The following is a 1,153,433-nucleotide window of genomic DNA, read 5'->3' on the forward strand; positions in this document are numbered from 1 at the left end:
CTCACAAGGCTCCCATGTCCTGTCTTGTGGACCATACCCCTTCCAGTCTACTAAGTAGTATAATTTGGATCTGACGTACTTTGAATCCAGGATGCCCTTGACTTCGAATTCTTGCTCCCCGGTGACTACTACTGGCTGTGGTGACATTGCTACCCGGGTCCCAGGTTGAACAGGTTTAAGGAGAGACACGTGGAACACAGGATGAATCTGCATGTTTGACGGCAAAGCTAGTCTGACCGCCACAGGATTTATCACGGAGGTGACAGTGAATAGACCCAGGTAGCTTGGACCGAAAGTTTGGGTTCCTTTAATGGACATGTGTTTAGACGCCAGCCAGACTTTGTCTCCCACTTGGAAGTTGGGGGCCTTTGCTCGGTTTTGATTCTCAAACTTCTTTTGGCGATTTTTAGCTTGAAGTAGGTGTTCAGCTGCCCTTTTAAAGGTTTGATAAACGGTTGTGTGCAACGTTTTGACTGCTGGCATTTCCAGGGTTGTAGGAACGTCCAACTCAGAAGTACATGGGTGCCTGCCATACATGGTATAAAGGGGTGTCTGCCCAGTGCTGGTGTGTAGGGAATTATTATAAGCATATTCAGCTATCCATAATAGGTCGAACCAGCTTCCTTCAGCTTGGTATAACATGCAACGCAGATACTGCTCGAGCGTCTGATTTGTCCTCTCAGTTTGACCATCCGTTTGGGGATGGTGACTGGTGGATAGCCGGATGTCGAACTGGGCCATAGAGCAGCATTTTCTCCAGAATTAGATACGAATTGAGTACCTCGGTTTGAGACTAAAACTGAAGGAAACCCATGGAGCCATACGATGCCTTCAAGAAATACCTTTGCCAGAGTTGAAGCATTTGGGAGCCCCTTAAGAGGAATGAAATGTGCCATTTTTGATAATAGGTCCACGACCACAAGAATAGTGTTAAACCCTCGACTGGGTGGTAAGTCAGTAATAAAATTGAGGGACAAAGTGTGCCAGGGTGCTGGTGGGATTTCCAATGGTTGTAATAGCCCAGCCGGTTTTCTGCTTGGATGACTTGTTTTGAGCACACACTCCACAAGATAGGATGAATTGGATAATGTCTTTACGCCACGTGGGCCACCAATAATTTCGTTTTACCTTGGCTAGGGTTTTAGCGATTCCGGGGGGTGGCACCCGATCAAGGAATCATGATAACCAGACATGACTTTTTCTCGTAGTTCTTGGTTTGGTAAGAATAAACGATTTGTGAAGTAGGGCAACTGATCTTTTATCATGTAATGTTCTCCTTGTGCACTCCATGCTTGTATTTGCTCCGGGCTTATCAGGTTTTGGATTGCTTCATGTAATTCTTTCTGAGTTATGGTTGCTGTGATTCCTAGGAGTTTGTCACTCGGGATGATTGCTATTGGGTCAGGGGTCTGATATCCTTGCTCTTCCACCCCCATACGGGAAAGGGCATCGGCCTTCCTGTTTTTCACCCCTGGTCAAAATGTAATTACGTAGTTATATTCAGCAAAATAAAGAGCCCAACGTAGTTGTCATGAGGATTGGACCTTTGCCGTTTTTAGGTACTGGAGGTTCCGGTGGTCAGTTATTACGTTGATTGTGTATCTGGCGCCCAAGAGGTAGTGCCGCCATGCCTTGAAGGCTGACTTAATGGCCAGGAGTTCTTTGTCTGTGATAACGTAATTGAGTTCAGGGGGTGTGAATTTACGCGACCAGAAGGCAACAGAGTGTAAATGGCCCGTTTCGGGGTCCTTTTGTGAGAGAGAGGCTCCCATAGCCATGCTTGAGGCACCCGTTTCCACCAGGTATGGGAGATCAGGGCGAGGGTGGCGTAAGATTGGGGCAGATGTGAATCTTGCTTTGAGTTCCTGGAAAGCTTCCTCTGCTTCTGTTGTCCACTGGAACTTTTTGTTGCTTTTCCTTAGCAATAACGTGATGGGATGCACGATTTGCGAAAATCTTGGGATGAACCGGTGGTAGAAGTTTTCAAAATCCAACATACTTTGAACCCCCTTGAATGAATTTGGGGATGGCCAGTTCAGGATAGCATCTACCTTGTGTACATCCATTCGGATTCCATTCAGGTTGAGAATAAAGGCCAGTAATTCCACCCCCGGAGACGTGGAATGAGCACTTTTCAAGCTTGGCGTAGAGCTGGTGTTGACAGAGTTTCTCCAATACGGGTCGGACGTGTTTAACGTGGTCCTGCTTTGATGCAGAATATACTAGAATATCATCGATGTACACTAGAGCACAGACATCAATCAATTCCCGTAGGACATCGTTCATGAATTATTGAAATGCTGCAGGCGCCGTTGCAAAGGCCAAAGGGCATTACTTGATATTCGTACAAGCCGTATTTGGTGCGAAAAGCGGTTTTCCATTCGGCCCCCTGTTTTACGCGAACAAGGTGATATGCCCCCCTCAGGTCTAGTTTTGTGTAGATCTGGGCATCTTTGACTTGATCAAGCAATTCAGGGATCAGTGGCAAGGGGTAGCGTTTTTTTACGGTAATCTGGTTCAGTGCGCGATAGTCGATGCACGTTCTCAAGTTCCCCTCCTTTTTCAGTACGAAGAATATAGGACTGGCTGCTGGAGACTTCGAGGGACGGATGAACCCGTTGGCCAGGTATTGGTCAAGATAGGCCTTCATGTGCTGGTTTTCTGGTTCCGTGAGTGCGTAAATTCACCCACAAGGGATTTGTGCGCCGGGTATCAGGTCGATTTGGCAATCTTGTGACTAAGCAGTGGCAGGGTATTAGCCTGTTCTTTCTGAAATACATCTTGAAAGTCCTGGTATTCACTTGGTAGGGTGCCGATTGCCACAGTCGCAAGCGTGGAGGTTCTGTGTCTATTGGTTGTTTCTCTTGGCGATAACATGTGTGGGCGGAAGTCTCAGGAAAGGCCAATTCTTTTGCTCGCCAATAGATTCGAGGATTGTGAGCTACCAACCATGGCATTCCCAAAATCAACCGAAATTGTGGTGCCTTAATGAGTTAGAAAACAATAGATTCTTGGTGTCCATCCTGGCACAGAAGGGTTAAAGCTGCAGTGCATTGGGATACTGGACCAGAAGCTATTTCCGTGCCGTCGACAGTGGTAACAGTGTCGATGGTTCATTTAGGGCGTAACGGAAGCCCCATCTTTGCCGCAAGATCCTGGTCGATGTAATTCCCAACGGCTCCAATGTCAATGTACGCTCTTACTGCGTGCATCCGAGATGGTTGTTGGTGATTGATCAAGACCACAGAGGGTGCAAAATGGGAGGTCTGTAGTTCACTTTCTTTGCTCAACAAGTGGACCCCTACACTTGCCGGGCTGGGGAGTTTTCCGATTCCTTGATGGTATCTCCCTTGTCCGTGGCCCCTACCGTCCTCCTCGGTGGCTTCACAGGGCACTCTTTAAGGAAATCACCTGACTTTCCACAGTACAGACATAACTGCTGCTGTCTCCTTTTATCCCTTTCCGCTTTAATCAAGGGGGATCTGACCCCCCCCCCCGATTTGCATTGGTTCTCCTGAACCTTCCGTTGTGCGGGCAATATTGTCCTTTGAACACACATGCATATGGCGAGGATCCGGTCTGGTTCGATCTGCTCTTCGGTCCTATGATCCAGTTGAACAACAAGGTCAATGAATTCTGAGCAGTCTTTCGGGGGGTTCACTACTTGTGCGAGAACATCTTTGAGCTCCCCCCGCAACCCACGATGAAATAACGTGGTTCTCTTCTCCACTGGCCATTCTGCTTCAACTACGAGTCTATTGAACGTGGCTATGTATGTTAATAGGTCTTGATTCCCTTGGTGTAGAGACAGAAGTTCGTTGTCTAATGCCTGCCCATGAGTACGACGGGCGAACAGCTTTTCCATCTCCTGCTGAAAGCCCGTGAAGTCATGCAGTAAAGGATCGTCTTGGGCCACAAAGGGTACAAACCAGTCCGCGGCGCTACCACTTAGGTAGGATAGCACAAAAGCGACACGTGATTGGTCATTCAGAAAGGCCCCTGGTCTACAAAGGAAGTGCTGGCGGCACTGGTTAATGAATGTTGCAAACCTCTTGGGATCCCCCGTAAATCGTTCAGGCGGGGCCAAGGTAACTGCCCCAGGAAGGGTTATCTGAACGGGATTGGCTGATGGTGCTGGCATCGAGGGCACGCTTCCCGGCAATGGTGCATGCCCTGCTTGTGACTGGAGAAGTGCCGGCTCAAATCTTCAGTGCGTTCTTTGGCTACTATCAGCTCTCTCCTGAGGGTGTTGATCTCCTGCCTGGCTGCATGTACTTCGGAACGTAGCTGCCCAAACATGTGGGCTAACTGGTCGGTTTCTGGCGTTTCCATGACGCCCAGGTGGATTTTGATGTGAGGCTTTGTGTTCTGTAACGCTCACCTGGTATCCACAGAAACGTCACTCAGCCTGTTCTGACCTCTTACGACCTCAAACCCTTCCCTGGAGTCTACTCGACTAGAGACTGGGCCTGAAACACAGGATTGGTAGTGTTTAACTCCCTATTGTCTCTGTGTGCTTGAACCCCTTCTTCCCCGGGGTCCAACCCTTCCCTTTGATCCACAGCTCACCTTGTTTTCTTGGAATGTGTGCTCTCTGTCCTGCTTTCAGCGCAGGGGCACGTTGATTGATGCGGGCTCGTTGCTGCCTAGTTACATACTTGCCAACATTCTGTGACCAAAACGATGTAGGATTTTTCAAGTTTCAAAAATAATAATTTGCATAACAATGACATCACAGGAAAATACAAAACATACATTGTTGGCACCATTGAAGCATTCTAAAATACACAACCCATCAAACAGCACAACATGGAAAGATATTAAAAATGTATAATTCTAAATGGTTAGTTAACACAAATTCAATTACACAGAAAGTAATCACACAGAGCTGGTAGGCAGCGTTTGTCACTGCTCCATAGCAGCAGCCCGGGCAATACATATGTATTCTACATATGTATTCCTGCAGTGCAAGTTGAACACTGAATGACATGGAGACTGATACCCCCTCAGTCTGATAGGCAGATGCTGTGTGATGGTGTTATGCTCTGGCACTTGCCTTCACTGGAGTTTCACCTAAGGGTTGTACCGGCAAGAGTGCAGGACAGAGTCACGCAGCCGTCAGATCAGTGGATTGGTCTGAGCCCAATCAAAGTAATAACCTACCAACCCACTGTACAGACAGACAAATGAATGTGTTGCGTGCTTTGTCCTGCAGCCTGCCTTTGAGTCATATAAATTACCTGCCTCTGTAAAAAGCAGTAGGATATGTCACCCAAATCTGTAAGCGGTAGGATTGCTTAAAAAGAAGTAGCCTACTGCCTAAATCTGTAGGGTTGGCAAGTATGTAGTTACTTCACTGGCAAGAGTCCGACAGGTAAGTATAATGAGTCTTTTGAACAGTTCTCTAACTTCTTTCCTTTCCTTCTTTAGATGATGGCCGGCGTCCGGGGATGGCAACGTGCTGCTGAGATGAGTAGCGCTGTAGGTGAGTGAGAGCGCGATGCACGATGCAACCCTTTCGTATTTGTATTGAACTGAGTTCTTTTTCTGTGTCTTTTAGGTGCCACAACGTTTTCAGCGTGGATGCCGGTTATGAAGAAGAAATGCGGTGAGTAAGCGCGGTATGCTGCGCCTCTAGATGTTTCCACGCTTACCTGGAGTGTCTTTTCCCTCTTGCAGATGGAGGAGAAGTTCCAGAGACAGAGTTCCCTGAGAGCGGCTAGGATTCAGGTAAGCGTTTGAAGCTCGTACAGTCTTTAAAAATAAGCAAAGAGTTGCTGAATGCTTACTAATGCCGTTTTTCTGTTCTTTTCCCTTTTTCGTAGGAAGCGGCGTGCCGGGATGGGAATGACACCGCCGAAGATGCCCGCAGAACAGAAGAAGCCATGAATGATGGGCAGAAGCGAAGCAAGGTAAGGCTGTTCCAACGGTGTTCTTGTTCTTGCAGGAGCTGAGCGCAGAAGAAAGATGCAGGCCTACTGGAAAACAATCCGAACACGTTGAGTGCCACGCTGCAGGTGCAGAAAACGCAAAGCATGTTTCTCAGCCTGGGCGTGACTTAAATAGTCTCTGGGTATCCCAGGTGTCTCTGGGCTGAACCACACCCAAAAGACTATACTGCACATGCAGTTCTGGGAACTGAAATTTGTGGGGGCCTCCATCTTGTCCCCATCAATGCACTATAAGTCCAATCCCCAATGTTATCCTATGGGAGTGAGTGAGTCTGGTGCCACAAGAGCCAAGTCTGACTCCAAGTGAGTCTTTGGAGGGATGGAGAGGCCCTTGAGGGCCATGTAGGTGATTGTGGCCTGGCCACAGCCTGACATCTTGGAGAGCTGGGGACATGAGGGGCAGGAATCATGACAGGTCCCAACGCAGGATAACATTGTTGCAGGAAGGGTGTGCCTTATTGCAGATGGAGATGGAGGAGTGTGATGACGCAGATTAATACATCATTACCAACTTCTAACTGGGCCGCGCCCCAGTACCGCTATGGCGAGAGACGTAAAGCTTAGACAGCCTTACCACCCCATGAATCTAGGGGTGGTTAACAATAGGAGTTGAACTGAGCTCTATGAACCAATATGCTTAACCAAAGTGAATGTACATGTAATCTAACATGAATAATTAATTAGATTGTGTGACACAAGAAAAGACTAAAAGTAGCAGGCGGTATAAATAGTGCAATGCATTATAAAGGGACACAAGGTTCCTGCGTACCAGGAAAGGGGCTCACTACACCAAAAGGGCAGTTGGATTATATGTAGACAATATGCTGAATACACAGGCAGGGACACCATCATATGGCAGGCATACTACATGAATAGACTTAGCTATAGGTCACCAATATGGAAACAGGAGGACAGAAGTGCAGCCATTTTCCTAACATAGAGGCCACAGCAGGTCTCAGAATTAGCAAGGCCTCAGAACCCACAATGCTGAATTTACAAAAACAAGTGTATTCTAGATACCCGGGCAGAGCCCACACAGTAGTTCACGGCCAGAGCCAAGGACAGGAATAAGGAAGGAAGTATTAGATGAACAGAACGCAGGCACAAGGTAACAGTTCTCAGGGCGAGAAGCAGTATACTCCCAATTTAATTAATGTAATAAGAGCACAAAACAACCATTGATATCCAGGTGCACAAGATCAGTAAAGCCAAAAGACTTTATAGAAAATAACTGACTAGCGTCCCAAGTGGCCACAAAGAATATAACATGCACGTCAGAATTGGCTAAAACCTTAATAAATAGAAGGAAATCCACTCTCAAACACGGTTCCCTAACATGTGATCCAGACATGAAGAACAATGGCTATTCATCACAAGCCAAACACAGATAAGACACCCGCAGAACTACTTCAGTACACAAACACAGACACCAGATGGCAAACAAGGACAAGTACAAAGGTATTTGAAGGCCTCATCGCCTTGGGATGATCAGGAGTATTCTTTAATTGGAAGTATGCTAGACTACGGAATTCGTTTCCCCCAGGTATGTCTCGCTCATATCTTGACGTCTTGTCAAAGTGTCCAAGGTTGGTTAGCTAGGTGCCAACCGATGGAAAGTCCCCTTGCCACGCCACCAATGATGGATAATGCCAAGAAATTAGCTGTCCTGTAATGATGAACTAGTATCTATAATGGGGTGATTCCAGGCAGAGCCATCAGATAGTCATAGACCAATAAAGTAACTAACCCATATGTATCCTATATGTAGTTTGAGTTATTAACCAACCCAACTTCTCCCTAGCTTTTGTAAACTGATAGTATAATATGACATCATCTGTGATTTAGTTTTGATACAAAAATCACTTGCAATCGTTGAAATTGCAATTGTTGAAAATGTGGAGAGCTATAATAATAATTTAGCATTTATATAGTGCTACGAACCCTCCGGTATCTGAACGCTGCTTATTATCACCCATGGTGTGTGGTGGTCATTAATCGACCTCGGAAGGATGAAAGGCTGGGTTTGGCCCTGCCAGGATTCGAACCTGCGTAGGCACGCTCTGCACGGATGTAAAAGCGAGCGCTCTACTCACTGTGCTATCTGACCGGCTATGAGAATGAGATGCTTGTATGCTGTCCCAGCTAGGATTCATTGTTTGAGTAAAGCTGGGTTTTGACGTGCTCCATCATAGGATGGCCCAAGTTAATGAACCCTCTATGCACAAACTGTGAGAAGAGAATGATCTTGGGAGTGGTTCACAGTAGAGGAGCCGGGTTGGAGAAGAATGAGATGAAGAGGAAGTGAATTGGCGCGGGGGTCTATGGATGAAAGAAAGTCGTATACTGGTGGAGTTGGCAAAGGGGAGTAATTTACAATGGAGGTACTGGAGGGGGTGATTCTGCTGTGTTTTATGAGGGCGAAAAGGCCTGTGGGGGGGGAGTTGTTGAGATGGGGAAGGGAAATATTTCAAGGTTCTAACGGGGGAAACCAAGGAGGGAGAAGGCAGGCAGGGGCTGGATGGAGTGGGTTGTGAAAGGGATGGCAGGAGTGGATAAGAGTCAGTGGATATGAAGGGGCTAAGGAGGGGGGAGGGCGGCTCAAGGAGCATCCACATGGAAAACCACAGAGAAGCAAATTCAAGTGACAGACACAAAATGTTAGAGGATTCAATTCTCCCCTAAAAAGGAAAAAAACTGGAGCTTTTTTATCAAAGCCCAGAACCTAGATGCGATTGCACTACAGGAAAGGTGCCTATTGCGTTACGACCATGGCAAATTACGTTTATCACATATGATAAATTCTGCAGAGTCATCACTAAACCCCAGCCTAAAGCCTACGATCGCTTCAGTCTATGCTCTGAATGTAGGCCATGAGGCCTTCATAAAAGAATTCCTCAGAGTCTTGGAAGATTTGCGGTGGACGAGATGATAGTTATGGGTGATTTGAACCTGCCGTGGTCCCAGGAGCTAGATAGAAGTGCAGGAAGGAACCAGGGAGGAGAGGTGGCATCGATATCACTGAAAAACAAATTTGAGAAAGTGTTCCTCGAAGATGTCTGGCGAGAAACAAGAGGACAGAAACATGGCATCATTTTCTTCTCGATGTCCACAAATCTCAGTCCCAGATCGATTATATATGGGTCTCGGCATCTCTGCCGGCTAGAGTGGAGTGGATCGATGTGTTGCCTGGAGCATTGGCTAACCATGCAGCGGTCTCCATGGGGCTCCACTCCTGCGAACATCGCAATCAACGTGAAGATGGAGTGTCCTGGTTGAATTACCTAGGGATCATGCTCTTAGGGACGAGTTTGAGAGTAAGATAGCTAGCTTCTTTGTGAAGAAAGACACAGAATCTACGTCCGAAACAGTGAGAAGGGACACATTTAAAGCAACAATAAGAGGGGAATTGATATCATTCAAAGTGCAAAGGGGGAACAGCAAAGAGCCCTGGTAGACCAACTGGGAGAGGAGGTAGAGGAGTGCAGACGGGAGGTACAAGACTCTCAGTTGAGAGAGGTCTACAAAGTATACAGGGAAGCAACAGGACAGTTACACCTGCTCGACACAAAGATGGCAGAGAAGGCACTGCTCATTGCAAGACAGCACTATTTTATGAGTGCCAGCAAGGCGGATAAACTGCTAGCCAGCATATAGAGGGAGCAGAAAGGCAGAAGGCTAATCAGCTGTATTGAAAATGCATAGGGAATTAAAGTCACACTAACAGAGGAGATAATGGTGGCATTTGAGCAATTCTATAAGGCCTTTTACACATTGACCGATCCCGACGGGCGATGCAACAGGCCTAACTGACAAAGTGACCCTCCGCGAGATCATGGTCATTAAGTCGCTTCCTTCCAAATAAGTACCGGGACCAGATGGGTTCACAGCAGGCTTTTAGAAGACCTTTAGCCGAGTCTCTTTAACCATTTTGGGGCATCAGGGCGAATCACGCAGTTGATGGAGGAAGCCATGGTGGTCCTCCTCCCAAAGATCAATAAGGACCCCATAAAATGTGGCTCCTATCATCCCATAGCTTTAATAAATGTGGACACTAAGATATACACAAAAATCTTAGCAAACGGGTTAAACCCATTATTGCCAATGCTAATCCACCCCGATGAAATGGGTTTTATTGCAGGCTGACAAACATTTGACAGTACCAGAAGAGTGGCCCACCTATTGGAGAAAGTACAAAAGGGTGGTATGCCCGCAATCCTCATCTCGCTCGACCCCGAGAAGGTGTTCGACTGAGTGGAATGGTCCTTTCTTTTTATGACTATGAGAAAGATGGGCTTGGGGGAGGATTTTATTCTGGTGAGAAACGATAGGGCGGGAACATGGTTTAGTTTTCTTCTCGAATGTCCACAAATCTCAGTCCCAGATTGATTATATATGGGCCTCAACATCTCTGCTGCGTAGAGTGGAGTGGGTCGATGTGGGGCCTGTAGCGTTGGCTGACCATGCAGCGCTATCTATGGGGCTGCTCCTCCCATGAACATCACAACCGATGTGGAGATGGAGTGTCCCGGTCGAATTACTTGGGGACCCTGCTCTTAGGGACAATATTCAGAATAAGATTGCTAGCTTCTTTGTGAAGAATGAGACAGAATCTATGTCCGAATCAGTGAGATGGGATGCATTTAAAACAATAATAAGAGGGAAATTGATATCACTCAAAGGGCAAAGGAGGAAACGGCAGAGAGCCCTAGAAGACCAACTGGGAGAGGAAGTGCAGACAGGAGGTACAAGACTCTCCATTGAGAGAAGCCGACAAAGTATATATAGTATATATAGTATCTTTCTGCACTTAACCCATGTGTATCTCTCTGCACTTAACCCATGTTCTCACGGGACTGGGCGCACTTGGTCCCTATTGCCCCCCCCATGAGCTTCCTGTCCTGTTCTTACGCATGATCCGAACGTACCATGCCTAGGAAGATCATTTGTTTTGTCTTCAATATGTCTTCCCCTCCCATGCATGGTTGTGCTTTGAAACACTTGTGTATAAGCACATAATAAATAAACAATCAATCAATCATATAGGAAAGCACAGGGCAGTTACACCTGCTCCACACAAAGATGGATGAGAAGGCACAGCTCAATGCAAGACAGCGCTATTTTATGAGCGCAAACAAGACGGTGTGAGAAACCAAAGGGTGTCTCACCCGCTCATCATCGGGCACTTGTCATTCAGGTGGCTAGGAGGACACGCCCATCACTTTTGGATTCATCTACTGGAGGTGGACCTGTGCAGGAAGATGACCTGGGCGAGGTGTCTTCGGGAAGTGGGGGTGAGACAGCCGATGGTAAGATGCAGTATTCCCCCCTTTTCTGTTAATCTACCCCATCGTATTTTGTAGGATTTTCCGAAGTCCCAACCACCCCTTGTGACACAAACACTGGGCCGAGGAAGATAGTGACTGAGAGTAATCAGACTAACTCTCTCACATTGTACTGGACATGTCTCGTTAATCGGGTCCGGGAAAGTCAGGCACTTCACACTAAGTGCATACACCTGATATCAGTTAGCTCTCCTCACACATATAAAAGGCAACACCTAAAGACATACTCTGAGCAAGGCAGAACACGAGTATGAACAGAACTTCCGAGACAATGGCCCACCTACTGCAGCAGAGCAACAGACCAAGGGACGAGAGCAGCAGGCCGAAAACTACAAGGGTTCCTAACCGGAGGTCGCTGCCTCCGGAAAACAGCAAAAGACACGTGAGAAGGCCAAATCACACAAGTGAAGATTGCATTGTGTTTCCAGGACAGTAGTGACCCTGCGGGTGAAAGTTAGGGAGACGAGGCCAGGCCTGTTGTACTAACCTTGACTTGCAAATTGGGAACAGCAAAACAAGAAAGCAGTGCATACAGCTAGTGAGTTGGCAAGCGATTTGCGAGACTGGTGTGTGTTAAAGTGAATGAAGTAGCAAAGATATCTCACAAGTGAAGGCTGCATGCGTGTGGATGAGACGAAGAAAGGCAGACCTGTGAATGAACTTTGAAGTAAAAGGCAGCTGTGAGATCAGCGATACTAAGTAAGGAGGGGTCTGGAGAAAGGACGTAGCCCATCCGAAAGTCTCAAGGAAAGGTACATTGTTTGAAGCTAAAAAGGTGAACAAACAGCAAAAGTGAAATAAGCAAGAGTAAACATGAACTTTGAGTTAAAGTGGTCCTGCGGAGGTCTGTAAAGAGAGCAGCGCATTTTCTGTTAAGGATTTCAATCAGACAACACACACCTTTGTCTCGGCCTAGTATGCAGCGCATGACTGAAATGCTTATCTCTTTATATTATATAGATTCAATTTGAGATGGTACACCACTCATATCACACCCCCTTTTCAAATACCCCGGGTCGCAATGCACCATGAACCAGGCTGGTTGGTGAAATGCAATATTTATTTATTTTAAAATTCAAAAGAAATCATACACGTTTTAATGTGGGGCAGCAATCACCAATGGGGTGATAATTACAAGGAGAATGTGAGCAATGCACTGCGTTTAACTTTCTAGTGGAACATATACACAGCACAGCGGAATAGGAGCACTTTTTGATTTAGGAAAGATAGCACCCAAGTTAGAATTTTCCCCTGCAATGTTCCCTCAACCCACAAATAATCCATTCTGAGTGGATAAAAAGAAGCAGCAGGTAAGCAGGAATAAGAAAAAGGAAACTGAATCCAAATCTGACCTTCCCTCCCCAAATAAGAGAGAAAAACAGTTTTTAAACCCCTTGCAATGTTATGAAATGACACTTGGAAATTGACAAATAAATAATGAATGTGTGTTAAAAACCTTGAAGCAAATATAATTTCTCACTAAAGCAACAATGCAAAGACACTAATAATCACAAAGAATGGATTACCAAGAGCATACAGTTAAAAAATGAGTGGAAAGTTTAAAACAGATTGCAGCAAAATGACCCGTTGAAAACTTTGCAATTTTTTTCAATTCCCGTCTGAAATTACCCAAACGGTTTTTAATACAAACTGGTGAAATACACTGATTTGGACTTTTTCGGCTGGGGAATAGAGGTATATCACAGGGATACCGTGGAAGTGAAAGTAAGTCCCTAGCTGTGAAACTGGGTGAGTTATGCAAGATATAAAAAGGTACACTTTGAGTAAAATGAAGCTGTGAAATAGGAAAGAAAATCAGTTGTGACAAGAACAGTTTTACTTTAAACTAGAGTATTCAGGCTAGCCCACCAGAGAGGGACACAGTAAGATCCAGGGTTGATTCACGATTTCAACCCTGTCACTCTAGCGCCCAACCCTGTCGGAAACCAGTCTGATCACTCGGAATAGGACTAATGGTTTAGGATTACACAAAACAAAATTGAGAAGAGAGTTGGCACTAGCACTAGACATCAAGGGCAGGGTTGGAGAGATAATTCTAACAGTTTTAACAAGTTATAAGGGTAAGGATAGCATGGCTTAGAGAGTAGGATTAGGACAAATGCAATACAAGATGGGCTGTGGGTTTCTATGGGGTGGCGATTATACTCACAGTCCACTTTTTAGTTTTGGGATTTTTGGAATGTCAATAGTTCTGGTCACTACACGGCAGCACGCCTGGCAAACAGCTGGCCAGTTCTGGTCAACAGATGGCACTGGACTGGAATGGTAATTCTGGTCAAAGGATACTAAAGGTCAGCTGGATGGCAGGAGGACAGCGGGCATGCAGTTAGGGACAGCAAGCCAGGCTGGTTCAGGATGCAAAAGTATCACTGTTTTCCCCTTTTTAATGGGAGATTAGTGGGTTTTCAGAATTGAGGCCTTGTGGGGATAGGATCAGCACTGCTTGGGTTTTGAGTGGGCCCTGAAGTAGGGTCAGCAATGCTTTGGCCTTGTAGTTGGAATCTGGAATCTGGATGATGAATGGAACAGGAACACAGCACAGGAACTTCAGGAAGAGTGTCTAGAGTCTTGTCAGGGACTCTTATTTATAATGCATAGTGACATCATCAAAGTATATGGCTGGGGCAGGCTTACCTAAACATGCCTCTAACAACTGGATTGGACAAAGGTGATACTCTCCGCCTCGCACTCAGCTGGTTGGATTTCCAGAAAATTATGTAAGATTTATGATGCAGGTTTTACAATGTCCAAAACCTCCCACAATTACTTTACCTAAAATCAATGTTTGCCCTAAATGGCACCATCATTCAGTGGAAACATCTAAACACTTACATAAGCAGGTTACATATTTTATGCAGCACATAGCAGTCCAATCCTCCAGTTCGTGAGACCTTGTTTCGCCCTTCTACCAGTTTTTCACGCTTTTAAAAGGAATTTATATTACTCAAAACTCTATAACTTTATATATGGGTGTGGATGATCATAAGGGATGTATGTACAAAACGTTGCATTTGCAACATAGATGATTTTCTTGTAATCCAAAATACTTTGCCATTTCGGTCCCCAAAGTGTCAGTGAATTCTACCATGTCTTAAAAGAAAGCCCATAGAATCACTTTTAAACTGTGAAATTGTTACATTTTTACAAAGTCTTGCCACAGAGATAAAAGTCCTTAAAGTTTTATTTATGAAATGGTCTCTGGAAGCAAATGGCAATCCATTGTCTGCCATATTTGGTCATAGCTTGCAAGCTACCCCCCTAAAGGGCAGGGCCGTCATGGAGATCTCCTCTGAAGCCTCCTGTAGAAATCACAATGATGTGTGACTTTGTTCTCACATCTTCTTGTCCTGTAAATGTCATTGTTAGTGGACTCAGCCTAGACTAGATTCTTTGCCACCCTGTAATTATCAGTGGGGTGTTAGTCTCTGCTGAAAGTTTAAGGTGTGGCTCCCTTCCTAGGGGGAAGCTTTGACTCTGCCAACCGGAATAACCTGTTTTTGATAGCTTGCAAATCCAGCCAAGGTGATTTAAAACCTTTATGTTCTGATATTTGGTCCTGAATTAAAACAAGCCTGTGTAATAAAATAGCTAATTTGTGTATTATCACCAGCAACAAAACCCCTTCACATTGTTAGACAAGGCAGGCTTTCATTCAACAGTTTACTTTCTAAACAGGCATTTTTAGACAAGCCCATTTTTACACAAGTCGTGCAAGCTGCTAGTATTTCTATTTAAATTCGGTTTTGCATCTCCATCAGATTCCCACACTGTCTTGCATCTATAGTTCTTTTCTTGTATGCAGGAGTTTGGTTTGAAGCACAGATGCATTGAAACGGACGTGGCTCAGATAGCTGGAGTCTCTTTTGAACTACTGAGCTTTAATACATTTGTAAAGAAATGAACGCATTTTCCCATGCGGGAAAAGTGAAGCTCCTTGTTGATTTTTTTCAAAGTTGGTTTGACAGGGCTTGTCCTTCAGAAATCATGCCTGTTTTTGCTGAAACACAATGAGATATCCTGGGAATGGCAGGGCCTTATTGATCACAGTGGTTTGAGAAAGAACAGATGGAATTAGCATCAACGCAGCATTTTTTAAAGGTGAAAATGTTTCCTTTTCAATGGGGATTTTGGGGTTTTCAGCAAAGCAGTGCTGCCTTTTCACTTTCTTCCTTTTGTATATGTCAGAACACACTGGCACGCTCTTTCAGCGTGTCCCCTTGTTCCATCCTGCCCAATGTATGCTTGGCAAGAAGGTGCAGCCATCTTAAAGAAAAAGTTGGCAACTGGAGATCAGAGCTATTGTGGGTTCCCCTGGTTCCGGTTCTGGGCCGCCTCCCCCTTCTTGGAAGCAGTCACCAGGATGGGTTTGAACCAGGGGATTTCGGTATTGTGGGTTCTGGGATGAGATGATGGGCGGCGGTAGCTCAGTCTCCATATCTCCCCAGTCTGAATTGACATCCCTTGGGACCCATTTTTCCTTGGGAGGAGTTCCCCCATCTCTGAAGGAGAAGATCCTTTTCCCAGGATCTTCTGAGGATCCCTATCCCTCAAATTGGAATACCTGTACCTCCACCACAAAGTGGGTCTGTTTGGGTCCTTTGTTTCTCCTACCCCCCCTCTGCTCCTTGGGAGGCAGGCTTTCAGGGGCAGGAGATTTTGTTTCCGGCTCCTGGTTTTCCAGGGGCTGTTTACAAGTTGGGAAGGAAGCTTCCTACAAGGCTTTACACCCCCCTTCCCCTTGTGCCTCCTCCCTGGGAACCGGTGTGTAATCGGGGTGCTGCCCCTGTCATTGTTCTGGAGTACCAGGTCCAGAGTTTGGGGCATTCTGCAGTGGCTGAAAGAAAAAGTTGGCAACTGGAGATCAGAGCTATTGTGGGTTCCCCTGGTTCCGGTTCTGGGCCGCCTCCCCCTTCTTGGAAGCAGTCACCAGGATGGGTTTGAACCAGGGGATTTCGGTATTGTGGGTTCTGGGATGAGATGATGGGCGGCGGTAGCTCAGTCTCCATATCTCCCCAGTCTGAATTGACATCCCTTGGGACCCATTTTTCCTTGGGAGGAGTTCCCCCATCTCTGAAGGAGAAGATCCTTTTCCCAGGATCTTCTGAGGATCCCTCTCTCCCTCAAATTGGAATACCTGTACCTCCTCCACAAAGTGGGTCTGTTTGGGTCCTTTGTTTCTCCTACCCCCCCTCTGCTCCTTGGGAGGCAGGCTTTCAGGGGCAGGAGATTTTGTTTCCGGTTCCTGGTTTTCCAGGGGCTGTTTACAAGTTGGGAAGGAAGCTTCCTACAAGGCTTTACACCCCCCTTCCCCTTGTGCCTCCTCCCTGGGAACCGGTGTGTAATCGGGGTGCTGCCCCTGTCATTGTTCTGGAGTACCAGGTCCAGAGTTTGGGGCATTCTGCGGTGGCACGCTCATCTGAGGGTTCTGTTGAGCCCTCAGTATGTGACCCAGATCCCGTGCCATATTTTGGACCTGGCGCTCTAACTGGGAAACCCGCTCAGGCTGATACGGGGCTCTATTTCCTCCCCTGGGCTGATCCCAGGAAGGGTAGCTATCCCTTCTCTGGTAGTACCCCTGGTTGGGAAGATTTTGGTAACCCTCCACCCTTGGCCTCCCCTCTCCCGGATTAGGGTGTCTGGGCTCAGGGAATTGGGGAAAGAAGGATGGATGATTTTGGGGCTGGAAATTGGGCGGATACCTGGGGAAAAAGTTCTGCCCAGGATTTGGAGAATTTCTGCCCTCCTGGGGGAAGTTAGGAGGGAAGTTCCCCGGGTCAGGTGCTTGGCTGGAGGAGTCCACACATAACCCAGGATTGGTCGGTTTCCCTTGTAGCGGGGACTTACATAGTCAGGGGAGCGGGGGACCCCATTTGTGGGACTACCTCCTCGACTCCCTGTCTGTGACTGGCCCGAGGGCCTTCTGGGCTGTGAATTATTAGGTGTAGGTAGGTTTTTAGGCCCCCCCATCTCTAAATCCAAAACAGGGGTGACCTTTACCTCTGCCACATTGGCAGCAGCAGGGGTGCTGTTGGTTTTGGGATTTTTCTGGGTATTGCTTTTATTTTCTATGGGCTTCTGCACCTCATAGATCCGGGTAGCCTGTTCAATGACCCAGTCTAAAGATCTTTTCTCATGAAAATCTCTCACGAGCTGGGTCATTATACATTTGGGCAAGGCATGGACAAATGTATTGACAAATTCTCTGCTGTCTGTGCGCACCCTTGTGGTGGTCTGCGCAAAGGCACGTTTCAGTTCTTGCATGAATTCTTGTGGGGCCTGATCCTCCCCACATTGCAAATTTTAGGCTGCCTTGCGAGCCTCTTGAGGATTTCTGTGAACACAAAAATGTTTCAAGATGGCCGCCTTATAGGTGGACCATCTTAAATGATTTTGGTCCTCCAGCCCCGCAAAGAAACTGGAGTATTCTGGTGAGAAGGTCCACTTTACATATTGAATACAGCTTTGGCTGTCCTTCAAATGGAAAGTCTCCATCATTTGCTTGTAAAGCCCCAAGTGTTCCCAAACAGAATACTTGGCGTTCTTGTGATAAGGCATGATGACACTCCTTATTGCCTTTATTTGCTTCAATGGGTCCTTAAGCAAGGCCCTTTTTGCCTTATTGGCCTTTTTGGTCCGGGTAACCTGGTCCATTCATCCTCTGACTCAGAGGCACTGCTCCCAGAGGTTCCTGTCTGATCTTCCAGGTTTTCCCGGATTCTGCGAGCCTGGGATTGGCTGGCAGAATGTGGGGACCTGGTCTCCTGTGTCCTGCGCCGTTCAGAGGAGTCTTCAGATTCCTCCTTGCTGCCAGGATTTGATGGGTACCCCCTCCCCACTGACCTAACTGGGCAGAAGTTTTCAGGATGCCCTTAATGGGCCTATTCTCCTGGGGTTCCCCACTAAATTGCACTGTGCTTGGGTGCCCATACCCGGATGCCCGCCCATCCATTCCTGGGAGGTACTGGCCTATGAGCCCCATGCTTCTGGCTGGATAGTAATCTGCCATCCCTGTGGCCCGGTGCTCATGTGCGCCAGGGGACATGGGGGTGGCAGAGTCCAGGGACTGAGAGAGATAAAGGACTCTGGTACTAGGGCTCCTGAGGTTATGCTCAGGAGTTTCCCTTTCCCAGCGAACCTGGTCTCTATCTGCCCCTGCTCCCTGTTGCAATGCAAGAGCCTGCGCTTTCAGTTCCTCAGTTAAGGCCTTACTAGACTCTATCAGTCGCTCCTGCATCGCTACCTGTTGTTGGGGCCTATCATTGTGCTGACAGAGAGCCTCATTTTCTCTCTGTGCCTCCTGATTGGTCCTGGAGCACTGGGCCAGTCTCTGCTGCAGGAGGGTTACCTCCTGAGCTGTGTCCCTATTGGCCTGCTCCTTCCTTGCCAGAGCATCCTCCACCCTCCTGGTGTGCTCTAACAAGTTCTGGTGTTCTTTTTGAAGGTCACCCAGTCCCTGGAGGGCCAGGTGATTTTCTTCCATTTTCCTTTTTAAGTGGCAGATTTCCTGGCCTAAGGTATCCCTTTCCTGACTAAGAGCCTGCATCTGTGCCGCCAGGTCGTCCCTTTGCCTTTGGAATGCACCAGTTTTCTGGCGCTCCTCGTCAAACTCTGCCTGGGTCTCCAGGTCTTTCAAAATCAGTTTATTGCTCTCTGCCTTCTCCCTATCTGGGTGGCTTTGCAGGGTGACTACCTGCTCAGCACATGCCCTATTGAAGTCTAAATGTTGCTCCAGCTTTTTCTGGCTCTGCAGTAGGGAGTCCAAACCTTCTTGATACTCCTTCTGCAAGGCCAGAAATCTGGTATCCTGGTCCGCTTTTCCTGTTGCAGCACATCCATATCCTCCTTTATTTTAGTGATGTACCGTCTGCTGTCATTTTCTGACTCCTGGCTCCTGAGCAGCCTCTGCTCAGAAGAGTCCAGATCAGATTGGGCCTTCTGTAATGCCAGCAGTTGCCTACTCGCCAGATCTTGGCCTTCAGCACATTTGTCCTGCATGGCTCCCATATGTAAATATAAATATGTCGCTACCCTGGCAATCTTGTGGTGCTCATCCTTGGCCTTAGGGGCCATATATAGTTCACTCAGGGCCACATGTAGGGGACCCTGATCTCCCCATATATCTGACCCTGTTTCAGTGACCTGTTGCGCGATTGCCTGCAACCAGACCGTTTGGTCCTGATGAGTCCACTCACCTCTCACAATTAGCTTATGTAAGAAATGTTCTCTGGCTATTTTCATATCTACCAAGGTCGTCATTCTGGAATTTGAGTTCCTTCCTGACTTACAGAAGTTTGTATTTTATTTTTGCAAAACAGACCTTTTCCTTAGAGTGTTCCTTTGAGGAGTGCTTTACAGCGTAACACAGCGTGGTGATCTGACCGGATATGTGTATCTGGTCAGCTGGCACACTGTATTAATCTGCACAAGTGATAGATCTAACCCAAACGTCCGGCTCGAGCCCCCACTTTGGAAGAGGATTCAATCCAGCACTACAGCTAAGTCAATGCCTAGTCTGGGATACTGAATGGAAACCCTTATTGATATATCTTTATGTCCAGTTCATGAGTTCTGGATGACTACCCCTATATAACACCCCTCTCTTGGAACCCCCTGACCTCACTGTGCCAAGAAGTAGTTCTGTTTTGCAAGTTAAAAGGTTTATTTGAGAATGTAAACAATATATATATATATATATATATATCACACTTTATAATAAATTAATAATTAAATATCACACTTAATCTGAGCAGTAATCAATAATGGATAGTCTGGCACTAGCACACTTCTTTATAATCAATGATGAGTGGTTATAGGATGGATAAGATAGCAACAATACTTTTATGGTTTCAAATGGATGCAAGGTGGAATGAAAATGCAGTACAGAAAAAAAAAACTTGATATGATTTCAACAAAACAATGTAATCACTTTTCTCTGGCAATCCACTCCCCCCCTTATGCAATGTAAGTAAATGAAGAGGAGAGCACACAGTTCTTAGAAATGCAATCAAAAGTAATTCAGTTCACCCCAGCAAGCTTAGACTACAGAAGTTTGAAACACAGGCCCAAAATGCTTTTAATATGGTGACAATGCAGTGAGAAATATGCTGAAAATGATTTTAATTCCCTTCAAGAGGTTCAGGGTGAGTGGTCTCTAGTTAATATGAGTTCAGGCTCACTCTAGCAATGATTCAGGAATGGTTCTTAAGAGGCAAACGAAATTTAGCAGTTCATGCAAAAGCAGCTATCTTTTTACATGTAAAGAAATCGGGCCAAATCGCAAATCGTGGAAAAATTTGCGAGTGCGAGAATCGTGATTACGGCAAATGTATAAGGAGTAGCAAGTCGGCCCTAAGCTTGTTGAAAAGCTGAGATTCTGAGCTTTCAGCGGAAAGTTAAGTCAAGTTCCTAGCACAAACGGTTACGGCGTTATGAACGATTTTGTGAAGGTTGTTTTTCGGATTTGAAATTTTAAAAGTTCAAAGCGACCGGTTACAGCTTTGCAGCTAGAAAATGACAGGTGACAGTTAGGAGGCAGTTCTGGTTAGATTAAAATAGATTGAATTATATTATTTTAACTAAGAGATTGGTTCTGCACAGTTCTGCTAGGTACTCACAATATATTTTGAAATAGGCCTCCCCACAGATCTGGTCAGGTTTTGGACTGGACTCCGGTTCTGGTCTCGGCACTTCACAGTGATCTGGATCAACTCTCTGGTTCTGCTAACAGCGGTCTGGGTCACTCTGGATCTCTGGCCTCTGGTTCTGGATACTGCTCTGCTTTCTCTGGGTACAGCACAGCTTCTGGATCTTTCTGGCACAGGGTTTCAGGACAGAATCAACACCTGGGTCCGGCTGTGAATAGTCTGCAAATGATTTTTGGGCCTGCTGACAAATACTTTTGCTTGCAGTGGGCCTTCTTGGTTCAAAGTTCTGTAGTCTCTGTTTAGCTTGGAAGTCTAAGTGTAGGATCTCTGGATGTGAAGTCGTCGGTCAGCATGCTCCGCAGCAAATGGAATTGAATGTCTCTACCTGTCCCAGCAGTCTCTTTTTATGTGTTTTGAAAGTGGGTGGAGAGGCTAGCTTTCTAGGCCCAACCCCTTCAGAGTTCTGATAGGTTGGAGAATTCTTTGCGTTCTCACTGGAGAGCAGGATTGTGTGTCAGAATGATGTAATTTAATGGCTTGCAGAAAGGACACTCCCCAGTCAAATTACACACAAATCTATATTTGATCAAAATACACATTTCTCAAATACATAGTGGTTTGTCATTGCTTGTACATATTACCTATCACATGAGGTAGTCTCTGTCCCAAATCTGCTCTTCCTGAGGGCTTGCATTCAGAAATGGCAACATTTTGCGTTTTTTAACTGGTTTTGCAATATTGGTTTTTCATTAAAAATTATACACATATACACGGCCTGTCCATACATACTCCAGTAAATTCCCATGTCTCTAACTTAACCACAGAGTCTGTAGTATACATAAATAGCAGGGTTTTGCCCCAGAACATCACACAAATTGGAGTTTGGGCTTGAATCGAAGGTACATTTTTTAAATGAAGGCTCTCAAAGTTATACATTCCTGTCATTTGATTACAAAGACTTATCAGTGTTTCCGTAAAATATATATTTTGCTTTCAATTCAGTTCTCAGAGTGTTGGAGTCCGCCTCCAAGACTTGGGTGGATCAGTGATCACATGTGTCTTCTGGCAGGCAGGCCTTTGTTGACAGAAAACAGTCAAAATCAACATATTCTATTCAAGTGCGAGAGCCTATTGTGTGGTCTCCAGGAGGCTCCCAGCCAGTCTGCCTTCTATCAATCAAGAGGTCATGTGAGATTCTAACTCCTGGTGTGAATCTCTGGAGGTGAGAGGTTTCCCAGCCTTTGGCCTGTTAATTAAATCAGATTGTCTTCTGGGAACAGCATGTGGTTAAGATTTTAATTAACTCCCAGCCTTTGATGTAAAGGCCTCTCCTGCAACTCCTGACATGCAGTTTCCCTGTCAGAGTTTAGACCGCTAGCGCCGCCCTCAGTCAAAAGCGGGTACTGCATGCAATTTTTTTGGATCAGTCTTGAATTCAAGCATTTCAAACAAGAGATATTACATGGAAGTATATTGTCCAGGTTCAACAAATGGCATTGGTGTAGTTCTGCAGTAAAATAATTTTGTGCCCATAAATTAGCCATGTTTGACCTGAAGAAAACAAATTCCCACCATTTATGGGTTGCTTTTGGCAATCAGCACTGCCCCTTTTACAATGGTTTTAGGCTCTGTGCCTTTCTGTGCTCACAACATAGGCAAAAATGGGTGGCAGCCTATTCTTCATGCATTTCCCTGTGCATTTTCTGGGAAGTTCAGGCCATCAGGATGTTTTCCATGCCAGTACTGCACAGTTTTTGTGGTAGGGCTCGGATGCATGGGTAGAAACATCCCACAAGCTGCAGGTGATGGTAGTTAGTTTTAAGAGCCTGACTTTGTCTCACCTCGTTAGTGGGACACATGTATTGAAAACACTGGTTTGCCTCTGCTCGCATCTTCTCCTTCTAAGTACTATAATGGTTTCTTTCATAGGTTCTCTTCCTCACTCGAGGATGCTTCTTCTTCTTCGCAGTATGTTGTATGTTGTCAACGTGTAAGGTACTGTCACAGTAGCCTACAAAGGTAGGGGGGGTAGGATGAATTGTCGTCGGGACAGGGGGGAGTACCATGTCTCACCCTTTGGCATTCCCTCCCCAGTCCCCAGAGACCCTCTACCCAGGTGATACTGCCTTGCTTGTAAACCCCCAGGGTTGGGATCCAAAAGCGATGGCCCTTCCCTGGCCACCGGAACAGAGGATCTCTGAATAGGTGTGACAATACCCTCAGGTTTCTCACATCATCTACACATGATATGCTATCAAATGTTGTGGTGCAGTTGGTCAAGGTCCTTCTCACCCATCCATGAGTACTACAGTAATTCATCCACGGTCCTTCCATTACATGTTGTGCATACCAGAAGGTGGATGCTTGAACTCAATTTGCGGTTGACATTGATCTTACAGCACACATTACGGTATACAGAATTGTTAGGCGACACCAATACACCTATATGTGGCAATGACCTGCAATACACATGCCATTGGACACACTCACTGTGTCATGCTTGTGGATAGTGCATTGTGAACATATATTTGGACTCACATGGAATAGCACCAAGCAGTGGACAATGTCAGAGTTATCCATTCACTGGCTCTGGCAGCCAGTGGACATGGATGAGTGACAGTGGGCCTCAATACAAGTTTGGCGGTAGCTTTTCCAGTGAAACCAGCAGGCTGCTGCCAAACTTACACATTTTTCCAGCCCCAGTCAATGAGGAAATACAGGGCCATTACAACCCATGCGGACCCTGTATTTCCCCATTGCCAGGGGCTGGAAACTTATCGCACCGGCACCATTCAGACCATTCAGGTCAGACTTGGCGGGCTGCTAGGCACCCGCGAGCAGAACTTGTAGTTTGCCGGCCCGGTAACAGTGGTACCGGCAAGCTTACCGTTGCCATTGTTACTGGACCGGCAAACTTGCAAGGAGGCCCAATGTCAGTGAGAAGTCGCATGAGGGTGTGTTCCAGACAGACGTTGCAGTGGTTGGCCAAAAGATGTTTGAATGATGTTCATTCCATGTTTGGAATGTCAATTATTCAGTGGTCATGCAAGTACACACTGGTCATATCCATGTTGCAATTTTCCTCATACATAGTTGAGATGCATGTAGGCTTGGGTAACCACTAATCTGTCCTTGGCCAATTGGGCAAAGTGGGTGAGGGGGATTTTGGCAACACAAATGCCTGAATGCAGCTTTTGTCAGCAGGAGAAAAAGTGATCCTTCCACATGTTGCAAGTAGGCATGGTTGTAGTAGAGAAGGTGTTCAGCAATGAAGCACAGACCTCCATCAGTCTACTGTGCGACCTTCCACTCTCATACATGTATGTATGTATGTTATGTATGTATGTATTTTGGGGCCTGCATCAAGCCACGGATGGAGGAGTAGGTGACTCCTCCATCCGTGGCTTGATGCAGGCCCTAAAATACACCAACATGATTGCACAGAGCATTGCATGTTAGTCACCAGTGCCTTTCACATGTCAGAATGCACAATTTCAATGTGTGATGTATGTGTGGCTGGCCCTACTGTGTCTGTATGAATTAGCATTCACATATGCATGTTCAGCCAGGTAGGTAGGCCTCTAAATATTGTTGTCTGACTTTGTGCAAGTGAGGATGCAGTGGATGGGGAGGAGGAGGAGGAGTCAGAGAAGGAGGCGGATCAGGCACAACCATCCACCAGTGCAGTACGGGGTGCTGTGCCTGGTGACAATCGCCTTGTGTCGCAGGCCATTATCGGCAGGACTGGTGACTCTTCCGATGATGCTGCCGAATCTGATGTGGAGGGCATACTGAGGGACATGGTGGAGTGTACACCACTGAGTAGTCTGGATACCCTGGAGCTCTTTGAGGCTGCTGAGTCAGAGGATGCGAGCCAGGAGACCCTGGTCCTGGCAGTTGGAAGCCCTATGTCAATGGTGGCTTCAGTGACTGTAAGATTGCCTTTGCCTATCATGGAGGCAGCAGCATAGACTGATGTCAGTCGGACAGTTGTAGATTGCCAGCCAATGACAGTGCACTCACTGTGACATGCCCAGGCTTTGGCATCCCGGCTTGATAGGCCCTGCACACGTGGTGGACATGTGCATGCCGGACACTCATAGTGGGAGGAGTTGCTGCGTGCAAGTGCCCAACAGGGTGAGGTCCTGCAGGAGATGGCTAGGGGCATTCATTTCCGGACAGAAAATATCATCTCCTCAAAGGCTGCACACACTGATGAACTCCACCTATTGCTGCAGGAGAGGAGAGAGGACATGCAACAACAGAGGCAGGCAATTCTCAATGATAGTTTGGCTTTGAGGATATCCCTGCATGATAAGTTATTGGCCTCAAGGGACTACCATTTGGCAAGATATGGACACCTTGAGGGAAACCCTACATGTGAAAATGGTGGCCTTAAGGGAATCCGAACGTCCAGACATCGATTCCCTGAGTAAATGCCTGCATGCAGAGATGTTGGCCTTAAGGGAATGCCACCGTCAAGACACAGATTTCTTGAGGCAATCTCTCAACATGCATTTGGAGACGTTAAGGGTCAGCACGCGTAATGACTCTTTGGCCACTTGTGACAACCATTATCAGTACCTTGTAACAATTGGAGCCCTCATGCACGCATCCCTCTCACGAGTGGCCGTAGAATATGAGGTCCAAGCTTTGGCATTGCATGGTCAGAGTGTACCATCCCAGGTTCCACCACAGGATGGGGTTTCCAGTGAAACACGCATGTGATGCCTTTGCCAATGTCCCCACACACCCGTATCCTCTTGCCACCACGACCCCATCGTCATGCGCGCTGGTGTCCATGTGCCTGTGGAGGGGCATGTATTTGTTTCCTTTATTTTCCTTTTATCCCACCTCCCCCCATGGTGGACTGTTTTTTTGTCTAATTGTTTTTTACCCCCGTCTAAGGTAGACTCTATTTAATTTTTACCCCATCCAAGGTGGACTGTATAATTCTTTTGGGGTTCTCATCCAAGGAGGACTATTATGTTTTGTTGTTTTCGTCCAGGGTGGACTGTATTATTTGTTTTAGTCCTCATGTCAGAGCCATTGTGCTCTAGAAGGCAGTTTACGTAAGGCATGGTATCACCAGTAAGAGAGACACAAGTGACCACAGTTCAAGGGTGTTTATTGAACTTCAAAAAAGGGTTTGAAAAAAGCCTATCTAATCCTAAATCTACAGATGGGAGCAATCTATGACCATCAAATAATATTAATGCAGTCCAAGTGGTGTCTTGCCAAAATAAAAGGGCCTACACCAATAAACCTATTGCCAATTCTGCTGTCCAGACAAGTGGTCGACTGTAAATTGGTTGAAAGACAAATGGTCGACGTAATTTGGTCAAAAACCAAATGGTCGAATTTTTTTTTAAATTTATATATGTATTTTTTGGGTTTTCGTTTAGGGAAAAAAAGGGTTTTTTAGAAAAAAAAAAGAGGGTCGGGGGGGCTTTCGACCAAATTGGTTCGACCATTTGTCCAGTCGACCAAATTTTTTCGACCAAATGTCTGGCAACCGCCAATTCTTACCTCTAAATACAAATAGTGTGGGAAACAGTGTTACAAAAAAGGAAGAATTGTTCATAAAATGATATGTCAGGATCTTCAGGCTGCTGGCCTCCATTCCCCACGTTTTCAGCACCAGACAAGGCGATACATACGAGCTTAGCACAGTCTCTGGCTCCTCTAGCACGAGGATACAATTCAATAATTAGCATTAGGGCCTTCCTTGCCCAAGTCTCTTTGCCTTTCAAAGTCTCTTCTTTCAGAGGGCCTGATGCGACAAACAAACAGTAAGTTCTTTTCCTCTCAGGATTTCACAAGTATTCAATTTCTCAGATGATTCACTATTCACCTCGGATCCCCATCAGCCAGGCTCAGATCCTCTCAACACAATGCTTGTAGGATATTATGCATCCAATTTCTCGTAGGATACTCTTTCTCGGGTGATTTACGGTTCACCCCAGATCCCCATCAGCTGGGTTCAGATCCTTTAAACACAATGTTCAATTAGTCTCCCTCTGCTGGGCTCGGACCAATTTCAAGTTAACTTTAACAGAAACTTGCTTTAACCAAAAATGCTCTCAGCTGATCTCCTTCTGACGGGACAGAGACACGAAAAGCCAAGCGGTTCATCACAGCCGGTGAGTCGAGGGGAGGGCCGATAAGAAACCGAACTGTGTTGAACGAAAGTTGAAAATGGCAAAGTAAAAAAATCTCAAAGAACTGTTAACATTAAGGGAATACCAGCCGCAGAGAGGTCCGGCACCACGTAGGTCCTTATTCGAGAGACTCTGGTTGATCTCACATTTGTTGAAACTACCGATACCAGACGGCCCTAGGAGAGCCAGAAGGAGATGGTCAAATTGATCATAAAGGGGTCGAGCAAAACCCCCTGTACAGTCGAAAGTCTTTGACCTACACATAATTTAAAAGCTAAGGGAAGTGAATCCCATATAGTGAGAAAAGAGAAAGAACTGTGTGATTGGCAAGAGTGAACCTGACGGAGGGATGCTGGTGGAAAGGGGTGAAGTCTGAAGTCCCAATGAACAGTGTGTTCACAGGAGTGAACCTGGCAGAGGGTTGTTCACAGTGAAGTGTCTAAAAAGACATTAATGCTTGTGAATGCCACAGTGGAAATTGTTGTGAGAAAAGTCGTAGTGAACCTGGACTACCATTCAAGAAGGGTCTGATCCCGGAAGAAGGGGATCCAAGGGTGAAAACCCATCACCCAACAACATGTGAAAGCCGTAGTGAACCCAACAGAGGGAGGCAAACAGTCGAGAAGGATCTGGGCCCGGAAGAGGGGGATCCAGGGGTGAAAAGCCATCGCCCTGCCGACACGTGAACGCAACAGAGGAATCTTTTGAATATAGCAGAGGAAATCTCCTTGAATGCAAGCCATAGTGAACCTGACGGAGGGAGACTGACATTCAAGAAGGGTCTGAACACGGACGAGGTGGACCCAGGGGTGAAGAATCATCACCCTAATGGCAATCAGAAAGGAACTTTTGTTTATTATTTTGAACCTATCAGGCCCTCTGAAGCAGGAAACTTAACCACCAAACGTCCTGATATCGCTAGGAACTTTTGTGGATCTGAACCCGGAAGAGGGGGATCCAGAGGTGAAAAGTCCACCCAAAGTACATTTGGAAAGTAACTTTTTGTTTGTTATTTTGAATACATCAGGTCCTCTGAGGCAAGAGTCTTTTTGTAGAGAAGAGACTTAACCACCAAAGATCCTGATAGCCGAAAACGGAATTGTCGTCTCGTGCTAGGAAAGCTCGAGAGTGTGCTCAGTCCTGCCTTGTCCCATGCTCAAAACATGGGGAAGGGAGACCCCAGGCTACCGCATCCTGATTTATCATTTGTGAAGACTTCTTTCTTTCTTGTGAACACTATCCCACGCCATCTTATATTTAGTAGTAAGTATTGGCAATAGGCTTTTTTAGTATAGGCCCTTTTATTTGACAAGAGGCCACTGGCACTGTTTTATTATTATTTAATAGTCGTAGCTTGCTCCCATCTTAGATTTAGGTTTAGATTAGGCATTTTTTCAAACCTACCTATACAGTTTAATAAACACCTTTGAACTGTGATCACTTGTGTCTGTCTTAACTGTTGCCACTATGAGTGCCTTACATTGGGTTATGGTCACTGTCACTGAAGATGTGAGTTGTCCTACATAATTGTGTGTGTGCATGTCTCCTTTATCAGCTATATGTGTGCTTTGTGTTACTGGTTATAACTGCTTGGAGGCAGTCTCCTCAGGATGTTCCTGTGGACATGGTTTTGGTGAGGGCTGCTGCAGTAGCTTCTTTTTTGTGTGGTATTATATTTGCACTCCTGGCATGTCAGCCTTGCATGCCATCTCCTGACATGTGTCATGTCAGGTTGCCACTCCATGATCATGGGAGTACTGGCCTATTGGCAACTCTGGTAGTTTCCTGGTAGGTCTCTGGGACACGTTTGTGTGGTATTTCCACATTTTCTCAAGGAAATGTCTGGGCTTGTTGTAGAAGTGTGATATGGGGCCACTTTGAGAATTATTTCCAGGGCCTCTTTTGGTTTCTAGTCCACCCCTGTCCATGATGCACGGGCATGTAAAACACCTGACTCTCAAATTCACATAGGTGGATGATGCAGATAACCAGCATGCATGTGGGTAATGTGTGAACTATGCAGTACATTGCAGGTGATGTACAGGGCCTAAATGTCTTTCTCATGTGTCATCTGTAACATTGCTGCTGTGTTCCCATTGATATGATCAAGGGCTGTTGATAGTGAGGGGTTTGTAAACCTGCATAATGTTTTATGTTTGTGTATCCTGTGAGTGGCTAGATAGCTTTCTGGGAAATTTGGTGTGCATCTTTATGATGGGACAAGGCACATGTTGAGGGTACAAGAGATATGCACGAGGAGGGGGTGGGTGGGCAGCTGTTGATTTTCCCCATTGCAGGAGCACATACATGGCAGTGGTGACTGGTGGTGAGCAGTACCAGTTGCAATGCTGCAGACAGACCTCAAGATAGCAGTCAGTTGAGACTTTTTTTCCACTTGATACATGGGACTCAAGGGAACACATGTGATGGAGCCATCATGCCACAGGCTGGCTTTGCAATATCAGGTATTTTGGGCGTGTGACATGGATCATTTTCTTCCATCTTGACATGAGGGTGGATGTGGTTTGTGCACTTCATGTCAAGGATATCAATAAGGTTACAGAGTACTTTTAATGTTATGGGGCACACACAGTTTGTCAATCCAAGAGGCGCATTCTCAGGGTGTTGTTATGGGCAAGCTGGATTACCCCGATTGTATTAATGATGGCCATCAGGGATGTGGCTTCACTGTGTGTGTTCCACAAGTGTTGGTATTTGTGGAGTAGGTTTGTACTACCTGGTTGCGTGTGTCCTGTCCATGTGCCCATTGGCCTGCTAAGGGAATGGGTGGTGCCTGTGGATGAGGGTGGAAGCCCTCCTGCACCTCTACCGATATTCCATGGTGCGTGGAAATAGTGTTCAGAACACAACATGCCACAATGGTTTTGTATAATACAGGGGGTGCATAAAGATATATTCCACCTGAGTTGTCCAGGGAGCGGAGGTGTGACTTAAGTACTCTGAATATGCGCTCCACTATGCCCTTAGTGGGTATGTGTGCTGCGTTGTAGTGCGTCTCCCCAGGGGTGGCTGGATTCCTGATGGGTGTCATCCGGAATCGTGACTGTGGGAAGGCACTGTCCTCTGCAAAGGAGTAAATGGTTATTTATTGCATGTATTGTCATTTCTTGTGTTTCTGTGTGTCAAGTGACTGCTTGTGTATTCGTGATAGTTGATAATCATCCACGTGCCAGCTGTTTCCAAAGGTTCCCGATGCAAGGGCCTGGTACATGGGGGAATGCCGTAAAATGTAGCTATCATGCATGCATCCTGGCTAACTGGCATTCACATGCATGATGTGTCCCCTGGCATCACAGATCACCTGCACATTGAAGGAATTCCAATGTTTCCTGTTGATATAAATGTGCTGTGTTTTGGCAGGAAGCCGTGCAACACGGGTACAATCGATGGCTCCTAGGACCTGGGGAAAATTTGCGAATGCATAGAATTCCTGGCACACTCTCTGCCTTGCCTGCAGTGCGTGTGTCATGTGAATGTGCCTATGCACACGTGCTAGGATATGCATCACAAGACCTGGTGGAGAGCCCTTGATTGTATGGGCTATGATATACCCGCCAGAATGGTTGTGGTATGCTACAATGATCCTGTGGCCAGAAAATGTAAGGGGGATCGCACTTTTACGAGAGGTGGCACAGACTGTGAGCACTGTGAGAAACCAAAGGGTGTCTCACTTACTAGTCCCTGGGGATCTCTCTATGAGGTGGCCAGGGCACAGCCATTGCCTTTGGATCCAGACCCTGGGGTGGACCAGTGCAGGAGGATCACTTGGGTGGGGGATCTTCCTGGAGTGGGGGTGAGGCAACCAATGATGCAACACAGTATTCCCCCTTTCCCGCGCCCACACCCCATCCTATTTTTTAGTGGCTGCAAAAGAGTATCAGACGTGGGAGCACTGGAGTTAAATAGCAAATCTTTTTCTCCAGAAGGGATTACGTTCCACGTGAAAAGGAAGCAAAAACCTGCATTAGTAAGGCTATCTTCCCCCTTTTCCGGAGCAGCTGAAATTATGTCCGATCAGGTGTCTTAAAGCGTACGAAGACTGTGCATCTCAAACCCATGGCAGAAAGTTGAGTTTTCATCGCGATCCGTAAGCCTTTCAAGGCAGTGTCCAACACCACCCTAGTTAGGTGGGTGAAATGGGTCATGCAAGAAGCAGGCATAAACACTTGTCGATCCGGAGTGCATTCTGGTCGAGGTAGTTTATTTTAAGATCATTTCTTTTAAGCCAGTCGACCAGGTTGCCTCGTTGGTGGTAAGCTTTAAACAAGCTTAATACGAGTCTCTGGTCTTGACATAGAATTCAGATTTTCGACACTAACATTCTGGAAAGTCATAATTCTATTAAAGACACAGAGGCAAAGTGTTCTGCCGCCTGTCCAATTGCTCAAATCTGTGTAGATAAGGCACAGTGAGGCAAGATGCATGATTACTGCAAGCACAAGAAGCGCAACCAATCAGCAGCGCGGCACAGCGATAGTGACGATCGCCCACCCATAGTTAAAGTTAACATGTTTGTGTTCTTTCCTTTTTTCTTCTATCTTGGCAGGTGCAGATACAAACAGGCGGACAACACAGGGCAGAATCGTGCCGGATCTGGAGGCGGTATAGTGAATTACGTTTTTTGTTCTTCGTTATACTGTTCAAGATGGAGTTGTTCATTAGGAAGCTGCAGCGAGACAGCGAAAAAGAGGAAGTGGGGAGGAGGACTTGTGAGTTGATAGGACTGTAACATCATGATGCATGGACTAGGACAAGTGTCATGTCTGAGGGAAATAGAGTTTCAAACTGTAAAGACTACATTGTCACAGAAAATTGTTGTTTTCTTTAATTTTTGTTGAATGTTTTTTTCTTTCTTTAGATTGCTGCTCGAGTTTTATTAAATAATAGTAAGCATAATACAAGCCTCTGTGTCTTTAATAGAATCATGACTTTCTTGAATGTTAGTGTTGCATCTAGCATTGTGTTGCATCTAGCATTTCACTGCATATCCCATTGTGTGACATCTAGTCTAGCATCTAGCATTGTGTTGCATCTAGCATTTCACTGCCTATCCTATTGTGTTGCATCTAGCCTACTGCGCTGTGACTAGCATTTCACTGCCTATCCTATTGTGTTGCATCTAGTCTAGTATCTAGCATTGTGTTGCATCTAGCATCTCACTGCATATCCCATTGTGTGGCATCTAGTCTAGCATCTAGCACTGTGGTGCATCTAGCATTTCACTGCCTATCCTATTGTGTTGCATCTAGTCTAGCATCTATCATTGTGCCGCATCTAGCATTTCACTGCATATCCTATTGTGCTGCATCTAGTCTAGCATCTAGCATTGTGCTGCATCTAGCATTTCATTGCAATTGCATATCCTATCGTGTCTAGCCTGTGGTGTCTCGTTGTGCCTAGCAGTGCAGTGCATATCAGATTCGATTGGATCAAACGACCCAGAATTCTAATTCAGGCCACATGCTCCCTCTCATATGGCCACTCTACAGAGAGTAACGCTCACTATGGCCACTCTTACCCTTGCTTCACACTATAGCACCTACAAAGTTCCTACCTTCCCTTCAGCCCTAATTACCTCGTGCTGGCTTGAACTTAGTCCCAGCCATCAGGGCCAATTGTCCCAATTACCCCTACTGAATGGATCCACCTTTTCACTTCCCCACCCATGCCTCTGGTCCTGTGTCCACTCAGCCTGAGGAACGCGAGATTAGGCTTGCGCTTCCTTTGTAATAAGATGACAACTAGGCCTTATGTTCCACCAGCCTCTAACAGCCCCATCAATACTCGGACTACAATCCCTCCTACTGTGTCTTCTGAATACAACAAAACCCCTGGCTCTCCCGTAACCACAACGCCACTACGTGGAGCTCCTGACATAAACACACCAGCTATCAAAGGAGCTCATATCAATGCACAATCCGTATTAGCTCATGCCCTTGACATTGCCGACTTACTTTCCACCAATCTACTAGACTTCCTTGCCATAACAGAAACCTGGCTATATCCTGCGGCAGGACCTACCTTGTCCTTAGCTCTGCCAGACAACTACATGATCATTCCAGCAGACAGATCATTCCAGCAGACAGAGGCACTGGCAAAGGCTGGGGACTGGCTTTCATAGCCAAATCGCACTTGGGCGTCAGAGAATTCTCCAATACGGGCTTCCGCTCAGCTGAACTTCTGTCGGTTAAATTCCCTCTCTCAGCCACCCGTACCCTTTTAATTCATCTTATTTACCGGCCCCCCTGGCGACATCTCTTCCTTTGAGGAAGACATTACCTTCCTCCTGACCCAGAACACCAAACCGGGCTCCCAAATCATATTGCTGGGAGATCTCAATTTAGGCCTCCACAACCCAAATGACTCTAACGCCACCATCTTAGAAAATTCTATATCACAACTTGGCTTCAAAAACGGTATTGATGAACCCACTCATAACAAGGGTAGAAAATTGGACTGGTTGGCAGACCTAAATTGCACCACTACTATCCCTAATAATGCATTGTGAAAACTAGGCCTTTTCTCCCTCCATTCAGGATTCTCAAATGTAGGTGTGTTTTTTCCCTGTGTCGTTATAATAGGCACTGTATCAGTATTTAACAAATTGCATTGTGAAAACTAGGCCTTTTGTCCCTCCATTCAGGATTCTCAAATTTAGGTGTGTTTTTCCCCCGTGTCGTTATAATATGCACTTTATCAGTACTTAAAAAATTGCATTGTGAAAACTAGGCCTTTTCTCCCTCCATTCAGGATTCTCAAATTTAGGTGTTTTTCCCTGTGTCGTTATAATATGCACTGTATCAGTATTTAAAAAAATGCATTGTGAAAACAAAGCCTTTTCTCCCTCCATTCAGGATTCTCAAACTTAGGCGTGTCTTCTCTCCTGTCTTAAAAATGTGCATTTTGTGAGCTCTTTAATCCTCAGTGTCATTGTCTTGTCCTATTGCTCAACTTGCTTGACTCTCGCTGTCTTGTCTGCCTACTCTAGTGTCCTTCTCTAGTGTCCCCCCTCTCCCTTCCACCCCTCTCCTCTCCCACCTACTCTATGGTGCTCTCTGTCTCCCCCATCTTTTCAAACTGCTTCTCTATTGACTATCCTGCTCTCCTCACTAAATCTGTCAGGAAGAAGTTTAGAAAGTACATCCTGGTCTCCAACCCAGGCCTCCCTATCGCTGACACCTACACCAGTGCCTCCTCCAAGGAAACTCTCGCCGACATCTTCTTTGTCGTTCCTTCGCCGGACCTATGGACCCTTCATTTGGTCTCTGTGCTCTCTCCTTTCTCCTCCTCCCCCATTAATGGTGGCACCTGCTCGGACGCCCTCCTGGCCTCCTTCCATACCTCTAAGGTCATCATTAATGTTTACTATAATGGAACCGTCTTGGTCCAAGGCCCTCAGGCCAACCTTCACCATTTTGATAGACGCTTCCCGCGCCTCATCAACTTGGCTACCTTGCCTTCTCCTTCCCTCTCTGCCCCCTCTCGGGCTCCTTCAACACCTCCGAAGGGCATACCTCTGATCTGTACCCCTCCCTGGAAGTCCTTCAAGGATAGCAACCTTCTCCATATTGCCAGTCTAAATTCTCGCTCTGCTGTCAAACACTCCTCTGATATCTGCCGCCTTCTGGAAGAACTTGACCTCGATGTCCTCGGTCTCACCGAGACATTGTTCACGGCCAGCTCTGTCACTAGCTTTGACACTCTCCTACCTGACGGCTCCAATATCCTCTCCGCGCCCAGGTCCAACCGCTCTGGTGGGGGTGTTGCCCTGATCTTCCCCAAGTGGATTCCTGCCTCTGTCACTCCTACGCAGGCCTACTCCCCTTTTGAATGCCTGGTCTGCAGGCTCTCTCTCTCCCCTAGCCATTCCCTTACTGTGGCTACTATCTATTGGCCACCTGGTCAGATCTCCTCCTTCTTCTCTGAGTGGGCGGACCTCTCCTCCTCACTCCTGGCCTCAACCACTCAACTCCTCCTTCTTGGAGACTTCAACATCCACCTGGATGCCTCCTGTCCTCCCTCTGGACTCTTTGGCGACCTCTGCGACTCTCTCTCACTCACTATTCTCCCCTCTAGCCAGACTCACTCTGCAGGGCACACTCTGGATGTTCTGATCTCCTCAGACATTCCCCTCTCTGTCCCTCTCTCCACTCCTATCTCCTGGAGTGATCACTTTTTCCTCTCCTCCCACCTCACCCTCCCTATCCCTCAGGCCAAGCCACTTCCATCACTGCCACCAACCTTCTCGGTCATCCGACCCATGAAGAGCGTGTCGGCTGAGGCTTTCGCCGCAACCTTCTCACCCTCCTCTCCCCCTTTGGCTGTCTCTCACGCTGACACAGCCCTCTCCATGCTCCACTCTGCTTTATCTGATACTCTTGATATCCTTGCCCCTGTCATGAGAATCCGCCTGAAGCCCAAAGCCAAGTGCAACTCTTGGTACGACTCAGACCTCGTCACCCTAAAATGCAAGTGCAGGGTGGCCGAGAGGAAATGGCGTGCTTAGTGTACATCCTCTGACAAACTGGCCTACCGCCTCCTCCAAAGGCAATACTCGCTCTCTGCTCTAACCAAGAGGAGAGCTCATATCCAAGCCCGCATCTCTGTGGTATCAAACAACTCGGCTGAACTCTTTAAAATCTGCAAGAAGCTGGCCAATCCTGCCACAGTCTCTACCTCTCCTGTCCCTTCCCAGGCACTCTGCACGGCACTGGCTTCTCACGTCATCTCTAAAACTCAGGACATCTTGTCCTCACTCTCCCTCCCCCTACTCCCTGCTCTTCCTCTGGCCCTTCTGCAGCCACCTCTCCTCCCTCCTTCTCTGCCTTTCTCCTGTTCTCCGCAGACGAGGTTTCTAGACAAGTCCAATCTATGAAAGTCTCGTCGAAACAGGTTCACCCCTGTTCCTCCAAAACTATCAAGGACCACATTGATTCCCTCGCTCCTGCCCTGGCTGATTTCTGCAATCACTCTTTCGCCAATGGAGTCTTCCCATCCCCCCTGAAGCATTCCATTGTGCACCCTCTTCTTAAGAAACCCTCTGCTGACCCCTCCTGCCCGGCTAACTATTGCCCAATCTCCATCACTCCCTTCCTGGGCAAGCTCCTGGAGAAACTGGCCATCTCCCAGCTTAATCTCCACACTGAATCTGTTGGTTGTCTTCATGACCATCAGTCTGGCTTCAGAGCTGCCAGAAGCACGGAAACTGCTCTCCTGAACATCCGTGAAGACCTGCTCTCCAACCTTGACTCTAACACGCCTTGCGTCCTCATCCTGCTTGATCTCTCATCTGCCTTTGACACTGTCAACCATGCCATCCTGGTCAATCATCTCCATGATAACCTGGGTATCACTGGTTAGGCTCTGGTGTGGCTGACTTCTTTCCACTTTGACCGACCCTCGTAGGTCCAACTTTGGTCCTTCCTCTCTGCTATCGTTTTCTCTACTTGTGGTGTCCCCCAAGGGTTTAACCCCGCTCCCTGGCTGTTCAACCAATACCTGGAACCCCTTGCCCACCGCATCGCTGCTCTGTGTCCAAACTTTCAGTGCTATGCAGATGACACCCAGCTCATTTTCAGGCTACCCTCGGCCTCCTCCTCTCCTTCCCTCATGTCTGACTGTCTGCTATCCAGGAGTGGGGTGCCGCCAATGACCTCTGCCTTAATGCCAGTAAGACTGGGATTCTCCTCATCAGCACACCCACTTCCTCCTTTCCTGTAGCACTCTGGCCGCCTCTCTTGGCCATCTTCCTACTCCCACCTGCAAGGCTAAAAACTTAGGGGTCATCTTCGACTCCCTCAGTCCCATTGTCGTTCTGTGATGTTATTCCCCTCAGCCCTACACCCGCTACCCCCTTTCCTCTGCATGTTCACTGTTTTTCTGTGCATATTACCTCCCCCAGCTCCCATTGTTTTTCTCCCAGTCTTCTGCCCTATCCCCCCACCCTCTACCTACTGCTCTCCCACGCCTTTGTGGCCTCAGCCTGGTTAAGTGTACCTCACTCTCTGCAGTTTGCTATGATGCTCTCTATCTCTCCTATCTTCTCAAACTGCTTCTATATCTCTTATCCTTCACCCCTTACTAAGTCTGACAGGAAGAAACTCAAGAAGGACATACTGGGCTCTAACCCAGGCCTTTCAATTGCAGGCACTTATGTCACTGCCTTTGCCAGAGAGACTTTCACAGACATACTCTTTCTTGTTCCCTCACCTGACCTTTGGACTCTCCATATGATCGCTCTTTTCTCTCCTTTCTCTTCCTCATCCACCAATGGTGGCCCCCGCTGGAAGGTCCTTCTTGCCCTCTCCACCTCCAAGGTCATCATCAATGTCTACCGCAATGGTACCATCATGGTACAGGGTCCTCAACCCAACCTTTTACTCTTTGTTAGGCTCCTCCCCCACCTTATCAACCTCCCTCCACCTTCTGCACCAGCTCCTTCGGCAGCCCTGACTCCCTTGCCAGCGGTGCCCACCTTGGCTCCATTGCTGCCTCCTAACCACCCTTCTGCTCTCGCTATGGCCTTCTTGCCACCACCCCACACATTGACAACCCCGTCAGCCTCCTCCTCTTGGGTGAACCAGCCACTCACTAACACCATATCTGGGGCTCCCTTACCCTCTCTGACCCTCCCAGACTGGCTCCCTCCTCGACCATTACAGGCTCGGCTCCCTTACCGGTCTTGGCTACTCTGCCTCCTTCTACCTCTGTCCTTCAGGCACTTAGAGAGGGGGACCGCTGTCCCTTGCTCCCCCCATAAGTCTTTCTGCTCCACATTGCCCCACTTAACATTCGCTCAGCTGTCAAACACTCATCTGACATCTGCAACCTCCTTGAACTCCTGGATCTTGATGTTCTTGCCCTCACTGAAACCTGGTTCAAGGATAGCCCTGCCATGAGTTTTGACACACTTCTTCCAGAAGGCTACAAAATGCTCTCTCTTCCTAGACCAAACAGACCAGGTGGGGGAGTAGCATTGATCTTCGCTGAGTGGATCCCTGTGTCTGTCATTTCCACTCAGGCCTACTCATCCTTTGAGTGCCTGGTCTCCAGGCTCTCTCTCTCCTAGCTCTTCACTCCTGCTGGCCACCTTCTATCAGCTACCTGGTCAGCCCCCCACTTCCTTTCAGAATGGGCTGTCCTGGCCTCGTCTCTCCTTGCCTCCTTTTCTCAACTCCTCCTGTGGGTGATCTCAACATCCATCTCGACTCAAATGATCCCTCAACACCTTTCCACAACGTTTGTGACTCTCTCTCTCTTTCCATCTCACCATCTGGCCCAACACACAGCGCTGGCCACACCTTGGATGCTCTCTTCTCAACTGACATTCCGCTAACTATCCCTCTCACTACTTCTCTTTCCTGGACTGATCATTCTCTCCTCTCTTCTCACTTGAAGCTCTCTTTTCCTCTTGCATCAGTAAGCCCACCACTGCCTCCTGTCTACAAGGTCATCTGACCCATTAAAAGAGTCTCAGTAGCTGCCTTTGCCTCCACCTATTCTGCTCCTTCCACTCCTGCGGCTGATTCCCACCCTGACACAGCACTCTCAAACTTTAACCTCTCAGTTTCCAACACTCTTGATATTCTTGCCCCTGTCATGAGGGTACGACTGAAGCCTACCAGAAATTGCAACTCTTGGTATGACTCCGAACTGGCTGCCCTTAAACGCAAGTGCAGGGCAGCCAAACGGAAATGGAATTCATCGGGCGCACACCCTCTGACAAACTGGCCTGAGCCTCCTCCAAAGGCAGTATAGACTCTGCAGCCGCTCCAAGAAAAGAGTCTTTATTCAAGCCAGCATCTCCACGGCATCCAATAACATGGACAAACTTTTCTGCAAGGAATTAGCCAACCCTACCGCAACCTCCACCACCATTGCACCCACCCAGGCAATTTGCTCGGCCCTGGCTGCACACTTCACCTAAAAAACACTGGATATCCTATCCACCCTCTCTTCCTCACCACCTCATGCACCAACATTTCTTGTACCACCCTTGGCCACCTCCACCCCTCTCCTTCTTCTCTCTTATCTCTCCCCTGTCACACCTGAGGAGGTCACTAGTCAAGTCCCGTCTATGAAAGCCTCCTGGAAACAGGTGGACCCCTGTCCCTCAAAACCATCATGGACAACATTGACTCTCTCGCCCCATCCTTGGCTGACCTCTCCAACCTCTCCTTCACCACTGGAGTTTTCCCCACTGCTCTTAAGCACTCCCATGTGCACCCTCCCCTCATAAAACCCTCTGCTGACACTTCCATTCCGGCATACTATCACCCAATCTCTATCACTCCTTTCCTAGGCAAACTCCTGGAGAGGTTGGCTATTTCCCAGTTTACCCTCCACACTGAATCTGTTGGCTGCTTCTACGACCACCAGTCTGGTTTTAGAGCACCCAGAGGCACTGAAAGTGCTCTTCTGAACAACCGTGAAGATCTGCTCTCAAATCTTGATTCTAACTCTCCCTCTGTCCTCATTCTACTCAAACTCTCCTCTGCCTTCGATATGGTGAACCACAGCACCCTGATCTCATGTCTATGTGATACCCTGGGCATCACTGATCAGGCCCTGGCATGACTAACATCCCTTTTCTTCGACTGCCCATCTCAGGTGGAACTGGGGTATTTCCTCTCCTCGATCACTCTCTCTACTTGCAGTGTCCCCCAAGGACCTGACCTATCCCTCTGGATTTTCCATGGCTACATGGCCCCACCTGGCCTGTATGATAGCCACCTTTACCTCCAACTTTGAGTGTTATGCAGATGACACGCAGCTCTCCTGATCTTGATATTCGATATTTGATATGATATTTTGATCCAGGGCAAGGATGAGCACAGCGTGAAAAGTCAGCTGGATGTCCTTATAGAAGGATTGAAAAAGGAAGGGTGGGGGATTAATCAGAGTAAAATTCAAGATCCAGCTGAAACAGTGATATTCTTAGGGATTCAGTGGCATCATGGGCATCGAGAAATGGTGCCAAAAGCATGACAGAAAATACTTGAATTCACTACTCCAACGAGCAAAAAGCAAGCTCAGCAGTTTATAGGACTGTTTGGCTTTTGGAGACAGCACATTCCGCATTTAGGGCAGATATTGGCCCCCCTCTACAAAGTGACATGAAAGAAATATGAGTTTCAGTGGGGGGAAGAGCAGCAGAAAGCCTTTGAGATGGCGAAAGAACCGGAGCAGCAGGAGGAAGGAGAAGTGGAGTTAAATGTGTCTGTGCAAGACAATTATGCTAACTGGAGTGTGTGGCAGAAACAAGACAGGAAACGTGTGCCATTAGGGTTTTGGAGTCGTAAGTTGCCCGACACTGGTAACTCATATACTCCGTTTGAGAAGCAATTGCTGGCATGTTATTGGGCTCTTGTTGATACCGAGCGATGACCTTGGGTCATGATGTATTCATGAGACCTGAAATACCAATCATGCAGTGGGTACTGAGCTCTCCTAAAACGCATCGTATAGGACATGCTCAAGAAGCCAGCATAATTAAGTGGAAATGGTATATTCAAGACAGAGCCAAATCAGGAAAGGGTGGAGTGGCAAAATTACATGAGCAAGTAGCCAACATACCGCCCTCAGATTACATACCACCGGAGGTGCCTGAAAAACGTGAGTCTCCCGTGAAATGGGGAGTCCCTTACAGTGATTTGACCGTGGAGCAAACAGAGCATGCTTGGTTCACGGATGGTTCAGCTCGATATGTGGGAACTCAGCGGTACTGGAAAGTAGTGTCGTACAATCCCAAAACAAAAAAGATGTTGACAACGACAGGGAAAGGAAAGAGCAGTCAGTTTGCAGAACTTTACGCAGTTTACCAAGCATTGAATCAAGAGACCCCTGGTCAATGTCATGTGTACACAGATTCATGGTCAGTGGCGAATGGATTGGCAGTATGGTTGCCGACTTGGCAAAAGAATGGATGGAAGATTTATTCAAAAGAGTTGTGGGGAAAGGAACTGTGGCAAGATATTGCAGAGATGTTGTTACAAAGTGAAGTCACTGTATATCATGTGGATGCACATTGTGCCACAGATTCATTAGAACGTTGGTTTAATTCTGTTGCAGACAAACACACCAAAATTGCTACAATGGATGCAGAGGCTCGGGAAGACCATATGGAGGGTTTGGCCAAATGGGCCCATCAGAAAAGTGGGCACCTTGGAGAAAAGGCTACTATCAGATGGGCACAAGCTTGAGGCATCAGTCTTCCGTTAGAACTAGTGAAAACAATTATTTCACAGTGTCCCGTGTGCCAACACCAATTGCATAGACCTATACCTCAGATTGTTCGAGGCACATTGAGAAGAGAAAAATTACCAGGTCAAATTTGGCAGATTGATTATATCGGTCCTATGCCAAACAGCAGAGGTTGTCAGTATGCATGCACTATTGTAGTAACATACTCGGGATATTTGATGGTTTTTCCGTGCAAACGTGCAACCCAATTGAACACCATAAGGTTGTTAGATCAGATCATATTACATTATGGAGTGCCTTTGCAGATTCAAAGTGACAATGGGTCACATTTCAAAGGCAAATTGATCCAAGAATTTTGTCAGGAAAAGAGCATTGAGTGGATTTACCACATCCCCTACCATTCAGCTGCAGCAGGGCTAATTGAGCGAATTAATGGGTTACTGAAAGAACAGTTGCGCAAATCTGGAGACGGCAGTTTGGCAGGCTGGCGTGATCGTGTGTTTGATGCGGTGCAAGTGTTGAACAATAGGCCTGTGTTTGAACATGAAACTCCTTTGATGCGATTAATGACTCCTAATTTACAGGTTCAACCCAATTCAGTTAGAGAAACATTGTTATACTGGGAAATTACGCCAGGTTCTTTAGCTCCCTATCGAGCAACTCCAGAGTCAGCAGGGGTAGACTTGCATTCCAATGAAGAAATCAGATTAGATCCAAGAGGAATAGTTGTCATTGAAACAGGGATTGGAGTACAGATTCCCCCAGAGCATATGGGATGGATTGCCCCTAGATCTGGCCTAGCATTGAAGGGAGTTCAAGTGTTGGGAGGGGTAATCGATACTAATTACCAAGGCGAGATTAAAGTCATCCTAATGAATAGTGGGGATCAGTTGTTATCAATACACAAGGGTGATCGAGTGGCTCAATTGATAGTCATTCCCATTAAATTGTCCATGATTAAGAAAGGGGAGCCTCCTACCGTGTTAACTACCCGTGGGGATCGCGGTTTTGGCTCTTCAGACAGTATGGTACCGGGTGCAAAGGTGTGGGTGGAAAAGCCAAGTTGCCCACCAGTGCCAGCAGATGTCATTGCATCAGGCAAAGATCAAGTGGTTTTAGTAATGGAGCCTGGTAGAAAGAAATGGCAATATGTACCCGCAGAAAAATGTTACCTAAGAGAGTGATGTGCAACACTGATATCTCTTTTCTGGGTTTGCTTTGTAGATTCTGGGTCTGGTTGGTGTAACTGTGGCAAAAAATGGGCTCCATTTGGGCGAATTAGATGATCTTCTGTTACCAACGACAAATGTCACATCTGTGCCAGTTATCAAGGGGATACTGATAGTGATGAATAATGTTGTCCCCAAGCAGCCCTATGCTAGTGCCGACAAGCCCGCCAGACCGAAGACATGGATCCGTGAAATGCGACAAACACATCAGGAGCAAGTGAAAACGACCTTGATGCCAGCTGTGCAGGAGCCCTTTGTAGGAAGGAGGAAACACTCTCCTATGATCACCCAAGAAGAGAATATGTGGATATATCTGGCACAGCAAGTATTGAATATATCACACTTTTGTCTTACTGATGTGCCCAATGCTGAAGCTTTATTGACTACATGTTTAGTAGCAGTGCCGACACCTGTTCCAGTTTTAAAGCATATCTTCGGCGTCACACATAATGATTCTTTAGTTCAAGACTCAGACATTAGACAATCTTTTTCAGTTTATGAATATTGTCGGTTCTGCCAAGAGACTGACAAGAAATGGAGAAATTTGACACGTGTGATTACGTACAACATAACCCAAGGCGATGTGTGTTATATTATGACGTGCAAGGCACAAGAAATTGGTAAATGCAGACAAATAGAGTTGACCAATCAGTACAATCATACTACGTTTGAGAGGAGACTATGTTCACGAATGTCATGCAAATGCACCAGTGTAAATAACACTATGGGCCTCATTACAACCTTGGTGCTAAGTGCACCAACTTTACCACCATGGTGTAAACTCCGTTTACACCATGGTGGATGGCGGATTTACCGCCCCATTCCAAGGTGAGTGGGGCGGTAAATCCCCATTTCCCATTTTCCCTTCCCCATTCCCATTTTTGCCCCATAGGGCATAATGGGAGTGGGGAAGGCGCTAATTACGCCGCCATAAATTACGGCGGCGTAATTAGCACCATGGCAGGTTAGCGCCATGGATTTTAACGCCTGCTAAAAGCAGGCGTTAAAATCAGAATCAGGCGTTAAGGGTTAACGGTGGCGTTAACCCTTAACGCCTGAGTTGTAATGAGGCCCTATGTCTTGCAATCATACAGTGATAACTGCTAGTCATTTGAATCATGTGAAACTTCCAACAGGATGGCTCTTTTCATGTGGTAACATTACATATACTTATATTCCAGCTAACATTTCTGGAGGTCCATGTGCTTTGACTCGATTAGGACTAATGATGTTTCCTTTACACTCAGCGATAACTCGAGGTAAAAGGTCAACCTTTGAATCTCTAGGGCTATCTCCTGACTTTGATTCACATGTACATTTGCTATCAGAAGCTGAGGTTTTAGCATTAACCCTTTCATTAGTAGGTGTTTGGGGTTTAGCTGCTGGAGGTTACAAATCTTTGATGAAATTAACATGTTTAGTAGTTAAAAGTCTTAATCATACTTCGCAGGCTTTAGAAGAATTACTCCTTGATAGTCAAGTTATTAGAAAACCAGCTTTGCAGAATAGAGCTGCTGTTGATTATCTATTGCTGAAACATAATTTAGGGTGTAATGCCTTTGAAGGTATGTGTTGTTTCAATTTAAGTGACCACTCACGATCCATTGAAAGTCATATTCGAGGTTTGAGGGATCTCATTTCTCAAGTGTCTCAAGATCGTAACAGAAACTGGTGGGATTGGTTATTTTCATGGATACCTGATATTGGGGGTACACTAAGTTATATTTTCGCTTGCATTTTTATTATACTGTCTATTATCATTGCTTGTAGTTGTTGCCTTCAATGTGTTCCCAATTTAGTTTTAATCTTTCGTAGGTTTCAGAGACTGGTTCCAGTGCCACCTGGCTACGGAAGATAAATATCCAAAGGGTGGAATTGTTATGCTTGATTTATGCTTGATTCAAAATGGCGCGGACGTGCAATGCATTCTGGGAGCACTCGGAGTCATGTTGGATATTTACTTCACACCGCAGTGAAAGGCTGCACACATTTTGCTGAAGTGTTAGATTCACAGTGCTGAGACAAACATGCTTTTCCAAACCTGGTATGCGGTCAAGGCCATTTCTGCTGGGAAAGCTAACGTTGTTATGGCTTGCTACTGTTCTCCGTGGAGCGTGTTTTTAGAGCAGGGAGGCCCTGCGTTCCTTGAGGGGAGCTCTCAATTGACCCAGCTGGCAACCGATGGCTGTTCCCCAACTGCACAGGTGCAATTTCCAGAATGTTCGAGAATTAACTCCCCATTGTAGAGTGTGCATATATGCGGAAACCCGGAGGGGGTCAGGTGAGACTTCAGCCAGAGAAGGACACTTACGTCTGGCCTTCCTGTGAGCTGTGGTACTCTCGGCCTGGCTGTTCCCGGGGTCTTCCAGCCGCTTCTGGACGAGATGAGGACTTCTATTACGCTCACGGTGATGTATTTCTTTTTGACTTCTTTATTTCTTCTGTGATCTATGTCCATATTATTTTTATGAGTTATTTCTATGTACTTGTAAGCTTTGAATAAATAGCCGTAAAGAGCTGATTTATCTTCTAAGAGTGCGTGGTTGTGCGTTATTGTGTCTGTCTGGTTTTTTTTTGGTTCAAAGTACTTGCTCTATAACTGCATTGATGATTTATGGTTGTTTCATGCACTTTTCGGGGGAGAGCAGTACAGGACCCCTGCTCCCACCTTCCCTCTTTCTCTCTAGCCGGCCTCCTTTGGCCCTGCGTCTCCTCCTACCAACGAGGCAAAAAACCTGGGGGTCATTTTTGACTCCACTCTCTCCTTCTCGTCTCACATCACGGACATCTCTGAAAAGTCCCACTACCAACTTCACCTTCTCAGAGGTATTCTACCTTTTCTCACCATCTCCAGAGCCATGGTCCTCTCTAGGCTGGACTACTTAAACAGCTTCTTTCTCAACCTGCCCTCGTCTACCCTCCGTCCTCTTCAACTCATCCAGAACAGAACCACAAGACTTATTCTTGGCCTCAAGCCCAGCGACCACATCTCTCAGGTGCTGAAATTCCTAAACTGGCTCGCCATCGCTGGAGGATTAAGTTCAAGACCCTTTGTATTGTCCACAAGGCTTTCAGGGGCCTGGGCCCACTCTATCTGCAACGCTCTCTTCCTACTCTCTGCGGGTGAGCCGTTTCTCCAAGCAGAGACTTGGGGGGAGATCTTTATCCTCTGCAGGTGCCTCCCTCTAACTCTCATGTATTGTCTTCTGATATATTCTTTAATTTTAAATGTTTCTTTTTAAAGATAAATTAATTTACCCACAAAATAAAATGATTTCCAATTTCTGGAGAAATTTCACCAACAACTCGAGGAAAATAGACAATACTCTCTTTATGAATGTCCTACAAAAATAGCAATGTATGTTTAAACTAGTTCGAAATATTCCTTGGTGCTTCACTCTTATGAAAGCACATCAATTGAAAATTTAAATATTTGAATTTAACATTGAGAACATGTCAGCATGGGTCACTGTCAGCAATGAGGCAAATATTGTTTTGATATATTCGCAAGGGTGATGTTGTGATGATTCAAAATTAAATTGAAGGATGTATATTGTGTTTTATCCTGAGTCACTAACATGTATAGAACCAACAAGATGATTTGTAATAGGCAAACAACTCTTAGTTTCATTGCTGACTAGCCAGCCATCTTTTCAGGGGTATGTGATGTTATGTCCAATAAAGAGGTTCATTCCGAGGTTGGAGGTAAGGGAAAAACGATGCCAGTAAAGGATTACCAGCATCGTATACCTCTCCGGGCTATTCCGACCTAAGACCCCGCTATTAGAGGCACCGTTAATAACGGTGCCTCTAATAGCGGCATGGACGCGGGCACGCGGCCCATCATACCCATCATACCAGCAATACCGGCATGCCGCTAATGGGAGGAAATCACAAGTCAAGCGGACAAGCAAATACCGGCATCATGAAGGCGCTAATAGGGGATACCGGCATGCCGGAAATACCGGCATCGTGAACCAACCGTAAAATGCTATGTGCAGTGTTCCCAACTGCCAAAGGTGCACACAATCAGCACAGGTGGAGGCAATGGACTCTGGGCCAGCACAAAAGGAGCACACCCACACACCACACCCCTTCCCACACCAAGATGATTCTAATAGTAGTAGCAATACTGGAGCTGGAGGACATGCTTTCATTGCCACTCCAGCAACAACAGGCATCACAGAGGAGAACCAGGAGGAGAAGGAGGGTGAGACAGGCCCAGCATGCCCCACCAGTGCAGCCAGCGGTACCACGCAGGCAGCCCCCAATCCCTCACATCAGAGCCAGTCCTTTCAACCTAACTCCTGAGCAGATCCACACCCTGTACCGTCTGGAACTGGACACCATCACCACCATCGTGGACATGATACACAACGACATTGTCAGCCTCATTGAAATACGCACCGCCATCCCCCCTCTACTGAAGGTAGTGTTAGTGCTTCACTTCCTTGCGACAGGCACCTACCAGCACACAGTGGGGCACATGCATGGCATATCACACCCCTTATTTTCTCGCATTCTGACCCAAGTACTGGATGCCCTCCTCAAGCACACAAGGGACTACATATCCCTACCACGGACTCCCCGGGAGATTTTTGATACAATAGTTGGCTTCCATGCACTGGCAGGCATGCCAAATTGTATAGGTGCCCTCGACTGCACCCACATGGAGTTGGTGGTCCCGCATGCCGTGGAGGTGGTGTACCGCAACCACAGGCAATACCACTCCATCAATGTGCAGATGGTATGCGACGCCAGCAAGATCATCACACATTGTTGTGCCCGATATCCCGGATCAACTCATGACTCTATGGTCCTGCGGACCTCCAAGCTACCATGCTTCATGGAGCGACATGCTGACGACGTGCCAGGCTGCTTGGTAAGCTACATGACAGGCACATGGCACTGAAATGGGGGAAGAGATGCACACACCACCATGGTGTCAATGTTGATGTGACAGCATGATGTGCACATCACTAAACACTGTGCCCCAAAGCATCCCAAACAGAACATGACACCCAAATCCTATAGGAATGAAGTAAGTTCGACACCTATCACAACATGACAAACAGTAAACCACCCCACATCCCACAACACGTGCACCACTCATCAGCAGACCTCACCCTCTGTAACACCATCCAGCAACATTCAGTGAATATGCACTATGTTGCTGTCTCCAGCAAATCACCACACAGGACAAGCATCCATGGGAGTGCATTGAACAGAACCACCAAGGGAATCCACTGTCTGTCACAGGGCCGCCGCAACCTAGGAATGCAAAACAGAGGGGGGTCTGGGAAACTCTCTACCAGCACAAACACAGCCCATTGACTTGTTCTTGGGTGGATGGCCCCAGGGAGAGTCTCAACCAAGTCTTTAGCTCACTGTTCTTTTCACAGAGAAGACATTTCCCCCATATCAGTCTTTGTCCTGCCCAGGGGTAGTCCAGGACCGAAATGCTAGGCAATTCTGCTCTGAACAAGAGTACCACAGCAACCACATACACGTGCTTCAGCCTAGTTGGGCATCATCAGTGAGGTGAAGCTGTGCCTCTCTAAGAGCAGTGAGCAAGGGGTCCACACAAAGCATGAGCAACAAGACGGCAGTGCACACCGTGTATCATCTTGAAGATGCAACCCACACCATTATTCCATGGCACAGGACACATTGAGGGCCTAAAAATGGTGTGCATACAACCAGGGACATGTGCATGTGACCAACGATAATCTGCAGGCATGTGTGAGTAGTACAGCTGTCCATCATGAATCGACTGACGTATACCTTTTTTTGCCTCCCATGCAGGTGACAGTGGCTATCCCTTGAAACAGTGGCTCCTCACCGCTGTCTGAAACCCACAGAACAGGCACGAGGAGGACTACAATCGATCCCACACCCGTACGCATGTGGTCATTGAGCAGACCTTTTGCCTGTTGAAGGCACGGTTTTGCTGTCTTAGCCGGTCACGTGGGGCACTATTCTACAGGCATGATAAGGTGGTCAAGATCATTATGGCATGTGTCATGCTGCACAACATGTGTATCCGACGGAACGTGCCCCTGCCCCCTGACATTGAACTGCTACCACCTGCTGATGATGAAGGGGATGAAGAAGATGTGGCTGTACATCATCGCGGTGCTGATGCACAGGAGGGACGTGCTGTGCGTCAGTTAGTGATTGCACAATATTTCTGACACACATGGCTGCAGAGGGTGACATGATAGTTGGACAGAGGGCACTGGGTGTGTGGGTACATGTACACTATGCACTGTATATGAATAAATGACACATACGCAATGATGAATGTCCACTCAAGTTATTTTTTTTAACACAACGGGTGTATTGAAATGTCCAATGAAGATGAAAGTGCACTAACCCTCCACTGCCCTCCCCCCTCCCCCCACAACTCCCCCACACACACTAACCCCCCATCTCCCACAACTCCCCCACACACCCTCACCTCCCTCCCCCTTCCCCCACAACACCCCCACACACCCTCATCCCACTCCCACTCCCACCACAACACCCCGACACACCCTCACCCCCTCCCGCTCCCCCACAACTCCCCCACACACCGTCACCCCTCTTCCCCTCCCCCCACAACTCCCCCACACATGTTCAAACAAGGGTCTATTGCCTTCATCAGGCTGGCCAGTATACTTCATGTCACTCCCTGCACCTGATGGCAGCATGTGTGGATGGCGCAGGGTGCACAACGACCTGCGTAGTGGGCTATTCTGTGTGGAGCTCGAGGACGATGGGGTGGCTGCCTGCTCCGTTTGGGGGGCCGGACGCTCAGCCTCCATTGAATCAGCAATGCGGCCGAGGACCTGCCGCAGGCCTGATACCTCCTCACACAGTCTACTTGTGTTATCGGCAATGATCTTGCCCAGAGAGGCGGTGTTATTGGCAATGATCTTGCACAGAGAGGCGATGTTTTTGCGCCACTTCTGCCTTGCTTGGGCATTGTCAGATACAAATTGTCGCATCAGGGCAGTTAGCTCCTCCTGCTGATGCCCCCCGCCGGTACACATGTGGAGGTGGACGGTGCTTGGGTGTCATGCACAATTTCTATTGGCTCCCCTATGGGACTCATGGCCCCATGCTTGTACTCCCCCCCCCCAGACTGCTCCGGGGTGGTGGCGTGGTCGGAGTCTACCGATGTGATCTGGGGGGATGGTGCCAGACTTGGTGTGAGAGGCTGTTCGGAGGAGTCGTCCTCCACGGGCGCCCACACCTTTTCCTGCGCCTCCTCCACAGCCAGGGGTGCTGTAGCTGCTGCCTCCCCGACTGAACTGGACTCTGCTGAGAGTGCAGCTTCAGCTGCGTCCTGTGCCAGTGTGACTGGAGTTGCGGGTTCTGTGTCGACGGTCCCTGGCAGCAACAGTGCCGTGGCATCCGGAGGTGGTTTCCTCTGTGGTGCATGGCGAGGCTTGTGTTAAGCTTTTAAGGTTGAAGGCCTGTTGCCCTCATCCCGGGCCCTCTTCCGGAGGGTGGTTGGCTTTGGGGGTGAGTCTTGGGCCTCGCTGTCATGGTCTGAGCCTGTGGGGGTTGAAGAGAGGGTCGGCATGAGTGATGGTTTGAGAAGCATCATGCATACATTTGTATTATTGCTCATCTACACAATAGAGGGTAATAGGGCACTGGGTGTGTGGTTACATTTTGGAAGTTGATTTTGGAAGATCACATTGCTTGCTATATGGGTGGGTAATGCAGGCATAGGTCGGGGTCACTCAAGTTAGGGCAGATGTATGCTATGTGACATGCATATTTTTTGTGGCCTGCATGCAGTGTGACTTATGCCATTTACATCTTAGTGTGGTTTGTGTAAGGTATGGCATTGCCTTGCTGCAGGCATCTGCATGTGTCTGTGCTGCGTACGACAACTATGCTGGGAATGTGTGTGTATTGGGCCATGGCTTGCCTCTTTAGACAGACATATTGGTGGACTATCATCAGACTCTACATTACAGTGCTTTCTTAGGACACTCACATCCTTCCGCCAATGAGGTGGCGCCACACTCCGTGTCTCCCACGCCTTCAATGGACTCCATGCCGATCAGGCTTGCACATATGTCCTCCCACCGGGACAGCTTTATGGGAGAGCTTGCTCCTCCGCCAGTTGCCATGGCCTGGCTCCTGTTTGCCGAGGGGATGTTGCGGACTCGCAGGCACAAGTCATCCCACCTCTTCCTGCAGTCCTTGACTGTGCGGGGGGTGCTGTCAACCGCGCTTACTTTTTGCGCCACTAGTGCCCAGATCTCCTTATTCGGATTACAGCCTCCTTCTTGAGGCTCAGGGCAAACACAACATCAGCATTCTCTGCCAGGGTCCCTGCACGCATGGTTAACTCGTCTTCATTAAAGCGCTCCTTGCGCTGGCGGGAGGTGCCCTTTTTCACAGTCTTGGGCATTGTAGTGTTGTTGTGGATTGGATTTGGCACACAGCAATATCCTACAAGTCCTGGCTGTTGAGGATGGCAATGGATTGTGTTTTTAAAGATGGCCACCGTGCTCTTTCTCGTTCCTGTGCGATGACGCAACTTCCGGTTCCGCTTATTTAAGGTGACCGTTATTAGCGGTGACCGCTAATGCCGTCTTGATTCATGCCGGTAGTGCAATCTGCGCTTTACTTGATGCCGCTAAGGGCCATTTTCGAGACTTTAGCGCCATGCCAGTAATGTCGTTACCGGCATGGTGCAAAGCTTGTGCCCGCGAGATCGTAATAGCCCTCTATTAGCGGGCTCTTACCTACACGGATACAGACAGTATTTGCTCCATGCCGGTGAGGAGAGTTACTTACCTCCAACCTCGGAATGACCCCCACTGACTGAGAGCCTATAAAATAGGGTATTGACCCTGTCTCTTAGAATTAACACAATAGACAGAAAACAATATAAAGTTACAAAAGGTCAAAGTTTGTATTTCATCCAATTATATAGATCGGTACAACTTTATTAAAATGTACAATGTGCTACATATACTACTTTTACAGGGACTGATGAGAAACACCTGGCCAAGAAAACACTACAGTTAAAATAGCCCAAAATTATTATGGAAACATTCAAAATGAGAAGGCGTTCAGACAAACTATCACCCAGTGAGCAACATGGAAAATATATACAAATATTTAGTTTATGAGAGGAGCTGAGATTTCTGCAACCCGTTAGTTTGTGCTTAGATTTCAGTCTGTTAATAACAAATCTGTTCACGGCAACCTGCTTATTTTGTAGTCTAATTATCTTGTCATGTGTACTTAGCTGTGTTTCTTTCTTTAAGGGTCAAAGGTGTGTAGTAGAACAAGCTGTGCAACAATCCCAAGGCTCACCAGTTTGGTATATAACACACAGGGCCTCATTACGAGTCCGGCGGTAACCGAGACGGAAACACCAGCAGGTTACCGCCGGACTCGTATTACCATTCTCGGGTGGTGGTGGTGTCAAGGAGAGAAACCCATGGTGACAGTAATTTACTTAACTAATCAAGGAACATGATATATGCAGTTTAATTAGTACTATCAACATTTAAACCTATTTGTACTAACGGGATACCTTCATGCTATCATATCCGTTACATGCTGTATATTTGGTCTTTCACCAACCATATGACATGGTGTGTTTCGTTTTAGTGGTCTTCCAGCATGTAATTCTCTCCAACACCAAACATAATGACATGTTACTATCATGTGGTGCTGAAAACAGAGAAAGATATTAACAAATTAGCTAAATATTGGTCACATACTTAGAAATAAAGAGAGTTTTCTAGCTATCTTTATACATTGGTGCTTATAAAGCCTGATTTAGAAAATATTTCTTAGTGAGATTTTACCATTGAAGAACACTTTTGTAAATAAGTCCCAATAAATCAGATTTCGACATTCAACTGTAGTTATGACGTTATGGCTGTGAAACTAATATTAGCAGTACATTCAGATATATTTTTTACATATGTTTTGAAAAATAATTCCTTCCAAAACTCAAGTAAGTGGAAAAATACTCCTATGTATGTAAAAGAAATTATGGTAATTGCACAGATGTGTGCATTATGTTTAAATTGATCATTTTTAATGTTAATAAGATTACTATGACTTCTATTAAAAAATATTTCCATACTGCATACATTGTTGCTTTATAAAAGTATCAAAATGTTTAATACAAAACAAATAGAATTATTTCAACTTACATCCTTTTGCTGAGCCCTGGTGGCGTCCCTGTCCCTGGGCCGTTACAGATTGTCCCTCCGTCAAGGTACGGTGACCCAGTCGGGGCTCCCTGGGACAGCCATTGAGCTTGGGGGTCATCCACCCAAATGGGAGACATCACCCCTGACCGTCCTCGACCTTGGCTGGGCTGCGTTACAGGTTTTCCCTCCGGATAGGGATGGGGGTCCCTGGGACTGCTGCTGGACTTGGGGATGATCGACCCACATGGTAGACAGGCGCCCATGGCCAGGAACATCATCCCAGACTGTCCTGGAGCTCTGGCTGCACTGCCTTTCAGCTATTCCCTCTGGGGAGGGGATGTGGACCTTGACGATGCTCCCTGTGACCACCGCTGTGCTTGGGGATGGTCAACCCACATGGGAGAAAAGCGCCCAAGGCCAGGGGCACACCCCCAGCTGTCCTTGACCTCTGACTGGGCTCAGGTACAGCTTTTCCCTTCAGTGAGGGATGCAGACCCTGCTGGGGCTCCTTGGCACTGCTGCTGGGCTTGGGGACCGTATACCCTTTTTCTTTTCCGCTCCGGTAAGCGCACACACATGTGAGGTACCGTTTTTATCAGGACACCAGTGGGAACGTGGGAAGGTAGGCCATGTGCTGTTGCCGGCATGTTTCGGTGGTTTCCTAGTGGCAAATGGCTGAATATTTTGTTATTTTCCCTACATTTTGGACTTTGCCTGCCCTTGTGGGTAATACATTCTAGGGCGATGACCTCTTTGGATTCCCCCGGTATCCTCTTTTCATAAATGTATGGGGTTCTCCATTTTCCATGGCGGCTGCAACACCCCAGGTCCAAATATGTAGTTTATCCACAACACCAAATACCATAAGAATTACCTCTTTCTAGGCCCTTTGGTGTCCCAGTGGTTTAGACTTTTCCCTTTGCGCCCAGGTAAGTGCACCAACACATGTGAGGTACTGTATTCGTCAGGATACCTGTGGAAACATGGGAAGGTAGGACATGTGTTGTAGCCAGCGTGCTTCGGTGGTTTCCTGGTGGCAAATGTCTGAAAATTGTGTTATTTCTCCACTTTTTGGAGTTTGCTGCGCCTTGCAGGTGATACATTCTAGGGGGATCGGCGAAAGTCAGACGTCTTTGGATTCCCACAGGTGTCTTCTTTTCAGAAATGCATGGGGTTCCCTGTTTTCTTGGTGGCTGCGACACTCCAGGCCAAAATCTATGTATTGTCCACAAGACCGAATACAGTAAAAATGTGGTCTTCCCAGGAACTTTGGTGTACCAGTGGTTTAGCCTTTACCCTTTGGCCCAGGTAAGTGCACGAACAAATGTGAGGTACAGTTTTTGTTGGGACACCTGTAGGAACATGGGAAGGTAGGACATGTTTTGTTGCCAGCGTATTTTGGTGGTTTCCTGGTAGCCCAGGAAACTCTTGCAAGGATAACAAGTTTTATTTCACAAAAATAGGTGCGTCAGCAAAGAACTCTGCTGCCATGGAACGTTCTGGCCAAAAAGGGTGCAAGTAGAAGCTTAAAAGAGGACACAGCATCATAGATAATGTCATTTGTATGCAGTGGAAACCCACGTGGCTGGTTGGTGCGACCCTATGCATGGTTGCGTACTCCATATGGTATGCCAGGCCATTGGTTGCAGCCCAGTCCGTCCGTCTTCCATCACGTGGGATCTGCTGGGTGCATCGTCTCCAGGGAACCAAGGCTAAAGAAGCAATTAGTTACATTTGCGAACAGTGCTACTCTATCGTTATACAATGCACCTGGCATACTCAAAGACTGGCACAGGGGGAGTTTTGAGGTTACACTAACCCACTAATCTTTCACTCATCCTGATCGCGTCTCTCGGCTTTCAAGGCTTGCACCTTCACTTTTGATCTATAATGTATCCCTCCCTGTACCTCGCATTGCAAATCATGTCACTATGAAATAAAGGTGGGACGACCATGCTCTTAGACCTTTTATGGTGGATTGGTTTATGGCTGGCGGTCTGGGCTCACCTGGTATCTTGGAATTCAGGGGTCTTCGCAGGTGTAGGGGCTATAACTCGTGGTTGGCTGGATGGGGGTCGGAGGCCTGCTTTGGTCTGTGTGTGATAACACGTACACCAAGGCGCCCAGTGCTGTCTTGTGGCCTTGCAGGGCACATTCTTTCTAGAACACACATATTGGCAACAATTTTAGAACAAAGAATAGTTTCTGTAAAGGCTAGCCGCGTGGGCCTCTCTCGTCGGCACTTGGGCCTATTCAGATTTCCCCTTCAGGCTCACGGCCTGTGTCTACCACACTAAATACTGCAGTGCTGTGCCGGGCCTATGCTTCGACTATGGCTACTTAATATCTGCAAAATGGCGTCTGCTTATATACAAGCACTATGTCAAAACTTCTAAATTTGTACAAATTTTAGTTGTGTGGGGACATTTAGAATGCTCCCCAGGTCTATTACAGTATTATAGTTCTTCAAATGGGGCTTGCTTCACCCTAAGGCACCTAGGAGGGAGAGGGGGGGTGGATTTGCTCCCTTCTGAACATTGGGACAATGTGGCATACCCTCTAGCCCAGAGGAAGACCAAAATGGTACTGAATGGGATTCCAGCAGCACTGAGAGTTCTCACCTTTCTGTGAGCTCGGCCACTCCAAAGGAAGGAGAACTGTGCAAAAGGCACAATTAGAGTTTTTATGAAATGCAGAGATATTTCTCTGGACGACCCCTTCGGTCCAAACATGCTACTCCGCCCGTGATCCTTGTTGTCGGAGCCCCCGAAGTTTGCAAGGTACTTACGCAAGCGACTACTGTTAGGGAGAATTCTCTCTTTAGGCTGAATTTCCTAACCTAGTGAGTCCCCAGCAGCTTTGCTGGATTTCTGGGGTTTTCTTTTTTCCTCCTGCCAAGAGTGAGACTCTTTTTCTCCCACTCTTGGACATGATTTATGGTATTCCTTTGACTGGTAATGTGTTTTATGTGCTATTGGGTCCTTTACTCCATAGGGTCTCATGTGTTTTTCTTATGTTTGTTACACAGCACCCTCCGTGCAGTAACACAGGGGTGTCATAGTGACACCCCACCATAGACTCCATACCCTGGGACTGACTACTGTCTCCCAGGGCATGTAAAGTCACCATTGGCTTTACTAGTCCCAAATCATTAACAGAAACCAGTACAAACCATCATATTGTGGACGTACTGGTCGGGGCAATTCGATTGCCCCGGGGTCTGTTAGTCGAGGGGGCACGTCTCCGTCACCCCTGATCGAGTTTTGGCTGGTGGCAGTGGAAACTACTTTTTATATTCGACCGCGAATATTTTCCTATGGGATTTTCCCATTGTTCGAGGCTACCAACTTTAATTATTTAATTCTCATAGCCTCGAACATACCGCCGGTTTATTTAATTAATATTCATTCTCCGGTTGGTATTTTTTGCCAAGACTCAATTCTAAAATGGCGTTTGTGTTCTCTTCTGTGACTCCAACCCAAGTCGAGCCCTTTGTTCCACTTTTTGGCGGGCTTCTCCACAGAAGCCTCCAAAAGTGGTGCCACTCTGTCTGGGTACCACAGGAGGTGTGGGAGGGGGTTTAGGCATCCTGGGCTGAGTTACCTTGGTAACTCAAGTCGCACTCTTGTGTGATTGGCCCAAGTGGTGAGCCGGCCGGCTCACCACTTAGCATGTTTGAGTGACAGCTAGGCTAGTGAATGGGGGTTTTCTGCATAAAAGCAGGACTTTGGGGACTGGAACTTCAGAAGTCGCCACAGGACCTGAGAATCCGACGAGGGAGAAGCTGAGCCGACCTACCACGATGACACCACCGGTGGAGCCCTGCATAACCGACTCACCACTTCCCGACGACAGAGAAGATCTCCCGGCTGGAGAGGCTTCTTCCCCTGACTGGTGGGCACAACCAGTTTACCTTTCTTTCTTCGCACCCCAGCCCGGTTTGTGGTCGAACTGCCCGTGCCAAGCACCCCAGCAGCCGGATAGCCACTCACCACTGAACTGCGAATCACCGGACCGCTCCTTGTACCTGAGAAACTCTGTGGCTGGTTTCTTCCCTGGCAGTGCAACGGACTCCTGTCTTCCTCCATGACGAGATCCTCTCTTCCCCCGGACGAAGCACCGACTTGCACCTGCTGCCAGGAACAACTGCCCCCGCTGGAGCGTTCTCACCACTTTAAGGTACCGTGTCCGCCAGGCCTCCCTTTCTAAAGATTGCTACAAGGTAATAATAACCCCTTAACCTTCTGGACTGGGATGGCCGCCTTGACCCTCTAACTGGTCCCTTTCTTTGGTCCAACTCCTTTTTGAACCTTTACAAGACTTTTGTGCACTGCAACCGTGTGACCCTGGACACATTTCGTTTGGATCCTCTGAAAGTGGATCCGGCCTCTTGAACTCTAACTTCACGGTTTTACTTTGCCTTCCTCTCTTGTTATGTTCTGATAAAAGTGTTGGGATCTGTTTCAACTTGTTCTCTGCTCTTCTCTCCCTTTTTAAAACGAATTATTAGAGTGCCATCTACGTTAAGCGCTCACCGCTGTCTGAAAATAAGTGGGGCTTTACTTAAGACTTGTCTAATATTCTTTTAAGGGAGTGTATATCTTTTAGTGACCGTGTTTTTGAATTGCTTACGATTAGTGCCTGTGTGTTCTTCTAGATGTGGTTTTAAATAAATAATGATATCTCTTTTACACCAAGCCCTGGTCAGTGTTTACTTGTTCTACTGTGTTCTCTTGACCTATTGTGAATACTCTGTATACTGCCTAACTCTTCTTGAGGGAAGCCTGACTGCTCAGCCACAGCTACCAAGTGAATCTGTGTGGTACAGGCTGCTACCAAGTGGGTTTACTGCCAAACACCTGTAGTCCTAAATCTTTTGTAGTGGTCCCAGAGGGAACTGCACAGGTTTCTGCCTAACAACTACGCATGCCTCTAAATAAGGAGGCGAGGAACAAACTGAAGGCAGAATGTCCCAGACCTTCTCTGCCGGATAAAGTAGCGGACACTGCGCAGGTGGACCCCCTTATGTTTATATTCATGGCAAAGTACACCAAGGACTTGAAAAAAGGGCATTGGCTGCTCATGCATACCGTGCCAGGACACGCTCCTTGATTATGTAGGTCAATTGGCCAAGATCTTACCAATGGTGGAAGAGGCCAAATAGGGCATGCCTATTGATGTGCATATTCTGGCTAGTTGGGCACAAAGATCAGTTTGTCTTATAGGTAACACCAACTGTTTGATAACAGCAGAGTGCAGCCGATCGATTTTAGTAAAGATTGACCTGAAACACAGGGAGTTGGCGTCCTCCGAGGTCGCTGCAGCAGCTAAAGGGTTTTTGTTTGGAGAAGCTTTTGTTAAAGACATGCCCAGATTTGTTAGCATCTTCCCTGCTCTGGACAAAGGCCAGACATTGTTAAAAAGAGTGTTTGCGCCCTGGGTATTCGCCAGGGCTGACAGAAGCAGGGACCACCCCGCCAGCCTGTGAGGAGGCCAGAGGCCGCATAGAGGAAACAACTGGCGACATCAGGAAGACATAAGGCCGAATCAACCTGATCTGCAATTAGGCACTCTAAAACCCCACCTTCGTTAATATAGGATTTGGATCATCCCTAATATTGCCCATATATATTATCACTAATATATTAAAAAATTACATTTTGAACAAAAGATTTAATGACTTTACTCAGTTTTACTGATGCTATTTCAGAAAATCCTGGCTACTCATCAGTTTCCCCAGACATGGAAGGAGGCAATAGTTGTTGTGATCTTCAAGAAGGGAGACCTATCTCCCTTCTTGATGCCTCCTACAAAATCTTCTTGCACTTTGTTTTGCAGGCCCTTGAATGTTGGGCTGCCAGATATGACCTAAACCAGTCAGGCTTCCGCAAGGGAACAGGCACTTCTTTGTTATGAATCGACGTAGGATTCTTTCAGGTAGGCCTAATTTCATGTGGTATATACAAAGAACCAGAATGGAAGAGGATACTGAATTTAAATACCTTGGTGTTCTGTTAAAAGCAAAAAGGTCAGTGGAACTTGCCAATCAGGCTCTTAAGCTTGAAGCAATTGCGGCAGTGACCCAATTACAGGTATTGGATAGGAAATATAGGCGGTTTTCCCTTCCACCTTTTGGGAAACTGTATAACCAAATTTTGGTCCCAAAATTGACTTATGGGGCAGAGGGGCGAGAAGAGGGTCTGTCCTGGCTTAGGCTTGAGTCGTTCATCTGGAAGTAAGTCTTGGCACATCCCATGGGTTCTCCTATTGCAGCCCTATGACATTTTTTGTGACTTGTTCTGCTGGCGATAACTGTTACTTGGTAGAGAATTATATTAGTGAGAAGTATCTTGTTTCCTCCAGCCTCTTCCTTTTTCGGGCAGCTTAATGCTCTTTTTAAACAGGGCGACTGCGCTCCTATGAAGGCTTGGATGAAAGGTGTGTTAGCTACTCTGGAGGAACATTGTATATTGTTGGAGGATTTAGAGCATAGATCATACAGGGTTAAGAAGAAATTATTTGAAAATGCTTGGATTGCAAACAGATGAAGCCTCGAGCCTCATAACATTTTTGACAATTTCTCCTTGGACATAAAACCATTTAATCATATACAGAAGTGTATGGGAAGTTATCCATCTAAACAATTAAGGGAGTTTTGGTTACGTGTAAAATTAAAATAAACTGCTAACCAATGATGCCTTAGGTGCAAGGAATAGACTGCCAGAGGAACAAGAAGCATGTCACCTATGTATGAAATGTAAAGAAACTGTAAAACACATAATTATTGAATGCCCACCACTTGGTAATCAGCTGAGTGAAATGTTTGAACTATACTCCAGGACTACACTCCTTAAAGAAATAAATAAAATAAATTGTGATGCTGATAATACATCGATAGAAAAACTACACCAAAAACAGATTCTACTGCATTGTCACCTAGACAGAATGAACATAGGGATTACCAATTGCAACCGCGCCATTTGATTCTCTGCAGATAAGATTAACCGTAAAGCTATAGCTGTGCCATGGCTTGAAAACGACTTTTGGGTTCAAACTCATGTTGGCCAAGGCAAACGAGAATATTCAATTAGAATATTCAAACAATCATTAAAAATTGAAATTGTATAAGCACTATGCTAGTTGTTATATCTATTCTAGATAAGCGTACACAGTAGGAAGTTTCTCTTACTGTATACTTTAAGACCCGACCACTGTTTACATGGGAAATGTTGTGGTGGAATTTTCTTTTAGAGCCCACGGATCAATTGGTTATAACTCTGATGAATTTTGTAAAAAGTATAGTGATTGATTCAATTAGCGTATTTTAAGGTAATGAAATTATGAGGAATTTGTATATGTACATTTTTTAACATCTTTTATTCTGTTTACATATGCATAAAAGGATTATGTTTTTACTCTTTTGCTGTATTTGTGTAAAGTTTCACTTGTTGAAGCTAAGTCACACAATGAAGAATGGAATTGATGACCAGTTAACAAAACAAACCCATATCCCTTTCTTAAATAAAACAGACTTTTAATCTGGCAAGTAGTGAATGAATCAGAAATATTTTGTATTTATTAACTTTTTTAGTGAATATGTACAACATAGTGTTAGAAAATAGACAAGTAAACACTCTTAGTTCTTGTCTTCTACTTGGATGGAACCCTCTACTATGTCCTGATTACTGCCAGTAGACGGAAGGCCTAATTTCTTGATGGTGGGTCAGCCAGGCTCTAGTCTGGACCTCCTCAAATAGCAGCAGCTATCTCTTATTTAAGAGATATACCTCCTTCTCCTTTTCTGGAAAAGGGAAGGCGGGACTCTCAAAAGGGGTGTGAATGTGTTTCAGTAGTGACTCAAACAGCAAACAATAACAGTACAAAATAAAGGGAATGTCCAATCAAGGTTGACTGAAAAATAGATATAGCTTACTAAAACACACCATCAACAAAATAACTAAATAGACAAACACTACACAAAACTCACCCCTGATGAAAGAACAGATAATAAGCAAACATAGCACAATACAGCAATCTGGCATTTCAACCTCACACAATACCAAACACCATTCATGACCTAGTTCACACAACCCCCATTATGTGAAGACATGTTGTGTTACAGGGCCACGTCTCGCACCAGAAGGCCTTGTGCACTACTCCGGGAAGGCAATCGAGAACTATTTCGGAATAGCACTGGAAGCACTTGAGAAAGGGGTGGGTATTGCGCCTGGATGAACTATAAGGCTGGCCACCCATGACAAAGGTAAGAATTATGAAGATTTAGTATGCATGCTGTATCTAGAAGATTTGCCATGTTTGCCAACTGGAAGAGCCTGTAAGTATAGCCTGTGCTCGTCCAGTGCAATGTTTGAGCCGTAGACTGTCGCTAATCATTTTGTCGCAGCTGCAGAAATCGACAGAGGAAGCTAGTACCAGATTGGGGGGCACATACAACAATTCTCCACCTGAACTGCTATGTGCGTATAATGCACCACTCTTGTGGACACTGGACGCAGGCACGGCCACCCACATACATCAGAATACAGTAATGACTATGACAAATTTGGTCTCCATAGTCACATAATTGTCATACCTACTTATACCAGACTACACCTCAACACCTGACATCAGTATGCAGCAAAGACCTATGACAAATTCGGGCATGCTACACACATAGGGCCTCATTACGACCCAGGCGGTAAGTTACCGCCTGGGTCGTACCCTTACCACCATGGTGTAAACTACATTTACACCATGGTGGATGGCGGATTTACCGCCCCATTTCAAGGTGAGTGGGGCGGTAAATCCCCATTTCACATTTTACCCTTCCCCATTCCCATTTTTGCCCCATAGGGCATAATGGGAGTGGGGAAGGCGCTAATTACGCCACCGTAAATTACGGTAGCGTAATTAGCACCATGGTCCCTGAGCGCCATGGATTTTAACGCCTGCAAAAAGCAGGCGTTAAACTCACCATGGCGCTAAGGGACCTTGTAATCAGGCGTTAAGGGTCGGCGCCGTTTACGGCGCCGTTAACCCCTTAACGCCTGACTCGTAATGAGACCCATAGTGAGCCGCTAGCACATACGCCATCTCCTGACTCCTCTCAGCACCGATCCACATGCCTGATCTCATGGGTTGCTATCTAGCTGAGCCTGGCCAGCCGTGCTAAGACTTATTTGTCCAACTGCCCACACACATTCTAATCCTACTCCGTGACCCCTAACACTCTGCACTTCAGTCCCTGAGGGCGTTCCCACCACCAGCGCATTGAGACTATAATAATGGGAAAAGGTGCTACATAAATGGCAACTGCTACTACTACTGCTACAACTAATGAATCAGGGGCATAAGCTAAGTGTAAACCACAATGTTCTTGTAAAAGGATTTAGTGACCTAACCAGTCTCTGGGGCACAAACTGAACCAAGGGTGTCATTAAGAGTCAATTGTACTTTCTAAGGTTTCTTGTTGGTTCAATAGCATCAAATCAGGTTTTGTGTGCTGTTCCAGCAGTTAAAACTGTGTTCAACTGAGTCAGTGGTTTTGTTCCCGTCCGGCAAGTGTCATCTGCTGGTGAAGATTTGCAGTGAAGATGCTCGCAGTTGAACATGGAGGTTTTAAGACAGTGGATGCAACATGCAGCGTCATGTTCTAGTCAGGCTGCGACACGATCAGCCAGTGCAGCGCGATGGTGAACTGGTTTGAGGCTGCAGTTCAGAGGTTTGGGAGCAGCAGCATGTTGTCCTATAGCAAGGCGCAGTGTTCAGCTGGGTTTGAACAGGGGTTCTCTGCATTTCAAACACAGTGCTTGAGAAGGGCAAATTGGAAGTGCCACCAGGATAGGTTCAACAGTTTGTTCTATAGTGAAGATGCTGGGGACTGGATGCACATTTCTGCTGGATCAATTTGAAGAAGCACTTTTGGAGCTGTGAATGGTAAGGGCCATCAGGGTGAGTTTGATGGTTGGTTTGACGGTGAAGATGCTAGAGCCTGGATACATAGTGCTGTTTGAGCGACTCTAGGCAGCGTACGATGGTAAGGGCTTGATGAGCCACCATGGTCGGGTCCATGGCATTGGCAATTGGTAACAAAGATGCTCACAGTTTGATCGGCGGTTCAAAGGAGGCAGATGCAATTACGAGCATGTAGTTCATGCAGAGGCAACAACACACTTGACTAACGCGGTGTTGCGATGAACAGATTCAAACATGCAGGACAGTGGTTCATTGACATAGAGTGCAAACAGCAGCTTGATGGGTTGGGTGGGTTTCAGTGCATAGAACCATCTCGAATCACAGCTCTAATTGGTTCCACATTATGAACACAGGTTTCCTGGCTGTTTTGTTCCTCTGGTTGCTGTGGGTCTATGGTCTAAAGGATAGGATTTGGACCTTGTTTTTTTTTCTCCCAAGCACTAGGGATACTGGTCAGAATCTTCAGGAGTGCTACAATCCGAAGAGGTTAAATCAATTCTTCCCCAGGTTTATGTTCAAGAGAGAATCAAATAAGTGGTGGGAAACCACTTCTCTTATAGGTAAATGTCTGCAGGTGATCAGACTAAAGCTAGCCTGCCTTAGAGGTCCAATCACTGTTTGTGAAATCAGTTGACTTTGCCCTTCTGACCAAACCCAAAGTGCTTTGCTCTAGAAGAAGAGGAGAGGACAGGAAGGAGAGAGAGAGAGGGAAAAAGACACAAGATGGTGGTAATCTTTCTCCACTGTACACAGCCCTCCTGTCTACTCTGACCCCACCCTCATCGTTTTCACTAGGATGAAAAGTCCTTTAGAAAGGAAGCAACCTGTTGTGAGGATACCCCCTTTGAATGGGTGTGCTTCTTTGATACCTGGGTCCAGCATAGCTGACTGTGGTGCAGCAATCTCTAGGTAAGGATGTTTCCTATCCACAACAGGAGATCAAAGAAAGGTCATGGTATTCAGGTTCTTGTCCTGTCAGCTGGTAGTATCAACCTGTCTGGTCAAAATACACATCAACTTCCAACGCTGGGTTGGCTCACAGGAGCGCACACACATCTGATATAAAATTGAATGTGACTGCAATGATCATGAGTAGTAGCATGCCTTAACCTATGCATAGCTTATCTTTAGAGTTTACCATGTCCCCAGCCTGGGCTACTTTTATCATCATAGTTTTGGTACAGGGGTGCATAGCTTAAATTCTTCCCCTGTACTGCATATACTTGACTGCCTCCACAGCTGTAAAATCGACACCTGCGAAGTCTGAACATACTCACTGCTACTGGTAGAGTAAGTGCTGCAAATCAAGATACCGATGCAGCAAGGCACAGATACACACAGTGCTTTTAGTGTTGAACTCATGAAAGGGGAATCTCATCAGCAGATTGAATTACCTGCATCATTTTATTAAGTAATACAAATCTAAATAGGAAGGGCTTTTACACACTTGACAAATGGTTGTAAAGACTGGAGGGGGTGGCTGTACTCCTGCTCTCTATATGGTAGAGGAGAGGCACAGAGGACCCCAGCCAAGATTCTCTATTACGGTAGCAATGGACAGGCAATCAAGGCCTAGCTTCTCAGGGGGTGATGCAGGCTGGTTCTTAAGTACAGTGTAGTCCCCAAGCCCCCACAAAGGAATGTCCACACACTGTATCAGTTAAAAAACAGTCTTTATATGATTAAGATTCAAGGTTATATACACAATCACAATAACTCACTTTGTGCTCAGTTAATCTACAATGGGAAATATATACAGTTCTAAGTGGTACCACAATTATTATCAGATTTCATTAAAGTGCATCAACTCTACTTTGGTTAAATGTCACACAAATCACTTAATAAAGGTAACCAACAATAGACATAGGAGGAAAAGCAGTGGGTTAGAACAATTGGCAGAATACTGGCCCCTACCACTAGAAACATTACTATGTGGAGATCCCTCTACCAGGGCAACCTGTAAAATAAAGATATACCACAAGCCTAGTCCACATATTGTTCAATGAGTCTTATTTCCTTCTAAAAATGTTTCTACCACCCCAATGTACCCGGAATAGCAGAGTTTGACGACGAGTTGTCGACAAATCCTTCTTGAGCGGCTCCCTTTAAAACAGGTGCCACGGATTGTCGAGATCCTGGCGACGACGGAGCGAAGACGTCCTGCAAGGAAGAGGCATGCGGGGCACCTCGATGTCAATAGTTCAGGACCGCAAAAAGTTTGTGAAGAACTGTGGCCCAACAAGGACGTTGAGTCATCTGGCGTCCCTACGGCCTTTAGGTGGCGGGAAACCCACCGGCGGATGTCCCTCGGCGCATCGACGGCCTGGCCTTCTTCGGCGGGATAAGGCGGGTGGCGGTGCGGACGAGCGTGTCCGTGGATCAAAAGACTTAGGCAAAGTAGCGTTGCGGTTCCGGTCGTCAGTGGCACGGCGTCAAGCAGTCCCCTCTTCTGGGCAACACGGCTTCCACAGGCCTCCAGCGGATATAGCAAACCTGCAAACCCTGGTCGACGACGGTGGACGGAATGTCCAGTGCTTATCTTCGTTCTCCTCGGCGGTCCCTGTCTCCGGTATGGAGCCTTTCGAGGGTCTGACTTCCAGGAAGCTTCGGCAAAGGTTAGCGTTTCAACTTCAGCTTCTGAACGAATTCTAGCAGTGAGAGGCCCCCAGATATACTAGTTGATCTCTCATTCATTCATGCGGTTTCACACTCAGGTAACCAATCACTCAGAAGGGCATTCAGCAGTTAGTCAGCCAATCAGGCACACAGTGCTTTCAGGCCATTCTCCTCCCTCTCAGACACTCACAACAAGGAATGTGTATTGGGAAAAGTATCCAGCCATTCAACACTACACACTGCATTCATACCAGTTTCGGGCAGGGTTGTCTCAGTTATTGGGGGTCATTACGACCCTGGCGCTAAGGGGTTAACGGTGCCATAAAAGTCTGCAGCGCCGTTAACCCCTTAGCACCTAATTACGAGGTCCCTTTGCGGTACCGTAATTACCGCCTTCCCCAGTCCCATTGAGCCCTATGGGACAAAAATGGGAATGGGGAAGGGCCAATGTTCAATGGGGAATTACCGCCCCGCCAACCTTGGAATGGGGTGGTGATTCCCCATTGAACATTGGCGGACTCGTTACAACACCGGCAGCAACCATGGTGCTAATAGCGCCATGGGTTACCGCCAGTGTTGTAATGAGGGCCATTGTATTTCATACTAGAAACCAGACATCCATAACAAGAAGTGCATCACCCACTCCATTCACCCAGGTCCCACCCACAACATACAGTCACTGGGAAGGCTCCAGCCCAACTGGCCTGGACTTCACAACAACACCATATATGCGACTTCCACCCATCAGCCAGTCAGGGGGAAAGGACAGAGTCAGAGCTTCCCAGGACTTTGGGAAAACAAGGTAAAGGGCAATAGAAGCAGGAGGCCACAGGGGCCATCTTGTTTCATATCAGAAACCAACCGATTCCAATGGCAGGGCCTGGGTATCCCAAAATGCAGGATGTTTAGAGCACCTGTCAAATTCAGCATGGAGCTGCCACCAGCCCATACCCTGCTATGTGGGCCACATATAGGTGCCCAAAAACATACACTAGGGGCACAGGGTTGTACCCCCACCCCTGGGTGCCATAAAGGTATCCCATGGGTCTGTACACCAAACCAGAAACAGGAAGAGCTGCACTGCCAGGAGTCCCACATGGACTCCTGGGCAGAAAACAATACAGAACACAAATGATAAAGGGCTACAGGACAAGGACAGGGAGGCCCTGTCCCTCCAATGCATTTCCACCATCACAATGATAATCTGTCACACAGTCCCACATTAAGTACCCGACCAGTCCTGTGTGTCCCCTAGTGTACTCTCTAAAGCACACTTTCAGCCCTCTACATGGTCACATCTTATTTTTAAACACTAATAACTAAACGTTATTCAAAACTCTCTTTAGAAAATGCAACCTAGACCGCTCCATGCTAAAATAATACTCGAACATTTATTGAATCCTATAATGTTGAGCTCCCAGTTCTATTTTGTCCATCTCAATGGTTGTGTTTCATTTAATTTCAACCCAACCCAGCCCTGATTTCACATCCAGAGACTTAATAGTCTCTTGGAATACGGTCTACTGCTCTCCATGTAGGTGAGCCCGATTGGAGTCGAAAGCCATGCATTTACATGGTCTGGTCAGATTTCATTCTTACTTACTGAGTGATTTATCATCCCAATTTCATCAACAGATGCTTAATGCTCCCATGGCAAACAATCTCTCTTTTAGTGAGGTCCACCAAGTCACACATCTACAACACATGGAACTGCCACTGGTTGTAAAAGAAGAAATACCAGCTACTGACTAAATGAATAAAAATCCACATATGTATAAAATGAAGCCCCTGTATTATTGCCCCACAATAAAATACATTTGGTTTTAGGACATTTTGTATCTGCCTCATTTACTCTTCTAGTCAGTTGTCCTTGCAGTGCACTTACTGCTGCTGTGTCTTAGATGACTGCCATCGCTGCCCTCATTCTCGTCAGCTGTGACGTCATCAACAATAAAACAAACTGGGAAATTATTGTGCAGCAACGGCTACGCAGCAAGATAAGTTTCATTTTTTTTATTACACACTCTTAGCACCCGCGTAGGAAACTACACAGGGACTAAGAGGTGAGGGGGCGGGGAAGAAAATGAGGAGTGGGCAGGGAAGGGTTGCTGGCTAGCAGCAAACAGGTTGCTCGGAACCCTGGCTTGAACCAGAGAATACAGCTTATGTTCCAAGCTTCCTGATTGGCCAGCACCTCCTTCCAGGGGGCTAATGAAAAGAAAAGCATAATGAACATAATACATTATGTACTCCGGATTGGTCGGTGCACTACCCACATGACCGGAACACTCATAGTAAAGGAAATCCCCTCTCCTTGCACCAGACTCAATTTGGCCCATTTGTTCACCGCTGCATCTTCCAAAAGGTATGCTCCATTGCTGGTAACTTGTTTTGGCTTCACCGTACTTAAGTGCCATTTTTAGCTTGGTGCGGCCAGTACACAGCTCCTTCCCATGACCCTCCTCTTCCCAGTGCCCCTCCCCCCCTTCCTTCCCACAGTGCTGTGGATTGCCCAGTGCACTACACATATGACCGGAACAGCCTAACTTCGGAGGCTTCCACAGAGTAGCCTTGCCCTGGAAGCCAGCTCAGCACCACAGGAAAAGGGCACCTCCATGGGGCACCTCCATCACACATTTTCCTGTTCGCCCTGGGCGCCCCAGCAGACAACTCCAGGTAAGAAAAGAATATTTTGGTTGCATAGCCAGTGCAGCATTTTTAATGCTTGACACTGTCTTGTATCTACCAAAGCTATTATATTACCACAGAAGTTTCCTTAACCCCGGCTTCACTTATGATTTTTCCATTGTGTCCAATTTAGCTTCATTTTTTGAGTATAATCACGGTTTTTGAATTTAGCCGCATCGTTGACTATAGCCAATGTGTTGAATTTAGCAGCATCTTGAGTGTAGTCACTGCACAGGACTTATAGCCCCCGTTTACAATTTTAACAGATTTTATGGGGATAGCCACTATACTGAATATAGCCACATCTCTTTGATATGATAAGTCATTCATAAAGCGCCTGTACACAAGTGTTTCTAGGCGTGATAAAACAAGGGAGGGAAGACAGAGGGTGGCCAAGACAAACTACCTTACTAGGCCTTGTGTCATTCAGATTGTGCAAGTGCAAGAATGAGAAGTGCAAGAGGAAAGGGGGGAGTGCAAGGGAGAGGGGAGGGGAAAACAGGGCAGCAATGCTCTGAGTAAGTGCAGCCAGGGCAGCGCAGTTCTGGGTAGTGCATGGAGGACAAGGGGCTGTAGGGTTACAGTTACAGCCCCTAAGTGCAAGGTAGGCCTGGAGGCAGTGCAAGGGTGACTGATCAAGAAAGCGCCTAGTGCCCACTGAGTCTCTGAGGGTAGCCAAGCAACCAGTCGGTACAGCAGAGAGGTAGGTCAGGTAAGTCAGCAGGGGAGGGAGAGAGAGAAAGCAGAGGAGAAGAGGAAAGTTTTGAGATGCTTCTGGAACCTCAGGTGCTACGGTTCATTTGAGAGGGGCAGGGAGGCCATTCTAGAGGGCGGCACCTGCAGAGGAAAGGGATCTACCCCCTACTCTCTGCCTGGAGAAGCATCTAAGCCTTAGAGAGTTGGAGGTATCTGAGCAAAGGGCTCAAGAAGGAAAGTATTTTGGAAGAGAGCATTTGATGTAGTGCAGGCTCTGGCCCCAGAAAGCCCTGTGGACAAGGCAAAAGGTCTTGAACTTGACCTTTGCAGCTACCGGGAGCCAGTGGAGAGATTTCAGTGCTGGGGAGATACCGTCCCTGGGCTTGAGGCCAAGGATAAGTCTTGCCATTCTGTTCTGGATTAGTTGCAGAGGGTGGAGAGTGGAAGAAGGCAGATTGAGAAAGAGGCTGTTACAGTAGTCCAGCCTAGAGAGAACTAGGGTTCTGGAGACAGTGAGCTTCTGGGGGAAAGTGAGAAAGGGTGGAGTCCCTTTGAGGAGGCGGAGCTGGTAGTGGGACTTCTTGCTGATACCCGAGATGTGAGGAGAGAAAGAGAGAGTGGAGTCGAATATGACACCAGGGTTTTTTGCCTCCCAGGAAGGTGAAGGAAGAGGGCCCAAGGCAGGCGGCCAGAGTGAGAAAGAGAAATCAGGGGCTGGGGTCGATTGATCAGGATGGCGTGGTTGACCGTGTCGAAAGCAGAGGAAAGATCAAGGAGGAGGAGGACATAAGGAATACTGGAATCAAGGTTAGAGAGCAGATCTTCACGGGTGTTTGTGAAAGCAGTTTCCGTGCCTCTGGCAGCACTGAAGCTGGACTGATGCTAATGGAAACAACCAACAGATTCAGTGTGGAGAGTAAGCTGGGAGATGGGCAGCTTTACCAAGAGTTTGCCCAGGAAAGGGGTGATGGAGAATGGGCGATAGTTTGCCGGACTAGTAGGATCGGCAGACAGCTTCTTGAGGGGGTGCACAAGGGAGTACATAAGGGGAGAGGGGAAAGTTCCAGTGCAAAAGAGTGATTACAGAAATCGACCAAGGCTGGAGCGAGGGTGTCAATATGGTCCTTGATGGTTCCGCAGGAGCAGGGAAGCACGTGTTTGGAAGACACTTTCATAGATCAGACTTGTCTAGAAACTTTGCTAGGTGTTGTCAGAGAGAAAGAGAAGAAAGGAGGAGGAGTGGTAGAGATGGCCAAAGGGGGGCCGAGAGAGAGGATAGGATGTCCTGAGTTTTAGTGGAGAAGTGAGTGGCCAGAGCCGTACAGAGAGCCTGGGAGGGAACAGGAGAGGTGGAGACTGCAACAGGACTGGCCAGTTCCTAGCAGATTTGAAAGAGTTTGGCCTTAAAGAGAGGAGGAAGATGAGGTTGCCAAAGAGGTGGTGGAAGGAGTAGCAGGAGAAGGGAAGAAACTGATAAGACATGGGAAACGCCTATCAAAAAGGAGGCGATTGGGCTGAGTGCCCTGAACCAAGACAGTGCAGCTCAGATAGACATTCATGATGGCCTTGGCGGAGTGGACGGCGGCCAAGAGGACATCCCACCAATTGCTACCGTTAATGGGAGAGGAGGCGAAAGAAGAGATAACGGAGACCATATGTTTGGTCCATAGGTCTGGAGAGGGGATAACAAAGAGGATGTCAGTGAGACTCTCTCTGGAGGAAGCACTGGTGTAGGTATTAGCGATAGGGAGGCCTGGGTTGGAGACCAGGATGTCCCTCTTGAACTTCTTTCTTCCAGACTTAGTGAGAGGGATAGGGTAAGAGATAGAGGAAGCAGTTAGAGAAGATGGGAAGAGACAGAGAGCACCATAGGGGGAGCGAAAGAGGTAGGTGGAGGGAAAATGGGTGGTAGAAAAGAGAGAGATGCATATCCCTGTGGCACACAGCTCAAAATGCTCAGGGGTAGAGGAGGGGGGCCAGAGTCACAACAAAGGAAGACACAGGAGGGGAACAAGTAACTCACAGTGTCCAGTCATTTGTCAGACCATTTGTCCTGTCGACCATTTATTTTCGACCAAATGACCTGTAACCGTAACTCACAACAATGAACAGCACGCCTTGTGGGGGGGATCTAGTTGGGAGCGTAGAGAGAACCAGCAACAATGCCACAGTTACCTGAATGCTTAACACCCAGATTCGACTTTCCCAGAAGGGGAAAAAGGCACGTTTTTGAGCACAGCACTATACAACACACCCAGATTTGACTTACCTGATCAGTCGCAGCAGGTCGATGGCTGCAGTATACGTGCTACCATGGCAGACACTGTATAAATGTCATATAGCCACTGTATACATTTCAGCTGTATTTTTTTTTTTAGTATAGCAACTGAATTTAGCTACATCTCTGAGTATAGTGTGATGAAGCCCTCAATGTCGTCACTTCTCCCGGGAGGAGAACCTTTTCCATGGGGCCAGGGAGGTGAGGCCGCTACCTGATAGTACCCTTGGGGGTGGTACTCAGTGGGAGGATCCCATGGGTGGGGACCCCCTCTCTGGGAGGAGTGAAGACTGTTGAGGGAGAATGCGGTACACACACCACCATGCTGTTAGACATGAGGTATTTAGCTCTATATGTAGCACTCAGACACCCCCATCCTCTCTTTCTTCTCTTGCTTCCACTAATTTCCTTATACAAAATAATTGTGTTTATCAGGCAAATAACACTATGACGAGGAAGCGTGAGGTGAGTGAATATGGATAACTTCAAAAGTGCTGTCACAAGGAAGAGCAGGGTGATGCAGAGCCCTACGCAGATCTGATACAAGCATGCTAGCTATTGGAAGTTAGAAAGCAGTCAGGAAATAAGCACTCACAAGTGTCCTCCATGGGGTCTGTCCTCCCCCAGAGCAGGTTCCCGCTGGGGAGCTGAATGCCAAGGAGAGGTCCCTTGGCCTGGAACAGAGAGGCGGAGAACCGCAAGGCGGGGAAGCAACATGACTTACATGGTTGTGGAATGCGGGGTCCGGTGGCAGAAGCAAAGTCTCCTGAGTGGTCCAGGCAAGACCCAACACGCGGCGAGAAACCAGCATGATACAGCCACCGAACACTGAACGAAGACTGCGAGAGCCCAGGGGAAGCTGTCTGGGGTTGCAGAGGAACTCAACCCTCACAGACCAAGTACAAAGGTATGCAGAGGGGAACTGGGCAGGCACACAGATACCCTAGAGGCTGTGGTTGAGAGGAAGTGCAGAGCCATCTTCCTCGTCTCAGTGTGACCGAAGAGAGACACAAGTTGAGAATGGAGTGGGTGCAAGAGCGCCCCAAAGAGACTGAAAGAGAGGCCTTCCAGGATAGTGAAGAGGTCCCAGATGAAAGAGATTGCAAAGCTGAAAGAGGGGTCAAGGACTCAAACACTGAAGAGAGACACGAGTTGAGAATGGAGGGGGTGAAAGAGCAACACAAAGAGACTGGAAGAGAGGCCTGGAAGGAGAGTGAACCGGGCCCAGGTAACAAAGATTGTAAAGCTGAACGAGGGGTCAAGGACCCAAACATCAACAGAGCCAAGTTGAGATGGGATGGGTGAAAGAGCACCCCAAAGAGACGGAAAGAGAGGGGTGGCGGGTTAGTGAACCAGGCCTACTTAAGATACATTAGAGAGTTGAAAAAGGGGTCTGGGACCCACAGAACGAGATGAGAAGTCCAGTGGAAGAGAGCCTTTGGCATAAAGCACGAGAAGTCCAGGGGAAGAGAACCATTGGCATAAAGCACGAGAAGTCCAGAGGAAATGAACCTTTGGCACAAAGCACAAGAAGTCCAGATGAAGAAAACATTTGGCATAAGTTACGAGAAGACCAGGAGCAAATAATCTTTGGCACAAGTTGTGAGAAGTCCAAGGGGAGAGACTCTTAGCAAAAGTCACAGAAAGTACAAGGGGGAAAGAAAGACCCCTTTGGCACAAATCATGAGAAGACCAGAAGAAGGCAGTCATATCCTTTGGCAGAAGGCAGAACTTTAATAAAGACACTATTGATAAAGAGTAGCTGAGGAACGCTTGGGGAAGGGAGACACCCTGGAGAAGGGATTCCTCCTGTTCTAAGCAGAGTGTAGTTTAGTTATAGGTTTTCTGTTAAAGGGTAAGAGACAGAAATAGGTTTAGGACACAGGACAGTGGACTTTATACTTTTGATAGGCATTCTGACATTATCCTTAATTTTGGTTGAGGCAGGGAAAACCCTCTTAGTCATAGGGACAAGTAGGGTTCTTGCTCATTTTCAGTCCAATGTAAGTCTATACCAACAAGCATGCCACCTTTGTGTCCTGAGTCTACTTCTGCAACCTTACAATAGCCACTGGATAAAAAAAGTAACTGATCTTTTAGTATAGCCACTGTGTTGCACCTAGCTGCATTGAATTCAGCTGCACTTTGCATCTGCCACTGTGTTATTTCTAGTTGTCTTTGAGTATAGCCCCTACACTGAAGCTAGCTGTGATTTGAGGGTAGTATCTGCTTTATTTCTAGCAGGGCTTGAACCGCAGCACTGTGTTGAACCTAATTGCCACTGAGCTGCATTCTGAGTGAAGTCACTGTTTAACTCTAGCTGTACTTGAACTTCTCCAGCGCTCCCATGCTATCAGTGCTTCGGAGGTCACTACTTGTTACACTCACCTGGTCTCTGCGGGGGCGTTGGGGCACGGTTGGAGCCCTCCCCGGAGTTGGCTCCTTCAGGTCACTTCTCTCCCCCAACTGCTGTCTTTCCGTGGGTCCGGAAGGCTGGACCTGCTCTTGTGATAAGATGAGAGGCAGTGAGGAAAGCGTGGTGGAGTTGTAGTTCCCCTCTGCCCTTTCGTGCCAAAATGTAGTGCATCGAAGTTTACCCATGCAAGCTCACCTGTTTGTATGTAAGGAGGAGCTCTCCGTCCTGCTTTCCTTCAGCAGGGGCGCTGCGGATGGACCTAGTTGCATCACTGGTCCAAATTGCGGAGGTCCAGACCGGCTTTGACCATTCCGTCTTGACGGTAAGTCTTTTATGATTATGATTGTTGTTCGTATTCTTGTAACAATACTGTCCCAAGGAATATTGTTTGTAACGGTATATTGTTCTCTCTCCCCTGTAGTGATGAAGATGACCCAGGAGCGTGTGATGGAGAAAAGAGTCTGCTCCGGATGCCCCCACCACTGGTAAGTAGACAGTTTCAGAAGCTGCACCAAGTTTGTGAGTAGTGCCGCTGTAGCGAGTTAATGTCTATGTGACCGATCACCTTGTGTCTCTTATTCTCTTTGCAGGTGCGGCAGGTCAGCGATGGCCAGACAGCGGTGTCCGACTCCTACTGGCTGCCGGAGATAAAGGTCCGCGTGGAGGCTGCACTCGATGAAGGCCCTGTGTCGGTGGAATTCGGAACAGGTAAGGATGCTGGGCGGTACCTGCAGAGGATTCCGGAAGACAGGTAAGATGAAGGCAGCTGCAGCGGAATCGGGAGCAGATGACAGCGCTTCCAGCGATGGTGCGGCCTCAGGTAAGGCGTACGCAGCGACTGCAGAGTGTGAAGCAGATGGCGGTGTTTCCTGCAATGGTGTGGCTAATTCCAGGTAAGATGGTCGAGGTATCCAGAGACTGGAGATGCACGTGTTGAGCCAGGTAGGTGCTGGAGGATTCCAGAGACTGAAAGCGCACGTGCTGAATCAGGTAAGAGTCTTCTGAATGGCGGTAAGCATTACATTGCACTCAGCAAACTAACGCGAAGCGCCAGTATGCGGGTGGGACCGGGTTCTATAACCAGGACTCAGCTACTCCCCTTAGGCCCTGCCTTGTAGCCCCACCTTTCTCCTCCTTCGGTCTTCTGCACGTGCCTCCCCTGTGATAAAAGGGCCCGGCCTTGCTGCACGTACCTTCGGTGTTCTGTGTGCCATGCACACTTTGAAATGAGCTTGGTGCCATAGGCGCCAAGACTGGGTCGATTGGGACCCTGCATGAAGTGAAGCACTGGGCTCATGCCCAGTGGCCATGACAGCACTCTCACAGTGGGTCTTCGCTCTGGTCCTGGTTTGGTGGGGTTGTTCCGGTGGAATTGTCCGATGAGTTTTGGGGGGGTTGGACAAATTCAGCGGGTTACCATGTACGATCCTAGGGGCCGTAGCCCTCCCGATCGATGAGATAGTAGAGTTTTAAATGTATTTTCTTAGATTCCAGGATGTTCTTTACTTCATATTCAAGTTCACCGGCGAAGATCTGCAGTTCCGGTGGTGTTGGAATTCGAGTGTCTTGTTCCACTGGCTTTAGAAGGGAGACGTGAAAAACTGGGTGGATTCGCATGTTGAGTGGTAAATCCAATTTCATGGCCGCAGGATTTATGACAGCCTTTATAGAATATGGTCCCAAGTATCGTGGCCGAAAGGCACAAGGTCCTTTTAAAGGAATGTTTTTTGGACGCCAACCATACCTTTTACCCAACATGATATTGAGGAGCCTCCCTCATGTGCCGGTCTGAAAATGTCTTTTGCTGCTCCTTGGCTCACCTTAGGTTTTCACTGGCTTATTTAAGAGATTGAGTAATTCTTTTGTGCAATGATGTAACAGCTGGCATCTCTAACTCATCCAGGGGGTCAAAGGAAGATGTCCTTGGGTGCTGACTGTTCATTGTGTAAAACGGGGTCTGCCCAGTGCTGGTGTGAAATGAGTTGTTGTAGGCGAACTCACTTAACTAGAGAATGTTTTTCCAGGAGTCCCCTGTTTGTTGTAACATGCATCTCAGATATTGTTCGAGCGTCTGATTCGTCCTCTCCGTTTGACCGTCGGTTTGGGGATGGTGACTCTTAGAAAGCCGAAGGTCAATTTGGGCTAGTTTACAACACCTTCTCCAAAACGCTGAAAAGAACTGGGATCCCCTGTCAGAGACAAATAGGGATGGGAAACCATGCAGTCGGACCATCTGTTCTAAAAATACTGTGGCCAAAGTAGCTGCGGTGGGAAGTCCCTTCAGTGGGATAAAATGTGCCATTTTGGAGAATAGTTCTACCACGACCAGGATTGTATTAAACCCCTCGCAGGGCGATAGATCGGTGATGAAGTCCATAGATAATGTATGCCATGGTGTTGGTGGCACCTCCAGAGGTCTCAACAGCCCTGCAGGATTTTGTTTTCGGGATTTATTCTGTGCACAGACACCACACGTGGTAATGAACTGGGCGACATCCTTCCTCCAAGAAGGCCACCAATAATTCTTATGGATCTTGGCTCTAGTCTTGGTGATCCCTGGGTGTCCTTCCACCAACGACTCAGGGTAATTCGCTATAATCTTAGTACGTAATTCCTTGTCCTGAACATATAATCTTCCCTGGAAGTACGTCAGGTTATTTCTGATGGAGTATTGTTCTCCCTTACTTAACCACTCCTTTTGGGTGGTCGGGTCCATCTGAGCTTGGAGGTCCGTTTTTAATTCTTCCCAGCAGGTAGTAACAGCTATCTGGTGTTGAATCCGTTCCTCAGGGATAATGGCTATGGGGTCGGAGGGGTTGAAGGCATCCTGGCCCTCTCCCATTCTTAATAGAGCATCAGCTTTTCCGTTGCGCACTCCAGGCCGGTAGGTTATTACAAAATCGTATTCAGCAAAGAATAACGCCCAACGGAGTTGGTGTGAGGATTGCGCCTTGGCTGTTTTCAAATATTGTAGATTACGGTGATCGGTAATAACAGTAACCGTGTGTTTAGCTCCCAAAAGGTAATGTCTCCAAGTCTTGAAGGCTCCTTTGATTGCCAGGAGCTCCTTGTCTGTTATTGCATAATTTCGTTCAGGTGCAGAAAACGTGTGGGACCAGAATGCTATAGGATGAAGCTGCCCAGTTTCAGGGTCCCTTTGTGATAACACTACCCCCATGGCAATACTGGAGGCGTCAGTTTCGACCACATAAGGTAGATCAGGCCGAGAGTGTCGAAGTATAGGCACTGAGGTGAAGGATTGTTTCAATTCCTGGAAGGCATGTTCGGCCTCCGCTGACCAAAAGAATTTCTTGTTCTTTTTTAGAAGAGATGTGATCAGATGGACGATTTGCGAGAATTGTGGTATGAATCGTCTATAAAAATTAGCAAAGCCCAGTACACTTTGTACCCCTTTGGTAGATGTTGGGGAAGGTAATTGAAGAATAGCTTCAACCTTGCGTGTGTCCATATGAACTCCTCATGGAGTAAGCATGAAGCCCAAAAACTCGACCTCTGTGACGTGGAAGGAAAATGTTTCTAGTTTAGCAAGCAATCGGTGCTGACGGAGCTTTTCCAACACCACTCTTACGTGGCCAACATGTTCTTCCTTGGACTGAGAATAGATTAAGATATCGTCAATGTAAACAAGAACACAGACATCCAGTAGTTCATGGAGCACATTGTTCATAAAGAACTGGAATGCCGCTGGTGCATTGCATAACTCAAAGGGCATCACCTGATACTCGAAGAGTCCGTATTTGGTCTGGAATGCTGTTTTCCACTCATCACTACTTTTAACTCGTACGAGGTGGTAGGACCCCTGTCGGTCCAGTTTTGTGTAGATTTGAGCACGCTTTACCTTTTAGAGTAATTCTGGGATGAGTGGCAGAGGGTATCTGTTCTTAACCGTTATTTGATTCGATGCCCTGTAGTCTAATCACATTCTGAGGTCACCTTCCTTCTTGGGTACAAAGAAGAGCGCTGAGGAAGCAGGGGACTTAGATGGGCGAATAAACCCGTTGGCTAGGTACTGGTCTAGATGGGTTCGCAAATGTTGATTTTCTTGTTCCGTCAAGGCATATATTCGGCTGCATGGGATTTGAGCTCCAGGTAACAGGTCGATCTGGCAGTCATAGGGCCTATGTGGAGGCAGGGTATTTGCCTGTTTTTTCTGAAATACATCTTGATAGCCCAAATATTCCGGAAGCAGGGCACCAGCAAGGGCCAGAAGAGGTTTTGCCTTGCCTTTGGATTGTTGCAGATGACAAGCTTTGGTGCATTCTTGCGGAAAGGTCAGCACTTGTGTTTTCCAGTCAATTCTGGGGTTATGGGCCTCTAGCCACGGCATTCCTAAGATCATTTGGAACTGTGGTGCCCCGATAAGATCAAAAGAGATGTCTTTCCGATGGCCGTCCTTGTTAGGGGGAATTCTCATTCAATGGCTAATTTCCCTTACCTAGTGAGTCCCTCAGCAGCTTTGCTGGATTTCCGGAGTTTATTTTCCACCTGGTAAGAGTGTACCCTTCTTTTCTCCACTCTTACTTGTATTTTGCCATGTGTATTTCATCTGTTTTTGTGATTGTGGACTCTGGAGTAGCCCCCTTCTTTTGTGTGTTACACAGCATCTTCAGTGCAGTGACACAGGGTTGTCTTTTAGGCTTCCCACCGACTCCATTTCTGAGGCTGACTACTGTCCCCCAGAAAAGGGTAAAGTTGCCATTAACTTTGCTTAGTCATTTAACCATAGATCCAGTACACCCCATCTTACATGGAGTACAGGAAAGGGTTAATCCTTAGCCCTTTTTATCTGTACCTCCTAGAGCATTGTTTTGCTCTTTTAACATTTAGACTTGGCTGGTGGCATTGGTATCTTCCCTAACTTTTCTACCGCGATTATACTATATAAACGTGGTATTATTTTAGGCTATTATATTAGCCTCGAACTTAAACCCGCTTGACCAAATACTTTTTCTTTTGGCTCCGATCGGGTTTATTCGCCGCCATTTCTTTTTGTTAAAGTTCTTCTTGTGTTTTACTTTGCGCGGCAAACCAGGTTTGCCTTCTTTGTTCACTGTCTTTTGGCGGGCCTCTGCTAAGAACCCTTCCTCTAGGCTCCTGGGTGTCTAGGTGGACTGAATGTGAGGGGGGGGGGGCTGTAGTCACCCCCTGCACAGGGTACCCTAGGAAACCCAAGTCGCACTTTGCCATGATTGGCTAAGGTGGTTGTCCGGGCCAGACAACACCCCTGCTGCGCGATTGACAGCCAGGCTGTGTGAATGGGGGATTTTTGCATAAAAGGCAGGTCTCTTGGGCTAGAAGTCAGAGTCGCCACTGGAAATACAAGGAACCGAAGAGAAGCGGAGAAGAAGTTGGCTGCTGCAACTATCCCGTCCCGGTGAAGCCCTGCCGCAGTCCTGAGCTATCTACCCTTCGATGACCAGAGAAGATCCAGCCGGAGTCTTCTTCCCTTGAGCTTGGTGGGGATAACCAGCTCATCTTCTACAGCCACAGGACCCGCTTCGTGGTCGAAATCGCTGCACCCTGCTGTAGTTGTCTGGATAGCCATCTGAAGAGCCACTCCTGTTTTTAAGGAGCGCACCTTTTATTCACCGTCGCTGCTGCCGGCTTCATCCCTGTGTGGTGCAGACCCCTCCAGACATGCTCCTTCGGATTGAAGCTCCAGGAATCAAGGGTCTGCAGGAAACCTACCAGGAACAACTGCCGTGGCACCAGCTTCTTCCTTGAATAAGGTAATGTGTTCTGCTCGAGGAATTAGGGTGAATCTCTTTTTTTCACCTCCAAGGCTTGCCCTTGTCTTCCCTCCTTCTTATAACTTGTGCTTCCTCCGTTGACAATATCTAAGTACTCCTGGCTACGTTGAATCGTGAACTATCCGACTGTGTGATCCTCAACAACAGGAACCCGGTTCCACTTGACGCTGGCTCCGGCCTATTGACTTTTGAATTTCTGTCTAAGAGTGTTCTCTGGTTCTGTCTGCCTTGATAAAAGTATTGCCTATGATTTTTGCCCCCAACTCTCTCTGGGTATCTCAGGTGCTAAGTGTGTTTTTGCCCCGGTAATATTTCTTGCCGCGGATACGCGTTTCTTTAGTAAGACCGAACTGTCATTACTGTCAAAAAGTGATCGCAAGTGTATTCCCGGTAACATCTTTTGTTTCGCAACACCGGTCCGCTAAAACACAGGGTACTTACCTTGAAGTATACCGTACAAAGTGAATTGGTTAGTGATGGTGCATTTTATGTGTGGTTTTTGAATTAATAGAAGTGTCGTGTTTACAACAATTGGTTTAAAATAAATGTACTTATATTTTTTACCTGAAACCTTGAGTCAGTGTTTGCCTGAGTCACAGTAATTGTGGTCCCTTTGTGTAATCTCTGCTACTGCTCATATACTCTTGAGATAAGCCTGGCTGCTCCGCTACTGCTACCACTTTAACATAGTAGTATGGGCTTGTACCAAAGGTAAAACTTGTATTGCCACCTGTAGTCTTAATTGTGTGTAGTGGTCCCTAAGTGCACTGCACAGGATTCTGCCTAACAGTCCTGACATACCAGCATAACCTTTTCGGTGTGATGCGTTACTGGTCCAGATGATAGTTGTGAGCCATCCACTGCAGTTACGTTCTCCGCCTGTACTTTATGCCAGAGAGGAAGGTCTATTCGTGCAGCTTGGGCCTGATCAATATAGTTACCAACTGCTCCACTGTCCACACATGCCTCCAAAGGTACCTTTGATGGTTGCTGGTGGTGAAATATGAGTACTGGAATGACTAGATGTGAGGTCTGCACTACTTTCTGGTTTTTGCTCGACAAGGGGACCCCTACCCTTGACGGGCACTGGAGTTTTCCGGAGCTGTATCTTGTTCCTTAACAGTATTTTCCATCTCACCCACAGTTTTCCTGGGAGGTTTAGTGGGGCAATCTCGAAGAAAATGCCCTGCCTTGCCACAGTATAAGCATAGTTGTTCTTGCCTCCGTTTTTCTCTCTCCCCCTTAGATATGGGGGTCCGTAATCCCCCGATTTGCATAGGTTCAGTGGTTTTGTGGGTCTTGCCTGGATTGTCCCTGGATCTCATATAGACTGATCTCCCTTCTGCCCTAGTGCAATCCATCTTTCTGTCCTGTAACCTGTGATTCAGTTGCAACGTTAGGTTGATGTATTCAGCACAGGCTTCGGGAGGGTTGACCACCTGGGCTAACACATCCGTTAGTTCCCCACGTAACCCTCGATAAAATAATGTGGTCCTTTTCTCCTCAGGCCAGTTGGTTTGTGCAATCAGGCGATTGAAAGTGGCTATATATGTCAATAAATTCTGATTCCCCTATCTTAGAGACAACAGTTTGCTATCCAGGGCCTGTCCTTGGGTGTGCCTTGCAAACAGCTTCTCCAATTCCCGTTGGAATTTCCCAAAATTGTGCAGCACAGGGTCATCCTGGTTGACCAAGGATATTGACCAGTCCACTGCACTGCCTCCTAGATACGAAAGTACAAAAGCCACCCTAGAACTATCGTTCAGGAATGCACCTAGGCAGCACAAATTGTGCAGGCGACACTGATTCATAAATATAGCAAATTTGTTGGGGTCGCCAGTAAACCGTTCTGGTGTAGCCAGCAGTACAGCCCCTGGAAGTACCACTTGAACTAGTGGTGATGGTGGCACAGGGGTTGGCGCAATTCCAGGTAATGGGACCTGCCCTGTGTGAGATTGAAGCACCTGTCTTGCCAGGTCGTCGGTTCGTTCTCGAGCAATGATTAAGTCCCTTCTTAAGAGTTTGTCTCTTGTCTGGAGGCATGCACTTCAGCCCATAAATCCCCCAGCAATTGGGCCAACTGGTCGGTCTCAGAGGTATTAATAACGCCCAGGCAGAGATTCGGAGAGGCTTTGCGTTCTGTAACGCTCACCTGGTCTCTGCGGGGGCGTTGTGGCACGGTTGGAGCTCTCCCCGGAGATGGCTCCCTCATGTCGCTTCTCTCCCCCAACTGCTGTCTTTCTGTGGGTCCGGAAGACTGGACCTGTTCCTGTGATAAGATGAGAGGCAGCGAGGAAAGCGTGGTGGAGTCGTAGTTCCCCTCTGCCCTTTCGTGCCAAAATGTAGTGCGTAGACGTTTACCCATGCAAGCTCACCTGTTTGTACCTAAGGATTAGATCTCCGTCCTGCTTTCCTTCAACAGGAGCGCTGCGGATGGACTTAGTTGCATCACTGGTTCAAATTGTGGAGGACCAGACCGGCTGCGACCATTCCGTCTTGACGGTAAGTCTTTTATGATTATAATTGTTGTTTGCATTCTTGTAACAATACTGTCCCAAGGAATATTGTTTGTAACGGTATATTGTTCTCTCTACCCTGTAGTGATGAAGATGACCCAGGAGTGTATGATGGAGAAAAGAGTCTGCTCCGGATGCCCCCACCACTGGAAAGTAGACAGTTTCAGAAGCTGCACCAAGTTTGTGAGTAGTGCCGCTGTAGCGAGTTAATGTCTATGTGACCGATTACCTTGTGTCTCTTATTCTCTTTGCAGGCACGGCAGGTCGGCGATGGCCGGAGAGCAGTGTCCGACTCCTACTGGCTGCCGGAGATAAAGATCCGTGTGGAGGCTGCACCCGATGAAGGCCCTGTGTCGGTGGAATTCGGAACAGGTAAGGATGCTGGGCGGTACCTGCAGAGGATTCCGGAAGACAGGTAAGATGACAGCGCTTCCAGCGATGGTGTGGTCTCAGGTAAGGCGTGCGCAGTGACTGCAGAGTGTGAACCAGATGCAACATGCTATCTACCATGAAAACCAACTCCCAGTTCATAAAGGCACTTTGGCGCACCAAAAATATTGCCAACTGCTCTGCGAACCCCTCTCCCCTGCACCCTCCACACTTCGAGCCCTTGGGGAAGAACTGGCCCTATCAGACACCTCCCTCTCCCCCTCACAAGCCTTAGCCCTAACCTTCCCACACTGCCCCCTAACACACTTGCGACCACCCTCCCCTGACCCCTTCACTCCTCAGTCTTTGCATCCCTTAGCGCCACTCATGCTTCCCATACTAACACCCCTTCCTGGGCCGCCCCGTTGACCTTCACACACACACACACCACAGGTACCAAAGAACCCCCTCAAACACAGAATTTGAAACACCCGGACCCTCTCATCTCTGTACACCTCTCCCTATCTCTGCCCTAGTTCCCTGCATGCACCCCTCACTTACACCCAGTGAAATCCATTTTCAACACGTCCTTCAACTCCTTCAGCACTAACCCCCTTCAGCCCTTTTGACAATCCCCTGAAAATCAGCAACCAAGCTTCATGCAAGACTATACACCCTTCCTTTCTTCTAAACCCCTTGCATCAACAACCCCCCCCCCCAGTGACCCCATTCACCACCCTGCACCTTCCCCTGGCCCATACCCTTCTGACTCCAGAGCTGCAATCTTCCTCCCATGGAACCGTACATCACAAGCCCTCCTTTCTGACCTTCAAAAAATACTCAGAGCCTCCCCATGCCATCTTGACATCAGAGACTGCTCATCCTCCTCTAACTACGTCTCCCCTTCTACTTCCACCTTCTCTCCCACTCCCTGCACTCCCTACCCTCTCCCTTATTCACACTGCACTGCCCAATGGGGGCCCCACCAGGGGATCCCTTCCCTGCCATCCACCACCACCACGCCAAAGGCACTCCGTAGCCCACCTTTCTGGGGGCAAACACCAGCCCCGCTTATGCATCCTTATTAAAACAGATCAGTCACCAAAAAATGACACAACATATGACCTAATTTCCTCGGAAAGTCCAGACATCCCTTTCATCACAGAAACCTGCTTCTCTGATGACTTCCGACCCATCGCACACAAGGCATTCCCCCAGGCTACACACTCATCGCCCATAACAGAACTTGCAGAGCAGGCGGGATCATCATCCTCCACAAATCACACCTCTCCATCCCACACTCTGAGCAACAAGCCCTCAATGCAGACTGTGAATCCATCCTTGTGAAATTTCTCATCAACCTATCGCTTACCCACAGCTAAGGGCTCATCTACAGACCTACCGGCCACTATCTCCGCCTTAACCCCGGAAAAACAGAAATCATGATCTGCATGAAGACGGCTCTCTAAACCCCAACCCACCCCTTGCCCATCCTCCCTAGGTCCTCCCTGTGCCACCTCCAATGCAGTAAAGAACCTGGGATGCACCATGGACACTGATCTGACAATCTCTCACCACATTAACTCTGTGTCCAAATCTTGCTACCTACACCTCAGCATTCTCAGACATATCTTGTGTTACCTCGCGCAACCTCACAGAGTCACTGCGATCATGGCCATCGTCCTCTTCAGCCTTGACTCTGCCAATTCTTGTTACCTGGGTGCCCCAAATATCAACTCAGAAAGCTCCAACAGGTCCAGAACACTGCAGCAAGGCTCTTCCTGAACCTTGGCTCCAGATAGCACATAACACCCGCCCACTGTGTCCTCCACTGGCTCCCTGTTGGGCGACAGGTCGCTTTCAAAGTCATGTGCATCACCCACCGTGCCCTCGACCAGACAGGCCAAGAATACCTTCAACAGAAAGTACTCCATTACCAACACAACCAAGACCTTCGATCAGGCGCCAAACCCATGCCTCGCATTGGGTTATTCAAGCACCTCTCAGGTAGGCCGGGGCAGCAATGAACCTGCAACTAAAATGTACCCAGTCCAGAGAAAATAAACTCCAGCAGACAACAGGACAGAATGCACGCCAATTCTACGAAACCAGGAAACAAGCCAGAGCACATGGGTACGTATCAAACTCCATGCTCATGAAAAATAAATGCTGCCGAAGCCACCCACCCACATTTGCCACCACACACCACTCATTAAGACACTGGACACAACACCTCTGCCATAAAAATGCAACTATCCACAATGACAAAAATTCAGTCTAGCTGGACACATAATGAGCCTCCTGTATGTGCATACTATCCAGGGGATCCTACAACAGCCACCCACATGCCAGCTCGATATGGGCAGCTAGTAGAAACTTGGCCACCCCTACCCTCCTTTGTATTGACCATAATTCATGTGGTGTCCTGATGGGAACAGCGGGCCTGAGTGCACGAATGCCCTCTCCGCCCTGAACAGAGATACAAACAAAGCATGTATGGTCTTCGAGCCCGCTCGTGCACAGCCCTGTGTGCTGACGCAATGCTGTATATTATGGAATGGCGCAATGACGTACGTACCCCATCTTCGCACCTTAAAGGAGACCACACCACAATGCACACACGTATTCTACACTCATCTGACAAATTTCTCATACCATGGACTTTAGTCCCCCAAGGGCATTCACCTACAGCACTTTGAGAGTATACCAATGGGAAAAGCCGCTATACAAATGAAAAACTTTAATTGGGCAAGACTGAATATATCATATGGAAGTGATGTTTAACCTAAATCTGAAGATTTAGCAGCATTTGTATATGAAAACGTTTTCATGAACATGCATATACTCTGCAATATAAGTTATAAATGTTATAAAGTGCAATGTAGTTGTAGTGCATTTATCACACTTCATACTGTCATGTGTAAAAAGTATGAATTAATCTACACACACTTCAATAATGTTACCATACTGTTTTGAAAAACATGTAAACAATACAATTAGACATTTTAAGTATTAGACAGTAACAGATGTTTTATGAAACTGTTAGGAATCTGACAGTCTTTGTTGCAGCAACGCTGTGGCTAAAGAAATCCACACGAGTCCGTGAACTCATTAGTTGGAGTCCCCTAATGGATTTTCATATCTATTTTAAAACAATAGTTCAAAGGTTGTTTTTTCTTTTATGACATTGTTTGGCATGTAGTGACATGCATATCTACGTTTTTTTTTTAAATGTATGAAATGTTTTGGAATGGAATGTGCCAGTGGCACGTGGCAGTTGTAATAGAGACATGTAGTGGCAATTGTCAGTGTCACTGGCACATGGCACATGTCATATTCAGTTCTTACCCCTACTGCCTTCTAGCTCTGTGTTGAGTCAACCTTGCTGACGTGTCAAACGCACGCGCATGCGCCACTGTAATATAGTGGGCATGTGTGTACAACCCGGTGGGAGGAGTATCTGGAGAAACACTAAAACGCACAAGGTGGTGCTCACTGGTATCAGGACCAATCAGAATTGAGGAATATAAATGTATATGAAGTGTAGTAAAATAGCAAATAACATAAGTATGAAGAATATGGCTCTGCAATAATTATTAACGTTTCTTACTTTCTTATTTTAATATAATGTTCTTATTATAGAAAATCTAAAAACGGTAAAAATAAATAGTATGAGAGTTTTCTCATGTTAATGATAGATTTACACCCGTCTTTATCTCATAGTATGGCATTGATCACGTTTCAAGATGGCCGCTCTATTGTAGGTTGAAGAGTTTCCTACACTGCACGACTCGGCAAGGTGTGCGCATGCGCTTGCGTTTCTCAGCTGGCAGTTTTGCAGCGGGGTAGATTTCAAGTGAAGATGATGCCTGTGGGTCAGGCAGCAAAAGATGGAACTGCAGGTGAGGAGAGCATTCACACATATCACAGGGAATAACGGAGGCCGAGATAGAAGGCTAAATGATGTGCATCATAGTATTTGCATTAAAAGGTGGCGGCAATGCAAGAGGACGAAAGTAGTGCAGCGAGGTTCAGGGAGTGCACGTTGTTTTAGTGAATAGGGGGTGGCATAATAAGCCATGCAGGAGCTATGTGCAGATAATTCGGCAGTGTATAGGAAGTGCGAGGAATGCAGCAGTGGTTCGTAAGGAACGCAGGTAGGATTTCACAAAGTGTGGCCAACACAGGAGTTCTTTATAAAGAGAGCAGGCAATGCAGAAGGGGGAGTTTGAAAAGGAATGTGGGGGATGTTGCGTGTTGGTCTAGTGGTTGGATCCCCAGGAGGCTGCTGCAGCCCAGAGGGGGAACACACGGGGGGGGGACTCTGGTTTGTGGCAGGGGGCAGGTGGGCACCGTGACTCAAGGGCCACGTGCAGTTCCAACACGGGTGGTGGCCCCCCGAGGAATGCTCGTGCACTTGCGGGGGAGAGGTGGTCCACCTGTCTGGAGCAGTTCCGTCATTAACAAGGCCACTGAGGGTAGCAGCTCCTGAAGGAGTGCTTGTGTGCCCCCTAAAGTGTCCACAAGTGGCCGGACACCCCAAGACCCACCAGCAGTAGTTGCATTGGGGCCCAGCCCAGTGGTCCGAATGATGGACGACGACAACAAAGGGGTATGTCGAGGACAGCTCGTGCCACTACATCACTTTGACGTGGTCTGCTCGCCTGCCAGTTTGTGACCCCGTTGGACAACCTGGGTGGAGAACCTGGTGCTGTACTTTGCGGCGGTAGAGATCAAGGATGCAGCCAAACGTCCAACACTCCTGTACTCCGCCGGACTGGCGGTTCAGAGGCTATTAAAGACACTAAGGCCCGCAAATCAGTCATACGCTGCAGCCATCCCAGCCCTGAATGAATACTTCCGACCCATGGTCAACGGGGACTATGAACGGTTCAGGATGAGGTGTGCGAGGCAGGAGGAAGGGGAGAGCCTCAATGCGTTCCATGGGAAGCTGCATGGTATTGCATTATCATGTGACCTGGAAACTTCGAGGGGGACGAGATCGGAGTGCAGATCATCTATGGCTGCAGCTCCTCAAAGCTACGCAGGCAAGTCCTGAGGGACCCAGCGCTGACCCTCGACCGGAGACTAGACCTTGGCTGTGCCCAGGAATTGGCAGAGGTGCGGGCCTCAGTCATGGATTCATCCAGACACCACCTCAAGCTGGAGGCCCCCATGCAGCGTGTCAAGCTTGAGGAGGTGGCAGCTGTCTGCAAGTGGCAAGGAGGAAAGGCGATGAGGAGGGGAGACTAGCCAAGGAGAGGCCCCAGTGCCACAATATGCCTTCAGTGCGAGTGGGATCTGCCACACCTGCAGGACTGCCCGGCAAAAAGGGCACATCTTGGGAGGTGCGGGAAGGTGGATCACTTCGCACGGGTGTGCCTTGCCCCCACACCAGCCAGAATGGTGGGGACATTGGGGGGGGTCGAAAGGGAGAAAGACCCCGAGAGTGACGGCGGTCCAAGTGGCAGAAGACCCAAGGAGAACGCAGTATTATGTGGGAGAGGAGGAAGATGAAGAAAATGTATTCTTCTTGTCATGCAGCAGCGCCACTGGCCAGTTTGATCCCAGAATTTTCTGAGTTGGATTAGCCCGCTGTCGGGCCCTGTGGTGTGCGTACTGGAACACACCTGTTTGTTTGCAGTGCTAAAAGTTTAAGTTTGTGAGTAGCTATTAGGTGGTGCTCGGACTGGAATGCACCCAATGTTTGCAGTGATGATGTAGGAGCACAATGGGTGCACGGACTAGAATACACCAAGTTAGACCCAATAGAGGGTCGCTGTTTTGCAGTGGGGGGGTGATTTTTCTTTTGTTATAATAAAGGAGGGATGTTGCGTGTTGGTCTAGTGGTTGGATGCGAGAGAGCGTCATGACGCCTCTCTAAAAAAAGGGGCTCTGCTGGCACGCACAATGCAGTACAGCAGAGCCGCAGTACAGCAGAGCCCCAGGAAGCGAGAACTTGTGTCTGTGTGTTATTCCTGGGTTGGGGTTGCCACGTGATCGTGGCCTACTGCGGTGGCCAGGCCTGGGTGCCCCCACGGCCGATACTGCCAAGGTGCCCCCAGCAAGGAAGAAACAGCCCAGTGATCCGGGCTGCGCAGGGTGATCCCTGTCTGCGCTCCGCTGCACGTCTGCAGCTCCAGGAGTTGCCTTGGGTTGCTCCCCAAGCCTGCTGAGGCCCGTCCCGGTGGCCAGAGGCGGGCCCCCAACTGGGGACATGTGAGGAATTGATGGCAATGCGTATAAGGAACGCGGGATGTATAATGCACGCGCTTTATTGAGTGTATAGAATGCAGTGGGGTATGAGGAGTATAGCAAGAGCGCATGCTGTTTGCACGGAGTATAAAGAGCTTCTAAGAAAATGCAGCGTCCTTGGTTTATAAGGAGTGCAAGGAATGCAGGAAGGGCGCAGCACTGCAGCGATTGGCGAGGAGGGATTGGGAGTGCAGCGAGCGTTTTTAATGATAAAGGAAACCCATGCGGTTTATAAAATCAGGTCGTGCATGAGGTATGCCTGGCACTCAGATTGGTAACGAGTGCACGTGTAGCAATAGCCGCGCTTTATTAGCAGTACATAACCTGGCAGATAGATTTATACAGGGCATGGTTGGGATGGTGGATGAGGGGGCGGTAGAATGAGTTCAAGGAATGGAAGGGTGGTTTATAAAAAGTTCAAGGAATGCAAGACCAGTGAGTTATGACGAGGACTCAGTCACCGGATATATTTCGGGGTATAGGGAATGGGGGATCAGTTTAGAATTAAGGTAGAGTGTGTATAGTACCGAGGCTGCATTTTGAGGCTGGTGACATGTACAGAAAATGCATACAGGCTCTTGGGAGGGATGCATTAAATGTAGGAGCTGTTCATAAAGAGCTTTAGGAATCCTGAGTGCCCAATACCTAATATAAGAAAGTAGGAAGGCTTTGTAAAGCATATTGTGTGCAGGCGGTTTACATGTACTACAGGCAAGTTGGGTATGTTTTGTAAGCAGTAAGGGAGTGTCGAAGGGGTTGACCAGGAGTAGGTGGAGCGGAGCAGCGCTGGCGATTGGGCTGGCTGAGAGTCAGCCGCCCCAAACCTATGCTCTGCGCTGGGGGAAGGGGAAAAATGGGATGCACATTGTGCATTTAAAATAATATTTACTCAGCAACACTGGTCAAACAATTATCCGCATAGTGAAATAACTCATCACCAGTGCCATGGAAGTGGTTGGAAAGAAGCACAGCAAGAAAGAAATAGCGCCGTTTTAAACTGATATTATGGACATTTCCTTTGATCGGAGGTGAACTGCCAGCTCCGCCATCCTAAACTTCGCCTCCTCGGGCACTGCTCCCCCAAGCTCCGCCCCCACCCCGGCCCTTGCGGGATCCCCCACCAATGTGTTTACATTTCCACCACTGAAGCGGAGGAGTGGTCTACTAGGAGCTCAAGGAATGCATAAGGGTTTAGTAAAAAAAAGTGCAGGATGAGGGGTTTAAACGTTGGAGGGGAGGGGTTATTAGGAGTCCAGCGATTGCAGGAGAAGTTTAGGACCAGTAAAGAGCATGCAGAGGGAGGTGTAGAAGGCAGAAGAGGCCCTCTTTGTGGGAGGTGATGCTCCCACCATTGATTGGTCTGAACGTACCGCCTAGGAAGAGCAGGTGGCATGAGGGCTCAGACACATGCGCCCTGTTAATCCCTATTTTTCTTTGGAGTATTGGCCTGATTTTGGGGAGTAAAGTAGGCATGTACCTGGTTATATGAGCCTGCCCTGTGGCATGCAGAAGGGGCTTACAAGGACATGGAATGGATAACTTGAGTACAGAGAATCTTGGTGTGCTTTATTAGAAGTATAGGGGATACTGAACGGGGTCTGGCAGGTTACATGAAAGGCAGTAGTTTTAAGTACTACAGAACATAAATGGGGATTCTAAGGACTAATGAATGCAATACGTTTATAAGGAGCATTCTCAAAGCAAGAGGCTTTTTTTGGTAACTGGAGTAATGTTCAAGGGACTTATAAAGAGCACAGGGAATGCAAGAAATGAAGGATAGGTTTATAAAGTGCAGAATGATTCTGACTTATGCGTGCAGGGTTCATTAGCAAGGGAGGAGCATTGGGTTGAGGGACTACAGCGGGCCCTCAGACTTCTAAAGGATGATGGATAAGGGATTCGTGTTTTGTTGATGTTGGTGATGGTCTTTTCAAGATTGCAACATCTGGACTCTGACCTTCATCGATAATGGCGTTTCCGCACCCCTTAGCTGTGGTGTGTTTACTTATCTTCATGTTTGCTCTGTCTACAGGCAGCTTTTTGGGAACTGTCCTGGTTGCACAATACTGGCCGAAGTACCTGCCCGCTATTTGGTCCTTCTGTGATTGGCTGCATGTGGCTGACTAACAGTGTGCTGGGCGTGCTGATGCGCCCCCTACCTCAGTCCAAAGATATTCATTACCATTCAATTAAGCCTATCTCCCCATAACACCAACCCCCATTTCATTCTAGTGCAGAAGCTCTAATTTTCCCTTAACTCACCCGCGAGTGGGTGATCCCAGCGACTGGAACTTCATCAGTAATGACTTTTTGATTGGAAAGTTGTTTCATTTTAGGTCTAGATGAAGAAAGGTTATTTTAATGTATTCCAATGCACAGTCACGCTGAATATCTCGGTTTCATTCCGTCCATTATATCTCTGCGAGAATAGTGCACTCCTTGGCATATGTGCACTATTGAGGGAAAAGTTAATTTTAAAGCAGCAGCTGGGTGGTGGTATTTCTGCCTTGCGTAACATCTAATGGAATGTTTTCAAGAAAGCAGCTATTTATCTATTCCTTTAAATTCCTTCATAGACCTTCAGGGCAGATTACGAGGTGAGCAGCCTAATGAGACAATGCTACAAAGTGTAAACTGCACTGTTCCTCCGGCTCTGTCTTTGTTGGTATGTTCTAAATTCTGATACTGTCTTTTCAAAAGCCTTATCGTTATAAAATGTGTTTTTGTAGTGTCGGGGAAATATAGTCTCCTGCGCGGGAGGGACACGGGTAGGGAAGTTAGGCACAGAGACGTGCAATTGCTGGAAGGAGGTTGTAGAATAAAGACATAACTTGGGCATTTGTCCATTATCATACCAATACACATTACTCTTGCTCATTCATCTCAGCCCCTTCCTTCTCCACACCAGTAAAGTGCAGAATGAGACTGGTCGTCTTCTTTTTGGCATAAAAAGGCAGCAGATTTATTTTCACACATAATAGAAAACACAAAAAAAAGGGTAGTTCCACTAATTCAATGCGCTGCTTGTACGAAAGTTAAGACAAACAACAATTTTGTTACAGTCTCGATGCAAATGAATGAACTGGCTGAAACGAAAGTGATTTTCATAAATTCTTGTATTGAGTTCCTCTTATTTGAGACTGGGAGAAGTCTATTGGTACCAACATGCAGCGGCAATAGACGCCTGGATGTTTACCAACAATATAACAGACCGTCCAAAAATGGAAGTGACTCTGTGACGTAAGACTTGTGTCCTAGTCTGATCCATGCAGTTTGAGCAGGCATTTAAAGGAAAAGTATCAGGATATTTGACCACGATTATAGACTTACCACAACCATTAGCAGGACTTAAAAACGAGGGTAGCAGACGATAAGAACACTTGCTCGAGTCTTGCATTGTGAAAGACCGTTCTTGGTCGAAACACATGTCGCCAGACTTCTCCCAGTCTTAAATAAGAGGAACCCAATACAAGAATTTATGAAATTCACTTATTTAAAAAAAAAAAACCTTATTAGTTTATTCAAACAAACAATACAAACCAAACTTGCAGTGCACATAATAACATTTAAATTGCACATCGCTTAATCATGTTCACTGCTTCCCTTATCCCGCCCCCCGTTTCGAGCCTATTACTTCTCAATTTCTATTCCCGCATCTTGTGGTAGGGTATCTCCTTCTGTCGGTTCCGCTGGGTCTTGCATTGAGCCAAACAACTCTGCTACTAATAATTTCCAGGCCATCAGGGTCTCCGTCTCCTCCTCCCTCCCAACACTGCTCACTTCTTGCCACACCATGGTTTCTACCTCCGCCCATTTCTGCAGATCCTTCCACCATACCTCTAGTCTTGGTTTGTAACATGTCTTCCACCCCATCGCGATTCTCCTCTTAGCAAGCGCATATGCCAGGTCTTTTAGTTTGCTCATATGCTTGAGTTTCCGTGGTCTAGGGAACCCCCCCAACAAGCAGGCCAACACTGTATCTACCACAATCTTAACCCCTCTTTCTGCTAGTTTGTGTGCCACTTCGTCCCAGAAGCACTCAATAACCAGACATGACCAGAACATATGCACCATACCCGCATTCTCTTCATCACATTTAGGACATGCTTGCCGTCTTGCATTTTTAAACCTAGATATCCTCTGGGGTGTCATATACGCCCTGTGCGTAACATACAGTTGCATCTGCTGTAGTCTCGCATTCCTCGACACCTTCTGATATCCTTGGGCTCGCTCCCACATCCCATCATCCATCGGGGCTCCCACTTCCTCTTCCCAGTCTTGTCTCAATTGTATTACCTCCTTTCCTACTTTAGTCATCATCATCTTGTATATTCTAGATATTTCGTGTCCCCCCTCTGCTATGTCATATATTATATCTATGGCAGCATCTGGTTCTTCTTCCAGTACCATTCCAGGCCATGTTCCATTAATTTTCCTCACCATTCTGTGGTATGTGATATACTGGCCTGTATTCAACCCGGTTTCCTCCCCCAACACCTCAAAGTCCATGATAGTCCGCTCTCTCCAAATATCTCCCATTGTTGCTATCCCAGCCGGTTCCCAGTGGTTTCTAATTATCATCCTTAATTGCTTTTCTCCACCCGTCAGTGCAACTAACGGTACCTGCGGGGAACACGGGAATGGGTTCTCCATCATCTGGCACGCCCTGCGCCATATCTTCCACCAAAGTACCATCATCTTTGGACGCCCCTCCATTTTCGCCATGGGCAGCCATACAATTTCCCGTAAGTAAAATGGGGCCCAATCTTGTCCAAACAACCTGGACTCAGAGGTCACCTCCTCTGAGAGCCATTTAGCAACATACTGCAGTTGGCTTGCTATATAGTAGACTTCATAGTTAGGCAGTTTTATACCCCCTTTCTCATAGAAATTCTGTAGCTTCCAGAGGGCCACTCTGTTCCGCGTGCCATGCCAAAGGAAATCCCTGCACATACTGTCCAATCTAGTGAAAAACTTCTTTGGTATCAAGTGCGATATATTCCCAAAATAGTGCTGGAGCCTAGGTAGGACCACCATCTTCAACATTGCCCCACGTCCCATCATTGCGAAGGGTAGCTTCACCCAGAATTTCATGAATTTTTCGATTTTCTTAATGGCTACCTCTGTGTTGCACCTAGGCTCCTCCTCCACCGTGTGGTGTATATCTATCCCCAGATACGACCTAACCTCCCAAGGTATCTGTAACACCGGTAGCTGTTTCAATGGGATCCCTTTATATACACTGAATGGAGACATGCTAGATTTCTGAGGGTTCACCGCTAAACCAGACAGCCCTGCATATCTTTCCATAACCTCCAATATGTATTGGAGGTTTTCCTTCGGGTGTTGCAGGCTCAACAATATATCTGCAAATAGGGAGACCAGATGTTGTTCTCCTCCCACAGCAATGCCTTTCGTATCATATTGTTGCCTCAAGTATATTGCTAGGGGTTCCAGGGCCAATATATAGAGCATAGGAGACCAAGGGCATCCTTGTCTGGTGCCCCTACGAAGTTGCCATCTTTCCGATATCACTGTTCCTGTTTTAACTCTGGCCAGCGGTTCACTATATAGCATTTTCGCCCACCTTAGATATCCAGGCCCCATCCCATAGCCAGCCAAGGCCGCCAACAGCCATGGCCATTTAACCGAGTCGAAGGCCTTTATTGCGTCCAGTGACACAATTGCCAATTCGCCTTCGTTATCGTTTCCATACTCAATCACTCGACGGAGTCGTCTGTAATTATTGGATGTTTCTATTCGGGACATAGCCTGTCTCGTCAGGATGTATTAATTTGCCAATAACCCTTCTCAGTCTGTTTGCCAAAACGGCCGTTAGTATTTTGCTAGCTTGATTTAACATTGACAGGGGTCTATATGAACCACAGCTATTCCCCGGCTTATTAGGTTTGGGGAGCGATATTATAATTGCTTCTCTAAGTGACTCTGGCAGTTTGCCTAGCTCATATGCCTCATTTAACATTTCTAACAGTGGGGGGAGCACCTCTCCTTTAAATACTTTATAGAATTCACTTGGGAGTCCTTCATCCCCCGGAGTCTTACTGGTGGGCAGCTGTCTCACCACCTCTTCTAGCTCTTCTAAAGTAATTGGGGCATCCAGCTCCTCTCTTTCTTCAGCACTGATCTGCGGCAATCCTATATCCTCCAGTGTTTCTAATATCATCATACTATTACTCTCCCCATCATCTCCATATAATAGCCTGTTATAGTCTGCAAATTCTTGGTTAACTTCCTCTTGGGTATCAACTGTACTACCATCTTCCCTTGTCACGGGTCTGGGGTTTTCACTTTTATATAGCCATGCCAGGATCCTTCCTGGTTTATCCCCTGCCGCATGTTGTCTCTCTACATATTTTTTGTAATTAAGGTTGCACAGTCTTTCCCAGTGCCCAGCACATTTCTGTTGCAGACTAAGTATCAGTTCAGTGTCTTCGGTATTATTTTCTCGCCTCAATGCCCTTTCCAATTCACCCTCTGTTTCCCGTAGGTCAGCCAGGATCCCTCCCTGCAATCTTTGGATTTTGCTATAGCTACCCCTCTCATCACAACTTTAAAGGCTTCCCACAGTGTGCCCGCCGAGTCCACACTGGCAGTATTCGTCTCAAAGTAGTTAACAATCTCCTCCCTCATATCTTCCCTAAAAAAGGGTTCTCTCAGCGCCTCTGCTCTGAGGCGCCATGTCAGAATCCTCAATCTTGGGGGGCGATATTGCCATCCCAGGATCAGGGGCGAATGGTCCGAAAGGACCCTTGCTTTGTATTCTGCTTGTGCGATCTCCGTCAGCACGTCTGGTGTGACAAAGACCTAGTCTAACCTTGTATGTAACTGCTGCAGGGCAGAATAATGCGAATATTGCCTCTCATGGGGGTGTAGCATCCTCCACACATCTCTGAACCTAAAATCATTCAGCAGTGTCTGCAACGCTTTAGCGGCTGGCGAAGGTCTATCTATTTTCCCATCCGATCTATCAACCTTGGGGTTTAGTACGCAATTAAAATCCCCCCCCCCCCAATCACCACACTCCCCACACACCTGCTGAGGTTGTTGCATAGTGTTCTGAAATATGCCGCTGTGTTTTGATTCGGGGCATATCTATTTACAATACTTATCTCCTTGTTTTCCACCAATCCCCTCATTATGACCATCCTCCCGTCTCTCAGCTGTCGTCTGTACCAGCTTAAACGGGACGTGTGGCGCCACCTATGTAAGTACTCCCCTAGCATAAGCCGAATAGGATGCACCCACCACAGTTCCCTTCCATTTCTTAAAAATCATTTCCATCTTATCCCGCGTCAAGTGAGTCTCTTGCAACAGGGCTATGTCTATCTTTTGGCTGCGCAGGTATAACATGACCTTGTTCCTTTTTAAATATAGCTATTGAGTCCCCAAACGTTCCAAGTAATTATTTTAAGGTCCCCCATGGCCTATTAGAATACCCCTCCTCCTACCATCAGTGCAGTCCATGTCCAAGTTTATTTCTTCTGTGTATAGGCTTGTTTCCCAACTTAACATCCCCTTAACTAAAAACACCAAACACCCCAACCCCCCTCCCTCCCACCTCACTTCCCTGCCCCAACAATGCCCTCTCCAACTGTTCCCCCTCCTTGTCCCAACAACAAGCCCCAACAAATGCCCAGCTCCATCCCTGGATCTCAGGCGACCCTGCGTTTGGTCCTGCCTCGGAGTGCCGAGGATAGGAGCCCGGCAGGGTGTCACCGTACTACCGGTGACCTTACTAAGCTACTCCTTATGGGGGTTTGAGGACTATCTCTGCCTGGCCTCCGTGTTCATATCAAGTGTCTGTGTTCACGGATCATATCCACTTATATCCCTGAATATGTACGCCCTTAAGCTAAATATTCTACTATAATCAATTCCCATTGTCTTAGGCTGCAACACCCCTTGGCGCCACTGACACAAATTATTTATCTCCTGCTTCTCCTTCTCCAGTCTGAATTCACGACTCCTGGGGGCAGCTCTGCGTATCAAGCCACCCCATAGCTTCCTCTGGGGATTTGAAAAACAGGGTTCTGTTCTTGTGGAACACTTTCAACTTCGCCGGGTAGAGCAGCATGTACATGTAGCCTGCTTCACGCAATCTTCGCTTCACAATCCCAAAGTTCATGCGACTACGCTGTACCAGCAGAGTGTAATCTGGATATGCCGTTATATTTTCCGTCCCTCTTTGTATTGTTCTGTCCTTCCGGAAGTTTTCAAGAATTCTTTCCCGATCACGATAGTTCAGAATCTTGGCAATCACCGGCCTAGGGGGGGTTCCTGGCGGCGGCTTCCTCATTAAGGCCCTGTGCCCTCTTTCCACCACAAACCCCTGGGACAGCACTCCACCGGTTATCTCCTGCAGCAGCATAGATTCGATGAACCCTGTAGGGTTGAGTCCCTCCGCTCCCTCCGGCAGGCCAACAATGCGGATGTTATTCCTCCGGACGCGTCCCTCCGCCTCCTCCGCTCTGCTTTCAAGGTTGCCCACTCTTTGCACTAAGGCATGAAGATCTGATTTATGTGTTGCACAGTCCGCTGTGTTCGGGGCCACCTCTTTCTCTAAGTTCTCTGTGCGTTCTGCCAGCGACCTGACATCTTGTCTGAGAAGATTCACTTCCTCTTGTATTGCCCCCAACTTTGAGCTCTAGCGCTGCTTTCAATTCAGTCATAGCCAGCCCCAGTTTGGTCTGCCAGGCCCCTTTCAGGTCAGCAATCGCAGCAAGAACTTCCTGATTCGTGCCCATGGTGGCTGCATTCCCAGCGGGGGTCTTGTTTTTTTTCCCCTTGCTCCCTCCCGGCCCAATGGTGTTCTGGCGTATTCGTCCAGCGTGGGTTGCTTGCCCTTCGTTCTTAGAGGTTTGCTGGACATGGCGTCCCGCTCGAAACCCGCAGGCGAGCCTCATTGCCTGTGGCCACCGGTTCCGGCGGGGCCAAGCTTCTATTGGCACCTGGGCCCAGACCGGCCGCGCAAAAGGCGTCCTGGAACTGCTTCTTTGCTGCAGGAGTGGGTTGTGTCCTCCCACGTAATATTGTGGGTCTGCACTCCGATCCCGCCAGCACCTAACGGAACTATGGGTCCGCTGATTTTAGGTGCGATGTGTCCAGGCTTGCGCGGGCTCCGAACAGGTCCTCCAGCTCCCTTCATATGCCCCACTCCTTACGCTCGCTCTCTGCTCTTGTACACGCTGGGTGTTTGCAGGTTTTTTTCTTGTTTGTTTATTTTGTTTAGGGGGGGATACTTGTCTCCCCAAGTCCGGCAATGTCTTGCATCTCTGCTGCTCCACTCTCTGTCCTGGGTTTGCCACCAGTTTGGGCTCATCTGCCGGCCACTGTACTATCGCTGTTGCCACAAAGTGTGGGAATGTTAAAGGCGCTTTATTCAGTGCGCCCAGTACGCAGCGCAGCCAGGGCGCCTTCCTGCACGGCCGCCTGCCACCACGCACACTGTGCATGTCCTCTGGAACTCCACTATATCATGTTGGGCGCTTTAAGGTATAACACCGGTGCCTCTGACTCCCAGGCAATCAGCTGCTGGGCTGGGATCAGCCTCTCTCCACCTTCAGCTCCGGGATGTCCGGTGCACTACACAGCTCATGCCACCAAGTCCATTATTTGTGCAGTACCAGCACCGGCCGCCTCTCAGCCTCACTTCAGCTTCAGCACCCTATTCCTGTAAACTCGGGGCTAGCCGGCCCTCTTTCTGCTTAACAATGTCGCGCAAGAAAATTGTATTTTCCCTGCACCTCTTTGTCCACCAGCCACACATGCAGCGGGCGCTGCTATAAGTTTATGTGAAACGCTTATGTTCTATTCTGGTATGAGATGTCCCACGTTATTCGTTTCCGAGTCTCTGTCCTCGGAGCCTACGTTGTAGCCGCAGTCACGTTCGGAGCGTAGATCCTCCGATACGTTTGTATCAGCCGAGGAGAGGCACGCGTCAGTTTCCGTGGCTGGGATTCCGCCACCTTAACAGCTCTCCAACACACGAGCCCGGGGCCACAACGTAACTATGTCCGGGCACAGCCTCGGCTCCCCAGCTGCTTCTGGCGTAGGTGTCTCTGCCAGCGCAGCCCGCCCCTCTGCCTTCAGAGTGCCGTGTCCAGATAAAAAGGTTATGCAGCGCCAATGGCACCGCTGTTGCGCTCCGATTCAAGTCCACACGCCGAGGGATGTCCGCAGATGTTGTTGTCAGGTGACCCCTGTCCATCCCCTTTCCTTTTTGTCTCGGGCGGCGGCCATCTTTTTTTAATTCCGGCGATCTGCTTCTCAGAAGCTTCACGGGCCGTAATGCTGCATCTGCCTGGGATCACTTCCCCATACTGTGCCCACTTGTGCCCTGAGGCTTCCGCTGTATGATCCTTCTTTTGTGGAACCTTTACATAGATTTTAGCGCAATCTGAGACAGGATGATGGACGGATCGGCAGGAGCTTCAGCAGAGACACGTCCACCTACATGGCTCCCAAGCCACGCCCCCCTTTATGAAAATCAATTTCGTTTCAGCCAGTTCATTCATTTGTATTGAGACTGTAACAAAATTGTTTCTTAACTTTCGTACAAGCAGCGCATTGAATTAGTGGAACTACCCTTTTTTTTGTCTTGTCATTATGCAGTAGGCCTGAGGTACCTACCAGTTCCACTGTAATGCAGCAGCTAGTGTTGCTTCTATAAAAACATCTTTCTAATTTAATTTGCTTGAGCGCTACCGATAGCCGGCACACCTCAAACTTACTGTTGCTTTCTTATAATAGAAAACACAGCAAACAATTGTGAAAATAGTTCCAGAGGTGCAGCGACTGCTCCGTGTCTAAAACCTGCTTCCCCCTTTTCCCAACAAAGTCCACAGTAGGCACAACTCTCCCAACCCTTCGTGCCTGAGACCAGCCTGCCCCTGCAGGTGTTTATGGGCTGAGAGAGCGCTGTTTCTTTGGGGGAAGCTGAGCACTCATTGCTACCACCAGGCACCCCCGTCGCTTAGGCTCCCAAGAGGCGCTGGTCCGAGAAGAGCGAAGACCCTTCCGGTTGTACAATGGCTCATTCGGTGTCTCTCTTGTCACTAGTTGCCACAACACCGCCACGCCAAACGTGTGTACCACCCACCGTGGCTCACCCCTTTCCTCTTTCATAGTTCCAGGAGCTTAATGCACTTAAAGTCCATAATAGGCCCAACTCCCCCAGCCCTTCGTGTCTGAGACCCGCCTACCCTTGCAGGTGTTCCTAGGCTGAGAGAGCGCCGCTTGTTGGGGGGAAGCTGAGCCCTTATTGATACTCCCAGACGCCCCCGCCGTTTAGGCTCCCAAGAGGCGCTGGTCCGAACGAGCGAGGGCTTCACCCAGCTGAGCCCGCTTTGCGCAGCTCACTGTGTTCCTGGCCGATTTGTGCTGGTGTGCCTCACCCTGATGGACCCGCTTTGCGCAGCTCACACCTGACTGACTGCATACGGTACCCGCCTGGGGGAGTGCCGTCCAAGACCTGGACAATCTGAGCTTGTCCTTGTTTCGTTTAGGCCACCCTCGGCTATCTGTTTGGTGCTTAAGTAGTGTCTTACCGAACCCATACTGCGCTGCACCATCACCACTGTTACTTTGTCTATCGACCCCAGCAGGATGAAAGGCTGTCAACCTTGCTGACCTGTTGATCAAAACCCCGATCCTAAAGCCAACACTGTGCCCAATGCATTGCTTACCACCTTACTTTAGCCATTGAAGCCTTTCTTAAGTGACCTTGTAATTTGGAAGCACCTCACACATGGCCCCGGTCCTACCTTAAAAAATCTAGCCGTTCCCTGGGGCAGCCGCCTCGTGCTAGTTATCTTTCCTCAGCGTCCTGCGTGTTCCAGTGCCCCTCCAGATCCGTACTGTTAGTGTGCCGTGGCATAACTCCCTCCATTACACCCCCACACTATCCCCTTCCATGGGTAATTTACGCATTACTATCCTCCAAATCTGTTTTCCTCTCCTACAGACAGCCTCTGTCCCTGTAAAGTAGTGGCTAACCCCTAGCGGCGTCCACTGTTGCACAGCCGCCCCTTAACCGCCCCTTCCTAGTAATTCAGCCAAAACCATGACCCCATTACTTCACCAACCTTAGCTTCCTTCCTTTAACCCCTGGCTAAAGCAACACTCCATTTTCGGGCGACTGCCTTAATGTAGCATCCCTTAATGTAATCTTTCGTATCCCAGCAACTCTCCTCAGCCACTTCCCAAAGGCACCCTTAACGTACGTTACTGCTAATCCCAGCTTGGGGCGGCCGAAATCCCGGGAACCAACGGGTTCCACACCCTCAGCGTAATGACCCATCTGCCCCTAGCTGCGGGCCATGTTGAAACCGGGGTCTGCCGCCCTGGGATCCTAAGATGCTTTGCGCAGCTTCAACAGAAAAAGAGCTAGATAATACCAGGAGCCCTGCTCCGCTTTCATCACCTAACATGAATATCCGCTCACACCCATCCGGGCCCAGTGTTAGGTACCCCAAATCACCAATGAACAGAAAATCAGCTTCCCCATAATACATAGTCCGGACCTTCGGCGGCCCCGTGACCCAACAAAATGTTGCGCTAACACGCTGGTGTTCCCACTCGCCTTGAAAACCATAGCCACAGTGAGCCTTCTTCACAGCACCTGGGCCCGTAATACACAGCGTATATACCACACCGTGTTTTCTCCTAAAGTGACTTCTCTGTGACCCATTCTTTTACCTAACCAACGCTGCCATTCACTCGTCACTTGGGGTTGCTGAACCAGCAGGGTTAAGGAGCCTCCATCTGGCCGGCACTGTACCTTTTTACCATGCGTTATTTCCTCTATGCTCTGCTATCCCCTGGTGCAGCATCTCGTAAGTATACTAATCCACCTGCCCCACATTGTGAATACAAAATTTCCCCACATCGTCTTCCCCTGCACATGTAACTGCTCTGTGACAAAGCCTCCAGTTGTGCCCAATTGTGTGCCGCTGTGGCCATGAAACGCATGCCCTAAACTCGACCATCTGTATCAGGTGTGAATTCCCACTCAAGTGACCATACCGCTAGAGACATCCCCCAATGTAAAACCAGCTTACCCATCAACCTGGCTGCATAGCCTACGGCGTCCTAATCCATTCGCCAAATCGCACAGCCACCCCTGCTATTACTTCTGCACAGCCCAAGCCGGCATTGAAATCCCCCACCAGCCGACAGGAACTTAACAGCCATTGCTGGAAATCCTCTACAGTGGGCTCCCTTTAACTCCCTTATGCAAACATAACGTTCCGGTGAAGGTTTTGACAACACCCACCTATCGGTAGCTCACTAAAAGGCAATGCCGAGACACTTCGAAACGTGCGTCCCAAAATAACGTTTTTTACTAGTGTGTTCTGAATGAGAGCTTCCTTTTCCAAACCCGTTTGCCATTCATGCCCTCTGTCTGAGATCCGGACATATCCCGCAACCAACTGCGACTGTCTCCTTATTGCCCTTAATTTTCCTTATGGCTAATGGGAGCAGACGCCATGCCGCCTTAACAAAACCATACAGTTTAAGATTGGTGGCCGCTCACTCCAGTGTTTGTACTTCCACTCTCCACGCCGGCTTCTTGACTTCGAGAAACCTCTGCTCATGGTGCCCTTTTCCCCTATGTCTTACTCGAGCTGGCGTATATTACGGAGTTCTTAAACGGACCAAGTAATTGCACCGTTGCGCGTAACTGCCACAGCTGCTTGCCCAGCTACCTACCGGGGGACCTAACCCCCAGGTGCCTTCGTTACAAAACATTACGGCAACCCTGAATGGCCGTGCCTTGCCGAGGCCATGGACAGCAACCACCTTCCAAAATGTACCTAATCGACAACAAATTCAATGCGCGGGTAAAGTTCTACATCCTTCCATGCTGCCACACATGCGTTACCCAGCTTGATAGAAATTGGACAATGGCGCCTTTACTAGGTGGAAATTAAGCCAAACAAATGTATGTAATAAACTCATGCTGGTCCCCCCCGAGCAAGGTACAAGACCATACTGCACCAAGTGATGCCTGACCTTTTCAATAAAACTTGTAGCACACCAGCCACCATCCACTTTCCCCAGACGTATTATAAAACCCCATTTCCAAATTGTATTAGCCCACGTTTGAAATGCACCAAATGCCTGCGAAACCGTAATACTTGCGTGCACCAAACCGCATGCCAGCTAGCTAACTGCTGTGTGTGGCCCCTTTCCCCCTTGCCCCGCAAACCAACTAAAACAATGCTCTGTGAATAACCCAATTGTATCAAAATATGAAAGGGAAACCTATTACGCAGAGGCTCTGCATGAGCCAATTCCTAATTCACCGTCCATTCATAAATGAAGCCTGCCGCCGAGCCCAGAACCCCATGCGCGTCTTCTTGGGATTACATGATTTTACCAAACCCAAAAGTCTGTGTTTTTTTTTTTCTTTCTTTCAAAATATATGGAAAATTGGGGGACAGACTTTTGGGGGTTGAACTTTTGGGAGTAGACAATTTTGTACAATACAGTCTTCTTGCCAGTAACCCTGCTCCGTAAATTGCCCATAAAATGCAGAGGCCCTGGACACATACTCCGAATTTACACTTGTGCCCGTGGCACGAAAACCCGCCAAACGACCCTAAGCATAAACCTGCATAACGGATGCACTGCCCTAAACCATTAAGTTACCTCATAATTGAAAAATGTACCATGAAACCCTTGTGTATAAGCGTGTTATAAATGCCATTTTGGCTCATACGTGCAGCGTGAAATCAAAAAACCGCCTAATCACTTGGCTTGCCGATTGCGTGCGCCTTGTTACTCTGTGAATGGGAAACAGCCCCCAAAGCAACTGCATTATTTGTGCGCGCCTCACGCCATGATGTAGAAAAGCATGTCAGCTACCGCAAACGGCCGCCTACCTTACATTAGCCACTTTATCTCCCTTGTGACGCACCGCTCCCTTGTGGCTGCCTACCCACGGAGCAAACAAGCCCTAGCCGACACCTCCTTAAATCCACGATACTTCCTCTATCCAGAGCGATGCCCGTAACAAAGCCGCAAAAATACAATACCAACGTGAAACTTATACCGCATAAATTCCAATTCACCCAGTCTGATGACTGCTCCGTTCTACTTACTAGTTTCCTTGAATCTACTTAAACATTTTTAAAGCATTCCATTCAAAAATAGCTAACCCACGCCAGCCTGGCGTGCACCTGAACCTCGAACGGCGGGTTCAGAACTGAACGGCCATGCCTTGCCGAGGCCATGAACTACCCACCATCCAATCTACATAAACTTGATCAAATACAATGCGCGGCGCAGAGGCCATGCACAACCACGCATGTACTTCTTTGTAGTGCATAACCAGCGTTTACATCGCAGCCTCCTGCTCGAAAAATGCGCGAAGCAGGGAGGCCAAACAAACCCCCCCCCCAACATTTAAGTGTACAAAACCCCTTATACAAGTATTTCGCAAACGGCCCGAAACAAATAACAGACTGCTCACCAGACACCCAACCTCGTGCATTGCAGTAGGAAGATGTTCCCTTGCGACAATGTAACTTATGTTACCCGTGAGTGGCTGTTCCATAACCCGGTTAACGTGCTAATCTACCGAAGGCAAATTGACCATGGCATCCACTGACCCGCGGCCCCCTCACCCTCACAAAAGGCGTACTGTTAAACTCCATGTCACACCCGTCAGCCGGCTATTTTCCCACTCATTGCTGTGTATCCGCCAAGCTGCGGGCATATCTTGCACTAAACCCCTTATAAAAAGGATTTCTGAGCCAGATCCTCCATCACCATTCAATAGTTTAACCCGAGTATAAGCCACTTCCTTGGTCCCGGTGCACCCCCACTCCAATGCCCTTACCCGACGCACACTCGTTGCAGCAACAAAATCAGCTTCTTTTTCTGGAAACCGCGTTCCTGCGAACTGGAACACTTCTTCTTCTGGAACTCACAGAAACTCTAACGGCATCCTGAACACAGCCTTCTTCCACAGCAACACGAATGCGGAGTAGAAAATGAAAAATCCTTATTGGCGTCGGCGGGCGTCCTTCTGCTGCAGGCTGTAGTGTGTGCAGCCAGGGCCTGCTGCTTATATGGGGCTTGGCCCGCCCCTTTCTTTTGTGGCCCTTTCGCAGGCTTTCCCATCGCTTTTGAAGAGCTTGGATTTATCCCTCCCCCTAACCCAGGGAGGAGGGAGGAGGACCCTGCCCCGGTTATCAGAGTGCCTCCTCCCTCTAGTTCCGTCTTTTCCGTCATCACCTTCATGTTATACGTTGCTCCAACTCTGTGTTTTCTTTCACGTAGACGAAGTGCGGTCATCGGAGATATTGCAGGTGGTCCCTGTGAATGGAGGACGACACATTGGCGACGAAGACAGCCCACGTGAGGGCGTTGGCAGCAGACCAGTGTTATCCGTGGCACCCACGGCTTCCACGTTATTACACACCAGGGTGCAGCGTTGATTCTGCAAGGCTTGCGCTGTGCAGATGTGCAATCCAGACCCCCAATCTATCTGAGGGAGTAGCATCTCAACCTGCTGCTGGTGCGGTGAGTGAAAGACAATCCAGTGGACATCCTAGGATATAAAGAGTGGTGCTCGTGTCTTCCAATAGGCGGCTGCCATTTTGAAGGGGACACAGGCCTCCCAAGTGCTGAGGCAGACACAGGAAATGGTTCAGACCCCAAATAAGGCTACATTAACCCTTCTTGGTACTGTACAGTCAGTGCCACCCTCGTGGAAGTCCCAGGGTGCCAAGAGGAGCGAGGTCACAACACTCCACGTTTCTTGACTGGGGCACACCTCACAAGGATCAATCCACAAAGTCAACATATCTGACCTGGACATCCCAGCCACCGTTCCTGTCATGCCACCAGCGCAGGCTCAACACAGTTCAGGGGTCCCCTGCAGCACAGTTGCCAGGGGTATTTGATGTATCCGACACCAGCAACATGGGACCGAGGTGGGCTAGATGGATTAAACACTTTGATTTATATGTAGGTGCCATGGGACCCATGAAGATGTCCGACAGCAATGCCTATTGAAACTGGCAGCGGGGCCTGCCACAAGAGACATCATTGTTGAGCTACTAGCCGACTCCATGGACACATTCAAGGCTTAAAGACTGTGCTGGTCTCCTACTTCATGCCACATACCAACGTGGACTACAAAAAATGCATATTTCACACCACTAAACAAATGAAAGGGGACACCATGGACGCATTTGTGATGAGGCTACGCATTAAAATGAAACACTGACTTTAATAACTATTTTAACACAGAGGCTTTGAGATCTCATATCATAGCATGATGTGTCTCAAAACTTCAGGAGAAAGCTATTACAAAAATCGCAGACGCAACCTGAAGCCATACATAAAATACAAGGGCCGCAAAAACCTCAAGATGAGCTGTTCTGCTACAGATGTGGCTGCAAATTTTCCCATGACGGCACAGGCCCGGCAATCGGACAGGGATGTTCCACGTGTGGGGAGGAGAACCATTTGAAGTCGGTATGCCGGATGTCTAGATGGTCAGGAAAAGACAGTGGAGAGGGCACCGCGGTCAGGTCCAGGATAAAGACACCAACCACTGCATCAGAGGTTTCTCAAATTGCAGCCCAAGTGCATGGGAAGCAGAGAGAAGAGAGAAGACGTGACCATGAGTCTGGAGATGACAAGCGGAGGAAAGATCGAAGAGGGGACAAATAGGCAAGAGAAAGAAGATACCCAATCTCGTCATCGAGACCAAAGCATCGTTCAAGACGACATGTAAGATATTTGGTTGAGCAATCGCCTTCTGACAGTGAGCCGAGCTCTTCCGAAGGAGAACCGAGCCGAAAAGGATACCTGTGCGCTTTGGTTAACAAACAAGCGACCGAGCACAGCCCTATACCACTGATGCACCCCAATGAGAGGCAGACTGAATTTCTCAGACACTGGTGCTACAGTGAATGTAATCAGTGAGCACATATACAAGGCATTACCCCATGCACCCAAACTTCGCCCATCAGGGGTGGACATATATCCATATCCGTATATCAGCTAAAGTGCCTGGAACAATTTGAGGCAAGATGCAGATATAAGATGCATGAAAAGAATTTCAATTCATGTGATCTCCCCTACAATAGAATGCAGGTGCATCCTAAATTTTAAGACTGCGATGTACATGGGTCTTATCCATGTTCTATAAAAACTGATGGTTCGCAAATATGTTGACACCATGGACAAGATTGATCAACTATACCCTTCACTATTTCAAGGTCATCGGGAAACTCTGCAACAGATAGGTCAGGCTCCACATTGATGAGTACGTCCAACTGGTGGCTCAACACTACAAAGGTAGCCCTGTCAATATACGACGACAAGTAGAGGAGGAACTCCACAAGTTAGTGGAGCAAGACATCATAGATAGCTGTGGGTCAAACACCCTGGGTATCCCCTATTGTTCTTGTTCCAAAGAAAGGCTTGGATGCTATTCGATTGTGTGTGGAAATGTGGAGACCGAATCAGGCCATCAAGGGGGAACGACACCTGGCCCCTCACATCACAGATGGTTCACTTCCTAAATAGGGCCAAGGTGTTCTCAAAACTTGACCTGAACAAGGGCTACCACCAGCTGGCTTTAAGCCCGAGAGCCGGTATATCACCACATTTGTAACTCATCTGAGCCTATATAGGTACAAACGATTTGGCTTGGCTCCATGGCGGCGGACATTTTTCAAGCTGAAATTCATAACATCATAAAGCATATTCTGAAATGCATCAATTATAGTGACGATATTCTGGTGTTCGGCACTGATGCAGAAAAACAAGGACACACTCTCCAGAGTATGCATGGCATTAGAAGCGGCCAACCTCATGCTAAATAGGGAAAAATGCAAGTTCAGAAAGGGAGCACTCTGTCTTTTGGACACATCTTTTACGAAAATGGCATGACCCCAGATCCCAAAAAGGTGCATGCACGCAATGAGGCACCACCACCTACAAACATCTCGGAACTTGGATCATTTCTGGGACTGGCGAGTTATTGCGCACAATATATAAAGGACTTTGTCACCACCAGCGAGCCATTGAGGGCCCTCGCCAAACATACACCTTTCCAATGTTCAACGGCATGCCAACAGGCATTCACTTCCATCCGCAATCGGATAGCACAGGCCGAGAACATGGCATATTTTGATGCAGAAAGAGGGACTGAAATAACAGTAGATGCAAGCCCTGTGAGCCTAGGTGCAATATTGGCTCAAAAGAACCCAGACAACTCCAACCAGAGACACATTGTCTCATATGGTAATAGGAGTCTGTCAAAGACAGAACAGGCCTATCTGCAGGCCGAAAAGGAAAGCCTGGCAGTCGTCTGGGCTTGCAAATACTTTGATTTTGTTTTTCTATGGCAAACCATTCACAACCTATCATCAGGCCCTACTATTTCTGTATGTCAGCCCTCAGGCAAAGATGCCACCCCGCATTGCCAGGTGGTGCCTACGGCTACAGGATTATGCGTTTCGATAATGTCCATAGGCCAGGGAAAGAAGACCACCCTGCTGACTTCTTATCACGACATCCGAGACCAGGGAGTGTGCCGGAGCCGTCAGTGGCTATTAGATACCTGGTTCAGCAGGCAATTCCACAGGACAAAGACCTGATAAGACTTACACAAGAAGTGGACAGTGATATAGCATTCCAAATCATTATCATCATCATCAAAGGGCTGAGTAGGGGACGTGGAGGCGAGTTAAAGAGAGGAGCTGCCTTGAATCTGCCAAAGTGAGGAAAGACGTGGACAGCCTACTACAAGTGAAAGAGGAGCTGCCCGTGTCAGAAGATAAGCTGCTGCTCAAGGGAAACAAAATCATAGTGCCTACTCCGCTGAGGAGGTAGGTAATAGATAGCACACGAAGGTCACCGGGGAATCGTCTCTACTAAGAGGATGTTGAGGCCGAAGGTATAGTTCCCAAGGCTTGACTCAATGGTGGACGACCTACTTCGGGAGTGCCCCATGTATTGCCTCAGCACACCTAACGGACACCCTGAACCACTGAACATGACTGAACTTCCAAATGGGGTGTGGGAGGAAGTGTCTGTTGATTTCATTGGTCCTTTCGAAGGGGGAAATATGTGCTAGCAGTTATGGACAAGTATTCTCGATTTCCAGAAGCACAGCGGCCCACCACATCATTCCCGTACTGGACAGAATCTTCACTGCATATTCCAAGGCAGTTGAAGTCAGACAATGGGCCCCCATTCACAAGCCAGGACTTTGAAACCTTTGAGGAATACATGTGGTTTCAGCACAGAAAAATAACTCTGCTATAGCCACAAGTCAACTGGATGATTGAGCACTTTATGACTAACCTTAAGCAAACACTACAAATCCCGGCCCTGACGGTACTACCATATGAACAGGTGTTAAGTCGGCTATTGCAAGACTACTAGAGCATGCCACACAGTTCTACAGGAAAGTGCCCTGCTGAGGTCATGTTTGGCCGTAACAATCGCACTGGACTAACTCAACATCAGAGTGATACTGGAAGATAGGCAGCTGACGAGGACAAGGACGAAAGTGCCAAAGAAAAGATTAAACACAATGCTGACACCAGAAGATAGGCTAAAAATTCCTCCTTGGAGGTGGGGGGTGTAGTAGTAAAACAGCCCAGAACCAGCAAACCCACTGCCGTGTTTCACAAGGACCCCTTGTTCATCGCAGCAAACAAGGTCTCCATGATCACTGCAGAAGGAGACCAACGACAGGTAACAAACTCATCACACTTCAAGAAACTGTTAGTGACTAACCAGCAATGGAGAAGCAGCCACCATGAGAGGGAATTTACCTACTCGTCAAATGAATCATACCATGGAGATGGTGTGGCCTCTGATGGGGCTGAGCGAAGTGACCTGGCGTGTGATGCTAGATCTGAGCATTCAGATGTGAGGTATCAGCACCAAACAGGCCCAGAACAAGGCCTGGAAGACTCATTGAAGAAATGGGGTAATGGAACATTTAGTGTCTAAATTGGGGGGAGGGTGTAGTGTTGGGAAATGTAGTCTGGGTGCAGGACTCGGGGAGCGGGGAGGTAAGTGACACACAGGGAAGGGGAAGGGCAGTTGGAGGAAGGAGGTTGTAGAATAAAAACTTGTTACACGTTGCTCTGACTCTGCGTCGTCTTTCACATAGACGCAGTGCGGTCGTCTGAGATATCACAGGTGGCCCTGTGATCGGAGGACGGCACAGTTTTGGTGCTCCAGTTCAGAAATGGCATAATTGATTGTGTATTTATTGGTTTACCAACATTCGATACTTTTTAGTTTGGGATTAGCCAAAACTGAATACAGCTGTATTGTTTGGTTATTTGCCCACCCATGGACTGCTCATGGCATTACTAATCCCTATGGCCATTCCCATACAGTTCCTGCCCTTCCCCACCCAAAACACGACCTCATGGGAACTCTTTGAGCTCGCTTTAGTCAAGCCGTACCATCAAACTTTGCTCTGAAGGTGTCTGCTTGTGTTTTTACAAAGCAGACTTCTGAGAGCTAATTACTTAATTGGAGCTGTAAACATGCTCCTGGTGTACTAAAACATTTCTTCACGTCTGCCTTCAGCCACTCCATTTATAAGCACGATGTGTGTCCTTAACTGAAGTCCTGTTAAAAATCAGCAGTGGCAAAGCCTACAGTTTTGGCTTGTGTGTTGTGCATTTGCCAGGCTCTGCAATTAGATGCTTAGGTACTTGCACCATTTTGCGCCTGCTTCCATCAGTGGTCAGTTAATACCAATGCAGCAGTGCCTGACGGGTGCCTTTCCCATGCCTACACAAAAGCCCAAACGGTTGGCATTGCCAATTCTTATATGTAATGCAATATTAGAACAACAAGTAATAGTCTGTGGGTAGGCTTTCTTGTGTATAATCCTGAGAAATTAAAAACATTTGCGGTCAGTGGCCATTCAAAAAAAGAAGCCATGCTAAATATTGGGGGGGGGGGGGGGGGGGACTGGCGATGGGAATTGACCCTGTAATCTATCCAAAAGGCAAATCAACAAGGATCGTCTCTTTGAATTGTGGATTTTTGTACTGTATTTGAGGTGCTTATTTGTGCCAAGATGAGGACACATGGGGCAATGGCCCTCACTATAACTCTGGCGGTAGCTGTGCCCTTATTAAGGGCATGGCTGCCGCCGGAGTTGTTTTTTTTTTTTCCGGCACCCGTGAATGGGCAATAACCGGGTCATGTCGAATTTGGCGGACCTGGTAATTGCCCATTCGCCGGTGCCGGTCAGACCAAGCGTGCAGTCCGGCACTGGCGAGCAGAACTCGTAGTGTGGTGGAGAGGTAACAACGGCGCCGGTAGCAATACCGGCGCCGTTGTTGCCTTTAAGCCACACTCATAATGATCAATGTCTTGTCTGACAATGGCAAGGGTGTTCTTTGATAATCCACGTAAGCGCTCTTGTGAATTCATTTTAGTTCTCTGCTTGGGAAACTAAACTTAAGTCCCAGAATGTCATGGTCCTCCTCCCTATTGAGCCCTATAATAGCCGTACCCTTATGTTATGCGCTACAGCTTTCATTCTGCCAGTCATCGCTGTAGTGGTCTCTCGGTACTGGTACCTTGTCTGAAAATAATTGTGTATTGTTGTTTCTCCCGGGGGGGGGGGGGGCAGATCATAGTTTGCGTAGGAAAAAGAAAGGAAAACCGAGCAAAAGTTGGGGGTGATTAAAAGCAGAATAGGATATGGATGCACAGAACTAACATATTTGGAAGGTCTGAAGAAATTGAAGTAGCATGAATGTAGTAATTGGAATTGGGTCTATTGCTCGACCAAAAACTGCTGACATTTATTTTGATTGGGTTAGTTTACCACCAACATGTAGATGGTGTTATGGGGTCAGGCTGTATTGGTGGGTGCGAGTGTGGGGGCACTGTTGCAGGGGTTCTCCCTCTGCAGTCTATAGTAAAATAATATTGGGGGACAAGAGGGCAAATCCCCTTCCCACTGTTTCTTTTTTTTTTTCTTTCTTCGAACAATAGACCTATAACCATATAATTATGTAATTAGGAATAGATGAGTAATGATATTCAGTGGATTTGACTGGATCTGGATGTTGATCTAGAAATTGGGAAGCTCATGGTAACCAGCATTTTCCATTGATGTCGAGTTCCTTGAAGTACTAGAATTAGTGCCAGCAGTATTGTGCGATTACCCAGAGGTGTGCTCAAGAAGCCCTTCAAGCTTGGAGGACAGAATGGTCAGGTTGCTTTTAGGTGTCCATCGCAAATCCCAGGTATGTAATCTAGGACTGCCACATCGGAAGTGACTGAGCCGAGGTCTGGCTATATAAAAATACAGGTGAAAGCGGGGAACCTTACTGGGGGCTGAAGGCATTTGATAAGAAGGAAGTGTGTCTCTCCATTATGGTGAGTTCACTAATGCAAGCTTTCTGAGATGTGGAACTAATGGTATGGCATAATTTAACCACTGTGCAAATTCCACTACCATAGACCAAATGCCTTATGTAAGCAAGTATGCAGCATATACAAATGATGCGCGCTGTTAATGTAGACAAAATGTAAGACTTTTCAGCCCTACAAAGGGTTCTGCAACGTTTTATTGTGACACTGTTGTTTGACAGTGAGCTGGGAAGACACAACTAGTACAGGGGATGTCTGGCATCCTCCCATTTGAACATATTGGTTTAGTGGCTATGCCCCCTTTTCACTGATTTATTTTTAAATGATTTGCCCAATTGTATTGGGGCTTATTTCATTATTTTTGTTGCTTTCTTTATTTTTAATGTGTTTATCTGTTCTCAATTTGCAATTGCCACTAGCCCTTGGCTAGTGATCATTAACTCTTGCTGAGTAAGAAATGGTGTGCAGTAAGTATGTGGAGAACTTAGAGGGGGAGCGACTTTTTATGCCAGGCTAGTAGCTTGTAACTTCATTTTTTACCCCTGGTCTCCACGATTACTGATTCTTATATTTATTGTCAAGACAACCGCTTTATTTTTACGTCAGTTTTTGTTCTGGGCTATTATTCACGGGATATTTAACACAAAAAATACATAAAGGGTTGGTATGCATTATTCTTCGACAGTCACCAGTTCAGTCATTCCCAGGCCTCTAGATGAGGTGCGTGCAAGGCCTTTTTAAGCATGTAAATCTTGTAAATATGACAGCTTTACTATTTTCCTGTGTACATTTAGGCACAAGTTTAGAGCAGAGGGCAGTGCAAAGGTCAGGTTACTTGACAGAAACCAGAAGGCTTCTTTTGATTTTTATCTACATGGATATTATTGCAAGCCATGGATAAAAGCCTCTGAAACGGAAGGTATTTCTCTGAAGCCTTTAAAAAAAAAAAGAAACTGCATACTGTGATACACTGCTGTATTGCTGCTCATAGAGCAAACAGAAGCACTGTGCATATTTATTTTCCTAGCATTTTAGGATTGTAAAATTAATGATAGAAAACTAAGTTGCAATTGAGAATGTTTATTTTGTAACAAATTATGCTTTTTTTCAAGTGAAAGCAAAATAGTATTGCACAATTGTATTTTTCAGAGTTCCTGTGCTGTGTGCATAATCATACGGAGGCAGATCATTTTTACACTTAATGTACACTGTAATTATAAAAACAGTATGTAAAATTATGACTATGCACGGTCTAGTTTACATCCATTCAACCTTGCAGTCAATGGGGTACATTACTATAAATGGTCAGTCGCAGCAGAGGTCTTTGTTCAAGGATGCGTGATTGTCACTATACCAATCACAGGTGTTGTAGCCTCTCAAATCTTCAAGACTACAATTAAAACATCCAAAACCTGACACTCCAGGAAGTGCAAGCGCTGTTCAAAAACAAACAAATGAAAGTTACATTTGTAATTGAAATAGAAACTCAGCAAAACCTGTCCCTGTGATAATCCAGATAGGTATTTAGCTTTATGTAGCGCTTCATACATGGTTCGTCCAACATCTAGGCACTGTGATTATTATACCTCAGTCGATACTCAGTTAATCGACCTCTGAAGGATGTTAGCCAATAAGATAGCTTAACCGGTTGAGCATTCGTTGCTGTGACCTATGCGTGATCTGTAGGTTGCAGGTTCGAATCCCGGCAAGGCCAACTCAGCCTTTCCTCCTTTCAAGGTTGATAAAGGAGTACCGACTTCGGTATTGTGATAAATATGTTCTATGTACAGCACTTTTGCCAAAAGCGCTATATAAAATAACCATTTGACCATGAGATTAGATATAGAATTTGGCATGGAGTCCTTGATTCTCTGCACTGTTGTATCGTAACATTGGCATACCATTACGTAGTAATAGCTCCAGGAAATTAGGACTTTCATTAAACATCAAAAAACAATTCTGCTATGGAACCTCAAATCACACATTATCAGTTAGGTTTTTGTGTTTTTATCATTTAAATATATTCAGGAGCGATAGAATGGCCAGACCTTAGAGAAATAATGAAAGGTGTATTCTGTCACAATGCAGAAAGCTGCTGCATATTAATGATCTTCATACAGTTTTTGCACACGTCGGCTGGATGTCACATACATTTTACTCTATTGCAAAGGAGGAAAGTAATTTTGACTTTCTTAAAATCACATTTACACTCAGTTTAAAAATAGGGAGTAAAATACTCCTACCTCAAAATCTTATCTGGAGCACTGGTCTTTCCCCCCTGACTGCCCCAGATGCCAGCCCCTCCAGGAGCTAATTCAGGACTAACCCTGCAAAATCACGCTTTCAGGTGGGTTTCCAGGAAGGAGTCAGTTCATGCATCCATTTTTGGTACCATGAGGGAGGGTTCCCCTCGCTGCACTAGCATGTGGGGGTTGACTGGGTAGGCCCCCTATAGTGAGGTGGCCCTTTGCCACTGGCATGGAATTGGGCTCTTACCCTCTGAAGCTAGAATGTTCTTCAAAAAACGGCTAGAACCACATTATATCGAGTAGGATGTGGTAATTGAAGAGGCAGCACACGGGTAAGAGTAAATCCTTTTATTAGAGGGACAGACCCGTGGCCACACCGCCACTAAGCCCCCAGCCAACCGTCCTCGAACACCTGGAGTGCTGGCTCGCATTGTATGCGGTCAGTACGCCAGAACACATTCCAACACTCCCCCCCCCCCCCCTGATGACATATAAAACGCAACAAAAGGCTTGTAACGACTCTAAACTAAACTAAACAATGGAAATGCAGAAGCCATAAAACTTGGAAAAAGATGGAAACAAACAAGTACATCCGTAAGATACTGGATGAATTAGACAGGAAACACCTGGGACTACCTCTGAGAAGAACCCCATGATGCAACACTCGCATGCACACACTTCTCACACACATGCACTACTCACTACTACCCTCCCAAACATAATCCTTCATTCTGACAGGAGGTACCCGCACCCTCAATGGACTCCTCCCATCACCACCACCCAATGCACGAAGAACACACTCCTCAGCCGCCACACTCGCACCATCCCTAAGCCACTCAGCAGCTGGCACTTCAATACGTTACACCTCACAGCCGACTCCACAGTAGACTCTCCCACACGCTGATCCACAGAGAAAGCACTTAAATGAGATCCCAAAACTAAACTCCCCCCGCCCCTGAGCTGATGGTGAGACAGAGGTACCGCTCATAACGGCAACCCTTTTCTTGCTCCACCTTGTGCCATCATCCAGAACCACGTACCCTGTCCCCACCTTCACCACCACACGCAGGGACGTGAATGTGTTCCTCCCCTTTGGAACAAACGTAGGGTTTTTTTATGCAAACGTGATCACCAACTTCGACTTGCATGGGTTTCTTCACCCTCTGCTGTGCTCTCGGGCGATCATGATGCGCATGCACCCTTTCCAACACGTCTGACATGTTCACCTCTGTGGCCACACCCCCACCAAGAGCAGCCGTCCTCAGTCTTGACCCAGCCTTCCTGCCCCTCATGAGTTCAAAAGGTGACTTGCCAGTAAACACTGGGGGTGTCCGCCTGTATGCTGACAAAGCCTCCGAAACCAGCCCTTGTCAACACAAACCGTTAGCAATGGCCAACTGAATAGCCCCTTCACAAAACCATTCATTCTTTCCACCAACCCATTGGCACAAGGATTATACAAAGATGTCCTATGGTGCCTGATACCATTGTTCCTCAAAAAATCCTGCATTTGATGTGACAAAAATTGCCCTCTGTTATCAGTGACCAAACTCGCGGGTACACCCTTCCTGTCAAATATCCTTTTGAAAATAAACAATCACCTTATCCGTGGTTACTGTTTCAAAAGCAGCAGCCTCGACCCACCGTGAGGTACAGTCCACCAGCACCACCACGAACTTTAAACCACTTTCCAAACACTCCATAAGGCCCAAAATGTCCAATGCAACCTTGGGCCATACCTCATTCGGAACATCCACAGGGTACACTGCGCGCACCACTCTGCTCTTGTCACTTGTGGCACATGACACACTAGGTATGAAACAGTATACCAGTATAGATACTGTGATCAATGGCATTCTTATTTAATTACTGTTACTTTGTTTGCAACGGTCTACCAATTCCGCACCGTTGCAAACAAAGTAACAGTAATTAAATAACAATTGAACCTTCCTTTTAATAGATGTGTGGCGTGCGCAATGTGCTGTCTGTGTGCAGCGCCGTGTGCGCACACAGGCAGGCAGTCACTGGATTCGGTTATCTCTCTCCGAGGTTGAGCCTGGGAGTAGAAGCGTAGTATGAATGGTCCGCAATGCCCCCCCAATCCCAAAGCATGTTGGAGACGAGTCAGACTGACAGTTGCACATGTAGCAGCAGCGCTCCATGTACGTAGTGCCTGCCCACTCCAAAATTGTCATTGTAATTAAAGTTAGATTCCCAGTCCCAACATTGTGCCTGCCCACTGCCAGCCAGTACTACCTGAGCCATCACGTTCCACTACAGTCCCACTGACTCGTTATAGAAAATGAAGCTGATTAGCGAGGATCCGTGGGGTCAACTAGATTTTTCAGGTTGGCATTATTTTGCATTCTGGGACTTATCTTTAATTATATTTGTGCTCTCCGCCGGCATTGGAGCCCTGGATGCAGCACACAGCAAGGCAGCCTGCAGGTAGGTCCTTTTAACATATTGATTTGAAATGGAGCTTATCGGCGTCAGACAACTTGCAGAAGTGCCCCTGGGTGCCGCCTCAGAGTACAACAAAGGTTACAGAAATAAAAAAAAATGCTCCGATTCTAATAAGTATTTGTTTTGTAAAACAAATCAAGGAAATGCAGCAGTCTTCCACTTGCAGTGCAATCATGTGCGAATTACGTTTGAAAAAACTTTATTGCAGTTGTGCAAATTGTGTAAAACTAGGTGTTTGTTTTTTGCACAAAGCAGATATTATTAATTTGCGTTTGTGCTGGGGCGGAAGTGGAAAAAAGGAACTAGTGGTATTCTGGCTGCATACAAAAAGGAAAGAGTGGGATGGTTGGACTGTTGGCCAGGAAGGGGGGCTGGGTAGCCCAGGATCACCAACTTTGCCTCAAATAGTTGGATTTAGAGTTTACTTACAAAAAAGCTAATTGCATAATAAAGACACATGACAACATGTAAATCCCTATAGCAACATGTTTAGCCAAAAGAATACCTGTGTAGCTTGGATTTTCACATCCTGAATGGTAAACATGTCTCAGAATGCAAGATAATGCCAACCTGAAAAATCTAGCTAACCACACAGTTTCTTTCAGTGATTTAAGACAGGTATGATATGGCATTTATAACACGCCTATACACAAGTGTTTCAAGGCGCGATGCAGCAAGGGTGGGGAACAGAGGGAAGACCGAGACAACGATCTTACTAGGCCAGGTGACAATGAGATCGCGGAAGTGCAGGGGAAGGGGAAAAGTGTGGGGGGAAGGGGGAGAGGGCAGTGCAGAACATGTGATCGACATAAAAAATAAATAGAATAATAAGCAATAAGTAAAATGTGCAGCCAGCTGGTGGCAAATGCAGGCATAAGTGCAGACATTAGGTGTAGTGCTGGTAGGGGACTGTAGGGATACAGAAAACAGTCCCCAGGTGCAGGGGTTGCCAGGGAGGCAGTGAAGTTGTGCAACTGGTGGGGGGGGGGCCCGGGCCCGAGATCAGAGGTTGGCCAGGTGACCAGTGCAGTTTCAGTTCCAGCCAGGAGAGGAGGAGAGAAAGCAGAAGGAAAGAGGAAGGTTTTGAGGTGCTTCCGGAACCAGAGATGGTTCTCCTCAAGTTTCAGGGAGGTAGGGAGGCTGTTCAGAGGGAGGCCCCAGCCGAAGAAAGAAATCTACCACCAACTCGTTGCTTAGAGAAGCGACTGACCCTGAGGAAGTTGGAGGCGGATGAGTGAAGAGCTCGAGAAGGAAGATATTTAGGAAGAGAGAGTTGAAGGTATTGAGGCCCCAATCCCCAGAAGGCCTTGTGGAGAATGCAGAGTTTTTTTTTACCTAATCCTCGCAGCCACTGGGAGCCAGTGCAGAGATTTCAGTGCTGGCGAGATACAATCCCTGGGCATGAGGCCAAGGACAAGTCCTGCAGTCCTGTTCTGGATGAGTTGCAGAGGGCGGAGAGTAGAAACAGGCAGATTTAGAAAGAGGCTGTTGCAATAGTCCAGCCTAGAGAGAACCAGAGCTCTGGAGACACTGAGCTTCTGGGGGAAGGAGAGGAAAGGAAGAATACCTCTGAGGAGGTGCAGCTGGTAGTGTGACTTCTTAGAGATGTCAGAGATGGGAGGAGAGAAGGATAGTGTGGAGCCGAAGATGACCCAGAGGTTTTTAGGTGGGAGCAGGAAGCGGGCCAAGAGAGGCTGGCCAGAGAGCGACAGGAAAAGAGGGAGCAGGTGTGCCGATGAGGAGAATCTGTCTTACTGGCATTAAGGCAGAGATCATTGGCGGCACACCACTCCTGGATAGCAGACAGGCAGTCAGAGATGAGAGACGGAGAAGAGGAGCGGAAAGGGAGCCTGAAAATGAGTTGGGTGTCATCTGCATAGCACTGAAAGTTGGGGCAGAGAGCAGCAATGCAGTGGGCAAGAAGTGCCAATGAAAGAAGTTGTGTAATAAAACAAAGAAAGATATGCAAAGTCTTTGTCACAAACTTCCAGGACGTTGTTATTCATGTTGAAAACATTGTTTTGCATGTCAAGAGAGTAGACATCATGGATATAAATAGATGTTTAAATGGGCGCTTTGTGCTGCTCACTTTTAACTATCACAAATTTGCAAGGTAATTGCTGCTTTGCGAGCTCTTTAAGTTGGAAATGTTCCATCACGCATATGAAGGGCTCTGCCACAGATAAAAGAAATGGAATGGAAGGAAGGCAACTTCTTAGAGGCGTCTCTTGTTTGTGTTGTGTGTCTTGGTGAAAATATGTGACTTTTCCTAGCAAAATATTATTTAAGATGACGGCTAAACACGCATGTGTGCTGTACCGTGATAACCACAGTATACCGTCATTTCACATGAAGGTTATCATACTGTCAAAAAATCAATACCTACCGTGACATCCCTGTGCCACACCCTCCTTTACTACCACCTCTACCTCCTCATCCATAGCCGGCCACCAATAAGCCTCCCACAAACTCCTTTTTGTTAGGGACCTACCCAAATGCCCCTTGTGCGTCAGATCAACCAGCCTTCCTCACAAACTCGCAGGAGGCACCAACCTCTCTCCTCTCATGACACCCCACAGCCCATCGGCCATTTCACACAAAAGCTGTTGTACCCCTTTCCATCCCCCTACCCATGACCGCTTTCCAGCCATCACGCAGACCATCTCTGATCCAAGCTAACTCTGCATTATTGGCTGATTCCTTTGCCCACTCATCCTTATCGACAGCGAGAAGCACACATGCCACCGGAGTGCTTATATCACACTCCCTCCTCCCCCTGCTCTTCCAGTACCTCCACTGGAAACCTCGATAAACAATCCGCCACCACGTTCCTTCTGCCTGGTAAATATTCCACCCTGAAATTAAATTCCTGCAGATCCACCATCCACCTCGCAATCCTGGGAGACACTGACCCCACACCCTTGGTGGTGAGTACATATACAAATGGTTTGTGGGCCATCCTGATGACATACGGAATACCCCACAAAAATGTTTTAAAATGCTTTGAAGACCAAGAAGCAGCAAATGCCTCTCTCTCAATCACTGCGTACCTCATTTCAGCATCCCTAAGTGATGCAAATGCAATCAGCTTGCACACACCATCCTGCCACTGCTCCAGAACTGCCCCTAGGCCAACATCACTAGCATCCACCATGAGCACTGTCTCTTGTTCCTTAGATCAAACTACTTCAGAGATGGTGCCCTATCCACATCCTGTTTCAATTGGACAAATTCAGCCTGACCATCCTGAGACCATTCAAACCTGGCATTTTTCTTCAACAACGCCCGCATATACACAGTCCGCTCTGCATATGAAGGTATAAACTTTACATAATACTCAGTCATACCCAAACATGACCCTCTTGTTCTAACCCCACACCAAAATGTAAACTTGAAAGTAGCTTACACCCGGCACACTCACAAACAATTCCTGTATCAAACCAGAGACACTGATGCCAAAACAAATGGCATTCAACTAACTCTGTATGCCCCAAAAGGTGTCACAAATGAAGTCCACGGCCGCGATTCCTCATGCAGATTAATCTGATGATAAACTGACGACAGATCAAAAGTGGAAAACCATTCCGCAAGTCCCATCGTAGCGATCAACGCCAAATATTAGAATTCTGCTCCCTAAGGTCCACGCACATCTTTAACCCACCGTCCTATTTCAGTGCTAACACCACAGGAGATAACCGCTCAGAACTTTCAATTTCCTCTCTAATCCCTGCCTCCTTCAACCTTTCCAATTTCAACCCTTCCCTGGCCAACACTGCAACACTTCTGACCTTGTGTGCCTTGGGAACCGCCCCCCTTTTCAGAATTATTTTATGTGAGAATCCATGCAACATACCTAGTTGCTCCGCAAACACTGTGGGTATTGTACTGACATGACGTCACCTGACCCTTCCTTCACACTCAACACAGGAACACTCTTACCACAACGTATCTCTATATCAAGAGCAGCTTGCTCATCCCACCCCAAAAAGCTTGCACCCTTATGTGCCACATACATTTTTCCTTCCGTGCTACATCCCTTGAATTCAATTCGCACCCATTCGAACCACAACACCTCTATGGGTACTTGACCATAGGCACTGGGAGTAATGTCCGGAGGTTTGAGAGCAGATACATCCTTCCCAAAATTCTCTCTGTACACCTCTGGAGATATCATAGTGTAAGGTGAACCTGAATCCACCAACATTTCCAAATCCACACCATTCACTGTTAACACACCCCAAGGTCCCCTCAGTATCACCCCTTCTATCATGACACTACTTTCAAATGTTCCGATTCAATCATCCTGACATTCCGTCTTCCTTGAACATTGCCATCCACCCTGTTCATCCCGCACATCCTGGCATAATTTCCTTAAGACTTATAACACCTACAATCAACCGCCCATGCAGGACACTCTTTTTCCCCAGTGGGATGGCTCGACCAACCACATTTCTTACATGCCTCCTTCACCCTGCCCCCATAGGTCACCCTATTAGGTCTGTTGGAGTGCCCTTCAAACTTTTCCAACTTGTTCCTGGCATCGTTGCTACCCTTCTTGAATGGTGGCAACACTGCTTGGATTGACTCTCCTTGGCCATTCCTGTCCCTCTTCTCGGTGACGGCTTGAGCATTGACACGTGACTCCTCTATGGCTCTCGCAATCTCTATCACTTAGTCCGAAAGGTGGGTCTCTCTCTATCCATAACCTTTCCCTACCCTTAGAATTGCTTGTTTTCATCATGATCTTGTCCCTAATGTACTCCTCCTGCACACCAGTAAATGTGCATGTAGCCATGAGTCTGCAGTGCCGTAACATAGGCATCAATGCCTTACGCCCTGGAGAAAGTGGTATTGCTCGAGTTCCATATTAGGCCTCTTTCCAAATCGTCCTAATTTTCTGAGGGCAGTTTCATATGCACTCACTTCTCTCTCCCCTTCACCGCCGCCTGCAACATACACCTCTTACCCCAGGAGATGCCTGAGAAATCTTGAGTCCTTCGGTACCAAGACAGTGTAATAATGCTGCCTCCTTTTCGTCGTCACTGTACTTTGCTCTTGCAGCTGCTCTCATGTAAACCTTGAATGTGTCCACTCATAAATCCCACGCTACTGGGGGTTTCACCTGGGGACACTAAAAATGCTGGGGGAGGTCTGGCGCTGCTTTGCTGCATGACGGCCCAGAGACACTCCAGTTACTATGCCAGTACAACTAGTGCAAGATGCACTAAGGGGTTAGCTGCTCACCAGTTGTTGTGCAGCTTGTGGGTATCACGCAAAATATTCTCTTGTCACCGTTCCCACAACTTGCCTTAGGATATGTCAAATTTGTCCTCTTGAAGTATAGCTTGTGGTTTTAGAGACCTATGTATATCTTTTTTGTTACCTTCAATTGTCATAGGGTGTGAGCAACACCAACATTGGGCACTTGCAATTTCCAAAAAGAAATTCTCTCCTGCCTTGCTTCTGCCATGCTCCTGTAGCTGCCGTGTAATCCTTTGCATGAAGCGTTGCCTAGCAACCAAAAATGGCCACCAGGGCGCTGACATTGCAAGGTCCTTTCCTCTAGCCTTGTAATGTCAGTTTACCGGCACTGCTGTTTTGGGGCTTGGTGTGGCCAAGTTTAGGTCGCTCCTACGTGAACTACCTTCGTCTGCCCAATCCTTCTGTGCCAACTCCTTCTGTCCCCCGCAGTCACTCAGAACAGGAGAACACCTGTAGGAACACGGCAGCAAGCAGCACTGCTGGTTCCTCACACACGCGGTTGTTCGGCAGGGTCTGGCCCTCGTGGCCAGTGTGGTAATTCAAGACGCAGCACACTAGTAAGAGTAAGTCCTTTTTTTTGGAGGGACAGACCCGTGGCCACACCGCCATTAAGCCCCTAGCCAACTGTCCTCGAACAACACAAGTGCTGGCTCGCGTTTTACATGATCAGCACTCCAGAACACATTACGACATAGGACTGGGAGATGTATTGAGTTTTGGAGATATATTGATATATTTCCAAAAGTGATAAAGGATGAGACAATATCGTTGACATCGAGATACAACTGCACACAAGTCACTCAGTCTCCAAAGGCAACGGATGCCATGAGCAAAATGGAGGTGACAAATCAAACACTTAGAAACAAAAATACACGCAAGGAGCACCATGTAGATAAATAAATTAAGTACTTGCATAACATGCAAGGAGGGCTCAGGCGCTCACCAGGACGGTGTAAAGATATCTTTAGTTTAATCCATAAATTAATGACTCCGAGCCAAGCAAAGAAGCGCCTCACTGTTTAGAAAGCACCAGGCGTTCCACCCGATAAATGGGCTTCATCAGGCTGTGATCACAAATCCAAAGCAGCGTTCATTATTTCAACCTCGCCGTGAACACACCTCATGACCTGGCCATGCCGACGTCCTCCTACAACATAGTGGAACGACTATATGGGCCTCATTACGACTCTGCTGGTCCGGAAAGAACGGTGGCGGTAAAACCGCTGCCACCGTTCTTTCCGGACCGGCTGATTCAGAGTCCGGCAGGCGGGAGGTGTCACTCCCACCAGGTCTGCCCTAGCGGGAGTAACGCCACCCGCCTGCAGTCGCAAATGGAAACACCGGCTCCGTCGTAGAAAGAACCAGTATTTCCATTGTCCCCATCCCCATGGAGTCCTATGGGACTCCATGGGAATGGGGACTTAAAGAATTTTGCCTCCGGAATTTCCAGGTCACTGGGGTCGTTATGCCCCAGTGATTCGGGGAATCACGGAAGTGGAATGGTAATACGGGTCCGGCGGTAGCCTGCTGTTTTTTCCGGCACGGTTACCGCCGGACTGAGGCCCTATTTGACAATTCTCCCTATATTTAGCCTAATACTACGGCAGCCATTGCAACATTTTATTTTATATGCAGATCATTATAATTTATAAAATTTGAAACCTGATACAAACAAACACAATACTGACCATGTGAAATTGATAATGTTGTATTTTAATATGAATATATACGCTCATTAAGCAGCCATTCTTTGCATTATAGTATTGTATTTGCTCACTTGAGCTTAATAGGCTTCTAGTGCATTTTGTTCTCCAAGTGTCTCTTATTTAGTTGTTTGACCAAGATCGCGTTTGTGGTCAGGTTATAATACACATTTTGTGGTGCATTTGCACAATTTGTAAGCGTGATTCTGTTTGCCATGCTGCATACCCCAATAAGCAAATCAGAGTAGACATTTGTCCTTGCCGAGAGCCAGGCCCACTGGACAGGCACCAAAGTTGTATCACTATTTTGTGTACTTACATTTTGACACTTTGGAAAAAAATAAATCAATTGCAGTACAAATCCGCAAAACTAAAAAGAAAAGTGTTGTATTACCTAAAAAGCGCCAACAGACTGAGATTGATCAAAAGAGTATAAATGACAAACAGAAGCATGAAAGTTCATCAGTTGCAGTATTTATTGGTAGTTCACTTGAAATTGTAATTGAATCATGTTGAAGAATGAAGGTATATTCATGAACCCTAATGTTGAATTCACAGAAGGGAAGTTGAGTCCTTGAGATCCTTGTTGTGTTCTTGTGGTGAATGTATGCCACTTTTTAAAATAAAATAATTTCCTTAGCATTAGTTTCCCTTATTGTTATTTTCACAGTGAGGGGATTTTTTTCTCTCCTTTCCTTGTTGCTCTTTAAGGTCCTAGGTATAAAGTTCCATGATTTCCACAAATGGAGTCCTTAGTTAATGTATGTATCCTTGGGAGCCGTGGTTAGTATTTCATGATAGGCTGCTTAGTGTGCATAATTCCCTCAGGCACATATTCCCTCAACACGTGTTTCTCCAATACTTTAGTATTGGTTCCTCAGGAGGGTTGTTTGTTTGGAACTGTATGGTTTAGGAAGAGAGAAGAGGAATGAGAAAGGGTGAGGTAACAGAATATTGTTTGGGTTGACAGTTTATTAGTAACCAGATCATGTCATGCTTATGCTTGAAAATCAGAAATAGAAGGCAAAGTAGAAGTGCTCAATTGGCTTCACAAAAGTGGTGGCTGGATAGAGGCTGATCTATTAGAATGAAATTTTGCACTGTGCATTGGAGATAATACTTTGTCTACAGAAGGGAAGATATTATAAACCAAATGTTGCCGTTTGGCAGTGTCTTATGCATACCAGTGAATTTAGAAAGATACGAGTGTGACTTGCTCAAAGGTGAGTTGCAGCGTAATTGTGAATTAAATGGTGCATGAGATAAGACTAACCAACAAGCAAATCACCTCGAACACAGCACCATATACCAGTCTCTTCAGAAGCAGAATCGGAGAGCGAAGGTGAAACGGACAAAGTCCCACCACCCACAACTGACTTCCCCCAGGGAGGAAGATCCCTTTCCTTAAGAGTATCAGAGGTACCGACTAGCCAGAACATACTCAATTTTCAAACCACTATACCCTCAAACAACAAGCCAGTCAGGTACATCCAAAAATGGAAACCAACAAGAAGAGGAAAGCGAGGCAGTGAGCGCCTCAGTAGAAAAGGGAAATACACAAGGAGTGTTCACCCGCTCAAAAAATCCGAAACCCAGGAAGACCTAGTGGTTAACCTTAGCAATACATTGCTTTCTACGTTCTGATCACATCCCTGAACAAAGGACTATCCTTCTTCCCGACTAACCAATTGGACTTCTTTCAAGTTAATCTGGATCTTTACAAATTCTGTAGAGTTCTGAAATTGAAAAAATATTTCAATAAACAGTTCAAGAAACGAGTAGCCCCACCCAAAGAACCACCCTCACCGCTTTCAGAACAACTTGTAAAAAGTACCATCAGTCTCATGAATATTGAAGAACCGGAGGACATACACACCATTCCTACATTTGTGGAAGAAATTAATATTTCACTGCATCTCACTCCACCTACTCATCTTAAACCCAAATCAAAATTCAATCCTTTCTTTTCCGCAGACAATGTCATAGACATTTTTCAACAACTTGTCAGAAATGACCTCTGGAAGAATTACTTTCAAGGTGTCAAACCATCAAAACACCACTCAAACCTTACCTATAAGGAAAACTAGGGCATCAGAGATTTGAAAAATACCCCTGATATAACTATAAAACAAGCAGACAAAGGGGCAAAATTGTTCTGATCAATACAGAAGACTACCTACAAATGGCATCAATCCACCTATCAGATACCCAATGTTACGCAAAACTAACCAACAATCCACTTCCACACCTAGGCAAAGAATGGCAAACCTTAAACAATCAATGGATAGAAATGGGCCTCCTAACAGAGGACATAAATGCATTCATGAGCACACCCGCCCCAGTGCTGGCCACCATTTATTTCATTCCGAAAATCCATAAGCCTTTAAAAAAATTACCACCAACAAGGCCTATAATTAATGGAATAGGCTCATTAACTGAACCCATCTCCGCATTCATTGACACACATCTACAACCTTTGGCTAAAAGCATGGCATCATTTATCCAAGATTAAAAACATGTGATCCAACAGCTTACATCAGTCAATTGGGAAACCAACTTTAACCTTGTAATGTTTGACATCACATCCCTTTATACCAGTATACTCCACAACAAAGGAATTAAAACCACCCATCATTTTCTCAGAACCACATCTATTTCATACCATCAACAGAACCTCATGCTCCTGGAAATGCTCAACTTCACCCTTAATAACAATATTTTCATTTTCAACAACCAAATCTACAGGCAAATCCAGGGCACAGCCATGGGAGCCAAATCTGCTCCCACATATGCAAACATCTACATGGGACACTATGAAATCTACCATGCATGGAAGCACACTTTGTTCACTGATCACAACTGTGTAGTATACTGCGGATCTTGCATACATGATATTGTGGTAATATGGAATGGCACACGAGCACAATTGAAAGAATATCACCAACACCTCAACAACAATAATTACAACCTCAAATTGACAATGAATGAAGGCACAACTACAATTCAATTTCTGGATCTGTACAAAACAATCAGATCTACACAGCTTTATTTGTCAAACCCACTGTGGGAAACAGCATCCTTCATGCCAACAGCAACCATCTGTCACACATCAACAGTATACCATTCGGAGAATACCTCAGAATCAAAAGAAACTGTACACTAGAATTTGAGTTCACCAAACATGTCACAGAGGTGGAACAGAAATTTAAAACAAGAGGCTATAAAAAAAACTGCTGCTAAAAAAGGCTCATACAAAAACATTTTACAGATCAAAACCAGACCTACTCCTCAACAAAATAACCACTCAGGAATTCAAATCCATCCAACCGAGATTCATAACAACCTATAGCAGTGAAGCGCCTCACTAAGAAAAATCCTTTTATGCCACTGGGATATTCTCAAAGCCGATGAAGATCTATTGGACCATTTAACTGAAAAACCCAACCTAACATTCAGGAGAGCACCCAACCTGAAGAACATCCTTTGCCCCTCGCATTTCCAACAAGACAATTAAGAACAAGGCTTATCACAACTATGGATTAAAAAAAACTTAAAGGCAACTTCAAATGTGGGACCTGTAACATATGCCAATTTTCCTCTGACAACAAAAAAATCATCAAATTACCAAATGGCAAAAACCACACCATCCGTAACTTTATTAACTGCAATACCACATTCACAGTGTATGGCATAACTTGCCAGAAGCTCTATATTGGAAGTACCATCAGGAAACTTAAACATAGAATAACTGAACACATTTGTGCTGTGAAAAACCGAACATGACCTCACCCCTGGCATACCATTTCTTCAACATACATCCACAAGAATCAATTGAATCAATCAAATTCTTTGGAATCGAAAAAGTCCACAAACCCCGCAGAGGGGGGAACTTGGAACGTCTACTGCAGCAAGAAGAGGCAAAATGGATCTGCCTTATGGAATGCTGCCACTCAGGACTTAACTCGGACAACGAGATGATCCATTTCTTGTAACCCATCGTTGAACCCTTTAGGATTTGCTTATTTAGCATGCAATTTCCTCAAGTCCAACATCAACCGTATACTCTCACTGAACTAAAGACTACCAACCCCACAACATTTACCCATTATATCCACCACTACTTGCTCAAAAACTGCTAATTTACACACTATTTAGCTCCCTCCATTTTCATTCTATATAGAGACCCATTCAATTTTTCATTAAAAAAATGAAGCAAATCCCACGGTTATTTTGAGCTAAACAATTATTTCCCAATCCAAAATGGCGTCCATCACGCTATGGACGCATACGCAATGCGTTAGATGGCCCGCACGTGATCACGGCACGTAACTGCGTCATCACGTTTTATAAACAAACTACTCAAGCATTCACAATGGCGATCCCCGATCCTGACAAGAGCTCGGCTATCATACCGCAACCGTACTGGAAACATTACATCTACTCGCTCACAAAAGGTAAGCTGCTGCCCTAATACATGTACCTTGTTTGGGCACGTCACCTTATGTAGAAACGAAAGCGTTCAGTTGACTTTTTTTTCGAATTTAACTACACAGTCAACATTTTACTTTTGCTATCAGGAGCCCACACCTGCATCCCGATACTATGCCCAAATGACGAGGACCTCACAGGAACTCGAGCATTAAGTAATGCGATTTTCAATGCCAATCTATAGGTAAGTGAGACCCTTTCCTTGGGCCACTTACACTCAATGGGTGCGTGAACACACATTCCCATCTAAAGTCTTATCTCATGCACCATTTAATTCACAATTGCGCTGCAACTCACCTTTGAGCAAGTCACACTCGTATCTTTCTAAATTCACTGGTATGCAGAAGACACTGCCAAACAGCAACATTTGGTTTGTAATATCTTCCCTTCTGTAGACAAAGTATTATCTCCAATGCACTGTGCAAAATTTCTTTCTAATAATAGATCAGCCTCTATCCAGCCACCACTTTTGTGAAACCAATTGAGCACTTCTACTTTGCCTTCTATTTTTGATTTTCAAGCATAAGCATGACATGATCTGGTTACTAATAAACTGTCAACCCAAACAATATTCTTTTACCTCACCCTTTCTCATTCATCTTCTCTCTTCCTAAACCCATACAGTTCCACCAAACAAACAACCCTCCTGAGGAACCAATACTAAAGTATTGGAGAAACACGTGTTGAGGGAATATGTGCATGAGGGAATTATGCACACTAAGCAGCCCATCATGAAATACTAACCACGGCTCCCAAGGATACATACATACATACATTAACTAAGGACCCCATTTGTGGAAATCACTGAACTTTATACCTAGGACCTTAAGGAGCAACAAGGAAAGGAGAGAAAAAAATCCCCACTGTGAAAATAACAGTAAGGGAAACTAATACTAAGGAAATTATTTTTTTTTGTTGTTGAAAAAAGTGGCAAAAATTCATCAAGATCACAACAAGGATCTCAAGGACTCAACTTCCCTTCTGTGAATTCAACATTAGGGTTCATGAGTATACCTTCATTCTTCAACATGATTCAATTACAATTTCAAGTAAACTACCAATAAATACTGCATCTGATGAACTATCATGCTTCTGTTTGTCATTTATACTCTTTTGATCAATCTCAGTCCGTAGGCGCTTTTTAGGTAATACAACACCTTTTCTTTTTCGTCTTTTACATCCATTGGGCAACCTCAATGGTGGTATTACCTTGCAGCCACAGAGACGATAGTCTATAAGACCCTCAGCCAATACTAAAGAGCTCTCTGTAAAGATTGCGTTCAGGTTGCAACCGTCACTTTACAAATCTGCAAAACTATGCTTTCAGGTCCTTGCTGAAGCTCCTCACACAAGTTTGCTGCAATTCCATCCAGCACTTCGGGCTGTTGCTGCTAGCAGAATTATTTTCCCATTCAAATCTATCCTGATTTCGAAAAGCTTTACCACATAACCGTGACCATGCCCACTTTAGCTTCATTGCTGGGCCCTGCTGGCCATGGCCAGGGGCCAGATTGTCGTCCGGACAATCTGGCCACTGACCATGGCCACAGGCTATAACTCAGTTACCAAAGGTATATCACTATTTTCTCTACCTACATAATAACACTTTTCAAAAAATAAAACACAGACCCATTTGCGAAACCATAAATCTGTGTTTTATTTTTGAAAAGGGTCAATATGTAGGTACAATGAATAGTGATATAACTTAGCCCACACTTGACAAAATCCATTCAAACTTTGCACTAACATTCAAATTTGAGCCTATAATCTTTATGCAAACGTGTGCACAGATTCATCAAACGGCACCACATTTATAAGACTTTCAAACATTTTGGGGACCCCCCCTTTCTAATTTTGCCACCTATTGGCAAAATGACACCAAACTTTGCAAAAACATTTTAAGTTGGGTCTAAAATAATATTGGAAATTTCATGCAGCTTCATTGAATGATGCCAAATTTATAAGCCATACAAAGACTGCTCTTCACCAACCCTATAATGCAGAAATATGCATGGATGTCCTAGATCTTTTGTCAAGTTTGCGAACATCTCAGAAATATTCCCGCCCAGATTTTTCATTACATATCCCATCCCATCCTCATCACTCCTCACCTCCCCAGAGATTGTTTCATCAGTTTGACAAGTGTAATGTGTTTTTTAATATGGTTTTACCACAGACTACAGGCGCAGTTTGTGAGTTGAAAATGGCGTCTGTTTCAAACGTTTTGACGCACCTCACACTTTTCAGCTGGTGGAGATTTCACACATTTATTTGACTTTCATTTTGCCCATTTTGAAAAAAATCAACTGGATGCGTTAACACCAAATTTGCAAAAGCACGCTTTTGGGACCAGGCCGCCATTCCTCGTGCAAGTGTGGTGCAAATCCATCCAGCAGTGTGGGCTGTAGCTACGAGCAAACATTTGTTCTATTAATGTCTATCCAGATTTCAAAACTTCTGGGAACCCACATTTAACTTTGCCCCCCTTGGCAAAGTCACACAAAAGTTTGAAATCATTCAGAGGTGGCCATATAATACTGTTTTGCAAAGTTTTGTGCAAATTCGTCAAATAGCGCCAAGTTATAAACCACCCCAAAACTGCTCTTCCTGTGGGTTGAGCAACTTCACCAAAATTATATATATATTGCATTACATCTTATTTAAGCTTATTGAATGCACTAGTTTTTATCTATCCGCTCTCTCACTCCGCACGTAGCCTGCCCCGCCCCCATTCACTTTTTCTGGCTCAACATGGAGGACGACACATCCACAAGGCAAGATGGCAACGAGGAGCTGGTTTGTAAGAAGAGAAGCAATGGCTCAATTATTTGGAGATGGTTCGGGTTTAAATGGTCGGATGAGCAACAGAGCAGTGTGATGTGTAGAGAGTGCAATAAACATGTTGCAACAAGTGCTGGAAGCACTACAAAACTCTTTCACCATTTACAACAGTGACATAAACTACAGTACGACGAATGTATTAAACGTTGTAGAGTTCGTGCTGTTGCAAGCCAGACTGGGAAGTATTTTCCCCAAAACAAACCTTTACACGCTTCATTTACTTGGGGTGTGCCCTATGAAAAGAAAAGTGGTGAGATATAACTGAGTGGTAGCCTACCACATTGCTAAAGATATGGTCCCTGTTGCAACAGTTGAACAAGCTAGCTTCAAGAAGCTTCTGAAAACAATGGATCAAAGATGATTTGCCCAGCCGTCACTATTTTACAAGAGAAGCACTAGCAAAAACGTACAGTGAAGTCGGACAAAAACTATCAGATCAGCTTGCAAAAGTGACACATTACGCACTGACAGCAGATATGTGAGCCATATATTAGCTTGTCTCTTCATCTCCCAAGCTTCAATAAAATGTAAAGTGTATTTCTCCAAACAAACTACTTTCCCCAAGACCTGCAGGAAGCCCTTACAAGCTGGAAACTCGACGAAAGGGGACTGGTTGCAATAACAACCGGCAACGGGGCCCAACGTTGTCAAATCTGTGCAACTAAGTGGCTGATCAGGCAGTGCCTTGGGCACCAGCTTGATCTTGCAATTGGGGAGTATGCTGATGGAGTTGAATGCATTACAGTTTTAAAATAATTGACAAAATACAATAATGAGAGGGACTGGTTGTGTTCATTTTGTCAACAATGAACTACACTGACATTGGTAACGAGCAGTTTGATTGATATAATAGCTTGATTAGCAAGCTATTTACTCTGTGGGTTTAACATTTTACATTTTTTTTAGTCAAAATGGCTAAGACTAGACTAAATCAAATAGAAGGTGCCAAAAGTAATTAACACATGACTGGTTTAAAGTTATCTGTTAAAAATGTAATAAAGTTAGATCAATAAAATTTACCTCTACATATTCAGAATATGTCTCTAAATTTAGTATCGCAGGACATGGCATGGATGATGACCGCATCTCTCTGGCTATTTCTATGTGCAAGAGAATAGTGAGCAGCTTTTCCTATATCTGGAAGAAAAGGAGAGAATTGGCTGAAGCTCAGATTCAGCTGGGTCTGCCCACTCACCAGCTCATCACTTAGTCCGCTACAAGATGGGGAACAGGGCAGCACATGATTGAGGGGGTTCTGGAGAAGCAAGGCATCCTTGCCAGAGTTTTGTCCTCTGACAACAATTCCAGGTATCTAGTCCTTAACCAGCAGGATATAGCGGTCCTAGAAGTGGTGCAGAAGTCTCTCCAACCCCTTCAGGACTTCACAGATGCTCTGTCTGGTGAAGACTATGTTACTATCTCGTATGTCAGACCTGTGCTTCATCTTTTCAATACAAGTCTCCTGGCACATGAGGGAGATCGTGAGTTGAATAAATCCATCAAGACCACCGCTGTGGATTATCTCTACACAAGGTATGCTGACCCAGCCGCTAGTGACCTATTGGACATGGCCTCACTTGTGGATCCAAGGTTAGAAACCAAGTACATCTCAAGTGACTAGATCGACATGTTAGTGCACAAAGCTGTCTTGGAGGTAGAGTCTCTTCTGGCTGATCAGAGATGCTTTCAACCTGACACAGATGTGCCCACTCTGCCCATGCCTGCAGACCAAGAGGGAGCAGCATTTGTGTCACCACCAGTTAAGGAGATGACCCTCACAAACTTCTTAAGAGAAAAAACAGCACCAACTTGACACGGAAGTAGGCTATTGAAAATTAACTTTCTAGATACCTAGAGTTAGTCACTGTAGAGTGTGATACAGACCCTCTCAAGTCGTGGAAGGAATGTGACATTTTCTTTCCAGCACTGAGCCACCTGGCAAAGAAGTATCTTTGTGTTCCAACCACCAGCATACCTTCTTAGAGGGGTTTCAATTGCATTGGTAACATTGTAACCTGCCACAGGGCATCTGTCAAGTCTGCGTCTGTTGATAGGCTAGTGTTCCTTGTACAAACCCTGTGCGAGAACTACAGAGCTACACACAAGAAAAGGTTTTGTCGTTTGTTGAAGTGTTAATCAGTAGAAAACTAAACTACTTTCTCAGAGCAAGTAGTCAAGTTTATATTTTATATTCTTTCGTAGAGATATTGGGCCTCATTACAAGGTTGGCGGTAACGCTGTAGCACCATATCCGCCACCTGACTTTCCGGTGCCACATTATAGGTCCTGGCAGCGCGGGAAGTCTGGCAGCGGGTTTTGGAAGTCCCCATTCCCATTAGGTCCGATAGGACTCCTTGGGATTGGGGAGATGCAAGCACCGGCACCATTTCTAATGGTGCCGGTGCTTCCGTGATGAATCTGCCTACCGGGGCTGCTACGCCCGCCAGGGTCAGACCTGTTGGGCGCAGTGTCCCCGGCAGGCAGCCTCATAGTGTGGCAGTCCTGAAACAAGGGTGGCGGTGAGCTTACCGGCATCCTTGATTCAGGACCGCCACACTTGTCATGAGGCCCATAGTTTATTAAACAGGAAAGGAAAACCTGTATTTTGCACTCTTTATTTATTTACTTATTGTGTTCTGTCTTTGTTATGTTAAATAACAAGAGGCATTCTCTGAGGTGGTGTGCATATTTGTATTTAATATATTTTATAAAGAGTTTTTATTTACATTGATATTTGCAAAGCTGTGTATCTTGTTCAGCAGGGATGGATAGGCTATCCTTTCATGCTGAGCAAGATACACAGCTTTGCAAATATCAATGTAAATAAAAACTCTTATAAAAAGTATATTGAATACAAATATGCACTCCTCTGAGAATACCTCTTCCGTTATTGTTTACTTTTTCAGTCGAACTGTTATTGTGTTAACAACTGAAGGAATGTTGTCTGAGATGTAACTATTTTAGTTTTTTTTTATCTATATATATATATATATATATGCAATTTCCTTTTTACATTTTGATATTTACACAGCTGTGTGTATTCTCAAACAGGAAGACGAACCCTGTATTTGCTTTTTTTTTTTAAAAAAAATGTAATTCTCTTTATTGATTTTACAGCATGTAAAACTTGCAAGTGTCAGGACTACCCTTGCCTTCTCCTTGCCCCTATTTTCTTCCTTTGCCCTGCCTCTTTCTGTGGGCTTCTACCTGTTCCTTCTCTGAATGCCTGAGCTTGTGTTGTGCCTGCAGCACCCTCTTCTAGAAAGGCTTAATCTTGTGGCATTCCCACCATATATGTGCTGCCGTCCCTTCTGTTCCACACTCCCTTCAACACTCCCATGCTACATCCGGGCATATGCTATGTATGCGGGAGGGGGTGTAGTGCCAGCCATACAAGCTCTTGTACCACGCCTCTTGGAGTTGTGAAGCCCTCGCTATTTTGGATATTTGTCTCCAGAGCTTTTCCCACACCTCCCTCCCTATTTCCTGTCTCAGGGTCTGCACCCAACGCCTCATATATTGCCAATTTACCCAGGGAGAAGCATCCTCCAATATTCTGTGTAGGTTTGAGATAAGGCCCTTTGATCCATCATGAGTCAACCTTTCAAATGGGGCGACTTGTCTCGTAGCTGCTTCCCTGATTTCTCCATTCATTATCCATTGCCTTATTTGGAAGAACCTATGTCTCTTCCCCTTCTCTGACTCCAAGCGCCTGCTTACACTCTGGGAAGGTGCAGGCTCTCAGTTCCTGAAACATGTCCCCAATCCTCCTACACCCCCTTCTTTCCAGTTCACAAAGGCCCCCCGCTCCAGTCCCGGGGTGAAGCCCCTATTGTCGAAGATAGGTGTAAATGGCGACGGGAAGGTCGTAATTCCCTGTTTCTTCACCACTTTGTCCCAGGCATCCGCTAAAACTTTGGTTATAGCACTCTTATATAGGTGTGCAGGCCAAAGGTGCTTCGGCAACCACAAGAACCCCCTCCGATTGTGTTGGGCGACTGCTCTAAGTACCTTAGCCCATTGTTTCTCCTTGGTCCCTGAGAACCATTCCCTTATCACCCGCAGTTGGGCCGCCCCAGCAGGTGACTGCTAATCTGTAGCCTTTTCCCTTCCCAAACAAAATCCCTGTTCACTTTCTCTACTTCTCTAAAGAAGGATAGAGGCATACCCTGAAAGAGGTACAGCAATCTGGGAAGTGTGACCATTTTCACCACTGCCATCCTTCCAAACCATGACACCTTGAGATTCCTCCACTTTTGAAAGTCCTTCTTTATTGCCTTTAATAAAGGTGATAGTTTGCCTTATACCACCTCCCTAACGTTGGCATGAGTTTAATCCCCAAGTATTTAACCCCCCCCCGGGCTCCATAGGTAAGGTGACACAGCCATGAGTTCCGTGGTTTCTTCTTGTCCCACCGTTAGGTTTAACAATTCAGAATTTTTGAAATTGATCTTTAACCCTGACACCTCCCCGAATCTGCTCAGCTGGTCCCTGCATGCCTCTAGTGATTCTTTGGGCTTGGTACGATAGAGTAGCATGTCGTCGGCGAACGCTGCAACCTATTGTTGCCTAATCCCAAATAAAATGCCCTGGACTTTCTCCGCTTCCCGTACGGACTGTAGCAGTGGCTCTAGGTAGATTGCGTACAGCAGTGGAGAGAGCAGGCATCCCTGTTTGGTCCCCCTTCCTAGGTGGATCGGATGTGACATGGAGATATTAACCAAAGGTCGCGTTACTGGGGTTTTATAATTGGCCTTCACCGTCTTCAGAAAGTTCCCTCACTTTCCATACCCATTTTCTCCATTACCCTAAACAGAAAAGGCCACTCAACCCAGTCAAATGCCTTCTCCGCATTCCATTGCTAGTAGTACCGCTGGTGTAGCCATTTTGTGAACCTTCTCTACCAAGTGTTCCAACCTTCTGATATTGTCTGCCGTTGTCTGCCCAGAACAAAACCCACTTAATCCTGATGAATCAATGATGCGAGGTAGCCCTCTAGCCTTTTTGCCAGTATCTTAGTATATATTTGCGTGTCTAGGTGTATAAGAGCTATGGGCCCGTATGATGAGCATTCCGTAGGGTCCTTGTTGGGTTTTAGTAGAAGGGTAATCTTAGCCTCCTCCATAGACGGTGCAATGCAGCCCGTTGCTTTGAAAGTATGATAACCGCATCAGTTGGGGAGCTAGTGATGGTGTATATGTTTTATAGAAGGATGCTGTATAGCCATCTGGTCTCGGTGCCTTATTTAGGGGTAATTTCACTATAGTTCTGCTAACAACCTCTTCTGCTATCTCCCTTCCCAACAGCTCCTGTGTCCCGGGGTCTATTTTGGGGAGCTGTTTTTTTTTGCAACTGGGTCAGTGGGTTTTTGGACATATAGAGGGACTCGTAGTACCTGGCCAGACAATCCTGAATTTCTTCTGTGCGGGTATGGCTTTTTCACTTTTCGTAGTTTGCCATAATTGTGTTCTGGGCTCCCACGTCCCCTCAATAGCTGTGTTAATATCGCGTCCGCTTTGTTAGCTTTAGCGTAATATTTCTGTCTAACAAATAGCAATGCTCCTTCCGCTTTCTTATTTCTAAGGACTTCCAGCTGCCCTACTGCGCGCCTATATGCTTTAAGTGTTGCCCATGTGTGGGTATTGCCTGCCTGAAGTCTCACCTCCTTCACTTCTCTTTCCAATTGGGTCTCTAGGACCCTCATCTGTTTCGCCTTATGAGCCTTTGTAGCTATCGGCTCTCCCCTCATGAATGCTTTAAATGCATCCCATGTTATACTATCGCTCGTGTCTGACCTTTTATTAATCTCAAAACGCAACTTAATCTTATCCCCAATGCCTCACGTATCTCTGATTAGCTCCCCCGGGATCTTCCATTTCCAAATCCCTGATGTTCGTCCCTGAAGATTAATTTTCAGTGACGCTATGTTATGGTCCGCTATCCCCAAGGCCCCCCCCCCTCAATCTCCATCTCCACCTCCACCTCTCTCCCAGAAGGTTTGCTGACGCATAGATGTAGTCAATTCTTGACTGTGATCCATGGACCCCGGATATGAATGTATATCCCTTCTCTTCCCCCTTCAACGCCCACCATACATCCCTTAACCCAGAGTTTTCGAATCTTTCCCGTAGTCTGGGGGGGTATGGGGGGGCTGATGCTACCGCTCCTCTTCCCAAGTCCCCTTGGGAAGTCCTATCCCGTCCCTTCTGCCAGGCCAAGTTGAGGTCTCCCATCAGGATGATGTGTCCCTTCGCGAAGCCCTCAAGTGTCTCCAAAAGATCCCTCAAGAATTGTTCCTGGGTAGTGTTTGGTTTGTATACCGACGCCAGGGTGTAGTCCCTTCCCTTATATTCCACCTTGACCATTATGTATCATCCTCTCTTGTCCCTTTGGATCCCTGAGACTCTAAAATCCAGGCTAGTTTTAATTGCTAATGCTGCTACTCCTGATTTGGTCGGACTCGACGCAAGGAATATTTGGGAGAAGCCTCTGAGTTTGTCACCCCTGACCCTTTTCCAAAAGGTGAGTTTCCGGCAGGGCCAGGACATCTGGTCCGATTGCGCTCGTAAATTTCTCTAGCTTTTTCCTTTTGATAGGGGTGTTGAGCCCTCTCACATTATGGATCACCCACTTGAATGTCCTACGCTGAATTTATTCTTCAGTACCTCACTTATATCCCTTTCTCTTGGTCCAGTCCTGTTTCTTTTCCCTTCATTGATGCCCCCCCACCCTTGAGTCCTGCAACTTAAGGCCCTATGATGTATGGTTGCTTCACCTCCTCCCTTTGATTTTGGCTACCCCCCACCGTTTTTTACAAGTTCCTTCCGCCCCTTCCCCTCTTCCCAACCCCCCTATTATCCCAGGCCCCAACTTCTGGATACTTCCACCCCCTAGCCCCCCCTCCCCAAGGGTCTACCCCCCCTTACCGGTTCCTGTATGTTCTACCCCATAATTCCCAGCGCCCTTTAGTCATTCTATGTGTCCACCACCACCCCCATTACTTCTTTCAGTTGCACTTTGCGTATTCTCCCCCCCCCCCCGGCTAGTTCGCTTTGGCCTCTGGGCCAGGTTCCTCTTCTCTTCCCTTCGGGTGTGGGCCTCTCAGTGTCGCCCTCCTTCTGCGTCCCTTCCCCCCGCTATCAACCACTCCCATGGTCTGGGCCTCGTTCTGTCCTCCTGTGGTGAGGGCCCCTCCCCATGTGGTCACTTTCAATATCCAGGCGCAGTACGTCTGTGGCTTCTTGCCGGATAGTCACCCTCTTTTGTATACCTTCCCACTCGAACACCAGCCCAAAGGGGAAAGTCAATTTATATTTTATACTTCTCTTAGCTAGTTCCTTAACGATTGGGCCCATCTGGCGACGCTTGACTAGGGTGCTATTCGCCAAGTTTTGGTATAGCTCGACCTGTAGCCCCTTGTACATCACCGGTTCCTGGGTCCTCGCCACACGTACATCACCGGTTCCTGGGTCCTCGCCACACACGGAACCGCTACTTTTCGGCCATATCTAGCAAAGGGCGCCAGGACGTCCCGGGGCCTCGCGTTGGGGCCTTTGTTTTGGCAGCCCACCCTGTGGATGCAATCCAATTCAATTACCCCTGGGTCTGGCTCTCCTAATAGGTCCGCAAAGATCCCTTGTGTCACCTCTTTCAGTTCCTTGTCATGCACCGATTCCGACGGGTGCTTACTTCTAATATTGATTCTCAGGGACCTGTTCTCCATATCCTCCAGTTGCAGCTCCATGTTTTGCAATGCTACATTCAGGCGTGGCCTCACTGTGTGTTGTGTTTTCTTTATCCATCTCCTGTAGACCTCTCTCTCAAGTAGGTCCGTACGCTCCCTGAGCTGTCCTATCTCCTGTTTCATTTCCACTATAGCCGAGATTAGGTTGGAGCGCATTAGCTGGAATTGGTCCTGGAATGTCTTGGCTAACATTTCCTGAAGTGTCTGCATTTCTCCCTGAAAGTCCTGTCTCGTCATTGGTGCCAAGGTCTCCTCCACCTCTGGGTCCTTCATCTCTGTTGCGTGATCTAGGTTGCCCTTTCCCCTATCTCTTGATAATTCCAGTGTGGGCCACAATGTGGAAGAGGGTGCCCTGTGTTTCCCCCGGTGGAGGGGGTGCTTTTGGGGGTCTGCCCGTTGCCTTGGATGACATCAAGGGCCCTTTGGATTTGGGTTGCACCTCCTTTATTGGTCCTTGCTGTAGACTAGGCCGCTGGCTTAGATTCTGGGGTACTGGTGAAGTTTCCTTGCTGAAACACCGCTGTTGGGGTCTGGGCTCTGTCCTGCACCAGACCCCTGAATGTGCCGAAACGCCTCCTCTCTTTGCCCCCCCCTCCTCAGTGGGGCAGGTTATTGTTTGGTAGTCTGGGTGGGGGCGTTCTACTTACTTGCCCCTTGCTTGGAGTCCTTTATGTCCCCTTGGCCCACTTCTGCTATCGGGCTGCTGGCAACCCCCCTGCTCTCCTTCCGTTATGGGTGCTCGCCTTCCGAGGATGCGCGCACCCTGCGCTCGCCTTCTTAACTGTTCCTCCACCCTGCCGCAGCGCCTTCTCTTGTTTTTCGGTCCGGGTCTCCTCTTCTAGACGGCTCTTGGGCTTCTGCAGCTCGGTGCGCAGCTCTCCGTTCCCTCGAGACGGCCGTGCTCCTCTCTGTCCACTCACTGATGGTGTCACCGTCTCTGTGGGTCAACTGCATCATGGCTCCTTGGACCCCTTTCACCTCGCTCTGCCGCACACTGGTGTCACCGCTCCTGGGCCTCCGATGCAATGATGCCCCGCAGCCAAGGGCGCCAAGACGCCTGGTCCTTTCTCCTTCACGCCATCACCTCTCCTCTCCTCCTCACTGCTACTGCAGTGTTGTACTGGGCATTCTTGCTGCTCCGGTGTTGTTGTGGCAGGCGCTCCTCCTCTGCTTCGCTGTTTCGTCCCTGGCAGTAGGCTCCCTGTCTTCTCTCCCTGTCTGGTGCTGTGCTTTCCTGCTGCCCCGTGGGACACAGACGCTGCGCACCGCCTTCTTTTACTTTGTAGGCTGTACTCGCATAATATCGCCTCACTCACGGCCATTCGCTTCTCTAGTGTGGTCTGCCGCACAGTTTCTCATCATCGTCGGTCTTTAGGGGGTGGCGGAACCGTCTCAATTGGAGCATTATCTTGGGAGCAGCCGCCGGCACGTCTACCTAGTGCCAACGGCCATCTTGGAATCCTTTCCCCTTTTTTTAAAAATCAGTCTTCTAAATGAAGGTGTTTGTGACATCCCACATGTAGTTCGCCTACAACTGAGCATTTAACCAACATAAACAATTTCAAGATCTATATTGTATATCACCATTCAGCCCTTAAAGGATAGTTCCGGGACTTTTTTTTTATTGTCCCTACGGGTCGGCCATGTGTTTGTAAGCATAAATCGGTAGATCGTAGGAAACTTTCCTATGGACCTTACCCGACTTTTCGCCCATTATCGCACTCGAAATCAGCCTCCATTTTGTGATAATCCTATCATTCCGCCGCATCGACCTGGCTCACCTGCCTTTGCGGCACTAAATCAAATCCCCCGCCCCTGAGCCTGACATCAGCAGACGCGTCCTGCCCATTTCAAGCACGTCTCGTGTCAACAATCGCTGCGCCTCAGCTATTGACGTGTTGCCATGGAAATGGCAGGACTCCTCTTTCCCCAATAAGTATAAACAGACCGTTTCACAACACACAGCAGCAGATTTTCGATTCCATTCCTCTCTCTGTGTTACTTTGAGTATTCTGTGACTCGTTTCAGTGCTCTGGTCAGCTACCTTCGCCGCTTGTAGCCCGTGTGAACACCTGTACCATCTCTGTAAATTATTTTACTATCTTTACCGCACAATGGCCACAATAATGCCGTATATGTACGAGCCCGAGTACACCGAGGAAGAACTACTGGAAAGTCAAGCACGCGAAAACGATGGGGATTCGGACGGCAGTTGGGAGGACCAGTCAACGGATGAAGAGCCTGGACCATGTCGCATGGACGGCGTCTCCACCTGGTGCACGTGCAATCGGTGCGAGCTAATGCCAACTGAGGAGGAGAACTGCTGCTGCCGTGAAAATTCCGGGTGCTTGGCCTACATTTCGGAAAGCGAGCAAAGTCTGCAGGAAGGCGAGCAAAGTCCGCAATGCATCACCGAGCTGCCAGAGTTCAGGGAAGCCTGCCTCTCACGGACCGTGTTGAGGATGATGATGGTGCTTATGCACGAACTTCGCGGCACTGTTCGTCCGCGTAATCCGAGTAACGAGTAAGTATACTCTGTTTGTGATGTCAGTGATGCCACCACTATTTCATGGTCGTCTCCCACATATAAAATTACATTTACATATCATTCGAACGCATGTAAATTTGTTCCATATAGTGCATTTTCTAGATATAATTTTTTTCTAAGAAAAATGACATGTGTTACCTGAATCGACATTGATAAGAAAGTTTGGTCAGTTTAATACAGTTTGCATCTTTTTTTTTCACAGGTGGTACAGGCTGGTGGCCTATCGTTGCTTCACTTGGTGGCTTCACGGGAGGCTCGGACACCGCGTTCGGAGAGTAATACCTGCCTGTGCGGTACTTGCCATTAGACAACATTTCCCCAGTGACAGTGGACAATACCGCGGATTTTCCCTCGATGTGCTGCAACCTCAACTTTACAATGTGTAATGTTTATTATTTATGTTTAATTAAAATCTAAAATAAAGCCCAACATATATTTTAACAATGGTTGTTTTGATTTTTTAAATGAATCTAGTGTATATTCTCCTGGGAGGGTGAGGTATTTATAAACTCACCCCCCTGCATTCCATGTAGTAGATCCTGCAGCCATCCTCTTACATTCAGTTAGATGGCCTCTCCTTGGTGAGGCCCTGCGGCAAACTGGTCTTGTCTGCACGACCACCGCCCCGATCCACCCCCCGCCCTATCAAAGGCAGTTCGCACCGGGGTACTTGTGCTGGCAAGTGGAGCTGTCAGGGAGCGATAAAGGCCAAGAGGTGCCAAAGACCATGTACACTTCAAAGTGGTCTATAGAGCATGGGTTGTTGTTCCCATGTCTACCTACAGACCCCGTGTCTCCTGCCAAGCATCCCCCCTCACGCTGGACGGCCCCCTGCAATCCACATAAGTGTGTCTCCATTCACGAGTCTTCCTGTGTCTTGTCTGCACGACCACCGCCCCGATCCACCCCCCGCCCTATCAAAGGCAGTTCGCACCGGGGTACTTGTGCTGGCAAGTGGAGCTGTCAGGGAGCGATAAAGGCCAAGAGGTGCCAAAGACCATGTACACTTCAAAGTGGTCTATAGAGCATGGGTTGTTGTTCCCATGTCTACCTACAGACCCCGTGTCTCCTGCCAAGCATCCCCCCTCACGCTGGACGGCCCCCTGCAGACCGCATAATGCCACGACATATACACGTCATTCATTCACAAACACACCCCTGTTTCGAATTCTTTATAACCCACTTCATATTTCTAATGAGAACTTCTTTGCGCTTTGCTAGTCAACCCGTGAAGGTGCTGGTTATCTGCTCTTCGTCTCTGTGAACTTCCGTGACCACTTTGAGCAAACTCGTCAGTTTGCAACCTGTGAACTGCTCCCTGTTCTACGACAAGAAACTACTCTGATCCCTGCATCTAACTGTTTGTTCGTCAAGGTAAGTCCATGTACCATAATCATTTTGCGTCCAATTTTTTAATTTATATCTATTTGCTAGTAGTCATCAAATTGCATCCATGTTTTCTTTTCGTTCACGACAGTACATGCAAGGAACTAGTCACATGTTCTGAGTTTAGTCAAATTACTTTTTCTATTTTTTGAAAGTTATTGAAATACTTATCCGCATGTGAATAACGTGTATAGTTCCAAGAACCAAAACGGACCTTGCATTGAACCTTTTATGTGTCATTTAATGTTTTAACACATTGGTATTCATAGAGAATTGTTGATCTTTACTTTTCAGAACTTTCCATAATGCCTGCCTGTTCCATTGGCGGTTGCCCTTCGAAGACCCATAACAAATCTGAAGGTACTATAATGCATGTTTTCCCTAAGACAATAGATCAGATAAGAGAATGGGTCCGATATTGCGGATATCCAGCCTCTGAGATAGAAAGTAGAGTCCTAGAAGTCTTTGCGGACAAGAGGGGTGATCGATACCGCATCTGCAGCAGGCACTTTAGCCCAGACATGTACTCCACATCATTGCTAATAAGGACGAAAACACCGCGAGCGAGGCGAAAATTGCTCTCAACCGCTATTCCCACTCTATTCGTCCACATCCCTCCACTGGTGAGTCAAGTTTACGTATTTATCTCTCGGCATTGCGGTAGTGTGTAGCATTAGCTAACAATAATTTCCCCATTTATGTATCCACTCAATATGAAGGCTGAAGATTCTCCATCCGTGTCGTTATTGCAGTCATCAGCCACTTCAAGCGCCTATCGGGTAATCTTACTTAGCTATTCTGACACTGACTTGTTTTAGGCATGTAAATCAATAGTTTTAATTGATCGTGTAATTATTTTACCTAATGGTACACCACAGTACTCGTCCTCTAGTCTTTGTTTTCAGTTATAATTATTGTTATCCAAAATAATGCAAGTACTGTCTTTCAGGGAGATGCTGAGGAGTCCAACGCATTGACGACAACCGTAGATGTCACTCAGATGCTCGAGGTACGTTTCCGGACAGTTCCATCGATGGAGATCATCAGATCTTGCATTCTTGTAGCGTGATTGTTACACACAATGTTTCTTTCGTTTTTAGCCATTGGTATGTCCTTCTGTCGTCGCCCTCCTATGTGTCTTCTTTTTTCAATATTGTGTTCATTACTAATGAAAGTCCTATGTTTCAGGGAGTCGATGGAGCATTAGTCCAAGAGGAAGGGGGAGCATGCAGTTACGGGTCGGCGCAACAGCTTGCAGAAGTGTGCACCGCAGTTACAGCGTCCCTTGATGTTCTTATGCATTTCGAGGTATGGATACTGACAGATCAATCATGCGAGATCAAATGACGTGATTACATCCGCTATACTTCCTTCTTTATTAACGCAAGTACTATGTTTCAGGGAGCTGACGGAGCTTCTTCAACAAGAACATCACCCCTAGTAGTTGATGCAGATCTCTGGGTGGTGACACTTCCAACGATGGAGCAAATCGAATCATATTTGGATATCCATTATTTATTTTAGACAACTGATCATTTGTGCAGGTCTATTTAGATGAGCCGTTGACGCCTGCAAAAAGTTTATGTTCTTTTAAACAAAATAGAAAACCATACTAATGCAATTACTGTGTTTCAGGGAGTTGCTGAAGCGTCATCTTCAATAATATCATCAATGGAAGTCTATGCGGAGCCCGAGGTATGGATCTTGACAGTTCAATCTAACTAGATCAACAATGCGTGAACTATTGTCGTTTGAATGTTCTACACAATGCGTTCATTCGTGTTTTGCTATTGAGATGTACGTATGGGTATTGGTCCCCAAGTACATTTTGTGTTTTCAATATTATTATACATACTAATGAAAGTTCTATGTTTCAGCGAGTCGATGGAGCCTCAGTGAGTGATGGATGTGCTTATCATGAAAGTATAGTCGTTGCAGCGCGAGAGGAAGTGGAGACATGCACACACGAGTCGGAGCAACAGCGTCCAGATGTTGAAGTTCGAGGAAAGAAAGTTTCAAAGAAAAGAAAGCAAAAGAAGGTTAGTGTCCTGTTCACTATATTATGTTGTCTTTCACTGTCAATAGTTCAATACTGTAAGTTGTGTTTAAACTGAACATCCCTTTTCTAATCTGTCCTCTAGTTGCGAGTGGGTGTAAGAACTAGATCTACACAGACAGTGAAGCGAACGAGAGATGTTGCTTGTCAAACCTTTTGGCAGGGACTTGAGACTGGAGATGCATCGTGCCAATGGGAAGAATATGAAGTGATTGACAACGGAGCTATACCACCACCAGCCATTGATAGTGAATGTCCTCCTGGTAGTTTGGATGCAGTCGTAGATCAATTCACAGAATCCACACCCGCAAAAAATAAGAGCACGCGAAAGTTGAAGACATTGTTTTTTTCTCCCATCTCCGGACAAGGAACAGATGTTGCAATGGAAGAGAATGAAGTGGACGACAATGAAACACCATCAATATCACTCAGCATAGCGGAAGACGATATCAGAGATTGTACCTTTCATGCGAGTGACATGTCCTCAACGTTACAGGCCGAACCAGCTGGGATGCAGAGTGACAGTATAAGGAAAGAGGCCAAATTCATTGTATTCGATAGCTGTTTGATGGATATTATTATGATGATGAAATGTGGGCATTGGGTTGGTGGGGAAGTATGTGGGGAGCCATTGATTAATGTGACTCGTGCAATTCGAGGCACTAACCTTAAAATACATGCCACCTGTACACAATATCATCCGTTCGCATGGTCTGCACAACCCATGCTGGGGCAACTGCCAGCAGGCAATCTACTTTGTGCAGCGGCCGCACTTTTTAGTGGTTCAAGTTTTAAAAAGTTACAGTATTTCTTTCAGTTTGTGGGAATCCATTTCATTGCGAAAAGTCAGTTCTACAAATACCAAACCGATTATCTATTTCCAGCCATCAGCGAAGCTTGGAGAATGGAAAAAATGTCAATGGAAAGTACATTCGCGGGCAAACGCTTCAGGCTAGCCGGTGATGGACAATGCGACAGTCCAGGATTTTCAGCCAAGTACTGCACCTACCACTTTCAGGACATGGAAAGTAAGAAAATTGTGAGTTCGGTGGTCGTGCAGGTGTCACAAAGTACATCCTCAGTGGCCATGGAGAAAGTTGGCTTTGTAGCATCATTGCAAGAACTACAATCGCGGGGAATGGTGATCGACCTGATAGCCACGGACAGACACGTTTCAATTGCCAAGACAATGAGAGAACAGTACAAAAATATAAATCACCAATTTGACGTTTGGCATCTTGCAAAATCAATCAATAAAAAATTGTCGGCTGCAGGAAAAAAAAAAGATATGCAAGGTATTTCACAGTGGTCCAAGTCAATCAGCAACCATCTTTGGTGGAGCTCAAAAACATGTGAAGGGTCGTTGGAAATTCTACTGGAAAAATGGCGGTCAGTAATGTTGCACTGTAGCAACGTACATCGATGGTCGACAAATGAGCATTTCCACAAATGTGAACATGGCCATTTGTCCACAGAGGAGGCACGGAAGAAGAAGTGGTTGATTCCTTCATCACCCACTCACAAGGCCATTGAAAAGATTGTATTTGATAAAACTATAACAAGAGATTTGAGGGGACTCACGGAATTCTGCCACACAGGAGATTTGGAGGTGTTCCACAATATGTGCCTAAAGTACAGGCCCAAAAGATTGCATTTTGGCATGGAAGGCATGATAAATCGGACTCTTCTAGCGGTCTTGGCACATAACCATAATGTTGGCCGTCAACAAAGTAGGACGACCGGAACTTTAGGGACGCTTCGCTACAATAAGGCCTTCACTAAAAGAAGTAAACAATGGGTGATCAAACCAGTGTTTGAGGATATGCAATATGAGTTTATTGAGAGACTTATCGTAGATGTCCTCGATAGGCACATACATGGAGTGGTGAACGAACCTATGCAGGGGACAACTGCATTGCCACCCAACATTGCCTCTGTTCCATGTCCACCTAAAGCAGAGCTCATTGAGAAATACACATCACGGTTTAAATGATTGTAATTCGATTGTCTGTTCTCTCGAGTCTCCTCATGTTGCAGGCCCATTGCAATTAAACCAAACAGTAATATAAATCATTTTTACAAAAATGATAGAATGTTTCCGTATTACAAACACATGGCCGACCCATAGGGACAATAAAAAAAAAGGCACGCAGACAAGATGCCCTTACACTAACTGGAGCTAACTAGAAATGTGTGCTCGCTCAAAGTGAAGGTCAGCTGCTTTGATGTTTTGCTCGGGTGGCGGAACGGCCCACGACCCAATATAAGGTTCTATTGTGATTTGACCTTGACAGGCCGGGACCATCCTGAAAGACTAAGAAAAGATAATGAATAAAATTTCAGAAACGAAACGATGAGCCACGTTCATTAGAAGAAGTAACGTCGGCAAAGAAGGAGTGGTGTTTCGGGTCTGCCCTACACAGAGACACAATGGAAAATGCAAATATAATGTAAGTAACTTTTGATGAGTTTATACCGCAATTTCATTACTATACAGTGGCTTTAAAGACGGGTTCAGTTGTACTTGTTCGTTCTATGTGGCATAGTGTTTTCTACCGCGCACTATCTGGAGGAGAAACATCTGCTTTTACTGAAGCACCTCAAAACCTTCCTCTTTGCTTCTGCTTTCTCTCTCCCTCTCCCCTGCTACAACTGGTCCACTGTCTGCGACCTCGGTCCTGGGCCCTTCCACTCTCCACCTGCACTGCCTCCCTGTCAACCCCTGCACTGGGGGACTGTCTCAGTATCCTACAGCCCCCCCTTCCCAGCACTTGTTCTGCACTTACCTTGCACTTGCCACCAGCTGGCCCTATTTATTTATTATTTTATGCTACTTACCTTGTACTCCACTCCCCCCCCCCCCCCCCCCCTCCATGCCTCGCCACGCCTTTAAACACTTGTGTACACCCAGTAGCGCTGTCCTCGCTATGAAATGAATAATTTTAATAAGGATCTGATGGTGAGACTAATTTCATTTTTTATGTTTTTAGGTACATCATTCACTACTGTCTGTGTCACGAGTACCAGACACCGGCGGACGGCTTCTACAGCCGCCAGTTGCTTCTCCGCGTGAACAACGTTACCACCCTGACCATTTTATGGGACGATCGCCAAGTACAAGTATGCCCTTACGCGGTACTAACGGTTAGATGCAACATACCTACCGTTGTGGTGGCCTAGTGCCTCGTTGTTGGAACAGCCATGCGATTATCAGTGCGACAGAAGAGCTTATTTTTATCGTAAACCAACACCCTGTGTACTGCACACGAACATCGCTTCCCTCAAGACGAACTAATTTGGATCGAGAGCAAAGAAAAATGCAAATCGCTGAATATTCTCTAAACATTTGATGTCCAATAAACGTACTTTGCCAAATGTACAATCTTGCCGTTTGCTTTTAAACCACGGTTTCACATTCCGAATTGTGGTGCTGTATTGTGAGATGCTCTAAGACCCTGTGTACAGCAAAGGACCATCGCGTTCCTCAATACGAACTTTTTGGAACATGAGCAAATAAAAATGCAAATCGCTGAATATTCTCTAAACATTTGATGTCAAATAAATGTACTTTACCACATTTACAATCTTGCGGTTTGATTTCAAAGTACAGTTTCATATTCCGAATTGTGGTGCGCTGTATTGTGAGCTGATCTGTGTTGATTTCCGGGGTCTGTGTGGAGTCGCGTAGAAGACGCCTGGGCGCGTTTGCCTACGCAGCTCAGTCACGTCACGGATAGAGGCGGGGAATATGAATGTTTTGATAAAGTCTGTTTCAGGGGCGGGGGATTTGATTTAGTGCCGCAAAGGCAGGTGAGCCAGGTCGATGCGGCGGAATGATAGGATTATCACAAAATGGAGGCTGATTTCGAGTGCGATAATGGGCGAAAAGTCGGGTAAGGTCCATAGGAAAGTTTCCTACGATCTACCGATTTATGCTTACAAACACATGGCCGACCCGTAGGGACAATAAAAAAAAAGTCCCGGAACTATCCTTTAAACATTTGGTCCTTATCGGCCAGCCCTAAAACCAATGAATCCTCTCATTGGGGGAGAGGAAGTTCAGACCTTACTTGGATCAGGACACTCCCTTGGACAGGGCCAATTCACAATAACCGACCAGGCTGCTCATAGCCTTATTCTGCCAGGCCGTTGCTGGGGAAATTTCATAATGTCCTAAACTGATTCGGAAGCTCCTTTGCAGGGTTCAAAATTGAGATTTGGTGAGCAGGAGCTAAAACCAGCTCCTGCTGCAGGCATCACCCCCAGTAGGCAGGAGCTACTGCTGGGCAACCAGGAGCAGGTACCCAGAGCCCAATAAAACTATCTTCCACATAAGATGCACATTATAACGTTTTGCCTATTATGTTTATTTGTATAATAGATGTGTTCTGTGATTCTTCTTTATTAACATTCTCCAATACTCAGTTAATGTCATATATGCGTATTTGTAAGGCACCAGTTGGCCTTGGGAGCCAAAAGTAGCTCCTGGTAGCTGTTGACTTCAAGATAGACACCCTTTCCTAGGCTAGAAGCAGGAGCAAAATAGCTCTAGACTCCCAGCAATTTCGAACTATGATTTGGAACGCTAAATATAATTTATTTTTGTGTGCATCTTGCCCATACTTTCTTAAATAGAGCCTAGTAAGCAAATCGTGTGTTTTCCTGAAGGCAAGGTCTAGAGTCTGAATAGGATGGGGCCAAGCACAGACCAAACAATTAAAAAAGGAGCAACCAGTTAAGTAGGAAGTGATGGCAGCGGCCTAGGAGCTGAGTTGAGAGTCCAAAGGAAAGGGAGAGTCCAAAGGAAAGGAGTGGTCGACATTGTTGAATGCTGCAGAGAGATCAGTAAGCATAGTTGGTGGTTTGCATTGGAGCTGAAGTTCTAGGCATGGGTGGGCACCGTTTTTATGGAATGAAAGTGATGAACACGAAACTCAGACTGAAGGTGAATCACTGAATCCCTGTGTTTTCGGGTAACTGGCAGTCAGCTCCACACACGCTGCAATTTTAAAATGGTGTGGCAGAAGGGAGGTGAGCTAGTAGTTGACAAGGTTGTTAATTCCAGATGTTTTTAATGAGTGGTAAGGCGGTGGCCCCCTCTTTATCAGGAATGTAAGACACCAAATAACTGGAAACAGTTAGGGTGGGAGAGGTTGCAGATGCCAATTCCTTAATGGCCTGCGTTGCCAATGTGGACATTAGGAGCAGTAGGTTTGGTGTACAGTTTAATGGGTGCCAGTTCAGTTGTATTGGTGGGGAGAACTCTGAGGGAACGGAGGGGCTGAGAGTGGGCCATGGAGAAGGAAGGAGCAAAAGGAAAGTAGTTAGGGTGTCATTGATTTGGTGCATTTTTGTATTCAAGTAGAGGCAAACTCATCAGAGCGAGATGAAGGAATGAAGAGGGATGTTAGTTGAGGATAGCATCGCCTGGATGTATTGGATTGCTAATGGGTGAGGGAGGAAGTCAGACTGTCATAACAGGAGCAGTTGTGTTCTGGGCAGATGGAGTGTAGATGTCTTGTAGGAAGGAGTGCTAAGTAAATTAAGGCCCATATTGGTTCTTAGCTGTCGCATGGCCTAGGATATCCATGGTTGAGGCTGTAGAAGTTGAGGCAGGAGCAGGATAGTGCTACTCCAAAGGAGCAGCAAGTGCTTGGTTGAAGAGAACACCGGGAAGGAAGGACCTGAATTGATTGTGATGCGAGGAGAGGAGGAAGTCAAGCTGAAGATGAGGCCCTAGTAATGTTGGAGTGGTTTATGTATGGCCAAGTCTTCATTGGGCAGAAATTCTGGTTAGAAGTAGTCATGGAAAAGTTGTTCAGTGTTCCATGGGGCTGAGAGGAAACAATTATCGCGAGTGGAGGAGGAGCAAGAATCTGAGCACTTGAGTTTTCAGACCAAGATGGAAAGAGGTTGTGGGGGTGGGGAGGGTACATTGGGTGTCTTTACAGATCAGGAGCACCACGCCAACATGCCAATCGGATAAGTGAGTGTATGTACCTGCATGTGTGTGAAGGGCTGCTAGTCTGGCTGCGTTTTGGGGTGGTGGTAATCCAGATGAAATGTGTGCTTAAGCAGCAAGTCTTGTTGCAGAGGGATTGGGCATTCCAGAGCCCTAATTTGAGTTTGGCGGCATGGGGTGGGTTGAAGTGGGAGGGGTGCACCCAGCAGGCAGATGAAAGCGGTGCAGTGTAAGAAGTTAGAGTAGATGTAAGCAGAGCGACTTAAGGGTCATTGGAGATGAGGGGAAATAATTTCCATTGGCTGGGAGATCAGAGTGGGGAGGTGGGGTAGAAGTATCATGTACAAGGATGCATGGAATCCACAGGTAAAGGATGGAGTGAGAATGTGTATGAGTGTGCTGGTGGAAAGAGGTGTAAATTCACAGGAGGGAGGGTCAAGAGCAGGCTGTGCCACTAGTGATGCAAATGTGTGTACACCAGTCACTAACGAACAAAATGCAGTTAAGAAGATCAGTTCCTTAATGAAAAAATCTGTTTTGTAGTATCTTTCATGCATACACCTGTGAGTGGTTGCGTGATTGTGGCGAAAGGGTTGATACAGGGGTCTAAACTTCAAGTTACCGGGTACTAGCCAGGCAAAGACACTCACCCCCTAAGTTCCCTAGATGCACACAGTTTCTTACCAATTGGTAGTGGCGAGTGCACGTTTTGAGGGCTGCTAATGTATGGAACCTGAGGTGTATGTTAAGCATGACTGTTCTACTATCAGCCCCCTGAATGCCTGCCTATCGGGATGGCCCAGTGCGTGCTCCATGAACTAATGAATCTGATGACTTCTAACTGAACCTGATGGTCATTTGTAACTTAACAATAAAGAAGACCTTTTATACCTTGTGCCTGCGGCCTCTTTGTTGGGTAATATCCTTTCAGTTTAGGATGCAACAAGTTTACCATGTTCAGGATATTTGAAACAGAGCAATTCCGACTGTCTTCATTATTAAAAGGTCCTTGAGCACTGTGATGTGGCCTCAAAATGTGCACTCGCTACTAGTCATTGCCGAGTGATGCACTCTTGGTGAGTAATGAATGGTGTGCTGTGCAAATGTGGAGAACGGAGGAGGCAAGTTACTTTTTATAGCTGGCTAGTAGCTTGCCACTTGAAATTCTTACCCCAGCTGTGGCTGTGATTATATGGGGCTAAGTAAGGGGAAGGGAAATTACAAAATAAAATCAATCAAATTGGAAGGAGTGTTTGAATGTTCCAAAGCAGGGCCAGTCATACTCTGTCGTGCAGCCAATGAGCCTGGAGATCACTGTCATAGGCTCCTCACACTGCCTCTCCTACTGAAGTGGTGATGGTTCTGACACAGATGGCACCCAGGTGAAATACTAGATTCTCCTGCTCCCTTGCGTTACTGACTGCCGCCTCTGTGCTCACCATATTGAGTCAGGCAGAGCAGCCACAGCACTCTGTGGTGGGGGATCGGGGGTGGGATGGTTCAGAGCTCTGGGGTCAAGGTAGGATGATGAAGGGAGGGATGGCCCCAAGAGGTACACTGCAGCACTTGCATGCATAAATGAAAGGCCTTTACTTGACCATGTTTGCTGCAGCACACTGTTCCCAACCCAACTCGGCATTAGGAAAGCGCCCATCCTCCTGTGGGTGGGTTGGTGCTTTCTTTTTAATAACGGGGCTTCAGTTGGTTTACTACCACTGCTGCACTGACTTAAACAAGATCTGCTTGCCTCTCTGTTTCAGTGCATTTGTTGTCTTGCGCAGCGCTCCCAAAGCTCATTTTAGAACCCCATGGTGTTTGCAGTTTTGCAGCCTGCTTAGTATACTGGGCAGCTGCTCCATTAGACAATTATTTAAGAAAAATATCACACAAAATATGATAGCTTCAGCATCTTTTTCTTCCAGCTAATTTACCATATCTTATTGTAACACCCACACTTGTATTATGATTCAACTTTTGACAGCGGATACACTACATTTGTCTTTCTGTCCAACAGCCCTCTTGGCGGAGTCAACACCTGCACGTAAGCAGAAATCTCGTATTGATGGCCAGACGAAACAACCAGAGCCTGTCAAGGTGCCCAAAACGGAGGAACTGAGCAGGATGAGGCGGCTGTTCGGGTTTGAGTTGGCGGACCTATCGAGCTGGAAGCGGTTTGTCTGTATGATGAACAGGCCTACCGACCCAGCATCCCTGGGGGTCTTCCGGTTCCTGTTTGGTATGTTATACCTGCATGAGAGTGGGACATGTCCTGAGACTGAAAATCTTTTATTTCCTCTTTTCACCTAAGACCAGGCCCCTTTTTTTTTTATCCAAATCAAATTTTGTATACATTCACCAGCGAACTGATTATAGTAAGGTAATCATTTTATAGGGGAAGTCTTCTTGATTTTGAACTTTGGTACTGCATCCAGCAACAATGTATCATCTGTGACTGCGCCAGATATTGAAACGCAGTGCAAAATGTGCACTTCCCAGTAGCTATTGGCTAGTGATAGTTGACTCTTGGCAAGTAAATACTTTGTGCTGTCTGTATGTATAGAATTGAGGTGGCAAGTGACTTTCTTATGGCTGTCTAGTAACTTGCAACATGAACTCTTGCCCCCTACTAACACGTATTATGGAAATGGCAAAGTCCTTAGTTCGGAGCTTCTGAACCTGACTTTCCTCTGACTGTGAAAGCCAGGATTAGTAAAATCGGGATGCTGTTATTGTCTTATTATGGAAACTGACTATTGTTTCTTTTTAGGTTGTCTATATTGAAGCATCCACGTGATTACAGATCAGGGAAAACTAGATGATCCTTAATTGTTCCTATTTATTAGTGCAATTGAATTAGGAAACTATCTTCAAGAAACTATCTGGACGGAGTCAAAAATTTCACATTCATTTTATTAAAAATCATGACTCTAGATTGCACAGTTCTGTGTTGTATTGAAATGGGTGGAGATGCATTGGGATAAGGTTTAACCCCTGAAGAGTCAATGGTTTTCACACACTGATCCTTGATTCTTTGATGTTTGACCATGTTTACATTAAAACATCAAATAATCAATCATCGGGGTGTGAAACCCCTTGGACCTTCAGGGGGGGTTAAACCTTATTAACCTTATTAACGCAGGCCAAGTTAGCATCCTTTGCCCGTACAGGTTGTTGATCTAAATGATGCCTAGGATTCATGTTTTCTTTGTATGGCCTTTGAAAACGACTGAAATATGACCACATGTGCAGCTACAAATCGGTTAATGTGTGTGACAGGCAAAGTCCAAAATAAATCCAATTGCTAAATGATTACTGAATTGAGGAAAGCAGAAATCCACCTGCTATCAAGGAGTAGTCTGCAAACACCTACAAGCTCAGAGTCCTGTGACTACCACCTGCCTTATCAATGTAAACCTGAACACAGCACAAAATCATTTAGGCAATCAAGTGCATTGAACAGGCAGTATAAACTGCGAACACTGAACGCCTTCTCCCATGCTGTGCACACACGCGGCACTAAAACATGAATTTTCCTCAAAGCAGGTTCACCAAATTAGCACAGACGGAAACAAGTACCCGAAAGGTAAGACATAAGTGACTTGATGACCAATAAACACCTGTAATGTGCAGTACAAAGGCTGTTTTAATACAAGAAAAATTACCATCAATACAGCAGCAGTACAAGGAAAAACACTGATCTATCAATAAAACAAATCGCATCTCTGTAATGCACAAGGAAAATGGGAGAATACACAGAAACACACTATTGTAACTGATACACGAGGGACAATTAAGCATTAACTTGAACTGTGTTAGATTACTGCAAAATCTGACAAACAATGCATGATAGTCCTTTCATGGCATCAGGAATGCCATTATGTACATCACAAGGAAACTACTGCAAGAGTGATCCACTCCACCCTGTGAGAGTCAGGAATGAAACTCGGACACAAGTTATTTATGTTTTTGCGTTAAAGACTTTTGTTGACAAAAAAAAGTTTGGGAAAAGGCCTCTCGGACACTGCTATAAGAGGAATTTCCCTACCTAAAATCAAAAGCTAAGGAATTGTCTGTGTCGGATGTTAAAATCAAAACCATCCTTGTGTCCAAAGGTTCTATTCTGACCCTCACACTATAAACTAAACTATAAGGTGAAAAGGGAAATGTCTTTAAACTTAGGTGATTGCAAAAGAGTTTGTAAATGAAGACTAAACAGCTCTAGCACAAGTTCTCCAGAGGGTGGCTCCCTTCCCTGGATTTCTCCTTAATACAAAATGATTCTTGGTCAAACAGTTCTTTGTTGCTTTCTTGGCCACAACAATACTGTTATTATCTTCAAAGTGGCTTAGCTGTGTAATTCCACTTCTTTCAGCAAGTTCCTTTTTATCTGGAAAACAGTTGTATATTTCTTCTTTGTAGACTTGCAACTGCCTGGTATAATCTCTTGCCAGGACTTCTCATTCACTTGTGTTTACCTGGTGTACTTTCCTGCTAGGTCTACTTGTATTCACACTATTCATTGCCTGGTGTACTCTCCTGTCAGGACGTCTTATATTAACATGTATTTTCTATTTTGACTTCTTGTATACTTGCACTTGCCTGGTATACTCCCCTGCCAGGATTTCACATTCACTTATGTTGGCCTGGTGTACTTCCTGTCAGGACTACTTGTATCCCCACTTATCATTGCCTGGTATACTCTCCTGCCAGGGCTTCTTGCATTCATATATAATTGTAGCTGCCTGGTTTACTCTCCTGCCAGCACTTCTTGTAACGTCACGCTGTTCTTCTTGATGCATCATTCCGGTTTGGCTTCCCCACATTTTTGTATTCCATGCAATCATATTTTGTTTAGGGTCTTGTTTCTCATTCAGTCTCTTTACTTTGTCTCCCTCTGTAGCTTTAATTATTACAGTTCGTATTTGGCACGGTCGCTGAAATGCCCTTGGGGTTCCCAGAGTGTCTGGGCTGACTCACTGGCCCTTGCCGGTGTTCCTTGACCCATTCATGCTCAAGCAACAAATGTGTACCAACTACTTTGCCTCTGGACTGCTCTCACTTAATTCCAGAGTCTCCTGCAGCTCTGCCTCAATACAGGTCTCAATAGGTGAAACATTGCTTTCTGTGGTTGCCGCACGCCTAGGAGTTTTCAACTGCCTCCTCGCCTGTCTCCGGCGTGACCCACAGCATTTCTCGTTCCCCCTTCTGGTGAGCCGTTCGGCTCTGCAACAACGATTCGTGCTTCCAGGCCTCACAAGCTTTGGGAAAGAAGGACACGTCTTATTCTAAGCAGAAGCTGCATTGCCTTAGTCTCTGGTCTTCTCCTACATACAGGTGCACTTTGAAAACAACTAGAACGCCCCTTGTGCCTGGGGCTACTTTTGTTCTGCATTGCTATTTCTTTCCTCCTCGTCCCAGTATTTGGATGATTCTGGGCCAAGAAGTCGATTGTTGTCAGATGATGTAGCTTAATTGTAAAATCACTTTCAACATTTCTCGATGATATACCAGTTCTATATGGTGACTAATTGGTACTGGAATGGAGGCCTGATCTACAGAGCTTTGGGAAAAGGTTTCTCTAGTTTCCCTAAAAGGGGGTGTATATGTATGGCAATAGGCCATAAGGGTATTAAGTATGGGTCATCTCTACGGCAAATGGGGGATACCCTGTCTCCTACAGTGAAGCCATGACATCTCCCCTGAGGCTGTCTCCTCCCATGTGATCCACCCTTAAATAGTCGCCCCCAGGGTCCGGATCAGGTAGCGGTTGCCATCCCCTGGCCACATGGGAGGAGGGTACCGCCAGGGAATTGGTGATGACTACATTGGATTCATCACAACTTTAAGAGCAATCCCTGTCCACCCAGAACAGTAGACATGACCTACATCACAACACCTCCAACTACTGCACATTTAATGCCACTGTGTAACCTCTATGAATCCATACAATGTCATGTGCTGCAACTGATAGAGCAGATGCTGCAGCTTACTAAATCATTGCAGGCATTGTTTCTGTCCAAAATAGTGTCTAGGGCACACAGTTCTGTAAGTGCAAACCACTGGCATGGAGCATTAATAGCAGAAATTATGTCTGAGTGCCTTGTACAAAACCTCCTGAACCGTAGCGGCCGATCCCACACCAAGAAAGAGAACACTGCATGCCATGTCTGTTCACTGCCCTATTCGATCATGCACCTGCTCAAGCAACAAGCCAGAGGAGACACATTGGGTGTATTCCATGTATCCTCCTGCAAAGCAGTATGGAAGTCACAGATGCAACTGAGCAAGGAAATTGGGTAACAGACCATGCATTGCCACTCTACACAGTTCAATAAAGTCTCATGGCTGCACCTATTTCTCCTGCCATGACCACAGGGAATAGTGGGAGATTAGACTAGTTACTTGGCTAAGGCTCCCAGAGGCACCACTGCAGAGACATATACAACATGGTCATCCCCTTGCAGACATCATCCTCTCAACAATTGTGTTCCGTAAAGGCAATGGATACTTTTGGGGGTCGTGGTTGTCTAGGCAGCATCTAGTTGTATTCATTCCATACATGCTTTTGCCACTTGCTCCTTCGAGACTTGGCTGACGGGCTTGGGCCATCAAATCCTGCAGGTTGTAGTCTGGCACTTGAGATGTGCATGTTGTGGATGTCATGGTTATTTGATAGTCAAAGTAGACCCGAGACCTTTAGGAGTAACTTCCTTGGCATGATGAGTGCAGGACCAACCTGCTTTAGGTGGTGGGCTGTCACCTCCACTATTCAGCGGACGCAAATGGCACCTATATCATGCTTCACTCATGCACAATCTCAAAGTATTGTGTGCAGTGTGTGCCTAACCTCTTGCAGCATAGAGGTCCCTTCTGCACAAACAAGAGGCAGGACATGACCAGAGTGTGCCGTTTTGTCCCGAAATCCTAAATGGACCCTTTTCATTCTTCTGCAGTGGTACTTCCTGAGCCAATGGCTCTCCAAGTCAGTCATTCTCCATCTCCTGTTCTTGATCATGCCCTATCCCCTACTGGGTTCCCAATCACCTTCCTCTCCCACCACAATGGCCAGTGTTGTCAGCATCTGCACCTTCTTTGCCTCCCTGGCCCACAACACTGCCTGGCTTTTCGAGGTTGGGTAAGGAGCTGGTGTTGCTGCACCATTAACCAAATGTAGTTCTGTCAAGGGACGCTTTGTTTCCATGTGTTTGTGCAAGCTTGGTGTTGAGCATACGTGAATGGCAACCTCACTGTTGTGTTCCCTTTGTGGCTCCTCCCCATTTCCAATTGGAGTTGTGTAGGAAGACTTCTCCTTAGTGAAATGGCAGGCTGTCCATGCAATTTGTCCCAACTCACACAATTGCTAGTGCGGAGGAGCAGTTGGGCTCTGAGGATAGGCTGGTACCAAAGTAAAGTTGGACTAAGACACAATAAAATTCACCTCACATAATATACTGTCAAAATATCCAAATACAAAAACATATTGGGTACTGGGTTTGTGCTCAATCTATTAAATAAAAGGGAACATCTCCTTATTCCATTCCAAATAAAAGGTTGTATTAGTTAGAATTATTTTTGGTGTGTACCCATTTTACCATTTGCTAACAAGTGTATTGAGCTCCCGGCTCTTCATCAGGTCATTCATCTTAGTGTTGGTTAGTAACCTAAGTGCTCTTTCCAAAATAATACTTCATCTCGTTACACAAACTTGTATGTATCTTCTATAGATTTGTTGGTGCCCTAATGATCTGTTTTAAATGTTGTTTCTACAATGTGGACCTGGAAACCGACGTACCTCTGAAAGACCTGGTGGCTGGGGAAGAGAACAAGTCTCATGTCACAAGACCATGAAGCAGCCATTTGTCCTTCTTAGATGGCTTACATGAATACTATCTATCTGCACGTGTATTCAGCGATGCAGCTGTAACTCGCAGAGCAATATATCATACAGCAATAAAATGCCATTATAATACATATAAGCAATAAATAGTTTTACAGGGAATACCGTTAACATTTCACACAAAAATAATATGCCTATTGAGTCAGAAGATTTGAGGTTATAAACTCAATTTAAAAAGGTACCCAAGGCCTCTGTCATTCTTGCATCATTAGTTCAGAGCATAAAGATAAAATCAGCTCTACAGTGTATAACTCTGGAGTTGAAAAGATACACTTTATTTTATTACATAGTGATCCAAAAAAGAAAATGTGTAGCAGTGTTACAATGGATGTTATCGCAGCTAGAAAGTGCAGACCGTACTCCACTTTTGTTCCAATTTACAGATATGGATGTGTTGGAAACTGTCCAAATCTGGTTTTACTAATCTATCTCCTCATGTGGCTGGGCTTGACGTAATCCAGATTTTTCTTTAAAACCCACACTATTTTTCAATGGGAGACTGGCATTAACTATTTGCTGGTGAGTTCACACAGACCTGCACCTCTGAAAGGACAGGACATCTGCATTTCTGTGGCGGATGCTTTGTTTCAAGGTGTGACAAATCAACTTCCGTGGCACCAGTGGTCCAGGGATGAATATCTGTTTCTAAAACATGAATCAGCCCCACACCTCTAGTGCACCAGAAGGGTTCCGAGCAGATTGCAAACACAAGCAAATTATAAACCTCCATGTCCAATTTTGGTAACGTGGACAGAACAGCAGGCTTATCTGCGAGAGGTCGTGGATCGTTGGTTAGTTGCAACACGGCGAATATACAATTATTACAGAATGATAAAAGGGACTGTCCAGTCAAGGTTGTATACAAATATCTACTTTATTATTATTCAACTGACAGTTCTTTCTCACTACACAATGCAACCCACTCTGTAAAGGAATGTAGAGGACAGACAGTTTCAAGAAGGAAAAGGGATGCACTCTGGATACTGGCAGGAGGGTAGTCGGTAAAGTAATTAATCTCAATAGTTTGAGGATTCTTGGTTTCAGCACAAAGGGAGCAATGGGTCATACAATGTCACTAGGGGCCTTCTCAGAAGGACCAGGGGGACCGCACTACAATGTACCTTGTGCTTGTAGAGGTTCTTGGTGCTCGACAGTGTAGAGTCGGTTTCCCAGCGCTTTGCAGCTTCTGCAACAAGATTTCAAGACTGAAGACAGCTGCGGGTATCGGGTGGCAGGCAGTTCGGTGAGCGAGGTTGGACGGACGGCTGCAGGCTGGCCTACACTGTGGCTTAGGGTCAGGAATCTTTGTGCTGCTCGGTGAGTCTGAAGCCCTGGTTGAGGCGTCTCGGACGGAGTGAGCACCTGCGGCGTAATAGTCAGTGGTGCAGTCGGTTGCAGCTTGAGGGGCTCGACTGGCTCAAAAGTGTCCTTTAAGGCAGATGCTGGTTGATGCTTGTCGATGCACTCCTCCTAGCTTTGTCACTGGGCTTGTGTCGTCCTTTAAGGCTGACGGCCCAAAGCTGAGGAGAGTGTTGCAGGCACCGGACTTGTCCTGGGTTTGGTTCAGAGACTCTCTTGCACTTCCCAACTAGGAAGCTTGCTGCAGAACCCAGCAGGGCATGCTGTGTGCTGGCTGAGTACCAGTTCTGGAGCTGTTTGGAGGGTCCTCTGGATTCAGTATCTCCCTCTGTTTCCTGGGGTATGTTTAGGGGAGGGATCCTGCTTCCCTCTTGGAAATCCTGGCCTTCCCTCACTGGCAGAAGCTGTAAGGTAGACTACCTTCAGCCAGGGTCCAAATAAGTTTTTCTTGTTACTCCTTGCAAAGTCTTCAGATCTGCCAACATAGGGGCTTGACTCTGTTTTAAAGCCAAATGGGCCCCTGTGATTGGTGTAGGCTAAGCCTACCTTAATGCACCAATCCTGGGTCCCAATCAACAATCTCCTGTATGCATGAGGTCATAACCAGAGTGCTTTGCAACAGAAAAGGTAAATGGGTGAAAACATGTAATACTAAGTCCCACCCATGTACCTGTCTGTTGTGGATTAAAGGGTATCTTGTTAATTGGGCCCTTTGTGGTTCTTGATTAAAGCGGCAGGTCTCCCTTGAAGTTGTGGTGAGACCAGACATTTGGTCACCGCCAAAGCCCATACTCGTACCTCTGAATGGGGTCCCCCTGCGGGTAGTCTACTGTAAGTACATAATTCCAGACATGACAGGTCACTGCCCTTGATAATGAGAGGCGGGAGCTCGCTTCAGGTTGACACAGTGCATATCAAAGGTTGTTTGGGTTTTCCTGACTTTTGTTCAGCTCCGTAGCTAGGCCATGTGGGCCTGTTTGAAATATACTCTATTAGTATGCTAATTATGTTTAATTGCTGCCACCATTCTGCAGTGCTTGCCCAAAAGGACCGGGCGGATCCATGGTGCCTTTGATAGTTAGGCTGACCATGGCAGGGGGAAGCTTTTGCCCCCCACCCTTCTGAGATGCCTTGATGTACTCTTGGCTGTCACATTCCAACTAAATATGACTGGGAGGACTGCGCCTGTAGACTGTGTCCACCGAGAGTACACAGGTCTATATGTATGCCGTGCGTTGAGCATAGGAAAATGTCTGCAGGTTAGCCCCATACATTTTCCAGAGGTTGATCTGCCATCATTCAATTTCCTAACATTTTTTTTAAAAGTCCAGGTGAACACACACCCACAGTGCGGATGGTCGAATTCCTCACTCAAGGGAATTTTGTTTGCCAGCAGTCTTCACCAACATCTGCAAACAATTAGGCTTGCAAGTGGTCCTGTTTCTTTCAGTAGACTACAACTGTTGCAGTTGCTACAAATGGAACCAAAACCTTCCAACTTTGAATTCTATTTAAATGTGTGGTGTTTGTTTGATTAAATAAATTTACCCTGGCCTTTAGAGGGCAGCGCTACTTTATACATAGCTTAGTCAAGACATGGGGGACAGACACAAAGACATATTTCAAAGTGTCTGTTTTATTAAAGTAAAGAAAATCCCTCATCTATCCCAAATTCTATGATTTCCCTATTCTAAAAACAAATGATAAACTAGTGGATGTCAGGACATCTTACACAAATAAGCCTCTTCTGTCGAGTGCTATTCTATACTACTGAATAACTCTACTATTAACAATAAGGAAAACATAACTTAGCCTGGAGAACTGGTTTCTTACTCACCCCTTCTTGGTTTATGCTGTTTGGTGCTTGACCCCCCCCATCTGAAGTGTCGCTCAAATTCTCTTCTTGGTATTTGAGGTTTCAGGCCTTGACCTAAATGTGCAGTTCAAACACGTTCCTTGATTTTCTATACAAAAACAGACTCCCGACACCCTCACCAAAGTCCTGCTTAACCTAGAGAGCATGTTCCTTAAATGCAAAACTTGAATTTATAGAGTATCCACATTGTAGCTGGTATCTCTTGCTGACCCCTCTAGGGCATTTTAGTTCCTTTTGAAAGAATGAGTTTTTATTTTTGTTCCAGCATGGACCTTTTGGCAGTTTTGTTTTAATGTGATTTCCCACCCTCCTCTAGTAGCTTGAGTTCTCTACCCAGGCTTTGCTTTCTGTCCCTAGAGACCTTTTGATTCTCTGGTAGCTCTTGCCCCCTTGCAGGGGTCTTAATTTCAGGTTCACCCTTCCTCAGTGTTTCTATTCGGTCTCTGGTACCCCCTTGTGAGGTCTTGGTTTTAGGTTCAGCCCTCCCGGGTGTTTATTCCTCTTAAGTCTTTGGTAGCCCCACATGGGCCCTCTGGCTCTTTAGCCTGTCTCGTATTGTCCTTGCCTCTTCTTGGAGCTTTGCCGCCCTCCTCTGTATTAGATGCATACCTGCTTTTCCGCATCATTCTTTGTCGGGCAGAGGTGGCTGCTCTGGTTGCTGCAATACCATGGTTCTCGGTCGTAGGCTGCGTTCCAGCGGTTCTTCATCCCGGAATTCATGCATGCTGCGCCACGTGTGTGGTGGTCCAGTCTCTATGTGCCAGAGACCTGTATACCTGGGGCTGTCTGTCCGCCTGGACTCATTAGCGTTGCACGGGCTCTGCGATCCCTCTGCCCGCCACGTATTGGACATAGTGCTTCCTTCTGGATGGGTTGGCTCCACGCTACAGTGTAGGCTTCCGCTGTGGGTGGCCTAGCTCAGGCTGGCCGCCTCACCATGACTGATTCTTCCCCTGCAGGCAAGGGTCTCGGCCCTTTTACGTGCCTCTCTGCAAGGAGTGTGCAACAGCATTAGTTCTGGGTTTCTGGCATCACGGTGGGGTCAACAGCCAAACCAAGCACATTTAAAGGCCCCTGTACATTATTATTGTGTTCAGCCCCCATGTATCCAATTAACAATTGGGTCTTGGCTGTTAACTGAGATGTTACAAACTTGTCACCTTGTGATTCCTTTTCCCCTAAAGTGGGGGTCGGGGGGCGGGGCGCTACCCTAGTGAAAACCTGCCTACCCTGTCCCCTAGGGAATGTTTTGTATAGCAGGCTCACCTCTCTAGTCCCAAAGGGGGTGGCTCTCATTTGGGGAGAAGGGACCACATTTCCTGGATTCTTCACGGCAGAAAACCATTCCCAGAGCAATCAAGAAACAGGCTGTGGGCAGGAGCAATTGTCAGGGGTCCAGGCGAGCAAGCAGAATCATGGGGTCACTGAAAATTAAGGGCTGAAGCAAACCAAAAGGTTGATATACAATGATATTAGAAATCGGGTCTGGAGTTGAGCACAAGAACAAACACAAGTGAAACAGTATGGCATCGTGTTAATAAGCGGTACCACTTCTTTGCAAGTCGTATTTGTCCTCCACGTTCACTGGAAACAACTGACATTCGGTGGGCAGGTGTGATGCAGAAGTCAAGCCGCAAATTACCTTGGATTTGAAGTCCATTGGAATGCTGCAGCTCACACAAGTGCTATGGAATGCACCCCCCAACAGTATAGGGATGTCTATCACCTGAGGCAATGAGAAGCAGTGGGGGGGGGCAAGCCATATGGTGTTTCTATCCACAGAAGGAAATCGGAAAAGCCTCACTCCTGAGTATTCGATTTCCTTGATGGAGATAAAGGACTGTTACTGAAGATTACTACTATGGAACAGCAAATATGCACAACTGAAGGATTTATTTATTAGCATTTTTAAAGCGCACAGCAGCCCTGAGGTATCGTGTTCTCTCTGGTTGCAAATCTTCATTAAGTGAAAGCATAGCAGCTTTCCTTCTGCTTTCTTTTTATGGCCATTGTTGGGGAAAGATTTTCGCTTTGCGCCTTTCCATTCATAAATGTCTAGGGGACACTGATTTGTGGTGATTCTAAGAGTTCTCTCCATCTTTATGCATCTGACTACTCACCTGTGTTGCACTGGTAATTGATTCATTTGAAATTCTATTTCTCCTAGAGGAAAATACATAGGTCTGTGTGACAATACTAACCTGTGATTTGTATATGCTTAGTGTGTAAACTAAAGGCCTGATCAATAATTATATATTTATACACTGTGAGAAACCTGAGGGTATTCACTCCTATGACCCCTGGATCCTCTTCTCAGGTGGCCAGGGAAAGGCCATTGCTCTTGGTTCCTGACCCTGGGGGTGAAGCGAGAGAGGATCACCTGAGTGGAGGGGCCTTAGGAACTGGGTGTGGGGTACCCTTAGGAGAGACCTGGTGTTCCCTGTATCCTGTTGAAATTCAAGCAAACCCTATCCTGATCTTTATAGATTATTCTAAAGCTGTTTCCCCTAATTTCCCCACATATAACACCTAACCGTATTGAGACAAAGAAGAGGCAAGTAAGAGTCGGGAACACGACACACTTTCACCACTTTGGTAATGTGACGACGATGATGCCTGCAGGGAGCTGTAAGGATCGGGCATGTCCCTGTAATTATGGTCAGGCAAATCTCATTAGAGACCCACACCTGCAGCCTGTCAAGCGGCTGCAGGTGTATAAAAGGAGACTGGTAGAGCAGAGCGGAGAGCAAGACTGAGGCCCGGAAGGTCCCGGTGGGACTGGACGAGGAGCCAGGGCGCTGGCAAACTGCCCAGAGGACTTCCACAGCCCATGGCAAGGGGGCCGTGTAAGAGTTGCCCGTCTGGGAGCTTCCGGGACCTGTGCGCAGCAGCAGGAGCTGCTGGAGAGCACAAAGTAAAGAGGACGCTACCACGTCCGGGAAACAGCATTGCGGTCGCCGGTGTGGGAAGAGAGACACGGCTGGTGAGCGGAGCAGAAAAGGACGCGTTTCCCGATCTCCACAGTGCAGGAGAAGGAACGGGAAGCACCGAAAATGGAGAAGCCACAAGCCGGTGAGTGTCAGGGAAGACGTGTGTACACCGGGGCGCTCCTGCAAGCATATATTTAATACCGAATGAATGGAACCTTACAATGACATGAAATTAATGCTTACGGCATACCGAATGAATGGAACAATGCTTCTTGAATGCCGAATTGAAGGAAACTTTCAAAATCAAATGAAACTAATGCTTATTAAATATCTAACTGAACTGAACTTTAAAAATCAAGGGAAACCAATACCTGTTGAATATTGAAGTGAATGGCACTTTAAAAACCAGCAAAACGAATGCATATTGAATGCCGCACTGAATGAAGCTTTACAATTAAGCGGCCTGAATGCTTATTGAACATTGAATTACCTGAAGCACAGAAATGAAGCATTTTCAGTGCTAAATGGAATAAACCAAGTGAACCAAATGAATATTCCCAGTGCCCAGAGAAAAACAAATTACAAAAGACGGCACAAGAGTGACAGTCATAAAAGGGTGGGTGTGAGTAAAACACCCCTAACAGAACTTTTGTGAATAAATGCAGAGTAACAAGGCCAAAGCCTGGAAAGGATGTGTAACAACTGATGGCAGAGGTACGAGGCTGATAAGGAAAAGCCAGAAGATTGTAAGGCTCACATCGAAGCCTAGAGACCAAGAGTCAGGGATCCTGGTTGCTTGACCTGTGATGGGTCGACCAGTTGGTTGGACAACTGTGCCTAGACCAGTGAGCCCTACGTATTGGAAACTTAAAGACATTGTGATCATAAAGATAAGGTCTTGGGGAAGGGAACACTGAGACTTGAGGAGCTCCATTGTGTGGTCTTGAGATCTAAGCCTCAAGATCTTTTTGTTTTCTATGTACTGTGTTGCTTGCAACTTGGTGAAGGGTACCCCGAGAACTGGTTTGCATCTATATCACCTTAAACTGAAGACAGATAATCCTGAGACTTTTTTGTGGAACTTTATTATACTTTGGGCAGGGAAGCTGAAAAGAAGCTGCAAGCCGAAAGAAGCTCAGAACTTTGAGTTGAACACTATTTCTTTTGACTTTGACACCCTACACTTTTGTTAGCTTTAGTTGTGAGGGCAAGGATAGGTTTTGGACACAGACTTTTTCAACTCTTTGACGCAGACTTCCCTTAGTTTCATGCAGGTAGGGAAATCCCACCTTAGATTAGGGCAACATGGGCCTTCTACCATCCTGACATTTGGTTGAATAAAGAATTTTGCTTTGATCGTTAAGTCCATTGTCTGTATCTTGCCTCTTAATACCCTTACAATACTTACTGTCTAGCTTGATTTTTCTGGTGTTGCTCTGTGTGGACTCATTGCAGCCCTAGACCTCTCTCGCACCCTTCCCGAGATGAAGCTTTGTCGCTCAACTACCTTACATTGATTGGGTTTGGCTAACCTCTGTGTCTTCACTGTTCACCTTAATTGGGTGGCCTGCAAAACTGATTTTGGAAAACCTTCCAAACAGCCACCTAATGTACCTCTCTGGTGCCCGAAGATGAGAGAGGAGCCATTTCAGGGATGAGAAATACCTGAACCTAAAATAAGATAAAATGCTCAATGGACGTTGACGCTACTGCCACTGTTCCAAAATGGTCTTTAAGTAACAGGAACTGAGAACACAGGACCAAGTCTGGATATTGATATAAAATCTCACTGAACAAATCGGTTTGTAGGCACTCTACTGTAGCCCCTGTTTCTCTGCCCTAATCCAAGCCAGGGAGCATCCATTCCTGGCCTAGGCCATGGACAGTTCCCAAGGAGCCCGCACCCCCCCAACCTGCTGGGTAGGGTGGGGCGCTGCAACTGCAAAATAAAATTGCTAAGAACAGGAGATGGGTCAGGCCCCCAGGGTTCTTTGATCCCTAAGAGACAGATAAGAGTGAATTGTATAGGGATCCCAACAGGGACCCCTCTTTATTTAATAAAACACGAATACCTTTGTCCTTTTCACTATGAGTCCCCCGGCGTGATCTCACACTGTCTGCGGACCCGTTACGATAGCTCACGCTTCTTCGGAGGAGTGTATGGGACCCTAGGATGATTCTGGTTTAACATATCCCCCACACCCCATCTAAACCCAGGTACCGCACTCATGGAGTGTGAGGCTAACTTCTCACTTCACTAGTAACCTACTTAACATTGAATCTACTTAACATTATCCTTAACTCCCCTAATTCGTACTTAACGTTAAATCTACTTAACGATAATTAACTATACACACAACTCAACATACATATATATTTACATACAACATAAACATGTAAGACACTATGTCCCAATGGGGTGCCTGCTGCAGTCAGTCACCCTCTCACAGTGGCTTCCATGGGTTTGTCCTTGGTAGTGCTGGTACACTGCTGAGGAGCCACTGGCTGAAGGCAATGCTGGCTGGATGTTGGCCGATGGCTGGTTGGTTGGCTTCCTGGGGCCGTCCCTTGATGTCGGGTGATGAGGCCGTAGGCCCTCTTCTTTCTTCAGTCTGGCCTGTCCACCACATGGGGCCACCCATATTCACAGTGCAGCCTGCGCTCTTATAAATGTCCTGGGCGCCCCCCCCCCCCTGCGTGAGTGGGGGTCAGGGGCGGGGTTTGTCAACCCACATTCACCGCTGCTCCATGTGGCCAGTTGTTGACTTCAGAGTGGCTGGGGGGGCCACCCAACATCACTGCAGTGCCATTTTGCCTTCGGAAGCGTCCCCGTTATCATGGGGGTGCCACCACGCTCACCGATGCGTTGTCCATGGCCATCTTGGTTCGGGAGACGTCCCCATGACAATGGGTACACTGCCGATTTCACCGCCACACTCTGTGGCCTTGCTGGAGCTTCAGGCCTACCCCATCTGCAATGCGTTGCGAGACGCAGGGGGCAGGCCGCTCACCTTCACCTGGGCCACTCAATGCAACAACCCAGGACTTGCGCCACCTCCTCCTCTTTACTCCAATCCAGTACTTCATATTCACTGCTCCATAGTGCTCTCCTCCCTTCACCTCCTGGGCTGCTCCTAGCATACGCAGCCCGGGAGGACTTCACTGAAGGGCCCACCTCGCTGGCCATGAGGTCGGCCATTGGGGGGCATGGTCGGGCAGCCTGGTCTGGGCCGCCCCCTACCTCCCCTCATGGGGACTGGTTTGGGCTGTTCTTCTTGGCCCAGGCAGCACCTGGCATGCTGCCTAGGCCATTGATGCCACTGGGCCTGTCTGTGCTGGTCCCTGGGCAGGCTGACAGGCGCCTCAGCCCCCTTGGATTAGTCTCTGGTGGGCTCCCCACATTCCACCTAGTGGCATTTAATGGATTTAGGCCCAGGGGGGCTTTCTCCTTTTCTACTAAACACACACACACACAAACAAACACATACATAAATAAAACACACACTATACTTTTAAATAAAACCTTAATTACCCTGGTGTCTATGTATTCTATTTCTAGGTATTCCCTCAGAGGGCAAGCCTGAATTCCCACTAGCTGGCCCCTCGTGGCGCCATGGGCTACACTACAGTAAACCATGGACCCAGGCAGGCACATTGGTACAGCCATCAATTGCAATAAACCACCTCATTTGCTGGATACCTCACATGTATTTATTGGACAATTGTAAAAAGCTGAAACAGAATATTTTGTTACTTCAAAGCACATTTTTGTATTGTATTCGTCATTTATATTGTGCTCCCATTTGCACGGCCTCAATGCACTTAGTGGTAGGAACGTCCTTGGTGACCGCAGTTATGATATGGTATTTATAACGCGCCTATACACAAGTGTTTCAAGGCATGACGAGGCAAGGGAGGGGAACAGGGGTAGGACAGAAAGCGATCCTTCTAGGCAAGGTGACATTGAGATCGTGCAAAGGCAAGGGGAAGGGGGGGAATGGGAAAAGTACAGGGGGAAAGGGGAGGGGGCAGTGCAGTACATAGGATAACAGTAAAATAAGACCATAAATAAAAGTGCGGCCAGCTTGTGGCAAGTGCAAGGGTAAGTGCAGAGATCAGGGGTCAAATGCGAAGGGGGGGCTGTAGGGATACAGAAGCAGTCCCAGAGTGCAAGGGTAGCTGGGGGGCAGTACAATTGTTCAACTGGCCGGGAGGGGACGTGGGCCCGATTACAGAGGGTAGCCAGGTAACCAGTGCAGTTTCAGAATTAGCCAGGAGATCAGCAGGGGAGAGGAGGAGAGAAAGCGGAAGCAAAGCGGAAGGTCTTGAGGTGCTCCTGGAACCAGAGATGGTTCTCCTCAAGTTTCAGAGAGGCAGGGAGGCTGTTCCAGAGGGAGGCCCCAGCAGAAGAAAGAGATTTACCACCAATTCGCTGCTTGGAAAAGCGAATGACCCAGAGGGAGTTGGAGGCGGATGAGCGAAGAGCCCGAGAAGGAAGATATTTAGGAAGAGAGAGTTGAAGATATTGAGGCCATGAATGTCTTTGGGGCCTGCTAGGTCCCACTTTTGACACTGCTTGTGCGACCCATTATGTGCAACATTGTTGTGTGGATAACGTGTGCCTGCTGAAAAGAGAATTCCGGGCATTGCTATTATTCTAAATTGTTTTCCAATGAGTACTGTTTTGTATGCCCTGTTACCCAAATGTATTACTCTGTTGATACGGTGGCTATCCGAGGACTGAATACGATGGTACTCTTCCTGTGGAGTTTGAAATGAAGTTTCTTGAATTTTTTAAATGTATGTGAAAGAAATGTCCAGTACTGTCTCTTGTCTCGTTGCTCATTTTACTGTGTCACCAACACCTGCTGAAGACGTCTATGGGACTTTTACCATTTCAGCATAATATTTTCAGTTAATTCAATAAAAGGTATTAAAACTTGGATTTTTGCCTTGGAGATCAATAATTACTACACTACTCTTCAGATTGTGTATCTGAAGTAAAACCGCACACTGTCATTAGGACCTGTCAGAATTGACTGTTTTCAAGTATTTCTTAATTTCAGTACCCCATGAAGCCAATTTCAAACCTCTGTGGCTGCAGTCATGGACAAATTGCACTGTATTCCAGGGGCAGTGTGGCATTTCCCCTGGCCTTCCTTGGTGGTGCAGGTGCTGTTGTGCCTTGTGGGCTGCTAGTGGAAGGGACTTTGTGGCACTGACTACAGACATGCACTATGCTATTTTAACACTCGGCCTGTGCATTGGTATGCACCTGCATATCTTCCTGTACTGGCATGGAGGGTAGAAAAAGGGCTCAAAAAGACTCTACACATGCCATTGGCCGTGCCCCTAACTATGCAAGTGTGATATCATGTACTACCAGTCACCCATGCACAAGCAGTGCCCACTCGTTAAACTGAAGCGTGTGCATGTAAGCAGTGGTATAGTGGGCGCTGGCCGACCATCAGTTTCAACACATTAAAACGAATGAGCATGGCCAATGCCACTCATTGCTAATGTATTTCATGAATTGGCTAACAATTAGCTTGGGAATTGGAGTCAGTCAGCCTTTAGCCAGAACAGTGATTGTACCCGCAGCAGAGTCTGCACACACTCGGTGAGTAGGTTTTTCATAATCCCTCTGGTAGGGGTTCAGAAGACCAGTCCAATAGTGTATGCAGGGGTCGGAATTTGGATGGGTTGACTAGGAGCAAAAAGCAGCTCCTGGGTATCCGATATCACCCGCAAGGCAGGAACTACATCTGCTAGCACATAGTGCACAGCAAATCTAACTTGTGAGTAAGATGCAACATTTTGCCCATTACATATTATCCAGTATGCTGTCAATATCTTTTAGGTGTGCCTTTATACTCATTCCCACACCTACACAGTTAATGATATAAAGCTTTGTTTCTATAGCACCATTTGACTGGGAACTCACAAAGTACTTCTTGGTAGCTCTTTGTTTTAAGCTAACCAAGCTCCCCTTAGATACAACCAGGAGCTATATAGCTCCTAGTTTCTGGCAGTTTTGTACACTGTGTATGCACAGGTTGTCCACCATTTAATGCAAAACCCTCTGTGGTAACTCGGCAGCCGAGTCTGCCTTCAATCTTCGGAGCGACAAATGCTGGCATCCAGTTATATTTAGTCTTTCGCACGGTGATAATGCTGCAGATCAGTCACCAGGTTTACACCTTTAATGCAAGCACACAATAAAATACCAACACATTATATACTGCAAATATATGTACTATTTCATAAAAGTAATCCATTAAGTAACAGCTTACAAAGGACTGAAAGGAAGTAAAAGATAATGGGGAACTGGATGCTTGGGGGTAGGGAGCTATAAGAATACTGTACAAATACTGTGTTGTGCCCTAAAATACAGGATCCTCCTGAGGACAAAGGGACATTTTATATTTGCATTTATGGAGTTTGAGAAGTTTTAGAACGTTTTTCCATAAGGTTTAATGAGACAAAGCTAATAGTCCTCCCACAGTTATGGTGGAATAGTTAGTTCTTTCAATTTACAGTCCCTGCGTACAAGGAAAGCAACAACCATCATGTTAGTGGCTCTGTTGGACCCTATCAAAAGAGTGGCAGATCCAGGATCCAGCACCAGAGGCACAGAGAAGGATGACTTCAGAGTGATGATCAAGCTTACAGGTATATTACGGTTGCCATCAGGGGAGCACCAAAGACTCTGTGCAACCTGAGCCAGGAGACTGTGTAGGAAAGGCCTGATAGGATCTGGGTCCAGGGACCCGGGAACAAAACATTAAGGTAATGGTTGCATCCAAAATGGTCCAAAAAAGATCTGGTGCCTCTGTTTCAGGTTCAGGATTGGCTCTGGCCTCTGGTTACGAATAGTAGAGCCCTGGTTGGTGGCAGGACCAGTATTCAGATGAAGAAATACTCTCTCCAGACAACCCACGATGGAGAACTCTGCAGGAGGCAGCTCACAGGCAACTCTGATGGAGGCACCTTCACGAATCCACACTAAAATGGCTTACCTCATTCCTATCAAACCGAAAGTACATTCCTGCCACCCTTCACATCCAACACCAAAATTATATTCTGCAGCATCCCATAGGGATTCAGCCTCTCCCCTCTTCAACATCTACATTTGCCCATTGATGAAAATCATTTGAACCCACAGACTTGCAACTACGCAGACAACCCAAAACTGATTGTGAAAACAAACAAACCAGGAACAAAAAAACCTCAACAACTGACTCGGACATCTACAACTGGATAACTACGAACAACCTTAAACTGAACCCACCAAAAACTGAAATAATGCTCTTGCCCGCAGGATTCGACGGAGGGAACAGACATCTGGACTGGCCGACCGGCATGGGAACACTACCAGAGACTTCCGACGTAGTAAATAACCTTGGAATACTCATGGACAATTAACTATTCCTGGAACTGCAAGTCAAAGCAATCGCCAAAAATGCTTCTTCCTCCGACTGCTCAGATGATTACTCCCCTTCCTTTCCTTCTCTCAAAGAACCATCAGAATCATATCCCTGATACTCACAAGAATTGACTACGCGAACCGCCTCTACCTAGGAATGCCGGAAAGACTCACCAAGAAACTCCAAAGTGTGCAAAATATTGGAGCCAGGCCGTTTAGTCCTATGAAGACTAAACGGAAGAGACCACATCACTCCAGCAAATCCTACGCTGGTTACCAGTAAACAAGTGCATCAAATTCAAAGTACTCGGCATCGCCACAAAGCCCTGCACAGACAAGGAGCTGAATTCCTCCAAGACAAGATTGGCCGTTATCACCCAGGAAGGGGCCTAAGATCCAGCAACGACCTACAAATGGAGGCAAAACACTGCGAAAAAAAGAACATTTGGTGGAACAGCATTCCCACGTCTAATTGCTAACATCTGTAACACCATGCCCAAAGAAATGGGAACCACAGAAGACCCCATCACCCTCCAGGAAACAACTCAAAACCTGGCTATTCAACTCGAAGGACACCGGAAACAATAACACCACAGACAAACCACTAGAGTGGAGACGAGTTGAGCCAAAGAACCACAATCAAGAACCGGGCAAGATACTGTCAAGCGGCAACCAAAGACCTGCGACAAAGTCTCCAAAAAATGGACCGACTTACTAACCCATTCTTCCCTTCCTGCTCCTCTAAGATAACTGATGCAATACCAGACCTAGGATTAGCCACACTACACTTAAACCGAGAATCCATTCTATGTTCACACCCAGCATCTCTAGATGCTGATACACACCTTGAGTAAACCAGCCACATAGTCCATAAAACCATCAGTAATGCAATTGCACACCAAGACACTGGATAGTCATACAACCATGACCACCCGTGACTCTGGATCCCTTATGGACATTAGCTAACCAGTTCGCGCTACCAAACCCACCACAACCCCACTCAACACACTAACACTAACAACAACACAAAACACTACCACACACCTGAGGCACTGAATCCTACCCATACGTTTAACACACACATGGCCTCCTGCACAAACTCCCTCGTGCAGAACGACGCCAGTTGCTGCTGGTTCTGAACCTATCCTTGCACCCTATCTTCACTAACCTCCCCAACCCCTCTTGCAGAACCACACGAGTGCCTGGAGACTGCCCCTGGTGGTAGCGGTGCGCGGTATAAATCAACATAGCATAATAATGATCAGCCAGGCGGGGTGAATGGCCCTTTGAAAAACAGATGCAGAAGACCATTCACACTGCTACACAATGAAGCAAAGTTGAGGCAGAGGAGGAGTACATTCTCATAAGGGGCTCTCTCGTTGGGTCTAGTTATAGGCTTATAGTGGGCCTCAGAAGATGCAGTCTTGAATTTCCAGCATGCAATGCCGCTGCAAAGTGGGAGTCTATCAAGGGATTCTGCACGTCTGTGGGGACGGAGTCATCCACAATTGGCCAGGACCCATCCAGGACAGCAGAGTTCAGGATTCTCCAGACCTGTCCTTCTCGCCTCTAGTCTTCCAAGTAAGTTACAGGATGAATCTCTAGAATGGCACATGTTCGCCCTACTTGTTCCCACAAATCACACAGAGACATGCGTGTTTTGACAACCATTCAGTTCGGGTTGGGCAGCCAAACTCCATACACATCCACACAGAGACGAATGGAATGTCTGGCAGACATCTATCCATTCGAAACTGAAAATCCATTAAAACTGACAGCGCTTTGTGGACTCAGAAACCACCTACTCATGCAGTGATTTTGGCCTTTCCTCCTAGTCGCAACAAAAAATGAAAGACCCAACAAAATGGGAGGAGTGTAGGGTTTCGAAAGGACCAGTACACCCTAAATGCCACCATGTATATACATGTGGCTACTTCTGCAATAAAAAGGCTAAAGTCTAGTGAATCCAAAAACAAAATGTACAGCTTCCACCAGCCTAGTTTATATCCTGCTTTTTGGGTGAGACAACTTGACAAAAGGACAAAGAAGCTATATGGAGTGGTAGTCACAGGAGGACGTCTACTGAAGTTGCTCTGATAAAAATATTCTAAAAACCAAACCAGCAAAACATTTAGGGGACTCGGAGAGATAGCCAAAATAACCCCATGAATGGACGTCAGCCCTAACAGTGACAGTACAAATAAGTAAGTAAAGTTGTAAAAAAATGTATAAAGCAGATTTTAGTTCTCACAATGGAACTGAGATGATAATTGATGGTGCTGAACGATATTCTGTGACTCGGCCTTGGCACATAGCTTCACAGTTGTAGCACTGGGGACCTCCCTTGATCCCTGAATCTTTGATCTGCCAGAATCCTGTCCGCCTGAAGAAGCAAATTCCCCATCTTTTCCTACCTTGCTCCCCCTCTCGTTCCCTGTAGCTCTCAGTCACCCATCTAAATGTACCGTAAAGCTTCAAGTTAATCTTTATTCTGCAAAAATAAACATATCATTTCAACAAACTACAATAAAATGTTACTACAAAGTATTATGATTTCATCATGATTTGCACAGAAGACCTGCTCTCTAACCTTCATTCTAATCTCCCCTCTGTCCTCATCTTACTCAATCTCTCTTCTGCCTTTGACACGGTCAACCATGCCATCCTGCTCAATCGTCTCCGTGATAACTTGGGTATCACTGATCAGGCCCTGGCCTGGCTGACCTCGTTGCTCGCTAATCGACCCTCCCAGGTGCAACTTGGGTCCTTCCTTTCCTCTATCTCACTCTACCTGTGGTGTTCCCCAGGGGTCTAACCTCTCTCCCTAGCTGTTCGACCAATACCTGGCACCTCTCGCCCACCGCATTGCCGCTCTATGCTCCAACTTTCAGTGCTATGCAGATGACACTCAGCTTGTTTTCAGGCTCTCCTCTGCCGCCACTTTTACTTTCCCTCATCTGTCTGTCTGCTATCCAGGAGTGGTGTGACGCCAACTATCTCTGCCTTAATTCCATTAAGACGGAAGATGGAGATTCTCCTCATCGGCACACCGGCACCTTCCTTTCCCGTCACTCTCTGGCCGGCCTCGCTTGGCCCTCTTCCTGCTCCCATATGTGAGGCTATGAACCTCGGGGTCCTCTTCGACTCCACACTCTCCTTCTCTCCTCACATCTCTGAGGTCTCGAAGAAGTCAAACTACCAACTGCACCTCCTCAGAGGTATTCTTCCTTTCCTCTTCTTCACCCAGAAGCTCACTGTCTCTAGAGTTCTGTTTTTTTTTAGGTTGGACTACTGAAACAGCCTCTTTCTAAATCTGCCTGCTTCTACTCTCTGCCCTTTCGCATCTCATCCAGAACAGGACTGCGAGACTTGTCCTTGGCCTCAAGCCCAGGCATCGTATCTCTCCAGCACTGAAATCTCTGCATTGGCTCCCAGTGGCTGCAAGGATTAAGTTCAAGACCCTCTGCATTGTCCACAAGGCCTTGTGGGGCCTGGGTCCTCAATATCTCCACTCTGTCTACATAAATACCTCCCTACTTGAGCTCTTTGCTCCTCCACCTCCAACTCCCTCAGGGTCAGTCGCTTTTCCAAGCAACAAATTGGTTGTAGATCTTTCTTCGGCTGGGGCCTCTCTCTGGAACCAGCCTCCTTTCCTCTGAAACGTAACCATCTCCCATTCCCAGAAGCGCCTCAAGACCTTCTCTTTGCTTCTGCCTTCTCTCTTCCTCTCCCCTGCTGATTTCCTGTCTGATACTGCACTGGTCACCTGGCTACCCTCGGATTTTTGGGCCCAGGTCCCTGCCTACCCAGTTGCACACACGCACTGCCTCCTGGCAACCTTTGCACTTGGGTATGTATCTTAACCCTACAGTCCCCCTTCCTGCACTTTTGGACACCTACTGTCTGCACTTACCCTTGCACCTGCCACCTGCTGGCCACACTTCTTGTTATTGTTTTGATCCCATGTACAGCACTGCACCCTCCCCTTTCCCCTGGCTCTTTTCCCCTCAGCCCTCCCCTGCACTTGCGCAATTTCAATGTCACTTGGCCTAGTAAGATGGTTGTCTCTCTCCTTCCTCTTTTCCCCCTTCCTTGCCACGTCACTCCTTGAAACACTTGTGTATAGGCGCGTTACAAATGCCATATAATATCATATATCATATGTTACTGTAAAAATATAAAACCTGTAATTTCTGTAATCATATAAAATATCTCATGTTGTGTCATGAGAATAGATTAAAACAGACAAACAACAAAGTGCTAGAGAAAGGGTCTGCAACCTTTGCCTCTCCAGATGTGTACTTAAACTCACATCAGCCCCAGCGAGCCTAGTCAATGATGATAGAACATTAACCTCTGGAGAGCCATAGGTTGCAGATCCCCGTCGTAGAGCTATTCATGGTCCCCTGTCCCACAGACCTTCACGTTGTCATTGGCTCTCCATTTGCCCTTACTTGTCAGTAAATGGGGAAGGCCTAATCTAAAACACGTGAAAGAAGTCGCTGCCTATTGTTATGATTGGATAGTAAACGGCAATGCATGTTGTGCTTCTGGGAGATGCGCGCAAACGGAGAGAAGAGGGATTGGAAGAACCCAATGCATATACAAGACAGACCTGTTTTAATAGTAATTTTAGCATTAGCTGGAATTGACTCCAGGGAGAGAAACCATGCACTCCCATCTAAGTGCAACATTTGTGCCTATAGATTATACATGGAATTTTTTTAATGCAATTTTAAACATCACTAACTCTCTCAGGCGGTGGTGAGTCAAGGCTACTATATCTTTTAGTCCTTTGGACCCCGAATGGAGGGCTTGAGCTGCCAACTCATAAGCAAGCCTATGGCATATCCAGCTCCAGGTGGATATCCTAGGGGAAAGTTGAAAGTTGTCTCAAAAGCAATTCTGTACTTCTTTGAAAAATGTAACATTTTCTGTGAGGTATTATCCAACTGGATGGTCAACCCTGTCTTCATGGCCCTCCGGTTAAGTTAAGGGCATAAGAGATGCAAAAGTCCCTTCATTTGGACAGAGCCATTACCAACAGAATCTGCTTGCCTTGGAGGATAACTTCCTATCACACGCAAATAGAAAACATGGGGGGGTAGAATCATTTTTTCTAAAACCAAGGAAACATAAACTTGCCTTCAAATCGGGAACACACCTTCTCTTGGGTTGATTACTCTGACGTAATCAACACCTAAAACTGATTTCAGCCAAGAGGAGCGGTGTTCCATTAATAGAGCAGTAGATTTGTTTTAATTGTTTAGTTACAATGTTTCAGCAGCCACACTTTGCACTTGCAGGTGCCCTGGGCTGCAGGGGTTACTGTAATAGAGCAGATGCTCTGGATTGGGTTAGAAACTCTGAGGGTTCTGTGAAAGGGTGCTTGTACCTGTGAAAACAGCCCGTGTTCAGAGCAGCTTGATTTGCTGCGCACCCCAACCAGAGTGCCGGTAGCACCGTCTGCCGGCACCAGATTTGACCAAGCCGACTCCAGTTTTTCTATTTAAGCCATGAGCCAAACTAAATACCAACCTGACACTATACTGACTTCTCTTACCGACTGTATGGTTAAGCGTTTTCTTAAAAACAAAGGCCTAAGTGGTTGTAAAAATGGCATTCCTCTACTTTTGTCCCCTTTTATTTTATTACCCTGACAGATTTGAGATGCATAATATATATTTTTAGTTTTGGCACATAAGCCGTCCCCTCCCATTACTCCCCATGAAGTTTATATGCTGTCACAAATTTGTGGAGGGTCTTGCCACGGGAACTGCCACATCATTATCATATGTCAACATTGTGACACTTGTACCCAAAAAAAGGGATGTTTGGTGTTACCCCTTGAAGAACATTGCAGAGTGAGCTGCCTAAACATATAATTTGAACAGAAGGGGTGCCAATAATTGCACAGCCTTGGTGAATTCCAATTTCAATAGTATCTGTCAGATCTCTTCAGTCGGCGTAATTTGAAGTTTGATATCTGATCTGTGAAAGCTAAATGGAGCCGTCCACCTTTTCCTTCGAAATATCAAATGAAGGTTCAGATCATGAAGCTTTGTGCCTAATCCCTTTCCGAAGCCTAGCTAGACATTAGAGAAACTAACTGTACTGTTAAAGGCATGGTCTAGTAAAATTTTTTATTGTCCCTACGGGTCGGCCATGTTTTTTTAAGCCTAAGTGGCTCGATTTTAGAAAACTTTCCTATGGACCTTACCCGAGTTTTCGTCCATTAAACGCACGCGAAAACAAGCACCAGGGAGCCGCCATTTTCTGATAATCCTATCTTTTCCCCGATCGCCCTGGCTGACCTGCTTTTGCGGCACTAAATCAATTCCCCCGCCCCTGAGCCTGTCATCAGCAGACTCGTACCGCCCATTTCACAACGCCAAAGCATGTCTCATGTCAACATTCGCTGCGCTTCAGCTAATGACGTGTCGCCATGGAAATGGCAGGACGCCTCTTTCCTCAATAAGTATAAACGGACTGTTTCACAACACACAGCAGCAGATTTTCGATTCCATTCCTCTCTCTGTGTTACTTTGAGTATTCTGACTCGTTTCAGTGCTCTGGTCAGCTACCTTCGCCGCTTGTAGCCCATGTGAACAGATACCAGTACCACCGCTATAAATTATTTTAGTTTGTTTAACACACAATGGCTACAATAATGCCCTACATGTACGAGCCCGAGTATACCGAGGAGGAACTACTGGAAAGGGAAGCACGCGAAAACGATGGGGATTCGGACGGCAGTTGGCAGGACGAATCAACAGATGAAGAGCCTGGGCCTAGTCGAATGGACGGCGTCTCCACCTGGTGCACATGCAATCGGTGCGAGCTAATGCCAACTGAGGACGAGAACTGCTGCTGCCGAGAAAACTCGGGATGCCTGGCCTACATTTCGGAAGGCGAGCCACGACCGCAATGCATCACCGAGCTGCCAGACTTCAGAGCAGCCTGCCTCACACGGGCCGTGTTGAGAATAATGATGGTGCTTATGCACGAACTTCGAGCAACTGTTCGTCCTCGTAATCCGAGTAACGAGTAAGTATACTCTGCTTGTCATGCCACTCCTATTTCATGTTCTTCTACTATATCCAAAATTACATCTACATATCATTGTAACGCATGTAAGTCGTTCAATAGTGTGCATTGTCTAGATAGCATTTGCCCGTGTAAAATGCCATTTAGTTACAAGAATTGTCATTGACAACAAACATTTATTAAACTTATCTTGGTCATTTAAAAAGTTTGTTTCATTCCTTTTCACAGGTGGTACAGGCTGGTGGCCAATCGTTCCTTTACATGGTGGCTTCACGGGAGGCTTGGACACCGCGTTCGAAGAGTGATACCCGCCTGTGCCGTTCGTGCCATTAGAGAAACGTTCCCGAGTGACAGCGGTCAGTACAGGGGATTTTCTCTCGCTGTGCTGCAACCTGACCTGTATAATCTTTAAAGTCTTGTATTTTTGTGTCATGAAAATAAGATACAAAATAAAACACCACATATATTTTAACAACGGTTGTCTCAATTTTTTAAATGAATCAAGTGTGTCTCCATTCAAGGATGGACGTCAGACATCTGTGCTCCGAATGGGTGAAGGTCTGGTCGCTGTGAAGCAGGGTGGTCACTATCTATCCTTAAGTCACACATATATCTATACTAACAATTACCATTGGAATATACAGGCCTTAGGGTCTTGACCACTATAATACACTGGTTGAAGTGTGGGTCTGTGCTCACAAGAATCTCCGGTATGTGGCATTTGTTATTGATAAGCAACGATATACTATCATTGATATAAAGGCGATATACTGTATATTGATATAAAGGCGGTTCGCGCCGGTGGATGCACGCTGGCATGGGGGGCTGTCAGGGGCGCAAAAGGCCAAGGTGCCAAACTACATGTACACTTCAAAAGGTGTCCCACGCCAAGGGGTCATCGGTCACATGGCCTCCTCAGACCCCGTGTCTCCAGCCAGGCCTCCCCTTGAAGCAGGCCGCCCCCCTAAGACCACGACATACATACGTCATTCATTCACAAACACACCGCTGTTTCTAATACTTTATAAACCACTTGATATGTCTCATGAGAACATCTTTGTGCTTTGCAAGTCAACTCCTGGATGTGTTACCTGGCAACCACTGAGATCTACGCTAATCTGCTCGCCGTCGTGCTATCCGTGAACTTCTGTGACCGCTTAGAGCAAACCCATCAGTGTGCTACCCGTGGCCACCCACCTATTCTCCTGCAACATACTGCTCTGCTTGCTGAATCCAACTGTTTGTTGGTCAAGGTAAGGCCATGTATCCTAGTCATATTTCGCAGATTTTTAAATTTCTATCTATTTACGAGTTGAGTACACAATAGTGCTAGGTTCATTGGTCTCATTGCTATTGACTTGAGTTTCCATTGCTATGCTATCAATAGATCTATTTATTTTCATCTGTGTCTATTGTCATCGAATTACACCCTTCGGGGGTCCAGTCTATAATGTAAGCATGTTTCCTTCTCGTGCAATACAGAACATCCAAGGGATGAGTCACATGTTCAGTTTTAGTCACAACATTTATACATTTCTGCAACTTATGCAAATACTTAGCCGCACATAATGAACTGGTATAGTTCCTGCGACCAAAACAAACCTTGCATTGATCATTGTATGATTCATTTACTTTTGTATCAAATCTTTATTCTTGAAGATTGTATAATAATGTCGATATTTACTTTTCAGATTTATCAACAATGCCTGCCTGTTCGATTAGCGGTTGCCCTTCGAAGACCCATGCTAAATCTGAAGGCACTACAATGCATGTATTCCCGAAAACTGTTGATCGAATAAGAGAATGGGTCAGACATTGCGGATATCCACTGGATGAGCTGGAAAGTAGAGTCCAACAAGTCTTACAGGACAAGAGGGGTGATCGATACCGCATCTGCAGCCGGAACTTTTCCTTGGACATGTACACAACTTCTTGGGTAACAAAGAAGAATAAACGGCGAACGACACGGAAATTGCGCGAAAACGCTATTCCCACTCTATTCGTCCACATTCCGCCACCGGTGAGTCAAGTGTCCGGATTTAGCTTTAGGCCTTGCGGTAGTGTGTAGGTAGCCGAATGGATTAATTGATATTGTAGGTGTTCTATCCCTTGTAATAATTTCAATATTGATATGAGTGTATAGTTTTTTGAATAATGACATTTATCAATATATTCTTTTTCGATTTCATAACCCACAAACGCAATGTATGTATATATATGGGGACAGGGAACTGTGCTGTATTGAGCATTTTTCAAGTATTCTGTCGGCTTACATGGCTATTTTTAATATTGGCATTTCATTATCAATCATTAATTGACCTTTACAACTTCTTGACTATCCCTTCAATCTGAAGCAAGAACATTCTACATCCTTGACGTGGTCGCAGTTATCAACCACTTCTAGCGCGTATCAGGTAATCTTACTAGGCTAATCCGCTACATACTTGTTTTATGCATGTCAAGTAATAGTTTTATTCTATCGTGTAATTACTTTACCGAATGTTTGGTTACTGCTTTCCAATTGATATGCACCTTAGTTATAGTCCACTGGTGTTTGATTTCAGTTCTAATTGGTGTTATCCATACTAATGCAAGTACTGTCTTTCAGGGAGATGCTGACAGCAGGAGGTATGGATACTGACAGCTCCATCGAGCGTCATCATCAGAGCTGGAATTCTTGTCGTTTGATTGTTCTACACAATGTTTAATTCGTGGTTAGCCGTTGATATGTACCTGTGCTGTCGACCCCAGGTGTGTGTTATGTTTTCACAATTGTAATCCTCACTAATGCAAGTACTATGTTTCAGGCAGTTGATGGAGCGTCAACCCCTGCACTTGATGCAGAGCCTGACATTCAAGTATACGAATCGGCGCAACAGCTTTCGGAAGTGCGCACTACATTTGCAACATCCATAGATCTTCTTCAGCAGCACGAGGTATGGATAATGACAGCTCCATCATGCGTGATCATATAACGCGATTCCATTTGCTATACTTTCTTCCCTATTAACGCAAGTTCTGTGTTTCAGGGAGACGACTAAGCTTCCACTACAATCACAACATCCAATTTAGATGATGCAGATGTAAATAATTTGTTGAAAAAAGTCGATGAAATGTGATCATATTTAGATTTTCCTTGATTCTTTTGGACAATGCATCATTTGCGGTTATCTCTTTATATGTACCTGTGCGTTCGACCCCAAGTGTGTGTTATGTTTCCAATATTGAAAACCATACTAATCCAAGTACTGTGTTTCAGGGAGACGACGGAGCTTCCACCACAATCACAACATCTCATTTAGATGATGCAGATGTAAAGGAATCGTTGAAAAAAGTCGATGAAATGTGCTCATATTTGGATTTTCCTTGATTCTTTTGGACAATGCATCATTTGTGGTTATCTCTTTATATGCACCTGTGCCGTCGACCCCAAGTGTGTGTTGTCTTTCCAATATTGAAAAGCATACTAATGCAAGTACTGTGTTTCAGGGAGATGCGGATGCCTCCTCTCCAATACAACCATTCATGGCAGTCCATGCAGAGCCAGAGGTATGGATTCTGACAGCTCCATCGAAATAGATCATCACTGGTCGAATACTTGTCGTTTGATTGTTGCACTCAATGTTTAAATCGTGTTTGGCTATTGAGATGTACCTGTGTGTTCGTCCTCACGTGTGTTTTATGCTAACAATATTTTGATACATAGTAATGAAAGTACTATGTTTCAGGGAGACGATGGAGCCTCATTCCGTGCTGTCTATGCAGATACAGAAAATATAGTCGTTGCAGCACAAGAGGAAGGGAGGACATGCGGAAACGAATCGGAGCTACAGCGTGCAGATGTTGAAGGTCGAGTCAAAAAAGTTGCAAAGAAAAAAAAACAAAAAAAGGTTAGTTACAAACAGTTCATAACTTTAAAAAAATGTTTGTGCTGGGGACTATTTTATGTTTTTTTCCAGTCAATTCTACTACACTCCATCTTGTGTTTAAACTGAACATCCCTTTTCCAATCTCTCCTCCAGTTACCCGTGGGTGTCAGAACTATACACACACAGACAGTGAAGCGAATGAGAGATGTGGCTTGCCAGACCGTGTACACTATGGAGGAACTATTAATTGAGACGATGCGTGTTCAGGCTCAAGATGCTCATGTCCAATGGCCAGAACATGAATTAACTGTGTTTGTAGACTACAGCAAAGTTGCATTGGACCATAGCTACAGTACGACCGCACCACCACAAGAAGATGTTATTGAATGTATTGAAGATAGCTCTGAAGTGGTTGCAGATCAATTTACACAATCTACACCCGCCAAAAATTTGCCACCAAAAAACCTGCCGACATTATTGTGTTCTCCCATCAATGTTGAAGTAATAGATGTCGAAATGACAGAGAATGAACCAGCCGCAGCATCCATAGACGCATCAGAACTTGATATCAGCGATATTACTTTCCAATGTGTTGAAATCTCCACAACGTCAAAGGCCGAAACAACGTTGACGCAGGATGACAGTCTAATGAAAGCGAGCAAAAACATTGTATTCGACAGTTGTTTGATGGAAATTATAAGTATGCTGAAATGTGTGCATTCCATTAGAGGGACAGTATGTGGGAAGCCATTGATTAATGTGACTCGTCAAATAAAAGGCAGTAACGTCAAAATAAACGCCGCCTGTAGATTAAATCATAGGTTCCCATGGTCTGCACAACCGATGCTGGGGAAAATGCCAGCATGCAATCTACTGTGTGCAGCTGCATCACTTTTTAGTGGCTCCAGTTTTAGAAAGTTAGAGGCTTTCTTTCAGTTTGTGGGACTCCATTTCATTTCTAAAGCGCTGTACTACATATACCAACATGATTATCTGTTTCCGGCCATTAGTGATGCTTGGAAAATTGAACAATTGTCTCTAGCAAGTACATTCGAAGGCAAACGATTCAGGCTAGCCGGCGATGCACAGTGCGACAGCCCTGGATTTTCTGCCAAGTACTGCACCTACCACTTTCAGGACATGTATAGTAAGAAATTTGTGAGTTTGGTGGTCGTGCAGGTAACACAATGTACATCCTCAGTGGCCATGGAGAAACTAGGTTTTATAAAATCAGTGGAATATCTACAATCGAGGGGAATGCACATCGACCGCATAGCCACGGATAGACACGTTTCAATTGCCAAGACAATGAGAGAGCAGTTCCCACATATTAAACATCAATTTGACGTATGGCATCTTGCTAAATCAATCAATAAGAAAATCTCGGCTGCAGGAAAAAAAAAGGTTTTGAAAGTATTTTGCAGTGGTCACATTCTATCACCAACCATCTTTGGTGGAGCTCAAAAACTTGAGGGGTCAGTGGAAATACTACTTGAAAAATGGCGGTCACTGATGCACCACTGTACCAACGTTCACCGCTGGACAGCAAATGAACATTTCCACCAATGTGAACATGGCCCTTTGTCCCCAGAGGAGGCACGGAAGAAGAAGTGGTTGATTCCATCTTCACTGACATACAAAGCCATTGAGAAGATTGTTTTCGACAAAACTCTATCAAGAGATTTGAGAGGACTGACAGAATTCTGTCACACAGGAGATTTGGAGGTTTTCCACAATATGTGCCTAAAGTACAGGCCAAAGCGCTTGCATTTTAGCTTTCGGGGCATGAAACATCGCACTCTACTAGCGGTCTTGGCCCATAACAGCAATGTCGGACGTGAACAATCTAGGACTAGGGGGGTAAAGTAAGGATGCCTCGCTACACTAAGGTGTTTTCAAAACGAAGTAAGCAATGGGTGATCAAACCAGTCTATGATGAAATGCAGTTCGACTTTGTGAAAGGCCTTATTGTTGCTGTGTTAGAGAAGCACAGATATGGAATTTTGGACGTTTCTGTCCAGAGCAGTGATCCATTGCCACCGAACATTGCGACTGTGCCATGCCCACCCAAAGCACAGCTGATTGTGAAGTACAAATCCCGGTTTAAATAATTGCAATACGATTGTCTTTTTTTAAATAAATGTTATTGTACAGTGTACCTGTAAACCTAACCCCTACCTTCACCATCATGGGTTGCGAAAAAGCTGGGTGTCATCTTTGAATTCTCTCTATTCACCTCACATATGTGTATGTATATATTTTTCTCATGTCTCATCTCATGTAAATGTAAATGCTGCGCACTGTTAACGGAGGGGAGGCTTGCGTATTGCAAATAATAAAACAAACAAACAATAAATCTCACTTTTAACTCAACTCCTGTGGTACTTTATACTTTCCCTGACCTTCCGCCAAAAATTAAATGTCTCAATTTGGGCTGCAAAGCTCGCAGACAACGGGGACAAAATTGGGGCACTTAGAACGCGCCAGCCAAGCGGGCCGTGGCATTTGGGAGAGAAGCCAGTTCGCATTTGCACATTGAGGCGCACTACATAGACCGATTCTAAAATTCAAGTTCTCACAGATGCCTATACAACGTGATGTTGCAAATAAAGAATGCGAAGGACAGCGCCCAGATGAGGCCCACAAGTCGCACTGGAAGTATAAGGGTCTATTGTTTTTTGACCTTGAGACAGGGACCATGCCGAAAGAACTACATTTGAAGGGAGTACGCAATAACGTAAGAGACGATAAGGCAGAAAATTCAGAAACTAGACAGAGTTTCATTTTAGGTCAGTATACGAAAAATCGTTGTCAAGAGCACGGTCCGTTTTACAGACTGCATTACGAAGAGACACAATGGAAATTTCAAATATAATGTAACTAAATCTTTACACGCTTTTATACCGGAATGAAGATTTAATGAATGGATGCATGAATAAATGAATGAATGAAGAGCTAGGAAAAGCAAGTAAAACTGTTTGTAGTGGGCACATGGGCATGCAGGTCCACTGGTCTCACCGATCTCGGTCCTTGGCCCAGCCACTTTTCCCTGCACTGCCTACCTGCACTATGGGACTGTCTCTGTATCCTTCAGCCCCTTCTCCCGTCATTTACCTTGCACTTGCCACCAGCTGGCCCTATTATTTAATTTGTATTCAACTAACCATGTACAGCCCTTCCCCATGCGCGATCAGAAAGACACCTGGCCTAGTAGGATCGTTGACTGTCTGCCCTTGTTCCCCACCTGCCTCGTCACGCCTAGAAACACTTGAGTATAGGCGCGTTACAAATGCCATATATATCATATCATTCCTCACGCATGTAGACTAACTGTCGTTTATCATTGTGTGTTGGACTCGATTTATCTTGTTACTTTTCGCATTGATTTTAGAGACAAACATACTCCATTGAACTATCCTTGCAAGCAAATAGTTGCTGATCGGCCGTAATAAATAAAATGAGTAATATTAATGAAGTTCGGCTAGCGAGACTAATTATCATTTTTTTGATTTCATAACGGGTGTTTGATCCCATTCTGCCACTGCCATCTGTTTGAGACACCGGCGGATGGATTCTTCAGCAGACACCTGCAGCTTCGTGTCAACAACTGGAGCACGATCACCATATTAAGGGATGATCGCCAAGGGCCCACATGCCCTTACGCTGTACTAGTGGCTAGAAGCAACATAACAACCTTTAGGCTGGACTAGTGCCTAGTTGATGGAACAGCCTTGCGGTTCACCGTGCTTCCAAAGTGATTCTTTTTACGAAAATGAACACCCTGTGTACCATAAAGGAACAGCACGTGACTCAAGATGAAATGGAACAGTTATTGCGGATACAGATAAAAAAAAAATGGCTTCCGGAGTTCATATGGCAATTGCTGAATATTCTCTAAACATTTAATGTCAAATAAATGTACTTTACCAAATGTACCGTGTTGCTGTTTCATTTTAAAGTACAGTTTCATATTCCGAATTGTGGCGCGCTGTGTTGTGAGTTGATCTGTGTTGGTTTCCGGGTTCTGTGTGGAGTCGCGCAGAAGACGACTTGGCGCGTTTGCCTGCTCAGCACAGTAACGTCACGGGGAGAGGCGGGGAATATGAATGTTTTGATAATGTCAGGCTCAGGGGCGGGGGAATTGATTTAGTGCCGCAAAAGCAGGTCAGCCAGGGCGATCGGGGAAAAGATAGGATTATCAGAAAATGGCGGCTCCCTGGTGCTTGTTTTCGCGTGCGTTTAATGGACGAAAACTCGGGTAAGGTCCATAGGAAAGTTTTTCTAAAATCGAGCCACTTAGGCTTAAAAAAACATGGCCGACCCGTAGGGACAATACAAATTTTTACTAGACCATGCCTTTAAGCCACAGCCAAATTGAATAATTTTCTCAGTTTTATACAGTGGAACTATTGGTCTGGGGGTATCCATCCTAGGAAGAACCGCTAGTGAACAAGTAGGACCGGTCTGCAGACTCTGTAAAGGACTGGAGGGGGCTTTCAGTACTGCTTTCCTCTATATGGCAGAGTAGAAGCACAGAGCACCCCAGCCAAGATTCTATATGCGGTAGCTATGGACGAGCATTCAAGGCTTAAGCTCTCAGGAGGTGATGCAGGCTGGTTCTGAAGTACAGTGTAGTCCCCCAGCCCCCACAAAGGAATGTCCACACACTGTTAGGTGATAACACAGTTCTTTATATAAATAAGGTTCAATATAGATACACAATCAATAACACACTTTGTACTTTGTACATATTTACCATATTAGATTTGCCAATGTCTATGTGGTACCACAGGTAACTCTTGACTCCTTTCACATGCACCAACTGCTGACAGTTTCCAATTACATACAAATCAAATGGTAAAGTGAATCAACATCCGACATAGGAAGGAAGTTAGGTTAAACAATGGCAGAATAGTTCTCATGCTACTAAAACACAGTTCTGTGTGAGGACCCCTATCCCCCACCTGGGCAACCTGTTATAAAGTGTATTAGCAAGCCCAGTCCATTAATGTTTAAGCAGTCTTGTTTCCTGGTAAAATGTTCTACTACCCCAATGTACCCCAGTTTAGCAGAGTTCTTTCGATGCTTCGTCAACGGATCCCTCTTGAGTGGACTCCCTTTAAAGCAGGAGCCATGGGTCATCGAGATTCCTACGAAGGAAGGTGAACACTGTTGGGACAGCAGCTTTGGTCTTTGCGTTTCTCGTCGGCGATTGATCATGGACGTCCTGCGAAGACAAGGCGTGAGGTGCACTTCGATGAAAAGTGTTTGTAGCCGCAAAGAAGTTGAGGAAAAGAACGTAGGCCCAGCAAGGGTGTCGGGTGTCGTGTTGGTGTTGACCATCAGGACTAGACCACAGCTAGCTTTCGGCTCTTTGCTTTGTCAGTAGCTTTGTGGACTTCAGGTGGTGGGAAACCCACCAGTGGATTCTCCTTGGCCGTCGATTACCTCGACTTTCTCCAGCAGGACAAAGCGGGCGACGGTGATGCAAGGGAGTCCTTTGTTTCAAATGTCTTAGGCAAAGGTGGAGCATTGCGGCTCCTGTCGTCGAGCAGCACAGCATCAAGCTGTCCCCACTTATGGGCAACACGACTCAATGGGCTTCCAGCGGTCACAGCAATCCTCCGAACCCTGGTCGACTTCTATGGCCTCGACGTCCGAGTGCTTTACTTCAAGTTCTCGACGGATCCTGTCTCTGGTCGGCAGCCTTTCGAGGACTGACTTCCAGGGCGCCTTGAAGATCATCATCTGCACGATGTTTCCTCGTAGCTTGGGAAGAGTTGTCCTAGCCACGTCCTCTCTTGGATCAGTCCTTGACAGACTCAGCAGCTTTCAGATTGGCAAAGGAAAGCAGCAGCAATTCTTCTTCTTTCAGCGGGGCTTCAATGATAAGCATCAAGTTTCGACTTCAGCTTCTGAACAATTCCGGTAAGTGAGAGGACTCCCAGATACACTGTTCTGTCTCTCATTCACACTGCTGAGCCAAGCTCATGCAGCCAATCATTCAGAAGGGCATTCATGCAAGCAGCCAATCAGGCTCACTGTGCATTCAGGCCGTTCACTTCCACCCAGACACCCATAACAAGGAATGTGGATTGGGTCAAGCACCCAGCCTTTCAGCACACCACACTGCATTTATGTCAGTTTCAGGCCGGGCTGTCTCATTCATTGTGTCCCACACACAGAAACCAGACACTCATAACATGGAATGCATATTGGTCACGCACTCCATTCACCCAGGTCCCACCTCAAGGGTTTACCCACAACATACAGTCACTGGGAACACTCCAGCCAGTCTGGCCTGGACTTCCCCATAATACCATATATGGTTCTTCCACCCAACAGCCAGTCAGGGGAAGGGACAGAGTCAGGACTTCCTAGGACTTTTGGAAAACAAGTTAACAGGTAATAGAAAGCAAGAGGCCGCAGGGACCATCTTGCCTTCTATCAGGAATTCACTGATTCCTATGGCGGGGCCTGGGTATCCCAAAATGGAGGATACTCGGAGCACCTGTCAAATTCAGCATGGAGCTGCCACCAGCCCATACCCTGCTCTGTGGGACACACTGGTGCCCAAAAATATACACTTGGGGTACAGGGCTGTGCCCCCTACCCATGGGTGCCATAAGGGTATCCCAAGGTTTTCTGTTCACCACAACCAAAAAGAGGATGAGCTGCACTGCCAGGAGTCCCAAATGGACTCCTGTACAGAAAACACAGAACACACATAATAAGGTGAGTACAGGACAAGGTAATTGAGGCCCTGTCTCGCCAATGCATTTCCAGCATCACAGACACCATGAGGAAAGTGTGCACTGCATTCCTGGGACTTCCATCCTGTCATCCAAGCTCTAACTCATTGGGTGCCTGTGCTTTATTTCCGTCACCTTCCTGGTGTGCTTCCAGCTCTCACCCACTCACCTCCTGCCTCCCACCCTGCAATCGCCCTTCTCCTTTCCTACCCTCCTTCCCCTTTTTTCTATCTTCTTCCCCCGCCCTTCCATTTTTCCTCTTCCGTACCTGTCTCCTCTCGTTTCCTTGGTCCTCTATTTTAAAAAGCACTTTGATGCAGCCTGAATGCAGTTTTAAGTTCTATACAAGAAACCTAAAACATGTACTCCCTTGAAGTACACATTTGAGAAAGCTATCCAGGATGCAGCCTTTGTGTATCCCCTTCTCAATCCTTAGCAGATTTGTATTGGGAACCCTTTGAGCATTCGTAGAATACCGCTTCTTTATAGTCCTAACAAAATGTGTTTGGCACCCAGATGCCAAAGAAACATGGGGCTTAAACATGCTAACTGTCCAGGTACAAAGATATTCTTGAGTTGCTAAACATAGAAACTAGAGCTAGCCGAATGATGGAACACAAAGGTTTGTGGAGCAGGCCCTCACCCCTGATTGGCTGTTTGGTAGGTGCTGCTGAATTTTGCAACTTTTCTTGCAGAGATTTGCACATTTGTATACTGGCACATTGGGTGATGGGTGTACCCTGCATTGCAATTGCCTGCTTCTCAGAGGTAGCAATACTACATATGCACTTTTGTTTAAAGGTTGGAGTGCCGCAAAAGATAAGGCAGCTCTTTAAGAACATTGTTTTCACCAGGAAAACGCATTCTTTAATTTTTCATTCTGAGGACTTGACTGCCCCTGATGCATGTGAGGTGATCTAGTTTTCTCTCCTTGCTGTTGGCTGGCTCCTAATTCTCCCTTCACTGTGAAACCTCTGAATGGGCTGACTTCCTTAGCTCGGGACCATCTAACCAGAGCCTGCACCAGATTTGTTGCAATGATTGCACATTAAGATGTTCTAATATATAACGCGTAAGAAGCAAAGGTGATACCCACTTGTACTACCGATGCAGTGTGCCCCATATTTGCCTAGCTGTCTATGCACAATCTTCATCATATTCACAAATAACCAAGGATTTTGTTTTTGGACTTTGCTCTTGGAGTCTAACCGGGTCATTTATTATTCCCTCTTTATTTTTGTGCCACTCACAGGTTTGCCTCTGTTTCTTTCTCCCTAGGTCTGCTGATGGTGTTGGACATTCCTCAGGAGAGGGGCCTTGGATACCTGGATTATAAGTACCTGGATGGGCTGGAGGTTTGCCGTTTCCCGCTCTTTAATGCCCTGCATCCCCTGCCTCTGGACTGGATGTACTTGGTCTACGTGCTCATGCTTTCAGGTCTGCATTAGTTGATTTTACTCCTTCTTTCCCCCCTCAACTCCCCCACCCGTTTCGAGTTGGAGCATACTCTATCCCTGCCACCGCTACACAACTTCACCACTTCATATACCTGATTGTACTTCCATGCACTGATCTACCACTCCCTCCTCCACTGCCTCCCTAAACCTCCAAAGAGCAATGAAACCATGTTTACTACCTTAGGCAGTGTTGTTTTAGGGCAAAAAAAGAACTTGTATGTGCTGACGATCCACGCAGTGACCCTGATTTTAGTTAATTAATTAATAATAGTGCAAATAACCCTTATTGAAGGTCAAGTCCGAACATGTCAGATGTAAAGATTGTGATTTATTGGTAGGATCCAACAAATCAACAGCCGACACGATGGGTCGTGCTCAAGGCTGCTGTTACCACAAAAAAGAGCAAGTTGCAAAGAAAAACATAAAATGCATATGTTATGCATAACCATGCATTAAACACATGTAACACATTTAGCATAGATACAATGTACAGAAATGGTGGTTACATCCCATGATGTCAATCAGTGTCAGTCAGGGTGAACAGGTACAAGGGGATGAAGAAATATGAAGAATAACATAAAGTAAAATAGTATAAAAGGCAATTGCCAATTCCTTTAGAACATTGCGACATACATTATTAAGCCCCATAAGTTACTGATGCTTACCCTGCGATCAGTTAATACTGAATACGTAAATTACATGGCAACCTGATAGTGCAATCTGTAATCAGTCAGTGGAATTGCAAGCGTGCAATGCCAGTTTCATTTGTGAAGGATTAGGGCTGACCAAAATTAGCGTGCCCCAAGTAGTCTCATGGACCAATCTCATACATGCTATGGGCAGACCTATTAGTTAATGAATCTGTGAAGGATACCCCGCAAAAATGCCCCAGTTTAACCCAAGTGTTACTCCGGGTGGGAATAGAAGCTAGTGAAAACCAGAAAAAGATGCCCTACACAATAGGCCAAATACCACCCCAATAATCCCTTGGCACTGGGGTATCCAATATTAATTGTAGGGGCAATCTGACTGCATAGGTTACCAACTAGTTTTGCCTCAACCTAGAACTACTCAGCCCACAAACCCATGCCATGACCCCACCCACTCCCAAACCATACCACTTGGCACCTGATCCATCCCAGACCTCACACAGGTCCCTCTAGAGCACCTCCCAGGATTCTTGTCTCCATCCCTGCTCCTCTATCGCTAATTTCTCCCTCTTTTCTACCACCTAGTTCCCGGACTGTCCATCCCATTCTCGTCTCTGTCTCCATACCCCAGCCCTCCTTGGATTCTTTTTGCTCTCCCCCAGGCCTCCTCACCTTTACGTCCTTGTGCATGTCTCCCCTTCCTTCCCTCCCTCAATATTGTTCCTATTCCTCTATTATCCATGAAAATGTGCCTCTTATTCATTCTGCAATATATTAAATCCTCCTCTCCGCAAGTGCTTCATCATATGCTCCTCTCTTCTCATGTCCCAATTATCTTCTGCTCCCCCTGTCCAGGCATCCTAAAGATGTATGTCTCTCTCTCTCCCTCCTTTATGTGGCCTCTCCCATCTATCCCCCACCCACCCCGTGGTCCTGTATTGCTGGGGTGTACGTTGTGTTTCTTCTCAACCTATCTACATCACTGTTCTAATGTCCTTGTCTCCTCCTAAAGGCCTTCTGACGATTGACTTCGCTTTACCCATCACCTTCAATCCTGCCCCCTGTTTACCTCCCACTTTGGACTATGTCATTGTTACCACTCCCCCGCCACCAACCCCCTGCCTCAGTCTTCCTAAACACCACTTTTGGGTGCCTTGTAGCTCATCATGCCATTCTCTGCCTAATTTTGGTTCTCCTCCAGCAGATGCCCTTGATATATGCATCTGTTTCTGCCCCCACCCTGTAACTATGTCCCTGTTATCTCCCATTTCAGACACCCTGGTGATTATAATCGTCCATCCCTCCTCCCCCACGATTGCTTCTATTACTTTCTCACTCCTTTCCTCTCACCCCTTACAGGAGCCTTGGGTATTATGCTTGGATGCTTTTACCGCCTCAGTTGCCTACTCTTTGTGGTGCCCTACTGGTATGTTTTCTTCCTGGACAAGACCACATGGAACAACCACTCATACCTCTATGGACTGATAGGCTTCCAGTTCGTCTTTGTCAACGGCAACAGATACTGGTAAGACTGGAAATAGCTGTGTGATCTATACTTCTGAGCGCTGGAACTGTGACATGCTAGGATGGGGGGGTGAGAGTTTTCTCTTTGTGAGGTGTGCTCCTATAGAGGACTCCAGGCCCACAAAAGAGGAATGCCTCTCGCACAAGATTCGTGCTCAGACCACCACTCATGCAAGAGGAGTCTGACTCTATATGGAATTGGTGAAGGGAGACCTCAGGCTTTACTGGATGTCTAAAAGAGGCCTCCTTTTCGACAAGTCAAGCAGAAAGGGGTGTTATTTCCCATGCTCATAGAGGGTCACACCAAAGCCTCCGAGCTCTGGTTTCTTCTCTCTACCATACCATTCTCTCTATCTACCTTTGCACAAATTGAGGTTCACGCAGTTTCTTGTTCTATGCTTCAGTAACTGACTTGCATTTTTCTCTTCTCAACCTTTTGTTTCTCATCTGCTTTATTGCAAGTTATTCACTATTTTCTTTTTTTTTTTTATTAAATTGTTTTATTGGTTTAAAAAACTAAAGAAAACGACCACACAGTGGCCACAGCAGCATAAATCTTTAACATTATTACACAATCCTAAGCACAGTAAATAGATCCCATCTTCCTATACATTATTAAAAAAACACAACATTATTCTGTTTCACTCAATTCATTCTTCATCTTCAATACCGCAATCACTAGGCTGGTTGGTTCTCCTACGAGCACCCAGGCCCAGCAGTAGTTTCGCCCACTCCATAGTCGGCCACACTTAGAGAATCACAAGCAGTTACCCAATGGAAAAGCATCTCCAAGGTATCCACACCCTTAAAAAAGCTACATTCGTGATTTTTAATGCCCAGCATTTTCCGAGCCCAATGAACTTCTACTTTGGCAAGAGTATTCAACCTGCACCGTAGGATCATGTCGCAGTAGTGCTGCGACTGGAATTTCTGTAGATACCTTGGGAGTGAATTTAGGACTTTCTTTTCTGCAACTGTCATATAGCTTAATTTATCTTGGTCGCATTGTTCCACCGTGTTTATCCAATCCAATTCCTGCAGTTTCCTCTTAACCTTGGATGGATTTACAACTAAATCACTCAATCTTATATGCTTCTGCTCTAAGGTCTTTCCCACTTTCAGCATCCACTGAGCTAAATGTTTATCCTGTCCTTCTCTGGTTGGATCAAGAACCGCAAAAGGGGCTATATCTGTTTATACACACAAGTTATTCACTATGGCGACTCTTGCAATGACTGTCCTTGCCCACTTTTGTCCAGACAAAGGGGGTTTCCTGACTGCAAGAATGCATCATAATATCCCTTGCTCAGCAAAATTGGAGTTTCACAAAGGGAAGAATGAAGTGCATGCCTGGTTAAAGGCTTCCTTATAGCTCAGCTAACATGCCTGCCTCTACACCCATCATCTTTCTATTCGCCTGCCATCTCCCAGCACCAGCGAATGGGGACAAAGTCTTACTGGAACAAGCGCCAGTGTGGTCTGGAGCTTGAACTCGCTGGTGTCTTGTTGCCCTTCCACCAGACCTCTGAGATGGTTTGAAGTATGCAAACCCAAAATGCAGCTATTCGTTTACCCTATTTAGCCAAAGATATTCTATAGGTTAGCTCATCCAAAATGAGCGTTTTACATAGAACAAACATCCATGGAGCAGTATAACACACGTGGGTGCTCTTTTGTCCATTGGCTCTTCTTCCTTCCCAACTTGTTAAGAAGACCTGATCCTGCAGCAGATTGGCCAGAACTACTCTACATGTTCTGCATAAAGCATAAATAGCATTTGAAATGCATATCCCTGATACATTAACAATCTATTATGTGCCCAGGTACCTACGGTTCTCCATATAACCGTCACCCAACCACAAGTTTCTATTCTACCCTGCACTTGTCGGAGAACTGCTCGCTTGTCCTCTGTCTTTGCTGTGGTTTTTCTATGTTTCTTACCTTTTTAGTTGTGGCTACTAAGTGGAGCCATCTATGAGCCGAAACTATTGCATTGGAGTACAGCTAAGAGGGCGATGGGATGTGGCGAGGGACACACAGCTTGTTGTTGACTACCCCTGGGCGTGGTAATCCCTTTGGTCATTTCCACCCACTACCTGCTCCTCCCCACCCAAAACACACCCTGCATTAATATCAAACTTTGTGATTTATATGGCCTGCCAGTTTTAATTCCAAGCAGTTTGCTGAGCGTTAATGACTTAATTGCTGCAACAAATGAGCTCCTGCTGTAGTAAAAATGTCTTCACCAAGTGTACCTTCAGCCACTTCATTGAGCATTGTGTCCTTGCATCTGTTCCTTGCACTGAAGTACTGTTAAAATCCAGCATTGGCAAAGCAAACAGTTTTGGCTGGTTTATAGGCATTTGCCAGGTATTGACATCACATCCCCATGTATTTTTCAGCTATTGCCATCTTATGGCCAGATAGTACCATTATGGTAGTGTCTGGAATTGCCCACCTCATGCACGCACAAAACCCTGATGAGCTTTGCCGGTGTTTGATGTGCTCTTCTTCAATAAAATAGTTCTGATTTGATTGTTTTTAGTGTGTGATGCCTTGTCTCACATGCTGTTTTTTCCTTCTTTAAAAAAAATAAAAAATCCGATTTTGTTGGGGATGTTTCAAAAACGTTCTATTTAAATGTTTTCAAGTTTGCTGGGGCAGAATCACTCCTGGCAGACTTTGTTGAAATTTTTCGATCTGGAACCCCTTGGGATGCAGTCAAGTAATGACACTGAATTGTTTTATAGGTGGACAAATGGGATTGTCACATCACTAATTGATTACGTTATAGCAGACAGGGAAACGCACCTGCTGTGCAGTCCAATAGTGGTATCCCACAACCAGGCTTGTGACCATGGCGCGCATTGATGGACAACTACTCTAAAGGCTGCAATGGTGACACCTCATAAATGTGCCAAAGTAATAACAAATTCAGCTGGTAACAGGTTACGCTGGGCCCAAAGTGACATTAAATTGGTGAATGACACACTAACCAAAGAGGTAGGGAATTTGACTACATTATTAACAAGAGCTTCATGGAACCTAAAAGATCTGATTAAGGAGAGATAACTCTCACGATTGTCCTCACAAGCCTTTTGATGCAATTTATTGGGAAGAAAGAGACAGTACACAGGGATAAGGCTGTGGTAAAAAGAAATGGGGAGATATCTCCCGACTCTAAAAATAAGATGGTGACAAACCTGGCCACAAAATATAGAAATTGGCACAAAACACAGAAAGCATCGATTAGGACAGTGAATTGGTGGAATCTGTTCCTATGGCTGAGATTGGATAATAAGGTCAAATTCTGGCATAACTTTAACTGTTTTAGAAATTCATCTCCTCAGATTGACCTAAATTCAATCTCTCAAGAAACATGGACTAAACACATACAAGATCTGTATTGTTCAACTGAATGTGTAATGCCGGGGCTAGAATTGGGGGTGCCAATGGCCAGGTGCAAGGTGGATCGGCAATCAAGAGCTAAATTGGAGGATGAGATCACGGTAGGCTAATAAGATGATCTAAAGCTTCCCATGCTCCGGGGCCGGGATGGTATCCCCAATCTGGTATTTAAGGCCGACTCAACCAAGCAAGAATATTGGTACTATGCTTTAAGAAAATCCTCAAGAGCGGCCAAATACCGGAGAGCTGGAGTAAGTCGATCCTGGTCCCCAGCCTAAAGAAGGGGGATAGACTTATACCTACGAATTATCGCCTGTTGGCGATGATGGACTCGAGCCAGAAATTATTCGCCAATATCTTACTGGAACAACTAAATACCTGGATGGAATCAAAGAACATACTTGGCATATTCCAAACAGGATTTAGGAAAAAATACAACACCACAACCAACATAGTGACACTACAATACCTAAGAGCATTAGGGCCCAAAGGAAAGAACAAGCTCTATTGCTTATGCAGATTTCTCGAATGCGTTCGATTTGGTTTCCAGAAGCAGAGTTTGGTGGAAAATGTATAGATTGGGTACAAATTCAACGGTTTCAGTACGCTATAACCAAGAGGGGACGCTCTCAAATGACATTTCCACCTATCGGGGGCTCAAACCGGACTGTGCGCTGGGTCCATTCTTTACAATCTTTACACGGCTGACCTGGAACAAGCCTTCAAGGCAACGAGAAACTTTCCTCCAACCATAAATGGTGTCAAAATTATTAGCATGTCAAATGCAGATGACATCATAGTTTTCGAACAAACACAGATTGGCCTCCAGCGTACACTAAACACCCTAAACCAATATGATAAAGACCATTTCATGGTAATAAAACTAAAACAAGAACCATGTGTTTGAAAGATTCTCATTCTAAGCTTAGAAATTCACAGTGGTACCTGGACAAAACAGCACTGGAAACTGTCAAGGAAGTTCTATATCTGGGTTTTCCCATATGGTCCATACCAACTGCTTCACAATATGAGGACCATATCAGTACCAAAAAAATGGAGGAGATGGGCAGCAATAAAGACCTATGTGGAACACAGGGGTGGTGGGAATATAGAAGGATGTATTCAAATATTTAAAAAAACAGCATATGTCCAGCCATCATTTATGCCCTGGAGACTGTCGATTGGGGAAGTTGCTTGGTTTGCCAAATTGGAGGCCAAACCTCTCAGTTCAATCATGAATATGCTCAGAGGGGTCCCAGTAGAGGCCTTGCGTTTGGAGTATGGCTTACAATCACTATTCTCATGTTGGTCAATTAAGAGTTCTTCTATACCTCAAATTGGACAAGATGGCCTTTAGTTCGAATCATCTTCTTCAGCTATTGGGCAAGGATCTGGACAAACATCGCCCAAATAACTTTGTCAAAGACCTGTATTCTTTCACGGAAGATCATTTGTCCAAAATAGGTCTTACTGTGGATACTATACGTGAGCGCCCTGACTGTGAAACACTCGTAAAGAAAATGGCAGAGATGGACATGGTTAGGGTGGTAGACAGATTGTATAGTATTAAGAGGTACAAAGAATACTCTTGCTAAAGCTTCATAAATGATAAACCTAGAAGCTATTTAAGAAAATGGTCTAACCCAGATCTCGGCAGTTTTACGATGCAACTCAGGTTTGACATACTAGGGACAAAGGAATTTATGAATAAGTGGGGGGAAAAAAATAGAGCAAGATGAGATTTGCAGGCATTGTTGTAGAGAAGTGGAGAACAGCAGACATATATTGACAGCGTGTACTGCATCGAAGCCACTGTATGTCAAAGGTTATGGGGGACTTGTGAGATCTATAGAGAATATAAGTAGAGATCAATTCTCGTCCGCATTGATAGGGGCGGAATCTATAGTCGTCAATGCCGCAGCTTAGCATATATGAAAATTGGCAACCATTTAGGTAGTCGCTGTTTTGTGTTTTTAATTATATTATATTATATGGTTGTATATGTGAAGTTTTAATTTATCCTACTTAGTTTTTTGCAAAGGTGTTAATTGTTTTATTTTATTTTGTTAAATGTGCAAAAGTTTGTTTTCGATTGAATATAAACTAAAAACACAATTAAAAAAGGGATGTTTTCAAAATGATCCCTATTATAGTAAGGGTTCTCCAGCTGCCTGTCACAGGTTTCAAGGTGTGTATTCAGTGTATACTCGCCTGCTCGGCTGCCAAATAGCACCATGTCGTGATTGCATCACATGTCTGTGGGAGCTGCAGCTGGTGCAGTCCTGTGTTCTGTGCAGCAATTGTGCCAAAATCTGCAGTGCCACTTCAGCAAATGCAATTTTACAGAAAGAAGACAGTGACAGAACGGATGGCGAAATTGGCCCTCTAATACCAAACTTTGGACGTAGGTAAGGGGGTGTGTCTACCGGCTCAAATGTGGGTGTTGGATCAATCTGTTGGTACCATGCAGAACATTTCTTCCGCAGATAGTGGATTTTCTGCAAGCCATTCAGGGACGGTCTCTTCTAGACCTTCTGACACCACATCTATTCCCCGGACTGGTCAATGTGCTTGGTGTAGTCCTCACCAGAGCTTCAGTGCAAGAACCCCGCTTTTCACAGGCCTTGAAGGCCTACAAGCTGAGGGAACTGCCAGAACAACCTTCACTGCTTCCACCAAATGGTTCCATTGCAAACTAAAATCAGGTGAAAACATGTGCCCGACTTTATTCAGGCCATGTCTCCCAAACCTCCCGTCCTTCTGAAATCAGTTTCCTTGCTGGTCGGTGGGAGGAGAAGTCCATGTATCCAGCAATGAGGAAACCTCACAAAAGGCCAGTGGTTCTCGACATTATTAGAAGAGGTTACTCTTTGAGGTTTCCACCATTTCCACTGGTGTCACCTTTGTTCTTAAAGGGTAACCACAGAACTCCTAGAGATCCCAAAATCTCTCGATGCCACTGATGAAGCTCCATACAATAGATGGGACTGGGATTGTATTCCTGGTTCTCGACCTGTCATTTCTAAAACGTTTCCTCCTGTTGGATACCTTCCACTTGGATTACGGGCATCTTCGGTTGGCGTCACATGACCTGCAGGATGCTTGTTTTCATATTACCATCATGATGGTATATCGGAAATTCCTAAGGTTCATGAGGGGAGTCGACACTTAAGTACAAGTGCCTTCCTTTTGCTATGATGCAAGGGTGTTAGCCGCCGAGGTCCTTGCTCTAGCAGCTTTGCATCTCCGACTACAGGAGATGTCCTTGCATTCCCTACCTGCATGATGGATTGGCCAGACCCCACTTCCAGCAACCTGCATTTGGAGAGCAAGGGGTTCAGTGAGCTCTGGGCCAAAAAACTAGATTTGTAGTACTTGCCTCCGATTTGAAATGCATTTTGTAAAGTCTTGCTCTGCATTTCTCTAATGGTGAACGTATTATAATACAGTAACTGGTTTTTGATGACTGCATGAAAATGTATCCCTAAAGTGTATTGCTAAGGCAACTGTTGCTAAAGTATTGTTAATTCTTGAAAGCCCTTGACTATGGTTTTGAAGTGTTTCCTACTCTCTCTGTGTGCCTTGTGTGCTTTTGGATTATTTTTAATACCCTGCCCTAGAGTATAGGAGTTATATGTGGAAGGCCTTAGACCCGGTGTTCGGCACCTGACAGGGGCGAGTTTTGTCTTTAGGACACTGCACTTAATTGTGCAGACCCATGGAGGGCTTTTCCTGCTTGTTGGGTTGTGTGGTTCCCTTGTTTAACCCCCCTCCCTCACCTTCCAGTTAATTTATATTGGGTGCCTACCTATGGGAGTGGATCCACAGGTAGGCAGTGTGTAAGGAGAGTTCTTTAAGGCCATAAGTGCTTTTATATAATATACTGGGTATCTTTAATAATGTGTACTATACTTTAATTTGACCTGATGGTTTACTATGTGCGACCTGATAAAGTGTATATATTTTCTAGAGATGTGTGTTGACAAATTGTACCTTTTGAGTCAACCTGCTACGAACCTGATTTATTCCTGATCGCTCTGGACACGTTACTTACCTTAAGAGAGGTTTTGCTTCCCTTTCTTGCCATGTATGTTATCCTTCAATTAAGGCCAGTGGGTGTCGATCCCTCAACAGAGGGCTGTATAAAAAAGCTGCCTTGAGAGTCATCAAAAACGGACTCTTGCAAACACAATCTGCAATCCCAGTCTATTTGGAACCAGGACAAGAACCTTTTCTGTTTGCAGAACAAAGCTGTTCAGTTTGGGTTGCCAACCTTAGTGGACCTGCAAGGTTTAACACCGTGCAACTGAAGTCTTTTGTAGTTGACAGATCAGCAAGGTGTAGACTAGGAGATCAGGGGCTTGGTATAAAGCATGGTTATCATACACACGAGTTTGCCCATCAATAGATTGTCTAAACAGGTAAATCTACAACATATACTTCTTTATTGCCACCACAGATGCTTTAAGCTAAGAATTGTACAAGTAAACCCTTATGCACATCACAACATCTGTATCCAGTTGGGAGACAGAGGACACTTTAGATTAACAATACAGTTATTAAGCAATACAATGTTACACAGGTAAAATGGGTGGGGGAAATATGTGTTAGAGTTTTCATTAGCCTTAGAAATATATGTCACACCAACACTTTGGAAAGGATCGCACCACTTAAGTTTATTTTCTAAGAACAAATGTTCAACATAAGTTTTGGGGTCTTGGAAGGATGGGGGGTTAAAAAATCCAAGGTGCTCAATCCAATAGACCAGTGTGGTTGTATAGCGACAATTTGTAATCTAGAAATTACAGGTTTCCTGTGAAAGAAAATGTCAGTTTACAATCCTGGATTTCCAGGGTACCCACCACAGAGTTCTTATACCCAGGTTCCACCGCCAAAGATAAGGCAAGGGTGGCTGCAGGGTAGGCATTTTCATCTTCTAGCTTTCAGTGAGGAGCAGGGAGCAACCAAGTGTATGCAGTAGACTGCTTGAACCCCGACCACGATTACCAACACCCTTTGGTAAGACTATGGCATTGGGGGCAACTGCTGTTAGCATTGATTCCAGTGTTAAAGGTCCCGGGGTCCCAGGTGCAGAGGTGCTTGGTTTGGCTGCTGGGACCCACTAGATGGCACCCCAGGTCTCGACTTCCAGTTCAGGATTCTTCCAGGACGGACCAAAAGCCTTCGATGAAAATTCACCACTGCTTTGGTACCTATGACAAAGATAGACTGAAGGCTTGCAGAAGACTAAAATATGTGTTGTGACCCAGCAAGGGTTGCCTAGTGGTGTTGAGCGTGAACAAAGTATTTCAGCTCCAAGCAAAGTCCCTCTTCCTAGTGGAGAGCAGAAACATTAGAACTTCAGTGTGTGCCCCTGGCAAGTTGCACATCACAAGAGCCTGCGCAGATGTCCCATAGCAGAAGGGTAGACACTCTGTATGATGTAGGCCTGCAACCAACCCACAGTTTAGAGCCTGGAGCAAATCTTCAGCAACATGCAGGACAAATGTACCAGTTGTTCCCAGTGGCTCAATGGAGGGAAATGGATGGCTTCCTCTAATTGAAGACAGCAGAGATTTTCTGTCTGGAAGTTATTTATCAGCACTTACCTATACAACCATTTGTTGTATAGGCGCCTTAAAAATATCCAATAAATCAAATCAACATGTTCCTTCGAATAGTTAGCTACAGTGGACGGACTGCAAAATGGCTTCAGATCCCCTCCTGATGAACAGGAACTGAGGCTTGAGGTGACACCTAGCACATCTACTCAAGGACTTTGAGCATTCCCAGATTGAACAGCTGTTCAGAGTAGCAAAACCAGCTCAGCCACAGTCATGACCTCCCTCTGATTTGGATATTGATTTGGGTGTCTTGGACTCCATGCCTAGTTTCCGATGTGCAAGGTCTACTTCCCGGGCTCTGGCCAAAGCTTGTGAAGAGCATGACCATACATGGTCCTTTCCTATCTACCTGGATGGAAGACGACCAATCAAGACAATAAGGCAAAAAGACAGGTCTTAAAGAATGAGGTTACCCATTTTGGCCACTCTAGTGGTCAAAGGGCTATTACGTGGTAACAAAGAGCAAGGCTACACAGGAGTGCACCAAAAAAGTGTGAAGAAATAAGGTCTTGCTGCCACCAACTTGTCTAAGCTATACTGGGTATGGGAAAAATCCCCATAGAGTAAAATAGGGGGATAAGGATCCCCTGCACTACTGTTCATAAGGGAGGTAGTATTGCTATACAATAGAATGTTAACATGGGGACCATCACTCTCCACTGGTAACCTTAAAGACTAACCAGTGCCTCTTAAATGATATGAGTGAAACAAGCGAGTAATGTTAAAAAATACCTCTAACTGAAGGTCAGTATCCTGGTGGCGAGCCATGATCGAGGGATGTCCACACACAGTGGGTGTAGCAACAAATCGTTCATTCACAAGTATCGCAGTAAATTGAGCTCCTGGCAGAATGTACCTTCAGATTGTCTAATGGCTTCACAAAGAATACTAGAGCCTTCATCGTTCAATGAAACCTGCAGAATGAACGAGTCACCAGTGTGAGAACATTAGTGATTGTGACACATTGGACAAACTGTAAGAGTGAGGATGGGAAATGGTGGTGTTGAAGTGGGGAGACATCTAGATACACACGGTAGAACCACAGGGACACATCTTTAATAGGCAGAGACTCTGACGGAGGCTCAAGCCCGACACACAAGCTCTACTCTAATGAAATGTTCAAAGGAACAACGTAAATCCATGTTCATTCCTCTTTCTTACTATATCCAGGAAGCAGTGCTACACTCTTCTTGCTTTTCACTCTTATAAGTGAGCATTGCCCAGTTTTTGTTCCCAAATCGCCCTGCCTTGAAACCTGGCTTTCCCTTGCCCTATTGCTATTTTTCCAGCTTAGAAGTATTGTTCTTTTGGCTGTCATGCAACCCATGTTCACAACCGCTCTGACTTTTGCTCTGAATATTAGCCCACAGCCCGAATAATGCTCAGTGGGTTCTTCTCCATCGGGGCGCCCACCACATCTGACATAATGTCAAGAGTTTTATTCTGGAATTCTTCAATTAGGACACTTCCAGAACATGTGTAGGTGATATGCTGATGCAGAGTGTCATTTGGGGCAGTACTGCTCTGTAGGTGGGGATATTTTGGAAAGCCTGGAGCGGGTATAATATAGCCTGTATAGATTTTAAATTGCATGAATTTAAACCTAAAATTAAGAGACCCTCCTGGTGTGAGTGCACATAAGCAACCATTGGGCGTCCGTGAGATCCATACCCATTTCTTCTGACCAGTGAGCACATGCTTGTAAGGTGGGGGGGGGGGGGCATTTTTTCCAGTATCATTTTGTATAGAGTAGACCGGGTTTGTCTGCAGTCACCGGAGTTTGCTATGTACGCCAGTTATAGTTGTCTTGGAGGGTTCACGGGGGTAGTCTGGCCATCTAGACACCGCTGAGCGGATTCTATAGTATTGGAATCTTTCTCCTCCCATAACACTATGTCCGGGCCTCCATGTCTCATGCGTGATGAATTTCCCATTCAGAAATAGGTCTGCCAGTGCTCTATAACCCAGCTCCTCCCATCTTACTTGGATTGCCCTATACCGCAGGGGTTGTAGCCCAGGGAAGTTCCACAGTGGAAGCCACCGGTAGTATGGGTGGACCGCCCCCATAAGGGTGAAAATTGAGTGCCATGCTCTGTGTAGAGAAGACCGGGTCCAGTAGGGAGTCATCTTTATACTGACTATAAAGCACTAGTGTCTTGAGGTCTGTGCATCCTGCCGCTAGTGATTCTAACATGACATGTGGAGGAAGTTGCTCAGTAATATACCAGAATGAGGTGAATTGCGCTTGGGACGCCATCCAATAGAGTTCCAGATGAGGTTCTGAGAACCCTCCCCTCTCGTATGGGAATGTTAGCTCCACCCATTTCTTTCAGACGAACCGGAATGCCACAAGAATTTTGCGAGGAGAGCTTGCATCTTGGCAAAGTAGGATTTCCTGGGACATTAGTGAAAATGTATTGTAATTTGGGCAATAGCGTCACTTTAATTATGGAGAGTTTGGTGACAGTGTAGAGCGGAAGAGATTGCCACGTCTGTATTTTGTTTTCTGCGGCTGCCGTGGCTGCTTCGTAATTGCCTCGCAGTAATGCGGTAGGTGTTCTAGATATCGTCACTCCCAAATATTTGATGTGGTCAGGAGACCACCGCAATGGGAAAAGTCCACAATAGTCGTGGGTGTTATCCGTAAGTGGAAATATTTCCGATTTGGAGAAATTATTTGTAAAACCGGAGTATTCATCAATTTGTTTTGTCTTGTAGAAAGGGATCAAGATTTATGTGTGGGTCTCTGACTTACAACAACACATTATCCGTGTAAAGGGATATTATCTCCGGTGGGGCCAATCAGGCGGACTCCACATTGCCTGTGGCGCTCTCTGATGAAGTCGGCCATGGGTTTGATGGCCAGAGCAAACTAGATGGGGGAGAGGGGGCAGCCCTGATGGGTGCCTCTACCCAACTGAAATTGTTCAGACACCCAGGAGTTAACAAACACTCTAGCTAATGGTTGTTTGTACAATAATGTGATATAGCGTATCATGTTCGGACCTATACCCATCTTTTCCAGTGCTACCCACAAGAATTCCCACAACACCAATGGCTTTTTGAGCATCAATAGTTACCACCACTGACTGTGCCAGGGGGTCCATCCTGGCCATAACTTGAATAGTCGCTTAATGTTAAGCGATGTGGGTCTTCCAGGGGTGAACCTGGCTTGGTAGGGATTGATCAGGAGCGGCATCAGGGGGAGTAGGCAGTTGGCAAGAATCTTAGCAAACATTTTTGTATCACAATTCATTAGTGATAGTGGCCTGTAGGAACCGCACTGACGACTAGGTTTGTCTTGTTTGAGGAATACCCTGATCACAGCCTCCCGCAGTAACTCTGGGAGCAAAGAATCCCTCAAGAGGTTCATCCCATACATTAAGGAGAAAAGGGGATATTACTGCTGCGTATTCTCAGTAAAACTCTGCAGTGAGGCAGTCAGGTCCCGGGGCCTTCCTCTTAGTTAAATTGGAAATAACCGCCATCATTTCTTCAAGTGTAATGGGGTTGTTCAGTTCCTCGCTGGCCTGGGAGTTGAAGCGTGATAGTGGGATGCCCTCTAATAGTGCATGTATGGCCTGATTACCATGAGGCTGCTCTGCTTTGTACAGGTTGCAGTAGAAGTCACAAAAAACTCCCACCACTTCAACATCTGTCCATTTAATGTAGCCTTCCTCATTGAGAATGGAGTCTACCTGGGATCGCCCTCTTTTCTGTTTGCAGCAATCTCAAGTGTTTTCGCCGGTCTATCTCCCGCTCCGTACTTCATGGCCGCCTGTGGTCGGGAGAACTAGCGTACTTCCCTCGCTGTGTGTGCCTCAAATGATTCGAGTTCCGTCCGTATTTGCAATAGTGTCTGGGTAGTAATCTGTTTCAGTCCTCTTAAGGGTCTCTTCAGATTTTTAGAGATCTCTCCGAATGCTTCTAAGTACCCCCACTTCCCTGGATATCGCCGTCCCTCTAATGTAGACCTTGAAGGCTTGCCATCTGATGCCTTGGGAGGTGGATCGCACTGCATTGCAAGCGAAGAAGGTATCTATATAGTTCTTGATCTCAGCCCGGAACACTATGCCCTCCAGTGCAGCCGATTTAAACCTCCAGGTGAAGTTGTTATGCCTGCCTCTGATCTGTAGCGTCAAGAACACCCCACGTAGGGGCCATATTACGACAAACGCCTTCCCTGGCATGCGTTTCTTGTAAGAACGGGACATTCACTTTGTGATGATGGACATTAACTTGCACGCTTTAACGAAGTTGCCAAGACCCCGGACATTCCAGTTCTGTACTTTCAGCTGCTGTGCCATAATCCATGCATTATCCCAATTGTGTACCCAATGTGGCATCTTAGCCAGAATGCTATGTAGTGAGATTGACCCCCTCCAAGTACTGAATTGCCAATCTTTTTGAAGTTTCTCCCTCCAGTTCCCTAGAAATGCGCAACAGGCGCTCCAACTCTTTACAGGCCATATTGCAATAACTGTGCCCTGATCTCCCTCCTCTTTCCCCCACTGCCACCCCCAACCTAGTGCGTCGCCGCCTCCCTCGCCCACCCCCAACTGTCCCCTCGGTCCAACTGGTATTCGGTGCACGTTTAACCCTCAATACACACAGAGCAACTGCAAAGGGGTAAGCTGTTGCTGCTCGGCATCAAACCTTAAACTTGGGATGTATTCTCCCACATGTATAGCGTAAAGAGGCGGCTGTTACATAATAAGTACTACTATCAGCTCATGTGGAGTCTGGGATCCTTGATCATGGACAAAGACGTACGAACCATGCGCTATCAGTCAGGTAGGTCCACTCGCCGGGTCAGTGCCTGAATTATCCAGGGGTATCTATGCTTCGATAAACTTGACAGCCTCACTGGGGACCGTGAAAAAGTAAAGTTTGCCACGAAACTGGAGCTTCAGACGTGCTGGAAACAGCATAGCATATTGGATGTTAAGCTCGATGGGCCCGTTCAACGGCGAAGAAGGGCAAACTGATTGGGCTCCCTTGGAGGTCTTTGAGTAAGTTCTCGATGGCCAGTTCCATTCTTCCAGTAAGCATGTCCTCGGGGACCCCGACTATCGGGAGCGGGACTTGAGGTCGTCTCATTTGTTTTTGACCTATTTCATGTCTCTCGTAAGGGTAGCAACTGTGTCTTGCAGTGCATGCAAGCTGTCCTCATTGGCCCCTATTCTGGTCTCAGCCTCACTAATCCGGGATCCCTCATGGGCCAATTGGGATCTCATGGATGCCACATCTGCAGTAATGTCATCAAGTTTCACATGCACTGGCCAAATTCTTTCACCATAGCCTCCATGATACTGGTCAGATCAGGAGTGGAGGAAGGACTAGGGCTTGGTATAGTAGGTTCCAACTGAGCTTTGCTCGAATGCCCCGGTTTGCCCCTGGGTGCCGATCTCGTAAATGTATCCATTGCTCCGGAACCCCCCAATTCGCCCCCTTGCACCCTTGGTCATGATTAGTGTTCAGGCCTTTTTCCAGGAAACCAGTTAACGGTATGGGAAGGGCCCCAGTCAATGCGGGGGCTGCAGTCCATCACCTGGTTCACGCAAGCAGATGACAGCTGGTGTTGCAGGGCCACGGGGGATGTCCCCTGAGACCAGAGGTAAATCTCCACAAGCACTGCGGTGCTCCACAGAAGTGGCTCCTGCCTTGCTGTCTTATGGAACAACAAAAAATGGACCTTGGCATATGAGATCAGAACATTTCTAATTGTTGACAACACCAACTTTTGTCAAAATATATTTATTTATATGAAATCTTCAAAACTTTATATTGTTATTCTCAACATCCACATTTAAATACCACCATTCATTCCATCATTCATTCACAATTTCACTAAATGTTTCAATCTTTCACAAATAAGGTAATACATCCACCTAAAAACTCATATTTTTACATAAATCACAACACTCCTTTATATTTTCTGTGAGTGTTAACACACAAAATCAAATAGCATCATGCTTATTTAATATGGCTCGACATATGTTTTGGTTGTCAAGGGATAGGCTCTTAATTAGGGCCAGTTGATATAGGCAACCTTCTTCAGGAGACGGATGGTTCAGTTGCAACCACTCCGAGGTGTCAAAAAGGTGGGGGATGTCATCAAAACATCTATCTACAAATAAACAAAATACAATTTGTCAAAAGTTCCGATCTCTTATTTCTCTAGACACAGATGCATCTTGTGTGTATATCTCAATGTATGTATAAATATACTGACACTCGCCTCCACTGAAAATGTATGTAATGAGATTGTGAATGAATTATGGAATGAATGGTGGTATTTAATGTGGATGTTAAGAATAACAATATAAAGTTTCGAAGATTTCATATAAATAAATATATTTTTTGACAAAAGTTGGTGTTGTCAACATTAAGAAATGTTCTGATCTCATATGCCAAGGTCCATTATTTGTTGTTCTGTTATTTTTAGCTCAAAGGACCTTTGGTAGTTTAGGCATCCCTTATTTTGAAAACTTTCCTGTCTTTGGGCCATGCGTGCTCTTTAGGGGCGTAATATGTATCCCACCTGTATCATCCGTCGGCCAGTGGGTCCCCGGGGCTTGGTGTGTAGGGATTATGGGCTTTACCCCAGTGATCAATGCCTGGGGGAGGCGATGAGCTAACGAACCCCAGTATGTAGGGGCAGAAATGCCAGGATCAGCTCACAGGCCACAAAGCAGTGGGACTTCTATGTCCTCTGGGCACCCCTCACATGCGTTTGTCACCGTGTGGTAGCCTCTTAAAGTGTTCCAATGGGGATGGAACTGGGCGAGTTTCCAGGGAGCAGGTGGCTGCTGCGCCCTTTGTGTGTCAACAATGTTTGGCCTGAGCCGGGGAGGGGTCTAACTATGGCCTTGTGGTCACTTTAAAGGGCCAGTAGTGTGGCTTACGGTGGAGCGCATCTCACCTTCATTGTAACTGTATGGGGCTTTTCTCTGCATCGCTGCCAGCCATGTCACTGCCCGCGGTCTCCGCACGGGGCTTGGTTAGACCCAGCAGATCTCATCTCCCTCCACCTCTAGGGGACTGCAGCTGTGTGAGCACTCGACCCGCTGTTAGTCTCTGTCGCGGTGCAGGCGGAGGCATCCGCCAGCCCCTGGGGGACCCACCAGGTGAGCCGGGGACAGTGACGATCCAACTGGGAGCAGGAGTCTGGGTATGCTCCAGCAAGGAGCCGGCACACACTCATTGTTTGATACCTTGTGAGAGGGCTGCCGCAGCAATGGTGTCTGCTGCTCCAGCAGTGCAGGCCTGACAGTGCACAGACCACCAATGTATTGCCTACGCGTCCCACGCCTGTCAGCCGCGGCTCGCAAGTCCGCAGATCTCGGCAACCCGGTCCCGTTCAGGCACGTCTTTTGGAACGGACCCGCATCGGGGGATTGTGGCTTATATTCTGCATTCGTGGTGCACTGCAATGCTGGATTTCGCTGCCTCTTCACCGGATATCTGTGCCATGGTGCGGAGCTCAAGAGCTAGACAGCCATTTCTCTTGGCTGCTCAACAGCGGCCCCTTGTTAATACCTTTTCTGTTGATAAAATCTGATCACTCGGACATACTCTTCCTTATTCACCAATTATGGTTGACTACACCAGCAGTCCAAAACCGTTTCACAAATCTGTGATTTCACTCCTCTCATCCTTTTTTCTTCTAACTCCCTTTTCGAATCCATTAGCATCATTGAATCAATTTGAAAACTGTATAGATGAAGTTTGCAAGATATGGAACCTCTCAAACTACTCTCCAGAGTAAAGTGACATTTTGCTCCTCGGTTGTCTTGTTCGGTTGATTCAGAATAAATTAAAGGCAAACCTCTTTTAAGAGCTTGATGCTAGGCTTTTAGCTTGCACAGCGAAACAGAGAATATTTTCAACTTAAATCGCTGCGTTTGAAGTAGGTTATTTGTGCAGCACAGAGCTGCTTTGTGGTTACTGTAGTCATTTTGGACTACACTTCCCGGCACAACCGGGCCTCATAACGACATTGGTGGCACATTAGTGCTGGCGCGTTTAAAGAGGCGGTTGTCGCCAGGATTTATAAGGAGGCCCACGTCTGACTCCACTCCATGACTGTTTGTATGAATGCTGGTGAGGTTCTATGATTTGTGATTCGTGCATGACTTAATCCCCTAACATGTTTTGTGCCACGCGGTAAGGACTGGTATTACATTTTGCTGATCGTTAACTTGACCCCTTTACCTGTTTCCTGCCGAGCATTAAGGACTGCTATTCACATTAGATCACGGCAAGTACCTTTCTTGAAAGCCAGGATCTGTAACTACCGGCAGGGATCCATTCATTTCCTCTGCAATTGAATGTGTATTGCCAGGTCTGCAGTAGGTTATTTGTGCAGCCCAGAGCTGCTTTGTGGTTTCTGTAGTCCTTTTGGGCTACACTTCCCAGCACAACCGGGCCTCATAAACACGTTGCGCTGGTGCTTTTGAAGAGGCCAGTTGTTGCTGGTTTGTTCAAGGTGTGCACCTTATGCCGCGTCTTTGTTCACAAGGTAAAGGTATTACTGCACTTTAACTTGCATGACGTACTGAAATTTCTGCCCTCGAGCCCTGGGATCATATCTCTCCAGCTCTGAAATCTCTCCATTGGCTCCCAGTGGATGCAAGGATTAAATTCAAAACCCTCTGCATTGTCCACATGGCTTTCTGGTGTCTGGGTCCTAAATACCTTCAGCTATCACTCCGCAAATACCCCCCTCTCGAGCTCTTCGCTCCTCTACCTCTAACTGCCTCAGGGTCAGTTGTTTTTCAAAGAAACAAGCTGGGGGTAGATCTGTCTTCGGCTGGGGCCTCCCTCTGGAACAGCTTCCCTGCCACTCTAAAACTTGAAGAGAACCATCTCCGGTTCCGGAAGCACCTCAAGACCTTCCTCTTTGCGTCTGCCTTTGCTCCCCCTCTCTCCTGCTGATCTGCTCTCTTGGCACTGTGCACCTGGCCACCCCCGGTCCTCCGGGCCCAGGTACCTGCTCACCCTGCCACTCTCTCGCACTGCCTTCAGGCCACCCCTTGCACTGGGGTCTGTATCTGTACCCATACAGCACCCCCCTTTTTCTTCCTGCACTTATGAGACCTACCCTGTCTGCTGCCTTAAACCCAGCACTAGCCAATTGCTGGCTGCACGACCACTGTTTGTTGCCTTTATATATTTATCATTTATCTGTTTCTCCTTTGATCCGCACTTTCCACTTCTCCCCCTTCCATGCACTTTTCACCTCTTCCCCCCCCTCCCATGCATTTGCGCTTTCTCAATGTCACTGGGCCTAGTAAGATCGTTGTTTTTGTTATCCCCTGTTCCCCTCCCTTGCCTTGTTGCGCTTTGAAAAACTTGTGTGCGAGCGCGATAGAAATAAAATGTCAATATCAAAAATGTATTGGGGATCAACGCTGCCCCAGTTCTGTATTCTACACACATAACCCTGTGCCACACCAGCCACACATCACTGAGGTCATGCCCAAGTATAACACACTCGATGCAAGCACATCTCACATGTCCACTAATCCTACCCTGCCTCTCACGCCTGCGCTCCTCGCCTAGCTGACACTGCCAGGGCTTGTGAGGGCAGGGACAATTTAGCCATTACCACCCCGCGTCCCTTGCTGGGGTTACATCGCAATCTGAAGCCACTGCACAAATCCTGCACAAAACTCCTTTGTCCCCTGGTTTGAATGCTGTACAGGGCAGCTCTGTCAGCCCATCTTCCCTTGGCTAGGGTCCCCTCATTCAGGATACCCCCCCTGCGCTTTTCACTGTTAAATACTCTGTCTCTCATGCAACATGGCATGGAAATCGAGGGTCTGCTTAACCTACCCTGACCTCCTCACGCTCACTGAATCTTGGCTCAGGGAATCTATGCCCTCCGAGGCCACTTTAGCCATTCCATTGTATTTTCACATGATACTCGCCGACCGTATTGGTGAAAAAGGTGGAGGGGTAGCTATCCTAATTAATAACCAGTGAATATTCCGTGTGGTTCCACACGACTCGCCTGAGGACTGTGAAAGTCTTGTAGTCAAAATTAGAATCAACGACATCTCCATCATGGTATTATACTGACCTCCCAGAACAATGCCCCTCTTCGAGGAACAGTTTCTCAGCCTCCTTAACAAGATCACCAAAGCAAACATTCCCACCATCGTATTGGGCGACCTCAATCTCTGGGCTAACGATCCCACCGATAATCATGCGGCCTTACTCCTTGTAATGCTAAGCACCATGAGCTTTTTTCAACAAGTGACAACCCCCACTCACATAGGCGGACATACACTCGACTGGGTCTTGACACTCTGTCTACCCACCTCAAATATCTCTGTGATCCCTTGCCCATGGTCTGATTACTTCCTAGTGTCCACACTAGTTCACCCTCCTGCTCCTCCATTAAGAGTGAATGCCGTCCCCAGACTTCTCAAGAACTCTAGAAATCAGAAAAATTTGACCACCCACAAATTATACGCAGCATTGATGTCCAGATTATGACCTATTGAGGGCTTTAACAATTCCACCAACCTTGCAGTGCACCTCACGATGGCTTTGAATGAAACCTTGAATGCCCTTGCACCTGTTAAAACTAAACAAATCAAGCCTGAGGTCACCAAAAACTCCTGGTTTAATGACTCCATCATCAAACTTCGACTTAAGGAAACGTAATGGCGGAAGTTCCTATCCCACCCTATGCTGCTCTCCTTTTAGAAATCTATAAAGAATCTTAAGATGGCCATCATGGAAGCAAAGACCACAAGCTTCAATAACAGAATCACACAGGAGAAATCCAGCTCAACTGAGCTGTTTACGATCTTGAAAGAATTTGAGGGCAAAGTGCCTGCGAGCCCTGCTCCCAATAAAGATGCTGCCTGGTGCCAAAGAATTCATGATGAATTTTCTTCCAAAATCACCATGCACCAATAAGCCATTCTAGATCACTCAAAGACCATCACTTCCATTACAGTCTGCTGTCCCTCGCCGACCAGCGCCACCTCCCTGCCACGTCCCACTCAGAGTTCAACTTCAGCCAATGCTCGGAAGCTGAAAGAAAGAAGATTATTACAGATCTAAAGCCAACTACATGCGAAAGCGATAGTTTTCCATCCAGTATCTTTATAGCATGCCTAGATACCCTAGTCCCATGGGTAACAAGACTAGTGAACCTTTCCTTCACTGAGGCCCATGTCCCTCTTCCCCTGAAGGAGGCCTGGATCACGCCTTTGTCAAAGAAGAGCAATCTCAATCCTCTCTCTGTCGAGAACTACCGCCCTTTAACAAATATGTCCTTCCTACTGAAAGTCTTGGATCATGTGGCATATCTTCAACCGCAAGGATACATCGAAAACAACAAAATCTTAGGCCCACGACAATCTGACTTCAGAGCCAGACACGGTACCGAGACAGCCATGCTAGATCTCAAGTGCAACTTAACCAATATTGTGGATAAGGGCCACCCAGCACTTTTGATGCTTTTGGATCTCTCCGCTGCCTTCGACCTTGTTGACCACTCGTTGTTGGTGGCCAGGTTGAGGGCGCAGGCTACCTGTTCCAGCTTAGCAGCACAGTGGGTTGCATCCTTCCTCGGGGCCCGGAATGCCAGAGTGGCCGTCAGTGACGCTAGTTCCTCTCCAGCATCTTTCACCTGTGGGGTCCCTCAGGACTCCTGCATCTCATCCACTCTTCAACATTTACATCATGCCACTCCTGATGCTTCCCGAGGAGCTGGGTGTCCAATATACCAACTATGCTGACCATACCCAGGTCATCCTGGAGCTCTTGGGTTCATACACCCAGGACATTCATCTACAATGCCATCCAGGTCTGGATATCTTCTACCTCTCTTGCACTGCATACAGTCAAAACTGAGCTTCGGATTGTTGCTTCAGCTCATAAGCTAAAACACCTGGCAGCAAATTCACTGTAGCTAAGAGTGTGAAGACACTGGTCGTCATGCTTGACGCCGAGCTCACAATAAAATGCCACATACTCTGGCCTTTTTTTGGTTATATTACCAAATTGCTCAATCACATTCGCCTGTTTATCTCACTCAGCAATAGATCCTTGCTGGCCTTGGCCCGGATTAACTCCCACCTGGACTACTGTAACATGCTGCTGCTTGGCACCTCCAAGGCCAACATTACGCCCCTGCAGGTTATCCAGAATGGGGCAGTACGTGCGATTCATGCCCTTACCATCCGCAATCACATCTCCACTGCGAGAAGGAATCTTCACTGGCTGCCAGTCAAGCAGCGCATCACCCACAAACTGCTTAACATAACTCTTAAATGCAGGAACCTTGAGTCACCTTCATACCTCTCTGACCGTCTCAGGGCCTACCAGCCATCCCGCCGCCTCCGGTCCCAGGATCAATCCCTGCTCTTGCAGCCTTGGTTCAAGTTGGTGACACAAGCTTTTAAGTTAAGGCCCCTGCAGCATGGAATGACCTCCTGCCAGATCTAAGAACGATCAAGGCCCTCCAGGTATCAAAAAAAAAGGCCAGGTTTTACCTCTTCAATCTTGCACTGGACTAGTTTCTTGTCTTCCTTGATCTGACCCCCCTTGCTGACTGTTCTATGTCCTCCTGTCTTTGTCTCTGTTTTCATATGTGTGCCCTGAAGCCTGCGGTCTTGTGGTGCGTTAGAAGAATTAAAATAAAGAAAGAAAGAAATCAGCCGGGGCTAGGAGCTGTGCTAAAAAACCAGTGATCTATAACTGAAAGAGTGAGCAATAGAATGTGAAAAATAAGGGCGTGGCAAAGTAGAAAGCAATGTAGACTTCTTCCTTGATAGCTCCTGGGGACTCGTTAAGTCGGAGGCCTTTTTCCCTCTGACAGTGTCCTGATCCTGTTTAATAATCATCCAGAGGAACCCTCTTCCCCAAGCTCAGCTGCTGCTGTGGGCTGAATTTTGCCGAAAAACGACACAACACGGCTATATCTAGCCCAAGCTTTTGGCCTCCGACGGACTGCTCTACAAAAAGGGCAGCAGGAGCAAGAACTGCTTAGCTCTTCGGCTGAAAGCATTGGGGTTGCTACTGGAGAAGGGAATGGGGACACCCTCAAAGCACATGCAGATTACCCTATTCGTGCCAAGTTTAACTGAGCAGATACTGAGATTAATGAACACCTGGACCTAGTGGTAGCAAAACAAGAAGATGCAGAAAATAGATCATGACAAAATAACATGAGAATTCAATGCCTGCTTAAGCATGAACAGGAAGTGGCAGAATTTGTGCAAGGCTTGTTTAGAAGTGTCCTGGTTTTGCCAAATGATGCCGAAATGATCCTGGATCACATGCACATTCCAACAACCTAAAGATTTTCTCCCACGCGGATGCTTTTTCAAAGTGTAGGAGAAAATGTCAGCATCCAGGCGAACCAAAAATACCCTTTGTGGAGATTTAAAGCTGCAGCTGTTTCAGTATCTGGCACAGCCAAATTTGTGACCACAGGCCTTACCAATGGGTTAAATATAGGATGGAAACCATGAGAGGAAGAGTTAGTGATTGAAAGAGTGAGGAGCTGTGGTCATAGGCCGAGTGCGTATGCCCAGCAAGTCCAGAAGTTCAGACATGACTTGAAGGACTGAAACTTGGTGATGCCTTTTGGGTCTAGGTTTGGAAGAAGTTTTGGGTAAAATGGAATATAGTGCCATAATTTGTAGACAATGTTGGGTTCCAATTATAATTTTTTATGCTGCTTGGAGCTAGAGTTTGAAGGAGGCCACATACGGTTGTAAAGAAGTTGATAACACTTGCATTGGTAGGGGAAAGGGAGAGGTGCTGGGCGGTGTTCCCCAGGAATGGCACTCTAAAGTATTTTCCTTTCACACAGTCCTGTTTCACTTGTATGCTACTATGTCTTTCAAGAGGTGAGAAGGGAGGAAATAATCTATGACCTGTTCTTATAGGTTTTTTTCTTCTCTTCATGACTATTTTGTTGTTGCATGGATTTGGTTCCTCAGTGGTACGAGTTTCCCTTCTACACAGGCAGCGTGTTCTTGACACTGGTGCTAGAAATAGATGGGATCATGGGAAAACCTCATAGGTGATTTGTACATGGTAACCAATAATACACAAGGTCTACATTTCCCTCCCTAACAGAAACCCATAATGTATAGATTATGGGACATGAAAGTGTTGATAGCGTTTCTACATGACACCAGTATTTTGCAACAAGATGAAAAAAAAGTTGGTTCATAGACCGCATCCAAAGCAATTTTTGCTTCTATTGGAACAGAGACATTGTCAAGAAAGCAACCTATAAGGACCCCGATGAGAGACTCCTGATGTTAAATGGATTACTAAATTGGCAAATGTTTGCGAGAAACCAAACCACTTCAAAGCAGTTCTTTCCATCGTAGGTAACTTTAGCAAGGGCGGGAAATAATTATTGTAGAGAATTGAATTGTGTATGAAACCCTAAAGCAGAACTTTCCCTCCAGCCCTGTTCGATATGTGTAGTCTATGGACCTAAGCCAAGTTGCTCATTGATCTGTCTTTGATTGAGGCCTGGCGATTTGTACATGGTCGAGAAGGGGATTACACACACTACTCCTTCATCCATTATGAGGTTAAATATATCATTTATATCGATTTTCTGGATCACTATTATGAAATAGGACAAAGCTGCTTGTCAGACCATGCGTCAGTCTCTCTTTGACATCCATGAAAACGGAATGATGGAATCCTGTGAGACCTTGCAATCTGCTCCCACATCTCAGATGCTCTGAGCTGATAGTTTTGGGAGGATGAGGGTCTCGACTTGATCTTAGAAAGATCTGGGATGCAGGAAAAGTGGTTTTGAGAAGGGAAATAATTAACAAGACCACCTGAGAGCAAAGGAGGCAATGCTCAAGTACTAGGCGGATGTGGTTTAGAAGAAGCAACATTAAGAAACAAGGTCCCTAAAAGCATGATGGGCCTTAAGGATAGCCAGAGACCAGCCATCCTACTGACCAAGTAATCCTGTAACTCAAAAGCACATAGAGTGAACCATGTTTAATGGTTCAAGCATGCAGATCTTTCTTGCACTTCCTTCTGTTGTACTGTGCCCTTCCCCCTTTCTTCCTTTCTTTTACTCAAAGGGGGAGGGGTCCCTCACTTCTCCCACTGCCTGCTTCTTTTTCAAGTGTTCTCACCTCCTCAGTCACCTGCCTGGTCCCACCCTACCCTCCCCCACACTCACCTGGATTCAGCTCCATTCACGGGCAGCCTACTCACTAAGTTCCTGCCCTTCTGTGCCGCTTCGCAGCCCCCTACACCCCCACCCCTTCCAGCTCCCTCACTGCCCCTTCCCAGAATTGTGTGCCTGCGCTACCTTTGTGGCCCAGTAAAAATGTGCACAGCAAAGCAGCTGTGGTAAGTGCCTGTGCTGTAAATGGTAATGCGAGCAAGACCTGACTCCCTTCCTAGAATTTTTTGAAAACAGAGTTGTCTGACCTGCATCACTGTATATCCTGGCAAGAAGTGGAAATAGCAGTTCAGTCTCTCCCAGGGAGTAAGGCATTCGGCCCAATGGCTTTTTCAGCCTGACCTTAAAACCTTTAAACTAGTACCAATTCTCCCTCAGTCCTCACTATTTCATTCATTCCAAAACTCTGGCTCTCTTTAAACGTATGCCGGTGTCAACTACAACTCTTTTTCTTTAACTGGCAAAATATGCCTCTCAATTCGCTTCATATTGCTCAATCTCCCTTCTTACCAAAGACGCAAAGGTTTTTGCTGAAGTTATTGCTAATCGTTTGATGCAGGTTCTTCCTTCGTTAGTGGAACCTGCCTAACCGTGTTATTACAAATCGTGTCACATACGATAATGTTCCGAGGGCAGGTAATTTGATAGATTGGGATAAACGCACACGGTAGAAAATGGCCTTGTTGGCAGTCTTTCATTGCATAAATTGGTGGTCCTATATCAAGTTGCTGTTGAATATGTTGATAGTCAGGCCTCAAAGTTTGTTTGAAGTTCATTTTAACTACCTTCCAAATCTCACACGTAAGCATATGGAATAACAATTCATTATTTTACTATCTCGATGTCCAGAGTCACATGCCAAGGTTATCTCCCCTCCTCCCTCATTTTTTCCCCTTGCCATGGAGCGTCTGGCCCAAAGGTTCCTTGAGTCCTCTATACAAGGGATCCATTTGAAAATGTCCTCCCGTTAAAATGGCATTTTAAGCAGATTGTTTTAGTTTTTTCCCCTGCAAGGACCCATGTGCATCCCTCTCTGCTGCAATGAGTGAACTATTGCATTTCCATTCACTAATTAAAAATCCAAGCCGTTGGCCATATCCCAGTGCCTATAGGTGATCACATATTGGGATGTAAAATTAACCTCTTTAACGGACACATTATTCAAGGTTTATTCCAGCAATATGGAAAGGCTGGTGAAGGGAACCCTGCACACTGTGATTCCCTGGGGATCTCATGTTCGGGTGGGTAGTAGCTGTAAAGATGACTCTTATTTCAACGGCATATGCATTTAGTGTTCTACCTTTTAGGATCCTGCTATCCATGACAAACCACCTTCAGGGAAAATGGCCCAGGATTTTATGTAGTGCCCTCTTTTGCACACCAATGTTGAGTGGGTTGGAAACCCTATGTCTGAAAAGACAGATACTTTATCTCATCCCTATTGCTCCCTTCTTGAAAGGGTCCCATTAAGGTACTATTAAAGAATGGGCCGACCTTCAACAAAACACCACTTCACCATCATTGGCTAGCCTCTCATTCTTCTAAAGAAGGCAAAGGCTGGAAAAAGTGACTCTTATCTGTGACATCCTCTTCCCTATATTATTGGGACAGACGTCTATGTGTGATTGGCTTTAGGAAAGGTTTGGGTGCTCTCCCAATGGCATGCAGATGTTTCACCTGGGATGGCACAGAGAAACTTGGTTGGCTGGGAAAGACAGGGGCTGACCACCCTAAAGTGTTTTTTCACTGGAGTTGAAACCACTCGCCTTCATTCACTGTAAGGCAAGATTCCCCCTGCGCGAAGAAGAAAGCTTTTGTTGAGCACAATTGGTCCACTGGATTTCTCATAGATCACGGTGGCAGGGGTCAAAGAGTCCAAAGGATGAGAGTTAGCACTAACTGGAGACATTGCAACAAGAACGATTTTCTGACTGTTATTGGATAACGCTCAGCTGACTGAACCCCAAGCTTACATGATCAAGTGGGAAAGCACACACAACTTCTAAATTCACTGATTAAGTATTGTACATATACGATCTGCCATACTGTATATGTCTCCTCCAAAGTCCCCACAATCTATATCCTAGTCAGCCTCCTTATAGATAAAGAGGGGGGGCAGGGGTTAGACCTTGGACACAGGAGGTGGAAATGTGCCATTGTCCAGAATTGTTGGAAAAGTGGTATTGACTCGCATCAAAACTATCTTAGACATCTGGCTTCTCCTAAATCCACTGGTGATGGTTCTGGGGGACATAGATGAAGATGGGCTTTACTCTGTCAGGCCTCCGCCAGGCTAAGTAAACACCCACTAAATGCCACTCGCGTAACACAAGCTCAATTTTGAAAAACTGGAAATGGCTACAGTATTTCAAAGTCGGGAGGTTTTAGCTATGAAAAGGCATCAGTCCCAATTGATAGCCGGTGCCCAGATTAATTTACACATTGATCTCCATTCATTGTGTATTTAAAAGTCGGAGAAGAGTTGTTTCATTTACCAATGGTAGTCCATCTTTTCTCATGGTTGCAAAAAGGTAGCCTAAGGCTATTCCAGACCTGATCTTCTGGAGTCGTAAGGGATTTTTCCCTTGGGATAGACTACGTTTGCATCCCTGCCAGTGCTCGTGACTTGACTGGGTTCTGGCGCTTCACTTCAGATTAACGTTTTGTTTTATTTTCTTTCTTTGTTTATTCTGCTATGAATTTGTTGTCATTGGCTATACTTAAATGCATGGCCTTTTGATTTGGTCTGGAAAATAATTGGCTGGGAAAATAGTTGCATGAATATTGTACATTCTGCCAACCTAAAATTGAAAATGAAAGTTTTGGAAAAAGTGAAACATGTGGACAGACCATGCAAAGACTGATTAACATTAGGATAAAAATGGATTGAGGGGAGTCAGTGGACAAAGAAAACGGCAGAGCCTGTGATTTGCAAGCCCGAATCTTTAAAAATAAAAACAAAAAAAGGATTTTTGCTCTGCAAAGAACTTCCAGTGTGCTCTTCGACTGGAACAAGAGGAACTGGGTGTTTTTGTTTTTGTTTTTTGGTCTTATTTCTTGATCTTACCACCTCCATTTCTTCCTTTACATTCATTTACAAACTTTATCAGCTGTTATTGCACAGTTGTGAAATGCTGTGGTAAATCCATGCCAGCTCTAAACGTTTACTGACTCTGGTTGGTGTTTCTCCAACAGGTCACTTGACGGATTGTGGAATCCTCGTAAGAGAAATGCTCACGTCCCCCTGTGGAACTACACAATCCTCCGAGCCCAGGTAAGCGCTTCTGGAAAGGTCGCTTCGGTGGGGGCAGCAGCATCTCTTCCTCTAAATGGAGTTCGTGGGATGCAAATCGATGCTTTTTGTACAATCCTGTTGGTTTCCTCATGTATTCAAACTCCATTTCCTGTAATGGGAATGGGTCCCCAACACAGATGCTGGCGGATCTTTTCTAAGTGGAAATACAGGAGGAGGGGGTTGCTTCCAGTTTTCGTGCTGACTGGATGTGCTGTACATTTGAGGCCAAAGCTACCCATTTCTTTTTTTAAGCTTAGGAAGACCACCAGGCAGGTTTCTAGGCATTATTTGAAGCTCAAAAATATGAATTGTGGCATTCAAAATACTGCAGTGCAGACTTTCCATGCTGTTGCAGCGATATAGCTAAAAAGAAAGAATATTTGTATGTTGCAGTTTTGGTTTGCAGGTAAGTCAGTTTATTTTCATTGTATTGCATAGACACCAGACAGAGTATCCCAGTTCTAAAAAGTGACCTGCGAACAAACAGAGCAGACCCTTTTCATTGGTTCGTGCATTGTAATAACGAACACCCAGGTATTCATTACATAAGGTAGAATAACGTCTTCTAACGCCTTATTATATGGTGGTTCATGATTACCTTTGCAACTCCTTTTTTCAGGGTGGTTCATGTGTGTATATTGTTTCCACATATACATGCAAGCTTGATGTTGATAGTATAGATAAAAGGCAGTAAGACAAATGTGTCAATGTTGTAACGTGTTCAGAATGAGTTTCCATTTTGCTGATTTTAACCACGTTCTAAAACTACTAGTCTGTTCTTGTGTTCCTGACTCCTTTAATTTAGGCTTTTCCATCACCACTAACCACTATAACCAGTTTTTTGGGCGGCACTGGCCAGTTCCTAGGACAGTCGTGGTAGGGGACCCTGTCCACTGTTCCAATGTTTTGGGTAATACTTCTAGCCCTATGGCTACCAGTACAAGTACAGGAGATCCTAGTTACCCATAGTTATTTCCCTGTGTGGGTTTTCTTAACCAGGCAGTGGGTTACAGACTAACTGGTGTCAGTGTAACCTTTTTTCATGGTGCACTTCTATTCTTTACTGAAAGCTTGCACTGTATGCCAATATGGTAGACAGTTGGGCTAGCTTTTCTTTTAAGGTCTCTCTTCCTGGGCCACTAACTTTGTATGTTGTCTTCCTTGGTATCTGTGACAAGAATTACCATACATGGCCATACCCCTTTTGCGTGCTCTGTGCAGAGCTTACAAAAGGTAGCCCAGATGAATGGGAAATGTTTTGATGTGGGTTGGAGGTCTGCCAAACAGCCTAATCCTGTTTTTCTAATTTTCTCTGGTGTGATGTCACAAATGGTGAATGGCTTGCTATCCTGGATTGAGTGGCTGCCTGTTGATATGAGTTCTGGGATTCCCCACAGCCCTGCTTCGTATAGCTGGGGCCATTACTCAGTTGCCCACTGGATCCTGAATTTAAAGAAGCTGAGAGGACCAAGAAGGATGCCATAGACTCTGCCAGAAACGTAATTGCTGCTCCAGATCCCAAAGGTAGAGCGTTGCCTCCCCTTTTGGCCGGGGGAAACTGGTCACGTGCTTCCCTCCCTTGAGTTGGTGTAAACAGTTGACTTCCTTTCTTTCACTGCATGCTGGGGCTCCCCTGAATCCCTAAGAGTGCTGCTCATCTTGAGGGGGAGTGGTGCTTTCTTTGAAAGGGGATATTGAGCTGCCCTTAATTGCTGCTCTTCCTTTTGGCAGTCTGTCATGGGATATTGCTGCTGATGGTCATGCAGCGCTTGATGGTTTGTCAGTCGGCTGCTGAGTCCTGTTGTCCTGCTTCTGTTGGGAAACTGTCAAACTTGCCCCTTTTCTGCTGAATCTTCTTTGCCCTCCTTGATCATTGGTTGCTGGAAAGAAGTAGTCTGTTGTCAAGCGTCCTGAGACTCCAGCCAAACTCAATTCTGACACGAGGACTTACCTCTGCAACTACAACACGAGCACCATCCCAGCATCAATCTGTGTGCGTATGCTCCCCCCCCCCCTCCACACCCCCCTGTCCATGGACCTACCTTAAGTCGCTGGTTGTTTTCGATTTTGGCTTGGGGCGCTTGCTTGCATACCCCTTTTGGTAGGATCCCTATTGGCAACGTTCTTCCCTTAGGCTGAAGTCCTTGGTCTGCAGTCACCCCTCTTCTTGCCTTCTGTTATTGAGCCTGGGATTTGTAATCTTCCTGACTTCCTGGTCATCTAGCTGGCTGACATCATCTTGCTGTGGAGACCTGCAAGTACATACTTACCTGCGGTAACACCATACCCATGGCCTATTTGTTTTTGTCCACTTGTTCCTATGGGTGGTAGTTTCTGGCTCTTTTTTAAACACTTAAAGTAGCTTTAAACATTACTTACCTTTTGAACACTGAGTGAACATTCATTAAGGTGTTATGTTGAAATTCTTAAGATGTTGGTTGGCCTTTGATTTTCATTTTTTAAAGTAGTGTATGCTTTATCCAACCGTAAACTGTGTTAACAATTTATACTGTGTTGCTGTAGTTTAAAATGTCTTTGGGAACAATTTTACTGTTTGATTTATTCTTGAAGTGCTTAGCTTTTGTAGATCTTGACTTTCAGTGCACAAATGTGTTTAAATATAGGATATATAATATTCAGTGCAATTGCTGTGTATAATCGTGTACTTGATGTATTGATGTGCATGATCGGTGACTTACACCTGTCCTCTTGTTTCTTTTACCGTTACATTTTTGTACACCTGGTGTATCCCATACAGACTGGTGACCTTGACATACCTTATCTGTTACCATTTTGTGTGCACTTCTGTGCATCACATGTAGATTTATTTATTTTTGGTTTTATTGTATGGCACCCTTTTGTGCAACATGGTGCAAAAAATGGCTGGGCGTGTTAAGGCCTGTTTTGGGAGTTTCCTGACATGGTGGCTGTCTTCGTCCCATGCAGAGGCAGTATATGGCCATATATGGTCATTCCACTTTGCAACGGAAGGATGCTCTTTGACCAAAACTTGTTTGGTCTTGCTGAGGGGCTACAAATGGCCTCATAACACAAAATCACATTTTGTGCAAGTTCTGGCCCTATCTTCGCTAGCTGTGAATGATTGGTTAGCTGCACAACGTTTAAATGTTGCAGGTCCATTACTTAGTGGGCTGAGGTCCACCCAGCCAATGGTTGTGGATCTGATGCCATTCTGCAGTCTGCCACTGGAGCAAAGTCTCTGAAGAAGATGCTGAGGGACGCTGGAGTGCACCTGCAGGATCCTTCATTGGCCTATCTCACATCAAGTTGAAGCTCTAATCTTCATTTGGCAAAGGAGGTCTTCCACAATGCCTTCCTCCCTTGCCCAGGTGAGCCTAGTCTGTTCTGAGTCCTGCGTTGTTGAGGTCGTTCTCCTGGCAATCTGACGAGTTGTGGTCCTGTAGCTGGCACACATCTTATGAAGTGGGAACTTCAACTGTTGCTGGGATCTTGTGCAGCTGGTTGCTATGAACTGTACAGGGCATCCTGGTCGTTTGCCTGGGACCTTGCTGCTTGCTGCTCTCTACCAAGTGGGTTCCTCAATATCTTGGGAGACGTCCTGCAGCTTTGGCAACTTTGGCCAAGTCCTGCGAGGTGGTGATCCAGTCCCCATCAGCAACCTTTTGGGAATGGAACTGCCAAATCTCTTGACTCAGCTGTCCAAGCTGTCTCACTGAGAACAGTCTGCACTCAACCCACCCACAGCAATGTAACCAACGGCGTGAGTAGTTGTCCCCAACTGCCCAGACGTGGCTTTTGTTGACTTTCTGGTTCAGGCTCCAAAGAGCCTGGATACTTGGCTGTTTTGAACTTCTCCTATTCCCCCATATAATTCAATTGCTGGAAGGTCTGACCCTGGAGCTACCTGGGCCTGTTTTAGTGGTGCAACAGGAGTGTGGACTTCCAGTCTGGAGTTCCCATAGATGAATGGGCTCAGTAAATGCCTACTCCAGACCTGAGAAATTCTTTTTTGTTACTCTATGAAAATATTGCGCAGACTATAGAATTACTGTGACATTGAGCCCATTGTGTCAAAACGGAGAATCGAGTACCATTAAAGGATGTTTATGAAGTATCCTAACATATAAACTTTAACATTGATAAACCTGACCTCTAGCAAATACCTTGCACGCTTTGAGCTCAGTATTGGAGTGTTGTTTCTACCTTATTTTATTTTAAGGCCTGTGTTAATTTTCTTAAAATCTGTCCAACCACTTTAGATCATTCAATGTTTTTGCTTAATCTGTGTACATTGTGAAATATGGTGGGTGTTCCGATTTGGGCACCAAACTACTGTTCTGTTTATGTACGTATTACTTTCCTTTTTGGTGTCTTAACATGTGTGTTGCGAAGTAAATGGAATCTATTGCTTGCCAAGATCGTGTTCATTTGTACTTTTCACTAACCCTCGATTTCCTACATCTCCGCTAACTGCTTGTGCTCATTACGAACAGAGAGTTAATTTTAGATGTTTGTTTGAAACACGTGCATGTCCATTCAAGTTGGCTTCCTAGAACCCTTTAACAGTAGTGGTTCTGAAAATTGTCCTGTCACCTATGAAAGTGTCTGAAGACCTTTGAGGACTCTGTGGCCGATAGGCTTCATTGGAGTACTGCATGTAGGTTGGACATTGGTCTTGCAGAGTAGGAACCAGTTTTAAATTTGATTTTGATTTGGAGACTGGGAGCCATTGCAGGTGGGAAATTGCTGGTATGGATTTGGGGTTTAAAGTTGCAAATAAGTCCTGCACTTTTGTTTGAATGGATCATATGCAGAGGCCCAGGCATATGCACTTGTTTTTCTCTATTCAGGGGTGAAAGATGGGTGGGAGGAGGAAGGCTTTGTGAGGACAACCTAGATTAAGGTGGCAGTTGCATGATGAGGCTGTATTGTTCCGATTATATACTGTAGGGAGAGATGATCGGCAAATAGAATTCTGAGATTGTGGATGACCTCTTTGGGAGCAGGTAAGTCACCCAGCTCTGAGGGCCAAAGCGATTATGAAGTAGATTGGGTTCTCAGTGTGCCAAAGATGAGAATCTCCGACTTCCCAGCATTAAGAGTCGGTTTTCTTTGGTTCATCCAGCCTCTTATTGAGTTCAGACAACTGGGAACAATTTCACAGCATCATAGAATAGGTTTAGGCAGCCTCATGTTTGTTTTGGTGAGTGCACACTACAAGTTAAGTGTCATCTGCATATATTTGAAAATCAAATGACGTATATGCAAGCAGGCATGTTAAGATGATTTTGCACACGTCCTGTAGTGAGTACTTGGAAAGCTGATGTGTAGTGTGAGGCAGCTAGATTGGACCCTAAATAACAGTGGCAGGCAGACTGGAGACTGAAGCTGTGGCCCTCTTGCTACACTTTGGCATACACTTAGGGATGTTGGGATAGTTGCCTTTTAGCCCCGGATATTGTTTTTCATTGGCTTGCCTGGTACTTTCTCTCTCTGGACTCGAAAGATTCTGTTCAAATTTCACCAAAGGTGCAGCTCAGAGTTTCCCTGGCGTGATGCACTGTGTGCAATCTGTCTGCTGTGAGTGCACATCAAGGCTACCTGCCTGGCGTGTACAAAATGTAAATCCAAAACACTCCGAAGATTGAAGGGTTAAGAGGTGGGCAGCATACGCCATAGAGGATAAGGCCTGTGAACACGCTAGCACCACACCACCAAAGACGTGGTAGAGGTCAATGAGCTGGGAAATGGGGACGCCTCGGCCCCCAAACAGCCATATTGAGAGGGCGGGTCATTGGCTCCCTCGATCCATAGGGTCTGCCAAATGAAGGGTCCAAGAGACCTCCCACACTGACCTCAAGACAGTTTCCCATGAAATCAAAACCCATGTCAAACACACTAGCCATTGGAAGTCTTCCATGACTTCTATCACCATGACACTTTGGCTCCCAAACACTGTGCTGAATCCATGGGTGGACTCCTAACGTTTTTCTCAAGTCCTCTGCGTACCTACTAGAGTAAGAGCAAGCTGTAGTAGGTATATAGGATTTCCAACAAGTTAGTCCAAACACTCACAATGGCGAGAGAATAGTCTGGCTTTACTCTTGGGAAGGGATTAGAACTGGGAGAAAGGAGCAGTTTATACAGATAAGCACACAGCTGAAAGTACACACATTATATTTACTAAAAATGCACTCTTTATTTTGAAGTCATGTATTATATGCACACAAGGTAAGAACTCTAAATATGGAACACAAATATCAGAAAACTGTAAAGTAGCCTGGAAAAAACAACTCCTTTAAAACCAGTAGAAAAAAGAAAGTACAATTGTAGCTGTAACTACTTTCAAGACTTCAAATAATGACTTGCAGTGATTTTTCATGCAGAGTTGCAAAGAAAATAGCAGAAATGTAGTATTTTAATAACCCTAGGGGCACAATGGCAACAAAGCTATATTGAATGTTTACTCGTAAGTAAAGGTCTTTTAAGGAGTTTTAGAAGTGTGTAGTCCCACTCTTTCAACCACCTGTTTGCTATGAATGGGCCAATGGGGTGTTTTTCATAATTGTGCTCAGGTCCGGTGGACAGCTGTGTGATTTATCTTTGAGATGTACCTGAGCAAGGGATATATGCCATCAGCATCATTTTCCTCCATTGGAATAACCAACGGGTCTATCGGTGGTTGTACATCCAAAATCTCCTTCAGCTAACATAAATGTGGTTTATTGCATCCCAAAGCTCCCCACCTCCTTGCCGTTCAGCCAACACCAAGGGGACACACTTGAATGTACCTTTTGGGTAGGACATGTACCAAGGGTAATAGATTTTCTCCAGCATGGGGTCTAGCATGGATTGACATGCTCATGAATATTTGCCGTCATCTGGCTGGTAATCGTTGGTAAAAGAATACACAGTTTCACTTACAAACTGTATTTCTCTTTTAAACCGGTCACTGTCCTCTGGGTCATACTCCCTGATCCAATGACAGTCCTCTCCCTAACCCCCTCCTCTGGCAGCCACCTTCAGATTTTTATCGCACGCTTCAGTGTTGGAAGTCCTCGAGTTTGCTCTCTGAGTATTTGTATGTTTGTTTTTTCGTGGTTTTCGATGGAAAAACGTTCTATTTTTGTTTCTAAAGAGCCTGTGGGCTCTTCATCTGCCGACAGCGAGGATCCGTTGTCAGTGAATTTCAGCGCCCCTCAAGGGTGAAGATCGTCAAAGATTCCAGAAGGCCATCGTGCCTACTTCGCACCCTCCGACCATGAAGGAGGGAAGGTCACTCTTCAAGCCCTACACCAAAAGCGGGCTGCAGAACTTGTTTGTGGCGGGCAAGCACCTGCAGTGCCTCCACTGCCTGCACCCGGACCACAAGGAGGTGGAGTGCAAAATTTGCCTCAGGTTCTCCAAGAAGACTACGAGGGACAGGCACAGTAGACTGGTGGGGTGGCTCAACGCCAAGGCATCTGCCCCGTGCGACAAGTAGGGTCATACCTCACCCACGATTGGCCGGTCCAAGAAGCAGTCTTCTAAGTCCTGTGAGGGTGCCTCATCCGTGGGGGCTCAAGATAAGGCCAAGAACCACAAGTCTGAGTCCACCGGGTTTGCCATGGAAGCGGGTTCCAAGGTGGATAGGGCATGATCGACATCACCATCCATCTCCATTACCACCCGACTTTCAAGCTCCTCCTTGAAGATGAAATCATCTACCCTGGCTAAACTTCTTGAGAAATCTGAGAAGCCTCAGATGGAGGAGAAGGGCGAGCAGTTCAAGCCGACCCCATCAGCTCAGGCTAAGACCTCATCGACATTGGAGTTGGAGAGTGCTGCAGCTAAGGGCGCTGACCCTGCAAAGGTAACCCCTGCAGCTCTGAAGGTGTCCCTACCCCCAAGGCTGACAGCGCCGCAGTGACTTTGTCAAAGTCTGCTGGCACGCCAGATGGGGGGACACCGGTTCAGGCCCTGGTTGAAGACCCTTGGGGGGTGGGGGGGGTTTGGGGTGGGGGGGTTTGGAAGGGGAAGGGGGGGTGAGGAGGCCCTGAAACGGCCCACCCAGGCCGTCGCCCAAGCCATGGAGGTCTCCTCCACCGACGACAAAGACCAGGAGTCCTTGAGGAGGGGGGAGTCCTTGAGGAGGGGGGAGTCCTTGAGGAGGGGGGAGTCCTTGAGGAGGGGGGAGTCCTTGAGGAGGAGTTGTTCCTCAGGTCCCAGATCAGCCGCCAATGAAGAAGAGGAAGCGTCATCCGATGCCCCTGTTCCAACCTCCGCCACCACGTCGGGTTCTTTCTCCCACCAGCAGACACTGGCACGGGGATGGATACGGCCATGACAATGGAGGATGGCGTCGCGGATATCGTCACAGCTGATGGCAAATCCCCACATAGGATGTCTCCGCCGGATGAAGTGGCCTCGTACCACTCCATGATCTCAAGAGCCTCCGAGCTATTCCAGCTAGTGCCCGAGGAAACTAAGGAGGAGGGCTTCTTGTACTAGAGGTGCGAGGCCAAGAGAAAGACGGTCATGGCGGTACCCCTTCTGGACGACATTTGGGAAGAGGGCCTGGCCCTCATGAAGAATCCTTGCACGGCTACAGCCAAAAGGAATAGGCTGGGTACCGGACTCGGCACCAAAGTGCCTGAGGTCGCAACCATCGCCAGATTTGCTGGTATCGGTGGCCATGAGGAAACGGTCGACCAACCCTTCCTCGTCTTCGGTCCCTCCAGACAGCGAGGGGAAGAGGATGGGTGCCATTGGAAGGTAGGCAGTTTATACCGCCGTGTCCACTATCAAGGCGGCCAATGCACTGGATATCCTAGCCAGGTACAACAGGGAGCTGTGGTACAAGCTCAGGTCCTCCCTGACGATCAGAAGATGGAGGCAATCGCTCTCTTCTAGGAAGGGGAGGTAGGGCCTGATCACGCCATCACAGTGGCGTTGGACGTCACCAACACGGGGTTCCGGCAGATGGGGAACAGTGTCTTCCTTCATTGCCAAGGCTGGATGAAAGCCACGAATTTCCACCAGGCTGTCCAAGCGAAGGTAATGGACATGCCCTTCGAAAGAGATAACCTATTTGGGAAGGTCGTCGATGAGTCCCTCCAGGCCATCAAGGCGTATACGGAGACTGCCTGTTCCCTGGGTACTCTCCAGCAGCACCGCTCTTCTTTTCGCTCTTCCAGAGGAAAGTCAAGCAGGTCTTCTACAGGTTTCTCCTTGTGCCGTCAGCCCCCCAGATCCATGACTCAGGAAACCTACAGAGGCAGGGCAGGACGCCGGTGCCGAAGCAAGCCTGAACCGACCAGGACCTCACACCCCCACCCGTGCACCTTGGCAGGAGGCCGGCTGACGAGGTTCGTCAGCGAGTGGGGAAAGATCACCACAGACAAATTGGTGCTGGACCCTCTCGCCCAAGGACATACCCTGGAGGTTCAGCACAGGTGTCCGTGGATCCCTCCGGTGGCACGCCAGGAGCAGCACATCCCTCAGCTCCTGGAAGAGGTACAAGGCCATGCTGCGAAAAGGGGCGATGGAGCTAGCTCCCCAGCGACTCCGGAGCTCCTTAGTCCATTCCAGATACTTTCTGGTCAGAAAGAAGACAGGTGACTCGAGGCCCATTCTAGACCTACGACGTCTGAACAAATACCTGAAGTCACAAAAATACAGGATGGTCACGTTGCAGCATGTGCTCGGCCATTTGGAAAAGGGAGACTTCTTGGCGTCGCTGAACCTGGAGGACGCTTACTTCCACGTCTCCATTCAAAGGCCCTACCTTTTGGCTTGAAGTCGGCCCCCAGAGTGTTCACGAACGGTCTGGCACCAGTGGCTGCCCATCTACGCCTACAGGGAATACACGTATACCAATACCTGGACGACCGGCTGATTCGCGCCCGCTCTCAGAAGCTGGCCCAAGGACAGACGGAGGCGATGGGCCAGCTACTAACGAATCTGGGATTCTCTGTCAACTATCCAAAGTCCTGCTTGACACCATCGCAGAATGCGCTGTTCCTAGGCGCCATGCACAAGGTGGTGTCTTGCCTGGCGTCTCCCTCGGAGGAGGGGATAGCAGCCATTCTGGGGAAGGTGCAGCGGCTGTCATTGACGCGGACATCCACAGTGCGGGCCATCAAGTCGATGCTGGGCATGATGATGTGCATCTACCACGTCCGGCCTTGCAGGTTGCAGATGTAGCCCCTCCAGGAATTTCTGGACGCCCACTGGATACAGGTGTCGGGAAGCTTCACGGACAAGATTTCGCTCCACGAGTTCAGGTGGGCTATAGTATGGTGGGGCGTTCACTCCAACATCACCCTAGGCACAGGATTCCAGAACCCGCTATACCAGGAGATGGTCACCACGGACGCCTCCCTCGAGGGATGGGAAGCGCACACTGTACTTCTGCATGCCAGAGTTCTTTTTGTCGGAGAAGGATCTTCCTATCAGCATCCTGGAGCTACGGGCAGTGTTCTGAGCCCTCAAGTCGTTCCTCCCGTCCCTGAAAGGAAGGTGGTGAGGATCTTCACGGACAACATCACCCCCATGTTTTACATCAGAAAGCAAGGGGGCACTCGCTCCCTGGCGCTCTCCAGGGAGGCGCAGGACTTGTGGCGATGGGCCGTCAAATAAGGGAAGTTCCTCATCCCTCTTCACCTGGTGGGAGTCAAGAACACCATTGCAGACTCCCTCAGCAGGGAACTGTGCTCCTGCCACGAGTGGGAGCTTCGTCAGGATCAGGTGGACTGCCTGTTTGCTGAGTGAGGCAGGCCACAGATGGGACCGCCTGTTCGCCGAGTGGGGCAGAACCCAGATAGATCTGTTTACGACAAACTCCAACTGCAAGATGTTTGCCAGCAGGTTTCACTAGCCAAGGAGCCTGGGGGACGTGTTCTCCTTTCAGTGGGAAGGACTGTTTCTGTACGCGTTCCCTCTGTTCCAGCTCCTGCCACTAGTCTTCAACACACTCAAACGGTGTCCGTGCAAGATGATACTCATCGCCCCGGTGTGGACAAGGCAGATTTGGTATCCGGACCTTCTCAGTCTGTCGGCATTTCCCCTGGTCAAGCAGGTGAAGGAGGCACAATCCTGCATCATGACCAATGATGGCTGAACCTGAGGGCTTGGCTCCTGCAGCCCTAGAGTTTGGTGGATACTAGTTGACTGCTGACTGCAGAGGTCCTCATCAAGGCCAGGGCGTCGTCTACTTTGAAGTGCTACGGCCACAAGTGGAAGCGTTTCGCTACGTAGTGCCGGTCACAGAAGATTACCCCGCTGAGGGTCACAGCCCCGCAAATTCTTCCATACTTGATTTGCTTGGCCAAGGCCGGCCTGGCACACGCTTCTATCAATGTGCATCTGGCGGCTATCTTCCGCTACACCAGGTCTCCTGGAAGATCTTCACTGTGGACTCACTGACACGTCAAGGAGTTCTTCAAAGGACTTTTTCAATATTTCCTGCCAGGTTGAAGGCTCCTGCCCCGGCATGTGAACTCTACGTGGTTCTGACGAGGCTCATAGGGGTTGGGGGGCCCTTTGAGCCTTTGCATCAGGCCCCACTCAAGTTCCTCTCGTGGAAAACTGCTTTCCTTGTGGCCATCACCTCTGCCAGGATGGTGGGTGAGATCCAGGCCCTATCCTGCAAGCAACCATACCTGACTTTCCACAAATCAAGGGTGGTGCTGCGGGCGCACCCCTCTTTCATGCGGATGGTTTTGTCGGAATTCCACCTCAACAAGCCTTTGGTGTTGCCTGTTTTTTTCCCCAAAGCCTCCGTCACCGGCTGACAGGGCTTTGCAGTCGCTGGACGTTGCTCGTACCTTTAAAGTTCTATGTGACGCGCACAAAGAGGTTTCGGAAGACTTCACAACTGTTCGTGAACTTTGGTCCTGCATGGTAAGGCCTTGTCCAAGGCTCCCATCTCAAGGTGGCTCTCCGGCTGGATCATGCATGGTCATCGGTTGGCAACCCGACCGCTCCCCGGCCGTCCGATAGTCCACTCCACCAGAGTGATCACTGCAATAACAGCGTTCCTTTCTGGTGTGGCCCTGCTGGACATTTGCAGGGCTGCTATGTGGAGGTCCACGCACACCTTCACGAAGTTCTACTGCGTTGACGGGGATTCCAGGGAGGAGTCCAGAGTTGGACGAGCAGTGTTGCGCAACCCGTTTGCTTGAGGTGAGTCTGTTCCAGAGGTAAGAGTTAATTGCTTCTGGTGAGCCTTGCAACCTCCTGTAGTTTTGTAATGTCGTACTGCTATGTATTTGTTATACATGAGCATGTGAATCCATGCCAGACCTCATGCTGGAGAAGGAACAAGTTACTTACCTGCAACTATTGTTCTCCAGCATGGGCCTGGCATGGATTCACATTCAAACCCTCCCATCGTCCCCTCTGCGTCTCTTCAAGGAAAAAGCCCAAGACTAGCATGCCATGCATTGTTTCAGAGACCCACACCCAGCGCATGAATACAGTACCTATAGTCAAGCGTAACGTTGTTGGTAGAAAACCCGATTTAGCCATTTGTAATTTGGCCATCCCTGCATTTAGTGACGTAATTCTTGACCCAATGGCTGATCAGGCTTTGCTATCGGAGTTCATTGTGGAAGAAGGGGCAAATAAGTTTGGACGAAGAGATCCTTGTGACCTTTGTTCCCCTTACCCCTTCAGGATCATCTGAGAAAGGGCCCCTCTCGGTGCCAAATAGGCGAATGGATTTCTCCTTTTGCATGGAGAACTCACAGGGTGTTAATCCTCATTGCAGATGTACTATAATTTAGATGAGGATATAGTTAGCAGCTCTAGTATAGATCTCCCCATTGACAGCAGGGGAATAATGGGGCTTTGGCTGAAAGATATCAATCTCTCCATAGATGACATCAAGGATGAGGTTTATAAATTGCAAGCTACTCATGCTGGGGACGAGTTGCTTTTGGAGCAGTGCCTGGACAAATGTTTGTCATTTTAAAGCTGGCCAGTGACGGTGCTTTCCGAATGTTGACGAGCAACAAGTGAAGTAGCACAAAAATCCAAAATGTGGATGCCAGGACACAAACGAACCCTGTGTCCATTCAGATTCCTGACTTAATTAAGTCAAGCGTGGGAAATCATGCCCCCACAGAGAGAGGCCTCTTTTCTGCACCCCTTATGATGCATGTAGAGGGTACCAAAACTCATTTGTTGCCCGGGAATCAGAGGCCGCCCAGTGTGCGGGGGCCTAAGGAAAACGAGCACTGGCCCGAAATACTGAGGTAAACTCAATGAAATTGCAGTGCCATTGATCACTGATATGGCTACAGCAAATTCAGAGAGTCTAAGCTGTGCTAACAAAAGGGGATAGCCCTTAAAACTGCCCCCTAAAAGCTCGAAGACATTGGAAGCCGCAGGTGATCAAAGTGCGATAAATAACTTTGCAGCAGATCCCTTGGTCGGTTGGAGGAAGGGACATATCATCTGCTGCTTCAAAGGCCTGAACCACGCAACAAGAATTCATACAAGAGATCATTGATCAAAGCAGTAACGGATATTTTGGGGATCACCGATTTATCGTTTGAAATCTTTACAACAAGAATTCTATCAGACTGTAATGTACTGTGGTGGCTGTAATGTGAGATTTGGGGTGGCAAACCAGTTTTTGCAGTCAGCCATATTAAATTGTGCGGATGCTATGGCACTGAAAGGTGTGGAAGTGCATAGGGACAAACAGGGCACTGTTTGTCATCTCCCTGATAATGTGGCACGTTCCCCTCTGCGATGCCATGGTGGTTCCCAAGAGGAATAGCACAAATACATGTACCTGTGTTCAATCCAAGTTTAATGGTCTTTCGGTTCCAGTCAAAATGATAGATAAGATGGATATAAACCAAGCTGCACTGGAGGGCACACTAGCCTGATCCTTTTTGCCTACCCTCACAAGAGGCTCAGAGGATACTGTGTATGGTTGTACTGTGCATAATGCCCCATCCATGCCTTAAAAGTGATGCCACTTGCTTGAGTTCTATAAACATTGTTACATGGAACGTTGTTGGCTTGAGCTCTAGACTGAAAGATACTGATTGTGTGTGATTGTTGGAGAAAGCAGATGTGTTATTATTCCAGGAGACTTGGGCCAGTGATACGATTTACATGAATAATTGTGTGTGGCCTACAGCACGAAGGGAACTCCCTCCTTGAGAGGTAGGAAATGTGGCGGTCTCGCTACATATTTTTGGAGATCGTAGATGGTTAAACAATCTGTTTTTTCAGTTCCTCAGCACTACTGATTGTGGACGTAGAATTGGCAGATGGAACCTTATGATGCATAGCCAATTTTTATAAGGCACTAAGCGATGGCACCAGCGATGCGCCTCTGGTGAGGTTATTGGGCGTTCTAGACATTGCAAGAAATTGTGAAAAGCTCCACATTGGGAGTGACGTTCCCACTCTGTGGCGAATTCAACTTAAAAATGGGTTACTACTGTGGAAAAATAGGTAACTACTGTGGTATTGCCAAAGGTGCAGCAGAGGAAGATATGGCGTATGGCATTCACCGATCAGCCTTGCTAGAGCCTCAGGGCAAGACATTCATGGACACCCTCATTGAAATAGGGTTTAGGCAATTGAATGGCAAATTTCCACCAAATGTATTCACAAAGGTAAACTTCCCTGGGGCAAGATGCCATTCAACAATCGATTATTTTATACTTGGTTTTGAGAATTGTCCCTGGATTAAAGATTTTAAGGTAGTTTGCTGGGTCGAAAATGATCATGACCCTTTAGTCTTTGACCAGAAGAATGACTCCCTTCTTCTGGACTGGGGATGAAAGTTCACTTCAACTCTTGGGTACTTCTTAGGGGAATTATTCCCTTGCCTATGTCAAAATTGTCTTCCAACATAAAAGGCACAGATCAAGCAGTTATCCTTGGCAGACACACTGCCTATTGTCTAACACTTTGTATCTGAAAGTCCTTATCTTTGATTACCAGGAGAATGACTTCCTCCTCCTGGTATCGCAAGTTCCCAGTTTCACACAACCAGGGGTAATGACTCCCTTCCCCTGGTCTTTCTTGAATACAGGAGAATGCCGCCCTTCTCCTGGTAACTTGGTTTCGGGGTTTAACAACGCCGTGGGGGATGCCACCCTTCCCCTGGCCGTTCTGCCACTTGCTTTACCACAGTTCACAACACCAGGGGGAATGACTCCCTTCCCCTGGCTTTTCTTATACTTTAGTTGTGGCAGACCTGGGTCATTCTCCTGTCAGGTACTGCCACGAAGAAGATGACTTTGGATGGATCTTCTTTTGTAGGTATGGGTCCCAGACCCTATTTTCTCTATGGCTCACATCAAGCAGACCTGGTTCACTCTCCTACCGGGTACTGTCCCGTAGACGAGGGTTTCTCTGGCTCCTCTTTTGTGGGTGAGGGTCCCAGACCCATGGGTGTGCTGTTTTCCCAGGGTTTCCATCTTCGCCCCTTCTGAGTGTATTTGGAGTCCTCTGACTCCCTCACCAACTGTCCCAACATCCCTGGTACCTTTTGGATTTTTGCTGGCTTCCTCCGGTAGGTCTGGGCTTCTCCAGGCTTTGGCTGTGCTCCCCTGCCCCCCTGATTCTCTTGTTCTCTTGCTGGCTGCGGCGGCTCTGCAGCATATAGCTTCTCTCAGCGTGCGTGTCTGTACTTGCGTGCACTGTCCAGGCTCCTCGCATGCCTGGACCTTTTGGCTTGCCGGTTTTCCATCTGATGATTCCTCGTCTGACTGAATAGGGACATCTTGGCTCCCTTGTTCACTTCCCGATCAGCGGTCTCTGCTGAACCGCTTCCTCGTTCGCGGTTCCTCCAGGGAGGGCTTGACTCATGAATAAGTCCTTCCTTCCTCTTTATTCTGAATGGGCACTGGCAACTAGAATTCCCATTCAAGCTCTCATCATGGATCTTCATTGTTCCACACCTCCTCCTTGTCTCAGTACTTGTCAATGGAGTCATCCCTAGGTAGTCTCTACTCTTCCTCGTCTCAGTGGATCTTATGTCACTGGCCCTACATGTTTTTGTGGTGTAGGTTGAGGAGCCGGAATTGGGAGGGGGGGGTCATACTGCATTCTTCCAAGATGTCCGTCACTGTTCACATGAGTTCCTTCTGCTGCTGTGTACCATCCCCAGGGGGGCTATCGGGTAGCTGCCTCACCACCCTGGCTTCATGGGGGAGGGGGATCCCGCTCAGGGGTGTGGGACGGTGAGGGGGTTAAGTGACGACATCTATGGATTTGTCACAGCAGTTGGAAGGCACTACTTCCTGAGATCATTCCTCTTGTAACACCCCAGGTTAGCATCCACCAAGATCACCGGAGGGAGTAAGAAAGATAAGGGTATTGCCTTTAGGTCCTCACCACTAGCCAGCCAGACGCTACAATTTAGGTGTTTCCATCTCCGGATTTGGGGAAGTGTGGTCTAGGTTTGATGGAGAGATAGAAAGTGACAACAACAGCATACTACTAATGCAAAGTAGTATAGGAATCTGTAGCAACATTTGTCTATTAACCCTCACTTGAATGTGAAGTGTAACTTTTCGAACCAGTAGCCCCCTTGGGCATTTTTGTGTTTTTAAGGTCTAATTCTGTGTACCTAGACCTACAACATTTAGATGTGTGTCTTAATCCTTTTTGAATTGATTAAAATGTGACTACTCCAACTCCCTAGCCTCGTATGTGATCTCCATCAGCTAGTATTTATTAAACATAGCCTGCTGTTTTGCATACCTACCTCTATTGCATGGTTGAACAGGGGTAGCTTTTGAGTCAATCTTTCACTATATACGTGTAACTTGCCTTCCCGACTCAAAGCCCCCCTTAAACAAAAAAGAATGCATCCCTAGCCCTACACTTTTTTCTGCTTTTCTGAGTGAGAAAGTGGGACAGCCTTTAGTTGGACTTTGTTTAAATACTTAATCAAAACCCTTAAACAGTTTTTGAGAGTTGATGTGCTCTTGAGGCCATCTGTGAATGATCCAACTGAGTGGGTTGGGTCTAATGTGTAAGCCCACTATCTGTTGATGGGCACAGCACATATAGTCAAAAAGGGAACAACGGATAATTAATAACACGGCATTAAGATCACAAGCATGACCCCAGATGCCAACACTGAAAACATTCACTGTAAATCCTAAACCCCTAGGACATAGTATTATGCATAGTACAAATGCACATCTAATAGGAAATGTAGGAGCCAGAAGGGGACGGGATAACTTACACAAAGCCAGAGACCACCATAAGTCTGAATACCTTTAGATTGATAACACCAACACATTACATACATAGAGAATAGTAACAGAAATATTTTTCATTAAAGCATCAAAGCCAAGCATTTCTGATTGTAAACAGTGGAATGTTAGTCTTTAACTATACGTATAAAAAATTGGTATAAGATAAGTTTTCAGTCTTTGGCCTAAAACTCACTGGACTCAAGAGGGGCACAGGAAACATTTCCAGAGGCTTGTGAGTACCTCTAAAGTCGCTTTTGGGGAGTTGCAGGTACTTTCAAATGTTCCCCATTGCAACAAGCGTAAAGTCAGTAGGCAAAGCAATGGTCATGGGGGATGGGGGAAAGGAAGGTAATTTCCAGTCCTACCTTGCAGAAAAGAAAACCGCAACCAACTCCATGGGATGCCAGAGGTGTTGAAGTGCTCCAGTGCCAGCTTTGAGAACCAGCAGACACAGGAAATGATGCAGCCAAACAGGATTCATGCTAAAGGAAGCCAATGGCCAGGGACGGTAGAATGGGACCTGCAGAGAGACCTTCGACCATGGGGTCTCTTGAGGGTAAATATCACAACCAACCCACCTAGGGCCCAGAGGTTGAAAACGTTGTAGTTCCCAAAAAGAATGTTCTGGAGAGGTGAAACAACCCGGTCAGTACAGCTCTTCTGTAGGCAGTTTACAGGATCTGCTCAACCAGGGACTTGAATCCCAGACCGACTATGGCACAGGTGGCCAAAGGGAACAACAAACTGTTTTCACAGAGTGGAATTCACCAGCCAGAAGATAAAGCAACATCAAGGATGTCTCCTCGAAGGTTGTCATCTAAACCAGTATCCCACAACACGTGGAATATTGGGGTCCCAATACCCTTCTGGGAGGGGGCAGCTTCCTACAACAAGGTGGTAAAATAGGAAGACTGGGGAAAAACAGTCAGGGAGAGGGTTTCCACACACAGGTCCCAGCTAAGCAACGAGGGAGAGCAGGGGAAGGGAGAGGACACCCCAGGAAGAACGACTAGCAGCTGAAACTCCAAACTGGAGGGAAGGTACAGACGCACAAGTCCAGGCAGCGGATCTGTGAAAATTGCCTACAGGCCATTTTTACTGCAACACAGTTCCACAGATTCAGTTTTGGCACTCTGGGAAACTTTCATTCATCAACCCTCTTCCCACCCCCACCTTCCTGACCCTATCTTGACTTGTGCTAAGACCTGACTCCTTCTCCACCCCAACCTGTTCCCCTCCACCCTGTCCTTGTGCCTTACCTCCCTCCGCCAACGTCCCATTCCTTAGCTGCTGCTTCAGCTTCCTTCCTGTCTCTGTCAGGCATACGAGAAATGCGCTTGCAGCTATTTCCAAACAGGACATGGTGTGAAAAAAGCAGCCTGCCTATGGCAAAACTGTGAAGTCTCTACCTGGCATTACCAGGTAGAGGATAGCTCAGGGAGGATAGCTCAGGGGCAATGTGCTTGCCTTGGAAGCAAGACACGGAGCAACACAGGTTCGATTCCCGGGTCCGCGCTTAGAAACCTCTGGGTATTAAGCGAGTTATACCAAACTAAGGCTCATAATTGTAGCAGCAGTTTTTGAATGCCAAATCTTCTAGCTGGTAAGTATACCACCAGACCTCCAAGAAAATGTTGACCGATCTGAATGCAGGATCAGGGTCTCCCCTAGATATGCCTAAACCCTCATGGTCTGGCCTAAGCCAGCCCTCTAATTACACACTAGTGATCCTGACAAACCATTTGTCCCCAAAACATGCCACAGAATGGGTAATGGCTGACGTAGGGCTAGGAACTGGCTTAAAGCATTCTAAACCACATTAAAGGTGCAGGGCTGTGCTCAGCAGCCATTTCAGGCCTTCCTTATGATTGCCTAGGGCAAAGGTATGGCCCAACAACCAAATGGCCTGAGAGCAGGAATTAAACACTTAAGTACTGCAATGGCTTCTAATGTGGTAAATCTGCTTACTCTCCAGCAAAGCCAAAACTAAATCACAGCTGCAACCACCCTTAAAACAAAGTAGGGTGGTAGTCACCCATGGGGTAAAATGGAGAGTGGGTGGCTTAAAAAGCATACCTGTCTCAGGAGTCGTACGGGATACCATGGGACCATATACTAAAAAAAGGAGCTAGTCATCCCACCAGTCCACGGGTTGAAGCACCGCTCTGGGCCTTCACAGATATGGTAGTCCGGCAGGCCTTCACCGGGCCAATCGCAGGAAAGTATGCTGGGCCTCTTCAGGAGTCGTCTAGAGATCTTCAATCAACTGCTCGTCTAAACAGAATACTTTGCTCCAATGCTGATCTGAAGAAATGGCAGCAGGAATCGCCGTCTTATCCTATATTCTGGCTGCAAGCAGGTCCAAGACCACCACTGGTAAAGATCTGCACCATTTAAACATCCAGCACCACTGTGGATTTCACTCATGCCACACACCTACACTTTCAGGCACAACAGATGTGAAGTGGGACCAGACAATCCCACCCCTTCCTGTGCAAAGCACACACAGTCATCACTAGACTGAGATAGCAGCAGGTTTCCCTGGCAGGTGCATGACTTTATATGGGATTTCCTGACCAAAGAAGGCCAAACCACAAGCGAACATGTGGCACGGCCATTTTAGGGCACTAGCCACGCGGTAAACACAAATGCACACTAGAAATGATGCAAACATTGTAAGAAGGTATCTGCTGCCACCATCTTGTCTTTATGCACATGTAAGCAAAAATCTCAAGTGTAAAAGACTAGACTGATACAAAACTATCCCCACTGCAAAGCATTGTAAAATGTGTGCACTGTCAAACTTTTACCAAAAAGGTAAAAAGACAAAAGGAAACAGTTTCCCAGTACTGATAGTCTAAAGAACTGATCATTTTTCTCATAAAAATATGCGCAAAAGGCTAGGGGAGTGAAACTGAAGGCTGAAGCCTTAAGGTTTCACTTCCCTGTAAAAATTCAGGACAGGATTAAAACAAAGCAAAAGGTTTGGGGGTTCAGAGAATATGCAGGGAAATCTGCTAAAAGAAACATCTTTTCTAACAAGCACCCAGCTTGCATCTTGGCCTCGCCTAGCAGCTGGTACTTCTTTGCCTTGCTTCACTGTATGGACTTGGCATATGTTTTCACCGCTCTAGCCGCTGGTTGCATCCTGTGTGGATTAGGATACCTCTTTAAACACCCCTTCCTGCAAATCTATTTTTCCCCTTGCTTAGCAATTTTGTCGGGCTGTGTTAATTTATACCTCCAACCAGTGTTTGCCCTCCTGTGCCAAAGACACCTTTTATTCTTCCTCAGGGTCCATCATCTCACAGCACAATTAGCCCCAAGAAGCTCACTGTTTTCTCTAGCTTTGTAAATGTTCTCCACCCATGTCTGAAATATAACCTCAAGCTGGCCTGTGGCTTTCCTCCTCTGTGGTCTATGCCAGTGTCTGTGATCTAGCCCTCTCTAGGCTCTCCAGTGTCTCTCTTGGCGGTCTTGCCTCTGCATTGCTCTGAGAGATATCCCTAAACATGCTCTTAATTTTCTTCCCCCCCTGGTCTCTGCCAGGATCTGAGAAAAGACTCAGTTGGCCCTTGACTTTTACAAGTTTCTCACTCCTGTCGTCACCTCGCTTTTTTCTTTCTTGCTTTTTTTTGTGTAACTCTCCTTCCCTCTTTGCTTCAAGACAGTAGCCCAGTGTGGCACCCTCTGCAGAGCCTGTTGTCCTTTTTAATAGGGTGGCTGATTAGACTACTTGTCCAATCTATTGGGTTATTTCTCCTTCTCACCCAAATCCCTGTTTGTGAATAGTTAATCCCTGGTTCTAATCTCTCTATGATCAGACGTGTTAATAAATCCCAGAAGTGATTTCTTTTGTGGCTGATACTTGCTGCCCTGTTAGTAATTGTAACTAATTAAAGATTGCATAATGGCAAGCAAAGATTTAAAAGGATGCACTTGCATTTTGAAGTCTGGCTTGTTTCTGATCTGTGCTCTTGCTTTTTATTTTGCTGCGTGCGTGGGGGATGAGTTGACTTCTGTTGCTTTCTGCAACCTTCTAGTGAGTTACTCTGGCGTTTGAGTAAGCAGCCGCAGATGACCAGCATTCTGTGCTCTGAGCATGGTCTTTGTTCTTGTAACTCCTCCACAGCAACCTCTTCTTCCCTTGTAGACTTCCTTTCTGGGGCACTCCTTTTGTTTATTACACTTTGGTTCATGTCCTTTTGGCGAATGGTGTGTGGGTGGGTACAGGGCAGTCATGGCAGTGAGGCCACGTGATGAGGTGAAGGCCAAACTCACTAGTCTGACCCCATGATATGATTAAACATCACAATCATGGGAAGTTTCCCAAGCTTGCACACCTGAGCTTGGGAAACTTCATGATCAAGGATACTAGGGGGGTCTCTGGGATACCCACCCCATATGCCTCTTACATGTAGCACTTGACACATGGACGGGAATACACAGTTCCTAGAACTCTCCTGATATTCATACAACTTGTTTCCATAAAATTTGTTGTAAAGGGTTGGCTAGTCCTACTTCTATTGTGACAGAGAATGCATGGTATAATATTTCAAAGATGCAGCAGATTGTGGAGGCTATGCAAAAAAGACATTGACACTCCTGAACATGTTCTCTTATTATACTCTTGACTTGAATGATTATAGAACAAAGGGCATTATATTTATAAAGGAAGATTTGGAGTAGCCTTCAATAGTTCTGTGTTTTGGAGATGTGCTTAATTAAAATACTGTGTTATTAGAAAATAATTATATGTTGAGGAATGGATAGGCTTTGTAAATGTGGATACATTCAGGTACAACGTGTGTTCTTAATGTATTTAAAGATTAACATAAAAATCAATTTCTGATATGTGCAAATAATTTGTTGGTAGCTGTGCATACCACAAGCCCTTTGAAATCCTATGCCTATATGAATTTGCCAGACTTGACATTTCCTGGAGGAAAATTGATTTGTCCACCTGAGAACATGAGATCATGACATGGGTTTACTAGGAGGGTTTTTCAGAACCGCTACTGGTGTAAGGTTATTGGAAGCCAACAGTGATTGATCTGCAAGGTTTGCACACATTCTAACTAAACTCTCATTTGAGTGAGTGGCTGAGCAGCACGGCTTACAATATAGAGGTCTAGAGATTGTTGTAAAGTACAGTTAACATTAACAAGGACTTGTTGGATAATGTATCATCAGTCTTCGAATCATAAGGCACACAACCTGGCTTCTTAACAGGGAGGGAAACTTGGTTTGAGGAAGTCCTGTGAGGGAGGAAGTGGCTAATACCTGCTGTTGTGTCTTTTAAGCCCTGATGTATCCCTGATGTATTTATCTTCCTCCTACAGATCTTCATTGTTTACTTCATCGCAGGCTTGAAGAAGCTGGATGCTGATTGGGTAGAGGGATATTCCATGGGCTCTCTCTCACGACATTGGCTTTTTGATCCCTTCAAGTAAGTACTTTCTGGTATGGGGGGGCTGTTTGGGCTGAATGCTGGGTTGAGTATGCCATACATCTGAGATAAATCGTTGCCAGCAGGGTCTCTACATTAGTCTAGGTACGTCACTGAGGTGGTAATGCAAAATCGGTCCACCTACAGCGGGGATCTAAAGTGAGATTAGTTACTATCCAGTGAGATTATAAATCGTGACAGATCAGTGAGAGGGATATCAGATTTTTTTTCAATGAGTGAAAAAATCCCAAGTAATGATCATCGGTCCAAATATAAGGAAAAGCCAGGAGAACATGTTCTGGACAAACGCCTGAAAGCAAGAAAACCTCAAATATTCCTGCACTTCATTTTGTTGTTTGATTTATACATTCACCTGGACACACCATCCATAATGTACACCCTCTAAAGCCAGAATAAAGCCTAAAAGATAAGCAAATTCAACTATTAAATAAGGCACACCTCAGCAGTTTACTGCGCAGAAAATTGAGGCAAAAAATTAAGAAATTGTAGCATTTCGGCAGAACTCTCCATCTCAGAGGGGGATATGACTAGAATTAAGAATGAAAAGATGTGGGAGACAATTCATGCTCAAAGCAGCCAACAGCATGGGTTGGAGTGTGAGATTTAATGTGTCCAGCCCATAATCCAGGTACCCAAAAATCCATTTTAGTTAAGAAAGCAAAGGCAGAGTGATTAACCCAAGTAAGCTCCAAATACAGGCTGTACTTTAAACCCTCTACTTAAGTACCATGTATAGTAATACTCCTACATTAGCAAACAACCTCTACCATAGACGTTCTTCCTCACATCTTTAGGTACATACAAAAGTAATCAAAAATCCCAAATGTCAAGAGCATATGGTGATACACAAGTATCATCATCGCACTGAGTTGTGAAGGCTCCTGGCACTGGCTGGACACAGTTCTTTGTCAGGCTTGAGGTCGATAAGGTGCATGAACAGAACTGTGTAGATCTCCAGTACTGACTGGACCTGCCGCGGCTGCTGATCTAGTTGGGTGCTGTCTCCTCCACAACATTGCCCTCTGTGTTGTGTGTCACTCTTTCATCCCGTGCAGTGCCTGTGACGTTTCAGCAATTATAATTACATTAATAAAACTCTGAGCCGCTGATTAGGTGGTTTGGATTACGAAGAGAATCCAATTCTTTATTAATATAACCTTTTTCTTTTATGAACTTTGATAAATGATATGTCTTCTCTTGAGGAATTGCCCAGCTTCTCTATCTGGTTGCCACAGCAGGTAAGTATAGTTAAGAGTCAATTTAGCTGCTTTAATGTCCTTTCAGTTTTTGACCTTTTTCCTCTTTCTGTGTCTTTCTCTTCATCAGTCTCTAAGGTTATCTCTATCCATGTTTGTTGCTTATTTTTCTTCTCTCCTCTTTAATCTATTCTTAGTTCTCTGTGTCTTGGTTGTCTTTTCTTTTAACCCTCCTCCTCTTTTCATGCAAGGGCCTCTCTTCTGTCCCCTTCAGCCTATTAGATGTCTGACCACCTTGCTCCTCACATTAGGCAAAAGCTCTTCCTCAATAGTTTGTAGCGCAACAGCGCTTTATGCCCAGTTCGTAGCACAACGGTGCTTTATAAACAATTTTTAGCGCAACAGCGCTTGCTTATTGACTTCCAACGCGGCTGCGATTGTCTTACCCCAGCCTTTTCATTGGAAGCGCAACGGCGCGGTTTCCTTTCGAAACGCCTCACCGCTGCTCGCCTGGATCACTTCACACGGGCCTTCAGCTGCTCGCCGGGATCACGTCACACGGGCCTTCAGCTGCTCGCCTGGATCACGTCACACGGGTTTTCTCCAAAACGAGCGGTGCTGTATCACTCTCTTCTCCCTCATAAACACTTGCGTTGGTTCATACCTCTCTCAGAAGTCGTCTTCACATGACGGTTTCTCTCTCTCTCTCCGGCGGTAACGATCGCCTCGTCAGCTTCACTGGAATCGTTCGCCTTGTAACTATATCATTCAAGAAGGCGGCTTCACAGATCAGCAGCAGTTACATTCGCAGCTTTGCGAGGACGACAATGATCGTCCACATTTCTTCATAAAAATCACCTCCTTTTTTCACGTAGGGACACCAGCACACCATCAGCTGTGTCCGTTCAGATCAATACGCCCAGCTGAATCCGTTGGGCTCGACCTCCTCCTCGTCACATACCGTTTCCTAGGGAACACAGAGTTGGTTAGAGGAAAGTCCATGCAGGAATCACTTCCTGATTCTGTAGTCATGCCTTAATAGACTTCTGCCGTGTACACAAAGAAATCAGAGGCATGAGAAAGATCTACACATTGTCACAGTGCCCCATGCCCTTTCTAGCTCATCATTGTCCGCCTGCATCCCATGCTTATCCCGCCACATACTGTCTCCCATTTCCCTGCCCTCTGGAGCACTGGTAGCAATAGGGTACATGGGAGAGTGTCAGATGATCAGAAAACTATGGTACCCACACAAGAGGCCCATTGATCAGAGGGCCACTGGGAGATCTCTAATGTTCCCTGTAGGTCAGGCCATCACTGGTTGTTTTTGATAATATTGATTATTTATTGAGTATTTGTTAGCCGCCTATACAACTCACAATCATGGTCCTACAAGGCTTTGTGACATTCGGACAGTGAAGAGAAGTGTGGGAGATAGCGAGGGGAGGTAGGAAGGGACAGGGTAACGGACAAGTGCTGGTGGGAGCCGGGGAGCCAGGGGAGGAGGCCACTGGCTAAGTGCTAGAGCGGAGGAATCCCATGGTAGAGATACTCAGCCGGCAGGCAGTGGCCCACAAGGGCAGTGCTGAAGTGGGGAGGTGGGGTCGTGCTGGTGTCAACTGGATAGAGGGTCTGTAACCTGTGAGATTCATGATGTCTCAGCAACAGTGGGGTGATTGATTGTTTATTTGTGTAGCACCTATACACAATGTGTTTCAAAGCGCTTCAAGGAGGAAGGGAGCATGGAAAAATAGTTACATTCTTACAGGTCCTTGAAACAATCAGAATGTGAGAAAAAAAACGATCATATCATAACAGATAGTACAAGTGCATGGAACAATAAGGGAGAGGTGAGGAAGGAAAAAAGGAGACAATACAAGCAGTAACATTACTATGCCTAATGGCAATTGTTACAGTGCGAGAATGACAAGAGGAGGGGAGGTGTGGGGGAGGGGAACGAGGGGAAGAAGAGAGGAACAAAGCATGTGACTATCTTAAAGGGTCAGCGACTGAATCGAGATAGTGCCGGGGAGGGAGAGGGGGGAAGGACAAGAAGGAAAGGAGGGGGACAGACAATCCATTATCAGAGGTCAAGGACCATTGATAAGAGTAAGTGCTTTGGTAGTAGAAAAGTAAAAGGGGCACGGGGAGGGGAAGATGGCTGCAGAAGGCAAGCAACTACAATTACTATGCCTGACGGCAATTGAGGTAGTGCCAAATTTACACAGGACAAAGGGTAGGAGAGGAGAGGGGGAGGGAAGCTGCTGCATAAGACAGGCAGCTACAATTACTATGCCTGACGGCAATTGGGGTAGTGCCAGAGTTAGACAGGAGGGAAGGAGGATAGGGTGGGGGTGGGGTGAGGGAGGGACTTAAGGTCTGACAAACAAATGGTCATGGGGCAGGGGGGATAAACAAATGGTCACTGGGGCAGGGGGATGCACACATGGTCACGGGGCAAGTGGGGAAACACATGGTCGTGGGGGCAGGCGGATGCACACATGGTCGTGGGGGCAGGGGGGACACACTCATGGTCACGGGGAAAAGGGGGGGACACATGGTCCCGGGAGGACACCCACATGGTCACGGGGGCAAGGAGGGACACATGGTCCCGGGAGGACACCCACATGGTCACGGGGGCAAGGAGGGACACACACATGGCCACCGGGCAAGGGGACACACACATGGTCACAGGGGCAAGGGGACACACACATATGCTCACGGGGGTAAAGGGGGACACATGCATGCTCACGGGGGCAAGGGGACACACACACATGCTCATGGGGGCAAGGGAGAACCCATACATGCTCACGGGGGTAACGGGGGGACAGACACATGGTCACAGGGGCAAGGGGGGGACACATACATGTTCACGAGGCAAGGGGGGACATACATGGTCACAGGGGCAAGGGGAACACACGTTCACGTGGCAAGGGGGACACACACATGCTCACGGGGCAAGGGGGGACACATACATGGTCACGGGGGCATGGGGAACACACATGGTCACGGAGGCAAGGGTGGACACACACATGGTCACGGGGGCAAGGGGAACACACACATGGTCATGGGGGGGCACATACTCACGAGGGCCGTCCATGCGGCATACCGTGGTGGACAGGGGTAGACGGGGCCTTTGTTGTGGGCCTTCGGTGTAATGGCCAGCTCCCGCCTCCCGGTTGCAATGATTGGCTAAAAAGCCAAGTGCAACCAATGGGAGGTGGGAGCAGGGCCAGGCCAGACAACAGAGAGCCAGTGAGGAAAACTTCGGCCATATTGGAGGGCTGGAGAACAGAGAGCCAAGAATGGAGGGTGCACGAGGTGCAGGCACACAGGTGGAATAAGCAGCAGCACAACACTCGCAGGAAAGGGAAAGAGGAGGAGAAAAGCAGAGTTTTCAGAACTTTCCGAAACTAAAGGAGGTCCGGCTCAAGTCTGAGAGGAGCACAGAGGCTGTTCTGAGAGGCACTGGCTGAGGAGAGACCTGCCCCCCACTTTCTGCTTGGAGAAGCATTTCCCAAGCAGAGAGTTGGAGTTAGACGAGCAGAGGTCTCTGGCAGGGAAGTATTTATGCAGGGAAAGTTGGAGATAGCCTGGTCCCAGGCCCCAGAAAGCCTTGTGGATGATGCAAAGGGTCTTAAATGTAATCCTTGCGGCCACCAGGAGCCTGTGAAAGAGATTTTAGGGCTGGAGAGATACAGTCCCTGGGCTTCAGGCCAATGATTAGTCTTGCAGCCCTATTCTGGATTAGCTGAAGGGGGTGTAGGGAGGAAAGGTGAAATAATTGAGCAAGAGGTGTTAGAGTAGTCCAGCCTAGACCAGAGCTCTGGAGACGTTAAGCTTCTGGGGAAAGGTGAGGAAAGGAAGAATGCATCTTAGGAGGTGAACTAAAGTGGTTCTTCTTGGCAAGGTCCAAGATGTGAGGGGTGAAGGAGAGAGCGGAGTCGAACACCGCAAGCTGTTTGGCCTCACAAGATGATGAGTAGAGGGTCCCAAAACAGGCGGCCAGAGGGGTAGGATGGAAACAGGGTGCAGGTGTCCCAATGAGAAGGCTCTCCGGTTTACTGGCATTAAGACAGAGATTGTTAGCCACACCATGCCTGGATGGCGATCAGACATTCGGGGATGAGCGAGGAGGAGGGGGAGGAGGTGGTAGAGGGAGGTTTGAAGCTAAGCTGTGTCATCAGCATAAAACTGGAAGTGAAGAGGGAAGATCAGGTGAGCAAGAGGGGTGAAATAGATATTGAAGACCCACGGCAATAGGATAGAGCCCTGAGGGACGCTGCAAGTAGAGAGTGGGGTGGTGGAGGAGAAACTTCCCAGTTGCAGCTGGGAAGAGCAATTAGTGAGGAAAGGGGTCAGACTATCCAGTGCCCAGTCTGTGATGCCAAGGGTATCGTAGAGCCATTTTATGAGGATAGAATGCTTGGACATGTCAAAGGCAGAGAGGTCGAGGAGAATGAGAACAGCATGAGAGTTGGAGTCTAGATATACATATCTTCACAGGTGTTCAGGAGAGCGGTCTCTGTGCCTCTGGATGTCTGGAATCCAGTTGATGGTCATGTTGGCAACCTATCAAGTTCAATATGGCGGTTCAGTGAGGGAGGACCAACTTCTCCAAGACTTTACCCAGTAAGGGAGTAGTGTAGATGGGGCGATAGTTAGCTAGGCAGGATGAGTCAGTGGATGGCTGTTTTAGAAGAGGGTGCACAAGGGAGTGCATGAGGAAAGGAGGGAAAGAACCATTGGCGAGGGAGTGGTTATAGACATCGGCAAGAGCTGGGGTGAGAGAAGGTATGTTGTCCTTAATTGTTCTAGAAGAGAAGGGGTGCACCTGTGTGGATGAGACCTTCATAGAGCGGTCAACTTTAGAGTCTTAATCGGGTATTATGGGCCAGAGTGAGGAAAGTATGGGGGTAGGAGGGTAGCCAAGGGAGGCTGGTGGTTTGGGGCGGGATGGGTGGTGAGGGAGGAAGGAAGGAAGGAAGGAAGGTTGGTTCACGGATGCTAGATCTGTCATACCAGCTGTTGCGCTTGGAGGCAGGCTTCAGGAAGATCCTCATGATGGGGGCAACGATGTTCAGGGTGTTGGAGAGGTGAAGGATAGTGAGGACAGTCTCGGAGGGGGAGTCGGAAGCAGGGGAAGGAGGAGAGATGAATGTGGAAGCAAAGGCAGCGACTGACACTCGCTTCATCGGTCAAATGACGGTGAAGGAGTCTGGCAGTGTAGGGGAAGGTTCAGACAACGGACCAATGAGCTCCAAGCAGGTGGAGAGGGTGGTGGTGACTGGATTAGAGATGGGGCTGTCTCTAGAGATGAAGGCATCCAGAGTTGGACTGGAGGGAACAATAGTCAGAGAAAGGGAGCCACAGAGGTCACAGAACTGTGAGGTGGATGATTCAGGGGAGTTGAGGTGGATATTGTAATCCCAGAGGAGGAGGAGGAGGAGGAGTTTGGAAGAAGAGGTCAAGAGGGAGGAGGTGAGGTCAGCCCATTCAGAATGGAAGGGAGAGATGGGGCCGGGGGGCCTGTAGATGTTGGCGAAGGTGAGTGTGAGAGTAGGAGATGCCTCCGAGCCTTGCAGACAAGGCATTCAAAGGAGGCGTAAGATTGAGTAGGTATGATGGCGGCAGGAACCCACTCAGGGAAAATCAGAGACACTCGATCTCCGGAATGGTTGGGCCTGGGTTTGGAGAGGATTTTGGAGCCCTCAGGAAGGGGAGTGTCAAGAGCAGTGACAGAGCTGACATTAAACCACGTCTCAGTAAGGGCTAGGACGTCTAGGTCAAAGTCTTCAAGAAGGAGACGGATGTCAGAGTTTGCAGCCCTTGCCAAACTCAATTTTTGGGCCTGGCAATCCCATAATGTGTGTCTGTATTGCATTATTCCTGTAGGTTTACCCAATGCTTTGCTTGTATACCTCTCTTTTTGCTGTCTTGGGTGGACCCAAGACCTGTGCACCATGTGTTCCTACGTTCCCATATCATAAATTTGACTTTTTGCAACAAACTATGAGGGTACTAGCAAGGCAAACATGTTTGGAGTTTGCTGGGCCCACAGCCCTCTCCTCTCCCTCGCATCTCTTTCCCCGTGCCCCAGGCCCCCTCCTCCATTTCCACATTAGCTGTGATGTCCAGCCTCCAAGCCCCCATAGGCTTTCCTCACTTCCTCCCCAGCACGCCCCCTGCCTCCTGATTGAATGTTCCTCGGGTGTAGCAACCTAAGAGGATAGCTTCTTAATAGAACCTCACAGGGCAGCCGGCAAAGGGCACCTTCCATTGGGCACTTACCTTCCCTGTTTGCCTGTTCACCCTGGTTCCTCAGCCGCGCTGGACACTACGCTCGCCCTTTACATCTACTTCCAGGTAAGACGTCATTGTTTCTTACCACTGCGGTAGTTACCTCAATGGTGTTGCGCTTTTCAGACTGTTCAAATTGTAGGTTTATCGCAGTGAATCTAGCCATCGTTTATATTCAGCCTCACATGCATCCCCCTAGAATGCTCCAAATGTAGGTCTGCTACTTTGATCTCGCCACTGTTGTGTTTTTGCCACACTTGCATCTTCTCTTCCCACAGTGTTTCCGGGGGTGAGTTTAGTCTTGCCACTATGTTGTTTTGCCACACTTGCTTCAGTCTTTCTTCATCCAGACTCTCATGCACTGCATCCCAGGGAATACAGCTGTGCCTGAAGCACAGCCACAAACCTCTGCGATACACACTTTCACTACACCCTTCCTAAACACAAATCACCCTCTGCTCGAATGGCCCCTCCCATAGAATACAGCTGAGTTCCATGCAAAATTAGGTCCAGCCGTTCACATAGCCTGACTCTTATGAACCCTCTGACTCTTTGACAGTTTGTCATAGCTCCCATCTCCTGATAATTACGGACTGCTGTTGGAGACCTTGCCACTCCCCTACCTACCTTTTGTTATGGCTATAAAAGCACACACGCATTTTAGAACTCCTTTCATCACTTCTCAATCCTCTGACTATGGTCTTCCAAAGGGCGGTCATACAATTGGCAGTAGGCGCTATACAAATACCAAATAACATGACATTGTAAGATGCTGTGTGCAGGATTAAAAAGTTACAAAATATAAGGAAAACATAGTTTATCTGTACTGATTGTCCGAAGGACTGATCAATTTCCCCATAACAAATGCTCAAAAGGCAGGGGAAGTGAAGCTAAAGGCTTTAATTACCCTCAAAGTCAGAACCGGTTAAAAAACAAAGTAAAAAGATTGGAGGTCCAAAGAAACTATAGCGAGGCAAGTTGTCAAACGAGAAATCACTTCTAACGGCCTGTCACTGTGCCTTCTAATCACCCTAGAATGCCGAAAAAAAAGTACAGGAAGAGTTAATCGGCTAATAAAAATAACATTGCAATGCCTAGGGGGACCAAATCCAAACCCCCACAATGTCAAACCATAGGGAGAACACTGGGTCCAGAGAATCGCTCAGGAGTCAAATCTTCTAAGATGCTCTTAAAGTGCTGAAAAATCACGTAAAAGCAATAATTCAGTGGAATCGCTGGTACTCTATCGGAAATGCCTTGAAACAGGTTCATCTTGCCCATGGGAGAATATGAAGAATAAAAATGGTAGGGGCTGTGATGGCATTATTGACCAATGGAAGCAAGACTGCAAAGCCTGGCTAACCAAACTTGATGTATCAAATGAAACACTAATTCTAACCCCAGGAAAGGCGAAGACCCAAATTATGAGGCTCGACTGGATAAAAACAGAAACCAGAAGAATGTCATATAGCTCAGCTCTGGTATTGACACAGGATAATGGAGCCGTTAATCAAGTTCCGGCTTACCTCACCATGTTCCCAAGGCTAAAACACTGTGATAAGTTCCTGAGATAGAGATTAAATATACTGCCGACAAGAGGGGTCTTAAATAACCAAAGGGAGGTTGATGAACAGGGCCCATGGTGTAGACATTGTAAGTCAAAAGACACAAGAGAAACTTTAAAACATCTGACGGTGGAATGCTCAACTCTGATATTATTGAGAAGAAAATATCTGGGGGTCTTTGCCAGCCAATTTAAAACATTGTCAATGGATGAACGGTGGGACAGGTTTTTGATTGGGGAAAATCCACCAATGATTTCAGCCTTGATATTTATGAAGGAGGCCTTTAAGCTGCAGTAGTAAGGGAGATGATGTGGTTTTGGCTGTTTCTCCATTGGAAGATAAACTGATGATGTAATGAAGTAAGGAAGTAATGATGCAATGATTTAAATGTAAAGGATGGAAGAATTAATAGCTTCTTTTCTTATGAAAGGTTTGTAACAAACCAGACATCATAAATGTGAGACTTGGGAGGTGAGCCCACTCTGCAACACCCTCCGTAGGGGTCAAGGCAAGCGGGACCTCAACGGGAGAGAGCCCCCCTTTGGGGAAAAGGACTCACGTTCCTGTAAGGAACTCCCTTCACCAATAAATATGGCATATCTGGGACTAACAAATCCTGTCAAGTATTAAGACTGAGCTGAAGAAGAAGATATTCTTCAGGAAAAAAAGAAAATGTCTCTAAGGAAAACTAACCAATCCATTTAGGCAAGTGGATTGAAAGAAGAACACTCGTCGAGATGATTTATTTTAAAATTTGTTTATTGATATTTAGAAGCAGGCAATGTTTCAATAATCACATCACATTACAAATAAAGTCTGCATGTAGTGCATCCGTAGAGCACACTCATAGAGGATGATAGGATAGGATAGGTTATTTATAACGCGCTAAATACCCAGAGGTTTCTAAGCGCAGACCCGGGGATCAAACCTGTGTTGCTCCGTGTCATCTTGCTTCCAAGGCGAGCACGTTGCCTCTGAGCTATCCTCCCGGGACAAGAGAAAAGAGAGAGAGCAGAACGTCTCCACCTAGGGGAGGTAAGCTGCTTGCATGAGCCTGTGAAGAGGCTGATCATAGCAGGACGTGGAACCCGCAAATTCCAAGCCTTGCTGGTAAGCAAGAGAATGTATGTTGGTCTCACCAGTCAAGGGTCAAAGCACTGCAGAGGGCCTTCTCACATCAGGTAGTTCAGCAGGGCTTCATGGGGGCAGTTGCAGGAAAGGTCACCAGGCCTCACCAGGCCTCTTCAGGCCTCTTTAGGCGTTGTCCTTTTCTTATCCAAATCCAGACTCATGGCAAAAAACAGCCCACCAATGTTAGGGCTGCACCACTCACTCAGCCATCAGTGGTCCAATCGGGGACCTCTGTGGGGTTTACTCGTGCATGCACCCCAGACTCTCTGGCACCATGGTTGAGGAATGGGGCCAGACAGTCCCACCCACCTCGTGGGTCCACACACAAATGACATTCACTAGCCCGCAAAAACAGCAGCTTTCCCGGGTGAATGCATGACCACATTAGTGATTTCCTGACCTGATATGGCAGGAAGAAGGACAAGAAACAATATGACCAAAGGACAAGCAAAACATTTCGTGGCACTAGCCACACTTAGTATCCAGATGTGGTAAATGTGAATGTACACAATAAAAAGAATACAAACATTGTAAATATGCATCTGCTGCCCCCAGCTAGTCCATAGCCACATATAAAAGTAACCAAAAATCCCCAGTGTAAAAGACTAGGGTGATACAAAAGTATCCCCACGCTCTGCATTGTAAGATGCTATGTGCACTGTTAGAAAAGTTACCGAAATGGGTAAAACGTTTCACAGTATGGATAGTCTGATGGACCTATCAGTTTTTCCATAACATGTGAGCAAAAGGCAAGGAAAGTGAAGCTGAAGGCTTCACTTTTGTGTAAAATGTCAGGACAGGTTAAAAAACAAAAGCACATAGTTTGGGTGTCCATAGAATATGGAGGGGAAAGTTGCCTAAAAGAGATCTTTCTCAGCTCAAGGTCATGTTATTTGTTTTATTTTATGTTTGCTTCATTTGGTTTGGGATGGTATAAGGCAGGACATAATCTGGAAGATGGATGTACAATGTTATGTTATTTCCTGTATAGTCATTGTCCTGTCTCACTTGGTTCTACTCGTAATATGAATGGTAGACTGCCAAGATTACTGCACCTTTCAGTGTCATTGCCCCCCCAAAGTTTGCATCGATCTGTCCCGGTAATAATAGATGGTTCATGCATGAGCATAGAGCTGCCAGCTTCTTAACAAGCAACTGGCGAACACCTGGCTTTACTCTTCCACTCCTTCCGACAAGGTAAAACATCACATTGAAGCATAAAAACCTACCACTTTCCAATTAAAAAATTCCATTTTTCCGCCCACGTAAATCTTTCTGTAGATGCCTCTCTAGTGCTGGGTCAGCCCTTGCCAACAATTCTCAACGTATAGTTGACTGCCATTTTGAAAGCCCAATAATGATTCTGGCAGCATATGCCTTCCTTTCTTTCCCTGATGGATACCACTTCCATTTGTATTTGCATTTCTGCTATTATTTCTGCAAGGAATTGGATCCTTGTTTCCGATCAACCATCCTTCCACTTCTGATTTGAGCCCCCAGCCCTTTCATCCACTCCCATTCCCCTCACAGCCCCCCTCAGGCCCACCACCAGCGACTTGCTACTTACACTGCTCTCCTTGGTCTACATGAACGCCATCTTCCTGTCTATGTACTCTACATATCCTTTAAGCACTCCTGCACAGACCAGGCTGTGGTAAACTAATGTGAGCATCTGAAGTTCAACAGAATTAGTGAATCGTGACTTTACAGTTAGGCCACAACACTTGGTCGGTCAGTCCATGCTATACTTCTCTTGGTGTACATAATCTGACTTTGTTGGAGTCGTTTGTGTTGGAACATTTTCAGTCTGTTTCTCTCCCCTTTTGAGTGGTATCCTTGTCCTGCCTAACAGGGCTTCCCCCAAGGCTCATAGCTATCTTTGTTGTCTTTTTAGAAATAGGCTGGAAGGATAGCTATGGAGCAATGCGCTTGACTTAAGGACAAGATGATGTGCAAAATGGATTCAATCTCCAGTACGGCATTTAGAAGCTGGGGGAGTCTGGCATTAAGAGTGGTATAAGTCGCCAATAATATTATGCAAATGTTTATATGTTAACTCAATGCTCTTCTAATTTAGAATGTTAATGGGTTCAGGTGACATCCAGGCATTTGATTGAAAGGGATACTGGGCTGCAACTCTACATATCCCTTCTGGATTATCCATAACGTTTAAAAACTCAATCTTCAGACAGATGCGACTATTGTGAACCACTCTGAATATTGAATGCTTTGGTTATTGGGAATGGGACATCCACCTCAGGCCCTTAGTAATGAATGTGGGAACTTGCATGTAGGCATATCATTGTATTTCTTTTTCCTGGTCCGTCTGTTTGCACTTGCCAATTCTGAGCATACTCATAGCAGCGGTGCAGGGGAGCTCTGTACATGCTAATGCATTCCTATAGATTGGAGGAATCACGCTGGCAGTGATTCCGTTTCATACATAAAAAAGAGGTAGGGATAGTCCCTTAAAGCATAATGTGGATTGGGACATGCAGAAAATCATATATTGTTATACCAATGGTATCCACTATGCTGTTATGAGGTAAAGAATCTAATATCATTTAAATCAGTCTTAATTATAGTGTATCCTAACAGTGAATATCACATTTATTTTGCGCCACTCTAAATACTGAAAACATTCCTTCTTTTTGAAAAAGATTTATTAATGGAATCTTTAAAAACATGAACAAACATCAATGATACATGATTGGTGAGACAAATCCCAGAGTATTTTTCTTTGTAAGAATTTCTTTAACTCAAAATCACATAGAAGAAAATATGAGCAAATATGAACACAAGTGCAGAAAAAACTTGAAAACACAAAGATTAAACACAATTCAAGGAAATCAAAAAAGTCATCAGGACACAAACATTCAAAATAAATTTGAAAAAAGAACAAAAAAACCTTATTAAATAAAGCCCCAAAGCTTTTGGAGTGAATAAATGCAAAAAGGTAAGTAAAGAAATGAAGAAAAAGGAAAGAAAACTACGGCCTAAATTAGTATTGCAGGTTCCGCAGTTCCATAAATGCAGGTCTGCCGACGTGTGCGTGTTGGGAAGATAACCTAGAACCTATATGTACTGAGCTCAAGCAGATTTTAGCTAAAAAAATAGTTCAGAAACCAGGCTCTTCCTGTTTGTAGTGGAAACAAACATCCATATCACGTTTCAGATTGGCCCCCTGTCGGGCAAGGTGATTAAACTGAAGTGTTCCTCAGGGCGGGAACAGGGAGAGACAAAATAAACTTGACCCTGTGTGAAGGCCGACAGAATCTTTAGGGAATGTTCAGTTATTTATGTGCTTGCATAAGTCACATATTTTTTTATATATTGCAAAGAAACTAAAAAGACCACGTGGGAACAAAATCCTTACCCAAGTCGTTGGTAAGGACTAAAACAAACCCACAGAGGTTGGGGTTGGAGTCTCCCACTGGTACGGAGAGCGCAGCTCGTACCCCCGGGCAGCCAGGGATCTGCCTCTAAGCATTTGGACTGGTACTGAAAAAATAATAAAATATAGCCGTGAGGTCCGAGGCTATATCAAAAAGATTGTGCACATTTGGCTCATGCACAGGGTAATCCCCAATGAAAAAAGGCTCATACCTTAATGGAAGAGGGCTAGTTGAAAGAACATGTCAGCCGGCTGTGTTTGTGTAGTACTAGGACCAGTAAGGCTTGTGCTTGTAGAGGCACTCATGCGAAGGATGCCTCCAGAGAGAGTGCTGTGGTGGCTCAACTGTTAACCTAAACAGTAGATGAGACAAAGAAAAACGGGGGGGAGGAGAAGTGAGGGGGGAAGAGAGATGGGGGGAAGCGGGGGGCAGAGTTAGGGATTGGTGGGGTTTGGGGGGAAAAAAGAAAAAGAAAGGGAGGGGAGGGGAAAGACAACAGAGGGAAAAGGAACAGAAAAATAAAATAATTTTTAAGTAAAATCAATAGGGAGGAGACGAACATTGAATAGTCTTGAAGTGCCGGTTAAAATAAACATTACCGAATGTGCACCGTAATCCGATAGATATCTATGGACCTGGCTAGCATTAAGAAGTCAGGCAAGCTGGTGCAGGGCAGCCTCGCAAGGCAGCTATTCTTGCTTACTCTTCGTGCGGTGCAGTGACTCCAACGCACCGAAGAGCTGAGTCACCATTACAGACTGACGCATGAGTGTAATTGGATGAACACTAGTTCCTGGTGGGTCCGTGTGCTTGCGCACAGATTGGTCCAGGGCTTTGTCAATCGCCACAACTAGGAGGTGTGTCTCGTCATTGCAGAATCTGATAGGGCAGCCAGAGTCGGAGTCAGATAATATTGTGTAGTGTGCGTGCAGAATCGCGAACGCAAAACGGTGAGTCTGTATTCGTAGACCCAATGCATAAAATGAGAGGGGAGGTTGGGAGTGAGGAGGGGGAAGGAGTGTTCTGTGGGATGGGAAGAAAAAAGGAAGAGGGGGGAAAGAAAAAAGGGGGGAAAAGAGAGTGGGAAGAAAGAGGGGGAGTTTTTTTTTACTTTTTTTCAGAATGAGGGTTTGGGATTGCCTCACTCTTCATGAAGCCGCAGCGTGTGCAGGGCACATGCATAAGGCATGTATAAATAGTTTTTGGATGAGCGAGTGATCATAGGGTTGTAATCCGCATTGTTGAGCGGAATATATTGAAATAGAAAAGGAAGAAACACGTGTGTTTACTTGTGGGACCGTTTGTGGTACTGGTGGGAGCGGAACATGTAAAAATGAAACAAAAAATGATGTAAAACGTGTGCGCTCTCAATGCTAAAGGTATAAAGGATGTCATTGTATAAAATGACAGACATGGCATCATCTCATAGGGCATGAGGTGGTTAAATCTCCGGCTTCATGGTGGGGATTAGCCTATGTGCATCAAATTAAGGGCAGGAATTCTTCGTTCAGACCATGGCTATGGCTAGAAAGTCTGTGGATCCATCTTGCTGCTTTGAGCTGGAGACTGCGCAGTATATTCACAGATTCCTTGACAACATGTAGGATCCACCATTTGATGTCATTAGGAGTATGGTGCCTTTCCAAAAAATGGTTTACTAACAGTGCCGAAGTATTTTTGCACCTGATGCGAGATCAGTGCTCAGAAATTCTGATGTTGACCGATCGGCTTGTCTGGCCTACATACCGTAGGCCACACGGACATTCAATACAGTAAATTGCTTGTTTTGCTTTGCAGTTTGTCATTGAATTCAAGTTCCAGGTCCTTGTCCCAATGTTGAAATTGTTCGTTTTGCAAGTGAATTAACATACTGAGCAGGACCCACATTGGAAATATCCCACTGTCGTCCTGAGGTCCCACAGACCTGTTCTGGGAGCTGGCTTTTTGAATTTGGAGTGTACCAAAGTATCATGTATGTTTTTGGCTCTTTTAAAGGCAAAACGTGGTATCGGTGAGTTGGGCAGACTTAATTTGACGATGGGCCAATATTTGCAAATCAATTTCTTGATTCGAAAGGTATGTGAACCATGTGTAATCACACAGGTCATTTTGTTGGGTTCTGACTCTGGTTTCTGGATGGTATTTTGGCTTAAAAGGACGTCTCTATCAGTAAACCTTGCTCTTTTCTTGGCATTAGAAATACGTTTTTTTTGGGTAGCCTCTTACCATCAAGCGGTTGGCAAGGTCATCAGATTGCTGGTAGAAATCAGCTAGGTTAGTAAAGTTCCTCCTTACCCGGAGGAACTGGCCATATGGCAGATTTTCTCTCAAATGTCGTGGGTGGTTACTTGAAAAATGTAAAAGAGTGTTACGTGCAGTGGTTTTGCGATAAAGGCAACATTTCAGGGAGCCATGTTCTTGTCTAATTTTGAGGTCCAAAAAGGGAATTTCATCATTGCTGCATTCAATGGTGAGCTGGATAGTGTTGTCAATGTTGTTAAGCCAGATCAAAAAAAGATTGAGGTCATTTTCTGAACCACTCCATAGGAAGACAATGTCATCAATATATCGTTTCCAATATGAGATGCAGTTTTTATACAGATTCTTGTCGCACAGAATGTTATTTGACTCAAAGGTAGACATATATAGGATCGCAAGACTAGGGGCGAACGTAGCGCCCATCGCTGTTCCCTTGATCTGTAAATAGAATTGGCCGTTGAATTCGAAGAAATTTTTACATAAGGCCAAGGTCATTAATTCAAGAATTAAGTTGGGAGGCACCCTATTTTGTTGGTCATGATGGGTGAGTATTTGGTGTATACACTCAATAGCCTGATCTTGAGGGATGCTTGTGTACAATGATTTTATATCCATTGTCACTAGTTTTTGAGTCTGGGAATCAAAGGAAAGATTTTCAAATGTGTATGGTGTGCGTAGTATCTCGTAAATAAGTTGCTGTTTTTACGCTTAAGGGTTTTAGAAAAACATCAATGAATTTGCACACTGGTTCCAAAATTGAACCGCAGCCAGAAACAATTGGCCTACCTGGTGGATTATCAGGGTTTTTGTGAATTTTAGGTAGTGCATATAGTGATGGGGTGCGATTGGCAGTGATTCCAGGAGCTAGTAGAATTCATACAAGTCTGTTCAATGTATGCTGGTCTCCCAAAAATGGTGTGCAGTAGCCCTTTTTGGGCGTGTCTGTGCACAGAATGGGATTACCATTCCATAATAAACAATCTTGGACCCAAATGACCGGACAGACTCAAAGAATATGGCAAAGTACTACTTTATTAGCGGTTCAATAAAGTAGGGCAATGAATTGTCATTACAGTCTGAGTCGGAAGCGGCTGTGTGTTTCAGTGACGCTCTGCAGTGCGGCTCGACTCGTTGATTCCTGATGTAGGTCCTTTCCTCTAATATGGGCACAAATGAGTACAGAGTGAGGAAGGCAGAAACTCCTCGGACCGGACCGGAGCACAGAGCTTGATGCTTGGCAACAATCTGGGAACCGAGATCCCGATGTTGCTGTGAGGTTGCGTGGAAAAGGCTTTGGAGGTGAGCAGTGGGGGGCTTTGTAGCCTTTGTACTATACTTATGCTCTAGTTGTGCTCTAGTACTATAGTGCTCTAGTGGCGTATGCTCCGACCAAATGGGACACTGATCACAAGTACTGTAATACCTCCCAACATTCTCCAGTAGTCTAACATTTTCGAACATCTGAGTAAGGAGTTACAAAGTTAAGGAGTTAAGGGTGTGCAAAAGTGAATTTGAGTCCTAGTTTGAGTGGCATATGGCTCTGCTGGCGTAAAGGTGGAGTGTGTAGGAGTTCACAGAAGGAGCACGGTTGAAGCGGGGGGAATGTTAAACTCCTCCAACCTCGGGCACACGGACCCGTCTGCAGATAAGGTTGGGAGGCAGTGGGTCCAAAGGCAATGAGGCTAAAAACCAGACTGAGGACATTTTAAATGACACGTCGTATATTGAGATAGAAACTGATAAAATAGATGACTTGTACATTGAGGCTGTAAATATGGAGGAGAGGGTTGGACTAAAAGTTCACAAAGGCGCTAAAGAAAAAGGACAAAGTACCCCTAATTATGGCGGAAATGGAGGTTGCCATGGGGAGTAAAAGGAACTATGGGGATGCTCCAACTGCGGCAAGGAGAAAGTACAGACTATAACTGATATGGAAATCGGGGAAGGCACGGGGTCCCGATGCTTGTAAGTTATGGAAATATGGTTGAGGTGCATGTTTTGAACCTCAGAGTAGTGGAAATCCCAACAACATAAAGCATGGGAAAAATGATATACAGGAGAAGAAATCAAAATCAGATGGAACAATGGGGAGAAGTCAGGATACACCCCAGCTGGTAGATATTACTGGAAGGACAGCTGTTGAGCCCAGATTATTTGAAGCAGGGAAAAATGCTGATTTGGCAGCTCACCTGATAAAGGAACTCACTCATCTTACGAATAAAATAGCATATAAAAAATGCTTGAGTCTTACTAGTGTGACGGAATGGGTTCGTATTCTGGACAAATCCCTAAAGCAAGCAGACCTGAGAGCGGAACTGGAAGTGGATGAAACCAAAATCCATAGGCTGAGGGAAGGAAAACTGAATGGCAGTGGGGAAATAAAGGAGGCTCCCCAGCTAGGGAGTGCTTGCCAGGCATAGGCCTGCCTCAGACCCCAATAGATGTATCAGAAACTGATTTGGATGAGGTGATATGGGACAGATGGGTAGCACGGTGGGTTATCAAGAAGGTGAGTCCGTTCTGGAGCAAAACAGTACTTCATCACAAGGCTCCTCTACACCAGGATCAAGAGTGTCAAGAGTGTCCCATCAATGTTGTGAATGTGTAGAGTAAAATCAAAAGGCAAATCCTCCTTTGGGATCTGAGGATTGGGGCCGACTCCAACAACTTATGATGGCCTCCCTCACAACGTCCATTTTGGCATTGACCAAGCTCTATGAGGCCATAACAACTAACCTACAGGACCAATCAACTGTGATTATGGGAGTTTCAAATAAACTGAAGACTCTGGAGACATTGGCAACTAAGATGGAGGCGAGAATGGATAAAGAGGCGGCAACCTCAAACAACTGGCAAAATCGCCTCTGCGATCTAGCACAGAGGGAGACTATGGAAAAGTCTTCTATGATGGAGGCTCTGCTGTTAGATGGCGAGTGGATGCGGGCTCAAATTAAGATGATGCAGAGGCAAAAAAAATACGGACAGTGAGTTCCAAACAATTGATCTGAAGCGTTTGGACCCAAAAGTTTCGACAAAGGCGGCATCCCAAAAAGAAAGTTTGCCAAAGAGTCCAAAGGATGGAAATGTTTTCTACATATTCAATACTCTAAAGGAAATTGATGATAAAACCAGGCAATCTACGGTGACTACTATAAATAAGAACCCTAGCCAAAATATGAAGAAAACAAAGACCATGCCATCAAATATAAAGAGGAAGTCCAACAGCTCAAGAGCATTTTTCCCCACCTAATGATAATAAACCAGAGCCAAAGAGAGCAAGGAAGGAACTGGTTATTGTGGAAGATGTCCAGGTGGAAAAAGCTAAGAAGGGGGGCGAAGAGGAGGTGGATGATGAAATTATTAATTTAACAGTAGATGACCTTAGTGACCTCATAGAAGAAATCTAAGGGGAGGAGGATGAGGAAAGGTGGAAATGGGGAAGATTGACCCCTGGAATACCAAGGGATCCTCCAAGAAGTGGCTGTACAGGGAAATGGAAAGGGGTGTAGAAGAGGAGGAGCAAAACACTGCTATGACCAATCCCTGGTGAAGAGAAGGAAATTGTTAAGGGCATCCATCCGAAGAATAAATTAAGAGGGTGATAAAACGCAGAAACTGGTGCATTGGAACGAGGAGTGTGAGAGTCCAGAACGACCCTAAGAGCATGCTAAGAGTGGTTTGTGCGAAGAACAACAGAACTCATTGGGACTTAATTAACAACGATGGCGCCCTTAAATCGATTCTTATTAGTGGCCTGGTCTCCGAGTCGGAGTGGGTAGCTCGTTATACAGACTTATTTGCAGATCCAGGTTGGAGGGAAGGAAAATTAGAAACGAAACATCTTCAAAATTGGAGATTTGCATTTGACAATCTAGATGCAGAAATAATAACAAATCTGAGCTCATCTAGAGCAGAGGGGCCAGATGGTATATCCAACCAGGAACTGAAGAAAAATCTAAACCAATGGAGTACATTTCTGCCAGTTCTCTTTGCCCAGATTAGGTCAAATAAGAGGGTACCATCATCATGGAGGGAAGCAAACATTGTGCCAATCTTCAAGAAGGGGGATAGGGTGGTCCCAAAAAACTACCGCCCTATCGCCCTCCTCGATTCTATCAGAAAATTGTTTGCAATTGTCTTGTTGAGAGATTTAAGAAATTGGGTCGAAAAAAGCGTTTTTTTGGATCCTAGACAAACAGGGTTTGTAAAGGGTGTGGGTACCCCTTTAAATCTCTTCATGATTAACATCTTGGAAGGGAAAGCCCTACAAACAAATACTTGCTTGTATCTGGCATTTCTTGATCTCGAACAAGCGTTCTGAGTCATAAGGGAGAACCTCTGGGCTAAATTAAGAGCATAGAATTGCCCAGAAGATTTGGTAGAGGCTATAGAGGCGCTGCACACAAACACTTCAGTGCAGATTAGATTCTATGGTAAAGGGCATATCTCACAAAGAATACCTACTTACCAAGGGTTGAAGCAAGTATGTGCCTTGGCTCCGTTCTTATTCTGTTTGTATATCGTTGATCTGGTGGTTGCACAGAGAGAGGTCATTGCTTTCCCTTCGAAGATGAATGGTACCCTGGATACTTTTTGCAGATGTTTTTTTTTAGACCTTACACCTATTGGTCTACAACGCAGAATTCATGCATTTAATATATATCTAAGGGAAAAAGTTATGAAGATGAATGTGATAAAATCAAAGATACTGTTAATGAAATCTGTTTATAAAAAGAAGGTTGAAAAGTTCACTTGGAGAGTGGAAGCCGAGCCAATGGAAGTGGTGGAAACAACCTATTTAGGAGCTCTGATAAATAGAAGTATTAGGGATCAGGGACACTATATTCAATTGAAACATAAACTACTCTAATAAACCAGGGAACAATCTTCTATAGGAAATATGAGCGATTCCCGATGATTCCGATCTTGTCCTTTTTTAAACAAGAAATTGCACAAGTATTAACCTATGGCTCGGAAGCCCTATTACATTTACCCCAGGATATATGGGAGAAATTAGAGGCCCAGTTCTGGCGCACATTGCTGCGACTTCCGAATGCAGTACCAGTATGTGTCATCCGACAAGAACTAAAGTTACAATCACTGGAATCTCTAGTGCTATGGAAATCAGTGGCTTTCCATAGGAAGTGCTGGTATGAAAAGGATATTGCCCCCTTTGCAATCTTTAATTCAACCAAAAATAAATCTGACAAATATTTGATCCAGTGGTATGCAAAGATTGAAAAGATTCTGCAGCATAATGATAACCAGTCCAGAAGTGCTAGAAGCAAATTCGATTAAAGTTGAGCAAAAATTGCAAGACGGGGACTGGGTCAATACGTTGGAGAATTGTGATCCAGTGAAACTGAGCTGCTCAAGAACACTAGAAAGAAAGGGCATGAATTCCCTCCCAAGGTAGCTGCAGAAATTCCTGTCACGGTACTATCGCAATATGTTGCTTAGGTGTAGGCTTAATTGTCTGCCAACGGGTGAAGTTATGTGGACACGGAAGATGCTAGGCATTGAAGATGATGCATGTAACTTTTTGTATATGCATCATCTTTTTCAGGTATATACCATATCTTTTTCAGAAAGATATGGTAGAGACACTAAGCCATTGGGTAACAGTTTGTGACTCATTAAAAGAAATGAGACAATTCTATCTAGGAGAATATTTTATAGATGAAAGTACGTTGAGACCAAATCAGTGGTGGGACTGGATGATAATTGGAGGAAAGCCAGGTTTAATAATTGCAGTGCCGAAATTTAGTGACAGTGCTAATGATATTGAATGAAATAATACATATGTAATTTTATGTTTATATTTCCTTTTTTTTAACTTTGTTTTATGGTTCCCTTTTTTAAGATGATGTAATAATGTTAAAGGTTTTGTGAAACCAAGTTCCCTTTTTTAAGATGATGTAATAATGTTAAAGGTTTTGTGAAACCAATAAAACATTTAGATAATAAATACAAATAAAGTAGGGCAATCTGGCGAACAACAAATTGTAGTCTACATACTGGTTACATTTCAAGTACACAAAGGCGTTATACCTCAATATACGTCAGCTATGACGTCATTCTACTTGGCAAATAATAAAACCTATTGGATGGAGGGGTTGGTTAGGGGAATACATCTACTTGTAGACTCAGTGTTGCCCTCATATGGTAGGCAAGCCTCAAACTTCCCTCTGACTATGCATAATACAGATTATAGCAGCATAACAGTAGCGGATTGGCACATGCAACATTGTCTGTCCATCGTTGCATAGGCCCTCATGATAGGTTGGCATCCTCTCCCAACGTTGGACACTCGGCTCATTAGCAGCACGTAAGTAAAACAAATCCCAGGTACAGAGAACAATGTCAGAATACTGGCCACTTGCCCAATTAGTCTACCATCTCTCATCAGGCAAGGCTTTTGTATTTGACCTTGCTGCATGTTCCCTTCTCTGGGACCTTAAGGGGAGTTGAGGTACATCGTTATCTTCGTCCAGGGCTTTATGAATAGGCCTTGTGTTCTGGTCTTGCACCACGTGTGACGAGACCACAATTATGTCCATTTCACCTTTTATTTAGTGCTATTTGATTCTGTAATTTCAGGTGTCATTACCCTTTTTGCCCTCTAGAGACTTGGTTGCTCCGTCTCACATATGCTTTTCTGCATCTTCTTTTGTCAATACTAGCCATTCGCAATATGTTTGTTCATTTGCTTAATCTAAGAGAAATAGGTCCTGCGTACAATGCTTATCCTCGTTGACTTCTTTTGTTCCTTCCAGTTACTTTTTGCTGTGGCATCCTTGATAGTTGGCCAACAGCTATTCTTTGTTCATGCAGAAATGTGTATTTCCAGCTTCTGTCAACTCGGCAGCTCTGGTCTATCTCCTTCGGGCTCTCAGCTTACCATCATTGAGAGCCGACTTCCATCTTTTCAAAATGGCTGCTTTACCTGTGTTATGTTTTCTACTGCAGCATGCTTCTATATGACTCATCTACCTTGAGTTTCTGCATATTTACATTTATTATCCATCTGGTTACTTATCTTTGTATATATGATTTCTTCTTACGTGTGTGTTACTTTGCTTCTTCAGTTATATCTTCATTCTTTAGGTATTCTTATATCTTTTCAGTACATCATTGTATCGTCTCCCTATGACATCACTTTGCACGCATCAGGTTTTCTTTACAGCTCTTCGATATTCAGTGGTGCCCGTCTGCAAATCTCCTGCTACCACCTCACTATGAGCGTACATTCGGTACAGTTGTCTGAGCGCATAACGTCTCTCATACACTTGATGCAGTATTGGAATGATACTTAGTGTCATGCACAGTGGCTTCCTATTATTCATCCATTATGACAGAGGTGAGTGGGCAGACTCCATCAGTGGCGTACATGTCAGCTCCTCTACACCCCACCTCTGGTTGAGTCCTTAACCACCTCTACTTCCTCAATTCTCTTCATTCTTCTTCCACAGAATGACTTCTTCAGGATCCATATCTTGGTCACCCCCGTCAGGTCACCTGCATTCTTTGTTTTCATCCACACTCCAGGTCATATGGCAGCACTCTCCAGTTGGTTGAAGGAACACCCAATGCCCTACATAATTCTTATGATCCTTAGGGTAACAGAACTTTATTCCTGGGGTGTCAAAGAACGTTCTTTCAGGTGCTCATGATAGTGTTTTCAGTCTGTGTGTGCTCATCAGTCACAGCATTTACATTGATCATTATCTTCATCCCAATTGCTTTTTTTGCTGTCTTCTTGCATTGTCCAATGAATATTCTTATAAGACAGAATCCCAGCAACACTAACACTAGTATTGCTCCAAGTAGTTTGAAGGCATTTGCCAACCCGGTTGGAACCCATGAAAACAGGGACGAACACCAATCTTTGTCCTCAGTCTCTTCTACTTCTTCCACCATCTTCGTATGCAAGGTTGACAACATAGTTATTGCTTCGGTCATGGTCCCGTTTTCTTCATCATGGGCAGATATGACTATACAGCAAGAACGACCGATCTTGGCACACACGTCTCCTTCCATTGCTGTAATTAAGTCCAGGACATACCTGTTCTGGAGGTTCAGGAGTCTGATGGCCTTCTATTCTTCTTTGATCGCATTCAATTCTTTTCTTGTTGTGTTGACCGTTTGTAGCAGCTCCAACCTAGTGATCTGTAACCACTTAGCATTTACTGTAGTCTGAATTCCTTGCATGAACATAGCTGTAAATATTACTGTTGTTCTGCTGAACAGTTTATGTTCATCTCGAATGTCATGATAGGCTTTTATTGATTTTGCTGAAAAATAGTTATCCCTTTTTCGGTCTGTGCGGCTGATCAATATCTTGTTCCTCCAGTGTGCATCCATTTTCAGGAATCTGTCAATGTGGAGATTATTGAGGAATCACCAATTCAGGAACATGTATGATCACCAAAGAACACGTTCCTCCCCAATTTCTAGGTAACTGGATGTAGGCTCTAGATCCACAAGCCCAATAATGATCCATCAGCACGGCAGTTCCTCAATTCATTCCTGGTACATCAATTATTTGCTTGCATCCTTTATTCTCTCCAACTGGGACCAGGCCTCTGTTCCTGAAACACAATGTTGCATTCTTAATTGGTAGTATAGCTACTGGTCCTACTTCATTTTCAACCCATGTCAGTAATTTTGAGTACTTAACCCATACATTCATCATTCACTATGTGCGCTATTTTTACTGGTGCTGTCGTCAATAAATGTGCACTGCATGCTAGCATTCCTTCTTCCCATCCTGTACTGGTGGCAACTCGTCCATACACCAATAGCTGAGGTCTCTCCCAGCATCCGGGCATTCCTGGTGCTTTCCATGCGTCTTCACAATTCAGCCTTTTTTGTTCAACCATCCTCATCTGTTCTCCAGTCATGAATGAATACATGAGCATTCTGCTTGCCCAACTTATGTCTTTTTCCATCTTCTGCATATGGAAATATTTTCTTCATTTGTCATCGTAGGGTTGCCAATCTTCTTTCAAATTGTCCTCTTGTTTTGCATACTGCTAGATGGCTGAGACACTTCACATCATGTATGGGTATTAATCTTGAAATTAATGTTCTGGACGCTTTCCTGGCATAAGCGATCAGAGGACATACATAGCAGCTTTCATCTGACGTTCTCCCCACCTCTCATGCTGATACCACATGTTCTTCTTTAAATGGGCTGAATTGTCAAGATATGAATTTATACCTTCATTATCTTCCCCAACATCTTTTAGATCGGGCAATTTGTTCAGAAATATCAGAAAAAATATCACTCGTGCCTTTGTCAGGAAATTCATTTGAACTATAAAACATCTCACGAAATGTAAAGAGCATTAGAAATAGACAAGGCAAAATATGGTTGTAAGAAGTATTGCCATATTATTCAAAAGCCATGTAATCACTTTTTGCAGTAGCTGTTCTTCTTGTTGGTGTGCGTTTTACATAATGGAAAATGACATTTTTTTATTTACTGTGTTCTCATTTAGTCAGTTTTCAAATGTGTACTTTTTTATAATGGAGTGGATTATTATAGCAATAATAACTCTGCGAATGATAGGGCTGTTTTTAGGATTTCTAAAAAATACAACATCCACGTATTGTCACGCTAGAGCCGGATATGTATCTTAACAAAAACAACATGCAAAAATGTGTGCAATGTATTGGCCAACTTAGAATGTTTTGTGCAATCTTCATGTCGTGTTTTTCAATGTTCAATTTACTTTTAGTTAAATTGAAAGTTCTGCAGCAAGTCCATTCATTCCCTATTAGACTTGGGAAATGTCAATTTGTTCCAGAGTGTTTTTTTAATTCATTGATTCTTTATCCTTGCCCTTGCTAGCTGATCTGGTCAGCATGTGCGGAACTTCTTCTCTTGCTTCACTGTCACCGGGGGCTCTCCTTTGTAGAGCTTCATGTCATTCAAGTGCAGCCAGGCTCTTTCCTCCCTTGTCATTTTACAGCAGTGGCGGTGACCTCCTCTGCGAGGTATGGTCCCTCAAAACAGGGCGTGTTAAGTACGAAGAAAACTCTTACTGAGTACTATGTCCCCATGGTACATACTAGGCTGCTTAAGTGAGTCTATAAAATCAGTCGGTTGATTGTCTTCAATCTTTTTCGACCCTTCCCTCCGATTGTTGATCTGTTGAGAAATAAAAGAAACACTAGCGGTGATGAGATGCATGATTATTTAATGTTTTTGCTACACTGCGGGCATCCATATTTACTTTGGTCAGTACTCTCATGCAGTGTCCAGTCACTAACTAACGAGGAGTTAGGTGGTGATCTGAGCCAGGCTAGATTCTCAGGTCAAATAGAGCTATGGATAGGCAATGTAGCCATCCCTTCTTCAGAGTCATTTTTATTTGAGCTATTCTTTCTTTAAGGAGCCTATTTAACCTCTCGCAGACACCATTCGCCAGTGGGTGATATGCAGAGAACGTATGCTTTAACCCTAATAGAAGAACTATCTGTTCAAATAATTTGTTTACAAAATGCAGCCATTGTCGGACCACAGGACTTTGCACACACCCCATCTAGGAAACACCTCACGCACAAGAAACATAGCGCATGTGGCATTGGAGTGCGTGCATGCTCATGCATCGATCGATGTGAAAAAGAAACATACTACCAGCATGTACTTGTATCCATTACATACTTGTAACATATCCACATAATCTATATGTAGATGCTGAAACGGACCATTGGGCCTAGGGACTGATCCTCTCACTGTTCGCAAGGTGTGCCCTGCTGTACATTTCTGGCACACAATGCAATTTACAATAAACTGTGCCATATGTTCTAATAACTTTGGTCTGAACCAGTCTTCTGCTATTGTTGCTGCAATACTTTCTCTGGTGGGGTGCGCAGGGTAGTGAAGCTGCTCCAGCACCACCGTCAATAATGGTAGAGCCATAACTGGCTTTCTAGTGCTGTCCTGTCTCCATAAAGCCCCATTGGGGGATAAAGAACACCTGTCTTTTCCAGGGGGCCTGCTCTTTCTGTGGGGCTCGGCCTTGCAGCTCAAGTAATTGTACAATGGATAGCATATTAAATCCTTCCTGAATCAGCATGCATTGCTCTGATCCTTACTTAACCTCTTCTAATTCAGAATCAGAGGTATTTGGAAAATATGCTGCTCTTTTTTGCACCTGCAGCTTCGTTTCCGCACGAAATGAGTCTACCCCTTTAGTATGGGCGGCGCATTTCACCACGGCGATAGCCAATGGGAGCTTTAGTACTTTAATAAGCTAGCCCAATAGAGACGCACGTTGCACTGGAGTGCCATCTGCATGGAAGAAACTCCTCCTTTTCCAACGTTACTGCCCTGCATGTATGGTTGTCACATAGGCGGAGTCAGAATACACTGTCACTTCCTCATCTTCAAATCTCTGAAGCGCAGCGATGAGCGCCACTAACTCTGCAGGCTGTGCTGAACAAAGTGAAGGCAATCTCACACTTGTCACTACCTCAAAATTACTATTTTTAAAATTCACTGTCACTACTGCCGTCCCAGTATGCCTTTCGCTAGTAGGTTGTTCAATTTTTGAAGAATCAATAAAGAGAACCTCCCCTACCCTCCAAGAGCATTTTCTCTAACATGGAGAATATCATCATAGAACTCAGAATACGTTGTGCAGTCATGTACATTGTCCTCCTTTTCTGCTGGTTCTGCTATAAATGTTGCTGGACTCACTATTGTACATCTAACTATTTTGACTGCTGGATGCGAAATAATCACTTTGTATCCAGACGCTCTTTGCCTAGTCAATGTACTTTTGGGATTCTCCAAATGGCAAATGGGTAGTGTTCAGCCAATAGGGAGTGCTCGACAAACAGTGTTATTGAGCATCCCATTGTTATACTGGCAGCCTTTTCCATTGCTAATGCAGCAGCTGCTAACGCTTGTTCGCAAGGATAATGTCACTTCTTTTCTGGGTCTGGAATCCCACTATAATAGGCGAGTGGTTTGTGTCCATGTCCTAATGGCTTCTGTGTAAGTATTGCCGTCATTACTTCACCATTTGAATGTGAGAATAATTAAAACTCATTATAGTCTGGTATTCCTAGCACAGGGCTGTGCGAATCGCCCTTTTTAATTCTTCGAAATCCTTCAATCATGTCATCTGCCCATGTTATCTTGCTTTTGCCAGTCTGAGTCCTTTTAAGAGTGGTCAAATATATGTACTGTAATCAAAAACCCAGTCCCTACAATAATTACATAGGCCTAGAAACGGTTGCATTTCCCTTACTGTCTCAGGTTTTGAGGTTTCATGATTGCTTCTGCTTTCTCAGGTGTCACTTTTCTCCATTCTTGAGAGATGAGCTGTCCTATGTATTGGACCTCTTCCTGACAATATTGTAGTTTTTCTTTGTCTACCTTGTATCCTTTTTCTGCTAGTATTGTCATCAGTCGAACTGAGTTCTCCCTGCACCTTTCCTCTGTCTCACTGCAGACTAAAATGCCAGTTTACGTACTGAATTATCATGCTCTTGAGTTGTACGTTGCCCAAGTCCATCTGAAGGACCCTAGTAAAGATCGACGGGGACTCACAATAACCCCAAGTCAGCCTTGTGTGTTTTAATCTCTAGTTTTTATACGAAAAGGAAGTCAAATCCTGTGAGTCTTCATGACGGGGAATTGAAAAGAAAGCATTTTTTAAATCTATCACAGGAAATATTTGTCTTTACCTGGGATGCTACATAATATTGTAGCAGGGTTCGGAACCAAAGAAAACTCTGCTTCAACAATATTGTTTAGGGGGCAGCGATCTTGTATACATCTCAATGACCCCCTCCAATTGATGTCTTCACTGGGTACGCAGCCATGTTACATGGGGACTCTGATTGTACTAATATTCCCTGCTTTATTAAATATGCCTTCATCTGTTTCTCCAGACATATTATACTGTTTTGCATGTGGCAGAATTGCTCCTGGTTTAAGCAATAGACCCGCTTCATATGGACTGTTGGTCCATAAGATTTTTGGCACCTTCTCTAAGCCTTCCTGGAAACATTATGCTTTCTTTTTTTAGCAATGCCATTCTCTGTTATTTTTCTATACTCAATTTTCATCCAATAAGTGAGACTTATGAAAAATACGAATTAATCATCTGAATATTCATCTCTTAACATGTCTTCTGCTGTCAATTCTCAGTCTGTATCCTTCTTTAAGGGATATCACTGTTCTCCATGCTCTTCCCTCATCTGTCCCATTAACAACTAGCCTTTCTCGATTTGCTGCTGCTGCTGCTTCTAGCTCTATGGGAATGACCTGCCATTCCTCATCATCCATAGGTATTTATGGTCTAAACAAAAATTAATCGGGTAGTCTCGATACTTTCCCGGTCAGACAGGAAGCCATGTGAGCGAAATATTTACACCATAGAAAAATATTTCTGGTTCCAAAGGAACCCCTTGTAATTCTTTGTGGCCTGTAAAGGCTAATATAATTTCTCTCGCATTTATGTAATGTATCACTGGAGTCGAACACAGTATCTCTTTGTCAGTAAAGGATATTGTCATGTTTAGTTTTGTCATCAAGTCACGTCCGACATTGTTAACTGGTGTCTGCCAAGAGTACAGTAATGGCATTGACATGCCATGTTCACCTATAGAAAGCAGTAATTCGTCAGTAAAGGGAACCAAACTTGTGGCCCCAGAGAATCCCTGCACATTCATGGCGATCCCATATCTTGGATCCCCTCGAACACAGGAATGAGTTGCTCCTATGTCCACGAGGAACGAAAATGTCTAGCCTCCTATCGTTACCCTGACCCTTGGTTCCTCTTGTGGGTCTGGTGTCACAGATGGGACTGAACACATCAGGTCGCTATGTGGGCCTTCCTATTGTGGATATAGATTCATCCCTGTACCTGTAAAAGGATTCCCTCCCACTGCTGTCACATTCCCTATCCTGGGTGTGGACGCTTGTGAAACTCCTGTGTTTGCTTTCCGTTGAGGCACTGTCGCTTGTTGCACCGGTGTGTACTGGGGTTTCTGTGCTTATACCTGCTGTGCCTTCATGGGTGCTTGCTGTGGTTGCCCTGGTATTGACTGCGTTTGCTGTGGGATCTGCTGTGCTTGCTGTGTTTGTGGCACACTTTTCTGATACTGTGTGTGATCTTGGGCATATTATTCCTGTGGTTCTGTATTGTACTGTGGAGAGTAGCTCCCCTCCCCCCCCCTCTTGGAGCTTGCTAGTTCTGTTGCATGCCTCCTCCTCTACTTCTAAATGTTCTGGTTATATGTCCTGTTCTCCCACAATTCCAGCATTGCTGTCCCCCATTAAATACCCCTCCCCCTTGAGGTTTTGAAATAGTCCTCTAGGTGCATTCCTTCTACCTCTTGGTCAAAGGTTGTAACCACTCTGATTCACAGGGTGCACTACATTGCTTTGCTGTACTGACTGTGCTACATGTGTAGTCACACCTTCACCACTCGTCAAAACTGCTCCTCCTATGGGGAATTTTGACAATTTCTTCTGAACTAACTTTGCTTCCTCCTGCGTTCTATTCTCAGCTTCTTATTTTTCTCTTGTATTAATCGACAATGGTGTACATTAGTCAACTGTATTTCTGGTTGTGGCTTCGCTTCCATCCCTACCTGTTTCCTCATCTGCTGTTGCACTGGCTCGGGCAGTCCCTGACATAAAATATGATAAAAGAATACCACTGTTTAATCCCATGGTGGGTCTCTCGTCTCAAATCGCCAACGTTCTTGCTTCATCCTCACCCATTCTCCTCGTCCTAATGACACCCATGTCTGATGTGTCAGGATACTGTACTCTAAGCGCCCTGCAATTATTAATTGGCGCTCCATCATGTGTCGTGTTTTGTGCTGTCACACTCACATACCCTGCTTGTCTCCAAATAGGCCTTTTATGTCACCTACTGCTAACATCATTCTCGCTGGCATTTTCTCTAATTCATAAACCATTTTCCGGCACCTGCCGTCAAACAAGGTAATTTACATTTCAAATATCCTTTGTCCATTTGTGGCCACGAAATATATTGTTATCGTCCTCCCATTTTCTCTAATAACAGGAATTGTGTAAAACCTGGTCAAAAAATGTTCAAGGTGGGGCTAGTCTCGCCCGTTTGTCTTCCTGGAAGTGATCTTAATCTGCTTACATAAGGCAGGGACATATCCCCTGCATTGCATGACCGTGCTGGTGGTCGTTCAGAATATAGTGTCGGTTCTGGTGATTTTTCTTTTAGTCTTCTAAATATGACAATTTCACCCCTCTCTCTATGTTCGGGTCTATCAAAGCTGCATGCGCCTTCTCTTCGTGCTTTCTCATTCTCCTCCCTTTCTTCTTCTGACATTATACCCCAACTGGTATGGCTGTCGCCCCTTTCCTCAAGATCTAGGCTACTTATGGATAGCGTTTTATGCTTGTCTGCTCTATTTCCTGTTTCCTTTGGTTGCAGTTTTCCCCATAGCCTCGTAGCTGCCCTTCTCTCTCATCGGTCTGTCTAGATCCTCAATCCTTTTCCCTATGCCTTCTGCCTATGCTAGTCAGTCCATGTCTGTATTCTCAGTATCCCTTGAAGCTGCCTGCTTGGCTGTTGTGATACTCTCTGTGGTATTTCTCTATTCTCAATTTTCATTAAAATACTAATTCAGGGATTTTGCCACCAGGTGGTGCAGGAATGGAGTAACTTGTCTGCTCCTCACCCACTTGGTCTTTTGGGACAGGAGCCCCCTCCCCGATACCTCCCGTACACCAGTAGAAGTGGCCCCCTCCTGGCTTATTCACACCACGGTGCCTCGGCAAAGCCTTCTCCCTGGTTTTGGAGCCCCAGCTAAGCTGAGATACGGACCGCAACATTCGGCCCGCGGAAGGCCCAGTTCCCATACTAGTGATGGGAACCGCAGCAAAGGAACCAGTGCCTGTGGTCTGAGGAAGGCCCTTAGAAGAGGAGCGCTGTGGTGGACGCCTGGCAGCCCTGAGACACCCACCCGGGTGGAGCCCCTCACCCGATGGAGAAGAGGAGCCCCGAGGTCTCAATGGACAGAGGTGAGATGCAAGGGCTGTCCGGGGAGTCACCGCGCCACCACCACCACCACCACCACCAACCCCCTTCCGAGCCAGAACTTGGTTGCTGCGTTGCTGGGCGAGCCGGACCTGTGGAGAAGGGAGAGCCTGAGTGAACGTCCTGATAAAGGGAGGACAACTGGGCCGCACTCATATAATCCAATCTGGTGCTGCCCCGGGCGGTCCCCGCCTGCGTACAGGTAACGCCAACTGTTTTTGGCCCAGAACTGAGGGCCTGTAGCAGGAGGGGTAGCATTGGGAGTCCGGAACTGCAGAGGAGTTATTTAAAGGGTCCCCATGCAGCCCCCAACTAAACAACCAGCAGGAGTGTGAAACCACACTCCCCTGGGGGGTCTACACTGCTACTGCCAATGGTCCCGCTTACTGCAGGGCCAGACTGTCCTCCTTTGCTGCCTGCCCCTTTCCTTCACCTCTCCCACCCAGGGCCACCCTTGCCACCTTCTCTAAGCATCAGGGGTAACATAGCCTGGGTACATAGCCTGGGGAGAGGGTCTCGTGAACATTACTCCTGGCAGGCGAGGACTTCAGACCGGATACTGACACCCGGAGGGCCGGGAGCCCTTACCCCCTGCAGACAGTGCACGATTCCCACGCAGCGGCACAGTGCTCGCTAACCTAGAGCGGGTTCAACCATCCAAGGAATGTGGTGCTCAGCGGGAACAGGAGCCGTGGGGAGTCCAGCTCAAGACAACACCTCTAAGTTGTTCTTTTCCTGGGGGGAGGCCTACACCCATGAGTTGGTCTGCCACGCTAAACAAATTCACTATGAAGCAGGCCCCGGCTCACCCAGATGACCACCCCCGCCTCAATGCCACAGTCATGGAGGACACCCACTCTGTAAGGCAAGACATGGTGGCGCTGTTGGAGGAAATAAAGGGCTTTAGATCGGACATTGGCAGAAGGCTTGATGAACTTGACAAGAAGGTTGATAACCTGGACGACAGGATGCAGTGTCTTGAGGCTAATCAATCCTCGATTGACACACTGGAAACTCAAATGGACATGCACATTTCGGAACTGGAAAGGAAGGAAGAGCAATGTGCCTTGAAAATGGAGCCCCGGAATAACCTGAGGATTTTTGGGTTCCCAGAAAGAGACTGAGAAACGCAAGGGGACATAATCAAAGCCATAAACTAAGTCGTCAGAAAGGTCTTCAACGACGATACCACTGAGCCTACCATTGATGGAGCTCACACAGCAGGAGGGTGTGCCCGCGGACCGTGGTCCGTGCTGGTCAAATTCCACTACTACAAGGAGAAAGCAAAGATACTAGACACGATGAGAAACAAGGGTCTGGTAGACTGGGGAGCCTCCTAAATATCCATATTCCAAGATCTTTCGGCCTTCACCCTATCCCGAAGACGGCTCTGAAAACCCCCCTCACCAAATGGCGTCGCGCTAAGGGTGTGCGGTACAGATGGGGCTTCCCCTTCTCACTGGCCTTAGAGTTTTAGAGGTAGAAATACAACCTGGTTACAGAAGATATCAGTACTAGAGTGACGCAGGGGGGTCGGACGGGTTGCAGAGTAAGGCCCCAAAGAGCAAAGTTGCAGTGAATAGACATTGTGTCAAGGGGCTTTGCAAATTTAAGAAACTGAACCCGGCATCCCCCTCAACCTTGAGGGGACAAGGAGATTGTCCGCAGCTTTTAGAAGGGAGCCGGTTACCAAGCCGAACTTCAGGAGATGAGGGAATCCTCAATGAGATTTGCAATGCTGTGAGGCCATTCAGGTCCCACTTGTTTGTTTTATTGTTCTATTTGTGGAGTTTCTCCTTAATGCATGGTGCCCGGGGGTTGTGCTAACCTCGAAGGAAGGGGGCTATCTAAGGGGGCTCAGAGGCACCTATGTAAGAATTGACAGCCCGTGGGTGGGGTAGCGATTGGTGGTCTGGCCCACGATGTCCCTGATGTTGCCAGGTGTCCAGACACCGGGAAGGTGCTTGGGGGCAAGTTGGGGTTTGGGGCAGTTACAAGGGGAATTTCAAGTTTATATCCAGTACAAGGCCATTCTTCAGTGGGTTGGGGTCCGGAAGAGCTTGCTGGTTAGGTTTCAGAGGTCAGTTCGCACAGTAGTCGACGCTAGTAAGAGGAGGACCACCGACTCGATCACAGTCCGTAATGGCTAACACGGATTATAACATGGTGCTGGGTTCACTGAATGTTAGAGGGCTAAACTTCCCAAACAAGAGATCCCTAACGATACAGGAATGTAACTGTCTGAAGTTGGACATCATGTTTCTACAGGAAACGCACTGGCGGAGGGGGAAGGAGCCTGCCTTAAGAGCAAAGTCTATAGATTGGGTCTTCAAGGCTTCCAATATATCTAAAAGGAAAGGGGTGGCAGTTCTGATGGCTAGCAAACTAAACTTCGTCCTGAAGGCGGTGTTGAAGGACCCCGATGGGTGGCGTGTGATGGTAAAGGGGTAAGTGAAAGGCAATGTGATTACCCTAGTCTTCCTATATGCTCCGAATGACGTCCAGAGCCAATTTTGGGACGGGATGAAGGGTAGGATTCGGTCATTTGTGGAAGGCTCTCTGATTATAGGAGGCGATTTCAATATGGTCCTGGACCCTGACATAGACAGGAAAAGAGCGGATCCCCATGTAGTGTCCCACAAGCAGTACAAGAAGGCCTGCCGCTTTCAGCAGACCAGTGAAGAGTTGCGAGTGGTGGATTCTCTCAAGATTTGTGGTCTGGACCTCCTGTTCACCTATTACTCAAAAGGGCACGACACCTCAAGAATAGACTACCTTCTGGTTGTAGGCTATGTCGTGATGTATTCGCGGATCACGCACAGGGGTCATTAGCCAAGACAGCTGCGGGTGTCCGGAGTCACCTGCATGGGGAGAGGCACAGACATTAGTCACTGTGAAATGTGAGGGGGCGGACTGGCACAGCATCCTGGCAGTGGTCGTCCTGTGCATGCACATGGGGCTTCATCCCATAGCATGTGCCCGTACGTCTGTACATGCTGTCACTGTTATCATGCATTGTATTGGCATCACATTGACCATGTTACTTTCCAGCAGATATATTGTGATGGGTTTGTCGATGACGTGTACCTGTGGGCTGGGTATTGCTCTCCTGTGTGTGGCTTGCTAGGTAGCCTATTAGCATTCCCTGCGCATCTGGGGTAGTGGGGGTCTGCATTGTGGGGTGGGTGTACATGGGTACATGGGTGTGGTACTGGCATTGCTGCTGTTGTATGCTGCAATGTGGAACTTTGTTATTGCTTTTGATTATGCATGATGCATTGTGGTACATGTAGTCATGTGTGTGGAATTAATTGCTGCAGTATTTGTTCATCTGCATGGCCGTCCATGTGTGTTCAACATGTGCATGCTCCCTTGGCTGTATCCTGTCATTGGTGCAGGAGTAGAAGGAACATAGAGATCTTATACCTTCTCTCTTCTGTACTCGCGCATTCTGCAAGGCTCCCTCACGGCAGAAGAAACACAATCAGTGGGACCTCATCGTGTGAGGGATTTTGGGTACACTACACGTCACATTAGGGATAGTGTTAGTCACGCCCATGTCGACGTCCCTTTTCGATCTTCGAAAATAAGATGGTATACTCTGCAAATTACCACTAGATGGCGGACTATATGCACAGCATATGAATCTAAGCAGCTACAATCATCAGTAATACGATTACGGTGAGTAATGTATGTCATGCATGCAATATGGCCCCTGCCATTTTATTTGCCACTTGCGATGTTTCTACTTGCATCCATTATTCAGCTTGAGGCCTTCGGTATCGACTCTTCTCCAATCGACCAGTTTGTCTTCAGTCCTGCAGGAACAGGAATTTCTTCAAAGGTGCACCTGCCAACCGTCTTGGTTCACACGTGTTGTAGCGCCACACTCGGTAGGAAACTCTGCGGTCTTCTGGCTAATGGTGGAAGATGTCGAGAATCTGAGGGTCTGGATCAGAACCATCCGCACCGCTACCAAATGTACAGTAGCACATTTTGGGCGTGCCTATGCGCAGAATGGGATTACCATAATAAACAATCTTGGACCCAAATGACTGGACAGACTCAAAGAATATAGCAAAGTACTACTTTATTATCAGTTCAATAAAGCAGGGCAAACGGCGAACAACGAATTGTAGTACACACACTCCGGTTACATTTCAGGTACACAAAGGCTTTATACCTTAATACAAGTCAGCTATGATGTCATCCTACTTGGCAAATAAAATCTATCGGATGGAGGGATTGGTTAGAGGAACATATCTACTTAGAGACTCTAAGTGTTAGTAACATAATTCGCCGCCCCTCATCTGGTAGGCAATCCTCTAACTTCCCTCTGACTGTGTACAATATAGATTATAGCAGCATAACAGTAGCGGATTGGCCCATGCAACATTGTATGCTCATCGTTGCATAGGCCCTCATGATAGGTTTGCATCCTCTCCAACCTTGGACACTCGGCTCACTAGCAGCACGTAAGCAAAAAAAAAAAACAGGTGCAGAGAATAACTGCAGACTACTGCCTACTTGCCCAATTAGTCTACCATCTCATCAGCGAAGCCTTCAGCCAAGACTCCTTTGTACTTGACCTTGCTGGATGTTCTCGCTTCTGGAACTTTAAGGGGAGTTAAGGAAGATAATGAAGTATATCTTCGTCCAGGGCTTTATGAATAGGCCTTGTTTTCTGGTCTTGCATCACGTCTGAAGAGACCATGATTTTGTCCATTTCGCCTTTTATTTAGTTACCCTCTTTGGCCTCTAGAGACTTGGATGCTCTGTCTCTCATATGCTTTGCTGTATCTTTTTTTGTCAATACTTTGCATTCTCCAGCATGGGGTCTGGCATGGATTCACATGCTCATGAATATTCCCCGTTGTCAGGCTGGGAATCCTCGGTAAAGAAAAAATCAGTATCGGTTTCGTTTCTGATCTGTCTTTCTTAAGTAACCAATCACTGATCTCTGGGTCATACTGCCCCCAGCCAATGACTACCCTCTCCCTAAACCCCGCCTCCGGCAGCCATCCTCAGAGTTCTCGTGTTTAGCTCTCAAGTTTTTTACTGCGTTTTTACTGAGATTTTCTCATTTTTTAGGTTTAATCGAGCCTCAAGCTCCACCGTTTCTACTTCCGATAACGGGGAACGGTTTTGGAATTCTTATACGCCCCTCAAGGGTGAAGTTTTCGTCGAGTTTATACTTCTTGGAGGGTTCCGGAAGATCTGCGGCCTACCTCAACGGACATGTCCCAGGACAAAGGAAGCTCGACGCCCGGATCCAAGCTGTTCAGGAACTGCCCTGGATGCGGATTATATAACGTTTTCAAGGAGGATGAGCATTCGCGATGTCTCCACTGCCTCCATGGGGACAAAATGCACGTGGAGAAGGACTGTGCGTTCTGCAAGAACCTGTCGGAACGGACCAAACAAGATTGTCGTTCCCGCCTCGCCTCCTGGCTGGAGAAGGGCAGAGCAAGTGAGAAGGCGAAGAAGGTTGAGCGGGCTTCTAAGTCCTTTGAGGGCGCCCCGGCGACGGGGGCCCAACAGAAGACCAAGCACCACGAGTCCGCGGGCTCCGGGAGCACTGAAAGGTCGGGCTCTTCGGTTGCCAAGCAGGGCGCTACTTCCCCGTTCGACCACAAGCCAGCGCTCTGGTTCGGGGAAGAGGAAGTTCGAGAACCCGGGTAGGCCGCTGGAGCGGACCCGGTCGATCTCGAAGGGGGAGCGAGGCGTTGACCCTCCCCTCAAGGCGAAGGCCCAGGACGCACCTAAGGTGGTGAGGGCCTTGATCCACCCGGCTAAGGCCTCTACCGGAGTGGTCTCTGCGACCCTGGCGGAGCCGGCTGAGACTACGCCAATGGAAATGGCCTCTGGGCCCAGAGTATCCCTGCCGCCGCGGAGGGAATCCTCTTTCCAGCCCACCACTAAGACCCCCGTGAAGCCCCCAGCTGAAAAAGAGGGGGGGTACCGGTTGCCGCTACAAACTCGGAATCAGCCTCTCAGGAGGAACTGGTGGAGACCGAGAGGGGCCTCAACGAAAGGTCCATAAGCCTCAACGAGAGGTTGATAAACCTCAACGAGAGGTTCGAGAAGGTTCGATCCCAGGGGACGGTCCCTGCTGACGTGATCAAAGATAGCGACGAGGAGGACGAACAGGGCCCAGTGGAACGGCCATCCCGTCCGTCGCAGCCATTGTCCGAGCCCCAGGATAGCTCGGCGGCCATTTTGTTGGCAATCCAATCCTTATGTACCGAGATAAGGACGAGATTACCACGGACCCCGACGGAGGATCCAGAACCAGGCCCGTCAGGAAACCCTCCGAACAAGCGGAGGAGAGTCCACCCCTCTCCGCCCTTCGTGCCCGCGAGGCCGGTGGACCCCTCGTCCCCCTCGCCGGGAGAGGATACGGCGAAGGATACGGAGACTGGGACGGACGACGACGGCAGTGATGACACAGCAGACATCCCGTCGTCACCCCCGCCCCCCCCCCGCGGCGTCCCCAGCCGACGAGGTTGGCTCTTTCCACGCCGTGATCACCAGGGCATCCGAGCTCTTCCAGCTCTGCCCTGAAGAACAGAAAAAGGAGGGGTTTCTGTACAAACGACGAGAGGCTAAGAGGAAGACGGTCCTCGTGGTGCCTTTACTCAGCGACATCTGGGACGAGGGGCTTGTTGTCCTCAAGAACCCTGCCACGATACCCGCCAAGAGGGACAGGTACGAGAAGAAGTACCGAGTCCCCGATGCCGCCCCCTTGTGCCTCAGGGTCCAGCCCACACCGGACTCGGTCGTCTCGGCAGTGGCTAAGAAGAAGGCAGTGGGCGCGGCGGCTTCAACTTCCACTTCCCCGCCGGACAGCGAGGGCAAGAAGTTGGACTCTATGGGACAACGGGTCATCTCGTCGGTGGCGACGACGATTAAGGCGGCCAATGCCTTAGTGATCGTGGCCCGCTACGACAGGGAGCTCTGGTTCAAGATGGCTCCCCTGCTAGATTTCCTGCCTGATGACAAAAGGGCGGAGGCCCTAGAAATTCTGCAGGAGGTCGAGGTGGCGTCGGATCACGCCATTACGGTGGCAACGGACATTGCCGATACCGGATTTCGCCAACTGGGCAACGGAGTTTGCCTCCGACGACGAGGATGGCTCAAGACGACAGACTTTCGCCAGGACGTCCAGACCAGAGTGTTGGACATGCCGTTCGACAACCTCTTTGGTAAGGCGGTGGATGAGTCTCTACACGCCATCAAGACCGACTCGGAGACGGCCCGGGCCCTGAGTGCTTCAGCAGTGACGGCCCTTTCGGAGCTCTGGAGGCAGACAGGGTGCCTCTAAAGGATCCAGCGGTGGCTCCTCCACCTACCGCTCCTCTTCCCAGGAGGCCTACAGAGGTTGCGGCAAGCAAAGGGGTTCCTGCCGTCGTCGCCAAGGCCAAGACGGCAAGGCCACGTCCAAGCAAGACTGACCCGGCCGGGTGGTCGGGCCCCCACTGAAGCACCCCAGTGGGAGGCCCACTGACAAAGTTCGTCAGGGTATGGGAGTCCATATCCACCGATCGTTGAGTGTTGGACACCCTGGTCAACGGGCACTCACTGGAATTCCTAAAGAAGTGCCCTCGCATTCCTCCCGTGGCCAGGAAGGAGAATCACGTCCCTCAACTGCTGTTGGAGGTAAAGGTGATGCTCAAGAAAGGTGCCATCGAGCTCGTCCCCAGGAGGCTCCGGGGCTCCGGAGTGTACTCGAGGTACTTCCTCGTCAGGAAGAAAACAGGCGGTTGGTGCCCCATCCTAGACCTGCGTCGGTTAAACAAATACATCAAGGCGCAAAAATTCAGGATGGTCACCCTCCAGCACGTACTGGGACAGCTGGAGGAAGGCGACTTCCTATCGTTGCTGGACCTGGAGGATGCCTACTTCCACATCCCCATTCTAGAAAGGCACAGGAAGTTCCTCAGGTTCGTGGTTCAAGGACGCCACTACCAATTCAGAGCTCTACCGTTCGGATTTAAGTCGGCACCCAGGGTTTTCACCAAGTGCCTGGCACCAGTGGCGGCGCGGCTGCGCCTGCAGGGGATCCACGTCTACCCCTATCTGGACGACTGGCTAATCCGGGCAAGGTCAAGGGAACTCGCTGTCGATCATACGGCGAGGACCGTCCGGTTGCTCACAGAGCTGGGGTTCTCCATCAACTACCCCAAATCCCACCTGGTTCCGTCACAAGTAGCACTGTTTTTGGTGGCGAAGCTCGATACATTGGAGCAATTGGCCTCCCCTTCAGAGGAGAGGACCAAAACCATCCTGGGCAAGGCATGGCGACTGTTAGCCACGGACGTGGCCAGGGTGAGGTCCATCAAGTCCCTTCTCGGGATGATGTCCTCATGCATCTACCTTGTACCCCTTTGCAGACTTCGGATGCGTCCGCTACAGGAGTTCCTCAACGCCCGCTGGGTTCATGCAGGGGGCTGCTTAGAGGACAGGATCCCCCTCGACGAGGTATTCCGTCGGGCGATCCTATGGTGGGGCACCCAGGCTCACCTCACGACGGGCACGGACTTTCAAACCCCGGCGTTTCAGGAGACGGTGACTACGGACGCCTCTCTGGAGGGTTGGGGGGGCCACACCGGAGATCTCCACGCAAGAGGCCTTTGGCTCCCGGAGGAGAGGTCTCTTCACATCAACATCTTGGAGCTCCGTGCAGTGCAAGTCGTTCCTCCCGTCCCTCAAGGACAAGGTGGTGAGGATCTTCACCGACAACACCATCACGATGTTCTACATACGGAAGCAGGGAGGCACCAGATCCCCAGCCCTATCCAAGGAGGCCCAGGTTCTGTGGCACTGGGCCGTCGCCCAGGGGATGTTTCTGGTTCCCTTCCACCTGGCAGGAATAAAAAACACCATTGCCGACTCACTCAGCAGGGAGCTGCGCTCGTGCCACGAGTGGGAACTGCACCAGGATCAAGTGGATCGACTCTTCCAACGATCGGGCAAACCCCAGATCGACCTGTTCACGATGGCGACGAACTCCAAGTGCCAGAGGTTCGCCAGCAGGTTCCCACAGCCGAGGAGCATGGGCGATGCTTTCTCGTTCCCGTGGGACGGCCTGTTTCTTTACGCGTTCCCTCCGTTGCCGTTGCTGCTCCGCCTCATCAGCCAGCTCAAGATGTCCAGGTGCAGGATGATCCTCGTCGCATCGGCGTGGCCGAGGCAGATCTGGTTCCCAGACCTTCTGGACTTGTCAACGTCCCCGCCAGTCAGGCTGCCGGCGGACGCAGATCTTCTCTCCAGAGAAGGAGGCGCCATTCTACACCACGACCCACAGTCGCTGAACTTGCAGGGCTGGCTCCTGCAGCGCTAGAGTTTGGAGGGTACGATATCCCGGCTGATTGCAGAGAGGTTCTTGCAAAAGCCAGGGCGTCCTCAACTCTCAATTGTTACGGTCATAAATGGAAGAGGTTTTCTGTCTGGTGCCGTGCACAGAAGATTAACCCTCTGCGGATTACGGCCCCTCAAGTGCTGCCGTACTTACTGTCGCTGGCCAAAGCTGGACTGGCTCACACCTCCATAAAAATACATCTGGCTACCATCTCCCGATATACCAGGACTACGGGACGGGCGTCCTTGTGGTCTCATCGCCTGGTAAAGGAATTTATGAAGGGACTATTCCGTTCATTCCCGCCGGTGAAGGCTCCTGCCCCGGCGTGGGAACTTAATGTGGTGCTGACCAGGCTCATGGGAGCCCCATTCGAGCCTATGCACTCGGCGCCCTTGAAGTTCCTGTCATGGAATACAGCGTTCCTCGTGGCCATCACCTCTGCACGTTGAGTGGGAGAGATTCAGGCCCTATCTTGCAAGCCTCCATACTTGACTTTTCATGACACAAGGGTAGTGCTTAGGACACACCCCTCCTTCATGCCCAAGGTGCCGTCGGACTTCCACCTCAACGAGCCCTTGGTGTTACCAGTTTTCTTCCCGTCGCCTTCGACGCCGGCCGAGAGGACTTTGCACTCGCTGGATGTAGCTAGAGCGCTGAAGTTCTACGTGGACCGCACGAAGAGTTTTCGGAAGATGTCACATCTATTCGTGAACTTTGGGGCTGTGAATCAAGGGAAGGCTCTCTTGAAAACTTCCATTTCCAGATTGCTCTCCGGCTGCATCATGCATTGTCACCGGTTGGCAAACCGACGCTGCCCGACCGTCCGAGAGCCCATTCGACCAGAGCGATCGCTGCTACCACGGCGTTCCTGTCTGGTGTACCCCTGCTGGACATCTGTAGGGCTGCTACGTGGAGGTCGACGCACACCTTCACAAGATTCTACTGCGTCGATCGGGACTCCAGGGAGGAGTCCAGGGTCGGCCAAGCAGTGCTGCGCAACCTGTTCACTTAAGGTGAGCCTGGTGAGGAGGTAAGAGATGCTTAATGTTGAGATGTTGTATTGCTTAATGTTGAGCCTGTTGCCACCTCCCGTGGTTGTGCATGTGTATACTGCTATGTATTCTTTTATTCATGAGCATGTGAATCCATGCCAGACCCCATGCTGGAGAAGGAACAAGTTACTTACCTGTAACTGTTGTTCTCCAGCATGGGTCTGGCATGGATTCACATGCGAACCCTCCCACCTACCCCTCTACGGCTCTTCACTTGGTCATACTGCCACTTGGCGTGCTACCAAATCTGAGGATGGCTGCTGGAGGCGGGGTTTAGGGAGAGGGCAGTCATTGGCTGGGGGCAGTATGACCCAGAGATCAGTGATTGGTTACTACTAAGAAAGACAGATCAGAAACGAAACTGATACTGATTTTTTCTTTACCGAGGATTCCCAGCCTGACGATGGGGAATATTTATGAGCATGTGAATCCATGCCAGACCCATGCTGGAGAACAGTTACAGGTAAGTAACTTGTTCCTTTGCAAATATTTGCTCATTTGCTTAATCTAAGGGAAATATGTCCTGGGTACGTTGCTTATCCACATTGACACCCACCTTGTTCCTTTTTGTTACTTCTTGCTGTGGCATCTTTGGCTAACAGCTATTCTTTGTTCATGCACAAATTTGTATTTCCAGTTTCTGTCAGCTCTGCAGCCCTGATCTTTCTCCTTCTGGCTTTTCACTTACTGTCATTGAGAGCCGACGTCCATCTTTTCAACATGCCCGCTTTACCTGTGTTGTATTTTCTACTGCAGCAAGCTTCTTTATGACTCATCTTCCTTGCATTTCTGTGTATATACATGTATTATTCCTCTGGTTGCTTATCTTCTTTGTATATATGATTTCTTCTTACTTGTGTGTGTTACATTGCTTCAGTTATATCTTCGCTCTTTAGGTATTCTTCTATCGTTTCAGTGCATCATTGTATCTTCTCCTTATGACATCACATTGCACCCGTCAGGTGTTCTTCGCAGTTCTTCGATATTTAGTGGTGTCTGCAAATCTCCTGCTACCACCTCAGTGCGAGGGTACATCTGATTTGGGCCTCTTACCTTGCTCACTGTAAGATGAGGGAACAGCTCTGCTCCAGTTCCTGTGGCTCTGCTTAAGCATGCCCTGCTCTCCTTTAAGGCTTCCTAGCTGCAGGTTTTAATTTCTTTCCTTTCTGTGATTGGCCATATTGATTCATCTTCTGGTGATCAGACAGTTTGAAACCCTGATCTGTCATCTCGACTTCTGGCAGAAATGCATTATTGCTACTTGAGCTCCACAGTGGAGCCTTCGGCTCCTGCCATGCAAAGCAAGCTGCTGAGTCAACATGGGGAGGCTGGATTCCTACAGAGTAAAAATGCATGTGAGGTTTGCTTGTGAGAGTCGGTCCCAACGCAAGTGTTCACTGTATGTACCCCTCTCTTGTGGTCCGCACAGAGCTGTATTTCACTCTTGCCATTGGGAAGCGGTTTCTAATGGGCTAAGGGAACAAATGATCAACTGGACTAAATCGCAACTCTTTTTTAGGGTTTGAGATGTAGTTTGTCAAATAATGGAGGAGGTAAAGTACATTATGAAGTTTACATTGTTGGATGCTCGCATGCTTTAAGTTCATTGTTTTCTTCATCTGGTTTATTAAAGGATACCCAGCTATCTCCCTCTTTGCTCTGGCTAGCAGTCTTGGTCAGACACGTCCTAATAGATGTTGGCAAGCTCATGATCTGTAAGCAAGCACTGAACACAATCTTTGCCCATTGAAGACAACAAAAACGTACAGTTTGTGCAACGCTTGCCTGACATGCTATGCTTTGCATCCGTAAAATCTGATGGAAATTTACAAATCTACTTTCTGTACCCTGTGGCTTTAAAAACCTTACTCGGCTGAATACAGGGTCTTTAGTCACAAGCAATGGCCAAGTTCTGGATGTGAAGGTAGGAATGTCATATAGAGCACATTCTAGAATTAGCAAATGTTGGCACTCACTCAACACCTGGAGGGTGTGAATCTTGCCTATCGTGATATCGGCCAAAGATATCCGAATATGGTGTTAAATCCAAGAGTGTTTTTTAAAGTCTTTCAACACCCAGGTCTGGGGGTCACACATACACATGTTTTTGTCAAACTTTGGAAAATGTTTACATGTTTGTAGGGAATGTTGCTGACAGTTACGTAGTGTCAATCATCCATGCTACAAAAATTGCTTACTTTTTTAAACGCCTCCTATCTTAATACTTTTTAAGCTTAAAGAGTTTGTGGTTTAAACTCTAATTTCGTAAAACCTGCATGAGTTCTGCCAAATGTTATCTTTCCATCAGACAGTTGAGGTTGTTGCCCTGATGTCATGGAAACGACAAGGGTCACCCGAAACAGGATGTGGATTTTGAAATGGTATCACATCCAGATGATTGCTCTGGGAGGATTCGAAGTGGAGTAGATCCCTTTTACAGTGAGAACTTAAGTCCTGGATAAGGGATACATTGCCATAAGGCCAGAAGTGTGGATCAGTGAAGTAGGTTAAGGAATATCCCGTTCTTGCAAATCTTACTTGGAGTAACTGTCCTTTTGATGTTTAAAGTGGGATCAAATACTGATGCATGTATTTTATATGTATCGTTGTTGATGCGATGCTGCTGTGTAGTGTTACATAACTTTCTGCTTCATTTGGACACTGTAGTAATCTTTACTAAAACGTTGCACCGATTTTAATCTTCTGTAAACCCCAACTTTTGATAACCTCTGATAGCTTCCATGCACATCTCTAGCCTATCCTCACTTAGGTACCAGACAAAGTATAAACGATATGTCAGCCTAACCTCACTGAAACTGCTTCCGGAATATAGTAAAAATTAACAGATCCACTCGTCTCTCCACAATAAGATGACACTTGGAACCGAACAAAGGGCAGCACACGTGCTAGTCCACCCGCACTACGATTACTCATTGCACCAAGGAAAGACCTACAGTAAGACCTCACAATGGACATGGTTCACAACAGCAGCCATTCTTGCTTTCCCAAACTTGGAGAAGTCCCCTGCAGAGGCAAAGTACAAAAGCATGCTTGCTTATCTATCATATGTTCCCAGGATTGTGCTCTAAGAGGACAAGCAGTTAGAGGCAAACATACCTACTTATACTTGGACGGCATACTGAGTTTGGAGGATTGCAGAAGGCTAAATTCGGAGCAATAACTTGAATAGATGAATGCAAGCAATTATTTATGTAGACGCATACTGATAATAAATATTATGTAAACTGACCCTTGACTTCTCTGCTTGTTGGGACATAGTTTGGAGAGATTGTACAGATTTATGAACTGTATTTATGAATAAAAAGCACAACAAAAACGACATTTTTATTAATGGATTGCAATGTAAGTTTAAAGCCAGAAACCGGAACTTCTGTACAGTAGTCTAATACCATGGTTCACATGTGCGTTAACAATGGCAGCCTAGTGTTGATAACCTCACAAAACAAGGTTGGCTGTGTGAATTACAAAATATGAGTAAACATTACATTGGGGGATTGCCAACTGATCAGTCGGAGTGTATGCTGCTCTAAAAAGGCTCTGCATTGGGCTGGAAGATAATGGATATTTGTATTGTAGCAAACCATTGTACATCAGATGTTGGCCTAGATTTTCTTGCTGGTGTCAAGTGCTTGACATTGCTCCTCTGCAGCTGGATAGATGACTTTTGTGGTGATAAAAGCACTTTCATGCAGTGGAGTACATGCATCATTTAAATTGTTTATTGCACTTGTGCAGTATGTCATGGGGAGGGGGTCTAGTGACTGACTGGTTCTCTCTCTCTTAGGTTGGTCCTCTCCGACGAGATGACAAACCTGCTGGTAGTGCATGGTGCTGGGCTGACCCTGGACCTGACGGCAGGATACCTGCTCTTCTTCGACCTGACTCGGCCTTTGGCCCTCTTCTTTGTCTCCTACTTCCACTGCATGAACTCTCAGCTCTTCAGTATTGGTAAGAAGGGGCAATCTGCCTCCCAAGGGCATGCGGCTCGCTGTCGCGCACAGCTAACTCCAGGACACATTGCTTCCATCCCACACATACTGTGATCACTTCCCTGCCATACTGCTCTCAATTACCCAGGCTGATGGCTCTCCATGATACGCACACACACTCACTCCACAGCTTTTCAGATCCTCCCTTGCATAGTAGCTCTACCCTCTATTTACATCTTGGTGCTTCAGGTAACACGTGTCTCCTTTCCAGGAATGTTCTCATACACTATGCTGGCTACCAGCCCACTCTTCTGCTACCCAGACTGGCCGCGGCGTCTGGTGACAAAGCTCCCACGTCTGCTGAGGAGTGTTTTGCCACCAGTGGAGGTGCCCCAAAGGAGTCAGGATTGTGTTTATGCCACTCCTATTCGAACGCAGAAGACCAGGACTAAGGCCAAAGATGGCAGCCATGCCGAAGGCACAGATGGGGGCACAGCAGGGAGCAGTCCTGGCCTGAGGCAGAAGCTTGGGGCCTTCTTCACCGTACTGTACATCTTGGAGCAGCTCTTTCTGCCTTATTCTCATTTTGTCACACAGGTAAGATCAAGAAATGTGTTGTCAGTGTGTGCGGGATTTACACGTGTACTGAATAGTGTGTTTACTGACTATATTTACCTAGTAGGCAGTAAAATAGTCTACTAATAAGCTCACTGTCTTGTGTGTTAGGCCAAAGATACCTTTTTCCCTCTTATTTTTTATAAGCATTGCACAACTTTGGTAATAAATGATTAAAGCCAGAAAATGGAACGGTATTAACAAGTTTGAGTTCATAATGTAGAAGAAACATTTCTGAATTAATTCATCTGTATTGGAGAAATGCGGACTTTTAACTATGTGGATGTAACCTGGTAATCCTAGAAGAATGTTGGTGAACAGCTGAATCTTGGTCCAAGTGACACTGAATGCTGAGGCTGAATTTCTTACACACCTTCGACAGCTTGGACCCACGTGTGCACGTGGCACGTCGAGACTTGGCAATTGTGGAAAAGTCATTGCTGAGCATAAACGAGAGAAGGGCTTTTTGTGGAATGTTTGTAGGCTCTGAGAGGGCGGATGCTACAAAGGGGGAGATCTATACACGGGTAGTGTAGCTCCGTGGCAACGCGCTCGTCTCTGAAAAAAGACGACGCAGAGCAACACGTCCGTGCTTGGAAACCTTTGGTATTAAGAACGTTATAAAAAAAATGATTCTCATTATAATCTGTTCAAGTAACCCCCTTTTTTTGCAGTAATCGTGAAACCGTGATTACAGAGTGGAATGGCTTCCACTTCCAATAACACTGGAATGTACCCAGACAACCTTTGGCTAATAAACCTAATGGTGTATTCACCATACGGATAAAATAAAACCTGTTTGCACAATGGAAAAAAGCCTGAACATGAATGGGTAAAGCTCGTAAAACCATTTAGATTTGTAAAAGCACACTTGCAGTCCATAATGAATAAACTATTACAGCAATCTTAAAGCATGGAAGGGCAGTAGCGATTCATTGATCACAGAAACAGCATTGCCATAAGTATTGGATATGCAGTAGCAATTCATTGATCACAGAAACAGCATTGCCATAAGTATTGGATATTGTACTAGCCTAAAAAATAATCTCCTTAATCTAGTCTATTCTCTTGTATGTAAGAAAAAGACACATATAATGGATGGCAGATTGTATTGCATGATTAATGACATAAGTAGCATGTGTTGAGCAATTGTTTGATGCTAAAGATCAGTAGAATTGGTTTCAGCCAGTATTTTCTGAAAGTAAATTGGAGTTGTCCTAATAACAAATGCCTTGCTGTTTACTTAAAATTTGTACCTCGGAAAGGGGCGCTGAGCCAGTCTGGTGGTCGGAAAGGGGGGCAAAACGGCCAGTGTCCGTCTGTGGTCCAGCAGCCACCCACGGCTCTTTCCTGGGGGCCAACATGTTTTTTTTAAAAAAAATAATAATAATTTGCCTGAGCCTCTGCTTCCCGTCCATTCTTCATGTCATCCACGAATCGAACCACCACCTGCGCGGCCCCTTTTTCTTTTTAATATTGCTGCAGCCATCTTGCTTTTCTTTTCCAAACCAAAAAAACGGGCTCCCACAATACGCACAGAGCCCTTCTCCCATCTTAGGAAAGACCACCTTTGCCAATGTTCGCACCCCAAAGGGTACCCAAGAGTGTGAATATTCACCCTCTTGTCTGGGGAATACAGGACTGGTTATGGCCCTGAACCCTTGCCGAGACTCGGGTGGGCAGGTGTATTACCAGCCCTGTTCACCCCGGATACGGGGTGAATGTATATTCATTCATAAGCACATTTGTCAGAATAACCACTCATCTAGTTCATAGTAAAGTTTACCATAGACAGGATGCCCTGCGTAACTAGCTTATAAACTGCATGCTTGCAGAATGGAAAGAGCATGTAAAAAAGTACAAACTTGGATCCTTCTGCTGCTGCTTAACTAATTGTAGAAGCCTTCATTATCGGCCCAAGCAGAGAGAGGGCCATTAACAAGGGCTCAGGAATGTATCATATGCCAGCATATACTGCATCTTAAAACAAATATAACTCCTCCAGCATACGAGTCAAAGGTTTGGAAACCCCCATCAGATCAAGGGTTTCCCAAAGAAGTCTCCTGTCTATGTGGGCAAAGGCAGAGATGAGATAAAGGACACGTAGACGGGAAACCTCAAAACAGTATATTTAGCTAAAATTAAGTATAAATTAAAGCACTGATGTTTAGTCCCTGTACCCGACCTAAAAGCCAACTGGGTATCACAGAGAATACTGCTGTCTTCAACATATTCCCCCAAGTATTTCAAAAGTAGGCCTTTCCATTAATTAAAGTTACAGGGCGGTAGGAGGGTGAAGTGAAAGGGCTTGTTTCCCATTTTGTAAATGGTGTCAACTTGACGGAATATGAACGGTGGAGAAAATAGTGATAACCTCTACTAGAAAAGGAGACCATAGTTCCCGGTGCGAGCAAAATAAATCGATCGGGGCGCTGTCTAAGCCAGGAACTTTAAAAGTGTTCTGCCTTCTCAAACTAACTTCATGCCTGGATATCTGTCCATGGCCAATTAGGTCCCGTTTCCCCCTTGCATGGCGGGTCTACATGAGAAAAGCACATAACATTAGGGGACATAGCCCTGCTCACTTTATTTATATATTTCTACTGCGCCTACCGTTCATGGGCATAGAGGCATGCTTTCTATGCGCGGGCTTGCCAAACGTTGTTGGTACCAACCGGGAAAGTCCAACATTTATGCCTATCTTGAGTCTTTTGTAAGTGGCTTGGGGGAAGGTGGATTCTCAATCCCCTCACCCGTGTCCCTGGTGGTCTGAGGGGGCTCTCACATAGAGCATGAGGGCTCCCCAGCGGATTCATTCTGCTCCACAGAGCGAACCGATATGTTGTAGTTTGCACAGGTGGGGTAGGAATCTCCTTCAGCCGATGAGGGACTAATGCTGCTTAGTATCAACTGGGCAGTGTCCTCTCTCCTCGGCACTTCCTCTCTGCTCTGTTTTAGGGTCTGGGCTGTGGATCCCGCTTCTCCTTCACTTTTGACTTATGCACTGGCCTGGGTAATTGTGAAAGGGAATGAAAACACTGGCAAGGTTTGATTATGAGAGGCATGGCTGCCGAGAGGGGTCTGCACATGTATATACTGGCACAGGGATGGGATGGGGAAACAGACATCTAATGGGATTGTCTTCCTGAGACAGGGTTCTGGTACACTCCCTGGCTTAAGCCTCGAGTATGATTGAAAAGGGCTCTTACCCCTTCCTGACAAGGCCAGAAAGCTAGCCTTTTCACACTATTCCCTTATTGTGTATTTATCAAAAGGGTTTCTTTACCTTTAAACCAGTTCACATCCTTTGGAGAGGTGTTCATTCCTCAGCCTTCCTGTTAACTTGCAGAGTCGAACACAAAGGAAATACTGAGTAAACCAAGTGGGTTGTTATATCTGGACCCTAAAAATACAGCCTAAGAAAAATCCCCAGAATACATAATTTAAGACCGGTTTGATGTGAAAAGGGATAAAAGTGCATTGGGAAACCACAGCAATTGTGCGTTGTGTAGCATGGTAACATCTGATGATACATTGGCATAGAACCTGCAGGGATTCCAGAAGGAGAATGTTGAGGAAGCTGGGGGCACTGAAGAAGCAGTTAGAGAGAGTGAAGCATCCTCCTTCAGAGACTCCTGCTATATCCCCTTTTTATATATATATATATATTTCTGAGGCTTGTGGAATCTGCTTAGATCACATGCTGTGCATAGGCCGACATCTAGTGGAAGCTGCGGAGTATTACAGTTTGTTTTTCGAAACTCGAAAATGGGCGTCGACACAGGCGTGCCAGTAATACTATCCCTAGTGTGACGTCCACTGTACCCAAGATCCCTCACGCGTCTAGGATCCTCAGATTGTTTTTTTCCGCCATACTGGTCGGAAGCATTTTGCGGAGTCCCCTGGCCTTAGCCATACTTTTGCTAATAATCTAAATTTATAATTCTTTATTGACATCCTTCCCCACCCCAACGTCGACCCTCGACACTCGACGACGGCTGGAGAAAACATCGACCGTCGGCTGCTGCACGACGGATCTGGGCCTCGGAAGGCCGCTGGCCTCGGCCCGGGCCTGGTAGGCCGCTGGCCTCGGCCCTGCAAGTAGGGAGAGTGGGGGGTGGTACATACTCTTCACTCTTGGTATATAGGTACACCTTATATATTTCCTACACTTACCAGCCTGCTGCCCCAAGGTGCGTATGGAGGGTACCCCTTTCCAATTCTGCCCCAAGTGCAACCGCAAATACCCTTGGGTCGACAGGCACGCCACGTGCAATCTCTGCTTGCCGAGGGACCACCCCGAAGCGAACTGCACAGCGTGTAGTAGGTTTAAACCTAAGACACTTAAGGACCGTTCGACAAAGCGTTGGGCCCACCACGCCAGGCAGGCGGCCATGGCAGCGGAGGGCGCCTTCAGCGATGGCAGCGACGCCGTACTTTCGGACGGCGAGGGCATTACTGCGTCGAAAGACAGCCGAGCGCAGGTCCCCGACCTCGGAAGGTCGTCTGGCAGGGCGGCTATGGGGAAGACCCCCGGCGACGCAAGCGCTACACACCCTACACACACTAAGCACACTAAGTCCAACCGAACCTCGACGACGTCGACTTCTCGGAAAGAGGCACAGATAGAACGGTCCGACTCGGTGTCCTCTGGGCGCTCTCGATCGAGATCGCCTCATGACGCAAGGCAATCATCCACTCTTGCCAAGAGTGCCTCGCTCCCTAGACTAACAGAAGTTCGATCGTCGGAGGACGAAGACGACTTCCACCCCCAGGCCGCGCTCCAAGAGACGGAGCCCGCAGTTAACACCAGCGAGGCCCCACGCTCGAAAAACACAGATACCTCTTCCGATCCTCGACGCCAGGCGTCGAAAGTCTCCGGGGCCTCCAAGGGACAGGGAAAATATTTTTCCACGCACGGGGAGGGGGGGAAACAGCAGAAAGCACATTCTTCCACTCCTGTAAGACCATCCTTCCCCCCGAAGCAGACAGACAAATACAAGTCTACTGGGAGATCAACATCCAGCAAGGGTACCCTTGATAAGTCCCCTAAATTGCCTACTAAACTCATCCCCTGTTCCAAAGAATGGTCCAGTGAAGACATAGACAGGGTCATGTCAAGGATGTCTTCCTTGGCAGATTTTTACGACAAAAATCCAGAGCATTTCCTCTCGTATAACCCTCAGGGGGCACACCCTCAGGTTCCACTGATCCTATCCCCCTAAGTAAAAAGGCCCGGTTTGAAAGACCTGAACCCTTTGAGGTGCAGCCTTACTCTACTCCATACTCTACTCCACACCCCAGGTACCAAGGAGAGCCTTTCCCTGAGGGGGACCAGGAGTTTGAAATTATGGAGGAACAAACAGGGACGGAATACTATGCGGATGATGAGGACCAGGAGGAGGGAGAAGATGAGCAGGAAATTTACAGAGTAGATTCCCTGGTAGAGAACGAAGCCCCAATTACCGACTCGCCAGTCGATAACCAGCCCCTCCTTAATGAGGTTCTCGCTCGCGCGGCAGAACATTTTCACATCGACACCCACGGTGTACAGGAGGAAAGGGACTTCGCAGAAGAGTTGGTGGGAGAGAGGAGGCCAGTCGCTCAGACCATCCCTATCCTTAAATCCATCCAACGAAGAATAGATCTGTCCCTGGTGAACCCAAACCTCACCAGAGCAGTCAACCCCAGGGTCGAAAAACTTTTCCGGGCAGCCAGTCTGACCCTCTCTATATAAGAGGACATCTTAAACCAGACTCCCTACTTGTTACCAACACTCGGAAGAGGGCTGGAACACCCTTATCTTCGTCAGAAGCTCCTCCCGACAAGGAGAGCAAGAAACTTTACGGGTTTGGCAGGAAGGTAGCCTCAACGTCCGCCTACCAAACAAGGATTGCTAACTCCACCACCCTGTTGGCCAGCTACAACTGCCATCAATGGGAAGAGGTCGCGGCACTCATAGCCTCTGCTCCTGAACCGTTAAAGGGCCAATTGGCTCGGATCTCGGCAGAAGGGAGAGCCGTGTCTGGTTGCATATTGAAAGCAACTTTCGACGCCGCGGACAACGCAGGGAGATTGATAGCAGAAGGTACTGTTATCAAAAGACATGCGTGGTTACGGCAGTCGGGGTTCAAAACAGAAACTCAGGCTTCATTAATAGACAAGCCGGTGGAACCCGATCTATTGTTTGGGAAAGCGGTCGAAGACGCACTGAAAAACGCCAAGGACGAATACGAAACACTGAAATCCCTTGGCCAACTAACCAACAAACCCCCTAACCAGAGGGGGAACAGTAATTTTCGTCGCCCACGCGGCCAAAATTCACAAAGAGGCAACTATGCCCAGGGACAGGGTACACAGTGGAACAACAGCCAGCAGTCTACCCAAAGTTACGGCAGGGGTAACAAAAGAGGTCGTGGGAGTGGCAGAGGCAGCCCCAACAAGGGAGGTGGCACGCCTCCACCAAAGCAGTGACGCTCAGTTCAGGGTCCCTTCTCACGCAACCCCAGTAGGGGGACGCATTTCCAACTTCACCCAGGCTTGGGAAGGGAACACCTCAGACAGATGGGTGCTGTCAACAGTGTCCACAGGATATTGTATAGAATTACTGCAGCGTCCCCGGAACCATCCTCCACGACAAAGAGTACACTCCTTAGAACATCAGAAGATCCTTCTCGAGGAGATCGCCATTCTGCTAGAAAAGGACGCGATAGAACTCGTCCCAGGACACCCGGTAAACAAGGGTATCTATTCAACTTACTTCCTTGTGCCAAAGAAAGATTTGACAATGCTCCCAGTATTGGACTTACGGCCTGCCAACAAGTATGTCAAGCCCCAAAAATTCCGTATGACCACGCTACAAGAGGTAATCCCACTCCTAAAAAAGGGGGATTACATGGCAACCTTGGATATGAAAGATGCTTATTTTCATATTTCCATGCTCCCGGCGCACAGAAAGTACTTGCGCTTCAAGGTGGACAGTCGCCACTACCAATTCAAGGTACTGCCCTTCGGGATAGCTTCAGCACCAAGGGTATTCACCAAGGTACTGGCGGTGGCAGCTGCACACCTACGCAGGGAGGCAATCCCAGTGTACCCTTATCTGGACGACTGGCTCATAACGGGGGAAACCCCAGGAATTTGCAGGACAAACATTCAAAGGACTATCGACCTCCTCCACGAATTAGGCTTCTCAATCAACGAGAAGAAGTCAAGCCTGGTGCCAAGCACCTCAAAACAGTTCCTAGGAGCAATCCTAGATACTCAGAAAGGGTTGACCTTCCCCTCGGAAGAGAGAATTCGGAATATACTACTGCAAATTCCACATTATCAGTCCGGTCAACAAATAACGGTACGCAAAGCAATGCGGTTACTGGGCATGATGGCGTCATGCATTTACCTGGTCCCCCACGCGCGACTGCGCATGCGTCCCATGCAGGAATGGTTGGCGAAACAGTGGTCTCAGGCAAGTGGTCAGTGGGACGATCTAGTGGTCGTTTCGCCAACACTTGTACAGAGCCTACACTGGTGGACAAGAGAGAATCTCGCAAGGGGAAAACCCTTTTACGATCCCGAAGTACAGGCAGTGGTGACTACAGATGCATGCCTGACTGGGTGGGGAGCTCACCATCTCCACCACACAGCTCAGGTTCTCTGGTCTCACTCAGTAGCCAAGAACCACATAAACCTGCTAGAGCTTCTGGCAGTATTCAGAGCGCTTCGGGCGTTCGAGCCCCATCTACTAAACTTGTCGGTGCAGATCCGGACGGACAGCACGACAGCCATGTTCTATCTGAACAAGCAAGGAGGGACTCGTTCGCCAAATCTGTCCAAGCTTGCCCAGAAAATCTGGATATGGGCACTCAGACGGAACATCTTCCTGTCATCGCAACATGTTCCAGGGGAGCTCAATTCCCTAGCGGATGCTCTAAGCAGAAACTCCCTCCCAGAAGAACACAAATGGGTCCTTCACAGAAAGATCGTAGGAGATCTCTTCTTTCAGTGGGGTTTCCCCACTATAGACTTATTCGCCACAAGCGAAAACAAACAATGCCCAGGATTTGCATCCAGGTTCCCCCAGCCAGACTCCCAAGGGAACGCCCTGTGGATGAACTGGTCAGGGATGTTTGCGTACGCTTTTCCACCAACTCCTCTCATCAGGAAGGTGGTGTACAAGATGAACAAGGAATCGATGACGCTCATCCTAGTTGCTCCCATGTGGGCGAGACAACCATGGTTTCCACACCTACGCAGGATGGCGGTGTGCGAGCCCATCAAACTTCCAGCCTGGTACAACCTACTGTCCCAGCAACAAGGTCAAACAGTGCACCAGCAACCCAACTCAATGAACCTGGCAGCATGGCTCCTGAGGTCATAGTTTGGACATCTCAATTTACCACAGAGGTGTATGGACATCCTAAAAGAATCCAGGAAACCAAACACAAGGCACTGTTACTTTGACAAGTGGAAGAGATTGGTTATTTGGTGCCAGAATAAACAAATCAACCCTGTTGATTGCACTCCTTCCAACATTGTGACATACATGCTCCACCTGCTGGATGCAGGATTGGTTTTTAACTCTCTGAAAGTACACCTGGCAGCCCTCTCGGCTTACACCACATCCCATAACAGGGTGTCGTGGTGGAAAGTACCAGTAGTTAAAGCCGTCATGGAAGGAGTAAAGAGACTTCACCCTCCTATTTCGAACCCACCGCCAGGATGGGACCTTAATGTGGTGCTAGCTAAGCTCATGGGCCCCCCTTTCAAACCCATGCATAAAAGTAGTCTCAAACACCTGACTTATAAAACGGCCTTCTTAGTAGCCATTACCTCTATAAGAAGGGTCAGTGAAATTCAGGCTCTGTCAGTGCAGGATCCTTTCTTTACTATCCACAAAGACAAACTGGTTTTACGCACACACCCTAGGTTCTCACCAAAATGTATATCAAAGTTCCATGTAAACCAGTCCATCGAGCTTCCGGCTTTCTTCCAGAACCCGCAAAGCTCGGCTGAGGTGAAACTACACACCCTAGATGTGCGTAGGGCGGTCCTCTACTATGTAAATAAAACCAGACCGCTAAGGAAAACAGATCAACTGTTTGTCTCCGTAGCTACAGGCAGAGAGGGAGATCGCGTCTCTAAAGGCGCTATCTCGAAGTGGATTATCAACTGTATACAGCTGTGTTACTCTCTTTCTGAAAAAACTCTGCCTTTTACGCCAAGAGCCCACTCTACTAGAGGCATTGGGGCCACTCTGGCTTTCATTGCAAATGTTCCCCTCGACACCATTTGCAAAGCAGCTACTTGGAGCTCTATTCACACTTTTACTCAGCATTACTGCATTGACACTCATTCCAAGACAGATACACAAGTGGGACAAGCGGTTCTAAGACACCTGTTTGCTCATGACCCTTCTCACATCCCACCTCCTTCTTCTGGTACTGCTCGCTAATCTATGCACAGCATGTGATCTAAGCAGATTCCACAAGCCTCAGAAGGGCTACATTACTCACCGTAATCGTATTTCTGATGCTTGTATCTGCTTAGATTCACATGCGACCCACCCTTCCTCCCCTCCGAGAGAAGGCGCATGATTGCTTGTAGTCTTACCTTTCTGTCTATCTGCTTGGATTATCTTACTCACGCTACTCCTCATGCTTCCTCATGTCAGAAAAAATACAATCTGAGGATCCTAGACGCGTGAGGGATCTTGGGTACAGTGGACGTCACACTAGGGATAGTATTACTGGCACGCCTGTGTCGACGCCCATTTTCGAGTTTCGAAAAACAAACTATAATACTCCGCAGCTTCCACTAGATGTCGGCCTATGCACAGCATGTGAATCTAAGCAGATACAAGCATCAGAAATACGATTACGGTGAGTAATGTATCCCATATAATTACAATACTTAAATATATTAATAAATCTGTTTATACCCATATATATATGATTCACGCCTCATATGTAATACTACATTTGGCGACGAGGAACTGTCTGATGAATTACGACGGATATTGATCAGGAACAGCTGAGAAATCATTGCGGCGGTGAGTGTGAACCGTATTGTGCATACTTGATACGACACTGTCCGAGCAAGTGCATCGTGAACGAAAGGAACTATTGTTTTATATACATGTGCTTAAATGAACTCACGGCTGCCGTTAGTCATATGCGCGAGCCCCTCGTGCCGTGCCCTCAAGTTAAGCATTGTTTGAACCTTACCGCGAGCTTCCCGTGTGGAAGGGAGCTCGTCTCTTCAAGTTACAGGAAAGCACCCGCAACGTAGTGACGTGCTTGCGTGCGGCCATCTTGGATCGGGTGGCTACAGGATAAACAAAGGAAGCTCACGGCGACCGTTGCTCCAGTGGGTGAATTGTTTATCCAAGTGAATACAAGTTGTGCAAGCGACGACTTGGAGGGCATTTCATGATTAGACATTGCAACGGGCAACAGCAAGTGTCATCGTAGACATTATAGTATAAAAAAAAAAAAAGGAACATTTTATCAAAGAGGAGCTGGTAGTCCATTCCTCCTCCTACTCGTCCCAGTACCTTGTTAGTGTGTCCATAGCAGCAAATGTACATTAGAGAATTGGTACACTGAGCTACAGGGAATTGTATTGGATAAAAGGTCACAGATGAAACACCACAGTACACCACAATAGAGGAAGTGTTGCGCCAATCATACAAGGAATAGTGTGTTGTGAAAATAAAAGAGCACCGCGATAAGGTGCAGAGGAGCCGCAGCTATCATTAGCAATAGTGGATCAGGTGACCAACCTGCAACTGGAAATATGTCAATGCACACTGTACCACCCCCAGCCTTGTTTCTTCTTGAGGCTGGAGAACCAAACATACCATGGAAGAGATGGTTGAAGTCGTTCGAGCACTATGCTTCAGTCTCTCTCTGATCTTAGCACTATTGCACTCCAACATAAATTGGTCTCTAAGTCTCTCATCAAGCTGTGGTCCGAATTTGCAATTCTTCGCTAGTTTCCTCAGGACCGTTATGACCTGTTCCACACTTTCTCCGCTCTCCTGTGACCTCTTTCCAAACTTGTATCTTTCCAAGATCGTACTCAGCTTCTTTTCATAGTGTCTGTTCAACTTTGCAATACACTTTTCATACTCATTCATATCCCCTTCACCATCAGGTAAGTTCGGCAAGTCCTCAAACTTTTCTTGTCCCGCTGGTCCCAAACAGTGGAGTAGCAGTGCTTTCTTTCTCTCCATGCTGTAGTTTGCTCCACACACCACTGAAGCATAGTGCTCGAACGACTTCAACCATCAGTTTCATTTATTTTTTAGTAACTGATTTTACAGTACTCTGCAGTGCTTTATTTTACTGAAAACTGATAGCAGGAAAAAACTTGCTGCATTTTCTTGGCTGCCATTCCTCATAGCAGTAATGCACACCTTATTCTACAGTACTTTAAGCAGTTTTTCTTTCTGCACTGCACTAGCTGCCCCCTTTAAATCCAGTCCTTAATGCCCTTAATTTTGCTTAATGACTCCCTTCACATCTCCTCTTCTCAGTCATCCTTTCACAACATTTATAGTACCTTATTTTTCTTGTGAAAGAAAGGAGGGAAAGGCAGGCAAATGTGTTAGATGCATTGATGAAATACAATGCTGTATGTTATTGTATGTTATAGAGTAGGATGGCAATGAGATATTAAATGTATCAAGTATCGAGGCATCAAATGAAAAAATGAAGTAGGTGCATGTAGATATTGGAAGGGTTGTGACTCTGCATGTTCATACATGCGTTCAGTATTCCATGAATGTGTAGTATCTTGTGTTGGAATGTAGCTGCTCTGCATCAAGTGCACTGATGCAGGCAGTAGAATGTATGAGGTAAGCATGGAACCCTGCTGGTTCAGTATTCCATGAATGGCAGTTAAGGATTCAGGATGGGAGATTACATGAAGTAAGATGTATACCTTATAGCTCCTACTCCCTCTTCATAACTGTACCCTGAAACTAATAAAGCCTACTTCCATTTGTACCTGCCTGTCTCCTGACTGGTCCCTGCCTACATTAAAGAACCCCATTATGCTGTATCACCATTTGAACTAAGCAGAGGTAGAAAGGCAATCACCAAGTTGTGTCCTGGATGGATGAGTGAGGTGGTAAAAATGGGAGTGACAACCAGTAATGCCGTTGATATGATCAGACAGAGACAAAATAGGAATAAAGCATGGCATGATAAGAAAAGGTTTAAGGGTAATGAAACAATGGAGGTGGGGTGTTGTGTGAGAGTAAAGCTGCCAGAAGCACTGAGAGTGAAAGGGATGAGATGGTCTGATCCTATCCAAGTTATAGAAGTGTTTAAACATGCTGTACGGACAAGTGATGGAAGAGTATGGAATAATGGTAGAGTTATGAAAATAATGAGTAAGACTACCAGTGAGAACGTGGAAAAAAGTGATGTTGGTGTAAACAGAGAGAATCAGAAATGTTCCTTACCAGTAAATTCCATATATGTGCCAACTGTGATGAATATGCCAGCATCAAAGTTTGGAAGGAAGTACCAGAGACCGATGTATTTGAAAGACTATGGAAAGTAAAGACTTTTCTAGAAAGAAGAGGGATGTGTAGCATGGTAACATCTGATGATACATTGGCATAGAACCTGCAGGGATTCCAGAAGGAGAATGTTGAGGAAGCTGGGGGCACTGAAGAAGCAGTTAGAGTGACTGAAGCATCCTCCTTCAGAGACTCCTGCTATATCCCCTTTTTATATATATATATAATTACAATACTTAAATATATTAATAAATCTGTTTATACCCATATATATATGATTCACGCCTCATATGTAATACTACACATAGTAAATTGATGCCTTGACTGAATTGTGCATCACTCCTTGAGAGTGTTTGGAACGTAATGCAGTCCAAAAGCATGTGAGCTAATCCATGCCAGGCTTCTACATTTATTCTTGATAGGGGCGCATCTTGAAAATGCTGCAGACAAAGCCTTTAGCAGGATTGATCACACACATTTTCCAGAGAAGTAGATAGCAATGTTGATTGCAGGTTATGACCCATCTCCCAAGACTGACCTCTGCGTCCATTTTCCTGCATCTTGGCCACCAATGGCGATCAAGGGGTGATTTGTGGAACATGGAGTGAGTTCTTTCGAGGTACGTATGAAAAGGTTGCACCTCATCTATTAGGGACACTCTCCTCTGCTATGAGGACATGGAAGGAACAAGGTGAGTCTTAGCTCTTCTTCCAGGTGAAGGGCAGTGAACACCTTTTAAAAAAAAAAAAAATAATAATAATAATAAAAAAAAATGTTGGGGTGCGACCTGAGGATCACATTGTCCCGATGGAACACAGTGTAGGGTTCTGAGTAAGAGCTGTAACGCAACACTTGAATCACATTTTGAGAACCATGCTCATTGTGAGGGTACATTTATTTATTGTAGTGTCTTGATTATGACTTTTGTGGCATATGCTGCTTTTGGTCTGTACCCTTCAACAAGGCCAAGAAAAGATCCCAACATCTACTCCTGCCAGTTATGAATAGAAGGAAGAGCCTGAAACCCCCTTCCAATATGGAACATGGGCTAGATGCAGAAACCCAATTTCTTTCCTTGTTATGGACATAGCCTGAAAAAACAAACATGTTTGAAACGCTTGTCAAAGGCAAGACAAACTAATAAAGAATCGTGAAGTAACAAAATACGTCCCTTTTTATTTGAGTTGAGTACTGGAAGAAGAAAGTATTTTTACAGGATACAAGCCCTTGCTCACAAGGTGCTAATGGGTCAAAATTGATGCTCCACTGTGTTAGTGGGTCATTTGTTGGCTGGCTTTATGATTGCCCATAAGAACCACTTTCTCTCTCTGGAAAGAGCCCTGGAGTCTTGCTGTACTGTGATTCCCAACCACTGTCTCCACTGGATTATATCTGTAAATACTTCAATTACTAAAAATGTTTTTAAAACTTGTCTTTTGTTGTCCTCATTTACTGTTTGTAGGTCTTTCCCCCTCCAGCTGGTTGAATGTATTGACTAATTTCTGAGGCTTGTGGATCTGCTTACAATCACATACTGTGCGTAGGCCGACATCCCTTCTCTTGATCTTGGACAGAGCTCACAAGCACCAGGGGGAATGACTCCCTTCCCCTGGCTTCCTAAGTGTTCCAGAATGTTAAGAGGATGTCCCTCTCTCTTGGTCTTTCACAAGGTTTCCAATGTAATACCAAGGGGTATGCTGCTCTTCCCTGGTCTTCTCAAATTTCACAATATTAAGAGGGACTGTTCTCTCCCAGTGTTTTGGCAAAACCCTGGTTCACTGTCCTGCCAAGTCTTGCTCTTCATAACAACAACTTTAAGTAAACTGGTATGGGGCCCACACCCTGATTTCCCCTCTCTGGGAATCTGGCAGCCCTGGTGCACCAACCTCCCAGAGGTAGGTGCCTCTGTATACAACTCTGTTTCTCATGTGGGTCCCAGACCCTTATTTCCCTTCTTTGGGAGTGTGGCAGACCTGGTGAACTAACCTCCCAGGTACTGCCACTCAATTTCACACGTGGATCTCAGACCCTTACTTTCTTATCTCTCTGCCTCTCGGGGTCCCCAACAGCATTTCCGGTGCTCCAACCCTCCTCTGGGTGCTCACCGGTCTCTCGCAGCTGTCCTTGGGACTCTTCTCCCGTTCTCGGTGTCTCTCGCAGGTTACAGAGTCTGAGGAGGCTCTGCAGTTGTTCCCTGTCTTTCTGGTAGGTGAACTTGTCTGCAATCTCTTCTCGCACAGCACAGCTTCCCTGTTCCTTGAGGGGGTTTGACCATAGTTCCACCAGTAAGGAACACTTCAGCTACTTCCAGCTCTTTGTACTTTGCAGGATCACAAAAGTTCCCCCTCTCTGGTAGGCTAACCGGTCGACAGCCCTTTCCCATCAGAATAGTTTTACTGCTCCTTGTTCCATCAGAGAGGGCTTGACAATAATTCCTTGTTTCCCTTTTCTATTTCTACTCCACCTTGGCCAAAAGGAAGTTGGCAACAACTAGACAGTTCAATTTGGTTCATAGAGGAATTCTTTATGCCTCTTCACATCCTCCTCGTCGGAAGTACTGATCCTGTGGAGTCCTAGTGAGTCGGTTGAACTCTTTCTCATCCCAGTACTTTTAGAGGGGACTGTGTTCTCAACCCTACGGACATACATAGGGTAGTCTGGAACAGAGGTGAAGTGAACAGGGGAGGAGTGTGTCAGGGATGGTGATGTGTTATCAGAATACTGCTTTCCCATGGGATAGTTGTCGTTGTTCCCATGCAAAGGGGACCCACCTACTGAAAAGGGGACGACATCCAAAGATTTGTCACAACATGGAGAAAGTGGTTGGTCTGTGACAACCAGGCTAGGTTTATGTGATGGTGGTATGTTGTGGACAACATGAGAAAACCGCTGTTGACTCTGGAAATTGGATGCAGTGCATTGAATACTGTGGTTGCTGTGTCCTTGGATACCAAGAAGGCATACGATGCCAAGAAGGCATACAGCAGGATTGAATGGGACTGCCCGTTGGCTACATTGAATGGGATGGGGCTCAGACCAACAATTCTGTGCTGAATTGTTCTCTTCTAATCTGACCTATCAGCTACCGTCCTTGGCAATGGTATCATCTTGATAAAGTTTCACCTCAAGAGAGACCCCAGATCAGGGTGTCTCCTCCTACCACTGATATCCATCACAATGGAGCCCCTGGCCACCATTCCGAGAAATGATGACATTTGTGGAGTTGGCTATGATGGAAGATTTTGCTATATGCAGAGGATCTCCTTGTGGGGATACAAGCCTGGGTTTCCTGATGGATAAGACAGACATTCTCACCAGCATCCGACTATAAAATTAATTTGAGCACGTCTGAAAGAATGCTATCACCCTTTTGAATTGGACCCTTGTTCAATCAGTGCAAGTTAACATGGCACCCTGTTGAGATGACATACTCCGGGATCTGGATCGCCTCAGCGGTGGCTGAGATGATGTAGCTCAACTTCGCAACGTTAATGCCTAGAATCCAATCGCACCTGGATAGGTGCTGATTCTTGAAATTCTTGCTTTGGGGTAAAGTTAACAGCATCAAGATGAACATACTGCATAAGAGCAACAGTCTTATTTATGCTCCTGCTCAAATCTCTCAGGCATCACCTTAAAGAGCTGGACATTCTGTTGAAATAATTCCTCTGGGATTACAAACTGCCGACACTGGCACTGTGGAAACTGCAACACTCAACCTCGGGGGGGGGCATGAACATACCGAACTTCTCAAACTACCATTTGACATTCCCACTGCAGCATAGTTGCAAGATAATTCAGGAAGGATATTTAAGATTGGGTACAGGCTTAATCATTCCAGACATCGCAGTTGGAACACAGAGCACTAATATTGACTGTCAAGGAGCGTGTCTGAGCAGAACCCCCTCACAGAATATGTGAGAGAAAGCTTTGCATCTCCGTTGCGTGCCCTTGGTGCTGACCCCTTTGTCTTTCCAGACGTGTCAATGTGGCATAATTCCACGTTTCGAGGTATGAGGCAAAGGTATATTTTAGTCAAGGTAGTACCTCAGTGGCATCTGCTACATCAAGGATTTACTTGCAGAAGAGAAATGGATCCCCTACAGGCAACAATGTCAACTACATGACCTGCAGGACTGTAACTGCTCAGAATGCAGCTAGCTGAGATGAAATTTAATGGAGGGACTGTGAAGCATCACTGCACTCCTGACATGAAGCCTGAATGCAAAGGAGTTGTTTCACCCACGACTGCCCTGTGTCCTCTGTGAGCAGACTTCTCTCTGTGGCAAACAAAATAACTGGAATACCGGCATGAGTCCAGGAGATTGGCGAAAAACTGGGAGTTGGACGAGGTGATGCAACAACATATGACTGACATTGCTTGACTGTAGCCTGAGGGCTTGTCAGATCAAACTGTACTTATTGGTTGTGGGAATGGATGCATAAGGGGTATCTGAGCAAAGCCTGTGTCTGCCGGAGATGCAGGAGGGCCAAAGGGACGCTAAGCCACTTGATCTGATTCTGCCACAAGATATGCGAATTTTGGAAAGGAATTTCAGGAAGGCTCCACATGGTGCTGGAGGAGAAAATCCCAATGGAGGACTCCCACTGTGTTCTAGGTGACAAGGAGGTAGAGGAACTATCTAAACCATGCAAAGCCTGGATGTTCAGGGTCACCAGGCTGACCATGAGAAAACATTCTTTGTGCCTGTAAGTCACCCATGGACCTGAATATTGAAGGATGGATCCACACATTATTGAACCTCTCTACAATAGGTAGGGCCATCTACAGAAAGATATCCTTGAACTTTCAAGTCCATGTGAGAGCCCTTCTTAGAGGCGTATATTTTAATCTAGGGGAAGAGGCAATGTTGGTGAACCCCTACAACAAATACTATTGCTCTGGTACCCTTCTGATATCAATGGCCCTTGCTGGCAGTCCGTATCGATCTCCCTGAAGCTACTCTCTTTGCCTCCGTTTTGAGGCTCGCTTCCTGAAGCTCAGGGTGCATCCTTGAAGCCCCAAAGGCACCCTGTGAGGAGACCGTCATCTCATAGAACATCGACTTCACACGCGATTCAGACTGTACCACCCTACCATTTGTATACATGTTCTTGATAATGGCTTCATTGAAACATGCTGTGTTTGAACAATAAAACAATTCACTCTCGAATGAAAACAAGAAGCTTTCATGTACAGTAATCCCGTACACTTTCTAGAAAGCTATAGCTTGATCCTACTCTTCTGCCAAATACATCTGGATGAGTCTCGTTCTGGAGCAGCACACGAGGAACGTCTTCAGTGCAAAAGGCCTTATGCCCCAACACTCTGAGAACGTCAAGCACCTGTGTATGGTTGGCCGAGAAAGGGATTGTCTGCTGAAGTACAGCTTTCTGCATGGTGGAAGCGAGGTCATGGCCAGCTGCTGTGTAGAACCTTTCCAAGTTATCTAGGTTCCTTTTAGATGGCACAGAGGATGACTTAGCAAGGTTGATGGAACCCCAAGTTGAAAAGAATCCAGACGACTATGGCTAGGTTGGAAGAAATCATTTTGAAATGGCGGTTGTACCAAGCAATTATACCTGTAGAGTAAGCAATGTAATATTTGCAGTCAAAGGCAATGACGGGTACTAGTGCTATGATGAAGACAAGGGGGCTACAGTCAGTATGTAGGGGTGAAATTGTTTTCGCACAACAAACCTATACTTTTTGTGGTCTTCCTGCAGGATTGCAATATGGAAATGTCCTGTTGTACAACCCAACATACAAAGTTGTCATGGATTGTGGCAGGATCTAAGACAGGTGAAAGTATTTTGAACTGGTTTTGCTGACCAGAGATTGGACGTTTTCATGTTTCCTTTCTCATTTACTAGGGAGTGGCAGGATTAAAAGCCTTTTACTTATTCACTGAGTAAATATGCCCCTATTGGTTTTAGAAGTAGGCTTCTCTACATTTTGGGGAAAAAGATCCAGCAACGCTGACTGGGGCTTTGTGACCCAACTGAAAGAGGCAGTATCAACTTCAGGCTATAGCCATTGTGGATGTTGGCATGTACCCAAGAATCTTGAGTGATTGTGGGCCGTTGAGAGTGTGGTGGGAGCCATTTTTCATCATTGGTGGGTGGTGGATTATCCAAGGGCGGTGGATTGAGGTGAGGGCGTGTCATCAGGGCTCATTGACCCCATCGAGGGCTCAGTGAGCAGAATTAGGCTCATCTATAGCGCCTTCCTTTGGAAAGTACAGTAATTGCAGAAGATGGTGCTGTAGCCTAGGGTGGAAAAGGCAGTAGCCTGAAAAGTTTAAAAGGGTTTGCGGATGGTTACAATGATGATGGTCTCACTGGACTTGTTTGTGTGGCTCCAGGTGACTTTGCCACGAATGCCTAGGGCCTGAACTTTAGAGGCATTTGTTAGATTGTCCGGCAGAAACATGTTGGCAGTGGAATGACCAATGTAGGACTTTGTTATGCCTTTTTGGTTTCAACTCTGAGGACCTAAGAAAAGCATCTCTTTGACACAGGTCTTCGGGCTCTCACTCCAATGAGACACCGGGACATGAAACGCTTCATTGCTTTGGCCATAAATGTGCGTTTCTCTCAAACTGGATTTATCATGCATGGAGGTTGGGTGTTCAGGATATATACAGCCCTTAAGTATCTATTTTGGCACCAGCATTGGTCTAGTGAAGGGCAAGACCACAGATTAGGGAATAGTTTGCAATGCTGTTCCAAAAGTTTAGAATCTTTTATTTGTGTGGGAGCACAAAGCATTTGCTTTTAAAGCTCCATCCTTCATTGTTCGATTCCACCTCTAGTTACAAAGACCAACGAATCTGGATGTGCTCAGTACTTGTTTCATGCATTTTGGAAATGGCATTGGCTCTGCACGTTTTTTTATGCATAGATAATTCCCAGTGGCTCTCTGTGCAGCGAGGGTTATTCTGGTGATGCTAAGGAGGATGCCAAAGCATGAATACCTTTTTCTGGAAGAAGTGTCGGTTGCTCAATAGAATGGACTTGTAAGGCCTTTGAGGGAACAGAAACGTGTTTTTAATCTACGGTCTCCTTTTAGGTGTTACAGCTGGATGTGGGTACATGGAAGGGTGTTGGAGGGCAAATGGGTACAACTGGCAGTTATGATGCCTCATTGTCTACTTCAATTGCTTTTACTGTTTTAGGCCGAAAAAATCTAGTTCAGTGTTTAGGGCTAATAAAAGCATACCTGATATAAATGTTAGACATGACGTTTGCCATGGTGCCTCCTGCTCTTTCTTTTAGAGTGTTCAGCACCCCATAAAAGTTAGAACAATAGTTTCTAACTGGGTCCAATACAGCCGAAAACAAACATTCCAATTTCAGGATAAAATCTCTCCTTATTTTCATTGTATGACTAATCCCAGGATATCGTCCCTGCTTCCCTAGTGGGAGCCCCTTTCTAAGAGGCCACAGAGGTGAGACCTAATAGCCCCCCTGGGGGTGGTACTCAGCGGGTGGATCTCATGGGAAGGGATCCCCCTTGTGGGTCTGGGGACGACTATTCTGGGAGAACGCGGTACACTCAAAATATATCCACTCCTCCCTCACTCTTATACCCTTCACCAAACCTTATAGTCCTCCATGCTTCCATATACTCCTCCATATACTCCTGTAGGGTAGAAGACTTAGCCACCACAGACAGTACTGGGACGAGGAAGAGTAGGGACTACCCATCTGAAGCAGGTATAAAAACTGGGACGAAGATCACAAACCCACTTTGGAGTAAAACCACTAATACTGAGATGAGTAGGCGGCGTGGAGCAATGCAGAATACTCTGCAGAACCAATTTAAGTGGTCCAGACAATAGGAGACCAGCCAACAAATACAGAGAATAAAAAGGGAAGATGGACTTGGTAAGCAGTCAATCCCTGCCTGGAGGAACCGCAAGTCAGAAGGATGTTCAGCTTGGAGTAGGCAAGAGAATGCTGGCCGGCACATAAGAGTGTCTGCCAAGAGGTCCCTAGTCGGTCTGCAGTCTGCAGACAGACTAGAGAACCGGAGGCGCGTGAGCGAGGTAAGAGCAAGTCACCCAATTGCCCGGGTGTGGAGAAAGTCTCCAGACGCTCAGCCTCCCCGCTGCAGCATGTGCAGACCCTGCGAGGGAAGACGACCACAGAGGAAAGAACGAAACAGAGGCACCCCATGCTGAGACCCGAGAGCCACCTAAATGTCGTAAGGTACAAAGGTTGTTGGGGAAGGCACAGGAAGCCTGTGAAACCGGGTCTGGAATGCACATGAAAACCAGGAAGGCCCAGAAAGCCAGATACAGGGTCTGGGACCCATATGGAGACCTGGGAAGCCAGAGAAACTGGGTTGGGTACCCATATGAAACCCGGATGGGCCTGGGAAGCCACAGAAACAGGGTCTGTGCCCATATGAAACCCAGATTGGCCTGGGAAGCCCATAAAGAAGGGTCTGTGCCCATATGAAACCCAGATTGGCCTGGGAAGCCCATAAAGAAGGGTCTGGAACCCACTAGTCAGAGAGGACAATAATGAACTTCTCTTTCATCAGTGTCTGCCATGTTAGTGGAATAGACCTGTTCTACTAAGAAGGCCTGGGGAAGAGCCAATACCCCCTGCCGTTGTGAATTGTGAAAGCCTAAGAAGGCCAACGGAAGAGTCATACCCCCTGGCATTGTGAATTATGAAAACCTCGGAAAGGCTAGGGGAAGAGGCATAACCCCTGACATTGTGATTTGTACAAGGCAAAGAGAAACCAGGGGAGGGGAGCCAATCCCCCTGGGGTTTGTGAACACTGTGATAGAAAACCAAGAGAAGGGAGGCATTCTCTTGTTGACCAGGATTGAAGTTGAAACTTTTCGCTTTGTTTGCGAATAGTCTTTTTATTTGCTAATCTTGAACTTTGTACGCTACACTTTGGGGAACGGGGGGGACATGACTTTGGGAACGGAGTCTCTCCCTTAAGAAATAGTCCTGAGAGACTGATGACACTATGCACTATGCAGAAGACACAAACCAATCTTCTGTGTTAAGAAGACTTAGTTAGAAGTGTAAGGGATGGAAATAGGTTTGGCACAGAATGATGGACTTTTGTTTTCTGACTTCCTGACGCATCCTTAGTTTAAGTTGAGGGAGGGATACCCCTCTCAGTAATAGGGCAAGAGAGGGTTTTTCTTTGCTTTTGTTTAAAAGAAGTCTATAGCCAAGACTGTATCTCTCCTGTGTCAGTCTCCTACTTCCACACACTTACAATTGCTTTACATAAATAAGATCCAAGTATGCAACAGGCAATAGGGTTCTTATAAGACATTCGTAAGAAAAGAGCTGGTTGATGACACGTAAAATTAATTTCCCTTAAAATTGGGCAGATTAGACCTTTATAGAGATCGCTAATCAGTACGCACAACAACTCTCCCTACTGGCCCTGGATGCAACCAAAGCCTTTGACAAAGCGGATTGGAATTACCTACGCCTCACCCTCGAGGCCTTCAGCTTCGGCCCGACCTTCCAGAGAATGGTCCTAGCAAATTATCAAGCCCCGAAGACTCGGCTGAGAGTCAACGGCCACTTGTCAGACTCGAACCCTCTCACATGCGGAATGAGACAAGGGTGCCCTTTGTCCCCCCCTACTCTTCGCTTTGGCCATGGAACCCCTGGCCCAACGCATCCACCGAAACCCTCGGATCAGAGGCCCTCAGATATGCACCGCCCAACACAAGATTGCTCTCTGCGCAGACCATGTCCTACTGACCATCACCGACATTAAGGCTTCCATGAAGGTGGCCTTGGTTGAAACCCAAAGCTTCAGGAGGGTAGCAGGTTTCTCCATTAATTTTGGAAAATCGGTGGCCTTAGGGGTGGGACTGGGCCCAGGCGAACTGGAAACATTAGAAAAGCAAAGTCTATTCCAATTGAGCGTCACATCTATCCCATACTTGGGGGTCCAGATCCCCGCCCATCCAGCAAAAGTGTATCAGATGAACTTTTCCCCCCTCTTCGAAGAATTGGAAAAGGACCTCAACTGCTGGCAGTCGCAAGAGATCTCCCTCATAAGCCACATCACAGTGTGCAAAAAGAACCTTCTCCCACGGTTCCTTTACGCCTGCTCCTCTTTCCGCCTAAATCTCGCTCCCCCCTCTGCAGCGGTTTGAACGGAAAATGATTAACTTTATCTGGAAGGGCAAGACAGCACGTATCCCCTGAAGAACCATGATGGGCAGTGCGAAATTGGGAGGACTGGGGGTTCCAGACCTCTGCAAATATCAAATTGCAGCATAGCTGACCCACTTTCAAGCATAGGGAATCGCTTTGGGGCACCTAAAGTGGGTAGAGATCGAACAATCCTGTCTTTCTCCCCCCCTCCCCTTTCTTCCGTTCATTCCCTCTGCACTGCGCCGAGCCTGGCCAGACGTGCTGACCTTAACTAAACAATCAATGAGGGCCTGGGCCCGGGCCCATAGGCACAGAGGTATCCCAGGGGACCTGAGCACATTCTCCCTAATCTTCCTTAACCCAGCTTTCTCCCCGGGTGCCTGCCGAATGAACTTTAGAAATTGGGCGACAGGTGGTCTCGAATCACGGGGGGAGCTCTTCGAAGGGGGCGCCCCTCGCACCTTCGAACAATGCAAAACAGCCTTCCAACTTGCGTAAACAAACAGGTTCTCCTACGCCCAATTGAGGCACTGGTGCTCCCACCCCCAGACCCGAGTGGCAGCAACTCGAACCCCCGTCCCATTGGAGCTCACAAAGGACCTGCCAGCCAGGGGGAAGATCTCAGCCCTCTATATACTATTGCAGGAGGACCCTTTCCGCATCAAGCCCTCCTATATGACCCAATGGGAGGCAGACATTGGTCACGGTATAGCGGACCATACCTGGACAGACATCTGGATGAGAACGCACACGGCCTCCCTCTGCATCACTAATCGGGAATGCGCCCACAAACTGCTGCTGCGCTGGTAGCTCACCCCCCCCTTCGCCATCACCACTTCCAGCCGGCTTTGAACCCACACTGCTGGCGCCTCTGGATCCTATCTCCACATGTGGTGGACATGCCCTAAGGTAAGGGTGTTCTGGTCCCAATGCCTCACCGCAATAAAGGATATTACCCAAGTGACAATACCGCTGGCCCCCGAGCAGGTCCTCCTGGGGATCCCAACCCCAGACGCCTACCCAAGGACAGGACGGAAGGCAGCACTGATAGCCCAACTCCTGCTGGCGGCCAAAATTACGGTGGCATGCACCTGGCAGTCCGCGGAAGGCCTCCTGATGACCCTTTGGTGGGTAAAAATCTGGGACATCCTAATAGCCGAAAAGGTCACAGCTGCCAAAGCGGGCCTTCTCCGTCGTTATATGAACATTTGGGCTCCGTTGTTAACTATGACCAGAACTACCCTGCCCTGACCTATAAGCCACGCTTGATCGCAAGAGCCCACCACTTCACCAACGAACACTCGGTGCCTGGTCCGGCCCAATGAGACTCGAAAATGAGACCCATCTAGGGATAATGAGGTAGGGATGGGGGTAATGTCAAATCATATGCATTTCAAGGGGCTGCAAACAAATGTTAATGTATATGTTCTCCGATGTGCTGTGTTATAAATAAATAAATAAAAAAAAACAAATTGGGCAGATTGTCCTCTGCCGTATGGATTTGTATAATGGGCAAAAAACCATAAAATTAACCACATCTTCTACTAAACTTGAGTCAGGCTTGTATCCAGACATCTCGCTGCCTTTACTCCATTTGCTGGTTTCACTGTTTAATGGAAATATATTAAATCTGAGTTTTGCTATCAAAGAGCGAGCATGCCTTTGAGTGACCCAGGAAAGGTAGCGCTCACAACCTCCGGTACACTTAAGAGATGCATGTGTGCTCACCCTTGGCTTGGAACGAGGGGCAGATCAAGGTGCGTCACGAGATGTGTTGCATGATCGACTAGTGAGAACTTTTCCATGCTAAAGTTACTCCAGCATCCACTGCTTCGCGAGTATGACTCTGGGATGTTACGTGTCTTATCCCATACCATAAAGGCCTGACTCTACAACTGCAGGATTTAAAGATGCTGCCTTAGGATGCTTTCCTATACCAAAGAACGTATTTGAAAGAGCCCTCCCATCCAGGGGAGCTATACTTTACCCCACAAAACATATCACACAAAATGACGCACACCCACACTTTTATTTAAGGCCTGGACTCAGTGGGAATCAGGGAGTAGCACAAAAGTGAAAGTCATAGCCACAAAATGTAATCTTTTCAAAACAACAAAATAAACATTTGACTAATACTGTGTGCCACTACTCTGTACTACGTGGAGATTTTATAACACCTATGTAAACTGGATTATAATTTACAAAACTTAATTAAAAAAAAAACATCTTTTTAGTGTAGTATATATTGCAATCAACAACTGCCAACTATAGTTTCGACTCTGTGGGTCAACTGGCAATTTGTCACGGCCCAGCCTTCCTCAGGACACGTAACCATCCAGTGGGTTAAATGTTGCGTATTCCTCCGAACCCTATTGTTCCGTAAACAAACAGTGGGGTCTCAATTGCTGTTTGTTCAAACCAGACCACCCAATCAAACATATATCTTGCCAGCTCTAGGACCAATAAATCACGAGATCTATATCGTATCGCCTGTAACCAGAGGCCGTAGTGAAAACAGGAGTGTATAATTATCTCTTCTTTTCTAAATTGTAGACCTGCTGCAAAGATGATTAGGAATCTCTTGTGTAATCCATTGGTTTCCAGGGCACACAACAAATCGGGCTGCCAGATTAGAGTATTACTCGTACAATTGTGCTTCACAAAATCCCAGTGTGAGGGAAGAAAAGTTGTGACGAGAGAATGTTGTCTAATCTTCCACTATTTTTAGCTGCTTTTTTGCAGCTGGGAGAATCATTTAAAAATGGCTAGAACAACGTTTCTTTTCTTGTTACTGCTTTTATTCATAAATGAAATATCCCCAGATTAAAATAATTACATCAACAACATTTCCATGACAAAAGTATGTATGAAAAACAAATTGGGAAAAGCAAAACTTTAGTAGTGAGGTTTGAGGTGAGTACATGGATCAGTGCTAGGGTAGAAGACTGGGAAGTGGATCACACGCTTCAAGTGGTGAAGCCAGGATTTAAGACCAGCCTAAAGGACACTTGGCAAGATATCTTCTCGGGTATAGTTGGTATAAATATGTATTAATGTTCGGCTTTCATTAATACTCTAGTTTATTGTGATGATGTGAAAAGTACACAAATCCTAACACACTTATTATGTATCTATAATCTTAGAGTTTAACAAAGATGGTTGTTTTTGTCCATCTTGAATGGAAGACTAAAAATACCACAACGCAAAGCAATTTGAGCATGAAACATGTCCTTTTGTGTTTGTCGTATTTGGAACACTGAAGCTGATTGGGCTGCATGCACTTGGGATACATTTTGTCTTTGGGCCCAGTTGACTAACAGTGTGTTTCCGTTTCCGGCAACCAACCATCATGCCACACAATGGTTTCAGGTTTGGAGCTCAATCGGTTCTCCTAGAAGGAGGGGTGGGGATGGATTCCTTCCTACGGTTAAGCGGTATCTCAATTCCTTAACACTAGAGGTGGATGTGTGCACAACTTGATAGCACAAAGATTCATTGCGATAGGGGTAGGATCTCTGATTGATCAAGGTGTGCCTTAAATTCTAGATTTACACTGTTCTTTTTTACTGGATCAAACAGGCTTAATCACCTTACCTCGGGTAGGTTACTCGCCCAATAGCGTGGCCTAAGCCAGGGTTGTTGCTATGTCTGGAAAAGATCTGGGGCTATGCTAATGTAGAGAAGGAGCCAAGTATCCCCACCTCAACCACATCGCCTATTGCCTATATGTTGGGAACCAGAGTGTGAGACACGTGCGGTACCAGTGAAAATACCAATACCGAAGAGAATCCTGGAAGCAAGGTTCCCATTGAGAAAGCCATACCTGCATACGAGACAGTATGATGGCCATTTGACTGAAATCACAGAAGAAGCAGGACCAATCAATGGAATCAATGGAAGGGAAGAATGGTGATGTCACCGTCACAGGAAGCAAGCTGACGTACATGGAAGAGATGCAGAGACAAGATAATGAAGATATTCTATAAGGCATCAAGAAAGTATCAAAGATAAGTGACATCTTGGGATCAAGATGAAGAAACCTATGCTGCAGAAAAGATGAAGATATAAAGTTATTTTACACGTGTACAGATGCAAAGAAACTCAAGCAAAGTATTCTTGGGTCTAGCTTTATAGTGAATGAATATATATATATATATATATATATATATATATATATATAAGAATGGATATTCCCACCACGTATTATAGCAGAGCTGGTCTGAAAAGGAAGGCCTCTTTTCCAGTGTTGCAGCTAAAAACAATTGAACGAATTAGCAGGAGTGAAACTCAGAAAGGCAAGGCTGGATGAGCCCCAAGAAGCCAAGGCCATATCTGGCTGTGGTGAGCAGACATTGGATACAAATCGTGTGAAAGAACGAAACTCTTGTTCAGAAGACATGGACAAAAGCAAGGAAGATGTCGGAGGTCTGTTTAGAAAATAGTATTTAGATACACTAGAGCTCGATTTTGTGGTCTTCATTCACGTGGAAGGCTGAAGTTGGACGAACACGATGATCACACCTATGCATGAGGGCAGAGCGTGCCTTCACTCCCCTGTATTCTCCAGAGCAAAAGAACACTCCCAAGGACAAGTTCGAAGCCTCAATTGACAGCAGACCACTGAGGTGATGATTGATGAATATTGTAATTGTTGGGAAGCTCACCAGCACCTGGAAGGCCAGCCTGTGTGCTGCTAGCATAGGTGGAAAAGTACTGACGGAGGTTAGAGTACCAACCAATGGCAGGGGGGGATGCGTGATTAAGGGTCCTATAGTTTGTGTAACCAATGGGACGTTGTGTATTTAGTGACATTCATAGTGACCTCTTTAAGGGGAGGGCTGAGTTGCCCCAATGATAAGAAACCTGTCACTTTCTTTCTCTCGCTTGGACTAGCATGGATCATATACTTAGAGGTTCCTTAAGAACCTATCACAATTGCCACTAGGTTTTTGTAGTTTGCCACGTAGGATGACATTAGTAGATACATAGGTTGACGTCATCAATTATGATTTTTTGCTATAAAAGAATGCTTCTTTAAGATGCATTGAGTTTTTTCGCTGAGATGTCCGTTGATGTCTGTTGTACGCCCTGTTTTAGATAATTGATATTAAAACAGTTATCTTTTTGACAACTACCTGAGTCGTTTTGATTATTGATGTTTAACTTCTGCATCCCCATCCATCTCAACGGTATTGCTACCTCGTCTTAAAATCTGGGGTCCACCAGTCACTAAGGTTCGGTACTCTGGGCCAACTCGCCTTTTGGTTTTAGCCCCTGAGCTTCTTTCCAGGGCTACAGCCTCCTCAGCCCCTCCACGCCCCCCCGCACCCACTAGCGATGCTCCAAGCCTAAGTCAATATACTGCAGGCGGATGATCCCAGAGTAAAAGATAATGGACTTGTCTTCAGGGGTCTTAGGCCAACAGGACATGTCTCTAATAAATATGCACTTTTATTCTGGTGTAAGAGGAAGTGTTTGGTGGCACGAAGTGCAAGTCATGAACCAAAAGCGATTCTTCTTGTACTATCCTTGCACATGTTACCAGCGTTCACCATATTGCATTTCCCCAGATGAGACACAGGGGTATAGTATAGTATGTTTGCTTGTTAGCTGCTATGAAGCATCAGTGGCAAAACACACATACAGAGCCATTTTTAACGGTGGGCAAAGCGGGCAACGGCCCAGGGCAGTGCTGGAGGCAAGGTGCACAGCTGGGACAGCCTGTTAAATTTCCCACCTGGGAGAGGGGCTTGAACCTTCACGTGTTAACAAAATTAACATTGTTATGTAGCTGTCGAGGACAAAAGCCTCCTCGTATCCATCTGCTCTCCATGATGCAACCAATGGCTTAATACGGCATTCAACGTTTATCAAAAATGTTTTAAATAAGTTACCCACCTCCAGAATTAGCATCTCTGTGAACCAAAACATGCTTAAACAGTTCCACAACCTTGGCCCATGTGGTTATTTTTGCACAGCACTGGCATGCCAGAATGGAGAGTTAGGGGAAATGTTTTTCCCCTGCCGGAAATAGGTGGTTGTGGGTGAGAGTTGAACGACCGAATTGTGGTAGAGAAATGGCCACTCATAATACAAGTGGATTGGTCAACAATGTATTAGTAAAGCAGTAGCAAAACATAACCAACGGCAGCACAAGACTCTGGTGCAAGTGAGCCCCCCTGTCCCCCGTCTGACCACCTTGCTCTTATACCCAAAAGCACACATGCGTTTCAATGGAAGGCGTGGTCCTAACCGGGCAAGGTCTCACCTTGAAACATTGTTGCTGACCGAGAACAAACCCTCATTATACAAGCCTTTGATGCCAAGTGCACTCTGCTGGTTGGTGTTATCGTGGAGGACAGCATAGCATAAGTTAGTCAAGGTGAATGTTCTCCTTAAAGCTTTACACACATTCCGAAGCAGGTGAGAGCACTTTGGATATGATGACCTACTAAAGCCGCTTTTGAGAAGAAAGCGAGAATGTAAAACACACTTGCATATGCTGAAAGGGGAAATAAGTCGGAAGCCAGAAATGTGAAGGCGAGCATTCCTACATGCTATGCAAAGGGCTTTCATAACAACATGCACAGTGCAATCTACCGCCTCGCCTCACAAAAGCTAGAAGCAGGGTTTTAAACATGTCCGTTCATGGTGTGTCCACAATGGTATACAGTGGTTATATGCTAGGGGAGTACATACACTTTTCAGTCCTTAAACCTTTCCTCCACAGAAGTCAATGGCCGAAGGAAGGCATAATCTGAGAGATGGAGTAATTGTCACATGTATGTTCTTGTAGCAGGTGGCTAGGCTCATTTTCCTGTTTGTAGGACGTTTCATGGCGATCAAATCATTGTCATGTGGATACCAGTGGGGTTTTCTGCTATGTTTATACAAAAAGACTGCAACTGCCAGGATGCATTGATCTGTTACATGAAATCCCAGGACTGGAGAAAACGTGGTCAGGGTACATAGTCACCTTGCCAAACTATGCTTTTTACTGGGAAGCAAAACAAATTTTAGCAAAGGGGCAGGAGTTGGAACGTTTTAAAGGCTGATGGGACAGCGCTTAAGGGGATTACTTCCTTTGTTTGGTGTTGTAGGTGTGCAGGAGCAATTTTGCGTGTGTGTATGGTGTTTACTATGAATTTTTTATGTGCAAATGATCGAAAACAACAATTAACAAAGCCAACAATTTTGAAGTGTAGTGGAAACGTTTCTTTATTGCTACTGTAAATATTGAGATCACATGCTCTCGAGCTTTTGCTGCATTTTCGCGTTTTTTCAGGAGATTTTTCTCATTTTTCGGTTAAAAAGAGCCTCAAGCTCCACCGTTTCTACATCCGATCAACGGGGACCCGTTTCAGAGTTTTCTACACCCCTCAAGGGTGAAGATTTTGTCGAGTTACGCTTTTGGAGGATTCCAGAAGTTCCGAGGCCTAACCCGGACATGGTCCAGGAGAAAGGAAGCTCGACACCCGGGAAGCTGTTCAGGACCTGCCCTGGATGCCAGCTTCAGAACGTGTTCAAGGAGGACGAGCATTCGTTATGCCTCTCTTGTCTCCATGAGGACAAGACGCACTTGGAGAAGGACTGTGCATTTTGTGGGAACATGTCGGAGCGGACCATGAAGGATCGCCATCTCCGTCTCGCCAACTGGCTGGAAGGTAAGAGCCCGTCAGGCGAGAAGAAGAAGTCCGATCGGTCGTCTCCCGTGGTTGTGCATGTGTGTACTGCTTTGTATTCTTATATTCATGAGCATGTGAATCCATGCCAGACCCCATGCTGGAGAAGGAACAAGTTACTTACCTACCCCTCTGCGGCGCTTCACTTGGTCATACTGCCACTTTACGTGCTACCAAATCTGAGGATGGCTGCCAGAGGCGGGGCTTAGGGAGAGGGCAGTCATTGGCTGGGGGCAGTATGACCCAGAGACCAGTGATTGGTTACTACTAAGAAAGACAGATCAGAAACGAAACTGATACTGATTTTTTCTATGCCGAGGATTCCTGGCCTGACGACGGGGAATATTCATGAGCATGTGAATCCATGCCAGACCCATGCTGGAGAACAGTTACAGGTAAGTAACTTGTTCCTTTCGTAATGTGTGAAAGTGTTTGTGTTGGAAAATGGGGAGGGGGCAGTGTTTCTGAATATCGTACATGGTAGGATGGGGAAAAGGTGTTAAAAGAAGGGGGATACCACGTCTCACCCGTTGGTGTCCCACTTCCACTCCCCGAGGACCACCCCATCCAGGGGATCATCCCTCACTGGTCCAGCCCTAGGAACTGGATCCAATACCGATGGCCGTGTTCTGGCCACCTGGATGACGGATCCCTGGGGACTAGTTAGGGAGACACCTTTAGGTATCTCACACAGGGCATATGGCGCCAAGTACTCTTAGAAGTCTGCAAAATATAGATTAAAAAGGGGTGCAATTATACAGCCCTGTTTCACTCCCCTCTTTATCAGAATCCCAGGGGACAGATGGCGCTGCGCATTTATTCTAACCTGTAGTGTTATTCTCATGAAGGGAAACTATAACTGCCAATAAAGACTTTGTGAGCCCCCATGTTGCCAACTTTGCCCAAAGAGACACTATATTGACTGTATCAAAGGCCTTTGAGAGGTCTATCCACGCACCGTGTAAGACCGGATCACCCTTCACCCACAAATTTTCACACACTAAGTTCATAATCAAACCATTCAGCGATGTGGTTAGGCCTTGTGAATCCTATTTGATGTTTCGATAGAATGTTATCATCTCTGGTCCAGGTTTCCAGTTCCCCTAGTAGGACTCCTGTGAAGCTTTTACTTTCCACATCCAAGAGGGCGATCGGACGATAGTTTACTGGATCTGTTCGATCGCCACTCTTGTAAATGGGAACGACTATTGACGTCCTCCAGGAGACTGGAAAACACCTATTTATTTTGCAGGATTCTCCTAAATAGCTTTAACAGGATTTTGGACCATAAATCCATATCTCCCTTCAATGTTTGATTAGTCTGGCCATTAGGCCCCACCGCTCTTGATGATGAAGACTGACGGATGAGGTCTGCAATAATTTCTTGCATGAACTTCAACTTCTAAGTGGTGTTTAACTCTATTACTATGACCCATCTGGGATTTACCATACTGGGAATTAAAAATACTCACACCAAACAGTCTCTGTTACCACATTACCTTGCAAGCTAGCTTGATTCACTTTCTGTTGATTAATGAGCAGCCAGAAATTCCGGTCATTTTTATTTCTCAGTGCTTCCAACCTCGACTCCCCATCTTTTTGGTAACCAAAGTATCCATGTGTACGGGACCAAGTTCTATACTTGCTCCTCAAGCTCTGGACTTTACGCTCATATTCTCTTAAATCCGCAGACTTATCCTTTAAATGCCTAATGGCTTTTCTTAGTTTGTGCTTCCTCAACCAGGTTTCCTTGTTGAAAGAGTGGTTCTCCAGCTTGGGGTCTGGCATGGATTCACATGCTCATGAATATTCCCCGTTGTCAGGCCGGGAATGCTCAGTGAAGAAAAAATCAGTAACAGTTTTGTTTCTGATCTGTCTTTCTCAGAAGTAACCAATCACTGCTCTCTGGGTCATACTGCCCCCAGCCAATGACTGCCCTCTCCCCCCCGCCTCTGGCAGCCATCCTCAGATTTTTACCGCATGCTCAAGTGTTGGGAGTCCTCGTGTTTAGTTCTCGAGCTTTTACTCACGCTTTTTCAAAGAGAATTTCTTATTTTTCGGTCAAATAGAGCCTCAAGCTCCACCGCCCCTACATCTGATTAACGGGGATCCATGTCGGATTTTTCTACGCCCCTCAATGGTGAAGATTTCGTTGAGTTGTGCTTCTTGGGGGAGTCCAGGAGTTTCTGCGGCCTACCCGAACATGGCCCAGGAGAAAGGGAGCTCGACACCCGGAAAGCTGTTCAGGGTTTGCCCTGGATGCCAGTTGCAGAATGTGTTCAAGGAGGACGAGCACTCGAAATGTCTCGACTGCCTTCATGAGGACAAAACACACGTGGAGGACGACTGCGTTTTGCAGGAACATGTCGGAACGAACCATCAGGGACCGACACCTTCGTCTCTCCAACTGGCTGGAAGGAAAGAGCCTGTCAGGTGAGTAGAAGAAGTCGTCCGAGCGGTCTTTTAAGTCCTGTGAGGGCGCCCCGGCGACAGGGCCCCAACAGAAGGCAAAGCATTGCGAGTCCGCGGACACCGGGAGAGCCGAACGGTTGGGCTCCTCGGCTGCCAGGCAGGGCGCATCCTCCCCAGCGCCATCAACCACGAGCCAACGCTCTGGCTCGGGTAAGAGGAAGTCCGAGAATCCGCCGAAGCTTCTGGAGAGGCCCCGGTCGATCTCGAATATTCCGGTAGAGGGGGCGCGAGGCTCAGACCCTCCCCCCAAGGTGAAGGCCCCAGGCGTGCAGAAGGTGACGATGGCCTTAATTCACCCTGCTAACACCTCGATTGAGGATGTCGCAGCGGCCCTGGCTCAGCCTGTGGAGGCTATGCCAGTGGAGGCGACCTCAGGATCCAGAGTCTCCCTGCCACCGCGGAGGGAGTAGTCTTTCAGGCCCATCGAGAAGACCCCCACGAAGTCCCCGTTGGAAAAGGAGGGGGAGGGGCAGGCGGCCATCGTGGATACGGACACAACCTCTGAAGAAGAGCTCATCGAAGTCATGGAGGAGGCCCAGCCCATCGGGAGGGATCCCGACGAGGGCGACGTCGAGAGCGACTGTGTCGCCGACGAGGTTCCCAAGAGCCCTCGCGCCCGTCGTTTCTGGTGCTGCAGGACACTTCGGGGGCCATTTTTTGTCAGCAATTCAGTCCTTATGCTCGGAGATAAGGACAAGGTTGCCCCTCCCCCTGACGGAGGTACCTGAGCCAGACCCGACGGGGGAACTGGAGCCGGGACCTTCAGAAAGTCCACCGAATAAGAAGAGGACGACGCATCCTCTGCCACCTCTGCGGCCCGCTCTGCCTTCCCCCCGGTCAACTACACACAGGGATGATACAGGCACGGACACGGCTACGACAGGTACAGATGGTGACGGCGGCGATGACGAGACGTGTCCCCCGTCGCCCCCTGCTCGGGCGTCCCCGCCCGACGAGATTGGATCCTTCCATGCCATGATTTCCAGGGCATCCAAGCTCTTCCAGCTCTGCCCCGAAGAGAAGAAAAAGGAAGGGTTCCTTTACAACGGCACAAGGCTAAAAGGAAGACGGTCCTCGCCGTACCACTTCTGGATGACATCTGGGATGAGGGGCTCTCCCTCCTCAAGAACCTTGCCACGGCGCCTGCAAAGAGGGACCGGTACGAGAAGTAGTACCGGGTCCCTGACACTGCCCCTTGTGCCTTCGGGCACAACCTACCCCGGATTCGGCAGCGGCAAAGAAGAAAGCTGGGGGGGGCATCGGCCTCGACAACAACTTCCCTGCCGGACGGCGAGGGCAGGAAGCTGGACACGATGGGACGACGGGTCATCTCATCCGCCGCGACGACTATCAAGGCGGCCAACGCCCTGGCTATCGTAGCCCGCTACGACAGAGTTGTGGTTCAAAATCGCCCCTCTATTGGATTTCCTTCCGGACGCCAAAAGGACTGAGGCCCTTGAAATCTTACAGGAAGGTGAGATTACTTCGGACCACGCCATGACGGTGGCAACGGACATCGCCAACACCAGTTTCCGTCAGTTGGGCAACAGCGTTTGCCTGAGACTACGAGGATGGCTCAAGGTGACGGATTTCCGCCAGGACGTACAAACCAAAGTTTTGGACATGCCCTTCGACGGGAACAACCTGTTTGGAAAGGCGGTTGATGAGTCCCTTCAGGCTATCAAGACAGACACAGTGACTGCCCGGGCACTGGGAGTGCTCCAACAACGACGGCTGTCCTTTCGGAGCGCCGGAGGCAGACAAGGTGCCTCCAAGGGATCCGGCAGTGGCTCCTCGACGTACCGCCAAGCGGCAAGATCTTCGTCTCAGGAGGCCTACAAGGGACGCGGCAAGTCAGGTGGTGCCCGTCGTCGTCGACGGGGAGGTCAAGGAGGCAAGGCGGCCTCCAAACAAGATTGAATCGACTGTGGGGTCAGGCCTCCGCTGAAGCACCCCGGTGGGAGGCCGGCTGGCGAGGTTCGTCAGCGTGTGGGAGTCCATCTCCACCGACTGTTGGGTGCTGGACGCCCTGGCTCAAGGGCACGCCCTCGAGTTCCGGAAGAAGTGCCCTCGCGTTCCACCCGTGGCCAGGAATGAAAATCACGTCCCTCAATTACTGTTGGAAGTAAGGGCGATGCTCAAGAAAGGTGCCATCGAGCTCGTCCCAAAGAGGCTTCGGGGCTCCGGAGTTTACTCAAGGTACTTCCTCGTAAAGAAGACAGGAGTATGGCGTCCCATCCTGGACCTGCGAAGACTGAACAAGTACATCAAGGCACAGAAGTTCCAGATGGTCACCCTCCAGCACGTGCTGGGACAGCTGGAGGAGGGCGATTTCCTGTCGTCATTGCACTTGGAGGATGCGTATTTCCACATCCCCATTCTAAAAGAACACCGAAAGTTCCTCAGGTTCGTGGTCCAAGGATGGCACTACCAGTTCAAGGCCCTTCCGTTCGGATTGAATTCGGCACCCAGGGTGTTCACCAAGTGCCTTGCACCGGTGAAGGCGAGGCTGCACCTGCAGGGGATCCACGTCTACCCCTACCTGGACGACTGGCTCATCCAAGCAAGGACAAGGTAGCTTGCCGTAGAACACACAGCGAAGACCGTGCAGCTGCTCACGGACCTGGGATTCTCCATCAACTTTCCCAAATCCCACCTAGTCCCGTCGCAAGTCGCACTGTTTCTGGGAGCCAAGCTCGACAGTGGCGCGTCTGGCCTCGCCGTCGGAGGAAAGGACAAAGGCCATCCTGGGCAAGGTGCAGCGTCTGCTGGCCACGGACGTCGCCAGGGTGAGGTCCATCAAGTCCCTCCTCGGGATGATGTCCTCCTGCATATGTCTTGTGCGCCTGTGCAGGCTTCGGATGCGCCCTCTGCAAGAGTTCCTCGACGCCCACTGGATCCAAGCAACGGGCAGCTACGAGGACAGGATCCCGCTCAATGAGACTTTCCGACGAGCGATCCGGTGCTGGGGCACCCGCGCTCATCTGACGGTGGGCACAGACTTTCAGACCCCATCTCACCAGATAACGGTAACGACGGATGCCTCCCTGGAAGGTTGGGGAGTGCACACCGGAGAACTTCATGCGAGAGGCCTTTGGCTCTCGGAGGAGAAGACGCTCCACATCAACATCCTGGAGCTCCGTGCAGTGTTCTTGGCCCTCGGGTCCTTTCTCCTGTCCCTCAAGGGCAAGGTGGTGAGAATCTTCACCGACAACACCACCACGATGTTCTACATCTGGAAGCAGGGAGGAACCAGATCCCCAGCCCTCTCCAAGGAAGCACAGGATCTGTGGCATTGGGCCGTCGCCCAAGGGATGTTTCTGGTGCCTTTTCATCTGGTAGGGATATAAAACGCCATCGCCGACTCACTCAGCAGAGAGCTGCCCTCGTGCCACGAGTGGGAACTACATCAGGATCAAGTGGATCGACTCTTCCGATGATGGGGAAAACCGCAGATCGACCTGTTCGCGACGGCGACGAACTCGCAAGTGCCAGAGGTTCGCCAGCAGGTTTCCCCAGCCGAGGAGCATGGGCGATCCTTTCCCGTTCCCCTAGGACGGCCTATTCCTATATGCGTTCCCTCCGTTGCCGATCCGACTCGTCAACCAGCTCAAGAGGTCCCGGTGCAGGATGATCCTCGTTGCAATGGCGTGGCCGAGGCAGATCTGGTTCACGGACCTTCTGGACTTGTCAGCGTCCCCACCAGTCAAGCTGCCGACGGACGCGGATCTTCTCTCCACAGAAGGAGGCGCCATACTTCATCACGACCCGGAGTCGCTGAACTTGCAGGCCTGGCTCCTGCAGCACTAGAGTTTGGAGGGTACGATATCCCGGCTGACTGCAGAGAGGTTCTTGCAAAGGCCAGGGCGTCCTCAACTCTCAAGTGCTACGGACATAAGTGGAAGAGGTTCTCTGTCTGGTGCCGTGCACAGAAGATTAACCCTATACGGATTACGGCCACTCAAGTGCTGCCGTACCTACTGTCGCTTGCCAAGGCTGGAATGGCTCACGCCTCCATCAAGATGCATTTGGCTGCGATCTCCCGATACACCAGAACCACAGGACGGGCGTCCTTGTGGTCCCATCGCCTGGTGAAGGAATTTATTAAGGGACTGTTCCGATCTTTCCTGCCGGTGAAGGCCCCTGCCCTGGCGTTGAAGCTCAACGTGGTGCTGACCAGGCTCATGGGGGCGCCATTCGAGCCCCTGCGTTCGGCACCGTGGAAGTTCCTGTAGTGGAAGACTGCGTTTCTTGTGGCCATCACCTCTGCACGACGAGTGGGAGAGATCCAGACCCTATCCTGCAAGCCTCCATACTTGACATTTCACGACACGAGGGTGGTGCTGAGAACGCCCCCCTCCTTTATGCCCAAGGTGCCGTCGGACTTCCACCTCAACAAACCCTTGGTGTTGCCTGTTTTCTTTCCGTCGCCTTTGTCGCCGGTCGAGAGGACTTTGCACTCGCTGGATGTGGCTAGAGCGCTGAAGTTCTACGTGGACCGCACGAAGAGTTTTCGGAAGACATCACAGCTATTTGTGAACTTTGGACCTGTGAACCCAGGGAAGGCTCTCTCGAAGGCTTCCATTTCCAGATGGCTCTCCGGCTGCAGCATGCACTGTCATCGGTTGGCAAACCGACCGTTGCCTGACCGTCCGTGCCCATTCGACCAGAGCGATTGCTGCTACTACTGCGTTCCTGTCTGGTTTGCCCCTGCTGGACATCTGCAGGGCTGCTACGTGGAGGTCGATTCGCACCTTCACGAGAATCTACTGCGTCGATTGGGACTCCAGGGAGGAGTCCAGGGTTGGCCAAGCAGTGCTGCGCGACCTGTTCGCCTGAAGGTGGGCCTGGTGAGGAGGTAAGAGTTGCTTAATGTTGAGTTTATGTAATTCTTAATGTTGAGCCTTTTGCCACCTCCCGTGGTTGTGCATGTGTGTACTGCTATGTATTCTTGTATTCATGAGCATGTGAATCCATGCCAGACCCCATGCTGGAGAAGGAACAAGTTACTTACCTGTAACTGTTGTTCTCCAGCATGGGTCTGGCATGGATTCACATGCGAACCCTCCCTCCTACCCCTCTGCGGCTCTTCACTTGGCCATACTGCTACTTTACGTGCTACCAAATCTGAGGATGGCTGCCAGAGGCGGGGCTTAGGGAGAGGGCAGTCATTGGCTGGGGGCAGTATGACACGGAGACCAGTGATTGGTTACTACTGAGAAAGACAGATCAGAAACAAAACTGATACTGATTTTTTTTTTTTATTTACCAAGGATTCCCGGCCTGACGACGGGAAATATTCATGAGCATGTGAATCCATGACAGACCCATGCTGGAGAACAACAGTTACAGGTAAGTAACTTGTTCCTTATGGGTTAAACGGCTCAATAAAACAATTGATTGTGGCGAGTCAAAGTCCTGTAGGAATTCCAAGAAATTCAAGGGGCCACAGGTTACCCCTAGATCTGCGTCAGACATGTTATACACCATTTTCTGCAGATTTCTATTCAGATCGAGGCCCCCCTGTTTCACCACTCTATTCTTGCCATTATTGACCCACAAGTCAATGCACGAACCCCTTTCTACACAAAATGTCTTCAATTAAAAACCTCCAGTGAATGGTTTGTGGTCGCTGCAACCAATTCCATGATCTGAAAGCTATTGGAGCTAGCAAACACGTCTGAGGAGAGAAATAGATAATATATAGTTGACTCAACCGTACTTCTCTTCCAAGTTATTCCTGGTGGAGAGTCCCCCTGTACATTTCAATTTGCCATAGTTCGATTCCATTCTGTCATAAAGGTCGACCATCTTCTTCCATTTTCAGTGGGGTTTTTTTGCACAATTTTACTGCCCCACCCCCGCATTCAAAGAGGCAATACATTGAGAGTTGAAATTCCCACCAATAATAAGACTAACGGACTGAAATAGAATTCTATTTCTCAACAATAGAGCCGACAAAGACTCCAGAAAGAGCGACAGAGCGGAGCAGGCGGGATGCCAATACATTTACCTCTGTCTTCTGAATCAAGCTACCTCTCATTGATAGTTTTACAGCCAAAATTCCTCTAATTTCAGAGGAAATGAGATCCACTCCCAATATTTGGGAGTTCCTGATTCCTAAGAGAAGGCCTCCAGTTTACAATGAAGGGCCAGTTGATGGAAAATAGAGAAGCCTTCCAACTGGAAACCCTCAGTCAACCGTTTCTCTTGAAAGAGTATTAGGTCATTACTACCGACTACAAACCTTTTCATTGTTGCATTTTTAAATGAATTGGAGCCCTGCATGCTCCAACTCAGTAGCTGAAGGCCTCCTCCCCCCACTAAAGTGCCTCCTCAGGGGCCCACAACTTCTGGAAAATGTGGGTCAAAATGTCCAGTAACAAATACCATATCTGCGACTTTATCATACTTGGCAGCTTAAGGTCACCCGAGCCCACAAGGGGCTCCTCTTTGTTAGAGAGCGGGACTGGCGAGAAATTCCATCCTGAGACTTTACCATATTTTCTCCACTGCTATGACCCCTCACCCCATGACCACCCTGCTGCTCGCTATTGAAAATTACTGAAGGTGTCTCCTAGCCAAGTTTTCACAGCCTTGCTCCGACTGCTAGCACACCCTTAGCGCCCAGTTTGGTTTTCAGTCCCATTTATTTGAGCCATCGAAACACAATCCTTGTAGGGAAATCGTACATAGTCCATGTCATCCGTTGAAAAAGATGAAGCTCGGGGATCTCTTTGTAAATAGACAAGATCACACTCCTGTTAAGTGCATCCCGAGCATGCCCCTTAAAGGTGTTTCTCGGCCACACCATTGGGATGGCAAATGGATGGATATCCATGCTGCCCTGGATCTGCTCCGACTGGGCCGGACACCTCCCCTCTCTGGGGGCTCCAATCTCTGCAATCCTGATGTTGGAACTAGGTGGCCTAATAGTCTGTTCCTCTATTGTCCCGCTTTCCAGGTTGCCTGATGGCACACGCCCACAATCAGGCTCCACCTCTTCATTCTCTGCGCTTTCTTTTAGGGAATTTCGGGCGAGTTTAATTCTGTTTTTTGCCTCGATAGAAAATCTGCTCCCATTTTTTTGGGGCCCCAGATTGATTCCCTCGTTGGTCAATCGGCTCTCTCTTCCTTAATTCCTGGATCTCATCAATTTGTGCCTCCGTATTGACCCTTTTTACAGACTTGGTCAAATCGAAAGTATCAGATTGCTTAGATGACATACACTTATTCAGAGGCAAGCCATTGAGGCTCCGCATTTCCAAAACGTGCAGAGACCGGGTTTGCTGTTTTGTTTTCATTGTCGCTACTGGCTCCTGGCCTTGCCTAGGGGCTTTAGTGCCTGGCTTGGAAATTACACGAAAAAGTTAGATGACACTGAATTTTTAATTTTCCGTGTTTTTTTTTATTCTTTGATTTGGGCTCCTCATTGAGGGCATCAGATTCGAACTCCATTGCTTCTTCTTTCTTTTAGGTTTTCACCTTCCAGGTTTCTGCTCATTTTGAGTTTGCTCCTTTTGACTTGTGGTTGTATTACTGACTACTTGCAGCATCAACTCATGCATTTCCTTCCCAACTTCCTCCACCTCATCCAAATTCATGCTCTCTGCTACTTCCGCCAGGAACCTGAATTCTTCTAGTACAGATTCGGATGATGGCGTTTCGACGAATAATGAGCTTGTATTGGTCTCCATTTGGTGAACAGGGCAGCTATCCGGCCTCGCAACGTCCTTCTCCACGTCATCGATCAGCCCGAATACTCCACTATTTAGTTTCTCTGCTTGTTGATTCAAGTTTCAGATGGACTCGGCAGATCTTTCAATCCCACAGCCTACTTCTTACCTTTCCACTTAAGCTCCTGCAGAGCAGTAATTATTGTGGAATTCACTGCAGTATTTAGACCAGCAAGAGACGAGTCGTAAGCACCCGCCTCTTTGGTGAGTTCCATCAGGACCCCTGAATGCATCTGCACTTCCCCTTTCAGAAGTTCAAATACACCCACTAATGAGTTGAGGAAAGAATGTAGGGCAGCCACAGTGACACTTCACCCGGTTCGGTCCCCCTCCCTGTGTTAGCTACAGGGGGTTGCGCAGAGTCGCGAGAAGAGCGATGCTGCATCGGATTCAGAATGTGTTAATGGCAACAGGATAGGACTTGAAAATCGAGCATTCATTAATAAGTGCAGAGGCATATGAGTTGACCCACCTGCCCGAAAGTCATTCACTGATTGGTCTAATGATGCACCCAACTCCAAGGCCTCCACATGGGCGACCCCCCCCCCCCCCGCAACCCCCCCATACTAAATCTTCCAGGGTATCAACTTCACCCACACTCAACTTTTCATTTGAGTGAAAAAGTAATTTATTTTCTTTTTCATAGTTGTGGCGGTAAGGGTATATTCCGAATCATTTGCACTATATTTATACACATGTTATGGATGTGGGCAACAGTAGTTAATTTATTTAGCCCCCGGCCTTCAGTGGCCTTCAATGACTCAGTAGATTGGTGAGGGGATAAGTTTAGTGTCTCAAACTCTGGGGCTCGCAGGTCATCCTGTAACGAGCAACTTCGTAAGTAATAGATGCCAGTGATCTCTCGGGTACATAATTAAAATAAAGACTCCACGCTATTTACAGTTGTACTTTTGCTTCACCCCCCCCCCCCCCGTCGCCAAACCGCAGGCCATAGAGTTACCGCTTGGAGCATAGAGATGGCTGTACTACTTAAATGATTTTGCGCCGGGGGTTTAAGGGAGCTTCACGAAAGAGTTAGTATAGAGTACCCCACAATCTGTGGACCCACTGGAAACGCTGCGAGTACTCCCAGAGTGCTCCACCTCACTGGAAAGAGGAACTTCCAATGCGCCGGAAGCGCCAATTTGGTGGTCTGCGCTCTCCAGTCTGCCAGGCTGGAGCACACAGCTCTACATGTAAAATGAAAGGAAATTCGGAGGGGCGCAAAGACGCACAGTACCTTTCCAGCTGTCGGGTGCACAGTGAGACGAGTGAGGTGCCAGCCGGGATTGGGGTGTTGAGCTAGACTACCAGAACACGAGAACACACTGCGCACGACAAGCTTCTTTAATCATTTGGAAACTTTTATAGAGCTTCCTTTTAGGTGGACTACTTCTAAGCTCTGTATTAAATAGGCTCATTACCCACTGATGTTATTCGATTAATCACCCTCAACAGCGTTTCAAACCTGTCTCACTGCATTGTTCCATTTCCAAAACAGACATGTTCCACATGAGCTATCCATCAGGCATGCAACTATTGGCCATCATTTAGCATTATAATCCCACAACACCCACCATTAGGCGGCTATTGTCATCACATGCCGCAGTACTTACTGCATTTTCAAGATCTTGCCATCCTTTACACCGGTGCTCTCACCATATAGCAGATGGTCCCATTAAATGTGTAGGGACTTGCACCATTTTTCAGTTATTGTTATAAATTGTCCTGGAACTCCGGTCATATGGAAACATGACTGTTTCACTTTGGTCTCCCCCTGTAGTGCTTTGAAGTAGTTTCGAGGCCCACTTTGTAACCAACCTTAATATATCCTGGAATGGCTTCCTTTCTCACAACCTCCGAACTCCTTCTCTTGATTTCACACCCCTCTTCCATTCTTCACTGGAACTTTTGCCTCCGAGGGCTGTGTTCACCAATTCGAGCGAGCTATATTGACTCTTGCCACACGATCACTTGAGAGCCAAATTGTTGGCAAAATACGCAGCAGCAATTGCCTTTTTTGCGGCAACATCCAGGAGACAGCCCTGCATTTAGATAATGCGATAATGAATTTGAATTCCTGTTTGTAATATTGCTATCTAGTGCTCTACTTATTAAGCTTTACGTACAAGTCAATACACGCGGTGGCAGCACGGATTGAGTTTAAGGTATTCTGTGTCACTCACCGGGCTTTACACAACGCAGGCCCAGAGTACTTGAAAAACAAGATTGAGCTCTACTACCCTACCAGGCAACTGCGCTCGGCCTTGCAATGTCTTCTTCTTTAAATACCGAGATATCGGCACACACTTTCGGGAGGTCGCTCCTTCTCAGTTATGGCTCCCACATAATGGAACTGGCTTCCGCTTTCACCTTCTCTTCCGTAGGGCACTTAAAACGTATCAAAGGCGCAAACCATTTTAAGATGTTTTTTTTACTGTATCCACCAATACCAGTGCCTAGAAACCTTCGGGCCGTAGTTGCGCGTTATACGTTTTTAATAAATATTAATGTTAAATACAACTGTATTTAAATTGCAGTGATTTCATGATTTTGTAGAGGGAGTACAGTGCAGAGTACCTGTAGGGAAGCGACGTGGGGTGTGAAGGGGGGGTGGTGGGGAGATTGTGAGGGAGCGTATTCTGGTGTTGCCCCCTGGGCCCCAAGATTGTCTAGAAACTGCCCTTTTTACCCAAACTGTTGCGTGGGAAGCCAGATGAGATCAGGAAAAGCATCCCTAGATTAAGAAAGACATGAAGGGACCAAGTGAGCCACCTAAAAGGTTCTAGTCCACATGGTTGGACGGGCGGAAAACTAGGGCACGGAGTTTACATGTACACGTCCACCACGCCGGGCAAGGGTGCCTTGGTGAACTTTGCAGCTTAATTTGCTAGTTTTGTAAAGCAACTTTCAGTTCTTCCACTAGGTGGCAGGATAGTACAACGGAAATAGAGACACACTGATTTACTATTAATATAACAGCCGCACGTCCTTCGACATAAACACGCTTACAATCACTTTATTTATAATGAGATGGAAAATGTTTTCCGAGTCGAATAGAAACCAAAAAAAAGAAAGGCCTCGCGCAGAAATATGGTTTGCTAAAATCGATGCAGTGGTACCAAGAAATGTTTTTAATTTCGTGGTGAGTCAAAATCGTTAAACGTGTATATAATGGATCAGGAAAATGGGTGCTTAGCAATAAAAGTCTCTGAGACAAGTCACTGAAGCGACGAGACCCCTACATCCTACACTTCAGGAAGAATCTGAAGACCCCACTCTTCAAAGAACAGATCGCTCGACTTAACCCTATGTATCCCACTCTGTAAATTCCCTCTGCTCCTCCCCCATCCATCCCAGCGCCTCTGCTACACCCAACCCCCGCACCCTTACTTGTAACCCCCTGGCTGCATCCCCTATGTGCAGCGCTCCTTTGCAGATTGCCGGGTAAAGGGGGTGGGGGGGAGGGTGTTAGTATTGAACGTTTATAGAATGAAGTGAACTTAAGTCTGAATTTAACAAACATCTCAACCCTTTACACTATTAAGGTGTACAAGGAAAATGTGCAGTCTTGTGTGCAACGTGAAACCAGAAACCTGGCCGCGGCTAGGCTTCCCGATTCGACCAATCAGTGTGATCCTGGGCACATAACATGCCAAATTTGCGATCACTAAAGAGATTCTGAGAAGTGTCTTAATGAAAGAGCCTTTAATACATGGTTTGATGGACTGCAGGGTTTGCGTCATATATAATCATCATCATCATCATCATCATTGGCATTTTTGTAGTGTGAATGCAAACTAAATTGATGAAGTACAAAAATGGGACTTGCCTGGGGCTTAACTGGTTCAGGAGTCTGCCTCTACAATTTATTTCACTCCTAGCGCCTCTTAATCAGACTAGCGGCTTTGTCCCTGGCATCTCTGCCCACTATGCACACCTATATGAACTGAAGATAGCTTCTGTCTATTCAATATGTCTTGTACACCTTAATAACAAAATGTTTTTTTTAAAAAAATGCACTTTATTGGATATTACTTGGTGTGTGTATAGTAGTTATTTTACTTAATGCACACATGTGTAACTTGAAAACTCAGTAATCCCTCATGTTTGAAATACATGACAAAATGAGTTAAAATTCAGGTTAAAATACAATTTACGATGGTGACAATAACAAAAAAAAGTTCTACGCGTTTCGTGAATCCCATCTCTTCTTCAGGAGCAAAAGGACAGTTTGTCATCAATTTTCAACAAAGTTTCTAAAAATTAAATTAAAGTGTATATCAGAAATTCTAGCGTCGTATATGTGAAGTTATTTTTAATGAGAAAATTATGTTTAAAGAAGTACTAGATTTTGAGATCTCCATACTTCACCTAATATCTCTTAACGGTGTGGTAGACTGTAGTGAGCTGGTATACTTCCTTTCAATTGGGGGAGGCCATGCCATAGTTAGTTGCCTTGGGGATGGACGATGCTTGCCTTATCCTGAGGCTCGATTCCCTGCACGTTTTGCAAGCTTTTTTCCCCTCTCCCACCGTGCAGGACGTGTTGCCACTACTCTTTTGTGCCTTTTGGGGGACTGGGAAAAGCTGCCCCACGACTTTATCGCTAGGGGAGCAGTTTGCAGCTTCTCTGTCCCTCACCGGACACAAGGCTGTGAGCCAACTCCCTTTTCCTCATGTTATCAGCCTCCGAAGCATTGACATACTTCCGCCTCAACCAGGTTACAAACTGCCGATCTGCAACAGGTGCATCAACCAACCGACAACAGAGGTCCCTTCCAAAATGCGTACACATTTTATATTCCGTTTACCTATTTAAGGACGTGTGAAAAAAATAAGGGTAGGTATATGAGAAGGGTAATTCTGGTAGGGAAGCGCGAGTAAAATCAAAGAACCATGCAATGCAAATTACTTGTATAACCCCTGTCATGTGCTGTAGGTAGGCTTCTATGCCATCATGTTTAGCCCATCTGCCCCATTCACGAAGGTGACCAGCCAGTTGGGTGATCACGTTCAGCAGTATAGTGACCAATATTGGCGTTTTTGTTCCTGTGTAAACTAAGCTATGGTAAGGGGTTAGACAGCGTTCCAGAAATGGATTGGAGAACTTTGAAAGGAAAAAGAACCATTTACGATTTTCAGTGCACGCTTTTGTTTTTTTCAGAGTGCGCTTTGGTAAGTATCTGAAGTGTTTTTAGGAAAACATATTATAATTAAATAACTTTTTCCGGTTTAATTTACAAGAAAAGCTAAATTCCAAATATGGTTGTAAGTGAAATTAAGACGTATGCACCTTTAAGACTGCACTCCTAAAGTAGCGCTACATCAATTATTTAACAGACAGGCCTGATTTAGTCTTCTGTGTTTTGTTCTATAATGCGGCAGTAGTCTGCTCCCAAGAAGAGGCAGAATAGCTGTGGTTAAGGGAAGAGTAGATTTATTCTAGTTTGTCTAACAATGAAAAGTAGTTAATGAATTACCAGTCTTTGTGTTTTACTTGTGTTTTTAGTGATGGTTGATCTCCCTGATGAAGGTGGGGACTGCAAATAGACAGGGACATACGCCGACACCGGTTGGGGGATATTTGTGAACATGCAGAGAATATTTATTTTAGAAGGTTGAAGAAATTGATGGCATGTGAATAGTCTAGTTTTATTATTTATATGCAGGAGGAACAATGCTCTTTTGATCACAAAGGAACATACATTATATGAGAAATCCGATTTTACGGGAAGCAGTGAGCTTCTTACAATGGGGCGAGTTTGAGGCAGTCTGACGAGGTTGTGAAGGGGAGTAAATGGAACCGTCACTGGGGACAATATGTAAGTAGACACACATGGATTAAAACGTAAGTAGAGACACATGGATTAAGGACAATGAACATTGGACAATTTAAGTGCTGGTATGTGGTATGGTCAGCTGTGCTCGGATGTGACCATGATGGGTGAAGTGCTAGAATGGAGGCAGTTTAGAGGCATGGGAAACATTTTAGCTAGCAGGCAGATGAGAAGTAGGTAAAGAGGGCAACTCGGAGGCAAGGAGGTAGGCATTTAGTTTGCTTTTGAACAAATCTCTGTGGACTGTTTCCCGCATGTCCGGGGGAAGAGAATTCCATGGAAGTGCAGCAAGAAGAGAGAAGGAGCAGAAGCAAGAGGAAGCACAGGGAGGGCGAGGAGCCTCACGGGTAGTCTAGGAGGCAGGGCAGAGATTACAAAAAGGCTTGTAGAGTTGGATAGTGGAGGATAGATAAAGTGGTACCATACCGTGGATCGATTTGTGAACCAGGAGAAGAAATTTAAATCTGACCCTGTTTTGCATTGTCAGCCATCCAGCCTGGTGATGATACGCGGACATAGTTTTGAAGTGAGGGAGTTAAAAGAGAGTCCTGGTAGCAAAGTTAATGATTTTGTCGAGACAACAGAGCATAGTTGTGGAGATCAAAGAGGATGCTGGCATAGTAATCAAGTTCAGAGAAGAGAGGAGTGGTTAAGAGATGCTTGCTGGTGCTGAAAGGAAGGTGGTGCCTGATTTTCCTAATATATTTAGGAAGACGAGAAGACCTACTTTTCAGTTTTGGAGATGAAAGTAGAGAAGGTGTGAGAAGGGTCATAGATGACATCAAGCTTTCTAGCTGAAGAAGAGTAGGGGAGTGTGTTAGGTGGGAAATGGATAGGATAAGGAAGAGATGAGAGAGAGAGAGAGCGCGCTTTTGGCATGTAAGAAGAGCACCTCTGTTTTGGTAGAGTTTATCAATCAATCAATCCATAAAACCTTACTTCGGCCATAAAAGCAATACAAAACACAATGAACATTGAAAGAGCACTACATAATCTTGCCATAATAGTGCTAAAAACATATAAAACATTCACCAGATATGAAGCTCCTAAAATGTGCGCCAGACATTTGTTGTCTCAAACTGCATAAAAAACAAAATGCGAAGTACAATGTGCAATCTGGCCCTTGTGGAATACTACTGACCCTTACAACTGACCCACACATTTTTTTCCTGAGGTCATTGGATGTACTCTTGGACAAAAGTAAGGCCTCCTGGAGATGTCTGATGTTCTACTTAACTAATAATCCCTGAGCCGGGGGCCATTACTGAGTCGGGTAATGCCCGGTGGCCCATAGTTACAGTGAACGAAGTCCCCAGTGAGGGAATTATTGCCATTAGTGCCCCAGCCCATTGGATTGGGGCACTAAAAGCTTCTATGCGAAACTCTTGTTTCACAGGAAGAAAAAAATGGCGGCCGTGGAAGGGAAATCAAAAATTTTCCCTTTCCATGGTGACCAATGTAAATAATTAAAACTGTAAACAAACAAAATGGCCGCCATGGAAAGGAAGAAGGGACTACACATAGTCCCTTCTCCCTTTGCATGGTGGCCATTCAAAAAATAGTGAAAAGGTAAACAAAACAAATTGCCACCATGAAAAGGAGAGAAGGGACTACGTGTAATCCCTCCTTCCTTTACTTGCTGGCCTGTCGCAGATCGGGAGCAGGCGCGCTGGGAACAGAAGTGTTCCCAGCTCGTCTGCTCCCGAAATGGACAGAAAAGGTAAGTGGGGGCTGGGGAGTGAATTCTGGGTAGGGGAGAGGGAGGACCACTTAACTCGTTCCCCGGGGGAAGATGGTGGCTTCAAGCCACGAGGAGGCTCGGAGCGGGCAAATCACCGTCTCGTAGTGCCCCCCCCACCCGTTCCGATCCTCCTCATTGGCTGAAAGGCTTTCCCGATTTCCCTCCTCCCACCCCCCGGCCGGGTACTAATTCAGCAAAATCGCCTAAGATACCTTGTCCTAATTGCTAGGTAAAGAGGACAAAGAAACAAAGTGCACAACTGATTCTGTGTCTGATATACAGACTGGTCAGGTCACCTGTACTGCTGCCCGCCATGAAAACCATAATGGATTCAGCCAATATGCCCAGGCGATGTTTTCAATAGAAACTTCTCTCGCCAGTAGCAGTGGTACATTTATTTTAAACAGGTAATCTTCCTTCCCTAGCACTGGTTTTCATCTCTGATATTCACATGCTTGGGTCGTGGTCATTAAAGTGGAGATGGCTAGCTGTGCCCTTGCACAATAAAGTTGCTGGATGAAAGATTTTGTCTGGCGATTTATGTTGTGAGGATTCGGCCAAAGGTGGTTCAGATTGAGTGCGCTCAGTTCGGTCCTGACACGAGTTCACCTCTGGATGTTGCTCCCACCTGGCTGCGAAATGACATCAGTTCGGGTGTCCCTGCATTTTGATAGTTCTAGCATAAAACAGAGCTGTGCCATTCATTCATGCATTCATTATCATATAACCATAATTATGGGCTCTCTGTGGTACCGGAGTTCAAGTTTGGGAGAAGTTGGGAGGTGCTATTATGCGTGTGTGAATGTCTGAATGGCGTGTGGATGGGCGCAGCGGAGGTGAACTATGAGCTAAAGAAGGGGCGGGTTGTGTTTAGGGAGATAGAGGATTATGTGAGAAGTTACAGTTCATTTCTGTCGTTAAAGGTTGCATCATGCTAATGGCAGAGGTGTTGTGTAGGAGTGTTTGTGTTATATGCGACTGCAGTATACAATGATATATGGGTCAGCTTGCCAGTGTTTCTGCTATGAGGCTATGCTAATTCTATATGAAGGGCAATAACGGAAGTGCTTTTCGGTAGCCGTAGGGATTTTGTCAAGAATGCGTTCTCGGCTACCTGTAACTTATTACCATTTGTGTAACCCTAGATTTCAGTGCCATAAATTGCTGCAGCCTTGGCTTGCATATTGTTTAGTTCTAGCAGGGGGACCATGCTCCCCACCAAAGAAGCTAGCCAATTTAAGGGACAGCGTTACAAGATCTTTCTTATGAAATTGCTGCCTTCTCCATCTGGGGAAAACCGGTGCTCTTCGCTGAGAAGCGAATCCCCCAAGTAGTCGAAAGTGTCGAACTGTTCGATAGCTTGTTCCCCTATTTTTACACGCAGTCTTGGCATCTTTTTGCAGTTGCGGTGGCAGAAAACCCCTTTGATAGATTGCCACCTGTTTTCGTAATCAAGCCAGAATTTTGGAAATTAGGATAGCATCGTCAACAAAGAGCAGGACGGGAGTAAGGTCAAGCCCCCATCTTTGGTGCATCAGTCTTCTCCTGCTCCAAGTGCATGAGCAATTTATTAATGTATATGAAAAATAAGATGGGGGCCAAGACACACCCTTGACAAACCCCACAGGTGATGTAATTTGGGGCACTGATTTCGCCCGCCATACTCCATCTGATTTCCCCGTATTATTTGTGTAGAGGCTCATGATCACACTTAACAGACCTTTTGAAATGCCTAGGATAACAAGATACGTCCATAGTTTGTTACGTGGTACTCCCATCAAAAGCGGCCTGGAGGTCTATGAAGATGGTGTATATAGGCTCATGTTTCACAAGACGACATTTTTGGCGAATTAAGAGCGTGAATAATAAATTGTGCTTAAACCCGGTTGAAAGCCAGCTTCTGAGTGACTAATTTCTGACGATTCATTGGCCCAAGTGGCCAGATGGGGCAGGAGGGTTTGTCCCCTTCTTATAGATCGGGACTAATATAGCCTAGGTCCATGAACTGGGTGCTCTGCCAAGTGCTATTACTGTGCTAAAAAGCGCGTGAATGGTGGTCGCCCTTATGTCAATTTCATCCTTGAACAGATCTACTGGTACCAAGTCTGGGCCCTGCGCTTTCCCTCCTTTCTGTGTTGATATTGCATCTCTGACTGTAATATATAGGTAGTGGCAGGGTGGAGGGGCACATGTCAAGTATGGCAGATGGGGTATTCCCTAGGTGCCCAATATTCAAGCCCTCTTCTGTGTTAGATGCGTATAAACTTGAAAAGTGATTTACCCAAGTGGCTTAGGGTATGCACTCATGGGGAAAGAACTCCCGCCACCTTTTTCCAAAAGGCAGAACTATCTTTACTTCTCACAGCAGTCAACACATCCTGCCATTCATTGGCCTTTAATGCTGCCTTCTTTTGAGGCACTCTTTTCTTATGATGCTCTCCACTCCCTCAACTTAGATCTTTCAGTGGACACAGGGTTCGGGTTATTTGAAATCATTGGCATAAGAGTCAATTGAGTCCTTGTTGCTCAAATTATTGAAGAATCAATTCAAGCCAGGGAAGCACTAAGTGATAGATCTGGGGTTTGGCCATTTGTATCAAAACATCATTCTATTTCACTCGTTTCCTGGCAGCGCCAACGATGTCTATCAAGCTGGTGTGGCGCTCAATGCTGTGCTGTAAAATGAGCATCCTTTGGGCTGTCAGTGGCCGATCACACTCAGTGTGATTTACCACGGCCATATCTTCCATTAAGTTCTAGTCCATAGCACTGATGAGTATATAATAGATGCAACAGTTGGTCTGGTTGGTTGGTTGCCTGGCATGCAGCCGTGGCTGCCCTAAGTTTGAGATTCACTAGAGTGCGTGCTGTCAGTTCTGCAGATCTATAGGAGGTTGCCGGAATACTGACTATTAGGTCAGGGATATCCCGATCCAAATCCTCATCGAATATGCCATAGGTCACTGCCAAAGGTTCAAATTGAACGTTTAAATCGCCGACAAGCAGCATCACTGAGCCATGGCATGTGGACTCTGGGAGCCGGTTCAATCTGTCCATGACCAAGTGAAGAGCATTGTCTGGCTGGTCACATTGGGTCTATTATAGACATTAAACAGGATTATGCATTTTGATGGTTTTTTAAGTAGATGGATTTTGTGCACGCCTGCAGTATTGAGGAAAGCTGGTCTTACCTCAGTACAGAAGCAGTAATTGATCCAGGTCACTCATAGGCTGCCATATCACCAGCCTTTCGGGCCTTATTGTGCCAGGGATGTATATTTGGTGTAACCCTGGAGATGCTGTGGCCTTAGTTTCCAGGATTCCTGGAAACGGCACCTGGTGGGATCTGACAAATTCTCGTCACACATTACATTGAAAGTTCTTCTCTAAGCCTGCATTGTTCCATTAAAGTAGGGTAAATGACTCAGCCCATGGTCCAACAAGGGAACCACACATTTCATTAGAAAATAGTCATTCTCATCCAGGCTTGTGCTCCCAGATGGTAATATTGGGGCACTTTTAACTGGTAAATGTGGGAAATACGCAGGCTCTAGTGACCTGCGATCCCTTAAGGTTGTAGCCTCCTGCTTTAAAATATCCCTAAACCGGGTATGTATATCAGTGCTGGTTACTGCTTTTCTAGGGCATAGTTGATTGGGCTGAGGTGGGTACACCCTCAATTCACTGTAACATTGCTGGGAAGAAGAGATCTATACTCCAGAGCAAGGAGGTTCTTGGCTAGGTAAGAATGTAATAGCTCAATTCTGATATAACCCATAGCCAATGGGATACCCAATGAAATTCTGGTGCATATGACCAAATCGTCCCTGATCACAGATTTGCAGCCTCTCACGTGGCGAATGCAGTGGGCGCATTTATTAGTGAGTCTCTGAGAGGTTTCAAAGCCTCCATAAATTAGCTTGTGGACCTTGTGTAGATAAATAATTATATCCTGCTTCTGGAATGTGGTTAGCTCCCCTGTCACAGTCCTGTGACCTCCTGCAGAATTTGTCTGGCTAGGGGTCCAGCTAGAAATCTGCTAGGTCTAGTATTCGCATTATTCCGTCCCACTTGAAGTGACCGAGCATTGACGCCTAACCTAAGTGTAGATCGGTTGCCATTTATAGTGTACATATGAAACCGATTAATTTCCATCAGCTTCGGGGATGGTTGTTGATGGAGCTTGTGCACCTCTTGGTTATATCCCCCTGTGGAAATGCTGGAGCTGGTTTATGGGGGATGTGTAACTTTCCGTGGGCCCTGCCCTACCGTAAGGATGGGGCCTGGGCAGCTAGTGGGTATAGGGAGTGCTCTGCCAGAGGAAGGTGGGGCCTGTGGAATCGCTGGTCGTTTTACTTAATTAACTCAGCTTATTTCTCTTTGAGGTCAGTTAATTTCTTTAGCATGATCTGCACCTGCTGTTGAATGAAGATCTATCTCACCACTAACATGACTATTTGTTGCGGGTATTGGGGACCAGCGGGTGCTTAATGTTAGAGTTATTACTCCCGGAGGACCGAACATTGGATAGGACCCCCCGGTGCAAGAATGGTTGATTTGCTAGAGGGAGAGCTAGAAGGGCTAAGTGGTTTTCCAAGGGCTACTATCTCGTTAATAGTGCCATCTGAGATGGATTCCAAATTGGAAAACCCATTGTGAATTGGCACATTATATACTAAAGTGGTATTATCTTTTGTGTTTCCCACTACACAGTGGGAGATGTTCGGGACAGCTTCTGGTAACATTTGTAATTGAAATAGCTTTGGGGAGAACCTCCACGGGAATGATGTAATGTTTACACCCTAATTGTTCTTTGTGTCTAAGTGTTTCAAATTTGGCCGGGGGGCCGGGGAGGGGGGTCTTCATTGTGTGGTTTACCTTTTATGTGAAGAGTTCTTGTTTTGGAAAATGGGGTAAGAGTGAGACATAGGGGGAGCATGTGGTGCACGACAGACTACACTTCTCACTTCCTTCTATAGATCTGTACAAATCCTAGGAGAAATGGAACTGACGCTACTATTTGTTGAAGTGGGCCTACCACATGTTTTTGTTGGGTAATAAGCAGTCATTTGGTAATGGATGCTCCTCTAGCTCGGCAATAGGTCTTTGATCTCGCCAATTAGCTTGTTGGCTTCCCTTACTTGCTTTAACATAACAGAAGATTATTTTTTTGCCATACCATGCTGTGAAAGGGCTGTTGTGGCATTTCATTTGGCCATATTATAGCACAAAAAAAGAAAGAATAACTAAGCATGTGTTTTTTTTACTAAGCAGGTTATTTTGTCGGTCTCAAAATGAAATGAGCTCAAAAGAGGCCTGCTAAGTGAATATATCAAGAATTCCCTAATTTACATAAAAACAGATTTATGATATGTAATAAATGGATATGGAAGCATACATACATGAAATAGCTAGTGAAAAGAATAAATGAAAGTAAATTAAAAGTGAAACCAAACAGAATGTGATGAAAATCTAGTACTCCTGCAGCACGCAAAAGCACATAACCCAGTCATGCAATTCTTGTAAGGCAGGTATGCGGGGGTCCAAGAGTCCATAGGTCGAAACGTCCCAATGCAGGGTCAGCCGAGATAAAGCACAGGGCTAAAATGAACAAGTTACTAGCGCTAATACCTTAACGCGCTAGGTGGAAACAAAGTCTAAAAATAGCCAGTGGCAAGGGAACGCCACAACAGCTAGGAGGGCTGCCATAGTCGGTTTCCCTCCCTCTTGCACTACTGGACCATACTCGTGTGGCTTATGCTACACACTCCTGTATGTCTTATAGATTAGCCAAAGAGCAAGCCATGTTGGAATCGAGGAGTCACGTCAGACAAGAAGCAGCTGAGAGGGTGTGATAGTAGTTGTGTTGTGATCAACTCCTGCAGGAGGTGGTTTCCAAAATAAGCTAATTAAGTTGTACAGTGTGATGGTGCCCTAACAGCATTAGCAGTGTCGCCCTTGGCTGCGTTGGTAGCATTTCATATCAGAGACTGTAAAGCCATCCAATACTTAATGCCAGAGAGACCGTTGACAATTCTGACAGAGAGATTAGAGGAGAGTTCAGGAAAAGAGAAGAAGATTTGGGTGTCATACGAGAACCCAAAGGAGGAGATTAGTGCCTCAAGAGCAGAGGTGTAGGGTGTAAAGAGAAGTGGGCCCAAGACCGAGCCTTGTGGAATACCAACAGTTAGAGGAGTGAGTTGAAAGGTGGTGTTGTTCCAGGAGATGGAGAATTGGTGAGGTACAAGGTAGGCTTCAATCCAGGCAAGGGCTTGATTGTGAATCTCAAAGAAGAAATAGTATTAAGCAGATCAAAGTGATTGACCGTGTCAAAGGCAGCAGACAGGTCAAGGAGAATTAGGGTAGAGGTAAAGTTGGAGTCCTTAGCAGATGCACTGATGTTGGACACATTCATGAGAGCAGTTTCCGTGGAGTGACAGGAACAGAAAGCTGCTTGTAGGGGGTCTCGAAGGTTGTGGATGTCTAAGAAATGAGTAAGACTGTTGGAACACATCCTTTTTGAGCACTTGAGAGTAGTGCGGAAGGAGACGCACAGAATGAAAGTTAGTGGAGTTGATACTCAGACTTAGGAGCAATGAGTTTAGGGTTCCTGTAGCCGGTGAGGATGGTTGGAGTGAGAGTTAATGAGTGTTATGTAGAATTTCCTTTTCGCTTTATCAAGAATGGACTTGAGAGTGTTCAGGACAGTGAGGAAGAGTTGCAGTTCCTCATGCTAGTGGGTATGCCTCCATTTGTGTAGCAGCAGACGCATGTGTGTGGAGAGAGCGCATGAATGGGGTGACCCATGGTTGAGGGTGCTGAGGCTTCGGGGTGAAAGTAAGCAGTGGGAAGTGAGAGGAGAATGAGGCCTATAATAGGGATTGGAAACTGGAGAAGGCAGTGTTGGTGGAAGAGACATTGGGTGTGAAGGGGAGAGTGAGAACTGTAGGTCAGAGATAAACAGGGGGAAATGGCAGAATGTTTAAATTTCCTTTTAGTAATAGGTGAAGCAAGTGATGAGGAAAGGTCAGAGGGTGGAAAGGAGATGGTGGTGAAAACAATTGAGTGTTCAGCAATGGATGGTGTGACAGTAGTGTTAGTGGCTGAGAGAGAGTTGGAGGTGAATAAGGGATCCAAAGAGTTGCGCCCTGCAAGGGTAGGTACAGAGCATAGAGTGGAGAGCATGACCACTAAGAAAAGACTGCATTTCAGATTTCTAAGAAGTGGTTGGAGAGGGAAAGGTTAAAGTCACCTAAGAGAATGAGGTGATATTTAATGGAAAGAAAATCGAAGAGTTGCCCAAGATCATCAAAGAATGGTTCAGTGGGACCAGGAGGGCGATAGATGGAGATTATGTGAACCGAGAAAGACAGAGCAATAGTAGATGGTTAATTCAAGAGAGGTAGGAGAGGACGTGGCATTGGAGATTTGTGAGGCATTGAGACGGGAAGAGAGGTGTCTGCCTCTGCCACTCAGTCAAGGAGAGGGAATGAAGGATATTTTGGAATCGTGTAGGGCCCTTAGATGGAGAAATCCAGGTTTCAGTGATGGCAAGAAGGTCTAGGGGACGAGAGTGAAAGTAGTCAGTGATAAAGGAAGTCTTGTTGCACACAGACTGAGCATTCCAGAGTGCAATTTTCAGTTGATGAGGTAAGGGAAGAGTATAGAAGTTGAGTCTGGGGAAGAGAGGCGAGATCTTATCACGGCTTCAAACTTAAACTTTCTTTGTATTATCAAAATGTGGTTTTCTGCTAATTCTGTCTGTTTCACTTGCTTGTTCCACTGGAATGTCAGATGAAGGGCTAAATCCTGAGCATCATAAAGGTGGGGGGGTGCTATTATTGCCCCTTACATTGTCTAACTTTCACTGTTTGAACTGGGGCGAGCTATCCCAGGTTTATGAATGTACTCGATCCCTCTCACGAGTGATTCCTTTTGTTTGGTCCTCTGCTAGTGACCACTCTGCTCTATAAGGTCATTCTTTGATAACTTGCTATATCCTGGCTCTGAAGCTCTACAATATTCTCTGTGATTTGAATATCTGGTGCGATATTGTTGATAACCCAGAAGGCTCTAAATGAGATACTGTTGTCCCATGACTTAACATTATTTGCAGCTTCTGCCCCTCATAATCCAGGAAACTGTCTGGACTCGGTCTTTGCCAGAGGACTGATATCATCTCATCAAGAAAATAGTGCAGTGACTTGGTCTGCCCATTTCCTTGTTTTATTTTCTATTTTAACTATGTGGGCTTGTCAAAAGTCCCTCCAATGAATGTTACCCTCTCACGCTGCAAAAGAGACCTTGATGCCATTTCTGGGTCACAATTAGTCTCAGAATTAATACCTTTTTTTATCAGACTAATATATGTCTATTTTGAAGAGTTACTGCGACTTGAATGCGCCTTTGAAAATTAAACAAGTTAAGAATAAAAATGACTCTTGGTTTACATACTCTTTAAGAATCCTGACACAAAATGACCATCAGAAAGGGAAGCTCTGGCTCAATCATACTCTATGGAACGCCACAATGCTAAATTAGCACTGGCCACCTATAAAAGGAATTTTAATGGCAAAATCGCAATGTTTTGCAAAAAACAATTATATTTTTACCAAAAAACAGTCATAAGGGCTTTTTGACGCAATGCAAAATATAACATCTCCTAAATGTGTCTCAACTAGGATATCGCCATCTCTTAATCTAGCAATTGAGTTGAACTACTTTTTTCAGAAGTCAACTCCATTTACCTGAATATTAATACAAAACTGTTAAATTCTCAAATTTCCATACACATTACGGAATCTCTGATTTTGTCTCCTCCACTAGTCCCTAATTTCAAGTTTACCCCAGTAAATGCGGATGACATAGAAATCATGATCCGGAAACTCAAAACCAGAAATTATGATTGCCTTTATACCAGCTTATCTTTCAAGACAGCATGCTTTACATCTCAAAGATTTTCTTGCTGCCTTTGTGAATGCCTCATTGACACAGGGAAATGTGCCTCGAGATCTCAAGAAATCTTTTTTGACACCTTTATTAAAGAAACCATCTTTTGATCATCAAGTGCTTTCCAATTATCGTCCTATTGCTGGCCTGGCTAGGCCGTCAAAGATTTTGGGACACGTTGTAACCATACAACTTCAGAGTTATCTGCAGGAGAATCCTATCCTTGCTATTTTTCAGTCTGGGTTTAGGACTGGACATGGTACTGAAACAGCCCTAGTCGCTGTTTGTGATGACATCTCAGGGCCGCTGACGATGAAGACATGAGCATGTTGGTCATGCGCTACATGTCGGCGGCCTTTCATAAGGTCTGTTTCGGGCAGCTTCTGTTAGACTTACTGAGGTTGCTCGGGTTTCGGGGGACTCATTGAGGTGGTTCTGTTCTTTTCTTTCAGACGGGATCAAAGCTGTTAAACTGTGGACTTTTTACTCTGACAATCTCCCCGTTTTGCTCAGAGTGCCTCAGGGATTGCCCCTTTCCCCTATTTTGTATAACATTTATATTTGGTCCCTAATGGATATTTTTGTTAGGTTTGATTTGTATTATCATTCCTATGCGGATGACGCACACATTTATGTTGGACTAAAATCTCCATTTGAAGCTATTAATCTAATACTGGCCTGTGCTAATGCAATCAAAAGTTGGATGCTCAAGAATAAGATCCAACTTAATCCCTCAAAAACTGACATCATGAGGCCACCAGGGGGCGCAGGCAAGATGGCCACCTGACCCGACAGCTCCGCACCCAGCCCCGGGAACTTGGCGGAGTTTAGCAGGAAGAAGGTGCCCATCTCTCGCAAGCATCACAAGAAAGGCCGTGTGAACCCCTGCCCATCCAGGGGGTCCAAACCAGGAGTTTCTACGACACCCACAGACAGAGATTGACCGTCCGGGGTCCCCGCGGTCCTGAACAGCACGCAGGCGGTGCGCGCCAAGGCTCGCCGAGGCCGCAGCAGAGCACAGGAGAGGAGACGCCTACGGAGGGAGTACCTACTTGGAGCGAGGAGAGGCCGGAGGTGGGGGACCTCGGAGGCTCCACCGGGCCCCGGGACCCCTGTTACCGCGTCCCAGAAGGGCCGAGGCGGCGCAGAACCGGCGCGAGGCAGCGCTCGACACTGAACGAAGACACCGGAGGTGCCGCAAGAGCACCGCATCACCCTAACACCCCACCCACCCACGGGGTATATCGGGCCCACACAACTGCACGCCAGAACTCCCCAGCCTGGGCCGTCGCGGGAGCGTGCCCATACCGAACCCGGCCGGGGACGCTGGAGAGGGTACCGGAGAAGACACACGCCAGGTGAGAGGCCCTCGGGCCAGGACTTCGTGTATAGGCTGCCGTTCCACTGGCGTTGAACCCCACGAGTTATTCGGCTGGCACAACCATAGGGGCCCCCCCCCCCCGGTCCGGCGTCCTTCCTCATACACTCAGCCGCAACCAACACCCCATGAGTTGGAAGGAGGCCCTCTCCAAGTATCAGTTTGCAGCTGGAGGGTACAAAATGGCCGCCGGGTCTCCATCGGTGCCGCCACCCGACCTGGGGGCCATCCAAAATAACATCCAGATGATTTTGGAGGAGATACGCGGGATTCAAACCGACATGGGTGCTAAGTTGGCAGACCTTACCACCAAGGTCACCACCCTGGAGGATCGCGTGGAGGGAATCGAGAACAATCAGCTCTCCACGGCGATCCTGGAGACGCAAATGGAGGCCAGATTTCAGGAGATGCATCGTAGGGAGGAGGAACTACGGTTCAAGGTGGACGACATGGAGAACAGGGAGAGGAGGAACAACTTGCACATTTTTGGCCTTGTGGAATCCGAAGGGGAAAACCCGCAGGCACTGGAGGGCAAAGTCCACGACATCCTAAGAATCGTCATGGGGGAGGAGGCCTACATCGAGATTAAATTTAATGGGGTACATCGAGCCGGTGGCGGTGGCAGGGGCCCGAGGTCGGTGCTTGCTCGACTACACTACTATAGAGACAAAGCCAGGATCCTGGAGAAGGCGAGGAACTTCAGTGATATCCAATACGGAGACTCTAAGGTGGCAATCTACCAGGACCTTTCGGCCCTCGCCCTTGCAATGAGGAAGAAATGCGAGGCCCTAACCAGATGGTTGCAGGGTAAGGGGGTCAGGTACCGCTGGGGTCACCCCTTCTACCTGGCATTCGAGTGGTCGGGGGAAAGACATCACCTGGTGACGGAGGAGGACATTGTGCGGGCCACCGATGACTTGGTGGGAGATCGTGCAGGACCGGCGGAGCGGGGGGCGGGGCCAGGAACCCACCGCGGGGCCCCGACAGACTGGGGTCAACCTAGCGGCAAGACCAAGGTTAAGGGGGCACGCAAATTCCAAAAAACCAGGCACCCATCATTGGCCTCTGAGGATCACCTGAAGTAACTAACTTTTTATAATGTTGGTTGATTGGTTCGACGGACCTCTGTGCCGGGCCTGTGCCTGGGGACCACGGGAACAGAGTTGCGTCTTATAAGTTTTGTTTGAAGGTTCACACGCGTTCATTCTGGTTTAATAGAGAATGGGTTATCTACATGCTTACACTACCCTGGGCTGGGGTAGAGTCCTTGGTGGTTTGTTGACCGTCCCCGAAGAAGATCGGATGACATGGACAAACGCCTCAAGACGGGGGGAGGGGGAAAGGAGCAGGGGGGAGAACGACCATCAAGGCCAAAATGGGAACGTTTAGAGGGGTCCACGGGGGGGCTGGGGGGACTAGCCAGCTTGAACAGGAATCCTATATTTTTCAACGTGCCATACGCAAGCATTACACTACGGTGAATCTAGAGGCGGACTACCTAGGTAAGATAGGCACACTCAATGTCAAGGGCCTCAATTCACAAAACAAGAGGTCCCTGACCAGTAACATGTTTCGCAAACAGCGGTTGATGGTGCTGTTCCTCCAAGAAACCCATTACAGACAGGGGAAGGAATCACCCATCAGGGGGAAGGACATCGGCGCCAACGTCTGGGCCTCCCACAGGAGCTCGAAGAAGGAGGGTGTGGGGATTCACCTGAGCAAGACACTCCTTCTTACCAACACAGAGACCAAGAGAGGCTTTGGGGGATGTTCCTGGGGATCAAGGGCACATATGAAGGGGAACGCATAACCCTGGCCACCTTCTATGCTCCCAACTCGGGCCAGATAGATTTCCTAACCCAGATCCTGGGGGTAATGGATGAATGGGCTGAGGGGGCCATGATACTGGGGGGGGGGGGGACTTCAATCTCATTTTGGACCCCAGGCTGGACTGGTGGACGGCACGGGTGACTGAACCGAGAGGGATCACCAAGGACAATCTAACGCTCCAGACCCTGCCGAGGGAACACTACTGGGATGACGTCTGGCGAACGACACACCCGGAGCCCGGGGGATATACATTCTTCCCCCCCCACACCACACCTACACCAGAATCGATTTCCTCTTGACTTCCAAAGAGGGGAGCGGGGTGGCTACAGCTCCGAGGGTCGAGGCAATAACATGGTCCGACCACGAGCTTCTGGTGGCGGACTGGTCGCTTCCCCTGTTCCCCAGGTCGGCCCGGTGGAGGTGTAATGACACGCTCCTAAGGGACCCGGTCTTCAGGGAATTCCTCAGAGGCGAAATGGAGGCATATTTCGAGACAAATGACGATGGGGAGACGGACATGGCGGTAGTGTGGGAGGTGGCGAAGGCCACCTTCCGTGGTCTCCTTATAGCAGAGGGTTCTAGGCGCAAACGGGAGAGAGGGCTCATTGAGGCCAAGATACGGGCTGAACTCAAGAGCCTGCGGGGTGGGCTCACCCAGGAGGGGGTTGATAAGGAGTCCCTCCTATCGGAAATGCGCAAAAAACGTCAGGCTTTGCACACGGTCCTCATTGGGAAGGTGATCAAGAAGTTGAGATACACTCGACAACGTTACTACGAAAAGGGGGACAGGGTGGGGGCCCTACTGGCACGTAGAGCTAGGGGTTGTAGAATGGAGAGGAGGGTCGGACCTATTAAAGATGGGGAGGGCAGGGCTCTCAACAGAAAAGCAGAGATAGTGGGCTCCTTTGCAACTTTTTACAGGGACCTGTACACAAAACAGGAGGGGGAATCGCTGGAGGAGATTCAGGCTTATCTGGAAGAACACCGGCCACCCCGCTTAACGGAGGCCGAGCTGCAGGGCTTGGAGGGGGACATAACAGTGGAGGAGGTGGAGGCAGCCATCAAGAGACGTAAAGCACGGAAGGCCCCCGGAGGTGATGGATACACTGCTGATTTTTATAAACAATTTCAACCCATTCTGACGGAACCCTTTAGCCAAATTGTTTAACCACATTCGTAGTAAAGAGACAATTCCCCCCCCCCATTCTTACAGGCACTCATCTCGGTGATCCCCAAGCCAGGAAAAGACCCCACAGAGCGCGGTTCTTATAGGCCCATCTCCCTCTTGAACCTAGATGCTAAAATATTTGCCAGGATTCTGGCCACTCGCCTGGAGAGATGCCTGCCCCGCCTGGTCCATCCAGACCAGTCTGGCTTTATATTAAACAGACAAGCCTCGGACAATATGCACAAAACCCTCCATGTGTTGCATTCAAGGGAAACCCGGAACGAGGGGCTCCTCTTGCTGTCCCTGGACGCAGAAAAGGCCTTCGACCGGGTGGGCTGGGCCTTAATGGGGGAGGTCCTCTCGGCAATAGGGATGGGTCAGAGATGGTTGGGATGGATGGTTGCACTATACTCAGCCCCTACGGCTAGAGTGGCTGTCAACGGGTTGGAATCGGAAGCCTTTCCCCTAGAGCGTGGCACGAGACAGGGCTGTCCACTATCCCCCCCTGATATACGCCCTTGTCATGGAACCCTGGGCGATCTCGGTGCGTAACAACGAGGCTATCACTGGAGTACAGATGGGCGGCTCCCACTACAAGATCAGCCTGTTTGCCGACGACGCTCTCCTCTATGTTACCAAACCGTCACTGACGGTCCCTCATGTGTTGCGGGCACTGGAGCATTATGGGAGCCTCTCGGGGTACAGGGTCAACCTGGGTAAATCTGTGGCTTTTATGGGAGGTCGACTACCGGACACCGAGAGGGAGTATGTGGAGGGCCTTCCCTTTCAATTGCAAAGAGAGGGATTCCGGCACTTGGGAATCCAAATAACACCGTACCCAAAGGACCTCTTCCCAAGTAATTTCACCCCTTTGTGTACGGAGGTCAAAAGAGATATAGAGAGGTGGGCAGCCTCGGGGTTCTCGTGGATGGCACGACTCAACCTGATCAAGATGGTGGTACTTCCCAAATTCCTATTCCTATTCCAGATGCTCCCCACCCAGGTCCCGGCCACGTTCCTACAGTCCATGAAGCGCACCCTACTCAGGTTCCTCTGGGGAGGGAAAAAACACAGCATCTCCTAAAATGTCCTAACGAGACCTAAGGAAGAGGGTGGGGTGGGATTTCCGGACTGCGATACATATTATAGGGCCTCCCAACTGAGGATTCTGGTCGACCACTTTAATCCTGGGACACAAAAGCAGTGGGTAGCACTGGACAATAGGTTGCTTGCCCCGGTCACGCTCGATGAGTGGTTGTGGGTCCCCAGAGCGCATATCCCCAGGCGTGTTTTGGATCATCCAGTACTGGGTGTCCTGTGGTCTATCTGGAAGGAGGGGGGTTATTACAGATGGCTCACAACCTGGCCTTCCCCATTGAGCTGCATCTGGGCGCCACTATTCATAGCTAAGGTTGCAGAGCCGGCCGCGTATCAGAGGTGGTATGAGGCGGGCCTTGTTAGGGCTTGCCACCTGTGGGTAGGTGGCACCTTCATGCCCCTCCTGGCCCTGGAGGAGGCCCTGGGGCTGGGCAAGCTCTCACCTTTTCGCTATCTCCAACTGAAGGGAGTCCTCTCTGAACCCTCATGGGGGGACACGCTCAGGAGGGAACTCACAGACTTTGAGAAAGCGATCATCTCCACATGGGGCTCCAGGGGGGGGTCATATCTCGTTTGTACAAACTTCTCCTGCTTTCGATACCCACGGATCTACCGCCAGCAAGAGTACAATGGGAAAAGGATTTGGGCATGGCAATAGACGATAAAAGGTGGACCAAAATGTGCATCCGGGCCCATTGCTCAACTACCTCCCCCCAGTACAGACACCAGGCCCTCAAGATTTTACACAGATGGCACTATCCCCCACAGTTGATAGCCAGGATGAGTCTGGGCTATGACCCACACTGCTGGAAATGCAAAAAGAAAAAAGGGGACTATATGCACATGTGGTGGTCTTGCTCGAGGGTGCAGTCTTACTGGGAAGAGGTCCTATCATGGGTTAAGGGGGTGGATGGTGTCTCTAGGCCCCTCTGTCCCTGGTTGCTGCTGTTTGGTATTGAGGTGGGTGATGACCAGGAGGACACCCAGGGCCACATGTTGCAGGTCATGCTCGTAGCGGCCAGGTGCTGCTTGGCCCAGAAGTGGAGGAATCCGCACATGCCTGATGAGAGGGAATGGGTAACGAAGGTGCGGACGATATATGACTTAGAATTTTTAACTTATGTCTTGGATGAATCCAGATCCAATATTGAGGAACTTTGGCTTCCCTTCTTTGAAAAGTTTGAACGATCAATCTGAGGGGTGAGCCCACCAACTGCTGGCCTGTTTGGGTTTGAAGTCCAGTGGACATGGAGGACCTACTAGGTATCCGTTGTTCCGTTGTATAAGGCACGAGCCCCCCCCCCCGGGGGTGCTGCTAGGTTGAGCCCTGGACTATGTGTGCACCAATCTATTCGATAGTCCGGACTCGAAGAATGCATAACGCGTTCCTGCGCGATAAGCTTGACATCGGCACCTGTTCACTGGCTAGGGGCGGGCGGGCGGGCGGGTGGGGGAGGGGGGTGGTGGAAAGGGTTATTGTTCAAATGTTTTCTTTTTGTGAGGATGGCATCGGTTTGAAATGACATGTTTGTAGTAATAACCTTAAAAAAAAATGTTAATAAAAATTATATAAAAAAAAAAAAAAATCATCAACTTTGGCCCAAAAAACCCATTGTCAGACTTTCAATTTACAATCCTTTGTCCAGCCATCTTTGACGTTTCAACTTCCTTCTCTTTTGAGGTAAAAACCCTGGTTTGTATATGGCAGGCATCTTTGAGTTGTACCGCAGATATCACTCAAGTGGTTAGATCCATCTGCGTAGTTTATTAAAGCCTGTCCTGCCATTTATTGCCAAATCCGACCGCTCGGTAGTTGTGGGTACAGTGGTCAATTCTGGACTTGATTACTGTAGCACTCTTCTCTTAGGGGCTCTAATGAGTCAGTTATATCGATTTCAAGTCGCCCAAAACGCTGCAGTTGGACTTGCATATAGTCTTACTAGAACTGCATCTGTCTTAACGAATCACAGGAAGTTACATTGGTTGCCTGTCCAACGACAAATATAGTTCAGAACCCTTTGTCTAATGCACAGATGCATTCATGGTATGGCGTCCAGTTACCTGGTTTCCAAAATAAGTCCATCATCCGTCACATTCTCTTTGTTCTACAGGGCAAAACCTACTGATAGTCCTATTCTCTCAGTTTGTGTTTAGGCGCAACCAATATTTCTCAATTAGATGCCCTTGCCTTTGCAATGCATTGCCTGCCGACCTTCGCAAGACACCCTCCCTGACTCTTTGACAAAAAGTAGAAAACCCACCTGTTTCAATAGTTTGTCTTTTTACTGTCTTAAATTGTTGCTTTGCATATGCAACATCGTGCCTAAATTCAGATGTCTACTTGGTTCCTTGTGGATTTGCTCTATAAATTTCAAATCAAATCACGTGCAAGGCATAAAATAAGCAGTGTTGCGGAGCAATTTGCTATGCAATTCTGTAGGTTTGCTAATTAAATTGGCACTTGTGTAGCAAAGCTAGCTATTAAGTTACCCTGTTCAATGAAAGCACAGCTCACCCTGCATTCCTCTCTTGCCTTCAGAGCTCTCCACCCTCTTTTCTCTGTTCACTGCAAGCTCCACAGGGCTAGTGGAAAGAGAGGGGGCAGCAGCATCCCCTTTACTCATATGCCAAAGGGCCTGTGTGGGAGTGCTACGCACATTTTATTTTTCAAATAATTGCAAACCAGAGATAATCTGGATAATACTGTTCTCCAGCATGGGGTCTGGCATGGATTTGCTCATGAATATTCCCGGTCAGGCCGGGAATCCTCGGTAAAGAAAAAATCAGTATCAGTTTCGTTTCTGATCTGTCTTTCTCAGTAGTAACCAATCACTGGTCTCTGGGTCATACTGCCCCCAGCCAATGACTGCCCTCTCCCTAAGCCCTGCCTCTGGCAGCCATCTTCATATTTTTACCACACGCTCAAGTGTTGGGAGTCCTCGTGTTTAGCTCTCGAGCTTTTGCTGCGTTTTCGCACTTTTTCAAAGAGTATTTCTAATTTTTCGGTCAAATGGAGCCTCAAGCTCCGTGTCGGATTTTTTTCTACGCTCCTCAAGGGTGAGGATTTCGTCGAGTTACGCTTCTTGGGGGATTCCAGAAGTTTCTGCGGCTTACCCGAACATGGCCTAGGAGAAAGGAAGCTCGACGCCCGGAAGGCTGTTCAGGGTTTGCCCTGGATGCCAGTTACAGAATGTGTTCAAGGAGGACGAGCACTCGAAATGTCTCTGCTGCCTTCATGAGGACAAAACGCATGTGGAGGAGGACTGTGTGTTTTGCAGGAACATGTCGGAACGGACCATCAGGGACCGACACCTTTGTCTCTCCAACTGGCTGGAAGGAAGGAGTCCGTCAGGTGAGAAGAAGTCCGAGCGGTCTTCTAAGTCCTGTGAGGGCGCCCCGGTGACGGGGGCCCAACAGAAGGCAAAGCACCGCAAGTCAGCGGGCAACCGAACGGTCAGGCTCTTCGGCTGCCAGGCAGGGCGCGCCTTCCCTGGCACCATCAACCACGAGCCAACGCTCTGGTTCGGGGAAGAGGAAATCCGAGAACCCGGGTAAGCATCTGGAGAGGCCCCGGTCGATCTCGAAGGATTCGGCCGAGGGGGAGCAAGGCGGTGACCCTCCCCCCAAGGTGAAGGCCACAAGCACGCCTAAGGCGGTGAAGGCCTTGATTCACCAGGCCAAGGCCTCTATCGAGGGAGTCGCGGTGGCCCTGCCGCAGCCTGTGGAGGCTACACCAGTGGAGGCGACCTCAGGGCCCAGAGTCTCCCTGCCTCTGCGGAGGGAAGCCTCTTTCAGACCTGTCGAAAAGACCCCTGTGAAGACCCTGGCAGAAAAAGAGTGGGGGGCGGTGGACATTGTGGACACGGACACAGCCTCCGAAGAAGGAGGAGCTGGTAGAAGTCTTAGAGGGCCTCGATGAGGGATCCCAATGAGGGTGACGACGAGAGTGATGGCGGCACTGACGAGGGTCCTACTCACCCGTCGCTTCCGGAGCCGCAGGATAACTCGGCGGCCATTTTGTTGGCAATACAATCCTTATGTTCGGCGATAAGGACGAGATTGCCCTTACCACCGGCGGAGGATCCAGAACCGGGCTCGACGGAGGAGCCAGAGCCGGGCCCGGCGGGAAGCCCCCCGAACAAGAGAAGACGGATCCATCCAGCCCTGCCTTCTCAGCCCTCGCAGCCTGCTCAGCCTTTACCCACGTCCCCCGTCCCTGGGGATGACACGGGAATGGACACGGCCACGACGGGTACCGATGACGGCGGTGACGACGGAACCGAGCTCCCATCGCCAGCCTGGGCTTTCCCGTCCGACGAGATCTGATCTTTCCATGCAATGATCGCTAGGGCATCCAAGCTTTTTCAGCTCTGCCCCGAAGAGAAGGAAGGTTTCCTTTACCAACGGCACGAGGCCAAGAGGAAGGCAGTCCTCGCCGTGCCTCTGCTGGATGACATCTGGGACGAGGGTCTCACCCTTCTCAAGAACCAGTCTACGACACCTGCCAAGAGGGATCGGTACGAGAAGAAGTACCGGGTCCCCGACGCGGCCCCTTTGTGCCTTAGGGCACAACCGAGCCCTGACTCGGTCGTCTCAGTGGCGGCCAAGAAGAAAGCGGGGGGGGGGTCATCGGCCTCAACGTCAACTTCCCCACCTGACGGCGAAGGGAAGAAGCTGGACGCAATGGGACGACGTTATCTCGTTGGCGGCAACAACGATTAAGGCGGCCAACGCCCTCACGATCGTGGCCCGCTACGACAGGGAGTTATGGTACAAGATCGCCCCCCTGTTGGATTTCCTACCGGATGACAAGAGGGCCGAGGCTCTGGAGATCTTGCAAGAAGGCGAAGTGGCGTCGGACCACGCCATTATGGTGGCAACCGACATCGCCGACACCGGTTTCTGCCAGCTAGGCAACAGCGTTTGCCTTAGACGACGAGGTTGGCTCAAGGCGACGGATTTCTGCCAGGATGTACAAGCCAAGGTGTTGGACATGCCGTTCGACGGGAACAACCTGTTTGGGAAAACGGTGGATGAGTCCCTCCACTCCATCAAGGCGGACACGGAGACAGCTAGGGCCCTAGGTGTTCTCTGGCAACGAAGGCCATCCTTTCGGAGCACCGGAGGCAAGCAGGGTGCCTCCAAGGGATTCGGCAGTGGCTCCTCTACGTACCGCCAAGCGGCCCGCTCCTCATCACAGGAAGCCTATAGAGGACGAGGCAAGTCGGATGGGCCCCGCCGTCGTCACCAGGGAGGCCAAGGCGGCAAGGCGTCCTCCAAGCAAGATTGAACCGACAGCGGTGTCGGGCCCCCACTGAAGCACCCCGGTGGAAGGCCGGCTGGCCAAGTTCGTCAGCGTGTGGGAGTCCATCTCCACCGACCGTTGGGTGCTGGACGCCCTGGCCCAGGGGCACACCCTCGAATTTCTAAAAAAGTGCCCCCGCATTCCACACGTGGCAGGAAGGAAAATCGCATCCCTCAACTGCTATTGGAGGTTAGGGCGTTGCTCAAAAAAGTTGCCATCGAGCTCGTCCCAAAGAGGTTCCGGGGCTCTGGAGTATACTCAAGGTACTTCCTCGTGAAAAAGAAGACAGGAGGATGGCGCCCCATCCTGGACCTGCGACGACTGAACAAGTACATCAAGGCACAGAATTTCCGGATGGCCACCGTCCAGCACGTGCTGGGACAGCTGGAGGAGGGCGATTTCCTGTCGTCGTTGGATTTGGAGGATGCGTACTTCCACATCCCCATTCTGAAAGGACACCGAAGGTTCCTCAGGTTCGTGGTCGAAGGACGGCACTACCAGTTCAAGGCCCACCCGTTCGGATTGAAGTCGGCACCCAGGGTGTTCACCAAGTGCCTCGCACCGGTGGCGGCGCGGCTGTGCCTGCAGGGGATCCACGTCTACCCCTAACTGGACGACTGGCTCATCCGAGCAAGGACAAGAGAGCTCGCCATAGACCACACATCGAAGACCGTCCAGCTGCTCATGGACCTGGGATTCTCCATCAACTTTCCCAAATCCCACCTGGTCCCGTCGCAAGTCGCACTGTTTCTGGGAGCCAAGCTCGACACAGTGGCGCGTCTGGCCTCGCCGTCAGAGGAAAGGACGAAGGCCATCCTGGGCAAGGTGCAGCGTCTGCTGGCCACGGATGTGGCCAGGGTGAGGTCCATCAAGTCCCTCCTCGGGATGATGTCCTCCTGCATATATCTTGTGCGCCTGTGCAGGCTTCGGATGCACCCTCTGCAAGAGTTCCTCGACTCCCGCTGGATCCAAGCGACAGGCAGCTTCGAGGACAGGATCCCGCTCAATGAGACCTTCCGACGAGCGATCCGGTGGTGGGGCACCCACGCTCATCTGATGGCGGGCACAGACTTTCAGACCCCATCCCACCAGATAACGGTGATGACGGATGCCTCCATGGAAGGGTGGGGAGCGCACACCGGGGAGCTTCACGCGAGAGGCTTTTGGCTCACAGAGGAGAAGACGCTCCACATCAACATCCTGGAGCTCCGTGCAGTGTTCTGGGCCCTCAGGTCCTTTCTCCCGTCCCTCAAGGGCAAGGTGGTGAGAATCTTCACCGACAACACCACCACGATGTTCTACATCCGGAAGCAGGGAGGAACCAGATCCCCTGCCCTCTCCAAGGAAGCCCTGGATCTGTGGCATTGGGCCGTCACCCAATGGATGTTTCTGGTGCCCTTTCATCTGGCAGGGATAAAGAACACCATCACCGACTCACTCAGCAGGGAGCTGCGCTCGTGCCACGAGTGGGAACTACGTCAGGATCAAGTGGATCGACTCTTCCGACGATGGGAAAACCACAGATCGACCTGTTCACGACAGCGACGAACTCCAAGTGCCAGAGGTTCGCCAGCAGGTTTTCCCACGCGAGGAGCATGGGCAATGCTTTCTCGTTTCCCTGGGACGGCCTGTTCCTATATGCGTTCCCCCCTGTTGCTGTTGCTGCTCTGACTCGTCAACCAGCTCAAGAGGTCCCGGTGCAGGATGATCCTCGTCGCACCGGCGTGGCCGAGGCAGATCTGGTTCCCAGACCTTCTGGACTTGTCAGCGTCCCCACCAGTCAAGCTGCCGACAGACGCGGATCTTCTCTCCAGAGAAGGAGGCACCATACTTCATCACGACCCGGAGTCGCTGAACTTGCAGGCCTGGCTCCTGCAGCACTAGAGTTTGGAGGGTACGATATCCCGGCTGACTGCAGAGAGGTCCTTGCAAAAACCAGGGCGTCCTCAACTCTCAAGTGCTACGGACATAAGTGGAAGAGGTTCTCTGTCTGGTGCCGTGCACAGAAGATTAACCCTCTACGGATTACGGCCCCTGAAGTGCTGCCGTACCTACTGTTGCTGGCCAAGGCTGGACTGGCTCACGCCTCCATCAAGGTACATTTGGCTGCGATCTCCCGATACACCAGAACCACAGGACGGGCGTCCTTGTGGTCCCATCGCCTGGTGAAGGAATTTATGAAGGGACTGTTCCGATCGTTCCCGCGGTGAAGGCCCCTGCCCCAGCGTCAGAACTCAACGTGGTGCTGACCAGGCTCATGGGGGCACCATTCGAGCCGCTGCATTCGGCACCGTTTAAGTTCCTGTCGTGGAAGACTGCGTTTCTTGTGCCATCACCTCCGCAAGGCGATTGGGAGAGATCCAGGCCCTATCCTGCAAGCCTCCATTCTTGACTTTTCACGACACGAGGGTGGTGCTTAGGACGCACCCCTCTTTTATGCTCAAGGTGCCGTCGGATTTCCACCTCAACGAGCCATTGGTGTTACCTGTTTTCTTCCCGTCGCCTTCATCACCGGCCGAGAGGACTTTGCACTCGCTGGATGTGGCTAGAGCGCTGAAGTTCTACGTGGACCGCACAAAGAGTTTTCGGAAGACCTCACAGCTTTTTGTGAACTTTGGACCTGTGAACCAAGGGAAGGCTCTCTCGAAGGCTTCCATTTCCAGATGGCTCTCCGGCTGCATCACGCACGGTCATCGGTTGGCAAACCGACTGTTGCCTGGCCGTCCGAGAGCCCATTCGACCAGAGCTATCGCTGCTACTACGGCGTTCTTGTCTGGTGTGCCCCTGCTGGACATCTGCAGGGCTGCTACGTGGAGGTCGACGCACACTTTCACGAGATTCTACTGCGTCGACTGGGATTCCAGGGAAGGAGTCCAGGGTCGGCCAAGCGGTGCTGCGCAACCTGTTCGCCTAAGATGAGCCTGGTGAGGAGGTAAGAACTGCTTAATGTTGAGTTTTGATGTAATGCTTAATGTTGAGCCTTTTTTCCACCTCCCGTTGGTTGTGCATGTGTGTACTGCTATGTATTCTTATATTCATGAGCATGTGAATCCATGCCAGACCCCATGCTGGAGAAGGAACAAGTTACTTACCTGTAACTGTTGTTCTCCAGCATGGGTCTGGCCTGGATTCACATGCGAACCCTCCCTCCTGCCCCTCTATGGCTCTTCACTTGGTCATACTGCCACTTTGCTTGCTACCAAATCTGAAGATGGCTGCCAGAGGCGGGGCTTAGGGAGAGGGCAGTCATTGGCTGGGGGCAGTATGACCCAGAGACCAGTGATTGGTTACTACTGAGAAAGACAGATCAGAAACGAAACTGATACTGATTTTTTCTTTACCGAGGATTCCCGGCCTGATGACGGGGAATATTCATGAGCTTGTGAATCCATGCCAGACCCAAGCTGGAGAACAACAGTTACAGGTGAGTAACTTGTTCCTTATCAAGCTAACTGTATCCTGTCTGCCAAAGATCATTATGTGTAATTTTATTTTTAAAAGGCTTTCAATTCCTTTTCTAAAAATCTAATTGGTTACATAATGCATAAGTATTACTACTGTAAAACACTGCATTGTCCCCATGCTTTACAGTGAAGAGTATCTAAATCTCATTGTCAACTAGATTTAGTTTTGTTGGAGAAGATGCATCATATTGACAAGTGGACACTTTTGAAAATGCACATGACCACACGGCCAAATGCTTTGATTGCAAACCTAGTCCTGTGGCATATCCTGGTTACATACAGCTTGCAACTGGTGCTCAACCCATGAGCTGATCCCATACTCATTGACATTCTATCTTACCATGCTGCTTTATACCCTGAAAAAGAGATGGCCGCAAACTACAATATTCTGCCTGGTTTGCCCAGTTCTTTGCCTGCTACGCCATCCACTCTGCTTAGTCTTTGACATAATTAATACACAAAGCTAACTTGATAGTAGTGATCATTTAGTTTCATCCAGTCGGTACATCTACAGACCTACTGCAAAACTGTACACTGTAGTTCGCCTCCAGAGCTCACTGATTATGATTGCGTTTTATATTTGCACCTGCAGTAAAGCGAGGAGACCAAACTCTTTTCAGAGCCTTTTTATCATATATATTCATTTGTGTCCATTCACGCAGTTGACCTTTTTACAGACGCTCATCCAGGGTTTGCAAAGTATTTTCGCCCACTGGCATAGTTGAGTAGAATTTAAGACGGGCCAGTATTATTTGCAGGGGATGTTGGAAACTTTTATTTACACTTTACTTTGTTTGCAGCAAATGTCAAATAAAAGTTTCACTGTGCATGGCTGGCCTCTGGGTGGCAGCAGTGTGCCAAACTAAACTGGGTTTGTGGTGACATGCACCATTTTACAGAAAGTGCATTAAAATGTGTCGTCGCCTGTTGCCATGGGTCTAGTTCATGTCTCTTCATTTGAGTGGGTAAACCAAGTTGCTCAACTTGCACGTCTAGTGGAACTTTAAAGAATTTGCAAGGCCTGACTTAACACACTAATACCTTAATTGAGCGGTACACAAAACCGTTATATTGTTGCTCATTTTATATGTTGGGTACAAGTGTCTTCTGGTGGCATTAAAAACATTAGTACAAAATTACTAATCAAATGGGTTTGTTTGCTAATCAAGAAAAATGTAATTAGAAAACTCTGCTAATCAATTTTTGAAAACAAATGTATGCCTTGCACGTGGATAGGTGTTAGAAGAGGTATGGTTAGCTTGTCTGATTTGTTTGTTGGTAGGAGGTGGAAGAGTTGTGAGTTTTATAATGGGGATAGGAATGGAGGGAGTTGCAACGAGATTGAGGGAAGCGTACAGAGAGGTGAGTAGGAGTAGCAGCAACAGGAGGAGCAGGAATGAATGCATTATAGGTGAATAGCACAGTGTGGAGCGACACTACAGTAATTTGGGTGCAAGGGTGCTGCAGATAGTTGTTTTAGTGGAGTGTTGGAGTTAAATGTGATTGTTTTATTTTGTGCTGTATGCAAGTTATTTGTGTGGCAAACAGGGGCTAACGGGGAACACAGAATGAAGTAGAGAAGGATATAGTAGCAACCCTTAGCTCTTTATTCCCTTTGCTCTGGACGCCTGTGCGAATGGATGCCCAAAGGACATTGCTTATATACCCATGAGGTAACTTTGTCAGAGGTCACGGGGCAGTCACTAGATCGATCCTAAGTGCTTCTTTTGGGTCTCCTGACCTATAATGCCTGAGGCTGCTTGCATAGGTCAGGAGACCCAAAAGAAGTACCTACGATATATATATGCTTGGCTGTGTCAGGTGGCCCTGTCTAAGTAATGCACTATACAATTAGCTATGAACCCTTTTCGAGCCATGGCGTTCACTCAAAATGCGCTCAAAAGCTGTGAGCGGTCTTCGGAGCAACTCACCCCAGCACGGGTCTCGCAAAACACTCCTTAACTGCAAATAGTGTAGAGGTGATTTAGTGATACCCTGCTGTGCCTCCTCCAGTTCTGCCTTTTATATGTACGTACCTTCTTTACACATCTTCCCTGCTCTCACCAGGCCTCCCTCATATTGGGGCTGGAAAAGACTTACGTCTGTTAGTAAATCTCTAATAGGTGGGGCCCATATGCAACTGAGGAGGGATGACCAGGACGTTGCCCCCTTCATGGTGTGTGTGGGGCGCCAAGGAGACCACAGTACCGCCAAGACTGGGTGTTCCCGAATTCTACGCAGCATGGTCTTACAGGGGACCCACAACCACTCGCTGAGGAATACTGGTCCAAATAGCTCATTCTAAAGGCCAACCCTCTGCTTTTCGGTGCTTTCCCACAGATGGTCCGCTAGGATGCGTAGTTGCAATGCCCTATAATATTCCAAAAAGTCCAGGGAAACCCATGCCTCCCTTATCCTTTGGTGTTATCAAAGTTGTATACGACACTCAAGGCTTCAGGTCTGCGCACAAATATGCAAGGAGGGTGAGCTTTACTTTTACATGGAATGCTTCCGCGATAACCACTCACTGGCGTAACAGGGGCCCCCGCAGCCCCTGCGGTGCGGGGGGCCCGCCAGCACATGTCCTGGAGGGGGCCCCACTGGAGAAAAAAAAGAATTTTGTTTTTTTTTTCAAATTCTTTTATTTTTTATGAATTCACTCTGCATTCATAAAGAAATTGTAACTGTAACAGAAATAATATATTTATGAAGGCAGAGTGACTACAAAAATAAACTTTCTTTTTGAAGTCCAAGGGCTCCGGTCTCCCTATTGCATGGAAGACCCTAGGCTGGAGGCCTCTATGTCATGGGCTGGGGGAGCCCTATGACTTCAAAAAGAAATAGTTTATTTTTGAAGTCCTTCTGCCTTCACAAAGAAATTCTTTCAGTTATGGTTCGGCCCGTAATGGAAAAAAATTCTTTATGAAGTTAGAGTGACTTCAAAAAGAAACAATGAGCCTCATTACGGGTTTGGCGGTAACCGTGCCAGTGCTGCCGGCAGGTTGCCACCAGACCTGTAATGATTTACTTGTGCCCAACTTCCCGGTAACACCGGGGGATTACAACCCAGGCGGTCCGGGAAGTCGGGCGCCGGCAATTGGTAAGTCCCCATTCCCATAGAGTCCTGTTAGACTCTATGGGAATGGGGACCACAGAAGCACTGGCACTGTTAATAACAGTGGCAGTGCTTCTGTGAAAATTATGCGGGTGGGTGCCTTTCTGCCCGGCAGGTCTGACCTGCCGGGCGGGACAGCAACCACCCACAGAGCGGTAATATGCAGATCCGGAAACAGCTTACCGGCACCGTTGTTTCCGGACCGGCATAGTTGTAATGAGGTCCAATTTCTTTTTGAAGTATTAGGACTCCCCTCGACCCTATGACGTGTGCGTATGTGAGTGTATGGTGAAAGGGTGCACACTTAAATGTATAGGTGGCTACATGTGTGAGTGTATGGTGAAAGGGTGCACACTGGTGGCTGCGTGGGTGTGCCTGCATGGTGAAAGAATGCACACTTAAATGTATGGATGGCTGGGTGTGCGTGTATGTATATGGTGAATGGTGTGTGTGCTTGCTTTCAAGGGTGCAACAAAACCTACATTTTGGGGGGGGCTAGCCCTTCAAATGTTGGGAGAGGCGCTAACTTCATGGGCGGTGGGGGAGGGGCAAACTTATTTGTTTGGGGCATCTAATTTCTTTACGCAATTGAATGAGACTATTCCAGTGCAGCTTCAATGTTACAAGCAGTTAACTCTCTCCTTTAGGGTTGAAAGCACCCACTTATGGACTGCTGTGAGAATGAGTGGTCTCCTGTTCCCTCCCGACCTTTCCAATCACTCCCCTGGCATGCAAGTATTAAACCCACATCACAATTTAAATTGCCTGAAAAGTCTTGCGTTTGAATGCAGGTACTAACAGTGAAATGCTTTGTTAGTAATTGCGGGGCTCTTGTTAACGACGAAACCCAGGTTCCATTTAACATCTGTGTCCTGTTCTGTCTGGCAACTGCTCTGAAGGTCCGCCAGGTCGAGTCAACATAGCCCACAATTTCAGGGGGGAGATGCTGAATCCCAGTCAACTCAATGGTGTTGCACCAATACTTGTGTTTAATGCCTTGATTACTCATTACTCGTAGCCCTATTCTTCCTTGTTCCAATGTGCATGAGACAGTACTTGTGTATAAGGCACTCTGCCTTATACATAAATACTGGGATGAGGTAGAGGTACATGGTGGTAATGCCTGACTTAGCTACCTGTAATCTTCATTACTCCTAGTCCCATTCTTCCTCATCCCGGTACTTACCTATGAGGCAAAGAGCCTCATATGTATGATCTGGGACAAGGAAGAGGGACATGGAGCTGACTTTGGAGGTTGGGGTAGGAGTGTTTGGGAGAGGGGATGTGTGGGGGGGCAGGATTGTGCAACAAATAATAATGCCTGTCCATGTCCAGGCTAAGCAGGCATGACATGTGGTATTAGTGGCTAGAGAGGCATTTTGGTGCAGCCAGTCTAGTCATTCCTCAGTTCGGTTGACTTTTTTTAACTGGGCATTTTTGATAAAGCATTCCTGCTAAGTGAATTACCTGGCTAGACTGCCATTTGGGTGCTGCCAGTGAAGCCGTTTCTTACTGCGGCATTGTATATTTTTCTGAGTATCTGTGATCAAATGATATGATATAAGTCGTTTATAACGCGCCTGTACACACGTGTTTCTAGGCGCGACAAGACAAGGAAGGGAAGAAAGAGGCAGGACAAGACAAACGATCTTACTAGGCCTTGTGTCATTCAGATCGTGCGAGAACGAGAAGTGCAAGGCGAAAGGGAGGGGGGGAGTGCAAGGGAGATGGGAGGGAAAAACAGGGCAGCAATGCTCTGAGTAAGTGCAGCCAGCCAGGGCAGCGCGGCTCTGTGTAGTGCAAGGAGAACAAGGGACTGTAGGGTTACAGTTACAGCCGCTAAGTGTGTGGTAGGCCCAGAGGCCGTGCAAGGGTGACTGATCAAGAAAGAGTCTGGACTCGGTGAGACTCTGAGGGTAGCCAAGCAACCAGATGGGAAAGCAGACGGGTAGGTCAGGTAGGCCAGCAGAGGAGGGAGAGAGAGAAAGCAGAGGAACGTTGTGAGCTGCTTCCAGAACTTCAGGTGGTCCGGCTCAAGTTTGAGAGGGGCAGGGAGGCTATTCCAGAGGGAGGCACCTGCAGAGGAGAGAGATCTATCCCCCACTCTCTGCCTGGAGAAGCATCTAACCCTTAGAGAGTTGTAGGTAGCTGAGCAAAGGGCTCAAGAAGGAAGATATTTTGGAAGAGAGCGTTGGGTGTAGTGCGGGCCCCGGGCCCAGAAAGCCTTGTGGACAATGCAAAGGGTCTTGAACTTGATCCTTGCAGCAACTGGGAGCCAGTGGAGAGATTTCAGGGCTGGAGAGATACGATCCCTGGGCTTGAGGCCAAGGATAAGTCTTGCAGTCCTGCTCTGGATTAGTTGCAGAGGGTGGAGAGTAGAGGAAGGCAGATTGAGAAAGAGGCTGTTGCAGTAGTCCAGCCTAGAGAGAACCAGGGCTCTGGAGACAGTGAGCTTCTGGGGGAAGGTGAGAAAGGGAAGAGTCCCTTTGAGGCTGAGCAGCTGGTAGTGGGACTTCTTGGCGACATGCGAGATGTGAGGAGAGAAAGAGAGAGTGGAGTCAAAGATGACACCAAGGTTGTTTGCATCACAGGAAGGCGAAGGAAGAGGGCCCAAGGCAGGCGGCCAGAGTGAGAGAGGGAAAGCAGGGGTAGGAGTCGAAATGAGAAGGATCTCCATCTTACTGACATTAAGGCATAGATCGTTGGAGGCACACCAATCCTGAATCGCGGATAGACAGTCAGGAATGAGCGAGAGAGGAGAGGTTCCATGTAATAATGTCGCCACAAAAATATCGCCATGCAAAAATATCGCCGATAAATTGTCGTTTTTTGTGGCGACATTATTGCATGGAACAACCCCCCCATTTTTTTATTTTGATTTTTTGTAATTTTTTTTTTTGCCCCTGTCGCCATATACATGGTCACCCAAATAATATTGCCACAAAATTTTCCCGGCGATATTATTTACGGCGACCATATATGTGGCGATATTAATACCTGATACCAGAGGAGAGGAGTCTGAGGGAGCCTGAAGGAAAGCGGAGTGTCATCCACATAACCCGGAAAGTGAAAGGAGAAGGTAGAACTCAGGTGGGCCTAAAGAGCCAAGTAGAGGTTGAAAAACCAGGGTGAGAAAATGGAGCAGAGAGAAAGGGAGCAAGTTGGACCTGGGTGGGGCTGTCCAAGAGGAAGGAGGTCAGCCACTCAAGGGCCTGATCCGTGATGCCCAGGTTCTCATGGAGTCGATTGATCAGGATGGCGTGGTTGACCGTGTCGAAAGCAGAGGAAAGATCAAGGAGAATGAGGTCAGAAGGAATGCTGGAATCAAAGTTAGAGAGCAGATCTTCACAGGTTTTCAGGAGAGCAGTTGCTGTGCCTCTGGCAACTCTGAAGCCAGACTGAAGGTCATGGAGACAACTAACAGATTTTGTGTGGAGATTAAGCTGGGAGATGGCCAGCTTTTCCAACAGTTTTCCCAGGAAAAGGTGATGGAGATTGGGCGATAGTTTGCAGGGCAGGCAGGCAGGATCGGCAGACAGCTTCTTGAGGAGTGGGTGCATAAGGGAGTGCTTAAGGGGAGAGGGGAACGTTCCAGTGGCGAAAGAGTGATTACAGAAATCGGCCAAGCCTGGAACGAGGGTGTCAATATGGTCCTTGATGGTTCTGGAGGAGCAGGGGAGCACCTGTTTGGATGACACTTTCATAGATTGGACTTGTCTAGAAACCTCATCATGTGTTGTCGGAGAGAAAGAGGAGAAAGGATGAAGAGAGGTAGAGCTGGCCAAAAGGGGCACGAGAGAGTAAGAGGGAGAGGAAGAGGAGATGGAGGACAGGATGTCCTGAGTTTTAGCAGAGTAGTGAGATGACAGAGCCATACAGAGGGCCTGGGAGAGAACAGGAGAGGTAAAGACTGCAACAGGATTGACCAGTTCCTTGCAGATTTTAAAGAGTTTGGCTGTGTTGGAGGCCACAGGCTCGAATGTGTATTCTCCTCTTGATGAGTGTGATTGCTTCGTCTGGCATGTTGGTGAAACCAGTCGAGGTAGTCTAAATGTGGCCTGGCATGCTTTACTGTAACGTTATTTGTCTACACTGCTCTACATTGTGCAGCCAGTTGGACATGTTTTCATTGTGGCATGGCATTTTTAATAGCAAAGCATTAATGTTCCTGTGCACTCTTGGTGACTTGCATCTATCGGATTGGTTTTACCCTACAAAATAATTGCAAATGCTCTGGCTTTTTAGCCAATTTTTCTCAAAGTATGCTGTATATCGCATTAAAACACATTTGTATGTCTTTCTCCCAGTGCAGTGTGCAGCATATCCCTTCAGCAGCATGTTTGTGAATATTGCGCAAGCTTGATAATCCATGCCGGCCCGGAGTGTGGTGCAACACGTGATTTCTTGCCGAGTTGGGGGGGGGCCCTCAGCATGGCTCGCAGGGGGGCAGCCCTCACATTTTGTGTTACGCCACTGTAACCACTGGGAGTGATTGAAAAAGGAATAAAACCCTGGGGAGAGAATATTCATTTTAATTGATGTGAATCTAGCCGTCCAGGATAATGCCATTTTGGACCATCTCCCCAAATCAGATTTAATGGAGTTGCACAGGGGCGTGTAGTTTGCACAAAACAAACTTGTTAAGTCTTTCATGATCATCGCGCCCACATACTTGATTCCTCCTGCCTGCAGTTGGAAACCCCACTCCGCCACTAAGTATCTCAGAAGAGCCGATTTTGGCTGTATTGTTAATGCAACCGTTTTATTTAAGTTTGCCCGAAATCCTGATGGTGCCCCATATGCCGTCAATGTGGCAAAGAGGGCAGGCACTAACTGACGATTGATATAAGCTAGGATGTCAGCCGATTTGTGTTCACGCCCCTTTCTTATGAACCCTCGTATTTGGGCATTTGTTCGACTTGCCTGTGCCAATGGCTCCAACACCAAGGCAAACAAGGGGGACAGAGGGAAGCCTTGTTGTGTGCCTTGTGTGCCTCGCGTCAATTTGAAGAGTTCCGATGTGACACCATTAACTAAGACCCTAGCAGTGGCGTTTTGATATAATGCCAGTGCTCCTGACACCCATTGTTGACCCAAACCTGTCCACTGCATTAGTGCACTCAGAAAAGGCCACCAGACTTTGTTGAATGCCTTCTGTGCATTGATGGCCTTTAAGATGGGGCAGTGTTCGCTCTCATCAATGGAAGCAATCAGGTCTAGGGTTTTATGGACATTGTCTGTGCCCTGCCCACCTCTCACATAGCCAACCTGATCTGTATGAACCAATTGCAGCAATATTTGGACCAGACGACAAGCGAGGATGCTTGCTTAAATCTTCGCATCAACGTTTATAAGAGATATTGGGTGGTACGATGCGCATTCCATGATATCTTAGCCCTCTTTCGATATCAGTATATTTCTTGACTGAATGAAGCAGGGGCCTGGCTGGTTTCTAGAATTGTGTTAAAAAGTTTCAACGAAAAGGGAGCCAAGGAGTTACTGTAAGCTTTATAGAAAGCTGATGTGAATCCGACTTGCCCTGGTGCTGAGCCTGCCTTCATTTTAGAGATGGCGCTCTGCACTTCTTCGGTTGCGATTGGGCTGTTCAGCATTACTTGACTGTCTTGTGGTATCGGAGCGTGGGGAAACCGCATTAAGTATTGTGCTATATCGTCCTCCGTGCCTCCCTCTTCTGCCATATATAAAGTGGTGTAAAATCTGTAAAAGCGCTTTGTGATTTTGCTTGGATGTAGCAAATCGTTCCCCCTTACATCTTTCATTTTGGGAATCGCTCGTTAAGCGGCTAACATAGTGTGGGCCTTATCGCCTTTCTCATAAAAAGTTTGCTTTAAATATCGCAGTTGAGTCAATGCCTTGCCTTGCCAAGTATCGCTCAACTCTTTCCGTAGCTTTCCAATCTGCACTAAAATGTCCTCACTACCCATGGGGTGTGTTGGAAGGGAGATTTCTTTCTGTGTAGTTTCATTTTTTAGCTCCCTTTCCCTTTTCACTCTAATCTTATTTCTACAGGCCCCCTCTTCAGTCAGAATTCCTCGAATTGTGGCCTTTGCCGCTTCCCAAACCGTGTTTAACGATAGCTCCCCTGTGTCATTTGTGATGAAGTAATTCATTATTTCGTCTTCTAGGGTTTCTCTAAACAGTGGGTCTTCATAGGGGGTGTGGTTGCAGATCCATCTGCGCTCTGTCTGTGCGGACGGGCCCAGATCCAGTTCCAGTGTGCATAATTCATGATCTGACCATGCTACTATCTCTATAGTTGCTGTCAGTATAGTGCCTTCATTGACCGCTTCAACCAATATGTAATCAATTCGGGAATATGTGAGCTGTGGGGGGGAATAAAAAGTAAATGCTCACTCTTGCGGGTGCACCTTGCGCCATACATCGATTAAGTGATTAGCTCTTAATAGACCAGAGAATCCCGCCCTTGTCGGATAGCATGGGGGATGTGCGCCCTGTCGCATCAAATCCCAATCCATTCTAGGGTCCGATATGATGTTAAATCTCCTCCCCCACATACTAACGCACTCATTCTAACTATCAAGGAAGCCAAAGAGGGACTCGCTGAAGTGTAGCTGATTTTTGATTGGGTGCGTAGGCAGAGCAGAAAGTAACCACCCGGGACCTCACCTTTCCCTTTAATGCAACGTATCTCCCCTCCTCATCTTTGAACATTTGCGTTATGTGGAGACATAGGGATTTCCTATATCTAATGCCCACTCCACCCCTCTTATGCCCACCAGACGCCCATAGTGTACCCCCTATCTCTCTGCTTATGACCTTGAATTCTTTACCCTGTGCAAATTCTGTTTCTTGCACAAACAATATATCCAGTTTGGAAAGTTTAAATTTCCTTGCCAGCATAGAACGCTTTTACAGTGAGTTTAAGCCATTGACATTGAGGGACCCAACCTTTTATCCCGTCAAGTAATGCCATGGTGATTTTCCAATTGTTGCATTTTGACCCATATCAGTTGGCGTGCCCACCTAATCTCCTCAATCGTTGGGATACAGGAACGGTGTTTCGCACATGCCTTTGGCTGATTCTATATGGCCTCAAGGGTGTCGATGTATCTTGTTGCCCTTCTGATGTATATCACCCCATTCCCCTCCCCATGAAAAATGCCATCTTTGCCACACTTCTTGAACTGAGATGCCCTAAAATAAGAAGGGCCACACTTCAGGGACTCCTCCAGGCCAAAAATCCAATAAAACATTTTGTTAACCTAATGGCAGAAACGCCCCGGACCCTTATTCCAATTTGCCACAATCCAGTCCCACATAGCTATGTAAATATTGTGGACCGACCATTACTTGTTGCATCCCTTGTCTGTTTTCTCCGGATTAGTAGATAAGCAATTTGTTAGCAACTGGGAGACACATAAATACCAATGAAAAAACTACATTGACTTTTATCTTTTTCTCAGAGACCTAGCTTTCAAGATGTGTTGTACTGTTTATACTTCCTGGTACCTTGAACTCGACCTCTTTGTGGCAAGGAGGCTGCGGTTTTGTGCCCAGGGTCCCTGGGCAATCGAGTTTTGTCTCTGTCAGTTCCTTGCACGCCAGCTTGGAGGCTCTCCAGAACTGCTTGGGCTTCCTCTTCCGTGACCCAGTAGCCCTCTCCCTCATGTTCGAAGCTCAATGAAAAAGGGAAGCCTGTGACTTGAATCAGACTCCACGATTGGACGTCTGCATGCACGCTCCGAACTACAATTCCCTAGGGGATTGTAGTCCGGAAGGGTTTTTTCCCTTAAAACCCGGGGCGGACGGGTTGGGGCCAGTCTGCAGCAGTCCGCGGCAGAACGCGGCTCTACCCCCAAGACTCTGCGCTCCGGATAGGGTTCCGTGCCGTTGGGCACTGTTAGAGCATACCAGACACATACATTGCTTCAGGTTAGTTCCCCAACCTAGGTAGTGCTATGGCCTTCTGGTTAAATACTAGAAACCGGTTATAGGGCCATATAGAGGGGAAGAGATGGGGATTATCAAGGGAAAAAAAACATGAAACTGCCCCTAGCAAGACATCCACAATAAGGGAACAGACAGGGGCTCAGGAGGTTACGCCCACCAATATAGGATCACAGATCTCCTACCACACCAGCCACTTTCAATAAGAAAGATACTAAAGAGCAGATCAACCAACAACAGCAGGTCCTTAGGACCCTTAAAGTCTGTTTACTGAATACTCAGTCTCTCAGGAAACACTCCGAGAATATTTATGACTTCATCATGGAGGAAGAGCTAGATATGCTATTCCTGACAGAAACTTGGCTCAAGGAGCCAATTGGACTGTGTGCAATAAAGCGGTCCCAGAAGGGTATACCAACCTACCACCAGAACAGGGATAAAGGGGCAGGAGGTGGGGTAGCCATAATAGCAAGAGAGACATTTAGTCTTTTTTAAAGCCTCAATGTCCTGCATAGGCTGTGAAACTCTTTTCCTCAAATAATCCCCAACCCCTAGAGTATGCATCAATTTTATTGTGCTATACAGACCACCCTCCCTTATTTCAGACTTTAGCTGCGAGATCACCCAGCAGCTCAATGCACTGAAATCTACTAACTCCTCTTGAATCCTGGTTGGCGATCTTAATAGATGGTGGAGAAATCCTCTGGACAAAGAAGCCACCAGCCTTGAAAAGTCTTTAAAAAATATTGACCTCGCCATCCAGAACAACGAACCCACTACAATGAAAGGTAATCAGTTGGAGTGGGTTGTAACACACATTCTCACCATTCAGAACATAATAACCCAGACGTGCATCTGGTCCAACCATTTCAAAGTCATGTTTGAAATTTGCTAACAAGATGCACCCAGACATAAAAATAGTCCCCACATCAGGACCAGGAGTAGACCTTTCAAAGGCATAGGCCCAGAAAACTAGAACCCTGCCATCGCCAAATAAGAGAGTGCTTCCAAACCGGGGACTCCTGCGTGCAACTGTTGAAACACTACTCGATTCACATATTGGAGATGGTAGATCAACATGCCCCTCTTCAATCTAAAATGGTTAGAAAAACTAATAATCATCAGAGCTGGTTCAAAAGTACACTCTGTGATCTCAAGATCGAGAAAAGACAGCTGGAAAGAATCTGGCAAAAAGACCCCTCATCAGAGACTAAGGAACAATGGAACCAGGCCAATGTTAAATACAGAAAGGGCATTAGAAATGCTAAAGCAGAACATGATAATGAGCTGATCGAAGCCTCACCCAATTGGGCAAGTAAGCTCTTTGATATTCTCAAACTGCATGAGAAACCAAAATCCATGTCGCCCAAGCCCCCACACACCTACGGAGGAGGACTGTGAAACTGTACAAAAAAGGCCTTCGCAGACAAAACCCAAAAAGCTAGAGAAGCTATAATTCAGGCCAGAGAAACTGCCAAAGAGACTCATCTTCCTAATGCGGCTAAACTACAATCTTATGAACTAGACAACTTTAATTTTCAACTCAGCTGAGATGGTGAAGGTGCTAGCCAAGATGAAACCATCCTTTTGCGCTGAAAATCTAATTCCTCCTAAAATAATCATGGAAAATAAAGAACTGTTTGCCCCAGTGCTGTCCAAGATAATTAACGCATCTTTCCATGATGGCATGATTCCCCAAGCCATAAAGAAGGTGACCATCACACCATTGTTAAAAAAAAAAAAACAGGTCTGGATCCTAAAGATCCCAGTAATATGCACCCAATCACTAACACTAATTCTGTCCTGAAAATTATGGACAAAATCGCCACAGAACAATTACAGGCACATGTGGAAGCAAAGAACATCCTGCATGAGCAGCAGTCGGGCTTCCGTGCTGCTCACAGCACAGAAACTGCAATGTTAGATGTCCAGTCGCGAAGGCTTTCCATAGTGGATAAGGGCAAGACAGGGATACTAATGCTCCTAGACCGAAGTGCCGCTTTTGATCTCGTCGATCACACACTGCTACAGCAAGTACTACAGAGAACAGCAGGATGCTCCAAAGCGGCTCTGGCCTGGTTGGCATCTTTTCTTACAGATCGTGTAGCTAGAATACAATGGGAAGAGAAGTTGTCGACTCCAACCCCTATAAGTGCAGGGGGTACCACAGGGAGCTAGCATATCCCCTTTTCTCTTCAACCTATATATGAAATACCTGTGTACTGCTAGAATCCATCGGCGTATACTTTACAAACTACGCCGATGAGACACAGTGCTAGAACTGGAGGGTGACTACCGACTAGATAAGGAAAAGATTATGTCCGTCTACAACCTGATAGATAAATGGATGGAAGACAACTGGATGTGCTTGAACAGCAAAAAAACAGAGTTTATGATTTTTGGCTCTGGCCAAGCGAGGGATAAGCTCGGAATAGATTATGACAAGTTTATGATCAAGGATTCACGTATCAAGGTAGTCCTCCATGTAAAAATACTTGGGAGGATGATGGAGTCCACTTTGGGCTCAGAAGCTCAAACAAACTACCTCCACAAAAATAATGGCTATTATATAAGGCTCCTGAGAGCCATCCGCCCTCTTAATGAGAACAATGCGGCCACGATAGCTAGGGCCATTATACTGGCACGCCTTGACTACGGCAATTCATTATTGTTGGGAGCATCTAAAAAATGCATCAACAAATGCCAGATAATGGAAAATAATGCAGTCCGGGTTATAAAAGGGATCAATAGAAGAGACCATGTGACGGAAGGCAGAAGATCTCTCCATTGGCTTAGAGTTGAGGAGAGAATCCTCTTTAAATCTGACATTAGTGCATAGATGTTTGTATGGAGCGGCCCGTCATACCTCAGATCCAAGTTCACACGATACATCCCAAACAGGACCCTAAGATCACAAGCATTAGGCAAGTTCTCCAGCATGGGGTCTGGCATGGATTCACATGCTCATGAATATTCCCCGTCGTCAGGCTGGGAATCCTCGGTAAAGAAAAAATCAGTATCAGTTTTGTTTCTGATCTGTCTTTCGTAGTAGTAACCAATCACTGATCTCTGCGTCATACTGACATCAGCCAATGACTGCCCTCTACCTAAGCCCCGCCTCTGGCAGCCATCTTCAGATTTTTACCGCACGTTCAAGCGTTGGGAGTCCTCGTGCTTAGCTCTCGAGCTTTTACTGCGTGTTTCGCGCTTTTTCAGGTGAATTTTCACATTTTTTCGGTTAATCGAGCCTCAAGCTCCACCGTTTCTACTCCCGTTAACGGCTACCCGTTGCGGGATTTTCCTACGCCCCTCAAGGGTGAAGATTTCGTCGAATCAACTTCTTGGAGGATTCCAGAAGATTCGCAGCCTACTTCGAGATGGCCCAGGATGCGAGTTCGTCGCCCGGACCCAAGCTGTTTCGCAGCTGCCCTGGATGCGGGCTGCAGAATGTGTTTAAGGAGGACGAACATTTGCGATGCCTCTACTGTCTTCATGGGGACAAGACTCATGTAGAGAAGGACTGCCAGTTCTGCAAGAACTTGTCGCAGCGGACCATGAGGGACAGTCGATCCCGTTTCGCCAGCTGGTTGGAGAAGGGCTCAACGGGTGAGAAGAAGAAGAAAGGGTCCGAGCGGGCTTCTAAGTCCTGTGCGGGCGCCCCGGCGACGGGGGCCCAACACCAGGCCAAGCACCGCAAGTCCGCTGGCTCCGGGAGCGCCGAAAGGTCGGGCTCTTCGGTCGCCAGGCAGGGCGCACCTTCCCCAGCACCGTCAACCACGAGCCAGCGCTCCGGTTCGGGGAAGAGGAAGTCCGAGACCCTGGGTAAGCTTCGGGAGAAGCCCCGTCCGATCTCCGAAGAGGGGGGAGCGAGGCGTCGCCCCTCCCCTGAAGGAGAAGGCCGGGACGCACCTAAGGTGGTGAAGGCCCCTTCCCAGCAGGCAAAGGCCTCTATCGAGGCGATCGCGGCGACTCTGGCCAAGCCGGCAGAGACCCCGCCAGCGGAGACTGCCTCCGGGACTAGAGTTTCCCTGCCGCCAAGGAGGGAATCCTCTTTTCAGCCCATCGTTGTGGCCGCCATGATGGAAGAAGCGAGGGGGGGCACGGTAGCCTCCTCGAGCTCGGAGTCAGCCTCGGAGGAGGAACTGACCGAGGCTGTGAGGAACCTCGAAGTCCAATTCGAGAAGGTTCGATCCCGTAAGGAAGATCCTCGGGAGATAACCGAGGAAGACGACGATGGCGAGGAAGAGCAGCCTTCCCTTCCGGCGCTGCTGGAACCTAGGCCTCAGGATGGCTTGGCGGCTATTTTGTCTGCGATCCAGTCCTTATGCTCGGGAGATGACGGTGCGTTGGGCTCGACGACGGGTTCTGAGGGCGACGACGACGGAACGGGTCTCCCGTCGCACGGGCCTCGCCGCCCAACGAGATTGGCTCATTCCACGCCATGATCGCCAGGGCGTCCGAATTATTCCAGCTCTGCCCGGAGGAGCAGAAAAAGGAAGGTTTCCTCTATCGGGGCCGGGAGGCCAAGAGGAAGACTGTCATTGCGGTGCCTCTAATCGATGACATCTGGGAGGAGGGCCTGTCGGTTCTCAAAAACCCCTCCATGGCACCAGCCGAACAGGACTGGTACGAGAAGAAGTACCGGGTCCCCAAACCGCTCCCCTGTGCCTCAGGGCCCAGCCAACGCCAGACTTGGTCGTCTCGGTGGCGGCGAAGAAGAAAGCGGCAGGGTCAGGAGCCTCGACGTCGAATTCCCCGCCGGACGGCGAGGGAAAGAAGTTGGACGCCATGGGGCGGCGGGTCATTTCGTCGGCGGCGACGACGATCAAAGTGGCCAACGCCCTGGCGATCGTGGCCCGTTACGACAGGGAGCTCTGGTTTAAGCTGGGCCACATATTGGACTTCCTGCCGGACGACAAGAGGTCCGAGGCCCTGGAAATACTGCAAGAGGGCGAGGTGGCGTCGGACCACGCCCTAACGGTGGCAACCGATATTGCCGATACCGGGTTCCGCCAGCTGGGCAACGGTGTTTGCCTACCACGACGGGGTTGGCTCCGGGCGACCGACTTCCGTCAGGACGTCCAGACCAGGGTGTTGGACATGCCGTTCGACGGCAGCAACTTGTTCGGGAAGGCGGTGGACGAATCCCTCCAAGCCATAAAAATGGACACGGAGACGGCCCGCGTCCTAGGAGCCCTTCAGGAACGACGGCCCTTTCGGAGCTCCGGAGGCAGACAGGGTGCCTCCAAGGGATCCAGCGGTGGCTCGTTGTCCTACCGCCAGGCGGCACGCTCCTCGTCTCAGGAGGCCTACAGGGGTCGCGGCAAGCAGGGAGCGCCTCGCCGCCGTTGGTCATACTGCCTCTTCACGTGCTACCAAATCTGAAGATGGCTGCCAGAGGCGGGGCTTAGGTAGAGGGCAGTCATTGGCTGTGGTCAGTATGACGCAGAGATCAGTGATTGGTTACTACTACGAAAGACAGATCAGAAACAAAACTGATACTGATTTTTTCTTTACCGAGGATTCCCAGCCTGACGACGGGGAATATTCATTGGCATGTGAATCCATGCCAGACCCATGCTGGAGAACAACAGTTACAGGTAAGTAACTTGTTCCTTACTGGTACCTTTGGCAAACCGAGCCATGGGTGCCGGGAAATCTTTTCCAATTCAGGCCGCTTGGAAGTGGAATAACCTTCCAGCAGCAATGAGAGTAGAACCTAATTACACAACAGAAAAAAATCTGAAGACCCACCTCTTCAAATAACTTCCCGTCTTCTTAGCCATCCTTTCCGCACACTGACTGCCTAGTATGAATCTCTCTCTCTGCGCCCTGATGCAAGCGGGCTACCGGCGCATTACAAACACCAATACAATACAAGTGTGGTAGCTGATAGGTCCTGGAGTATCTTAACACTGGATCCTTCAATGTCGATAAGCTCTTTCTCGCTCGTCCGCTGCAAAATGTCTTGTTTTTGTCTGAAATCATGACATTTAGCAAGAACCGATCTCTGGCCATTCGCTGGGGGTCCCGCTCTATGTATCCTGTCAAATTCGAGGTTGGGTGTTTCCGTGGGGTCAAACAGTGATATCACTAGGACCTTTACTCGACTCTTCAACGAGGTTGGGGTTTCTCCCGGCTTCTCACCCAAGCCCATTATACGTATATTTGATCTTTGTTCTCGGTTCTTTAGATCATCCAGCTTCAATTCCAGGTCCATCTCTCTTTGTTCTAAGTCCAGGAACTGGGCTTTGCTGTCCATCACCACAAGGTCGCCTGACAATTGGTGGTTCTCTAAGGCTTCGATCTGGTCCTCTACTTTAACAATTCTGGTTTGCAGGTCGGTGACTTTCTCAGTCAAGCTGGTTTTTATCGATTGAATTTCTCCTAAGAGGAGCCAAATGTCGGTCTTAGTAAACCTGTCGCGGTCATCTCCCGCTATTTCTGGTAAGTTCAGCCCCTGCTCCTGCTCCATGGCTGCTGAGTCATAGTGGAATCTGCGCAACATGAGGGCTGTGCATGGGTCCTGGGCGAGAGCGAGCACTCGCTCTTGTTTTCCCTGGTGTGTTCAGTGACCTCCGTGATCTTCACACTGGTCGTGTTTTGCCCGGATTGCTACCTCTGCTCCTATAATCAAACAAGGGTTCTTATGACAAATGCACCCCTTTTGCTCCCACTGAAACACTCCACCCTCTCAAGAAGTTCTACTGGTCGCGTTGCCTCCTGTGGGCCTGCTATGCACTATCACATTTTTCTATCTGCCACCTCTTCACTGTTGTTAATGGGTTATGCAGTGCAGCAGGGTTGCTAGCCTGTAACTGGGTCGTACTCTGAGCTGCGAGTAATGTGACTGCGTTGGGACGTGCTCACGTACTGTTTCTACAAGTTGGAAAACCATGCCTGTGCTTCTCAATGTCACTTTTTGAGTAGCTCTTTTCCCGAGCTCTCCGTGCTGCTCAAATAATTACCGGGCTTATATGTGGCATAGCTCTCAACCTTTTTCGATGCAAAGGCGGGTGAAATCACCCGATTTTGTGTTTGGCGGGTGAGAGGCCCATTGAATTGAATGGGCGTGCACGAGGCTTGGCGGGTGACTCACCTGTTTACAAGGCGGGTGACACCCGCCAAAAGCGGGTGAGTTGAGAGCTATGATGTGGAGTCATTTGGACCAGGGAATTTATGAGCCTTTTCTCCCGGCGTAATGTTGTGGCATCCGTGTCTCCTGCTCTTCTTTTTTTTTAATTTTTTTTTTTTTTAATGTCCCTTTGTTTAAGCTTCCCTTGCTGCTCGTGAAGGTGGAGGGATCATGTATCTAGACACCGGGTGCCGGGCTTGAGCTAGTGCACGTCTCACTTACTGGCTGCAGGATCCATCCCTCATTAACTCTTTCGATGTCTGCCAACGAGCAGAATTATTGTATATACGTGCTCTTGTGATTAGCCCTGCACTTTCCCAATGCCTGCTAATCAGGGGCTCTTCGTCCGCTGTCTCAATAGGAGGTCCCCTTATCCAGCCAGACCCAGGCCTCAGCGGGTCGGGGGCCTCTGCAACGTTGAAGCCGCGTCTGCCATGTTTTCCGTTTCCTTTGTCAGGATCTCTGCAGCGCTCCGAATCGCGTTTCCAGTGATTAAGGACACGGTTTTTCCTACCGTTTGATTGTGACGTGCTCCAGAGGATCGGTGTCCAGCTCATGTATTTGGATTGCTGTGGGATTCAACAATTACGGGACGCTTTGCCATTTCTCGCTGCCTAGAGAGGGAGACGCTGGCTCAAGCAGCCATTACGTCATCGCCCCCTGGTGGTCTCCCATTTTGTATATTTTTTTACATATTGATAAAGTTCGGGATAGTATATGGATTTTTTTTACTTGATTAATACATTTTGTATAACACAAAGACGAGCTAACAATGTACTGATTTTGCATTTTTTTTATAATGCACATGAATGAAATGTACCTGTGATATTTATCCAAAGCTGTATGTTAAATATTATCTAGTATAGCTCCCAGATAAAACTCTGGTTATGGGGACTCCTTCATCTATTTTGTTACATTAAAACAATGCCTAGCCAGTGGGTCACCGACAGCTGATTGTCACTCTCTGTGATGTCACTTCCCATGCCATCACCCTGGTCAAAAGTTGCGCTATTGGGTTTCTCTCACCCTGGGTGCATTTAAAGGGTTGTCAACTCTGTGCAAGGGAATACTCATGCAGAGGAGGGGGGGGGGGCAGATGCTGGTGCTTTGTCAATTAGAGGCATGTGTGTGGGATAATCAGCCACTGTTGGGATATATAAATGGAGGTTGGGCAGCCCGAGATTCATGGGTAAAGCCAAGCCAGAGAGTCTGGTTTGCCTCTAAGAGCCAAACATGAGCTGAGCCTCCAAAAGACATATGGCGTATTGTGTCCTCCATCCCCACCAATGTTAATGCAGTACCCATACCGGATATCCTACCCCTCCGCCCCACAAACCCACCGCATCCCTGGAGGCAGAAGCCTGCAGTTGGCACGCTCTCCTGCTCACTCCCTGGTGGAGTTGGAGCTTAGCTGAAAAACGGGCCCATTTTACCTGCCCTTTTACCCTGACCCGCAGTTTTGGAAACTCTTATGGGCCCTTGCAACCCAAGTGATTGCAAGCCTGCAGATTCAGTTTTTAACAGCATTTCTCTGTGAAGCTGTGAGCTTCTCTGTGCAGTTGATCAGCTGATGTAAGTGGATGTTGGTTCATGTGACCACTACCCCACAACTACTTAGCCTGTTATTAACTCGGATACACAGGACGTCTCACCTGGCCATCCGAAATGAAGGGTAGACTAAGAAGAAGGCAATTCCTATTTCGGCCCTTGCGGCCCTGGAAAAGGCTGAATCCCAAACATCCCAAGTAGACCAGCAGCAAGTTACCTCACTTTTCCTACCTTCTTCCTGCCATCCACTGCTGACTGCTCCCACTCTGGCTTCTTTTAACAGACACCAGTAGTGTGAGTGAATCCACTGCCCGTCCAGCAGCAGATGCAGTGAGAGCAAGGGTTGGACCTTGCTCTTTCCACTTTGCGCCCACCATCCAATGCAGACCACGTGCACTTCTGGGTTTCACTTGAGGGACACATGCAGCATAAACCGATACAGCCTCCCGCGGTTTATGGTCCAAGTTTCGAATCAAAAGATTCGAAAAACAAGATTCGAAACAAAAGTTTCGAAAGCAAAAGTGTCGACATACTATTCTTAACATGCAAAAGTGCATTTCTTTCGAAACCAATCCGTCGACAATAGTCAAAGTTATTTGTGTATATTGGCATTAAAATGCTTTTTTTAAAAACTTTTAAACGTTACGTGGAGCTGTCCAGGCCTGTAATTTCAGCACTGGACAGCTCCATGTAACGTTTCAACGTTACAAACAAAACAGCATTGAAATGCTACTTTTAACATGTAAAAGTGCATTTCCATTGAAACCAATCCATGACTATTCTCGTTTTTAGTGTATATTGGGGAGGGTTCCCATTTCCCCTCCCACCCCCAACCCTAACCCAAGCCCTAGCCTTAACCCTAGTTTCGAAAGGCAAACTTTCGAATTTTTTTCAAATAAATTGTCATTCGAAACTTTTGTATTCCGAAAAAATGACTGGACACCTCTCCCGCAGCTGACCTGGTGAGAAGGTCACGTGACCTCACTCATTCTGCCTTCTCACCATCCACTGCTGACCACCCCAACCTCGGGCTTCATTGAAGCAGTCTAACCCGGACGCGTCCCGTTTCTGCCTGTATGAGGATGACTGGGCCAAGTACTGCACCTTGCTAGTAGCAACACATAACCATGTGTCTCACAAATCCAGTTCATGCCACACCATCAAGGCACTCGCCAGCACTGCTCATCTAATTCTCTAAATCCCCCCAGTCACCGCTCGATCACCCCGCCCCTTGCACTGTACATGCTCTTTAATGCTAATTAACCCCCATCATTAGTTCTACATACATCAGACAATTCATACTTGAACACCACCAATAAACCTGATGCTATCTTTATTACTGGAACCTTGTTCAGACCCACCTGCTCTAACTTCTTTGATGTCCTTGTCACATCTAGATACAGCATCCAACATGTTGATCAGTCTGGGAAAACGGGAGAGCTGTGGGAGTCATCTACAAAATCAACTGTTCTTATAGGGCACACAATCACTCGCAATTGGCTTTAATGAAAACTTTCACTCCCACTACTCATATACAGACCACCTCCTAGTTGTTGTACTTTCATACACGAGATTACGTTCTACAGCTTCAGTGTCTCACATGACCAACATCCTCTTTGCATTTTTCAGCCTCCTCGGGACCCAAGCAACCAAAAACACCAAAGATTAATTTGGGTCCCAGACAGAATTGCTGGACATAACCCAATGCGTACTAGCCCCTATATACATTAGAGGTAAAACCCTGAACCTCATCTTATCCATGCCCCCAGCTCTTGTAAGCTGGGCGGGCCCCACTGTTTTGAGTGGGCAAAGCATGCAGCAATCTCATTCGGCTTATCGCCCTCCTTGACAGCCCTCAACAGTCTGGGTAAACACCTTTTGGTGGTACATCTCTCCTTGAAAAGCTTCCAGTAGAGGCACAGGATATGTTTCTCCAACTACCTCACCTCTGCGTAAGCCACTTTGCTGTTAGAAACCTTTAGCCAAACTTCAGAGGAGTTGGCAGATACTTTTGTTCCAAAGGAATGAGGCCATGCTAGAACCAAACTGCCCACCCCTTGGTATTCTCAAGAGCTTTATATAAAAAACTGGTCCGTTAGAGCTCTTGAGAAATGATGGTGCCAGGCAACCTTGTATCCCTCAAGGCCTTCAGTTCCAAATGCTGGATGCTGATAACCAAAACCAAGTTTACTCATTTTATCGGATTGGAGTTAGAAGCCCGTGGTGGAAATGTTTGAGGGGGGAAAAGACCAAAAGTTATTTTTCCGAAAATAACTTTTGGTCTTTTCTCCCCTGAAAATTTCCGACTTTGCCCCGACCCACACCCCCACCCCAACCCCCTACTTTCCTTGCAGCGGCACACTTCGATGTGTGCCACCAACTCGCTGTGTCCCTGCAACGCCTGTTCCTTTAACCTCAGTGATCGGGAACCCGCGCTGAAGGGTCGGTTTCTTTTTTACGTTATTTATCATGGGATCTGCTGGGGGGGGATACCCCCGCAATCCCCGCTTACAATATAGTGAACAAGGATGTGGGGGACACCCCCACAGCCCTTGCCACAAACTGGGGATTTGGTAGAACTTTTCGCCCGTTCGGAATTTTAGAACAGCCGAAATTCGGCCAAATCTCCCATTCTGGCTTTTTGGACGTTTCCATTTTATCACTACCAGTATATCAGCCTCTAACAGAAGCAAAGCCGTTTTCACAGCAGTCAAACACTGCTCAAACCCCCACACCAGACTCGGTGATACCGGAATCCTGGGAAAAGTGTAGGGATATCAAGAAGACCCTAACATCAGGCTCCACATGAAGGTGGTCACCGGTGGCTTTCAGGTGATCGACAAAGGGGAGTCTGGTAGTTCATCTGGACCTCTTGGGCCACATAGTCACCATCACACACCACTCACCCCCTTGCACACAGGATTGGCTCCTCTGGCACTGTCCTGGAATAGTTCACATCCTATTTATCTGGCAGACACCAGACTGTCCAGATGGGCTCTCTTGTATCCAAATGCTACCCGGCCACCCGTGAAGGCCCTCAGGATTCTGTTCTGTCCGGTCATCTTTAACCTCTATGGCTCTCCTAGATGGCCCTAGCATTGCAATACATCAGTGTGCAGATGATACATGGTTGTATCTAATGATGTAGGGTCTACAAGATATTGCTTGCCTTGGCTGATGCCTTGCAACAATGCAAATATGGATGATTGGTGCCTAAATAAAGCTCAACTCCAAGACCGAATTCCTACTCCTGAAAAACCCCTCCAAGCAGGAACCCACTCGAAGGTGGCAGGACAAAAATTAACTTGGACGGGTTTAACCCTCAACTCACCCACTCAGTAAAATCCCTAGGCACCATTGTGGATAGCAACCATCCTTCCATATAGAGAAAAAGGCTCAAACGGTTTGGTATTCGATTGTTCTACTTTGCAAAATCAAGCCCTTCCTCCAGCCCCAGGACTTGCGAATGGTGGTTCAGTCCCTAGTGCTCTTGTATATCGACTGCTGATGCCTTCCTCAGAGGGCTACAGGCTGCCCTCCTGGTCCCCTCAAAGTGGCCCACCACACTGCAGCTTGTCTCCTCGCTGGCTTTAGGAAATGGGGGTGATCTAGCCACATCTTGGTGAATTGCACTGGATCACCATCCACGCTAGGTCATGTAAATACTGGCCTTAGGCTCCCACTGTTAAAAATGTTGCAATGTCAATCCCTATTCCCGGTTTCTGTTCTGATTCTTACTCCATCTGCAACTGATATGTCATTCAATACAACAATGCTCTTATGTAAAGGCACCTTATCCCGCATCTGCTCTGTTATTGCCTACTTTGTAATCCTGCAGCTTTGTGCCTCCAGGGTTGGAAGCATGGCATTATTTTTAACACATGCTTATTTTAGCTGTATGCAAAAACTGCAGTGTTTATACATGTACATATCTACAGACTGGAAAAGCATAATTTTATTATGAGCTTACTGAACAGCGACTGCAAATGCCATAGTCGTACACCGGCCTTTCTGTATGATTCACTATAATGAGTAAACTGTAAAATAGCGTGTGCTTGTGGTTCATGTTGGTTTGCTTGCACAAATGCAGTATCTAAAGTCGGTGTGCCTGGCTACACCTTCTACTGCTTTTCTCAATACAGTAGTTGCTCTCCATCAGCAACTGTGATGAGTCGGGGGAACAAGACTCAATAATGCCTTTATTGCTAAAAAGCCCTCCTAGTGTGGTAGTTAACCGCCTAACCTCGCTGTAGTTGAAGCAGTTTGTATGTTTGATTCACTTTCCTTATGACGTGCTGAAATATCTCGGAGTCTGATGAGTCTCCAAAACGGAGCCTCTTGTATTCGTATGCAGATCTAGTGGAGTTAAAAATGGTATGATGGATCTCGACAGGGCTCCCGGGTCTTGTTTTTGATACACTTTGTTCAAGTCTTGCGTTGAAACTATTTGGATGCCCTTTGGGTAGCTGATCATAGCATTTATGCAAGGGCGTCTTTCGATTTCTATTGCCGTGTTTGCTTTTTGCATGTCTACAGAACTACAACTCTGTCCCTCTGTGTTTTACTCTGGTTCTGCTACGATGTGTGAAACCCAATGGGTGGGCACTGGTGCTGGTTCTGTGATGTCCTGCTCTGAGAACTTGTACATATTTTCTCACTGGAGGCTGTACATCTATTATGCCATCGCAATAGTCCATGGCATAGTTCAGCTTAAGACAAATTGTGTATGCAGTTTCAGAAAATAACTTTTCTTAATTCTTCAACCTTTCCACAAACATTTCTGAAAATGGAAAACAAAGATGTATGGACCCAATATCTCGAGATTGGGTGTTTAGATTTTTGGCTTTTTTTGGCACAAACTTCGATTTCATTAGGAATTGGTCTACTGACAAAAAAATTAAAAATAGACTTGTCCAATTTTGAGATATTAATGATTTTTAATTCTATTTCTTTATTTGTGTTTTAAAATAAACCTTTACAAAAATATCCATTATTAGAAGACAATTCACAAAAAGAATCAAAATAACACTAACAGTTAAAATTGCCGTTTTAGGAAGTCCAAACCTTAAAACGTTAAAACATGAATAGATTTATTTATAAAAATCACATGATTGAAGAAATCTTACAACTGCCACTTTCATTGCTATCGAGTTTCCCTTCAACATAGTTTTCCATAAGTTCTAAGTCCACATTTGCTAAATCACAAACTTATTAAAATATGTGATGCGCCAAGACAGTTGCCTAGGACAATTTATCAAGAAATGGCGTAACATTTTCTTTTACTCTGCGGTCCTCAAAAAATCGACAGTAAGAAATATCAGAAGGCCGATGGTTCCTTATAAAGAGAATTTCATAATTCAACATTAATGATTAAAGATGTATCTACATATGATGCATACACAATGACAAATATGTTTTCCATAAAAAATGTAATTACAGTGATACTCTAGTCTAAAGACATGAATGGTGTATGCAGAATCATGCACTGTGTATCGCATCTTTGCTACTAACTGCAGAATCCTGCCTTGTCTCTGTCCTCCACCACACTGCTGGTACTCTGGCCTGGTCAGCAGCAGGAATACCTGCAGTGTCCATGTCCTAGCATAGTTGCTCTGGGGACAGCTTCTATGCAACATGTACATTTATTATAGAAAGTGTCCAAATCGGTGTATGGGTTGCTCTTAAGCCATGCGCTAATAGTCGTATGTTGAACACTCGTAGTCCATTCACGTATACTACACACAATCTCATGCTATACGCCTACTACCCACCAAAACATTTTAGGGATGATGTACACCCAAAGATGCTATTCTTCAGACATTTTGTCAAAGCACAGTCATAGGCAACAAAGTGTTTGGAAGTGTGTGATAATATTCTGCATTTCAGATCCCCAAAGAAATTGAGAAAAGGGAATTTTGTAGAACATGCATTTGTTCAAATTTGTTCACATTTGCCTTTTAAACAGATGTAAAACATGCAGTCTTTTAATGTAAAAATGGGCTTGGGTAGTGTCATTGAGCGCCTGGGGACTGCCCCCAGCTGGTAGCGGTGCGCGGTATAAATCAACATAACATAGCATTTAGCAGAGTGAGCTGCTCAAAGACTGCAAACTATAGGGTAAAAACAGGTTTATTTTCTCTCAAACAAGTGTCTGAGAAGAGTTTTCTTAATAAAGACACTACTCTTAGCCTTATAGCTCAGTGTAGTCAATGTGGTTGTCTTTAGTCCTTTACCTCATTTGTGCTTCAGGGTCTGCCGCGCCCTTCTTCTGCTCTTCGTGTTGATCAGGTGTTTGTTTCCCGCGCCCTTCTTCTTTCTCGGCACTCCTACGCAGCCGTCCACTATAGCTGGATCTCTCCAAGGCCTGCTTGCTGTCACAGGATGAGAACCTGTCCTGACTCTCTGGCAGGGGTCTGCAACCTTTGGCTGTGAAGAATTTTTGGACTGAATCTCTCTTGAACCGTAGCCATTTTAATAAATTCTTAGTTATCATGGGAGTCGAAGTCCAAAACATCTGGAGAGCAACGGATTGTAGATTGCATGTATAAGAAGTTGGAGTTAAGATGGCCGTTTTGCATCACGTGATTCTTCCTATTGGTGGATCCCTTGGCGTGAGACGGTCCATTAAACTGTGAAGGGTTTTGACCCATGCTGAATCAATAGACTGGGTAGATGTGGGGATGAGCTGTCGCCGCCCATCATTCCATCCCAGAGTCCAGGAGAACCGCGCAGTTGTGCGCATACCAAAAGCGCCAGGGGTGAAAGGTGGTGGCAAAGGAAAAATAGCAGCACCTGTCAGAGCAAAAGCGCTTTTAAATCACCTCTGCTTCTTTGAGGGCAAGCTCCAAATGTCAAGTTCAAACATTGCGAGATAGCTAATACCGGAGACCTTTGTTCAAAAATCCGTTTTACTGATGTCAAAAAGTTGCTGAAATCATGGGCACAAGACCACTCTAAAGAATCAACCTTCTTGTGGGGGGGTTCCAGATAACCACTCTAATGTAAGGAAGCCTATCAAAACAATAGCAAAAATCTCCTGTCAAATTCAAGACAACTCAAAAATGGATGCAGTACCGACAAATTCCACAAGGCGGCGCTAGCGGTCTAAACTCTGACAGGAGAACTGGCTGACAAAGGGACCTGAGTCAACTGGACTTCAAAGCCTGTGGGTTAATTAAAAAACCTTAGCCACCCGCTGTTCCCAGAGGCCAAGAGGCTGAGAACTCTTAACTCCCCAGAGACTCACAACAGGAGGCAGGATATCACATGGCCCTTCTGAGTGAGAGGGAAGGGGTCTCCCCTTCAGCCTGGAGGAGAGAGACAATGGCCCCTTTCAGTTGAATGGGGTATGTTAATTTTGAGTGTTTCCTGTCAACAGCCCTCTGCCAGCAAGGAGAGACATGTGATCACTGACCCACCCAGACTTCTGGAGGCGGACCCAAACACTTTGGGGAGTTGAATTGCAACAAATATATATTTTATAGAAACAGTGATAACTTATTGTAACCAAATGACAGGAATGTACAACTTTGAGAGTCTTAGTATGAAAGATGCCCTCACGATTTGAGTCCAAACTCCAATTTGTACCATGTTCTGGGGCAAAACCCCGCTAATTATGACTATTGTAGACATTGTATTTAATCTAGGGACATGGAAAGTTACGGGATATATGTGGAAGGGAAATGTACCTTTGTATAATTTTTGATGAAAATCCCATATTGCAAAACCCACTAAAATCGAAAATAAGTTGCCATTTTTGAATGCAAGCTCCTAGAAACGCCAGAGTCGGAACAGAGGCTAACGAAAGCAATCTGTAATATGTACATGTAATGTCAACCACTTGTGTACCTGGGGAATATGTATTTGGATCAGAAATAGATTTGTGTGCACATTGACCAGGGGAGTGTCGTTTCTGTAGGTCATAAAAATGACTGACACACCATCCCTTCCCAAATCGGGGACCAAAGAATCTATTGACCTATCAAATCAAGAGAGGGGCAGGCTCAGTTATGCCACGCATACACCCACTCCCAAAACACATAAAAAGAGACTGCTGGGACAGGTAGAGGGATTCATTTTCCATTTCTGCGGAGCATTTTGACGGCCGACATCCCATCCAGACAGAGACAAGAATCAGAGACCCATAGACTACAGAACTTTGAACCTAGAAGGCCCACTGCAAGCAAAAGTATTCTCAGCAGGCCTTCAGAATACAGCAAACCTAATCAAACTATTCAACAGCTGGGCGAGCTGTTTGAATTCTTTGCCAAGAACTTTTGGCAGTACCCAGAAAGCAGTGTTACATCCAGAATCCACTTGATCCGGACCGGAAAGCAGAGCAGTATCCAGAACCAGAGGCCGCTGTATCCAGAGAGGCTAGACCAGCAGAGCAGAGCTGACCCAGACGCTGTGAGCAGAACCGGTGCCTGATTGACCCGCCGAGCAGAGAGAACCGCCGCTGGACGTGTTGACCAGATCCGTGACGAGGCCTATTTCAAATTTATATTGTGAGTACCTAGCAGAACCGTGCAGAACCAATCTCTTAGTTAAAATAATCTAATCCAAACTATTTTAGTCTATTAGAACTGCCGCCTAGAATCGTGTCATTCTGTCATCTTTAAAACTGAAAACTGTCATCTGTCATTCTGAGCTTTAAAATTTCAAATCCGAAAAACTACCTTCTCAAAATCGGCCGTATCTCCGGAACCGTTTGTGCTAGGAGCGAAATTTAACTTTTATCTTAAACCTAAGATTTGAAGATTTCCAACGAGCCTAGAACCTACTCCTTATAGTGACTCTGTAATCCCGCTCGACGCACACGACTAAATTTGCCGCGATTTGACATTTTGCACAATTTCAGCCACGTGTAAAAATCAGCAGCTTCTTGCTTTCCTTTGCTAAAATTCGTTTTAACCTGCTGGTTACACATAGAGCATTGCTAAAGTGAGCCTGAACTAATATAAACTAGATATCACCCACCCTGAACCTCTAGAGGGAATTAAAAACATTTTTAGCACATTTCTCACTTCATTGTCATCACATTCAAAGCATTTTGGGCCTGTGTTTCAAACTTCTACCTGTTTCCTCTAAGCTTGCTGGGGGGGAACTGAATTTCGTATTGTATTTGATTGCATTCCTGAGAACTGTGTGCTCCTCTTTCCATCTCCTTCCATTTCTTACATTGCATAGGGGGGGGGGAGGGGGTGAATTGCCAGAGAAAAAGCGACGACAAGAGGTCCGAGGCCCTGGAAATACTGCAAGAGGGCGAGGTGGCGTCGGACCACGCCCTAACGGTGGCAACTGATATTGCCCATACCGGGTTCTGCCAGCTGGGCAACAGTGTTTGCCTACCACGACGGGGTTGGCTCCGGGCGACCGACTTCCGTCAGGACGTCCAGACCAGGGTGTTGGACATGCCGTTCGACGGCAGCAACTTGTTCGGGAAGGCGGTGGACGAATCCCTCCAAGCCATAAAAATGGACACGGAGACGGCCCGCGCACTAGGAGCCCTTCAGGAACGACGGCCCTTTCGGAGCTACGGAGGCAGACAGGGTGCCTCCAAGGGATCCAGCGGTGGCTCGTCGTCCTACCGCCAGGCGGCACGCTCCTCGTCTCAGGAGGCCTACAGGGGTCGCGGCAAGCAGGGAGCGCCTCGCCGCCGTCGGCAAGGTGGCCAGGGCGGCAAGGCCACCACCTCCAAGCAGGACTGAACCGGCCGTGGTCTCGGGCCCCCACCGAAGCACCCCGGTGGGAGGCCGGCTGACGAATTTCGTCGGCGTGTGGAAGTCCATCTCCACCGACCGTTGGGTGCTGGATACCCTGGCAAGTGGACACTCTATCGAATTCCTGAAGAAGTGCCCTCACGTTCCACCTGTGGCCAGGAAGGAAAATCACGTCCCGCAACTGCTGTTGGAAGTACGGGCGATGCTCAGGAAATGCGCCATCGAGCTTGTCCCGAAGAGGCTCCGGGGCTCCGGGGTGTACTCAAGGTACTTCCTCGTCAGGAAAAAGACGGGCGGCTGGTGCCCCATCCTGGACCTTCGTCTTTTGAACAAATACATCAGATCACAAAAGTTCAGGATGGTCACCCTCCAGCACGTACTGGGACAGCTGGAGGAAGGCGACTTTCTATCGTCGTTGGACCTGGAGGATGCATACTTCCACGTTCCCATCCTCAAAAGTCACCGAAAGTTCCTCAGGTTCGTCGTCCAGGGACGCCACTTCCAATTCAGAGCACTGCCGTTTGGATTGAAGTCGGCCCCCAGGGTCTTTACCAAGTGCCTAGCACCAGTGGCGGCGCGGCTGCGCCTGCAGGGGATTCACGTCTACCCCTACCTGGACGACTGGGTCATCCGCTCAAGGACGAGGGAACTCGCCGTCGAACACACTGCGAGGACCGTCCAGCTACTCACAGACCTGGGATTCGCCATAAACTACCCAAAGTCCCACCTGGTGCCGTCGCAGGTGGCCCTGTTTCTGGGAGTGAAGCTCGATACAGTGAGGCGCCTGGTGGCCCCGTCGGAAGAACGGACGAAGACCATTCTAGGCAAAGTTCAGCGCCTGCTAGCCACGGACGTCGGCAGGGTGAGGTCCATCAAGTCCCTCCTGGGGATGATGTCCTCTTGCATCTACCTGGTGCGCCTCTGCAGACTACGGATGCGCCCTCTTCAAGAATTTCTCGACGCCGTTGGATGCAGGCGACGGGCACCTTCGAAGACAGGGTCCCCCTCAATGAGGTGTTCCCGGCGGGCGATTCAGTGGTGGGGCGTTCGAGCGCACCTCACGGCGGGCAAGGACTGTCAGACGCCGGCGTACCAGGAGACGGTGACGACGGACGCCTCCCTGGAAGGTTGGGGCGCCCACACCGGAGATCTCCACGCAAGAGGCCTCTGGCTCCCGGAGGAGAGGCTCCTGCACATCAACGTCCTGGAACTCCAAGCCGTGTTCTGGGCTCTCAAATCGTTCCTCCCGTCGCTCAAGGGCAAGGTGGTGCGGATCTTCACGGACAACACCACGACAATGTTTTACATACGGAAGCAGGGAGGCACCAGATCCCCAGCCCTATCCAAGGAGGCACATGATCTGTGGCACTGGGCCGTCACCCAGGGGATGTTCCTGGTTCCCTTCCACCTGGCAGGAGAAAGCAACACCATCGCCGACTCGCTCAGCAGGGAGCTGCGCGCGTGTCACGAGTGGGAACTGCGCCAGGATCAGGTGGATCAACTCTTCCGACGATGGGGCAAACCCCAAATCGACCTGTTCGCAACAGCGATGAACTCGAAGTGCAAGATGTTCGCCAGCAGGTTTCCCCAGCCGAGAAGCATGGGCGATGCGTTCTCGTTCCCTTGGGATGGCCTATACCTGTATGCGTTCCCTCCGTTGCCGTTGCTGCTTCGACTCATCAGCCAGCTCAAGAGGTCCCGGTGCAGGATGATCCTTGTCGCACCGGCGTGGCCGAGGCAGATCTGGTTTCCGGACCTTCTGGACTTGTCAACGTCCCCTCCCATCAAGCTCCAGAGAAGGAGGCGCCATCTTCCACCACGACCCGGCGTCGCTGAACCTGCAGGCTTGGCTCCTGCAGCGCTAGAGTTTGGAGGCTACGATATACCGGCCGATTGCAGAGAGGTTCTTGCAAAGGCCAGGGCGTCCTCGACTCTCAAATGCTACGGTCATAAGTGGAAGAGGTTCTCTATCTGGTACCGAGCACAGAAGATCAACCACCTACGGATTACAGCCCCTCAAGTGCTGCCGTACCTGCTATCGCTGGCAAAGGCTGGGCTAGCCCATGCCTCCATTAAGATTCATCTGGCAGCGATCTCCAGATATACCAGAACCACAGGACGGACGTCCCTGTGGTCCCATCGACTGGTAAAAGAGTTTATGAAAGGACTGTTCCGGTCGTTCCTGCCGGTGAAGGCCCCGGCCCCGGCGTGGGAACTTAACGTGGTGCTGACCAGGCTCATGGGGCCCCCATTCGAGCCGATGCACTCCGCACTGATGAAGTTTGTGTCGTGGAAGACTGCATTCCTGGTAGCCATTACCTCCGCACGACGAGTGGGAGAGATCCAGGCCCTATCCTGCAATGCACCGTACTTGACTTTCCATGCCTCGAGGGTGGTGCTTAGGATGCACCCCTCCTTTATGCCCAAGGTGCCGTCCGACTTCCATCTTAACGAGCCCTTGGTGTTACCTGTTTTCTTCCCATCTCCTTTGTCGCCGGCCGAGAGGACTTTGCACTCGCTGGATGTGGCTAGAGCGCTGAAGTTCTACGTGGACCGCACGAAGAGTTTCCGGAGGACATCACAGCTGTTCGTGAACTTTGGACCTGTGAATCAAGGGAAGGCTCTCTCGAAGTCTTATATTTCCAGATGGCTCTCCGGCTGCATCATGCACTGCCACCGGTTGGCTAACCGACCGCTGCCAGGCCGTCCGAGAGCCCATTCGACCAGAGCGATCGCTGCTACTACTGCGTTCTTGTCTGGTGTGCCCCTGCTGGACATCTGCAGGGCTGCTACGTGGAGGTCGACGCACACCTTCACGAGATTCTACTGCGTCGATCGGGATTCCAGGGAGGAGTCCATCCAGGGTCGGCCAAGCAGTGCTGCACAACCTGTTCGCTTAAGGTGAGCCTGGTGAGGAGGTAAGAGATGCTTAATGTTGAGTTTTTTGTATTGCTTAATGTTGAGCCTTTTGCCACCCCCCGTGGTTGTGCATGTGTGTACTGCTATTTATTCTTATATTCATGAGCATGTGAATCCATGCCAGACCCCATGCTGGAGAAGGAACAAGTTACTTACCTGTAACTGTTGTTCTCCAGCATGGGTCTGGCATGGATTCACATGCGAACCCTCCCGCCTACCCCTCTGCGGCTCTTCACTTGGTCATACTGCCTCTTCACGTGCTACCAAATCTGAAGATGGCTGCCAGAGGCGGGGCTTAGGTAGAGGGCAGTCATTGGCTGTGGTCAGTATGACGCAGAGATCAGTGATTGGTTACTACTACGAAAGACAGATCAGAAACGAAACTGATACTGATTTTTTTCTTTACCGAGGATTCCCAGCCTGACGACGGGGAATATTCATTGGCATGTGAATCCATGCCAGACCCATGCTGGAGAACAGTGGTTTATAGTCATAATATCGAAAAAATAATGTCGAATTACAAAAATGTCGAAAAAAAAATGTTGAATTCAAAAATGTCGAAAACACATACATATAATAGAAAAAGTCATTATTTCGAAAATAAAATGTCGAAAAAAAAATCGAAAAACCAATGTTAAAATAACTATGTAAAATGTCACACATACTAACGTTTTTTATTGGGGGGGACCCCCCCCCAAACCCCCCATCCCAAAACCCTACCCCAACCCTCCACTCCTCCCCATCCCCCCCAACACCCCCCATGGATATACCTTTAATTTTTAAAAAAAAGTATTTAATAAAACATTAATTAAATAATTAATTATTAAAAAACCCCATCCCAAACCCCTACCCCAACCCCCCATCCCCCCCACCCACCATGGATATACCTTTAACCATTTAAAAAAATTATGTTTTATAAACTATAATTAATTAATTATTTATTTAAACATTCATTCAAAAAAAAATCGAAAAAAATTCGACATTTTTGTAATTCGACATTTTTATTTTCGAATAAATGTTTTCGACATTTTGACTTTCGACATTATTGTATTCGACATTATGACTGGACACCGTACCTTTGGCAAACCGAGCCATGGGTGCCGGGAAATCTTTTCCAATTCAGGCCGCTTGGCAGTGGAATAACCTTCCAGCAGCAATGAGAGTAGAACCTAATTACACAACAGAAAAAAATCTGAAGACCCACCTCTTCAAATAACTTCCCGTCTTCTTAGCCATCCTTTCCGCACACTGACTGCCTAGTATGAATCTCTCTCTCTGCGCCCTGATGCAAGCGGGCTACCGGCGCATTACAAACACCAATACAATACAAGTGTGGTAGCTGATAGGTCCTGGAGTATCTTAACACTGGATCCTTCAATGTCGATAAGCTCTTTCTCGCTCGTCCGCTGCAAAATGTCTTGTTTTTGTCTGAAATGATGACATTTAGCAAGAACCGATCTCTGGCCATTCGCTGGGGGTCCCGCTCTATGTATCCTGTCAAATTCGAGGTTGGGTGTTTCCGTGGGGTCAAACAGTGATATCACTAGGACCTTTACTCGACTCTTCAACGAGGTTGGGGTTTCTCCCGGCTTCTCACCCAAGCCCATTATACGTATATTTGATCTTTGTTCTCGGTTCTTTAGATCATCCAGCTTCAATTCCAGGTCCATCTCTCTTTGTTCTAAGTCCAGGAACTGGGCTTTGCTGTCCATCACCACAAGGTCGCCTGAACATTGGTGGTTCTCTAAGGCTTCAATCTGGTCCTCTACTTTAACAATTCTGGTTTGCAGGTCGGTGACTTTCTCAGTCAAGCTGGTTTTTATCGATTGAATTTCTCCTAAGAGGAGCCAAATGTCGGTCTTGGTAGACCTGTCGCGGTCATCTCCCGCTATTTCTGGTAAGTTCAGCCCCTGCTCCTGCTCCATGGCTGCTGAGTCATAGTGGAATCTGCGCAACATGAGGGCTGTGCATGGGTCCTGGGCGAGAGCGAGCACTCGCTCTTGTTTTCCCTGGTGTGTTCAGTGACCTCCGTGATCTTCACACTGGTCGTGTTTTGCCCGGATTGCTACCTCTGCTCCTATAATCAAACAAGGGTTCTTATGACAAATGCACCCCTTTTGCTCCCACTGAAACACTCCACCCTCTCAAGAAGTTCTACTGGTCGCGTTGCCTCCTGTGGGCCTGCTATGCACTATCACATTTTTCTATCTGCCGCCTCTTCACTGTTGTTAATGGGTTATGCAATGCAGCAGGGTTGCTAGCCTGTAACTGGGTCGTACTCTGAGCTGCGAGTAATGTGACTGTGTTGGGACGTGCTCACGTACTGTTTCTACAAGTTGGAAAACCATGCCTGTGCTTCTCAATGTCACTTTTTGAGTAGCTCTTTTCCCGAGCTCTCCGTGCTGCTCAAATAATTACCGGGCTTATATGTGGAGTCATTTGGACCAGGGAATTTATGAGCCTTTTCTCCCGGCGTAATGTTGTGGCATCCGTGTCTCCTGCTCTTCTTTTTTTAAAAAATTTATTTTTTAATGTCCCTTTGTTTACGCTTCCCTTGCTGCTCGTGAAGGTGGAGGGATCATGTATCTAGACACCGGGTGCCGGGCTTGAGCTAGAGCACGTCTCAATTACTGGCTGCAGGATCCATCCCTCATTAACTCTTTCGATGTCTGCCAACGAGCAGAATTATTGTATATACGTGCTCTTGTGATTAGCCCTGCACTTTCCCAATGCCTGCTAATCAGGGGCTCTTCATCCGCTGTCTCAATAGGAGGTCCCCTTATCCAGCCAGACCCAGGCCTCAGCGGGTCGGGGGCCTCTGCAACGTTGAAGCCGCGTCTGCCATGTTTTCCGTTTCCTTTGTCAGGATCTCTGCAGCGCTCTGAATCGCGTTTCCAGTGATTAAGGACACGGTTTTTCCTACCGTTTGATTGTGACGTGCTCCAGAGGATCGGTGTCCAGCTCATGTATTTGGATTGCTGTGGGATTCAACAATTACGGGACGCTTTGCCATTTCTCGCTGCCTAGAGAGGGAGACGCTGGCTCAAGCAGCCATTACGTCATCGCCCCCTGGTGGTCTCCCATTTTGTATATTTTTTACATATTGATAAAGTTCAGGATAGTATATGGATTTTTTTTACTTGATTAATACATTTTGTATAACACAAAGACGAGCTAACAATGTACTGATTTTTCCATTTTTTTTATAATGCACATGAATGAAATGTACCTGTGATATTTATCCAAAGCTGTATGTTAAAGGGATGGTCTAGTAAAACATTTTATTTCAAAAATAGATAGGCCACATTAAAAAAAAAAATACTAGCATCCTCCGTTTTAAAACTTCCTATGTAAAATTTTGAGCTATTCAAGCTCAAAATTCGAAAAAGCAAGCACAGGGGGGCCGCCATTTTGTGAAATGGAGGCCCTCCTGTGCTGGCTTTTGCTTTTGCGGCACTAATGAAGGAAAAGCCAGCCAGCTGTAGTAAACAAAGTCTACCGCTGGGTGGCTTTCCCTTCATTAGTGCCGGGACTCGGAGGACGCGGACCGGAGACCAGAGCAGGAAAGCTGCAGCTGAAGCTCGGTAAGTGCTATTTATTTTTTTTACAACAAATAAGCACTAGCTGCGGTTTTTTTTCTAAGTTTTCCGGGCTGGAGGAGCCCGGAAAACTTAGAAATAAAACCGCAGCTTTAAAAACGTATTTATGTTTGCGGTCGCTTTTGAAGCGACCGCAAACATAAATACAACGTTATTGTGTTGGAAACCGCAGCGTTTTCCAACACAACCGCGTGTGTTTCTGCCTGCTGTGGCTATCACTTTGGGTCTCCGGTGCTCCCAGGAGCACCGGAGACCCAAAGTGAAAGCCACAGCTGGCAGAAACACACGCGGTTATGTTTACATGCCGCGTAGTGTTTCTACCTGCAGCTGATTTCCCATTTGGGGCTCTCGGGCTCCCCGTGGGGAGCCCGAGAGCCCCAAATGGAAAAGCAGATTCAGGCAGACACAACACGGTTGTGTTGGAAAACGCTGCGGTTTTAAAACCGCAGCGTTTTCCAACACAATAACGTTGTATTTATGTTTGCGGTCGCTTCAAAAGCGACCGCAAACATAAATACAACGTTTTTAAAGCTGCGGTTTTATTTCTAAGTTTTCCGGGCTCCTCCAGCCCGGAAAACTTAGAAAAAAAAACCGCAGCTAGTGCTTATTTTTTGTAAAAAAAATAAATAGCACCTACCGAGATTCAGCTGCAGCTTTCCTGCTCTGGTCTCCGGTCCGCGTCCTCCGAGTCCCGGCACTAATGAAGGGAAAGCCACCCAGCGGTAGACTTTGTTTACTACAGCTGGCTGGCTTTTCCTTCATTAGTGCCGCAAAAGCCAGCACAGGAGGGCCTCCATTTCACAAAATGGTGGCACCCTTGTGCTTGCTTTTGAGCTTAAATATCTCAAAATTTTACATAGGAAGTTTTAAAACGGAGGATGCTAGTATTTTTTTTTTAATGTGGCCTATCTATTTTTGAAATAAATTTTTTTACTAGACCATCCCTTTAAATATTATCTAGTATAGCTCCCAGATAAAACTCTGGTTATGGGGACTCCTTCATCTATTTTGTTACATTAAAACAATGCCTAGCCAGTGGGTCACCGACAGCTGATTGTCACTCTCTGTGATGTCACTTCCCATGCCATCACCCTGGTCAAATGTTGCGCTATTGGGTTTCTCTCACCCTGGGTGCATTTAAAGGGTTGTCAACTCTGTGCAAGGGAATACTCATGCAGAGGGGGGGGGGGGCAGATGCTGGTGCTTTGTCAATTAGAGGCATGTGTGTGGGATAATCAGCCACTGTTGGGATATATAAATGGAGGTTGGGCAGCCCGAGATTCATGGGTAAAGCCAAGCCAGAGAGTCTGGTTTGCCTCTAAGAGCCAAACATGAGCTGAGCCTCCAAAAGACATATGGCGTATTGTGTCCTCCATCCCCACCAATGTTAATGCAGTACCCATACCGGATATCCTACCCCTCCGCCCCACAAACCCACCGCATCCCTGGAGGCAGAAGCCTGCAGTTGGCACGCTCACCTGCTCACTCCCTGGTGGAGTTGGAGCTTAGCTGAAAAACGGGCCCATTTTACCTGCCCTTTTACCCTGACCCGCAGTTTTGGAAACTCTTATGGGCCCTTGCAACCCAAGTGATTGCAAGCCTGCAGATTCAGTTTTTAACAGCATTTCTCTGTGAAGCTGTGAGCTTCTCTGTGCAGTTGATCAGCTGATGTAAGTGGATGTTGGTCATGTGACCACTACCCCACAACTACTTAGCCTGTTATTAACTCGGATACACAGGACGTCTCACCTGGCCATCCGAAATGAAGGGTAGACTAAGAAGAAGGCAATTCCTATTTCGGCCCTTGCGGCCCTGGAAAAGGCTGAATCCCAAACATCCCAAGTAGACCAGCAGCAAGTTATCTCACTTTTCCTACCTTCTTCCTGCCATCCACTGCTGACCGCTCCCACTCTGGCTTCTTTTAACAGACACTAGTAGTGTGAGTGAATCCACTGCCCGTCCAGCAGCAGATGCAGTGAGAGCAAGGGTTGGACCTTGCTCTTTCCACTTTGCGCCCACCATCCAATGCAGACCACGTGCACTTCTGGGTTTCACTTGAGGGACACATGCAGCATAAACCGATACATAAACCGATACAGCCTCCCGCGGTTTATGGTCCAAGTTTCGAAAGCAAAAGTGTCGACATACTATTCTTAACATGCAAAAGTGCATTTCTTTCGAAACCAATCCGTCGACAATAGTCAAAGTTATTTGTGTATATTGGCATTAAAATGCTTTTTTTAAAAACTTTTAAACGTTACGTGGAGCTGTCCAGGCCTGTAATTTCAGCACTGGACAGCTCCATGTAACGTTTCAACGTTACAAACAAAACAGCATTGAAATGCTACTTTTAACATGTAAAAGTGCATTTCCATTGAAACCAATCCATGACTATTCTCGTTTTTAGTGTATATTGGGGAGGGTTCCCATTTCCCCTCCCACCCCAACCCTAACCCAAGCCCTAGCCTTAACCCTAGTTTCGAAAGGCAAACTTTCGAATTTTTTTCAAATAAATTGTCATTCGAAACTTTTGTATTCCGAAAAAATGACTGGACACCTCTCCCGCAGCTGACCTGGTGAGAAGGTCACGTGACCTCACTCATTCTGCCTTCTCACCATCCACTGCTGACCACCCCAACCTCGGGCTTCATTGAAGCAGTCTAACCCGGACGCGTCCCGTTTCTGCCTGTATGAGGATGACTGGGCCAAGTACTGCACCTTGCTAGTAGCAACACATAACCATGTGTCTCACAAATCCAGTTCATGCCACACCATCAAGGCACTCGCCAGCACTGCTCATCTAATTCTCTAAATCCCCCCAGTCACCACTCGATCACCCCGCCCCTTGCACTGTACATGCTCTTTAATGCTAATTAACCCCCATCATTAGTTCTACATACATCAGACAATTCATACTTGACCACCACCAATAAACCTGATGCTATCTTTATTACTGGAACCTTGTTCAGACCCACCTGCTCTAACTTCTTTGATGTCCTTGTCACATCTAGATACAGCATCCAACATGTTGATCAGTCTGGGAAAACGGGAGAGCTGTGGGAGTCATCTACAAAATCAACTGTTCTTATAGGGCACACAATCACTCGCAATTGGCTTTAATGAAAACTTTCACTCCCACTACTCATATACAGACCACCTCCTAGTTGTTGTACTTTCATACACGAGATTACGTTCTACAGCTTCAGTGTCTCACATGACCAACATCCTCTTTGCATTTTTCAGCCTCCTCGGGACCCAAGCAACCAAAAACACCAAAGATTAATTTGGGTCCCAGACAGAATTGCTGGACATAACCCAATGCGTACTAGCCCCTATATACATTAGAGGTAAAACCCTGAACCTCATCTTATCCATGCCCCCAGCCCTTGTAAGCTGGGCGGGCCCCACTGTTTTGAGTGGGCAAAGCATGCAGCAATCTCATTCGGCTTATCGCCCTCCTTGACAGCCCTCAACAGTCTGGGTAAACACCTTTTGGTGGTACATCTCTCCTTCAAAAGCTTCCAGTAGAGGCACAGGATATGTTTCTCCAACTACCTCACCTCTGCGTAAGCCACTTTGCTGTTAGAAACCTTTAGCCAAACTTCAGAGGAGTTGGCAGATACTTTTGTTCCAAAGGAATGAGGCCATGCTAGAACCAAACTGCCCACCCCTTGGTATTCTCAAGAGCTTTATATAAAAAACTAGTCCGTTAGAGCTCTTGAGAAATGATGGTGCCAGGCAACCTTGTATCCCTCAAGGCCTTCAGTTCCAAATGCTGGATGCTGATAACCAAAACCAAGTTTACTAATTTTATCGGATTGGAGTTAGAAGCCCGTGGTGGAAATGTTTGAGGGGGGGAAAAGACCAAAAGTTATTTTTCCGAAATTCGGCCAAATCTCCCATTCTGGCTTTTTGGACGTTTCCATTTTATCACTACCAGTATATCAGCCTCTAACAGAAGCAAAGCCGTTTTCACAGCAGTCAAACGCTGCTCAAACCCCCACACCAGACTCAGTGATACCGGAATCCTGGGAAAAGTGTAGGGATATCAAGAAGACCCTAACATCAGGCTCCACATGAAGGTGGTCACCGGTGGCTTTCAGGTGATCGACAAAGGGGAGTCTGGTAGTTCATCTGGACCTCTTGGGCCACATAGTCACCATCACACACCACTCACCCCCTTGCACACAGGATTGGCTCCTCTGGCACTGTCCTGGAATAGTTCACATCCTATTTATCTGGCAGACACCAGACTGTCCAGATGGGCTCTCTTGTATCCAAATGCTACCCGGCCACCCGTGAAGGCCCTCAGGATTCTGTTCTGTCCGGTCATCTTTATCCTCTATGGCTCTCCTAGATGGCCCTAGCATTGCAATACATCAGTGTGCAGATGATACATGGTTGTACCTAATGATGTAGGGTCTACAAGATATTGCTTGCCTTGGCTGATGCCTTGCAACAATGCAAATATGGATGATTGGTGCCTAAATAAAGCTCAACTCCAAGACCGAATTCCTACTCCTGAAAAACCCCTCCAAGCAGGAACCCACTCGAAGGTGGCAGGACAAAAATTAACTTGGACGGGTTTAACCCTCAACTCACCCACTCAGTAAAATCCCTAGGCACCATTGTGGATAGCAACCATCCTTCCATATAGAGAAAAAGGCTCAAACGGTTTGGTATTCGATTGTTCTACTTTGCAAAATCAAGCCCTTCCTCCAGCCCCAGGACTTGCGAATGGTGGTTCAGTCCCTAGTGCTCTTATATATCGACTGCTGATGCCTTCCTCAGAGGGCTACAGGCTGCCCTCTTGGTCCCCTCAAAGTGGCCCACCACACTGCAGCTTGTCTCCTCGCTGGCTTTAGGAAATGGGGGTGATCTAGCCACATCTTGGTGAATTGCACTGGATCACCATCCACGCTAGGTCATGTAAATACTGGCCTTAGGCTCCCACTGTTAAAAATGTTGCAATGTCAATCCCTATTCCCGGTTTCTGTTCTGATTCTTACTCCATCTGCAACTGATATGTCATTCAATACAACAATGCTCTTATGTAAAGGCACCTTATCCCGCATCTGCTCTGTTATTGCCTACTTTGTAAATAATTTCTGGTCGGAATCCTAAATTAATCACAGCCTCTTCCTAAAATAATCAATAAATAGATACCCTGGCTCCAGTGTTCATACACCCATACCGGTTGTCCTGCCCCTAAACCCACAATCCCCACTTCCGGTTCCCTGCCTTCCCACCTCTAACACAACACCTGGTACCTTGTCTCGCTTACCCTCCACATCACTATGAAATGATTTGCCCAGGATCACAGTTGAGAGATGAAGCAGGGATTTAGCCAAAGTTGCACTTTAGTCCCTTAACCACACACCTTTTCAGCTGTAACTGATAAAAATGTGGTAATGCATGGCTTTAAAGCCCTTAAAAAAACAGTATGTTCAGCAAACAGAGCGGGATTGCAGCTTTGCTTCCCCCAGATGTAGGATTACAATTACCAGAATGCATAGTGAAAAAGAAATCGCACGGGCCGGGGGCGTATGGCATCTGCCTGACGTCAGAGGAGAGCAACTTCAACTCCCTTAACTGAAACTGATGACATATCTGCCTTGAGCACAGGAGCCACAAACGTTTCACTGTAAACCCTGCTCTGTTTGAGCCACATGCTTAGCCTACACCCTTTAAACATTGTTCTATTTGCGTTAGAGAATTTGAATTGTAAGTGTGCTCCAATCCTTTGGGGGCATCCGAGCAGTACGGATCTTGAAATCCTGCAGCTTTGTGCCTCCAGGGTTGGAAGCATGGCATTATTTTTAACACATGCTTATTTTAGCTGTATGCAAAAACTGCAGTGTTTATACATGTACATATCTACAGACTGGAAAAGCATAATTTTATTATGAGCTTACTGAACAGCGACTGCAAATGCCATAGTCGTACACCGGCCTTTCTGTATGATTCACTATAATGAGTAAACTGTAAAATAGCGTGTGCTTGTGGTTCATGTTGGTTTGCTTGCACAAATGCAGTATCTAAAGTCGGTGTGCCTGGCTACACCTTCTACTGCTTTTCTCAATACAGTAGTTGCTCTCCATCAGCAACTGTGATGAGTCGGAGGAACAAGACTCAATGATGCCTTTATTGCTAAAAAGCCCTTCAAGTGTGGTAGTTAACCGCCTAACCTCGCTGTAGTTGAAGCAGTTTGTATGTTTGATTCACTTTCCTTATGACGTGCTGAAATATCTCGGAGTCTGATGAGTCTCCAAAACGGAGCCTCTTGTATTCGTATGCAGATCTAGTGGAGTTAAAAATGGTATGATGGATCTCGACAGGGCTCCCGGGTCTTGTTTTTGATACATTTTGTTCAAGTCTTGCTTTGAAAATATTTGGATGCCCTTTGGATAGCTGATCATAGCATTTATGCAAGGGCGTCTTTCGCTTTCTATTGCCGTGTTTGCTTTTTGCATGTCTACAGAACTACAACTCTGTCCCTCTGTGTTTTACTCTGGTTCTGCTACGATGTGTGAAACCCAATGGGTGGGCACTGGTGCTGGTTCTGTGATGTCCTGCTCTGAGAACTTGTACATATTTTCTCACTGGAGGCTGTACATCTATTATGCCATCGCAATAGTCCATGGCATAGTTCAGCTTAAGACAAATTGTGTATGCAGTTTCAGAAAATAACTTTTCTTAATTCTTCAACCTTTCCACAAACATTTCTGAAAATGGAAAACAAAGATGTATGGACCCAATATCTCGAGATTGGGTGTTTAGATTTTTGGCTTTTTTTGGCATAAACCTCGATTTCATTAGGAATTGGTGTACTGACAAAAAAATTAAAAATAGACTTGTCCAATTTTGAGATATTAATGATTTTTAATTCTATTTCTTTATTTGTGTTTTAAAATAAACCTTTACAAAAATATCCATTATTAGAAGACAATTCACAAAAAGAATCAAAATTTCATAAAATAACACTAACAGTTAAAATTGCCGTTTTAGGAAGTCCAAACCTTAAAACGTTAAAACATGAATAGATTTATTTATAAAAATCACATGATTGAAGAAATCTTACAACTGCCACTTTCATTGCTATCGAGTTTCCCTTCAACATAGTTTTCCATAAGTTCTAAGTCCACATTTGCTAAATCACAAACTTATTAAAATATGTGATGCGCCAAGACAGTTGCCTAGGACAATTTATCAAGAAATGGCGTAACATTTTCTTTTACTCTGCGGTCCTCAAAAAATCGACAGTAAGAAATATCAGAAGGCCGATGGTTCCTTATAAAGAGAATTTCATAATTCAACATTAATGATTAAAGATGTATCTACATATGATGCATACACAATGACAAATATGTTTTCCATAAAAAATGGAATTACAGTGATACTCTAGTCTAAAGACATGAATGGTGTATGCAGAATCATGCACTGTGTATCGCATATTTGCTACTAACTGCAGAATCCTGCCTTGTCTCTGTCCTCCACCACACTGCTGGTACTCTGGCCTGGTCAGCAGCAGGAATACCTGCAGTGTCCATGTCCTAGCATAGTTGCTCTGGGGACAGCTTCTATGCAACATGTACATTTATTATAGAAAGTGTCCAAATCGGTGTACGGGTTGCTCTTAAGCCATGCGCTAATAGTCGTATGTTGAACACTCGTAGTCCATTCACGTATACTACACACAATCTCATGCTATACGCCTACTACCCACCAAAACATTTTAGGGATGATGTACACCCAAAGATGCTATTCTTCAGACATTTTACAAAGCACAGTCATAGGCAACAAAGTGTTTGGAAGTGTGTGATAATATTCTGCATTTCAGATCCCCAAAGAAATTGAGAAAAGGGAATTTTGTAGAACATGCATTTGTTCAAATTTGTTCACATTTGCCTTTTAAACAGATGTAAAACATGCAGTTTTTTAATGTCAAAATGGGCTTGGGTAGTGTCATTGAGCGCCTGGGGACTGCCCCCAGCTGGTAGCGGTGCGCGGTATAAATCAACATAACATAGCATTTAGCAGAGTGAGCTGCTCAAAGACTGCAAACTATAGGGTAAAAACAGGTTTATTTTCTCTCAAACAAGTGTCTGAGAAGAGTTTTCTTAATAAAGACACTACTCTTAGCCTTATAGCTCAGTGTAGTCAATGTGGTTGTCTTTAGTCCTTTACCTCATTTGTGCTTCAGGGTCTGCCGCGCCCTTCTTCTGCTCTTCGTGTTGATCAGGTGTTTGTTTCTCGCGCCCTTCTTCTTTCTCGGCACTCCTACGCAGCCGTCCACTATAGCTGGAACTCTCCAAGGCCTGCTTGCTGTCACAGGAATAGAACCTGTCCTGACTCTCTGGCAGGGGTCTGCAACCTTTGGACTGAATCTCTCTTGAACCGTAGCCATTTTAATAAATTCTTAGTTATCATGGGAGTCGAAGTCCAAAACATCTGGAGAGCAACGGATTGTAGATTGCATGTATAAGAAGTTGGAGTTAAGATGGCCGTTTTGCATCACGTGATTCTTCCTATTGGTGGATCCCTTGGCGTGAGACGGTCCATTAAACTGTGAAGGGTTTTGACCCATGCTGAATCAATAGACTGGGTAGATGTGGGGATGAGCTGTCGCCGCCCATCATTCCATCCCAGAGTCCAGGAGAACCGCGCAGTTGTGCGCATACCAAAAGCGCCAGGGGTGAAAGGTGGTGGCAAAGGAAAAATAGCAGCACCTGTCAGAGCAAAAGCGCTTTTAAATCACCTTTGCTTCTTTGAGGGCAAGCTCCAAATGTCAAGTTCAAACATTGCAAGATAGCTAATACCGGAGACCTTTGTTCAAAAATCCGTTTTACTGATGTCAAAAAGTTGCTGAAATCATGGGCACAAGACCACTCTAAAGAATCAACCTTCTTGTGGGGGGGGGGTTCCAGATAACCACTCTAATGTAAGGATGCCTATCAAAACAATAGCAAAAATCTCCTGTCAAATTCAAGACAACTCAAAAATTGATGCAGGACCGACAAATTCCACAAGGCGGCGCTAGCGGTCTAAACTCTGACAGGAGAACTGGCTGACAAAGGGACCTGAGTCAACTGGACTTCAAAGCCTGTGGGTTAATTAAAAAACCTTAGCCACCCGCTGTTCCCAGAGGCCAAGAGGCTGAGAACTCTTAACTCCCCAGAGACTCACAACAGGAGGCAGGATATCACATGGCCCTTCTGAGTGAGAGGGAAGGGGTCTCCCCTTCAGCCTGGAGGAGAGAGACAATGGCCCCTTTCAGTTGAATGGGGTATGTTAATTTTGAGTGTTTCCTGTCAACAGCCCTCTGCCAGCAAGGAGAGACATGTGATCACTGACCCACCCAGACCTCTGGAGGCGGACCCAAACACTTTGGGGAGTTGAATTGCAACAAATATATATTTTATAGAAACAGTGATAACTTATTGTAACCAAATGACAGGAATGTACAACTTTGAGAGTCTTAGTATGAAAGATGCCCTCACGATTTGAGTCCAAACTCCAATTTGTACCATGTTCTGGGCAAAACCCCGCTAATTATGACTATTGTAGACACTGTATTTAAGCTAGGGACATGGAAAGTTACGGGATATATGTGGAAGGGAAATGTACCTTTGTATAATTTTTGATGAAAATCCCATATTGCAAAACCCACTAAAATCGAAAATAAGTTGCCATTTTTGAATGCAAGCTCCTAGAAACGCCAGAGTCGGAACAGAGACTAACGGAAGCAATGTGTAATATGTACATGTAATGTCAACCACTTGTGTACCTGGGGAATATGTATTTGGATCAGAAATAGATTTGTGTGCACATTGACCAGGGGAGTGTCGTTTCTGTAGGTCATAAAAATGACTGACACACCATCCCTTCCCAAATCAGGGACCAAAGAATCTATTGACCTATCAAATCAAGAGAGGGGCAGGCTCAGTTATGCCACGCACACACCCACTTCCAAAACACATAAAAAGAGACTGCTGGGACAGGTAGAGGGATTCATTTTCCATTTCTGCAGAGCATTTTGACGGCCGACATCCCATCCAGACAGAGACCAGAATCAGAGACCCATAGACTACAGAACTTTGAACCTAGAAGGCCCACTGCAAGCAAAAGTATTCTCAGCAGGCCTTCAGAATACAGCAAACCTAATCAAACTATTCAACAGCTGGGCGAGCTGTTTGAATTCTTTGCCAAGAACTTTTGGCAGTACCCAGAAAGCAGTGTTACATCCAGAATCCACTTGATCCGGACCGGAAAGCAGAGCAGTATCCAGAACCAGAGGCCGCTGTATCCAGAGAGGCTAGACCAGCAGAGCAGAGCTGACCCAGACGCTGTGAGCAGAACCGGTGCCTGATTGACCCGCCGAGCAGAGAGAACCGCCGCTGGACGTGTTGACCAGATCCGTGACAAGGCCTATTTCAAATTTATATTGTGAGTACCTAGCAGAACCAATCTCTTAGACTAAAATAGTTTGGATTAGATTATTTTAACTATTAGAACTGCCTCCTAGAATCGTGTCATTCTGTCATCTTTAAAACTGAAAACTGTCATCTGTCATTCTGAGCTTTAAAATTTCAAATCCGAAAAACTACCTTCACAAAATCGGCCGTATCTCCGGAACCGTTTGTGCTAGGAGCGAAATGTAACTTTTATCTTAAACCTAAGATTCGAAGCTTTCCAACGAGCCTATCACCTACTCCTTATATTGACTCCGTAATCCCGCTCGACGCACACGACTAAATTTGCCGCGATTTGACATTTTGCACAATTTCAGCCACGTGTAAAAATCAGCAGCTTCTTGCTTTCCTTTGCTAAAATTCGTTTTAACCTGCTGGTTACACATAGAGCATTGCTAAAGTGAGCCTGCACTAATATAAACTAGGTATCGCCCACCCTGAACCTCTAGAGGGAATTAAAAGCATTTTTAGCACATTTCTCACTTCATTGTCATCACATTCAAAGCATTTTGGGCCTGTGTTTCAAACTTCTACCTGTTTCCTCTAAGCTTGCTGGGGGGGAACTGAATTTCGTATTGTATTTGATTGCATTCCTGAGAACTGTGTGCTCCTCTTTCCATCTCCTTCCATTTCTTACATTGCATAGGGGTGGGGGGTGAATTGCCAGAGAAAAAGCAATTATCTCATCTTTTGCTAAAATCATATCAAGTTATTTCTGTACTTCATTTTATTCCTCATTGCTTTTCCCTTGAAATCATAAAAGTATTTTTGCTACTTTATCCATCCTATACTAACTCCTCATTGATTGTAAAGAAGTGTGCTAGGGCCAGATTACCCATTGTTGATCAACATTATATCCATAAGTGTGATATCAATTATTAATTTATTATAAAAGTGTGATATATATCTTGTTAATTTTTCAAATAAACCTTTTAATTTGCCAAACAAACCTACTTCCTGGCTCAGTGGGGTCAGGGGGATTCTAAGAGGGGGGTGTTATACAAGGGTTGTCATCCGGAGTATTGAACTGGACATAAAAATACATCAATAAGGGTTTTCCTCAGCATCCCAGACTAGGCATTGCCTTAGCTGTAGTGTTGATTTAATATTGCTTACAAAACGGAGCGGGTTTCCCCCTGACTGTCCTGCCACATCAAAAAGATCACTTGCTAGTTTTGGGTTGAGTAATGTGTGTCTTCATCACCCACAACTGTACAGTAATGCTTCATCAGCACGCCATTGTAACCATGTCTACCCCTCCCGCTTCTTGTGTTCCTTGTAAACCAATATCTGGCCCTTCTGAATCCCATTTGCACAGCCCATGTTTCCCGGGAGAGAGTTCACTGTGCTCACAGAGTGTGCTAGGTTTGGTGATGCCCAGATGACTTTGTTGGAACCCTTGCAAAAACTTTCAACCAGCCAAAGACTGTCTTCGGTGTTAAAAATAAAAAGGTGCAAATATCTCCATCATATCTGGCACATGTCCAGTGGAGACCTTTTTCATGTTTTGGTGTGGAATGTCTCAACAACCACTCAACCAAGCCAGAAAAAACTTATTTGGAGTGATGCTGATGGCATGCCAGATTTGGTTAAGTTCTCCTGTACGAATGCATTGCTTGTCCAGTCCTACAGCAGATCGAATGGTAAGCTTTTTTTGGGGCGAGTGCGGGGGGGGGGGGTCTCTCCCACAACCGTCCCACCAACCCCCTTCCCAGCTTTTGATGGAACACTCCAAACCTGGCAAAAAAAAATGGGCAAAAACAATTCACCGTTTTCTGCAGATCTTCTAAGAGGAGGCCAAGCTGCAGCTTGGTGGAAATCAGCATACAGATGACCATAGAGAGACACAGCGGCGTCCTTTTGTGGATTGATCCCGTGATTAATATTTCTCTTGTCAAGGACAGTGTATGCAAAAGCTTTGCATACCCTATTTGTTGAAGCTCTTCCATCACAAAAAAGGCAAGGTTTAGACAGCCCATCCTCTTCATACAGCAGCTATCATACCAGAGAGACTGGACGAAGAGGCCTCTGTCGCTCCTCCGATTGCTACACTTTCTCACCACCTTCTCACATGGTTTGTAGCGACCTTGTGTTTTAGGTACAGCCCTGGCCATGCGGAAAGGCAGAATTTTCTTCACCCCGTACCCTTCCTCGAGTGGAAAATTAGTCCTTCACACCTTTCGGAAAGCGGCATTGTGGAACAATTCCTCATTCAAAGAAATAAATCATGGCTGGTTCCTGTGACCAAGGGTGTTTTTTAGTTTGTAGAAATATTTACTATTAGTTATGTATGTACTGCGCTGAATGTTACAGTGCTAGAAGTGCTAAACCAGGCCAATCCTTTCTTTACGACCAAACCCTGGGAATGATGCTTGGCCCTCATTTAGCCTAGAAACCACCCCCTAACCTGGGGGCGTCCCCAGGATCTGTCCGTTCACTTATTTAAATGCGTGTGCATCCCCTCACATTGCAGTTTTTGGAACCAGTCGCCTGAGCTTCACAGTAATAAGAGGTCACAAAATGAGTGTTCTAGATCAAGGGGCTAGCCAGGAGATGAGCATTGGCAGAAAACCTGACGAAGTGCATGAAGGTCTGCCACGATCTCTTTATTACAGACACTATGACAGAACCTTCTGTCAAGTCTTTATTTATTTTGATCTCTGCCCTGTTTATCCCTAGGAATTTGCGATCAGGTAAGATCTCGGAGTGCTGTGCGTGAGAAGGATGTTTGGGAGCTTAACAGTAGTCTGTTATTTGCTTTAGCACATTGAACTTTCTGAGCAGTTGGCTCCTTCGTTCCCCAATCATTACAAAGGGTCTTCAACAATCATACAGGGAGACTTGTAGGTGTTACAAAATGCAGAAACTGGTCTGGTGATGAGCTGGAGGTGTGGGGACTATAGCACCTGTGCATATCCGTGCCTGTACACAGTTCAAGCACCTGTGCATCATTCACAAAGCCATCACACACAAAAACTAGTATGCAACAAATGACTCCACCTAGTACAATATAAAGCATTCATCTCAGAAGTCAGCTGCGATCTTCTAAGCCAGGCATTGCCAAATTCACTCCCTGTTCACAGGATTTTACAGCACATTGACTTTAAATACAATTAATATAAATGGGAATTCTTTGCTGTTAAGATTTTCCAAAACTTACTCGAGTGATGAGTTCTGTGAAGTTAACTTAGGGGTACAACAAAGTTACAATAAAGTCTTGATGCAAACCCTCACTGGCAACATGGCTGAGCAGTTCTCCTTAGACTCAGGACAGGTAGGGTTGGTGTGAGGTGCAGTTAACAATTACAAAGTCTATTAAAGAACAGATATCCACATAAGGAAGTACTAAAATATATTGGTTAATAACGGTAGTCTGTATCAAGTTCAGCACACTAGTATGTAAGGAAAATCACTATAAATCATATATACAGCCACGGGTTGGTAATCCCAAAAAAGGTTTCCCTACCTCTTTGGCATTTAACACACGTAGAAATGTGGAGGCACAAGAAACTTAAAGGGGGTGTAATGGTTGTAGACAGGTTTACTAGCCTTGAAATGGCTAATATTCTGAAACCGAAATTAGTGATTTACAAGCCCATCCCCACCTTTTTCAGTTTCAAGTTTGTTACAGGCAGATGACCTTATCAAGTCGATTTTTTAAAAGAAATTAAATGTAATGGTTCCCAGAAAGTTTGCCAGCCATGGTGATCGTATACCATTTCCCATGCCCTAGGCGACTGTAGTCTATTTCTGACCCAGGCCGCATTGCGTGTGGCATTAGCAATCTACTTGTTAGGTTCAAACTTTACTCCCAATGCAAGTCAATGGGGTTAGGGCTGCTTGAAGAGATGAAGGCTAACTCGACCCCCAGACTTTGATTTGCAAAACTTGCAATCGATAGGTCATTCGTTTGGTCAGAGGGGCTCACCGTAGGCTTACCTTTTCAAGGCGCAAAGCTGCGGGTTAAAGGCTTCCACCATTGATTGAGTCAATCTCTTTCAGCGACCTTGGTCTCTGGAAGTACAGGTTGAATATGTTTGTTTTTGGTACTAGCTGATGGGAGTAACCATCTTCATAGCCCGAGCTGCAGCAGGCGGTGGTGGGAACCAGGGCATGGTAGGCAAGCCCTCAGGGCCAATGAGGGCAGAGATTGGGTTCTAGCAGGACCTTGCTCTTGGAGACAGACTGCAGCAGGTTTGCATGGGGCCAGAAGAACACTGAGGATTACATTTTGAGCCAGACGTAATTAGGCGATCACTGCGCTGGTATTCATTTGGCATTGAGGGTGATTTTGCTGCGTTGTGTGTTGATGCAAAACACCTGTGTGAAATAAGCCTAGGATTTGCTATATACTCAATCTCTCCTTGTCCTGCACCTCTTTGCATTTACTGCTGGTTACAGATATTGATCTTAGACCCAATCACTGAAGGGGAAATAAAATGGCCAACAAGGGATGGGACAAAAAACAGGGCTTGTACCACGAGGCACAGCAGCTTTCAGTATTTGATACTAAAAAAAGGCATTATTATCACGGTATAAAATGAATGTGCAAGGCTGTGCACCGGAAAAAAGCACATAAGAAAAGTAACTGGAATGTTACTTGGAGAAACGAAAACTGAACACTGTGTCCCTGCAACACTCGCTGAAGGTGGCGTGTGCTACAATGTAAAAACAAAGGTGAAGTATAATGGGAGAGTCATTGCCTGGAGTGGTAGCCATGGACACTGGCCAGTGCACTCCAAATGAAATGAGAGAAGCAGGTGAGTGAGGAAAAAGGGCCTCACTCACCCCATAAGAAAGCGAGTAAATCGGAAGACAAAAAACAGGTATGCTGGGGTGTCATCATTGAAGTCAATGGAGGAATTTTGCACAAATAAACGTTCCTAACATCTACCTAGTCAATGCTAACCCTGAAAACATGGAGTGCTTGAGGTTAGGGACCGATCTGGAGATTCCAGCCCCAAAAGAATAATGGGCTGCCTCCTTATACCGCTCCACCTGCCCCTCACCTCTGCCTGCAGCCATTCAGGAACTCTTTGCATCCATCGATCAGAAAAACAAAATATCACCTGTTTTTCAAGAAGCAACTTAAATTATCACCTCGTATTTCTCACCTTTTACCATTGTCACAGATGGCTTTAAGAACAAGGCACCACCCCAAGGTTCAAGGGCTTTTGTTAAAATCCTTGGAAGGGGGCTCTAATGGCTGTCCCTCATGCTCTAATCTAAAATGAACAAGACCCTCCCCAACCCAGGCACTCCATCCAGGCATCCCTATTCCCCCGGTCAGTAACTACTGCTTGTTAACCCCTACTATCTAGGCTCTGTCTCACTGGCAGTGAGGGCCTAAAGGCATCCACCTCCTCAACCTCACTTTCCTCTGAGACTTAGCTGTAGGCTATGGTGGGCTGTCATATTGCAGGTGGTCCAGCCACACCATGGCTGGATGTTGTGGCCTGCAATAAAAAGAATGAAACTGGCCAATATTTTTAGGAAGATGCCGCGAAGGCAAATCCATGAAGGCATGTGGTGAGAGGACAGAAATGTGGGGCCCTCCCAACTGCCATCTTCCCCTTCTGGGGTAGGACTGGCTCTTCCACCCAGGTAGGCCTCTCACTCCACGCTGAGATGCGTTCCCATCCTCTCTTGACAAGGTCAGATTACTGACCCTGTCACACACCTCCACCCTTTCTCTCAAGTTGTCCTCTCCACCTTGGCCATTGGCTGTCTTACCACTCCATTGTGAAGGGTTTTATTTTGGATCTCGGCATTGTCTGAACAATGGAAACTATGTGCCCAGTAGAGCTTCCCCTGGGTGTCCAGGCATCACTATCATAGATATTATTTCCTTTTGTAGAATTTGGATAGGAATGCCAATTTGATGATATAGATCCATGTCTCCATGGCCGTAGATCATATTAGCCATGTTATTTGGGTGTATCTCTACCAGCATGACCAGATTTGGTTGTTTAGTGTTTTTCTTGGTTTCAGAAACAATCAGGGTTTGGCTGGGAAACCCTGCACATAACTGGGAGGTGAAAGGTCAGACCATTTTTGCCAGTAGCGTACACTGCCATTGTCCTTGTTCCGGTCCACCATCCTCCTCTGGAAATAAGTCTGCAAGGTATTCAGGATCCACTGGCTCTTTTTGCCAACCTGCTCAGTTTGCTTGTTCTACGATGGGGGTGGCCATTGAATCGAGGTGCCCAAACTACATGGGTTCTTCCGTAGGCTTCTCTTTATAAAATGGAGGCAAGTGTCTGTGCTTCCCGCAGTCCAAACAGTTCTGGATTTGGTGGAGGTCTGGTTCTATGCAAGTGCGGTGGGGTAGAGGTTTTAGCTTTAGAGTCAATGGTTTGGTTTGTGGTGCCTCATTGAGAGACTTTCTTCTCGTCCTTGAGTGCCAGAGTTTGGTCCCATTAGGTTTCTTAATTCTCGCTATGGCTTTCTTTGAATACATGGCTTTCTGATGGATGTTGGCGGTTTGGATTACATCCTTGAGGGTTTGTTCCTGCAGCTGTCAAACAACTTTCTGTAGTTAAGTGGCCAGGGAGATGACAAACTGCTCCAGTACCAGCATTTCTGTGACCTCTTCAAATGTTCTGTTAGCCTAACATTTGTTTAACAGGTCTCGTGCCCTATAACGCATCTGGCATGGTTTTTCTACCTGTCTCAGGCATAGATAACTTAGTCGTATGCAATAATGTTCCCGTTCTTGACCCAGTTCCTCTTGTATGTTTTTTTTTAAACAAACACACCAAACATTACAACCTTTTGGGACGTTCATAATCAATATCAAAACATCACATTATACAGCGCTATTCTCTGTCCTCCCCCCTCCCTCCCCAGAAACTCGAGCCGTCTCATCCGTGCCATCTACATGAGCGTTTTCAGGAATCTCAGTGCTTGTCGACTCGTCTGAGTCTTCTGTTTCATGATTGACCAGGTGGGGGTTTGCCATTGAGGTCACCAGTTGCCTCCAGGCTATCAGGGGGCCCACTTCCTCCTCTCCCCCCTAGTGACAGCCTCAAACCATACCACAGTTTCTGCTTCTGCCCATCTCAAGAGGTCCGCCCACCATATCTCCACTCTAGGCCTATGGGCCGCTTTCCAACACATTGCAATTCTACGCTTGGCCAAGATATTGGCTAGGTCCTTCATCTTGCTGATATGCTTTGAATTACGTGGCCTGGGAAAACTCCCAAGCATACATGCCCAAGCAGACCGAACGTCAAGCACCACTCCCCCACTGGCCATTCTCGTCTTTATTTCTTCGCAGAATCTCTGCATCTCAGGGCAAGCCCAGAACCTCTTCCCTGCACCTGGGGCATTTCTGTATAGCCGAGCCTCCAAACCTGGCTATTCTTCCGGGGGTCAAATAAGCTCTGTGGGTGACTTTTAACTGGATCTGCTGGAGTCTCGCATTCCGGGACACTTTTTTATGGTACCTTTGAGCTCTATCCCACTGTCTCTCTGTCATGGGTTCTCCCACCTCCTCCTCCCAGTCATGCCTCAGTTGGAGCAGCTCCTTCCTTGCCTTTGCACTCAGGAGCTCATATATCCTAGATATTCCATGCCCACCCTCCGAGACATCATACATCATTTCCAGGGTGGCATCAGGTTCTTCCGCTAGCACCGTCTCAGGCCACCTCTCCCTCACCCGTTTCATGAGCCTGGTATAAGTGATGTATTGGCCTCTATGCACCCGTCTCCTCCTGCATCCTCTGAAATTCCAATGCCTCCCCTTCCTGCCATACATCTCCAAGGGTAGCTAGGCCCACCGGTTCCCAGTATCCGCGGACCCCTTTGAACAGTAGGGAGTCTTCCCCGCATAGCACCACCAGCGGGACCTGCTGAGAAAGCGGATCTGGGTCGCCCACAGTTCTCAATGCTCTGTGCCAAACTTCCCAGCCCAGCTCCAGTAGTCTCCCCATCCCCGCCATTTTAGTTTTATGCAGCCACACTGTCTCTCTTAGAAAGTATGGAGCTGAATCACCTTGCAAAAGCCTAGCTTCTTCCGAGTCCTCTGCAGACAACCACCTAGCCACATACAACAGCTGTCCCGCCAAGTAATACAATTCAAAATTCGGCAGGTTTATGCCCCCCCTTATCACGTGTGTTCTGTAGTTTCCACAGGGCCACCCTATTCCTGGAGTTGCCCCATATGAAGCCCCTGCACATGCCATGAAGTCTCACAAAAAGCTTGTAGGAATCAAGTACCGGACATTCACAAAAAAATGCAAGAGTCTGGGCAAAACCACCATTTTGAGCAGAGCTGCTCTCTCCATCATGGCTAGGGGTAATCTAGACCAGAACGCCATGCTATTTTTAATTCCCCTCAACTGCTTCCTCTGTATTGTGTTTGTGCTCTGTCTCTATCTTATGGTAAATGTTTACGCCCAGATACCTGAATGTCAGTCTTCCAGGGTATCTGCAGGATGGGTAGCCTCTCCAATGGGTTACTCTTATACCTTCCCAAGGGGAACAAACAGACTTCCCGGGGTTCACCGATATGCCCGAGAGGGTGGCATAACGATCCATCACCTCCAGCACATATTGAAGGTTCTCCTCCGGATAGCGCAAGTAGAGGAGCATATCATCTGCATATAGTGATATCAGGTGTGTGCCTCCTGTCGTACAAATCCCCACCTCCCCGTATTATTGCCGCAGGCAAATTGCCAGCGGCTCTAATGCCAGAATATATAACCTGGGCGACTAGGGGCATCCCTGTCTGGTCCCCCTACTGAGTTGCCATTTATCTGAAATTATGGTTCCTGTTTTAACTCTCACAATCAGGGAGCTGTATAACATCTGGACCCATCTGATATATCCTGGTCCCATCCCGTATCCTTTCAGGGTCGCCTTCAACCATGGCCACCTCATTGAATCAAAGGCTTTAACCGCGTCCAACGACACGATAGCCTTCTCGCCCAAGTCTCCCTCGGCTTGGTTAATGATATGGTGCAGCCTCCTATGGTTGTCTGTGATATTTCTACCGGGGAAAAAGCCTGTTTGGTCCAGGTGTATCTACTTGCCAATTACCCTCTTTAGTCTGTTGGCTAGCACTGCCGTAAATATTTTGCTATCCTGATTAAGCATAGACAAGGGCCTATAAGACCCACACTCCACGTCCGGCTTGCCTGGTTTCAGGAGCGGGATGATCACTGCCTCACAGAGGGACGCAGGCAGTTCCCCCCGCTCATAGGCTTCATTATACATGGCTAGCTGGAGTAGCTCCTGCTTATACGTTTTATAAAACGCACTGGGTAACCCATCCGACCCGGGCGCTTTACATGTGGGCAGGTGTTGGATCACCGCCTCCAGTTCGTCCAAGGTGATGGGGGCGTCTAGATCTGCACATTTTAGGTCAACTAAGGTGGGCAGCCCTATATCCTCTGTTTCCAGTATTTCTTGACTCATATCTTCTCCTGCGTCCTCATACAATCGTCTATACTACTTGAGGAACTCCTCGATTACCCCTTCCTGGGTATTGCAGATTTGACCTTCTGCGTCCCTGACCTCTCTGATCACCGAGCGGGGGGGTCTCATTTGTGTATAACCAGGCCAGTAATCTACCCGACTTATCCCCCCTGCATGTAGCCTCTCCGTGTATTTCTTATAATTTAGTCTGCATAATCTGTCCCAGAGTTCACTACAAGTCATCTGTAAATCCTTTATCTTGGCTCTGTCCTCTCAGGAGGTCCCCTCACTTTGTATCAGGCCCTCTAGCTCTCTTTCTGTTTCTTGCAATTCCCGTTCAATACCCCCTTGGAGCCCTTTGGATTTTGATATAGCTACCCCACGCACCACCACCTTAAATGCCTCCCATACTGTTCCCACAGAACGTACACTGCCCGTGTTAATCTCAAAATATTCCTCGATGGCCTCCCTCAAATCCTCTCAAAATCCTGCATCCTGTAGAGCCTCAGTTCTGAGCCTCCATGTCGGGATTCGCGCTCTGGGGGGTTGATGTCGCCACTCTACGACCAAAGGCGAATGGTCGGATAGTACCCAGGCCTTGTATTCCGCGCCCACCATTTCTCCCACTATTTCGGCAGCAGCAAACACATAATCCAGCCTCGTATGCAGGTCATGTGGCGCTGCGTAATGTGAGTATTGCCTATCCATTGGGTGCAGCGTCTCCACACATCCTCCAGGCCGAGGTCTGCCAATAGTGTCCTGAGCGCTTTAGCTGCTGGCACCGGCTTTTCTGATTTGTCATCAGACCTGTCTATCTTGGGGTTCAGGGTGCAATTGAAGTCCCCTCCCCACACCATTGCGCCAACCACCAGGGGGCTAATTTTACTATATAGGGACCTAAAATATGCCGCTGTATCATGGTTATCATGGTTAGGGGCATACAAATTTATGATATTCACTTCTCTGTTTTCCAGGAGTCCTGCCACCACCACCATTCTACCTTCTGGGTCTGTCGTCGAACTGAGCATCTGAAATTGCACATCGGTGCCACCCATGTAATCACCCCTCTTGCATATGCGGTGTATGTAGCCCCTATGACATTACCCTTCCATTTTCTCCTGACCACCTCCAACTTCTCCTTGGTGAGGTGGGTTTCCTGTAGCAGAGCTATGTCAATCGCATCCTCTTTAGGTACATCAACGTTTTAGATAACTATTGAGGCCCCGCACATTCCAGGTCACAACTCTTGAGATTACCCGATTCCATTGACTTGATGTTCTTCCCCTCCCCAATCCCTCTGATGTCTGACTCGATGGCCCGTTTTCTGACTCTCAACCCTCCCAACCTCAACTTCCCCCCAGCCCCTCTTCCCAACCCTTCCCCACTGCACACATGCCTCCCCTGCCCCCCCCGCCCCGCCCACCCTAACCCCAACAAATGCCCAGCTCCATCCCTGGATCTCAGGCCCACCTGCGTCTGGTCCTGTCTCGTGAACCGAGGGCTGGGACCCCGCGGGGTGTCACCGGACTAACAGTGACCTAACTAAGCGTAATGCTATGGGGTTCAAGGAATGTCTCCCAGGAGCTCCCTCTTGTCTGATTATGAGTGTTTGCTCCTAACGGATCTTGCCAGCATGTATTTTCAGCAACACATTCCCCACAAGCTTTATTTAGTACTATACTCTAGTCCCAGTGTCTTGTGCTATGTCACCAGGGATGACCCAGCTGCATGCTACTTATCTTCTGCTGCTTCTGTCTGGACACCCGGTTCCTGGGGGCGACCCTGCATATCCAGCCAGTCCATGGCATCCTCCGGCGTCACGAAAAACAGGGTTTTGCTCTTGTAGAACACTTTCAGTTTGGCCGGATAAAGCAACATGTATCTGTGGCCAGCCTTTCTTAACCTCCTTTTCACCGACCCAAAGTTCATCCAGCTGCGTTGTACGTGCAAAGTGTAATCCGGGTACACAGTGATTTTCGCCGGCCCCCTTTCGATCGTACCTCCCTTCCGGAAGAATTCGAGTATCTTCTCCCGATCCCGGTAGTTTAGAATCTTTGCAATCAGCGGCCGCCGGAGGGTTCCCGGTGGTGGTCTCCTTGTCAAAGCCCGGTGCGCCCTTTCAACTGCAAATCCCTGGGACAGCGCTCCGCCAGTTATTTCCTGCAGAAGCATGGATTCCACATATTCCGTTGGGTTAGGCCCCTCCATACCTTCTGCCAATCCTACAATACGAATGTTATTGCTCCTGGCGCCCCCTTCGCCTCCTCTGCCCTATTCTCGAGGTTGTTCACCCGCTGCACCAGGGCATGAAGTTCCGATCCGTGGGCGGCGCATGCCGCCGTGTTTGGGGCCATCTCCTTTTCCAAGTTCCCAGTGTGCTCTGCGAGCGTCCTCACGTCCTGTCTCAGCAAATTGACTTCTTCCTGGACCGCACCGATCTTAAGGTCCAGTCCCACTTTCAGTTCGTTCATTGCCAGACCCAGTTTGGTCTCCCAGGCAATTTTCAGGTCCGCCAGCACCTCCTGGATCGTGCCCAGAGTCTCCGCTGCCACTGTGGTAGAGTTGCCTCTGCTTTTGCCCCCTTCTGCCCCTGGAGGTGTCTTGGCATAGGCATCCAGCGTGGGCTGCTTGTTCCTGGGTCTGACAATTTTATTAGACATTGTACTGTGCAGTGCGGGCACGAACCAGCAGCGCCCCCCCGCTCGCGGAAACCAATGTGGCGTCAGGCCACTCTCGCTTCAGCCGTATTTGGGTATACCCTTATTCCTCGTCGCACTCCTAGAATGGGCTTTGCCCTCCCACGTATCTGCGCCCACGCAGTATCGCTCAACCAGCCCTTGCCGAATTACCTTCAGTGGCCGGTGGTTGGGCACACACACTGACCCTGCGCTCCCCCTCTCCAGCACTCTGTTGGCCCCAGGGCCCTCCGGCTCACATTCTTATCCTAGGTGCTTCCCTCCGGCTCCTCAGCACTTTTGAATGGGTCCAGCAGCGGGTCAGCCCCACTTTGTCCTTGGGCCGCCCTGTTCAGTTCCCCCCTCCACCAGCATGTGCTGTGTTTGCTGCTTCCTCAGCATGTGCGCAGCAGTCGGTATGCCACACAGGGGCTTATACACCCGGCCCCCTCTAGGGCCCTGTGTGTGTCAGAGGTTAGTTTGGTGCAGGAAGCGTCTGCATATTTTATCCTTTGAGGGGTAATGCCCTTCTGTGCCTTGTGGTCACTCCTCTATGCAGTAGAGCTTGGGGGAATCCCAGGTCACAGTCCAGGTGCCCACAGGGGCCTTCACAATTTTTCTTGGTTATTATTTCTTATTGTCCTCACTCCCGGAGTTCATGCGCTTCGGGCATAGTTTTGCGACAAGTTATACTTGTCTCATGGGCTACTTGTTCTATCACTTGTCCTCCACCTGGCTGTTACTAGGGGGGCAGCCCCTGTCTGGTCCTGGAGCAGCTATTATTGCCCACTACCTGCGTTCCATGCTCTCCATGTGGCAGTCCATGTTCCTTAGTTCTCCGTACCGCCGGGCCTGTGAGGTATTCCGTGTTCACACAATCCCATGCAGTGAGCGCTTCTGCAGAAGGTAAGTCATAGCGCTGTGTTCTGGTTCCCCAGGATCCACTTAGTGTGCCTTTGGGTGTACGCAGGTCTCAACTGCGTGGTTTTGTATTCTCCTCACTACAGAGGAAATGACATCCTTACATCCATTCTGTTCATTTTTATTCCATTTTATGGTGCGCGCTGCCCACTTTGCTTGCTGTCCATGGCTGTTTCCAGTCTCATATCTTTCTGTTAAGCAAGTGACAATTTGGAGGCACTTCGTATCTCCTGTAGCACTTTGTCTCCTCCCTCCTCTCATGCGCGGCCCATTTCAGCTTTCAGTATGCAAGTTTTAGAGGTAGCCCCTGGTTGTGCCGTCTGCAGTATCCTGTCTTCGTTGTGCATTAGGGACGAAATTCCACGCTTGTGGTGTGCATATCTCGGTAATGAATCTCACTTCGCCACGTACCTCTGGCTCTACCGTTTGCACATGCGGGCACCGGATTAGTGAGATGGTGTGTGCTCTCGCTGATTGTGTAGGATTTGGCGTGCCAGTAGGTTGGGTAAAATAATGCACCTTCAAAAAATTGTTCCCCCGCATCTGCTTGCTCTTCCGCCGATCTGTCTTTTATGGTCTGAGTTAGCCCCGCTGTTTGGCCCCTGCAAATGTCTGGTTAGCACACTGTTTTTCTCCCCTTCATCTGCTGCCCGCAGCTGCCTGAGGCCCGCCTTGCATTATGCTCTGTACCGTCTGCAGGCGGCTATATGCTTCTGCCTTTAAACATCTGCCTGTCACGGGCATCCCGGCCAGCAGTCACTCTCTTCTACACAGCTGCATCGTCCATCGTTATAAAAATGTAACGCGGCCAGCGTCTGCTGAAGGGTTCTTCGGGCTCGCTACAGTTACGTTTAAAGGCGCGATCGCTGTTCCTTTCTGTTTACCTTTATTATATTGTATTCGTTGAGTTTCGGGAATGCTGGCGTGCCACCGGCAGTATGTTTACTCTGCCAGTCCTCGTGTTTCTCCCACCAGCATCACAGGAATGGACACTGCTACAGTGTCCATTCTTCGTTCCGAGTAGATCGCCCGGTGCAGGGGTCCAGCCTCCCACGGTCTTGTGTGCTCTTTCCGGCTACCCTGTGGTCCTCCGGCTCATCCACTTATTCCACCGCTGCACATCAATGGAGAGTCACTGCCATACCTTCCCGCATCCAAGCTCGCTTGGTAATTTCAGTACACGCCCGCAGCAGCCTGAGCACAGATGCTTATCTTTGTGCTTCGTCTCTTTGTTCTTAGTTGATCGCCATTTTGGATCCTCTGCCTACGATCCGCGGCAATCTTCTTCGGGCTTGTTATTAGTGAGCCACGGTGCCATTCAGTTCTAAATTATTCTCCAGCTGTGCCGTGTTGTCTCACGAGCCTGCTAATTATTTTTTGCCGGTCATTGGCATCTTAGTATACAACTTCTGTCCGGATCATTGCAGGATCGGCCGGAGCTCCTCTGGATACACGTCCTCTTACATGGCTTCTGCCCTGTAGCCACGCCCCCTTCCTCTTGTATGCTTGTTTTAATTTGTCACAGGGTGTTCTTCCATCTGGGTTGATGGCTTGAAAGACTTGTTGGACGTCCCCCGTAAGTACTCTGGCTATGTCCCGGGTGCTGGGATTTTTATTGCCACCACCCTTTCCAAGTACACAAAGAAATCGGCCAAATACTCCCCGCTGCCCAACTTTTGTAACATGTCCGGTGGCACTGCGACCTTCTCTGTTCGTTTTGTAATATGTCCTTTGAAGGGTGGTAAGGGTCTCATGATGTTGCCTGCTGAAGGCCAGTTGGCCTTGAACCAAAGCCCTTAACAGGCCTTCCATGGGTGTTGGTGCTATGTCTGTGTCCCTGAGGCTGGATGCAGCTAGGTCAGCATCCTCTTCTTCCCTGTGAAGTGCTCTGGGTTTACGGCACTGCAGGAATGCTGGGCTAGTTGGGTGACCTGATAGCCTGCTTCCTCTGGCTTAGGCTAGCTTCTACTGGCTGGTTCTCTCGTGCCTCCCAGATCTGATTCATCAGGCTTTTTTGGGGTGCTTCTGCCAGTCTGTTTGGTTCTTTGGGAAAGTTGATCGAATCAGAGTATCTGCTGTTGCTGACTCACTGGAATTTTCTGATTCCTCTGACAGCAGATCCAAGCTGAGGAACTACATTCTACTCTGCTTTTTCAAACTCCCTCGGTCTAGCAGCTTGAGGCGTGCAGTCACTCAGGAGTATCCAGTCCCTCATCCATTTTCCTTTTTCCATGTACAACCTCTTTATCAGGGCTTGATGTATTCCACTTCTGCCACCATGTATCACAGATAGTCTCAAGAACATACCAAATCCCAAAAAGTTTAAGGGTGTTCATGAAAATTCTTGAGAGGCTCCAAGGCCTATCCATCACTGTCTCATTTAAAAGCAGCTAGATCTTCCCTAACCAAGGTGTCCCTATTCCCCAGTTAAGTATCTAGTGCTTTTTAACCCCTATTCTCCAACATCTGTCTCGCTGTCAACGAGGACCTAAAGATGTCCCCTTCTCTATCTAACCTTCTTTGGGGGCTTCTTATGTGGATTCTACACTAACCAAGGGTTTTGCCTTCCAGACACTGAAGCCCCACCATATCACCTTAGTTTCATGCCCAGATATTCCTCTCCATATGTCTCCTTAGTCTACTCCTGCTACCTCTGAAACTCTACCCAGCTTATGTCATCTCTTCCTGCATGTTCCCGCTGTCCCTCTGTCTCTACCTACAACTTACCTCCACCCTCTGATGTTAATCCTTCCCGTTCTCTCCCCTGGTGCTCCAATTACCCCCTCTGCTACTAGTCTCTCATCTCCACGCCTACACTCCCCTTACTTTCTACTCAGACACCCTTCTTATGTGTCAACTTCCACTCACATTCTACTCTTTCATGGACGCTCTTGCTCACCCACCTTGCACACACCCCAATACCCCCTGCTGGTCTGTTTCCCAAGACCAATCTTGCCCTGTCTTCCCTGTTTAGGAGGTTTCACAGATGGCAAAATGCATATGCCCTGCCCATTTCTACCACATGAGTCCCCCATGCCGGTGTAATGGTGGCACACATTGGAAAATGTCCCCTTTCAGGTTCTGTAGCCGCACTGTGGCTGAATTCAAGGTAAGTTCTTATTCAATTCTGCACTTGATGTCTTAGCACCACTATGCGGCATGTTTGCAGCAGTCAGTCGCTGCTATTTGCTTGTGGTGCGTGCCGGTAATAGTGGGTGGTACGCGCTGTTCTCTGCGGCTGCATAAGGCCTTTGTTGGTCAGTGTAGTGTTTCCTTCTCTTCATAAAATGTGCATTGAGCTTGATACTGGAGTGCTTTAACTGGAGGCACTGGTGGGCTTTTCTAGTGTGGGAGGTCTGCCCTGACCATGGCTGGATTGTGGCCTGCAATAAAAAGAAAAACTGGGCAGCATTTTTAGGGAGAGGCATGGGGTGATTGAGTCACAATGTTACTTTTCAGATGCATGCAGGAACGTGATGTGACGAGAGGAAGGAAACTGGGACCCTCTCATCAGCCACCTTTCCTCACTCGGGTAGGACTGGCTCTGCCTTCCATCCTGGTAAACCTCCCACCTCTGACTGAAAAGGGTTCCCATCTTGACAAGGACAGATTGCTGACCTTGTCACACCAGCTATCAAAAATATCCCTGTCCAGTCTGGAGATCCATTGCAAAACTACCAAACTGCTCCACATCATGCACATACACATTTCTAGGACACTAAACACCTCAGCAGTCCTATCCTCTTTTCCTCCTCCTTCCCTACTCTGCTAATCTCACAGTTGCTGTGATTGTTGTCTTGGACCCTTATGCTTCCTCTCGGCCCCTGACCACCCATACCCAATCTCCCCAGATTCTGTCTACCTTCAGCACTTGCTGCGGCACACCCTCTGCCCTGGAGGCTCATACTTTTCCACCCAGCTCCTGGCACTTCATCTGTGCCTCACCCACGAGCATGGACGCCCCAGCAACTACCCCACTGCCCTCTTCCTTGCTGCACTTGCACGTTCTGAATACTCACAAGACGTAGTTGGTTCGTACTTTCCCCTTCCCCCACTGTATTATTTTGGTGTATTTTAATTTACTTCAATCACATGTTCCCTCTCTGTTGCCCTGTGGGCGCTTTGAAACAGAATTTATTTGCTCTATAAGCGCCTAACAAGCAAACACTAAAAAGAAAATGCAGACTTGCACTTACTGATGAATGACTCTTGTAGAGAAATGAGCAACTGCCTCCACACCAGTTCCCATTGAAGCTCTGACAACCACTTGTTGCTTGAATATAAAAGCTTTTTTCGCTCTTTTACTTTAAAAGCAAAAAGTTTGAGAACTGGCCATCAGCGATTCATGAACAGCGACCAAAGAAATATATTTTAAAAACACAAAGCAAATATATGAAGTTAATATTTGCATTTAAAAAAGTGCAATGTTTCCAGCAAAAGGTTGTACATTTGTGTACACAAATTCTTTTGGTTAAAAACAAAAGTGTACATACTGTGGATTGTTAAACTTTTATGTGGTTCCATGGGATGAGGTCAGTGAGTGAAAGTGTGAAGCTTGAGCCCAGAATCATGTGATGCTGGGATTACACATGGCTTGTACAATGTGAGCACTGGGCTCCACACCGATGGGTGTTATGATGTTAAATCAGACTCAAGCCTCTGTCTAATTCTCATGTGTTTGTTTAGGATGTTACAGTAATTACTAAGGGTATTCTTATCCCATCTCTTTTAGGGCTACAACAACTGGACCAACGGGCTCTATGGCTACTCATGGGACATGATGGTGCACTCGCGGTCTCACCAGCATGTGAAGATCACTTATAGGGATGGCCTGACTGGAGAGATTGGTTACCTCAACCCTGGGGTAAGAGCAGGCAGTGCCACGCCTTGGACCTTGACAGATCCTTAGGGTTGGAGTTGTATAAGGAAATGCTAGCCGGGGTGGGCGAGAGTGGCATCTGTCCTGTGTGTGAAGCACCCACCCAGTGTCCTACACACTGACATTACATATGGCAAAACATGCCCATAGGTTTGGATGGAAGTGGGTTTGGGATGCAATAGTGCCATATCTTGTAGCCAAATATGAACTAGAAAAAAGAAAAGTGCTCCACATGAATTCATCTTCCACACTTACTACCCAACCCCCTTATGAAAATTCACAAGTATAATGACAGTAAAATAAATGATTGCATGATATGTCAGGTCTTGTGTGTTTGCACTGTGATTGTGTTAATCCCGTTGCTGTAGCATAGAAGGGGGTGGCAGCTTGGTGGATGGATGGACAGGCTCCTGTTCCTGGGATTCTCCTGTGGCTTCAGTATGTGGGCATGGAGGGTACACTGAGCTCATATTACTCAGTAGAGGTTAAGGGGTGCTGACCATGTCTACAAGGTTGGATGCTCACGGAGCTTGTTAATCAGTGTTTCCACTAAATGCAGTATGGAAACATGAGGGGGCACTAGGCTTGTGATGCACAGGTAGGGAGTAGCGTTAGTCAGGCATAGCTGCAGTGTTGGAGAATATGACACCGGGGAGAAGTGAAGCATTGCGTCTTCTGCGTTGGATATAACATGGCTCGTGTTTGTGGGTCCCCTGTGGCTGCGACTTGTGAGGGTAAATGCATTATGGGCTTTTTAGCTGAGGAAGGGAATGCTCTCTCCTGGCTACATTTCTGGGATTTAAGGGACACTGGTCTCCTTTGACTCCAGTTAAGGAGCTTCAGGATTGTGTGTTGTCTGAGCTTGTCTTACCTGGGCCTTCATGTTTGCCGTGGTGTTATGTGAGAGGATCATGGGCCTATTTCCTTGTGTACTCTTTAGATGATCTGTTACTGCATGTGACATACTCTCTTACTGGCACATTCAGGTTTTCACACAGACACGTCGATGGAAGGACCATGGAGACATGTTGAAGCAGTATGCCACCTGCCTCAGTGGACTTCTCCACAACTATAATGTGTCGGAGCCCGAAATCTACTTTGACATCTGGGTGTCCATCAATGACCGATTCCAGCAAAGGTCAGTCCAGATTGGTTACAATGCATCTCTTATAACCAAGTGAACAGCCAACGATTGGTGGCTGATAGGGCAGGCAATGTATTGGAACTGTGCAAAGGATGTGTGCTGAAAGCCACACACTCTCCATTCATGTAACTTGGAAGCCCTTTTCGAATCTCAGTCCCTGGGAATGTACAGCCTAACTGGGCTGCTCGAGCATCTGCTTTCATCCTCCTGTCCTCTCCCTTTCTCTGTTTGTGGATTCCTGTAACTGTTCAGAGAACGCATGAGCAGCACCATGGGCTTTCCAGGTTCAACCTCTCAGCTTTTTCAGCCCCTAAAGAATAAGTGACTGGAACAAGTGCAGAATGAAATATACACACATGTACATGAGTTGGACAGCCTGATGCTTGGAGACAGACTCCCTTGCAAAAATCAGAACTTTTTATGAAGTGGTAGTCTCCCACCTCCCCACCCGCCCCCCATTGACAGTGCTTCCCCAGAGGGCCCATACACAGAGAATCAGCACCTTAGGAAAAGACTTCCGATGCAGAAAGTGGTCTCCTGCCTCCCTCCTCCTCCCAACCCTGAGACAGAAACACTCCTTCTGGAAAGACTTGTATCTTCCCATAATGGATACCTATGTCCATCATCTCTACTCAGGCCTACTCGTCCTTTGAGTGCCTAGTTGGCAGACTCTCACTCCCCCCTAAATCTTCTCTCATTGTGGCCACCTTCTATCGGCCACCAGGCCAGTCCACTCTCTTCCTCTCGGAATGGGTTGACCTGGCCTCCTCTCTACTCCTCCTCCCAACTCCTCCTGATGGGTGATCTGAACATCCATCTGGACTCTCCTGACTCCTCAGGTCCTTTCCGCAACCTTAGCGACTCTCTCTCCCTCTCTATCCTACCCTCTGGCTCCACACACACTGCGGGCCACCCCTTGGATGCTCTCATCTCTACTGACATCCATCTCTCTATCCCTCTCACTACCTTCCTCTCTTGGACTGACCACTCTCTTCTCTAAACACACGTGAAGTTCTCCTCTCCTCTTGCAGCAACACACCCGGCACAGCCACTCGGCTTCAAAGTCACCAGACCCATGAAAAAAGTGACCGTGGCTGTCTTTGCCGCCACCTACTCTCCTCCACCCATTCCTTCAGCTGACTCCCACCCTGACACAGCCCTCGCCCAGCCCTCAATCTCTATATCTTCAACACGCTTTACACTCTTGCTCTTGTCATGAGGGGTCTGACTGAAGCCTTCCAAAAAGTGCAACTCTTGGTACGACTCTGACCTGCTGGCCTTAAACGCAAGTGTAGGGCAGCTGAGCGGAAATGGAACACATCAGGAGACTCATCTGACAAACTGGACTGCCGCCTCCTCCAAAGGCAATATCGACTCTGCATCCGCTCCAAGAAAAGAGTCTTTATTCAAGCCCTCATCTCTGCGGCATCAAACACGGCCAAACTTTTCAAAGTCTGCAAGGAACTGGCCAATCCTGCATCAGCCTCTTCTTCTGTCACACCAACTTTGGACTTTTGCTCGGCCCTGGCTGCACACTTCACCACAAAAACCCAAGACATCCTTTCCACCCTATCTTCCTCACCACAGCATACACCAACACCGGAGCCTCCCTTGGCACCCCTCCACTTACCCTCTCTTCTCTCACACCCGCCATACCTGGTGAGGTCACCAGACAAGTCGACTTATGAAGGCTTCATCCAAACAGGTGGACCCCTGCCCCCCAAAAACCATTAAAGACAATATGGACTCCCTCGAACCAGCCTTCGTTGATCTCTGCAATCTCTCCTTTTCCACTGGCGTTTTCCCAACTGCCTTTAAGCACTCCCTTGTGCACCCTCTGTTCAAAAAACCCTCTCGCGAGCCCTCCATTCCAGCAAACTACTGTCCTATCTCCATCACTCCTTTCCTGGGCAAAACCATGGAGAAGCTGTCTATCTTTCAGCTGACTCTATTGGTTGTTTCCATGACCATCAGTCTGGCGTTAGAGCACGGTTAACCACAACATCCTGATCGCACGTCTACGTGACACCCTGGGAATCACAGGTCAGGCTCTGGCGTAGTTAACCTCCTTTCTCTCCGACCGACCATCCCAGGTGGAACTCGTAGCCTTTCTCTCCTTTCACTATGGCCGGCCTCCCTTGGCCCTGTACCCGCACCCACCTGCGAGGCAAGAAACCCTGGGGTCATTTTTGACTCCACTCCCTCATTCTCCTCTCATATTTTGGACATCTCTAAGAAGTCATCTCAGGTACTCTACCCTTTCTCACTTTCCCCCAGCGGCTCACTGTCTCCAGAGACCTGGTTCTCTCTAGGCTGGACTACTGCAACAGCCTATTCCTCAACCTCCCTGCTTCTGCCTTGCGCCATCTGCAACTCATCCAGAACAGAACCGCAAGACTTATCCTTGGCCTCAAGCTGAGGGACCTCATGTCTCCGGTGCTGAAATCCCTTCACTGTCTCTCTGTGGCTTCAAGGATCAAGTTCAGGACCCTCTGCTTTGTTCGCAATGCTTTCTGGGGCCTGGGACCTACCTACCTGCAACGCTGCCCACCTAAATACTGTCCCTCACGAGCCCTCCGCTCATCTACCTCCAACCTTCTGCGAGTGAGCTGGTTCGAGGGGATTGGGTCCTCCGTCGTATTCCATATCTATGACAGTAATCACCACAGCTGTGCTGCTTTGGAAAATCTTTCGGCGCCGATGACGTCGATACGCCGCCCTCGAGGACCTCCTCCGACGGCCAACGTCACCGGATGTTCTAAGTAGGACGCACGACGCCCGTAGCCTCAGTTCCGTTTTTTCCGTGAACGTGTTCGCTTCAGAGATCCCGGCGCGCCTCGACTCTTAGGAGTTTCTGTTCTTTCGGTTCTTCAAACCTGTTCTGTTGTAAGAAGTTTTCGAGATGTCTTCCTCTTCTTCCACACCGCGTCCGGGCTTCAAGAAATGCAGGGACTGCGGGTCCAAGATGTCGGTGACGGACTCGCACGACGCCTGCCTCTGGTGCCTCGGGGAGGCCCACGACACAGATGATTGTGTCGACTGCCAGTCGCTTACGTCCAAAGCCTTGCGGGGGCGCAAGAAGAAACTGTCGGTCGGTAAAGTGTGCAAGCCCCGGAAGTCGAGGTCCACTGGGCTTTTCAACAGACGATTTGAGGGGTGACTCGCCGCATCGTCGTCGTAAGTCTAGGGGGTCTCGGTCCCAGAGTGGGTCCCGCCAATCCTCTGCCTCTTCGAGGCACTCCCGGAAGCGCCATCATCGGTCACCTTCCTCGTCCGAGGACTCCGCCCGTCGGCGGGTAGATTATCCCACCAAGCATGCGACTCCGGAGGAATGGGCTTCCTTCGGTAAGAAAATGCTGGCGATTCTTGAATCGCAGGGCACTGGTCCGTCTGCGCCTCCGAGTGGGGTCGGGCATGACCGTACTAGAGACACCGCTCGTACGCCTTTGGGCTCGGATGGTCAGCACGATTCGCGGGAAAGGTCCCGCTCGGACAAGGAGAATCGTCTAGTCATGCCCGTTTCAGGTCCCGGTCCTCGACGCGCTCGAGACCGTGTGCACCTGTGATGTCTTCGAACACGACGTTGACGCCTGTGGCGACGAGGTTGTCGAGGGACTCGCTCGATGCTCCACCTCCGAGGAAGTCGTCTACGCCATCGGCGCCCAGGCTGTCGAAGGACACGCTCGGGGCTCCTCCCTCAAGGCCTGTGTCGATGCCGTCGATGCTGTCGGCGCCGCGTTCTGCGTCAACGCCGATTCACTTGACACCCTCGATGCCTTTCGAGGCTGTTTCGACGGGGGTACCCCGGGGTACGGTGGAACCCCCTAGAAAGGCTCTGGCCAAGCATGGCTTTGTTCCCCATTCTGTGGCCACTTTCCACCATCTTGATTACATTTCAGAGGTAGATGAGGGCTCTGATGATGGCCTGGTTCCTGATACGGTGCCAGATGAGATTATCTCGGGACAAAGTCAGATTGAGGACCTGCGTCAGTCACTGCACGACGCCAGTGGTCTGGACACCTATCCGGAGGTGGAGTTTTGTAGGCCTGAGCCTGGCACCCATGCTGACTCCTCGTAAAGGCGCCTTATGTCAAGGGTCACTGACTAGTTGCGTGGTTTTCTTCAGGATGACCTCACGGATATCCTCGACCAAGGTCCACCAACTGACCCGGTACTGCCGTTCCATATGGCTCTACAGAGGAGGGTGGCGGTGGCGGCTTAGATTGCTCTGGAGAGTCTCCCGGCAGTGGGCAAGTCTTTGCCGTGAAAATACCGCCCAGCCAGTAGTGACCCCTGCTACTTGACCAAGCACCCCACTCCGGAGAGTTTGGTGGTGCAGGCGGCTACGGCCCCAGCAAAGCAGGCGTCTTATCCTACCATCCCTCCTGATCGGGACAACAAGCGTTTTGATGGTTGGGCGAAGAAAGTGTTTTCTTCAGGGGGTATGACTCTTCAGGCTGCCAACGCCGTATGTACCTTGTCACGTTTCACGCACATTCTGGAACTGTGTTTCCTTAGCGGCTGAACATATTCCCTAAGGGGACGAATGGGTTGGTTTTCTTGCTATGGTCCAGGATGGCAAGGATGCCATGTGTGAGGCCTTTCAGTCGGGTTTGGACATGGCAGATTGTGTCAGCCGGTCCATGTCGGCGAGCACCGTAATACGCAGGTTTGCGTGGTTGCGGAAGTCTGGGTTTGCTCCTGATGTACAAGCCCGGCTCCTCAACATGCCCTTTGATGGTGTCCATCTTTTGGCAGCAAGGCTGACGAGAGCCTTGAGGAGTTGCAGCGCTCAAAAGCTGCAGCGAAGTCGTTGGGCGCTGCAGTTCGCCAACCTCCGCCTTTTCGTCCTAGGGGACAGCAATGGAGGGGAGGTTCCTTTCGTTATTACTCGTCCTTTGGTAAAGCGAAAGGAGCTGCTAGTCAAAGGGGCCACCGTAGGAGTGCCAGAGGTGGAAAACAAGGTACTCGAGGTGCCAAGGCTGCTCGGGCTGTTGCCTCTTTGCTCTCAGGCAACGCCGCAGCCGCTTCAGCTCAGTCATGAGGCCATGTCCCATGGTTCGACAGTTGGGGGCTGGCGCAGCATCTTGTCGAATGGCGTGCCATTACTTCAGATGTGTGGGTTCTGGAGATCATAGCCCACGGCTACTGTCTTCCTTTCCGGCGGAGGCCTCACGACAATCCACCAGGGAACCTCTCTTTGAAGAGACCGGATCCGCTCCTTGCGCAGGAAATTCAGTCCCTGCTGGAGAAGGGCGCCATAGAACTGGTGCCTGTAGCGGAGAGGAACAAGGGATGGTATTCCCCTTATTTTTTGATTTCAAAGAAAGACGGAGGATTGAGACCCATCATGGACTTGCGCGGTTTGAACAAACTCCTCAGGAAGGACAAGTTCAAGATGGTTACTCTTTCTCAAGTCCTCCATTCCCTTCAACTTCAGGACTGGTTGGTGTCTCTCGACCTCAAGGACGCTTATTTTCATGTGCCGATCCACCCAAAGCACAAGAAGTACCTGAGGTTCGGGGTTGGCGACTCACTCTTTCAGTTTCGGGTCCTGCCATTCGGATTTACCTCCGTCCTGAGGGTCTTCACCAAGCTCATGGTAGTGGTGGCAGCGCATCTCAGGAAAGGAACGATTGGTTGATCAGGGCGCGCTCTCCCGAGCAAGTCTTGGATCGTCTGTCCGTCACCTGCCACTCCCTCCACAAGCTGAGCTTCTCCCTTAACTTAAAGAAGTCCCACTTGACGCCAACTCAGAGGATCCAGTACATCGGAGCAGTGCTCGACACGTCCCTGGGGCAATGTTTTCCTCCCCAGGTGAGGGCTCATCACATTCAGCAGATGGTGCAAAAGTTCCAACATGCCCAGAGTCTCCCTGCGTTCGAGTTCTTGAGATTGCTCGGCCTCATGGCATCCTGCATTCTTCTGGTGCCAGAGGCCAGGTTACGGATGAGATCTTTGCAATGGGCACTCAAGCTCCTGTGGTCTCAGTCCTCCGGCAGGATGTCGGACCCCGTTCAGGTGCCGCCCTCGGTTGCCCAGGACCTTCTGTGGTGGGCCGTCGAAGGCAATCTGATGAAGGGGGGCTCCATTTTGGCTACCCTGGCCGGAGGTGACGATCGTGACGGACGCATCCCTCACAGGATGGGGAGCTCATGCCAACGAGTTGACAGTCAGCGGTCGTTGGTCTCCGTCGGAGTCCAGACTCCATATCAATCTGTTGGAGCTCAGGGCTGACAGGCTTGCCCTGAAGGCTTTTCTGCCGACTGTCGTGAGGAAAGAATGTCCTGATTCTGACGGACAACACAGTGGCCATGCACTACCTCAACAAAAAGGTGGGGGGCAGGGTCACTTCCTCTGTGCAGGGAGGCGATGCAGCTCTGGTTCTGGGCAATCCAGCAGGAAATTTCGGTCTCTGCAGTTCATCTGGCCGGAGAAGAAAACGAGACGGCGGACGCTCTGAGCAGGCAGAGCACGATCTTTCACGAGTGGGAGTTGGTTCAGGAGATTCTCCTGGAGATCTTCGCCCTTTGGGGGACCCCTCAAGTGGATCTCTTCGCCTCCAGTGTCAACCGGAAGTGCGAAAGGTTCTGCTCGTGGGAATTTCCTCCAAGAGGAGCCTTAAGAGACGCGTTCGTGGTGGAGTGGTCATTCCCACTGCTGTATACGTTTCCTCCAGTCCCCGTCATTCCGCTAGTGTGGTGGAGGTTATGGAGGTTCGGTACCCGGATGATCCACATTGCTCCGGCATGGGCCAGGAGGACGTGGTACCGAGACCTTCTCGACTTGTCCATCTGCCCTCACGTCGTCTTCCCTACCGAGACGATCTGCTCTCATGGGAGGGGGGTCAGGTTCTCCATCCAGAGGTCAGATCCCTCAACCTTCACGCTGGGCTTCTGAAAGGTTGAGGTATAAGGATTGGGACCTCCCTGAAGACATGATGGAGGTGTTGCTTTCGGCCAGACGGCCGGAAACAAAGTCCCTGTACCGTTGCCATTGGACAAGTTCTGCCACTGGTGCAGGGTTAAGAATGTGGATTCTTTTTCACGTGACATTCCTGTGGTTCTGTCTTTTTTGCTTTCTTTGGCCCACAAGGGCCTGCAAGTGGGTACCATTAAAGGTTACCTGGCGGCGCTGTCCATATTTAAGCGCTCATCTAAAGAGTGTTCTTATTTTAAAATTCCTTTAATTTCTCAGTTTCTAAAAGGGCTCACTAATGTGTTCCCTCCGTCACCTTTCCAGGTGCCCGGTTGGGATTTGAACCTTGTTCTCAAGTTTCTAATGGGTGCTCCGTTTGAGCCTTTGCATTCCTGCCCTTTGAGACTGTTAACTCTTAAAACTGTATTTTTAGTCGCGGTCACTTCCGCTCGCAGAGTGAGTGAGTTACAGGCACTTTGAGTTGAGCCACCCTTCACTGTGTTTCACAAGGACAGGGTTGTCCTTAGAGTTCGTCCTTCCTTTCTTCTGAAGGTGGTGTTGGAATTTCATTTAAGCCAGAAGGTTATTCTTTCGGCATTTTATCCTCCTCCACATCCTGGTAAAGAAGAGGAGAGGCTCCATAGGCTGGATCCTAGGAGAGCTTTAAGCTTTTATATTTCACGCATGTCCCCGGTCAGAGTGGATGATCAACTCTTTATTGGTTACGCTGGAAGGCATTTGGGACAAGCTGTTACTAAGCAGACTTTGTCTCGATGGATTATCCTGGCAATTTCTGAATGTTACCGCTTGGCGGGTAAGGACCCTCCGATAGGCTTGCGGGCCCATTCTACCAGGGGTATGGCTGCCTCTACTGCCCTGCAGAGGGGTGTTCCTATTCGTAACATCTGTGATGCAGCCACCTGGGCTTCGGTCCATACTTTTGTACGTCACTACTCCCTCGATTGTGTCTGTGGGCAGGATCTGGCCTTTGACAAGGCGGTCCTTTACTCTGCAATTTGATTAGGCATTCTAAATGTCTATCTTCTGAATTCTTTTTCCCACCTCCTTACGTTGGTACTGCTTTGGGAGTCTGTCATAGATATGGAATACGTTGGAGTACCCAATCCCCTCGAAGAACAAGTTACTCTTACCTGGTAACGTTCTTTCGATGGGATGGTCCGACGACGTATTCCATATCGCTCCCTCCCTGCCTTCCCCGCTACAGAATTTCTTATGCGATTGCAGCTTACGTTTCCGCAAGGCTTTGTGTGGTCAGACTGGCAGAAGACTGGTGCCACACGTTCTGGGAAAAAACTACAACTGAGGCTACGGGCGTTGTGCGTCCTACTTATAACATCCGGTGATGTCGGCCGTCGGAGGAGGTCCTCGAGGGCGGCGTATCGACGTCATCGACGCAGGACGCAGACTCCGAAAGATTTTCCGAAGCAGCACAGCTGTGTTGATTACTGTATTAGCTATGGAATACGTCGTTGGACCATCCCATCGAAAGAACGTTACCAGGTAAGAGAGTGACTTGTTCTTCTCCAAGCAGAGATTTGGAGGGAGATCCTTATCCTCAGCAGGTTCCCTCCCTCTGGAATAGCCTCTCTACTGCCCTCTGTCTTGAACCGGATCTTCTTAAGTTCTGGAAATTCGTCAAGACCTTCCTCTTCTCCTCTTCCTTCTCCCTCCCTCGACCCTGCTAACCTTGTATTCTGCTCTTTTTCCCTCTCTCCCTTCTCTTCCTTACAGCTTGCTGACTGGCCGCTTGGTGTACCTCCTAGTCCCACAGGTCCCTGGCATCCCTGCCAGTCCTTTCGCACTTGCCTCAGGGCCCCCCGACCCATACTCTCTGCATCTCTGCACTTGAGAAATAACCCAAGAGAGTGTCTCTCTCTGCACTTACCCCAGTCTTCAACGACCGGGTGCACTTGGACCTCCCCCTCCCTGTGATCGTCTGTGCACTTGCACGACCCTACTCGTACGTCCTTCCCCTTTCCTCCAGACTGCATGGGCGTCCCTTCCAAGGGACGGGAGACGGAACCTTTTTCACCAGAAAAACCTTCTTTCCCTTTAAATTTAGAGGTGCTCAGGGGTGCGGCCCTGGGAGCATGTGCTGCCCTGACTGCGCCCTCCGGCGCCACACCCCAGTCCTCTTTTCTGTGTCGACTGCAACGTTCCAAATTCACCAGCGCTCCTGGGTTTGGCTTCGGCCTTGTAATTCCATGCGCGGATACTTCTTCTCTTCTGTCTTTTTTTATCATTCAGGTACTCGGTCCTCAGGCGTCACACTCCTCCCCGGTGCATGTCGACTTCTACAGGGTTCAGCAGGTGTCCATCCTGCAACTGGCTCTTTCCAACTTCAGACCCCCACGCCCTCTGCCTACGTTGCCTTGGCCCAGACCACGGCTGGCAAGCTTGTACCGCGTGCAGCGCGTTTCCTCAAGGTCTCTGAAGAACAGACTAGCCAGCTTTTCCAGAAATCGCCTCCAGAGGACCTAAAGGACTTTGTCTATCATCGATCCAGGCCCAAGGTAGGGCCACTCTTTCTCAGTGCACCCCGCAAGCGAGAATCCTTTCCAGGGACTCACCTGTGCGGCACAACCGCTCAGGTTCTCATACCAGCACGAGTACCAAGGCTAAATCAGCTACCAGCCGGCAGGCCGCGGGGTCAGTTGATCCTCTTTGTGACAGTGCTGAGGGACCGGAAGGGGCCACGCCATAATACCGGCAACATGTCAGAGGGGGTGCCTATACGCAGTACTACCGGCAGATCCGCTGAGGGCGAAACGCCTACCAGGTCTCGGCCTGAGGTCGAGGCCCCATGATCCACACTCAAGTGTCCTGGATGGGGCTGGGTCCAGTGAGCCAAGCAACACGACGCAGGCATGTGGAAAGCAGCTCGACGAAATGGCTGCTGTGCCAGACATTTCTGACATCTGCCCAATACCGCACCAAAGCAGGGAGCAGGTGGAGGCACGTGTGTCAAGGTGGGACTGGTATCAATCAGGTATGTGGCCTACAGCCTACCCTTCACTTGCACAGGGCAGGTTTGTGCTGCGTCTGTATGGGCAGGGTACGCAACGACTTCAGCAGCTGCCCGCTACCCCGTCAATATCGACTACCACCCCTCCAGCCTGTGAGGACAGATTTTTTTAAAGGTTCCTCAGGCTCATGAAATCTCCTCGGATGGGGGTCATCGTCGGGGACGTGCTCCTGCAAATGACTGTGGCGCCACAGGCGCCCTGTGCCCCTTTTCAGACTCCGCCCCCCGCTCCGGCCCATCAACCGATTGTGCAGACATGAGAAGAACAGCCTGGCTCTGTGCTACTAAGTTCAACCCGGATGTCCAGGAACGCATATTAGACCTTCCGTTCGAAGGGGGTGACCTCTTCCATTCCACTACGAATGGGGAGCTGGACAAAAAGAAAAACAGCTCACAAATGGCCAAGTCTTTATCCATCCTTACAAAGACCACGCCTAAAACGTACACCCAGTCACAGCAGCGCCTGGAAAAAAGGGGCGTACATACAGAGGGTTCCGCAGCTTCCAAGAGCGGATGTCCAGGCAGCATGACCGTTCGCCGACCCAACATCGGCGCAAACAACAAAAAGTGAGGGAGGAGTAAGGGTTTTTTCCAGTCTCCCTCTGCAAGAGCCTCAGAGGGAAAGAAGGCATGATACGCCCCTCCGGGTCCACGTGTCTCCAGTGGGCGGCAGGCTTGCCCTCCATGCACAGTTCTGGTGCCAGAATTTTGCGTACTCCTGGATCCTCTCCGTAGTATCCACGGGGTACCGCCTACCCATACCAGCTTCTTCTCCCTCTTCCCCTCCACTCCCACAGGTTGGGACAGCAACTCTTTTGGCAGAGATCCGGTCGCTCGTCGAGAGCCAGGCAGTGGCGCAAGTGCCAGCCTCTCTGCAAGGCTTGAGCTTCTACTCCAGGATTTTCACCATTCAGAAAAAGAACCAGGCAGTCCTGAGAGTTGCGCTGGACCTTTCCACCCTCAACCTCTCCCTACCTCTACAAAAATTAAACATGGTTACGCCGGCTTTAAAAGCGTCGACATTGTGCAGGGGAGACTGGATGTGCTCCCTGGATCTGAAGGACGCGTACTTACACGTCCGATTTGGCAGCCTCATTGTTCTTTTCTACGATTGAGGATCATGGGCTACCGTTTCCAATTAAGGTGCTTCCCTTTGGCCTCAACTCGGCCCCCAGGGTCTTTACCAGGCTGATGAATACAGCGGCAGCCCTCCTCAGGGCCACCACATCTATCCGTACCTCGACGACTGGCTCGTCTCATCGGGGCTTAATCTCCAGAAGCAGTGCACTGCACCTCTCACACCCTCATAAACACACCTCACGATCTGGGCTTTTCGCTCAATCTCAAGCTGCAGCCTACGCAGACTCTGACCTTCTTGTGCCTCAACTGAGACACAGGCTCCAAGAGAGTTTTTCCTTCGGAGGACAAGATCACGGACATCAAGAGGGCCACTGCACACTTCCTCAGCAGAGAAGTGACATCGGCCTGGTGGTACCAACACCTACTGGGTCTCATGGCAGCGGTCCTATTGGCCGTCCCCCACACAAAACTCAGATTGAGGAGGATACAGCTGCACTTCGCAGAATCATGGAACCAGGAACGGGGCTCTCAGGTGGGAGATGATCATCGTTCCTCTTTCTCTTCACCCGGACCTCACATAGTGGTCAAGGGACTGAAACCTGCGGACGGGCAAGCCCTTCCGGCAACCTACACCGCAGGTCACCATCACTACCGACTCCTCTCTCGAGGGATGGGGGCCACCGTGGACACCCATCGCGTTCATGGCACCGGGACCTGGCAGGAACAGGAGTACCACATCAGTTGGCTGGAACTGAAGGCAATCTGGCTAGGGCTCAGAGCCTTCCTACTGGTTATCGTGGGCAAGGTCGTCCTCATTCAAACAGAAAACTTGACCAGCATGTTCTAAGTCAACAAGCAGGGAGGTACCAGGTCCCCTCCACTGTGCAGACTGGCAGTCAGCACGTGGGAATGGGCGCTGGAGAACATCTACCTCACGGCCATGAACCTGCTGGGGGAGTCCAGCCTGGAGGTGGACAGGCTCAGTAGACTGGGAGCAGACAATTGGGAGTGGCAGCTAAACAACCTCGTACTGCTGGAGATCTTCAGCAGATGGGGTCACCCCCAGGTGGACCTCTTTGCCTCCTGGCACAACAGGGGGTGCCAACAGTTCGCCTCCTGGCAGGGGCAGGGCTCCGGCTCCCTGGGCGACGCATTTCAGATTCAGTGTAACGGCATGACCGCATACGCGGTCCCGCCCATGCCGCTGATGAACAGGGTTATATGCACGATCAAGGAATCTCACCAACTCAGCGTCATTCTGATAGCTCCATGGTGGCCAGCCAGACCATGGTTCTCTGAGCTGCTCAACCTTTCAGAGAGGCCTCCCATTCGTCTTCCGACGGGCCCAGCAAATCTTCTGGCGCAACAGGGGGGCATGGTCATCCACCCCGCACCACAGAAACTAGCCCTCAGTGTGGTTCCTGAGCAGGTCACGCTAGGACACCTCAGCCTGTCTCCGGCTAATCTAGAGATCATACCGGCCCCTAGGAGCAAAGCTACTAGGGCCCAGTACAAGAGCAAGTGGACCAGGTTCTGTCACTGGGCAGACTCTAAGCATATCAACCCCCTTGCATGTACATTGGACGACGTCCTCTCCTCCTCCGCGCACCTCGCCCACTTGGGCATACAGGCAGACACTTGCAGCACTTACTTAGCAGCCATTGGGGCCTACAGAAACTCTGAGGAAGAGGTCTTCTCTTCCAACCCGATTGTCAAGAAGCATCTAACGGGACTCGCCAGACTCTACCCGCCCATCAAGAGGCCCCACACGTGTTGGGACCTCAATATAGTATTGGATGCCCTGGCGCACAAACCTTTTGAGCCAATGGTGTCCACGAACATCAGGCTGGTCACCATTAAGACGGCCTTGCTAGTCGGCCTCATCTTGGCTCGCAGGATAAGCGAAATCCAGGTGCTGGTCGCCTCAGAGCCCTAAACTACGTTTCAAAGAGATAAAGTAGTTCTGCGGCCACACCCAGCATTCCTACCTAAGGTGCCTTCCTCATTCCATCTAAATGAAGAAATAGTGCTGCCTATGTTTTTTGCTGAGACCAAGGACGAGGCAGAGAGTTCTGCACTTCCTGGATGGCAGGCGTGCCCTGAAATTCTACTTGGACAGGAGCAAGGGCTTCTGCAAGTCGGACGCAATTTTTGTCACCTTTGGCAGATCAAGACCAGGATATCCGGCCTCCAAGGCCTCAATAACCTGTTGGATGGTCTCGGCCATCAAAGAAGCTTGCCAATGACAGCATAAGCCACTTCTGGCCAAAATGCACGCCCATTCGGTCAGAGTCAAGACAACGGCCATCGCATTCCAGCGGCATGTCCCCTGGCAAGTCATAAGCAGGGCGGCCACATGGGCCACCCCTTCGGCTTTCTGAACGCACTACTGTTGGTATGCCGGCTCTAGATCAGACATGGCTTTCGGACAGGCGGTTCTTAGAAACCGATTTTCTTAAGGAGGGTCTCCTCTCCACCCTGGGGCTACTCAGTTGTAATCCCCCATGCAGTATGGAGGAAAGGGGACGGGACGTAAGAGTAATTTTAAGTTACTCACCATAGTTACTAACATACTTAGTCCCCTTTCCTCTATAAGTCCCATCATCCTCCCCCCTTATAAAACTGGTGTCATTAGGCAATGTTAATCTATTGTCGACGCGTCTATGGGGACTGAGGTGTGGCGCAGGAGAGCAAAGTCAGGGCAGCGCATGCTCCCAAGGCCGCACCCATGCATGCCTCTAAATGTAAAGGGGAAGAATGTTTTTTTCTGTTGAAAAAGGTTCTGTCTCCCGTCCCTTGGAAAGGACGCCCATGCAGTATGGAGGAAAGGGGACTAACGGTGAGTAACTTATAATGTACGCACCGTGCCGGAAGATTGTCTGTCTGTTCTCCCTTGTCTTCACCCCCTTAATTGCACTGGAAAAACAATTCAGAATCGCTGGAGGGCCTATTTGCTGTATCTCAAACTGTTCAATGTATTTTATGCACTAACTCTGCCTGTGCAGACTTTTATTGTCTCAGAATTTCTGAGTGACTGTTTTTTTTTCTCCTTGTTCCCACCCTACTTGAGCACTTTGAAACAATTACCTGTGTATAGGCGCTTTATAAATATACCATAGCATACCATGCAGTCACACAAAGACACAAAGACATAAAGACACATAAGTGCCTATTTATAGACCCCCATCTTCTGGCTAGTTTAGCTGAATGCAGACTTAGAAATCCATGACACATCCTCAGTTTGCCTCACGTGGTCCCAGTGGGACCCAAAGCACTTGAGCATGTAGCGAAGTATAAAAACAGACAATAGGCATGCCCCAACGAGCAGAAATAGTGCAAAATCATCGAAGTGCATCTGTTGAAGTGCACCAGACCAAACACACCAACCGAAATTCTAAAAGCCTTGATGGTAAGGGTGAAATGTGCTGTGCTGATCTGAAAGATGGGCTGGTGAAAGGGTATGCATCTCCGGCCTTGCATCATCTTGTCTACAGTCAATGAAAGAGTACTGGTTATCCTTCTCAGTCACCATCTCTCCCATTGTTTATACCTGTTGTGATTGGTTTGCCTTTTCCTCGACAGACTGTTCGACTCAAGGGTGGACATCGTGAAGGCTGATTGGTCCCCGTTCAGAAGAAATACCTGGCTGATGCCGTTATTGATTGACCTGTCGCCTTGGAGGCTAAAGTTCCAGGAAGTGGAAAGTACGCTCGATAACCAAACTGAAGTGGTGTTTATTGCAGACTTTCCAGGTAATTGTCTTGTTGGATGTTAGTTTAGGTGACCTTGGACGTGTTTTAAAAAACGATGTTTCCCTGACCCTAAACTGTGCCCTCATTTCTGAAGCCTTCTGTTCGTACGTGGAGGTCTCTCAAATTTCACAGCACTACTCTACCCCTCTCTGACCCCAAGCTGCGCTCTCTTCTCAGCGCTACCGTGGCACAGGCCTTACATTTACAGAATCCATTCTGAGTTCTGCCTGTCCTAGGGCCTTGTCCGCCCCACACGTCTCACATCCCCCAAAGTCGCTTACATCAAGCTCTGTTCTCCAATTCTACAGTCTCATTGGTCCAGGTCACCAAAACCAAGCTGAGATTTTGACATACAAACAAAAGAGCAGTAAGTCCACTTTCTATTGATTTAATTGTTTTGACTTGGAGGTTGACTCTTGGTTTTAGATTGTCATGGTCAGCAATCCCCCCTCCCCCAATCACCTGTTCTTCCTTGATCTTGTTTTAATTGGGCACCCACCACAATCCAGTTTTTCTGCCCCGTACAGCCTCTGATTAATTCATTTCTCCTGCTCTTTCTCCTCAGATTTTTTTTACAACCCTTCATAAGATTCTCTTAGTCAATCTAGGGTATTGGTTATTTAATGGGGCAACCCTTTACCCTGTCCACCTGGGGCCCCTTCCTTAACTTTCAGTTTCTGCCCACACCACTACTGTTGCTACCTGACCTCCCTTGTGCTGAGGGCACCTACAGCTTCTTTTCATCCACACCTCACTTCACTCTTCTTTCAACTCAGCAAGCCTAAACAGCATGCTACGTCACCTTGCCACAAAACGATTCAGCGGCTGGGAAGTTGTTTATTATTTTTGTGCTGGCTATTTTGGCGACTTTTTTTACTTTGTAATAATTTCTAGGATTATAAATCTTCATTTCAGGAATTTTAGTGAACTCAAAATAAATTCAAACTGTTCTATAATTCCTGAAATATGTGGCTCTGTAATTGATTACATTGTTTAAATAAAGGCAACACAGTGGGATTTTGCAGCACCTTTTCTCGTTATACAGCAGTTTATCTTTTTCATTAAAGTATTTTCACAAGTTAGTTATTTCTTAGCTGCAATATGTGATCATCTTTTAATTCATATCTAATTTACAAAAAGCTCAAATTCAGATTCTAAAACTTGACTTGAATGGGAAAGCTGTCTTTCTCACCAAGAGGTTTTGTTGTTGAATAAATCATTTGGTAGGTCGATAAATTATTTTTATTTTGGTGATCTCACGTTCAGGCCCTCTTTTAAACCTGATTCCAAGCTGAAATGATGGAAACACATGGGCACATGCCATGAATTCCTATGTAAAAATGGCATCAATCAAGTTATAAAAGGTAAACTTATTTTCTTTATTATTTTTCACAAAAAGAATCTTTGGTTTTATGCATTTCCACACTATCAAGATTCAAGCGATGAGTCACATCCCACTACTCTTCTGCTGGTTTCTCTTATAATCTTTGTTGGCTTTCTCAAGGATGCAAACAATCTAGTTGTCGGTCAGTCTCCACGAGATCCTCTTTGCCAAGCTAGTTGTAAAGTTCTTACGGCCACAATTCTTTGTGTCAGTCAAATGATCATTCGCTTTGTCCTGTTTAGACTACCACAGGGCCCTGAGCTCTACTTCTAAACATGCCGGCTAAATGACTGTTCACTCGTTTAGTTTTTCAAAGCCAGTATCTTAGTCTTTGGACTATGCTCCCCAGTGTGAAACTTGTATTATTCTTTAGTTGTCAAACCCTTCTTAGACTGGTGTTCCAGCTCTGGACCTCACTTTCCAGCATGTAATTCAAATACTGTTTTCCCCTGTCCGGCTTTCTTAAACCTACACTGGAGTGTTGCACTATAGTTCAGAGTAGGTATCTTAGGTGGCTCTTTACTTGGTTAGACTGTCCCTGGACCTTTTTACTACATTTCCCAGCTTGTAACTTGGATGGCTTCTATGTTCACTGTTCTTTGCAGCATATTTCACAGCCTGCAATTCAAATATCTTGTTTCTGTCATTGTCATGACCACTGTGAGGGGGCACAAGTTGTGCCACAAGCTGGCTCCCACCAGATCACTGAGGGCCTTAAAACCACTGCAAAAGGGCTCGTAGAGCCAGTCCTGGCACCTTTGGCACCAGGCTCATATGTAGTAAGGAAGGGCTGTTCAAACTAGGTCTCATTTATGTACATGGCCCTTTAAATCCAACATGGAAGCACCCACACAGTCTAGTTCTAATACCAAGCCATGGGGTCTAGTGTTTTGGGTGTGGCAGGCCTGGAACTACTTTCCCTGGTACTACTTTACCTGGGCTATATCAACCACACCCTGACTGCAGAACACGCTTCATGTTATTCTGCAACCAGCACCGTGACACTCACCGTGTCCAGCTCCTGGTCTTCAGCATCTTCCTGTAATCCTACAAGAACAAGATTATTCTGTTTTACCTGAGAAAACACCATCCAGCACTCAGCATCTCAACTGAGCTGCAATCTGTGGAAACTGAGAGAAGAAGAAACTTCACTCACCTGTGAGTACTAGTTTAAGGACTTCTGGCGAACCACTACCACAGCTGCTGTTCAAACATTGCGACCTGCAATAACAAGAAAGGGAAAAACAATATTAGAACGCGCGCTTCCAAAACATCGAATTCCATCAGTCTTACCTGAATTCCATCGCGCTACGCCACGCTTCCATCCGGAGCACCACAGCAACATCTGCCATCTGCAAAGGAAAAGACATATTCAGGTTTGCTTTCAATATTAAACAACCGCACAGCGCTGTACTTACCATAACGGATTACGGGGGCCTGTTTTTCATTGCGCTCTCATCCACTCGCAGCACCACAGCAGCCTGTGAGGAGGAGGAGGAGGAGGAGGAGGAGGAGGAGAAGAAGAAGAAAACACAGGTTAGCTTTAAAGGACAATAAAGGCGCTGCGCTTCGCGTTTTCTCTTGCCTAGAAACGTGCCTCTCCATCCGGCACGCCAGCATCGAGACCTTCGCACCTGAAAAGGAGATAAAGACATTAACCAATTCCCACCCTAAACAGAACACAGACTTACAATTAACAAACCTACCTTCCTACCAGCAGATTCAGGGTCACAGCAGGCCTGGGCCCAAGGAAGGCGTACTGCACCAGTGAAGCAACTCTGGCAGCTCGCCAACAAAGTCAAGCGCCTCTGCACAAGAAACGCAGGACAGATAGCTCACCCCACAAATAACTAAGATTCATTATTCAGCACTGGGCATCTACGCATCCAGGGTTCCAGATCTCAGAGCCTTCCATATGCCCCTGGGGATATCAGGTGAGCGTAACAGTCATTGGATGGTTGTCTGCCTGCAACTGAAATAGCTCCTCAATCCCTCATCAACTGTTTAGTTTTTGAACCACACTTCACGGCACGTTATCCCCATTGACTACTAATACTCATTTTCTCTCTCGCCTTGACCCTTGGTTCCTACCTCACACCTTGGGATAGTCCCACCCCCTCTTTGGCACTCTTCTCCTTCTCCCCATCCTCTGGGGCTGTAGCTTAGTGCTGACTCTCTCCTCTCAGTAGTTTCTCTGTGACCCCTTTCCCTCCACTCTTGCATCAGCCCTTCAGCTCGCCTCACGAATGCAAGTCTGCTTCATTTGTTAACCGTGCTACTGTGACAGGCTCCTTGCTGGCGGCAGCTCTAAGGATCACTTCTCCCCTCTTTGGAGTGGCTCCTCATCTCTCTCTGCATCTCTTCATGCAGCCCTCCAGCCCCTCATCTCTTAAGGATGTCTGGCACTTCTTCTGTGGTTACCACAGGGATATCTCCTTCTTCCAGTCTTCACCCATTTGATTTGGCCACGGCTCTGATCATGTGGTCCAAGGAATAGAAGACCTCTTCACAGTTCATCTTTTTATGCTCACATGTTTGCGCTTTCTCACGCTCCGCTTTAGGTGACCTTAGGTTAGCTGCTTCTGGTACTACAGCCCGATGGCCCATCTTTGACATCTAGCTGATGAGCTCTTCAAAGCGACCAAGCTAATGTGATCGCCAGGTACTACTGCCTCCAAAGACCCACACTTGAGGCAGTTTTTGTACAACATCCTGTTGAGGACTGTACACGCACTAAACCCAGAAGATAGAGGTGTTAACGCACCCAACTAAAAAGGGAGGCCAAACATCTCTTAAAGGTAAGTTCCATGGCAGATCGACAAAGCTTAACTCTCAAGTATAGGTAGTAGGCTGAAAAAATGAGTCCACACATTTATCCATGGAAACATACACCACACTGATATACTGAAACGTATATACATGTATCATGGTACATGCGTAGATCTGTATTAGTTCAAATAAGCACAAGAGCACATAATACACAGTATTGAAAATACACAGAATATGTATAAAAACAGTAATGTCTTTCAGGACTCTCTGCACCTCCTATATTTTAATGTGGGTAGATTATCAGATAGGCACAGACATTGTGACCAGGTAAGGGAGAGAGCCAGGCATTGTAACAAGAGTTAAACATCCCAAATGCCTTCAAATCAATTTTACAATGTCCAAAGGACACACCGCACTATTGCGGTGTATGCTAGTTAATAAACCTGGTGGTAAGCATACAACACAATACAAAGGGTTGGAAGGAAAGAGAACCAGCCATTTTACCACCCAGGAAAGTTTTAAAGGATGCTAAGGCGAATTCATGGACTCCTTATTAATTCGGGCTCTCTAAGGTATGGTAATTGAATACTGCAAATGAACATATCCCAATTAAAAATAGTGCTGGAGTGTTCAATACAATTGTGTAACACAGCCAGAGGCATGCAAAAAATGAGAATGCATTTTAGAAACAATTACCAGTGTACCTCACTGTCGGGAAAACAAAGTTACACAGTCACCAAAATTGGATGCATACTAAATCAGTATTCACTTTGACAGGAGGAAAGTGTCGAACATTAAAAGTCTGTGGTAATTACTCAAAATCCATTTCTTGTCCTAGAACCACCTGAACCACTAAAGATTCCAGCAAAATTCTCATGGAGCAGGCACTCCCCCACCGACACTTTAGGAAAGTATGAGGTCTAGTAGAAAGGTCTATAGAAGTCAGTGGGACAAAGTCAATTGACCAACCGTGTGTATACGGGATATTAAGGTAAGTCTCTGTTTTCTCTCACAGGTGCGGATGTGCGGCAAGAAACTACAAGGAACACCAGAGGAGACACCAAGGAAGAGATCCAGTCATTCATTGTTTTAACTAGGAGCCCCAGGAGAAGATGCAACATAACAGGAAGACCCCCAATATTTGTCAATGGGAATTGCGGTGAAGAATTGCTTTCAAAGCACCTCCATCCCAGAACAGAGGGAACCCGAGGGAAACTCGAATAATCGCCCATCCAAAGACCCAGAGGTAGGTCCTCAAAGCTGAAGTTTTAAGGATTAAAACTCCAGCAAGTCTAAACAACCCAGTAAGTCCAGGGCCTTTTTTCTAGGTGGGGTGTACAGGATCCGGTGTGCAGGGGCAAACCAAGACCCTCCCTTGATGGAAAAGAACAACAAAGGACCTTCCCATTCTGGAGCCCCTGGAGCCAGCAGGGAAAATACTGGCAAGGAAAATTCTAGGAAGACAAAGGAACCCATGAAGTTACTCTGGCGGCTCAGTGGACAAAGGAGGGTAGCAGCAAAACTGAAAACTATCCCAGCTTGTTAGTGTCCAAACACCCTTCTGGTCAGTGACCCACACCAAGGCTGGAGACCCTGCAAAGTGCTGGTAAACGTCCTGGAAAATGGTCCCAGGATGAAAGGCTAGACTGCACACCGAAGTGGAGTCAACAGGCGACACTGGAATCCTGGACTGGACTACGAGCCAGTATGGCCAAATTAGGGCATAAACGGCAGCAGTGGTCGGAAACTCCTACAGCAAGTTGGCAGACCTGCTTCTTCCAAGTTCCAAGATGAAAAAGCTAAGAGATAACGGGGAGCAGGGGCACCCTTGAGTACCACTGCAAAAAGGGCCTGGGCAGATCCAGCCCAACTATCAGTAGATAGGCTAGTCAGGAAGGAGTCAGATGACCAGCTATTCTGTTTGGGCCTGAGGACTACCACTTAGCCCAGACCACATGTGTATGATGTGTTACGAAGCCCAGGGACGTAAACCAGTTAGAACCAATGTGACGGTTGCCATATGAGCTACTATTCTAGCCATACCTCATGGTTGCCTTGAACAAAGTACCCTCAATAGAAAATGGCAGAGAGTAAGACTTAAAAGAATACATTGGTGGCCCAGTAGCCACCGAAAAGGTGCAATTTGCTTCCAATATGGTTAAATGGTTTGCACCCCTGTGAAGGCCAAAAAATGGCAGCTGCCGCCAGCCAACTCCCTAAAAGGTGTTAGTCACCCTAGGGTAAAAATAGAGCTTGAGTGGCCCCCTCCGCCTTGTAGTCTTATGGGTGATCCAAGGCCATACGTTTAAGTGAAAGAAAAGGGGTTTCAATGGCGAGGGACTTGAGATGTCCCTCTAACCATTGAAAATAGGTCGTAGATAAAAAAAAGAAATGTGGGGGTGGGAGGAAGCAAATGTTGCGGCCCCTGCAGAATGACTTTGGAATCCTTCAAAATAGGAATTCTATTTCAACACTCACCAATGTCGAATGGAACTCTTCTCAGTACTACAGCCTCATGAACTTCACACTCATTGACTCCTATATATGAGCCACATGGGCCACGCACCCGCTGACAATGACTAGACTTTAGTACTATAGCCACACGGGTTCCAAACTTAGACATCCTTCGAAATACTACTCTAGAGCCACAAAGTCAGAGTTCTCTCATAACTACACATTGTAAGCCACTCACTGACACCTGTGTTCTGCTCCCTTGCCTTTATTATAGATAACTGGTCCCTCCTACATGCAGCATTGTTTTCTCACCTGCTCCATTCTGAGCTCTCCCAACTGATACAGCCTCATTAATCCTACACTCTGATTCCGAGCTGAGTTCTCACGCTCCTCATGGTCCTCATCCATTATCCCTCTCTTTTTCTCTTAAAGGTCTTCACCTGGAGAATTTTGTGAGTGAAGATTTAGGCAACACCAGCATTCAGCTGCTGAAGGGAGAGGTGCAGGTTGAGATTGTGAAGGAAGAGAAAAACTATACTCTGAAAGAAGGAGAAGGGATGCAGGTGAGTGACGCGAACATTTCTAAATGCAGTGGGATACAGACAAGGGGACCACTAATTTGCAAAATGTGAGCTGAAACGAATACCATATCCAGTAAAAATGTTGCCAACAAAACTTTTGTCTGTGAAAAAATCATGGTGAAAATACCTCTGCAATGGAAAAGTAGCCAAGCAAATAGACGCCAAAAATGCAACTGAAAAGTAACTAAAGATTTCCTGCTGCTATGCACAGGAGATGTGATTGCCTGGTTTAGGATAGGGGGTAGGTTTAGAATAAATGGTTTGGTCAGAATTAGGATAAGGGTAAGGTTTAGGATGGTTGTGGGAGGGCTAATGATGTTGGGGTTTGGTTAGTAGATTAAGTGTTAGGTTAACCGTTAAGGTAAAGGTTGTGGTAAGGCTAGCGCTAATAGAGTACGAGTTTGGGTAGGTGTTAAAGAAAGGGATAGGGAGGTTGGAGAGGGCAGGTGATGCTGGTGTAGGATAAGCATCAGGATATAAACCTAGGGTTTAGAGTAGACCAGAATTAGGTAAGTCTTAGGGTTGCGGATAGGGTCACATGCAAATAAAGTGCTTAGTGTGCCAAGGGGTTTAGGTCATTGTTAGAGTTACAGCCTTCATCATTTGTGTATTTAAAAATATATACTTTTCATTGCTTGTATTCAATGACTACATTTTTGAAAACTACTTTTTCTCCAGCATGGGGTCTGGCATGGATTCACATGCTCATGAATATTCCCCGTCGTCAGGCTGGGAATCCTCGGTAAAGAAAAAATCAGTATCAGTTTCGTTTCTGATCTGTCTTTCGTAGTAGTAACCAATCACTGATCTCTGCGTCATACTGACCACAGCCAATGACTGCCCTCTACCTAAGCCCCGCCTCTGGCAGCCATCTTCAGATTTTTACTGCACGTTCAAGTGTTGGGAGTCCTCGTGCTTAGCTCTCGAGCTTTTACTGCGTGTTTCTCGCTTTTTCAGGTGAATTTTCACATTTTTTCGGTTAATCGAGCCTCAAGCTCCACCGTTTCTACTCCCGTTAACCGCTACCCGTTGCAGGATTTTCCTACGCCCCTCAAGGGTGAAGATTTCGTCGAATCAACTTCTTGGAGGATTCCAGAAGATTCACGGCCTACTTCGAGATGGCCCAGGATGCGAGTTCGTCGCCCGGACCCAAGCTGTTTCGCAGCTGCCCTGGGTGCGGGCTGCAGAATGTGTTTAAGGAGGACGAACATTCTCGATGCCTCTACTGTCTTCATGGGGACAAGACTCATGTAGAGAAGGACTGCCAGTTCTGCAAGAACTTGTCAGAGCGGACCATGAGGGACCGTCAATCCCGTCTCGCCAGCTGGTTGGAGAAGGGCTCAACGGGTGAGAAGAAGAAAGGGTCCGAGCGGGCTTCTAAGTCCTGTGCGGGCGCCCCGGCGACGGGGGCCCAACACCAGGCCAAGCACCGTGAGTCCGCTGGCTCCGGGAGCGCCGAAAGGTTGGGCTCTTCGGTCGCCAGGCAGGGCGCACCTTCCCCGGCACCGTCAACCACGAGCCAGCGCTCCGGTTCGGGGAAGAGGAAGTCCGAGACCCCAGGTAAGCTTCGGGAGAAGCCCCGTCCGATCTCGGAAGAGGGGGAGCGCGGCGTCGCCCCTCCCCCGAAGGAGAAGGCCCGGGACGCACCTAAGGTGGTGAAGGCCCCTTCCCAGCAGGGAAAGGCCTCTATCGAGGCGATCGCGGCGACTCTGGCCAAGCCGGCAGAGACCCCGCCAGCGGAGACTGCCTCCGGGACTAGAGTTTCCCTGCCGCCAAGGAGGGAATCCTCTTTTCAGCCCATCGTCGTGGCTGCCATGATGGAAGAAGCGAGGGGGGGAACGGTAGCCTCCTCGAGCTCGGAGTCAGCCTCGGAGGAGGAACTGACCAAGGTCGTGAGGAACCTCGAAGTCCAATTCCAGAAGGTTCGATCCCGTAAGGAAGATCCTCGGGAGATAACCGAGGAAGACGACGATGGCGAGGAAGAGCAGCCTTCCCTTCCGGCGCTGCCGGAACTAGGCCTCAGGATGGCTCGGTAGCCATTTTGTCTGCGATCCAGTCCTTATGCTCTGAGATAAGGACGAGATTCCCACGGCCCAGGCCGGAGGACCCGCAACCTGGCCTGTCGGGAAGTCCTCAGAACAAACGACGGAGGACCCAACCCTCTCCTCCGCTCGCCCCCGTAAGGCCTACCGTTCCCTCCTCATCCTCCCACGAGTCGGGAGATGATGGTGCGTTGGGCTCGACAACGTGTTCTGAGGGCGACGGCGACAACGACGGAACGGGTCTCACGTCTCCCGTCGCACGGGCCTCGCCGCCCGAGGAGATTGGCTCATTCCACGCCATGATCGCCAGGGCGTCCGAATCGTTCCAGCTCTGCCCGGAGGAGCAGAAAAAGGGAGGTTTCCTCTATCAGCGCCGGGAGGCCAAGAGGAAGACTGTCATTGCGGTGCCTCTAATCGATGACATCTGGGAGGAGGGCCTGTCGGTTCTCAAAAACCCCTCCACAGCACCAGCCAAACGGGACCGGTACGAGAAGAAGTACCGGGTCCCCGAAACCGCTCCCCTGTGCCTCAGGGCCCAGCCAACGCCAGACTCGGTCATCTCGGCGGCGGCGAAGAAGAAAGCGGCAGGGTCAGGAGCCTCGACGTCGAATTCCCCGCCGGACGGCGAGGGAAAGAAGTTGGACGCCATGGGGCGGCGGGTCATTTCGTCGGCGGCGATGACGATCAAAGCGGCCAACGCCCTGGCGATCGTGGCCCGTTACGACAGGGAGCTTTGGTTTAAGCTGGGCCCCATATTGAACTTCCTGCCGGACGACAAGAGGTCCGAGGCCCTGGAAATACCTCAAGAGGGCGAGGTGGCGTCGGACCACACCATAACGGTGGCAACCGATATTGCCGATACCGGGTTCTGCCAGCTGGGCAACAGTGTTTGCCTATGACGACGGGGTTGGCTCCGGGCGACCGACTTCCGTCAGGACGCCCAGACCAGGGTGTTGGACATGCCGTTCGATGGCAGCAACTTGTTCGGGAAGGCGGTGGACGAATCCCTCCAAGCTATAAAAACGGACACGGAGACGGCCCGCGCCCTAGGAGCCCTTCAGCAACGACAGCCCTTTCGGAGCTCCGGAGGCAGACAGGGTGCCTCCAAGGGATCCAGCGGTGGCTCGTCGTCCTACCGCCAGGCGGCACGCTCCTCGTCTCAGGAGGCCTACAGGGGTCGCCGCAAGCAGGGAGCGCCTCGCCGGCAAGGTGGCCAGGGCGGCAAGGCCACCACCTCCAAGCAGGACTGAACCGGCCGTGGTCTCGGGCCCCCACCGAAGCACCCCGGTGGGAGGCCGGCTGACAAATTTCGTCAGCGTGTGGAAGTCCATCTCCACCGACCGTTGGGTGCTGGATACCCTGGCAAGTACTCTCGTTCAGGTTGGAATTGCCATTGCATTTCGGTGCTGGACTGCCCCTGGGCAGGACAAAGACTGATATGCAAATGGATATTTCCCATCTGTGAAAGGCACAGTGAGTAAAAGCAGTGGCTGCGAACTCTCAAGTGGTTAATAACCACTGAACAGGTTATCAGGCCTTGTTCTGTCGAGAGAGGGGCGCCCGCTATCTTTGCAAACTAAATTTCAAGGAACCTGGGATTGGTAACCCTAGGTCTCCTGGGGGCAACCAGACGTGGTCTCCCTCTCACTGTGCTTAGAGAGGCATCAGCTTCACCTCACTGATGATCCCCAACAAGGGTGAAACACGTGTATGGGGTTGCTGGTGGTACTCTCGTTCAGGTTGGAATTGCCATTGCATTTCGGTGCTGGACTGCCCCTGGGCAGGACAAAGACTGATATGCAAATGGATATTTCCCATCTGTGAAAGGCACAGTGAGTAAAAGCAGTGGCTGCGAACTCTCAAGTGGTTAATAACCACTGAACAGGTTATCAGGCCTTGTTCTGTCGAGAGAGGGGCGCCCGCTACCTTTGCAAACTACCCTGGCAAGAGGACACTCTATCGAATTCCTGAAGAAGTGCCCTCACGTTCCACCTGTGGCCAGGAATGAAAATCACGTCCCGCAACTGCTGTTGGAAGTACGGGCGATGCTCAAGAAAGGCGCCATCGAGCTTGTCCCGAAGAGGCTCCGGGGTGTACTCAAGGTACTTCCTCATCAGGAAGAAGACGGGCGGCTGGCGCCCCATCCTGGACCTTTGTCGTTTGAACAAATACATCAGATCACAAAAGTTCAGGATGGTCACCCTCCAGCATGTACTGGGACAGCTGGAGGAAGGCGACTTTCTATCGTCGTCGGACCTGGAGGATGATTACTTCCACGTTCCCATCCTCAAAAGTCACCGAAAGTCACCGAAAGTTTGTCAGGTTCGTCGTCCAGGGACGCCACTACCAATTCAGAGCATGGAAGTCGGCCCCCAGGGTCTTTACCAAGTGCCTAGCACCAGTGGCGGCGCGGTTGCGCCTGCAGGGGATTCACGTCTACCCCTACCTGGACGACTGGCTCATCCGCTCAAGGACGAGGGAACTCGCCGTCGAACACACTGCGAGGACCGTCCAGCTACTCACAGACCAGGGATTCGCCATAAACTACCCAAAGTCCCACCTGGTGCCGTCGCAGGTGGCCCTGTTTCTGGGAGCGAACCTCGATACAGTGAGGCGCCTGGCGGCCCCGTCGGAAGAACGGACGAAGACCATTCTAGGCAAAGTGCAGCGCCTGCTAGCCACGGACGTGGCCAGGGTGAGGTCCATCAAGTCCCTCCTGGGGATGATGTCCTCTTGCATCTACCTGGTGCGCCTCTGCAGACTACGGATGCGCCCTCTTCAAGAATTTCTCGACGCCCGTTGGATGCAGGCGACGGGCACCTTCGAAGACAGGGTCCCCCTCAATGCGGTGTTCCGGCGGGCGATTCAGTGGTGGGGCATTAGAGCGCACCTCACGGCGAGCAAGGACTTTCAGACGCCGGCGTACCAGGAGACGGTGACGACGGACGCCTCCGTGGAAGGTTGGGGTGCCCACACCGGAGATCTCCACGCAAGAGGCCTCTGGCTCCCAGAGTAGAGGCTCCTGCACATCAACGTCCTGGAACTCCGAGCCGTGTTCTGGGCTCTCAAATCGTTCCTCCCGTCGCTCAAGGGCAAGGTGGTGCGGATCTTCACGGACAACACCACGACGATGTTTTACATACGGAAGCAGGGAGGCACCAGATCCCCAGCCCTATCCAAGGAGGCACAGGATCTGTGGCACTGGGCGGTCGCCCAGGGGATGTTCCTGGTTCCCTTCCACCTGGCAGGAGAAAGCTACACCATCGGCGACTCGCTCAGCAGGGAGCTGTGCGCGTGTCACGAGTGGGAACTGCGCCAGGATCAGGTGGATCAACTCTTCCGACGATGGGGCAAACCCCAAATCGACCTGTTCGCAACAGCGACGAACTCGAAGTGCAAGAGGTTCACCAGCAGGTTTCCCCAGCCGAGAAGCATGGGCGATGCGTTCTCGTTCCCCTGGGACGGCCTATACCTGTATGCGTTCCCTCCGTTGCCGTTGCTGCTTCGACTCATCAGCCAGCTCAAGAGGTCCCGGTGCAGGATGATCCTCGTCGCACCGGCGTGGCCGAGACAGATCTGGTTCCCGGACCTTCTGGACTTGTCAACGTCCCCTCCCATCAAGCTGTCGGCGGACGTGGACCTTCTCTCCAGAGAAGGAGGCGCCATCCTCCACCACGACCCGGCGTCGCTGAACCTGCAGGCTTGGCTCCTGCAGCGCTAGAGTTTGGAGGCTACGATATACCGGCCGATTGTAGAGAGGTTCTTGCAAAGGCCAGGGCGTCCTCGACTCTCAAATGCTACGGTCATAAGTGGAAGAGGTTCTCTATCTGGTGCCGAGCACAGAAGATCAACCCCCTACGGATTACGGCCCCTCAAGTGCTGCCGTACCTGCTATCGCTGGCAAAGGCTGGGCTAGCCCATGCCTCCATTAAGTTTCATCTGGCGGCGATCTCCAGATATACCAGAACCACAGGACGGACGTCCCTGTGGTCCCATCGACTGGTAAAAGAGTTTATGAAAGGACTGTTCCGGTCGTTCCCACCGGTGAAGGCCCCGGCCCCGGCGTGGGAACTTAACGTGGTGCTGACCAGGCTCATGGGGCCCCCATTCGAGCCGATGCACTCCGCACCGATGAAGTTTGTGTCGTGGAAGACTGCATTCCTGGTGGCCATTACCTCCACACGACGAGTGGGAGAGATCCAGGCCCTATCCTGCAAAGCACCGTACTTGACTTTCCATGCCTCGAGGGTGGTGCTTAGGACGCACGCCTCCTTTATGCCCAAGGTGCCTTCGGACTTCCATCTTAACAAGCCCTTGGTGTTACCTGTTTTCTTCCCGTCTCCTTCGTCGCCGGCCGAGAGGACTTTGCACTCACTGGATGTGGCTAGAGCGCTGAAGTTCTACGTGGACCGCATGAAGAGTTTCCGGAGGACATCACAGCTGTTTGTGAACTTTGGACCTGTGAATCAAGGGAAGGCTCTCTCGAAGTCTTCTATTTCCAGATGGCTCTCCGGCTGCATCATGCACTGCCATCGGTTGGCTAACCGACCGCTGCCAGGCCGTCCGAGAGCCCATTCGACCAGAGCAATTGCTGCTACTACGGCGTTCTTGTCTGGTGTGCCCCTGCTGGACATCTGCAGGGCTGCTACGTGGAGGTTGACGCACACCTTCACGAGATTCTACTGCATCGATCGGGATTCCAGGGAGGAGTCCAGGGTCGGCCAAGCAGTGCTGCGCAACCTGTTTGCTTAAGGTGAGCCTGGTGAGGAGGTAAGAGATGCTTAATGTTTAGTTTTTTGTATTGCTTAATGTTGAGCCTTGTGCCACCCCCCGTGGTTGTGCATGTGTGTACTGCTATTTATTCTTATATTCATGAGCATGTGAATCCATGCCAGACCCCATGCTGGAGAAGGAACAAGTTACTTACCTGTAACTGTTGTTCTCCAGCATGGGTCTGGCATGGATTCACATGCGAACCCTCCCACCTACCCCTCTGCGGCTCTTCATTTGGTCATACTGCCTCTTCACGTGCTACCAAATCTGAAGATGGCTGCCAGAGGCGGGGCTTAGGTAGAGGGCAGTCATTGGCTGTGGTCCGTATGACGCAGAGATCAGTGATTGGTTACTACTACGAAAGACAGATCAGAAACGAAACTGATACTGATTTTTTCTTTACCGAGGATTCCCAGCCTGACGACAGGGAATATTCATGAGCATGTGAATCCATGCCAGACCCATGCTGGAGAACAACAGTTACAGGTAAGTAACTTGTTCCTTGTGGACTACTTTTTCACATGACTACATTTTCCTGGGGACATTTATACATAGTCCTGCTAACACTAGTGTAGGAAAGGAACGTTTTTGATAACACGGAATCAAGGCTGCACATCAAAATGAAGTTTTCACATAGAAGTTTGAACCCCCTAGTTCTCCTCTATCTTTGGTTTTTATCATTGTGCACTAAATTATTGCTGGACACCATGCATTGCAGTGACTTTCCTGTATACATGATGCACATAATACTGCCTCAGTTGGATAAGTGGGTGATAAATGGCATTTGAATGTCATAAGAAATTACTACAAATATTAGCAGGGGGCAGTTCAGACCCTGGTCTCATTGCAGTGATTGATTTTGAGAAAGATTGATTTTGCTTTCCCCGTTTTAGTTTCCTTTTTAGTGCTTTCCCATTAAGAACTTTCTTCACTTTTTTGGCAGTCAACAAGCTTGACCCAAACGGGCATCGTCACTTGTTTTACTTTACACATGTTGTGAAACATTGAGTATTACATCAGTGGCACATAGATGCTAATGGAGACATTGCAGTTCGATGTACATAATGAAACACTGGTGGGAAAGAAAAGTCCTTCTATTGGATGGATGGATGGATGGATGGATGGATGGATGGATGGATGGATGGATGGATGGATGGATGGGAGGGACAGGCAATGAATGTGAAGCCTGATGTCAGGACAAAACAGCCACTTCAGAGCTGGGAGAAAGTGTATGCAGTTAGGCATGTTGGTGGTTAGAAGACACAGACTCGTTATATTTGTGGTGGGAGGAACTGACTCATAGCCATTCCATAACGGAGGACTCGAGATGCAATTTCTGACTTCACACCCATTAGTGTTTGGGGCAAATCAAGTAGCAAGTGTTTGTCTCAGGAAATGCTCAGACTACACTTGTGATAGGAGAGGGCTTCTGTATAACAAATGGGCCTGGCATGTGTCATATAATGCATGTATGGTCCTCTGGGCTGAGGTTGGAGAATGCTGTGCCAAATAAATTTCATGGTATGGTATGGTATGGGGAATTTATAAAGCACGCCTCTACCTTTGTGGAATGATGCAGGTATTTCCTGCACAGGACAGACAATTGGATCCCTCGACATGTGTTGGAGAAGCGTATTTGAATAGGTTGGAGCGTGTTCCCTTCTGGCTGTCACTGAAGTGTACAGGAAGAGGAAACAAAAATACAGTTCCACAGCACCACTGCCAGTGAGGCTGAACTATTTAGAACCATTCCTTGTACGAAACAGTGTGCCTCATTCTCTGCATTTAGGGCTATAATGTATGGATGTCCTACTCCTACTACAGTATTGTCTTCCTATTTCCTGTCTTTTTCTCTCTCCCACCTTCCCTCTACTCTGATACCGAACTTCCCCCATCCCAAAAAACTAACCTTTTCTTATTTTACCTTGCCAAACCTACTTTCCATTTATGCCATCCCTACTTTCTATTGCCTACCTTCCATTTTCCTTATCACCCATCTTTCATATTGTCACGCTGCGCTCCCTGTATTCTGTGTTCTTACATTCTGCTATCCTCTTCAATGTACTCCTCTTAAACTTGACTACCTTCCATGCATTCCTCATTCCTGTTCCCTGCACGACTCTACCATGTCACCCTAAAGCCTCTTTCTTAGCATCCTTTTGACCCCCCACCTCTTGTACTACTCAATTTTACTTCGTATCCATTTTACCCGGCTTGCCTGCATTCCCTTTGCCAAACCTTTCTAACCCCTTTCCAAACCTTTCTTTCTACAGCATGTTACTGTTTCAAATTGGCATGCTATGCAGAGTCCGCAATCTAGCAGTTGACCCGGATGTATTGGAACTTGTTTAGTAAAATCTTGAATTTAAGCATCAAGAGGGGTGCTCCTGTAATAGGAATCACTTCTTCCAGTTGATGCCCTCCCAAAAATATTGTCCTCCTTTGATCACGAAAGAGATGAGCAGAAATTAAAATGCGGTTTCAATTCTTGACACAGCAATTGTTTTTTTTTTATAAGAGTGGGGAGACGGGTCAGGCTAGTGTTTTCCGTTACTAAGACTCTTGGAAGCAACTCCATTTTAAGATTTGCACTTTCTGTAATCCTGGGTTCCCATGGATCATCACAAGCGCAAAGCTTGTAATAACGGTCTTCCACGGGACCCCAAAGAAAGCAGGTACTAATCCTGTAAAAAATGTAGGCATAATACTCCAAAGAATTTAAAAGGAATACAGTTACTGGAAGCTGGCAGGCCAGAGACCATAGTGCATTCTGAAGGAAACACATTGGTGAAGGATATGGAAGCTGAAATGGCGTTAGAGCCGGAAAGAAAATGGCCCCATTTGGCAAAGGACACTAGTCTCACTCCCAAGGATGCCTACGTTGCGCCAGAAAAGAAGTGCCCACTACCCACCGACATGTCCAGAAATGCCTGAGAAGATGTATGGCAAGGTTGGCGAAGGCAGCAAGTAGGGAGAATACAGAAAAAAAGGCAAGTCCTACATCGGCGCAACAGGCCCATGGAAAAAGATACCAAGAAAAAGCAAATTGTCTTTGCAAAATGTTATATCGAAAAAATATACCACAATGTGAGGAATTCCCATCTGGCAAGGGTGAAGAAGCCTGGTCTTTTTTGATTTTAGTTTTTTTAATAAGATGTTGCAGGTAATTCTGCTTCATAAAGGAGGCCCTGCTAACTGGACCCCCTAACTGGACCCCCACACACTTTCAGCAGAATCCATGCTAAAAGCATAGTGTACACCTGTGCCCCGCTGAATCCATCCTGATCTCCGGTGCCGTCTCTCCAATGGCACTGAGTGTTGGGGATAATTTGCATTTCTTCACTCAGTAAGGGGACGAGTCTCTTACGTGACTCCTTCAAACTGGGCTCTCCCCTTTCACCTCTTGTACTCCAGGAGTAATCCGGCTGCCCACAGTCACTTCTTCACTGGCAAACTTTAGGTTGCCTAGTTCCACAAGCTAGCACGGGCTGCCTTTCTTCCAGCTCCTCTGCCCTCCTGGATCAGAGGGTTGTGGGCCTCTTCTCCCCCTTTGGGTTCCGCTGGGCTCCCTCTAGTTTTTCTCTTCAGCACAGTAGGGCAGCTACCAGGCACAAGGCATCCTTCCCCTGTTTCAGGCTTCTTCTCCACTGCTTTCCCTTAACCAGGGAACCAGCCGCAGATGAGACAACTTGCAACTGAACTGGCTCTCTTTTTATTCATTCCTTTCTCCCCTTATCCGACTGATTGGCTGAACTGTCCAGCTTCCCCATTAGTGGAAGTAGTGCATGCAGCATATCCTCCCAGATTAGGTCATCCCCTGTTGGTTAGTTTGAAAACAGTTTAATCAATTAGGAGTGCCAATTAACTCTCCTATATAAGAGCTATGCTCCAGTTTATATGGGTAAATGGTAAGCAAGGCTCTCTGTGTTTGTCTTGCTTCACGAAAGATTTTATTTTGTTTCTTCATGCTTTTGTGGTGATGTAGATGTTATTTCATACATTTAGTTTACATTTGCCCACAGTCCTTCAATGGGAATTGAACCCCGGTCTTCTACATCTGTGCTATTTCAGCGGTGCGGCTATTCAATGGTGAGGGAGGCTGAAAGCTCTATTCTGCAGCCGAGGTGTTTTTCTTCTTGCCATGCTGGCAGCGCGTCTCACTGCATGTTGCGAGCTTGATCAGCTGCTCGTCTCCCTTCACTGCCATGGGTTTCAGAGATATGTTATCTGTGTGAGTCCAGGAAAAACTTTTATTCACCACACTCGGGGGAGGACCTGATAATTGAGGGGGGAGGAGGAGGAGGAGGAGGAGGAGGAGGAAGGAGAGGAGGGAAGTGGTAGGAAAGGTTATGTAATGTTTACTGAGCACCCGTTTTACAAGGGATTATCGGCAACGCACATTGCAGAAGATTCATCATTTTCTTCATGCAAGGGGGGAGGTCACCCATTAAAAAAGCAAACAAATCTAGTTTGAGGAGGAGCCTTTGGCAAAGTTGTCTAGGTTGGATTTTATTCACCTGAAGATGTAGAGGAAGATTTCAAAGAGGGCTAAGAGCCTCTAAAAGAGGTGACCTAAACATTACTCTATGGACTCCTCTGAAGATATTGATCCCCCTGTTTCACAGTCTGTTACACAATCTTGATTTCTCAACTGTAATGAATTTGAGTATCTTTCCAAGTCAAAACAAGTTTCTGGGGTCCCAATTAAACAAGGAGTAAGCCGTGACTTACCCATCTCCGGAAATGTTGCAAGCATTTCTGATCATTTTTCTTTTTATCACTCTTCTTTCCGTTAAGGACACAGAGTAATGAAGCTTATAGGAATGATGGCGTCTTGCATTTTCGCCATTCCTCTTGCCTGTCTTCAAATGCATCAACTCCAAGAATGGCTAGCAAAGCAATGCTAACATGCAACTGGGAGGATCTAGAGGTAATTTAAAAAAAGATCATTCAAGCTCTGCCTTGGTGGACACTGACAAAAATGTGCACAGGCTGCTCCTTTGTGAACCCACCAGTGCACCTGACCATTACAACTGATGTGCCACTCTTAGGGTGTGGAGCCCACTGTCAGTTTCATGACTTTACAAGGTAAATGTTTGCCACAGCAGGCAAACTTCATATGAGTATTCCGGAAATATTTGCAGTCCTAAACGTGCTCCATAGATTCCAAGCATCAATAAGACAAGAGTGTGCTTTCCAAGACTGACAAATCTATAGCCATATCTTATATTAACATACAGAGTGTGTCACAACCTCTGGGTTTGTCATGGATTGCTCTGCAAATCTGACACTGTTGCACCCAGCAGGGTGTGTTCCTACAGGCCGCGGCATATGGCAAGAATTCAGAAATTTCTATCAGACTGCTTACAAAGTTTAGTTGGCAAGAACACAAGTGGGAACTGAACAGAGATAAACTCTGCATGTATTAACCATAAATCAATGTTTGTAGCACCCCACTTGCAGAAAAGCAAATGCAAAATGCCCAACCTTCTCCTCCAGATACACACAACCAGCGTCTTTAGGCAATGCTCTATGAATGTGCTGGTGAGGGGTACCTGCTCATATTTTTCCTCCAAATCCCCTCTTACAATGGGTAGTACATAAGCTAGTTCAGCAGAGTCTCCCATGATTCTCATTGCACCCATTTGGCCCCAACAAGTGTAGATCCTCAGCTACTATATGTGGCGAGAGAACCATTAATCAAGTTGATCCAGGTGAACAACTTGTTCACACAGCAACATCATCAGGTAACACATCAAAATCCATACATTATGAACTTGGCAGCATGAATAATGAAGCCATAGAATGTGGGCATTTAAACCTTGAACGTTGTATGGATATATTGTTTAGGCATGGAAGCTTAATACCAGAGCATGTTTAATAAGAAAAAGCAGTGTATCTGGTGTGAAACAGATCAGATCAATCTGATAGATTGTTCACAAACAGATATTCTAAGTTATCTATTGTACTTACTGGACCTTGGGTTAGATTTAACTTGAGGTCCACCAAGCAGCACTTGCTGCATATGATTTATCACAACATAATGGGCCTCATTACAGGTCGGGCGGACCGGAATTAACAGTGGCGGTAAACCCGCTGCCACTGTTAATTCCGGACCGCCCGATCCCGAGTCCTGCAGGCGGGAGGTGATCTTCCCGCCAGTTCTGACCTGGCGGGTTGAACACCTCCCGCCTGCAGGCGGACGTGGAAACACCAGCACCATCACAAGATGGTGCCGGTGGTTCCACTTCCCTATTCCCATTGAGTCCTATCGGACTCAATGGGAATGGGGATTTACACCATTCCGCCTCCGGGATTCCCAGGACACCAGGGTCGTAATGCCCTGGTATTTCCGGGAGTCACGGAGGCGGAATGGTAATACGAGTCCGGCGGTAACCAGGCGGTTTTATCGCCGGACTCGTAATGAGGCCCATGTGCCTTCGTGGAAAGTGCCCATTGTTGAAGACTTTATGGAAGGAGTCAAACTCGTATATCCACCAGTGGCACATCCAGCAATAGATTGGGATTGTAATACTGTATTGATAGACTTATGCACCCCCCACTGTCGCCCATTCACAAAACTACAAGCTCATTTTCTGGTTGCCATACCATACATTCAGAGAGATTCATGCCTCTCTGTAGACACGCCATTTGTGGCCATCCACAAGAAAAAGGTGGTCTTCTGAACACTTTATCACTTAAGTTTACTTCTAAGTTCCATGTCAACCAGTCTATATGGCACTGCCTCTTCTTTTCCCTAACCAACATATCAGGGGGAAAGCATTACTAACGCAGGACGTGTTCAGGACCATCATGTTCTACATGGACAGAATAAAGTTGCTGCTTATAAACAGCCAGTCCTTTGTCTCCCCCCCCCCCCTCCCCTTAACCTGCAGTGATTTAAACAATGTCACCAGTCCATTGTTGCATGTTGGCTCATGTACATGAATATTACAAGCTAGTGCATAAAATGTACCTTTTACTCCTAAAGTCCTCTATACAAGAGACAGAGGGGCCAGTTTGCTTTCAGTTTAAATCTTCTGCTAGATGCCATCTGCAAAGCAGCAACATGAGGAGTTCAGTTTATACATTAACAAAATACTATTGTGAAGACACACAAACAAGTATAGATTCACAAGTGGATCAAGCAATTTTAAAACATTAACTTACCAGTGCTCATTCAACTCACCCACCAACTCCTTCAGGTATTGCTTGATAGTTTATGCGAAGTATGTGAATCTAAACAGACTTGCAACCCTCAGAAGGCAGATTTTACTTACCCAGTAATAGTCATTTTGTGTTTTATATCTGTTTAGCCATATGTGCTCACCTATTCACCCAACATGGGAGCTGCAGAATATTACTTACTAATTTTTCTTCCTGTTGCTACCACATGTCTTATTAGAAAAACAATCTGAGTATATTGACGTGTGGAGCACCTTGGAAATGCACATTGGGAGCAGGATAGTGTGGAAGCAAGAATGCACCACACTGGTATACTGGAAAAGTATTCACTTTATTTATATGGTCACACTCAAAATATTCATGATGGGTAAAATAAGTACTGTGCTTATGGTTAGACAGAACCCTTACCAGAGCATGGCGTAAGTAATGAACAGCAAATGGCCAGTTGAGGCCTAACTCGCCCTTTCCCCTAAAATGTAAGCCTGATACCTGATGGTACACACTATGCATGTAGGTTTTCCAGAGTTAAGTTAAGAAAAGACCCTAGACTCTATTACTCAAAGTAATAATTGTTAGTTGGGATCCAAGGGTACCACACATAACTGAACATATTTCCTACTAGATTCTTAATTAAGTATTAAATGTGCATACAACAAACATGTAGCATTTAGATGCAGTGAAAAGGGGAACACAATGTCTAACACAGTCAGGAGGGCTACCAAAGACCAGTATAATTTCATTAGACGGCTCCTAGGCCCAGAAGGGTATACTACATATCAAGAAGAGAAATGGTAGCACCACAGTGAAACAATGCATAGCCTATCTAGGAGTATAGTAAACCCATTTAATAAATCTGTGAAAGTTTCTAAAACTTCAGGGATTGGTAAAGCACTCCAGTGACTTTAAGGGGATCCTAGAAGAATGCTGCAGTCCAGGTACGTACCTTACAGGGTTACGTTTGCGAGTTTAAAGTTGAAGAAAGTGCACGATCGGAAACAGGACAACATCTGTAGGCTGAGCTGCAGTTATTGTGAAAAGCCAGTGAAGTCCCAGTTTCTTCCCACAGACATCAATAAGAAATCTGTCAACCCCAGGGGACACCAGGTAAGACCTAGAAGAGAGCCAGAGGATGGTTTATTAACCAGCAGCCCCAGGAGCAGAGAAGCAGAGCAGGGATCAGCCTCCCAATGTTAACCAATGGGGAAATGCAGTAGAAGGGACCTGTAGAGCTCTATGACCATGAGGACCCTTGAGGGGTGAGTTTTTGGAATAACCCGCCGGCCCAGAGGTAAGAAATTAGTGTTGGTTCCTGAAAACACTGTTCAAGGAAAGCTGACTAGCTTGGTAAGTAAATGCATCTTTTTAAAGGGCGAGATGAAGGATACAATAGTAGCGACTTGTATCCTGAGCCAACAACGATCCAAAAGAACAAACTTCCTTCACAGGATTGGGACCTACCATCCAGAGGGGGAATAAACGATTAAGCGGAGGAGCTTGAGGAACATACACACAGCCAAACCCCAGCAGCTCAGCAGGCAAATGTGGATGGCACGTAGTAAAAAGGCCCCCTTCAGCAGGAAATTGGTGGTGGCAGCCAGAGACTGCCCAGACAAGCAGATATGGAAAGGTGTTGGCGTCCCAACACCGTTCCAGGCAGCAGCAGCAGCTTCCAAAACCAAGGGGGCAGACCGCTGCAGTAAATATAGTAAGCGTCCGTAAAAAACCTTCGAGGATAAAGTCCAAGGATTGAAGGCATAGCCCCAGCAGATGAGGAGGACTAGTAGCATGATGACTAAGACTCGTTAAGGACACCCAATAGCAAAAAACCCAGACCAGAGATGTCAATCCCACTGTATCTAACCAGTATGGTCAGAAGAGCCCCTAAAAATGCACATTGGCGGTAAGTAGCAAGAAATCCTCTAGCAGGTAATCTAACCTGCTCTCCTTCCGAAAATCCAGCAGCACTGAATGTTGGAACAAAAGTTTTCCCCTATGTCTCTTAACTCACAGGGGCTGCCTTCTGCCATCCCACCAATCCCATTAGGGGACTTAAGCAGAGGTTTTGGCAGCCAGACACTCGTACCCACCCCTGCAAGAAGCATAGTGGCCTGGCCAGCAACTGGTCAAAACCAGTTTAAAGCACTATAAAGCCTGCATCTTGGGCTCACAGAGAGCCCACATGGGCAGAACAGCCATGTTCGCCTGCCTCATGAGTCCCTGAGCAAAGCAAGCCCTTGAAACTAAATTGTTGAGAGTAGGCCTTTAAAAAATCCATTGGTACACATTGTTTCATAAAGGTACATTTGGCTATTAATGCAGTAAATTGGTTTGCACCACTGATGAAAACACAAATAAATATTAGCTTCCACCAGCCTATCCCCTGGAACCTGTAGGGTGATGTAATCACCCTAAGGGAAAAAAGTGGTGTTTGAGAGGCACCCCTGGGACTGGATGCCTTCTGGGGGACACAATTACCATATACCTTAGGTAAGGTAAAAAGAGATGTAGTGGCAGAAGCATTTCAGCAGAACTCCCTCTGACCACCAAAATCAAATGGAAAAAGAAAGCAGGGTTAAAACAAAGAGTAGTGGCCCTGTATGAGACTGCAGAACACCCAAAATGAAATTCTGCCCGAAGAGTATGCAACACACAGGTGAAAATAAGAAGGCTTAGACAGGAAGGAGCAAAGCAGGTAGCAAGCAGTCATATATGTTTCTTATTACAGGAACCCCTGTCAAAGCCTTAATTCAAGATTTTCATATACAGATTGTCAGGCTTCAAAATGTGTACTTGCTGCTTGCCAGTGGCTAGTTCTAATTGCTAATTGACTCTTAGCAAGTAAGAAATGATGTGCGCATGCAAATTGTAATACTTTTAAGACCAACTACTGGATGGACTCATCGAACACAGATACACGCTAGAAAAATGCTATTACTGTTAAGGGAGGTTTTCTTTTTTCAAGTTAGTGTGGATGTCTGGCCCACTTTTTGATCAGTGTCCATCTCCCTGCTGATTGCATGCTGTGCATCTCAACCTTGCTGTGTATGTCTCTATATTTGTGTGGTCTTATGTAATTTGTTATCTGTCCCAATAGCTTCCTGCTGGCGAGTACCACAAGGTTTTTACTGTGTCTGACACTGCTTCCTGCTACATGTACATTTATGTGAATACGACAGCAGTGGTACTGGAGCAGAACCTAACTAGATTGCAGGAGCTGAAGGAGAAGGTGCAGAATGGAACTGGTAAGTTTAAGTGGCATAGGGCTAAAATGCAAGAGGCAGTGCCTCAAGTTGGTCGTAGCTCGGGTCTATTTACTTGTTCGAGGAAATTGAAATATACAGCATAAGCCCCATGTCAAATCTAGAGGGGTCACATGTCAGTTTAATTTGTTCAGCAGTCCTTTGGAATAGACAAGGATATGTACTGCTGGAAGCTTAGCAAAGGGTCGGGTAAACACGTGAAAGGCTTAGAAAGAAAGATATGAGGGATGTATTGGGGAGAGCAAGGAGTGGATGAGGTAGGCAGTGGGGTGGGTACTTGGAATAAGAGCGAGTGAAAGGTGTAGACAGTGGAGCAAAGGAGTACAGTGTGGATGAAGGAGGCACATATTGGGGCAAAGGGGCATTGACTGAATGTAGTCTGTTCCACAGTTAGTGAAGTAGGCGGTGTGTGATGGGGTTTACAATTGGTTTGGGTTGCAGAGTAGTGCAGACTGGGTAGTCAAGATGGGAACAGTCTGTTAGGCTAAAATATAGTGAGGTGAGGAGATATGTAGTGGTGTTGGGCAGTGCTGGGAAACAGGGCACAACCAACCCAGGGAGGGTAACCTGTAAGGGGTTCCCACAACAGTTTGGTCTGGGCTTACACCTCTGCCACACCCGGATATGTTCTATGTGTACCCTTTTAGTGACGAAAACCACTTGCTATGTGGAATTGTATACTTCAAAGCAAATCATTCAATGTGAACTGGGTTATAGATCCGGGCATGGCTGAAGTGTGCTGAGTTAAGTGCATCTAAACAAATATTCATGCTGAAAATCGTGCAACGTAATCTGGGGATGAGTTTCCCATATGAACTAAGGTGTTATCCACCTGGTGGTTATATCCTCAAATAGCCTAATAAATCTGCAAACAGAGCTGTGGGTTGTCGCCAGGGTGACGATCTATATACTAATTCCCGGCGAATGCTGCAAAGAGATCTGTGGTGTTAGCCTCCTTGTTGTAGGTATAACAATCCCTTAGGAAAGCTGAAGTGAGCAGTGGATTGTGGTGCTTTTCAGTGGCTGGAGCCATCGTTTCAGTGGCTGGATGTGAGCTCCACTCATTTTCCGTAGCTGCAGCTCACATCCCTCAATGTCCTCTCAAACTCTCAAAGCTTCAGGGATCACTGTAGGCTGGTATGTCCTATTGGATGATACAGTAAACACGGAATATCCTATGAAATCTGCTGTGAGAGCATTACTCTGGAGGACACGCATGCATAGTCATTAGTGCCAAGATATGCTCTTGGGCTTCTACCTCTAAGGATTAGGTAAGTGGCCAAATCTGTCAGTTACACCATACCAATGTCTCCTCGTGAAAGGGGGACACCAGTCTGCTCCACCTCTGTGAATACTCTTATCCGTTGCTGCCTTAAAGTGTGCAGACTGGCTTTAAGTTTGTGTGAGCAAGATTCCAACTCTTTCCGTGTTTGGTCTCTAAATCGACTTCTGTTTCCTATTTGAACCATTTTTGGACCTTGTTCCTAAATGTACACACAACTAGGTTTGGCTGCAACCCCTATGTGTCCAATTGTAAGATTTATACTCTGTTCAAATCTCCATGAATAGGCATCCTGCACTGTTTCATGGAGCAGGTAAAAGCAGTCAGAGATGGAGTGTAGAGATTTAGTAAAGAGTAGACGCTTTGGTGTCCCATCATCCAGATCCACGGAATGCCCTAGCGGCAGGACAGTCAAGGACATTCGTTTTTTACATCAACAATATAATCTTTAAAAGTGGGAGCTGCGTGTTCATATCATGCCACAGGCTTTCCTCCCTTTATCCCCACATACCACCCAATTTGCTGCATGTATGTCCTTCTTTTTTTACTTTTTCCATGCTGAAGGGTTTTAAAAGGGTAGTGTTAGGCAAGACTGTATGCAGTAACCTTTGGGTATGCTACAATAACCCTGACCTCCTGGCAATAGGGACCAAACTTTTGGTATAAGTCTGAACTACACGGGTTGGTAGTGTGGCTGAGCAGCCATGCTCATCTCAAGAGGGGTCAATGTGAGCAGTAATGTTGTGACAGAGTTTCACAGTACAGTTATTCAAATAAACACTTACACTCAAGGTTTCTTGATGAAACAATTATTAGTTTATTTCGCAGTCAGTTGTATAAGCTTTCTTCAGAAGGGAGATATATATTTCTGATGTTTGTTAATCTGCTTAGAATCACATGCTGTGCATAGGTCCGACATCCAGTGGTCACTGCGGAGTATTGCATTTTGTTTTTCGTAGTCGAAAAAGGGGACGTCGACAAGGCGTGTCTGTAACACTATCCCTATAGTGACGTGCGTTGTACCCACAATTCCTCACGCGTCAAGGTCCCTCAGATTATATTTTTCCGCCCAGCGTCTGGTCGCCTTACGCGGAGCTCCTAGAGAGACATTGCAAATACTTACTACGGACCTCGGCCCTTAATTATACTTATTATATTGTTAAAGATCCCTCCCCTCGACGTTAGCTGTGAAGCTGTTTCTCCGCCAAGCATGTTTTCGACGGAGGGGAAGAGACGGAGGAGATCCTTCGGCGCTGCCGAACACGTGGCCTGGCCTCGCCGGCCAACATACAGTAGGGAGAGTGGGGGTTCGAACTTTTATCTTCTCTTTGAGAATGTCTTTCTTTCTCCCCTATCTTTCCCTTGGGGTTGTTATCACCAGTTATTATTGCCTCAGCTATGGAGAGGACACCTTTTAAGTTTTGCCCACGCTGTAGGGGCAAATACACTTGGAAGGACAAACACAAGCTCTGTAATTGTTGCTTGCCCCTCGATCATAAGGAGGACAGCTGCGCGGCCTGTAAGCTCTTGAAACCAAGAACTCTTAAAGAATGAAAAGTTAAGAGGTGGGCGGACTACGCTATGTCGAAGTCAGTTTCCTCACCCGCCGCCGCTGTTACAGAAAGTGACGAGGAGGGTGATAACTCGACGTCCGTTACGGAAGTCATTAACCCCCAGAAGGAGCGCTCGCGCTCCTCGACGTCCGTCCCCGGCCCCGACGGGCTCGGCTCACGCCCCGCTTATGGGGATGAACACCCCGGCGACAAGGACGCACATAGACCCCATAGGCCTAAGCACACAACCCACGGCTCTTCTTCGTCGAAGACGAAGGATCCATCAGCGCCGAAGGGGGACGCAGGGCACTCCGGCGTCTACCTCAGACCGTAAGGGTCTCAAGCCCCACCCGCAAACGCAGCCGCGACCAGCGATTGGGCTTTCATCAAACACGGGCGCTACCTCAAAATCATCCGGCGTAACGCTCCATAGAGCGGCCGTCGAGGAACAACGCGTAACGTAGGCAACGTCGACACCAGAGCCCTCTACTGACAAACTCGTTGTCGAGAGCCTGGCGAGAATTGTTTCCGAAGACAAACGTAAGCGGATGACGAAACAAACGTCGAATACCGCACAAAAAGCTATGGAAACGCCGAAAAAGCGCAAGAGTAGCCAGGAACTGCCCCCTTCATCTAAGGGCACTTCTGAACTACCGGAGGGCTTTTCAGAGGGCGACGGAAACCTTTCATCGACGTTGTGGGAGAGTTCTAGCGTTTTGAAGGTGAAGACACTGATTTCCCCCCTCTAGACTATTCAGGGGTCCCCCATGAGACCCTTGAAAGACTCCATTCCTGTATGGAGAAAATGGAAAGGTTTTTGGGAAGCCAAAACCCACCCACACCCAAAAGACCAAGAGAATGGCCCCAGGATGACCCTAGAGTCAAGATTCCTAGGCTGTTTCCCCCTTCTACAGACGCATATGACCTCACTGAAGAGGAGCAATACCTCCAGGAAGATGAGGAGTGTTTGGGTGGAGAGGAAGAACATGAGGAAGAGGGGTTTGAAGAAGATCCTTACACTAGTGCAGGAGCTTTTGAAGAAGATACAGCTACCTCGCAGCCCTGGCAATCCCCATCAGTGCAGCCTTGGCAATCCCCATCAGTGCACTCAGACCCTGATGTCTTTCACCCTTCTCCTCCCAAGGATTCACCTATTGGAAACACCTCTCCCATAGATGACCAACCTTCACTTAATGCACTATTGCGCAAGGCAGCAGCGCGTTTTGAAATACACAGGGGAGACTCTTCCTGACATAGACTTTGTAGAGAAAGTTATTAAAGAAAAAGCCCCTGTTAGTCAGTCTATTCCGCTCCTGGCTTCTATAAAGAGAAGAATAACTCCTTCCCTTTCCAATCCGGCCTTAGTCAGAGGGGTCAACCCTCGGATAGAAAAGCTCTTCAGCCCTTCGTCCTCTGACCCTTTGTACATCAGAGGACATTCTATTCCGGACTCCCTCGTAGTTACTAATACAAGAAAAAGAGCGGGGGTACCACTATCCACTAGTGAGGCACCACCTGACAAAGAGGGCAAGAAGCTCTATGCACTTGGGAAGAGAATCACGACCTCTGCCGCCTTCTCAACTAGGATTGCAAATAACAATTCCTTACTAGCTAGCTACGCAGATGCACAGTGGAGCAAGCTGTGCAGCGAAGCAGAGGACGCACCAGAACCCCTGCGTTCACGCCTGTTAGCTATAATCTCAGAGGGAACTCTTGTAAACCAGGGCATCGTAAAGAACTCCTTAGATGCCGCAGAGACGGCTGGCCGTTCCCTGGTTCAGGGAATACTTCTCAAACGCCATGTCTGGCTGCGCAATTCGGGATTTAAGCCGGAAACCCAGGCTTCCCTGATAAATAAGCCCATAGAACAAACACATCTGTTCGGGAAAGCAGTTGATGAGGCCCTAGAACATGCGAAGAAAGAGTTTGATACCATCAAGACTCTTGACCAAATTTCTAGGCCCCCTAACAGACGCAGCTATGGCAATAGACGCTCCTTTCGTGGCCAACGCCAGCAGCAAAACCAACAGCAATTTTACTCTGCTACCAACTGGCCCTCTAACCAGGGTAACAACACCCAGTTCAGTCAAAGAGGCCAACGCTGTGGCAAAGGAAGAGGTTGCGGCTCCAGCCCCAAAGGTTCCACGCCCAATACCAACAAATGACCCGAAGATTCGGGTCCCCTCCCATGCATCACCGGTCGGGGGCCGGCTAACATCGTTCCTTTCAGCATGGGAGGGAATATCGTCAGACCGCTGAGTATTATCCACCATAGCCCACGGATACTGCATCGAATTCAACGGTTCCTCGAAGTACAGACCCCCACGGAACCGACGCATGACACCGGAACACCTCACTATTCTTCTTCAAGAAGTAGAAGAGCTACTGAAAAAAGAAGCTATAGAGGCTGTCCCCCTATCTCAGGTAACAGAAGGTATTTATTCAGTGTACTTCCTTGTACCCAAAAAGGACTTAACCATGCGCCCTGTATTAGATCTGCGCCCAGCGAACAAGTTTGTCAAACCCCAAAAGTTTCGTATGGTGACCTTGCAGGAAGTAATCCCACTGTTATCACAGGGGGATTACATGACAAAACTAGACATGAAAGATGCATACTTTCATATTTTAATGTTGCCAGCGCACAGAAAATACCTCAGGTTCAAGATAGAGAACAAACACTACCAGTTCAGAGTACTACCCTTCGGGATAGCATCTGCACCAAGGGTATTCACGAAAGTACTGACAGTGGCAGCGGCCCACCTGCGCAGGTTATCCATCCCGGTATACCCTTACCTCGACGACTGGCTCATAACAGGGCATTCTTACGAAACATGCTTCTCCAATACCCAAAAGACCATAGACCTTTTGTCCCAACTGGGCTTCTCCATCAACGAAAAGAAGTCCAGCTTAGACCCCAGCCAAATCAAACAATTCCTAGGGGCTCTAATTCGAACAAAGGACGGCCTCGTCTTCCCCTCCAACGAGAGGGTCCAAAACATGCTGTTTCAGATCCCCCATTATGTGGCAGGTCGAGAGGTGACGGTACGCAAAGCAATGCGCTTGCTAGGGATGATGGCATCATGTATTTATTTGGTACCTCACGCGCGCCTGCGCATGCGCCCAATGCAAGAGTGGCTCTACAGCCAGTGGTGTCAGGCCAGCGGACAATGGGACGATCTAGTGGTGGTCTCGCAGGCCTTGGTTCTCTCGCTACGGTGGTGGACAAAAGAAAACCTGTTATTAGGGAAAACATTTGCCACACCTGCAGTGGAAGCCACTCTAACCACAGACACATCCCTTACAGGATGGGGGTCTCACCTATCCCATCAGACTGCTCACGGAGTGTGGACTCCGAGTTTAGCATCCAAGCATATAAACCTGCTGGAACTACTAGCGGTGTTCAAAGCACTGAAAGCCTTTCAGGAACACTTACAAGGAAAGACAGTGATGGTCCTCACAGACAGCACCACAGCCATGTACTACCTCAACAAGCAAGGGGGCACTCACTCTCCAGGACTGTTCAAGCTGTCCCAGAATATATGGAAGTGGGCTCTCAAACACAACATGTTCCTACTATCACAACATGTACCAGGGGAACTCAATCTGCTAGCAGACAAACTCAGCAGAGACTTCCCCCTGCCCGAAGAGTACGAATGGCAATTGCATGAAGACATCGTCTTAGACGTCTTCACGCAATGGGGATTCCCGGAAATAGACCTGTTCGCAACTCTGGAGAACTCACAATGCCAAAGTTACGCCTCCAGGTACCCCCAGAACCAGTCCAAGGGGAACGGTCTGTCGATTCAATGGTCAGGGAAATTTGTTTACGCCTTTCCCCCCCGACTCCCCTTCTCAACAAAGTGGTGCACAAGATGCACCAGGAGCAGGTTACCATGATACTAGTGGCCCCAATGTGGGCCCGGCAGCCATGGTTCGCTCACTTGATGGAGATGTCCCTATCTCCCCCAGTGAAACTTCCCTGCCCGTACAACATGCTGTCACAGGACAAGGGCAGGACACTGAATCCATGCCCTCAGACCATGAACTTAGCAGCCTGGCTGCTGAGATCATAGAATTTGGACATTTACAACTCCCGCAGAGATGTATGGACATCCTCAGGGAAGCCAGAAAACCTAATACTCGCCACTGCTATTCTAGCAAGTGGAAAAGATTTGTCATCTGGTGTAGAGGTAAGAGCATCAACCCGGTTGACTGCTCTCCCACTAACATTGTTCTGTACTTGACCCATTTTCTGGATTCAGGTCTAGTGTTCAATTCCATTAAAGTCCACCTAGCGGCACTTTCTGCATACACCACTTCCCAACTTAATGTGTCGTGGTGGAAGATACCAGTTATCAAGGCCTTCATGGAGGGGGTAAAGAGAATACACCCTCCGATAGCTAACCCAGCTCCCGGATGGGACTTAAATGTGGTACTTTCTAGACTCATGGGCCCTCCTTTCGAACCCATGCACAAGGCAACTCTTAAAGGCCTCACTCTTAAGACTGCTTTCCTAATAGCTATCACCTCCATTAGGAGAGTAAGTGAACTACAGGCTCTTTCTGTACTAGACCCCTTCGTAACAGTTCACAAGGATAAGGTGGTTCTACGCACACACCCAAGGTTTGCACCAAAATTCATCTCGAAATTTCATGTAAACCAGTCAATAGAACTACCAACGTTCTTTCAAAACCCTTCCAGCTTGGGAGAAAAAAGTCTGTATACACTAGATGTACGCAGAGCTGTCATGTTCTACATGGAAAGAACCAGACCACTGAGAAAGACTAATCAGTTCTTTGTCTCTGTGGCAGCAGGGAGAGAAGGAGATGCAGTTTCAAAGTCCACTATATCTAGATGGATTGTTCAATGCATCACTCTCTGTTACACTCTTGCTAAGAGAGAACTACCCTTCAAGCCAAGAGCACATTCCACTCGAGGCACTGGGGCTTCCATAGCGTTCATTGCAAATGTTCCCCTTGAGTCCATCTGCAAAGCGGCTACCTGGAGTTCTGTGCACACCTTTACAAAACACTACTGTCTAGATGCACACTCTAGATCTGACTCCCAGGTGGGACAGGCAGTATTAAGACATCCTTCTCATAACCCACCGCCAACTACGGGTACTGCTCGCTAGTCTATGCACAGCATGTGATTCTAAGCAGATTAACAAACACCAGAAGACAATGCATTACTTACCGTAAAAGCATTTCTGATGGTTGTATCTGCTTAGATTCACATGCGCCCACACTTCCTCCCCGCTCGGATGGAAGGAACATAGACATCCTTTTCTATATTTCTCTCTTTTCTGTACTCACTCACGTCTAGAAAGCTCCCTCAGGGCAGAAAAATACAAACAGAGGGACCTCGACGCGTGAGGGATTGTGGGTACAACGCACGTCACTATAGGGATAGTGTTACAGACACGCCTTGTCGACGTCCCCTTTTTCGACTATGAAAAACAAAATGCAATACTCCGCAGTGACCACTGGATGACAGACCTATGCACAGCATGTGAATCTAAGCAGATACAACCATCAGAAATGCTTTTACGGTAAGTAATGCATTGTCATATATATATATATATATATATATATATATATATATATATATATATATATATATATATATATATATATATATATATATATATATATATATATATTCACACTTCTAATGCACTTCAAAACACACTGTTTCTCTAAATCAGATGATATCCATTGGGGATGGTACACAGACACTTCCTACACACTCAGGTGACTTAAATAGCTAGGACACTGTGGACATCGATTTATCACTGGTACATTTAGAGCAATACTGAATTTGATGTAAATGTTAGAATAGAGGAATAAAACAATGGTTGACAATTCACAAACAGCTAAGTATTTTTAAAGCCTTTCAATGCAGAGTAAATAAACCCTTCCCTGGGGGAAAGGCCAAAGCAGAGAGTCAAAGGTAAGAAGAGTCTCTCAGGGAGCCAGGACAGCCAGTGTTAATTGCACAATGTCTAGGGGAGCTGAAGATCTTCTTTGCAGGTAGATAAACAGTCTTGCACAATGTTTTTAGAGATGTTTGTAGAAAATAGAACACTTGAATGGCCACAGGCTGGGAGTCTTGTGAGGGGCAAAGCTTTAGCAACTCTGCAAGGTAACCAAGACAGGTCTAATCTGAGAGCAAGTAAGGCTACACAAGAGGTATGTTCTTAGACTGTACAGTACCTCTGGTTAGAAGAACTGGTTCCAGCTGGCTTCTGTTGTTCCTGTACAGCTCTGCAGATCCTGTTGTTCCTGAGCTTCAGTCATGGGGACAAGAGGAAGGACGTCTGGGGACTCCTTCTTTACAATGGGAAGGTCAGCGGCAGCAATGGGCAAACTTCAATTCAGCAGTCTTTCGATGTTTCAGCTCCTCGCGTATGACCGCAAATAGCAACATTGCGGTTCTCGGATGCCACTTCACACTTTCCTTGCTCCTGGGTTCTAGCACTCTTAAGGTGGCTCTCAGGCTTGGTCAGACCTGCATCAGGGAAGTCAGGAGGATCTTCCTAGCGCTCAGGTCTGACCTAAAAGCAAACCACACAATCTGGTGTTGCTCTCCCTGTCACTTCGGTTCCAGCATTAGCAGCAGTGGAAGTACAGCAAGCTCAGAGAGGATAGCCAGAAGGGCTTACTTTGGAGTTGATTGGTCCCACCAACTCAGAGGGAAAAGTCGTCCCAGCAGCTGCAGGAGCTCTTAGCAGACAAGTCAACCTGCAGAGCTCCAGGTTACGAATTGGAAAAGAGACGGATGCACAGGAGATGCCTTGAACAAATCTGGTCAGCCCACAGGGACATTTCCGAAGGCTTTGGACAGCAGGATGTTGGTGCAGGGGTCCGACTGGTTAGTCCCAGCAACCCAAGGGTCGAAGCACCACCAAGTGTCTAATGTAGATCAATGCACAGAGGCAGGGCTTCACCGGGTCTTGTTGGAGGCAATGCTGTTCATCTTCAGTGGTAGTCTTTGGGTTGTTAGCAGGTTGCTTCTCTTCATAGGGATTTTATATATATGGGTGGGGTAAGGGGTTAAAACAGGTGGGAGGGTGTTGTGGTGGGTTTATAAACAAAGGGAAATGGGTTGGAGGGGACCCCTTAAATTTTTTAAAAATTTTTACAAATCAGTATTTTTTTTGTTGTTAAAAATGTGTTCTTGTTGAATTCAGTAATATCACATGGAACCCTGCAGGATTTCTCCTTTTATCCCAAATTCGAGCTGGGAGCTGCCCCAGTTCACTGATGGTAAGGATCTGCATCATTCATACAGACCATTGCTGTCCAGTCATCGATAGCCACATGCCACACATACCCTGGCTGGTCAATTGGGGCAAGACAGTCCCCACTGCCACATCTGATCAAGAAGCACACACTGCTGCTTTGCCTGAGAACTTGCCTGGAATAGGGGTTATGTATATTGCATTTCCTGACCCGAGAAGGAATAAGAAGGCCAAAAGACAAGATGGTCAAAGGAGAGGGCAAATAAATGTGGCACGACATTTTGTGTGCATTGTACTAAAAATGGCATTACCCGTAAACTGGAAATAAGGAACACAAACTCTTGGTAACTACCAGATGCAAGAATATTACCTATTGAGAACCAAGACTATCCAATCCCTCCCCCAGCCAGTGGATTGCACAGGGTAGGCCACCAAGTGGATGAAGATCCTTATTTTTACCATTTTTGAGGATGTCAATACGCAGACCAATTAGGCCCACTCCTTTTGTGTTTGATACCTGTGTTCCTGCTACCTCCTCTTCCCTGTAAATCTCAGTATAAAACTGGTTAGATGGCAATAATTGGGGCGAGTGCTCCTTTTCCTCTCCATTCATAACAGGTAGCAGAGTCCATGCCAGAGGAAGAACATGACTGGTGTGGGTGTGGGGAATGGGAAGAGGATCAGATAAATGTTTACAAGCCATCTGAAGACGTCTAGGACTGTAATCTTCAGTAAGATACCTAAGGCATACAACCTCTCTTGTGGGTAGATGTTTTTAAAAAAACTTTTATTTTTAAGGTTTCAAAAACTGAGATTACAAACAGGCCACGTGCCGGCCAAGACAAACCCCCCCCCCCACACACAAGTCATCCACCCCCCTCCCTATCCCATTTGTCCATGTGAGTTTATCTGTATTCAGCTTGTCGGACCCCAGCCAGGATCTCTTGCGTGCGTTAGTCACTTGCTAGTATGAAGGGGTTTGCCGCCCAGAGGTTGGGGACGCAGATTGTGAGGAGGAAGTGTCTGCAGTGGTTAGCAGATAGGATATGTAGAGACCCCAAATATCAGGAGGGCGGGCGCGAACGGGGGAAGTGTCTTTATGAAGCGCGTTTCTACATCTTGGTAGTAGGTTACCTCACTTAGCCAGCGCTGGGTGCTCGGCGGAGGTCCTTGTCCCCAGTTAATTGCAATCCTCATTTGTGCTAGGACTAGTAGGAGGTTTGCTAGCTTTTGTGTGGCTGTTGGGAGGTGCCTCATTAGCCCAAGGAGTGCTAGAAGCGGTTTGGGTTCCAGGGGTGTTCCAATAATGGCTGAGATTTTTTCAAGCACCTGGTTCCAGAATATTGTGATGTTTGGACATGTCCACGCTAGATGTAGAAAATCTGCGTCTGGGGTTCTGCAGCGCTTGCAGGCTGCTGAAGTTGCTGGCTGATGTGCGTGGAGTTTTGCTGGAGTATGGTATACTTGGAGATAATTGAAGTGGATTTGTTTGTAAGTCGTAGTATGTAGTTCCAATCGTCATCTGCTATTGTGGTGTTTAGGGACTTCTCCCATCTTTTGGGATTTGCAGGAGGTTGTGTTGTTTCAATAAGGAGTGACTTGTAAATGTTGGAGACCAGTCGTCCATCTCCCTGGGATTGTATTACCCGTTGAGAAGTTGCCAAGTGGGCGGATGTCGAGGGAAGGTGACCAGATGCTTTTGGAGAGTGTGGCGCAGTCTAAAGTAGATGAACATATCTAGGGGGTTATTGCCTCCTTTATCTCGAGCTTGCTGCAGTGTTAGAAATATACTCTTGATGTTTTAATGTTTTTATCTGTAGCTTATCTGTCCATTGTAGGTAGACTCTTTCTGCGGTTAAGGGCATTCCTGGAATGAATCTTGCTAGGATCAGTGGAGAGAATCTGACTTGTGTGTTGCTTTTTTGAGCGATCTTCTTCCAAATGGTGTACCTGGTGAACACAATATTCATTGGTGTGCAAGGCGCCATTAGTTGGCCGAAAACAGCTCTGAGAAGGTGAGGGGTTGCCAGGGCTCTTTCGATCTGGACGTGGGGCCTGATGAAGTGTGTGGCATACCAGTGACTGAGAATGTGGGCTTGGGTGGCCCAATAGTAGCGTTCAAAGTCTGGGAGGGCGAGTCCACCTTGTGTCACAGGTTGAATCAGTGTAGTGTAGGCCACTCTTGCCACCTTGCCTGCCCACAGTAGGTCGAGGATTAGGCTTTTGTTACGTCGCAGAAACTGTTGTCAGTAGCAGCGGGATGTTCGAGAATAGATATAGAAATTTCGGTAGGATGACCATTTTGACCAGGGAGGTTCTTCCCCCAAAGCGTGAGCGGGAGGAGGTTCCACCTGTTTACTTTGTTTTGAATTGCTTCCATTGTTTCCTCATAGTTATCCCGCATGACGTCTCGGTGGGATCTTGATAGAAACACTCCCAGGTATGACATTCGATCGTTGCCAGTGGAAACCGAAGTCGTCGGCGAATTCTTGAGTGCTGGTGGTCAGCAGGAATATTATGGATTTCAAGTGGTTGATTTTCAGTCTTGAAAAGTTGCCAAATTTAAGCACTGCATGCATCACGGGGTTCAAGTTCTCTTTAGGGTGATGTAGGAGGAGGGCGACGTTGTCGGCATAAAGGGAGATGATCACCTTGTGTGGGTTTAGGGAAAGACCTCTGTCCAAGTGCCGGGAACGAAGATTGGAGGCTAGGGGTTCCATTACTAATGCAAATAGTATTGCTGACAGTGGGCAGCCTGGTCTTGTCCCTCTTCGCAGTTGATTGTCTGTTGATCAGGAATTTCCCAAGATGATGTTGGATGTTGCTTCGTTGTAGAGGAGTGCGATTTGTCTGCTAAAGTATCTGCCCAGGCCCATGCGTTCTAGCATGGTAAAGAGGAAGGGCCACTTGACGGAGTTGAAGGCTTTTTCAGCGTCGAGTGGTACCGCAACTACTTGGCTCTGTGGGTCGAGGGCTTCCATGCCTCCAAACATCCTTGTTATACCGTACGAGGTGTTTCTGCCTGGTTGAATCCAGCTTGATCGGCTAGTACCATGGCAGGCATTAGGGGAATTAGCCTTGTTGTCAGGATTTGGCCAGTATCTTGTTGTCTAGGTTTATTAAAGAGATAGGCCTGTACGAAGCACAGTCCTCTTTGGGTTTTCCGGGTTTATGTAGAAGGATTATGTTGGCCATACGGAGAGTGGGTGGTAGCTTTCCAGCAGTCAGGGCTTCCTCCTACACTTGTAGTAGTAGTGGGGCCAAGAGCTGTGCAAAGCTTTTGTAGAATTCAGCTATCAGACCGTCTGGGCCTGAGCTTTTGTGTTGGGAGGTTCTTTAATTGCTTCCAGGATTTCTTCTAGGGTAATAGGCTTGTTTAGTGGATCACGAAGTTCGGCGCTTGTCCAGTAGAGTCCAATGTCATCTATGTATTGGGCCAGGTTGGTCGAGTCAGCTGTGTGGTACGTATCGTAGAGTGTCTGGTAAAAGTTACGAAAGGTTTCAACAATCTTTTCTTCAGTGTACACCAAGTTACCGCTCGCGTCGTTGATCCTTTCGACGAGGGTGGTTTTTTTTTTCAGCCTCTACGAGTCTTGCCAAGAGAGCGCCGGGTTTCTGGCCTTCGCCGTATTGGCATATTTTATGGTTCCTGGACAGGAATTTTATTTCTCTCTGCTGAGATTCTGAAGGTTTCTAATTCTGTTTTAAGTGCTGCTAGAAATTGGGGGTGGCTGCTAGTAGGTGGTTGTTTTCTAGTAATTTAAGCTTATCTTCACTTGATTTTAGTTCCCTCCTTATCAGTTTCAATAATCTGTTTTCTTTTGCTATGCATATTCCTCTGATGTAGCATTTGAGTGCTCCCAGCATGTGCCCGCCGAAGTCAAAGTGACTTGGTTAATTTCTATATAAGACAATATCTCGGCTCGTAGTTAGTCTGCGAAGACTTGGTCTTGGAGAGCCCCTGGTTTGAATCTCCAGTGTGGTCTGTTTTTCTGGTCGTTTGATGTATTACATTGAAAGACTACTGTGGAGTGGTCGGACAGAGTTCTTGGCAGGATTTGACAGTGTCCCCATTCTTTTTGACCATGAGTAGACACCAGGAGGTAGTCGAGTCGTGAGCTTGTGTTATGGACCCATGAGTGATATGTATACTTGCAAGTCTCCCAGGGTTTGTGCCTCCAGATGTCTGTGAGGTTGTAGGCGTCGCATATCTCAATAATTTGTGAGCTTGCTCTGGAAGGGGCAGATTGTGGATTATGAGATTTATCGTTCTTGGGTTCTAATGGTGTGTTTAAATCTCCTCCCCAGATGATTGTGGCCTCGCCTGCGGTCTCTAGGTGTGTCATGACCCAGTCGTAATTGTTCGGCCCGTCGATGTTCAGGCCATAGGAGTTGATGAGGACAATTTCTTTGCCATCAATGATCCCTCGTACTAGGAGTGTCCTACCCTCTGGATCTTTTTGGGTAGATATTAGTTTGAACTTTGTTGTTTTATTAATTAAGATGGCGACTCCTCTGGCATAAGAGGAGTAGGACGCAAAGTACCTGTGTCAGCCCCAGTCGCTGGCCCATTTGTTTTCAGAGCTGGGGAGGAGGTGTGTTTCCTGAATTAGTGCCACATCGCTTTTGTCTCTCTTCAGGAATTGTGTGATTTTGCGACTATTAGCTGGCTGATTGCCTCCTCTAATGTTCCATGTAGCTAGGTTTAATTCGCTGGTTGGTCTTTATCTCTTTGCTGAGATTTCTGATGTCTTCCCTGTCTGTGTCTGGTATACGTTGTTTCTCCATTGCCTGTTTGCTGGTGGTCCGAGTGTAGCTCGGTGTGCGGAGGACAGTGACTTCTGGTGAGGTCGGGTATTGGGGGACTGGGCTGTGGTCGGCGCACGGTTGAGTTTGCAAATCCTTCTCGTCTGGGCAACCCCCAACTCGCCCATATCTTCCCACCCATGTACACGGGCAACCCCCAACATGCCAATACTTGGAAAAACCCATCCCTTTAATAAAACTGCAACTGAGTAGTGGTTTCGAGGGGATTGTGTCCTCCGACATATTCCACATCTATGACAGGTAATGACTAGAGCTGGGCTGCTTCGGAAAATCTTTCGGCGTAGGCGTCCTGCGCCAATGACGTCGATACGTTGTCCCTCGAGGGCCTCCTTCGAGGGTCGACAGCACCGGATGTTATTCATAGGACGCACGGCGCCCGTAGCCTCAGTTTGTTTTTTCTGCAAACGTGTTTGCTCGGAATCTCCGCGCGCTCGATTGTTCTACTTCGAAAGCGAATTCTTCTACTTCGAAAGTGCTGTCTTCTTCTACCCCGAAGTCGGGCTTTAAAAAATGTCGGGACTGCTGTGCGAAGATGTCCATCATGGACCTGCACAACGTCTGCCTCTGGTGCCTCGGCGAAAGCCACGCCACTGACGACTGTGATGACTGCCAATCCCTGACATCGAAGGCCTTGCAGGAACGGAAGAAGAAATTAACAGTAGCTAGAGTGTCTAAGCTCCATAAGTAGAAATCCGCTGGGCTTTCGACAGACGACTCGAAGCAGATGATGGCGATTTTCGAATCGCAAGGCACTGTTCCGTCCGCGCCTTTGAGAGAAGCCGGCAAGGAACGGGCTAGGGCTACCACTCGCACGCCTTCGGGCAGTCGGTGCGATCATCGGGAGCCGTCGAGGTCCCGATCGGACAAGGTTGATCGCCATAGCCGTGCCAGATCCAGGTCCAGGTCCCGGTCCTCGACGCCATTGAGACCGTCAGAACCTGTGAAGCCTTCCAAGAAGGTATCGACACCATCGGCGCTGTGTCTGTCGAGGGACTCTCTCCAGGCTCTGGCTTTGAAGAAGTCATCGGCGCTGAGGCCGTCTAAGGACACTCTCGGGGCTCCGGCCTCAAAGCAGTTGTCGAAGTCATTGGCGCCTCAGTCGACGTCAACGCTGATTCTATCGGCGCCCTCAACGCCATTTGTGGAGGATTTGCTGGAGGTGCCCCGGAGGGCTGTGGAAACTCTGAGGAAGGCTCTCAATAAGTCCGTGAGGCCTGTTTTTGAGCCCTTCTCTGTTCCTCCACCCAGATTGGATTTATTTTCGGAGGTGGAAGAAGGGTCGGATGAGGAGATGGTTGTGCCTCCTGATGTCCCTGATGACCTGTTACCTGGTCACAGTCAGATGGAAGAACTCCGTCAGTCCTTGCATGACGCCAGTGGTCTTGACACCTCTCCGGAGGTGGAGCTTGGCAGGCCTGAGCCTGGTACACATGCCGAATCCTCATACAGGCGTCTCATGTCGAGGGTGACTGAATACTTGGGGTGGTCTGCTCCACCTGTTGATTTTCTTCAGGATGATCTGATGGATATCCTGGACCAAGGTCCACCCACTGGCCCGGTGTTGCCATTTCATATGGCTTTGCAAAGAAGGGTGGCGGCGGCTTGGACTGCTCTGGAGAGTCTCCCGGCAGTGAGTAAGTCGCTTCTGAAAAAATACCGTCCAACCAGTGGTGACCCCTGCTACTTGTTGATGCACCCTACTCTGGGGAGTTTGGTAGTGCAGGCGGCTACAGCCCCCGCAAAGCAGGCTGCGTACCCTACCATCCCAAATTATAGGGACGATGAGCGCTTTGATGGTTGGGCGAAGAAAGTATTTTCATCTGGGGGTATGGCTCAGCCTTGGCAAGATTCACTCACACTCTGTGGAATTGTGCATCTTTGGCGGCTGAGCATATCCCAGAAGGGGAGGAATGGGATGGTTTTTTAGCCCTCGTGCAGGACGGCAAGGATGCCACGTGTGAAGCTGTTCAGTCGGGTTTGGACACGGCCGACTGTGTCAGTCGGTCCATGGCTGCGAGCACCGTGATACGCAGATTTTTCGTGGTTGCGGAAGTCGGGGTTTGCTCCTGATGTTCAATCCCGGCTTCTTAATATGCCCTTTGATGGTGTCCATCGGTTTGGCAGCAAGGCTGACGAGAGCCTTGAGAGGTTGCAGACCTCCAAAGCTGCAGCAATGTCTTTGGCGCTCCAGTATGTCAACCTTCACCTTTTCGTCCTAGGGGACAGCAATGGAGGGGAGGTTCCTTTCGGTATTACTCTTTGGTAGATCGAGAGGAGCTGCCAGTCAAAGGCGCCACCGTAGGAGTACCAGAGGTGGAAAGCAAGGTACTCGAGGTGCCAAAGCCGCTCGGGCAGTCGCCTCTTTGCCCTCAGGTACTGCTGCAGCCGCTTCTGCTGAGTCATGAGGCCATGTCCCATGGTTCGCCGGTTGGGGGCAGACTTGCGCAGCATCTTGGAGAATGGCGTGCCATTACTTCAGATGTGTGGGTTCTGGAAATCCTAACTCACGGCTACTGTCTTCCCTTTCGGCAGAGGCCTCACGACAATCCACTGGGGAAGCTCTCTTTGAAGTGTCCAGATCCGCTCCTGGTGCAGGAAATCCTATCCCTGCTGGAGAAAGGCACCATAAAACTGGTGCCTGTAGCGGAGAGGAACAAGGGATGGTAGTCCCCTTATTTTTTGATCCCGAAAAAAGACTGGGGATTGAGACCCATCATGGACTTGCATTTGCTTAACAAGCTCCTCAGGAAGGACAAGTTCAAGATGGTAACTCTTTCTCAAGTCCTCCAGGCCCTTCAACTTCAGGATTGGTTGGTGTCTCTCGACCTCAAGGATGCTTACTTTCATGTGCCGATTCATCCAAAGCACAGGAAGTACCTGAGGTTCGCGGTTGGCAACTCGCATTTTGAGTTTTGGGCCTGCCGTTCGGATTGACCTCCGGCCCGAGGGTCTTCACCAAGCTGATGGTGGTGGTGGCAGCGCATCTCAGGAAAGGGGGGGATTCATGTCTCCCCTACCTGGATGATTGGTTGATCAGGGCGCGCTCTCCCGAGCAAGTCCTGGATCATCTGTGCGCCACCTGCCACTCCCTTCACAAGCTCGGCTTCTCCCTCAACTTAAAGAAGTCTCATGTGACACCTACCCAGCGGCTCCAGTACATCAGAGCTGTGCAAGACACATCCCTGGGGCAGTGTTTGCCTCCCCGGGCGAGGGCGCATCACTTTCTGCAGATGGTGGACAAATTTGAACGTGCCCAGAGTCCCCTGGCGTTTGAGTTATTGAGATTGCTTGGTCTCATGGCATCCTGCATTTTACTGGTGCCAGAGGCCAGGCTGCGGATGAGATCCCTGCAGTGGGGACTCAAGATGCAGTGGTCACAGTTCTCCGGCAGGATGTCGGATCCCGTTCAGATTCTGCCCTCAGTCGCCCAGGACCTTCTGTGGAGGGCTGTCGAATGAAATCTGTTCAGAGTGGCTCCGTTTTGGCAACCGTGGCCGGAGGTGACGATTGTGACGGACGCATCCCTCACGGGTTGGGGAGCTCATGCCAACGAGCTGATAACCAGCGGTCGTTGGTCTCCGTCAGAGTGCAGACTCCACATCAATCTGTTAGAGCTGAGGGCTGTCAGGCTAGCCCTGAAGGCTTTTCTGCTGTCGGTGCGGGGGAAGAATGTCCTGATTATGACAGACAATACAGTGGGCATGCACTACCTCAACAAAAAAGGGGGGGGCAGGGTCACTCCCACTGTGCAGGGAGGCTGTGCAGCTCTCGTTCTGGGTCATTCAGCAGGAAATTTCGATCTCTGCAGTTCATCTGGCCAGAGACGAAAACGCGGCAGCGGACACTCTGAGCAGGCAGAGCACGGTCTTTCACAAGTGGGAGCTGGCTCAGGAAGTTCTTTTGGAGATCTTCGGCCTTCGGGGAACCCCACAAGTGGATCTCTTCGCCACCAGTGTTGACCGGAAGTGCGAAAGATTCTGCTTGCGGGAATTTCCTCCAAGAGGAGCCTTAGGGGACTTGTTCGTAGTGGAGTGGTCCTTCCCACTGCTGTACGCGTTCCCTCCAATCCCCGTCATTCTGCAGGTGTTGCGGAGGTTCGGTTCCCGGATGATCCTCATTGCTCCGGAATGGGCCAGGAGAGCGTGGTACCCGGACCTTCTAGACATGTCCATTTGCCCCCTACGCCATCTTCCCTACCGAGACGATCTGCTCTCACAGGAGGGGGGCCGGGTTCTCCATCCAGAGGTCAAGTCTCTCAGCCTTCATGCTTGGTATCTGAAAGGTTGAGGTATAAGGATTGGGACCTCTCTGAAGACGTGATGGAAGTGTTGCTTTCGGCCAGAAGGCCCGCAACGAAATCCCTGTACCGTTGCTGTTGGACAAAGTTCTGCGACTGGTGCAGGGTACAGAATGTCGATCCTTTTCAACGTTCCATTCCTTTGGTTTTGTCTTTTTTGCTTTCTTTAGCCCACAAGGGCCTGCAAGTAGGTACCATTAAGGGTTAACTGGCGGCGCTGTCCACATTGAAGCACTCTTCTGAGGAATGCTCTTATTTTAATATCCCTTTGATCTGTCAGTTTCTAAAAGGCCTAACTAATGTGTTTCCACCGTCGCCTTTCCAGGTGCTGGAATGGGATCTGAATTTGATTTTAAAGTTCCTAAAGGGAGCTCCGTTTGAGCCCTTACATTCTTGTCCGTTGCGACTGTTGTCCTTTAAAACTGTATTTGTAGTTGCGGTTACTTACGCACGCAGATTGAGTGAGTGAGTTGCAGGCACTTTCCGCCAAACCACCCTTCACTGTGTTCCATAAGGACAGGGTTGTCCTTGGAGTGCGGCCTTCTTTTCTTCCGAAGGTTGTGTCGGAATTACATTTGAGCCGGAAGGTAATTCTTCCGACGTTTTATCCTCCTCCACATCCTGACAAGGAAGAGTAGAGGCTCCATAGGTTGGATCCTAGGAGAGCTTTGAGTTTCTATCTCTCACGGATGTCTCGGGTCAGAGTGGACGATCAGCTCTTTGTTGATTATGCTGGAAGGCATTTAGGTCAGGCTGTTTCCAAGCAGACCTTGTCTAGATGGATCATTTTGACGATCTGAGTGTTACCATTTGGCAGGAAAGGTCCCTCCGGTAGGCTTACAGGCTCACTCTACTAGGGGTGTGGCTTCCTCCACTGCCCTACAGAGGGGTGTTCCTATTTGCGAAGCAGCCACATGGGCCTCTGTTGATACTTTTGTGAGACGCTATTCCTTGGACTCCATCCATGGGCAGGATTTGGCCTTTGGTAAGGCAGTCCTGTATTCAGCAATTTGTTTGAGCATTCTAAAATTCGAAATTTGTAAATACTTTTCACACACCCATACGTTGGTACTGCTTTGGGAGTCTGTCATAGATGTGGAATACGTCGGAGGACACAATCCCCTCGAAGAACTAGTTACTTACCCTATCTGGTAACGTTCTTTCGATGGGATGTTCCTCCGACGTATTCCACATCGAACCCTCCCAGCCTGCCCCTCTACAGAATTTCTTATGCAATTGCAGCTTACGCTTCCACAAGGCTTTCTGCAGTCATACTGGCAGGAGATTGGTGCCACACGTTCTGGGGAAAAAACTACAACTGAGGCTGCGGGCGCTGTGCGTCCTATATATAACATCCGGTGACGTGGACCCTCGACGGAGGCCCTTGAGGGATAACTTATCGACGTCATCAACGCAGGATGCCTACGCCGAAAGATTTTCCGAAGCAGCACAGCTGTGGTCATTACCTGTCATAGATGTGGAATATGTCGGAGGAACATCCCATCGAAACAACGTTACCAGATATGGTAAGTAACTAGTTCAACTTTGCTGCGCTTGGGGTGCTAATTGAGGATCCAATACTGGTAGTAGCTGCGTTTCCCTGGCTTCGGGCTCACTTCTGGGTGTAGCGTACTTTATTTTATGGCTTAAGATTTACGGTGGGTTTCTTCTCGCTCGGTCTCTCTGGGGCAGCCCTGGGTTATTGGTGAGGGGCCTGCACCCGATTCTGTCAAGAAAAATATTGGTTTCTTCTGGTGAGTTGAAGAACTGAACCTTCCCATCGTGTTGTATTCTCAGTTTGGCCGGGAAGATCATTGAGTAGGTTATTTGGTTCTCTTGTAGTAGTCGCCTGACGCTTATAAAGGATCTTCTTTGTGCTTGGGCAGCAGGGGAGAAATCTGGATACATTTGGATGGTGTCTCCGTCGAATTGCAATTCTCCCTTGTCTCTGGCCAGTTTTAGGATCGTGTCACGACCTTTATACTTAATCAACCTGGCGATAATGGGTGGCGGGGTTGCTCCCGGTATGGGTCTGGCTGTCGGGATTCTGTGAGCTCTTTCTACGACGAATAGTTGGTATAGAGCTTCAATCCCGAAGAGTCCCTTGCATATTTTTTCAACATGTTCTGCCATTTTAGTTTGGAGTTGTCGTTCGCTGACCCCCACCAGCCTTATGTTTCGGCGGGAGCGTTCTTCTAAATCCTCTTTTTTGGCATTGACTGTTTTCACCTGTCCTTCAACAGTCGTCACTTTTGTCATCAGTGTTATGGTAGTGTCGTCGAGATTCGACACCCTCTGTTCGACAGCATTAAGCCTGTCTCCGTGCTTGTCGAGACGATGTTGTATTCGGTCTACTTTAGAGGAAAGTGTGTCGATTTTGCCGTCGAGATTGTTGATCCCAGTTTTTAGGTAAAGTAAGATTTCTCTGATGTCCATAAGAGGAAGGGGGTCTTCATCTTCAGAGGCTTCTTCCTGAGGGTAGTCAGGTTGGCTATTAAATTTCGCGTTTTTTGCTGAATTCCCGGGATCGAAGTTCAATTTGCGTTGTGATTTGTCTGATTTTCCCATGTTGCAGTTTTAGGGGGCTCGGGACCAAACTTTGGTGTGTGTATTTGGGGGGTACGGTCGGCTCTGTTAGGGTCAGCTGATTTCAGGTTGGAAAAGCTGCTGGCGTCAGGCCGAAAAGGAGATTGAATCACCTTTCAGGTTGCTGCCGGGTCTTGGTCTGTTGGTTGGGGGGTAGGAGTGGTGGCGAGAGAAGTGCTGTTGGTGAGTTTGAGGAGTCTCGTGGTGTGGTTGAAAGGAGTCCTTGGGTGTTTCCCTGTCGGAGCGCGATCTGTGCAACGATTCCGCCTTGGTCTGAGCGCCCATGGAGCTAGGAAGGCGAGAGGTATCACTGTTTTTGTCGCATTACGGGCTTTGGTTTGTTATTAACCATCGATGAGTCTGGTAGTACCTACCGGGCCTCGACAGGAATTGCATAAGTGATGGTCGCCGGCCCGTTGGTATATATGGTCCCTTGCAGGGTTACTGCTGGATTGCAGCTTGATTTGTTTATCTGCTGGGCAGGGGGTGCCATCTGGTGTGTGCAGAGGTCGAGGATCGGGGACTCTGTCTGCCACTTGTATATGGGACCTGTTCGGTAGTGGTCAGCGGGTGTATTATTGCGCGCGTTGGTCCTTGTCGCGGTCTTAGTGGCAGTAGGGGTTGCGTGTGTCAATGTGGCAAATGTTTATAGAGATGAGGCCCTTGTAGGTCTGTTGTTGGATTACAGAAGGTGACGTTAATGGGTCACGTGTGAGGTCTCGTGGTATAAAGGGTTCACTTGTCGACACACCTATGACTTTTTGTTTACAAATATTAAATGCAAGGTTTCAGTCTCACCGAGTGAAGTGATTTAATCTTCGTTCTGTTGGTGACAGGTTCAGATATATGCCTGTATGCTGCTCTGCTAACACTGAAGGCAGTATATTTAAAGGAGCCTTATGTGTGTTCAGCGGTCGGTGTTCCTTGCTACAGCTGATATCTCTGCGGTATGTGGGTAGGAGAGTCGTGGCGTGTGAGGCCTCCGGATGTGTCGATAGATTGCCTCAGCTTGCGGCTGCCGGCGGCTGGACTCAGCGGGGATCTGTTGTGCCGCTGCCCCTGCCGCGGAGTGTGGAGATCCGGTCGGGGTTCGGCTGAATCAGGTAGCTTCTGGTGTTCTTGGGGTCGGGATTGTCTGTTGAAGTCTTGGGAAGGTCGGTGCACAGAATTCTATTTCTGTGCTGTGTCTCCTGTTGGTTGGCATCCAGAGTTGGGATGCTTGTACCCAGCGCTTTCTTGCTGATTGTTGGCGCATGGGGACGCGGGTTGGCCTGTTCCACCTCAGCTGTCGCCGTGTTTAGGGTGGTCTTTCCAATGCCGGGCTGCTCTGGACTGGGGATTCGTGTGCGTGTTGGTTTCTGCCGCCAGGTCTTGGTCTATTTCTCCGGTGGGTGTGATGTTCGGCCTCCACACCCCGGCACGGTGCTCCGGAGGGGGGCCCGGAGTGGCGCTGGGGTATGCCGCGGTAGGTGGGCGACCGGATCTCCATGTCCGCTCCCGGCACCAAGTGTGCTGGCTGTTCAGGGTGTTTGGGCAAGTGCCTCTGGGACGCCGGGACTTAGACGCGGCTAGGCCGCTTTCTGGTCACACGTTGATTCTGGGCACTGGGCGTAGGAGGGCTGGACACCTGGCGATTTTGGGTATATTGTGATCGGTGAGTCGTTGCAAGTTTTCCCAGGTTGGCTGGGAACGAGTTCGGGTCAGGGAAGCGGCGATGGAACAGGATTCATTGGGATACCTCACGGGAGCTTGGAGGAGCCGCCATCTTGGTTGGCCCTCTAGTGCCCTCTATCTCTTGTGGGCAAGCATTCTTCCAGATATTTTGGCACTTTACAACCTATGACTGTTTTTGATAAGTGCCAAAATCAAGTAATTGTCCCGATTGTTAGACTGATCTGGTTCCCAAAGAAAACATCCACTGCTCTTTAAGGGTCTGCTTGAGGTTGACGCAAGCTCATCATGCAGTCAAACATTACTTGTTCTTAATCATCCTCCCTTCCCTTTTTATGAGTATCAAAAAAGTTTATTCCGAGTACAAATTCATAAAATATGCAATACAAATGAACCATCCGTAGACCATAAAATCACATTCCCCTTGTCTGTGGCAAGTGCACCCCCTTCTTTTTCCTTTGCCCTGGCTGAGGGCAGAATTTTGCCACCATCCAGACCAGCGTAGGGGTATTCCTAACTACCTATTGAATATTTTGGTTCACCTTCATAGTAAGACCTCCCTAAGGGTAAGGCTTAGCGAAATGGGCACACCACCCGTTCGGTCTGCAGCAATGCTGTGTTCAAAATCTTTATTTAGCAGACCTGAGGGAGGCCCTTGGAAGTGCATCATTTACATTTCCAGGTGTTTATGGGTACAGAACTCACTGGATCATTTATGTTTATGATACCTTACTTTTGGATTGTACAAGGGTGGAAAGAACTCTACTTCTAAAGGCCTTTGAATTATATTCAGCAGGCATTGCCATAACTATAAATTCTAAGACCAACATTTTAGTATTTAAGAAAGTAACTTGGAATCTTTCTGGTAAACCCATTGAAGGGGTGACAGATTTCAGATAATTGGGTTCCAAATATTTGCTACACGGGGAAAACTTGTTTTGATTCGATTTCTTGACAAATTCAAACATTTACTTAGCCAGATTAAATATCTCTATACCCTCTTAAGTAAATTTTCCTTAAAACCTGTAGATGAGTTTTACGAGGCAAAAATTGTACCAATCTGTAATGGTTTGGTGATTTACCAGCAGTTAAGTGACTACAATCTGGATATAATTGAGGGTTTATTATGGCTAGGCACTCTGGGATTACCACACTCTGCCAATGACTGCAATAAGATATGAGCTTGGAATCATATCTATGAACACCAAAGTATTATGGAAAAGGATACAGCTTTGTGAAAAATGTGCTTATCTTCCTCCTCCTTATTCAGTTTTTGGAGTCTATGGTGCACGTTTGTCAAACTCAACTAGAAAAAATGCATCTCTCCTTGGATGAAATGACTAACGGCTTTGGTCTGATTTTTGCTCTGATTAAAAAAAAATGGCTATGTAGATAACGATTGGTCTAACACATTTGATCAGCTAAGCTCATATAAGAGATATAAAGATTTGAGCAAAAGCCACCGTAAACGGGCCAAACATGCTTCTTATTTGATCAAATTTCTTTTTTATGATTTTGTTTTAATATACTGCCCACACTGAAAAATCGCCTGATGTGGAAGGATGCTGCTACTGCCAGCTAGAAACTGAAACATTGAACCACTTGTTTTTAGACTGTATGTCCTTACAGTATCTTCGAATGTTTTGTTTCAGTCTGTTTGTCCAGGATTTTTACCTAGTGCTCTTAAATCAATTGAGTGTCTATGTTGAGAATAATCTTCTTACCATCAATCAATCTAAATCTAAGATTATAATCAATCATGATAAAAGACGGAAAGGTCGACCAATTTCGAAATGGATCCTTTAAGGGAAGCAGATGCAAATCATTGAGTATAAATACCTAGGTGTGAATACCAATAACCACCCTTCTGACATTCCCCATCTGCAGGATCTGAAAAGAAAACTTAAAACTGCCATAGCTCAGGCAAGGATTCTTAAGGGGAAATATTGTAAATTTTCAGTCATACCAGCTATTACATTTTACAAACAAAAAGTGGCGCCTATACTAACATATGGCGCCGAAACACAAGCATGGTGCCCCAAACTCTTTTGGACTAGATTAGGTCTTTTTGGAGATCAATACTTAACTTACCCGAGAGTTTATCCATGTGTGTCATAAAACATGAGTTCCGCATAGTATCTTTATACTCCTTGTATATGTGGAGGTTCTATTCCGCATACAGGAAGTATGTAATACCTGCAAAGAAGAACTCCTTAATGAGTAGCATTTTGAATTATGTAACGACCACAAAAGATATAAAATGCAGATCTGGAGATTGAAAGCCCAAATATCTATGCAACGAACTGGAGTAAATCCAAAAAGACCAAAAACAAAACTCTGGCTCCAAGATTGGATAGATACAAGATCAAACTGTAACAAATTACACCTTTTCTAGCACAATGCATTCTTGCCAAAAAATCGAAACACTGTTGATCCTTATCTGATGAAGTTCCCTATCCCTTCATATAGAAATTAATTCATGAGTTTTAGGTTTGACATGTGGGAGACAAAAGATCTCTTGGGTAGACGCAAAAAAAATGACTCGTGAGAATGTATGCAGATTCTGTTCCAAAATTTCCCAACCAGAAACTATCCTACATCTTATGATGGTGTTCTCAACTGTTGGATGTGAGAAAAAAAATACTTTTTTCATCTTTTAACTGAATATCGTACAATGGGCCTAATTACAAGTCCGGCGGTAAACGTGCCGGAAAAACCGTCAGGTTACCGCCGGACCCGTATTACCATTCCGCCTCCGTGATTCCCGGAATCACTGGGGCATTACGACCCTGATGACCCGGGAATTCCGGAGGCAGAATTCTGTAAGTCCCCATTTCCATGGAGTCCTTTAGGACTCCATGGGGATGGGGACAGTGGAAACACTGGTTCCGTCTATGACGGAGCTGGTGTTTCCATGTCCGCCTGCAGGCGGGTGGTGTAAATCCCGTGACGACACCTGCCTGCAGGACTTGTAATCAGCTGGTCCAGAAACAACGGTGGCGGCGATTTTACCACCATCGTTCTTTCTGGACCGGCAGGGTCGTAATGAGGCCCAATGACTCCCAAAGTTTTTTGGTCTGCCTTGTTTGCCATCGTTCTACAACAAACATAACAACTGAACTTTTTGCAATCCCTGAAACTCACTTGTTCTAAATTGTAAATGGAGTCTTGATACTTGCATCATGAAGATGTAAGATTTATTATCCTGGGTATGGATATGTTTGGCATTGATTTTGTGAAAAATAATGACTAAGTTAGTATATCCGAATATGCATTTCAACTATTGGGCCTATGCTAACCTGTGGGTCGATCACAAATGTTTAATTGATTAATCTGATACCACAAAATTTTAGTCTGAATGGATTGTTTATCCTGTTATTCTTTGTTTTTTTACTCTTTCTTACTTTGTTTCATACATGTTTCAAAGAATGACTTGCAATGCGATAGAGACCTCTTCTTATATTTAATACATTCTTTAATGTATAACCAAGTGTTAACATTTTTTTTATAAAATGTAATATCCAAAATGTATTTCTTACAGTAAAATTTGAAAGATTGAATTAGTTCAACAAAATCAAATAATTATTTTTAAATAATCCCCTTGTGACTTTCTCTGGGAAAGATTTTACTTGGACAACTGTTCTGTTTGCTTGCTCTTGATAGATTTCTTATGCATTTGGAATCCATATCTTCTTAATGGGTGTATTTAAAGAATTGTGTAATTGGTTTTATTATTTGTGTAAATTGAATGTTTGTTTATTTGAATGGTTTTTTGTGCTGTAATATTTTTGTAAGTTTATATTGTTTTCTTTATTTGTGTTAAGGTGTATTTGTTAAACCAAATGACACTTTTCTTTTTTTTAAAGTCTTAGTAACATAACATACTTTTCCCTCCCGACCACACACAAAACGCACTGTGTTCAGAGCGCTGGTATGGCAAATTTTAACTTGTTCTCAGAGAATGAGCAAGCAGGTCAGTCTTCATATGATCGGATATACAATTTACATTCCTTATAGCCTTTGACTTGCGGCATAAGGTCGAACATGAACGTCATTAAAGGAACTGCAACTCTGGCGCCATCTGAAAAAGTCGGAAATGCACCACACAAAACAGCAATGTGAAATGGGCATGCTGTACATAAACATCCAGTCTCTGGCGTTTAGAAACGTTACAAACATCCACAAGGCAGGATGAATGTTTGGTGGGATTTTGCGGGCACAGGGCCCAGAGAAGGCCAGTACATTTCAGGTTTCAAATGATAAACTGATGCTGTGCAAAGGAGGTCTGATCCCTTTCACTACTTGGAAGGGATGGCTGAGTAGCGTGAAAGAAGGGGGAAGGGCATATGAGTATTTAACAACTGTAATTCAACAGAGATTGTATAAAGTAATCAATCACTGTTTCGATTCCACTCAGAAACGGAACCCCTGCCGGAAGAGCTGATGCCAATCTTGCATGGACCTGACGAGGAGATGAATGTGACCGACCCATTGATAGAGGCCTTTTTGCGACGACAGCGGAGGATGGAGGAGAGCGAGAAGAGGCGAAATGCCACTGTTGCGGACCGCTTCCTAAGATTCGCCTTTAAGAAATACTTCCTGTTCCGGAGGAGGTAGGTCACTTTGGCAGATGGGGACAGGCAGGGGACAGGCAGGGGACATGTATGGGACAGCCAGTCCCACTCTTCTTTGTACCTTCACTTGTGGGATTCAAGCCAAAAGACGTTCAAGGCAAGTATCTGCCGCTCAACACATTATAAAAGTGGGACCTCTTGTCAGTGCCAAATCTTTTACCAACCAAACTGATCATTTCATGTATTGCATTATGGTGGTCTTATTAAAGAAAGCATGGATTAATTAAGATATTTTTTACTCCATAATATTGCCTTAAAGCTGGGTAAAGCATAGCTCTAGAAGTAAAGCCATGCACACCTATAATTACCATCTGATGTGATTAGCAGTGCACGCACCAAGAAAAGTGAAATTACACAAATAGGTTCTTATACTGGTTCAGGCTTTTTTAATGATTTTGCTCCCTGAACTCTTGCAATTTGAGGGCAACACATTATTAATGCAGCTCTCAAAAAATGTTAACTCCCTTTTCTTCCAGTGCGATTTGTTTGTTGCTTCGATTTTGTGTAGTACAATCGAAGCAGATTCTCAGCCCTGTGTTATAGGCCTGAGGGTACCTTCCTAAATGTGGGAAAACAGGCACCTTAAGCTTGTCCATGCCTTATAGTGGTTACAGAGAATGAGTAGTCAAGAGCAACTCTCAGTTGGCAATTGCAGAAACAAACACAGGGTAATACTGTATCACTTTCAACAAAGGAATGTGTACAGTTATGAAACTATACTGGATAGTTTGTAAATGGTAGGTAAACCTATTAATTTGGCTTTTCTGAGCCACTGCTGCAGGGGATTAGGAAGCCATCATTAGTGGACCCGCAAAGGTGTTCACACTGAAATCTGAACTTAACTCTCTGTGGGTAACAATCACAATATTTAAGGTAAGACTAACCGGATCACAGTACAATAAGGCACGCCAACAATTCAATAATACCTTTCACAGGTCCATACCCTGTCCTTGGAACTGATGTTTTCCAATGTTAAATGTTAAGTAACACAATTTACATTAATTTGGGGATACGTTCTGATATTGCTCATAGTTGTCTCATACTGGATAATGGGTGTGATGCAGCAGTCCTACAGTCAGTGCAGTACTTGTGTAGTATGTTAGCTTTTCCAGCTCTGGAAGAGGAAGCTACCTATAGAGGAAGCTACCTATCATAGTCGTTCGAGGGGATTGTGTCCTCCAACGTATTTCACATCTTTGACAGTGATTACCACAGCTGTGCTGCTTCAGAAAACGTTTTCGGCGTCCTGCGTTGATGTCGACAGGCTCCCACGAGGACCTCCTCCGACGGTCGACGTCACCGGATGTTATATGTAGGACGCACGATGCCCATAGCCTCAGTTCCGTTTTTTCCACAAACGTGTTCGCTTCGGAATCTCGGCGCGCCTCGGTTCTCCTGTTGAATCGGTTCTTCTATTGTTCAAGAAATATTTCTTCGTCTTCTGCTACCCCGAAGTCGGGCTTCAAGAAGTGTCGGGACTGTGGTTCCAAGATGTCTCTTACTGACCTGCATCAACGTCTGCCTCTGGTGCCTCGGCGAGAGCCACGCCACCGATGACTGCGATGAATGCCAGTCTTTGACGTCAAAGGCCTTGCGGGAGCGGAAGAAGAAGCTGTCGGTAGGTAGGGTTTCAAAACCCCGTAAGTCGAAATCCGCTGGACTTTCGACTGACGATTCTAGGGGCGACTCTCTGCGTCGGCGCAAGTCCAGGGGTCTGGTTCTAGGAGTGGGTCCCGTCATTCCTCTGCCTCTTCGAGGCATTCACGGAAGCAGCGTCACTGTTCGTCTTCCCCCTCCTCGTCAGAGGACTCCGCCAGACGGTGGGAGGCTTGTCCCACGAAACACTCGTCGCCGGCCGAATGGGATGAATTCCGCCAGCAGATGATGGCGATTTTCGAATCCCAGGGCACTGTTCCGTCCGCGCCTTTGAGAGAAGCCGGCAAGGAACGGCTAGAGCCACCACTCGCACGTCTTCGGGCTCGGGCGGTCGGCACGATCATCGGGAACCGCCGCGGTCCTGATCGGACAAGGATGATCGCCACCGTGCCCGGTCCAGGTCCCGTTCCTCGACGCCATCGAGACCATTAGAGCCTGTGAGGCCTTCGAAGAAGGCATCGACACCATCGACGCCATGTCCGTCGAGGGACTTGCTCAAGGCTCTGAGAAAGTCGTCGACACCATCGGCACCGAGGCCGTCGAAGGACACACTCGGGGCTCTGGCCTCGAAGCCTTTGTCGAAGTCGTCGACGGCACTTCCACCGGCGCCCTCGATGCCTTTTGAGGAAAATATTCCGCAGGTGCCTCAGAGCTGTGGAAGCTCCAAGAAAGGCGCTCAGCAAGTCTGTGCGGTCTATGTTTGACCGATACTCTGTTCCTCCTCCCAGGATGGACTTGTTCCAACCCTTGGAGTACATTTCAGAGGTAGAGGAGGGGTCTGATGTAGAAGGGGTTGTGCCTCCTGAGGTTCCTGATGACCCGTTGTCTGGTCATAGCCAACTGGAAGACCTTTGTCAATCTTTACATAACTCCAGTGGTCTTGATACCTCCCCAGAGGTTTAGTTTGGCAGGCCTGAGCCTGGTACACATGCTGACTCCTCGTACAGGCGCCTCATGTCGAGGGTGACGGAGTATCTGGGGTGGTCTGCTCCACCTGTGGATTTTCTGCAGGATGACCTGACGGATATATTGGACCAAGTTCCACCCACTGACCCGGTGTTGCCTTTTCATATGGCATTACAAAGAAGGGTGGCTGCGGCTTGGACTGCTCTGGAGAGTCTCCTGGCAGTGAATAAGTTGTTGCTGAAAAAATACCGCCCAACCAGTGGTGACCCCTGCTACTTGTCTACACACCCTACTCTGGAGAGTTTGGTGGTGCAGGCAGCTACGGCCCCAGCAAAGCAGGCTGCGTACCCTACAATCCCTCCTGATAGGGACGACAAGCGCTTTGATGGTTGGGCGAAGAAAGTATTTTCTTCTGGGGTTATGGCTTTAAAAGCAGCCAACTCCGTTTGTGCCCGTGCAAGATTCACACACACTCTGTGGAATTGTGTCGTTGGTGGCTGAACATATTCCCGAAGGGGAGGAACGGGATGGTTTTCTTGCCCTCGTTCAGGATGGCAAGGATGCCATGTGTGAAACCGTTCAGTTGCGTCTGGGGCAGTGTTTGCCTCCCCAGGTGAGGGCTCATCACTTTCTGCAGATGGTGGACAAATTTGAACGTGCCCAGAGTCTCCTGGCGTTCGAGTTATTGAGATTGCTTGGTCTCATGGCATCCTGCATTTTACTGGTGCCAGAGGTCAGGCTGCGGATGAGATCCCTGCAGTGGGGACTCAAGATGCAGTGGTCCCAGTTCTCTGGCAGGATGTCGGATCCCGTTCAGATTCTGCCCTCGGTCGCCCAGGACCTTCTGTGGAGGGCTGTCGAAGGAAATCTGTTCAGAGTGGCTCTGTTTTGGCAACCCCGACCGGAGGTGACGATTGTGACGGACGCATCCCTCACGGGTTGAGGAGCTCATGCCAACGAGCTGACAACCAGCGGTCATTGGTCTCGGTCAGAGTTCAGACTCCACATCAATCTGTTAGAGCTGCGGACTGTCAGGCCTGAAGACTTTTCTGCTGTCGGTGCGGGGGAAGAATGTCCTGATTATGACGGACAATACAGTGGCCATGCACTACCTCAACAAAAGGGGGGGGCAGGGTCACTCCCGCTGTGCAGGGAGGCTGCGCAGCTCTGGTTCTGGCCCATTCAGCAGGAAATTTCGATCTCGGTAGTTCATCTGGCCGGAGACAAAAACGCGGCGGCGGACGCTCTGAGCAGGCAGAGCACGGTCTCATGAGTGGGAGCTGGCTCAGGAAGTTCTTTTGGAGATCTTCACTCTTTGGGGAAACCCACAAGTGGATCACTTCACCAAAAGTGTCAACCGGAAGTGCGAGAGATTCTGCTCGCGGGAATTTCCTCCAAGAGGAGCCTTAGGGGACTCGTTCGTAGTGGAGTGGTCCTTCCCATTGCACTATGCGTTCCCTCCAGTCCCCGTCATTCCGCAGGTGTTGCGGAGGTTCGGTTCCTGATGATCATCATTGCTCCAGCATGAGCCAGGAGAGCGTGGTACCCGGACCTTCCAGACATGTCCATCTGCCCTCCACGTCGTCTTCCCTATCGAGACGATCTGCTCTCTCAGGATGGGGGTCGAGTTCTCCATCCAAAGGTCAAGTCTCTCAGCCTTCATGCTTGGTATCTGAAAGGCTAAAATATAAGGATTGGGACCTTCCTGAAGACGTGATGGAGGTGTTGCTTTCGGCCAGAAGGCCCGCAACGAAATCCCTGTACCGTTGCCGTTGGAAGAAGTTCTGCGACTGGTGCAGGGTTCAGAATGTGGATCCTTTCCAATGTTCCATTCATTTGGTTTTGTCTTTTTTGCCTTCTTTAGCCCACAAGGGCCTGCATGTGGGTACCATTAAGGGTTACTTGGCGGCCCTGTCCATATTTAAGCGCTCGTCTGAGGAATGTTCTTATTTTAAAATCCCTTTGATATCTCCGTTTCTAAAAGGGCTAACTAATGTGTTTCCACCGTCGCCTTTCCAGGTGCCGGGATGGGATTTGAATTTGGTTTTAAAGATCCTAATGGGAGCTCTGTTTGAGCCCTGACATTCTTGTCCGTTGTGACTGTTGTCCTTTAAGACTGTATTTTTAGTTGCGGTTACTTCCGCACGCAGAGTGAGTGAGTTGCAGGCCCTTTCCGCCAAACCACCCTTCACTGTGTTCCATAAGGACAGGTTTGTCCTTAGGGTTTGTCCTTTTTTTCTTCCGAAGGTTGTGTCAGAATTCCATCTGAGCTAGAAGGTAATTCTTCCGACATTCTATCCTCCTCCCCATCTTGGTAAGGAAGAGGAGAAGCTCCATCGGTTGGACCCTAGGAGAGCTTTGAGTTTCTATCTCTCTCGGATGTCCCGGGTCAAAGTGGACGATCAGCTCTTTGTTGGTTACGCTGGAAGGTGTTTAGGTCAGGCTGTTTCCAAGCAGACCTTGTCTCGATGGATCATTTTGTCGATCTCTGAGTGCTATCGTTTGGTGGGAAAGAACCCTCCAGTAGGCTTACTGGCTCATTCTACTAGGGTTATGGCTGCCTCCACTGCACTACAGAGGGGTGTTCCTATTCGCAATATTTTTGAAGCAGCCACATGGGCCTCTGTCCTTACTTTTGTGAAACCTTATTCCCTGGACTCTATCCATGGGCAAGATTTGGCCTTTGGCAAGGAAGTCCTCTATTCTGCAATTTGATTGGGCATTCTAAAAAATTCTTAATTCTTTTCCCACCTCCTTACGTTGATACTGCTTTGGGAGTCTGTCAAAGATGTGGAAAACGTCGGAGGACACAATCCCCTCGAAGAACAAGTTACTTTCTTATTTGGTAACGTTCTTTCGGTGGGATGTTCCTCTGACGTATTCCACTTCGTACCCTCCCTACATGCCCCTCTACAGAATTTCTTATGCGATTGCAGCTTCTGTTTCCACAAGGCTTTCTGTAGTAATACTGGCAGGAGATTGGTGCCACACGTTCTGGGGGGAAGAAACTACAACTGAGGCTACGGGCGTCGTGCGTCCTACATAACACCCGGTGATGTCGACCGTCGGAGGAGGTCCTCGAGGGAGCGTGTTGACGTCATCGATGCAGGACGCCTACACCTAAAAAGTTTTCTGAAGCAGCATAACTGTCGTAATCGCTGTCAAAGATGTGGAATACGTCGGAGGAACAGCCCATTGAAAGAACGTTACCAGGTAAGAAAGTAACTTGTTCTTCTGTTTGATCCCATACCGGATTCCCAGACTCGTGAGTCAGGCCTAGGTGGCTGCAGGAGTGGACATGTGCACCGATAAGAACACATGGGGGGCAGTGTGACTTTAAACCAGTTGTGGATAGAGGTCTCTCAAACTGGTACCAGGAAAGTTAATTCCACCAGGCAAGTCATGGCCATTGGGGACTGTCGTTGAAGACCCAGAGGTTTATGGGTGCAAAGTCGTCTTCTCATCTTTGGTGTGCAACCAATTGAAATTTTGTTTTTTTTAAATAGTGTATTCATTCCCTTATGGGTCCCAGACTTGAATACTCTTTGGAGGAATATGTCAAAATAATGTTTTTTATGGAAACTATAGCTACAATTCAGAATACACTAAATGAGAAAGCTTGTAGTGGAAAAATGGCTCTTCACAGCCCTGTGAGATTCTACTATGAGTATTTTTTTACCCTCTTTTGCCCAATGAGTTGGCTCTTATCTTGGCTTCCCTGAAACCTTCTCCTTATAAAGATGATGTAATTCCGGCCAGAGCTCTGACACACTTCTGGTGAAGCGCTTCTGCCTTTCTGTATGCTTGTTAACCCCTCACCAAAGGAATAGTGTCGTCCTGCTTGAAGACTGCTTTGTTTATGCCCCTTTGAAAACCTCATTAGACCCGGAGGGCCTGAGCTGCTACTGGCTGATCACCAACTTAACCACTGTTCTCAAGAGTCTTGGGAATGTTTGTTTCCAATCAACTACTCACCCATGTAGAGAAGTTTAATCTGCTCTACACCAATTGGTCCAGATTCCATAGGTTGTACAGTACAGAATAATCTGTGCTTCCTGTTGCTACTTATTTCAACAGCAGCATTTGGTAGGTCAGTCATAAGGTTCTTTGTTCCCTTATCAGTGCCCACATGATTGGGAATCAGGTTGTAAGTTGTATTTGCTCCTTCATAACTGAGAAATCTCAGGATATCCAGATGGACTCTTGTGCCTTGCCTCTCTTATGTGATCCACAAGGCTCCATTCTTGCACTTTTTTTGTTTCAAATATGTGTGTAGTCATTTGGGCACAGCCTCTCAAAGCATGGGGCCGGAATTCGCAAATATGCCAACAATAGTTACACATGGTTATTATCGGTTACGGATTTCAAAATATTAAAGTCTTGCTTACAACAAATTGAGGTTTGGATGGTGGCATTCAGCATAAAATGTAACCATAGCAAGTGCAAATTAATTTTGTTCAGCCCTCTTAAGAACGATGAGTTGCTCTCCCCTTAATTTTATTCAACTAAAGATGGTCCTTTCCCAACACCAGCTACTTCGGCAAAATCCCTTGGCTTCTGGCTTTACAAGAAGCTCTTACTGAAGGATCACATGGCTGAAAAAAAGCCCAAATTGCCAATGTTCAGCTTTCTCTTATTCAGGAAATTAAGTCCTTTGTGCCTTCAGCCCTCTTCAAAACATTAATGCAATCATTGCTATGTTCCCTTATTGATGAAAGCAATACCATTCTTCCAAATGTGCTTTCACGTCTCTTGAGCTCTTCACTTTACTCTGTTGCTAGACAGGTCTCAGGAACCATGAACTATGATCATCTTTGTATTAGCTGGCTTGCCTTTCTACCCCTAGAGGCCATATTTGTTTCTAAAATGAGAGGTATTGCCTTATAAGCCAACAATTCTACACAAAACACCGTCAGCAAGTATCTCTTAAGTGTAAAGATTCCTAAAGCTGGTTAATCGCACACCGCAAACCTTTAGTTCCCAATTGCCATTTTGCAATTCTTACACACATTGTGAGACAACCCCCACCTGGCTCTGGCTCCCTCCTTGATTGGTTTCCCGAAAGCAGGTAAGATCTTTTTTGAGCCCTTGCATTCTGGTTCTCTTAGGTGATTTGCCTGGTTACCATCACCTGAGTGAGCACCGGGCATTTTCTGTTAGACCTTCGTATTTGGTTTGCTCATACGTCCCGTTCCCTTTCCTCCATCCTTGTGGGCGTCGCCCAACATGGGTACGGTACCGGAACCTTTGGCAGCAATAAAATTGAGCTTCCCCTTTAAATTTAGTATAGCGCGTGCAGTCGGGTGTGGGAACGCCACGCCAAGGCCCCGCCCTCCGACGCCTCTTCCTCAGTCCCTTTTTCCCATACGGATGGTGTCAAACCTGGCAGCAATCCCGGAGACTTTTTTAGCTTTCTGCTTGCTCCCAGGTTTGTTTTTTCACTCTTAGTTTTCTTCGATGCCTCGCCTCCCCTGGCGCATGTCGGCCGCTGGAGGATTCACAAGATGTGCCTCATGCAACTACTTGTTCCCGGCCTTGGGCCCCCATGCATTCTGTCTTGAGTGTTGGGGGCCGACCACTGTTGGGACGCATGTTTGGCTTGCAGCGCTCTCGGTCATCGGGCATTGAAGAATCCGTTGTCGTGGTGGCAGTAGATCTTCCACACTTCTCCTCCTCCCCACCTATGGCCCTTTAAGTCAAGATAGCGATACTTAGAGAAGGATGGGGATGCAGAATTTACTCAAACATCAATAATCAAAACTGATTCAGGAAGTTGTCAAAACTCAGTTCTGTTTTATTTGCAATTGTCAAAACAGGGAGGTTACAACGGACATCATCCGTTTGCTCGAGTCCAATACATTTCAGAAGAAAATAACTTTATAGTAGAAACTCATCATCAATGACATTGCACTACGTGGCAAACTACAGAAACCTACTTGGGGATATGATTGGCTCTCAGGGAACATCTAAGTATACGTTCCATATTCACTGGAGAGTTGATTGTGTCTCTAACATCAGGTGGACACCAGGTTGAAGCGGTGTTAGGCAAGATTGGATGCAGTACCCTTTGGGTGCACTACAACAACCCTGACCTCCTGGCAATAGGAACCCAACCTTTGGTATAAGTCTGTACTACACAGGTTGGTAGCGTGGTTAGCAGCCAGGCTTATCTCAAGAGGGATCAATGTGAGCTGTAGGGGAGTTGCACAGAGATTCACAGTGACAAGTATTCAAATAAACTCTTACACACAAGGTTTCTTGATTAAACAATTAATAATTTAACAGTCAGAGTAAGCCTTCTTCAGAAGGGGGCAATATAATAGTAACACACAAATACACTCCAAAATCCACACTCTTCATATTTCTAAACCAGTAAGTACCCTTTTGGGATGGCACACGGACACTTCCTACACCCTCAGGTGATTTTAGTAACTAGGAGACTGTGGACATTAATATACCACTGTTTGCATTTAGAATCAGACTCGAGAGTTTGGCCAACAAAAAAAGGTTATTAGAGCAGAACAAGAGATCACACAAATATTCTGACGCAGGTAAGTACTTTTGGTAACTCCCAATGCAAAGTTAGTTAACCCCTTCCTCGAAGAAGGTCAAGATACAATGTCACAGAGTAGCAGAGTCATTCAGGGATCAAGGTCAACTGGGCAAAAGTCTAGGTGAGCTGAGGCACTTCTGGCAGGCAAGTAAACGTCTTGCACAATGTTTTAGAAGTCTTTGTAGAAAAGAAGAATTCAAAGCAGGGCCACAAGCTGTTTAGACATGTGAAGTAAAGAAGCTATCAGCAGCTCTGCAGAGCAACCACAACAGCTCTCACCATCAGAGAACAATTGCAGTTACACAACAAGGTGTAAGTTCTCTTAGCCTGTAAAATACCTTTAGGTTGAAGAAAAAGGGCAGCAGATGACTTCAGGTCCTGTGCAGCTCTGCAGATCCTGGTGTTACTGGGCCTCAGTCATGGGGACAAGAGGGAGGACGTCTGGGGACTCCTGCACTGCAATGGGACGGTCGCTGACCGTAACCGGCAATCCTCAAACAAGTGGCACTTCCGTGTATCAGTTCCTTGCGTCTACCGCAAATAGCAACACCATGATTCCTGGCTGTCGATATGGGCTTTCCTTGCACCTGGGGTCCAGCACTCTGTTGAGGTGGCTCAGGCTCAGTCAGTCCTGCTTCCTGGGAGTCCGGAGGATCTTGCTGGAGCTCTTGGCCAGCTTAAAAGCAACACACACGATCTGGTGTTACTGTCCCTGGCTATTCAGTTCTTGCAGCAACTGCAGTGGAATTTCAACCATCTTCGAGAGGATGTCCAGGTGGCTTACTTTGGAGTTGATTGGTCCCACCACCTCAAAGGGAGAAGTCGTCCTTGCAGGAGCTTCTCGGTCGATGCAAATTTGGAGTTTCAGCACAGCAGCAGGGCTTCACTGGGCAAACCAGTGGTCCAGGAGCTGCGGCAGGTGTCTTCTTCAAGTTCTTCTTCAAATTCCTTCATCCAGTGGTCGACTCTGCCTTCCAAGCCAAAAAGCTTTGCCTTTTATGCAGGTTTCTCCCATTCATTCCAGCCTAGCTGTCAGTCACCCAGCAGAGTGGCTGTCCTTGCCGGACAGCCAGCCGGCCAATCACCTGAGTGCATACCTGTCTCCTAGGAGACTAAGTACAGGGAGTTTCGGGCACCTCCCTCGCTTCCTTCCCTGACAGACACCCTGAAGCCAGAGGTGGGTTTCAATCATGGATCCCGCCAAAGACAAAACAAACAAAGGGACCAAACCTGGTTTGGCGTGCAGAGTGAATCTCAAGAAGGACCTTTCTACATGAAATGTAGAAAAAGGACAACCAGGGCCATTTTGACAAAAATGGCACCCTTGGGTGCCTTACTGCAGCTGCAAACGCAGCCCGCGGTAAATGCACACCACAGTAGTTAAAAGTAAACCACTGGCACCAGCCATTCATTGAGGAAAGGGTAACATACAACATGTTACATGAGAAGCTAGACAAAGGAGATACTAAGTAACCCTCCAGCACCCGATTGTAAGATGGTGTGTGCTGGATCTAGAAAGTTACAAATGTAAGTAAAGTCAATTTCACTTTACTGCTCTTAGAAACATTGGTTATTCAAGAGAACGTATTTAAACCTTGGGGAAATCTGGAAGATTTCCCTGTCTCACTGCACTGAAGGTGCTGTGTGACACAATGTAAAAGATGATGCCTTTGGAGTTTATCAGACTCCACAACCAAAAGAAACCCAGTGTTCAAAATCACATTAAAATACATGAGAGAGTGGGAAAAAAGGGTCTCACTCTCTCCAGGCAAAACATTTAAATCCTAGAGTCCAGCAAAAGGGCTCGGGTCTCTAAGGTAGAGAGGAATTAGCACATTTCTGAGAGTTCTCCCCAACAGTCTCTAACATCAGGTGGACACCGGGTTGATGCGGTTCCAGAACCCCTAAAATCTCATTTATTAAGTACCATCACAGAGGGTAAGTAGGCATCAAACTGCATCCTAAAAAATAATCTTAATACAGCAGACCATGCTGGCTGCATCATCGCAAGGGGCACTGTCATCAAGCGCCACGTCTGGCTCAGACAGTCTGGTTTTAAATTAGAAACTCGGGCCTCCCTCCTTAACATGCTGTTGAAACCCAATGCACTTTTCGGTAAGGCTGTCGAAGAAGCCCTCAAGAACGCAAAGGAGGAGTATGACACTCTTAAATCCATTGGCCAAATAGCAAACCAGCCCTATGTACAACGGGGCTCCTCAAACTCCAGAAAGTTTTGGGGTCGAGGTTCACAACGCTTCTCCGGATACACTCTGGGCGGACAGCCTTCAACTTCGGGACCATCGCAAGGACAATCTTCCTCTTCTGGCTTTCAAAGAGGAAATGCAAGATCTAGAGGAAGAGGCAGAACCTCACCTGGGAGAGGCTCCACACATCTGAAACAATGATGCATTTCTGCAGGGCCCCTCGCATTGCTATGAAAGTAGGAGGTTTAATTTCACACTTCAGCCACTCCTGGGAGGGCATAACATCAGACAAGTGGATGTTGTGCACTGTCGCAGGCGGGTATTGTATCAAACTGTTGCGAAACCCACCCAACCGCCCACCAAGACACAGGAAAATGACGACAGAAGAGCGGTGCATACTGTTAGAAAAAGTAAAGAGACTGCTGGAAAAGAACACCATAGAGATCGTCCCAGGAAATCAGGTAAAAAAGGGTATTTATTCAACGTACTTCCTTGTGCCAAAGAAAAGCCTTTCCATGCACCCAGTACTAGATCTGCACCCTGCAAAAGAAATTCAAGCCCCAAAGTTTTGGCATGACCACTCTTCGAGAGGTTATCCCCCTCTTAAAACGGGAGGACTACATGGCAACATTGGATATGAAAGATGCATGCGCACAGGAAATATCTGCAGCTCAAGATAGCGGAGGTTCACTACCAGTTCAAGGTACACCCCTTCGGCATCGCCTCAGCGACAAGAGTATTCACAAAGGTGCTTGCAGTAGTAGCGGCACCCCGGCGCAGAGGGTCAATCCCGGTCTACCCTTATCTGGACGGTAATCTCCTCAAATATGCAAACAAAATACCCAAAAGACAATAGACCTCCTTTTCAATTTGGGCTTCCATCAACGAAAAGAAATCAAGTCTAGACCCCAGCCAAATAAAACAATGGGCCTCATTACAGGTCGGGCAGTCCGGAATTAACAGTTGCGGTAAACCCACCGCCATTGTTAATTCCGGACTGCCTGATCCCGAGTCCTGCAGGCGAGAGGTGATCTTCCCGCCAGGTCTGACCTGGCGGGTTGAACACCTCCTGCCTGCAGGTGGACGTGGAAACACCAGCACCATCACGAGATGGTGCCGGTGTTTCCACTTCCCCATTCCCATTGAGTCCTATGGAATTCCTGGGACACCAGGGCTGTAATGCCCTGGTAATTCCGGGAGTCATGGAGGAGGAATGGTAATACCAGTCCGGCGGTAACCAGGCTGTTTTACCGCTGTGGTTACTGCCGGACTCGTAATGAGGCCTAATGTCTGGGAGCAATTATGAAGACAAAAGAGGTGCTGGCTTTCCCATCAAACGAAACATGCTGTTGCAATTACCTCACTACAAGGCCGGTCGACAGATAACTGTACGCAAGGCAATGCGCTTGCTAGGGATGATGGCCTCATGCATTTGTTTGGCTCCACATGAGCGCAATGCAGGAATTGTTAACGAAACAATGGTCTCAGGCAAGCAGTCAATGGAACAATCTAGTGGTCGTTTCGCTAACCCTGGTACAGGCTCTTCGCTGGTAGTCCAGGGACAACCTGCTGAAAGGAAAACCCTTCCACATTCCACCAGCACAAGCGATCCTAACTACAGATGCCTCACACGCCGGATGGGCAGGTTCACTTCCTCCACCACACAGCCCATGGCCTGTGAACACGTGCTACAGCCCAAAAAACACATCGACTTCCTGACACTTTTGGTAGTTCTCAAGGGTCTTCAAGCCTTTCAGAAACATCATACAGGTCAAACAGTGCAAGTCCTTACAGACAGCACCACTGCCATGTTCTACATAAACAAGCAGGGAGGCACACACTCTGTCTGTCCAAGCTATCCCATAAAATATGGAAGTTGGCACTCAAGTGGAGCATGTTCCTAATCCCGCACTACGTTCCAGGGAAACTCAATTCTCTGTCAGACACTCTAAACAGATACCCTCTACCAGAAGAACACGATTAGCAACTCAACAAAGATATCCTAGATGGAATATTCTCACAATGGGCTCATCCCCCATTAGACTCGTTCGCCACAAGCCTAAACGCGCAATGCTCAGACTTTGCATCCATGTTTGCCCAACAGGTTCCAAGGGGGACGCCCTGTGGATGAACTGGTCAGGGAAATTTGCTTACGCTTTTCCCCCCGGACACTTCTTCTGAGCAGGATAGTGCACAAGATGTACCAGGAACAAGTGACTCTAATCCTGGTTGCTCCTATGTGGTCAAGACAACCTTGGTTTCCACTTCTGCTCAAATTGGCGATGTGCGACCCAATCAAGCTTCCGTGCCCATACAACATGCTAACACAATAACAAAGGAGCATCCCTCCACCCTCGGCCTCAATCTATGAACTTGGCAGCCTGGCTCCTGAAGTCCTAGAATTCGGCCACTTAAATCTTCCACAAAGGTGTATTGATATCCCAACGGAGGCACGGAAGCCCAACACCAGACACTTCCATTTTAACAAGTAGAAGAGGTTTATGATATGCTTCAGCTCACAAACCATAAACCCAATCAAATGTTCACCAGCTAACATTCTACATTACATGCTTTACCTACTAGACTCTGGCCTAGTATTCAACTCCATCAAAGTACACTTGGCAGCTCTGTCGGCTTGCACCACTTCACAGAACTAAGTGTCCTGGTGGAAAGTTCCAGTCATTAAAGCATTCATGGAAGGGGTAAAGAGGCTCTCCCATCTCTAACCCTCTACTGGGTTGGGATCTTGATGTTGTGCTCTCCAAAATCATGGGTCCGCCCCTTTGAGCCTATGCGCAAAGCCAGCCTAAAACATTTGACTTACAAAACTGCATTCCTAATAGACATCACATCTATAAGACAAGTCGGTGAGCTACAAGTTTTGTCCGTACCAGACCCTTTCTTCATAATCCACAAGGACAAGGTTGTACTCAGAACACATCCAAGGTTTTCACCGAAGTTGAATTCAAAGTTCCATGTTAATCCATAGACCATCCTACATTCTTTCAAAATCCATCCAACTCAGCTGAGAGAAGCCCCCATACACTTATTGTACGGGGGCGGTCTTGCAGTATGTGAACAAAACTAAACCCCTAAGGAAAACAGACCAGCTGTTGGTTTCCATAGCACCTGGGAGAGAGGGCGATCACATATCAAAAAACACCATCTCCAAATGGACGGTGGAGTGCATACAGCTCTGCTATTCCCTATCCAAAATAGTTTAACCTTTCACTCCCAGGGTTCACTCTACCAGAGGCACAAGAGCTACCGTAAGCTTCATTGCAAACGTCCCTCTAGGCGCCATTTGCAAAGCTGCTACATGGAGTTCCATTCATACTTTCACACAGCATTATTTTATTGCCATTCGCTCTAAAGTAGATTCACAGGTGTGACAAGCAGTTCTAAAACATCTATTTGCCGCTGTACTGTCTCACATCCCACCTTCTCCAGATACCGCTCGCTAATCTATGCAGAGCATGTGTTCTAAGCAGATGCACAAGGCTCAGAAGGGATACATTACTCACCGTAATCGTATTTCTGATGATTGTATCTGCTTAGATTCACATGTGCCCACCCTTCCTCCCCTACTGGAGTCGAAGGCGCATAGATTTTTTCTGGTTTATCACAGTTTCTGCTTTATCACATCTGTACTCGCACTACACTTCATGCAACCTCATGTCAGAAACAAACAAAATGATGGACCTTGACGCATGAAGGACCATGGGTATAGTACATGTCACACTAGGGATAGTATTACTAACACGGCCTGTCGACGTCCGTTTTCGAGTTTTGAAAACTAATCTTGTAATACTCTGCGGCTACCACCGCAGAGCATTACAAGATTAGTCGGACTATGCAGAGCATGTGAATCTAAGCAGATACAAGCATCAAAAATACGATTACATTGAGTAATGTATCCCACATATAAGTCATTTAATTTACTTTTTATTATCTGTTTCTTAAGAAGCTCTTGTGTATTTTACTTTTACTTTGTATCAAACTGATGATCTCCTTGCGCTAAAACTTACTCTTCAGCCTAGCTCTCAAATGCGTTTCTGTAGCCTTTTTTTGTGAAACCTTTGCAGGTCCAGAAATGTTGACTTCCTAGAACCCCACATCAGTAGTGGTTCTGAAATGTTTCCTAACTGGGAGGTCAGGCTGGATCTGCTGCATTGTTTTGTAGATTCTTCCAAGGCCTGCTGTCACTTGACCACTCCAGCCTATGAGAGTGCCTCCTGGGCAACAATGGCCTTCTCCAGGGACAGGATTAGGCGGGAGTATACATAGGGATACTTTGTAGCTAAGTCTGTGGGACGACATCATTGAAGTCCAGGAGCTACAGACGTAGAGTTTCTTTTTTGGGGTTAGCCTTGTCTTTAGAAATCCCCCTTTGCATCTGAATAAACAGTGGACATTCTCCTCTTGGAGAACAGAACCCTTCCTTGCTGGGGCTCAAATCAGCTGGTGTAGGTTCTGTGAGGAAGTATTGCAGGCTGACTCATATTCATGTAGTTCGGCTCCAGTCATAGTCTGGCACGTTTTAGTATTTTTAGATTATAAAATGAGATTGGCCGTATTCTGCCCAGCGTCCAAATTTGAGGCTTCCAGGTTACCTCCTCCAGCTATAACTGAATAAATACCTATGAAGTTTTACAATGGGGGTTAAATTTAAAAATAAACCTTGTTCTACTTAGCCATTATTTTGGCCACTGCAGTCATTTGGATTAATATTATGCTTCCTCTGACTAGCTTTGATGATTATCTAGTCATGGTTGCCAAGAGGCATCTGTATGACTTGCTTCCTAATAATAGTAGGCTGCTAAAGGAAAGTATATGGATGCTGTAGTTCATGTGCACATGTCTCTGCTGTACGTAACCTTATTCCTGAAAGGTGGGCTATGTGCCATAGAAGGGGCTGGTGTTTCAGCCTGTGCACAGCCAATGAGCTGGCTGCTAATATCTTTAGTGGCAGGCTATTTTATGAGAGCCTGTTTAGCAGACCACACCAAAATGCAGAATTAATTCAGCTAGATTTTCCTAAAATTTGTCAAAAATCCATAGCAGATGAAAATCAATCTGAACTACTGTGGAGCGTCTGGTGATGCTCTGCAAAAGAGGAGCAGAAATGTAGTTGGGTGCAGCATTCTGGATTGCTAGAAGTGTGTCTGTTTCTGAAGAAGAAGAATTTGTCCAACAGAGGTAATTTGGGTATAACATGGACTCCTTGGCACTCCTTGGCACTCTTGGTTTTACTTTCCTGTTCCTGGTCGGGGCATGCAGCCACCGGCTCCTAGCCATGTTTGTTATTCATGATCTTGGCGTCCGCCACTTTATTGGTTTGTCCCTTTCTGTCTGTTCTGTGTAGGCACTAAAAGCGGGCTTTCTTTGGAGTAGGTGGAGTCTTGAGCATTTGGGACTCTGCTCGGCCACTGGGCCGTAAGAAGAGGTCACCGGTTTCTTGGTTTCCAGTGATTGCTGTAGAAGTCTTACATCCACAGATACCAGGTAGTGCTCTGCCATCGGAACGTCTTGGAAGAGTTCAGTAATCAGCAGAACTTCACAGTTCCTCTTTTGTTACAAGTCTTCTCCCGTGCTTCCGGACCCCTCAGCATGCTCAACAAGGTGAGGATGCACGCCCTCTGGTTGAATAGAACTTTGGTGGCTGAGTGGGAACTCTGCTCCCGAGCACGGTGTTACATTCATTCAAAGTTTTAGCTGCCAACCGTACTCTGGGGGATCCACATCCATTCTTTGAGGGGGTCTTCCCGTGGGCTTCCATGCAGGAGGGAATTGTAACTATGATCCAGACAACATTTACTTTTCTTTTCTTTTTTTTAAACTTTAATATCTGGTTTTGGCTACTCTAGCCTGGGCTTTCTGTGGCAGGCAATGGCCATTCCTTTGTTGGAAGCATCTAGCTGTTGGACTTGGCACTGAATTGGCACGGCAGCTTGCTAGGGACACCTCTGTGATACAGCATGCTGTAACCCCACTATAATTCACAAAGGCATCCACCACCTCGTGAAGCCCACACAGCTAGCCATAGGATACTGCCACAGAGAACAAGGTGCACTGAGGCAGCCTAACCCTGGTAGTCCTAGAGTCTCTAATAGGCACATTTGGGATTTATTACTGTGATGAGAGGAGGATTAATGAGGAACTAGAAAGGTAAAGTAAGTCGGTGGACGTTCAAAGAAGAAAAAAAAGAATTATGTGCTTGGCACCTTTGTGCTTGGGTGGAATTTCTGGTCTTGCAAGTGAGACGTTCTCCTAGCACGTGCGATGGCAGTACCTTTACATAGAATGGGTCTCTCTGAAATAAATGATGAAGCTGTGAGCGACAAGTGGGCCCAACCCTCAATATTTCTGGCAGCCTTTCTGTCTCCACTTCCGTGCCAGAATGTCTTCACACAGCTTGTGCATTTAGTGCCCACTTATATTGTCCGCATCTGTTTCAGCTCAAACCTCTTGCCCACTGTTTGTGCTGGCAAATCCTTACAGTGCACATAGGCCTGTTTACTCTGTCTAGAAAAGACAAGTGCTTTGATCAAGTGCTGCAGAATTTCTTAGTTAAAGCACAGTCGATTATTATTTTTTTAAACGTGACTTAACCTTTCCCACCCCCGGGGCAAAATGGCATTAAACCTTCAAGGGTACAATGTTGTATTGTTTTACTTCCTCTGGAAACATTTCAGAAGTAAGGTGGACGTTGGGAAATTTCAAAGCTGCTCACTCCTGCAGATTAGCAGTAAACTGGGTTCGCAGTGCCCATGGACCACATCTTTCCAGCCCTAAAATCTCTTCACTGGCTTCTGGTTGCTGCTAGGGTCAAGTTCAAGACCCTCTGCATCATCTACAAGGCTTTCTGGGGCCTGGGACCCCGATACACTAAACTCTTTCCCTAAACACCTCCCTGCTACAGCCCGTCGTTCCTCTAAGTCCAACTCTCTGCAAATCAGATGCTTCTATAAGGTGAGAGTGGGGAGTAGATCTCTCTTGCCTCTGCAGCAGTCTCCCTCTGGAATGGTCTCCCTGACCCTCTCAGGCTTCAACCAGATCTCTTCAGTTCCGGAAGCTCCTCAAGGCCCACCTTTTCTCTTCTTCCTTCCCTCTCCCCTGCTAACGCCCCCATCTGCCGCAGCAACTGGCTGCCTGGTTCCCTCTTAGTTCTACAGGGCACCAGGCCCCCTGCCCAGTCCACCCCCTACTTGCACTTAGCATGGGAAACCTCACCCCCTGCACCCGAAGCAGTCCCTGGCACTTTGCCTCCTGCCCTCCCCTTAGCACTCGCCCTTTTCCGCCCCCACCCTCCCCTACACCCCTTTTTCACTTGTACTCTCCCCTCTTACCCTCCCACCCTTGCACTTCACATTTCGTGTAGACCGGCATCCGACCCCAGTAATGAAGGCATGGTATCAAACAGTAAGGCAGACACAAGTGTTCACAGTGCAAGGGTGTTTATTGAACTTCAATTGGGTTTGAAAAACGCCTATATAATCCTAAATCTAAAGATGGGAGCAGGCTACGATCATCAAATAACAACAGTCCTATTTGACTCTGTCAAAATGAAAGGGCCTATACTAATAAACCTATTACCAATCCTTACTTCTAAATACAAATAGTGTGGGAAACAATGTTGTGTAAAAGAAAGGTGTTCAAGAAATGATATGTTGGTATATTCAAGCAGTTGGCTTCCCTTCCCCATGTTTTCAGCATGGGACAAAGTGGCACACTTGAGCTTAGCACAGTCTCTGGCTTCTCTAGCACGAGGATGCAGTTCAAAACCTCAACATCAGGGCCTTCTGTGCCAAAGGCTCTGCCATTCAAAGTCTCTTATTCCAGAGGACCTAATGCAACACGACAAACATTAAAGTTCCTTTCTTCTTAGGATTTCACATATACAACCTCTCGAGTCGTTTACTGTTCACCCCGGGTCACCCTCCACCGGGCTCGGACCAATTGTATCTACTTATCCAAACTTTCTCTACTTCATCAAAATCGAAGACTTTCAACTGTGCGCAGAATTTTGCTTGGCCCGTTGCAGGGCCACTTTGATTCACAATTGCTCATTCTCTTCTTGATCTAACCTTTTGCCACTTTCGCTTTTGCCACTTCTTAGCTGGATACCTTACAGAGACTTCCGAATGAGCACCCACGCGGTGCCGGACCAGTCTGTCAAAGCTATTGTCTCTTGGTAGCATAACGATCGCCATTGGGGTAAACAGTGTGTGACTCCCGGCCTCTTGAACTTTGCGGAAGAAGTGAGGAGTGGGCGAACAGGTGAGCACCTCAGCATGGGTGCCGAAGCCCCCCAAGCTTGACTCCCCAACGTCCCTTTGGGTTTGAATTATGTAATACCTACATCCGACTTGGCACAGTAACACAGGAAACCGTTCACAAGGCGAAACCTCAATATCCGCTCGTAATAGAAAGGTAAATTGAACTAAATTGCACAGCTGACGGATCACTTGACCCGAGTAAGCCACGCCCACAGGAAGTGCCCTTTTAATCAGAGCCTCGCCGCCCTCGCATGAAGCCCGCTGTGGTGACAAGGGTGCCTGAAAGAAACTGTTTTCCGCTGTTCGGTTGGAGGCGGCAAAGATCAACCACCAGTACCTAGAGGACGGCTCCCTCCTGGTCACAACGCGACTCCAGTCATTGAAAAAAAAAAAAAGGAAAACATCGAAATGTCTACCCTCAAAGGACCAAGAACCAGACAGAGAGAAACAAAATGGAAAATTAACAAATAACCATAATGCGACTAAATCTACAGCACTGAATGAAAGCCTTTCTACCTGTCCCAGAAATAACTACGACAACCATTACACAGGCAAGTGACACACCAACAATAACCTCTCCCCAACCAAGAAGCCCTACTAGATTCCTGAGCCCGCTGAGACTTGATTCAGAAATCAAAGTGGGGAAAACCACAGTAATTCAGTAATCCGGGACTCTCCAAATCCCATAAGCAATAACACACTGAACTGCTTAGAATCCAATGCTGAGATAACCTCAGCGACCGTAGCACCGGAAGACTCACATACACCTGTATCCGCGAAACGACAGACAGGTGCCTATCCCAAATGAAAAAGATCCTCAGACACTCCCCACAAAACCACTCACCATCCCGAACTCAAATACCTCTGCCACCCAAGATAAGATAGACCATGCCAACACACAGCCTCAATTCTTGAGCCACCTCTCCACAATGAAGAATAATATCCTGGTGACAGGGAGAGGTATTAAAGAGGATAAAATGCCTTCACAACAGAAGATCAGTACCAAGATAAACCAAGACGACGTCAAAAATAAACACACCAAAAGACAGTTGCTTGAAAGAAAAAGCGAGACTAGCGGAGCAAAAATGGCAAACAACGTTTAGACAACTAGCCACAACGGATTTACCAAGGGAGAAGACACTCCCTCCATCTAGTGGGCGAGCTGCAAGATTATCGCTAGACATAACAGAAATCGAATCAATAATGAACTCACACAAAAGGAAAAAGGAAATCTTTGGCGATTTCTACAACATGATACTGAGTAACATACACACAACTTCGACTCCAGTTCCAAATCTAGCAAAACACAAAGCAATACTACCCAAAAGCTCTCTGAACAACACACTTAATAATCCACCAGATTTGACACATGAACTTTCTCCTACACCGACGTTGGACTTCACCCACAAGGCGCAGGAAGACCAATGCCATCCAAGACATAATAGCTCTAACCCCCATGAAAGAATACCAACCACGATGGTTGACCTACAGAACACACTAATTGCAGTCCTATCAGTAGCAATGGTCCAATTTCTTAAAATTCAAGAAGCTATGATCGAAGCCACAAAAGATCAGGCCACGCTCTTGGCCATGAACCACACTAAATAGACATACATGGAATCATTCATAGCAAATCTACAGGACAGGATAAATCACGAAGCAGAAAGCACAAGAATATGGCAAGCTCTCCTAGCGGACATGGCTCGAGCAGATCGAGAAGATCAACAATACTTGACCAAAACCCTGGCAACAATAACTAAAAGAATGATAGATGACAAACAGCAAAAGGATTCAGCTATTTCAATTCCTCCAAATACAGTAGAGACTCAACCTGATGAGATCAATGCTACTAAACCCACCTCAACAACCAACTCAGCCTCCGATTCCAAACCCGCAAGAAGAACTTTCCATCTTACAAGCAAATCCTGCCTCCTCCATGTACTCATTTTGATATATTCAACTTATCTAAAAGAGAAGTTATAACAAACAAAAACAAGAAGAAAGAAATCAAAAAGCATCAGACAGGCTCAAGAGCCTTCTTAAGGAAAGTACAATTACATATAATACAAAACCATGACGATCTGAAGTCAACAAAAGGTGTTCAGAATATCCAACAACAGACCAACAAAAAGAACTCAAATCCAAAGTGTCCACAGCCAGTCGAACCTTGTCAACTTGAAGAACCCCTAGATGTCTTAACAGGAATGATAAACTCCCACCAAAACATCCACTCAGATCGTGAACAGACATCTTTGCCAACAGATCACACAGAGCAGGTGCCCACAATAGACTTGACAAAACATCCACAAGACCAAGACCTAATAATGATAGACGAATATCAGGAAACTGTCAATCAATTCCATTTCTAATGCTGAATCAATGAATCTCACCTTGTCATACTCTTCCATTTCATATTCCGAAACAAGTATCCAATCTGCAAGGTCTTCTGCGTCACAGGCCGAACGTCAGGAACAGGACAGTCAAGAACATTCCATACTCTTTCCGTAATCTGTCGACCCAAGAAACGCCTCCAAAGCTTTTTGAATCTGTTTACATCAGCAAAACAAGGGAACGCACAAGAAACCAATCCTAAACAGAAACAACATACTATGCCTGTTTAACATAATTCCGCACCTCACGACAGTTCGATCCAAAGACATTGATCTGATCTTTTTCCCAGACGACGACCACCACCCGAACCTATCCACATCGACCAACGAGAAACAACGATGAAGCACATATTGCGCGAAAATACACATCTAGCCAAATTGGGCTTCCCCTGTAACGAAATCCCAGGAAGCTATGCATACGGTAATAAAAAAAACAAACAACCATGGAGAAACGACCAGAAGCACTATGGATAAATCATAATTCAAACAACCTGAAAGATACTGCTTAAGCCGATGATGAATCATGTTCAAAGACCGAAATTAAGCCTACGAGCAGACGAAGGAGACAGGAGATCTGGCGAGACATGACCTACAACGTTCAATACAGAATTAACACCCAAGATATGAACAAAGATCTAAGAAACCTCCGGACAACATACTTATAACAACCAATCAGTGTGGACCAGCTGACATAAGAGTATTCCTTAGGATCGTGGAACACCAGAAGTGATAGTCACCTCCTTATGGACGGCCCAACTGAGCTGAAAAAACTGGACATAAATGATCTTTTTTTTTAAAAAAGTGTTTTATTGTGTATGGTTTACAAAAAGAAACCTTTACAAATAAAATGCATTACAGCTACATTTCATTTATACATACATTTTTTAGAATAATACATTAGAGGAAAAAAAAATATATATATCCCATTTCCAAGATTTAAACTCATAGCACTAGAGGCACATTTTAAAAGATTCAGTGCAATTAGAATTCAACAGAGTAATTAAAAATGATGTGAATATCTTCCGATTAGTTTTATAAGACTTTTAGCAGAAATAGCATAGAATATAAAATTTTATATATACATACAGGAAATAGTAGAGGGGAAAAAAAAATTTACGCAAGATAAAATTCATCATACAAATTGATCAGAGAAAAGGGGCATACAAATCTATAGCTTTGATAAAACCCGCCACAACAAGCCCATCCTTAGTATTAGATATAGCAAGACACTGTGACCAAATAAGATTATCTGCCCCCAATTGACCTAATGTATTGAATCTAGCTAAATATTTGTCCCTTGGACCTTTCAAAGCAACACATTCTAAAAAGAGATGTTGAGTAGACTCAATCACCCCAGAAGTGTTGCAAAAGCGGCATGTAGGGTCCAAGTCAGTAAACTCCTTCCTTCTTTATAGAACTTCCCTAGTGGCAAGGAGATTCCATCTAAGTTTGAGGAGAAGTGACTGGTAATAACGATTAGGGAATTGAGTCAGAATAAAAGACAGTGAGCCTCTTTTCTTATGACCAAATTGTAAGTAACTGAGAGAAGAATAGGTATGTAGTTTTTCCAGCGTATTACTCCAATCATAACTAAATAGACACTCCTTAACCTTATTGGGGTTTGTTAACAAAGTATCCCTGTCAGTGGAGAGATCTGATAGTCTTATCACAGAGGCCACTGAATCTAGTAAGATATAAAATTCGATCCAAAGGTCCCTGTGAGAAGATCATTTTGCCCACATCAACATATAGGGTGTCCGATGTGGGAGAAAGCAAGGCAGAAAAGAGTGTAAGAACTCTCCCGAGAATCCTGGCTCGCAGTGAAACTAAGCCGAGTTCGTATCTTATGGCTACTATTGGAACACAATTCGGCAGTTTCAAGATTTTTCTCCAGTAGATACCCTCCAGAGAATCCCAGAATGGCAAGAGTGCCAAGTAGTGAAGTTCCATTCGATATAATAGCTTTGGGGTAACCTTTCCCTTAAAAAAAATCTACTACAGGTTTGAGGGAAAACATGCAATATTTATTGTCTAACCTTATGGATTGGGAAATGAGCGGGAGCAATTTGTGTCTAAGGAATCGTCTTAATTCAGTCACTGATGGTTGGGCCAGAATAAGAAATCCCAAGTAGACAATTTTGTGTGCTCTGATGATATTTTCACCGCCTATTTTCCACACCTTGTTATTCCCTTTTCTCTCCCCCTGGAGAAGACCATTGTTTGGGTTTTACTCGGGTTGATCTTCAGCCCATTAAGAGTGGCATATTCTTCAAATTTGCAGATGAGCCTCTGCAAACCGACTTTGGTATGATCAAAAAGAAGAAAGTCGTCGGCATATGCCAGCCATGAGAGCCTGAGATCCCCCAATTTTGCACTCATCATGCCCGAGGTTCCCAAGAATTCCCCTACATCTGCTATATAAAGTATAAAAAGGCAAGGGGATAAAGAGCAGCCCTGTCTAACCCCAATCCGGGTCCTTATCCTTCTAGATAATGTTCCTGCCAAATCGATCCTAATATGGACCGCCGAGTTCTCATACATTGCCATGATGAGAGTAAGAAGTGTCTTCAAGAGACATGGCTGACGTCGGAAGTAATTTGTGAAGGCTACGTTACACACATGAATCCAGCTAGCCACCCACTACAAGGCAGGCCATCTACAGGAATGTTAATATTAACTAGAATGGATTGCAACTGGGCAATAGTATCCAAGAAGAACCTTCACCTCTGGGCCCAACATGTCATTTTACTGATGGCACCAACAGAGACCAACCAACCGGCAAGCTCACAGAAACATCTGTGCATCCATAGCATTTATTGGAATCCTACTGCAATGAATGACAACCAATTTGTAGACGTAATATGCGATGAAATAGACAATATGTCAACAAACTATGCAAACATCGAACTCATAATTGCGGGAGACCTGAACATCCATTTATTCACCGCAAATGGAACGCCAAAGGACAACATCGATCTCACTCCAACAGCAAAAAAATGGACAAAAGAAATAGCGATCCGTCAACTAACATTGACAGGGAAACCGCTAGATGATCAAGGCAATCTGCAACCGACATGCTCACTTGGGAAATCAAGAGCCATCATAAGACTACATTTTTACTTCAGAATGAATATTCCAATCGCTGACATCCGCAACAAACTATCCACAAGAAAATAGCAATCCTCATCTGATAGTAATTACTTGGACGAATGCACATATCCACCAGTGAGATAGAAATTACCTGAACTAACCAATGGCACAAAAAGACTTCGTATAAAACGCCATATGCCTGCCATCTTAAACAACTTTGAATCCTCTGAGAAATCAGATAGCAACAAACTAAATTACGAATTGGATTATACAAAAATACTGGCAAAACACAAAAAAGGTCAACCCAGAAAAACTCCATAAGCATACATCAATCAAGAGGTCAACCAGATGAAAAAGTCTTCGGAAACGATTACGCACTTTGAAAAAACAGAATACACCTAACTCCAGTCAAGAAATGAAAAAAGAAAAACAAAAATACAAAAACTGGATCAAACAAACCAAAGCTCTTCGAGGGGATTGGGTCCTCCGACGTATTCCATATCTATGACATGTAATCACCACAGCTGTGCTGCTTCGGAAACTTTTTTCGGCGTCCTGCGTCGATGCGCAGTCGGCCTCGTCCGACGTCATCCGATGTGATAAGTAGGACGCACGACGCCCGTAGCCTCAGTTCCGTTTTTTCCGCGAACGTGTTGCTTCGTGAATCTCGGTTAACGCCTTGACTCTTTGGAGTTCTGTTCTTCTCGGTTCTTCGAACCTGTTTGTTTTGTGAAAATCCTTCATGTGAAGATGTCTTCTACTTCGTCTTCGACCCCGCGTACGGGTTTCGAGAAGTGCGGGGAGTGTGGGTCCAAGATGTCGGTGACGGACTCACACGACGCCTGCCTCTGGTGCCTCGGGGAGGCCCACGACACGGATGACTGTATCGACTGCCAGTCGCTCACGTCCAAAGCCTTACGCGAACGTAAGAAGAAGTTGTCGGTAGGTAGGGTGTCCAAGCCCAGGAGGTCTGCGGGGCTTTCGACGGATGATTCGAGGGGTGACTCTCCGCGTCATCGTCGGAAGTCTCGTGGGTCTCCTTCTAGGAGTCGGTCTCGCCACTCCTCAGCCTCTTCGAGGCATTCTCGGAAGCGCCGACACTGGTCGTCTTCCAGGTCCTCTTCGGAGGACTGTGCCCGGCACGTCGCTTACCCCACCAGCCGTGCGACGCCGGAGGAATGGGCTTCCTTCGGGAAGAAAATGCTGGCGATTCTTGAGTCGCATGGTACTAAGCCGTCCGCGCCCCCGAGTGGTGTCGGTCGTGAGAGGTCGAGAGACACCGCTCGCAAGAGTGGTCGGCCCGAGTCACGGGAGAGGTCCCGTTCGGACAAGGACACTCGTTCTCGACGTACCCGTTCCAGGTCCCGGTCCTCGACGCGTTCGAGACCATGTGCACCTGTGTGGTCTTCGAGGAAGACATCGACGTCTGAGGCGTCGAGGGCGTCGACAGGCTTTCTCGAGGCTCCGAGGAAGTCGTCGAAGCCGTCGACGCTCAGGTCGTCGAGGGACACGCTCGGGGCTCCGGCCTCGAGGGCTGTGTCGACGCCGCCGATGCTGGAGGCGCTGCATCTGAGGTCGACGCCGATCCTCTCGGCGCCGATGCCGGTTCTCTCGACGCCATCGACGCCTTTCGTGTCGGAGCTACCCCGTGGCACGGGAGAACCCCCTAGGAAGGCTCTGGTTAAGAGCAAGCACTCTCGGGTGCCTTCTTTTCGCCACCTGGACTATATTTCAGAGGCGGATGAGGATTCTGATGGCCTGGTTCCTAGTCAGGTTCCAGATGAAATTGTCTCGGGCCATAGTCAGTTTGACGATTTGAGACAGTCACTGCATGATGCCAGTGGACTGGACACCTCTCCGGAGGTGGAGTTTTGTAGGCCTGAGCCTGGCTCTCATGCCGATTCCTCGTACCGGCGCCTTATGGCTAGGGTTTCTGAGTACTTGGGATGGTCTGCTCCCCCAGGGGAGTTTGTGCAGGATGATCTGACGGACATCCTTGATGTTGGTCCCCCAACTGATCCGGTACTGCCGTTCCATATGGCTTTACAGAGAAGGGTGGCGGCGGCTTGGACTGCTCTGGAGAGTCTCCCGGCGGTGGGCAGATCCTTGTCGCGAAAATACCATCCAGCCAGTAGCGACCCCTGCTACTTGACCAGGCACCCCACTCCGGAGAGTTTGGTGGTGCAGGCGGCCACGGCCCCGGCAAAGCAGGCGTCGTACCCTACCATCCCTCCTGATAGGGACGACAAACGTTTTGATGGCTGGGCGAGGAAAGTGTTTTCTTCTGGTGGTATGGCGCTTCAGGCGGCCAACTCCATTTGTGCCTTGTCTCGTTTCACACACACTCTGTGGAACTGTGTTGCATTAGCGGCTGAACATTTTCCCGAAGGGGACGAACGGGATGGTTTCCTTGCTATGGTCCAGGATGGTAAGGATGCCATGTGTGAGTCTGTTCAGTCGGGTTTGGACTTAGCTGAATGCGTCAGTAGGTCCAAGGCGGCGAGCACCGTAATACGCAGGTTTGCCTGGTTGCGGAAGTCGGGGTTTGCTCCTGATGTGCAGTCCCGGCTCCTCAACATGCCCTTTGACGGTGAACACCTTTTTGGCAGCAAGGCTGACGAGGGCCTTGAGAGGTTGCAGACCTCAAAAGCTGCAGCAAAGTCATTGGGCGCTGCAGTTCGCCAACCTCTGCCTTTTCGTCCTAGGGGACAGCAGTGGAGGGGTGGTTACTTTCCCTATTACTCTTCAGTAAAGCGAGAGGAGCTGGCAGTCAAAGAGGCCAACGCAGGGGTACCAGAGGTGGACGACCGGGTACCTGTGGTGCCAAGGACGCTCGGGCAGTTGCCTCTTTGCCCTCAGGTAACGCCGCAGCCGCTCCCATTCAGTCATGAGGCCATGTCCCATGGTTCGCCGGTTGGGGGAAGGCTGGCGCAGCATCTTGTAGAGTGGCAAGCCATTACTTCAGATGTGTGGTTTCTGGAGATCATAACCCACGGCTACTGTCTTCCCTTTCGGCACAGGCCTCGCGACAATCCACCGGGGAACCTCTCTTTGCAGAGTCCGGATCCGCTCCTTGCGCAGGAAATTCAAGCCCTGCTGGAGAAAGGCGCCATAGAACTGGTGCCTGTAGCGGAGAGGAACAAGGGATGGTATTCCCCTTATTTTTTGATTTCGAAGAAAGACGAGGGATTGAGACCCATCATGGACTTGCGCGGTTTGAACAAACTCCTCAGGAAGGCCAAGTTCAAGATGGTTACTCTCTCTCAAGTCCTCCAGGCCCTTCAGCTTCAGGACTGGTTGGTGTCACTCGACCTCAAGGATGCTTACTTCCATGTGCCGATCCATCCCAAGCACAAGAAGTACCCGAGGTTCGCGGTTGGCGACTCGCACTTTCAGTTTCGGGTCCTGCCGTTCGGATTGACCTCCGCCCCGAGGGTTTTCACCAAGCTCATGGTGGTGGTGGCAGCGCATCTCAGGCAAGGGGGGATTCACGTCTACCCCTACCTGGACGATTGGTTGATCAGGGGGAGCTCTCCCGAGCAAGTCCTGGATCATCTGTCCATCACCTGCCACTCCCTTCACAGGCTGGGCTTCTCCCTCAATTTAAAGAAGTCCCATTTGACGCCAACACAGCGGCTCCAGTACATCGGAGCAGTGCTCGACACTTCCCTGGGGCAGTGTTTTCCTCCCCAGGTGAGGGCTCTTCACATTCAGCAGATGGTGCACAAGTTTCAGCATGCCCAGACGCTCCCAGCGTTCGAGTTCTTGAGGTTGCTCGGCCTCATGGCATCCTGCATTCTTCTGGTGCCAGAGGCTCGCCTGCGGATGAGATCTTTGCAGTGGGCGCTCAAGACGCAATGGTCGCAGTCCTCCGGCAGGATGTCGGACCCGGTTCAGGTGCCGCCCTCGGTCGCCCGGGACCTTCTGTGGTGGGCCGTCGAAGGCAACTTGATGAAGGGGGCTCCATTTTGGCTTCCCTGGCCGGAGGTGACTATCGTGACGGATGCATCCCTCACGGGTTGGGGAGCTCATGCCAACGGGCTGACAGTCAGCGGTCGTTGGTCTCTGTCGGAGTCCAGACTCCATATCAATCTGTTGGAGCTGAGGGCCGTCAGGCTTGCCCTGAAGGCTTTTCTGCCGACTGTGCGAGGAAAGAGTGTCCTGATCCGACGGACAACACAGTGGCCATGCACTACCTCAACAAAAAGGGGGGGGCAGGGTCACTTCCTCTGTGCATGGAGGCGATGCAGCTCGAGTTCTGGGCCATCCAGCAGGAAGTTTCGATCTTGGCAGTTCATCTGGCCGGAGACGAAAACGTGACGGCGGATGCTCTGAGCAGGCAGAGCACGATCTCTCACGAGTGGGAGTTGGCTCAGGAGATTCTCCTGGAGATCTTCGCCCTTTGGGGGACCCCTCAAGTGGATCTCTTCGCCTCCAGTGTCAACCGGAAGTGCGAAAGGTTTTGCTCGCAGGAATTTCCTCCAAAAGGAGCCTTAGGAGACGCGTTCGTGGTGGAGTGGTCATTCCCGCTGCTGTACGCGTTTCCTCCAGTCCCCGTCATCCTGCAAGTGCTGCGGAGGTTACGGAAGTTCGGTTCCCGGATGATCCTCATTGCTCCGGCGTGGGCTCGGAGGACGTGGTACCCGGACCTTCTCGACTTGTCCATCTGCCCTCCGCGTCGTCTTCCCTACCGAGACGATCTGCTCTCACGGGAGGGGGGTCAGGTTCTCCATCCAGAGGTCAGATCCCTCAACCTTCACGCTTGGCTTCTGAAAGGTTGAGGTATAGGGATTGGGACCCTGAAGACCTGATGGAGGTGTTGCTTTCGGCCGAAGGCCAGCAACAAAGTCTCTGTACCGTTGCAGTTAGCGTAAGTTCTGCGACTGGTGCAGAGTTCAGAATGTGGATCCTTTTGCATGTGACATCCCCGTGGTTCTGTCCTTTTTACTTTCTTTGGCCCACAGGGGCTTGCAAGTGGGTACCATTAAAGGTTACCTGGCGGCGCTGTCCATCTTTAAGCGCTCGTCTGAAGAGTGTTCTTACTTTAAAATCCCTTTAATTTCACAGTTTCTGAAAGGGCTCACTAATGTGTTCCCTCCGTCACCTTTCCTGGTGCCCGGTTGGGATTTAAACCTTGTTCTTAAGTTTCTTATGGGTGCTCCGTTTGAGCCTTTACATTCTTGCCCTTTGAGGCTGTTAACTCTGAAAACTGTGTTTTTAGTTCCGGTTACTTCCGCTCGCAGAGCGAGTGAGTTACAGGCACTTTCAGTTAAGCCACCCTTCACTGTATTTCTCAAGGACAGAGTTGTCCTTAGATTTCGTCCTTCTTTTCTTCCGAAGGTAGTGATGGAATTTCATTTGGCCCAGAAGGTTGTTCTTCCGGCATTCTATCCTCCTCCGCATCCTGGTAAGGAAGAGGAGAGGCTCCATAGGCTTGATCCTAGGAGAGCTTTAAGCTTTTATGTTTCACGCATGTCCCGGGTCAGAGTGGACGATCAACTCTTTATTGGTTACGCTGCAAAGCGTTTGGGGCAAGCTGTGACGAAACAGAGTTTGTCTCGCTGGATTATTTTGGCCATCTCGGAGTGCAACCACTTGGCGGGTAAGGACCCACCGGCTGGCTTGCGGGCCCATTCTACCAGGGGTATGGCTGCGTCTACTGCCCTGCAGAGGGGTGTTCCTATTCGCAACATCTGTGATGCAGCCACCTGGGCTTCAGTACATACATTTGTACGTCACTATTCCCTCGATTCCATCCGAGCACAGGATCTGGCCTTTGGCAAGGCGGTCCTTTGCTCTGCTATTTGATTGGCTATTCTAAATTTTGATTCTAAATTCTTTCCCTCCTCCTTGCTCTGGTACTGCTTTGGGAGTCTGTCATAGATATGGAATACGTCGGAGGACCCAATCCCCTCGAAGAACAAGTTACTTTCTTACCTGGTAACGTTCTTTCGTTCTTTCGATGGGATGGTCCGACGACGTATTCCATATCGCTCCCGCCCTGCCTTCCCCGCTGCAGAATTTCTTTTGCGATTGCATCTTACGTTCCGCAAGGCTTTGTGTCTGACTGGCAGTTGACTAGTGTCACACGTTCTGGGAGAAAAAACTACAACTGAGGCTACGGGCGTCGTGCGTCCTACTTATCACATCGGATGACGTCGGAGGAGGCCCTCGACGACGGCTCATCGACGCAGGAAGCAGACGCCGAAAAAAGTTTCCGAAGCAGCACAGCTGTGGTGATTACATGTCATAGATATGGAATACGTCGTCGGACCATCCCATCGAAAGAACGTTACCAGGTAAGAAAGTAACTTGTTCTTCTATACCAAACAGATGCCGAAGCTATCTTGGCAGCATTAAATCAAAAAAATACATCACATCTATGGGCGCTTCTAAATGAAGACAAAAAATCATCATCATCTATGATGACCCAAGAAGTAGAAGAACAAGAGTGGATACAGCATTTCACAGCCATGTATAAAAAACGGAATACCTGTGCAACATCGGACACACCAAAGCCAACCAAACCATGGGACTTGAAATGAGACACAGAAGACATTGAACCCACGATCAAGGCTCTAAAATCATCAAGAGCCCCTGGACCAGATGGTGTCTCGAACAGTGACCTAAAACTTGCTCCAGCAGAGTGGGCCACATTATTTGCACAGCTCGTCATCCTGATAGAGAACACACAACTTCAAATCAGCTGGAAAACTGAAATAATCATCCCAATCTATAAACAAGGTGATCGGAAAAAAAACTGAAAATTACAGACCAATTGCACTTTTAGACCTGTTAGGAAATTGTTCGCGTCCTTCCTCCAGAAAAAACAGACTCAATGGGCAACTAACCGCGATAGACTGGTGAAATGTCAAACTCGATTTGTCTGTAACGTAGGAACTAACATCAACCTGCTAATCTTAAATTTGATAAAACAAGAAGCACGAACCAAAAACAGGTATTTGCGACATTCATAGATCTAAAATTAGCCTTCGACTCAGTTAACCGCCAAAAACTATGGAAAAAATTAACAGCGTGGAAATGCCCTGAAGCAATCTGAACCCAATTAAACAACTGTACGCGAACACCACAGTCCAAGTCAGACTAACAAAGGATGGATTGGTAACCTCTCAAGAACAAACTTGGAATGGTCTGAAACGAGGATGCCCTCTCGCAGCAATCTTGTATAACCTATACACTTCAGATTTTGTTGAGCAAATGAATGATACAGCCACAAATCCTCCCAAATTAAATGATGAACCAGTCCAAACACTCATTAATGCAGACGACATCATCATCCTGGACAAAACGTCATCTGGTCTCCAAGTAAGCCTCAACAAGCTAGAGAAATATATGATGGTGTCATGATTCCTGCCCCTCATGTCCCCAACCCTCCAAGATGTCAGGCTGGAGGCAGGCCACGGTCATCTACATGGCCCTCAAGGGCCTCTCCATCCCTCCAAAGACCCACTGGGAGTCAGACTTGGCGCTTGTGGCACCAGACTCACTCACTCTCATAGGATAACATTGGGGATTGGATTTGTAGTGCATTGATGGGGACAAGATGGATGCCCCCACATATTTCGGTTCCAAGAACTGCATGTGCAGTCTAGTCTTTTGGCTGTGGTTTAGCCCAGAGATACCTGGGATACCCAGAGACTATTTAAGCCACGCCGAGGCTGAGAAACATGCTTTTTGTTTTCTGCACCTGCAGCGTGACACTCGCTGTGTTCGGATCGGTCTCCAGTAGGCCTGCGTCTATCTTCTGTACTCAGCTCCTGCAAGAACAAGAACACCGTTAGGAACAGCCTTACCTTGCAGCGCTTCTGACCATCATTCATCGCTCCTTCTGTTCTGCGGGCATCTTCGGCGGTGTCATTCCCATCCCGGCACGCCATTTCCTAAGGGAAAAGAACAGAAAAAAGGCATTAGTAAGCATTCAGCAAATCTTCGCTTATTTTTAAAGACTGTACGAGCTTCAAACGCATACCTGAATCCCAGCCGCTCTGGGGGAACTCTGTCTCCGGAACTTCTTATCCATCTGCAATTGGGAAAAGACACTCCAGGTTAGCATGGAAACATCTAGAGGCGCCGCATACCGCGCTTACTCACCGCGTTTCTTCTTCATAACCGGCATCCACGCTGAAAACGTTGCGGCACCTAAAAGTCACAGAAAAAGAACTCAGTTCAATACAAATACTAAAGGGTTGCATCGCGCATCGCGCTCTCACTCCCCTTCAGCGCTACTCCTCTCAGCAGCACGTCGCCATCCCCAGACGCCGGCCATCATCTAAGGAAGGAAAGGAACGAAGTTGGAGAACTGTTCAAAAGACTCATTATACTTAACTCTCGGACTCTTGCCAGTGAAGTAACTAGGCAGCAACGAGCCCGCATCAATCAACATGCCCCTGCACTGAAATGCTGAAAGCTGGATGGAGAGTACACTTTCCAAGAAAACAAGGCCCAGTCTCCAGTCGAGTAGACTCCAGGGAAGGGTTTGAGGTCATAAGAGGTCAGAACAGGCTGAGTGACGTCCTCGTGGATACCAGGTGAGCGTTACAAATGGTCAATGAACGTCAAATCAACAACCAAAACAAAACTGATATTATCAAATCCTAAAGGACGCCAAGGGAAACCACCACTGGTAACGCTGAGAAGCGAACGGATCAAAATTGTAAAACACATTAAATACCAAGGAGCAATGATCAATCCATCTCTTAACAAACAGGAATGGAAAGACCATCTAGAAACTAAAGCTCAATCTGTGGCACGCCAAGGCTGTTTCTTCCATATCAAATTTGGTAAATTTTCATTCAAACCAGTGGTCACCCTTTTCAAACAAAAAGTAGTCCCGATCCTGACTTACGCTGGAGAAACTTTAGTTAACCAACATCACGTGAAAGGGCATCTTTATGAAGCAATATTCTGGAGAAAAACATTAGCTCTACCATCAAACTTTGCCATGCCGAGAATACGATATGAGCTCGCGCTTCAATCACTTGAATCAATAATTGTGTGGAAGCAAATGGACATGTACAGGAAAATCATAGGACATGCAAAAATACCCACAATAGAGATTCTTCGGAAGAAAAAAAACGCAATGCACGTGACCGCGCTCACTCTATGGACAACGCAGATAGAGAAACTAATGCAATGGGAAGAAATCTCTGAAGAGATGCTGACATTAACCCCACAATATGCGAAAAGAAAACTCCAACGCAATGACTGGATTAAAACTCAAGCATACCAAACGAACTATAAAATATTTCTCTGGTGCGACACAGAATCTAGAGCCTTAAATTTATTGCTGCCCTATCTAGCCCAATTTCCTGATCAGAAAATCCCAGACCATTATCTGTGTTTTCGACTCAATATACTGCCAACTCGAGAATATTTAGCACAAACCAAACAAATAGACACAGAGCAAAGAAAATGCTGATTCTGTAAAGATTCTGTAAAGAAGAAAGTATATAACTCTCTTCCACCTAATAATGATATGTCATGCACTGACAGAGTAACAACACCTCTTCAGAGAATTTTTCAATATCTCGTCAAAACAGATAACAATGTAGGAAAGATGGAACCAAATTCTTGGTGGCACTGATAAAGCCCTAATTTTTACTATCATAAAATTCTGGCTACACATAATGGAATAAAATAACAGAGACAAAGTTAGCCATAAAGTCATAAGATAATGAAATGTTTGGACACAAACCTATCATTTAAAAACAAAAAAAATGGTATCTTGCTTTTAAAGTTCAATCAATCATCAGCAGTTTAACTTTACTTGCGCCTCTTATCACACACGTTTTAACAATGTCTGTTCCACGCTCACCATACAGTGTTGCTGCTTGCAACCTTGGCTTCAACACAGACCAGTCTTGTATTGGTCTCCCCAACTCAACGGCTGTGCTGATTTCACGGACGCCGCTTTGTTCTTGGAGCCAATGACGGTACCACGGTGGCTGGTGCTTCTCCCCACTTTGATTGGCATGGGAGGGCCCTGGGTATCTCTGACATACAGTGCAGGATTCTTCAGTCCGGTTTCCTGGTCTGACACTTTCTATTTTCAAGGTTTCTGGAAAGTAACGGGTCCTTGACGAAAAAGGTCAAGGGAACTTCCCTCCTTGCGATCCCCTTCTGTTTTACCATCTTTCTTCTCTTGTTCAGCTGCTGTCTTGAAACTGCTGTTTCCTTGTTTTCTTTGCCTTGCCCCCAGTGTGCTCTTGTGCTGCGCCATTTATCTGTGTTGGGAAGCTTAATGAAGTCGGTTGAGTTATGTTCAGTAATTCTGCCCTCGCCTGACCATTGTATTGGGACACATCAGTTTTACTGCTCGGGTGTTAGTCTGTTTTTTCTCATAGCGGGCTGTCCGTGTGAAAGTGTTCGTGTTGTAAAAAGGGGAAGGGGTAAAGTTCCTAAAGGTCCCACCTGGTAGAATGGGGTAAAGGTGTTAAAGGGAAGGGGTTACTGCATCTCATCATCCAGTGTCCCACTCCCCGAACACCCCTCACCCAAGTGATCCTCCCGCACTGGTCCACCCCCAGGAACTGGATCCAAAAGGGATGGCCGTGTCCTGGCCACCTGGATGACAGATCCCAGAGGACTAGTCGGTGAGACACCTTCTGATGTCTCAAACCCCCCCCACACTTCTTGTTACTACACTTGCATGATCCGAATGTCACAAGGCCTAGTAGGACCGTTTTTGTTATCTTTCTCCCTTGCCCCGACCCCCTTTTTGTCTTGCGGACCCTTGAAACGCCATTGGTTGTATAGGTGCCTTACAAACGTCCAATAAAATAAATAAAAATAACATACTCATCCCAGTTAATGGAATATATTGATTTAAAGGAACATGTTATTTTCTTATGTGGTGTCAATCAAGTGTTTCTTTGTTCCAGTATTGGTGCTTAACAGTCTCTGGTATTATGGAGCATCTCATGTAGGCCATGGTGTGCACAGCATTAGGGTGTTGCTTACGGGAACGGGAGTCTTTGTCCCCTCATGGGTAGTCTCTCCCAGTGAGGTCCCACTTACCTCGACCCCTAGCGAGGGTGATGCGGGGCGGGCTCACCTCCCTACCCCCTAATGGGGTAGGAGGGGTTTGTCCCTTGGGGAGAAGAGACGAATTCCCTCGATTCGTCAAACTACATTAGTACCATGTCAACAATGTTGCTGGGGACATTATTGTGGAGAAATGTTTAACAACCTTTTCCCCTTTCCTTTTGGCAAGGGAACCAGTGTGGGTCAAGGTCATGGTCATTGGCAACATAGAGGGCAAAGATTGGAATAGGGCAGTCCAAAAACTTTTGTTTGATGCAGATGACCTCGTTCCGGTGGTAAAGAATGTTTCATCATCACTGAATGCCCTCCTGCAGACCATCAAGGCCTCGTCCATATATCGGGACTCTGTATCAACTGAACGACAAAAGAACCTGCTTGAGACTTCAGCTTGAAATTATGCTAGAGGAAAATTAAATGTCTTGGAATCTGGATACAAGCGGAGTTGACTGGAATTAGTTAATCTTGACATCATCTTGGAGAAATTCAACGGTAATTTGGAAAAAAGTGACCAGCTGTCAGACTGTCACTTTGGGGCACTATCAATTCCATCAAAACGGTTATTTCCCCAAAGGTGACCGTTTAAGCCAAGTGAAACATTTAAAAGGCTGAACAAGCTGATTCCTCACTTCCTGGGATCAGAAGCCAGCCCGCCTTTCCCTGCGGAAGCTTCAGCTGCCAATTTTGTGTGAAGGGGTGAGGCTCAGTGATTTTGATAGGTATAATTGTTTACAGTGCACAGCATCTCTACTGCTGGACAGTGGCTTGCCAGGGTGAAAATGATTGGATAAGGGCGTAGACCATTGTGGCCTGGCCACGTGCAAAGAGGCAGTAGGAATGTGCCTACTGAATGTATACCAAGCTGTTAGGTGAAGATGACCCAGACTCATGGATGTGGCCCACACTTGCTTGCAGAATCTCCATTATGGCGGATCCCATCAATTACTCTTAATATTAAGCCACTCCTGTGGCTGAACATATACGAGTGGCATGACCTCTATTGCTGACCTCTGTAATTGTAACGCTCACCTGATTCCCGTAGAGGCGCCGGTCTTGACTGGGCGTATACCGTATCTTCAAAGGTGATTTGTAACACACGGCTGGCTCTTTGGGCTGGACCTCTGTGCACTGTATGTCTGACTCGAAGGGTAAGATGTCTGCAGATATAAAATATGGGATTAATGAACTGGGTTATTGAATGTCTCTCTCTTCTTCCCTTTCTCTTCTCCTGTAGAACCCCAAAGGTTAACGCTCTCACCTTAGGTAAGTGAACGCCGTGCTCTCCATCTGCCTCGGTGCAGGGTGCTGTAACCAGTTTCTTCACTGGATAAGGGGAGCAGGCCTCTTGACTTCAGAGGACTGCTGTCCGTCGTTTACTGCACGAACGGTAAGTTTTGAGTAATTCTAATGTCTTTAAAAGTCTTTAGTAATGATGTCTCTTGTTTTGCAGGGTTCCGGTGATGGCGGATGACGGGCTGAAGTGAGTTGAAGATGGAGCCCGTGTGATGAATAGAAGCGCCTGGAAGCACGTAAGTAAGCGCTTGTTGCCTGCTTCACGATGCGCTCTAACTGTCTTTTTATTTTGCAGGTACAAGTTCGGAGCGGCTGCAGGGTGCCGGAATACCCACTGGGTTAGATGTGGAAAGGAGTAATGGCACGTGAGTATTAAAGTTCCCCAATGTCTTTAAACGCACCTTGTTTTGTCTTTCAGATGCGGGATGCAGCGCCGAAGGCCTCCGGAGCGTGCGAAGAGTTGGTAAGCTTTTGTCTTTCAGATGCCGGAATGCAGCGCGAGGCGTTGGTGACAGCCGATGGACCAGGTAAGTGAAGCGTTGTCACTGAAGACCGTAATGCTAACCTGTTCTTTCTTGTCTTTATAGGTGTTGCTGAAGACTGGATTCAGGATGGTAAGCCTTTTTCCTTAGGCCCAGGATCAGATGCAGAAGACACGATGAGCGTTCTGCTGCAGAGGATGCAGAATAACGCAAAGCAAGATTCATCCATCGGGTGTGGTTTAAATAGCCTCCTGTAGTGCTTAGGTGTCTCCTTCCACAGCCACGCCTAGGTAAGAAAAGAGTTCCTGCTTTCCAGAAGAGTTCCAGTGTTCTGAACCTAGGGAGTGGCTCCTGCCCCACCCAACAGGAAAAGTAGTTCCAAACAGAAGAGGATCAGAGGCTCAACTGGCAGGCAAGTAAGCAGCATGGTCTGCTGCAGGTAAGTCCACCCAAGCATTATGAGCCCGGCGCTTCCAGCGCTGGGACTGGGCATATTTATGAGCCTGGTGCCACTGGCGCCAGGACTGGGTCCAAAAGGTCCCAATTGGGACTGGTTGGCACTCGGAACCTGGGTTATGGATCTGCTTCCAAGGGAGTTGGGAAAACCCTGAACTTTTGGAAGCAGAGATCATGACAGTAATGGGCAGGGGTGGCTGACGTTTGAGAAACTGCATTGCCCGGGGCGAATGGACGACTGCTTGCTCTGCAAGTGCAAAAGATTAGGCAAAGCACCTGGCATCCTGGATGGCGAAGTGTCAGGATGCCCCGCAAGCAGACCCCACTCTGCCTCCTTGATCCATGCTTTGCTAATGCCATACTGAGAATCGGATGACATCCTGTTTGGGCATGGTGGCGCAGAGAGGGTAACGTGCCAAAGTGTGGCTGTTGTGGTGTGCTGCCATCAAGCACGCCTCTATGGACTCGCTGTCGCGGCACGTGCAATGGAACACTGAACATACAGGACGCCTGGCAACATGTTCAAGGGGGAGTTTGGCAGACTCGCCGACATGCCATAGGGACATTGGTGCACATGCTTGGCATGTGGGAAGGCGAGCCCAGTTTTGCGAAGAGGTCAGATGTGAGGTCCCGAACATGCACGTCCCAAACCTCTGCGAGCCAAGTGTACGAGGGGGTGGGGAGAATGTATTGGGCAAAAGACCTGATTTTGGCGGCTATCAATGTGTCCCGCAAACTGGATTTGCGGCATTGACTAGAATCTGCGAGCCGCCCACTCGAGTACTGGGCCCTTATGTTGAAAAACCTGTCCAAATAGAAATCAAGGGGATGAGGCACAGTTTATGTTGGTCTGCCTGTGCAGAGCATGCGGGCTAGACCCAGTGCTACACCGAGCCAGGAACTGCTGTATAATTACTGATGAGGCTTGCTATTCAGTAAACGTAATCCGTTTATCTGCACCCGCCCAGAGTTTGTATTTTTTAAAACATTTTATTTGTCATGCATTGAATGACCAGCACATCTTTTCGGCTGTCTTTCGGTGAGGCACAGTATCTGTGGCCACACTTGTAGCATCTGTATGGGGGCTGTCTCTCGACAGGGCTGCTGCTTCCCACCGAAAGGCATCATTTTGTCAGTAGTCGTGTGTGAATTTGCACTGAGGTATAACGCAGATAATGTATGTTTGTTGGTTAATGGTTTGAATGGTTATAAAAATGAAACTTTAAAGAAGTAGGTTTTCTCGGCAACGTTTTCACTGGGAGCTGTAAACGGGGGGATGACTTGCATTGCAGCATTTGTTGTGAAGGCTAGGTCTAGAGTACGTCCTTCATACGGGTAGAGCCATCGAACCAGCAGGTGTTTGACGTGATGTTGATGTTCTCTGGGAGCATTATGGGAGGGGTTGCATCCAGGCAATTTGCACAGATGTTGATTGCCAAGATCAATTTCATAAGGGGTCTGCTGTCGAATCTGTCTGAGACTCGGTGCAATGTCCCCAGAGGCCAAAAACGGCAAAAATCAAGAACAGTTTTATAATTCTATTATAATTATTCTTTTATAACGCGCTTAATACCGGAGGCTAGTTTCTAAGCGCAAGACCGGAATGCAAAAACATGTTGCTGTGCATTGTCTTGCTTCCAAGACAAACTCGTTGCCCCTGAGCTATCCTCCCGGCCCAACAGTTTTCACTGATAAAATGATTGGGTGAGTGACATTCTATCCCTGTCTGGTGAAACCTGGACACGTGGCCCTCCTATAACCCAGCTGGAAAGATTCTGGACTCTACAGTCAAGCCTGTAAGAGAATAGTCTTTTTTTAAAATGTATTTATTGTGCATTTATAAGGCACTTATACAGGAAGTAAACTGTGTTTTCAAGCACCCACAGGGCAACAGAGAGGAAATGAAATGCAAATGGTACAATGAAAGATGGAGGCCGGCCTACTAGGCCTTGTGAGCATTCAGAACGTGCAAGTGCAGAGAGATGGAAGGAGTGGTGGGGGTGGGAGTAAGTGCTAGGAGTACACCGGGGGAAGTGACTTAGGAGAGTTATCAGCTGCCAATAAATAAGTGCAGGCCTGTGGTAGCACAGGCTAGTGGGTGCCAAGGCAAGTCCTGGGAGCGGGTGGAGGCTGTAGGCGATTGGGTGTGTGAGGCCAGGACCCAGAAGGGCCATGGTCTCCAATCTCAGCAACTGCGTGATTTAGCAGAGGAGGAGGTGAAAAGGAAGGTCTTGAGGAGCTTCCGTAACTTGAGGATATCCGGCTCAAGATGAAGACGAAGGGGAGGCTGTTCCATAGGAGGGAGCCAGCTGAGGAAAGAGATGGGCCACCGGGTCGCTGTTTAGCGAAGCGCTTGACGCGCAGAGAGTTGGTGCCGGAGGAATGTAAAGCTCTAGAGGGAGAGTATTTAGTGAGAGCCAGTTGTAGATAGCGTGGTGCCTGGCCCCAGACAGCCTTCTTCACCTCTGCATGTCATGTGGTCATAAACTCATTTGGTGTAATTGGTACCACGGCATCCAAGCCACCAGACTTGTGTGGTACCTGTAACATTCACAGGGACTGGAGCATCCTTTGCTCAGCTCATGCCCGCACTAGCCTCGTCCCTACCCCAGTTACCCTCTGCTGAAGAGGACTGCACGTTTTTCTGCACCGCCTAATTCCTCAAACTGTTTTCTCATGCACATTTCAAACATTTGGATTTATTACAAAAATCAATTTCTCTGAACATAAGTCACTTCAATGCAAGGGATACACTCTTGATGATCTCATTACAAAAGGTCCTTTGAACCTGCAGTAGAACTTTGTGGGGAAAAGGTAAGTGTGAAGATCCTCCTATGAGCCTGTAAAGTGCAGCCTGGGTAGCCACAGCAATTTGCAGAATCATGAAAAAGTCTGCATCTAAACGATTGCCCTTTCCTTTGGCCCACAAACCATTTGAATCGAAGGTGAATTCTAGTACCAATGACGTAGAAGACCGTGTTTTCTTGGTGGTGGTTACTTGGACACACCAAATCATTAACAGGAGGCTTTTCTGGCTGCAGACTGAGTTATGATTACGTCCCCATCCCTTCTTTGTTCTGTAGAACAGGTAAGTTTTCAGCTTCCTTGTGTGGCAAAGCAGTGTTTTGCAGTGTACTTATGTGTGGCACTTCCACGTCTTGTGTGCCTCTTAGTGCCACTTTATTACAAGTTGAGCTAAGTGTTTACATCCAAATGATAGTTTGTTTCAGACCTTTCACCCTTGATAATGCAAGTGTCTATAAAGAGCCTTAGCACGGCCTTACCACTCCCATAGGATTCTGCAAGATCTCTAAGCCGCTTTATTTAACCATCTTCCCACTGGGGCAACCTCGTGGGCCACCAGCACCAATCCACAATCAAGTCCTATATTTTCATTACTTTGTTTCAAAGGCTTTTTCTACGGTGCCAGAAGTGGTGGATTCTCTGGTCTGGGCTTCAAAGCATGGAAACAAAGTCAATAACAAAGGCAAAGAAGAGCAAAAAATAGTCTACTCTGGAATAGATTTAAACTTTCTTTTTGAGCACTTATTCTTCCTCCATCTGCTCCATGGCCATCATACCGGAATCAAGGCGCTAGGAAAAGCTGTGGGATTTTAGGAAATCCATTTCTGTCTGTGGTTGATGGAAGTGTCAGTAGAAACGTCCTTTATTGGGGAGAAATGTTTGGTTCTTAGGTGGACATGTTACTGTCTAGCACATGAAGCTATCATAGTTAGCGGTGGGAAACCAACTCTTCCCAGTTAAGGGTGGCCTTACTGTCTTAAGCTGTTTATAAATTATGCACTATTTAAGTACTAGTATGGCCTGGAGAAAACGAGAAAGAACAACTTGTGCACTTGTTGGAATACATCTGTGCATAATCACACATGCCACAGGCCTTTCCCAAGTATTTGCTTACTAACAGAACGTCCTGTTATGTAACAGTCGTTTGTATGCAAATTCTAAGGAACTTAATCTACATTGAAGCTCCGAGGGGCAGGGGGAGGTGCAGTGGACGTAAGAGAAAATGCTAACCAGAAATATATGCAATATTAGTTCATATGCTTTTGCAATATGTATACTACCTCAAAGTGCTTGGAGAGAAATGGTGCTATATAAGAGAAAGGAAGAGCGGAATAAGGTTATAAGAGGGGTAAGAAGGGGACACGATATTATGTCCGGTTAGTTCCTTGTATACCACTTTTGATGCACTTAGGCTACATCAAAGCAGAAAGGAGGAGAAATTAATGTGAAAGAGGGAAACCACTATAAGTAGAAGGTATATTGGTATGTTAATCCATTGTCTGTACTGCTTTTGCTGCCCTTAGTCCACCTCCAAAGGCACTGGAGCCAGAGTGTAGTTTTCCTTTTTACGTACCTCAAATGCATGAAAGGCAGAGTCAACCCCTTCATGGGACCTAAACTGTTTATAGCATGTTACACAATTCTCTCTGTAGCAGGAGCGCCATTCTCGGGCTGTCCTGCTACCTGAAGAGGCCACGAAGAACTGTGTACAGATTCTTGGGAGGCGTTCCTTGATATGCACTCTCCATGGCACCAAGTCTCATCCCATTGGCCTACAAACAGAGCTACCCCTGTAAGAAGAGACAGATGCACTGTTATAGAAATTATCTATCAAGGCTGGCCTGGTAACATGCAGAAGAATGGTGGGGTGGGCACTGCCTGTAGATACACTAGAATAAGGTTAATACTCAAAGTGCAAACCACTAGAAAGACTTTTACTCCAGAACAATATAGCATAGTAAAGGTTTCGCAGTGGCACGATTAGCTCCATTCTCCCTCAGGTGATATTCCAAGGGCTTGTCTCCTATTCCCCTTCTCTTGAAGATGGGATGTTGAAGGATCCAGCAGAACATTTTAAATCAACCAGCCAGTGCTCAAAGACGGCCGACAGTACGAGCAGTTCAAGCTTACTGGTTGGCTGTCTGCTTGCTAGAGAGGACCACGTCAGAGTGGGAAAGGATGATGTTCATATCTTTCTGGCTTAAACCTTAAACATGGGCTAGCCCTGGAGGATACACTAAAAACTGCCATAGATATCAGGGTTTCAGCAAATGAATAATGCACATGTTGGGTAAGACGATGGACGAGGCTCAAAGTAACCAAATCCGGTAAAAATACTTCAAAAACTATGGGTAGGTAACACAAAGGTGCCCGCTCACTTTGACACTGTGGACGAAGCACTCAAAAGAGCTTAGAAGTAGGCTTTATACCACCTATAATAAGACATTCTCCTACTTTACCTTGGAATGGGAGATGATAACGTTGGGTGTGGGGTTATTGCAAGTACTAGGACATAGTCCTAATCTAGACTGATGCTACCTGAATCCACTTATATCTCAGCCAGGTGAGGGCCATCCTTACCTATTTCACTGGGCCCATTTTCGATTTCAACGCACACAAAAATATGTAGGTGCAATAACATCAGAATTCGATAGTGAACAGAGTTTCTCGAAAGAATTACTCGGACTGGTTACATACTTTTCACCCCTATTGGACCACTGGTTGTACCATAAGGAATACACACGGGTTTGACAGGATTAATACTAGCTCTTCTTGAACCAATGCATTTGGTGTAACTCCAACACCTAGCATGCATTTTTGCTTTTGCAGTACCATTCGCTTCCTCAAGAAGTTGGTGAAGTTCAGGCCATCTCGGCAGTTATCACTGAGGGCTCATTGAAGGTGCAAGCTTACGGTTGTTTCAGAATTCTGCCTAAACCAGGATGTTTTGTGCTGTAGATCTTTGAAACCTTTTCCATATAGCTCAAAGATCGCTCTACAACTTTGAGGTGCAGGGATACTTAGATATTGCATCAATAGAGCAAAACCTTTTAGTTGAACATTACTTATGTTTGCTTCTGGTGAATTTGAGAAAGTTCATTCAGTTGCTAGTGATATTCTAACCAGAGGATTGGTGTGCTAGTTAAATGTGAGCTATAAGAAGGTGAATGGAAAATGTGCTTGCCAGATCGTGCCACTCTTCAAGAAGTAGAGTGGTGGTTATGACGCCTGTTAGGAAAGATTCTCTTTTGGTAACTTTCCCTCGATAGTTTCTAGCCCTCCCTCCCCCCCAATCTTTTTGCTTTGTTTTTGAACCTGCACCGACTTTTTGAGGGGAAGTCAAGCCTTCAGCTTCACTTCCCTTCCCTTTTACTAATTTGTTATGGGGAAACTGATCAGGCCTTCGGACTATCAGTACTGGGAAACTGCCTGCCTTTTTATCTTTTACTTTGTGTAACTTTTTAACATTGCACACTGCATTTTACAATACAGTGCAATGGGGAGACTGTTGTATCACCCTAGCTTTTTACACTTGGGATTTTGATTACTTTTATATGTGCGTAAAGACAAGCTGGTGGCATCAATTATATTTTTACAATTTTTGTGTTATTTCTAGTGTGCACATTTCCGTTTACCGCTTATGGCTACTAAACCTTCGCCACGAGATGTTCGCTTGTTCTTTGGCCATATTGTTCTGTGGCTTGTTCCTGCCTTGCCAGGTCAGGAAATCCCATAAAAGGTCATGCACTTGCCCAGGAAAGCTGCAGCTTGAGCGGGTTAGTGATGCCTTTTGTGTATGTGTGTGGCCCAGGAAGGGGTTTGGACTGCCTGGTCACACTCCACATCCATGGTGCCAGTGAATCTAGGTGTGGGGCATGAGTAAAACCTATAGTTCTCCAGCATGGGGTCTGGCATGGATTCACATGCTCATGAATATTCCCTGTTAGGCTGAGAATCTTGGGTAAAAAAAGAAAAACACTTTCACTTTCATTTCCAAACTGTATTTCTCCTCTAAACCAATCACTGTCCTCTAAGTTGTACTGCCCCATACAATGACTGTCCTCTCCGTAAGCCCCTCCTCTGGCAGCCATCTTCAGATTTTACTACACGCTTCAGTGTTGGGAGTCCTTGAGTTTGCTCTGCGACCTACTTATACGTTATTTCGTGTTTTTCGCAGGAAAGGGTTATTGCTTTTGTTCCGAAAGAGCCTGTGTGCTCTTCTCTCCATCTGCCTACAGCAGGGATCCGGTGTCAGTGAAGTTCAGCACCCTTGAAGGGTGAAGATCATCGAAGTTTCCAGAAGGCCATTGGGCCTACTTCGCGCCCTCCGACCATGACGGAGGAGAAGGAAGGAAGGAATGTCCCACTTCAAGTTCTGCACCAAGTGCAGGCCTCGAAATGTGTTTGTGGAGGACAAGCACCTGCAATGCCTTTACTGCCTGCATCGGGACCACAAGGAAGGAGATTGCAAGATATGTCCTGCCTTCTCCATGAAGATGACAAAGGACAGGCACAGTAGACTGGCGGCGTAGCTGAATGCCAAGGACTCTACCCCATGCTCCGAGCAGGGGCATGCCTCACCCAAGGCCGGTCGGTCCGAGGAGTGGGCTTTTAAGTCCTGTGAGGGCACCTCATCTGTGGGGGACCAAGATAAGGCCAAGCACTGTAAATCCGGGTCCACCGGGGTCGCTGCAGAAGCGGGTCCCACGACAGACAGGGCCCGATCGATATCACCTTCTGACTCCATTGCCAGCCAGCAATCAAGCTCCTCCTCGAAGAGAAAGTCGTCCAACCCGGCTAAACTGGGAGAAGCCGCAGACTGAGAAGAAGGCCGAGCTGCCCAGGATTGCCGAGGCGGCACAGGATAAGTCTTTGTCGACAATAACGCTGGTGGCGGCTGCTCTCTCGATAGCTAAAGGGGCTGACCCTGAGAAGGTAGCCCCCACAGCACTGAAGGTATCCCTCCCTCTGAGGTGCGAGGCTGCCGTGGTGACTTTGGCACGGTCTGCCTGCACGCCGGAGAAGGGGACACCTTCTCAGAACCCGGTTCCAGACCCAGCGAGTGGAAAGGTGGGGGGGGGGAAGGAGGCCCAGGATCAGTCTCAGGTCGTGGCCCAAGCAATGGAAATTCGTCCAAGGACGACGAGGACCTGGAGTCCCTACACACGGTCTACAAGGACGTGGAAGAGGAGGGTGACGACGGCGCTGGGCCTAGTGATCCGATCACACCAGTTCCGACCGAGGGATGTCTCTCTGGACAGCCTATCCACCCTCCACACCTTGGTGTCGGAAATCCAGAAGAGGATGCCTCGGGGGCCTGTTCCAACAGTCCCCCAGGCCCCTGACCAACCACCGACGAAGAGGAGGAAGTGCTATCTGGCACCCCCATTTCAGCCTCCACATCCGCATTGGGCCCTCTCTCCCCCAGCAGACCCGGATACGGGGACAGATACGACGACCGACAACGACATCATTGCAGCGGGTCCCCACAGCCTACGGTGTCCCCACCGGAAGAGGTGGGGTTGTTCCCTTCCATGGTGGCCAGAGCCTCCGAGCTTTTCCAGCTTGTGTCAGAAGAAAGCAGGAAGGAGGGTTTCCTGTACCAGAGGTGCGAGGCCAAGAGGAAGACGATCATGGCGGTGCCCCACCTCGACTACGTGTGGGAGGAAGGCCTGGCCCTCTTGAAGAACCCTTGCAAATCTCCAGCCTTAATGTTCACTATCCTCCCTGGTCCTTAATGAAGGAACCTGCCACTTGCTCCCACCTCTCTACAGTATTTAATCACTCTCAATGTCCATCTCTCCCTCCTCCTACCTCACCCCATGCAAACGCATAGTCGGAGGGCTTTCCTATCAAAGCATGTCACTGGGACTGCCCTGACCCACATATTCAACTTTTTAACCACTGACCACATCCCCAGCTCTCTTCCATCCTCATTTTTCTGGGTCCCCTGCATCCTTTAACACTATGCATTATCCACCTTTCTTTCCCACAATCGTACCTCCTTCACCAGGGGCCCTCCATTCCCTCTGACTGCTCCTTCTCCATCTGATGGAACTCAACCACCTCCTCCCAGACACCCCTTCCTGTCTGCATGCCACAAGAATCTAGATCTATTCCTCTTGACCCTTTACAGCTCCTACCTCTGCAAACTAGTTTCCTCCTTTTGCTTTAGCCATCACCTCTTTGCTGATGATACCCAGATCATCATCATCAGCATCATCTCCTTCCCGACTTCAACCTCGGCTATTTTGTAAGCCTTATATAACTGCCTTACTGGCATTAGCCACTGGGTGGCTCTATCCTGCCTCATGCTTAACTCCTCAAAGCAGAGGTCTTTCTCCCACCCTCCATCACAAGCCTCATCTACCCCTCTTGTCCCTCGGACCACCTCCCCACTTCACTTTGGGCTTGCAATGTTGGGGTTCTCTGTGACCTAAAACCTGTGTGCTTCATTGCAGCCACTGCTGGCAATCTTAACCTCCTAAACATTAGAAAAATCTTCTTACACCCCACGCACCACTCGACCAAGACCCTTATATCTGCTCTAATGCTCAGCAGACTGGACTATTGCATGAGTCTACTTCTTGTTCTTCGCCTCTACTCCTTTGCACCCCTCAACAAAATTCTTAACTTTGCGACACACACCCTTTTCAACTTATACTGATCCTCTCCCACCTCTTCCCACAGTCACAAAGCTGGATGGCTCTCCATCCTTAATTGCTCTTTGCAAATTCTGCTACTCTGCTTCAAATCCATCCATGCTCTTGCCCCCCTCCACACCTCATATGCTATTTTGGTGACTTGTTTTATTCTCACCTTGAGAATCTCTGCACCTCGTCCCTGTGCAACCTATGTCTCCATTTCCCACGTGCCTCCTCCCTCTTTCCCTCCTTATCCCTACTTGCCCCACTCACTGGAATGCATCACACTCCACCTGCTAGCGATTGAAGGAGCCCACCAAACCTCCCAACTCCCCCCACCCGCTTACCCAAACTAACAGCCTGATCCACCTCCATTGACCTCGGCCCTATAACATTTAAGGTAGATTGTAAGTATGTATATACAGGCAGCAGGTGCTTAATGTAAAAATAAATGTGTGTTGTCTTCCTTTCTCTGGTACATGTTCCTACTCTTATCCTTTCATCCAACTGGTGTACCTCATACATTCCAATAGTGCTTTTGTAAAGCCACCTTACGCAAGGTCTGTTTCCACTGTGGTGGTGTTACTTTTTAAATAATTTATGTTCAAAATGACACTCTTCTTCTGCACATTTAAATGTGACCTTCCCAGCAGTCCCAGAGATTAACTAAATGGTTAGTCACATGCGCTGAATCTGAGTAGAATGGAGATGGAGATGGAGATGGAGGTTGAGGGTGGAGTTCTGTACTTAGCAGAGCTACGGGAATTGCGAAAAAATTCGTAATGGTTTTAGCAAAAACCTTAATGTACTAATGTGTATATAATTGTACACATAATTTAGTTTTACTACAGATTCCCACTTTCTGAGGACTATTCAAACAAGCCTGTGTATCTGTAAAATACCAATGCTGGAGATCTATATTTGCAGGTAAGAAACTTTATTTCACTCACTGTGGTGACTTTTTTACTCCTAGTTCCACTTGTGTTAGATTGTTCCTGCTCCCTATCTCTGCTCTTTTTTGTGTTGGAAGATAAAGGGCATCAGTAGCGAAGAAATTTACTAATAATGGAAAATCTGGCGAGTACAGCATGAGCGATTGGGGCTTCTCATCACTTTGCTGTGAGATTTACTTTGCGCTGCCACAGAAAAATCTTCATATGTGCTGCATGAGTCTGAAGCAAGAAGGGCTTTGGCTCACTATGATGAGTAACTTGTACTAATGACACTCCTGTTGGTAGTATCTACAGAGGGGTTGCCCATGTTTGGCGATAGATGAATGATCACTGCGGAACACGAGTGGTCTAGGATCTGGCAGGCTTTACTCTGGCTTCCTCCCCCACGGAACAAAGGTTGCCGGCACCTTTTAATTCTGCTAAAAATGTGATGGGTGGTAAGTTTTGAAATAATCATAGCCACTGGCAGTGCTCAGGATAACCTTCCACTCCACCATGTTTAGGTGTTCTGTGCCACTGCAGAAGGGGACCATTCATATGCAAATCAGTCTGGTACTACCACCAATGATAGCAGTCCAGCCCAAACAGCTTGGCCACGTTTCCTCTGCAGTAGAACACAAGCAACTAAAGACAGGTTTCAGCTTTGTTGGGGCTCATCAGCGAGGTGGAGCTTGGTTCCTTATGGTCTAGCAAGCAGAGGGACCCTTGTCTGGGCATATCCTCTAGAGACTGCAGCCAAACAATGTGATGGGTGAAGGGGTTTGAATTAATCGTAACCATTGGCTGTGCTCTGAGCAACTTCCACACCACTGTTTATTAGCTTATTTGCACCATTGCAGAAGGGGGCCATCTATATGCACATCAGTCGGATACTACCACCAGTGGCAGTCGTCCATCCCAAATTCATGACGTGTAGAAGGGATGTGAGCTAGCAATTCAGACTGCACTGCCCCTTTTGGGGTGGGACCAAACCTGATTTGTATGTGGTCTTTCTCCTTCAGTAATGGCTTGGCAGGCTGAAAATTAATTATCTGAAGCGTTGCCCAGAGCAGTGACTGTGGTTATGATTCAAAACATTACAGTCATTAGCCTTTAGCTTTGCTTAAAGGTACTTCTGACTTCATCATTTGCCAGTCTCCTTCTCTGTCATTCGACTCATGAAGCAAGTGTCAGTTGCTGCTTTTGCCGCCACCTTCACTCCTGCCATTGACTCACTCTAACACAGCCTTCACTAACCTTCAATTCTCCATCTCCAACACTCTGGACATCCTTGCCCTTGTCATTAGGATCTGCATGTAACCTGTCTCCAAGTGCAACTTCTGGTATGACTCTGACCTGGCGTCTCTGAAACACAAGTGAGTGGAAGTGGCAGGCTTCAAGAACATCCTATGACAAACTGGTCTGCCGCCTGCTCCAAAGGCAATACAGACTTTCCATCTGCTCCAAGAAGAGGGCCTCTGTCCAAGCCTGCATCACTGGGGCCACTAACAACATAGCTGAACTTTTCAAAATCTGCAAGGAACTCGCCAATCGTACTGCAGTCTCCATTTCCCCTCTGCCTTCACTGGCACTCTGTACTTCTCTAGCCTCTCACTTCATTACAAAAACTCAGGACATCCTGTCCACTGTATCCTCTACACCCCACCCTTCTCCCTCACCTTCTACCTCACACGCTCTCAGGCCTCCCTCCCCCTGTCCCCCAAGCTACTCTCCTCTTTCTCTGCCAAATCACTGGATGTGTGTTCTGGTCATGTCTGCTCTATGAAAGTCTCATCCTAACACGTGCTGCCCTGCTCCTCCAGAACTATCAACGACAACATTGCCTCCCTTGCTCCAACCTTGGCTGATCTCTACAATCACTTCTTTGTCAGTGGATCCTTCCCATCACCCCTCAAACACTCCCTTGTGCAAAAACTCAAAAACTCTTCTGCCGACCCTTCCTGTCCGCCTACCTAATGCCCTATATCCATTACCCCCTTCCTGGGCAAACTCTAGGAGAGGCTGGCCATCTTCCAACTTATCCACCACACTGAATCTGTCGGTTGTCTCCACCACCACCAGTCTGGCTTCAGAGCTGCCAAAGCCATGAAAACTGCACTCCTGAACCCCCGTGAAGACTTGCTCTCTAATCTTGACTCCAACTCCCTCTGTTCTCATCCTTCTTGACCTCTCCTCTCCCTTTGATACAGTCGTTCATGCCACCTTTATAAATCGGTTCTGTGATACCCTTGGCATCACGGACCTGGCTCTGGACTGGTTGACCTCCTTCCTCTCTGAATGACCATCCCAGGTTCAACTGGGCCCTTTTCTCACCTCCATCTCGATCTCCACCTGTGGTGTCCTTCAGGGCTCTATTCGCTCACCTTGGCTTTGCAACATCTACCATGCCCCTCTAGCCCGTTTGATCTCTGCCTTCTCTCCTAACTTCCAGTGATATGTGAATGACACACAACTCTCCTTCAAACTTCCCTCATCCGCTTCCTCTCGCATACCTGACTGTGTCAGGCATGGTGTACTGCTAACGATCTCTGCCTTAATTGCCAGTAAGACCGAGATCCTGCTTATTGGGACTGCAGCTCCCTTCTTTCCCACTCCACTCTGGCTGCCCTCCATGGGCCTCCTCCCCTCACCGCCTGTGTGAGGCTATGAACCTTGTCATCTTTCCTACTCTCCTCACATCACGGACCTTGCCAAGAAGGCTGACTTTCAGCTTCACCTCCTCAGAGGTTCTTCCTTTCCTCACCTTCCCCCAGAAACTCAATGTCTCCAGAGCTCTGGTCCTCTGCAGGCTGGACTACTGTAACAGCCTCTTGCTCAACCTACGTAACTCCTCCCTTCGCCCCCTTCAACTAATCCAGAATAGGACTGCAAGACTTATCCTTGGCCTCAAGCCCAGGGACTGCATCTCCTCAGCCCCAAAATCTCTCCACTGGCTACCGATTGCTGCGAGGATCAAGTTCAAAACCCTCTGCATCATCCACGAGGCTTTCTGGGGTCTGGGACCCCGCTACATCCAACTCTCTCCCCTTAAATACCTCCCTACTAGAGCCCTTCGGTCTTCTAGCTCCAACTCTGCCGAGCAGACGCTTCTCCAAGCAGAGGGTGGGGGTAGATCTTTCTCCTCTGCAGCTGCCTCCCCTGGAATGACCTCCCTGCGCCTCTCAGACTTGAGCTGGCTCTCCTTAAGCTTCCGAAGACCCCTCCCCTGCTAATTCCCCCACCTCTGCCTCTTGACTGGCTGCCTGGCCCCTTGAGATTTTCACAGGGCACAAGGCCCTCCCCTACCAGTCTACTCCTGCACTTGGTCTCCTTGCCCCACCCCACCCCACCCCCAACCTGCACTTGCCCCTCCTCCTGCTCTAGTCTGGCTGGGCCTGCACCCTCTTAGTCCTGCCAGCCCGTTCGTTGCTCTTTGCTCTTAGCATGTGGACCTTTCGGCCCCTGCACTATCTTCTCCCTGGGCTCCGTCCACCTGGACTCCCTGGCCACTCGCTCAATCCACTGCCTCCAACCCCCACTCCCTCGCCCCTGTGCTTCTTTTACTGCACTTGCACAATCTGAATGTCACAAGGCCTAGTAAGACTGTTTCTGTAGTGTCTTCTCCCCCTCCCCTCCCTTGTCTTGTTGCGCCTCGCAACACTTTGTGTATAGGCGCATTATAATAACCCAATAAATAAATAAATGTGAAGTCTTGGTTCGCTTATAGCACAACCCAAAGTCTCTGCCTGCAACTAGACCATTTTCATCTGACGTACCCACCCCTACACAGACTTTAATTTGGAAGTGCCTGCAAGTGCTGTTTGCTGGACATGTTTGATGCTTGATGGTCCAGCGTTTCTCTACGTTTCTGCTGCGAGGATTCCAGCCAACGTTGAGTCAGCAAGCAGACGGACTGTGTTTCTTATTGTGCCGTAACTCGTCTGGACTTTCTGCTGACATTGTAGGTTGAACATTATAAGTAACAACTTCTCAATTGTCGGCTTACCCTTATTGCTGGACTTGTGCTTGTGGCTTCTGGGCAGCTGGACTTGTGTTTTTTTTTTTTTTTTTTGCGCTGTGGTGCTTTTACTTTACGGCATCACATTTATTCCTTTTTCTTGTAGTGACGTTATACGTCAATCTCCACCTCTGCCCCCTGACCCAGACTGCACAGCATTTAACGGCACGGGTACACACAACCGCGCACGCACCCTGGAAGTTCCTGCAAGTGCTGTTTATTGTTTGGGTGTGAGGGTGTGGAGTTGTGGCGAAACAAAATCTAGAGTGGTCAAGCAGTGAATCTGAAATCTTTCTATTTTCGCACTCTATGATATTTCTATGTTGTATTATTCACGACTCTATTGATAATACCTGTTAACTTTGGCTATACATTTTTGATAATCTTTGTGTAAAGTACATAGTCCTTGACAGGATGTCTGCCGGGTTGCGTAGTGGCAAACTTTTCCAAAGTACTATATCAATGCGCAATGCCGAACCAGTCCCTCTTCCATACACTTTGGTGCCTGGAAGTAACATTCTTGACGTCCCCAGTTCAGTCCCAGGTCTATCCACTCCCTGGTGCCTTGGATATAGGCAATGTGAGTCAGAGTGGTGTGAGTTTGCTCTCTTCGGGGTTGCCCTTGTCTATTTCTGCCCCCCATTTGCTGCCTATTTCTGTTCCCTTCTTTCTCTTAAAGGACAGACATGCTGGATGGTAATTACTCCATTCAGCATAGTTTTTTGAGTATGCATGAATCTGATGTAGACTTAAAAGTACTTCCTGGAACTGCAGCCTTTTCTGGAGCAGATGCATTAGACTTGATGGCCGTGGTTGTGTTAGGCGAGCTAGGTAAGCACACTGGGCTCTCCCTTGGCCCCTCCACCCCGGCCTCTGGGATGGCTGGGTGAATTGACAATGTACATCTGCATCATAGTAAGAGTCCATTTAAAGAAAGGCCCCTGGGGGGAAGATGTTTTTGCCGTTGCCCAGTATTCTGTGGTGATGGCCTCTCACCAACCAGTTGCTGTCATGTCTGCTACTTACAACAGTGAGCCTGTACATATGCCTAATATTTGCTCTAGTCCAAAGGATCAAGCTCTGCCTCCACCTGGTTGTCAAGAGTCTTCCCACATTAACTCTATGGGTGCCGCCTCCTCTGTTGCTCAAGAGCTTGAATACAATGAACAACAATTCCCGGTAATGACCAGAATATTGAATCTTCTTGATAAAGGTCACGATTTCACACATGCTGAATTAAGAGCTCAGCAACACATAAATACTGAAATATTATCAAAGCTTAGCAAAATGGAGGGTCTTCTTTTGGGGAGTCTTGTGAACAGAATGTTGAAGACAAATGTGTTGGAGAGGTTAAAATTGTACCAAGAACGTCTAATGTCCATGCACAAATGACGGTACGGATATGTATGATAAAAAGTGTTCAAACACATTTATCAAGAAACATATCTATAATAGGACGGCGTTCTTATGCTCAATCACTTCTGCCCCAGGCTCATATGAGTTGTTGGTCCATGAGGAAGCCTCACTGGTTTCTCACGAAACCTCCAGTGAGACAGGCAACGGCTTGGGGAATCTTGAGGTTATGTTGGCCCATCGATCCTCTGTCGAGAATGTCTCCATGATTGAGATGCCACATACCCCGACTGCCTTTACTAACATTATTGAAGAACAAGAGGCTGAAATGAACGTAGACTCCAGGCCTCTGTCCCAAAATTCTAGTTTGAATCTGGAAAGTTGCCCTGAAGGGTCTACAGCTGGTGCCTTTCTCTCACATAACCCACAGCGCTTGCACAACCGAGCAATGAATAAATGGGCCAAAAAGAAGTCTTCTGCTAAACATACAGGCCAAAAAAATAAAAAGGCTCTGGATTCTGTTATTTCTGGCTTGTCAGTTGCTACTGATTATACCACTGATACAGCTGTAGAGGATCCCACTCTTGTCTTTGCTGAATTAAATGCAGAAAGTAAACATGCACTCCAATTTTCAGATACCTATATTGAAGATGCAAATGAGCCATTGTCTAATGGGACTTTGCCTAAAACCAAATCCAAAGTACAGGAATGTAAAAAAGCTATGTTAGCAGTGAAGAAGGTCCCCCTGCTGCATGCAAACTCTAAGGTCATCCACGACTCGTTGGCGGGTTCTATGGCATTGGTGGGTGGTTCTGATGATGCTAGGATTTGTAAGCAGTCACAGCTGTCCTCGTTCTATCCACTAATTCATGGCAAGGCAGGACTTGTTAAGACAGTTTCTAAGCCTGACTTGATGGTGAATAAACACCCTCCTAGGAAGGTCTGTGAGCAAAAACTGGATCAGACAATCTTGCCTAAGGAAGGTGATATTGTGGAAGACGCGAAAGGTCAGTCTGTGCCTGCACGATCTGAGTCGACATCAATGAGTCTCCCTATGGTGGTATCCGAGGAACAGACAGGCCGGCTCCACGAAACATTGATGTTGGGGGAATACACCTTCCCCATCTTCGGCTGGATTAGTAATCCTGAGCTAAACGGAAAGGGGCGTCTTAATCGTTCCTTTCTATTTATAACATTTAATCGTATTCCGATGCTGAGAAGCTTGCACACTGACAATATTGAGTGGGTAAAACTCTCCAATGAAAACAACCTAAGAATGATTGCCCAGTCAAATTCTCTAATTGTGCTAAGACAAATCTGGGACTTTAGAGTGAAACTTGAGACTTTGGGTATTCAAATGATCTTATTTGAAAATGAAGACCAAGTTTATGCCTTTTTAGAGTATTGAATCCCCTTACCAATAAGTATTCCCCCCCAATTCCCCTGACAACACATCAGATGAGTCTAGTCCCCCTGAGATGGTTGCGCAGCTGTCATCTATCGCAGCTAATATCAAGGACTGGTCATGGATTGGTACTCTATTGAAATCTATACTGGAGGTGCAAGCCCCAAAATCACAGTCGTAGCTTGAACGGTCTAAGCATTCATAGCTGGAATGTATGTGATTATAAAAACTTTGAGGCAGCTTTATTGTCATTGGCAGTTTTTGATGATCCATCGATTATCCTACTGCAGGAAACAATGTTGGCTAGGGCATTGTTTGTTGACGGATAAACAGTGTATTATGCCTTGGCTACTCTGGGCTCTGGTCGTCCGAGTGGTGGCTTGGCTATTTTGATAAACAACAACTTTAATTTTTCAGCTATCTTGATTCATCGCTCTTCCTCTGTATTGGCGTTGGAAATTGCACTATCCAATTCCACCAAAGAAACCTTGCTGGTGGTTTGTATATATGCAAATTACCAATCCAACAATTTGGATGCGATTATGGATTTTCTTGATGGTATATTTGAAACGGCCTATATAAGCAACCCTAACTGTACTATGATAGTAGCAGGTGACTTTAATGTGTGCTGTCTGAATGACCACAAACTTTGCAATGCACAGCGTCACAATCCGAGAGGTCATAGATGGGTTAGATATCTTTCCTCTTGGAGCTTTGGGTTGGTGCATTTCAAAGTTGGTGCTATTGACTACACGTGGCATAGGATGAATGCTTTTTCGACAATTGACTTTTTTTTGCTTGCTCTAATGTTCTGGGGACCAGTTTAATCTGTGAAATCACTGATGTAGGTCTCAGTGACCACTGCATTATCTCTATTGCACCCCTCTTAAGAAACCCCAGCAGTTTCTGTGAATCTATTTCCAAACTTGCTCTTTTGGAAGTAAGGCGTCCTCTTCACTCTATTTGTTGGAACAGGAGCCTGTGTGACCACTTGACTAATGCTTTACGTACCTCTGTACGCTTTAATTCAAATAAAAGCTGCTCCATAGCTGATATTATTTGGATTGACGCCTATAACAATTTTATCAATCGAGAGGAGCTTGTCATACTTACCTCCCTATAAACCGAATACTCACATATCCCATCCACATGTACATTCAGAGCAAGTTTCCCTACTAAAGCGTGCAAAGAATCAAGACTTACATTTCCTAAAAAAGAAAGATATGCCAGTACAAGAATTTCTTTTTTATAAAAAAAAAGACTCCTAATGCGCTATAGGAATGCTACTAAGATTGTTTGTAATAAAATACATCTGGCTGGGAATCAAGCAATGATTATGCTTATATGCAAGCATGATACCAGAAATATTTGGCGTATGTTTAATGAGATATCTTTGTCTTCGGAAAATTGTATGTCCTCTTCTATCTCTTCAGAGAAGTGGTGCCAATTTATATCTTCAGCATACATGCTTCCACATAAATTTAGTCTTTATGGTTTTAAGATAATTAAGTTGAATTCCTTTTCACATATTACTTGGACTATAGATGAGATAGTTTGTACAATTAACCATTTGAAATACTCTAGGGCGCCAGGCCCAATGGGATACCTGCCTGTGTACTAAAGTCTGACCCACTATTCTGGGCTGGCATACTTAAATTAAAATTTGAAAACCTCTTTTACTCAAGCCATATCCCCAGGTCTTGGCAAACTTCGTTGATTATTCCAATCTTTAAAAAAGGTAATCCATCTGAGCCAGGAAATTATCGCCCCATCACTCTGATGGATTCCTCTTAAAAAGTTTTTACCATTCTTATACTTAAAATGATCGAACAATTTACACAGGAACACAACTTGTTATCCATCTATCAAACTGGTTTCAGAAAACACATGGGCACTGCCCTGAATGCCACTGTGTTGGCACATGTGTTGGCAAAGGTAAAGAAGTCTTCTGATGGGCCAGTTTTTATGGCCTCATTGGACCGCAGCGCTGCCTTTGATTGTATCATTCGTAATGTTCTTTGGGCAAAAGTTGCTAATTAAGTGTTTCCTGAATTTATCATTCAAATTAATACCTTCTTACATTCCACCACTTGTTATCGAGTGAGATTAAACCAGCAAGGTGTGCTTACTCCAGAGATTCCCACCTATACAGGAGTAAAACAGGGCTGTAACCTTGCTGCCACCCTTTTTAACTTGTATCTCACTGATAGAGAAAACATTTGGCTGCATATTTTCACTTTTCCCATAGAAATTGGTCATTTGAAGGTTTGGCTTGCTTATGCAGACGATATTCTGCCTTTTGATAGAACGCCGTTTGGCTTTCAAAATAAGCTTCAAGCGTTTGCTTCTTATGCTGCGACAAACAATCTTTGTGCAAATGTAGCAAGGTCAAAAATCTTGGTCTTTACTGGAAAACAAAAATTGCCCATTATACATGGACCCTAAATGGAGCCATTATTGAACGAGTATCTCCTCTTAAATATCTGGGACACAATGTCTCATCGTCTGTCCATTCACAACTGGCAATCTTCCATTAGGTCTAAGGCTCGCCCTTTAATTTCACAGTTAAAGATTATTCGGAGAAAATTTTGTAAATATTCTCTCGAACCGCTGTTGCAGTTCTATTTGTATAAGGCGGAAGCAGTTTTACTGTATGGCCTTGATCTTTGTCTTTGTCTTTGTGATATCACAACTTGTTTGAATTTTCTCCAAGATATTATTTGGAAACAAGTACTGGGGTTTGCGAATTCTAACCCTAATTCCTGTATTCGGATTGAACGGGGCTTATCCAGTTTAGCTGCACGTTTTCAATGGAGACAACTTAATTCTTATGCAAAAATGTTAACGCCTCCTTTGAATTCCTTATATCAGGAATTTGCTCATATGATCAACAAATCCAATCCTAGTTGGGTGATTACTTTTCAGGAAAGTATGGAATTGATCTTTTCAAAAATTGGTATTACCAAGGAAGATCTTTGGCTACGTCCTGCTTATTTGAAAAAAAACTGTATGAATATGACTGGTGCATATCCATGGATGATATTGGGACTCACCGGTTATATAAGGAATTTTCTAATCGCGATCACAATCACAAACGCATTCCCAGATTAAGATACATTCTATGCTTTCCCTGTGATAAGATCTGTGATTTATACATGAGGTTTAGAATTAATCAGCTTCACACGCTAGAACGTACTCAACATTGGCTTTAAAGTTCCTCAGCTTCTTGTAGATTTTGTCTAAATGTTCAACAGCTTGAAACATTAAAACATTTGGTAATATACTGTCCTTTCTTTGAAGATTGTAGGATAGCCCATTTGAGTGACATTAATGTTGGCCTTACCTCCCTGGCTATGGCAAAAGTGTATGTTGAATCCTAATAATTCTTTCATGATTAAACTTTGTGGACTTATTTCTATAATCCAACTGCAGTTGCGGTGCCTATTGGTTCCAGACACTTTTGAGGATGATCCTTATGTTAATTAGATCGATATATATTTGATTTTTTCCAAAGAGACAAATCTGTATCTGACTTTGCATGTCTGCAGCCTGATCTTGGATGTGTTATACGATTTTTGGCTAAGGACTCACACATTTTCTGACTTGTCGTAGTTAGATCATCGACTGAAATGTGATGTGATGGAGAAGTTTTTAACAAAAAATGTATTTTGTCTCTCGTTTTGTAATGAAATAATTGATGTATGATTTTGTTGTAAATTGTACAATCTTCTTTCTTTTATCTTATGATTGTAATGATGTTCCTCTTATTTTTAAACTATTCTGTACCAAGATTGAAAATTAAATTAATGTGTAAAGAAGTGTAGATCCTCCTACTTCAGCCTCGAGGGCCTGAAACATGTCGTATTTTCAGATATCCCTTATTAATTTTCATGAGATTTTTGGATACAATGATTCTAAATGTATGCAAATTTGTTGTCATGCAGATTAATGATGGATATCCTGACAACCAGTTGGGTTTCCAGCCCTCGAGGTCGGAAGTTGGACAACCCCTGTCCTATAGCATAACATTACGGTCCGAACCCTGTTAGTGATGTACACCTTCAGCAAATTTTTGAAATGTTTACGTAGGTCTTCTTCAAGGGACTTTGGCCCCAGCTATGGTTCTACCTCTAGCCCAGGCTCTGAGCCCATTATTGAAGACTCCATATTTTCCTACCCACTTCATGGACCCTCGTTGCCAGTATGGTACCAAATTGGTCACTTCTTTCAGAACGTATGTCACAGGCTTTCTCTCTTCTGGGTTTCTCTAGAACCCAGGACAGGAACCCTGAATGTACGTCCCCGCATTCTGATCCCATCATCTGACAGACAGATATATGCCTCACTGCCTCTTGCTGCGGGTGATTCCAAAGACTATTCTGTGGCCAAGACTCACACAGTAAGCACTCCCATCACTCCAGTGCTGACCTCTTTATTGCCACTGCTGTGATGCCCATGCTACCTTTTGTGTCCCATATCATCTTGGCTCATAAATCAGGCTTGCCCCGAGTCTACCCACCATTGTAAGATGGCAGATTGTCAGTTGTCACCCAGTGACCAAAGGATCACCTGCCTTCTTGGGCAACTTTCCTGAAGCCCCATTTTTCTAGCTTGAGATCATGTGATCTGCATCCATTCTTCTTATACTCCCCAGGGTTGGTTTTGCCCATGCTTCTGGTGAAGGGTGGTTGGCTATGGGCCCAACCTATTTGCCTGACTTGACCTATTCTCACACTGGCCCTGCAAAATGATTCTGGAACCTTCTTCCCAACTGGCAGATGGTACTCCTCTGCTGGTCCTCCAACCCCTGAAACTGTGATCAGGAGGTAGACCAGAGGGATCCCAATGACACTATGACTCCTGCTGCAATCCACCTGCCTCAAACTTAGTCCAAGCTGTTTTTGGCAAGTAGCTATCCCCTTAGTCCTCTACTGTGAGAGATACTTTTCTTTCACCCACATGTGGGCCCTCGCTGGTCGCTTGGATCCCCCAAGCTCACAGCAACCGGCACTGCAGAGAAGCCTTTTTCAGCACTTGCGCACTAGACGCACCTTTATCTCGCATCCCCTTTACTTCCAGTCGACCAGGATGTCCATCCCACCCTGTTTGTTCCTGTTAGCATCAGTTAGCTACCGGTTGCCTGCACAATTTTGTGATTTATGGACATGCATGACAGCCATCTCTCTACAATGATTGTTTGCTGTTTTTTTGCTTTGTGGTTTTATTGTTCTAAATTCATTCATGAACATTCCTGTACATAACTCACAATCTCGTAGTTTCCCCCTCACCCCCTGCATTTACCAAGACATTTGAACCTTATGTTTGTCCTTTTACTCCTTCTTCCGTTCATTTTGGTCTCTGGAACACTTGTTGCATTGCATCCAAAACAGACCTTTTCTCCATCTGTTTATTTCACACAAATTTGAGTTTGTATGTATCACTGAGACTTTGATCCGTCAGTTTGATACTGCTACTCCTGCTGCTTTAACTTCATATGCTTCTTCATGTTCCCACTCCCCCCGACTTACATGCCTTGGCAGAGGGGCCGGCTTGCTATTCCATTCCCACTGTATCATTGTCCCCTTTTCTTTCTCTCTTCCTGTCTTCTCATATTTTGAATTTCATGTTTCTTTTCTGCTCCCTCATCTCTCACTATGTTGGCCATCTGTTGCCCGCAGGTGCTTTTGGGTTGTTCTATGATGATTTCGACTCTTTCTGTGTAGTATTTCCACCCTTGCTATGCCTCCTTTTGTTTTTGTTGACTTTAATATCCGCGTTCCCTTGGTTGATCCTTCCTCTTGTCCCTTGGTTTTTGCTTCAATTGCCTATAATCCTAATTTGCTTCCTTGTCATGCTACCCATACTATCGGAGGGGTCCTTGATTAAGTATTTCTTTCTGCTGACTGTCTTCTCACTGACTCATTTCAGACACAGATTATTCCTTCTGCTCATCATTGTTTCTTAAGTTAAGTATCCTTTCACTCTGCTTCACCAATCACTGTCCATTTTGAATTTTCTTCTTCGTTAGCATATTCAAATTCTTAGCCATCCCATCCTTATTGATTCCATTTCTTCACACGTACCCAGTTCTTCTCACTCATGTCTGTCTGGTGTTGATTCTATATTGGATGAGTTCCACAATGCTTTCTCTACTTCTCTTTATGGCTATGTCCATAGTCTAAGTTTCAACCCAAAGGAAAACCACCTCGTCCCTGGCTTTCAGACTTTCTCAATCTACTGAGTATTCTGCTTTGTAGGGCTGAAAGTAAATGGTTAAAATCTAGATCTACTTCAAATTTTTCCCTTTCCTCTAAACTTTTTCATTCCTATTGCTACTTTCTCAAACAGGCGAAAACCAACTACTTTCAATATTTAATTCATTCCCTGAGTACTTCACCAGGACTCCTGCACTGTACATTACACAAACTCCTTGCCCCCCCTTTTAGACCCCTCCTCCCTCCTCTTCTCTTACTACTAATGACATTGCTTCCTATTTTTGTTTGAAAATTGACATCAGATGTGCTCTTCCTGTCTTGGTTTTTCTTCTAGCTCTTCTGAGTCATCCGTTAATCCTCTACTGTCCCTGATTCTGATCATTCTCCTTTCTTCTTTACATCAGTTGCTGAAAGTGATGTAGTTCTGGCCATTTCCTGTTCACATCCCACTGCTGTACCTTCCGATCCTTTGCCTGTATCTCTCATTAAATCCAATTTTCCTTAGTTTATTCCTCATCTCTTTTTAATCTCTCTATTGTCTAGTGACTGTCCTTGCAATTTTAAAGTCACCAATATACACCTTCTCAAATAACACTCTTAGCCCTGGTGATCCTTCTAATTTCCGCCCCGTTTCATCTTGCCCTATCGCTCAATTCTTCAGCGCCTTGTCTATTTGCAGCTCTGCTCCTATCTAAACATGTGCAGCCTTCATCAAAATGGGTTTTGTCCTGGTTTCTTTACTAAAACTGCTCTTCTCTCTGTCTCGGACTCCATTCTTTATTGTCATAAACTTTCTCCCATCCTTGTTCTGCTAGATCCTGGCGCTGCCTTTGACACTGTGGATCATTCTATTCTTTGCACTAAACTCTACTCACTGGGGTTTTCTGAGTCTTCTGATCGTTGGTTTGACACCTACCTGTCTAGTCGCTGTTTTACCATCTCCTTGAAGGGCCCGACTTCTCAGTCTTTTTCTCTTTCTTGTGGTTTCCCCCAGTGCTCTGTTGTAGGTCCTCTTCTTTTCTGTCTTTATACCCTTCAATTATCTTCTTTGATCCTTGACTTTGGCTTTCAAGTATACGAGGGCATGCAGATTTATTTCTCATTTCCCTCATTTAACAATTCCATTCTTTGTTGTTCTCTTCCTGTCTCTTGGTTGTCTATTCTTGGATGGCTTCTCGGTTCCTCTGTCTCAATCCCCCAAAATAACAGAATTTTGTTTTTCCTGCAAATTTTTCTGTTCCCCTCCCTTTAACTATTTATTTTCCTCCATTGCTGTGCTGTGTGTATTTTCAGGCTCACAATCTCGGATTTCTTTTAGATTCCTCTTTTTCTTTGCAGCCGCAAATTGCATCCATCTTTCAATCATGCCAGTGTCAGCTCTTTAATATTAAAAATATAATCTGGCATTCACTTACCTTTTCTTCTACTAAAACCCTTCTTCAAACCATTGTTTTATCACGCTTTAATTATTGTATTTCCCTATATCTCGCTTCGCCTAATTATGCCTTGCTTCCTCTACGTTCTATTATTTACTCTGCTGTCCGTGTTTGTTTCTGCCTTCCCTGGTCTACTGGCATTTCTGCTGATCTAACCTGGTTCCATTGGGACCCAAATGAACATTTTCATTTCCAATTTGTATGTGTAGTTTTCAAGTGTATCCATGCTTTAGCTCCTCTGTTACTTAATTACTTTATACCACCCTTCTAGACATGTTGTGCTTCTCGGTTTCTTATTTCTGTTTTGTGCTTCTTCTAGGCTGTGTTCCTTCCAACTTCTGGCCTGTCTTCTTTGCAACTCTCTCCCTCTTCAGATCCGTTCTTGATCTAATATCTCCCAATTTAAAAACTGTCTGAAACTTTATCTGCTGCACTCGGTTTCTTAACTTTCTCAGGTTTAATTATTTTTGTGTGGGTCTGTGGTTCATGCTTCTGATTTTTCTCCCTCATATTGTACCGTTACCAGTAATTCTTGTTAAGCGCTTTGGGTAAAACTGCTACATAAGCTTTGTAAATAAAATAAATAAAAATAAATAAATGAAGCTGGAGTCAGTTTTCTTCCAGCCCACCAGGCTTGCAGCGTCACTTTTCATATCCCTCTCCTGCACCTGACCACTTCCTCCAATAGCTTGGCCTGTTTCTCATCACTTCCTCTTCTGTCCCCTTCACCCGTCTTCATCTTTGGCTATCTTTAACATTTATTTCCCCTACACTAAGACATCCTCTCAGATAATCTCTCTGCTCTACTCTCTGATCTGTCTCAACCCACTTTCAGCACCCAACTACACCTTTGCCCCCTATGCCCTACCCTGTGCCTTCTGGAGAATCTTCTCTAGAACTGAAACCATACCCACATTGTAGGGGGATCCTGTACTCTTTTGCTACTCGCAGTAAAAAAAAGAGAAAAGTAAGTTCAAAACCCCATTGGGTGAGCCCCCTACAAAATTGGCTGACTCCTACCTTTGCAATAAGACATGCAACACCTCTGCATATCTGCTCTTTGGCATGTCCTACCCCCTTTTTACACATGGCAAAAACAGCTGAACGCAACACTGATCACCCAAGCCACCACAAAGATAAATGGGGTTGTTGCACTATATCTTCCAAGACTTCCACCTCCCCTCCCCCCAACATGTAGTCCTTCAGTAGCTATAACAGAGGTTTTCAGAATGCATGCAAAGCTCAAATCCCTCTAAGCTTTTGCAAATCTTTTTTAGGACCTCAAATGCTGCCTCAGAATTTTTGCCCGCTTCTGAATACTTTCAATGACCGCCCTAGCCGGCATCTCCAACAGGATGATGTGAATTTCCCAGTTATCCCTGCTAACAAGAATTCACACATCCCACTGCAGACAAGATCCATCTGATGGATCACAGCACAGAGCCCCTCCCCCCCACCTCTTTCTAGTGACCCGTAAACTCCACACCAGTTGTAACCAGCCATCTAAAGAAGACTGGCACCTTCACAGCCATCTTGCCTCCGTACCTGGAGATCAGACCTGGGCCATTAACAGTTCGGATTCAGACTAATCTCCGTTCGAACTGGACCATAAAACCCTACCTGCGGCCGTATCAGAGTTCGCTCCAAATGTAAAAACACCTCCAACATCAAGAACCTACTGTAGTCACATGACCTGGCTTGCCTGGCCTACACTGAAACGTGGTTAACATAGGACTAATCCACCTTTTTAGAAAATCGAATCCATATAATGTTAGAATTCAAATAAAAGAATGCACCTATACGAAAAGAGGCAGCCTCGCCTGGATCCACCCAGAGGACTAGAAGCCGTCTTCAATAAACTGTGGCTGTTTGGAACTTTTTCAAAGTCACCTGCCTGGAGTAGGACTTGGAAAAGCCAACCTATGTTAAGCCAGTCTTTCACAACCACATTTGAGCTAAACCATCCACTTGAATAGCATAGACCAAAGCAGTAAGTCTGAGGAGACACTGTTGTGTAGTATAGTAGGCACATAACAGAAATAGTAAATAAAGACCCACCATGGTAAGTACAAAAAATGACACTTATTTCTTACAGTACTGCACTTAGGCACACTTTTTAAATATTTAAAGGAGAGTAAAAATAACAATATACACGCATATATATCAGCCAGTAGGGTAACCCACTATGGGTTACAAACTACTTTTGTATAACAAGCTATTATTAAACAATAAAGTAATGCATAGGATAAAGTATAGATAGAGGAGTTAAACACATCAGATCACAAGCCATACTTTTATCAGGCACGCTAGCACCGTATGCATATCCTTCAGAAGTCAAGCACTAGCCTACAGTGTATGGAGGTCTTTAGGTGTCCCAGAAAGGTTCCTAAAATTCAAAGGTGAGTAGCCTAGGAGAGGCTACCTAGCTAGAGTCCTTGAGAAAGAAAGCAGTTAGTGCAGAGGAATGGTAGTAGCTGAAGAAAAGGGGCTTATGTCACATTGTAGAGTTCTGGGAAGCAGCTACCACATCTGGGTTCCAAGAGGATGATCCCCAGAAGCACTGACCCAAACAGCACTACCATGGGCCAGTCCCGGATATCGCTGAGCTAAGTGGGGCCTTGTGCCCAATGCAAACCCAATGGGGAGTTGTGGCTGTTCAAGAGTTATGAGGGATCTTGACTTGCCTCACTATATTGGTTGTCGTGGAGGGTTGTCGGGTACTAGGTTCAAGGACAATTGCTGCTGGTTGTCTTTCGGTTCCAGTGGAGACCATGGGCGATTGGTGGGACTGTCAGATTCGGTCCCATGATGAAAAGACCCTCACAAATGACTTGACTGCTTGCATTTACAGGGTAAGGAGGAATTTAAAAGCTTGGTGGTTGAACTTCGGTTCCCGACAGGCTCCCCCTCTAGCGAAGGTCATCATTGCAGTGCAGCCCCGAAGATGCTCATGAAGAGTTCGTCCTTGGGCCAGAAAAGCTGGAACCGTGACTTGCAGAGAAAATACAGAGATTCATGATCCAACCACTGAAAACAGGCAATGAATCTCGAACAAAACAGTGGACTGGTTGGTCTGCCCAGTCAAAGGGAGGAAGACACCTCACAGAGGTCTTCCCTGTCAAAAAGAAGGTCAAGGGTTGCGACGCAGGAGAGTTGGCTGGCTGAGGAAGGCTGGTTCCTGCAGCACTCCTCAGTCATCCCTCGGTCATTGTCTTCAGATCTGTTCTGCTCCAGTGGTCAACTCGGTTTCCGGATCCAGCTCCTCTCCCTTTATCCAGATTTGGGTGGGGGGTTCAGCCCAGCACACCATTAGAGGAGGTTACAATATTCAAACATGGATCTGGCTGTCCAGTAGGAATGTGGATTGGGGCAGACAGCCCACCTCTCAGTCTTGGGAGGATAGCTCGGGGGCAACGCGCTCATCTTGGAAGTAAGACAATGTGGAGCAACACAGGTTCCATCCCCGGTTCTGCACTTAGAAACATATGGGTATTAAGCGCGTTATAAATAACCCATTACAATTACTTCTGTCAGCTCTCAAACACAGGAGAACAGGCTTTCTGCAAGAAGTCCACCAAGAGGCATGATGAAAGGGGACCCTTCCCCACCTGACAAAGTAGGATGCTCAACAAATGGCAAGCCTTCTTAAACGGTACTTCAAACACGAGGAGAAGTCATTTTAAGTATATGGTCTTCCTAAATGCATTATCGTGGCTAAAAGGGCAACACGCAATGTTACATTACAAAAAAAGGTAAAAATGAAAAGGCAGCCCCCGCCTGTTCAGAGGATTCTTGGTAAAGTAACAAAAAATGTTACTTAGGACAAAGAAAAGGGGGGACTCAAGGTGTCCCTACAGCACTCTGGGTAAGATCGCTTCTCCAGCATGAGGTGTAGCATGGATTCACAGGCTCATGAATATTCCCTGTCATCAGGCTGGGAATCCTCTGTAAAAAAAAACAGTTTTGCTTTAGCTTGAAAACTGCATTTCTCCTCTAAACCAATCATACTGCCCCCATCCAATGAGAGTCGTCTCCCCAAACTCCAACCCTGGTGGCCATTTTCAGATTTTTACCGCACACTACAGTGTTGGGAGTCCTCTTCTTGCTCTGAGCTATTTTTATCTTTCGAGTTTTTCAGCAAATTGTGATAATTTTTTAAAATTTTTTTTATCAATTTGTTTGCTGCCTCATTCAACCGAAGGTAGATTACTGGCAGCGAGCCCCCGCTGTGGGCGAAGATCATCTTATGCAGATCTTCCATCGAAGTATCGAGAAGGCCCAGGCTTGAGCCTATTTCGCGTCTTCCACCATGTCCGATGAGAAGAGGTGCCTCTTCAAACTGCACGAAATGTGGATTGAGAAATGTATATGTCGAGAATCTACACCATAAATATTAATATTGCCTGCATCTGGACCATGATGAGGAGGGATGCAAGGTCTGCCATGGGTTTTCAAAGAAAAAGGATTGCTACAGCAGGCTGGCAGTGTGGCTCAAGTCGGGAAGGCCTCTGACTCTGCTTCTGGGCACGGTCATGCCTTGCCCAGGACCAGCCGGTCCCACGAGCGAACTCCCTCAGAAAAGAGGTCGAGGTCCTTTGATGAAGCCCCACCCTAGGGGGTCCAACAGAAGGCCAGGCTCCATGCCATGAATATCCCGGGCATCACTGCAACTGCGGGTACCAGCTCAGAGAGGACACAGTTTTTGTCACCGACTACTTCCATGGCAAGCCTTCCTGTGAGGGGTGCTACGGTTAGTATAGCATCAGTGGCAACACACTAGTCTTGGAAGAAAGATGACGCAGAGCAACACTGGTTTGAATGCCGGGTCCGCGCTTAGAAACCACTTTGATATTAAGCGTGTTATAACAAAACTATTATAAGAATTATAATAATAATTATAATTAAAGAAAGTCCGTGATTCTTTCAAAGCTTTGCTTACCATCTCCGGACAAACCAGCGATGGAGAGATCTTCGGGTGGCCCTTCTCTGCCCAGCAACTCCATCGTCCAAGTCATGCGACTCCATCGGTTGTTCCGCCTCTCAAGACGGCTACGTTAATGACTACTTCATAGTCTACGATCAGGACCTCGCCGAAGGCTTCTGCGGCCACCTCCTTGACTACCTCATCAATGAAAATCACGTCTTCATCGAAAGGGGGCCTGGCCACAAAGGTCCACGGCGTACAGTGGTGCAGCGGCACTGACTAAGGCTGCTGGCACCCCAGGGATGGAGACAACTCCAGAAGGCTCCGGAGAAGGGTAGGCTCCTGCCTACTGACCCTAAGAAGGTGACGGGGCCATGAACTGCTTCAGAGAAACCGGTGCAGATCTATACAAGCTCCAATGAAGGCAATGATAATCTGCCTGAGGGCTAGTATTCGGACCACAAAGGGGCTTGTCGAACCGTGTCAGTAGGGTGGTCTCCACAGGGTGAACCGAGTTCTCCCTGGGACACAAGGAGGCGCGTCAGCCCCTACCCTACGTCTCTCGCCCCTTTCACTCCTCAGCCAAGAGACATGTCATTGGATATACTGAAAACGCTGCAAACACTAGTGTCAGAGAACCAGCATGTCTGTTCTCTTGCTGGATGATGTCTAGGAGGAGGGCTTGGCCCTGATGAAGACCCCGGGCACTGCGCCTCCCATGCTGGATAGGCTAGAGAAGTAGTACAGGGTCCCGGACTCGACCTCCAAGTGCTTTCTCCTGACGCCATAGTCTCTGCTGCCGCCAGGAAGCACTCTGAGAACCCATTGTCTTCGTCTATGGTGCCCCCTAACCAGCAGGGGAAGAAGCTGGATGTGATGGGCAAGAGGATCCTTTATACCGCACCGACCACCATTTATGGCCGCTAATGCTGTGGTCATTCTCTCCCGCTATGACCGGGAACTTTGGTGTATAAAATGGCCCCTATTCTGGACTTCCTGTCTAAGGACAAGAAAGTTGAGGCCCAGTGGGAGGCCAGCTGGTGAGGTTTTTCAGCGTCCACGTATTCTTCCTCTGGCTCGACAAGAACAGCACATGGCACAGCTGCTACAGGAGGTCCATGCCATGTTAAAGTAGGGGGCGATAGAGCCCGTCCCCCAGAGGCTCCGGAATGTACTCCAGATACTTTCTGGTCCAAAAAAAGTCAGGTGGGTGGAGGCCAATCCTGGTTTTAAGGCGCCTCAACAAGTACTTGAAGTCCCAGATGTTCAGGGTGGTCAGGTTGCAGAACATGCTCGGCCAACTGGATAAAGGTGACTTCCTGGCATCGCTGGATCTAAAAGACAACTACTTTCACATCCCCATCCACCAGAAGCACTGGAAGTGCCTAGTTTTGTGGTCCAGGTACGACACTATCAGTTCAAGGCGCTCCCCTTTGGCCTGAAAACGGCCCCAAAGGTGCTTACAACGTGCTTGGCTCTGGTGGTGGCACATCTTCATCTCGAGGGCATCCACGTCTACCCTTACCTGAACAATTGGCTCGTCTGATCCTGCTCCCACGTGTTAGCGAGCCAACACACGCCGAGGACTGCATCTGTTGACGGATCTGGAGTTTTCCATAAATTATCCGACCAAAGTCCTACTTGGAGCCATCACAGAATGCTCTGTTTCTGGGTGCCCGACTCAACACAGTCGCTTGTCTGGCGTCCCCTTCGGAAGAGAGGGTGATGGCTATCCTGGGGATTGTACAGTGCCTGTCGTTGGTGCAGTGAGCTACATTGCGAGCCATCAAGTCACTGTTTGGCATGATTTCCGCCTGCATCAACCTCGTCCCACTTTGCTGACTACAGATGAGGCCTCTCGAGGAGTTTCTGGACGCAAGGTGCCTGCAGGTCTTGGGCTCTTGGACGGACAAGATCACCCTCAACAAAGAGTTCCGGCTGCCGGTGGTGGGGGGTGCGCCCTCACGCAAGGAGCTCCATTTCAAGTCCCTCCGAACCAGGAGGCGGTCACCATGGATACCTCCCTGGAAGGTTGGGGTGACCACACCGGATGATTGCATGCCAGAGTCCTCTGGCTACTGGAAGAAATGACCCTCCACATCAATGTCCTGGAACTTCTGGCAGTCTTTTGGACCCTCAGGTCGTTCCTGCCATCACTGTAGGGGAAGGTGGTGAGGATCTTAACGGACAACATCACCATCATGTTCAACATCCGGAAGCAGGGTGTGACGCTCTCTCCCGGGAGGCTCTGGCCCTGTGGTGCTGGGACATTCTTCAGGACATGTTCCTCGTCCCTTTTCACCTTGCGGGCACCAAGAACACCATCGCAAACTCTCAGCTAGGAGCTGCGTTCTTGCCACGAATGGGAGCTTTTCCAGGATCAAGTCGCTCTTCTGTTCCACGAGTGGGGTCAGCCCCAGATCAACCTCTTTGCGACTGCGACAAACTCCAAGTGTCAGAGGTTCACCAGCAGGTTCCCTCAGCCGAGGAGCATGGGCGATCCTTTCTCGTTCCCGTGGGGGCACTCTTCCTTTAAGCTTTTCCACCTTTCCCACTCCTGCTATGAGCGATCAACACACTGTGTCACTGCAGGATGATACTCATCGCTCCGGCTTGGTCGTGACATATCTGGTTGCCAGACCTGCTACATCTGTCTGCGGCTGCTTCCATCTGGTTCCCTCTACGATTCTGCACCACAATCCGCCGTCGCTGAGCCTCAGAGCCTAGCTCCTGCAGCCCTAGAGTTTGGTCTTTATTCCCTGCGGTTGGAATGTAAGGACATCCTGGTCAGGCCCAGAGCTGCTTCAACGTTGACATGCTACGGCAATAAATGGAATCTTTTCTCCATTTGGTGCCGGAGTTGAAAGATTACTCCCCGCGTGTCACAGCCCTGCAGCTCCTGGCATACCTGCAATCCTTGGCCAAGGCTTGACTGGCTCATGCCTCTATCAAAGTGCACCTGGCTGCCATATCCAGTTACACCAGGACGCCTAGTACGCCTTCCCTGTGGTTACACAGACTCGTCAAGGAGTTCTTCAGAGGCCTACTCAGGACTTTTCCGCCAGTGAAGGCTCCGGCCCCAGCTTGGGAGCTCAATGTGGTCTTGACTAAGCTTTTGGGGGCCTCCTTTGAACTGATGCATCAGGCACCGCCAAAGTTTCTCTCATGAAAGACTGCTTTCCTTGTGGCGATCACGTTGGCCAGGTGGATGGGGGAGATCCAGGCCTGTCTTGCAAACAGCCGTACTTCTCCTTCCATGCTACTTGTGTTGTGTACACACCCCACCTTTATGCCGAAGGTGCAGTCGGAGTTCCACCTCAACAAGCCTTTGGTGTTGCCTGTCTTCTTCCCGAATCCGTTGTCACCAGCGGAGAGGGCTTTGCATTTGCTGGGCATTGCTTGTTCCTTGAAGTTTCACATGGCACGCATAAAGGGTTTTCGGAAGACTTCTCAATTGTTCGTCAATTTTGGAACTGTGAATCTTGCGAAGGTCTTGTTGAAGGCTTCCATTTCCAGATGGCTATCTGTCTGCATCATGAACTTTCATCGGCTGGCTAACAGACCTCTTCCATGCCGGCCGAGAGCCCATTCCACCAGAGCCATTGCAGCAATGACAGCGTTTCTCTATGGTGTGCCCCTGCTCGAGATCCGCAGGGCTGCTACGTCGAGGTCCATGCACACGTTCGCGAGGTTCTACTGCGTCGACAGGGATTCCAAGAAGGAGTACCGGCTCGGCCAAGCGGTATTACGCAACCTGTTCACTTGAGGTGAGTCTGTTCCAGGGGTGAGTGTTTTTACTTCTGCTGAGCCTTGCCCCCTTCTGTGGTTGTGTATATGCACTGCTGTGTAATCTTTATTCATGAGCATGTGAATCCATGCCAGAGCCATGCTGGAGAAGGAACAAGTTACTTACCTGTAACTCCTGTTCTCCAGCTTGGGTCTGGCATGGAGTCAAATGCAAACCCTCCCTCCTTCTCCTCTGTGGCTCTTCTACATTCTGCCACTTTGCGTGCTCTACCAAATCTGAAGATGGCCGCCAGGAGTGGAGCTTAGGGGGCAGGGTGGGTGGGGAGTGTCATTTGATGGGGGCAGTATGACCCAGATTACAGTGATTGGTTTAGAGAAGAAATGCAGTTTTCAAGCTAAAGCAAAACGGTTTTCCTTTTACCAAGGATTCCCAGCCTGGCGAAGAGGGAATATTTATGTGCATGTGAATCCATGCCGGACCCATGCTGGAGAACTGGAGTTACAGGGAAGTAACTTGTTCCTTGTGCTGCAAGGATAAAAACACGTCATAAAAAGGAGCCGACTATGGGCCTCATTACCAGTTTGGCGGTAGCCTTGCCGATGAAACCGGCAGGCTGCCGCCAAACTTGTGATTTTTTTCCGGCACCCGCAAATGGGCAATTAACAGGTAATTACGGACCCGGTAATTGCCCATTCACGGGCGCTGGAAAAAAAATGCTCCCCATTCTCATTGAGCCCCATAGGGCTCAATGGGAATGGGGAGCTCTGATGCACAGGCACCATTCAGAATGGTGCCTGTGCATCCAAAATGCTCTGTTCGCGGGTGCCGGTACGCCTGCCAGGTCAGACCTGGCGGGCAAGAAGACACCCGCGAGCAGAACTCATAGTTTGCCAGTCCCGTAACAACGGTACCAGCAAGCTCACCTTTACCATTGTTAACTGACCGGCAAATTTATGAGGCCCTACTCCTTGTAGACACAATGGGTACCTGGTGCATTCTGAGGGCCCATAGCAAATTGACCACATAGGGTGGTGAGAGCTGCCATTGGAGAACGTAGATGCCAGAGCAAAGGGGAGAGGTCTCCCCACACTTGACACTCAAAAAGGGTGTCTGGTGACCCCAAAACAAAAACAAATGTAGGAGGTGAGCGAGGGATTTATATCACTTTTAAAGTCAATTTAAAAAATCCCAGTGAGTCCAGCAGTGGTGTTGGGAGGCTCAAGGAAGTGAGGGAAAGATTTACAAAGACAACCTAGGAAGAAGCACTGAATGTACCCTGCTACACACCAAAGGAGGATCCCTGAAACCTTAGAAGACAAACCGCTTTCAGCAATTCTTGTTCTTTGCTTCTCAAATGCAAAGGTGCAAGCACTTAGGAGGGTCCACCCTGGAGTGGCATAGTTTCTCCTGAAAGGCCATTCAGCAAAAATGATGATTGGCTCTTTCCTCTCTAAATCTGGGAACAAGCCTTGCCGAGGCCCCTAGGGAAAACATCTAACCCTCTGGCAGTTTAATATGTACATCCGTGGGCTTGCTAGCTATTGACAACTGTAACTTCCCATTCAACATCTGTGAGGTGTCACTGAATTAAGAATTCCCCTATACCCCAAACCTTCACGCTTCATCAGTATTGGAGCATGTCCTAACTTCCATCCATCACTGGATGTCTGGCAGATGCCTGTGCTTTAACGCCACATAAATCATTCTCTGTGGTCAACCGCAAGATATCTGATATCCTGAAACTTACCAGACTCTCTGGGCCCCTCACATAAGCCCACAATTTAGCAATCCTTTTCGGTCAACACAACTTTGCCCCTAAAATTGCAACACTAACGAGCAACTGCACTGCCAACACGTCTGCTAAAAAGAGAATTCTGGCTTTGGAGCTCTAGCACAAAATCCAGCTTTTCCACACTTTAGTGATACGTTCGACTAAAGCAATAGTATGGCCTTGGCCTCTTCACACGGCTCTTCAATTTTCACGCCATCCAAAACAGAGGGGCATGCATTCAACCAGTCCTTGGGTAACCAAATCACCTCATCTCGGGTACATTACGCAAACCTCACTGGCTTTGCATGCAGTACTGCATTGAATTCAAGGCCTTGTGTATTACTATTAAAGCTGTATGGAACCTACTTCCGTCTCTTTTCTGTTGAACAAATGCACACTGTACAACTGAGCAATCTGGCTTACTGCCAGAAAAAGCTTCAAAGAAAGACTGCCCTCTGTGGGACCTGAACTATCAAACGCAATCCACCTCGAACTATGGAACAGGCTGCCTGGAACTGAGGTTGGAGCCTAAGCACTGAGTGTTCAAAAAAGCCCTTAAAGCGTTCCTGTTTCAGAAGGCATTCCCTAAAGGCCTTCTCTTGGTACACCTTGGCCTGATCACTTGAAACACTATAGCACGCTGTTTGCTGGTTGTCCATGAAAAGATCGACTAGAAAGTACAGAGGCAGAAAATGCCGAATTTATTTTATTCTGCGGATACCCTGTTTGCTTACATCTTGACTATGATTTAAAAAGGATGTCTGGGTAATGTACAGGTATGCTATATTTTGTACTTTAAAACAGTAGCACTTCAAGACCCTTTACCTCGTTCTCTGACTACTGCTCAAAAGCACTTTCCCTATGATGTTCGATAATGTGATGTGTAATAACTTTGCCTCCAGAAAGAGGAATGAACCAGCCTGATGTTGCGTTCAGTGTCCGTCACTCCATCTGTCTATTCAAACCTGTGTGTTTCATCTGCCCCCTCCCCTTCTATGCTCTTCCTTCCACTTTTCCACTTCTCAGTTTTCATGCACAGCATTGAGAAGCATCCCGTTTATATGTGGCACTTTATAAATTGTCAAATATCTTCTATATGCATGCAACCTAAAGATGTGAAACTACCTGGAGAACATTCTATTCTCGCTACCTGCATCTTCTCATGACAAGTTTGGTGTGTGCCTAAATGATGCCATGACAGATGGCAGCTAAAGCCAGTTGTTCATGTCATCCTGATGACCCTGCTTACGGGGACAATCTAGTTGCAGAGGATGCATTGTAACTCACAATGTGTGACTGTCCCACAAACATTTTACAAAAGAATACTTCATACTATGTGAAGGTAAGTAATGTTATGCAGGTTAGAGTTGGGTACTCTTACAGTCTTTCACTTATCTTAGGTTTGACCCTACCAGTTAGAGTAATCAGCAATGTGCACTGTCAGTTGGATCCTCTGGGTACCAAGCCTGACTGTTGCTGCCCCAGGGGCACCTCAGCACCTATATTCACTCATTTAGGAGTCACTTAGCCTTTGAAAACAACGGTAGGGACTGATCAATTTCTGACTGACTGAGCAGGATTCTTGTCCTGATGCTGATCTTCCCTCAATGTTAAAGTTGGACCAATATTAAGAATAGGCCCAATGTTAAAGATGGGCTGAACTGCATTGGGCAATGTTCAGGTTAGGCAGTTCCCCATGATACCCAAGCGCTGACTGCCAACATTTGGAAATTGTTGAAGTTCACCAGTGGCAGAACTGGTCTTGGCTTCCTCTGTGACTGTTCCAGTGTCAGAGATACAGGCAAGCGGGATGACTAAAGGCCCATGACAAAAGGTTCTACATTTGGTATATTCAGCCCAATGCTGTGGAGACGTATTCTGGTCCCCTTCCCTTCTGATTGAACATAAAACCAAGTATGAATGAATGGGGATTAATAATGAACATCTTGTACTATATTTGTTTTCTATATCCATGAAACATAGGGTCTCTAGTCAGACAATATGGACCTGCTGTAATGTGTCTAATCATTTGATATGCATTTGTGTATCTATGCAGTGCATCTGAGTAGATTGGGGTGCATGCTATTAACTTACTGTTCACACACTTATACATTTTGCCAAGCCTCCTACTAGTATCTATTGTCTGAATTATGCTGTTCATTTTATATCTCTGTATATATCTAGTTTTTCACCCACAGAAGTGACATGTTGGAGCCATGTACCTAAATAATTCAATCTCAGTAGAATGGCAGTGTTAGTCCTCACAAGTTGCATGTGAATCTTCCCACTCCCTGCTCTCACTGTCCCATTTCTAGCTTTTCATAGTTGGTCATAACCTGTTTGATCCTTTCCAGTTTCCTGATGACTGCCATATCTCTGCGGAACCTGGTTCTGGGGCGTCCCCCTCTGGAGCAGCTGGCACAGGAGGTGGCATATGCCAGCATGAAGTATGATGAGATGGCAGTGGCTAAAAGCAAGAAGACTGAGGATGCGCCGCAAGAAGATCGCTCTGAACTATGACCCTGTACTTTTGCCTACAATTCAGGCCAAAAGGTTACAATTGATGCACAAAGGCATCTTTCACGTGTATTTAAGGCCTGGACCAACTTTGCTCAGACTTTATGCTACAGCATCTCTTGGTAAGCTCTACCATTGGGAATCCCCTCTCAATGTTGGTGAATTCAATCCTGCTGTCACGAGTGCTGGAAACTTGTTTTGGTGGTGGCCATAAGGATCATAGACATTTTGCAGACTTTTGAAACTGCTTGCCTACAAAATGCACTAGGTGCAGGCATGCAATACATGAAAATCCCACCAGCTAAATATATTTTGCGGGACAGCGAATTGAAAAATATTTCTAATAATTGATCTTTGATGGGCTACAAAACATTGGCTGCACTGTGCTTCTTTGTATAGAATTTTCAATAAATATTTTTAATTACGAAGCTTTGCGTGCAAGTAATATCCTATACAGGTTAATGATATATATTATGTAGACTTCACAAAGAGACGTTTGACTTCAAAGTGCTACATCTCAGACTTAAATGTGCTCAGTAGCAGACAAATTGCACATTTTGGAGGAAATTCATTGATTAAATAGAAGATTCAGTATTGCTTTTTAGGAGGTTGAGGCTTTGTAAGGCCGATAGTAATTGTAAAGGTGTGACTCTAGTGTGTGTGTTGGATTATTTTTGTATCCTTGTGGGGACTTGGGTATGATAACACACACACACACACACACACACACACGCTGTGGGGACTTGATTTCACTGTGGCCACCTAAACCCAAGTCCCCACATGATAATGTCTAACAAATAACTTAAACAAAAAGAAAACGGTGCCAATTTTCACAACTTTTTAAAAAAATGTACCTTGTGTGGACCTATGCTTATTTTCGTGTGTTCATGTGTTTTCTCAGCACTGCCCTCGTAGACCGGAGGCAGTACTGTCTTCAACACACAAGAGAAAATAAACGCACATCAGCAATCTAATACCCAGACTAATAGCAATGAAGAGAGTCAATTCAAAGAAAAACTGACTGGCATTTGGTGCAGCCAGTCTAGCCCGTTCTTACCGTGGTATGACATTTTTAATGGGCATCGAACTATAATAAAGCAAGCATGGTGTTATTACGTGGCTAGAGTGGCATTTTTTGTGCAGGCAGTCTGGCCATTTCTTACAGTGACATTTCATTTCTGGCCATCCGTGGCAAAGTAAGCATGATACATGTTATTACAAGGCTGGACTCCCTTTGGTGCAGCCAATTTGCTTGCTTTATCATGGATGGAAAATGCTATAGTAGCAAGAGGACAAAAAACCAACACGCACACTTAAAAAAAAATATTTGTTTTTCCTTTCCTGCTACATGAATCCATCTTCCCTGAGGAACTCCAGGCCTCTGACTCCCACGCTCCACCAAGCCAGATGGAAACCAGCAAGCAGGGAGAACTTCTTGGTTCCTGACTTATGCAGTGGAGCAGAGGGAGCCGTAGGCCTCCATTCCGCGGTGCCAGAACCGGAACATTTCTTTCAGAAGACTGAGCGTGTGCACGGCGCCTTCAGGAAGAAATGCTACGGAAATAATTTCTTTCTGAAGTCAGAAATAAATTCTTTCTGAAGCTGGACGGGCCAGGTTCTCCCCACCCCCACTGCAGGACATGGTGTGGCGGTGCCCCCTACACCACAGGAGCTGCGGGGCAGCGGTATGGGGGGGGGGGTCCCACTACACCAGTGCTATGGGAGGGGAATGAAAGGCATGCATTTGGGAGGGGACCAAGGTTTGGACAGTAGGAGCAGGCATGCATCATTTTGCTGGGATGAGGGAATTGTGTTTCATAATGGGTGCATATTACTACTAATGTTTAAACCTGGTTTATTGCTATGTGCTCCTTGAAGGAGGGGTGTCTGTCATTGTGGGAGACAAGTGCTATTGCACAGGAGACCAGCTTGTGGAAGTGGGTGTAGGTGATGTGAACTGTGCCACACCCACCTTTGCTGGCATGCCCCTTGATTGCCCTTTTCTCACTGGTTTGTCACTGCTAATCCCTCTGGTAGAGATCCTAAGGGTTATGGTGACGTGATAATGTATATAATTCATGTGTGTACAACATTGGAGCATGAGGTTGCAAATCCAGATGTCTGCTCTGCACACATCAGGTGTATCCCCTGTATTGGCTTGAATGACTCTGTCCCTGCATGTCAGAGACCCCCATCTGCACTCTTAGTTAAGGGTGCTGCTCACAGACACCATCATGGACAGGTCATTGGGCCTAACTTGCACATGTTCTGATGGGGCATATTTTCAGTTCACCTGCCCCCACTAGATAAGGACTGATATAGTACATTGGCAAGCTGATCCCGACTCCCACACTGTACTCTTTCATAACTGACCCTGATTCTCACCCACCTACACCCACAGTTCAGAGGTCCTCATCCACATTTCCTACTTTTGACTATGTTCAGTCTGCCCATGGAAGTGGTTGGGAGGTGTCCCCCCTCTTTTACTATGGTTAATCCACATGCACCCTAATGTGCCTCTATACCACATAGTTGTTGCTAGTGTTAGGAAGCTTCCCACTTTCAACTTCAGAGACGGTCTGCTTGCCCTTCATGTCACTTCCACAGAAAGGCGCTCATTGTTCAGTTGAAGAGTCCACTGACTTGCTCACCACAATGTCTTGGATTCTTAAACTCTTGTTCTTCACCGTCTTCCATGTTGATGTATATCCGGTAACAATTGGCAACAGGAAGGTGTGCAGTGCATTTTCCAATCGCTGGCAAATCACAACCGCTGGCAAATCACAACACACAATTTAGTCAGCACACACAGAATTTACCATCCTCTTCCTCCACATGGGCACCCTTGAAACACTGTCTTGGATGTTCAATGACACTGTAAGTGTTGCAGTGTGTGAGACTTTCACATGAGTAACGCCACTCATGTTTAAGGCAATATGAATTGATAATATTCAATTGCTTCCAAGTCTCTGCTTTCATGGTTGCCCATTCATAGGGAGATTTCTGTGAGAATATCATGACTGTAAGTTAGAGATCACATCAATGTTCATTGGTGTTCCTAAAAACGTTGACAACCATGCCTGTGTGTGTCAACACACCCTCTAGCCTGGTGCTTCCACAGATTGGCACAATGAAGGACTCGTCCTCTGCAATGGAGGAAAATGCAGAAGAGGAGATTGCTTCCATGTTAACTGTGCACTACACACAGTTACACAATGTTCAGTGGAATGTGACACCATGCACATACAGTGGCCAACAGAGTATTTCAATGCCATTGGAATTGTCATGATGTTGTGGGACCTGTGACGAACCAGGATATTCGTCACTTCTTCCCAGGGGAGAGCCACCCCCTTTGAGGCTGAGGAGGTGATCCCACTAAGCAAGACCCTCCCAAGTGGTCTGAGCAAGGGAGAGCTCACTGGGAGTGACTCCTCTCTTGGCGACAAGGACTCCCATTGCAATAAGGAACACTTGCGGTCCAGAGATCATTATCTGCCTTCATGGGAATTGGAAAGACTTGTTATTTTTGTTTTGAATACTCCGGTTTTGAAACCACCAGTGACAGTTAGTCTCTCTTTGGTTTCAGGTAATGCTTGATCTCACCTGAATGCCTCCGTCCAAGAGCATCAACAGAACCTTCATATTTGGGATATCGCTTTGTAGTCACTGAAAATTGATGTTTCATCAAACTCTTTGGCTTTGGGTAATGCCAGATCTCGCCTGAGTCCCACAGTCAAGGAAGGAGGACGCAGCCCTTTTGATCGTGATGACGCATATAAACGCAAGAAGAACTGTGAATGGAGGTGGATCTCCTACGCAGGTAGGCGACTGAATCCTATGCAGAGGCAAACCTTTGTGGAGAAAACATCCTGGAAAGGCAAAGTCACATTAGGCAGCGGTGCCAGCGGTTTGCTTAGAGAGCCAGCTTAACGCTAGCCGAATGTTGGAAGGCTGGCGTCCCATCTGTCCGAGAAGCCAGGGCTAGAGGGAAAGGTGATGATGGGGAAGCACCAGTTACTTCTGGTGACACAACCACAAGTAAACTTTGTTAGACTTGGAGCCTAACAAGTGATGCTGACACCATATCGCCGGAGAGAGCCCGAATCCCTGAGTTCCATGCCTGAAGGATGTTAGCTGCTGAGAGAAGCAACTCCAGGGGCGTGAACGCTCCCACCGAGAGACTACTGCTGAGAGGTACAGATACTGTGAAGCAAGGCTGGGGTAGCCTATGAGGTTTCGGGAACCTGAGGGCAAGCACCCTTTGTGAATCGGAGCAAGAGAAGTGTGAATGCTTTTTACCAATGCTGGGAGAGCCATCAATGTTACGGGAGCCTGAGAAACCTGAACGGGAAAGCACCCTTGTGAAGCTGATCGAAAGAGATACGAACAATTTGCATCCATGCCGGGAAGCTCTACAATGTTATGTGAGCCTGAGAAACCTGAACGGGTGTAGAGCAGCCCTTCAGAGCTCACACCGAAAAAATACAAGCCAGTAGGGAAAAAGGCCCAGCACACCTCTTGCAAGGAGAGCAAGGTTTATTCTCATAAAAAGAAGTACGCAATAGCAAAGAATTCTGTTGCCACAGAATCGCCATGAGCAATACTTTTTAAAGATAAAGTGTCACAACTGACATACATCGCATAAGTTACAAATCCACGTAGCTGGTTGGTGCAACCCTATACATAGGCGACCTGCTCCATAGGGGATGTCAGGCCATTGGTTCCAGCTTCATCTGCTCATCTTCCACGTGGGGTTCTTCTTCATACGTCAAATGCAGAGCTCCTAATTGCTAATTACTAAAACAATTTGGCACATCACCTATCTGTGGCCTAATGTGCACCTGGTACATCAGACATGGTCGCAGAGGCTACTTTTGAGGTCATGATAACCCTAAACCCCTGCTCGATCCCAGATGCGTCAGTGCTGTTCCAGTTCTCCCCACCCCAAGCTTATATTTGTTACTTTCCTTCCCTGGCACCTCGAAGCAAAAATCACAGGGACCCCCAGGTGGGGTGAACTCTCCTTTCTGCTGTGATCTTTCTGATGGATTCGCACACTAACAGTTTTATAGTCGGTGGTCTGCGATTAGCTGGTACTTTGGAATGCTGTGGGCTTGGGACAGGGACATCTGAGCACGATAACTTGAGGTTTGGACTAGTGAAGATCAGAGGCTCGTGCCCTCCTTATCGTCGGATAACTTTTCACAGGGAGCTCTCGGAACCCTTATGGCCTTGCAGGGCACATTAATTTGGGATACAAATGCTAATAGAATGAAACAACAAAAGGTTTATGAATCTATGCAGGTTTGGTCTTTCTGTGTGCTGCCTACGTTACACCCCGACCCTGCATGCACACAGGTATTTCCTTGTTCTGGGCCCGGCACACTACCTGGCTGCAGTGCGGCGCTAGGCCTCAATTTCAAAATGGCTGCTGTTTTCTAAGATGGCGTTTCACTCCCAGCATAAACTACATCAAAGAATCTAATAAGCTGGCCATGGGGCAGCTTATATTGAGACCCTCCTTACCCCATGGGCTCCCCAAGGTCCTACAACAGACTTGTATACCTCTGCCTCATCTGGAACCTCTTGGGGGGAGGGGGGCCTGGAACAATCATGCCCGTTCCCCAACAATCCCTCCTTTCGTTAAATCTAAATTAACATACTCCCATATGAGCCTCCATTTATCTTCTTCCTCCATGTTTTACCTCTCAAGTGTCTCAGCTTCCTCGTACAGCCACGTTCCCTTCTCTGGCATCCATGGTTTTGCATACTGCTTGCAGACTTTCTCCTGCTTGTGCGTACTCCTCCAGGGTACACTTAAGACAAATGCATCCCCCATCTGCTGCAAGAACTGCCCAGTACTCATCATGGTTTTCGGGGTCTGGTGGGGGAATAGTGACAGTGCCTGGGGGGGGAAGCCGCTGCTCTAACCTAACCATTCAGGGTTGTTAGGGTCATCTGTTTCTACCCGACTGTCTTTTGTACTGCAAGGTGCGCTATGTGCCCCAATAGAAGCCATCATCATTGCACTGTTAGGCATTGCCTTGGCACAGCATCAAAGCTCCATCTGGCATGTACAGAAGATCACCAGCACAACCACCATAAATGATACCAGTATCTTCACGATCGTACCATCCACGATGGTGCCCATGAGTACAGGTCATCAAACAAGTCACTTTTCTGGATGCCGGCCTCTGTTTGCATGTAGGTGCCGAGGGTGTGCAGGGCCTCTATTATGTGTGTAAGTGACCCATTTTCAGCATCTTTTGGGAGTATGTACAGCACGAATCCTCAATCTTTTTGCAAACCACACCTTCCATCACTGTAAGCAAGTCCAGCACATATCGATTCAGCAACGTCATCAACCGGATTGCTCGCATTTACATCTTTATGGCATTGAGTCCTTGTTCAGTGTCATTCGCCAACTGTATGACCTCCCAACGGACTATTTGAAGCCACTTGGCATTGGCAGCTGCTTGTACTCCTGGCAGTAACAGTGTTGTGAAGAAAGTCTGTTCTTTGCTATACAGTCTGTATTGGTCTGGTATGTCTTTGAGCAAGTCTTCAGACAAATAGTTGGATCTCCTCTTTCTGTGCAATTTTTCTCTAGCATGATATGGAATATGGGTCGCAGCAGCAAAATTATTTTAGGGACATCTGCCATTGGTGCTGTTGTTGGGGACAGACAACCCGCCTGGTACCACTATCAAGTGCTCTCCAGGGACAACAAGGACAGCAGAATGCAATAGTGGCGGGAGGTGCAGAAATGCCTGCTGGCCACAGACCCAATATTTGCCCATCGCTGCAGCTTGCCCTTTTCAGTGGATTGCCTTTCTCCCACAGATTTCTCATCTGATATCCTCATTCAGCTCTGCTGCCTCTGAAAACTTTGACAGTGGGTGTAGTGGACCTTGACTCGGCCATCGTTCCATCTTGCTCGCTACTTGATCGTCTGCTCCGGATGTGACGTTGGGCATCTTATATATACCACATCACTACGCCCCATACCGCAGTTCTTTTTTTCCACACGCTGCTTTAGGAACACAGTTATCGAGCAATTATATATTTTGTTAATGCATTCATCAGAATTCGATTTTTCTCTCCACTGCTAGATGCCCGTGCACCGACTTTCGGGTTTCAAGCAGTGTTTCGACTGCCGCTCCAAAATGTCAGTTACTGAACCGCATGAGATATGCCTCTGGTGCCTCGGTCCGGGTCGAGACATGGAGAGGTGCGAGTCCTGTACCAAAATGAACCCGGTGAGTGGGCGAATGGCAAAACTCATGCTGGGCCGGCCACCTTCAAAATCTCCAGCGTGTTCGACGGTCCGGTCCTGTGAGGCAGAGACTGAGGGTCCACCCCCGAAAATGACAAACATTGGCGGAAGAAGAAGTCTCATTCTAGGAGCCACTCTTCCTCGTAGTCACACACGTTGAGATTCCAAATCGTCGAGCAACGGAGGTAAGCCTTTAGCTGGGACGACCGCTCGGATGGAGTGTGAATATTTTAACTACTGGTTGCTCGAAATGTTCCAGAAACATACTGCTGGGCGGTTCTCCTCTCCCTCCCCAACCCCTACCCACCCACAAGCAGCAGGGGACAGAGGCAGCAGCGGCGCTCAGTACTACTGACCCCATGCCAGCCCTAGTGTCTGTGATATGATATGGCATTTGAAACGTGACTATACACAAGTGTTTCAAGGTGCGACAGGCAAGGGAGGGGGAACAGAGGGAAGACCGACAATGATCCTACTAGGCCTGGTGTCTTTTTTTTTTTAATTTTCTTTTTTTTAATTTTTTTATTTGAATTCAACTAGTAAACTCAACTTTTTCAAAAACCTTTTTGAGTTTACATACTTAAGAATTAACAATTAGAAAAATCAATGATACATACAATATTTGTGAAAACAGAAACACTTATGTTGCAAAAGACCAGGACAATAAAAAGAGAGAGAGAGAGAAAGCACCATAAATACATTAAAATGAATTTGGAACAAATAAATACAAACTTAATAAAACGGTCTGCGTCACTATTGGACTGAAATCAATTAATATAATCGTTTCAGCCCAGGCTATCAACAACCCTCCCTCTGATTGTAACATATATGTACATGTGATGCAACATCATAAAACGTTACTCAAGCTCCGTGTCATTGACCATACTCAATTTCAATACATTCAAAGTGGCTATTCGAATACTCATAACTTTAGTTTCCAGTATTGTTGGCCATCGATTTTCAGGAGACATTAGCCAAAAATAAGTCGCATGCCAGTTCTAAAAGATCTAAAATCTGTGTGAGCTGCACAATCCACAATAATGTGTTTCAAAGTTTCTTTTTCATCTGTATCGCCACAAAATCTGCAATAGCTCTCTCTTGGTTCAATATGTTTCCTTCTAGCAAGAATATCTCGTGTTAAGTACAACAAGTTGAATCGAAATGTTGAATCACTGATCTGAGTTGCGGAGACGGAGCCCTTCACATATATATGCTTCCACTACATTAATACGTTTTTGCTCAAAACCGTTGGACTTAAAGTCCTTATGTGAGACATTTAGTTCTAGTCTCAATCCAATCTAACCTGTACATTTGTTCCTTTGCTCTACCTGGATTATTCACCAAAGTGTCAATTGTCACATCAGCCTTTGCCAACACTTCGAATATACTCGCAGTCCAAATTTGCACAAAAGCATGGGAAAAGGATAGCATATAATCGGAGATGCATGCTAGAATGGTATCATTTTCAATGTGCACCAGGCATTTCCGAAACAGATCACATAGACGCCATTTGTAGACAGTCAGCAATGAGTTAAGATCCAGTTCATGACGCAGCCACGGCAAAGGTATGCATAGTGGAAGGCAGAGGACACACCTCCAAAATGTTGCCTCTAATTCATTCAAAAAAGATACCGGAATAATATTTTTGGTCTCTAATCCATATAAAATGTTTGGCATCACTTTCTGGCGCCAATATGTCACTGCTGTGCAGATGGAAAATGTGCCATATTTGGATAGAATAAGCCGTGTCTGTAAGATAGCTGAGTCGAGCTTGTGAGCAAGTATTCTTAGCTGAGAGTCAACATGAGGCAGTCCATCAAATACAAGACCCAGATATACGTAGGTGGGAACAATATCAACAGTCACATTTTTGATTTTCCAGTCCATTTTCGATCTTTGGTTTAGCCTTGGCTCATAAATCACAATTTGTGTTTTTCTTAAGTTCATTATTAGTTCATTCTCATCCAAATAGGCACATAGGACTGACAGTAGAGTCTGTAGACCTGTAGGGGTTTTTGAAACCAGGACAAGATCGTCAGCATACCACAAAGCCCTGACAACCAGACCCTTAAGCTTTGGTGAATCCGAACAGATTTGAGAAAAGGCAAACATCACGTCATGGATAAACAAATTGAAGAGGGCAGAAGCAAGGATACATCCTTGCTCCAGCCCTCTGAATGTTGCAATTGCCGCCGACAATAAACTCGCAAAGATAGCCTAATCTTTATTGTGGTGTCTGAGTGCAGAGCATAAATGATGTCACACAAGGTGGCTGGCCATCTGGCATTCAGAAATTTCGACATAAGCTTCACTGTCGAAACTGAGTCGAAGGCTGAATGCAGATCGACAAAAGCAGTACAGTGGTTGTTTAGATGTTTGTGCCTGACCCTTAAGAGCATTCAAGGTGAGAAGGTTGACTGCCGTCCCAAGACCGGCAACAAAACCTGTCTGGTTGGGATCACGTTGTTCACATGTTCGTGTCCACAACCCAAAATCTCTCAGGACTAACCTTGAAAAGATTTTTCCCCTGGGCGTCAAGTAACGCAATCGGACGATAGCTATTTGGTGCACCTTGATCGCCTTTTTTAAAAATTGGCACAATCAGAGGAGCGCCATGAGTCCGGGAGCTTTCTAGACAGTAGAACTTGTTGAAAAACATTATTAAGAATGCAAGCCCATTTTTTGGGATTTTCCTTGAACATGAAATTGGAAAGACCATCCGGTCCTGCCGCTCGAGAAGCTGAGGATTTTCTTATAAGCTCCTCAATTCTACAGAACAATCAAAGTGCCACTGTATCATGGATTGTCTTTCATACTTATATTCCACAAAGCTTCCATCAGCATATAAATGAGCAAAGTGGGCCATCATTGGGCTTCTGAATCCCCGTTCAGTTGAGTGTTTGCTTGTGTTTGCGTTGATGTGTCACTAAGCAAGGCCCATACCTGCGGCAAATTTTTGTTCCGAGTCGTCCTAAAAAAATGCCTCACTGTCTAATTGAAACAATTGCGCTTTCCTTGTACGCGTCCTGTTCCTATATTTACACTTGATGGCTTTCCGAACTTGATTGCGTTGGATTAAGGGTAATTTCGAATTGGCTGTCAATTCTTTCCTGTAGGCTATTTTTGTTTGTTGTGTAAGCAGGTCAAACCTTTGAGTATGGGTAGCCCGGAGAGTGTATTTGTCAATGTAGAGGTTTTTAAAGAGTGACAGCACCTCTACATATGACTCATGATTGAACTCCCTCTGATTTTCCATAATGGCCTTATTTAGTGCAAAAAGTGAATTATCGGACCACCTGAGGCGAGTCTTGGCATTGTTGATTGTCAGTGTTTGAGCCACTGTTTATTCTCTAAAGGCTAATGATCCCATTGCCAAATTAAAGAGAGAAGATGATGATCACTAGCTGTTTCTGGAATGATTTCAAATTTAGTGGCTTTTTGAAATGGAGAATTGGACATGTAAATATAGTCTATGGTGGATTTAGACATGCCCCTTTGCCATGTATGATGTGAAGGGATATCCCCCATCAGAGCACCATTTGCCATATGAAAGTTGCAATCTTCAACAAACTTGATCCACCTCTCCTTATCTTGTGTACGAGAATATTTGCTCACCCCAAGACAGTCTAAATTGATGTCCCGTGCCAGAATTATGGCCAAAATATTGGGTGCTTGTGTTGCTAGTTCTACGGCAGTGGATAGACATCTGTAAAACATGTTGTCCGAAATGCCCATCGGGTTACGATACACATTAATCACTGCTACAAAATCAGTAGTTTGAAACTTTTACCATTCGTATAAAGTTGTTCGGAGAGGCCCACTTGGTCATCCTCAGTCCTCAACTGGATTAAACTGCCACCATGAGACCTGATGTGGGCGTCCCTCTTGGGTGGCCATGGCTGGTAACAGCAATACCTCGTGGTCATCCCAGACTGCAGCCACTAGCATCCAAGTCTCTTGGAGAGTTACTGTATCAAATTGATTTATGGGATGCATTGCAAGTGAGTGTGTCCCCTTGTGTTCCAGGTGGCCAAAACATTTTTCTTTAATGTTACTTCTGTTAATGGTTATGTCTTCATAGGCAGTCCTTCTCTCGGTTCTGTGCCGCCAATGGACCACAATAAGGACATAGACAGATTTGAATACATGATGCCTCTGCTTGTGTAGTGTCTTTGCTCACTATTGATGTATTATTTTCTTGAACCAAATGTTCTGGTTCTTGTGCGACCAAAAATCCCATTTTAAATAACTCAATTTGTGCTCTCCAGATAGAGTTTAGGACTAAGCCCGATTTGATCCAGAGACGTACAATGGAGAGATTGTGATCACGGACAAGCTCCACCTGGTCAATGTCACCTGAGGAAATATCCTCCAAACCATCTACGTCCTCGAATATGTTAAAAATGCTTGAACGGCATGGATCATATTTTGGGAGCTTCACGACATTTAACAATAAGGGAATGACCGTTCTTAAATGAATTTTTTTGTTTTTGCTGCTCTGGGTGACTCAGGCTGACCATGGATTTAGTATGCAAATTTTTATTTGAGGGTAATAATGAGCCCTGGTCCCCTCGAGAGCAGGACACTTTATGCGGTCTCACGCAATTGTTAGCTTGTTTACATGAGGGGGATCAATTGGAGCATCATTGTGCATAAGTAGATTTGTGCTTACTGTAGCTGAGGCTGTTTCTCTTCCTGCAGGCTGGGTGGCGGGGGGGGTGTATTACACACCATAGCTTGCGTAACACGCTGTACTAAATAAGCTCAACAGCTGCTTTAATTGCTAGGGTGCATTCTCGCAAATCTGTTTTCAGGAGATTCATTGGATTTGTTTGGCTTAGCCGGCCTGACACTTCCGGAGATTGCATGGCTGTCGGTGTGTTCACTATGTCCAGGGGATTAGGCAATTGTTCAGAGGTAGACCCAATTAAGTCAACTAAGTCAGACAACGGGGCATAGTTGATGGGTTGAGCACAGTGTGGAAGGACATCTGGCGTTGCAGTCATGTTTGCCGGTATAGAAATTGGGGCAGAATTTATAGGTGAATGCTAGCACAATTTCTGGTACTTGGACTGGTTGCATTGACAGTGCGTGTGTAGCTGGTGCATTATGTTGTTGTGTAACAAGATTAGATGACATTATAGTTGTCAGTTTTCGTGGAGCCACTTTAGATTTAGCACATGATCGTTTTGCACGCAATTTGTGGCTCAGGATAGTAAGAGAAGATCCACGCGGCTCAGCGCGTGGTTTGGGCCGTTGTTCATTAGACCCCCCCATCTATACTAATCCAAGAGTCGTTAAGTAGTACCACTTCAGGATTAAGTGGTTCAATAGGACATAGGTTCTTGAATAAAGGTAATGCTGGGAAAAAGGTACTAGAGTTTGGCTGTTTGTCGGCCAAACCCTGCAGTTCAGGCAAGCCCTCAGTTACATTCAAATTTGCATCCTTCCTTTGGGTAGACATGACGAAAGGGACTGTTGAAATCCAATCTAGTATTTGTTGAATTTGTTTGTTTTGAAGCGATATTTTCGAATCCATCGTTTCAAATAATGTAAGTAGGCTAGCAACGGTGGTGTGAACCGCTGCCAATGTGATCTCAATTAAGGCCAAGTTTTCTGAGGGATTGTCTGAATTACCAATAGGTAATCTGCGTTGTGGTGTTGGTTGCAGAAAGGTGCCCGCAATGGAATGAATGGACTGTATGGTTGTGTCCATTGAGCCTAGGATGTCATCATTTGTTGTGATTGGACTGGCCGAGCAACTGGATTTGCCAGAGCTCGCATGAATCGAGAGGTCAGCTGAAGTGTACTGGGGACATATATTCATCATTACTTTAACTTTTTTTTGTTGGGCGTAACAGCTATTGCCAAAATAGTGAGATCGGATATACCTGGCAGCACAGGCTCCATACGCAGGCCGCTACTAGAGCAGACCGTCAATGCTTCAGGGCACTGCTCTGCCTGTGAAGATACATCAACAGTTACGTCCTCTGCATGCACTCCTTTCTTTTTGCGCAAAAGGAGCGAATATCCCTATTAGAGAGAGAAGTTCTGAAAACTGGGGTTAAGGTGATAGTTTTCCCTGCTGTTCGAGTAGTGGAATTTAGTTTACCACTCACGGTTCTTGGCGACTTTAACAACAAACTTGAAACGTCAGGCATATTTGACTTCAGAGTATAATGACACAATTGCATATGGTCCCCCTATGCTGAAACACGTTCGGTTTAAAAATCCCAGACAACACAAAAACCAGAACGGGATGGAGAGAAAATAAACCATTCATTCACCCCACAAAGAAAAGGCTACAGCGAGCCACACTTCTCAAAAGCAGATTCGTACAAGCATAAAGTCTGGCACCAGCAACGCAGCACTGCGGCTAAGCGGTACTTAAGGCACTTGCTAGGTGTGCATGCGCGCTGGTGCGCGCACGTCCTCAATATATGGCACGCCTCTACAAAGGGGTGTGTTCCCAGCACACAAGCCTAAGGAAAACAGGAAAAGCACGTCAATATCGGTGTTTAAGTAAAATAAATGTACAAAAGTCCATATTCTTTTCTTCACCTTCTGGGAGAGTGAGTTCAGCTCACATGAAGTCCACCAAAAGTAAAAGTCCACACAGTTTACAAGCTGCTATAGAGGACAGGCAGAATCTCATGGCTAAGCGGTACTTGCTAGGTACGCGCCAAGTGTCTTTCAGATCGTGCAAGTGCATGGGAAGGGGATTGGGGGGAGTGTTGTACATGGAATAATAGAATAATAACAAGTAAAGTGCGGCCAGCAGGTTGCAATTGCAAGGATAAAAGGTGAGTGCAGGCAACAATTATCACGTGCTGGTAATGGGACTATAGGGATACAGAAACAGTCCCCAAGTGCAGGGGTAGCCAGGAGGGCAGTGCAGGTGTGCGACTGGCGGAGGAGGGAACCTGGGCCCGAGATCAGAGGGTGGGCAGGTAAACCAGTGCAGATTCAGTATCAGCCAGGAAATCGGCAGGGGAGAGGAGGAGAAAAAGCAGAAGCAAAGAGAAGGGTTTTGAGTTGCTTCCCGAACCGGAGATGGTTCTCCTCAAGTTTCAGGGGGTCAGGGAGGCTGTTCCAGAGGGATGCCCCGGCCGAAGAGAGTGATCTACCACCAACTCGATGCTTGGAGAAGCGACTGACCCTGAGGGAGTTGGAGGTGGATGAGCGAAGAGCTTGAGAAGGTACATATTTAGGAAGAGAGAGTTGAAGGTATTGAGGCCCCCAGCAGGCCTTGTTGACGATGCAGATGGTTTTGAACTTAATCCTCGCCGCCACCGGGAGCCAGTGCAGAGATTTCAGTCCTGGAGAGATACAATCCCTGGGCTTGATGCCAAGAACAAGTCGCGCAGTCCGATTCTGGATGAGTTGCAGAGGGCGGAGAGTAGAGGCAGGCAGATTTAGAAAGAGGCTGTTGCAATAGTCCAGTCTAGAGAGAACCAGAGCTCTAGAGACAGTGAGCTTCTGAGGGAAGGAGAGGAAAGGAGGAATACCTCTGAGGAGGTGCAGCTGGTAGTGAGACTTCTTAGAGACATCAGAGATGTGAGGAGAGAAGGAGAGTGTGGAGTCGAAGATGAACCTGAGGTTTTTTGCCTCACAGGTGGGAGCAGGAAGAGGGCCAAGAGAGGCCGGCCAAGAGAGGCCGGCCAGAGAGTGGCAGGAAAGGAGGGTGTGGGTGTGCCGATGAGGAGAATCTGTCTTACTGGCATTGAGGCAGAGATCATTGGCGGCACACCACTCCTGGAGGGTGGACAGTCAGAGATGAGAGAAGGAGAGGAGGTGGCTGAGGGATGCCTGAAAATGAGCTGAGTGTCATCCGCATTGCACTGGAAGTTGGGGCAGAGCGCTGCAATGCAGTGGGCAAGAAGTGCCAGGTATTGGTTTAACAGCCAGGGAGAGAGGTTAGACCAAGGCGGAACACCACAGATAGAGATAGAGATAGGGATGGAGGAGAGGAAGGACCCGAGTTGAACCTGGGAGGGTCGATCGGAGAGAAAAGAAGTCAGCCACGCCAGGGCCTGAACGGTGATCCCCCTGGTTATCACGGAGACAGTTGAGCAGGATGGCATGGTTGACCGTGTCAGAGGCAGAAGAGATCAAACAAGATGAGCACACAGGGGGTGTTAGAATCAAGGTTGGTGAGCAGGTCTTCACGGATGTTCAGGAGAGCGGTTTCCGTGCTTCTGGCAGCTCTGAAGCCAGACTGATGGTCATGGAGACAGCCAACAGATTCAGTGTGGAGATTAAGCTGGGAGATGGACAGCTTTTCTAGGAGTTTGCCCAGGAAAGGAGTGATGGAGATTGGGCGATAGTTAACCGGGCAGGTGGGGGCGGCAGAGAGTTTCTTAAGAAGAGGGTTCACAAGGGAGTGCTTGAGGGGGAAGGGGAAGACTCCAGTGGCGAAAGAGGGTTGCAGAAATCAGTCAGGGCAGGAGCCAGGGTGTGAATATGGTCCTTGATGGTTTTGGAGGAACAGAGGAAAGGCAGAGAAGGAGGAAGGAGAGGTGGCCAAAGAAGGGCCAGAGCAAGAGAGAGCAAGAGAGTGAGAGTGAGATATCAGGATGTCCTGAGTTTTAGAGATGAAATGAAAAGCCAGTGCCTTGGATGGGACAGGAGAGGTAGAGACTGTGGCAGGATTGGCCAGTTCGTTGCAGATTTTAAAGAGTTCAGCCAAGTTGTTGGATGCCACAGAGATACGGGCTTGGATGTGAGAACTCTTCTTAGTGCGAACGGAGAGTCGGTATTGCCTTTGGAGCAGGCGGCAGGCCAGTTTGTCAGAGGATGTACATGAAGCATGCCATTTCCTCTCAGCCACCCTGCACTTGCGGGAGGAAAGGAGAAAGTCTACACCACAGGCATCAGGGAAGCCTTCAGGCTCAGCGCCGAAGAAGGCGCCGAAACCTTCGATGCCAGACCCTTCCCACACACCTCAAGGTAGGACTGTCTCAGTCACCATCTCGGTGCCACGGTCGATGCTGGAGGTTACTCTGTCGGCGTCAAAGGACAAGCCCTTGGCACCAAGTCATTCCCCCCGCTCTCCCGGACTGATTTATTTTGGTACCATTTTCTCCATTTTCGGCACCGATGGCGCGGTGTATATGGGAACAGGGGGCGTCAATTTTTTTTGATGACCAAGTTGAACATTTAGAGTTGGCACAGGGCTTCAGGATACCACTGGTCTAGACACGTCACCTGACCTGGAATTCTAGCAAGGTCAACCTTATACCCATGCCCATTCTAGATTTTGGGCGTTAGTGGACAGGGTGGTTGACACCTTAGGACTGCAGATTATGGCAGTGTCCGTGCAAGGGTATGAGTTAAGACATACTTGACGAGGGTCCAGTTACTGAGAGGAATATGCCTCTACATCCAGCAATTGCAGCATCCAAGCCCTATTGTAATTGTTTATTTGTAAAGTACTTATACACAAGTGAAGTGCTTCAAAGCGGGAAGGGAACTAAGGGATAAAGTAGTCATTCTTAGACCTTGAAGATTCTGAATGATCTAACAACAATAACTAGCATACTAGGCCAGAGGCATTTCTACTGTTATACGTGTGTGACACAGAGGGGTCGGGGGTGGAGAGGGAGAAGGACATACAGAAACAAAAAGGTTGGCCTATGTGCCTATGCATGAGTATATCAGGCAAAACCAAGCAAGGGAGGGGAGACAGGAGAACAGCACAGACAAACCTACTAGGCCTAGTACATTCAAGGTCATGCAAGTGCGCAGACAGGGAGGGTGAGGGGGACAAGTGTCCCCAGTACAGCAGGGGCCTGGGTTCAGTGCAGAGTGGTTGCCACTCTCATGGAACTTATTCCGAGTGCAGTAGTGCAAAGCAGAGTGCATGAGCCCGGAGGCAAGTGCAGGACTGGCGGGGGAGCCTGGACCTGTGAGGCTCTGGAGGTGCACCAGGCGACCAGTCAGTGAACTGAGCAGGTGGTTGGGGAAGAGAAAGGGGAGGGAAGCAGGAGAGAAGAGAAAGGACTTTAGGAAGGGAGAGTTCCACTAAAACCGGGAAGTACAGGCCGACCAGAGGAGACCCATCATTCCTGCATTCTCACCCTTCGCCAGAGGGTTCGTCATTCAGGTTGCCACAGTCTCCTACAGGCCAGCATCTTCAACCTCCAATCTGCCTCCAGACAGAGAAGGAAAGAAAATTGACTCCATGGCCAGAAAGGTTTTCAGCTTGGGCAGCATGGCTCTGAAGGCTGATAAGGTGGCCAGTGGTTTGGCTAAATATTCTTTCGGGCTCCGGAAAGGAGGCAAGCATGATATGCAGTATATCCCAGAAGGAGAGGATGCAAGAAGGGTTTGTACGGCTTATGGAGGATGGGCAAGTGGTGGACAGGCAGTCGCTGCAAACTGGCCTGGACGTGGACGACTGCATGGGCTATTATATGGCATTGGCTGTTACGTTGAGGCAGATCTATTTAAGGTCCTCAGGCTTTTTGCTTAGTGTCCAAAACAAACTGCTGGACATGCCCTTTGAGGGAGAATTCCTTTTCGGCCAAAGGCTGATAACTCCCTGTAAAAACTTGGAGTCAAGGATCGCTGCTAAATCACTGGGCCTAGCTGCACAGCTGGGCAAACCTGCCTTCAGCTTCGCCTCTAGCGCTATGTGCCTTATGGCTGGAACTCACATCTCCTTTTAGGCCAGGCAAAGGCAGAAGCATTTCTCGCACCCCAGAAGGGGCAGGGAGGTTGCCAGAGGCCAACAAGCAGCGAGGGCGGCTAAGCCCTCTAAGCCGCTCTCATATACCCCTCCCACAATGTGCCAGTTGGTGGACATCTGTCAGAGCACTGGCTCCTATGGCAGGGGATTGCCTGCACGCCTGGACCCTGGAGCTCGTGTGGTGGATTTATTGTCTGCCCTTCTTAAGAAGGCCTGCCGCCAGACCCCCACCACCTCCAAGACAACTGGGACAGGAGCTTGAGGAAGAACTGAGAGCCCTGTTGTTAAACGGTGCCGTGGAAGAGGTACCGCCCGAGCAGAGAGGGTCAGGCTGGTATTCCCAGTATTTCCTGGTACCCAAGAAGGGAGGAGGTCTCCGTCCCATTTTGGACCTCAGGGCCTTGAACAAGTTCCTGATGAAGGACAAATTCAAAATGGTGACGTTGAGAGAAATTCTCCACGCTCTTGAATTGCAAGACTGGCTTGTGTCTATAGATCTGCACGTCACTTATTTCCATGTACTGATACATGGAAAGCACAGGAGTTTCCTGAGGTTTCTCATAGGGGACAAGCTCTATCAGCTTAAGGTGCTCCCGTCTCAGTGGACCTCCGTTCCAAGTGTCGCATAGTCACGGCTCACCTCAGAAGATCAGGGATGCATGTGTTCCCGTACCTGGATGACTGGCTGATCCGAGGGAAGTCAGCGGAGCAGGTTTTGTCTCACATAGAGGACACCTACTCACTAATCCACAGGCTGAGCTTGTGCCTGAACTTCAAGTCCCATTTGATGACGGTCCAGAAGCTCCAGTTCATCGGGGCAGTCCTAGAGACTCGGGTGGGGAAGGCCCCCCATGAGGAGAGAGTCAACAGCACTCCTTGCTCTGCCTTTTAGGCGCTGTTGCCTCCTGTATCTTTCTATTGCCAGAGGCCATGCTGCACATGTGATCGCTTCAGTGGCCAATAGTCCCAGTACCTCAGAGCCCTCTCTGACTTCCTCAAGGTATCCAGGCAAGTAGTCGACTAACTTGGCTGGTGGGCGGACAGCAGCAACCTCCTGGCAGGGGAGCCCTCGGTGGCCCCCGGCCCAAGTGGTCACAGATGCATCTCTGAAGGGTTGGGGCGCTAACTGCGGGCGACCTGCAGGTGAACAGCCTTTGGTCAGCGATGCAAGCCAGGTGGCATATCAACAGGTTGGAATTGCGGGCCATGAGGTTAGCCCTGAGAGCATTTGCTTCATCTCTGGAGGGGAATCATGTCCTGATTCTGACGGATAATACAGTGGTCATGCACTACCTGAATAAGCAAGGCAGCGTGCGCTCCCTCCCCTCTGCATAGAGGTGATGCAGCTGTAGTTCTAGCTGTTAGAGAACCGGATCTCGATCTCGGCAGTTCATCTAGTGGGGACAGAGAACAGTTTGGCGGATGCTCTGAGCAGGCAGCGCATGGTATCACACGAGTGTGAAGTGTGCCAGGAAGTCCTACAGGAGGTCTTCTCTAGCTGGGGTACCCAATCAGTGGACCTGTTTGCCACAGAGGCCAAAAGGAAGTCTAAACAGTTTTGCTCAAGGGATTTCCCAGTGAACGGCGCACTAGGGGATGCGTTTCTAGTGGGTTGGACCTTCCCTCTCCACTACGCCTTCCTTCTGATTTCCATCATCCCTTGGGTTCTCAGGAGGCACAAAAGGTTTTGAGCATGCAGGATCCTGATTGCCCCATACTGGGCAAGGAGGACATCGTACTCGGGCCTTCTGGATCTAACCATCTGCCCACCTCTATGGTCGCTTCGGTGCCCGGATCTCCTAACCCAGTCAGAAGGGTGCTACACCTCAACCCAGAGTCCCTCAACCTACATGCGTGGCTCTTCAGAGTATCAGATATGATGACTGGGACCTATCAGAGGAGGTACTTGAGGTGTTGCTGGCTGCACGCAGATCTACAAGATCTATGTACGCATGCAGGTGGAGATGATTTGAGGTCTGATGCAGGGAATGGGAGATTGACCCCGATCTCTTGCCGCACCACTACAGTGAAGAGTTCCTTCTGTCACTGGCCTCTGAAGGCCTTCCGGCCTTCCACAATCAAAGGATAGTTGGTGCCCTTGTCTGTGTTCAAGAGGTCCCCACACCAAGGTTCATATTTTATGATCCCGGTTATGGCCCAATTCCTCAAGGTCCTTATGAATACGTTTCCAACAACTCCATTTCCAGATTGGGATCTTAATCTGGTTCTAACCTTCTTGATGGCGTCTCCTTTTGAGTCCATGCATACTTGTCATTGAAGACCGCTTTCTTAGTTGCCATAACATCCGACAGGTGGTTTAGTGAATTACAGGCCCTTTGCTGCAAACCGCCCTTTCTGCGGTTCTTTTGGGAAAAGGTCTCACTGAAATTAAGGCCGGTATTTCTGCCGAATGTGGTACAGTTCCATCTGTCTCAAGCCATAGACCTGCCGGTCTTTTATCTGCCTCTGCATCCTTCAAAAGAGGAGCAGCGTTTCCATTGGCTGTATTCAAAAAAGGCCCTGAGTTTTTACATTACAAGGATAGCTGAATTTCGAAAATCAGATCCACTTTTTGTGGCCTATTCTCTAGCCCGTAAAAGTCTGGTAGTAACGAAATGAACAATATCCCGGTGGATCATCTTGTGCATAGCAGAGTGCTACCAATCTGCAGGCAAGGAGCTACCTTCTGGCATCAGGACACACTCGACTAGAGGGGTCTCTGCTTCAACTGCATTACAAAGGGGGTCCCCGGTTAGGAATATTTGTCATGCGGCAACATGGTCCTAACTTCACACGAACATTAAACACTACAGTCTGGATGTTGCCTGTGGGGCTGATGTCCGATTTGGCAGGGCGGCGCTACAAAAACTTTTGTTATAACTTTCAGGCCCGCCTCCTTTGCCTCATTTCTTGTGGAGTCTATCAGATGAGGAATCTGCGGGAGAAAGGCAATCCATTGAAGGAGAAATTACTTGCCGTAATGTTCTTTGTATGGATTCTTCTCTCGCAGATGCCTCATCTCCCTGCTCAGAAAGTTTGAGGGTTGGGGCGCATCCCCCTTTTAGTGAGTTGGTACCTGGTGAAGGTCTTAGATGGACCTTTTTCTGTCTTCATGCTGCATTTTTTCTCTCTGAAACCATTCAAAAAATAAAACATTTTTTTTTCGTTCTGATACAACAGATTGTGGTATCTCTCCCAAGGTTCTCTTTTTTTTCCCTTGGGAAATGATTTATTATGTTGACCTTTTATGGGTTGGTTAGCCCCGTTCTTTCTCTCTGTTTTCCTATGCAGTGGTCGAGCTTGGGGGAAAACTAAGATATAGGGCGTAGTGATGTGTTACGCCCGACATCTGGAACCGACGATCAAGCCCCGAGCAAGATGGATCAACGGCTGAGTCGAGGTCAACTACGCCCCTTGTTGAAGCAGCCAAGCTTGATGAGGATATCTTATCAGATGAGGAACTTGCAGGAGAAAAATCCATAGAAAGAACATTACTGTAAGTAATTTCTCCTTTTGAGGTCTGGGATATATAATGTATTGTTGCATTTGTTGTTGGTCCCTCCAAAGATGCTTCCTTAGTTGTAAAAACACAGTTCATATTCTCCTTTCTTCTGCACTTTCACTGGTTTTTCCATCGTCTTGATCCACGTGAGCTTTGCTACTTGCTCATTCCAATTGTCTCTGCATACAGCATTCACCCTTTGTACTATGAATAATACGTGGTCTCCTGCCATGCAGCCCATTGTAGTCTCTTGCCATCTGCCATGAATTGTACACCTTCCAGCTTCATGTATGGTCTTTGTAAACATTGTGGGGATTTGGGATTCTGGGCACATTGGTGTTCATCAGGATCCAAAATCGGCGAGTTGTATGCTACCTGCCTGGAAAGTATTTAGCAGTCTGCATAATACAAGATCGACCAAACATTGGCCATCCAAGAGTCCAACCTCTTCCGGCATTAATACCTTGGGGGCCCCCAACGCATGGGGTATCAAGGAACAAATGTAACAGCTCCCATTAACCCTCTTTTTCAACACTGAACTTATGTCTGCATACCAGCTATTACTCAATCCGGGTTCGTGCACATCCTCTATCACATCCAACCCTAATCCTCTTTACTCATACTTTATTCTTTTGCTTACCTTCTAAAACTTTTAAATGTACTTGAATTTGCATTTATGTCACAAAATGTTGGGGAATAATAATGGCATGGCAAGTTTAGTAAGATTTGTCATCTCTTTTTGAGCTGTATTTATATTAATAACAGTCGTGTTATTCTTCCCTGTCCCATTCAATACTGACCTATTCACATTCAGTGATGATTAAATATTGGCATTCAGTGATGACGAAATATTGGCATTCCCCTGCCCCCCCTTCTTTTATATGCCCTCCCCATATGAAGCTATATCCCAAATATATTCCTAATACAAACAGACAAACTAAACAGTCCAACTCCACAATGCATAACACAACTATAGAAGGAAGAAAACGCATTTGTAACATTGCGCTCACGAGGAGAAGGTGGTGAGCATGCATCAGGCGCATTCGTGGGTATCTTTAGTTTCATCATGACAAAAGGGGAAAAAAATAGTAGGAGGAAGATGGAGAAAGGTGAAGGGAGGAAAAGGTATAGAAAAATAAAGTACAAATCGTGTATAGCAGCATTGAGATAATGATGGTACATAGGAATAGCAAAAACACAATAAGAATAATGCAGTAAAAACGTGTTTTTATAGATGGTATGGTAATATCACATTTTACCACTAGGTATGTACATATGCACACCTATGTCTGTTTTGACATATCCGGTTTTAGCACACAATTCACACCTCTTGTGCAGGGATGCGTTATGGGGGGCTTTCCGGGCATCCAAAAGGTTATCCAATTCTGCAGCTCTTAAACCTTTACTGCAAGAGGAGAGGCATAGACAACAGTGAAAAGATTTTATGGCTTTTGTTAAGGCAGGCAGATAATCACTTAAATCATCTTCTAGAATGGATGCAGCCCTGTGAGCATCTGAAGCTTTTCTGATGGGAGATGGGGGCATGTGCATATGCCGTCCTGTTACCACCTCATGAGGCGATAAATAGTGATCCTTGCAGGGCTGCGTGTGCATACTGAACAATGCCAGGGGAAAACAATGCACCCAATTCCTTTTCAGTGTTGTGCACAACTTCGAGAACTTAATCTTTAGCACTCCATTGGCATGGGGGTGGTACATTGTGCACATCTGATGCTTTATGCACAATAATGCATTCACTTCCTTAAAAGATAATTAAAGAAATTATCTGACCGTAAAGCATTGCAAACACCCCAATGAGGGAACACCACCCTCACTAAAGATTTGGTGGCACTTTTAGCACCAGGATGTGCACAAGGACCAGCCTCGACCCATTGTGAAAAGGGGCATGCCACGACTATTAAATACCTTGACCCATTACACCGCTCTCCCATGTCTGCGTAGTTGATGTGGAGTTCTCTGGCCCAGTAGGGTGGGACAAAGTACCTTGTATAGTTCTTAGAGTGTGATCCGTGCTGTAGCTCTGGCAGGTTATGCAATTTATCACCATATTAGAAACAATCTCCTGGAGATTGGGAACAAACTAGGCCTCCTAAATATCTGCAGCAATGTGTTGTTTTGACAAATATGCTGGATGGTGCAACTGGTTGAAAGCGATCAGCAATAGTCCATGCGGCTTAACAACTTTGCCTGTGCTATTGTGCCGCCATAACAAAACTGTAGAGGACTGCATGCACCCTCTCTTCCTCCACAACTCTTTGCCTCTTGTGGTGCCTGCGACAGCAACTCAATTATTTGAGACATTGGGAAAGAAGTGTACAGGGCTGGCAACTGCTCCTGTCTGTGTGTTATTGAATACTCTGAAATGACAGGCATAGTAAGATACACAACTAGTTTGGCCGCCACAAGAAACTGCATCATTGATATGGGCGGTGTATTTAACTACCGCCATCATAGATGGCTGTGAAAGTGTGTCTATCCAATAATGCTGCATGTTGGACTGGGGACACATCAGCTCTTCTGAACCCTCTCCTTTTCCACCTTGCTAACCATGAATGTACTGTTGTGGTAACCTAGGCGGAATCAGAATAGCTAGTTACTTGGCACCCCTGGGACGCGGTAAGCACTTCAATGAGTGCTACAAGCTCTGCTGCTTCAGCGGAATAATGCATTGGTAACCTTTTTTTTGCACCACCACCTCATACTCTCCTTCCACTAGGCGGACCACTGCCACACCAGTATGTCTCGGCCCTGTCCCCTGATCAATAGTTGCTGATCAGTCAACGAAGAGGACCTCCTCCTGATCCCCCTTTCAAGCAGGTTGTCTTTTGCTATTGGTATGTCCTCCTCTCCGTCAAATGTCAGTCATGTCTCGCAAAGTTCTTCTTTAGTACATAATTCTGTTAAAAAGGTGGCAAGGTTTACTGTCTTGCACCACAGTATATGGATGTTTGGGCTGGTCAAAATAACCTCATACACAGATGACGGCTGAGTGGTCAACGTTGATTTAGACCGCTCCAGAATGGCGAACACTGCATGCTCTACATACAAGATTACAGCACATCCATGGTAGTAGTGGAGCTCATCTCAATCGCAAATGCAGCAGTGGCAAGGCCCTGCTTGAAATTAAATTAAATATTTTATTTATATCGCGCTCATAAACAAGTTTTTCAGAGCGCGACCAGGCAAAGGAAGGGGAACAGGGGAGAACAAAAAAATAACGATCTTACTAGGCCCAGTGACATTAAGAACATGCATCTGCATGGGATAGGGAAAGGGGGAGAAGTGGAAAGGGCGGAACAGAGGAGAGAAACAGAATAAATATTAATAAGTAAAAATAAATCAGGCGATACAGTGGTAGTGCGGCCAGTAGGTGGCAAGTGCTAGATTAGTCAGATATGGTATATCTGATAAGTGCAAAAGAAAGTGGGTGGGGGACTGTATGGGTACAGATACAGATCCCAGTGCAAGTGGTGGCCCGGAGGCAGTGCAGGAGGGTGGCACGGTGAGCAGGTACTTGGGCTCGAAGGACAGAGTGGCCAGGTGCACGGTGCCTAGAGGGAGAGCAGATCAGCAGGGGAGAAGATGGTAAACGGCAGAGCCGAAGAGGAAGGTCTTGAGGTGCTTCTGGAACTGGAGATGGTTCTCCTCAAGTTTCATTGTGGCAGGAAGGCTGTTCCAATGGGAGGCCCCAGCCGAAGACCGAGATCTACCACTGGCACGTTTCTTTGAAAAACGACTGACACTGAGGGAGTTAGAAGTAGAGGAGCAAAGGGCTTGAAAAGGGAGGTATTTACGGAGGGATAGTTGAAGGTATTTTGGACCCAGGCCCAGAAAACCTTATGGATAATGCAGAGGGTTTTAAATGTAATCCCTGCATGCACTGGGAGCCAATGGAGGGATTTCAAAGCTGGAGAGATACGATCCCAGTGCTTGAGGCCAAGGACAAGTCCTGCAGTCCTGTTCAGGATTAGTTGTAATGGACAGAGTTCTGGCAGGTAGATTTAGAAAGAAGCTGTTACAGTAGTCCAATCTAGAAAGAACCAGAGATTGGGAGACAGTGAGCGTCTTAGGGAAGGAAAGGCAAGGCAGAGTACCTCTGAGGAGGTGAAGTAAGAAGTTTGATTTTATTTGAGACGTCAAAGATGTATGAGGAGAAGGACAGTGTAGAGTCAAAGATAACCCTGAGGTTCTTAGCCTCCCAGGTGCGGGTAGGAGGAGGGCCAAGAGAGGCCGGCCAGAGAGTGAGGGGAAAGGATGGTGAAGGTGTACCAATGAGGAGGATCTCGGTCTTGTTGGCATTTAGACAAAGATCATTGGCAGCACACCAATTTTGAATGGTGATTAGGCAATCAGAGGAGGTGGCTGATTGAAGCCTGAAAGTGAGTTGGGTGTCATCAGCATACCACTGGAAATTTGATCAGAAATAGGAAATGCAGTAGGTGAGAGTTGCCAGATATTGGTTGAAAAGCCCGGGCGAGAGGTTAGATCCCTGGGGAACACCACAGGTAGAGAGGGATATAGAAGATAGGAAGGACCCAAGTTGTACCTAGGAGGGTCGATCGGAAAGAGGCCAGCCAGGCCAGAGCCTGATCGGTGATACCCAGGTTGTCACAGGGATGGTGGAACAGGGTGGTATGGTTGACCGTGTCAAAAGCAGAGGAGAGATCAAGTAGGATGAGGACAGAGGGAATGTTAGAGTCGAGGTTGGAAAGCAGGTCTTCGCGGATGTTCAGGAGAGCAGTTTCCTTGCTTCTGGCAGCTCTTGCAAAGGAATTGCCCCTGCATCACAGAATTGAACATCCTGCTGTAATAGGCCAATGGCTGTTGGCCCATAGTGCTTTTTTGGGTGAGTACTGCTGTCATCATCTGGCCATTGGAATGAGAAAACAAGTCCAACTTGTGTGTAGTCGGGTGTTTCTAACACTGAGGGCTGTAGAAATTACCTCATTCAATTCAATAAAGCTAGTGTGCATGTCTTCTGTCCAAACAATCTTATCAGTCTTTTGTGCCTCTTTAAGGCCTTGCAGCAAAGGCCTGGTGTATGTGGTGTCTAGAACCCTACCATAATTGGACAACCTGAGGAACCTCTGTGTTATCTTGACAGTTTTGGGCTGGGGAGCACAGAGCACAGATGCTGCACGTTCTGGTATTATTTCCTTTTCATTAACTGATATCAATTGGCCCAAGTAAAGTACTTCCTGGAGACAATATTGTAACTTTCCTTTGTCTACCTTGTATCCTTTGTATGCGAACAGCTGCAAGAGGGTGACAGTCACTTTGGCATTGCTGTCCACCGTCGCTGAACTCTAGCAGATCGTCCACATATTGGATGACAGTACTGGGCACTTGGATGCTCCCTAAATCAGCATGTAGTATTTTATTAAAAATACTAGGAGATTTGCAGTACCCCTGTGGTAATCCTGTGTGCTCGGAACACATTCTGGCATGCGTAATCGCAGTGAGATATTGTGAGTCTGGATGCAGGGGTATGTAAAAGAAGGTATTCTTAAAATCCACCACAGTGAAATGTGTTGCTTGTTTTGGGATGCTACACAAAATGGTTGCAGGGTTGGGAACTACAGGAAATTCTGCCTGCACAATGTCATTCAAAGGGTGGAGATCCTGACTCATTCTCCAACTCCCCCCCACCCCCCTGCCCTTTTTGTCAGATATATAGCTGTTACATGGGGAATTGTATTCCCTCCTCTGTGTCTTTGGATAGTGGATATTGCTTCATTCAGGGTAACACTGCACATGGTCTGAGTGTTATTCTTATGGGTGTCACTTCCTGCAACAGCCCAACACCGTGGGCACTGGTTGTCCCATAACCTCTCAAGTACCTGGTCTAGAGAATAAGGGCTGAGTGACGAGGGCCATCAAAGAACATTGCACCTTGTGATATTGCACCATAATCTCACAGGGGATGCTGATGACCAACACTATTTCTCCATCATCTGCCCAATCCTCAAACAATTCTGCATCTGTTACTTTATTTAGGGGTACTGTTGGCTCAATACACAATACAGTGTGCCACTCACACCCATCTGAATCTGTTCCCACTACAACAATCCTTTGGGCCTAAAGATGAAATCAGATGTTATCTGCCAAAATGTCTTACCAATTTGGGGCCCGGCATCAGGTAAAACTGTAATCTCATACACAAACATATCAGGGTCAACAGGAATGCCACGAACCACCACCTCCCCTCCTCTAGCCTGTATTATCACCATCGCTCTCATACCACATATTCCTGGGGTGGCACATATTATTCCTCGATCTGTGAAGGAGATAGTCATGTTCAATTTACTCAGGAGGTCACGCCCTAACAAATTTACTGGGGAGGTTTCTGAATACAATACGGGTGCGCGCACCTCTTTTCCTATTTTAATAGCTACCTCTTTTGTGTACAGAACCGTGGTGACCGCACCAGAGAGCATTGTGTGTGGAGCGTTTCACCTGATAGCAGGAATTCTCCCTCACGGATGCATGATTTAGTGGCGCCTGTGTCGACCATAAAGATCAAATGCTTATTTCCTATCTCAGCGCCCACCAGGGGTTCCTCGTCAGAGTGGGTAGTCACAGACAGGACTTGGCACGGAAGAGCTTTCTGTGGGCTGTCCTAGGCCGAGCACGTGTTGGTACCTGGGAACGTGAAAGGGTTACCTCCCAGGACACTCACCCCTCGATAAGGTGCTACTGTTCCATTTGTGTATTTCTTATGGGATGGACGTGGGTATCGGGGGTGCAGGGAAGTGTTTCTATTGTACTAGGCCTGCAGGGGTGTATGGATTGTACCCTGCTCCCATTCTGCTTCTACATTCCCCTGCAAAATGACCCCACTTCCTGCATCCCCAGCACAGAGCTGGACTGGCTCCCCCTCTGATATTATTAAAAGGTGCCCAATCATGTGTCATCTATTTTCATGCTCGGGTACCCAGCCTTAACCCAAAAATCTCCTGCCTGGTCTCCTACAATTGCTACAAGCAAACTTTGTATGTCTTCCACCGCTAAAGGTATTTCCGCCGTTTGTGTTTCAAAAGTGTATATCCACTTCCAAGCACCCGCAATGAGGGGCGGGAGCACTTTAATCAGGTTGTTCTTATCCATCTGAGCCCAAGGCACATACTGTGCCCTCCCTGGGCCTTTATGCAGTATTGGTAACTGTGTGACTGTTCCCCTTCTTCCCTTCCTTCTGTCACTTCCCTTTTCCCTAGTGCCCTCCCTGGGCCTTTATGCAGTAATGGTAACTGTGTGACTGTTCCCCTTCTTCCCTTCCTTCTGTCACTTCCCTTTTCCCTAGCCACTGCTGCTTGCCCAAACCTGTTGCTCATTTACAGACCCCACAAGCTCTCTACCTGTTATGTGATTACCGGCGCTGCCTCCTCATCTTCCAATTCATCCATTATGCCCCACTACTCCTCCTGCAACTCTCTGCATCTGTGTCCGACCTCACTGTCCCATAACGTATGCTCATGCTCCTCTCTCTTCTACTTCTCAATGTGTACATCATTGATTTCCATATTATCTAGTCTGAACTGAATATCCCAGCCCTCTACTCATCCATCCCAGACCCAGGTTTACTCCCTTCTTCCTGGAGGGCCATCAACTGCAACAATTCCGCTTGCTCAACCTATAAAGCTTCTTCTAATTCCTTCTGGGTTTTCCTAACCGGCGGCACTGTATTGTTAGTTTGATGTAGGGGTTTGTAATATTGATGGGGGTGGGGCACATATGTTGGGTTTGCATATCCTGTAGCGGGAAGGGTTCGATAAAGCCCTATTTGGGGTGGGGTTGACTGCGTTCTTTCGAGTCCTGCTGCTTTTACTACACTCTGGGAAGGTCTGCTATCACACTGGGACTTACACCCGTCATTATCCTCTATGTCCTCCACCATTTTCCATAATTCTAGGATCTCTTTTCTCCTTTGAAGTTTTTTGCCTTTGTATTTAGCAGCCAGAAATGTGTACATGTGTTCCAATATCCCCCTTTTATTTGTACATGCTCTGGCTGTGGGTGGAGCATTCCCCCTTGTCTCTGCTACCCACTGCTTGTGGTATTTCTCAATCTTATCTTTGCACCGCACATAAACTCCAACTGAGTATTCTCCCATGTTGACAACTTTTAAATTAAAAAATATCAAACCCTATACGAAATGCAATTCCTCATCATAGTTCCTACCAGTCCTTTGCTTCCCGTTCCCCTGTTGCCCCCTACCCGCTCTCACGCCTTACACCCACTGTGCACGCTGCAGATTGCATGCATGGGACTGGTCACTGCAGGTGGGCGCATCCCCTCCAGATGTGCAGCCTGGAAGCCTCTGTCTTTGCGGAAAATCTGGGAACACTGCAAGGTCATCAGAAATGTAGAGAACCCCTCAACGCTCACACCTGGAAAAAATACAAACCACTTGGAAAAAAGGGCCAGTACACCTCTTGCAAGGAGAACAAGGTTTATTTTCATAAAAACAAGTATGTGATAGCAAAGAACTCTGCTGCCACAGAGCCCTCTGGTAAAATCAGCATGAGCAATACTATTTGAAGATAAGAAGCGGCACAACTGATGTATATCACATAGGTTACAAATCCATGTAGCTGGTTGGTGCAACCCTATACGTAGCCGGCCCGCTCCATAGCGGATGCCAGGTCATTGGTCCCATCTTTATCTGCTCATTTTCTTCCACGTGGGATTCTTCTTCATACGTCATCAAGTGCAGAGCTCCTAATTGCTCATTACTAAAACAATTCAGCACATCTTCTATCTATGGCCTAATGTGCACCTCGTACTGGAGACATGGGTGCAGTGGATACTTTCGAGGTCATGATAACTCTAAACCCCTGCTCAATCCCAGACGCATCGGCACCATTCCAGTTCTTCCCACACGTTCTGCCCGATTTTGGCAAGATTACTGCAGGCGGAATTACTGCAGTGGTAATTCTGCTGAAATGCCCCATTGAATCCTATGGACTCATATTAAATGGGGATTAACACTTCCACTGCCACTTGTAATCTGGCAGTAATATGCCAGACCAAGTGGTGATAACGGGAATTCCATTTGGTGGTATCTTGGCAGATTTACTGCTGAGATGCCCCCAAATTTATGAGCCCCAATAACTGCAAAATTGCCCGACTATGTTCAGTGACTGAGACATTGTCCATGGTCACCATCCTCGCTGCATCAGTGCTCCTGGCCCTTCCACCAGCAACTGTCATCCCTTGGCAGGCAATTATCCACAACTCCTTCAGTCATGACACCTTCATCTCACCACAGATGCCAAGGATGTACTTGCATTTGTGAATTGACCAAGAGTGGACCCCTCGTGGCTCATTGAGTACTTCCATAATGTACCATTCTTGTATCCTCCTTGAGGATCCAGGAGGTGCACATGTGCATCAACAGATGTGGTGTGGCTATATCCTTCAGCGTATGTTAATGTTGCTTAAGAGACAGGTGCTGCACATACACTACTACAATGTGTACTGTTGTTTGGCCTGTTTGGGATGTAATTGTCTTTCACATTATAGTGCTGCATGTTGGGGTGACTCGCACTTTCCAATGCCTCTTTCTGGTGTACTTGATGTTTCACTTGCATGATTGGCCCGCTCACAGACTTTCTTTGGCTGTTGCTTAAGGGGTGGGTGGTGTGGGCAGCAATTGCCTCTACATCCCACTCTTCCTTCCAATAGTGCCTTTTACCCAAAGATGTCATTGGAATTTACATTGCTCACCTCCCCTTATAAGGCCTTGTTAGACAACACAAGAATATTCCAATGATCCTCCAGCTTTGCTTTATGTCCTTCAGGACAGTCAACTATGGAGAAGCTAGCTGGCCTATTGTCTTGTTTTCCAAAAGGCTTGATCACACTTAGGTCTTTTGTAGGTCTAAGTGGGTGGTTTGTGAGTTCCCCTTCAGTGCCTGCAGGGTGGGGCTTCAGGAGGGGAGTATGGCTTATTGCCCCCTTTCCGTTGGTCTCCTGTTGTGAGGTATGTCCTCCAGCATTCCCTCACTCTGGTACTCCCATGGGATGGGCAGTTCTTCTGTTGTGCAAGAGGGTGGGAGGGTGAGGGGGTGTAATTCCAAAGTGGTGCAAGTATGTGCCAGCCAGATGTTCCACTGGTTGATGTGCTTCTTGGAGTGGAGACTGTGATGAAGAAAAGTTGGTGTAGGAGTAATGGGTATTTGCTGTGAATGGCCGGATTACTTACCCGTAATCCCATTACAGGTAAGTAATCTCTTACCAGTAAGCTTCTCTTCCCAGTCCGTATGTGAGGATATACCCAACAACAACAGAGGCACATTTCACATTAAAGAATGCACACACGCAGGTGAGGTGCAACACCAACAAACTTTATGAAAATCATTAGTCATTGACATAAGACAACAGAGCAGAAAAAAAGGATTGTCAAAGAAGACCATTTATCATCATAAAATGTACATTGAACATCTCAGGGGGAAGGCAATGTTGCAGTCCTACAAATAGCCACCATGGGAACGCTGTTCATGCCCGCACATGAGGCCAACCTTACACGGCTGCACCTACCCTGTCTTAGAAGGAGGTATGTCTGATGCTCCATATGCCATGCTAATGACCTTGCTCGGCCATCTACTCTAGGTAGCTGTGGCCACCTGCCTACTTGCATGCCCTGGGCAAAAGGTGACAAACTGGTCACATTGCCTGGAAGCCACTGTCTTGGTCAGGTACAACTTCACACACCATGGAAGTACCAACCTCACCAGAGAATTCACTAAGAGTGGGGGGGACCAGATCCTCATCGAGATAAACAGGAATGACCTTTGCCAGAAAAGAGACTTAAGATTCACCCCGTCGGGGACAAATCTCCGTATATGTTCTGAGGTAGCCAGTGCCCCCAACTCCCTATGGGCAGGTACCATAGCAGGTTGTGTGTACCTCCTGAAATAGGTGAGCTGACAGGTCCTGCAGAGGGGCAATGGACATGCACAGTGGCCATGAAGGCTTTGTCTGCTGCTAACTAAGCCGGAAGGGTCGGGGTGGCCAACCCCAAATCAGATTCCTTGTGAAGAACATCTAATACCGTCATAGGGTTGCATGAAAGGGGATCAATGTCCTCGCTGAAATGACAGGAGCAAAAGGACAGCCAGAGCCTGGCATACACATTGAGAGTGGACCTGGACAGTCAGGGCCAGCCCTGGAAACAGGCCCAACCGCACTGCACCTACCCATTCAAAAGCCAGGCATCCCGCACAATCGGGTCAGAGCTGGTCTCCGGTGGGTAGGCAACCACAGGGGTAATGCACCCAAGACAGAGTTCAGGAGACTCCCTGGAGAAATAAGTAAGAAGGGGAAACAAATGCTTCTGAGGCCAGGCAGCGGCCACCAGGATCAGGCGGCAAGCTGTTTCTCTTAACCCTCAGCAGGACTCTGGGAATCAGTGTGCATAGAGGAAAGGAAACCTGGGACCAGCAAACAGACATGGTATCTGTGCGTATTGCCCGAGGATACCAACTCCTTGACATGAAGTATAGGAGCGTGGCATCACAACTGGAAGGCAGCAGGTCAATGCAGGGGTTCCAAACCTGTCACAGATCAACCCCATCACCGGACACTTTGGGCATAATATACTGAGGATGGAAAAACCCTGCTTGAGATATCTCCTGGATGTTCTCCACCCCAATGATACTTGAAGCTTGACAAGACAGTAGACTGACCTCTACCCTTCCCATAATCTTTACTGCAACTTCTTGGAGAGAGTGGGATCTTGTGGTGCTCAGGTGGGTTTATGTATTCCTTGACCAACTAAGTGTCTGTGCTAGATCTGGGGCTACACTAATGTCGGGACTGTCGAGACTCAGGGCTAGGTAGTCTTTTGGTTGTAGCTCCTGAGCTTCTATCCGGGGCTACAACCAAAAGACCCGGGGCTATAGCCCCCTCCGCCTCCCCAGCAACACCTCTGCACAGTTCCATGTGTTAAAAACATGGCACAAATGGCTGTGGACACAAAATATCACAGCAAAAAGGCTGTGGTTTTGCTGCTGCACTCCATGTAAAGGATGCGGGGGACACCCTGCAACCCCTGGACCCATTATACCATTTAAGGTGAGTGGGGGAAATCCCTGCTCCCCTTAAATGGTGTAATGGGGTACAACTTTAACAGGTCAAACCACAGCATTTTTGCCGCGATCTTCTGTACAGGCGACATTTTTGCCACGATTTATCACTGCATACCCTCTGCACTCCACCCCATCTGACTGGCATCCATTGTGATTAATAATGTTCCAGTGGCTGATATGACAAGAGCCAAACGTAACTGTAGTCAGACAGGAGTTTTCAAAGAAGAACTAGATTTGGCTAAAGAGAGATTCCAGAGAAGCGGCTATGGCAATGCATGCATTCTAGCAGAACAAAATGTATCAATCCGAACAAGAGAAGAATCGACAATAGTAAAGTGGCATCAAGAGATTGTAAACCAAGTACCAGGTATTTTAACAAACTAAGCTCAACTAAATGTTAGCTCACTACGCATAAGCTCGTAGTGCTAACCTGCATCACTATTTAACATTCCGAAGAATATTGGTCACTTTCTCACCGGCGAGAACATGATTTCTTTTATTTTTAAATTTCTTTATTGGCATTTTGTTATGGTTATATAGCAACACTGTTACTTATAAGAAAGGAAAGAGTAGGAAGAACTCAAGAGAAAGGAAAAAGAGAACATTAACTACATTAACTGTCTCCATTCGTTGACAATGTATTGCAATGTGAGCAGTTCCAATTTAGGGGGGGTGTTAGAGGAGCGGTGGGGGGGTAAAGAGGGCCTTGGTTGTTTTCCGGGAGTATTCCAGCTTAGGTATCACCATGGATGGTAAGTCTCTGTGGCATTCATGCGGACGCATTCATGGGGGCATATAGTCCGAGGGATGAAACATGCTCCATGTTAGTTCTTTCCAGGCTTCTAGTGCCTCACTTGTACCATCTGCCGATCTGGCCACGCTATCTTCCCAGGCTTTGGTTTCCGCATACACCCATCGTTCCAGTTCCCTGTGCTATGTGTTGTATTGTGGGCCGGCAGGTCGTTTCCAGGCCATTGCGATTGTTCTCTTGGTTAGCACACAGGCCATGTCCATATGTTTCATGATATGCTTGGATTTAGCTAGCCTGGGCCGTGCGTATCGTGTCAATCCTGCCCTTTTGCATGCTTGCTCCACTCGCGCCCAGAGGCCCTGCAACTTTGTGCATCTCCACAACATGTGGAAGAGGTCTGCTTCATCTGTGTTGCACCAGACGCAGTTGGACACTGTCTGTGGGTTGAACTTTGCTATCTTGTGCGGAGTTAAGTACGTGCGGTATAACACATTGCGCTGAATGAGGCGGAACCTAGAATTCCTGGATACTACTTTGGGGTAAGTAAGGGCTCTGTCCCATTCTTTGTCGGTTATTGCCGTCCCCAGGTCTCCCTCCCACTTGGATCTCAGTGTGGCACTGTGGGGGTTCGGGATGTCGCTTAGCTGGCCATATATTTGGGATATCGGTTTCCCACCCTCCCCGAGGTTATATAGTAGTGTCATGAGGGGGTCTGCTTCTGGCTCCTCAGGCCAGGACTCCCACTTAGCCCGTGCTATGCTGCAAATTCTTTGGTACCATATGAACTGGCCGCTGGGTATGCCATCTTCCTCCTGTAACGTGGTGAACTCTCGGAAGGTACCCCCTGCATATAGGTCGCCCCAGGCGTAGATTCCACTTCTTTCCCAGAATCTGTTGTTCCTCAGGTCTGCATTATTGTTGCATAGGCCTGAGATCCGTGGAATTTCCGGCGAGTATGGGTGTTTCGCTTGTAGGAGTGTATTGGACCTGTGCCATATTTTCCTGCCCAGCTCAACTAGTAAAGGCTCCTCCCTCAGAAGCTGTCTTGGTACCCAGATGAGTTCCTTCAGTTGTATTGGGGAAACCATTTGGCGCAATAATGTTGTTTCTGAAGTGGCATCGTCCGCCAGCCACTTGGTTATGAAGCTAAGTTGTGCCGCTAAGTAATATTTCTCCAGATTTGGGAGCTGTATTCCACCCTTTCTATAAGGAAGGACCACTGTGGAGTATGCCAATCTGTGTCTGTTTTTCCCCCATAGGAATTCCTGAAGCAGTGTGTCAAGCAGGCGAAAGAAGGGGACATTGATATAGTGGTGCACGTTCTGAAACCCGTATAGGAATCTAGGGAGAACGATCATTTTAATAATTGATGCTCTGCTCATCATGGCTAGGGGGGAAGCCTTGACCAAAAGCCTATCTATTTACGCAGAGCGGGGAGCGCTGCCTTAGTATTGTGCTCGTGCATCAGTGCAGTGGTATCTAAATGGGTTTATTTGCCACTTTATTCCCACCGAAGGGAGGTCTTCTACATTCCTGCCCCTCAGGCCTGCTAGGGGGAACAGGCAGGATGTTTGCCTGCTGAACTGTATCCCAGAGACTTTGGAGTAGTTATCCAGGGTCTCTAGCATGGTTGGCACATTCATTTGCGGATCCCTGACGTACAAGAGGACGTCATCCGCATATAGGGAGATTGCATGGTCCAACCCCCCTACCCTTATGCCCGCGTCAAAGAATTGCTTCCTGAAGAAGATAGCAATGGGTTCTAGCACCAGTATGTAAAGCATGGGCGATAGCGGGCAGCCTTGCCTGGTTCCCCTGACTATGTCCCATGCTGCGAAGACGCGCTTCCCAGTTTTCACCGGCGCGCTTGGCTTAGTGTAGAGCACCCTCACCCATCTGATAAACCTTCGTCCAAACCCAAACCGTCTAAGGACCGCTGTCGACTACTCCCAATAGATGGAATCAAATGCCTTAATGGCGTCTACAGACAGTAATGCATACGAGCCTTCCATCGGATTGGTCTGGTCTATGATGTGCTGGAGCCTGCGCAGGTTCAGTGTGGTGTTGCGGCCTGGTACAAAGCCGTTTTGGTCAGTGTGCACTATTTCACCTATGATCCTTGACAGCTTCTTAGCCAGTATTGTGGTGAGGATTTTGACATCGTAATTTAGAATTGCTAGGAGGCGGTATGGGCCACACTCGTCCGCAGGTTTGTTGAGTTTTAGTATGGGGACCACAAGGATTTCTCTCATGCTGTCTGGCAAAACTCCCTGTTCTAGTGCCTCTTGGAAGACCTTGTGCAGTGTGGGTGTCAGGGATGATTCATAGGGCCTCATTAAACGGATGGTGGTAAGGATTTACCGGTACCGGTAAAATACCGGTACTGGTAAATCCTTACCGCCTTACTACGAGGTCCCTTTGCGGGTTGGGGGATTTAACGCCTGCTTTTTGCAGGCGTTAAAAACCAACCCGCAAAGGGACCCAGGGAGCTAATTACGGTACCGCAATTTGCGGTACCGTAACTGGCGCCTTCCCCATTCCCATTGAGCCCTTTGGGGCAGAAATGGGAATGGGGAAGCGCAATGGTGGAAGGGGGAATTACCGCCCCTCCAACCTTGGAATGGGGCGGTAATTCCCCTTTCCGCCAAGGCGGTGCCGTTATTTTACCGGCATGAACCATGGCGCTAATAGCGCCATGGTTCACCGCCATCCGTGTAATGAGGCCCATAGACTTTATAAAATTCTGAGGGCAGCCCGTCACTGCCAGGTGCCTTACAGGTAGCTAGGGATTTAATTGCCTCTGTTAGATCTTCTGTGTTTATGTCAGCTTCCATTGTTTCAGTTTGTGCGGGGGACAGTCTGGGCAATCCTATCTCGTCCAAGGTGTTTGTGATCTCTTCTGAGGGGACCTGGTCCTCGTGAGAATATAGCTGAGTGTAGTAGTGCCTGAAGGTGTCGTTGATGCCCTGCTGTGTCTGGTGCAAGTTGCCCTCTTCGTCTTTGATCGCGGTTGTCGGGTATCTAGGGTGTTCTTTCTTGCAGAGCCAGGCCAGCATGCAGCCAGGTTTGTCCACTTCAGCATGTGTCTTGGTGGTTCTGGTGGTGTAATCAAATTTGGCGAGTCTGCCCCAGGCCCCCTTACATTCTTCTCTGAGCGTGTTGAGTGCATCTTCCTTTTGTTGGCTGGCCGGAGAGGTGGACTCTGCCCTCTCAATTTCCTTCTCCCGGCTCTCCAATTCGGACTTCAACAGTTTTCTAATCCCTCCCTCTTTCGCTATTATCTCCCCTCGCATTACCACCTTCAGGGCCTCCCATACCGTGCTCACCTTGTCCACGCCTCCCGTGTTTGTCTCTATGTAATTCTCTATAGAGTCCCGGAGTTCTTCCCTGACTGCCTGGTCCTTCAGGGCTTCGGTGGGCATTCTCCACATGGGAATGGGAGGTCTAGGGCCATTGTTGTTCCACTCCACTAGCAGGGGTGAGTGGTCAGATATGGTTCTCCCCAGGTATTGTGCCTTTACTATTTGGAACGTGTGCTCCCTTCCAACAAAGATATAGGGCCTCATTACACGTAGTGCGGTAAGGGTTTACTGGTAAGGGCACCGGTACCGGTAAACCCTTACCACCTTACTACGAGGTCCCTTTGCGGGTTGGTACTTTAACGCCTGCTTTTTAGCAGGCGTTAAAAACCAACCCGCAAAGGGACCAGGGTGCTAATTACGGTACCACAATTTGCGGCACCGTAATTAGCGCCTTCCCCATTCCCATAGAGCCCTATGGGGCAAAAATGGGAATGGGGAAGGGCAATGGGGGAAGGGGGAATTACCGCCCGCCAACCTTGGAATAGGGTGGTAATTCCCCTTTCCTCCAAGGCGGTGCCGGTATTTTACCGGCACGGACCAAGGTGCTAATAGCACCTTGGTCCACCGTGTAATGAGGCCAATAGTCTAATCTGGTATAGAACCCATGTGAAGATGAGAAGTAGGAGTATCCCCTTTCTCCTGGGTGTAATACTCACCATACGTCGGCTAATTCCAGGCATTCGATCATGGAGTTCAGTGCTGCTGTTGCTGCTGTCAGGCTGCCTGCGAGGGGTATGGATCTGTCCAGCTCTGTGTTTTTCACGCAATTGAAGTCACCTCTCTAGACAAAGAGGCCATTCCTGTGTTGTGTAATTTTCGCATACATTGAGTTCAGGTGGGCTGGGATGTTGGTATTGGGGTAGTACGAGTTCACAATGCACACCTATGTTTGTTGAATGTGGCCCCATATTATCACATATCTGCCCTCCGGGTCTTTCTCTGGCTTGGGTAATCGAAAGGGGAGGTGGGGGTCAATCCAAGTAAATACCCCCCTTGCGTACCTGGAATAGGTGGTTCCAAACTCTTGTCCGCCCCAGTGGTCTTGCAATTTGGTCACCGACTCCTCTGTGCAGTGGGTCTCCTGTAGCAGGGCTATTCCGACCTTCTTCCTGTGGAGATAAGACTTCGGTTCCTGCGAAGGTAGGTGCCCAGCCCCCTCACGTTCCATGTCAATACATTGATCCCCGCCGCCATGTTGTTTTTGGGGGGGGGGGGGGGGGGTTCCTGAGTTCTTACCAACTCCCTGGCACTTTTTTTCGTCGCAGCCCCTAAGCGTGTGGGTGGTCCGCCACCTCAGTGTTGCTCCCGTAAGGTTGCTTCCTCTCCTGTCCCTCCTAGGGTCTGTGCATTGTCGTTTGGAGACTTCTCAACAATATTAACCTTCATTCCGGTGAATGACGAAACAAAACTGAACAACAAAGAACTGCCTCTAGCAGTTGATTTTAACTGGCAACGCTCAGAGGTCCCCGCGTCATCTGGACCATTCCAGGTCATTAGGCGCAGGTGTTTTGCCGGCGTCCAGCCTGCACAGGTTCGAGAGGGGTGGGTTGTGGTGAGCTGCATGTGTAGTTCCCGGAGCTCCGCCAGGGTGGTTGACAACTTGGTTGCATCAAGTTGCTTGTGCTTAGTCCTGTGCGCCTATCCATTTTTTGCAGTTAATGTCATTGCAGCAGTAGGTGGGCTTGGTAGGCTTGCGTCGTGTGTTTGTGCGTTATCTCGTGGGGTCAGGTGTTTTTTGCTTCTTTCTCATTTGGTTCCAGCTCGCGTTGTGAGTTCCCCCTCTCCGGCTAGGTTATTATGCTCCAGCCACATGTTCGCTGCGGCCGGGGTCTCCAAAAATATTGTCTTACCATTGTATATAACCTTCAGAGGGAAGGGTATAGCAGTAATATTTAAGGTTGAGTTTTCGCAGCCTCGCCTTCACTGGCACGAAGGAATTCCTAGCGCGTTGCACCGCAGGGGTGTAATCTGGGTACATCACTACCTTAGAGTTGTTTTGTATGATCTCCCCTCCCTCTCTTGAATACCTCAGTATTGTTTCTCTGTCGCAAAAGTTTAAGATTTTTGCAATTATTGGGCGCGGGTATGATCCTGTGGGGGGCCGTTTTTGTAGGGATTTGTGGGCCCGTTCCACGGAGAATCCCTGAGTGAGTTTTCCAGCCCTGATTTCTTGTAGGAGCAATGTCTCCACAAAGCCCGTTGGGTTTGATCCCTCCATGTCCTCCGGGATCCCAAGTATGCGTATATTACTGCGGCGGGCTCGCCCCTCCGCTTCTTCGGATCGTGCCTCGAGTTGTGCCACCTTCATCTCGAGTTTCTGGACCTTCGCTTGCAGGTCAGAGGTTGTCTCGACAGTGCTCTGTAGGCTAACTTCTGCTGTGGTCACCCTCTCCGTCAAGTTGCGAGCGTCCTGGTGCATCAGCTGCATGTTGGATTTGACCTCTTCGATTTTAGATGTCGATGAACGATCTCAGCGCTGCTATGGCTTGAAGTACCTGTGTGTCCTTGGGGTCTTCGTCGGGAGCGGGTGGTTCTTCATCCGCCGTGGCTTCGTGTTGCGATTGTTGCTTGGGCCTGACCACTGCAAATGAGTCCATTATCAATTATTTAGTTTTATTCCTGGGGGGGGGACATCCTTGGTTTGGATTTGCGGGTTGCCGCGGTGGCACTGGCCTGGGTGGTGGTTTGCTATTAGTTGGCGATGGCTTGGATGTTTGGCAAGGCCTCTGTAGGGCTTGTCCTGGTCCTGCGCAGGCTGGGGCGTTTGTGTGCTGTCTTGCAATTCCTTTCGCGGTAGTATTGCCCAGGGTGCGGGTTTAGGGGATGCTGCGGTGGTCAAGCCCCGATTATGATGTGCTGTCTGTCCATGCTTACATCGGGTTCGCCGGTTCTCCCCAAGGCTGCGTGCATCTGTGTTTTTTCGAGCCTCCTGGGGAACATTACTCTTCCCGCAGAGTCTGAGGTCTTGGTGTGGGTCCCAGCCCCAGGGCCATGCGTTCTGTGCTAGAGTTATGCAGTGAGGGGGGGGGGCCTCCAGCAATGCCCGCCTGTGGGTCTGGGAATTTTCACGGGTTTGGTCCGCGCCCGCTCCCGGGCTCAGTGGTTCTTTATTAGTGGTGGCAGCCGGGGCCACGTTGCGCCGCACCCAGTCGGGTGTCCATGCGGGTTCGGGCGGTAGGTGTCACTCAGGTGCCTCCCCCCGGTTCTAATGAAGGCAACGGGCCTCCGTGCAGGCGGGGCGCCCTGCCCCACAGCGGGCCCTCTCTGGGTCCCCCACCAATCTGCTGCTCTCACCTGGAGCGTCTTAGGCGGGAGGCGGCAGGGTTCTCGGCACCGTCCGATGCCTTCTCTTGATGCGGGTGTTCCTCCGATCCGCTGCAGTGTCCCACTCCTCTCGCTGCTGGGCTGGTCTGTCTCGTAGGTCGCCTCCTGCTTTCCGACTGTTGCTGCTGTTGTCCCGGGCCGCTGTGCTACTCTGCTCCGCATCGCAGGTGTGTCAGGGTCTACAGCTCCGGCCCGCCTGATGATCTCTTCCCTGCGGTCGGTCTCATTAGACGCTTCTGCCGTCAGCCATCCGCATTGTGCTAGCCCCAGGGTCCTCCGCCGCTGCAGCCGGTGACTTCAGTGATGCGGCGAGCAGTCCCTGCAGGGTCCTCGTCGTTCGTTGGTGCAGTCGTCTGCAGTGTCCTCCGGGGCGTTCCGCCTCTTATGTGCCCCTCCTCCAGCTCCCTGCAGGCCTCTGCTTAGGCCGCCATCTTGCGGGCCTATGCGGCCGCGTTCGGCAGCTCCATTCCGGGTGAGTACAGCTCCGATTTTATTCGTTCTTGCGGTCTTTATGTGCGGAGGCGCCACCACTGCTTCCCAGTTGTGTTTATAGGGCTCAGAACTTCATGAATCAGCAGTTATCAAGGATCGTGGTGGGATTTGGACGGAGCTCTTCGGAAACTTGCCTTCACTCCATGAGCCCAGGCCACGCCTCCCCTCCCCACCGGCGAGAACATGATGGCAACTAGACAAAAAGTTACTGTCAGAAAAATGTATTTGAGGGGATTGGTTCCTCCGACATATTCCACATCTATGAACAGTGATCACCAAAGCTGTGCTGCTTTGAAAAATTTCCTGCGTCGATGCTGTCGATACGCCGTCCTCGAGGTCCTCCGTCGAGCCGACGTCACTGGATATTATAAGTAGGACGCACGACGCCCGTAGCCTCAGTTCCGTTTTTTCCGCAAACGTGTTCGCTTTGGAGATCTCGGAGCGCCTTGGTTCTTCTGATATTCTATCTGTTCTTCGAACTTGGTTGTTGTGAAGATATCATGCTTCGTCTTCTACCCCGCGGTCGGGATTCAGGAAGTGTCAGTACTGTGGTTCCAAGATGTCACTTACGGACCCGCACGGCGTCTGCCTCTGGTGCCTCAGCGAGGACCATGCCACCGATGACTGTGACGATTGCCAGTCTTTAACGTCGAAGGCCTTGCAGGAGCGGAAGAAGCTATCTGTAGGAAGGGTTTCCAAACCCCGAAAGTCAAAATCCACAGGGCTTTCGACCGACTATTCGAGGGGTGACTCTCCGCGTTGGTGTAAGTCCAGGGGGTCTCGGTCCCGGAGTGGTTCCCACCATCCTCTGCCTCTTCGAGTCACACGAGGAAGCGCCGTCACCGGTTGCCTTCCCCGTCCTCGTCCGAGGACTCCGCCAGATGGCGGGTTGCTTGTCCCAACAAGCATTCCTCTCCTGCGGAATGGGACGCATTTCGTAAGGAGATGATGGCGATTTTTGAATCGCAGGGCTCCATTCCGTCCGCGCCTTCGAGAGAAGCCAGCAGGGAACGTGCTAGGGCCACCGCTCGCACGCCTTTGGGCTCAGGCGGTCAGCGCGATCATCGGGAGTCATCGAGGTCCCGATCGGACAAGGTGGATCGCTCTAGCCATGCCCGCTCCAGGTCCCGGTCCTCGACGCTCTCGAGACCGGCGGAACCTGTGAGGTCTTCTAAGAAGACGTTGATGCCATCGGCGCCATGTCCGTCGAGGGACTCCCTCGAGGCTGCGCCTCGGAGGAAATCATCGACGCCATCTGCACCGAGGCTGTCGAAGGACACGCTCGGGGCACCGCCCTCTAGGCTTGTGTCGAAGCCATCAGCGCCACGCTCGACGTCTACGCCGATTCCGTCAACGCCTTTTGTGGTGGCTCTACCAGAGTTACCCTGTGCATCGGTGGAAACTCTGAGGAAGGCCCTGAAGAAGTCAGTGAGGCCTGTATTTGAACCTTTTTCTGTGCCCTCATCCAGGGATTTATTCCAGCCTCTGGATTACATCTCTGAGGTGGATGAAGGGTCTGATGAAGGTTTGGTTCCTTTCGATATTACTCGACCTTTGGTAGATCGAGGGGAGCTGCTAGTCAAAGGGGCCAATGTAGGAGTACCAGAGGTGGAAAACAAGGTACTCGAGGTGCCAAAGCCGCTCAGGCAGTTGCCTCCTTGCCCTCAGGCACTGCCGCAGCTGCTTCAGCTCAATCATGAGGCCATGTCCCATGGTTTGCCGGTTGGGGGAAGGCTGGCGCAGCATCTTGTAGAATGTCGTGCCATTACTTTAGATGTGTGGGTTCTGGAGATCATAGCCCACGGCTACTGTCTTCCTTTCCGGAAGGGGCCTCACGACAATCCACCGGGGAATCTCTCTTTGAAGAGTCCGGATCCGCTCCTTGCGCAGGAAACCAAATCCCTGCTGGAGAAAGGCGCCATAGAACTGGTTGGTGCCTGTAGCAGAGAGGAGCAAGGGATGGGATTCCCCATATTTTTTGATCCCGAAAAGAGACTGGGGATTGGGACCCATCATGGACTTGCGTGGTTTGAACAAGCTCCTCAGGAAGGACAAGTTCAAGATTGTTACTCTCTCTCTCAAGTCCTCCAGGCCCTTCAACTTCAGGACTGGTTGGTGTCTCTCGACCTCAAGGTCGCTTACTTTCATGTGCTGATTCATCCCAAGTACAAGAAGTACCTGAGGTTCACGATTGGCGACTTGCACTTTCAGTTTCGGGTCCTGCCATTCGGATTGACCTCCGCCCCGAGCGTCTTCACCAAGCTCATGGTGGTGGTGGCAGCGTATCTCTGGAAAGGGGAAATTCATGTCTACCCCTACCTGAACGATTGGTTGATCAGGGCGCGCTCTCCCGAGCAAGTCCTGGATCATCTGTCAGTCACCTGCCGCTCCCTTCACAGGCTGGGCTTCTCCCTCAACTTAAAGAAGTCCCACTTGACACCTACCCAGCGGCTCCAGTACATCAGAGCAGTGCTCGACACGTGCCTGGGGCTCTGTTTGCCTCCCCAGGTGAGGGCTCCTCACATTCTGCACAAGTGTCAACATACCCAGAGTCTACCGGCGTTCGAGTTCTTGAGTTTGCTCGGTCTCATGGCATCCTGCATTCTCCTGGTGCCAGAGGCCAGGCTGCGGATGAGATCTCTGCAGTGGACTCTCAAGATGCAGTGGTCACAGTCCTCCGGCAGGATGTCGGATCCCGTTCAGGTGCTGCCCTCGGTCGCCCAGGATCTTCTGTGGTGGGCCATCGAAGGAAACCTGATGAAGGGGGCTCCATTTTGGCTACCCTGGCCGGAGGTGACGATCATGACGGACACATCCCTCACGGGATGGGGAGCTCATGCCAATGAGTTGATACTCAACGGTCATTGGTCTCCGTCGGAGTCCAGACTCCATATCAATCTATTGGAGCTGAGGGCCATCAGGCTAGCCCTGAAGGCTTTTCTGCCATCTGTGCGGGGGAAGAATGTCCTGATTCTGACAGACAATGCAGTGGCCATGCACTACCTCTGCAAAGCGGGGAAGGGAGGGTCTCTCCCTCTGTGCAGAGAGGCAATGCAGCTCTGGTTCTGGGCCATCCAGCAGGAAATTTCGATATCGGCAGTTCATCTGGCCAGAAACTAAAACGAGGCGGCGGACGCTCTGAGCAGGCAGAACACGCTCTCTCATGAGTGGGAGCTGCTCAGGAGATTCTCCTGGAGATGTTTGCCCTTTGGGGAACCCCACAAGTGGATCTCTTCGCCAGCAGTGTCAACCGGAAGTGCGAAAGATTCTGCTCGCGGGAATTTCCTCCAAGAGGAGCCTTAGGGGACACGTTTGTAGTTGAGTGGTCCTTCCCACTGCTGTACGCATTTCCTCGGTCCCCGTCATCCCGCAAGTGCTGCGAAGGTTACGGAGGTTCGGTTCCCGAATGATACTCATTGCTCCGGCCTGGGCCAGGAGAATGTGGTACCCGGACCTTCTCGACGGACCATCTGCCCTCCACGCCGTCTTCCCTTCCGAGACGATCTGCTCTCACAGGAGGGGGGGGGGGTCAGGTTCTCCATCCAGAGGTCAAGTTTCTCAACCTTCATGTTTAGCTTCTGAAAGGTTGAGGTATAAGGTTTGGGACCTCCCTAAAGACATGATGGAGGTGTTGCTTTCGGCCAGAAGGTCTGCAACAAAGTCCCTGTACCGTTGCCATTGGAAAAAGTTCTGCAACTGGTGCAAGGTTAAGAATGTGGATCCTTTTTCATGTGCCATTCCTGTGGTTCTGTCTTTTTTGCTTTTGTTAGCCCACAAGGGCCTGCAAGTGGGTACCATTAAAGGTTACCTGGCGACTCTGTCCATATTTAAGCGCTCGTCTGAGGAGTGTTCTTATTTTAAGATTCCTTTTGATTTCTCAGTTTCTGAAAGGGCTCACTAATGTGTTCCCACCGTCACCTTTCCTGGTGCCCGGTTGGGATTTGAACCTGGTTCTAAAATTCCTAATGGGAGCTCCGTTTGAGCCTTTACATTCTTGTCCTTTGAGACTGTTGACCTTTAAAACTGTATTTTTAGTTGCGGTTACATCCGCTCGCAGAGTGAGTGAGTTGCAGGCACTATCCGCTAAGCCACCTTTCACGGTGTTCCATAAGGACACGGTTGTCCTTAGGGTTCGTCCTTCTTTTCTTCCGAAAGTTGTGTCGGAATTTAATTTAAGCCAGAAGGTCATTCTTCCGGCGTTCTATCCTCCTCCGCATCCTGGTAAGGAAGAGGAGAGGCTCCATAGGTTGGATCCTAGGAGAGCTTTAGGTTTCTACATCTCACGCATGTCCCGGGTCAGAGTGGATGATCAGCTCTTTGTAGGATACGCTGGAAGGCGTTTGGGACAAGCTGTCACTAAGCAGACTTTGTCTAGATGGATTATCTTGACAATTTCTGAATGTTACCGCTTGCTGGGTAAGGACCCTCCCTCCGGTAGGCTTACGGGCCCATTCTACTAGGGGTGGGGCTGCCTCTACTGCTCTGCAGAGGGGTGTTCCCATTTGTAACATTTGTGAAGCAGCCACATGGGCCTCTGTCCATACTTTTGTAAAACACTACTCCCTGGAGTCTATCCATGGGCAAGATTTAGCCTTTGGCAAGGCGGTCCTCTATTCTGCAATTTAATTGGGCATTCTACAATTCTAAATTCTTTTCCCACCTCCATACATTGGTACTGCTTTGGGAGTCTGTCATAGATGTGGAATACGTCGGAGGAACCAATCCCCTCGAAGAACAAGTTACTTTCTCACCTGGTAACGTTCTTTCGATGGGATGTTCCGACAACGTGTTCCACATCGAAGCCTGCCCCTCTAAAGAATTTCTTATGCGATTGCAGCTTACGTTTCTGCAAGGCTTTCTGTTGTCATACTGGCAGAAGATTGGTGCCACACATTCTGGGAAAGAATTGAGGCTACGGGCGTCCTACTTATAACATCCGGTGACGTCAGCTCTACGGAGACCCTCGAGGACAGCGTATCGATGTCATCGACGCAGGACGCAGATGCCAAAAATTTTCCGAAGCAGCACAGCTGTGGTGATTACCTGTCATAGATGTGGAATACGTCGTCGGAACATCCCATCGAAAGAACGTTACCAGGTAAGAAAGTAACTTGTTATTCCTAACAATAACTTATTATGCGAATACCTGTTGACGTTTTCCAATTTTATACTTATATTTTCTTTTGTTATTCAAGTACTGTGTTTTGGATTTGAATTTGCTAACATTTGTTTTGATTTTGTCTGTATTATTTTTCTTTTCTTTTTCCACTTGGTTAATTTGGATTACTTTGGTTATCATTTATTTACATGTATGACTACCGATTTCCTAAACTTGCTTGTCTGCCCTCTCTTTAACCTTGGAGACTGCTATCCGATTAATTCAATGGGAGTCGTTTTGAACATTTCTATTCATGTTTACAAATAGCAAACAATGTAATATATTCAATTTGCCTTGAAAAAGTTCCTTCTCACAGTACTTACAATCAAAGGCGCTTCCTCACAATCATGCATCCCAAAGCCACATTACTCCTACACCCAGTCTTCCTCCTCACTGTACCTACTGTGGTGGAGGATCTGTTAATTGACAGAGCACTGCCCTGTTGAATCAGCTTGGCTCGGAGTTCCTTGACAAAGGTCCAAGCTATTCTAATAGGCCTCCTCCACTATCGGGGCATTTATTTCACACGTTTGGACAACTGGTTACTGCATATCCCCTTGCCCTCAGGAACACAGCTATTGTGTGGCCACTCCAGTACACACTTTTTTGGCTGGTGAACACACAAAACTTCCTTTTGGCCCTGACTCTTGTACTGTAGTCATTGGGGGCCTTCCCCCATACACATCAGTGATGGATCGCCTTACCACCTCATAGACATGAGAAGCTGCTGAACATGCAGGGGAGGCTTGCCTAGCAGGAAGTCAGTCTTCCAATGGTTGTAAGTGCATGGAGAGTTGTTAGCTTTGTACCTTGTGGTCCTATAGGCTGGCTTTCACTTGAGCCCTTTGTTTTGACATCCCCTGTCTATCTGGGGTCGTCTTTCGATAACTACACCAGGCAGATATCAATATCTCACATTATCAGGAGAAAGCCGAGCTGGTGGATCGAGGACAATCACCAGCTTCAGGTGTTCTCCCTGGATCACCCTCAGCTACTCATCCTCACTGCAAAGGGCACGCAGATGTGGTGGTATGTCACTGGGTTCCTTTCCCCTTCAGGAGAAATGATCCTCACAGGAGGAGGAAAGGCCTTTGAATTAGAGGGATCCAACGTCCATTTGGAGGACTCCAGTTGCTTTTAAGCTTCATCCATTGTGTAAGGGTGACCTGATCCACATGGATAATTAAGTGGCAAACTATACATAAACTAGCATGGCAGCACATTTCTACACTCTCCACAACATGTTGTATTCTGTATAAGTGAATGTCCAGAGGTGAATCAGCTGTCTCAGGAATCGTCCTCTATCCCAGTGCTGGAGATCATCAGGCCAGATACAAATGTGTTCCTGTCCTCACTAGCCTATGCCTCAAGGGTCCTTGTGTTCAGGCACATGTTTGCTCACAGGACCATCAACAAGGAATCTACAATGGCCCAGTACTAAATTACCCACTAGTGGACCACTCTGTCACTGCACAATTTCACTACTTCCCAGTGTCGGTGCCAAGGCCAACTTGCTGCAAGTGAAGGACCAGTGGATGCTTGCCAGCCAACATACAATTGCTGCAGGGGGAATTGGCAGGAGTATGGATGGAGGAGTAATGTGCAGCTTGGACAATGTGGTCTTGAGTGAGGAGGCATGTGAATGTGGACCTACAACTGGCATAATATTAGGAAATATCCCTTACTCTTGCTATACTCGGTCTACCGCTCTGTGTGTGTGCTGTGGACGTACTCCATGCAATGGGACATGGCCTCAACGGGAACACCCCTCTGTTGCTCTCTTTGCCAAACATGACATTTCATAAATCGCACATTCCACTGGACATCACTTCACTGTCTGTGCCAGACAATTACCAGGGGTGCACATGCATGGTCATTCCCTCTCCATTTTTGCCCCGTTAGCAGAGGATGAGGCGTTCACTGTATGAGGCTGTGGAAGTGCAAGATTACAGGGTGTGTACGCACACAGGTGCAGGTAGGTCCACATTCTCAGCAACACTGTTGGACATTAATTGAATGTACAACTTGCAGTCATGTTATTAACATAAATGTAGAACCATGAGAGAAGGATGTACCTCAGGAGAACCCTGGCAACACTTGGACGTTATTGAATGAAGTAAATGCAATTTTGTGCACTTAACTGTGGATGTGGATGAGTGTTTGTGGTGTGACTCACGTGAAAGGAATTCTATACTTACAGTGCAATTACAATTCCATGTCCGTGTCTCAAGGGTAGTCATGGGGATGAAAATATCATTGTATGTTGAAGAAATAGTGTACTGTGAGTGGTCAGAGTATGGAAAATGCCCTCTACACCTTTCAACATCAACTGGATAGATAACTGCATGCAACACACTGAGGAACATAGTGTTGTAATTAGTCACATATAGTGTAGTGAGCAATTCACAGAAGGAGTGTCTGTACTTGAAAGTGGTCAGCTGCCCGGCACTACCAATTACAACCCAGTGGTGAAGAGACACATGAGTGTGGATGTGCATGAACCATAGTGAATGAGGGTGATGGCTGTCAACATCTTCCATTGACCGCCAAAACGTATTAAACAGGCAATGTGGTTGAGGACCTGTAGCATGTAGGTGATGGTGGGTGACATACAGGTGGCAATCAATTTGTGTGACAATTATTCTATCATGTGATCATGCGTGTTCTGTAGGTTCCTACATGTAGGGGAACATCAGCCCTCATGTACTGGGGGTAGGTGGACAAGAAATGTGTCCTATTGGGATGTGTGTGAGGCTGGCACAATGACATGTCCATGATGGTGCCTGTGAGCAGCATGTTACAGAAACAGTGCAGATGGTGTGTCTGGCCTGCAGCGACTAGGAGGGATATTGGAACTAATAGAGGGGGCATGCCTGATCAGTGCAGAGCCAGCTATACACATTAGCAAAGTCATAACCCTAAGTTCTACACATGAAATATACAGAAATATTTAAGATGTACCCTTAGAGTGGCTGGCAGAGGACTGTGAGTAAATGGAAAGCAAGGGGCATGGCAGCACATGTGGGTGTGGCACAGGTCATATAACCCACAACTACTTCCAGCTGATTCAACCTGCAAAGGCACTTGTCTCCCATAATGAGCAACCCCAATCCTTCCATGTGCACCTTGCAATAAAGAAGGAAATACTTTACTACCGATATGCACACATAATGAAACCCAATCTCCTCATCCCAGGTAAAGAAAGACCATTGACCATCTCTACATTGCCCCACTCCAACATTCATGGCTTCAATTCCCCTCTCAAAGGCCTTATGGAGACACTTTATATACCAGAAAGGAGTACAACATGTTGCACCATGGTACGTCGGAATATTGAAATGCAGCCAAACAACCCTCACCAAACTGCATTGCCTCACACTTCTAACACAGCTGACCATCAAACTGGAATGTAGCGTCGACTAGCCTGTCACCATCAAGTTCCAAATCCACCTTCATTACAACACAAGCTTGCCATCATCCCTACTATCCAGCAGCAGGAGGGAAATGTAAGCACTTCCACTCTACAGGGGCAGGAAGGAACAAAGGGATGACAGCCCTTCTCAGTCCATGACGACGGAGCATGTAGCACTCTCGCCATCAAAATCCCACTACCCAAAAAGCTTAGACCTCTCGCGAAAGAGCCCCAAACCAGCCTCTACAATCAGTGGCACTTCCAAAATGCCAACCTACACGCGCCCCCCAGTAGAGACCTGATATAAAATATATATTATCCACCCTGACTACATCTCCGGGTTGCATGCACTGTCCTTACACCAAAAATGCCCCCAGCATATTACAGAATTACCTACCACGACTGCTCCGAGCCTCACTGAGCCACTGCCCAGTCTTTCAACATACACACTGCTGCACACTGCACCACTGGTGGATGCACCCCAGTATCTTTCAGTAACACCCACCAAAACCTGCTGGAGGCCCCCTGGATCCCCTGCTACTCTTTTTCTACCTCCTGTGGACACGCACACCGATGCCCACATGGATGCCCCCCTTCACATCTCACAGCACAGGCTGCCAAGACTTGACAGAGCCCCCGTGGACCTGCACCTACTTTTTTTCTAACACCTCAACACGCACACTGCTGCCCCCATGGAAAGCCCCTGCATCTCAAAGCACAGCCTGCCAGGAATTGCCAGAGCCCCCTGAACCTCCACCTACTCACTCTATACCTTCTCTGGACATGCACACTGATGCCCCTGTGTATGCCATACAACATGCCACCATGCCACCTGTTCTGACCTGCCTCAGCCATCTCAGCCCACTATGCCTACCGCCTCTTGTCACACCTAACGCAGCACCTTCAGTTAACCTCAACAATACTTTGCCTGCACTTGACATGATATCTGACCTCCTTGCTTATCCTCCCTCATTGCCATATCTAGGCACCCTCAGACTCACCAGGCTCTGCGTTAGAATACCCCCCGCCCCAACCCTCTGAAAATCCCACCAGGGCACTACTCTCTCCCTATCCTGAGCATGGTTACCACTGCTAAGCCTTTACTCCAATCAGAAAGCTGCCTAGTCCTCAGTGGAGCACTGATCAATGCCTGCTTGCTTTGTGCTCATGTCACTAATATTCACAACCTCATTGACGAAAACCACCTTGACTTCTTGGCTATTACTGAAACCTGGCTGCATAGTGCTGCAGGACCCTCACTTGCCCTCACCATGCCTCAAGATTACACCATCCTAAGATCGGATAGATTAGACAAAACAGGTGGTGGTGTCGCTCATCACCAAATCCTCCTTGGCCATTCCTAAAATTTCGCTGACCCCCACACTCCTCAACCAGGCTAAGAACTACTCTTGGCCAAATGTATCAATCCGCCAACCACCATCAATTTCTTAATCGTCTGTCAACCCAACCACCAAAACTGGCCAAGACTTGACATCCCTCTCTTTCTTGCCCCTCTTATCAAACCAGCAAACAGTCTTAATCTTGGGAGACCACAACCTAGGTTTCAATGATGTCACGGATACCAGAGCCATTGACCTTTACGAAGGCTCTCACTGAGATGCACTTCTTCCAACTCGTCCATTCCCCCACCCACATTAAAGGATGCACCCTGGATTGGATTCTCACTCTGAATTCCAATGTCACCATCAAATACATTGTGCCTGTGCCCTGGTCCGACCACTCGCTCATTGAGTTCCAACTGCCTTTGCTCGCGTGTCTTGCACCCAAGCCATTGCATGGCCTACCACTCTCATCTGCAACACCCATAGGCTCACTGAAGCCAGTCTATCACCTACCTTGTCTAAACTGCTCTCCATACACTCACCCTCCACTGGCGACTCACAAGCACATGCCACTCTGATCCTCAACGCCCTCACACTTACTATTGACCAGCATGCTCCCCTCAAACCTTGTACACCCAAACCAGGCAAACAGATCAAGAGCACCATCCAGCAGATCAAGCCTTCCAATTCTAATGGGGATGCTTTCCTGCCCACATTGTCAAACTCTGCTCAGCCACCTTGGCACCTGCTATAGCCAACTTTGTTAATGCATCTTTCGCCTCCAGCAATGTCCCACCCTGCCTCAAAACCGCCTGGGTCTCGTCACTGATGAAGAAACCCTCCCTTGACCCCACTCTCCCCACCAACTACTGCCCCATTACCACTGTTCCCTTCCTCATCAAAATCCTAGACTGTGTTGCGTATTCCAAAATCCAAACCTACCTTGAACAACATCAGCTTCTTGAATCAACACAATCGAGTTTCAGACCCAACCACAGCACCGAAACTTCACTCTTGGGTCTTAAAATCCAACTTCACAGCGTCCAGGACTCTGGAAATATCACCATCCTGCTGTTACTATCTCAAAGGGAACAGTGGTGGATGTACCAAACTGACAGTTACCACACTGGCTTAAACCATCAAGAAGAATGGCTTCATTGTGTCACCTGATGGCCGGTTGAAAGGGTGGTACTGCTCACACCATTTATAAACAGACCCATTTTTAGATGATAGTCCAGTATGTACAATGTACCATTCAAATAGACCATCCACCTATATGCACAGTATATCGAGGCCAGCATGGACATGTCTGCCGCTCCCGTTTGTATAAATTCCAGCTTAATTTGAATTTTTTAACGGCAGGATCTTGATATACATCTCCGATGAGGAGACCTGTGTATATAAATGGGGGGGGTGTCTTCCTCCCACCGGTTTGTGGGGTTGGGGGTATTTATGTGATTTTCATGGGTGTCTAGACAGGATCGAAGTACTTATACTGTTATTTGACCACTTATGTGGACCACGTATGAGGACGATTTTTTCCATTACTGTTCTTTGTCCTATATTTACGTGATTTTGAAGGGTATCTGGACAGGACTGAAGAACTTGCACTGTCACTTGACCTCTTATGTGGATCACGCATGAGGACGATCTTTTCCTTACCGTTCTCTGCCCTATATCAACGGGCAAAATATTTATTTTCTCGCCACTATAGTCTTAATACCAGCATATAAATCTGAGGCAAATTGTTGCCTACTTCGACTGATCTATTCAATATTTTGAGCATGGAGAGGTGTGCTCTTCCTTGCAGGTTCGTTATCTGTTTACTCTTTTTTCCATGTAATGCGCTTTGCATGTCGTGCCTCTTTAAGAACCGGGCTTTTCAGCCAGTGTCACGTGACTAATTGATATAGTCACGTGTGGACTGGATACAGTATTTGAAGAAGGGAAAGCGGCTCCTATTTTGACTTCCACTTTACCTTGGAGTCGTACGTGGAGCGCACGCATACGGAAGGACTCCCTGGAACGGGCTTTGCAGTCCCGCGGCTGCCTGAGATTCAACTGGGCGTGCCACGCGTTTAGCATGCAGACGTAGGTAAGAACGGGTCATTCTATTCATTTTATTTGCCCCGACTCCTTGGGCTTCCTTCTGCCGGATGTTTGAATTTGGCCGATCCTCTCTGTTACCTGCTTAAGTGCAGAAATTCCATTATTACACCTGCATAGCCCTGGGCAACAGTGCCCAGAGATCATAGCCCTGTACTTTTTTAACAGAGCTCATCTACGAGCACAACATCCTCTGAGACATAGGGCTAGATAACATTAGGGAGCGGCACCTTGATTTAGGCCTGATTACTTAATGGTTCTCCATCCCCCCTTTCTTTATTTCTTTAGGATGGGGAGTGCAATATGATAATAAGAGGTGGGACTCGCACCGAGCACATCTAGATTCTTAGTGCATCCATATAAGACTTTGACGCTTCACCACAAAGAGATTCCTTTTTCTCTCTGATCCCTTCTCTTCGGGTTCATTCAGGAAGAATGATCTTCTTCGACTTGAAGGTATGGATTTTTGCTTTGTTATATACTGAACTGTTAGGATGCTCTTAACTCTGTAGGTTAGCTTCTCTACCACTGGGATTGTAGTGAATGCCACGATTTATTTAGGCTTTCTCTCCCCTCCTCCTGCCTGGTCGGATTTATTTAATTGTATATTCGCGGCAAGGGTTCAGGGACAATATGTTCCTGGACATTCTCCTATTCATTTAGGACTCCATAATTTGACTTTTTCAAAGCATATTGTGTGTATACTTCTTAATCATTTACTAATGTTAAGAACATCTTCTAATTTGCCTATATGGAGTTTTTGTGGGGTTGCTAGACCAGGCCAAGGATTTTTTAATCATGTGTTTTTAACCTTTATAGGTGTATTGTCTCACATTCCCTTTTTCTCTTCTTCTTTGTGCTTTCCCCGATGTAACCTTAGTTTCGAGGTGAACTAAAATGGAACATACTGACCATCTCCTCCAACGAGGAAAGAACCACATGAAGAAGGGGCACATGGAATAACATCAAGACATCCATCACTGTTTGTTTAAAAGTGTCTTTGAAAAATTATGTGTGAAGAAATTATATGTGTTTTTTTATAATTGATTACCAATTCTGCCCTGTCCTGAGGAAGACGACTGTCAAGCCTTCTCTCTCTTTTCTTGGTAAAGAGACAGATGCCTTAGACAACTTTTGTTAGTCGTCGAAACTACCTTTTGAAAGATACCAGTGCAGCCCACGAAATAGTTGTTAGCTGCACCAGGTACTGGTCGTTGACTATTGTGGTCGGATTGGAGACAAGTATTGCATCTATCTTGGTTATCATTGATGCAATTTCAACTTGTCAGATTACTGTAAATTTTACCTTCTATTGGGGACATCTATTTAACTCCACAGGAAACATGTATTGCTCTTACTTGCGCTGTGTGGTGCCCCTTATATATATATATTTCTGAGGCTTGTGGAATCTGCTTAGATCACATGCTGTGCATAGGCTGACATCTAGTGGAAACTCGAAAATGGGTGTCGACACAGGGCGTGCCAGTAATACTATCCCTAGTGTGACGTCCACTTTACCCATGATCCCTCACGCGTGTAGGTCCCTCAGATTGTTTTTTTCCGCCATACTGGTCGGAAGCATTTCGCGGAGTTCCCTGGCCTTAGCCATACTTTTGCAAAATATCGTTATATTTTCCCCATTCTCTACCCCAACGTCGAGTCACCGAACTTCCACACTCGACGCCGGCCCGGACAAGAAATCGACCGTCGACAGCTGCATGACGGATTTGGGCCTTGGAAGGCCTCTGGCCTCGGCCCGGGCCTCGGAAGGCCTCTGGCCTCGGTCCTGCAAATAGGGAGAGTGAGGGGTGGACATACTCTACACTCTTTTGGTATATAGGTACATTCTTATATATTCCTACACTTACAGCCCGCTGCCACAAGGTGAGTATGGAGAGTACCCCTTTCCAATTCTGCCGCAAGTGCAACCGCAAGTACCCTTGGGTTGACAGACACGCCACGTGCAATCTCTGCTTGCCGAGGGACCACCCCGAGGTGAACTGCAGAGCGTGTAGTAGGTTTGAACCGAAAACACTTAAGGACCGCTCGATCAAGCGTTGGGCCCACCATGCCAGGCATCATGAGGCCATGGCAGCGGAGGGCACCTTCAGCGATGGCAGCGACGCCATGCTTTCAGACGGCGAGGGCAACGTGGCGTCAAGAGACAGCCGAGCGCAAGTCCCCGACCTCGGAAGGTCGTCCGGCAGGGCGGCTATGGGGAAGACCCCCGGCGACACAAGCGCTACCCACAGCACTTCCACAAAGCACATGAAGTCCAACCGAGACTCGACGCGCACGTCGAGTTCTCGGAAAGAGGCACATAGAGAGCAGTCCGAATCGGTGTCCTCTGGGCGTTCTCGATCTAGATCGCCGCATGACTCCAGGCAATCATCCACTGTTGCCAAGAGTGCCTCGCTCCCCAAGGTAACGGAGGTTCGATCGTCAGAAGACGAAGCCGACTTCCATCCCTAGACCGCACTCTAGGAGTCGGCGCCCGCAGACCGCGTAACGGCGGCTCCCGAGTCCCTACCTCTACGTTCTAAAGATAGGGGCACTACCCCCGAACCTCGACGCCCGGCGTTGGAAGGCTCCGAAGGGGCGAAAAGGCAGGGAAAACACACTTCCGCCCACGGGGAGGGGTGAAACAACAAAGGAAGCAGTCTCAGCCTCCTTGCACACCTCTAAAACTTTCCACTCCATATAGACAAGTCCCAGTCTTCTGTTATCCCAAGGACCCCTGCTAAAACCAGTAAGTCTAGTCAGGATAAGGCGGAGAAAGTCCCAGAAAGGGTCATTCCCAGTTCGAGAGAATGGTCAAGTGATGACATAGACAGGGTTATGTCAAGGATGTCATCTTTGGCAGATTTTTACGCAAAAAACCCTGAACACTTTCTCTCCTATACTCCCGACGGGTCAGCACCCTCAGGCTCTAAGCATCCAATACCTCAAAGTAAGAAGTCCCGGTTTGAAGCCCCAACACGGTCTTTGGACCCCTTCTATACACAGCCCTACTCTCAATATCGAGGGGATACATCCTTTTGTGAGGATCAAGATTTGGGCATGTTGGAAGAGCAAACTGGTACGGGCTACTATGGGGATGATGAGGACCAAGAAGAGGAAGAAGACGACCCTGAGACCTACAGAGTAGATTCCCCGGTAGAGAAAGAACCCCTGATTACCGACTCCCCTGTCCACAATCAACCTCTCCTGAATGAAGTTCTCTCCCGAGCGGCAGAACACTTCCACATTGACACCCAGGGTGCTCAGGAAGAGAGACTTCGCGGAGGAGTTAGTAGAAGAAAAGAGACCTGTTGCGCAGGCCATCCCTATCCTTAAGTCTATTCAGAGAAGAATAGACCCTTCACTCATAAATCCCAACCTCACCAGGGCAGTGAACCCAAGGATTGAGAATCTTTTCAGGGCAGCCCAATCAGACCCACTATACATAAGGGGGCATCTGAAGCCGTACTCCCTGGTAGTTACAAACACCCATAAGAGGGCGGGAACACCCTTGTCATCGTCCGAAGCTCCTCCCGACAAGGAGAGCAAGAAACTATATGGGTTGGGCAGGAAGGCAGCCTCCACTTCCGCCTACCAGGCAAGGATTGCCAACTCCACCACCCTGTTGGACAGTTACAACTGCCACCAGAGGGAAGAAGTCGCGGCACTCTTAGACTCTGCCCCAGAACCCTTAAAGAGCCAATTGGTATGAGTTTCCACGGAGGGAAGAGCCGTGTCCGGTTGCATTTTAAAAGCAACCTTTGATGCCGCGGATAACGCCGGCAGAATGATAGCAGAAGGGACTGTTATCAAGAGACATGCTTGGTTACGGCAGTCTGGATTCAAGGCTGAAACCCAAGCATCATTGTTAGATAAACCGGTGGAGCCGGATCTGTTGTTTGGTAAGGCGGTCGAGGACGCGCTGAAAAATGCCAAGGATGAGTATGAGGCACTCAAATCCCTAGGCCAACTAACCAATAAACCCCCTAATCAAAGAGGGAATGTCAATTTTCGTCGCCCACGCAGACAAAATTCCCAGAGAGGATCTAACTATTCCCAGAGGCAGGGTACACCATGGAACAATAACAACCAGCAGTCTACCCAGGGTTATGCAGGGGTAATAAAAGAGGATGTGGTAAAGGTAGAGACAGCCCCAGTAGAGGCGGCGGCATGCCTCCACCAAAACAGTGACGCTCCCTTCAGGGTCCTTTCTCACGCAACCCCAGTAGGGGGACGCATTTCCAACTTCACCCAAGCTTGGGAAGGGATCACATCAGACAGATGGGTGCTGTCCAATAGTATCCACAGGGTACTGCATAGAACTGTTAGAGCGTCCCTGAAACCATCCTCCACGACAAAGAATACATTCTTTGGACCACCAGAAAATCCTCCTCGAGGAGATCGTCAATCTGCTAGCAAAGGACGCGATAGAACTCGTCCCGGGACACCAGGTAAACAAGGGCATTTATTCAACTTACTTCCTTGTGCCAAAAAAAGTTTTGACAATGCGCCCAGTATTGGACTTACGGCCTGCAAACAAGTATGTGTAGCCCCAAAAATTTCACATGACTACTCTCCAAGAGGTAATCCCCCTCCTAAAAAAGGGGGATTACATGGCAACATTGGACATGAAAGATGCCTGTTTTCATAATTACATGTTCCCAGCGCACAGAAAGTACTTGCGCTTCAAGGTGGACAGTCGGCACTACCAGTTCAAGGTACTGCCCTTCGGGATCGCTTCGGCTCCAAGGGCATTCACCAAGGTACTGGCAGTGGCGGCAGCACACCTACGCAGGGAGGCAATCCCGGTGTACCCTTACCTGGACGACTGGCTCATCACGGGGGAGACCCCAGTAATTTTCAGAACAAACATTCAAAGGAGTATCGACCTCCTCTTCGAATTGGGCTTCTCAATAAACGAGAAGAAGTCAAGTCTGGTGCCAAGCACCTCCAAACATTTCCTAGGAGCTATCCTAGACACCCAAGAGGGGTTGACCTTTCCATCCGAGGAAAGAATTCGGAATATACTACTGCAAATTCCGCATTATAGGCCGGTCGCCAGATAACGGTACGCAAAGCAATGCGTTTGCGGGGCATGATGGCGTCATGTATTTACCTGGTCCCCCACGTGTGCCTGTGCATGTGTCCCATGCAGGAATGGTTGGCGAAACAGTGGTCTCAGGCAAGTGGTCAATGGGACGCCAACACTTGTACAAAGCCTTCACTGGTGGACAAGAGAAAATCTGTCCAAGGGGAAACCCTTTTACGATCCCGAGATACAGGCGGTAGTCACAACCGATGCATGCCTGACAGGGTGGGGAGCTCACTATCTCCACCACACAGCTCAGGGTCTCTGGTCTCACTCAGTGGCCAGGAATCATATAAACCTGCTAGAGCTTCTGGCGGTAATCAGAGCGCTTCAGCTATGTTCTACCTGAACAAGCAAGGGGGGACTCGTTCGCCAAATCTGTCCAAGCTTGCCCAGAAAATTTGGATATGGGCACTCAGACGGAAAATCTTCCTGTCATCTCAACATGTTCCAGGGGTCCTCAATTATCTGGCGGATGCTTTGAGCAGAGACTCCCTTCCAGAGGAACACGAATGGTGCCTACACAGAGAAATCGTAGAAGATATCTTCTCTCAGTGGGGTTCCCCCACTATAGACCTATTCGCCACAAGCGAAAACAGACAATGCCCAGGATTTGCATATGGTTCCCCCAACCAGACTCCCAGGGGAACGCCCTGTGGATGAACTGGTCAGGGATGTTTGCGTACGCTTTTCCACCAACTCCCCTCATCAGGAAGGTGGTCAACAAGATGAACAGAGAATCGATGACGCTCGTCCTAGTTGCTCCCATGTGGGCCAGACAACCGTGGTTCCCACACCTACACAGACTAGCAGTGTGCAAACCCATCAGGCACCCAGGCTGGTACAACCTACTGTCCCAGCACCAAGGGCACAAGGTGCATCCTCAACCCAACTCATTGAACCTGTCGGCATGGCTCCTGAGGTCATAGTGTTTGGACATCTCAATTTACCACAGAGATGTATGGACATCCTAAAAGAATCTAGGAAGCCAAACACGAGGCACTGCTACTTTGACAAATGGAAAAGATTCGTTATCTGGTGCCAGAATAAGCAAATCAACCCAGTTGATTGCACTCCAACTATTGTCACATACATGCTCCACCTGCTAGATAGATGCAGGACTGGTTTTTAACTCACTAAAGGTACACCTGGCAGCTCTGTCAGCATACACCACCTCCCATAACAAGGTGTTGTGGTGGAAAGTACCAGTAGTTAAAGCCTTCATGGAAGGAGTAAAGAGACTTCACCCTCCTATTTCAAACCCACCACCAGGATGGGACCTTAATGTGGTGCTTTCTAAGCTCATGGGCCCCCCTTTCGAGCCCATGCATAAAAGCAGTCTCAAACACCTGACTTTTAAAATGGCCTTCTTAGTAGCTATTACATCCATAAGAAGGGTCAGTGAAATTCAGGCTCTGTCAGTGCAAGATCCTTTCTTTACAGTTCATAAAGATAAACTGGTTTTACGCACACACCCTGTCAAGAAGACCGGTGGGGGGTCTGTACTTCCGCTCTCTATATGGTAGAGGAGAGGCACAGAGGACCCCAGCCAAGATTCTCAATTATGGTAGCTATGGACGAGCAATCAAGGCCTAGCTTCTCAGGAGGTGATGCAGGCTGGTTCTTAAGTACAGTGTATCCCCAAGCCCCCACAAAGGAATGTCCACACACTGTATTACTGAAAACACAGTCTTTATATAATTAATATTCAAGGGTCATGTACACTTATCACAACAACGCACTTTGTGCTCAGGAAAATCAATAATGGTAAATATCTACAATTCTAAAGTGGTACCACTAATATTAGACCTCATTAAAGTGCATTCATAATACTGTATCAATGGCACACAGAGCAATGAGAAGGAAACCAGCAATAGAGAGAGGAGAGATAACAGATGGTTGAAACAATAGGCAGAAGACTGGCCCTCGCTACTGGACACAGTTCTGTGTGGAGATCCCCCCACCTGGGCAACCTGTAAAATAAAGAGATATAACACAAGCCCAGTCCATATATTGGTCAATAGTCTTATTCTCTCCTACAATGTTTTTACCCCCCCAATGTACCTGGTGGAGTCGAGTTCTTCGAAGAGGCGTCGACAGATCCTTCTTGAGCGACCCCCTTTCAAGCGGGAGTCACAGATCGTCGAGAGGCGTCGAGAAACGTCGAAGACCTCGGGGTTCGGCGACGGGGAATCGACGGCCCTTCTTGAATGCCTTCCCTTTCAAGCGGGAGGCACGGGGCGTCGAACGTCCGTCGACAAACGAGGTAGAACGATGTCGAAGAGGCGGCAGCTTCGTCCGAGCGGTGCTCGTCGGTGTCGGGGCGTCGGCGTCCTGCAAGGCGGAGGTGTGCGGGGCACCTCGATGACAATAGTTCTGGACCGCAAAGATTGTAGAGACGGAAGCCCAGCAAGGGCGTCGGGTCGTCCGAGTCTTTGAGGTCGTTGGGTGGCGGGAAACCCACCGGCAGGTTTCTCCTCGGCGCGTTGGTCGTCCTCGACTTTCTCCGGCAGGATAAGCGGTCGACGATGCGGTCGAGGGAGTCCTTCGATTGAATGTTCTTAGGCAAAGGAGCGGACGGCTCCGGTCGTCGGCGGCACGGCGTCAAGTGGTTCCCACGGCTGGGCAACACAACTTCGACGGGCCTCCAGCGGTTACACAAACCTGCGAACCCTGGTCGACGGCAATGGACTTCGACGGCGTCGATGTCCGGGTGCTTCACTTCGATCTCCTAGGCGGTCCCGTCTCGGGTCGGCAGCCTTTCGAGGGTCTGACTTCCAGGGCGCTTCGGTGAAGATGTAGCAGTGCTCGTTGATCCCTCGGAGCACGGGAAGAGGGCGCCTTACCAGGTCCTCTCTCGGATCAGTCCTCGACGAATTCGGCAACCTTCAGATCTGTCGAAGCAAATGCAGCAGCAAGTCTTCTTCTTCCAGCTGGACGTCGAGGATCAGCAGTTCCAGTTACTCTTGAGTGGAGACTCAGCTTCTGAACGCTTCTGAACGTGCTTGAACGTTCCTGAACAATTTCCAGTGGTGAGAGGTCCCCAGATATACTATTCTGTCTCTCATCCACACTGCTGGCACACACACAGCAGCCAATCACACAGAAGGGCATTCATGCAGTCAGTCAGCCAATCAGGCACACAGTGCATTCAGGCCACACTCCTCCCTTTCAGACACTCACAACAAGGAATGTGGATTGGGACAAGTACCCAGCCATTCAACACTACACACTGCATTCAGGCCAGTTTCGGGCAGGGCTGTCTCAGTCTTTGTCTCTCATGCCAGAAACCAGACAACCACAACAAGGAGTGTATTTTGACCACACACTCCATTCACCCAGGTCCCACCCACAGGAGGTACCCACAACATACAGTGAATGGGAAGGCTCCAGTCAGTCTAGCTGGGCCTTCACAACAACACCATATATGGAACTTCCACCCAACAGCCAGTCAGGGGGAAGGGACAGAGTCAGGGCTTCCCAGGACTTTGGGAAAACAAGGTAAGAGGCAATAGAAAGCAAGAGGCCACAGGGGCCATCTTGTTTCCTATCAGGAATCAACTGATTCCAATGGCAGGGCCTGGGTATCCCAAAATGGAGGACACCCAGAGCACCTGTCAAATTCAGCATGGAGCTGCCACCAGCCCATACCCTGCTCTGTGGGCCACCCACAGGTGCCCAAAAACATACACTAGGGGCACAGGGTTGTACCCCTACCAATGGGTGCCATAAGGGTATCCCATGGGTCTGTTCACCAAACCGAAAGAGAGAGCTGCTCTGCCAGGAGTCACAAATGGACTCATGGGCAGAAAACATGACAGAACACACGATAAAAGGCAGTAAAGGACAAGGATTCAGAGGCCCTGTCCCCCTGATGCATTTCCAGCATCACACACCCTAGGTTCTCACCTAAGTTTATTTCTAAATTCCACGTGAACCAGTCCATCGAGCTTCCGGCTTTCTTCCAAGACCCACAGAGCTCGGCTGAGGTGAAACTACACACCCTAGATGTGCGTAGGGCGGTCCTCTACTATGTAAACAAGACCAGACCACTAAGGAAAACAGACCAACTGTTTGTCTCCGTAGCTACAGGCAGAGAGGGGGATCGCGTCTCTAAAGGTGCCATCTCTAAGTGGATTATTAACTGTATCCAGCTGTGTTACTCCCTTTCTGAAAAAACTCTGCCTTTCACGCCAAGAGCCCACTCTACAAGAGGCATTGGGGCCACTCTGGCTTTCATTGCAAATGTACCCCTTGACACCATTTGCAAAGCAGCTACTTGGAGCACTATTCACACTTTTACTCAGCACTACTGCATTGACACCCATTCCAAGAGTGGGACAAGCGGTTCTAAGACATTTATTTGCTCATGACCCTTCTCACATCCCACCTCCTTCTTCAGGTACTGCTCGCTAATCTATGCACAGCATGTGATCTAGGCAGATTCCACAAGCCTCAGAAGGGATACATTACTCACCGTAATCGTATTTCTGATGCTTGTATCTGCTTAGATTCACATGCGACCCACCCTTCCTCCCCTCTGAGAGAAGGCGCATGGATGCTTGTAGTCTTACCTTTCTATCTGCTTGGATTATCTGTACTCTCGCTTCTCCTCATGCTACGTCATGTCAGAAAAAATACAATCTGAGGGTCCTACACACATGAGGGATCATGGGTACAGTGGACGTCACACTAGGGATAGTATTACTGGCACGCCCTGTGCCGACGCCCATTTTTGAGTTTCGAAAAGCAAACTGTAATACTCTGCAGCTTCCACTAGATGTCGGCCTATGCAGAGCATGTGAATCTAAGCAGATACAAGCATCAGAAATACGATTACGGTGAGTAATGTGTCCAATATATATATTTCTTTTTCGTTTTTCTTTTTCTTCCTTTTTCCCCTTTTTTTCCTTCTCTCTTTTTTGCCTTTTCCTGGTTATATAATTCTGTTCTTGAATATATACTGGGCATTATTTTGAGATTGGGATTTTGTTCTTGTGCAATGTGTTTCTGAATTATGTTATGCACATCGTGTCCACTTTATATTACAGAACGCTGACTAGATCAATATGCAATTTAATTGGAGATGCCCAATATTGACTGTCTGTTTTTATGCTGTTTTTATTGTGATTACAGCACTATATGTAATGTTATTAGATGTGTACATTAAAGATTGACTGATTTTATACTATCCTTGACCTGGCTTATCCCCTCATTGAGCTCCTACACAGAGAGCAATTTATCCTGTTGATTTGTTCAATGGTTTGATTCATGTGACCCCCCCCCTTCTCTCTCGTTACTTGTTCTGTTACTCCCCTGGGTCTACGTGGTTGGGGACGCCTAGCCTGGATTACATGTTACTCGACCTATCAGCAGTGTTTGACCACGACATTCTCTGCCAACACCTCTGTACTAACTTTCATTTCTCACAGCAAGCAACCCAATGGATCAAGTCATTCTTGAGCAAGCACGCATCCAGGGTCTTCATAGGAAACGGTTTTCCCTGCGGACCGCATACCAGTCTCCTGTGGTGTCCTCAGGGCTCGTGCATCTCCCTGCCCTCTATAACACCTACACCAAGCCACTATTCAACCAGCTCACGCACTGGGTATTCTCTACACTAACTTTGCCGATGACACGCAAGTCCTTCTTCCAATATCAGGATCCTATGCACAAGACATTACTTTGATCAACCAAACATACAGTGTCATTCAAAACTGGAGGGCGACCCACAAAGTCTGTCTTAATGATAAAACCAAGCTCCTCATCATGGGATCTGCTTGCCATCTAAGCTCCCTGGTTCCTATCGACAGAACATTATCCAGGTCTACAAGCCATGTTAAGACTCTAGGGGTCTATCTTGATGCTGAGCTAAACATGTCACGACCTATCAACGTCCTAGCCGCCTCCACTGCCTGCACGGCTAAACTCATTTCCTTGAGTAGGAAATGTATTTCCACACAAAACCACCTGACTCTTGCATGGGACATTATTGGCAGTAAGCTTGACTATTGCAATGTGTTATTCTCTGGGACCTCTGCAGGAAAACAGGCAAAACTGCAACTCCTGCAAAACAAGGCCCTCGGAGCAGCCCTGGGCTTAAATCCCTCAGCCCATATCTCAAGAACAAGAAAGGCAGTGCATTAGCTGCCTATAAAAGCACAAATTGAATTTAAAACACTGGCCATTGATGTCTGCACAAGAATGCCCCCTCTTACCTAATCCCACATATTTCAGTTAAACCTGTGACTCGTACCCTCCGCTCTTCCTCCAGCCTCGCCCTGCTTACACCCAGATTGTCTAAGCGAGCAGGGGGCATAGGTTCTGGTTACTGTCCCCACCTTGTGGAACTCTGCCAGAACATATTCAAAACGGACCTTCTTTCCTTGTCTTCAAAAAGCTCTTAAAAACCTGCCTGTTTAACAAATGTGTATAAATATACTATTTACTATGTTGATCATCTGTTGTTGTCTGTCACCATTTACTATGTACTAGCGCTGCAATACCTGTGTGTTTGGGCGCTATATCAAATGAAATAAATCAAATATAACCTTGTGACACTGATGGCACAGACCCCGGAACTTGGATATCATGTGATAAGCTGATATAGACATTCACAGAAACACAAACCATACAACAGCAAGGAAAGACATGCTACACTGACACGTAAACGGCTTGGCTAGAAATATGAAAAACAAACTATTGCTAAAACAGATTCTTAAAACATGAGGTAAATATATACAATAAAATACTCCATGTAAAATCTATAAAACAAAATCTAATAAACTATGCACCTGTGTCTGTGTGGAGGGTCTACTGGACCCCCTGTGTGCTGCCCTCAATCTTCTCAGCAGCCTTGTAAGACTCCTCCACAATGGAAGCCTGTGCCATGCTCTCCTCAACCTCGGCCCTACCCCTGGTAATTGCCACTTCTCGTGCCCACTGCCTCCCCTCCTCCTGTTGCCTCATATGCAACAGCTAGGAAGCAATCGGTGTATGCACCCTTGTCTAGCCTCCTGCCTAGTGCACTGTATGGTGTAATAGTGTCGCCCTCTCCTGTTTGCTTTCCTTGAGAATTCTTGCCTTTTCTGCTGCAACATCTGTTGCCTGACAATGTTTTGCTGGTGCTGGTCCTGCCTCTGGCAGGATGAATGGCTGGGCCTGCGGTGTAAACCGCAACTACGCTATCCTGGGTTGCCTGACTACCCTACACAGCCTGTTCTCCTGTGGGATCCCTGGCAGACTCTGAGACCACGGCAAAAGAAAAAATCTTTCCAATCTTTGGGAACTCCCATGCTCTGCACTCTCTCTGTGGCCTAAAAAAGCCAAACAATTCAATGTGACAAATATACACAAAATGTATAATATAGTTTGCATGATTCCAAGATAGTAAATAGTCTTTCAATGTTAGAGGAAAAATACTTTTTTGGCATCCAAATCATTAATGAAAAGTATGATTTTTAATACCATCAAACAAAAACAACTGATTCCAGGGCGTTTTGAGAAGCAATTCTCTTCACCAGGGGTATAAATATTAACAGGTTCCGAAAATAATCACAACAAGGTCAGGGTAAGGAAAAACTCTTCAAATTAATATTATAATTTACAACATAAGATGTTCAATGTGTGGGTCTGCCAAAAGCTCTCAAGGGAAAAAGATCCCTGCCAGTTGCTGATTCAACGATGTTTGAACAGGATGTTTCTTTCCTGAATACGACTGGGGGAGTGGCTATTAAGCAGCAGCCTGATTTGCTGCCAATTGAGCCTTGTCCAACGATACAGAGAAAAGATCTTGACTTGACCAATGCCGAGATTTTGGAAATCGCGTTGTTGCCAGACCCCCCTGCCTTTGGAAAGGGTGAGATCCCCTGGTCACAATCTGCCTTTTGACAACCCACAGTCGAGCATCATTGGGGGGGGGAGCAGGACCCCAAGACAGCTGTGGTCGTCGCCCCCCCCCAACCCCCACTTATGGTATTGGTGAAGTGTGCCGCTTTGAAGCCTGACCTACAGGCGCTGATGTCGGTTCATTCCAGGATAGCATCTATTGAATTGGATATTTCCCAGGCCTCGTCACCTGCTAAATGTAACTTGGGAAATCAGCTTGTATCCACATTTTCCCAAAAAAAGCTGCATGGAGTTTTCGGTCTCTCACCTGGTGACGACGCCTCTGAGAGACAGGGGTCAAATAATAAATCAACCCGAGCTTATCCAGACAGCCGCACAAATGCCCAGCAAGGAGAATTTTTAACAAAGAGGCACATATTCAAGGCAACAAGGGCGATCTTCAATCTTCTCTTTTAAGGGCTCAACAAAATAAATTGTGTAAAGGGGCTCTAGCTACACCAGCTTTGGTAACGGACATCCAGATAAATGACTACCCTTGATTAATTTCTTTTTCATCAGACCCCCCGGCCCCATCTGCCTCAAAGGGCAGTTCAGAATGAACTAACTTCATCATCAGCCTCTTCCCTGAATGAGTCGATTTTCCCTCCTAAACTGCTCCGAGATCCAGCTCAGTCATTGAATTACATGGCCTGCAAGTCTCATTGTAGAGTTATGGCTGCCCTAACAATTGTATTGGCCTCCTTCCTGATGCTGTATGAAATAATGAGCGAGAACAGCATAGACCAGGCCGCCCTTCTATTAATGATCCATTCCAAAATTATATATATCGAATCATTTATTACATCACTGCAAGCTAGAGTGGACCACGAGGTGGAATGCTCTAACCAAATACAAAGGAAGCTTCAGGAGGCCTTAGACCTGGAAAGGGCAGACAATTGCTTACTGAGTACATTATTCGAACTGCTGCAGGTAAAGTCTTTGGCGCAGTGTCAGAAAGCCAGCCTGCCCGGGCCTTTGGCCTCAGAGGAACCTATAAATCAGGCCTGTGGTGCCAAGGCAGTAGGGTCGCCCAAGTCCAGGGTTAAAGCGAACTAAAATCCACCTATGACCGGACCGAAGAGAGCGGATTTGGATCAAAATCTGGTCGCCGATTCTAGCAACACAGTAGGGAATTCCCTGGAAATTGAGTCATCAAAGAAAATGGTGGTTGAACTGGATGGTACAAAGGAGGTTACTCCGAAGCCATTGCTTTAACTGTCTCGACCCCCGGTGAGTACAACCAGTCCATCTGGACCTCAAAAGTTGCCTGTTCCCATATTGCAGTGCAGAAAGAAAAAAAATCATACAACAGATGCCCCAAGAAAGAAAACTAAAAATTGCCTGGAATTGAAGTTCAGGAAATGGAACAGTGCTAGAGCCTTTTTCAGAAATCTTTTGATTCCACGTAAGTCCCAGTGCTGAGTGCTTGCTGAGGGTTTATATGTCTCAAATGAGCATGATATGGGAAGTCTGAGGCAAAGTGCCTCTAGAAGAATGGGCTTGGAATATGCCTCGAGGGAATCCAGCTTGGGGCAAGATGACATGTACTGTTTAAATCTATCCACATACACAACTCATGAAGGGGAGCTTGGCATGGTCGACCTTTGGGTCGAGCTCCTCACGGCTTTGGCTCCCCATGTATCGAAACTGACTGTTGCATTTGCAGGGGCTGAAGTTCAGAGCTCAAGGGGTTGCTCCGCCATTGCCCCTAATCTCCTCCCAATGGAAGATGGCAACCTGACTCAGCGAGAAGATACATTTTTCCATATTTGTGACATTGGAGGACAAATGTCAGGCTGCAGAGAGGAAATGGAGCCCAGTGCATTTCCGAGAGGCGGCGTCGGATGGAAAAGTTTGCCCAAATTTCCAATCTTCGGAACGAGGCGTCTTAGAAAGATACAAGGTCGTTCTTTCGAATGCGGCAAACATTGATAAAAACTACATACAAAAAAAGTGGGATAATGGCATCCAGGTGGAAGACATCTTATTCCTGGAGCGATTGTTGCCTGTGAACGATGACCTGATTCTAAATCGTGCAAACGTGATGAGATTGTTCCACTACATTCCTCTTCTATGATTTCTCCAGTCGGATGACATCGCAATTGTGGAATTTGCAAAGGAATGTAGAATGGACAAAGTGATCTTACACTTGAAGTCGACTGGTGTGAAACCATCTTTATTGTAAGTGGCACATTTGCTTCTTCCTTTGGGATTTGAGGTGAGAGAACCGCTAGTAAAAGTATCGCAGTGGAAGCCCAAAGCTCTAAATCTGGTGCAGCCGCTCTGGAAACGGCATGTGCTAAATATGGTGGCGGCTGGGTGAGGGCAACTGGCAGGGCATGACATCTTTGACAAGGACAAAATTAACAGAGGCAAGGAAAAGAGCATTCAAGCGACCCTTCCTCTTCCATGAATTCCTAATGGTCCCACAAAGGTAACATTTAACTGTGCAGACATGGGCAAATGCACGTTCAATGGTTCATTACGCAACAACACAAGGTGGCCCCAGCAGCAAGGAGCCAGGGGTCACCCCAAGCTCGGGCACCACTCGCCAATTAACAACGATCTGCAGAGACTGGGACATACTCTCTGGTGACCTGGATATAATTTGCCTGCAGGAAATTTGGCTTAAATCGATTCCAAGCTTGGATGGGTTTAATGCTTCCATTAATCCTGCATATGGCGGAGTTAGAGGGTGCCCTTCAGCTGAATTGCTCACTTTAGTGAAAAACGGGAGAGGGTTAACTATGATGGAATCTGGCTGTCCGAATCCCTTTTTGACAGAACATTGTTTAAAAAAAAAAGGAAACAGCAGGTTGTCCAGACAAATGGGGATTGATATTGAATGTGGCCATATCTAATGAGTCTTTTTGAGCGCAATTACGGATGCCATAGACAAATTTAGTGCGCAGCGCAAAGTATATTTTATACTTCTGGGGGGGTGATCTAAGCTGCCCGTGTATTGTGAGCAATGAGAACAGCTTGCCTCTGAGCCAGGGACAATCAAAGGCAAGACAGACTAGAGTGGCAAAATGGCTAGAGCTGATGAACGATAGAGACCTCTTTATGCTGAATGGACAATTGAAGGGTGATTGACCAGCCAAGTCTACCTGGTCCAATAGTACTTACTTCAGCATTTTGGATTATGTGTTTGTATCCAGCTCCATAATCAATTATATAATTTCGGTGGAAGTACTACCTAAAGAAACGAGCGAACATGCCCTTCTAAAAATCACATGGACGGGCCACTGTATGGTCAATAAAGACATCTGGAAATCAAAGGTTGAATCCACTCAGGGGGGGAAACCGCCTCTGGATGAACCATCGAGACATCAGTGTACTAGCGGAAAATTATGCCAGACAAGTGGAATGGAGGTCAGACTCTGACTATACGTAGTTGTTAGAGTTCAGCAAAAAGCCTAAAAAGGGCCGGAGTGTTTCCTAAATCACATAACCATAAGTTTGATAGGAAAATCATGATCGAAAAAAAGCAAATGTATAGAGATTTAAGAATAATTGGTTGTTTCAATGAGGGACGAGAAGTTACACTGGTGAAAAAAAAGAAAACACAAGTATAAAAACTGGCTAGCTCTCCACAAAGCCCATATTTTACAGATGGATGCTGAACTCATGCTATCTACCTTGATAAAAAAAGATGTTAGATCGACATGACAACTGCTCAATGAGGGTGGTCCCTCCCTGGCCAATGTGGTTTCTGAGGAGGAGACGACTGACTTTTATGAGAAATTATTCTCCTTTGAGAGGAGGCGGGACAGCACAGTACCAGCCAACACTAAAGTGGGCTGGGCCCTTCCATTGGATATGTTGGATGTTGAAATGTTAATTAAAAGAGCCAACCCATCTAGAGCCTCAGGGCCTGATGGTATTACCAACTCCATGATAAAGGAAGCCTCTGAGGCCTGGTTGCCATTTATCTTGATGCTCTTCGAACAGATCCTGAAGACAGGTGTGATCCCAGACTCATGGCGTTCTGCCATAATAGTGCCTATTTTCAAGAGAGGCAACTGGGCGGACCCATCCAAATACCACCCTGTTCCTCTCTTGGATACGTTGGGCAAATTGTTTGTGGTTTTTCTCCTAAAGCAGCTGAAGAAATGGATCTCTAGGGAGAATAGAGATGACCCACGCCAGACAGGATTTGTAAAGAGGGGGGTTCAGATGTGAACCTCTTTCTCTTAAACGTCTTGAAAGGGGACGCCCTCAAAAAAGGTATGAAGATATATATGGCCTTTGCTGACCTGAGAAAGGCCTTGATAGCATGGACAGACAACTATTGTGGGTGAAAATGGAAGCCTGGAATTGCCCGGTCAATCTGCTGTGATTTGGCAGGTCTTCATACATGTCAACTAGTGTCCAAATCAGACTGAACTCTCAAGGATTGTTAACAAGGCCAATCCAGACCCAGAGAGGCCTCAAACAGGGATGCATGTTAGCACTGACCTTCTTCAATGTATTTTTGTCAGATGTCGGCAAGAATTTGGACAAGGTCAGAGCGTTTCCCCAAAAGATCGGCGATCGAAGGTTGGCGAGGATCCTCTACGCAGACGATCTGGTGCTGATTGATCTGACACTGATTGGTTTGCTGCAGAGTCTGGAGAGTCTCCAGGAATATATGATTAATTATGGGCTGTCGATCAATTCCCTTAAAACAAACATCATGGTCTTGGGTCCAAAAAAAGGAAGACAGAACTCGACCTTCACATGTCATCTGGAGCACAGTCCTTTGGTGCAGACTCCCTCAGTGACATACTTGGTAGCCTTAATAAATTGTAGTCTGAGGGACCAGCCCTGACAGCTTGGCTTAAAATCTAAACTGAAAACCTTAATATCTCAAGCAAAGCTGACTCACAGAAAATACACCAAGTTTTCAATCCAGTCGGTGCTGATTTTCTATAAATCAAAGGTGCTCCCTGTACTAGCATACGGAGCGGAGGTGTTTCTATTTACTCCCTGGGAAATTTGGGCTTCTATGGAAGAAAATATTGAGACTCCCTAATCTGGTCCCCACTGCAACGATTAGATATGAGCTAGGCCTAATCTCCATCTTTGCAAGAACTGTGTAGAGGACGCAGGCTCTGTACTGTAAATGTACGATGCCCAGTGCAGCACATCCATACCAAATTCTTGGGGTGGTGCTAAAAAAGAACAGGACTGACATCCTGGATCAGTGGAGGAGGGGTTGTCAGATGATTTTAGAACAACTGGAAACTAAACCGGAGATATGAATTAGCAACCCAGAGAAGGTTAAAAGGAGGTTATGGCAACATGTCTGGATTCAGGAAAACATACTTACCATTTGCAGAACCCTTTGAAAGGCGAGAGCAAATCCTTCGACTGCCTCCCTGAATATCTTGTTAAATTCCCCTGTCTGTGGTACAGGAGCCAATTCATGTGCTTTCGGATGAACTTATACCCTCCAAAGCAAATCTTAGGGATTTACAAACTTGCGACCAACGAGGGATGTCTGTTCTGTGCCAACACGGGGATGAAGGAAACATTAAAACATATCATTGTTTTTCCCCGGTTTGACAACACTAAGAACCAGGCATACGGACAAAATGCTATCAGACAGACGCTCCCTGGATGTGGACGGAATTCGGTCTTTCCTTTTGTTGGGTGAAAATTTGGCAGCAATTTTTTTGTGTGATAACGTTTTAAAGGATGTCTTTTTTATGAAGTAGGATGCTGCCTGATTAATCAGATGTTGGGAGATCAGGCTTTTGAGTTGATTTTTATGTTTTGTTTAATCTTTGTTAGATTAGATGAATTTTTAGAGAACAAGGCATGTTGATTTGGTTGATGGAAAACACGTGGTTAAAGATAAAGGTTTGTAACAGACTAGAAATCTTAATCACATTTTTTTTTAAAGTATATTTGTCACATTGAATTGTTTGGATTATTTAGGCCACAGATAGAGTGCAAGGGACAGGACTTCCCAAAGATTGGGAACTTTTTTCTTTTCAATGTTGCTGTACAGTTTGTGCTAGAACTGTTGTTTCTCCCCTGCACCTTGACATACTATTTACATTTCTTTGTCTTAGTTTACTTACATTTTGGAAGATTATCATTGCCACTACTTATAGCGAGGGGTGCTCTGTGTCTATTCCATTCTAAAAACTCTTGAGACAACCTCATCTGCCTCAATTTGGACTTCCACCTTCACCAGGGACAAAGGCATATCAAAACTGGCTGATGGCAGGACAGATCCAGAGGAGGCTGTGGTGATGTTATCCATGGAGGCCCAAGTTGAGGTTGACTGGGGCACAGATTTGGCTGATGAGGAGGATGCAGGCATTGGAGTGGCCTGTCCAAAGAGTCCACCCCAAAGCTGTGCATCTGCCAGGTGAGTAAATAGATGGAGCGCCTGTCTGTGCTGCAGCAGAAGCTCCTCGAGAGTGGCTTACACTGTATCACAGAAAGCTGCTTGCTGCCTCAGTCCACCTACCAGCAATGCCATCACTGCTTCACCGATGGAATCTTCTGCTGAAGGTGTGCCGATTGTCTTGGAGGAGGCATCAAAGAACATACGTAGTACTGCAGCAGATGGGCTAGGTACACAACAATGTGCTAATGCCTTCACATTGGCCTGCTCAGCTCCCTATCTCAGGCCCAAGTTTGCAGCCTGTGCATAGCTCTCTAATCCTCCACCTGACCCCAAGGGCAGGCCCTCGATCTCCTCCTCCCCCTCCACACGCAACCCTGACACTTCGACTGAGTTCTCTATGCTGGGTGCCACCTCTGTTGATGGAAGCACATCCCTGTGCCTCTTTTGCTGAGGTCCACCACATTGATATCACTTAGGTTCTTTTTTTCATTAGCAGTGCCTTTGGATGACGCATGACCCAACTACATGCCCCTTGGAGGCGCTGGATACCACTGGGCAGGCCTGGTTTCTATGGTGGCGCCTGGAAGCCTTTCCCCTGGCCGGCAGCTCTTCCTCAAGTCTGGGTTCCTCTTCATGAGCTTCAGGCACTGCAAAAGAAGTTATGAGAGAAAATAAAAACACCATACAAATGTGCTTACACAGGTGTACATTGATGCATTTGCAGAGTAATATGCATCCATAATAAGTCACTAGCAAACTGTGTCACACTCGCACAGCAACAATTCTCACAAGACAATATGAAATGCCACGTAACAATCATGAGCACTGCACGTATCAGCAGCTAACCTTAATCTGTGGCATTCTCTTAGCACTGAAACATTTCCCTAACTTTAGCATGCTGACCGCCTCATGGAAAGAGCCTGTGGCCACATGCACCGTTCCCATCAAAATGGCAGCGTGATGTCTCTCCATCTTGCTGCAAGCATCCCAGACAGTCCATGATGCATACATAATTTATTTGTTAAGTAACTTTGTTAGATATCTAACGTATCACATCCTGGACAGACTTTGTTGCTTCTTATGATATGTAGCAATAGCATGCCCACAGCTATAGCAATTCAAGAGTCCAGGACATGGATTAGCTATTAAAGTTATGTCCATCCATGGATATCATACACATGCATCATGGTGGTACACATAGTTGTACTGGGAAAAGTGAATGAGAGTACATGGCCTTCTACACTACAGCAGTGTGACCGTAACACCACCTCATGTGCATACCAGATAAGATAAACCCATGCCTACATGTGTCCTCACAATTACATCTTCACATGGCTTGGTCAGCACCCCGAGCTGGCTCCCACTATTTCGCCACTTGCGCACTAAGCCTATGCCTAGGTTATCCTCCACATTATATAACATTTTCACTACACCCCTTTTTGACATCCTGGACTCCATCAGCATACCTACACCAACTATGCCGATGACACCCAAATTCACCTCCCACTGACTGGCAATTGCGCAGAAAATTCTAATTCCCTCAATGCTGCATACTCCACTATCCAAGCCTAGATGGCTGCAAACCGCCTCTGTCTATATGGGGATAAGCCAGAAATCCTGCTGCTAGGACCCCCGAAAAAACCTCAATGACCAATACTCAGCATTCTATATTAACAACATCTTGGTCTCTGTCTTGTCATCAGTGAAGACCCTTAGGATTTACCTGTACTCCACCCTATCATTGTCCTATCGGGTGAACGCTTTCGCCTCCTCTGCAGCCTACGCGACCAAACTACTCGATGCATCCAAATCTTTGCTGTCCACTGATAGTTGCCTCACCATCGTTCGTGCAGTCATTCATTTAAGGCTTGACTATTGCAACATCCTCTTCACTGTCACTTGTACTAAAAACATCCAGAAGCTGCAAGTTATACAAAACAATGCGCTCCGAGCAGCCCTTAACATTCCCAGAAGGGAACATATCTCCTCAGCCAGGAGATCAGTGCACTGGCTGCCCATTAGGGAACGCTTTATCTTCAAAACTATGTCCATCACCCACAAGTCCCTCACCAATACTGCCCCCTACCGCTCGGAGAATTTCTAGAGCCCACTTTTCCAGACCAACTAGAACTCCATACGCCCATCGACTCATCCTACCGAAAGTCAGACGCTATAAACCGGGAGGCTTCAGCTTCCCCTATATTGCAGCAAAACAGTGGAACACCTTTCCCCCCCACCTTGTGAGCTGAACCCTCTTACTGGGTATTCCGTAGGTCCCTCAAAACATGGTTATTTGAATAGGCCCGTTTATTATCATTTCTGCTATGCGCCAATTGCTCCATCCTCACTGGTTGCTCTTGCCTTCTTCTAGCTCGACAGTACGACCTGCCACCCCCGCGTTGATGTCTTCCCATATCCAAAGATGGGCAGGGTTCGCAAGCTGCTTTTCAGCATCAAAAAAGGGCTCACAATGCGTCAGGACCTGGTCATACCCAGGATGCCAACTTCAGTGGCAGAGAGGTTGACAGCCCTCAGCCTGCCCACCTTGACGTTGTTGTATGATGTAACAGACATTGGGCCTCATTACGAGCTTGGAGGTAGCCATGGTGCTAATAGCGCCATGGCTGCCTCCAAACCCGTATACATGTCCAGGTAGTCGGAATGGGGACTTACCGGGTCATTCCAACCTTGGAGGACCCAGTAAGTCCCCATTCTGAAAACCATTCCCCATTCGAGCCCCCATAGGGCTCAATGGGAATGGGGAAGGAGCTAATAACGGGCCTGCAAATAGCGGGCCCGTTATTAGCTCCCTGGTCCCTTAGCAGGACCCGCTAGGGACCTTGGAATGCGGCGGTAGGGGGTTAACGGCACCGCATCCTTACCTGTGCCGTTAACCCCCTACCGCCGTATTCGTAATGAGGCCCATTGTGTTGGTGAGGTTGGTGGTGTGACGGTCGGTCCTGACAGTACATGCCGGAAGAGCTGCGGTGGAACTAGGGAGGTGATGACAGTGACCCATTACCAGGGAGCAGGAGTTGTTTCACAGAGAGAAGGCAAAAAAGCAGCAGAAGGCAACACGTTTGTGAAGGCAGGATAACTAGCATGCATAGATGGCTCCATTAGCTCAACGAAGCCACAGAGTGAGACAATTTGAGAAAAGTCCTACTGCGTGTAAGTTATGAACACCACACAAAATACGCTTGGCGTGCATGCCAAACCACGTAACGGTATGGATAGGGAAGCATGAGCAGATTGCGCTTGCATGACCCTTTCTGAACAGGATCAGACACAGAACGGTTGTTGGACTTGGTGTGCAAATGCAGGTTTTATGAGACATCCACAGGGTGCTGACAGCATTGCAGGATGGGTGAGAGGGACTCTCAGAGAGGTTAGGGGTCACAGAAGACGCGGCCACCACAAAAAAGGGGGAAAAGCCACAGAAGTGCCCAAGTCCATCAAAGGGCACGAGGGCAAAACACTGTACACTTATTTCAATAAACTGAACACTGTATTTGGCACTGGCCAAAGCCTGGATTGCACTGACCAGGGAAACAACATACAGAACAACTGGGGGATCGCCACCAGTATTGGATGCATCCTCGTAGTAAAAACAACATCAAAAACGATATATGAGTAAAGAACATCCCTTCAATCTTCATGGATTTATGTCACATTCTTTATTAATGTGGCTCATTCATCCTCATAATTCCTTCAGTGGCAGAGACCATGGTCAGAGCATTTTGGACATTCTGTCCGTCGTCATGGCAATCTCTGACACCAATTGGAGCATATTTCGTGTTAATGCACCCTTATTTTTTGTGGGGGGGGGGGGGTTTGGCATGCATTTTAGCTTATTGAAAAAACATTTAGCAATAATTCATCATTAAAATCCATTCCACAATCAATCCATCCAAAAGGTAAACAAATACATGTCAGTTATTTCGATTAAAGACCTCGATAAGCCAGCTATAAAAATACACCAGCATCTAAAATTCATCTCCAAAAGACTGCCTTGATATATTTTACAGTAGCTAAAGCCAATGAAACACTTTCACCACTTAATAAAACCACCCACCATTCATCTTGCGATAAGGTACATAAATTATCTAAAAAAGATATTAAAATGCTTTGTTTTCTCGTCAATAAATCGCATGCAGAATAGCAATATGTGGTGTAGAGATTCTACAGCCTCCTCCATCTCGCAAAAACGGCATCGCAAATCTCTCCTTGATATGATATGATAAGGCATTTATAACACGCCTATAGACAAGTGTTTCAAGGCGAGACGAGGCAAGGGAGGGGGACAGAGGGAAGACAGAGACAACTATCCTACTAGGCCAGGTGTCGTGTCTCCCAACGTTCGCCACCATCAAGACTCACGTGGCCTACGTGTCCCTGCAGGCGAGCGGCGAGGGTCTCCTGCCAAACAGAGGAGACCCGCACATCACGGCCCGAGGGATCTTCGCCCTTTCCTTCACTGGCACCTCCCATGGAGGTTTTCACACAACTGGCGCTGCCGATTGGGCACACACAGAACCGCACGTCACGTGACTAGGCATCCACAACGGCCTTCGTCATCATCACGGGTCACGTGACTCAGACTACTCACGTTCCCCTCCCGTGATGTGCTCACGTGACCTTCCACACAAGCTAAAGGGAGCAGAGAAACACGGAAGCACCGCTTCACAGCTGCTTCCTTCACGGACTGCTTTGGCGTTTCTTTGGATTTTGCTACCACGACTACTTGACCACGGAACTGTAAACGGATTGCCTCATTCTTTATCCCGGATATCACGCTGTTTGTTTGCTACTGGTTTCTTGACTCGGAATTGCTCACTGGACTGCCTACGGATATTCCCTTGAACACTGAACTTTGGTTATCGACCCCGGAACTGCCTATTGAACTGCTCACGGATTATCCCACGTATTTGCCTCGGAGTTCTACATCACGAGTCCTGTCAGAGACACAATCGACCAGTGCCTGCTGTACCCCCACTACTCCACCACACATTTCAGACCACCCTCTCCTTCACTTTCGGGTAAGCCCCTTTTCTGCTATTCTATCATAAGGCTTTGTTGTCCATTCCCTGTGTTGATTAACCTCCATTGCCTTACAGTGGTCAGAGGGTCTTTGGCGTTTCTGGTTCCTGATAAGACGACATTCTCCACCTGTGGTTTTCAAGCGCTGCACGGGCTGTGTTGTTATCTCCTGCCTGGGTGGTGCTTGGGGTCGGAGGTGGTAGGACTAATCTGCACGACCACCAAGGGCTAGACACCAGGAGACATTGAGATTGCGCAAGTGCAGGGGAAGGGGTAGGAGGCAGAGTAATACATAGGATAACAGAAAAAAACCGAACATAAAGACATTAAATAAAAGTGCGCCCAGCATGTGGCAAGTGCAGGGTAAATGCAGACATCAGGTGTTGTCAAGTGCTAGCAGGGGTTGTAGGGATACAGAAACAGTCCCCAAGTGCATGGGTTGCCAAGGGGCAGTGTAGGTGTGCAACTGGTGGGAAGGGGACCTGGGCCCGAGATCAGAAGGTAGCCAGGTAACCAGAGCAGTTTCAAATTCAGCCAGGGGATCAGCAGGGGAGAGGGGGAGAGAAAGCAGAAGCAAAGAGGAAGATCTTGAGGTGCTTCCGGAACCGGAGATGGTTCTCCTCAAGTTTCAGAGAGGCAGGAAGGCTGTTCCAGAGGGAGGCCCCAGCCGAAGAAAGAGATCTACCACCAACTCGCTGCTTTGAGAAGTGACTAACTCTGAGTGAGTTGGAGGCGGATGAGCGAGAAGGAAGATATTTAGGAAGAGAGAGTTGTAGATATTGAGGTCCCAGGCCCCAGAAGGACTTGTGGGCCATTTAGAGGGTTTTTAACTTAATCATTGCCGCCACTGGGAGCCAGTGCAGAGATTTCGGTCCTGGAGAGATACGATCCCTGGGCTTGAGGCCAAGGAGAAGTCTTGCAGTCCTGTTTTGGATGAGTTTCAGAGGGCGGAGAGTAGAGGTGGGCAGATTTAGATAGAGGCTATTGCAATAGTCCAGCCTGGAGAGAACTAGAGCTCTGGAGACAGTGAGCTTCTGGGGGAAGGAGGAGAGGAAAGGAAGAATACCTCTGAGGTGGTGCAGCTGGTAATTTGATTTCTTAGAGACATCAGAGATGTGGTGAGAGAAGGAAAGTATGGAGTCCAAGATGACCCTGAGGTTTTTTAGCCTCGCAGGTGGGAGCAGGAAGAGGGCCAAGAGAGGCCGGGCAGAGAGTGACAGGAAAGGAGGGGCAGGTGTGCCGATGAGGAGAATCTCGGTCTTACTGGCATTCAGGCAGAGATCATCAGCGGTACACCAATTCTGGATAGCAGGCAGACCGTCGGAGATAAGAGAAGGAGAAGAGGTGGCAGAGGGGAGCCTGCAAATGAGGTTTGTCCTCTGCATAGCACTGAAAGTTGGGGCAGAGAGTGGCAATGCAGTGGGCAAGAAGTGCCAGGTATTGGTTGAACAGCCAGGGAGAGAAGTTAGACCCCTGGGGATCACCACAGGTAGAGATGGAGATAGAGGAGAAGAAGGAGCCTAGTGGACCTGTGAGGGTCTATCGGAGAGGAAGGAGGTTAGCCATGCAGGGCCAGATTGCTTATACCCAGGTTATCACAGAGACAGTTGAGCAGGATGGCATGGTTGACTGTGTCAAAGGCAGAAGAGAGATCAAGTAAGACGAGGACACAGGGCCTTGGAACCGAGGTTGGAGAGCAGGTCTTCACAGATGTTCAGGAGAGCAGTTTCCATGCTTCTGGCAGCTCTGACACCAGACTGATGGTCATGAAGACAACCAACAGATTCAGTGTGAAGATTAAGGTGGGAGATGGCCAGCTTTTCCAGGAGTTTGCCCAGGAATGGAGTGGTGGAGATTGGGCGTTAGCCGGGCAGGACGGGTCGGCAGAGGGTTTCTTAAGAAGCGGGTGCACAAGGGAGTGCTTCAGCAGGGAAGGGAAGACTCCGGTGGTGAAGGAGTGGATGCAGAAATCAGCCAGAGCAGGAGCCAGGGTGTCGATGTGGTCCTAGATGGTTTTGGAGGAATAGAGGTGAACCTGTTTTGACGAAACTTCCATAGATCGGATTTGTTAAGAAACATCATTTTAGGAGAACAGGGAAAAGGCAGAGAAGGAGGGAGGAGAGGTGGCCGAAGAAGGGCCAGAGGAAGAGCAGGAAGTAGAGGGAGCAGGTGGAGAGGAAGAGAGAGAGGACAGGATGTCCTGAGTTTTAGAGATGAAATGGGAAGCCAAGGCCGTGCAGAGGGCCTGGGAAGGGTCAGGGGAGTTAGACACTGCAGCAGGATTGGCCAGCTCCTTGCAGATTATGAAGAGTTCGGCGGCGTTGTTAGATGCCGCAGAGACACAGGCTTGGATGTGAGCTCTCTTCTTGGTGCGGAAAGAGAGCCGGTATTGCCTTTGGAGCAGGCGGCATGCCAGTTTGTTAGAGGATGTATCAGAAGCACGCCATTTCCTTTCAGCCACCCTGCACTTGCGTTTAAGGGTGACAAGGTCTGAGTCGTACCAAGAGTTGCACTTGGGTTTGGGCTTCAAGCGGATCCTCATGACAGGAGCAAGAACATTGAGAGTATCAGATACAGCAGAGTGGAGCATGGAAAGGGCTGTGTCAGGGTGTGAGTCAGCCAAAGGGGGACGACAGGGTTAGAAAGTCGTGGCAAAAGCCTCAACTGACACACGCTTCATGGGTCGGATTACCAAGAAGGTAGGTGGCAGTGCTGGAGTTGGCTTGGCCTGACAGCTGGAGAGGGTGAGATGGGAGGAAAGGAGAAAGTGATCTCTCCCCTGGAGTGGGGTGGTGAGACGGATAGAAAGGGGAAGATCTGAAGAGATCAGAACATCCAGAGTGCGCCTTGCAGAGTGAGTTGGCCAGAGGGGAGAATAGAGAGGGAGAGAGAGTCACAGAGTCCAGTGGAAGGGACAGGAAGCATCCAGGTGGATGTTGGAGTCTCCAAGAAGGAGGAGTCGAGTATTTGAGACTAGGAGGGAAGAGGAGAGGTCTGCCCACTCAGAGTGGAAGGAGGAGATTTGGCCAGGTGGCCGATAGATAGTAGCCACATTAAGGGAATGGCAGGAGAGAGAGGGAGAGCATGCAGGTATTCGAAAGAGGAGTAGGCCTGCATGGGAATGACAGAGGCAGGAATCCACTTAGGGAAGATCATGGCTACACCCCCTCCGGAAGGGTCGGGTCTGGGCGCGGAGAGGATCTTGCAGCCCTCAGGGAGGAGTGTCAAAGCTCGTGACAGAGCTGGCCGTGAACCATGTCTCTGTGAGACTGAGGACATTGAGGTCAGCGCTAAATCATCTGCGTACACCAGCATTTCTTCCGCCTCGATTTCTTACAGCCATTGATCTCCTTCATTGGTAGCAAGTTTAGACAGATTCTCAAAAACTGCCCCCTATAATATTCATTTGGAAAGTTGGACAAATACTTTGGAACGGATACCACCGCCCTCGCCTCATGGCAGAGATGGTAGAACAACTTGTTTTCCCCGAGTATCCTCTAAAGTGTTTATCCATTCCAGTTGCCATAATTGTTTTTTAACTGCAATTGGGTTACCCTTCAAATCCACATTCCGATCCCACTCAGATTTTCAAGCACCTCTCTACATGAAGAAACCCAGTCCTTCAAGGTCTTGAAACTCTTTATCCCTCTGAATTTTTTAAATATCAAAAATCGTAACTCAGTCTTCTTAGATGGATTTCCTATAGAGGGCAAGCTTTTTCCATTGCAGTTGTCCTTTTAGAGATGTCAACCCCAATTCTTGCCTTAGAACCTGTATCTGGGTGGAAGGCCGGACCCTCGGTAGCTTTTTTCCAAAATAATTCCTCTAGGGCTGACCTTAAGTGATCTGGGATAAACAACATGGATTCAGCCCAATAGATCAGGGTCGCCACCACCTTCAGCTTATAAAACTCTGGTAGCATGAGAATCGCCCACTTTTTCTGTCTATGGCGAGCATTCAAGCTCTATTACGAAGAGATTCCGCTGTCAGTTTCTATCCTGCTCCGATTCACAAAAGCTCCCAGGTATTTATAGGATTATACTTCATCCACTTGTGCAGCCCCAAGTGAAGCCCACTCGTTGCCTTCTATTAGCATTATTCAAGATTAATATTTTTGTTGTTTGTCCCGTGTTTATTGGAAGGTCATTGGCCTTGGTGTACTCCTCCAATTTACCCAATGATCGCTACAACCCAATCAAAGTTTGATTGAGCAGCACTATATCATCTGCATACAGGAGCCAAATAACCAGCCTATCTCCCAGTGTAGGCTGAATTCTTTTCTCGCGTGTCCTTAATGTTGACCAGGTCCAACAAGAATAGATTGAGGGCAGGGACCAACGGGCATCCCTGTTTTAAGCCCTGTGAAGTATGTATTTCTCTTGACAGGAGCCCCTCCCTATTCAATCTAACTCTAAGGCTTGTAACTGTGTGGAGGGCTTTCAGGGGGGCCAATAGAGATTCTGGGCCATTCCAGAGGGACAACGTATACTTATCTACCCGATCAAATGCCTGGACTAAGTCCACAAAGGCCAAATTGATTTTTCCTTTACCTTCCAGCGCCCTGCTCTTAAGTATATTTAAGAGCATGATGTTAACATCCTTATCTTCATGGTCTATATGCGTGACAGGAATATGGTTAAGCAAACACTTTTTCTCCAAGGTTACATGAAAGCCAATATAAATGGGCACTATGCGGCAGAGTAGACATGAATAGCGAACAATTCCCACGTAATGGGTGCAGTATAGATTATAACAGTGTTACCATATTGCTGGCACACATATAGACCTTGAAGATAAGGGTGTATTTTCATGAAATAAGCTCTAATTGGTGTCAGAGATTGCCCCGACGAAAGACAGAATATCCAAATGCATTGGCCGTTGTCTCTACCCCTGAAGGAATTATGAGGATGAAGGAGCCACATTAATAAAGGATGTAACATAAATCCATGAAGATTGAAGGAATGCACTGGTTGTAAGCCATGATGTAGAATTTTTTTTTAAAATGTTTGGTTTACATTGAAACCTCTCATCTTGTTGTCTTCTCATCCGTTTATTGCTCAAGTTACTTAAAATAAACTGTCGAGACTCTGGAATTAGCCTTCCTCATGCTCGTTGATCTTTGCTTCAGTTTTTTTGTTGTTCTATTTCTTCGTCTGCGAGTTGCGTTATCCTGTTTGTCTATTGTTCGTGATGTTGTTCCAGAATATTAGTGCAAACACCATTTTTTTTTCCTTTCCTGCAATCCTCGTCGCCCAGATATCATCAGGTGATAGTATTGTTTGGGTTTTCATTAACCATTCTCTGGATAGATGTCTTTTTCCATTCAGTGCAGGGCATATCATAATTATATGATGTAGACTCTCTGTCATCGTTAAGTCCTTGCAAAATCGGCAGTATTTTTTGATTTCCGGGATTTTTTTCCTTGCTGCCATTATTTCTCGAGTTGGGAGGATGTTTAGCCGTAGTCTCATGAACATGTCTCTTATTTTGAAAGAGGGGAAGATTTGCAAATATGATGGTAGTTGATTGATTCGTCTATTATCGGATGCACCATGTATGTCATGCCGGTATTTAGCTTTAGCTTGGTTGGTGTTCAGCCAGTCATTCTCTCTAAGTTTTATCTTTGCTTTTTGGGGTCTTTCTAGTAGCATTTTCATGGAGATGTCTTGTTCTTCTCTTTTTGCTTCTATTGATCTTTTCCAGATTTCTAAAGCATGATCTGTGTTGTCGATTTTCTCAGTTCTGAATATTTCAAGCGGTGGTGCATGAGATTTACTCATACTTTTCCGGTATAAATCAAGCTGTTTCCACAGTACGATGGATTCGAGCGATTGGAGGGCAAGCTCAGCTCGGATACATGTTGTGGGCAGTGACATAGGCAGGTTTAAAACTTTCTTCCAGAAGCTCCCTTCCAATTGATCCCAGATGGAGTTGTTGTTTATCATGGATTCTGCTCCGTATGCTAACACAGCTGTTACTTTTTGTTTATAAAATCTAACTACTGGGTTCAAAGAGAATTTTCCATACTTTCGGTGTATTATTTTCGCCTGTCGCGCTAAGGACAGTGTTTTTTTCTTTAAGTTGCAGTGCCCATTCTTCTTCGGTTGGAGATTGAGAAATCCATACTCCCAGCTATTTTATGTTCTTTACTTGTTCCATTCTATCTTTTCCTATGCGAAAAGAGGGCAGCTGTCCATTTTTCCTGGTTTCTTTCTTTAATGACATGATTTTGGTTTTCTGCGTGTTTATTTCCAGCTGGTTCGTTGTCATGTATTCTTCTAGTTTTTCTAGTGCAATCTGTAATCCTCTGGGTGTTTTAGCTAGTAGCACTATATCATCAGCATACAGGACACAGGGTATTGCTGTGTTTATTTATGGGCGGTTTGTGGTGTGTATATGTTTGTTACAAGGTCTGCCATATAAAGGTGGAATAGAGTAGCAGCCAGTGGGCATCCTTGTTTCAGGCCGTTCCATGTTCTGATTTGTTCTGTGAGTGTGCCGTCTCTTGATAGTCTAACTCTTATACTGGTGTTTTCGTATAGAAGTTTGATGGGTTCATGATGTCAATTGGGCACATCCATGCATTCAGCTTTTCCCATAGGCCATCTTTACTCACAGAATCGAAGGCCAGTCGTAAATCTACGAAAGCAGCATAAATCTGTGTTTTTGTTCTTATGGCCTCATGTTTCAGTATATTTAGTAGGAACAGATGGATATTGGTGCCTACCGTTTTCACAAACCCTGTTTGTCTTGTTGCGTATTTCTTTTCTTTTGTTGCCCACCTGTCCAATTTCACTAGTAGGAGTTTTGCAAAGATCTTCCCTATGGGGTCAAGTAAAGCTAGAGGTCGGTAGTTTTGCGGTTCTTTTGTGGATCCGTGCTTGAAAATGGGTATTATTATTGCTTGCTTCCATGTGTTTGGGATCGTTTTTGTGCTCTGGATCATCTTGAAAATGCTCTCGCATATTAATCCCCAGACTTCCGGGTTCTGTTTGAGTACCATATTTGATAGACCATCCAGGCCTGGTGCTCTGGAGATATTTAGAGTACTTAATGCCTTTTGTATGTCTTCAGGATCCCATTGCCATGTTATGTTTTTCGTTATATGGATTTTTTCTATTGGTGGCTTGCTGTTTCCACATATCTCTGTAAAGTATGCCGTCCATCTTGCCTCCAGTACATCGGTGATCATAGTGTTTTGTATTTGGGTTTGATCGTGCAGTAACGCCCATAATTGTCTTGTGTTTCTGTTTTTTAGGGTCTGCAGCATCTTCTCTGTCATCTTTCATTATTAAGGCTGTGTTGTTCTTTGTCCAATTTCTGTATTGTTGCTTTGCTGCTTTGATTTTCTTGCTTTTCTCGTCTGGGTTTTGTATCATTATCAATTTTATTTTTGATCTCAGTTCCTTTTTTTTTGTTATTATTTTCTCGTTGTAGGCATGGGTATGTATGTTTTTTTGCTACTTGCTTTTCATTTGTTGTATTCCGGCACCTACATGGTAGTAATAACCATCCATAGTTGATTTTTTTAGAATCATCTAATGTTGAGTTGTTCATTCTGTTTGGCAGTTCTTCCAACATTTTTTGTCCGATTCTTAGTCTTTCTTCCATTGTTTTTCAGTTCCTGTTGGTTCAATTTTTTTCATTAGTCGGATTCTCGGTGTTCCATGATCTTTACATTATGAAGTGATCGCTCGTTTCTGTTATGATGTTTTGGGAATCACTCAGTTTGTCGTATATACCTTTAGTCATGTATATAAAATCGATTATGGCTGTAGAGTTGCCTCTTGCCCAGGTTTCCATCGGTCTTCCAGTTGATGTATCGAGGCTATCCGATCTTTTCCGGTTCCTGCATAATAATTCTTTAGTCCAGTTTTTGGCTCGGTGCGTGAGATAAGTTTCCTCCAGTTCTCCTTTTTTGTCGAATATATGGATGTTTAAATCACAGCATATTATGAATTCTATCGCTTTGTATTTTTCTTTAGCGTTGTCTATTGCCGATAGAACCATGTCTATGAATTTCCCATCCGTTATGCTTACCGGATTCCAGTACAGGTTCATCAGTGCCCATGTCTGGTCCTTCCTGCAGTTCCTGGTTGATGTTTCTTTCTCTTGTTTTTCTGTTTTGCAATTGAGTATTATTTGTATCCACGGGTTTAGGTCTTCAAATTCTATTATGTCAATCTTTCGGCCATTTTTAATTATCGTTAAGAGTCCAGATGACGGGCGTCCCTTTTTCTTCTGGATTGCTGGGTTCATTATTATTGTATAGCCATCATATATAGGTTGTTCTGTTATCCAAGATTCCTGGATGCAGATTATGTCGGCCATTATGAGTGTTGGGTTTGTTGTGTTGAATAGATGGCTATGACCCCGGGTGTTCCATGAGCATAGTGTGGTGTTGTTCATATTCTCTTCTTTTTATTGGTATCTTCTTCGGTTATGAATTTCTTCAGTTTCCGTAATTGGGTCGTCTTGTTGTCTCCATATTCCATATTATTGGTACAGCTCATGCTGGTTTTGGTGTTCTTTGTTATCATTTACTTTTGTCTTGTGCAAGCACTTTGCGTTCTCATATTCAGGTGATTTGCTCTCGTAGTCATCGGCCTTTTCATATGTACTTTTATTGTGATCAGACTGTCTTCAGCTTTTCATTGCCATTTGTTTTTTCTTTCCTGTGCTTGACATTTCTTCAATCAGAGTTAGCTCAAAGCCTAGCTGCTTTAAGATTAGTTTATTATCTATCTTTCTGTTCAATGTTTTTTCAGAGCTGAAGTTGATCTTCACTTGGTCCGTTGTTGTGTCGTCACAGAATTCTTCTGTACGTATGTCTTTCGTTGTAATTTCCTTCATATTTAGAATTGCTTGTATCAGTCTTAGGACGTTTGTGCGGTTCATTATCAGGTTGTCACTTTTTGTTGCTGTTCTTTTTAATTTTATTATCTGCTCTTTTTTTTCCGTTTGTTTTGTGGGTGGACAAAGGTTGGCAATTTTATTGCATTTTCCGTTTGCCCATGGAATGCTTCGCTCTTGTTCTTGTTATTTTCGTGGCTCCTTGTCGGCGATGGTTCGTCATTCAGATCTGATGTTGGCTCATCGTCTTCCCAGTCTACCTTAGATATCTCGTCGAGGGTCAGTTCATATCTGGAGCTTCCTTGGGTTTTGTCTTCTTCTGATTGCTCTTCTTCGTATTGGTCCAATGTGATCATGGAGGCCTCTGCAATTTCGATTTGTGCTTTTGATTGATCAATCACGTCTTCATATATGTTGATAGATTAATTAGTTCTTCTATTTCTGGATCATCAGTATTGTGATCTGGGATTTGCTTTTTATCTTTGGGTTTACTGTTTTCCAGTTTGTTCTGCTGCATTGATTTTTTGTTGTGTTTTTTGCTATTCTCTTTTGTCTGGTGTTCCTTTACGGGGTTTAAGTTTCTTAGAAAGGCGCAAGAGCCTCTTTTTCTTTTTTTCAGGGTATTCCTTTTTTGGCAGGTTCTCGGTTTACTGGTGTCTTGTTTCCTTTGGAGAAGATCTCATACGTTTCTGGGCCTTTCAGTTTGAATTTGGCTCTGTCTTCTGTTGGCCTAGTATCATTTTCTTTCTCTCTGTCTATCGGATTGTTTGTCTTCGTTTCCTCAATAGGCTCTTCGCTTAGGTCACTTAAGTTTGCTTTCTCTGTGGTGGTCTTGTTTTTTCCTTCTTGCCTTTCAGCTGTCTTTGCTAATTCGATATTCTATGCCTTTTCCTGCTGTTGTGTTGCTTTGGTTGTTCTATTGTGGTTTGATAGAGGAATCTGCATTGATTTTTCTTTGTTGTTGTCATCATTGTAATTAATGCATGAGTCAAATCAGTTTTTTCCGCTCTGTCACTGCGTGCGATATCGAATAGTCTTGTTTGCCACAAGTGGCTATTTTGTGCTTCTATTTCAAGCCTCTCCAGTATTTTGCTCATACACTGTTCAAGATAGCTTTGTTTGGAGTGAATTAATGCAGTGAGAGTCGTTTGATCTTTTATTGACTCTACTAAAGATTCTTGTAACTTCATGTATGGTAGTAGTGATTGTGTTGTAGTTGTTATTAGCATGTTTTTCAGATCTAACATTGACATTGGTATGGAGGCTAACTCTTGGTCATTGGAGTTGTTGCATCTGCATTTGTTGTCTAACGACTCTTGGTTTTGAATTGATTTCTCTTCAAATTCAACTTGCCATTCATTTATGTTTTGCAGGCTTATTTCGAGGGGATTGGGTCCTCCGACGTATTCCATATCTATGACGGGTAATCACCACAGCTGTGCTGCTTTGGAAACTTTTTTCTGCGTCCTGCGTCGATGACGTCGATGCGCCGTCGTCGAGGACCTCCTCCGACGTCATCCGATGTGATAAGTAGGACGCACGACGCCCGTAGCCTCAGTTCCGTTTTTTCCGCGAACGTGTTGCTTCGTGAATCTCAGTTACGCCTCGACTCTTTGGAGTTCTGTTCTTCTCGGTTCTTGGAACCTGTTCATTTTTGTGAGAAAATCCTTCATAAGAAGATGTCTTCTACTTCGTCTTCGACCCCGCGTCCGGGCTTCAAGAAGTGCGGGGAGTGTGGGTCCAAGATGTCGGTGATGGACTCGCACGACGCCTGCCTCTGGTGCCTCGGGGACGCCCACGACACGGATGACTGTATCGACTGCCAGTCGCTCACGTCCAAAGCCTTACGGGAACGTAAGAAGTTGTTGTCGGTAGGTCGGGTGTCCAAGCCCCGGAAGTCGAAGTCTGCGGGGCTTTCGACGGATGATTCGAGAGGTGACTCTCCGCGTCGTCGTCGGAAGTTTTATGGGTCTCCTTCTAGGAGTTGGTCTCGCCACTCCTCGGCCTCTTCAAGGCATTCTCGGAAGCGCCGACACCGGTCGTCTTCCAGGTCCTCTTCTGAGGACTCTGCCCGGCACGTCGCTTACCCCACCAGCCGTGCGACGCCGGAGGAATGGGCTTCCTTCGGCAAGAAAATGCTTGCGATTCTCGAGTCGCAGGGTACCAAGCCATCCGCACCCCCGAGTGCGGTCGGCTGTGAAAGGTCGAGAGACACCGCTCGCAAGAGTGGTCGGCACGAGTCACGGGAGAGGTCCCATTCGGACAAGGGGACTCGTTCTCGACGTACCCGTTCCATGTCCCGGTCCTCGACGCGCTCGAGACCGTGTGCACCTGTGTTGTCTTCGAGGAAGACATCGACGCCTGAGGCGTCGAGGGCGTCGACAGGCTTTCTCGAGGCTCCGGCTCCGAGGAAGTCGTCGAAGCCATCGACGCTCAGGTCGTCGAAGGACACGCTCGGAGCTCCGGCTTCGAGGACTGTGTCGATGCTGGCGGTGCTGCATCTGACGTTGACGCCGATTTACTCAACGTCGACGCCGATCCTCTCGGCGCCGATGCCTGTTCTCTCGACGCCTTTAGAGGCCGGGGTGTCGGAGGTACCCTGTGGCACGGGGGAACCCCCTAGAAAGGCCCTGGCTAGGAGCAAGCACTCTCGAGTGCCTTCTTTTCATCACCTGGAATATATTTCAGAGACGGATGAGGATTCTGATGGCCTGGTTCCTAGTCAGGTTCCAGATGAGATGGTCTCGGGCCATAGCCAATTTGACGATTTGAGGCAGTCACTGCATGATGCCAGTGGACTGGACACCTCTCCGGAGGTGGAGTTTTGTAGGCCTGAGCCTGGCTCTCATGGCGATTCCTCGTACCGGCGCCTTATGGCTAGGATCTCCGAGTACTTCGGATGGTCTGCTCCCGCAGGGGAGTTTATGCAGGATGATCTCACAGACATCCTTGATGTTGGTCCCCCAACTGACCCGGTACTGCCGTTTCATATGGCTCTACAGAGAAGGGTGGCGGCTGCTTGGACTGCTCCGGAGAGTCTCCCGGCGGTGGGCAGGTCCTTGTCGCAAAAATACCGTCCAGCCAGTAGCGACCCCTGCTACTTGACCAGGCACCCCACTCCAGAGAGTTTGGTGGTGCAGGCGGCCAAGGCCCCGGCAAAGCAGGCGTCGTACCCTACCATCCCTCCTGATAGGGACGACAAACGTTTTGATGGCTGGGCGAAGAAAGTGTTTTCGTCGGGTGGTATGGCGCTTCAGGCGGCCAACTCCATATGTGCAATCCCGGCTCCTCAATATGCCTTTGACGGTGAACACCTTTTTGGCAGCAAGGCTGACGAGAGCCTTGAGAGGTTGCAGACCTCTAAAGCTGCAGCCAAATCGTTAGGTGCTGCAGTCAGGCAACCTCAGCTTTTTCGTCCTAGGGGACAGGAATGGAGGGGTGGTTCCTTTCATTATTACTCCTCCTTTGGTAAAGCGAGAGGCGCTGGCAGTCAAAGAGGCCAACGCAGGGGTACCAGAGGTGGACGACAGGGTACCTGTGGTGCCAAGGCCGCTCGGGCAGTTGCCTCTTTGCCCTCAGGTAACGCTGCAGCCGCTACCACTCAGTCATGAGGCCATGTCCCATGGTTCGCCGGTTGGGGGAAGGCTGGCGCAGCATCTTGTAGAGTGGCGTGCCATTACTTCAGATGTGTGGGTTCTGGAGATCATAACCCACGGCTACTGTCTTCCCTTTCGGCAGAGGCCTCACGACAATCCACCAGGGAACCTCTCTTTGAAGAGTCCGAATCCGCTCCTTGCGCAGGAAATTCAAGCCCTGCTGGAGAAAGGCGCCATAGAACTGGTGCCTGTAGCGGAGAGGGACAAGGGATGGTATTCCCCTTATTTTTTGATTTCAAAGAAAGACTGGGGATTGAGACCCATCATGGACTTGCGCGGTTTGAACAAACTCCTCAGGAAGGACAAGTTCAAGATGGTTACTCTCTCCCAAGTCCTCAAGGCCCTTCAGCTTCAGGAATGGTTGGTGTCTCTCGACCTCAAGGATGCTTACTTCCATGTGCCGATCCATCCCAAGCACAAGAAGTACCTGAGGTTCGCGGTTGGCGACTCGCACTTTCAGTTTCGGGTCCTGCTGTTCGGATTGACCTCCGCCCCGAGGGTTTTCACCAAGCTCATGGTGGTGGTGGCAGCGCATCTCAGGCAAGGGGGGATTCAAGTCTACCCCTACCTGGACGATTGGTTGATCAGGGCGCACTCTCCAGAGCAGGTCCTGGATCTGTCAGTCACCTGCCACACCCTTCACAGGCTGGGCTTCTCCCTCAATTTAAAGAAGTCCCATTTGACGCCAACACAGCGGCTCCAGTACATCGGAGCAGTGCTCGACACTTCCCTGGGGCAGTGTTTTCCTCCCCAGGTGAGGGCTCTTCACATTCAGCAGATGGTGCAGAGGTTTCAGCATGCCCAGACGCTCCCAGCGTTCGAGTTCTTGAGGTTGCTCGGCCTCATGGCATCCTGCATTCTTCTGGTGCCAGAGGCTCGCCTGCGGATGAGATCTTTGCAGTGGGCACTCAAGATGCAATGGTCGCAGTCCTCCGGCAGGATGTCGGACCCGGTTCAGGTGCCGCCCTCGGTCGCCCAGGACCTTCTGTGGTGGGCCGTCGAAGGCAACTTGATGAAGGGGGCTCTGTTTTGGCTTCCCTGGCCGGAGGCGACAATCGTGACGGATACATCCCTCACGGGATGAGGAGCTCATGCCAACGAGCTGACAGTCAGCGATCGTTGGTCTCCGTCGGAGTCCAGACTCCATATCAATCTGTTGGAGCTGAGGGCCGTCAGGCTAGCCCTGAAGGCTTTTCTGTCGACTGTGTGAGGAAAGAATGTCCTGATCTTGACGGACAACACAGTGGCCATGCACTACCTCAACAAAAAGGGGGGGGGGCAGGGTCACTTCCTCTGTGCAGGAAGGCGATGCAGCTCGAGTTCTGGGCCATCCAGCAGGAAGTTTCGATCTCGGCAGTTCATCTGGCCGGAGACGAAAACGTGATGGCGGACGCTCTGAGCAGGCAGAGCATGATCTCTCACGAGTGGGAGTTGGCTCAGGAGATTCTCCTGGAGATCTTCGCCCTTTGGGGGACCCCTCAAGTAGATCTCTTCGCCTCCAGTGTCAACCGGAAGTGTGAGAGGTTCTGCTCGCGGGAATTTCCTCCGAAAGGAGCCTTAGGAGACGCGTTCGTGGTGGAGTGGTCATTCACACTGCTGTACGCGTTTCCTCCCGTCCCCGTCATCCCGCAAGTGCTGCGGAGGTTATGGAAGTTCGGTTCCCGGATGATCCTCATTGCTCCGGCGTGGGCTCGGAGGACGTGGTACCCCGACCTTCTCGACTTGTCCATCTGCCCTCCACGTCGTCTTCCCTACCGAGACGATCTGCTCTCACGGGAGGGGGGTCAGGTTCTCCATCCAGAGGTCAGATCCCTCAACCTTCACGCTTGGCTTCTGAAAGGTTGAGTTATAAGGATTGCGACCTCCCTGAAGACGTGATGGAGGTGTTGCTCTCGGCCCGACGGCCAGCAACAAAGTCTCTGTACCGTTGCCGTAAGTTCTGCGACTGGTGCAGAGTTCAGAATGTGGATCCTTTTGCATGTGACATCCCCATGGTTCTGTCCTTTTTAATTTCTTTGGCCCACAGGGGCTTGCAAGTGGGTACCATTAAAGGTTACCTGGCGGCACTGTCCATCTTTAAGCGCTCGTCTGAAGAGTGTTCCTACTTTAAAATCCCTTTAATTTCACAGTTTCTGAAAGGGCTCACTAATGTGTTCCCTCAGTCACCTTTCTTGGTGCCCGGTTGGGATTTGAACCTTGTTCTCAGGTTTCTAACATGTGCTCCCTTTGAGCCTTTGCACTCTTGTCCTTTGAGACTGTTGACTCTTAAAACTGTATTTTTAGTTGCGGTCACTTCCGCTCGCAGAGTGAGTGAGTTACAGGCACTTTCAGTTAAGCCTCCCTTCACTGTTTTCCATAAGGACAGGGTTGTCCTTAGAGTCCGTCCTTCTTTTCTTCCGAAGGTAGTGACGGAATTTCATTTGGCCCAGAAGGTTGTTCTTCCGGCATTCTATCCTCCTCCGCATCCTGATAAGGAAGAGGATAGGCTCCATAGGCTTGATCCTAGGAGAGCTTCAAGCTTTTATGTTTCACGCATGTCCCGGGTCAGAGTGGACGATCAACTCTTTATTGGTTACGCGGGAAAGCATTTGGGACAAGCTGTGATGAAACAGACTTTGTCACGCTGGATTATTTTGGCCATTTCGGAGTGTTACCGCTTGGCGGGTAAGGTCCCACCGACTGGCTTGCGGGCCCATTCTACCAGGGGTATGGCTGCATCTACTGCCCTGCAGAGGGGTGTTCCTATTCGCAACATCTGTGATGCAGCCACCTGGGCTTCAGTACATACATTTGTACGTCACTATTCCCTGGATTCCATCCGAGTACAGGATCTGGCCTTTGGCAAGGCGGTCCTTTGCTCTGCTATTTGATTGGCAATTCTAAATTTTAATTATAAATTCTTTCCCTCCTCCTTGCTCTGGTACTGCTTTGGGATTCTGTCATGGATATGGAATACGTCGGAGGACCCAATCCCCTCGAAGAACAAGTTACTCTCTTACCTGGTAACGTTCTTTCGATGGGATGGTCCGACGATGTATTCCATATCGCTCCCTCCCTACCTTCCCCGCTGCAGAATTTCTTATGCGATTGCAGCTTACGTTCCGCAAGGCTTTGTGTCTGACTGGCAGTAGACTAATGTCACACGTTCTGGGGGAAAAAACTACAACTGAGGCTATGGGCGTCGTGCGTCCTACTTATCACATCGGATGACGTCGGACGTTGGAGGAGGTCCTCGACGACGGCGCATCGACGTCATCGACGCAGGACGCAGACGCCGAAAAAAGTTTCTGAAGCAGCACGGCTGTGGTGATTACCTGTCATAGATATGGAATGCGTCGTCGGACCATCCCATCGAAAGAACGTTACCAGGTAAGAGAGTAACTTGTTCATCTATCCTCTTGTTTTTTTGTTTGTTCGGCGTTTGTTCATTTCCTATTCGTCGATTTCGAGTCAGGGTGTCTGCATCTTTTTTTCTTGCCGGTGGTGGTGTGTTCCCGAATACCTCTCTTCTTCTTTCATGGTTCCTCATGAGGTTTTCAATTTCAGGTATATCAAGAGACAATCTTGCGGCTCTAGGTTTTGTCTGCTTGTTCTTTCTTGCAGCGAGTTGTTGGGAGTGTCTGCGGCTTTCATACAGGGCTTGCCATTTCTTTTGTGCTTTCGCTGCCTTTTCTTGCTGGGTTAAGACCTTTCTATCGTTTTCGTCCCTATCTTCTCGGGGGGGCGGATTGTTTTTGTTCGGTCTCTCCTTCATTTCTCTCCATCTTTTCTTGGCTGCATTTATTTTCCCTTGGGCAAGCGTCATTGTGTTTTTTAGTTCTGCAATCATGACCTCCTTTGCTGTTGGTCTTGATTCCCTGGTGGTAATCCTCTTGCCTTTGCTTCTGGGTCCAGTCTCCTCTTGTTGTTCTGAGGTGCTTTGACTGTGTGTTTTGTATGTCTTCAGTCATGGCCTCCTTCGTTGTTGGACTTGGGTGTCCGATGGTATTCCTCTCGCCTTCGTTTCTGGGTCCGGTCGAGGGGCTTGTGTCTGTTGTTGCGCTCCCATTTTCCTTGTTTTCTGTTCTTGTGGGGGCGTCTTTGCTATTGGACTCTCTAGAGACTTCATTTGTGTTTTTTCCAAGTGCTTTGGTGGTTGCAGATTGTGCTTCTGGCGTGTCCATTGTCTGTCTTCTGAGTTTCATGTGCAGGGGGGGGTTAACTCTGCGTTTTTGCCACGCTTTATGGTGCGAGTCATTGGAGGTGTGTGTCTGTATTGTGCAGGAGCTCTTGAGCTCTCAGGTGCTAGTAAGTATATTTCCTTCTTTGTTATGAGTGATTTGTGGTGTGTTTTGCTTGCCGAGTGCATTGGGTTCTTTTTTGGATCACTGACACCGGATAGGGACTTCATCGCCTCTCTCCAGTGTGTGCCTCGCAGTGCGTTGTTTATTAGGGTGGATCAAAGGCTATTCGCCCGCAGTCTCCACTAGTTTTCTTTTTTCTTTTTTTGTGAAAATGGATTTTCCTTGCCAAGGTCTATTTTGTTGGCTGGTTTCTCTTCTCGAGTTAGGGTGTTGTTGCGTTTGCTTCCGTGGGGGCAAATTGTACTTGGCACTTTCTTGTACGTCGTTCCCCAGGATGTATCATTTCAGTGAGCAACGTGCTCTATGGGGTGTCTAGAGTCTTGCACTTGCACCAAAGCCGCCAAACAGCCAGTAACCAGCCCTTCTGTCCTCAGGATTTACGCCGCGAGGGCGCGGGGGGGTGGCTATATGGACAGCTGGTTGTCACGTGATGCGCGTGTATCAGGAAGTGTTCACGGCGCTTCGTGCCGCCTTAAAGCAATAGGCGTCCTTTTCACCTATACGCTTTCCGCACAGTTATCGCGACCAGGGGTGCAGGCGAGGAAGGGAGATGCTCCTTCACGCTGTTGGGGTTACTTCGCTCCTCTCCTTCTGCAGTGAGTAATGAAAGTATTTTAAAGGGCGCCGCCACAGCCCAACAGCCAGTAACCAGCCCTTCTGTCCTCAGGGCTTACACCGCAAGGGCGCGGCGGGTGTGGCTATATGGCTAGCTGGTTGTCACGTGATGCGTGTGTATCAGGAAGTGTTGCCGGCGCTTCGTGCCGCCTTAAAGCAATAGGCGTCCTTGTCACCTATTCGCTTTCCGCACAGTTATCGCGTCCAGGGGTGCAGGCGAGGAAGGGAGATGCTCCTTCACGCTGTTGAGGGTACTTCGCTCCTCTCCTTCTGCAGTGAGTAATGAAAGTATTTTACAGGCGCTGTCACAGCCCAACAGCCAGTAACCAGCCCTTCTTTCCTCAGGGCTTACTTAGAACTCATGTGGACATAAGGCACATCATTGATGCGTGATCCTGCCAGTGCCCATTGCTGTAAGTGGCATATAAAGGTATGCATATACCATGATATACGCTTCCTACAAGTGGCTTGATTCAGGCCTCCAATTGTGTGTACGTGATAATGTTGAGTCTTCTGTTCAATGTTCCTGTGCTTGCCACATGTATGCCATTCATGTGGGTGTGTATCAGATGATGGCCTGTCCATGCACCACCAGCCCCAACAACTTAGATTCCACTGTAGAATTGACATTGTGCAATGGTCAACAAGTCACTGCTGTTAAACCAACCACAATCTGGGACGTGTTGTTGCTGCAGTTGACACACACATTGGAATAGGGGTCATGGTAGCAGCAGTCCTGAATGACTGCAGATTAGCTGCGTGTCTGACATGGCTGCGTGTATCACATGTGCCCTGTCACATGAAAAGGCATGGATGATCTTGCAGTAATGGGCTTGACTGACGGGGCAATGAGCAGGGAACACTACAACTGTTCTATCAGGGAATGTCATGTTGAAGGCACCAGACTACAGTCATTACTCTTGAAATCTGTGTTTCGTCTACTGCCATCATCAGGAGTACTGTTTGGCGCGTCTGGCCTTGTCATCCGTCTCTGGCAGTGAGAGCCCCTCCTGGTTTACACATCATCATTATTATGCTGTACACCTCTCCTTTCAAGGCAAAGCTGTCCCACGAAGTGAAGCAGCTGTGTGTAGTGGACATCTCCAGGAGCGTGAACCACCTCTGGTCTACACACATCATCATGCTGCAGAGCTGTTTCTCTCAAGACCGACCCCTAGTAGTAAAGTAGGATAAGGCAGCTGGATGTAGTGGCAGCATCCAGCCGAGAGAACCTCCCCTGGCCTACAGGTCTTCAACAGGCTGTATGTTGTTACTCTCAAAGCAGTACCCCAGAACAGAATAGAGAGATTTAGTCAACGAGTGCTTTGGGCATTGGAGGGGAGTGAAGATATCTTGTGAGTATATTGGTTAGCATGCATTTCCTCACCACACTCTGTATTTTATGGTCTGGTACTATTCAGAGGCTGCGGCATGCTCTGCTGCTTGAGTCACTGAGAAGGAGCCGCTGTAGCAGCCCAAATGGAGTGAAGAGAGAGGTTGCCTGTAAAGGGTGCCTTGTGAGGAAAACACTGAGCATCTGCCATTTCACTTAATGGTGCCAGTTAGACATGAGTATATCCAAACCATAGACATGTTTTGTGTATTTCACCAATTTCACGTACCTTGGAGATCATCGCTTGCAAGCACCTGCTGTGGGCTTCTTTCAGGATTCCATGAACAGCTCTTGTTAAATAATGTGCTGGTAAGTCATACCTATTACAGAATTTGAAATGACGTTCAGATGTAACTCAAAGCAGCTCACAGTTGTGCTTCTGAATACAAATAGGATTGATTGTTTTATCTGTGTGTTGTGAAGAAATGGTACATCTTGAACCTGGGAAACAAAGAATTATAAAGAAGCGTTGCGTTTTAAGAACCACACATGAGTAAACCGCTGGCGAATTTGCTCTCTCTCGTCAGCATCTGCTTAGGAACATTTAAGTGAGCAGTTGGATGGACCGTGGGGTGACCCAGGCAAGTCCTGAAATGCTTAGGCCATCCATTGGATACCATATTTGTATGCACATGCGTTATTCATACATGCTTTGCTCGCCTAAAAGACTAACTACAAGTGATCAACAGGCTGTGGGTCTGACAAGGGCCTACACGGACGCATTATGGTGAAGCTCAAGCCCAGCTTTTCATCAAGTTTATGCTTCCCCTTTTGTGACATGAATAATAGGAGTGGGGCTGAATGGGGGCCTACCTTTGGTTCCCTGATGTGGGCTGGATTCCAGCTCCCAATAGAGCATATGTATTTCCTGTCCTTCAGGTAAACAACCTGCTAACCTGGTGATCCACCTAAAGACTTGAAGAGGTGCTCTCAAGGATAGTATTTGTATAGGTGGTTCTGAGCAAAGGTCCTTTGCATCTTCCTCTACTAAGATCCTGGTGGAGTCAAGCTTCAATGTGTGCCAAGTGCCGTTTGAAATGGCTTTAGGTGCTATCTCATGGACACAGCTTTTAGAAGGTCAAAGCAAGGACTTAGTCTACATTTTAACATGATGATTGACCTTAGTTCTCTGTCACAAAATATGGTATGATGCGATTTAATGGAATCATTTGTTGTAATAGCCTTTATTATTTTTCCCCCATATTTAATGTATCTATTGTTAACAAATGTCATTGTCTTTTACTTAAATTGTGTATTAGCTTATTTTACTTCGGGCCTTTTGGCATGATTGATATGCTATAGAATCCTAATTTTTGTTTCTTTTTAAAGGAGTATATTGCACATGACGATGGATATAAGTTTTACATTGTGTAATTAATAATGTCTAAATGTGAAGCTTTTAGTGTTTCCTCCCCTACACAAGTAGTAAAGAAATCTTCATTTGCTATGGCTCCAAAAAGAATAGAATCATTATTATTAGAGTTTAGCAAAGATGGATCTGGTTGTATCATGTTGCCAGGAAGAAGGGCCGTCTGAAAATATTTGTCACCAAACATAGTACAGTACTCTGGAGAGAGTTAACCACAAAGCAATCTGCCTGTATTTCAGCCCAGTCTTGCATGGAGAGATGGGGGAAAGCTGCATCGGCGTCCTTCAAAATATTACGCTCAGGGACCCAAGTGCAAGATACAATCTTCTTGCGCAATTTAAGCAACCAAGTATGGCCTTGTAAGTCGGTGGAAATAAGGATATAATCGCTTCTGAAAAACATTGCTCCCCATTAGACCCACTAACTGATACTATTCATCACACTTCTGATAGTTAGTCCATTGGAAAGTGTTCCCAAAACTTCAAACAGCGATGGTCAAATTGTTACAGATGAGGGCATTGATCTTTCTAATACATTTTGCCCATTTCAACATGCAAAAGAGCAAGGGGCTCTGCAAATTAGCGACTGGCTAGGATGATGTAGGCTGCCCCAAAATATTAAGAAATAACGAAAAAGCAATTATTCAGAAAAAGCAACTCAGTATGAAGTGGCTGAAAAAACAGAAGGGGGGTTGATCTACCCCAGATGAAAACAATATCGGCTAAACTAAAAGTTGCAAAAGAAATTGGCAACATGACAACCCTCAACCTAACCACCAAGCCGCTTGCTTTGAGAAATGAGTTTATTCTCTTGGGAGAAGTTTTGGAAGAGTTTAAAGAGAAAATTTCTAATGCTGAACCACCATACCTTGTTCATCAGATCATCAGCTCTTGGGAAAGGGAATGCATCTGTTTGTCACAACATCAAAGTCCCTATGAGTGCCTAGTGACTATTGGGGGATTCAATCAAGTCTTTATCCAACATCTTTTGAGATCTCAGCTTAAATATTCTCACAGCCCTTATATGATATTTGGGATGTCTTACTCTCTACAGAAATTGGATTGTGTACCTGATTATGGTACAGGTCCCTTCAAGTCAGAAAATGATGTACCACGACATGTTAAAAATGAATTTAATAAAGTGCTTTTATTGTAAAGAGTGCCCCTTTGTTGAAAGGTGTTTCAACCAACTGTGGTCTTTATCAAAACTGGGCACTTATTGGTATAATATCCTACCACTCAGGAGAAGTGTGAACTCAGTATGTACACAAATTGATAGGGTCATTCCCCGTATCCTGGCATTAAGTATTGAAACTCCAGGGTGGCTCCCTTCTATACTAGGTAAGTGCATGTGCAGACCTTCAAATATGCAACATTTCTTTGTTCACATTTCACTGTAAGGAATTCTTGCAGCTCATGAAGGTCTCAAAGGTCTGATGGAAGTTTATTTTTGCGATCTTAGTTTCCTCTTTAATAAGAACAGCTTGCATACCTTTAGGGTGACTGATCTGTGGCAGCACACCACCATTCTGTCAAAGTTATTTGTAAGTCTCTCTGCTGCAGGCTATTCCTCTACTGCCTTTGTCCGCATAATGGCAGCTGCCATCCTTGTGCATTCAGATAGCATCATCCCAAGTTTAAAAAGGTTGTTCTCTGTGACAAATCAACTTCCGGGGCACCAGTGGTCCAGGGATGAATATCGGTTTCGAAAGCATCAATGAGCCCCACACCTCTAGTACACCAGAAGGTATCCAAACAGATTTTAAACACAAGCAAATTATAAACCTCCTTGTCCAGTTTTGGTAATGTGGACGGCACAGCAGGCTTATCTCTGAAAGGTTGTGGATTGTTAGTTAGTGCAGCACAGCGAAAATACAATTATTACCCAGTGATAAAAGGGACTGTCCAGTCAAGGTTGTATACAAATATCTACTTTATTATCAAAACAGACAGTTCTAGCACACTACAAAATATAATCCGCCCTGTATAGGAATGCAGAGGACAGTCAGTTTTGAAAAACAAAAGGGGATGCACTCCGGATACTGACGTAAGAGTAGTCGGTATAGAAAATAATGGCAATAGTTCAAGGATGCTTGGTTTCAACACAAAGGGAGCAATGGGTCATAAAATGTCACTAAGGTCCTTCAGAGAAGGACTAGAGGGACAGACCCACACTGTGCCTGGTGTGTTTAGGTTTTCTTGGTGCTCAACAAGGTTGGTTCAGTTTCTGGGCACTTTGCAGCTTTTGCGACAGAGTTCAAGATAGGAGACAGCTGCAGGTATCAGGCGGCAGGCAGTTCGGCGAGCGAAGCTGGACAGACGGCTGCAAGTTGGCCTAAATGGCGGCTCAGGGTCCGAAATCTCAGTGCTGGTCGGCGGTTCTGAAGCACTGGTCAAGGCGTCTCAAACGGGGTTAGCAACTGCAGCTTAACAGTCAGTGGTGCAGTCGGTTGCAGCTCGAGGGGCTCGACTGGTTCAAAAATGTCTTTTAAGGTGGACATTAGTAGATGCTTATCGATGCACTTCTCCTTGCTTCTTAGCTGGGCTTGTGTCGTCCTTTAAGGCAGACGGCCCAAACCTGAGGAGAGTGTTGCAGGCATCTGCCTTGTCCTTGGTCTGGTTCAGAGACTCTCTGGCACTTCCCACCTAGGAAGCTTGCTGCAGAGCATAGCAGGGCATGCTGTGTGCTGGATTGGTACCAGTTCTGGAGCCGCTTGGAGGGTCCTCTGGATTCAGTATCTCCCTCTGTTCCCTGGGAGATGTTTAGGGTTAGGGATCTTGCTTCTCTTTTGGAGATCCTGGCCTTCCTTCACTGGTGGAAGATGTAAGGCAGATTGTACCTTCAGTGCGGGTCCAATGATGACTTCTTCTTTGCTACTCCTTGCAAAGTCTTCAGATGAGCAACCCAAAAGAGGGGCTCAACCATCTTTTAAAGCTAAATGGACCACAGTGATTGGTGTAGGCTAAGCCTACCTTAATGAACCAATCCTGGTTGCCCACCAACAATCTCCTGTATGCATGAGGTCATAACTAGAGTGCTTTGCAACAGAAAAAGTAAAGGGGTGAAAACATGTAATACTAAGTTCTACCCATCTTCCTGTCTGTTGTGGATCAAGGGGTCTCTCTAATCAATGAAGCTCTCAGTGTAGTTCCTGATTAAAGGGCAGGACTCCCTTGAAGCTGTGGTGAGACCAGACTTTCTGGCACCGTCAATCCACATACTATAAAACCTGCTGACAAAGGAGGTGCAATTGTTGTTATGTACACAGATGACTACACAAGGAAATGCTTGTTACTACTTAATGAAACCAGTACATATACAAAATTAAATGGGGATCCAATTATGAGAATTAAATCACTCATTGAAAATATAGTGGAGGAAGCGCTGGACAATGAATGGATAAGCCACAAAACAAGTGAATTCCTAATCAATCAGAATCCTATCACGCCAGTATTCTATGGACTGCCAAAGATTCACAAAAACCACAATGATCCCCCACTAAGACCCATAGTAGCTGGCACTGACAGCATTTTTGATCCGCTGTCTATATACATTGATCGGTTACTTCAACCACTTATCGAGACCATCCCAAAGTACCTTAAGGACACTACAGACTTTTTAAACTGCATTCAAGAAATCAGAGCATTGAGTTCAGACTGCATATTGTTCAGTATGGATGTGTGCAGTTTGTACACTTCCATTCCACATGTGGAAGGTATTCAAGCAGTTGAATGGCTGTTATTGAATTCGCAAGCAACGAGAGGCGACCCACAATTTATTGTGAAGCTCCTGAGCTTGATATTGAATAATAACTACTTCAGATTTCAAGGCAATTTTTATCTCCAAGTCACGGGTACTTCTATGGGGTCAGCGATGGCCCCAGTATACGCTAACACCTTTATGTACAGATTCGAATATACACACGTATTGGAAAACGAGGATTGGTCAAACAAAATATTAATTTGGAAGCAATATATCGATGATATATTTGGGGTGTGGTGCGGCACCAAGGAGGAACTGACCGCCTTTTTCAACTTTCTGAACTCAGTTCATCAAAGCATTAAGTTTACAATGGAAGTAGGTACACCGTCCTTACATTTCCTGGATGTTTGCTTGGAGATCCAAAATAACCAAATAGCGACTAATGTTTATCACAAGCCAACTGACGTCAATAATTTATTGCATTTTTCTAGCTTTCACCCGAAGTCAATGCTGGGTAGTCTACCCTATAGTCAAATTCTAAGATTAAAAAGGATCGTTTCTGATCCAACAGGACTTGATGTTGAATGCACTAAATTGTTGGACACATTTTCAAAGAGGGGTTACCCACACTCCTTTCTAGAAGAAGCAATGGAGAGATCATCAAATGTGAGCAAGGAACAACTGCTGACCCCTAAGGCGAAGAACAAAGAAGCCCCATTACTGTACATCTCAAAGTACTCCTGCCAGAGTTTTCAAGTGGGTAGAGTGTAAGAGGATTCAATCCAGCACTACAGCTAAGTCAATGCCTAGTCTGGGATACTGAATGGAAACCCTTATTGATATATCTTTATGTCCAGTTCATTAGTTCTGGATGACTACCCCTATATAACACCCCTCTCTTGGAACCCCCCTGACCCCACTGAGCCAAGAAGTAGTTCTGTTTTGCAAGTTTAAACGGTTTATTTGAGAATGTAAACAATATATATGTATCACACTTTATAATAAATTAATAATTAATATCACACTTCAGAACATGAGCAGTTAACAACAATGGGTAATGTTCTACTAATAAACTGATTTGATTACCCAGGAGTAGTATAAAAGATGAGGTAGCACGCTTGGGAATAGGAACAGAAGAATAAGGTGGTAGAGAATGCTTTATATAGTTTCAGATGGATGCAATGTTGAATGAAATGCAATACAGAAAGTACTCAATATGATTTCAACAAAACAATGTAATCACTTTTCTCTGGCAATCCACTCCCCCCCCTTATGCAATGTAAGCAAATGAAGAGGAGAGCACACAGTTCTTAGAAATGCAATCAAATGTAATTCAGTTCATAGACTACAGAAGTTTGAAACACAGACCCAAAATGCTTTTATATGTGCTGGCAATGAAATGAGGAATATGCTGAAAATGGTTTTAATTCCCTTTAGGAGGTTCAGGGTGAGTGAAATATACTTGGGATGAGTTCAGGCTCACTTTAGCAAGGATCTAGGGATGGTTCTTAAGAGGCAAACGAAATTTGAGCAGTTCAGGCAAAAGCTGCTGATTTTTACAGTAAAGAAATCGGGCCAAATCGCAAATCGCGGCAAAATTCGCAAATGCGTGAATCGTGATTGCGGAGAAAGTATAAGAAGTAGGAAGTTCTAGGCTTGTTGGAAAGGTAAGATTATAAGCTTTCAGAGGAAAGTTACACCAAGTTCCTAGCCCAAATGGTTACGGAGTTATGAACGATTTTGTGAAGGTTGTTTTTCGGATTTGAAATTTTAAAAGTTCAAAGCGACAGGTTACAGCTTGCAGCTAGAAAATGACAGGTGGCAGTTCTGGTTAGATTAAAATAGTTTGGATTAGATTATTTTAACTAAGAGATTGGTTCTGCACAGTTCTGCTAGGTACTCACAATATATTTTTGAAATGGGCCTCGCCACGGATCTGGTCAGGTTTTGGACTGGACTCCGGTTCTGGTCTCGGCACTTCAGTCATCTGGATCAGCTCTCTGGTTCTGCTAACAGCGGTCTGGGTCACTCTGGATCTCTGGCCTCTGGTTCTGGATACTGCTCTGCTTTCTCTGGGTACAGCACTGCTTCTGGATTTTTCTGGCACAGGGTTTTAGGCCAGAATCAACAGCTGGGTCCGGCTGTGAATAGTCTGCAAATGGTTTTTGGGCCTGCTGACAAATACTTTTGCTTGCAGTGGGCCTTCTTGCTTCAAAGTTCTGTAGTCTCTGTTTAGCTTGGAAGTCTAAGTGTAGGATCTCTGGATGTGAAGTCGTCGGTCAGCATGCTCCGCAGCAAATGGAATTGAATGCCTCTACCTGTCCCAGCAGTCTCTTTTTATGTGTTTTGAAAGTGGGTGTGTGCCTGGGCCTAGCTAAGCCTGCCCCTTTCTACTTGTCATTGGCCCAATTCTCCCCTCTCCCATGACTGGGGGAAGGAAATGTGAGTCAGAGTGATGCTGTAGGTTTTATGGGTCAGAGGATCCTCCCCTGGTCAGTTTGCCCACAAATCTATATTTGACCTAAAGACATATTTCATAGATACACAGTGGTTTGAAATTACATGCACCCATCACGTATCACATGAGGTATACTCTGTTCAAACTCTGATGTTTCTAAGAGCTTGCATTCAGAAACGGCAACATTTTGCGTTTTTTAACTGGTTTTGCAATATTGGTTTTTCATTAAAAATTATACACATATACACGGCCTGTCCATACATACTCCAGTAAATTCCCATGTCTCTAGCTTAAACACAGAGTCTGTAGTATCCATAAATAGTGGGGTTTTGCCCCAGAACATCAAACAAATTGGAGTTTGGGCTTGAATCGAAGGTACATTTTTTAAATTAAGGCTCTCAAAGTTATACATTCCTGTCATTTGATTACAAAGAGTTATCAGTGTTTCTGTAAAATATATATTTTGCTTTCAATTCAGTTCTCAGAGTGTTGGAGTCCGCCTCCAAGACTTGGGTGGGTCAGTGATCACATGTCTTCTGCTGGGAGCTCTTTGTGTACAGCCAACAGTCAACATCTGCATATTCTATTCAAGTGCAAGAGCCTATTGTGTGGTCTCCAGGAGGCTGCCAGCCAGTCTGCCTTCTATCAATCAAGAGGTCATGTGAGATTCTGACTCCTGGTGTGAATCTCTGGCGGTGAGAGGTTTCCCAGCCTTTGGCCTATTAATTAAATCAGATTGTCTTCTGGGAACAGCATGTGGTTAAGATTTTAATTAACTCCCAGCCTTTGATGTAAAGGCCTCTCCTGCAACTCCTGACATGCAGTTTCCCTTTCAGAGTTTAGACCGCTAGTGCCGCCTTCAGTCAAAAGCGGGTACTGCATGCATTTTTTTGGATCAGTCTTGAATTCAAGCATTTCAAACAAGAGATATTACATGGAAGTATATTGTCCAGGTTCAACAAATGGCATTCGTGTAGTTCTGCAGTAAAATCATTTTGTGCTCATAAATTAGCCATGTTTGACCTGAAGAAAACGAATTCCCAACAGTTATGGGTTGCTTTTGGCAATCAGCATTGCCCCTTTTACAATGGTTTTAGGCTCTGTGCCCTTCTGTGCTCACAACATAGGCAGAAATGGGTGGCACCTTGGGTGACCATCTTGGTGTGCGCACAAACCTCGTGGTTCTCCTGGATTCTGGCGCACATGTGGGCTTTTTGGCCATCTTGGATTTTCTAAGCCCACAGCACCAAATGTTGCAGCATGATAGCTCAAACGTGGGTCAGGACACCCAACAAGAGCAATTAAGAAACATTGGGGGATTCTCCATAATGACCCACTACTTGAAAAATGATTCCCGAAGTCCCCAATGATGGCCTTCAAAAGAGGCCAAAAATCTGAGAGACAAACTGGTGAGGGCTGAGAAACCCCCAAAAGATAAACAGATGCTACTACAGACAAGAAGGAAGGGCACATTCCCATGCTTGGGATGTTCCCACTGCAATAATGTAATCAAGGGCGAGCACGTAACACATACCCAATCTGGCAAGAAATTTAAATTACGTGATTACGCTACCTGCATGTCTACAGGAGCCATCTACGCAATCAAATGCCCTTGTGGCAAATTATATGTTGGCCAAACTACAAGAGCAGTGAGAGAAAGAATAACTGAACATAAATCCAATATCAGATGCAAGAACATCAAGTCCCCACTGGCAAGACATTTCATTGAACACCAACATACAATAGTTCAGTTCAAATTCCAGATTCTGGAGATAGTCAAGAAACCATACAGAGGGGGAGACTACCAATCCACCCTCTCACATAGGGAAAAGTTTTGGATACATATGTTAGATACACTGAACCCGCAAGGTCTCAATGAAGAATTTTCCCTCAGGTGCTTTCTTTAATTTGTTTACAATTAACATACTTTTATTCTTTAATGTCATCATTTTGGATATATAGCTTTTTCTAATACACGTTTGCTAAACCCTGACAGAAGTTCATGTTAGGTAGATATCTGTATGACAACAGTGTCCATTTCTTACTCCTCGAGTCTGGTTAAATCTAAATGCGAGAAATTGAGTTATTGCCTTATAGTAAGCATATTGGAGGTTACTTACTGTTTTTGACAGTGGAACATCTGTTAAGTCTTAAATAGTCCGGGATGTGTTTACTGGCCCACTGCTGATAATGTTGTGCATACGTACAATATATAACTTCTATTTATGTATTTTCAGTGGACACTTGGCATCGTTGCAAGGTCAGTAGGCAGTTCTCTACTGTGGCCAATGCACATTGCTCATATACATGGTACAACGTAATCCTATACCATTCACTCCAGTCCCGATTTTTAATTACATTTCATTTTATATATCATACACGGCTTCATAACCGAATTGTCACCATTCCCTTGAAATACTCATTCTCTGTACATATATTTCGAACTTTCTGTATGGCCACTTTAGATACTCGTAGGGATATGCGAGTTTTACTATTAACATCATGTACACTCTAAGATGACGCTTACCTACGTACTTCCCAGTCAGCCCTACACATGGAGGGGTTCCCTGCAGTCCGTTTTTAGTTTCCTTGCCCATGCATTCAGACAGAGATGGTCTGTCTAGAACTGAGTAGGTTGCTAAGGTTACGAGTATACCCACTGCGAAGCGGACGAGGTCCGTAGTTATCTATCTGTAACACACGCCGCATTGGGGAGTTTTACATTGTTGAAGCAACTTTTTCTCGGCACGCGATCGTGCGCTGATCGTAGCACGTTGCAGAGGTAAGCAGGACTGCTTCATTGCTCTTTAGCTCAAGCTTAACACAGTCCAAGTAGTTTTAATTAACTACATATCTTATTTCTTTATTTTTACTATTGTAGTTACCTACTTTACAGTAGATCACAGCGAAGCCTGTGTTTTCAGTTCCGGATACGCCTGCACTTCTATGCAAGACGAGATTTAATCTTCCTCTTTCTCGCCGGATTTTCCGTACTGTGAGGTAATTTATAATACTCACTTAGCGTATCCTCACCTGATTCACTATACACTGTTTTGGTTTTCAAATCTCTTTGCCCCTGGCATCTGTATATGTCCAGGGACGCCCTATGCTATTTTAAACGTTTAGCCACCAATGAATATGCATCTCTTTGAGGTGCTGTTATGAACTGTGCCCTAGGGATTTTGACCATGCTGGTCACCGCCATTTTTCATACTTTGCATTTTAGGCGCTTTACATTCAGAAAGGATATACTTACCTATATCGGTTTGTGAAGAATCTGACTACATCCTATTCACCTTTTAATACTTCTCCTCACCGCTTGATCAGGGGAAGACTCATACTTCACCCACTTTGGATTTAAGGTACGCCTGTTCACAATAATAAAGATGGAGTGATTCATTACTCCAGTATTACTGGCAAAGATAATTGATTACTTTTGGTACATGTAATGAGCAATCTGTTGCATATTGGCTACAGTACAGTCCTAGAAAATCAGTTGAGACTTGTTCAGCATATCTAGATGTTCAGTAAATCTACTTAAAAGGAATAACTGATACATTCACGCTGGTTTGTCAATGCTATGTTGAAATTTTACTTACCGTGTAAGAGTCATCATATCTATGTGAAGTCCACAAGACTAATGTTTAGAGGACTGAAACACCTTTTCATTCATTTATGTTTTACAGTTTAATCCACCTGGCTCAAGAAGAAGGGATGTTGATCCCGAAACGCGTCATCCACCATTTTATTGTATACATGGACTATCATTACTTAGCATTTTGTTGACAGCAATCTTAGCTTCTTTTCAGTTCTAAATCAAGTGGTGAATTATTTGTGACTACAAATTAAAACCCTTTTTGTTTTTTTCTTATGAAACTATTGAATGTTGATTCTTATTCATATAATTAATATATTACTGAATAATTATAACTATAATTGTTTACTTTGTTGAACCATCAGTTGATGGACTTATAATAGAGTGCAGGGGACGGGAGGGTTCCCATCTTTGGATCCTCGTTTCTTTTCCTACATATGTGTGTTAGTGATTCTGTGCCAGGATCACTTTTTCCTCCCCCATACCTTAAAAAAGTTATCACATTAGAAGAAAATGTACTTTACATTTTTTTTACATTTTTTATACTTGGGAGTGCTCCTACTTATCCCTTCTTTACCGTCAATCCACATACTCATACGTTCTGAATGGGGTCCCCCTGCAGAGATGACTTCTGTAATACACGCAGACCCAGACATGACATTTCACTGTCAATTGATACTAAGGGCGGGAGCTGGCTTCAGGTTGAAACAGTGCATACAAAAGGTTGTTGGGGTTTCCTGTCTCCTTTGTTAACCTCTGCAGCCAGGCCCCATGTGGGCTTGTTTGAAATACACTCTATTTGTATGTTAATTATGTTAATCACTACCACCAGATACAGAGCTAAACAGACAGGGCAGATCCATGAAGTCTTTGTTAGTTAATTAAACTGGCCATGCCAGGGTGAAGGATTGGTCCTCGCCCTTCTGAGATGACATGGTGTACTCCTGGCTGTCATATCCCAACTAAATATGATGGGAGGACTGCACCTGTAGGGTATGTCCACCCAGAGTACACAGGTCTATGCTTATGTCATGTGGTGAGCATAGGAAAATGTGTGCAGATTCACCCCACACATTTTCCGGAGGTTGATCTACCATCATTCAATTTCTTTTAACATTTCAAAAAAGCCTAGGTGAGCACACACCCACCGTGTGGATGGTCTAATTCCTCACATGCCCCCAGCCTCAACATGTGAACCACCACCCTACTGAGCGTCTGGTTCATCATCTAGTTGAAAGTACTGGCTGGGCCATTCATTTCCATGCTGGGAGCCTGGCTTGTGCTGAATTTCCATATCTAATCCCTGTAGGGATATGCCCCAACTCAAAAGCTTAGGGTTCTCCCCTTGCATGGCCGTTAACCATTGAAGAGGCGAATGGTCTGTTTGGATCGTAAGGTATGACCCAAAGATGTAGGGTTTCAGCTTCTTTGTGGCCCACACAACCGCGTAATCCTCTTTTTTAATGGCGGCCCAGTTCCTTTCCCTTTTTGCAAATTGCTTGCTAATGACGGGAACAGGTTGCTTTACCCCTTCAGAGTTGAGCTGTGCTTACACTGCTCCAATCCCAAAATCACAGGCACCTGTCTGGATAATGAACTCCTTAACATAGTCTGGCACTTTCAGAACTGGGCCCTGCACAATCAACCCTTTAAATCCTGAAAGGAGGTTTGACAGGCAAGGGTTCATGTTACCTCCTTCTGCATTTTTTTGGAAGTTACATCATTCAGGGGCATGGCAATCGTCCCATAACCCTTGATGAGGGACCAGTAGCAGTGGCGTAACACAAGATCTGGGGGCTCCCCTGTAAGCCATGCTGAGGGGGGCCCCACCAACTGGCAACAAATCACGGGTCGCGCCACACTCTGGGCCGACCTAGATTACCACGCTTGCGCAATACGCATGAACGTGCTGCTGAAGGGGTATGCCGCACACTGCACTAGGAGAAAGATATAAATATATGTTTTAATGCAATATACAGCACACTTTCTGAGAAAACAATTTGCCTAGAAACCACAGTGTTTATATTGTTTTGTAGGGTAACACCAATCCAATACATGCAAGTCACCAACAGTGCACATGAACATTATTGCTTTGCTATTAAAAATACCATGCCTCAATGAAAACATGTCCAACTGGCTGCACAATGTAGACCAGTGTAGACACGTAATAACATTACAGTAAAGCATGCCAGGCCACATTTACACATACCTAGACTGGTTGCACCAAAATGCCAGTTGAAGCAATAAGATTCATCAAGAAGAGGGCACACATTCAAGCCTGCGTCTCTGCGGCCCCTAACAACACAGCCAAACTCTGCAAGGAACTAGCCAATCCTGTTGCAGTCTCTACCTCTCCTGTTCGCTCAACAGGCCCTCTGTACGGCTTTGGCCTCTCGCTTCTCCGCTAAAACTCAGGACCACTATCTCTTCTTCCTCTCTCGGCCCCGTTTGGCCATCTCTCCCTTACCTCCTGCTTTCTCCTCTTTCTAACACCTGACAAGGTTTCTAGACAAGTCCCATCGATGGAAGTGTCGTCGAAACAGGTGCTTGCCCGCTCCTCCAGAACCATCAAGGACCATATTGACGCCCTTACTCCAGCCTTGGCCGATTTCTGTTATCATTCTTTTGCCACTGGAACTTTCCTCTCTCCCAAACTCTTGGAAAAGCTAGCCATCTCCCAGCTTACTCTCCACTCTGAATCCGTTTGTTGTCTCCATGACCATCAGTATGGCTTAAGAGCTACCAGAGACACGGAAATTGCTCTCCTGAACACCTGTGAAGATCTGATCTCTAACCTTGAATGACACAAGGCTTAGTAGGATCATTTGTCTTGTCCTCCCTCTGGTTTCCTTCCCTTGTCTTGTCATGCCTAAAAACACTTGTGTACAGGCGCGTTATGTATGACTTATCATATCATAGCATATAATTTTATCACAGATGCCCGAAAAATATACAGTTCCACAGTAAGAAACGGCTAGACTGGCAGAACCCAAATGCCAGTCTAGCCAGGTAATTACACTTAGCAGGACTACTTTATCAGAAATGCCCAGTTTAAAAAGTTATACCAAACTGAGGAACGACTAGACTGGCTGCACCAAAATGCCTCTCTAGCCACTAATACCACATATCATGCCTGTTTAGCTTGGACATGGATGACCATTATGATTTATTGCACAATCCCACCCCCAAACCTCCCCTCCCACACATCCCCTCTCCCTCCCATCCCCTACCCCAACCTCCAAAATCAGCTAATTGGCCCAGAATTACCTCCACATCCCTCTTCCTTGTCCCAGTGCTTATGTATGAGGCTCCTTGCCTCATATGTAAGTACTGGGATGAGGAAGAGTGGAACTAGGATTAATTAAGATTACAGGTAGCTAAATCAGGAATTACCTTCCTGTACCTCTACCTTATCCCAGTACTTCTGTATGAAGCATAGTGCCTTATACACAAGTACTGCCTCATACACAAGTACTGGGATGAGGAAGAATAGGGCTAGGAGTAATGAAGATTAGCAATAAGTAATCAAGGCATTAAACACAATTAGTGGTGCAACACCATTGAGCTGACTGGGCTTCAGCACTATCCCCCTCCCCCCGATATTGTGGGCTATGTTGACTTGACCTGGCTGCCCTACAGGGCAGTTGCCGGACAGAAAAGGACCCAGATGTTAAATGGCACCTGGGTTTCGCTGTTAACAAGGGCCCGGGCCAGCAATTACTAATGTACGCATTTCACTGTTAGTACCTGCGTTCAAATGCCACATTTTTTAAGCAATTGAAATTGATATATGGGTTTAGTACTTGCATGCCAGGGGAGTGATTGGAAGGGTAGAGAGGGTACAGGAGACCAGCCATTCTCACAGCAGTCCGTAAGTGGGTGCTTTCAGACTTAAAGGAGAGAGTTAACTGCTTGTAACATTGAAGCTGCACTAGAATAGTCTCATTAAAATGCGTAAAGACGTTAGATGCCCCCACACAAATAAGCTTGCTCCCCCCACCACACGTGAAGTTAGCGCCTCTGCCAACATTTGAAGGGTTAGCCCCGCTGAATTGTAAGTTTTGTTGCGCCCCTGAACACAAGCACACACACCATTCACCATATATACACACGCACACCCAGCTATCCATTCATTTAAGTGTGCACTCTTTCACCATACAGGCACATCCAGGCAGTCACCTGTACATTTATGTGTGCAACCTTTCACCATACAGGCACACACACCCAGGAACCCACCTATACATTTAAGTGTGCATCCTTTCACCGTACATGCACACCCAGCCACCCTTACATTTGTATGCACCCTTTCACCACTCACTCACACAGGCAGCCACCTATACATTTAAGTGTGCACCCTTTCACCATACAGGCACACCCAGGCATTCACCTATATATTTGTGTGCATTATTTCACCATACACTCACAAACGCACACGTCATGGGGTTGAGGGAAGCCATAATACTTCAAAAATATATTGTTTCTTTTTGAAGTCACTCTGACTTCATAAAGAAATTATTTCCGTTTGAGACTGAACCATAATGGAAATAATTTCTTTATTAAGGCAGAGTGACTTCAAAAATAAACTATTTATTTTTGAAGTCATAGGGCTTCCCCCACCCCATAACATTGAGGCCTCTCCAGCCTAGGATCTTCATGTCATGGGGTGGGGGTAGACACCGGACATCAAAAAGAAAGTTTCTTTTTGTGTTCACTCTGCCTTCATTAAGAAATTATTTCTGTTACCGAAATAATGTCTTTATAAATGCAGAGTGAATAAAAAAAGAAATATATTTTTAAAAAAATGAAAACAATTATTTGTTCTTTTTTTTTTCTACTCCAAGTGATGCCCTCTCTCAGGGCATGTGGTCGCGGGGCCCCCCGCACCTCGAGGGCTGCGGGGTCCCCTGTTACACCAGTGTCCAGAAGTACCTGGTGAGACCGAGAAAGTCTTTCATCTGCGTCTGAGTGGTGCGGATGTCCCAATCCTTCAAAACCTGTACCTTCGCTTTGAGAGGTTGTTTCTTACCTGCACCGACCAGCTGGCCTAGATAAGTCACTGTGCCCTGCGCTGTCTGGCACTTCATGGCCTTGATAAAAAAAAATCCTCACTATTACCACAAATGCCTTTTGAATACAGCGCCAGAGTACTTGGTCCAGAAAATCATCAGATCCAACAGTTTCAGACCTGTGAGTCCAATTCACGCTCACCTAATTGCACCACCGAAATTCAAAAGAGCCAGAGGAGGAGGTGCCAGAGTCCTTTCAGTAGCTGCTTTTCACTGGTACTCCCCCCACCCTCCCTCGCTAAGAGTTGAAGAATCTCCTGGGCATTCAGGAAAACCATAAAAACCTGGCTCTTCGCCTAAACACTGACCTGTCGGAGCACGTATATTTTGAGCTATGCGTATGGGACTTCTGCCCTACACTTACCGGTTTGGTAAAATGTTTTCTCATCAAGTATGTGCACTGTGTAACTTATTCGCAACAGCACCTTGATGCCAGTGGGCTTAGGCGCTTTACAAATGCTAAAATAATGATGATAATAATAAATCCTGAAAGAAGGTTTGACAGACAGGTGTTCAAGTTGCCTTCTTTGGCATTTTCTTGGAAGTTACTGCATTAAGGGGCATGGCAACGGTTCCATACCCTTTGATGAACAACTGGTAGTACCCGGTGAGACCTAGAAAGGCTCTCACCTGCCTCTGTATGTTGGGGATGCCCCAATCCTTCACAGCTTGTACCTTCGCTTCGAGAGGTTGTTTCTTACCTCCACCATTCAGGTGGCCTAAGTAAGTCACTATACCATGCGCTATCTGGTACTTTGTGGCATTGATAGTCATACCTTCCTTCTGCAGCGCCTAAAGCACTTGCTTCAGGTGGTATACGTGATCCTCCCAGGTGCGGTTGATCACAGCAATGTCGTCTAAATAGGCGACACTGAGTTTTTCCAGGCTAGACAAAACATGACTAACCATCAGCTAAAAAGTGGCAGGGGCATTCTTCAATCCAAAGGGCATCACAGTGAACTGATAATGTCCTTCTGGGGTTGAGAATGCTGATCTCTCTCTCTCTCTCCATCTGTCAAGCCAACCTGCCCATACTCTGCTGTGAGGTCAACTGTTCTCCTGTAATTGACAGCGCAGAGTTTGTCAATGAGCTCAGCTGCCTGAGAAATAGAGTGAGAATCTCTCTACGTGACAGAATTGAGCCCCCTGTAGTTCACACAAAAGCGAACTTCCATCTTCCATCACTGGTCTTTTTTTGGGACTGGCAAACTGCCCCAGTAAACGGCAACAATTTCTCAGTTGCTGTTCTGACAGGTCTGTTGCAAGGTTGGCACCTTCAACTGACCCATCTGTGGCTTCAGTTTACAGAAGGTCTGGAATGGGATCGTTCTCCTCCTCAGTCCCTCCATCAGTCTCTAATGCTATGACCAAGTCATCCCGGCGATAATGGGGTTTTAGCCGGTTGACATGAAAAAGCCTGCACATCTGTTTAGGTCCTTTCATGTCAATTAGATAATTCATCTCACTGACGTTTTCCAGCACACAGTAAGGCCCAGTCCACTTGTCCTAGAGGGCTCTGGGTTTGATAGGCTCTATAATTCACATCCACTGGCCTGGAGAATAGACTGCCACTGTGGCCTTCTGGCCGTGCCAGTACTGCAGCAGCTCCTGACTGGCCTTTAAGTTTGTTGTTGACTGTTCCATGTACTTTGCCATTCTAGACCTAAGGCCAAGTACATAGTCCACCACATCTCGCGTAGGAGATGAGGGGGTGCCCTCTCAACCCTCTTTTGCAATACTGAGGGGACCTCGTACAGGGTATCCAAACAGAAGCTCAAAGGGGCTAAACCCGACTCAATTCTGTGGCACCTCCTCGTAGGTGAACAGTAAGCATGCAGGAGAATATCACATTATATCCTCGGGTGCGCTTCCAAGCCACCTATCATGCCTTTCAGGGTCTTGTTGAACCACTCAACAAGTCTGTTTGTTTGTGGATTGAAAGATGTAGAGAACCAGTAGGTGACTCCACATTCTTCCCCACATAGCCTTCATATGCTGATATGAGGTTTGATCCCCTGTCAGATATGACTTCTTTGGGGAATCCAACATAGGAGAATATCCCAATCAGAGCCTTCGCAACCACTGCGGTTTTGATGCTCCTCAGAGCGACAGCCTCAGGATGCCTTGTGGCGTGGTCTACCATCACCAAGATGTATCCGTTCCCTGAGCTGTTTTGAGGATCTAAAGGACCCGCAAGATACATGCCTATTTTCTCGAAAGGCTGCTCAACCAAAGGTAGTGGAATTAAGGGGGCCTTTGTGGCACCACCTGACTTGCCAGAAGCTTGACAAGTCAGGCAGGGCCGGACAAATTCCTTAACCTGTATGCCGAACTGCGGCCTGTAAACGTGTGCAGACGTACAGTGTGATGTTTTAGTCACTCCCAAGTGACACGCTAAAGGAATTTGGTGAACCAAATCCAAAAGGAACTTTCTGTGGCACCGGGGAATCACCAACCTTCTGGTGCCCTTGCCCTCAGTCTTTTGGCTCACTGTACATGAGTCCATCCTCCCAGTACTCTTTGAACAGGCCAGGGGCCTCACCCTAGCTTGCTGCTCCGCCCGCTTCAGCAGGCCTGCCAGAGTGGGACACTCTTACTGGGCTTTAAAGAAGTCTGTCTGATCTGATTCCTGTGCCAAGGTGCCCTTGGGTGTATGTGCACGGTATAAGTGAGAGTGACATAACATAACAACATCTGGGCCCCCAGCTGATGCAAATTCATCCAGCTTGGGAAGGCACTTCAGATCTGAACTCACCTGGTCCTCCACCTCAGGTTCTTGCTCTGCGACAGGCAACTCTGAAGTCACTGAATCCCCTGCTACAAGAGTACGGTCCTTAGTGGCTACTGGCTACTCTCCCTCGGGAGTAGGTGACTCAGCAGTCTGTGTAACTGGACTAGGGGCTACCGGCCACACTGCTCTCTCCAACAAGCCCTCTGGAAGTACTCTAGGCCCTAAGGCTTTGTTAGTCTTCAATCTGGCAGCCTTTTGGGTCTTTAATCTCGTAGCCGCCGTGACTTTCTTGAGATCAGGAAGATCGTTAACCAACAGAGATGGGACAGTAATGGAGTCTTTCAAAGCTATTCTGTGCTGGGCCATTTCACCTCACCAGCTGAACTCAACTATTGTGAAGCGGCACATACTCTTTCCGTCAAACTCACTGAAGCTACAATCAGGTCCATCAGTATACTGGGCTGGCTGTACCTACTGCCGGGGTTAGGGCAGTGAGATTAGCCACGAAGTCTAGGATCGCAGGAGTTCTGTGTCCATTGATATGCAGATGTCCTAAATAGAGTTGAGTATAATTGGGAACTGGAATCTCTTCTGGAGACCCGGTACCGTTCCCACCCAGTGTAACCAATCCACAATCAGACACTCCTTGACCTAGTGGGAAGTCCTCCTCTAGAAGGCCCACAATAATGATACCCTCTTCCATGAGTTCAGAAACAAAGGTGGGTAACCCCTATATGGGCATCTGGGGTGAAATCAATATATACTAAACAGATATGATGCCCTATGTCCTGAAAAAAAAATGTATTTCAGAAACTGAATGCTGAGGACCAGAAACTTGTTAAAAATATATCATTTTATTCTAGTGCAATTTCATAAAACATGTAATACATCATTTCTAAAGATACCAATAGTGAAAAAACAGTTAATTTCCAACAATTATATATTTTTGAAAAAAGGGTTTTGTGCAATAGATGTATAATGGTGGACTTACAAAGTAGGAATCTGACTATTGTAAATGTGATTTAGAATTGTTTCACTAAATTGGATTTGGTTGAGAAAATTAATGGTTGTGCTGTGTGTTAGTATATATATGTATGTGAGAGATCTTTACATAAAAATGCTTTTTGCACAAAAAACTTTTTTCAAAAATATATCATTCTTGGAAATTATTTTTTTTTCACTATCGGTATGTTTAGAAATGATGTATTTACATGTTTTATGAAATTGCAATAGAATAAAATGATATATTTTTAACAAGAACACAGTCTCTGGTCCTCAGCATGCAGTTTCTGAAATACATACATAGGGCATCATATCTGTTTAGTGTACTCTTCCATGAGTTCAACATTCACTATGGCTTGCTTGGGTGGTAAGCCCTTGCAAGCAGGATCCCCTTTTCTATGGCCCAGCTCCTTACACACAAAACAACCTATGTGTGGTGGGAACGTAGGTGTCCTAGTGTTAGGGATGCCTGCGCTCTTCTCTTGGGTGTATATGGCTGAACTAAAGTTTTGGGATTTCCTTTCATTCTTTTGGGGGCCTGACTTCAAAGAGGAATGGGTTGGACCATCCTTCAAGTCCTTGTTAAATTATTTGTCTGAAGATTTCTCTTATGGTTTAGGTGTGCTCGCCTGAGCCTATTTCTGGACACGAGTACTTACAAACCTGTCGGCAGCCTTTGCAAGCTCCCTGGGGTCTTTAATAGTCTTGTCCACAAGATGCTGGTGTAGGTCAACCTCACAATTTTTCAATACGTGCTCACACGTAATCAAATTGTACATCCCTTTTAAATGTGTCAACTTTGGTTCCAGACACCCACCCGCTCAGACATTTCAATGACAAGTGTTTCAACGCTTCAAATGTCTGCCCACTTTTCTTTCTGAGCTCTCTGAAGCTCTTCATATACTGTTCTGGGGTTTTACAGAACTTCCAGAGGTGGGCCGCCATTATGCTCTCAGAAACAGGCCTTTCCTCAGGAGTTAACTAAAGAATTGCATCAGTGCCTGGTGTCGGTATGCGACTCATCAGGGCTGCACCCCACAGTACCTCATCCACCTCCTGTAGCTGAAAAGCAAGCTTGAGTGCTTGAAAACCAGTCAAATATATACTTGCCCACCTTGTAAGTCTGAATTAAGTATTTGGGATGTGCCACTGGGGCTTATCCCAGGAACCCTGGTTTGAGCTACTATCGCTGCTTTTGCTAGAGGTGGATCTGTTGGCCTCCTTCTTCTCTTCGAGCGCCAGCTTGCTCAGCTCTATGGTAACCATGTCCCGCTCTTTCTGTTCCTCTAGTGCTAGTCTCCTCTCCTCTAGCAGGAGCTTTCTAGCCGCTACCTCGTCAACAGCAGGAACAATTATAGGGCCACTTAGAGACCTTACCGAGATCTGGGACCTGTTGGATGGCGCACTAGCCCCTGACCTCACTGACACTCTAGAGTGTTGGGAAACCACGCTTTCCCTCCGGCGGGATGGTTGGTGAGAAACACTGCTCATGCTGTCTTCCACATCATCTTCCACTACCCCTTCCGGAAGTTCTTCTTCATTCGGGTACACAGGGTCTAACCCATCCCCTGGGGTCTTCTCCCCAACCACCCTGGCTTCTACCCAAGCTTGGAGGCTGGCCACAAACTCAGGTTTATTAACCTTAGTGCTATGGGGGACGTCCCCTCTCTTGACATAGGATGCGCAGGACATTCTTGGTCATGCCTTTCTCATTCCCTATGTCAAGATCCATGATTATTACAAATACCTATCAGTGCTATAGACGTCGCCTACAACAGTACGTTTATCACAGGGTGACTAAGCCGTGCGCAAGACTCTAACTAGATCTGACGGCCTGACACCAATGTGACGTATCAACTTCCGGGGCACCAGTGGTCCAGGGATAAATATTGGTTTCTAAGCCATCAATCAGCCCCACACCTCTAGTACACCAGAAGGGATTTGAACAGATTAGAAACAAAAGCAAATTATAAACCTCCTTGTCCAATTTTTGGAAAATGGACAGAACCGCAGACTTATCTCTGAAAGGTCATGGATCGCTGGTTAGTTGCAACAAAACAAAAATACAATTGTTACCCAATGATAAAAGGGACTGTCCAGTCAAGGTTGTATAAACATATTTACTTTATATAAAATTATGTATTTTATCTACAACAGACAGTTCCAGCACACTACGAAATACAACCCACCCTGCAAAGGAATGCAGAGGACAGACAGTTTCAAAGATGGAAAAGGGATGCACTCTGGATACTGACAGGAGGGTAGTCGGTATAGTAAATAATCGCAATAGTTCAAGGATACTTGGTTTCAGCACAAAGGGAGCAATGGGTCGTAAAGTGTCAATAGGGGCATTCAGAGAATGGACTATGGGGACAGAACCACACTGTATCTGGTGCTTGTAGGTGTTCTTGGTGCTCGACAGGGTCCAGTCAGTTTCAGGGCGCTTTGCAGCTTCTGCGACAGAGTTCAAGATGGGATACAGCTGCAGCTATCAGGCGGAAAGGCAATTCGGAGAGCAAAGCTGGAAGGACGACTGAAGGCTGCCCCACACGGCTGCTCAGGGTCAGCTCAGTGCTGGTCGGTGGTTCTGAAGACTGGTCGAGGTGTCTTGGACGGCGCTTACTGACTGCAACGTAACCACAGCCAGCGGTGCAGTCGGTTGCAGCTCGAGTGACTCGACTAGCTCAAAAATGTCCTTTAAGCCAGATGTCGGTAGATGCTTGTCAAATTCACTTCTCCTAGCTTCTCCACTGGGATTGTGCTGTCGCAAAGCTTCGGAGAGTCTTGGAGGTCATGGCCTTCCTTTCCTCCCAGGCATGACATTTCACTGTCAATCGATAAAAAGGCGGGAGCAGGCTTCAGATTGACACACTGAATATGAAAGGTTGTTGGGGTTTCCTCTCTCCTTTGTTAACCTCTGCAGCCAGGTCCCATGTTGGCCTAGTTGAAGTACTCTCTATTAGTATTTAAATGATGTTAATCGCTACCACCATCTATAGAGCTAAACAACAGGACAGGGCAGATCCATGGAGCCTTTATTAGTTAATAAGGCTGGCCATGGTAGGGTGAAGGTTTGGTCCTCCCCCTTCTGAGATGACATGCTTTACTTCTGGATGTCATATTCCAGCTAAATATGACAGGGGAGACTGCGCCTGTAGGCTTTGTCCATCCAGAGTACACAGTTCTATGCATATGTCATGCGTTGAGCATAGGAAAATGTGTGCGGATTAGCCCCACACATTTTCTGGAGGTTGATCTACCATCATTTCATTTCTTTTAAAAATTTTAAAAAGCCAAGGTGAGCCACACCCACTGTGCGGTTAATCGAATTCCTCACATTCCCCTAGCAAGACTCGCAATGAAAGTTTATCTTAACTGACCCCCTTCTGTACCTCAGTCATGTCACCTACCTTTAAGAGTGGCAGCCACAGTGTGTGTACCCTCTGCAATACCTCTGTCCAGCTTGGTTGGAGAATACATACATATAAATGCAAGCATGCGTAGGAAGGTATAGCTTAGCAGTTCAATTCAGCGAGAGGCAGAATGTTACGGGTGATGGCAAGCATAGAAACGTAAAGTGGCATAAATGTGGATGAGGTTAATTTAGATGATCTTGTGCGAATAGCCAGGTTTTCAGATTTTTGTGGAAGGACCAGAAGGAAGATTCAGATCCTAATGAAGGTGGTACTGCGTTCCAATGTTCCACAGCTATCACTGGGAAGCAGCTACCTGCTGCTTTCTGCAGTTTATATTTTGGAATGGTGTGGAGATGCGTACAGGCTGAGTGCGTAGGTCTATTGGATTGATTTTTTGCGAGTTTGGTGGATAAGTACTTAAGGGCTGAGTATGAGATGCATTTGTGTGTCAAGGAGAGGGTTTTGAACAGGATTCGATCTTGGACCGGCAGCCAGTGGGCTTTTCATCTCGCTGTGGTAATATGATTATTTTTTGGGATGTTTACCGCTGCTCTTAAAGCGTTATTTTGAATCATCTGGAGTTTTCTTATGTTCCGTCTATTGGTACCAGTGTATAGGGCATTACAGTAGTCTAATCTGGATAAGATGAGAGCTCTGACCAAAGTGATGCAGCTGAAGACAAGAAAGGTCAACAAGCATTGATAAGCTTAGATGTGTAGGCTGCCGCTGATGCCGTGGCATTGACTTGTCTGGTCAATGTAAGAGCAGAGTTTAATTAAATACACAGAGTTTTTACTTCCTTGGATACATTGATGGTGATGCCATCAATAACAAAGGATTTGAAGGCGTCATCAAGTATGTTTAAACGGAGTGGAGAACCAATGAGGAGTAACTCTGTTTTTTCGTAGTTTAAACAGAGGCCATGTTGGGCCATCCAGGCCTGGATGGTTTGGTAGATTGAATTTAGAGATTTAGAATCTTGGTCATGTGCACCAGTTATGGGTATGAGGATTTGGGTGTTGTCTGCATAGTTCGTATAGGTGACACCCAAGTCGTTAAGAAGGTCGAATAGAGGTTTTGTGAAGATATTGTAGAGTTTAGGGGAGGCAAAGGATCCTTGCGGAACTCTGCAGGTGGCAGGGGCCTGCAATGCTGCTGCAGTAGGTGAGAAGACCCTCGTGATTCTATTGGTTAAGGACTGTATCCAACGTATGGCATCAGTAGAGAAGTGGGCCGTCCTGGCCGGAAACCTGATTGGCGGAGGCCTAAAAAGTTGTTGGTTTCTAAGTGGTTTTGGGTTTGCAGATAGGCTGCTTGGTTCAGTATTTTGAGGAGGAAGGGTACTGTTGTTATGGGATGGTAGTGTGTGGGGATATTTGGGTCTAGGGTAGGTTTCTTCAATAGGGCGATAACCCTTGCATCTTTAAGGTTAGTAGAGATGGTGCTTGTTTCAAAGGAGGCATTGATTGTTTCAAAGGAGGCATTGATTAGTGTTGTGACGAAAGGGGTGAATTCTGTAACGAATCTTTGATGAATGAGGCTGGGCATATGTCACCTTGGCACCTGGAGGGTTGGTTTGAGGCTTGTGATGATTTTCCACACTTCGGATGTTGAGACTGGTGCAAAATCAAATTGAGTATTGACGTTTCGGATTGTGTATATAGGAGTCTGCAGGGATTGGCATAGTGATAGATTCAGCTTTTTTTTGTTCGATTTTTGATTGAAGAAGGGCAATTTTGTCGAGGAGAGCTTTTTGTATGTCTGTACACCAGGCACAGTTTTGAAGACATCATTCTTGCGGAGGGCCTGGTGATTCGAGTTTGTGTAGGATAGTGAAAAGTGCTTTGGTGCCAGAGTTGGCTTTGGTGATTCTTTCATTATAGGTAGAGCTCTTGGTTTGGAACATGGCCTTTTTATAGTTTTTAGAGGCGAGAGTGAAGATGTCTTTGTTGGATTCAGAAGGGGATTCTTTCCAGTTGGTCTCAGCCGCTCTCTTAGTGATAGGGTTTTGAGGTTTGGGGTGTAACATGAGTTTAGGTGAGCATGTGGTTTAGCTTTGGGCATGCTCAAAGGTGGTATTAATCAATGGCAACTAGGAGGGTGTGATTGTATAACTCAACCATAGTGGATGGGTCGTTGACAGGGTTGTTTTGATATTCTGTGATGGGAAGGATCAGAGGTAGTAGTTTCTCTGGCATTATGTTGCAAGAGTTTCTGGAAAGGGCAGCTGGAGCTTGTTGATTGGGCATGTCAATGGTACTGTTTTTCCTGTATGGTGAATGAGATGAGGAGATGGTCTGACCATGGACATGGTGTGCTGGAGAGGATCTTGATGTTACAGTTGAGATCTGCTAGCCAGTCAAGTGTTCTTTCTTTGATGTGTGTGGAATTAGTAATACAGTGTGGTAATCCTAGCGCTTCAATAGTGTTGGCGATGGCAGAGACCTTATCATTTGGATCAGTGAGATCCAAGTTTAAGTCACCCATCGGAATGATTTGGGAGGATGGTTTGGTGTTCGCTGATAGAAGTTGGGCCACGTTTTCTTCGAAGGAGAGAACTGGACCTGTGGGTCTGTAAATAAGGTGGATGTTCAAGGTGATTGAGTGAGTTAAGGACTTTTTGATGGAGAGTAGTTCCCCTGAATCGAAGGTTTGGTTCATGATTTTCCAGATGCAGAGCTAGCTCTTAGCAATAAATGCTACTCCACCTCCTTTGGCGCTCTGTCTATCTGACCTGAAAATAGTGTAGTTTTCAGGGATGGCAAGGGATACGGTGTGGCCAGCTGTTGCGTGAAGCCATGTTTCAGTGATGGCTATGAAGTCTAGGTTGTTAGTGATGATCAGGTCTGCGAAATCTAGTGCATGTGCTATGAGTGACCTTGCGTTAATGAGTGCGCCCTTAAGTTTGGATGCCGCCAAGTAGTTGATGTCTAGAAGGGATAGATTAACCTCACTCTGTGTGGAAGCAGCCAAGTTGTCATTGTCTAAAGGGGCTAGTTTAACCTCACTGCTTGAGAAGGGCATCTTCGTTGGTGGGTATGAAGTACTCAAGGTTGTGGTGGATGTTAGTGTAGTTGGTTTTGATGCAAATGTGGTGTATACCTTGCAGTTTTGGAGATCAGAGTCGGTGCGGATTCAGATAGTAGTCGAGTGCGGGTGGAGATCTTCAGATTGTGATAGGTTGCTAGGAAGTTTGGTTGGTGAAATCTACTAGTATTGGGGTGTGGGGTTCTCGCTATGAGGTTTGCTTTTCTCCATGTGATTGAGGGGGTTGTAGTTTGCTTATTTGATGGGCCTGTAACTATTCAAGACATAATTCTAAGGTTCCTTATGTCCAGTGGGCATGGTAGATTAGGGCCATTGGGCGTGGAATTGAAAGTAGTGCTCTTAAGGACCAGTGGCCTAGGTTGGCTGAGGAAAGGCATGAGTTTCAATTAGCTGATCATTGAGGGAAGCGAAAAGTTGGTCAGGTGAGTATGTGGCACGAATCGAGTAGGGGTGATGGTGTGCAAGTCTGCAAGGATGATTGACATTTTTAAGGTTAAGGTGTGTTTGTGGTAAGGATTGTCGTATTGAAGAGGGAAGGCTAGGCAAACTATGGGTTTCTGGTGGCCCAAGTCTTGGAGACGGCTGACTGTGTTAGGTCTAGGCATGTTGATGTATTGCTGCCTTGAGGCAATAACCTGAGTTGATATTTTAGGAGCGATTCTAGTGGCGACTATGCAGTGTGCTAGATAGGGCTGGTGATAGTAGTGAGGGCCCTTCTAAATCCCGATCATCAGAACAGCATAAAGCTGTGGCCTATGGTGCATTTAGGGAACATAAGGCATTTCTAGGTGCAAATCATCAGTAATGCTACAATGGCAATGGCCTAGAGCATTGAAAACACAAGGCACCTCTGGGTGCAAATCATCAGAAAGCATAAGGCACGTCTAGGTTCAGATCACCAGTAAAGCTACAAGTGGCAAAACATCAGTACGCTACAAAAGGCAGTGGCCTAGGGCATTGAAAACATAGGCACTTCTGTGTGCAAATCACCAGAAAACATAAGGCAATTCTAGGTGCAAATCACCAGTAAAGCTACAAATGGCAGTGGCCTAGAGCATTGAAAACATAAGGCACTTATGGGTGCAAATCATCAGTAAAGCTGCAAATGGTAGTAAATCTGAGTGTACAGCAATGATCAAGTTTAGTATGATAGGTGGAGACAAGTGTGCGACTCGGATCCCACTAGTTCAGGTATATTGTGATAAGCATATGGTATTGCCTACCCAGGAGGGTTCGGGTTGAGTTAGGCAAGTGGCCTGACATCATGTAGTAGACCATAAAGGGGAGCCCTTCAAGATGTTGTGGTTGAGGCGCTCTCTAGGTAAAGGTAAGTGTGCCTTACCTCTGTGTGGGGATGTTGTTAACCTACTTGTTGCACTGGGTGAGGCATAGAGTTTGCAGTCACAGACAGGCACAAACGGGTACCTTTGTTCAGGGCCTTAGTTGCAGGGACTGGCTTCTGCCTGTCGGCGAAGCGATTGGCTCTTAGGAAGCAGAGCAGCCAATCATAGCAGAGCAACTTGGAGGCTTGCCTCTGCTTATACATTGGGATCGGGGAATTCACGATCAGCCATTTTGGAGGATTCAAGTAATTAAATAATCAGAGATGGCCATGAATCTTCGAAGGGTTGAAAACCTCCTGGAACAGACACACCCACGTGATTGCAGCGTGGCTATGTGAGGGAAGCTGCACCCAGGTTAAAATGATGCGTGCGAGCACTCCGCTCGATGATTTCTAAATAAATAATTAGAATCTGAGCATCTGCTCCTAGTAAGGCCCCAAGGGCTTACCTTTGCCGGAAAATATTGAGCAAGCTGCTCCTGCAGCTGTAGATGAAGGAGAAGAGCTCCTGCGCGCAAAAGGCTTCTCAAAGCACATCTGCATTATAATGCAGCTCCAGACACAGCTCTGTAAAGACTTAGTAATCATATCACGCACCCTTTCTGTGGGACTTCAACATTATTATTGCACATCATCTATTACAACAGGCATCACTTGGAGGTTTCTACATTATTTCTATCACATACCATCTCTATTAACACTGTTAATATCACTCAGCATCTGTTTGGGTATTTATTCATCATAATCACACACCATCTCAGTAGGAATTTCAACATTATTATCACACACCATCTCTGTGAGGTCTTAATTATCATTGCACAACCTATCTATGGGTAGTTAATCATCAACACACCATCTCTGTAGGGACATAAACACAATTATCACCAAACAACATCTATGCACGACTTAAATATCATTATCGTACATCATCTCGGTGGGGACTCAATAATCAGAATCACACCCCATCTCTGTGGGAACTTCAACATTATTATCACACATCATCGCTGTGTGGACTTAATCATCATAATCACACACATTTTTCTATGGGTAGTTAGTCATCACCATCACACACTACCTCTATGAGGACATTAATATCACTATCACCACACAACAGCTATGTGGGGACTTCATTATTATCCCACACCGTCTCTGTGAGGATGTAATTATCATAATCACACACCATCTGTGGGGGAACTTCAACATTATTATTACCATACACCATTTCTGTGGGGACTTAATTATCATCATTACAGCTTACTCTGTCTTCTCTCCCCCTCTCCCTTCTCATATATCCTCCTCTTACTTTCTTGTATGCACTTACTCTATCAGAATTGTCCATGGACCTAGTATGATAGCAACCTCGTCTGTCTCCTCCCCTATCCCCTTACTGCCTCCCCCCCCAACCCTCCAGCACTGAAATATTGTCAGGCCTAGTACGATAGTCGCTAGGGGTGTCACGGTATTCGTTTTATGACGGTACGATAACCTTCTTGCCAAATGACGGTATATCATGGTTATCGCGGTATAGCAGGTGGAGTTAACTGATCTTAACAAATATTTTCTAAAAGGTCATAAATTGACAGATGTATCGCCACAAACAAAACCAGGCACCCAGGGCCAGAATTAGGCTTTTCAACATACTTTCCACTGAAATGCCTTGCGTCCACCAAACACAAACACACGTGTGGAGTGGAGGGGGTGGGGTGGAGGCCTGCTGCAACTGCCAAAGCAAACTGAATAGCTTTTCTTAAGTGGTCATTTAGGCTTTTTGCTTCCCCACTGGCTACTGGTGAAGATGAACATGTTGCCATCTTGATAACCTGCATGCCACAGATCAATGGAGGCTGATGGTAGTATACGCACACGCACAAGCGCTCTCTTTGCGTTACAGCCTTTAGTTTACTTGCGGGCCAAAAGGTGTTCAGTAATCACTGACCTGTTACCCTTTGGTATGGCAGCAGGGAATACTCACAGAGATGAGTGAATTTCGCCGTGTGACTTATTATATGTAAATTGAATGATAGAACCAGGGAAATCCCCCATCCCATATGTTTAGAGAACATTATCCATTATAAATATATAAACCCCAAAGCCGCCACCCCAAAGTAAACCCTTTTCCTTCTTGGCACTGTATCTATTCTTCCTATTGCTAACATATTGATTTTGTGTAAGGCACGTGTGGTTTATGGAATGGCATTAAAAACTGCTCCAACTGAAACTACTTGGCAGAGGCACATCCAACAGTGCAAAACCAAGACTGCGCAGCAATTGCTTACTGCAGCCTTTCCAAATCAGATTGAAAAGCACACTTAACGGTATGAACGGTATAACGGTATAAACAATGTGACGGTTATTATTGTTCAATTAAGTGGTTCACGGTATCTTTAACGTTATACCGTTACATCCCTAATAGTCGCTTGTTTTGTTCCTCCCCTCCCTTTCTTCACCCCTCTCCCTCACCTTTTGTTTTTCCCCCCGGCTCGTCCAGAAATGTCGTTAGGCCTAGTACGGGAGTCGCCTGTCTGTTTCCATTTCCTTCCCACTCTCCCCCTCCCTTCCTTATCTATGTCTTAGCTCTTGCACTATCTGAAATGTCGTCAGGCTGAGTACGATAGTTAATTTCACATCCTTACTGTTCATGGCCTGTAAGAATGTCATTGTATTTTCCCTCCCTTGCCTTGGAGCGCTTTGAAACACATTGTGTGTAGGCCCTATATAAATAACTATATAATACCATCTGTGTGGGAACATTAACATCATTTTCACACACTATCTAACATGTGACCTAAGTAGTCACTTCATTTTAATGGGGATTGCCTCTGCTCCGTGTTAATTAAGCATAAGCACAGGCAGTGAACTGGAGTTCCACTCTTCATGTCTGCCAACCAGAAGGTGGTGAGCGTGCGAGCACTCCGCTGGATGATTTCTAAATCATCGAGCGAGCATAGGGGAAAATGAGGATCCGAGGGAGTGTGGGTCGGAGCCACTGACACCTCCCTCTCGCTATGAGTTCCGCAGGGGCCTTGACCCTTTCCAAATTCAGTTCAGCGGCCCCAGACATGACTGCGCACATGGGGGAGGGCGGGGGATTTAAAGGGGGTTTGACCCAACCTTCAACTTTTGTGCTCACACCATTTTGTCTCACATATTTGGCAGGGGGCCATTTAATTTCGATGTCATATCTCCCCAACAGTTTCAGCAAAGTTACTTCACAGACTGCAGCATGAGCCAGTTGTCAACACCACATGCACACGTTGACAAGTGGCGGGTGCACCAACCGCTCTTGCAACGTGTGATATTGCCTTTCCTTTCAGTAAAGGGCCCACTGCTCCGGTGTGCACCTGGTGTGACCTGTGTGTGCTGCACCAGGTGCACATCAGGGTTTAGCTAATTCCGCCCCATACATTATGGAATAATGCGCTTCTAAAACGCTAAAAATGATGCAACTCTAACAAGGATTTTTTTGCATCAGAAAGTATCATAAAAAAGGCTTTTCTTTGTTATTTTTGGAGGTGCCTCCTCCATTGCGTGCTTTTTTCACAGGGGTCCAATCTCTTGCTGTTAAAGTTCTGGAAGACCCACTGCCCACATTTCCTCTGTTCTGACCATTCATAGAACTGTAACCCTGCACATGCGTAATGCTGTTACTTCCTGTGCAATGAAGGAAAAGGTTTGTTGAAGAGCTGGAGACAGAAACAGTGGAAACCCCAAGAGCTACGGCAGCCTTCTGTATTACTCACAGCAACCATCAGTCTGTTATGTTCCTTCGGAATGCGAGAGAGGCACTCCCTCTCACAAAGGCTCTGAATGCTGGTGTCGAGAGAGAAGCAATGGTGACTTGGGCACATGGAGCTTCTCCGTGGTTTCTATGGGTGCTCATTCCTCCACCTCACTGTTGGAGATGGTATACACCACCTTCTGTTTCTTTTTGTGTGGTTGTTTCTGGTACTGAAGGAGCGTATCTTGTCGTATGTTTTCCCTCTTTGAACTATATTGACTGAAAAGAGAGTCAGGAGGTGATCCTCCTCTCAAGAGCAGCCAAAGGTGTCCATCGCCCGGTTTTCGCCAGGGAGTCCATCAGGCGATATGGCTAGCAGTATTATCTGAAATGAGAAAGACAGCTAATATCACCCCCTGCTTCTCAGCGTGGATTTGGAGCAGCAGCTCTCTGAGGATGATAGTGCCAAAGGCATGGGCCTCTCTGGAAGCCAAAGCGAAGGAGCTGGCGCTGTTGCAGTGGACTGTTTGGACCATGACAACTCTATGGATTCAATGGAGTCACAGGTGTTGAGAACGAGGCTGTGAAGTGATGGTTTAGGACTGGTCAAGATCAAAAACGTGGTGTGGTGGCACAGTGCCTGCCATGTTGAACATCAAAGCATTATTTATTGTAGGAAGGTATATGCCTTACTTGCAAAAGAAACCGTTGGTGTGGATCATTTTGCAAAGGCCTGAGACAGTTTTGGATGGGAAGCATGGGATAAACATTCTATTTATTTTATTTTATTTTTTCATTTGTTACACGGCCAGACCCTGGGGTATCACGGCGTGGTTACAGACATCTTAGAAATGAGTACGTGCTATACACACAACATCTTTTATACTTATAATACATAAGGCATTGGTAGCCATTGCTGTTAACATGATCAGGCTTGGTATTGGTTGAACAGCCATGTTTTCAGTTGTTTTTTGAACAAAAGGAAGGAGGTCTCTTTTTTAATGTAGGTAGGGAGAGAGTTCCAGTGTTTAGGGGCTAGGACATGGAAGCTACTACCCCCTGCTTTGTGTTTGTTGTAGCGCAGTGTCACTAAGCATTGACTGTCGTTGGACCTTAGGTTTCTGACATTTTCTTTTTTGTGTATAACATTATTAAGATAGATTGGAGCTTTTTTTTGGTAGTGATTTTGTGCGTGATGTATAGTGTTTTAAAAATGATTCTTGCTTTGACAGGCAGCCAGAGGGCGTCCTGCCTGACCTTGGTTATATGATCACGTTTTTTGATCCCCAGTGCTGCCATAAGGGCTTTATTTTGCAAAAGTTGCAGTTTGTTGATGTTAGTGTTGGAGATCCCTAGTAATGGCACATTACAGTAGTCCAATTTGGATAATACCAATGCTCTGGCCAGGGTAAGGGAGTTGGTTGGGGTCAAAAATTGTCAACTTAGTGCTATGAGTTTTGATGTGTATGCTGTGGAGGATGCAAGTGTGCTGATGTGTTTAGTCATCGTGGGGTTGGCGTCTAGGTGTACGCCTAATGTTTTCACATGCTTGAGGACATGGATCAGGGTACCATCAATATTAATGGAAGAGTAGTTTGTGTGAAGGGCCGCTATTTTGATTGGAGATCCAACGATGAGGACTTCTGTCTTTTCGTCGCTGAGACAGAGGCTGTTTAAAGCCATCCAGTTTTGTATGATAGAGTACATTTTGTTAATGGTTAGGGTGTCTTGGTTGTAGTCCTCTGTGATAGGGATGAGGTTCTGGGTGTCATCTGCAAAGTTGGTGTAGATGACACCCATATTGTCTAGGGCGAGAAGAGGAGTTTTGTGTAGGCATTGTAGAGGGTGGGTGATAGACAGGAGCCCTGGGGGACTCCTATGGGTACTGGTATGGGGTCAGCCTCTTCCTTGCCTATAGCCACTCTGGATGTGCGTTCATCAAGAAAAGATTTAACCCACATGGTGGCATCACTGGAGAAGTTAAAGTCATTGGCTAGGCAGGTACACAATTTATCGTGGTCGACAAGGTAAAATGCTGCAGAAAGATCCAACAGCAGTAGGATACAGAGTTTCCCAGAGTCTCTGATAGTGTCCATGTGGATTTTAAGCTCTAGGAGGGCCGTTTCAGTGCTGTGGTTAGGCCTGAAGCCTGATTGTCTAGTTCCTAGGAGTTTATTCTGTTCGAGATGGGATTGTATTTGCTTGTAAGCTATTTTGTCAATGATTTTCAATAGGAAGGGGACTAATGTTATTGGCCGATAGGACGTGGGCACTGTGGGGTCGAGTGAGTTTTTTTTTTAGAAGTGGGGTTACCCAGGCTTCTTTGATGTTTGCTGGAACTGTGTTCGTATTAAAGGAAGCGTTGACAAAGTTGGTGATAATAGAGGCAAGGGCAAGGGGCATAGATAGGTTTTACTTAAGGTACACATACCCTCTTTGGAGGCTACTATTTTCTACCACTTGCAACCTTGGTAGCCTACAGCCGATCCCTATCTATATACACTTGACCCCCCCCCTCCCAAGGAGGAGTGATATGGCATGGGGGCACACCGCAGATATCCTTGTCTGCGGTAGTGCACCTGTGCCCACTCCTTCCTCCTTATTATAATAAGGGGACCCCTGGTCCCATTGGATGGCAACACAATGCCACTACATGTTTACCAATCACACCTTGAGTGAACCGAAATGGTGATTAGCAGCTCCAATTTAGCTGCCTTCCGCCACATTTAACATTCTTAGCAGTCCCAGCAGGACTGTTGGGAGGCAATCTATCCCCCGGTTTCTTCCAGTACGACGGTTTTGTTTCCATGCTTGGGGTGTACCCCAAGTCTCAACTAGCGCATCTGACACCTTAGTACCTGTATACGGCGTACTTTGTAACACTCGTCTAGAGGGCCGCCTCCCTCCGTGACATGGCGGCTTCCAGGCCCCCTTAGTTTGGGAATGTAACACTATTATATTCAGTATTATCCTACATTTAACAGCACCACACTATCTTTCCATGGCGTGCCTAGCAACGGTTGTCCCGATGACAATGCGCGGCTGGGGCACACACCAAGATGGCAGACTGTTGTCATGGCTGCTCGTGCACGTGGGAGCCATGGGGACCTTACAAACAGTGCCTGTTCCGAGCCGCTCGATAGTAGGCGGTCGGCTCGGCATCTACACTGCAAGGTAAGATCTACACCACAATGGTGAGCAGCAGTGCTCCGTGTGAGTTATCCTTGTAATACATATGATTGCCGCTGTCTCCAGCGGCTTGGGGCTGTGAGTGTCTGCATCTGGCGGCTTGTGACACTATGCTCCCCCAATTGTTAGAAATATCGCTGTCCACAGTGTTTACAGCAAGGAGAGCTAAGGGGACCCAGAAGTCTTCACATGTTGAATCTAGCATCCTTCTCCGTGTTACGGGGGAACTCCTTCATTCACTTGTTGTCTTGGTAAATGTCGCACAGACTGTAACGTGCACCACTGTACAATTGGCCTCGGCTGTCGGGTGCGTGGTATTTTTATGAGATGCCACATCCAGCTGTCTGGGATTTTTCCCATATAGATTGGTAGCCATCTTTCCACCTTTTAGAAGGAACATGGAGGTTAGTACAATCCCACTTTATATTGTTGCATCTATCTAGATCAGTATTCAAACATTTTCACACTGAATGTTCATTTTTTGCAACCCTGTAGGGTCCTATACAAGAAGTATACCGAATAGGAACATATAGCTCTCACCCTGAAGATGGATTTTGAATCCGAAATGCGTTGGTCACAGAGACATTGATAAGAAGTTATTTGGGTTTTGTTATGAATATTACATGACATGTGTAAAAGTCCAAGTGTGAATGTTGTAAACACTGGAACTCAAGTACATACTTTGTTGATCTGCGAACTATGTTGACCACTTTCAAGTATTAATCACTATCGCACCTATATGTGAATAAGGACGATGGTTTGTGATTTCTATGATTTTCTTTTACTATAATTTGATAGAGAAAAAGAAGGGTTCCGACACAGACTTTTTGGTTTGATTTTTATGCTGGAACAACAATAAATGTGATTTTCTTTTTAAATCACAATAAGGAATGTTTATTGATGTAAAGGTTTATGATATATGATTTAATGTGCCTTTGAGCATGCTGAAACTGTTTTTGTTTTACAGTTTTGGATGTGACATGCAAGAAGATGGAGAGGCTGTGGTGCTGTGAGACATGTACTATGCAACTGGTCTGGACACTTCCTATGAGGTTAACCCAGACTGAAAAGGTTCCTGGGGGCCCTAATACAAATGATTCCTCTTTTATGACTCTTATGAGGAGGGAAGTGAAATACCTGGACACTGTGGTCCAGTACAAGGCAAGACATAGTGATCATGACAAAACTGATGTGATGCTGAAGGGTCCAAATGATGGCCAGCTGTTTCGCTTTTCACAGAGTGCACAGATACATTTCTATTTGTCTCCCCAATACACTGAATGAAAAATCTTTGGATGCTGGAGGGCAAGTATTTTCTCTCTCTCTGACACTCAAGCACGCACGCACGCACGCATGCACGCGCAACACGAATAATAAATGGATAAACCAATGAAGCAGCAAAAACAACTACATAACTTTCTTTTAGCTTTAGCAAATTCCATAATAATGTTATGAATTACCAGGCAGCACCTGGCTCATTCTAGCCTATGCATGCATCTTCTTTCCAAAGTGTCCTTGGAGCAATACAAAATAACATAAGCAATAGGCAGTCCTGGAAACATGTTTACCAGTGGAATAATACGAGCAATGCTGAAAATATGTTTGTCCACTGAATAGTTCACATCAAGTGCAGCTTCCACTGAGGCCTGGAGCAAATGTCCAATATGGCTCAGAGTGCACCCAAAATGCACAGTGTTTTTTCCAGTTTTTCTGAAGTCCAACTAAGGGCTTAGTAAAACCTTCCAACCGAGGCAATACAAGACTCCACTCTTAGTATAAGGCTGTACCACCAGAGTTCAGGGTAGCTTAGGCAGAGCAGCCAGGTTTATATGTGGAGGGAGAGAGGGCTGTAGAATCAGTACAAATATATTGTAATACACATGGTCCAAAGAAACACTGAAACACTGTGGGCCTTATTACGAGTCCGGCGGTAGCTGTGCCGGAAAAACCGGCAGGCTGCCGCCGAACCCGTAATACCATTCCGCCTCCGTGATTGCCGGAATCACCAGGGAATTGCAACCCAGGTGAGCCGGTAATTTTGGTAGCGGAATTCTGTAAATCCCCATTCCCATAGAGTCCGATGGGATGGGGACCACGGAAACACTGGTTCCGTCTATGACAGAGCCGGTGTTTCCATGTCCACCTGCAGGCAGGTGGTGTTACTCCTGCCAGGTCAGACCTGGTGGGAGTGACACCTCCCACCTGCAGGACTCAGAATCAGCCAGTCCGGAAACAACAGTGGCGGCGGATTTACTGCCACCGTTGTTTCCAGACCAGCTGACTGAGGCCCTATGTATTGTAAAAATAAATGGTTTGTTTAAATACAAGTAGGCCCAGATAAATCTTGGGGGAAATAAGTTCTATCACAGATCATACAAACACATTATAGAAAAACAACACTATGCTTGAAGGTATAAAGACCAAAGCATATAACTTAATTTGGAACACCTAACAGTAGTTCTAGGGAAGTCAAAACCAATAGTTGCTTTTAGATTACTTTCATTAACACCAGGGTAGTACACCCTATCAGTTGTACCGTGAGGCTCAGCAAGAAATCACATAGTAAGTCTACTGGACGATATATGTTTTAGAATAGTGGAACACTTATTCTAGGAACAGTAAGACACCTATATTTCTGATTCAGGATAACACGGTTATTCTAGGGGAGTTGGAACCTGGGGTGTACTATTCAATTACAGTTGCTTTTAAGTTCACAGCCTAAGGGAAGCAATACATCTAACTTATTTTGGGATAACACATTTATACTCAAGGTAAGTAAAACCTACGTACCTTTGTATGGAGCTACCAGCAACCTAAAAGGTAAGTATGACCTAGGCAGACTTATCCTGGACAGGCTACCAGCAAGTCAGCTGAAAAGATCCAATTGGGGACACTCATACAATTATCCTAACAGGAATAATAAAGTGAAACCAACAGCATTACTTTTGGAAAGAGGGGAACCCAATTCACAGGTGAGTAAGTTAACCCTTCACCTACTTTTTGTTAGAATGGCGAAACAGTTTCTAAGGAAAGTAAGACTTTGAGAATACATATTTAAGAAGGCACACAGCTTATTCAAGATAAGTACATCCTATATATACTTTTCAGAATGGCAGAACATATCTAAGGTAAGTAATAACCTTTTGTAACTATTCACTCTGAGTTTGAAGTTACCAACAAACTAATTTAGAAGTAAGTAAACTTTTCAACACTTATTTTACTTTTCGAGGCAGACCCCTTAAAGTATCCAGCCCTTCCCAATTCTAGTACACAAGTTCTCTCAGAGGCAGAAGAGGGACCCTTGTGGTCTAGGAGCCAGCTGTAGGCATGGTGAGATTTGGCTCAGTTGAAGGCAAAGTTCAGAGTTCCAAAGGAAGACTGTTCAAACAAGTAAGTACTCTATTTTAGAGTTGGTTGAGGGTCCAGGGACTTCAGAGAAGACAGCCTAGGAGGATTCCAGCAGCGGCCTGGGTGAACTGGACGAGAGACCTTCCAATCACAGAAAACACCCCCAAGATACACAGGCATCACAAGCTAAGTAAATACCCAAGCCACCACCGTACCTCAGCACAGAGGAAGGTTTTGCAGCAGGAGGACTTCAGGATCTGCAGCCAAAAACCAGGTTGTTAAATTCATCAAGAAGACAGAAGACAGGACACTGCAAGGACCTTTGCAGCAAGGATCATGGGGGATGCTCTAGGCAAAGTTGTTTTCCTTGTGGCTGGATGCCACTCTGTAGATTTGGCACCTTTTCAGGAGCACAGAAGAGGAGCGAATATTGCTGGTCGGATTCTCGCCATCTGCAAGGCCCAGCACTATGGTGAAGGGACCTTTCAGACTTGATTCATGTCTGTGTAGATCCAGCAGGATGTCCACAAAGTTTCAGTAAGATTCGGAATACCGTGCACCGCACAATGGCTTGAGGTCCCAGGGTGTTGGGGTATTGCAGCCCCCCGCAAGGTCGGAACACAACATAGGATGGTGCAAAATGCAGGTTGTCTTGAGTCTAGTGGGTTTTACCAGGTTCTGCATCACAGTTGTTTTTTTTCCAGTGTCCCCAGGTTGATTGGAAGGTAGGGCTACATCAGGCTCCGGTTACATAGCAGGCTCTCTGGTTGCTGGAAATTGTCTCAGCCTCATTTCCTTCATCATTCTCTTTGGTTTTGGTTCCAGTGGTCGACTACCTGTTCATCTTTCAGGATCTGGATTTTATGCAGGAAACCAGCCAATCAAACAGCCTTGCAACATTCAAACTTGAGGGGTTGGCAATCCTTACCAGACAGCCAGCCTCCCAGTTTGAACTGGATTCTCACACTCGGGCTGTAAGACAAAGGACTGCAGAGTTTTGGACTCCTCCCTCGCTTCCTGCCTTCACAGACACTCTGGAGCCTGTGCCATAGGACTCGCGTCGAAGATAAAAAATCACACAAAGGAATTTTCCACCCTGGAGGTCAGGGGAAGGAACAAGAAATGCTAAAATGGTAAAAAAAAGAAGACGGGCCGTTTTGATAAAACGTGCACCCATGGGTGCCTTTGCCGGCACCCATGGGTTAAAACAGCCCATGGTAAAGTTGCACTGAAGTAAAAGAAAAAGGTTCACTGCCACCAACCATTCAAGGTAAGTTTGTCCTTGTAACATAAATGTTACATTCAAAATGAGAAAGGGGATACTCAGTATCTCCCCAGCACTCCACGTAAGGTGGGGGGTGCTGGTCTCACCTAATAAAATGTAAAAGGGATCCAAAGATCCTTTCTACCATTGGGAACTGTAGCTCTCAGAAGGTTAGCCAAAGAAAGTTAAAAGGGGAACGCCCTGGGTAACCCAGCAACAATAATAGGCACTTATTGCCAAAAAGTTGTCAAAGACACTATGGAGAGTCTTAAAAATGACACCCACAAAATGAATAAAAGATTTTGTGAGTGTGGAAAAGGGTTCACACTCACAGAGTTATAAGGAAAAATAATCCACCAGTAAAGCAAAATGTTCTGACACAGGTCAGGAAGATGTATCATTACTATGAAAATCTTACCTAACACACTGCACACATGCAAGCATTACAATCCACCCTTGGACATTTGACTTCCTTTTTAAAAAAATATTATTGTGTCATAGCCATAAACAAAAACAATATAATACATACTTATGACTTTTAACACAAGAATCAATACAAAAGATTAAGAACACACTGATCAAATGAAAAGTTTAAAATAAAGCAAATGGAAATGTCACAAAAACTAACTCAAACATCCAACACCTCAACAGAGGGAGCCCCCCAGCCCCAACAGATCTGTTAAGAGAGCAACTACTTCGACCGTCAGGAGTGTTTCATTACCTGACGACAGTCTATCCCAAAAGATATCAGAATTCAACCAACCAGGATTGTGAACACATCGCTGAAATCTTGCCAGTCTCAATGACCATGCTCCTGGACAGTGCGTACTTCCATAGCTCACTGGCACTAAAGTCGGCTTCTGAAACCAACGACACATCATAAATAATTTAGGAATACATTGAATACAACAAATACAAAAAATAATGATGACAACAATCGCACAAATCTAAGCAAAGGCGTAACACAGAGTTCCTCCAACATCTGAAATCCAAGAAAACAACAATCCCACCAATTCCCAGTATGATATTAGGTTACCTGCTGCCTTAAGTCTTTCAAACTTTGAATGTGATTTTGAATAGACTGGGAATGGTGACAAATTAAAACAGCAAAAACAAAGAGGTGATGGCTGGAAGGTTTAGAATGAATCTTAACCACTGGCAGTGCTCTGAGCAACCCTGCAGACCATCGTTCTTCACCTGCGAAGCCATTACAGAAGGGGAAAGACCATATGCAAATCAGGCTTGGCCCCACCCCGGATATAGACCGGTAAAGAGACACTCCCATCACCCACCTTGTTTGTACATATTAAGTAGCTCTGGGTTTTCACCCTAAATTACTAGGGTAATCCAGACGTGGAACCCTCGTGCTTGGGGTTGCTGTTGGTACTCTTGTTCAGTAGAGAATTGCCTGGCATTTCGGTGCTGGACTGTCCTTGAGCAGGACAAAGATGGATATGTTGTGGAAATTTCTCTTCTGTGAAAGGATGGTGAGATAAAGACTCTTGTTGAGACTATAACCTGGGATATAGGTCGGTAAAGAGACACTCCCAGGACCCCCCTTGTTTGTGCATATTAAGTAGCTTTGGATTTTCACCCTAAATTACTAGGGTAATCCAGACGTGGAACCCTTGCTGATTGTTCTTAGTGAGGCACAGCTCCACCTCACTGACGAGGCCCAACCAGACTGAAACACGTGTCTGGGGTTGCTGTTGGTACTCTTGTTCAGAAGAGAATTGCCTGGCATTTCGGTGCTGGACTGCCCTTGGGCAGGACAAAGACGGATATGTTGTGGAAATGTATCTTCTGTGAAAGGATGGCGAGCTAAAGACTCTGGTTGAGACTCTAACCTGGGATATAGGCCGGTAAAAAGACACACCCAGGACACCCCTTTTGTTTGTTAAATTAAAACAGCACATGCCTTCAAATCTGTTACAACCCAGGTTTTGTTTCAGCAACAAATAATCAATAGCAACTCGATTTTGCAAGGTTGCCTTTTTGAAAGTTTGGTTATATAGAAACAGTTTCTCTAAAGCTTGAGAGTTATGGTTTAGTCCTTTTATCAATAAACGTGCTAGCTTGATTAATGATTTATAGCCCCCAGCAGCTAATCTCCAATTTCCCACCAATGAATATGCAAGAGCTAAAACTTCTGATTCTGACAACAGGTACACATTTGAATCACAGTCTGGGGATAGCCCTATAGATTCAAAAGTTCATCTTCTCATTCGATGTAATGATATGATATGGCATTTGTAACGCACCTATACACAGGTGTTTCAAGATGCGATGAGGCAAAGGGGGGGGACAGAGGGAAGACAGACAACGATCTTATTAGGCCAGGTGTCATTCAGATCGTGCAAGTGCAACGGAGGGGGAAGAAAAGTGCAGGGGGCTAGGGGGAGGGGAAAGTGCAGTAAATGGGATGATAAATAAAAGAGCGGCCAGCAGATGGTAAGTGCAGGGTGAGGGCTGAAGTAAGTGCTGGTGGGGGGACTGTAGGGATACAGAAAACAGTCCCCAGGTGCAGGGGTTGCCAGGGAGGCAGTGCAGGCATGCAACTGGCTGGGCTAGGGCTCGAGATCAGAAAGGGCCAGGTAACCAGTGCAATCTCAGTATCAGATAGGTATTCAACAGGTGAGAGGGGGAGAGAATGCAGAAGCAAAGAGGAAGGTTTTAAGGTGCTTCCGGAACCGAAGGTGGTTCTCCTCAAGTTTCAGGGAGGCTGTTCCAGAGGGAGGCCCCAGCCGAAGAGAGAGAATTACCACCAACTTGTTGCTTGGAGAAGCGACTGACCCTGAGGGAGTTGGAGGTGGAAGGGCGAAGAGCTCGAGAAGGAAGATATTTAGGAAGAGAGAGTTGAAGGTATTGAGGCCCCAGGAGGCCTTGTGGACGATGCAGAGTGTTTTCAACGTAATCCTCGCAGCCACTGGGAGACAGTGCAGAGACTTCAGTCCTGGAAAGATACGATTTCTGGGCTTGAGGCCAAGGACAAGTCTCGCAGTCCAGTTCTGGATGGGTTGCAGAGGGCGGAGGATAGAAGCAGGCCGATTTAGAAAGGGGCTGTTGCAATAGTCCAGCCTAGAGAGAACCAGAGCTCTGGAGACAGTGAGCTTCTGGGGGAAGGAGAGGAAAGGAAGAATACCTCTGAGTAGGTGCAGCTGGTAGTGTGACTTCTTAGAGATATCAGAGATGTGAGGAGAGAAAGAGAGTGTGGAGTCAAAGATGACGCCAAGGTTTTTGGCCTTGCAGGTGGGAGCAGGAAGAGGGCCAAGAGAGGCCGGCCAGAGAGTTACAGGAAAGGAGGGAGTGGGTGTGCTGATGAGGAGAATCTCAGTCTTACTGGCATTAAGGCAGAGGTCGTTGGCGGCACACCATTCCTGGATAGCAGACAGGCAGTCAGAGATGAGGGATGGAGAAGAGGTGGCCGAAGGAAGCCTTAAAATGAGCTGAGTGTCGTCTGCATAGCATTGAAAGTTGGGGCAGAGGACGGCAATGTGGTGGGCAAGGAGAGCCAGGTATTGGTTGAACAGCCAGGGAGAGAGATTAGACCCCTGGGGGACACCACAGGTAGAGAACAGGATAGCAGAGAGGAAGGTACCAAGTTGGACCTGGGAGAGTCGGTTAGAGAGGAAGGAAGTCAGCCACGCCAGGGCCTGACCTTTGATACCCAGGTTATCACGGAGACAATTTAGCAGGATGGAATGGTTGATGAGAGATCAAGCAGGATGAGGACACAGGGGGTGTTAGAGTCAAGGTTGGAGAGCAAGTCTTCACAGATGTTCAGGAGAGCAGTTTCCGTGCTTCTGGCAGCTCTGAAGCCAGACTGATGGTCATGAAGACAACCAACAGATTCAGTGTGGAGATTAAGCTGGGAGATGGGCAGTTTCTCCAGGAGCTTGCCCAGGAAGGGAGTGATGGATATTGGGCGATAGTTAGCCAGGCAGGAAGGATCGCCAGAGGGTTTCTTAAGAAGAGGGTGCACAAGGGAGTGCTTCAGTGGGGATGGGAAGACTCCAGTGGCTAAGGCATGGTTGCAGAGGTCAGCCAGGGCAGGAGCCAGGTTGTCGATGTGGTCCTTGATTTTTTGGGAGGAACAAGCTGGAACATGCTGAGTGCAAATAAAAATCATTATAACAAGCTGTGAGTATTCATAAACAGAGAAGGATTGCCGCACATCGGAACCCTCCAGTAAAGAATAATTGTGCAAAACTCAAAAAATCTGTCTCAAAATTGAAGCAGGCATAGGCACCACTACTAGACATATGGCCAGAAAGTCTCTTGCATTGTGCACGTCAGTCAAACAGAAATCTGAAATGTTCAGAACCTTCAGTGAGAGATATGTAGACATGTTCTCTGTTTGGGCAATCATCAGCGAATATCTCTGCCGTGCCATAATCTGTCCACCCTGCATCATGGTTTATTGAGCTTGTACATTGCGTATTCTCAATGCTTTACGAATCTGGTTCTTCGTGCCTGTTGCGGTTGGTGCGTTGGCGTCGGCATTGGGCATCTTCTGGACCTCATTTCTCATCATTGTCAGACTCAAATTGGTCAGCTGCGCAGATATGACATCTTGCTGCAGTGTGCTGCTTAACCCTCCAGAACTGAGTCCATTTAGTATAGCAATTACACCAGCCATACACAGGTTCTACAAGGCAAACCCAGCAAATACAATTCAGTGTTGATAATCATTCTCTTAAATAGCATGCGTCTGCTGGCACATAGTCCCTTTTCTCTTTGCCAGGCTCCATTACCGAAACTACTTGGTCCTTTTCTGACGCTATGACATTTGCGGGTACGGGTGGGCTATTTGGTTTTTATACCCACTCCTCGCACACAGTGCCATGCTGTCTGATGAGTCAAAACCATAGTCCCCACAAGTAGGTAACACCGTAGGGGGCTACCCCTTTCTGATCATGGACAATTTAAAAGGTATGTCAATAGGTTGGGCTATCCTGCCTCCTTTATGAATAGGTAGAACTTGGTCTGCACTGTTCATTAAAATAACTTTCACTTCTCCTTGATAATCAGCATCTATTACTCCTCCCAGTACTTGGATGCCCTTTAATGCTAGTCCAGATCTAGGGGCAATCAATCTCATGTGTTCTGGTAGAATCTGTACTCCAATTCCAGTTTCAATTACTATTATACCTATTGGTTCTAACCTGATCTCTTGATGAGAATGCAAGTCTCCCCTGCCAATTCTGGGGTTGAGTGGTATGGAGCTAAAGCAGCTGGCGTTATCTCAAGTATAACAGACTTTCTGCAACTGAATTAGGTTGCATCTGTAATGCGGGTGTTACTATTTGCATCAAGGGAGTCTCATTCTCAGTAAATGGTCTATTATTCAAAATCTGCACAGCATCAAACACGCGAACACACCAGCCTGCCAGGCTGCTATTGTACAGCAGGTTGAAAGGTTACACTTGCGCTGTAGGGTCTTTCAAAGGTAGTTTATTCAAGCACATCAGGTAATCAGGTTTCATCATGTTACATCAAAGGAGCTAGGAAGATAATTGGAGATCCCACTGGCTCCCACAACCCAGGCTACATCTTCATCAACTGACTGGGTCAGCACTCCAACCACACAACATTCTTCTCAGACACACATGGTTCCATGCTGGCATTCCACGCTGACATCACCACTCACCTAGAACATGCATACAGGGACCAGGACCAGACATAACAGCTGCCATTGCCTGATTTGTTCTTTCAACAAACCATTCATTCGCTAATCAACCCGCCACTTCGGGGTGATATGGTACATTATAGAGCCACTCAATGTTCTTTTCCTGACAATATTCCTGAATCAACTTGCCTTTAAAGTGTGAGCCATTGTCACTCTGAATTTGCAAGGGCACGCCATAATACAACGTCATCTGATATAATAATTTAATGGTGTTCAGTTGTGTGGCTCTCTTGCATGGTAGTACCATCAGATATCCAGAATATGTGTCCACAATGGTACATGCATACTGACAACCTTTACTGATTGGTATAATCGATCTGCCAGATTTGACCCAGCAGCTTACTTCTTAGTACAGTGCCCTGGACAATATGAGGAATGGGTCTGTGCTGCTGATGTTGACACACAGGACATTGCAAAAGTACTGTTTTCACTACCCCTAAAGGGATGCTAAGAATTTACACCCATCTGCAAGTAGCCTTCTGTCCCATGTGTCCACATTTCTAGTGTGCCCACTTTGCCAAACCCTCCAAATCACTCTCCTGAGCCTCTGTGTCCACACAGGAAATCTTGGTGTGTTTGTCTGCAACAAAAGTGAACCAGCGTTCTAATGAGTCAGTAGCACAATGCGCATCCACATGATACACTGTTACTTCACTTTGTGATAGCATTTCCCAGATATCTTTCCATAGTTCATTTCCCCACAATTCTTTGGAATACATTTTCCACCCATTCTTCTGCCATGTTGGCAGTCAAGTAGCTAGCCTATTAGCCACTGACTATGAATCTGTGTACAAGTGACATTCACCTGGTATTTCTTGTTTCAAAGCTTGATATATTGTAATAGAGCTGCTCCCTGGACACTTCTGTAGGTTCCTTCACATAAGCTTTATTATAAGTTGCTTCAAGATGTTACATAGCGAACCACTAGGTCCCATCACCCAGACTACTTCTTCCAACTGATCCAGGGTGGAACCTTGCAACAACATATATAACCAAACATTCCACTAACTCACATCAACATTCTCTCATCTCATACATACAAAGACAAGCACTTCACAAGATGTACTGCATAAGGTTCTGCAAACTGGCTGCTTTTTCCTTTACCTGACGTGGTAAGGAGCTTCTTTGTCTTGGGATTATACAACACAATCATCCAATAACGCTCAGTTCCTACATAACAGGCTGAGCCATCGGTGAACCGAGCATGTTCTGTCTGTTCTACCATCAAATCCCTATAAGGTACTCCCCATTTTACTGGAGACTCATGCCCTTTGGTCACTTCCTGCAGTATATAGCCTACAGGTGGTACACGAGCCACTTGCTCATACAGTTTGGCAACCCCACCTTTTCCTGATTTCGCTCTGTCTTGGATGTACCATTTCCATTTGATTATAATGGCTTCTTGGGCATGTCCTATCCTATGTGTTTTAGGAGAACTCAAAACCCACTGCATAATCAGGATTTCAGGCCTGATCAATACATCATGATCCACTGTCATTTTCTCAGTATCAACAAGAGCCCAATAGCATGCTAGCAATTACTTCTCAAACTGAGTGTATCTATCACCAGCCTAAGGTAATTTGTGACTCCAAAATTCCAAGGGAACCCGTTTTCTGTCTTGTTTTTGCCACAAGCTCCAGTTAGCATAATTTTCTTGTACTGACAAATTCAATTCCACTTCTCCCGACTTCAAAGGCCACACATCAAGCATCAAGTTACAGATGCAACTGAATTAGGTTGCATCTGTAATGCGGGTGTTACTATTTGCATCAAGGGAGTCTCACTGCACAGTGTCTTTCGTCATGTCAAAAGCTCTCTGTTGTTCCTCTCCACACTCAAACTCATACTTCTTTCTTGTAACTTTGTAGAGTGGAGCCAATATTTGCCCTAAATGTGGTATATGATGTCTCCAAAATCCAAACAGCCCTATGAACTGCTGAGCTTATTTCATGTTCACAGGAGTGGCAAACTCAAGTATCTTTTGTCAGGCTTTTGGCGCCATCTCTCGCTGCCTATTATGCCACTAAATTCTCAGGAATACCGCGTCTCAGCTGGCTCTTAAATTTTGTTAGGGTTAATCTCCCATCCTTCCTTCTTCAACCTGTCAATGATTACTTTCAACTGATTTCGCACACTTCGCTCATCATTTGCTTGAATCAAAATGTCATCAATGTAATGCAAAATCTGTGTATCAGGTTTGCATGGTATTTTGTCCAAATGTTCTGCAACCAGCCGTTGACAAATGGTTGGGCTGTGTAAGTACCCCATAGGCAACCTTGTGAAGGTATACTGATGCCCATTCCAAGAAAATTGCTCCTGGCACTCCTCAGCAATTGGCACAGAGAAAAAGGCATTTGCTAAATCTAATAGAGTGTTCCAGGTCTCCTCAAACCTTTGTACGTTGTCAATCAAAGTGATAGTGTCTGGGACTGCAGAGACTAAAGGAAGAGTTTATTTGTTCAATTCACTATAATCCAAAGTAATTCTCCAGCTCCCATCCTCCTTTTTCACATGCCAGTCCGGGTTATTCCAAGCGGTAGTAACCGAGCGCAACACTCCTGCTTCTGCATATGCATTAATGGTGTCTGAAATGTCCTTATGTCCCACGGGAATGCCGTATTGCTTATTAGATACACACTTTGTGGCCAAAGGCACGTGCACCAGAGGGATTTTCAATTTGCCTACAATAACTGGTGTACAAGTGAATGTGTTTACTCCAAATTGATATGTTTTACCTCCTAGTCCCAAAGTCAACCCCTCCATAGACCCTTCTTCCTGTTCCTCTTCAGCAGCAGCCAAAGGTAAAGTGCCCCTTTTTGGCTCAGTCACCACCTGCCTCTTAACCATGTTTATAGCGCTCCTTCCGAGGAAGCCCTCTCTTTTTGTATAACTCATATAGCTCCCTGGTTTTAATACCATGAATCTCCTCCCGTGGTACACCATCTTTCAACAATGCCAAAAACATGTCCTTTCTTGACACCGGGAGTCTCTACCCGGGGGAAACACTTGTATACAGGTGCGTGTTATAAATGACATATCATATCATACTATCCTGTCTCCTGCCCTATATTTTTGTCTCACCGCGCCCCTATCCCTGTCATGTAAACAATTTAAGTATGCAGAAAGCCACTAACCTGGTGAGATTGCAGTTCCTTGGAGACAGGAAACATCCCCCCCCGCGGAGCTTTATTGCCCTCCACCTGGATATGACAGGGAACAGAGGGATGCAAACTTCCCAGGGAAACCCTTGGGGGTAGAAAACCCTGTGCAGGATTTGAGAGCGTAGGTCTGCAGTTGATCTTCGATCTTCGTAAAGCAGGCCCAGAATATTCAGGACTCGACTCCCTCAGGTAGAGTTATCCTCATGAAGTCTATCAGATATAATAAAAAGAGTGAGTATCAATTCAAGAGTGAAAGCTAGGCTGAATCGAGCAGATGTATTTGTCTGCACCTGTTTATGAGGGCTGAGTGTCTCTGAATCGTTTCTTGGATATGTTGTGCTTTCTGTGGTTCGAGAGATAGAAAGAAGAATAAGTAAATTGATCTCTAACTAGCGAGGATGACTCAGTTCCGTTCCCTCGTGACCTACCTGGGTGGAGAGCGCTGCCGAATGGCGTGAATCCTGCAGTTTGCGGTTGCGAAACTTGTAGCAGGAAGAATCCCAATGTGACGAGACTCAGATTTTGGGTAAGCGTGTTCCATGGATGCATGGAACAAGGGAATGGGTTGTCGGGAATGGACTTTCTGCGACCAGCAAGAATGGAACGCCTTTAGAATCTGGCTCCGTAAGAGAACGGATGTGGAGGGCAGCCATAACCACAAGAGAAACAGATCTGCAAAGGACAGAAAGATTAAGCGGGTAAAGCAACAAGCTGTTGGAAAGTTCAATCCCTTGATTGCGTACTTACGAAGTGTCATGCTCAGGAGTAGCGATGCACTGGGGCTCAGGGTTCGACAGCATATATCCCATCATATGACGGGCGCGGGTGGAGTCACATCATAAGCAGGAACAGCCAGTTGAGTTCCAAAAGAGCGGGGCTTCCAGGCGGCCAAATTAGAATGGGTGGATGCAACAGTATAACAGAGTCCACCACTGCGCTACCAAGACCAGCGCCCATAGTGAGATGCAACAATATATATCGCCCTTTCAGAGGCGGACAACCCAGTTTACCGGGATGGAGCCGATAAAACCACGTGACCAGCCGGGGCGCATGTACCCCCGAAGCAGGCTCCCAAGACCTGTCGGCAGGCAAGTAGCCCTTCCAATATACCAAAAACTGTAACCGACCCCGAAAGTACAGTGAATCACAGATGCCAGAGACTTCAAATTCTGCCCCCGAAGGAGTAGCCACAAGCGTAGAGCGAACAGAAGAATCCTCCCGAAAGTGATCAGGAACATCCAGTTTGATCTCAGACAAGTGGAAGACCGGATGAATCCTGGACCCTGAAGGGGGGAGTTGTAGACGAACAGCTGCCTCCTCCATCAATTGCACAAACCGGAATGGACCAAAAAAACACGGGGACAACTTGGAAGGAACCAGGTGGCCAGGTAAGTATCTAGAAGCCAACCAGACCCAATCCCCAACTGCAAGAACGGGACCGGGTGTTCTCCTTCGATCAGCGTAAAGCTTTGCGTGGTCCTGCGCCTCCTGGAGGGCCCGCGGGGCAGTCTGATGACCTTGGTGAATGTCCGCGAGCAAGGCGTCATCCCCTGGAAACTGAGTGGACAAGGGCACAGTAGAGGGGAGAAAGGATGGATGGAACCCATAAGAACAGAAAAAGGGCTAGTTTCAAAGCGGAGTGAGTGGCATTGTTATACGCAAAGTCTGCGAGAGGTAATAATTCCACCCAATCATCTTGTGCCGCCGACACAAAGCAGCGCAGGTAACCTTCCAATGTTTGGTTCAACCGCTCAGTCTGCCCGTTGGTTTGCGGATAAAAACCCGAGCTCAAGGAACGTTGAATGCTGAGAAGGGAACATAGTTTTTGCCAGAATTTGGAAGTGTACTGCAGGCCTCTATAAGAGATAATCGTGTCTGGCAACCCTTGACGGGAGAATACCTCAGCAATGAAAATCCGAGACATTTGGGCCGTGGTTGGAACACCCGCGAGGGAAGAGAAATGGGCCATCTTGGTGAAATAATAAATAGATCAAAGGTAACCATGATGGCAGTGTGATTGTCAGAAGGTGGAAGATCCACATTAAATCGGTTGAAATCACCTGCCATGGTTTGACAGGGATTGGCATGTGAGAGAGTAAACTGAGAGGAAAGGTGCCTGGCTTTTTTGACTGAAGACAAGTAGTACAGGCTGAGACATAATCTCTGACGTCTGTTAGCAAGGAAGTCCACCAAAAACTTCTCTTGATGAGTTCAGGCATAGTAGTCACCCCTCGATGACCTGCAGCACGGGAGTCATGACACATATGCATGACTTCCTTTTCCAACTCCTCTGAGGGGATCAATACCTGTTGACCATGGAAATAATATCCTCTTTCACTGGTGAGATTGTGGGTTTGTAAGTGCTCTAAACAGGTCTCTTGGTGTTCTAGTGTTGACTGTTTGATCTTCTGTAAGAAATCGGTGATCACATGTATGAAGGTGGAATTAGGAAAAATATTCTCCGAATGGAACGAGGCAGTGGGATGTTCTTTGTGGGAAAGAGCATCGGCATAGAGATTCTGGCGTCCTAGCAAAAAGGTGAACACAATATTATATGGACAGAAAAAATGGGCCTAATGGGCCTGTCGACTGTTAGTAGTTTGTGCATACTGAAGGACTTTCAGGTTCTGATGATCCGTCCGGACCTCAATGGGGCGTGGGGACCCCAGAAGGAGATGCCTCCATTCTTCAAAGGACTGTTTTATAACCAAAAGCTCTTTCTCTAAGACGGTGTACTTTACCATGGCTCCACCAAGACCAACTCTCATAATGAGATGCAACAATCCCCCTTTCTCTCTATCCTCCACCTTTCTTCACCTTTGTCCCATTCACCCAGGTCTGACAGTTGCCGAATTGCTTCAACCACCACATCAGTTGGTTTTCCAGTCATACCTACTAACAGTCATAATGACACTTTTATATGTGGTGGGCAGTTCTTATAACCATATTTCTCATGGACACTGACAGTGGCAGCACCCCCATATGTACCTGTTCGTCTACATGAATTGCTTCCTTCATGGCATGCTCTCTAATTTTGTGAATTGCCTCTTTCAACATGTACCACTTCTTTTTCTCACTGGATCAGTCAGTGGTGAAAGGATACTTACGGTTGTATCCTTGGCCCGCTAGGTGCAACAGAGACACCTGCAAAGTTTGGCCATTTTGTCTGCAGAGGCACTAACCTCAATACTTCTTGCATATTGGTGTCATTGGACATGGGCAGGAAGCGCAGAAAATCTGTGGAGTCTACTAACAGACCTGCGGCACCCCATCAAACATTCGCACCATCCACGTAAGCAAGGGCTCACCTGTTCTCTGCCTCAACCGAGTAATAATTTCCCCGACCTCTTGTTGTGTGTAATCTTCTAGCGTAGTCAAATCCATAACCCCCCCTGCCGGGTTATAGGGATGGGCCCAGCCCTACACCTCATTACTGGTTTGGCAGTTACTGTCTTTTTGTCAGGTTTCGATTTAGTTTCTGTATCCCCCTTGGGCTACACTCTGAGTCGGTGGAACGCCAGATATCACCAATCCACCCTGGTTATGGCAATTACAGCTGCTACCTTCCTTTTGTTTATATTACCTTGTAATTTTTCATATTTATATCGAGCAACCCTGATGGCTGCCCGCTCAACCGCAGCCTGGTATTTATCTGCTTTGTCATGCCAAAGTTTAATTTGTAATTGCTGCATTAGTGAGATGTGCTTTTCAGCAGCTGACTATTTCTCTAAATATCTTTCATTCAGCTCAACATTTCTCTGGTCCATTTTTCTGTAGGCATGCAATAGAATCCACCCATGCCTCCGTTTTCGTCTGAAACCTGAAATAAACAAGACACGACCTCCGCGGGTCCTGCCTCATCTAGACTTTGATCCCACTGTTCACTCAAGCCTGCGCTGCATGCCCATTCCTGGGATCATAACACAAAGGCAGTCTCAGCCAGCAGAGGACCCCTTATCTTTTTTCTCAAACAAAGTGTTCATATTTGCAATAAATCACAATAATCTATCTACAGTAACTTATTCACTGCAGCCTGAATGCAGTCACGCAAACCGCACACACAAAACACTTATTAAAGGAGCCTGACTCCCACTGGAAAAAGGAAAAGAAAACTCACTTTCACTGTGAATTCTGCCTACCAGTGTTCAAGCAGAGATCCCTTGATGCCTGGAATTCTTTATTACAAGGCACCCTGCTCACTGAGCCAAATGTTTTGCTTTTCACAGAGTGCATGGATATATTTCTATTCTTCTCCCCAGAACACTGAATGAAAAACCTTTGGATGCTGGAGGGCAAATATTCACACACACACACTCAGCTGGCTACAACATGGCTCTCATGCAGCCTCTTTATTCACTTAAAGCATACATAAATGAATAAATACAACAAGAATAATACATGAACAAAAGAAACCTAACTAGAATACATCACCTTCGACACAACTGCAAAGCTCACCCTCATCTCCCCAGCAGTCCCTGAAAATCTCCCAAACAGGCAGGCAGAGATCTTGGCAGCAACGGGCTCGGAGCGATGCATTTATCCTCATGTGAAGCTTTCTGTCTGACTGCTCTGGTGCCTCTCATTTTAAGCCATCTGCAAATGCGTGATACATTTTCCAGAACTTTCTGGCTTTCCAAGTCTCTTCCTGTTGACAGTCCCCATGGGCTCGACCGGATTGATCCACGGTAACCTCAAGACACAAAACTTTTCCCTTTCTCAAGTTAAGCAGCAAAAACAACAACATAACTTCTCTTCGGCTTTAGCAAATTCCATAATAACGTTATCATGTACCAGCCGGCACCTGGCTCATTCTAGCCTATGCGTGCATCTTCTTTCCAACATGTCCTTGGAGCAATACAAAATAACATAAGAAATAGGCAGCACTGAAAACATGTTTGCCAGTGGAATAATAGTTCACATCAAGTGCAACTTCCACTGAGGCCTGGAGCACATTTCCATTATGGCTCAGAGCGCACTCAAAATGCACTGCACACAGGCGCCATGTTTTAGTCAAAAGCATTACACCTGCGTGTCCTGCTTTTTGGAGAATGTTTAAAGGATCCTAGTTAGATATATAGGCAAAGTTGTTTTGGGTCTAGTTTTGATTAGAACTATCTTGGCAAAGTACATCTTATCTTATCCTTCTTATCTTTTTGACCACCCATTGGTAATGCATGTGGCAAATTCCAGAGGGAAACCTAACATCAGATAGGAAGTCACAGATTGAAGATATAGCTAAGTAGCTTCTTATCTTGCACTCTGAGGTCAGTTAACAGAGCTATTACTTTGGGGTGGTATCAATATACCATATGGAAGGTAGTTGTGAAGGCCAATGATCTGTGGAGAATCATGAGGCAATAAAAGGGATTGTGTCCCTGGACTTTGAGGCATCAAAGCATATTGTTCAGCTGGGTTAGGCACAGTGAAATTGATGGCTAGCGGAAAGGCAAACTCAGCCTGTTTTGTGTGACATGGTAGGCTAAGGTTATCTAGGTTCTCATAAGATGTCCATGCCAAGATTAGGGATAGGACTTTGCAAGATTAGCTTTTTGAGGAATATGGTTGACCATACCCTAAAGAAGTTTGTGTCAGAAAGAGAGACATATATATGGGTTTACCAGATACCCTAATGCCTTTCATAAGGGTGCAACAATACATATCTATGGCAACAAAGCCACAGGTGCATTGATTTGTTGTTTTGTTATTAGGATTTGTACCACACACTGTTGCCGTCTGCATGAGCTCCAGGTTCTGTGGTGGACCTGGAAGAAAGTGGGTGGGTTGGGATAGTAAAGAAGGAGGGGGAAATAGCAACATTGCAGTGGTTTGTGTTGATACAGATCAGAAGTACCATGAGCTCTTAGGGCATGAAACATTCTATGTGTAATGTGTTAGGAGCATTGAGGGCTTTGGGTCCAGAGGAGAAACCTCATTTTTGCAGTGTGGGCGTGTTGGTTGGGGGCTGTGTATGTCAGTTGCTCTTAGAGGTAAAGAGTTGTTTTGTTTCAAGTGTGGTGACAGTGTCCTTTAAAACCTATGTGTGGGTGGCTAGTTTGAGTGTAGGGCCTAAGGTGAAGAAATTAAGGGTTAGTCAATGATGAAAACGTGCCGGACCAACTACTGATCCTATCTGGTGCCAGCGCATGACACCACTGTTGGTTGCTTTGTTGTGAGAGGTGGTGAGCTTCTTTGTGCTTTTTGCAGGCTAATGTCCTTTGTTGTGTTTTTGATGCTCAAGAAGGGAGAGGCATTCTAATAAAGTGCTGACATCCCATCTCCTTTCCTCTATACCATTGGGTATATAGAGGGTCTTGCCAAACAGCAGAATGAAGAATTTTCCAGTGCATTGTTAGCATGGGCGGTCACATGGCCAAGGCTCAATTTGCACCATGCACAACCTTAAGTCCCTTTCTCTGTCAGAACAGAATGGACCGTTGCATTGCCACTGTGCCTCATTGTGCCTAAATGTGCCCATTACTTCCCATATCTGTCTCCATGGGTTCAACCGTTGTGGAGGTTTTCCAAAGAGCTACTCTTCTGTCGATCCGCATTCCCAATGTCTGCTTTGCATGGGAACCTCATGTGTGACACTTGTGCAACGTATGTGTTTCTTTCTCAGCCACCTCTTTGCACTGGAGATTCATGCAGTCGGAAGTGGCCCTCAGTACTCTTCCTTCTCAGGACATCATCTATTTCATTGCATAAAAGACAAAGGTAAGTCAACCACTCTTCCTCAGGGAACTTTCCATTGGGGTGGTAGGGAGAAGACAATACCTGCCTTCTTCCGCACAAGAGGTCATTCCAGGCCTCTCCCTACAAACTCTAAAGTGTAATACACCAGACCCTGGACCGCGGCGCCCTAAAGGACTCATCTGCTACCCCACCCTGGTGCCTCGACAAGCCACTGGCCAGTGATGGAAAAGTTTCATCACTGCGCAGGCCACACTAGACCCAGCTCTGGCTCTGCTACAGGCCACCAACCTGGGAGGGGTGACAGCCCACTTTGCAATTGGAATTATTAATGACCGAACACTAAACTACACTACCCACAATGCATTGCTCTAGGGTTTCACGTCAGGGGCAACTTAAATACAAATTACATAATTCTAGTTTCATTAAAACAGTACCCCGGCTAGTTATGTCAGGGGCATTTTAAATTTATATTTGACAATGACTAAACCTTGAACTACGTTGCCCACAATGCACTGCACCGGCCTTTCACGTCAGGGGCAACCTAAATAAAAATAAAAGGATTGTTTTTATATGCAAGGAGTCTGATCCTTAATATATATATCATTACCTACTCTTCTTTATATGTTTTGAAAGAATGGAGAAAATATGATTCCCCCTTTCTCCCTTGCCGGTGGAATTTGTTGCATGGCATCACCATGACAACACATAAATAGTTCCAAATTGGCGGCTCACGCAGTGATTTCACAGCAAGCAGCCAACGCGGATGATCGGAGCGTTTGTAAGTAGGATAGAAACCTTACTTTGGAAATACACACGTTACGTAACAAACTGTTTTTGCTAGGATTAGCGTCGGTTCTTGTTTGTTTCTCTGATATTGAAGATTGTTAGCATTACGGGAGTTCAGCACGAATATGCATAGAATCCAAGTACACAGGGGTTCCTTTCCAAACGATGCAAAGACATTTTCAAGTACCAGCATTTCTCTTTTGGCTGTCACATACGATTTTGATAAATGAATGGGTATTTCAGCTTACATACTGTTAACGTAAGTAGGACATCAATGCATGTATGCATTTGGACACATTTTCTTTACTATTTTTTGTCATGGATTCAGAGTGGTTGTTATCCTAACCTGGACTTAATAAATATCATGGTTATTGACACTGAATACTAGATCTTAATTAATTATAATATAGGAGCTAATGACCTTTATTCAAACAACACCCCACCAGAAATTTGAGCATGGGATTGCACCCGTGATTCGAGAGTGCGAGCAATAAGGCTAAGAATTAACCAACTAACCCTACACTGGGTAAGTTCATGTTAACATTATGTCATAAGCTCCTACACACACTCTGGTAAGTGGAACAAAGTGTCTTTATTGCGAGACCCCGCAGCCTGCTGCCACGGCTCCCTCAGCTCAACGGCCACTGTGGAATGTTGATTGCCGAACACGCATTAACATTCCACCAGTGTGCCTATTCACGAGCCCGTGCATATTACAACATATCCTCTTCCCTTGGATAAAAATGTTAACACCAATTTGAACAAATGGAAAAAATGAACAAAATATTACATGATGTCATAAATACAACTTCCATCTAGATAAAGACAAAATAACATGGGTGCGATTAAATGTACTTTCACTTTTAACAAATGTAATCTCTAAATCTTATGGGAGGACCGCAGCTCCTACCCACACGACCCCTTTGTTGTCCTACATTAGGTTGCTGATCAATAGCATTTTAACATTCCACATTCACCTCTGGACCAACAGGACCTGGAATTGGCACAATCTCCTCCTGTTCAAGATGGATTGCTTGTGAACCCACAGGATCATAATCCAGTACATTTTCCTGCGATTCCAAATCAGATTCCACACCTGCCCTGTCCACACTTTTGCAGCCATTCACCACCATCCGTCTCTTACTCCAGGCAGAGCCATCCTCCAAGTGCACATGCCCTTTTCCAACCTTAACAACTCTCCTTAAGGGCATAAAAGAGCTGTAACCTTTGTGAACCATCCTAGGATTCTTTATGTACACTTCATCCCCAGGCTTAACATTCAACTCCTTCCTAGACTTTTGTGAAGACACTGTGCTCTGCTGGCGCTCCAAAATACTGCGATGAATAGCTCGCAAATCCATATTACATGGCCCACCACCCCCCATAGCCAAAGTTCTCAACGTTGTACCTGCCTTCCTGCCCCTCATTAGTTCAAATGGAGATCTTCCCGTAAGCATGGCAGCGGTTCTCCGATATGCAGCCAGATATTGTGTCAGCACTTCCTGCCAATCCAAACCATTGGCCAAAGCCAATTGTATGGCTGACTTAATCATACTATTTGCCCTCTCAACTAATCCATTTGCAGAAGGATTATATAGAGCTGTCCTACAATGAGAAATGGCATGCTGTTCCAAAAATTCTCTCATTGCTCTAGAGGTGAACTGCACCCCATTATCAGTAACTAAAGTTGCAGGTAATGCCTCACGATCAAATACTTTCCTCAAAAAATCAATAACGGAATTGGTTGTAACACAAGAACACGCCGCCACCTCAATCCTCAATATAGTCCACCAATACCAACATATATCTGGACTCAGGCTCTAAACAGTCAAACGGACCCATGATGTCCAAAGCCAATTTCGACCATACCTGCTCTGGAACCTCTACAGGATGCATAGGTTGTGGACGCAGTACCTTGCTGTTATCGCTGACAGAACATGCCTAACAATCTTTCACCACTTGCTCAACGTCCTTGTCCATTGACGGCCACCAGTACTCCTCTCTCAGTCTCCTTTTGGTCAAAGATCGGCCCAAATGACCAACATGTGCCAATTCCACCATTCTTCCCCTCAGACTTACAGGAGGTATCAACCTACTACCCCTAGACACACCCCAGGGACCCTCGGCTAATTCATAAAGAACCTGAATATAAGCTTTCCCTTCCGGCCTGTCCTTAACAGTGTGCCACCCCTTAACAAGACCTTCCCTAATCCACTTTAACTCAAGATCAGCCTCAGACTCCCGATCCCACAACGACTTCTCCACAGCTGAAGTCACCAAAGCAACCTGACACTCCTGAAAATCATCCTCTTTTACTATTCCTGCCTCACTGTCATCCTGTACCACTGGCAAGCGGGACAAACAGTTCGCAACAACATTAAACTTTCCCGGAAAATACTGCAAGGAAAAATTGTAATCCTGTAACTGTACTGACCACCTTGCAATCCTCGGGGATACTGCCATGACTCCCTTGGTAGAAAATACCTGCACCAACGGTTTATGGTCCGTTCTGACAATGTAGAGTATGCCCCACAAAAATGTCCTGAAGTGTTTTGAAGCCCATAAGACTGCCAAAGTCTCTCTCTCAATTACAGAGTACCTGGTTTCCACATCTCTCAAGGTCCTCGAAGCAAAAGCCACTGGGACCCATTCACCATTTATCCATTGCTCTAGCACTACCCCCAGACACACCTCACTTGCATCCACAGTCAAAGCAGTTTTATTTTTCAGGTCAAATGACTTTAATGATGGAGCATTCTCCACTTCCTTCTTGACCAACTCAAATTCTGCCGCACACTCCGCAGACCATGCAAACCTTACACATTTCCTCATGAGAGCTCTCCTGGCCACCGTTTTTTCAGCATAATTTGAAACAAATTTAACATAGTACTCCGCAAGACCCAGAAAAGCCCTTAGCTGATCCTTATTGACCAGAGCTGGCGTATCCTTCAACACTTGTACTAACTCCTTTTTTGGGCTCACACCTTGTGAACTCAATGTGTGTCCCAAATATGTGACCTCCTCCACACCCACCTGACACTTGGTCAATTTTACCGCCAATCCTCTCTCTTTAAGAATCTGCATGACCTTCCTTACCCTGACATCATGTTGCTCCTTGCTGCTGAACCAAACCAAAATGTCATCTTGAAAGTAGCTGACACCCATCACACCACCAAACAACTGCTGCATCAGCCTCTGAAACACAGCCGAAGCCAGGCCAAAAGGCATGCGACAAAATCTGAATGCCCCAAACGGAGTCACAAATGAAGTAAGGGGTCTAGATTCAACATGCAGGTCAATTTGATGATACGCCATTGACAGATCAAAAGTTGAAAAATATTTAGCTTCTCCCAACGTCAACAACAACTCATTAATATTTGGCAAAGGATGCCGATCCACCCATATGCTGGAATTTAGTTCCCGGCGGTCTACACACATTCTGATGCTGCCATCACTCTTCTTAACTAAAACCACAGGAAACAACCACTCTGAGGACTCAATAGGCTCAATTATTCCTGCTGACTGCAACTTAGCCAATTCCGCTTTAAATGCCTCCCTCGCTGCAACTGGCACTCCCCTCACTTTATGAACTCTCGGAATTGCACCCTTCCTCAACACAATGCGATGTGTAAAACCCCTAAGCTTACCAAGAGTGTCTGAAAATACTTCAGGAAAATCACTCATGAGCACTGTGGGAGTAACCATTATGTCATTCTCTCCCGCTCCCTTCATGACACTTAGAACCGGTTCCTTTTCACCTGTATGAAAGCCTGCTCATCCCAACCCAACACACTTGTGCCCTTTGAAGCCACATACAATTTACCCGAAGTTTGCCTCCCTTTGAAAGAGAAATTCGACCAATTCTAACCAAGCAGGTCGATGGAATTCTGCCCATAAGCATATGGTCTGATGTCCGGAGTCAACAAAGTAGAAATCTCTTTACCCAACACCTCTTGATAGACTTCCGGAGACACCAGGGTATAAGGTGACCCTGAATCCACCAGCATATCCACAGGATGCTGGTCTACCAATACCGACACCCATGGAACCTTCCGCCCACATCCTTCAACATGTAATATGACACTCTGATTAGAGCCACCGCCTGATGCCCCTTCTAGCCCCATGGTAGAGTCCTCTGTAGCTACACTAGCGACCACCTGCCCCTTGCAAGTGCGTGCAAAATGGCCCAAACGTTTACATTTCCTGCATTCAACATTGTTAGCAGGACAGGATTTCGAATCAGCAGTGTGACTCGACCAGCCACCATTTTTGCACCCCTCCTTACCCTTAGATGCTCTATTGCCTTGTACCACAACTTTATCCAAACCTTTCTTGCTCCTTGGCACCAAAGCATGCACCATCTCCCTATTCCCATCCCTTTCAGTAACGACTTGTACGCATGTCTTTGAGGCTTCAATTGCTCTGGCAATCACCAAAACCTTATCAAGAGAAAGATTGCTCTCAATCCACAATCTCTCTCTAATTTTTTGATTAGACGTCTTCATCATAATCTGATCCCTTATATGTTCCTCTCCATTCCCCGGGAACCCACACGTAGCCATGAGTGCACGTAGGGCTGTAACATATGAATCTATGCTTTGCGTGGAACCTTGTGCCCTAGAGAAAAACTTATATCGCTCTAAAACCACATTAACTCTTTTACCAAAACGTATTTGCAATTTCTTCAAAGCAGTCTCGTAGGCACTTACAACCATTTCCCCTTCACCTCCCCCCTTGAACCATTGAATTCTCTCCAGGCAGATGACGAAAAACCCTCAACCCCTCAGTACCAATACAATTCAGTAATGCAGCCTCCTTTTCATCATCGTTGAACTTTGCCCCACCTGCAGCCCTCAAATATACTTTAAAGGCATCTACCCACTGCTCCCAAGGAGCAACTGGCTCTCCAGGATTAGGCAGAAAAGCAGGTGGAGGCCTAGCAGCTGTATGCAACATGGCTAAATGTACTCGCTTGTTCCTTATGTCCCCAAGAATAACTTTCCCGCCTCTGTGCCATCCTCAATGCTCTTTGTTCCCTTGCGGCAGAGGATTACCTCACTGTCACCTTGTGCACATGCACCCACAAATATATGCAGTACCCCAAAGAATTTGGCACTGGGTGAGTCACAACACGCCAACCAATGTAAAAGCAGACATATGTCTCCCACTGTTGCCTTGAGCACGTGCACCCACACGTAAATGCAGTACAGCCAGGTTCTGGCACTGGGTGAGTCTCAACTACTGATGCAAAAACTCACTTGCAGCCAACCCAGCCCAAGCAAATCTGCCAACCTCCAGTTGTCAGGACTCCACAAGGTTTGTGTGCCCCAACCTTACCATCAACAGCCTTTTGGATTCACCTGTGGCCCCTCAACTTGCATGTCTCGCTGGGTCGTATTATGCTCCTGCCTTCTCGCAAATTTGTCAGCAGTCAGCTGATTGCTGAGCACGCCGCGCAGCGCCACCACAGCCCCTCCTCCTTCCCAGAGGAGACCACAGTCTGCGGAGAACAGCGTTGGATAGAGACGCTGCTGGGGGCGTGGCCAGCGGGCCGCACTCTGCTAGTCACGCAGATGCTGTTGTGTGCAGGCCTCCGTAAAGCCCAACGGCTGCTCTTCATCCCGGCCCCGACTGGACCCGAGCAGCCAAAGACTCCTCCCAAGAATGGAGCCCTCTTGCCCCTGTCGCTGCCTCCGGTGGAAACACGGAAGCAAAGCAGCCGACCCACGAACTCCCTGGAGCTTCCGGCTGCTCACGGCGAGCCGGCAACGAACTGGCCCGCCGCGGTACCCCGACTGGGCACCCGGACGGCTGCTCTCCTTCCCCTCTTCACAGGACAACCGCACACCCGTCAAGAGGACCCTACTGTGGCCCGCGCTGTCCTCAATGGAGGACAGGGCATATGGCAAACAGCTCCAACAGTTCGTCCTCGCCGACAACACTGGAGATGAGCACAGAGCCCGAACAGCTGTTCCACGCACACGCCGAAATCCTCGTCACCAATGTCATAGCTCCTACACACACTCTGGTAAGTGGAAAAAAGTGTCTTTATTGCGAGACCCCGCAGCCTGCTGCCACGGCTCCCTCAGCTCAATGGCCACTGTGGAATGTTGATTGCCGAACACGCATCAACATCCCGCCAGTGTGCCTATGCACGAGCCCGTGCATATTACAACACATTACGATACAACTTTATATATTTTACCTGAAAGGGAAATTATGACAGTATACTTACCGTATTTTCTCTTTTTCTCTTTCTCCTCTGTTGTTTTGTGATGCCCTTGTCTGACCTCTCCCCCTACAACATTGGTTTCTTAATATTTTTATTTCGCATATGTTCACTGATATCACATTGATATTTTGTACATTTATAATTTTGTTTCATTGGTTATTTGCTTATTCTATGCATCCATATCCAATGCCAATCCGTATCTCTTTGTCTGTGGTGACTCTAACACATTGTTGTTGATACATTTTACATGTATATTTCCTTTTGTTGCTTGGATTGGGTGCATGCTGTGAACGAGTATATTGGTATAATGATGTTAAATTTTGCCAATTGATTAATGTAGTGAATTATAATAACATAATAGCCCTGATTTGAGAAAGGCCGAAACACGTGTCATATCTAAAGGGCAATTCAATAAAACACGTACTGATACTACTGGGCGCAGAATCCTGGATCTTCATTTTTGTGCCTTGCATAGTTCTTGACGGGTTTCCAGAGGCTTACCGTTAATCCAGTGAACTGCGACCCTAATCAAATCTATAATCACAGGGAAGGTGGGGGTCTCCTACCCCCCTCGACCTGTTTGGACATATTCCACCCAAGCAGATAAGTAGTACCACCATCAAGATTGGACCCTAAAGTCACCAAACAGACCAGCTGTACCCCTAAGCCTGAAATAGTGTTTACCAGACTAAGGATACTGCAGGCTTTTTGCGCCGGAAAATGTCAAAATGAATTGAGAGAAAAGGAGCATTGTGAAAAGTACTTATTGACTATATTGCTCTATTTCTTTTTTTTCTGATAAATTCCTGTACTATTTCTTAAGGACACAATGAAAACATAAACTAATGTTTGTTAGAGAAAAGTTCTTAATGCCTGTGGTTAACAAAAGGATGCAGACAAAATAACTGCCAAGCTTAACTGTGATTGTGTTTTATTTTGGGAGGCTTTAAATAGTTTCACTTATCCAGTAGCATGTTCCATGTGAACTATGAGTCATGCTGTATCATACCTATAATACCACAAATAAAATACAATCTGAAGAAAAACATTCAAATGTTTAAAAAAGCCACTGCAATTTAAATAAATCAAGTTGGCGCGCATTTGCCATTCACCTTTTGTCTAAAATTCAAGGCCCAATTGCTTTTTCATTATACAAATTAAGCAATGCCTGCAATGTTTTTATTTCACTTGCTTTGGTAATTTTGTTCTCTTCGATGTATTAAAATAATCGAGAATGAAGTTGTCAGCCTCTTATTTCAGTTTTCTTGTGTTTGCTCTGTAGCGTTTAGAGAGAAGAGGACCACAAAATGGCTGCACCTTCTTGAACTCCTCTGGACTGGGTGGGTGATAAATCATGATGTGAAGAGTCGTATCTGGCCCGTGGGCCGTATGTTGTGCATCCTTGATCTATACAGACAACACTATGGCAATGTTCTATATGAACAAGTAGGGTCCTGCTCTTTGCCTCCTGGGTTTTGAAATCTGGAGTTGGTGTCATCATGTTCCATCTTCCCTTTTGTTGCCCATTTGGTGGGAGATGACATAGTGAGGGCGGAAGTCACACGCCCCACACAAATGTAATTTTCACCCCTTCTGAACTTGTTTGTGTAGAGCACAAGAGGTGCCTTCTGTATGTCTCATGGAAGGGAGATGACAAGATTTCCAGTTGGGTGTGCTGGGATGCACATACAGCATCCCAGCCAGGCAAAAAGGTTTAGGCTCAGAAAGACCTAGCAGTAAGTGCCACAGTGGGAGCAGTTTGAGTTTTGTGCATCAGAAGGCGCACGTATTACTTGTAGTTAGTTTTGACACATGATAGATACATCATGTAGGAAAGCAGAACGAGCAACAAATGTATTAATGTTGCAGAGGCTATAGATGGGGCAGTGTGTTATTGGTCCTGTGTTTAGAAATAGTACACTAAGTTGTGGTTCGAGCGAGGTGTGAGAAGGGAGCAGAAGTAGGTGGAAGATGGAGCCAGAAAGGTATTGTAGAAAAAGTGAGGTCAACATGTCTACTTGGCAAGAGTGCTGCCATCTTGGATTTAAAGGCTTAGTACACGATGAACACAATGAAGGCCCTGATGTGGAGCTGCAGCTCTGTTTAGCTCAGTCCCAAGGCAAATACCATTTTCATCCCACAAAGTGAGAAGACGAGGTCAGAGGCACCCTCACTGTGTAAATAAACGCTAATTGTATCCAGCTGCAGAGCTCGCAGGCAGTGGGAATGGAATGTTAGATGCGGGGAGGGCAGGTAGGGATGCACCCTTTGAATGTCACATTTATGAGACCAGGGCATGAGGTTTTGTAATGCCAACAGGCCAGGCGAAGATTTAGAGCACTACTACCCACACACAAGGTTCATCCCATTTGAACTACAAGTAGACACATAACTAAAGCAAATAAATACCTGAAATTGAAGGGCAAGAGTGGGGCCCTGGTCATGTCATTACTGGGCACTTGGGGTCTGAAGGAGATAAGGGGGGAGCCGTGACTGGAATGTACCGTAGTTTGGGATAGGAGGAGCAGAGGTGATGGCAGTAAATTTAGTCCAAGTTCAGGGGTGCAACTTATGTTCCCCCCCGGCACCTAGTATAACGAGAAGGCCCATTGTCTTATCAATGCAGAGTTGGCCTCACCAGTTGTACTTTGAACATGTCTGGGTTGGAGGGGGTGCAAACCACGTGACGGTTGAGATTTATTAGTGTATCAATATACCTGTTAACCAATCATGTACTGGAATTCAAAAGTGATGATGTAGTGGGCCACTTGCATAGGGGAATGGGCTTAGATAAGGTATGGCCAATCGGTCAAGGGACTATAGGGGGATATTAGCATGTCATATAGGTTGTAGTCAATGAGGGTGATGGGATGACTTTGTAACCTATGTATGATAATGTGCAGGTTTCTGCTATATAACCTGTATCTTCTTGGGGCGTGACAAGCTCTGTGAAGCTTCTGTTCTACGGGACCGTCTGAGACGTTTGCATATAATAAACTTTTCTTTTCCCTTGCACAGTGTTGCAGTGGTTATTTGGCCTTCTTGGATTCTTTTTATCATACAGGTTTTGGGTCAACTTTCTCTACAAAATTGGTAACCCCAACGTGATCCTGGACTCTCAGTGAGGTTGGGGCGTTCCTAGCCATGCATCCTGGGTTGTGGTGCCTGTCTGTAGTGACCAGTCCCCCGTGCATGACTTGAAGAGGTTTACAGGCACTGTGTTGGCAGAAGGCTTTCCTGCTCCTTGGAGAGGGGCGCTCTGCCCAGTTGTGCCGATTAACTGACAGGTACCCTGTATCGGAGGCACTTGGGAGAACGCATAGATGTAACTGCACCTTTGCAGGAGAAAACAACGAGAGGAGAATGCATGTGGACTGAATTGATTGTGAGTGGATTGTAAAAGACCACGTGGGAGTATATATTGTTCTTTTATATGTAGAGAGGTGACCAGAGGGATCTCCTCCGTTAAGAGGAAAGGTGACATCACGGTAGCATAGTGGGAGAAGAAGAGAGTGCAAACGTGATCTCCTCCATTACCGGGGAAAGGCAGTGCTGCAAGTACAGTAGAGGTCCATTATATGGTGCACCTGGCATCCCTTTGCCTGGCATAAGGAGGTAAATTCCCTGGTCCCGGGACAAGGGGACAGAGGAAGGGTCTAAACCATTGCGTAAATAAGTGTGGTTTTGTTGTGAAGGTACATTATATGGCATAATTGTGATCCCTTCACCCGGCATAAGGGGGTGTAAGGAGGTAAATTCCCACGTCTTAAAGAGGAGGCTGAGGAAGCATCTAAACCATTGTGTATATAATTGTGTTTTATTGAATTGTGGTTTAAGGTGTTTTATGGAATTGTTTTAGTCTGGAGTGGTGGTTGTTGAGCTGTATGAAGAGAGGTGTGGTGTGAGGCATGTGTGGTGTGTGAGGTGAGAGGAAAGGGGAGGGGAATGAGGTGTGTAGGAAGAGTGGGGTAGAACGGCAAAGCTGCACCAGTGTTTAGGGTAATTAAAAGTTGTTACAAGTGGAGAACTAGAGGGAACTATGAGTACCACTACCCCACTCGAATATGTGTACCACACTTCCGCAGTACCGGGAAAAAATAGTTAAGTACCATTGTGAGTGGGTCACTGATACAAGAGGTGGAATGTATAAACCATGGCCCAAAGAAGGAACGAATAATAGGACGTGTAGGGTCTTAAGTACACGTATTTAGGTGCAAAGTATAAAGGGATGACGTTGAAGAATATGCAGGTCATCCCTGAGCTTAGGCGGATGGTTGAGGATTTATAAGATGTTCATGATAACCTTAAGAGAAGATAGACTGTAACACCAGCACCCTGTGTTACCCTTGCACCTTGTGTATCCCCTGAATCCTGTGATAACCCTGAAACCCCCACTGGGATGTTAACCCATGCAAGTAGCCGCAGGTTACACCAATCCCAAGTATGTGTCAGAGAGCTCTTGCCACCTACAGACACATCCCACCGTCCTCGGCAGTGAACGCGACTCGCAGCCCATTAATTATTGAGATAGAGAACAGGGCAGAGAGAGAGTTAGGAACAGCAGAGCTTGCGCGAGTAACACTGGATCAGGGAGAAGGGCAAAGGCACCAATTGGTACAGATTAATAGAGAGCAGGTGATATTTTATTTCAAATTGACAGTACAGCGATTAGGGATTTGCACGTAGAAATTAATGATGATAGCCGCCACGATGTTTGTCACTGAGCAATGCCACTGCGTGCTGAAAGTATGAGCCGATTTGAACGGATACAGACACAGGAGTAGCAGTGGAGGAGGAATGGGCAACAGATGAGGAGCATGGGGTAGAGATGCCACCCAGGCTGACACCAAGAGTAGAGAGTTAATGGGGTCCAAGACTCGGAGCACAGCCAGGCTGCCTGGCAGTGGCAAAAGGGAAGTGAGGCGGTGAATGTTATCAGCCAAGCAGACGGGAACACAGCTTTCATTGTTACACAAAGGCCCCAGAATAGCACAATATGTGCCGTGGCCACACATTGATAGAAACAATTTGATGAAGACACTGCCATCACTCACAGCAGGAGCTGTTAAGTGGATATATGCACCTGAAACACAGACAGCAGGCATTACACTGGCGGAAGGAGATATGAAAGGTTTGCTCACTGCGTTAGAAGACCAAGCAGACAATATTTGGAGGAAAGCGGGATACCCAGGGGTACAAATTGGCGACGATAACCATTACAGAGCACATTTTAATGATTGTCTGGTGAAAGTATGGGCTGTGTAAGGCTGCAGAGATAAGGCTCAGACACAATGGTGGCATGTTTTTGGGCAGAAGCTTTTGTTATATGAAAAAAGGGTTGGAGAAACGTCTCTCTGTGCCTAAAACTACAAAGGGGTTCCCTGCCTCTAAGAAAACTGAGCAAATTGTCAGAATGTCCAAAACTATGAAGTTTGTCTCAAAAATCCAACCTCTATCCCTAACACTAATAACTTAAACCAACTGTGTAAGGATGATCTCTTCCCAAAGTAAAGTGTTCTTTGTAGATCCACCCAACAGAAAAGTTCCCAGTATCTCCGGTAATCAAAAGTGATAAAGAAATGTTCAAAACTGCAGACTCCAAGGTTAGTGTCGTAATCCTTCTCCCTAGATTCCATCTTGCAGACTTTCTCTCCTTCTGGGGCCTCTAAGGCCTGTATTTTCTTATACAATGGTCAATAGACAGTTCACAAGAATATGCTTCTTGTATTTCTACTGTGTATCCCAACAACTTGGCCTACTCCTTTTATCAAGCGTAGGATTCGTTTCACTATCTCTTCTTTATTTATTTTGGGTGCGGATCCCAGACTCGCAATACCCGGCTTGGTATACTTTCCTGCCAAGCCTTCATCCTCCCAAGGACTGTCCCACTTTATGTGTATTCTGATCGGCTTTGTTTCTGTTTCGCGTATGGGTGTGGGACTTGCAAAATTCTGATTAGCTTTTGTTTCTGTTTCCCATGTGGGTGCAGGTCCCAGACTCGCCCTTTGTTCCCAGCGCCCCAGACCCTCTTGTTCCAGCTTCTGCCTTCACCCCTTTTCTCCCCGGACCTCCAGCACCACTTGGGTAACCTGTATACCTGTTTGCATCTTCCTGGCAGTTACCAGCGTTTCCAAGAAGCTGCTGCATCTCTTGAGGCTGCAGTAGAGTTTGGGGCTTTGTCGCGGTGTGCAGCAGCTCTGCGAACATCTGCTTTTCCCTAGCGGTGCGTCCTCTCTCATGGACGCTTTGCTAGTCCTTTGGATACCTGGAGGTTCTTATTGACAGCAGCCAAAGCAGTCTTTGCTCCTGGACTGCCTTTGTGTTCTCCTCCTACCCTTGCGGCTTCTCTCCTGCTGGCTCTCGTCTGCCTGCCTACTGCATGGCTCACCGGCATCCTCCTTGGAGGACAGGACTCTCTTTGCATCTCAGCTGTGGTGAGGTTAAATTTCTGCATTGAGAAATGGAATTGCTTTGGTCCATTCACATTTGTTGAAAAGCTAGAGTGTTCACTAAGCTTCCCCGGAGTGAACCTCTGACTCCTGCTCACCATCTTCTTCTCAGTACATAAAATAAAGTCAGAGGTAGCATATTTTACATTCTCTAATATTTCATTCTAGTGAAGTGGATTACATTTCCCAAGACTTGAAGTAGGGACATATGCAGTATACTTTGCATTCTCTGATGTTTTAACATGTCAAGTATATTAGGATGGTTAACTTGACAATAGCAGACATTGGTCCAATCAAAAGTTGGGGAATGAATATTAAACATTGGGGAAGGGTTGAGGTGTACTGACGTGGGGAAATACTGCGTTCTATGAACATGGTCATCCCTAATCCCATAAGGGGGATCCTCCACCATGTGATCCTCCCTCAGTGCACCACCCCCACGGGAACTATTGTACTGTGGACACACCGCCCTGGCCCCATGGGAAAGGTCTCCCCCAGGGAAAAAAAGAACGACATCCTCAGATTCGTCACAGCTGCCTTACGGGCAGCTATCCCGACACATCGGACATAAATTCGATAATGGCGCGCACTATAAAACCAGACCAAGATCCTGCACAATATATAAACCAAATTCAGGAGATGTGGAGGGCTGAGATAGGGGAAAAATGGGATAAAAACATAGCAATATGTTATCACATGTTAAAGAACAGACTCCCAAAGGATGTACTGAAAGATTTGGACAAAGTGGTGGGGATTAAGGCTGAGGGATGGGCAGAGATTCAGGCAATCCAAGTACATCATTGTAGCGAAGGCAAGAGAAGGAGAAGGAAGTGGTGGATAACACAGAGAAGGTTTAAGCTAAGTTAGTGCAGAAGAAATTAGCAAAGTTGAGTGTAGAAGGAGCAGTGATTAAGAGCCGCCTGTAAGGCAGGGGGGACACAAGGATGACCCCGGTGTGAGCTGAAGGGTACTAAGATTACCCAGATTACAGAGGTAATCAGGGAGGTTATCAATGAGAAAGATGGAGGTTCCAAAGAGAACAGGGCGGGTGAGGAGGATATGGAGGGATGGGGCCAAGATTTGGAGGACCGTGGCCGTAATGGTCATGTGGAAGAATAGGGCATTTTGCGTGAGAATGTACAAGTAGTCAAGCATATTATTCTGATCCCTGCGCCTACCCGAGTGGACCTGCGGTTCTGCTTACATATCTCCCGCCCCATCGGGAATGATGCCTCTGAGTGCCCTGCATGGCCCACGTTCTGTGCAGGCATCCCAACAGAGACAACAGCCACAGTATCAGTATCAGGCATCATCACAACAACAAATGCAACCCATAGCCCTAAATGCCGTACCAGCATATGTACAATAGCAAACACAACAGAGAGTACCTCAACCATGGGATAAAAACTCACTGCCACATTGCACCATGGCACAGTGTGGGACGAGTGTGGAGGGAGGTAACCCTTTCCTATTTTCAGGATCTAACACTTATCCAGATTAGAACAGCCCACAGAGTGTCCTGACATACCCAGTCCTGTCACCCACTGCCAACCTGGAACAGGAACCCCTGGTAGGTGTGAATATAGATAACAAATCATTTGTTTTCATGGTTGATACAGGTGCAAAAATAGCAGGCATAAAGAAAGGGATCTTCCCCTTATTAGTGTATTAGGGGTCTTCCAAGGCAAGTAATGAATGGAACACCAGAGTAATCCAAAAAGGAGCATAGACCAAGCAAGAAGTAATGCAGTTTATTACAGGCCCAGACGCAGCTGGAAGAGCACGATTCAACAGTATAGTGGAACAGAACTGTGTGAAGAGTGCTGCCAATGCTGCCCACTGGGAACAAACATTTGATACATAATAAACATAATTTGCATGAGTACAGTTGAAACATTTTAAAAGATTCCCTAAGAAGCTGATTGGTAGGACTACGACAGTCGCCTCTATTTAAGCATACATTGAACAATTATGATTGATGCAGGCCCCACTGTCCAACACAACCCCTTGTGTCATCACAAACATTCCCACACAACCCCACAATGACGTTTATAAGCATTATGTGATTGTGCTGACCACTGGAACTTTATTAATCTGCCATTGGTCAGCTCTCATGGAACACAAAAGACAACGTGAGCTTGGCAAAGGGCAGACATTCACATGGCATCTGACCAATGGGGTGCCCCACGGACATCAGCAAGGCCACAAAACACTGTTGCACCCTAGGGATACTGAAACTCTTCCGGGGATCGGTCTCCTCTGGCTCACCCCTTCGTCCCACAGCCCTCTTCCCAGGCCCATCTGCCACTGGGTTTTTTAAAACTGCTTACCCCACTGTGATTTCATTTTATTTGCCTGCATTTATTTGTTAATTCTCTACATTTCCCAGCGAACACCAAGGTGCTCCTCCACATTTGCAAGTGGCATTGTAAACACCCCTACTTCATCACACTCATTTACTCCAGATTGAGCCGAATCCAAGTGCTTACTATATGTTTCATCCCCTTCCCTCCCCACATTCATGGATATCCTATATCTCTTCCTCACTTTTGTGCATTTACAGATTTGCAATATTAGCTGGCCCACACAGAAGGTGAGGAGCACCAGCACGAGCACCGGGACAGTCACTTTAAAGATGTTTGCCAATTACGTGGGGACCCATGCAATCAAAGAGTCAAACCAACTGCCCCGTGATACTGCACGCGTTTCTCTCGCCATGGTCTCATAGAGTGGGTGAATTTCCTCTATTGCTTCGGTCAATGCCCCTTTAGCTGCATTGTTAGCTGGGATTACGGTGCAGCAGCCTGCCAGAGTGGGACACTCTTTCTGTGCTTTAAGAAGTCCATCTGATCTGGGCCTTCAGCTGCTACAAACTCATCCAGCTTGGGCAGGACCTTCAGATCTGCACTCACCTGGTCCTCCACCTCAGGATCTTGCACTGCAAAAGGCAACTCTGAAGTCGCTGAGTCCCCTTCTACCAAGGTAGGGTCCTCAGTGACTACTGGCCACTCTCCCACATGAGTAGGCAACTCAGCAGTCTGCAGAACTGGACCAGGGGCTACCGGCCTCGCCGGTCCCTCCAACGAGCCCTCCGGAGGCACTCCAGGCCCTAAGGCTCTGAGAGTGTCCAATCTGGTGAACTCTTTGGCCCTCGATCGGGTAGCCACCGTGACTATCTCGGGGTCAGGAATATCATTACCCAACAGACATGGGACAGGGATGGAGTCCTACACCGCAACGCGGCGCTAGGTCGTTTCACCTCGCCAGCTGAACTCTACTATCGCTAAGGGGCACATACTCTTTCCTTCAAACCCACTGACGCTACAATCAGGCCCATCAATATACTGACCTGGCTGTAGCCATTGCTGGGTGACAGCAGTGAGACTAGCCACTGTGTCTCAGACCGGAGGAGTTTTGCTTCCATTGATATACACATGTTCTAGTTTGAGTTGAGTTTTATTGGGAACTGGAATCTCTTCCAGAGACCTGGTACCGTTCCCACTCAGTGTAACCAATCCACATTCAGCTATCCTTGGCCTAGTGGGAAATCCTCCTCTAGGAGGGCAACACTAATGATGACCTCTTCCACAAGTCCAACATTCACTGTGGCTTGTTTGGGTGAGCCCTTGCAAGCAGGATCCCCTTTCCTATGGCCCAGCTCCTTACACATGAAACAATGTTTGGGTGGGGAGTACGTAGGTGTCCTAGTGTTAAGGGTGCCTGCGCTCTTCTTTTCAGGGGGTAGGTCTAAACTAAAGTTTTGGGATTTCCCTTCAGTCTTTTGCTGACCTGACTTTGAAGAGGAATGGATTGGACCTTTGTCCTTCCCATCCTTGTTAACATTTTTGTCTGAAGATTTCCCTTCTGGTTTAGGTATGCTCGCCTGAGCCTTTTTCAGGACTCGAGTACTTACAAACCTGTTGGCAGCCTTTGCAAGCCCCTTGGGATCGGTAATAGTCTTGTCCACAAGACTATTACCGATCCCTATTACTATTGCTGGTGTAGGTCAACCTCACAATTCTTCAATGCATGCTCACAAGCAATCAAATTGCACTTCACTTTAAAGGTGTCAAGTTTGTTGCCAGACACACACCCGCTCAGATATTTCAATGACAGTGTGTGAACGCTTCAAATGTCTGCCTGCTTTTCTTTCCAAACTCTCTGAAGCTCTTAAGATACTGTTCAGAGGTTTTACAGAACCTCCTGGAGAGGACCGCCTTCATGCTCTCATAAACGGGCCTTTCCTCAGGAGTTAAATAAAGAATTGCATCAGTCGCAGTTGTCGGTATGCAACTCATAACGGTTGCACCCCACATTACCGCGTCCACCTTCGTAGCTACAAAGCAAGCTAAAGCACTTCAAACCAGTCAAATATATCCTTCCTCACTTTGTAAGCCTGCAATAAGTCTTTGGGCATTTGGCGCCGGGGCTTATTCCGTGCATCCTGATTTAAGCCACTACCGCTGCTTTCACTAGAGGTGGATCTGTTGACCCCCTTCTCTTGGAGCGCAAGCTTGGAGGCTGGTCAGCAACTCAGGTTTATTAGCCTTGGTGCTGTGGGGAAGTTCCCTCTCTTGACATAAGATGCGTAGGAGATCCTTGGTTATGCCTTTCGCAATCTCTATGTCAAAATCCATGATTATTCCTGATACCTAGCAGTGTTCTAAACATTGCCTGCAACAGTACTTTTATCAATCGCTTACCTCAAATTTGACAAACCAACTTCCGGGGCACCAGCGGTTCATGGATGAATATCGGTTTCTAAACCATCAATCAGCCTCACATCTCTAGTACACCAGAAGGGATCCGAACAGATTGGAAACACCAGCAAATGATAAACCTCCTTGTCCAAATTTGATAACGTGGACAGAACAGCAGGCTTATCTCTCAAAGGTTGTGAATCGTTGGTTAGTTGCAACACAGCGAAAATACAATTATTACCCAATGATAAAAGGGACTATCCAGTCAAGGTTGTATAAAAAAAATCTACAATCTACTTTATTATTATCACAAGAGATAGTTCTAGCGACACTACGAAATACAACCCACCATGTTGAGGAATGTAGAGGACAGACAGTTTCAAAGAAGGAAAAGGGATGCACTCTGGATACTGGCAGAAGGGTGGTTGGTATAGTAAATAATTGCAACAGTTCAAGGATACTTGGCTTCAGCACAAAGGGGGCAATGAGTCTTAAAATGTCTGCAGAGGTCTTTGGAGAAGGACCAGGGGGACAGAACCACAATGTACCTTGTGCGTGTAGGTGTTCTTGGTGCTCGACAGGGTTGAGTCGGCTTCAAGGAGCTTCACAGACTCTGTGACAGAGTTCAAGACGTGAGACAGCTGCGGGTACAAAGTGGCAAGCAGTTTGTCGAGTGAAGCACTACAGACGGCTGCAGGCTGGCTTAAATTGCGGCTCAGGGTCAGGAATCATTGTCTTAGTGCTGGTCAGCAGTTCTGAAGCATTGGCCGGGACGTCTTCGAGGGCTGGATTTGGTATCTCCCTCTGTTCCCTGGGAGATGTATAGGGGAGGGATTGTGCTTCCCTCCTTGGAGGGCCTGGCCTTCCTTTACTGGCAGAAAATGTAAGGCAGACTGTACCTTCAGCCAGGGTCTAATGATGAGCTATTCCTTATGCTTCTGGTAAAGCCTTCAGATGCTCAGCCCTGCTTTAAAGACAAATGGGCCACAGTGATTGGTGTAGGGTAAGCCTACCTTAATGAACCAATGCTGGGCCCCCACCAACAATCTCCTTAATGCATGAGGTCATAACCAGAGTGCTTTCCAACAGAAAACGTAAAGGGGTGAAAACATGTAATACCCATCTTCCTGTCTGTTGTGGATCAAAGAGACTCCCTGGTGGTTGATAAATCTCTCTGTGGTTCCTGATGAGCATAGGGTCACCCTTGAAGCTGAAGTGAGACCATACTCTCTAACTCTGGCAAACCACATCCTTGTAATTTATGAATGAGGTCTCCCTGGGGGTGAGCTACTGTAAACACGCAGTCCCAGACATGGTAGCTCACTGTCAATTGATACTGAGGGCGGGTGCTGGCTTCAGGTTGACACAGTGCATATGAAAGGTTGTTGGGGTCTCCTATCTCTTTTGTTAACCTCTGCAGCCTGCCCCCTGTGGGCCTGTTTGAAGTACACTCTATGTGAATGTTAATTATGTTTATTGCCGCCACCAGCTACAGGGCTCAACAAAAGGACATGGCAGGTACAGGGAGCCTTTGGCAGTTAATCAGGCTGGCCATGGCAGGGGGAATGTTTGATCCGCCCTTCTGGAGATGCATTGTGTACTCCTGTAATTTCCCAACTAAATATGACAGGGGGCACTGCGCCTGTAGGCTCTGTCCACCCAGAGTACACAGGACTATGCGTATGTCGTGCGGTGAGCATAGGAAAATGTGTGCAGATTAGCCCCAACCAGGTTGATCTACAATCATTCGATTTCATTTAAAAATTTCCAAAAAGCTCAGGCGCACGCATACCCACTGTGCGGATGGTCGAAATTCCTCACAGCCGGAATGATGAATCCATCCATGTTGGTCTGTTACCTTCACAGCCGTAGACATCGAGTAGACCATTGTGTGTGGTCCAGTGAAGCGCAGGTCTTTCCTGTTCCTTGTAAAATTCTGGACAAAGATTATATCTCCTGGGTAGAAATGTTGCTGCAGGTGGAAAGGTTTCTTCCCTCGCTGTGTCTGTAGGTGGTGTTTCTCTGGACGGCCGATGTGAGCATGGGTGCTCCTGATGAGATATATAAATGCGAGAGATTTTGTAAGCTCCTTCAAGTACGTATTGAACTCTTCACCAAGGATATGTACTGAGCTGTTAGCATTTGAAATTGTACATGCAGGAGTGAGAGGCACATGGATTCTCCTGCCAGTAACAGTTTTGGGCAGAGTGAAATGATGATCCACGCAGAGGGAGTTGGGCAGAGCAAACAATGCGGGAGGCAAGCAGTGCAGCCAATTTTTACCAAGTGTCACCGACAGCTTGGCCAAGTGCTCCTTAAGAAAGCTATCCCACCATTCTACTATGCCATTGTCTTGAGGGTGGTACACTGAGTATAGTCAGTGTTTTATCCCCTGGAGGTGTGTAACCTCATTAAGAGCTCATTGCCAAAGTGCTGTCTGTTATCTGACCTCAATTCATCACATATTCCCCACCTCGGGAATTCCTCTCTCACCAAGAATTTAGCCGCTGAATTTATATCATTATGGGCACAAGGTCCTGCCTCAAGCCAACATGAAAAAGGGCATGCCACTACAATCATATATACCTATATGAGGCACTTCTATCTTTCATGTGAACATAGTTAATATACAAGTGCTGGAAGGGCCCTTCTGGGCATAGTAGTGATGCCTTGACAGTCTTTAATGTGTGTCCTGACAGGAATTTCTGACACATCATGCAATTACTTGTAGATTCAACAACCAGCGTATAGAGGTTTCGTATGAACCCACTCTCATTAATCTCTGTGGCCATGTGTTCCTTCAATATATTGGCTGGATAATGCAGCTGCCTTAATGCTACATTAAGACATTTCTTGGCCATTATGGGTTTACCTGTGCTGTTCTGTCTCCACACTAAATTGGTGGGAGAGAGAGAACACCCTATTTTTATCCATAGCTCCTTTTCCTCCTGGGGCACCTCACCCTGTAATTCAAGGACCTGAACAATGGGCAGTGCAGTAAAGGGTTCAGTAGTGTTAGAGTTCTTGGGTTGCTTGTATCCACAGCCTTGTTCTGTATATCTATTTGATCTTACCCATACCAGATGTGACCCTCTGCTAAGTGCTGTATACATAATTTTAACTTGTCTGTAACACACCAGATTGACCTGCAGCCTTTTGCTGTTTGTGTAATCTAACCTGTCTGCAACACACCCGACTTGACTTGCAGCCTTGTGCTGTACTTGCAATTGAAACTTCCTGTAACATACTAGATTTGACATTTAGCTTAGTGCTGTATACATAATTTAACTTGTCTTTAACATACCCTACTGCATATCTGTATATCTGATATAGCACCCCCTACCATGATGTGTGGTCTTGGCCAGGCTGTGCACCTACCCTAATTTTGTCTTTTGTGTATCTGTATACCTGATGTAGCCCCTGTACCATGAGGCACGGCTTCATCGGACTGTGCACCTACCCTAATTTTGTCTCTTGCATATCTGTATACCTGATATAGCCCCCATACCATGAGGCCAGGCTTTGCAAGATTGTGCACCTATCGTAATTTAGTATTTTGTGTATCTGTGTACCTGATGTAGCCCCTATACCATGAGACGCGACTTTGCCAGACTGTGCACCTACCCTGATTTTGTCTTCTGCATATCTCCATACCTGTTGTAGCCCCCGTACCAAGAGGCGTGGCTTTGTCAGACTGTGCACCTACCCTAATTGTGTCTCTTGCGTATTTGTATAGCTGTTGTAGCCCCCGTACCATGAGGTACAAATTTGTCAGACTGTGCACGTACCCTAATTTTGTCTCTTGAGTATCTGTATACCTGATGTAGCCCCTATAGCATGAGACGTGACTTTGCCAGACTATGTACCTACCCTAATTTTGTCTTCTGCATGTCTGCATACCCGTTGTAGCCCCCTGTATCATGAGGCACGGTTTGGTCAGACTGTGCACCTACCCTAAAATTGTCTTCGGCGCATCTGCATATCTGATGTAGCCCCCATATCAGGAGGCGTGGCTTTGCCAGACTTCAAGACTTTGCATGACTTCAAGAACCACCTGTATGTTGTAACTCTAATACGTGGTCCTACACTATGTAGAATGTCACTTCATACTTACTAAAACTAGCGCCCAGATGCCTCAGGGGTTTGTGCACTGCTATAAATGTAATAAATGAATAATAATAAATAAAATATCGGAGTGTCATCATGGGTATTTTCCCTTCTTTACCTGGGAATAATTTGGCCGTGCCTTCAGGCATGTATGCTGCCTCTTTAGCTGCTCTGTCAGCCATATTATTGCCTTGGGAAATAAAATCCAGACTGCCTGTGTGGGTGGCGCATTTTAATATTGCAATCTCTACCAGGAGTGTCAACACCCCAATTAGCCGTGCCAGTAACTCTGCATGCTGAACAGGGGACCCAGCACTCCGTTTGAACCCCCTCCCTTCCCATCAAGCCAGCCCCAAGTGTATTGTGGAGCTGACTTATGCGGAGTCTGAAACAATATTGGCCACATGCCCCTCTGACATGTCTAATGCTGATATTAGAGCCACTACATCTGCTACCTGTTGTGAATAATGAGCTGGAAAGCGCACTTGAAACCAAATGCAAAATTCTCCCTCCTTGTGACACAGCACTGGCGCATCGGTATGCCTGCATCCCATGCTGGAGTCTATCGTTGATGAACCATCAACAAAGAACATGTCTCCCCCTTTTATCACGTCCTCCTTCACCTAGGGGTTCCCTTCCATTCTATCCGTGTAAGATGCATAGTCATGAACATATTCTTCTGGCGCAGCTGGCTGTCCATTCAACGTTGCTAGGTTCACGACAGGACATCTAACAACCTCAATTGCTGGGTTTGTCAATATCACCTCATATCCTGGGGCCCTCTGAGTCGTTAATGTGGATTTGGACTTTTCCAGTATTGTAAAAAGTGAGTGCTCCATGTATAAAATCACAGGACATCCCATTGTTATTGTTGCTGCGTTCTCAATGGCAAATGCTGCAGCCGCAAGTGCGTGTTGACAGGGGAAGTGGCCTTTCATCACTGGGTCTAACAGACCGCTGTATTATGCCATAGGCTTGTGCCCCTGTGGTTTTCTCTGGGTTAGGATATCTGTCATCACTGTACCATCAAAATGTGAAAACAAATAGAACTTCTCTTTATAGTTGGGGGTTGCCAACACTGGGGCATGTGCCAGTGCCTCTTTGAGTTTGACAACATTTCCATTAATCTCTGAGGTACATTTAATGTGGCCCTTACCTCTTGTGCTTATACGAGGGACTTGTGGGAATGTGGAATAATCAAACTCCCATGCTCTGCAGTAATTGCTCAATCCCAAGAACTGCTGCATCTCTTTTACCGTACAGGGTGGTGAGGTCCTGTGTGTTGCTTCCACCCTCTCTGGTGTTATCTTTCACCCCTCTGCAGATGTTATTTTCCCCAAGTACACCACCTGCGTATGACAATACTGTAACTTCTCCTTGTCTATCTTGTACCCTATCTCTGCTAGCAGGGTCAAAAGAAGTTTTGAATCTGCCCAGCATTTTTCTTCTAACAATATGAGTGGAACAATCAGCACACCTGATTTTTATGTAAGTATAATTCGTAAATTTTATACTGGGAAATAATTACTTTTAAGGTGCGGAGGATAATAGTAACAGCCCTGACATATGGGCTGCAAAGACATAAAACATAGATCAAGTTCCCAAATGTGGGAACTCCTGTCCTCTGCACTCTATGGGTGGCTCGATATCGAGTCCTATTATTAGTTTTCTATTAAATGGATGATTTGGTAGTGTGTTCAATTGAGATTTACAAAAAATAGATAATTGTTAAATTACATACATATATCAATACACATTGACAAAAATACATGAGTTTAAATCAAATAATTTATTTAGAAGCCCAACGCGTTTCGTGAAATAATTCACTTCTTCAGGGGCAATTTTCATAATTTTTTCAAGAAAATCTGAAAAACAAAACATTCAAACAAGTACATATTAGAACCAATCATCTCAATACAAAGTATGTTGTCTACCATCTTTAAGGTAATCAATTTAGTCTTATCCTAAAACCTAATTTGTGGACATAGGTCAAACAGATTGTCTGATACTATACATGTTAACATCAGAATGCATTCCCTGCTAATTATCATGTCTAATATGTCTAATATGTGAACAAGAAGTCCATCAATATAAAGCTGAACATCAAAAAAATATCAATCTTGTATTCTATGATGACCCATGTTGTCAATTTAGTTGATATAGTCAAGATAAAGACAAATCTGTATTAAAAAACAATTACCTATGGCCTTATTTCCATCAGTCATCAGTTGTGCGTCATAGAAGTGAAGAGCAGCTGATCTCCTATCTACACGAGTCGAATTGTAATAAAGTCCTAATCATAAAAAAAGGCAACTAATTCAAAAAATATGACAGGGAAGGTAAAAAAGTGGTAGAAAGATAGCTTTCTAACTACCGTGAACACAGCTAACTGAGGTCCGATGTAAAAGGATCCTTTCCTATGGCACAAAAAGCCATTCTGACCAGTAAGAGTTGTATCAGTTAAAAAGGATAACTCCTAACGAGATCCCCATGGAAATCTGTAAAAAAATCCACAAAGGATAGATTTTGTGGCACAAGTAAACAAAGAAAGGGAAAGTAAAAAAACAAAGAGTCTGGATCTACTTACTTCGTACGTTATGGTGCTTTAGAGAAGATGCTGTCTCATAGCAGGATCCACTATGTACAAAGTAGCAAAAGTGGTCCTTAAATACCCGCATGATGGCGGTCAAATTCGGCATCGTGCGTCAGGAACGTGTGACATCACGGTGTAAACACTGTGATGTCATCGCAAGCATGCGCACTATGTTAATATGTAAATAATAATGCTGTTAGCGCAAAAAAATGGCTATAGAAAAAACAGAAAGTACAATATAGTGTTAAAGAAAGAATGCTGTCTCTTTAGAGGATCCGCTTAGCACAAGGTAACAAAGCAGATCTTAAATACCCGCAGATTGGTGGTCTAGTGTGGCATCGTGCGCGAGTAACGCGTGACGTCATGGTGTAAACACATAGCGCGCAGGCGCATTATGAAAAAAATAAAAATGTAATGCATATCAAGGTGATATAACCCGATGATACCAAATGACAAAATGAATCTGGTTGGAGTAAAAATGCAATAAAAGAACTGGTGGGACAATTCACCGGTAGAATACTGAACATAAAAATTAGTGAAAAAATGGGAATAGATAATAAATAAAAGAGTTATATAGTAGGTGATGAACCGTGGTAGAAGGATAAGAGGGTGTTAAGGAGATTTGGACTAATGTAGGTAACCTGTGAGCAGATGAGATCAGAAGGCGTAGTCATTTTTATAGTAAAGACTCAAAAAATGGTAAATGCCGGAATTATACAGACATGAAGGTAGTCAAAATGTGAAGTCAATGTCTGAAAATTAATCATGGTCATAGTTGAACTTATCAATAAGCTCAATACAAGGAATCTACATACATGATGATGGTAAAAATGTAGAGTCATGGTCATTATGAGAAATCACAAGATAATATACAAAATTAAAACCATAAAGTGTAAGCACATGTTAACAGGAAAACTATGATGAAAAAAACATCAGTCACAATACGACTGTCTCAATAAGAGCTCACATTCTGAATACAAAATAATTTAAGAACCATAGACCTGGGGTGTTTTTGTTACAGAAGATGAACCATAAGAAATCTAATTCTTTGGAAGATTTGGGGTGGTCAGTTAACTGATGTGGTCTTACTACTAATAGACTCTCCCTATGGCTAGGTTTATAAAAAAAAAGGACCCATGTAGAAGTCTTCGTTGAGACCCAATGAGGCTAATGCATCAAGTTTATGAATCCAATATAATTCTCTCTGTGCAATTCGTTTTGCATGGTCACCTCCTCTTCTGCCACGCTGCACACTAGAAGGTCATCCACATACTGTATCACCATACTGGGTACTTGCAAATTGCTCATATCCATCTGAATCACCCTGTTGAACACACTAGGTGACTTGCAGTACCCCTGTGATAATCTTGTGTGTTCAAATTGGATGCCAGAAAGCGTGATCGCAGTGAGAGATCTGGAGTCAGGATGTAATTGGATGGAAAATAAAGTGTTTTTCGATTCCATCACTGTGAGATATTTTGCGTTAGCTGGAATATTACACAATATTGTAGCTGGGTTCAGCACGAGTGGGATCTCAGCCTCTACCACATTGTCCAGGGGCAGAGATCCTGTATAAATCTCCAGGCCCCTCCTTTTGATTTCTTGATCAGATATATGGCTCTGTTGCATGAGGTTGTAGAGGTCTGTATTATGCCCTGCTTACATAACACAAGGAGTTTGTTGGTTGTAAATGCCCTCATCTGGCTCACTGGAAAGTGGGCATTGTTTCACCTTGGGCAGCAGCTCCTCTGAGAGGAGCTGCTGCCCAAGGTGAAACAATGCCCACTTTCCAGTGAGCCAGATGAGGGCATTTACAACAAACTCCTTGTGTTATGTAAGCAGGGCATAATACAGACCTCTACAACCACTTCAACATCATGGGTTCCTTTGGTCCATAACATTTATGGGACCTTCTTCAAGTTTTCACAAGTGTAGATGGCCTGCTTCTTCACTATCTGTGTCAGTTGCAGCACTAGACTTTCTGTTACTCATGTTGGGCATGGGATGTGTAATTGAAACACTACTTCTCCCTCTTCCTCCTCCTCCCCATCTGCAAACATCTGTTCATCTGTCAATGTGAACGTGGGGTGAATACAGAGAATTGTACACCATTCAATGTCGTCCTCATCTGTCCAACATAATATCACAATGTCTTGCAGTGTTATGACCTATTCTAAATACAACATTATCCAAGCACCTGGGGCAATTTTCTTGTGCCACTTGGGCCTGAACAGAAACACTGTGGCTAGTCAGAATGTCTTTCCTTTCATCCCAGGCACTCATCCCAATAGTATTTGGAACCCATACAGGAACAACCCAGGGTGCAAGGGTTGTCCTGGTAAAGTGCGGTGTGCATAGTAGGCCTGTATGATGGCTGCCACCCTTTCTGGATACATGCCAGGCATGGAGCATACGCTTTTCTGAAAAAAGAAACAGTTGCATTTAGCTTACTTAACAAATCCCTCCCCAATATGTTTATGGGAGTATCTTTGAGTGCAATAGAAGCGCTACAAGGTTGTGTGTGCCTATTGTTAATGGTAACTCCTGTGTAACTGGAACCATGACAATAGCCCCAGAGAGGCCCTCTGTGTCCATAAATGTACCTGACAGTGGGAACCCACCCTCTTTTATGCAAGATTTGGTGTCCCCCGTATCTATCAGGAAGGAGAAATCTTTCCATCCTATCTTCACTGCTACCTCGGGTTGCTCTTCGGGGTCTTCAGTTACTGCAAGGACTGGACACAGACACACTTTCTGTGGGCACTTCTGTTGAGGCGTCATGTTCCGTGGGAGTGGGTAGGGGTTCCCTCCCATAGCAGCCACTCCTGTGTAGTGGGGTACTATGTTCTGGCCCAACAGTGTACTGTTCCCTTGTGGGTGTGTCTGCTCGGGTGCTTGCAATGCGTTTGCAGGTGGCCCTGGGATCCCTACAGGTCCCGCTTGGGCAAATGTCTGTACTTGCCGTGGTGGGGGTTGCTGGGGCTGCAGGTTTGTGGGCTGCACCTGATGATGTGGTGGTGCCTGCTGTTGAGTCAGTTGGCCCCCTGCCTGTGGTCCCCTGGTATTGAAATAGAGCTGTTACCCATAGGGGCATATTCGTGCAAACTGGCCCTGTTGAAATTAACAAACGCATGGCCCTAAAAACCTAGGCCTGCCACTCTGTACCCCTCTTGTTGATAGCAGCCCATTGATTGTACGTTCCACCTTGTGGGTAGAAACCGGGCAGTTAGGCCCCACCATTACGGGTGTACTGTGGCTGTAGGAACCCTCCTTGATGTGTCCTGCCCTGCACTGGACCTCTCTGTTGTGCAGGGCCACTTCTATGGGGCCTGGGGTGAGTATCACCCCTTCCATGGAGAGTTTTGCTAACTTTTTCTGTACTAGCTTGTGTTCTGCCTTTGTGGCATTATCTGCTGGTTTCCTCTCCCTTTCTTGCTTCTGTTTACAATAATGTACGATAGTCGATTGTATCACTGGCCACCCTTTTACCTCTATCCCCACTATTTTGTCTAAGGAGGTCTAGACGTCCGGGGAAGCCCTCAGACCAGTATATTGTAAAAGATCGGTATCTATTTACCCCATGATTGTCGTGTCTCTAGCATCCAAAGCTCCTGTACTTGTGGTATATATTGTGTGGGGTCTTCGTCTGGTTTCATCTTACAGGCCAATACTGCACCCAGGTCTGAAGTTTCAGGATACATAGTTCTGAGCACTTTCCACACGTGGGCGCTATAGTTTTTAAAGGGCGCCCCGTTGTGTACATTGCTCCTCAATGTTACCCTGTTATAGCTCGCTTGTTCCCATATTTTGTCTTGTTGCTCCCCTTTACTGCTGCAAACTCTCCATATCCTCAATCGCTGTCCTCAATCGGCTGTCTCTTTCTAGAGAGCATATATCCATTTGCTCACCCCTGCCATGAGGGAGGGCACGCTATAAATCAAATTGTATCTGTTGTTGGGAGAGGTGGTCTTTCCCGCATCCCCCTACACTATTCCTGCATGGTTGGATACCGCTTATGCTGAAGGGGGGATACGTCTTCCCTCCCGCTTACGTGTGATCTACCTTTTTACCTTCTTCTTATTAATATAGAATCATGTGGCTCGGGTCACGGACTCCATTTTGTGGCACACCCAATGCCATCTTTGTACGAGGCCCGAGAAATGATCTCTAAAAGCCTGTCTCTCTCTCTGCCCAGCACCTCACACCGCCAGACCAGGTCCCCACCATCTCCTGCCCACTCCGCACAACTCCTGTTCTCGCGGAAGCCCAACTATTAATTGTTGCAAGCATTAGTATCATCCCTGCACAAGTGATCTCACTGCGCTGTGTGAGACCGCAGTAGGCCCCCACCCTTGGGACATCCATCAGCACTAACCTGCCTCTGCTCTCTTGACCCCAACCCCACCCGTCCATAATACACTGGACCCAGGCCCCTCCACTCTTTTGATGCAGATACACATCTTACCTTTCCAGTGACCAGGTGAATAAACGCCACCTTAGCCCTAAATACCAGACACTCATATATTCTTCCTAAAACTAACATGTCTGACAGTATCATTAGGCATCAGGTAGATCAAGCTGGGCACCTGGGTCGGGGTACCGGGTTTATAGACACCAAGGTGCAGAGGGTAAAATGTACATATATCATTTGTTAGTGAAATTTAAATTTACCCCTATTTTAGTTAACGTTTATGATGGTCATTTGTCTCATGCCCCCAAAGTCTGTTGTTCTAGCTTAGATAGCGAGGGAAGAAGTATCTCTCTGCTGGCATGACCTTCACCCCACAGAGATGAGCCCAGCTGACCCACATGCTGAGGGAGTGACACCCAAGCAACTGCCAATCCAACTTGGCCAGCCCCTATACATCTGTAATGAAGTAATGTAACTTACCAATTGTATTGCAGAATTATGTACCTATAGCTAGGCGTCATCAGTGATGCACTTGTGCCTTATAATGTACTGCCCTTGTAATGTTTGGCAGAGTGCTCTCCGGGCAGCAGAGTTCTCTTTGTGCACAATTTATCTCATATAAACTTTGTTCAACTTCCAATCTATCTCCTGGTCTCATTCCCCACTGGGGTGTGTCCATTATTATGGTTGTGGGAACATCATGTTTGGGAATGGGCCCATTCATTGTCCATTGTCTGCCACAGCACTTAATGTGCATATACCCTTCCTTTCTGCAACAGTGGCACTTGAATGGTCCGTGGTCTGCGGCTCGCCCCGCCCCTTGCGACTTTCGCCATTGCTGTCTTTGTCTTTCTACTGGGGAGGCTCCTAGACCAGTCCTTGCTCATTCCCCCCATAAAGTCTTTTTTTTGTTTCTGTCCCCTCTCCTTCTCCCTATCTGCAGCCCAGGGCTCATCGCCTCCCGTATTCGTGCCTGTGCCTCCTCCTCGTCCGAGATGATACAGTCCTCTTCAGATGTGTCCGGCCCTTCTTCCCCCTCATCAGATGCCTCGCTGTACGAGGGGGAGGAAGGGATCTTTGTATGAGGCCTGAAAAATTATCTCTAAAACCATGTCTCCCTCTCTTGCTAGTGCCTGACACCGCCAGCCCAAGCCCCCACTATCTCCTGCCCTCCCCGCACAACTCCTTTTCTCACGGAAGTCCAGCTATTCATTGTTGCAAGCATTAGTATCATCCCCGGACAAGTGATCTCACTGTGCTGTGTGAGGCCATAGTAGGCCCCCACCCTTGATAACATCCATCTCCACTAACCTACCTGTGCTCTCTCGACCACCACCCCACCCGGCCATATTACACTGGATCCAGGCCCCTCCACTCTTTTGATGCAGATACACATCTAACCTTTCCAGTGATCAAGTGAAGAACACCCACTGTAGCCCTAAATTCCAGACACCCATATATTTTCCTTAAAACTAACATATTTCTGACAGTATCATGAGGCATCAGGTAGATCAAGGACCTCCAAGCTGGGCACCTGGGTCGGGGTACTGGCTTTATAGATACCAAGGTGCAGAGGGTAAAATGTACGTATATCACTTGTTAGTGAACTTTAAATGTACCCCTATTTGAGTCAACGTTTATGATGGTCATTTGTCTCATGCCCCCAAAGTCTGTTGTTCTAGCTTAGATAGTGAGGGAAGAAGTATCTCTATGCAGGCATGACCTTCACCCTCCAGAGATGAGCCCGGCTGACCCACTTGCTGAGGGAGTGACATCCAAGCAACCGCCAATCCAACTAGCCAGCCCCTATCTATCTGTAATGTAGTAATGTAACTTACCAATTGTATTGCAGAATTATGTACCTATAGCTAGGCGTCATCAGTGATGCACTTGTGCCTTATAATGTACTGCCCTTGTAATGTTTGGCAGAGCGCTCTCCGGGCAGCAGAGTTCTCTGCATGCACAATTTATCCCATATAAACTTTGTACAACTTGCAATCTATCTCCTGGTCTCATTCCCTACTGGAGTGTGCCGATTATTTGGTTGTGTGAACATCGTGTTTGGGAATGGGCGCATTCATTGTCCATCATCTGCCACAGCACTTAATGCACGTCTACGCTTCTGCCACAGAGGCACTTGGATGGTCCGTGGTCTGGGGCTCGCCCCGCCCCTTGGGACTTTCGCCACTGCTATATATGCCTTTATACTGGGGAGGCTCATAGACCAGTCCTTGCTCATTCCCCCCATACACTTTTTTCTTTTGTTTCTGTCCCCTCTCCTTCTCCCTATATGCAGCCCAGGGCTCATCGCCCCCCGTACTCGTGCCTGCGCCTCCTCCTCGTCCGAGATGATACAGTCCTCTTCAAATGTGTCCAGCCCTTCCTCCCCATCGTCAGATGCCTCGCTGTCCAATTTAAATGTTCTCATCCCGGATGTCCAACCATCTCCACCCCCTGCTGCCCTTTGCTCCTTCTCCTGTCTCTGCACCTCCTTTTCTAGCACCCTCTCGGCCTCCTTGAACATGTGTCCAACTTTCACTGTGTGCACTGTCTATGTCCGTTAGGTACTTTCGGTCACCTTTTTCTTTTTGTCCCCTAGCGCTGTCCTCCGCAGGTTTTGCTTTTGCATTTTCTGCCCTGCCCCCCTTCTTGGGGACCCGCGTGTGGGTTTGTGTATCCCACAGCTGGTTGTAGCATTGGGTACAACCAATATGGAGGAGGCGAAGCACTAGGTGGCCCTGTTGCATCGCCGTCCTGCCTGCTCCCCTTCCCGTTTCTCCTCGTAGAGCTTCCAAAGCCCTATAATATTTTGCCTGCTCTAGAGCTTTGATCCTGTGAATGTTGCTAAATAAATACGAGAACATGTGTTTTATTATTTTGCTATTGAACAATCCTTCTCCTGACCATTCGCAGAAACCATGTCCCGTTATGTCCTGAACCCACTGGAAGTGGTATTTTAATATTTTATCACAATATTGGGGCAAAATATTACATAAATGGTCCAGGGGCGTATACATCCTAAAGGACATTTCCACCTCGTACGCACTCCAACTATACAATCATCTGCAGTTTCCTCCCCTCTGTTCACTTTAAACCTTCCCCAATATCCAAATTACCCTTATGCCCTTCACGCCTCCCCCAATTCCCTCCTCTCACTATCACCTTTCACACACCACCGCCACCTCCCCCTCACACATTCATACTTACCATGCCGTCTGCGTAAACCCTGCACCCATTCACTGGCCCTCTCCACATCCCCACCCACTCACACTGTGTTAATTCAGTAAGGGCCCTCTTCGCAGGCCCACTTGGTTCCTTAATAATCTAGGTTAGTATGCACAGGCCCGTTCTCCGGTCGCATGCCTGCTGCTACTATGCCAAGGGCAGATATATACACGTTCTCTCTGGTGCCGACCCTGCCACCTCGACCGACTCCACATAAACCAACAAATACTCCAACCACTATTAGACAAATGAAAAACCAAACACTGACCCAGCCGATTGACCCAACAAATATTACCCTATTGTGTGGCCTCCTCCAGCAAATCATGAACACCCCATCCTCAAAATTATGCAACTATGCAATTGCCAGCACTACGCGCAACTCCATTTTAATGGGGTACGCCACCTTCTATGCACTCTTCTGCTCTAGGCAGAGGTACCCGCCACACACCCGCTCCCTATCAGAGGAATGGTACACAAATCTAAGACTACTACGGCTGATCATCATCCTCCTCTTGTAGGATGCGTCCTAAACACCATAAACAAAATCTCTCCCCCCCTCCGTGGGCATGCAACCATGATATCGCACATTCATGCGAGGGTACTCTCATGTGTCCTAGAGATCCTTGAGTCCTGCCAGCACTGAGTATTACCTATGGCCTACCCCTCCATCTGAGCTTGGGAGGCGCTCAGGACCAGGCAGACCTTTGTGAACTCTGCAGCAAACTGAGATTTTGGGGGGGCCTCCAAATGTATCAGGGGTCCTCCAAGGCTGGTAATGACTGGAACACCAAGCAAAAAGTAACAGTTTATTACAGGCCCAGACGCAGCTGAGAGAGTACAGTTAAAACAGCACGGTGGAATAGAACTGTGGGTAAAACTTTTTTACATAATCAAAATTTGCATGAGCGCAGTTGAAACATTTTAAAAGATTTCCTAAGAAGCTAATTGATGGGACTATGTCAGTTCCCTATATCTAAGCATACATTGAGCAGTTATGATTGGAGAAGGCCATCGTGACCCCCGCTGTCCAACACCACCCTTTGTGAGATCACAAACCTTCCTACACCACCCTACAATGATCTTTATTAGCATTACGTGATTGTGCTGACCACTGGAACTTTACAAATCTGCCATTGGTCAGCTCTCATGGGACACACGAGGCAGTCTGAGCTTGGCAAAGGAGAGATATTCACACAGCATCCAACCAATGAGGTTCCCCACGGGCATCAGCAAGGACACAAAACACTGTTGCACCCTAGGGACACTGAAACTCTCCCTGTATTTGGTCCCCTCTTGGCTCACCCCCTCGCCTCAAAGACCTCTTCCCAGGACCATCGGTCAAGGGGCGCTTTGAAACTGCTCACTCCACTGTGATTTTATTTTATTTGCCTGCATTTATTCGCTAATTCGCTACATTTCCCAACGAGCACCCAGGGGCCTGGCTCACTGTCCTCGAATGCATCTGTTTATCCCATTTCCCTGCGGCCACGTTCTCCTGCAAACAGCCAACATGCAACATTTGTCCAGCACACCGCAGCAGCCAGGGTCGGATTGGCTCCTCGACCTTTAGGCCCGTGGCCAGGCCGAAATCGCCCCTGGGGAGTGGGGGGTGGTTTCTGGGCATACCTGGGCCGTTTTGGAAGAAAATTAAATTGAAAAAAAGCCTTTCATCCTTCTTAGGTCGATAAATGAGTACCAACACAGGTTGGGTGATATTGTAGGCTTATTTGTTCTATAAAAAAGAGCTTAAGTGTAAGTGCTATACCATAACATATTATCATTTGGCCTTGGACGTCAGATTGGATTCACAGTAATTTAGTGTACTTAGGAACAATGATATTTGATACCACTTCCTGTTTTGTCAAGGGATGAAAGGTTGTGTTTCATCGCTTCCCGCGATGCCACTTTGGGGTGGGGTCAAATGACATCACTTCCGGTGATGTTTGTCAGAGGTCAAGGGTTGTGAGGCGAGGGGTGGGCCACGTTTTTGAGGTGAGGGGTGGGCCACTTTTTTTGGGTGACCCCATTTTCTGTAGAGTCCATAGGACCCTATGGGGAAGTAACAGCGCTATTAGCACCTGCGCAATTAGTGCCACGCTAATAGCACCAGAAATGGGTGGAAAGGGGAGGTTTTTAACCTCCAGCAAAAAGCTGGAGGTAAACCTCTCACTTTCCAGCCAAACTCAGGATTGGGCAGAGCAGTAATGTGGCGGTAATAGCGTTACCGCTGCATTTTTACTGCTCCACCCAACCCCTTATGAGGCCCAAGGTATGGCCAATCAGTAAAGGGACTTCTGAATGGTCTTGACTATAGGTGCATGGAGGCTTGATATTTGCTTGAAATAATGTCCATGTTGCTATAAAGAAATGCAGTGATCTCCGTGACCTGGCACGGACACCCCACAATTATGGAGGAAGGGAAACTGGATGTTGGAGTACTTGCAAAACTTCTAAACCTATTCCATCTGGTACTGAGGCCTTTCCAGAGCTCAGACTGACCATGGCTTTCACAACCTCCTCAAAACATCTTGATGCTATCTAGTGTCATGCTCAAATCCCTTCATCTCCATCTCCCCATGTACTCAAGTATGCTCTTTAAAGGTGGAGTTGGACTCCCATGGTATAGTGCAGCGTAGAACTTGTGGGAAGTATTGTTCACTGTTTGGAGGAAATTCGTCCTTCATTCAATTTGCTAGATAATAAGCAGGTTGATCAGATCTTAATCTGCAAGTTAAGGATCATATTGGATCTCTCATTAGATCCTTGAGGAAATGAAGAGATATCCACCTGCACTGAAATATATAGGTCCAGAGGTTCATCCATATATTCTTAGAAAGGCACTTGGGATTATGCATATTGGAAAAAGAATCTCTTTCCAGCTCTCATTTGAGACATATCCATTAACCATTCTGCAATTGTGGACGACACCGATCGTGTCCAGTATATAGATAATGCATCAAACCCCTCCCATCTCCAAAGGCTACCTCCATAAATCTAGTGTTCATTTCCAGTTAATCTACAAAAAGTCACAAGAAATAACTGGTCAGTGAAAAAGGTACTGTGCATCCAACAATCAACACCATTGTGTATCACTTGAAGGCAAGCGTGCCCAGCCAGCACGATCCTCCCCGCAATGAGAGACAATGACGGACTCTCCCAAGTCGGGAATAAAGCCAAGACAGAGTGCGGGTGAGCTTAATTGAGAGTTTATCAATCAGAATAGGGCATGCAAAGAACTCTGCAACCTCCGAGAGCGCTCTGTCCGACAATAGCAAAGACAGGCGTATTTATTTAGAAAAAACGTCATCAGTACCTACATACTATAAGGGGCACAAGTTCAATGGGATTGGGTGGCGATGACTAGCTATAGGTGCTGCTGCGATATGGTTGGCCTTGGCTGGAGGACGTCACTTGTCAGCCTCGTGGGTTGGGCTGGGCCTGGCAGGTCAGCTGAGTTCATCCGGGTGGTGTTGTTGTGCCATTGTGGCCAGTGTCAGAGATGAATGTCCTTTCCTGACTTATTTGCCATATGCCATGCACACCGCAGTCATTCAGTCATTGCAATGTTATCTCCTTTAGTAAATCTATCAATAGGTTATCCTACAGGTTAATGCAACACAGGAGGAATGCACCTTGTGAGGGGTTTGATGGTGATTTATCCGTGCATGGTTAACAGTGTCCTGTTTGACCGGTACCATAGGTCGTGGGGTTAAGTCTCCAGGCATGGGACGGGCGGTACATGTCTTTCTGCCTCGTTAGAAGTTATTACGAATGGGCTGTTGTGTGTTACCACAGTATTGGGTGTCTTCGTTGCACCTGGTCATAAGTCTGAGGTGTTCCGGGGGGTTGTGGGGTTTACGAGGGGGCGCCATGAATTTGTGTATTCAAGCGGAGGTTTACTGCTGGGCTGTAAATAATGCAGGTGGCAGGCCTTGGGTGCTGTAGCGGGGAATACAAATCTTTGAAGCGGCTCCAGCCTAGTTGGGGGAGGTGGAGCAGCGTGGCGCAGGCCTTAGCTCTCTTATTTGGCAGACTTTGCAGGGTGGGGGGGGGAGAATGGCCTTGCACATATTCACAAAGGTATTTTTCTCGGGTGTTGCCGACTTTCGATGAGAACATCATAAACATTTGAACATCCTTATAATACTCATTTGGATCACTTGAAAACATACATTTCAACTCACTACATGTTTCTCGAATATAGCCAGTCTAAGCACCTTACTAGTACATTATATTTTAACAACTACAGCATTTAGTAATATGCATATATATTTGCATTACGTGAGGTAGTAGGGTGGTCGGTGGAGCATAGAGGACGAAACCCGCCATTGTATGCGGTGGTAATGGCATATAAGGGCTGTAGATATATATATATATACACATGACTGGCACATTTGCCCGCGTCTCTTCACCCGAGCCTTATATACAGTTGCATTTGTCCTCCCCTGCACTCTAGCAGCATTAGTTCAGTTATAGCGCGGGACCGCGGGGTGTACGGTTTTCAATGATACATAAAGAGAACAATTCCCCGGAAATGCTTTTTATCATTTGCACACCCCTGCAGGGGTGTGGGTCCTCCATTGCTGGTGTCATATAAACATGCGTTTCATACAATAATTACACAATTTTACAGGTTTCTTTAGTAGAAGTAGTTTTATGGAAAGGATACATGTATTACAAGTAGTTTTTGACATTCGTATTTGGGTATTTTTCTGCTTTCATCGGATGACCATTCTACAGTTCTCCCCACCACCCAGGCCTTGCTGACCGGGTCATGCTGGGAGCAGCGATACACTGTGGATGATGAAATGTTACAGTGTTAGTATCTTATGCTAGCTCATATCCGTTTTGTTCGTGGGAACAGGCTCACAGCGGATCTGCCAGGGTGCTGCGGCGACAGAGATAATTGAAACTCTCCGAGGGTGGGGGCCGCGCTACAGTGCGCTGAGCTCACACCATCTTTGATAGACAAAATGGTGTCTGAGGCCTAGCTAAATTCAATACGTGTGGGCAATGTCTTCAGCAGGTGAACCCTCCACCACCTGGGCCCGGGTGGTCTGAGGGGATGCCCAATGAGCCATGGCCCTCACCTGGGGAGGGGATGTAGGCAAGGAGGGTTTTTTTAGACCACTCCTCCCCTACATTTCCCCCCTTTCGTTACTTAAGTAACAAATTCTTTAACTCATTCAATATCCTACACTCTTCTTCGTCCATAACTGCCTCATCCCATGCTGGTGTGCCTTTTATCGGCATCCAGGCTCTGCACACCCCCCTTAAGCCCTCACCCCTCCTAGCATATTCATCTGGGGTACAGGTTAGGTATATACATCCGCTCTCTCCTTCCAAGTCCACCCACACCTCCTGATACCATTCTAGTATACGGGGCTCTCTGATGGTGGTGTGCCATAATTTGTCTACGATATCCTTGTCATGATACCTAGGCACTAGCTGATACTTGGGTGTATCATCAGTTCCGGTTTGTACCTGCACTTCCTGCATAGTTTGCATTGTCCCACGGGTGTTGCCCATTGTCACCATCATCATTGCACCATTAGGTACTGCGTTAGCACAACATCGAAGACCCACCTGGCACATGCAAAAAATTAAAAGGAGGAACACCACAGCTGGCATCAAACATTTCACAGTCGTTCCAAGCCATGAGGGGACCCAGGAGAAGATGTTATCGAACCACGTACTGTCTTCCGCTCCACCTTCCATTTTCATTTTTTCTCCTAGGTTGTGTACTGCTTTGATCACATGGGGCAGGGAGCCGTTTTCTGCGTCTTCGGAAGGTACGAAAGTGCAGCAGACACTTCCAATTTTTCGGCAAACACCTCCATCCATCGCCGTCAACAGGTCCAAGACATACCTGTTTTGCATTGTCATCAGTCGTAAAGCCCTTAGTTCCACTTTTATTACGTTGAACCCTTCTTCAGTGTCATTTGCCAGCTGAATCAATTCCCAGCGTGTTATCTGGAGCCATTTTGCATTTGCCCTTGCTTGGACACTCGAGATGAGGGAGGCAAAGAATGTTTCTGCTGAGCTGAATAATCGATATCTGTCTGAGATCTGAGCCAACAGTTCTGATGATGCCTTTGATATGTAGTTTGATGCTCGTTTGTTACGGGTCAGCACCTCTTCCTTGCTCCCGGAAGACAGGACATACATCTGTGACTCTGCAGTCGGCTGGGCTGCACTCTGTTGTATGCGTTCCTGTGTCTTTTTGCTCCCATCGATGTGGCTTTCTGGTATAACCATTAGGGCTGAGTGCAGAGTGGCCATTGAGCAGCTGCCACTCCATGACGGGGGAAGGTGCAGGTATGCCTGGTTGCCGCATACCCAGTACGTGTCCATCAGGGCTGCTGTCCCTTTTCTCAGATCTGGGATGGTGAGGGTCTTGTTACAGTTCTTGTTTGTCCCCATGGAGGTTTTCCCCTCTCCTTTAAAACATAGTTCATAGTCTATTTTGTTTTGCAGTTTGAAGGGTTTTTCAATGGTGGTTACCCAAGTTAGTTTTGAGATGTGTTCCTTCCATACTGGTGTGCATGTTTCTTCTATCCATTGCAATTTCTCTGGTGCCACACCTCTCAGTGCTTCAGCTTTACACATTACTTCTTCATCCTTCCACTTGTTGTCCGAAAAAAGTGTCCCTTGTATTACAAAAAATGGTTCCTCCAGACATACCACCCCTGCCGTCTTCGGGTAGCAAGTTTTCTCGTTCTGCAGCATTCTAAAAGTAACTTCATGTGCCTGGAAGGTGTTCTTAATCCTGCATAACGTAAGATGAAGGAGACACTGGGCATCTATAATTGGCAACTCTTTGGGTAGCAATACTTTGGGTGTACCTGAAGCATGGGGAATGAGGGAGCAGACATAGCAGCCCTCGTTTGCTGTTTGTTTAGCTGTTGCACTCATATCCGCATACCATTTATTCGTCTGGTGGGGGTGTCGTGGGTCTTCCATTCTATCTAATCCTAACCCATAGTACTCATCATACTTCCTCCTTTCCGCTCCCCTTTTTCTCCTGTTACTTCTCTTCCTAATGTACTTCCCGGCTTCAGGGGTGATAGACTCAGTAGACCCCCCTTTCTCCTTCCCGCCCCCCTTCACCCAATCATCATATAGTATTTCATGTGTTGCTTTCATTCTTCCATTTTCTTCCATTCTATTATTTGACAATGTGTCTGTAGCTATGGGGGCAGGTTGGCTGGTAGGGGTGTTATACAACCAGGGTATGGCGGAGGGGTTTCGGTCGTTCAGACTGTGAGCATTGTAATTAGATATCTTTGGCGGGGACACTGTGTTATTTTGCATTTCACCCTGTAGCTCTTCGTTTTTTATCATGACAGCATTGGATGGCGTTGTATAATAACCCCATACAAGTTTCGTCCCGTCCCATACCAAGAAGTCACCTTCCTTAATATTTACACTCGTGGTTGCATTACTTACAGTAGTGCTGTTAGTCCCTCCCCCCTCGTTTATCTCGATAGAGATAAATGCTATTAACCAGTATGTAACCAGGCCAAACATTAGAGTAAAAAACAATGTAATACACACTGATAGTCCACATTCATACGAATATCTGCATTTCTCAGTTAACCACTCTCTAACTCTAGTAAATGTATCCGTTGCAGGCTGCCCGTTAGATGCCATGGTAGTTCCTGTTCGAGATATAAAAGTGCATTAAGTGCATGAATGTAAACATTTTGTGGGCACTACCAGTGCCAGTTATATATTGACGAGGAATGGAAGCGGGTAGGGTTGCGGGGAAGGGTATTCACAGACAAGGGTATAAACACGGCATAATTTGATCACTTCATTAATTACATATAAGTCCACAAGATAAAAAGGAAAAAACTATTTATTTTTTTTTTTTCTAGTAACATCTTAAAAAGAATGCAAGTATACTTATCAGTCATTTTCCCATTCAGGTCCGCTACTGTCACACATACACAAGTTCATATTCAAACATTCTGCTCAGCTGCATCGTTTGCTGTTGTCTGTGCCTCCTCATCTACCTCCTCTTGCACATTACTGTATGCTTTTCGTACATCTGTCAAGTGTACCCAGTATTTTAGGCCCTTTACTTTTACTGCCGTGGGCGTGCAGAACACTACCTCGTATGGGCCATGGAACCGTGGTGCATTCCATCGACGCACAAAACTCCTGACATAAATGAATTCGCCCGGCATCAGCTGTAGCTGTTGCTCAGGCTCCGTGACAGACCCTGTTATGTTTCCCTCCTCTCTCGTGAAGGGTGGAGAGAGCTGCTTTGATATTGCGCGCGCTGCCCTTGTCAATTTCTTCAAATAGTCTGTGAACTCTTCTCCCAATATCGCGGCGCTTCTGTGTGCGTCTGAGTGTTCGCGCAATGGAGAGTGTGCTGTGCACATTCGTCTCCCAGTCACGATCTCGTGTGGGGACAAATGGTGGTCTTTGCTTGGCTGATTTTTCAGCTCAAATAGCGCAAGGGGCAGACAGTAAATCCAATTCTTTTTCAATGAAAAGCACAGTTTTGATAACCTGCCTTTTAACAGTCCGTTCATCTTTTCCACTACGCCATTACTTTGAGGATGGTAAATCGAATACAATTTATGTTTTATTCTGAATAATGTAGTAACTTCCTTAAAAAGCTCATTTACAAAGTGAGTGCCATTATCTGAGCGAATAACGTCATAAATTCCCCAGTGCGGGAACACTTCCCTCACTAGGAACTTTTCAGCGCTTTTGGCATCAGGTCGTGCACACGGTCCTGCTTCTACCCACCTTGAGAATGGGCATACAACCACGATCATGTACCGTGCTCCATTACACCTTTCCCCCATGTCCGCGTAATCAATATGTAGCTCTCTGAATGGGCCAACGGGTTTTGGAATTGTTCCCCGGAGCGTGCGTAATGTCATTCCTGAATTGTATATCTGACATGTTGTGCATTCCATCGCTAATCGAGATACGTGCTCCTGGAGACAGGGCGCAAACCATTCTTCCTGTATGTCTGCTGCGATGTGCTGTTTGGTACTGTGTGCAGGGAAGTGCAGTTGTTGAAACGCAATTTCTAGTAACTTGATTGGCATTACCACTTTCCCTGAGTTATTTTGCCGCCACAGTAAGTCTGTCGCCGACTTGCTGCACCCTCGTTTTGTCCACATCAATTTTTCGTCTGCACTAGCTCCTTCCTGTAATTCTAGTATTTGTGATATAGGCATCATGTTGTACCCTTCTGAGAGCTCTTCGTTTGTCTTGTGCTGCAGCATGTACTCACCTGCTTTATATTTCTGAAAATAGGAAGCCTCCTTGGCGGCAGCGTCTGCTGCCGCGTTTCCCAAAGACACAACGTCTGTGTTGGATGTATGTGCTTGGCACTTCACTATTGCTACCGCAGTTGTGTTTTGTAGGGCCTCAATTAACTCTTTCAACAATTCTGCATGCTGTACTGGTGTTCCGTCTGCCCGTCGGAATCCCCTCCACCCCCATCTCGCTAGACCTCCATGTACTGTCGTCGTCATGTAAGCTGAGTCTGTATATATTGTTACTGCGCAACCCTTTGCTGCATGTAGTGCTTCTATGAGCGCAACCAGTTCTGCTGCTTGTGCAGAGTAATGTGATGGGAGGCGGTACTGTACTAGTGTTTCATATTCACCGTCTTCTAACCTCACCACTGCCATGCCAACATGTTTTTCTCCCGTGTCCACATCAATCGATGCAGACCCATCCACAAAGTACACTTCCCCCTCACTCAGGGCGTTCTCACACACCACTGTGTCCTCCCCTCGTTCTCCTGTGTAAGTTGCACAATCGTGGTCCTGCATGTCCCCTAGTGTGCATGCTTCTGTAATGAATGTTGCTGGGTTCACTGTTTTGCATCTCACCACATGGATATTGGCGCTAGACAATATGATCTCATAGGCTGTTGCCCGCTGTGTCGTCAGTGTGCTTTTTGACCTCTCAAGTATTGCAAATAGTGAATGTTCCACAAACAATGTCACAGGGCATCCCATTACTATTGTGGCACTTTTCTCAATCGGGAACGCGGCTGCAGCGAGTGATTGCTCGCACGCGAAATGGCCTTGCATCACGGCATCTAAAGTACCACTATAGTAAGCCAAAGGTTTGTTTCCTAGGGACGTCTTTTGTGTCAGAACAGCTGTCATGAGTGTTCCCTTGCAGTGCGAAAATAGGTAAAATTCGCGTCCATAATCAGGATTTGCTAGCACTGGAGCGCTTTAAATTAACTCTTTTAATGATTTGAATGACGCACTCATTTCTTCTGACCATTCTATTTTTTTATTTTCCTGTTGTGCTTCTTTGAGTGCTTGTAGTAGGGGTCTCGTGTATGCTGCATAGTCTAATATCCATGCTCGGCAATAGTTGCACATTCCCAAGAATTTCTGCATGTCTTTCACTGTTGTGGGTTCTCCTACTGATTTTATCGCTTCTACCCTGTCGGGGATTATTCTTTTTTTTAGCTGTCCCAAGTATAAGACCTCTGTCAGACAGTACTGTAGCTTTTCCTTGTCTACCTTGTACCCCTTATTGGCCAATAGAGTCAGGAGCATTGTTGAATCCTTTCTACATGTTTCTTCATCTTGTGCACACACTAGTAAATCGTCTACGTAATAAATGATCGTACTCTCAACTGATAGGTTTCCCAAGTCTTCATGCAATATGCGGTTGAATATGCTTGGGCTCTCACAGTATCCCTGCGGTAATCTGCAGTGTTCATATCTCTTTCCCCCCAGTGTGAATGCTGTCAGGTATCTACTCTCTTCAGCCAGGGGGATTGAGAAAAATGCGTTTTTCAAGTCAACTACTGTGAAGTGTGATGCCGTTTTTGGGATGCTGCATAATATTGATGCAGGGTTCGGGACCAAAGGGAGCTCTTTATGAATTACATCATTTAGGGGGCGTAAATCCTGTATCATCCTCCAAGACCCTCCTTTCGCTTTTTTGATTGGATATATACATGTGTTACATGGGGAGTTCGAAGGCACTATTATCCCTTGTGCTAGTAGTGCATCTATTGTCTCTTTTATCCCTTGCTCAGCTTCACGGGACAATGGATACTGTTTCACTCGGGGTAGCATTGCTCCTTGCTTTAGTCTTATTATTACAGGTTGTACTCCATGCAACAGGCCTACATCATGGGGGCCTGTTGTCCACAAATTATTTGGTACGAGTCTCATGTCATCATCAAAGAATGACGGTGGTGCTCCTACCACTGCCATCAGTTGAGCGGGGATTTCCCTAGCTTGAATCAAAATGTCACAGGGCATCGCTATTTCCATTACAATTTCACCATCCCCCTCTGCATCGGAGAAGAGATCCTCATCTGTTAAGTCTCCTAGGGCGATGTTGGCATTCGTGCACAGTACTGTACGCCACTCGCATCCTTCCATATCTACTCCAATCACCGCAATCCTTTTCGCTGATGCCTGTACAGCGTGCAAGTCTAATGATACCACTGACCCTGGTGCTGTGTCGGGGCACACTATGGGGCGGAAGAGGAATTCTGCTGGAATCTTCCAATCCATCTTCCTCAGCTCTGGAACTGAGGGCCAATGTCTTTAGCCCTTCAATAAACATTTTCTCGTTTTTCGGCAAACCTCGTACTTCTTGCGTGGTCGTGTGGGCATGTACTACCAACATTGCACGCAATGGGCATATTCCAGGTGTTGAACACACTATACCTCTCTCAGTGAATGATATAGTCATGTTGAGCTTACTCAGGAGATCCCTTCCTAGTAAATGTATTGGTGAGTGTTCATAATAAAGTAAGGGTGTCTTTACAGTCTTCCCCCCCACTGTTACGTCCAATGCTTCTGTGTAAGGAACTTCAATTACAGCCCCAGAGTACCCCTGTGTCTCTAACTTCCAGTTAGATAACGGGAACCGGCCCTCCCTGATACATGATTTCTCCGCTCCCGAATCCACCATGAATATGAACTGCTTGTCTCCTAGTTGCGCCCCTACCAATGGTTCCTCTGCTGCATCGTAGGTGGTAGATAGAACTGGACACGCAAGTGTTCTCTGTGGGCTGTCATATGCAGGGTGTCTCATCGCCCCCCCCCTTCATTAAAGACACTTCCTGAAATTACTGACACGCCGTTGTAAGGTGCTGGTGCGGGGGCCCCCGTTTGCTGCTGTCGCAAAAGGGTTGCCTGGCGTGTCCTGCAAGTTGCCATTGTTTTGTGGGTGGTTCTGTGTTCAATACTGGTGCCCCTGTTGTTGCTCATTATTACCTTGGCCTGGGTTTCTCGGGTGTTGTTGTCCCATTGGAAGACCATATGGGCTCCCTGGGTGGGGATGGCCATATTGTTCTACCTCTTGGAACCCGTTGTTGGGTCTGGCTCCGCACTCCCTAGAGTAATGCCCCATCATCTTCCGCAGTTCCAGCAACTCCCTTGTGCACCTCTAGGGCCCTGCCATCCATTTCCTCCCATTCCCCTGTACCCCGGTCCACTTCCTCTTCGGCCCCTGTACCCACCTCGTCCCCCTCGAGGGGTCCACTCTTGCCACTGCGGACCTCCGCCTTGTTCCTGCTCGTTCCACTGCCGCTGTCCTGCTCCAGCCCAATTAGTTGCCATCCTTCCTTGTATTGCTATCAGCCCCTCCTCCTCCTCATCTCCCTCCCTGCTGTGGGGGAGTGCGGCTACAGCCGCTGTGACCTTCACCAACTTTGTCTGCCCTAGTTTTGCTTCGTCTGCCAATCTCTTCTGCGCCACCTCCTTCTCCCTTTCCTTTATTCTCTTACAATGGTGTACTATTATGCTCTGGATCTCAGGCCATCCCTTGGCTTCAATACCTGCTATCTTGTCGAGCGCCTTTTGCACTTCTTTTGGGAGCCCTCTTTTTATAATGAAGTAAAATAAAGATGTCGATTGATACCAGGGCGTGCCCGTTTCTGTTCTCCACATCTCTTGGACCCGAAAAATGTAATCCATAGCCTCCTCCCCGTCATTCATTGTACACTGCATTACTGACTGTAAGTCTGGTGTATCTGGAAACATTTCTCGCAAGGCATCCCACACCCTTGCACGCACTGTGTTAAAGGAGGCCCCATTATGGCGGTCGCAGTCTAATGTTACTCCCGGGAAACCAGCCTTGACCCACACTCTATCAGCCTGATCCCCCACTGCTGATACAAGCAAGCTCTTCACATCTCCTATCGCTAGGGGTACCCCAGCAGTGTGTTTCTCAAAGGCGTATATCCACTTACTTGCCCCTCCCGATAACAGGGGCAATAGCTTTAATAAATTGGCTTTATCCATCTGAGCCCATGGGATATAATTCGGCCTCCCTCCTCCCCTATGTATCAATGGGAGCTGTAGCCTTCCTTTTGTCATTGCATCTACACCCGTTTTGGCTGCTGATGTTCCCAGTGATGCCATTTTCCCCACCCTATTCCTTAATCGCCCCGTCCACTCATCATCCAGTGTTCTCATTGAACATGTACCATCCACCCCTCCACTTCCCCCAACCATTGCCATGCTCAACCTGTCGCTTTCTTCTAAATCGTCCCTTATATCACATAGTAGTTCCTCTCTGTCCCCTATAGGCCTTTCTTCATTATCAATACCTCCCTCTCATGTCCCTCATGTCCCTACTTCGATTATTCGTGTCCCTACTTCCTCAATTCTGAACAGTATCTCACCTTTTTTCCACCCATCTTCAAGTGTTCTATTCTCACTCTGCGCTCTAGACGTGCGCCCTGATCTTGCTGCATTAAGTGCTGTCTGTTCACATATGTCTTTTATCCTTGCGAGCTCATCTTTCGCTATTGAGAGTCTTGATTGTAAATCATCTGTTAGCTTTTCTATGTCCACCCTTTGTGTACATGCCTGGGCTCGCTCCCTTGTACTTTCATATGGTGGGGGTGCCGTTGGCCGGTGGGGTGTAGTAGTTGTCAGGGGAGGAGGGACATAAGTGGGGTCACTGTACCCTTCTGCGGCACAGGCTTGTTTAATATCGGGTACAAGCTTATTACCTCTACTTGTGGCTCTACATTTGACGATTCTTTACCATCTTTCTGTATCATCAGTGGATTGTCAGTGGTGAAGGGTAGGTCAGGATTTAATGCTGGTGCTTTAGGCGGTGGTATCTCTTCAAATAACCTCCAGAGATCTAATATTTCCCTCCTATTGTGCAACTGCTTCCCCTTGTATTTCAAACAAATGCATGTGGCCACCATATCCAGAAGACTTTTATCAAATGACCCTCCCTCTGGCCATATCTGGGGTAACCCCTCTCCCTTCAGCTCTGTTATCCACTGGTCATGATATTTCTTAATTCGCTCCGCGTACCCTGGTAGGTTCTTACAGATATGTGATAAGGGTGTTTCTTTGTGTTTTCCTAGTACTTCTCTGTCCCTGTGTGTCCACAATTACAATGTAAACCTATTACCGATATGGGTTTCGTCTTCTACTTCACATTCAATAATGGGCTCCTTTGTACTCTTCCCCCTGCCTGCGCAATGCAAAACTGGCTGTACACAGTCTCTATGTTATTCTCTTTGGGGGGGGGGCACATACAAGAGCAAACCATCAGTGATTTTGACAATATTAACCCGGAGATCAAAAAGGTACACACTCACTTCACCTTGTCATTTTTGTCTTCAAGAAGCTTTATCCGGCCACACTTACCATGACCATTCAATTACCATACATTTATAACCATTTTACACACCCACAGCACCAAATTGTCTTCCGAAGCATACGAGGTGCACACACCTCTCTGTAACACTCTATTCACAATTCAAGCTGCCCTCCCTTTCCTCCCTAGCCGGCTGTCCCTGTCCGTCTTATTTAGATATATGGATGCGTATATATATATATATATATATATATTGGTCTGCGCTTCCCTCTTCTAGTAGGACTCTCTCTCTTTTACTTCCTCCCTAACGTTTTGTACTGATCTCACTTTTAATTTCCCCCCAACCCTAAAGAAAAGAATAGAAAGAAGAAATAGCAGTCACTAATATATTCTCCGTGTCCCCCTTTGCCAGACACTTTTATCTTATTGTCCACTTCTTCATATATTCCCAGTACTAGTCAAGATAGCACTATGCGGCGGCGCCGCCTTCCACCCCCTTTCGGAGCTAGGTTCCCGTCACTTTTATCTCTTATTCACCTCTTAATCCTAATGGCCATATGCAAAGAAAAAGCAAAGAAACTTTAGGATGATCCTTAGTAGATCTGCGTACCCCCCTTTTCTACCCCTCTCTGTTCTCTGTCCTAAATTTCTTCCTCCACTCCCTTTACGATCGCTCGCACTCAATACTCACATGCCCGCCTTGAACCGATAGTCTCCGAAACTGGGTCCGTCCAGGCAGTGTTGCCGTCCGCTCAACAGTCAGCCCCGGCTCCAGCGAGCGGTACTCAAAGGGGATTTTTCAACCGGGATCCCGTACCCTCTCTCTATTGAGTGCGCACTTCTTAGTGTACCGGTCGCCGTTGGCGGGCAGCCTCCCGGAGCCGGCGCACCGTGCGTATCCCTTTTCGACTGGAGATTCTTGTGCCAAAAGGGGACGGTAATGTTAGGTCGGGAAATAATAATAATAATAATGATCACGCTTTCGGGGTCACCACTGAAAGCAAGCGTCCCCAGCCAGCACGTTCCTCCCCGCAATGAGAGACAATGACGGACTCTCCCAAGTCGGGAATAAAGACAGAGTGCGGGTGAGCTTAAATGAGAGTTTATCAATCAGAATAGGGCATGCAAAGAACTCTGCAACCTCCGAGAGTGCTCTGTCTGACAATAGCAAAGACAGGCGTATTTATTTACAAAAAACGTCATCAGTACCTACATACTATAAGGGGCACAAGTTCAATGGGATTGGGTGGCGATGACTAGCTATAGGTGCTGCTGCGATGTGGTTGGCCTTGGCTGGAGGACGTCACTTGTCAGCCTCGTGGGTTGGGCTGGGCCTGGCAGGTCAGCTGAGTTCATCCGGGTGGTGGTGTTGTGCCATTGTGGCCAGTGTCAGAGATGAATGTCCTTTCCTGACTTATTTGCCCTATGCCATGCACACCGCAGTCATTCAGTCATTGCAATGTTATCTCCTTTAGTAAATCTATCAATAGGTTATCCTACAGGTTAATGCAAAACAGGAGGAATGCACCTTGTGAGGGGTTTGATGGTGATTTATCCGTGCATGGTTACCAGTGTCCTGTTTGACCGGTACCATAGATCGTGGGGTTAAGTCTCCGGGCATGGGACAGGCGGTACATGTCTTTCTGTCTCGTTAGAAGTTATTACGAATGGGCTGTTGTGTGTTACCACAGTATTGGGTGTCTTCGTTGCACCGGGTCATAAGTCTGAGGTGTTCCGGGGGGTTGTGGGGTTTACGAGGGGGCGCCTTGGATTTGTGTATTCAAGCGGCGGTTTACTGCTGGGCTGTAAATAATGCAGGTGGCAGGCCGTGGCCTTGGGTGCTGTAGCGGGGACTACAAATCTTTGAAGCGGCTCCAGCCTAGTTGGGGGAGGTGGAGCAGCGTGGCGCAGGCCTTAGCTCTCTTATTTGGCAGACTTTGCAGGGTGGGGGGGGGGCAGAATGGCCTTGCACATATTCACAAAGGTATTTTTCTCGTGTGTTGCCGACTTTCGATGAGAACATCATAAACATTTGAACATCCTTATAATACTCATTTGGATCACTTGAAAACATTTCAACTCACTACATGTCTCTCGAATATAGCCAGTCTAAGCACCTTACTAGTACATTATATTTTAACAACTACAGCATTTAGTAATATGCATATATATTTGCATTACGTGAGGTAGTAGGGTGGTCGGTGGAGCATAGAGGACGAAACCCGCCATTGTACGCGGTGGTAATGGCATATAAGGGCTGTAGATAGATAGATAGATAGATATATATATATATACACATGACTGGCACATTTGCCCGCGTCACTTCACCCGAGCCTTATATACAGCTGCATTTGTCCTCCCCTGCACTCTAGCAGCATTAGTTCAGTTATAGCGCGGGACCGCGGGTGTACGGTTTTCAATGATACATATAGAGAACAATTCCCCGGAAATGCTTTTTATCATTTACACACCCCTGCAGGGGTGTGGGTCCTCCATTGCTGGTGTCATGTAAACATGCGTTTCATACAATAATTACACAATTTTACAGGTTTCTTTAGTAGAAGTAGTTTTATGGAAAGGATACACGTATTACAAGTAGTTTTTGACATTCGTATTTGGGTATTTTTCTGCTTTCATCGGATGACCATTCTACAGTTCTCCCCACCACCCAGGCCTTGCTGACCGGGTCATGCTGGGAGCAGTGATACACTGTGGACGGTGAAATGTTACAGTGTTAGTTCTTATGCTAGCTCATATCCGTTTTGTTAGTGGGAACGGGCTCACAGCGGATCTGCCAGGGTGCTGCGGCGACAGGGATAATTGAAACTCTCCGAGGGTGGGGGCCACGCTACAGTGCGCTGAGCCCACACCATCTTTGATAGACAAAATGGTGTCTGAGGCCTAGCTAAATTCAATACGTGTGGGCAATGTCTTCAGCAGGTGAACCCTCCACCACCTGGGCCCGGGTGGTCTGAGGGGACGCCCAATGAGCCATGGCCCTCACCTGGGGTGGGGATGTAGGCAAGGAGGGGTTTTTTAGATCACTCCTCCCCTACACACTTCTGTCCGAAACATCCGAAAAGATCAGACCACCCTGATGTTGTAAGTCACCTGATTAGGCGTAACATCTATGGCACCGATCTGATCTAATATGACACAAAGCATGATGTTGCTTTGGAGTGTAGCGTAGTTGATGTGCACACTAAAAGGGCATCATACATAATCTGGGGCCTAGAGAAATCTTTTACCTACATCTAGGTGAAATTGTAGGTCCAATCTCCTTTGACGTAACATTGCTCACTCAACCATAACAAAGAATACACCCATAAGTTCAACGTTGTGCTCGTGTCAGTAGCAACCACAGGGTAGACCATTGCATTAGTTGTAAATGGTCTAAGAAATGTGAGCCAGTATTTCTTCGAATTTGCTCTCGTGCTATGCTATTGAAATATTGTCTGGTGCACAGCATCATATCTTCTAATGGGGCAAACACCCCTTAATGCAGAACGTACTCCCACTTATTACCACCATTCAATTGCCATGTACTTCCAATACTCAAAACCAAACTAAATTCTAAGTCCTATTTATTTCATATGCAGAGCTGTGGGTCAAAAAGATGTGCCGTTAAGAAGCTTGTTTATGCTTTGCCAAGCCCATTGTGTACTTTCAGGTGGCTTAACTCCACCTGGTGGTTGTTTGACCATGACAGTGGAGTTCAACGTCATGGAATGTGTTAATGCTTGTTCCAGTCTAATGTTAGGGAGGTTGCTGTTCTTTTGAAATCAATGTGCTGCAAATTGTGCCTGTGCCACCAAATAGTACTGCCAGATGGGAGTAGTTTCTTACCTGTAACTCCATTTCTCCAGCATTGGTATCTTTCATGGATTCACATGCTTAGAATATTCCCCGTCGTCAGACTGGGAACCCTCGGTACACATATATATAGTCATTTCCAATAGGAAAACTTCTGCCCTATCCCCGTCTGCGTCCCCTACGGGGCCGCCCACGTACGCCCCGTTGGACGTGATGGTATATAAGCCCCGCCCCCGCGGGTCCCTTCAGATTTCGACCCCTCCAAGATAACGGGGGAAAAACTTGCTTACATCTCAATCTTCCACATTGCAGTCCGGGGAGGCCGGAGGGCGCATGTGAATCCATGAAAGATACCAATGCTGGAGAAATGGAGTTACAGGTAAGAAACTACTCCCTTCTCCAGCATTGGATCTTTCATGGATTCACATGCTTAGAATAGATTATACAGCAGTAAGAGCCAGAAGGAGGTGAGAGTGCAATGTAACTTACATGCGTAGAGACACCCCCCAAACGCTACCGTTTGCACCATGTAAGCAACCAACTTATTATACTGATACGAAACGGATTTCCGCCATACAATGCTATGCCATATGATTCAGTATGCACCCCTTGTGTACATATCTACCCAACCATTCATGCTTAGGTCAATAAACTATGCACATTCCTGTATACGCTCTGAAAAGAAAAACCAGCTGAGGCCAAATAACAATAATAATAGGCAGCATATACTTGAAACTTTGGCTTACCTCATTGAAAAAGGTGGCGAAGCACTGCCCTTCCCACTTGTACCTCATCCGCGTGCTGCTTTTCTAGGCAGTAGTGGCGCGTAAACGTGTGCGGAACAGACCATGCCGCCGCCTGGCAGATGTCCGTCAGCGGAATTCCTGCCCATAGAGCCACGGAGGAAGATGTCGATCTCGTGGAATGGGCTCTGGGACGATGTAGTAGAGGTTTCCCAGCCTTGGCATGACACAGGGTAATCGCCGAGGAGACCCAGCGAGCCAGACCTTGCTTGGAGATGGCCTTACCCCTAGCCGAGGGGCCGTAGGCGACGAATAGCTGTCTGGTGGCCCTGATATCTTGTGTCTTTTGCAGGTAAAATTTTAGCGCCCTCTTGACGTCCAGAGTGTGAAGAGCCTTCTCCGCCGTCGACGAAGGAGATGCAAAGAACGTAGGGAGTACCAGGGTCGAATGTTTATGATAGACCGACGGTACTTTAGGGATGAATGAAGGGTTAGTTGATAAAATAACTTTGTCCTTAAAGAACCTCAGATATGGAGGGTCGATGACCAGTGCCTGAAGTTCCGACATTCTTCTAGCCGAAGTGATGGCAACTAGGAATGCGAGTTTCCAAGATAGAAATTGTAGAGATGACGAGGACATTGGCTCAAAGGGAGGTTTCATTAAGGCAGCTAGAACCGTGTTCAGACTCCACGACGGTGGGAACCGTTTTTCCGGAGGGAAGGTTCTAAACAGACCTTTCATGAAATGCTTCACTAGCCTGTCACTGAATAGTGGAGGGGACTGACGTCTTCTGGTAAATCTCGAAACAGCCGCCAGATGTACTTTGATTGACGATGATGACAGTCCGCTCTCTGCCAGATGAAGAAGATACGGGAGGATTTGCTCCGGAGTTACTTCCAAAGGTTGTATAGTTTGTTGTGTTTGACACCATATACAGAACCTTTTCCATTTGCTTACATATGATTTGTTAGTGGACGGGGCTCTGGCCGCCTGCAGAATCCTACGGCAATCAGTCGAGACTTTTAGGTTTCCGAACTCCGAGAAGTCAGGAGCCATGCAGTTAAGTTCAGGCTGTCCGGATTGTGGTGCCACACAGACCCCTCGTCCCTGGACAGGAGGTCCGGTGCTTTCCTGAATGGTATCGGCTGATCCAGCGACAGATGAAGGAGGTCTGAGAACCATGGTTGCCTCGGCCAGCGCGGGGCCACAAGGATGACCCGGCAGTTGTACCTGTGGATCCCCTGGATCGTCCTCCGTATGAGGGGAAATGGAGGGAAGGCGTAGAGGAACTTGCCCGTCCACGGAAACGAGAACGCTTCCCCCAGGGAGCCTGTTTGGGGCCATCTGCTTGCGAACTGGACACATTTTCGGTTTCTTTCCGTGGCGAAGAGATCGATCGACGGGGTCCCCCATCTTACGGAGATTTCCCCGAGTTGAGCGGAGTCCAGCTCCCACTCGTGTTTTTGTGACATGGTCCTGCTCAGGGAATCCGCCTGTACATTCCTCGTTCCCGGTAGGTGGTATGCCACCAGGGAGATGTGGTGTTTTAGAGCCCAATGCCAGATCTTTTGAGCTTCCTTCGAGAGGGTCCTGGATCTGGTGCCACCCTGTTTTATCAGGTAGAACATAGCTGTCGTATTGTCCGTGAGCACTCTTACATTTGACCCCTTGATGTGTGGGAGGAAGGATTTCAGGGCCCATCTCACCGCCCGTAGCTCCAGGACGTTGATATGTAGGCGAGATTCGGTCAACGACCACCTGCCTTGGGTTTGGTGACGTGACATGTGTGCTCCCCAGCCCAACAGAGAGGCGTCTGTAATGATGGTGTACTGAAATTCCAGCTCCTGCAGGGGGACCCCTCTGTCCAGGTTGTGCGTCACTCTCCACCATTGGAGAGCTTTGATAATTCGCTCGTCGTGGATTGTTATCTTGTCCGACCAGCGGCCTGTGGCTTGCTTCCATCTGTCTGATAGGAACTCCTGTAGAGGTCTCATGAACAACCGGCAGTTCGCGACAAGGTGGATGCATGACGCCATGGAGCCGAGGAGAGCCGCATATTTTCTTACTGACAACCTGCTCCGTAAACGAAGTTGGCTTGTCCGGTGTTTGATCTTCAACAACCTTTCCGGGGAGGGTTTCACTAGTCCCATGTGGGTGTCGAATTGAGCACCTAGGAACTTCAAGCTCTTCGAGGGCTTTAGTGAGGACTTTTCGTAGTTCACTGCAAATCCCAGACGCTGTAGCAGTCGCAAGGTGGTCACCAGGCTGTCGTTGGTCGACGCTGGGGAGGATCCCCTCACGAGCCAGTCGTCTAGGTACGGGTAAACGTGATGCCCGTCCTTCCGCAGCCAGGCCGCTACGGGAGCTAGGCACTTTGTAAAGGTTCTTGGGGAGGACTTCAGGCCGAAAGGGAGCACAGTAAACTGGTAGTGGGTTTGGCCGACTAGGAACCTCAGGAACCTCCTGTGGTGAGTGCGCACCGGAATGTGAAAATACGCATCTTGGAGGTCCAGAGACGCCAGGAAATCGTTCTTTTGGACCGATCTGATTACCTCCTGTAGGGTAAGCATCTTGAACTTTTGACTCAGCAGGGTTTTGTTGAGGTCCCGTAGATCGAGGATGGGGCGCCACTTCCCGTTTGGTTTCTTTACTACGAAGCAGCGTGAGTAAACTCCTAAGCCTCTCTGCGAAGCAGGGACTAGCTCGATGGCGCCTTTTTTTAACATGAGCGCAACCTCTCGACGCAAGACGCTTAAGTGTGGTTGAGACAGGCGTATCGGTGGACGACTTGGAGGCCTGGATTTGAATCTTAGGGAATGTCCCAGTCTCACTGTGTCCAGAACCCACCCATCCGTTGTAATTGACTCCCATTCCTCGACGCAACTTGACACTCTCCCTCCTAGAACGTCATTGTTGATCTTTTTGTTTTCCCGTCGACGACGAGTAAGTGGGGCGTCTCTTAGAGGCCTGGAAATTTCTGCGTCGGGTCGAGGACTGTGAGGCGCGCCTATAGCCTTGGGACGGATATGAAGACCTCCCAAATGCTCTATCCCTGGATCCCGCAAATCGTGCGTTTCCCGTAGCTCCTCGAAAGGGGCGAAAGGAGCGAAAGGGCTTACCGCTTTGGAGAGAGCCCAGAGAGCGCGCCGTCTCAGAGTCCTCCTTCATACCTTTCAAGGCCTCGTCCACCTTTTCGCCAAACAGGTGATCACCCTCGAAAGGCATGTCGACGACCTTATATTGCACCTCGGGTCTAAAGTTGGTGCATTTGAGCCAGGCCTGGCGTCGTAGAACCACCCCGTTGTTAATTTGTTTGAACCCTGAGTCTGCCAGGTCCACCGCTATATTGATAGCGTGGTTCGAGGCTTCTTCTCCTTCACGAACCAGGGACATAGCTGATTTTCTGTGTTCTTCCGGAAGGTGGTCCAAAATGGGTGCCAGCCTGTGCCACATCTCCCTGTCATACCTGGCCATGATCGCCAGGGAGTTCGCTGCTTTCACTGTTGACGCTCCCACTGACAGGATCTTTTTACCGAAAGCGTCTTGGCGTCTAGCCTCGGAATCCGGGGGTGTAGAGCACTTATGCTGGGCCTTTGCCTTTCTCGTCGCCGCCGCCGATACCACCGAGTCAGGCGTGGGTTGCGCAGATAGACATTTTGGCGTCGAATCTGGCACTTTAAATTTTTTCTCTACGCGGCCCTTGACTGCAGGTTCTGAGAATGGATGCCGCATGGTTTGGACGCCCTCTTTCCATACGTGGTCCAGTATCGGTATCGAAAAAACGGAACGCCTACTCTTGCCCATGTGGTCAAAGAGGAAGCAGTCCTTCTTTTCCTCTTGTTGGGTCAAACCGAACTCCTTGCAGGCCTTTTCCATCATGGAATGGAAGGCCCCTATATCATCCGGTGGAGATGGGTGGATGGGACTTTTCGGTGGATCCACCTCCACATCCGAAACCCATGACGGGTCTCTCGACGGCGAGAGGGAGATATCAGAGGCTGACCCCTGTTCAGAGAGGGAGTCCGAGAGCTCACCTTCTTCCTGGACTGTTGGAGCAGTTGGGCCCACGACCGATCTAGTCGGGCGGTGTGAAGGTCCGGGCTCGTCGACGAGGGGCGTCGTCGGAGCAGGTGGGAGCCTTTCGTCCAGGGACTTCAAGAGCGAGTGTAATGAGGAAAGTACTTCCATGGAGAGAGTGGCCTGGGCGTCCGGAGGTTGGGTGAAAACCTGAGAGCAGGTTGCACCCGAAGGAAATCTGGGCCGTAGCCCCAGGTCTTCCGGGCTCACTATTCTGAAGCCGTCGTCTTCTTTGGAGGCGACCGAAGCTGCCTGTTCTTGTAGCAGTGTGTCGGGTAGCCCCATGTCGAACACCTCTGGCCTCCAGGCCTGGAACTCCGTCGACGAGGGAATCGTCGTCGACGATGAGCCTGTTTGAAAGGCGGGGAACTGTGACGGAGTGGGCGCTTGGATCGTCGCCGTCGTCGACGGAGGGCCTACAGGTGGCTTAGGCGGTCCCGCCTTCGCGGAGCTCTCCCTGTGTTTATCCGCCTCTCTACTTGTAGCTGATCTTTTCTGATCGCTCGAGGAGGATTTTGGCCTGTCTTTATCTTTCTTCGACGAAGAAGAAGAGGAAGACGATTTCTTCGTCGATTCTTTCGATGAGGCCTTAGAAGAATGACTTCGAGGCACGTCCTTCTCCGTAGGTCGCGATTTTTTGGCCGGAGGTTCCGACGGATGTGAGCGACTTTTCGCTGAGGAGGTACTGCGCACCGATCCTACCTCCGACTGAGGGTACGCTCCAGCGCCGTCGTTCAGCCACGAGACCAGCCGCCGATTGCGGTCCTTCAGGGTTTTTTGGGAAAACCCCTTGCAAATATCACATTGGTCCGCCGAGTGGTGGGGGTGAAGGCAGTAGATGCAATCAAGATGGCCATCCCCTTCATAAACCTTCTTTAGACCGCATGTGGCGCACGGGCGAAAGAGAGGCTTACCAGACATTATCGCCAGACAACCAACAAAACTCGTAGGAGTTAGCAGCGGACCAAACAGACACACTCGCAGGAGTTAGAAAAACAATCGATAAGTCTTTGAAGAAGACACGAGGAGATCCCACTATCCTTGGAGATGGTTGAAATCTGAAGGGACCCGCGGGGGCGGGGCTTATATACCATCACGTCCAACGGGGCGTACGTGGGCGGCCCCGTAGGGGACGCAGACGGGGATAGGGCAGAAGTTTTCCTATTGGAAATGACTATATATATGTGTACCGAGGGTTCCCAGTCTGACGACGGGGAATATTCTAAGCATGTGAATCCATGAAAGATCCAATGCTGGAGAAACTAAGTATTAGTTAGCATGGCACATTGTAATCAGGAGTCTTTTTTACCCCATACTTACTTAAAGGGATGGGTCCCAAATTGCTTGAAACATTCCATGGAGAGCGCAATTGGTAGAGCCTTAAGGGGTATAAAAACGTGTGTAGAATTAACATCCCAATTATAGCGCCCATCTACCAGCCTTTGATATTAGCAGTGTGATCCATTTATCTACCCTAGCTTTTTGGTACTTCCTTAGTGTAGTAACATTTATTTCAAAAAGTGTTTTAGGGTCTATACAAAGTTTAACACCAAATTATGTTATTGGGACCTGTACACCGCACGCATGTCATTTTGATGGTCTCCAAGCAGTAGAGGGAACAGGCAAGCTGTTGTGCTTAACTGTTGGTCTAAGTAGAACCAAAAGCAACTGGCATCTGTATGGGTGTGTTTTCTTGGTGGATGGCGATTGTTACACTGGAGGCGTTTTGTTTCCAGAAGGGAGACTTCAATTGTCTGCAGAGGGTCTGCATGTTTGACCAATAGTCTGGTTTGCAAGTTGATTCAAGTCGAGTAGAGTTGTGACTGTTTTGTTGCGGGTTGAGGGTTTTGTTAACCATTTGAGGTTGTTAGTGGGTTATGCGTTATGCACATTGTTTGTGAGCAAAGTTAGTTTTGACGTGACTGGATCTTTCTCATTGGTTTCGGTAATAAAGAACTTTTTGAGAGGGGGCACACGTTCTTACCTTTTTTTTCTGACTTCGGGCTCATGTTTCAGAGACTATTGGTTGATTAGTTTTTATAGGATGTGCATTAGAGGTGTGCTAGTCCAAAGGTGTTTTGGAGAAGTTGCATTTGAGTGTTCCTCCAGGTTTTTTCTTAGTTTTTATTTTGTTCCTTCTGTTCTTCCTGGTGAGATTTTCTTGTTAGGTTTTCCATTGCCAATGATGCTAGATGGGTTCTGCCTGTATGGCATGTTATCCCAAGATGATTAGAGTTATCATTTTTTTTGTAGGTTTGTTGCTTGTGTGTGCTTGTTAATTCTGGTATGAACTCTGTTGGGTAGGTGTTGAGTTGTCGGATGGGGATGCTGCGTGCTGTAATTGTTTTGTTTCTTGCTTGGTTGGTCGAGTTGTTCTTTAGCCTGGTGTCTTTAGGGTATACTAGTACAAAGCTTTTGAGCAGCTGTGTTCTCCTGCTGCTTTTTTTCTTGTTGTTCGTTGGTTCATTTGTAATTCCTGGGTCAGCTGGTGATTGTTGGGTAAGAAGTGCTGCGCCTGCATGTCATGCTAGCCCCACTCGTTTGGTGTGCTGGAGATTTGGATTTTTGTAGAGTCATTCCATATTGAATGTTTGCTCATGTCTATCCTAAGGTGGTGTTTATTTGGTTGATGCCAGGTCATCCGATGGGGATTTTGTGGTGGCGTCTTGTAGGGCATTAGTCACTCTCTGGGTTCTGAGTTCTTCTCTATTTTCGGATCCTGCAGCCTTTCTCCCAATAATCCAAAAAGGATGTCAAGTAGCAAATGTGTATTTGCATACAGATGTGCAGAAATGGGTAGAGAAACTGGCATAATGCCTGTGACCCAATATTTTGGCGCCTGGTCACAGAAACCATAGGGTTTTACACAATGAGCCTTATGCAGTAAAGTCAGTATAATACATTTAGCTCAAAATGACTGACTAATGCAGTCGCAGAGCGAGAGCTCTGGATTCTCAACCCCCGAAAAGTGATTTAATTCTAGATTTGAGCCTTCAATAAATGCATCAGTTTCAGGAACGAGCGTGATCAAACCTGTGCTTTTTCCAGTTGAGCTTGCACACATGTGTGCAGAATTCAGCCCGACTTGAAGATGGGCCCACTACATGGAATACTGGATTGGAGTCTCTGAATCCATCACACCAGCTGAGGCATCAAGCTGAGTGGGCTGCTCCACTTCCCCTGTCCACTCAGCTACATCATCTGAAGTGAAGGTAGGACAACCCTCATCAAAGACCCATTTATCAACGGGTGAAATGTTCCACTGGCAGCCCCGTTTGGTAAGCCGTGGCTGTGTATATAGGCAGCCATGTTTCTGCGCCGCCTGGTGGTGTCCCGTTTTTTCAAATAGAAAAACAGTGACAATCACCTGTCAACCTCCTGTCTGAATTACACCATAGAAAAAAGAAATCGTAAAAAAAACTAGCAAGAGCTCTGAAATTGGATTCTGTAGAAATACATCTTACTGTTCTTTTTTCTCACTGCATGGTTTATTCTCAGAAGAGATTTCTGGGCATGGAACGCCTATTAAAATGTTGAAAAATAGATCTTTCAGGAAATACATTCATCAACTCTGAAGGGTAGTGGACACAAGTGCATTTTTAGTTTTGGCTTAAGGGTTGAGCCTTTACTACCACTTAGTGCTGTAGGTAAGCCCTTTAGATGCTCACACCAGAAAAAAATGCAGCCCACTAGGGAAAAAGGCCCAATACACCTCTTGCAAGGATAACAAGGTTTATTTGCTTACAAAGGAAAAAAGTGCCAACAAAGAAATCTGCTTCCACTGAACATTCTGCCAAAATCAATAAGGTCTAAAGTGACATGATATACAGTGAGAGCATGCGCTGCTGGTTGTTGAGACCCTACACATAGGTCACCTGATCCATAGGAGATGCCAGGCCATTGGTCCCAGCTACGTCCGCCCATCTTCTTTCACGTGGGCGATGTTGCAGTCAGCAGATGGCAAAGTAACAATTATATTACTAATACAAACACATCTATATTATCTGGTAATTACATCGAAAATGTGTCCAACGAGAAAAATATGCATCAAAAATGTTAGCATCTAATGCATATATGGGGGTGGTAAAGGGTTAATTTTCATTGTGGTATCTTTTTTAGGTGAAAATAGACAGGGGGATGCGGAAAGGACCACCCTAAACAAAATACTAAAAAATGCATTAGATGCTAAGATTTTTGATGCAAAATTTTCAACGCAAAAAACTTTGTGGAAACTTTGATGCAATGACCATATAGCATCTATATCTATGTAACAGTGCAGCTGGTACGATCAGACAGGGTCCCAGGGGGCAAGCTGTGGTCATACTAACTCACACACCTCGCTCGCTCCCATACAGGCCAGCACTTCTCCAAGGTCTCCCATCCTCGTTTGTGGCCTATAATTTTATCCCTCCCTGTACCTTGCAGCACAAATTATGTTACCGAGAAGTGAAGGCAGGGAGGCCCTGCTCTCTGATCGATTGGGGGGTCCAGCATCTTTATGGTCATTGGTCTGGGGTTATCTGGTACATTGGAATTCAAGAGTCCTAAAGCTAGGGCATTGGGGTACTATCATTTAGGATTGGGACTGTTGGGGGTTGAAGGCCCGTGCCCTCCTTCTCATGGGATTGCACCATTCACAGACACTCCGACCTCCTCCTGTGGCCTTGCAGGGCACATTTTTCCCAGGGCTCGAAGGTTGGCAACATTTTAGAACAATAAAGAGTTTTATGATCTATGCAGCTCTGGCCTTTCTCATCAGTGTGTGGGGCTCAACCTATTCCTTTGTTCACGCTCGCAGCCTAGGTCTGGAGTGCTGATTGCAACACTACGTTTACACTTTGTGCCACAATGGCTGCTAATATCTAAGATGGCTGTTATTCTCACATGGGGTGACCTGGGGTACAGGAAGATCATGTCCTTTTCCCAGCAGTGTGATAGTATTCAATCCACTTCCACATTCCTGGTATTGTAATTTGTTGCTAGCTACATGTGTGCACTTTATTATTGGCTACCTTTACTGTCACTCGGATAGAAAGAGCTATATTAGCCTGTACAGAGTAATAGTTATGTCCGTAAAGCTTGAAGGAATGTGTTTAAATAATAACATGGGGCAGGCAGCTGGGGGCGTCTTGCCTCATCCCCTTGTTACTTTAACCTGAATCCAATTGTCTCCAGAAGTGGGACAAACATCTCTAACAAGTAGAAAAGGGGGAAAATTCTCTGCAGTCAAATGGAAAGCAACCGCACTAGCCAACAGTTTTGGATATAAGATAGGTGTGAAACAGCAATCTGGTAGCTGGGTCTTGAAAATAGATAATGAAGGTTAAACGTTTTTTCTCTGACATTTATAGTTTATTTCTTGTAGTCAATATGTGATTATAAGTTGTTTGTACCACAGTTTAAATGTAGTATAAAAACAGTGTTTTGGGATCTAATAAAGGTGCTAATTTCAAGGTATTCGAGTTCTGGCATTCCCAAACATAACAGCAATCAGTGATTTCACCTCAAAAGTATAAAGGACTGGATAACCCCCCAATGGAATCCACATCTCCAACATACAGAGCGATCTCCAGGATTACTGCACTGAATGGGGTTGTTGGAACGGGAGTTTGTCCTGGAGGGTGTGGAATCTTACTATGGCCAATTTCAAAGGCCAAGGCTTCCAGGGCACACAGTCCCGACAGTCTAGCACCTACTTAAGTGACCCATAGACATGGGTGGGTCTCTTGCATGCACTGTTTTCCTCCATATATGCCACCCAGGTCTTCCCTGCCTCTTGGCACAAATCAATGACAAAGGGTTTCTTCAGTGATCCAATAAACTACAGGCCAATTGCACTCCTTGATCCAGCCAGCAAAATAGTCTCTTCTCTTACGAGACTTTAATCATTTGCTGGCTCATTATCGTTGCCAGGTGGGCTTTAGACCAGGTATGGGTCCTGCCCTCAATGCAGTCATGGGGCACCTGTTGGAATCAGCGCAAAAAAGGGGCGGGCCTTCAAGTACTATCTACATGGCCTCCCTCGACATGAGCAGCACTTACAATTACACAGATCTCTTCTTTGGAATAAACTGCTGAGATTGCTGTCCCGTTTAAACTAATGGCTAATCTTCACAGAAATACACGTTAGGATTAGGTTGACAAAAGAGGGTGCAGGGTCAGGCCAAGGCCAGACGTTTGTTGGCCTCAGAAAAGGTTGCGTCTCGGCACCCACCCTCTAATACCTACATTAGTGACCTAGAAAGCCTTTGGTCAGAAGCAATCATTCCCAGATAATCTGGGGCATGTGGAATCAAATAGTTTAACATTTGCTGACGATCTGGTTTTCTTTGATAAAAATCCCATAGGCCTCCAAAGACAAGTAAAATTATTTTTCACCTATTCCATTAGGAATAATCTTATGATTAATGGAGCGAAATCAAAGAGGATTATTCTTTTCCAACAAAGACCAATAGTAATGATATGGAAGGTGGGAGAACTGGGTCTGGAGAGGGTAGCTTCAATACGCTGACTAGGCTACAACCGTATGAACATGCACTCGATGGCAGCAAGCAGGACCTGCCTTATCTAGGCCTCTGATCCGCCAGATGAAAACATTAATTTAACATCCTTGTAAATTCCCTGTCCTTCCGGTCATCAAATACTTCTTAGCAATAGTGGAGCCATCAATTTTGTATGGGGTAGATTTGACTACTGTAGACTTGGGCTCATACTCAACTACCATTCAAGGGCTGGTATAGAAAGACCTTAGGCCTCCAATTCTGTGCCAAATGGAATAATCAGGCATGAACAGTGATCACCCTTCAGGCTAGGGTGCAATGGAGGCAACTAACTACTTTAAAATTATTTCTCCACCTGGGTTAACTGCTAACAAACCAGTGCGTACAAATCATTAAATGTGTTAAACGTTTTGATAGAGCATGATATCTTGCTAGACGTCTTACAGCAAATACGCAAAGTGTCCCTCCCACCCAGAACAAGGGAGAACCTCCCAAATGAATTTACTAGTTTCCCAGTGACAAAAATTGAGCATTTTACATACGCTGTGGCCTTAACAAACTCCCCCACCCTAGAGCAGGTGGTTACCTGGAAATTAGAGGTAGGGACTAGGTCACACTTTAGATTGTGCCCCTTGGATTTAAACCGATATATTTTATTAGAATGTCTTCAATTTTACATTTCTCCAAAGATCCAACAATGGCTATGCAACTTTGTACTTCAACCAGAAAACAAGGATAGGTGTACATAGTAAATCTTATTAAAGGAAATGGTTTTTATATAGTCATTTGATCAGAGATGTACTGAAAGCTGCAAACCCTTGGAAGCACTTACCAAGCAGTCTTCAGCCCCTATACACATCTTACGTCAAGCACCTAGAAATGTTTGGCAATCGCAAAAACTATATTGACAAGCGAAGGTCAGAAGAGTCATCACGGGGTGGTTGTCATGGAGTGGCTCTGCAGATCTTGGAACGTAGGGGCCCTTCACCATGGACAGCTATTTCCTGAATGCTCAAGACTTTTATTCATAGCCTATGAATGACGACTAATGGCCATCTGTTCAGCTGAGGACTTCCTCCTGCAGGAGACATGGCTCCTCACTGACATTGTTTGGGATGATATAAAGTGTTCTCAAAGTCTGCATTGGAAAGGACTGGTGGGCAGGGTACTTTGCATTGGGATCATATGCACTTTAGAAGTCCAAGTGACACTCGCAGAAGGTTGGAGGTAGATGAACAGAGGGCTTGTGAGACAGTATTTAGGTAGGCAGCGTTGCAGGTAGGCCAGGTCCCAGATATCCTTGTGAACAATGCAACATGTCTTGAATTTGATCACTGCAGCCACAGGGAACCAGTGAAGGTATTTCAGCGCCAGAGAGATGCAGTCTCAGGGCTTGAAGCCAAGGGTAAGTCTCATGGTTCTGTTCTGGATGAGTTGTAGAGGGCAGAAGGGAGGAAGATGATGTTGCAATAGTCCAGCCTGGAGCGAACCAGGGCAAGGGATGCCAACCATAACAAAAATGGGCCAGCAGGGGTCCCAATGTGAACAGTCTTAGTGGCATTGAAGCAGAGGTCGTTGCAGCACACCAAGACACAGATGAGCATGCAGGAGGCAGCTGAGGGTAGCCTGAAAGATAGCTGTGCATCATCCGCATAGCACTGGAAGTGGCAATCACACATGCCAAGGCATCCATATAGACTTTGAAGAACCAGAGGGATAGGTTACATCCCGGGGAACACCAGTTTGAAAGCGTAGAAGACTCCAAATTCCACCTGGGATGGGAGAGGAATGTCAACCACGCTAGAACCCAGACCTGCGATTCCCAGGGTGTCACAGATGTGCAATCAGGATGTCATGGTTTACTGTGTCGAGGTCAAGGAGAAAGATAGAATGGGTGTTGGTGTCAAGATTTCAGATCAGGTCTTCACGGGTGTTCAGAGCAGCTTCCGTGACTCTGGATGCTCAGATTGATGGTTGTGGAAGAATTCAGTTTGGAGGGTCAGCTGAGAGATGGCCAGTCTCCAGGAGTCTGCCCAGAGAAGTAAAGACAGGGGAGTCATGTGGCCATAGCAGGGCTCCCTTCAGCCCCAAGCCTTGCAACCCCACTGTAGGGCTGCGGCTAGAGGACGCACGATGCTGGTTTTGTTATACTACATTTACCTATTTTTGGTTGGGGGGGGACTCGATCCCCCACTAACTTTGGGTTATCGCTGCATATCACTGGCTGTCTGGATTGCAGCGCATGCAAACAATCTGTGCTGCCAGTAGGAGAGGTTCTGTGGCTTAAGTGCAGTGTATGTACTGTTTAACAAAGTAATTTGTCAATTTCAAGCGCGTACGTTTGTTTTTAATGAGAATGGGTAAACAAAAGGTAAAGGCATTGCTACAGCCAGTACACACAAAGTCTTCCGAGGCCAACCACCTGCTCATGGTGAGTAGTCTCTTCAGAGGATACATTTCCCACAAACTCTTGCGGCCACTGGTAAAGATTTGGAAGAAACATTAACTGTTCTAAACCAGCTTAATTGGCCAACTGGACCGCATGGGGCTAGAAAGGGCCAGCCCAACAAACGGCTCAACACGAGCTCTTATCCGGAAGGGTTAACACATTTCCTGCAGTGCTCAACGTTCATAAGGTTTCCTCCACCCAAAGGGAAGGCCTGGTGACCTACAACCCAACCTCCAGTTTTGGGAGAGGCAACTTAGTGTTTCCCTATCCAAGAGTCGGCCTATCAAGTCAACGTTTGTCCAAAGAACTTTATCCACCAATATGACGGCTCAGTCTCCACCACAATCAACAAACCATGCAGCTGAAGTATATTGCCATCAGAGTAACGGCCATTTTTTATAACGTTTCCCCTAGGCCCTCCAAAGCAAATAGGTGCCCAATGTGTAGAAATTATCTTGCCCTCTTCTTGCCAATCTACGAAATGGACCCACCTCCATTTAAAGTGATTGATCAATGTGACCAAGCGAGTAAGCCTTCAGGTCTGGTGGCAGCAGGTGGACCCTATGAAATACATGGTGAATGTCCCAAGCTTAACAAGTAGCAAACGCGAACTGAACAAGGAGCTCCACTGGATAAGGCACATGAAGGGCCATCTACATTCGTGAGGCCATAGATTCATGCAACCCAACAAACGCAAAGTTGGTCCTAGTCTGGGAGTTATTGTAGGACTACCACGATGGGGTATGTATAACTCCTAGCTTCCACCCAGGATAGTGTTAAATCTAACCAACTATTAAGTCACCTTTAATTGATGCCTCTACCGCTGAAAGTGAACAAGCAAAATATAACACCAATCGAGGGGCTGGCTGTGAGCACATTAGGCCAGCCCGATACATTTGCCCTCACTTGAACTACCTTTTAACCAATACCCCCCCCACCAGAAAGGCACTGAACTATTGGTTTACTAGACATGAACCCGAAAAGGGGGGCGGGGGAATTTTACCACCATTGCTCTGAAGGGGCGGGGGTGGGACGAGGTCACAAGTGGAGGCCTGGCCATGGCACATAAGTGCCGATTTAAGTTGATTAAATTGCCCCGACATTATGCACCGAAAGACCTACTGAAATCCTATAGATAGGAAGTTGGTATGCTTTTGAAGCAACATGGCTGCACCATGAAATGGCGAGCAATAAACCCACCACATGGTCTATAGTGAATATTTTACAGGCAGGAAATGACTGAAATCCTATCATTGCCAAAGAAATATATTAGGCAGGGTCAAAAAGTCTAATTTCTTAATTCAAGGGAAAAAGACTGAATATTAAAACATTGGGTACTGTAGAGAAACTCCAACTGCATATTTTACCCGTTTACTATTACGGTAGCTACAGGTAAGCCGCATTCCGCCCTTCTGCAAAGGACAATTAAAACCGTGATCATTAGGGGGGGGGGGGGGGTCAAGGAATTTAAAAAAGTCTGATGGGGTTTCTCGTGTTCATAAGCTATATTACAACATCAGCAGCTACCTCGTCCACATTCCCCTCCTAAAGGTGAGAGGGCATGAAGAAAAGAGAGCATCAAGACAGTCTATGCCACTGGCGCCAAATCCCGATAATGCAGGCTCAGCCTTTTCTCGCATAGATTGAACTGTGCAAGAATTTAATGAACCTCATGCATTTCACATTAGGCAGATGAGGCTGGAATCACAAGGGCACCACTCCAGTTACATCTGAGACAGACCATAGCCCAGTTTACTGTCAGAATATAAACACCAGTTCTATGAAACCAGGCCTCGATTGTACAAATTCACCTTTTATCCCTAAATAAAAGGTGAACAGGGCATGTCCCATTGCGCACAGGCAAGCAACCACATGTAAAGACACTAGCCAAGCATTATTGGCATATCACAGCGTACCCCCCCCCCCCCAAATTGATTGGGGTGCTGTACAAGCTATATTGGGGCGGGGTCTCCCACTGTTAAATGCATGAAACTATTTGGGGTCCAATTTAGGCCAGTTATGGGTATTGTTAAGTTGGCCCACAAATGTAGAGGGATGGTGTCGGTAGTTTTTTACCAGCTACTGTGCACAGCAAATGTGGCTTCTTGTGAAAACAGGTCAGTGCTTTGTTTCAACAAATACAAATATTGAATAAGTGGGCAAGATCGTGCTAGTTCTGACCACATGCTTTTTTTTTATAAAACATGTCGTATTGAACCCTGAAAGCTCTTGCTTTGTAGGGCATCCCTGCAACCCCTTCACAGATATAACTGCAACGTCACACTGCACACGGTCGGTAAAGTTGTGCTACTTTTTTCAGTAAGGGCTTATTAACAAGTTAAGTTGAGAGGTCGCCATTTCATGGAGGGAAACGGGGCTAGTGGAGAATGAGGAAATTGTTACCAGCTCATCCCCCCCGAAACAGCATGGGATAACCCCACATAATGAGGGCATGTGGACCTATACAGAAAGCGTTGGATCAGAACAACTTTAACCCGAAATCCGAACGTGGAAGTTATTTGAGCCAATGCTTGGGTTTGCTGCAAGTGTAACTAGAAAGAACATCCACACAACTAAACACAGAACAACGTTTCATGGGAGAACCTTCCATTTTATTTAATACTCTTCATATCGATACTTTTGCTCCCCCCAGAAGAGCCAGACAAACTTAGTGGGTATTAAAAAGCCTAGAGGCATAGGTAGCTACGAGCAGCCAAACACAGAAGGGCATGTAAACAAGCTAGCTTCTCTGTACAACACCAGCCAAAAACTGTACTACCATGCTAGCTGCCCGAGCTACCCCCCCTGCTTACCCGTCCACAGTTCACACCAGGCAGACCCCTTGTAGGTTGGACCCAAGGCTTTTCTGTAGGACACCTTGGCCTACCAGAGAATGCTGGAAACAATTGAGGAAATCAGGAGTTTTCGAACTTTAAAAAGTTGCCATCTGAGGTTATGGCTACTCTGTACTTGCACCATAACACCTCAGAAACAATAAATTATGCATTTAGAAAATGTTTATTCAAGTACAAAGGTCATTCCACCCCCATCCCATGAAAACCCACAAAAGCATACATGTTCTGAAGAAAGTCGGTTTCTCTGTAGCTACACCAGCTTTCTTTCAAGAACATTTTGGACCTACTTTTGATAGATGGGAAGAGTTAAAAAGCCTATGTGGCCCTAGATCTTGTGTGCAGTGTGTGGGAGTTAACTTTCTTATAAAGAAAAAAAGGAATACTCTGGTATCAAAGTGAGCAGCTACAGACCTCTGGATACCCCACGACTACTCTGTATAACGTCTGGGGCAACCTAGAGTCTGTCTGGTGGGGAGGGGCAGAGTTCATAAATATTACAGAATGTTCTGCAAGTGCTAGGGACATATAAAGGTCTAGCTTCACCTGGACCCATAGATTGCATCCTCCAAGAGGAAGTGCATCCTCCAAGAGGAAGGCAAGAGACTAAGGGCAAAAACTGGTATTTTTGGAAAAACACCACCTTGCAAAAAAAATTAAAAATAAAAGTGTAGTACTAAGCTTCAGCATGCATTACTGATTGTGCTGTGCAGTGAAGAATGGAAGCCATCATTACAGTGTGGGGGATTTCAGAACGAGGCATGCTCATGGTCCAGCACCCATTATGGAATAATACACTTTAGGAAGGGCAATGGGGAAGTAGCCAGTTGGACTGGGATCTTGGTCATGGAGTTGTCATGCAGAAGGAAGCAGCGTGTTGCCTAAAGTCAGGTTGATGCCTCACAGTACATTGACTGTACAAGAAAATGTGTGTAAAAAAAGTGTATAGAACAGACAGGTGGTCCCGTCCCACAGACATGAGCTACCACAGCAGCCAACAGGAGCAGAGGGAGAAAAAGTGTTAGTAAAAAGGACCCTTCCACCCCAGATCCTGTAGGCTTCTCTGTATTTAACGCCAACAGGTCTGAGGGGGAAAAGCCTAACAATCAATACTTCAGCTTTTTAGGCACTTCCCATGGGAAGCTATCCCTGCCAAAATGGCCATATGCTGCAGTCCTCTGATAAATTGGCTTCTTCAGATCCAGATCCCTAGAATATACAAGCAAATCATTAATGCACAGCATTTCTTCCCCAGAGCAAACACCAATTTCAGGGCAGGCACAAGAGACCCCCCCCACCAGGTTATCTGCTCTATGCAGGACTCTCCCAAATGGAGAAGCAAGTTGCCATAAAGAGCACTGGGATCCTGCGTAACAATACAGGAAATGGTTTACTAGAAATGGCATATCACCCACCCACAATAGGATTTAGCAGGCTTAGGGACCTATGGTTACACCAAGTGGTAAATTCAGAGATGGCACAGAGCACACAACGCATCCCCACAGTAGGAGCTCGACTGTCACCCTGTACACCGGCCAGAATAACTTCTCCGTTGACGTTGGAACCCGAGTTGTTAAAGCATGGTTGCCTGCCACCCATCTATCGAGTTTCTAAGCTCCCTTCAACAGGTTAACCTTTTGCCAGAAAAAGCAAGATCACGCGATTGGGAAAGATTCTAAACAAAGAGCTCTTGACCTGGATGTCACCTGCACGGAGATTTTCAGAACCCCCCCCCCCCCCTGATAAGTTGGCTACTTTACACCCAACCCACGGGTCATCTGCATGTCACCAGTCCATGACTGAGGACGTGGAATCCAACAACATGCATTACCATCTTTACCTGACAATGACCCCAGGGCGAAGGTCAAAGTTCTTCTTCACAATATCCAGCAGCTCCCGCTCACTTTTCTGAGAGGTACCGTAGTGGAAAATTGAAATGGAGAGCGGATGTGCCACACCAATGGCATAAGATACCTTAATAAAACAGGGAAGGCGAACAGGTATTAATTTTGGGGACTTCCAAATTCAGCCAGACACTAAATCAGAGATGATTTTCTAATACTATGATTCGCCTAGTTCTGAGAACCGTTTGAGAACAGAAAACGTTTGCTTGGATGCGGAACTAGACCACACATACTCACGCAACTACCTCTTCACCAGCCACTGAGCATTAAGTCATACCTGAACCAGCACTCTTCTACACAGACCGGCTTTGACCAAGGACTTTGCCACCCATCTGGCAGCATATGCTGCTGAACGATCCACCTTTGTGTAGTCTTTCCCAGAGAAAGCACCTCCTCCATGGGCTCCCCAGCCACCATAGGTGTCAACAATAATCTTCCTTCCAGTTAGACCTGCATCACCCTGAAAAGTGAAAGACAGACGGTCAAAATCACAAGACAGTTATTGCAACCGATTCAAGTTGTCAAACAGACTTCTTACCTGTGGACCTCCAATGACAAAGCGCCCACTGGGTTGCAAGTGGTAAATGGTATCATCATCAAGGTACTTGGCAGGTACAACAGATTTCACCACTTTCTCCTTCAGAGCATCACGCATCTCATCCAAGCATATGTCCTCATCATGCTGCACGGACACCACGATTGTGTGAACACGAATTGGGATGACAGCACCACGATCCTGCATATACTGCACAGTTACCTACAAAAGAGGAAGTCACATGTGAAGGAAATACCATGGCTTCACAAATAGGAAACAAAAGAGCACAGGCAAATAGCGAAGCCATCTGAGAAAACCTGTGAAGGAGTGTGTGGGGAATTGGGAGGGCAGGACAACTCAGTATTGGAAAAGCATGTCACTAGATTACACTTTTGCACTTTACACACCTGGGTTTTAGAGTCTGGCCTCAGCCAGGGCAGGCTGCCATTACGACGTAGTTCTGCCATCTTGGCATTCAGCTTGTGTGCCAAGACGATAGTCAGTGGCATGCACTCATCGGTCTCATCAGTAGCATACCCAAACATCAAACCCTGTAGAAGGTATTAAAAAAAATTGCAGCTGTGTTTTTTGGACTAAGCATATTTAACATTCCAATTCTAAAAACCGATCTAAATGAACTGTTCTGCATATGAGAAAGCAAGTGATCAAAACAGTTGAGAGCAGTAACAGCGTGCTGACGGGTATGAAATATGTACAAAGGGGATGTTCAGCAAAGAACCATAACCCACCCAATAAGAATTTGATCAGTAACGAGGAACCACAAAACATCAACGTGCGCATGGTTGAAGTTTTGGAACAAACATTCTGAAAAGGAGCTTGACTGAACCATCTTGCTTCGGCCAATTACTTTGGTAAGGCACCCATTTAGTGCACAATTAGACATCTATGGGCTGCTTTGTGTATGTAAAGTGTTCTAGGGAAAATACACATGGATTTTAGCAAGGGTTGCAGTATGTTCCGCATGCTCCCATTAAACTGCATGGGTCATCAGCCCTACAGGAGGTGCATCGGCCACGTTTACTCCTTAACTAGTCAAATACTCCTAAAGGAAATCGGTACACCCACCCAGCTCCATGGATAGCTTTGCATCAGTACCACAGGAAGTACACATGAATAACTAGGTGCAAAGAAACAATCACAAAAACATTTTCCGTTTTTTGGAAAACCCATTTTAACTCGCTTACTATTCCCATTGGGAAATCATTTTACTTCCAACTTTTAAAAATCAGGAGTAAAATACCACATCAAAATCTTATTTGGATCACTGGCCAAGCTTTGTGACGCAACAAAGAACTTCACAATCACCCAGCCTCGGGTAATGTGGGCGAGTGGCTTCACGTGCCACCGCCCTTTCTTGAACCCCCCTAGGTAACAGACTTGCCTGCGATTAGCGGCATGGTAAAGAGAACTGTGTGGGAAAGTTGCCAAGGTAAACGCACACTGTTAAGCTGCATGAAAGCATAGATGACTACCATTCAAAGGCTACCTTGATCACTTAGCTATGGCAAATGACCGATATAAAAAAAAAAATACTAAATAGCACGTTCACCTGATCCCCTGCACCAATATCTTCCTCGTTCCTGTCCAAATGCACACCTTGCGCAATATCAGGTGACTGCTGCTCCAATGCGACCAGCACATTGCAGGTTTTGTAGTCAAATCCTGTAAATTGAGACATATCAGACGAATAGGAAACAAAGTGCTAGTCATGATAAGTGCCAGAGTTCGTAACAACCTGCTCAACTCACCCTTTGAAGAATCGTCATATCCGATGTGCTTAATAGCTTCCCGGACAACTTTCTGGTAGTCTACAGCCGCTCTTGATGTGATCTCGCCAGCAAGCAGGATCATGCCAGTCTTTGCAACAGTTTCTGTTGCAGAAAAGAATGTAAGAAGCGTTAATTGCACTGCCCAGCTCTAGACCAGTCACAACCAAGCACGTTTAGCATTTCTTGTCACCGAATTGAAATAAAATGCACACCTTGCTTTTTTTAAAGTCCTATCAGAGTGGGTCTTTTCCACTAGAGAATACTTTGTAGGGCAATACAAAATCGAGCTAGCATCCTGCATGGACAGCTAGCTGGCTACACCACTGTACTAGCGTCAATAGAAATGGCAAAAGTTTAAACTTACCACACGCTACTTTGGCATCCGGATCTTGCTTGAGATGGGCATCCAAGACCGCGTCACTGATCTGATCACATATCTTATCTAGATAAAAGAAAAATAACCCATTAGCAAGCTTGCTCTACAACCGGGTGTGTGGGGAGTTTAGTAATGACCGAAACTGACATACTAGGGCGGGAGTTTACAATTTGCAGCTCTTTTGGACTGCGACCAACTTTTTTTAAACTATGCAGGATAGAGCTGTTGGGAGCTAGTAGGGTCTAAAACATCTGACAGCCAAAAGGTTGCAGTACCCTCATCCCCAATTAAAAACACAAGCTTTGGATGGCTGACATTAGCAGTGTGCAAATCAATGCCTGTAACACTGCCTAACCCATTATGGGAAACACGAAGCCACACCGCTAATTAATAGAATTACTAACAGGTGAATTGAGAAAGGTCAGTCTGCAGGTCAGTCTGCTTCTGTCGTTGCTGGCGCTCAACAATGTGACACCCACAGCTGACACCAACTGAAGAGGGCGCCAGTGTTATATTTAGACCTACTGCACTGGTGAGGGCCTTTTACAGTCAGAGGCTTGCTGTAGGAAGCGGTTGTGCACTCTGCCATGTTACACAAACAGTAACAAAAAAGTGAACGCCTACTTTCATTGTAGAGTAATCCCATTTAAACCAGGGGTATGCTACAGTTCGAGGCCTCTTCATTTGAAGACCTGGATACTTATGTATTCATTTATAAAGCACACAACAGCTCATGATCATCCAGGCGCTGCAACAGTTCTTGATCAACAGCCATGCTTTTAGGAACGTATAGTGGGAGGCTTCTGCTTTAGGGTGGATGGCAGAGTTCCATTGTCTGGCTGACCCGCCTGCTTTGGCGATTTTGGGCAGTACGAGAGGATGGGAGTAGGCGGGGTGCTGTGTTGATACAAACGCAGCTTTAAATCATGGGTTAACGTTCTGTGGGCATTCTGGACCAAAAGTGTTTGGGGCATTTATTTCTTTACACGTGCTGGTGAGACTTCTCACCTGAAGCTAGACTTGCTGTTAAGAAGTCTCCTCGCCGCCACCCGGTACAGTAGTGGACACCACTTTATCTTGCTATCTACGGTCACACCAACACTCCACTGAGATGCAAATGCAAACATTCCATCACCACCTCAATTAAAGCATGCATACCAAAATGCACAGCTGCTAACAATGAAATGCATTACGTTAGTAATTGTCAGACTGTGTGTAGCACAATCTGTTGGCGAACGAGGTCAAGTTAAAAAGCCCTGAATTTCGAGCATTTCGAGCGGCGGCGAGTTAAAACCCCATTTGCCCAATGGTTATTGCGGCCCTACCAAGAGCGTAACCCAACCAAACACTTGTGCCGGAAGTCAGCTCTAGGACGCAGTTTCAGAAGAAAAAAAATGGGGGCGACAGTTGGTACTGATTTGCAGCCAAAACCAGAGTTCTATAGTGGTCTCACTTCCGATACTTGTTTACGCAATACAGGCCTTCAGTAGGGACTTGTAAAGCTACAGCCACGAATTGCCGAGCCTGCGGCAACAAGCGGGCACTCACGTGAGCTTCAAATAGGTGAAGCAGTGTCAAAAAAGCCAAACAGTTTCCGGTAGCACATTCTAGAACCTTTCGCTCTTAGGCGCGAACGAAGATCACGCCGGTCCCCGCCTCCGATTATGCTACTTCAGCGTATCATGTGCTAGGGTGAAGGGGCGGGACCAATCACGTGTTCAATGCAAATGACTGCAGGATAGTTCATGCGCAGGGAATATGGCGGCGGCGCGACAGTGCGCGGCCTCTGAAAGCCTAACCGAAGAGGCGTCGGCTAAGGAGTTTTGCAATTGGACATGTGGGAATGGAGGGTGAAAAAAAGCGCGAACACGCAATGGGGCGGGGTTGTCTACCACCCTCAAGTCACCTCTAGCTGCCTGCTCAACATGAGCCGAATGTGCCCGCCCCTTCCCGGCGTGCACACAGCCCTCAGTGCTCGCTGAACAGCCAAGTACGGATTATGTCAGAAGCCGGTTAGGGAGGATAAAACGCGTCTTCTAATTTTTCTTCAGTCGGTATAACGAAGAAGCGTTTTTCGTTAAGTCATGAAGAAAAAGACTCCCGCCGAAACACTAATTCCTCTGACTGGCTTACCTGGGTGCCCCTCGCCTACGGACTCGGAGGTGAACAGGAAGCTGCCCTCGTCGATGAGCGCGTCGTGGAAGCCGTTCAGCATTTGCCCGTTCATGGCGGCGGCTGTGTGGTGACAACGACCGAAGGCACTCAGCTTCAGCAGGCGCAGCGTAGAGAAGTGGAATCAGGAGGGGGCTGCGCGCTTCTATTTATGACCGGCTCGTCCTACGTGACGTCAGGCTGTTCACGCGACCAGATCCCCGCCACTCCTCGCTTCTGCGTCAGCATTGGGCCCACCTCCTACTCGTTTTCAGTATTTTGGATGGTACCATTCTTCATGCGGCGGGGGGAACGGCACATTAAGACATCGAATGTCTTCTGTTTGAAAGAACCAGGGCAGTGTTGCGTTCGCTTGCTCCCCTGGCAGTGAATTTGGATTCGTCCCAGACGGTTGTCGCAGTTGGCTGGGGACCGTGAACCTGCTCCAGGCTGCATGAGGCGAAAACTGTCAGATATCGCTATTGTGGACTTTAACCATATCAAATATTGCTTCGAAATCGAGTCATCTCACTGATTAATTTCTTTCAAATATCGGTATGATTAATTACTCCCAAGAACCTCTTTCCGTTTCAGATGAAGCTGTTATCTACGAAAGCCCTGAGAAGCGGGCATTACCGCTCGTGCTCATTCTTGTTGTGCCATGTACTCAGTGCATTTATTTGGATGCTTATCTATAATGGTTGTCAGAGCCTAGCTTGTCAATAGAAACCCTCAGACCTGGCTCTTTAATTGCTGCACAAGTCTTTGTGCTAGGAAGTTTTCCTATACCAATTTCCGAGTGATAACGGTCCGTATCGAAAACAAAAAATCTAAAAGAACAAGTAGTTGGATGTCAGCATTTACATAGTGTCAGTTTAAATATTGTACACATGTAATGTTAAAGTGGAAAGCATGAACTGGTTGAGGGGTATCACGCATGATAATTCCTTCGATGGCCCTCCATATCTGTTAGAAATGTATTGGAAGATTTGCTGTTTAATTAGGAAAGGTGGGACCTTGAAAAAAAGCACAACTTTTAATTATACCACGCGCCATTCACCAATGATGGTATGAGCGAGACAATGAAAGGTTAATGCACATTTGTAAAACGCGAAACAAGAAAACCAGATGGCAAAGTAGAGACCTTTAAGTGTTATGTTAAAGGTTCTTGTAACACGCAGTGACACCACTTGCGTACTCTCTTGGCGCTGATGTGGATCTGCAATGGGAGGGTTTGTTAGTGTGGTTGAGAGGGAGAAAAGCAAGATAGTGTTGATATGCTGTTGGCAGCTTCAGTTCAGGGAAACCGGCCACTGAGCGTTGGTGCGTTTTTGCTCAGTGGCTGTCATGTGGTGTTGAGGTCTGGTTGTGTATGGTTTGGCTTCATGTTGGGTGTTCTGAAGTATGTGCGGTTAAGGTATGGTTGTGTGTAGTTCTGCGTTTGAGGGTGAGTATGCAGAAAGATGAGCTTTTAGTATGGTTAATTAGTAGCAATACATGTCCTACCCCCAACCTTCCATCTAAGTGTGACACATTAGTGTTCCCAGCAATCCATCTAAGTATCGTACATTTCCCAGCCCCAACACGCCCATCTAAGTGTGCGTTTCTTACCCCACAACAATCCCCATTAAGGGTGGTATATTTCCTATCCCCAACAATCCATCTAAGCTTAGTACATTTCCCACCCCCAACAATCCAAGAGCGTGATTTATGGAATTTTTAGCACAGTGAAAAGTGACTTTGTACTGGTGCAAAGTGACTTTGCACTGCCAACGCTACACACAAAAGTAGACTGAGGATATCATTTATAACATAACAATTTATTTTATTTAATCAGCCGCCATAGCTGGTCGATAGTTTTGTTGGCAACACATAATGCACATAGGCAAATACAAATATATTTTTTAATAAAACATCACAATGTACATATAAAAGGTCATAATGTGCAAAACGTGCTATTATCCACCACAGACCACCAATTGAGAACACATGGTAAAATGATTTTAAATGGCTGTGGTTGTTTTCGTTGATTATGGCTGTTTCAAATCAATTAGGAGACCCATGTTTAGGTGTTTGAATCTAGTTGCACAACATTGTTGATGCACGCCGACTAGTGGCATGTACATTTGACCATTTATCCTTAATTTGGTGGACTGTGGTGGTGGATAATAGCACTTTTTGCACATTGCACTTGATGACATTGTATATGTATATTGTGATGTTTTTATAAAAAATTGTATTTGCCTATGTGTATTATGTGTTGCCAACAAATTATTGGCCAGCAATGGCGGCTTTATAAAAATATAGAATGATTAAATAAAACAATCGTTATGTTATAAATTATATCCTCATTCTACTTTTGTGTGTAGCATTGCACAATTTAGCCCTTTGAATGAGGTATTCAGGGCTTCCCTACCCTTTGGTTTGTATTTTTGCACTGCTAGCAAACACCCTAATTTACAGAACAGTGCAAACCGTGTTTTTTAGTGCAGTGACTTTACACTGAAAAAGTACTCTTTGCACCGTGAATTATGTCTATGTAGCGCTGTTCAAAGAGTACTTTCTCATTGCAAAGTGACATGCATTGCAAAAATACACTTTACACTGTACTGTAAATCAGGGTGTTTGTTGGCAGTGCAAAGTCACTTTGGACCGCGCTAAAAATGCCACTAATCAGGCCCTATGTTTGGTGAAGGCAAGCGTCCCCAACCAGCGCGATCCTCCCCGCAATGAGAGACAATGAAGGACTCTCCCAGAATGGGAATAAGGCCAAGACAGAGTGCGGGTGAGCGTAAATGGGAGTTTATCAATCAGAATAGGGCATGCAAAGAACTCTGCAAACTCCGAGAGCGCTCTGTCTGACAATAGCAAAGACAGGCGTATATATTTACAAAACAAGTCATCAGAACCTACATACTATAAGGGGCACAAGTTCAATGGGATTGGGTGGTGATGACTGGCTATAGGCACTGCTGCAATGTGGTTGGCCTTGACTGGAGGACGTCACTGAACAGCCTCGTGGGTTGGGCTGGGCCTGGCGGGTCGGCTGAGTTCATCCGGGCGGTGTTGTTGTGCCATTGTGGCCAGTGTCAGAGATGAATGTCTTTTCCTGACTTATTTGCCCTAGGCCATGCACACCGCAGTCATTCAGTTATTGCAATATTATCTTCTTTAGTAAATCTTTCCATAGGTTATTCTACAGGTTAATGCAACACAGGAGGAATGCACCTTGTGAGGGTTTTGATGGTCATTCATCAGTGCGTGGTTACCAGTGTCCTGTTGACTGGTACCATAGGTCGAGGGGCTAAGTCTCAGGGCATGGGACGGGCGGTACATGCCTTTCTGTCTTGTTAGAAGTCGTTATGAATGGGCTGCTGTATGTTGCCACAGTATTGGGTGTCCTAATTGCACAGGGCCATAAGTCTAAGGTGATCCGGTGGGTTGTGGGGTTTAAGAGGGGGCGCCTTTGGATTTGTGTATTCAGGCAGAGGTTTACTGCTGTGCTGTAAATAATGCAGGTGGCGGGCCGTGGCCGTGGGTGCTGCAGAGGGGACTACAAATCTTTGAAGCGGCTCCCGCCTGTTTGGGGGAGGTGGAGCAGCGCGGCGCGGGCCTCTGCTCTCTTGTTTGGCAGTCTTCGCAGGGTGGGAGGGGGAATGGCCTTGCACATATTCACAAAGGTATCTTCCTCGTGTGTTGCTGACTTTAGGTACAAACATTTGAACACTCTATAATACTCATTTGGATCCCTCGAAAGCATACATTTCAACTTTGCTAAATGTCTCTCAAATATAGCCAGTCTGAGCACCTTATTTGTACACTATGTTTTAACAACTACAGCATTTAGTTATATGCATATACATTTGCAGTAAGTGAGGTAGTAGTGTGGTTGGTGGAGCACAAAGAAAGAGACCCGCCACCGTGCGTGGCGGTAGTGGCACATAAGGGCTTAGACATACACACATGACGGGTGCATTCTCGCGCGTCCTTCACATGAGCCCTCTGTATGATTACACTTGTCTTCCCTTGTACTCTAGCAGCATTAATTCGGTTATGGCGCGGGACCGTGGAGTGTAAGCTTTTCAATGATACATATAACGAATAGTCCCCCGGAACGCTTTTTATTATTTGCACACAACTGCAGTGGTGTGGGTTCTTCATTGCTAATATCATGTAAGCATGCATTCTACCATGTTTATACATTTTACAGGTTTCCTTAATAGAAGAAGTTTTGTGGAGAAATGCACGCTTTGCAAGTAGTCTTGGCATTCATATTTGGGGACTTTCTGCTTTCATCCGATGACCATTTTACAGTTCTCTTCATCACCCAGGCCCCGCTGGCCGGGTCATGCTGGGAGCAGTGATACACTGCGGAAGGTGAAATGTTACAGTGTTCGTATCTTATGTTAGCTCATGTCCGTCTTGTTCGTGGGAACGGGCTCACAGCGGATCTGCCAGGGAGATGCGGCCACATGGATAATTAAAACTCTCCGAGGGTAGGGGCCGCGCTACAGTGCGCTGAGCTCACACCATCTTTATTAGACAAAATGGTTTCTGAGGCCTAGCTAAATTCAATATGTGTGGGCAATGTCTTCAGCAGGTGAGACCTCCACCACCTGGGCCCTGGTGGTATGAGGGGACGCCCAATGAGCCATGGCCCTCACCTGGGGAAGGGATGTAGGCAAGGGGGGGTCTTTTGGACCAACCCTCCCCTACATTTCCCCCCTTTTGTTACTTAAGTAACAAATTCTTTAACTCATTCAGTCTCCTGCACTCCTCTTCGTCAATAATTGCGTCATCCCATGCTGGTGTGCCTTTTATGGGCATCCATGCTCTGCACACCCCCCTTAAGCTCTCACCCCTCCTAGCATATTCATCTGGGGTACAGGTCAGGTATATACATCCGCTCTCTCCTTCCAAGTCTACCCACACCTCCTGGTACCATTCTAGTATACAGGGCTCTCTGATGGTGGTATGCCACAATTTGTCTACGATATCCTTGTCATGATACCTGGGCACTAGCTGATACCTGGGTGTGTCATCAGTTCCTGTTTGTACCTGCACTTCCTGCATAGTTTGTATTGTACCACGGGTGTTGCCCATTGTCACCATCATCATTGCACCATTAGGTACTGCGTTAGCACAACATCGAAGACCCACCTGGCACAGGCAAAAAATAAAGAGGAGGAACACCACAGCTGACATCAAAAATTTCAGTCATTCCCAGCCAGGAGGGAACCCAGGAGAAGATATTGTCGAACCATGTGCTTTCTTCTGCTCCACCTTCCATTTTCATCCTTTCTCCTAGGTTGTGTACTGCTTCGATCACATGGGACAGGGAGCCGTTTTCTGCGTCTTCAGAAGGTACGAAAGTGCAGCAGGCACTTCCGATTTTTCGGCAAACACCTCCATCCATCGCCGTCAACAGGTCCAAGACATACCTGTTTTGCATGGTTATCAGCCGTAAAGCTCTTAGTTCCACTTTTATTACGTTGAACCCTTCTTCAGTGTCATTTGCCAGCTGGATCAGCTCCCAGCGTGTTATCTGGAGCCATTTTGTGTTTGCTCTGGCTTGGATACTTGGGATGAGTGAGGCAAAGAATGTTTCTGCCGAGCTGAATAATCAATATCTGTCTGGGATCTGTGCCAGCAACTCCGACAATGCCTTTGATATGTAGTTTGATGCTCGTCTGTTTCGGGACAGCACCTCTTCCTTGTTCCCGGAAGACAGGACATAGATTTGTGACTCTGCAGTCGGCTGGGCCTCGCTCTGTTGGGTGTTTTCTCGTGTTCTTTTGCTCCCATCAATGTGGCTTTCTGGTATTACCATTAGGGCTGAGTGCAGAGTGGCCATTGAACAGCTGCCACTCCATGACTGGGGGAGGTGCAGGTATGCCTGGTTGCCACATACCCAATACGTGTCCATCAGGGCCGCTGTCCCTTTTCTCAGATCTGGGATGGTGAGGGTCTTGTTACAGTTCTTGTTTGTCCCCATGGAGGTTTTCCCCTCTCCTTTAAAACATAGTTCATAGTCTATTTCGTTCTGCAGTTTGAAGGGTTTTTCAATGGCTGTTAACCAAGTTAGTTTTGAAATGTGTTCCTTCCATACTGGTGTGCACGTTTCTTCTATCCATGGCAATTTCTCTGGTGCCACACCCCTCAGTGCTTCAGCTTTACACATTACTTCTTCATCCTTCCACTAGTTGTCCGAAAAAAGTGTCCCTTGTATCACAAAAAATGGTTCTTCCAGACATACCACTCCTACCGTCTTTGGGTAGCAAGTTTTCTCGTTCTGCAGCATTCTAAAAGTAACTTCATGTGCCTGGAAGGTGTTCTTAATCCTGCATAACGTGAGATGAAGGAGACATTGGGCATCTACAATAGGCAACTCTTTGGGTAACAATACCTTGGGTGTGCCTGAAGCATGGGGAATGAGGGAGCAGACATAGCAGCTCTCGTTTGTTGTTTGTTTAGCTGTTGCACTCATATCCGCATACCATTTATTCGTCTGGTGGGGGTGTCGTGGGTCTTCCGTTTTATCTAGTCCTAACCCATAGTACTCATCATACTTCCTCCTCCCTGCTTCCCTTTTTCGTCTGTTATTTTTGTTCCTCATGTACTTCCCAGCCTCATGGGCGATGGACAAAATGGGCCCCCCTTTCTCATTCCCGCCCCCCTTTGCCCAGTAATCATATAATATTTCGTGTGTTGCTCTCATGTTTTCCTTTTCTTCCTTGACGTTATCTGTCGGTGTGTTTTTTGCTATGGGGCAGGCTGGCTGGTGGGGGTGTTATATAACCAGGATATAGTGGACGGGTTTCTGTCATTTAAACTGCGAGCATTGTAATTAGATATCTTTGGCGGAGACACTGTGTTATTTTGCATTTCACCCTGTAGCCCTTCATTTTTTGAGATGACAGCATTGGATGGCGTGGTATAATAACCCCATACAAGTTTAGTTCCGTCCCATACCAAAAAGTCACCTTCCTTAGTATTTACACTCGTGGTTGCATTGATTACAGTAGTGCTGTTAATCCCTCCCCCCTCGTTCATCTCCATAGAGATGAACGCTATGAACCAATATGTAACCAGGCCAAACATTATTGTAAAAAACAATGTAGTACACACAGATAATCCACACTCATACGAATATCTGCATCTCTCAGTTAACCACTCTCTAAATCTAGTAAATCTATCCATTGCAGGCTGCCCGTTAGATGCCATGGTAGCTCCTGTTTGAGCTATAAAAGTGCATTTAAGTGCATGAATGTAAACATTTTGTTGGCACTACCAGTGCCAGTATATATTGACAGGGAATGGAAGCGGGTAGGGTTGCAGGGATGGGGATGCACAGACAAGGGTGTAAACACTTCATAATTTTATCATATCATTAGTTACATATACGTTCATAAGTGGAAAACATTTTTTTTTTGTAATATAAAAATGCAAGTATACTTGTCAGCCATTTTTTCATTCATCTGTATTACTGTCACACACACAAGTTCATATTCAGACATTCTGCTCAGTTGCATTTGTCTGTGCCTCCTCATCCACCTCTTCCTGCACATTACTATATGCCCTTCGTACGTCTGTCAAATGCACCCAATACTTCAGGCCCTTTACTTTAACTGCTGTGGGCGTGCAAAACACTACTTCGTATGGGCCATGGAACCGTGGTGCATTCCACCGACGCACAAAACTCCTGACATAAATGAATTCACCCGGCATCAGCTGTAGCTGTTGTTCAGGCTCCGTAACAGACCCTGTTGTGTTTCCTTCTTCTCGCGTGAAAGGTGGAGAGAGCTGCTTTGATATTGCGCGCGCTGCCCTTGTTAATTTCTTCAAATAGTCTGTGAACTCCTCTCCCAATATCGCAGCGCTTTTGTGAGCATCTGAGTGTCCGCGCAGTGGGGAGTGTGCTGTGTGCATTCGTCTCCCAGTCACGATCTCGTGCGGTGACAAATGGTGGTCCTTGCTTGGCTGATATCTCAGCTCAAACAGTGCAAGGGGCAAACAGTAAATCCAGTTCATTTTTAATGAAAAGCATAGCTTTGATAACTTCCCTTTTAACAGTCCGTTCATCTTTTCCACTACGCCATTACTTTGAGGATGATAAATCAAGCACAATTTATGCTTTATTCCCAACAATGTAGTTACTTCCTTGAAGAGCTCGTTTACAAAGTGAGTGCCGTTGTCCGAGCGAATCACGTCACAAATTCCCCAGCGCGGGAACACTTCCCTCACTAGGAACTTTGCAGCGCTTTTAGCATCAGGTCGTGCACATGGGCCTGCTTCTACCCACCTTGAGAATGGGCATACATCCACGATCATGTAACGTGCCCCATTACACCTTTCTCACATGTCCGCGTAGTCGATATGTAGCTCTCTGAATGGGCCAATTGGTTTTGGAATTGTTCCCCGGAGCGTACGTAATGTCATTCCTGAATTGTATATCTGACATGTTGTGCATTCCAGTGTTAATCGAGGTAGGTGCTCCTGGAGACGACACAAACCATTCCTCCTGTATCTCTGCTGCAATGTGTTGTTTCGTATTGTGTGCTGGGAAGTGTAGTTGTTGGAACGCAATTTCCAATAACTTTAATGGCATCACCACTTTTCCTGAGTTATTTTGTCGCCACAGTAAGTCTGTCGCCGATTTGCTGCACCCTCGTTTCGCCCACATCAATTTTTCATCTGCACTTGCTCCTTCCTGTAATTCTAGTATTTGTAATATAGGCATCATATTGTAGCCTTCTGGGAGCTCTTCGTTTATCTTGTGCTGCAGCATGTACTCACCTGCTTCATATTTCTGAAAGTAGGAAGCTTCCTTGGCGGCAGCGTCTGCTGCCACGTTTCCCAAAGACACAACATCTGTGTTGGATGTATGTGCTTGGCACTTCACTATTGCTACCGCTGTGGGATCCTGTAGGCCCTCAATCAACTCCTTCAGCAATTCTGCATGCTGCACTGGAGTTCCATCTGCTCGTCGAAACCCCCTCCGCCCCCATCTTGCTAGACCCCCATGTACTGTTGTCGTCATGTAAGCTGAGTCTGTGTATATTGTCACTGCACAACCTTTAGCTGCATGTAGTGCTTCTATGAGTGCAATCAGTTCTGCTGCTTGTGCGGAGTAATGTGATGGGAGGCGGTACTGCACCAGTGTCTCATACTCGCCGTCTTCTAATCTCACCACTGCCATACCCACATGTTTCTCTCCCGTGTCCACGTCAATTGATGCTGACCCATCTACGAAGTACACTTCCCCCTCGCTCAGAGCATTCTCACACACCACTGTGTCCTCCCCTCTTTCTCCTGTAAGTTGCACAATCGTGTTCCTGCATGTCCTCTAGCGTGCATGCTTCTGTAATGAATGTTGCTGGATTCACTGTCTTGCATCGCACCACATGGATGTTAGCGCTGGACAATATTATCTCATAGGCGGTTGCCCGTTGTGTTGTCAGTGTGCTTTTTGACCTCTCAAGTATTGCAAATAATGAATGTTCCACAAACAATGTCACAGGGCATCCTATTACTATTGTGGCACTTTTCTCAATTGCGAACGCGGCTGCAGCGAGTGATTGCTCCCACGCAAAATGTCCTTGCATCACAGCATCTAAAGTGCCACTATAGTAAGCCAAAGGTTTGTGTCCTAGGGACGTCTTCTGTGTCAGTACAGCTGTCATGAGTGTTCCCTTGCAGTGTGAAAACAGGTAAAACTCACGTCCATAGTCAGGATTTGCGAGTACTGGAGCGCTTGAAATTAACTCTCTTAATGATTTAAAGGAGGCGCTCATTTCTTCTGACCATTCTATTTTTTTGTTCTCCTGTTGTGCCTCCTTGAGCGCTTGTAGTAAGGGTCTGGTGTATGCTGCATAATCTAATATCCATGCTCGGCAATAGTTGCACATTCCCAGGAATTTCTGCATGTCTTTCACTGTTGTGGGTTCTCCTACTGATCTTATTGCTTCTACCCGGTCGGGGATTATTCTTTTGATATTAGCTGTCCCAGGTATAGAACCTCTGTCAGACAGTACTGTAGCTTTCCCTTGTCTACTTTGTACCCCTTATTGGCCAATAGAGTCAAGAGTGTTATTGAATCTTTTCTGCATGTTTCTTCGTCTTGTGCACAGACAAGTAAATCGTCTACGTACTGAATTATTGTACTCTCAACTGATAGGTTTCCTAAGTCTTCATGTAATATGCGGTTGAATATGCTCGGGCTCTCACAGTATCCCTGCGGTAATCTGCAATGTTCATATCTTTTTCCCCCTAGTGTAAATGCTGTCAGGTATCTGCTCTCTTCAGCCAGGGGGATGGAGAAAAATGCGTTTTTCAAGTCGACCACAGTGAAGTGTGATGCCGTTTTTGGGATGCTGCATAATATTGATGCAGGGTTCGGGACCAAAGGGAACTCCTTCTGAATTACATCATTTAGGGGGCATAAATCCTGTATCATTCTCCAAGACCCTCCCTTCGCTTTTTTGATTGGGTAAATACATGTGTTACATGGGGATTTTGAAGGCACTATTATCCCTTGTGCTAGTAGTGCATTTATTGTCTCTTTTTTTATCCCTTCTTCAGCTTCACGGGACAATGGATACTGTTTCACTCGGGGTAGAATTGCTCCTTGTTTTAGTTTTATTATCACAGGTTGTACTCCATGCAACAACCCTACATCGTGGGGGCCTGTTGTCCACAAATTATTCGGTACGAGCCTCATGTCATCATCGAAGAATGACGGCGGTGCTCCTACCACTGCCATCAGCTGACAGACGTATATATTTACAAAACAAGTCATCAGAACCTACATACTATAAGGGGCACAAGTTCAATGGGATTGGGTGGTGATGACTGGCTATAGGCACTGCTGCAATGTGGTTGGCCTTGACTGGAGGACGTCACTGAACAGCCTCGTGGGTTGGGCTGGGCCTGGCGGGTCGGCTGAGTTCATCCGGGCGGTGTTGTTGTGCCATTGTGGCCAGTGTCAGAGATGAATGTCTTTTCCTGACTTATTTGCCCTAGGCCATGCACACCGCAGTCATTCAGTTATTGCAATATTATCTTCTTTAGTAAATCTTTCCATAGGTTATTCTACAGGTTAATGCAACACAGGAGGAATGCACCTTGTGAGGGGTTTGATGGTCATTCATCAGTGCGTGGTTACCAGTGTCCTGTTGACTGGTACCATAGGTCGAGGGGCTAAGTCTCAGGGCATGGGACGGGCGGTACATGCCTTTCTGTCTTGTTAGAAGTCGTTATGAATGGGCTGCTGTATGTTGCCACAGTATTGGGTGTCCTAATTGCACAGGGCCATAAGTCTAAGGTGATCCGGTGGGTTGTGGGGTTTAAGAGGGGGCGCCTTTGGATTTGTGTATTCAGGCAGAGGTTTACTGCTGTGCTGTAAATAATGCAGGTGGCGGGCCGTGGCCTTGGGTGCTGCAGAGGGGACTACAAATCTTTGAAGCGGCTCCCGCCTGTTTGGGGGAGGTGGAGCAGCGCGGCGCGGGCCTCTGCTCTCTTGTTTGGCAGTCTTCGCAGGGTGGGAGGGGGAATGGCCTTGCACATATTCACAAAGGTATCTTCCTCGTGTGTTGCTGACTTTAGGTACAAACATTTGAACACTCTATAATACTCATTTGGATCCCTCGAAAGCATACATTTCAACTTTGCTAAATGTCTCTCAAATATAGCCAGTCTGAGCACCTTATTTGTACACTATGTTTTAACAACTACAGCATTTAGTTATATGCATATACATTTGCAGTAAGTGAGGTAGTAGTGTGGTTGGTGGAGCACAAAGAAAGAGACCCGCCACCGTGCGTGGCGGTAGTGGCACATAAGGGCTTAGACATACACACATGACAGGTGCATTCTCGCGCGTCCTTCACATGTGCCCTCTGTATGATTACACTTGTCTTCCCTTGTACTCTAGCAGCATTAATTCGGTTATGGCGCGGGACCGTGGAGTGTAAGCTTTTCAATGATACATATAACGAATAGTCCCCCGGAACGCTTTTTATTATTTGCACACAACTGCAGTGGTGTGGGTTCTTCATTGCTAATATCATGTAAGCACGCATTCTACCATGTTTATACATTTTACAGGTTTCCTTAATAGAAGAAGTTTTGTGGAGAAATGCACGCTTTGCAAGTAGTCTTGGCATTCATATTTGGGGACTTTCTGCTTTCATCCGATGACCATTTTACAGTTCTCTTCATCACCCAGGCCCCGCTGGCCGGGTCATGGTGGGAGCAGTGATACACTGCGGAAGGTGAAATGTTACAGTGTTAGTATCTTATGCTAGCTCATGTCCGTCTTGTTCGTGGGAACGGGCTCACAGCAGATCTGCCAGGGAGATGCGGCCACAGGGATAATTGAAACTCTCCGAGGGTGGGGGCCGCGCTACAGTGCGCTGAGCTCACACCATCTTTTTTAGACAAAATGGTTTCTGAGGCCTAGCTAAATTCAATACGTTTGGGCAATGTCTTCAGCAGGTGAGCCCTCCACCACCTGGGCCCTGGTGGTATGAGGGGACGCCCAATGAGCCATGGCCCTCACCTGGGGAAGGGATGTAGGCAAGGGGGGTCTTTTGGACCAACCCTCCCCTACAGTGGTACATCTCCTCCCCCCAATCATGTATCTAAGGGTGGTGTGTTTCCTACCCCCAACAGTCCATCTAAGTGTGGTACATGCCCCGCCCCCCAGCAATCCACCCTCTCTACTGAGTTGAGGAACTAGGCAGACAAACTGAGTTGGAATCTAGCCATCCTATATTTCACGGTCATTGAAGTTATGCGTGTGACGGGGGTATCCGTTTATTTACACAAGATATGTGGTTACTCACAATTTCACACTTTGAAAGTCAGTCGTTCCAAACTTGGGGAAACCCAAAGAAACACTTGAAGACTGCAGCACCTCATTTTACATTAAGCTTTTTTTAAAAAATTTTTTAAAAAACGGCAAGTAATTCAATAACAAATTAGACGAACATTTGAATTGGACAGGGAAGCCCCTGATGTTGGGTTCACATGTTTGCAACCTCAGGGCAGTTGATGGACCACTATCCCATACCTACCTGGACCCTCTGTGATTGTGGACATCCTAGCTGCTGTTTTCCTTTGGGTATGATGCTTCGCATTTCCCCAAGTCTCCCTTTGTCAACGATTAAAGGCAAATCCCCATCCGAAAACATTGCTTTCCCACTGGTACCGTCCTCCCACCTACCTTATCTTGCTTGTGACACAGAACAGCCATGGCAGAACAAAAACCTGTTCTAAACATGGTGAAGGGGGCGTGTGGCCTCTCCATGAAACAGAACCAAATGGCGCAAAGAGCATTTCCTACACCGTGTTTGGGCAGTTGCGTATTTGCATGTCATTGTTATCCCATGCCAGTTTTTCGAGACAGACCATGCTCCCCAGGGCGTTATTTCTAGTATAGTTTTTCAGAAAAGGGTCAGTTACATGGCAGGCAATCGCCCCCAAATGGCAACTAGAGCAGAATCAGTTGCCTCTGAAAGTATGGAGAACAATCTTTGATTTGTTTGATTTACCTGTGCATAACCTTTCTGGTCCATAAACCCCTGAGACACACCTGATGGCCTTCTATGTAGGCCAGTCTGCTATTGCTGTTTAAAATATACTTTGCGACAAGGTATTTTGAATGGTTGGGATACTGCTTTTTTATAAAGTAAAGCTACATCTTGGGACACATGTGCTATGTTTCTATTGACCTTGGTGGGATGGACGGACGATAGCACAGGGGCAATGTGCTGGTCTTGGAATCAAGACTATGCAGAGCAACAGAGGTTCGAATCTCAGATCCGCCCTTAGAAACTGAATTCGGGTATTAAGCACGTTATAAAAAAGCAAGTAAATAAATGGAAGGCTGAACTAGTCCAGCTGTGATTCAAGCCTGAGACCAGGTGTGGTTGCTGAGCTGTTGTACTTCGTTTCTAACATATATGCTTGGTCAGCATCTATTTCCTGTGAACTTTGTAGGCGCTATAAACGCCTTTCTGTCTTCCTTGGATTTCTAACTTTACTTTTGTGCACAGACCAACCTCTTTTGAAGTTCCCTTGCCACTGCAACGCCATTTCTTATGTTCCGCCTTAGTAGCCCATCTGGCACTCTGAAAGGATGTTGTAGGTTGGCAGTAGCTGTTTTTCTTTGGTTATACCGTGCTTGTATACCTTTTTACTACATTGGTGGCCATTGCCCCATATGGTGTTCATTGGGTATCAATGCATTTTATAAGACATGCACCCGGCCATTTTGTTATTCCTTTTCTCTCTGGGCACCCAGAGGCAGGCCTGTAATGGCTTCTGTGCTGATGTGGGTTATCTCTGACCCCATCCCTGCACCCTCAGTTTGTGATTTAAACTGGGTTAGTATGGCTTACAGTCCCCATGCATCCAAACTATATCCTGTGTGGGTGGGCCAATGTGTTTGGCAGTTATTGGTGCCAGGCTCATTTGTCAAAACTATGTGTGTTGCCCAGGGCTCTGAGTAGTGGGCTGGCCTAGTCAGACCCTGAGTGGAATCTGAGAGACCATGCCTCTCTCATTTTCTTACCGGAATTCCTGAAGACTGCTGTTTTAGATGTGCTGATCTTGAACACCCCTGGTTGGTCATATTTGCTGGGTTCGTTTGTCCGTGCGCATCCATGCTGGTGACATTTCTGTTCTGTTCCTTTGCTCCTCCCTTGACATCCGAGCTGGTTGGGTTGATTATTCACAGATGATATGTATTCCTAGCGTTTTCAGTGTCACCTCTCTGTAAAATCATTTGGTCGTATTACCTTGAGGTGGCGAATCTTTCTGATTTGGATGAGTTGTGGTATGTTGCTACTCTTTTTCAGCTCTATTTTCATCCATCTTGGATCACCACCTGTCCATCGCAGGACTGTTCACTTGCTGGCTGCACCCTCGACTTACTTGAACATTTGATCGGGTTCCTCCATCCTTCAAGGACTGTTCCCACTGCTGCTTTTGCCTGTTGGTTATCCCCTCGTGCATGTGGCTTATTGATCCCTTTAGCAGTCTAGGTCCTTTTTGGTTGGCAGTTTGAGTCCATGTGTCTCGGAGCTCAGTAATCCTGTTTTGATTGACTGTGGACACTGTGTCTATTGTATTATAATAAATAACATTGGCAATACCATGAGGTGTAGCCCGCCTTCTGAACTCGCTGATTGTCTGGCAGGCCCCATGGCCCCCCCTTGTTGGGTGCTAATATAAAATGAAAACGTCAATTTTTTAAATTATCCACATGGCAAAATGAAAGAGTGATATTCATTTACACAGCACTCTCTGTACAGAAGTAACATAGGCTGTGGGCTCTGCAGGATGGCAGTGCCAGGGTAGGAGTGAACACACTTGACACATGCCACTCAGGCCAAATTTGATTTATGCACATCAAACCAGGGTGGGTGGGTGGGGTGGAAAAGGCACAACAATGCCAGCGGACTAGTTAGCACAGGTCCAGACGACGGGAGCAAAGTGGCGCAAAGTCCCCAGGGAGTGGAAGAGAACTGTAGCCACTCCACTCCGCTGAGCCCACAAAGCTGGCCTGCAGCCCCCACTGGTATAACCAGGTTGTTCTGGTGTCCTCTGGGTGCCACTGGCAACTCTGGCCCCCGGCCCGCCCAATCATGTATTCCTGTATGGGGTGTGTCTTCTGCCTTCGGGAGCGCTTTTGGAGATAGACTCATGTCACTTTTTTAATAAAGTGCATCATGATGGATTCATCCCACATTGAAGCACTGTAATAATCAGTGTTAATTTAATAGTAATAATTGTGTTAAATTATCAAGAGGGTGGGAGCCCCTCTACTGAGAATGAACATGGTTCAAATAACCTTTGCTATGGAATTTCTTCCCCTCAGGAGGGTCTACAACCACACATTAGCTCACTGGCCCTTCATAGAGGAGAAATATCCATTTGCATATCAGTCTGGTTCTACCCACAAGGGCAGTCCAGCACCAAAATGACATTTTGGTTATTTGAGATCATGTTCATTCTCAGTAGAGGGGCTCCCACACTCTTCTTATTTTTTTTAACTTGGGGTTTCACCCTAAGTAACCAATGGTAATCCAGGCATGGACCCCTTGCACACACTGCCTTAGACAGGCTCATCTTCACCTCACTGAGGCGGCCCACAAGGTTGAGACGTGTGGGGTTGCTGATGGTACTCTTGTTCAGAGGAGAATTGCCTAGCATTTTGGTGCTGTGCTGCTTTTGTGGGTGTTCAGCTTCAGTTTGCCCAGGGGGGACAAAAGTCCCTTGACATCCCAGCTGTTGGTGTCCAGCTAACCAGGATCTTCTCGGCTACAAGCAGGTGCTAAACAGCTCCAAGATCCCCTCAATTTCAATGTGCTTTGCAAGTGCCTGTCTAATACCTACAAACAAGCCTAAACTCTTGGCTCTGACAATCCTTATTTACTTCAGTGCAAGAAACATAAATGTATCACGTGGCTAAAAGCACACTTGGTCAATACAATTACAACAGTAGTGCATTTATAGTTGTAATCCTGCATCTAATCCATTAGCTTTTAGAAGACTGCGTAGAAATAACGCTAGCAGGCCAAAGTTTATTGCGATTGATTGAAAGAGCTAGTTTAAAGAGATCCCAGAAGGATGGGCTTTGGGCAGGTAGTGGGTGGGAATGACCATAGGCAGTCAAGGGGTCAGTAAAAAACGAAACACCTACAAGCTGTTTGTCTCTCTGTACTTCCATGCAATAGTTTCGGTTTTCACATGGCTCTTACTGTGCATAGCCTACAATGATCCTTAATGGGCATTCAGGAAGAGCACACGCCCTTAGAACTTAAGGGGTTAAGGGTCACCTATTAGAAAAATACTAAAGCCAGTTTTTGTTATACAGAAAGGCGCATGTACAGAGCTAAATCCAGGGACATGTTTCCATTAGGTTGTGCTGATATTAATTATGTCTATTCATAGAGTTCTGCTAGCGTGTTTCACAGAATGTTTTTTCATGTTTCTTTCGCATATTTTTTATGATAATTGTAATGTTTTATCTTCTAGTTTCTATGAAGTGCAACAATATTAGCATTAGTGGTAGTCACAAATAGCGTGTGTGCTGTTGTAAACCTCTATGTGTTTCGCTAAATGGGTTTTTGCTACTCGGAGCACCAGTGACTAGCACTGTTTGAAGACAAATTAACTCTACATCGTAATGAGACAACTCACTGTAGAATCACCTTTCTCATCCCGTTTTTAAACAAATATGTAGGTCTCCCTCGATGTGCTCATTTTTTTCATATTCTCTGCTCTGACACATTATTGGTTCCTCGCTTATCTGTTATCCTTTCTTGTCTTTCCTTCATCTTGTTCAACCCCTCCGGCTCGTTCAACCATCCTTTTCTTTCTCAGTCATCCCCCTCTGTCTGCTTCTTTTTTGCCTCCTCCCAACTTCCACCTCCGGCAAGGACAACACACTTGATGTCGACCTTGGCTCTTGATTTCAAGAAGGCTTACAATCCAGCCAGATATTTTGTGCCATCCAGACTCGAGCCACCCTTAGCTTGTCCACTTCAAGTGGACACCTTTTATTCCTTTAGGATAAGTGTTCCTAAACCCTTATTAGAGGATTGCAGGAAAACCTTCTCCACCATTATCAAATGAAATGTTTTTATTTACTTTGAATTAGCATGAATAGGACAACAGATATGAAAATGCATAAGCAGAGACAAAGAAATATCTGCTACATTTACATAAAAATAACAAATTTGGAGGACATTCAAAATTCGCACAATGCCTCAATTTGTTTCAATACTCAACCTATAATGTATCCCTATAATTCAAACATGATTGTAATCCCCTAAAAATAAGCATTTCAAAACATCGTGCTATTTTTTCCAACATTTGCTGCACAAAAGGGCCTGATCATAGCTCTTTGTTCATTTCTGTGTAAACAAGTAGCACACGTTCCAAGTTTTCTATTTGTATACAACGCAGTCTACAAAATCTGGGTTGGGGTTATTAAGGCAGAAAAAACCTCTAAATGTTTTATTTTAACCTGTCTGTGTGTTCTTGCCAATTTGCATTACAGTCATTTCAAAGACCCAAATAGCTGTATATGTAGACATTTTCTAACTTTTTGACTTTAGTCACAAGAAAAGATCTACTATGCCTCTTCCCCAACGTCATCATTTTTGATTTCGTCAGTCCCAATTTCTTTCTATCACTATAATCTGATAGGACATCAATACTTCTTTATATCCCAGTCTGTGCTTGATCCAACAGTGTATAATAGACAAGGGATGAACACCGTATTCAGGTGGAAATCTGTTATGATGTAAGCTTAAGGGCTTACCTGGAATGCTCTTACATCAGCATTCTACCGGTGCTGGTGTGACCCTCTGTTTACTTATCGACCAGGTTCCACATTACACATGTCATTTGTTTGGTATAGCTGTAGAGTCCTGCTGGGCTCAGGGTTGCTGCAAAGCTGCAATAAACGTTCTTCCTTATTCACCTGGTATCTTCATTACCACACTGTCGACGAGGGCAGCTAACCCTGATCATCCCATGCGTAAATTGGCCACCCAGAGCGGCCCAGTAGAACCATTAGTTTCCAGAACACAAGTGCCGCCATCCGGACCTCCCCTGAAGTGTGCCCTTGGGGAAAGCGGCGAGCGAACATCCCAGTATCCAGTAGCACATTGGGAGGGCCTGCGCTCCCCATCCAGGAAGGGTTGAGCGTGGTGCCGCAGCAGCGACGTGAGAGAAAACCCCACCAGCGAATCCGGCACAACAGGAGCCTCGTCTGACATCGTCCGCGGCACCCGAAGGCCGCGCGTGCAAAGGCCCAGCTGCCTCAGCCCTACCGTGCTGCCAGCGCTCCCTCAGCCCGGGGGGGGGTTTGAGCATGGTGCCGACATTCAGGTGAGGGCTGCGGTGCTGGTATTCCAGCTGTGAAGGCGTTGAAGCATTAAGATTCAGGTTGGCCTGCGCTCCCTTGCCCCCGCAGGGTTGAGTGTGGCCGAGCCAAAAGACATAGGAAGCGGCGACGTTCTCCAACGCAGGGCGAACACACCCCTCTCCAAGTGACACAACATGATTTTCGGATACATTGTATAAGTGCTCCTACAACTTGACAGAGCACAGGGCGCAATCAGCTGAATACAAGTGACGCTTAGGCCCAATCTCAGTTGTACTGGTGTTGAGGAGGCGGGGCGTTTGAAACGCCCAACAAGCCATCAGGAGGCTTGCAGACTGGGCTCCATTCCAGAGAACTGGAGAAATAATTGGCAGGATGCTGGCACGGTGCAGCTCTGCTTAGCCATATGAACCTTGCAAGGATTAGGTAGAAGCAATGATAAAGAGAAACGTTGCAGGAAAAAAGAAAAAAAAGTAAAGAAAAGACAAGGAGAAACTGTACAAGGACAACTTGCCTCTGTGTTGTACCCCTGTCCTTTTGTTTTTAATTCTCTCCTTACGCCTCTTACCAAGTAAAGCAACTAAGGGATTGGTCCCACCAAGGGCAACTATGCAACACAGCAACGTCTGTCCACCCCCTGCCTTTCTTTCTAATCCGGGTGAACCACCCATAGCTTGGGACCTGTGGGCGGACACCTTTAGGGTGTACTTAAGGGCTGCAGGAGAGTCCAGGCTGAGTGATGATGACAAAGAAGCTGCTTTGTTGAACTGCCTAGGGGCCGCAGGACAAGAGTTTTCAGGCACCTTCCTGGTCTAGAGGTGCATGCCGCACGCACAGATGGCGGAGATGATGGCGATGGAGCTGAAGGGGTGGTATTGGCTTATGAGACGGCCTTGGCGAAGTTGGAAGCACGTTTTGGCAAGAGGACCAATGTGGTATTGGAAAGGTACCACTTCTTCTCTAGAGCACAGGGAACAGGGGAGAGTATTGACACGTACATAACGGCGCTACACACTCTAATTGCATCCTTCAAATTCACTGGTTTGGTGGACGAATACATCTGGGATCAGATCATGATGCACACAAGTGACTCAAGAGTGAGGGAGAGACTCTGGATAGAGAGGGATCCGCCATTGGAAAAGGTGATAGAGATAGCAAGAGCTATAGAAGAATCAAAAAGGAGCGTCATGGAGGTGACTGATAAAAATAAAAGTGTGCACGCCATAATGTCTAAGAAAGGGAGTGATGACCACAATGGGAAGTTCCGAGACACCAAAGGAACGTCAGCTCCAAGGGAAGTGTGTAGGAGATGTGGATGGCGGGGACATGCAACCGGCTTGAAGGAATGTCCTGTCTCTTCTGTTGACTGCAGAAAATGCAAAGGGAGGGGGCATTATGCCCGGATGTGTAGGAGCATTGTGCAGAACAGACAAATTGTTACGATGATTGAACCTGACCAAGATGAAGACAATGTAACTGTTGGGGGTTATGTGGATGACGCTAACCCCGTGAGTGAGGTTGTGCAAGAAGGATTGCTATTGAGTGTGGGAAACAGTCATGGAAGAAAGGGTAAATGCGCCACACTGACCGTGAATGGGATGCCGATGAAGATGATGGTTGACACCGAATCTCCCTATACTATGATTTCTCCCGAATTATACGTGGCAAGTTTCCACAAGCAAGTGACCGAGTTGCTTCCCTCAGACATTAACCCGTGTGCATATGGTCGGGTGCCAATAAAAGTGCTAGGGTTTGAGTGGGCTACCATAGAGTTTGAAGGGCACAGTATCCGGGGGAAGCTATACGTAGCTCACAAGGGGGATTCTGTTGTGGGGTGGGATGAACAGGCTGCTTTGGAAATTGAAATACGCCCAGGGAAGGCCATTCCTGTTTTGAGTGTGAGCGAAGTCGGAGAAAGTAATGTGAAAGGGGTGGTGTTGACTTCAGAGTATCTAGAGGAGTTTCCCACTGTGTTTACTTCAACCTTAGGAAAACTAAAAGGGTTTGCTCATAAGATTGTACTTAAGAGGGGGGCCGTCCCAAGTGTACACAAGGTTAAGAAGGTTCCCATGTTGGCCAGCGAGGGGCTTAAAGGCGAATTGGTCAAGCTCCAGGAGGCTGGGTTAATTGAGGAGGTAGAGAGTTCGGAGTGGTTGGTGCTTGTGGTATTGGCGCAGAAGGCTGATGGGAGTATGAGAATGTGTGTTGACCTCAGAGAGACTCTAGCATTTGGGTGGATAGACATCCCCCTACCGAATATAAATGAGATGCTCGCGTTGGTGGGTGCAGCTTCATGTTTTTCCACTTTCGACCTATCATCTGCGTATCACCAGATTGATCTCCATGTGGAATCCCGTCCTTTTATGTCATTTGTGACCCCTTTTGGAGCCTTTAGATTTTGTCGGATGCCATTTGGCTTAGCAGCTGCATCCGCAGTCTTCCAAAGGATCATGCAGAAGTTATTTGGAAGTATTTCAGGAGTTGAGTGTTTTCAGGACGACATTCTGGTTTGGGAATGAGTCGCTCCCAATATGATAACAGGGTACTGGAGGTAATGGAGGTGTTGAGGAATAGTGGTCTCACTGTGAAATTGAGTAAATGCCAAGTGGGAGTGTCTAGCATGACGTATCATTAACACACCTTGGACGCGAGTGTAATTAATCCCAAGGAGGATCTTGTGAGGGTGCTGAGAGATAGTCCGGCCCCGTAAGTAAGGAGTAATTTAGGTCATTCATGGGTCTAACAGAATATTAGTTGTTTTGTTGTATCATATGCTGACAAGACGTTTAACATGAGGGCATTGTTGAAGAAGGGCATTCATTTTGTCTGGTCCAACGAGTGTCAAATTGAATTTGAGGGGCTGAAGGGGAAAGTTGACCGGGCTCCCTCTTTGGGTTCGTTTTCTCCCTGTAAAAAGACAGTCTTAACAGTCAATGCCAGTAAGATAGGCATTGGTGCTGTACTCGAACAGTGGAATGATGGGGCGTATCGCCCTATAGCATTCGCTTCCAGGGTTTTGAGGGGCGCTGAACAGCGCTATGCTGTCATCGAGAGGGAGGCTCTGGTGGCCGGTTGGGCAACAAAACATTTTTGGACCTTCTTGTGGGGAGTGCAATATACTTTGCGGACTGATCACAAGCTGTTGGTGCACTTTCTGACCACCAAAGGTTTGTCGCATGCATCATCCAGGATTTTGAGGTGGATGACAGACATGCAGGAGTTCAATTTTAAAGTGGAGTACATCCCTGGTAGAAGAAATGCGGTGGCAGACTGTCCCGCCTTCCCCATGTTGGTGACATAGGTGAGGAGAGCGGCGAGGATATGGGTGAGTGCACCATGGTAGCCAGGGTAGTGCCAGCTATTGATGAACAAGTGTGGAACAAGGAGTGCGCTGATGATCTTACCCTTACCAATATCAAGACTGCGCTTAGAAGTGGTGTTCTGGATGAGGGATTGAGCAAGTACTATGGTCATGTCTGGCATGAGCTCTCTGAAGGTCCATGGGGTGTTGCACATGGTCAGAGATTGGTACCTCCTGTGTCCCTTAGGGGTAGGCTTGTGGCGTTAGCTCACGAAGGCCATCTTGGAAGATCAATGACCAAGAGAAGATTAAGGGAGTCTTATTGGTGGCCCCGGATGGATAGTGAATTGGAGGAAGAAGTAAGAGTCTGTGGTGTGTGCTGTGAGCGACAAAAGCAAGTTTCCCAGCCCCCAACCTGTACATCCTGTGGAAATTCCGAAGGAGGTTTGGGCAAAGGTAGCCATTGATATTGTGGGTCCCACGGATGTTCTGGGAGGTAATGTCAGGTTTATCGTCGTCTTGGTGGACTATACCTCCAGGTGGGTTGCAGGCGACTGCTCTGGAGACGGTTACCGCGGAGAAGGTTGTGGATTTCCTGAGCAAAGTTTTTGACAGAGAAGGGGTGCCGGTGGCATTGTTACTGAGAATGGAGTACAGTTTGTCTCAAACCACATGCAGGAGTTTTTTAAGAACATGGGTATACGGCATCATAGGGTCTCCTTGTACGATCCCACGGCCAATGGTCTCATGGAAAGGATGAACAGATTTGTTAAAGGTGTGATTCAGCTAGCGGTGGCAAATGGTCTGTCATGGAGGAGTGTGGTATCTGAAGCACTTAAGGCGTATAGGTTTACCCCATCTGCACATACTGGTGACTCCCCATTTGAACTCATGCGCGGAGGAAAACCAGGTACTAAGTTGAGGGTGCCCTCGTTGGGTGGTGGCACCCATTCAGGGGTGAACGTGCAGGAAGTCGTGGACCGGGTGCGTAGGAGGCAGGAGGTGTTCAAGGAACGACAGGCCGTGTGTAGGAAACCCTTGGTGGTAAGGGTAGGTGATGTTGTTCAGGTGAGGTATCCTAGGCATGTGGCTAAGGGTTGCAGTGTACACAACCATCCGGGGTTGCATGTAAAGACGGGCAGAGGGTATGTCAAATTGGATGATGGGTCTAGGAGGAGCAAGAGGCGTGTGCTTGTGGTGGAGAAGGAGTTTGTTGGCAGTAAGGGGAGCAAGGGTAGTAAGGCCAACACTGAAGCATATTCGGCCAAACCCATGGGTGATGATGGTTTTGTGCGTCCTAGTTTTGATGTGGCTATGGGTCCCGGCCTCGATGTGGAGAGTGCGAGTACTAGGGTGCAAAGTGGCGGCACCGAGGCCGTAGGCTTGGTTCCGATTGAAGGTACCTGTGTCGGTGAAAGAGAAGCTTCCGCTGCTGTGGATTTTGACTCCCATGTTCCAGTCAAGGAAGTGGGTGGGGTTCGGCAGAATTGTCACCCTGTGTGGGATAGGAAGATGTCCTCCAGATTTAATGACTATGTTGTAGGGGGCGTTGTAAAGTAGTCTCCCTCCTTCCCATTTTGTTTGATTGTACAGAGGCTGAATGGGGGTGTGTAGTGTATGAGTGGTAGTGTATGAGTGGGGTCCCTGGGGGGGTGTTTCTGTTTGGGCCATTATGTTTGATGTTGTATTTTTCCTATATAAAGTATTATGGGGAGGAGAAATTATATTATGTAAGCTTAAGGGCTTACCTGGAATGCTCTTACATCAGCATTCTACCGGTGCTGGTGCGTCCCTCTGTTTACTTGTGGACCAGGTTCCACATTCCACATGTCAGTTGGTTGGGATAGCTGGAGAGTCCTGCTGGGCTCAAGGTTGCTGCAAAGCTGCAATAAACGTTCTTCCTTATTCACCTGGTGTCTTCTTTACCACAAAAACCTTAAACATTTGAGCGAGTCACAGTTTAAAATTACAGATCAAAGGCACTTGCATGCACCTCTGCCCTCACACAGCCTCAGACTGGCCTATCAGCAATGCCCACAGTGCTGACCCAACATGTTAGTTTGGCCTTTTTACTTTTTGGTCCAAGTGGGTCCCTCTTTTTAAATCAAAGTGTGAGAGTTCGATGAGTTACTTCACTGTGCAGCCACTGACAGGCCGATTCATGGAATAATTAGCGCGGCGCAAGTGGGCAAAAACGTGCGAATCGCAGTGGAATAGCGAAAATCGCAGTGCAAGTGCGAAAATCGCACCAAAAGCAGCGCACATCGATTCATGGAAGGCCGTGCGCGAGAAAACCAGCGGATGTGCGTTAAAACAGTGTGCGGCGCACGTTGGCGCACAGGCCATCTAACAGCGTGCGCCAGGTCACAGCGAAAATCGCACAGGCCACAGTGAAATTCGCACATAGCGCGGCGCACGCAACAAAAGTAGGCGGAACACGGGCGTAACACTCGGAATGGGGAACAACTTGCCAAAACGTGGGCGTCACGGGGCAAGTACAGGGCACAAGTGCGCGGAACGCCCACACGCTCGCCTACAACACGTATTCATGGAATGGAATAGGTGAAAAAAGCGCACGCTCAAACCAGCGCACAGGCACAAACACGACCGCCACAAGAAAGCAGGCGGTAGCGTCTCTGCGGCTGTAAGAAATGTGCGCCAAAAGGTGTGCCAACAAATAGCACCTATATACTGCCATGATGAATGTCCCATACTGTGGCCCTCCAGGACAAATGACGTGCAAAGGGGTACCCACAAACACGGACACCCGCTGACAAAAAATACGTGTGCGTGTATACCGCGGTGCGCAGGAAGTCTCACACGCGATTTCAGCAGGGTACGTGTATTTCAGGGGTGCGCGGGAAGTTACACACGCGATTCCAGCAAGGTATGTGTATTTCAGGGGTGCGCAGGAAGTTACACACGCGATTCCGGCAGGGTATGTGTATTTCAGGGGTGCGCGGGCAGTTCCACACACGATTGGCCCAGTGCGAGCAGGGTACGTGTATTTCAGGGGTGCGCGGGAAGTTACACACGCGATTTCAGCAGGATACGTGTATTTCAGGGGTGCGCGGGCAGTTCCACACACGATTGGCCCAGTGCGAGCAGGGTACGTGTATTTCAGGGGTGCCCGGGAAGTTACACACGCGATTCCAGCAAGGTATGAGTATTTCAGGGGTGCGCGGGAAGTTACACACGCGATTTCAGCAGGGTACGTGTATTTCAGGGGTTCTGGGGGGTACCACACGTGAATTGGCCGTGTGGGCCCTCCCAGGTGTACGCTCCACAACCTCCACGGACCCTGCAGCCAGCCCACACCACGGGGGACTACCCTGCACCCCTGCCCATGTCCCGCAGGCAGCCCATTCACCATGGGCATGCCCCCCAGCCAACCCACATGTCACCTTGCACTACTGATCAACAATGCATGTCTACCACCACCCCCACCCCCCAGCAGTGCAGGGGCAGCCTCCACCAGGCCCCCACTCATGTCCCCCTGCACCCCCACCCCCCAGCAGTGCAGGGGCAGCCTCCACCAGGCCCCCACTCATGTCCCCCTGCACCCTCACCCCCCAGCAGTGCAGGGGCAGCCTCCACCAGGCCCCCACTCATGTCTCCCACCACCCCCACCCCCCAGCCACCAGGGGCAGCCTCCAGCAGGCCCCCACTCATGTCTCCCACCACCCCCACCCCCCTGCCACCATGGGCAGCCTCCACCAGGCCCCCACTCATGTCCCCCTGCACCCCCACCCCCCAGCAGTGCAGGGGCAGCCTCCACCAGGCCCCCACTCATGTCTCCCACCACCCCCACCCCCCGGCAGTGCAGGGGCAGCCTCCACCAGGCCCCCACTCATGTCCCCCTGCACCCCCACCCCCCAGCAGTGCAGGGGCAGCCTCCAGCAGGCCCCCACTCATGTCCCCCTGCACCCCCACCCCCCAGCAGTGCAGGGGCAGCCTCCACCCGGCCCCCACTCATGTCCCCCTGCACCCCCACCCCCTGCCACCATGGGCAGCCTCCACCAGGCCCCCACACATGTCCCCCTGCACCCCCACCCCCCAGCAGTGCAGGGGCAGCCTCCACCAGGCCCCCACTCATGTCCCCCTGCACCCCCACCCCCCAGCAGTGCAGGGGCAGCCTCCACCAGGCCCCCACTCATGTCTCCCACCACCCCCACCCCCCAGCCACCAGGGGCAGCCTCCAGCAGGCCCCCACTCATGTCCCCCTGCACCCCACCCCCTAGCAGTGCAGGGGCATCCTCCACCAGGCCCCCACTCATGTCCCCCTGCACCCCCCCCCCTGCCACCATGGGCAGCCTCCACCAGGCCCCCACTCATGTCCCCCTGCACCCCCACCCCCCAGCAGTGCAGGGGCAGCCTCCACCAGGCCCCCACTCATGTCTCCCACCACCCCCACCCCCCAGCCACCAGGGGCAGCCTCCAGCAGGCCCCCACTCATGTCTCCCACCACCCCCACCCCCCTGCCACCATGGGCAGCCTCCACCAGGCCCCCACTCATGTCCCCCTGCACCCCCACCCCCCAGCAGTGCAGGGGCAGCCTCCACCAGGCCCCCACTCATGTCCCCCTGCACCCCCACCCCCCTGCCACCATGGGCAGCCTCCACCAGGCCCCCACACATGTCCCCCTGCACCCCCACCCCCCAGCAGTGCAGGGGCAGCCTCCACCAGGCCCCCACTCATGTCCCCCTGCACCCCCACCCCCCAGCAGTGCAGGGGCAGCCTCCACCAGGCCCCCACTCATGTCTCCCACCACCCCCACCCCCCAGCCACCAGGGGCAGCCTCCAGCAGGTCCCCACTCATGTCCCCCTGCACCCCCACCCCCCAGCAGTGCAGGGGCATCCTCCACCAGGCCCCCACTCATGTCCCCCTGCACCCCCACCCCCTGCCACCATGGGCAGCCTCCACCAGGCCCCCACTCATGTCCCCCTGCACCCCCACCACCCAGCAGTGCAGGGGCAGCCTCCACCAGGCCCCCACTCATGTCTCCCACCACCCCCACCCCCCAGCCACCAGGGGCAGCCTCCAGCAGGCCCCCACTCATGTCTCCCACCACCCCCACCCCCCTGCCACCATGGGCAGCCTCCACCAGGCCCCCACTCATGTCCCCCTGCACCCCCACCCCCCAGCAGTGCAGGGGCAGCCTCCACCAGGCCCCCACTCATGTCTCCCACCACCCCCACCCCCCGGCAGTGCAGGGGCATCCTCCACCAGGCCCCCACTCATGTCCCCCTGCACCCCCACCCCCCAGCAGTGCAGGGGCAGCCTCCACCAGGCCCCCACTCATGTCCCCCTGCACCCCCACCCCCCAGCAGTGCAGGGGCAGCCTCCACCAGGCCCCCACTCATGTCCCCCTGCACCCCCACCCCCCTGCCACCATGGGCAGCCTCCACCAGGCCCCCACTCATGTCCCCCTGCACCCCCACCCCCCAGCAGTGCAGGGGCAGCCTCCACCAGGCCCCCACTCATGTCCCCCTGTACCCCCACCCCTCAGCAGTGCAGGGGCAGCCTCCACCAGGCCCCCACTCATGTCCCCCTGCACCCCCACCCCCCAGCAGTGCAGGGGCAGCCTCCACCAGGCCCCCACTCATGTCTCCCACCACCCCCACCCCCCAGCCACCAGGGGCAGCCTCCAGCAGGCCCCCACTCATGTCTCCCACCACCCCCACCCCCCTGCCACCATGGGCAGCCTCCACCAGGCCCCCACTCATGTCCCCCTGCACCCCCACCCCCCAGCACTGCAGGGGCAGCCTCCACCAGGCCCCCACTCATGTCTCCCACCACCCCCACCCCCCAGCCACCAGGGGCAGCCTCCAGCAGGCCCCCACTCATGTCTCCTACCACCCCCACCCCCCTGCCACCATGGGCAGCCTCCACCAGGCCCCCACTCATGTCCCCCTGCACCCCCACCCCCAGCAGTGCAGGGGCAGCCTCCACCAGGCCCCCACTCATGTCTCCCACCACCCCCACCCCCCGGCAGTGCAGGGGCAGCCTCCACCAGGCCCCCACTCATGTCCCCATGCACCCCCACCCCCCAGCAGTGCAGGGGCAGCCTCCAGCAGGCCCCCACTCATATCCCCCTGCACCCCCACCCCCCAGCAGTGCAGGGGCAGCCTCCACCAGGCCCCCACTCATGTCCCCCTGCACCCCCACCCCCCTGCCACCATGGGCAGCCTCCACCAGGCCCCCACACATGTCCCCCTGCACCCCCACCCCCCAGCAGTGCAGGGGCAGCCTCCACCAGGCCCCCACTCATGTCCCCCTGCACCCCCACCCCCCAGCAGTGCAGGGGCATCCTCCACCAGGCCCCCACTCATGTCCCCCTGCACCCCCACCCCCCTGCCACCATGGGCAGCCTCCACCAGGCCCCCACTCATGTCCCCCTGCACCCCCACCCCCCAGCAGTGCAGGGGCAGCCTCCACCAGGCCCCCACTCATGTCTCCCACCACCCCCACCCCCCGGCAGTGCAGGGGCAGCCTCCACCAGGCCCCCACTCATGTCCCCCTGCACCCCCACCCCCCAGCAGCGCAGGGGCAGCCTCCAGCAGGCCCCCACTCATGTCCCCCTGCACCCCCACCCCCCAGCAGTGCAGGGGCAGCCTCCACCAGGCCCCCACTCATGTCCCCCTGCACCCCCACACCCCAGCAGTGCAGGGGCAGCCTCCACCAGGCCCCCACTCATGTCCCCCTGCACCCCCACCCCCCAGCAGTGCAGGGGCAGCCTCCACCAGGCCCCCACTCATGTCCCCCTGCACCCCCACCCCCCTGCCACCATGGGCAGCCTCCACCAGGCCCCCACTCATGTCCCCCTGCACCCCCACCCCCCAGCAGTGCAGGGGCAGCCTCCACCAGGCCCCCACTCATGTCCCCCTGTACCCCCACCCCCCAGCAGTGCAGGGGCAGCCTCCACCAGGCCCCCACTCATGTCCCCCTGCACCCCCACCCCCCAGCAGTGCAGGGGCAGCCTCCACCAGGCCCCCACTCATGTCTCCCACCACCCCCACCCCCCAGCCACCAGGGGCAGCCTCCAGCAGGCCCCCACTCATGTCTCCCACCACCCCCACCCCCCTGCCACCATGGGCAGCCTCCACCAGGCCCCCACTCATGTCCCCCTGCACCCCCACCCCCCAGCACTGCAGGGGCAGCCTCCACCAGGCCCCCACTCATGTCTCCCACCACCCCCAGCCACCAGGGGCAGCCTCCAGCAGGCCCCCACTCATGTCTCCTACCACCCCCACCCCCCTGCCACCATGGGCAGCCTCCACCAGGCCCCCACTCATGTCCCCCTGCACCCCCACCCCCAGCAGTGCAGGGGCAGCCTCCACCAGGCCCCCACTCATGTCTCCCACCACCCCCACCCCCCGGCAGTGCAGGGGCAGCCTCCACCAGGCCCCCACTCATGTCCCCATGCACCCCCACCCCCCAGCAGTGCAGGGGCAGCCTCCAGCAGGCCCCCACTCATATCCCCCTGCACCCCCACCCCCCAGCAGTGCAGGGGCAGCCTCCACCAGGCCCCCACTCATGTCCCCCTGCACCCCCACCCCCCTGCCACCATGGGCAGCCTCCACCAGGCCCCCACACATGTCCCCCTGCACCCCCACCCCCCAGCAGTGCAGGGGCAGCCTCCACCAGGCCCCCACTCATGTCTCCCACCACCCCCACCCCCCGGCAGTGCAGGGGCAGCCTCCACCAGGCCCCCACTCATGTCCCCCTGCACCCCCACCCCCCAGCAGCGCAGGGGCAGCCTCCAGCAGGCCCCCACTCATGTCCCCCTGCACCCCCACCCCCCAGCAGTGCAGGGGCAGCCTCCACCAGGCCCCCACTCATGTCCCCCTGCACCCCCACACCCCAGCAGTGCAGGGGCAGCCTCCACCAGGCCCCCACTCATGTCCCCCTGCACCCCCACCCCCCAGCAGTGCAGGGGCAGCCTCCACCAGGCCCCCACTCATGTCCCCCTGCACCCCCACCCCCCTGCCACCATGGGCAGCCTCCACCAGGCCCCCACTCATGTCCCCCTGCACCCCCACCCCCCAGCAGTGCAGGGGCAGCCTCCACCAGGCCCCCACTCATGTCCCCCTGTACCCCCACCCCCCAGCAGTGCAGGGGCAGCCTCCACCAGGCCCCCACTCATGTCCCCCTGCACCCCCACCCCCCAGCAGTGCAGGGGCAGCCTCCACCAGGCCCCCACTCATGTCTCCCACCACCCCCACCCCCCAGCCACCAGGGGCAGCCTCCAGCAGGCCCCCACTCATGTCTCCCACCACCCCCACCCCCCTGCCACCATGGGCAGCCTCCACCAGGCCCCCACTCATGTCCCCCTGCACCCCCACCCCCCAGCACTGCAGGGGCAGCCTCCACCAGGCCCCCACTCATGTCTCCCACCACCCCCACCCCCCAGCCACCAGGGGCAGCCTCCAGCAGGCCCCCACTCATGTCTCCTACCACCCCCACCCCCCTGCCACCATGGGCAGCCTCCACCAGGCCCCCACTCATGTCCCCCTGCACCCCCACCCCCAGCAGTGCAGGGGCAGCCTCCACCAGGCCCCCACTCATGTCTCCCACCACCCCCACCCCCCGGCAGTGCAGGGGCAGCCTCCACCAGGCCCCCACTCATGTCCCCATGCACCCCCACCCCCCAGCAGTGCAGGGGCAGCCTCCAGCAGGCCCCCACTCATATCCCCCTGCACCCCCACCCCCCAGCAGTGCAGGGGCAGCCTCCACCAGGCCCCCACTCATGTCCCCCTGCACCCCCACCCCCCTGCCACCATGGGCAGCCTCCACCAGGCCCCCACACATGTCCCCCTGCACCCCCACCCCCCAGCAGTGCAGGGGCAGCCTCCACCAGGCCCCCACTCATGTGCCCCTGCACCCCCACCCCCCAGCAGTGCAGGGGCATCCTCCACCAGGCCCCCACTCATGTCCCCCTGCACCCCCACCCCCCTGCCACCATGGGCAGCCTCCACCAGGCCCCCACTCATGTCCCCCTGCACCCCCACCCCCCAGCAGTGCAGGGGCAGCCTCCACCAGGCCCCCACTCATGTCTCCCACCACCCCCACCCCCCCGGCAGTGCAGGGGCAGCCTCCACCAGGCCCCCACTCATGTCCCCCTGCACCCCCACCCCCCAGCAGTGCAGGGGCAGCCTCCAGCAGGCCCCCACTCATGTCCCCCTGCACCCCCACCCCCCAGCAGTGCAGGGGCAGCCTCCACCAGGCCCCCACTCATGTCCCCCTGCACCCCCACACCCCTGCCACCATGGGCAGCCTCCACCAGGCCCCCACACATGTCCCCCTGCACCCCCACCCCCCAGCAGTGCAGGGGCAGCCTCCACCAGGCCCCCACTCATGTCCCCCTGCACCCCCACCCCCCAGCAGTGCAGGGGCAGCCTCCACCAGGCCCCCACTCATGTCTCCCACCACCCCCATCCCCAGCCACCAGGGGCAGCCTCCAGCAGGCCCCCACTCATGTCCCCCTGCACCCCCACCCCCCAGCAGTGCAGGGGCAGTCTCCACCAGGCCCCCACTCATGTCCCCCTGCACCCCCACCCCCCAGCAGTGCAGGGGCAGCCTCCACCAGGTGCTCACAATCCCCAATCATGTGCGTAATGGACAGCCTCCACAGCCAAAAAGCCCTACCAAGTAACCCATTCACCCACATGGAAATGGAAATCACATGTTACACCCCCAATGTTCATGAAGCTAATGAACCCATGTCCGTCACACACAATGGTTGCAATTGAATGGGAAAACACACAACATGACATGCATGAAACCAATGAGATGATACCACACAGTGAAGTATGCAAACAAAATTGTATTGAAAAAAATAAAGAATGCTAAAGAAAGAAAACAAACTACAATGTGAAAGAGAAAAAAAAAACATGCATGTCCGTATAAAAAACTACCAAGGCTCCATGAGCCCAACTGAACAAAGGAAACATACTAAAAAACATACCTAAAAATCAACTATATACAAAAAGTGGAGCAGTGTCCGTCGACTCCAAATCATAATAATAAACAAAGGAAACCTAAAACTAAAGAACTATATACAAAGGCGGCGGGCTAGTCCAGCGGCTCACTCCGTGGTGTCCCGGGCCAGGGCATCATCGAACTCCTGTTCGATGTCCCGGAGGCTGTCCAGTTCCATGGCCCCGAGGGTCCGCAGGGACGACGCTGTGTCCTCCTCCAACCCCCTGCGGATTGCCTCGAGGCACTCGGCCCGCCTCAGGGCCCTCCGCATGGAGTTCTCTGCCCTGACCATTGTGAGCCGCGCCTCTTCCGCCCGCCGCCGCTCCGCACCTATGGCGTGGCCCAACTGCTGCCACACTGAAGACACTCTCTGTCCTGGGTCCCCCTGCCCTCCGGCCGATGCCTGCCCCTGCGATGTCGAAAGCCCCGAGCCTGCATGTCTCCCACCATGTTGCTGCTGCTGCTGCTGCTCTGCCTCTGCCCGTGCACTGCCTCCTGCTGCCTGCACATCCTCCGCCGGCTGGGGTGCACTTGTTGATGTGGCCACCCCTGCTGGACCTCCGACTCCCGACTGTGGCAGGGATGCCTCCTCCACCAGCCTGGCCGCACCGTCAGAGGCAGCTCCACAGGGCAGCCAGGTGACTGATGGGTGGGAAGATGGCACAGAGGACGACTGGCGCGTAGGGGGTCCAGTTGAGGAGGGGATCGGAGCAAGCCCCATCAGACGGAGGAATCCGGCCTGGGTGACCTGTCCCAGCAGGCTGACGTGGTCAACGAGCCATTCGAGATGACGTGCAGTCTCTCCATGAAAAGACTGCAGGTCACCTCGCATGGCCTGTTGACGCAACGCCACACCAGCCAGGACAGGCTCAACCCGGACCTGGATGGCCACGTCCGCAGGCAGAGGAAGGCCAGTTGACGTCAGCTCATCCCCTGTCTGAAAACGGGTCTGGACGTAGGCATCCCTGCTGGTGCAAAATGATGCAGGGACAGGATCGGGGACAGGATTGCACACAGGCACCTCCGCGGCCGCCTGTGCTGCCTCCTGTCCCTGGTCCTGCACTGCACCACTAGCACCAGTGGGATCCCCACCTCCAGACCCCATCTCTGGTGCTTGCGCGGCCCCCTCCTCCACCAAACCCCCCACCAACCTGGATGGCTCCGTGCCATCTTCCCCCGTTGGGCCCTGTGGGGTCCCAGCTGCCCCTTCTGCTGCCGAGGAGTCCAACTGCAACCTCCGCCTCTTGGACCTCCCCCCGGCAGCTGCGGCCTGGGACGCGGCACCGGACTCCTCACTCCCCGACGAGATGACAACACGGGAGGGGAGCCGGGCCTTGCGTCTCCGGCTGGCGGTCGGATCCCCGCCGCTGTGCTCCACAGCACCTTCTCCGCCCTCTTCATCAGTTGACGCTGCAGACAGGGAGAAACAAAACACAGGCATCAGGGCACTGTACAATGGACACATACACGCATGACAGTTGCACAGGAGTGGCATTGGCAAACCTCAGACATGTCATCACAATCCCCAACACACATGTCATTGCAACTGGCACGCATGAGCTATACCACAGCCATATCGCAACTGCCACCACCATCCCTACACATACAACAGCATCAGCAGCCAAAGGGGAGCCAGACATCACATGCAACACAGGAAGTGCACCACACATGTACACACACCACCACACTTGCATCCATGTCTACACCTCTGCCAAGTGTCGCACTGTTCAGACGGGCATCCATGTCACATCTGCCAATCAGGCTTCCACATACCGCTGTCACATGCATCCATGTTGCATCACTTTTGCACCCTTGTCAAATACACACACATGTACACAGTGCTCATACATGCAGCCGAAAACAACATACATGTCTGACATCACGGACATGTCTACTTACATACACATTCATCCAAACATGTGTGCACGCACAACTGCATTTGCCATGCAAGCCCACACACACAAGCACCATCCATGTCTCACACATTACAGCCCTCGCATGTGTCAGACCCACGGCCCTGTACACCCCCACCCATACTCGACCCCATACAAACAGATGTGCAACCGGCACAATGGCGAATGATCACCACAAGCACTGCTCACAATCAGGATGCATGTACACTCACCGCTCGACTCCAGACGGGTCTGCTTCTCTAGGACCTGGATGTGGAGCGCTGGGGATATGCGTTCCAGGACCCCCATCTGTTCTTCCGACAAGTGGCCCGGGCGCCCCTTGGCATCCGCTGCCTTCAAGAGGCGCCGGGCCTTGTTCAGGGTCCTGGACCTGAAGTCCTCCCAGCGCTTCCTGACATGTTGTAAGTCCCGGACTGCCACCCCCTCCGCGTTGATGGCAGTCACGATGTCAGTCCAGATCCGAGTCCGTCCTTCCTTGTCGGCGCGGGAACTTCCGAAGAGGGCATCATACTGCCCCAGGACTTGCTCCACCAGGACACCAACTTCGGTGGCACTGAAGCTGGTGCCCCTCTGCCTCTCTGGCCGGGGGTTGTCAGTGGTCACAGATGGTGTTTGCCCCGACATGACAACCCCAGAGGCAGGGGTGGGTGGCCAACTGGGTCCTGGGGCTGGGCTGTGGAGCGATGGAATTCCAGTCGGGAGTCTTCGGTTCCAGCAGGGGTGGTCACAGCAACAGCACCCCTGGCTGATGTGCAGGCAGCAAATGGCAGTGCACGTGGGCAGCAGGCAGTCAGGCAGCAGCAGATGGCAGGTGGGAGCGTGCTCGGGGCTCTGGGGGGCAGAAGTTCGGCCTTCTGGGCAGTAGCGTGGTCTTCTGTGTGCTTACGCGTGGCCAGCTTGGTACGGAGTGATTTGGCACGTGAAAATCCTGCACGTCAGCGTGAAAACCGAGGAAAGGCCCTTAGCGCGTAAGCGCGTCAGCACGCATACGCGAATCTATTGGACCAAAGGCCCTCAGCGCGTAAGCGCATCTGTGACGTGACCCGCACGGGTGTTTCCCACACAGCACGTGATGACAGAGCACACGTGGAAAGACTGCACGTCAGAGTCTCATCGCGTGTAATTGGACAGCACGTCAGAGTCTCAGTGCGTGTAATTGGACAGCACGTCAGAGTCTCATCGCGTGTAATTGGACAAAAGTGCGCGTACACGCGATTGGCCTATGTACGTGTATATCAGGTGTGCGCGGACACTTACACACGCAAGTACGTCAGCGCACCTGTATCCCGGTGTGCGGGCAATTTCCACACGCTATTGGACTGTGCACTGGATTTCAGGGGTGCGCGGGTCACACGCTCGCCTACAACACGCGCAACGCATTAATTTGCGCGCTAACAAAATAACTAGCTCAGACCCAGGATGAACATACCGTTCCTAGCAGCAGTGGCCGTGGCCTACCAAAGGAGGAGGAGGAGGAGGATAGTCAGGGCCAGAATATTCACACCCAGAACCAGCCTTTTCGGGATGCCTGATGACCAGGTGCATGGGAGGTACAGGTTTCCACCACACATCATACTGGACCTGGTGAGTGAGTGGGAGGACGACCTCACATCACCCACCCTGTGCTCCCAAGCACTCAGCCCCCTGGAGAAGGTCCTCAATGTACTGCACTTCTTAGCCACTGGATCATTTCAGCGGACAAGTGCCATTGTGGGTTGTGTATCACAGGCCACCCAGTCACGCTGCCTACACCAGGTCTTGAACATCATCACTGCACGCCCATCAGTCCGCAGGCACATATACCTGCCCAGAACCCCTGCAGAAAGGCATGCTGCCGCCCTGGATTTTTACGCTGTGGCACGATTCCCCAAAGTGCTAGGTGCCATCGACTGCACCCATGTGGCTCTACGTCCCCCCAGGGCATCTGAGCACATCTATAGGAACCGCAAGCACTGGCATTCCATCAACGTGCAGGTAGTATGTAATGCCAAGGGAATCATCACCTCAGTATATGCCAACTATCCCGGGTCAACCCACGACAGCTTCATTTACCGAATGTCCACCCTAACCCGGACCTAGAAGCTGGCCGGCATGGCGATACATGGCTGCTTGGTGAGTATGAATGCCACTGCACATGCATGCATGTCAGATACTGAGCAAGGTCACAACCCCACCAATGATACCAATCACCACCTCCACAGGGGACAGTGCCTACCCTCTCAGCCCCCACATGATGACGCCAATTCGGAACCCCACCACGCCACCCCAGGTAAAATATAACGCTGCCCACAATACAACCCGGGGCATAGTGGAGCGCACATTCGGAGTGCTGAAGTCACGCTTTCGCTCCCTTGACCGTTCTGGCGGGCAGCTGTTGTACGCTCCCCCAGTAGTGTGCAGGATCATAGTGGCAGCATGTGTCCTGCACAACGTTGCAACACGCCGGGGCCTGGCCGTGGACATGGTGGTGCCCCCCCATCCCCAACCACATGCACAGCCGCTGCGCATGGGAGGGGAAAGGGCACGGGGGGAGGCAGCCCGTACACAGTTAGTGGCTAATTACTTCACATAGAAATCACACCCCTGTGGAGTGCACACTGCCCTGGCACATTCCATCTGACAATCAATGATGACTCAACCTGACACTGATCCTGAATGTCTGGAGAAAGAACCGTGAAAACCATATCAGCCTGAGATTGTTCACCTGGAAGTGTCACAATGTGTGCATCCCTACCCACACTGACACCACCAATGCAGTTTTGTGAAGTTACACATTCAAGCATCTCAAATTAATACCCACTTGCAAAATGCAACAAGAGGACAGTGCCATATCAGCCAACCCAACCCCAGCACCGCCACACGACACACCGTGCCATGTCATGCTATTTGCAGGTAAACAAAGTAATCCCCACAACATGACACTACTGTCACAATGTACAGTGTCCCTATTAGAAACTTGCAACACGTGAAATGCTCACAGTAATGGCGGACCAACAACAAACTTGAGCACGTACTACCATTAACTTGACATCACTAATGTTTAATATTAGTAGTCTCACCACCTGGAAATGCCTGCACTCCCACCACTACCAACTGTGCAGTGTTGGCGCCTGTAGAGTTGTAGGTGCACTGCTGCCAACATGGACCACATCTCCAGACTAGAGGTCCTTGTGTAGACATGAGGAAGGGACCTGCAAATTGGGAGGTAGACACAGAAGATGAGTTACACATCAATGCAACATGCAGTGTACAACACAACAGCAATATGCACTAGGAATGTATACACAGTATTGACTACAGACTGCCCACACAGCTCATGGGAGTCCAACGTCACTGTGTAATTCACTGTCACTTGGGCACACCCTTTGCAAGCCCATGGAAACGGGAAGCAGGAGGGGTGTGTGTGACTCAAACCCAAGCATCTGAACCAAATACATTACAAGCCTGCATGTGCCCAGCCACAATGCAGCGTATGCCCACAGGAACCACGGAAGCCAATAAATCATCCCAAAAAAATTGGGAATAAAAGAAATAAAAATAAAAACAAAAATAAAAATAAAAAAAAAATATAAATGGCCATTGAAGGGCCCGGGGGGGTTGGGGAGGCCACCCAGGAGGTCTGAGGACAGGATGCACACCAGAACCCACCTGCGTGGATCCTGGGAAAAAAAAACACCTCCATGGGCTCATGGCCCACATGGCTACCCTATTGTGGGAGTATCACTGCTGTCGCTATTATCACCCTGTGCAGCTGCATCGGGAGGTGGTTGCACTATGGGAGGCAGCCCACGCAAGGCCCTAGTCTGCTCCTCCATGGCTGCAAGCATGCGGGTGTGGTAGGTCTGGTTCTGGAGGATGAGTGTGCGGAGGTCCCCATGCAACAACTCACGGGATGCCCGGACCTCCGCCCTCGTTGCCTGCATCTCAGCTGAGAGCGTACGGGTGAGACGCTCCAGCTGCTGTTCTGTCCTTTGGTGTGTAGAAGCCTCAAGCTCAACAAGAGTCGTCCTGAGGTGAAGGAGCTCCTGCCTCAGGGCTTCCCTGTGGCCCTGGGACTCAATGGAGATGGCCTCCTGCAGAGTCGCCAGTGCCGCCCGCCTGTCCCTGTTGGACCCCAACATGTCCTCCCTGTGTGACTGGCAGATGGAGTCGGTTGCCTGCTCTAGTCGCTCCATCAGCCTTTCAGGAGGGACAATGGAAGTGGCCACCCTATCCATGGCCTGAGCCATCATCTCGGATGATGCTGCCTGTTGGGTTGCCATACCGTAAATGGATTGCTCCCATGCAGTATTGCCAGGTGGCGTACGGCCACCACGTCGGCGGGCACCACACCTGTCTGGGGCAAGGCGAACTGCGCCTTGCTGTGCCGGCACTGCCTGAGGCTGCAGGACTGCATTCCCCCTCTGATCTGCTGGCCCAGGAACAGGATCAGATGTCACGGAGTGTGACCCTGCATCCGTAACCACGAAAGGCGTAGCTGCCAACACTGACATCCCCATTGAGGGTTCTGACCCTGGTGCAGGTGGGTGAGACAGAACAGAATCCCTCCCTGGAACACTCACCTACGACGGCACGTAGGTCTCATCCGAATCAACACCTGAGTACAGCTCGGGGGAGGTGCAGCCAGAGACACCCCTTGAGAGCACGACCTGCAGCACTTGTGGGTTCTCACCCACCACCACACCACGTCCCTCACTGGTGGTTGGTCGGCCCTCGGACCCCTCCTGAGTCTGCACCATCTCCACAACCCCATCAGTATCAGGTGCGTCTTCCCCTGCAAAGACATAAAAACAAAGAAATGGAAACAGGCATTCGCACCATGGCACACAATGAGGGCTGAGAAGCAAGAGAACCAGTACTTGTTTGACACATGTCCCACATGACTAAAACCCTCCCATGCATGCACCCTCACTGCGTATGAAGGGCAGGCAAATGGCACACACTGATGACACCAAGATTGAAGATGAACAAATTTTATGCATGCTGCCTGGCAGTGGCATCACACATTGGCCTGTGATTGGCAGGTGAAACACACATGCCATCACACAGATGGCATGTACCATTGCTATTGAGTGAAGATGGAGAGGAGGGCAGCACCTATTCATTCTGTCCAGTTCCCGCATGTAATAGCTTTTCTAATTCAAACAGGTCAGATTCTTCACCTGGAGCTGCCAGTCCGAAATGGTCCAATTGCACAGGGACATGTTTGAACAAATGATATCCAGGTAACAAAGTCACTCCACTTTACCATAGCCATGTCAGACGTGACTAGAGGACTGCGACATGCCTAGTAAAAGTGGTGGAATGTAAAAAATCTGACTAAATGAACAGTGGAAAATTTTGCAACAATGTTGTGGCAAGGTGACACTTCAAGGGCAACTGGTGTGCAGTTGGGCTAGATGTCTACTGTTGGCAGAAGGGATACAGCTATGGGCAAATGCACCTGCGCAGGATGTATTGCATGAAGCACATGGCTGACCCATACGACTCAGGCGCACACACTCTCACCTGGCACACAAACAGAAGCCCTCACACACACCATGCACATGGATGACACACACATGCATGTGCACTCACCGGACAATGCCTCGTAATCAGCCAAATCTCCCACGCCTTGGATCTGTTCCTCCATGACGTAGGTCCCAGCGACTGACTCATGTGGAGTGAGTTCCATGTCTACTACTGGAGACCCACCTCCAGTCACTAGAGTTGCGGCATGACTTGAGGCCAGCTTACTCTTTGCCCTGCGCTTTAGGTCATTCCAGCGCTTATAGCAATCATTGGCTGTGCGCCTCACAATTCCAAGGGCACTTACGATGTCCGCAACGGTCTGCCAGTGTGCCTGGCGTTGTGCAGGTGTGGTCTTGGATCCTGCAACAATGACCATCTCGTTGTCATGTGCGGACACATACTCGACAAGTGCATTCAGTTCGTCATCCGTGAAGCTGGGCTTCCTGGACGGGCCGGACTGTGTAGCCGTGTCTGGGGCATCAGCCTGTGCCGGACGAGCACTCTTCCTCTTCCGCTTGGAAGGTGGTGGTGATCCTGAGTGTCCTGCGCCGCTCTCGACACTAGGGGCAGGAGCCCTGGTGGACTCTGTATCAGGAGTGTGGGATTGCACACTCAGCATGGGAGTTGGTGCAGGCATTGGCTCTAGTGTGATGGTGTCAGGATGTATATCAGCAGCACGGACTAGGACCGACACTGTCCGGGCTGGGTGTGTGAGGGCTGGGGTGGATGGAGCCGCAGCTGCCCCTGCAGCCTCTCCGCCCTGCCTACTTGGTGCAGCAGATGACCTTGCTGCCCCAGATGCACGTGGCATGGTGACATCAACGTGCACCAGCGCACGTGTCATAGGCCTGCTGACCTGGAAGTCAGCCATGGAGTCAGCCAGGTCTGGTGCCACAATGGGCTGGTCCAACAAGGGCTGAGCATGGATGGTGTCAGCCACATCAGCCTCAAAGGGAGGGGGGGGATTATGGGTGCCCTTGACAGGTCCTCCACACATGGGGGGACAGGCTCACCCTGCAAGTAACGACCACGTCCCCTACCGGATCCACCACGGCCACCACTTGTGGCTCTTCCACCTTTGCCACCCTTACGGAATCCTCGCCTCCCAGCCATGGCACTGATGTTAATGTGCGTATGGGAGTGGCAGTAAAATATAGTCCTGGGCAATTGGGGGTCAAAGGGGTTGGGTACCAGATGGTAATTGTACCCTAGTGCTCTTGCAAGGCTGATTGTAACCCCTGGGGAAAGATGACGGGTCACGCTACGCACAGGAGCCCCAAAAAAGGGAGATGACGTGCACGCAACCCCTCCTAGACCACGTGTGCAGAAAGAAAAACCTGCACTACGCTGTGGCACCCAGTAACACAAGAATGAACGTATGCGTGTCACACGCAGCCTAGAATGACCTCTGAAGGGGTAGGCTACACACGGGGCAAGAACGGATCTTAGATACGTGCGTGACTCACCGTCTGCCAGGTAAAAGAGCGTGAAAAAAGGAGCGCGTTTGGTTGGCAACACCCCCGCCAAAAGAAGATTTGTACGCTGTCTGAGGAGACAGGACAACAGTAGAAGGGAACACTGTTTTAGGGAACAGGCCCAGGTAAACCAGTAAAAGAGTAAAAGGAGAAAAATCTGTCAGAGGTAACAGGGAATACGAACTTGAAACGCCGTGAAGTAAATCGCGTGTGAACCGACAAGAAGTACAGAATTCACCCACTCGCTCTCCACGAAAAGCACGTACAAGGAAATGGTGTTCTACGCGTACCTTTTATACAGGCCCACAAGTCCAGCGTCACTTACGCGGCGTCTATGCGCTAGGGCCATTTCCACCAATTACACGCTTTGTGACTTCTGCGTGTACGGCCATTTCCACCAATTACAAGCTTTGTCACTTCTGCGTGTACGGCCATTTCCACCAATCACACGCGATGACACTCTGACGTGCAGTCTTTCCACGTGTGCTCTGTCATCACGTGCTGTGTGGGAAACACCCGTGCGGCTCACGTCACAGACGCGCTTACGCGCTGAGGGCCTTTGGTCCAATAGATTCACGTATGCGTGCTGACGCGCTTACGCGCTAAGGGCCTTTCCTCGGTTTTCACGCTGACGTGCAGGATTTTCACGTGCCAAATCACTCCGTACCAAGCTGGCCACGCGTAAGCACACGGAAGACCACGCTCCTGCCCAGAAGGCCGAACTTCTGCCCCCCAGAGCCCCGAGCACGCTCCCACCTGCCATCTGCTGCTGCCTGACTGCCTACTGCCCACGTGCACTGCCATTTGCTGCCTGCACATCAGCCAGGGGTGCTGTTGCTGTGACCACCCCTGCTGGAACCGAAGACTCCCGACTGGAATTCCATCGCTCCACAGCCCAGCCCCAGGACCCAGTTGCCCACCCACTCCTGCCTCTGGGGTTGTCATGTCGGGGCAAACACCATCTGTGACCACTGACAACCCCCGGCCAGAGAGGCAGAGGGGCACCAGCTTCAGTGCCACCGAAGTTGGTGTCCTGGTGGAGCAAGTCCTGGGGCAGTATGATGCCCTCTTCGGAAGTTCCCGCGCCGACAAGGAAGGACGAACTCGGATCTGGACTGACATCGTGACTGCCATCAACGCGGAGGGGTTGGCAGTCCGGGACTTACAACATGTCAGGAAGCGCTGGGAGGACTTCAGGTCCAGGACCCTGAACAAGGCCCGGCACCTCTTGAAGGCAGCGGATGCCAAGGGGTGCCGGGGCCACTTGTCGGAAGAACAGATGGGGGTACTGGAACGCATATCCCCAGCGCTCCACGTCCAGGTCCTAGAGAAGCAGACCCGTCTGGAGTCGAGCGGTGAGTGTACATGCATCCTGATTGTGAGCAGTGCGTGTGGTGATCATTCGCCATTGTGCCGGTTGCACATCTGTTTGTATGGGGTCGAGTATGGGTGGGGGTGTACAGGGCCATGGGGCTGACACATGCGAGGGCTGTAATGTGTGAGACATGGATGGTGCTTGTGTGTGTGGGCTTGCATGGCAAATGCAGTTGTGCGTGCACACATGTTTGGATGAATGTGTATGTAAGTAGACATGTCCGTGATGTCAGGCATGTATGTTGTTTTCGGCTGCATGTATGAGCACTGTGTACATGTGCATGTGTGTGTATTTGACAAGGGTGCAAAAGTGATGCAACATGGATGCATGTGACAGCGGTATGTGGAAGCCTGATTGGCAGATGTGACATGGATGCCCGTCTGAACAGTGCGACACTTGGCAGAGGTGTAGACATGCATGCAAGTGTGGTGGTGTGTGTACATGTGTGGTGCACTTCCTGTGTTGCATGTGATGTCTGGCTCCCCTTTGGCTGCTGATGCTGTTGTATGTGTAGGAATGGTGGTGGCAGTTGCGATATGGCTGTGGTCTGGCTCATGTGTGCCAGTTGCAATGACATGTGTGTTGGGGATTGTGATGACATGTCTGAGGTTTGCCAATGCCATTCCTGTGCAACTGTCATGCGTGTATGTGTCCATTGTACAGTGCCCTGATGCCTGTGTTTTGTTTCTCCCTGTCTGCAGCGTCAACTGATGAAGAGGGCGGAGAAGGTGCTGTGGAGCACAGCGGCGGGGATCCGACCGCCAGCCGGAGACGCAAGGCCCGGCTCCCCTCCCGTGTTGTCATCTCGTCGGGGAGTGAGGAGTCCGGTGCCGTGTCCCAGGCCGCAGCTGCCGGGGGGAGGTCCAAGAGGCGAAGGTTGCAGTTGGACTCCTCGGCAGCAGAAGGGGCAGCTGGGACCCCACAGGGCCCAACGGGGGAAGATGGCACGAAGTCATCCAGGTTGGTGGGGGGTTTGGTGGAGGAGGGGGCCGCACAAGCACCAGAGACGGGGCCTGGAGGTGGGGATCCCACTGGTGCTAGTGGTGCAGTGCAGGACCAGGGACAGGAGGCAGCACAGGCGGCCGCGGAGGTGCCTGTGTGCAATCCTGTCCCCGATCCTGTCCCTGCATCATCTTGCACCAGCAGGGATGCCTACGTCCAGACCCGTTTTCAGGCAGGGGATGAGCTGACGTCAACTGGCCTTCCTCTGCCTGCGGACGTGGCCATCCAGGTCCGGGTTGAGCCTGTCCTGGCTGGTGTGGCGTTGCGTCAACGGGCCATGCGAGGTGACCTGCAGTCTTTTCATGGAGAAACTGCATGTCATCTCGAATGGCTCGTTGACCACGTCAGCCTGCTGGGACAGGTCACCCAGGCCGGATTCCGCTGTCTGATGGGGCTTGCTCCGACCCCCTCCTCAACTGGACCCCCTACGCGCCAGTCGTCCTCTGTGCCATCTTCCCACCCATCAGTCACCTGGGTGCCCTGTGGAGCTGCCTCTGACGGTGCGGCCAGGCTGGTGGAGGAGGCATCCCTGCCACAGTCGGGAGTCGGAGGTCCAGCAGGGGTGGCCACATCAACAAGTGCACCCCAGCCGGCGGAGGATGTGCAGGCAGCAGGAGGCAGTGCACGGGCAGAGGCAGAGCAGCAGCAGCAGCAACATGGTGGGAGACATGAAGGCTCGGGCTTTCGACATCGGAGGGGCAGGCATCGGCCGGAGGGCAGGGGGACCCAGGACAGAGAGTGTCTTCCGTGTGGCAGCAGTTGGGCCACGCCATAGGTGCGGAGCGGCGGCGGGCGGAAGAGGCGCGGCTCACAATGGTCAGGGTGGAGAACTCCATGCGGAGGGCCCTGAGGCGGGCCGAGTGCCTCGAGGCAATCCGCAGGGGGTTGGAGGAGGACACAGCGTCGTCCCTGCGGACCCTCGGGGCCATGGAACTGGACCGCCTCCGGGACATCGAACAGGAGTTCGATGATGCCCTGGCCCGGGACACCACAGAGTGAGCCGCTGGACTTGCCCGCCGCCTTTGTATATAGTTCTTTAGTTTTAGGTTTCCTTTCTTTCGTATTAAGATTTGGAGTCGACGGACACTGCTCCACTTTTTGTATATAGTTGATTTTTAGGTAGGTTTTTTAGTAGGTTTCCTTTGTTCAGTTGGGCTCATGGACCCTTGTTATTTTTGTACATAGTTCTTTATTGCATGGAGATTTTTTTACATTTGACTTTGGACAAAATTTTTTTCTATTTGGATTTCAAGATTTTTTTTTTTCATACGGACATGCAGCTTATTTTTTCTCATTCACATTGTAGTTTGTTTTCTTTCTTTAGCATTCTTTATTTTTTTCAATACAATTTTGTTTGCATACTTCACTGTGTGGTATCATCTCATTGGTTTCATGCATGTCATGTTGTGTGTTTTCCCATTCAATTGCAACAATTGTGTGTGACGGACATGGCTTCATTAGCTTCATGAACATTGGGGGTGTAACATGTGATTTCCATTTCCATGTGGGTGAATGGGTTACTTGGTAGGGCTTTTTGGCTGTGGAGGCTGACCATTACGCACATGATTGGGGATTGTGAGGACCTGGTGGGGGCTGCCCATGGGGGCAGGGGGTGGGGGTGGTGGAGACATGAGTGGGGGCCTTGTGGAGGCTGCCCCTGCACTGCTGGGGGGTGGGTGTGGTGGGAGACATGAGTGGGGGCCTGGTGGAGGATGCCCATGGTGGCAGGGGAGTGGGGGTGGTGGGAGACATGAGTGGGGGCCTGGTGGAGGATGCCCATGGTGGCAGGGGGGTGGGGGTGGTGGGAGACATGAGTGGGGGCCTGGTGGGGGGTGACCCTGGATGCTGGGGAGTGGGGGTGGTGGGAGACATGAGTGGGGGCCTGGTGGGGGCTGCCCATGGGGGCAGGGGGTGGGGGATGCAGGGGGACATGAGTGGGGGCCTGGTGGAGGCTGCCCCTGCACTGCTGGGGGGTGGGGGTGCAGGGGGACATGAGTGGGGGCCTGGTGGAGGATGCCCCTGCACTGCTGGGGGGTGCAGGGGGACATGAGTGGGGGCCTGGTGGAGGCTGCCCATGGTGGCAGGGGGGTGGGGGTGGTGGGAGACATGAGTGGGGGCCTGGTGGAGGCTGCCCCTGCACGGCTGGGGGGGTGGGGGAGCAGGGGGACATGAGTGGGGGCCTGGTGGAGGCTGCCCCTGCACTGCCGGGGGGTGGGGTTGGTGGGAGACATGAGTGGGGGCCTGGTGTAGGGAGACCCTGGATGCTGGGGGGTGGGGGTGCAGGGGGACATGAGTGGGGGCCTGGTGGAGGCTGCCCCTGCACTGCTGGGGGGTGGGGGTGGTGGGAGACATTAGTGGGGGCCTGGTGGAGGATGCCCATGGTGGCAGGGGGGTGGGGGTGGTGGGAAACATGAGTGGGGGCCTGGTGGAGGATGCCCCTGCACTGCTGGGGGGTGGGGGTGCAGGGGGACATGAGTGGGGGCCTGGTGGAGGCTGCCCCTGCACTGCTGGGGGGTGCGGGTGCAGGGGGTCATGAGTGGGGGCCTGGTGGAGGATGCCCCTGCACTGCTGGGGGGTGGGGGTGCAGGGGGACATGAGTGGGGGCCTGGTGGAGGCTGCCCATGGTGGCAGGGTGGTGGGGGTGGTGGGAGACATGAGTGGGGGCCTGGTGGAGGCTGCCCCTGCACTGCTGGGGGGTGGGGGTGCAGGGGGACATGAGTGGGGGCCTGGTGGAGGCTGCCCCTGCACTGCCGGGGGATGGGGGTGGTGGGAGACATGAGTGGGGGCCTGGTGGAGGATGCCCATGGTGGCAGGGGGGTGGGGGTGGTGGGGGACATGAGTGGGGGCCTGGTGGAGGATGCCCCTGCACTGCTGGGGGGTGGGGATGCAGGGGGACATGAGTGGGGGCCTGGTGGAGGCTGCCCCTGCACTGCTGGGAAGTGGGGGTGGTGGGAGACATGAGTGGGGGCCTGGTGGAGGATGCCCATGGTGGCAGGGGGGTGGGGGTGGTGGGAGACATGAGTGGGGGCCTGGTGGAGGATGCCCCTGCACTGCTGGGGGGTGGGGGTGCAGGGGGACATGAGTGGGGGCCTGGTGGAGGCTGCCCCTGCACTGCTGGGGGGTGGGGATGCAGGGGGACATGAGTGGGGGCCTGGTGGAGGATGCCCCTGCACTGCTGGGGGGTGGGGGTGCTGGGGGACATGAGTGGGGGCCTGGTGGAGGCTGCCCATGGTGGCAGGGGGGTGGGGGTGGTGGGAGACATGAGTGGGGGCCTGGTGGAGGCTGCCCCTGCACTGCTGGGGGGTGGGGGTGCAGGGGGACATGAGTGGGGGCCTGGTGGAGGCTGCCCCTGCACTGCCAGGGGGTGGGGGTGGTGGGAGACATGAGTGGGGGCCTGGTGTAGGGTGACCCTGGATGCTGGGGGGTGGGGGTGCAGGGGGACATGAGTGGGGGCCTGGTGGAGGCTGCCCCTGCACTGCTGGGGGGTGGTGGTAGACATGCATTGTTGATCAGTAGTGCAAGGTGACATGTGGGTTGGCTGGGGGGCATGCCCATGGTGAATGGGCTGCCTGCGGGACATAGGCAGGGGTGCAGGGTAGTCCCCCGTGGTGTGGGCTGCCTGCAGGGGCCATGGAGGTTGTGGAGCGTACACCTGGGAGGACCCACGCGGCCAATTCACGTGTAGTACTCCCCAGAACCCCTGAAATACACATTCCCTGCTGGTATCGCGTGTGCAACTTCCCGCGCACCCCTGAAATACATGTACCCTGCTCGCACTGGCCCAATCGTGTGTGTAACTTCCCGCGCACCCCTGAAATACACGTACCCTGCTCGCACTGGGACAATCGCGTGTGCAACTTCCCGCGCACCCCTGAAATACACGTACCCTGCTCGCACTGGGACTATCGCGTGTGGAACTTCCCGCGCACCCCTGAAATACACGTACCCTGCTCGCACTGGGACAATCGCGTGTGCAACTTCCCGCGCACCCCTGAAATACACGTACCCTGCTCGCACTGGGCCAATCGCGTGTGCAACTTCCCGCGCACCCCTGAAATACACGTACCCTGCTCGCACTGGGACAATCGCGTGTGGAACTTCCCGCGCACCCCTGAAATACACGTACCATGCTCGCACTGGGACAATCACGTGTGTAACTTCCCGCGCACCCCTGAAATACACGTACCCTGCTCGCACTGGGACAATCGCGTGTGCAACTTCCCGCGCACCCCTGAAATACACGTACCCTGCTCGCACTGGGACAATCGCGTGTGTAACTTCCCGCGCACCCCTGAAATACACGTACCCTGCTCGCACTGGGACAATCGCGTGTGCAACTTCTCGCGCACCCCTGAAATACACGTACCCTGCTCGCACTGGGACTATCGCGTGTGGAACTTCCCGCGCACCCCTGAAATACACGTACCCTGCTCGCACTGGGACAATCGCGTGTGCAACTTCCCGCGCACCCCTGAAATACACGTAACCTGCTCGCACTGGGACTATCGCGTGTGGAACTTCCCGCACACCCCTGAAATACACGTACCCTGCTCGCACTGGGACAATCGCGTGTGCAACTTCCCGCGCACCCCTGAAATACACGTACCCTGCTCGCACTGGGCCAATCGCGTGTGTAACTTCCCGCGCACCCCTGAAATACACGTACCCTGCTCGCACTGGGCCAATCGCGTGTGGAACTTCCCGCGCACCCCTGAAATACACGTACCCTGCTCGCACTAGGACAATCGCGTGTGCAACTTCCCGCGCACCCCTGAAATACACGTACCCTGCTCGCACTGGGACAATCGCGTGTGGAACTTCCCACGCACCCCTGAAATACACGTACCCTGCTCGCACTGGGACAATCGCGTGTGCAACTTCCCGCGCACCCCTGAAATACACGTACCCTGCTCGCACTGGGACTATCGCGTGTGGAACTTCCCGCGCACCCCTGAAATACACGTACCCTGCTCGCACTGGGACAATCGCGTGTGCAACTTCCCGCGCACCCCTGAAATACACATACCTTGCTGAAATCGCGTGTGGAACTTGCCGCGCACCCCTGAAATACACATACGTTGCTGAAATTGCGTGTGGAACTTGCCGCGCACCCCTGAAATACACATGCCCTGCTGCAATCGCGTATGCAACTTCCGGCGCACCCCTGAAATACACGTACCCTGCTCGCACTGGGACAATCGCGTGTGCAACTTCCCGCGCACCCCTGAAATACACATACCTTGCTGAAATCGCGTGTGCAACTTGCCGTGCACCCCTGAAATACACATACCTTGCTGAAATCACGTGTGGAACTTGCCGCGCACCCCTGAAATACACGTACCCTGCTGCAATCGCGTATGCAACTTCCCGTGCACCCCTGAAATACACGTTCCCCGCTTGGCGTTTGCTGTTTGGCAGCCCGGTGAACTGGTCCAGGGTTCGCGCAGCCCTTTGCGATGATTTAGCAATTTTGATGGCTTTTCCTTGCGCGAGGGTGTTCTTGGGGGCGTTACTGGCGCTGCTGCAGAGTCGCTGCGATTCTCTGCACCACGGCTGGTTTGGACGCCTGAAATCCATGAATACGCTGTGCGCGGAAATCGGTTTTAGCGCACGTGCCTGGCGCAGTCAATCGCACGCGGACACTCTGCGCCAGCCGCTTGCGACACTTTTCTGCGAAATTCTATGAATTACCCTCGTTTGACCAGTGTTCCTTAAAAAATATTCTCTAAAATGCACAAATGTGCAACACATTTCATCAAAACTCTGCTGTGTGTATTACACAAACAGCCTATCACAAAAGGAGTGAATTGTCATTTGCGACCAAGGGCGAGTTTTCATTGGTACCCGAGCCAATTTGATGCCACAGTCCGACCCTGCCCTCACATAGTCAAAATGGGTCACAATCACTGTCCTGCATAATTTAATGATAAACCAGGTTTCTGAGTAAAGGCAAATGACCTTTCCTTCCACAGACTGACATGGCAAAATATATGCCCTCAGAGCTCTGTGACCACTGCAGTGGTGCTTCGGCACAGTATAAAAGATTTGAAACATAACATAGTTTGTTGACACCGCGATGGAATGCAAGAGGCAACTAACTTAAACACTAAATATTTTTCACCCTTTCATATGCATCACAAAAATTAATAATACAGAATAGTTTGCTTTTAGTTCACTTTACATATCTCTCAAATACTCAGTAATGCACCATAGTACAGCCTTTCCGGAATCCTGCTGTGTCCAGGGAAGTAAGTTATTTAAATCAGCCCATTCCGCCAATACCGTGACGATAACTTTAACAAGCCGTTTCTGACTGTCCAGAAACAGCAATTAAATGATAATTTCTGAAATGATCATATCCCCTTTCTCCAATATTGAGATTAAGATACTACTTTTCTCCTAGTTAACGTAAAATACATGAGCAGGCAGTAGGGAGGAAGACCTGCTGCAACACAGTTGCCCAAAATTCAGGGTTCCCTGTCTGTGCAAGTGGTACTGATGGGTTAGAAACTGGTGCCCTTCTATTTGCACACAGATCTCTGCAGAAGGCACATTAACTCCGAACTATCTCACTGGAAATGGAACTTTGGACGTGCATGGTACACACAGATCTCTGCCACAGGTGCAGGAATATCCTCAACTGTGCCTAAAGTGATGCTGCTGACACACTGCGAGCAAGCACCATGTGTACTAATGTTAAGCACCGCGTGCTCCATGGCCCCACTGCCCCCGCCACGCTTCATTCAGATAATGCCTTTTTGGCAAAAACATCACCATATTTATTTGTCTCCCACAAGGGGAGGCAGATTTTATTCGTGATGTCAACCCGCTCCTGGTCCAGGATCTATCCGTCCTGTTTACTGTAACATTTTTATCTGTTTTTGTTTGTCCTTTTGAACCCTCAACGCACGTGCTCGAGGGGCAAACTTATCTTGAAAATAAATTGATTACATAATATGTAGATTGTAGAGGTTAAACTCGGAAATAATTTTAAAAAAGTCGAATACACATTTCTGGGTTTGCTGTGGTCTTTTCGAACAGTCAGCTAAAATATTATTTATATCCAGTTTGTTGTAAACATTGGGGGTCATTCCGAGTTTGGAGGCAGCCATGGTGCTATTAGCTATTAGCACCATGGCTTCCTCCAAACTCGGGTCCGGGTCTGTGGTGTTGGAATGGGGACTTACCGGGACATTCCGACCTACGCGGACCCGGTAAGTACCCATTTCTAAAACCATTCCCCATGGGGAAGCTAATAACGGGCCCGCAAATTGCGGGCCCGTTATTAGCTCCAGGGTCCCTTAACTGCCCCTGTTGGGACCCGCTAAGGGACCTCGTAATAGGGCGGTAGGGGGTCAACGGCACCAGCATCCTTACCGGTGCCGTTAACCCCCTGCCACCGGGGTCGGAATGACCCCCATTATCTTTTTATATTTCACCACGTGAACCTCAGGCGGAAAGCTCATTTTTGCTTGATGTTGCTTCTATAAAGGATAGGACTACGGTTTTCGTTTCAGTAGAAAATTGGGGTTTTAGTCGTTTCCAGGAATTGTTGATGGGGTTTGGCAGGGTTGTGAAATTCGAAAATGTTATTGTTTACTTTTTGTCATTTGGTTTAATTTAAGACAAGACGCTAGAGTTTGCTGTGTTACTTAATACTTATAATGGGCCTCATCACGAGTTGGGCAGTAACGCCGGCGCTAATAGCGCTGGCGCTATCTGCCCTACCGCCAAACCCACCGGCGCTATCAGCGTCCGATCACGGGTTTGGCGGATTTGGATCAAGGGTTTGGCGGATTTGGAATTCCCCATTCCCCACTGAGCCCATTCAGGAATGCCCCATTCCCCATTGGGCTCATTGGGGAAATTTTGCGTTCATACCGCCGGTGGATTTCCCGCCGGCGGTATGAGCGTGAATTTTCGGCGGATTTCCCCCCAGCTCAGAGCTGGGGAGAAATGCGCCGAAGCCCTGATTTTGCAGACCCTTAAATCCGGCGGTAACAGCCAAACTCGTGATGAGGCCCATGGTCTGATGGAGGTGTAATGACCCACCCTCAAGTTATTGCATGAGGAGAAGCCAAACGCTGTAAGTTGCGGAAGCGCCAGTATGCCAAACATCATTTATTATTTGCACATGCGCAACTAAAAGGGAAGATGTTTTTACAACAACTAAAAGGGAAGATGTTTTTACAGCGCAGGAACAATTAGTTCGCACAAGTAAAGTCTACTGTTATTTTAATGAGGATGGAACTTAAAACAATAAACTGTTTCACTGCTGTTCGTTATTTTGGGCAATTGAACTGGAGATGCTCCCCGGCTTTTTGCACAGCTGAAGACATTTATTTTCCTCTGCTGCTTGTCAGGCTGCTGTTCAAGTCAGAATGTTTGGAATGAGGCCTATACTAGAGATTATAGACTACATTCTAAACACTAATTGACTGAAGAGAGGTATTTAATGGAATCCATGTGCTAATTAAGTTGTATAGCCTGAGCCAAGGGCGTTAGCTTGAATTATGGCCCCGAAGACCGAGTTAAAGAGCAGAATGCAAGGGTGTTTAACGAGGTATACAGGGCCATAACTTCTGATACGGTCCAAGGGTGAGGTCTATAAAGCTATTAGGGCACCCCTCGCTTTTTAAATTAACAAAGAAAAAAAGTAATATCTCCCCCTTCTTTTCAAAAGCCTGATAATGTTCAATTAGATCTTTAAATAAATAATGTAACATTTTCAGACTTTTGACCAGCAGGCAGCGATATGACTTTTTCCCCCTAGTTGCTGTTTGAGCATGTACCTGCTGAGGCAGGAGGAGGAGATGACGCGGCTTCCAACTCAGCCCGTCCAAGTGTGCTGCGTTAGTGCCCAACAAAGTAATGGATCTGCAGTCCAGGAGTGGGGAGGAGGAGAGGGCGAGCTGTGTTTATCAGGTGCAGCCCATGCATCGAGGGACGGCGAGGGCCACAGGGTCGTTGTGACAATTGGCTCAATCTATCAACAATACCAGTCCATATAGCGTGCAGATTGGCCAATCGTCACAACTGACATTTCCTAGGGGTGCACTAATGAATAAATAACACGCCCTCTTGTGTGCTGCACTGACTGGTAACGACCCAGACCCAAGTAACACCATGCACCTTTGCTGTTATCCACCATTGAAGACCACGGTGGGGATATTATTCTTATTAGCAGCCCAGGTTTCAAACTGGGGTGCTGAGAGCAATTATTTTTGTATGTAGTAACCGGTCTCAGCAAGCGCTGGATGCATTGGTTTCTGCAAATACTCACTTAACATGGCCACCATGGAAATGGAGGTCGAGGCTCAGCGCACAGCTCCTCTTCCATTGCTGTGGGAGCTTGGGTGGTGCTTGAGGAGCTGTGCGGTGGCACCACAACACAAAGGTAAGTGGATGCTGAAGACGAAAGGAGCAGACTGGGGAAGTGGTGGGGACAGGGAGGAAAGATGGCCGCCGGGTGCGAGCATCTAAGAGCTTGCTCAGAATGTGGGTTTGTAGTATGAGATTCAATATGTGTTCTGACCAACCCGATTGGCTGCTGCTCCCACCCAAGGTGCTAACATTAATAAATCACTTAATTAACATTCCAAGCAATGTTTTCATATGGAAAACAAGGGCTCGCCGTAGATATTATTTGACCTCAATCACAAATCTTCCCTCTAGTGTAGTGTGATTCCCTCACCTCCCAGCCTTGATTTGCTTTTTACACAATGGCTATTGGTATGGCAGCCTCAAAATAATTAGTGTGGGGCCTTGGAGGACAACAAACAAGGAGCTTTACATAGGCAATGCTTTTTTTGTCATCTCTCACAGCTAATATCGTAATCGCAGCCGTTTATATGAAAATACTGGTGGTGGTGAGCCCTCATGGGCTCATTGGAAAGAGCACTGGATGGATCCTCAAAGCTGACATCTCTGAACTAAGTGGAATACGCTCATGTGACACTGGGTAGCTTGACTACTCTGCGCTGGATGTTATACATTTTTAATTTGAAGCCTCATGTGAGTAGTGCAGCAGTGCTTATGTTTCAGATATCAGCGTACCGAACATATCCGTGTATATATCCTTGGCCTAGGGCAGAACAGTGCATTTAAAGTTGCATGATAATCTGGCTTTCTAACAGGGAGAGCTGCCGCGGATTGTCCATTAAACAGTGCAGGTGTTTGTTCAGATGGCTTGTAGGATCAAACCCCCTGGGGCGGGTCCGTAGCTGCTATAGGGCGGCCTTGCTGCTTGTGAGCACTACTCATTCCTTCCCTGTCAAACCTAGGGCTGCCTCAACAAAGACAAAACAATACAATCACGCGCTTTTTTGCACAGATAAAGTTTATGTGACCCTTTCTGCACTACCTCCCTTCAACATCCGCATTATAAACGGATGGCTGGTCACTAGTCATCTACAGCTATTCCGCTTATGTTCTCTGGTAGGACGTGCTGCTAGGATCTGTTTATTATAAACAGATGGCTGGTCACTAGTCATCTACAGCTATTCCGCTTATGTTCTCTGGTAGGACGTGCTGCTAGGATCTGTTTATTATAAAAAGATGGCTCGTCACTAGTCATCTACAGCTATTCCGCTTATGTTCTCTGGTAGGACGTGCTGCTAGGATCTGTTTATTATAAAAAGATGGCTCGTCACTAGTCATCTACAGCTATTCCGCTTATGTTCTCTGGTAGGACGTGCTGCTAGGATCTGTTTATTATAAACAGATGGCTGGTCACTAGTCATCTACAGCTATTCCGCTTATGTTCTCTGGTAGGACGTGCTGCTAGGATCTGTTTATTATAAAAAGATGGCTCGTCACTAGTCATCTACAGCTATTCCGCTTATGTTCTCTGGTAGGACGTGCTGCTAGGATCTGTTTATTATAAACAGATGGCTGGTCACTAGTCATCTACAGCTATTCCGCTTATGTTCTCTGGTAGGACGTGCTGCTAGGATCTGTTTATTATAAAAAGATGGCTCGTCACTAGTCATCTACAGCTATTCCGCTTATGTTCTCTGATAGGATAGATCAGCCACTTAGGCGTGTGCTGCTAGGATCTGTTTATTATAAACAGATGGCTGGTCAATAGTCATCTACAGCTATTCCGCTTATGTTCTCTGGTAGGGCGTGCTGCTAGGATCTGTTTATTATAAAAAGATGGCTCGTCACTAGTCATCTACAGCTATTCCGCTTATGTTCTCTGGTAGGATAGATCAGTCACTTAGGCGTGTGCTGCTAGGATCTGTTTATTATAAACAGATGGCTGGTCACTAGTCATCTACAGCTATTCCGCTTATGTTCTCTGGTAGGGCGTGCTGCTAGGATCTGTTTATTATAAAAAGATGGCTCGTCACTAGTCATCTACAGCTATTCCGCTTATGTTCTCTGGTAGGACGTGCTGCTAGGATCTGTTTATTATAAAAAGATGGCTTGTCACTAGTCATCTACAGCTATTCCGCTTATGTTCTCTGGTAGGATAGATCAGTCACTTAGGCGTGTGCTGCTAGGATCTGTTTATTATAAACAGATGGCTGGTCACTAGTCATCTACAGCTATTCCGCTTATGTTCTCTGCTAGGATAGATCAGCCACTTAGGCGTGTGCTGCTAGGATCTGTTTATTATAAACAGATGGCTGGTCACTAGTCATCTACAGCTATTCCGCTTATGTTCTCTGGTAGGACGTGCTGCTAGGATCTGTTTATCATAAACAGATGGCTGGTCACTAGTCATCTACAGCTATTTCGCTTATGTTCTCTGGTAGGACGTGCTGCTAGGATCTGTTTATTATAAACAGATGGCTGGTCACTAGTCATCTACAGCTATTCCGCTTATGTTCTCTGGTAGGACGTGCTGCTAGGATCTGTTTATTATAAAAAGATGGATCGTCACTAGTCATCTACAGCTATTCCGCTTATGTTCTCTGGGAGGATAGATCAGTCACTTAGGCGTGTGCTGCTAGGATCTGTTTATTATAAACAGATGGCTGGTCACTAGTCATGTACAGCTATTCCGCTTATGTTCTCTGCTAGGATAGATCAGTCACTTAGGCGTGTGCTGCTAGGATCTGTTTACTATAAAAAGATGGCTGGTCACTAGTCATCTACAGCTATTCCGCTTATGTTCTCTGGTAGGACGTGCTGCTAGGATCTGTTTATTATAAAAAGATGGCTCGTCACTAGTCATCTACAGCTATTCCGCTTATGTTCTCTGCTAGGATAGATCAGTCACTTAGGCGTGTGCTGCTAGGATCTGTTTATTATAAAAAGATGGCTGGTCACTAGTCATCTACAGCTATTCCGCTTATGTTCTCTGGTAGGACGTGCTGCTAGGATCTGTTTATTATAAAAAGATGGCTGGTCACTAGTCATCTACAGCTATTCCGCTTATGTTCTCTGGTAGGATAGATCAGTCACTTAAGCGTGTGCTGCTAGGATCTGTTTATTATAAAAAGATGGCTGGTCACTAGTCATCTACAGCTATTCCGCTTATGTTCTCTGGTAGGACGTGCTGCTAGGATCTGTTTATTATAAAAAGATGGCTCGTCACTAGTCATCTACAGCTATTCCGCTTATGTTCTCTGCTAGGATAGATCAGTCACTTAGGCGTGTGCTGCTAGGATCTGTTTATTATAAAAAGATGGCTGGTCACTAGTCATCTACAGCTATTCCGCTTATGTTCTCTGGTAGGACGTGCTGCTAGGATCTGTTTATTATAAAAAGATGGCTCGTCACTAGTCATCTACAGCTATTCCGCTTATGTTCTCTGGTAGGATAGATCAGTCACTTAGGCGTGTGCTGCTAGGATCTGTTTATTATAAACAGATGGCTGGTCACTAGTCATGTACAGCTATTCAGCTTATGTTCTCTACTAGGATAGATCAGTCACTTAGGCGTGTGCTGCTAGGATCTGTTTATTATAAAAAGATGGCTGGTCACTAGTCATCTACAGCTATTCCGCTTATGTTCTCTGGTAGGACGTGCTGCTAGGATCTGTTTATTATAAAAAGATGGCTTGTCACTAGTCATCTACAGCTATTCCGCTTATGTTCTCTGGTAGGATAGATCAGTCACTTAGGCGTGTGCTGCTAGGATCTGTTTATTATAAACAGATGGCTGGTCACTAGTCATCTACAGCTATTCCGCTTATGTTCTCTGCTAGGATAGATCAGCCACTTAGGCGTGTGCTGCTAGGATCTGTTTATTATAAACAGATGGCTCGTCACTAGTCATCTACAGCTATTCCGCTTATGTTCTCTGATAGGGTAGATCAGCCACTTAGGCGTGTGCTGCTAGGATCTGTTTATTATAAACAGATGGCTGGTCAATAGTCATCTACAGCTATTCCGCTTATGTTCTCTGGTAGGGCGTGCTGCTAGGATCTGTTTATTATAAAAAGATGGCTCGTCACTAGTCATCTACAGCTATTCCGCTTATGTTCTCTGGTAGGATAGATCAGTCACTTAGGCGTGTGCTGCTAGGATCTGTTTATTATAAACAGATGGCTGGTCACTAGTCATCTACAGCTATTCCGCTTATGTTCTCTGGTAGGGCGTGCTGCTAGGATCTGTTTATTATAAAAAGATGGCTCGTCACTAGTCATCTACAGCTATTCCGCTTATGTTCTCTGGTAGGACGTGCTGCTAGGATCTGTTTATTATAAAAAGATGGCTTGTCACTAGTCATCTACAGCTATTCCGCTTATGTTCTCTGGTAGGATAGATCAGTCACTTAGGCGTGTGCTGCTAGGATCTGTTTATTATAAACAGATGGCTGGTCACTAGTCATCTACAGCTATTACGCTTATGTTCTCTGCTAGGATAGATCAGCCACTTAGGCGTGTGCTGCTAGGATCTGTTTATTATAAACAGATGGCTGGTCACTAGTCATCTACAGCTATTCCGCTTATGTTCTCTGGTAGGACGTGCTGCTAGGATCTGTTTATCATAAACAGATGGCTGGTCACTAGTCATCTACAGCTATTCCGCTTATGTTCTCTGGTAGGACGTGCTGCTAGGATCTGTTTATTATAAACAGATGGCTGGTCACTAGTCATCTACAGCTATTCCGCTTATGTTCTCTGGTAGGACGTGCTGCTAGGATCTGTTTATTATAAAAAGATGGATCGTCACTAGTCATCTACAGCTATTCCGCTTATGTTCTCTGGGAGGATAGATCAGTCACTTAGGCGTGTGCTGCTAGGATCTGTTTATTATAAACAGATGGCTGGTCACTAGTCATGTACAGCTATTCCGCTTATGTTCTCTGCTAGGATAGATCAGTCACTTAGGCGTGTGCTGCTAGGATCTGTTTATTATAAAAAGATGGCTGGTCACTAGTCATCTACAGCTATTCCGCTTATGTTCTCTGGTAGGACGTGCTGCTAGGATCTGTTTATTATAAAAAGATGGCTCGTCACTAGTCATCTACAGCTATTCCGCTTATGTTCTCTGCTAGGATAGATCAGTCACTTAGGCGTGTGCTGCTAGGATCTGTTTATTATAAAAAGATGGCTGGTCACTAGTCATCTACAGCTATTCCGCTTATGTTCTCTGGTAGGACGTGCTGCTAGGATCTGTTTATTATAAAAAGATGGCTGGTCACTAGTCATCTACAGCTATTCCGCTTATGTTCTCTGGTAGGATAGATCAGTCACTTAGGCGTGTGCTGCTAGGATCTGTTTATTATAAAAAGATGGCTGGTCACTAGTCATCTACAGCTATTCCGCTTATGTTCTCTGGTAGGACGTGCTGCTAGGATCTGTTTATTATAAAAAGATGGCTCGTCACTAGTCATCTACAGCTATTCCGCTTATGTTCTCTGCTAGGATAGATCAGTCACTTAGGCGTGTGCTGCTAGGATCTGTTTATTATAAAAAGATGGCTGGTCACTAGTCATCTACAGCTATTCCGCTTATGTTCTCTGGTAGGACGTGCTGCTAGGATCTGTTTATTATAAAAAGATGGCTCGTCACTAGTCATCTACAGCTATTCCGCTTATGTTCTCTGGTAGGATAGATCAGTCACTTAGGCGTGTGCTGCTAGGATCTGTTTATTATAAACAGATGGCTGGTCACTAGTCATGTACAGCTATTCCGCTTATGTTCTCTGCTAGGATAGATCAGTCACTTAGGCGTGTGCTGCTAGGATCTGTTTATTATAAAAAGATGGCTGGTCACTAGTCATCTACAGCTATTCCGCTTATGTTCTCTGGTAGGACGTGCTGCTAGGATCTGTTTATTATAAACAGATGGCTGGTCACTAGTCATGTACAGCTATTCCGCTTATGTTCTCTGGTAGGACGTGCTGCTAGGATCTGTTTATTATAAACAGACGGCTGGTCACTAGTCATCTACAGCTATTCCGCTTATGTTCTCTGGTAGGATAGATCAGTCACTTAGGCGCGTGCTGCTAGGATCTGTTTATACAATGCAGGTCAAATATTCAGATCCCTGTGAAAAATAGTAGCAAGTGTGGTATAAAAACGAAGTATTATCAATTACGTTTATTTTTGCCATGTCCTACGCAGAGTGTTTTGTATACATGTGTGGTTCATAGCGAAGTGTCTGTGAAAAAACCATAGCCTTATTAGTAATCGGCGCTGAGGCCTTCTTCCTGTGCGGCAGAGAAGCTCAATGTGGCACGCATAGAGAGACGTCTGGCCCGCTAGTGGCACCTTAGTCCGCAAATGGAAAGGGAGCATGCTTGATGTTTGCCACGTGGTGACCTGGCCGAGAGAATGTCATTCGTCTAATGACTGCCGACAAGGTGGAATCTAATGTACATTTTCTGATTTAACAGCTAGTTCCTGCTGTATATGCTTAATAAAGGAGGTGGTTCTGCAGGATAAGGCCTTCAAAAGCCCCAAATGGGGTTTATGAATTTTTTCCCCCAAAAGAATTTTATTGGGTTTGGAACAATGGACTCGTGCCAAGGACATTGTTAAATTCAAGAACTCTTTGAGGACAGAAGAGGGTGCCCAAAACATGCAGTGCGTACTGTTTAAAGTAGACCATGTTCTCATTTAAACACCGAGAGATGATGTTCAGCTAGGCGTTGTGTGACTGCTCGCAGAGCTGATATCATGGATGCCCAGATGCAGATTCTGCGGTGACGCTTCAAGGTGATCTCAGTGATACTCAGGTACAGGCAGTGCAAATGTCTTTTCCTCTGCTTGTGCACATGGCAAGATAGTGTGGTGGTTTTTCCAGGGGAATTTGGCTCGCCAGTTAAAATCTTGCCTCACACTTGCAAGTCTGAAGCCCACCAGAGTTGACTCATCCCTTCATCCTTCTTTGGTTGGTGCATTAAGTACTATCAACTTATGTAATAACATCTGTTATTGCATTGCTTATAAGGGTGAGGAATCTAGCATGTACTCTTATGTCCCGTCCCCATTCCTCCAAAATCTTTGGGGACTGCAAGTCGTCGGCACAGGTTCAGAGCCATTTTCCTGCAGGACATACTCAATACAAATGTTTACACATAGCCCACACATGCCGCCAGGCACAACCCCTGAATTTGCCCCTTCAGTCCCATTCTCTGTGGGGGACAGACTGGACTTTCCAGCACGGTGTGACTTTCATGCCAATTTTCCTTTTGCTTTTTCCTTGCGTTTCTTACTTTTCAATCATTATTTTTCATGTTCCATCGGTTCTAGACCATCCATCTATTCTGTATGAAACTGCAAGTGCATCAGCTGTGAACGACAGATCCTTTCAGCAGATCCTCACTCCCTCTGCCTGAAGTGCTTGGTTATGAACTTCGTTGGGATCACTGTTGGGCCTGGACACTTTCTGTAAGGTTCCTGATTAGACACCTGCAGTGTTGGGAGGACATAGTCTCCAGGCCTCTTTGGCAGTACCTCCATGAGTTTTTGCATGGCAAGTGCCAACAGCAGGTAAGCACCTTATTTATTTAGGGGACTATGGTCTGGGGACTCCTTTTCTGTGTTTACTCAGACCGGGTGGGATCGTTGTAGTCCCCATGCTGACACTGAGATTCTCCACTTCAGGGCTAAATTTGGACACAAATCCGAAGATCCCTTTTACGGAGCACTCCCAGGCTAAAGCCTGCAAATACCCGTGAAGCGGCTAACACAGGACTGTCCGGAGGATCCCCAAGCAGGGGCTAAAACCAGGAAGACCTCATGGCCCCTCTGTAAAGGAGCTAAAGAAAAAGCTACAACAGGGGTTCGCCAAAAACTCCAGAACCCAGGTGCCTAAGCACCCGTCCAGGGAAACAAAGTCTCATCCCCACACACTGACGTATATGGCTGATAAGGAGCAACAAACCGAGCAGCCATTCCCTCTGTTCCTCCGGCTCACAAGATGGCTGATAGGACTGCAAAAGAGCGAGAAGTAACCGCATCAGCCCCCCTGTGTGTAATGCGTGTGCGAAAATGAGCTAAAACATTGTGCTGGTATGCAGCCATTTTGGACAGTCACTTCCAAACAGCAAGGAAAGTCTACGTTTCTGTGAGCTCAGTTAGAAGGCCGAAATGAGTTCTGCAACGGTTGCAATATTGTATTATGAAGCAGATGAGCTCACTATGGAGGATAGTTGTATTGTTCGCTCAAGGACGAGCCGATAGGGGAGTCGGAGATGTGCAGGTGCATTGGTAAGGGGTGCTGGGAACGAGCGTGCGAGAGACAAACTGGGTTTGTCCACTAATGTCTGGATTTTTTCGCTCTTTGCCTTCCATGGTTGCTGTCTGTCCTTCAGCCGGGGGCAGTTTGCAACTTCTGAGGGGCAGGTATTTGTCCCCCTTAAGAAGAGAGGTACCCCGATGAGGAGACAGAGGATTGGATCCCCGGGTGATGAAGTCGCGCTGAGAGGGAGGACTCTACGCTCCAGACCCCGTTAGCAGGTGTGATCTCTCTGCCTACCTTCCTCGGTACTGGGTAGTGTTGTCGTGGCTGAGATGAAGTTTTCTCCTACAACTGCGTTAACGGTGATGTATATCCTTTGTAGCCGTCCTTGTTTGTGTGTTTATGTATAACCTATTGCATTTATCCCATAGGTCTATGAATTTTTGCCCGCAAAAGAATTTTGGGTTTGGAACAATGGACTCGTGCCAAGGACATTGTTAAATTCAAGAACTCTTTGAGGACAGAAGAGGCTGCGCAAAACATACAGTGCGTACTGTTTAAAGTAGACCATGTTCTCATTTAAACACCGAGAGATGACGTTCAGCTAGGCGTTGTGTGACTGCTCGCAGAGCTGATATCATGGATGCCCAGATGCAGATTCTGTGGTGACGCTTCAAGGTGATCTCAGTGATACTCAGGTAAATGCAGTGCAAATGTGTTTTCCTCTGCTTGTGCACATGGCAAGATAGTGTGGTGGTTTTTCCAGGGGAATTTGGCTCGCCAGTTAAAATCTTGCCTCACACTTGCAAGTCTGAAGCCCACCAGAGTTGAATCATCCCTTCATCCTTCTTTGGTTGGTGCATTAAGTACTATCAACATATGTAATAACATCTGTTATTGCATTGCTAATAAGGGTGAGGAATCTAGCATCTACACTTATGTCCCGTCCCCATTCCTCCAAAATCTTTGGGGACTGCAAGTCGTCGGCACAGGCTCATAGCCATTTTTCGGCAGAAAATACTCAATACAAATGTTTACACATAGCCCACACATGCCACCAGGCACAACCCCTGAACTTGCCCCTTCAGTCCCATTCTCTGTGGGGGACAGACTGGACTTTCCAGCACAGTGTGACTTTCATGCCAATTTTCCTTTTCCTTTTTTCCTTGCGTTTCTTACTTTTTAATCATTATTTTTCATGTTCCATCGGTTCTAGACCATCCATGTATTCTGGATGAAACTGCAAGTGCATCAGCTGTGAACGACAGATCCTTTCAGCAGATCCTCACTCCCTCTGCCTGAAGTGCTTGGTTATGAACTTTGTTGGGATCACTGTTGGGCCTGGACACTTTCTGTAAGGTTCCTGACTAGACACCTGCAGTGTTGGGAGGACATCCTCTCCAGACCTCTTTGGCAGTACCTCCATGAGTTTTTGCATGGCAAGTGCCAACAGCAGGTAAGCACCTTATTTATTTAGGGGACTATGGTCTGGGGACTCCTTTTCTGTGTTTACTCAGGCCGGGTGGGATCGTTGTAGTCCCCATGCTGACACTGAGATTCTCCACTTCAGGGCTAAATTTGGACACAAATCCGGGGATCCCTTTCACGGAGCACTCCCAGGCTAAAGCCTGCAAATACTCGTGAAGGGGCTAACACAGGACTGTCCAGAGGATCCCCAAGCAGGGGCTAAAACCAGGAAGACCTCATGGCCTCCCTGTAAAGGAGCTAAAGAAAAAGCTACAACAGGGGTTCGCCAAAAACTCCAGAACCCAGGTGCCTAAGCACCCGTCCAGGGAATCAAAGTCTCATCCACATACAATAACGTATAAGGCTGATAAGGAGCAACAAACCGAGCAGCCATTCCCTCTGCACCTCCGGCTCACAAGATGGCTGATAGGACTGCAAAAGAGCGAGAAAGAACCGCATCAGCCCCCTGTGTGTAATGCGTGTGCGAAAATGAGCTAAAACATTGTGCCGGTATGCAGCCATTTTGGACAGTCACTTCCAAACCGCAATGAAAGTCTACGTTTCTGTGAGCTCAGTTAGAAGGCTGACATGAGTTGTGCAACGGTTGCAATGTTGTATTATGAAGCAGATGAGCTCACTATGGAGGATAGTTGTATTGTTCGCTCAAGGACGAGCCGAGAGGGGAGTCGGAGATGTGCGGGTGCATTGATAAGGGGTGCTGGGAAGGAGCGTGCGAGAGACAAGCTGGGTTTGTCCACTAATGTATGGATTTTTTCACACTTTGTCTTCCATGCTTGCTGTCTGTCCTTCAGCCGGGGGCAGTTTGCAACTTATGAGGGAAAGGAATTTGTCCCCCTTAAGAGAAGAGGTATCCCGATGAGGAGACAGAGGATTGGTTCCCCGGGTGATGAAGTTGCGCTGAGAGGGAGGACTCCCCGCTCCAGACCCCGTTAGCAGGTGTGATCTCTCTGCCTACCTTCCTCGGTACTGGGTAGTGTTGTCGTGGCTGAGATGAAGTTTTCTCCTACAACTGCATTAACGGTGATGTATATCCTTTGTAGCTGTCCTTGTTTGTGTGTTTATGTATAACCCATTGCATTTATCCCATAGGTCTATGAATGTTTGCCCGCAAAAGAATTTTTATTGGGTTTGGAACAATGGACTTGTGCCAAGGACATTGTTAAATTCAAGAACTCTATGAGGACAGAAGAGGGTGCGCAAAACATAAAGTGCGTACTATTTAAAATAGACCATGTTCTCATTTAAACACAGAGATGACGTTCAGCTAGGCGTCGTGTGACTGCTCGCAGAGCTTATATCATGGATGCGCAATTGCAGATTCTGTGGTGACGCTTCAAGGTGATCTCATTGATACTCAGGTACATGCAGTGCAAATGTTTTTTCCTCTGCTGATGCACATGGCAAGATAGTGTGGTGGTTTTTCCAGGGGAATTTGGCTCGCCAGTTAAAAGCTTGCCTCACACTTGCAAGTCTGAAGCCCACCAGAGTTGACTCATCCCTTCATCCTTCTTTGGTTGGTGCATTAAGTACTATCAACTTATGTAATATCTGTTATTGCATTACTCATGAGGGTGAGGAATCTAGCATGTACTCTTATGTCCCGTCCCCATTCCTCCATAATCTTTGGGGACTGCAAGTCGTCGGCACAGGCTCAGAGCCATTTTCCTGCAGAAAATACTCAATAACATTTTTTACACATAGCCCACACATGCCGCCAGGCACAACCCCTGAACTTGCCCCTTCAGTCCCATTCTCTGTGGGGGACAGACTGGACTTTCCAGCACGGTGTGACTTTCATGCCAATTTTCCTTTTCCTTTTTTCCTTGCGTTTCTTACTTTTCAATCATTATTTTTCATGTTCCATCGGTTCTAGACCATCCATCTATTCTGGATGAAACTGCATCAGCTGTGAACGGCAGATCCTTTCAGCAGATCCTCATGCCCTCTGCCTGAAGTGCTTGGTTATGAACTTCGTTGGGATCACTGTTGGGCCTGGACACTTCCTGTAAGGTTCCTGACTAGACACCTGCAGTGTTGGGAGGACATCGTCTCCAGGCCTCTTTGGCAGCACCTCCATGAGTTTTTGCATGGCAAGTGCCAACAGCAGGTAAGCACCTTATTTATTTAGGGCACTATGGTCTGGGGACTCCTTTTCTGTGTTTACTCAGACCGGGTGGGATCATTGTAGTCCCCATGCTGACACTGAGATTCTCCACTTCAGGGCTAAATCTGGACACAAATCCGAGGATCCCTTTCACAGAGCACTCCCAGGCTAAAGCCTGCAAATACCCGTGAATGGGGCTAACACAGGACTGTCGGACGATCCCCAAGCAGGGGCTAAAACCAGGAAGACCTCATGGCCCCACTGTAAAGGAGATAAAGAAAAAGCTACAACAGGGGTTCGCCAAAGATTCCAGACCACAGGTGCCTAAGCACCCGTCCAGGGAATCAAAGTCTCATCCACACACAATGACGTATAAGGCTGATAAGGAGCAACAAACCGAGCAGCCATTCCCTCTGCTCCTCCGGCTCACAAGATGGTTGATAGGACTGCAAAAGAGCGAGAAAGAACCGCATCGCCCCCCTGTGTGTAATGCATTTGCGAAAATGAGCTAAAGCATTATGCCGGTATGCAGCCATTTTGGACAGTCACTTCCAAACCGCAATGAAAGTCTACGTTTCTGTGAGTTCAGTTAGAAGACCGACATGAGTTCTGCAACGGTTGCAATATTGTATTATGAAGCAGATGAGCTCACTATGGAGGATAGTTGTATTGTTCACTCAAGGACGAGCCGAGAGGGGAGTCGGAGATGTGCAGGTGCATTGATAAGGGGTGCTGGGAACGAGCGTGCGAGAGACAAGCTGGGTTTGTCCACTAATGTCTGGATTTTTTCATTCTTTTTCTTCCATGCTTGCTGTCTGTCCTTCAGCCGGGGGCAGTTTGCAACTTATGAGGGGCAGGAATGTGTCCCCATTAAGAAGTGAGGTATCCCGATGAGGAGACAGAGGATTGGATCCCCGGCTGATGAAGTCGCGCTGAGAGGGAGGACTGTCCGCTCCAGACCCCGTTAGCAGGTGTGATCGCTCTGCCTACCTTCCTCGGTACTGGGTAGTGTTGTCCCGGCTGAGATGAAGGTTTCTCCTACAAATGCACGGTGATGTATATCCTTTGTAGCCGTCCTTGTTTGTGTGTTTATGTATAACCTATCGCATTTATCCCATAGTTATCTATGTGCTTACAAATTGTGAATCAAAGGGCATGTAACAAGCCAATTATATTTCCACCCTTGGTCTAAGTGTCTCTTATTGCCCTCCTGAGTCCAAGAACTTTTGGTTTGTGTAACAGGGTGAGTACCTCTAAGCTTATTACACATATCCGCAAAGCAAAACACTATGCCACTGTCATCCCTGGATATCTCAGGACCTTCAGGGACCAGCTCGGAGAGGGATGTGTGTTCCTCTTAGAGCCTCCTTCTCCCTCGGTACAGTGGTCAGCTGTGCCACGGAATCACTGCCAACCATGGCAGCCCTGCCACAAACATCAACACCACTGGTCTGTTCGAAACTCTGGCTCATGCGTGGATCCTTGGTGGTTACCGGCTTCAGGGGCTTCATGGGTAGGGCTATGTGAAATTGTTAGATTCCATTCCCCCAGCTACGGTGGTTACCGGCTTCAGGGGCTTCATGGGTAGGGCTATGTGAAATTGTTAGATTCCATTCCCCCAGCTACGGAAGCAAAATCTGTCTGATTTCGTTCCGCCTCCAGCAGAGGATCAATTCTTAAGAAAGTTCAAGCGATCATGCAATCCCCTAAATGAAGGGCAAATTCCATGATACTATCCAGGAGATTTATTTATTTATTCATATAATTCACCTAAAACTGAGGCATCTAGGCGCTTATCTTGCATAGTCATGCGTAGTGTTGCACATAATTGAACATTGTCATTACATTTTTGTCAGTTACATTTTTGTACAGTTACATATAAACATTGACATTACATTTGCAGGTATACAGATGTGTTACAGATTATGGATGTGAACACCTGGTTACATAGCATGATTGCCTAGGTTGGTTGCAAGGCCCTGTGTGAAGAGGTGTGTTTTCAGTTGTTTGCGGAATTTCCATAAGGAATTGTCACCTCCAAGATTAGTGGGTAAGGCGTTCCACTGTTTTGCGGCTAGTGTGGGGAAGCTGCTATCTCCTGCTTTGTGAAGGTAGAATCTGGGTGTAGCTAGTAAGTTCTGATTGGCTGACGGGGGTGCCTGTTGGTCTGGGCTCTAACTACTTTGTCAGCGATGTAGGTAGGTGCTACTTTATTAAGACATTTGTGAGTAAGGGTGAGCGTTTTAAATTTAATATGTTCCTGGATAGGTAGCCAATGCACATCTTGTCTAATCTTGGAGATGTAGGCAGTTCTTGGAATGCTGAGAGCCGCCCTGAGGGCATTGTTTTGAAGTACTTGGAGTTTTTTTTGATGTTTTGAGTCTTTGTACCGGCATACAGGGCGTTACAGTCATCTAGTCTGCACAGTATCAGGGCTATGGCCAGCGTGATGTGGCTGTCCGTAGGCAGGAATGGTTTGCAGGCATTGATTAGCTTCCAAGTATATGATGTTGCAGACGTAGCATTTACTTGTTTGTTTAAGGTGAGTGACGTGTCCAGATAGAAACCAAGGGTTTTTACTTCTTTGGCAACTTGAATGAGGTTGCCGTCAATAGTGAACGTTTTGAAGGCTTTGTTTAGTTTGGAAATACAGAGTTGCAATCCTAAGAGGAGCGGCTCCGTCTTATCGTCATTAAGGCACAGGCCATAGTGTGCCATCCAGGCTTGTATGGTTAGGTATATGGCGTTGATGGTGGCCGAGTCAGTGCTCGGGTCACCAGTGATAGGGATGAGGATCTGATTGTCATCTGCATAGTTAGTGTGTAGTTGACACCCAGGTCGTTGAACCCGTCGAAGAGGGGTTTGGTAAATACATTGTAATGCTTTGGGGAGACGCATGAGCTTTGTGCAACCCCGCACATGACCAAAGAAGGATGAGCTTCCGCAGTGGAGAAGACTCTCATCGTTCTATCCGATAAGACTGATTGGATCCATTGGATGGCATTAGGGGAGAAATGGGCAGCTGAGGCTAGGTGATTACATAGGATCTTGTGATCCACAAGATCGAATACTGCAGAGGGGTCTAGCTTTCCTTTATCATTTTCATCATCCAATTGGATTTTTAAGTCCAGTAGGGCTGTTTCCGTCCCGTTTCGGGGTCGGAATCCAGATTGTCGTAGACCAAGGAGATTGTCAGACTCTAGATAATTTTGTATTTGTAAGTATGCTATTTCGGTCTAATATTTTCAGAAGGACGGAAACTGTGGTAATAGGGCGGTAGTTTGTAGGTATATAAGGGTCTATAGAAGGTTTTTTGAGGAGCATTTTTAAGATCCAATGGGATTGTGTTGTTAGCGAAGGAGGCATTGATTAGGTTTGTGATGAACGGGGGGAGTTCAGTGGCACATTCCTTAATAATAGTAGCTGGGCAAGGGTCGCCTTATCAACTAGAAGGTTTAAGGCTGTTGATGATTTTGAGGACTTCTTGGTTGGTGACAGTCTTGAATTCAAATTGAGTTGTGGTGCTAGTAATGACGGTGGTACTGGGTAAGGTTTCCGGTTGTGATATTTGGATAGTCATTTTTTGGCTTCAATTTCTTTTTGAAGTACAGTTATTTTGTTAGTTAGAGCGTTCTGGATGTTTGAACACCAGAGGTCGTCTTTGTAACAGACTTCTACTTGTGGTACTGGGGTCTCCAGTTCTCTGAGGATGGAAAAGAGTTATTTTGTTTTAGATTTTGCATTTTTGACTCTGTCATTATAGGAGGTACTTTTTGCGTTGTAGTCAAGCGCAGCTGTTTTATATTTATTTTTGTTGAGATCACTTAACTGTTTTAGCCAGCTGGATTCTGCTTGTCTTTTGACATTGCACAGGGTTTTTAGGGCTGGTGTGAACCATCCATTAAGGTGTGCTGCTGGCTTAGCTTTTTATGGTTGAGAGTACATTTTTATTGTACAGTTAAAGCAAAGTGGTTGAGTCGTTTGTGTTAATGTTGTCAGGATGGGTTGTAACAGTGGAAGTATATTGTTAGCCGTGATATTCAGTTTTTTCTTGATAGGGCAGCAGGTACCAATTGGTCAAGGCTAGTGGCATTTGGTTTTGTGTTAACTGTGAAGGTGATGGTCCGACCAAAGGCAGTGGGTATTTGAGGTAATGTCTGTGTTGCAGTTGTGGTCCGCAAGCCAGTCCAGGGTGTGCCCTTTGTTGTGGGTAGGGTTCTGAATTCGGTGTGAGAAGCTGGAGGCTGAGGTCATGTTTGCCAGTGAGCGGGCATTCTTTCAGACGGGTAATTAAGACCTAAGTTAAAGTCTCCCATAATAATTGTCTGAGTGCTGGGTTTAGTGTTAGTTGAGAGGAGTTGGGCTAAGTCATTTTCCAGGGAGAGGATCGGGCCTGGTGGCCTGTAGAGTAGGTGAATGTGCAGGGGTGGCCATGGCTGAAAGGGTAATTTTCATTGACAATAGTTCCTCGGAGAGTAGAGGGGTAGTTGGGACAGTTCTAATGTTGAGAGTATTTTTTGCAATGATGGCTACTCCGCCTCCGTTAGCATTGAGTCTGTCCATTCTATATACAGGATAGTTGTTGGGTATGGCTAAGGCAAGTGCTGGGCCCGGAGCTGCGTGGAGGCAGGATTCTATGATGGCAATAAAGTCAAGGTTCCGTGTGAAAATGGTGTCAGCAATTTCTAGAGCATGTGCCGGTAAGGATCTGGTGTTGATCCGGTCACCTTGTATGAATTGGTTGTTTTTGCTTGTACTATTTAGTGAGCTGTTCAACTGGATTATATTAAGTGTCATTGGGGGGGATCGGTGGATTAGGGTTAGGCCAGGATTTTCTCTTGTTCGTGGTTAGGTGTGGCATACCAGGCATGTGATATGTGTGGCGATTGATCACCTTGCTGTGTAGGGATGCCTGTTCTGTAGGCGAGGAAGCTGTTCCTTGTTAGTAAGGTAGGGGCGGGAGACCATGCAATTGCTATCCTGCCAAGTTTTGGTGGTGTGACTCGGGTTTCTAAGTGGTAGTGGGCAAGGGCGATAAGGTCCTGTAGATGTGGGCATAGCAGTTATAGTCTTGGCTTGATTGGAAGTAAGGTTCATGTTGGCCTGCCCAGGGTTAAGGGGTAGGTACTGATCAGGTGGTAGGGGTCGCAAAGGTGTTATTACATTGGGGTCTAGGAAGTGGTGAGACATTGCGAGCATAAAGAAGACTCGCCAAAGTCTGAGTAGTATTAAGGCTTGTTCCCTGGGAGTGTTTAGCTGTGAGCACTGGGGAGGTATGCATGATATGTATGCAGTCTAACCTGCGACTAGTTTATTTCTGTAGGCCACCAGATAGTCTTGGTTCTCACCTGATTAGGGGACTACCGCCAGACGTGCTCTGTGTAATAGGCACTTGGAGCTCTAGGCACTAGTGAGTTTATAGAGTGGCCTAAATTATCTTAAGTGATCTAAAGCCTCAAGCCTCATTGCGGTGCAAGTTGCATAAGGCTCGCCGACATCTAAGCCTAGTGAGTGGTCAGTAAGGTCTAGCGCATGCAGTCAGAAGTAGGGGAGGCCTAATCTAGGAATGGTCTCTTACTAGGTTAGCAGCCAGATGAGAAATGGGCCTGGCAGAAGAGAATTAGCATACAGTCAATGCACATAGGGTTTTAGCATAGGTGAGAGCTAGCATGCTGTGCAGGCCTAGTGTGGGATAATACTAAACGTGGGGTCTCAAGCATGGGAAAATATATATACTGAGATTACAATTAAATGCGAAATAGGCCTAGCATATGAGGATGTTAACCAATATTGAGGTGCACACATAGGTCACGATTACAAACGTTCTAATCCTACAGTAGTGTACAGTACAACAGGCTACATATGCAAAAAGGCATATTTAGATTTATAGATGCTGCCTCTTCCACCTCAACGGGTCCAACAGGCCAGACTAAGCCTGGGGTGTCGCATATTTCGACTTCCACTGGTGATGTTTAACCCGTCCTCGCTTCAGGACACTTCACGCACAGCAACTCTACCTCCTACACCTGGACACCCTTGACTTTAGCTCTGGCACAACTGTCTTTTCCTCCCGTTTCCCTGGTGGATCCCAACCCTGCTGACAAAGGGGATGACTACACAAAGAGCCCTCAGGAGAATCTCTACTACTTAACCAGGGCTTTTCATGCAAGGGTAAGGGTATCTGGCCTCCTTGAGTTCCTAGAAATACCGTGCCAGAAACCCCACATGCAGAACCCGATGTCCTGTCAGTGGTTCTGGGTACCAGGGAGCAGGAGTGTGCAGGCATCCTAATGCAGAAGGCTTTATTGGCTGAGGTGCAGGAGCTATGGCAAAATTCTCATATGACCCAGGCAGTCATCAGAATGTTGGTTAATCTAATACAAGCCATTAACTACTCTCAGAGAAGGCTTGTCTCATTTCCCACTCCCACACATTTGTGGCAGCACCATCTCTATATGCCAATGCGGCTCCAGTGGTTTTGTCTGCTTCCATTTTGGTGATGAGGACAAGTTGCTCGAGGATGTGGACAAGAGAACCTATCAAAATGTGTCCCTTCACATAAGGCAGGTGAATGCTGGCACGCTTGTAGCCACTGAAAACCAAAGGCTCCATAAGGATCTTGCTGAATTTGAGCAATTCCTCGCCCAGGACAAGAGGGATTATTTCATGGCTTCGCTGGCAGAGGTTTGACCGGTAGCACTAGGCCTCAAGCAGTCAAATACGTATCATATGTATACAGCAGCATATGGTGTCTTAACGGGAGTGGATGTGAGGCATCATTCCTACTTGAGCCCTATGAAATTCAACCCTTATGTACAGGAAAAGATCCTGCCCCCCCTTTGAAGGGATTGGCTAGTTTAATTTAGCAATGGATGAGGAGTTACACAAAAAGGATAAGCATGTATGTTTTCCAAGTCTGCTTGCTAAGCAAACCCCAGAAAACCCCCTTTAACTACTCGCAGATGCAAAGGCCCTGATCTTTTGGGGGATTCAAGGGTTTTCAGGAGCCAAGAGAGACAGGAGGAGAGATCACCTTTGGGGCACCAAAGAAAGCAGCAGCGTTCCACCCCATATGTTTTTTTTCAGAGCTCCACCTTGTCCTCAAATGAGCCAAAATCTAAACGATGAAGACTGATCCGCCCATGTGTCATTCCAGTTGGCGGCAAGTCTGACTTCATCTGGAGCCTTTGACCTGGGACTAGCTTCTTTTCCATGTTGTTCACGATTCCTAAAGCAAACCAGGCAGGTGTGCAGTCGGCATTCTCTCAGACCTCAGCCTTTACCTTCCTCTAGAGTGTTTCAAGAGGATCAGAATGGCATCCTGAAATGTGAGCCTCATCGGAGGTTCCCACATTTCTCCCTAGGGGCAGGCAATTCTTGTATCTTGTGCTACCCTTCTGGTTGAACTGAACTAAGCAACTAGAGTATTCACCAGACTGATTGCCTCCAGGGGGCATGCACATTTACCCCTACCTAGGCTACTGGTGGAGGAAGTGGCACTTCCGTTGGATCTAGTGTTTGAGCTGGGACTCCCAGTCAACCCCAAGAAATGATCCTTGACAGCTGTGCCCATCCCAATGTTCATGGTTTTTGAATAGTATACGGGAAGTGCCAGAGTGTCTCGCACGGAGGAGAGTATCCAGGACCTTCTTCTGACTTGCTTATTCTTTCCCAGTCATGACAGGGCAATTACTGGGTGGTTGCAGTGATTTCTGGGCCCCAGGGCTTCTTTTATGCTTTTGGTTCTATATGCCTAGTTGAAAATGAGATGTCTACAGATTTATCTCGTTTGTCATTGAATCTTTTCGGAACCTGCTTCCTTATTTGTAATCACAATGGGTTCTTCTGTGCTCAACCTCTATGAATGCTTGAGATCCCCATCAATCATGTGTAACTGCAGGCAATATTTAATGCCTTGAATGATTTTCTCACAAGAATTGTGGGCCATGTGCTGCTGGTGTTGATAGGCAACACGACTACTGTGTTTTTTGTAAACAAAGAAGGCGCCATGTTATGTCTGCAAGTGTTGGTGCTTGTGGTGTGGATGTGGAAATAGGCACACTCATACCCTATCAATATACAGGCACTGCACTTCCTGGGGAAGAACAACATGGGTGCATATTTACTCAGCACGACAACCAAAGCTCGCACTTCTCCACCACCAACACCAACACTTGCAGCGAACCTTGGAGGAGCTATTTCGGGAGCTTGGTCATCCTTCGGTGGATCTTTTACAACTTACGAAAAGGCGCGATACCTCTTGTATGCTTCTTGGCATGGATGGGATCTTATCAATTCGTTGGCACATGCTAATCATGTACACTTTCCCCCGTTTCTGTTAATTTACAGAGTCTTCTGAAAGTGGCAGGAATTCATCCAGTCCTGTATGAACCTGTATCCTGGTGATCTAGTGGCCGTTATGGGGTGCATTTAAAGGCCCCGAACAGAAGTCCCTTTCACATGAATGGCATGCATTTAAACAGTGAAACAAAAATGGCCTGGACCCATGTTTTGTTTTTCAGGTAAAACATTAAAGAGCCATGTGGAAAGGAGCCTACCTGTCATTACCAATGCATAAGCAGCATTTTCATTTACAAAAGAAGGAAGAATCAAAAATCCCTGTCACATGGAAAACAGGATTTTTAAACATCGGAAACAAAAACAGCCTGCGCATGTGTGTGCAAATAAAAACGGCTGTAAAAAGCAAAAGTGGAAAGAAATATCACTGCTCACAGAAAAATATCAGGAAAACATGATGTTTGGGTTGACAAAAGTGATGTATATTATGTTTCACCTACAAAACTCCAGTGACATTTGAAGAGCCACTTTGTATGCATGGGAAATATCAGCCGAAGGCAGACCCTGTTTCTGGCTGTGGGCAAAACTTCACAAAGGACCACCCGTAATAAAAACGTGCTGCTAAAGGCATCAAAATTCAATGTTCTCCAGACCTGCTGGCAATGAAAGCAGGGACTTCAAGGAAATTCACTGTTGGCTGGAGCACGACTAATATGTGTGAAAATAGGGGTTGCAACTTCAAAGAGCAAACTACCAACTTCAGAGAGACTCATAAAAACCTCTGGTCACAGGCTGGCCCAGGGAGACAGATGGCCTTGCTGGATGAAGCAGAGCTCCCATTTGCTGAACATAAAGATTCACAATTAAGTTAAAAGGACTATTATCATTTAGGCTTTTTTCTCAGCAACCATAATGTGGATTGATTTCATTTTTGTACAATAATTTTTATGTAATTTCTAGGCGATTTTGGGGATATAAAAAGCATGTAGCTGTGACTCTGGAAACTGTAATGGCCAGTTAAACTAGGTTTCTGGCAAATCTGAACATGTTCCAACTGTGAGCGGGTGGAAAATGAAAATTAGGGATATGCTTAATAACTTACATCTTCATAACTGTTGTGCTTTTTATGGAAACAGCAGAAATGGGCCACATAGCCATGCTACATCGTACGGATTTGGTGGTCGACTTATCCGGCTTATCTAATTCTCCACGATTAGCTAAATCAGAAAATATGTTTAGTATGGCAGTTGCTAGTAAAATTATGAAGTTGTGATACATAACTCGTTTTTGCCAAAAAGTTGAAAGGAGAACAAACGGCCGTTGACAAATGGGAATAGACATAGGTTGCTCGAGACCCATAAACCAATCCTGACGTGGAGGCTGGGTTGGGGCGGAGAAAGTGGGTAACTGTCCAATCCTAGTGGCAGGTATTATTGCAGTGTACTTCCCCCCAAAATTGTAAAATTGGTGATGTCATTGCTGCTATATAAGGCGGACTGCACTAGGACAGAGGACACACAAAAAACAGAGAAAATGGAGACAGACCATCAGGAAAGCTGCTGAAACTTACCATCTGATAGCTGTAAGGAGACACCAGAGGAGATTGCTGAGAGAGCATCTGGGTGGAGCTGTCTATCTCTCTAGGCCTCAAAGCTGACTGGGTCCTGTGGTGGAGAGCGGGAGGCCATCTTTGAGATTAGAGTGACCAGATCGCTGCCCTATCTTTCCAGCGTGTCCTGAGATGCAGCTGGCTTTCCTGAACCTTAAACAGAAACTTGCTATGTAAGTACAACTAAGGCCTGGAAAACCAAAAGGTGGGGTGAGTCTGCTTGCCTTGAATCCTTTCCCTTTATAGTGGGTCTGAACTCCAAAATTCACCAATGCATTCAATGGTTTCTGTCTAACTTCCCAACATAGACCAAAGCAAAGGAGGAGGTGGGGGGGTAAAAACAAAGCGATAAATCACCCTGTGCTTGTTTTAAACCAAAGGTTTGTACAAAATGATATCATTGATCAGTGTAATTATTTCGTGAAGTGAAATTGACAGAAAGTGTACAATTGTGATTGTGTTCTTTTTAACTCACTTTTGTGATTTATTTATGCTGAGAGAAGTTGATTGTGTTGTGCCAAGGATAAAATGGTGTTTTCAATATTTTCGTGCTAATTTCTATTACTGTTAATTTAAATAAATACCAATATATTTCCCGTACACTGGCCTGGTTCTTGGCTCATTGTTAGCTCGGGGGAGAGGGATCCAAGGGGCGTGATATGTGTCTGAGATAGGGCTAAAAAAGAATCTGTTAAACAGTTAGTTGAATAACCACATGAGTGGGGAGCGAAGGAACTCCCTGTGTTGAGGGTGGCTTCTCAATAAACCGTTACAAAGTGGGTCCTCGGGACAGGATTTAGCTTCCTATCCCTGACCCACGACAAGTACATTGTGACAGTCTATTAATTTTGATGCAATTGCATTAAGGTGGAGGGAAAGTCATCTTTGTTTTTATTAAAGTGCCTCTGGGACTTAACTGCTGAGTTCCAGGGAGGTCTATAGGTGCAAAATTAAGAGTGTGTAAAAATGTATTTGAGTGAGGAAATCGGAACAGGGTGAGTTTGCTCCTGCATAAAGAAAGTTTTATTAAAGTGCAGAAAGCCAATTGTGAAAATGGCTACTGTACAAATTGAGGAAGCCAGGGAAAATCTCCTAACTAAATTATTTCTCAAAGGAGAATGGGTTGAGGACGATGCAGGAAACTGACAAACCAGAATTGTGAGGAGGTTACCTCAATAAGCAATGATATTTGGCTTGAAGCCGAAATATTGCACAAAGCACTTGAAGCATTGTATATGACCACAACTGCTCGTGATGAACAGATACAAATGGCTCAGCTAACTGCTCAGTTATATTTTCATTTGCTTGTAGTAGAAGAATGTTGGCAAAATAGTGAGGATAGTAGGATGAATCAGGCTGGAGACCTGTCACAGGCCCAGGATCTTGTTCAACGACTTAAAGCTGAGTTAAAAACACTGCAGCAAGAGAGTGCAGAGCATGAAACCCAGTTTTTTTTTTGCACTGAAAAATAGACATAAAGAGTGTGTATAAATTCTGAGTGCACTGCAACACAAGCTAAATGACCAGTCTGCTCATAATGGTCTTTTTCACAATCCAAACAGAAATAAAACAATTGAAAACTGAAAATAGTCAATTAATTATCAAAGGGGTTGATTCCCAAAAAGACTTTGATCCGCTACATCAGCAGGTACGTATTCTGAAACAACAGAGGACGCAGCTGGCTCAGGAAAAATACCTCTTGAATGAGGATAACAGCATCCTGTTACAGAGGATAAATCAGTTGGAAATGGAGGTAGAACAGGAACATTCAGGAACTGACCAGAATTAGAGAAGAAAGGAATGAGCTTGTAGAGCGAGTGATACAAATAGAAGCTGAACTATTAGAGGAAGCAAAATGTAGGGATGAAGAAGAGAAAGAGATCAGTCTCCTGAAGGAAAGGCACCTTGAAAATGCATGCAGCAAAGAAGGCTCACAGAGGGAAAATAAATCACTTCAGCAGGAGGTGCAGCAAACAAAGGATCGGTTAGTAGCTCAGAGCAGGGGGCATGAGATTAATCAGGCCTTAGTGTCAGAATTAAAAGGCCAGCTCTCTGACTACCAACAACAAATAAAGAGAGTCACAGGTATGAGATCATCACCAAGGAAATCCAAAATTATGAACAGGACCTGAGGCAACCTGACCAATCAGGATATGGGACAAGGCCCACTTGTCAAGGTGAGGCGCCCTTCCCAACAGGGGCCCCATGCCAGTCACTTATATCCTCTCATGCACAAATAGGAACTGGCCTCATGCATGCCTTCTATGCAGAACAGGGCGACATGAGGCCGTTTGACTTACCCAGGCCTAGTCCAACTGGTCAGGAAGGCCAGTCCCTGTCTGATATTGATGAGTATTCATCTGTACCACACAGAAAGGAAAGTTGCCGAACCAGTGAGTCCTGGGAAGTTAGGAATAATACTCTAAGTACTTCAGAGCATGAAAACTCTTATGAGGAGAGAGTCAGGGAGTTAGTTTAGCTGAAGATGTGACTACAAACACACCACCTTGCCCGCTTTGCTGAAGTAGAAAAGCCAGACCCTCAGCCTAGGAAGGGCATTCTAAAGACCTCTGTATATTCAGGGGAAGGGGGGAATTCCCCAGATGCCCTGGTAGGAGGGACGAGGAAACTGGGTTCTATCTTGGGTCTGAAAGGAACTCCGGGGAGAGTGACCATGAGAGTTCACTTTGGTCCAGGCGAGAGGAGTCCATACCCCGGGATTCTGGGAGATATTCTCAGCCTCATAGACCTATGGAGTACCTAGAAGACAGGGAAGAGAGTACCGTTAGCAGTTCTAAGTCAGAAGGTGAATGGACTCAGGTGCATAGGAAGAACAAGACAGCGAAGCAGTGGAAGGGTTTTGTGAAAAACCTAAGAAGACAAATCAAGGCCATAAAGAGCTTCCTGACGCCATACCACAAGAATGACAACTATTCGGTGTGGGAGCACCTGGAACTTTATGAGCAGATGATGGCATCATTCAAGATCAGGAATTATGTGAATTGTATAGCATTTGCTAAATGGACGTCTCACCTGAGTACTCCAGTTTCTTTTCAGGACTGGAGGACCAGGATCATCATAAATGGTTCACTTATAATGCGGCCATATTGAACATTTTTCCCACCCATACGAACCCACAAGAGGCCCGTAAGGCTGCATATAGCTTGCAGTGTGGGGTAGATCAGGCGCCGAGGGAGTTTGTGCAGGAGCTAAAGCACTCATTTGCTCAGACTTCCCGGCGGGTGAACACCAATTGTAGGGAGTTCATAACTACATTTCAAATGGATTGTATCCTCCCACAAATTCCTCATCTATGATATTTCATATTGTCAGCTTTGCAGCTTCGGAAAAAAAGATTCTCGGCAGAGGGCACTGTACGCAATGCCGTCGTGTCGATGTCCTTCGTGGGCCTCTGTCGAACGCCAACGTCATCACCAGTACAAATAGCGCGTGCAGTGCCCTCTAGTGTTTCACGGTGCGTTCTATTTTCATCAAGAAAATGTCTTCATCTTCAACTCCTTCGACCCCAAAGTCAGGATTTAAGAAATGCTACGACTGCGGGTCGAAGGTATCCATTACTGACCCTCACTGTGTCTGCCTGTTGTGTCTGGACCCTGGGCACCTTACCGATGACTGCGGTCCTGTCAGGCCATGACAGAAAAAGCTCTCAGGGGGCGCAGAGGTAAACTGGCGGTGGGGAGCGCAGCTTCAAAGTCTTCTTCGAAGAGGGATGAAGAATTCCTGAGAGTGTAGAGACTCGTCCCGGTGCAAAATGTCAAAGAGGTCCAGGTCGAGGAGTTAATCGCGGCAGTCTTTGGGCCTCATTACACGGATGGCGGTGGACCAAGGTGCTACCTTGGTCCATGCCGGTAAAATACTGGCACCACCTTGGTGGAAAGGGGAATTACCGCCCTATTCCAAGGTTGGTGGGGCGGTAATTCCCCCTTCCCCCATTGCCCTTGCCCATTCCCATTTTTGCCCCATAGGGCTCTATGGGAATGGGGAAGGCGCTAATTACGGTACCGCAAATTGCGGTACCGTAATTAGCTCCCTGGTCCCTTTGCGGGTTGGTTTTTAATGCCTGCAAAAAGCAGGCGTTAAATTCCCCAACCCGCAAAGGGACCTCGTAGTAAGGCGGTAAGGGTTTACCGGTACCGGTAAAATACCGGTACCGGTAAACCCTTAACGCCTACCGTGTAATGAGGCCCTTTGTCTTCTTCTTTAAAGAAGGCAAAGAAGTGACGCCATAGGTCTCCTTCTTCTTCTTATTCTCCTACCGAGGTAATCAGGTGCCAAACCAAATCAGATTCCCCCAGAAAGTGGAATGCGTTTAAAATTGAAATGATGCGTATATTCAAGAATGTAGCCTCAACCCCCTCGAAGGAATCGTGCAAAGCCCATGCCCCCGTCGCTCCTTCAGACGACTAAGGGAAGTTAAACACTACCACCTCAAAGCCGAGCGTTAAGCCAGCAATTCGTTCTCAGCCCGATGAGAAATCATCAAGGGTATCGACTCGAGAACCGTGTCTTTCTCCGATACCTCAGAAGAAGAGCAAATCGTCAACGGATTTGATGACTTTGCCGACTCCATCAGAGTCAAGCCTGTCGATGCAAAAGTCAAAGGTTGCACTGAGCAAACCGGCGCCACTGTCAGAGTCATCACCGACACCATTGACGAAGTCATCATTGACTCCATTGACGGTTACTTCGACGTTATCAAGGCCTTTGTCCATTCCGGAAAAGATTTATAAACCTACTCGGAAGAAAGACGTAAGGATTCCCCACCCTTTGGCTTGCGATATGGTACTCAAAATGCTCCTGAGGAGCTTATTGATGAGGAATCCAGGATGAGTGATCTCTATGATTGCCTCCAGTAGGCTAGTGGTGTTGACACTTCAACCAGAGCTCGAATTTGGCAGGCCTGACCCATCTGAACATGCAGATTCCACATATAGGAGCCTCATGAATAGGGTCACGGAATATACGGGCTGGAGCAGGGCTTCTCCTGCCTATGAATAGGATGATATGACCAATATCCTGAACCAAGGCCCTCAGAAGGACCCAGTTTTACCCTTTCATGCAGCCCTTCAGAGGAAGGTCACAGCATATATGGAAACTCCAGAATCTGGTCCTGCTGTGAACATGAACTTTGCTAGGAAATACAGACCTTCTAGCAATGATCCACAGTATTTAACCAAGCACCCTACACCTGAGAGCTTGGTGCTTCAGATCACCACTTTGACCAGGCAATCAACTTATCCCTCTATTCCCTCGGATAGAGACGACAAGAGGGTTGATGCCTGGGCTTGTAAAATCTTTACATCAAGCAGTATGGCCTTGAAATCTACTAATGTCACATGCACCATTTCAAGGTTCACTTACACCCCGTGGGACTGTATTGCCATGGCTGCTGATCATATCCCAGAGGACGAAGAAAGAGACGGCTTCCTGAATATAGCTAAGGATGGAAAGGAGGCAATGGGAGAATGTCTCCAATCAGGACTGGATACTGCTGACAGCATCAGCAGATCCATGGCTTCTAGCACCGCACTACCCAGGTTTGCGCGGTTGAGAAAGTCGGGGTTTGCACCGGATGTGCAAGCCAGACTACTCAATATGCCCTTTGATGGCTCGAGGTTGTTCGGCAGCAAGGCGGATGAGAGTCTGGAGAAGCTGCAGACCTCCTAGGCGCTGGCTAAATCCCTTAGCGCCTCGATTCGACAACCTTAGCAACAACCCTATTCAGGCTCATTTTTCTGGAGGGGTCGTCCTTTTCGTTTCTATTACTCATTTGGAAGAGGACAGGCTGGACAAAGGGGACAAAAAAGATTCCCTTGTGGTGGACAAGGAAGGGGTGCTAAATCACTCCCAGCAGCGGCATATTTATCCTCAGCTGCTGCTGCAGCTGCTTCTAAACCACTCTGAGGCCTTGACCCACAAGACCCCGGTGGGAGGCAGAATCTCTCAGCTTCTGAACGAATGGCGGGGCATTACGTCAGATGCTTGGGCACTTGAAACAGTAGCCCAGGGTTACTGTTTTCCTTTTCAAAGAAGACCTCAGGATAATCCACCGGTATCCAACTCTGTCAACATTCAGGATCCGCTCCTTGTGCAGGAAACTTTAACCCTGCTAGAAAAAGGTGCGGAGAGGAACAAGGGTTGGTATTCCCCCTATTTTCTCATCCCAAAGAAGGGCAGAGGATTTAGACCCATCTTGGACTCAAGAAACTTGAACAAGTTCCTCAGGAAGGACAAGTTCAAGATGGTTACCCTTTCTCAGATCCTTCAGGCTCTCCAACTCCAAGACTGGTTGGTACCATTGGACCTTCAGGATGCTTACTTTCATGTGGCAATCCATCTCAAGCACAGAAATTACCTGAGGTTCGCAGTTGGTCATTCTCATTATCAATTTTAAGTTCTGCCATTCGGGCTGACCTCTGCCCCAAGGGTTTTCACCAAGTTGATGGCGGTAGTGGCAGCAAGTCTCAGGAGAGGGGGGATTCACATCTACCCCTACCTGGATATTGGCTGATCAGGGCACATTCTCCCGAACAAACCCTGGAACATCTCAGTGTAACCTACCACTCCCTTCATAGACTGGGCTTCTACCTCATTTACAAGAAGTCTCATATGATACCATTCCAAAGCCTCCAATTCATTGGAGCAGTCCTGGAGACTTCCTCAGGGAAAGCCTCACCTCCCGAGGTGAGAGCTCAACACATTCAGCAGATGGTAAAATAAATTCCAGAATGCCCAGTATCTTCCAGCCTTTGATTTTCTGAGGTTGCTCGGTCTCATGGCATCCTGCATTTTGCTGGTACCGGAGGCCCGATTGAGAATGAGATCCCTTCAATGGGCTCTCATTTTTATTTTTTATTTTTATTTTTTTTGAATTTATAGAGCGCACATAACGAACTTAATCATATATTGGCGCATGTGATAAGGACTGGGTAGATAGTACGAAGAAATTTACGATCCCCAAGCAACGGGGTCATCTACATAAAGAAGAAAGTTTTCAGTGCTTGGCAGAATTGTAAGAGAGAACTCATGGTCCTATGCTGTAGCGGCAGCGAGTTACACAGCATGGGTCCGAAGACAGCAAATCTTCTGTCACCTCGAGATACAAAAGTAGAATGAGGAATGATCAGGAGGTGGCTATTACTAGAGCGTAATTGTCTCGCAGACTGATATGGTTGAATTAGCTCCCTTAAATACAAAGGGGCAATGCTGTTTACATATTTAAAGACAATGCAGGCTGTCTTGAATTTGATGCGGTCAGCAATTGAGAGCCAATGTAGCTCCCGGCGATATGGAGACACATTAATTGATTTATGAAGTTTAAAAATCATTCTAACAGCCGCATTCTGAGCTCTCTGGGGCCGCTGAAGCTGTTTAGAAGGAATGCCTAGCAGTTGACTATTACAGTAGTCAAGACGGGCACTGGTAAGTGCCCCAACTACCGAAGCATGATTCTCTTTAGGGATGTAAGGAACTGCCTGGCGTAGTAGTCTCAGAACAAAATGGACTGCTTTGGTCTTGGCTCCAACCTGTGCTTCACTGCCAAGATCCTCCTGCCACATGCAGCCCACATTTTTTATCTTTGATACAAATTTCAAGTTTTTTCCCAGCAATGTTGGAACCGGCAATTTCTTGGGAGCCGTCAGCAAATGCTTAGGACCGAACAGTATAAGTTCCGTCTTGGCAGCATTAAGCTGTAGATAGTTGTTTGACATCTAATTGCTCACTTCTACCAGACATTGCTCCAATTTGTTGAATGCTTCTTGAAAATTTGTAATTTGTACAAATATTTGCGTATCATCAGCATAGGAATGGAAGTCCAGTCCATAGCATCTGAGCATTTCCAGAAGAGGTTGGATATACAAACTAAATAGTAGTGGAGAGAAGGACGATCCCTGGGGAACTCCACAGCTCAAATGGATGAGATCCGACAGAAATTCTCCCTGTCTCACACACTGCTGGCGATTGGTCAAGAAAGACCTAAACCAGTTTAATGCTTCATCAGAGACTCTTGCTATCTCCTGTAGTCGTTCCAAGAGAATATCGTGATTTACTGTATCAAAGGCCTTCAGTAATTCATCTTGTACAACTAGGAGTGCAGTCTGAGTTCCATATTTTGGTCAGAATCCTGACTGGACTTTGTCTAATAGTATTTCCTGTTCAACGAACTCCTGAAGTTGATTAGTGACCACCTTCTCGAGAATCTTTGCTGGCCAAGGGAGTCCCGCAGTAGGTTGATAGATTTGTAGCACCTCTGCGTCCAATTAAGGTTTTTTCAACAGGGGTGAGACAATAGAAAGCTTTAAGCTTTCTGGAACAATCCCAGACAGCAAGGATTTATTAACAAAGTTGGTTAAAAACAGGGTTAGCTCAGGTGCCAATTTATTGGCTAGATAAGCTGGTAAGGGTAAAGGGGAGTCAATTGTGGGTTTAAGATTCCCAATGAGTTGACCAATATCTTTTTCGGAAACTGGGTGAAAGTCAAAGGCAGATAAAATCTGGTTATGACGGCAATCAATCTTGGGTGCCGCAGAATTTGTACTACATGTCGCTGAGTTTAAAAGGGCAGTCTGGTCTATATCTGCTCTTATGCGTTCAATCTTATCTTCAAGGAAAGAATTGAACAGATTAGCTCTTGATTCCGTAAAATAAGGCACTGCATTTTTACAGTCTGGGCTGCAGAACCTAGATATAATAGAGAATAATTATCTTGGTTGATTGTTGGCAGACTGTAGTTTAATTCCCAGAAAATCTTTCTTAGCTGAAAAAATTGCCAATTTGTATCTCAGCAGTGCTCTTTTAGCTGCAAATTTATTTCTCTCAGAACTCAATGGTCCCAATTCTCAGGGAATATGTCAGATCAACTGCAACTTCCAAGCGTAGTTGCTCAAGATCTTCTTATGGGGGCTTGCAAAGACAACATTCTCAATGGAGAATCTTTTTGGCAACCATGGCCGGAGATAACAGTAGTGACGGACGCCTCACTCATACCCATACGCCCTCACCAATGATTTGACCATCAGCGGTCGTTGGTCTCCATCAGAGTCCAAACTGTAAATCAACCTTTTCGAGCTTAGGGCAATCAGACTAGCGCTGAAGGCCTTTCTGCCCTCTGTACTGGGAAATAATGTCCTGATAATGACGGACAACAAAGTGCCCATGTACTACCTCAACAAGAGAGGAGGTGTAGGGTCACTACCACTGTGCAGAGAGGCAATGCAGCTTGTTTCTTGGCAATACAAGAAGGAATCTCTCTATCGGCAGTTCACCTAGCCGGAGAGCAGAACACGGCGGCAGATGCTTTGAGCAGGCAGGGCACAGTCTCCCACGAGTGGGAACTAGCTCAGGAAGTCCTTCAAGAGATCTTCACCCTTTGGGGAACCCCTCAAGTGGAACGGTTCGTGACCGGAAGTGCAAAGTGTACTGCTCAAGGGAATTTCCTCCAAGAGGAGCTCTAGGGGACCCGTTCGTATGGACTGGGAATTTCCACTCCTGTACGCGTTTCCCCCAGTCCCTGTGATTTCTCACGTAATCGGGAGGTTCAGAAAGTTCAGGAAACCCATGATCCTAATTGCCCCAGATTGGGCCAGGAGGACGTGGTACCCGGACCTTCTGGACATGTCCATCTGCCCTCCATTATGTCTTCCACAAAGAGAGGATCTTCTCTCGCAAGAGGGAGGTCGAGTTCTCCATCCAGTGGTCAAGACACTCAGCCTTCACGCATAGTTCCTCTCAGATACGAGGATTGGGACCTCCGGGACAACCTGATGGCGATTTTTCCTTTCGGCCCAAAGGCCAGCAACCAAATCCTTGTACCGGTGTCATAGTAATAAATTCAGTAACTGGTGCAAGGATAAGAATGTGAACCCATTCCAGAGTGGCATGCCTACAGTGCTTTCTTTCCTGTTGCATCTAGCCAACCTGGGGCTCCAGATTGGAACTATAAAAGGACACCTGGCTGCGCTTTCTATTTTTAAGCGCTGCTTGGAAAGGTCTCTTATTTCAAAATACCTTTGATTGTGCAATTTGTGTACCCTCCAGTCTCATTTCATGTGCCGGTTTGGGACTTAAACCTAGTACAAACATTTCTCTCATGTATCCCATTCGAGCCATTACATTCATGTCCCTTAAGGCCCCTTACACTGAAAACAGTCCTACTGGTTGCTATAACATCAGCCTGCAGGGTAAGCGAATTGCAGGCTCTTTCTTGTAAGCCTCCTCATACTACCATTTTCCATGAGGATAAAGTTATCCTCAGAGTTAAACCATCCTTCCCACCTAAGTTAGTCTCTGAATTCCATCTGTCGCAGAAGATAACACTACCAACATGTTATCCCCCTCCTTCTCATGCAGGTAAAGAGGAAGAGACACTTCCCAGGCTAGACCCAAAAAAAGGCTCTAAGCTTTTACATTTCAAGGTTAGCTACATATCGGCAAGATGATCAACTTTTCATTGGGTAAACTGACCCCAAATTGGGCCTGGCAGTAACCAAACAAACTATTTCCAGATGGATAATACTAGCCATTGGAGAATGTTACATAAAAGCAAAGTAAAGAACCACCAGAGGGGCTAAGAGTTCATTCCGCTAGGGACATGGCAACTTCTGTGACTCTGCAAAGGGGTGTCCCAATACATGATATTTGTGCATCGGCCACCTGGTCGTCCATACACACATTTGTAAAACATTACTGTCTAGAATCTTCCTCTACTCAAGGGGGTCTATTTTCAAAGGCTGTTCTTCATTCGGTCCATGACTAAGTTCATTGATTCTCCCTTCTCCAAATTGTCACAGCTTTGGGAGTGTATCATAGATGAGGAATACGTGGGAGGACACAATCCATTCGAAGAACAAGTTACTTACCCATGGTAATATTCTTTCGACTGGATGTTCCTCCCACGTAGTCCTCATCGCCCCTCCCAGCCTACCCCACCATACAATTTACGTGTTTTACGCTTTCTTAGATCTTGCGTTCTTGAGGTACGCCTGGTTAATTGCTCAAAAAAAAGGATATCTGAAAAACACAACTGAAGCCAACGGGCGCTTCACGTGCTATTTGTACTGGCGATGACGTTGACGGAGGCCCTCGAAGGACATCGACACGACGGCATCTGCCGAGAAGTTTTTTTTCCGAAACAGCAAATCTGACAATATGAAATATCATAGATGAGGAATACGTGGGAGGAACATCCAGTCGAAAGAACGTTACCAGTGGTAAGTAACTTGTTCATTTCCATGCTCTACCCAAATACATAATGACTCAGTTGATGTGTGACTTTCACGGGCATAGGACCCTGGATTGGGTGATTGAAAGGGCCACCAGGATTTATAAGGTCCAAAAGCCTGCTCAGAGTAAAAATACTGTCAAACTCCTAAACCATCTAACACCCCTGCTGCTGCAAAGGTGGCAGAGGCAAAAACGACCCCTCCTTTGGATCTGAAGACGGGGGCCTAAAGTAACCCTCCTGCCAACAAGCAAAATGGAAAGCAGAAGGGACCCCCCCAACCCGGCCCAATGGAATGGTAGTCAGGTGGGGGCCCAGAACAATGATCTCTCTGACTCTGCCACCTATATAAGTCCTAGGTACCTGGGGTATGTATACACACCCCTGGCCCAAGGGGGAGCCTAATCAGGTAAGTACTGACCTGGGAAATTTCCCTTCAAACTTCCCTCGGGAGAGAAGTATCACTCCACCTTCCAATCTAAGTTTATTTCCTAGATATCCCCAAAACCAGAACTTCCAAAACAATCCTCTCTCTCCCCGTTCCCAGGACACTTGATCCCTGAACCAGTGAGAAGGGAGGTTCAGGGTGGAAAATTATGGGGGGAATTTCCAGTACCTGAGCTACTCTGAGAGAAGGGACAGTTACCCCTTTCAGGAGCAGCAGCGGTATGACTTGAGACCTCCCTACCACCCAGGCAAGGTCTTGCAACTGGAGCGACAGGTCCAGCAACTGACCAATAATCAGGGGTGCATGCTGAGGGCTCAGTCCGATGCTCAATCTAACCCTGCTTCCCAGAATTCCCCATCATCCAGGTTAGATGCCCCGGGGGGGGAAATGACAGGAGGAATCCTCTTACAAACCACAGATTCTGGAGGAGGGTGCCTGGGTGGAGGGGTGATGTCAAGCCCTTGAGGAAATTTCCTTTCTCACCCAAACAAAACCCCTATAAATCTCACAGCCTGAAAGAGTCTCTTCTACCCCAGAATGTTAGAACCCAAAGAGCAAAGGGTAAGTAGGAGAGGCCAAAGCATAACCCACTTTGAAGAGGAACTCTGGATTATCCCCTTTGAAAGAGAAGAATCCCTGGAGGATATAGGTAAGCAGACCTTCTCTTTCAAAAATGGGGGGATCCCTCCAAAAGATAAATGGGTCCCAAAAGACCCTTAGTGAGACAGGGTAAGTATGGAGACCGACCCAGAACCAGACACTATTCAACCCCAAAAATGTGAGCCACACTGAAGTGAAACAGAGGGGGTATCCTTTCTCCAAACAGTTTTCGAGAACTGTTGCCAGGTAACGGGGGACAGCCAAGGAGCTGGGGAAAAAGAGGATTCCCCAACAACACCCATTGTAAGTTGCAACATTTATTTTTACAGATTCCCAAACTCTGACATAGAAAGCTTGCCAAGATCACACTGTGTTGGAGTTCAATATTAAAAAAATGACACCGGCTATCAAATAACTCACACTTTATTTGTACCTTGGAAGAGAAAGAAGGCCGATTTTGTGCAACGGTTAAGCTGCCAGGTCAGTGTGAATTATCAGCTCTGGTGGATACTTGATCCCAACTCACCCTCCTGTCAAAAAGGGCCTTTGACCAACTAAACTCAGGATGGGGGGAGGGCCACCAAATTCCACTCACACCACTTCCCAGACAACTCCAAAATGTCAACGAGGATGATATATCCATCAAAGGAACTGCGGATCTGGACATAAAAATTGCATGGCACTGGCTGAAACATCCGGTGATCGTTGTGACTCCAGAGGGCACACCTTGTTTACTGGGGAACGATCTCCTGAGGAGGTTATCACCTCTGATCAACTGTGTAATGGTCATCTGGACTCAGACTAACCGCTTTATCAAATGAAAAATTAGTAACCATTATGTAAGCCTGAATGGTACCTGTCATGTATTTGATCAACGTTCTGAGACTGTAGAGTTCCATTTTTTAAAAAAAACAGGTCCCAGACATCACAGTCATCTCTGTGGGAGAACCAACTGGTGATGGGAACCCTTCTCCATTCTTGAATATTAACCGTCCTCCCAGTTTTAAGTGGCAACCCACACTGAAAGGGAACACCCTAAAAATGTACACCAGTCCAAGATCAGAAGAAGCCTTGAGTCCCGTGAAACCAGGAAGAATCTGCTCAAAGTCTGACAGACATTCAGAAAAAGGGCGAGCAGTTGATTTTCCCCATTCAGTTAAATGAGGGGGAGGAACCAGTGCTCGCCAGAGTATGCCTGAATAATGGAAGGAGCTTCATCAGCAAAGAATTATTCAGGAAACTCCCAAAAGATCAGACCATTGCCACATTTAAATTGATTGACAAATGGGAAGTAGGTCTGGAATCCCCAAATTACAAACATCTCCTGCCTAGCAGGTGTATGCTAAAGATTTCCATTGGCAACAAAAGTATAGACCATAATTGTGGGGTCATGACACAAGTGCCTTCCACCTTTTATCTGGGAAGTGACATTCTCAACCGATTCGCAAACATTTCGATCTAATTAATAATAAACCCTGGTCCCGACTGGGGAGTAACCCCATGTGCTTTGACAACATTGAAAAAGCATTCCGGTCAGCTCAATTGCTGCCTTATGCGGTTGAGGTTCAAGTGTGAGAAGAGGTTACCATCCCAGGACAGGTGCAGCAATGTACTCTTCCCCTCAAAATTAAGCGAGGACAGCTCCTCAAACATCAGGATGCATATATAAATATAAATTCCCATGTCCAACAACAAGGTTTATATTTCAATCCGACACCTCTAGTAGACCTAGAACAAGACAGAGTTCAAATATTGGTGGATAACAGCCACCCTCGAAGTATCACTTTGGGTGCAGACACTTTTATTGGAATGGTGGTTGATGCCCAACATTATTCTATTGATTTAGGTAATGAAAACATGGGACCAATCCCAAACTACTGTTTCGGCCTCAGCGACGGTATTCCTCCAGAAAAGATTTTTACTAGGCATGGGAACATTTCCTGGTGTACTCTTCCTGTCCCTATGGTGTGAAAGAAGTGACCTGTGACATTAGGAGGGAGGAGGTAGTGTTCAGAGTCAAAGACCACTACCTCGAATCCCCTGTCCAGGTCAACACTATCAAAAGAGATCTCTCCACCCAACTGGAGGATACCGCTGAAATTGCCAAGCCTGAGGTCTTTCCAGGTTTCAGGCAGATGGTCGAGGAAAGGATAAATCTGGCTGATGCCTGTGAAACCGAGGAGCAAAGACAAAACCTAAATCAGGTATTCCTGGAATTCCAAGATATCTTTTCAGTGGACTCGTATGACTGTGGACACACAACCATTCTTTCAACCACCATTCCGATGAGCCTCGAGATGGCTCCAGTATTTGTGAAACAATAAGGGTTACCTCTCTCATCCATGGAGTCACTCAAAGAGATTATTAAGAATTTATAATCCTGTGGCATAATTTGTCCGATTCAAAGTACCTTTAACAACCCGGTATTGGTGATCCTCAAACCAAACGGCCAATGGAGACTATGTGCGGACCTTAGGAAGTTGAACAAACAGGTCCACGTGTCAAGATGGCCCCTTCCCTACATTGATCATGGACTGGCCCATATCGAAAGGTCAAAGGTGTACACCGCCATTGACCTGACCAACTGTCACTGGACAGTATCCGTGAGTAGGGAAGACCAGTACAAGCTTGCCTTTAGCTTTGGGGGGCACCAGTACACGTGGACCCAAACCCTCTTTGGATACATAAACTCTGGCAATGAGTTCAAAATCTTCCTACATAAGGCCATGCCCGATTTGGGCGAAAGGGGAAATCTGGCCTTTGTGGATGATGTTTTGATCAAAAGCTCAACTGTGGAGGAACACATAGCAGAAATCTACTATGTTCTTACCCAGTTGCAGAAGGCCGGAGCAAAACTGTCCTTTCAGAAGGCACAGTGGTGTAAAACCTGAGTGAACTTCTTAGGGCACGAGATCACACATGAGGGTCTTAATCCCCAGGCGAAGAAGGTGGAAGCCTTATTAAACTTAAAAGACCTTACCACTCTGCAAGAATTAAGAAGCCTTCTTGGACTTACTAATTATAGTCAAAAGTACATTGGAGACTACGGAGAGGTCACTCAACCATTGATCCATTTATTAAAGGCCGGAATCAAGTGGGAGTGGGTCCAGAACAATCTGAGACAGTTAAACAACTAAAAAGAAGTCTTTCCCAGGCTCCTTGTTTGGTTTACTCTATAAAGAACAAGGAGTTCTTCTTTGAGGCAGGGTTCTCAGATACTTGCCTAACAGCAGTATTGTACCAAAAGCATGACATGGTCAACAAAGTCATCTCATACGCGAGCAAGACTTTGTCCTCTGTGGAGGAAAAATTCAATGACTGCGAGAAGTCAACAGTGTGGGCTCTGAAAAATGACCACCCATTCATACAGGGGGAGCACATCATTGTTGAGACGCCTCACCAACCCTTGCAGTATCTACAAAGTGACAGAATCTGGATGTTAGTAATTCTTTCCTGTGGAGGTCAGATATGGCCAAAACAAGAAGAGTCCAATAGCACAAGGGTTGGCAGACTTGCATGATTGTGCTCAAGAAAACTGTCTCAAGGACGAAAGTCTAATGACCAACAACAACCCGGAGACCTACTTAACTTCCTCACAGAAGGTCTATGAAGGTCTATGAAAATGACACGTGTCAGAGGATACCCATAGTTTATGTGGATGGGTGCTCCTACCATGTTGAAAACAATGGGGGAAAAGAATGGGTGGCTGGCATTGGGAATGCCTGTTTGAATGATACCCTGGAACCCTCTACTGATTATAAAATAGGACCCCGAAGTAGTAAGGTTGCAGAGTTGATGGCTGTTTATCAAGCTATCCTCACTGCAGTGCACCACCAACTCAATGGACTAGTCATAATCACGGACTCTGATTATGTCAGGAATGGGTTTATGGAGCACCTGATTAACTTGAAGAATCGAGGCATGCTTTGTGCGAACAACAAACCCCTAAAGCATGCCAAACTGATCCAGTCAATCGATGATCTGGTGAACTCCAGTGCGATGACCAGCTATTGGAAGAAGGTAAGAGGTCATTCCAAGATAGAGGGGCCAGATAAGACTGGGAATGACCTGACTGACGAGCTGGCAAAAACTGGAGCTCTGCAGGGGGATTCATAGAAATGGATCCTTGCTGGGTGAAATCCAAATGGCAGCTGTCACCAGGTCACAATTTCAGGCTTACAGCGAACTCTCAACAGCCCAGTGTAGTCAAGCTACCCCAGATGGAGACTTGATCACTGCACAGAAAGTGGACCCGATCATTGGGAAATGTTATTGACACATTGAAGACCCTGTAAGCTTTCCTCTAACAGAGTCGGATTATGCCGGTAAAGAGGATCTCCGGTTGTTGAAGTTTTCCAAGATGTTTCCGATCCAAGACGTGTTGGTAAGGAGAGCCCTATCTGGTTGTGACCAGTGGGGAGTACGTACCTCATTCTGAAGCCTAATGTTGAACCACGCCCATGACACGGCCACTGCTGGTCATAGGGGTTTCATACAACATTGGAAATCTTGCGTGAGGTTGCCTACTGGCCACACGTGGGCCAGGACCTCGACACTTAGCTAAAGGGGTGTCTTGTGTGTGCTCAATTCCAACCAAGTTCATCCACACACGAAAAGGGGAATGACACTTCCTTGGTCAGATTTGCAAGTCAATTTCATCGGGCAAGTGAAACGCACCTCTAAAGGAAACAAGTACATGTTGGCTGTGACATGCTTGTTCACGAAGTGGGTAGAATGTCTTCCAGCCCTAAATTGTAAGGCAGAGACAGTTGCTGCACTAATGATCAACAACATCTTCTCTGGTTTTGGCCTCCCACCAAGGATTGAGTCAGACCAAGTAAGCAATTTTACCAGTGAGGTGATGGCGAAGATGTGGTAAATTCTAGGGGTAAAAAGAAAAATCCACATTGACCATTGCCAGCCTCAAACGGGGGGGGGGGGGTGGATAGATGCAACAAAACAATTGTGAGTATCTTAAAGAAGTTTGTGGCAGACTCTGTACCTAGTTGGGACATCAGATTGCTGCTTGTCCTGGTGGCTATTAGGTCTACACCATTTTCTCCAACAAAAATGTCTCTGTTTGAGGTCATGACCAGATGAACAAATGGTGTTGCCACAGCATCTGCTCTATAGGACACTGATAAATGCGTCCACTACCCATGAGTACAATTTAAGGAAGCACCTACAGCATGCTTTTTTTTATGCTCAGCGGAATTTAGAAAAGTCGGCTGAAGGAATGAAGATCTACTATGATCTTAAGACCACCAAGAAAGAGTAGGAAGCAGGTGACAAGGTTTACCTCCACAATTTTCAAAGGAATCAGGCCAAGGAGAGGAAATTCCTCCCATCTTGGCGTGGTGTCTTTGAAATTGTAGATAAAATATCACCTGTTGCTTACAAGATCTGCATCACAAAAGGAGAACTGACGGAAGAAAAATGGGTCCACATTAACCAGTTGAAAAGCTGTCATCCCAGACACACTTTACGATTGATTGATGAGCCAAATGAAAGTCGAGCAGAAGAACCAGCTGAAGAATGAAAAGGAAGGATGACAAATCAGACGGATATATACATATATCTAAAGCAAATTACTCCCTGTTATATATGTTTGCTTTTGTTATTGTATGAATGAAGAAAATAAATAAAATGTGTTTGGTGAAATGGAAATGTCATGTTATAACTGTATGTTGTTTTAAATTCTATGTAAATCTTCCTGGGGAAAAATGTGTCTAAAAAGTACTGAAACTCTTTTTCTATCTTTTATTAGAGAACTAACCTCCTTAACCTCTGGCCTGGAGGTGAGAGTGGAGTCTGGTGAGAACCCCAGGGACCTGGAAAGGAAGGAAGAAAGGGTGTGCCATACCACGCCCTTCAACCCAAAGATGGAAGGGGAGGTTGGAGTGTCCACTCCCAAAAGAAGGAAGAAAAGTGGGTGCCAATATTTGTGCCCTCCCTGACTCTACGTGAAAAAATGAATAATACAGACACTCCCTGGACAGGGAATAAGGCACAAAAGAGCAGGCTGCGAGATTTCAAGGAAAAGTTTATCTAGATCTCTGAGAGTGCTCTGACCACATCAAGATTACAACACATTTATATAGTACATTGACATCTTTAACATATGATGCTACGTTGGACCTGGATTGGTCAGCCGGGGTGGTGTCTTAGGTGTGGGCATCATCTCTTCCTCCGGGTTGGTTGCTTGGTTGGCGGGAGGATTGACGTCAGACATCTGTCCTCCGGATGGGTGAAGGTCAGGTTGTTGTGAGATACGGTGGTCACTATCTAAGCTAAACTAAGAAAATACATTCTGAGTAATGCATGCACTAAATAATGGTTGATCAAAAGACCCTCAATAGTGTATCATGTCATTGTACTAATCACTCAAGAGTTTATATCATCTACAACATTTGGGTTATACAGGTCACAGGTTTACGGGCCTTGACCACTATAATGCTGTCATTGAACTATTGGGTTAGTCTCACAAGAATATCAGGTATGTGGCATTTGTTAGTATTGGGCATGATATATTGCAGCAGGGGTCTAATGTTAGTTGGGGGTCTGTTGGGTGGGCTTCATAGCATGGTTGGCAGTCTGGCACATGAAAGGAATGCCTTTCAAGGACACAGGGTTAGAATGGCAATAAGTTTCAACTGGCTAGGGTAAGAGGGCAAGGACACTTTTGTGGAGATGGACGAGCTATGTGCTTGGCTCATGTTTGTTCACATGCAGGACAGTGATCTCAGAGGAAAAAGGGATGTGTTACATTTATTATTTGTTGCAAGCAGCTCCGGCTTCAGGGTGAGAATGGAGCTGTAGAGTTTTCCAGCTGGAGTGGGAACGAGGGTGGTGGCCATGTGCTCCGAGCTACTGCGGCGGGCAAAAGAGAGAGAGGCATTTTGTACTATAGCAGTGAGGCCTGGTCACCAAGATGGAGTCGAAAGGGGGTACAAAAAATGGATGCCTCGTGTCCTGCCCGATGGTCCCATCTACGCAAATGTAACCCAAAGTTAACATCGCATAAGGGCAAGGGGCGTACCCACCACTAGAGGCACTTGGTCCGAGTTTTGTACTGAGAAGTGATGGTAAAGAGGGGCCCATTGGCCCATCGCTCCCACACATTCCCCCTTTCATTACATCTAAAGTAACGAATATTTCTACTTTTTGTTCTTTTCATTCTCCCTTCGGTAGTACTCAGCTTCTGCCACAGCCTCTTCCCATGCGGGGGTGCCTGTTATGGGCATCCATGCTCTGCATACTGCTTAGGCTATTTCCTCTTCTGGCATATTCATCTGGTGTACACATTAAGTAAATTCCTCCATCCCCATCTAGATCTACCCATACTTCTTGGTACCATTGCAACTCCCTTGGTTCTTTTATCGTTATATGATGCAAATTATCAACTATATCCCCATATTGCCTGTAAATTGCTGTCATCCTGTATTGTGGTGTAGTGTATTCCCCTGTTTGCATTTGTGCATCTATCATGGTAGCTACCGTTGTCTGCCGGCTCATTGTTACCATCATCATAGCTGAGGTTGGCATGCTTTTCTCACAGCACCGTAGTCCCAGTTGGCACACACAAAAGAACAGGAGCACAGAGACGATAATGGGGATCAGTATTTTCATTGCCACATTTTCCCATGATGGTATCCAGCTGAACAAATTGTCGAGCCATGTGCTTTCTTCTGCTCCTCCTTCCGTTCTCATTCTTTCTCCTAGGTTGTGTACTGCTGTTATGACATGTGAGAGTGTCCCGTTATCAGCATCTTCAGTTGGCACGAATGTGCAACACGCCCCCCCAATTTTTCGGCAAACACCACCGTCCATCGCCATGAGGAGATCTAGGACATATCTCTTTTGCATTGTCATTAGGCGCAGTGCGCGGAGCTCTATTTTTATCACGTTGAACCCCTCTTCAGTGTTGTTAGCCAGTTGAATGAGCTCCCAGCGCACTATCTGCAACCATTTGGCGTTCGCTCGTGCTTTCAGTCCCGGGACAAGAAGTGAGGCGAAGAATGTCTCTGCTGATGAAAAGAGCTTGTATTTCTGCGGGATCTCAGCAAGGAGTTTCGATGATTCGGATGAGATGTAATTGGAGGATCCTTTACTTCGTGTCAATCTTTTCTTTAGTTCATACTCTGACAATAGTTCATACGCTGGAGCTTCTGTCATTATTAGTTGGGGCGCTGTCAATGGTTCTGCCGATTGCCCTGCTGCTGATATGCCAGCCGATTGCTCTGCTGCTCATATGCCAGCCGATTGCCACGCTGACCCTTGGATGTGGCTCTCTGGTATTACCATCAGGGCTGTGTGGAGGGTGGCTAGAGCACAAGTTCCTTTCCACGATGCGGGGAGGTGCAGGTAAGCTTGTTTGCTGCAAATCCAGTACATGTCCATCAGTGCAGCGGTGCCTTTCTTCATGTCAGGTATTATGAGCGTCTTGTTGCATTTCTTTGTCTCGCCCATGTTCACTCTTCCCTCCCCATGGAAGCACAGCTCATGTTGGACCTCTTTCTGTATTTTGATAGGTTTTTCTAATGCTGTGACCCGCGTTAGCTTTGTGATATGTTGCGATCAGATGGGGTCACATACCTCTTTTATCCATTGGAAAGTGTCATTTGATAGGCCTCGAAGGGCTTCTGCTTTGCATTCAATAGTTTCTTCGAGCCACTTGTTTTCTGCATATCGCGTCCCCTTGATGACAAGAAATGGTTCCTTGAGGCAAATTACTCCTTGGCGCCTGCTTGTGCACATTTTCTCATTCTCCAATTTTTTCAATGTGACGGTGTGCGCTTGGAACGTGCTCTTTATTCTGCATAAAACCAGATGAATTAAACATTGGGCCTCCGACAAGGGCACTTCCTGCGGTACTAAAATTTTCAGTGTTCCTGATGCGTGCGGAATGAGTGAACAGACGTAGCAGCTTTCATTTGTTGCTTGCTTCGCCGTGGCACTCTTGTCGGAATACCATTTATTTGATTGATCAGGGTGGCGGGGATCTTCTATTTCGTCTACCCCCAGGTCATGATAGATGTCGTATCTTTTCCCTCCTGCCCCCCTTTTCTGCTCCTCCTCCCTGGTTATTGTTTTTCACCCTTTTGTAATGTAGTTGAAACATTCCAGTCCAGGCTGTATCATTACTATTCAATATGGCATGTGTATCGTCATCAGTAGCAGCAATGTTGTGTGAGGTAGGGTATATGGTTGTCTGTGCATTAATACTAGTGTTAATTAACTCATTTGTCCAATAATAATCTCCATCATGTTCGTTGTATCCATAAGCATTACTCATATTTACATTGAAACCTAACATGAATACACTTGTTGATCCTACAGTGATGTATTCTGAGGGTTGCATCACATCTGTTTTGTTGACATTAATCTCATGTGACTCTTTCCATATAGTCTTTACCCCAGTCCATATAATTTGCGATCGTTCTCGTATCATGTTAGCCCCGCTTCCTCCCCTTTGCATGCCATTAACAAAAGGTAAAAGGGTATAATACCAAGCTGCGAAAAACAACATTACTGACATCAAAATTGCAGCACATTTCAAAACACATTCAACGTTACTGAACCTTTTAGCCCTAATGGCGACCCTATCACTATCTAGCATTAATTGGTCGTTGGGCCATTTTTCACCTGGAGGGGCAATATAAATTCGTTAAGTCACCACAATATATACATGTATTTACCTTCTTTGTTCAACTTCATGTTTAATCATCATTTTTAGTCATGTTTGTTCTTTAACTCAATTGCACATGTACTTTTGCTATGGAGAAGATGGTAATAAAACAGTGATGGAAAAAGGCGTGGAACAATAATCGAAACGAAGGTGGGAGATAGAGAGGGAGAGAGAGTTGAGGTATATGGAGAATATTTCGATCAATCAAAGAGGAGAGGAGGAAAACATAGATAAGTCGTTCAGAACAAAATACATATCATAATTTTTATCTCTGCATATTCTCTTTACTGACAATTTAGTTATCCTTTTTCAACCTCATTTGTGGGACCAGTGGCACGATCTTGCTCCTCCTGGGGCATTGTACTATTGTGTGCCCTCCTCACGTCTGATAAGTACACCCAATACTTCAATCCTTTTACCTTCACCGCTCTGGGTGTACTATAGATGATCTCATAAGGGCCATGAAACCTGGGTGAATTCCACCTCCTCACAAAGCTGCGGACGTACACATGTGCTCCTGGCATCAGTGGCCCGCTTGAACTGTCTGTGGCCGGTGTGGTAGTATCAGTTGCCACATTTCCAGTAAAAGGTGATGCTATTTGTCGCACGATGCTGCGTACCGGGCGTGTTAACTGGGTCAGGTATTCCTTGAACTCTTCCCCCAGCACTGTGGCAGCCCTGTGCGCATCCGATGCTCTTCTAATCGGGGATACTGGTGTGTGTATTTGCCTCCCAGTCACAATTTCGTGGGGGCTCAGATGGTGGTCTTTACATGGTTGCGTCCTGAGTTGGAACAGTGCTAGGGGCAAGCAATACACCCAGTTTTTCTTCAATGTGTTACACAGGTTAGATAACTTACTCTTTAATAATCCGTTGATCTTTTCTACCACCCCATTCACCATCGGATGATAAATTGAGCATAGTTTGTGTTTTACCCCCAAGAGTGATGTCACTTCCTTAAAGAGGTCATTAACAAAGTGCGTACCGTTGTCTGAACTAATCACATCGCATATTCCCCATCGTGAAAACACCTCTCGCACAAAAAACTTGGCTGCACACTTTGCGTCTGGGTGGGGACATGGGCCCGCTTCCACCCATCTTGAAAAGGGGCACACTACCACAATCAAATATCTTGCTCCACTACACCGCTCTCCCATATCAGCATAGTCTATGTGGAGCTCTCTAAATGGTCCTGTTGGTCGGGGCAGGGTACCGCGCAGTGTTCTTAATTTCATTCCTGAATTATATGTTTGGCATGTTATGCATTCTACAATGAATTTCGACAGGTGCTCTTGCAAATTGGGGATGAACCAGTGTTCCTGGATGTCTGCAGCAATGTGTTGCTTTGCTACATGGCCGTGGAAATGCAGCTGTTGGAATGCTATTTCTAGTAACTCTATGGTCATTACAACCTTTCCTGTTATCTCCTGTCTCCAAATGAGATCTGTGGCTGATTGTTTACATCCCCGTTTGCTCCACAGTTCTTGCTCCTCTTGTGGTGCTCTTCTTTGTAATTCTATTATCTGTGCTATTGGGGTATTAGTGTATGCTTCTTCTTGTGGATCGGTGGTGGTTGCTTTTACAATGCATTCGAGTGTTGGTGTCACATTGAAATACGAGGCCTCCTTCGCTGCTGCGTCGGCTGCCGCGTTTCCCAATGAGATTGCATCTGTGTTGTTGGTATGGGCTTGGCATTTCACCACTGCTACTACCGATGGTACTGCTAATGCATCTATTAGCTCATTCAACAATGTTGCATGCTGTACTGGAGAACCGCCTGCCCTCCTGAATCCCTTTCTACGCCACCGTGACAACCCTGAGTGCACTGTGGTGGTTGCATAGGCCGAGTCTGAGTATATTGTCACCGCACAGCCCTTGGCTGTGTGCAGTGCTTCGATCAGGGCAGTTAGTTCGGCTGCCTGTGCTGAGTAATGGGATGGGAGGCGTTTTTGCACAATTGTCTCATAGTCATCTTCCTCCATGCGCACTACTGCCATTCTGACCTGTTTTCCCCTGTTTCGGGGTTTATTGATGCTCACCCATCTATGAAATATATTTCTCCCTCCTGTAGGGCATTTTCGCTTGCTTTTGGGATGTCATCACCTTCCCCCTCATATGTGGCACAATCGTGTTCCTGTATGTCCTCTGTTGTGCATGGCTCTGTAATGAATGTTGCTGGGTTTACTGTTTTGCACCTCACAACATGTACGTTGGGGCTTGAAATTATTACTTCATATGCTGTTGCTCTTTGTGTCGTTAGTGTTGATTTTGATCGCTCGAGCATGACATTAAAGTATATATTTTGGTTGTATCGCCTTCAGCTGTAGTGGTTGTGCACTCGCCCTTTGGCGTTCCGCTTACCTCTTCCTGCGTTTTCTGTGTTTCGTTCATTCTTTCATTATTTACCTCTGCTGTAGGCGTAACTTCTTCAAACATGCGCCACAAGTCTAGTACTTCCCTTCTATTTTTTAGTTGTTTCCCCTTATAACTTGCTAACAAATGTGTGGACCCTAAATCTAATACTCTTTTGTCGAATGACCCACCTTCTGGCCAAATTGGCATCACACTGTCCCCTTTTATCTCCGTCAACCATTGATCGTGGTATTTTTGTATTTTCTCACTGTATAACGGAAGGTGTTGACAGATATGTGCTAGTGGTGTTATTCCCCCCATAACGCTATCTTTTCCTTTTCTCCCTTTGTCTGTACTTGCCCTTCGACCTCTCTTTCCCTTTAATCACTTCTTCACTAGTCTTTCTTTCCTTCTAGCTGGACAATACACCACAAATCTTCTCAGTTACTTGTAATTTGTATGCACATATATGTAGCAAGATAAATATATCAATCACTTTTCAACTTTAACCTTATAGTTGTTGCATGTTCAAATTCAACAGTTCATTTTTGCATATTTTGCCACTTTAACCACAAATTAATCACAGTACTTGGATATCCTTGAGGAAAAATGGACAGAACACAAAAGCACGTATATAACACTTATCATGCACATGTACTACCTGCGTGCGTTTTCTCCCCGTTTTGTTCTTTTTTTACCACCCCTTCCCCATTTCGCTTACTCTTCTCATTCACTCCCCACCTCTTACATCCTCTTACTCTTTTCCAAGAATCCTTTCGTACCCAGAAAAAGAATGTTCTAAATAACTACTCTGAGTCTACTCAATATACGAGACTCCTACTATTTTCTCTGTATCTTCACTTATTTATTCTGCACTGGACGAGACAATGTTACGTGGCGCCGCCTTCTACCCCGTTTGGGCTAGGATACCACTTCTCTTTTTTCTCTTCACTTCTTACAAAAACCTAATGGCCATATAAAGGACAGTTCAGAAAAGCCTCATCATCACTCACACAGGCCCTACTCTTCCCTATTACCCGTTGCCACCTGTCCCCTCTATTTCCCCATTACCTTTCCTTCGTAACCTTCGCAACCGGCACTCCCGTGTTCAGTCAGGTGACCCGAGGGTCGCCACTCGCAGTCCGACCCCAGTCAGGCTCGCACCCCAACCAAGCCGTGGCCCGCCTCGGCGAGCAGCTTTTCAGTCGGGTATTCGTCAACCGGGAACCCTTGACCCTTCTTCGTAGTGCGCACAGGCTGGTCGGCCGTGGAGGCGATGGTTTTGCTGGGGGGTGTCCCGGATCTCGCCGCACGGCACCGGCCTCAAGGCACCTCTCCGATCACGTCGGGGTCACCAAATTTGTGCCCTCCCTGACTCTACGTGAAAGATATATTAATACAGACACTCCCTGGACAGGGAATAAGGCACAAAAGAGCAGGCTGCGAGAGTTCAAGGAAATGTTTATCTAGATCTCTGAGAGCGCTCTGACCACATCAAGGTTACAACACATTTATATAGTACATTGACATCTTTAACATATGATGCTACGTTGGACCTGGATTGGTCAGCCGGGGTGGTGTCTGTCATGATGCCTACCCCCGGAAAACCAGGCCAGGCCCAGAACCCCCGGGAGCAGGGATCATGCCCCTGGGTAAAAGCCCTGCGGCCCCTTATAGGGGCTCTTTGGACTCTGTCCTGGCGCCTTTGGCAGACTGTGCTGCATACTCACCTGATGCAGACCATGCTGCATGAAGACCCAAGCCAAATGAGGCTTAGGAGGGACTATTTTACTGACGGGACTATTTTGTTACTTGGGTGGGGCAGTGGAAGAATACTTACCTAGGACTTCTTCCAAGGCTATTTAAGCCACGCCCGGACAGCCACACGTGCTTCGCGTTGTTCTGCATCCCAGCAGCTGAACGCTCACCGTGTCTGCTCCTGCACCTGGTCTCCAGCCACGCCCGCCTCGAACCTGGAAGAAGAGAAGAGAAAGGTGAAAACCAAGAACTTATTCAAACTTGAAGAAAGACTTCCATTTAAAAGCATCGCGTTGCTCGCTGCAGTGCCGCGCTTCACTCACCTGTTCTCGAGACATCTCCCGGCTCCATCGCGGCTGTCAGCACCGGTCGCCACATCTCTGCACCTAGGGGAGAGAAGAAGAGACAAAAGGTGAGCAGAGGGAACACAGGAGGAAAGCCGAATTTTCAGCCATAATACTTACCGGCTTTTCTTGGTGAACCATTCCACATTTCGGGTCGGCGCTGCTTCGTTGGCAGGTACCGCACCCCAGCCCCTATGGGGAAAGGACAAAAGACATTACTGGGGAATTAAAAATACATTTAGAGGGCTCGCCCTCATCACTAACTCACATGATTTTACCATCAGCAATTTAACCCCTCAACGCATCGCCTTCTTTCTGCACCTGAAAATAAAGGACAGATCACAGGTTAGGAAGACAACATAAAAAGAGGCTCACACTTGAACTTTTGAATCTTCATACTTACGGCGTATCGCTCAGAAAAGTCAAGTGGATTTTGCCAGCGCCATTCTGAAAACCAGTGAAGTAACTGGACGAACGCTCGCCCCTGCACCAGAAGCAGGATGGAGAGTTCATCCTTCCAAACCATAAGGTGAGCTTAAACTGGGGGTTTTGGAGGATGCCAGAGAAGAACGAAGGAGGAAAGGGGGGAACAAGCACACTATTCTGCAGACAGTTAATCCCCTTTCTCATCTGCAGAAGGATATTCCTACGGGCCAGACAAGCAAGATTTGGGGGTCCTGTTCAATCGGTGGTCCGAGTTCTGCGCATCACGCTTGAAGAGGCCACAGCAACCCAGACTAGACCAGGGCCTCCGTGGGAGCCAGGTGAGCATTACAGTGTCTTAGGTGTGGGCATCATCTCTTCCTCCGGGTTGGTTGCTTGGTTGGCGGGAGGATTGACATCAGACATATGTGCTCCGGATGGGTGAAGGTCAGGTCGTTGTGAGATACGGTGGTCACTATCTAAGCTAAGCTAAGAAAATACATTCTGAGTAATGCATGCACTAAATAATGGTTGATCAAAAGACCCTCAGTAGTGTATCATGTCATTGTACTAATCACTCAAGAGTTTATATCACCTACAACATTTGGGTTATACAGGTCACAGGTTTACGGGCCTTGACCACTATAATACTGTCATTGAACTATAGGGTTAGTCTCACAAGAATCTCAGGTATGTGGCATTTGTTAGTATTGGGCACAATATACTGCAGCAGGGGTCTAATGTTAGTTGGGGGTCTGTTGGGTGGGCTTCATAGCATGGTTGGCAGTCTGGCACATGAAAGGAATGCCTTGAAAGGACACAGGGTTAGGATGGCAATACGTTTCAACTGGCGAGGGTAAGAGGGCAAGGACACTTTTGTGGAGATGGACGAGCTATGTGCTTGGCTCATGTTGGTTCACATGCAGGACAGTGATCTCAGAGGAAAAAGGGATGTGTTACATTTATTATTTGTTGCAAGCAGCTCCGGCTTCAGCGTGAGAATGGAGCTGCAAGGTTTCCAGCTGGAGTGGGAACGAGGGTGGGGGCCATGTGCTCTGAGCTACTGTGGCAGGCAAAAGGGAGAGAGGCATTTTGTACTATAGCAGTGAGGTCTGGTCACCAAGATGGAGTCGAAAGGGGGTACAAAAAATGGATGCCCCGTGTCCTGCTCGGTGGCCCCATCTACGCAAATGTAACCCAAAGTTAACATCGCATAAGAGCGAGGGGCGTACTCACCACTAGAGGCACTTGGTCCGGGTTTTGTACTGAGAAGTGATGGTAGAGAGGGGCCCATTACCAGCCATACCCCCCAACCCAAAGATGAAAGGGGAGACTGGAGTGCCCAGTCCCTGATAAAGGAAATTACACCTAATGAAACCCCACTCTGCCCTGCTCTTCCCCAACAAAGAGTCATGGAAGAACAGGGGGGCATGTGGGGTGCATTTAAAGGCCCAAAACAGAAGTTCCTTTCACATGAATGGCAGGCCTTTAAACACTGAAACAAAAAACTACATGGACCCATGTTTTGTTTTTTCAAGTACAAAATTAGAGTTATGTAGAAAGGGGCCTACCTGTCATTACCAATGAACATGCAGCATTTTAATATACAAAAGAAGGAGGAATCAAAGATCCCTGTCACATGGGAAACAGGATTTTAAAACATTGGAAACAAAATCGGCCTGCACATGTGTGTGCAAATAAAAACGGCTGTAAAAAGCAAAAGTGGAAAAGAGTATCACTCCTGATAGAAAAATGTCAGGAAAACCAAACATGATGTGTGAGTTGGAAAAAGCAATGTATATTATGTTTCACCTACAAAGCTCCATTGACATTTGAAGAGCCACTTTGTCTGCATGGAAAATGTCAGCCCAATGTGTACCCTGTTTCTGGCTGTGGGCAAAACTTCACAAAGGAAAACTCCCACTTCCATCCTGGATGTCACAACCCCCATCTAATGACCACCTGCAATAAACATGTGCTGCTAAAGGCGTTCAAATTCAAGGTTCTCCAGACCTGCTGGCTATGAAAGCAGGGACTTCACCCTTGGTTGGAGCACAACTAATATGTGTGAAAATGGGGGCTGCAACTTCAATGAGCAAACTGCCTACTTCAGAGAGACTCATAAAAAATCTCTGGTCACAGGCTGGCCCAGGGTGACAGATGGCTGTGCTGGATGAACCAGATCTCCCATTCGCTGAACATGAAGATTCACAATTAAGTTAAAATGTCTATTATCATTTAGGCCTTTACTCAGCAATCATAATGTGGATTGATTTAATTTTTGGACCATTTGTTATGTAATTTCGAGGCGATTTTGGGGATATAAAAAGCATCTACCTGTGACTCTGGGTACTGCAATGGCCAGTTAAACTAGGTATCTGGCTGATCTGAACATGTTCCAAATGTGAGAGTTGGTGAGCAGGTGGAAAATGAAAGTAAGGATATGCTTAATAACTTACATCTTCAAAACTGTTGTGCTTTTTATGGAAATGGCAGAAATGTGCCACATGGCCATGTTACGTAGTAGGGATTTGGTGGTCGGCTTATCTGGCTTATCTAATTCTCCATGATTAGCTAAATCAGAAAATATGTTTATTATGGCAGTTGCTAGTAAAATTATTAAGTTGTGATACAAAACTAGTTTTTGCCAAAATGTTGAAAGGAGAACAAAGTGGTGATGACAAATGGGAATAGACATATGTTGTTCCAGACCCCTAAACCAATCCTGACGTGGAGGCTGGGTTGGGGCAGAGAGAGTGGGTAACTACAATCCTAGTGGCAGGGTTTATTGCAGGGTACTTCCCCAAGATTGTAAAATTGGTGATGTCTTTGCTGCTATATAAGGGGGACTGCACTAGGACTGAGGACACACAAAAACCAGAGAGAGAAGAAGGAGAAAGACAGGAGGACAGAGAGATGAGACCGACTATCAGGAAGGCTGCTAAAACTTACCATCTGAAAGCTGTAAAATGACACCAGAGGCGATTGCTGAGAGTTCATCTGGGTGGAGCTGTCTATCTCTAAGAAGGCTTGAAAGCTGACTGGGTCCTGTGGTGAAGAGCGGGAGGCCATCTTTGAGATTGGAGTGACCAGACCCCTGCCCTATCTTTCTAGAGTGTGCTGAGATGCAGCTGGCTTTCTTGAACTTTAAACAGAGGCTTGCTATATAAGTAGAACTAAGGCCTGGAAAACCAAAAGATGGGGCGAATCTGCTTGCCTTGAATCATTTTCCTTTATAGTGGGTGGGGAGGGCATAACTGTGTAGCTCCTTAGCCTATGTAATTAAAAATATTAATTTAATTAATTCCTCGTTTGCAGAACACTACGAGTGGATTTTGTTAAAATTTAAAATTAACAAAGCTCACTTCCCAGTGTGCCTGAAATTTATAGCCTATAATTTAATTGGGTAATCCTTGATGTCCAGCTGAACTCGACTTCTATAATGAAGAGGGATGTCTTTGTTCTTAAACCAGTCCAACCTTTTTATTCAGCTTTCCCAACACAGGCCTTTCAGTAAGGGGGGTCTGAACTCCAAAATTCCCCAAAGCGTTCCTATTCTTCTGTCTGACTTCCCAACATAGAGCAAAGAAAGGGGATGGGAGGGTCTGAAAAACAAAATCATAAATCATCCTGTGTTTCTTTTAAACCAAAGGTTTGGCCGAAATTATATTATTGATCAGTGTAATTATTTCGAGAAGTGAAATTGGCAGAAAGTGTGCAATTGTCATTGTGTTCTTTTTAACTCACTTTTGTGATTTATTTATGCTGAGAGAAGTTCATTGTGTTGTGCCACGGATAAAGTGGTGTTTTCAATATATTCGGGCTAATTTCTATTACTGTTAATTTAAATAAATAGCAATATATTTCCTGTACACCGGCCTGGTTCTTGGGTCATTGTTAGCTCAGGGGAGAGTGATCCAAAGGGCATGATATGTGTCTGAGATAGGGCTAAAAAGGAATCTGTTAAACAGTTTTTTCGAATAACCACTTGAGTGGGGAGGTAAAGAATTCCCTTTGTTGAGGGTGGCTTCTCAATAAACCATTACACTGGTTAGGTTTTGGTTCTCAGACGTCAAGAACCTTCTCGTCACCCTTACGCCTTCCACAGAGGAGCACCATATTGTCTCAGAAGGGGGGCATGATTCTGCATCCCTCGCCCCAGTCACTGAATTTATTGTGCTGCTACCTAAAAAACAAAGGTCTGATTATCTTTGGTCATTATGGTGGCCAGGAAGCAGAGTACACAGAACCAGTATAAGAGCAGCTGGGCTCTTGTCTGGCATTAGTGTGTAGATAAACCATAATCCCCTGTCCTGTGTGCTGAATTTTGTCCTCTCCTTTATTGCAGAGTTTAGATACATGCTGCACTTATATCTCAGCTATTGGTGCTTACAAGAGCTCTGACGAAATTGCCTTCTCCTTCTCAAGCGATCTACAAAACATTTGAGGGCCTTTTCGGTGTGAGAGCACCGAACCTGTGAGGAATTCGACCATCCGCATGGAGAGAGTGCGCTCGCCTGGGCTTTTTTTGAATTTTTGATAAATAAGAATGAATGATGGGAGATTAGCCTCCAAAAATGTGTGTGGCCATCCACACCCATATTATCTGCTCACCACACAAAACACATATGGGCCTCATCACGACTTGGGCGGTAACGGTATTAGCGCGACCGCCATAGCCCCCGGCGCTAATAGCGCGGGATCACGACTTTGGCGGACTTGGGAGTCCCCATTCCCCATTGAGCCCATTCGGGAATGCCCCATTCCCCATTGGGCTCAATGGGGAAAATTCGTGCTCTTACCGCCAGCGGATTTCCCGCCGGCGGTAATAGCGCGAATCTTCGGCGGATTTCCCTCCAGCTAAGGGCTCGGGGGAAATCCACCGAAGTCCTGATTTGGCGAACCCTTAAATCTGGCGGTAATAGCGCCACCGCCGGATTTAAGGGTTACCGCCAAAGTCATGATGAGGCCCATAGTCTTGTGTACTCCGGGAGGACACAGTCTACAGGTGCCGTTCTCCGCTGTCATGTCCAGCAGGAATGTAACAGCCACGGGTACATCAAAGCATGTCAACACCTTCCTCCAGTCCTTGGCAGCCTAATTTAAATATCAAAGGCTCCATGGATCTGCTTTCCCTTTGTCTAATCCGGCTGGTGCATACTAATGAGAGATAATTGGACCAAGCCTTGAAATTGCTTGGTTGCTGGAACAGACAACAGGAAAAGCGGGGCTAACAGCCCTTTGGTATGCAATATGTCAACTTGAAGCAGGTTCCCACCTCTCTGTATGAAAGGAAGTGAAATGCACACTATTTATCGTAGGCAAACCCCTGCAGAGCTGACTCCTTTCAGAAGGGAGAAGTATGTGATTTGGGGGAGACAAGAAGTCTGCTCCCAGCACAAACTTCAAAGCAGACCTGCGCTTTGATCAAGAGTCACAAAGGGCTCTGTTAACCAGAGAGACACTTTGATCTACAACAGACAGGAAGATGGGCGGGACTTAGGTACATGTTGTCAACCCTCACCCTTTCCTGTTGCAGAGCACTCTGACCTCATGCATAACAGAAGATTGTTGGTGGGGACCCAGGATTGGTTCCTTAAGGTGGGCTTAGCCTACGCCAATCACTGGGGCACATTTGGCTTTAAAAGAGGGCTGAACCCCTCACTTAGCATATCATCCGACGACTTCGAAAGGAGTAAGAAGGACTCATTTGGACCCTGGCTGAAAGTACCTTACATCTTCCGCCAGTTAAGTAAGGCCAGGTGTTTCAAGAGGGAAGCAAGATCCCTCCCGTAAACATCTCCCAGGGAACAGAGGGAGATACCGGACTCAAAGGACCCATCCAGCAGCTCCAGACCCGGTACCCAGCCAGCACACAGCGTGCCCTGCTAGGTTCTGCCAGCAAGCTTCCTTAGTAGGAAGTGCCAGAGAGTATCTGAACTAAGGTAAGGCCGTTTCCTGCAAACACTCACCTGAGCTTTGGGCTGTCTGCCTTGAAAGGACGACACGAGCCCTGCGAAGAAGCTAGGAGGAGTGCCACTTTAGCGTCAACCAGCGTCCATCTTGTAAGGACATTTTCTGTAATGCTGCAGTCACCAGAGCCATCCGAGACGCCTCGAGCAGCATTCCAGTTCCTCCAACCAGCACAGAGACAACGATTCTTGGCCGCGAGTTGCCGCGCCGGCCAGCCTGCAGACGTCTGTCCAGCCTTGCTTGCTGAACTGCCTGCCACTTGATACCTGCAGCTGTCTCCCACCACTAACTCTGTTTCAGGAGCTGCGAAGCACCCTGGAACTGCTTCAATGCTTTCCAGCACCTAGAACTTCTTCAGCACCAGGTACATTGTGGTTCTGACCTGTGGTCCTTCTCCGAAGGCCACTAGAGACAATCACGACCCTTTGCCTCCTTGGTGCTGGAACCAATCACCTTGCACAGTAAGACTGATTACTTTACCAGCTACCCGCCTGTCAGTATCCAGAGTGCATCCCTTTGAGAAACTGTCCTCTGTGTTCCTTTACAGGGTGGGCTGTATTTTGTACTGTGCTAGAACTGTCTGTTGTAGTAATAATAAAGTAGATATTGTTATACAACCTTGACTGGACATCCCCTTTCATCATTGGGCAATTGTATTTTCACTGTGTTGTAACTAACCAACAATCCACGATCCTGCAGAGATAAGCCTGCCGTTCCGTCCACGTTACCAAAATTAGACAAGGAGGTCTTATAATTCACTTGTATTCCAATCAGTTCGGATCCCTTCTGGTGTACTTAGATGTGTGGGGTTGATTGATGGTTTAGAAACCGATATTCATCCCTGGACAACTGGTGCCCTGGACGTTGATTTGTCACAGAACCCTACATGGGATTTGAATGGGGTCCTTGCAGCGTTGTGTCAGTGTGACAAAATGACTTCTGCTGTGCAGTGAGGGGTGAGTAGTGAATACAACTCCTACTCAGTACCACACTACTATTAAACCTGCAGTGATGCCAATCATAAATGTGAAACAGGCATAACCCAGCAAGTAAAGCTCCTTCACCTCTTTGGGTAGTACAGGCCAAGGGCAGACTATACAATTCAGGTGGAGTGTGAGATAGGGCATAAGCAGTCCAAACAACATTTGTACTGTGGCACCAAAATAAAAGAATGTCCAGCCAAGGTTTTAGACAAAATAGGATCTAAACTAAACTAACAAAAATGCCCACAACAAATATGGTCACTATTGGCCTACCCCTGTAAGGGATCCACAGTTACGCAGACTTTCAGAATAAAGGGGTTCTCTTGGTTTGTAGCCAGGGCTGCTCACGGAAAGTATTTCAGCAGGAAAGGTCAGTTTTACTGAATTTGGCTTTCAAAATGGCGGGAAGGTGGGCTTACACATCACTAGGGCCCTTAAAGGGGGACAGGGCCCCTTCAAATACCTGTATGTTTTATCTTTGTGGCTGAACAGCATCGTGCCAGGCTTCTAGGCACTTTCCTGTTCTCGAGCTGTTGTGATGACGTTCAAGTCGTGTTGTCGGCATCGAGACAGGACTAACAGTGGATTGAGTCAGATATCGAGATGGGTCGAGCCAATGGCTTCCAACTGGTCGAGCCTGTGATAAAGATGGGTCGAGACGATGCTTCCAGTAGGTCGAGTCTGCTTTCAAGATGGGAGAGTAGATGGCTTCTAGTAGGTTGAGTCCGTTTCCTTGTCGGGTCGAGACGATGCATCTGTTAATTTGAGACAGTGGTCGAAAAGCAACGAGTCAGTGGCCTCCATGGAGTTGAGCAAGTGTTAAGTTTAGACGGGACAATGCAATTCAATGGGCTGAGCTTGAAGTGTGGAGAAGTGGGTCAAAGTAGGTGGAGTGCCAAAGGCAGAACTGCAGCTCCTGTCGACTGCAGGTCTGGGCTTGCAGTGAGTCAAGCATAACCAAGTCAACTTGAAAAGTGTCTTGAGTCAGTAGGCTGGCTTTGGACTGCTTTCTTGGCTTTTTAGTTGCTGGGAGATCCAGTACAGGAACGTGGGGTCTGATTAGCAGATCTCACTTTCAGAAATACTGCATTATTTCATCATTAAAAAATCCCAAAAATTCACAGATGGCATTTTGTCATATTTGGAAACCCTCTGGGCCCTTGGCTTCTGCTGACATCAGTCTTGTCTTGTGGAAAATGACATACTTGGCTGTAACCATGGCCCTTCGCGTGTGGGTACAACAGTCGCTTTCACTCTCCAAACTACATACAGTCTTCTACAGGGAAAGGTTGTCCTCATGTCACAGCCCTCTTTTCTTCCCAGGGTTGCTTCTGAATTCCACACAAATAAGGATATCTAACTTCCTTCTTTCCTAACCCTCCCAGAGAGGCAGAACATACCCTTCATTGACAGGATATACAAAGAGTTCTGAAGTTGTATTTGTAATACACTAAAGGGTCCTGCTCTTTCTAGTGCTCTTTGTATTATACAGTGGTTGTTCCTGTGCAGATTTGTAATCCAAGGTGACTGTAGTTAGCTGGCCAGTTAACAGTCTCTTGAAGTATCAAAACATCTCCCCTCCCAGTGGCTTGCATGCACATATAGTGAGGGCAAAGGCAGCGTCCTTTGTCTTCCAAAGGCAGTTCCTTTTTTAGGTTCATTGTGTTGTTTGTCAATGGTTGACTCGACTATATTCATGGTCCTACTGTGGACGATGGGGCTCTATGGTGGGCAAGAAAAGTGGATTCGGGATGAAAACATGGATGTTTAATTGGAGTTGTCTAGGCGGGAACATGGGCCTTGCTCTTTGCATTATGCAAGCACTACAGCATGAATACCAATTCCCTGGCCATCTCCCGATTTGGTCAGGGAGTGCTTCATAAATGGTTTGGCTAGATCAGGTTAAGTCCTCCTCTCGTCCAGGGTTTCCCTTATTGGTAGTCTGCCAAGAATATGGAGGAAGGGTAATGATATGTAGGAGTAAGTAAAGGTTACTCACCATAGTCACTACTGAGCTCCTCATCCATAGTCCCCCTTCCTCCATAGGCCCTCCCACCTTCCCTGCTAAAATAGACATCAGTCAGTTATGGCGTGGGCAGATGGAAAGTGACTGGCAAGTCGAGGCCGGTGGCTTTTCCTGGAGGGGAATGGCTGTGTGCGTGCATATGTGCGTAATGCTTTAAATTTAAAAGCAGGGATTTTCCGTGGATACATTGCTCTGGTCCTGTTCCCCTGTGGACACTTAGTACCAAGAGTAGGGAAGAAGGTGCAGCATGGATTAGGAGTACAGTAGTCATTATGGTAATTCATATGCACTACAAAGAACATTTAGGATAATCTACATAATGCTCAGGTACATTCAATATTTGGTTGCACATAGAGGTAATTAACATTGTGGAACCGGTACAGATGACATGGGATCCATGTTCAAAATTGATTGTAAATTGGCATCTTGCTGTGAGACTACTAAGTGTTGTCCCTCTGTTGTTTGCATTGTTATTGCCAAAAGGTCTATTTCTAAATGTAGAGCTGTTTTACGTTTTCTGGGAAATTATTTAATAAGAGAGGAGTGATTACAGACTCCGATAATTTGGTAGCCTCTGCTCCTTTCAAGTCCCCCGCCTCTGCTCCACTTACCGCTTTCCTTCTTTCATGACGCATGTTTCTGCAGTGGCATGGTTCTTGTCACCCTGATCCGAAGAGACCCGACTGCTGCAAAGCAGTCATGGACAGATTCTCCACAAAAAAAAGCGCACGTGAGGAGATGAGCTAGAATTTTTTTCACTTGTGCCAAAAATAGGAGCCGTCCAATTCACAAAGGTCATCTGAATGAGCAAACCTTAGCTGCACGGCACATAGTTTTATTGAAAAGCATGATTTGTATAAAGTTGTAATGCACAATTCAGGCAGATTTGTAAAGCGCAATTGATCAATAAATAACCATTACAATGGAATAATATTTTTTAAATATCCTGACTCACTGTTATAATGTAGAAGTGACACTATGCATGTTCCATGTTCTATTAGAGTGTTCATCTTGTGTGGTTCTAGAATCTAGATTGAGATTGAGAAAGAGATGAGAAGGAGATGCAGTTTGAATAAAATATGCTGTGAGGGACTTCCTTACAATAAACCTAAGAAACTAATGAGTGGTGTCACATCGTTATTGGTGAGACTACGTAACAATTGGCGACGAGGAGCTGTAAGTGAAGGAAGTTCTTGGATGTGTGTTGGTGTGCGTTATCATATACTACAACGTGCACTCCTGGAGAAGACGGTGTGAAGTCTGGGGTCGCGGCGCCGCTGAAGACAGCTGAGCCCACGCGAATGGCAACCAACAAATATAGCGCCACATGTGTACCTATCACTATTATTAAATCAAAACTAGACAATCACAGACAAAATACACATAAACACAAATCAACAAACATTCATTTAAAGCCACGAAATCGAAACAGCGGCCGAATGCACATGAAGTAAAAATTAGACAAATTACATTCTATGGCAAGACTGGAGGCTAGCATTATGCTTCAACTTCTTATTTATCACTCCTCTGCAGTTTCAACAAAACACAAGAAACCTCTGAAAAGTATCTGCATCCCACTTTTCTTTTCTTGAAACTACAGATCTCAAAGTCTCTGTAGTCCACTCCTGTTTAGCCCAGCTATGACACCTTCCTGTCCGTGGGCTCCTCCTCTACTTTTACTGCTCTTCAGCAGATAAGTGCCTTTTAACATCTCTCTGTATAATGAATGAGTGTGATTGGATTTATCGAATATCAGTAAAGATTTCAGTCCGTTTTGCCCGTAGGCGTGATTACAGCTAGAAATACAACATTGCAAAGGCGAACGGCATAACGCCTCTACGGATTATAGCAGGACATTATTGCGCAGTAGAGAGCAAGCAACTTTACCCAGTCCGGAGCAAGGGCATTCCGATTTGCAGAGCAAAAAGCCCTGTCAGTAGCGGCGTGGTTCCCTACCGAGATGGGTGGCCCGTGCCGTATTCAAAGCACTGCAGGGGTGCAGTCCGGCCTTGCGGAGAAGGTCACAGACTGTTTGAATAGCACCCAAGGGGGTGCTTTTTGTTAATGTAAGTAAATTGTGATATTTAAAGAATATTTATTCCGCAACAATGGTCACAATTACTAACTGCTCAATGGTCAAAATCTAACTGCATAGTGAAGTATCTCATCAAACTGACCCACACTGGCCAAAAAGATGGCCCATTTTAAATGGCCCACACTAGCATTTTGCATTTTTGATACATGCATTGCCCTTTAGGCCAGTCCGAGCCTGGCGGCTCATCCATAATGGCGAGGTGGCACCCACCCAGTGGCCCCCTCACCCATTATGGAGGAGCTAAGGAGCCAGCCCAGTGAAACAATGAGCACCCCCTCAGATGCCTTTTTCATCTGAGGGTGTGCTCCTGGGCTGGCTGAACTGTCAAAGGGAAACACTATTTCCTTTGACAGTTCTGTTCAGTGCCCCAGCCGCACAAGCTCACTGAGCCACGGAACGCTGGGGCGTTTTGCTTCGCCAGCATTGCATAGCACATTGGAAATGCTGGCTGGGGCATTGCATGTCTGTATGTGCGAGGGGAGCTCCTGTGCCTTCTCGCACATACGGGCAGAGCAGCCTGGAGCGGGGCTTTTCAGAACCCCCACGCAGGCCGCTACAGAAGGTACGTTTTTGTTCATTCTTTTTTATTTAAATATGTATATGGATGCGTGTATGCTTGTGTTATGAGTGAGTGTAGGGTGATGGATGCTTGTGTGAATGATTGAATGATTGCTGTATGAATGTGTGTGTGTGTTTGTTACTTTGTTTTGGTCCGTTGAGCTGATTTTGGCAAGTGATGGTTAGAGGGGGAAGGAGGGTTGTACAACAAAGGCATTTTAAAAATGCCTAAATGCCTTTGTTGCACAATCCCCCTAACCATCTGCCAAAATCAGCTCTCCTTCTGAGGCGCTGTGGAGCCCAGGGAACAGGGATGGTATTTTTATACTGGATTTCTGTCATAGATGTCCAGTCAAAAATACCATGCTTTCCCCCTTGGAACCCCAATGCCTTGCATACACACATAATCATGTTGATTGTGTTAGGCCCAGTGGGGTCAGGGGACAGTATGGTACTAGACATCTTTCAAGGATGTCCAGTAAAAAATGTAATGCCTGCCCTCTGGGCCCCCCAGCACCAATTGCAAACTGTTTGGCTATTTACCCATTTCTTTTTTTAAAGTATGTTCTACAATGCAACATTTTAACCCATTATAAAAAAAAAAATCATGGTTGAAAACCCCCCGATTCCCCTTTGATTGGTTCAGGCTCTCTCACTGCGCTTGGTCGCTTAGGCATTTTTGGGGAAATAGTTACGCCCCTCCACTTCAAAATTCACCCGCCGCTACTGGCCCTCAGACTGTATTGGGAACGGGATGGGGGAGCCCAGGGACTGTTGTGGGAGCAGGATGGGCGGGAACCATGGGATGGTGGTGAGAGCAGGGTGGGAAATGCCCATGGTGTGTGATGGGATGAGGGAGCCCAGCGACTGTGATGGGAGCAGGCGGGGGAGCCCAGGAACTATACTGGGAGTAGGGTGTGGTGACAGCATGCAATAGTGGTGACAGCTCGGGAGGATAGCACAGCTGCAACGTGCTTGCCTTGGAAGCAAGACAACATAAAGCAACACAGGTTTGATCCCTGGGTCCGCGCTTAGAAACTTCTGGGTATTAAGCGCGTTATAAATAACCTATCATATTATACATACTGTCCATTTGGCATTTTTGGGGGGTCCCGTCCTCGCCATATTTTGCTCCAGCGGGGCTCCGGCAAAAAAAGGTTGAAGACCACTGCATTAAAGGGAGCAACGAGCAGCCCGAGCGGGTGATAAAGCAGCAGGAAGGCACTGTATGTCACAGGAGGAGAGAGGTCCCCGCTCACAGAGCACAGGCACATTCTGCCTGTCAAGCAGCATTACGATCCCTGAGGAAGTGGGAGAAGTTTGCTAGACAGCCTCATCCAGGGGCAGAGAAGTACATAAAAGTCTGGTGCTAGCCACATAAAAAAATAAAAAAATGTGAGAAAAGTGAACATATAACAGCAGATCAGCAGCGTGGGCTTGCAAAGACGCCTGTCTCAGGTACCAGGCACACAGCACAATAAAGAATGTCAATAAAGAATGTCAGCCAGCGTCAAGGAAGTGCTGGGAAGCTCGCTGATCGACGCAGTTGCTCAAGGGGTAAAACCCTTACAGGAAAGGCTGGAGACCCTAGAGACAATGCTCAACCAGCCCCGAGAAAGCACCAAGGAATTTGAAGGCACGCCCACTGAGAAGGGGAGTAAGCAGACCCAAAAGAGGAAGACCTCTTATGAACCCCCCGCCGGGTCGCATGTATGGGGTGAAACAGAAGACACCAGAGGCAGTCGACGCGTTCGCTAAGCTGAAAGAAGCTTATTAACAACGCCAGACAGTGGCAAGCCTCACAACCCCCTGCCCAGGGGAAGACAATATGGGAGGAGATGAACCAGGCTCGGAAGAGGAGCCGGTGGAAGGAGATGTATCCTCTCAGGGAGAGGAGGAGGTGGGAGAAGAAGAATGGGCGAAGGCCAGCGGGGGTAAGAGAACCCGAAAAGAGAAACACTTAGAGGACGAGCAGGAGGGCACTATGGACATGTTCGATCCGGACAGTATCCGCAACCCCAGATGCTCGGATTGGCAGCCCTCACCTAGGTTTGCACAATATATGACACTAAGACTGCGGAAAGCCCTAGACAAGGAGGTGAGACAGCGCCCGCGCGCAGAGTGCCCACGAACAGACCTCCCAGGAAAGGTGGCGGAGATGCCCGAGCTAGTCCCTAAAATGTTAATCTTTGTATCGAAGTCCAGCAAAGACCCCTGGAAAGGAATTGACAGATCATGGAGGAGCTGTCAAGAGAAGGTGCTAGGCCTGTCGGGACCCCTCGGAAAAATAATGGACATGGCGGAGAGAGCCAAGGATACTGGTGAAGAGGTGGATCCTGACACCCTGGCAAGCTGGGCACAAAGAGCGGTTTGCTTTTTAGGCAACTGCGCCATCTCTCAGAGAGAAGGAGAGGGCTACTGCTCAAGATAGATCCAAAATTGAGCGATCTGGCATCCTACAAAGCCGGTGAAGCTGATCAGGGACTTCTCTTTGGAGAGACTTTTGGGAAAGAGATAGGCCGGTTTCTCGGCACATACACGTCTCTGGAAAAAGCATTTTCAGGGAGGCAGAAGACCCTCTAATCCCAGAGCACAATACTGGGAGAACAAACAGCAGGACACCTTCCCAGCCAAAGGGCAATTCCCAAGAGGACGTAGAGGAAGAGGGGCAAGTCATGGACAAGGCTTTACACCAGGTGAGAGCAACAAAGTACCCACCAGTAGAGGGGAGAAGAGGGGTTTTCTGGAGCAATTGGCGCACGCTTTCCAGCGATACATGGGTTTTGCAAACCGTCAGAACCTCTGCAGCTAGAATTTATTCAGACGTCCATACAGATGACCTGCCCCCATCAGCAGTGCTTAGCACAGATAGAGCAGGAGTGTCTAAACCATGAACTGAGGCAATTCGCAGTGAAGGGTGCCATAGAGGAATGCGCATTCCCTCCCAGATTCGTGAGCAATGTAATTATGTCCACAGAAAGGAGAAGGTACGGCCAGTTATAAAGTTAAAAGAGCTAAACGGCTGGATTGTTTACCACCATTTCAAGATGGAGGGGATACACCAGCTCAGTGACACCCTGAGAGAGAGAGGGAGATTGGCTGACAAGCCTAGACCTGAAAGACGCCTACCTAACAGTGCCTGTCCAGGAGAGCTTCAGGAACTTCCTGGCTTTTTGCTGGAACAAGCAGCTATGGCAATTCAAGACAATGGCCTTCGGACTTTCCTCAGCTTCCTGGGCCCTCACCAAATTGATGAAGCCATTAGCAGCAGCGATTCGAGAGAAGGGTATCAGGATGATTATATACCTGGATGACCTGTTGCTCCTAGCGGAGGACCAAGAGACATTGATTTACCAGACAGCATGAGTGCAAGAGCTGCTATCATCGCTGGGATTTCTAGTGAATGTGGAGAAATCAGACACATCTCCAGCGCAGAGGCTAGATTTCCTCGGTTTTGTCCTAGACATCAGGAAAGCCACACTGGAATTGCGAGCCCAGAAGATACAAGATATCAAGAGGGAGATCATAGCCTGTCTGAGCAAACAGACAATTGCACTCAGTGTGCTAGCAAGGATAGTGGGGCTGTTAGCAGTCTCGATTCAGTCTATTTTTCTGGTGCCCTTACACTATCGGGCGCTGCAAAGACTAAAAATAAAACACTTGTAACAAGGTCTGAGGTACCACCAGCTAGTGCCACTAGATCAAGAGTCCATTACGGAGCTAGAATGGTGGTTGAAGAATATGGACACATGGAATGGATGTGCCATCTTTGGAGACCGACCAGATCTAGTGATAGAATCGGATACCAGCCGGATAGGCTGCGGGGTGAGATGTAGTTCTCTGGAAACAGGAGGAAAATGGAGTGAGGAGGAGCTCCACCTGCACATAAATTGCCTTGAACTCCTAGCAGGGTTGTTTGCAATCAAACATTCACGAAAGGGAAAGTGAGTTCATGCGTACTAGTGAAGATGGACAATATTTCGGCGGTCAGGTACATAAATCACCTGGGAGGGACGAAGTCCAGAATGCTAGCGTAGCTGGCGAAAGATTTCTGGCACTTCTGCCTCCAGTCAGGTACGCCAGTGACCACGGAGTACCTGCCGGGGGCATTGAATGTAGTAGCCGACTGGAACTCGCACTACCTATCGGACTCCAGCGACAGTGTTCCAGAGGCTGAATCGGAAGTGGGGTCCGGTACACGTAGACCTCTTTGCTTCTCGTCTCAATGCTCAGACACCCAGCTATTTCAGCTGGAGGTTGGATCCGGAAGCGCAAGGCACAGATGCATTTCTCCAGCAGTGGGCAGAAGATCTGCACTATGCATTCCCTCCATTTGTGATGCTGAGTCGGATGCTAGCGAAGTGTCGGAGGGAGGAAGCAGAATTGATCTTAGTCGCACCACTGGAAATCACAGGTGTGGTTCCCGATATTAATGGAGATGACGGCGGACATTCCGTGGGTCCTTCCAGAAGGAGAGTGACTGCTCATGGACCCGGTTGGGTCGTGTCATCCTCTGAGAGTGAGAGGGACTATCCCGCTCATAGGGTGCAGAATATCAGGAGACGCTGGGCGCTGCCAGGCAGTTCGCCACAGGCTGCAGAGCTCAATGCAGAATCCTGGGCTCCATCCACTAGGAGGAGGAGCCCAGGATTCTCGGCTTGGGCCAAGAGGTCGGGATGTTGTAGAGGGAGAAATGTTCATCCCATTTCAGCACCTATATTAGCTATATTGAATTTTCTAGCACAACTGTTGCAAGATGGGAGAGCTTTTCGTACCATAGGAGTGTACAGGTCAGCGATTTCAGCAGGGCACTTGCCAGTGGAAGGAGTGCCCCTGGGGGAACACCCGGCAGTTGCAAGGCTCATCAAGGGTGCAAATTATAAGGTGCAGCCGGAGCCGAGATATAACAAAGTATGGGACGTGACAGTAGTTCTGCGTCTGTTGGAAAGTTGGCCAGGATATAGATATCTATCATTGAAGCAACTGTCGGGCAAGCTTGCGAAGTTGTTATGTTTGGTATCCTGCAAGCGAGTTGAGGATGTCAGGGCCCTGGAGATTGACAGGAAGTTTTTCGGGCCAGAAGGAGTGACATTCTCAGCAGTCCGTAGGACTAAGACAGGTACCTCCTCAGTGCATTATCCATATTTTCCGAGTAGCCCCAAGTGGTGCGTAGCGAGGTGCATTAAAGAGTATGAGAGTAGGACGGCAGAGCGTAGAGCATCCGGTATGACTCTGTTGTTGATCGCAAGTAGGAAAACTTTCCAGGCAGTAGCTACGGCCACCATTGCAAGATGAGTGAAAGAAGTGATGCAAGCAGCAGCGATTGACTTGGGAATGTATGCAGCGCACTCTTTCAGAAGTGCAATAGCATCTAGAGCAGCCACAACAGGTGTGTCACTGCATCAGATTATGCTAGCAGCAGATTGGATGAGTGATCATACTTTTAAAGATTTTTATTTCAAGGCATTAGGGGGTTTGGCCACAACAGTATTGGGGAAGCTTTGAACAAGCATAATGCTCGCCTCCAGTCTTGCCATAGAATGTAGATTACCCCTGCTACCTGCGCAGGGAGTATTAATTCTATTAAAGACTAGGAGGCGAGCATTACATTTCCACCTTGACATGTATTGTTTTAAAGTATGTGATTTCCAGTTGATTACAACAGTTCATGGACACCACCCTTAATGTGTTATTAGTTTGCTCCCTAGGGGAAGAGCAGAAGAATAATTAAGAGAAAGGTGGTGTCAAGGGTTGACGTCTAGTCATAGAAGACGGCTCAGGAGGAAGCAGCAAAGTTGCAGCTGCTGTGGATTAAAGTTATTCGCCCTGTTGTCGGGAAGGAGCCCAGGGACAGGAAGGTGTCATAGCTGTGCTAATCAGGAGTGGACTACAGAGACTTTGGGATTTGTAGTTTCAAGAAAAGAAAAGTGGGATGTAGATACTTTTCAGAGTTTTCTTGTGCTTTGTTGAAACTGCTGAGGAGTAATAAATAAGAGGTTGAAGCATAATGCTTGCCTCCTAGTCTTTAATAGAATTAATACTCCCTGCCCAGATAGCAGGGGTAATCTACATTGTACAGGACTCTTAGGTTCATTCAGAATGGATTTGGCTCTGCAAATGTCTGCCATATACGTTCAAGCATTTGAAGCAATTCATGAGGCAATCTAATATGTTATGTCAGCTTAGGTTTCTGCTGTATGAGCCAATCCTTTAAAGCTCAGTCTTCCTCAGGGCCTAATAGGCAGATTTCTATTGTACTATATTATGGGGTGGATCTGACTGAGGATATGCATTGTCCCAAAGGTGGGACCAATTTGAAAACAAGTGGTTCGCAAAGGTATTTGCCTTGCGAGTAGTAAGTACATCCTTAGGATGGCTGAGCTTTAAAAGACAGGCTCATACAGTCAAAACGTAAGTTGTCATGTCTTTATTTTGGGAGGTAGCCCCTGACCCTCTACATTAAAACTGTACACTTTTTAGTAATCTGTCCTCAGGACTAGCTAGTGAGTGCTACTGCTATTTAGTCTATCAAACATTATAGTTGATGCCGGTTCGGGGCACCATTGTTCTCGAGATCGTGTCCCCTACAAATCAGTTGGATTGATAGGGGTAAAAAGGGTTATGGGTAATGGGTGTGCTGAGGGAAGAAATCCTGGGAATCCTACATTTTTATGCTCCCACACACTTGTCAGTGGATTCCCGGGAGAGGTACAAAATATTCTCTTGGCAATGGACATATACCTACTATTAATAGGAGTTGATTTTAATGATGTTATGAGGCCTGATCTGGACATCTCCTTTGGGGATGGAGGAATGTAAGTGCACCCTGAAAGACTATGCACCTTCTTGCAGACATAGGGTCTCAAGCAGGTTTAAAAATGGCTTCACAACTACTGACCATGCTTTTGTGCTTAAACCCATTGTTGATAAATATGTGCTAATGAGAGGTGGTTGAAATATGCAGGCTTCCTGGATCTATGGATCTATAAAAGGCCTTTGATTCTCTGGATCGAGCCCTTTTGTGGAACAAAATCAAAGAATTGGGTGTGCCGCTTTCTCTTTTGCAGCTGATTATTTGTCTCTATTCCGACACTAGGGCCACTGTCATTAGCCTGCCCAGTTTTGGGGCAACCACAGAGCTTTTAACCAACAAGGGGGCAAGACAGGGATGTCCAATGGCCCCTCTGCTTTTTATTATTTTTCTTTCGGACTTCAAGCCCGGTTCACAACAGGAACGGTGTGAGGAATTCGAGCATCTGCATGGTGGGTGTGCACTCGCCTGAGCTTTTTGGAAATTTTAAATGAAATTGAATGATCGTAGATCAACCTCCAGAAAATGTGTGGGGCTAATCCGCACACATTTCCCTATGCTCACCACACGACATACACATAGACCTGTGGCTCTGGGTGAACATAGCCTACAGGCGCCGTCCCCCCTGTCATATTTAGTTGGAATATGACAGCCAAGAGTACATCAAGGCATCTCAGAAGAGGAAAGGCAAAACCCTCCTCCTGCCATGGCCAGCCTAATTAACTATCAAAGGCTCCATGTATCCGCCCTGTCCTTTTGTGTAACCACTGCAGAATGGTTGCCGCAATTAACATAATTATCATATGAATATAGTATACTTCAAACAGGCTCACATGGGGCCTAGCTGCAGAGGTGAACAACGGAGACAGGAACCCCCAACAACCTTTGATATGCACTGTGTCAACCTGAAGCCAGCTCCCACCTCTCAGTATCAAGGGCAATGACATGTCATGGCTGGGACTATGTATTTACAGTATTCACCCCCGCAGGGGTACTGCATTCAGACGGTAGGAGTATGTGATTTGGTGACAACCAAAAATCTGGTCTCGCCAAAGCTTCAAGGGAGACCTGCCGCTTTAATCAGGAACCACAGAGAGAGAGCTCAATTAACCAGGTAGACCCTTTGATTCACAACAAACAGGAAGATGGGTGGGGCTTAGTATTACATATTTTCACCCCTTTACGTTTTCCATTGCAAAGATCTCTGGTTATGACCTCATGCATACAGGAGATTTGGCGGGACCCGGGGATTAGTTAATTAAGGTAGGATTAGCCTACACCAATCACTGGGGCCCATTTGGCTTTACAATAAGGTCAAGCCCCTCTTTTGGCAGATCATCAGTAACTCATTTGGACCCTGGCTGAAGGTACAGTCTGCCTTATAGCTTGCGCCAGTGAAGGAAGGCCAGGATTTCCAAAGAGGGAAGCACGATTCCTCCCCTAAACATCTCCCAGGTAACAGAGGGAGATACTGAATCCAGAAGACCCTCCAGCAGCTCCAGAACTGGTTCCCAGCCAGCACACAGCGTGCCGTGGCTAGACTCTGCAAGCAAACTTCCTAGGTGGGAAGTGGCAGAGTCTCTGAACCAAACCAAGGACAAGGCTGTTACCTGCCACACTCTCCTCAGATTTTGCCTGTCCGCCTTAAAGGACTCACTGTTGTTATGCCGCAGTTGCTAACACCATCCGTGACGCCTCTGCCAGTGCTTCAGACCCACCAAACCAGCCATGAGACAATGATTCCTGAGCCCCCGTGTAGTCCAGCCGGCAGCCGTCCGTCCAACCTCGCTCTCCGAACTTCCTCCCGCCTGATACCCGCAGCTGTCTCCTGTCTTGAACTCTGTTGCAGGAGCTGCAAAGCGCCCTGAAACCGACTCGACACTGTTGAGCATCAATAACATCTAAACGCAGAAGGTACATTGTCGTACTGTCTCTCTGGTCCTTCTCCAAAGGCTCCTAGTGACATTTTATGACCAATTGCTCCCTTTGTGCTGAAACCAAGTATCCTTGAACTATTGCAATGAATTACTTTACCGACTACCCTCCTGTCAGTATCCAGAGTGCAGCCCTTTTCCTTCTTGAAACTGTCAGTCCTCTGCATTCCTTTACAGGGTGGGTTGTCTTTTGTAGTGTGCCAGAAGTGTCTTTTGAATAATAATAAAGTAGATATTTTTATACAACCTTCACTGGACACTCCCTTTTATCATTAGGTAATTGTATTTTCACTGTGTTGCAGCTAACCAACGATCCTTGACCTTGCGGAGATGGGTCTGCCGTTCAGTCCACTTTACCAAAATTGGACACAGAGATTTATAATTTGCTTGTGTTTCCAATTTGTTTGGATCCCTTCTGGTGTACTAGAGTGGTGGGCTAAATGATGGTTTAGAAACCACTGGTGCCTCGGAAGTTGATTCGTCACAGGGATGGTCAAGCAAAGGTGCTGTTCTGGTTCCTGTCAGTGATATGGGGGATGTGCAGGTAAACGTAGTGTGGTTGTACTGGGTGGTGTACGTGATGGTCAAGCATGGGTCGGGTGGTATCTGTGATGCTCAAGCAGCCTCTTGGTGATATCAGTGATGTGCTGGAAAACGTGAGGTGGTTATCCCTGGATGGTGTTAGTGACACCAAGAACAGTTGGGGTGGTATCTGTAATGCTCAAGCAGAGGTAGTGTTTTGGATCCTCTGAGTGACATCAGTGACGCGCTCGGAAACGTGGTGTGGCGATTGTGGGTGGTGTTAGTGATGCTATCACGGATGCTCCCGGGAAGTGGCTATCTCAGGCTCTTTTGGTTCATAACCTTGATGTTCAAGTACAACTGGTGTTCCCGTCGGCGTTGGCTGAGTGCTGGTCTGCAGGTGCAGGACTGGACTGTGGCGCGATGTCCTGGACGGACAGGCTCGCCCACGTTGAGCTAAACCCGCAGCGTCAGCTGAGGCTGGACTGCAATCTGCCACGACATGGGTCAAGGTCCAGTGCAAGGGCCACGAGGCTTCATAGATAATATTACCTACTTGTTTTTATATGGTGCTTCTTAACACAGACACATTATTGTGCAATGGTCTCGACAACAAGTGTTATTATAACGTCAGTGTTTTTCATGCTATAGGCACATCACCCACTGAGCTATTTATTTAACTCGAGCTGAAACCTGAGGCCTGCGGCTTTCACCCAAACCGTTGCTTTTAACATGTGTATATTTACTCACTGAGGTAGATCATATGTGCACGTAACATCCTGCGAAAACGTGACTCTTCCTTGTACCTAGATAAGGCCCAGATCCCTCGACTACTCTCCCTGGCGTGAGTGTCACTCGTTCCAAAGGGGCATGGTGTGCCGAGCTTGGTAGGAGCCTACAGCAATGACACCAGCGTAATCAACCCCCATCCATCCTTAGAGATGAATTTGCTCTAATAGGATTTTCAAGAAGGATGGCAGTGGAACATTGCCGGAAGGCCTACTCCGGATGAACATTGACGCAGGAGTCTGAACCTGCGCCCACACGCCTGCGTGTACTGCTCGCTGCCTGGACACGGTTTCGGGCTGTCCAACGAACCCCTAGCTAAAGAGAGCACTAGTGGGTCGGACTGGTGCATAACATTGTCTCAGCACCAATGAAAAAGAGCCCCACAATTGCAAATGGCAATTCATTCCTTTTGTAACAGACTGTTTGACTAGTATCCAAAGGGGAGTTGTTTGATAAAATGTGATGCAAATTGTGCAATTTAAATAATATTTATTCAACAACAATGGTCAAAACGACTACATTGGCCAAAAAGGTGTCCCACTTTGACCCAAAAAACGGACCTGCTTTCAGTCTGCGCTTGGTTCTCATTAATAAATGCAGTTATGCTGATTTAACATGAGCTGAACAGGCCACCAAAGGTGCAGAAAAAAAATATTGATGGGTGGAAGGTTTTGAATCAATCTGAACCACTGGCATTGCTCTGGGCAACCTTCCACAACACCGTTTCTTTAGCCCGTCTGCCCCATTGCAAAAGGGGTCAAACCATATGAAAATCAGTCAGGCACTGACAGCAATGGGAGCAGTCCAGGCCTGAACTGCTAGGTCACGTCCCTTCTGCATGGAAACACAAACAACCCATGCATGTTTTGGCCTTGTTGGGCCTCCTCAGTGAGATGCAGCTTAGTTTCCTATGGCGCATCAAGCAAGAGATCCACATCTGGGTATACCCTGTCTCAGATGGGAAGACAAACTGAAAACAAAAATTGATGGGTGAAAGGTTTTGAATCAATCTGAATCACTGGCATTGCTCTGGGCAAACTTCCACACCACAGTTTTTTAGCCGGTTGGTGGCAAAAGAGGTCCAGCCATATGCAAATCAGTCAGGTACTGCCACCAATGGGAGCAGCCCTGCCCGAACTGCTAGGCCAGGTCCCCTCTGCATGGAAACACAAGCAACCCCAGACATGTTTCGGCCTTGTATGTACGCCTCAGTGAGGTGCAGCTTGGTTTCCTATAACACAGCGAGCAAGAGACCCACATCTGGGAATACCCTCTCTCACATAGGGAGACAAACTGAAACCAAAAATGGGTGGGTAAAAGGTTTTGAATCAATCTGCACCACTGGCATTGCTCTGGGCAACCTTTCACACCACCATTTTTTAGCCTGCCTGCACCATTGCAAAAGGGGTCCAGCCATATGCAAATCATTCAGAAACTGGCAACAATGAGAGCAGCCCTGCCTCTAATACTAGGCCAGGTTCCCTCTGCACAGAAACACAAGCAACCCCAGACATGTTTCGGCTTGTTAGGCAAACTCAGTGAGGTGCAGCTTGGTTCCCTATGGCGCAGCGAGCAAGAGCCCCACGTCTGGGCATAACCTCTCTCACGTAGGGAGACAAACTGAAACCAAAACCGGATGGGTGGAAGGTTTTTAATCAATCTGAACCACTGGCATTGCTCTGGGTAACCTTCCACGCCACTGTATTTTAGCCTGTCTAAGCCATTGCAAAAGGGGTCCAGTCATATGCAAATCAGTCAGGTACTGCCACCAATGGGAGCAGCCCTTCCCAAACTGCTAGGCCAGGTCTCCTCTGCATGGAAACACAAGCAACTCCAGACATGTTTCGGCCTTGTTGGGCCTCCTCAGTGAGGTGCAGCTTGGTTTCCTATGGCGCAAGGAGCAAGGGACCCACGTCTGGGCATACCCTCTCTGATATGATATGGCATTTATAACGTTCTTATACACAAGTGTTTTGAGGCGCGACAAGGCAAGGGATGGGGAACAGAGGGAAGACAAAGTTAACAATCTTACTAGCACAGATGACATTGAGATTGCCAAGTGCAAGGGAGGGGGACGAGGGTAACTGCGGGGGGCAAGGGGGAGGGGGCAGTGCAATACATAGGATCAACAGTAAGAATAAATAAAACAATAGGTAAAAGTGTGGCCAGCTAGTGGCAAGTGCAGGAGTAAGTGCAGACATCAAGTGTCAAGAGCTGTTGCGGACTGTAGGGTTCCAGAAACAGCCCCCAAGTGCAGGGGTTCTTCGGGAGGCAGTGCATGTGTGCAGCTGGCAGGGCAGAGGACCTGGGCCAGAGATCAGATGGTAGCAAGGTGACCATTGCAGTTCCAGTCAGGAGTACGGGAGAAGAGAGAAAACAGAAGAAAAGATGAAGGTCTTGAGGGGCTTCTGGAACCGGAGATGGTTCTGCTCAAGTTTCAGAAAGGCAGGCAGGCTGTTCCAGAGGGACGCCCCAGCCGAAGAAAGAGATCTACCACCAACTCGTTGTTTGGAGAAGCGACTGACCCTGAGGGAGTTGGAGGCGGATGAGCGAAGAGCTCAAGAAGGAAGATGTTTAGGAAGAGAGAATTGGAGGTATTGAAACACCAGGCCCCAGAAGGCCTTGTGGACAATGCAGAGGGTTTTGAACTTAATCCTCACAGCCACTGGGAGCAAGTGCAGAGATTTCAGTCCTGGAGAGATACTATCCCTGGGCTTGAGGCCAAGCACAACATTCGCAGTCCTGTTCTGGATGAGTTTCAGAGGGTGGAGAGTAGAAGCAGGCAGATTTAGAAAGAGGCTGTTACAGTAGTCCAGCCTAGAGAGAACCAGAGCTCTGGAGACAGTGAGCTTCTGGGGGAAGGAGAGGAGGTGCAGCTGGCAGTGTGACTTCTTAGAGACGTCAGAGATGTGAGCAGAGAAGGAGAGCGTGGAGTCGAAGATGACCCTGAGGATTTTAGCCTCACAGGTGGGAGAAGGAAGAGGGCCAAGAGAGGCTGGCCAGAGAGCAACAGGAAAGGAGGGAGCAGGTGTGGCATTGAGGAGAATCTCACTGTTACTGGCATTAAGGCAGAGATCGTTGGCAGCACAACACTCCTGGATAGTGGACAGACAGTCAGAGATGAGAGAAGAAGAGGTGGTGGAAGGGAGCCTGAAAATGAGCTGAGTGTCGTCCGCATAGCACTGAAAGTTGGGGCAGAGAGCGGCAATGTGGTGGGCAAGAAGTGACAGGTATTGGTTGAACAGCGAGGGAGAGAGGTTAGACCCCTGGGGAACACCACAGGTAGAGATAAAGATAGAGGAGAGGAAAGACCCAAGTTGGACCTGGGACGGTCGATAGGAGAGGAAAGAGGTCAGCCAAGCCAGGGCCTGATTGGTGACCCAGGTTATCATGGAGACGGTTGAGCAGGATGGCATGGTTGACCGTGTCAAAGGCAGAAGAGAGATCAAGAAAGATGAGGACACAGGGTATTGGAGTCAAGGTTGGAGAGCCGGTCTTCATGGATGTTCAGGAAAGCAGTTTCCGTGCTTCTGGCAGCTCTGAAGGCAGACTGATGGTCACGGAGACAACCAACCAATTCAGTCTGAAGATTAAGCTGGGAGATGGCCAGCTTTTCCAGGAGTTTTCCCAGGAAAGGAGTGATGGAGATTGGGCGGTTGCTAGCAGGGCAGGAAGGGTCGGCAGAGGGTTTCTTAAGAAGAGGGTGCACAAGCGAGTGCTTCAGGGGGGAAGGGAAGACACCAGTATTGAAGGAGTAGTTGCAGAAGTCAGTCAAAGCAGGGGTGTCAATGTGGTCCTTGATGGTTTTAGAGGAACAGGGGAGAACCTGTTTTGATGACACTTTCATAGATCGGACTTGTCTAGAAACCTTCTCAGGGGAGAACAGCGGAAAGGCAGAGAAGGAGGGGGAGAGATGGCCACAGAAGGGCCAGAGGAAGAGAAGGGAGTGGTGGGAGAAGGAGGAGAGGAGGAGAGAGAGGACAGGATGTCCTGAGTTTTAGAGATGAAATGAGAAGCAGGGCCTTGGAGGGGACAGGAGAGTAAGAGGCTGCAGCATGATTGGCCAGCTCCTTGCAGATTTTAAAGTGTTCGGCCGAGTTGTTGGATGTGGCAGAAACGCGGGTATGGATGAGGGCTCTCTTCTTGAGCCAGTATTGCCTTTGGAGCATGCGGCAGGTCAGTTTGTCAGAGGATGTACAGGAAGCATGCCATTTCCTCTCAGCCATCCTGCGCTTGTGTTTAAGTGTGACGAGGTCTGAGTCATACCAGCAGTTGCACTTAGCTTTGGGATTCAAGTGGATCCTCATGACAGGGGCAAGAACATCAAGCGTATCAGATATAGCAGAGTGGAGCATAGAACGGGCTCTGTCAGGGTGTGAGTCAGCCATAGAGGGGAGAGGGGGTGAGAAAGTGGCCGCGAAAGACTCAACTGACACACGCTTCATGGGTCGGACAACAGAGAAGGTAGGTGGCAGTGCTGGAGTTGGCTTGGCCTGGGGGGTGGAGAGAGTGAGCTGGGAGGAAAGGAGAAAGTGATCACTCCAGGAGAGAGGAGTGGTGAGAGGGATAGGAAGGTCTGTAGTGATCAGAACATCCAGAGTGTGCCCTGCAGCGTGAGTCGGGCCAGATGGGAGGATAGAGAGAGAGAGTTGCAGAGGTCGCAAAAGAGTACAGAGGAAGGACAGGAAGCATCAAGGTGGATGTTAAAGTCTCCAAGATGGAGGAGTTGAATGGTCGAGATCAGGAGTGAAGAGGAGAGGTCCAACCACTCAGAGAGGAAGGAGGAGATCTGACCAGGTGGCCGATAGAAGGTAGCCACAGTAAGGAAATGGCTAGCAGAAAGAGAGAGAGCCTGCAGACGAGCCATATGAAAGAGGAGTAAGCCTGCGTCGGAATGACAGAGGCAGGAATCCACTCAGGGAAGATCAGGGCTATACTCCAGCCGGAACGATTGGACCTGGGTGCGGAGAAGATCTTGTAGCCGTGAGGGAGGAGAGTGTCGAAGCTTGTGACAGAGCTGGCCATGAACCATGTCTCAGTGAGTCCGAGGACATCGAGGTCATGTTCTTCAAGGAGGTGACAGATGTCAGAGGAGTATTTGACAGCTGAGCGAGAGTTTAGAGTGGCAATATGGAGAAGGTTGCCGTCTTTGAAAGACTTCCGGGGAGGGGTACAAATAACAGGTACTCCCTATGGTGGTGTGGAAGAAGCCCTAGGGGGGGGGGGAGAAGAGGAAGGAGGAGAGGACAAGGTAGCCAAGGAGGAGACAGCAGGGGGAGGCAAGGAAGCCGTGGAGGGGATAGAGGGGACAGCCGAAGAAAGGAAATTGGTGAGACACAGGAAGCGTCTATCAAAGAGGAGAAGGTGAGAGCCTTGGACTAAGACGGTACCATTCAGGTAAGCAATAATGATGACCTCAGAGGAATGGAAGGGGCCAGGAGTACCTCCCACCGGGTGCCCCACCGGGTGCCACCATTAATGGGAGAAGAAGAGAAAGGAGAAAGCACAGAGACCATATGGAGAGTCCATAGATCTGGCGAGGGAACGACAAAGAGGATGTTGGTGAGGGTTTGCCTGGAGGAGGCCGTGGTATGGGTATCAGCGATAGGGAGGCCTGGGTTGGAGACCAGAATGTCCTTTTTAAACTTCTTCCTACCAGATATAGTGAGGAGAGCAGGATAGCCGATAGAGAAGCAGTTAGAAAAGATAGGAGAGACCGAGAGCACCATAGAGTAGGTGTATAGGCGTGTTATAAATGACATATCATGTCATATCATATCATATCAGAGAAGAGGAAGGGGGTGAGAGGGGAGGGTGGGATGGGTTGGTGAGAACACCCTGGAAGGACGAAGGGGGGGCGCAAGCAGACGAGACAAAGAGACGAGACAACAGTAGACGATTGAACAAGACGACAGGAGCTCAGACAATAATAGTTTGGTAGAAGAATGCTTTGCTAAGAAGGCAAAACCAAAGAACAGCACTACTTTCACAAAGTGGTTTAACACGGGAGAAAAACACACCTAATTCTGGGAGTCCTGTATAATGGGAAAAAGGCCTTGGTTACAATGCAATTTAAATACTTTCACAAATGTCACAGCACTGTTCAAGCGTGGTACAAGCTAAAAATCACAGTATTAATCTAGTGTAGGTAAGGTTTCTATGTGGCAGGGAATTCAGGGTAGAGTGAATGCTCTATTCCTTACCAGGGTCACTCCTACCTTACTAGTCGCTGCTTGTTGACGGCTGGCCACTGGCTTCCCCTGCTGACACCTGCAGACACAACCTGGAGCCGCCACTGAAGGAGCCTCCCTTTTCCTAGGGCCTTAACCACAGGGGCTGCACGGGCAGAGGGCTGCCCTGGGACGGTGAAGGAAGACTGGTGATCTGGCCTATCAGGGGAGAGGGTGGGCTGGGAGGCGGGAGGAGGGTGCGGAAGGGGATACAATGGAAGGAGAGGGTCAGGGGGAAAAACTACACTGTACGCAGCCTGGGGGTGGGCTCAAAAGATATTTTGAAAAGTTCCAACAAGGACCAGGAGTGTCCTCGCAACCACCACACTCACCTGGGATTCCTGCGTGAAAATAGGCAATTGCACGCTATGCCAGCGACTAGTCCAGACAAGGAACACGAAACAGCCAATCTGGGGAGGGTGAGGGCTGGGAAGCAGGAGGAAGGTGCTGAAGGGGATTCAATTGAAGGAGAGGGTCAGAGGAAAAACTACACTGCACGTGGCCTGGGGAGGCTCAAAAGATATTTTACACTGAACTCACCTGGGACGCCAGCTTGAAAATAGGCTATCGCGGGCTATGCCAGCGACTAGTCGAGACAAGGAACAAGAAACAGCCAATCAGACGAGGGAGGAAAAACTACACTGCATGCAGCCTGGGGGGGTGGTGCTCAAAAGATATTTTGAAAAGCTCCAACTAGGCCCAGGAGGGTCCTTGCAACCACCATACTCACCTCGGACGCCTGGGTGAAAAATAGGGAGACAAACTGAAACCAAAAATTGATGGGTGGAATATTTTGAATCAATTTGAACCACTGGCATTGCTCTAGGCAACCTTCCACACCACTGTTTTTTAGCCCATCTGCGCCAATGCAAGAGGGGTCCAGCCATATGCAAATTCAGTCAGGTACTGCCACCAATGAGAACAGCCCTGCCTGAACTGCTAGACCAGGTCCCCTCTGCACGGAAACACAAGCAACCCAGACATGTTTCGGCCTTGTTGGGCCTCCTCAGCGAGGTGCTGCTTGGTTTGCTATGGCGCAGCGAGCAATGTAACTACGTCTGGGCATTCCATCGCTCAGATAGAGAGACAAACTGAAACCAAAAATTCATGGGTAGAAAGTTTTGCATCAATCTAAACCACTGCCATTGCTCTGGGCAACCTTCCACACCACCGCTTTTTAGCCCGTCTGCACCATTGCAAAAGGGGACTAGTCACATGCAAATCAGTCAGGTACTGCCACCAATGGGAGCAGCCCTGCACGAACGGTGTCCAGTCATTATTTCGAATACAAAAGGGCCGAATACAATACATTTGAATCAAAAAAAAAAATGGAATGCTTTTTTTTTAATGTCTTTTTTTGGGGGGTTTGGTATAGGAAAAATTATTGTTTTTCCCCCAAAAAACAGGGGTTTGGGGGGGAAAGGCATTCAATTTTTTTTTTCGATCCTTTTGGTTCGAATGTATTGTAGTTCGAAACTATGTATTCGAACATTTGACTACAAACCGCACAAAATGCTAGTCCACGTCCCTTCTGCACGGAAACACAAGCAACCTCAGGCATGTATCGGCTTTGTTGGGCCTCCTCAGTGAGGTGCAGCTTGGATTGCTATTGCGCAGCAAGCAAGGGACCCACGTCTGAGCATACCCTCTCTCAGATAAGGAGACAAACCGAAAGCAAAAATTGATGGGTGGAAGGTTTTAACCCAAGCTACTCCTAACTGATGAGGTCCAACAAGGCCGAAACATGTTTGGGGATGCTTGTGGTCTCGTGCAGAAGGGATGAGACCAAGCAATTCGGGCTGGACTGCCTCCTTTGGGGTGGGACCAAGCCTGATTTGCATATGGTCTTTCCTGTTTTGTAATGGAACAACGATGGTCTGGAGGGTTGCCCAGAGCAATACCAGAGGTTATGATGAATTCTTAGCCTTCCAGCAAACATACTGTCATGCCTGCGCCATGGGCGCATACATTTACGAACAATATGGACCTTATTTCCCATTTGCGAGGCTTTAACTACACTTACCACAATGCACTTGGCTATAACCATCTTTTCCTGGCCATTCCTATTCGCCATCTTCGGAACTACAATCTCCAGAAGCCCTAGGGATCTCCTCTGCTTCCACCAGCTCAGGAACAGAGAGGGAGGTGGCAGATTGTCTACAGGTGTGCTTAGCCAGGTGCGACCAATTAGCCTGCCTCTGTGCTGGGCTGGGCGGTATAAATGCTGCTGCCTGCAGGAGCCCAGTCTCTTGCATTAGCAGTCTTTCCGGCACCTTGTTGCTTTGAGCTACGGATCTTGTATGCGGTTCCTCCTCACTCCAGCTTTGGATCCAGCTTCCGCCCTTGCCCTGCCGGGTTCTCTACTTTGCAGCCGATCACGCTCTGCTGCCTTCCAGCCTCCGCCCTTGCCCTGCCGGGCTCTCTACTTTGCAGCCGATCACGATCTGCTGCCTTCCAGCCTCTGCCCTTGCCCTGCCGGGCTCTCTACTTTGCAGCCGATCACGCTCTGCTGCCTTCCAGCATCCGCCCTTGCCCTGACGGGCTCTCTACTTTGCAGCTGATCACGCTCTGCTGCCTTCCAGCATCCGCCCTTGCCCTGCCGGGCTCTCTACATTGCAGCCGATCACGCTCTGCTGCCTTCCAGCCTCCGCCCTTGCCCTGCCGGGCTCTCTACATTGCAGCTGATCACGCTCTGCTGCTTTCCAGCCTCAGCCCTTGTCCTCTGGGCTCCCTGCTCTGCAGCCTGCCTCACTCCGGCTGCCTACAGCCCTTGTCCTCTGGGCTCCCCGCTCTGCAGCCTGCCTCACTCCGGCTGCCTAAAGCCCTTGTCCTCTGGGCTCCCTGCTCTGCAGCCTGCCTCACTCCGGCTGCCTACAGCCCTTGTCCTCTGGGCTTCCTACCTTGCAGCTGATCACGCTCCGCTGCTTACTACCTATCTTTTTCCGCTGGGTTCTCAGCCTAGCAGCCCTCTACAGTCCTCTGCAACCTCCTATGGTCAGCGGCCCTGCCCCTCAGGTCTCACACCTTGCTACCCGGCCTTTCTGAGTTCCTTGCCGTACAGCCTGCTTTACTCTGCTGCCCTAAGCCCTTTCCCTCTAGGCTGTCTACCTTACAGCCCTGCTCCTGTGGGCTTGCTCATCCTGCTTTACTCCGCTGCCCTAAGCCCTTTCCCTTCGGGCTCTCTACCTTACAGCCCTGCTCCTGTGGGCTTGCTCATTACTTTCCTGCTCCTCTGAGCACTCAACCTTGTTCCTTACTGTTCTCTGCTATCCAATCCTGTTACACGACTTTCCTTTCATTTCCTTCTGCTAGTTTGCTATCAACTTCCTTTTCATGGATTTGTCTGTAAGTATCTTCTCTTGTACGGTTCGTAGACCCTTTTGTACAGAGCTTGTCTGTTGGTTTCCTTCAGGCAACCTCTGCCCCTTCCCTTGTCTCGTTTCTACGTTACAGACACCCATAGCTGTTGTTCCAAGTCATGAGCAAACAGTGTGAGCCTCTGTTATAGCAAACTGTGCAGAAGGCTAGAGTTTTTCCTAAGGTCCCTGGCATACTCTTTCCCTATATCTGCATACACCCCTAGAGGGAATCCATTCTGTTGTACCTTATTCCTTACTACACTTGACTACTCTTCGTTCTCATTACTTTCAGCTGTGTGTGTACTATTCTGTCCACCTTACTTAGGCACAACCACCCGAAACCCTTCCTGGGTGTTCTGTGCCTCTCCTTTCATGGTGTCATCTCGTGACACACCCCTTTTGTTTTGCCAAAGATGCCAACTTTGAAATTCTGCAGTGGGGAGGAGGAAGGGCTGTTTCTTATTGTGCAACCTTGCATTCGCTTTCACAGGGAGTGGCATCAAACACAGAATTACCGCCATTTTTTACTGCCACTTTTTACCGCACCATCAAGCTTATAATGAGGCCCACTGTGTTTTAAGCAAGAACACCGGGTTTTAGCGTCAGCAGATGGAAATGGCACACGGACGTGCTGTTGGCCCTCTATCTCACAGCTGATGAGCTTGCTTAGGTGATGTCCCCAGAGGAACCAGAGAAAAGGTTAAGGAGTATTCCTGGCTGCTCACCATGCACCTGCAGTCAATGGTCTTTAGGTTGTTGTCTCAGGAGTAGAGCGAGAGTCTCTTTTTTTGAGAGTCTCAGATTTTCTTCTGGGGGTGCCGGAAATCTCCAGCCCCCACGCAGTCAGCGCAACTGCTCGAGGCACAATCTACATTAGTACACCTACCATGGTTAAGGTCGAAATGCTTAACGGATGCTTTTGTTTGTTTAGCTTTTCCATATACTGTGCACTAGCAATGGCGCGCCTGAGTGATGTGAACCTTTAAACATGTAGGACATAGGCACATTTCCTGCAATGGAGAGGAGGGGCTGACTAAAGGCACTTGAGCCTTTAACGAAATCTTCAAACGTGTGGCCAGGTGGGATGGAGTACAAGGGGCTAAGAATGAACCTACAGCAGCCACACAATCAGTGGCTTAAGTGGGGTGAGAAATCGGGCAGAGGCTTGGCATAAAAACAACGTGGCTTGTATCACTGTCGTGTTGCTGGTGGCGTGGTGGGAGCCAAGGGAGACCCAGCGTAGCCACAGCCCACTTAAAGGCGTATGTACAATCATGTTATAGGCGACCAATGTAAACCTAAAGACGTTTGCAGAAATCTGCAGCGAATTATGACGAAAGTATAGAAAAAAGAAGACATACCAGCCCTGCAAAATACCCATTCAACAACAGGTGAACAAACCAGATGAATCTGGTTGTTTCCCCCAGCACCAAATGGTAAATGGCACCCGGCTTTAAGGAGAGACCAGAACCACCTAGCAATACTATGAATCCTGCCCCTCTCTCCCCGCACTAATGCCTCCAGAGCACGGATCGGACCACTCACACTACACTGTCGACTGAAAGAAGCAGTCAGAAACGGAATGGGGCTGATTGCAAAAGGCGAAGATGACCTGCATTCGAGGGGAGTGAAGAGGCACATAACCATTTGCCCAAAGCAAATTGTTTAAGATTAGACATAAGCCCCACTCTTAGCCAGAGAAGGGGGGTCTCGCATTAAATTACGACCACTCTCCAGCTAACCGCAGGCAACCGCTCCAGATGGCAGCCCACATGAATGTTTAAACATGTAAGTATGTATGCCGTTCACATGCTCAAACATTAGGCCCTTAATGTACATCTTATTTCTGTCTATTGGATGCCTCCCCTGCCTAGTCTGTGCCTTATTATACCACTGCTTCATCAACTGATCTTAAACTTATTCAGGCATCCAACCCTAATTGTAAACGAACCCTACTCAGAGATTCCCTCTGCTATCTCTACTGTCTCCTCCCATGTGAGTCATTTATGTAAGAAAGGACATACTTAATGCTCAATAAATGCAAAATATACAACCCACAGTTAAACCCCACTTCAAAATTTGCAGTTACACATTTAAAACTCATCTGATTGACCTGAACCTCCCATTCATTGCAGGTCGATAAACTGAGGTCCATTCATTTGGGTAATAATGACACCTATCTTTACAGCTCCTGGAAAAGTTCATCTTATACTCCAACCTCCCATCCCCTTTCTCAAGTCTATTGTGATGTCTCTGGGGTGGGATCGTGGGGATCACTCTACTCAATGCAAACTACTTCTGGTGCCGGTGGAAACACGTCTGCACTTGGAACCAGGTTTTCATGTGCCACTGGCACCAACCATCAGTTATTTTGTCCACCTACACTGGCTGAAGCCCTTGACAGTAGTAGTTCTTCACTTTCTTGCTTGGTACACTTCTTTCAGGGTCGCACCCTCCATGGCCCACATCAACTGATATCCAGTAGTTAAGTGCTTCCTAAATGCACCGTCATGAAGGTAGATCAGCAGTCTTTGTTTATAGGGTTTCGGCCAAAGAGACCGAATCCAAATGACCTCCCGATCTAAATGTTCTAAAATAGGTACCACCAAATGTTTGACTTTTGGTAAGTAGAACATGAAAAGGGCTGCAGAGGTTGTCTCCCGCAACACCCTGCTCAATATACTATACAGTATAGTGAGCGGGGATTGCAGGGGACACCCCCGCAGCTGTCCTGAAGTCATGAAAAAAAGAAGAAAAAAAAAGGCTGTGGCTGCTGCAGGGGTGTCCCCTGCAACGCCCGCTCACTATACAGTATAGTGAGCAGGGGTTGCCGGAGACACCCATGCAGCTGACCCGAAGGGAAAAAAAAGGAAAGGACCCTGCAGCGCCAGTTACCGATCAGAGAAGTGAAAGGGAACAGGCGTTGCAGGGACACAGCGAGATGGAATACAAGGTAAGTAGGGGTGTGATGGTGTGACGGGTGTGTTGGGGGTGTGGGTGGGGGTGTGGGTAGGGGGTAGGGCACACCAGTAATGATCCAGGCTCTATCCTGCAAGCAGCCGTACATGGCTTTTCACGAATTTAGGGTAATGCGACGGACGCAACCCTCCTTCATGCCAAAGGTTCAGTCTGAATTCCACCTCAACAAACTTTTGGTGTTACCTGTTTTTTTCCCACAATCTTTGTCACCGGCGGAAAGGTCCTTACACTCGCTGGACGTTGCTCGTGCCCTGAAGTTTTCGCACAAAGACTTTTCAGAAGATTTCACAGCTGTTTGTGAACTCTGGTCCTTTGTAGCATGGGAAGGCCTTGTGCAAGGCTTCCATTTCAAGGTGGATCTCGGGCTGCATCAAGCACTGTCATCGGTTGGCTAACCCACTTCTGCCCGGGCCGTCCGAGAGCCCACTCCATCAGCACGATCGCTGCAACGACGGCATTACGGTCTGGTGTGCCCCTGCTCGACATCTGCAGGGCTGCTACATGGAGGTTCACTCACACCTTCACAAAATTCTACTGTGTCGACAGGGATCCCAGAGAGGAGTCCATAGTCGACCAAGAAGTGCTACACAACCTGTTTACTTGAGGTGAGTCTGTTCCAGCGATAAGTGTTATTGCTTCTGTTGAGTCTTGCCACCTCCTGTGGTTGTGTAATGTTGCACTGCTATATATTCATTAATCATGAGCATGTGGATCCATGCCAGACCCCATGCTGGAGAAGGTTTAAGTCACTTACCTGTAACTATCATTCTCCAGCATGGGTCTGGTATGGATTCATATGCAAAACCTCCCTCCATCCCCTCTGCAGCTCTTCTTGGTCATACTGCCACTTTACATGCTTACCAAATCTGACGACGGCTGCCAGAGGAGGGGTTTGGGGAGAGGACTGTCATTGGATGGCGGAAGTATGACCCAGAGGACAGTGATTGGTTTAGAGCAGTTTGTAGAAAGTGAAACTGTTTTTTTCTTTTACAGAGGATTACCCTGGCGACTGGGTATATTCGGTAGCATGTGAATCTATGCCAGACCCATGCTGGAGAACAATAAGTGCAGGTAAGTAGCTTAAACCTTACCTATTCTCACAGGCTTTCAGTCCCGCAGGCTTGTTTACAACATGTTGCCGTTTAGGAGGTGGCGTTTCAAAGCCATAAGAGGCCCTCTGTCCTCCTCCTCCCCCTCCACCTCAGAAGGTGGTTATGCCTCCTTACCTCTCCTCTGGCCAGTGCCACCAGTGTTGATTGCATCTTCAGCTCTGGTATGTTTGGTCAATCTTCTCCTTGACATTCGTCCTGTAATTGCCTCTGCTACTCTGTGCCTACTCTCTCGCAGGTTTAAGGCAGAACGACAGAGACTGTGTGAGTCTGTCTTCAAGAAGCTGGCTTCTACAATTAACTCAGCTCCTACTCTTTCCTCTGACATGTAACCAGCAACAGATTGAGAACTTAAAGGTGAGCAGTTGCATTCCTCTGCAGAGATATGCAACCAACAAATGATGGGAGTCTCAGAGTTCCTTCAGTTGAGGGTTCCGTACAGTTTTCTGGCAGAAATAGGCATCCTATCAGGACCCTATTAGTCAAGTAGACTGACATCCCCTTTCAGGGCACCGTAAAGACTGGAGGGGGGTTATCTGTACTCCTGCTCTCTATATGGCAGACTCGAAGCACAGAGCACCCCAGCCAAGATTCTCTATTGTTGGTAGCAATGGACGAGCAATCAAGGCTTAGCTCTCAGGAGGTGATGCGGGCTGGTTCTTAAGTACAGTGTAGTCCCCAAGCAGGGCGGGATGGGATATCGGTTCTTTACGGTGATGGAATTCAATCGTCTATAGTCGACGCATGGGCGCAAATCGCCTTCCTTTTTTGGCACAAAAAATATGGGGCTGGCAACTGGGGAATAGGAAGGATGGATGTGACCCAAACGTAAAGCCTGTTGGATGTATTCCTTTAATGCCTGTTCCTGAGACTGCGACAATGAGTAGATCATGCCCCTTGGTATGGGGGCATCTGGGAGAAGGTCAATAGGGCAATCATATGGTCTATGAGGAGGCAGACCTTCCGCTGTGGCCTTATCAAAGACCGTGTGATAATCGTGGTAATCAGCGGGGATACCCGCCATAACGACCCCCACGGTATGCGACAATGTGGCGTCAGGTGCTACATCAACAATACGGGAGGAAGCCATAGCGCCAAGGATCGTGGCGGGTGAGGTGAGCGAGTCAGATTCTGTTAGGCAGAAATGTTGGCATACCTCAGACTCAAACGTTACTTGACCTGTTCCCCAATCGATCAAAGGGTTGTGGTGTCTCAACCAGGGAATCCCCAAAATGATGCCGAACTGTGGCATGGTGATGAGGTCGAAGGAGATGTACTCCCTATGGGTGCTTTGTATCACCACTTCCAGAGATGCGGTCTGATGCTTAATCGGACCAGAAGCCAGAGAAGTGCCGTCAACCGCTTGCACCGGTTCTAGGTATTCTTTTTTAATCAGTGGTAGATTGAGATGATGGGCTAATGCAATGTCGATGAAACAGCCAGTAGCCCCTGAGTCAATCGCGATATGCACAGCATGGACGATCTCCCTAGTAGGCTTCAGTAAGGCATGAACTACAACTGGTCTGATAGGACCAAAAGTGGGCTCAGTGGGGGTTGTAGATAGGCTCGCCGGTGCCCCCTGTCTCATGGGCGAGCCTTCTGAAAACCCGGCGTCTTGTTCTTTGGTCGTCGGGGGCATTCCTTTACGTAGTGCCCGTTTAGCTCCGACGTTCTCGTTCAGACTGTGTTATGGGGCTCCGGATCCCGCCTATTTGCATAGGTTCAGTGCTGGCGGAGGGAGCCGGGGCTAACTGGCTAGTGAATGTATTTTCTGCCTTCCATTCGGATCTACCTCCATCCGCCTGTAATGCAAGATCTACGAGATCCGAGAACACAGAGGGAAGGGCAGGAACCACAGAGAGAGCGTCTTTCATGGTATTACATAGACCTCGGTAAAACACGATTGCCTTCTTTTCCTCTGGCCAGGAAGTCTCTGCGGTGAGCTGATTGTATTGGGTAATGTACTCAATTAGCGTTTGCCTACACTGTGTGAGGTCTAACAACTCCAGATCCCTTGACTGGGCCTTATAACGGGTATCAAACACTTTAGCCATCTCTGTCACTAAAAGATCAAAGTCGTACAAAGCAGGGTGGTCATTCTCCAGTAACGGGTTCGCCCAGGTAGCCGCTACCCCGGACAAATGAGACAAAAGGAAGGCAGCTTTCGTGACAGAATCGGGGAAGGCCTGGGGCCTACACAGGAAGTGGAGTTTGCATTGGTTTATGAAAGTGCGATCCTTCCGGGGGTCGCCCTGGTAGCGTTCTGGAGCAGCGAGAGGGAAGGAGGTCGGGAGCAATATAGGAGTGGGGACAGGGGCAGGAGTAGGGGCGGACTGGACTGGAGGGGCAGGGTCCCCAAATTCGGTGTCTGTGGGCAGGGGATAACGTGTGCTCTGCAAAGCATCAAGACGATGGTGTATGGCGGTTGTGGCGGCGACCATGTCGGACCTAAGGGCCGCCACGGCCTGCATTAAAGCCGTCACTGGGTCCCCGGCGGAGGGATTCATGGTCTGAACGACCAAGAGGCTTCCCAGTCTGTTACGGACTTGCTGGTCGTGCAGAGTATGAATACCTCCGTCCCCAAGTACCACACAGGCAATACCAGAAACACTGCCTGTGCGATCTTTGAGGCCACAGGTGTGGTAGTCTGTTGGGCCTGGATTCGGGAACAGCCAGAAGAACCCCTTGAACGCTGTAAGGCAATAAATGTTTATGTACAGGGCAGAAATGTAATAACACAAGAACACAGGAAGAGGTATCTAAGCACTGCTTACCTATGAGCACTGAAAGGTCACCCAGAGATGGGAAGAGGACTGGACCCCGCGCAATGATCCGTGGCTAGCTTCTCCTAGTGGGGTATGGCAGAAGTGAGCCACCGGGATAGCTTGATGGAGTCAGGGGCACAGACAGGTAAACACCTAGCGTAGGGCCAATGGCCAAAGTTCCAAGACAAAACGTAATCCGTAGAGTATCCAAAAGACAATTCTGTGGTCTGGCAACAAATGTCCAAAGTTCCAAAGCAGATTCAGGGCGTAGGCAAAGACAGTCCGTAAGACAAAACGTGGTCGCGAAGGAAATCCAAATCCGAAATGAAGAACGAAGCGTCACAATATCCTGGAGGAAAAAGCTGTGAAGCAACGCTTCCGTGTTTCCGAATGCATTTAACCAATAGCAGAAGTCATGTGATGCATAACACGGAAGCGTTGATGCGTGATGTAACGTCACGTGATCCGTGACGCGCAGTTCTCTGTGAATGGACTCGGGGAACGTCACGTGAACCATGACACGTAGGTCTCTATGAAAGGCGTCGGGTGTTGTGACCAAGCGGGATTCTCCAGTTTAGTTGCCAATGACGGGAGGGGCGATACACGCCAGGTCTATCATAACGTGCTCAACTAGGGGCGAGAGAACGTAAAGATGTTCGTGTGCCTGGGTGTGTGTGTCGGGTGATGGGATGGATGGAGGCTGAAGGTGGGTGTAGACGTGTACCTGTAGGGGGTGCACTTGGTTGTGCGAAAGACGTGACAGTCTCAGTCAATGGGCCTCATTACACGGAGGGCGGTGGACCAAGGTGCTATTAGCACCTTGGTCCATGCCGGTAAAATACCGGCACCGCCTTGGTGGAAAGGGGAATTACCGCCCTATAAGGTTGGTGGGGCGGTAATTCCCCCTTCCCCCATTGCCCTTCCCCATTCCCATTTTTGCCCCATAGGGCATAATGGGAATGGGGAAGGTGCTAATTGCGGCACCGCAAATTGCGGTACCGTAATTAGCTCCCTGGTCCCTTTGCGGGTTGGTTTATAACGCCTGCAAAGCAGGCGTTAAATTCTCCAACCCGCAAAGGGACCTCGTAGTAAGGCGGTAAGGGTTAACGGTCACCGGTACCATTAATGGTGACCGTTAACCCTTACCGCCGTCTGTGTAATGAGGCCCAATGTGTCAAACAACAGATACTAGACACCCATGAAAAGCGTATTCATCACACACTCCATTCACCCAGGTCCCACCTCACGGGCGTACCCACAACATACAGTCGTAGGCTAGGCTCCAGCCGGTCTAGCCTGGGCTTCCCCACCAACAGCCAATCTGGGGGATGGGACAGAGTCAGGGCTTCCCGGGACTTCGGGAAAGGTAAGGTAACAGGCAATAGAAAGCAAGAGGCAACAGGGGCCATCTTGTTTCCTATCAGGGATCAACTGATTCCAGTCGCAGGGCCTGGGTATCCCCAAAATCAGAGCACCTGTCAAATTCAGGATGGAGCTGCCACCAGCCCATACCCTGCTCTGTGGGCCATACACAGGTGCCCAAAAAACATACACTAGGAGTACAGGGTTTTACTCCCACCAATGGGTGCCATAAGGGTATCCCAAGGGTCTGTTCACCAAACCAAAAAGAGGAAGAGCCGTACCGCCAGGAGTCCCACATGAATTCCTGCGTGGAAAACAAGACAGAACATACATGATGAGGCAATAAAGGACAAGGATAAGGAGGCCCTGTCCCTCCGATGCATTTCCAGCATCACAGTCGCCCCCCCACCCCACAGACTGAGGTTAGGGCGTCTAATCTCCCACAAGATTGACACCCTCATCCAGACGGTCAACATACCTTCTGGAAAGGCCATCTGCATTATCATGACTCTTCCCTGTTCTATGTTCTATGGTGAAGTCTAGCCCTTGCAGGCTAATGGACCACCTGAGCAGTTTTGGGTTTTCACCCTTCATCTGCATTAGCCACTTGAGGGGCTTATGGTCTGTTTGAACCTTGAATGTATACCCTGTATGGTAAGGCCTAAAACGCCTAAGGCTCAAAACTATACTACTGAAACATTCCTTTTTAACAGTAGCCCACCTAAGTTCTCTACCCTTTAGTTGCCTACTGATGAAGACGATCAGATGTTCGCTTCCTTTGTCATGTAACTGGGATAAGACAGCTCCAATTCCGGTGTCGCAGGCATCCGACTGGACGATAAAGGGCTTGCTGTAATCAGGCGCACCCAACACAGGTGCCATACACAGACTTTCTTTCAAGCCAACAAAGGCCCTCTGACAGTCTTCTGTCCAATTAACCTTCCTTGGTTGTTTGGGCAAAGTCAGAGCTGTCAGAGGGGCAGCTATGGTACCATAGTCGCCATGAAGTTGCAATAATACCTAGTAAGGCCCAAAAGGTATCTCACCTGGTTTTGAGTAGTGGGAGTCTCCCAGTCATGTACATCCTGTGCCTTACTGTGGAGAGGTAGGATTCGACCCCCTCCTACCTCATGACCAAGATATATGACTTTCCCCTGAGCTATCTGGCACTTGGTGGCCTTGATAGTGAGGTTAGCCCTTTTCAAGGCCTGTAACACCTTATCCAGGTGAGTCAAATGCCCTTCCCAGGTGGAACTGTAGACAGCAATGTCGTCTAGGGTGGCCACACAAAAGGCCTCCAGCCCACTGAGTGCATGATTGACCAATCTCTGGAAGGTGGTAGGTGCATTTTCCAACCCAAAAGGCATGACTCTAAACTGGTAGAGCCCCTCGGGTGTTGAGAATGCAGTCTTTTCCTTGGCATGGTCCGTCATAGCTATTTGCCAACGGCCTGAGGTAAGGTCAAAGGTGCTCACAAATTTGGCAGCACCTATGGTGTTCACAAGCTCATCAGCCCTGGGCAATGGGTGAGCGTCAGTTTTGGTGACAGCATTGAACCCTCTGAAGTCCACACAGAACTTCCAATCTTTGGTACCTGCCTGGGAACTTGCCTTGGGGACAAGGACCACTGGACTGGACCAGGGACTGGTTGAGGGTTCAATAACACCCAGATCCAACATCTTGGCAACCTCAGCCTGGATGAGGTTCTTAACAGTGTCTGACGTCCTGCAGCATCTGCTTTTGACAGGTACGCTGTCACCACTGTCAATTCCGTGCCTGCACCATGGAGTGAGGCCTGGTGTCAGCGAGAACAGAGGCGCATACTTCTGGAGCAAAGCCCTGCGGGCCCTCTGCTGCTCTGGAGTGAGATCTGGGGAGTGATGCACTCCCTCCACTGAGCCATCCTGAGGGTTGCTATGCAGCAAATCAGGAAGGGGCTCACTCTATGGAAAGGCTCCCATGTCAACCAGATAATTGACTTCGCCCATCTTGGAGATTATCCTGAAGGGTCCTGTCTACTTATCTGCCAAAGCCCTAGGCTTGGTAGGCTCCATCACAAAGACCTCCTGTCCTGGAGTCCAATCCACTTGCAATGCTTTAATTTCATGCCAGTACTTGTTCAATTCCTGGCTGGCCTTGAGATGCGCTGTCGCTTTACCCATTATCTGTGTCATCCTATGTCTGAGGCCTAACACATAGTCCACCACTTGTTTGGCAGGACCTAGAGGGGTGGCTAACAAACCTTCTATGATCAAGGCAAGGGGCCCCCTCAGTGGATGGCCAAAGAGTAACTCAAAGGGGCTGAAACCAACACCCTCTTGAGGTACCTCTCGGTAAGCGAACAGTGGGCATGGCAGGAAGAGATCTCATTTGCTCCTTAGGGGCTCTTCCAAAGCGCCTAGCTTGCCCTTGAGAGTTTTATTGCATCTCCCGACCAGACCATTGGTCTGGGATGGTAAGAGGTGAAGAACTTGTAGGTTACCACGCACTCTTTCCACATGGTTTTTACGTCACTCGACATGACGTTGGACCCTCTGTCGGAGAAAACCTCTTTAGGGAATTCAACATTAGTGAAAATGCCCAGGAGAGCCCTGGCAACCACCTTGGCAGTAAAAGTCTGAAGGGGTACAGCCTCATTGTACCTGGTGGCATGATCTACCAAGACCAGGATGAACTGATGTCCACCTGAAGTGGGAGGGTCGAGGGGACCGACAATGTCGATGCCCATCCACTCAAATGGTGTGTCAACCACTGGCAATGGCTGCAGTAGGACAATGACACTGCCTCCAGTCTTGCCAGACAACTGACAAGTTGGGCAGGTCCTGCAGTGGGACCCCACTTCCACTCCCATCCAGGGCCAGTAGAAATGGGCAGAGAGCCTTTGCTTTGTCTTCTTGGTCCCAAGATGACCAACCAAGGGCACCTCATGTACCAACTGGAGTATGAAGGGTCCGTAAACCTGGGGTACCACCAACCTCTTGAGGGTACCAGGTTCAGGCTTAGTGGGCTCACTAACAAGGAGCACACCCTCCCAATATATCTGGAATGTCCCAGGCACTTCTCCCTGTGCCTGGGACAGGGCCTGTTTCCTCAGTCCCTCGAGAGAGTGGCACTCTCTCTGTCCCCTACAGAAGTCACCCCTAGAGGGCCCCCCTTCAGCCAGCAGGCATTGAAGGTCGGGGTGATCCTCTGGGTTGAGCACCTCTCCTGTAGGAGAGTCTTCTGCCTTTTCTCCCTCAGGAGTTGAGTTTGGGTTCACTACTGGACGCAGCCCGCCCGGAGTATGAATCCCAGTGGGTGTGCGCTGAAGCAGCAGGAAGAGAAGGAGTCCCCTTCGCAGAGGCGGCCTTCTTACTCTTCCGTCTTCTTGCCTTGGGTTTCCCCGTCTGCAGGGTACCAGACTCATAGCCGGACCCGGTGTGACCTGTTATCAGGTGACCGACACAGCAGCCATGGGTAGACCATCCGTGATCATGTTATGTTGTGTTATGTTATTTTGCACTTGTATAGCGCCTTATATACCATTGGTATGGTCTGAAGACGCTGGTAGGTTGAACGCCCTTGGGAACCGAAGTTCAGATCAGTAGAGCGAGTAGAGAGAGTCAAAGGTGCATGTGTGCACCGGGTATGTGTGCAGCTCGTGCAGTATTCGTGTAATAGCTGCTTCTTAGCGGTAGGTGGGGTGGTTGAGAGATCAGGAGAATGTGTTCGTTCTGGCGGGTTTTATCCAGAACGACTGTGACTGCTTTAGGCCTGAGGAGAACGCCTGGCTGGGGTGTGTGAAACCACAGTGTTTACTTAGAATGATGTGCAGTGAGCGGCGGATGTTGGTATGAGAACAGTTATACCGAATGGGGTCATAGTATCTCTGTTTTCTAGGTGAGTGGAGATGTAAAGGAGAGAGTAAGCTTGGTGGTGTGATATGATTCGTTATATGCTCTTTTAAATGCTCTCTGCATTCTAAGCCATACTATATACGTCATGCAATTCTATGCGCTCCAGTCCGTCCAATACTCCGGTCTGCCCCGTGCGCTCTAGTCTGTCTCGCACATGCCTCTTGTCCGCCCCACGCATGCCCTCTTGTCTGCCCTACGCATGCCCTCTTGTCCTTCCCACGCATGTACTCTTGTGCACACGCATCTGCTCCATACACTCATCCGCTCCATACACTCAACAGCTCCATACACTCATCCGCTCCATACACTCATCCGTTCCATCAACACATCCGCTCCATCCGCTCCCTACACTCATCCGCTCCCTACACTCATCCGCTCCCTACACTCATCCACTCCATACACTCATCCACTCCATACACTCATGTGCTCTATACACTCATGTGCTCTATACATGTGCCATGTCTGTACATTCATCTGTTCCGGCGATCTACACACTGTCCTCACTTCCGCATTCACCCACTATCCACACTCGTGGGCTCTACATACTCGTCCGCTCCACATATTCATCTGTCTACACACTCATCCGGTTTACGCTCATCCGTTCTGCATATTCGTCTGGTTTGCGCATTCCTGTATTCCTGCATTGTACTTGCTTCTCTGAGATTTACACACGCATCCACGCTACGCACTCCCCCTCTCTACCTCCTCTGTGCACACTCACCCTCTCTATGCACTCACCCTCTCTGTGTACTCACCCCTCTATGCACCCACCCCCTCTACGCACCCACCCCTTCTGCGCACTCATCCCCTCTGCGCACTCATCCCCTCTGTGCACTCATCCCCTCTGCACACTCATCCCCTCTACACACTCATTCCCTCTGCACACTCATCCCCTCTGCACCCTCATCTGCTTCACGCACTCGTCTGCTCCATGCACTCATCCCCTCTACGCCCTCATCCGCTTTAAGTACTCGTGTTTTTCATGCATCCAGCAGCAATATCCTGTTCTGTATATTCATCTCATACACTCATCTGTTCTATACCTTCATCTGCTCTGCACACTCATCTTCTCCATATACTCATCTGGTCCATACATCCATTCGCTCCATACACCCATGCACTCTATACACCCATGCGCTGCATATACCCATGCGCTCCATACACCCATCCGCTCCAAACACCCATCCGCTCCAAACACCCACCCGCTCCATACACCCATCCGCTCCATACACCCATCCGCTCCATAAACTCATCCGCTCCATACACCCATCTGCTCCATACACCCATCCGCTCCAACACTCATTTGCTCCATACACCCATCCGCTCCATAAACCCATCCGCTCCTTACACTCATCCTTCCTATACACTCATCCTTCCTATACACACATCCGTCATATACACTCTTCCGCCCTATACACTCATTCCGCTCTATACACTCATTTTGCTCTATACACTCATTTCGCTCTATACACTCAAGTGCTCTTTAGACACAACCGTTCTATACATTCATCGGCTCCGGCTATCTACACACTCTCCGCGCTTCCGTATTCATCCGCTATCCACACTCGTGCGGTCTACATACTCATCTGCTCCACATACTCATTTGTTCTACACACTCACCCGGTTTACGCTCATCTGTTCTGCACTTTCATCAGGCTTACGTATTCCTGCGTTCTACTCGCTTCATTGTGTTTATGCACTCATCCCCGCTACACGCTCGACCGCTCTACACACTCATCCGCTAAATATGTTTATCTATTCTGTACACTCGTCCGATCTACATTTTCATTCGATTTTCACATTCATTCGAACTATATAGTCATCTGTTCTTCCATTCATGCATTCTTCCACTCAGCGCATCTGCTTCACCTGCTTCATCTATTCTAACTATTTCATCCACACCATTCACTTTGTTCACTCGTCATGCATTCTGTCTATTTCAGGAGTTTAAATCTCGTTACTGATTCCGTAAGATTTACTCTTATTAACCATTTCACTGCTTTGATCTACTTTATTCGTTTAATTCTGGTTGTCCTTCTAGTTTATATTGGGGATTATTGGCTGTCAATTTCTTGCATCAGGTAGTTTGTTGGATTGGTGTCATTGAGATGCTGTTAGTCTGTTTGGGTTATTTTGTACAGGTTGGTTTTTAGGGGAAGAGCCAGGTTTTCAGCAGTTTGCAGAAAGACGTTAAATCCTCGGTTAGGCGGATGTGGCGTGGGAGTGAGTTCCATAGCGAGGGCGCCAAGGCTGAGAATGATGACCCACCTAAACTTACTGAGTTTGTCTATGGTATGACTAGGAGGCCGGCTGAGCTTGATCTCAGAGTGCGAGGGGGGTGATAGGGTTTTAGCTTGTCTTGAAGATATTGAGGTCCGTTTTTATGCAGTGCTCGATGGGAGATGCATAAGGTTTTGAAGGTCATCCTTCGGGCTACTGGGAGCCAGTGCAGCGTCTTAAGGGCTGGGGAGATGTGGTCTCTTGGGCCGAGCGCAAGTAGCAATTTGGCAGCCGCATTTTGTTCCCTTTGGAGTTTATTCAGTTGGTACGCGTGGACTCCGAGGTATAGGGGGTTGGCGAAGTCCAGTCTTGATATAACGATTGATTGGACTGCGGAGAGTCTGTTGGGAAAGGAGAGATATGGAAAGATGCACCCAAGGGTTTTAAGGTGGTAGTGGCAGGGTTTCACTGTCATTCTTGCCCCAGTGTCTCCGAAACCAGTAGAATTCTAGCCATTCACGAGGACACTTCTCAAAACCTACGGGTGTTCTGTGGGATTGTTGCCAGTACTTTGCGTACTGTCCCAGGCCCCAAAGGACACTAGGGAAAGCTCTACAGGAGCACCAAATGTGATTCCGGTAGGGTAGGGGAGGACAGTGACCTCCACCTCAGACATGGGTTAAGGGTAGGTCAGGCTGACAGCCTGGACTCCAAGTGCCTTACCTTTACACTTGGGGTCACCCTTCTTGTGGTCCGGAGCCCCACAGTCCCGACAAGTGCCAGGAATGTCGGGTACAGTATTGGAGCCAATGGGAGCCTGCTTTGCAGCGGATGGACCACTACTCTTACTCCCACCCACATAGGACTTATCCCCACTAGAACTTTGGGTCTTAGGAGAGGAAGGTTTTGGTTTACTTGACTGTGATTGCTTTTGGGACTCTTCAGCCTTCTGAGAGGTCCCCTTTTCTTTATCCTTGTCCTTCCCAACGGAGTCCTTATGGGACATCCGGCGGAGACACACTTGTCAGCCGGCCTGGCCAGCTTAAAGGGATCTAAAATGTTCTGGTCAGCAACATACTGACGCAGCTCTGGTGAACAGGCTTCAGAAAAATGCTCAAAAAACAAAAGGTGGGACAATTCAACAAACATTTTCACTTTGTAACCATTAATCCACCCCATCATGTTCATATGTGCAGCACTCACCCAGTCAACCCAAGACACATTCTCTCATTTCTTAAATTCCCTGAACCTTTTAAGGTATTGGGTAGGTGTCTTGCCAAACTTGGCAATCAAAGCAGACTTCATGCACTCATACTGACCCCTTTTTTCCACAATCAGTTTCAGAATACAGTCATATCCAGTCTGAGGTACTCTGCTTAACAAACACTTGGCCCAATCTCTTTTTTCAACATCATGGATTCCACAAGCCATCTAAACGCTTCAATCCATTAGGGGATATCAGAACCCTCCACATACACACCAACCAAATCTTTCATAAACTTGTTGGCTGGGGACATGTCACGCTCAGCTGGTTTCGCTGAAGTCTCCACTCTATCTTTCTCTAGCTGGATTTGCTGACATTCAGTGTCCTTGTTCTTAAGTTCCAGATCCCTATCCTTTAGTTCCAGATCCCTGGCTTTAAAGATCACTTGATGTGCCACCTCCTCTTTCTTAAGCTCAGCTTCTATTTCCAACTTTTTATATTCAAAGGCCATCCTTAATAATTCAAGTTCCAAGGAATTCCCTGAAGAATCATTGCTGGAGGTCGGAACAAATGCAACAGGAGTGGTGGCGTTCCCAGAATCAGATTCAACAACAACCCCAGGGGAAGGGTCCTCATTGGTTGCATCCCCCCCTTCAAGAGCTTCCCAATCAGTCTGGTAGTCCACCAGGGCAGCTATCAGCTCAGCCCTAGACTTATCCTCAAAGTCTAACTTCCTGGCTTCACAAGCACTTTGGAGAGCCTCTAAGCTCATCCTAGTTAAATTACCATTGGCAATAGATTGCATTGCTTGTAATGTAGTTATCTAGTACACACCTAAACCCCAGTTTAACTAAGTGTAGATATTTTGTAAGTGGAAAAGTTACACACTGATTGTTAAACCATAAGCATCCCACTGCTGCCACCAGTGTAAAGACTGGAGGGGGGTTATCTGTACTCCTGCTCTCTATGTGGCAGAGTCGAAGCACAGTGCACCCCTGCCAAGATTCTCTATTGTTGGTAGCAATGGATGATCAGTCAAGGCTTAGCTCTCAGGAGGTGATGCGGCTGGTTCTTAAGTACAGTGTAGTTCCCAAGCACCCACAAAGGAATGTCCACACACTATGTTAGTGAAAACACAATTTTTTAAATATAAATTGGCTTTGATTATGAACACATACAATAACACACTCCGACAATTCTAAAATGGTAAAATGGTAAATATATACAGTCTCAATGTGGTACCACCATTTCTCTTGATTCCATTATAATGTATCAACTGTACTCAGTTCAAATGTCATACAAATCAGTTAATAAAGTGAACCAACAATAGACATAGGAGAAAGCAGGTTGATTAAAACGATAGGCAGAATACTGGCGCTGTTACCTAGGCACAGTCCTGTGTGAGGATACCCCACCTGGACAACCTGTGAATAGAGATATACTACAAGCCCAGTCCATATATTGTTTATATGAGTCTTATTTCCTTCTATAACAGCTCTACGCCCCAATGTACCTGAAATAGCAGAGTTCGACACCAGGTCGTCAACGGATTCTTCTTGAGTGGCTCCCTTCAAGGCAGGAGCCACGGATCGTCGAGATCCCATGAGGGAAAAGGGTGAACACTGTTGTTGCTGCAGCAGCTCCGGTTCTTGCGGAGCTCGTTGACGATCGGTAGAAAACGTCCTGCAAGCTGAGGTGTGCGGTGCACCTCGACGACGACGGTTCGTTGCCGCAAGGAGTTAATGAAGAACTTTGGCCCACCAAGGGCGTTGAGTCGTCAGCATGTATGCGGTCTTCGGGTGGCGGGAAACCCACCGGTGGATTCTCCTTGGTCGTTAGCGGCCTTGACTTTCTACGGCAGGACGAAAGCAGTCGACGATAATGAGCAAGGGAGCCCTTTTTTCAATGTTCTTAGGCAAAGGAGCACTGCGGCTCCGGTCAGCGACGGCGGTTATCGATGGTGATGGACTTCAATGTCCAGGTGCTTCTCTTCGTGATTCCGTGGTGGTCCCCGTCTCCGGTCAGCAGCCTTTTGAGGGTCTGACATCCAGGGAGCTTTGGCAAAGATCAGCTGGTGCACGATGGCCCCTCGTGGCTCTGGAAGAGGTCTCCTAGCCAGGTCCTCTATTGGATCAGTTCCTTGAAGGCACAGCAGCTTTCATATTAGCAAAGGACAGCAGCAGCAGTTCTTCTTCTTTTTCCAGTGGGCTTCAAAGTTAAGCATCAGTTTCAACTTCAGCTTCTGAACGATTTCCATCAGTGAGAGTCCCCCAGATATATTGTTGATCTCCCATTCACTCTGCGGGGTCACACACAGGCAACCAATCTTTCAGAAGGGCATTCAGGCAGTCAGGCAGCCAATCAGACTCACAGTGCATTCAGGCCATTCTTCTCCATCCAGACACTCACAGCACTGAATGTGGATCTGGACACGTACTCTGCCATTCAGCACTCTGCACTGCATTTATACCAGTTTCAGGCAGGGCTTTCTCAGTCATTATGTCAAACACCAGATACTAGACAACAATAACATGAAATGTGTATTTGCCACACACTCCATTCAACCAGGTCCCACCCCACAGGTGCACCCACAGCATGCAGTCATTGGGAAGGCTCCAGCCGGTCTGGCCTGGACTTCCCCCCAACACAATATATGGAACTTCCACCCAACAACCAGTCACGGGGATGGGACAGAGTCAGGGCTTCCGGGGACTTTGGGAAAAGTAAGGTAACAGGCAATAGAAAGCAAGAAGCCACAGGTGCCATCTTGTTTCCTATCAGGAATCAACTGATTCCAATGGCAGGGCCTAGGTATCCCAAAATAGGAGGATACTCAGAGCACCTGGCAAATTCAGCATGGAGCTGCCACCAGCCCATACCCTGCTCTGTGGGCCACACACAGGTGCTCAAAAAACATACACTAGGAGTACAGGATTGTACTCCCACCCATGGGTGCCACAAGGGTATCCCAAGGGTCTGTTCACCAAACCAAAAAGAGGAAGAGCCGCACCGCGAGAAGTGCCACATGAACTCTGAAATGTGCCTGTCTGTCCCTTTCCAGCTCAATCTCCAGTGTTGGTAGCATCTCTGGCACAAGCCTGCACTTTGGCAAGGCCAAAAAGCTTCTAGATTAAATTATAAAATACCACTACCAAATGAGTGCATTATATTTTAGGCAAACAAACCTTGATTGCAAAAGTGTTATGTGCAACCTGCAACTCTGGCAGTACATTGGAGATTTTACTAAAATCTTCCATGGGAAAGACAGCAACATTTTCAAGCTGGTTCAATCTGCACTTGATATGTGGCTATGTGGATATGTCAAGCCTGCTGCCAATAATCCGGACATGGCATCCCGAGGGATGGACGTGAGCCTTCAGGTGCACAGACGGGCAGGGCCGGCCCTAGGGCAGGGCGGGCTGGGTGACCGCCCTGGTCGCCATGCCCCCAGGTGCCATTAACCCCCCACCACGCCAGCTCGGGGGAGTCTTTCAAGGGCTCCCCCGAACTGGAGTAGTGGAAGAAGGCGCAGTAGGCACCCTTTTGTTGTTAATTGTGCCTGCAGCGGTGGGGCGCATTTAAGAACACACATGATTACCTCCTCACTCCGATGCAGGAGAGATGCAGTTTTCATTAGAATAGGGCGCTCATGCATTAGCATGAGCACCCTATTCAAATTATTGTCTCCCTGCGAGGCACCGGAGCGTGGAGGTATTAATAATAAATGTGGCTCATCCTACCCCCCGCCCCACCCCCTGTTGACCAGGGGCACGTGGGAAGGGGGTCACCAATTCCCCCAGGGCGCTGCTGCCGTTAAGGCCAGCCCTGCAGACGGGACTGGCTTATGAGCACGAAACTTCTCCTTGATGTCCTGGACAAGTTCTTAGGGGTTCTTTCTGATGGACTACAATTGTTCCATCCGATCAAGGCCGAGGGGCTGATGAAGTTAATGATAAGCACTCTGCTGTTTAACCAAACAGGCTCCTAAACAATCTTTGTCATTCCCTCAACATAAGGGAGGTAGTTCATCTCCCTTCATGCCTTTCAAAGCTTCCAAGTACGTTCCAAATAATGCCTATAGAGTTCATCTGGGTCCTCTAGTGGAAAATGGCAGCAAACAACCATGGGATCCAACTCCTGTGTTCTTTCGCTGATCTAAAGCCAGTAGTTTAAATGTCCACTGATTCCAGTTCTCTAGAATATGGGGGAGGGAAGGGCAAGTAGATTCACTCCTGGATCCTCTCTGTACTAGGTTGGGTTACTTTATGCCTCTCTTGTTCTGTACCTTCCTCTACTCCCATTACACAAGTCCTACAATAGCTCTGAATGGTTGTCATAGAGCCGGTTCTGCTGGCAGAGATTTACTGATGGTTTTAATAGAGATTTATTGCTGTGGAAATAAACAAAGTGGGTTTTAGCATCATCTTAGTCATCTCCTGGTTTAATCTTTCTCTTCCAGTAGAGAGGTTCTAGCTCCAGATCCCAATTTATCTCCGTTTTGTGGTGGTGTGTGCTCATTAAGAGTTCCAGGTACTTCTGCTCGACCTACAAGTTCATGGCCATTGTTACCTCCTCCGTGGGAGGACTCCACATTTACTCCTGTCTGGACGGTCTGTTATTCAGGCTTTCCTGTCTAAGCAGGCCTCAACGTCTCCTTAGAGGCTTTACATTTTCCTTGGGCCTGCCCATTAGTGTGATGAACCCTTATCCTTCACAGAAGACTTCTTTTACTGGCTACACTTAGGAAACGCCTTGGGAAAGGCCTTCCACTCCCTGCAGTACATTCAGGTACTCAGACAGATCTGCACTGAGCTTTGATTCCCGCCCTCGACCAGAGAGTGCTGAGGCTTCATGTCATCTTTTCTGCAGGTGGTTCTGAATGCCAGATTTTGATTGTGACATCCACAGCTTCAACTGGTTGCATGCTTTCACAGGATTTGATGCTTCAATGAGCGTTGGTTACAGCCACACAAAACATTTGGGCCTGTCTACGATGGGGATACTAAGAGAGCAATCTATTTGTGCAGATTTAATTTGATTCTCTGCACTGCTCAGTGTTTCTAACAACAGACCACCTGCCTCCATGAGTAGGGTCGCCATGGGGCAACTGCGACTTCACAATCTTGTAGTCTCTAGGACCAGAAGCCACCAACATCGTGGAGTTGAAATTGGGGGATTTATGTTGCGTATTCTCACTGAAACTTCAGAGTGTTGATCTTTATGGACAGACCCACAGGAATGTTCTAAATGATTAAGCAGGGAGAGTCCATATGGGCAAATGTATTCAGACTGCACCTGAAGCAGCCAGCCTGTCTGGACTAACCTACTATCTTAAATCTCGCTAATACACAAGAGGTGCACCTTCTACCCCGTTTGCTCTGCTGTCACCCCCCTGGGTCTTTCCAGTATTTGAGTATCTACTCATTTAGCAGGATTCATGAACACTGAGATAGACTCTTAGTTGATTTAACCATGGTTTGCCTGGGTAAGAGTTCTGTCACCCGGGGCCAACTCTTCCAATTTCAACCAGCAGAGAAAGCCCTCCCTATGCCCCAGCACTGGATCTCGAATAAGAGTTCCTAGAGGACCTAGAATGGCTGGATCTTTTATGCAAGTGGTCGTCAAGCATCTTTATGCTGTTCCTCCCATCCTCTGTGCATCTTACCTCCTCCCTGCCACAGCTACCTACCATAATAACGATACATGTTGATATGATAATAAATAATAATACAAACATATTTATGTATTGCTTTTTAACACAGTCATCGCCATTTTGTAGTGGTACAATGGGAGGTGTTATTAATTCAAACACTTTTGATCGTGGAAAGATAAAGCCAGAGTGAACTCATCTGGTATATCAGACTCTGACCTGAAGAATGAATGCAGAGCACTGCAAAAAGCGCGATACTCTGCAAGCTCTGTGACCATGTATGTGCTGCATGGCGGAGCCCCGGGAACGTATAATGCGCCATATGCATGGTGACCACACAGACAGCTCTTATGGAGGGTGATCCCTTTGAAGTCAATGGAGAGGAATCATTCCAGAAGTTGTCTGATCAGATCATGACAGCTCAAATCAGTTCATGAACCATGTTGCCTCTTGTCTCTTTTCCCATTCTGTGGCCTTTTCACTCCCTCCTGTTCCATTTCTTCTCTCTCGCTCGCAAACTTTCTCTCCTTTCTCCTATCTATCTCCCCTCCCTCCCATTCGTTCTCTCCCTCCATGTTATCTAACCTCTCCTGAGACTTCGCCTGCAAATCTGTCTCTGCTCCCTCCCAGGGTGTCTCTTTTCTCATTATCTCATGCAATCTACAAAAGCGCCAAAAAGCGAAAGATACAATTGTGCCTAACCTATGCAATGTGGATTACAACATTTTGATCACAGGATTTCATTGGATAATGGTGGCATGTGCTTGGCTGGGAGCTCACATAATCTGATGATTATTTAAGTGAATATCAGGAGAGGCAGGTTTACTGGGAAGCCATGGCAGATGGAAATGTGGAATTCTTCCAATGCACAGCAGTTCGACAAGCGCTTGAAGATTGCGCGTAGTTAGACATTGCAAGAATTTTGGCCAGACTTCTCTAATACTGCACATAAGAGTCATTTACAATGGGGAACTGGCAATATATTGGTATTAAAATAAAGACTTCATAAGCAAGAGCCAGGGTAGCTTTATAGGCATTCCAGATGTGTCCTAATGCAGAGGTGCTGGTACAGACACGCGTTTGTATGCCAGCAAGTGGCCAGGGGAATAATAAGTAACTTTGGCCAGCACAGGGAGCTTATGCGAACTAGGGTGGTCGTCCGTGGCAAGCCGGTGCCAAGCAGCGTTAGCAGCTTCGAACCTTGTGTGCTTTCTGTCTGAATGATAAGATGCACAAGAGCAAGAGCGCCGGGAAACCTCCCAAGCAGTTTATCAACAGACAGGTTCTTTAAGACATTGGCATCTCATAAAGTACACAGTGAAACCTCGTTATTATTCTCAACATATTGATTGTTGGTAGTCACTAATTAATGCTCACTTTAAGTTGTCACAAAGGATAGTTTATCAACAAATGCAGCTACTTCAATACATCTTATAGGTCTGTAGAGGTATTCTCTTGCAAAAGCAACTTTTTAGTGCAGGCTCTTTTAAAGTATATCTTTCTGGTAAAATGTATAGTTTTGAAATTACTTTGACATGTTCACCAAATTAAAGCTTGGCAGACTATATTTAATTTGTTTTAATATTTGAATTGCTATTTTAAAAAGGGGCTTATCATTAGGATGGTGTAAACAAACTGCAAATCAAAAACGGACATTATCCCCCATAAAAGGCTTTATTAGGATCACTAAAAGACGATCGATTTGTGTCTATTAATTTCAGAACTTCCTTAGACGTCGTTTCTGCGTCAGGTTATATGAAAAATATGCGTAACGAGCAGCCATGCAAACACCAAACAATCAGAAATTGCTTCCAAACTTATAATGATCCCACGTTGTCTTTTGAACGCAAGGATAATATGTCAACATTTCTGGGTGGTCTTGAAGAGAGTGTGCTTGATCTGGGATGCCTCAGCAAGTCGAGATGTACAAAGGTGCAGGTAATGAAATTAAGAGTGTCTTTACCACACGGCAGGAGGAGATCCTTACTCCAGAAACAAATATGTCTTTGTGGAATTGTGCTCGGGGCTGAATTAAGCTTCTGTGGGGCTCAGTGTATAGTCATTTCAGGGAGCCCCGATGAGAGCATTTCTGCAGCAAACTGATATTCACCTGAGCTATTTTAGAAGGATTAGGACCTGTACTCGGGCAGACTACACACATATCTCTGCAGCCGGAACATCATCATGCAGAGCTATCCTTCTGGGATTGGAATCCTACCTGCTATCTCATCAGTTTATCTTGGCGAGTTTTGTAAAGTGCACCGTCCTCACTGTTTTGCTAAGCCTGGAGAGCTACTGTTTACCAGAACGTTCTATGCAGCACTTTATAAAATCGGTGGAGTAGTTGGTTAACCAGCATTTGTGAAGTACTTTTGAACTGAGCTCCTTTGAGGCCAATCCCAAAAGGTGTAGTTTGTTATCCTCCATAATGACACTCATTTTACCACCCTACGAAGTGGTGGGTTCAAGTGGCACCAACATGGAAATATAATCTGGCATTTAGGCCGTAGAAACCATCTCTAAAACACTGCTATCCCTAGCTTTACAAAGAGGAATCGAATCCTGTGTTTTTGATTTTGATTTTGAGGGATTTATAAAGCGCACCAGACGGAGTAAACCATATTCGGGCGCAGATGACCACTAAGATTAACATTGAACAACCGGAAGGACAAATTGACGTTGCAGTTCTAACAGTTCCTTTTCTCCTTTAGTTAAATAGGAACGTTTTCAATTTCTTCCTGAATAACTCAAGGGTATCACACATTCTGATTTCTAAAGGAAGTTTATTCCAGACTCTAGGGTCCGATGCTCCGAAGCTTCTATCTCCTCTCGATACAAACTTCGTTCGTGGGCTACATATGAGACATTTGTCATCTGATCGTAAATTCTTTTTGGGGTGATATGGTATAATCTTACCCGCAAGGTATCCGGGCTCTAGCCCCTTCAACCATTTAAAAACCAAACATGCTATCTTAAATTTGACTCTGTCCTCCACCCTTAGCCAATGTATGGATCTCTGGGTTAATGAGACGTGATCCCGTTTCCTAAGGTTCCCAATTACTCTGATTGCTGCATTCTGTGCTCTCTGCAGTTTGTCCATTTGTTTTTTTGGAATACCTGCTAACAGGCTATTGCAATAATCCAAGTGGGGTAAGTCATTGCCCCCACCACAGCTGCCCTATCTTTTATTGGAATATAGGGTAGTATACTCCGTAGTGAGCGCAGTGCATAGTAAACTGTTTTTACCTTTGCTCCCACCTGACTCTCACTCCCTAAATTCTCCTGCCACCAACAGCCTAGATTCTTTACTTTCTTGGCGTACTGTAGTTGTTCACCTAGAATCAGGGGTGGCGGATTTTGTCTTTCCTGTGACTTTTTACTTTTTGGATCAAACAGTATGATTTCTGTTTCTGTGTGTGTTGCCAAATTCAGTGAGCCTGGAGGAGCTGAACCCGGCAAGACAGGGGGATGCCATGGAACAGCACATTTCTCAGCACCATCCTATCCTCTTGCAGATGACAGACTGAGCATTGAGAGGAGGAGAGGATAAGGCAAATGGAGCAACGGCCCTCATACTTGGAGGCAGAGGGGATAGTCACCAAATATTTCAGGAGTGGCTCTCCATTTGTACAGGAGGGTCACAATGTGAACATGTTTCCGTTTAGCAGAACACAATCAGCCATGCTTGACACTGGAAGTTTGCAGCACTGTCTGCAGAGTTGTAAAAGCAGTAAAGACAATTGAAAAAGAGTTACAGTGTTCATTTCATGGACCGAATGTCGCTGAGTCCTATTGTTGGGCGATGGTACTTATAGCATGCACAAAGTTGAGAACTTGTACTTACAAAACTCAGATGGTAGAAATGTAATGAATTCAGTTTTCATCTGCAGTATCCAAAACACTGCCAACTAGCAATACGCCCCTTGAGTAATTCATCAGCTATGGATGCAATAAAAAGCACATTATGTATTTTAAATTGTCGAAACTTATGGAAACTGAGTCTTATGTCGGTGTTGACTGGGCTGCATAAAGAATACAAGAATTAACCCTTTTAACCCTTTTAAGAAGGTGTGAGTTGAGATTACACACCAGATAGTCTAGTAACACAGCCTGAGCGTCATACTGAGATCTGCAAATTGGCCATCTTGACATGGAGGGCCTGGGATCGATGGAGTGTTTTTTGAAGCAACTATTTTGATATTTGTAATTTTTAGAACACAAGAGTTAATGCCATAGAGCGTGAAACTGCACTGTAGCACATTTTTGCAGTTGCAGCTCACATTCATCTAAAATTAGACAATGCAGCCTGAGAAAAAGTAAATGGCTCATGTGTTGTGAGCAAGCTTCCAAAACACTCCACTTAAAAACCAAATGTACAGATGCTTGGAAAATCGATTGAAAGGTAGTTCTCTCTGCTCCAAACAGTTGCAGTTCTGTTCCAGAGGCAGATTCTTGGATTCTTTTGGGTGCTCTACAAGACTTAAGAATTGAGCTATAACAATGATAGAGTCAATAAATGGGCTCAATGGATTATGTGTGGTTCATTGAAAAGTAAAGAAAGGGGTTTGATCTGCATAGCTGTGCAGATCTTCATTCTGAAGATTTCGTCTGTTACGCAGTTTAGGAAGCACTTTACCTGCTACAGAAGCGGTTTCCAATACTTTAAGATTACGATTGTGACTTTCTTTTTATAAAAAGTAACTCGTCACTAGTAGAATATGCTGATAATTAGCAGGACAGGTCTCTGACATAGATCCAGCCATAAGTCAATGCAATGCGAGACAAGACTGCACAGTACAGATTTAAGTTGTTTCTCTTTAATTAACTTGACACATACGAAGCTATGGGAGGTACGAAACACACCTCCAGTGGGAGCAGTGAAGTAACTTTGCTGAAAATGTTGGGGGGGACATGACATCTTAAGAAAGGTTGGCACAGCCAAATGAATCAGGACAAAATGGTGTGCCATGAAAGTTGGGTGGGGGGGGGGGACAAACACCCCTGCCCCCCCTAAAATTATGCCCATGAGTGGGAGCACCTCTGTAGCCTAGGTGTGGCAATCACTGAATCTATGCAACGCTGGAGTGTGAGACGTTGAGTGTTGTAAGCATGTGTATGGCCAACTAAATAGCTACAGAGCCTACTCTACTGATGAGTTGATACATAGCCCAATTTATGGTGTAGTTAGGAAGAACAAGGTGTGCACCGTTGCAGTTGTCTATTCCATTTGCAATAAAGGCATTTGTTAGTTGCTTCTTATGTGGAAATGGAAAAATGTCTGAAAATCTATGGACAGTCCATTGATGGAAGAAACAGGATAGTGTAACTGCTCTGGTCAGATGCTTAAAAGGTAGAAGCGAATCAATGATAGCTCCAGAATTCTGCACCTGAGAGACCAGGAAAAGACAGGTGTGAGTGCCATTCCTCCGCTAGAACTGCAGCTGGATCAATGCCGGATGACATAACCCCCCTCTTGGAGGGATTGAATTTGAAGCTGTTGTTTGACACCAAGGCACTCCACCTTCTCCATATAAGTACAAAACCTAGGCGATAGAACACCCAGGTCATCCCCCAACCTGAGTGTGACCTCAGAGTTAACATGCTTAGATGTAGAATGTTAGTCATGAGCAGTTCCACAAGTTGCCATGCTGGTAAGCCCTGCACAGTCTTGAGATATCATGGGCGACACTGATCACGGGAAACCGCTATGATATGTTTGACCCTTAGCAGATGGTGTTCCCAATCTTGGTTTGCTGGCAAGAATTCCAACCTTTTACATAAAACGCACATTTGTCCAGTTGCATAAGGTCTGTGTTGATAACGCGCAGGCACTGATTGCACTTGTTGTTTGAGCTGCCTTTCAAAATGATTGTAGATAAGAATACTACAACAAAATATTGTAGTAAGGCTCCCAATAGCAAATCTTTTTTAAATGCTGAAAGGCTGCCAATGCATTAACCAACCTTGGGACTGAGAGATGTTGGTCTGAAGCTCATGATGAGCTCTTTGCCAGCTGATTTCTTGGAGGGGGAGGGGGGCATTGAGGACCCTGATTGATTTAGCTTGTTTTTGCCACTACCTGTAACCGAAGAGCACTTTGCAGGGTGGTGGGGGAGGAGGATACAGACACTTGTGGTGATCCTGTTCCATGACATTGCACGAGGATACATGATGGTAAGGTTTTAACAGGGGAGTCATCCATGAAAGCTAGCGGGTGATGGGCTTGCCTCAGGTATTTTACGGCTTGGAGAATCGGAGGGTCATGGGACCTGAAGAGGCCATGTCTTCCTATAGACCCTGTAACATAAGCTTATCTGATTGAACTGAAGTCAATGGGAGCCTGTGCAGTTGTTATAAAATGTGGTCTTTCTTCTTCATGATGAAAATAAATCTCTCCACAGTGTTCTGAATTCCCTGTAGCCTTACAATGAGGCCTCCTAGCAGCGCATTGTAAAAAAGCATTAGTGTAATGTTATGTTATGTTACCTTCACTTATAAAGCGCACGGTCGCCCGAAGGCATCATGGCGCTGATGAGGAAGCTACCGAGCAGGAAGAACAATAGTAGGCAGGGAGCTAAAAAAGAGTTGTCTTCAGGGCTTTCCTGAAAGCCGGGTGGTTAGAGGTAGACTTGAGTGGCGGTGGGAGGGTGTTCCACAACATGGCCGCAGCGATGGAAAAAGCTCTGCCACCGAGTCTTTCCCGGTTGTACCTAGGAACCACCAAAAGGTTGGTGGTCGAGGAGCGAAGATTGCGTTCCGGGATATATCGGACAAATTTGGTTTGAAGAAACTCTGCTCCTAGGCCCTGGATTGCCCGTGGACAATACACAGTGATTTGAATTTGACTCGCTGAGCCACTGGGAGCCAGTGAAGTTGGCGAAGCACTGGCGAAATATGTGCTCCATAAAGAGAGCCTGTGGCCAGTCTAGCTGCCAGGTTTTGCATGCGTTGGAGACGCTGGAGAAGGCCCACTGGCTGGGCGAGATACAGGGAGGGAGATACAGGGAGTTACAATAGTCCAATCGTGACAGGACTGCAGCATGGAGAGTATGATTGCTCTGACCAGTGATGTTCGATTAATGCTTTTTTTCTCACCAGAAAGTGTCAGAGGTTGCATGCCAGGGACATATGGACACTTGGACTACCTGGAATTTAAAAGATAATTTGTTACCAAACTAGCCTTCAAGACCATTGGCAGAGCAGACACAACCAGGTCCAGCCAATTAAAGAGGGGAGTTGATGGTGTAGCAGATCCTACCACCAGTACACCTTGCTGACAGGTAGATCACCAGTCCTTGGGAGAGTCCTTTGCGAGCTGTCTTAACTTCTAGGCGCCAAAGCACCTGCGAGAGTCCCCTGCCCTTGCTTGTCTATGATTATCCTCAAGTGTCCAATGCCAGTCTGTCCTGACTGTTATGGGTCCAGACACAGCGATAGGTGTATTTGAGCAGGGCCTTGCTGATGTACTGGACCATCTATGCTGGTATGTACACACACCTTTCCAGGCGCCTCGTGTTCAGACTTATAAGTGCCTTGGGTATTGCTGGCCTATCGTGTGCAAACTGGTAAATGCCCAGGCTTTTGCAGGTGCTCCAGATCAGGTTGTCCTGGCCAATATTTGTCGTGGATGAGCTAAAATGATAGTTGAGCAACAGGCCTTTGGCAGTATTTTAGACCTATGCTGGTATGTGCAATACTTCACGTTACTCAGACTGATATGCGTGTAGGTGCTTTTTGGTTTCTCCAGCATTGGATCTTTCATGGATTCACATGCTGTGAATATTCCCCATCGTCAGGCTGGGAAACCCCGGTAAATTTAACTTAGTAATTTTCCTATGGAAAAAACGTTGACACCTTGAGTGCACAATCGACTTTGTTGTGGGTGCTTTTGGCAGCACCAATGGAATGTCAAGTGTATAGCTCCGCCCCAGCAGCTTCTTCTCAGATTTCAACCATCTTCCAAGCTGTTGGGATTCCTCGCGTTTCTATCCTGAGAGAATATTTACATTTATTCAAGAAAGGTTTTTCTTCAGCATTAGGTTTTCCGATCTTTTGACACCAAAAAAATGTCAGTTCCATTATGGAAGCTTCAGGACCGAAAAAGTGCTTGTTCAGGCCATGTGAGACATGCAGCATGAAGAACGTGTATGAGGGAGACAGGCACTCGGAGTGCCTTTACTGTCTTTACCCAAACCATTCAGCCGACGGATGCAACATCTGCCAAGTGTTCTCTCAGAAGACCCTTAGAGACAGAAATAGACACCTTATCTGTTGGCTCAATGAAGGGGGCCTCCCCGGCGTCGGAGGTCAGCTCATCACAGAATGGGAGAGAAACCACGACCTCTGACAAGAGGTCGCTGTCACGTCAGAGATCCAAATCCGAGGAGCCGGTGATGAAAAAGCAGAGGACATGTGAGGCTAAGTCATCTTCGGGCCATGACAAGGCCAAGCACTCATTGAGGGTCATTATGACCCTGGCGGTAGCCATGCCGGTAAATACCGGCATGGCTGCTGCAGAGTCATGAATTTTCCGACACCCGGTCATGAATGGTGCTGTTGCATCTGCGAGCGGTGCCGTTCCGCCCGCCAGGTCATCGCAGTCCTCGTAGTTTGCCGGTCGGGTAACAACGTAGCTTACCGGCACCATTGTTACCGGAATGGCAAACTTGTAATGAGGCCCATTGCCTCTTAAAAAGCCTCTTCCTAGTGGTGGAAAGTCCCACATAGTGTCCAAGCACTCTTCTAAGGGTACTGCATCAAAGTCGCCATCGGAGAAACCGAAAAAGAAGGGCTCGCACCCGTCTTTGAAATCCACTGGCTCGTCCCGGAAATATCAGTCATCGACGGACAAGCATAAATCGAGGCCGACTACAACATCTTCCTCAAACTTTTCTGCGAAAAAGACTTCTTCGATGAGCACCAAGAAACACCACTTGCCATCAGGATCACACAGGTCTTCCTCGGGACATGAGTCCTCCTCAAGATATCACTCGATGACCAAATCGTCATCCAAACCGTCGTCTACTCCACTTACGACTGCATCAACCACGACAATAATGGCATTGTTGACAATCTTGTCACCGTCTACGTCTCGACTCCCGTCAACAACTTCCTCAACGACGACTACTTCGTCGACTACCACCGCTACAAAAGGAGGCATCTTACCCTTTTCAAGACCATGATTCATGCCCTAGAACGCAATCTCCTCCCTGACCTCCTCCACCACCTCCTCGGACATTTAGTCCACGACGAAGGGAACAAGAAGAGGGTGAACTGGTCGACCCTGATCCGGACACTGATCCACAAGACACGCTTTCCACTGCCTCATCTTCTCCAAGGAGAGCTGACACGTGGGGCAAAGATCCAGACCAGGACGCACCAGGTAGCCCAGCCCAACGTTCTCCCTTGGCCAAAATCAGAGCATTTCACTCCATGTTGGCGAAAGCCTAATTCTGGAGGAAGAGAAAAAGGATTGTTTCCCCTTTGATCATATGGGGAAAAGAAGGAAAGCAGTTTTATCAATTCCAATTATTGATCATGTGTGGCAGGAAGGGCTCTGTACCATGAAGCATCACTTTACGGATCCTGAGTTGAAAGGGCGATTGGAAAAGAAATGTAAGGCTCCAGATTCCACTCCACAACCAACACCAGAATCAGTCATCTCAGCTGCAGCTAGACGGAAATCCCGCACACAACATAAGTGTGCCACTCCCACTGACAATGACAATCAAAAATTGGATGCCTTTGGTAAGAAAGTGCTTACCATTGGAGCGACAACGGTTAAAGTCGCCAATTCCCTAGCCATTGTCGCACAATACGACCATGAAATGTGGCATCGTTAAGCCCCTCTGTTAGACAACCTGCCAGAACAACAAAGAAAGGAGAGAAGAGGCATCAAATCACAGCATCAATATAGCTGTAGATATAGCTGAAACCGGCTTTATCAAAATCAGCAATGGGGTAGTCCTCAGATGCCAGGCTTGGCTTTGCTGTACAGGCTTTCACCAAGAGGTGCAGCATAAGGTGGTGGATATGCCGTGTGAAGGCACAAATCTATTTGGCAACAAAATAGATGAAGTCTTGAAGGCCATGAAAGCCGATTTAGACATGCCCCTTTCGTTCCTTTTGTGGAGTCTCAGGTAACTCAAAATTCTCGGGCTCTAGAGACAACAAAGGCTACAGTAGTGCGACATATTATTCACAAGGTTACAAGCGCAATTTCCAATCTACCCAGTGCAATAGAGATTACCAGGGACAAAGAAAGCGTGGATCTTCCTCCTCCCAGAGAGGTCGGCAGAATAAAACACTGCAATGACTGCCACAAGGACAGTTAAATAGGGGGAAATGTCACGTTCCACCTCAACGAGTGGCAATCTACTACTACGGACAAATGGGTGCTAGATGCTATCCAGTGTGGCCACTTGGAGTTAAAGGGTCCACAGTTCTCAATCCCCCCAATAAAGGTATCTCACTCACACCTTCACGACTTGCGGCGCGAGATATGTCACATGCTAAGGAAAAGAGCCATCAAGAAGGTACCTCTCTCAGCAAGAGGAAAGGGTGTATACTCAAGGCACTTTGTTGTCAAAAAACCAGATGTAAAGTGGCGGTCCACATTTGGACCTTCTGGTACTAAACAAACAACATCAGGAAACAAAAATTCAAGATTTTGCGGGTGAAAGCCATTACCAGTTTTGGTTTCTACCATTTGGCCTAAAATCGGCATGCAGGACATTCACGAAGTGCCTGGCACCAGTAGCAGCCTTCCTCCGGAAGCAAGGCCCCCACATTTACCCATACGTGGACGATTCGTTAATTTGGGGGTCTACGTACTAACAGGTCTTATCGTCCCTCAACAAAACAAAAATGCTGCTCCAGCAATTGGGCTTTACCATCAACTACAAGAAGACCTGCACAATTTCCTCAAAGAGCTTGGTCTTCCTGGGAGCACAATTACTCACAAACCACAATCTGGTAAAACCCTATGCGGAAAGAGTCAAAAGATGACTTACTCTAGCGGGCTCATTTACACCAAACAAACTAGTTATGGTCTCCTCATACATGGCTCTTCTGGGAACCATGTCCTCTTGCATTCCTCTGATTCTCCACTGTCGCCTACACATGCGGCCAGTGAAAAAATTCCTTGCAACCAGATGGTCCCAAATCCAGGGTTCCTGGTCTGACAAGTTAATCAGCTCCCGTTCTCTGGCAGACACTCTGAAATGGTGGACACACCCTTTCAACATCATAAAAGGAATGCCACTGGTAGAGCCAAACTTCCAACTCATCATTGTGATGGATCCATCCCAAGTGGGATGGGGTGCTCATTTAGACCAGCACCAGGTCAAAGGCCTCTGGTCACCCGCGGACACCTTTCTGCATATCAATGTCCTAGAGTTACGGGCAGTTCACTGGGCTCTCAACTCCTTTCTTCCACTCATCCAGAACTCGGTGGTGCGTGTCCTCACCGACAACACAACCACAATGTTTTCCCCACGGAAGCAAGGTGGGACGCGTTCAGACACCTTATCCAAGGAAGCACAAACCATCTGGCACTGGGCCATCCGGCACAACATTCAGATCCAAGCCTTCCACCTACCAGGGATGGAAAACAAGCAAGGAGATACCCTCAGCAGGGACTCCTCACAGACACATGAGTGGCAACTGCACAGCATCCAGGCAGTCAGAATCTTCTCAACATTGGGCCTTCTGGACCTTTTTACCAGCCCAGAAAACAAGCAATGCCAACAATTTGCCAGCAGGAGTCCACATCCCTTGGAACGGTATGTTCACCTATGCGTTTCCCCCCTTTCCTCTCATAAGGAAGACCATACAAATGATATCCAAGGCTCCTTGCTGGATAATCCTGGTGGCCCCGAACTGGCCCAGGCAGACATGGTTCTCTGACCTAATTCAGCTGGCAGTGGATGATTCGATTCATCTAGAATCCCAGCCCAATCTGCTGTCCCAGAACAACGGGATGATCTTTCATCACAATCCAGGCTCCCTCAAATTGACGGCATGACTCCTGACCACTCCGAATTCAGAAATCTGAATATCTCTCAGGACTGCTGTCGCATCCTGGCAGTGGCAAGAGCTTCACTCACCAACATCTCATATGGCCAAAAGCGGAAAGGATTTTCGGCATGATGTGCACAACAACCTAATCTGCAGCCGCTAGATATAACACCTGATCAGCTCCTTCCTTATATATTGCTATTAGCTACAGAAGGTCTAGTGGTCTCTTCCATCAGGGTGCACTTGTCGTCGATCTCCAGATTTACACGTAAAAGAACATCTTCTCCGCTCTACAGTGACAGGCTAATTAAACATTTTTTCAAGGGCCCCTTTCTAAACTTTCCTCCAAATAAAAGGATTTGGTGGAAATCCTTGGATTTGGAGCCTCAAACTGGTTCTGGCAACCTTTATGAATCCCCCATTCGAACCCATGTCAACAACCCACATCAAGTTTCTCTCTTGGACGGTGGCTTTTTTGGTGGCAATTACGTCTTCTAGACGGGTGTCAGAGCTCCAAGCCTTGGTCATTGATCCTCCCTATCTTCGGTTCATGAGAGGTAGTTCTCTCCATGAACTCACATTTCATTCCTATGGTACCATTTGAATTTCATTAAAATTGCAACAATCACTCTTCCAACATTTTCTCCAAATGCCTCTTCACCAGCAGAAAAGACACTGCACTCACAAGATGTCAAGAGGGCATTGAAATATTAATTGGATGCACAAGATTGTTCAGATCCTCTAAACAACTCTTCATAATCTTTGGCCCATCCAACAAAGGAAGATCCATTTCGAAATGGGGCATTTCAAGATGGGTGGCATCTACAATATCTTGCTGCCACGCAAAGGCCATTACAATCAACCCCCAGAGCACATTCCATGAGAGCCACGGCTGCCTCAGGGGCTCTCTGGTCGGGGGTACCCATCTGAGACATTTGCCAAGCGGCAACATGGGCAGTGCTCCACACTTTCACCAGGCACTACTGCTTACACCAGCAACATGCTGAAGATGTGCAAATGGGACGGACAGTCAGTCCTTCAACGACTGTTCCAGTAAGGTAAGCCCCGCAGCTTCCAGGGTTGTTCCTGTCTTTTGCCTTACAGATGTATGCTTTTGCTATAATGTACATGCCTGTTTAAGGTCTATCTTATGTTTGCCTGGTTTACACCTTCAATCAAGTATACTGCTACAAAATCTATTCACAGCATGTGAATCCATGAAAGATCGAATGCTGGAGAAGCGAGTAGTTTCTTACCTGTAACTCCATTTCAGGCAAACATCCTGTATAAATCATCCTCCATCTGGAGAGGTTAAAATCTAAGGGGAATCTGCTGGGGCAGAGCTATACACTTGACGTCCCATTGGTGCTGCCAAAAGCACCCACAATGATTTTGATTGGACACTCAAGGTGTCAACGTTTTTTCCATAGGAAAATTACTAAGTTAAAGTTACCATGATTCCCAGCCTGACAACAGGGAATATTCACAGCATGTGAATCCATGAAAGAAACCAACGCTGGAGAAATGGAGTTACAGGTAAGAAACTACTCCCTTACCCTGCCAGTATGTATAAAATAGGGCCTCGCTACATTACTATGATAATAAAAATGCTGAATGCGCGTTTACTGCGTATTCGGCAGTACCAAAAATGTTGAATCCCATTATACCGTACACAGGGCGGCGGGGTTGCCTCGTGTGTCCCCCCTCCCATTGTACGGTATAATGGGATTCAGGGAATGCGGAATGCACAGCGTGGGATGCAGGGGTGGCAGGAGTGTCCCCTTGCTTCGGAACGACACTTTGAAAAAAAGCGTGACACCTTGCGAGAAAGTAAACGTGTCTTTCAATTTCATTTCCGTAAAGGCGGAGTGGAAACGGGACCATAAACAAAGGACAGCCGACCCATAAAAACCGAGGTTAAGCATGGAGAGAGGAGGACAGGGGTTCACCGCAAAGAACGGGGGCGTCCGTTCTCTGAAATTCATTAGTGTCACCTTTTCAGATGCCGTCGGAGCCAACTATGTGATCACTGCGCGCCGCAGATATGGTCCTCTGAATTTTCACATTCAGCATTTTCGGCGGCACATTTATCACATAGATCCTAAAATAGAAAACACCCAGACGAGCTACCCGTACATAATTCGCCTCAGCTTGTTATTGCTCTACTGTGACCTTTGGCCAAGGCAATACAACAATCACCCCAGCGTCCTTTCAAACTGTACCCATTTCTTCATTGGGTGCTACTAAATTATCATTTATTTGTCTGTTCCTCCTGGCATGTGCCTAGGGCCTTGCATATGTTCATTGGCATGCCTATATGACCTCTGGTGACTCATCGTCCTCGTATGCTCACTGTAATTCCGCCACAGGGGTTCCAGTTACAAGTTGCGCTATTTCCTCCTCTGCTCTTGTGATCCTCACATTGAATGGAGGCAGGCACACACTCAAGGGGGGTGTGTGCCCTCAGTCCACCAATCATAGTGCAGAGAGTGTCAGTTGGAGCTCTCCTCCTCTGGGGCCAGCCCAGACAACAGTACAAACACACCTCACTTCCCAGCATAGCCTGCCCCAGGGCACTGGCATTGCAATTTATTTTGTTCAGCCCGAGCACATGGTGAGCAGCGGAATGGGAGTAGCTCTGGAGTTGTGTCGTGCAGCTGCAAGTCCCTCTCTCAGGGCGCGGCCAAAACCGCTCTGATGCCATGTGTGCGTTGTCTGTACCCGTACATCATTTGATGTGCATGGCGATAACATTTTCAGGGATGAGAAAGTAGGCCATTCAGTCTATAGTCTCCCTGCCTAGATTGACAAGTCTGCATCTCCTCACAGCAGCAGGCTTCCTAAACTGCAAAACATACAGCCCGATAACAAACAAAAAAAGACGCCATGAAACTGATGGCATGTGCTAGCACATACCTTTCATTTGTGTGAAAACATGTTTTTTGTTGCCTTCACAAGGGGCAATGAATGTTACAGTAACAATGCTACTGACCTTTATGTGGTGTCACTGACCACGACTTTAGGAATTGTGCCAACATTAGCCAGTTTCAGGATGCATAAGCTCTGAGTCCAATACTGCACACTTTGTATTCTTTTGTAGCCTTCAAGGATAGAGCCACAATGAATTGAGGAGAGAAGTGCGCAAAGTCTTATTGAATAAAGGAAGCCCACAGGACACCCTCGCCAGACAAGCGCCATCAGCTCACTTGAGTTTTTCAATACGTGCCACTTCTGGAACATACCCATCTTCCTTCCTAGTTCCTTGGGGGCGTTCCCATTCTGCAGCATGGTTCTATGCCATGCCTACTCTAAGCTGCAACACACTATTCGGACTTCCTACTACTGGAATACACCAGCTGAACCTGTGATTTCCCAAAAATGTAGTCGTAGACTAGAGGAAGTCTTAACATTGATACGGGTATGATTTTGTCTATGGAGGACACCAATGGTCATGTCTAAAATGTAGGCAAGATCTTCCTAGTTTACAAACCACGACCCACTATCCAAGTAAGGTAAGGTCTATACAGCAAAGCCAGGGCTGTGTGAGAAATACACGTTTTTCACCTTTTAGCCCCCTACTGTGCACACATGAATGAATGACGTCAGGTTTGTGGAGACAAAATCTGAGAGCAAACTTTCAAAGCGAGAGGCTTTGGAGAGAGCGCAGCGTTGCAGGATCATGCCGTCTTTTGGAAGCTCACTCACTGGCCCATTTTGACCAAGAAACAGTCCCACACCCGCATGTTGGGCCTGCACTTCGGGCATTGCCCTATTGCTCTATATTCCAGTGCAAGCCTGAACCTGGGCTGCCATATAATGGTTTACCATGAATTAACCGAATCAGAAATGGCAGGGGGAGAAAAAAACGAAAGTTATTTAACCGAAAATGACTTTCGGTTTTCTCTCTGCCAGCCATTTCTGACAACCCGCTTCGCCCCCTTACTCACCTATGGGCAGCACACCTCCTTGTGTGCCGCCGTCTCCTGCATCGCTCTGCGATACAGGTTCCCTTCCCTTACGTGGCTGGGAACCGGTGTTGAAGGGTCCTCTTTTTATTTATTTATTTTTTTCTTAACTTTATTCGAACGGGTGCGGGCGACACCCGCGCTGACATTATAGCGAACAAGGGTGTGGGAGACAACCCTACAGCCCCTGCTTCCCTTGTTCACTCTAATGCGACCGAATGGGGGATTTGTTCGAAATTTTCGACTGTATGAAATTTTCATACAGCCGAAATTCGAACAACTCTCCCATTATTTTTTTGTGTGGATCTATTACACGGATTCTGCTGTATATATTTGCTTCACATATGACCTAAATAAAAAACACAACACAAATAGTGGGAAACAGACATGTAAACACACACAATTATACAGGCGGGAAACACGAAGCAGAAGGGGAGCTGGCATAACAACACTCAGAGAAAAAGACAAGAGAAGGGCACATGCTGCAAGGGAGACAACCAATAGTAACACAGAGACAGAGAGTGAGACAATCGAGAATACACAGAAGACACTGAGGGAGATAATCAGAGAAACACACATGCAGTAAGGAAAGTAATCAGGGTTACATCAGAAGGGAGTATGGAAAAAAATAAGATAATGAACAAACATGAAGAAAAAGAAAAAGAAAAGGGAAATTGCTGGAGAAACAGTTTGGGACAGTGAGCAAAATAGACAGGGGAGACGGGCATGATAGATCGGACAGTGAGGGAGACAGGCGCAAACACACAGCTAAATAGAAGCGCATTTGCATAAAAGGAAAATTATATGGACATTTCTAGGGCTATCTCTGACATTCCTACAAGACATCCACACTTGATCATTCCAATCTCCATGACCTTCTATGTCCGCACTGTTTGGGTTACTAAGCTGTTGAAAATTCCATACTGCGCCCCGGCCTACACATGGCTCACAGAGGTATCGTTGCACACCTGGCAGGACCGGGACAAGCAGTCTGGGAAACTTCACAAGGGGGCTGAGGACCAGTTATTTTGTAAGTACTAAAAGATAATGGCCTTCCCAGCCATGAAGTTTTACTTTGCTGGCATAATTAAAGAGGGGTGCGCCTTCCATCATCTTCATTTTTTTCACCTGGGGGGATTTCCAGAAGGCCATGGAAACCCCTGACCTGCTTGTTCTGATAACTCTTCCACTGGCTCTGCCTGCTTCACCCCTTCCTCAGAATGCAGCCACAGGATCCATACCCAGCTGTCTGTCGATATGGTCAGTTGGCTCTGCCACCGACCTAACACAGAAAAGAATGATCTCTGCAAGTAAAGAAGCACCCTGGTATATGTCTTATCATAAATCTGTGCAGTTCCAATCCCTCAGTTACAGAAGAGAAGGACAAGATATTTACCCCAGGAAAGATCTCGTTCGCCAATAAAAAATGACTCGTGGTGGCCTTTGTGCACATTATATTTTGGCATTCTCACTGCCAGTGGTTTATTTTGGGCAATACTGAGTACCAAAACTGGGTTCTCCCTTTTTGAGTGCAGCCACCCCCCAGGTTTGCATGCTAAGTTTTAAAGAAAGGTGTATCCTTCCTTCAACAGAATGGGATCAACATGCATCCATGCAAGCTCCCCACCTGGAATACATCTCGGATTCTCTTTGACACTGCTGGATCTTCTTGTTCCCTTAGGGCTACTGTCACAGAGAGATACCATCGGAGAAGGTGTGCTTCATTTAGGATTTCCGACAGTGGAGAGTGTGCCCTCTGCAAGAGAGATTGCTGGATCTAATGTACTTTTCTGTTCTCTTGGTACCCTTTGACCTGCTAAACATAGGAAAGAAATCTACTGATGGACTCCACATTTCATAAGTTGGAACTTATAGTCTTCTTCACACAAAAAAGGTGTCCAATTAGGGGGTGAGGTGGAACCCTGAACTAGCCGAGGATCCACGACCTCTGGAGCCAGATGGATCACAATGAACACATCAACATTCTGTAATTGAAGGCCCATTTCCTGGTCCTTTTAACTTGTCTTCAATTGCTCCAGATCAGTAGGGTATTGGTTGTCACATTCAACACAGCTGTCATTGTATACAAACAGGGTGGCTAACCAGTGATCTGTGGAAAAGGGCTATTTACCAGTGCATGGTCCTTCAGGCCGCTCATGTGCCAGGGATCCTGATCCACAGGTCAAGTTTGCTGAACCTACTAATTTATTTCAAGACCCTTGGGAACTGCCCTCAGATGTTCTCTTTGCCGGCATAGACACAAGGATAGTTAAATGCTAAATCTTTTGGAGGATTAAGGGTCACCAATCTTGTGGTGAGCCATTTCCATTCATTTGGAGAATCTGTTGGCCTATATTCTGTTTGCCTTTTCCTCCTGTCAGTATCATCAGGGGCAGGACAAAGATGTCCAGGAGCAGGCTCAGGCTGACCATAGTTGCCCGCAGAGATAGCAATTTTGTTTCACCCTGGTCAATTGTTAGCAGTTTCCTGGTTGGGATATAAGGCTACCGTTCTGTGTAAAACCTGGTGGAGGCCAGAAGACTTTGACTCAAGGCGAGGGAGTCCTCTGGCAAGCATCTCCTTAGTTCTGCTGTGCATCGTAGTAACTGAATTGCCAGGTCCTAAATGCAATAGAACAAGTGACTAGATGATAAACAGGACAGACACAATAGCAGGGGACAGAAAAATGTGGAAAACACACATTCTAGAAAATTCATGATGTTTTTTTTGGGACATTAGAGTTAGGACCAAAATGTTGAACACCATTTGAACACATTATGATTAAGAAATTCAATAAAATAAGTCCATCCGTGTTGAAATTTCAGGATTCGATTATTATGTTTGGCAATGCAAGATTTGATTCGTTGAGTAGAGCACAGCACATTCCAACATTTTTAAATATGTAATCACTGATCGTTTTTCCAGATTTAGTAATCATTTGTAAGGATAGGGTAATAAATAAATTGAATAGGTTTCAGGAATAGATAGTTGAAGCATCAGGTGTATCAAAAAGATTGATACAAATATGCTGTAAAGATAGAGGGGCATGTCATTTTAATATGTTTTGCAAACTCTTCCATACAGGTTCCCAAAATGAAAGACCACATTTGCATTCAAAGATCATAACCAGCAGGTATCTGATGAAGGAGGATACATTTGAGATATTCATTAAGGACTAAACAAGGCTCTATGCATCATAAAGAACATGGGTTGAGTCAAATTAGCATCCATGCTTATTCTGAAGATTCTACACCAAACCTTTTCCAAAGGTCTACAGATATGTTGAATTCACAATCTCTTTCCCATGGAAATTCAGTTTGGAATTTATATTCAGGAAGTTTTGTTTGGGTCATGAATTTATAGATGTCAGAGGCTTTGATTGGGGAGGAGTTTAGGTAATTAAAGAGTTTGTCCAGGATACTTTTACATGAATGATCAAGGATTACTTTGGCAATAGCATTAATTAATTTGATGTGTAGTTTGAGGTCAGTATCATCCAGATTATATCTATTTTGTAAAGAGTGGAATGGTATGCGCAAACCATTGTGGTATAATTTTTTTAGGACACACAGATATTCAGGTCCTAAACACTAGATAGGAGAGGAGAGAGTGATGTGCTACAGGGAAATATTGGTGACAGAAAGGAATTATAGAAGCTGGTCCGTGTGTATTCCCCCCCCCCACATACACTAATTTTCTATATATATAGTTTGACACAAACCTCTGGAGAATCTATTGCTTCTTGTCCCAGCACCCATTTGGAGATAGAGACAAGTCTGTAGTTAAAGGTTGATCAGAACTATAAGGTGCCAAGAGGAAAAGGGAAGAGGAGACTGAAATAGATTAGTTAGGGATTGCTAGATAGGATTGCAGATAATATACCTTTGACTAGATCCAGCTGCAAAATAGTTTTAGTAGAAAAAAAGATGAAAGAATTTAAGAATAAAGCAAAACAAATATCTCCTTCAAGCTCTTAGAGAATGGAGCACAGGTACTGAAGAATATAAATGTATAATCATACTAATAGCGAGAAGAGAAGAAGATTATAGATGTACCTTGTTTATTAACTTTTCCCCCTGTTCTGCAGATTCCTGACTAACGAGTGGCAGAGAGGCAGGATCTGTTGTTTATTATTTTATTCACTTTCTCTTTTCCTTCCGGGGTGATTTGTATTTTAGCTGAAATCAAATAGCTGAAAACAGAATACCTTACGAGGGTCTGTGGGGTTCAGCAGGCCCTGCTGAAATGTGCCCATTGGTAACTTGACAAATTGTTGGATATGTTTAATGCCTTTGTTAAACCAAGTGAGCCAAACATGTTTTTCTTTAGCAATCCTAATATTTTTATTGTACCATACAGGTATGTTAGAGTGCATTGTGTCAATCCCAGAACATTCGAGAATGGAATTCCGCACTTGTTTCAAGTTCAATAGAACATTACATTTTTAGTAAATGGTTTAACCAGGTGTTTCTCTAAAATATGATGAAAATAATGTTTAAGAATGAAGGAGGAGTGATAAAAGTTCGGAAAGGTGACTATGCCTTTGTATTTAGGTAGCTTAAGTGTATTTAGAGCGATACAAGGAGGTTTTTTATTCCAGAAGAATTTTGATAAAATTGAGTCTGTTTTTTAAAAAAACAGTCAGGAAATCCTATAGGCAACATCGATAAAAGATACACGATAATGGGAGTAAGCATCAACTTAATGGTGTCTAGACAACCCCATCAGGTAGAGTGGTGACCACCTATTTGTAAGTTCTGTGGGCTTGTTAAGGATCTTCTTTGAGTTAAGTCTAATAATAGAGTCAATATTAGCATGTTGAAACAATACCAATGGTGAAAGGTGCTGATTAAGATCTATGTGATCACTGCATTGCCGAAAATGTCAATGAAGAAAATGCAGACTTCCATTACGGCAAGGCGCAGTGATCACATAGATCACTTATTCCCCGCATTCCCCTACCTGCTTCCCCCTACCTACTTAACTTTTGGGAAGCACACCTCTATGTGTGCCTCTGACTCCCCTCTATGCCTGGGACATCGGTTCCCTCCCACTATATTGGGCTGGAGCAGGTGCTGCAGGGTCCCTTTTTTTTCTTTTTCTTTTTACTTTATTGCACCCTGTTTTCCATGTAATGGAAGCAGGGGACACCTTCAAAACCCCTGAATCAATTAAAGCAAACAGGGGGGCAGGGACAGCCCTGCAACTCCTGCAACACCTGCTCTCCTTGTTTACTATAATAGGAATCTGCATTTTTGTCCCTGCTGAATGTGCACTAAATGTGCATTCAGAATTTATTTTTCGGGATTTTGGGCCAATAGCCAAGATAATAAGACACATATAATTTTAGATGATTAGTAGTCCATGTCATTCCAGAACTAGGGATGTCTGTTCTTTGCAAAGAATTTAAAGAATTTTCATTTTGTTAGCATTAAGTTTATAACCAGATGTAACTGAATAATTTTTGATAGTCTCTAATACATTATTGAGTGATTTATTTTATGCAGTAAAATGTATAATCATATCATCTGCATAGGCAGAGAATTTGAATTCTGAATTACCAATTTGAACACCATGAATATGAGGATTATTATGAATATTTTGAAGTAATGATTCAAGTCCTAAATTAGAAAGGAGAGGGGCTAGCGGACATCCTTGTCTAGCTCCTCTATATAAGGAACTAGGATTAGATAGAGTGTTATTGATCCAAAGTAGGGGCTTGCGTAACAAACTGTGATTAATCAACATATAAGAGGAATTTAGAGCTAATGCCATGCTAGGTGAGAGGTTGATACATGAATTGCCATGAGGCATGGTCAAAAGCTTTTTCAGTATTTAATACCATCAGGATAGCTCTATCTGTGTGGTCTTTAACTAGCTCAATAATATGGCATAGAAGACGAGAATTGAAAGAAGCATGTCTATTTTTGACGAATCCAACTTGTTCAGGATGTATTCAAAATTGCATAACTCGCTCTATTAGAAAGGAGTTTTGTGAATATCTTGCATTCAGTATTAATAAGAGGAATTGTCTGATAATTTTGAGTTGGCCGAAAGCCTTATTAGGGTTTAGGAAAAATAATAATGTGTCAAAAAAATACTATAGGTATGTTGATCTTCTGTGAAAGAATTAAATAATTAAATAGTAAGAAAACATGGTGGCAAGAAGAGCAATTAAAAAAGAATACCATTCAATTGAAAACCCCTGGGCTAGATATGATTCCTTTTTTAAGATTAAGGATAGCTTATTCGACTTTTTCTAAGGAAAGATTGTTGTCTAATAACCCCATATTAGGTTTATGCATCTTATAATGAACTGTGTTAGAAAGGTAATCTGATATTAAATGGAGTAAAGGAGATTCCTCTGGTGTATATAACGTTTGATAATATTGGAAAAAGGTATTGACAATGCCTGAGTTATTAATTAATGATTCATAGGCAATGGGCTTCTAACGGAATTGATTTAGGTGTTTTCAGTTTCATATTTTAGCTATGCTGCTAATAGTTTAACAGAATAATTCTATCACCCGTAAAATTTGGATTTTATCTGTAGCAATGTGTTACTATATGTTGTAGTAATATATGTATTGTATTCAATTCTTTTCTCAATTAGTTGGAACAAAGTTGCTTCATTCAAATTGATTGCATAACAGTTTTCTAATTGTTTCATTTCTGAAAATAGATTAGTAAAGAAATTGTTTTCTTTTTTTTTAGCAAAGTGTTGAATAATATGATCACTTGTAGTAGCTTAATATGCATCTCATATGACAGGAATATTACCCCTAGCAATGTTATTATGCATACAAAATTCATTGTGAGAGTTTAGAATAAGTTTAACAAAATCAGGATCAGAAGGTAGATAATTGTTACATCTCCATAATGGCTGTTTAGAATCCTGAAAATCAAAATCAAGATTGGTCCAAACATGGGCATGGTCATATATAACAAGAGCTTCAATAGTGGAACCAATAATGTGCGCTGATAGAGTCTTGTTGACAATAATATAATCAATTCCAGAGAAAGATTTATGTACAGGTGAATAGAAGGAAAATTTGATTGTATGGGGATTAACAAGACACCACATGTATCAGTTAGGCCCGGTTGGTCAATAAGTTGTAGAAATTCTTTGCAGGATTTTGAGTTGATACATTTTGCTTGTGACTTTCAATCCAAGGAGAAGTCCACAATCTGTTTACAATCACCATAGATTATTAGATTATCTAGATGTAGAGTCAAGAGAAATTGACGGAGATCTTTCCAGAATGAAGGATCAGGAACATTTGGACTGTATAGGTTGACAATTTCAATGGTGTTCAGGGAAGCAAGAGTCCATCTGCCATGATCATCCTTAAATTGTTGGACAATTTGAGCAGAGAACCTTTTTGATATTAGCATAGTAGCTCAATTGTTCTTATCAAGAGCAGGTGAGAAATATATCTGTTTAACCCATTGTTTGGTTAATTTGGAGTTTTCTTTTTCATCAAGATGAGTTTCTTGAAGACGTACAATATCAGGATTTAGCTTGGCTTAATGCGAAAGGATCTTTTGATGTTTAATGGGACCAGAGATACCCTTGACATTCCATGATAAAGTTTTAAATTAGGACATATTCATATATGCAGAATTAAGATTGCAATAATATTCAGCAAATATTTATGATATATTAGATTTGCGACATAAAGTAATAAGTTAATAGCATCAATGTATATATTGGATAAAACAGTTACTGGTGCTAGATAGTTATGTACATATAGATCAAGACTGCTAACACACATATGAGGAAGAGGAGGGACAAGACAAAATAATATTGGTTGTAATAAATAAACATATAGACAAATATGATGTAACTGTAAGAGAATTGAGTTGGGGGCAGCTAACATTAGTAGGATGTGTTAGTCCTTCGATCCCAGGATGTAACTATGAGTTAGGGATTAAAGGGAAGAGAGAAATGTATTACTGCTCAGATGCATTCAATTCTTACCTAATCTTCACATAGTTCTATACATAAACTATAATTGCTGTTTTCAAATTATACATGAACACTTTTAAATGTGAGGTTATATTCAATTATACTCAATTGAACAATGAACACATAAATATGCACAATATAACAAGAGACAAGGTTGCAACATGAAGTTTTAATGGGTAATCTAGGTGGATCCTGATTTATCCCGAGATTTGTCGCTGTTTGATATTGACGGTTGAGGATGGGTTAAGTCCAAATTATTGCGAATGGTGTTGCACTTGAACAATTTGGGATTTTTGTAGTGAGATTCTCGTGAAAATCTGGATGTAGTCATGGTCTTGTTGGTGCATTGTAGGAGTAGATGAAAAGGTCTCCATGTGATCAGAAGAGTGTGGTTTAATGAATTCCACCAATGCATAAGGTTGAAGAACTCTCTGGAAACGCCTTCAGTAGTGGTGATGAGCATTTTGTCAGAGCTGAGCAGACCATATCTAAAGTTTACTTTTTTAAGAGAAGGATGCAAATCCAAGAACTGCTTTCTTTTGCTTAGTGTTTCTTTGGAGAAGTCAGGAGCAATGTCAATTTTGTTACCTTCAAATTGATATGAATTAATGGTCTTTGCAGCTGGGATAATGATTTGAGTATGCTGATGTCTCAAAATACACACAGTCGTGGTTCTAGAAGAATTGATGCATGAGGGATTGCAAGGTGTAATTCTGTGAGCTCTTTGGATCTTAAATTGGTTGCCAAAAGAAATCCCTAGCAGTGATTTGTATTAGCTAGAACTGTGCTTCAAATAATACAAGTTAGATAGCCGCCACTCTGGAAGAAATGTTGTGATTGAATGTGAGACTACAGTCAAATTATAAGGTAGCCCACTAAAATAATCTCCAATGATTGGATGATCTCCAGTAATATTAGTATGTGAGACAGAAGGCGACAGCTGAATCACTTATTTAATTGCCTTTTCCTTAGTTGCAGTGATTTGTGTGAGTAAAACAGACAGAGTCGCTTCATTGCTTTGTTGTAGCATCGTAAAAACTGAGATGGTGGCTGCATACTCTGCTATTCCTACTGCATTTCACCAAAGGTTTAACATTATTTATTTTGGCATGCATATGAATGAATGGATAGTGACCACCAGGTGGTATTGTGATAGACGAACAACTCGTATTTTGAAGAGAAAAAAACATAAAGTTTCTGCTGTTTGGCCACTCAAAGAATGCGGCTGCTGAGAAATAACTGCAGTGGCATCCTGGAACAGTATTTCTCATCAGCATTCCACCAGCATTTATTATGGCCAGTCACAACACCATTTTCTGTGAAGAGGCTCATGAAGTGCACTTGTGTGATGTTCATCTGCCAATCAATTGACTAGAGTTAAATAAGGATCACCACTTACATTTCATCCAATGAGGGTGCAAAAATCCCTATCACGTGGGTTTATTGTAAATCAAGTGGAACCGAGGGCAGGAGCTCTACAAGCATACACCCATCCTGCAGGGCTGCAAACCACTCCCCCTGATGTAATACGCCTGTAATCTGATCCACAGTTACACTTGCTTTGAACTCCCTAATAACCTTTTTTTTTTACCTTATTTTATCTTTTGCTTACCACTAGGTTGACTCACACACTCATTTTTGGTTTCCTATTTTTTTAAGGAATTTTTGAAAAACGGTCTGTTAAAAATATGGAAAAAACCCAGAAGAATTTTCAGTTGCATGGATTATACTCCTGCCTGAAGAAGGTGTTTCAACTACTTAACACACATGATGAAACAACATGATTATTTCGACAAAATGCTCCACTAGTTGCTTTTTCAAACACAGCAGTTGAGTTTCCAACAAAATATTATGGCATAATTAGTCTTTAGGAACAATTCTGCAACCTGATTGTCTTTATAAATTGATGAAAAATTAGAATATTTTTTTGTAAGGCTTCTGGGTTGTTTTGTAAATTATTCATTTTTATTTATGTACTTTCTGACCAGTATATTGTATTTTTACTGTTAGTTCTTCAATTAATCTATTTTCTATGAAGGCATGAGCTAAATGTATCTCTTTGTAATTTGTATAACGAAATAAAACATTTTTAATGTTGATTTATTTCTTGCAATGCAAAATAAATTATTTCTCAAATGTTAAAAATGATTGAATTCTTATAAGATCGGTAGGGACTATCATGTTTTTTTTAAGTCTATACAGGGAGAGCAATTCATGTATTTGTTCATACCTCAATGACATGGACAAACTATTTTCAAACAGTAGTGAGAAAATAGAGATGGCTTGTTTCTGAGTTTGAGCTGTGGATTACCATGAATCCATTAGAAGCATTTTGGGAGGAGCTTTCATCCCCTGGGATATGCAGTTTAAAAGCTAGACACAGGGTGCAACACACTGCTCTGAGGTCTAGATTGCTCTAATGTAGTCCTTTTCAGGGATTCCACTACAGAGTGAGTGGCCAAATGAAAGAGAGCACTCAGTGGGCAAAGGGGGTTTGTTGACAATGCAGCCAATAAGACATTGCTTCCATCCAAATGAGATAAGACTCTCACTTGTTGGATGGGCTGGAAGGTTGTGGCTATTGGAAAAGGTGTTAGACCTATCTGATACTGTGCAGCTTGACCTCATGTAGCAATATGGATTTTAGAAGACAGCTAAGAATTGTGGCAGAAGCGGAGAGGACAGAATCGGACAATCTGAAAAAGCTGGTGCAATCGCATCTTGGGCAAGAATATAAAGTAATGTTAAGAAAACCACAGTCTGTGTTAAATTTCAGGTTGGCTAGTGCTACCCAGAAAATAAGGCATTGAGACAACCGCGCAGGTAATGGATGTTTTCCTTGGAAGACATACAAAGATAGTGTTTGTGTCAATCACATACTGATGAATGGAGGCACCACAATCAGCCACTAATCCTCCAAGCATCTCCATGCACAGACTGAAACAAGGGTTGACAGCATAGAGCCATGAGGCACTCCACATGTGGCAGGCAATGGGGTAAAGGGAGAGACCTGCGTGGATGGACTGAAATCCGTCAGACAGGAAAGATAAGAACCTCTCAAACCCCACATCCTATATGCTGTCCCAGCTGTACAAGCAGAGAGGACTTCCTGCTGGTCCACTATTACAAATGCTGCTAAGGCATCCTGCTGCCCTAATAAACAAGCATTGACAATGCCAATAGCTTGGGCTTGGGTGTACGCCTGGGAAAGACACTTGCCAGGCACTACTGTAATGGTATTAACTGATGGCCATGGATGGTAGCAGGTGAAAAATGGTGTGAGCACCTGGGCATCTAACAGCAAAGCCTGGCAAATGCCAAATACTTGCACACAAGCCAAAAATGTTCGCTTTGCCAATACTTGTTGTTAACAGGACTTCAGTGAAAGACACACATAGTGCTTGATTGTCTGAAGCCAGACCTAGTTAATTTTTATTACAGCAGTAGCTTGTTTGCAACTCCAATTATGTAAGAATTAAGTAAGTGAGACTTTGGAATTCACTCCCAAAGGAAATACGAATAACAGAAGATTACCTAAAATTCAGGAAACTGGTAAAAAAATGGCTCTGTAACGCACCAAGCTAAATAAATAACACCGGCCAGAGAAAAACCACCAATGCAATGCAATAAGAATCTGCAAAACCGAATCACCCAATGAAAACTCAGCCCCAAACTCAATAGAATGAGACTAGCCCAATGGATCAAACCAGCGCACAGAAAAAGACTCAGACAACCCTAACCATACTAAAAACTCACTAATAGTCTGCATACCCAGCACGCAACACTGAAGAAACAAGACACATACCTTTGCCACAAAAGATTAATACCCTAACTACAGACACTCAACCAACTCTCCATAACACCCGAGACACACATAAAACACACGTATACAACCACCCACCAAACACCACACAAATGTCGATCAACTAAAAACATACCAGCACAAAGTGACCTTTTTTTCCAAACCGAAGCCACCAACAGCACATCAAAGCTCTCTTGTGCTTTCCCCTCCCAGTTCTACTAACTCATCCCAACCCCAATCCTTTTCAGAACTGCCAGAGCGCTTGGAGACCATGAAAGGTGCGTGATATAAATCACAATAACATAACAGAACATAATTAACACTCAGACGGCTGCTTTGAAAAAACACTGACAGGTACTTTAAGTGAACAGTTTGATAATAAGGCTTGATTAAAGTGAGCTCAAAGAGTTCCCATGAGGAGGTCTTTTAGGTGGGAAGGGGCGGGGACTGGGTGGGAATAGCCATAGGGATTAGCATGGCTACGGGCAATCAATGGATGGGCAAATAACCAAATAACACCTACAAGCTTTGTGTCCCTCCTCAAATTCCATTTCTCCTTATCTGTACTCTAATGCAATGGTTTTGGCTTATAAGTTGTGATAAAGTGCCACATAATAGCCCAAACAAAAAAGACTTGACCACCATCATTTGCTAGACAGGAATGCTCAACCACCTAAAGAGTAGCTGTTTCAGTACCATGTTGCAGCATAAAAACGGACTCCTAGGATCGCGAAAGGTTATAATGGTCTATAAGAGCCAGCACCACAATGGCTACTACCTTTTTCAAGGATTTTCCAAATAAAAGGCTGCCTCGAGATAGACTGATGGCTACCCAACACTGACTCACCCAGACTAGGTTATTTTGAGCAGGAGCAGAATTAATATAAGTTTGAGCTTCATTGGGACGTAGCTATGACAGAGCAATGTAATCAGCAGTAAAGTGTTTGATTTCCTCTGAAATAAAGCCATGATACATTTATTTCCAGAATACAATCATTAGAATAAGAAGCAGGTTTATAAGCAGACAAAGAAACCAGTATGGGTTGGTCAATATGCTGAAAACATTCTCATGATGAAACAGCACACAGCATACATAAAGAAGAGACAAAGACATTGGCTTACTCCAAATTTCTACTTGAATTAGGGCAATCTTTTCAGTAAAAAAATGTACATAGAGCTACACAGTGGTAACAAATAGGTAATTCCCTCTTTTTTGTTGAAGGATCTCTTAGAGGGACAAGCATATGTATAAACAGAGGGAAATACGATTGGTTACTCCACTCTTTCTCCGGTTAATACCGGTTAGTGCACCAGATTGTCTCTATCACCAAATAGGTTGATAAATATCACATGTTTTCTACACACAATTCTCTTTAAAACACATTTTATTCATAGTTATACAATTCAACAAACATAAAAACAATTAAGATTTTCAAGTGTCTTGTTCAAAAACATTTTAGTATAAAGGCTGAACTTACAAAAACACTTTTCAACAATTATAATTCAGCAAGTTAGGAAAACGTAGTCATCCATGGACTTAGTAAGTGACATTAGTCCATCACATTCTATGTTTTACACTCTTTGACAAAGTCACAAGAGAAAACGTGACAATACTCTAGTTTACCTTTTGATCACCAAAGTTCTTATGCCTCGAGACCTTAACTATGGTCTCTGGTTCGCAGGTTTTTCTATGTTTTTAAACCCTTTGGATATCTACATATGTTTCAGCCTTAGAAGGTGAATGAGACGTTATCCCTAACGTCTTTTGTTTTTAATGTGGCCATCTTCAGGACAAATGCATTTCTTCTAGATGTAGCGAAAAGCAAATCGCACACAAACTCCTTGGGTATCGTTTTTTCGACCACTGAAATGTAAAAGTAAAAACAAACGATTTAAAAGAATAAAAATGGAGAGAAACAAATGTCTACTACCTCAATCATAGGACTGTTCTGGACACTAACCTGTTTTGTCAGTAACCGGAATTGAGCTTCTTAGTTTTTTGGGACGTTTTTCATACACTACCCAGGTATTTCTTAAAATTTCAGCTACATTTGCTTCTATGCCAGTTTACCTTTTATATTGTTTTGGTGTTTTATTTACTCATTTTAATGATACCAACATTTTCTTTTTAGACTATGTTGTCAAAGTCGATTTTACAATTAGCTGTTCACTGGTGGATGGATTATTCACCAAAAGGCTGTCGTGCCCTGCAGAACCAATGATAATAAAGTTTTAGTTTTCTACATTTCTTTTGTTCTTGCTTTGGAAACTTGCTCTAGTGTTATTATAAAACATAGGCTTCTTTTTCTATACATATATATATTGCATTTTCATTTTCTTTTCTGTTCATTTTTATATGTGGATTTCTTAATCTATGAGTAAACGGGCCTATATAACATGTATGCATTATTCAGGTGAAATCTAAGGCTTATCAGGAAGGGTGCTTGCCCCTTAAATTGGGGCATTTGAGGGTCTATGCACTTTGCACTTTATTGTGGATCTATATTTTTATCATTCTGTAGCTGTCCATTGTTGCACGCCCTTTTGCCATCCTCCTTGTATTTTTATGGGAGTTTTGGTTGGTTTTCAAATCCTGTGACTACACGATCAGTGCACCCATGGACGTAGAGCACTGTGCGTATTATCTTTGCTATAAAGAATGAAATTTTGATCCCCATGCATTTCCCCCTGTTTCCCCTTTCTCCACTCCCTGTATCCTGTTTACCTCTACCCTCCATACTATTGCTGCTATGTATTTTGCACTTTGCACTTTGTTCTTTGCACTTTTCACTTTGCACAATTGTGCATGCACTAAGCACTTTACCCCTTTCCTAATATTGCTACACGTGCTTGATTCGACCCGTTTTTTACCCTATCTTATACACAATGTTTACTCAATGTATAGGTAAGATTGAGATTACCGATGATTTAGGCGCATAGATTTATGTCATTCTATTAGCGCTCGTGCACACCTTACATAGAGGGTCCTTAGATGAGAGACGGCAATATACCTGTGAGTGTGCCCCATTATTATTTTCTTTGGGGCAGGTTTTATTATATTTCAGATTTTCGAAGGAATGCCATTGACATCGTACCACACCTTCTTTAGCATACTACATATTAATGTCTTACACACTATAGTAAGGTGCTATGTAGCCCGTCATTGCTCTTTGTATTTTGCATTTGCAAGGCGTACCTTACTTTATGCTTGTGTGGTTCCTTCCTTCTGTCCAATGGGTATTATTATTATTTTTTAATAATACTTTACCTTTCATTTTGATCATTTTAGGTTTTTGTGAGGTATTTGTCGTCTCTTGGATCTGTTCCCTCTTAGGTGTACTTTGTGGCGTTAGCGGCAATAATCAAATCTGTAAATTGCCGCTTGAAGCTCAGCACTCTATTTAATGGTTTTATTTGAGACTATTAAGGTCGATATGAGGTAAACTTGGTCATTACAATATGGCCGACTGCTTTCTCCTTACATTTGAGTAATGCGTTGCACGAGACATTTTACACATTGCAACCATAGAGTTTGAATCGTGTTTTAAGGAGTCCATTTTCTGTGTTTACCCTACTATCGTGAACAAGCGGTCAGTTGATCGCGAAACGCGTTGTTGTAACCTTCAGGTTCTCCTTTGCTATGCACTTTTTATTAATAAAGAACATTTGGTGCTACCTGATCTTTGCCGTGCAGCCCTTTATTTGCTAAGGACTGGATTCTCTGGACCTGGCTGCTCTTGGGAGTGCATTCTGCAGATTTGGCCCTCTTTTGGGCTTAATTTTCGTTTGAAAAAAAAAAAAAATATATATATATATGTATATATATATATATGTCTCTTTGTATTGACATATTGACTTTTACTTCACTTGTCTCGCTGCTCTCTAGGGGCATAAACATAGTGCATATAATATCTTTCTTTAGCGATAGCATCTCACATTGTCCCAAGTCTTTGGTGTTATATCTTTCACTTACTTTCATTCGTTTTGGAATCCTCCCATTTGTTTCCCGTCCCGCACAGGATCTGAACAAAAACAGATCGAAAAAGAGGCCAGCAGCATTTGTTTACTGCTTTTGTACTCATTTGCCTCTCATCACATGATTTCTTTTTGACAATCACGTGATAACGGGACGAAACGTCATCATGTGATATTGTGCCTATTGTTCATATTGTGCATATTATTTCTACGCAAAATAAGTCAATATGACCAAATGTTGACATAGTGCACGCGCCACTATCTTATTGTGGCCAATGTTATTCTTTTATACACATTACATATACCGACTATTCTAAAAGGTTATTTGTTGCAGATATTTTTGGGGTAATTCATAGAATTTAATGCAGAAGTAGCTCACGCGGCTGGCGGAGAGAGGGAGCATGCGCCGTGTGCGCCAGCCATGTGCGCCAAAACCCATTTTCACGCACAGCCATAACCAGCCATGGCGCAGAGTGGCACAGCGACCCCCAACCCGCTCCGCGCGCCAAAAACAGTGCACAAATCCCTTACATGGCCCAAAGGCCAGTGGACCAGCATACAGGCCCCCAACCACGAAAATGCGCTAAAAACGGCACTCAGCCCACATGCGCCAGCGAAATTGCGTGTAAAACTCCCCGCACACCCCTCGGAATACACATACCCTGCTCGCGCCAGCGAAAGCGCATGTAAAACTCCCCGCGCACCCCTCGGAATATGCGTACCCCGCTCGCGCCAGCGAAATCACGTGTCAAACTCCCGCGCACTCCTCGGATTACGCGTACCCCGCTCGCGCCAGCAAAATCGCGTGTTTAACTCCCTGTTCACCCCTGTAATACGCATACCCCGCTCGCGCCAGCAAAATCGCGTGTAAAACTCCCAGCGCACCCCTCGGATTACGCGTACCCCGCTCGTGCCAGCGAAATTGCGTGTAATTCTCACTCCTGTACCCTGAGATTCATGCAGCAGTGTGGTGAGAAGCCACATGCATCCCCTGCAGCCAGACCACGCCACAGGGGTCAACTCTACACCCCTCCCCATGCCCCGCAGGCACCCCATCCACCCTCGCCATGCCCCAGAGGCAGCCCATCCACCCTGACCATCCCCTGCAGGCAGCCCATCCCCCCTGACCATGCCCCACAGGCAGCCCATCCACCCTCCCCATTCCCCGCAGGCAGCCCATCCACCCTCCCCATGCCCGCAGGCAGCCCATCCACCCTGACCATGCCCCGCAGGAAGCCCATTCACCCTCCCTGTGCCCCTCAGGCAGCCTATCCACCGTGACCATGCCCCGCAGGCAGCCCATCCCCCCTCCCCATGCCCCACAGGCAGCCCATCCACCTTGACCATGTCCTGCAGGCAGCCCATCCACCCTGACCATGCCACGCAGGCAGCCCATCCACCCTCCCCATGCCCTGCAGGCAGCCCATCCACCCTGACCATGCCCCACAGGCAGCCCATCCACCCTGACCATGCTCTGCAGGCAGGCCACATGGCACCATGCACTTGGGAGCCCCGACTCATGCACCTCCATACCCCCACCCCATTGATGGACACCTGCCAGCAGGCCCTGACTCCAGTCCCCCCCACACCCCCATTGACAGGCACCTGCTAGCAAGCCCTGACTCATGTCCCCCTCAACCCCCATTGAGGGGCACCTGCCAGCAGGCCCGACTCATGTCCCCCCCATTGAAGGGCACCTGCCAGTTGGCCCCGACTCATGTGACCCCCACCCCCCCATTGACGGGCACCTGCCAGCAGGCCCCGACTCATGTCTTCCCCATTGAAGGGCACCTTCCAGCAGCCCCGACTCATGTCCCTCCCCATCCCCCCCATTGATGGGCACCTGCCAGCAGGCCCCGACTCATTTCCCCCCCATTGAAGGGCACCTGCCAGCAGGCCCGATTCATATCCCCCTCACCCCCCCATTGACGGGCACCTGCCAGCAGGCCCCAACTCATGTCCCCCCCCATTGACGGGCACCTGCCTGCAGGCCCCGACTCATGTCCGCACCACCCCCCCAAACCCCTCATTGACGGGCACCTGCCAGCAGGCCCTAACTCATGTCTCCCCAAACACCACGTCATAACTATACAGACCCATGGCCCTAATGACAACCCAAATCCCACACACCCACCCCCAGTACAAACACCCAACGATCCACTGCACCCACTCCCTAGTAAATTACCCATTCCATGATAGTCTGAAAAGAACCAGCATGCCCATCAACAAATGTCCTACAGAGCCACACAGTGGCAACACAAGACTTAGCCACTGCTCATGGAGACATGCACAAAACAATTCATAGTAGACCACACCAAGAATGAAGAATAATGAAATGTATTAAAAATAAAAACAAATGACAATATGAAAATCACACATGCAAATAAAGAAATAATGATAGCAATATGAAAAAGAAAGTGAAATCCAAGGAAAAATAAAAATCCAAAATATGAAAAAATATAAAAGTGGTCCATCCACAAAGTCCACAGAAATAAATCCCAAGATGAAAAGCATAAAAAAACATTACTCCATGTGAAAATAAAAAAAATAAAGTATGTACATATCCGTAATTTTGAAAACAAAAGTCTGAAGGGTCCATTATCCCAAAAGAAAAGGAAACCTACCTAAAACCCTATCTAAAATACAACTATATACAAAAAGTGGAGCAATGTCCGTGAACTCCAAATAATAATAAAAACCAAATGAAACCTAAACGTAAATATCTATATACAAAGGCGGCGGGCTAGTCCGACGGCTTACTTTTTGATGTCCCGGGCCAGGGCATCATCAAACTCCACGTCGATGTTCCGGATGTGGGCCTCTTCCCTAACCTCGATGTCTCGCAGGGATGCAGCCATGGCTTCCTCCAACTCCCTGCGAGTTGCCTCGAGGCACACAGCCCGCCTCAAAGCCCGGTGCATGGAGTTCTCCACCCAGGCCATTGTGAGCCGTGCACCCTCCGCCCGCCGCCGCTTCGCCCCTATTCGCTAGCCCAACCGCTGCCACACGGAAGACACTCCCAATCCTGGGTCCTCCTGCCCGCCAGCCGATGCCTGCCCTGATGATGCAGAGGGCCCGATGCCACATGCCTCCTACGCTGGGCCTGCCACCGCCTTTCTGCTGCCTGCCGCCGCCACCACAACTGCCTCCGGGTAGATGGCAACACCTGGGGCCGTTGTGCAGGCGCCCTGCTTGTATGTGCCTGCACATCGTAGTTGCCAGGGGTACAGTTGCTGGGGTGACCACCTGTGCTGGAGCTCCGACTCCCGACTGTGGCAGGGATGGGATCTCCACCAGCCTGGCTGCATTGGTTGGAGCAGGTCCACAGGGGGCCCAATCGGCATATGGGCTGGAAGACGGAACGGAGAACGACTGGTGTATAGTGTGCACAGAGGAGGAGAGGGCCGCAAAACAGTGCGACACATGGAGGAAAGCCCCGACAATGAGGCCTCCCAACTGGGCCACATTGGCACACATCTCTTCATGATGACGTGCGTGCTCCCCCCAGGAAGCACACACATCATCACGAATGACACGTGTGCACAACGCAACACCAATCAGGATGGACTCAATCCTGTCACGGCTCCCTACAGGTAGAAGAGTGCCAGATGACGTGGACCTCCCGCCTACCTGCGGACAGACCTGGGACAGGGCATCCCTGCTGGTGCATGATGATGCAGTCACAGTGTCAGGGACAGTGACATGCACAGGCCCCTCCACAGTGACCTGTGCTGCCTCCTGCCCTTGGACTGCACCACTTGCACCAGTGGTACCCCCCCCACCAGGCCCCATGTGCGGCTCTGAAGTGGCCTCCTCCTCCTCCGTACACACCACCAAACTGGATGGCTCTGCACCGTCTTCCGCCGTCGCAAGCCTCTGTAGGGGCTCACCTTCCCCTTCCACTGCAGCCGTAGTGGCGGATGCGGCACCAGTCCCCTCGCTCCCGGGTGATGGAATTTCCTGGGAGGGTGACTGGGCCTTGCGTCGCCGGCCGGTGGAGGCATCCCTGCCGCTTTCCTCCACAGCGCCATCTCGACCCTCTTCTTCACTCACCGCTGTGTAAAGGGAGACATTGAACACAAGCATCACGGTACTGTACAATAGTCCTCTAGACACAAAGCAATAGCACACGAGTGGCACTATCAAACGTCACTTGAATCATGTCCCTCCACAACACATGGGTCAGTGCAGGCAACACACATGCAGGAACAGGCATGGCACATGCAACAAACATTTGCATCCATGTCCAAGGCACCGTAGAAACATCCAATGGTGGGCTGAAACTCACATGTATCATGGGACATGCTGATCACATGCACACACATCACCGGAGGGTCATGCATCTGGCCCTGTATACCCTCAGACACAGTGTATACAAGGATGATTAGGCTGTATCAGTGAATCCACACATTTCCACGGACTTGTGTCATGCATCCATGGCGTTTACCAGTCACTCACACACTACTCAGACACACAGACATGTACACCATGCATGTCCATGACAGCAACATCCACCTCTCACACCCCAAACATGTCCAAGTACAGACACAGGTATGCATACATGTGTGCATTCTGCATGCTGCTCCGCATGATGCATTGTAACACATACACCATCCGTGTGGGTCACGCCTGACTGGACTCACATGCAGCACCATCATCTCCCTGCACACACACATCCACACATGAACCATGTCACACATACAGCCAAGTAGCTAACTACCACCACACTGCAACATGCACTGTTTTAAACAGGAATGCATGGGCACTTACCACTCGACTCCAGACAGGCCTGCATCCTGAGGATCTGGTGGTGAAGTACTGGGCGAATGCGCTCCGGGACCCTCATCTGCTGGGTGGTAAGGTGGACCCAGCGCCCCACTGCACCCGCTGCGTCCAAGAGGCACCGGACCTTCTTCAGGGTCCTGGACTTGTAGTCCTCCCAGCGCTTCTGGACGTGTTTGATGTCGTGGGGTGCCACCCCCTCCGCGTTGATGGCACCCACTATGTCCTTCCAGATCCTCTTCCGTCCTTCCTTGTCGGCACGCAATGGTGAGAAGAGGGCATCATAATGCCACAGGACTTGCTCCACCAGGTTGCCAACTTCATTGGCAGTGAAGCTGGCAGCCCTCTGCCTCTGTTTTGGGGGTTTGCCACTGGTGCCAGATGGTGTTGTGTCAGACATGGCAACCCCCGAGGCAGGTGTGGGTGGGCAACTGGGTCCTGCGGCTGGGCTGTGGAGCAATGGCACACCAGTCGGGAGTCTTCTGTTCCAGCAGGGGTGGTCACAGCTACTGGACCCCTGCAGATGGCTGATGTACAGGCACCAAATGGCAAGGCACTGTTGGCAGCAGGCAGGCAGGCAGCAGCAGATGGCTTGTAGGAGGCTCCCCAGGGTTCTGGGGGGGCAGGAAAATGGCCTTCTGGGCAGGAGCGCGGTCTTCCGTGTGTTGTCGCGTGGCCAGCTTGATGCAGAGTGAATTGGCAAGTGAAAAAACAGCACGTCAATGTGTAATTCGAGGAAAGGGCCTTAGCACGTAAGCGTGTAAGTGATGTGATGCACATGGGCGTTTCCCTAGTATGGGTGCATAGTGAATCTGCTGCAAAAATACACGTCTGCGTGTGAATGCGTGTAATTCAAGGAAAGGGCCTTAGTGCATAAGCACGCCAGTGACGTTACACGCGCTGGCGTTGCCTTCAGCATGGGTTAAAGGTGAGCGTGGGCCAGCAGTCCACTGTATGTGCTACTCGTGGAGACCGACGCGTGTGTTTACTCTTCTGGATTCATACGCAATTACTTCACAGCATTTGAAGTTCGTGCCTCTTCTTTTGGTGGGGTGTTGCCTACGCGGACAAGTGCGTGTGTTTTTCTTTTTCTTTTCCATACAAGGCAGACAGTGAGTCACGCACGCTATTTTTCCCACTATAGTTCCCCCATGCATCGCGTACTGTTTTTGAGGTCAGAGTAACCTGCATGTTTTTTGTGTCCCTGGGTGCCACACCGTACTGCTGGAGGTTAAATCCACACGCGTGGGCTACCGGGGTCGCGTGCACATTTTTCTTTTGTAATTTTACTATTGTTTTTTTTCCTTTTTTGTCAATTTTTCATTATTTTATTTTGTTATTTTTTGGGTGGGCCTGAGCGTTGCATGACCCGTCATTTTCCCCCAGGGGTCACAGACAGCCTTGCAGGAACACAGGGGTACCTATTCCGGCCAGTACCCTGCCCCCTACAATCTAATTGCCCAGGACAATTGTTGAGTGCACCTCCCATCGGCTATTTACCATCTGTGCCATGGTTGGGAGGTCACCAAAGGGTAGTGGGGGCAAAGCTGGTCGTCCTCCCAGGGGTGTGCGTGGTTGGGCATGTGGCACGGAGACCAGAGGGAACAGGGAGTCCAGGGTGGCCAGGGTGTCTACAGACGGGGAAGAGGCAGGGGTGCTCCACTGGGGCAGATTGCCCAGCTACGTGCTGGTGCACACATGCTACCACCCCCTGTGGCTCCTGGTGATGAATGAAATTTATTTATATCGCGCTCCACTGACCCGAAGGCTTAAGGGCGCCGACATACAAACAATTGCACAGCAGTCAATAGCTCAAAACTGAGCACACCATCAATAATACAACAACAACAAAAAAAAAGAAAGAAAAAACATTGAGACATCTAAAAAGAAGGGAGTACACTAATGAGATACATTATAAAGCCCTCTTCCGAAGGGGAGACGTAAATTAGTTCGGGGCAATGCTGAGCTTAGTGGCAGAGACATTTTCATGTAGAAAACTGTTCAAAGACATAGAATGGGCATCAGAAGAGGAAAGAGAAACATAAGAATTCTAGAACTGGGAACAGAAGAGAAAAGGAGATCAGAAACAAGAAAGTCCTATTGGTTCAGGACAATGTTCAACTTTGAATGCATTGATGTTAGATTCAGATTGGTTAATTGATGCAGGAACTGGGGGAGACTGCTAGAACCACATCCCACCACAATGCAATCAGTGTTTTCTAAAGTGCACCAGTTCACAATTTGAGTTCTTTGGAGCACTCTAAAATCCTGTGATCTAATACAATTGGGGGCTACTTTTAAATTTAACCAAGCAAGAATTTTGTTTTTTAGAGTCTCCTTAGATTCAAAGTGATCTGGTTTCTCCACATTGGTAATGATAAAGTTTCTTTTGTCCAGGACGAAACTTCTGAGATTAGGGTCTTTAATTTTAGGCATTGTTGATTTGTTTAGTCGTAAGTCCTTCTGATAAGTGGCAGATGGATTAAGACATTTGGCAGAAGATGAGGACCCCCCTTGTGGAGCCTCAACCTCAGGCCAAACAACAGGCGCCACTACTATTTTATCTTGTACTGCTGGGAGAGGGTTGTTAGATGGCGTTGGGGTAGTTTGGCAGGCTTTATGAATCTCATACTGGCCATGTGGGGTTTGAGAGGATTTATCATTTCTTTTCACTTTAGGTAAGACTGAGTCTTGTAGTAAAGGCGGGGGAAACTTGAAGACCTCGGGACCCACTGATAACACCCAGCATCGGAACTCCTTGAAGCTTGAGCAAGACCCCAGGTCTTGCATTAACTGATCCTTAAAGGACGCCCAGCCTAGATTGTTTTTCGGGGTAGAAATTCCCTCATCAGGCTTCTCAGCGGAAATCCCTTTTCTCTCACCATGTTTTTGCAGAAACTCTACTATAGGGGACTGGTTATGCGTTGAGATGGTGATGGTGGATCATAACCCATCCGCTCCATTCTTGTTGTCAGTGTTGAGCTTTACACTGTCACAGAGGAGTTCAGAAAGAAGATGCTGTTCCTTCTGAAGCATCTGCCTCCTTTTGGCGCTCAGCGCTAGGACCTCTGAAAAGCGACTGCTTTTCCCCTGATATTCCTGTGGTGTACAGGGTAGACATAATACAGGGGTTAGTGAGGGGTTCTCGGTTCTCCCCGTAGTCAACTGGTCATGGAAAGGAGAAGTGGATACTAAGTCTGCTTCTAGAGAGCGGACTATATTCCTGTCCATACATAACTTAGGATATGACCTTGTATTAGGCATGGCCGAAACAATCAATGGCAATACGAAATGAAAGGAGAGAGGCACAATTACCCGCCTAATAGGTGCCGGGCCGACGTGACTTCAACCCCGAACGAGGTGCCGGCTATCAAAGACTCCCTTGGAGTGCAGCAGTCAGCCGATAGCCTGCAGATGACCGGAGCCGTCAGTAGCATGGAGAAAGCCAGAGGGAGCCAGGAGTCGATGCGGCCCAGACGGACCTCAGGTGAGGCTGCATACCGCTTACTTCCAGGCGGACCCCATCCTTGGACCGGCGCCCCGCGTTGACACACCAACAAGCTCCACAAACCTCCGCCACACTTCCTGATTCTCTACGCGTCACTGCTTATAGAAAGGAACCCTACACTCCCTACGCACTTCCCAGCGTCAGGCTGCACCGCCTAACACGGCCGCCTCCGGCGCTTGAAGGCGACTTATGATGATGGAACCTTGGTGACTGTGGAAGGAATTGCTGCCAGGTGCTGCAGCTGTTGCATCACAACCTGGTGCCCATATGACCCAACAGCAACTTACATCTGCTGTCACCGGCCCACCGGTGGTGGTAGCTGCAGGTGCAGCTGTGGGGACCACAACTCGGGCTCTGGGTCGGGCAGCGCATGTTGCGTTGCATGACGAGGACTCGCAGGACGATTTCCATCTTGTACGGAGTTGCGGGTCACATGTGTCCAGTGTAGCTGTGACTGGGGCACACGTATCTGGGGCAGTTATGACATCTGCTGCCCCAAACAGTCGGGTGGTGGTAACTGCATGGGCAGATGCAGCCAACACCACCCCAGGAGTGAGTCAGAACCAAGCCAGACCTTCTCATTCCAACATCCACTGTCTTGGTCCAGTCCACCTGCGCCACTGCCCCCACGGATCAGGGCCACATTGCACACTCAGGGTCAGTACCACTGCCCAAAAGGAGGAAGGGTGCTCCTGCGCAAGAGGCTGGGACCCCAGACACAGCTCCTGCCTCCGGCACGTCGAGGAAGAAGCCTTTCGGCAAGCAGGAACTGGACTTCCTTATGGACTACGTGTCGGCACACCAATGCGATATGCTTATGGGCCTACAGTGCCATTCAACACCATTCAACGCCTGCCTAGAGTTGGGTCCAATGGCAGCAGGTTGCGAATGGTGTGACAGCCATGGGATTCCAGGTGCGCATGGCTCAGGACTGCTACAAGCATTGGAATGAACTCCGACGCAGTGCAAAACAAAATCGTGCCTCCAATTATTCCATGTCTCTGGTGACTGGTGGTGGGCCACCACCAGAGGAGGATGAACTCACTCAGCATGAGGAGATCGCTGCAGAGTTCATCCTGGAAGAACAAATCCGTGGAGTGGGAGAGAGGATGGATTATGATGCATCGTCCGGTGAGTATTGATGCGTGTTACTCAATGACATGTGTTTCTGGTGTGTGTGACCCTCCCAGCTACAACTTGGGTCCTTCCTTTCATCAATCTCCCTCTCTACCTGTGGTGTTCACCAGGGGTCTGACCTCTCGGCCTTGCTTTACAAACAGCACCTGGCAGCTCTCACCTACTGCCTTTTCATTTTCTGCTATGACTTCCAGTGCTATGCCGATGACACTCAACTCATTTCCAGGCTGCCCTTGGCCACCTCTTCTCCCTCCCTCATTTCTGATTGCCTCATTGACATTTGAAATTTGTGTACTGCCAACGATCTCTGTCTAAATGCCAGCAAGACTGACATCCTCCTCATCGGTACACCTTTGCCATCCTTTCCCCTCACTCTCTGGCCGGTCCCCCTTGGCCCTCCTCCTGCAAGGCCAACAACCTCTGGGTCATCTTTGACTCCACACATTCCTTTTCCACACATTTCTGACGTTTCTTGAGATATATTAACTTCTTGCTTAACCTCCTCAGGGGTACTGTGCCTTTCCTATCGTTCACCTACAAGCTCACAGTCTCTCAAGCTCTGGTTGTCTCAAGGTTGGACTACTGTGACAGGCTCTTTCAATATTCTACCTGCCTCCACACTCTGCCCTCTACCACTAATCCAGTACAGGACTGCGAGACTTGTCCTTGGCCTCAAGCCCTGGGATCCTATCTTTCCAGCTCTGGAATCCCTTCATTGGCTACCAGTGGATGCAAGGATGATACTTCAGACCCTCTGCATTGTGCACAAGGATTTTTGGGGCCTGGGTCCAAAATACCTTCAACTGTCCCTCTGCCAATACCTCTCACTCCCTCCAGGTCAGTCGTTTATCAAAGAAATAAGCTGGGGGCAGATCTGTGTCTACGGCTGGGACCTCCCTTTGGAACAGCCTACCTGCCATGTTGAAACTTGAGGAAAAACATCTCTGCTTCCGGAAGCACGTCAAGACCTTCCTATTTGCTCCTGCATTAGCCCCTTCTCTCCCCAGCTGAACAGTTTCCTCTCTTGGCATTTTGCACCTGCACACCCTCTGTCCTTCGGGCCCAGGTACCTGCTCACCCTGCCTCCCTGCTGCACTGCCTCCAGGCCTACCATTGCAATGGGTCCTGTACGTGTACCCATACAGTCCCCCACTCTACTTCTGCACTTATCAGATTTGCACTATCCAAATGATCTTGCACTTGCCGCTTGCTGGCTGCACTACCACCTTTTAAATGCCTATTCTATCATAAGACTTCATTTTCATTGTTTAGTCTCCTCTGTTCGGCACTTTCCACTTCTCCCCCTTCCGGGCACTTTACCCCTTTTTCCCTTCTCCAAGCACTTGCATGTCCTCAATGTCACTGTGCCCAGTAAGATCATTGTTTACATTTTCTTTTCTCCCTTGTTCCCCTCCCTTTGCTTGGTTGCGCCCTGAGCCACCTGTGTACGAGGGCAATCTTGATGAGATGTCATGTCATGTCATATACATCCTTTCTCCTTGGTACAGTGTGTCTCACTCTGACTGTGCTGATGGCAGTCGCTCCCCGTGCACATGTGTGCACAATCATGCTCCATGTGCATTCCATGTATGCCCCTAGGTGTCCTTGACCGCCTGCTCATTGTAGTACGTCGCCAGGATGATCCAAGTGTCATGTTATTTGGACAGCCATTTCATGCTCACTGTGGGTCTGTGTGTCATCACGCACAACTTCATGGTGTCAACATCGGTGTTGTGCACATGGCTCCCCCTGTTACAGGCCCCCTGCCTATGTTCGACTGGTGTTGTGTCTTCTGCATGCATGGGTGTACTACTGATGGTTCCTCATCTGTCCTGCATCATTTCCACTTCTCATCGGCCGAAGTGACATTTGACTGACGAGATGCAATAGACACATGCCAACACTGTCTGCCAATGCACAGTTCTGTGGTGAACCTTTCATTGCCATTCAGTGCCTCTCTGCTATTCCCAGAGGGTGGGGGTTTCACGGTATCCATGCTACATAGTGCATGCAATTTGCACATGATGGCTGCAATTGCCCTTACACTGCCGTCATGTTTGGAGATTGACATTACTACGTACGTGTTGATGTTGGAAGTTGAGGGGCTACACATGCACTGCACCACACACACCCACTCCTGTGCCAGGTTCAGCCCTACAACATGCCAACAAAATGCTGCTGTGTGATAGTGACCTGCCATGTATGTACCCATGTCCCTCCTTTCACTGTATAGAAATGCATTAGCGCAGGTGCCTCCTGTGACACATGTACTCTGCATAGTCGATGGTAGTTGAGTGCTGCATGTGAACATGCATGTTACATGCGTCATGGTGTGTTTGGTTTGATTGCCAGCTGTGGATATTTGTGTGTTCCGCCATGCTTATGCTACGTGCCATCTCTTTGTTGCCATCTCTCATTTCTGCTTTGGATATGTGCCTGCTAGAGGTTGTGTGTGATGCAGGTGATGTGCAACAAGCAATACATGTGTTGCCTTCACATTTTGCACACATCCATTTCTGCTTTTGGGATACCCTTGCATTGCAATGCCACTGGATGCATGTTGGGGTTTGAGTTGCCTGTGACATGGCCGCTTCATGTGTTGGCTGTCAATGTTGTGATCTATATGTGTGTGGTATGTGCTTCTGAAATGCGTGTTCATGTTTCATTTGTTTATGTTGCAGGTGATGACGCACTGGAGGCAGAGGATGAAGATGTCATCCCAGACACGGTGGTCAGTTCACATCAACAACCAGGCACCAGTGATGGTCGTTGGGTGGCAGCCCACAAGAACCCACTGGTGCTCCAGGCCATCGTGTCCAGAGCTGACTCTGAGTCAGGCTCTGATGTATCCTCTGACCCCTATGTTGAGCCGGATCTGCATCATGACGTGTCGTTGCTGGTAAGTGATCCTGTGTTGGATGATCTTCTGTCCGTGACACTTGCAGTAGGGGGCCAGGCAGGGTTTGAATGTCCGGCTGTGGTGGTTACGGGTGCAGGGTCACACTCCACACCAGTTGGCCATGTTCCTGGGGCATCAGGTCGATGGAGGGATGCAGTCCTGCAGCCGTGGGTGGCACCAAACCAGCAAGGACCACGGCTCCTTGGGCCCGGCAAGTGTGGTGTCTGGCAACGCGGTGGCCGTGTGCCACTGGGGTCAACTGAGTGGGAGCATGCCATGTATGCCATAGCACAGCAACAGGGGGGAGCAGTTGAGATGATGGCTCAAGGTATGGAAAGTGTGGCCCGTTCCATCCTCCCCTCTGAAAGGCAAGTGGAGCTCCAGCAGCGGGCTACGCGGTCCACGTATCGATCACTCAGGCTGGGCAGGGCAGCGTCTGACAGGGCACGCCGGGCTGAAATGGTGGCTCTGCATCAAACACTTGATGCGCAATCAAAGGCACACAGTGAGGCCCTGAGGGTCGAACACCAATCCCTCCGATCTACTCTGGGTGTGCTCTAGATGAACGAGAGTAGGCAGGCAGAAGACAGGATGGTGAAGCTTGAAAGAACCATCCCAGCTGAACTCCATGCAAGCCAGGAGTCGCACTGTTTGTTATGTGAGGCCATGTAGGCAGAACTCCGTCTTACACGTGAGTCCTTGGAGGAGGAAGCATGTGTGACACGTGAGGTAATGCATGCTGACCTACGTGTTATTGCCATGCAGGACCAGGCTTACCAGACCCGTATGCTTGCTGCCGTTGAGGGGACGGCGCAGATAGGTGTGGTGAGGCAACAAAGCCACGTCCACCTTCTGATTTCCATCCAGAGGGTGACGACGACAACCTATCTCCCACACAGGTCAGGCCGTGCTGGCGCTGAGCCCAGTGAGGTTTTTAAAAAAAAATCTCAACATCTACACATGTGGGTGTTGAGGTGCACCCTGTACCTCCCCCCTCCTGGGTGCCCCCAGAGCACCAGGTCATATGTAGACTCTTGGAGTCTATCTAGACTCTAACCTCTCCATGGACAGACAAGTCAACGCCATTGCCTCCTCAGCCGCATATCATGCTAAACTGATCAACGCAGTCAGGCCTTTCCTCTCCAAAGAGAACTGCACAAACATAGCCAGAGCCATCACCGGCTCCAGGCTAGACTACTGCAACATACTCTTCCTAGGAACCTCAAAAAGAAACTTGGAGAGGCTACAAGTCATCCAGAATAGTGCTCTCCGAGCAGCCCAAGGTATTGCCAAAAGGGACCACATCTCGGAAGCCAGAAAACTAGCCCACTGGCTCCCAATAAAGGAGAGAATAATTTTCAAAGCGCTCACACTGACACACAAATGCATCCATCTCACTGCCCCCGACTACCTCTCACAAAGAATCCACTCCGTCGCCTCTACAAGACCAACAAGATCACCCTACACCAACATGCTCTCTGTGCCACTAGTAAAAAGATCCAGAGCAGGTGGATCCAGCTTCCCCTATCTCGCACCCACTCACTGGAATGCCCTACCTCCCACCATCCGCAGTGAGCCCTCCCTCCTAGCCTTCCGCAAAGCACTGAAAACCACCCTCTTCTCATAAGGTCCCTCGCAGCAGCATAATACCAACCATAGGACCCACTGCTTTAGTTGTATTGACCAACCGCATAAGCTGTAATGATAACCTTGCTTGTTCCTATCTGTAATATGCCTCTTACTGATACCATGCCTGTAACTAAGCTCATGCAAGTAACAGCGACTCAATGCCCCTGGGCTGCTTGCGCGCTATACAAATTTAAATAAATAAAAAAATATATGGCCATTTAATTTTTTTCTGCAAAATTTGTTTTCTTTTGTTTACTGAAAATAATTTAAAACATTTTTTTCCTGCAAATAATTTTCAAATTTCTTTTTTTTTCTGCAAATATTTTTAAAAATGTATTTTTCTGAAATATTTTGTGCATTTTTTTCCTGCAAAGAATTTTTTTTTTCCCTGCAAATATTTTTTTTTCCTACAAAGAATTGTTTTTTTTATTTTTTTTCCTACAAATTATTTTTAATTTATTTTTTTGTCTATTGTGCATTCATGTGACAGTGTGGTGCTTTGTGGCATTTGCAGGCATCCACTGTGTGTTCCAGCAGGGCCCATTCAGGCTTGTCTTGTGTATGTGTTTTGCTTGGGATCCTGACACATGTGCTACTCCTGCTTCCCCTTTCCATGAGCTTGCAAAGATGGCTCGGTGTGACAGCATCTCAAACAGGGGCATTGGACATCCGTCATATCTGTGGCCAGCCTGGAGTCCTACTTGTGTATACACCCCTAGTGGGTATTCCGGATGGCTTCTCAAATGTACGTCTGCACTTCATTTTGGTGAGTATTCTGTTGACTGTGCATTTCATTATGTTGCTTATGATTTTTTTATGAATTGACTGTCTATGTTCATGCACTTCTTGCTGTAGGCGGTACCATGCACCCTTTGGCTGTGTAACACACACTGATGGTGGGAGGGGTCCATGTGCTGACAATGTTGCATTGGGACACTTGGCCTACAGTGATTTTGATATGCCACATGAACGCTGCACGCTGAGTTATCCTTGTCACCACGCATTTCAACAACCCCCAATTCCTTGCTTGCCCTGCTTTAGCCATCTTGCAGCCCGGCCTAGTGTTTTGCTGTGCCATTTGAAGTATGGCTGCATTGCTTTTGACATGACTGTCATGTTTGTGGCCTGGACCTGCTCCCCCCTCCCATTGGTTGCACTTGGCCCTTGTGACAATCCAGCCAACCAGGAGGCTGGAGCCTGCCACCACTACCAAAGGCCCACAATGGAGGCCCTGTCTAGCCCTGTCCACCACCCTTCTGGGTCCCTTGATTGTCCCCCTGTCTCCCCTGCCCCCGCCTGTCTCCACCTGCCCCCTGCCAGTCTTCCCCTGTCTCACCTGCCCCCTCCTGTCTCCACCTGCCCCCTGCCAGTCTCCCCCTGTCTCCCTTGTGCCCTGCCAGTCTCCACCTGCCCCCGCCAGTCTCCCTCTGTCCCCCCCCTTCATCATCACACCCTCTCCCCTTCTGCACCGTCTTCTTTCCCTCTGACCCCTGTGTGTGATTTCTTTCCCCCTCTCCTCCTTCCTGCATTTACACCTTGGTCCCCTCCTCCCTTCTCTCCTCCCTCTCCCTCTCCACCACCCTTTCCCCTCCTCCTTGTCCTCTGTCTGTCTTTTTCCGGCACTACCCCAATTGCCGTCAGGCATGGTGATACGTAGCCGCTTGGTCTTTGCAGACACTTCCCCCTCTGCCTCCGTCCGTCCACCCCCCCACCTTCCCCTTTTTGAGTTTTATTTTGGCACTGACTTTTATTATCAGTCCCTCCACCACTGATTACAGGTAGTCTATTTCCCCTTTCCCTTCTGTGTTTCTTCTCCCCCTCCCCAGCACTATCTTGATTATTCATCGACCTTCCATAGTTTGTCACTTGTTTTGTTACTCTCCTCCCCTCTTCCCTCATCTTCCCTCACCCCTTCTCCTTATGTGACCCCCGCACTGCAACTATTGCCGTCAGGAATAGCAATGTTGATGCTAGTTTTGTTTTCCCACATTCCCTCCCTAGACTCTCCCTTATTGTTACAAGCACTTGTACTATGTACTTTGATTTGATTGTTCATTTTCACATTCTGGACTGTTTGAAGGACTTGTAGGAAGGTACTGTTATTTTCCAATGTTCCCTCCCTCCTTGAGGCGCTTTGATGCACTTTGTGTGTAGGCCCTATAAGGATTTTCAATGAATCAGTGATTGCTCACTGTCTGCCACTGTCGATGTGGGGTACTCTGTACATGATATGTTCTGCTGGTCAATGGCTGATCCTAGTTGGGTTTGATTTGGAGGTGTGAGGGGCTTGGTGTGGTTTAACATACAGGGGGGGGTCCTTGAGTGCAATGTTGACATGTGCTGTGTACAGGACACTGAGGCTCACTTCCTTTCACATGCATGTATTCGATGCATGTCCCTACTGACACATGCACTTAGGCAACCCCACCCCACACCTACTGCAGCGACACCATGCACATAAGTGTACCCAGATTGCCTTCTCAGGCATGCTGTGTCCCTACAATCCATGTTCACTTCCGATTCATTGTCCGTGTACATGCATCAATGGCTACTATTTTGTTGATTGTACTTATTTTTCATGATGCTCAAGGGGTTTCCTGAATGCAATGCACACTCACTGTGCTGCCCGGTGTAACGCTCACCTGACTCCCATGGAGGCGCTGGTCTAGTCTGGGTTGCTGTGGCCTCTTCGAGCGTGATGCACAGAACTCGGAACACCGACTGAACAGGACCCTCAAATCTTGCTTGTCTGGCCCGTAGGAATATCCTTCTGCAGATGAGAAAGGGGATTAACAGTCTGCAGAATAGTGTGCTTGCTCCCCCCTTTCCCCCTTCATTCTTCTCTAACTTCCTCCGAAATCCCCGATTGAAGCTTACCTTATGGTTTGAAAGGATGAACTCTCCATCCTGCTTCTGGTGCAGGGGCGCGTTTGTCCAGTTACTTCACTGGTTTTCAGAATGGCGCTGGCAAAATCCATTTGACTTTTCCGAGCGGAACGCCGTAAGTATGAAGATTACAAAAGTTCAAGTGTTGAGCCTCCATTTCTGTTGCCTTCCTAACCTGTGATCTGTCCTTTATTCAGGTGCAGAATGAAGGCGATGCGTTGAGGGATTGAATTGCCGATGGTAAACTCAGGTGAGTTAGCGATGGGGGCGATCCCTCTTAATGTCTTTATATTCCTCCAGTAATGTCTTTTGTCCTTTCCCCATAGGGGCCGGGGTGCGGTACCTGCCAACGAAGCGGCGCCGACCTGAAATGAGGAATGATCCACCAACAGAAGACCGGTAAGTGTTACGGCGGAAAATTAGGCTTTCCTCATATGTTCCTTCTGCTCACCTTTTGTCTCTTCTTCTCTCCCCTAGGCGCAGAGATGTGGCGACCGGTGCAGACAGTCGCGGTGGAGCCAGAAGAACTCCCGAGGACAGGTGAGTTAAGCGCGGCGCTGCAGCGAGCAACGCAGTGCTTTTAAATGAAAGTCTTTTCTCAGGAACGCTGCCGTGAAGGTTCCGGATGCAGGTAAGAAGTTTGATAAAATTCTTGGTTTTCACCTTTCTCTTCTCTTCTTTCCTTACAGGTTTTCCAGGATCGAGTCGGGCGTAGCTGGAGACCAGATGCAGGAGCAGACACGGTGAGCGTTCAGCTGCTTGGATGCAGAACAACGCGAAGCGTGAGCTACTGTCTGGGCGTGGCTTAAATAGCCCCCAAAGTAGTTCCAGGTAAGTATCCTTCCCTGGCCACGCCCGAGTGGCAAAATAGTCCCAATGAAATAATAGTCCCTTTCAGGTCTCAGGGAGGCCTGAATCTTGCAGCATGGTCTGCATCAGGTAAGTGCACAAAACACCTTCCTTTATGAGCCTGGCACCTATGGCACCAGGACTGATGTCCAACATGAGCCTGGCGCCAAAGGCGCCAGGACAGAGTCCAAGGAGCCCCTATAAGGGGCCGCTGGGCTTTTACCCGGGGGCATGATGCCTTCTCCCGGGGGTGCTGGGCCTGGCCTGGTGCTCCGGGGGTAGGCATCATGACACCCGGTGAGCGGTGTGTTGCAGGGGACGCACACATAGCACATGGTGTTTGTAATGCCAATTTGCTATTGTCCAATGTGCATGGCAGCAGGTATTCTGAATTTTGTTGCTTGCACCACTGGTGGTATGCATTTGTGCCACAGTTTTCAGAGTTTGAGGTTTTGGTCAGTCATTTCTTCAGATTCCATTTCAGGTGTAATTGTCTGGTGCCTATTTACATTTCTCACGTGCACTTCATGACTATTCTGTCATGTGTTGGGCATATGGTTTGATGTTTTGCTGTTGCATACCATGGTATGGTGTGGCAGACAGGGGGTCATAGGGTTTGGGAGGGTTTGGGTGTCATACCAGTACTTTCATGCCCTGTTTTTCAGGGGGGTGGGTGGGATGTGCACCTTGCATGTGTTCCTTTTGGTCACATGGGATTGGTTGTGTTTAAGTAGCCAGGGATGCACACAATGTGGCACTTCCGTGGACACATTCTCACAGTGGTAAGGTTGTGACAGTTAACTGTCCCTTTCTCATCATCGATTGTCACCTGGTATGTGCCAGGCCTGTGTGCATTCCGCAGGGGTTGGAGTTTAGGTGAACAATGTGGCCACAAGCTGGGTATGGGCTGCCTCGCCACATGCCTTTTGCCCTCCCATGCGCAGGGGCCATGCATGGGGTTGGGGATGTGGGGGCACCACCATGTCCACGGGTACGCCCCACCGTGTTGCAACGTTGTGCAGGACACATGCTGCCACAATGATCCTGCACACTACTCGGGGTGCATATAGTAGCTGTCCGCCAGAGCGGTTGAGGGAGCGGAAGTGTGACTTTAGCACTCCGAATATGCGATACACTATGGCCCTGGTTGCAATATGGGCTGCGTTGTATCTCACCTGGGGTGGTGTGGTGGGGTTCCTTATTGGCGTCATCATGTAGGTGCTTAGAGGGTAGGCACTGTCCCCTGGTAAGGTGATAATGGTTGTCTTTAGTTGGGTTTGTGTATTTGTCTGTGTGTGACATGCATGCATGTGCACAGACATTTGTACTCACCTATGAGCCATGTGTCGCCATGCTTCTCAGCTTCCATGGCCTGGCTTAGGGCGCACATTCTGTATATGAAACTGTCATGGGTGGACCCTGGATAGTTTGCATAGACTGAGATGATGATTCCCTTGGCATCGCATACAACCTGCACATTGATGGAATGCCAGTGCTTGCGGTAGATGTTTTCAGTGGCCCTAGGTGGACGTAGGGCCACCTGGGTGCAATCTATGGCACCAAGCACTTTGGGGAAGTGTGCCATTCTGTAGAAGTCCAGAACCACGGCCTGCCTTTCTGCAGGTGTCCTGGGCATGCTTATGTGCCTGCAGACTGAGGGGCGCACAGTGATGATTGCCAACACCTGGTGTAGGCAATGTGACTGCATGGGCTGTGAGACGCCCCCCACTATGGCAGTTGTCTGCTGAAATGACCCAGTGACCAAAAAATGCAGTACATTGAGAACCTTCTCCAAGGGGCTCAATGCTTGGGAGCACAGGGTGAGTGATGTGAGTTCATCCTCCCACTCAGTGATCAGGTCTCGGATGATATGAGGTGGAAACCTATACATGCCATAGACCTGGTCATCAGGCATCCCACAAAGGCTGGTCCTGGGCACAAAAAGGCGGGGCCTGGCTATTCTCCTCCTCCTGCGGTGTCCCACGATCACTGCTGCGAGGAATGGGAAATTCATCGTAGCTGTATATGCTTGTTTGTTGTTTGCGTGCACTTTTATGCTGCGCAGGGTTTTTCCCTATTTGATTCCATGAAAACGTGTTTCTCACTAGCATGTGGGCTTTGTGTGTGTTTCCGAGCGGTACTTCCCACGTTACACCTACATTTTCACATGTTGTTTCCCATTCCCCGTGTTCCGCCCCCTTTTTAGGTGTGTGCACGAGAAGTTGTGCACTTTCCCCGTTCCTGTCGCGCACGCGTTTGGAAAGTCGCAGTGACGTGTAAGGTAAGCGCGGATTTGGCGCACATCCTGGGAAAAACACCCGAGGGCCTTCCATGAATCGCACATGTGCGATTTGCACGCATGCGCTAGCTTTTTCACGCTTGCGCCAACTTGCACCACACATTTTGGCACACAATTATTCCATGAATTACCTCGTTTATGTCATCACTTGATCATGCCTCGTAATATACCACGCTTTTATCTTTATGGCCATGTTTTCTCGAAAATCTTAAAAAGATAGTGGTGTGTGCAATATGTCAACATTTGGTCATATTGGCTTATTTGGCGTAGAAATAATATGCGCAATATGAACAATAGGCACAATATCACGTGATGACGTTTCGTCCCGTTATCACGTGATTGTCAAAAAGAAATCACATGATGAGAGGCAAATGAGCATAGGCGTTGCTAGTGGGGGGCTTAGGGGGCTATAGCCCTGGGTCTTTTGGTTGTAGCCCCGGATAGAATCTCAGGGACTACAACCAAAAGGCTAGCTAGCCCCGAGTCCCGACAGTCCCGACATTAGCGTAGCCCCAGATCTTTTCCAGACCTAGCAACACCCCTGCAAATGAGTAAATGTAGTGGAACGGAAGTTACATTTTCCTTAGGTGCATTAGCCTGCTGAGCTAACCATATCACATATGAGGTATTTAGAGGGATGCATTAACAGCTAAGATTAATAGTTTATTCAAATTATGTGCTAAATGCTGAAACAGATCTTTATAGATGAATTAGTAATGTAATGTGTTAGTACTGCCTATATTAGTAGCATAAGGAGCTACATTGAATGTGCAGGCCTCAAAGGGGTGTATGGTTACATTGTGCATAGTAAGGCAGGGCAGAGGCCCAAGTTTAGTAGCTAACAGAGACCTGTATTTGAGTGTTTGAAGCAGTATGACACTAGCTAGCAAAGCGCAGGGCTGGTAAAGCTTGCCCACTAGGGGTTAATGTCAATGCATATTATTGGAATATTCTTTCTTTGCAACCATTGTGCTGCTAGCCTTGCTAAAAAGGCCCTCTTTCGCATGAGAGGGAATGGTACGTCCTTGCACACACTGATAACAAACATTCCTGAATTTGCAGATGGGCTTTGGGGGAAGGAGCGTTTTGGAAAGAGAGCTCAAGTTGGGTTTTTTCCATCGGTAAACATATTTGCGCTAAGCAAGGTCTAGAATGTTGCGTCATGCTGACAGATGGCACAAAGGTACAAGAATGCATGCACACATGACCCAGTGGGGGATTCTTCCGTGGACTCGCTTCGAGCAAGTGCCCGGAGCATGGTGATGCCCCATGTGGCTCCTTGTGGTGCTGTCATCTACAGAGCTGGCTGAGGAATAACACCTGGCGATGAGCAGCAGTTCGTTTTAGATGACCTGGGTCCCTCAGCTCTAATAATAACATACAAGGAAAGTAAGACTGTGTTTCTCTAATTATGTGTGATTTCTCTAACTTGAATTCACTTATTTCCAAATTGCTGCTATATTTACTGTTCTGTTATATTGTGCTTTATGTCTTATAAATTGCTACATTTATGCTGAGGATGTGATTTCTCCAACATTGTGATCATGGCCGTCATGCGGAGAACCTGTATGGGGGTGTGATACAGTAATTTATTGCAATAAGGGATGGTCCCGGGGGTGCAAATACCCTTTTCACTACACTTGGCGTAGTCTAATCGGATGGTGCAAAGCCATGCCATGCTGGAAAAATGACAAATATGTGAGAGAACACAGTGCAGATTGAGGGGTAGGCTGTGGCATTTCCATTGTTGCCTCACTGCAGCTCTGAGTCAACAAAATGACAGTACTTGTGTGTCGGTTTGCTACGACCAATAGCTTGCGTAGTTAAGTTTTTCCCTTTCAGTAAATCAGTAAATGCTTGGCTGACTTACTGCTTGTGAATGAAGCCAAGGGGCAGAAAACTACGAGCAAAGTGGGAAATGGCTCTGTTTGAAGCGCTCCGAGGAATGTGTCAGGAAGGATTTATTGCTTTGATTAGGAAATCATTTTTCATACGGTTCTCCTTTTAAAAGGTTTAGATTTGGATTGCAAAGTGAAACAAAGTTCTCGCCCAATTTTGGCATGAGGGCCAGAAAAGTTGCAAAAGTATTTGACATGTAAATTTTGCATGGTGATTCAATGCGTTTTTTGGCCTCAGTATATTAGTGAATGAGAATGGGGGGCTGAAATGTTGACGGGCGAGGGTTTACCTTTTGAAACTTAGGCTTTAGGTGTTGACATTCCTGAATATAACATTGGGAATGGTCGAGTTGTTAGGAAAAATGAGTAACCTCTGTGTTGAGAGGCTTGAGAGGTTTTGCAACTGTAAGGTCCATGTGAAGGTGGCTAATTCTGTTTTAATTGAACACACTAAATTGGCTTTATTGCATTTAGCTGTGCCAGACATGGTTACAATGGATGAGAAACTCACTAAAGAAGTGGGTGAATGAATTTCGACTTGTGTATTAATTTGGAATTGTAGAATCAATTTTTAGTGGTTTGAGGGGGATAGACAATTTAAATTTACTAAATTGCCCAAGAGTATTTGAAAGTTCAGTTCCCACTCTATGCCATGGATTAGTTGCTAAAAACATGGAAATATTGCAATTAAGTGATGAATTTATTGAACATGACATTATTGAGATATTGTTAACTGTGACACATGTTGAAAAAATTGTTGACAAATTTGACAGCCCATGAGCAGAACAGGGTGTGGGCAATTCATGCAGAGAAAGTGCAGAGAGCTGCACAAAAAGTGACATTTTTAAGTGCAATGTGGTTTGGCTCAGAACGGAAAATGATTTGTTTTATTCTGGCAATGGTACAACAGATTGAGACATCTGTGCGTGATAAAGCGCAAATATTCAGTGGGTTGAGGGTTCTTTGGAAAGATCACACACTGCATCGGAGTCTGATTGTAAGGCCAAACTACAAAGTTTCCAGGAAGAAATATGCTTTTGAATGGGACATTGATCAGCAGACTACCTTTCAACAGGCTAAAAGATGTTTTGCAGAATTATAGTGAGTTGAATCTGATGACAAAAAGTGGCTCTTTTGACTTGAAAGTTCTTGTTGACAATACTTTTGCTGTATGGAGCTTGTGGCTTGAGAAGACAAATTGCACAGAAATTCCTGTCATGGGCTGGGTGCATGAAACTGACTGTGGGAGGAAGAGGGAAAAGCGCAGAATGCCGCTCATGTCCAGTAGAACTGGTATTTACAACAGCGCACAAAGACTGGCAGTACGGGGGTTTCTGAGTTGCCGGAGCAAAAAATCTGGAGGAAATGTCTGAAACGAATGCCCCTGTAGCACTGCCAGACCTCCCTTAAAAGTTGCACCCGCTTATGATTTATGGGCAGAAAGAGCAAAGAAACAGGCTTGCTTCACGAACAGCGCTGCCATGCATGAGAAAGAACAGAAACGCTGGCGAGCAGTTGCATTTAATCCCCATTGAGAAACGCTGTTAATGAGAGAAAAAGGGGTTGGGGGTTGAAAGCCAGAATGCTGAACTGTAAGCGGGAGCTATCGCAATTGAGAAGGTGACAAAGAGCACAATTTACCTTGCGCATGCAGATGCACGCATGCTTTCTGACACTAGCATGCAATGATGGAGCAGATCAGATGGCAAAGGATTCGCCCAGTGACAACACTGGAAGAAAAAGAAATGCTGCATGAAATGGCAGACTGGGCGCATCAAACATCTGAACATTTGGGGAAACTGGGGCTGGAGTAACTGATGAGACATTATGGCGTTCCAGAGGAAATCAAATCTGACGAAGGTAGCCATTTTTCAAGACACAACATGTAAAACTGGGCTTTGGAGTATAACATGAACACTGCACATTAGCCATGATCCAGAAGCCTCAAGGCTTAGTGCAAGGATTTGAATGAATGGTTGGTTGAAGCAGATAAAGAAAATGACTTAGACTAACGCTCCCAAGGGGTGGTCCAAGAAACCAGCATGCACCCTTTGGGAAACTGACAAGTGAAAACCAGAGGCTTTAAAGACACTAGCTGTATGGAATACCGGAACCAAAAAAAGGAAAAACCGCTTGTGCAAGCAACCGCAGGCGGTAGTGGACTAAAAGACTTTACCTTTGATAATGGAGTGATGCCAGCAGGGCAAACCAAATCAAGATCTTGAGACACTGGAAGCAAGCTGCCGCTTGGCACCTATGGATGCTTTGGGAAAAAGAAAAGCATTGATGTATTGATAAGTGTGATCTGGGTACTTTTAGTATTGCTTTTGAAATAAACACAGATCCATCTGAGGTACCATTGACCAACTATGATCGCATTGCACAAATGAGTTGTGAACAGGCAGTTACACCCCTAATGTTTGAAGGCAAATAATTCCCTGATACCACACAGATGGGTGAAAAAAGTTGAGGTAGCAATGATAAGAAAGTGTGTAGTCACCTGATAAGACTTTTGAAGGAGGTGTGGCAATAAGCTAAGGGGTGGATGACACTGATTGTACTTTTGTGAGATTCTAACATTTCTGTTTGTTTCTGCTATTAGGCAAATAAACCTGGGGTTAGGCGTGTGCAATTCTCGGGTGCTTCTGATCAGTCCCGCAGATGCATTCTCAGAGAAAGCGAGTCACTGCGGGGTTCCATGTGAACACTGAACATTTCCTGCACCGCACACAATGCTGCTGACGTGCATGATGACAAATGTACTACAACCTGCGAGAAGTGCCCAACATACTAGTAATGATTACAGAACTGCCACGGTGCTGACTTGGCATATTGTCAGACACTTGATGATGCACATTCCCAAGTGTTGCAGTGGTTGGTTTTAATAACCTGTTTGATATGTTATGCCTTTTTTGTCTAAAGGACTGTGGAGAAAGCAACCACAAAGGGTTGTGGGCTATGACATAATGTGACACAAACAGCTGTGTGAAACAGCACTTGAATGCCAAAATACTGTGAAATGGTTTTTATTATTATTAGTGAAATGCATTTAGAGATTAATCTGTGAAAACGAAGTTTGATGCTCTTCCAAATCAGCTGCTTTACCCAGAGTTGTTTTATTTAGACAATTACTATGTTGCACGTAGCCACGAGAATGATTTATGAATTGTTGGGGCAGCAGGGTTGTGCGAGCAGGTGCGTTAAATGCTTTCAGATAATGTGAGTGCGCACACAAGCTATCTGTGTATGTTAAGATTTTGCTTTACAGAAATGCTGCCAAGAGTATTAGCTATAATTGGAGATGGTAGAATTTAGCTACAAGGATATTTTTTGCAGCCTTAGCGCGGGTAAATGAAATCATAATGGACTGTAGATGCATTTTATGACACTATTTGTTGAACCAGCAAGTTTCATTTTTTTCTGGCGGTGGCTGTCTCCAGCACACTGATAAAGAGTTACATTTATCTGCAAATGTTTAGATTAAGCCATTTGCTTTTGATTGTTAGAGCCATAATTTGAGTTTTGATGCAAATTATTAGAACTGTTTTGTTGTACCTGGTGCCCATGTGTTAATCTTGCTCATGCAATTAGATGGTTTCGTTTGGGTTCCACTAACATGGGGGAAGTGTCTAACTGCACAGCCCATAGTCACGTTTGTAGACCCTGCGAACAGGGGGGTGAGTAGGCCCTTAAAGTGGAAGGATGCCAGGTTTAGAGCTGGTGACCGTACATGAATGCAATTCCCCATTCAAATTAACCAACACCAGATTGCCTTGATTTATCACATGCTGCTTAGTAACAAGACCAGTTTCAAGGCGGTGAGGAGTTTTTAGAGTCGGGACAGCCGGTCCTCTGCGCACCTCCTGTTGATGTTTGTAGTTTCGCCTGCCGCCTGGCACATGGTTTGTCTGGGGACCAACTCCTAGGTTCCCGGTTGATTTGATGCTTGGTGGGGTGACAAACCTTTGTTAGTTGTGGGCGCTGGCAGGATTTGATAGTCCAATTTTAGAAAATTGTGACAGTCTAGTAAGAGTCTTGATAAAGACTTCGGTTGAAACGCGTGTCGGCTTTTGTTTCACCAATTTGGAACCAAATGCGTATTGCCCTGTTGTTCTTTTAACAACAACAACGTAAATAAAATTACCAAGCACATGACCCAAGGGCTGGACTCTTACTAGACTGTCACAATTTTCTATTACTAACATAATACTAACATACTAGCATCATACTAACAAGACCAATTAGAAGATCATTTTTAGGTGTTTTGGGTAGGCCAGGTTATGGCTAGGGTAAATGTCATGATTCACGTTGTATACATTTTTTGTTTAGGTAGTTCTACATTGACCTTGCATGCTGCTATGACTAATGGTTAGAAAACTGTTTGCTTATACCTCTTGGAAAGCTCCAAGATCATTAACTACCTCAGTTATCACTGCACGACATACTAATAAGATATATATATGCCAGCATTGTCGCCCACACTTTGAAAAGTGGTGGATGTAGTGGAACTGAAGTTGCATTTTCCTTAGGTGCATTAGCCTGCTGAGCTAACCATATCACATATGAGGTCCTTAGAGGGCTCCATTAACAGCTAAGACTAATAATTTATTCAAAGTATGTGCTAAATGCTGAAACAGATCTTTATAGATGAATTAGTAATGCAATGTGTTAGTAGCGCCTACATTAGTAGCATAAGGAGCTACGTTGAATATGCAGGTCTCAAAGGGGTGGAAGGTTACATTGTGCATAGTAAGGCAGGGCAGAGGCCCAAGTTTAGTAGCTAACAGAGACCTGCATTTGAGTGTTTGAAGCATTATGACACTAGCTAGCAAAGCACAGGGCTGGTAAAGCTTGCCCACTAGGGGTTAATGGCAATGCCTATTATTGCAAGCTTCTCCTGGAATATTCTTTCTTTGCAACTGTTGCACTGCCAGCCTTGGCAAACAGGCCCTCTTTAGCATGAGAAGGAATGCTACGTCCTTGAACGCACTGATAACAAACAACCCTGAATTCGCAGATGGGCTTTGGGGGAAGGAGCGTTTTGGAGAGAGAGAGAGAGCAAGTTGGGTTTTTTCCATCGGTAAACATGATTGCGCTGAGCAAGGTCTAGAATGTTGCATCACGCTGACTGACGGCACAAAGGTACAAGAATGCATGCACACCTGATCCAGTGGGGGATTCTTCCATGGACTTGCTTCGAGCAAGTGCCCGGAGCATGGTGATGCCCCATGCGCCTCCTTGTGGCGCTGTCATCTACAGAGCCGGCTGAGGAATAACACCTGGCGATGAGCAGCAGTTCGTTTTAGATTACCTGGGTCCCTCAGCTCTAATAAAAACATACAAGGAATGTAAGACTGTGTTTCTCTAATTATGTGTGATTTCTCTAACTTGAATTCACTTGTTTTCAAATTGCTGCTATATTTACTGTTCTGTTATATTGTGCTTTATGTCTAATACAATGCTAAATTTATGCTGAAGGTGTGATTTCTCCAACATTGTGATCATGGCTGTCATGAGGAGATCCTGCATGGGGGTGTGATAGGGTAATTTATTGCAATAAGGGCTGGTCCCGGGGGGTGAAAATACCCTTTTCCCTACAGTACAAAAGCAGTAAACAAATGCTGCAAGCCTATTTTTCGATCAGTTTTTGTTCAGATCCTCTGCGGGATGGGGAACAAATGGAAGGACTCCAAAACGAAGGAAAGTAAGTGAAAGATATAACACCAAAGACTTGGGACAATGTGAAAGGCTATCGCTAAAGAAAGTTATTACATGCACTATGTTTATGCCCCTAGAGAACAACAAGACAAGTGTAGTAAAAGTCAATATGTCAATATAAGGAGACATATATATATATATATATATATATATATATATATATATATATATATATATATATATATATATATATATATATATAAAGATGCCTATGTTTTATAATAACACTAGAGCAAGTTTTTAAAGCAAGAACAAAAGAAATGTAGAAAACTAAAACCTGATTATCATTGGTTCTGCAGGCGCGAAACAACCTTTTGGTGAAAAATCCATCCAACATTGAACAGCTAAATGTAAAATTGACTTTGACAACATAGCCTAAAAAGAAAAGGTTGGTATCATTAAAATGAGTAAATAAAACACCAAAACAATATAAAAGGTAATGACATCCAAAATATAAAAATAAATATATTGAAGTATATGCAACGACTGTCTGTTGTAGGAAAAAGAAAATATTCCCAAACTGACATAGAAGCAACTGTAGCTGAAATTATAAGAAATACCTGGGATAGTGTATGAAAATGTCCCAAAAAACTAAGAAGCTCAATTCTGGTTACTGACAAAACAGGTTAGTGTCCAGAACAGTCCTAAGTTTTTCTCCATTTTTATTCTTTGGAATCGTTTGTTTTTTCTTTTACATTTCAGTGGTCGAAAAAACAATACCCAATGGGTTTTTGTGCAATTTGTTTTTCGCTAAATCTGGAAGAAATGCATTTGTCCTGAAGACAGCCACAGTAAAAACAAAAGACGTTAGGGATAAAATCTCATTCACCTTCTAAGGCTGAAACATTTGTAGATATCCGAAGGGGTTAAAAACATAGAAAAACCTGGGAACCAAAGACCAGAGCTAAGGTCTTGAGGCATATGAACTTTGGTGATCAAAAGATAAACTTGAGTATTGTCACGTTTTCTCGTGTGACTTTGTCAAAGAGTGTAAAAGATAGAATGTGATGAACTAATGTCACTTACTAACCCCATGAATGACTGAGTTTTCCTAACTTGCTGAATTATAATTGTTGAAAAGTGTTTTTGTACGTTCAGCCTTTATACTAAGATGTTTTTGAACAAGACACTTGAAAATCCTAATTGTTTTTATGTTTGTTGATTTGTATAACTGTGAATAAAGTTTGTTTTACCGAGAATTGTGTGGAGAAAACACGTCATATTTATCAACCTATTTGGTTATAGAGACAATCTGGTGCACTAACCGATATTAACAGGAGAAAGAGTGGGGTAATCGATCTTATTTCCCTCTCTTTATACATAGAGGTACACAGACAGGGGGCCCAAGGCGGAAGAGGTGAAAAAGTGGGATGAAAACACTGATGTGTGACAAGAAAAAGTGCATGTGAATGGTGTGTGCTCTGGGCTAGCTGATTAGTATTGTAGCTATTTTTTGGTGCAATAATCAGAATTTTCACCAGCCTTTTGTTAGCATCCTAATTTCACACTTATTGGTGTTCAATTCTTGAAATACCAGGGATTATATCTTTTCTTTTTAGGACGTTTCCACCTAAGGGGAGCAAACTGGCCTCGCAAAATTGTTATCTTATGATTAAGGCTTTCAGTTTTCAGTTTTTACTGGTTTTAACACATAAAGATAGATGGAAATCAATCTGCTTTCTGTCTGTATTTATTTATAAAAATGGCAAAACAGGTCTTTCTGTCTGTTTCTCTATGATGTCAGTCATACAACTCAGGCCGATTGCATTGCAGATTGGCATTATAGAGAGTGCAAATGTTGTATACAAATAGCATTAAAGTTCTTCAAATTGCTGGCAGCATATATCTGAAGGCAGCAGCAGTCACAGGAACTACTGTTGTTAATGGAAAAAATTGAGATAGCATTTCTTTCCTATATGGCTGCATGTGTGCTTTAGTAAATGCATTTCTTATTTAGAATACATGCAGAAGACTACTGATTGCGATTTATGTTTTGACAAAAACGAAATGTGAATGAATACAAAAAAGACGCCCACAAAATAAATACGGATAAATACAGATGGAAATGGCAGAAGAATAAATACTATAACACCAGAAGCCTTACTTATGATTAAAAGTTTCAAGTAAATGTAGCCATACAAAATACAAGGAGGGATCTGGGTACTTTTCTGACCGCTATCTCCTTAGGTGGTAAAGTACATTATAGCAGGACAAGAACACAGAAAAATAACCTTCCGAATATCCTAGCTAGGCCACACTAGGCCCTTAGGCATTGCAGTCCCAGAAAGAATATTCTGGAGTTCGTTCAGCTGTAAAATGTAAATGGCGCTCCGTGGACAAATAAGCCACAAAACTTCAAGGATTTGCCCAAGCACATCTCGAGCCCCTCATGCATCTAAACATTACAATTATGTTCTAGTTTCCTAATCTCCAAATCAACCTCGAAACACAGTCATATTGAACCTAAATGCTTTGGGACATAACTTATTTGCGTTATAAAACTGCAGTCCACCTGGCAGGACTTACATGCACCCAAACAATCCCATCCTATCCTTTTGTCTTTAGCATCTATTCCCTCGTTACCATCCTCTCACCTGTCCCATCCTCCACTACGGTTGTGATCTGGTGCAGCATAAATACATCATGACATAACATGGGCAGAGCTGTGGCCATACAATGTTTCTCTACGCTAAGTAAGGAAAACACACGCAATGCTATAGATGCGTCCACTGGACATTCGAGTCCTCCATCGCATCAGAGCAAAGATAGTGCAACAAACTTTCCATTCATCAGAGAGAGAGAGGGAGATCGTGTGAGTGTCTGCGCGTGCGCGCGCTTACCTGGCAGGTAGTACTGTGTTTCACCGCCAGCCTGAAGCCACATGGGGACCGGAGACCAAAACGTGTACTTCCAGCAGCGTTCCCAAAGCGGCCATTCGTCTGGCTCCTGAAGTCACGGAGGAGGCCGCATTAAGAATGCACGCCATGCTGCGAAACTTTAAGACCTCGCCAATGCCTGTGAGTCAGGAGTGGGGCCAGGAGGCCAATGCAAGGCAGCGAGTAACTAAAGGCAACGAGTTGCCGACAAACACCAGCCCCAGTCCATGATCGGGAACAGAAAGGAAAGACATGATTGGATCCAGGGGTGGACTGGGAACCAAAAGAGGCCCTGGAGAGAATTTTCCAAGGGGCCCCATATTACAGATTTGGAGCAAATCCAACCCTTTTTCTATGGAAATAAAATAGGTTACCAGACAAAAGAGGGCCCGGGTGCAGAAGCCATCCGGGAAATCTCCAGAGTTCCATGTAGGCCAGTCCACCCCTGACTGGATCATAGTAGTATTTCCTGCCTGTCACTGCCTGTCAAGTTAATTAAACGTTGGTAGCAATAAACTCGGAAGCCATGTTACAATACATTGAGCAACATACTGCTAACACACCCTGTGACAAATGAAATGCCCAGCAAAGCAACTAAAGTAGCGCTTGAACCTCCCTGGGCGCTCCCTGGGGTGTTGCAAGGATGCGAGAAGCACCACACTGCTTTCCTAAATTAACAGTAATAGAAATTAGCACAAAATGTCAAAAACACCACTTTATATGTGGCACGACACAACTTCTCTCAGCATAAATAAATGAGAAAAGTGAGTTAAAAAGAACACAATCACAATTCCTACTTTCTGCAAATTTCACTTCACAAAATAATTACACTGGTCAATAACAAAGGCACTTATGTATTGTTGTGCAATTTTGATATTTCTGCAGGCTTAAGGGGGTAGTAAGCAGTAGGATCTTAAGATTGGTAATTATGATTTCGCTCACACTTTTGGTTTAAAATAAGCACAGGGGGATTTCTCGGTTTATCAGGACCCCCCACTCGCTTTGGTCTATGTGGGGAATTCAAACAGAAATAATTGGAATGCTTTGGGGAATTTTGGATTGCAGACCCCCCTTACTGAAACGCCCGTGTCAGGGTCAGCTGGACAACAAGGATTACCCAATTAATTTATAGGGTATAGTTTTCAGCACACACTGCGAAGTGAGCTTTGTTAATTTCGAATTTTACCAAAATTCACCCCGTAGTGTTCTGCCAAATGGGGAATTAATTAAATTCATATTTTTGGTTACATAGGTTAAGGATCTACACCATTTTGCCCCCTCCTCCCCTGCCTACTATAAAGGGAAGGGATTTACGGCAAACAGACTCTACCACCTTTTTGGTTTTCCAGGGCTCAGTTCTACTTACATAACAAGCCTCTTTTTAAGGTTCAGGATTGCCAGCTGAATCTCAGGACCCTCTGGAAAGTTAGGGCAGGGGTCTGGTCACTCCACTCTCAAAGATGGCCTCCCGTGTTCCACCATAGGACCCAGTCAGCATTGAGGCCTTCCTAGGAATAGACAGCTCCACCCAGATGCGCTCTCAGCAATCTCCTCTGGTGTCTCCTTACAGCTGTCAGATGTAAGTTTCAGCCTTCCTGATGGTCTGTCTCGCCTCTCTGTCTGTCCCTGTGTTTCTCCTTTTTTCTATCTCCCCTGACCTAGTGCAGCCCCCCTTATATGGCAGCGATGACACCACCAATTTTACAATCTTGGGGCAGTACCCTGCAATAATCCCTGCCACTAGGATTGGACAGTTACCCTTTTCTCTCTGCCCAACCCGGGCCTCCAAGTCAGGATTGGTTTAGGGGTCTGGAGCAATACATGGCAATTCCCATTTGTCATCATCCTTTATTCTCCTTTCAACCTTTTTGAAAAACTAGTTATGTATCACAACTTCATAATTTTACTAGCAACTGCTAAACCAAACATATTTATAGTTTCAGCTAATCATGCAGAATTAGATAAGCCGACCACCAAATCTGTATTATGTAGCACGACCATGTGGCACCTTTCGGCCATTTCCATAAAAAGCACAACAGTTATGAATATGTGAGTTATTAAGCATATCCCTAATTTCATGTTCCACCCGCTCACCAACTGTCACATTAGTAACATGTTCAGATAAGCTAGAAACCTGGTTTAACTGGGCATTACAATTCCCAGAGTCACACAAAGATTAATTTTATATCCCCCAAATCACATGGAAATTACATAACAAATGATGCATAGATGAAATCCACCCGCCTTATGATGGCTGAGAAAAAGGCCTAAATGATAATAGTCCATTTAAATAAACTGTGAATTTTAATGTGGGACAAATGGTCCTGCCTCCTGCCTTCTGGCCATTTGTTTTCCCTGGGGCAGCCTGTGCCTTTATCAGTCTCCTTTGTGTTGGAAGCTTGCTCGTTGAAGTCGGTGCCCCCATTTTCACACATATGAGTCGGGCTCCAGCCAAAAGTGACTTTTCTTGCAGTCCATGCTTTCAGAGCCAGCAGGAGAACACTGAATTTCAACACCTTTAGCAGGACATTTTTATTGCGGTTGGTCATTAGATGGGAGATGTGACATCCATGCTGAGAGTGGGAGTTTTTTCTTTGTGAAGTTTTGCCCAGAGCTAGTTGTTTTCCTGACATTTTTCTGTGAGCAGTGATATTTTTTTCACTTTTACATTTTCAAACCGTTTTTATTTGCACACACATGTGCAGGCCATTTTTGTTTTCGATGTGTAAAAATCCTTTTTGCCATGTGACAGGGATATTTGATTCCTCCTTCTTTTGTAAATTAAAATGCTGCTTATCTATTGGTAATGACGCGTAGGCCCCTTTCCACATTGGTCTTTAACTTTAACTTTACTTGAAATACAAAAAACAAATGCCAGGCCATTTTTGTTTCAGTGTTTAAAATCTTGCTATTTGTGTGAAAGGGACTTCTGTTTGGGGCCTATAAATGCACCCCACATGTCCCCCCGTTCTTCATGACTCTTTGTTGGGGAAGAGCAGGGTTGAGTGGGGTTTCATTAGGCGTAATTTCCTTTATCAGGGAGTGGGCACTTCCGTCTCCCCTTCCATCTCTGGGTTGAGGGGTATGGCATGGTACCACCTTTTCTATCTTCTTTTATTAGTGGGGTGGAGGGCATGGCACAGCACCCAATTTCTTCCTTCCTTTCCAGGTCCCTGGGGGTCACACTGGACTCCACTCTCACCTCCAGGCTGGAAGTTAAGGAGGTTAGTTCTCTAATGAAAGATAGAAAAAGAGTGTTAGTACTTTTTACGCACATTTTTCATTTTTCCCTGGGAAGATTTACATAGAATTTACAACAACAACATACAGTGATAACATGACATTTCCATTTCACAAAACCCATTCTATTTATTTTCTTCAGTTGTACAATAACACCAAGTAAATTACTCCCTGCTATGTATATATATACATGTATATTTCCATCCGATTGTTCATCCTTCCTTTTCATTCTGCAGATGGTTCCTCTGCTCGACTTTCATTTGGCTCATCAATCAGTCATAAAGCGTGTCTGGAATGACAGTTTATCAACTGATTGATGTGGACCCATTTATTTTCTGTCAGTTCTCCTTTTGGGATGCAGATCTTGTAATCAACATGTGATATTTTTTATACAATTCCAAAGGCACCATACAAAGATGGGAGGAATTTCCGCTCCTTGGCCTGATTCCTTTGAAAATTGGAGAGGTAAACCTTGTCATCTATTTCAGACTCTTTCTTGGTGGTCTTTAGATCATAGTAGGTCTTCATTACTGCAGTCGATTTTTCTAAATTGCACTGAGTATAAGCAAAAGCATGCTGGAGGTGCTTCCTTAATTGTTCAATGTACTCATGAGTAGTTGACGCATTTATCAGTGTCTGTTCCTGAGTCCTATAGAGCAGGTGAGGTGGTTACACCATTTTTCATCTAGTCATGAGCTCAAATGGAGACATCTTTGTTGCAGAGGATGGTGTAGGTCTAATAGCCATCAGGACAAGCAGCAATCAGATGTCCCAACTGGGCCCACAGTTTGCCTTGAAGATACTCACAATTCTTCAGTTGTATTTCTCTATCCCACCTCACCCCCCCACCCCACTTGAGGCTGGGCACTAGGCAATGTGGAGTTTTCTTTTTACCCCTTGAATCTCCCACATCCTTCCCATCACCTCACTGGTAAAAAGACTTCCTCAGTCCGACTCAACCCTTTGCAGGAGGCCAAAACAAGAGAAGATGTGGTTGATCATTAGTGCAGCAGCTGTCGCTGCCTTACAATTTGGGGCTGGAAGACATTCGACCCACTTCATGAACAAGCATGTCACAGTCAACATGCACTTGTTTCCTCTAGAGGAGCGAATCACTGGCCCGATGAAATTGACTTGCAAATCGGACCAAGGCAGTGTCATTCCACTTTTTTGTAGCTGAGCTCTGTGTGTGAGTGAACTGGGTTGGAATTGAGCACACATAAGACACCCCTTTAGGTAAGTTTCGAGGTCCTGGCCCATGTGGGGCCAGTAGGCTACCTTGCGCAGGATTTCCCATGTTGTATGAAATCCCCTATGACCGGCAGTGGCTGCATCATGGGTGTGGTTCAACATCAGGCTTCAGAATGAGGTAGGTACCACCCACTGGTCACTGCCTGATAGTGCTCTCCTTACCAACAAACTGTCTTGGAGCCAGACCATCTTGGCAAACTTCATCAACACTGGATATCCTCTTTACTGATATAATCCGACTCTATTATGGGAAAGCTTAACGGGTCTTCAATGTGTTGATAACATTTCCCAGTGATCGGGTCCTCTTTCTGTGCAGTGATCAAATCTGCATCTGGGGTATCTTTACTCCACTGGGCTGTTGAAAGTTTGCTGTTAGCCCGTGTTTGTGACAGCTGCCATTGGATTTCACCCAGTAGTGATTCGGTTTCTGTGAAATCCCCATGTAGAGCTCTGGTTTTAGCCAGCTAGTTATCAAGGTCATTCCCAGTCTTATTTGGTCCCTCTATCTTGGAAATACCTCTTATTTTCTTCCAATAGATGGTCATCTCATTGGAAGTCACCAGATCGTTGATTGACTGGATCAGTTTGGCATGCTTTAGGTGTTTGTTGTTGGCACAAAGCATGTCTTGATTCTTCCCATTAATCAGGTTCTCCACAAACCCATTGCTGACATAATCAGAGTACGTGAGTATGGCCAGTTCATTGAGTTGGTGGTGCACTGCAGTGAGGATGGCTTGATAAAAAGCCATCAACTCTGCAACCTGACTACTTTGTGGTCCTACTTTATAACCAGCAGAGGGTTCCGGGGTATCACTCACCCAGGCATGCCCAATGCCAGCCACCAGTTCTTTTTCCCCATTACTATCAACATAGTAGGAGCACCCATCCACATAAACTGTGCGTATCCCCTGACATGTGGCTTCTTCATAGATCTTGTGTGGGGAAGTTAATTACGCCTCCATGTAGTTGTTAGGCATTAGATTTTCATCCCCAAGACAGTTTGCTTGCGCACAATCATGCTAGTCCACCAATCCTTGTGCTAGGGGACTCTTCTTGTTTTGGCCATATCTGACCTCCACAGGAAAGCCTTGCATGGACAGAATCCAGGAAGTAGATACCGCAATGGTTGGTGAGGAGTCTCGACAATGATGTGCACCGCTTGTAGGAATGGGCAGTCATTTTTCAGCGCCCACACCATTGCCAGGGGTGCTTTTTTGCAGTCATTGAATTTTTCCTCCACAGAGGACAAAGTCTTGCTCGCGTATGAGATGACTTTGTTGACCTTGTCATACTTTTAGGCAAGTATCTGAGAACCCCGTCTCCAACCCCGTCTCCAAGAAGAACTCTTTCTTCTTTATGGGGTAAGCCAAACAAGGAGCCTGGGAAAGGCTTTTCAGAGGTTTAATTGCCTCGGATTGTTCTGGACCCCACTCCCACTTGACTCCGGCCTTTAATAAATGGACCAAGGGTCGAGTGACCTCGGCACAGTCTTTAATGAACTTTCGACTATAATTAGTAAGTCCAAGAAGGCTTCTTAATTCTCTCAGAGTGTTAGGGTCTTTTCATTTTAATAAGGCTTCCACCTTCTTCATCTGGAGATTAAGACCCACAGGTGTGATCTCATGCCCTAAGAGGTTCACTCGGGTCTTAGACCACTGTGCCTTCTGAAAGGACAGTTTTCCCCCAGACTTCTGCAACTGGGTTAGAAAATAGTGGATTTCAGCTGTGTTCCTCTACAGTTGAGCTCTTGATCAAAACATCATCCACATAGGCCAGGTTTCCCCTTTCACCCAAATCGGCATGGCCTCATGTAGGTAGATGTTGAACTCATTTCCGGAGTTTATGTATCCAAAGGGGGTTCTGGTCCACGTGTACTGCTGCCCCCCGAAGGTAAAGACAAGCTTGTACTGGTCTTCCCTACTCACTGGTACTGTCCAGTGACCATTGGTCAGGTCAATGGCGGTGTACACCTTTGACCCTTGAATCTGGCCCAGTCCCTGGTCAATGTAGGGAAGGGGCCATCCTGACATGTGGCCCCCTTTGTTCAACTGCCTCAGGTCTGCACATAGTCTCCATTGGCCATTTGGTTTAAGGATCCCCAGTACCGGGTTGTTGAAGGTACTGTGGATTGGACAGATTATCCCATGGGATTCTAAATTCTTAATAATCTCTGTGAGTGACTCCATGGATGCGAGAGGTAACCCTTATTGTTTCACAAATACTGGAGCCATCTCTGGGTCCGTTGGATTGGTGGTTGAATGAATGGATGTGCGTCCACAGTCATATGAGTCCACTGAAAAGATATCTTGGAATTCCAGGAAGACCTGTTTTAGCTTTTTTCTTTGCTCCTCTGTCTCACAGGCATCAGCAAGATTGATCCTTTCCTCGACCATCTGCTTGGAACCTGGAAAGACTTTGGGCTTGGCAAATTCAGCGGTATCCTCCAGTTGGGTGGAGAGATCTCTTTTGATGGTGTTGACCTGGACAGGGGATTTGAGGTAGGTGTCCTTGACTCTGAAACCTCCCTCCTCCCTCCTAATGTCACAGGTCACCTCTTCCACGCCATAGGGACAGGAAGAGTACACCAGGAAATTCGCCCCATGCCTAGTAAAAATCTTTTCTGGAGGAATACCGTCGCTGATGGCTAAACAGTCATTTGGAATTGGTCCCATGATTTCATTTCATAAATCAATAGGATAATGTTGGGCATCAACCACATTTCCAATAAAGGTGTCTGCTCCCAAAGTGATACTTTGAGGGTAGGTGTTATCCACCAATATTCAAATGGTGTTTTGTTCTAGATCTACTAGCGGTGTCGGATTTAAATATAAACTTTGTTGTAGGAGATGGAAATTTAGATTTATATATGCGTACCGATGTTTGAAGTTCTATCCTCTCTTAATTTTGATGGGAAGAGTAAATTGTCGCATTTATTCTTGCACTTGAACTTCAACCGCATAAGGCACCAATTGAGCTGACTGGAATGCTTTTCCAATGTTGTAAAGCCCATGGGGTTACTCCCCAGTTAGGACCCGGCTTTATTATTAATTAGGTCCAAATTGATTGTGAATCGGTTGGAAATGTCCCTTCCCAGATAAAAGGCAGAAGGGACATCTCTCACGACCCAACAAATATGGTCTATACATTTATTGCCAATGAAAATCTTTAGCATACACCTGCTAGGCAGAAGATGTTTGGAATTTGGGGTTTCCAGACCTACTTCCCATTTGTCAATCAATTTAAATGTGGATATGGTATGGTCTTTTGGGAGTTTCCTTAATAATTCTTCGCTGATGAAGCTCCTTCCATTTGTCAGGCATACTCTTGCGAGCACTGGTTCCTCCCTCTCATTTAACTGAATGGGGAAAAACAACTGCTCACCCTTTTTCTGAATGTCCGTCAGACTTTGAGCAGGTTCTTTTTTGTCTGTTTTCAGGGGACTCCAGGTTTCTTCTGATTTTGGAGTGGTGTAAGATTTTGGGTTGTTCCTTTGCAGTGTAGATTGCTACTTAAAACTGGGAGGAAGGTTGATTTTTAAGAATGGTGCAGGGTTCCCATCACCAGTTTGTTCTCCTACAGATATGACTGTGATGGAACTCTACATTCTCAGAATGTTGATCAATTACGTGAGAGGTACCAGTCAAGCTTAAATAATTGGTGCTCATTATTTATTTGATAGTGCGGTTAGTCTGAGTCCAGAGGAACTTGTATACACAGTCGATCAGAGGTGACAACCTCCTCAGATGATCATTCCCCAGTAAACAAAGTGTGCCCTCTGGAAACGCAACGATCACCGGATGTTTCAGCTGGTGCCGTCCAATTCTTATGTCCAGATCCACAGACCCTTCGACATAAATATCATTCTGCCGACGTTTTGGAGTTGTTCGGGAAGTGGTGTGAGCGGAATTTGGTGGCCCAACCCCCATCCTGAGTTTAGTTGGTCAAAGGCCCTTTTTGACAAGATGGTGGCTTGGGATCCAGCATCCACCAGAGCTGATAATTCACACTTTGCACCTTAACCAGTGCATGATATCAGCCTTCTTTCTCCTCTAAGGTGCAAAATGTGAGCTATTTGACAGCCCGGTGGTCATTTTCTTAATACTGAACTCCAACACAGTGTGATCTTGGGCAGTTTTCTGTGTCAGAGATTGGAAATCTGTAAAAAAAAACCTGTGCAACTCTCAATGGGTGTTGTTGGGGAATCCTTCTTTTCCCCAGCTCCTTGGCTGTCCCTCCTTACCTGCCAACAGTTCTTAGAACCTGCTTGGAGAAAGGAAACCCCCTCTGTTTCACTTCTGTGTGGCTCACATGTTTGAGGTTGAACAGTTTCTGGTTCTGGGTCAGTCTCCATATTTACCCTGTCCTACTCAGGGTCTTTTGGGACCCATTTTTCTTTGGGAGTGACCCCCCCTGTTTTTGAAAGAGAAGGTCTACCTACCTGAATCTTCCAGGGATTCTTCTCTTTCAAAGGGGATAATCCGGGGTTCCTCGACAAAGTGGGTTCTTCTTTGGCCTCTCCTTCTTACCCTTTGCTCTTTGGGTTCTAACATTTTGGCGGTAGAAGAGACTCTTTCAGGCTGAGAGGCTTTTAGGGGTTCTATTTGGGTGAGAAAGGAAGCTTCCTCAAGTGCTTGGCATCTCCCCGCCACCTGGGCCCCCTCCTCCAGAACCTGTGGCTTGTCAGAGGTTTCCTCCCGTCACTTCCCTCCAGGGGCATCAGACCTGGGTGTTGGGGAATTGTGGGAAGCAGGGTTAGGTTGAGAGTTGGACTGAGCCCTCAGCATGCGCCCCAGATCATTGATCAGTTGCTGGACCTGTTGCTCCAGTTGCAAAACCGTGTCTGGGTGGCAGGGAGGTCTCAAGTCATACCTCTGCTGCTCCTGAAAGGGGTAACTGTCCCTTCTCCTGGAATAGCTTGGGTACTGGAAATTCCCCCCCATAATTTTCCATTCTGAATCTCCCTTCTCCTGGGTTCAGGGGTCTATTGTCCTGGAACTGGGTGTTACACTCACATGGTATCCACAGGGACGCCACCCAGCCGGGTTACTCACTGGTATGCTTCTCAGCTTTGCCCTGATGTGGTCTGCGGGGAAGGTTCTGCCTGAAAATACAGGAGGACTGTGTTCAAGACTGACCGTCTGGGGTAAGTATCCTTCCTCCACCCCCTTATGATTTCAGTCCCTCTGGTGCCCTCTCATCACCTTGTGGTAGAATTAGGCGTGCTCTCCGTCCTGCCTTCTTTGCAGGGGTGCGTTGTCTTTCATGGGCAAGTGCGGTCCAGTTACTTCACTGACGTTGGCCCGTTTGATATTGTTCAGGTAGGTCTTATTGCTGTTCTTTAGTTTTGTTGCTATCCTGCATGTCTTTCTTTGTTTAAAATGTCTCTTTTTTCTCCCTTAGGTATGCAGAGCTTCAGCGCGGCGAACTGGCTTGGTTGAGCCCCACTGGTAAATGATGGCGCATTAAGAATGCTATGATGCGGTAAGTAAGCGCTATGCGCAGCGCTGCACAGTCTTGCCTTTGCTAGCCTGAGTTTTCCTTCCTTGTAGGTTGTAGTGTTCTTCAGCGCGAGTGGAATGTCCGGAGTGGTGCCAGCCGAGAGGCGACCAGCTTTTTGAGCCTTTTGAGCAGTTCGTAATTTGTAAATGTCTCTACTGCTTTCTTTAATGTTGCCTCTATCTTCCTCTTTCAGGTCGTTCTGTCCGGGAGGCGTGCAGATTCGAGGAAGCTGTTCTCAGTAGCTGCAAGTGTTTAAAGATGAAGTCTGCAGGTAAGATGCTGCTGCTAATGATGTTCCTTTTATCTCCTTCAGGTTCTGCTTCTCCGAGGTTCAGGGAATAGATGGACACAGTGAGCGTCATGTTGCAAGCTGCAAAGTAACGCGAAGCGTGTTGTCTTGCTCGGGTGTGGCTTAAATAGCCCCAACAAAATAGTCCAGGTAAAGTAGTCCTTAGGCTACCACACCCGAAACACTAGACTGCATAGCTTGGTTCTTAGGAACCAAGCTATGTGGATGCCTCCATGTTGGCTGACAATACAATAAAGTAGTTCCCAAGCACATTGTTTTTCATGGTGTATGAGCCTGGCCCCATGAGGGCTTTTGAAGAGGATGCCAGGCTCTAGAGGCCCGAGTCCTGACTCCACCTGGCCAATGGGTTTGCCAGAGGGGGTTTTGGGCGAGGGTCGTGATACGGGCAGAGAGAGGAGGATTGTTTTGGAAGTTCTGGTTTGGGGGATATCTGCGGAAAAAGTTCAGATTGGGAGGTGGAGTAATACTTTTCTCCTGAGGGAAGTTTGGAGGGAAGTTTCCTGGGGCAGTGCTTATCTGATTAGCTCCCCCCCCTTGTGGGAGTATATACGTACCCCAGGATTGGTTTAGTACCCTTGTACCTAGGACTTATATAGGTGGCAGGGTTTGTTTTATTTGTTTTGTTTTATTCGTATTTATATAGCGCACAACAGCCCGAGGACATCGTGGCACTTGTTTCAGTACAAAGCTTAGTTACTTAGTTACAGGGTCAATAGCAATATATATATATACAGGTTGCAATATAGTTACATAGTCATTAGCAGTATATATACAGGTTACAATACAGTTATATTACATTTGTGTTATATTACAATATACATGGCAGAAGTAGAGGAGGCAGTCCTCCACTTCCTAGTTGAGGAGAGTGGCCCTGAGGTTGTTGCGGAAGACAGAGATGGAAGTTTCAGCTCTAAGGGTGGCAGGGAGTGAGTTCCAGAGTTTTGGTGCAATATAGGAGAAACCTAGACCTCCCGCTGTGGCTCTCTTTATGCGTGGTATGTGTAGCTGGTTGGTGTACTGAGCTCTGGTGGAGCGAGTGGATGTGGTCCTTGATATTGCTTCAGATAGGTCTGCTGGAGCAGTTTTGTTGATGCACCTGTGAGTGATGGTGAGGATTTTCAGAGTAATACAATCTTTGAGCTGGAGCCACCGTGCTTCATGTCTGGCGTGGGATATATGGTCTCTTCTAGGGATGCTCATGGCAGCTCTGAGGACATTGTTTTGTGTGATTTGCAGTCTGTGAATGTTTTTGGCGGAGGTGCCATCTAGAAGGGCATTGCAATAATTGAGTTTGACTCCTATAGTTGCTCTAGCTATGGCCAAGCGGTTGGGGGTTGATAAGTAGGGTTTAATGGCATTGATGAGTTTGGTGCTGAACGCTGATGCAGAGGCTATGGCACTGACTTGTTTGTTCATCGATAGATTTGCATCAATGTGAACACCTAGAGTCTTGACAGAGGATGATACGGAGATGGTTGAGTTGTCTATGTTGAAGTTGTTGTATTTGGGGGCTTAGTTTCGATAATGTGTTTGTCTGGCCCAGGATGAGAATTTCAGTCTTCTCCCCGTTAAGACAGAGGCCATTGATTGCCATCCAAGCTTGGATAGTGGCATAGAAGTTGTGAAGGGCCGTGGCGTCTTGTTGATAGAGTCCAGATAGGGGTAAAAGTACTTGAGTGTCGTCTGCATAGTTTGTATATGCAACACCCATGGAGTCAAGTAGGTTGAAGAGGGGTTTTGTGAAGAGGTTATAGAGGGTGGGAGCTGTACAAGATCCTTGGGGGACACCGCAGTTTATAGTGGTAGGATCTGCGTTAGCTGTGTCGGAGTAGACCTTCATGGCTCTTCCTTAAAGGAAGGAAGTAATCCAGGATGCTGCTTGATTAGAGAAATGGGTAGCATGGGTGAGGTTAGTGGTGAGTGTTTGGTGATATACCAGGTCAAAAGCAGCTGATAGTTTGAGGAGGAGGAGCAAGGCAGGTTTGCCTTCGTCCATGATCTGTGAGATTTGATTTTTTAGGTCTAATAAGGCGGATTCTGTTCCATGCCCGACACAGAAGCCAGATTGTCTATTGCCTAGTATGGAGTTAGCTTCTATGTATGATTGGATCTCGATGTGAGCTGCTTTGTCCAGGATTTTTAGGAGGAACGGGACTGTCGTTATCGGTCTGTAGTTGTTGGGTTGAGCTGGGTCAAGAGTGGCCTTTTTAGAAGTGGCCGTACCCAGGCTTCCTTGAGATTGTTTGGGACAGTTCCTGTTTGGAAAGATGCGTTAATGAAGGCAGTAATCAGGGGTGCTATGTCATTGGCGCATTCCTTGATGATTTTGGGAGGGCAAATGTCTGCTTTGCAGAGGAATGATTTGAGGTTTTTGATGAGATTAAGGACCTCAGGTTCAGTGACGTTTCTGAAGGAGAATTGAGCGTGATTGAGATTACTACGCTTGTCTTGTGTAGGGCGGTTGGTTTTTTAGTTTGGGAGGGCTTTGCAGTGGTTTTGGATTTTGTTCTGGAGGAGTTTTATTTTGTTGAGCATGGCGGACTGAATACTGGCACACCAGGCTTTGTCTTTAGTTATCTCGTCAGCGGTAGCCGGAGGAGTGACTAATTCATTAAAGATTGCGAATAGTTCTTTAGCTTGGGAGTTGGCCTTTGATATTCTATCAGTGAAGGAGTTGGATTTTGCTACTAAAATGGCTTTTTTATATTGGAGGGCTATTTGTTTGAAGAGGCTCTTATTTAGATCACTCGGATCCGTTTGCCAGTTTTTAAGCAACTGGCGCTTTTGAGCTCGGAGGGTTTGGAGTTCTTCTGAGTTGCAGTGAAATTATTTTTTTTCCTTCTTGCTTTCAAGTGGGGCTATAGAGTTTATGGCATTGGTGAGAGTATCATTGAAGATAGCTGATAGTATATGTGGGTCCTGAGAGAAAGGTGGTGCTAGGCAGGGGCTTTTAAGGTGGGGACGCAAGTTGTCTGCGTTGAGTTTTTTAGAATTTCTTATTGTGGCAGGTGGTGCGTGGGTGAGAGTCTTAGGTGTAGGGTTGGTGGGGAGGAGGAATTCGATGCATGTGTGGTCCGTCCAAGGAAGGGCGGTGTTTGAGGTAATGTTGGATGCACAGTTGTGATCCATGACCCAGTCAAGGGTGTGGCCTTTGGAGTGAGTAGGGGTGAGGACTCTTTGGGAGAAACCTAAGTCTGCAAGTTCTTTAGCTAGGGTTGCAGCGGATTTATCCTTTGGATCATTGTATCCTAAATTTAAGTCTCCTAATAGAAGGATTTTGGAGGACCTTTTAATGTTGTTGCTGAGTCGATGGGAGAGGTGCTCTTGGAAGTCTGCTGGGAGTTTGGAAGGTCTGTATAGGATGTGGATGTTGTTTAGATTATTGGGGGAGAGTGTAAGCTTGGTTGATAGTATATCAGCATTACCACCCCATGTACTATGGTCTGCTAATCTGATGGATAGTGAGTCTTTGTGGATAAGGGCGACTCCCCCTCCAATCTTATCACATCTATCTTGCCTAAGGATGGTGTAGCCTGTGGGTAGGGCTAGTGCGATGGCTGGGCAGGAGGCATCATTGAGCCAGGATTCGGTGATGCAAAGTAAATCCAGATTAAGTGTGGATAGTAGATCATTTATCTCGAGGGCATGTGCAGGTAGGGAGCGTACGTTCAGTAGTGCACATTGAAGAGGTGGGTGTTGTGTGCCTTTGATGTTTTTGTTTGTACTAGTATGGGGTGAAGTGTGCTTGTTGTGGTGTGTGGTAGTGAGGAGCATAGTGTGAAGTAGGGTAGAGGCATGTTGGGGTTGTGGGGGGAGAGGGGCAGTGCCTATGCTCATTTTAGTATGGGGTAGTGGTGCAGTGCGGGTGCCTAATCTGGTGTTTCTAGTCGTGATGGGTGTGGGTGAGCAGAGTATATACCTAGGAAGTGATTGATTTCTGAGATTGCAGAGTCTGGTGGCTAGGCTAGGTGGCCGAGACTGTGTGATATTGTAGTCTGGTGCTGCGGTATGTGAATTTAGTGCCGAGCGCTGGGTGAGGTGTGCTGGGAATATGTGGGGAGGCGGAGAGGCCATTATAGTGAGGGCTATATGGATGGCTGTTAGGCTGGCTGAGTGGAGTGTGGCAGGGAGAGTGTGGGAGAGTGAAACTATGCTATGATTGGGAGGTGCATTCTTGGGCATCATGATCGTGGAGAGTGGCTTTGTGTGAGTGTGCAGCTGGCGTGTGCAGCTGGTATATGACAGAAATGACAGGGGGATCGTGCGACTAGTGCTAGGTAGTTCAGAGGCAGGGCATAATAGGTAGCAGTTCATCAAAATACAATGCCTAAATTCGATTTTCTAAGTGGGGCAGGCGGAGGCTAAATGGTGGCAGGGCATAATAGGTAGCAGTTCATCAAAATACAATGCCTACATTCGATTTTCTAAGTGGGGCAGGCAGAGGCTAAATGATGGCAGGGCATAAAAGGTAGCAGTTGGCTGCACAAGAGGATACAGTACAAGCGGATAAGCAATACTGGTAAATATGCTAAATAGTATAGTGAGATATTATATATCAACAATAGACCAGGTGATAGCAAGAAATTTTCCAAAGTCAGTGAAAAGCAGAGGCACCCATGAGGTGTACTGCGTGAAGGGATTAGATGGAAAGATTAGGTTCCAAGTGTTAGGGTCCGAGGGATCATTATTCCGGCCCCCCTCCCCCCGGCTACCATGCGATTGGGCCGGGTTGGGGGTCCCTTCTGCTTTCCATTTTGCTTGTTGGCAGGAAGGTTACTTTTAGGCCCCCCATCTCCAGATCCACTGGAGGGGTAGTTTTTACCTCTGCCACTTTTGCAGCAGCAGGGGTGTTAGATGGTTTGGCGGTTTGGTGGTATTTTTACTCTCAGCAGGCTTTTGGACCTCATAAATCCTGTTGGCCTGTTCAATTACCCAATCCAGGGTCCTATGCTCATAAAAGTCATGCACCAACTGAGTCATTGGGCCTCATTACAAGCATGGAGGTAATGAAAAAAGGAAGGCGGAATGGTATTACCGGCATCGCTAATGGGTCCAGGCCATTACGAGCCGACAACCTGGCAATGCCGCCACCGCTAGTACCGTGCCTCTTCTTACCGGCATGCGCGCATACACGTGCCCCTTACCGCCGGAAATACCGGGATGCTGCTAACAGGAGGACATCACAAGTTACGCGGGCATGCACTTAACGGCATCCCGAAGGCAGTAAATAAGGCCTGCACGATGGCGGCAATACAGGCATCGCGGACCACCCGTAAATAGCAACCTGCAGTGCAGCCAACTGCCACAGGTATACACAATCACCACAGGTACACACAATCACCACAGGTGGAGTCAATGGAGCCTGTCCCAGTACAAAAGGAGCACACCCACACACCACACCCCTTCCTACACCAAAATGATCCCACTAGCGGTTGCAATCCTGGGGCTGGAGGACATGCCTGTACTGCTACACCAGCAACAACAACTGCAACTAAACAACAACAACAGGCAGCACAGAGGAGACACAGGAGGAGAAGGAGGGTGAGACAGGCCGAACAAGTCCCACCAGTGCAGCCAGTGGTACCACGTAGGCAGCCACCAATCCCTTGCATCAGAGCCAGTCCATTCATCCTAACCCCTGAGCAGATCCACACCCTGTACCGGTTGGACCGGGCCAGCATCACCAACATAGTGGACATGATACACAACGACATCGTCAGCTTGATAGAAATCCGCACTGCCATCCCCCCTCTACTGAAGGTAGTGTCTGTGCTCCACTTCCTGGCCACAGGCACCTACCAGCACACAGCGGGCGAGCTGCATGGCATATAACAACCTCTCTTTTCACGCATGCTGATCCAAGTGCTGGATGCCCTCCTGAAGCACGCAAGCAGCCACATATCCCTACCACGGACAGCCCAGGAGCTTGCTGACACTAAAGTTGTCTTCCACGCACTGGCAGGCATACCGAATTGCATTGGTGCCCTCGACTGCATCCATGTAGAATTGGTTGTCCCACATGCCATAGAGGCGGTGTACCGCAATCGTAAGCAATACCACTCCATCAATGTGCAGATGGCATGTGACTCCAGCAAGATCATCATACATTGTTGTGCCCGATATCCCGGATCCACACATGATGCCATGGTTTTGCGGAACTCCACGCTACCCCGCCACATGGAGTGACATGCTGGACGATGTGCCTGGCTGCTTGGTAAGTTGCCTGACAGGCAGTGCAGTGGGGGGGTTAGACCGGGGGAGTGTAAACTCCACCTGGGTGAGATTGGGGGGCGCATATTCCACCTGGGTGAGATTGGGGGGGGTGCATACTCCACCTGGGTGAGATTGGGGAGGGACGCATACTCCACCTGGGTGAGATTGGAGGGTGAGTGGACAATGCACATACAGCGAAGCACTGTAGCAATGAAACATCCCAACCTGCACATGACACATCAATGCCATACATAACACCAATGCTGCACAGCAATGACAATATGCCAGATGTACAAGCAGGCCACCATGGGAATGTCAAGTGAAGGATGACAGAACATGATCACACCTGTGGCAATGCCGCTATTGGGAATACATACAGAGTACCACACATCACCGGTTTTATAACATTGTTCCGCATCCACAATACATCTGCATCAGCATGCAACTGAACGCCCTGAATCAGCTGGACAATGCAATCCACACCAGCAGAACATATTGCCGTACACATTGCGTCAAATGAACCTGCACGCATGAATCCAGGGACATGTGCATGTGAACACCGAATCGCTTCATCAATGTTAGTGATTACTAAGGTGTCAGGTCTGATATCGACTAAGCCATAACTCATTATGCCCCCATGCAGGTGATGGTGGCTATCCCTTGAAGCCGTGGCTACTTACCCCTGTACGGAACCCGCAGAACAGGCACGAAGAGTACAATCGGGTTCATACCCGTACCCGTGTTGTGATCGAGCAGACCTTTGGCCTGTTGAAGGCACAGTTCCGCTGTCTCAGCAGGTCTGGTGGAGCACTCCTTTACGGGCCTGAGAAGGTGGCAAAGATCACCATTGTCTGTGCTATGCTGCACAACATGTGCATCCGGATAAACGTTCCAATGCCACCTGACATTGACCTGCATGCACCGGGTGAGGACGATGATGATGATGATGATGGAGGAGCAGCACCCCTGCCAGTTTGCGATGCACAGGATGGCCGTGCTGTGCGCCAGTCACTGAATGACGATTTCTTCTGAACCACAGGGATGCTGATGGGTCTGTGTCAGCACTACACTGGGATTGTGTGGATATGGACACAGGGTGTGTGAGGAGTTGGCCACTGTGCGCTGTCATGAATTGAATAAACACACACGTAATGAACAATGTCCAGTCATGATATGATTTTTAACACAACAGGTGTATTGGTAAATTAACAATATAGTGCTAGAACCCTCCACCTCACACACACCCTCCCCCCACCCTCCAACACCCCCAACACCCCATACCCCCGAAAACTCCAAACCCCCCAACACCCCAACACCCCAAACACCCCCAACACCACCTCCCCCCTCACCCATTGTCATCCCACACATGATGTGTCATTTGTGAGTTTTGCAAGGTGGCAGTTACCACTTGCAGGGTGGTCCTGCTACTTCCGGCCTCTCTTCGGGTCTGGGGGCAGCAAGTCTGTTTGGCATGTGCTGCGCCTGGTCATGTGCACAGGACCTGAGGGAGTCGAGCTGGCAGGTGTTGCCACAACCCCTCCCACACACAATACACCCCCCAAACACTTGCACCTGCTGTTTAAGGGAACGTTCAGTGCAGTGCACTGAAAGTGAAGGTTTCAACTTCTTCCTACACTTTTATTTTAAAAAGAAACCATTCCGGAACGGTTTCTTTTTAAAATAAAAGTATAGGAGCTGTAAAAGGTCATTAAAAAATGTAGAGGAGCACTGCTCCCGACCGCTCCTGCTCACTTCGACCACTGGGTGTGGTGGATGGGGTGGAGGTTGATGGGTGTGCGACAGCCGGCGCAGTTGGTTGCTGCTGCATATTCTTTGCAATCCTGCAAAGGACCTGAGTAACCGCAGCTAAGCTGTCTCTGATCACTATGGTGTTGGCATTCATGGCACTGATGGAAGCCCCATTTGCCTCCCAGATTTCACGGCGGGTCAGTTCCCCCTCCGCCACATACTGGCAGACCAGCTGAATCAGACTGTCCTGCCGGGCCTCGACCCTCCTGAGGTGGGCCTCTATGTCTGTGGGGGCTGTGGAGGTTGAAGGTGCAGTGGCAGGGTGGCCCAATGCTGGACTGCCCTCTGAAGTGGTGGACAGATGTGGACTGGCAAGTAATATGGCATGTTCTAGCAAGGGGCATACTGGTGTGCCCTGGGTGAAATGCAGTGGGGTGGGCTGGGGACTGGGTGTATGCGGACAAACTACATGCATGTTGTTGTCCATGTCAGCAAATTCCTCAGCGTGGCCCTCCAGGTGGCTCAGGGGGGCAATGGCTGCTACCTCCCCTATGGAACTGGTAGAAGCAGACTGAGCTCCATCACCCTCTGCCTCTGCAAGTGCTGCTGACTCTGTAGTGGCAGTGTCGTTGGCTGGTGTAGCGTCCTCCTCTGCTGGCCTGGTCTGTACTGCTGCCCTGGGTTGCGCTCTGGGCATTGGTGCTGCCCTGGAGGTGGAAGGCCCAGTGCCTTCTTGTTTGGCCCTGGATCCCTTTGAGGATGTCGATGTAACGCTCACCTGGCTCCCACAGAGGCGCAGGTCTGGTCTGGGTTGCTGTGGCCTCTTCAAGCGTGATGCGCAGAATTCGGACCACCGATTGAACAGGACCCCCAAATCTTGCTTGTCGGGCCCGTAGGAATATCTTTCTGCAGATGAGAAAGGGGATTAACTGTCTGCTGAATAGTGTACTTGCTCCCCCATTCCCCCCCGTTCTTCTCTGATTCCTCCAAAACCCCCGGTTTAAGCTCACCTTATGGTTTGGAAGGATGAACTCTCCATCCTGCTTCTGGGGCAGGGGCGCGCGTTCGTCCAGTTACTTCACTGGTTTTCAGAATGGCGCTGGCACATCCACTTGACTTTTCTGAGCGATACGCCGTAAGTATGAAGATGCAAAAGTTCAAGTGTGAGCCTCCTTTTATGTTGTCTTTTCTGTCCTTTATTTCAGGTGCAGAACAAAGGCGATGCGTTGAGGGGTTAAATTGCCGGTAGTAAAATCAGGTGAGTTAATGATGAGGGCGACCCCTCTAAATGTCTTCATAATTCCCCAGTAATGCCTTTTGTCCTTTCCCCATAGGGGCCGGTGTGCGGTACCTGCCAAAGATGCGGCGCCGACCCGAGATGTGGAATGGTTCACCAAGAAAAGCCGGTAAGTAATATGGCTAAAAATGTCCTTTCCCCATAGGGGCCGGGGTGCGGTACCTGCCAAAGATGCGGCGCCGACCCGAGATGTGGAATGGTTCACCAAGAAAAGCCGGTAAGTAATATGGCTGAAAATTCGGCTTTCCTCTTGTGTTCCCTTGCTCACCTTTTGTCTCTTCTTCTCTCCCCTAGGTGCAGAGATGTGGCGACCGGTGCTGAGAGCCGCGATGGAGCCAGGCGGCGTCTCGGGAACAGGTGAGTGAAGCGCGGTGCTGCAGCGAGCAACGCAGTGCTTTTAAATGGAAGTCTTCCTTCAGGAATGCTGGCGTGAAGATTCTGGATGCAGGTAAGAAGGTTGAATAAGTTCTTGCTTTTCACCTTTCTCTTCTCTTATTCCCTTACAGGTGTTCCAGGTTCGAGGTGGGCGTGGCCGGAGTCCAGGTGCAGGAGCAGACACGGTGAGCGTTCAGCTGCTGGGATGCAGAACAACGCGAAGCATGTGTGGCTGACCGGGCGTGGCTTAAATAGCTTTGGAAGAAGTTCCAGGTGAGTATTCTTCCACAGCCCCACCCCAGTAACAAAATAGTTCCTTCAGAAAAATAGTCCCTCCTAAGCCTCATTTGGCTTGGTTCTTCATGCAGCATGGTCTGCATCAGGTGAGTGTGCAGCATGGTCTGCTTCAGGTAAGTGCACCAAACACTTCCCCTTATGAGCCTGGCGCCTATGGCGCCAGGACTGATGTCCAACATGAGCCTGGCGCCAACGGCGCCAGGACAGAGTCCAAAGAGCCCCTATAAAGGGCCGCTGGGCTTTTACCCGGGGGCGTGATGCCTGCTCCCGGGGGTGCTGGGCCTGGCCTGGTGCTCCGGGGGTAGGCATCATGACAGTCGAGGGCCTTGTGGCAGGGTCCTGGCCTTCACTTTCTGCGTCTGTGCCTGTGGGGGAACAAGAGATGCAGGGCATCAGTGATTCTGTTTCATACAGGATGCATGATTTTGTGCTGTTCAGTTTTTCATGTTTCATGCATTGCATTCTTGTAGGTGTGACACACAGGGTACTTTCAATGGGGGGAGGAATTTTGGAATATGCCGTGGGCTCTCCATTCTGTACTGATGTGTACTAGGAGGCATATCGTTGTATTGCCGTTTGGGTGATGTGTGACTGATTGATTGATCCCTGTGTGTTGGTTGTCTGTTGGTAATGGGATTGGCATGCAGCATGCATTTCATTGTGCCAGGGTTTGGGCCACCATCTGGACATGGATCTGTATGTGTGTGTATGATGGCCCATGCATTGGCTTGGTTCACTTTCACATCTGTTGTGCTACATCAGGCTTTGGTTATGTGGGGTTTGTGGAGACGCTCACCTCCATCTCCCGATGACGGCACACCTGTCTCCATTTCTCCAATGCCCTCAATAGATTCCATGTTGATCATGGTGTTGCACGTCTTCTCCCATTGCATCAATTTAGTGGGTGAGTGGTCCCCGCCGCCTGTAGCCATGGCCTCCCTGCAGTTTGCTGCTAGTATGTTTTGCACCCCGAGACGTAGGTTGTCCCACTGTTTTTTGCAGTCTTTCACTGTGTGGGGGGTGGTGCCGACCTCTGTCATCTTTCCATGCCACCTCCTCCCATATTTGTTTTTTTTCGCAGTTGGGCTTCGCGTTTCAAGTTGTTGGCAAACACCTCATCCGCATGAGCTGCCAAAGTATCTGCCAGCATGTTGAGCTCCTCATTGGAGAAGTTCGTCTTGCGCATGCGGGGGCTGGACTTTTGGGTAGCCTTGGACATGATGGGTTAATTGTGCCTGCTCTCCACTCTCTAACAGTGCTGTGGTATGAGGATTGCAATGGATTGTGTTTTTAAAGATGGCCGCCGCCGCATTTCCCGTTCCGGCGCACAATGACGTTACTTCCGGTTCCGGTATCACGAACCCGGTATTTGCATGATGGTATTACCGGGTCCGTTATTAAAGGGTTGCTCCTGGGCGGAGGCGGTATCGGCGGTCCCGTCATGGCGCTCTCGGGGGTTTGAGGGGTCTTTAGAGGCATGGCGGTGCAGCCATTACCGGCATGGGCGTTAGCGCGTGCTCGCACACTTGTAATCAGCTGCTATTAGCAGCGTCAAGGGTACACGGACACGCTAATAGCACCATGCCGGTAATGACTGCGTTTTTCCTGCAATTCTCGTAATGAGGCCTTATGTATTTAGGGAGAGCATGGAAATATGTAGTTATGAACTCCCTACTCAGGGAACTCAATTCACAAAAATGCAAGGGGTAGCGGAAGTGACATCACCCGACCCATGACCTCTGTTTACATCACAGGAAGTGATGTAATTTGACCCCCCCAGAAGTGACATCACGTGAAGCAGTGGGACACGACCTTTCATCCCTCGACAAAACAGGAAGTGGCATCACATAGCATTGTTTCTAAGTACACTATGAAAAATATGGATACACTATCACTGTAAAGTGTAATAGATTTCATACAAGAGTGGGTCACCGTATGTATCGTTAATATCAGTGTGTGTAGCCCCATATTACCAAAATCACTGTGAATGCAAGCAGACGTCCATGGCAAACAATAATGTTGTTTTATTACATAGCACTTACGCTTAAGCCTTCATATAGAACAAATACACATACAATATACCCCAACCTGTGTTGGTACTCATTTATCAACCTCAGCAGGATGAACGGTTGAGTTGACCGTGCTGGGAGTCGAACTTGCCACCTGAAGATCACACACACATTGCAGCAGCCAGCACTCAACCCACTGAGCTATCTTACCGGCTACAGCTATCAGAAAACCAGGCACTCCACAAACAAAGAACCACATGCTCTGGCCACAGCCCATGAGCCTCAAATAAAAAATAAAAAAAGAAAATAGACCAAAACATTTGTTTTCGATATTATTTATTTATGTATTTTTTTTAAAGGTAGCAAGGGAGACCACAGGGGTAGCAAGGGGCACCTCAGGGGTTGCAGTTGCGACCCTAAATGACGTCCATGTTCCTACTATTGGTGTTCATCTGCCGGGAAGTCTGAGCAAATGCACGCTTTAGCTCCTGCACAAACTCCCTAGGCGCCTAATCTTCCCCACACTGCAAGTTATATGCAGCCTTACGGGGCTATTGAGGGTTCCTATGGGTGGAAAAATGTTTCAATATGGCCGCCTTATAAGTTGACCATTTATGATGATCCTGGTCCTCCAGTCCTGCAAAGAAACTGGAGTACTCAGGTGAGAACGTACATTTAGCAAATGCTATACAATTTACATAATTCCTCATCTAGAATGATGGCATCATCTGCTCATAAAGTTACAGGTGCTCCCTTGCCGAATACTTTTTATTTTTGTGGTATGGGATCAGGAAGCTATTTATGGCCTTGATTTGTCTTATTAGGTCTTTCATAAAACCCTTGCTCTGCTTCTCTCTCTTTTTCTTACTATGCACCTGAGTCCATTCACCTTTTCACCTTCTGACTCAGAGGTGCAAGTGGCACTCCCTACCCTGTCTTCTAGGTGCTCCCTGTCTCTATGAGACTGGGAATAGCTCCCAGAACCACAGGGTCTGGACTTATCTAGCCTGGATTTCCTTTCTGGCTCAGGATCAAACCCAGTTTCCTCGTCTCTCCTACCAGGGAGTCTGGGGAATTCCCCGACCTTGCCTTGAATATACTGAGGTCTTTAGAATGCCCTTCCTAGGCTGAGTGTCTGGCTTTTCTCCTTCAACAAAGGGGGCAAGGTGGTCTCTTTGTAGATGCATCTTCAGAAAATCTAACTCCCTGACTGTCTCTTCATAAGAGTTTTCATGGTCTGAAGTACTTACCATATTATTCCTTACTTCCGAAGACACACTGGTCCAGTCACTTTCCCTTCTGTGTGGTAGAGATGAATACTCATCAATATCAGACAGGACAGGGACTGGCCTTCCTGATCAGTTGGACTAGGCCTGGGTAAGTCTAACTGCCTCATGTCACCCTGTTCTTGATAGGTGGCATGAATGAGGTTAGTTCCTATTTGTGCACGAGAGGTAGTAAATGCCTGGCATGAGGCCCCTGTTGGGAAGGGTACCTCACCTTGATCAGTGGGCCTTGTCCCATATCCTGATTGGTCAGCGTGTCTCAGGTCCTGTTTATAACATTCGATTTCCTTAGTGAGGCTCTCACACCTGTGGCTCTCTTTATTTATTTGCTGTTGATAGTCAGAGAGCTGGTTTATTAATTCTGACACTAAGGCCTGATTAATCTCATGCACCCTGCTCTGAGCTACCAACCGATCCTTTGTTTGCTCCACCTCCTGCTGAAGTGATTCATTCTCCCTCTGTGAGACTTGTAAGATGTGTGCATATTCAAGGCGCTTTTCCTTCAGGAGACTAATGTCTTTCTCTTGTTCATCCCTACATTTTGCTGCCTCTAATAGTTCAGCTTCTATGTGCCTCACCGCTCTACTAACTCATTCCTCTCTTCTCTAACTCTGGTCAGCTTCTGGGAACCTAACGGTTCCTTTTCTACCTCCATTTGCAGGTGATTTATCCCTGTAATACTATGCTGTTATCCTGATTCAAGAGGTCTTTTTCCTGAGCCAGCTGTGTCCTCTGTTGTTTTAGAGTACTTACCTGCTGATGTATCTGATTAAACTCATTTTGTGAATCAACCCCTTTGAGAATTAACTTACTGTTTTCATTTTTCAACTGCTTTACTTGCAATTGAAAGGCCATAATGTCATCCAAAATGACTCTATTATGAGCAGCCTGGTCATTTGGCTTGTGTTGCAGTTTGCTCAGATTGTCTACACACTCTTTATGTGAATTTATCAGCGCACGGAACTGTATTTCACGCTCTGCAGTCTCTTGTTGCAGTGTTTTCAGCTCATTTTTGAGTTGTTGAACACGATCCTGGGCCTGTGACAGATCTCCAGCCTGATTCATCCTACTAGACTCACTATTTTGCCAACACTCTTCTACTAAAAGCAAATGACAATATAACTGAGCAGTTAGATGAGCCATTTGTATCTGTTATCACGAGCAGTTGTGGTCACATAAAATGCTTCAAGTGCTTTGTGCAATATCCCGGCTTCAAGCCAAATATCATTGCTTACTGAGGTAACCTCCTGTACAATTCTGGTTTGCCAGTTTCCTGCATTGTCCTCAACCCATTCTCCTTTGAGAAATAATTTAGTTAGGAGATGCTTCCTGGTTTCCCCAATTTGTACAGTAGTCATTTTCACAATTGGCTTTTTGCACTTTAATAAAACTTTCTTTATGTAGGGGCAAAATCACCCTGTTCCTGCATGATTTCCTCACTCAAATAAATTCTTACACACTCTTAATTTGTTTACCTAAACACCACCCTGGAATGCAGGAGCCAAGTCCTAGCGGCACTTTAACAAAACAAAGATGACAAAGATGACTTTCCCTCCACCTTAATGCATTTGCATCAAAATGAATGCAATGTACTTTTCATGGGTCAGGAATAGGAAGCAAAATACTGGCCCGAGCCCCCAATTTTTAACAGCCAGTCGCTTTGGTCTATGTGGGGAAGTCAGACAGAAAAAATTAGAATGCTTTGGGGAATTTTGGATTTCAGACCCCCCCTTTACTAAAAGGCCTGTGTTGGGGTCAGCTGGGCAACAAGTATTACCCAATTAATTTATACGATATAGTTTTCAGCAGACACAGGGAGTGAGCTTTGTTAATTTCGAATTTTAACAAAATTCACCTGTAGTATTCTGCCAAATGGGAAATTAATTAAATTTATATTTTTGGTTACATAGGCTAAGGATCAACACAGTTTTGACCCCCGACCCCTCCCCTGCCTACTACAAAGGGAAGTGTCACGATCCTCGCCCAAAACCCCCTCTGGCAAACCCATTGGCCAGGTGGAGTCAGGGCTCAGGCCTCTAGAGCCTGGCATCCTCTTCAAAAGCCCTCATGGGGCCAGTCTTGGCGCCTACGGCATAAACATAGAAAAGGGGCCAATTCCCTTTTTTAAATGACGGCAGCCATTTTGGAACATGTTTTGTGTGGCTGCCGTCATCCGAAAAGGGACCTAGTCCTTTTTCCATTTTTTTCATTTTCTTTTCTCCGGCGGGAGATGGGCTTGTACTGAGCTGTTGTCTTGGCAGAGAAGAAAAAAAAGGAAAACCTTCCACACCCCGGTACATCCCGGGGTGCGAATCGCTTTCACCGCCTTGGTGGGGGGCTGACATGGACGATAACAGCCCACAGCCATTACCGAGGCCCTCGCTTCGATTGGGCCTACCTTGGTGAGTGCTGGCTGGCCGTTACCGGCCATGATAGCCCCCCGCCACAGGAGTGAAACTATATTCTTTCACTTTTTTCTTCAGTCTTGCTAGAACTATTGTCAGCATTGTGGAGTGGAAGAAAGGAAGTATCTAGGTATATGGTTTGAATTGGAGGGGGGAGGGAGAATGAGGGGGCACAAAGGAGGGCAGACAGAGGAAACATTGTTGCACTACTTTTTTTTAACACTTCAACCACTGAGGCTGGCCTACGAGCGACGGAACAGCAGCAAGACAAAAGAGACAGAAAAAACATGAGTTAGTGCACACATCTATCTTCTTGTGGCATAGGAAGATAGATTTTGGGCTTTCACTTATTTGTTTTCCATGCTTTAAAATAGCATAAGACTTATGCTAGCTGGTCAGGTAATTGTTAATGTGTGCGGATTCATGATGGCGAGCATTCCATTTGTTTAAAATGTTTGGGTTCCACACACCTTGCACTGACACACACAGCACACGTCAGGCCACGCCCATCATTTAAGCCACCCATCCTCGTTGCACCCCGCTTTTCTCACCCCACTTAAAGCACTGTGTATTTGTGGAGCTTGCACTGGGGCTGCACATGCTGTACTTGTGTGTGAGGGAAGCTTGTACTGCTCTCAGTGCAATGCCTTTCCTGTGTGCTTATTCTGTAATTGAAGCTTGTACTGTTGTTGCCCATGCTGCATTTGTCCAGTCTTGAAATAAAAGATTCACAAAGTCTGTTTTAACTTTCCACCACGCTTATGTCCTACAGGCATTAGCTACCAACACCCATTTCTACTCCCAAATATGGGCATGCAGTTCAAGTACCATATCTACCGCGTTTAAGGTGAAAGGCCAAAGAACAGGAGCAGCAGGAAAGCTCAGGTTGTAAGTGGTCTGACGCCGAGTCCGTCGGCGTGGTGGTAATTGAAACTATGCCTGGCTGGCCCTGTCTTAGGGATTAGTAAACAACTGCTGTCACGCACAGGGCCCAGCGACTGACGCAATCAATAAAGCAGCATGTGCATTGTTTTCAGCACAGCTTGCATGATACAAAAAATGTTCACCTGAGAGATTATCTAAAAAAAGCATTTCCAGTATTTGAGAACAAACACATTTCAACGAATCCACATTGCATACTGATGGTATAGGGATCGAGGAGAAACCCTCTTCAGGTGTGGTGCAAACTCGCATTTACACTCAATAAGGGTAAACCAGTTTGCTTTTCAATGCGCAATTGATTTTCTAGGAACAACAAAGGCTTCGAATTTAATGCAGGCTGATGTTGAACAAGTGCCATCTAGACCTGCTGTTATTATTGACTATTCAAGAAGTAGAGGACAGTATAGAACTGTTGGAATCCCAGATGAATGCTGAAGAATTGAAAGAAGCCCTTGAAGTAGTCAACAAAGCTCTCGATGAACATAAGCATGGATGACAGAGAAGCCAAACTAAGGAATTCGAAAAGTGGGACTCTAGAGCAGTGTTGCGTAACTGGTTGTGCTGCGGGGATGAATGCAGCCTTCCAATGATGGGCCAGTGTCAAAGGCGAGTCATAGCATTTACCCCAAGGAAAGGTTTTGAAAAAATGAAAGAATTGATCTTTTAACTTTAGCACGTGTTTTGCATTTTATTTTAAAAGTTACATTACCTGATGTGTATTACTGAAGCATACTTGTGGCCCTTGCTGAATGAAATATGCATGCTGACAATATGATCCCAGCACTTGGATTGAGAAAAGACAAATAGCGAACTGCAAGTTCCAAATCTGCTTTTTGCAACTTGCAATGTAGCAAGGTCGAGGGTTTGACAATAGGGCACTTCAGGGACAATTTAGGTTACAAAGAGAGGAGCGAGCACAGGCAGATTGAGTGGCAGCAGCCTGCCCTTGGCATGTTTACAGGTACCTAAGACCCAAGCCGGCCCCAAGGAACAACTCTCTTGAGGCCCACGGGGTGGTGGGAGACGCGGGGCTCCATTTGCAGGATGGATTCTTTAGAATAGTGGGTGGGGCTCGAGGAGGAAACCAGAGCTTGCAATATACTGTTTGACGGAGATAAAAAGACTGCACTGCATTGACTCTCTGTGTGTACCAATACTGATTTTCTTTAATGTCTTCTCCGTTGACCAGAGCTCATAAATGTGGCTTGTTCAAGATCCCAAGGCTGTATTGACATGATCTCCACCACTTTCTAGTTCTGACTTTCCTGCTCATGGTTTGGAAACAAGAGCTTTAAATATATCATTTGAACATCATCACATGGCTACACTAATAAATCCCTGCACTGCACCATTCCTGCTCTGTGGTGAGTGGCGAAGTCAGCTGGTAGCAGCTCTCCTCCAGGGGCAATCAAGTAGGTCCAATAGGAAATGGGACTAAGAAGTAGTGTTTCCAGGATTGGGGACTGGAATATTCCTTCAGTTGAAAGGCAAGTCCAGGTTGGGAAACTGCAGCTTGTACAGCCAACACTCCTCTTGTTCAGGTGCTAAATGAAGTTTTCCAGAATAACTTTGAGAAAAGTCTTGATTATATTAAAGACACGGAGGCGAGCATAATGCTTCTCTTTCTTTAATTTAACCTTAACATTAGAAGCTCAGCAGCAAGATTTTAGCAAGGCAAAAGTTCAGGATAAACAAAACTTGCATATGTGCTGAAATCCTCGAAGACATTTTTTCCCAAATAGTCCATATGTAACTCGGAGCTCCTAAGAAATTCCATTTCCCAGAGGTCCTTAAAACATTGAACTATGGGCAACAAACGTGTAACCTAAACCAGCCAATACAGCATACACAGGATCTTTCAAATGACTGCAGCTCTTTCTCCATTTCCTCTTTCGACGCTGCAAACACAGAGAACAACTTGGTAGCCCATGCGCTGAAAGCACCCGCCAGCTTTTGCCACTGCACCAAGTTCTCACTCACTTCAACTGGGCTGATCCGACATTCCTGCCGGAAAAGAAAAAAATCAAAGGGTCACTGAAGCAGAAAAACAACTACAGTATCAGTTAACAAGAAATAGAGTCACATGAGGGAGGGGAAAAATTCAGACATTACAAGAGTGACTTAAATGCTTTGCAGAAAAACACATTGAGAACAAGCTGAATACCCATATGCCCTCCCGCCAATTTTAACAGACTTTCAACCTGAATATGTTTTACAAACGGTGGGATAATGCTCGCCTCCATGCCTTTAATAGAATAAAGACTTTTCTAAAAGTTATTCTGGGGAATTTTCATTCTATGTCAAGACTGTAGGCTCGCATTACGCTTGTTTAAAGCTTACTCATCACTAAGGTTACCGGTTGCTCTATCAGTTTCAAGTCAAATTCTTTAAAAACAGATTCTCCTGCCCAGTTAGCCATCCTCATGATATCCTCCAGATCAACTCTCCACCTGGAAGGCTTTGGAGGCCATGGCGCCCCTGACAGAGGGAGCGCAGAACTGAGCGTTATCGATCCCAGCCTGTGTGACCGTCCACCATACCCAGCGAGCTAGCATAGGGGCGGAAACTGCTTTATGTGGTTTGCGGAGAACGATCATTAACTGACCCCTAGGGTCAACCCTTAGGGTGGACGTCATCTCCTCATAAGCCTTCAGACACTTGACTATACATAGCTTAAGCTGCTGGTTGAACGCTGTAAATGTGATCACTCTTGAGTGACATTCACTGCTCCTGGACACATGAAAAACCACTCCATCTGGGGAGTATAACCTGCCTGCTAAGCCCAGGGCTCTGACTTTGGAAACTCTCCTGCAAGACACTTAGCTCAGCAAAGTTGCAAGCTTGCCAAAGAGAGCAGTGTGCGATAATTCCTCGTTGGGCGACCAGAAGAGGAAAAGGTTGAGGACGGTATTTGCATCCCAGAGCCAGTTGTATCGGGTGAGCGATGGCACTGGCAACCCGACACCTTTAAGCATCCTGCACACTAAGTGATGCTTGCCGGCCGGAGAGCCTTCCACTAGGTCATGACTGGCTGAGATCGCTCAGTGGTAGGCATTCACTGTCCTGTAGGCTAAGCCCCGCTCCGCCAGACCGGCGAGGAATTTCAAAATATCCGCTATAGGGGCTGAAACCAGATGGAGAGCCCGTTCCTAGCACCATTGCATCCATACCCCCCAAAGAGTTTGCATATTTCTTGAATGTTGCGGCAGCCCAGCTCTCCTCGATGAGGCTGACAGCATTGCACCAAATGCCGGTGTCTCTCTATCTCGCCCTGAAATCCTCCCGGCTCTAGGGTCAAGGATCCGGATTGGAGGAGGCGTTGGTGCTCCCGGCTCGGACCCAGTAACAGATCCTGAGTCTGGGGAAGTAGGATTGGAAAATCCAAAGAAAGCTCCAGAAGAACTGGATACCAAGACTGAGAGGTACAAACTGGGGCTATAATTACTAGCTCTGCCTGCTCCTGACAGGCATTCAGCAGGGTCCTCGCTCTCATAGCGAAGGGTTGAAAAGCATAAGCTATCTCTTCACTCCACCTCGGTAGGAAGGCGTCTGCAGCTGCCGTTGATGGGTCCGGCCTCCAGCTGAAGAATACTGGGATCTGGGCATTGAGCCAGGAGGTGAAAATGTCCTTGGTTAGAGGGCCCTGCCTTCGCTGCAGGTGAAGAAAGACCTGCCTGCAGAGTTTCCAATCGTTGTAATCGGACAGGTGGCGCAAATTCCAATACACTGACCACTTTGTTCCTCAGCCCCGGGAAGTACTCCGCTGTCACAGATATCTGATGTTGCAGACAGAAGTGCCAAACATTTTTGGTTAATTCTGCCAGAGGCATTGACCTGGTGCCACCGAGATGATTGATGTATCTTATTGCAGATACGTTGTTCATCTTGAGTAGTATACAGTAGTTGACTTTGTATCTGGCAAAAGAACAAACTGCAAAGGAACCCGCAAGGAGCTCCAGGCAGTTGATATGTATCTCCAGTTCCTGATGGGACCACTTCCCCTCAGTGGCCATCGGATCCCACCTCGATCCCCAGCCTGTGCATCCAATTCTATGACGAGGTTGGCTGCTGATCCGAAGATTGCCCTGCCGTTCCAGGACTCCATGTGTGTCAACCACCACTGCAGCTCTGTACTCACCTCAGGTGACAGAGCTAGTCACTGCGAGTAGGAGAGACTGTGTCACAGATGCTGGCCTTTCAGTCTCTGCAGCTCGTGATAATGTAGTGTCCCTGGAAATATGGCCTGAATTGAAGATGATAACAAGCCAATCACTCTTGCCAACTCTCTCAGAGAGATGCTCTCTTTCTGCAAGAGCCTCCATATCTCGTTGCACATGGTGTGCACTTTGCAGGACGGGAGCCGGATCTGGCATTCTTAGGTGTCCACAACGAAACCCAGGAACTCTAAGCATCTTGAGGGGATTAAAGCTGATTTCTCCCAATTAATGTGAAATACCAGGCTGTGAAAAAGATCTATGGCAGCCTGGGCCTGCTCTCTGGCTTGGGCTTCGCTCTGTGACATGATGATAATGTCATCCAGGTATACAATGACCCTTATGCCTTTCTCCCTCAGGAGTGCGGCCGGTGGCCGCATGAGCTTGGTGAAGGCCCAGGGTGTCGACGAGAGCACGAAGGACAGGCTTGTGCATTCCCACTCGAGACCCTTCCAGGTGAACCTCAAGTACCTGACCTGCTGTGGACAAACTGGCACTGCTAGATAGGTATCCTTAAGGTCTAATCAGACAGCCAGTCGCCGAGGCTGAGGATATCCCTGAGCATGTGAATTCCCTTCATCTTGAAGTGACGGTAGAGAACAAAGTTGTTTAGGGTTTTGAGATTTATCATGGGGCGGACCATTTCCTTTCTTCTTATCAAGAAAATGGGTCTGAATCCGCCCTGCACTCTGCATGGGCGGATCACATACCTTATCTACAGGCTGCGTACTTCCTCGTCTAGCGCTGTGCTGCCCGCTCTTGACATCGCTATGGGGATGGGGTGGCTTAATTGGGTGGGTTCTGAGAAGAAGTCGATGTGGAATACCCTTGCGGTGAGCCTGAATCAAGCATCTGTTGATAAGGAGTCCCCCACTTGCACGAGTCGCACTGTCGTGCTGCCTATCTGCACTTGAGGTGCCAGAGCTGTGATCTGAGATGCACCTATAGTTTGCTGTGCCAGTTGTCTCACTGCTCTTCTCCAGCAACACCCCCTGCCTCTTCTTTTGGAGGGGAAGAAGGTGTCGGACCTATCCTGACAGTAGGAATGGGTGTCTTGTGCCTGATGGGACTGTCTCTCCAAGGAATAATGGCTTGAGGAGTGGCACCTGCCTCTTCCAGGCCAAGAAAAAACCTTAGTTCCCTCTTCATTGTGGCTTGTGCTTTGTCTAAGGCAGTGAAGGTGCCAACACACATGGGCATTTCTTTGACCAAAGGATTGCTGAATAGGTGTTAGGAAAGATTTCGTAATTGTAGGGAATTTTCCTTCCATGTGGCAACCCCTAAACTTGTTGCTATTGTTTTTAACCTTGTTCTTGACTTTGCCAGAGAAGTACAGCCTTCTGCCTCACTTCTCTGGGCTTTCGCTCCTTTTCTTATGGGGAAACTGACATGCCCTTAAGACAGTCAGTACCGGGGAACGCTGTTTCCCGTAGTTTCTTTTATCATGTTGCGGCTTTAGTGCAACATGACACAAGAGGGCACTGTAAGCTAGGTTACAGCTCTCTTGGGTCTCTAGCCTTCTACAGACCCTAGATACTCTTTTAGGATGGTATTTGATCGGTGCAAGTCATTCAGGGACTCGAATGGTGGCAGCGATCGTTTTGTTTATTTTGAGCTCCTTTTGGCGTTCTGAGCACGTTTTTCGCACTGAACCCAAAATGGTGGCCTGGCTCCCAAAATGGCCAGACCACGAGGCTCCTTTATCCTGTCCACTGACCGTCTTGCTCCCTTCACCTTCCCCAGGTCGGGCGACCCGGGGCCTTCCTTATTTGGGCATGTACTTTCCCGCGAAACGTGGTTGCTTTCGCGGGCTTCTACATGTCGTTTGTGTGCCTCCAGGGTGTGGGCTGGGATGTCTGGTCCCAATACACATCCTGGGTGCCAGAGAGTCTGGGGTGGTGTGAATGCCTGGGACCACCGTGGTCCGTGATTGGTCCCCGTATGGTATGTGTGTTGATGTGCGGATCTCCCATTGGCTCCCCTCCGTTTTGGCGCGAAGGGAACCGTGGATAAGAGGGGGCTGGAAACACCACTACCATGTCGATCTCCTGAGTTCTCACGAACGAAGGAATACAGGAGCCAAGTATCCTGCAACCAAGAGGCTGGACCGAGGAATCGCTGGTGACCCGCTGAAGGAATCCTCCTTTGCACTGCTGTCGTCCTGTGAAACCCTTTCCTCCTTGGATCGAACCAGAAGGCCTGTACTGGTGCTTCGACCTTTGGAATAGCAGGAACAGCTATTCCCGGCGACTTCATCATCTCCTGCCAAGTAAGCCTTCGGAAGCGTCTCTGGGCCATCCAGTTGACTGACCAGCTTACAAGGGAGTCCTACTCTGTAACTGCCGCCAGGTTGTGTTGTATTTCGAGTCCTTGTCACTCTCCCACGCTTCGTACACTTGGCGTTCCCAAGTCTGAAGGGAGGAGTGTACATTTGGCTTGAATACACACGGCCGCTCCGTTGTCCTGCTGCGGCAACAAACTGTGCTGGTTTCGTCGATTGGGACGTCTTTTTGCTCTACACGACTTCGAGGCGTTCCCTGCTCTTCTGAACCTGCCAGCTGCTGAAACTAACGTGGAGAAGCCTGGGTCTGCTTGCTTCGGGGACCGGTGAGTAGTTTAGCTAGGATCTGGTCGCCCTCCTGCAGTATCCCATTGCTTTCCCTGCTGTGTAAAAACAGCACCCTTTTGGCCGTACTCGCGCTCTGCTTCTGCCCGCTGTGGAGGCTGCGCTTGAGTTGCGGAACCTGTTCTCCTTCTGCTGTGCACTAACCCGAACCGCCTGACTTCCTCCGAAGAGCTTCCCCTTTTGCCCGTTGGCACCGGCGTGGCAGGTACTTTGAGCACAAGGCTCCACTCTTCTCAGGGCTCGGACTTCCATCTAGTTAGGTGCCTCTGAAGGCGAACTGAGTCTAAAGCGTTATCGCACTGCCTGTTTTCCTTTCCTTTCAGGTGGACTACATATTTCGTGCTTTAAACGCTTGCGACTGTGTATTTGTATATATATTGTGTTGATATGGTATGTGTTGGTTTAATATTGTGATATTGTGATTTTCTCGCTACGGTCATTGTTTTAAAGGCCTTAAAATAAATGTGTATCTATTTTTGATATAACAACTGTTTGGAGTAGTTTGTAAGCGCTCTTGCTTTGTGTGCTCATTGCGGGCTTTCAGTCACCCTCACCCCTCTTGAGACCTAGTCTTGACCGCCGCGATCGCTACCTTGATTGGTCTGGCTTGTCCAGAGGTTACCCTGTTCCAAGTAATTAGGTTGGCCTTCTGAACTTCTGCGCCACCAGGACAGAGTTCAGAAATCCGTCTTAACAAATTGGTGTACAGCGGTGGGATACGACTGAAGGTATCCAGTGTTGCGCTCGAACTAAGGCATTTCAGGTTATTCCAAACAGTACACGTAGTGAATTGTTGTAATATAACTTTTAAAAGGCCATAGTCCTATCAAACAGTATGGAAACAAATACGTTGTTAACTTTAAATGCTTCCAAATCAGAAACGCTGAAAAAGATGTGTGCGGAGAGAGGTGTTTCCTCTCAAGGCACGAAATTGGAAATGATCCAGAGAATCGTGGCGTGGCAAGAAGCGCAGCTTGACGCTATAACTTCCGAGGACAGTGCAGAAGGTGGTGGGGCTGCTCTCACTGGCAGAACCGACGGTTCTGCCGCTGCACTGATCCATCGCGACCACGAGGACAGGGAGGATGTAATGTCTAATGTTTCCTCTGCCAGTGCTGATGGGGAGGCTATGCTTGAATTCAAGAAGCAAGAGCTGCGGTTTAGGCAGCAGGAGCTTGAATTCAGCATAGCCAAACTAAAAATCGAACAGGCAGAAAAACAGAAAGACAGGGATCACCAGTTGGAACTGGCCAAGCTTCAGGTTGCAAATGGATCCAAGGGTCCTAGACATGGGTCTGGGGCTTCCTCTCATCCACGGTTTCCAAAAGATCTGCTCAGTGTGTATGAAGAAAGGAATGACATTGTGGACTGGCTGAATGCGTTTGAGTATGCATGCGAAGTTCAAGAAGTTGACAATGCTGATAAGATTGCGTGGTTGCTCAGTAGACTGCCCCATTCTGGCTGTAGTGCCATTATGGAAATGTCGAAGGCTGAGCGAGCTGATTTCGCAATGTTAAAGCAAACTCTCATTTTAAAGTTTGGGAAGACTCCGGCCCAATATTTAAAGCGTTTTCAAGAGTATAAGAAAAAGGAAGGTGGTACTTGGGTATTTTATGTCGCTGAATCTTTGAAAAACTTAACTGGCTGGGTCGAAGGTTATAAGGTTTCTACCTTCGAAGGCATGATAAATCTTGTCATGCTGGAACACATTTTTGCTTCTTCTTCCCCGGAGCTTAAGCAGCATTTGGCCGATTCGAAGGAGATAGATCCTAAGAAGCTGGCCATTGCAGCAGACTTATGGGTGTCACATCGAGTGTCCCATAAGGACAAAACTCATCCTGGTAAGCAGGAGGAAGGGAAAAAGTCCAAAGATATGGAGGGTGGGGAATCTGCTAAATCTTCTTCCCATAAGGGCCACAAAAAAAAAAACAAGGGTAAGACACAAGAGAACTCACAGGGTAGTGGAGGTTCGCCTCCGAAACAGAACTCCGGTTACAATAAGCCTCCCTACGTAAACAGACCCACTGGGGCTTGTTTTTCTTGTGGAGCAACTGACCATGTGAAGGGGGATCCCCGTTGTAAGGTTAGACCTTTGGGGGTCCACTCCGCTAATCTGGCCTTCTCCTCCTACGAGGAAGAAGAGATTACAGGAGCATCCTTCTCCTCAGACTCATTTCCCAGCGGAATAGAGGCTGAGGTAGTTTTAGTGTCCCTGGGTTCCTGGGAGCCTAAAGTCGCAGAGGCTTATGCTAGGATTCCGGATAATACCAAGCACTACTTTAAAGACAGTGTGCTGATCAATGGAGTGGATACTCCAGCTCTTAGGGATAGTGGGTGCAGTCGCACTGTAGTGGATTCTACCTTGGTAGACTCAGAGGAAGTTGCCAGAGCTACTCTGATGCCCACTAAGTTGGCTGACGGCCCCCTCCGTATGTTTCCCGTGATCCCTGTAAATCTTACTTTAAATGGTACAGCAGTCAGGATTCCAGTGAGCATTCAGAGAAACGTCCCGGGAAAGGTCTTGTTAGGTAATGATCTCAGAGCTTTAGGGCTCGTAGGAGACACTGCCGAAAGACCCTACACACGGTCTCAAGCACGGGCAGCATTGGCCAAGCCCAATACGCCGCCCCAGCCAAAGGGGAAACCCAAGGCGAAAGGAGTCTACAAGTCAAGACGAGGGAAAGAGAATATTCCCCCGAGCTCGCCTACCACTGCGGTGGAGGAAGTTGGTCAATCGCCCGGGCCTGACGAGGAGGTGGCGATGCCTGAAGTATTCGACCCCAACGATCATCCTGAACTAAAAGACTTGTTAGTTGAAGGAGGTCCTGATAGGGACGAATTCAGTAAAGTCCAACGTGAGTGCCCATCTCTGGAAGGCCTAAGGAGACAGGCCTGCTCCCAGCTTGAGGGTGAACCTCCTGGGATGCATAGGATTTACCAGGAAGGTGGACTCCTGTATAGTGAGCCCACAGAGTCTACAGAAGGAGACCATAGGAGGTTGGTGGTTCCCCTTGCTGTTAGGCCCTTCCTCCTGCAGTTGGCGCATGAAGTTCCCCTTGCTGGTCACCTCGGTATGAGGAAGACCAAGCAAAGGTTATCCATGCACTTCTACTGGCCCAAGATGGGGGAGCAAGTAGAAAGTCACTGCAGGAGTTGTGCCGCCTGCCAGTTGTCTGGTAAGGTTGGCGCGACAATCCAAGCTCCGTTGGTACCGCTCCCAGTTGTGGGGGTACCATTTGAAAGGGTAGGGATCGACATGGTTGGTCCCCTTGACCCGCAAACATCCTCAGGCAATAGGTTTATCCTGGTGCTGGTCGACCATGCAACCCGGTATCCTGAGGCCGTCCCATTTACAACTGTAACTGCCAAGCCAGTTGCAGAAGCTTTACTCGGCATGTTTACTAGGGTTGGCTTCCCTAAAGAAGTTGTGCCGGATGATGGCAGCAACTTTATGTCGAAGTATAGGCAGGCTATGTGGATAGAATGTAGGGTCACCTACAGGTTCTCTTCTGCATACCACCCCCAGACCAATGGTCTGGGGGGCGTTTTAACAGGACGTTAAAGAGCATGATTGGGGCTCTGGAGGAGCCTCAGAGAAGAAAATGGGATCTTCTTGTTTCATGCTTACTGTTTGCCTACCGAGAGGTACCACAGGAGGGTGTTGGCTTCAGCCCCTTCGAACTTCTGTTCGGTCATCCCGTACGGGGACCCTTAGCCATCGTCAAAGAGGGATGGGAGATGCCCACTCCCCCTGTTACTACCAATGTAGTTGATTATGTGCTAGGGCTCAGAAAACGGATGGTACTTCTGATAGGCTTGGCTAGTGATAAATTGAAGGCAGGGCAAGCGCTGGTGAAACATTGGTACGACCAGAAAGCTTCCCTCATCAACTTTACACTTGGTCAGCAAGTCCTGATCATGAATCCCATAAGGCCTCGAGCTTTACAGGACAAATGGTCAGGCCCTTACCCAGTGGTGGAGCCCCTGGGTGAGGTTAACTATTCAGTGGACCTTGGAGGGCCTGGACAGGCTCCAAAAGTGTTTCACGTGAATAGGCTGAAGGCTTTCGGCCCAAGCGTCGAAATCGCAGCACTGCTACTGGCTTCAGACGTTGCGGGAGAGGAGTCTGAACCTCTCCCCGACCTGTTCCCAAGCAGTCCTTCAGATAGCTCTTTTGAGGGTGTCCGAGTGGCCCCTCACCAAAATGGACAAGGCTCAGTGGTTTACCTTGGACATGAAGTAGGTGGAGGGAGGAGACAGCCTCTACTCAGTCAGGTACAAGCAGTACAAGACTGGCCTACCCCCACTACGCAAACCCAAGTGAGAGCCTTCTTAGGACTCACGGGGTGTTACCGCAATTTTGTGGCAGACTATGGCACCATAGCCGCTCCTCTGACTGCCCTCACAACTCCGAAGAAACCCAAGAAGGTAACTTGGACCGGCGAGTGTGAGAAGGCCTTCAATGGCTTAAAAGACTCCTTGTGCCAGGCCCCTGTGCTCAGGGCCCCTGATTATCAAAGACCTTTTATCGTGCAGACGGATGCCTCTGACACTGGGATAGGAGCTGTACTATCACAAGTAGATGAGAAGGGTAACGAACACCCTATCGGTTTTATTAGTCGCCAGCTTAAGGACAGAGAGCTCAGATGGTCCACGGTAGAGAAAGAATGTTTCTCTGTTTTGTGGGCCCTAAGGAAGCTGAGGCCCTACCTCTATGGGACCCACTTCACTGTGCAGACTGACCATAAGCCGTTAAAGTGGCTAATGAACATGAAGGGGGAGAATCCAAAGTTGCTTAGGTGGTCCATAAGTCTACAAGGCTTCGACTTCACTATTGAGCATAGGCCAGGTGTCCAACATAGCAATGCTGATGGGTTGTCCAGAATGTTTTACCGACCTGAACAAGAGACTCATCCAGGGGTGGATTAGTTCCCCCTGTCCATAGTCTGGGAGGGGCGAGTGTTGGGAAAGATTTCGTAATTGTAGGGAATTTTCCTTCCATGTGGCAACCCCTAAACTTTTTGCTATTGTTTTTAACCTTGTTCTTGACTTTGCCAGAGAAGTACAGCCTTCTGCCGCACTTCTCTGGGCTTTCGCTCCTTTTCTTATGGGGAAACTGACATGCCCTTAAGACAGTCAGTACCGGGGAACGCTGTTTCCCGTAGTTTCTTTTATCATGTTGCGGCTTTAGTGCAACATGACACAAGAGGGCACTGTAAGCTAGGTTACAGCTCTCTTGGGTCTCTAGCCTTCTACAGACCCTAGATACTCTTTTAGGATGGTATTTGATCGGTGCAAGTCATTCAGGGACTCGAATGGTGGCAGCGATCGTTTTGTTTATTTTGAGCTCCTTTTGGCGTTCTGAGCACGTTTTTCGCACTGAACCCAAAATGGTGGCCTGGCTCCCAAAATGGCCAGACCACGAGGCTCCTTTATCCTGTCCACTGACCGTCTTGCTCCCTTCACCTTCCCCAGGTCGGGCGACCCGGGGCCTTCCTTATTTGGGCATGTACTTTCCCGCGAAACGTGGTTGCTTTCGCGGGCTTCTACATGTCGTTTGTGTGCCTCCAGGGTGTGGGCTGGGATGTCTGGTCCCAATACACATCCTGGGTGCCAGAGAGTCTGGGGTGGTGTGAATGCCTGGGACCACCGTGGTCCGTGATTGGTCCACGTATGGTATGTGTGTTGATGTGCGGATCTCCCATTGGCTCCCCTCCGTTTTGGCGCGAAGGGAACCGTGGATAAGAGGGGGCTGGAAACACCACTACCATGTCGATCTCCTGAGTTCTCACGAACGAAGGAATACAGGAGCCAAGTATCCTGCAACCAAGAGGCTGGACCGAGGAATCGCTGGTGACCCGCTGAAGGAATCCTCCTTTGCACTGCTGTCGTCCTGTGAAACCCTTTCCTCCTTGGATCGAACCAGAAGGCCTGTACTGGTGCTTCGACCTTTGGAATAGCAGGAACAGCTATTCCCGGCGACTTCATCATCTCCTGCCAAGTAAGCCTTCGGAAGCGTCTCTGGGCCATCCAGTTGACTGACCAGCTTACAAGGGAGTCCTGCTCTGTAACTGCCGCCAGGTTGTGTTGTATTTCGAGTCCTTGTCACTCTCCCACGCTTCGTACACTTGGCGTTCCCAAGTCTGAAGGGAGGAGTGTACATTTGGCTTGAATACACACGGCCGCTCCGTTGTCCTGCTGCGGCAACAAACTGTGCTGGTTTCGTCGATTGGGACGTCTTTTTGCTCTACACGACTTCGAGGCGTTCCCTGCTCTTCTGAACCTGCCAGCTGCTGAAACTAACGTGGAGAAGCCTGGGTCTGCTTGCTTCGGGGACCGGTGAGTAGTTTAGCTAGGATCTGGTCGCCCTCCTGCAGTATCCCATTGCTTTCCCTGCTGTGTAAAAACAGCACCCTTTTGGCCGTACTCGCGCTCTGCTTCTGCCCGCTGTGGAGGCTGCGCTTGAGTTGCGGAACCTGTTCTCCTTCTGCTGTGCACTAACCCGAACCGCCTGACTTCCTCCGAAGAGCTTCCCCTTTTGCCCGTTGGCACCGGCGTGGCAGGTACTTTGAGCACAAGGCTCCACTCTTCGCAGGGCTCGGACTTCCATCTAGTTAGGTGCCTCTGAAGGCGAACTGAGTCTAAAGCGTTATCGCACTGCCTGTTTTCCTTTCCTTTCAGGTGGACTACATATTTCGTGCTTTAAACGCTTGCGACTGTGTATTTGTATATATATTGTGTTGATATGGTATGTGTTGGTTTAATATTGTGATATTGTGATTTTCTCGCTACGGTCATTGTTTTAAAGGCCTTAAAATAAATGTGTATCTATTTTTGATATAACAACTGTTTGGAGTAGTTTGTAAGCGCTCTTGCTTTGTGTGCTCATTGCGGACTTTCAGTCACCCTCACCCCTCTTGAGACCTAGTCTTGACCGCCGCGATCGCTACCTTGATTGGTCTGGCTTGTCCAGAGGTTACCCTGTTCCAAGTAATTAGGTTGGCCTTCTGAACTTCTGCGCCACTAGGACAGAGTTCAGAAATCCGTCTTAACAATAGGAACCCAAGATGGCCGGTCCTGATTCGGTAGTAGCCAGCTCCCCCAGTTTAGGGTCTATCTTCATAAGTATGCCCCTCCTTCTCTCTGCCGATATGGCACAATTGCATTCGCAAGCAGGCAAAGGGCTAATTGGGCCCATCCCAACAGGGTGACTGGGTCTATTGCTTTCCCCGTCTCCAAGGCCTCTTAAAATAAGTCCAGGATTTTGGCAAGTGGAGCAGTAATTTCCAGAACTTTGTCTTGGCAGGATTTCCAGGCTCTATCAATCCCCTTTTAATGGTCTTTGCAATTTCTTCTGAGGAAAGTAATCATTTTGGTGTCCAGCTCCGGTTTGAGCGCCACTTTTCCATCAATGTCTGGGCGGGGGCATCCTGCCCTGAGCCTTGCTCTGACCTCCTTATCTAGAGGCTGTCGGAGCCTGGTGTTGAGGTAGCGTGCCGCTCAGGCGGACGGAGCCCAGTCCTTGGATCTGGGATTTCTCAAGTCCTCTGGGACAAACACAGGTTCTGCACTAACCTGCTCCTTTGGAGGCAGACTGAGAATGGAGCCTGATGCATTCCCTGATGTGCTGGGCTGCAGACCATATTCGTGGTCCTTCTCGTCCTCAGTTGTATGAGGGGAATGGTCATCATCTGTGCCCTGTTGTTGCTCCTCCGAGCTGGAGAGTCTGTCACCCCGTTTATCCTCCTCCGGGTCAGAGGGTCTAAGGGCGGAAGGGATCTCTTTCCTTTCGAGAAAGGCTTTCTTAAGCCTCGAGAAGGCATCACAGATGGATCCTGTGGCTCGCTCTGCGAGGCTTGAGAGGGTCAAGGAGGCATCCTTCCTTTTACTAGCAGGTTTACTTCCTCCTGTTTACTGAGAGCCCTCTTTGGATGTGCCAGGGCCACTCCTGAGGTGCACCTCCATGTCATTCAGGCATAGCTGTATGGGTGCAAGCATGTCCGCTACTGCTTTTAATTGTGGTCTCCACTGATGGCCCAAGGACTCGCTTAAAGCTGGCCACTCGGGCCAAACCTTGATCTGGGCAAACCTCCTTGTCATCTGACCATTCCTGGTCAGTCTGAGGGTTGTACTCCTCTGCCATGCTAGCTTTGGCTTTATTTCTGAGGCCTTGTCCTTATTATTTTTTTTTTGTATAGTCCTTTTTGGGCACAGTGCAGAACTGCCTTCTTTATGTATAATATAATTCTGCCCAGAGTCCTGCGGAACGCTGCTGTTCCTTCTTTTTTATTTTTATTTTGTATATATATGCACCCAAACACGTGAAAAAGACTAAAGTGTAGTCTGCCAGCACCTCTGAAGCTCAGTGAATGTTAATCTCCTTTAAATTGCAAAGGAAACACGTCATTGAGCACCAGAGGAGAAAGGAAAGGACCCGCAATGTGAGCAGCCCCTACCCCTGCTGTCCGCAAGCCCTCGGCCTGGTATGGGAGCTGGCGGCCGCGTGAGGACTCCTGTGACTCCTACCTGCAATGCAATGTCGAGCCGTGTTGGTGCTGGGGGAAGGAGACCTTGCGTGGCCGTCTGGGAGCTTTCTATTATATAAAGAAACTTCCCATGGAGGGAAAAAAACAACACGTTCTGATGCACTGAAGCATTTAATGCCATATTAAATTCCTGCCTAGGGAAACGAATGCGGAAGCTTTTATGATAACTCAAGAATTTCCCAGTGAGGGAAACGAAAGCGCTCCGAGGCACGGACGTGTCTAAACCTGACAGACACCACACAGGGTCAGCAAGAGGCACTGAAAAAGCGCTTTATGATTTATCAGTACAATACAGTATAACAACATTATAATTTGCACTAAGTGCACTACATTTGAAAACACAAAGGCAGTAACGTTGCACTTATCTCTTGCTGTGAGCATCAAAGAAAGAGGAAGTGAGGGAAGAGCTGCAGTTATTTGAGGGACCATGTCTATGCTGGATTGGCTGGTGTAGGTCACATGTTTGGGGGCCATAGTTCAATGTATTAAGGTCCTTTTGGAAATGGAGTTTCCTAGGAGCTCCAAGTTACTTTGGACTATCTGGGAACATTTTTCTACGAGGATTTCAGCACATATGCACGTTTTGTTTACCTGTGAACCTTTGCCTTGCTAAAATCTTGCTGCTGAGCTTCTGATGTTAAGGTTAAATTAAAGAAAGAGAAGCATGAGGCGAGCCTGCGGTCTTGACATACAATTAAGTTTTACTAAAGTATCTGCCTTTTGTCTGTTCTTTTATTCTGTCCCTGAGCTGTAGCTGGGTTGTGATTTGCAGAGGAAAGATTGACCATTTAACCTAGCCCCCCCAAACCAAATGGTTAGGAAAAGTCTCCTCCTCTTTTTAAAAATGTATCTTCCAGTAACAATTGTCACATCTTCTCTCTGTGGTAGACTGAAATATCAGTTTTGCAACAGATTACCTTCCAGGCCCTTAGCATGAACTGCTAATAAAGAACCCTCTTAAAGTGGGATGTTTTTGTATCCTGCTGATACCAAATCACAGGTCTCCTCTCCAACCCATCACATACTAAAAAGTACCAGTATGTGTTTAACAGGAGAGCAATTCTCACCTTGCTGTTTCTAAATAAAGCAATCTAAAGGTAAATGGGGCAGGTCAATCTGAAATCATTTTGCACTTAGAAGATGCGCCCGCCTGTGCCTTTGTCACAGATCAGTGAATATGGTGGGGGCGAGGAGGGTTTAAATGGCTTTTATTTGCTTTTCATACATTACAAAATTACAGCCATTGTATTTTTTTTTTGTTGAAAATTTAGTTTGATTGAAACATTTGGGTTATGACATTAATAAAACAATACATCCTCACGAATAGAATCAAATACGTGCACAACCTTTACCCCCTACAGTTCCTCCCCCACTTTTTCCCCCCTCCCTCTCCCCGTCATGGTTCATAAAATAACAGATACGGCAAGGGTCCAACACAGTATAATGAAATGTATTACGAATAATGGGCAGTCCTTGAGTAGGCGCTCAGAACGAAGGGCCCGGGCCTTCAGGGCTGAGTCATCCGCCTTGTTAAGCCCCCCCAATCCTTGGGGATGGGCTCCGGTGAGGCTGATCCTTAGTTCAAGTGGTAGCTCTAAAATGTTCCTTTGAGCTCAGATCGCCCTCCCATATTTGTCGAAGAAATGGAGCCATAGACCCTCAATATTGGTCTTAGATTCATCAATCAAGTGAGTAAGGAACTCCATGTCGTATATGGCGCGGAGTTTGACAACCCACCCCTTTTCCCTTGGAGGTTGGGCAGCCTTCCACCTTTGAGCCCAATAACACCTGGCCGCCACCAGCATGACCTGTAGCATGTGGTCATGTGTCACTTTCGGGCCTCCCTCAACCTCAATGCCGAAAAAGACCAACCATGGGGATAGAGTTCTTTCAATATCATACACCTCTTTTACCCAGGACAGGACCTCACTCCAATAGGTTTGTGCCATGCGACATTTCCACCACATGTGTACATAGTCCCCCACTCAGTGCGGCACTTCCAACAATGTGGGTCATAGCCCTTCCTCATTCTGGCTATCCTCTGCGGTGGGTAATGCCATCTGTGGATTAGTTTCAAGGTCTGGTGGCGATACTGGGGTGCAGCTGTGGAGCGGTTGGCCTGTCTACACATTTTGGTCCACCTCCTGTCAGTGATGGTTGTCCCTAGGTCTTTTCCCCACTGCACCTGGGCGGGAGGGAGATCCCTCGGGGTGGACAGTAATAGGAGGCCATAAAGCCTGGATATTACCCCTTTGGTACCTTTGTGTGTAATCAGGAGTTTCTCGAAGTCTATTAGGGCCCTCCTAAGAGTGTCTCTCCATCTATTTTCAGTGAGGGCCCCTTTCAGTTGCAAGAATCAGAATGGGGCGAGGTTGCTCAAGCCCAGGACGTCCGAGGCAGATGAATGCTCCGTCCACCCAAAGCTATCCTGCCCTGCTCAGGCCAGCCTCATACCATTGCTGAAAAGCTAGTGGTTCATCAATCCCGTCCATCAGCAGAGGAGCCCAAATGCAGCTCAGAGGCGAGGGCCATGTCGTGAGCCATCTAAAGTAACCGCCCTCTTTCCATTTGGACCACAATACCCCCAGGACTGGATGATTCAGGATACTGCTCGGGATATGTGTCTTGGGGACCCACAACCATTCATCGAGGTTAACCGGAGAAAAAAGTTTGTTATCCAATGCTACCCATTGTTTCTTTGTGCTCTGTGCAAAGTGATCAACCAAGATTCTCAGTTGGACTGCCTTGTAGTAAGTGTCTAGGTCTGGGAAGTTCACCCCCCCTCGTCTTTGGGCCTTGTGAGTACATGATAGGCAATTCTATGGGACTTCCCCGCCCAAAGGTAGCGTAGGAGGGCGCGAATGATCTCAAGGAGAAATGGCCTTGGTATCTGGGTTGGGAGCATTTTGAACGGGTAAAGGAATTTGGGGAGAATTACCATTTTAATTGAGTCGAGTCGAGCCATCCAGGATAAACCGGATTTTGCCCATCTTTCCATATCTCGTTTGATTGAGGACCACAGGGGTGGATAGTTGGCTGTAAAAAGGTCAGCCAAATTTGGCGGTATCTGGATCCCCAAATGACAGAAGCCCTCTGCCCGGCTGCAGAATGGGAGGTCCGCAATATATTGTTTATCCACTTCATTGAGCTGCCCTGCCACAAATGCAACTGACTTCCCCAGGTTTACCTTGTAACCCGCGAGGGCCCCATATTGTTCTAAGCTGTTCAGGAGTTCGGGAACCAACTGGGACGGGTTAGAGAGGTAGAGCAGTGCGTCATCTGCAAATAGACTCACTTTGCAATTCATTTCCCCCATCCCAATGCCTTTGATCTTCTCATTACTTCTAATCGCTATGGCCCAGAGCTCCATCACTAGTGCATAAATGAGGGGAGATAGAGGACACCCCTGCCTGGTACCCCTCTCCAATGGGAACATTGCTGATTCACCACCATTGACCACTACTCTTGCAGAGGGATTGGAGCAAAGGGCGGAAAGCCACCCCCGCCATCTCGGCCCCATCCCCAGAGACGACACAACCCCCTTCATAAAGGACCAGCTCACCCTGTCGAACGCCTTCTCCGCATCCAGGGATAGGAGAAGGGCGCCCTCCTTTCTAACCTCCCTCAAGCTCAGTATGTGTAAGGTTTTGTGCATACTATCGGCACCCTGCCTATTGAGTACAAGCACCTCTCCAGGCGTTTGGCCAAGATTCTGGTGAATATTTTTGCGTCCACATTCAAAGGTGAAATGTGTCTGTAAGATTCACACTCTGTAGGGACCTTTCCTGGTTTTGGTATGACCGTTCAAAACTGATTGGTATTGTTTAAAGAAATCAGCTGTATATCCATCCCCCGCTGGGGCCTTGCCTACCTTTAGTCGCTTGATGGCCTGCTCCACCACCTCCTCCTCCGTTATGTCCCCCTCTAGGGCCTCCCTTTCTAGTTCTGTGAGCCGAGGGAGAGGGTGATCTTCAAGATATTTCCGGAGCTCGTCCGGGGACCCTCCCTCCTGTTTGGCATATAGTTTTCGGTAGAACCCCGCAAAAGACTGTATTATGTGTTCAGTTTTGGTTTGGATATTACCTCTCACCTCTCTGATACCCTCAACCCGTCTGTCCGCCCTGTTCCCCCTCAGCCTATGTGCTAGAAGCGTCCCCACTCTGTCTCCCTTTTCATAGTATCTCTGCTTGGCATATCTCATTTTTTTAACCACTTCACCAATTAGGACTGTATGCAGGGCTTGCCTCTTTTCTCTAATTTCCCCCAGGAGAGTTGCCTGCTCTATGTCTCCCTTAGTGAGCTGTGTCCTCGGCGCTCGCAAATCTCCCAGCAGTCCAGATTCAATTAGGGCCCTCTCCCGCTTTCTCCTGGAGCCATCTGCTATGAGGAGGCCACATAAAGTGGCCTTGGCCGCCTCCCAGATTGCGACCATCAGTGTTTCTCCCGTGTTGTTTGTTATAAAGTAGGCTTCATTCTCCTTTTGCAGGAATTCCTTAAATACCCGATCTCTCAGGAGAGTGTCATTACAGCGCCATCTGTATGACTTTGTGGCATCCTATAGTTGCCAGTCCATGACAAGCAGTTTGTGGTCTGACCAGATGACATACTCAACCGATGGGCTACTTATCACTCCTCCTCCCTCCTCTGATACCAATAGTAGGTTGATTCTAGTATACATTTGGTGTGGGGGAGAGAAGAATGTGTACCCCCCGGGAGCTTGATGACACTTTTGCCAGATGTCCACCCAATAGTATTCCTGCAGGAGATCCCTCATAGCGAGGTTATCCTTTGTGGGTTCCTTTGTCCACACCCCTTTAGCGTTCCACCAGTCTAGCCGGGGATCCGTGATGAGGTTAAAGTCTCCACCAAGAATCATTGCCCCCTCCGCCCATTCGTCCATGACCTGAAATACCTTGTAGATGAATTTGACCTGGCCGGTTTTGGACGCATATAAGATGGCCAAAGTAATTTGCCTGCCCTGAGAGAGCCCCTTTATACCAAGAAATCTGCCCCCAAAGCCCCTTTTCGTCTCTACCACAGTAAGATGCATTGATTTACCCAAGAGAATGCCCACCCCCTCTTTTTTGGAAGACTTATGGGAGGCCCAGAAATTCCTGCCTATTTCCTTCCCTTTTATCGTCGACTCCACCCCCTCCTATAGTGTGTTTCCTGCAAGAAGAGAACAAGCAGTTTCTGCTTACAAAACATATTGCTTGTAAGGGAGCGCTTGTTCTGGGAATTTAGGCCCTTTACGTTGAGCGTGCCGATTTGACCTTCAACCATGGTTGTCGCTACCCATGCCCTTTAGAATAACAGTGTGGTCCCCCTGGTCCGTTTCCTCGCGTAACTCGTTCCATGACGTGTTGTTCCTGTTGCCCTTCACCCTCCCCCCTCCCTATCTCCCCCCTTACCCATCCAACAAGGCATTCGTCTCCTTCACCCAACTCGCGTCGGAGTTAGTGGACAAACCACCACGGTTGCTACCCTGGCCCAAGGAATTTCCCTAACAACAAAACGTATCTTCCCGTCTTCGTCTCCAGGATGTCCCCCAGTATCAATTACTCTCAGGGTCCTTCGAGGGCCCCCTACCCTTATTGCCCCCTTCCTGGCCATGAAGAAGCAGTTCAGCCCCCTCATTTTGAGACCCTCGATGGGGCCACGTTTCCTGCGGGCCCCAAAACATCCTTTGAACTTGGGGGTAAAGTTTGAAAACTTTGAGCTACATAATTCTCGTGTCCCCCTTCATATAACTTTGCACTTTCCCCTCCCACCTTTACCAGATAAAAATGCTTGCCAACGGTGGCAACATGTAAAACAACCACAATTCCCCCCCCGAACCACTTGTTCACTGGGACCTCAAAGAAACCGGAAAAACAACAACTTTGTTACAGTGGTGCTTTTCATGACATTCTAAGTGTGCTCATGTGGGTCCCTCGCAGTCCGTGGGGGGGTGCAGAGTTTTCTGGAACTTCTGCGCACCCTTAACCTTGAGCTTCCCCTGAGTTAGGTCAGGACCCCATGGAGCACGGCTGTGATCTCCCCCATCTCCACTTTGATCTTGAGATGTGCTTGGGGCTCCCACTAGGTTCTCGGTGGCTCTCAGGATGTCCTCCTCCGTTACAAGTTGGTACCTCTCGCCCTGCCACTCAAAAGCTAAGTGGAATGGGTGTCCCCAGCGGTAGCAGACTTCCTTACCCTGCAGCCATCTGGTGATGGCCCCACATCTTTTCCTCATTTGAAGTGTGAGTGCCGAGAGGTCCTGGAAAATTGTCACTCTTGAGTTCCCATATTGAATATCCTTCAAGTTCTTTGCCCTCTCCAAGGTCTTGGCCTTGTCCCTGTAGTAGTGGAATCTTACCAGTACAGAGTGCGGGCCTCTACCATCTCCACCCGCTCAGTGGGTCCTGTCAATCAAGACTGTTTCCCCAGAGTCAATTCCGAGGACAATCCTGATGATGTCCTGTACCTTGCCTTCCAGGCTTTCCTGAGTCTCTCCTTCCGCCTCCACCCGGCCAAAGATCTGTAGATTATTTCTCTTTTTGTGATTTTCCATATCATCAACCCTCAGCTGGATGTCCTCTTTGCGGCATTGCATCTCCTTGAATATAGCCTCCGTCTGTGTCTCGAGGAAGTAGGTGGAGGCTTCATTGTTTTCGACCACCTCGATTCGGTCCTCCAACGTTGAAACCTTTGCGGTGAGGTCAGCCAGTTTAGCCCCCATATCGGACTGCATCCCTCTTATTTGGTCCAGAATTGTTTGGATACTGCCCTGGATGGCATGCAGGTCTGGGGTCAGGGTGGGGGAGCGATCAGTTTCAATATCTGGGTGCCCTGGTGTAAATTGGTATTTGGCTAGAGTTTCCTTCCAACTCATGGGGCGCCGTTCACCCCAAGCGGCCCTGGCTTCCTCACATGCCTCGTGGTTTCTCCCCACCACCAGGGTCTATTCTTCCACCTCCGCCGCGGACCCTCCTCCCCGACGTGTAGCTGACGCACCTCTGAGTACACCCCAGGAGGGTCGGGGTCGACACTTCCCCTCGGACCTTATTTTGCCCCCGTTGCTGTTTTCGATCTCTCCGGTTTTCAAGGGATCTTCGCCGGTGGTGTCCTGGGCTCAGATTGATTCCCTGGGGCTGATTGGACGCTCCCTTTAAGTCACAACTGTGAGTTTCCGGGGGGTCTTCAGGTTCAAAGGTTAAGAATTCTCTGCCTTCGCAAGCACCTTGTCGTTTTTTTCTCCCCTGGGCCTCCCCTGTGTGGTGAGGGGGGGCAGTATCTCCAGGGGGTTGCCTGTAGCCCACCTTCTGACACTAATGGCACCTCTGTATCGGGCCCGGCTGGTGGGGGAGCAAATGGGGGTAAGCCCGGCAGGCGGTCTCCTTGGGGCCCACCCAATCACTGCGGCCTACGTGGGTGACCCGAGGCGGGTCCCGGCGAGTCTAGGGTTCTGGGGAGCCGGTCCGATGTCTCTCGTGTGGGCCCAATGATGGACCCAGGTCTCATGTCCTCTTATGTACTTAGAAGGGCAGACCAAAACCCGTGGCTCAAGTGGGTGGAGAGGAGACAAAGAAAAAAGAAAAAGGTGGGGGGCCCACCCTACTGCCGGGTGCGCTCCCGCGTCGGCCCAAGTTGGTGGTGGGGTCTGGCTGGGGGGACCGAAGTGTGCCGAGATGGTGCTGGCTGGTATCCACCCGGGCCCCCTGCAGTTCAGCCCCGGGGGGGGTCCAGGTGCCCACTCGCTTCGGCCCAGGTCACGAGGGGGGGGCCTCACCTGGGAGGGTGCGGAGTCCCAAAGGGTGTTGTTGCCTGGGCTTCTTATGAGCCCTGTTGTGTTGCTGCCTGAAAGGGCCCGGGCGCGCTCCCGCGTCGGCCCGGGTCGGTACCTCAATGTCCCTGCGGGGGCGGGGGAGCTCGAAAGGACGGCGCTGCTCCTGCTAGTTGGAGGGCTGCGCGGCACCTCTTCTCACTGCCTCCCGGAGCGGAAGGCGAGACGGGCCGTGAGGGGATGCCCGCTCAAAGCTGGAAGGGCTCCTCTGCGGTGGTATCCCGAAGGATCTGCTTGCACTGTGCGGGCGGCCCCGGCGGGGTGCTGGGCTCCTCCCCCTTCGAGCCGGTGAGAAGCTCAGCGGCCGACTCTCCTGTTGGTACTGGTGAGCCGCGTGAGGGGAAGCCTTGCCACGCGGCACGAGATATCTCGGGCCTGGCAGGGCCTCAAATCTTCAAAGAAAGACCAGTGGGCTCCTTCCGGGTTCAGACACCCGAATCTCATGGTCTGCTAGGATCTGAAGATCGATCTCGGCATGACACTGCCAGTTTCCTGGGGCTTCAAATGGAGCAGTAGGATCAGGCTGCCATCTTGCTTGCACCCCCCTGGTGGCCTCGTCTACAGCCATTATATTTGTAAATAAATATCTCTTATCCCTGAATCATACAAAGAAAATATGACTTAGTAACTTTGGGCTTAGCATTAAAATCTTTTCACTATCTTTGAAAATATTCTCTAGAATGTCTTGGATTTCTTGGATGTGCCCCCCAGCCTCTGACAGGAAGGTGGGAGGGGTGCAACAGCATCCAGCTATGGGTTAACTCACCCTCTACTCCACAAGACAGCATCCGTAATGGCAATTCAAAGGAAGGAACAAACACATGCTCTGTTTACATTGCTAGCACTTTGGAAAAGAAAGAAACGTTTCTAAAAAGAAGGCCATGCTTCCCAATTGGAAAAACACACAGCCTTTCTTTCACCTGCTTCAGATTCTGCTTAAAATGGTCAACGCAGGGATTTATCATCCCTGTCCCCCCATTTCATACATGTCTGCACCCCCAATATTGATTTCAGTGTATATCACAGCATATATTAGTTTCCTCATTATGGTTTTAACACAGGAGCCCAGAATATACTGTTTGGTTAAAGCCACAATGCTTCACAGTATTGAATCTCGCACATCCCTGCACTCTGTGTTGTCCTTTCCTCGCAGTGCAAGGCATGGATAACTGCTTCCCTCGTGGTTACAACTATAGCTCAGGCTATATTATTGGTCCCCAGATCACAAGGCTCCACCGCAATGAGCTCTTACTCCTCCCAGTGTTGTTTTCTCCTCTCTTCATGGCACACAAGATCTCAGAATATAAAGTTTGCTCAGGATCCCAAGGCAACATTTCATTGAATCCCTCCACCTCATGTTGCAGATTGAGTCCATTACTCTTCAAGTTTCAAACACAATAGCTCTATATTGTTTGGCCAAGATCACAGGGATGCACTGTTAGGAATCCCTCCACCTCAAAGTGAGGAGTGCTATCCTTCCCATGGCTGGAACACAAGACTCTCTGAAAGTACTCTTTGCCCAAGATAACATGGTGCTACTTGCCGTGGTTAAAAATTAACAGCCATCTCTCCCGTCACCATCTTATTGTAACAGATGCCATACTGGACTTTAAAAGCAATTCATACAGCCCATTTTGAAGTATGTTTTGATGTAAACAACGTTGTGACCTCTGTGGACTATTGTTTTTGTCTAATTGCTCTATTATTGTTACTGGCTGTGCATTTTCGGGATGTTTCCTGAAAAATTATAGCATTAAATTAAGTTTAACTTAACAACTGAAATTTTCCATGTTAATGTGTTTCAGGAAGACTCACAATTACTACCTCAAAAGTTTCGGTTGGTACTATTGTCTGTGTTTAGTTCGAGAGAAAAGGCATTACACATCTTTACACATATTACCACTTAAGATAACAAATTGTGAGGCTATTTGGGCCAATTTGGCGACCACTTGCCATTTATTTTATCTACTAAATTCGAGGCCTGATGACAGCATACCGCAGTCACTATTACAATCTGTCACTGCATTCGTCACCTGTTTACTTTGGGCTGTTAGGTGGGGCTTTAAGCCAAAACGATTGCATTAGAGTACAGATAGGGAGAAATGGCATATGAGGAGGGACACAAGGCTTGTGGTGTTGTTTTTTTCCACACATTGACTGCCCATGGCCATGCTAATCCCTATGCTCATTCCCACCCAGCCCCTGCCCCTCCCCGCCCAACACACTGCCTCATGGGAACTCTTTAAACTAGCTTTAATCAAGCTTTATCATCAAACTTTGCACTTGATGTGCCTGCCTGAGTTTTTTCAAAGCAGGCTTCTGAGAGTTAATAAATTAATTGGAGTTGTAAACGCTCTGCTGGTGTAATAAAAATGTTTTACCACAGCTATGACTTGAGCCACTCTATTTATAAGCCCAATTACACAACCAAAAAAAAAAAAACAATTTCTGTAACAGCACCTCGATGCCCGCCGGCTGTGTGAGCGCTTTAAAAATGTAAAATAAAAAAAACAAAAAACTATGTGTGTCCTTCATCGAGGTCCTGTTAGAAACAATCATTATCAAAGCCAACAGTTTTGCCTTGTATATAGATATTAGGCATTTGCCAGGCACTTCTATTAGATGCACCTGCTACCATTGATAGCCAGTTAATAGCACTATGGCAGTGCCTGGCAAGTGCCTTTCCCATGCCTACACAAAAGCCCAAACGGTAGGCATTGCCAATGCTTGTTCTCTCTTGTAGTCTGCCTTGTAGTGAACATGCTGCCAAATATGTTTACACAGTTTTTTCGATTTCCCCACAGCAAGAAATCAAAGAACTCACAGCAGGGTAGTTTGTTGTATGATTTCCAGATGCATAAAAGTGTCGGGTGTCCCTAAAATTCACATTCATTCAGGAAAGGTTTTCTATCTTTTGGTTTGGTGATTTTGCTCCTCTTCCAGGAAGATAAAGATAGGAAAGAAAGACAGGTTAACCAATTGTATTATCTATCCTTTGCTGTTTGGTCTAAAATGTGTAGCGGGTGAAAGACTAGAAGTGGCGCGCACTTCACTGTAAAACCCCTGTGACTTGGTAGGCCGAAAATCATGCCCTGAAGGACACCCTTGCTGTTGTGCACCTTTTCCCCAACCTATCAATATGAGCAAGTCTATAAATAGCTCACTGAAGAATTAGGGAAGCATCAAAAAAGATTCTTCGGATGACAGGACCAACATCTCCAATTAAGTTCTTCTCGTGCACCATCAGGTTGATATAAAGATATCGAGGATGATGGTGAACTTGTAACCAATCAACACCAAAAACCAACAAGAGTGAGGTGAGTTTTCTTACAAAACCGACCAAAAAAACAGATGGTGGAGAATTAAAACAGAGAGACGAGTTACCAGACAGACACAACCATCGCTATAAACATTTTAAATCACCAACCAACAACTTAAGAACAGATCGTTGAGTGAAAGGGCTGACTTTTGTTGAATTTGAGGTACACGTGGGCTTTATTTAAAACAGTTGACTTCTCAAAACAACTTGAACCATCAGAAACAAAATCAAAATATAAAAACCAAAAAGGCAAGAACACATTTACAAAGAGCATTAACTCATCAGCATCACATATGTACATATTGGGAAACGTGAATCTGTAAATGTTCAATCACAAAAGTAATCCAGAAAGGAACTGTATGAGGAAGAAATGTAAGATTTTAAACAATTTACCATGACTAAGGAGATTACTGTTAAGACTTCTGTAAAGAGGAAGCTATTGTAATAATGGTTACTCAGAGACTCAGAGACAGCTAATAGAATGCAAATAAGCATCACCTGATGCAATAACCTATCAAACGGCAGACCAAGACCCCACATAAGGCAATCGAAATATGCTTGAAAGAAATTTGAACCAAGCAGTGGACAGTGCATGGATTGCAGAAGACACCAGAAAACAGTTGCTCGAATATCAAACCATACACCTATATTTTACTACCTTGCAAAGATGTACAAGCATACATACCAACCTGCCAGGGAGGCCCATTACAGCAGAAAGCGATTCCTGTTTCAAGGAAGTATTTACATTGATGAGATTCTACAGGCCTCAGTATAGAATAATCTACATCACATCATGGGTATAACTGATTGTATTAAATGATTAATGCCTGTGAAGGATAAAATCAGCTCATATTGAAATATACTGCGCAATGAGGGCATAACTGCCACCCAACGATGCACAAAGAAACCTCGGAACTCACAAGCACATCGTGAATGTGTTTGTCAGCCTCTGAGCGTGATATTGAATCAAATATATTTTCACTTTCAAAATAACATTTCATAATCAAATAGAGGGAACATCAATGGGGTTCCTTCTGGCCTTTATATACCAACATATTTATGCATACACTCTTAGAGGAAACAATCTTAGCACGTCGAGATTGTGAAAATGGAGGCCTGAAGACAATGACACCATTTTTTACTGTAGAGCATAAAAACGAAACATAATTGGAGAATATTATCAAGTAAATAAATCAATTATACACAATAATAAAGTTCACTGGAACTATTGAAGGAACTAAAACGAAGTCAGACTATAGGAAAAATCTCACCACATAGAGGTAGATTGCAATGCCTTGCTATTGGGCTCACTCTTGTCACCCATTTTCTTTACTTCAGAATTCACCATACTAGAGGCTCGTAAGAAACAAATTAATATGGTCAACCCAGGAGGAATTTGAGAGTGAGACAAAACAATTCAGAACAATCTCGAGGTGGGTAGATATGTCAAAACAGCAATGGAGGAGATGTACATTGAAGTCAATTACCAGTCACATCCGACATTATTATTAATGACAGCGCCGAAGAAGAAATTGGACGAATCAGTGTTTGTAACAACATTTGGTTCTCAAACAAATGAAGACTAACGAGTAATGCAAAGCAACTGTACAATATTACATAGAGAGATTAATTTCAGACAGTTATTCAGATGCTGATCCAGAAAATTATCTACAAAAGATAATCAAATCTGTGTGGCATTCTTGCAAGTGCAAACAGCACTTATTTGACTTATGATCAAAGATATCTTACAACACCAATAATGGGTACCTAACCCCGCCTAAATCACGTACACTGCAACTATTTTAGCAATAGACCTATATTGCATCATCCATTGCTAGGTGAAATAACATGAACATAATATTCACAGTATACTGCACTACATTTCCATACAGGCAACTCTATATAGTGTGAGACACCCAATGGCATTCTCACACCTATTCCCAGGGATTTCCTATTCAGGTGGCCAGGGAAGGGCCATCGCTTTTGGATCCCGACCCTGGGGGTGGACAACCAAGGGAGGATCATCTAGGTAGAGGGTCTCTGGGGACTGGAGAGAGAATGCCAAAGGGCGAGCCATAGTATTCCCACTGTCCTGACAACAATTCATCCTACCCCTCCTGTACCTTTGTAGGCTACTGTCACAGTACCTTACCCATTGACAACATACAAAGTACTGCAAAGAGGAAGCAGAGTCTTCGAGTGAGGAAGATTACCTATGAAAGAAACTAATATAGTACTAAGAAAAAGAAGATGTGAGCAAAGGCAAAGCAGTACTTTTAAATACATGTGTCCCACTAACGAGGTCAGGCAAAGTAAGGCACTTAAAACTAACTACCATCACCTGCAACCTATTAACCTTTGTTGGGAGTATTAAATGGACACAGTCAAACCACCCAGAGAAAACGGGGAACGCTGAGCACGAGGAAAAGCAGTAAGTGGCATTGTGTCCGAGGGTGTCCCGGAGAGAACGGAGTAGCGAGTCGTCAGATGCCTGCACAGGAAAGTCTGCCATTGTTAGGAACCACAGGCTAGATTGTGCAGGGCTGTGGTACTTACCAAAGGGTAAGCCCTTATTGTGGCCATACCACGCACCCTGGCAAGTCAGAGAGTGGCATCCCAGCATGGCCGAGGCACGACGAAGCTAGTTTCGCTTCCATGGCAACGGCAGATGTAGTGACGTGAGGAACGTGTCATCTGCACTGCAGGCCAATCACGGGGCAACACACGTAGCGTGGCCACTCAGGAAAGTCCCTTCTTTTAACCCATGTGGGCTCGCTCCGGTGTTTGAGGTTTATTTAAGGGCACATCAGACCATTGGCAAGCGTTCTCGCTGCGGTCATCGATTCTGAGCCAGGCGCCATGTTAGTTGTAGGGAACCAAGTCATTCGGCATATAGAAAGCGGCTGTTGCCAGTCTTTGGTGTGGATCCAGGTTCAATGAGGACAGCAGCAGCATATTGAGTAAGAGGTTGTGTTGTGGAGTGGATACCTTATGTTGTTACCATTTAATTCATCTGGAGATATTATATATGTACCAAAGGTTTATATGTGCCCCCTTAACTACAGCTATTGTCCTATCCTGACCTAGACAACAATGGTGTGTGTCACGTAGTACTCCCACATAGGGGGACCTTCATCTTGGTATAGTCATTACAGAGTATCTCGGAAGGGGCTCCTCCTGGGTAGGAAGTGTACTGCCTTCAGGACTTCTGAGTACTCCAAGAAGGAAACCTCCTGATCGTGTATGGTTCTGACAAGAGTGTGGCGAGGGAGCCGTGACTTCAGGGAGCTGGATGAAAGGAGTGCAGGGAGCCACATCTGCAGGTGGTCCCTGTGGTGAACACCCAGAACTGCTCATTACCCAGCCTGGGAGTGTCAGCCCAGAGTTGTCCGAGGGGCAGGTGGAGTAGCCCTGCCTTTCATGAGAAAGAACGAAAGCACCAGAGATCAGGACGTGAATGCCAGTGAGTTTTAGAGGCTGAATGAAACTCAGCGAGCATCTAATCTGAAGATACATTGTGACACGTAGTCATGTGTGCCAGGCTGCTAAGTTATAGAAGTGTGAAATTGAAGGAGAGCACCTGGCCAGTAATGGAAAGAAATGTAGCACTGTAACAGGGCTGAATCTCCTGAAACCGCTGAGTGAAAAGCTGCCGAGGGCAGCTAGGGAAGTGGGAGCAAAAGCTGGCGAAGAGTGTACGAGCGATTGTGGAAGTCAGAGATGGGCAGTGAAGCTTAGTAAAGTGTGGATCTGATGAGAGGGTCCCGGAGATGGAATAAAAAGAACAATAAAGACTATAGAAAGGTTGAAGAGCTTAAATCCTTAATAGCGCCAGAGAAGTGCCTGGAACTATACGAAAGCAAGTTGTCAAAGTGAAAGAAGAGTCTGAGGGCAGCACTGGGGTGACTGGTTGCGTGACCTGTAATGGGTGGACCGTGTGGTCTAAAACTGCTCCTAGAACAGGAAGGCCTAACATATAAAGAAAGGCCCTAAGCCCCAATGTTATGCCAAGGATAAAGAGCCACTGGTTGTGTGACCTGTTCTGAGTGGACCGTGCGGTCTAAAACTATGCCACGACCAGGAGGGGCTCCAACGAAAAAGTTCAAAGGTGAGAAGAACCTGTGAACTTTGTTTTGTGAGCAAGAACTGTATTAAGCTTGGGGAAGGTAAGCCTGAGCCTTGAATGAATACAATGAGACAGTTTCTTGTAAACTTTGTGAACTAGATACTTCATGAACTGGTACCTGAGGTTTGGGGAAGGGCACCTGAACTTGTTATGAACCTTCTTTTCTTTTAATCGAACATTTGCCAGTAAATCGTATGTGGATTATAACCAGAGACTATACCCCAGGGGGTACAAGCTTTGAAATATCCTACTATTTGAACTGTATTCTGACCTGGGAAAGGGAGCTAGCCAGTGCCCCAAACTTTATGTTCTTCACTTCTTCAGTTGAACCGTCCCTTCACCATAGTTCTGCTAGTTGTGAGGGCAAGCATAGGTTTGGACACAGACAGACCTTTTGATTTGGACACACAGACTTTGACGATTCTTAGTTTATTTAGGCAGGGCAATCTCGCCATAGCGAAAGGGCCAGATAGGTATTTCACCCAACCTGATTCATTGAATAAAGGTTTTGAAACAATATCATCTGTGCCTGTATGATGCAGGACCCTAGGACGCAGAAACTAGGAGGGGATAAGGGAAAAACAAAACAGGAAGGTACTTTATTTGTTACAGGTCAAAGGTAGAGTTAAACAGGAGAGCAGGCTTCAACATACTTCCATATCCCAGCTACCATCCTGAAATCCCTTCCCAAGTGCCAAAACCAGAACTCCCAGACCTCTCACATTCCGCATTACCTCACACATTCCAGGGACAGCTCACGGCACAACCATCAGAGCATGTAGGATACCACAGCCTCTCTTGATACCATGCCTGTCTCACAATAGGTGAAACAATTTTACCTATAGAAAGAGAGAATAGCCAAATACAAGCAAGACCTTCGTAATAAAAAGACCAAATCAACTATTGTGAGACACTTTCTGGAAAGTTGTTCAATTAAAGTTTCTAATTATTATATGTGAACTGGAGACCCTGAAAATAACTTGTGAGCAGAGAATTATAATGGATTTACAAGCTGGAGAGTCCATTCCCTTTGGGAATTAGTGAGGAGTGGAATGTCTGTTAATTTCTATAAAAACATCACTTCTATAAAAACATAAATCGTGTTTTAGGTGGGTCCAAGTAGAAGCCAACGCCCACATTGTCAGGCTACGGTAAATGACATGAATCATCATCAGTCTACACCAGATACCAAAATAGATTACGATCAACTAAAATCAAGTTAGGAACTATCTGAACTGTGGTATAATATTAGCATAATACACTTTAGCAGGAAGTGTGCAGCATATATAAGCATTTGTTTACACTTGACATGTGTTAACTTATTTTCCTGTTTTTTTCCTTTTATTATTTTTATGTCTACTCTTCACTACGAATTAGTGATCAAAATTGTAGTAGTTGGTAGGTCTTTTGATATAGGATAACATTTTTGTATTCATTTTAAATATGGGATGTTATTTTTGATGTTTGTGTCACTTATACCAACTTTTCCAAGGGAAAAGGGGAAGACTACATCCGAGCGCTGAGTGTACTCAGAGGTACCTTATTTCCTTGCCATTCATTGAATGTCTTTGTGAGTAGAAAGAAAAGACTTCCCGGAAGTACTACCAATGCTAGGATGCTCAAATCGGCAAGAATGGCTAATGAATGATAACGGGTACGCATCTCTGCCAATAGGTTTTCTTTAGTATGCTCTTGAATTAGATTATGGCTGTCACCCCGTGTCTGGGGCGTACTTTTCAAGTAAGTGACCACTAACATGGACTTACGCAGTCGAGAGCGGACTGTGTGTTCTGGCCCGCATTTCCAGCCACCTGATTGGCTGAGCACCCTTCCCCGGGTATGCATATGTATTGTCATTGACTTGAGCTAAGCATTGCATTCATTACTCCATCATTATTAGTTGTGACAGCCATTTAAGGGACTGAAACATGCGGTGTGAAAGTGTGGATTCAGTTGCCAAAGTTTGGAAAAGATTTGAAAGGCTGCAAGTGATTACTATAACAAAAATCGCCTATAATTTGGAAACTAATTTACAAATTGAAAAGCCAAACGGTGTACTGGCATTCAATCTAAATAAGAGTGGATACATCACCTAAGAGAATTTCACTCCTTACCAACACATGATGCAGTCCAGAGGCCGGGGCAAGGCCAAGTAGCCCACGACTAGTTTAAAAACAAAACTGAGTGTGACCAGAGATGTTGTAGATATTGTTTAATTAAGCCTTATATAACAAGGGAGTGGTCATTATTGCAGGATATCCAGCTGGTCCACAATTATTGCCTGAGATGAAGCCAAAGGCTATAGGTTGGGAAAGGATCAACATCCCAGGGTCTACGACCCACCCCTAGGTCTGTAGGTCTATTAACACCCTTTATGTGTACATTTGCTTAACTCCTTTGCTGATCCACCACGAAGGAGAGACTGCCTCCTTGAGTACCCCTATGGCACCTCGCCTTCCCTGTGCTTCAGTTCTCTTGAGCTATTTCTCTCTTCTTGCTCCACGTGCATGGAATTCTCTTCACCCGTGCATCCGAGAAACAGTCCACAATCATCAAACTACCTCCTTGCCTCTGAATTGCCCACTTAACCTACATCTCATCTGCCTTCTATCTAACATTTGTACCACACCTCTAAGTTGCCTCTGCCACTCACTTTCTCTGGCTCCACTCTAGCACTTCATCCATCATGGTCACAGCTGGCCGTACCATCTACCTACACTTAAAAATGTCCTTGTGTGTCCACCCATGTCTTGACCCTGGGGACTGTTCCATTTACTCCCCTCCACAACCTGGCCAATCGAACTTACCCCACTGTAAGAAGCTCACTGCTTTCCATGAAATCTGATTTCTTATCTATTGTACTTTTTAGGTGATCAAAAGAGCATTGCCCCTCCCTGTATATAAATACATACATAAATACATACATGATAACATGAAGATCCAAGGAAATAATATAGCAGAGAATACAAACCAAACGTCTTTGTTTGCTGCCCGGTGGCCTATAACAGCAACCAGGTGCTAATGTGGAAAATAAAATCAGGGCGAACTTGTGTACTTCATTTAAAGTTGGCCAGTCCTAAATACTGCTCAAAAGGTATATTTGCTGTTTAAATTCCCGCCACAGGGAATTACAATTCTAGCAAGTTTAACTTTGGTTACTCTGGCTAGGGCTAGAGTTAACCTAAGGAATCTAACTTTGGGGGCCCCACACCCTACCTGTAACCTGGGTGTAACCACTATGTAATATGCTTCCCAGTTCGGTTCGCATCTTAGAAATCCTATGCATGCATACAATCATACGAGGTCTTAGTCACCAAATCCAAGAAGTAGCTTATATAAAATACATAAAATAGAAACTGCTTGTACAAGTCTAAGGGCAAGGTATGCCGTATGCCCTCAGATAGCTCCCTCATATCCTTACAATGATTGCTAATGCTAAACGGGCATTGGGTTAGCTTAGTCACTTATTATAGTATATTATTTTGGCCAGAAAATATTGAAAGCAAGGTTCAAGTAGTTTGTCGTGTGCTGAGATGACTCCTCCATCAGCTTAACTCCTTTCCTTCTTGGTTGGTGCAGTGCCCTAAATGTTCTGCACTAGAGCTGTCTCGCATTAGGGGCGATGTGAAGATTAGTAAGTAACACTATTTGGGGAATTAGCACACCACTGCATTTACCCTATTTCTTGAAGTTAAGTTTGTCATTAGAGTATTTTCTTTCAGTTTGCATCTATTGTCTAAAATGGCTGCCCTCTACAAGATGGCTTCTATTTAGATTTGATGAATAACTGGCTAAGTTGTGCTTGGCTTCCTGATGAAATAGCTTTTATTGTGTTTATGCGAAATGTCATCCACTCGTCCTCTGTGTTGTGAGTGATGGGGCCATGAAAAACAGCTCTCTCAATTCAACAAACATGACTTTCCATGCAAAGGTTTCGAGCTCTCAACCCAAAAGTGTGGGATGAATGGAAGGACGAGGGTTCGAGTGAGGGCTGGCTCTCCCCACCAGGGCAGTCATTGGTCCTCTTTCCATCTTGTGACAAGAAAGTGGTGTTTTGGCACGATGGAAGGAATAGTTACGAAGACTGGATTCTTGGAAGACAAGTAGGTGCTAAGGAGTACAAGGAAAACAGAACACATTGGGCCTCATTACGACCCTGGCGGAAATGGAAAAATGATGGCGGAAATGCAATACCGCCATCGAACACCGCTCGTTGCGATTATGACCCGTCACCGTAAAGTACGATGCCATTAGCGACACCGCAGTGAACGGCAACGCTAACTGCACCAAGTACGCGCACGCGCGCCTTGCAAAACCGGAATCACCGCCATGGCGCAACGGTACGCGAATTCTGACCCTAGCGGACATGTACTGAACGCCATCAAGCACGTCGTAAAGTACCATTCCGCCATGGCGAGAAATACGGCATCGTGAACCAACCGTAAATGGCCCACTGAGTGCCTGTACTCCACTCCCTGGCCACATTGCACAACTCCTGGCAGGCGCAATGTACTCACACTATGCAACCAGTGAAATCTACAATTCACCCATGCATGCCAACGTAGAAAAGCATGCAGGGGCTCAAAGCGCCCCGTGAGTGGGCATCCATGTACGGCATGTCACCATAGCCGTACTGATGCAGCACAGGCATGTGAAGGTACAATACATCAAAATGAAAATCAAGAACACATGACACAAAACAACAGTAGTCCCCCATCGCTTGCCACCAGCGCAAGGCAACATCCAAAACAGCATCCTGAGGGGGATTGCACCAGCCCTGTACTCTTGCCAGTAAACAAACCAACCATCAGCAGAAGCATGTACCACACAAGTTGGCAGAGTGACTGAGCAGCCAGGCTCATCCCAAGAGGGGCCGATGGGAGCTGCAGGGCACAGATGGCATCAATACAGAAGCTATTCCAATGGACATGACCCCAGTCCCCCTCCAACAAACGCACGCAAACACAGTCACCTGTGACCAGCCACATTCTGAACATCCCATCATTCCACCAATCGACCTGGCTGACAGGCACCAGTCGGCCAAAAGCCAATCCCCCGCCCCTGAACAGCACATCATGTAAACAGTCACAATGGCAGCCCCTATCCGTGACCATACTGTGCTACGTAGGCAAACGCGGCCAGTACTGTACCACACAACTCAACTCAGAAGGCGGAACACAATGCAGATCATCTCGCAATACATACCGCCACAAATCGAAAATCGCCACATCACCTGCAAAGAACAACGCAACACGACAAATATCGGAATACAATTTAAATGCACATCCAAATGACAAAGGCCCCACAGCAATTTGCAAAATAACACCAAAACAACCATCATCACCGAGGGCTGCATCTGCAATAATTGACCAGCTTCCACTTGTGTGACGCCCTGTACCATCATGGCACACAGGGCCTACATCAACGTTCCAAAAGGCAACATGGAAGCGGCAAGAACCGCAGGTCCGTCCCATGAGGCAGGCACTAGTCGAGCTGAAAGGCCGAAATGTTGCACCTAGCCACCAGTACAGCGTAAGGGCATGTGGCCCATTGGCGATCGTCCCATAAGATCGAAATGGTGCTCCACTGATTCACCCGAAGCTGCAGGAGTCGAGAGTAAAAACCATCTGGAGGAGTGGCGTAGAGATGGCATCTGCAATAGGGCAGGAGATACCTGTCACCCAAAAGAAACACAAATTAACCGATTGCATTACGGGACTCATGATGCATTACAATCTTCATTCAACACACCAAATCCACACCCATATGCATGCTAGCCCACTCCAAAGGAATATACAGACCCCTAAATCAGTATCGAATCATAACGAAATCAATCGAGGTAAATACACCATTGGCAACGTCGGTTACTGTGCATGCGTCCGTCAAGATAGAACCCATGACATGGGATTAGTAACGTGCCTAGACACAAGTGTATGAAGGCGCGTCGAGACAGGGAGGATCCGACAAGGGCAGATAGACGTAAGTCCCACTATGGCAGCCTTGCATCACATAGCGCAGGGGAAGGGGAGTGATTCAAAAAACCCATGTACATGGCAGACCCTAAACGGAATCATCTGTCCATGCATCCATTCATCATTCCCTCATCCCGCAATGAAAACGCATGAATATTCACTCACATAATATGTGAAACTTCCATCGCGTCTGTGCGTAATGCAGTCTGCAAAAACCACTGTGCTCCTGGCCGGATCTGTAGTGTTGTGAAGCAAGATGGATCTGGGAACGTCCTGCCTTATCGTCCACTACGCTATTGCGCATCCCATTCAATTCATATCATTCATTGCCTGCTCGTTATGGGCCATGTCCCAAGGACATTCTACAATAGAACGTTACATTTCCAGCCAGACCTGTGGGCGTATCCTCGCCGCTACTTCAAAACCAAAAATGCTGGCCTTCGAATTCCTCACTTGCAACATTACGTCGAAAAGGCTTCTGTGAACGCTTGCATTCACAATTACATCAATGTAGTGCGGCTGTGTGTCATAATGCTAACTGGCTGCAATCACAAATGGGACGCCACGCCCGTCGGTGAAGTACGTTACTGTGCTGCATGAGGGTCGGCCATCGATCGAGCCCTACATACCACTGACTCTTCACAGGTATGTAAGCGGCTGCAATCATAGCATGTGTAACAATGGGAGCATAGCATGAAAATCAGTCAAAGTACATCACACTGCCATCGGGATTTGATACATGATTCCAATCCCAAGATGCCATGCGGCCAAATGCAGCCTTACGTGCGGGACGTGCTCGGCCAGAAGGGATTGCATCTGCCACAGATTCATTCAATCAGCACAGGTGGAGGCCATACAGGCCGACAGCACATATATAGCAGACCCAAACCCCTCCCACAACCACTCCCACTCCAAAATGCTACCGGCAGGACTAGCGATGTTGGGCCTGGGGGACCAGATAGCACTGCAAGTGCTACAACTACAAGAAGACGACGAACAACAACAGGTACAACAACCGGGCGCACAGGGGAGACGGAGGAGAAGGAGGAGGAGGAGGGCAAGGCAGGGTCAGCAAGGCCCACAAGCACTGCCACTACCACCACGCAGGCGGCCCGCAATCCCACGCCTCCGAGCCGATCCGTTCAACCTCACTGCTGAGCAGATCCACACCCTCTACCGTTTGGACCGGGACACCATAATCGCCATTGTGGACATGACACATGCTGACCTCGTGAGCATGATAGATAGCCCAACCGCCATCCCACCCCTACTGAAGGTGGTGTCTGCACTCCACTTCCTGGCCACAGGCACCTACCAGCACACAGTGGGACAGTTGCATGGCATTTCACAGCCACTGTTCTCACGGACACTCTTCCAAGTGCACGATGCCCTCCTGAAGCACGCCGACGACCACATCACACTACCACGCACGTACCAGGAGATTACCAACGCAAAAGTGGGATTCCATGCACTTGGCGGCATCCCGGGTTGCATTGGTGCCATCGACTGCACCCATGTTGAATTGGTTGTCCCACATGCCATGGAGGTCCAGTACCGCAACCGGAAACAATTTCATTCAATCAATGTGCAAATGGTGTGTGACTCCAACAAGATATTTACGCATTGTTGTGCCAGATTTCCAGGATCTACCCATGATTCTATGGTCCTGAGGAACACAAGAATACCACGCTACATGGAGCGACACGCAGGGCACAGATCCTGGCTACTCGGTGAGTCTCATTCCATGCATGACATCGTGGCCCATTTGATGCGTCAATGACCTTGCAGGAGGGGGGGGGGCTACTTAGCACTATCATTCCACTGACACCCTTTATTCGTCTCATACAGGTGATGCCGGGTATCCACTGAAGAGATGGCTCCTTACACCAATCCGGAACCCACAGAACGAGCATGAGGAGGACTACAACCATGCCCACTCACGTACCCGTGTGGTCATTGAACAGGCATTCGGCCTACTGAAGGCTCGTTTCCGCAGCCTCAGCAGGTCTGGCGGGGCACTCATGTACAGCCATGAGAAGGTTTCTAAGATGGTCATGGCATGTGTCATGCTGCACAACATGTGCATACGTAGGAATGTGCCCATGCCCCCTGACGCTGTACTGCATGCACCTGAAGATGATGATGATGATGAGGGTGGGGATGTGGAGGCACCTCAAGGAGTCCATGAGGCACAGGATGCACGTGCAATCCGACAGAGCATCATAGATGCATGCTTCTAGCAACCACGCATGGTGCCTATTACACGGAAAGGGGACCTGTGGCACTGTGTGTGTGTAGTACAGGCACATTGTGGACTGTACGCCTATGAAGGCCTCGTACGCAAATATCAATGTCCACACATGTCATTGGATGATAATGAGATGCTGTATTGTTAATGTGATTTGATTTATACACCCTATGGACCCGCCACCCAGTGAAGCCCAACACACCCCCTCCACCCTACTACCTCCCCCCCCAACACCAGTGTCCAAATATGCATGCTGTCCGTGGTTGGACGCTATTGCAAGCCCCCTCTACGGGTATCAGGGGCACCCCTGCCCGTGGAGCGCAGGTTCCTGCCAGATCTGCGTTGGGGGCTGCCCTGGACGGAACTTGCCACGGATGATGTCTCTGCCTGCTCGCGTCCATGCATGTCTCTGAGGCTTTGTGAGAGCTCCGAGAGCACACGGCGCACAGCAGCAAGTTCAGCACAAACGTCTTTGGACGTCGCATGCAGTTCCCCCCTCAGGCTCTCGGTGCTTTTCTCCATTTGTGCTCTCAGGCTCTCGGTGCTTTTCTCCATTTGTGCTCTCAGGCTCTCGGTGCTTTTCTCCATTTGTGCTCTCAGGCTCTCGGTGCTTTTCTCCATTTCTCCCCTGAGGCTCTCACTACTTTTCTCTATTTGTGCCCTGAGTGTCTCGGTGGATGTTTCCATGGCTGCCCTGGAACCCCCGCATTCATTTGCATGGTCCTTGAGTAGCGTGGACACTTCCTGCTGTTGCTCGATCAGCAGGTCGAGGGACTGTTGCCTCTGCTGGGCCATGGACATTTGCGGTGGTGTGACAGGGGGGCTGCTCAACACATGTTGCCTTGGCACAGGACTTGTGGGGGTTGGCCAGTCGTCGTCTTCAGGGTGCCCCTGCGTGGTTTCGTCATGGTGTAGGGGATGGAACATGCAGGGGGATTGGGAAAGGTCATGGATGGTACCTACGTCGCCAGCACTGTTTTCCGTGTCGGAGCATGCTGGCATGACAGCTGTGTCACCTATGGTGCTGCTACCACCAGAGGCAGTGCCATCAGATACGTTCTTTGGGGGGACCTGTGGTGCTGGGGTTGTGGACTTGCTGGCTGCTGGGGTGCCTGTTGCAGTCCCCTCCAGTGTGCTGCCACTTGATTCCTGCTGCTGCCGTGTCTTGATCCTTGCACCTGAGGTGGAGGCTCTTGGGACGTTGGTCCTGGCCCTCTTTGCAGGCGTGCTGGTAGGGGTGTCCTGCAGCTCGTCGTTGGTATCGGACCCTGTGGTGGAGTAAAGAGGGGCGAGCGTTAGTTATGGGTCTGTCGGATTTGGAATGGCAACGTATCAAATGCATTGGGGTGGTACATGAGGCTGATTTGGGACTGGGCCTTGGAGGTGGTCTCATTTTCGTGTGGATTGAGGATGCATTCATTTGGCTGCCTGCAGTTAGGGGGTGCATGCTGCACATGTAGGGGTTGTTTATGGCATCTTGATTGATTTGTTTATTCATTCTGACTTTTAGAGGGCGCTGTCAGGGCAAAGTATGTATTGCACTATGGGGTCACATGGTACTGCACATGTTCGTGGTTTGTGGATTTCGCATTGTTTCTCTTGGCCAACCTACCTGATTCTCCGGATGTCGGCACTCCTTTCTCCATCCCTCCGACTCCCTCTATGCTCTCCATTCCTATGGTGGAGGCGCAGATATCCTCCCAGGGGGTCAACTTGATGGGCGACTCTGAACCCCCCCCGGTAGCTGTGGCGATGTTCCTGTTCGCAGAAAGTATGCTGCGTACGCGGATCCGCAGGTCGTCCCACCGCTTGCGACATTGCTGTGGCGTGCGGGGTGTTGTCCCCACCGCACTTACGCGCTGTGCCACCAGGGCCCATATGGCCTTCTTGTTGGCAAGGGCCGTCCTGGTCATTTGACTGGAGAAGACGACGGCGGCATTTTCCTGGAGGGTCTCGGTGAGCACGGTCAGTTCCTCTCGGGAGAAGTGTACCTGCCGCTTGCGGTCACACGCTTTCTTGGCTACCTTTCCCATATTTATTTTTTTAACTGGGGTTGCTAACGGGTTGGGATGTGTGTCAGGGTCGGATTTTTAATGGTTGTGTTGGGATTCGGATTTTATAGTTGTGCGGCGTGCTGTTTCCCGTTCCGGCCACATGCTTTTACTTCCGTTTCCGTATATTTACGGTGCCCGTAATTTGCGGTGCCCGCTCGTTACGGTGACCGCTCATTACGGTGACCGCTAAGATGGGTGGCGGTATTGCACCTGGTGCAGCGTACGGCGGCGGTAAGGGCCGTTTTGGGGTCATTTCCGCCATCGCAGCCTTTCGGATTCCGCCATGGCGTAATGCTCGTGCCCGATGGGTCGTAATTAGCCGCACTTTGCTCCTTCGTGCAATGGCGGAAACGCTATTTACGCTGTTGCGGTCCGGTCAGTCACTTTCCGCCAGGGTCGTAATGAGGCCCATTGTCATACAAAGAGATATGCTCTGTGCTGTATAAACATATTATTAGGTTTTTATGCAGAGTTTCATGCCAGATTCCTCCTGGTTCTAAGCATTGTAATAATAGGTCCTATCACCCAATTTAAAAGAACTCAGTTTATCGACCCCAGAAAGACGAGAGACCAAATCAGCCCTGCTTGGAGTTGCAATGCGACCGGGTGACTGAATACAGATGTCTGAGTTGGTTGAGCTAATTTGCCAACATAAAAAGCAAGTGAAGCCACTTATAGGGAATCAGAGGGGAATTCTTTGTTCATGTAAGATGCTTTTCAAGGTTAGACCTGTTGAATTGTGCATGACCAGTGATGTCTGAAGGAGTGAGACTTTTGAGGTGTGAGGCCAGGGAAATAGGCTTCTGTCAGATGCTGCTAAAGTGTATTGAGTCAGACTTCATTGAGGTGTATTGACCCATTGATGTTAGAATGAGTGAGACTCCATTGAAGTAATGTGTAGATGCCATGTTTTCCCTCATCTTTCTCGTCTTCAGCAATTAGGGTGCCTCTTCTCTCTTGCAAACTCGAGAGAATTTCAAGCAAAACTCTGACAGTTCCATGTTCTTAGATCGGCAGGCTTTTTTCACTCAACATTTTTTATTTGCCCCCCCCCAAGACCTTCCTTACCGATCATGTAGTCTCTATTCCCCACGCCCCTTCCCCTTATGTTCCCTTACCCAGCCAACCATATTTTTCGATGAGATTTTTCAGCCGAAAATGTTCAGCAAAAAACACGCCGAAAAAAAGCCTGATGTAACAGTACTACTCTGACATTCATGCGTTGCGACACGGGGAAGCATGCATTTTATTGCCCAAACGGCGCATGCTGCATCTGCCTTATGCATGTCTGAATGTTTCCGCCAAGCTTTTGCTAGATTTGAATCTTCACCCCCAAACAGCAATGATGAGGGACAGCATAGGGCAGAACACCAGGTACACAGTGTATTCCACTGCTGCTACCTCTCCTGGGAGAACCCCAACTGTAGTCTGCCAGGAAGGGGCAAGGGATGCCAAGCTGCTGAAGGAGTCGGACATGCCGGTGCCAATGCCCATGTGTGCTACTCAGCACTGAATGAGGGAGACAGAGAGTGGAGTGAGGACTGCTAGGAAGGACTAGAAAGAGACTAGGAGGCATATACTAACTCAGGAGGATAGCTCAGCGGCAACATGCTCGCCTTGGAAGCAAGACGACACGGAGCAGCACAGGTTCGATCCCCGGGTCCGCGTTTAGAAACCTCTGGGGATTAAGCACGTTATACCTAACCTATCATACCATATCATGCTGAATAAGGTGTAGCCTCGCGTGCAGGTGCTGCCATAATATGCCTGGTGCAAACTACATTGCTTCGGTAATGCCATTACATAACTTAAATGATGGACATAGTTCACATGTGTAAGGTACAGCCTTGCATGCGCTGGTGCCTCCATCATATGTAGTGTCAAAGTCAAGTCATTTCAACTATTTCAACGAAAATGGCCCTCAACACTGTCTTCCGTGTAGGTATGGAAGGCTGCAACTCTGACATAGCAAGTTTATAGTTTTTCTTAATGGTTCATTAAGCGTTTCAGCTCCCCTGCTGGCTGACTTTCTTTGTGTAATGGACAACACTATTTCCTAAATTAAAGTCTGTGCCACTTTCAAATGTGTATGTTATCCAAAGATTGAAATCTCTGAAAGTTCTTTCTTCAATGATCACAGACTTGGTCCACCTTGCTTTCAACTCTTTGGCGTGGATTAGTGAAAAGGCTTGGACATTAATGAAATTCAAGGGGTGGCTAATGTTTTGCAACCTCAGTGATATCATCGGGGAATTCACACATTGCATTAGCAAACATAGACTCGCCATTATAATGTATGCATGACGCTGTTACCACACCCTAAAGTCATTTACATAGGAATGGTACACTGGGTTCAAAGGCACGAGTAGACAAAGCTCTCAAGCTGCCACTTGCCAGGTGTGAATGCATCCAGCCCACATCTTTTCTTTGCAATCTGGTGCTTACAGTCTGACAATTACTGGAAAACTCAAATCTACAGGTTCAAACAGTAAAGAAGAAACATATTATTGGATGACATTACCTGAAGTGGTAATGCCCCCCCTGCTCGGGGCCTATTGCTATTAGTACTCCGGCCCGCAAGCCCGGGGTACTAAGAGCATTTTTGTTCTGTTCCGAAACGTTCCAGCGTTTTGGAACAGAAAAAAAAATGGTTGCCGGGAAAGTCCGTTTTCCCTTTCCATGGTGGCCCTTGAAAATAAGTGTGAAAAAGTAAACAAAAAATATGGTCACCATTGAAAGGGCCTTCTCCCTCCCTTGGCAGCCATTCAGAAAATAGGGAAAAATGTAAATAAAAAAAATGGCCGCCACAGAAAGAAGAGAAGGGACTATGTGTATGTCTATGGCCTGTCTATGGATCGGGAGCGGACGTGCTGAGGACAGAAGTGTACCCAGCGCATCCACTCCTGAAATAAACAAAAAAGAAGGTAAGTGGGGTTGGGAGGGTGCAGAGGGAATTCTGTGGTTTTGGGCTGGGGGCAATAACACGTACCTCGGTCCCCGGTGGGGGAAGATGGCAGCCTCCAGCCGTGTGGTGGCTCGGACCGGGTAAATTACTGCTTGTAATTCCATGTTCCGACCATCCTCATTGGGTGAGTGGCTGCCACACTCCTCAACCCGCCTCCCCCCACCCCGCAGGGGGCAGAAGGGGAAGGAACGTTGGGACCAGTACCGAATGGCACTGGAGGTGAGGAATTCCCATTCGGGTTACAGCCGCACTGGAGCCAATGGCGTGTGCTTTTACAAAGCATGTGACACCTCGCCGGGTACTAATAAGGAATAGCCTTTTTTTATTAAGCTTTGCGGATCGAAAGCAAAATCTGAGAATGATCTTCATAATCTAGGTCCTGATTCATGGAATTATTTGCATGTAAAGCGAGTATTTGCGTGCCATTCTGCCTGTAAATCCCCTTTATTCAAACAGAGATTTGCGGGCAGAATGGCACGCAAATCCCTGTTTTACTCGCAAATAATTCCATTAATCAGGGCCCTAGAGTCAGACATTTAGGTACACCTTTTAGCTATCTCTACGTCTCTGTTAATGTAGAATAGGATTAGGCATTTTATTCACATGTTTGTCTCAATTCTAACAGTAAGTGAGGATGGGGGTTTACATCATCCCTCAGGCCATATTTTCAAGTATCCTGGAGGGGGAGCCTAGATTGGTCAGTTTGGGTGAGCTACATATAGGAGCTATAGGGGTTAGTTCTACCATTGTATAGCCATATCTGTAGGCTCCCCCAGCAACCACCTCTACTGGTGCTAGTCTACAATGTTGCACGGACTCAGAGAGACCAATGGCCATTGCAACACATTATATGCCCATGTGAAAGGTGACTCTAGATTGGGCAGAATGTGTCCTCCCAGCCCTGGGACCCTGGACTGTTACCAGACTGAGTGTACCTTTTCAAGGCGATGAGAATGAACATGGAGGTGCAATGTGTTCTCTAATGTTGCCATCACTGATCGCCTAAGCCTGGGAGAGTGCATTCATTTGGCAGTTTGTGGGCAACACTTGTAGCTTTTCCTCTCTCGTTCGATGAGACCAGTCCTCTTGATCTGCCTCGGTTAAATGGCCATAGTCCTGTTCGGCTAGGTCACATGTGTTGGGTCCACAAAATTAAGCTGTCTTGCTTATAATTACGAGGGTTTCAGCCTGATTTTGTGCAGGTGGCTCATTGTCTTGGTAACTGGAACTTTCCTGTCCCCACTTTTGCTTGGCTGGGTGCCTTGTTTCTGCTTGCATCTGGCTGTGGTGATCATGTCAGCCCTTCCATGCACCTAAAGCCTGTCTCTCCTTCTCCATTCACGTCATAGGCCTATAGTTTTCATATTGTTCCCTACGGCTCCCCCACGTTAGTGGCAGTCAAGTATGTGCATGCTAAATATATGAATACTTTGCATCTTGTCGTTTCAGCTTTGGTGAAAGATATTAATATATAGAAATATGTACATGTGTCCGTCCTCTACCTTTGTGGGTCATAGTGCATGTTCATGTTAACTTCATGAATGGATGGACATGCACTTCATGTATAAGTGCGGCTATGTTATGATGTCAGTGATAACATTATTGATTTCTGGGTTTGCAGTTAGTCGACTTGCTCGATCGATGCCATTTCCATGTCGTCCAGACCATCGAATGGGTACGGTCGGAATGGCTGTCTGAGAGAGTAACATTTCTCAAACCTGTGATACATCGAGGATCGTTGTGGTGGGCCTAAGAGTGAGGCATATCTGTTGTTTCTTTGCCTTTGTGTTGAGAGTCGTGTAGGGGGCATGAGGGTCTTATTTGGCTCCCTGTTTACACCTCAGACAAAGAAAGTCTATTTAAGTCAAAACCTCTCACTCACACAGAGGGTCTCATTTGCAAAGCCTCTTAGTCCAAGATGATGTCAGAATTAGAGCCATTTAGTCTAAGAATACTTTTCAGTCAAAGATACCTACAATAAGAGTGTCCCTGATTCGGGATATTCCAAACTCCATGTCAGCACCTTTCAGACATGGAATGACTCAACCCAAAGTCAAATCCAATCTGAGTAGGAGGATGTCAGAATTAGAGGCCCTCTATGTAAGAGATGTTAGAATTAAAGTCTAGGGGATAATTGAGTTGAAGTGCATAGACTAAAAGGTTGCAGAGTCCAAACGCCTCACCCTATCAAGGCCTCTAAGTCAAAGCCTTCTACAATCAGGGGATCACAGAGTTATAGGTGCTTAGACTAAGAGAGTGTCAGCATACCTCTGGGTAGGGGAATACCAATATCAGAGACGCCAATAGTAAAAGGGTGTCAGCACCTTTTAGACAAGAAGGGGCTAACTGTTGAAGACCCCTAGATAAGAAGAGTGTAAGGTCCTGTCATACTAGAAGAGTGCGGACCCCCTTCAGAGTAGGAGAGATTAAGGTCTCCTCAGACAAAGAGAGTGTGAGGTCCTATCTGGCTTAAAGGGTCTAAGGTCCCCTCAGACTAAGAGAGTGTAAGGTTCCTGCAGACTAGGGCAGTATACGGTGCCCTGGGACAAGTGGGGTGCCTATGTGAGAACCTCCCAGCCTAGAAAGGTACGAGAGTCAACAACTCTGTGAAACGTAGTTTCTCAAAATCAGAGTCCACTTGACCTCAAGGAGAGAGAGATCAATATTCATTAGAATAGAAGGGTATTAGAAAAAGTGCCCATTGGAAATTAACTCAAGCCCCTCTGCATGCAAAGAGAACCACACATAATTAGCAGCATTGCGATCGAGGAGCAAATATCAATGGTGGCCCCCTTGACTGTGCCCACATTGAGCAATTGAACCTTCAATATATCCAAAGAGGTGCTTTGTTCACATATGATTGTTTTGTATTCCTAAACTTAATAAACATGCATTAGAAATCTTAGCCAACAAGTATCTTTGGAAGAGGTATCAAAGGGTGCTTTAAAGTCATTATGGTCCCAAAGTGTGGACCAGGGGTCAGAGCTTTCATCACTGTACATTTATTCATGTGTTCAGTGCTTTACAGCATCTAGATGGGCTTCTATGCACTTTCACCACAGTCGAGCCATCCTTGAGATATTTTCATGCCTATGTGATAAACTGTTGGTCAGTGTTGAGTTTGTTCAAAGGTGCAGGCTCACCATGGGCTGAGTCAGCATTCAAGATGGTGACACAATTACTTCCAATGGTTAGGGACAGCAGTCGAGTCGATGGTGAGAGAATGGTTCTGCTATGTCGAGTTGGCATGCTAGATGGCAAGTTCGATGTCTTCCAGCAGTCAAGTCTGTGCTCGAGCCCGTTGCTACCACATTGTTGATGTTGAGCTTGCAATCGGCTTGAGACGAGTTGGTCCACTTCAATGGGGCGGGCAGGTGTCGGGATGGCTTCAAATCCAGCAAGCAGTTCAAAGATGTTTAGAGTGCCAAAAGCAGCACGCGGGTCCTGTAGCACCTCGAAGCGCGTTGGCAATGGTCGATCCAGCTTGCAGATGTCTTGAGATGACAAGAAAGGATTCCAGGTTCTATTGGATTTAGTCCCAATCCAGGAGCGCCTGGACAAGGTGAGACCTTCTGTCCCACACTCCCACTCCAGGGAGCTTGTTTGACGCTTACAGGGGACCCTTAGTTCCAGTGCAGCCATCGGTGAAGAGTTGGTTCAAAGCAGTTCACCCCAATGTTCTCTGGGTATGACTAGGGGACAGCGCTCTCCTTTTTCTTCCATGCCTTCTGTTTCACCTCTATGGCATAGGACATTGGAGCAGGCTGTACTCCCAACAGAGGTCCAGTGCATCCTTCCTTTACTTGTAAGAGTCAAATGAAGAATCAAAGAAAGAGAGGGTGCCTCTTCCTTATAAAGGCAATATGTTGCAGAGGCTGGTCTAAAGTAGGACTGTTGTAAGGGGTCCAATCCTGTCTGTTGTAATAAGCGCCCTGTGCCTTCTGGCACTGCACAAAGAGTGCCTCCCTTTAGGAAACGGGGGGATGGTAAGTAATAGACAGCCCTGATAGAAACCAAGATTGTGGAATCTTTCTCCCTCCTCACCCTTCTGGCTACTGTAAAATTGTCCCTTCCCATACCTGCTGACTTCAAAGGAACTCCTTTGGCGAATCCTGTGGTATGAGTGTGGCTTTGTTATGTCAGTTCTGCCTTTGAAGTACCGTTTCCCAGGAGACCTCCTGTGAGAGGTTCCTGTGCCTTGGACGGAAGGTATTGCCCTTCCTGAATGGGCATCAAAGAAACATCATCCTGGTCATTGTTCTACAAGCTGTGGTGACAGTCAGACTAGATATCAATGCACACCAGTCCCCTCAAAGCTGGGCATTGCTCAAAGAGCTGACACTAATGTGATAGCAAACTGCTATTGCTTGCTGTAGCTGTATAAATGTGCACTCTTTGTTGTAACCCTGCAAAACAAGGCATGCCTTCTATTTAAAGATGTTCATGCCACCATACTCACTAAAGCATAACATTATTACGTTTCAAAGAAGAGGTGCAAAAGATTATAAAGCCACCTCTGCCTCCAGGAACTTTATGTTGTAGCAGCATTCAGGAATATGCATTTGACCTTTGAACCTGCCCTATGCCACTGCATGGCTGGTATGGAGAGTGCCTGGGAGCTGTCACAGCAAAAGCACATGTGTGCACTGTGATTTTGACATAGACCTTTATGAAATGGGGTCTGATTAGCGGACCTTCCTTTCAGAAACAAAATGACATCTTTTTATACTAATAAAAATCAAAAAGCTAGAGGTTTCACACACTTGCAGATGGAATTCCATCACAGATTCCTACCAGTGACATTGAATAGCGAACATCATGCCTATTTTTCTACCACTGTCATGTGTAATTTTCTTATTTTGGTCAATTGTTTTAATGTTATCTTTAGTGCATATTTGCTCTAAATTATTTTTGGGATTCTCAACCTCTTATAATTTTCTCACCTTCTGAAGTCCAAGGATTTTTCACGTCTTTCTCCTAAAATTATTATCTCCCTTTTTGTTCAGATGCTTTTATTGGAATTTAAAAATCATAAATTACTCACAAAAAATCATATAACTGATTTTTAACTTTTTAGCATCGTTTCTTAGTTGTCCAAGCCTATGTTCAGCTTCAATCACTTTTTCCATTTATTTAATGATGAAGCTTGTGCTGTGCCCTGTATGGCTTGGGTAACAAATTTAATAGGACATTTGAAGTGATTTTATGCCATTTCAACACATTTGTATCACTATATACAAAAAATGAAAACGATAGATTCTGATACAATGCTAATATACTAGTGTTTGTAAAACCAAATAAAGCAACCAGGAAATTCTCACTGCATGTTTCAATTTTGTTACTTCATTTACATTATAAAATGTTCACAATATTAGCTAAAACATACTACCGAACTCACGAGTGAAGGACAACATGGATTTGTAAGTAGGTGAAATATACATAGCCACTTTGTAGATCGTATGATAACTAGAGACATGTTGCAAGTTTAGAAAACACCTATGGCTGTAATAACATAGATTGTGATAAGGCATTATATTTATGGAACTCCATGAATACATTTAAAATCCCTCCAACACTTTATGGGCGTTTATTCGGACACTACCAGAAGCACCAACAGACAAACTCACTCAGAAAATAGGGAAAGACGACACCACAACCCCAGCTCCGACATCCAAGGAGAAGAACAGACTCCCCCATCTCACTATACATAGCTCAGTAGAATACTACTCTACACTTAGGTCACTACAAACAACAAGAAGTCGCCAGCGCCAAAACCTTATTTGATCTGTCAGGCCTGGGCCTTACTCCCACTGTGCAGGACCACAGGATCTAGCTGTATTCTGGGATGGTACTGAACGGCTCAATTGTTTCTCATATCCAGCATTGTATGGTACCATACACTATTGCTCTGCTGGACATAGGCCCCTCCCCCACCATATAGGACTCTAAAGGCTAGCTGCTTTTGTGCCATGCAGGAGCCCCAAAATCTAGGCATCCACTCATGCTGTGAGGACTAGCTGAAAAACTTGACGCACTAACCGAGAAGCTTAAACTTTCTGCATACTTAACGCACTTAAAAAAACTCACACAACCGCCTCTCGCACCGCAAGCCGCATGCACTTCACCACACCGCAACAACATATAAACCGCACCAACAGCACACGAAGCCCGACATTTCTCTGATACTTGCACCAAAGCTCAAAGCACGGTGTATACCGAGAAGAATCTGCCAACAGAACATCACCCCTCTCACTATACTACTCCCTCTTCAACCTACTAACCCATCCTGCCTTCTCGTTTACAGATCCACACACACACATATAAATATATGTGTGTGTATTAATTGAAAAGACTTTAGCTAAGGGACAGTTAAGGTGATCATGTTTAACGCAACAAAACACTTGTAATTCAGTGAATGTGATGATCATCTTAACTCAGCGTCCCCCCATTGATGACCCCTACAATCTAACAATGCGTTATTGACATAGAGCTTGCACCTAAGCTCTTTACAGAGAACACATATACACCCAATATCAACCTATCAGAGTTGGTACTCATTTATCAACCTTGGAAGGACGAAAGGCTGAGCTGGCCTTGCCGGGATTCAAACCTGCAACCTGCAGATCACACACAGATTGTAACAGCAAGTGTTCAACCCACTGGGCTATCTTGCTGGCCTTTAATTGTGTTGTCATTGTGAATCCCATATGCTATGTATGTGCTCATTGGCTTTGCAACAGGGGGACACAGAGTTAAGATGATCATCACTTCCCACATTTGCTGAGTTTCACAGGTTTTGTTGCATTAAATCTGATCACCTTCACTGTGCCATAACTAGTGTCATACGTTTTTTCAATACATTTCAAGAGTTGTGTTGCAACCTATTGGTGCAACATGTACAGTGGCCATGGCCAGAGGCCACGACTACTGGCCCTTGAATAAACTATGGTATAACAATACATTTGAACAGTTTTGTTATACCATAGTTTATTCAAAGGCCACTAGCCATGTCCTCTGGCCATGGCCACAGTACATGCACTGTACATGCACTGTACATGTTGCATCAATAGATTTCTTTAGGGCCCACTAGCCATGGCCTTTGGCCATGCTCATATATTTTAATACACTAGGTTTCTTTGAAGACCACTCATCATGGCCTTTGGCCGTGGCCGCTGCACATGTTGCACCAATATATTTATTTGGGTCCCACTAACCAGGGCTGCTGGCACCAAGACACATTTCCCCATGCCTAGTAGATGTGATAACAACAGATTTCCCCCATTGATTTTGTTCTCAGTTTCCATTCCCCCGATAATTGCTGCGGTAAGCTTGCGGTAACTACCACGATAATGCTTGAAAATGAAAAAGTCGGCCCAGGTGCTCCCCCTTGCTTTTCTCTAGGTCCCCCCACGCACCTCAGTTGATGCTTACCTCGCTAGCCCTCTCCCATTACTCCCTTTCTCTCTGCTTCACGTGATGCATTTTTGTTTCTGAGCGTGTCTTTTATTACTGCAGTGATCTCTCAAGATTCCTCAAAAATTCCTGCAGTAATTCCCGCAATAAAGTGAAAACTTCAGAAATGTAGCTGGCTCCCCAGACCAGCCCCAACCCCCCAACTCCCCAACTTCACATGATGTCCTCTTTCCCCTTCACCACCTCTAGCTTGATGCAATTTCAACCTTTTTCCTCCTCCAAATAGCTTTTTTTGCACTTTTTGTTTTCGCATTCCCCTGATATTACTGCGGTAATCGCTTGCATAAGCAAAATAAAACATGCTGGATTTTCATTTCTGAAAACTCTCTCTGTGGCAAAGCACCATGGGAGATATCGCTATATTTTTTGTGGAGAAGATGGCACCCGCTTCCCTGTCAAATATTTTTAAAACTACTTAATGGAATAACCCCAAACCTGTCCCGGAAATTAAGTCAACTCTTCGTGCCCAAGTTGTTTCTTATTTGTTCCAATTCCCTCCAGCGTTTTTGGCGCTATGATACAATTCTGACTTTTTCTCTATGGAAACACGAATGGGTGTAGACCGAAAAACATGCTTTCTTAATACATTTTTCATTTTTAACACATCTTTCCCATAATTTCAAGTTTGGGGGGCCTTATGACCAACATTATTTTTGGAGAAAAAAAAGCCAAAACCATCATGCAAGTCAAAAGTTATTAGCAATAGAATTTTCTGATTTCTTATGGATCTATACAATCATCTAACCCGCTGCGCTATTATATATATACATATATATTCAGTGAATAAAAACGTTGTTAACGGGACAGTATGGTTAAGTTGCACTACTAAAAACCTTTGAAGTTCAGTGAAAAAACTTTGTTAAAGGGACGTTATGGTTACAAGTAAAATTGAAACCCCCAGAAATGTGCCAGTTATGGTAAGCCAAGCACCCATAACTCGCGCCACCACTGTGCACTGCTAAAACTAACACCCAGGACATCAAAGATGACATCATTGATGGCATGGTGGTTTGCCTTTGCAGTGCACTGTGGTGGCGCGAGTTATGGTTGCTTAGATTACCATAACTGGTGAATTTGTGTGGTTTTTCTATTTTACTTGGAACCATAACGTCCCTTTAACAAAGATTTGTCACTGAATTTCATAGGCTTTTTAAATAAAGCAGGACCCTCAGGCACATCAGGTAGGTTCAAGCAGAGTTACTTTATTCAAGATACTTTAAGTTACCTTAAGATGACTAGTGAGAACCATTGGCTCCCATCGTCCAGGCAGGGGCTCTCCATCTGCCTGAGTCTAGAACCTTAGCTACAAGCATTCCCTCACTCACACCATAACATTCTCTATGTCACACCAAACATTCTCTCTTACCTCATCATACTTCTGCATTTATCCCAAGCATTATACAACACAGCTACCTTCCGTCCAAATCTCATCACATCACAACGGAGCACATCACAATACATCTCCTTCCTTCACATAATGCATACATCCAACACGCACTCAAACATACGGTTTATCACACACCACCAACATACATACAATCACACGGTGCACCCTTTTTACAAGGGGTGCAACTCAGAAATAATAAGATTACGGAGGGCGTCCCCCCCTTTCTACTCGGGCTGAATTTACACATGACAGCCACTCTCACATGACAGAGGTTAAACCCCCTTTCTACTCTGGCTGGCATAACAATGCCACAGCCACACACTTTTGGCAGAAGGAAAACATACCCCCCTATCTACTCTGGATGGCATAACAATGCCAAAACCACACACTTTTGGTGGAAGGCATACTTACCACCCTATCTACTCTGGCTGGCATAACAATGCCAAAACCACACACTTTTGGCAGAAGGAAAACATACCCCCCTATCTACTCTAGATGGCATAACAATGCCAAAACCACACACTTTTGGTGGAAGGCATACTTACCCCCCTATCTACTCTGGATGGCATAACAATGCCAAAACCACACACTTTTGGTGGAAGGCATACTTACCACCCTATCTACTCTGGCTGGCGTAACAATGCCAAAACCACACACTTTTGGCAGAAGGAAAACATACCCCCCTATCTACTCTGGCTGGCATAACAATGCCAAAACCACACACTTTTGGTGGAAGGCATACTTACCACCTACTCTGGCTGGCATAACAATGCCACAACCACACACTTTTGGCAGAAGGCCCACTACCTCCCTCTACTCTGGCTGGCCTTTGTAAATAATGCACACCCACACTCAGTTGGCGGAAGGCATGCTTCCCTTTCTTCACAGGTTAGCATCAAGCCTGCACAACCACTTTCAACAAACAGATAAAGCATTTAACATTTGAAACATGATTTTGCTAAACGGCCTTAGCTGAGTGCAGCTCTAACCTGAAATTCCTCAAACAGGTAAGATTAGCACACTCTCTCACCTTCACCGTTCACACTACCACATGTCATCAAAATACCCAGAACATATCACCATAAACATATTGACTTGGCACTGGAAGTCAATTGCTGTAAAGAAAACACTAAATCTCCAAGTCCATAGCTGGTATGCAGCTCTAACCTGAAAACATATTGAGGTCGTTGATGATGCATTGACGCGATGGCGTGCACTGTAACCATAGTGTCTCACAGTACTACAAATTACCCATTGTCACATACTTTTACTATGGATCTCAGCATTCCTCATTTCAGTCAAACCCATGACCTATGACCGAAAACCTGTGACATCACAGCTAGTAGCAGAATGCAGAATCTACAGTTCACAGGTCACTCTCTACAAACCCAAATGATAACAAATGTTGAGGGTTAAAACAATGTTATTTCTAAATGCAGCACTTCACATACCCTCTCAGCTCAGGCTAAACTCTTACTCCGTGGGATAATAATGTCTTCTGTTATTGGAGCGTTCTGAGACCTATGGATGTGTAGCGCTATATAAGAAATACATACTGATTAAATTATTATTCAAACAAATTCCGTCCTTCCTGCGCTGCTGTTAGGACATGGCCATAGTATCTCAAAATTCCTGGTTGTCCTTCTTAGCACTCCGGCATGCAGCAATCTTGTTCAAATGGTTGCCGCTTACATGGAATCAATTTCATTGGTAGGGACATAATCGCATAGATTCCACTTCCATAGGCATTATTTTGCCAATGCACCCAAACATCCGTGGACGGACAGGCCATCCATTCTTTACACCGCCTCTCCTTACTCCTGTATGTCGAGTCATGGCACGGCACTCTGATGCCGATGCCGGAGGGTTCTTTACTTTAATACACTCACTGCATCCCTCTCGCTGTACCTCTTCCACGGAATGCCATGCACATCGAGTTCCATGTGATCGCCACCACCTCCACCACCAGCATGACGTCATCATACTTGCATCTATCATCTGGCATAATGGAGCTCCTGACGCCAACTGCCAACAGGGGTGCTGGGTGAGCAAATGCGCTGCGGCTCCCTCAATAATCTTGGCGCAACACTTGCACCAAGCACCAGCTCCCTCTGCTCTGCACCTACACGCCGGCGACTCGCTGGACAACATTTTAAAGGCACAGGGCACTACCTCTTGCTTTGCTCTCACCCCCAGTCTTCACTGGCTGCCTGCTTCACAACCCTGGTTCATAATACCAGCACAGGCTGCTTACATGCGTAACCTCTTCGACCAGGCTTAGCCTCTTTCTTTCTTGACCCTCGGTCGTTAATGGGGTATAACTCCAACTTTTCTTCACCCTGGTTCATGTGCTAGAACAGCACTCCTTGTTTCTCTGATCCTGGGAAGTGCCTCTTGGCATTGGGTCTTACACTGGGGTGCAGCTCCCTCTCTTCCCTTCTCTTCTTCCTGTGCCATCTAATGGGCCAGCTTCCACTTTCTTGGCCCTGGGTGATGGGACTTACGTGTGGGGGCAGTGGTTCCTCTTGTGCCTCTTCTGCACCCCACGCAGCAGACTGGTCACCTTGAACATCTTTTCTCGCCACACAGGTCCATTTCCAGTCTTCAGTAAGACCACCTCGTCGCCAGTGAAATGAAGCAGGACTCTCAGGCACATCAGGTAGGTTCCAGCAGAGTTACTTTATTCAAGATACTTTAAGTTACATTAAGATGACTAGTGAGAATCACTGGCTCCCATCATCCAGGCAGGGGCTCTCCAACTGCCTGAGTCTAGAACCTTAGCTTCAAGCATTGCCTCATTCACACCTTAGCATTCTCTATGTCACACCAAACATTCTCTCTTACCTCACAATACTTCTGCATTCATCCCAAGCACTATATTTAGTAGTGCAACTTAACCATAACGTCCCTTTAACAAAGTTGTTTCACTGAATTTCATAGGTTTTTACCACAACCCCCTTAATTTGCTACAAGTTCCTAATATCATACTCATTCCCAATATATCATTATTTTCAGTCAATCTATACGTTTTAAGTAAAAACGGTGCAATTTCCTACCTCCTAGTAACATTCTAAACACTCTCTCAAAGTTTTACAACTTGATACCCTGTTTTTTGTTCACTGACATTTGCAAACATCTGACATCACCACAGAATCCATGAACAGGGTCACATGACCGTGCATGCACACGTGGCATGATGACTTGTTTGTGATCCGGTCCATGCTCCGTGAACAGGTCCAGGCTTCGTGAACATTTCAAAACTGCATTTTCAGCCAATCTAGGAAGTTTCAAGCTAAAGGTTTACCCTTCCACAGCTCCTAGACCCATCCTTACTCATTTTTCATCTGCAATTCAGGAGAAAGCACCTGCTTGGAAGAGTATTGGCACACATGCTATTTAACTTCAACAATGGCTTCAGCCATGGCCATCCCTTCCCATCAAGACCCACCACCACCAACAACACCAACTTCACCACCAGCTGGAGGGCCTAGACAAGGGAAAAGGCGCAATGATGTAGAGGAGGATCAAAAGGACCAGAAAGATGAGATAGAGGAAATGCCTACCTCCAGCACCCAGCTATCAAATTACTCATATGCCAGACAAGGGAAAAGGCGCAATGATGTAGAGGAGGATCAAGAGGACCAGAAAGATGAGAGGAAATGCCTACCTCCAGCACCCAGCTATCAAATTACTCATGTGCCAGACAAGGGAAAAGGCGCAATGATGTAGAGGAGGATCAAGAGGACCAGAAAGATGAGATAGAGGAAATGCCTACCTCCAGTACTCAGAGAGAATCATGGATGTGGCAGTTCTTTAAGACCGTACAAAGGATACCAAAGGCTTGGGCTATTCATGCTGAATGCATTGAATGTGGAATCATACTCAGTCGTGGACAACATGGCCAGTACTATTTTGGTACCAAACCCATGTGCTGCCACACCTGCTCATACCACCCAGGTACTCTGAGAAAGGCTGTTCCTTTCTCAGAAAGCAGTAGGCTATCTTCCTCTACCTCATCTTCCTCAACTGCTACTGCCACCACACAGGCTACTCGTGTGGGGCAGAAAATCCCAACAGCTACCTTGCAAGCCATAAAAGAGGCAGTTGATCCATATCTTTCCAAGACAACAGTACTCTGTATTTACTGCAACACACAACTCTGCAGTTTCGAAGTGCTTTAGAGGCTGTAATCAAGGAACATGAGAAACACTGCCCACTACTTTGGACTTAACACACGCCCAGCATGTTCCCCTGTCCACCTACCCCTCCATATCTGTGGTTGGTACCCCATGCCTCCTTTCCCTCCCCCATCTTACTGCCTGGCCTTTCCCGAAAAAAACAAAAAATACTAAATCAAAAAACACCACAAAAAAGATTTCTTGAGGAACCACGTTTCACAGTTACAAAATAGAACTAAAAAAGAAATTCTTATAGACTCCATCTACTTTACATTTTTCAGTAAAGTGGTTAGACTCAATAAGAGTCTCCTACATTTCCATTAGCAATGTGTAATATGCTAATGGAATAGTGTACAATTGTATAGTAGAGAAAAAGAAAAAAGCACAGAAACAATTTTCTGTCCCAAATACCTTTCTCCACCATACAATAAGCACCATAATCCATGGACTTTCATGACTATCCGTGGTCTCTTCAGTTCCCTTTCCATGCCATGCATAATTAAAAGACCCGGACTGCACATTCACACCATTGGCCATGGCAGCCCTTCTACCCTTTTTACTGTTATGTTTGTAAGACTCCCTCATTGCCTGTTTTCAAACAGTCACACATCTATCCACCATCGTCCAAAAACTCTACATATAACCCTATCAACATATTACATTTCCACACACCAACTGCCACTTAATAATGTTCTAGAAATCTTTTGTGTCTGCATTTCCCTTAATTGTACACACTGCTGCTATGAATGCATATATGCATTGTGCAGTAAGAGAGGTGCATGAGTGGAAGGGGAGTAAGAATTGCTAAGTGCTGTTAGGAAGCCAGAGGGAAAGTGCAATGGAATGGCCAGGTTGGAGGCCACTGGCTAACTGGTGGGGCATAGGAGTCCCAAGGGTGGGGTGCGCAGCCGGCAGGCGGTAGACCCGCAAGGGCAGTGCTGAAGGGGCATGGGGAGGTGTACTGGTGTTGCCTAGATATAGGGCCTGGAACCTGTGAGGTTCATAAGGGACCAGGACACCAGTCTCATTGGCAGTGGTATGAATTAGCAGGAAAGGGATTGAGTGAAACAGGAAGAGAAAAACAGAGTTTTGAGAAGTTTCTGGAATTTATGGAAGTCCAGCTCAAGTCTATGAGGCACAGGAAGGCTGTTCCAACGAGAGGCACTGGTCATGAAGTCAGGGGCACAGGCATGCAGTGGTCGCATGCACACGAGACCTGGGTGGACACTCTCATGGCGCCTTTGGCACCAGGCTCATGAACAAAAGTAAACAAGAACATCCATTTAACACCAAAAAGCTTTTATTATGGATATAGCACTTCAGATGCATTAAACTTGAACATTCCATCCATTAAGCAGGATACATTAACCTTGAACATTCCATCTATTAAGCAGCCCCAAGTGTATTCTTGGGTGTGGCTGCTAATGGATTGCCTTTGCACGTGCTCACTCTCTAGGAGTGGCAGGGTGTGGCTGGTAAACCGGCCCTAATGGGCGTGCCCACGATCTCAGCTATATAAGCTGCCATGATTCTCAAGACAGACGCTTCGCATTATTCTGCACTTGCAAGCAGCGTAACGTTCACCGTCGCCTGAGTTCAGACTTACCTTTGAAGATCCTGCTTCCTGGACATCCTGCTTCCAGCCAGCATACCTACCAACTGGGGGAAGCTGTTCTTACTTTTACATCTCTTCAGCGAACCAAGTATTCATCTTTACACTTTCCGGAACGCCGAAATCTTCATCTTGGCACCGCAGCACGACACGCTCCATCGTCGACAGCAGTGCCTGCAAGGAAAAACAGAAGACAAGGTTAGACATTGAAAAAACAGTCAGTTTAAGGTTGTGCTTCGCCATACTTCGTGCTTTCATTAAACCATCACTTATCTGCTGTCGAACATTGCGGTAGCATCCATCTTCCATTCAGCCACGTCTCGCGTCTCATAGCTGCATTGAGGCCGCATTTCCATCTAAGGGAAGAAAACAGAAGAGAGACATTATTGCGGGCATCAAAAGGAGCAACATATCAAGACATTAAACAGAACGAACAGCATCACAAGAGAAAGACTTAGCAAGCATAAGGAGAAGCATATTCACAGCTGGACTGGACTAATCCTTACCAGGGATTAGTGAAGGAACTAGACCCCATTCGACCCGCCCCTGCCAGAAGTAGCAGGACGGATATCTTATCTTCCATAATTCACAGGTGAGCTTTATGGGCCGGGGTATGCTCAGAGAAACCGTACTTTGGGTTGAAGGGTTCGAGAGGTACAACAATCACAGAGTGGCACTCTCACACACTCTTATCTTCACGCAGGAGCTATATCACCACGTACCACCGCTTACAGCTTTTCTACTGAGGGAGAGGCCTGAAGGGGGTGATTTAAGTTCAGGGAGGGCTGCAACCCTGCCCCAATGCCTCCACAGAGACAAAGTGAGCGTAACAGCTTCCCACTCTCTGTTTTGAAAAGCGTATGACAAGCAGAGAATTGGAGTTAGAGGAGCGGCAGGCTTTAGCAGGGGCGTATTTAGGGAGACAAAGTTGGAGATAGCGTGGTCCCAGCCTCCAAAAAGCCTTGTCAATGATACAAAGGGTCTTGATTCATCCTTGCAGCCACCAGGAGCCAATGTACACATTTTAAGGCTGCAGCGATATGATCCCTGGGCTTGAGGTCAAGGATAAGTCCTTCAGCCCTATTCTGGATTAGCAAATAAATGTATTTTCTTCACATTAGCCGAAGGTGGCGTAGACAACAAAGCAGGAGGTTGAGAAAGAGGCTGTTGCATTAGTCCAGCCTAAAAAGAACCACGGCTCTAGAGACAATGAGCTTCTTGGGGGAGGTGAGGAACTGTAGAATGCCTGTTATGAGGTGAAGCTGAAAGTGGGCCTTCTTTACAAGCCCAAAAATGTAAGAAGTAAAGGAGAGGATTCCATGTAATAATGGCAAAAAGGCTGCATGGCAAAAAAAATCACAGCAAAAGGCAGTGCTTTGCAGTGACATTATCACTGTGAACCTGCGGGGGGACACCCCCGCAGCCCCTGTTTTTACATTTTTATTATGTTTTTCCCCAAGGGTAGTGGGGACAACCACGTTCCCCTTACAAATGGTCACCATACATAATGTCGCCACTGCCTTTTCCCGGCGACTATATATCTGGTGACCATTTTGTGGGGGTAATATTACTGGATAGAGAGGACTCAAAGATGACCCCAAGGTTTTTGGCCTCACAGGATGGTGAGAGTAGAGGGCCCAAAGACGGCGGCCAGAGAGTAGGAGGAAAACAGGGCACATGTGTCCCAATAAGAAGGTTCTCCTTCTTACTGACATTGAGACAGAGATTGTTAGCCGCACACAATGCCTGGATGGCCGTCAGACAATCCGGGATAAAAACAGGAAGAGATATTAGTAGAGGGAAGTTACAAGGAAAGCTGTGTGTCATTAATATAACATTGGAAATTAAAAAAGAAGAAGGACATCCGGTGAACCAGAGGGATGAGATAGTTATTAAAGAGCCACAATGATAGGATAGAAACGTGGGGTACGCTGCAGGTAGAGAGTGATGTAGCCTTTTAATGAGGATAGAATGGTTGACCGTGTCAAAGGTAGAGGAGACATCAAGGAGCACTATCCTCAATTGTCCTACTATCATAAATACCATATACACTTCAATTATATTATTCCACCATATTACAAATACTGTTTACCCCCCTATAGTACCTCTAATAACTATACACATATTACTATATTGTATGAGGCCAGTGGACGGATTCTTGGGGACATCAAAAATCTGTCCATTGGCATCAACCACCACAATAGAATTAAATCATATGATAAGTATGTACAAAATATCTTCAAATAACAAGACTCACGGAGCCCCCCCCCAACCCCTGTAATCCCAATAGCGTCCACGGACAAAATAATTAACGGTAGACACGTTAGCACCGGCACAGTTTTTTTCACCTATAAAAGGAGAACTATATCAACTTTTTCCCACTTCCCCACCCTTTCCAGTCCCTTCTTCATCTACAAAATAACCACAAATATATTTTCCGCCCATCCAATATGGCGACCATTTCTAAAATTATGACACACCTCATATTTTCAAACATCTGCTTAGCATGCACCTCTCTGCAAACTTTGGTGACCATTCGTCAAAAAACGACAAATTTATAAGCTGCCAAATAAGTACTCTTTTTATGAGTTGAGCAACTTAACCAAACATATTATTACCATTCATTATATAAACATTTTTGTGAAACAAATATCACCATTTCTTACTTTAACAGAAATGGCAAACACACATAAAGAAACTACACCACAGACTAATTATACAGAATCCCAACAATCAGAAATACAATTCCAGACCCCAACTATACAGAATGAAATAATGATCTGGTCTTCAAAATTGGATGAACAGAGCAATGACTTTAAAGAAGGTTTAAATGATGAAAATCATTTTATGACAACATATAGATTCTCACTCTTCTACTTGTACCTGCTCCCTCTACCCCCAGCACTTACCCCAATCAAATTCACACATCATAAATCAGACACGGTTCAATGAAACTTCTCTCCCTCCTTCCACAGATGGGAACTTTATTGAAATTTCAAACTCTCCCATTTATGTTTCCCATTTTAATAGCCCATCCCTTTCATAAATACATTTATTTTTCCGACCATAAATATCTTGTATATTATTGCGTAATAAATTCTTATTTCTTTTTTTAAAACCCCAATCAATGGTCCTCGAACATTTCGACCACCACTCGGAGGGTCTGTCTGTGCAATGGAGCATCTGTGGACATCGTGCCCTATCCGTGCATGTCCGGTCTCGCATGATGTATTTTAAATGAGTCCACAGACAACGCCCGTTTGCAGACATCCCCACACATGCGCCCAGCATCTCCTGGTGTGACATCCGTGGACACCTGCTGCCACCATGGATGCTCCATGGACATCATCATGTCACTGTGCTCGCGCGGTGTGCCAACGTGTCCACAGGCAGTGTCTGTGAACGCGGATGGTTTGAAACTGCATTTTTGGCCAATCTACAATGTTTCAAGTTTACCCTTCCAGAGCTCTTAGACCTATTCTTAGTTGATCTGTCAACTTTTTCCAAGGTCCATTTTCAACGCAGTAGTCCGCGGACAGTCGCGAGGTCCACGACGGGTCCTCTGAAGGGACCCACCCATAATTTTCAGAGCTACTTCAAGGAGACTTCCAGGAATTCAAGAATGACATCTGTCATGACCATCCCACCTTCCCAGGGGCCACCACCACCATCAATCACCACATGGAGGACCTGGATGGGGGAACAAGCGCGAAAATGTGGAGAAAGATGACAAGGAACAGGAAGATGAGGTACAGGAAGTTCCTACCTGCAGCACCTAGACAGAATCATGGGTGTGGCTGTTCTTTAAAATCAGTGGGGGCGTACCAAAAGCTCAGGCTGCCAAGGTTGAATGCATTGAGTTAGTTAAAACCAAATTGTAAAAGCAATTGCCCCATTTTGTTGTGTTGCTAAGTATATAGAGTAAGGGCATTTCCCTGAAAACTCTCTTCCTTGCCCCCCCCATTTTTGTGAATTTTGAATGCATTGAGTGCCAAACATCTTCCACTGTCCACCTCCCCCCTTTCCTCTATTCCCTCCCCCACCTCACCTCCTCGCCTCTCCTACGAAAAAACACATTAAAAAAAAATATAACAACCAGAAAGACAAAACAGGTTCCTTTAGGACCCACCTTTCACAGTTAAAAAAATACCTAAAAATAAAAATCACAGGACTTTTTGCAGTCTCCATAGTCCGCGGACAGTTTGAAAGTCTGCAGACAGCTGGAAAATTCCAGCTGTGTAGTGGGGGAACTAAAATCAATGAACTTGTCTTTCGTTCAGAAATGGTGAAAATAACCTATTTTTTTAGGGTTTAATATACTGCACGAAAATGTTCTACAGAATTTAATTATTTTGTCTAACTTTCATGAGATACAGTATATTTACCAGTGTCACATAATAAGTGTGTAACTTCTATTAATAATTCCAGGTCAAAGTAAACTCTAACACTGTATTATTTTGACATGTTGACATGTTATCTATAATTTATCAGCCTTGAAAACGACCTAATGTCAAAACACGTGTTGGCTGAGATATGAAAATAAACTCTAAACAGAATGACTATTGAAGAATGAATTACTGATGATTTTCTTGACACTAACCTTATTGTGTATTATATAGACAATTTTCTGTCATATAACATATTGAATAGCAGCTATAATCTATAGGCTCATCATGACTCACGGGCACTATCAACCACTGTGTACTAAATAAATACTTCAGAACATTTTTTCAGTGCATTTTAGATATTCAAAAGAAAAATCTGATTTCCAACGTCAGTCAAATGCATTACATCTCCTCAAAAAATATTTACACCATCTAACTTCATATTTGCATTGTCAAAAGGGTTCTTTCTATGTTCTTAGATCGCCAGGATTTTTTGCTGAAAAAACTCATCACATTTCTTTTTTTATATTTGGGGGCCCCCCAATCGCCCCTTCCCTTTTTGTAGTCCCTATATCCCACACACCCGTACCCCTTATATGCCCTTACCCACCCACCCCCTATATTTTTCGATGAGTTATTCAGCCAAAAATGTTCGGCAAAAAAAGCCTGGCGATGTAATAATGCGTTACCGTCAAAAGATGCCGTTCCTGAACCAAATAAAGAAGCACATACACCTTTATTGACATGCTATCTAGCATCTTCCATTTCAGAATAAAAAAAGTTTTGATGTCTCCATATTTGACTTTCATGGATTGCAGAAAAATAATCTTCTGCAAAGATCCTGCAGTCACATAGCCCAAACTGCTGCACTTGCTATCCTGTACTCCTGTACACTTCACCTCCTCCTCCACAACCACAAAACCTGATTGGCTTCCTTAAAATACCTGGATGGCACGTGCAGGTCTGCAGACTCCCTCGGGATCCGTGGACACTGTAGCACCTGCACACCTTTTTATACCTATGAAAACAGCTCCATATCAACTTTATTCCACTCCCCACCCTTTCCAGGCCCTCTTTCGGCCACCAAATAACCGGAAATCTGTTTTCCTGACTTTTTTCCCACTGCACTGTTCACGGTCATCCGTGATGGCCACGGACTGTGCGGCACCTGCTAAACCCTTTTTTTTCACCCGTAAAAACTGCTCCATTTCAACTTTATTTCATTCCCCTACCCTTCACATGCCCTCTTTCAGCCACCAAATAACCCCAAATGTGTTTTCCAGACTTTTCTCTCACTGCTATCCACTGCTCACGTTCTGAACATCAAATCAGCAGACTTGATCAAAGTCCACGGCCGAATGCACCCAAGAACAAAGTTATAAGTACATGCACCCAAGAACAAAGTTATAAGTAGTAGACGTGGAAGCCACTGCACACCCATCGCATGTAAGATCTATGGACATACAGCTAGGAGTGAAGCCTCTGGCTAAAAGCACTGAAGGATACCACACCTATAGAAAAACACCCACTGCCACACATCACTGAGGTGGTTGCGGGGAGACTCTGTAGTGTTGGGTGCATGGCCGAAGGCCATGCGCCCAATACCACACTTATACCTTCTTCATGATGTATTTTCTATGGCTTCCTTGTGTGCACAGAAAATGAGGGGTCCAATAAGGGCAGTATTTTAGTCTGTGCAGTGCACGGGGAACTTGTAACAGTTCTAAGGACACGTGTGGTGTTAGGGAACATTGAAATTGACACCATGCCATAATACATTTTCCTATGGTTATTGTATTCATCAGTACGCCGCCATGGGTGGCACATGCTACGGTGGTTAAGGCCATGGCCTAGAGTCTTGGATGCATGGCTGTCGGCCGAAGGCCGAAGGCCTTACTTCCAAAACTCTAGGCCCTGGCCACCAATACTTCAGCATGTCACACCCATGGATACCCCCTTACTAATGCGTATCGATTGCCTGGTTGTGGGGAGTGTGTGTACACTTGGGTGCAAGGCTGAAGGCCATGCCCCCAACAACAAAGCTATAACCTCTTCACTTACAAATCCACATGGGTTTCATGTAGTGCGGTGGTTGTGGACAAGATGTGTACTTTTGGGTGCATGGTTGCAGGCTGTATGCCATACACCCAAGCATGCACCCAACAGGAAACTTGTAAGCACTGCAGTTAAAAGACACTTCACAACCATATATTGAAATGTATGGCCATACACCTACAATTTTAGGCCCTGCGCACAAACAGTGCAGCATTTCAGAGCTACAGAGACACCCCTAGTATTGAACACCAGTCAGGTGGCTGTGGGGAGAGTCTGCAGTCATGAGTGCATGGGCGCAGGCCATGCACCCAACAGCACAGTTATATGTAGTGTACTTACAAGGCACAATGGGTACGATATGGTGTGGTAGTGCATCACTCTGGCGGCTGTGGGGAGGGGCTGCAATCATGGGTGCATGGCCAAAGGCCATGCCCCCAAAAGTACATATGTTCGTAGTGTACTTATATGCCACAATGGATGTCATATGGTGTTGTAGTAGTGGCCAGGATGCAGAGTATTTGAACAAAGTAATAAGCACTGCAGTTGTAAGTAACTATGCATTTTAAATACTGTATACCCATACATTTATAATGCTATGTCCTCAAACTCACCTCTGTAGCACGTAGCTACAAACTACTGCATCATATCACAGCTATTGGTACACTTGTACTATGCAACATCATTAAGATGGATGTGGGGAGGGCGTAGCGTTTTGGGAGCATGGTCAAAGGCCATGCTCCCAAAACCAAGTTTGTACATAGTACAATGACAAGGCACAATGGTTCCGATATGCTGTGGTGTTTCTAGCCAGGACCCAGACTCTTGATTGCTTGCCCAAAGGCCATGCACCCAAGACTGAAGTCATAAGCAGTGGAGTTACAAGTGAATATGGGTGTGGTGTAATGCGCTTGTTGTGTGGACGCCCTAGTGTCTTGCCTGCATGGCTACAGACAATGGTCCGAAAAGTAAATTTATAAGTAGCTAATTTACAAGGACCATGGTTTTGATATGCAGCGATGGTTGTGGCTAGGAACTATACTCTTTGTACCTTGGTCGTAAGACGTAGGTTACACACCGAAGATGCAGGGGCCAGCCTACAGGCACTGCAGCATATTAGTACCATAGATTAGACGTGTAGATTCGCATGTGTAGAAAATGACTGCCAATATACTTACTCCTTACTTTGTTCAGAATCCACATACAATTTTTAAATGGTTATCGTACTTGGCGGAAGTATCCCTTTTTCCATTTCTGTGATAAAAGAAACAGATATGCTAGTCTTTGCATTTTTTGAAAATTTACTACATTGCTTAATAGATAGTTTACCTTTTTTTTACCCTCATATTCAGTTTACAAACCAGTGTACTGTGCATTGCGCTCAATTTCTGTGTTTGCTTTTCTAATCCTTGGGTCTGGGAAAAAAAAATCCTTGTCGGATTAAAAAAAACCTTCATTTACTATGGTACTAACTACTTCCTTGTTTTCTTTGAGTGTTTCCTTCATCTTTCCGATTAATGTTATGTTTGTTGCCTTCCTGCCGATTTTTACCAACAGTTAGATACCTGTAGGGGTATTCTAACTGTGCATTTGTTCCTACAGCTTTGTGATATTCATTCATTTGTGTCGTTGATATATACTGTTTCCTTCATCTTTTCCATTAATGTTATGTTTGTTGCCTTCCTGCCGATTTTTAACAACAGTTAGATACCTGGTGGCGTATTCTACCTGTGAATTTGTTCCCAACGATCTGTGATATTTATTTCTTTGTGTCATTCTTACATCCTCTTGGGTAGTTAGATACCTGTTGGCGTATTCTAACTGTTTGTAGTCTTTCACATAATTTTTTTTTAAATCTTGCAGTACACATTATTTCGTAAATTGTGTCTTTAAGAACATTAAATAAGCATTTGTAAGATTAGCTGGCAATCTCTGCTTTAGAGTAATGGTGCTATCATTACATTCCAACCATCCACATTTCTTTTTAATGTATGCAGTGTAGTGACCTGCATTGGTTGTAGCTCCTGCATGGTAGATTATACCCACTGTTGTAAAGGTTTTCTTTCCAAGTGACACTTGACCGTGTGTGAATCCAGTCAGTTTGCAGTTGTTTTTGGTGCCATCTGCATTATAACGTAGAAGCATAAGTATTATGTAGGCACTATATGATTGTATCAGTAAGGTGGAGCGATTGTCTGAATTGCAAATAGTACATAATCTGCCATGGTTTGCATTTTGTACAAATTGCTGAAATGAAATGCTCTCACAATTTGGTATGGAAACATACACAAATCGCTCATTTGGGCTTTCTTCATGTATCACTTTGCTATACAGAGTGCATGTATGTTTCCACATGTACGAAATCTGGAAGATTTCATTTACAGGTATGCTTTTGTTTTCCAATACTAATAGTATGTATATTAGAAATTCTTGTGGATCTTCTTGTGAGTTCATAGTGAATCTCACCATTCCAGCACAGTCGTCCAATTGTTGTCTTACTCCATGAACACTGTATGTGTTGTCAGGATTGCTTGTTGCATTTCTATGCAGCACTAACATTTGCAAACACAATTGGTCTGTACTGTGGAGGTAAATATTGTTAACAATTGGTGGCAATTGAAATAGAATATTCATTGTACATTTGCACATCAACTTACCCCACTTTCATTTGCAAATTTGAATGGTCCAGCAAGTTCTGTATCTGAGTGCATTTTTCGGAATTTCTGTTGCTTCTTTGCCGACGTCTCTGGTTTACATTCCCTAGTAGGTTTTTCTATGTTTGCGGTAATTGATGAAACTTTAGCTTCTTTTCTTTTCTTTCCGGAATTTGCTGTTGGATTCTGTTGCATTTCTGTTTCATTTAGTTTTCTTTTACCACGTTTTACTTTATCTGGAACAGGGTTTTGTTTCAGATGAGAGGTGTACACTGAACACAATCTATTGTATTGTAGAATGCAAGGAATATCAGCTTTGACTTTACTTGCATCAAAGTTCATTAGCAATAGACCGTCAAGTGTACATAAGCGTGATAATGCTACGTAGCTCATGCCTTCCTTAAATACTGTGTTTCCTATATCTATCAATGCTTTGTCTAGGGTAAGACCTTGGGATTTATGAATGGTAACTGCATATGCAAGAGTTAGAGAAAATTGCTCTCTACGTACATACATGTCTTTGAAGAGAAGGAATCGAGCAATTGAGCGCCCTATCCTTTTCACTTCTGAAAGTTTATCAAAGCGAATATTGACAAACTGAATGTTGCCATCACGTGTGTATGATTGAAAGCCAACAACTGTACCCAGTGCTCCATTAACTAGCCCTTGCTCTACGCCAAGGTTACATTTAAGCATTACTCTACAATTTAAGGATGTTTTCAATATTTTTTACAACCCAGCTGTCTTGGAGATTGAATTTTCTAAACTATTTAGTCTTGTTGTGGCTTGCTCACACATGGGTACTGTCATACCATGTACGTCTAGTTTGTCTGTGGTGCTAATTTCCAGTATTAGTTGCATTTCTTTAATTAACATTGTTTCATTGAATTTGAAACAGCTTGCAAGAGTTGGCATTAAGGCCATACAATTGACATTTTTGTGCGCTATTTGTTCCATAACATCAGTTGCACATGCATTGTCGCCATAAAGTGCATGTATGTGCCAGTTTTTCAATACAACTTGTGCTTCTTGCGATAATACACCAACTCTAATACTTTTTAAGATGTTGGCATGAGTGAGATCTGCAGATTGCTGCATGTTCTCAGTTAATTCTCTATATTGCAAATGTTGCCAAAGGTTAACATTATCTGTGCTACCAACAGTTTTCCGGCAGAGTTTGTGGCCTAAGGTTTTAAAAATCGGTTCACCTTTCACTTGTGTCAATTGTAGAAGATCTCCGAAAACGATAATGTGTTTCCCTGCAAAGAGTTGTTCGTTGTTATTTTTAAGTACTTCTTGCAATCTGAGATTAATCAAAGCCAACATTAGGTTGGAGACCATGCTCACTTCATCTATTAGTAGCATTTTCATTTGTTTCAATACTCTGCATAATTCCATTGCAGCTTCAGCAGAAAGTTTGTAGTAGTCTAATTTATTTTGATGCTCTACTGGAAGCAGTTTGTTGTTTGTCAATTGTTGAAGGAACTTGCTGATGATTTTGATTAAGAATGTTTTCCCTGATCCAGCTTCACCACTGACGCACAGCAGTATAGGTTTGTAATTTTGGCAGGTACATTCTTTATTTTCGTGTTGTACACCATGTACAACTTGTTTTGTTACGTATTCAAAAATGGTGCGATGATCGTTGTTAAGTTTTGCTTGTTGTACAGTTAAGTCTTCTGTATCTTCTTGATACTGATACATGGTGTTTTCTACATCTGCCATAGCTACTTCAGCCTCATTTGCTATTAGTGGTTGTCCTAGTGGTTCTTGACTTCTTGTTACAGAAGTTTGACTACTGTCGGAAGAGTCCTTATCTAGTTGGGCCTGAAGTTCTTCTTCCAGTTGCTGCTCATTGTGTAACATTGTTTTGTACTGCGTAAAGTTCAGATCGGTGATAGCGCTTTCATTTGCTTTGAAAGCATCTTAATAGCAGTCATAGTTATCTAGTATGTCTTCCTCTTTTCTCCATGGTTTGAAAAGTTGTAACAGAGACATGTAATATAGTTCTTTCTGTTGAGGACTTTTTAATGACAATTTTACATGATTAATTAAGCTTCGTTTGGTTAGTTTCACTAAGCTCCCTTCACAATCGGTCACTCCATATCTACGTTTATTTTCATCCAGTTTTACATTATTTTTGTATGCAAAGTTTTGAGCTATGTGGTATAGACACATGCTTTCCAGAGTGCTACTCCTGTTTGGATAGTATTTGTCCAGTAAATTGTTTTTCAGAATGCCTTGGCTGTTGGGATCATTTCTGGCAATTGTTTCTATGTCCTCATATGATTTTAGAACTCTTTTTCTAGATTTTGCAGGACCAAGACTGAGCCATACTATGTTGTCTGATTTTCCATACAAAGCAGTACCGGTTAAACGATCTGCTGCTTCATAGGCGCCACATTCTCTATGAGAGAGCATTTTTATGCCTAGGCTGTACAATTTCTGTGATAATGTTTTGTCTGATGCTAGGTCATCCCAGAGGTCTTGAAGCTCTGTTTTTTTCTGCTTTTGTTAAGTAGGCTGTAACATATCATGCAACAGCAGTGGAATTGTCTGAAATGTACTGCACATCTATGTTTGCATGCCATAAGAGGGCAATGATTGCATTGTAATCATTGATATATTTTGATTCTTCCCTTCTTTTTGTGTAATACGTGTTCTTAGGTGATTTACCTTTAACACTATGTCGAACTGAAGACATGAAGATGTTTACTTCACCTGTTTCTGTAACTGGTCTAGGGAAACCAAAGCGGCATTTGGTCTAGTATTTACCTTTGTTTTTGTATTTGCGGCGACAATATTTGCCACATTTGTGTCTTTGAAATTGTAAAATCTGCCCATGCAGCTCACTATGTGTCTGTTCAGAAGGGATTTCACAAGTGACATATTTTTGGATAAACTGCAAAACAGTGCTGTCACTGTCGTGACCAAATTTCGGTGCATCTTTGATCCATAACAGCATGTGAATATGTGGTGCTCCTCTCGCGTGATATTCTTTTCTCCAAAAGAAGTGCTGCACTTCTCCAAGGGGAGGAACAGTTTTATTGCAAATAAAGTGTAGGATGGCAATGAAACAATGAAGGAAATATCTTGACACATTAACTGGATCTAGAGAGCAAAGTTCTCCAGGTGTTAATATATCTATGTTGTTTTTGTTGCTGTTTGCTATGCGTAGGAACTCATGTAAATCTTCCCATACATATTCAGCACAACTTAGAGTAACAAACCAAGTCGGTGGTCCTAGGTTTCTGATCATACAACGCACATCTCTGTGCCGTCAGAACCAGTATTCCTTTGTACTGCGCATGTTTGCAAACAAATTTGTTATACTTGATTGTAAAACCTCATCTTTTTCCTGTACTTTTTGTATTAACTGCGTAATTGACATATTTTGAAAGTGGGTACCAGATTTAAGAATGTGTGCAACTCTGTAACATGGTGTTGCTAATTCACTTACATAGAGTAGGTGGAATATGTATTCCACATTTTTGTCTAAATCTGGGATCTTGCAAATACATTTGTAATGAACGGTATTCTGATGCCCCAATCTGAGTGGGTCTATCATCGTATCTTCCACCTTTGCCAGTAGGAAATAGCAGTGGAAAAGCATGTGCTTCTATACTTTTTTCCCATATACTCATTGGTGACCCTTTGGTTTGTCGCATTTGGTAAGTTTCTAGTTCATCATCTATGCTTTCATTGGAATGCAATGGATGAATTGTGTAATGGTCCAAAATAGTGGATACTGTAGCAGGATCCAGAAGTTCGAATTGTCCAGTTTCTGATGACTCTTGAATTATTTCAGTTGTTTCCCTTAAGCTTTCATCAATATTTATTTAATTGTAGTACTCATTATTGTCTTTTAGGTATTGCAATGCTTGTCTAACTTTGTGTAAATCCACTAATGGTTGCCAAATTTTTTATGACCTTTGTTGGTACTCCATTTACCAAGACTATTAAAGAATGCTCTATTGAATGTTCTCCTCCTATAGTGTGTACATTTTCCGTTAGATCTTATGGCAAATAAACTACTTTGCCACAAATGCCTTTCACCAATTCAGAGGAAGGTAATTTTGCTGTTTTTGGATGAAGGCGTATAATTGCTTGAAATGGATGAACTGTTTGTATTATTATGCTCTCATACAAATTGAGCTGCTGCAGGATTTTTGGTAATGGAAACAATTCCAAATTATTTGTAATAGCACGTGAAGGAGTGTGGTTGTTGTCTAATTTTGTAGTACAGTAACTGCAACATATTAGGCGTTCAGTTAGTTCATATTTGTTTTCTGCTAAAAGGTAGAGAGCTAATTCAAACCATTTAGAATTTTGATTGTCTTCTATTTTGTATGCTATGCCCACATTTTTTGTGTTCCTTTTGTAAAACGTTCTGCGGCAACACACACACACATGGTTTGGTACTTCTGCCGATGACCTTTTAAATTTTACTATTTCTTTTCTGTATGTGTGTAGTAGAAGGTTGCTATGCGCAGAATTGTTGCTACTATGTTCTAAAACTGTTGCATTTTGTAAGTGGCTCTCACTTCCAAAATACTTCCTCTGAAAATGGTCAATTTCTTCTTGTAAGTATTTGGGTGTACCATGCAGAAGAGTGGAATTTAAGTTGCCGAATTCTGAAGCTGGACTTTTTGCATAGTATATTTTATACACTAGATTTCTTACATTGGAATGATGTATTGATATCCTTTTGATATCATGGAACATGCTTTTGCAAATAGGCCCAGAAATGCAGGCTAATGAATGTCCTTTTAATCCTGTGTATGTCCGCACTGGACAAATATCCATATTTTGCAGCTCTTTCATTTTACTTTTCTCTTTACCTTTTACATATTGATTAAGGAACTGACGTAAAGATTTGAACGCTTTGTTTGGAATGGTACACATTGATGTACACGGCCATTTGTATACTGCTGCACAGTGTGGTTCTGCTGAATCGAGAGGTAATTCTGAGTTTTCAGGGAATACATTTGTAAGCAGTGTTACTTGTTCCATGATGGTAGTATTGATTTTCTCATACCCCCGTCCACTGCTATGGATGGCAATTGTGTTTGTTTGATTTTGTTTGTATGCTTCTTCATTAAAATATGGTTCTGTGGTTGTTGTGCGACTCCATTCACCACCACAAACATGTAAGAAATTATTTTTGTTCACATTCTGTTTATTGCTCGGTTTCTTTTGTAGTTTAGTACTTAGTTTTGTTAGTGCTTTCATCCTATTTAACACTAATATAAACAACTTCCTTTTGAAGTTAATCCTACAAGGTCCATGAGACCTTGTAGGATTAACTTTCTACGTTAGGTTTTAAGGGGTGAGGATGATTTCGGTCCTCTTCTTAGTAGATTCTGAAGGACTCTGTGATGAAACATTTTTGATAAAATACTTTTTTTACTATGCATTCTTGTTACACTATCAGGATTATTAGGAGCATTGTTAGCTGCACTGGTAGTCATTTGTTTGACAACATTTTTGTGTTTTGTGACACATTTTGATGGAGGAGGTTAAGTTTTGGTAGTTGAGACTTCCTTTGTTTTGCTAACCAACTGCATTAGCCTGTTTGTTTTAACATTCTCTACAAACTCTACAACAGGTGGATGCTTACATTGGGCACTTTTATTTTTATTTGCTCTACTTTTGCGTTCCTTTCTATGGAGTTGCTTTTTGGTAGGCATTCTTTGGTATCTGTTGAAAAAAAGGTATACTTTGGTCTGTTGTCCAATTTCTGTGTGCTGTGTGCATGTGTGCATGAGTCTGATGGGGAAGGTCTTTGTCATGGTGTGTCGATGTGCATTGGACACGTGCAATGATTTGGTAAGGCTACTTTATTGTTTCTATACTACTACAATGTGCTTCAGATGAGAGTACAAAGTGGCCTACTTGTGACGAAAACCATTATTAATGAACGAAATGCCATACACTTGCAAAAGCAACTTCTTTTCTAAATCTAACCTTCTAAGGAATACGTAGGCAAAAAGCTGTGGGGAACCTTTATAATGGACACTCTTAACAGTGGACCTCAGCGCCCTTGGTATAGATAGTGATTGTCGCATGGATTGTGCAACAACTGAGAAAAATATGGTTCCTCCACTCCGTTTTAGAAACTAAAAATGAAGAAGGTAGTTGCACTTATTCCTTCATGCGCCAATTTTAGTTAAATGAAAAAAAGAGACTCCACTCAATTGGAATATAGTGATTGTGAATTTGTATTATTTAGAATGAGTGCCCTTTGTGATAACACGTGTTTCAACGGTCTGCGCCGTCTTTCTCAAATCAGGGCCAATGGTATTGGTTGTAAATATTGAACGTGGCTTGTCAGCATAGCAAAAATGTAAATTCACGGGTTAAATCCCAGCCTCTGCAGTCAAAAATACGAGCTACGTACAATTCCGTCCGCGTTCTAAGGAATACGTATGTTATTTGAGTTCCAAACACACAGGGATTTGTGAGCCATTCTGCCTGTTATTCTTTGTTCAATAAATGGATATTTGTGGGTAGAATGGTTTAGAAATCAATGTTTGCTTTGGCGCCCAAAATAAACAAATAACCCACACAGCCTCTTTGAGGAGTAGTTACAATATAAAGGTAATACTGTACTTACTTTTTTTCGCAAAATAACCAGGTTTCTTCGGGTATGTCGTCTGCAGTAGATGCTGTTGATTCTCAGGAGAGTAGTCTTCACTGTGGTGCAAAAAAACAAAATCAATGACTTAGTGTGTTTGCAGCAGTGATGATACTGCACACATTAATTGTGCTTCTTTTGTCACAGCATTCTACTTTCATATTTCAACCCAGTGCATGTGTGCATTTCACTTCACTCTGTGCAGCCTTTCCATGGCATTTGCAATATGGTACTTGAAAGTCCTTCAAATTGCTAACAATTTTAATTTTATGGAAAAGCCTTGTTTTTTACACAGTGTACTATGTATAGGTGAGAGGTTTGTAAGCGATAGGGCACAGTAGTAGATGGGGAAACATTTTCTACTTGCAAATTAAAAGCACAATGCCGATACATCGGGAGACCCTCAGAGGGAGATGTCACCACAGCAATCGGGAGCGCTTACTTTTCTCATACGATTACATTGCAAGTAGCATTACTGTAGCCAGTACACAGTACACAACTCCGACATTTTCACATACAAAATTGAGTTCCGCCCTAAATAGGCATGCTTGCAACGTATGTATAGGTTATGCAGAAGACAGTATGCAGTCGTGCGGTTTGTCAATCATAAATCGGACATCTTGCACTTAAAAGGGGGAACGTTGGTATGTATTGCCTGTGCATATTTAGCGCCATTAATTTGTCTAAATTAAATCATAAGGGTTGCACATGTTCTCTGATTACAATATACATACCTGTATTATATACTCATGCATGTGCGCATGCATGGAGCTGTACGTAGAAATTCACAATACTTGCACAGTAGCTTATGAAGTAGGTGCTTTGCAATGATATGCGACTTCCATTCACAATCATCGACAGTAATTTTGAAGTGCGCAATGTTGATGACGGATTTAGAATTAGCGATGTTCAATGTGATTGGTGGATGGTTGTGTGACTGCTTAGTTGTGTCCAATGAGGGACTCGACTTGCTACCACTGTGGAAAGTGTGGAAGGACTGGGTAAGAGTTACGTGCCGCACATAAGCAATGCTTGTCCGCAGGTAGGGCGTGTCACATAGGGGTTTCTACAGCAAATCCTGCATGGAAAGGGGACTGTAGGCATCAGCCAATCTGATGTTCACATTACTCTTTTGTGTGGAAAGACGGTGCGTACAGTGAAGATGGCAGAGGTGCAGAGGGTCAGGGTTTTGGAGATTGGAGACTTTTTTGTGCATGGATTACAACACTATGCCGAGAGTAGGCATGTGGCACACCATTTCGATGTCAGAGGAGTAGAGGTGGTGTGGAGCGCAAACACTGATGGCAATGCTGCGGAAATTCTGCAAGTTTGCAGAGACATGCGTACAATGACCACTCGTCATGTGGTAATTTTGCGCTAGGGTGCTTCCCATTTGGGATACGTGAGTTCACGTACTTTGTTGGCCGATTTGGCACAGTTGGTTGAAGCACTCATGACCATCTTCCCAACAACGAAAGTAATTTTTTCTGCTTTGCTGCCTAGAATAAAATGGGACAACAATTCTTTTTTCTGGCCAGACCAACGTATTGGGAGGTGTATTATCACTCGCGGCATGCGTGCATTCATGATATGAGTTGGTATGTTTTCCTGCAGCCACGATAACTTTGCTTCAAGCAATGAGGATTATTTCGAAGCAGATGGTGTTGCGCTATCTTCTTTGGGAAATGCGATGTTCTTTTGGAATGTAAGGCTTGCTTTAGAGAAGGTTCTGTAATGGTTGTAGTAGTAAAGCAAGGACAAAAAATACAAAAAAATAAATAGAATAACAGATGTCTGTATGGTATTTGGCCAAAAATAAAAAAAAAACGGCTCTTTTCAGAGCCCATCTTAATGGGGAAAAAGGGGAATGACACTTTAATGTGCCGTCATCATGCTCTGATCCTATACATGTCTGCGAACAAGGCAGTACTTCGCAGCCAGCGCATACCACCAACGGGGATTCAGGGGTGGAGACGCATGCAAATGAGAATGAGCGGAGCTAGGGATTGGTCCACAAAGTTCAGTAGGTGTGTTCTGAACTGCGCACTTTAGTAAGACCACCTTCTCCCTGACAGGACACCACACAGCCATGGCTTTCCATGCTCGAAAACAGATTATCTGGATTGTGGGAGACTCATGGATACATTGGTTGAAGGTGCATGCAGAAAGCAGTTTATCTGCAGATCTCAGATTTCCTCATGTGGAGGTGCACTGGCATGGGTGCGTGGCATGAGGTGGCTGGACTTGGTACCTCTCTGTGTTACTTTACTGACAGAGCGTCCTCCAGATATACTTATTATTCACTGCGGAGGAAACCGTTTGGGCCATGTCTCTGGAATTTCTTTGCAATTTGCAATGAAGGAAGGACTTGCGAGGCTCATGGACATGTTTCCAAATTGTCACATACTTTTTTCCCGTATTGCACAAAGACAAATATGGCTGCGTTCTTCTGCTTTTGGTCCACAAATGGAGAAAGCGAGACGCAATGTGAATAAGGCTGTTTGTACCTTTTTAAGAGATGTTGGCATGTCCTCCTTCCACAATAAAAATATTTAGTTTCGCAGCTCTTTCATTTTCCGCAGAGATGGAGTCCACCTCACATATGCTGGCAATCAGATTTTTCTTCGCAATGTACAAAATGCATTGCAACCTCTTCTGAATTCAAACTAACCTATCTGACAATCCGTTTTCTCCAATCCACAGTTTTTGACCCACACAACACACCACCGAAAGGCTCTTTTCAGAGGCACCACTTACTCCCAGCGTCCACTTCATTGTGTTTGCTCTGCTTGCACCCTCCCTTTTTCCCCTACGACTGTCTGCGAACTTTTCCACCACTCTGCGGGGGTTTACGACCGTCACTTCATAGTTCTATCTTTAAACTGAGAAAGGCGGCTCTGAAAAGGGCCTTTGCAGTAATTTTTGTTGTTTTCACGTTTATTGCTTCACAGCACACAACACACTAGGAGAAGAGGCCAAAGGAGGGTAAGGAAGGGACACCAGCCACGGGGATAAGAAAGGGCAAGTGAACAGAGAAAGATATAGGGTGAGCTTTATTTAGGTAAGGAGCAGATCTTCTGGTGCTCTGCGACCATAGCCCCAAAAGCACTTCGAAAACTCTCCCCCCTGCAGAGTACTGCGTCACAATAATTACACACTATTGTCACCTTTGAAAGGTAAGGGTCAACAGCATTGCGAATGGCTTGTGAGGCAGCTGGAGAGAGGCGCTCCCCCACAGGAGTGTCTCTTGTGGTGGGAGGATCTGACACGGAGGATGCTGTGGAGGAACTCAAGCGACTACGCTCTTCACATGGCACCACCTTGCGAATGGCCGCAGTGTGGAACGAAGTGAGGTGTCGCTTCATGGTTGTCGTACCAAAGCTGTACGAACCAACTCTCCCTCGACTCAGCACCACCTCGCACTGCTTACACTTCACCAGGTTCGCACATGCTTTTGGTATGTTCCCATAAACGGAAAACAACCGCCACACCCACGACTCCCGGAGAATGCTCCTACTGTTGAGTTCCTCCACTTCATTCTGTTCCTCTTCTTCTTCCTCGCTCTCTACATCCTCACCCATATATCTCTCTGCAGGCTCTTGGGGAGGTGGTGGTGGTGGCGGGTTTGGGAGTGGTGCAGAGGCTAATGAACCAACAGCAGCCATGCAAGCCATACCAATTAGTTTCCTTTTGGTCACTACAGCAGTTAAGGCACTACACCTCAATCTGCTATAGCTAGAAGGAGAATGAAGAGGCGCTCTGGGGAGTGGCCCTTTATAGGGGTGGAGGGGTGTGCCTCGTGACAGTCTTCATCATTGCAAAGCGGTACAAAAAGTTTACACATCAAGTCCTCACGTCAACTATTGTCTGGGATATGTGAAATTATATTTTTACACTCTACAATACTTTGCCTTGTGTCTACAATTTCTTTTGGACTGTTGCAGAAGCACACAAACTGCTCAAATTAGTCCACACACTCAGCGTGGGTGCGGTCACATGATGACGTCCTGAACACATCCGCGCCAGAAATTATAGTCCGCTGGATAGCAAATGCAGAGTACTAAACTTGCGTAAGCGCGCAAGTATCCTATGGACAGTGTTCGGGTTCTCAAACAATTTCAAAGTGCGACACAAGTGAGACAGTCAGTTAGGGACAGGCGCGATGTTCGCTATACTTACGGTTGTACTGCGCATGTGCATACATGATATGTTCACTGTACGGACAGTTCCAGTGTCCTTATGACAACTCCATTTTGTTTGCCCACGAACTTGCTGGCCACCGTGCCTGTTCTACGGACGGCACCATTTTGGCTGTGCCCGATAAGTACATGTATACTGTCGTTCACACACTCCCATTTTGCTTATTTACAGCCATCCCGGACATGTGGTGTGTTCTACCAACATGTTTCATCTTGTTTACAAGCGGTACGGCGAGGTATAATGTTCTTAGGATGCCCCTTTCTGTTTATGTACACACAACTTCAACAGATGGTGCGGTCAAACTTCAATTCCATCTTACTTGACATTAGTAAGGGTAGGTGTACTGCCTTTACAGCACCCACATTCCATTCCTTACGGATAGGTCGAACAGGCGCGCTGTTCGCAAACATTTTACCTCTTTTAAAAAAAAATGTCCTCACTCTCTTTCACTACAACAACTGTACAAAAACATTCCAAACACACACACACACACTTCAGTCCAAAGAAATAGCGGGGGAAGCGGACACTGACACAAATATGGGGGAATTAGGATTCAACACGGGCTGGTTATGAGGAGAAGATTTGTGAGGGGAAGAAGGGATGGATATTTTGTCAAAACGTCTATTTTCATCTTCAAGGTTTTGGGGTGGTTCACTAGGGAATGGAGAAGCGGGGCAGGTATAGGTGGGGCAATGGTAACAAACTTTTTCTCTCACACAGTCCTCAACAAACTCCCGTAAACTTTTAAAATTCTCGTTCAATATGTCAATTTTCTGCTCAATCCTTTTTATCCTATCTTCTTCTATTTCGTTTGTTGCCCTTTCTTCTTTTCTTTCCTGGTCTGTCCAAAAAAAAAATACATATGTTAAATGCCTATAAAATACTGGTCATTATTTTGCATATGCAGAGCAATGTGTACCATTATTGTCGCTGTCTTCAGACATTTCCCCATGCGGAAAATACTCCTCCAGCCACTCCTAAGTACTAGCCATTTCTGAGTTAAAAGAACAGAAAGAAATTATTATTTCTGCACCACATACCAAAAAAAAAACACACATACAAAAAAATAGCCTCCACTCACTCTTTTGATGTAATGTCTTTTCCTACTGCGTCCGTCCACTGTCATTCCAGGCTGCCGACTTTCTGTGAAGTGATTACGATGGAGGCATCCTTTGATTTTTATTGTACTATCCATTTCATTCTACATGCTTATTAAATGTGTCCTTTTCTTTTCACATCTTCAGGTTTCCATATTTACTTTTTACTACTTACAATATCTTTATGTCCTTTTTCTACGTTGTACACTTTTTGTGTAAGACAATAGTACATTTTCAGATACCCCTCGCCTCTTTGGGTAATGTTGATCCTGTCCGCCCCATCCCCAAACAGGCACTCAGTCTGTCCCTTTCTATTATCAGTACGGAGGGGGTTCTGTATGTTCTATGTTAAATGTATATCAAGTATGTACATTATGCTACATATCTCCCAAAATCACATCATCACTGTGTACATTCCACACAACACCTTCTTTGACACACTGTCATGATTAAGTTCCCATTCCAAAATCCTGTAAAATTCACTACAAAAAAAACTTTGTTGAGGGGATGTTATGGTTATGTTGCCCTGCCAAAAACCTGTGCAGTTCACTAAAAAAATAATTTCGATCTCCCCTTTCTGGTTCAAATGAAAACCAAAAACCCCCTGAAATTCGACAGTTATGGTAACCTAAGCCCCATGAAAGATGCCATCTCAAATGTCACTGATGACATCACTGATGACGTCACATGTTTAGTCCCTTTGTTTTATATATATGTACATTCAGTAAAAAAACTTTGTTAAAGGAATGTTATACTTCACAGCGAAACCAAAAAACACTGCCCATTCCCCCATTATGGTAAGCTAAGCAACCATAACTCGCACCATCTACGCGCATTGCTAAGACTAACTCCCAGGACATCAAAGATGACATCACAAACATCATTGATGACATCACAAACATCATTGATGACATCACTGATGACATTACATGTGAAAAGAATGTTGGCGCAAAGTCCCTACCTACAAGGGGAGCTTTGTATTATGTTGGGAGCAAGATGTCAGGGGTGATTGTGTAATGTTAAACAATCACTCTACCCCAGAAAACCCCTGCCACTCTATCTTACCTACCAAGAACATAGACTGCCATAATACTTACATGTCCACTCTTTATAGAATTGTGATTGTTAACACATCCACTCTTTATAGAACTTTAAATGTTAGCATGTCCACTCTTAGATAGAAGCGCCAAATGTGATTGTTAGCATGTGCCACACTTAGATGGAATTTCTCAAGTTTAGTCTGCGCCAAATCTAGACAGAAATGTGACTGTTAGCATATGCCACACCTAGATGGAATTTCATAAATGTGATTGTTAGCATATGCCACACTTAGATGGGATTTCAGAAATGTGACTGTTAGCATATGCCACACCTAGATGGAATTTCTCAAGTTTAGTCTGTGCCAAATCTAGACAGAAATGTGACTGTTAGCATATGCCACACCTAGATGGAATTTCTCAAGTTTAGTCCGCGTCGGATCTAGATAGAAATACGATGGTTAGCATATGCCACACTTAGATGGAATTTCTCAAGTTTAGTCTGCGCCAAATCTAGACAGAAATGTGACTGTTAGCATATGCCACACTTAGATGGAATTTCAGAAATGTGACTGTTAGCATATGCCACACTTAGATGGGATTTCAGAAATGTGACTGTTAGCATATGCCACACCTAGATGGAATTTCTCAAGTTTAGTCTGCGCCAAATCTAGACAGAAATGTGACTGTTAGCATATGCCACACTTAGATGGAATTTCTCAAGTTTAGTCTGCGCCAAATCTAGACAGAAATGTGACTGTTAGCATATGCCACAGTTAGATGGAATTTCAGAAATGTGACTGTTAGCATATGCCACACTTAGATGGAATTTCAGAAATGTGACTGTTAGCATATGCCACACTTAGATGGAATTTCAGAAATGTGACTGTTAGCATATGCCACACCTAGATGGAATTTCTCAAGTTTAGTCTGCGCCAAATCTAGACAGAAATGTGACTGTTAGCATATGCCACAGTTAGATGGAATTTCAGAAATGTGACTGTTAGCATATGCCACACTTAGATGGAATTTCAGAAATGTGACTGTTAGCATATGCCACACTTAGATGGATTTTTCAGAAATGTGACTGTTAGCATATGCCACACTTAGATGGAATTTCAGAAATGTGATTGTTAGCATATGCCACACTTAGATGGAATTTCTCAAGTTTAGTCTGTGCCAAATCTAGACAGAAATGTGACTGTTAGCATATGCCACACTTAGATGGAATTTCAGAAATGTGACTGTTAGCATATGCCACACTTAGATGGAATTTCAGAAATGTGATTGTTAGCATATGCCACACTTAGATGGAATTTCTCAAGTTTAGTCTGTGCCAAATCTAGACAGAAATGTGATTGTTAACATGTGCCACACTTGCATGGGATTCTCAAGCTTAGCCCGCGTCGCATCTAGATAGAAATACGATGGTTAGCATATGCCACACTTAGATGGAATTTCTCAAGTTTAGTCTGCGCCAAATCTAGACAGAAATATGACTGTTAGCATATGCCACACCTAGATGGAATTTCATAAATGTGATTGTTAGCATATGCCACACTTAGATGGGATTTCAGAAATGTGATTGTTAGCATATGCCACACTTAGATGGAATTTCTCAAGTTTAGTCTGTGCCAAATCTAGACAGAAATGTGATTGTTAACATGTGCCACACTTGCATGGGATTCTCAAGCTTAGCCCGCGTCGCATCTAGATAGAAATACGATGGTTAGCATATGCCACACTTAGATGGAATTTCTCAAGTTTAGTCTGCGCCAAATCTAGACAGAAATATGACTGTTAGCATATGCCACACCTAGATGGAATTTCATAAATGTGATTGTTAGCATATGCCACACTTAGATGGGATTTCAGAAATGTGACTGTTAGCATATGCCACACCTAGATGGAATTCTCAAGCTTAGTTTGCGCCAAGTCTAGGCAGTAACATGATTGTTGGCATGTGCCACACTTAGACGGAATTCTCAAACTTAGCCCGCGTTGCATCTAAATAGAAATATGATTGTTAGCAAATACCACACCTAGATAGAATTTCAGAAATGTGACTATTAGCATATGTGACTCTTAGCATGCACCACACTTAGAATTATGAACCTAGCTTGCGCGGCATCTAGATAGAAATGTGACTGTTAGCATGTACCGGACCTAGATGGAATCCCACAATTGCAAGGACAGCAATGCCAACTAACTAACTAACAATTCCATCCCTCTGCATACACCTCTCAAACTATAACCAAACACAACCACAAGCCTTAAACGCAGCAATCCGCACAAACTTCACAACAATGCAACAACAAAACAAACCACACATAGACTTGCACAACAGCACACAACGACTACGGACCATAAAACACCCCAAGCCCAGCCGACGGACCCACCGGGCTGAGGCTGCCAACAGCACATCACTGCTCTCTTGCACTTTTCCAGCTTATTCCTACTAACCCACCCCCCCTTCTCCCCTTTTCAGAGCCGCCAGAGCGCCACAGGACCACTTCGGTGGTGATAGTGCGCGGTACAAATGACCTTTAACATTAACATTAACATGTGATAACTAGCTAACAAATCATGACTTAATACACACTTGTGCTAGTACAAACAATACATATGAAGACCCAATGTATATAAATGAGAGGCACATACAGGGAAACTGAAGTAAGGAAGAAAGAAACAGCATCATGAGAAAGTTTATCTTCCTGTAGACAAATTAATTGTGTGTTTGAGGCCTGCTATTACCCCATGCATGTGCATCATGAGCTGCGACCAGGCCCTAAGGAAAGTACTTTAAGAAGACACGACAAGGGTAACGTTTAGATATACAGCACCATTTCAATTTTTATATTGTGATTGTCAGTGAACAAAACCATCAGGGCTACATTTTTCAATGCACAAAAATAAGTGGGGCAGACATGTGATGTCATGAGTGATGTCATCAATGATGTTTGTGATGTCATCTTTGATTTCCTGGGAGTTAGTCTTAGCAATGCGCGTAGATGGTGCGAGTTATGGTTGCTTAGCTTACCATAATGGGGGAATGCGCAGTGTTTTTTGGTTTCGCTGTGAAGTATAACATTCCTTTAACAAAGTTTTTTTACTGAATGTACATATATATATATATATATGGCAGGGAAAGAAAACAAAGGGACTAAACATGTGATGTTGTCAGTGATATCATCAGTGACATTTGAGATGGCATCTTTCATGGTCTGGGTGTTAGTGGTAGCAGTGCACAGGGGCGGTGGCAGTCTTGGGGGCTTAGGTTACCCTAACTGTCGAATTTGAAGGGTTTTTCGGTTTTAATTTGAACCAGAAAGGGGAGGTCGAAATTATTTTTTTAGTGAACTGCACTGGTTTTTGGTAGGGCAACTTAACCATAACGTCCCCTCAACAAAGTTTTTTTAGTAGTGATATACACATATATATATATATTATAGTGCGGCGTTTGATACATTATAGTTAAGGTGAGCATCGAGATACATGGGAAATAAAAAAAATGAATTGCTTATAACTGTTGAGTTGTGGGATGAATTTGTCTAAAATGTAGCAGACAATTTTGTAAGCACTGAAGAGACTGGACATTTTGGGAAAGATTTGCTGAAAAATAAATAAGTTATTAAGAAAACAAAACAAAAAACACTTTTGGCCTATTCCCCATTCAATTTTCAATGGACAAAAAAAAGGTGCGTTTTTGTCATTCCGCAAAGCGAAAACCGCTGGACGGAATTGGACCAGGTCGAAAACAACTTGGGTACTAAGTGTTGACTCACGATCCTTTTGGGGTCTGGGGTTATTGTGTTTAGCCATTTATTAAAATTAAATATTTAACGAAAACAAGGGGTGCCTCCTTTTCCCCAAAAAATAGATATCTCTCATAGTGTATTGCAGCAGACTTTTCAGAATGCCTGAGATAGCCGTGGCTATGCCAGTGAATACCGGAAAACTAAAAGCAGAAAAGTGATGTTTTGATGAGGTAAACCGATTCGATGGCATTAGGGTAGAGGTGGGTTCAGGGGAGAGGGCAGCATGTGAAATTGGTGATTTGGAGGAAAGGTGTGGCCCGAGTTTGCAGCACAGATGTTTTCCTGTAGCTGTGATTATTTAGCATGATAACCGCGGCTACCGGAGAAGACGAGATTGGGAATGAAAGTGCGTCACATGGAACAACACGTTTTTAAGGGGTATGGTAGAGGGCCGGCGAGGTGAGGAGCCCTTGATGGGAGTGAGCAGAGCAGGCGCACATGAGGGGGCACTTGGTGAGTGCCAGGGAAGGTAGAAAAGTATTTTTTCCCTTTCGTTTTCCAGATTACCGCAGGTAGCAAACAAATACAAATAATTGCAGCTATATGTAGTTCATGGTTAATATAGCCGTGGTTATAGGGAAAAAGTTTAAACAAAAATTATATATATATATTGACAGCTACAGCACATGGAGTAACAAAGTCTTTTTAATTTAAGCTCAGAGCAGTCTTTATAAATCATAAGTATCATGCCCCGGCCGCACACAAGCACGTGGAGGGGGTGACAGGTGATCCAGGACAGGCAGGGGAAAGATGGAAGATGGCAGGCAACTGACAGTTAACTGTTTGTTTGCTTTCATGTGTTTAGGTTGTGGGGAGAAGTTGTGGGTATACGTGTGTGTGTTTGTGAATTTGTGTGTATTTTATGGGGGTTCGTCAGCTATGGTTATGGGGAGGGGTTGTGCAGATTCAAAGGATGAGTTGGGGGGTAAAACCCCCCGATTTCACGTGGAGGATGGGAGACGAGGGGAGTGATATATTTATAATATTAAAGGTCCACCAAAACGACCGAAACAAATTGGTCTTTATTGTGTGCTGCCTTTAATATTCCACAATAACACATAGAACCCAGCTACAGTGAGGTAGGGGGTGGCCTGGTAGTGTATTCAACAATAGAGTGGGCATGGGCGTGAAGGCCGGTAGTGTTGTAAAATATCCAGTGGCCGTGGCCTGGTGATGTAAAATATACTGTGGACACAGCCGAAGGCCATGGCTACGGCTTGATAGTGTGGTAAAATATACAGTGGGCATGGCTGATGGCTGGGGTAACTGGCCATAGCCAAAGGCCTGGTTAGGTTGGGTTGTAAATTATACAGTGGATACGGCCGAAGGCTGTGGCTAGCGGCCTGGTAATGTTGTAAAACATCAGTGGAAACGGCCGAGTGGCTTGGTAGTGTGTTAAAATGTACAGGGGCTATGGCCAAAAGCCATGGCCAGTGGCACGGAAAAAACAATGGTATAACAAAACACTTGAAATTCACTAAAAAAAACGAGTGAAAGAGTGTACCCCATACTGCTGTGGTCCCTCCTAATGCACTCCCGTTGCAAAGCCCATAAGACCAAACAAATTATAAGAGATGGAATTCTCAAATCTATAGAAAATTGCCTTAGTAGGGACCATAGCATTATGGGGTACATCAATTGCAGGGCGCCGTGTTAAGCCGGTCATGACTTCCCCAATGTGCTGAATTTCAGGGCTTTGTTGTGATAAATGTGGGCACCTTAACTAATCTTTCACTAAAGTTTTTTAGTGAATTTCAAAGGTTTTGTTATACCATCGTTTTTTTTCCGTGCCGCTGGCCCTTGGGCCATGGCCTCTGTTTATTTTAACACACTGGAAGAAGGTAGACTTCCTAACTGCAGTGTCACTATCCGGGTTAACCTGTTACTACGTGCAGACTTAGTAGACATCATTCGTGCATTGAAAGAGTATCTTCACCCCAGGCACAGGAAGAAACCGTACCTGGATACTCCCATGGCAACGCTTCAAAGGAAACACCTAAAGCTCCAGCTCTTTGCTGGGAAGGAAGGAAGGCGTGGGCGTTATACCTGGGAATGTTGCACGATAACACAGAGAAACAACATGATGCAATCCCACGTATGACTATCCCACCCTATCAGGAATGTCGAGAAGAGGCTGGGACAGTTCAAGTGGTTGAGCAGCCATTGCCAGGATTTCTGTGTAACCGGCAGGTCACAGGTTACAATTCCAGCAATGTGGTTTGTTGGGTAAAGAGCTTGCTGCCGAGTTGCGTGCGTAACCTGAGGTTAACATGGTCTAATCCTGACAAGGCTCGCTTAGGCTACCGTTCTCCCACGGTCAATAAAACGAGTACCAGTGAGCTGGGTAACAGCAACATCTCTTATTAACGTGCCAAGAGGCAATCCCCGGTGTCCATCTAATTATTGGTCCCTCCATTGAGGAAGCATCCTCTGGAAAGGAGACGAGTGCCCATTCAGAAGTTGGACTTTTTCTGCAGATATGGTTCAGTGGTAAGATTCCTGGTTGAGGACTAGGAGACAACGCTTCCAGTACTGGCTTCCCACTTTAGAGCAATTGTGTGCTCCTGGACAAATCTCGTATTTTTCCTGTGGCTCAGTTGTTTTTTTATGGTAATATTCTGATCAGGATCAATGCCAGCATTAAGCAATGTTTAAAAACCTGCTATTTACATCACCTACAGCGGATGAGTTGGGATTAACGTTTTCGTTTTGGCTATTATGTCATGCTTAAGTGCCCCCTGCAAGCCAAAATGATTGCACTGGAGTACAGATAGGAGACCAAATTATGTGAGGAGGGACACACAGCTTGTGGGTGTTGTTTGGTTATTTTCACAACCATTGACTGCCCTTGCCCATGCTAATCCATATGGCCATTCCAACACACTACCTGCTCCTCCTTGCCTAACACATCCTCCTGATGACTCTGAGCTAGCTCCATCAAGCAGTTATATCAATGCACTACCCATGTAATAAAAATGTCTTAACCAAGTTTGCCTTCAGCCACTGGGTTTATATTTCCGCCTTGCACCAAAGTCCTATTAAAAGCAATCATTGACAAAGCCAACAGTTTTGGTGTGTGCACAGGCGCGGATCTAGCCTTAAAATTTGAAGGGGGCTGAATGGCATTTTTCAAAGCTGTTCATACGTTGAGCCATTAACCCATTGTGCTATCATCCCCTCCCTTCCTGTGAGCCTAGTAGGTTCAATAGCTAGTACAGGGCTCTTTGGCCCTAAAGATGCATATTTCCCATGAATTCAGAGGCTATTAGGTCACACAGAGATGCTAATCATTGGGGGTGCGGGGCCTCCTAAGGCTGAGCCCAGGGGTTAATCCTTTAGCCTCATCATAGGGAGTATGCACAGGTGTGTGCCCTCTGTCTCTCTAATGTTCTGCTGCTGCTGCCATCTTAATGTTTGTCTACTTTTAAATGCTCTGCTCTCCAAGGTGAGAAGTTTGGGTCCTGCCTCGCGGCCCTTTGTCATGTGTCCCAGCAGAGTGCTGCCTTCTGTCTAAAAGTGAGAGTGTCTCAACCCCCACTCCCTCCCAAGCCAGGGGCTGGCACTGCCCATGTGTGTAGGTATTAGATGGGCATTTGCCAGACATTGCTATCATAGGTCCGGGTAATCACACAATTTTCCAGCTTTTGCCATCTTATTGCCAGGTCGTAAAATGATGGCAGTGCCTAGAAAATACCAATCCCATGCTTACACCAAAGCCAAAACCTTTGGCTTTCCTAATGCCTATTTTTAAAAGGAATCTTCTTTGTGAAAATATGCTTAGAAACATTTTCACTCACTTTACTATCAAGTTCTGAAACTCCAGTGCACACTGGAGCTGTTGTCAAGCATAGTGTCGCACCATACGTTTTAATGCAGCGCGCAACCTGTTCATGGTAAACACGTTGTTCATCTTGTATCTGATCTCAAAATGGCCTCCCCTTCCCCATCACACATTACAGACAGCTTCGCACAGTTATGACATCACAGCTCGAGCTTCTGTTCCAGAAGCAGGAAGTGATGTCATCCCTCTGGAAAAGGCATGGCTCCATTATGGTTTGAGGGTGGTTGTGAAAAAAACAAAAGATGATGGTTGAATTGGCAATAGGGGTACCATGTATTTCTCTGACTAAGGGCCTCATTCCACGGATGGCGGTAAGGATTTACCGGTACCGGTAAAATACTGGTACCGGTAAATCCTTACCGCCTTACTACGAGGTCCCTTTGCGGGTTGGGGGATTTAACGCCTGCTTTTTGCAGGCGTTAAAAACCAACCCGCAAAGGGACCCAGGGAGCTAATTACGGTACCACAATTTGCGGTACCGCAATTAGCGCCTTCCCCATTCCCATTATGCCCTATGGGGCAAAAATGGGAATGGGGAAGGGCAATGGTGGAAGGGGGAATTACCGCCCCGCCAACTTTGGAATGGGGCGGTAATTCCCCTTTCCACCAAGGCGGTGCCGGTATTTTACCGGCATGAACCATGGTGCTAATAGCGCCATGGTTCTCCGCCATCCGTGTAATGAGGCCCTAAATGAGTACTGGCATCTCCTGGGTGCGGCGGACTGGAAAAAACACAGCAAAACAGTTTCCTTTGGTTTCCCGGGGCCTCTGCAATTCCTTGGGTGCAAGGGTGTTCTCGTGCAGCATGGTGAGACATGCCAGACCAATCACATGGATCCACACACAGTACCACAGGAGTCTCTTATTCATACTGTCAGTGGAAACCCCTTCATGAAGATTTCTGATGACGTAATATGCATCACAAATGTTCATTCTAGGGGACAGAAGTGTGGGGTAGTGTACATGCTGCAGGGAGAGCATGCACGAGGGATGTGTGCCACGCAGTGTGCGGCGATCCATCAGATGCATATAGTATATGGTTCCCCTGAAGCAGCCCATTTCGTAGTTCTTTATCTGAGGACTACCGGATTAGTCTCAGTTGCGCATCTCTAAGGTGCGCGTCCCCAAGTCTGACTGCGCTGTGTAGTTATTTATTTATTGTGCATTTGTAAGGCACTTATACATCCAGTAAATTGTGTTTCAAAGCACCCACCGGGCAACATCGAGGGAACATGGGAATTAAAGGCAAATAGAACAATGAAGGAGAGAGGCCTTCCTACTAGGCCTTGTGAGTGGTCAGAACGTGCAAGTGCAGAGAGAGGGGGGTTGGGGGTAAGTGCTAGAAGTAACTGAGAGGGAAGTGCTAAGAAGTAAGTTGCAGGCAACTGTTAAGTGACTGGTAGAGATCACTTGGTGAGAGTGGTTACTGCCAATAAATATGTGCAGGCCTGTGATAGAACAGGCCAGTGGTCACCCAAGGCAAGCGCTGGGAGTGGGCAGGACTGAAGGCAATTGGGGTGGGAGGCCAGTGACCAGGTGGACACATAAGGGCCCTGGTCACCAATCTCAGCGACTGTGGCGTTTAGCAATGGAGGGAGGTGGGAAGGAGGAGGGGAAAAGGAAAGTATTGAGGGGCTTCCGAATTTTGAGGGGATCCGGTTCAACACGAAGAGGAGGGGTGGTGGGGCTGTTCCATGGGAGGAAGCCAGCCGAGGAAAGAGATCAGCCACCAGCTGGCTGTTTAGCGAATTGCTTGACACGCAGAGAGTTGGTGCCGGAGGAACGTAAAGATCTGGAGGGAGAGTATTTAGTGAGAGCCAGTTGTAAATAGCGTGGTTCCTGGCCCTAGACAGCCTTATGGGTGATGCAGCGGGATTGTAGTAGTGGTCAGGCAAATCCACACTGATCCCTTTGCAGAAGGAGAATACGCCTGGAGGCTTGTGTATTTCCTTCGTTTTCCTTCCACAGTACTATCCTCCGTAATTGAAATGGAAACATAGAAGTGCGGGTACTCACTATTTTTGAGTACCCGCTTACTGTTGAAACGCGCTGGTACTCCTCCATTAATAGGCTTCATGCTTAGAAGTGCCGTTACTATGGGGTCATTATGAGGTTGGAGGTAGCCATGGCGCTATGGCTACCCCCTTACTGCATACCGGGTCCGGGTTCCATGAATGGGGAATTACCGGGCCATTCCAACCTTGGAGGACCCGGTATTTCCCCATTCAGGGAACCCATCCCCATTCCCATTCGAGCCCCCATAGGGCTCAATGGGAATGGGGACCATGCTAATAACGGGCCCGTTGTTAGCATGCTGGTCCTTTAGCGGCTCCCACTACGGGCGCCTGGTAAAACCGGCCGCCCTTAGCGGGACCCGCTAAAGGACCTCGTAATGCGGCGGTAAGGGGTTAACGGCACCGGCACCTTTACCGGTGCTGTTAACCCCTTACCGCCAACCTTGTAATGTATGGGCCTCATTACGAGTTTGGCGGCAGCCATGGAGCTATTAGCTCCATGGCTGCCGCCAAACCGGGCTCCTTTACCGGGTTCCCAGAATGGGGAATTACCAGGCCATTCCGAGTTCGGAGGGCCCGGTAATTCCTCCCTCTGGGAACCCGGGCCCGGACCTTCCCCATTCCCATCTGAACCCCCATAGGGCTCAATGGGAATGGGAGAGGGAGCTAACAACGGGCCGATTATTGTGTTTAGCCATTTATTAAAATTAAATATTTAACGAAAACAAGGGGTGCCTCCTTTTCCCCAAAAAATAGATATCTCTCATAGTGTATTGCAGCAGACTTTTCAGAATGCCTGAGATAGCCGTGGCTATGCCAGTGAATACCGGAAAACTAAAAGCAGAAAAGTGATGTTTTGATGAGGTAAACCGATTCGATGGCATTAGGGTAGAGGTGGGTTCAGGGGAGAGGGCAGCATGTGAAATTGGTGATTTGGAGGAAAGGTGTGGCCCGAGTTTGCAGCACAGATGTTTTCCTGTAGCTGTGATTATTTAGCATGATAACCGCGGCTACCGGAGAAGACGAGATTGGGAATGAAAGTGCGTCACATGGAACAACACGTTTTTAAGGGGTATGGTAGAGGGCCGGCGAGGTGAGGAGCCCTTGATGGGAGTGAGCAGAGCAGGCGCACATGAGGGGGCACTTGGTGAGTGCCAGGGAAGGTAGAAAAGTATTTTTTCCCTTTCGTTTTCCAGATTACCGCAGGTAGCAAACAAATACAAATAATTGCAGCTATATGTAGTTCATGGTTAATATAGCCGTGGTTATAGGGAAAAAGTTTAAACAAAAATTATATATATATATTGACAGCTACAGCACATGGAGTAACAAAGTCTTTTTAATTTAAGCTCAGAGCAGTCTTTATAAATCATAAGTATCATGCCCCGGCCGCACACAAGCACGTGGAGGGGGTGACAGGTGATCCAGGACAGGCAGGGGAAAGATGGAAGATGGCAGGCAACTGACAGTTAACTGTTTGTTTGCTTTCATGTGTTTAGGTTGTGGGGAGAAGTTGTGGGTATACGTGTGTGTGTTTGTGAATTTGTGTGTATTTTATGGGGGTTCGTCAGCTATGGTTATGGGGAGGGGTTGTGCAGATTCAAAGGATGAGTTGGGGGGTAAAACCCCCCGATTTCACGTGGAGGATGGGAGACGAGGGGAGTGATATATTTATAATATTAAAGGTCCACCAAAACGACCGAAACAAATTGGTCTTTATTGTGTGCTGCCTTTAATATTCCACAATAACACATAGAACCCAGCTACAGTGAGGTAGGGGGTGGCCTGGTAGTGTATTCAACAATAGAGTGGGCATGGGCGTGAAGGCCGGTAGTGTTGTAAAATATCCAGTGGCCGTGGCCTGGTGATGTAAAATATACTGTGGACACAGCCGAAGGCCATGGCTACGGCTTGATAGTGTGGTAAAATATACAGTGGGCATGGCTGATGGCTGGGGTAACTGGCCATAGCCAAAGGCCTGGTTAGGTTGGGTTGTAAATTATACAGTGGATACGGCCGAAGGCTGTGGCTAGCGGCCTGGTAATGTTGTAAAACATCAGTGGAAACGGCCGAGTGGCTTGGTAGTGTGTTAAAATGTACAGGGGCTATGGCCAAAAGCCATGGCCAGTGGCACGGAAAAAACAATGGTATAACAAAACACTTGAAATTCACTAAAAAAAACGAGTGAAAGAGTGTACCCCATACTGCTGTGGTCCCTCCTAATGCACTCCCGTTGCAAAGCCCATAAGACCAAACAAATTATAAGAGATGGAATTCTCAAATCTATAGAAAATTGCCTTAGTAGGGACCATAGCATTATGGGGTACATCAATTGCAGGGCGCCGTGTTAAGCCGGTCATGACTTCCCCAATGTGCTGAATTTCAGGGCTTTGTTGTGATAAATGTGGGCACCTTAACTAATCTTTCACTAAAGTTTTTTAGTGAATTTCAAAGGTTTTGTTATACCATCGTTTTTTTTCCGTGCCGCTGGCCCTTGGGCCATGGCCTCTGTTTATTTTAACACACTGGAAGAAGGTAGACTTCCTAACTGCAGTGTCACTATCCGGGTTAACCTGTTACTACGTGCAGACTTAGTAGACATCATTCGTGCATTGAAAGAGTATCTTCACCCCAGGCACAGGAAGAAACCGTACCTGGATACTCCCATGGCAACGCTTCAAAGGAAACACCTAAAGCTCCAGCTCTTTGCTGGGAAGGAAGGAAGGCGTGGGCGTTATACCTGGGAATGTTGCACGATAACACAGAGAAACAACATGATGCAATCCCACGTATGACTATCCCACCCTATCAGGAATGTCGAGAAGAGGCTGGGACAGTTCAAGTGGTTGAGCAGCCATTGCCAGGATTTCTGTGTAACCGGCAGGTCACAGGTTACAATTCCAGCAATGTGGTTTGTTGGGTAAAGAGCTTGCTGCCGAGTTGCGTGCGTAACCTGAGGTTAACATGGTCTAATCCTGACAAGGCTCGCTTAGGCTACCGTTCTCCCACGGTCAATAAAACGAGTACCAGTGAGCTGGGTAACAGCAACATCTCTTATTAACGTGCCAAGAGGCAATCCCCGGTGTCCATCTAATTATTGGTCCCTCCATTGAGGAAGCATCCTCTGGAAAGGAGACGAGTGCCCATTCAGAAGTTGGACTTTTTCTGCAGATATGGTTCAGTGGTAAGATTCCTGGTTGAGGACTAGGAGACAACGCTTCCAGTACTGGCTTCCCACTTTAGAGCAATTGTGTGCTCCTGGACAAATCTCGTATTTTTCCTGTGGCTCAGTTGTTTTTTTATGGTAATATTCTGATCAGGATCAATGCCAGCATTAAGCAATGTTTAAAAACCTGCTATTTACATCACCTACAGCGGATGAGTTGGGATTAACGTTTTCGTTTTGGCTATTATGTCATGCTTAAGTGCCCCCTGCAAGCCAAAATGATTGCACTGGAGTACAGATAGGAGACCAAATTATGTGAGGAGGGACACACAGCTTGTGGGTGTTGTTTGGTTATTTTCACAACCATTGACTGCCCTTGCCCATGCTAATCCATATGGCCATTCCAACACACTACCTGCTCCTCCTTGCCTAACACATCCTCCTGATGACTCTGAGCTAGCTCCATCAAGCAGTTATATCAATGCACTACCCATGTAATAAAAATGTCTTAACCAAGTTTGCCTTCAGCCACTGGGTTTATATTTCCGCCTTGCACCAAAGTCCTATTAAAAGCAATCATTGACAAAGCCAACAGTTTTGGTGTGTGCACAGGCGCGGATCTAGCCTTAAAATTTGAAGGGGGCTGAATGGCATTTTTCAAAGCTGTTCATACGTTGAGCCATTAACCCATTGTGCTATCATCCCCTCCCTTCCTGTGAGCCTAGTAGGTTCAATAGCTAGTACAGGGCTCTTTGGCCCTAAAGATGCATATTTCCCATGAATTCAGAGGCTATTAGGTCACACAGAGATGCTAATCATTGGGGGTGCGGGGCCTCCTAAGGCTGAGCCCAGGGGTTAATCCTTTAGCCTCATCATAGGGAGTATGCACAGGTGTGTGCCCTCTGTCTCTCTAATGTTCTGCTGCTGCTGCCATCTTAATGTTTGTCTACTTTTAAATGCTCTGCTCTCCAAGGTGAGAAGTTTGGGTCCTGCCTCGCGGCCCTTTGTCATGTGTCCCAGCAGAGTGCTGCCTTCTGTCTAAAAGTGAGAGTGTCTCAACCCCCACTCCCTCCCAAGCCAGGGGCTGGCACTGCCCATGTGTGTAGGTATTAGATGGGCATTTGCCAGACATTGCTATCATAGGTCCGGGTAATCACACAATTTTCCAGCTTTTGCCATCTTATTGCCAGGTCGTAAAATGATGGCAGTGCCTAGAAAATACCAATCCCATGCTTACACCAAAGCCAAAACCTTTGGCTTTCCTAATGCCTATTTTTAAAAGGAATCTTCTTTGTGAAAATATGCTTAGAAACATTTTCACTCACTTTACTATCAAGTTCTGAAACTCCAGTGCACACTGGAGCTGTTGTCAAGCATAGTGTCGCACCATACGTTTTAATGCAGCGCGCAACCTGTTCATGGTAAACACGTTGTTCATCTTGTATCTGATCTCAAAATGGCCTCCCCTTCCCCATCACACATTACAGACAGCTTCGCACAGTTATGACATCACAGCTCGAGCTTCTGTTCCAGAAGCAGGAAGTGATGTCATCCCTCTGGAAAAGGCATGGCTCCATTATGGTTTGAGGGTGGTTGTGAAAAAAACAAAAGATGATGGTTGAATTGGCAATAGGGGTACCATGTATTTCTCTGACTAAGGGCCTCATTCCACGGATGGCGGTAAGGATTTACCGGTACCGGTAAAATACTGGTACCGGTAAATCCTTACCGCCTTACTACGAGGTCCCTTTGCGGGTTGGGGGATTTAACGCCTGCTTTTTGCAGGCGTTAAAAACCAACCCGCAAAGGGACCCAGGGAGCTAATTACGGTACCACAATTTGCGGTACCGCAATTAGCGCCTTCCCCATTCCCATTATGCCCTATGGGGCAAAAATGGGAATGGGGAAGGGCAATGGTGGAAGGGGGAATTACCGCCCCGCCAACTTTGGAATGGGGCGGTAATTCCCCTTTCCACCAAGGCGGTGCCGGTATTTTACCGGCATGAACCATGGTGCTAATAGCGCCATGGTTCTCCGCCATCCGTGTAATGAGGCCCTAAATGAGTACTGGCATCTCCTGGGTGCGGCGGACTGGAAAAAACACAGCAAAACAGTTTCCTTTGGTTTCCCGGGGCCTCTGCAATTCCTTGGGTGCAAGGGTGTTCTCGTGCAGCATGGTGAGACATGCCAGACCAATCACATGGATCCACACACAGTACCACAGGAGTCTCTTATTCATACTGTCAGTGGAAACCCCTTCATGAAGATTTCTGATGACGTAATATGCATCACAAATGTTCATTCTAGGGGACAGAAGTGTGGGGTAGTGTACATGCTGCAGGGAGAGCATGCACGAGGGATGTGTGCCACGCAGTGTGCGGCGATCCATCAGATGCATATAGTATATGGTTCCCCTGAAGCAGCCCATTTCGTAGTTCTTTATCTGAGGACTACCGGATTAGTCTCAGTTGCGCATCTCTAAGGTGCGCGTCCCCAAGTCTGACTGCGCTGTGTAGTTATTTATTTATTGTGCATTTGTAAGGCACTTATACATCCAGTAAATTGTGTTTCAAAGCACCCACCGGGCAACATCGAGGGAACATGGGAATTAAAGGCAAATAGAACAATGAAGGAGAGAGGCCTTCCTACTAGGCCTTGTGAGTGGTCAGAACGTGCAAGTGCAGAGAGAGGGGGGTTGGGGGTAAGTGCTAGAAGTAACTGAGAGGGAAGTGCTAAGAAGTAAGTTGCAGGCAACTGTTAAGTGACTGGTAGAGATCACTTGGTGAGAGTGGTTACTGCCAATAAATATGTGCAGGCCTGTGATAGAACAGGCCAGTGGTCACCCAAGGCAAGCGCTGGGAGTGGGCAGGACTGAAGGCAATTGGGGTGGGAGGCCAGTGACCAGGTGGACACATAAGGGCCCTGGTCACCAATCTCAGCGACTGTGGCGTTTAGCAATGGAGGGAGGTGGGAAGGAGGAGGGGAAAAGGAAAGTATTGAGGGGCTTCCGAATTTTGAGGGGATCCGGTTCAACACGAAGAGGAGGGGTGGTGGGGCTGTTCCATGGGAGGAAGCCAGCCGAGGAAAGAGATCAGCCACCAGCTGGCTGTTTAGCGAATTGCTTGACACGCAGAGAGTTGGTGCCGGAGGAACGTAAAGATCTGGAGGGAGAGTATTTAGTGAGAGCCAGTTGTAAATAGCGTGGTTCCTGGCCCTAGACAGCCTTATGGGTGATGCAGCGGGATTGTAGTAGTGGTCAGGCAAATCCACACTGATCCCTTTGCAGAAGGAGAATACGCCTGGAGGCTTGTGTATTTCCTTCGTTTTCCTTCCACAGTACTATCCTCCGTAATTGAAATGGAAACATAGAAGTGCGGGTACTCACTATTTTTGAGTACCCGCTTACTGTTGAAACGCGCTGGTACTCCTCCATTAATAGGCTTCATGCTTAGAAGTGCCGTTACTATGGGGTCATTATGAGGTTGGAGGTAGCCATGGCGCTATGGCTACCCCCTTACTGCATACCGGGTCCGGGTTCCATGAATGGGGAATTACCGGGCCATTCCAACCTTGGAGGACCCGGTATTTCCCCATTCAGGGAACCCATCCCCATTCCCATTCGAGCCCCCATAGGGCTCAATGGGAATGGGGACCATGCTAATAACGGGCCCGTTGTTAGCATGCTGGTCCTTTAGCGGCTCCCACTACGGGCGCCTGGTAAAACCGGCCGCCCTTAGCGGGACCCGCTAAAGGACCTCGTAATGCGGCGGTAAGGGGTTAACGGCACCGGCACCTTTACCGGTGCTGTTAACCCCTTACCGCCAACCTTGTAATGTATGGGCCTCATTACGAGTTTGGCGGCAGCCATGGAGCTATTAGCTCCATGGCTGCCGCCAAACCGGGCTCCTTTACCGGGTTCCCAGAATGGGGAATTACCAGGCCATTCCGAGTTCGGAGGGCCCGGTAATTCCTCCCTCTGGGAACCCGGGCCCGGACCTTCCCCATTCCCATCTGAACCCCCATAGGGCTCAATGGGAATGGGAGAGGGAGCTAACAACGGGCCGATTACGACTGGCCCGTTGTTAGCTCCCTCTTCCCCTCGCGGGACCCAGTAACAACGCCTGGTTTTACCAGGCGTCCTTACCGGGTCCCGGGGCTTTAACGGGTCCGCCTCCGTTAGCAGAGCCCATTAACCCGTTCCGCGAAGGTCGTAATGAGGCCCTAAGTCTTTCAAATAAAAGAAGTGCAGGTACTCAAGACCGGAATGTGCCTGCCTATTTCATTCCCCAACGACTTGTCCATAGGGCAATAGGGCAACACCCAAAGGGCTGGCCAAGTGTGCAACTCTCTGTCCGTTTCATTGCTAAATGTGGGCCTTTTGAGTAATGTGGGCTAGTTTGATAAGTTACTGTACTTTGCAGTTGGAAGTCCAAACCAATGTTACTGAGCACACATAGTTTAAAATGCAACATTTGTAACTTATTTGACCACTGCCATTTGCGACTGAACGCCACTTCTTCTTTTTGACCCTGATGTTATGTCCCAATACAACTCTGATTAAAGGAGGGGTCCAGCGGCGGTGGAGACGCAGAAAGCAGGTGGGGTGTGGAGTACGACGCTCCCCATTCTCTGTAAAGAAGCAAATAAACCTCTATAAATGCCGTAGCTTCTTGTTTTTTGCTAGCTAACTCGGACCCGAGTCACAAGAGATTTGCAGTGGAGCACTCTGGCGATGCCCTGAGCATCTCAGATTTGCTCCTGCCACCTTATATCTGATTCCCGATGCTGAAAACTAGAGCAAATCCGGAGCTGTCTGGAGCGTCTCTGCGATGGCCTGGAGCAAATCTTTGTGGATCGCATTTGTACACGAGCAGGTCAGTGAAGCTCAGCCTTTGTGACTAAGGTAGAAGGCATGAAGAGCAAGTCTGCTGTGCTCAGAGCAACTCCTGACCGCGGGTGGACTGGCCTATAGGCAACTCTGGAGATTTCCCACTAGGCCTCTGCACCCCGGGCCTCTTGAGCAAGTCTGGTGTGTTCAGAGCAACTCTTGACCGCGGGTGGACTGGCCTATAGGCAACTCTGGAGATTTCCCACTAGGCCTCTGCACCCTGGGCATCTTGAGCAAGTATGATATGCTCAGAGCAACTCCTGACCACAGATGGACTGGCCTATAGGCAACTCTGGAGATTTCCTGGTAGGCCTCTGCACCCTGGGCCTCTTGAGCAAGTCTGGTGTGCTCAGGGCAAATCCTGACCGTAGGTGGACTGGCCTATAGGCAACTCTGGAGATTTTCCGCTGGGTCTCTGCACCCTGGGCCTCTTGAGCAAGTTTGTGTGCTCAGAGCAACTCCTGACAACAGGTGTACTGGCCTATAGTCAAATCTGGAGATTTCCCAGTAGGCCTCCTCACCCTGGGACTCTTGAGCAAGTCTGGTGTGCTCAGAGCAACTCCTGACCACAGGTGGACTGGCCTATACGTAACTCTGGAGATTTCCTGGTGGGCCTCTGCACCCTGGGCCTCTTGTGCGTTATTTCCAAATGTTCTCATAGGAAAAGGACTGCACTTGCTGAAATTGTGTAATATGGGGCCACTTTGAACATTCTTTCCGGGGCCTCTTTTGGTTTCCAGTCCACCCCTGCGAGTCCTGACTCGCTCAGGGGAAAATCTTTGGGAACCGGTAACCCTCATGTTTGCGTCACCCAACCCCACATCCCCTTCTTCATCGAAGAACTGAAAAGGCATGGCTAATGCGATGGGTTGCCTCACACTGAAGGGACAACTCTTGCTGCAGGCCCTCCCACCTCTGCTGTTGACAAGTAACTTTGCAAACCTGCTGAATCGACTGATCTGCACATGACACATTGAATATTACTCGATTCTCAGAACTGTGGAGCTCATCACGTAAGCGCGTTGATCATTTACTGCGGGGAATGTTTTGTTTTATGTCACGGTAGCTTTCATAGCGCACTGATTGTAATGTTGTGCTATGTTAACCTGCTGACGCCCCCACGCCCTTGTTTGAGCATCTCTCTCTCGGACACCTGCCCCTACACCTTGTTTTTAAACTTTAGTTTGCTGTTCTGTTTACCCACTGGGAAAGAACCCACCCCTGAAAACCTTCCAAACGACTTTCTTACCACAGCCTGCGGGATCTGGTCTCAGCATGGACTCCCAGTTCGAACTGTTCGCATGGGAAGAGGGCCGTGGGAGGAGGGGTAGGGGGGAGGGGAACTCTGAACGGCCACGTTTGGAGTTTGGCAGTATTGGCAGTGGGGATACTACCGCCAGTGGTAATGGTAATTCGCCAACTGATTCACCTCATTCCGAGTGGGGCGGTAAGGGATACCGGGCACCGGTAAGGAGACCGGTGCCGGTAATCCCTTACCACCCTACTACGAGTTCCCTTAGCGGGTCCCTCCTTTAACGCCTGGTCTGGCCAGGCGTTATGGACGGGACCCGTTAAGGGAATTCAGAGCCAATAACGGTACCGGAATTTGCGGTAACGTTATTAGTGCCTTCCCCCTTCCCATTGAGCACTATGGGGGCTCAAATGGGAATGGGGAATGGCTTTTTCAATGGGGACTTACCGGTCCCGCAAAGGTCGGACTACACCGGTAAGTCCCCATTGAACCATACCGGTGCCGGACCCGTTATTGGAGGCAGTCATGGCGCAAATAGCACCATGACTGCCTCCAATCTCGGAAAGTCCCGCAGAACTTCGTTAGCAAATGGCAGTACTGCAGCATGCAAGTGGAGCGGTAATACAGGCGGTAATGGAACTATGGCCTGTTTGAACCCTTTTTCAAGTTATGTAATTATTTAATTGGGGAAGACAATGCATTTTTGCACAAAATGCCTACAACACGTTTTAACACTGATTTACAGAGTGGAGGGGTGCGCGGATGTGGATATAAGAGCAGAGGATGCAGGGAAGGTAGAACCATGAACCAGGGACGAGGAAAGTAGAGCATGATATATGAATGGGACGGTGGAGGTGGTGCCAAGCTTTGGATGAAGTGGTGAGGGATAAGTGCAGTGGGACCACTAAGCTCGAAATGAGGCCCCCCAGACTAGGCAAACCTCCTACTAATTTTATTGACACATTTAAAAAGCGTTGCCAGCTTCAATATGCCTTACAAATGACAGAAATGCATAAACCTGGAGGCAATTGTCAAGAAATAAGGTTTTTTTTATGACATTGTAAATGCACATTGAAGTCGTAGTGACAGAGGAGAGGCGCTAAGACTGCGCAATTACAGTCCCATTGCCTAGAATGTAGAGAAGATACGAAAGGGAGGATAAGGCACAGATATTTAGTTAGAGAACGTCCTGTCCGCACATTTCTGCTGACTTTCAAGCTGAAGGTTTGTGAGATGTTGTTTTTACTTTGGAATGTAATGACTAGGCTGCACCCCAGGACCCACGCAGTGAGCATTGACACGGCGTGTTCTGCGCAGCCATCAGCAGTGGCAAAACATGTTCTGCGCTTTCACTGGCAACGGCAGGGCATATTCAGTGCCACCACAGTCCGGTGACGTCATCGCGATGACACAGCATGTTCTAGGCTGTCATCAGCAGTAACAAAGCATGTTTACTTCTTGCACTCACCAACAGTGACAAAGCATGTTCTCTACTATCAACAATGATACAACTCTGACATCAGCAGTGACATAGCATGTTCTGGGTTGTCATTGGCAAGGACACAGCATGTTTACTTCTTTCATTCACCAACAGTGACAAAGCATGTTCTCTACTATAAACAATGACACAACTCTGACATGGCAGTGACACAGCATGTTCTATTCTGTTATCAGCAGTGACACGGCATGTTCTGTGCCGTCATCGGCAATGACACAGCATGTTTACTTCTTGCACTCACCAACAGTGACAAAGCATGTTCTCTACTATCAACAATGATACAACTCTGACATCAGCAGTGAGATAGCATGTTCTGGGTTGTCATCGGCAAGGACACAGCATGTTTACTTCTTTCACTCACCAACAGTGACAAAGCATGTTCTCTACTATCAACAATGACACAACTCTGACATGGCAGTGACATAGCATGTTCTACTCTGTTATCAGCAGTGACATGGCATGTTCTGTGCTGTCATCGGCAATGGCACAGCATGTTTACTTCTTTCACTCACCAACAGTGACAAAGCATGTTCTCTACTATCAACAATGACACAACTCTGACATGGCAGTGACACCGCATGTTCTACTCTGTCATCAGCAGTGACAAGCATGGTATGTGCTTTTTTTTTATATACTTACAGCCAAAATCGGCTTTGTATATATCAATCACATCTCACAACAAACAATTCATAATAAATCAGTTACTTCATAAAAACCATAAAAAAAATTCCCATAGGAATTTCTACAAACAGCGCAAATTCATTTTCAATCAATATAAACCCCGTGGATAATTCATGTAAACTATCCATACACACGCTGTACACCGTTACCATATAATACATACAATTACCATCATTACCATCCGATAATATCTGCCATAACATCGCAGGTTCAAAAGACGTTCATCCTATTATCATAGCATTTCATAAACCTATTTCTGATCTCATCCAAACGGACACATGTAAACATGACATGTTCTGTGGATTCAATAACAGCCTCCCCGCATGGTCTGCAGAGGCGCCGTTGCCTGGATATTCCCAATGTTGCACCCTCAATCTCCAGTGATACTGTGTTATTGAATCCCATCTTTAGATACTGCCTAACTATAGGGCTGTCTGGGTAGGCATCTATATATGTTCTGTGCTGTCATCGACACTGACACAGCATGTTCAGGTCTTTCATCAACACGGGCACAGCATGTCCTTCTATGCTGTCATCAGCAGTGACACAGCATTATCTGTGCAATCACTTGTGACAAAACAGTTCTTGGCTGTCACGAACGTTGACTCATAGTTTTCTCTGCTGCCATCAACAAAGTCATGCCATTGTCTGCGCCTGTCTTCAGCAGTGACAGAGCTTGTTCTGTGCTAGTACCTACTGGGATGCATTTTATTTGCTATCATTGATATTGACCCAGAGGTTTCTGTGCTGTCACCTCGGTGGCATAGGATATACCTTGCTGCCATCAACGATGACCCTGATTGTTCTGTGTGGCCTTCATCAATGGCATACTATAGTCTGGTCTGTCATTGGCTGTGATACAGGTTGTGTGCTGCCATGTCTTGAATAATGGCAGAGTATGTTTTATGTGGTCAATAACAGTGACACGGCAAGTTCTGTGCTGTCACCTGCTGTGACGCCTGCTGTTTGCTATTATCAACAACAAACCAGACAGAGTGGTTTGTGCCATCACCAACATGACATTCCATGCTATGTGCTGTCAACAGTGGGGATACAGCATGATCATTGCCGTCCTCACGGATTGGCGAACTGTTTTGTGCTGTCATCAACTATGACCCAGGGTGAGCTATCATCTACAAAGACAGTCGTTGTCACCTGCTGTGAGACAGCGTGTCATGTGCTGTCATCAATAGCATATAATATCTTTAGATCTCAAAACTAGATAGACAACAATGAGCATAGAGATGTGGGAGCCAGGCAATTCATGTGTAGAGCCTAGCCATAGCCGAGCAAGGCTGTCTGGTTGGCAAGAGCCAAACTCAAGCCGAGATAGCTAAAGGCTCAGATCTGCTATACTCCCTATTCACTTCCCACAACACAAGCATCATACCTAGTGTTCTGGCCCCAACCCCCTAGTACAAAGGACCAACACCTGGCATCCTGCCTCCCCACTCCAAACACAAGATGCACTCCTGGCATCCTGCCTCCCTACACCTACATCATAAGATCCATAACCATTGCCCTGCCTCCACAGATGCAAAACACCAAACGCACACCTGACATGTTGCCCCCCCCACGATACAAAACCTATACCAAGTATCCTGCTCCTCCAGCCATACCATGCAAAAGTCACACCTGGTGTCCTGCTTCCCCATAATAAAACCCCCATAGCTAGTTTCCTGTCCCCACCCCTGATTCCAGGTCCTACAACACAAAGCCCATACCTGGTGTACTGCCCAACCCCCATCCTCCACAATACCCATAGCTGGCAGTCTACCACCCTAGCACCTGCAACACAAAACCCATACCTGGTCACTGCCTCCCCATTCTCTGTAAAGCTCATACTTGGTATCCTATACCCGTAGTCCCTTTACCATTCCAGACCCTACAAAACAAAACCCATACTTAGTGCACTGCCTCCCCATGCCCCACAAGACCCTTAACTGACATCCCACCACCCGAGCACCTGCAACACAAAATCCATACCTGGTGCACTGCCTCCCCGCCCTCCACAAGGCACGTACTTGGCATCCTTCCTCCCTAGCCCCTTCAACATTTCAGGCCCTACAACACAAACCCCATACCTGCTGCACAGCCTCCTCACCATCCACAAGACTTCCGAGCCACTGCAAGACTACAGCACAAAACCTATACCCGGTGTCCTTCGCCCCAGCCCCTACACCACAAAACCCACACTTGGTGCACTACATCCCAAGCCCCTATCTTGTACAGCACAGAACAGATACCTGGTGTCCTGCCTCCCCATCACCCACAAGACAAAACCCATACCTGACATCATTCCTCCACAGACCCCACAAAGCAAAACACATACCTAGTGTCCTGCCTCCCCCAGCACTTACGCCACAAAACTCATACGCCTCCTGCCTCACTAGCCCCTACAACACAAAATCTGGCATCTCAATTTTGGGAGATTAGACAGTGAATAAAAATGATTTGCCCAGGATCACACACTTTATTTAAAAAGGTGAAGCTGAGATTTAAGCCGTGTCTGAACCTTGGACACTTGACAACATATGTTCTCTCAGTACCATATGATACACATTTGTATTCATGTATGTCTTTAAAGAGCTAAAATAATATTGTTTTATTGTGATGATGTGAAAGCTACATAAATCGCATTATAAACCCGTCTGAAAAATATTTTTCAACTGTGCTTTTAAGACTTAACGACATACAACAAATGTATGTAGAACTTTTTTTACAAGGTCATCTTGTAAAGATTGCTTGACACAAACATGCAGATAGATATCATGCATAATGGATTCTACAAAAAACATACTTTGTGTGTCAAAGCAGCAGATATCATGAAAATGAGCATGCAGTTTAATTGTCTAAGGAAGAGGCACAGAGTTAACTTGAGCTCTGGGGGCGGGGAACTTTCAGACACAAATAGTACATCCATCTCTTATTGCCCAAAGTTCACACCTCACTGTGGCTGCTCATTGTCAACAAAAAGCTTCTCACTTAAATGTGCAGCTGATCAGAATGAGATGTATTAAAAGTTACATGCAACGGCCCTGCCAGTCCCCACTCAGCTTGGCAGCAGTATTTCTTTCCCTAATTCAGGAAGAGCAAATATTTAAAGACTCGCAAGGAGCAAGGCTTTGTGCTTAGGTGCGGGGCAAGGAGTCGGCGGGTGCCGCCCGACCACAACCAGCACAGTTTCTTGTCATCTTCTTTCATGGGCAAGCAGGTGGGGGCTGGAGCCTTTTGCTTCCGCCAGTGGCATAAAAATCGAGTCGAGTTCAAGCCGGTCTTTTGGCCCGAGACTCACCAGGCTCGCCCACCTCAGGGTAAATACCACGTAGACAAGAGCGATGCCACATCATTGCAGTCTCCTAGGATAACACACAGGTGTGAACAGGTTTGCACGCTTTAAAAGTCTATGGTGCTCTGAGAAGAAGTCCCGGAAAAGGGGGTTCTTCAGTCGTTTCCTTAACATGTGTACTTTTCCATTTGTGTTTATTTGAAGAACAGGATGTCAATTTGGAATCGTGACGGCCCACGTGGGCTCGATGAGGGGATGCTTCTGCTGATTTCCTCTTGAATACGGGCTTGGGATTTGCAGCCAGTGAAGCTGTTTGGCAATGGGAGGGACATGACTGATTTTCCTGATACTGGTGATCAGTCTGGCACGTGGTGATCAGCGGCACGTGGCACTGCTTTGAGTCCCGTTAGGACTGAGGAAGGGACCCTGGGAGGATTGAGTAACCCGCGTTCAGGCGCCACAGCTCTAATGCTCGGACAGTGAGTCATAAAGTGGGGGAAAGGGGGTTATTTTGCACAGGAATGGCAGCTGAAAGAGGCCGCTTGGGCCTTCAGGGCCATGTGAGGTTTCAATGACACATTGCTGTCCATGATAGAACACAGAGGAGTTTCGCTCTAGCAACTGATTGTGGGATTAACCTTTCGAAATTCATGCCGGATGGAGATTTATGCCAGATAGAGATTTATGCCAGATAGAGATGTATGCCAGATAGAGATTTATGCCAGATAGAGATGTATGCCAGATAGCTAGGATTGGAGGAACGTTTGCTTGGCTAGGTTCCATGCAGAGGTTTTGGTAGGTCTGGAAAAGATCCTGGGCTCCGCTAATGTCGGGACTCAAAGCTTTCTGGTCTTTTGGTTGTAGCCCCTGAGCTTCTATCCGGGGCTATACACAGAAAGACCCGGGACTATGGCCCCCATGACCCTCCCAGACCTTCCCTAGTGACGCCTCTGCTTCCGAGGAGCACACATTCAGTGCTCTTGAGCGCAGTTGCGTGATGTCCAGGTTAGGACATGCACAAGACAGGGTTTCAGATGTGCAATGTCTTGGGTCTCTACGAGAGTGTCCACGCATAAATTAAAGATGACTGGTGACAAGATGTATCCTGAGGGAAGCCACACGTGCACGGGTGCTACACCAATTTGAATTTCTGTCATTTACCCGGTTCTACGTCATAATAACGAAGCCGACAACAACGCGGCTCGATACTGCAAAGCTGTCAGCTTCGTAGTACAAACATGTTTACTGACATTTCAACTGTCATTTGTCCTTGCTTCCCATGTAATGGAAGCGGGGACACCCCTGAATCCCATAATGCCAAAATAGCCAAGCGGGCCCCGCAACCCCCGAATCACATAATTCAGAGCCAGGGGAGCGGGGGACACCCGCGCAACCCCTGCTCCGCTTCTTCGGCATTATGGGATTCTAAGTATTCATCCATGCCAAATACGCACTAAATGCACATTCTGCATTTAGGGCCTCATTACACGGTAGGCGGTAACCATGGCGCTATTGGTGCCATGGTTGCCGCCGGTATTTTACTGTGTCCGCCTTGGTGGATGGCAGAATTACCGCCCTACTCCAAGGTGAGCGGGGGCGGTAATTCCCCATTCACCAGGGCACTTACCCATTCCCATTTTTGCCCCCATAGGGCTCAATGGGAATGGGGAAGGAGCTAATTACGGTACCGCAAATTGCGGTACCGTAATTAGCACCAAGGTCCCTTAGCGGGCCCGTTCCTTAACGGCTGGTAAAACCAGCCGTTAAGGTCGGGTCCCGCAAAGGCACCTCGTAGTAAGACGGTAAGGGTTTACCGGTACTGGTGCCCTTACCGGTACCGGTAAACCCTTACCGCCTACTGTATAATGAGGCCCTTAGTGTTCGCTTTTGTCGGGCAATACCATTTATCCCATGACCTGCACCTCCACTGTTTCCTAGCAATGGGTCCTGCCCTGTTATGCTGCCGCTGAATGCGACACTGCACCTTATGGTCTTGACGCTTGCATCCCCATGAAGGTAGGCTTTCTGATTAATTAAAGGTGTGATGTGTTGCTCAGAGTCTGGTTGTCGAAAAAATTAGTAAGTGAACCCACCATCACTCAATCCACAGATACAACTACAATATAAAAACAGGCTGTAGCTGGCTCTACGGAAAACTTGAAAAGAAAACAATAAAAAACAGACTCAGGGTGGCCGCAAAATACCAATGGGGTTAGATATGGGTGTGCCACTCCATGAGTGGGGAGTAGGATGGAACTATGGCAGGCGTGCTGCCCTTTAAGTGGACGGGGTCTGTGAGATACTGCTTAATGCCCATAGCGGCAATGAAGTCTTCTCTTTGTTGTTTTGGTAGCTGGGTTGCCAGGTAGATTAAGGCTACTCAGGGAGATATTGTTCAACGCTCATTAAGTCAGGTCGAAATGTCTTCCAAAAAGCCAGTGGCTGTGCTTGGAGGACAATAAACACAACTAGCTGTACCTGGTGTATGCTACGCAAACCTAGCACGCTCTCTGTGTCTCTGTCTTTCAGCGGGTGAGAGCTCTGGTGCCAGGTGAGTGTTTACTAGAGCCACCCCAGTCTTTGCTGACAGTAGTGTGACTAGAGAAAACATGCTGATATCTTGAAGTGGGCCACGGCTGTTTTTAATGGTTAAAAGTCGAATGAAGGCAGCAGAGAAAGCTGCATCCACCGATGTGGGGGGGGGCAGGCCTAGTATTTGCAGGCATTTATTGTCATTGTGTGTGTCCTGCAGGAATGTCACCATCGCACTGAGGGCACATTGACCGCATGGGCAGAGGGGACGGGGATGCAGATAGGCTCTGTAGGGCTTGTTGGGGTTCTGACAGACCTTGTTAGGGACCCGAGGGCGAGGCTCCAGGCTTCTCAACTATGTTTGATATTTTGTAGTTTGTGTTCATTCAGAGTGTTTGTGCATAGCATAACAAAGGCACAGGATTAGCAGCACTACCAACCAATCAGTGATGAGCATGCAAAATGCAACATTGACCTGCTGGTCAAAGAAGAATACAACCATTGGTCTCATTATGAGCTCAACTCTTTCGGAAGAGGAAGGACATTTTGAGAGACCAAATGGTGTTCATTGTTGGCCAATGAAGCTACTAAATATTTGGCCGGATTCTAAAAACGTTGTTGGGTACAACTGATGAGATGCGTCAGCACATTTCATCACTTACGCTAAAAAAAGAAGCCGGCTAATTATGAAAGGGCATCTCCGATGCGCTCATTCAGAAACCCTTTTCCATCCCTTTGCCCTTTTGCACATATCAGGGGGCGATCCTGGCTGTTAAATAGCGCATTCCAAATCCTGGATTGGAATGCACTATTAAATGTCCGGAAATGTGGGTTATCCCCCTGCGCCTGTGGTTACAGGCGCAGAGGGAGTCGCAAATCATGACGGTATCATTCCTGGTGGTGCCATTGTACCACGGCTGTCACACTTGCATTTCCATTCCCAAAACAGGGATGGAAGTGCTTTCCTTTTTTCTGGAATATGTTTCACCGAGACGGGGCCTCTAGAGGTCTGTTACGTGGCTTGGGTTTATCCTATCTCGCAGGGACATTCTACCCACGGAGAGTGAGCTCTCCCCATACCTTTCCCCAAACTGGTGTGACCAGAGTATGCCTTCAGCTACCCACAAAGATTCCAGAAGACAAGTGGTTCTAAATAACAAACTGTAAATGGGTGGAATAAATACATAGAAGGGCTTGTCAGCCAAGCATATGCCCCAGGTGTAGAATTAGCTATATATAATGAGATGGAAGCTATTATCACTATGAGTGTAATTGGGTATACTGTCCTACTACTGAATGAAAGGTCCATGACAGATGGCTAATTGCGTGGGAGCTACCAGCATTCTGTGTGGCACCTAGAGAGACATTGTCAAGCCTATGGAGACACTCAGCACATTTAAGATACATTTAAGCGCCGGACTGGCTTGAACTGGCCTATAGGGCCAGATGACCATGTGCAAAAGAGATGGGCTGACACACAAGTGGGGGGCAGTTTCTTTGTACCAATGTGGATCTCTTTAGTGAATGTGCAGCTGGATAGGGAGGCCAGCACCCAAGCAAGTGGGCCCTGAGTCCTGGAACAGTAGAGGGGAAGAAAGTGCTCCGAAAGGATGCAAACAAGTCCACCGGAGGGTTATTGGACTATTTTGCAGATCAAGGCAACCAGAAATGTATCAGGGAGAAGTTCCGGGGTGAGGGGATGGATAATCCTGCTGCTTCTTCGTCTGGATTCAGGAGGATACCAGCAAGACTCGGGCAAGCTTGGCACAAAGACGAAGCCGGCAAACACCATCCACTAGAGCATGGAATCAGGTGCCTCCCTGCTTGTTAACAGACGTCATGGTGACACAATTGTATGTGAGGTCCAAGACAGCTTGACCATGCAAGTGAAGGTTGTGGGCCATAAAACATGAATTAAATAAATAAAGGGTTGTCAGTAAAGGGGTTAAAATGGGTCGGGTTGGGGTCGGGGTGGCGTCATAAGGGTAAAAAAACAGGGTGCTTTTTTTGTCCGCGATGTAATTTACCACTGTAATTGTGGTCGGTAAGATCACATATAACCCACCTTGGAGGTCATGGATCTCGGGATACTGAGGGCTTCAGGCATAGCATGCAGGTCAGGGTGGGAACATCCTCAGCTATGCTCCTTTGAAACCTCGATTCCTGTGAGTTTCATGCAATCTTCCAACGCTGACTGCAAAGTTGAGGCCTTGGGTCTTCCTCGGCGACCCCACCTTTTGCCTTCTTCTAATATGAGAGGGTAAGTGTGCCCCCCACCCCTCTCCCCGCCAAAAACGCCAAAGGCGGGAAGTCATTAAGCAAAACCTCCCATATGTGCGGCCATTTCCTATTCCAGTACTGACTGGCTTCATGGGGCCACTCTGAATAGGACTGTGCTGGGTTTCTCCCCAGGCTTATACACATCTGATTATAGTCAATAATTTTGTTTTTAATGCATGAAAGTAGGAAATGATCATCAGAAAATATCAACCCGAATAAAGAAGCACTTGCTGTAGTAGGGGTCCACTGCATGAACAGATAGGTGCCCAGGGCTGACTGTGAGGCCCTGAAAGTGAGGTAGGAAGGCCATTACAAGGGTGAGCAAGAGTAGGGGTATCAATGGGAAGATTTCAGGGTGGCCTGTGAAGGATCTCAGCTAAGGCCCACATCCCACCCGGCCTCCACAGGGTGATGTTATTTGCAATAAATGCTGCTGCACATACATGAACACTCAGCTGGGATTGTCCCCCCAGGCAGGCGTCACAACATGAGGACAGAGCCCCTGGATCAGGGCAGAGCATGACAGCACTGGCGATGTTCTCACATTGGGTTTTCATGCAGCAAATACAGCAGAAAAAACTGGAAAAGGCTGACTTGATCACTCAGGCCACTCAATCAAGTCACAGGATAAAGTTGTAAACAACACAAAAGGTCACAGACGTAGCAGGGCATTGCAAGCATCATAACACTTTTGCATACATTTGGTATATTGTAATACAGCATAGAATGTCATAGCAAAACAAAACATTGTGGCGATGCATGTGTCTGTGTATTCAATCTCTCTCACTGTTTTTCCACACCCTTCTTTCTCTCTCTCTCTGTCGCTCTCACTCACTCTGTCTCTCACTCCCTCTCTCAAGTAGATACATTGTGCACATTGTACGCCTTCTCTCCTAACTGCCAGTGTTATGCAGACAACAAGCAGCTCTCCTTCAAGCGTCGCTGCTCTGCCTCCTCCTCTCCCACTCTCATTCCTGACTGCTATTTAGGCATGGTGCACTGCTAACCATCTCGGCCTTAATGCAAGTAAGACAGATCTTCCTCATTGGAACCCTATATCCCCCCGTCCCTCCTACACTCTGGCCGCGCTCCATGGGCCCCCTCCCTCACCCTCCTGTGAGGGAAAAAACCTTGGTACCATCTTCAACTCTCCTCTCTTCTTCTCCCTCACATCACAGACCTTGCCAAGAAGACCCACTTTCAGCTGCTCCTCCTCAGAAGCATTCTCTCTTTCCTCACCTTCTCCCAGAAACTCAATGGCCCTCATTACCACCCTGGCGGAGATCGTGGTGCAATATGCACCATGGAGCACGGCGGAAAGCTGCCGATACCGCCATGGGGGTTGGCGGATTTACCGCCCCATTCCGACCTTGGCGGGGCGGTAAATCCCCATTCCCCATTTTACCCTTCCCCATTCCCATTTTTGCCCCATAGGGTATAATGGGAGTGGGGAAGGCGTTAATTACGCCACCGTAAAATACGGTGGCGTAATTAACAACAAGGTCCCGTAGCGCCATGGATTTCTCCGCCCGGAAAAACCAGGCGGAAACCGCTCCATGGCGCTACAGGAACTCGTAGTAGGGCGGACGGGTCCGCCGCGAATACCGCTGGCGTAAACCCACTCCGCCAGGGTCGTAATGAGGCCCAATGTCTCAGGAGCTCTGGTCTTCTCAAGGCTGGACTACTGCAACTAATACAGAACAAGACTACGAGACTTATCCTTGGCCTCAAGCCCAGGGACTGCATCTCTCCAGCCCTAAAATCTCCCCACTTGCTCCCGGTTGCTGCGAGGATCAAGTTCAAGCACGTCTGCATCATCTACAAGGCTTTCTGGGGCATGAGAACCTGCTACATCCGGTTCTCTCTCCCTAAATGCCTCCCTGCTAGAGCCCTTCGGTCTTCTAGCTCCAACTCTCTGCAGATCAGATGCTTTTCCAAGCAGAGAGTGGGGGGTAGATCTTTCTCCTCCCCAGGTGCCTCCCCCTGGAATGACCTCCCTGCCCCTCTCAGACTTTAGACGGATCTCCTTAAGTTCCAGAAGCTTCTCAAGACCCTCCTTTTTTCTTCCTCCTTCCCTCTCCCCCTCCCCAGCTAATGTCCCCCTCTGCCTCTTTTGACTGGCTGCCTGGTTCCTAAGGATTCTTACAGGGCACTGGGCCCTCCTCCACCAGTCTACCCAAGCACTTGGTCTCCGCTGACCCCCCTCTGCCCCAACCTGCACTTGCCCTTCCAGTCTCTCTCCCCCAAGCACTAGCCTGGCTGGGCCTGCAACCCTTGAGCCTTTCCAGCCCCGACCCTAGCACGTGGACATTTTTCCCCCTGGCACTCGCTTAACCCACGGGTCCTTCTGCTCTGACCGGCACTTCCCCCCTCCCATCTCCCCCGCCCTTCTTGTTACTGCACTTACACGATCTGAATGTCACAAGGCCTGGCAGGACCATTTTTTGTTTTTCTTCTTACCTGTCACCCCCGCCCCCCGCACCTCTTGTCCTGTTGCACCTTGAAACACTTTGTGTAGGTGGGCAATATAAATAACCAATGAATAAATAAATAAAATAAATAATAAGCATCAAGTGCTGCGAGGGGAAGGGGAGGGTAGAGCTTGGGTACTCCCTTCATTTATCTAAATGACTTGCTGATGGCCCTGCGTGGCGTTGACCATTTGGTTTAGAGAATGGTCTCCCAGGGATATAAAAAAAAAAACTCCCTACATGACCCTTTCCTGGTGTGCAAGGGGGCAGTGGGGAGCAGTCTGATGCCTCACACTATATTGTGCACTGTTTCTGTGCCCACCAAAGAATAGCGTGTGCTAGGCAATACTAGATGCTTCCCAGTTGCCCCTAAAAATCTGCAGTTTGATTTCTGCAAGCTGCAAGACTCTGGGCAGTGTAAGGTAATAGGCCTTCTGTATATAAGTGGATGGCTGGCAGGGGACAGAGTGTTTGCAGGATTCGGGCCTGCTCTGGAGGTCCAACTGGTTGGAGAGGTTACATGAACTTGCTTACAATATCTTCTATGCCCAAAATAAGTCGCTCTCACACAGCACATAATCGCCCACTAACAGAAGCACACGCTGTCTCTGGCTGAAGGATCCCTCTGCCCTGCATGAGCCAATCAGTAAGCTAAGGATGAACGGCACCAGAGCGGTACAAGAATAATGGTGATGACTTTCTTCACTGATTTCTTGCCAAAGGGCAGAACCTGTAATTAGAAAGGACCATCTAGAAATTAACTGTAAGCCGAAGAAACATCTAGTTGGAGGAGAGAACTCCTACATGGAAGTAAACACCCTTGAGGACCAAGAAAAAAAAATATTCACCTATTCTGACCAGCAGTAAAATCCCTTGGAGTGTAAGGGACCGACTTCACAAAAACGCCACCCCCCAAGTCTACGATGGAATCAGAATTCTTCTGAATTCTTTGAAACCTAGCGATACACTGACTAAACTCCTACTCTCCACTTTGACTGAACAACCGGGATGATACTTCTGGAGAATGCCCTGAACTAATGGGCTAGATGTTTGATGAGTTTCCGGGGCCATCAAGTCATGCAAGCCCCCAAGTCTGGAGTGAGATACACCTGATCAATTCTATAACCTTTACAAATCACCTCTGGAGACCAGTGATCTTTGCAATTCTCCATCAGGACCCTGGAGATGTTGGTGTCTACACCTAAACAATGGAGGAAGGAGTGGCTGTAGACTCCCATGATAGTCAGGAACATGAAATGTGGGGCATAGAAGAGCTGCTGGATCTATGGCAAGGAGATCACATGGGAATCTCTCACAAGGGACTGTGCTGTGTATGCTGCATAGAAACTTACAGGGTGGTCCTCTACTCACTAGGACGGAGGACAGCAAATAAAACAATACACAACTGTTCCTGTTATTTTCTACACATCCAATTTATTCAACTTAAAAACAAGTCCAACAAAGGACATTACCATCTGACAGGATAAAACCTAGATAGTGTGTCAACTTATTTTTTAACAATTTTCCAAAATATTATTTTTTTTTACGACAAAGTGCAATACAGTGCCAGTAAAGTGCTAACTAATGAATCATATATATATATATATATATATATATATATATATATATATATATATATATATATATATATATATATATCAATAATCAAAATTATTCTCAAAGACAAACATACGAAGAAGCACAGATAATAG

At 47.1% G+C, this 1,153,433-nt stretch overlaps 3 protein-coding genes across 5 annotated transcripts; 2 read left to right on the forward strand and 1 right to left on the reverse strand.

The window, feature by feature from the left end:
• Positions 1 to 85,850: 85,850 nt before the first annotated feature.
• On the forward strand, positions 85,851 to 571,040 carry GGCX (gamma-glutamyl carboxylase). Of its 3 annotated transcripts, XM_069619047.1 has the most exons (16): positions 85,922 to 85,979; positions 90,909 to 90,929; positions 152,464 to 152,685; positions 190,884 to 191,042; positions 193,072 to 193,237; positions 220,666 to 220,744; positions 243,312 to 243,418; positions 289,556 to 289,719; positions 289,972 to 290,297; positions 425,847 to 425,978; positions 426,980 to 427,131; positions 441,764 to 441,933; positions 448,973 to 449,103; positions 466,216 to 466,363; positions 494,258 to 494,453; positions 570,450 to 571,040. In XM_069619047.1, exons 1-16 carry the CDS (start codon positions 85,940 to 85,942, stop codon positions 570,613 to 570,615), a joined length of 2,379 nt encoding a protein of 792 aa, XP_069475148.1. In that variant the 5' UTR covers positions 85,922 to 85,939; the 3' UTR covers positions 570,616 to 571,040. The 3 variants fall into 3 exon arrangements, with proteins under 3 accessions (XP_069475149.1, XP_069475148.1, XP_069475150.1); XM_069619048.1 differs by lacking the exon at positions 90,909 to 90,929 and having other exon boundaries at positions 85,851 to 85,979; XM_069619049.1 differs by lacking the exon at positions 85,922 to 85,979 and having other exon boundaries at positions 90,918 to 90,997.
• Positions 571,041 to 789,416: 218,376 nt separating this feature from the next.
• On the reverse strand, positions 789,417 to 796,597 carry MAT2A (methionine adenosyltransferase 2A). The gene is made up of 9 exons (XM_069619050.1): positions 796,417 to 796,597; positions 794,272 to 794,349; positions 793,887 to 794,009; positions 793,688 to 793,800; positions 792,525 to 792,668; positions 792,121 to 792,339; positions 791,860 to 792,042; positions 791,519 to 791,652; positions 789,417 to 790,887 (listed from the first exon to the last, which is right to left on the reverse strand). Exons 1-9 carry the CDS (start codon positions 796,508 to 796,510, stop codon positions 790,785 to 790,787), a joined length of 1,191 nt encoding a protein of 396 aa, XP_069475151.1. The 5' UTR covers positions 796,511 to 796,597; the 3' UTR covers positions 789,417 to 790,784.
• Positions 796,598 to 886,876: 90,279 nt separating this feature from the next.
• On the forward strand, positions 886,877 to 887,386 carry LOC138492993 (ribonuclease H-like). The gene has a single exon (XM_069620257.1). It carries the CDS (start codon positions 886,877 to 886,879, stop codon positions 887,384 to 887,386), a length of 510 nt encoding a protein of 169 aa, XP_069476358.1.
• Positions 887,387 to 1,153,433: the final 266,047 nt, after the last annotated feature.

This window comes from Ambystoma mexicanum, chromosome 10 (assembly GCF_040938575.1).
Source record: "Ambystoma mexicanum isolate Mex_15411 chromosome 10, UKY_AmexF1_1, whole genome shotgun sequence".
Classification (NCBI taxonomy): domain Eukaryota; kingdom Metazoa; phylum Chordata; class Amphibia; order Caudata; family Ambystomatidae; genus Ambystoma; species Ambystoma mexicanum.

What these genes read in the sequence shown, in the direction of transcription:
- GGCX (XM_069619047.1), top strand. Translation starts at nt 85,940, where the DNA reads ATGATGCCTGTGGGTCAGGCAGCAAAAGATGGAACTGCAG. An exon ending in GTCAACGGCAACAGATACTG is followed by an intron (nt 193,238 to 220,665) that starts GTAAGACTGGAA and finishes TTTCTCCAACAG; the next exon opens with GTCACTTGACGGATTGTGGA. An exon ending in GAAGGTGCAGAATGGAACTG is followed by an intron (nt 466,364 to 494,257) that starts GTAAGTTTAAGT and finishes GATTCCACTCAG; the next exon opens with AAACGGAACCCCTGCCGGAA.
- MAT2A (XM_069619050.1), bottom strand. Translation starts at nt 796,510, where the DNA reads ATGAACGGGCAAATGCTGAACGGCTTCCACGACGCGCTCATCGACGAG. An exon ending in CGTAGGCGAGGGGCACCCAG is followed by an intron (nt 794,350 to 796,416) that starts GTAAGCCAGTCA and finishes TCTTTTATCTAG; the next exon opens with ATAAGATATGTGATCAGATC. An exon ending in ATATTGGTGCAGGGGATCAG is followed by an intron (nt 792,669 to 793,687) that starts GTGAACGTGCTA and finishes TACCTTCTACAG; the next exon opens with GGTTTGATGTTTGGGTATGC.
- LOC138492993 (XM_069620257.1), top strand. Translation starts at nt 886,877, where the DNA reads ATGAAGGTCTATGAAAATGACACGTGTCAGAGGATACCCATAGTTTAT.